Genomic DNA, 1,153,433 nt, shown 5'->3' with positions numbered 1-1,153,433 from the left:
AGCCTGTTTCTAAGCTAAAACTTGATTATTAAAGTAATAATATCTCTCTTTTAACCCTTATTTCATCCATTTTCATTAGCATGGAAATGTGATTTTTATTGGCACAATTGTGGGTGACATTTTAAGATAGAAAAGCTCAATACATTTTGCTTATATCCATGGATTTTGCATGTTGAATCTCATAGAATGGAAGGGACCGTAGAAAGCATTGGCTGTACTGTCCTCACTTCTGAAATGGGGGTGATAAGGCAAGGTGGGGCATGACTTGTTCAAGATTACAGAGCAGCTCAGTGGCCAAACTCACACTAGGCTCTCATTCTCCCACTCCCAGCCCACAACCTTTTTAATTAATTAATTTATTGAGACAGAGCTCACTATGTTGCCCTTGGTAGAGTGCTGTGGCATCACAGCTCACAGCAACCTCAAACTCTTGGGCTCAAGTGATTCTCTTGCCTCAGCCTCCTGAGTAGCTGGGACTACAGGTGCCCCCCACAACGCCTGGCTATTTTTTTTGTTTTTTTAGCAGGCTCCGGGCTGGGTTCCAACCCACCAGCCCTGGTGCATGTGGCCGGCACCCTACCCACTGAGCTATGTGTGCCACCCAACACAAGCTTTTATTTTATGCTCTGAGGCGTCTCTTATTACCTGAATGTTTAAATTGTACAGTAAATGGACATAGTTCCCACAGCTATATAAGAATCTGAATAGTATGAGAGGAATCAAGTTACACATATTAGTACTTTCAGATCTGCCATCTGACATAAAACCTGTCAATTTATCTTGATAGGTGTTCCTACTGATCAAAGCAGGGGAGAAAAATTTGAGTCTCTTATTATGTATGAATATTTTTAAATCTAATGTTCTCTCGCTTACAAGGTAGAGCACATTTTAGCCATTTTCACTTTTGCAGGCTTCTGAGGGCAGAGAGAGTTCTAGTCCTTTTTGCATTACCCTCATTCTTACCCTTTCTCCATGTCTTTGTGCCTAAAAATGTCCATGTGTGACACATGTTTGTAGCTTTTATAAACACATTCCTTTATCTGAGGGAGCATGTAGCATTGAAAGAATAATTGCAAATGTAAACATGTATGCCTTGGTCTGGAATATATCAGGAGTCAAAATCGTATATAAAATAACAACATATTTTTAAGAAATGATTTTTATGTCCTGACAAATCACAGATCTGTAATGGTATGTATCTTAGGAAAATAAAAGTGTCAATTGTGTTACGTTTCAAACGAATGTGGGAGGCTTATTTTATTTTTTTAATTATTTTATTTTATTTTTTTGTAGAGACAGAGTCTCACTTTATGGCCCTCGGTAGAGTGCCGTGGCCTCACACAGCTCACAGCAACCTCCAACTCCTGGGCTTAAGCGATTCTCCTGCCTCAGCCTCCCAAGTAGCTGGGACTACAGGCGCCCGCCACAACGCCCGGCTATTTTTTGGTTGCAGTTCGGCCGGGGCTGGGTTTGAACCCACCACCCTCGGTATATGGGGCCGGCACCTTACCGACTGAGCCACAGGCGCCACCCCCAGGAGGCTTATTTTATAACAGATACCCTATTCCCCTGTCTCCTGTGGACCCATTTAGAATTTTTTTTAATTCCCTTGAGGAGAACTGGCCTTCATAAACTACATATATATGATATGATTTGAGGAGCACTGACAAGGGTAATGCATCATCAGCCTGACAACACGAGAGATTAGAGCTTTGAAGGTACTTTGCATCAGAGAGCAAGTGAAAAATATGTCTTCAGTAAGAGATGTGGAACCACAGGCGTTAAAACCAATGATCCAAAATAGCTTAGTTCGATGACTCATTCTCTTTTAAAACGTTATCCTTGTTCATGGACCAGAGGTGGGTGGTGGACTTTGATTTTTGACCCCTGTAGAGTTCACTGGAATTGTAAATTATAATAACACTTAAGATCTGGGACAACTGAAACATACTGAACAATGAGTGGATGTTGTTCCATTTGTACTCATAAACAATGTAATGATAATATGCTACTGTTCATTGAACAACTACTGCTATGCCAAGGATTTTACATTTAGTTGGCATGGCAACTTTGAGGTAGCTGTCATTATGCACAATTTATAGCTGAGGAAGCTAAGGCTCAGAGAGGCTAAGTAACTTGCCCATTGCTGGTATAGCCAATAAATGCAACAAGCTGGATGTGAATCCAGGTCTATTTACCTCAGAAGTCCACGTGGTTAACCACTGCACCGTAAGAGTCTTTTCCTGGCCTATATAATGGGATAATACCTACCTTGGGGTTACTTTATGGCTCCAATAAGAGAAAAGATGCAAAAAGCACTTTGCAATTGCTAATAAGGCTTTGTAGAATGGACAGCATTATGAGCAGTAGAAGACAATGTGCTAGTGTCTCCACATGAACATCTATCTATTCTTCAGATAATTCTAGTCCTAGTGTTTGTGTCTTTGCCCTTGGCTTTCTGGTGAGTGAGATTAGTTTGTGTCTTGGGCATAGGTTCTGAGAAGCAGGTCCTGGGTCCTACTTATTCAGTAATGTTTTTAAGAGTTTGATTTTATTGCCATGTAGCTGAAAGGAGGAAAGACGAGACCAGCAGTGTGTCTGTGGACACAGACCTGCGGGAGCCAAAGTCCTTTTGGGCACAATGAGAAATTCTGTGTCTCTTTTTAGCCACGTTTAACATGAATATTGTTTCCTTCCTTTTCTTGTTTGTCATAGAAACTGAGCTGCTCCTCCGTGTAAAGGACATCAGTCATTTCTTAATGCAAGACATCGCTTTTTTGTCTGGTAAGCAACTTTCTCATTTATAAATGTATGACTTGATTAGCAGAGTTTGGTGCTTATTATGTACATAACTCTCTCTATAGTAACTGCAGAAGCATTATTTTAATCAGCCTTTATATACTGTGCAACTAGTTGCTAAGCAAATGGACATTTAGAGAATCATTAGAGCTGTTGAGCATGTTTACATATGTTATTAAAACCAACTTTACCACTCTTGTACATTTGACTTTCAGATAAGTCTGCAGAAATCCATGATAGGTGAAAGTACACTGTGTTTCCTAGGTGGGTGCAGTCTGGGTAAGAAGGGGACAGCTGAGGTGGCTTTGGTCATAGTTCTGATTACTCAAATGTTTATTACAAATACTGGCAAGTCACTTTAATTAAGTGCATGCACTAAGTTTTTTTAAATTTTCATTTACATGTGATAAAGTTTACTTTTCTTAGATACGTATATGCATTTGTGCATAATTTTTTAAAGCTGTAATTAAGTACATGCAACATACAATTTACCATCTTAACCATTTTTAAGAACACACTTGAGTGGCATTAAGTATATTTACATTTTTGTGCAAGCATCACCACCATAATCTCCAGAACTCTTTTTTTTTTTTGAGTTGTAGCTCCCAGCAACCTCAAACTCTTGGTCTCAAGCCATCCTTCTGCCTTAGCCACCTGAGTAGCTGGGACTATGGGCACCTGCTACAATGCCTGGCTAGTTTGCTTTTTCTATTTTTAGTAGAGATGGGGGTCTCGCTCTTGCTCAGGCTGCTCTTGAACTCCTGAGCTCCAGCAATCCACCTGCCTCAGCTTCCAGAGTCCAGAGCTCATTTTATCTTGCAAAACTGAAACACTGTGCTCCTGAAACAACTCCCCATTCCATTCCCTCTTCCCCTCAGCCCCTGACAACCGGCATTTTCCTCTCCAGCTCTGTGATTTTGACTAGTCTAGGTACCACAGAAGCGGAATCACACTGCATTTGTCTTTTTGTGGCTGGCTTATTTCACTCAGCATGACGTTCTTGAGGTTTATTCATGTTGTAGGGTGTCTCAGAATTGCCTTCCTTTTTAAGGCTGAATAATATATCATTGTATGTATATACCACATTTTGTTTATTCATTCCTCCATTGATGGTAGCTTGGTAGCTTGGGCTGTTTCTACCTTTAGCATTGTGTATTTTTAGCATTGTCCTAATTAGCATTGTGTATTTTTATAAACCACCTTTCCCCTTTTGTTTCTGATCAGATTCTGGGAAAAGTTTTTCTTTTCTTTCTTTCTTTCTTTTTTTTTTTTTTTTCTTGTTGGGGATTCATTGAGGGTACAAAGAACCAGGTGACAGGGACTGCATTTGTTAGGTAAAGTCCCCCTTGTAGTTATGATCCATGACACCCCCACCTCCGGAATGTTTTTCTTAAGAGCAAACAAATTACTTTCAGGTGTTATAATAATTTGAATCATATCATCAAATATTTATTAATCTATTAAAGAAAGCTTTGACAGTATATATGTAGTTTTTATGAAAACAAGAGCTTAGGTATTGAGAGTAAAACACTTATTCACTTTAAGTAATTTAATTATTTCTCCTCAAAGAACACCTATATGTTCAGTTTACTAAAATGCATTTACTTTATACATGGTCTTATTTGGACATTCCAATCAGGTTCATGATCTTTTCTTTTCTTTCTTTTTTTTTTTTTTTCTTCTTTGAGACAGAGTCTTATTCTGTCCTACTGAGTAGAGGGCTGTGGCATCATAGCTCACAAAAACCTCAAACTCTTGGGCTCAAGTGGTCCTCTTGCCGCAGCTTCTGAGTAGCTGGGACTACAGGCACCCACCACAATGCCTGGCTAGTTTTTCTATTTTTTAGCAGAGACGGGGTCTGGGTCTCAACCTTGCTCAGGCTGGTCTCAAACTCCTAAGCTCAGGCAATCCACCCACCTCAGCCTAACCCACTTCACGTGGCCAATCAGCTATTTTTTAGCCACATTTATTACAGATATTCCATGAAATTTTCTTTTGACTATATTCATTCATTTTACCTTCTTTCATTTAGAAAATCACTCTGCCACTTTTTCTAAGAGACAGAGTCTTACTTTGTTGCCCTCGGTAGAGTGCTGTGGTATCACAGCTTACAGCAACCTCCAACACTTGGGCTTAGGTGATTCTCTTGCCTCAGCCTCCTGAGTAGCTGGGACCACAGGCGCCCGCCACAATACCCAGCTATTTTTTTGTTCTTGCAGTTTGGCTGGGGCCGGGTTTGAACCTGCCACCCTCGGTATATGGGGCCGGCACCCTACTCACTAAGCACAGGTGCCACCCTCACTCTGCCACTTTTTAAATGTGTCAGGAGCTTGATGCCATTGTGGTTTATATGGAGATCATTATCCTTATAAATTTTTGTTGGCCCAAAATAATATTCTGGCAACCCCCCTCAAAAATTAAATCCTGGCTCGGCGCCTATAGCTCAAGCGGCTAGGGTGCCAGCCACATACATTGGAGCTGGCAGGTTCGAATAATCCAGCCTGGGCCTGCCAAACAACAATGACAACTATAACCAAAAAATAGCCAGGTATTGTGGCTGGCGCCTGTAGTCCCAGCTACTTGGGAGGCTGAGGCAAGAGAATCACTTAAGCCCAAGAGTTTGAGGTTGCTGTGAACTGTGATGCCACGGCACTCTACCCAGGGCAACAGCTTGAGATTCTGTCTCAAAAAAAAAAAAAAAATCCTCTTCCTTGAATTGTTATTATGTAAATAATTAACTAAGTTGATTTTGTTCTACTATTTTAGGTGGCCGAGGAAAGGACAATGCTTGGATCATTACATTTCCAGAAAACTGTAATTTTAGATGTATACCAGAGGACGTAATAGCAAAAGTACTCACTTACCTGACGTCTATTGCAAGGTATAGCGTTTCATTATATTTTTTCAATTTGCTTTGTATCAGATAACCATTTGAATGGCATCACAGGAAAATGTCTTGTTAGTATACCTATTATTATTGTGAATAATTATCAGACTTACCTTCAGAGTAAATGAGAAATATAATGTAGAGGGAGAAGCTTATGGCTACCTAACTGGCTATAAAAATGGTGCAAAGATATATGAAAAAAAATTGAAGGTCTAGAAGTATTTGTCCCCATAATGATGATCATATATAAATACTTTAATTTGCTTAAAAGGAAATCTTACTGCCCAAGAGGGAGGATAGCCATTTTTCATTTCTTCTGAAGATTACAGAAGAAGACTGAATCTTAAACTCAATAGTGGTATTGGGAGATGCCGGGATGAATGTCATGATATTAGAAATTATTTTGAACTAGAACACTTTAAAAGAGAGAGTTTCAAAAGCTTCCTTAGAGATTTCATTTATGTTAAATACAAACATTTTAAAGAAGCATTTTCCAGTTACCAATCCTGAAGAATAAGACGGCACAAATCTAGGATAATAAACTTTGAATTTTTTAGTTTTAATTAGTATGGGTACACAATAGTTGTATATATATTTTTTTCTTTTTTTTTCTTTTTTGTAGAGACAGAGTCTCACTTTATGGCCCTCAGTAGAGTGCCGTGGCCTCACCCAGCTCACAGCAACCTCCAACTCCTGGGCTTAAGCGATTCTCTTGCCTCAGCCTCCCGAGTAGCTGGGACTACAGGTGCCCGCCACAACGCCCGGCTATTTTTGGTTGCAGTTCAGCCGGGGCCGGGTTTGAACCCACCACCCTCCGTATATGGAGCTGGCGCCCTACCGACTGAGCCACAGGCGTTGCCCACAATAGTTGTATATTTTACAGAGTACCTGGGATGTTTTGATACAGGCATACAAGATATATTTATCAAATCAGGGTAATTGGGGTATCTATGACCTTAAGCATTTATCATTTCTTTGTGTTAGAAACATTTCAATTTCACTCTTTTAGTTATTTTAATGCATACCCTAACTTTTGTTGACATGAGTCACTTTGTTGTGCTATTAAGTATTGTTCATTCTATCTAACTCAGGTGTCCTCAAACTTTTTAAACAGGGGGCCAGTTCACTGTCCCTCAGACCGTTGGAGGGCTGGACTATAGTTTAAAAAAAAAAAAACTATGAACAAATTCCTATGCACACTACACATATCTTATTTTGAAGTAAAAAACAAAACGGGAACAAATACAGTTCACACTGCTTCATGTGGCCCGCGGGCTGCAGTTTGAGGATGCCTGATCTAACTACATTTTTGTACCCATTAACCATCCCCTTTTATTTCCCCCTGCCTGCTACCCTTCCCAGCCTCTGGTAACCATCATTCTATTCTCTGTCTCCAAGAGATCAATTGTTTTAATACTGGGTGGCCATAAAGTTCTTATGCAATTTAAAGTAGGCAACTATTTTAAAGTTCTTCTTGCATAAGAATTTTATGGCCACCCTGTGTTTAGCTCCCACATATGAATGGGGACATGTGAGATTTGTCTTTCTGTGCTTGGCATGCTTGGCTTATTTCCCTTAACATAATGTTCCATCCCTGTTGTTGCAAATGAGAGGACTTCATTTTTTGTGGCTATATAATATTTCATTATGTATATGTACCATAATTTCTTTATCCATTCATCTATAGATGAACACATCAGTTGATTCCAAATATTAGCTATAGTGAATGAATAGTGCTGCAATAAACACGGAAGTGCAGATATCTTTTTGATATACTGAATTCCCTTCTTTTGGCTAATACCCAGAAGTGGGATTGATGGGTCATATGGTAGTGCTATTTTTAGTTTTCATGAGGAAACTCCATAATAGTCTCCATAATAGTTGCACTAGTTTACATTCCCACCAAGTTCTCAAGGATTCCCCTTTTTCTACATCCTCATCAGCATTTGTTATTGCTTTTCTGATAAAAGTCATTTTAACTGGGGTGAGAGGACATTTCATTGTAGTTTCGATTTGCATTTCTCTGACAACTAATGATGTTGAACATTTTTTTCATATACCGGCTGGCCATTGGTATGTCTTCTGTTGAGAACTTTCTATTCAGAGCTTTTGTTATTGAAGCTCCTTATATATTCTAGTTAGTGATCTATTATCAGATGGATAGTTTGCAAATATTTCATCCCATTCTCTGCATTGTCTCTTCACTTTCTTGATTGTTTTAGAATGGTAAACTTTGAAGACTCATGAACAAAAAATCAAATCACAGAAAACTAAACTTACAATATACCTTATCCCACTGAAGCTTGAAGATTACCTTATCCCATTGAAGCTTGAAAGTGATCTTTTAAGGGCAAATAACACTTATTTTTTTTTTTTTTTTTTTTAATTTGGTCAGGGCTGGGTTTGAACCCGCCACCTCTGGCATGTGGGACCAGCACCCTACCCGCTGAGCCACAGGCGCCACCCGCAAATAACACTTATATTGTCCATTAAACTGCATTTCCCCAAAGATAAGACTAGAGATAGAAAAATATTTTTAACAGTGTTCTTCTGAATGAATAAATGGATCATTGACTCAAGATGTATTGCCATGAAAAGTTTAATTTGATGTGACAAAGGACAGATGTCTTTTAGGCTTTCCCACACTGAAGATTACCTTATTCCAAATTAATTTTAGTGACCTATCTTCATTAGACTATCACTTCCCTATTTAAAAGATTGACATTAGTGTTGAAAAATAAATTTTAAATCGCTGGGCATGATGGCTCACACTTCTAATCCCAGCACTTGGGAGGCTGAGGCTGGTGGATTGCCTGAGCTCTCAGGTTCAAGATCAGCCTGAGCCAGAGTGAGACCTTTTCTCTAAAAGTAGCCAGGCATTGTGATGGGCACCTGTAATCCCAGCTACTTGGGAGGCTGAGGCAAGAGAATCGCTTAAGCCCAAGAGTCTGTTGCTGTAACGCCACAACACTCTACCAAGGGCAACAAAGTGAGACTGTCTCAAAAAAAAAAAAATTTTTTTTTAAGTAGTGAGTAGGGAATATGGAATCAAATGGTTTTCTAAGACAGCATTTTATGATAGCTTTCCAAGTTAAATCTGTCTTAAGTCATGACATCAAATGTAGATAAATAATCAGAAATGGAGTGAAAACATATATATCAAAGTTTGGTCATAACTAAGAAAAACTTCTTCCTCTTATGTTACAGGCAAAATGGATCTGACTCTCGGTTTACCATTATTCTGGATCGAAGATTGGATACATGGTCTTCTCTCAAAATTTCTCTCCAAAAAATCTCAGTAAGTACCTATGCATTGTTCAGTAACTTCTTAGTTTTGTTTTACATTATACTATCTGTTTTGAGGGGGTACAAGTTAGTTTGATATGGATGGATACAATAAAAATAGATGGGATGGTGAGGAGGGAAAGTAGAAGACTCTGTAGTAGAGACTGAATTTAAAAACTGCACCCAGAAGAAAACCTATTGGAAAAGTATGAGCAGTTAGTGGTTTGAGTTATAAGTGAGAAGTGACTCATGGTTCTATATGCCTTTCAGAGTAAGGAGAAACATTCTGGGAATTTTTTAATGAAAATAGCTCATTGTATATGGAAAAGTATAAAGAAGAAAGTATACAATATTCACTAACCCAGTCACCTCAAATAAGCACTTTTTAAACATTTTGGTGTATATCTCTATGGACTTTCCCTCCCTAGAATAGGTTAGGGCGGTGAATCTCTTATAAAATAACAGATCTCCCCTTCTGGAATCTAGTCTCCAGCTTCTGAAGACTTGGAGAGACAAACTGTTTCCTTAAGGAAAACAATATTAGAGATACAATCCTACCCACAGCCAAGATGATCCCTTACATTATTAGGCTCACCAGGATGTAATGACATTGTTTGACACCTCGCTTTCAAAGAAGATGAAGGAGATGCAAAACCCACAGATTCCTTCTGATCTGGCAAGATTGGGGCTATCTATGGAAGTACCATGTTGCCAACTTTATCAGACCAGAGTAGCTAGGAATTAAATGTATTTTTTTCTTTGCAAATTCAACATCACCAGCCACCTGAAATTCTTACATTATCTCCCTACTGGTTCAGGAGACCATTTCCACCAGAAGAAGTTAGTTGGTTTAGTTGCAAAGGCAAGACAAAACTCTGGATTGTTAGACCACTGAGCCAATGTCCTTTTTGCTATACTATCTTATCAACAAGCATAAGAAATAAAATAGCACTTGCAGGGTGAAATGAATGAGATCATTATTCTTTTTATACTCAGCATGAATCATTCCTCGTGTTGGGCAAGTCAGCAAAATGGTTTCATGTTTATTTGTTTAACAGAGGTATTTAATCTTCAGCAGGGTACAGAAAGTTAACATCACATTCACACAAGTTACTAAGACAAAATAACAAAAGGCTGGGTGCCGTGGCTCAAGCTTGTAATTCTAGCAATTTAGGAGGCTGAGTTGGGTGGATTGCTTGAGCTCAGGAGTTTGGGACCAGCCTAGCGACAGTGAGACTTGTCTCTTCTAAAAACAGAAAAATGTCCTGGGCATTGTGGTTGGTGCCTGCAGTCCTAGCTACTTGGGAGGCTGAGGCCAGAGGATGGGTTGAGCCCAGGAGTTTGAGGTTGCTGTGAGCTATGATGACGCCACAGCATTCTACCCAGGGTGACAGAGTGAGACTCTATCTCAAAAATAAAATGCAAATCCTTGATATTGTATTATATATATATAAAATAAAATGCAAATCCTTGATATTGTATTTTATATATAACATATATATATATATGTTGTTTTTTTTGAGACAGAGTCTCACTTTGTCACCTTTGGTAGATTGCTGTGGTATCATAGATCACAGCAACCTCAAACTCTTGGGCTCAAGTGATTCTCTTGCTTCAGCCTCCCAAGTAGCTGGGACTATAGGTGCCCACCACAATGCCTGGCTATTTTTTTTTGTTGCAGTTGTCATTGTTGTTTAGTTGGCCTGGCTGGGTTTGAACCCGCCAGACTGGGTGTATGTGGCTGGTGCCCTAACCACTGGGCTACAGGCGCCATCCTGATTTTTTTTTTTTTCCTGAGACAGAGTCTCACTCAGTCGCCCTGGGGTTGAGTGCTGTGGTGTCACAGCTTATAGCAACCTCAAACTATTTGGGCTCAAGTGATCCTCTTGTCTCTGCCTCCTGAGTAGCTGGGATTACAGGTGCCCATGACAACACCTGGCTACTTTTTCTATTTTTAGTAGAGAGGGCATTTTGCTCTTGCTCAGGCTGGTCTCTGAACTCCTGAGCTCAGGCAATCTACCTGCCTTAGCCTCCCAGAGTGCTAGGATTATAAGCGTGAGCCACCGCATCTGGCCTCCATATATTTTTGATTTTTACAAAGCTTACACATTTATTCACTGATCTTGATTTCCTGATTAAGTACTACAGGCAGGTATCACTATAATTGCCATACAGACGATTAATTACATTGATATATGCACTTGGGAAAGGTTAAGTGATGAATCCAAGGTGAAAGAGCCAAAACAAGAGATGCAATTTTATGAATTTCAGTTGCTGTTGTTTTCTATCATTTTCCAAACAGTTTAGGAATAGATGAAGACATTTAATGTCTTTTGAAATGGATAAAATTCCTTTTGAGAGAATAAACCTTCCCTCCATGTACTACTGAGTCCTATCAATGGGGCTAAAAAAATCAAAGCTATTTTCCTTGCTCTGACTTTTTCCGATTTGTCCTTGGGCTTATTGAGTAGACCTTGCTTGCTTGCTTTATGCCAATAACTGATTTTTTTATATACTAAATAGAGAACTGGTTGGAAGAGAACAAACATTTTCTATTGCCCAGCTTTTTTTCTTTTGCACAATGCTGTACCTGCTTGAATAATTTTCGTTGTGTGACTTTTGGCACATGGCATCAGTTTTTTTTTTGTAGAGTTTTATTGTAATTAATCACATAGGTTGCTTCTAGCAGAAGTCTTACTTTTCATAAAAGAGAAATATAAGATTACATCTTGATTTTTTCAATTTGTGGTCAACAGAGGGCTAATGAGTTGTTTCTTGGGGAGTGATACTCCCCCTTTCTGTTTTCCTAGGGCTGCTTTCTCAGTGGGGAAATATGAACCATGCTCAGTAAAGAGCTCAGAGCTTAGGGTCCCTTTACCTCATAAATGCCAAAGTGATGGCATTGGACAAGGATAGGGTTACAGGTGCTGATGACATGTAACTGGTTATAGGTTGTTTTATGTGCTGTTTCTTTCTTTCTTTCTTTTTTTTTTTTTGAGACAGTCTCACTATGTTGCTCTCGGTAGAGTGCTGTGGCATCACAGCTCATAGCAACCTCAAACTCTTTGGGCTCAAGCAATCCTCTTGTCTCTGCCTCCTGAGTAGCTGGGACTACAGGTGCCTGCCACAACACCTGGCTAATATGTCTTGTTTCTTTTTCTTTTTTTTGCCTACGGTATAGTTTCTATACTCATATTCAAGAGTACATTAATTATATCACAACCATTAATAGCTGTTGGGCACTATTTGTAATAAAGGTAAATAGTCAATATAAGCTAATTTCAGTCACATTGATGTATGCACCTAGGAAAGGTTATGTGCAAAAGTTAGCGTTCGGCAAGAATTTCTGGTGAAAGCTGTTGTCAATGTGTAGCTAGGTGTAATTGTCTGTGGTTATTATTTTAAACAAGTGTCTGAAATGATCACATATTTCAATTTGAAGACCTTTATTTGTAGATGCCAAAAGAAATGAAAGCAGTTAGGTTTACTTCATAATTAATGGGAGGAGACTTTTTAGTTATACATTTTGTAGAAGGGTTAATTTGGGAGACAATCCCATCCATCTTGAAAGTTTGCATATTCTATTCTTTCTAGATTATTATCAGGACAAAATTTGACAAATTGTAATGTTTCACAAGGCTTAAACCCAGAATCAAATTTAATAACATAACAGAATTGAAATTTAGGTCACAGATCAGGGTATGACAAGAGTAAAAATTATCAGTTAGTGTACTGCCTTCACAAAGATTCTTAGCATTCCACCTTAAAAATCAAACTGCGTAGAGGAGAAAGCCAGTCCCATCAGGACTGCTACTAGGAGGAGAGTTGGTTTTTTCCTTCCTTCACTCTTTGGACTTGCCTGATCTTCTTGAGCAGTCCAGCACAAGCTAATCCACAAGGTTCAATCAGGCTAAGTAATTGGGGGAATGCGTCCACTCTGAATTACAATGAGCGGCAGGGAAGGATCTGTCAGCTGACTAATCAGGGATAGTGGATTTTTTGCAGCACTGCCACGGTGGTAATGGAAGCAGCTACGCTAGCTTTGTTTGATAGAGATTTTTGGCTGCCGTTTTTAAATACTACCCAAGAAGCATCTCATATTTCATCAATGTTGCATTGACTATTGGAAAAGAAGAGCCTAATTCTGTATAGGCGAGATGGCAGAAGCAAATCCCCCGAGAGGCAAGATGAGGTTCAAAAGGAATGCGGTAAGGGCTCTGCCTGCAGTCCTGGAAAGCCTATTCCCAAGTTCAAGTGCAGGGATGCTGCAGCATGGTGCTATAGCACAAACTGCTGAGTAGGGGCTTTTAAGGACAAATGGAGAGAATGGAGACTTGTATTTGCATGAATTGCATTGATGTGATTACTGCAATATTGATAGAGGGTAATTAAACAGAATCGAGGTGGTAGAATGTAATTTAAAAATCTACATTTCTCCAAGTTCATGTGAGAGTGTGTCGTCATGTTATTTGTTTAAGACTGTCTGAGCAATTTGAATTGCTTGGAAGCGTAGCTTTAAATCATGAGTTAAAATAACATGTAACAAAAAGATTCATCTTTTCACCATGGTCAAGTAGAGTATGATATTATGGATGGGTTGGGAGGCGATTTCATCATCACTTAAAAAGGCAGCCCTTTCTGGGTGTTACTGTATGCAAGTGAAAATTTTTTAAAGTCTAATAATTTGAAATCTTTATGGTTTCAATTCTTCTCCAAACTTAAACTTTAAAAGATGTAAAATTTTAGCCTGCTGACAACTTTTTTCTTTTAAGGAAAAAGAAAGAAACAGATTCACTTTCAATATAGGTTAGAATTTGACAATCTCTCCTCCCAGATACATTTCAAATACTTTTCTCCCTAAATTTTTCCTTCATTAACTTATTCATATAGTAAAGCCCAGGAAATTTCTAATATGATTTTTTAGATGATTTTGGGAGAAATGTTGAAAGAACACTAACTAAATTTAATAATAAATTGGTCATCAAAAAGGCTTTAAATGCTACTCCTTTTCTTTCAAAACTTAAGATAATGTTATCAATGTTATGGTTAAAATATAGTCTGGCTCCCTAAAAAATTGAGACAACACACACACAAAAGTGACCAGGTAAAAATTTGCCATAGGGAAAAGAATGCCATTTTGAATCAAAATTAAGATAAAGAATTTTATTATTGCTGGATGACAGTGAATATCATTGGGTAAGTGATATATTTCTATTAAAGCTCTTAGCACAGAATGCCATTTTAAAAGTTATAGTTAGGATATGAGTGTTTTATTTTGACAAAATTCTATCTTTGGTTTTCTACATGACTTTATGTTAAGAGAATAATAGCTTCAGACTTTTAACAGACAATTGATGGTGTACAGAAATGCCTGTGTATGTGCTTTGTGGTATTGTGAGTAACTGAAGTTAGCACTTTTGTAATTAAAGGTAGCTGACTAAAGCTTTCAGAAAGTTCCTAATTCATGTGTGTATATATATGTGTGTGTGTGTGTGTGTGTGTGTGTGTGTATGTGTGTGTATATATTCTCAGTGCTAAACTTAGTTTCATGTATACACACATTAATATACTTACAAATAAATATAGCACACAGGTACTCATAGGGTAGACATATCTAACACTGCTATACATAATTGAGGTCACAAAGGTAAATATGGAATGGCAACTGGGCTGAAGGAACTCCCTAGTAGAGAAAGCAGGACATATTCATAAACAACTATTTGGAACAAACTTCTGGCTGGTGGAGAAGGCCTCATATAGGAGGTGACATTTGTTTAAAACTTAAGAGCATGTATTTCTGTTACTGTTCCTTGATTCTTTCCTTTGTTCTTTTCCTAATAAACTACTTTAAGTGGTTCCTAGGAACAGATATCATGAAATAAAATTGATTGGATTCATTTTAAAGTCCAGAACTGTGGCGGAGGATATAGTTAGGACTTGAAACTTAAGCTACCCCATTTCCCCGAAAATAAGACAGTGTCTTATTTTAAGGTGTGCTCCCAAAGACGTGCTAGGTCTTATTTTCAGGGGATGTCTTATCTTTCCTGTAAGTAGGTCTTATTTTCGGAGGATGTCTTATTTTCAGGGAAACAGGGTAGTAGCTTAATGGTTTGACCTTCAAGGGTCTCTGGAATTGGGCTGTTCCTGGAGGCTATGATAAGTAGCACCTGAAAGAAAGGATGATCCAGCCCGGTGAGGTGGCTCACGCGTAATCCCACCACTTGGGAGGCTGAGGTGGGTGGATTGCTTGAGCTCACACTGAGCAAGAGTGAGACCTGTTTCTAAAACATAGCCGGGCATTGTGGTGGACACCTGTAGTCCCAGCCACTCAGGAGGCTGAGGCAAGAGAATCGCTTGAGCCCAAGAGTTTGAGGTTGCTGTGAGCTAAGATGTGAAAGCACTCTACCGAGGGTGACCAAGTGAGGCGCTGTCTCAAAAAAAAAAAAAAAGAAAAAACAAAAACAGATGATCTAATGGAAAATGTGTCCAAAGGGAATGCCGAAGTAGTTACTTGGTAGAAATTGCAGTGACTGTAGCTAAGTGAGAAGGAGGGGATGAGAATAGATAGTTATGTAATAAAAAGGGCAACCCTCCAGAAAGAAGAATTGTTTGGATTTTCCTTCCCTTAAGGTCACTTGGCAAGTTGCTTGGCAACATGTGGAGTAACTCATACTGTCTGTATTTTTTAAGGGTGACGATATGGGGAAAGAGTGCAGAAGTGGTTCATACCATTGAAAACTATTCTCTATAGCTTGAGGTCATGAGATTTTTTTTTTCCAATATGTTCTCCATAGATGGTTCAGACCTTATCAAGGTCAGGCATATGTCAGCACTTCAACATTGTCAAGATATTAGATTATAATAATTTTTCGTATAGTTGTCTCCACGATGCTAAATTGTTTCCAGTAACTTGTCTTAAATGTTATTGTTTGTTCCAATTTGTAGATGTCAAGGCCAAGTCATTTCTAAGTGGCAAACAGTAAATCTGACTGTACATCAGCTTATAAAGTGGGAAGTCTGGAAAGAGCTTGCCTTTAGGACCAGGTAGTCCTTGGTGCCAGTGCTTGCTAGCTGTGCTTTAGTTTGCTCTGTAAAAAGGGAGTAATACCTACTTCACTGCAGTGCTATGAAGGCTCAATAGTATCATATATACAAGTCTGGCACATGTGTAGTAGCTTTCAGTCGGGGGTCCCTCTTATTATTACTGCCTATCTTTGCCCTAAAGATTAAAAAAAAAAGCTATAGGAACATAAATCGTTTTTATAATAAGTAACCAAGCCTTTATGTTGTTTAAGGCACTTTGAACATTTTTGAAGAAATAAATAATATTATGGAGAAGTGTGGACAGGGTGTATGAATTGCCTCCGTTAGACACAACACAAGAGGATATTAAGCTTCATTTTTAGACATTGGTGGTGAAATGACGTATCAGGTTTAGGCCTGTTATTGTTGCTGTTGTTACTGCTGTACGATCATAGCACTGGGCAGTCTAGGCCAAAAGGAGGAAATCTATTCTCTAGGAGGGAAAGGGGAGAGGGAGGTTATTGCCGAGCCAGTCAGAGCTGCTGCCGAGGGCTGGGCTGGGGCCGTGCACAGGGATTGGACACATGGCTCTTAGCCCTATGAGACGGGCCGCAGATTTCTTTCTTACTGAGGTGCCTTTAAGCAGTCACATGTTGTAAGTCTAGAAAAATGCCTGCAAGAAGCAAAAACCAATGCTGTTTCCTCTGTCATGCAGTCTTTTATTTTTTTTAAAGAAAAACCAGCAAAATCAAACAACTCTGATCCTAACCCCCATCCCTTTGCTTTTTTGAAAGGTTTTCAAAAAGGATTTATAGGTTCAAAATCCAGGGTTTGATTTTTGAGGAAAACAGAAATTGTGCTTTTTCATGTTTATGTAACCATACAGATGAGAGATTCTTAAAACAGCATACCAAAGGATTTAAAAATGTAGTATTTCCAAACCAAAATGGGAAAGCTCAGTGCTTTGAGCTATATTTGCTGTGACAGATGCATCTGATACCTTATACTGTTTCATTGTTCATTTAAATACTAGCTTTAAAAAGGATTCTCTTGAAACTTTCAGTCATACAAATATCTGAATATAGAGAAAAATCCTCTATATCTTTATGTATGCTCACGCAGACACATGCAAACTAATCTTAAATCCGTATGAACTGTCAGACTAAAATTGCTCGAGTTCCCTGTCCCCTCCAGATTTTGATAGCCAGTAATCATGGAGACAGTCATGCCCATATTATTAATATTGGCCCACATTCAGATATACCAGTGATTTTCAACTGGCGTGCCACAAAAAATTTTTAAAGATCATTAATTAAATTATTTTTGAAAGAAGTTCAAAGCATGGTAAGCATGCTCTTTTTTTAAACTCTGTTTTTTGATCACCATAAGTGTGCCACAGAAGTTAACTATAGGTTTGAGTGTGCCATGAGATAAAAAAGGTTGAAAAACCCTGAGATGTGCAAAGCTTTTTCATTTAGAGGTTGCAAATTGGCAGCCCGCTTATATGCTTGGGGTCCTCAAACTGTGGCCCATGGGCCACGTGAGGTGGTGTGATTGTATTTGTTCCCGTTTTGTTTTTTTATTTCAAAATAAGATATGTGCAGTGTGCATAGAAATTTGTTCATAGTTTTTTTAAAAACTATAGTCCAGCCCTCCAATGGTCTGAGGGACAGTGAACTGGCCCCCTGTTTAAAAAGTTTGAGGACCCCTGGGACTATACAATGTTTTAACAAACTTTAATTTTTTTCTCCTCTTTAAAATCTGCATTTCACAAATCTGGATTTCTGGCTCGAGAAATAAAAATTTTGGCAATGCTGGGCCCACCTTTACCTGTGACAACATGTGGCTGGAGTGAGTGCCTCCTTTTTGGATGCTTTCCAGTTCACCATACTTGCCTTTGTTCCTCATCATATGGGGAAGAGTGTGAATCACTGTTTTTCACCTTATTTAGGCTGTTCATTGATCATACCTACTCCACATTTACATTATCTCCCTAACTCACCGTAGGCATCAAATTTGTCACCTTTGCTTTAGGTTTCAGGCTTAGCTTATCAACATTAAACCTGATCTTTGTATCATTATGCTTCTCAAATTTCTCCTGCTAATTAAGAGTCTGGTTGTATGTAGGCAGGTGAACCCAGATTTTAATTCTATCACTTACATGCTAGACAATCTTGAAAAATTATTGGACCTCACAAAATCTCAGTGTATTAGTCCCCTAATTTATCATTATAATTCTGGAGATCAGAAGTCCAAGGTTAGTCTCACTGGGCTAAAACCAAGTGTCAACAGAACTGTATTCCTTCTAGAGGCTCTAGAGGAAAATCCATTTTCCTTGTTTTTTTTTTTATTTTTTTATTTTCTAGAGCAGTGTTTTTTCAGCCTTTTTCATGTCATGGCACACTTGAACCTGTAGTTAAACTTCTGTGGCACACTTAAATTATGTTGATAAAAAAAAAAGAGTAAAAAAAAGAATATACTTACTGTGCTTTGAGCTTCTTTAGAAAATATATATAGGCTTGGTGCCTGTGGCTCAAGCGGCTAAGGCACCAGCCACATGCACCTGAGCTGGCGGGTTCAAATCCAGCCTGGCCCACCAAACAACAATGACGGCTACAACCAAAAAATAGCCGGGCGTTTTGGTGGGTGCCTGTATTCCCAGCTACTTGGGAGGCGGAGGCAGGAGAATCACTTGAACCCAGGAGTTGGAGGTTGCTGTGAGCTGTGATGCCACAGCACTCAACCCAGGGTGACAGCTTGAGGCTCTGTCTCAAAAAAAAAAAAAATATATATATATCTATATACGTATATGTATATGTATATATATATTTCTTTGTTGTTGTTTTTTATTTTTATTTTTATTTTTTTGCAGTTTTTGGCTGGGTTTGAACCCACCACCTCTGGCATATGGGGTCAGTGCCCTAGTCCTTTGAGCCACAGGCGCCACCCAAAATATATATATATTTTAAATTGAGACAGAGCCTCACTATGTCACCCTGGCTAGAGTGGCATGGAGTCATAGCTCACAGCAACCTCAAATTCTTTGGCTCAAAAAATCTTCTTGCTTCAGCCTCCCGAATAGCTGGGATTAGAGGCACCTGCCACAATGCCTGGCTAGTTTTTCTCTTTGTAGTAGAGACAGGGTTTTGCTCTTGCTTAGGCTGGTCTTGAACCCCCGGCCTAAAGCAATCTACCTGACTTGGCCTCCCAGAGTGCTAGGATTAGAGATGTGAGTCACTGGGCCCCCTTGGCCTTCTTACTTTAAGGCCTTAAGAGGTCTGAATATAAATAAAGAATTTATTTTTTAATTTTATTTTTTACTAAAGAGAAGCTATAGAAAGTCGTCATTCATGTGAGGTTATGGATTCACTTTTAGCATCACAGTTTGGCAGGTACTTGTTAAGGTCTGGGAATGGGACTGGGATTGAAAAATCAAATATTTGTGATTCACACGCAGGCATGAAGGATAGAAATAATGCACCGGGTCTGAAATATATGATTTAAGTTTCTTTAAAAAAAAAAAAAAACACCCTGACAAATTAAATTAATTGTTTGAGCACTCCCTCAGTTGTTTACTGGTTGTATACTTATTGCCTACAAATTATTTAATCCCTCAAGTGGCTACTAAATTTGAGAGTAGCTGTTAGGTTAACAGAATCCATGTGATTTAGGAAGATTTACACAGTAGCTCACAAAAAATTCTAAAATTATCCTACAACAAAAACCTTTCCAAATGTAATTATACTGGCAATAAATGAAGTTTTCATCCATTGATAGTGCATTTTCTTTAAAAATACCAATTCCGTGGGCTTTTTTGTGAAAAGTAAAATTAGTAAACATTGTGATAAAATTAAGGAGGGAAAATGTAAATCAGAAGGCTTTACTTAAGAATGATCTGGTTAGAGTGCGGTATTATCCTTATAACAATTTATATAGCTGTCAATGTCTGGGATAAACCACTTTAATAGAGCAATGACAGATTTCATAAGCATTCAACATAAAATCCCTGACTTCTGAGTAGCTAAATACTCCTAACCCTTCTTAAAATCACTTCCCTACTGATTCTGTGGACAGTGATTTTGTTTCCCTCTCCTTTCTTTCCAGTTTGCTCCCTGCTGTGTGATCAGCTATCCTTGAACCTGGCTGCTAGAACAGCCTTGATCTTCTAGGAATGGCAGGGTAGAGACTAGGGATTTACCTGGAGGAGCCACATGGCTCTGTTTGTTCCCATGGTATCCTATTACCTTCTCTTACTCCACACATAATTTCAGAAATGGGTGAGTATCCTGGGCTTGAAGGTCAGCCCTAAGCCCTTGTATCTCAAGAATTCCTAAACCACAATACCAGAGAACATGAGAGAAGGACAATCTCAAAAGAAAATGAGAAAACCATATCCATCTAGAATCCATGAAAGAAGAAAAGTAACTTTGCTTTAAGTGTTGGTGAAAGTAGGATGCTTTCGATTTCTTTTAAAAGTGAAAAAAATAAGCTGGTTCAAGGCAGGTAAGTATAATAATGTACTGGGAATTTGCCCAAGTGAAGGAAAAAAGAAGGTTTAACTCCCAAATTGAATGGGATAGAAATAGAATCAGTGCTCTCAAACTAAAAATAGGCCCGAAGTTCCCACAATTTCCTGTCAAATTCTCCCTTTAAGCAAGCCTTTCTCCGTATCACTAAAGTTTTCTACCAAAATCTATTTGTCCTTTAGATCCAAGAAGCCAAAAAAACTATCCTATTATTTTTTAGAGTTTAGGCATGAAGGATAGAAATAATACACTGGGTCTGATACACCAGTGCCTTTCTATTCATTACTTTTTTCTTTTTTGCAGTTTTTTTTTTGGGGGGGAGGTCGGGTTTGAACCCACCATCTCCCATATATGGGGCCTGCGCCCTACTCCTGGAGCCACAGGCACCGCCCACCATTCATTACTTCTTTTAGTTCCTGCAGTAACTGTGGAAAATAAGTTTGCCATAATATAAAATACACATTATGTACATAATTGAGCTTAAGATATAATCATTGGAACTCTCTTGTCTCTTACCTTCCTTTCTGTACATGTTGACTTTGTTCTTTGAAACAAGCTTTCTCCCAGAGCAGTGCCTGTAGCTCAAGTGGCTAAGGCATCAGCCACATACACCTGAGCTGGAGGGTTCGAATCCAGCCAGGCCTGCCAAAAACAATGACAGCTGCAACCAAAAAAAAAAAAAATAAAAATAGCCGGGCGTTGTGGCAGGTGCCTGTAGTCCCAGCTACTTGGGAGGCGGAGGCTGGAGAATCGCTTGAGCGCAGGAGTTGGAGGTTGCTTTGAGCTGTGATGCCACAGCACTCTTCCCAGGGCAACAGCTTGAAACACTGTCTCAAAAAAAAAAAAAAAAAGCTTTCTCTAATAGCACAGCTCCTGGCAACCAGTGGCTGTGGAATGGCATCCTCGAAGAAGTGTCCTTCCCTCAGCACTAGTTTGAAAACTCCTACAGCAGGACTTTACTTTGGCCCTGTTACAATGACATGTTCCTATTAATACACTATTAATCACACTGTTAGACACAATTAATCATTATGTGTTGGAAGGGCAGGGTCATACAGGAAAAGAGTTCTCATTTCAAAACGTTATTTAGAATAATAGAAGGAGGAATAATTTCTCAAATTAATGGAGAGGGTAACAGACATTGCTACCTGGGGAACTGTGAGTTAGACAGCCATCCCAATTTATGTCTATTTATATTCATTTAAGTTTTTAAGTTTTGCTCTTAAGATTTTTCTATCTGTGAATTTCACATTCAGATCTTTTCCTTGCTCTAGTTCTCATTGCCAGTTGATGCTTTATATTATATCACCATCTTAAATTGAATTTAAAAATCCCAAGTTTTGAGTGTTATATCCATAGGAGTCTAGGTTTTATGTCAGTTAAAGTTGCTTTTTCTTTTTTAATAGACTTTATTTTTTAGAGGTGTTGTAAGGCCACAAAAAAAAAAATGAGCAGGAAGTACAGAGTTTAAAGAACTCCTTGCCCCCTACAATATCTTACTATTTTTTTATTGTATAGCTTTATTCAGTTACTAATATTCCAACATGCCTGAAATATTTATTTTCATATGTTTTGCTTTATTATGCTTTTTTCCAGAAGACTTAAACAGGTTTATTTATAATTGTTATAAAATTGAACTGCTCAAACTTGTTCACAGAAACATTCTGACTTGCATTAATGCTTTATTTCCCCACATTTATATTAATAATTCACACACAAATGAAAATGCAAAAAGTGCCAATACCTGAATTCTGCCATTTTCCCACTCACAGTCATATACTTAGGGAAAAAACATCTAATGATCAGAACTAACAGTAACAAGAGGAAGACTTTTTATTTTTTTAGAGTGAAATGTTTTCCCATCATTCTTTTTTTTAAGTTTTTTTTTTTGGAGACATAATCTGTCTCACTTCCTAGCTCACAGCAACCTTCAACTCTTGGGCTCAAACGATTCTCTTGCCTCAGCCTCCCGAGTAGCTGGGACTACAGGTGCCCGCCACAATGCCCGGCTATTTTTAGAGAGGTCTGGCTCTGGCTCAGGTTGGTCTTGAACCTGTGAGCTCAGGCAGTCTTGGCCTTCCAGAGTGCTAAGATTACAGGAGTGAGCCACAGCGCCTGGCCTGTTTCCCCATCATTCTTAAGCTTGCTCTCCAGATACGCAGCGTGCTAGCTGGACGTCTTTTGGAGTAGTTGTTACACATTTGGCACGGTAGCGCCCAGGTTGGTTGTCTCCAAAAGGGCCAAGCAGATAGGCCTTAAATGCGCTTTGGAAGTGCAGATCTGTTTGTTAGTCTGGAGCAGTTTCTTGCGCCAGACGCTGGAAAGGAAGTTTGCGAGTCAAAAATTCGGTTTACTTCTAAAAACGTCTAATTTCACCGCGTGTCGCGGTACCCAGCCTGCGGCGTTGCGGTTTCTCCGCTGGTCCAGTAGAGGCGCTGTCTTGCCAGTAGCCAGTTGCTTCCTGAGCGCTTCCCCCGCCCCCCCGCGCCTATTTGCAGTTGGCTTTGTACCAGCCGGCGTTTACCTCTCTCTGGTTGGCTGGAGCTTGGCGAACTAGGTCCAATGCTGGCCTTGGAGGACGGCCCGGTGGTGACCCCCTCCGTGAGCACAAGTCATCAAATCCCAAGCTCAGGTTTGGGGCGACAAGAGGGAATTGGGGAAAGGGGAGAACCGAGTAGGTGCGGCGCGGGTGAACGCCGGGCCCACGGGCATCTCGGGCCTGGCACGGGGGCTTTTCCTGCCTTTAATCCTCCATCTTGAGGCTGATGAGTCCTGATTCTACACTCCCAGCCTAAATTTCTTTCCCTCCTTACTGGTAGATACGGCTATCTGATGGGCGTCATTTGGATATTCTGCTGACCCTTCTAACCCAACAAAGTATGAATGGTAATCAGAATCTTGTCTCCCTCTTTACAACCTGCTTCCCTTTTGTCCCCCAGCTCAGTGAAAGTTGTACCATTCACCCAGTTAGTCAAGTCCCAAATCTGGGCATTGATGGACTTCGTCTCTCCTTTCTTACCAAGCCCCTTCTGGATAACCCTATGTCTACCTCCTAAATTCTACCCTTATGCCTTCTACCGTTGTTCTGCTTCAAACTCATCATCCCTGGGTTGGATTACTGTGCCAGCCTCCTAGATCCTCCTAGATCCTCTGTTTGCTTCTACTCTTGTTCAAATTGTGTTCTGTTCTACAGCTGGAGTGCTTTTCTAAAGCTGAAGCCATCCTTTTTTGTTGTTGTTTTTGAGGCAGTCTCACTATGTCACCCTGGGTAGAGTACTGTGATATCACAGCTCACAGCAACCTCAAACTCTTGGGCTTAAGCGATTCTCTTGCCTCAGCCTCCCGAGTAGCTGGGACTACAGGCGCCTGGCTATTTTTTTGTTGCAGTTGTCATTGTTTAGCTGGGCCAGGTTCAAACTGCCAGCCTGGGTGTCTGTGGCCGGCGCCCTACCCACTGAGATATGGGCGCCGCCTTAAGTGATCCTTTTAAAATGCAAATCTGACCTTGTTCTGCTGCTCCAAACTTCTTTGGGGCTTCCCTTACCTCCAGGAAAACAAAAACTAAGATCATTCCTGATGTGGTGTGTGGTCCCTGCCGATCTTTCCAACACCATCTCCCATTGTCCCCCAGCATCTTTTTCCCTTCTAGCTTTCTTGACTGGGACCTCTTCAAGAAATGGGGTAGGTTAGTGATTAAAAGCATAGACTTAGGTGCAAATCAAGGCTTCCCCAGCTGGAGCAGGTTGTATTTAAAGTCCCGGAGTCTCTATTTGTAAAAGGTGGGTATCTTAACTCCTTCATAGGATTATTATGGAAAGAAACTGATAATGTTGGGAAAATGCTTAGCATAGACAGTGAACGTTAGAATGGGGTGATGTATTTATTGACATCTGGCCTTGCTGTTCCCTTCCTCACTCATTTTGCATAATGCCTGCCTTCTTTGTCATTTGAATTCTTCAATGTAGGCAATTATTTCTAACTGCCTACTTATGTGCCTGCATTGCTCTAGCAGTTGAGGGAATCATGGTGAACTAGAACAACATTCTGATCCAATTAATTCCTCTCTGCTTCAAGACCATTTTGACCTTCCTAACGACTACGCTTTGTGCTAGGATTTCTTCTCGAATGTTATTTTAATTTCTTTGTTTCCATTATCAATTTATCATGCTAAAGAGTTACTGGTTACCAATGGACTCTGCTGTTGCACTGTTGCGTATGGACTATATTTTATAAATTTGTGTATATTCAATGCCTAACAGTGTGATAATCATTTAAATATAGAGTGCACACACAAAGGATATTCAGTGAATGTTGCTTAGATGAAAATAAAAAAATGATCTCATATATAGTTTTATTGCATTATTTACTGTAAGTACGTGGTATTTCAGTTCCCTTTAGGGCTATTCTAGGAAACTGTCTCCTAATTCTACTTGTTTTTATAGGAAATAAGTGACATTTGAGTTCAAATAACTAACTTTAAAATGAAGCTTTACAGGCTAGTTCCTTGTAACTTGGGATCTACTTTTCTAGTGGGAGAAAATTCCATGCCAAGAGTATTGCAAGGATCTGACCTGATAACCTCACATTATTTTTATTTCTATTTCCATGTCTTAAGATTTTATCAAAATTAATTTTTAAAGTTCTGGCCTTTTACTGGCTTTTATGACTTTAAAGTTTATTTCTTTCAAGTAAATATTTTGTGATATGTGCTCACTGAGTGCTTGTTTTGATCATTTTTTTTCCTTCTTTTGTTCATTCTTTCTATAGGCTTCCTTCCCTGGGAACCTGCATTTGGTTTTGGTTTTACGTCCTACCAGTTTTCTTCAACGAACTTTCACAGACATTGGATTTCGATTTAGTCAGGAGGATTTCATGCTCAAATTACCGGTAAGAGTATATTATTTAAATTCTTTGTCTCTTTAATTCTCATGAAGTTTTTGCACCATGTTGTTTATATTTTACATGTGCCCACATAGCATTTAAAAGAAAAAAATAAAATTTGTTGTTCAAAAATGTAAATTTGAAATGCCAGAGTCTTCTATTTCTGTTTTAAAAAGGTATAGATTCATCAATATATAAGAAAGCAGTTCCTTTTGACAAATGTATGTCATATGTGTTAACATGTGTGTATATATGTATGTATGCATGGTGTATAAATGTATATTTGTGTATTTAATCAGGAAATTTTATTTTTAGTAAAAATGAGTGTGCGTTTTATGTATTTGAACTCCCATGACCTTACATTCTGAGCTAGTTCAGAGTACCATGTTCTTTGAAAAAAATTTTATTTATTTAATTTTCTATTTATTTATTTATTTGTTCGTTTATTTGAGACACAGTCTCACTCAGTCACCTGGGGTAGAGTGAAATGGCATCATGGCTCACTGCAACCTCATACTTCTGGGCTCAAGCAATCTTCCTGACTCAGCCTCCTGAGTAGCTGGGAATATAGGTTCATGCCACTACTGTCTGGCTAAGTTTTCTATATTTAGTAGAGGTGGGGTCTCGCTCTTGCTCAGGCTGGTCTGGAACTTCTGAGCTCAAGGAGATGGTCCCACCTAGGCCTCCGAGAGTGGTAGGTTACTGGTGTGAGCCACTGCACCTGTCCCTCTTTTTTTCTTTTTAAAGATATTTATGTATGTGTTTATGGTTGGGGATAGAGTACTCATGAATTTTAATACTTTTGTAAAGATCAGTTCCTCCTGATAAATTACTTCGTTGTGGACATAGCATTCATTCAGAAGTTTGGCTATTAACAGTGCAAACTGGATGAAGGAGAATGAGGTGTTTTGGTTTCTATGGAGATTGATTTTGCCGTGCTGAGAAATATTTTGTAAATAAAACTGTAATTATTACCCTGAAGAAGGTAGTGGATACCTGTGTGGAGAGAACTGTTGGAACCATTGCTAAAAGAGAAATTTCTGCTAAATATATGCTAAAGTTCATTTTACAGTTTAATGGAGGGATGCCATGAAGGGCAGTTAACAGTATCTTTCTTGCTTATTTATATAGGTTGTTATGCTGAGCTCAGTTAGTGAGTTGCTGACATACATTGATGACAAGCAATTAACCCCTGAGTTAGGCGGCACCTTGCAGTACTGCCACAGTGAATGGATCATCTTCAGAAATGTATGTTGCTTTTGCCCTTCCTGTAGTGCCTATAGTTCTTCATGTTAGCCTTTATATCTAGTTCTAGAATTTTTTTCCCATTTGAAAAAAAAAAAAAAAAACAGATTTCTTGGGCTACTTTTGAATTATGTATATAATTCAACATCTTGATTTTCTTCCATAGGAAATAATCTAGAAATGATGAAGAGTCACTGAGGATGGCAATTGAAGGAGAGGCCTAGGGAGTAAGGGGATAATATTCTGACACCCCACCCCGTGGCCATGTAGTAACTTGAAGAAACAAAGGGTTTGGGTTCAAATCTTGGCACTGCTGATTTTTAGTTCTGTGACCTTGGACAATATCTGTAATCTCTCTGAGTCTTAGTTTTCTCAACTATAAAATGGGAACCATAGTATCTTACCTTGTAGGTATCTTGGGAAGTTTAAATGGGATAACAAATGTAAAGTGTTTGGCACAGCACCTAGCACATGGCAAATGCAGGTAGCATTATTAATCTCATTATCTTAGTGATGCTTTTGAGGCAATGAGAATTGTAGCAGAGTCCTTTTGTTGTATAATAGAAATTAACAAATAGGTGAAGGCCTTGCCAACTCCCAGGTGTGAGTCTGTGGTATAATTAGCTTGACTTCAAATCTCAGACACATGGGAACCCTTCTGAAGAAAATAGCAATGTTTCATTAAATCTGGGTTCCATCTTTCTCATCCCTATTCTTCATCCAACAGTTCATTCAACAATTCATTCAATAGTGCATTCATGTAATCATTCATTCATTTGTGTGAAGATGTATTGTCAAAATAAGCAACGTCTAACCTTTAATAACTTCTACAGCTATAAATTTAAAAGCTGTATAGTAAACAGGTGGTTCCTATGGTCTCTGTATTTTGCCCCTCTTTCAGTCAGTAATTGATTTTGGGAACAAACAATAAAGCCTTCCTTACCATTTCAGGGCAACAGAACTTTTGGGGGCAGTACCTGAAATCAATTGTTGTGTCTTCTGGTCCCCTATCTCCTTAGATCATAACCTTGTTGGGAATGCTAATGCTTGTTCATAAGTTATAATAAATATAAAATGACTTTGGTATTCTCTCTTCAGAAGTAAAGTTATAAAACATTTTTACTAATTGCGTAGCTTATAGGATAATGAAAACACTGCAGTTTGCAAAGACAAAAAAAATTTCTCAATACATGGCATCTTTAAGAAATAGTTTTTAATCAGTATCAAACAAATAAGTACAGAAATTTAGATAAAAGACATCCAGGAAGACTGCTAACATTGCTTTGGTTTCTTAGAGCCTTACATGCAAAGTTAGAGTTGATTGCCAAGGGCAATGCCAAATTTTTCTAGCAGAGGAGAGTTTGCAGTTGTACCCAAATAAATAACAATTACTGATCCAGGTTTTGATGACCTAGCAGGGTACCCATAGAATTAAAAGAATCACTGACTCTTTGCAGGCTATAGAAAATTTTGCCCTCACAGTGAAAGAAATGGCTCAGATGCTACAGTCCTTTGGAACTGAACTGGCTGAGACTGAACTACCAGATGATATTCATTCAATAGAAGAAATTCTGGCAATTCGTGCTGAAAGGTATCGTCTGTTAAAGGTATGTCTGATAGAATGGACAAACACAAGTTACCCATGGTATTTCTTTTTCTAGTGATGTGTTTAAAGTGTCATTTCACACCGATTGTTGCATAAGGGGAGATAAAAGACATTTTCATATTTTATAAAAAAACTATAAAAATAATACTTTCTAATGGAAGAATGTTCTGGATATGTTGAATCCAAGTATCCCCTTTGTAAATGATGCACTATCTTAAGGAGTTGTTTATTTGTAAATACACTAGTTATAAATCCTCCAGAATAAGAAATCTCCGGTCTTTTTTTTAACCTAGGAGTGTCTCACAAAAGGTATTTTGGCACATATGACTGTTTTCCCATAAGATTATAATACTGAATTTTTATTGTTCTTTTTCTATATTTAGATATGTTTAGATACATAAATATTTACCATTATGACCACTGTGTTACAGTTGCCACCAGTATTTCAAGTATTCCAGTATAGTGACCTGCTGTATAGGTTTATAGCCTATGGGTAATAGACTATCTCATATAGTTTTGTGTAAGTTTGCACTATAACAAAACCCAACAGTGCCTTTCTCAGAGTATATCCCCTTTGTTAAGCAACGTAACTCTGTCACTGTGGGTAGAATGCTGTGGCATCGTCATCCCTCACGGCAACCTCAAACTCATGGACTCAAGAAATCCTCTTGTCTCAGCCTCCCAAGTAGCTTGGACTACAGGTGCCCACGACAATGCCCAGCTAATTTTTCTATTTTTAGTAGAGACAGGGGTCTCACTCTTGCTCAGGCTGGTCAAAACTCCTGAGTTCAAGCAGTCCTCCTACCTCAGCCTGCCAGAGTGCTAGAATTATAAGTGTGAGCCACCATGCCCGGCCCATGACTGTATTCTTTATCTTATGGGAAGGCTCTGTGATTTGGAAATCAAGGGTGAGAATCAAGAGTCAGTCAGGTGTTCTCTTTTAACCTCTACGTCAGATACAGCATGAAAGGGGAGAAGGGGCACTTGAGGGGTCAGGAGGCCTGATTTCTTTTTTTATTTTTTTTTATTATTTTTTTATTGTTAAATCATAGCTGTGAACATTAGTGCAATCAAGGGGTACAATGTGCTGGTTTCATATACAGTCTGAAATATTCTCATCAAACCGTTCAACGTAGCCTTCATGGCACTTTCTTAGTTATTGTATGTAGACATTTGTATTTTGCCTTTAGTAAGTTTCGCCTGTACCCTTTCTAAGGTGCACCGTAGGTGTGGCCCCACCCATCACCCTCCCTCCACCCTAACCTCTCCCCTCCCTTCCCCTTCCTTGGCCCTTTCCTCATAGTCTTGTGCTATAGTTGGGTTATAGCCTTCATGTGAAAGCTATAATTTAGCTTCATAGTAGGGCTGAGTACATTGGATACTTTTTCTTCCATTCCTGAGATACTTTGCTAAGAAGAATATGTTCCAGCTCCATCCATGTAAACATGAAAGAGGTGAAGTCTCCATCTTTCTTTAAGGCTGCAGAATATTCCATGGTATACATGTACCACAGTCTGCTAGTCCATTCGTGGGTCGATGGGCACTTGGGCTTCTTCCATGACTTAGCAATTATGAATTGGGCTGCAATAAACATTCAGGTACAGATGTCTTTGTTATATTGTGATTTTTGGTCTTCTGGGTATGAACCTAGTAAAGGAATTATAGGATCGAATGGCAGGCCTATTTTTAGGTCTCTAAGTATTTTCTAAACGTCCTTCCAGAAGGAACGTATTAGTGTGCATTCCCACCAGCAGTGTAGAAGCGTTCCCTTTTTGCACATCCATGCTAACATCTCTGGTTTTGGGATTTTGTTATGTGGGCTACTCTTACTGGGGTTAGGTGATATCTCAAAGTAGTTTTGATTTGCATTTCTCTGATGATTAAGGATGATGAGCTTTTTTTCATGTGTTTGTAGATCTTGCATCGGTCTTCTTTAGAGAAGTTTCTCTTCAAGTCCTTTGCCCACCCTGAGATGGGATCACGTGTTCTTTTCTTGCTAATACGTTTGAGTTCTCTGTGGATTCTGGTTATTAGACCTTTATCGGAGGTATAACCTGAAAATATTTTCTCCCATTCTGAGGGCTGTCTGCTTGCTTTACTTACTATGTTCTTGGCTGTGCAGAAGCTTTTTAGTTTGATCAGGTCCCAGTAGTGTATTTTTGATATTGCTTCAATTGCCTGGGGAGTCAGGAGGCCTGATTGCTTATCTCTGCTGTGAACTGGCATTGTGACCAAGGCCAACATCCCTCAATTGATTTCAAGTTCTTTCTTCCACAGAGTACTAGTTCTTGATGTTTTCTATGGTAATCCAGAAGTGACAAATTGATTTTGCTGTCCTACCCAGTTCTCTCTGGAGTATATTGTAAAGAATTCTGAGGCACAGTTCAGGCAATTAACAAGTATTTTTGGATCCACTTTCCTCAAAAAATTTAAGAACCATCTAACACGCACCAGGCACCCATATATAACTCATCTTCTTCATCTGATAATAGACATGCTGGAAGATTCAAGTTCTATGTAGAGATATATGTTTAAAATAAGAAACTGAATTTTTGAATCACAATCTAAAAGTGAAACTGTCCAAGGAAAGAAAACTTTGTCCCTCACAAACTGTGTGTTCTTGGGCAATTTGCTTATTTTTGAGTTTCAATTTCCTTAACTGTACAATGAGGCCGATGATGATAGCGATGATGATGATACATGCATACCTTGAAAGTATGATGTGAGGATGAGATACGTATGTGATGTATGTACCACAGTGCTTTGTACATAGTTGGCACTTCATAAATATTAGCTCTTAATGTTCATGTTCTTATTTTGGTGGTAGTATTGTAAAACCTGTTCCCAGAAAAATACATGCACACTTAAACTTTAGCTTACAGGTTCAGGGGGCTCTTGCACCTCCTGAAGGAGGTCTTAGATCAGGATTATCTATACAACAGTTGTAACTATTTAAATTGCACATGAACTTTATGGCCATCCTGTATTCTTTTTTTGTTTTATTTATTTATTAAATCATAACTGTATACATTGATGCATTTATGGGGTTCAGTGTACTGATTTGATATACAATGTGAAATGCTTACATTTAACTGATTAACACATCTATCACCTCATTATTTGTTGTGTTAAGACAATTATACTCTTAATAGTTTTGAAATGTACCATTGCATCATGCACATTAGGTGAGGTTCCCCCAAATGCCCTCTCTCCTCCTGCCTCCCCCTTCCCTCTCTCTCCTCTTCCCTTCTATTTTCTGGACTATAGTTGTTTTACCATTTGTATGAACGAGTAGGTGATTATATAATGATCTTATAGTAGTATTGAGTACATAGGATACTTTTTTTTTTCCATTCTTGAGATAAGAAGAATATGTTATAGCTCCATCCAGGTAAATATAAATGAAGTCTCCATCCTTTTATGACTGCATAGTATTCCATGGTGTACATATACCACAATATGTTAATCCATTCATGGGTTGATGGGTCCTTGGGCTGTTTCTGTGGGTTGCAGTAAACGTTCTGGCAAATGTCTTTGTTGTAAAATGATTTTTTACCATCTGGGTATATACCTAGTAGAGGAATTGCAGGATCAAATGGTAGATCGACTTTAGTTCCTTGAGTATTCTCCTGTATTCTTATGTCATTCTTTAAAAGTATTAACAGAATAGAATGGAATGGATTAGAACTTTGTACCAGTAAGGGATAGAGGCAACAAACACAGCACATCATATTCCTGCCTGTAACTGTTATAAAAATTGCGATTACAATATCCATGTCCAAGACAGGGCCTTCTAGGTCCTCATAGCTTTTGGATTCTGTGGTACTGAAGTATTCCTTGATTTTTCAGATAACTGAGAAAGTAAAGGCCATTCTAGAACTGCTGTTTCTGTTCAGCATCCTGTAGGTGTATGCATCCTCATCACATCACTCAGGTTCAGTTGCTAATTGGCTGATACATCCTGTTATGCTTTTGGACAGAATGATATTACAGCTGTAACCAAAGAAGGAAAAATTCTGCTAACAAATCTGGAAGTGCATGACATTGGAGAGGATGAAAGTTCAACAATAGAATGTCATCAAATAACTGGTGACTGGCATACTATTAATAAGTGAGTACTCCCTTCCTGGTTTAGTTACATATTTTACATTTTTGGAAAGGAAATTATACTTTTTCACTGCAATCTGTTAAGTATGAAAGTATTCCTGGACCTCTGGAAATCTGAAAACTTCTTCCTGGCTTGTCCCACAGAGATTAGTTTGCTTGTAAGAGAGGTTTTATGGACTTTGATTGTTTCTGTGTGAAGAAAAGTGTCACAGGCTATGACTTGTCCTATAATTTTTTTTTTTCTTGGGACAGAGTCTCACTATTTCCCAGGCTACACTGCCATAGCATCAGCCTAGCTCACAGCAACCTCAAACTCCTGGGCTCAAGTGATCCTCTTGCCCTAGCCTCTGGAGTAGCTGAGACTATAGGCGGCTGCCACAGCATCCAGCTAATTTTCCTATTTTTGGTAGAGACAGGGTCTTGGTCCTGCTTAGGATTGCCTATAATTCTTAATGTCTAGGCCAGGTTTATTTACATACTTACACAACAGATGATTGTTTTAAAGAAATTCTTTAACTTTTCTTTATTAAGACTGCTGACTCAAGTACATGATATGGAAAAAGCTTTTGATGGATTTTGGGAAAAACACCAATTAAAAATGGAGCAGTATCTGCAACTCTGGAAGTTTGAGCAGGATTTTCAAGAGGTCAGTTAAAACATTTTTTTTGTTGTGGTTTGCATTATGCCAGAGGATCTTACTCTTTGTTTATCAGAAATCCAGTCTTGAGAGGTGCCCACTTATGCTTATAGAGTGAAAAAAAGGAGGTGAGTGTAAGTGAACCTTGATTTAGACTGAAGAAAATTTCTGCTGAAATTCCAAGACTTTTACTTCTTCAGCTCACTCATTGCCTATGAGAAAGTATTTAAGTGCCAACATCTACGTAATATGACAGGAACAAAGTTGCTGTATACCTTGAGGCTTTTATTGAGATTTATCTTAGATCTAAAGTGCTTCTGGACTGTGTAATGGCATTCTAAGAAAATACCAACTTCCTTCTTGGTTTTTAGATATTGTACCCCCTTGCTAGTTGTATTTAATGTCTAACTTTTTTATGATCCAGGGATTTATTTCTATGAAAAGTCTGGCATATGAAATTAAATCAAGTATACTTCTATTTAAATGATTAAAACAATATTCTGGTAGGACCCTCCTGGAAAATCTGTCCTATATGGTCAAGGCACAAAGATTTGGTTTCTTCCCTTTCTTTCGGAGTCATGTCTGAGTTCTTCACAGTCTCTTTCATAGTTCAGACTTTACCAGAGATGCCAGGAAAACAGACTCCTTTTTTCTTTTGCATGTGCTCAGCTTGTTTTCTGCTTACTTGTTTGGCATCTCAGTTGATGTAGGAGGATTAGGTTTGGGAGAAACACTGCATGCTGGACCCAGGGCTCAGTTACTACTAATTCTCTTCCTCCTTTGATTCAAACAACTTTTGAAATGTCAAATTGCTCTTGGTCCTTTCAGTTATTTGTGTCTCTCCCCCCTCCAACTAAATGCACACAAAATAGCAGCACTTTTCCTGGACTCACCCATTATGTACATACTTATATGTTCATTTGTATCCATACTAAATTCTTGTCCTGTGGTTATGTTCTGTTTCCCCAAGTCATTGATCGTTGCCTTTAATCGGTATTATTGTATTTGTTTTAGATTGTAACCTCACTGGCATGTTCTGTGTCTCATAGTGACATGTGGACAGGTACTATATGTTGAGGAGCTTACATTCTTATAAAAAATAAAAACTTATTTAGAAATTCAAACTTATAGAAAAGTTACAAATGTAAGAAAAACAGAAACACCCATATACCTTCTTTCCAGATCCAATAAGTTTATTGATAATATGTTTCCGTTTCCATTATAATTTATATTCTCTCCCTCATATAATGTTTTTGTATAGACTTATATATACCCACAGAGAGATAGTATTTTTTCTGACAAATATATTTTCTGATCCATTTGAGAGTAAGTTATAGACATGATGGCCCTTTTCTTCTAAATACTCCTAGGTTTTTCTAATAACAGGAATATTGTCCTGATATAACCACAGTATAGTTAACAAATTTAGTACAGGGTGGCACCTGTGGCTCAAAGGGGTAGGCTGCCGGCCCCACGTGCTGGAGGTGGCGGGTTCAAACCCAGCCCCCGCCAAAAAAAAAAAATTAGTACATTTATTAACAATTATACAATACTTTTTTATTATCTACCATTAATGTTTCATTTTTGTCAATTGACAAAATGTCAGCTCCTTTATAGCATTTCTTTTTCCTCTAGAACAGGATCCTGTCTAGAGTCTAGTCTTGCATGAAGTTGGCATATCTTTTTAGTCTCCCTGACTCTACGGCATTTCCATGGCCTTCATCTTTTATGACACTGACGTTTTGAAGAATATGATCCTTTGTGAAATACAATGTTCTTCATTTGGAGTTTGACGACTTCTCATGATTATATTTAGTATGTATGACCAGCTAGAATACTACATTAGTGATGTGCCTTTCTTAAGGTGTCACATCTACATGTAAATCATGCTTCCTGCTCCTCATTGTTGATGTGGATTTTGATTACCCAGTCAGGGTTCTTGAATTTCTCCACTGTAAAGTTATTCCTCCCTCCACCACACACACTTGTAACTAGTACAAAGTGTGTGGGAAGAAAATTTAAGGTCATGCAAATATCTTGCTCCTCATCAAAATTTCCCCATAGATTATCAGTTGATGATTCTTGCCTAGACCAGGACCAGCCTTTACTATGATGGTTGCAAAATGATGATTGCTCAAGTGTCCAGTCCACATCTATCAGTCCACACCAAGTCTTCTGTTGAAGCCAGGTCCTTCATGTTTCCTCACTTACTCGTTTGATTCCTAGGTTCCTAGATTTTTTTGGTGGCTTATAATTCATTGCTCTTTTTTCTATTAAATAATAGCTGTGTACAGTAATGCAATCATGGAGTACAATGTGCTGGTTCTTAAACAATTTGAAATATTTTCATCAAACTGGTTAACATAGCCTTCACGGCATTTTCTTAGCTATTGTGTTAAGACATTTATATTCTACACCTAGTAAATTTCACATGTACCCTTGTAAGATGCACCGTAGGTGTGGTCCCACCAATTACCCTCCCTCCACTCAGCCTCCCCCCTCCCCTCCCTCTCCTCTTTCCCCTTCTTCTTGGGCTATAATTGGTTTCATAGTAGGACTGAGTACATTGAATACTTCTTTTATTAACTATTTTGGTGTTTCAGACTGCTACTGTATTCTTGTGATGTTTTCTAACATTTTCTAAAATCCCTTCTTCCTTCTGGTATAAAGAGAGATATTCCTAACTACTCTTTTACTTATTCTATTTTACCCCTGGAATCAGCCATTTCCCGGAGGAACCTGTTCCTGACCCTCCTCCCTGGAAATAGTATTAAAGATCAATATGTGAAAAAAAAAAAAATCAATATGTGAGTGCCAAGTGTGCTAATTGCTACCGGAGGGTCTTGGCTTCTAGGACCATTCAACATAGGGCTGGGGACTGTATATACATGTATACACACATATCCATACGTACATGTATACATACGTGCCAGTACATGCCTACATATATTAATATATACGTGTACATAGTCATATTTTATAAGGCATGAGTATACACTGATAGTTAGGAGGTTAAATTTTAACAGATTACATCTATTCCTGTGACAAATTAACTGAAAGAATTTTTCTATTTGTGTAACTTTTCCATATTGACATTCTTGTTTAATAGCGTTTCCTATAAAACTTGATCATAAAGGGAAAGGCTTACTAATTTGTATGTTTTTAAAGCCTCTTTATTTCCTATTTTTTAGCTCGTGGCTGAAATTGAATTTCTGTTGCACCAACAAACAGATCTGGGTGATGTAACGGGAAATATAACTCAAGTAAAACAAAAATTAAAAAAGTTGGAAACCTTAGATGAAAACTCTCAGGTAAGGTGATATTTTTGATGTTTGCTATATTTATGGAGTATAATAGTTGTGTTTTAGTGAGACTAGGTAGTATGAACCCTTACTGTTAATCTCTCATAGCAATATTCTCTATTATAGACACAATAATAAGGGTCTATATTCTGTTTCATTCCATGTAGGCTGGGATGACACTGCAAATATGTCATGAGGTTGTAAAAGGAGCCCTCTGAAGTAAAGGTGTGGACTATTTTAAGCCATCAATGGAAAAAAGAGCATAAATCATTTTAGAGAAGATAGAAAAATAAATGTCTATTGGGAATGATACTTGTTGCTTGCAAATGATGGAAACATACAAGAACATAATCACTTACATGCCCACTCTATGATACATGCAGTTGAACCAAATGTAGACTCACACAGATCTGCTTAGCCTTACTGGCTGTGTGACCTCAGGTAAACTGATTTCTAAGCCTCAATGTCCTCATCTATTATTTGGCGATAAAATGATTTACTTTGCAGAACAATTGTCAGGATTCATTTAGGTATACATAAAGCACCTAGCAAAGTACCTGACGTGGATAGTAAGTACGTTACACCTTCTAGTCTTAGAGCATGTGGATGCAGAGCTTTAATACTTAACAAGCTCTGGTTTTGCTCTCTTGTCTTGTATGGGAGACCAAGGTGAATTAAATTAAATTAAAGATGAATTCTCAGCAAACAGATTTTTGGGTGAACCACAAGTATGTGCAAGCACAAATTGAGAGTCAGAAGTTATGGTAACCAGTTCTGGAATTGTGCTTGTAGGTCTCTGCGATTGTGATGCAATTTACATGTCCTTATAGCACAATAGAAGGGAAGGCAAATGGGGCTTGGAAACAAGGAGGTGCTTTGATGTTTTTTGTTTTAAAAAAAAGTTTTTATTTCTAATTGTGAAAAAAAGCAGATCACATAAACTTTGCTACCTTAATCATTTCTGAGTGCTCAGTTCAGTAGTGTTGAGTATATTCGGATCATTATGCAGATCTCCAGACCTTTTTCATCTTATATAACAAAAACTCTATACCCAGTAAACACCAACTCCTCATTCTAACCTTGATTTTCCTACTAGCTAGATAAGCTACTCACTTCTTCCTTCTGATCTTCAGTTTTCTTTATTTTACCTTGACAAACATTTCCTGAGCTCGTATTGTTTCAGTCACTATACAGGAGTGGGGGAAGCCAGTAGTTGAGAGAGTGGAGGCAAGGCCCCTAAGATCCCTTTTCACATGGAAACCCTGTGATGGTCACGTTAGGTGTGTTAAGTAGACCAGGTACATGATGACCCTGAAATTCCTGAGGCCAAGATGATAGGAAATACATTAGTTTTCATTTGACTAGTGTTTACCTCATTTGGTAATGTGGTTGTGTTCTAAATCCATACACATCAGGTGAAAAAATTCTCGTACACATTCTGGGTAGGATGGTGAATCTTTAGTTTCTGTAACCAGAAATGCATGAGCTTCTGATGACATTACTGCTTCAGCTAATTATTATCGTAACTGTAAGATTTTTTGCAGCTCACGGAAGTGTGATATCAAATTGTATTTTTGGCAATGTATCTCCCTTGCCCAAACAATTTGCTTCTTAATTATTTTCTTCCTTTTCCCTCTATACCCACACAAACTGTTCAGTCATATTTTCTTTCTTTCTTAAAACAGGATCTAATAGCCAAGGCCCGATTTGTGATATTACATGGACACAGACTTGCTGCAAATCACCATTATGCACTTGATCTAATCTGCCAGAGGTGCAATGAGCTCCGCTATCTTACTGACATTTTGATTAATGAGATCAAAAGAAAACGGATACAGCTCAGCAGGACCTTCAAAATGCATAAACTCCTACAGCAGGTAGTGTGATGGGAAATGATCCATTTCTGAAAAAGAATATCCATTTTTTTCTTTGGGTCCTCCTGACGTGAAATACTTTGGCCTTATCCCTCATGGTACATCTTTTATCTTCTCAGAGGTTATAAGGTCAGCTATGGAATTACATTTGTAAGAAGTCTGAGAGACTGAGTTTGATTATGGTTTTCGCCTACCTAAATACTATTCATGGAAGATCCAGTATAGCACAAATTTTGTCCTCTGTTCTAAGTATTGACATTGTGGTGGTAATGACGTCTTTCTGTTTTGAGTATCTGTCTGTCAAGCTTCTACTGGTGATAGTTTGCACTAAGAATAATTTAAAAAACCCAGGGGGCATTCTGCTAAAGCCTGAAACTCCTTCCATTTTTCATGGCACAGAACTGAAAAACAGCAGCTGGAAAATATTCCAGCATGGCTTGTGATTAGTTAGTGAATGGACAGGTTACCCTACAGCTCTGGTCGTAGCAGTGGAATGTAAACTAAGGGTATCACTTAGAGACATCATATATGAACATAAAGATTTTCAATCCATATATCCCTGGTAAGGAAGCTTTCATTCTTTTTTTTTTTTTCCACCCCGTAGGGATTTTTTAATATCTTTCTTTGACGATAAAAACGGGTGCCGGGACCAACGATCACCAGCTGCCCAAATACCAAAAAATTATGCTTCCGAAATCTCTTGATGTCGATTCCGCACGAAGAGCAATTGAGTTGCCCCACGTGTGCCACTCACGACAGAAGCCCTTTTTTTGGAAGCTTTCATTCTTAAACTTGGGAATCATTAGTGTTTATATTATACTTTATATTTTGCTAGGAGTTTCATATTTCAGTTATTGATTTTGGGGAAATAATGTACAACTGAAGTGTTAATAGTGTTGAGATACTGGTTGGACTCTTGTTGGAGAAAAAATTACTTGTTATAAATAAGTGCAGTGCTCCCCACCCTTGGCTGTGCTACAGCATTACCTGCGCAGCTCCATAAAAATATAAATTCCCAGGTTTATACTGGGAATAATTATCCAGAGCTACTGAATCAGAATTTTGAGAAGCATAACCCAGATATGTTTATTTTTTACAGCTCTGAAAGTAATTTTGACTCACCAAAGCCAGGGGTGATAACTGCTCTGTTAATGGGCATATATAGTTCCTCTTTATTCATTCATGTTCTTTTTCTTGATTTTCTCCCCAGGCTCGTCAGTGCTGTGATGAAGGAGAATGTCTTCTAGCTAATCAGGAAATGGATAAGTTTCAGTCTAAAGAAGATGCTCAGAAAGCCCTCCAAGACATTGAAAATTTTCTTGAAATGGCTCTACCCTTCATAAATTATGATCCTGAAACCCTACAGTATGAATTTGATGTAATTTTATCTCCAGAACTCAAGGTAAGAAACTTTTTAACTTTCACTTATACACGTTAAAAAATAATTGCAGTAGTGTGGGTAAGTTTTACTATCTCCCAGCTAACTTTATGTTGGATTGCATTTACACTGCCCTGTTAAGGATTAAGGGGGACAGTAGTGACACTGTTAAGCATCAAATAACCCAATGCTTGCTATATAATAAAGAGTAATTTCCTTTTTGAGCTCTGACTCCACTTTTTAAATACTAGTTTCCCATTATAGAAGCACTCACCCACATTTTCTTGTGCTTCCTTAGAGAAAGGATCAAAGCTGTTCCACTGTAGGGTTTTGGGCCTATCTCAAGAGCACTCTACCTCAAACATCTGTCCTTCTGTGGACATAGATCTGGCTTTCCTATGCAGTTAGAGAATGAAGGGGTAAAGATACAGGATGACTCTTCTTGAGGAATTGGGGTGGGGAGTAGGATGGAACGCTGGTATCTGCAGGGTGGAGGGCTCTAGGTAGTTCTGTACTCTCTTCTTGGACATGATATGAAGGACTCTCTTTACATTGGAGACAAAAAAAATTGAGATGTTGTTCATGCTTCTAAAATGTATAGTTGGAGCAGTATCTAAATCCATGTTTAACTGAAGGTCCTAGGGGATGCTCCAGGACATTAGAAATATGATCATGGCAATAACCAAGTGATTCCCTGGATGCAACCAAGCTGACCTCTAGCTGCCTCAAAGCATCTAGAAGGATAGAGGGTGTATATCCATTGGTGGTGCTGAGGAGCCTGTTACAAGTCCTGTAGGGTAAAATGTAACAAAGTACTATGCCAATGTTAGTCATTTGTTTTTATAATTTGGTGGCTTTTTCATGCTAAACTACAAAAAGCAGTATGCCTTTTCCAGCCATTATCCCCTTCAGCCAATGAAGGGCAAATCATGGGATGTAATGACCAACTTCATGATTGCTTAGTAAATTTTTTCCTTGGGTTGTTTTGGTTGAGATCTTGGTTTTATATCCATGTGAAGATAATACATTTATCTATTTTCTGTTACTTTCCTAAATTTCTTCTAGTTATAGTTCAAACTCCAGTTTTTGGACTAAAAAATATAATAGGGTTTGTAATGAGCCCATTTCAGAAAATGTTTCATAGAATTCTTTTGCAACCCACAGATCCAAATGCAGACTGTGCAACTGAAGCTTGAAAATATCCGAAGTATATTTGAGAACCAACAGGCTGGTTTCAGGAACCTGACGGATAAGCATGTGAGGCCAATCCAGTTTGTGGTACCCACATCTGAAAATTTGATCAGATCTAGAACTCCATTCTTTTCATCTAAACATGGTAAAATTTATTACATTCACTTTCTCTGTCTCTTTTATTGCTATTTTTTACTTTGTTACTTTTGATGTAAATACTGAATTCATTCTTCAGTGCTGATAAATGAATATTTTATTTCAGCATCTTTAGTTATATTTAAATTATATTGCATGAGGTAGGAGACAGATTGAGATTGTTGTATGGTAACATAACACAGTATTCAGTATAAAACAGAATGATGAACATCTCATGCTGGAGTATTCCAGCCTGGAAAATGAGTATGAATATTTTGCCATCACACTTTTCTTCAGTAGGTATAGAGGAAAGCATATGAAACTGGTTTATAAATACATGCATACACATCACACATATTTACTATTGCCCTAGATAAACTGTTACTTGGTTTTGATAAGTTTCTGCTCAGTAAATGGCTTAGATAATTCAGGGTTCCCCAAAGTCCCCTAAAGTTACCATACATAGGGAAAATGGGAAATTATAGCTGAGTGTACCTTTATTTACAAAGTATTCATTAAAAACTTTTATAAAATATTCTCTATGTGTTGGTCACCTCTTTGTAAATTTTCATAATGAATATTTTGTAAAGAAAGGTACATTTGGCTGCAATTTCTCATTTTCCGTATGTATGGTGACTTTTCGGGCACCCTGTAGAATGGGATTGCCTTTTCTAAATAGGTGCCAGTAACTAATTTTGTTGGTAATTTACCATCACAGAGTTCACTTTCTAGTTTTAATTATTACAGACTAATTTTAACTATATAATATCCACTTGTTTTCAGAGTTCTATGGGAAAATAATTATTTTCATAACAGTATCAAACTCCTCTGGAAATCAGATTCCTTTAGGGTTCTCTTGAGTTGCCTTTGGGTCTGTTAGGAGAGTGTAATTTGGTCTTTGGGGCCCTAAGTTAGTACAAAGGGTGACATGGGACTAAATTTGATCTCTCTAATCTAAGTAGAATCAGAGACTTCATTAGTGTAAGGAAACTGCTTATAAATTCACAGGAGGCTTCAGCCAAGGTTAATGAACATAAAAATATATTTCATCCCCAGCATGCATCAGATTAAAAAGAGGTGATAAAAGCAGGTTACTAGGCTAGGCTGATGAAAGTTATATAGTCAATACTTAGGAAATATATAAATATACTCACAAAAACGATAATGTTTTGAAATCAATAATACTATATGAAGATAGACCAAAGATACTGGAAATATTAAAGATACTGGGGAAAAAAGTATAAAAAGAACAAAATAAAGAAACAGTAAGGGGAGAAAAACCAATAGCTATAAGAATAAAAATTGAATAAGTTAATATTCCTGAGCAGAAGAAAGACCTTAGTTGGATTTCTGGCTCCATTTACTGTCTGTGTGATCTTGGGCAGTTCACTTAACTTGTTAGCTTCAGGCTCCTTGTCTGTAAAATAGGGACGATAATACCTACGAACTTCAACACGTTGTTGTGAAGTCAAAGTAAAAGAAAAAATGACTGGGAACTATAGGAAATAAAGTGGACTATCCCTTTCCTTCAGTTGAGACTTCTTAACCTTGTAGTCCTCTAAAAATTCAGCTCCTCTGAAGGCATTCTTGGAGTGGCACAGCTGGGGTTGAGGAATAGGGTTTGAGGAGACTCCCCAAAACCCACTCAAGTCAGTCATCACTCAGAGTACATTTTATTTTGTGTCATTTCATTTTTTTTCTTTCTGATATTCTTATTTAATGGCATTACACTTTCTTTCTGCAGTGGGAGTTGGATACTCTTTCTTTCAAGCATGTAAACTTTTTTCAAAAGGTACACATCTTTATTATATTTCTTGTCACCAGTACATTTTCTGAGTTTGTGTTCACGTGGAAAACCAGTTTGGCATCTAAAAACAGTACCAGCTCATTGCTGCATTCTGCTTGCAAGTAACTTTTTCCTTGTTTTCATAATAACTATCCTTTATTTTCGCTCAGTGTTAAGCTTGCCTTGGAAAACAACTGTATGAAAAGTAGATTATGCTTCTAATCTCAATGTCTTTCATAAGATGACCACCTAAAAAAGAATAAAGAAAAACAATTGGTGATGTTAAGGGGAATCAGGCTTTCTTCTGTTTTAGAGAATCTCATGTCAGCCACAGTCCAACCCTTTGTTGGGAGTAGTGTGGATCTTTTCGGTTTAAGACTGCCTAATGTATTTATGAGGAAGAGGGCAGCTTACTGAAATGTGGCTTGGATAGATAAATGGTTTTATCCAGTATCTATCATGGTTTCTGAACCAAATCAAAGTATTATTTAACGTCTGTTCATTTTACCTCATCACTCTGTGAGTAATGGGGATTATAACAATGTGTTCCAAACTATTTCTTAAGTTTTTTAATTGCTAAGCCAAATATGAAAATTTGTTCAATTCAAAACATACATGTTAGCTTTTTTCATAAAAATGAGTCCAACTGGTATTTTTGTTCCTTTTTTTGCATATAATCCTGCACTTAGCATAATGCCTGATATTTAGCAGGTTGTAATATGTATTCGTTGAATTACTATTCAATACAGAGAGGAGTTATTGAGAGTGGGAGACATTGACAGTGAGAGGTAAAATGTAAAATGTGCTTGAGCTGCTAAATCTGTATCTTTAACCTAGCTCTTTCTCCTAAGCATCAGACCTGTGTTTACAATTTGCCTCCTTGAATTTCCCATAGGCAACTCAAAGTCAACATGTAGCAAATTAATTTATTTTTCTTGTAAACCTCCTCTCCCTTATCTTAGTGAATGGCACTGTGATTTCCCCAGTTGCCCAAGTTTGAGACCTTGATTCTTTTTTCTCATTCATGTTCTCCATCTGATTGGTCAAAAAATCCTATGTCCTGTGAATTTTTGCCTACTAAGTGATATCTCTCAAAACCACCCACTTTTTTCCCATCCCCACTGCTATCCTCACTGCCACTTTCCTTGTCCAAGTTAACATCATCTGCTGCCTTGACAACTGCAACAGTCTCCCTGTTTCCCCACATTCTTTTCCTTTTCCTAGGTCTCTTACCTTGTGGACTTTGCATGCCCTGTTCTCCCTCTGGAATGTTATTCCTTGCCTTTTCCCTTTTCCCCTTCCCCTTTCCTACTCTTCCATCAGATTGCCGGTCCCTAGGCCACTTCCTTTAGGTAATCTTTTCCTCCACACCTCTCCTCTTCCCCTGCACTCTTGTTTGGTTAGGTTTTTGTGCTATGTGATAACAAGCCCTCTTGCATTCTTCTCAACTTTAGTGCAATTGTCTGTTTTCTGACTCTCTTGCTAGACTGAAAGCTGTGTAAGGTCAGGGACCATGTGCAGGGCATCTTTGTGACCCCAAACCCAGAGCTTAGTGTAGGTACTCAGTCATTTCATATAGATTTACATTGTTGAAAGAATGGATAAATCTACTTTGCTCTTCAGAAAAAGATGCCTTTCTTGTAAGTTGTGTATATATTCCTTTTGCATCTCTGAATGCATGGGCAAAGAATTAATTAATAGAACTAATAAATCGCTCCCTGTGTTACCTTTAGAAATAAATTTGAATCTCTGTATATCAGGTTTCTTTGAAGTGGGGTACATTGGTATTTCTTGAAAAATTGATTTGATGTGACAGTACCCACTAAATTTAATACAATTTATATCTGACTACATAAACATGAAATTTTGATACAAAATATGTTTTAGTAAATAAAAGTGAGGGATAGAGTCTAGAGAATATAACATCACATCATTTCCCTGAGTGTGCCTGATGCCAGCTTCTGCAGAGGAGGGAAGGACAAAAGGTATGTTCCTTTCATGGGAAGAGGCGACCCATGTAGCCTGTGTGGGTGACAGCCTTTTCAGCAGCCCTGAGAATTAGGGAATTAAAGAATCTAGTCTTTGATTGGACCATGCCCTTGGCTTTGTAAGAACATCTGAACTCCTTGCTTAATAGTACGGTGGCTTACTCTTTGTAAACTGAACATTTTAAAAAATAAAGATTAAAGATTATTTGGAAATGTTTTCTATAGTGGGTAGAACCATGTATACACTAGACTGTATGGACTTGAATACTATTTCGATTCTTGGACAAGATAATAAGATTAGTCCCTTATTTATAAAGGGGGGATAGAAGTCATTACCTACTTCTTAGGAGTGGTTTTGAGGATTAAAAAAGAAAGTGCATGCCTAACATTTAGAATAGTGCCTAGTATGTAGAAAGTACGAAATAAATGTTAGATACTCTCATTGCTAAGTTCAATTTACAATTTTTTTCAAAATGTTTAATCTAGTTAATCAATGAGCTACAACCTGATTAAATGTTTATGTGTCAAAATGAGCACTAAATCCGATTAAATGTTTATGTGTCAAAATGAGCACTAAATCTTCAAATAATTATCAGCACTAACACCTAGCTCCAAGTTAACATCAAGTAAGTGAATATTTGCTAAATGAGAGACTGGGTGAGTACATGGCAAAATCATGTTCAATAAGAAGTTGAAATCGGGTAGGTAGCTGTAACCAATCGTTGTCTTCTAGAATGTGATTTAGAAATACTAATATAAACATGTTGGAATATTAACTCTCTAATGATTTAATGAACATACATGTATTTTTATTAAAAGTGCTGACTTTAATTCTGGTTTGAAATTCTTTCTTATTTCTCTACCAGGGAAGAAGGATTGGAGACAAAATCAGAACAACTTAAAAGTAAATATCATTAATTAATTCCAAATTGACTTTATTGCTGTAGTTGCAGAGTCAGCATGGGGGCTTAAACCATATTTTTCATTCACTATACTAATACTGTGCATTTGAAAGCCTATTTAATCTAAAAGAAAAAAAAAAGCTGCTGCTGCATTGTGTCTAATTGCCTTGCTGGCATCTCTCCAGATATGCCACTTTCTCAGTATGAGCAATTTCTCAAGTCCTGGCTCGAGTTCAGAATGATTTCTGTAGAACATCTCATATAAGTTCCAGATTCTCTTCACTACCACCCGCCTCCACCTCAGTACACCTACATAAGTGTTGTACTTTTTTAGAGAAGGGGCGATTCCAGTCTTGCAAGTGTGAAGCATAGAGGAACGGCTCTAATGGACCACACACAGGCTAACTCTGAGCTAAAATACACATACACACACACACATTAATTTCTTTCTTTTTTTTTTTTTTGGTTAAGTTTTTCTAGACATAAAGTCTTGCTGCATTGTCTAGGCTGGATTGCATTAGCTAAGCACAGGCATGCTCATAGCTCACTGCAGCCTGGAACTCCTGGGTTTAAGCAGTTCTCCCAGGTCAGTTTCCCAAATACAGGCACGCACCACCACACTAGGCCTATTCGTTTCTTGACTGATACAAGATTCCTTCCTTCTCAGTTATCCACGATAGTCTGATATCTGCAGGACATTAGCCTCATCATAGCCATAAGATCCTATATTTTCTTTGCATACTTTTGATGGTAAATAAAGACAAAAACATATTTTTTAAGGGGCATATTTAAAGTATTGCATAGTAGTACAACTGTAGAAGTAGATTGCCTGGCTTTTAATCACATATCTGTCACTTACTGGCTGTATAAACTTGGGTAAGTTCTTTGGAACTCAACCTTCTTATCTATAAATGGAGATGAGGATAGAACACCCCCATCTGGAGTTAGTGTAGAGACAAAATGATTTGTGAAGCACTTTGAACAATGTGTGGCAAATGGTAATGTTCTAATTTTTTTTTTTTTATTGTTGGGGATTCAGTGAAGGTACAAAGAACCAGGTTACATTGATTGCTTGTGTCAGATAAAGACCCTCCCATAATAGTGTTTTTAATATAATCGTTAGCTGTCTAGTGAATGGCCTATACTGATATACCACACTTGATTATCATATTGTACAGTCACAATTACTGATCTGAAGAAAGATATAGAGTGAATGCCAATTTCATAGTTTGACATGTCTTTGGTTCTAATTTCAAGTCATTCCTCTACACGGATTTATTCAGTTGTATATCCCCAGGGATAAAGTAATAAGGCTGTGGCTCTGTATGTTTTCTTGGTGGGGTTGCCTCTGATAAACAGAGTTCCAAGCTCCATTCTTCCAATTCAATTTGGAGCATCCTTAGGTATTTAAAGTCTAACTTTATGTTTCAAATCTTTCCATACCTGTATTTCAGAAACCTGTTAGGAGTAAATGGTGCATACTTATCTGTTAAGTGGAGTATGCAGTGTTCTGAGTTTTCATTATAGTATTAAAATGATCTTAATGGTTGGTGCATTTGCCAGACCTAACAAATCAAAGCATATCGTAAACGAGGGAGCGTGATAAAGGCGTTGACACTTGGGCTCGACTCTGTTTTGTCACTTACTAAGTATGCGACTTTTACTTTGTTACTGAATCTCTCTGAGCTTCAATTTTTTCATGTTTAATAGAATGCAATAGCTTTCTAAATTGCTGTGAGGATTAGATATAATGATGGTTGCTGAACACCTAGGACAAAGACCTGCCTAATATATATAATGTCATAATAAATATTTGTTCCTTTCCACATGTATTCGTTTTGGGTTCTTGCTGTCATAAAGCAATGCTACATTCACTTGGAGGTTAGGTAAGCTCAGCTGTCTGATAGAGCTGGTATCCCAGAAATATATTTCGAACGCTTCTTCGGTGCAAATAACCATCATAAATCTCATGCAGTTCACTCAGTAGGCCAGTACAAGTCCTTTACAGTCTGTAAAATAAGGTAGCACTTTAGGATCGTGGAGGCCATTTATAGCAGCAATAGACATGTGGCAGAGCGTAGAGACAGATATATAGGTTACAGCTATTTTGAGAAAGAATAGACAGTTCTTCAGGTCTTAGTAGGCCTGGAATGCCTCAGTACCTTTTACCATATTCAAGTGTATGGTGATACCATTGAGTCATTAGAAAAAGGATCGATTATGTTGTGTGTCCTTGATGAGAGAATTCAAGGATGCATATAATATTTTCTAGAAAGATTTCTGTGAAAAAAATCATTGTGGTTTAAATGCTATTTTGGTTCTTCAGTGAATAAACTTTAGTTATCTGGAAAATCAACTTTTAATGAATGAACCTTATTTCCCAAGAGTGTCAAATAAATGAAAAATTAATGTATAAAATGAATTCTGATTACGATCTTAAATTGTCCTCAGGCAACTCAGATGATTTTTTATTGGTACACATCCAAATTATTTTTGAAAAAAGCATAGTATTATTTTTCAATGTGTCTACACAATTAGGACCTAGAATAAATCTAACCTGAGCTAGATATCCTTGAAGAAGAACTATCCCTGCATAGATGCTAATTTAATTGTAAATTTCCTTGTTTCAGATTGAAGTGGTGCATGATTGCCAGGAGAAGAGAAGTTCTGGTCAATCCTCCAGTTTGGAAAACGATAATAGTTTGGATGTCTTAAAGAAGTATTATTTATTTATTTATTTATTACTATAAGCTCACATACTCATTTATGTGTGGGAGACTCTGGTTCAGTGTTCAAGGCCAATGTACTTAGAAATTTGAGTTCACAGAATGGGTTTTTACTGGGTGTGATAAAAAGTGCCGGTGTCAGAAATCCTGGCTATAGGCCTGGCTAAACAGATCTATGTTTATGTGATTTTTTTTTTTTTTGCAGTTTTTTTTGGCTGGGGCTGGGTTTGAATCTGCCACCTCCGGCATATGGGGCCGGTGCCCTACTCCTTTGAGCCACAGGCACTGAGAAAAATTAGACTTCTTCAGAATTTTCATCTCCTTTATTTTCCCACAGACTGGAAAAGAAAACAAAGATTTTTGTTTGTTGTTTTTTTTAGTTTCTTTTCCTATTATTAGTTTTAATTGACTTAATGTGCTTATTTATGGATTGTAGTGTATTTCAACACATGTATATAATGTGTAATGATCAAATCAAAGTGGTTAGCATATCCATCACTCCTTTTAGCTTTACTGAACTATAATTGACAAAATTCTATGTATTTAAATTATCTAATGTGATACTTTGATATATGTATATATTGTGAAATGATTACCATAATCAAGTTAGTTAATACATCTGTCACCACACAGATACCTTTTTTTTTGTCATGAGAACAGTTAAGATCTACTCTTAGTAAATTTCAGTATACATACAGTATTATTTACTATAGTCACCATGCTGTTCATTAGATCCCCAGAATTTATTCATCCTACATAACTGAAAGTTTGTACCATTTGGCAATGCCAGCTCTTTTTATTTTTTTATTATTATTTTTTTTTATTAAATCATAGCTGTGTACATTGATATGATCATGGGGCATCATTCACTAGCTTTACAGACCGTTTTGCCAGCTCTTTTTAAAAAGCAGTAAAAATGACCGAGACAGTGCATCAGAAACCACAAAGGATTATATAGCTGCATGTAGTGTTTTTATGGATATTAACAATAATCATTGTTTTGTTCACTTTTACAATTTTATGTTCATATTCTAGATAAAAGAATATTCACCTTTGAAATTTTATATCAAAGACATTTTAATGTTAAAAGTTTGAAATGTGAAAAAGAAGTATCCGGACAATGTGGCAGGTGCCTATAGTCCCAGCTACTTGGGAAGCTGAGGCAAGAGGATTGCTTGAGCCTAAGAGTTTGAGGTTGCTGTGAGCTATGATGCCACAGTACTCTACCCAGGGTGACAATGTGAGACTCTCAAAACAAAAACATAAAATGTGTAAAAGAGGGGGAAAATGGGGCCAAAGGTAGAAGTTAAATCAAAAGGATTACTTAGGGAGGAGAATATATTTTAAGTATGACATCAATTGGAAATCGCATGGAAAAGGAAATGTGTTTTACAGAGGTAGAAAACAAAATTATTACAGAAACTTAAGTATGATCTACACTTGGAAAGACCCATATCTACTGTAAGTTTTAGAAAATTTCAGAACATTACTGGGAAAAGGGAAAAAAATGCATAAAATGCTAATTTTTTTGAGAGAAGGAAAGGATACTAAAACTCAAATTATACTGTCCAAAAATACATAAATAAATAAAATATGATAGATTTTGTGAGTTTTTAGGAAATTGATTCTCAGTGAGTTAGAAATAAAGGATTCATTAAGGTTAATAATAACCTTTTCTTTCATATATATATACACACACACATACACACACACACATAATATATAATTTCTCTTTCTTTCTTTCTTTCCTTTCTTTCGTCTTGCTTTGTCACCCAGGCTGTATCATATCTCACTACACTACTTGAACTCCTGGGCTCAAGCAATATTCCCACCTTAGCCTACTGAGTAGCTGGGACTATAGGCATGCACCACTGTGCCTGGCTAATTTTTATTTTTTTTTACTTTTTTTTGTAGAGGCAAGGTCTTACTACATTGCCCAGGCTGGTCTCAAACTCCTGGCCTTGAGAGATGCTCCTGCTTCTGCCTCCCAAATCACTGGGATTATAGGGATGACTTTCCATGCCTGGCCTTTCTTTCATAACATTAAAGAGTCTCATGGGTGGTACTTAGTGTAAAAAAATCATAAAAGTACTTTTAAACGTGGTGGCTTACTATGTCTGTAATTCAATTTGGGAGGCTGAGGTGGGAGGATCACTTGAGGCCAGAAATTAGAGACCAGCCTCTACAGGACACCCATCTTTTAAAAAACAAAACAACAACAACAAAAAGATGTAATTTCTTATTTTGATGATAAAACCCAAACCATTAGTATTTCCTATGCATTAACTACTTTTCTATTTGACAATTAATAATATTCACAATGTAAATAATTCTCAAGTAATAAAGTAAGTATGGTCTTTTCATTTTAGATATGTCCTAAATGAGCTGATACAGACCGAGAGGGTGTACGTTCGAGAGCTATTTACTGTTTTGTTGGTGAGTGACTCAAATTGTATTTTTCACATCTTTTCCTAAATGATCCATTGCTTCAGTGATTAGGGAGAGTATAGGGAAATCTATTTCAGTCTCCTTCCTTGGCTGTCACATGGCAGCAGTGTGCATTTCCTCTATTGTTTGAGGCTGCATGTTGGTTAAATGTATATATTCAAGTTCTCCCTGAGTCGTGAGAATGATTGATTGAGAATTTATTACTGTTCTCTCAGGGAGGCAGCAGATTGTTACATTTATCCCCAGGGTACTATTTAGAGATTATGATGTATAGAATTGAGAATGGGATAAAAGTATTCATTTGACAAAAATGTCATAATGTTAATTTGATCTTAAAAACTTAAACACATTGCTACTTCAAGGAAAAGTTGACGACCTGTAATATATTTTTTCATACTTACAGTTTCTTTTTTGTTTCCTATACCACAAGATACTCTGAAGACTAAAGAGTTGTCACTTTGTTCTGCCTATTGAGTGGAAAATATTGACTTTCTTGTCCTGCCATCTAAAATTCAAACAACTTAACCCACAAATCCCCTATATATTGTGTTGTGTCCATACCTTTGGTGGTCCAATCAAATGTGAAACTACATTTTTTAAATACATAAATGTATTTTTTTGGATAGGGCTATAGAGCAGAGATGGATAATCCAGAGATGTTTGATCTTATGCCACCTCTCTTGAGAAATAAAAAGGATGTTCTCTTTGGAAATATGGCAGAAATATATGAATTTCATAATAGGTATGTATTAATTATTGCTGAATTGAATATTTCTTTTTCATGAAATTATTTAAAGGGCTGTTGACTGATTTTTTTTCTCTCTATAATTTCACAGCATTTTCATGAGCAGCCTGGAAAATTGTACTGATGCCCCTGAACGAGTGGGACCTTGTTTCCTGGAAAGGGTTAGTTAAATTATTATTTTTTTTAATATATGAGTACAGACCACCAAAATAGCAGCTCATTATAGGACTAGATTTGGAGATAAGATAGGTATTTTTTTATGTCTTTGTATTTTTAGAAACAATTACTTCAGCAAGTATTTAATGCCAAATCACATTTTGTTGTAGAAACTGACACACTGGGGTATTCAGAGTGTGCAAATGCTCATTGTATTCTGTGGTATCAATGCTTCAGTGGCTTAGCTAATGACCATTGACCCCTGGGTCATCCTAGAATTCACAGGACCCCCCCTGACTATGAAAACGTGACAGTAGGGATCATCTTAGTAAAACCATTCTGGGTTTGGTTAATTTTTTGCCTAAAAGATGCTTTGTGACATTCCCCTCTACTACATGTAGAGTCTTAGAATCCAATCTGTTCTGGCTTTTAGCCACCAAGGCATCTATCACAGGAACTTCACAAAAACAGAGCCTTGATTCTTCTTATTCAACAAATTCATTCAGGGAGGCTCATTATTCAGTGTCCCAAGAGTGTGCTTAGTATAATTGACTTCCCAGGTTAGCGATCATCCTCTCTTCTATTGGAGTTTTCCCTCAGGATATTCTTTGCATATGCTCCCTTGCTTATCTAGTTCTTCCTCTTTCTGAAAGATCAGTTTTGTCTTGATTTGGGAATCAATTCGATAGAGATGATTATTGAAAACTTCAAAATAGATATCCCAGAAAATGTTTATGAAATGAGAAGAAGGCTAAGAAAGAAGTGTATCTTTACCTTTCTCAGTATATTCTACCTTTAAACACATTTAAACTATGACCAAATACTTCCCTACCTTCCTCAAGCAACAGTGGCCTCTATTCTGATCAGACTCTGTAGTATGTAATATGTATATTCCTCATTGGAGATTTTACATTTACTGTGCATCTTTATACACGAATTCTCTCCCCAACTTGGAGGGAAGCCCTTCAAGCCAGGATTCATATCTTACACATTTTTGTATCCATCATAAGATCAGAGTTCTTGGCACCCAGTAGTAATTTAATAAGTATTTATTGATGATGTGTTCATTTATTTAATAATCTGCTGTGCACCAAGTGCTGTGTTAGGCAATATGGATACCAGCCCAAGAAAATTTAGATATAAAAATAGGGAAATCATTAATTGTGTACAGAGCGGGTTGCACTATATTAGAGATAGCCAAAGGACCCCAGAGGGCCCAGAATTAGGGTGTTTTACATAGACCGGTAGTAAAAACAATGGCTATATAGAATGATGGCTCATGAGATGAATGTTAAAGAATAAGTAGGAGATAACCTATTAATGAGGGTGAGAGAAAAATGAAGAGAGAAGAGGAAGAGGAACAGAGAATAACACAGGCAGAAACCTACATGGGTTATGCTATAATTGTAAGTCCCAGTGAACCAAGGACTGCTCCCCTAACGTGGAAGTTAGCTGTTCATTCACTAGGGAATTGAGAGACTAATTACATAGACAAAATACATTTCTTTGTACTTTATTAGCTCATAGTTATGTGAGAAAAAGTCTATTTTTATAGTTGAGACAGAAAAGGCTTTTCTTTATCTAAGTCTCAAGCTTGGTAAGTGGAAATTCTGATGCCACTTGGATAATTACGTATCCCTCCACCAGGTCCAATGAACATTTTGTTCTTGAAAAACAAAGAGGTCTCCTGACCAGCTGCTGCTACAGCCGGCCCTTTAGGTCACATTCCCTGGGATCCTTGGCCATACCTCCTCTTGGTCAGCCTTTCTTGATAACAGAAGTTCATGTTCACAAATTGGTAATATGCTTGAATTTGCTGTTTATCACAGAAGGATGATTTTCAGATATATGCAAAATACTGTCAGAATAAGCCCAGATCAGAAGCAATTTGGAGAAAATTCTCAGAATGCGCCTTTTTCCAGGTAAAGTAATTATTCAGGTATTGCATGTACTCTTTTGGGAAGATATTGGGATATTTCCTATTTATAAATATATTTTTAACTTTAGGTTATACATGCATATAAGTTAAAGAGCAATTCCACCCTTTCCAAAACCCTTCCACATGTACACGTGTATAAACACACATAAACAAATATTTGCTGCTCCCTGGAGGCAACTGCACTTTCAGCTACATCTTTTGGTGTTTACTTTGATACCTCCAGTGACATGCTTATCTTTCTCCTTTCTACAGTGGAAGGGGGCAAATTTTCTCCCTTTTCATGATTCCCAGCCCCCCCCCACCACATACACAAATGATTTTCTTCCAATATAGTTATATTGTAATTTTCATTAGATTGATGTACTGAGGTAATTTACTAACACTATGTAGTTTCTCTGCTCAGATGAGGCATGTGACATATAGCATGGTTTGTTTTTCCTTCCCTTTCGTTTTCCTTGCAATTGTCTTTTTACTCAGTTTTCTAGATTCTTTTTTTTTTTTTTTTATTGTTGGGGATTCATTGAGGAGTTTTCTAGATTCTTATCCTTATTCTACCCTAGTCTCTCTCAGTTGTGAGTAATAAAAACCTCTTCTCAGTAAATTTAAACACATTTTGTTTCTTCTGAATTTCATCTTGAAAAAATCTCTCCTGCAATTTTCTGATCTGCACATCTAGACACACTAGGCCTGTTCATAGCTGTCCTTTGGGGATCTTGGTGAATTTCACCATTGGGATTCTTTTCACTTGTCTGTTCCATAGAGTCTCCTGCTTCAGAGGTGTCCTCCTTTTTCTTGTTTATCGCTCTTGTTTGGTGGAACACATCCTCCAGTAGTTTTAATGTGAAAATGTGCACAGTAGGTAAAAAGTTTTGAGTGTGTGTGTGTCTGCAAATGTCCGCATTTTCCCCTAACACTAGGTTGCTAGCTTGGTTAGCTATAGAGTTCTATGTAAGGAATAATTATACTCATAGAAGGAAAAGAGATGATAGAAATTGCAAAAAAAAAAAAAAAAAGAAAAGAAAAAAATAATTATTTTGAAAGTATATCTCCATTGTCTTCTCGCTTCCATTGTTGCTGTTCACAAATTTGATGCTATTTTGATTTTGTTTTCCTTTGCAGGTGACCTAATTTTCGTCTTCTGAAAGCTTATGGTAACTTCTTTGATCCTTAGGATTTGACTGTTAGCGCTATCATCACCCATTAGCTAGTCTTGTGGTGATCACTTAAGTTTAGAAACACCTGTTCAAATTTACTCAGTTTTTTTTTTTTATTTCCTCCATCCAATTTTCTCCATTCTCTCTTTCTAGAATTTCTATTATACAGGTGTTGGATATCCTGGACAGGCTCTCTAATTATCTTATCTTTTCTGTCTATTATCCATTCTTTGTCTTCTTCCTCTACTTTCTGGAGTTTATATTCCAGTGCCATTATATTTTTAATTTTGAAGAGCCCTCCTTTTATTTTGTTCCCCCCAAATTTCTTATGATAGAATTCTGTTTTCATGAATTCAAAATCTTCATTTATATACTCAAGGATAATGATAGATTTTCATTTAAAAAACAGCCTTCTTCTCCCTACATGGTTTCTGTTGTCTTCAAAAAAATTTAACTTTTTTACTTGGTTCTTGTCACTCATCTTACATGCAGTCCTTAAATGTCTAGTGATACTTGTCTGTCTACTTATGTTAAGAGTAAGCATTAAAGAGCTCATTAGAAGTATCCTGTGCACAGGTGGGTTTATTGACCACGATCCTCATTATTGAGTTATGTGTCTTAGCCTATTTCTTTTTTGGAAATCCCCAATATTAGTATTTTTAGGTCCTTGCTCTTAAGCTGGTCAGATTCCCTAAACTGCTACCTTGGGTATAAGGATCTGGCTGCCAGTGTTGTGATAGTAAGTGTGTGGCAGGGGAAGGTTGCGCGTCTCTAACTTGCTAGGAAAATACTCAGGTATTCTCCTTGCTTTCAGTATGGTGCTCTGCCCTCAATTGGACCTTATCTCTTTTACTCCAAGACCTTCCATTTTATTTTTTCCAGATAAATATCCGTTCTTTGGCCAGGGTAGAGAAGGGCAGCCATGTAGTTGTGAAGAGTGGTATAGTTATCCGAGAAGCTTACTGCTTTTTCTTGAGATTTTTATGCACGTTTAATTCTTTTTTGGTAACAGCTTTATTGAGATAACATTCAAATACCATAAAATTCACCCTTTTAAAGTATAAATTTTAGTGATTTTGGTGTATTCATAAGGTGGTACAACCATCACCACAAGCAGTTTAAGAATATTTTTATCACTCAAAAAAAAGCAACCCTGTACCTTTTAGCAGTCACCCTTTATTTCTTCCTAATACCCACAGCCCTAGGCAACCATTAATCTACTTGTTTTTGCTATTGATTTCCCTGTTCTGGACATTTCATATAAATGGAACCATATAATATGTGGTCTTTCGTGTTTGACTTCTTTCACTTAGCATAATATTTTCAAGGTTCATTTATGGTTTAGCAAGTATCAGCTTTTTATTCCTTTTTGTGACAATAACATTCCATTATATGGATAGATCACATTTCATTTATCCATTCATCAGTTGATGGACATTTGTGTTGTTTCCACCTTTTTGTTATTATGAACAATGCTGCTATGAAAGTTTCTGTGTAGACAAGAGTTTTCATTATCTTGAATATATACTTGGGAGTGAAATTACTGGGTCATACGGTAATTCTATGTCTAACTTTTTGAGAAATTTCAGTACTATTACCAAAGTTACTGTACCATTTTACATTTCTATCAGCAATGTATGAGGGTAGTGATTGTTCCACACCCCCGTCAACACTTGTTATTATCTAATTACCTCTTAAATAGACTTTGAACAGCCATCCTTCTTTGAACCTCACCCTCATCTTCCACTTTCAGAGGTACTTGGTCTATAATCTGGATTCTTTGTGGAGAGGAATGACATAAATTGAGTTGTTCCTTGGCTTTTCCTTCTGCCAACGTGAGATTCACTTTTCTCCAGTGTGCTTAAATTTTTTACCACTTGTTAGTTGGGTTTTCAGTTTCTAAATTTTGCACAAGTCTTCTCCTTTCTTGCTTTCTTTGTAGCCTTTGCTTTTTTCCTTTGAGAAACAACTTTTTCATCATTTTAGTTGAGCTTCACAAGTGAGGAGTTCTAAATGCATGTATCAGTCTATTATATTCAACTATAAAGTGATAGTTTTGTTTGAATTAGGTTGTGTGTTGGAATTTTTTAATTTAAATTTTTATTAAATCATAACTATACATTTATGGGGTACAATGTGATGATTTGATATACATTGTGGAATGCTTAAATTAAACTTATTAATATAACCATCACCTCACTTATTTTTTGTTTTAGATATTTATAATTTGCTCTAGTTATTCTGAAGGTTACCCTTGCATTGTGCACATTAGGTGACACAATGCAAGGAGACACACATTAGGAGATCCCACCAAATGTCTTCCCTCCTCCCACCAACTGCTCTCCTCCCCCTTTATTCATACCCAGAGGGGGGCCCTAAATCTTCCTCAGGAATATCCTTCCCTAATCCTTTTTTGTTCTATACTTCTTGTACACACATGTCATCTAAACTAGCTCTATCTTGCCCTAATTATGGGCCCTACAATGTTCCCAGGATCCAGTGTCATGACCCTTATGTTGATAGTGGCAGTAGGCCAATTACTGGATGAAATATAGCATGGGGGCTGTATTTTTCTTGTGATATTAAAAAATTCTGTTCTCATATCCAGTCTGATTTATATTCAGTACAACTTCTTTCTTTTCTGGGCCTTGGCCTGTAGAGCTTATCTTTTTGTTAACTTTTTTAGATATTTTGAACTTTTCAATCATGTTAATTTATAGTCATTCCTTGCTTTCTCACCTTTTAAGCATTCAACATCAATGTGAATTTATACAGTATGTGAAAACTTTTAAATCTTTAAAATGTTGGAATTTTCTACCTTTCAAATCCTTGAAATACTGTTTACTGTAGTTTCTAAGACATACTGTCTTACAATTTCCATACCATATGCAACAGTGAATTTCCTGGTCAGTTTTCTTTCAATGAACACTTGGCATTTTCACAGATTCATGTCCTAATTTAAATTTATTGATAATTATCTTTCAATGACAGGAATGTCAAAGAAAATTAAAACACAGACTTGGTTTGGATTCCTATTTACTCAAACCAGTGCAGCGAATCACTAAATATCAGTTATTATTGAAGGTAATTATGTAAAACATTTATTTTCTTCTTTACTTTCTTTTTGGGGTCAGATACGGCAAAGCAATTAAAAAGGAAATAGCTGACTAGGAAGCACTAGAATTAGGTAGGCTCAGTGACTAAGAGAGGTGAATTTAGCAGTAGAATTAATGCAACATGCTCCTTTAATTTACTGGGGCCATGCAAATGTCATAGGCATAGATGTTAGGCTAGAATATCTGGAGTCTTACCTATTTAATTCTTCATACAAATTGTGTTGCTTTATGCATAATATTTTCCAGAAGAACTTCTAATATCATTGAGAAGAACTGAACAAATATTTCCTATAGTTTTGAGGCTGTATCATATGGGCCTTCTCGATGAAACATGCAAATAACTGAAATCGTGTATTAAGTATAAATACAATATAGCTCATTTTAAAATGCATTTTCATAATGTTTCATGCTATATGCATCATGGATAAAACAAATTATATGTAGAAGATGAAAAAATGTGTAATTACATTAAAAACTAATCTCTAATGTGTCTCAGTAGTGATTATTTTTCAGCTCCAAAGTGTTGAGTGTCCTTTGTTTTATATTGTTTAGTCACCATTCTACTTCTTTCCCAAGTTTTACATTGTTATTAAAAATAGTATTAACTTGACAAAGTGTAAATAAATTACTACAAAAGGTGACATTATCTTCGGATTCCTACTTGAAAGCATGTTAGCCAAAAGCTTATTCATCTTCACTAGCTATTAATATCTGCCTAATATTGGTTTCATTCCTGATTTTTAATTACAGGAGCTATTAAAATATAGCAGAGAAAGTGAAGGAACTACTCAATTAAAAGAGGCGCTTGACACAATGCTGGATTTACTGAAGGCAGTTAATGACTCCATGCATCAGATTGCAATAAATGGCTATATTGTAAGTAGATGTTAATAATTGTTGGAATTTTAGGAGGTCAATATGTCAATATCCCTTTCCTTTGCTTCTGGAACCAATTGAGAAACAACATGTAAGAAGTAGATAAATGTAGATCAGAATGTTAGCATTATTACTGATAATGCTAAGTGGAGAATTGGCTTCAGATCAGCAGCCAAATGGATTTGTAAGATTCCTCTTGTCCTCAGCAGCCTGACTCCTCCTCACCCCAGTCCAGACCTGGAGGGAGACACACTGTCCCAGAATTGAGCTTACCCTGGTCCCGGGTAGATATGGAAGAAACAGATCACATCTTTAGAGCTTGCAGCTTTTTAACAGATTAGCAACTCCCAGTGGGGAAACCAATCAGGATTGAGAAAGTCATCGGGAGAGTTACACTAGCTGAAATCCTGCCATATGGAGATGATGTGAAGCCAGGGTAAAGGAAGTTTCTTTTATCTCCCACCCCCACAGAACTTTGTACATATGTGATGTATGGTATGTTTTCATGTAAAAAGTTAGAATGAGTATATGTGTATATTTTTTTGACATAGAGTCTCACTCCATTGCCCAGGCTAGAGTGCTGTGGCATCAGCCTCACTCATAGCACCCTCAAACTCCTGGGCTCAAGTGATCCTCCTGCCTCAGCCTCCTGAGTAGCTGGGACTATAGGTGCCACCACAATACCAGCTAATTTTTCTATTTTTCATAGAGATGAGGTCTTGCTCTTGCTCAGAGCTTAAAGGATCCTCCCACCTCAGCCTCCCAAAGTGCTAGGATTATAGTCATGAGCCACAGTGCCCAGCCAGAGTGAATATGTTTTTTTAGAAACATATAAATGAAAAAAAAGATATAAATTATCCTTGAGGGCTTTAGTAGCTCAAGCTAAACACTCAAGTGTTAATGTCAGAGATGTGACTATAGCTCTGCTTTGTACTAATGGGTTTTGATTTTCCATTCTAGGGAAACTTAAATGAGCTGGGCAAGATGATAATGCAAGGTGGATTCAGTGTTTGGACAGGACACAAGAAAGGTGCTACAAAAATGAAGGATTTTGCTAGATTCAAACCAATGCAGCGACATCTTTTCTTATATGAGAAAGCTGTTGTTTTTTGTAAAAGACGTGTTGAAACTGGAGAAGGCTGTGACAGATACCCGTCATACAGTTTTAAGCACTGTTTGAAAGTAAGACAATTTGAATTGTGTAATGTGATATTATTTTGTGTGAGCACGTGTGTGCATCCCAGTTTGTATACTTCTTCCATTTCAAATGAATGGGTTTTATCCTTTAGCTGCATATCTATTGGTTTTAAAAAAAGTTTTAAGTAGCAGTCAGGTAAAGCAGAACTCTGCTTAAAATGAGAGTGCAGGAATGCATAGCTTTGATAGAAATCAAATCCTTTCCTCTCTCACTACAATCCTAGGCATTTCCCAAAGGGCTCCCTAGCGTCCTGCAGAGCACAATTTGAAATCACGAGATATGTCTCAGGCTCCTCTATGAGCATTCTCTTTCTGCTGTTGGTGGAATTCTTGGTCTTATTAGCAAAGAGTCTTTTGGTACAGATGAGACATGGAGGAAAGAGTTTCTTCCTTTTCCTCAATGCAATTTAAAAATGGATAACTTTTGTGCTTCACGTACGCCTATCTTCCTTTTCTCCCTCCTCTGTTCCCTAGCTCTACTCTTCCTGGGTATTTAAAGCCACTTACCTCTGAATTCTTTCTGCACTTGTCCTGTTGTATCCTTTGAAATCACTTTATTATCTCCTATGAATAAAACTGCCAGTCTATCCCAATATTCGTTTGGTATGAAAATGAGAGCAGTACTATTTGAGGAGGTCACTGGCAACTCACTGATACTGCCAGCTCGTTTTGTCATTAGACAAGAGGAATTTCTAATTCACATGAGGTTATTTTTGATGAATTTGATTTTTTTTTTATACCCAGTGAATTTTATCTTTCAAGTTTTAAATTCTAAAAGCAATAGAACATTTGTTACAGAAAATTTGGAAAGTGGACAAAAGTTTTCCCCTTATTTCCCCATTTTATTTCTTTTTCATGAGCGTATTCTTTCATAACGTACATTAAGGTAAGGAGGACCGGTATGAGGTAATGAAATCATGAGAATTGAAATGACAATGGTTGCCATGGAAACAGGGTATGATAGATATGAGAAACATTTCAGTGGAAGGTAGACAGATGGGCTTCCTGACTTACTAGATAGAGGAAATAAATAATATGTGACGTTTGAAGGAAGAAAATCTGTGTGATTCTTTTTTAGTTCCCCACAAATACCTAGTATTCTTAATGTCATGCCTACAAGGCTTTGGATGAGGATTACTGGGAAAACAATAGTACTGCTGACTGAAAAAAGATAGAAATTAGGATATTTTTTAGGACTCACTGTGATTACTGCCTCCTACTTACCTATCATAAGAGTCTAGCATTAAGCAATTGCTAGCATCACTAGTCAGTGTGGTGCTCAACAGTTAGGGTTATTGCTTTCCAAATCTTAAGCCTTGAAAGAGAGGATCAGCACAGATACACTACTGCTGAGTGACTTCTGTCTCTCTGTAAATGGACTCTTGTCTTGACTGCATCATAGCATGCTGGAATCCCATGGCCTGACCACGAACTTTCTGTACTATATATAATACTATATGCAGTATTTTAAATCAGCCACTTACATGCAAAGAAAGTCCTTGTCTAAGGTCATAGTTAATTAGATGGAAGGATTTGGGATTTAAGTCTTTTAGATTCCTCAGTGCATATGTTTAAAATTATTGTCATTTATCTTTTAATTTAACTAACATGCATTTAGTGCTTGCTAACCAGGTATAATGGTTAGATTTCCAGGGCAACTGATGTGCTCTATGCTTACAGTGAAAAATAACAAAATTATTTCAATTCATATAGGGGAAAGACTAGAAAGCAAATGCATGCGTTTAAAAAGCCTATTATATGATTGAAGCATTTAATGTTCACGATTTAATTTTTTTATTTCAAAATATTATTATCAACTTCATGAAATAGGTATCCTTCCCATTTTATAGTTAAGGAAACTGAAGTTTAGAAAAGCTAAGCAACTTGCGCCCAGATGCATAGCTAGTGAGCGTTAGAGATGGAATTGCAACCCAGGCCTCTCTTAACTACAAAGCCTATGTGCTTTATAGTTTTTCATGCAGGTACATTAAAAGCCCAATTTTACTGCTATATAATTCATCCATGTAACCAAAAACTACTTGAAGCCCTAAATCAATTGAAATAAAAAAATGAAAAAAAGACCAAACCATATAATGAAGCAAAATTATTTTTTTAAAAAAAAATTAAATGTGAGGCTCAGTGCCCATACGTAGTTCAGTGGTTAGGGCGCCAGCCACATGCACCGGGGCTGCTAAACAACAGCAGCAACAACAACAACAACAACAAAAATAGCCGGGCATTGTGGCAGGCACCTGTAGTCCCAGCTACTTGGGAGGCTGAGGCAAGAGAATCGCTTAAGCCCAAGAGTTTGAGGTTGCTGTGAGCTGGGACGCCGTGGCACTCTACCGAGGGCAACATAGTGAGACTGTCTTAAAAATAAAAATAAATGTGAGATTATTATTTATCTTAAATTTTGATGTTTGAGCAGAAGTAGGTTAGTTGAATTTGTGGAGTAAGAATATAAAAATATTTTGGAACATTGCCAAAGTAATTTCTGATTATGTTCAGAGTGGATGTCATAGGGTCTTTCATTAATAAGTTACATTTCATTTCTAAGCATAATTGTTTCCTTCTTGGTATGAGGCACTAACTAGCACTACTTTTAATGTTTAACAGTTTTTAATTAGGGTCTTTTGGAGGGCTCATAACTGGAACAGAGAGTGAGATTTCCTTTACATAATTAGATAAGAATTGAAAGAAAATAGGAAAAGTAGAAAGGAACCACAAAAGAATGTGTAAAAGGGAGTGAAATATGTCAAAATGGAATTAGCCAAGCTCTTAGCAGCAAACGAAGAAAGGAAATGGAAGAGTTCATGCTTTCGCATAGTCATATGAAGAAGAAAATCTGCGGTAAAGAAGAGATATTTCATACAAAATTTCACTGGCTACAAGGAAACACCTCCATCCCACAACAGATTATTTTCTAGAGAGGCTGAGGGATTGGTAGAAATAGATCCTTGTGTACCCATCTGGTTCTCCCCCACCCCATAAATTGGATATGTATTACTTGTAGGACTTCTATTGAGATAAGTCATAATTTTTAAGATTCAGTGACCTGGCAAATAATTTTAAATAAAGGTTTAAGTTAATTTGGGGTAGCCTTTTTCACTGATGTAATTACTTTTGTGTTTGACACAATAATTTGTTTTAATACTATAATTTGTAACAGAATTGAATCATAGATGGTCAGATTCAGATCATCATTTGAATACTTAAATGTTCAGATTTATAACAGTTGTGTCAATCACTGGAATGGAGCATATAATCTGAGCTATAAATTATATCATTCAGTGAAAAAATTTAAATACTCTTATCTATGATTGTACTTCATTTCATATTCATTGAACATAAAATGTATACTTTACCCACCTGAGAAATTCTGTTTCAGTTAGATGATGATGGGGTAGATTGAATCTAATTTCATAGTCAAAATGCTTATGAAAATTTGGGCTGATTTATTATAGATGGATGAAGTTGGAATCACTGAACACGTAAAAGGTGATAACCGCAAGTTTGAAATTTGTTATGGCGGGAAAGAAGAAGTTTATATTGTCCAGGTTGGTTGTTTAAAAAGTCTTCTATAAACCAAAACCTGCATTAAGATTCAAAAGTCTGGGCTCAGTGCCTATAGTTCAGTGGTTAGGGAGTCGTCCATATGCACCGGTTCTGCTAAACAACAACAAAATAGCTGGGGCTCAGTGCCTGTATCTCAGCGCCTAGGGTGCCAGCCACATACACCACAGCTGGTGGGTTCGAATCCAGCCTGGGCCTGCCAAACAACTATGACAACTCTAACCAAAAAATAGCCAGGCATTGTGGTGGGCACCTGTAGTCCCAGTTACTTGGGAGGCTGAGGCAAGAGAATTGCTTAAACCCAAGAGTTAGAGGCTGCTGTGAGCTGTGTTGCCATGGCACTCTACCCAGGGTGACATAGTTGAGACTCTGTCTCAAAAAAAAATATATATATATCTGGGCATTGTGGTGGGCGCCTGTAGCTCAGTGGATAGGGCGCTGGCCACGTGCACTGAGGGTGGTGGGTTGGAGCCTGGCTTGGGCCTGCTAAACAACAATAACTGCAACAAAAAAATAGCTGGGCATTGTGGCAGGTGCCTGTAGTCCCAGCTACTTGGGAAGCTGAGGCAAGAGAATTGCTTAAGCCCAGGAGTTTGAAATTGCTGTGAGCTGTGACTCTACAGCACTCTACTGAGGGCGACATACTAAGACTGTCTCAAAAAAAAGAGATTCAATAGTCTGAACTTCCAAACTAAAATAATTTTGGTCACATACGAAAAACTTCTGTTTTATATAGGTCACTAAAATAGTATTTGAATATTCTTTGTGATGAATTTTTTTTTTTTTTTGCTAGCACATGTCTTGTTTAAATTGAAATCTACTTGTGGTGGCCTCGAGGCCACAGGTGTGTCCATCTTCCTTTTCTCTGCTGCACATTGGAAGAAGAGGAGTTGTCTTGGACTACACATTAAATATACAAACACTAATGAAAGTTGATTAACAAAAATAAGGTCCTTGCATCCTTTCTGTGGTATCTGACACCACAGATAAGAAAAGACGTCCTCACAAAATCAGCATGTGGCTGTGTGCCCTCAGGTTGGACACCCCTGGCTAGAGCTTCAAGTGTTCACAACTACACTAGGAGACTTATCAGCTAGCGTGGGCAGCTTGGCAGGTGCTTCTTTGTCCACCTTGAATTTCCAGAGTTATGGAATTAGAACATTTCTCATTTTCTCGTGTGCCCAGCATTCAAAGGGTATCTGAGTACAAGGTGAAGGGATGTGACAGTTCAGACTGGTCTTTGCTTCTAAAGAACATGAGTAAAGCCCTGACCAAATGCTGTATAGTCCAGCCTATCTCAGGAAAGGGGAGATAAATCAGGGCATTTCAAGAGAATGTTGTCATTTCAATATGTATTTGTATCACAACCTGTCAATGTGCTGTCATTTGTTGAAAATGCCCATTGTTTTTTTGTTGGTTTTAATGCTGTGCTAGGTGACTGCCATCTATAAAAATGTATTTTCTTGGTTTGCTTGGTATCATTTAACAAACTTAACTTGTAATTGATGGGAGAGTATTTAAGGAGGCTTTCATGTTATCAGTCACTAAGATTATTTTACAATAGATTATCTTTTCAGAAATAGTAGAGCTTGTTTTATTTTACTAAAATTAAACAAAAATATTTATATTTCAAAAAGAAGCCTCCTGCAAATAAAAAAATAAGTAGAATTATATGTCACATTTTTATGTCACCTAAGAGTTACCATTCCATTTTAAGGGCAATTTAAAAATGGTTTTGACTGTTAGTTCAGCTAATCTGATAGCTAATGATTTATTCTTAGGAATTTTAAGAATCAAAAGGTTTGAATTTGAATATGGAGTTTTAGGCACTAGATTATGTTTGATATATTTAATTAACATTTGTTTTACTATAGAGCATGCATTTTAAAAGAAAACACATCCCTTCTTTTTAATCTTTAGGCTCCTAATGTTGAAGTAAAGATGTTGTGGTTAAAAGAAATAAGAAATATTTTGTTGAAGCAACAGGAACTTATGACAGGTAAATTCAAATATGCATTCTTCAGAGCAAGTGGTATAGTAACAGCTCATTGACTCAAATTTTTTGATAATTTTTGCAGGGACCGGGGCTTATGTTTACTTTGTACTATTTATAGTGAAAAGATTTCTTAATTAGTAGGCGATTGAGATTCAGAGAGCTGTTTAAACTAGTTTGGAGAATGAACTGTACACTAGAGAACAAAGCCTTTTGCTTGATAAGCAGTTGAGAAGCACCACAGTGAACTATTAATTCCCAGTTTTTCCCTGGAGACGACTCTGCTTAGCACCTTAAGTAACCTTAAGTCCTTGATAATGTTGGAATGAGAGCTGGGTCTGGTTCTAAATTTGGATATTTTGAATAAAATATTGCATGGTTTGGACCATTCCAAATTCCAACATCAGATGGGTCTTCCTTCTGGTTATTGCAGGTCTGTGAAGGTTAACTCCAATTCCAGTAGTATGTTTGTGTGTATGTGTGTGTGTGAGGGAGAGACAGAGAGAGAGAAGGGGGAAGAGAGAAAGTCATTAGCCTTCAAGGGCAGTAAGAAGTATAGCTTTTGGATGATGCTTATATAAGCTTTTTTAATTTCACAGTTAAAAAGCAAAAACAACACCATGGGTTATCAGAACAGAATCAGCTTTCTTCTCAGCAGAATGATGAGTAAGTGATTATTCTTTGAGAAATACCACTCCTGCAATCTTCTATTTTCCATATGTAACATGAAACAACGTAATTAAAGTATCTCGGAAAAAAACTGTTAATCGTTTTAGCAATAACTCATCAGATTCCATAAACACATCATTTTTCTCAGTTCTAGCCTTGTATGTGTATTAAAGCCTGATCGTTCCTAATACATACCCCATGGGCTGATTTTTAAACACGATTACACATGCTTTGTTTGAAATACATCATTAGAAGAGTTGTGCATAAGCTGACAAGAAAGGTGGCTGTACTCATGTTTTTCCCTTAAAAGTGTTTATGGTCACCTTTAATTTGATTGGAGAAGAAGAGTTGTAAGAGTATGGGAACAGAACAGATGAAAGACTGGCTCACAGATTTGTTGTCCCCTTATGGAAACCATTTGCTCGTGACTTGGCCTCTCTTTTTACATAGTTGGAGAGAAAGTATGGCTCCTGGGAGGGAACTGAGCCTGGACACAACCAGCAAATCTTTAAGGAAGGTGGCTGTCCTATATGATAGCAGACCTCTACTGGTTTAGAGATGGGATCTTTCTTTGTATTCTGCCTCTAGAAATTTTAAAAGGTGGAGTTTCTACAGAACATTTGTATATATGCATAAAGAATTCCCAAACTGGGTGGTTCCTGTGGCTCAGTGTGTAGGGCGCCAGTCTCATGTACTGAGGGTGGTGGGTTTGAACCCGGCCCCAGCCAAACTGCAACAAAAAATAGCCGGGTGTTCTGGTGGGCACCTGTAGTCCCAGCTCCTCAGGAGGCTGAGGCAAGAGAATTGCCTAAGCCAAGAGCTAGAGGTTGCTGTGAGCTGTGACGCCACAGTACTCTACTGAGGGCGACAAAGTAAGACTCTGTCTCTATATAAAAAAAAAAAAAAATTCCCAAACTGATTCCAGAGGTTTGGCACAGAGATTCACCATAAAGCATCTGCTTGCTGTAGGGATGAGTGAATTATTAGAAATAACATTTTTCCCTCTGCTGTACTACATCTTTCTGAGGTAGCTAAAATCAAGGTGTAACATGTGGTGGTTCATTTAGGGCTTCGGGAGAACTATTTAAAAGTCACAGATAGAAACTTGGTAAATGGTCTGTGAAGCTAGTGAATGATGCCCCATGAATATATCAATGTACACAGCTATGATTTAATAAAATAAATAAATAAATAAAAGTCACAGATGAGGCTGGGCATGGTGGCTCACACGTGTAATCCTAGTACTCTGGGAGGCTGAGGTGGGTGGATTGCCTGAGCTCACAGGTTCAAAACCAGCCTGAGCAAGGGTGAAACCCCATCTCTAAAAAAATAGCTGGGCATTGTAGCGGGTACCTGTAGTCCCAGCTATTCAGGAGGCTGAGGCAAGAGGATCGCTGGAGCCCAAGAGTTTAAGGTTGCTGTGAGCTGTGACACCATGGCACTCTACCCAGGGTGACTGAGACTGTTGCAAAAAAAAAAAAAAAAAAAGTCACAGAATCTTTTTCTGCTGGAATTTATGATACTCAAATCTTTTATCCTATTTTATGGGAGTAAAATCTTTAGTTTTCATGCAGTAATTGACTTGATAGTAGGTGATGTGTACCCAACAACATGAATCAGTTGAAAGTTTCATCTTCATTTATACACACCTTACATAATTTATTAAGGTTAAAAGTCTGCAGAGCAAGAGAAATGGTAGACAGTATACCTTCTTTGGGTCTAGAAGGGAGTAGTGTTTTCCTCACATAATAAAGAGAGAACCTGCCAGCTTGGATCCTAGGATTTAAGCTTTTGTATATTATAAGCTGTTGTCACACAGGCTTAAATAAGAAGTATCAACTGTTTGAATGGATTCTCAGAACATGTTTATAACACATGATATTGGTGAAAGAAATACCATTTTTAATTTCTTCTAACTCTTAAGTTGTACAAAAGCTCACTTATTTTTATAAATCACTATTTCAGAAAGCAGCAGGGAGCTATTACACGTTTTGAGGAAACTGAATCAGAACACGCTAGCGCTATGGTGGAGGTCTCTGAGGCAATCTTGGCAGGTCAGGCGGCAGCAAATGCAGGTATGTGTCATGGTCATCCCAAGATGAGATTCGTGGCTGTGCAAGTTTTCTTTTTTTTTTTTTTTTGCAGTTTTTGGCCAGGGCTGGGTTTGAACCCACCACCTCTGGCATATGGGGCTAGCGCCCTACTCCTTTGAGCCACAGGCGCTGCCCTGTGGCTGTGCAAGTTTTTATGTCTCATGGTAAATTTGGAAAATCTACCTGCCTGGTATTTTTGTATAAAGAAAATAAAGTTAATGCATTTTTAGAAGGCTCTTATGTCTTGCATATGCAAGACACTCTGGTGGGCACTACAGAGCAGTGGTTGTGAAAGTGTGGTCCCTGGACCAGTAACATCAGTGTCACTTGGGAACTTGTGTAGAAGGCAGATTCTCTGGCTCCACACCAGACCTTCTGAATCAGAAACTCTGGGAGGGAGTTTTAACAAGCTCCCCATGTGATTCAAATGTCTGCTCAAGTTTGGGAATCCCTGCTGTAGAGGAATATAGAGATGAATAAAACGTGTGTACAAGCTTCAAGGAACGTACACTTTGCTTACCCCCTTGGTTTAATGAATAGAGCAGAGTCATTTAGTTTGGGATATTTGTTGTTGCTATGTGAGCTGCATTATTTGAAATGACTTTAAGCAGTTTATTTAATTCAACAAATATTAACACAGCATGACCTGTGTACCAGGAATTATGCAAAGTGCTGAGTATGCAGGCTAATTAGGGTATACTCAGCTGCCACCCCCATGAAGCTAGGAGGGTAGAAAGATAGTTCAACAAGCAAAAGTAAATCGGGTAAGTGTTATAACAGGGAAGTACAAAGTACTCTAGAAGCACACAATGGGATCACCTAAACAACTTTAAAGTCAGTAGCATAGAGTGCTCTGGAGAAATGCCTAGCAGAATGCCTGATACTAAATACTTAAATATAATTGTTCTTTGTCTGGAGACAAATTGTTCTTTCTCCACGAGTTGAGGAGAAATAAGGAATAATACCCTTGCTCAGTTTTCAATAATCCATTTAAAGGTCACTTCCCTCAGGTCACCTATGCTTTGGCCTCCATAGCAATAAGGAGAGCATCACAGCTCACAGTATTAATGCCTTTGTTTGACAGGTGAGCATACCAAGTTAGAGAAAGTTGACATGACTCTCCAAGATTTTATGAATAGTTTAATGTGACTAGGATAAGATTCTATTAATTTGCTGCTTGCATTCGATTGCTTAATCCAATTTTTCAAATTCAATTATTAACTTTTCTAATTAGCATTACTTCTTAACTTACAATAAACTAGCACCGTTAAGTAACTGCCACACTCCACATTTTTCTTATAGTTTGGACTGAGATGTCACACTCTGCAGAAATCCTTGAAGAGCCTGACGAGTGGCCAAGCAACTATTTCTACTCTACTTATGGAAATGAAGAAGAAGATAGGTCCCTAATGGTTAGTAACGGTATATTACATTAAAAGCCTTGAGGCAGGTTTATTAATGAAATAGGTAGAGCGTATAGGAGTAATCTTTAGTCAGCATCCTTTGAGGTCATTAGGAATATTCCATGGCCAAAAAGGTTTGAAACAAATCCTGTTATGAACATTCAGAGAACACTTTTCTCTTTAAATAGAACTTGTTTGGCCTCTACATTGAGCTTCTTCTGAGGTTGGTGAAATAGTTTCCAAATCTATAAATTGACCAAGTTTATCTTTGGTTGAGCTTCACCACTGGGGTTTCCATCTAGGCATGTGAAATAAAGTGAGAGAATAAAGAAGTTTCAAATATACTTTAAAAATCAGTTTGAATTCCAGCTGAGAAAATATAGGAAATAAACATGACACATTAAAAACTATTTAGTAATATCCAGGGAATATATTTTAGTGGTTTCTCATAAAATGTGGTAATGATATCAAATCTCAGCATATTAGAGCAGTGGAGTACCCAGAAAAAAATGAAACTGTTTTAGGGTAAAAGTAAGCATTTTATAGAAGAAATAGTTGTAAGTCGTTAGGGTATTGGTGGGCTATTAGAGAGGAGTTAGCATTGTTTGGGGGTAAATCCTTACTTCTCTAAAGCCACCAGCTTGGACAGTAGGAATGGTGCTTGGTAGTGAACTGCTCCTTGGTGCCCTTCAGAGGAACCAATTCAATTTGGCAGGTCTACTGTTCGTGTAAGAGAGTAATGGCGTGGATAATCACAAAGCTGCACAGCATTGACTCTAAAATGTTTTCTTCAAAAAAGTAAAAGATATCCTTTCTTCTAACCATGTGATGACCATTATACATATTTATATGGCAGTTTACAGGTTACCAGATGATTTCTGTATTAACAGCTACATTATTAGTGTGAGACAGGGCAGGCTTTAATAGCTCTAAATGACAGAGGAAGAAACTGAGACTCAGAGCTGGTGAGAGATTTGTTTTGAGTTAATTAGTTAATTGTCTAGATCAGCAGTTCTGAAACTCTTTTTTTTTTTTTTTGAGACAGAGTCTCACTATGTCACCTTCGGTAGAGTGCTATGGCGTCACAGCTCACAGCAACCTCAAACTCTTGGGCTTAAGCAATTCTCTTGCCTCAGCTTCCCAAGTAGCTGGGACTATAGGTGCCTGCCACAACACCTGGCTATTTTTTGGTTGTAGTTGTCATTGTGTTTAGCAGGCCCAGGCCAGGCTTGAACCCGCCAGCCTCAGTGTATGTGGCCGGCGCCCTACTTACTGACCTACGGGGTGCTGAGCCAGTTCTCAAACTGCAGTGAAGGAAACCCTTACATTTTTTTTTTTTTTTTTTAGAGACAGAGTCTCACTTTATCACCTTGACTCAGCCTCCCCAGTAGCTGGGACTACAGGCGCCCACCACAACGCCCAGCTATTTTTTTTTTTTTTACAGTTTGGCCGGGGCTGGGTTTGAACCCTCCACCCTCGGCATATGGGGTCGGTGCCCTACTCACTGAGCCACAGGCGCCGCCCCGGAAACCCTTACATTTTTAAAAACTGAGAACCCCAAAGAACTCTGGTTTATGTAGGTTCCATCTATTCATGTTTACCATATTATAAAGTAAAACGAAGAAATACATACTTTTTAATTCATTTAAAATATTAATAAGCCCATTGTAAGTTTATATAAACAAGATTTTTTGTTTAAAAGTTATATTTTTCAAAATAAAATTAATGAGAAGGATGGAATTTTTAAAAATCTCTTTAATATCTGGCTTAGTAAAAGAAAGCTGAATTTTCATATCTGTTTTTGCATTCAATCTGTTGTGCAATATATTACACATCACAAAGCCTCTAGAAAACTCCACTATATATTAATACTTGGGAGAGGATGACACTGAAAGAGGTAAATAATGTTTTATTGTAGGTTGACCTTCAGACCCCTTGAAAGGGTATCCAGAACCCCCAATTTTGGGAACCATTGGTTTAGACTAATAAGTTAATTTCCTTAATTAATGTTATCTGAAGATGATGGGTGGGAGTAGTTATTCAGAGGTGAGCAAAAAGTCAGAAGAAACAAGTTTGTGTTTAAACATTTGCTGCATTTGCTGTAGATGATCTGTTGTCAAGAACTCAGTCTTTGTTTAATTTCAAAATATTAAGTGGGTACAAATGTTTCTGTGACATGGGTACCTTTCATAATGCTTACATCAGGGCTTTTAGTGTGCTTGTCGCCCCAATAGTGAAGAACTCAGTCTGAAGTATTCTTCCACCTGTGGTCTCAGAAAGTAAAGTACATGTGAAACATTGATTAATGTTTTAATCACAGGGTATGGAAATGTAGAAAAACGATTAGTTTTTTTTCTCTTTTTCCAATAAATCCCTGAATTGTGCTACAAAGGAAAACATACAGAAGAGCAATAGAATGCATTCCATGCATCTCTCTCCCTGCCCAAAAAAGAAGTCCTGTCAAGTTAAAAACTGAGCAATAATGGGTACCGCTTCCCTTGTAGAGACCTGTGACGGACATGGCTCTCCTATTTTGATGAAGCTACTATGTCAGATGGCAAGTAGCTCTTTCCTGCCTGCTTCTCAGCCCATTTGGAAAAAATACTACTCAAAAGATGTTCAGCCCAAATGATGTAGATGTTGTTTTCAGGTTAATTTCCTTGGACACATAAAGAATCAACAGCACATGGTTTTTCTTTTCTTTCATAAAAATTTTAATTATGTATTCCTTTCTTTGAAAATTATGTATTTGATGTGTAAGATATTGTGCTGGAAAGATTCTCATCTCAGAATACTTTTGGACTTGAAAATCATTTCTTCTCTATCTACTTTGTAACCAAATGCAATCAGTGTGCCTTGTATTATTTAGCTTATTAATGAATTAAGTTAAAATTATGGCTGCAAAATGACTAAGGTCAAGTAAAGCACAACGTGATGATTTAATATGCTTTCATTGGACCCAGAGCTTTTGTGCCCATTATTTTAACCTGTGCAAAACAATACGACGCCCAGAAATTCTTTCGGGGGCACGAGTAAACTTTGTTCAGGGCTACTGTTTTTTGTATGTGCCAAGATAAAATTTTCATGAAAATAGTTTACAAATAAGAGTATTTAAAATTTAATATTTTCATGCTTGTTTTTTCTGGATTTATGCTTATAATTCATGTAACAAATTAGTCGTGCTCTATTATTTTCTGTACATTTCATGTTGTAATTCTCTTTTTTCAAATAAAAATTAATTCTTCGGGTTAAATGAACATATGTTCTGCTTTATTTTTTTACTACAAACTGCTCCAGGTCTGTTCCTGCAGAGCTCCAGGTACCATATTTTCCATTGAAGTAAAGAGTAATTCTTTATATCACAGAACAGGCAGTTATGCAAGTGGTTTTGCAATCAAGTTTGTAATGTAATTTTTCAAAACAACTTTGTAGTCTCCAGGCAGACATAAAGCCCTAGCAGACTGCAGGAAGAGAGCGTCAGAAGATCTCCTGATTAGAAATGGAGATGTCATTCAGCTTCTCCATGAGGATGCTGAGGGTCATTGGTAGGTACGTTTGTAATGCCTGTGATGATCTCTGGCTGGGGCACGTAGATAGCTAATCAAATCTTCTTTTTTATCTGTATCTTTGTTATACAGTCTCCAAAAGCAGAAATATCACAACAATGGCTTTCATTTTCGTTGCTTCGGCCATGGCTTGTACAGCTCACCACTGGTGAGTGAAAGATGCTTTAAAAGAATGGTATACTATGTGTCTGCCTGTTCTTTCGAGGTTTACCTTGGGCTCAGATGTTTTAGCCGATACATTTGGGCTTTGTAATGGCTACAGATCACATTCTGTTTGGTCTTTGAAGTCATTCATTAACCACGTATTTAATGAATGCAACTACTCTGTGCCAGAGACCATCTTTATGATGTAGCCACACTTCCCTTTACCAATTCAAATATTGACTTTTTAGTCTTATCATTTCTACCCTTATGTTTTGACTTTATGTAGCACCAATTGCAAAGATAGTTCTGCCAATATACTGTTTAATTACAAGAAAACTCAAAGCAGAAGGGGAATATTGTTTGCGTCAATAACTTGAACTGAAGGGCTATATTGACTGTACTCTAAGCCCAAAAGTGGAAGAATGTACACACAAGGGTAAAAGTCAGTGACAGATCATAAAAGTAATAACCATTTTTTTCTAGTAATCTAAGTATTTTATAGGTTACTCAAAGGAATCAAGCACAGTGTCATGAAGGTTATTGAATACATGCAATGGCTTTGTGAAAATTGGAGCTATGATGTAACAGGGTGTCCATAAAGTTCGTGTGCAAATTACTATGTTAAACTATTTTAAATTGCACATGAATTTTATGGACAAACTGTATTTTTTATTACTTGAGTTACCATTGTTGGCTACTAATCTATTTATTATTTAGATTGGTGAAAAATATAAACAGAAAAGAAGTTCTGATTCCAGGAAACAGTTTACAGATTTTAATCGGTGACTATAGGTTTTAGAATGCTAAAGTTATAGGTATCATATGAATAAAACTATGTACTGTTTGTCTAAAGACTGAAAATTTTAAAGCTTCACCAAATGAAGCAGCAAACATGTTAGCTAAGATTTAATTTTTCCCTTTAATAGTTTTAATTTATGAATGAAGATTTAAAAATCATTTTAAACTTTTCCCTACCAAGTTGATAGACTTGAAAGAGATTGAAGATATTGTGAACTCTTGTAAGAGACACTTCTGAATTAAATACCGAGGCTATGTTTTTAAGGTACCTTTCTTACTGTCCAAGAATGCTTTAGTGTGTTTTTACTCAGTTATTTCTTTATGGTAAGTTTCTACTAGATGTACACAGACAGAATAACGTCTGTGCCCATGACTTAAGTGTGAAAGAAGTATGAAGTACTCAGAACTAATCTAATGTTTGTTTCCATTAACCTAACCCTTAGTACCTAAAATTTCTGTATATAAACTCGTTTTCTTACAAACTTTGCCTCTAGGTGACACTTAGCCATCTATAAAAAGGCAGTATAATAAAGAAAACAGACTTATTAAATAAGATTATTAAATGCACATAATTCCTCTGAAATCCTAGTTTTAGCCTTGTGCCTGGATTCCAAGTGATGGTACCCTGTGTTTAAGTAAATCTAATGGTTCCAAATTTCATTTATATGTGTGGCCCAATATAAATGTTGGATCACATGGGAACCTCTCAAATTGAGTGACTTTTTATTTATTTGTTTGGGTACTTTAATCTGGGTCACCTTTCAAAGATTTTCTGCACTCATTGTTGAATTATGTAAATTATTATTGAATTATTTAGATAATTAGTAATCAGAAAAGTCTATTATACCAACAACCTGAACTGATATTTATTTAAAACGTGTACCCAACAATTGCAAAATACACCATTATTTTTAAGTGTACATGGCACATTCACCAAGATAGACCATATATACGCTGTGTCATAAGACAAGTTTTTTTTTGGGGACAGAGTCTCACTAAGTTGCCCTGGGTAGAGTGCCGTAGCGTCACAACTCACAGCAACCTCCAACTCCTGGGCTTAAGTGATTCTCTTGCCTCAGCCTCCCAAGTAGCTGGGATTACCGACGCCTGCCACAACACCCGACTATTTTTTGGTTGCAGGTGTTTAGCTGGCCCAGGCCGGGTTCTAACTCCCCACCCTCGGTGTATGTGGCTGGCACCGTAACCACTGTGCTACGGGCGCCAAGCCCATAAGACAAGTTTTAATTTCAAAATATTAGAATCATATGAAGTCTCAGGCTACATTAGAAATCAATCCTTGCATATTTGTATATTAATATGCACCTAAAAACACATGGGACTGGGGCAGCGCCTGTGGCTCAAGGAGTAGGGCGCCAGCCCCATATACCCGAGGTGGCAGGTTCAAACCTGACTCCGGCCAAAAACTGCAAAATAAAAAAAAAAAAAATTTAAAGTTTAAAAACACATGGGATAAATAACCATTATAGAAGTTGGCATTAATGTCAAATTGGATGAAAATTAAAATTCAAAATATCAAAATTGTAGATGCAACTTAAGAGGGAGAAATGTATAGCTTTAAATACTGCAATTGCTAAAATTCCACACTCATTCATGGTAAAAACTCTCAGCAAACTAGTACTAAAGGGAGTTTCCTCAGTCTAATAAAGCACACTTATGAAAACTGATAGATAACATCATGCTTAATGGTGAAATGTTGCAAGAGTTTCCCCTAAGATTGGAAACAAGCCAAGGACATTCACTCTGACCCATTTCCATTAACATTATGGTGGAAGTCCTAGCCAGTGCCATAACTCAATTAAAAGACAATTTTAGAAAAGGCAATTCTGTCATGATTAGCAGATCATATACATGTACAAAACCAAGAATGTACACACAAGGGGCTGGGTGCCGTGGCTCACACCTATAATCCTAGCACCCTGGGAAGCCTAGGCAGGTGGATTCCTTGAACTCAGGAGTTCAAGACCAGCCTGAACAAGAGCGAGACCCTGACTCTAAAAAATAGCTGGGCTCCTATAGTTCTAGCTACTCAGGAGGCTGAGACAGCAGTATCACTTGAGCTCAAGAGTTTGAGATTGTTGTGAGATGACAACCATGGCACTCTACCAAGGGTGACATAGTAAGATTCTGTCGCAAAAATAAAAAAGAAAGAAATCTACACACAAGAAGGCCCTGTTAGAAGTAAGAAGTGATTTTTACAAAGCCACAGTGTACAAAATCTTTACATGAAAATAAATTTTTTATTATGTAATTATATGTGAATAAATTGAATACCATATTCCAACAAATAATTAAAAGATGAAATTTCAAAAACATTTACATAAACAATATAAAACATAAAATAAATAGAAATAAATCTAACAACAGATTGCAAGGCTTCTATACTGGAAACTAGAGATTAGTGAGAAGGTACAGTTAAGATGGACTTAATAAAAGGAGAGATATACCATGTTAATGAATTGGAAATCTCAATATTGCTAAGAAATCCATTGTACCCAAATTGACCCATAGATTCAACGCAATCAAAATCTCATCAGGTCCTTTTAAAAACAGTACAAGAAAGATGAATTTATTCTAAAATGTATGTGAAAAAGCAAAGGATCTAGAACAGAATAATCTTGAAAATTTAGAGGACTCACATACCTGATTTCAAGATCCACTATAAACTATAATAATCAACACAATATGGTAATGGTGTATGTACATGCAGAAACATGGAGATTTCAAAAACAGATGTATATATACATTAATTGTTTTTGAGACAGGGACTTGCTCTGTTGGCCAGGCTAGTGCAGTGGTGTCATCAATAGCTCACTGCAACCTCAAACTTTTGGGCTCCAATGATTCTCCTGCCTCATTCTCTCATGTAGCTAGGACTACAGGCACATGCTACCACACCTGGCTAAGTTTTTCTATTTTTAGTAGAGATGGAGGTCTCGCTCTTGCTTAAGCTGGTCTTGAACTCCTGACCTCAAGCAATTCTTCTGCCTTGGTCTCCCAAAGTGCTAGGATTACAAGCATAAGCTACTTTTTCTCAGCCCATAATCAATTAACTTATTTTTTGAGACAGAGTCTCGCTCTGTCACCCTGGGTAGAGTGTTGTGATGTCATAACTCACAGCAACCTCAAACTCTTGGGCTCAAGTGATTCTCTTGCCTCATTGGGATCTGGCTCTTGCTCGGGCTGGTCTCAAACTCCTGAGCTCAAGCAATCCACCCGCCTAGAGTGCTAGGATTACAGGCATGAGCCACTGCACTTGGCCTGTAATCAATTATTTTTAATCAAGGTACCAAGTCAACTGAATAGGAAAAGGCGGATTGTTTTAAAAAATAACACTGGGAAACTGCATATCCATATGGAAAAAGAAAGAAACCTCCACCCCCACACCTCACTCCATAAACAAAAATTGAATTGGATAGAGTATCATAAAAACAAGGAAGCATCACCCATGCTGAATTGACCACTTTATAACTTTAAGAATAAATACCTGTTAAAATAGGATAAAATCTAAGGCAGTATCATTTTGAACAGTTTCAAAAGCTAAATAATTCTAATGAATCATATTTCCCCTAAAATTAACTGATCTGATGTTACACATTAAAGAGTTAAGTTTGAAAACAAATATGGCCAGCTTTCTGCCATCTGCTTTATGCCTATTTAAATGGTTAATGAAAGAGAGAGATGGAGAAACAGAATGAATAAGTCACTTAACATATGTGCTCAAAGACCTGTTTAAAACACTCAAACCAGGTTTTTACAAATAAGTTTTTGTGAAGCAATTAAAAAAACGATGAATCCATGAAATAGTAGTGCAATGTATATTCTAGAAGATAATGACCTTAGGTCATTAGGTCCTTAGGTCTTGAAGGTCCAAAAGTGAAAACACCAAGTGTACTCATTTAACTTCCATATAATACAGATATGTGTATTCAACATTAAGAATACCCAGAATAGATTTTCCATTACTTTTATCATCATCATTTTAAATATAGAACCAGATGTGCTCATACTTAATTTAGGGCAAAGTTAATTACATTAATTTTTAGCTAATGGTAATGTGGGACATTAAAATTACCTTTTTGCTTAGTTTTAATTTAAAATGATTTCATTACTATTAACTAATCCCAATAGATTTAGGGAATATCAGCACCCTTTGAAAAGTTGATGAATACACAACAACTTCAATCTACTTTGAGTCTGTACTTATTTTTCAGGTAATAAAGGGCTTACTATACATTTGCTAACACAATATACTTTATTTTGGGATGGCCACATTATTCTTTTCTAGTCACATTTAGTTTTTGCTGTGATTGTACTTTTTCAATATCCTTTTTATTCAGTGGTATTGGGAGAGTTAAAGTTTAATGTATAATATATCATCAGAATTTCAAGAATTTATTATTACTTAGCATAGCATGCTACTAGATAAGAGGACAAGGTCTCATTGATCCCTATTCTCTAGAAGCTTCTGACTTAATATGTTATTAAAATATATATTTCTTTCAGATAACATGCATTTATGACCTATGTTCTTCACAACAGTTTTGATTGAATGCTATAATGTCAAGAGGTCTTGATTGAGATCTACCCTCACATTACATTTCATAGAGCCAAATAGTATTGTTGTGGCCTGCAAAAATATACAGTAATATGTGTTAATCAGTGGATTAGGAAATAATAGTTGACTACATATGCAGCAACTGTCATCAGCAGTTATGCTTAAAAATATATATTCGAGTGTATCATTTGTAATATAAAATATAAGGATCTCTCATATAAAATATAAGGATCTCTCTGATACTTACGCACTTAACACGTTTCATGTTAATTACAGGCATAGAGCATAATTCATACAATATTTATAACATCCAGTTGTAGATGTGAATTCTGTTTATTTTGCTTTCAGTGAAGCTATAAAATAGATGTCTTTAATAAATAATTATGAAACTGAATAACCATTTCCATATTAAAATTAATGACCAGAAGACATCACCTTGAAGTTATGATGGACCTTTTGAATCCTCACATTTAGTGTTAGAAATTGTACCGCAGACAACATTTTTGGCCTTAAAAGTCACTTGAGTATTATTAATGTCATTCTTAATTATTTTGTAGATCAGTGGTTTTAAACCTTCCTACTTTGTGAAAATAATTTTATGGTTGGGGATCACCACAACATGAGGAACTGTATTAAAGGGTCGCAGCATTAGGAAGGTTGAGAACCACTGCTGTAGATGCTCCTCTAACACATGGAAACTAGCTCCCCTTGAATTAAAGGAGATTGAATAGGCTTTCTAAAAATAAGGGGTTTTTTTGGAGGTGTAAACTAGATTGTATTTCCTACAAGTGTGAAAGATAAACAGCATCATAGGCAGGCTTCTTGTACACTGCCCATGACATTCACAGAACTTTCACAGCACTGAGGTGGACTTTGTCATTTACAGCTTGACTCAGCCTTGCAAAAATCCATCTTCACACCTTTCATTTCCCCAGCTGATAGTGCCGTGCTATTTTGTTGTGAATTAAAATTTTTCATGGCATTCATTAAGATTCCAACTGAAAACCCAAAATCAATTATTTTGAACATTTACAAATACAAAGTTTTATTTCAATTTTTTTGGGTAACTTTTCAGTAACAAAACAATACTGCAAAGGGAAAGAACAGAGAATCAGATTTTAAACTTCTTTGTTAATTAATAGCTTATTTAATTAATTCTGTTCTATGTGACTGTAGTGTACCAAAGAGATATGATCAGAAGACCCCTTTTGCACTTTGGCATTTAGGGTTGTCAAAGCTGTTTTACAGTTCTAAAAACATCCAAAGCTAAAAGTCTTGTGATTTTGATGTGTTAAAAGTTTACATTTTTGTACACCAAAATTTAGATACATGTATCACAGTTTTAAGTTAAATATTTTCACTAGAGATGTTCCTGTAACAAAGCTCTGCTATTTTTTAACTTTCTAGAAAAATTTACTCTAGTAAAGGTTTTCTAAGGTATATTGTATTTCTTCTTTGTTTTAAAAATAATATATGTGTAGATGCCTTTCCTTTAAATATATAAATACTGTGATCACTTGTTTTAAAGCATATGGCCAGTTGCTGCATGCAGTGTGGAATTTATTCTTGGAACATGTTATACTATGGACCACTGAAGACAAAGGGTTGAAATTTCTGCTTTTTCAATCGTGGTTTGTGGGTTGGAAGATCAGGTTGGCATATTAGGTGACTGTTTTTTTGTGATTGCTTTACAGTAAACAATGAACACAATGACTGTATCATACATACTTTACCTTTTGAATAGCTTTATGTAATATGTCAAAATCATAGATTATGCCAATAGTATAATTTAATGTAACAATCTGTATTGCAAACCAATTATATTTTATTCTAAGGTACTTGCAAGTTATAAATCTTCTAATGTCCAGTTGCTGAAATTGATGATTGTCCATTTATAAGTTACTCATGAAAATGTCCATAGGTTTGATATTTCACTGATGTTTCTCACAAAAACAAAATAAGATCAAAACAAATTTCTTTTGTGTGATTTTGTGGTTAGAAGATAGAATTAGGAGATAAAATTTGTGAAAAATGAAGTGGCTCTCTGAACAAAATCTTTTAATTCCATCATATTAAACTAGAGATTTTAATCGTTTAAGACAATACTGAATTATGTACATTCACATGTACAGTTATAGTCATTTAATGTTTTAATTACAATCAGTGTCTATTTGTATATGTTTACAAATGAAACTACTATATTAATTTTATTAGGCTATAAATGTGTTACTATAAAATAAAGCAGCAATTTCCCTTTACATCTTCAATAATTTAATTGTATTGTAAATGTGCTTACATTGTAAATGCACTTATGTTACTTCCACATTAAAAATATCAAACCTTAAATTCATTCATATATTTTTCATTTTAATATTAATTATTCATTGAAAATTCCTTTCCTCTCTTTTATTGCTTCATGATTTTCTGAGAGAGAGAGAGAGAGAGAGAGAGAGAGAGAGAGAGAGATATCTGACCAGAGCCAGAGTAAAATGTTTTGCTCAGAAAGTTCTTTACCCAAATCATTATAGATAGTAATAAAAGCCATTTCACCTAGATACCTACAGTTCTATTCTAAACTATCACTTGCTTCGCAAAGGGCTCTTTAGTTGGGGTTGCCAAACCGAATGGTCTCTTTCACAGCCCATATGGGAATTAGAACATGCACCATAATTAATACAGAGTGGGGAGAAAAACCTGTAATATTGGTTTGATTGAATCCTCTATTTTTATAAAACAGATTATTTTAGATGTCTTAATGAGCATCTTATCAAAGGATAACAATTTTGCCTTTAAATTTATTTTGAGGTTTGTTTTTTGTTTTGTTTTTTTGAGACAGAGCCTCAAGCTGTCACCTTGGGTAGAGTGCTGTCGCATCACCGCTCACAGCAACCTCCAACTCCAGGGCTCAAGCGAGTCTCCTTCCTCCGCCTCCCAAGTAGCTGGGACTACAGGCACCTGCCACAACACCTGGCTATTTTTTGGTTGCAGCCGTCATTGTTGTTTTGGTGGGCCCGGGGTGGATTCGAACCCACCAGCTCAGGTGTATGTGGCTGGCACCGAGCCTTATTTTGAGTTTTTAAAAAATAAACAACTATAGTATTTTTTTCATCCCATGGCCCCCTCCTACACTCTCTGTTCTGAGTCTCTAGTGCCCATTAAGTCACTCCGTATGACTGTGCATACCCATTGCTTAGCTTCCACTTATAAATGACAACATGTAGTATTTTTGTTGTTGTTGCTCATGGGTTACTTTACTTAGAACAATGGCCTCCAGTTTCATCCAAGTTTCTGGGAAAGTCATTAATTATTTTAGGCTATCAGTTTTTTTTTTCCACAGCAACATTTATTGAACAGCATGTCCTCTCCCCAGTGTGTGCTTTTCTCTGCTTTGTTGAAGGTCATTTGTTGAAGATATTTGGATTTATTTCTGGGTTCTGTATTCTGTTCCATTGGTGTACATGTCTACATTTATACCAGTACCGTGCTATATTGGTACTATTGTCCTGTAGCATAATTTCAAGTTAGGTAATGCAATACCTCCAGATTTATTCTTTGTCCTTAGGATCACTTTGACTATTAATGGTCATTTTTGGTTCCATATGAACTGCAGGATTGTTTCTTCTAAGTCTGTGAAAATGATGTTGATATTTTGATGGAAACTGCATTGAATCTGTAGATCACTTTGGATAGTATGGACATTTTGGCAATGTTGATTCTTCCAATCCATGAGCATGGGATGCTTTTCTATTTTTGTCATTTATGATTTCTTTCATCAGTGTTTTATAATTCTCCTTGTAAAGACTTCTCCTTGTAAAGACTCATCTCCTTGGTTTGGTTAAGTATATTCCTAGGTATTTAAATTTTTTTGAAATTGTCATAAATAGTATTGAATTCTTGATTTAATTCTCAGCTTGATTGTTATTAGTGTAAAGAAATGCTGATTTGTGTGCATTGATTTTGTAATCTGAGACTTTCGTGAATTTGTTTATAAATTCTAGCTGTCTTTTGGAGAAGTGTTTATGCTTTTCTAGGTATAAGATTATATCATCAGCAAACAGGGATAGTTGACTTCTTCTCCAATTTGGATGCCTTTTATTTCTTTCTCTTGCCTGATTGCTCTAGTTAGGACTTTTAGTACTATCTTGAATAGAAGTAGGGAGAGTGGGCATTCTTTTTTTTGAGACAGAGCCTCAAGCTGTGGCCCTGGGTAGAGTGCTGTGGCATCACAGCTTACAGCAATCTCCAACTCCTGGGCTCAAGCGATTCTCCTGCCTCAGCCTCCTGAGTAGCTGGGACTACAGGCACCCGCCACAATGCCCGGCTGTTTTTTTTTTTTGGTTGCAGCTGTCATTGTTATTTGGCGGTCCTAGGCTGGATTCGAAACTGCCTGCTCAGGTGTATGTGGCTGGCGCCTTAGCCACTTGAGCCACAGATGCTGAGCCAGAGTGGGCATTCTTACCTTGTTCTAGTTCTTAGGAAGGATGCTTTCAACTATACTCCATTCAGTATGATTTTAGCTGTGGGTTTGCCATATATGGCTTTTATTATTTTGAGACATGTTCCTTTTATGCCTAGTTTGTTAAGGGTTTTTATCATGAAGGGGTGCTAGATTTTATCAAATACTTTTTCTTCATCTATTGAGTTGATCATATGGTTTTTGTTTTAATTCTGTTTATGTGGTGAATCAGATTTACTGATTTATGTATGTTGAATCATCCTTGTATCCCTGGGATGAAACCCACCTAATTGTGATGAATTATGTTTTGATATGCTGTTGGATTTGGTTTGCTAGTATTTTCTTTGAGGATATTTACATCTATGTTAATGAAGGATATTGGTTTATATTTTCTTTTTTGGTGTGTCATTTTCTGGCTTTGGTATCAGGGTGATACTGTCTTCAGAGAATGAGTTAGGGATGAATCCCTCCTTCTTAGTGTTTCAGAAGTACCAGTGCTTCTTTGTAGGTCTGTTAGAATTTGTCTTGTGAATCTGCCTGGTCCTGGCATTTTGTTGTTGTTGTTAGGAGATTTTGTATTACTGACTCTATATCAGTACTTGTTACTACCTTGTTCGGGATTTCTATTTATTCCTGATTCAAGCTTGGGAGGTCATGTGTTTCCAAAAATGTATCCATTTTCTCTAGATTTTCTAGTTTGTGTGCATAGAGGTTTTTGTAGTAGTCTCAGATGATCTTTTGTATTTCTGTGGTATCAGTTGTAACATCTCCCTTTTCATTTCTAACTGAGCTTATTTGAATCCTTTCCCTCTTTTTCCTATTTAATATAGTTAGGGGTCTATTGATTTTGTTTCTCTTTTCAGAGAACCAATTTTCATTTCATAGATCCGTTGCATTTTTTTGTTTCAGTTTCATTCAGTTCTGCTCTGATTTTTGTTATTTCTTTTCTTCTGATAGCTTTAGCTCTTTTCTAGTTCTTTGAGGCATGACATGGAGTTGTTAATTTATGATCTTCTCGTCATTTTTAATTCTTTTTTATTGTTTGGGATTCATTGAAGGTACAGAGAATTAGGTTACACTGATTGCATTTGCTAGGAAAAGTCCCTCCTATAATTGTGTCCTGCCCCCAAGAGGTGTGCCATACACTGTGACCCCCCCGCCTCCCCTCTCCCCACTTGCTCATTCTCCTATCTCCAGCTTGTATTAGCTCATCTACTGCCTTCATATTAGAATTGAGTACATTGGATTCTTGTTTCTCCATTCTTGTGATGCTTTACTAAGAAGAATGTGTTCCACCTCTATCCAGGTTAATACAAAGGTTGTAAAGTCTCCATCTTTTTTAGTCACTGAATAGTATTCCATAGAACACATATACCACAGCTTGTTAATCCATTCCTGGTTTGGTGGGCATTTAGGCTGTTTCCACATTTTGGCGATTATAAATTGAGCTGCGATGAACAGTCTAGTGCAAATGTTCTTATGATAAAGTGATTGTTTTTTTCTTCTGGGTAGATGCCTAGTAATGGGATTGCAGGATCAAATGGGAGGTCTAATTTGAGTTCTTTGAGGATTTTCCATACTTCCTTTCAAAAAGGTTGTTTTAATTTGCAGTCCCACCAGCAATGTAATCCCTTCTCTCCACATTTGTAGCTTTGAGACTTTGTGATGTGGGCCATTGTCTTCTTGTCATTGTGATGTAGGCATTTGGTGCTATGAAGATTCTCAGCACTCTTTTTGCTGTATGCCAGAGATTTGGGTAGCTTGTATTGCTATTGTCATTCAATTAAAAAAGTTTTTAATTTCCATCTTGATTTTGCATTTGAAAAATATCATTCACTAGCAGGCTTCTCCCAGAAGAGATAGGCTGCTCGAGGAAAGGATTATAAGCCCTATTCTCCATCCGGATAAGTAGTGGCTTTAGTCTTGGAGAACACAAAAGCACTTGCTGTGGCTTTTTTAGAGTGAAAGTAGTGCACCCCAATCTCTATGGAATCCTGAGTGTGATAGTTGCCCCATCAGAGCTATTTTCTTGCTTCCCTTAAAATCTTTTCTTTATCTGTGACCTTTGGGAGCTTGATCACTAAATGCCTTGAGGTGTTCTTATTTGGGTTAAATCTGCATAGTGTTCTGTGACCTTTGAATACTGATATCTTTCTTTAGTTTTGGAAAGTTCTCTCTTATTATTTCTTTGAGTAAACTTTCAACCCTAATCTCTCTTTCTACCTCCTCTTTGAAGCCAATTCCTCTTAGATTTTCCCTTTTGAAACAATTTTCTAGGTCTCCTAGGCATGCTTCATTTGAAATCATTGAATTCCACAAGAAAAAAAAATGTAGGAAAGAAACAATATGATAGTATTTGCATAAAATTTTAAAATATGCATACCCAAATGTGTATTTTAATGGATAATTTAAAGTAAAAGGATATGGGCATGCTGGATAATGATAAGCACAAAATAAAGAATGGTAGCTACCTCTGAGATGAGAGAGAGAGAAAGAGAGCAGAGAGAGAGAAGTGGTGATGAGGAGAAATGGATGGGTATTTGCACTTGGGAGTTCATGATATTATTCTTTACACATTTTTATATGTGAGAAACATTTCACACTGTAAAGCATTGTGCTTACTCTAATTCAGTACTGTGAAAGTAGAATATAATGTCTTGTACCTTGGTGATTAAGATGTAGTGAAAGTATGCATCAAATGTATCTTCTATATATCCCTGTGGGAATTTACTTTTTCAGTTATCTTACATATTGCCTCAAAATAACAGTCAAGAACTCTTTTCTACAGTTTTTATAAATATGTTAAAAATTATTATGAATTAACATACTGGCATGGTTGAAAAATACCTTAAAATAAACCTTCATAGACTTATGTGCTAATATGTTTTGTAGCAGCCATATTTGCACTTAAGAAATGCACATCTATGGAGCATATTGCAAGTACAAGTTGGATCTATCAGGTGTAGAACACAAATGTCTTAACATTGTAATTGGGTAAATGAAGTGAAGGCTATGTGAATTAGTAGGACATAAGTACCCCAATTTGTACAAATAATCAACAAATGAATTATAATGGCATAAACGTATACATGATCTATGTACAAATGACTTAATAAAAAAAAGAAATGTTATGTTTTATTTGATAACATCAAATACCTGTTGTCATTTGAGAAGATCTTATAAGGCCGGATTTCTCAATTTTTCTACTTCATGAACATTCTGGTTCCTTAAACAACCTTTATATTTTAATTTTTAGTATGCATTTAGTGCTCAATCTCATAAATAATTGAGTAGTAATGGACTGCAAAAATGATGAGTTGTTAGTCACATAATCACCTTGTGTCCAATTGTATGTTGGTAAATGTTAAGCAACTGGGTCTCTTAAAAAAAACACCCTAAGTCCTTATCTGTAGAATTTGCTGATTTCTGTGGTGTAAAAATCCCTACCATAGTGGATTTTAAACTACCGACATGAAGTCGCTGAGCTGAAAGTTGGAAAGAGATGTGCAACATTGTTTTAAAAACATTTTAATTGGGAGGCTGCCAGACTGGTATACTTGCAGCCCTATAAGTACCCACATAATCAAAGCAAAGCCCTTTGTAAAGAGTCAAAGGAAACAAGAGACTTTATCAATCATGACTAGCCAACTCATCTCTAATGAGGGTGTTTCCATTCTAACCAATCAAAATATATTTTCTCTGGTTTCCTTTTCCATCAGCCTATAAAAGCTCACTGAGTGCTGTCCTATTTTTTAATTGTTCTTTACTGAAACTCTGTTAAATTTATTTTGTTTTTCTTTTAACATTGGCTCTTGTGAGTTAGCACATGCCAGTCCCAGTGTACATTTGATTATGTCTTAGGAAACAGATGCAGCACTGGGCATGAGTGTTCAGTAACATTTCTTTATTAGAATGTGTTCAGATTTATGAATTATAACAACTCCACCATTAGTAATGTGTTGCTGCCCTTTTTAGCATATCTTTTATTCAGATTTACATTTTCTAAGCTTAGGAAACAGAGATTCTAATCTTAAGTATGATCATCTACAACTAGAAACAGTGTATGAAAGACAGGATGTACAACAAAAAATATGGGAGGCATATGGGAGAAATGACATCCCTGTGGCCATAAACAACATTTTGATGCAGATATTAAACTTCATTACAAGGTCATTGGTTGAATAATAACTCTAGGGAGAAAGAAATCTAAATGAAAGAGATGAATCTATAAAAAATAAAGTACAACACTGAAATAACTACTAAAATGAGGATAGAAAGCAAAAGAGACAAGAGAGGTAACTATAGCTTCTGGAGATCACAAATACAAAAGCAGTAACTGTTAAGAGGAGAGAAAAAGACTAGGGCTATAACCATAGTCATCTGGGCTAATTTTTTTTTTTTTTTTTTACATTTCCTAGAAGTTAGTAATAACTTCTTTTTCTATCCTAGGAAGAAAGTGAATGTAGGAGGCCTTTTAAAAAAAAAATTGTTTCCCTTTCTATGGCAAATCCCCTTATGTGTTCAAGATAAATACCTTATTTCTACTTTAAATGGGAGTTTTGCATAGTGATGAAGTTAATAATAGCTTTTTCCTTCTATTTCATTTATATGTTGTTACGTTCTTAATTTGGGTTTTTACTTTTAGAGCTGGGTTTTAATCTCATAAAAATGCATGTGTATTTTTGTAATACAGTCCAAGAGGAAAATAGGTTTTTATACTTACAGATCTTCATGTAAGTACATAACGTGTAAATCATGAGACCCCTTTATCTTTATGAGGTCAGCACTTAAGCATCTATGTAGTTATTGATCTAGAGAAGCTATATACTACAGCATTTCTATAAGAGTGTCAGCATCAGAGAGATTTATTATGTTGGTAAGTTTTATAGAGATCTCATATTTCACATCACAATGAAGCAACTATTTGAATGGAAGTCGTTGGATCAGGAGTACGACTCTCTTAACCAAGAGAAGCATAGCTCTCCTACTAGAGTGAAATGATCTGACCAAGAGTTTGAAATCCTTCTGTCATATTCTGTGATGGTGTAGAGAAATATTGTGGCCCTGTTCCAGAAGCCTTTGCTCTTTGTCTATATATATATATAAAACAGCCTGCCTGCTGTTCTTCTCTTCTGATACCTTTACCCCTATTGAAAGTTGAGATTAACTCAGAAATCTCAAGGCAGTCCATAGCCCCAAGAAAAGGTTGACAGAGGTCTGCCTTGAAACTACTATAGGAGTAAATAAGTAGAGTGATCTTCGGACCTGGATTGATTGGAAAGAGCAGGAGTCCCACAGACCTTTGCTCGCCATGACTCCTTTAACAGCTTCCATAGCTTACAAAACATGTTGATGTTTTTGGCTCTAACCCTGAGATTTCTAGATGGCTAGGCCTCAGATTAAAAAAGAGCCCTGATTCCTGATTGCTTGACTTGGACGGGCCTGCCAGCACCTGTAGTCTGTTTCTTAGTTATCCCACAGCTACGCTTTATTGTTAGAATTCCAGCTTAAGTGGGCTTTTGAAGCTTGCCTTCAACCTTTAAGCAATGGCTTCTGGAATATCCTCCCCAGCACAGTTGCAGTGAAATGTTACTGGAATTATAATGTGCCAGATGATACTGATGAACATGCTCTAGAAGTCAAATGTCACATCTGGAAGGTCCAGAGCTCACATATGGGCTGATTGCCAGATATCAGTACTACACATTCATTGTACATGAATTTACCAAGGGTACCTGCTAGGAGCTAGGGTTTGCAGCTCTGGTTTTTCTCACTGAAACTCTGCCTTCCAGGCTATTTGTTGATATTGTTACCTGTTTGTCAACTAGAGCATCACTAGTAAAAATTCATGAGTTTCAGTTCCAGTTTGCTGAAAGGATTGCCACTAATGCAGAATGCTCCCAGAGCCCTAAAAATATAGACAGTAGAGTTAATGTATCAGTTGAAAGCACTGTGCTTTCATAGTGCAGGGTGAAAGACCTGAGTTCTAGTTCTTCCTCAATTTTGTAAACTGATCTGTCCTAGTTCAGTAAAACGGGAGAAAATCCTTTCTTTTACCCTTGGCAGGGAAAATTGGAGAGTACTTTGTTTCTGTGACCATAAAGCAACTAATATTCAAAAGAACCCAAAAGGATTATACTTAAACAGTAAGTTAAAATGACTTGCACTATAGTAACATACTTTCTTTCACTCAGCAGGAGTTCTATTTTCATCTGTCACTTCCAATATTATAGCAGCATGTTTCAGCCCATTTAGGCTAAATAGCTGCGGTGATTTTGAAAGCACTAATGATTCTTACATGGTGACTGCAAATGCTCTAGGCAGAATCCAGCCAGGGCATGGCTGTGAAGTCACTGGCTCTTAGGCGAGCTTAAAGTCCCCACATGTTTAGTGTTGGCAACATGCCGCAGGGGGTTCGTGATGAATTTAATCATGTTCAAGTCTGTGAGAAAAAGGAGAACTGTGGCTCAGAAATTTATGGGCCCAGGAGCTCCTCCCTCTGTCACGGGAAGGCCAATCACAGGAGGTGTGAGGCAAGTTTCCCAGGGCTGCCGTTGTTAGGGGTGGTCTCTATGGCAACTCATCCCGAGCCACACTTACACTAACTGCAGAACTCTCTAGCTACAGACCTTTAGTCATTCAAACTCGAAGTAACATGTTTTATGCATGAATTAGCATCCTCCTTAAACTTAAGGCAGACAATTATAGTACCTCCTTTCTCCTTCCTTCAGCCAACAAGTGTAGAACTGATTTCTTTAATTTGTTCACGAAATGTAAACTCCAGGCATTATATTTACTTATGTGTGGTCTTCTTTTATGATACTCAAAACAAGACTAATTGCTTCTCTAGGACAAACATGGATTCAGATTCAGCAAACATTTATTGAACAACCACTGTGTGGTAGTGTACTAATTGAAAAAACAATTTACATATATTATTTAATTCTCTAAATGTATAAATGTGAATGCAAATTTAATGAAGATTATTGGCATTTGTCACACAGTAATCACTCTTTGAATAGTTGTTGAATAGAGGAATAAAAAGCCACGAAATCACAGACTATCAAAATTACAAGCGTCTTTGGAGAGCATCTTATAGATCTAATTATAAACATGGGGAAATTAAATTCCCAAATGGAGAGTGCCTTAATGCAAGGCCATCTCACAGCGATTTACACCCAATTACATCAGAACTGGATCCAGACCACTGACCTCTCCATTCACAGCCCACACCACTGCATGTGAAAGCCAGATGACAACAGGGCATCCAATCTCTGCTGTTCTGTATTGAATTTTGAGCACATTCTTCTGTTTCACCTAATGTAGTGTTTAGAATACCTCTCTGAATTTAACAAGAAAAATTTTGAGAAATTTAAAAATACATTTATTGATGTTTGAACGACTAAAGTAAATAAGTATTAAATAGAAGAACTTTAAAGAAATTAGCAAGAGTGGGGGTAGGCTGGGGGTAAGAAGAGGGAAGGAGATAGCAGCAGCTTGAGTTTGTCGTTTGTCCCATGCACCATCAAAAGGTGGGAGACTGAGTCACATTGTCCAAATACACAAAAAGCCAAAGTATGAATCAGGACATCAGTTTATTAATTCACAAAGGGAAACATAGGTTGGTTGGTCAGCAACCTTCTAGAAAATTCAAGATAGAAGAATTAATTATAATCAAAAAGTTCCTTGTTGAGCGTGAAGCCAGAAAATGGAGACTTAAGTTGGCTGATTGGAAAGACTCATGTCTTTGAGTCAGCTACACCCTTCTCCACTGCAGAGGTGTGCTGGTCAAGGAGACATGATGCTCATGGCTTCCAGCCTAGACAACTTTTTGCTTGGCCCTGGACAGTGCTGGAGACATATCATTGAACCCCTCCTTGAAGATTCTACTAGTTCTATGTTGCAAACTGACTGTTCTCTTCTTTCTGTTAGCATTTTTTTTTTTTTCAGATGGGAGACAATGTACCTGGGTCAATGTTAGCTTTCTTAGTTGAAACACATGTATATGGTATATTATATTTTATGAAATGTTTTCCTAACACACATATATAATTCACTAACTTAATTCTCTGAAAGGAGTCCCCACCCCAAATTCTTTTTTTACAAACAACTTCTCTGCTAATTAGAATTTATTTCTCATATTGTCCACCTATCAGTCACTGACACTCATATTAGCTTCAGGTATTTTGGTTTTTTTGTTTGTTTGTTTTTTGCAGTTTCTGGCCAGGGCTGGGTTTGAACCCACCACCTTTGGCATATGGGGCCGGCGCCTTACTCCTTTGAACCACAGGTGCCGCCCCCCACCCCAAATTCTTCAGACACCTTACTTCATTCCTATATTCTCAAAAGTAAGTCTGAGATGAAACTGAAAGTCTGGGTGTGATAGACATGTATGACTGCACAATAGCAAGGCATAATACTCCCTTTCCCTTCTTTAGTGACTGTGGAGGGAAAAAGGGAAGAGAAGGAACAAGAAAGAGAAAATATGATTTGGGGATTGGGAGCTGGAAAAGATAAATGACTCAGGAAAAGAAGTAGTGCTTTTGATGAGTTTTAACCGTTAGCTTCTCTTGTTTTCTTTCTTTATGAGTGTGGTGCTGGCCTTGTGATAGACTAGACCAAAGATCCTGTATACAGAATAACTATTGATTTTTTAGTGGCAGAGGCAAGGAATGCTGTGAAAAAGGAGTACCTGATGGGCAAAGTAAAGAACTCAATAATTTTGTCCAGGGTTGGGCCCATAGGAATGGTCACAATTTCCCACCATATTAGATTTCTCTAGTGATTCCACTTTCTAAGCTATTTACTCTAGTAAAATAAGAATTGTAGATGAAATTTTCCACTGTAAAGAGAAAAAGCAGTATTCATAGAATGTATATATTCAAATCTATCAAGAGATGGGAAAGTGATTGGTTAGTAGAGCACCCTGTCTATTTTCAATCCCAATGAATCAATCCCGCCCGGAAATACATTCTTCTTTAAGTGAGCTTTGTTTTTTCCTTAATCCAGTTGGCATAGCGAGATACCTTGGTATATATTCCATATTTGCCTTTGATTGCACACTCTTCACCCCAGCTAATAATTCCAGTTAAGAAATTGGTCCCTTCCACTTCAGTAACATGGGGTCCCCCACTATCTCCTTGACATGAATCTTTACCTCCCTCATGGTAACCTGCACAGAACATGTTATTATGGATTGTGAACTTTGTGGATCGAAGGCACGTGGCTCGGTCAACGAGTGGAACCCTAAGGTACTGAAGAATTGAAGCTGATCTCCCTCTGTTGAAGACTCTTCCCCAGCCACTCACATAGCCAGATCCAAATTTGAGGAAGATGTTTGTATATTCCCTGTCTGCAATGCAAATAGGTGTTACATGGCTGTTTAGTATCAAGGGTTTATCCAGTTCCAGAAGGGCAATGTCATGGCTGTACTTATTAATAGTTGCATTGTAGCTGGAATGAGGAATAATTCGAATCACATTTCGCTTTTGCTCTGTAGGTTCTGTCTTCTCAATGTCGTGTTCACCTATTGAAAATACATTTTATTTTTAGTCATGAAAAGTTATTCACACAAAGAAACAGATTTTCCAAGTGTCTACTCAGCATCACTGATCTATCTGGAAATGCCAAAGATCTCAACTTTATATTGTGATGATTTTAGTAAATTGTAATCAGGACCAATGCATATTTTTTCAGAGCAAAAGCCACTCAGAGCCATCACAGAGACGATTCTGTTTACCTATGCTGTTACAAGTCTTAAACTGGTGATAATGAATCTACTTGTCATGAATTATCCTAGATTTTCCCAATTTCAAGTATTCTGACCCACTTTCTGAGCAAAAATTCATCTGGTTATTTGAAATGCTGGCTGATGACCTACTATAGTCATGCCAGACCTACAAAGAGATACAAAGGTCAGTGACATGACACTGGCTTTGGGGAGGGCTCAGTCTAGTGGAAAAATGGACATATGAATAACCAATTGTAACCCACTCAGAAAAGTGACAATATGGGTGCATCAAAAGAACTAGGAGAGATTGGAGAATGGAGCGAGTTAAGTTTTGGAATTGTAGTCCTTTTTCCAGTAGCCCAATTTATTCAGCAACAATCCTATTAGATACCAGTAAAATATGAGATACCAATTATATAGAAGATCTAGTGATGCTCGAGATTATTATTGTTTCTGTTACCTGCAATAACTATAATGTTGACAGGAGGTACAACACAGTGGGCGGCAGTTACGACCCATTTTTCATTAATGATGGAGCCTCCACAGAATGGACCAATTTTACCACTTAAAAGGACCTGTGGAAACAAAAGAAGAATCTTACTGCATAATACATTTGATCCAGAAAAAAAATAAACATGTCTGCCAGTTACAGGAGTGAGCTAAAAGATGGCTTCTAGGTGCTAACAGAAATGGAATGTTTCTAGAAAGTATCAGCTTTGCAGATAAATTAGTGTATCTGGAGCAGTGTCAAAAAAGCCATTTCTGAACTGTCTTGAAGAGAGCACACACGAAACGGGAGATCAAGCGGAGGCAAATCTGAGGAATGGCTTCTTTTGGTGATTTAGGGCTCTTGGATTTCTCTTCCAGGTGAATCAGATTCTCTGGTGGCACAAATTCCTTCATGGAGATATGGCAGGTACATTAGAGGAACAGGTCCACTTGATTTCTCAAGATTAATACTTATCATTAAGTTTCCTGTTCCTACGTGAAGAAATCTCTTTGCTACAGGTCACTTCAAAGAAAAAAACTATATTTTTTTTTAGGAGGACTTTTCAAACCCTTTCTAAATTGTAATATTATGAAAGGAGACCTAACGCCTCCCTAAGGACTGGGCTTATAGTCATTCAGGCAGTGAGAAACAGCAGGACTCTTGCATTCCTTCCACGCTTCCTTAACCATATTCAACTCCCTTCTGGCTGGATAGTAAACTGTCTTCGTCCTACTTAGCTGTGCTTGAGTTTCGGGCAAAGTGTACATTTTTAGATAGGAGGCCAATCCATTCCTTCCACTATATATTCATTGCACAGTCACAGCAGACAATGAATATTTTCAATATCTCTATGTCTTGATCAACTTGGAGGATTTCAATTCCAGCGTAAGCAAGAGCCTTGATCCACCTTTTCAGGAAGGAAGCTGAGAAGGGTGGACGCTAGAGGGCATACTCAACATTCAGTAAGCCCTTTTCAGGAGCTGGCTAGCTCTTCCTGAACTTCTGCCCTTTTTCCAAAGCACACATAGCCCTAGGCATAAATCTATTCATAAACAAGAGAAAGGAGGCAGTCAATCCTTTAAAGTGCACATCAGAGATGGTCCTTGGGGCATGTTTTATTGTCCCAAATTCAACTTACTGAACACTGATTATGTCCTAGACACTGGAACATTAGCCTCCTGATGTGTGTATGTGGGGAACTATGGGGCTGACACATTTTAGGCTTCTGACTTCCTTTTTCATTCTCTAGATCTCCCTTTCTAACTAGCTGTGGCTTTTAATTTTGAAAAGTTGTATAAATATGAAAAACCTACATAATATAATAAACACCAGTGTGTGCACAAGCCAGACTTAATAGTCTTCCTGATTTTTTTTTTTTTTTTTTTGAGACAGAGTCTCAGTATGTCACCCTGGGTAGAGTGCTGTGGCATCACAGCTCACAGCAACCTCCAACTCTTGGGCTTAAGTGATTCTCTTGTCTCAGTCTCCCAAGTAGCTGGGACTACAGGCACCTGCCGCAATGCTGGACTAGGTTTTGGTTGTAGTTGTCATTGTTGTTTGGCAGGCTGGGGCTGGGCTTGAACCTGCCAGCTCCGGTGTATGTGGCTGGCACCCTAGCCGTTGAGCTACAAGCACCGAGCCTTCCTATTTTTTTTTTAACATTCACTGAGTATATACTTTGGGCCGATTATTGCTGTAAATGTTTTATATACATTTAATCCTTACAACCTAATATCCTGTGGAGTTATATTAATATATCCCTTGTAAATTAATCAACTAAGGTTTTGAGGTACATGTTAACTCCTCTAAGGTTAGTGTGTGGTGAAGCTAGGATGCAAACCCAAATCTGCCTGACTCTATAATTTGTGCTCCTGGGCACCCAGTATCTGTTCAAATGTCTTCTTTGAACCAGTTGCTGTAGCATCATCTGGAGTGCTTGTAAAATGCACATTTTGGGGCTTATCCAGGCCCAATTAATCAGAGTATTTGGTAGGTGGGACTGGGGAAAATGAAGTTCTCCGGAATACTCTTATGGATAATTAAGTTTGAGAATTCTTATATACCTACTGAATCAGAATTTCTGAGGCTTGGTAATCTTTATGTTTTAAAAGTGCTCACTGCAGACAGGGGTAGGCTACATACACTGTGGGGCTCAGTGAGAAATGAAAATATGGGGCCCCTTGTTCAGAATCCAGGGGAAAACGTGCCATTGAAAATACTAAAATATAGGTCGGCACCTGTGGCTCAAAGGAGTAGGGTACTGGCCCCATATGCTGGAGGTGGCAGGTTCAAACCCAGCCCCGGCCAAAAACTGTCAAAAAAAAAAAAAAAGAAAATACTAAAATATAAAGCTTTTTATTTGCCTTTGTGGTCTCTTTCACAACCAATCATATTATTTTTGAAAAAAATTTTGGTATTTACTATTATGCTTCCTCTAGCATGGGAATATTTATTGAGAGAGCACAAACCCTGAAAGGTGCTTGGGGGTGCATCCTGCAATTTAGCACCTATATGCACTTAGGATCCTCTGCCTGCCAGCCACAGGATGCTGGGCTCCAGCAGTGGAGGGTAACTTAATCTTTCCTTGTCAGTGTCCTACAGTGGCAAAGAAGGTGGGGAGATGATTCCCAAGGGACTGCAACTCCCATGCCAAGATGGGAGTACCTGGAATGGAGATCCTGTGTAGGCATATGTCTCCTCCCAAGACAGCACAGGACATATGCACCAGACCTTAACCCTCTGTGTGCTTGTGCCCAGGCCCCCACTGGGGGAGAAGGGCAGCAACAGTAGTTGAGTAGGAACCAGGAGAGAGGATATGTCTGAGTACGATGGGATGTTAGAGGTCACTGGGCAGGTGTGGGGACAGAGAGGCAGAGCAGGCTGAGGCACACAGAGTAAGGGAGTAGGAGGTTGAGAAACCACCACTGGGAGGGGGACTGCTGGGATCTGAGGCTCCATGTTCCTAGCACATGCTCTGTTGTCAAATCAGACTTGAGTTATAGGACAAAAATGTAAAATCATTGAACCTCAGAAGTGCAATATTTTCCAGTGCAGAGCCTTGAACAAGACCATGGGGTTGGCCCTGACCCCAGGTGATTTTTATCACCAAGAAAATTTGGACAACACCATTTAATGCTAGTCCTGATGGTTACAAGTGAATGCATATGTTTAAGCAACTGGAATCAAGAATTTACATGCTATGATATCATACTTCTTCTCCTCTTGCCACTGTGCTGGGGGGAATTGGACATCTCTCATCTTATGGGCTAGTTAGGCCAGAATGAATGATATCCACAGCCCCTGGGCACAGTGACTGTGACATAACTAGTTTGACTCCTGCCAAAGACTTGCTGCCTGCAGCTTCTATTGCTTTCTGGTTGATGGCTGGGAAATACGGTTGTGCTAAGTCTCAAAAGCAGTTTTTTTGCCAATCCCTGATTGGTATTAGAAATTTTACTGAGCATCTTTGCCAAGAAAAAGGCCTAAAATATATTTGCATTTAAATATATTACAAACTATTTTCTTTGGCTAACTCAGGATCACAGCTATCTAAATATTCGCTATTGGGGGCTTGAGCTGTCTGCTTGGCCAAGGACAAGTTCTTGCAAGGAGTCACTTCAAAGAATGATAGGAAAAAAGAGAAAGCATATGTTCTCAGCAAGGCTTCTGAGTTCTGATCTGTCAAACATTTTTTATATTTGTCAAAGCCTAATAGAAGCCTGTTTTCCCTTGTTTAGACATGCATATATACACACCAACTACATGCATATTCATCTACAAAATACACATTCACACATCTGTATTTATGCTCTGCATTGACAATACCAGCCCAGAGCAATAGGTGTTGCCCTATGGCTCTCTTCCCAAACTTGAACTCCAACCTTGCCTTTTCCTGTGATTTCAGTAAAACTCATATTCTCCCCACCTACTCCCCTCACCTTTACAATAACACTTTTTGAATGTTTGCTTCCTTTCACATATAAGACCATTTGTGCACGCTGTAGAATTTGTTATGCCCATAGGCGTGGTTTGCCCAGCCATTGGCCCTAGGTCATTTTGCTGGGCAGAGAGGATGCTCACTTTGGTTTTTAATGGTTAAGTACTTATTGAAATATGTTTCATCAAATAATCTTAGAGGCTCACAGTCTGACCGTTCTGTCCAAACTAGGTTTGTAGGCCCAGGTGAAATTACATATGCCATGTTCTTATTTCTCCTAATTGGAATTTTATCATCTGAGCTAGGAATAAGAGAGGAAAATAGATGGTATTTTCATAGTCTTAGAACTTTCATGTAATATTCTCCCCCCACTAAGAAAATGAAAGTTCTAATTCATGCATATAGTAACTTGGCATTCTGACTGCCACTGGGTGTATCCTAATGAATGTAAGGGATTGGATCTGCGTTGCCAGCTGTACAAGACAAGAGCTCAGGTACCTTACAGCTTCAGGCTAAAGCTGAGGGAAGCCAAGAGTAAGGGAAACGCTAAGATATAGGACAAGAAAAGAGTAAGGAATTGACTCCTTCTCTGGATATTTTCTGTAGGTTAAAACTTAAATATTGGTAAATGTATATGACACATAAAGATGAGGAAAACCACTTAGCTTCCATTGTATTCTTTTTTTTCCCAATCTAATAGAATGATCTGCATATTATTATTATTCTTTTTGCAGCTTTTGGCCAGGGCTGGGTTTGAACCCGCCACCTCCAGTATATGGGGCCTGCACCCTACTCCTTGAGCCACAGGCACCACCTGATCTCCACATTATTAAAGGTAGAATAAATATGCCTGATACAGAACTGAAGTCCACTGTAAAACAGAACATAGAAAGACCAGGTACTTCACATACAGGGCTGGTCTGGTCTTCCAAAACAGAAAACCTGGGCGGAGTTCTTGGAGCCAGTTTTCTCAGGCCCAGTATCATCAGAAGGCAAGGTCATGGGCTTGAGACCAAAACCAGAGGAAAGCTTTAGCGAGCTGAAACACGGTGTTGCTTCCTCAAATCTCTCTTTTGAGATGTTGATGAAAGCGATCTAGTAACACAGGCATTGGGAGTTTCCCCTTTTCACTAAAAAGTTTTCATTTCATTTCCTCTGTGACTGGATGAAATTCAAGTCTTGTTTTAGTTTCCCACTCGCTGAAGATACTAACTCTGCGAAATGCTTTCTGTCCCGGTGTAGTGCACTTAACCCTCCACCTTCCTCTCTCTCCTCTCGAATTGTCCCTTTAGAGTCCCTGCTTCTTTTCACTGAGTTCTCTGTGAACAGCCCGCTAGGCGCCCGGAGGGCAACACGCCCCCTGCCGCTCGGGTGGCCCGACCTCGGGCGACCCTGCGGGCGCCGGCTGGGCAGACTCGGCCGGCGGTTGGCCTGGAGGGGTCGCAGGGGGCGGGGCGCGTCGCTCCGGAACTGTGGGGGATCCTGGGAAGCGACCGTAGCCAGCGCGCGGCTGAGGGGCCCTGGCCTCCAGCAGTTGAGGTGAGGAGTGAGCGCGACCGCTGACGGGCAGGTGGAAGGCTCCGTCGGGTCTCAGCAGTGCCCTAGTCTGCTGTCACCTCTCACCAGGGGAACAAACACCCCTGCGCACGCTCCCTGGATGGGGCTTTTCAGCCGCCGCTGTCCCCAGCGATAGAACGGCTCTTCAAGTCAATTCCGACAAACATTTGTTCAACTTTTATTCCCAGCGCTGCCCAGCCTACGTAAGAACCCAGTGGTTGGGGCTTTCTTAACGTGGCCAGGATCTTGCCTGCCTGCCTGCCCCCAACTTTCACCCTTAAGTAAATCCACAAAGAAAAAGGCCGTCTTCCCCTTTTCCCTGTAGCTCTTGGAAATAGAGCACCTAAACCTTTTCTTTAACTAAATATTTCCAGTTTGTTCAAACTGTTCATTACTCCAGATGAAAGTGAACGCTCTATGTTCTTTTTCTTTCCTTCTTTCTTTCTCTTTTTTTCTTTCCTTCCTTCTTTTTCTTTCTTTTTTTTCCTTTCCTTCCTTTTCTCTCTGTCTCTCTCTTCTTTTCTTTTTCTTTTCTTTCTTTCTTTTTTTTTTTTTTTTAAGACAGAGTCTCACTCTGCCTGGGTAGAGTGTTGTGGCATCACAGCTCACAGCAACCTCAAACTCTTGGGCTCAAGTGATCCTCTTGCCTCAGTCTCCTGAGTAGCTGAGACTGTAGGTGCCCACCACAATGCCTGGCTAGTTTTTTTTTTTTCTTCTATTTTTAGTGGAGACAGGGTCTAGCTCTTGCTCAGGCTGGTCTCCAACTCCTGAGCTCAGGTGATCCACCTATCTTGGCCTCCCAGAGTACTAGGATTACAGGCGTGAGCCACTGAGCCTGGTCTCTATATTCTTCTTTGTGGGATTTCTTCACTTGGTGATTACTTTCTTTCTCACCTTTGCCACCCCTGCCCTTGCCTCCTTTTTGAGACAGAGTCTCACTTTGTTGCTCAGGAGGCTAAGAGTGCACTGGTGTCAGCCTAGCTCACAGCAACCTCAAACTCCTGGGTGCAAGTGATCCTCCTGCCTCAACCTCCTGTACCTGGGACTATAGGTATCTATTATAAAGCCTATTTTTTTTTTTATTGTTTGGGGATTCATTGAGGGTACAAAGAATTAGGTTACACTGATTTAATTTGTCAGGTAAAGTCCCTCTTCGACTAATTTTTCTATTTTAGTAGAGACTGGGGTTCTGCTCTTGATGGGGCTGGTCTTGAACTCCTGAGCTCAAGCAGTCCTCCCACCTCAGCCTCCCAGGGGGCTGGGATTACAGGCCTGAGCCACAGTGTCTGGCTGGCCAATTTAAAAGATAAAAAAGAATCAGTTCTGAAGAGAGGCTTCTATGAAGCACCAGCATTTTAAAACACTCTTTCCTAGGTGAAAATAGGATTGCTAAATAGTACTTCATATTTCAGAGCCAGATGAAATATTTTGATCACTGAAGCCCCAGCTGTGGCTTGCCTGCTCTTGATGCCCTGGCCATGGCAGGTTTGCTGCAGTGTTGACTGCAATCAAATCCAGTATTTCCTTCTTACAGGTGAACCTTGACTTGGTGCAGCTGGGCCATCCACAAATAAGGACAGATTCTGTTTTGTTTTGTTTCTTGTTTCATTGTCTAGAAGTGACTTTTATACCCTCAACTTGTCTCAGGTTTCTGAAAACCAGTAACTTTTTGTGAGGAACTAGGTGGAAGTGTTTTGGAGGAAATAATGCAGAAGTATGACAGAGCCTTTCTCAACTATCCTGGAATGTAGCTCAGCTCCTTGTCTTTGGAAAAGAATAAAGCCTAGTGCTTTGTACGTCAAAAAATCAGTACTCTTAGTTCATATAGATCAAATTGTGAATGTGTATGTGCATGTGTGCACACGTGTGTGAGTGATCTTGAGCATTCCAAATGTTGGTAGCTAGGCTGGACAGAAAAGACAACTGGCACAATAACTGTAAGTTGCAGTAGGAAGGACATGAAAAGATTTGAAATGATGTGCATCATTTATATTTTCTTCCTCACTGAACAACTGCAACTATAATAGTCTCTTCTCTTGAAAAAAATAAAATGTCTGCTAGAGTTACTAAAATTTCTTTTAGGGAAGACCTACATTGTTAAAACATTGGCAAATATCTGGATGAAAGGGGGTGGGAAACAGATATGTGAGTAAACTGAGACTTTATACCCCACCCCTTTTTAGCTCTAGTTTAAGTGTATTTGACATTTCCTTTTTGGGATGACAAGGGGGCGATGCTAAATCCAAAATGCACATATCCTGAGATTTTTATTTTATTTTTTTTACATCCTGGCACGTTTTAAAAGATAAGTCATCTTTTTAGCTAATAATAAACTGTTGGGTTGGTCAAGCCTCCAGTCTAAGGACTATTTTATGTCCCACAAACCCAAGGAAGATAACTGTCATAAAGTAGGATCTTTTGTTGTATCTACCTTATCAATGGAAGTTGGATACGTAATGAATGAAAATGCATGACAACACAAGTGACAAAATTAGATAGAATTTGATACATGGATATTTAATACATTGAAGGCATAATTAGAGTGAATTACTGAAGAGGGATTGTTCAAGGAAAGGTAGATAGGGAGGATCAATCTTACGAAGAATTGTAAAGAATAGTAAAGGTGTGGATGAGTGAAGGAAGAGATTATGATGGGTGATGGAAGCAGCCCTGGTAGGGTGCACTTAATTAGAGACGGGGTGTAAAGGGATGTAGTAGTGTGATTTTTTGGCTATATGATCAGGTACAACAAATACTGTTTTCAAAAAAAAAAAAAAAAAAGCAAAGGTAAAAGAAAGGAAAACATCAAGTCTTGGTTGTGATGTTCTGCTACCCTTTGATACCATTCTCCATAACGCCTGTGCAAATTCCCTCCATCCCCAGGTATGTTTAATACCTCACATCTATTACATTGGAAAATGGCAGGCATTCTGAAGAATCCTGGAGAGAATACATTGCTAGTCTCAGAAAATTTCATTGCTAAATCAGGGGACATTTACTTGTTCTTGGCTTAAATTGTTACCAGTCTGATGATTGAAAAGTGTTTAAAGCTATCAGTCTCTGATTGGCAGAAGTTCAAATCTTAAGGGAGAAAATATTGTAAAGTATCTTTGAAATAACTATGAAATCATGATTTTGGCTACTAGGGAGTCTTAAGTTAGATGGTAACTGCTCACTGCTCAATAGAAATTTCTTAGCTGGGCATTGGGGCAGGCGCCTGTAGTCCCAGCTATTTGGGATGCTGAGGCAGGAGGATTGCTTGAACCCTGGAGTTTGAGTTTGCTGTGGGCTAGGCTGATGCCATGGCTCTTTAGCCTGGGTAACAGAGTGAGACTCAGTCTCAAAAAAAAAAAAAAATTCTGCCGTGATGGGCGTATTCTATCTATACTTGCATTGTCCAGTACATTAGCCACTAGCCACATGTGGCTGTTATGTACTTGAAATATGGCCAATGCAACTAAGGAATTGAATTTTTAATTTTATTTGTGTTAATTTAAATGTATATAGCTTCATGTGGCTAGTAGAAGCCTATTAGACAGCACAACTTTTTATAAGGACTAGCCTTGATTCCCTGTCTGGAAGTGGGGGCAGTCCTATTCCTTCTTACTGATGGAATCAGGCTTTAGCTGTAGGCTCAGTTACTACTCAGGTTTGGCTACAAATCTAGATCTTGGTTGTTAAATAAAAACTGTGCATAGGTAATTCTGCATATGTGGGTTGTTTGCAAACCACACTTGCAGGACCAGGTGCCATGAGGCCATTATTTGATGTTTAGACCCTGGCTTCTGTAACAAATTTATTTCCTTCGAACCAGTGGTTTGCAAACTGTAGTTTGCATTGGAATCACCTGTAGGGCTTGTTTGCACACAGCTGGGCCCCACTCCCAGAGATTCTGATTTGTTAGATCTGGTTTGGAGCATGAAAATCTGCATTTCTAATGAGTCTCCAGGTGATTCTGATGCTGCCACACTTTGAGAACTATAGCTGTGGAACGAGGCCCTATCTGATATCCTGGTTCAAGGAATTTCTTGCTTTAAGCCTTCCTAGTTGAGTCCTTTTCCTTTTTCCCTTCAAAATAACCCAGTTTTTTCTGGACCTAGAGACTTTCAGGCTCTTACCAGTTTTTCCAGGGTCTGAGGCTGAAGTGGTACCCTGAACTCAAGTAGCTGTGACCTCTCCTCTAAACCTCCATATTGCTGACCATTTGCTTGTCTGGAATTCTGTTATGCTATTTCCTTGATTGCAAACCCTTCTTGACCATGTAGCTAGCTGGTTTTGGACTTTTCTTTCACCAGCTGCTCACCTATGGAGGCTTTCTCGTATTGCTTAGTGCTGAAACTTGCCTAAATATATTAGAACCTCCATAGTTGACCACTTCCCTACATTGACCACTTTCTTAAGTTGACCTGATTTTCATAGACTGGACATGCACCATATGTGTGTATCAGTATAATAGGCCTAGATTCTCATGTTGACCAACTCTGTATGTTGACCAGTTTGTTACAGTGCCTTGGGTGGTCAACTTACAGAGGTTCTACTGTATTTAGATAGGTCTATCTAGTGTCCCAGACTTAGTCTCCCACCTGGCCTATCTCTTGGCTGCTGATCTCCAGTTTTGACACACCATCAATATAAAAAGTACCTGCCATGGGAATTGACCTGGTTTGGCGTTTTCTCCACCAACAACCCGAGTGAAGTCTTGAAGTGATTGAGTGCTTTCAGTGACATTATCCAAAATAGTCTCAACTTCAGTTGAATTTTCATAGTTCATATTGGAAAAAATAGTCTCGCCACGGGTGAGCTTAGAAGTGAGTGAAACAGAAACTCTTCCACATGGAAATGGCACTAGAAAAATAGAAAAAAATAGTATTCTGATATATTTCACTGGCAAATGGGACACGTATTACAAAAATTGTACTTCTTGTCACTTCTGAGAAGCAGGCTCATCAATGTTTTTAAAAGATCTAATTAGTGAATATAGTCTCAAACTAAAAGGTTGATTGCATTATTTAGTGGAAAGTTTTCAAAACCTTCTTGAAAAGAACATTTGGCTCTGGAATTCATCATCTTTACGGAAATAGAATAGGTGTTCCGGAATCAAATTTGGTAAGACTTTTATAGCATCTAATGACTTTCTCTTTAGTTTCTTTACTAAAAAGTCTTATTCCCAGTTGCCATCCATGAATGAAAGTCTGATGATTGGTGCAGTGTAACTTTAATTTTAGAATTAGGTAAGTGGAACTCCTGCTGTTTATCAACAGGGTTTCTTTTGTAGATTAGAATTCTATATTCCAAGGTGGATTTTAGGCATTTGTTGGGGGAGATAATTATGCTTCAGTTACCTGGTTCGGAAATATTAATCAAATACCTTACTAATATGATTATTTATTATATTATTTATAAGGATCTGGCCACCTTTTCTCTTTGGGCTAGTAAAGACTATAAATCATCTACTGATACATTTGGCGCTACCAGAATGGAAATTTGTAGTCAAAGTCACTTCACGTTTTATTTTCATTTCTCACTTTGCTTCAGCCACATTCCTTATAACAGACATTTCTATAGCAATCAGCTGTGGCAAAGTATCATGAAGACAGCATGTGGTTGAGAGGACAGGAAATTAGTTCAAAATACTTATGTATAAATATACATGATCAACAATGGCTAGAGAAAAGGGACCATTATCATTGAAGATGCAGAAAAGCTTATTTTAGTTTGGCCTACTTATTCTACTAAAGCTAAGGCTATATTCAAATAAAGCAATAGTTGGAGGGGGTTCTTCATTCATTTTTCTCTCATAGCATAGAAGGGCTTGTAATGGTTTAGCTGCTATGCCATCTGTCTAGACTGGAAGCTAGGTTTTAAAGGTTAACAAATACACATGCCTCCCTAAGTAGGCTAGCTTTGAGGGAGAAGGACAGTTGGGCAGGCCCTGAAGCATTAAAAAATCTTAATTTTAGTTATAACATGTACTTCTGGTTTCTAGTTCTTTAATTTCCTCTGCCTGGTACAGTGTTAAGATAGGTATCAAACTCAGTTACAGGGAAATGATTTAATGCATCAATTTTACAAGATATCAGGCTTTGGAAATGCAAAAGAAATTATATCTAGTTTCCTTCAAATGGCTCCTCATTTATCAAATATAGTTGATCCTAATGAGGCTGTGTTTTTTTTAAATCGAAGTTTCTACTGCTCTTATCTCCAGAGAGGAGCATGGAGTGGAGATGCTTTGAATACACCAATCAGCGTGGATGGTGGCATGGTTGACATTACTGGGAAACATTGCTTTGTTTGCTGCTGTATAGATTATGCTGATCAGTCTAGCAGAACTTAAAACAGTTAGTTCCTGGAACCATTCTGATACCAAGTGTGTAAACTCAGCTTGAGTCCCAAGGATAGCAAATAACTTTGTCAAAGTAAACTAGCCAGGCCCTGAGAGAACAATGCTTAAAATTCACCATCCTTGTACTAAAAGCCTATCACTCATTTAATCATTTATGTTTATTTTATGGTATAGAATTACTACATTAATTTGACTTGATGAATTACAAATATGTATCCAGAAATCACATAAATCAATTGCTTCATAATATAAAAGCCAGAAAATTGACATAATTACATAATTTATATTTAAAATGAATATGCATTTTAGAAAATTTGTCCAATTCAAGCTACTGATCTTTTCTATGATTTTAAAAGGAAATAGAAGTAGGGATTAAAATTATGTAGGCTAGTTAAAATGCTGAAGATTCAAATACAGATTTTCTTTAAGAAATTAAAAAACAAAACAAAACACTTATTCAGATTTTGACCTGCTGGTTCACAGGACTTTTTGTCTTCTGCAAGCCGGTATCCCTCCGTACAGGAACAAACCACCTTGTTATCTGCACTCTTTTTACAAAATTGCTTGCATCTGCCATTCTTAATGCTGCATGTTGAATCTAAAAGAAAGCAAAATCGACAGTAATAGCACCATTTAATATGCATTTCTAAAAAGTACATGAAACTACTGAGTCATGTAGGGGTCAGATATAAGCTGCGAGCATTCATGGAGAGAAAATTGGGAGCCTTTAGCTAAGAGTGGGAAGAAAAGTAAAATAAAATTCTCAATTAGGCATAGAATGATGGTAGCACTATATTTGATTTGATGTAAAACTAAATGCTTGAATATTCTACCTTCACTAAATCATAGGCTGCAATTAAAAACCCCTATTTATTGAAGTATAATATATATTCAGAAAAGTACACAAAACTTTAGTATGTGTGTTCATAAAGAAAATCCACGTATTTAAATGCTAAAATGATCAATACATAGCACAGTATCAACACCCCAGAAAGTCTTTTAATTCCCCCTCCCAATCATTCCATCATTTCTTCTTTTCATAGGTTACCATTGCTTTTAACACAGTGAACAGTTTTGCTAGTTCACGAACTTTATATAAATAGAAGCTCACAGTATGTACTCTTCTGTGTCTTTCATTTAACATTTTGTCTGCGAGATTCATCCAAGTTTTTATTTTTATTTTTTTTGCAGTTTCTAGCTGGGGCTGGGTTTGAACCCACCTCTGGCATATGGGGCCGGCGCACTACTCCTTTGAGCCACAGGTGCCGCCCCGTCCAAGCTGTTTTGTATACCAGTAGTTTATCTACATTGCTGTGTAGCATTTCATTGTATTAATATTATAACTTTTATTCACCTATCCTACTGTTGATGTATATTTGAGTTCCCAGTTTTTGGCTTTTATGTGTAATGCCATAATGAACATTCTTGTATATATCTTAAGAGTAACATGAACACATAAATATACATTTTTACTGGATTTATACTTAACAAGTATAATTTTGGATCATATGTTCAGGTACAGTAGATACTGTCAATCAATTTTCTAAAATGAGTATGCAAATTTAAATTTTCCCACCATCAGGGTATGAGAGTTTCAGTTATTAGATAAATGTAGTACAGATACCTTGTTTTACTCTGAGACTTGCCTTTTTATCTTAAATATTATCTTTTATAGAACAGATGTTCTTAGTTTTAATATAGTCCATTTTATCTGTCTATGCCTTTATGGTGAGTACTTCTTATATTCTGGTTAGGAAATTTTTGATTAACCCAAGGTCCTGGATATAAAAATTTATTGTTTTATATTTCATATTTAGATCTTTAGTCCACTTAGAATTGACTGTGGTATATGGTGTGAGATAGGGAGCTAGATGCATTTTTCCCCATGTCAATATCTAATTGTCCCTTCACTACTTACTGAAATCACCAAGTATTTCCTACTTCACTGCAGCGGCACCTCAGTTACAAATCACATTGTTATATATATGCAAGTATGTTTCTGAACACTTTATCATGTTCCATTTATCTATTTGTCTATCCTTGTGTCAATACCATACTGCCTTAATTAACATAACGCTATAATAAGTCTTGATATCTGATAATGTATATACAATTATATTCTTCCTCAAACTGTCTTGGCTATCCTGGGCCCCATGCATTTCCATATACATTTTAGAATTAGCTTATCAATTCTGCCCCTTTACCACCAACAAAAAAGTGCTGGAGGTTTTGGTTGGTATTGCATTGAGTCCATCAGGAAAGAATTGATATATTTACTATATTATATTCTTTAATCCATGAACATGGTTTATCTATTCATTTCTTTAGGTCTTCCTTAATTTTTCTCAATAATGTCTCATATATTTTTGTGTAGGATTCCTGACACCTTTTTTACTTCTTTTTTTTTTTTTTAAGGCAGAGTCTCAAGCTGTCACTCTTGGTAGAGTGCTGTGGCGTCTCAGCTCACGGCAACCTCAAACTCTTGGGCTTAAGCGATTCTCCTGCCTCAGCCTCCCAAGTGGCTGGGACTACAGGTGCCGGCCACAATGCCCGGCTATTTTTTTGTTGCAGTTGTCATTGTTTTAGCTGGCCCGGGCTGGGTTCGAACTCTCTAGCTTCAGTGCCTGTGGCCAGCACCCTACCCACTGAGCTACAGGTGTCGTCTACTTTTGTTCTTAAGCATTTAGTTTTTTATGCTATTACAAAAATTATTTCTTAATTATTGCTGATATATAGACATTTAATTGATATTTATGTGTCAACTTTGTATCCATAATCTTTCTATATTTATTCCAATTGTTTAGGCCAGCGGTTCTCAACCGGTGGGTCGCGACCCCTTTGTAATGATGAAAATACATTGCAGCATTAGGAAGGTTGAGAACCACTGGTTTAGGTACTTTGGGTTTTCTTACATACAATCATTTTTCTTAAATTTACAGTATTACTTATTTTTTCAATGAACAAGAAAAACAACAACAATCCCATAATTTGATGTAGACATTGTCTCTCTGCACTAAAGTGTATTTTCTGTTACTTATTCTAGAAGTTGCTTGGCTTCCAGAGCTGGTTTAACAAATTACTCCCAGGAGTAGAATGTGAAGATCTTTAGAAATTATAGTGTTAGATAGTCCAAAGAGCAACATGAAGCTGGCTGAAGAGGGTATGTATCAAACAGAAGAGAATGAAACAGGGTCTTTAAAGGTTACTAAAGACCGAAGACATTATATGTTGTTGGTGCTCAGCATTCCAGTGGCCCATATTTTGTTTACTTTCCTATGCATCTCCCTATTAATATAAAATGTTTTTTGTCCTTGAAATGCTTTTGATCTTGCATTATATTTTGTTAGATATTAGTATTAGTATTTGCCAGTTTCTTTTTGTTAGCATTTACTTGATAGTTATTTTTGTATTCCTTGGTGTAATTTTATTTTAGGTGTCTCTTTTGTCAACAGAATACAATTATATTTCTAACTCAAAACTGTAAGTGGTCATTAATAAATTAGTTTAACCTCAATTCACATTCATTGTGATCACTGATATATTTGGCTCATTCCTGCCTTCTTATTTTGTTTTTCCTAACTGCTGTGCTTTCTCTCTGTTTTACTTATTCAGTCTCCATAACAGGAAGTAGAATGGTTCAGGGCTTGCTAGCTGAGATCTGCTGAGTTAAGAGAAATAGGTTCTGCCTTTGGGCCTATTTCTGCCTAGAGCAGAATGGGAACACAATGCACATAAAATACTTCCAACTTGTCTACATGCTCTATAGCAATATAACTTTCAGTTGAAAATGCTTACTTGTGAGTGCAATTATAACAGGAAATTTGAAACAAATATTCAATACTTCTTTTGCACCACCATCGTTCCTCTCAACCTCACCTGTGTCTTTTTCCATTATTGTGGTGCTCCGCTCTGCATGGACTTTAACCAACCTCATATACATGTAGCTTGAATTGCCTTGGCTCACACCTGTACTATGTACCTTCACTTCTTGACCTGGGGCTTCCATGTTGATGCTGGGGAATGGGATGTCATATGACTGAGTGCCCAGGTATGCTTAGCTAGGAAATTCAGAGGAGTTAATGCTCCATGGAAGACAGATACTGATGGATAAATTTTTTCACCTCTTCTTTCATCTCTGATGAACTACCCTGCGTCCAGCTCTTAAGAGTTCTTGGATATAGTCCCAGGAAATCAAGCAATCACTTGCAGTTATAGGCAAGTAGATAGATAACTCATTCTCTCATTGTTTCTCCTTTTCTCACTGCCTCATTCACCTGTCTCTTACTCTTGCCCCCTAGGACTGTATACCATAATGGAAGGCAAGCTTGTGTCACAGGTTCTTTTTTTCTGGGGGGATTGCAGGCTAACAGTGACTGTGGTTTTGAAGTATAAGATGAATTTTTGAGTAACAAATCTAAATAATTTTTAAACTATTTTACATATTCAGGCATAGGCATACTTCAAGAAATAAGGGGAGCCCAATAGACTGTTATCAGGTGGACAAAGAAACCAGCCTGAATTTTAATGTTTGCTACTAATAATACATTAAGTGTATGATCAAAAAAGATGGCACTTGGTCCTTTTAATTAATTCATTTACTTATGGCCTTACTTCTCATGAACCATGATAACAACCTGGCTTTTTCATGTTATTAGCTATGACTTTGTTGCTACAAAACTATATTTAAATATTCAGCCAAATCAAATACCATCTGTAGAAAGTGTTCGGTCAGTATGAGATTGTGATAAGTTAACGGAGGTGAGTGGTAAGTGCAGCCTGGTTTTGTCCAGGGTGTGCACAGGGGGAATAGGTAATCTCAGTGGGATTTTCCCAATTCTGCTACCGTGTCCTTGGCTAAATAACAAGCCCTCTCTATCATTTTCCTCATTTGTTAGTGTCCTTGATGGCCCAGTATATTGCTACTGCTCTTGATCTTTGTCTTGTTTTGTGCTTGTGATGGGGAATATTGCTGCCTAATCAGCAGTCTTTTGCCCTCGGGTAAAAGACTCAGGTTTGTAGAAATAGATATAACACAAGGAATTCCAGGGGACAGGTCTGTAGAGCAGGACCTGAGGACCCGTCCCATTGGGACTCATTTTTCAATTACTGAACATTTAGATGTCAGGTGCTGTACGGGGTGTTGGTTCTCCCTGGTTCTGAAGCTGGCCTCAGTGCCTAGCGTGTCTGTCGAAGAACATCTCAAAGCATCTGTTCTTCTCCCTCCATGTTACCACAAACACTATTTTAATTCCTTGCATGCCCACTGCAAATGTTATCATTCTTCTTTATTTAACTCTGCCTTCGTCTTCCCTGATAAATCCACTTATGTGACGACCAAAGCTTGGCTGAAAGATGTTCTGTCTCATAAGTTGACCACAAAATGGGCTGTTTTTCAGCTAAACTCAACATAGTTCCATTTTTTTTTTTAAGTCCACAGCAATACATAGTAAATAAGGCAGTTGCATCTGTGAAGTGCTGGAAAAATAGGGGAACAAAGTGTTTATATGTCTGTGATTTTTCATTCTCTTTCATTCATTTTTCTACCTTGCTGTGGGAAAATACCTCTTTAGAAGGGACAAGAATGACCAAATTCTTATAGACCTTGATCTGTCTGAAAGAGATTCAGATTTGATGTGCATCTGGAGACATACTGAAGTCTTATTCTAGCCAAAGGGACCCAACAGTCAATTCTTCTTCTTCTAACTAGGAAGGGTGCCCTGAATCTTTGCCCCTCTCTCCTAAGGAAAAGCCTGATAAACAAGGGAAAAAGAAAACAAGAAAGTCTTATCGATAGAAATCTCCTTTCCTTTTCCAAGACAACGTAAGGCAAGAGACTTGGAGCCCAGAAACCACATAGGCTATGAAATATAGTAGCTTTTGTGATTATTCTTTAATTTAGTTTGAAGCAAAAAGCTTAAATGAGAGTTTGTGTATGATTTTGCTGTTGCTTTCCTCTAGTGTTTGAAATAAAGAGCTTTTTGAGGAATTCTCATTTTGTTTCTGAATTAACTGAGCTGAAAAGATTTTTTTCTAAACCTTGAGCAGATTGACTGGGTGAGATCAATATTCCCTAGGCCTGGTGGTGGCTGCAGTACAACTGCCCAGCCCTGTCCAAACCACAATGTGGGAACCTGAGAATATTGACATGGTGTCGGTTGTAGACTTAGCATTTTTGCTGTGTGGATCATCATCACACACGTAGTAAACTCTATTATAGAAGTTTTGTACTTCTGTTTACATTCCTCAAGGCTATTCTTTCCTTCCTTTTAAAACATCTTTGCTTTTAAACTAGATAAAAACATTTATGTTTTCGATTATAGCTCACAACATGCCCTTCAGTCATAACCAAGACTAATTGAGTTATTCATTCCTCCAGCTCCAGCAGTTATATTATTTAAGCTGAAAATGAGTAACTACTCATGAGATTTCTATAGGTTTTCAGAATTGTAAGATCAAATTTATCTAGGTAAATCTGAATTTGAAATTATAACTCTTCAGATGAAAGTAGCACTTCATGCCAATTAAAATACCCACAGGAAAGGTAACCTAGGTATTGGTTTGTCCCCACTGGGAAACTTAAAGGATTGGGGGTCCAAGCCAGGTGTGCTGGTTCATCCAGCTGCATTCACTCATTTCTTTCTTTTCAAATGCTTTTGCCTTGTCACCATTTCCTTTTCCTCTAAGGTCTTTTAGAGCTCACAGGAAGATGATCAATGAATTTCTCTTTAGTACTGAAAGGTTTCTGAACAGTATTACAGGTGACATTTTTTTCCTTTCTCAATAGGACAAGTGCAGCTGCTACATTTCATTTCATTTTATGCCTTTTTCATCTGTCAGGTGGATTGCTATAAGGCCGTAATAGAGTCCTGATAATTTTCTACTCTTTATCCTTAGTCATGTAGCCTGTGGTGTTAAATTCTTTTCCTAGGATTGCATCTCTATTCTTCTGGAACTTCAGAGTAGAAAGAGAATCCCTCATTAGCACTGTGTGCTTTTCACAGTCGTAATACCAGTAATATTGCATCTGGAGGTAATAGACAAGTAGACAAAGGACTCTGTGGCTTACTGCTCCAATTACCAAAACCCAAGAAAAAATATTCTGTTTATGAGAAGAAAGGGTACATACTGGTCCTAAGTTTGCTATGGAACCCCCCCCCTTTTTTTTTTGCAGTTTGGCCGGGGAAGGGTTCGAACCCACCACCCTTGGTATATGGGGCTGGCGCCCTACCCACTGAGCCACAGGTGCCACGTCAAGCTATGGAACTCTTGATGTAATCACTAGAGTCAAAATCAGAAAATAACTTTGATTTTTGTTGACAAATTTAACATGTGAAGTGGTTTGTATGTGTGGAGAAATTCCTTTATATGGGATAATTGGCCTGTCATACCCCAATTGTATACTTAGTTGACTTTACTACCTATTTTGATAGCAATTTAGTAATAAGTTCAAATAATTTTATGGGTTCAGTTTTTTTTTTTTTAAGACAGAGCCTCAAGCTGTCGCCCTGGGTAGAGTACCGTGGCATCACAGCTCATAGCAACCTCCAACTCCTGGGCTCAAGCAATTCTCCTGCCTCCGCCTCCCAAGTAGCTGGGACAACAGGTGCCCGCCACAACACTGGGCTATTTTTTGGTTGCAGCGTCATTGTTGTTTGGCAGGCCCAGGCTGGATTCCAGCCTGCCATCTCGGATGTATGTGGCTGGCACCTTAGCCGCTTGAGCCACAGGTGCCGAGCCTCATGGGTTCAGTTTTCTCTGAGTTTTGAGTACAGTACTTAGAAGCATGGATTTTGGTAAAACTAAAGTTCCAAGTTTTGGCTAAACGCTTTATGCCTCTGTGATATTGAGATGTTGAAGCTGTAGTTTTCTCATCTGCATAGAATGGGGATGATGGTGCTGACTGCATATGGTTGTATTAAGGTTAATAATAAAGTGAATGGAATGTCATTACCACATATTAGCTACCTAATATTGTTAATTGATTTTAATATAGTTTCTTGAACTCATATTCTGAAAACTATGACTATAGATAAAGAGAAAATTCATCAGCTTTGAAACTGTATGTTTTAAGAGAAATTATGATACATCAATTTTGTATTTTGTTTTTAACTGGTTTCAAGGGGAAACTTTAAGCCATGAGTAATAAATAGTGACTTACCTAATTCACAGTTCTTTCCTTCAAATCCAAGTCGACACCAACATTCATAGGAATTAACATCATCCTTGCAACTGCCACCATTTAAACATGGATTGGACTCACACTGATCTCCATCTTTGAGATAGGTTAAAAACTGAATTAGCAGATAAAATGCTTAGAATGCCCAGTCCTCCCCTGCACAGACTTACAGGAATGGGACAGATTTGAGGGTCATAGAAGAACTACTAACATGAAAACCAGCTGCTTATCTATACATATGTGATGTTCTTGTCTTCCTGAGTTTTCTAAAAGCCATCCAAGCAAAGGTATTTTAGGCTAACACTATCCAAGAAATTGCTGCAAGAAAGGCATGTGTATAGATTATGTAATCCAAGGAAAGAGGGAAGAGAACGTATTTTGCACAGAAATACCAGTATAGTGTATAGAACTATCAGCATAGGTGATATTTCCTTTCCTTATAAAATGGTGGCAGAGTTAATTCTAAATTGAATTGAATTACTTCAAAAAATAATATTATCTGTATGTCGTATAAGGCCTGCTCTTTCATAGGTCTTGCAGAGCAAGTTGAACTACCCTGTTTCCCCTAAAATAAGACAACCTCCAAAAATAAGACCTACTTACAGGAAGGGTAAGACATCCCCTGAAAATAAGACCTAGTGCGTCTTTGGGAGCACACCTTAAAATATGACACTGTCTTATTTTCGGGGAAACAGGGTAGATAACATTTGGTGCTTCTACCTTAAGAACTGGCAGTCCAGGCATGGAGCAAATGCTTCTACTTTCTTGTATTGTCATTTAATACATGCCAGAAGTGTTTGTTACTGCTTGAAGATTGTCTATAGCAGTGATTTTCAACCAGTCTGCTGTGAGATGATCTTAGGTGTGCCATGACAATTTTTAAACATCGTTAATTAAATTATTTTCAAAAGAAGTTCAAGGCACAGTAAGTATGTTCTTTTTTTTTTACTATTTTTTTGATCAACATAATTTAAGTGTGCCACGGAAGTTTAATTATAGGTTCAAGTGAGCTGTGAGATAAAAATGGTTGAAAAACACTGGTTTATAGTCTACACCAGTTAGGTTCCCAATGGTCTAGGAATGTGAGAAAACAACGCTGAAAATATCCTAAAGAATTTAAAAAGATTATAGGCTGGGCATTGTGGCTCACACCTGTATTCCTAGAACTCTAGGGGGCTGAGGTGGGAGGATCTTTTGAGCTCAGGAGTTTGAGCTAAACTTAAGCAAGAACAAGACTTCGACTCTACTAAAAATAGGAAAAAAAAAAAACTAGCTGGGTGTTGAAGGGGGCATGTGTAGTCTCCGCTACTCGGGAGGCTGATGCAGGAGTATCACTTGAACCAGGAGTTTGACAGGTTGCTGTGAGCTAGGATGATGCCACAGCATTCCACCCAGGGCAACAGAGTGAGACTCTGTCTCAAAAAAATTAATTTAAAAAGATTCTAAAGTGTGCTTTATTTATGTAAAGAATGGCTGTGTTTTCATTATACCTTTCCTGGAGTTTTTTTTTTTTTTTTTTTTTGTAGAGACAGAGTCTCACTTTATGGCCCTCGGTAGAGTGCCGTGGCCTCACACAGCTCACAGCAACCTCCAACTCCTGGGTTTAAGCGATTCTCTTGCCTCAGCCTCCCGAGTACTTTCCTGGAGTTTTTATATTAACGGTTCTTGAAAGCCTTGGAAGATACTAGTGGTAAGAAAACAGGACGAAGAAATAGACGAGAGGGGGAGGGTCAGGATGAGAAGGGCACCTTTCAGTTTGGTTTCTTAGCGCTCTGCCTCAATCTATACTTCTAAGGAAGCTTCAGGAGAAAAGGATGAATAGAAATAGAAGGGAGACAGATATGCACTTCAAGCTAAGAAAAATAGCCCTGAAACAAAAATAGGACCTAGATCAGTAAGATTTGATATATGACAAACAAAAAAGAAAGAGATAAAGACAACGACAAGAATCAAAGAATGGGAGAAAAAGGGGAAATCGAGGAGGCATTTCTAATTAGCAATCACACTTTAGAGCAAAACCCCCTTACATCTAGTTAGTGTGTAGACCCCTGCCTGTTCTCCCTCCCCTCTGTCAGAAGCATGTATTCAACTTCCACTGACTAAGGGACTAATATCCCTTTCTCAGAAATAGTCCCTTTCTGGAAAATCTGCTTACTGTAAAAATTAGATCTTGTCCCCTTTGCCCCTTGATCCAGTGTACTTTTGCACAGATACTTCAATTTGTTCCAATTCTATGAAAACAAAATATGTTATCTCTGGTTTATTGTTATTGATGTTCAGGACTGGTCTAAAAAACGAGCTACATTTGCACTTTATATTATAGACCAACAATTCTGAATTATTTAGGATGTTTCACTGAAAGGATCTGGGCTTTCAGCCAGCTACACAGGAACTCATTTGCTGAGATGTATCGTTAAAATGAGTGTCATTTTATCTTGCATTTATTTTTCCTTTGGGTTCTTGTCTGTGTGTACTTTGGGCTGAGGCAAAGCCATAGACAGTTGGGGTCAAAGACAACAAGAGACAAGACCTTGCCAAGTGAGAGCTTCCTGTTTAAGACTACTAGGCTACTGTTTAATGAATAACTGTGTTTGGATCTGAAGGCCATGAGATATAACTGTGAAAGCAAGGGGGTGGGCAGTAGAGAGCTTGGGTTCTCTTCTGGGCTTCATGACTCCTTAACTGGGTGACCCTTAGCAAGTCACTTAACTGCTCTAAGTCTCAGTTGCCTCTTTTGTAAAATAGGGTTAAGAATGCTTTTCTCACAGAGCTGGTGCAAGGGTTAAATGTGATAGGCTTTCTGTAAACTATAAAGTGATTGACAGATGCTAGTTAATGTGGTTGGGCGGCATTCTTCAACCAGGCTCTTTATGGCATTTGACCATACAGAATAACACAGCAGTGAGGAGCCTGGGTCCCTGCTAGATGTGAGAAATAGCATAGGCTACTGTTTTTTTTTTTTAGACAGATTTTTGCTCTGTTGCCCCAGGTTCTAGAGTTCAGTGGCACAGTGGCATCAGCCTAGCTTATTGCAACCTCCAGCTCCTGGGTTCAAGTGATCCTCCTGCCTCAGCCTCCCAAGTAGCTGGGACTACAGGCATGTGCCATAATACTCGGCTAATTTTTCTATTTTTAGTAGAGATGAGGTCTCACTCTTGTTCAGACTGGTCTCAGACTCCTGAGCTCAGCGATCCTCCTGCTTCTGCTTCCCATAGTGCTGGGATTACAGGTGTGAGCTACCTCGTCCTGCCCATACGCTACCTTTGCAGTGATTAGGAATCCCAACTGTAAGGGAAACAAGGCATGAAGTTTGTTTATTTTTATTTTATTTTATTTTAGTTTTTTGAGGCAGTCTCACTATGTCCCCCTGGGTAGAGTGCAATGGCGTCACAGCTCGCAGCAACCTCCAACTCTTGGACTTAAGGGATTCTCTTGCCTCAGCCTCCCAAGTAGCTGGGACTACAGGTACCCGCCACAACACCTGGCTATTTTTTGGTTGCAGTTGTCATTGTTGTTTGGCAGGCCTGGGCTGTATTTGAACCCGCCAGCTCTGGTGTACGTGGCTGACGCCCTATCTGCTGAGCTACAGGAGCCAAGCCTATTTTTTGTTTGTTTTTATTGTTATATTTTTTGTTTGACAAAGTAATAGTCACAGAATCATGTCCTTCATGTTGCCTAGGTATTATCTATACCTGAGGTCTAGCAAACAATGCACCTATGTGACTAGAAGGCAGGGGCCCAATTTTAAAATGTTCTGCAGGGGATGGGAGTGGGTAATGAAGGGATCATGGGAGTTTAAATATAGATGGGAATACATTTTTTTTGAAAAGTAGACATTCGTTAGCTTTTAGAAATAAATCACAGGATTCAAAGTTTAAAATACAGTGGAGAGAGTGAGTAAAAAGACTTGTTTGGACTATAGGAGATACCTCAGTAGAAATTGTCATGGTAGCATTTATCACCAAGAAAAACAAAAGGTAGATAAAGCAGGTAAGAGTGAACCTCTTTTGCTCTCATGCCTTACAACAATAGTGGAGGGATTATGAGTTTTGGGGGTAAGACAATGCCCAATAGTGTCTCCAGAACAGAAACTTGTGAAGAATAAAGTTGGATTGCCAATTGATGGAATTTGGCAAATTAGGTGTCTAGGTTAATTTCTTTCTATCCATGCAGATGGTCTTAGGTAAGTCAATCTTTGAAACTTACCCTCCCTCAAAATCCTACTGCTGGATTTTAAATTATTATGGTTTTAAAATTGGTTGTCATCAAAGTTTTGAATTTTCTTCCTTTTGGCCAATTAATTGGACAGATATTTACTGAATACTTCTGTTCTAGATATTGTTCTAGGTTCTAGGAATATATATAAAAAAACAATTGACTATCTCTGCTAACATGAAGTTTGCATTCTAGTAGAGTAGGAAAAATAAATGACAAATACATGTAGTGTAAATAAGAAGATGACACGATACAGTAGATGGTGAAAAGTACTATTCAAAATACAACAGCACACAGGAGTCTAGAGTGGTGGGGCTAGTGGTAGACAGGTTGGAGTATTAAGAGATGATTAAGGTGGGCCTCTTTGAGATGGTAACATTTGGGTGAAGGCCTGAAGGAAGTAAGGGAATCAGCACAGGGAAAGCTGCGTACAAGCAGATAAAGCCTGTAAAGTGGAAGCTTTCCTAGAGTGTGAAGCCAGTGTGTGAAGATGGGCCTTATAGGACAGGAGGTGAGATAGGAAGAGGAGGTGAAAACCTAGTTGGCCACCTAAAAGAGGAAGACTTAGAAACAATAAACACTTAACTCAATCAGCATTCTCTGATTCTTTACTGGGAATTGCAAATTCTCATTAGATCCTAAGATACAATCATTTCAGTTTTTTCCTTCCAGCTTCCTGGAATGGAACTGTGTTCTTCGTGAAGGCCTGAGGAGGAGCAAATTTATCTGCCAGCTGATAGCTCCCGTGCTAGCCTAAACCTGTAGTACATCACCAGTCTTGGGTTAAAGGGTTGTCCTTTTGACAGAGTTTCATATATTATCTATTTATACAAAGAGCACATACATACTTCTTAAATGTTTCATGTATTAGAGGATAAAATGAATTGCTTACCAACATACTGCTTCCAAAATTCAGTCTACAAAGAAAAAATACAAGGACAAGTTAATGGTAGCATCTATAGTGTTTTGGTGTTGATTTCTTCTCTTTTATAACTTTTATAATACATGAATATGTATGGATATTTTAAAATTACAAAGAGAAGTCTCTTTTTTAAAGGTTTATATTCTTTGCTTCTGAAGGATATTATGTAGAAATACTCACCGTTCTTTCAGTGTTTTCAAAAACTTCTCGTGCTTCTTCAAAACTACACCTTTCTTCTATGCATTCTCTCTCAAGATTCCCTTTAACAAACTCTTCCAATTTACCTGAATTATACCTCTTTGGCCGAGTCAAAATTTTGGTGGCATTTTCACGATCAAGAAAAACTGAAATTTAAAAGAGCTATACTTTAGAAAAAAGAAAACATCATGAAAATTAAACAGGTCTCTTAAGAAGGGCTTTGTTTTTAATCCAAGTAATCCCAAAGCCAATTTCTCTTTGAGGCATAGAGCCAAAATCTGTGATGTTTCCACAGTACTGTATACACATGGAGATTTAGGAATTAAAATTCAATTTTACTTTTAGTCAGGAGAGCTCCACTAATAAAAGGTCAGATTTTTCAATCGTATTTGAATTTACTTTGGATGAAAAAGAAAGTTCTCAAATAAGCAGTTAACTTCACACTTTGTCATCACTTGAAAATAGCTCATTGCAGATCTTTGCAAGGTGATCCATCACCCTGGCTGGGCTGTGTTTTCAGGATGCCGTTGCCCAAATGACTTTGCAACAAATGTCTCCTGAAGAACAGACATTTAGGCAACTGTGATCCTGCTGCAAATGTGACTATGGTGTGTCTCACTAGATGTTAAACAGAAACCACTGTATTTTTTTGTGTGTTCAGACCCAGAACACCTTCAGTTGGCATGTGATTTAAATCATGGAATTCCAGTGACTTAAGCATTTCTCTGGAATTCAAGATGTGGTTTATTTTAGCTATGACTGCCTAGTCTGTAGGGATACTCTTGAACTCTGGAGGGTTGAGGTCTCTATCCGAATTCTCTTCCTCCTTCCTTTTCTCCCATGTCTCTATATCTGTCTCTGTCTTTCTCTCTCAATGATTTTCAGTCAACGATGGACTTCATATATGGTGGTCCCATAAGATTAAAATACCATTTTCACTGTATCTTTTCTATGTTTAGATATATTTAGATATGCAAATACTTACCATTGTGTTACAGTTGCCTACAATGCCTGGTACCCAGTACAGTAACATGCTCTACAGGTTTGTAGCTAGGAGCAATAGGCTGTACCATATCACTTAAGTGTGTATACAGACTATTTAGGTTTATGGAGTACACTCTGTCATGTGCACACGGGGATGAAATTGCCTAATGATACATTTCTCAGAATGTATCCCAGTCGTTAAGCTATGCATGACTGTAAACACACATACGTGTTTGTCCACGTAAGTATGTATATAATTAATTAGAGGAACTCAGAAGTTGCCTAGAGCTGTTCCTTTCTTCAAGAGATGGTCAGTAGATCTGATGCCATCTCAGTAGGACCAAGTGCTTATAAGATGATCTTTCCAGGGCATTTGGGACTACTTCTAATTAACTCAAAAAAAAAAAAAAAAAAAAAAAGGAGAAGAAAGAGAGGAGGAGGAAGAAGAAACAAACTAAACTTTATTCCTTTATTTTCATTATAGCTGTTCATTTTACGTAGTATTCTAATTCCTTGATACCCTTGCTTTTCTTTTGCTCTGCGAGTCCCTTTGGAACTCACTTTTTTTTCTGAATTTAGCCTGGACTTTTTTTCTTCAATGTTCACTTATCAATTTTCTCAATTCCCTTTCCAATGCTGCACCTACCCTGCAATCCCAACCTCTATGTCAGGGCAGCCACCTGCCTGCCCTCTTCCCAGACAAGCCAACACCATGAGGGAAATCTCCAAGCTGCAGATAGGTGCCTCCACATGTTCATGCCTCCCAGCCTCCACCAGGCCTGCCTCTCTCCTTAGCACCTCTTTACTTGGCCCTGGGCATTCCCGAATAGTGTCCATATCTGCGTCCATTTACAGCTCTCCCTCGGTATCGGCAGAAGATGGCTTGCAGGACCCTCTGCAGATACCAAAATCTACAGATGCTCAAGTCTCTGATATAAAATGTCATAGTATTTGCATATTACCTATGCTTACCCTACTATATACTTTAAATTATCTTTAGGTTACTTATAGTGGCTAATACAATGTACATAGTTGTTATACTGTATTGTTTAGAGAGTAATAGCAAGAAAAATAGGTCTGTACATGTTCATTACAGACACAACCATCCATTTTTCTGCTGAATCTTTTGAATTCATAGTTGCTTGATTCTGTGAATATAGAAAGCATGGACAGGGAGGTCCAACTGCACAGTGTGGTTGAATGAAAAAACAGGGTTTAGAATCAGATCAGACAGAACTAGGTTTCAATCATGTTTCTGCCTCCTATTGATTATGTAACATTGAACAAGTCATATAAACTCTGAACCTTACCTTTTGTCAAATGTGAAATGGGCATAACAGTAGTTTAATAAGAATATCTACCTTACAGTGCTGTTGACAGGATTAGCGAGACACTATGTAGGCTGGCGTATGCTGGTTTTCTCTCCTGCTGGCTTTCCTTCCTTTTTATTTTATTCTTATTTTTTCTTTCTTTCTTTTTCTTTTTAACTTTTTATTTTATTAAATCATAAACACATAGATCATGATGAATACATAAATGCATTCATGGGGTACAATGTGCTGATTTAATATAGAATTAGGAATGCTTACATCACACTGGTTAATATATACCTCATCTCGTTTACTTAGTTATTGTGTTAAGACATTTATACTCTATACTAAAAGATCCTACATGTACCCTTGCATTATGCATCATAGGTGTGATCCCACCATTCACCCTCCCTCGATCTGACCTCCCCCCTCTAAACTTTTTTTTTGTTTGTTTTTTGAGATAGAGTTTCACTTTATCGCCCTCGGTAGAGTGCCTGTGGCGTCACAGCTCACAGCAATCTCCAACTCCTGGGCTTAGGTGATTCTCGTGCCTCAGCCTCCCAAGTAGCTGGGAATACAGGCACCCGCCACAACACCTGGTTATTTTTGTTGTTGTTGTTGTTGCAGTTTGGCTGGGGCTGGGTTTGAACACGCCACCCTTGGTATATGGGGCTAGCTACCCAGCTTTCTTTTTAATTTTCTCAGTTCCCTTCAGCTCTTTAATGCACTTTTGAGTAGCTCTTTATTACTCCCATTCATATAATGAATTGACTATTGTCCCAATCAGCAATGACCTCCTAAAGGATGATTAAGAGTTCATCTACTGACTGCTCTAAGTCATTTCCAGTTGTTAACTTCTGCCTTTTCAGGAAACTCTTTCCATTAAATCATTTTATTCTGGTTCTCCTCTTTCCTCTAACTCTTGTTTTCCATCCACCACTTGAACAAATTAACTTCCCTTCGTCTGACTGGCCTTTCAATGTCCAGGGTTCTCCTCGGCAGCAGCCTCAGCCTTTTTCCCTTTTCATTCCACACATACTGGCCAGGTAAATAGGCATCGAAGGCATGACATTTAAGGGGTCCTCACTCTCAAGGTGTGTAAGTACATTTATGCCCTAGGGGCCTGGCTTGCTACATCCTAGTCTGGCTCTGACCCTTTCAACAAAATTTACTGAACCCTCAACCACTATTGCCAGGCACTCTACTAGGTGCCACAATATCTATACTCACTCTCTGGATGTTCACACACATGGTTGTAACTGCTGTTATACAACACTGAGTCCAAGATACCTATCTCTAGTCAGACGTATCTGCTGAATTTCAGATCATCTTTCTAGTTCTCTAACTGTACACTATAATGTGGCCAGTGATAGCTAATGTTTATCCAGTGCTTCTGCTGTGCTGGACACTGTGCTCTGTGCTTTATACCTACTCACTTCTTCCTCACAAGAGTCCTAGGAGGTAGGCATTGTCATCTCCTTTTTGTAAATGAGGAAAAGTGAGGCTCAGAGAGGCTAAGTACTTGGCCCAAGGTATCATGCTAAAATATCAGAGCCATGGTTTAGACTCTGACAGTGAGACTAAAAAGCCCATCATCTTAGGTACTATGCTGAGTCTCATAGTCAAATTCAAAATGCCCAAGACATACACTGATGCTCATTAAGTTAGGTCATTTCTACTTCCTTAGTACCATTTGAATTCCCCTCTTCTCTGTATATCTCCTGTCCAGGTTTGTGTCCTTGCATCTCCCTTGGATGATTGTAACAGCCTCAGGACTGTTCTCCCCTAGTTTTGCCACCACCCTCATCAGTTCATCCCAGTGGTTCTAGACTGATCATCTTAAATCAGCTATCAGCAGTACTCCTTATGTTTATGCTTCTGATACCTCCACATTGCATTTTACTGTCCCATTCCTTAGTTTAGCGCCTTTATTATCTGGTGACGGAGCCCTGTCTAGTTTTCCTGCCTCACTTGTCATAGTCAATATTCAAATTATACAGAATTCCCAAAATACCTTACTTTTTTGTTGGTCTGACTCTTTGCACATAAATGATTCTCTATGCATAAAATACTTTAGATTAGACATTAAATGAGAATGAACTACTCATCTTTCAAGACCCAGCTCAAAATATTGTCTCTCTATCAAGTATTTCTGCACTTAATGTATACCTTTCTCTATGACCACTTAGCACCTGGTACACATTTTATCACATTATATTGAAATCTCTCATCTGACTTCATGGTGTTTTAGGTCAAAGAGGGAGTCTGGTTTATCCTCATACCCCTAGTACCCCATTGCAGTACTTGGCACCACAGTAGTTAACTCAGTAATATGTGAATGAATGGGAGACAGCTTTGATCCATATACTTTACAAAACTGAATTGGTTTTATGGAAGTTTTGATTTCAAATTTCCAAACTGATGCATTAATACCTGAGGGCAGAAGGCGTGAAAATGCAGCATCTCAGCAAATCACTCCTTTTAGAAGCCAATGACAGTTTAACAGCAGAAGAGAGTGCTGCATCAATACTGTCCGTCCTTAGAGAAATTCCTCTGTACCTCTCTTCAAGGACTTATTATCTCTGACTGTAATGGCTCCAGAATCACACCTGCCTTTCTCCTTAGTATTGTCTGGGGGTCATATATTTAACCTCCCTTCAGGTTTATGTCTAATCATTATTTCTACAGCTCTGAAATCTTAGCTCCTCTTTCTTTGTATCTTTTTTTTTTTTTTTTTGCTAACATCTGAGGTCTTTATGCGGGGGTAGCAGCCCTCTTACAACCTTCATCATCTCACCATTTATTCCAAAGAAAAGGTTTGGCTGCTTTGTCCTCCTAGATATCAGACTGATGAGCTATGTCTAACGACCTGGCTTTATGTCCTGCTTTGTGAATTTTACAACACATTTTCTTTATCCCTTGACTCTACCCACTTTGATAGTTTAACCTCCGTATTGTTGCATCATTATTTCAGCATTTCAGTATGATTCCACAGCTGACATCATGTCTGGAGTGGGAACCACATGCTCCGTCTGCTTTCTGGGGACACTTAGGGTTGGCACCCCTGATCCTGGTACTGTCAGCAACTAGATTTGATGCGAGAAGGTTGACAAGTGAATGTGATACAGGCTTCCTGTGAGAACATGCTGTTTGTTCAAATGGGATAATTTCTTCCCTGGGTGTCAAAAGTTGTGAAAAACAAAGCGATATATGTCTCATTAACTAAAGTCCTACTCTTTATATCAATTCTTGGACTTGCTTTTCTCCTGTAGGGAGCTCATCCGAGTATTCTGTTTCTCCAAATAACAACTCTAAGACATTTGGAATAGAGACAAAATGATTTTTTTCCTAATCCATGAAATACTTTGGTGCTAAATAAATACTAATAAAAGGATAATCTTTATGTGTTAATTAAAACTTTAAATTGAAGGTATATAATTTTATAAAGTAGGAACATACCTCATTATATAGTTCTAAAATTTTGAAACACAGCATGTATTTCAAATGCTGTGTAAATAGGACCATTGTTTGTGGTTTTAATGTTTTCCATTTTGATTTCATAGTATTTAGTCCAAAATAATAATATAGTTAATTTTTCCTACTTGTTAAAAGGTTTTCATTGTTAAAAGGTTTTCCTACTTTTAGATGAATGTTTTCTAAGAGAAATTGCATTGTCAAATCATACACTCAGTGATATACATTAAATTAAAAAATGCATTATAAGCATTGCAAATCTGTTTAGCTTTACCAGCGAGAAAGAAGAAAACCTAGCTACCAGAGACCCAATACTTATCAACCTGCATGCTGGCTGCTCGAATCTTCACTATTGCCATAAAATCATGTTAATCATTGTTGAATGAAGAAGACAACACCAGGCATTTCTATATGTAAAAGCCAAACATACTCAATGTATTTTTAAAAGGAAACCAACCTGTACATTCAGCACCAAGTAGATATCCTAAAAGGCAAATGGTGATGAGGCCTGGTGATTCTGCCATGATCGTGTTCAGGCACTGCATAACCTTTTCTGGTAGATTGTGCAAGTGGCAAGGTCGAGCAGTTGTTCCAAAGTACAAGCTGAGCTGTATTTACTTCTGGGAAATAATGTCCATTTCCCTCAGTGCGTTTTTGGACTATTTCCAATGGCCTCTTAGGTCAAGTGAAGGGAATGGGCAGTGGTCATCTTTAATTTTCACCTGTAACTTCATAGGCTTCTGCTACTATGGCTGATTTGAGGCAAAGCAAGAAGTGACACATCTTTAGAATGGAGCTAGGCGTAGTGGCTACAGTTGCTGTGGCAGCAATTCATCAGTGGGGCATTTTCTATGTCAGGGAGCATTGATGTCACATAATTTAAATGTATTCACCCCTACTATGAAACTAACTTAGGACCTTCACATGAAGCTATAACCAAGTTACAACCTAAGAACAGGGGGAAGGAGGAGAGCGTGGGGAGGGAGGTGGGAGGTGAGTGGAGGGAGGGGGATTGAAAGGATCACACCTGTGGTGTATCTTACAAGGGTACATGTGAGCCTTGGCAAATGTGGAATGTAAATGGTCTTGACAAAGTAACTAGGATAGTGCTAGGAGGGCTATGTCAACTAATGAGTTGAAAATGTGTCAAATATTCTATGAAACAAGTGTATGGTGCCCCATGATCATATTGATGTACACAGCTATGATTTAATAAAAAATAAAAATAAAAAAACCTACAAAAAAAATAAAGGTAAAGAAAGGGAAAAAGCAGTTGTTTGGCAACTCACCTAAAAACTTTAAAATATGCTCATAATAATTTGAAATAAATAAATGCAGGAATAAAAAGTTTATATATCCCAAGTCACCAGATGAATCCTTTATGTTCCTCTTTATGATCAGGAATTTACAAATTGTGTTGTGCCATGTACCCAAATGGTAAAACGTGCACCCTGTCCTAGAACACATGTATGCACACATGCTTATATATTATGTATATATAGATTAATGTATGAATATTATGAGATAATAGTGTATATTAATATATGATAGTATGCTACTTCACATATAGTATTAAAAACTCATAAGCATATACTATCATGTGCCTGCCATTCTTTGGGATATTATTGTGGTATATTTTGCTTCTACATATATTATGAGCCTATAGTACATTGTTATTACTTTTGCTAAGTGGTCAACAATCTTTCAAAGAAATTTAAAAATGAGGAAAAACATTTTATATATAGACACATATTTACCATTCTGAAACCTTCATTTCTTTGTGGAGATCTGAGTTTTAATCTACTATAATTTTTCTTTTTTTGAAATAGTTACTACAGTTTTATTATTTATAATGATAATAGCATTTTGCACTTAAAGAACAATGAATTTTTTGTGGTACACACAAAAATTACCTCATTTCTTTCACTTCATTTATCTCATTTTCTAGCATAGTTATTACAGACCAGACAATATTATTCTCAATTTAGACTAAGAACACAAACATCTGAATATATCACAAATTTAAATCATTCAGACATATCCTTAACATATTTTTTGGTGCTTTTGCTCAGATCCAGATTTTTCTTTTTCTTTTTTATTTTTGGGGATTCATTGAGAGTATAAAGAACCAGGTTACATTGATTGCATTAGTTAGGTAAAGTTCCTCTTATAATTGTGTCCCACCCCCAAAAGGTGTGTCCATGACCCCCCCACATTCCTCCTTCCCTCTCTTTGCTCTCCCCTTCCTCCACCCCACTTCTTCTTTCCATCTCTCTGCTCTCCCCTTCCCCTGCCCACCTCCCTCCTTCCCTCTCCCTCTCTCCACTCTCTCCTTCCCCTACCCCCACCATGTATTAGGGCATTAATTGTCCTCATATGGGAATTGAGTATATAGGATTCTTGCTTCTCCATTCTTGGGATGCATTATTTAGAATAATGTCTTCCACTTCCATCCAGGTAGAAGGAAGACTTAATACATCCTTAATACAAAGGATGTAAAGTCTTCATCTTTTTAATGGCCGAATAGTATTCCATGGTATACATATACCACAGCTTGTTAATCCATTCCTGGGTTGGTGGGCATTTAGGCTGTTTCCACATTTTGGTGATCGTAAATTGAGCTGCGATAAACAGTCTAGTGCAAGTGTCCTTATGGTAAAAGGATTTTTTTCCTTCTGGGTAGATGCCCAGTAATGGGATTGCAGGATCAAATGGGAGGTCTAGCTTGAGTGCTTTGAGGGTTCTCCATACTTCCTTCCAAAAAAGTTGTATTAGTTTGTAGTCCCACCAGCAGTGTAAAAGTGTCCCCTTCTCTCCACATCCACGTCAGCATCTGCAGTTTTGAGATTTTGTGATGTGGGCCATTCTTGCTGGGGTTAGGTGATATCTCAGGGTGGTTTTGATTTGCATTTCTCTGATAATTAAGGACGATGAGCATTTTTTCATATGTTAGCCATTCATCTGTCTTCTTTTATTTATTTATTTTTATTGTTAAATCATAGCTGTGTACATTGGTGCAATCAAGGGGTACAATGTGCTGGTTTCATATCATCTGTCTTCTTTAGAGAAGGTTTTAGTCATTTCTCTTGCCATTGATATATGGGATTGTTGGCTTTTTTCATGTGGATTAATTTGAGTTCTCTGTAGATCCTAGTTATCAAGCTTTTGTCTGATTCAAAATATGCAAATATCCTTTCCCAGTGTGTAGTTTGTCTATTTGCTTTGGTTGTTGTCTCCTTAGCTGTACAGAAGCTTTTCAGTTTAATGAAGTCCCATTTGTTTATTTTTGTTGTTACAATTGCCAGGGAAGTCTTCTTCATAAAGTCTTTCCCTGGGCAGATATCTTCCAATGTTTTTCCTATTCTTTCTTTGAGGATTTTTATCATTTCATGCCTTAAATTTAGGTCTTTTATCCATCTTAAATCAATTTTTGTGAGTGGAGAAAGGTGCAGGTCTAGTTTCAGTCTTTTGCATGTGGACATCCAGTTCTCCTAGCACCATTTAGTGAATAGGGATTCTTTCCTCCAGTGTATGTTCTTGTTTGGTTTATCGAAGATTAGGTGGCTGTAAGATGTTACTTTCATTTCCTGGTTTTCTATTTGATTCCAAATATCTATGTCTCTATTTTTGTGCCAGTACCATGCTGTTTTGACCACTAGGGCTTTGTAGTACAGCCTAAAGTCTGGTATGCTGATGCTCCCTGCTTTGTTTTTATTACCAAGAACTGCCTTAGCTATATGGTTTTTTTCTGGTTCCATATAAAATGAAGAATTATTTTTTCCAAGTCTTGAAAGTATCATGTTGGTATTTTAATAGGGATGCCACTGGAACTGTAGATTGCTTTGGGAAGTATAGACATTTTAACAATGTTTAGACATTAACAAAGTATAGACATTTAACAATGTTGATTCTTCCCAGCCATGATACATGGTATGTTCTTCCTTTTTTTTTTTTTTTTCAGAGATAGAGTCTCATTTTATCGCCCTTGGTAGAGTGCTGTGGCGTCACACAGCAACCTCCAACTCCTGGGCTTAGGCAATTCTCTTGCCTCAGCCTCCCGAATAGCTGGGACTAAAGGTTCCTGCCACAATGCTCGGCTATTTTTTATTAGTTTGGCTGGGGCCGACTTCAAACCTACCACCCTCGGTATATGGGGGCGGCGCCCTACCTACTGAGCCACAGGTGCTGCCCTGTTCTTCCATTTGTTAATATCCTCTGCTATTTCTTTTCTTAGGGTTTCATCATTTTCTTTATAGAGGTCCTTCACCTCTTTTGTTAGGTATATTCCTAGGAATTTTATTTTCTTGGAAGCTATGGTGAAGGGGGTTCTGTCCTTAATTAGCCTCTCATCTTGGCTGTTATTGGCATATACAAAGGCTACTGACTTGTGGACATTGATTTTATATCCCGAGTCATTACTGTATTTTTTGATGTAATACAGGAGTCTTGTGGTTGAGTCTTTGTGGTTCTCTAAGTATAAGATCATATTGTCATCAAAGAGGGAGAGTTTGACCTCCTATGCTCCCATTTGGATGCCCTTTATTTCCTTCTCTTGCATGATTGTATTGTCTAGAACTTCCAGCACTATGTTGAATAGTCATGGCGATAAAGGACAACCTTGTCTGGTTCCAGTTCCAAGTGGAAAAGCTTTCAGTATTACTCCATTCAGTACAATATTAGCTGTGGGTTTGTCATAGATGGCTTCAATCATTTTAAGAAATGTGCCACCTGTGCCTATACTCTTCAGTGTTCTAATTAGAAAAGGATGCTGTATTTTATTGACTGCGTTTTCTGCATCTATTGAAAGGATTGTATGGTTTTTGTTTTTGCTTCTGTTGATATTTTTTCATCATTTTGAAGAATTTTTTCTATTAATAATGTTGATAGTATATGTCTCACAATAAATTTTCACAGCTTGTGTTTATTTGTTCATTTTATTTTCATTTAAAAAATAATTTGGCTGAATATAGAATTCTAGATTGAGTTTTTTTCTTTTATATCATTAAAATTGTCATCCTGTTATCTTTTAGTATGCATGATTTGTGATGAGAGGGCACTGAATATCATTATTGATTTTTATTTTATTAAATCACAGCTGTGTACATTGATATGATCATGGAGCATCATTCACTAGCTTCACAGACCGTTTGACACACATTCATCACACTGGTTAACGTAGCCTTCCTGGCATTCTCTCAGTTACTGTGCCAAGACACTTACATTCCACATTTACCAAGTTTCACATTAACTACATTGAGCTAAGGCATTCTTACGGTTGAGATTCTTGGATTTATGATTTGATATTTTTAACATTATTTGTCAGTTATTGGACCTTCTTACAATTTTGTTTTGAAATAATTATAGGGTCATTGAAACATTTTTTTTTGTGATGGCTACTTTAATATCCTTATCAGATAATTCTAACATCTGATTTATTTTAGTGTTGGCTTTCTTTGACTGTCTTTTCTCATTAAATTTGTGAATTACTGGGTTTTGGTATGATAGTTGGATTTCAATTGTATCCTAGACATTTTTTCGCTTATGTTAGGAGTCTACAGATTCTATTTAGTAGGCAAGTCACATTTTTTAGGGTTAACAGCAAGGTCCTGACCTATTTTTCTGGGCCATGATTCCAATTCCACTTTAATTATCAAATCCTTTGTGGTGTTATTTTGTTTTTGTTGTTGTTGTTGTTTTTAGGAAGCTTTGCCTTTATTTTTTGTTTCAAAATATTGGGGTACAAATGTTTTTGGTTACATGGATTGCTTTTTTAATGCTTAAGTTAGGGCTATAAGTGTGCGCTTCACCCAGATAGTGTTTATTATACCCAGTGAGTAGGTTTTCATACATCTCCTCCACCCCCCTCTCTGCTGCTTGATTTCCACTGAGTTTTATTTCCCTTTGTGCATGTGTGTGCTTACTGGGTAGTTCCAATTTAATGGTGAGTACATGTGGTGTTTGTTTTTTCATTCTTTAGATACTTCAGTTAGGATAATGGTCTCCAGTTCTATCCAATTTTTGCAAAAGGTATTGATTCATTCATCTTCATGGCTGAGTAGTACTTCGTGGTATGGAGTCTGACAATTAAGATTGCAAACTTATCCTTGAAAAAGTGCTGCATACCACATTGCTGAATATCACCACGGTCACCTCTTGGGAAGCTATGCACCAATACAAGTGCCTAGTTCACCCTTGAAATAAATTTTGGAACTGCTCTGGAATAACCATCAGAGCTGTCATTGTACAATACACAAAAAGCATGTGACAATAATGAGTGCCACTCAGCAAGATACCACCACACATCAATATGAACACAGCTGTGAGACACTGAAATACAAAGCTTATGAAGCCATACTGAGTTTTTTTTTTTTGCAGTTTTTGGCCGGGCTGGGTTTGAACCTGCCACTTCTGGTATATGGGGCTGGCGCCCTACTCCTTGAGCCAGAGGTGCTGCCCTTTTTTCTTTTTTGAGACAGAACCTCACTTTGTCGCCGTGGGTAGAGTGCTGTGGAGTCATAGTTCACAGGAACCTCAAACTCTTGGGCTCAAGCGATTCTCTTGCGTCAGCCTCCCAAGTAGCTGGGACTATAGGCGCCTGCCACAATGCCCGGCTATTATTAGGAAGGGGGGTCTAGCTCTGGCTCAAGCTGGTCTCAAACCTGCCTTACTGAGTGTTTTGTACAGTGCTGCCAATGTAAGTGCATGTTATCACGTTTGTGAACTTAATTGTAGGCCTTTTATGAGGACAACTCTAATGGCCATTCCAGAAAAAAAGTTCCAGAATTTCTTTGAAGGGTGGACAAAGTGCTGGCATCAGTGCATAGCTTCCCAAGGGGAGTACTTTGAAGGTGACTGTAATAATATTCAGCAATGAGGTATATACCACTTTTTCTAGGATGAGTTCACGAACTTAATTATCAGACCTTGTAGATATAGGTTAAAAGATGTGTTATCTACTGATAAGTGCTATGGAGGAAAATAAATCTGGGGATATATGTTACTATGAAAGTTTTGAGACTGACTGTTCTGGTGCATTACTATACTTCCTAAAAAGAAAAAGTCATCAGTCTCCTTTCTGATTTATCTATGCAAATTTCAGCTTGGTTGGGTTATAGGTGTTGCTGGGAGAGCTTCATTTGTTTCTGTTGGTGTGGAGTTTATGTTTCTTGATTTTTGTGTATCTCAAAACTTTTGTAATGACCCATATATATTCCTAAGGTTATTGATCTGTAGTTTGTTGTTGTTGTGTCCTTTCCTGTCTTTGGTATCAAGGCGATACTGGCTTTATAGAGTGAGCTGGGGAAGATTCACTGTTCTTGATGTTATAGAATACATAGTAATTTTGGCAGTGTGGGTATCTATTCTTTGTAGATAGGTAAAATTTGGCTTTGAATCTACCTGGTCTAAGGACTTTATTATCGTTGGAAATTTTTTTTTTATTACTGTGACAATCTCGCTGCTCTTCAGGAATTCTATTTCTTCCTTATTGAATCTTGGGAAGTTATGTTTTTCTGGGAATTTGCCCATTTCCTCTGTGTTCTCAAGGTTAGGTGTATAGAGATTTTCGTAGTATTTACAGATGAGATTTTGTATTTTTGTGGTATCAGTTGTAAGATACATTTTTTTCATTTCTGATTTAGCTTATTTGGGTCCTTTCTCTTCTATTCCTGGTTAATCTAGCAAGAACTCTATCAATTTTATTTATCTTTTTAAAGAACCAACTTTATATTTCATTGATCCTTTGATTTTTTTTTTGTTTTCCATTTCATCTAGTTCTGCTCTGACTTTAGTTACAGTAGAACCTCCATAGTTGACCACCTCCCTACATTGAACACATCTTTAAGTTAACCCAATTTTCATAGACCAGACATGCACCATGTGTATGTATCAGTACAGTAGGCCTAGTTTGTTACCGTTTTGTTGACCAGTTTGTTATAGTCCCTTGATGGTCAACTTACAGAGGTTCTACTGTATTTCTTTTCTTCGGCGGGCTTTACGTTTGGTTTGCTCCTCCTTTTTTAGTTCTTTGAGATGTGTCACTCTGTCCTTTTGTTGTAGGCACTTAAGGCTATGAATTTTCCCTTTAAGACTACTATTTTAATACACATTTGAGAGCAATTCTATCTTGATGTATTTGGTACCTATTTCTGCACAATAAATTATCACAAATTTAGTGGCTTAGAACAACACAGTTATTGTCTCAGTTTTTATGGATCAGAACTCTAGGCATGACTTAACTGGGTCCTCTGCCTGGTGTCTTATAAGGCCCTAAGTCAAGTTACCAGGCAGGGTATATAATCATTTGGATATTAAACTGGGGAAGAATCTGCTTCAAAACTCACTCAGGTGATTGTCAAAATTCATTTCCTTGTGGTTGTGAAGTCAGAGGGCTCTAGTAAAATGTTGAATATTAGCTGGAGGCTGCCCTACGTTGTAGAGGCTACTCACAGTTCCTTATTATGTGGACTTCTCCAATGTGGCCACTTACTTTGTTAAGCCAACAAGGAGTCTCTAAAGCCAGACTGGTAACAAAATGAAGTCTTACATAATGTAACCTGATCACAGGAGTAACATCCCGACACTTTTATGTATCAGTTAGAAACAAGTCAAGTTCTGCATACATTCAGAGAGAAGGTATTATATAAGAGCATGCACATCAGGAAGAAGGCATTGTGGGGACTACTTTATGATTTATTTATGAGCCACACTTGTGATTTATTTTAAATTTGTACCAGGATGTTACATTGTTTTGAGTTAGACATTTTGTGAATATTTTGTATTTTTAAAGGGATGATGTGAATGTTTATTCACTACAGCTAGACTCACTGCTAAAGCACATGGTTCTGTTCTTAACTAGTAGTCTAAAAGAACTACATTTCAGTGACTTTTCACAGGACATTTCCAAGGACTTGCTGATGCTAAAAACCAAAACTCAGTTGGGGGAAACCATATTTATGGGGGAGTATCCAAAAGTTATGTCATCTACGTATTCCTACAGAAATTCTAATACCTCTCTCTAAATTAAGCCAGACCTTTGGATTACTGTTTATCTGGATCCATAATGGCTTCCTGGAGAAGCTGGATTGTGCTTCGGCCTGACACCATCAGCCCACAGGAGTAATCACAGAGGAAATGGCCCTGTGAAAATATGTCATTGTAGATATGGAATGTGAAATAATTGGTCTTGGTAATAGGAATGCTTGTGTTTTTCTTGTTCAGCGTATTTCCTGTAGGTGCTATAAATCATGTAATTGCTTTCTTCTTCACACTGGCCAATTTTGTGGCTCACAAATTAGCAAGTGCTCTAGACTTAAAGTGGACATTTTGAGTATTAACCTTTCTCCTTGCCCTTTTGAGTGTTAACCTTTCTCCTTGCCCTCTTTTAACCTTTTTACTATTATTTTTACCTTTTTCCTGATTTTCTTACTTCTCATTTATAATTTTAGTTTTATTGTGAACTAAAGTAAAATGAACAAAATTATATCTTATTGTATGGTAAGCTACCTTAAATCTTTTTGGTAACAAAGGGGAGTATAAATAACTTCTTTGAATGCTACAAAAGTCTCAAACCATATACTTTAGTTGTATCCATAGAAACCAAAGCATTTTTTTTTAAATGGAAAGATGGATGTTGTGCTAAACCATTCAGCTGAACCTGCTGAAGATACTGGTGTGCTCAGGAGCATACTCAGAAAGATACTTCTTACATAGCAGTCACTTGTCATAATGGAGCTAATGGGAATACCAGTCCAAATGGCTAGATACTGAAAAGAAGAGTTAGGAGGGGGCATTAAGATTTGATGATAGTGGAAATCTTAAAAGAAACTGAAACTGAACTGAACAGGTTTAGTCCATGAGAACTCCATTTGCCCCCAAGTTCAGTCTTTTTGTAGGGATGATTATTGGGTCACTGATTCCTCTTCCTTACCCCTGTTAGTCTGGGGCTGTCTACAAGACTATGGTAGAACAGGTTTGGTAAGCTGTAGGCAGGGGCAGTGTATGGGCAGTTGTGGCAGGCACCTGTAGTCTCAGCTACTTGGGAGGCAGAGGCAGGAGACTCGCTTGATCCCAGGAGTTGGAGGTTGCTGTGAGCGGTGATGCCACATCCCTCTACCCAGGGTGACAGCTTGAGGATCTGTCTCAAAAAAAAAAAATAAAGAAAGAAAGAAAGAAAGAAAGAAAGAAAGAAAATTCTATTCTGTGTGTCTTGTCTCTTTGTCTCTCGTCATTTCTAACTTATACTTCCCCAGTCCATCGCTGCCAGATCCACGTGTCTTAACAGACCCTGGCCCTTAATGGACCCAGGGCAGCACTCTGGTAGTATAGAAACTTCTTTTTTTCTAGTAGTCTACATTTTTTATTTATTTATTTTTATTGTTAAATCATAGATGTGTACATTTGTGCAATCAAGGGGTACAATGTGCTGGTTTCATATACAATCTGAAATATTCTCATCAAACTGTTCAACATAGCCTTCATGGCATTTTCTTTTTTTTTTTTCCAGTTTTTTCTTTTTTTTTATTAAATCATAGCTGTGTACATTGATATGATCATGGGGCATCATTCACTAACTTCACAGACCGTTTACCAAGTTTCACATATACCCTTGTAAGATGCACCACTGGTGTAATCCCACCAATCCTCTTCCCTCTACCCACCTCCCCCCTCCCTCCCCTCCCTTTCCCCCTTTCCCCAATTCTTAGGTTGTAACTGGGTTATAGCTTTCATGTGAAAACCCTAAATTAGTCTCATAGTAGGGCTGAGTACATTGGGTACTTTCTCTTCCATTCTTGAGATACTTTACTAAGAAGAATATGTTCCAGCTCCATCCATGTAAACATGAAAGAGGTAAAGTCTCCATCTTTCTTTAAGGCTGCATAATATTCCATGGTGTACATATACCACAATTTATTAATCCATTCGTGGATCGATGGGCACCTGGGCTTCTTCCATGACTTAGCAATTATGAATTGGGCTGCAATAAACATTCTGGTACAAATATCTTTGTTATGATGTGATTTTTGGTCTTCTGGGTATATGCCCAGAGGAGGAATTACAGGATTGAATGGCAGATCTATTTTTAGATCTCTAAGTGTTCTCCATATCTCTTTCCAAAGGGAATGTATTAATTTGCATTCCCACCAGCAGTGCAAAAGTGTTCCCTTTTCTCCACATCCATGCCAACATCTCTGGTCTTCAGATTTTGTGATATAGGCTAGTCTCACTGGAGTTAGATGGTATCTCAAAGTAGTTTTGATTTGCATTTCTCTAATGATTAAAGATGATGAGCATTTTTTCATATGTCTGAAGGCCGCATGCCTGTCTTCTTCAGAGAAGTTTCTCTTCAAATCCCTTGCCCAGCCTGCGATGGGATCCCTTGTTCTATTCTTGCCAATGCGTTTGAGTTCTCTGTGGATTCTGGTTATTAAACCTTTGTCAGAGACATAACCTGCAAATATCTTCTCCCATTCTGAGGGCTGTTTGCTTGCTTTACTTACTGTATTCTTGGCTGTGCAGAAGCTTTTTAGTTTGATCAAGTCCCAGTAGTGTATTTTTGAAGCTGCTTCAATTGCCCGGGGGGTCCTCCTCATAAAATACTTGCCCAGCCCGATTTCTTCAAGGGTTTTCCCTGCACTCTCCTCTAGTATTTTTATAGTTTCATGTCTTAAGTTTAAATCTTTGATCCAGTGAGAGTCTATCTTAGTTAATGGTGAAAGGTGTGGGTCCAGTTTCAGTCTTTTACAGGTTGCCAGCCAGTTCACCCAGCACCATTTGTTAAATAGGGAATCTTTTCCCCACTGAATGTTTTTAATTGGCTTGTCAAAGATTAAATAACGGTAAGTAGCTGGATTCATCTCTTGATTCTCTATTCTATTCCAGACATCTACCTCTTTGTTTTTGTGCCAATACCATGCTGTTTTGATCACTATTAATTTGTAGTATAGTCTCAGGTCTGGTAGCGTAATTCCTCCTGCTTTGTTTTTATTTCTGAGTAATGTCTTGGCTATTCGAGGTTTTTTCTGATTCCATATAAAACGAAGTATTGTTTTTCCCAGATCTTTAAAGTATGACAGTGGAGCTTTAATAGGGATTGCATTGAAATTATATATTGCTTTGGGTAGTATAGACATTTTAACTATGTTGCTTCTTCCCAGCCATGAGCATGGTATGTTTTTCCATTTGTTAATATTTTCAGCTATTTCTTTTCGTAGAGTTTCATAGTTCTCTTTAAAGAGATCTTTCACGTCCGTTGTTAGATAAATTCCCAAATATTTCATCTTCTTTGGCACTACTGTGAATGAGATAGATTCCTTAACTGTTTTTTCAACTTGACTGTTGTTGGTATATATAAAGGCTACCGATTTATGAATGTTGATTTTGTAATCTGAGATGCTGCTATATTCCTTATTCCTTGATCACTTCTAAGAGTTTTGTAGTAGAGTCCCTAGTGTTTTCCAGATATACTATCATGTCATCCGCGAAGAGTGAAAGTTTGATCTCTTCTGACCCTATATGGATACCCTTGATTGCCTTTTCTTCCCTAATTGCAGTGGCTAAAACTTCCATTACAATGTTAAAAAGCAATGGAGACAATGGGCAGCCTTGTCTGGTTCCTGATCTGAGTGGAAATGATTCCAATTTAACTCCATTCAATATGATATTGGCTGTGGGTTTACTGTAGATGGTCTCTATCAGTTTAAGAAATGTCCCGTCTATACCGATTTTCTTGAGTGTTCTGATCATGAAGGGATGCTGGATATTATCAAAAGCTTTTTCTGCATCGATTGAGAGAATCATATGGTCTTTGTTTTTTAATTTGTTTATGTGCTGGATTACATTTATAGATTTATGTATATTGAACCAGCCTTGAGATCCTGGGATAAAACCGACTTGCTCATGATGTATAATTTGTTTGATGTGTTGCTGGATTCTGTTTGTTAGGATCTTGTTGAATATTTTTGCATCTATATTCATTAGTGATATCGGTCTATAATTTTCTTTTCTTGTTGGGTCTTTTCCTGGTTTTGGGATGAGGGTGATGTTTGCTTCATAGAACGTGTTAGGTAGTCTTCCTTCTTTTTCTACCTTTTGGAACAGGTTAAGTAATATAGGTACTTATTCCTCTTTAAAGGTTTGGTAGAATTCAGACGTGAAACCATCTGGTCCTGGGCTTTTCTTTTTAGGGAGGTTTTGTATGGTTGATTCTATTTCCGAACTTAATATGGGCCTGTTCAGCATTTCCACTTGATTCTGGCTAAGTCTTGGAAGGTGAAGTGCTTCCAAGTATTGGTCAATTTCCTTCAGATTTTCATATTTCTGAGAATAAAGTTTCTTGTAATATTCATTAAGGATTTTTTGGATTTCTGAGGAGTCTGTTGTTATTTCGTCTTTGTTGTTTCTGATTGATGAGATTAGAGATTTTACTCTTTTTTTCCTGATTAGGTTGGCTAAAGGTTTATCTGTTTTATTGACCTTTTCGAAAAACCAGCTTTTTGATTTATTGATCTGTTGTATTATTCTTTTGTTTTCAATTTCATTTAATTCTGCTCTAATTTTGGTGATTTCTTTTCTTCTACTGGGTTTGGGGTTGGAATATTCTTCCTTTTCCAGTTGCTTGAGATGTCCCATTAAGTTGTTAACTTCCTCTCTTTCCGTTCTCTTGAGGAAGGCCTGCAGTGCTATAAATTTCCCTCTTAGAACTGCCTTTGCGGTGTCCCAGAGGTTCTGATAGTTCGTGTCTTCATTGTTGTTTTGTTCCAAAAGATTGGCGATTTCTTTCTTAATCTCATCTCTGTCCCAGCTATCATTCACCATAAGGTTATTTAACTTCCATGTTTTTGTATGAGTATGCAGGTTCCTGTTGTTACTCAGCTCAAGTTTTATTCCATGGTGGTGTGAGAAGATGCATGGAATAATTTCTATTCCTTTAAATTTACTGAGGTTAGACTTGTGACCTAAGATGTGATCCATTTTGGAGTAAGTTCCATGGGCTGATGAGAAGTATGTGTATTCAGTTTTGTTGGGATGAAATGTTCTGTAGATGTCTGCTAAATCCAAATGTTGGATGGTTAGGTTTAAATCTAAGATTTCTTTGCTCAGCTTCTTGTTGGAGGATTGATCCAACACTGCCAAAGGAATGTTGAAATCTCTGACGATTATGGAGCTGGAGGAAATCAAGTTGCTCATGTCTGTTAGAGTTTCTCTTATAAATTGAGGCGCATTCTGGTTGGGTGCATAGATATTAATAATCGAGATCTCATCATAGTGAGTATTACCCTTAACAAATATGAAGTGACCATTCTTGTCCTTCCTTACTTTTGTTGGTTTAAAGCCTATTGTATCTGCAAATAAAATTGCAACACCTGCTTTTTTCTGATTACCATTTGCCTGAAATATGGATGACCATCCTTTCACCCTGAGTCTGTATTTGTCTTTTAGGTTAAGATGTGACTCTTGTATGCAACAGACATCTGGCCTGAGTTTTTGAATCCAGTCAGCTAACCTGTGCCTCTTTAGAGGACAGTTTAAGCCGTTCACATTAATGGAGAATATTGATAAGTCTGGTGAAGTTTTGGGTATCGAGTTTTTCAAAAGTCCAGTGGGCATTTTTAATCCTTTTGCCAGTGTGGAAATTGGAGTTTGATCCGAAGTTTCTGAGTGAGTTTACTTTTGCGGTATAGGATTGGGTTGGTCATTATGGAGGATAGGTCTGAGAATATCCTGAAGAACTGGTTTGGTTATGGCAAATTTCTTCAACATATGAATGTCATTAAAGTATTTAATTTCTCCATCATAAATGAAACTCTGTTTAGCTGGATACAAGATCCGGGGTTGAAAGTTATTTTGCTTTAGGAGATTAAAAGTTGGTGACCACCCTCTTCTGGCTTGAAAAGTTTCAGCAGAGAGATCTGCAGTCATTCTAATATTCTTGCCTTTGAAGGTAATGATTTTCTTTCTCTTGGCAGCTTTGAGGATTTTCACCTTCATATTAACTTTAGTGAAGTTAATTATGATATGCCTTGGGGATGTCTTATTGGGGTTGTGTCGTGCTGGGGTTCTGAAGCTGTCCGCTATCTGAATTTCAGAATCTCTAGGCATGTCTGGAAAATTCTCTTTCATAATTTCATGCAGAAGGGCCTCTGTGCCCAGTGAGGCCACTTCATCTGTTTCTGGAACTCCTATGATTCGGATATTCACCTTCTTCGAATTATCCCAGAGCTCTCTGAGTGAGTGATCCGGTTTTGCTCTGCATTTCTCTTCCTCTTTGAGAGTTTGGGAGCGTTCAAAGGCTTTATCTTTGATGTCAGAAATCCTTTCTTCTGCTTGCTCCATTCTGTTACTGAGGGATTCTACTGTATTTTTCATATCTTTGAGGGCTGCAAATTCTTGCTTCAGTGTGTCTAAGTCTTTGGTGGTTTTGTCTTTAAATTCATTAAATTCTTGAGACAACTTTTGAATTTCTCCTCGAATTCCTAATTCCAGTTTGTTAATCTTGTCTGTAATCCAAATTCTGAATTCGATTTCTGACATCTCAGCCAGTTTTTTATGAATGGGATCTTCAATTGCATCTGCCATATCTTTCCTTGCGGGGGGGGGTTGATCTATTCTGGTTATTCATGTTACCAGAGTTTTTCCGCTGATTCCGCCCCATGGTTGTTTTACTCCGTCTGACTTTTTCCCCTGGGGCTTTGTCGAGGGCCCGTACAGTGTTGTGGCCTGAGAAACCTGGGTCCTGTCTGGTGTGGTGGGGTAAATGGTTCTGCCTTGTTTACAGCTGGTTTCTGTTCCACCCTAGTGAAACAGATACTTTGGATTGAAGTCTCAGCTGTGGAGAAATATCAGCAATTAAGTCACCCCGCCCCCCACCGGCAAACAATTGGAAAAGAAAAATCAAACCTTCCTACCACGGTGCATCTAGGGCACCACCTGATTTGTCCTCAGGTGATTGGTTCAGTTCAAAAATTTCCAAATCAATTGTCTCAGGCTGCACCTGTCTCGGGTGAGAGAGTTTAAGAGGTCTCTGGGAACTGGATCACAGGGGTCTGGTGACTACTCTGGTGTGGCTTGCTCCAGTGCTGCGTGGAGTCAGGAGAAGCCACCCAACCTATAAATCAGTCTGGGAAGGTTGCTGCCTCCTTCTCCACCTTGCACCGCTTCACTCTCAGTCACTGATAGCCCTGCAGTTGGCTGACCCAGTTGCCTGTATTGAATCGGTACTCCAGGAGTTTGTACCTGCCTGAATCACATGGAAGTCTGCCAGGCCACTGCGCTCTGCCTCTCTCCAGCAGGAGGAGGTGAGGCCTGACAACCTCGGGCGCTAGATGAAGGTTGAGGGGTTTTCACTCAGGTCCAGTCTCACCCCTGATTAATGTTACTGACAGAACAGAACAGAACAACTCTGTGTTTCTCCTGCAGAAGAGAAGCTGAATTGAGTTCCAAATCAGCTTGTCTTTGCTCTTGTATTGTCTATAGGCTGACAACCCCCTGAGGGCCAGGTGCATCTTAGGTTTAGTAAAGCTGACCTCTGGGTCAGCCCCGCCCTGGGAGTTTCCCTGGTTTTCAAGTTTATGTTGCCTCAGGCAAACTCAGAGTCTCTGGTTGCCCAGGGAGACAGGGGGTGTGGCTTCAGAATATTCTGTAGTAAGCTGTATTGCTAGCAAAAGAGGGCTGCTGCCTTATGGCTCAGGCAACTGTTGCTCCGGTATAGCTCCCCTCTGGCCGATCGTCCTCTCTCAGCTCCGTTCCTCAGAGTCTGCACTGCCAGGCTGCAGCCCAGCCCTGTCTACACCCCTTGAGCAATTGCCCAAGAGTCTGGACCCCTGGGGAACAGGCCTCCAGACCTTGGAGCGAGAGCAGAGGGGAGCGCAGGGAGCGCTGGAAGCCTGGGGTTGCGGGCAGAGAACACACACAGCTTTACACAGTTTTATGCCTGGCCGTATTATCACCAAAAGACGGCTGTCGCACTGTGCCTCAGGGAACTGCCAATCTGGTGCAGTCCCCTCTCCACCGACCGACCGGGACTGGCCTCCAGACCCAAGTGTGAGTGAAGGAGAGCGCTGGGAGCTCAGAATTCCAGGTAGAGACCATATAAAGTTTATACAGTTTTATGCCTGGCAGGAGGACCCCGTGGCACCCCAGTAGGGGAGGTAGGTCCAGTTTTTAGAGGGTCTCTCCCGTGGAGTGTAGTGGGAGGACCTTTGAACTCTGCCCGGTTGTTTGTGGGGCACTCTGAGCCGTTTTCATGGGAGAGGGGACTCCCGTCCACTTGGTGATGGATTTTGTACCTTTTGTTTATATCCTTGTGGTCGCAGCTCGCCTCAGTGGGGTTGACGTGCATTCTACAACCTTCTCTCTTAGTGCAGCTCAAATCCACCAGGTTACTTGCTGAATTTTTGTCCTTTAACTCTCCTTCTGAACGGGAGCCTCTGTAGAAATATGGCTTCAGCCATCTTGTCTCCTCCCCACCATGGCATTTTCTTAGTTATTGTATGTAGACATTTGTATTCTGCATTTAGTAGGTTTCGCCTGTATCCATTCTAAGATGCACCAAGCAGTAAAGGCAGCTAAAACTCAGACAGAAATGTTGCTGCCTTTCTGGCTAGGAGAATCAGCAAAAGTAACCCAGGCAATCATAGCCAGAGAGTGAAGGATAATTTCTTTTTTTTTTTTTTATTGTTAGGGATTCATTGAGGGTACAATAACCCAGGGTACACTGGTTGCATTTGTTAGGTAAAGTCCCTCTTGCAGTCATGTCTTGCCCCCAGAAGTTGTGGCACACACGAAGGCCCCACCCCCCTCCCTCCTTCCCTCTCTCTGCTTTTCCTTCCCCCCCATGACCTTAATTGTCATTAATTGTCCTCATATCAAAATTGAGTACATAGGATTCATGCTTCTCCATTCTTGTGATGCTTTACTAAGAATAATGTCTTCCGCTTCCATCCAGGTTAATACGAAGGATGTAAAGTCTCCATTTTTTTAAATAGCTGAATAGTATTCCATGGTGTACATATGCCACAGCTTGTTAATCCATTCCTGGGTTGGTGGGCATTTAGGCTGTTTCCACATTTTGGCGATTGTAAGTTGAGCTGCAATAAACCGTCCAGTAAAAGTATCCTTATGATAACAGGATTTTTTTCCTTCTGGGTAGATGCCCAGTAATGGGATTGCAGGATCAAATGGGAGGTCTAGCTTGAGTGCTTTGAGGTTTCTCCATATTTCCTTCCACAATGGTTGTACTAGTTTGCAGTCCCACCAGCAGTGTAAAAGTGTTCCTTTCTCTCCACATCCATGCCAGCATCTGCAGTTTTGAGATTTTGTGATGTGGGCCATTCTCACTGGGGTTAGATGGTATCTCAGGGTGGTTTTGATTTGCATTTCTCTAATAGATAGGGATGATGAACATTTTTTCTTACATTTGTTAGCCATTCGTCTGTCTTCTTTAGAGAATGTTCTATTCATGTCTCTTGCCCTTTGACATATGGGATTGTTGGCTTTTTTCATGTGGATTAATTTGAGTTCTCTATAGATCCTAGTTATCAAGCTTTTGTCTGATTCAAAATATGCAAATATCCTTTCCCATTATGTAGATTGTCTCTTTGCTTTGGTTGTTGTCTCTTTGGCTGTACAGAAGGTTTTCAGTTTAATGAAGTCCCATTTGTTTATTTTTGTTGTTGTTGCAATTGCCATGGCAGTCTTCTTCATGAAGTCTTTCCCCAGGCCAATATCTTCCAGTGTTTTTCCTATGCTTTCTTGGAGGATTTTTATTGTTTCATGCCTTAAATTTAAGTCCTTTATCCATCTTGAATCAATTTTTGTGAGTGGGGAAAGGTGTGGGTCCAGTTTCAGTCTTTTACATGTGGATATCTAGTTCTCCCAACACCATTTATTGAATAGTGAATCTTCCCCCCAAGGTATGTTCTTGTTTGGTTTATGGAAGATTAGGTGGTTGTAAGATGTTAGTTTCATTTCTTGGTTTTCTATTCAATTCCAAGTGTCTATGTCTCTACTTTTGTGCCAGTACCATGCTGTCTTGACCACTATCGCTTTGTAGTACAGACTAAAATCTGGTATGGTGATGCCCCCAGCTTTATTTTTATTACTAAGAACTGCCTTAGCTATTTGGGGTTTTTTTCTGGTTCCATACAAAACACAGAATCATTTTTTCCAAGTCTTGAAAGTACGATGTTAGTATTTTGATAGGAATGGCATTGAATAGGTAGATTGCTTTGGGAAGTATAGACATTTTAACAATGTTGATTCTGCCCATGTATGAGCATGGTGTGTTCTTCCATTTGTTAAAATCCTCTGCTATTTCCTTTCTGAGGATTTCATAATTTTCTTTATAGAGGTCCTTCACCTCCTTCGTTAGGTATATTCCTAGGTATTTCATTTTCTTTGTAACTATGGTGAAGGGAGTTGTGTCCTTAATTAGCTTGTCATCTTCACTGTTATTGGCATATACAAAGGCTACTGACTTGTGGACATTGATTTTATATCCTGAAACATTACTGTATTTTTTGATGACTTCTAGGAGTCTTGTGGTTGAGTCTTTGGGATTCTCTAAGTATAAGATGATGTCATCAGCAAAGAGGGAGAGTTTGACCTTCTCTGCTCCCATTTGGATTCCCTTTATTTCCTTGTCTTGCCTAATTGTATGGGCTAGAACTTCCAGCACTACGTTGAATAGTAAAGGTGACAGAGGACAACCTTGTCTGGTTCCAGTTCTAAGAGAAAAAGCTTTCAGCTTTACTCCATTTAGTAAAATATTAGCTGTGGGTCGGTTTTAGAAATATGCCACCTATGCCTATACTCTTCAGTGTTTTAATTAGAAAAGGATGCTGGATTTTATCAAATGCTTTTTCTGCATCTATTGAGAGGATCATATGATCTTTATTTTTGCCTCTGTTAATATGGTGGATAACATTTATGGACTTGCATATGTTACCCCAGCCTTGCATCCCTGGGATGAAACCTACTTGATCATGATGAATGACTTTTTTGATGATAAGCTGTAATCTATTGGCTAGGATTTTGTTGAGAATTTTTGCATCTATATTCATGAGTGAGATTGGTCTGAAATTCTCCTTTCTGGTTGGGTCTTTTCCTGGTTTTGGTATCAGGGTGATGTGTGCTTCATAGAATGTGTTGGGGAAGATTTCTTCTTCCTCGATTTTTTGGAATAATCTCTGCAGTACAGGAATAAGCTCTTCCTTGAATGTTTGATAGAATTCTGGTGTGAAGCCATCTGGACCAGGGCATTTTTTGGTTGGAAGATTTTTTGTTGTTTCTTTGATCTCAGTGCTTGAAATTGGTCTGTTCAGGAGCTCTATTTCCTCCAGGCTAAGTCTAGGGAGAGGGTGTGATTCCAAATATTGATCCACTTCCTTCACATTGTCAAATTTCTGGGCATAGAGTTTCTTGTAGTATTCAGAGATGATCTCTTGTATCTCTGTGGGATGAGTTGTTATTTCCCCTTTATCATTTCTGATTGAGGTTACTAGAGATTTTACTTTTCTATTCCTCGTTAGTCTGGCCAATGGTTTAATCTATTTTATTTATTTTTTCAAAAAACCAACTCCTTGTTTCATTAATTTTCTGAATGATTCTTTTGTTTTCAATTTCATTGATCTCTGATTTGATTTTGGAGATTTCTTTTCTTCTACTGACAGTAGGCTTAGATTATTCTTCTTTTTCCAACTTCATAAGATGGCTTGTGAGTTTGTTGATGTGCTCTCTTTCTGTTTTTCGAATGTAGGCATCTAAAGCGATAAATTTTCCTGTCAAAACTGCTTTTGCAGTATCCCACAGGTTTTGGTAGCTTGTGTCTTCATTGTTGTTATGCTCAAGGAAGTTAATGATTTCCTGTTTTATTTCTTCCTGCACCCATCTGTTATTCAACAGAAGATTGTTTAATTTCCATGTCTTTGTGTGGGGTTGAACATTTTTGTCAGAGTTGAGTTCCACTCTTAATGCCTTATGGTCTGAGAAGATACAAGGTGAAATTTCAATTCTTTTGATTCTGTTGATATTTGTTTTGTGTCCCAGGATATGATCAATTTTGGAGAATGTTCCATGGGAGATGAGAAGAATGTGTATTGTTTATCTTTGGGATGGAGTGTTCTATATGCGTCTATCAAGCACAGTTGTTCTAGGGTCTCATTTAAATCTCTTATATCTTTGTTTAATTTCTGTTTAGAGGATCTGTCCAGCTCTGTAAGAGGAGTGTTAAAGTCCCCTGTTATTATGGTATTATTGGATATCATATTGCTCAGACTGAGTAAGGTCTGTTTCAAGAATCTGGGAGCATTTAAATTGGGTGCATAAGTATTTAGAATTGAAACATCTTCTTGGTGTATTTTTCCCTTGACCAATATAAAGTGACCATCTTTGTCTTTTTTGACTTTAGTTGCTTTAAATCCACATGTATCTGAAAATAAGATTGCAACTCCTCTTTTCTTCTGAATGCCATTTGCCTGAAAAGTTGTCTTCCAACCCTTGACTCAGAGCTTTAATTTGTCTTTTGAAGCCAGGTGTGTTTCTTGCAGACAGCAAATGGATGGCTTGTGTTTTTTAATCTAGTCAACCATTCTGTGTCTCTTCAGTGCGGAATTCAAGCCATTAACATTTATTGAGATAATTGATAAGTGTGGTAGTGTTCTATTCATCTTATTTTGTGAGAGTCCATTGCTTAGTTTTATCTTTTGCATCAGTGTGGAGGTTAGGTTCTGTCCTTTAATTTCTGAGTTTTTTTTTTTTATTGTTGGGGATTCATTGAGGTTACAATAAGCCAGGTTACACTGATTGCAATTGTTAAAGTCCCTCTTGCAATCATGTCTTGCCCCCAAAAAGTATGACACACACCAAGGCCCCACCCCCCACTCCTTCCCTCTTTCTGTTTCCCCCCATAACCATAATTGTCATTAATTGTCCTCATATCAAAATTGAGTACATAGGATTCATGCTTCTCCATTCTTGTGATGCTTTACTAAGAATAATGTCTTACACTTCCATCCAGGTGAATACGAAGGATGTAAAGTTTCCATTTTTTTTTAATGGCTGAATAGTATTCCATGGTATACATATACCACAGCTTGTTAATCCATTCCTGGGTTGGTGGGCATTTAGGCTGTTTCCATATTTTGGCGATTGTAAATTGAGCTGCAATAAACCGTCTAGTACAAGTGTCCTTATGATAACAGGATTTTTTTCCTTCTGGGTAGATGCCCAGTAATGGGATTGCAGGATCAAATGGGAGGTCTAGCTTGAGTGCTTTGAGGTTTCTCCATACTTCCTTCCAGAAAGGTTGTACTAGTTTGCAGTCCCACCAGCAGTGTAAAAGTGTTCCCTTCTCTCCACATCCACGCCAGCATCTGCAGTTTTGAGATTTTGTGATGTGGGCCATTCTCACTGGGGTTAGATGGTATCTCAGGGTGGTTTTGATTTGCATTTCTCTAATAGATAGGGATGATGAACATTTTTTCTTACATTTGTTAGCCATTCGTCTGTCTTCTTTAGAGAATGTTCTATTTATGTCTCTTGCCCATTGATATATGGGATTGTTGGCTTTTTTCATGTTTATTAATTTGAGTTCTCTATCGATCCTAGTTATCAAGCTTTGGTCTGATTGAAAATATGCAAATATCCTTTCCCATTGTGTAGGTTGTCTCTTTGCTTTCGTATTGTCTCCTTAGCTGTACAGAAGCTTTTCAGTTTAATGAAGTCCCATTTGTTTATTTTTGTTGTTGTTGCAATTGCCATGGCAGTCTTCTTCATGAAGTCTTTCCCCAGGCCAATATCTTCCAGTGTTTTTCCTATGCTTTCTTGGAGTTTTTTTTATTGTTTCATGCCTTAAATTTAAGTCCTTTATCCATCTTGAATCAATTTTTGTGAGTGGGGAAAGGTGTGGGTCCAGTTTCAGTTTTTTACATGTAGATATCCAGTTCTCCCAACACCATTTATTGAACAGGGAGTCTTTCCCCCAGGGCATGTTCTTGTTTGGTTTATCAAAGATTAGGTGGTTGTAAAATGTTAGTTTCATTTCTTGGTGTTCAATTCGATTCCAAGTGTCTATGTCTGTGTTTTTGTGCCAGTACCATGCTGTCTTGAGCACTATGGCTTTGTAGTACAGACTAAAATCTGGTATGCTGATGCCCCCAGCTTTATTTTTGTTACAGAGAACTGCCTTAGCTATACCGGGTTTTGTCCGGTTCCATACAAAACGCAGAATCATTTTTTCCAAATCTTCAAAGTACGATCTTGGTATTTTGATAGGAATGGCATTGAATAGGTAGATTGCTTTGGGAAGTATAGACATTTTAACAATGTTGATTCTTCCCATCCATGAGCATGGTATGTTCTTCCATTTGTTAATATCCTCTGCTATTTCCTTTCTGAGGATTTCATAGTTTTCTTTATAGAGGTCCTTCACCTCCTTCGTTAGGTATATTCGTAGGTATTTCATTTTCTTTGAAACTATGGTGATGGAAATTAAACAATCTTCTGTTGAATAAGAGATGGGTGAAGGAAGAAATGAAACAGGAAATCATTAACTTCCCTGAGCATAACAACAGTGAAGACACAAGCTACCAAAACCTGTGGGATACTGCAAAAACAGATGCCTACATTCGAAAAACAGAAACAGAGCACATCAACAATCTCACAAGAGATCTTATGGAATTGTAAAAAGAAGAACAATCTAAGCCTAAACTCAGTAGAAGAAAAGAAATCTCCATAATCAAATCAGAGATCAATGAAATTGAAAACAAAAGAATCATTCAGAAAATTAATGAAACTAGGAGTTGGTTTTTTGAAAAAATAAATAAAATAGATAAACCATTGGCCAGACTAACTAGAAATAGAAAAGTAAAATCTCTAATAACCTCAATCAGAAACGATAAAGGGGAAATAACAACTGATCCCACAGAGATATAAGAGATCATCTCTGAATACTACCAGAAAGTCTATGCCCAGAAATTTGACAATGTGAAAGAAATGGATCAATATTTGGAATCACACCCTCTCCCTAGACTTAGCCAGGAAGAAAGAGAGCTCCTGAACAGACCAATTTCAAGCACTGAGGTCAAAGAAACAATAAAAAATCTTCCAACCACAAAATGCCCTGGTACAGATGGCTTCATGCCAGAATTCTATCAAACCTTCAAGGAAGAGCTTATTCCGGTACTGCAGAAATTATTCCAGAAAATTGAGGAAGAAGGAATCTTCCCCAACACATTCTATGAAGCAAACATCACCCTGATACCAAAACCAGGAAAAGACCCAAACAAAAAGGAGAATTTCAGACCAATCTCACTCATGAACATAGGCGCAAAAATTCTCAACAAAATCCTAGCCAATAGATTACAGCTTATCATCAAAAAAGTCATTCATCATGATCAAGTAGGCTTCATCCCAGGGATGCAAGGCTGGTTTAACATACGCAAGTCTATAAACATTATCCACCATATTAACAGAGGCAAAAATAAAGATCACATGATCCTCTCAATAGATGCAGAAAAAGCATTTGATAAAATCCAGCATCCTTTTCTAATTAGAACACTGAAGAGTATAGGCATTGGTGGCACATTTCTAAAACTGATTGAAGCTATCTATGACAAACCCACAGCCAATATTTTACTGAATGGGGTAAAACTGAAAGCTTTTCCTCTTAGAACTGGAACCAGACAAGGTTGTCCTCTGTCACCTTTACTATTCAACGTAGTGCTGGAAGTTCTAGCCAATGCAATTAGGCAAGACAAGGAAATAAAGGGAATCCAAATGGGAGCAGAGGAGGTCAAACTCTCCCTCTTTGCTGACGACATGATCTTATACTTAGAGAACCCCAAAGACTCAACCACAAGACTCCTAGAAGTCATCAAAAAATACAGTAATGTTTCAGGATATAAAATCAATGTCCACAAGTCAGTAGCCTTTGTGTATACCAATAACAGTCAGGATGAGAAGCTAATTAAGGACACAACTCCCTTCACCGTAGTCTCAAAGAATGAAATACCTGGGAATATACCCAACGAAGGAGATGAAGGACGTCTATAAAGAAAATTATGAAATCCTCAGAAAAAAAATCCACATGAAAAAAGCCGACAATCCCTTATATCAATGGGCAAGAGACATGAATAGAACTTTCTCTAAAGACGACAGACGAATGGGTAACAAACACATGAAAAAATGTTCATCATCTCTATATATTAGAGAAATGCAAATCAAAACAACCCTGAGATATCATCTAACCCCAGTGAGAATGGCCCACATCACAAAATCTCAAAACTGCAGATGCTGGCGTGGATGTGGAGAGAAGGGAACACTTTTACACTGCTGGTGGGACTGCAAACTAGTACAACCTTTCTGGAAGGAAGTATGGAGAAACCTCAAAGCACTCAAGCTAGACCTCCCATTTGATCCTGCAATCCCATTACTGGGCATCTACCCAGAAGGAAAGAAATTCTTTTATCATAAGGACACTTGCACTAGACTGTTTATTGCAGCTCAATTTACAATCGCCAGAATGTGGAAACAGCCTAAATGCCCACCAACCCAGGAATGGATTAACAAGCTGTGGTATATGTATATGATGGAATACTATTCAGCCATTAAAAAAAATGGAAACTTTACATCCTTCGTTTTAACCTGGATGGACGTGGAAGACATTATTCTTAGTAAAGCATCACAAGAATGGAGAAGCATGAATCCTATGTACTCAATTTTGATATGAGGACAATTAATGACAATTATGGTTATGGGGGGGAAACAAAGAGGAAAGGAGGGAGGTGGGTGTGGCCTTGGTGTGTGTCACACTTTATGGGGGCAAGACATGATTGCAAGAGGGACTTTACCTAACAATTGCAATCAGTGTAACCTGGCTTATTGTACCCTCGATGAATCCCCAACAATAAAAAAAAAAAAAAAAAAAAAAACAGAGGAAAAAAAATATTTAGAATTGAAATGTCTTCTTGTTGTATTTTTCCGTTGACCAATATAAAGTGACCATCTTTGTCTTTTTTGACTTTAGTTGCTCTAAATCCACATGTATCTGAAAATAAGATTGCAACTCCTCTTTTCTTCTGAATTCCATTTGTCTGAAAAATTGTCTTCCAACCCTTGACTCAGAGCTTTAATTTGTCTTTTGAAGCCAGGTGTGTTTCTTGCAGACAGCAAATGGATGGCTTGTGTTTTTTAATCCAGTCAACCAATCTATGTCTCTTCAGTGGGGAATTCAAGCCATTAACATTTATTGAGATAATTGATAAGTGTGGTAATATTCTAGTCGTCTTATTTTGTGAGAGTCCATTGCTTAGTTTTATCTTTTGCATCAGTGTGGAGGTTAGGTTCTGTTCTTTAATTTCTGAGTTTGTTTTTTTCAATTTTTATTTTTTTTTTATTAAGTCATACCTGTATACATTGATGTGATCATGGGGCATCATACATTCGCTTTATAGACCATTTTACAGATTGTCATCACAGTGGTTAACATAGCCTTCCTGGCATTATCTCAGTTACTGTGCCAAAACTTTTACATTCTACATTTACCACGTTTCGCAAATACCCCTGGAAGATGCACCATAGGTATGATCCCACCAATCCCCCTCCCTCCCCTCCCTTTGCTGCTGATCCATTGTGGTGGTCAGTGTGTAGAACAGGTTGAAGTATTTCCTGTAGAGCTGGTCTTGTTGTGGCGAATTTCCTCAATGTTTGTATATCTGTAAATGATTTGATTTCTCCGTCAATTTTAAAGCTTAGCTTAGCAGTGTACAAAATTCTGGGCTGGAAATTGTTCTGTTTAAGTAGATTAAAGGTAGATGACCATTGTTCTTGCTTGGAAAGTTTCATTAGAGAATCCTGCAGTCACTCTGATGGATTTGCCCCTTTAGGTCAACTGGTACTTACTTCTGGCAGCTTGCAAATCTTTTCTTTTGTCTTGACTTTGGACAGGTTCATCACAATGTGTCTTGGAGAAGCTCTGTTAGAGTTGAGGTGACCTGGGGTCCGATATCCCTCTGAAAGCAGTGTGTCAGAATCTTTGGTGATGTTTGGGAAATTTTCTTTCATAATATTCTCTAGCATGGCTTCCATTCCTCTGGGGCATTCTTCTTCCCCTTCTGGGATTCCTATAACTCGTATGTTGGAACACTTCATAATGTCCCATAATTCTGAGAGTGAACGTTCTGCTTTCTCTCTCTTCTTTTCTGCCTCTTTTAGTATCTGAGTTATCTCAAGAACTTTGTCTTCTACCTCTGAAATTCTTTCTTCTGCCTGGTCTAACCTGTTGCTGATACTTTCCATTGCATCTTTAAGTTCCCTAATTGACTGTTTTGGTTCCTTCAGCTCTGCTATATCCTTTCTATATTCTTCATATCATTCATCTCTTATTTGATTCTGTTTTTGGATTTCCTTTTGGTTATTTTCCACTTTATTAGCAGTTTCCTTCATTGTTTCCATCATTTCTTTCATTGTTTTCATCATGTGTATTCTAAATTCCCTTTTTGTCATTCCTAACATTTCTTTATTGATGGAATCCTCTGCAGTAGCTACCTCATGGTCCCTTGGAGGCGTTGTTCTGGACTTGTTCTTCATGTTACCTGGAGTTTTCTGCTGATTCTTCCGCATGAGTGATTTCTTTTATCTGTTTCCTTGCCCTGATTTTCCTTTCACTTCCTCTTGCTCTTTAAATTCCCATGCCTTTGGACTAAGGTTTCGATGAGTCCTTTTGGTATAGGACCAGAAGGATGAGAAGGTTGAAAAGCAAGAAGGGATGAAAGAAAGAAGGAAAGAACAAAAAGAAATTAGAGAAAGGAGAGGGGGTGGGTAAAAGGAATATTGACAAAAAGAAGAGAGGCACAGAAAGAGGGGGACAGAACAATAGAGGTGTACAGTAGGGTACTTTGATACAACCTTAAAAAATCCCAACCTCTGGTGGTGCCCGGTTGGGTGGTTGCCTTGAGGTCTGCAACTCTTTGCTAACCTGATCAGACACAGTACCCCACCTCCACCAAATAGAGAGGAAAGACAAAAATTCTATAAGTCAAACCAAAACAAGCAAACAGAAAACTTTACGAGATAAAATTGGGTGAAAAACCGAATCATAGGGGTAGAAACACTAGCAAAAATGAAGTTCTAGTTATTGGAGAAGGCAGCAATGGGAAATTGTATTTATACTAGAAAACTGGAGAAAGTAAAGAAAAAATCTGTATGGAAAAGCTTGAAATTAAAAAAAACAAAACAACAAAACAACAGCATCGTCAAAATAAACAAAAAATAAACAGACAAAAAAACAAAACAAAATAAAAAACAACGAAAAACAAAGCAGTCTATATATCTTGTTGAATATTGTCTGGGCAACAGGTGGTCTTCTGGGTTATGAGATGTTAATTACAATGCTGATATGACTGGAGGCCTCCGCTGATTTCACAGGGTAGACACCCTAAGTCTCTCTTCAGCCCTCTTAAAAGGCACTTTAAGGTTCTAAACTTGCTAAGCAGAAGCTTTCCCAGGAAAGTGTTTGTTGCTGGAATCACTGCTGAAGTGGCTATCCACTTACCCAGTGTGCCAAAACTGGTCTCACTCTGCCCCTGAGGGTTAGGGTTGTAAAGCGGCTCAGACCCCACCTTTAGGCTGCTCAGTCACTAGGTTACTAGGTCCCACCCAATCCTTGCTCTGCAGCCCCTAGGGCAGACCTTTTTGGGGCAGTTCTCTCACAATGGCTCCCTGCAGTCCTCAGCCAAACACTATTAGCTCCGTCCGTCTGGCTCAGCGGCTCAGTCTGGAGTCCCAGACAATGCCCAAAGTTCTCCGCACTCCTGCTCAAGCTCTCCGCAAGGCAGTTCAACTGAGTGCCAAGTCCAAAAACACCAAAACATTTCATAGGTAAGGCCTTTACGGTTTTCAGTCTCGCTGCTACTGCACTTACAGCCGTCGGCGGGATTAGACCAATAGAACACATGCGATTACTTGCCAGTTTTCCACTGTTTTTGTCCTCCTCTTGGGGTCCAGAAGTCTCTTGCTGACTCCCTGTATCCTCAAAGGGATGAGTATAGGCAGATCCCATCAGCCAGAAATGCCTGGAGTCTTATCTCCCCAGGCTCACAGTGTCCAGATGCAAGGAAGCTGTTACTCAGCTGCCATCTTGCTCTCCACCCTTTGAAGGATAATTTCTAAAGGAATGAGAGCTGGAGATGGCGATCTCCTAATCCTATATATGAACACTGTGAAAGTCTCAGGCTGAGCATGAGACTAACATGAACCACATTATTACAAAACAGACTCAAAGGAGCACTTCAAGCCTTGAACAGATTTAAATCACCATCACCCGTGGGTTGTGGTTGTTTTCATTCAGTTAGATTTTTTCCCTAGTTATCTTTCTGTTGTTAATTGCTGTTTTAATTCTATTTTGGTTAAAAAATCACTTTCTATAGTCATCCTTGTTGAAGGATCAGAGGAAATGGAGAATGTATTAAAAAATCATAATTCTGAATGGTTTCAATATTTACAATTTTGTTGAAGTTATCTTCATGGCTCAATAGTCCATGTGCCATTAGAAAATGTGTATTCTGGCTTTTTTGGATTCAGTGATCTATCAATGAATATTACATCAAGTTTGTTAATTGTTCTCTTCAGAACTTTCATATGTATACTGATGTTTTTGTCTGCCTGTTTTATCAGCTATTAAGTGTGTTAGTACTCCTTTATGATTGGGGAGTTGTCAATTTCTCTTTTTACTTTGGTCAGGCTTTATGCTTTATATACTTTGAAACTATATTATTATGTGTGTATAGTTTAGAATAGTAATATCTTGTTGAAGATATTTACTTTCTTATTGTTATAAAGCTATTGAAAAGGTTTTAATCTCTTACTATTATAAAATGTTGCTCTTTATCTCTAATAATGCTTATTGCCTTAAAATTTACTTTGCCTAATATCAGTATAATTATAGCAGACTTCTTTTGATTAGTACTTAAATGACTTATGTGTTTTTATCCTTTCACTTTAGACTTTTCTGTGTCCTTATGTTTTTCTAAAAATATAAGCTCTTGGAAGAATAATTAACTTTAAAAATTTATATTAACTTTGAGATGTAACTTCCATACTATAATATTTATGGTTTCAAATGTAGAATTAAGTTATTTTTAGCATATCCCCTGAGTTCTAAAATTATCATAACAATCTAATTTTAGAACATTTTTATCCCCCTCCAAAAAAAAAAAAAAAAAAAACCTCCTTACCTATTAGTTTTGTCCAATTTTCCCTTCATCCCAAGACCTCAGAAAACATTCTGCTTTCTATCTTTGTGAATTTGCCTATTCTGGGTATTTCATTTAAATAGAATCATACAAAATAAGTCTTCTGTGTTTGAGTGTGCCGTGGCATCACAGCTCACAGCAACCTCCAGCTCTTGGGTTTAGGTGATTCTCTTGCCTTAGCCTCCCAAGTAGCTGGGACTACAGGTGCCCACCACAATGCCCGGCTATTTTTTTTGTTGCAGTTTGGCCAGGGCCAGGTTTGAACCCGCCACCCTCAGTATATGGGGCTGGCACCCTACTCACTGAGCCACAGGCGCCTCCCAATCCTTCATTCCTCTTTATGCTGAAAAGTATCCCATGTATGGATATCATACATGTTGTTTATCCATTCATAAATTGATAAATACTTGGGTGATTTTATCTTCTGGCCATTATGGATAATATTGCTTCACTTGTGTAAAGGTTCTGTGTCAACTTATGTTTTCAATTCCTTTGTGTATGTGCCTAGGAGTGGACTTGCTGAAGTTACATGGTAGCTTTATATTTAACACGTAGAGGAGCTGCCAAACTGGCTTTCAATTATATTTCCCTCATATATATGTTTATTCTTATGTCAATATCACACTGTCTTAATTACTGTAGCTCTATAGTAAATTTTGAGATTGGAAAGAGTAAGTCCTCCAACTGCTGTTTTTTTGAGATCATTATGGTTATTCTGGGACCCTTGCATTTCCATATGAATTTTCAGATTAGCTTGCCCATTTCTGTACAAAATCCAGCTGAGATTTTGAAAGGATTGCATTAAATCTGTAGATATATTTGAGAAGTATTGCTATTTTAACAATATTAAATGTTCCAACCCATGAACATGGGATGCCTTTCCATTTATTTAAGTCTTCTTTAATTTCTTTCAACAATGTTTGGTATTTTTGAATAATAAGTCTTGTGTTCCTTAAAGCAATTCCTAAGTATTTTATTCTTTTTGATAAATATATGAGATTGTTTTCTTAATTTCATTTTCATAATGCACTTTGGTAATATATAGAAAAACTCCTTATTTTTGTATATTGATCTTATATCTTGAAAGTTTACTAAACACTCTTATTAGTTATAATGAATTTTGGCAGGGGCTTCTTATGATTTCATATATATATATACACACATATATAATATTATATTATTTGAGCAGAGATAATTTTATTTCTTCCTTTACAATTTGGTGACTTTTATTTAATTTTTTTATCTAATTGCTCTGCTAGAATCTCTAGAACAATGTTGAGTAGAAGTGGTGACAGTGGACATCTTGTTTACCTTCTAATGTTAGAGAGAAAATATTCATCTTTTTACTAGTGAGTATAATGTTAGTTGTGGGTTTTTCATAGATTGTTTTTTTTAAGGTTGAGAAAGTTGTCTGCTATTCCTGTTATTATTTTGTCATAGTTCCATAACCGATAAATCCTTAGAACCTTTAAACTCCATTTACGTTTCCATTGCCTTTTTGTTTTTGTTATAAGTTAATATGAATTCTACAAGGCAGTATCATTATTACTTTATCAAGTTAATATTTATTTATATTAACCCACATGTTAGTCCATTCTTCTGTTCTTCACTCTTTTCTGCATTTTCACATTTTGTCTTGGATCCTCTTCTTCTGTTGCAAGGATTCACTTTATTTTTTATTCTAGTTCAGGGCTTACAATAGTTGCCTACTCTCTGGAATTTAAGTTTATCTAGTTGTTAACAAAGCTATCTTAGGCATTTAAAATATGACTTGTATAATTTATTCATATTTAAGTACTTATTACAACAGAAGTGGTCATTTTTGGGGACTTATTACATTCTACTTGGAGGCGGAAGCAGTATGATTATTTTAAAATGTCTGTCTCATTCCATTGTAAGTTACATGAATATAGGAACATATCATGCTTTATTTTGTATGCTTTGTTTATTTTGGGTTGTCTAGCATTTAATAGGTTTTTAATGAACGATTGAGTGACATAATAGTCATAAAGTCCTTGTCATTTGATAGGTAGTCAATAAAATAAATGTTGTTTTCCTTCCTAACCTTTTAAAGATTTGATCTCTCAATTCTATATCACACTAGGGTAGGGATTAAAAGATATACCTATTATCAATCATTTTTACCTGCTTCTGAATAGGGAGATCAAGAGAAAGCATCAGGGAAGGATACAGAGCTGGGAGGTTGAGGTACAACTGGCTGACCTACTTACATAGGTTTCTTGGAGCTCAGTTTTGCAACTGACAGCATGATGATTAAACTCTTTTCATTTTATGGTTTTGCAATTTGGGTTGCCTCAGTGGATGATTTGTGAAGTAACGACACTCATGTTTCAGCTGCAGAAATGTATTGAGTTGTACTTTATCTATTTATGAATTAAAACCAGAGGATGTGATGATAATCACTTGACATCCTCTCTGTGTAAGAATCTTCAAATGAGCAAAAGAGCCCAGGGAAAATGGGGTGCCATTGTACAGCATGATGTGAGAATGTGCTTGAAAGGGAACAGAAAGGACACCATTCTATCCAAGTTAGATAATAAGGTTTTTGAAATATATAAAACGTGCTGTATAAGTAACTGGTTTTCAATATGCATCTCAGGTTCTTATAAAAATAGTTGCTGTATCTCGGCAATCTAGAATCAAGAGCCATATTGGTAGGATATAGGCAATTATAAGTCAGCCAGCCAGCCACTCTGGTTATTGATTGTTATGACATAAATTGAGGGTAAAGGATTTATACTTGGTCATTTTTCAAAAAGGATCTTCTAAGAGAAATTCATTGGCTTGTCTGAAAATTTTAAATTATTATCCTCAAAGCTGTGACATTTTTAGAAGAGAAATATCATATTGTCTCTAAAGATAATACATCATAGCAGATGAAACATAAAAGGAATTTCTGAGTGATTCAACACAACAATGCTCTTTTGCCTTTTAAAACATTCCATTTTCTTTGGAGGCCAGAAGTTTCTACACTTTAACAATTCCATTTGCTCACCCAGTTTGGGAAATAAATAAAAGCAAATTTCCCCTACTTGTCCCACTAGGCTGGCTTTCACATAGACGGCATTTTATCATTGACATAGCCCTCTTCCATTGATTTTCATATTTGAGTTTCACAGCAATCCTTTGAGACAGGCAAGGAGAGTAAATATGAATCCTAAAGGTGTGGAAACCAAGGCTCTGAGTCCTAGCCACTTCTCTTGCCATTATCCAACTTTGCTATTCCAGAAACCAAGTTGATGTCTGGGCTAGATTGGTTACTATTTGTTCATCCATATTAAAACCCTACATTTCAACTTTTAGTAAATCAGAAAGGAAATGAATAAATAAACTTTGAACTCTTACTGAATCAAAAGAGCTATTTCCTCAAATACAAGAATCTGAGAATTAAGTTTGTGAACTCATCCTAGAAAAAGTGCTACGTACCTCATTGCTGAATATCAACATGTACCTGCAAAATACTCACCTTGGGAAGCTATTCACTGATGCCAGTGCCTAGTCCACCCTTCAAAGCAATTTTGGAACTCTTTTTTCTGGAATGGCCATCGCAGGTGTTATTGTATGCCACACAAAACACACAACAATAATAATGAACACCACTCAGCACCACCGCACATCAGCATGAACACAGCTGTGAGACACTGATATACCAAGCTTATAAAACCTTACTGAGTTGTTTATACAGTACTGCCAACGTGAGCGCACCGTGGCAAATTCGCCAACTTAATTGTCAGACCTTGGATGACGATTGCTTTGATGGTCATTCCAGAAAAAGTTTCAGAATTGCTTTGAAAGGAGGACTAAGAATTGGCATTGGTGCACAGCTTCCTAAGGGGAGTATTTCAAATGTCACCATAGTGATATTCAACAATGAGGTATGTAACACTTTTTCTAGGATGAGTTTGCAAACTTAATTATCAGAACTTGTATTTAATTAGACTTGTGTGTGGTAACCTACCATGAACTCTGATTTCATTTGAGGAATCCTATTGTGGAAAAATATGTCTTGGAAGAAAAATATCAAGAGGTAAAACAAAAATGCAGGTTGAGATGAAGTTCCTGACTTAAAATAATTCTTGCAAAGATAGATTTCTCGCTTAAGTGACAGAAATGAGTGGCAAAAAGGGCCGGGCTTTATAGTAGAAAGGACAAACATAATTATTAATTCATTAGTAAACCACATTTCCCTCCTATAGCATCTATTGTTTTCTTTCTATTGATTCTGGTCTGTTTTGCTACTGATGATGAACTATCAGATAAAATAGAAATCAAACCTGGTAGTTTTGTTTATGTCTATGACTAATTGTAGCCATTTTATGCAACAAAGAAAAAGTTTTCAGCCAGAGGTTAGACAACTCTGCTTTTTTTGTATGGCGAATTGAATTGTCATTAGTACTTCATCATAAGTTTTGCAAGTTATATATTTTTAAATATCAGGCCTATAAAAAATTGGCTTTGGCCACCTTGGTGGTGCTCCAGGGTCTGGGAACACCTCTTATCAGCCACGCTACCCTCATTCCTGCTTTGTTGCTTTATTGCTAACTAGTTTAAGTTCTCTCTGTTTCTGTCTCCCTCTGTCATATATATGCATACACACATATGTATGTATATACGTATGTATTTGTGTGTATGTATGTATATACATATATAGCCCCCATACTGAATAATTGGCTGGGGTGAACTTTTAATTGAATATATAATCACTTTAATGATTTACCTTAGTTTTATTCTGAATTGACTGATTGTCTTGGTATTTTAATTCATTTACTCAAAATGAATTTGTTGAGTACTCACAATGTGCTAACAGTGTTCCAGGTGCTAGGGATAGACCAGAGGTTAAGACAGGCATGAATTCTTAACTTATTGAAGATTAGGGGAGATAGTACCAGGGAGACAGAATTAAACAATAAATCAAACATCTAGTATGTTAGTGATAAGTGCTATGGAGTGAAATAAAAGATAGTAGGGGGATAGGGAGTGTACAGGTGGCATATGGGAGAAAGTACCATTTTGAATTGGATGTCAAGGGAAGGCCTCACCTAGAAGGTACCATTTGAGTGAAGAACTGGAAGAGTTGAAGGAATGATACATGCAGTTATGAGAGAGAAAAATCTTCTAGGCAGAGGGAGAATAGCCTAAATTCTCTTGGGATGGGCCTGTGTATAGTTGGGTCAGTGAAATGCTAGGTGGCCAGAGTTGGGTGAGGGAGGCAGAGTATGTGAGGAGACAAAGTTGGAGGACATTGGAGCTCCAGATCATGGAGTGACTCATGGGCCAACACAAGGACTTGAGTTTATATTCAGGGAGAAATGGGGAACCAGTAGAAGGGTTTGTAAGAGAAGCGATAGAATCTGAAATGTGTTAATAGGATCACTTTGGCTGCTGAGACTGAAGGAGGCAAGGGCAGAGGCAATCTGTGAAGAAGTTGTTATAACAATATAGGGGAGAGATGATGGTGGTTGGACCAGGGTGGCTCAGTGGAGATGCTGAAAAATGGTGGAGTTCTAGATGTATTCTGAAAGTATAGCCAGTAGGATTATCTTACAGTCAGGCTGTGGGGTGAGAGAAAGGAGTTAGGAAGACTCAAAGGATTTGGCCTGCACAACTAGAATAAGATTGCCACCAACCTAAATGAGGAAGACTCAAAAGGAGCAGGATTTGGGGGTAAAGTAAGGATTTTGGTTTTAGATATGTTAAATCTGAGATGCCTGATATTCAAGTGGAGCTGAATATCAAGTGGAGCTATTGAGAAGACAGCTGGATACACAATATCTGGGCCTCAGAAGACACACACACACATACACATATATACTTATACCCATATGCACACACATGCACATTTGGGAGTTGTCTTTATACAGATGGAATTTAAATCCATGAGACAGATGAGATCATCAAGGGAGTCAATATAAAGAAGAAAAGATATTCGAAGACTGGACACTGAGGCCCTCTAACTTAAAGTTCAGGGAGACAGGGAAGAGCCAGCAGAAGTCACTACAAATAGGGGCCAATGAGGTGATCCGAAAGGTCCTGAGTATATATGCCTGATGATGAGAGTAAATGCAGAACAAAATTTATTTCTGGAAGTCTCATTGCTCTATTAGACTCTGCCCCTTTGCTGCATTGTAGAGACCTCAGAGTCAACTGTATGTCAGGGGACTTCTCACTGATTTTTAAAGTTTAGTGAGAGATAATCCCTCACAATTTTTTTGACTAAAAAATGGAAAAGAGATATCGGGCAAATAATGTAATGCAAATGTTTTTGTTCTAGCCAAGGCAATGTTTTATAATTAAGACATTGCTGCACTCCATCATCATGACAGGCCAACTGAGAACTTGCCTGATTTTGGAGGGAGAGGAGCAGGTTGTGATAGGATAGAGTCAAAAAGGTTAGCATGAGGTAAGAAAGATTTAAGCATTTGAACATATGACATCGTTTATTCTGACATTCAACAACCGGTCACACAAAAGAAGACTCAAGTGCGTTTTTTTTTTCTTTGCCACCGTTAAATGTCATGTCACCAGTGACAGCTTGGAGGCTGATTCCATATTCCTGCCTATTTGAAGAGCCGTCCTTGATGTACAAATCTCTTCTGAAGCAGAAGGTTAAGGGCATGTATATTGTGAATTCAGCCCAACTTTTGTTTCTTTGCTCTTTGAATTTTACCTTCTCTGAACTGACCTGCCAGTATCTGTCATTTGAAGAATCAATTTAAAAAACAGGTGAGATAGTTGCATATTCTGAGCATAGCTTCAAGTCCCAGATGAGTTTTCCGAAAGCATGGTGGCACTGCAGTATCCTTGCTGGTACCTAGGAATAGCACTAATTAATCATCAGTGCCTTTCTCCATCTGAGAATTTTGGTCACAAAGGCTCATTCTAAAAGATGGCCTGAAGCAGATTTAAATACGGAGTCCTTTAATTGGCGTGAATGAGCAACAGCTGGACTTTCTGAATTGAGTTCTTCCATGGTTGACCAGAGCACATGGAGACAGCAGTAATTGCCCCTTAGCTCCCAAATGGAGATGAGGGGAGGGAAAAAAGAAAGCAAAGCCATGAATGGTCTGACTGAATTAGTCCATGAGTCTTGTTTCAGGGGTTTATTACTGAATGTGAACCCTACTTTGAAAACAAAATATTTGAATTATCAACAAGAAGTATAACAGTTGGAATACATATTAATTTTCATAATTTGGCAAATAATTTTGAAAACCTGTTTCTGTGAATAGTATCTTAAAGGGGAGGCATAAAGACTGACCCTGTTAGGTTCTTTGAAGCCTTCAATTTCTTTTGGGGATAGGCTTATCAAATTGAAGCCATTATTGCTTTACATACTGAAATGTTCTCTTGGTTATGTTATATACATACATACACAGTGCTGGTTTATGAGAGCTTTTCATTTCAAAAGAGAACTGTCAAATTAGTGAAAGAATAAAGTGTGTAGTGTAAGTGCTCAATTATAAAATGTCACATTTTACGTAAAATGAATCATGCTCTTAGGTAAGCTATATGTAAACTTTTTTCCGTAAATATGTGCTATATGTATGAATCCACTCGAAATAGTGGTGGGAGACAGAAATACTGACAATATTGTACTTGCCGTTTGTGTCGTGCTGTGTTCTTCAGACCACTGTTGTTCATGGTTGAGACACAAGCTGGACACTCAGGGATCTTTCTGGTCATATTCTGTACCCTTGCACTGACTTAATAAAAGGACCTAGGGACAGCATTTCAACTTTGTCTAATGGGCTCTTAATTTGCCAAAATGAGCACACTGTGATGCCAAGAGGTATGCTCCACCAAGTCCCTGGATCAGCAGCATCGGGGCAGTCCCATGAAGCCCTGCCAGGATCACTAGCACTCTGGTGGCTGGTTGATATCCAGAAGTATCCATCTTACACTCATCTGTAAGACTTGCCTTTTGTCTAATAGCTTCAGATTTTGACACCTAGGTTGAAGTTCTGGGCAGTATGGTTTCATCTATGGCAATTTTTTTTTTTTTTGTGAGACAGAGTCTCACTTTGTCACCCTCAGTAGAGTGCCATGGCATTGCTCACAGCAACCTCACTCTTGGGCTCAAGTGATTCTTTTGCCTCAGCCTCCCAAGTAGCTGTGACTACAGGCACCTCCCACAACACCTGGCTATTTTTGGAGACAAGATCTCGCTCTGGCTCAGGCTGGTCTCGAACCTGTGAGCTCAGAGCAATTCACCCGCTTCAGCCTCCCAGAGTGCTAGGATTACAGGTGTGAGCCACCATGCCTGGCCCCTATGGCAATATTTTTAGTTATACAACTGCTGCTTACCATAGCAGGAAATGAAGAAGAGGGATTTTGAAGTTGTTCTCTATGAGTGTTCTGTTACTGGAGTGTGAACAGCTGCAAATGGAGGGCTCCTTTCTGTCACATGTCTTGGTCCAGGCGTATGCTTTGTTGCCACCCTTGTTCAATGCTTTTTCCCTGTCTGTACTGGCAGGACTTTGCCTCAGGCATGCTCAACCTCAGCAGTGTGCTATCATCAGGTTTAAGTAGAAACAAGATCTGGTTATTTTGTGTGACATTGACTCCCTCTAATTTATACTTGTGCATTTATTTGTTCAGTCACTCATTAAAACATTTTTCTAGAAACAACTATGAGAAAGATCCTGTGATACTTTCATCAAATGGTAAGCTGTACTTAAGAATGATAAGGCTGCAAACTGTTATAAATGTCTAGAGCAATAGCTACAAGTTTTTGAAGAAATATGAGGCAGGCCTCTGGCAAATCTGGAATGAGATTTGGGCTGATATGATGAAGATATCTCTAGAAATGCATACAAATAGCAGCTGGCTAAAGCTTCTCTCTCTTTTGTTTCAAAACAAGTGATATCTTCCCTTCTTTCTGACAATTCACATCCTTTCCCTTTCCCTTCAGGACTCTGTCAATTATACTCTCTTCATAAACCTTAAAGTTCTCCCTTTCTTCTGGTGCCTTTTTCCTCGCTTGGAAAACATTCTTATGCCTCTTCTAGCACCCAGTCCTCACCAACTCCCATGACATTATCGTGTCTCAATCCTTACCCCTCCCAAATCTGCCTTCTGTGCTTACTATGGAGCTGGAAGATGCTCATTCAGTAGGTAGGATGGGATGTTCCTTAAAAATAAATGTTGAAGTCCTAATGTTTAGTACCTCAGAATGTGACCTGATTTAGAATTAGGGTCTTACAGAAGTAATCCAGTTAAAGTGTCATCATTATAGTGGGCTCTAATCCAATATGACTGCAGTCCTAGGCTGGGGGTGGTCATGTCAATAATCCCAGCCCTTTAGGAGACCAAGGCGGGAGGATCGCTTGAAGACAGAAGTTCAAGAGCACCATGACTGATGTCCTTAAAAAAGAGGGAAATTTGGACATAGAGACACACATGTACAGAGAAAAGTTGATGTGAAGACACAGGGAGGATGCCATCTACGAGCCAAGGAATGTCTGAGGCTACCAGAAGTTAGGGGAGAGGCCTTCAGTAGTCTCCTTCACAGCCCCCAGCAGGATCCAACCTTGCTCACACATTGATCACTTACTTCTAACCTCAAGAACTGTGACACAGCTCATTTTTGCTGTTTAATCTACCAAGTTTTGGGTACCTTGTTATGTCAGCCCTAGCAAACTAGTATAGTGGACACATACAGCGAGTGTTAAGAAAAAATATGCACATTTTAAGAAAGGAAAAAACTGCATTACAATTATAATACTCAATATATACCGATAACAAAAGATGAATACAAGTCTTGTTTGAGCACCTCTTTTAGTTGAAGAAGTCAAACGTGTCTTGAATATTACAATTTGAATGCAGCTTTTTCCTTTTTTAAAATGTATGTACCTTTTTTTGGCACCCTCTGTATGATTTCCTAATGATCAAAATCCAAAGGCTCCTTCTTCCCCCGTCTGACCAATCCTTTTTATAATTTGAGAGCATGGTGAGATGGAATAAACAGAGATTTGGAGTTAGGATGAACTAGATTCAAACTCTTGGGTGATATGACTTGCCTTCTCAGAGCCTATGAAATAGAATTTGTAAATACCTTCTATGGTGATTTAAAGATTATATGAGGTAATGTATGTAAAAAATGGAGTATAGTAAGCAAAAAATAAATGTAGTTAGCCTGGGAAAAGCCTAGACATTGAGTGGTCAGTTGAGAAACCAAGTCAAACAGTAGGACCTTGGAAGTGAAGATCTAATAAGTAGCTTAGCAAAGGTAAATGTCTGTTCCTCCTTTGGGATCTCACCTTTTCATTGGACTTAGCAAGTTGTATAGTTCCATTTGTGTGTTTCTTTTCCTCTTAGACTGTGAGGTCATTGATAGTGGACGTAACGAATATTTGATGAATGAGGAATGACTGAATGGGACAAATGTAGAAGAGCTTCTTGGCCAATCTGAGGGCCAAATGTTCATCCCATGTGTCAATGCTCAGCATAGAAAGGAGTAAGCTGTAGGGAGCTGCATGAGGACGGAAGTTGCTAATAACAAATTGGTTATTTGGGCTAAAATTTCTTTTCCTAAAGTTCTCAACAACCCCTCTCTGCTTAGACTAGATCTTTTTTTGTTTGTTTGTTCTGGTAAATCACTACTGGAGTCAACCTGAGTGAGTGATGAATATGCACTTCCAACAGATTTATTGAAAGTGGATATACCAGTATAGTACATTACTGTCACTTCTGTGATACCATCATCAGAGTTGTCTGCTTGTGTTATTCAGATGCAGAAATAACCTTAAGATTGACTTTTTTTAGCAGTTGCTCACTTTACAGATGCAGGATGCCAAACCAGAAAGAGCATTCACTTCATGGGCCAAAATTCTATGGCAGTAATCCTGGAAATCACAAATATAAGTAGATCAGACTTTGTATTTCCCATGTCATTTCTAAAAGTAAGCTGGCTGTGTACAACAACAGTCCTCCTCAGCGAATACTTATTTTATTTAATGAACAATCCGGAGGTTCTTGTATTATTTATATGAACTTCCCAGAAGAGTTTGTACTAATTTTTTTTTTTTTTGTAGTTCAAATATAAGCTTCTCTTTCATATCATTCTGAGAACTTTCTTTTCTAGTTAGGAGTCTAAACAGCTTTTTCAAGCAACTCTGTATTTGCTGAGTTTACCCATGACCCCTCTCCTCCCATTATTTCATTGTAGTCTAGATACAAATATTTCTTAGGCCAGGTGTAGAAAGAAAAAAGAGGGGTAGATTTTTCTAGCACTATTCATTTCAAGCTTTACCATGCAGCTTAAAATGACAAGCTATGTTTATACTTCACTGAGTAAGAAGGTTTACTTGGTTAGATAAGATGGTAAGTATTAGTAAAATATTAATGAGACGTAAAAAGAGGTAGCTGGCATATTACCCCCCACCCTTGAAAATAAAAAGCATAATACAGGGAATGGCAGGAGATAAAGCTGAATAAATGAGTCTTTTTTTTTCTGAGAAAGAGGAGAAACAAAGTGATTCTCAGCTCCAGGCCCAACCTTTTGCCTAATGCTGGCTTGATTCCATGCAGTCCAGTGAACACTTTACTGTACAACTCAGAGAATTTAGGTATCCACAGTCAATGTCCTGTTGTATCAAACAACCCAAGTCTTCTTTTAAATACTCTGGTATGAGTGTCCTCATCTCATTGTTACTGTAACTCTGAAAAACTGAGGACAGCCTAAATGTCAAACAGTAGAGACTTTTCTTCGTGAAACCATGATATGGCCATGTGATAGAACATCATGCAGCTGATAAAAGCTTAGTCGTAGAAAGGGATTTAAAGGCATGGGATGATGTTCATAATTTGTCAATAATTAGAAAAAAACCACATTACAGTGGGAACCTAACAAAATCAGTACATATATTCACAGAACCCTGGAATATAACTTCTCAAATTGTTGATAATGATTGACTCTAGGTTATGGAATTAAAGATGGGTTTTATGTTTCTTTGTGCTTTTCTGTATCCTCTTTACTTTTTATAATGAATATGTGTTGTCTTTACATTCAGGTAAAGAATAAAAGAGGATACCTTCCCCTTTATGAATGGTGGCCCCCCAAAAGGTATGTTCACATCCTAACCTTTGGAACCTATGAATGTGATCTTATTTGGAAAAAGAGTCTTTGCAGATATAATTAAGAATCTCATGATAAGATCATTCTTGAGTATCAAGGTGGGTCTATATCCAGTGACAAGTGTCATTATAAGAGAGAGAAGAGCAGACATAGACATGTAGGAGAAATCCTTGTGAAGATAGAGGCAGAATTTGGGATTATGTGGCCACAAGCTAAGGAATACTAACAACCACTAGAAGATAGAGGAGGCAAAAAAAAAAGCTTCGCCTCTAGAACTTCTGGAGGAAACGTAGCCTTGCTGATATCTTGTATTTGAATTTCTGGCCAGCAGACCTGTGAGAAAATAAATTTCCATCTTAAGTTTGCTTTAACTTGTTCCAGCAGTTACAGAAAACTAATACATAGGTCAATGTGAAAATTTTGAGGTAGACTATGTTATAGTCCATTTTTTCACTTCTGAGAAACACAGTTGACAGCATCCTTTCTGATTCACCCATGCAAGTTTCAACTTGCTTGGCTAATCGGTGTTTGTGAGAGGGCTTCATTTATATATACTCCATGGACCATGCTGCCCATCAGTTATTCATTCTATGTGAGCATTTGACTGGGCTCTTCTCTGTGGCTTTCCTCAACCCTGGATCACTATGTTCAACATTTTCAAAGAGCCCTGCTGAGCTCTGTCCATTTCATATTCTGTAGCTCCTTCTCCCACCGATCTTGTCTTTGCTCTGGTTTGTGAGACATTCTTTTCATTTTTTCATGATGTGAAAGTATACATGTATTTTATCTTAGAGAAGGAATGGGGGAGGGAAAAGAGTAGGGAAAGGGAGAAGAAGAAAGCAGGGAGATGGCATGACATCCCAAAGAAAGAAAGAATGGTTGCCAAGCAATTCTTTTATCTTATATTTGAACTTCTGGCCACCAGAGCTGCCCCTGTTGTATGGTCCAGACTGAAAGCTTATCCTCCAGTTTTCTTTGGCAACTGAATATTTGTTACTGGACACATTCACAGTAGGGCCTTAATGGGTGCCTAGGGCCTCTGTATTTTCAAAAGAGACCCAGTGATTTTGACCACCCTTTAAAATATCTGTAGTGACTTAAACACTCAAATGACATTGGTACCCAGGCTACTTGGGATACATATTACCCAATTATGAGAGAATGGGAAATTCTTTAAGGTATCATGGGGAAAAATTACTCACAAATTCACTGAAGAGGTTTCCCACATGTCTGAGGTACAAAATTTACAGATATTTTGTCATTTTTATTTGCCAAGGAAGTGAAGAAGGCTCCCTGGTGACCTGACACTGTCTGCCACTCCAACCTCATTTCCTATCCCTTGCTAATGATCTTGTGATCTATAGGTGCTAGATGTCATTGCCGGTCCTCATCCCCAGGCTGTTGCCCCCACCCTCTGTTCTGTCTGGAGTGAGGCCCTCCTTCACTATTACCCATTTTGCCTGACTCCCTCCTGTACCACCCTTGATCCTTCAGATTTGGCTCAAGCATCACCTCTGAAAAGCCTTTTCTGACTGCCACTTCCAAGACCAGACCAGGCACCAGGCCTGGCCTCTTGAGTTTCTCTAGAAGCATGGTCTCACTTCTGTCCATGAACTCACAATAAGGGGAAGTTATCTCTGTTAAAGTGGGACATTTTTAAGTTCATGTTATATCACAAAAGGGTTTCCAGAAGTCGAAAGAAAGATAACATGAGGTAAACTGTCCTGTGAATGAAATATTTTCTGTGGCTGAATAATCTCTGCAAAGAAAAGGCTATAAACAAGCCACTACCATGGAAATCTTTTATCTACTGCCCACTAGATCTATATGCAAAATTCCCTAAGCAAAACTGACATTTTCTTTTGCAAGAAAAAAAAGTGCAGAAGTGGATGAGGAAAAGTTGAAGTAGAAAATGTGAAAAATGATATGTTTGGCTCTTCCCGGCTCTACTGTGAGCTACTTGCAGGAGGCAAGGTCTGGAGTGCCTGCACTTGGCACAGCATTGGTACTCCCTTGGTGTTTGTGTAAGTAATGAGTAAATATTTTTCTCATGGCCCTGTGCTGTTTGTTCAGGAACTGTGGAGAGAGAAGCAGAGTGCGCACTTTGATACTGCATCTGCCATTTGTTTGGATTAATGTCCTGAAGCCCTTTAGACAAGACCTTTTTATCACCCATCTCAGAAACATAAAAGCGGGACAGGATTTTCAGCAGGTGAGAATGAGGAAAAGCAGATAATTCATTCTCTTTTCAGTCTAGAAAAAGTACCAACAAGGAGCTGCTGGGAGGTGATAAGGATGTCACACAAAAGGGGAAAATCAGTTCATGGTGCCTCTGTGGTGATTAAACACAGTGGCACCAGAGGAGATTTTGCTAAAAGACCAATCAACGTTGTTTCTGCCATCGTTCCATAACAGGACCTAGAATTTCAGGAATAATTGATGGGCGGTAGTGACATCCAGGCATTTGCAAACTATATTATTCATGCTAAAACAAGACATGGAGTACTTTTTAGTTATGGCTATTAGATTTGAACATAAAAATTAAAAGCAGCCCCATAGTTACACGGTCCTTCCTGGAATGGGATAGAACTACACTCCTCCTAGTTGTGAGGTCCTTGGTCCAAGTCAAATGGTGTCTTAGACCTAAGTCTGGAGGAAAATTGCAATTTATAGCTTAGAAGAAAAGGAAAGATTAGGAGCCAGAAGATTGATCAAACAGGTCACCACACTGGAAGGGCAGTGCTAGCTGGGAGCCAGATATGCATAAGGGAGCAAGCAGAGAGGAGAGCAAGATGCAAGGGGTTGAAGCTGGTGCCCAAAGTAATTTTATGAACACAGCCTTCCTCTGCATGGCCCGGCATGCTTCCCTGGGCAGGGGGCATGCTCTTAAATCTTCAGGAGGGCTGTCTTCCTCATTCCTGGCCATGTCAGGTTAGCCTAGGGATGATGACCATAAAGAATTATATATTTTTGGGTGGGAGTGGAATTAGTAGACCCCTGCCAAATGCAGTACCTAGTTAAAAGGTGAATTTGACAATTAACGATATAATATCTTTAGTGGACTTTGATTAAGCAAATGTGTACTGAGAGTATTTGCTGAGTACAAGGTACTCTCATTAGAGTAAGGAGGGTATAGAGATGAGTATTGCATTCCATATATTTCCTCAGGAAATACAGTGTGTCTCATCTCAGATAATAAAGGCATGAAGAGGGATTGGATGATATAAGTGATATTCAAGGTCTAGCCCCAGATAAAGCAGAGGAGTGACAGGAACTATGGCTGAAACGATATGTTAGGGTAGACTCCAGTGTTGGCTAAAGCAGCTCTTACATTGAACATGAGTTGGATAATACTGTACAAAATATTTTGGAAGCATGGAAGGTAGTTAGGCCACCACAGTGGTCTAGGTACAGGTGATGTGGGCCTGACTTACTCTGGTGGCAATGTGATGAGAATTGAGGAGACAGGGATGATAGATATATTTGGAGAGCTGAATTGGCTTTGGCTTAGTGTATTAGTCAGGGTTCTTCAGAGAGACAGAATCAATATATAAGAAAGGATTTAATCAGGAAATTGGCTCATGTGTTGTGGAGGCTGAGAAGTCCCATGACAAGCTATTTGCAAGCTGGAGACCCTGAGGTGCTAGCATGGATTAGTCCAAGTCCAAAAGCCTTTGATCTCAGAGTCCAAAGGTCAGACATCCTAGAGTTCTGATGTCAAAGGGCAGGATAAAAGTAATGTCCCAGTTCAGAGAGAGAGAGAGAGAGAAAGGAAAACAGCTTCACCCTCCCTTTTGTTGCTCTATCTGGGTCTCTAGATGATTGGATCATGTCCATTCACATTAAGGGTGGATCTTCCCCACTCATTCCACTGACTAACACACTGTTTTCCTCTGGAAACACCCTCACAGACATACTCGGAAGTAATGCTTTACCAGAGTTCCAGCAATTTTTTAATACATCAAGTTGACACCTAAAGTTAACCATTATACTTGGTGACTCATTGGGTGTTGGGAATAAGATGGACAGGAAACAAAGTTGACAGCATGTTTACAAGCCTGTGTGACTGTATGAATAGGCTCACTCATAGAAATAGAGAAATCAGCTGGAGTCATTGGTTTGAAAGGGGAGAAAAGTTACTTGGTTTGAACTTACGGGGTTTGCAGTGTTAGTTAAACATATGAATGGATTTACCCAACAGGCAGCTGGAAATGTGGAACTAAATTAGGGTAGATCCTATTGCAATAGGTTTCTATAGATCACTATACATTCCCTATTCCACCACTCATTACTTTCTCTCACATATAATGGTCTTTTATTATCTCTGTGTAGAGAAGGACTCTTCTTTTTTATTTTTTATTAAATCATAGCTGTGTACGTTAGTATGATCATGGGGCACCATACACTTGGTTCATAGATTCGATGCACAACAGGGAAATAATGCAGTGCTATTTTTTGTTTTTTGTTTTTTTAAAGTCAGTGAGCTAGTGCTTGGGCGAGAGGTCAAGGCCAACATCAGCAGGTCATGTTAATGGAAGTGATCATTCAAGCCACTGAGTAGATGAAATCACTGGCAGAATGTTATGGACTAGATTATGTCTCCACATGTTTGCTATGTTATAGTCCTAACCTCTAGTACCACAGAATGTGACCTTATTTGGAGATAGGATCTTTACAGAGGAATCAAGTTCAGTATAACTGGTGTTCGTATAAAGGGATAAATTTGGACACATAAACACTTGGATAGAAGGAAGATAATGTGAATGGGCAAAGGGAGAAGACAGCCATCTACAAGGTAAGGAGAGAGGAACACTTCCTTCCCTCATAGCCTCATAGGTTCATTGAGAAAGAACCAACCCTACTGACATGTTGATTTTGGACTTCTAGCCTCTAGAAGTGTGAGACAATAACTTTCTGTTGTTTAAGCCACTCAGTTTGTGGTATTTTGTTATGGAAATCCTAGCACTATTAGAGGGAAAGAATATTTAATGGAGAAAAGAGCAGAGTACTAAAGCTAAAAAGTGTCAGGTCACTTCTATGGAGGATGAAACAAGACAGCAAAGAAAAAAAAGAGATATTGGTCATAGAGGTGGCAGGTGAGTGATAGTAATGTCTGGTCATGAAAACTAGGAGAGGAAAGTGAAGTAGCAGATAAACAGTGTCCAGTGCCACAGGGAATTTGAGGAGGATGCAGATTGAACAATTTTGCAATTAGGAGGTCCTGGAAGTCTTCCATGGCCTAACAGAAAGCATTTTCCTTAGTAGTCAGGATAGGGTATACAGAAGTCAGGCTACAAGACTGTGTATGTCCATTTTTACCTACATGTCTAAGGAGTGGTACAGTTTGGCCGCTTCAGAGTTACCTGGGGAGCCCCCCCAGAAAATGGATTTCTAAACCCCAGAATTGTATTCAGATTCATCGGGTCTGGGGGTGGGGTCTAGAAATCTGGCTTCTTCAAAAATCACTCCAAGCATTTCTTATACACAGGTGTATTTGAAAACCACTGGCTAGAATATTGTTTGAAGAAATTTGGGGGTGGTGCTTGTGACTCAAAGGAGTAGGGCGCTGGCCCCACATGCCAGAGGTGGCGGGTTCAAACCCAGTCCCAGCCAAAACTGCAAAAAAAATAAAGAAAGAAAGAAAGAAAGAAAGAAATTTGGTAGCAAAGTAGAAGAAAGAGAAAGAAATATATTTTGATCAGGATTGGCTAGGCACTATTGCACCAACAACCCTCAAATCTCAGTGTTTTAACACAAGAAAACTTGATTCCTCACTCATCCTGTATTATCATCATCATCCAAGGGAAAGGTCCTTCTCTGTTTGCCCCAGACTGTCAGAGACTTGAATCATTTGTTGCTGTACCTAAGAACTGAGGTCTCCTCAGGTACTGCTTCAAGGAAAAAGACTGAATGGACATTTCACACTTGCTCTTCTGAGCTTCTGCCTCAAGTGACACATTACCTCATTCACAATTCATTGGCCGAAATAAGTCACATGATCCTACCTACCTACAAGAAAGTGGGAAGTATGTACTTTCAATACCTGGGAGAACAGGGAAACTGGATATTGAGTCATGTTTGTTTGGAAAGGAGCAGAGAAACAGAAAAGTGTTTTTAGACCAGAAGAGAAATGAGCATAAGAGTAGGCGAAGAGGAAGGTGCCAAAGGAAGAAGAATTTGAAATGGGAAAGAAGGGTAAGAAAAAAAATAAGAATTAATATGGAAAAGTCCTAGAAGAGGGATGGGCACAAAAGTATCAAGTGGGGTGAATGTAATCTTGGAAAGGAGGGATGCATCTCTTCCTTAGTGTCAAATGTGAGCAAAAGAGGGAGAATGAAGGCTCCATGAGATTTTTTGTGGCAGAAAAATTCTCAACATCACTATTAGCAATATTGTTCTGAGACTTGACCTGTCCTTCCTTTCTCCTTTCCAGATTTCTATTTACAATTCTTTCATATGAGAGTTCAGACAGTTCTAGCACTTCCAAAATTAACCCAAGAGGATTAGTCAACAGGACTGAATTAGCAGGGCTTTTGCATCTCTCCCTCCTTAAAGGAAAAGTTCAGAGTGGAGTCAAAGGAGATACTTCAGGGTCTTCTATGGACTGGCAGTTTGCTTTTTCCTTTTGGGACAAATCTTCCCAAAGCATTAGCTCTGCTTGCCCACCGATCACATAGCATTGCAATTTGTATAGTGAACTGCCCTACTGGGTTAGGGAAATGGTAGCTACTACTCCTGTTGTATTTAGAGTTTAGAGTCATGCTAAATAGAATTCTAGATCTTCAAGGGACCTTGAGGTAGTACCATAGTAAACTGACTGAAGTATATAAAAACAATTTTTTTTATTTTCAAAAGCCCATATTAGAGGCTGATTTTCCAGTGCTGGAATGACTCTTCTGTTCTTTATGGCTAGACTAGCTCCCTAATCTTCCATTTGAAATGTCTGTCCTCTTGTTTTGCCCCTTATGAGCATGGGGAACAACGTACTTATACATAAACAACCCTCATATACATAAAGAACATTATTATATTGTTCTGTAGTCTTAAATTCAAACTTAAAATGTATTTTATTTTTCTCACAGATATATCACTGGGGTTATGAAATTAGTAAGTTAATAAATCAGTCCTTGTCAAAGAACTCGTAATCTGGTTGGAGAGAAAGGGAGAGGACGAGAGTGAGAGAAAGAGAAAGAAAGAATGGCTTGCACATTATATTCTGATTATTTTCCCACTTGGTTTAACAAAGGTAGGCACCAAGAACAACGCAGCAGAGCATGAGGAAGAAGGAATGATTTCTGCCTGGAGCCATCAGGGAAAGCTTCACAGAGCAGGTAACAGTTGACTTTATTTTTAAAGTGCCAAGTAGGAGCTCCTCTTTCTCCACAAGCTCTAAGTTTCCCTGAACTCTTCTACTTCCCTCTGCAGTTAGGTAACCACATTTATATTGTAAACATCTCATTTTCGGGTTTTACCCTATCCTTTATTATTGACTCTAGTCTAATCCCTTACCCAATATCAGTGGGCAGCTAGAATCTTGTCAATATCTCTGGAGATCCTTAGCAATGGCTAAGAACTAGTTTATTCAGTCACCTCTGGATCCTATTCCCTGTGGCCACTGATCCTGGGTCTTTGCTCTAAGGCTTATCTCCTGAAATAAGATCCTGGGAGGAAGAACCACCTTTTTCTAATCAACCTAAAAATGCTTTGTGGGTTAGAGGCAGCTCTAAGGAAAGTTATACCCTAGAATAGCTAAACAACTTCAGATCGAAGTTCTTAAAATGCTTGTCATTTCTGTCTCTGGTAGGATTGCCAGATTTAGCAAACAAAAAATATAGGACACCCAGTGAAATATAAGTTTCTCATAAATTATTTCTTTTAGTATGTTTCAAGCAATATTTGGGACAGAGTTATACTTAGAATTATTCCTTGTCTACCTGGAATTAAAATACATGTACAAGATGTCCAGGTAAATTTGATTTGGCAACCCTAGCGTCTTATCTCCCTTGAGCTGATGATTTAGCTGTGTACTGTGCTCAGGGCCTCTTGTTCCAACCTTCCACCTCTTCTCTTTCCCTCTCCAGATCATTTCCTTCCAATCACCTAAATTCTTTTCATTTTTTATGAAGAGTAGTTTAGTTGTTAAGTTGGTCACAGCCCAGACCATTCAGACTCTGCCCAGGGGACTCATCTTTGTAACTAAACATGCTTTTTGTCCTAAATAGAAACAGTTCTCCCCCAGGGAAGAATTCTACAGTCAGCTCCAAGTAGCAAGTATTCCTGTTCCTCAACGTAGTTATATGGTCAGAAATTGAGCAGAGTTCATGAGGGAAGGTTGACCCATTATAATTGTAATAATTGGCCTTTCTTATGATGAACAAACAAATATAATAAAACCTCCATAGTTGACCACCTCTGTACATTGGCCACCTCCATACATTGACCACCTCAAATTGACCTGATTTTCATGGACTGGACATGCACTACATGTCTGTATCAGTATAGAAGGCCTAGTTCTTTATGTTGATCACCTCTGTATGTTGGCCAGTTTATTGCAGTCAACTGCAGTCAAGTTGGGTGGTCAACTTACAGAGGCTCTACTGTATATGTGGTAACTTTTAGGAAAATAATGCTACTCACGTATTTTCCATCTGGCATTGAATCATTGTTGAGAAGGGATACCAAGAAAAGGGCTTCAAGGGGGATGGGTAGAAAACCTGGCCTATGGAAAAAGGAAGTCTAGAGGGCCCATAGGATCGTTCACCACCCAATCAATAGAAAAGGACAATAATACCTGGTGGTACAAAGAGACCAATGAAATACAGAAGAAGGGGTATTTATACCCTCACACTGCCATTGTGTGTGTTTCTCTCACCTCTGCTCCTTCATGAGAAGTACCCACTTCTAACTCTCTTTGGAAGTGCTCTAAACTTTCTCTTTGTTCTTCCTAAATAAAATCTCTCTGTTACCCTGAAACTTATATAGGTTACTTTTGCTTTCTATCTACACTATCTGTGCCACTCCAGTTTTATTTTCTGTTTCTACTCACTTTTGCTTTCAGTTAAACTTTATAGCTCACTCAAGTAATCCGACCAGGACAACTGGGTTTGGGGAACCAGGACTCCCAACCCCCAACAGTTGTGTTAGCAGTGAGAGGTTATTTTAGAGATTATCTAGTCCATACATCTTCCTCAATTTGCAGGTGGAGAAACCAAAGCCAAGAGAGGGGTTATGACTTGTTCAAGGTCACACAGAAAGTTTAAGTTAGAACTTGTACTTCTCCTGGATTTATATGCCTGTCTGTATCTCTCAGGAGGCGCAAATGATTTGACAAAATTTGCATTTTTTGAAGTGCAACCCCCTTTCTCCTTGGTTGTGATTTTTATCTGGTGGTTATTTTATTCTGTGTGTGTTAATTAGAGTTCTCTGGACAGATAGAACTAGTAGGATATATAGATGTAGATATGTGAGAGAGATTATTTATTAGGGATACTGGCTCATGGGCCTACAGAGACTGACAAGTCCCTGTCCCTGGACAGGCTGACTGGCTGTCAGGTAGAGACCCTGGGATGCCAAAATCATGTGTTAGTCCAAGTCCATAGGCCTCAGAACTAGGGAAACTGATGGGGTAACTCAGTTCAAGGCGAAAGGCCTGAGAAACCCAGGTGACTGGAGGGGAGTAGTGCTCGTGTAAGTACTGGAGTCCAAGGCCAAAAATCCTGGAATTCTGCTGTTAAAGGGCAGGAGAAGAAAAATATCCCAGGAGATAAAGGAAATAGTTCTTTCTCTACCTTTTTTGTCCTACCTGGGCCTCCAGATGATTGGATGGTGCCCATCTGCATTGAGGGCAAGTCTTCTCCACTCTGTTCACAGATTCATACACTATCTCTGGAAACATCCTCCTGGATACACTCAGAAGTAATCCTTTACCAGTTCTCTAGGTATTCTTAGATCCAGTCAAGTTGATGCCTAAAATTAGCCATCATACTGTGCTTTCCATTTCATTACTTACTCAGCCTCTCTGGGCGAATGCTAAGTGGTATATCCCTTCCCAGGCCCTCATGCCCATTTCTGCTGGACTTCATGAGCGGCAACAGTAGCAGCAGGGGTTCAGCCTCCCTCTGCCCACACCCCTGGTCTTGCCTAGGAGTTGGATTTAGGCTTGATGATTTCTATGTATTTCATTGTGTGTTTAATAAAAATATTCCCTTACATACTTATCCCCTCCAGTAATTTTGGCATTGCCATTAAACCATTAACTAATCTCTTAAAAAAAAAAAAAAAAAAGAAACAACAACAAATGCCTTCGTGCCATCGGTTTCATTGCAATGAAGAGTAAGCTTGCTCTGAATTAAAGTGCGTATGTCTTCTCACTATAAAAATATGACAAGTGTGATTTCATGACAAAAGGGATTTTTTGTCAGTGTGCAGTGATGCAGACATTGCTAAGCCTCTTCGTCAGCTCTTCTCCCTGGAGCCATTGCACAAGGGCCAGTCCCGCTGAGTGTTTCCTTTTTCACTTTTGTTTTTCCTAAGTTGGTTGCCTTAGGGGATGTTGAGCACGATTTCCTGACCTTTCCAAATTAGACCATGCTGCTAAAGGGAGGCAGTTGGTCACATTGCAAAAAGACTTAGCCTCTGCGTGAAGACTTAGAAAGTTTCAGAACTTTCTTATTTTTACTCTCCCCCTACTGGTGAAACATAATCCACATATACTCTGTTCAAAAGCAGAACAGTTTAAGGAGAGTGGATTTGAGTCTTAGGTAACAAAATGCCTTCACTTACACATAGTTCATAATTTTTGCCTTTTAAATACAGAAAGGAAAATGAATATTTCTTTTATTAGCCTTTACAATCTGATCATTGCCTGGTTGCTGCAAAGAAGGAACCCAAATTCTCTTGTACAGTGTATTTATATATAACATATTTTACACATGTGAAATATAGTAACTGTAGACTGCCATTGCCTGGTCTTCATTCTTTAGCATTTACAACATATGCCTGTGATGGTTGGAATTATAGTGAACTAGGAAGATGGGACTAAATAGCCTGCTTATGACCATTCTTTTCCACCTTCTGTTTGCTGCTTTTCATTAGCTGTGGGGCATGAAAATTAGATGTACATGCCAGATAAAATTTTACCCAAAATGAGAGATAAGAGTCCCAGAGTGAGTTCTTGGCATAGAGAAGGCATGAGCACTCTGTAACTGTACATTGAATAAACAGTAAAGAAGCAATATATTTCTTTTTTTTTTTTAAAGAAGCAATATATTTCTTTAGTGCCTATATTTTATAAAATGCATTTTGGCTGCTCAGAGGAATTTTTTGCTGCTTCTTGTATCGTAGGTGGTTTTCTCATTGTTGAAATTGATAGATACATAGCCTCCCTATAAGTTAGGTATTAGTATGCTATTTGTAATTCCTGGGACTTGAATTAAGAGAGTAAACAAAAAGAAATTAAAGGATATAATAATAGAAAATAACATTTCCTAGTTTTTTTTTATTTTTTTATTGTTAAATCATAGCTGTGTACATTAGTGCAATCAAGGGATACAATACATTTCCTAGTTTTTAAAATATGTGATCCCTTCCACAACTCTGCAGTGTACATCCATAATTTATAAAAGCACCACAGGAGCTTTGGTGAGGAAGGATATGGGGGAATATTTTATAACATAATTATAACATATTTATAAATGTTAAATATCTAGCCCTTTTGCCCATTGGGAATCTAAGAATGTAGATAAGTCATCTTTCCTGTTTACCACCATAATCACACATTCTACTCATTTTTTGAATGTCTGTGTTAATACTGAGGGATATACAATGATGTCTTTGAAAAGAAACAGTGCTTGGCTTCAAGTTGCTGATAGCCTAGTAGGGGAAAGAAGCCATGAATACAAACAATATTGATGAGAAGCATGCATGAAGGCCATCAGGCTGAACTCTGCTTAAAATGGTATAACCTTGCCTGTAGTCCCAGCTACTCGGGAGGCTGAGGCAAGAGAATCGCTTAAGCCCAGGAGTTGGAGGTTGCTGTGAGCTGTGTGATGCCACGGCACTCTACCGAGGGCCATAAAGTGAGACTCTGTCTCTACAAAAAAAAAAAAAAAAAAAAAAAAGGTATAACCCTGAACTTCATGTGTATAAGTTTACTCATCTATAAAGTAAGGGCTATAGATGATATAAAATTAAAAATTATTCTGTGATTCTATGATATACACCATACAAACACATGGTCCACAAATTCGTGTCCTTTTTGTGTTATTCACTGCTGTTTCTGTAGCACCCACCATAGAAGCTGGTGCATATTAAGTGCTTTGTTGTTTATTGAATGACTTAATGGACAGATACTATGGTAAAGAAAGAGGTAAAGACTCTTTCACACTCTGAATCACATTATGCATGTCCCTATACAGTCTAAATTTAACTTCTTTTGCAACTTTACCCAATGCCAACCCAGAATACCAATCTGTGACATACCCTCCATTTTCTCCTAAAATAAGTAAGGAAAGCTCATTTTAGATCGGATTGGTGAAGAGTTTATGGGGGAGATAGTATTTTATTTTATTTTATTTTTTTTGGAGATAGTATTTTAAATCAACCTTAAAAATGTGTTTCCATGGGTGAAAATTTGGCATGGGCTTCAATTGAAGGCACTTTGCATCCATGGGAAGCTGTGTAGTAAGTATAGTGAGAAGAATATAGGACTTTGGGTCCATAAGACTGGAGTTCAAATCTAAGCTTTGCCACACACTAGTATGTATCTTTGGATAAGTCACTGGACTTCTCAAAGCCATAGTTTCACCATACATAAAAAGGGACTGATGGTACCAATCACTTGACAGGTTTGTTATGAGCATTAGAGGGGATGGTACGGGTATGTGATGACATCTGATGGAGAGTTCAAAGGTGTGAAGCTGAACCCCCTAGACTGAAGACTTGGGAGGCTTCCCTCTTGGATTCCTCCTTCCATTGCTAGAGGTTCTGTTCCCCCTCTTCTGTTCATCCTCTTTTGCTTATCATGCTTATCAATCTTTCTCCCTGTCAATAACTCTATCCTGTCACTTAAAAAAAAATGTGAATCTGAAGGAGTAACAAAAATCAAAGAAACATGGAGATAGAAAATGGAGGGTATATCTGTGGATCAGTATTCTGGGTTGGCATTGGGTAAAGGTACAAAAGAAACTAAATTTAGACTGTATAGAAACATACATGATGTGATTAAGAGTGTAAGAAAGTCTTTAAGTCTGTGTTGTATTATTGACTTTTCTTAAAGAGGAAAAACCAAATAAAACTTCAGCCTTTGGCTCATATCCATAGTCTGTAACCTTTCCAGCAGGCAAAGCTCACATTATTGCACTTGTATACGAAGGAAGCCCTGACTGTGAGATTTACAGTAAAGTCAATAGACATATATCCTGCTTCTGAAAGGAGTATCCATCAGATAAGCAGCATTTATGTACCCTCATTCATTAGCCTAAGAAGTGCGTGTTATAACACCAAGTTAGAATATCACAGTCTTCTGGTATTAATAATAAATTTACATGCAGTGTGCAAATACTTAGACCAAAGATATTCGATGTGGAATTGGGAGAGGAAAGGCCCAAGATGACTCCTCGATTTTGAACCTGGGAGAAGGATAGTGCTATGAATAGATACAAAGTTGACTTGAGGAGTTGTAGCTTCCAGGGCAGTGGTCCCTAACCTTTTTGGGACCAGAGACCAGTTTCATGGAAGACAATTTGTCCATGGACCAGGGAGGTGTGGGTCTAACAGGAGGTGGAACTCAGGCAGTGGCTTGAGTAATAGGGAGTGGCTGTAAATACAGATTAAACTTAGCTTGTCTTGCTGCAACTTACCTCCTACTGGGTGGCCCACTTCCTTCATAGGCTATGGACGGGTACTGGTCTGCAGCCTGGGGGTTGGAGACTAAAGTTCTAGGAAAGATGTTTTATTTTCCCTAGACAGTTTTTATTTTTTATTTATTTTTATTTTATTTTTTTATTAAACCATAGCTGTGTACATTAGTATGATCGTGGGGCACCATACACTTGGTTCATAGATCGTTTGACACATTTTCATCACATTAGTTAACATAGCTTTTGTAGCATTTTCTTAGTTATTTTGCTAAGACCTTTACATTCCACATTTACTAGGATTCACATATACCCTTGTAAGATGCACCGCAGGTGTAATCCCATTAATCCCCCTCCTTCCCCCTCCCTCCCCCCTCCCTCTCCTCCCTTTCCCCTTTCTCCCTATTCTTAGGTTGTAACTGGGTTATAGCTTTCATGTGAAGGTCCTACATTAGTTTCATAATAAGGGTGAGTACATTGGGTACTTTTTCTTCCATTCTTGAGACACTTTACTAAGAAGAATATGTTCCAGCTCCATCCATGTAAACATGAAAGAGGTAAAGTCTCCATCTTTCTTTAAGGCTGCATAATATTCCATGGTGTACATATACCGCAATTTATTAATCCATTCGTGGATCGATGGGCACTTGGGCTTTTTCCATGACTTAGCAATTATGAATAGGGCTGCAATAAATATTCTGATACAAATATCTTTGTTATGGTGTGATTTTTGGTCTTCTGGGTATTCCCAGAAGGGGGATTACAGGATTGAATGGCAGATCTATTTTTAGATCTCTAAGTGTTCTCCATATCTCTTTCCAAAAGGAATGTATTAATTTGCATTCCCACCAGCAGTGCAAAAGTGTTCCCACATCCTAGACAGTTTTAATTTGAGATGCTGCAGACATTGGTCTGTTACCAGCCAGTGGAGGAAGACTTTTTAGAGATAATGCTTTTGAGTCCCATTTGCATAAAGGCCATCTTTCTGATCCAGCTATTATGGCCCTTGATATGCTTCCAAATAATAATAGTTAACAAATATTCCCTATGCAGTTACTACGTGCCAAGTATTATCTTAAGTGCTTTATGTGAATTATTTCACTTAATCCTTACAATAAGCCTGTGTCATAAGTAATGCTATTCTTCCCATTTTACAAGTAGTAAGGGAACTGTGGCACATATACACAGAACTAAGTGATTTGCCCAGTGGAGCTATATTCAAGCCCAGTTCTGTCAGTTTGACTCCATCACATAAGCTCATAAATAGTTCCTGGGTAGGCTTGCCCAGTTAAATTTGAATTTCAGATAAATAGTAATTTGTTTTTATTCTCAACACTTTATCACTTTTGCCTTGATTTCTTTTAATCACAAAAGGAGTGACTCACCACTAAAGAAAGGAATGGAAATAGGAAAGAGGTAATGAGCAATAGGGACACATCCATGGTGGGGGTGAGGATGGAGATGGGCTTTCCAGGTGGGAGGAATGCCACATGCAAAGACAGTGGGGAGGTAAACACGGCTGAGCTTTCTCACTACTCTCAGGGGCTCTTCCCCTTGCTCTCTAGCTCCCATTTTTTTCCACTGAAAATTGACTGAGCAGCCTATGCTTTGGGAAGATTTTTCTTGCTCATTAAATCAATTTAGTCACTTTTAGTTGAAATTTCTGTACCTTTCTGCATGTGTTGACAGGGCATTAAGAAAATATTCAAAAAAAAGACTAATAAAAAACAAAAACTTCTGCCATTTTTATCTACACTTAGTCACAGGTGGTGAACATGCTCAAGTGTTTTTGGAAATAGGTAGATTTTAGTTCAAATTATTTGAAGAGATTGAAAACAGTGCCTGATAGGTATCTAATTTAGGGGTGTTGGTTGGTCCTGTTTGGACAATCTTAAAATGTCTTTGGGACCCAGGGGTGTAGGGGTAGTCCTCCCAGCAGAACATTTCTCTCTTCAGAGACCACTTCTGGCTAGGACCAGATGGCTAATTTTCTGATCAGTATAGTTATTCCATAAATGTCCAAATGTTCATATCACCAATTGATTAATGGTGATTCATAACTTCACAACTTATGCTGCTTTTAGACCATCAAGATGCCACCATGAAAAAAGGCAGACATAGGCCTTCAAGAACAGCAAGCAGGGTGGGGCCTTGCTGTGTGTCACACTTTATGGGGGCAAGACATGATTGCAAGAGGGAGTTTACCTAACAATTGCAATCAGTGTAACCTGGCTTATTGTACCCTCAATGAATCCCCAACAATAAAAAAAAAAAAAAAAGAACAGCAAGCAAGGCCAGTGTATGGTTGACATTTGCTTTTACCCTTTCATTTTTACTTTATTCTTACAAGGAGTTGAGGTGACTTGCAAAAAAATAACTGAAGGGGGCTGTGCACGGTGGCTCATGCCTGAATCCTAGCACTCTGGGAGGCTGAGGTGGGTGGATTGCTTAAGCTTAGGAGTTCAAGGTCAGCCTGAGCTAGAGCAAGACCCTGTCTCTAAAAATAGAGTTGTGGGGGGGGCGCTTGTACTCCCAGCTACTGGAGAGGCTGAGGCTAGAGGATCTCTTGAACCCAAGAATCTGAGTTGCTGTGATCTATGATGACATGGTACCCTACAGAGGGGGCCAAAGTGAGACTGTCTCAGAACAAACAACAAACAAACAAACGAAGTGAAGGCATTGAAAGTAGAGTTGTAGCAAAGAAAATTTGGTCATGGTTGTCCTTGGCTGTGTCCTGTGAGGCTGAATGTGCATACTTAACCTGTCCTTTCCCAGGCTCTGATGGCTAATTTCAGTTGGATGAACACAAGTTCTCCCTATTCTGACTTACTGTATGACTTGAAATTTCTGGCAAAATCTCTACTCCTGTGATGTCAACTTGGAGACAGGGATCTTTCACAATTTATTAGGTGCCCACAGTGCCAGCTCTCTGAGTGTCTCTTCAGGAAGCTGGGAGTCTTGGCTAATGTCTTTGCAAGTGAGAAGTGCAAGGTTATTCTTCTTCTCACTCAGAAGAGGGTCCTGAGTGTCTTTTGAATTGGAGACTTATCACTTGTTTTGTTATCTACCTTACAGCATCCGAGTTCATAGGGAGAGAGTACTGCAATCCGTAAGAAACTCTGGGCCTCTCCTAGGAAAGGGTTTACTTCCCTTCATCAGGGAATTAGTTTTAGATAAGACTTTCAATCTAATTTGCTAATATATTATCATTCACTGTAGTCAATAACGTTGAACCACAATGCAGTCATTATTATTTATCACTAATGGTAGCTTAGGGCTGTAGTAAAAGTAATTACAATTATTTTCTAATGAATGTACACGTGGGGAGTATAACTTAGCATGACTACCCAGAGGATTGCAGCATATCAGCTATTATTTCATTAATAATTTGGTTTATGTTACAACGGTGAAAAAGAGTTTCAGGTTAATGCCAGGGATTTATTTAGTTGACTTTTGGGTTGCAGCCTAATACTTTTTCTCCAGTCATTAGGCATCTGAATTTTTAATTATGGTTTATCTCATATGACTTATAACAGAGATTGTGAGAGGTTCATTGTGCTATTTCATATGTCAGACTTCTAAATGGAATGTGGTAGAAAGAAAAGCCTGTTTTTAAAATACATATAGTTATCACTGTGGCAGGCACAATATAGGAACTGAAATAATTAAATGTTTTGCGCTGGGGAATTTTCTCTGTATTATTGTCAGAAGTTGAACAGTTCATATCCTGGAGAGTTCTAGGAAGTTCTGCTACTATGTTTCTTCTACTCTTTTTTCATTTTCTTTACAAGAATTGCTTGACTAACCTACATCTTATGTAATTTTTCTTGTCAGCAAATCAACTCAGTTCTTTTTTTTTCTTGAGACAGTCTCACTCTGCTGCCCAGGCTAGAGTGCTGTGGTATCAGCCTAGCTCACAGCACCTCAACCTCATACTTCTGTGTTCAAGTGATGCCTCAGCCTCCCGATTGGCTGGGGCTTCAGGCACCTGCCACAATGCCTGGCTAATTTTTTTTATTTTTAGCAGAGACCAGTTCTCACTCTTGCTCAGGCTGATCTTGAACTCCTGCATCAGCCTCCCAGAGTGCTAGAATTACAGGCATGAGCCACTGTACCTGGCTTTAGTCTCTCTCTCATACAAGAAAACATACATAGGTTAGGTTAGGGGTAATGTATGTTAGGGGTAATGCCCCTAACCTGTCACACATACATACATGTGTGATAGACATACATGTATGTATGTATTATTGCAGAGTATTAAGGGGGTCCAAATGTTCAGGTCACATGGATTGCTTTTGTAATGTTTGAGTCATGGCTATAAGTGTTCTCATCACCCAAGTAGTGTTCATTGTACCCATTAGGTATTTTTTTTTTTTTGCCTCTCTTCTCTCCTCTTCCTCCTGCTTGATTTGCACTAAGTTTTACACTCCTCTGTGCACACGTGTGCTCAACTCAGTCTTTTTTTGTTAAAGTTTCTTTGCGTTTCTGCTTGTGTATACAGGACTTTTAAGAGCAAATTTCAAAAGTGACTAACTCCTTTTACTCTCATTTATTAATTTCAATTAAAATTTTTATTTTGACGTTATTGTAGATTCACATGAAGTTATAAGGAATAACGTAGACTGTGTCTACTTTCCTCAGTGTTGCTGTCTTGCAAAAACTATAGTACATTGTTGTAACTAGGATTATTGACACCAAGACAGTCAACATACAGAACAGTCAGTACTCATAAAAGTCCCTTATGTTGTTGTTTTATAATCATGTGCACTTTCCTCCCCTATTCATTTTATTTATAATTACTCATAAGTACATGTTATCTCAATTCATTTTATAAGTAGTTGTTCTTCCATTTTCAATAAATCCTGGATTGAATAAGTTATCAGTGAAAAAAAACGTATTTAGGTGGCTCCCGTAGCTCAGTGGGTAGGGCGCTGGCCACATACACTGAAGCTGATGGGTTCAAACCTGGCCTGGCCCATCTAAAACAACAATGACAACTGCAACCAAAAAAATAGCTGAGTGTTGTGGCAGGTGCCTATAGTCCTAGCTACTTGGGAGGCTGAGGCAAGAGAATCACTTAAGCCCAAGAGTTTGAGGTTGCTGTGAGCTGTGACACTACAGCACTCTACACAGGGCAACAGCTTGAGACTCTGTCTCAAAACAAACAAACAAAAAAACCCCCGTATTTAATGGCTTTCTAGTTATGTGTATAGCCGTTTGCATGTGGCAAACCTCAGGTCTGATAAGGAATAGAGATCCTTTGGAAAGTCCCTCCAACTAGCTTTAGGTGGAGTTGGGGATGGTGAGGGTTAGAGGGGTCTTGAGGGGACTGACTCTGTTAAGGGTCTTACTGGTGCCTTTTTAGTGAGCAGGTATTGAGGGAGAAGCAGTAGAAATAGTAGGATAAGTTAACAGAAGAGGCAGAGTTGTAGAGTATGTTGGAAGTGCATGGCTAGCCAATGATGGAAAATGTATGGTTCTATAATGATGGAAAATATAGCATCTACTGGAGGAGGGTGAACTTGCCTTGACCAAAGCCTTTGGGAAATCTTCAAAGTTCTATTCTGTGTGCTTGTATGGGGGGGATGGAGGAATGTGGCAAAAGTGTGTGATGCTCTTAAATCAAGTAGAGAGTGTCTTTTGGTTCTTTTTTACAAGGTGCTCAAGTTGTAGATATATCCATTGAAAACAGAGTCCAGTCTCCTATAGGAGGGGACTGATCAGTGTTAGGGTGGGAAGTGGCTGATTTGAAGGGCTGATTTTTAGTCTTAGTAAGAAAATGAGGTAGGAACCCATGCATATAGACTTTATCAATTCAGAAAGGGTGCCAAGAAAATAATTTCTCTGAGCATACCGGAACTTAGTTCTACTCTATTTGTTGAATGTTTACAAAGTGTACCAGATTCTGAGTCAAGCATTGAGGTAATGCCCCTAACCTGTTAGGAAATGAGAGGGAATTGGATATAATATGTAGCAGGAAGATCTGTGATCATATGAGGGCAGCAAGACACAGTCTGGACCCCAACTTCTAGTATATTCCCTATGTAGCTCATTATTAGGGCTTAAAATTGAGAGACATTTGGACAGACAGACAAGTAGATAGATAGACAAGATAGATAGATTAGCTAGATGGAAATGAAGCTTAGTAATTCAGCAGGAGACAAGGGCTAGCACTTTATAACAATTCAATATTCTTATATCCTCAGAGAGTAATATAAGGAGCATTTAACACTCAGGATATCAGATTGGTACAGCTTCAAGTCGCTGTGAATGATAACAGAAGTCTGAAAAATCTATCACTAACTGAAAAACCCCGAGTGTTCTTGCTTAGGATCAAAAAAGTTTTCATTAATATCTTTAATCTGTATAATGAAATCTCAAACTATTTTTCTTTTTTTTTCCTCAAACTATTTTTCTTGCCTTTGTTATTGCTTGAACCATAACCAAACTCTCAAGAGAACACAATGAATTTGAAGGTGACCTAAAATCAAGAGCAAAGAATCATCAATCAAAAAGGGAGATTATTTGGGGTACAGAAATGATTCACACACCAAAGGAAAAAAGCCACTTATTGGTAAAAATACCTACTTGTAACTATGGTTTTATTGGTCATGTAAGCCATGGAAGAAATCAAGATGCCAAGTCACATAAAAATTTTGATTTTATACTTCCTTGCCGTCCTTGATCTTTTGGAACTTAATTTTTGATTCCCTGTGACTATTACCCTTGTTGTTTTCTCCTTTCCTTGCCCTATGTTTGCCCAATTTGTGTTCTCCATCTTGAACTAGTGCTCTAGCCTTATCTTTTCCCCATGCTCTGTGTCTCCCAAATCAGTTGTTCAGATAGCAGAGGCCTTTTGAATGAGTGCCTGTCAAGATATGTTGACCACTGTAACAAACAACCCTCAATGTCAATGACTTAACACAATAAATATTTATTCCTCAGTTGCACAAAATTCAGTGTTGATATTTTTGGTCAGGCATTTGTCTTGGGCAGCTCTCTTCTAATTCATCACTCAAAGATGTAGTCTCCTTTCATTTTGTGATGCTATCATCTTCAGTATAAGCCTTCATGGTCACTTCAGAAGGGAAAGTGCAAGGAAGAAAAGCTAGCCACTCAGTACAGAGTGGTGCATAGTTCACTCTGCTCTCATTGCACTGGCCAGAACTAGTCATGTGGTCCCTTATAGATGCAAGAGGAACTTGGAAGTATACTGGCTAGCCAGGCAGTGACTTCCCCCTGACATCACTATATTTTAGTGTACTAGCTGTTACTGGCTTGCTATCCTTTGAAAACATTGTTCCATGAGAACAGGTGTCTTCTGGTCCCTCAGTGACCTGCTCTGTTCCCTATTCTACATGAAATATGTGTAATCACAAAATCCTGAAGTCAAAGCTACAAGTAAGAAATGTAATTGTTCCTTAATTTAAATACTGTATCTGGAGAAAAGTGAGGCATCTTTCTATGTGATAGCTTCAATATCTTACGATTTATGCTTTCTCAAGCTAGAAATCTCCCATTAAAGTTTGACTGCTATTATATAAAGACAAATACTGCATGATCTCACTTATATGTGGAGTCTAAAAATGTCAGACTCATAGAAGCAGAGAATAGGATAGTAGTTACCAGGGGCAGAGGTGGGAGAAATGAGGAGACATTGGTCAAAGAGAGCATAAAGTTGTAGTTCTAAGCTGAATAATTTCTAGAGACCTAATGTATACTGGGTGTTTGTAGTTAATAATAAGGTACATGTGAAATTTGCTGAGAGAGTAGACCTAAAGTGTTCTCACTATATACATGAGCACACACACACACACAGAGGTAACCGTATGAGGTGATGGATGTTATGGATATTTAATTACATTGATTGTGATAATCATTTTACAATTTATAAATATATAACAACATCTTAAACACGAGGCGGAGCAAGATGGCAGCCGAGTAACAGCTTCCTTGCATCTGGGCACCGTGAGTCTGGGGATATAGGACTCCAGGCATCTCTGGCTGGTGGGATCTGCCTATCATCACCCCTGAGAGGATACAGGGAGTCAGCGAGAGACTTCTGGACCCCAAGAGGAGGACTAAAACAGTGGAAAACCGGCAAGTGGTCGCGTGTGTTCGATCCGTCTAAACCCGCCCGCAACTGTAAGTTCAGTAGCAGCGAGACTGCAAACCAGAAAGGCCTTACCTGTGAACTGTTTTGGTGTCTTTGGACTTGGAACTCAGCTGAACTGCCTTGGGGAGAGCCTGAGCGGGAGTGCAGAGAACATTGGCCTTTGTCTAGGGCCCCAGTCTGAGCTGCTGAGCCAGACGGAGCTAATAGTGTTTGGCTCTGGGTCACAGGCAGCCATTGTGAGCGATCTGCCCCGGCAAGCTCCGCCCTCAGGGTCGCAGAGCTGGAATTGGGTGGGAGCTGGTAACCCAGCAACCAAGTAGCCTAAGGGTGGGGTCTGAGCCGCCTTGCAGCCCTAACCCTCGGGGGCAGAGGGAGACCAGTTTTGACACACAGGGTAAGTGGATAGCCACTTCAGCAGTGATTCCAGCGACAAGCACTTCCCTGAGAAAGCTTCTGCTCTTTAAGTGAACAAGTTCAAAGTGCCTTTTAAGTGGGCTGAAGAGAGATTTAGGGTGTCTACCTGCTGAGGTTTGAGAAACTAGCAGCCTCCAGTCGTATCAGAACTGTGATTAACATCTCATACCCCAGAAGACCACGTGTTGCCCAGATAATATTCAATAACATATACATACTGCTTTGTTTTTGGTTGTGTTTTTTTTTTTTTTCTTTTTTTTTGGTTTGGTTGTTTTTTTTGTTTATTTTGATGTTGTGGATTGTTGTTTTGTTTTTTAAGTTCAACCTTTTCCATACAGATCCTTTTTCTTTCTCAATTTTTCTAGTTTAATTATAATTTTCCATTGCTGCCTATTTCAATAATTAGAACTTCATTTTTGTCAGTGTTTCTACTGCTATTATTTGGTTTTTCCAGCCAATTTTATCCTGTAAAGTTTTCTGTTTGCTTGTTTTGGTTTGATTTATAGCATTTTTGTCTTTCCTCTCTACTTGGTGGAGGTGGGGTACTGTGTCTGATCAGGTTAGCAAAGAGCTGCTGACCTCAAGGGAACCACCCAACTGGGCACCCCCAGAAGGTGTTTTTTTTTTAAGGTTGTATCAAAGTACCCTACTGTACACCTATATTGCTCTGTCTCCCTCTTTCTGTGCCTCTCTTCTTTTTGTCAATATCCCTTTAACCCACCCCCTTTCCTTTCTCTATTTTTCTCTTTTTTTTTTTTCTTACCACTCAGTCCTCCTTTCTTTCATCCCTTTTTTGCTCTTAAACCTTCTCACCCTTCTGGTCCTGTAACGCTTAGTCCACAGGCACGAGAACTTAAAGAGCAAGAGGAAGTGAAAGGAAAATTAGGGCAAGGAAACAGATAAAAGAAATCACCCATGAGGAAGAATCAGCAGAAAACTCCAGGCAACATGAAGAACCAGTCCAGAACAACCCCGCCAAGGGACCATGAGGAAGCTACTGCAGAGGATTCCACCTATACAGAAATGTTAGGAATGACAGAAAGGGAATTTAGAATACACATGTTGAAAACAATGAAAGAAATGATGGAAACAATGAAGGAAACTGATAATAAGGTGGAAAATAACCAAAAGGAAATCCAAAAACAGAATCAAATAAGAGATGAACGATATGAAGAATATAAAAAGGATATAGCAGAGCTGAAGGAAATGAAACAGTCAATCAGGGAACTTAAAGATGCAATGGAAAGTATCAGCAACAGGTTAGACCATGCAGAAGAAAGAATTTCAGAGGTAGAAGACAAAGTTTTTGAGATAACTCAGATAGTAAAAGAGGCAGAAAAGAAGAGAGAGAAAGCAGAACGTTCACTGTCAGAATTATGGGACTTTATGAAGCGTTCCAACATACGAGTTATAGGAATTCCAGAAGGGGAAGAAGAATGCCCCAGAGGAATGGAAGCCATACTAGAGAATATTATAAAAGAAAATTTCCCAAATATTACCAAAGATTCTGACACACTGCTTTCAGAGGGCTATTGGACCCCAGGTCGCCTCAACTCTAACCGAGCTTCTCCAAGACACATTGTGATGAACCTGTCCAAAGTCAAGACAAAAGAAAAGATTCTGCAAGCTGCCAGGAGTAAGCGCCAGTTGACCTACAGGGGCAAATCCATCAGAGTGACCGCAGACTTCTCTAATGAAACTTTCCAAGCAAGAAGACAATGGTCATCTACCTTTAATCTACTTAAAAAGAACAATTTCCAGCCCAGAATTCTGTACCCTGCTAAGCTAAGCTTCAAAATTGAAAGAGAAATCAAATCATTTACGGATATACAAACATTGAGGAAATTCGCCACAACAAGACCAGCTCTACAGGAAATACTTCAACCTGTTCTGCACACTGACCACCACAATGGATCAGCAGCAAAGTAAGAACTCAGAAATTAAAGGACAGAACCTAACTTCCACACTGATGCAAAAGATAAAACTAAGCAATGGACTCTCACAAAATAAGACGAAAAGAATATTACAACACTTATCAATTATCTCAATAAATGTTAATGGCTTGAATTCCCCACTGAAAAGACATAGATTGGTTGACTGGATTAAAAAACACAAGCCATCCATTTGCTGTCTGCAAGAAACACACCTGGCTTCAAAAGACAAATTAAAGCTCTGAGTCAAGGGTTGGAAGACAATTTTTCAGGCAAATGGAATTCAGAAGAAAAGAGGAGTTGCAATCTTATTTTCAGATACATGTGGATTTAAAGCAACTAAAGTCAAAAAAGACAAAGATGGTCACTTTATATTGGTCAAGGGAAAAATACAACAAGAAGACATTTCAATTCTAAATATCTATGCACCCAATTTAAATGCTCCCAGATTCTTGAAGCAGACCTTACTCAGTCTGAGTAATATGATATCTGATAATACCATAATAACAGGGGACCTTAACACTCCTCTTACAGAGCTGGACAGATCGTCTAAACAGAAATTAAACAAGGATATAAGAGACTTAAATGAGACCCTAGAACAACTGTGCTTGATAGACGCATATAGAACACTCCATCCCAAAGATAAAGAATATACATTCTTCTCATCACCCCATGGAACATTCTCCAAAATTGATCATATCCTGGGACACAAAACAAATATCAACAGAATCAAAAGAATTGAAATTTTACCTTGTATCTTCTCAGACCATAAGGCACTAAAGGTGGAACTCAACTCTAACAAAAATGCTCGACCCCACCCAAAGGCATGGAAATTAAACAATCTTCTGTTGAATAACAGATGGGTGAAGGAAGAAATAAAACAGGAAATCATTAACATCCTTGAGCATAACAACAATGAAGACACAAGCTACCAAAACCTGTGGGATACTGCAAAAGCAGTTTTGAGAGGAAAATTCATCGCTCTAGATGCCTACATTTGAAAAACAGAAAGAGAGCACTTCAACAATCTCACAAGAGATCTTATGTAATTGGAAAAAGAAGAACAATCTAAGCCTAAACTCAGTAGAAGAAAAGAAATATCCAAAATCAAATCAGAGATCAATGAAATTGAAAACAAAAGAATCATTCAGAAAATTAATGAAACAAGGAGTTGGTTTTTTGAAAAAATAAATAAAATAGATAAAGCATTGGCCAGACTAACGAGGAATAGAAAAGTAAAATCTCTAGTAACCTCAATCAGAAATGATAAAGGGGAAATAACAACTGAGCCCATAGAGATACAAGAGATCATCTCTGAATACTACCAGAAACTCTATGCCCAGAAATTTGACAATGTGAAAGAAATGGATCAATATTTGGAATCACACCCTCTCCCTAGACTCAGCCAGGAAGAAATAGAGCTCCTGAACAGACCAATTTCAAGCACTGAGATCAAAGAAACAATAAAAAAGCTTCCAACCAAAAAATGCCCTGGTCCAGTTGGCTTCACTCCAGAATTCAATCAAACCTTCAAGGAAGAGCTTATTCCTGTACTGCAGAAATTATTCCAAAAAATTGAGGAAGAAGGAATCTTCCCCAACACATTCCATGAAACAAACATCACCCTGATACCAAAACCAGGAAAAGACCCAAACAAAAAGGAGAATTTCAGACCAATCTCACTCATGAATATAGATGCAAAAATTCTCAACAAAATCCTAGCCAATAGATTACAGCTTATCATCAAAAAAGTCATTCATCATGATCAAGTAGGCTTCATCCCAGGGATGCAAGGCTGGTTTAACATACACAAGTCTATATACGTTATCCACCATATTAACAGAGGCAAAAATAAAGATCACATGATCCTCTCAATAGATGCAGAAAAAGCATTTGATAAAATCCAGCATCCTTTTCTAATGAGAACATTGAAGAGTATAGGCATAGGTGGCACATTTCTAAAACTGATTGAAGCTATCTATGACAAACCCACAGCCAATATTTTACTGAATGGATTAAAACTGAAAGCTTTTCCTCTTAGAACTGGAACCAGACAAGGTTGTCCTCTGTCACCTTTACTATTCAACATAGTGCTGGAAGTTCTAGCCAATACAATTAGGCAAGACAAGGAAATAAAGGGAATCCAAATGGGAGCAGAGGAGGTCAAACTCTCCCTCTTTGCTGACGACATGATCTTATACTTAGAGAACCCCAAAGACTCAACCACAAGACTCCTAGAAGTCATCAAAAAATACAGTAATGTTTCAGGATATAAAATCAATGTCCACAAGTCAGTAGCCTTTGTGTACACCAATAACAGTCAAGATGAGAAGCTAATTAAGGACACAACTCCCTTCACCATAGTTTCAAAGAAAATGAAATACCTAGGAATATACCTAACGAAGGAGGTGAAGGACATCTATAAAGAAAACTATGAAATCCTCAGAAAGGAAATAGCAGAGGATATTAACAAATGGAAGAACATACCATGCTCATGGTGGGAAGAATCAACATTGTTAAAATGTCTATACTTCCCAAAGCAATCTACCTATTCAATGCCATTCCTATCAAAATACCAACATCATACTTTCAAGATTTGGAAAAAATGATTCTGCGTTTTGTATGGAACTGGAAAAAACCCCGTATAGCTAAGGCAGTTCTCTGTAACAAAAATAAAGCTGGGGGCATCAGCATACCAGATTTTAGTCTGTACTACAAAGCCATAGTGCTCAAGACATCATGGTACTGGCACAAAAACAGAGACATAGACACTTGGAATCGAATTGAAAACCAAGAAATGAAACTAACATTTTACAACCACCTAATCTTTGATAAACCAAACAAGAACATACCTTGGGGGAAAGACTCCCTATTCAATAAATGGTGTTGGGAGAACTGGATGTCTACATGTAAAAGACTGAAACTGGACCCACACCTTTCCCCACTCACAAAAATTGATTCAAGATGGATAAAGGACTTAAACTTAAGGCATGAAACAATAAAAACCCTCCAAGAAAGCATAGGAAAAACACTGGAAGATATTGGCCTGGGGAAAGACTTCATGAAGAAGACTGCCATGGCAATTGCAACAACAACAAAAATAAACAAATGGGACTTCATTAAACTGAAAAGCTTCTGTACTGCTAAGGAGACAATAACCAAAGCAAAGAGACAACCCACACAATGGGAAAGGATATTTGCATATTTTCAATCAGACAAAAGCTTGATAACTAGGATCTATAGAGAACTCAAATTAATCCACATGAAAAAAGCCAAGAATCCCTTATATCAATGGGCAAGAGACATGAATGGAACTTTCTCTAAAGACGACAGAGGAATGGCTAACAAACACATGAAAAAATGTTCATCATCTCTATATATTAGAGAAATGCAAATCAAAACTACCCTGAGATATCATCTAACCCCAGTGAGAATGGCCCACATCACAAAATCTCAAAACTGTAGATGCTGGCGTGGATGTGGAGAGAAGGGAACACTATTACACTGCTGGTGGGACTGCAAACTAGTACAACCTTTCTGGAAGAAAGTATGGAGAACCCTCAAAGCACTCAAGCTAGACCTCGCATTTGATCCTGCAATCCCATTACTGGGCATCTACCCAGTAGGAAAAAATCCTTTTATCATAAGGACACTTGTACTAGACTGTTTCTTGCAGCTCAATTTACAATCGCCAAAATGTGGAAACAGTCTAAATGCCCACCAACCCAGGAATGGATTAACAAGCTGTGGTATATGTATACCATGGAATACTATTCAGCCATTAAAAACAATGGAGACTTTACATCCTTCGTATTAACCTGGATGGATGTGGAAGAGATTATTCTTAGTAAAGCATCACAAGAATGGAGAAGCATGAATCCTATGTACTCAGTTTTGATATGAGGACAATTAATGACAATTATTGTTATGGGGGGGAAACAGAAAGAGGGAAGGAGGGAGGTGGGTGGGGCCTTGGTGTGTGTCACACTTTATGGGTGCAAGACATGATTGCAAGAGGGACTTTACCTAACAATTGCAATCAGTGTAACCTGGCTTATTGTACCCTCAATGAATCCCCAACTATTAAAAAAAAAAAAAAGTCTGAAACATATATAATTTTAATTTATCAATTATACTTTAGTAAAGCTAGAAGACCAAAAAGACTAGACACCACTTAGAAGATAGAAAAAAAAAATGACAATTTCAGCTCTAGTTTCCATACTGTGGGTTTGAGAAAATATTTAAAAACCATGATCTTCTTTCATTAGAGGTGGATTTTGATGGGGTCAGCAGAGCTCCTGGAGTTGTGATCTCTGGTGCCAGTTTCTCCCCCATACAGGTGCATGTCATTTTGGCAAGAAGCCTCTGTCTTAAACACTTTGCTCTGGGGCACCTTTCAGCATAACACATCAGCATCAAAGCCTAAATGTGTATGTATGTACATATGGGTCCTTAAAAAGGCTAAAAATATTGCATTTGATTGTCCTGCTTCCCTGGATTCCATTAACTTTCAGAGACCAACGAATAACCTGGGTTTCTTAATATTCTGCACTTAATTCAGGCCCTGTTATTTACATAACCATTTATTTCCTGACCAAGGCCTGCTGTTCTGCAAAGATAGGGGAATGGTTAAATAAATTATGCCACATCTATATGTTGGAGTATTAAGAACGCTTGTTTCTCAGAATTTTAATGGCCATTAGAAAATACTTATGACATTTCATTTTAGTGTGTATATATATGTGTGTATATGTACATATATAAACACACATATACATATATATGATCTTAATTCGTGTGTGTTTATACATATGTATGTGCCGACAGAGGCATAGTAAAAAGATTGGAAAAAAATTTTTTAGTGTGGTTATCTTTAGGCAATGAGATTGTGGGTGACATTTATATCTTTGTATTTTTCTGTGCTTTCTAAAGTTTATAAATGAGCATGGATTATTTATGAGAAGAACATTAGTCACAACATTTGTCAATCATATCCAGCACCTAAACTTTGTTGTGAAAAGTACTAGTGGATGGAAGAAAGGGGGGAAGTTTGGCTGTTTTAAATGGTTGAATCTGTAGGTGGGGTGTGGTGACTCATACCTGTAATCCTAGCACTCTGGGAGGCTAAGGCGGGTGGATTCCTTGAGCTCAGCAGTCTGAGACTAGTCTGAGCAAGAGCAAGACTCATCTCCAAAAATTAGTCAGGCATTGTGGCAGGAGCCTTTAGTTCCAGCTTCTTGGGCGTCTCAGGCAGCAGGATCACTTTAGCCCAAGAGTTTGAGGTTGCTGTAAGCCACGATGCCATGGCACTCTACCGAGGGCAACAAAGTGAGACTCTGTCTCAAAAAAATAAAATAAATAGTTGAATTCTGTGTTTTTTTCAACTTTTATTTTTCTCTCTACTTGGACCCTCCAGAATTTTTCTTTCTTTCTTTTTTTTTTTTTTTTTTGAGACAGAGTCTCACTCTGTCTCCCTGGATAGAGTGTCATGGTGTCATAGGTCACAGCAACCTCAAACTCCTGGGCTTAAGTGATCCTCTTGCCTCAGTCTCCCAATTAGCTGGTACTACATACCCCTGCCACAACACCTGGCTAGTTTTTCTATTTTTAGTAGAGACAGGGTTTCGCTCTTGCTCAGGCTGGTCTCGAACTCCTGATGCCAAGGGATCCTTGTATTTCGGCCTCCCAGATTGCTAGAATTTTAGGTGTGAGTCACTGTGCCTGGCTGAATCCTGTATTTTTGATTGAAAAAATGTAGAGTGCTCTAGCATCCAAACACTGGTTATACCATTTTTCCTCTTTCCTAAATTTTACTTGTAAAACTTATTAGTCTTTGCAGATAAACATTACCATGTGAACTATATCCTTTCTTTTTATGGCTGGAGCTTATTATAGAATTACAAGTTGTATAAAGCACACATCAGAATTAAGTCATGAAATTGGAGCCCCCAAGTGGATGGCATTAGTCTTTGGTTTACTTTTGCACAGGAGGTGGCCAGTGTTCCATACGAGAACAGCATAGGCTTTGGCGTCCTAGGCTTTGTGTCTTGGAGCCAGTTACTTAAAGTTTCTGAAACCTTGTGTCTATATCTACAGGCTGTAGATTTGGGGGTCCTTAAACTACGGCCCGCGGGCCACATGAAGTGGTGTGATTGTATTTGTTCCTGTTTTGTTTTTTTACTTCAAAATAAGATATGTGCAGTACACATAGGAATTTGTTCATAGTTTTTTTTTTTTTTTTAAACCATAGTCCGGCCCTCCAGTGGTCTGAGGGACAGTGAACTGGCCCCCTGTTTAAAAAGTTTGAGGACCTCGGGCGGCGCCTGTGGCTCAAGGAGTAGGGTGCCGGTCCCATATGCCAGAGGTGGCGGGTTCAAACCTAGCCCTGGCCAAAAAACAAAACAAAACAAAAGTTTGAGGACCTCTGCTATATAATACCTATCTGGCTAGATTATTTGACAATTAGAAATTATAAACTGAATAATACTATGAAACCAATAGATGAACAACTGTACCAGCTACAGGCCCACATGAGAGAAAAACAGAAAATCAGATGGAGGGGAGGCGATGGGGGAGAGGAGGAGGGACAGATATTGGTAAGCTCTCATCTAATGGACACAGCAATGTGAATGTATACAGCACACCCCCTGGGTGAAGGGCTCAACTACAACTTGAACTTTACCTAACAAATGCAAACAATGTAACCTAAGCATGTGTATCCTCACATTAATCTGAAATTTAAAAAATGAATTATAAATGTAAACTTAGATTATTGGCTAATTCTCAGTTGGTGGTATTGATTGGATTGCCTGCTGCTGCTGTTGCTGCTCCTGACCATAACCCCTCCCCTCCACCACCAGTGGCAGTGGTACCTCTCTACTTTGTAGTCATGCTGAAGTTCATGCGCCAATTTGGTTGCTGTAACCTAACTTCCACTTTCTAATGAGTGATGGATTGAGTACCTTCATGTGGTTAAGACAGATATTCTCTACTTACCCCTTCCCAGCTAGCAATTAAAGGGTTAAGAACTGGTGAAGCAGAGGACCTCTAGCAACTAGTACCAGCCCTCAGGCTTGCATCATATTTGATTGTTCAGTGATTATGAGTACTGATTTTTCTGAGTATTATACCTGGCTCTAGTCAAATAAAGACTAAGAGGAATCTTATATTTCTTATGTTGCTGAAGAATAAAATGCCATGATGGCCAACTGTGTGCGAACATTGAAGCCTTGAAAAGTGAGAGAACGTTCCCTGTAGATGTTATGTGGTGGATGATAAATCCTTATTAGTTTCTTTCCACTTTGCAAGTCCCTTCCTGGGACAGCTGTGTGTTCAGGGCAGTGTTGATGAGCACAGATGCTATGATCCTTGGGAAGCATCTTTACAGAGGGGGAAATTATGGACACTAACAGGAGAATTTCTTCTTTTCAATTTTATTTCTAAGGATATAAAATGCACCTCACCAAAACAAATAAAAACTAAAAACAAGAAACAAATAAAAGACACCTATGACAACCTTCTTAGCTACCAATTTTCTGTTTGAGGATTTGAAGGAATTCTAGCATGAATAAATTCTAGTTGAATCCTCCATGTATGTACACGGTCTGGCACCATGATGACATTGCAAAGCAAGATCATGGAAACAACCTAATATTCACAAGCATTCAGTTCTTGGAATATCACCCAAGTTTTTGTGCATTTTAATTTGAGAGCTTGGTTGCTTAATTATAACTGTAGCAAGAGGATAGAGATACAAATCTTCCTAGAATTAGATGATCTGTGTGTGATACAATGTGGAGTATTCTCCAAAAATAATTTTAGCCTGACCCAAGCCCTTAGAATTCAAATATCTTGACTATAAATTTGTCTTCTGTTCTCCCTTAGAAGGACAGCAAAGGACCAGATTTCATTTCCTTTGCAGGAGTAAATGTAGAATTCCTTGACACCCAACCTTACTATAACATATGTTCAGTTATATTGCTGGCCAAACCACGTTTTCCAGATAGAAAAACTCTATGTAGGATGATATAGGTTCTCTCCTGCAAGCTAAGCATTATACAGGGCATTTTACAAGTCCATTGTGCTGGGATATGTTTCTCATAGGGCAGTGGGTTTATATTTTACCTGGGCTAGACAGGTAGTGATGCTGAAGATTGCTGGTCTGTGTCTTAAGATGTTCTTTACTAAGATCAAGACATTTGGACTGTGGTTAGACGGAGCTGGTCAAGGTAAAACTGGATATTAGAGCTGGGAAGGACAAGAGAAATTATCCTTTTGAGCATTTATGGTTGGGGAGTTCTGAGTGTCTGGCAAGGTGGCAAAGCAATGTTAGACTATGGATAATAGAGTTAGGTAACATTAATCTCTGGAGTCTTGTGCTGTCATCCTGGAAAGGTCTACAACTGTAGTCATTTGTTTCAACAACTACATGAATGCTTTTGATGTTTTTAAAGGCGGCCATTTCACACCCCCTCCTCAGTTTACCTAGCCCGCCAATCTGTTGTTTGAGATCAGATCATCTCAACTTGAGCTTCCAATCATTCCACGTTCCATAAAACACATACACTATTAAATTCTTTTTTTTTTAATTGAGATATAGTCTCACTCTATTGCCTTAGGCTAGGGTACTATGGCTTCAAACCTAGCTCACAGCAACCTCAAACTCCTGGGATCAAGCCATCCTCCTGCTTCAGCCTCCCAAGTAGCCGGGACTACAGGCACCCACCATGACACCTGGCTAATTTTCCTATTTTTAGTAGAGACAGGGTCTTGCTCTTATTCAGGCTAATCTTGAACTCCTGAGATCAGGGAATCCACCTGCCTTGGCCTCCCAGAGTGCTAGGATTATAAGGAGTGAGCCACCATGCCCAGCCTGCTATTAAATTCTTAATACACAAAAGTATGTCTTATTTTCTGGATGTTCTTTTTATTTTTGTTTTTGGGTTCCCTTCTTTCTTTTATCATAGCTGTGTACATTAATGCAATCATGGGACACCATACACTGGTTTTATATACAATTTGATATATTTTCATCGCACTGGTTAACATAGCCTTCCTGGCATTTTCTTAGTTATTATTTTTATTATTAAATTATAGCTGTGTACATTAATGCAATCATGGGGCACCATACACTGGTTTTATATACAATTTGACATATTTTCATCACACTGGTTAACATAGCCTTCCTGGTATTTTCTTAGTTATTGTGTTAAGACATTTATATTCTACATTCAGTAAGTTTCACATGTACACTTGTAAGATGCACTGTAGGTGTGGTCCCACCAATTACCCTACCCTCCTTCTACCCATCCTCCCCCTTCCCCTCCCTCTCCCCCTTCCCCCTATTCTTAGGTTGTAACAGGGTTATAGCTTTCATGTGAAAGCCATAAATTAGTTTCATAGTAGGGCTGAGTACATTGGATACTTTTTCTTTCATTCTTGAGATACTTTGCTAAGAAGAATATGTTCCAGCTCCTTCCATGTAAACATGAAAGAGGTAAAGTCTCCATCTTTCTTTAAGGCTGCATAATATTCCATGGTGTACATATACCACAATTTATTGATCCATTCATGGGTCGATGGGCACTTTGGATGTTATTTTTCTTTATAGTAGCCCATGTTTGTAGACTTGTCCTATTTTTTATTCCTTTATCCTCGTTTTATGGTGTTTGGGAAGGAAACAGATACAACCCTGTGTGGTTCAGTCAACCACATTTGAAATTCTCCCAACACCCATCATTTTCAGCTTCTCCTGGGGCCTGATCAGGTTCCTTCCCCATCTGCTCAAGAACTCCTCCATTAGATATAGTTCTCTGTGTTAATGCCAGCCTGCTGGGCTATGTGCTTTGATACTCTAATTGCTGCAGTTAAAAGAACAGGTCTGATCCACGCAAACAGGTTTTGTTTTTCTCTTCCAGGGCAAGTGTTGGCCTAGTGGATTTTGGAATCAGACATAATTGAGTTTAAATCCTGGCACTGTCATTTATGTACCACATATCATAGGGAAAATCAATTAACTTCACTGAGCTTTTCTGTCAAATGGACATGATGCCTATATCTCAGAGTTTTGTGATGACTATATAAGTTCAAAGTTTAGCAACACTTAACAGGTTGCCTAAGGTATTATAGATTCAATAAAGGAGAGCTCTTATTATATTCATATTAGGCAGGGAGTGAGCCTGAACAACTGGTTATTTGTGTGGTTGATTTCCTTGAAGAGAAAGAAAACAAGTCAAATCGGCTATTCGGTATGATATACATAAAAAAGTGACTTATCAGAAAGGCCGAATTGGCTGATATAATTAGTTTAATCAGGGGACACATTTGTATGGAAAAAATTTTCTAAATTGAAACAAATAATTTATTGAGTTTACCAAATACATCAACATCTTTAGATCAGCGGCTTGCTAAAGTGAAAGCATTCTCTAGTTGAAATGTATTGAGTACTTAAGTGTTTGCAAATCTATTTCAAATTCAATAAATGAGACTTGTTTGACCCTTTTCTGGGCTCTAAAATGAGAATATGGAAGAAGTGAATGATAAATTAAAAAGCTGTAGTTCCTACTCTGAAGAATATTGCAAGAGGGGAGATGAGATGTATTATTTAAGACACTATGATAAGTATAACACACAGTGAATAAATTCTAAGAGCTTATAGAAGTCAGAAGGGTTTTTTTTTTTTTTTTTTTCTTTACTGTAGTTGTGGGGAAGAGGTAGGGATAGTTTTCTGGAAGTGACTGGCTTTCATTTGGCCTTTTAAAAGGTGGAGCCACCTTTAGCTGTTCATTTGGCTTCCCGTTTCTGACTTCTGAATGGTGCAGTAAGCCACCAGCACTGTCAGCACTAAGCCACAGAAGGTGAACTGGTAGCAAGATTTGCAACACGAGAAACAAAGCTGTTTGTAGATGTGGCTGCAAATATTAAGGCTGATGATATATAGCCCCATGGCCTCCTTTTGTCAGGGTCTGGAGGGTTGGATCAGCTGATCTCTGACAGGCCCAAAGCAGCTGTTCAGTCTAATACATCTTTGCTTGGACAATTGGATTAAGGTGATGCTTTGATATATTGCTAGTCATCTTTTATAGCTCTGAATCTCTGATGCTCTTGGCTTCCTAGATTATTGTATTCCTGCTGGATGTGCAGCCTGTGAGTAAAGCATTTTGAGAGTCCAAGGAACATTTCCAGCCCTTATCCGGAGTGTTCTGAAACTCTGCTTAGAATAATCAGTTTTGTAATGTAATGGACATTAGGCTTCTGTTGGCTACCTTCCTGATGAAATACCAGAGTACTAATAACTCACTTGATTATTTTTATTTTTTTCTACAAAGTATTACATTATTTTTTGTTTATTTATATTTTTGAGACAGAGATTTACTCTGTAGCCCTGTATGGAGTGCTGTGACATCATAGCTCACAGTAACCTCAAATTCCTGGGCTTAAGAGCTCCTCTTGTCTCAACCTCTCGAGTAGCTAGAACTACAGGTGCCTGCCATTGACACCCGGCTAGGTTTTCTATTTTTATTAGAGATAGGATCTTGCTCTTGCTCAGGCTGGTCTTTAACTCCTGAGCTCAGGCCATCTACTTGCCTTGGCAGCCCAGAGTGCTAGGATCACAGGCATGAGCCACTGTGCCCAGCCTTTTTTATTATTATCAACAGATGGTAAGATATTGGCATTAAAGAAAATTGTGGAAATAAAATTATTTGTTGATTCTACCACCATGGCATGGGATATTAAAGTAATGCTTCCTATTGTAGCAGATAGACTTCAATAGGTCAGTGGCTTAATACATTAGATATTTATTTCTATCTCATTAAAATCCAAGTCAGCAGTGGTGTAGGTACAGTTTTGCCCCACACTCAGGGACTCCGACTGATAGATATCTGCCATCTTCAACCCATGGTTTCCTCACATTAATATCCAACTGGGAGGCAAGGAAAGAAACCACAAGGGAGATGTTTATGGACCAGGAAGGGAAGTTGCTCACATAAGTTCTACACAATTCTATCAGCCAGAGCACCGCGGCATGGTTCCACAAGGATCCAAGGGGAACTGGAAAACATCCTACCTGACAAGGAAGCCACTTCCCAGCATCGACCCACTTTGGCGCAGCTACACATAGCTACTGTTTGCTATTTGGCATCATTGCACTCATCATTCGTGTCTTGCTTTTTCACTTAATATTGTATTAAAACCTTTTCTAACTGCATAGTTTATATAATAATTTTAGTTGTTACATAATATATCACTTTGATAAATCTTAATTTATTAGATCATCCCTTTTTGGACATTTAGATTTTTTTATGGTTTTGAAGATTGTACATTTTTTTTTTTGAGACAAAGCCTCAAACTGTGGCCCTGGGTAGAGTGCCGTGGCATCACAGCTCACAACAACATCCAACTCCTGGGCTTAAGCGATTCTCTTGCCTCAGCCTCCCAAGTAGCTGGGACCATAGGCACCTGCCACAGCACCCAGCTATTTTTTGGTTGTAGTTGTCATTATTGTTTGGCAGACCCAGGCTAGATTTGAACCCGCCAGCTCTGGTGTATGTGGCTGGCGCCTTAGCTGCTTGAGCTATAGGTGCCAAGCCTACATTTTTTTTTTTTATTAAATCATAACTGTGTACTTTAATGCAATCACAGGGTACAATGTGCTGGTTTTGTATACCATTTGAAATATTTACATCAAACTGGCTAACATAGCCTTCACCACATTTTCTTATTGTGTTAAGACATTTATATTCTACACTTAGTAAATTTATTAAATCATAGCTGTGTACATTAATGCAATCATGGGGTACAATGTGCTGGTTTTATAAACAATTTGAAATATTTTCATCAAACTAGTTAATATAACCTTCACCGCATTTTCTTAGTTATTGTGTTAAGACATTTATATTCTACACTTAGCAAATTTCACATGTACCCTTGTAAAATGTACTGTAGGTGTGGTACCACCAATTACCCTCCTTTCACCCATCCTCCCTCCACCTGCCTCCTTCTCCTCTTTCCCCTTCTTCTTGGGCTATAGTTGGGTTATAGCTTTCATATGAAAGCTATAAATTGGTTTCATAGTAGGGCTGAGTACATTGGATACTTTTTTTTCCATTCTTGAGATACTTTGATAAGAAGAATATGTTCCAGCTCCATCTGTGTAAACATGAAAGAGGTAAAGTCTCCATTTTTTTTTTTTTTTTTTTTTCAGTTTTTGGCCAGGGCTGTGTTTGAACCCACCACCTCTGGCATATGGAGCCGGCATCCTACTCCTTTGAGCTACAGGTGCTGCCCAAGTCTCCATCTTTTTTAAGGCTGCATAGTATTCCACGGTGTACACATACCACAATTTATTAATCCATCCATGGGTCGATGGGCATTTGGGCTTCTTCCATGACTTAGCAATTATGAATTGGGTTGCATAAACATTCTGGTGCAAATATCTTTGTTATAAAGTGATTTTTGGTCTTCTGGATATATATACCTAGTAGAGGAATGGCAGGATTGAAGGGCAGGTTTATTTTTAGATCCCTAAGTGATCTCCAAACATCCTTCCAAAAGGAACGTATTAGTTTGCATTCCCACCAGCAGTGCAGAAGTGTTCCCTTTTCTCCACATCCATGCCAGCATCTATAGTTTTGGCATTTTGTGATGTGGGCTACTCTTACTGGAGTTAGATGATATCTCAAAGTGGTTTTGATTTGCATTTCTCTGATGATTAAAGATGATGAGCATTTTTTCATGTGTCTGTAGGCTGTGCACCTGTCTACTTCACAGAAGTTTCTCTTCAAGTCTCTTGCCCACCCTGAGATGCGATCACTTGTTCTTTTCTTGCTAATACGTTTGAGCTCTCTGTGGATTCTGGTTATCAAACCTTTGTCAGCGACATAACCTGCAAATATCTTTTCCCATTCTGAGGGGTGTCTACTTGCTTTACTTACCATGTTTTTGGCTGTGTAGAAGCTTTTAGTTTGATCAGATCCCAGTAATGTATTTTTGGTGTTGCTTCAATTGCCTGGAGGGTCTTCCTCATAAAATATTCGCCCAGGCCGATTTCTTCAAGTGTTTTCCCTGCACCTTCTAGTATTTTTATAGTTTCATGTCTTAAGTTTAAATCTTTAATCCAGTGAGAGTCTATCTTAGTTAAGGGTGAAAAGTGTGGGTCCAGTTTCAGTCTTCTACAGGTTGCCAGCCAGTTTACCCAGCACCATTTGTTAAATAGGGAGTCTTTTCCCCACTGCATGTTTTTTTTTTTTTTTTTTCCCACTGCATGTTTTTAATTGGCTTATTGAAGATCAATAATGGTAAGTAGCTGGGCTCATCTCTTTATTCTTTATTCTGTTCCATCCATCTACCTCTCTGTTTTTGTGCCAATACCATGCAGTTTTGATCACTATCAATTTATAGTATAATCTGAGGTCTGGTAGCATGATTCCTCCTGCTTTGTTTTTATTTCTGAGTAATGTCTTGGCTGTTTGAGGTTTTTTCTGATTCCATAGAAAACCAAGTATTTTTTTTTCAATGAGCATCTTTCTACTCAATATTTTTCCCTCTGTTAAGTTATTTTCTTAGAGTAAGTGGGTGAATTAGTGAGTCAAAGGAGGAAGCTCTTTCTTACCTATTGCTATGTGGCTTTCAAAATGATATATCATATATCAATTCATGGGGCCACCAGCAGAATGCAAAAATTCTATTTCTACTTACCAAACAATGAGAATTATTGTTGCTTTTCTGACCTGCAGAGAAGCCTGGATAAAAGAAGCACAGTCTTCTAATGTAGTTATCACTTGAAAAATTATACTTAAAGATTTTGGGGGAGTATGTCTTCATCATAAAAAGAGTAGACAAAAGTTCCTTTCCCCAAACCCTGGTATATACACACAATGGAGTACTTTTTGATGCCACTGCTTAAAAAAGAGTGAGATTCTCCAATGAATGAGTTTGGAATGGTTTCCAAGATATACTTGAGAGGTATAAGTGGTGGTGACCACAGACAAGACTGGGAGAAAGTGAAGAAGTTTAGGTCGGCTTTACTGAAAGGGGCAGTGACTGCCTGGGCAGTGCATAGATGGTGTCTTTGCCTGGGAATAGATAGAGACTTCTTTTATATGAGGCCATAGAGCAGCAGTTCTCAACCTGTGGGCCGCAACCCCCTTGTAACAATGAAAATGCATCCTGCATATCAGATATTTACATTACGATTCATAACAGTAGCAAAATTACAGTTATGAAGTAGCAACGAAAATAATTTTATGGTTGGGGGTCACCACAACATGAGGAACTGTATTATAGGGTCACGGCATTAGGAAGGTTGAGAACCACTGCCATAGAGGGTGGGCAAATTCCACAGCTTGCCAGAGGGCTTTGCGAGTTAGGGTCCTTTGGTGTGAACTTCGTGGGGGGGGCCTAAAAAAGGTCTTTTGTGTCTTTTGTTGTGTGGTAGAGGGTTAATGTGGGGCTGCATTAGGCCCCCCAACAATACTCTGAGTGGAAAAAGCAATGTACAAAAGACTTATCAGTAATATGCTACCCTTTGTATAAGCAGGAAAGGGATATAAGAAAATATGCAGATATCTGCTCATTTATACAACAAATATAGACGGGAAACAAGAAACTGAAGAGACTGGTTATATACAAGGTCTGAGTGAGATATGTGTGGAAAGAAGGGAGAATGGGATGAGGTAATAGGGATGAGGAGGCACTTCTTAGAGTTTATATTTTTGTGTATTTCTGACTCAAAGAACTGTGGTAATGCTTCATATAACTGACTAAAAATGAATCAATAGTTAAAATCAAGCAGGATGGGCTGAGGGAGGACTCAGTTGATATGCAAACAGTAATAAATGAACTTAATTGTATTTCAAATGAACAATATAGCCACACTGAAGGGGATTGGAAAGAACTGAGGGAAATAACTGTGGTAGTAACCCTCTAAGATGGCTCCCAGTGATCTCTACCTCCTGGCCTTCATGCCTTTGTGTAACCCATTCTCTTTGAATTTGAGCTGGATTTGGTGATTTTTTCCTACTGAGAAGAAAGTCCCAGGGATAGAGGGATATTACTTCTAAAACTTAACGAACAGAGTGTGCCTTCTGTCTTGGGCGCTGCTTCCTGCTTGCTTGCTCACTTTGACAGAATCTGACTGCTACCTTGTTAGCTGTCTTATGGAGAGGTCTATGGGACAAGGAATTGAAGTTGCTAGTCAGTAGAAATGAATAACTGAAGCCTGCAAATAGCCACATAAATGAGCTTAGGATGACCTTTCCCCAGTTGAGCCTGGAGATAAATGCAGCCCTGGTTGACATCTTGATTGGAGTCTTATGAGCGATCCTGAGCTAAAAGCATCCAGTATAGTCATGCCTAGATTCCTAAACCATAGAAAAATATTTGGGGTTTTCAGTTGCTATGTTTTAGTGGAAATTTGTTATTTTGCAACAGATTACTAATACAGTAATTTTGGAAAGCAGTATTCTGACGGACTGGAATAGTATAAAGTTAAAGACAAACTACACAAAACTCTTGTTGGTAATGCTTTTATTCACAGGGGTACTATTTAGCAATTCTATGACAACTTTATATCATCAAGATTAAGCAAATGACTCCATCGTAGATGATAAAAGCCGATTTTCTCATTGGTGGAGGAAAAATTTACAAATAAGGAAAGAAAGAAGGCGAGAATGAACCTTGAGGTGTTGGATTAGATTCAGAAGTATTAGTGTGGACTCGTGGCTTTTGGTGTAGAGATTTTAGTATAGAGATATGTGGAAACAGTGACATTTGTTTAGATGTAGGTTAGCATACATATCTATATTGTGCAGATTGATCTTATGAGAGGACTGGGACTAATGAAAACTTGACAATGCACTTAATGCCAAGATCTTGGTTTTTAAATATAATTGTCCAATAAAAGGAAGTCAGACTCTTAGCAGAAGTGCCTGATTCTAGGGTTGGGGCATGGAAAGTATAAAATGAACCTGCGACATCCAAGAAAATAAGAAAATGTTCACACAGAAAGATAGGAACATGTCAAAAAGAGACAGGATCCAGCCTGACAGAGCTCCAGTAGCCCAAAGTGGGTCAAGGTGAGCAACAAAATAAGTAACGATAATATTGGATTATAATACACAGAATAAAACAAATATCCATTTGTCTATACTGATATTAATAAATGATTGAATGAATAAATAAATGGAAAGAAAGGGGCAGTTTTATAGAAGAATTCTAATTAATACATGTAAAAGGGAGGCACAAAATACAAAATCAACATGAGGCAAATACCACACTGATAATGATTAACAGGTGAGATCTACCATGGATTAACAAAATCAATAGGTAAACATTGGTGAGAAACAAGATATTGGCATGATCTCAAAATAGCTCAAAGATGTTTACCGGTTACAAAGAGACAAAAATCCTAACCTTCCAGTGGAAGAACCAGTCAAATACCTTAACCAAGTAACCAAGGCTAACATCAATGGTAATAAGACATATGAGCATGATACACTGCTGCTAAGATATACTGAGAAGGATACAACATAACTTCTTGTTATTCATGCGCAAACTATATAACCTCAATCTAGTCATGGGGAAACATCAGACAAAATAAAGTTGAAGCTTATTTTGCAAATAACTGGTTCATACTGTTTAAAAATGTCCAGATCGTGAGAGACAAAGATGGAGGAGTTGTTGTATATCAGAACTAAATAACAATAGCAACTGGATGCAATGTGGCAAGGAACAGAAAAAGAACGTCAGTGGAAAAACTGGAGAAATCTGAATAAGACATGTAGTTAATAGCATTTTAGTGATCTCGATTTCCTAGTTTTGATGGTTATACTATCATTATGTAAGATGTTAGCATTAAGGGAAACTGAGAGAAAGGAATATGTAAACTCTACTATTTTTGCTATTTTTCTTTTTTATTCTCTCTCTTTTTTTTTTATTGTTGGGGATTCATTGAGGATACCATAAGCCAGGTTACACTGATTGCATTTGTTAGGTAAAGTCCCTCTTGCAATTGTGTCTTGCCCCCAGAAGGTGTGGCACACACCAAAGCCCCAACCCCTCCCTCCTTCCCTCTCTCTGCTCTTCCTTTCCACACCCTTCCCTCCTTTCTCTCTCTGCTCTCCCCTTCCCCCACCCCCACTGTGACCTTAATTGTCATTAATTGTCCTCATATCAAAATTGAGTATATAGGATTCATACTTATCCATTCTTGTGATGCTTTACTAAGAATAATGTCTTCCACTTTCATCTAGGTTAACACGAAGGATGTAAAGTCTCCATTTTTTTAGTGGCTGAATAGTATCCCATGGTATATATATACCACAGCTTGTTAATCCATTCCTGGGTTGGTGGGCATTTAGGCTGTTTCCACATTTTGGCAATTGTAGATTGAGCTGCAATAAACAGTCTAGTACAAGTGTCCTTATGATAAAAGGATTTTTTTCCTTCTGGGTAGATGCCCAGTAATGGGATTGCAGGATCAAATGGGAGGTCTAGCTTGAGTGCTTTGAGGTTTCTCCATACTTCCTTCCAAAAATGTTGTACTGGTTTGCAGTCCCACCAGCAGTGTAAAAGTGTTCCCTTATCCCCACATCCACGCCAGCATCTGCAGTTTTGAGGTCTATGATGTGGGCCATTCTCGCTGGGGTTAGATGGTATCTCAGGGTGGTTTCAATTTGCATTTCTCTACTAGATAGGGTTGATGAACTTTTTTTTAATGTTTGTTAGCCATTCGTTTGTCTTCTTTAGAGAAGGTTCTATTCATGTCTCTTGCCCATTGCTATATGGGATTGTTGGCTTTTTTCATGTGGATTAATTTGGGATCTCTGTAGATCCTAGTTATCAAGCATTTGTCTGATTCAAAATATGAAAATATCCTTTCCCATTGTGTAGGTTGTCTATTTGCTTTGGTGGTTGTCTCCTTAGCTATACAGAAGCTTTTCAGTTTAATGAAGTCCCATTTGTTTATTTTTGTTGTTGTTGCAATTGCCATGGCAGTTTTCTTCATGAAGTATTTCCCCAGGTCAATACCTTCCACTGTTTTTCCTATGCTTTTTTTGAGGATTTTTATTGTTTCATGCCTTAAATTTAAGTCCTTTATCTATCTTGAATCAATTTTTGTGAGTGGGGAAAGGTGTGGGTCCAGTTTCAGTCTTTTACATGTGGATATCCAGTTTTCCCAACACCATTTATTGAATAGGGAGTCTTTCCCCCAAGGTATGTTCTTGTTTGGTTTATGGAAGATTAGGTGGTTGTAAGATATTAGTTTCATTTCCTGGTTTTCTATTCAATTCCAAGTGTCTATGTCTCTATTTTTGTGCCAGTACCATGCTGTCTTAACCACTATCGCTTTGTAGTACAGCCTAAAATCTGGTATGGTGATGCCCCCAGCTTTATTTTTATTACTAAGAACTGCATTAGCTATGGTTTTTTTTTTCTGGTTCCATACAAAACGCAGAATTATTTTTTCCAAATCTTGAAAGTATGATGTTGGTATTTTAATAGGAATGGCATTGAATAGGTAGATTGCTTTGGGAAGTATAGACATTTTAACAATGTTGATTCTTCCCATCAATGAGCATGGTATGTTCTTCCATTTGTTAATATCCTCTGCTATTTCCTTTCAGAGGATTTCATAATTTTCTTTACAGAGGTCCTTCACCTCCTTCGTTAGGTATATTCCTAGGTATTTCATTTTCTTTGAAACTATGGTGAAGGGAGTTGTGTCCTTAATTAGCTTCTCATCTTCACTGTTATTGGTATATACAAAGGCTACTGACTTGTGGACATTGATTTTATATCCTGAAACATTACTGTATTTTTTGATGACTTCTAGGAGTCTTGTGGTTGAGTCTTTGGGATTCTCTAAGTATAAGATGATGTCATCAGCAAAGAGGGAGAGTTTGACCTCCTCTGCTCCCATTTGGATTCCCTTTATTTCCTTGTCTTACCTAATTGTATTGGCTAGAACTTCCAGCACTATGTTGAATAGTAAAGGTGACAGAGGACAACCTTGTCTGGTTCCAGTGCCAAGAGGAAAAGCTTTCAGTTTGACTCCATTCAGTAAAATACTAGCTGTGGGTTTGTCATAGATATCTTCAATCAGTTTTAGAAATGTGCCACCTATGCCTATACTCTTCACTGTTCTAATTAGAAAAGGATGCTGGATTTTATTGAATGCTTTTTCTGCATCTATTGAGAGGATCATATGATCTTTATTTTTGCCTCTGTTAATACAGTGGATAACGTTTATGGACTTGAGTATGTTAAACCAGCCTTGCATCCCTGGGATGAAACCTACTTGATCATGATGTATGACTTTTTTGATGATAAACTGTAATCTATTGGCTAGGATTTTGTTGAGAATTTTTGCATCTATATTCATAAGTGAAATTGGTCTGAAATTCTCATTTTTGAATGGATCTTTTCCTGGTTTGGGTATCAGAGTGACATTGCTTCATAGAATGTGTTGGGGAACATTCCTTCCTCCTCAATTTTTTGAATAATTTCTGTAGTACAGGAATAAGCTTTTCCTTAAATGTTTGATAGAATTCTGGTGTGAAGCCATCTGGACCAGGGAATTTTTTTGTTGGAAGCTTTTTTATTGTTTCTTTAATCTCAGTGCTTGAAATTGGTCTGTTCAGGAGCTCTCTTTCTTCCTGGCTATGTCTAGGGAGAGGGTGTGATTCCAAATATTGATCCACTTCCTTCACATTGTCAAATTTCTGGGCATAGAGTTTCTTGTAGTATTCAGAGATGATCTCTTGTATCTCTGTGGGATCAGTTGTTATTTCCCCTCTGTCATTACTGATTGAGGTAACTAGAGATTTTACTTTTCTATTTCTTGTTAGTCTGGCCAATGGTTTATCTATTTTATTTACTTTTTCAAGAAACCAACTCCTTGTTTCATTAATTTTCTGAATGATTCTTTTGTTTTCAATTTGATTGATGTCTGATTTGATTTTTGGATATTTCTTTTCTTTTACTGGGTTTAGGCTTAGATTGTTCTTCTTTTTCCAATTCCGTAAGATGGCTTGTGAGTTTGTTGATGCTCTCTCTTTCTGTTTTTCGAAAGTAGGCATCTAAAGCGATAAATTTTCCTCTCAAAAATGCTTTTGTAGTATCCCACAGGTTTTCATTGCTTGTGGTCTTCATTGTTGTTTTGCTCAAGGAAGTTAATGATTTCCTGTTTTATTTCTTCCTGCACCCATCTGTGATTCAACGCAAGGTTGTTTAATTTCCATGCCTTTGTGTGGGGTCGAGCATTTTTGTTAGAGTTGAGTTCCACCTTTAGTGCCTTATGGTCTGAGAAGATACAAGGTAAAATTTCAATTCTTTTTATTCTGTTGATACTTGTTTTGTGTCCCAGGATATGGTCAATTTTGGAGAATGTTCCATGGGGTGATGAGAAGAATGTATATTCTTTATCTTTGGCATGGAGTGTTTTATATGTGTCTACCAAGCACAGTTGTTCTAGGGTCTTGTTTAAATCTGTTATATATTTGTTTAATTTCTGTTTAGAGCATCTGTCCAGCTCTGTAAGAGGAGTGTTAAAATCCCCTGTTATTATGGTATTATTGGATATCATATTGCTCAGACTGAGTAAGGTCTGTTTCAAGAGTCTGGGAGCATTTAAATTGGGGGCATAAATATTTAGAATTGAAATTTCTTCTTGTATTTTTCCCTTGCCAATACAAAGTAACCATCTTTGTCTTTTTTGACTTTAGTTGCTTTAAATCCACATGTAATTGAAAATAAGATTTCAACTCCTCTTTTCTTCTGAATTCCATTTGCCTGAAAAATTGTCTTCTAACCCTTGACTCGGAGTTTTAATTTGTCTTTTGAAGTCAGGTGTGTTTCCTACAAACAGCAAATGGATGGCTTGTGTTTTTTAATCCAGTCAGCCAATCCATGCCTCTTGATTTCAGTGGGGAATTCAAGCCATTAACATTTATTGAGATAATTGATAAGTGTGGTAGTATTCTATTCATTTTATTTTGTGAGAGTCCATTTCTTACTTTTATCTTTTGCATCAGTGTGGAAGTTAGGTTCTGTCCTTTAATTTCTGAGTTCTTACTTTGCTGCTGATCCATTGTGATGGTCAGTGTGTAGAACAGGCTGAAGTGTTTCCTGTAGAGCTGGTCTTGTTGTGGCGAATTTCCTCACTGTTGCTATATCCGTAAATGATTTGATTTCTCCATCAATTTTAAAGCTTAGCTTAGCAGGATATAGAATTCTGGGCTGGAAATTGTTCTGTTTAAGTAGATTAAAGGTAGATGAGCATTGTCTTCTTGCTTGGAAAGTTTCATTAGAGAAGTCTGCACTCACCCTGATGGATTTGCCCAGATTGGTCAACTGGTCCTTACTCCTGGCAGCTTGCAGAATCTTTTCTTTTGTCTTGACTTTGGACAGGTTCATCACAGTGTGTCTTGGAGAAGTTCGGTTATAGTTGAGGCGACCTGGGGTCTGATATCCCTCTGAAAGGAATGTGTCAGAATCTTTGGTGATATTTGGGAAATTTTCTTTTATAATATTCTCTAGTATGGCTTCCATTCCTCTGGGGCATTCTTCTTCCCCTTCTGGGATTCCTATAGCTCGTATGTTTGAACGCTTTATAAGGTCCCATAATTCTGACAGTGAACGTTCTGCTTCGTCTCTCTTCTTTTCTGCCTCTATAACTATCTGAGTTATCTCAAGAACTTTGTCCTCTACCTCTGAAATTCTTCTGCATGGTCTAACCTGTTGCTGATATTTTCTATTGCATCTTTAAGTTCCTTAGTTGACTGCTTCAGTTCTTTCAGCTCTTCTATATCCTTTCTATATTCTTCATATCATTCGTCTCTTATTTGATTCTGTTTTTGGATTTCCTTTTGGTTATTTTCTACTTTATTAGCAGTTTCCTTCATTGTTTCCATCATTTCCTTCATTGTTTTCATCATGTGTATTCTAAATTTCCTTTCAGTCATTTCTAACATTTCTTTATAGGTGGAATCCTCTGCAGTAGCTACCTTGTGTTCTCTTGGAGGGGTTGTTCTGGACTGGTTCTTCATGTTGCCAGGAGTTTTCTGCTGATTCTTCCTCATGGGTGATTTCTTTTATCTGTTTCCTTGCCCTAATTTTCCTTTCACTTCCTCTTGCTCTTTAAGTTGCTGTGCCTGTGGACTAGAGTTTCAATGAGTCCTTTTGGTATAGGACCAGAAGGGTGAGAAGATTGAAGAGCAAGATGGGATACAAGAAAGAAAAGAAAAAAAGAGAAAGGAGAGGGGGTGGGTCAAAGGGAATATTGACAAAAAGAAGAGAGGCACAGAAAGAGGGACACAGAGCAATATAGGGGTACATTAGGGTACTCTGACACAACCTTAAGAAAACCCCAGCTTCTGGGGGTGCCTGGTTGGGTGGTTCCCTTGAGGTCAGCAGCTCTTTGGTAACCTGATTGGACATAGTACCCCACCTCCACCAAGTAGACAGGAAAGACAAAAATGGTATAAATCAAACCAAAACAAGCAACCAGAAAACTTTACGGGATAAAATTGGGGGGGAAACCAAATAATAGGGGTAGAAAAACTAGCAAAAATGAAGTTCTAATTATTGAAAAAGGAAGCAATGGGAAATTGTATTTAAACTAGAAAAATGGAAAAAGAAAAGAAAAAATATGTAGGGAAAAGGTTGAAATTAAAAAACAAAACAACAACAACAAAAATACAAAACAATCATAACAAGAAAAAACAAAAACAAAACAGTATGTATATCTTGTTGAGTATTGTCTGGGGAACAGGTGATCTTTTGGGCTATGAGATGTTAATCACGATGCTGATACAACTGGAGGCTTCTGCTGATTTCTTAAACACCACAGGCTGGAGACCCTAAATCTCTCTTCAGCCCCCTTAAAAGGCACTTTAAACTTCTTTTTATTTTATTTTATTTTTATTTTTATTTTTTTATTAAATCATAGCTGTGTACATTGATATAATCATGGGACATCATTCACTAGCTTCACAGACCGTTTACCAAGTTCCACATATACTCTTACAAGATGCACCGCTGGTGTAATCCCACCAATCCCCTTCCCTCTACCTACCTCCCCCGTCCCTCCCCTCCCTTTCCCCCTTCCCCCTATTCTTAGGTTGTAACTGGGTTATAGCTTTCATGTGAAAACCCTAAATTAGTTTTATAGTAGGGCTGAGTACATTGGGTACTTTTTCTTCCATTCTCGAGACACTTTACTGAGAATATGTTCCAGCTCCATCTATGTAAACATGAAAGAGGTAACATCTCCATCTTTCTTTAAGGCTGCATAATATTCCATGGTATACATATACCACAATTTATTAATCCATTCGTGGATCGATGGGCACCTGGGCTTCTTCCATGACTTAGCAATTATGAATTGGGCTGCAATAAACATTCTGGTACAAATATCTTTGTTATGATGTCATTTTTGGTCTTCTGGGTATATGCCCAGTAGAGGGATTACAGGATTGAATGGCAAATCTATTTTTCTTTTTTCTTTTTTCTTTTATTTATTTATTTTTTTTACTGTATCATAGTTTTATTGGCTATATATTATTTCAATGTGGAACATAGGACATGATCCATCTTACAACCACTTGCATCTTCAATTTGATCAAATATAGCATTTATTTTATTTTTATTATTTTTTTTTATTTATTTTTCTTTATTTCTTTTTTAATTTTTTTATTAAATCATAACTGTATACAATGATATGATTATGGGGCATCATACACTCACTTCATAAACCATTTGACACATTTTTATCACAGTGGTTAACATAGCCTTTCCGGCGTTATCTCAGTTACTGTGCCAAAACATTTACATTCTACATTTACCAAGTTTCGCAAATACCCATGTAATATGCACCACAGGTGTGATCCCACCGATTCCCCTCCCTCTACCCACCCCCCCCTTTCCCACTTCCCCCTATTGTTAAGTTGTAGCTGGGTTATAGCTTTCATGTGAGAGTCCCAAATTAGTTTCATAGTAGGGCTGTGTACATTGGGTACTTTTTCTTCCATTCTTGGGATACTTTACTAAGAAGAATATGTTCCAGCTCCATCCATGTAAACATGAAAGAGGTAAAGTCTCCATCTTTCTTTAAGGCTGAATAGTATTCCATGGTATACATATACCACAATTTATTAATCCATTCGTGGATCGATGGGCACTTGGGCTTTTTCCATGACTTAGCTATTATGAATTGGGCTGCAATAAACATTCTGGTACAAATATCTTTGTTATGTTGTGATTTTTGGTCTTCTGGGTATATGCTCAGCAGAGGAATTATAGGATTGAATGGCAGATCTATTTTTAGATCTCTGAGTGTTCTCCATATATCTTTCCAAAAGGAATGTATTAATTTGCATTCCCACCAGCAGTGCAGAAGTGTTCCCTTTTCTCCGCATCCACGCCAACATCTCTGGTCTTGAGATTTTGTGATATAGGCTAGTCTCATTGGAGTTAGATGATATCTCAAAGTAGTTTTGATTTGCATTTCTCTGATGATTAAAGATGATGAGCATTTTTTCATATGTCTGAAGGCCGTGCGCCTGTCTTCTTCAGAGAAGTTTCTCTTCAAATCCCTTGCCCAGCCTGCGATGGGATCCCTTGTTTTTTTCTTGCTGATGCGTTTGAGTTCTCTGTGGATTCTGGTTATTAAACCTTTGTCAGAGTTATACCCTGCAAATATCTTCTCCCATTCTGAGGGCTGTCTGCTTGCTCTGCTTACTGTGTTCTTAGCTGTGCAGAAGCTTTTTAGTTTGATCAAGTCCCAGTAGTGTATTTTTGAAGCTGCTTCAATTGCCCGGGGGGTTCTCCTCATGAAATACTCACCCAGACCAATTTCTTCAAGGGTTTTCCCTGCATTCTCCTCTAGTATTTTTATAGTTTCATGTCTTAAGTTTAAATCTTTAATCCAATGAGAGTCTATCTTAGTTAATGGTGAAAGGTGTGGGTCCAATTTCAGTCTTCTGCAGGTTGCCAGCCAGTTCACCCAGCACCATTTGTTAAATAGGGAATCTTTTCCCCACTGAATGTTTTTAATTGGCTTGTCAAAAATCAAATAGCGGTAAGTAGCTGGATTCATCTCTTGGTTCTCTATTCTATTCCAGATATCTACTTCTCTGTTTTTGTGCCAATACCATGCTGTTTTGATCACTATCGATTTGTAGTAATGTCTGAGGTCTGGTAGTGTGATTCCTCCTGTTTTGTTTTTATTTCTGAGTATTGTCTTGGCTATTCGAGGTTTTTTCTGATTCCATATAAAACGAAGTAATGTTTTTTCAAGATCTTTAAAATATGACAGTGGAGCTTTAATAGGGAGTGCGTTGAAATTATATATTGCTTTGGGTAGTATGGACATTTTGATAATGTTGATTCTTCCCAGCCATGAGCATGGTATGTTTTTCCATTTGTTAACATTTTCAGCTATTTCTTTTCTTAGAGTTTCATAGTTCTCTTTATAGAGATCTTTCACGTCTTTTGTTAGGTAAATTCCCAAATATTTCATCTTCTTTGGCACTACTGTGAATGGGATAGAGTCCTTAACTGCTTTTTCAATTTGACTGTTGTTGGTGTATATAAAGGCTACCGATTTATGAATGTTGATTTTGTAACCTGAGACGCTGCTGTATTCCTTGATCACTTCTAGGAGTTTTGTAGTAGAGTCCCTAGTGTTTTCCAGATACACAATCATATCATCTGCGAAGAGCGAGAGTTTGATCTCTTCTGACCCTATATGGATACCCTTGATCGCCTTTTCTTCCCTAATTGCGGTGGCTAAAACTTCCATTACAATGTTGAAAAGCAATGGAGACAATGGGCAGCCTTGTCTGGTTCCTGATCTGAGTGGAAATGATTCCAATTTAACTCCATTCAATATGATATTGGCTGTGGGTTTGCTGTAGATAGCCTCTATCAGTTTAAGAAAAGTCCCTTCTAGACCAATTTTCTTGAGTGTTCTGATCATGAAGGGATGCTGGATATTATCAAAAGCTTTTTCTGCATCAATTGAGAGAATCATATGGTCTTTGTTTTTTAATTTGTTTATGTGCTGAATTACATTTATAGGTTTACGTATATTGAACCAGCCTTGAGACCCTGGGATAAAACCAACTTGGTCATGATGTATAATTTGTTTGATGTGTTGTTGGATTCTGTTTGTTAGGATCTTGTTGAATATTTTTGCATCTATATTCATTAGTGATATTGGTCTATAATTTTCTTTTCTTGTTGGGTCTTTTCCTGGTTTGGGGATCAGGGTGATGTTTGCTTCATAGAACGTGTTGGGTAGTCTTCCTTCTTTTTCTACATTTTGGAACAGGTTGAGTAATATAGGTACTAATTCCTCTTTAAAGGTTTGGTAGAATTCTGACGTGAAACCATCTGGTCCCGGGCTTTTCTTTTTAGGGAGGTTTTGTATAGTTGATGCTATTTCTGAACTTGATATGGGTCTGTTCAACATTTCCACTTGATTCTGGTTAAGTCTTGGAAGGTGGCGTGCTTCCAAGTATCGGTCTATTTCCTTCAGATTTTCATATTTCTGAGAATAAAGTTTCTTGTAATATTCATTAAGGATTTTTTGGATTTCTGATGAGTCTGTGGTTATTTCGTCTTTGTTGTTTGTGATTGATGATATTAGAGATTTTACTCTTTTTTTCCTGATTAGGTTGGCCAGAGGTTTATCTATTTTATTGACCTTTTCAAAAAACAAGCTTTTTGATTTATTGATCTGTTGTATTATTCTTTTGTTTTCAATTTCATTTAATTCTGCTCTAATTTTGGTTATTTCTTTTCTTCTACTGGGTTTGGGGTTGGAATGTTCTTCCTTTTCCATTTGCGTGAGATGTCCCATTAAGTTGTTAACTTCCTCTCTTTCCGTTCTCTTGAGGAAGGCTTGCAGTGCTATAAATTTCCCTCTTAGAACTGCCTTTGCAGTGTCCCAGAGGTTCTGATAGCTTGTGTCTTCATTGTCATTTTGTTCCAAAAAATTGGTGATTTCTTTCTTAATCTCATCTCTGACCCAGCTATCATTCAGCATAAGGTTATTTAACTTCCATGTTTTTGTATGGGTATGCAGATTCCTGTTGTTACTCAATTCAAGTTTTATTCCATGATGGTCCGAGAAGATGGATGGAATAATTTCTATTCCTTTAAATTTACTGAGGTTAGACTTGTGACCTAAAATGTGATCAATTTTCGAGTAAGTTCCATGGGCTGATGAGAAGTATGTGTATTCAGTTTTGTTGGGATGAAATGTTCTGTAGATGTCTGCTAAATCTAAATATTGGATGTTTAGGTTTAAATCTAAATTTCTTTGCTCAGCTTTTTTCTGGAGGATCGATCCAACACTGCCAAGGGAGTGTTGAAATCTCCAACGATTATGGAGCTGGAGGAAATCAAGTTACTCATGTCTGTTAGAGTTTCTCTTATAAATTGAGGTGCATTCTGGTTGGGTGCATAGATATTAATAATTGAGATCTCGTCATATTGAGTATTACCCTTAACAAATATGAAGTGACCATTCTTGTCCTTCCTTACTTTTGATGGTTTAAAGCCTACTGTGTCTGCAAATAAAATTGCAACACCTGCTTTTTTCTGATTACCATTTGCCTGAAATATGGATGACCATCCTTTGACCCTGAGTCTGTATTTGTCTTTTAAGTTGAGATGTGACTCTTGTATGCAACAAATATCTGGCTTGAGTTTTTGTATCCAGTCAGCTAACCTATGCCTCTTTAGAGGACAGTTTAAGCCATTCACATTGATGGAGACTATTGATAAGTCTGGTGGAATTTTGGGTATCGAGTTTTTCAAAGGTCCAGTGGACATTTTTAATCCTTTCGCCAGTGTGGAAGTTGGAGTTTGATCCGAAGTTTCTGAGTGAGTTTACTTTTGTGGTATAGGATTGGGTTGGTCATTGTGGAGGATAGGTCTGAGAACATCCTGAAGAGCTGGTTTACTTATGGCAAATTTTTTCAACATATGAATGTCATTAAAGTATTTAATTTCTCCATCATAGATGAAACTCAGTTTAGCTGGATATAAGATCCTGGGTTGAAATTTTTTTTGCTTTAGGAGATTAAAAGTTGATGACCAGCCTCTTCTTGCTTGAAAAGTTTCAGCAGAGAGATCTGCAGTTATTCTAATATTCTTACCTTTGTACGTTATAGTTTTCTTTCGCCGGGCTGCTTTGAGAATCTTCTCTTTCATGTTAACTTTAGTGTAGCTAATTATGATATGTCTGGGAGATGGCTTATTGGGGTTGAATCGTGCTGGGGTTCTGAAGCTGTCTGCTATCTGAATTTCAGATTCTCTAGGCATGTCTGGAAAATTTTCTTTCATAATTTCATGTAGAAGGGCCTCTGTGTCCTTGGCAGCCACTTCATCATTCTCCAAAATTCCTATAACCCTTATGTTGTTTTTTTTTCGAATTATCTGAGAGCTCTCTGAGTGAGTGATCCGTTTTTGCTCTCCATTTCTCTTCCTCTTTGAGAGATTCGGAGCGTTCGAAGACTTTATCTTCAATGTCAGAAATCCTTTCTTCTGCTTGCTCCATTCTGTTACTGAGGGATTCTACTGTATTTTTCATATCTTTGAGGGCTGTAAGTTCTTGTTTCAGTGTGTCTAAGTCTTTGGTGGTTTTGTCTTTAAATTCGTTAAATTCTTGAGACAATTTTTGAATTTCTCCTCGAATTCCTAATTCCATTTTATTAATCTTGTCTGCAAACCAAATTCTGAATTCGACTTCTGACATCTCAGCCAGTTGTTTATGAATGGGATCTTCAATCACATCTGCCGTATCTTTTCTTGGGGGGGGTTGATCTATTCTGGTTATTCATGTTACCAGAGTTTCCGCTGATTCCGCCCCATGGTTTACTCCCTTTGGTTTTTCCCCTGGGGTTTTATCGAGGGCCCGTACAGTATTGTGGCCTGAGAAACTGGGGCCCTGTCTGGTGTGGTGGAGCAAAGTGGTTCTGTCTTGTTTTCAGCTGGTTTCTGTTCGATCCTATTGCAACTTCTACTCTGGCTTGAAGTCTCAGCTGTGTGGAAAAATCAGCAATTAAGTCACCCCGCCTGCCCACCTCTGGCCCCAGTTGGAAAAGGAGAATCAAACCTTCCTACAGTCGCACACCCAGGGCACCGCCTGAAGAGTCCTCAGCCTATTAGCCCAGTTCAAAAGGTCCGAATCAACTGTCTCAATCGGCACTTGTCTCGGGTGGAAGGGTTCAAGAGGTCTCTGGGAACTGGATCACAGGGGCCTGGTGACTCCTCTGACACAGCTCACCCCAGTGCAGCGTGGAGTCAGGAGGAGCCACCCAGCAAACAGAGCAGTCTGGGAAGGTTGCCGTCTCCTTCTCCACTTTGCCCCTCCGTCGGACCCAGTCACTGGTATCTCTGCAGATGGCTAACCCAGTTGCCTGCAGTGAACAGACACTCCAGGGGTTTGCACCTGCCTGAATCGCAAGGAAGTCTGCCAGGCCCCCGCAGACTGCCGCTATCTAGCAGGAGGAGATGGGGCCTGACATCTTTGAGTGTTTGATGCAGGTGATGGGAAGGAGGTGTTCACTCAGGCTTAGCCCCGTCCCTGATGCATGCTGCTAACAGAACAGAACAGAACAGACAACTTTGTGAGTTTCTGTCTCTGTTCCTGTCGTCCCCTACAGGAGACAGGCTGTTTTGAGTTCAAACGTCTTTGCTGCTGGAGAATTGCGTCTGAACACCTCTCTGGGTCGGCCCCGCCCTGGAGGCTTCCGGGTTTGTGAGCCGTGTCACTGGTGGCCTCCTCTGGTTGCCCAGGGAGACAGGGGGTGTGGCCTCAGAAGTGAGCGTTCTGCCGTTAAAGAAAAAACAGCTGTTGATCTACCTCCAGGGAACTGCTGTTCTGGTGTGGGCACTCAGGCGACCCTTTTCTCCTCTGTCCCGCGCCCCAGAGTCAGCACTGAGCGGCCGCAGTTTGTGCTGGGTCCACACCCCTTAAGAGATCCCCCAACAATCAGAACTCTTGGGGGATGGGCCCCCAGACCCCGATTGGGAGTGGGGCGGGGGGAAGCTAGAGTTTCATTCAGTTTCACGCAATACTACGGTCTGGGGAGGGCTCCTGCACTGCACCGCAGGGAAGTGCCGCCAAGGCTTGATTTCCCCTCAGCAGAGTGCCCTCTCCTGGCTCACGTGTCCCAGAGTCAGCGCTGACCTGATGCAGCTCAGGCACTGTGCACTCCCTTCGAGAAATCACCCAAGGAGCCGAACTCCTGGGGGATAGGCCCTCAGACCCCGAGTGAGAGTAGGGGTTCTCAGCTCTCAGCGGGGAGGCCAGAGTCTGATTCAGTCTTGGGCCCCGTATGCCCGGGGAGGGTTGCTGCACTGCACCGCAGGGAAGTGCCGCGAGGCGTGACTCCCCCTCAGCCCGGTGCCCTCTCCTCACTTGGCGCGCCTCAGAGTCAATGCTGACCAGTAGCAACTCGGGGACTGTCCACTCCCCTTGAGAAATCACCCAAGGATCCGAAGTCCTGGGGGACAGGCCTCCAGACCTCAGTGGGCGTGAGGGGAGCGCCGGGGATTCAGGGTTGCCGGCAAAGGATTCCCAAAGTTTTATTCAGCCCTATGTCCGGCAGGAGAATGCCACGGCACCCCAGTAGGGGAGGTAGGTCCAGTTTTTAGAAGGTCTCTCCCGTGGAGTGTAGTGGGAGGGCCTTTAATTTCTGCCCGCTTGTTCAATTGTGGGGCTCTAGAGCCGGTCTCATGGGGGAGGGGGACTCCCGTCCGCTTGGTGGTGGATTTTGTACCTTTTGTTTGCGTCCTTGTGATCACAACTTGCCTCAGCGGTGTTGATGTGCATTCTTCAGCCTTCTCTCTTGGTGAGGCTCAAGTCCACCAGGATACTTACTAAATTCCTGTCCCTTAACTCTCCTTCTGGACGGGAGCCTTTGTTGAAAGCTGGCTTCAGTCCGCCATCTTGTCTCCCCCCCCCCCCCGGCAAATCTATTTTTAGATCTCTAAGTGTTCTCCATATCTGTTTCCAAAAGGAATGTATTAATTTGCATTCCCACCAGCAGTGCAAAAGTGTTCCTTTTTCTCCACATCCACGCCAACATCTCTGGTCTTGGGATTTTGTGATATAGGCTAGTCTCACTGGAGTTAGATGGTATCTCAAAGTAGTTTTGATTTGCATTTCTCTGATGATTAAAGATGATGAGCATTTTTTCATATGTCTGAAGGCCATGCACCTGTCTTATTCAGAGAAGTTTCTCTTCAAATCCCTTGCCCAGCCTGCGATGGGATCCCTTGTTCTATTCTTCCTAATGCGTTTGAGTTCTCTGTAGATTCTGGTTATTAAACCTTTGTCAGAGACATAACCTGCAAATATCTTCTCCCATTCTGAGGGCTGTTTGCTTGCTTTACTTACTGTATTCTTGGCTGTGCAGAAGCTTTTTAGTTTGATCAAGTCCCAGTAGTGTATTTTTGAAGCTGTTTCAATTGCCCGGGGGGTTCTCCTCATAAAATACTCGCCCATCCCGATTTCTTCAAGGGTTTTCCCTGCACTCTCCTCTAGTATTTTTATAGTTTCATGTCTTAAGTTTAAATCTTTAATCCAATGAGAGTCTATCTTAGTTAATGGTGAAAGGTGTGGGTCCACTTTCAGTCTTTTATAGGTTGCCAGCCAGTTCACCCAGCACCATTTGTTAAATAGGGAATCTTTTCCCCACTGAATGTTTTTATTGGCTTGTCAAAGATTAAATAACGGTAAGTAGCTGGATTCATCTCTTGATTCTCTATTCTGTTCCAGACATCTACCTCTCTGTTTTTGTGCCAATACCATGCTGTTTTGATCACTATTGATTTGTAGTATAGTCTGAGGTCTGGTAGCGTAATTCCTCCTGCTTTGTTTGCAGATTCCTGTTGTTACTCAGCTCAAGTTTTATTCCATGGTGGTGCGAGAAGATGCATGGAATAATTTCTATTCCTTTAAATTTACTGAGGTTAGACTTGTGACCAAAGATGTGATCGATTTTGGAGTAAGTTGCATGGGCTGATGAGAAGTATGTGTATTCAGTTTTGTTGTGATGAAATGTTCTGTAGATGTCTGCTAAATCCAAATGTTGGATGGTTAGGTTTAAATCTAAGATTTCTTTGCTCAGCTTCTTGTTGGAGGATCGATCCAACACTGCCAAAGGAGTGTTGAAATCTCTGACGATTATGGAGCTAGAGGAAATCAAGTTGCTCATGTCTGTTAGAGTTTCTCTTATAAATTGAGGCACATTCTGGTTGGGTGCATAGATATTAATAATTGAGATCTCATCATATTGAGTATTACCCTTAACAAATATGAAGTGACCATTCTTGTCCTTCCTTACTTTTGTTGGTTTAAAGCCTATTGTATCTGCAAATAAAATTGCAACACCTGCTTTTTTCTGATTACCATTTGCCTGAAATATGTATGACCATCCTTTCATCCTGAGTGTGTATTTGTCTTTTAAGTTAAGATGTGACTCTTGTATGCAACAAATATCTGGCCTGAGTTTTTGTATCCAGTCAGGTAACCTATGCCTCTTTAGAGGACACTTTAAGCCATTCACATTAATGGAGAGTATTGATAAGTCTGGTGAAGTTTTGGGGATCGAGTTTTTCAAAAGTCCAGTGGGCATTTTTAATCCTTTCGCCAGTGTGGAAATTGCAGTTTGATCCGAAGTTTCTGAGTGAGTTTACTTTTGTGGTATAGGATTGAGTTGGTCATTATGGAGGATAGGTCTGAGAATATCCTGAAGAGCTGGTTTGGTTATGGCAAATTTCTTCAACATACGAATGTCATTAAAGTTTTTAATTTCTCCATCATAAATGAAACTCATTTTAGCTGGATACAAGATCCGGGGTTGAAAGTTATTTTGCTTTAGGAGATTAAAAGTCGGTGACCACCCTCTTCTGGCTTGAAAAGTTTCAGCAGAGACATCTGCAGTCATTGTAACATTCTTCTCTTTGAAGGTAATGGTTTTCTTTCTCCTGGCAGCTTTGAGGATTTTCTCCTTCATATTAACTTTAGTGAAGTTAATTATGATATGCCTGGGGGATGTCTTATTGGGGTTGTGTCGTGCTGGGGTTCTGAAGCTGTCCGCTATCTGAATTTCAGAATTTCTAGGCATGTCTGGAAAATTCTCTTTCATAATTTTATGCAGAAGGGCCTCTGTGCCTAGCGTGGCCACTTCATCTGTTTCTGGAACTCCAATGATTCGGATATTGACCTGCTTGGAATTATCCCAGAGCTCTCGGAGAGAATGATCCATTTTTGCTCTCCATTTCTCTTCCTCTTTGAGAGTTTGGGAGCATTCAAAGACTTTATCTTCAATGTCAGAAATCCTTTGTTCTGCTTGGTGCATTCTGTTGCTGAGGGATTCTACTGTATTTTTCATATCTTTGAGGGCTGCAAATTCTTGCTTCAGTGTGTCTAAGTCTTTGGTCGTTTTGTCTTTAAATTCGTTAAATTCTTGAGACAACTTTTGAATTTTTCCTTGAATTCCTAATTCCACTTTGTTAATCTTGTCTGCAATCCAAATTTTGAATTCGATTTCTGACATCTCAGGCAGTTGTTTATAAATGGGATCTTCAATTACATCTGCCATATCTTTCCTTGGGGGGGTTGATCTATTCTGGTTATTCATATTACCAGAGTTTTTCCACTGGTTCTGCCCCATGGTTGTTTTACTCCCTTTGATTTTTTCCCCTGGGGCTTTGTCGAGGGCCTGTACAGTGTTGTGGCCTGAATAACTGGGGCCCTGTCTGGTGTGATGGGGCTAAGTGTTTCTGTCTTGTTTTCAGCTGGTTTCTGTTCCACCCTAGTGAAACAAATACTTTGGTTTCAAATCTCAGCTGTGGAGAAATATCAGCAATTAAGTCACCCTACCCCCCACCGGCAAACAATTTGAAAAGAAAAATCAAACTTTCCTTCCCCCGTGCACCCAGGGCACCACCTGATTTGTCCTCAGGCAATTGGTTCAGTTCAGAAAGTCGAAATCAATTGTCTCAGTCTGCACTTGTCTCGGGTGAGAGAGTTTAAAAGGTCTCTGTGAACTGGATCACAGGGGTGTGGTTACTACTCTGGTGTGGCTTGCTCCAGTGCTGCGTGGAGTCATGAAGAACCAGCCACCCAATAGATCAGTCTGGGAAGGTTGCTGCCTCCTTCCCCACCTTGCAACACTATCACATCCAGTCACTGATAGCCCTGCAGTTGGCTGACCCAGTTGCCTGTAGTGAATCGGTACTCCAGGAGTTTGCACCTGTCTGAATCACAAGTAAGTCTGCCAGGCCGCTGCGTTCTGCCTCTCTCTAGCAGGAGGAGGTGAGTTCTGACAACCTCGGGCGCTTGATGAAGGTTGAGGGGTTTTCACTCAGGTCCAGTCTCGCCCCTGATTAATGTTACTGACAGAACAGAACAGAACAACTCTGCAGTTCCCCTTCAGAAGAGAAGCTGAATTGAGTTCTAAATCAGCTTGTCTTTGCTCTTGTATTGTCTATAGGCTGACGATCCCCTGAGGGTCAGGTGTGTCTTAGGTTTAGTAAAGCGGACCTCTGGGTCAGCCCCGCCCTGGGAGTTTCCCTGGTTTGCAAATGGAGTTGCCTCAGGCAAATCCTATACTCAGAGTCTCTCGTTGCCCAGGGAGACAGGGCGTGTGGCTTCAGAATATTCAGTAGTGAGCCGTATTGCTAGCAAAAGAGGGCTGCTGTTTTATGGCTCAGGCAACTGCTGCTCTGGTGTAGCTCTCTTCCAGCCAACTGTCCTCTCTCCGCTCCCGTACCCCAGAGTCTGCACCGACCGGCTGTAGCCCAGCACTTTCTACACCCCTTGAGCAGTCACCCAAGAGTCTGGATCCCTGGGGGACAGGCCTCCAGACCTTGGAGCGAGAGCAGAAGGGAACGCGGGGAGTCCTGGGGGCCTGGTGTTGCGGGCAGAGAACACACACAGCTTTACACAGTTTTATGCCTGGCCGTATTGTCACCAAAAGATGGCTGTCACACTGTGCCTCAGGGAACTGCCAATCCAGTGCGGTCCCCTCTCCGCCGACCAAGACTGGCCTCCAGACCTCAGTGTGAGTGAAGGGGAGTGCTGGAAGCTCAGAACTCCAGGTAGAGACTATATACAGTTTATACAGTTTTATGCCTGGCAGGAGGATGCTGTGGCACCCTAGTAGGGGAGGTAGGTCCAGTTTTTAGAGGATATCTCTCATGGAGTGTAGTTGGAGGACCTTTGAACTCTGCCCGATTGTTTGTAGGGCACTCTGAGCCGTTCTCATGGGGGAGGGGACTCCCGTCCGCTTGGTGATGGATTTTGTACCTTTTGTTTGTATCCTTGTGGTCGCAGCTCACCTCAGTGGGGTTGACATGCGTTCTTCAACCTTCTCTCTTAGTGCAGCTCAAATCCACCAGGTTACTTCCTGAATTTTTGTCCTTTAACTGTCCTACTGGACGGGAGCCTCTGTGGAAAGCTGGCGTCAGTCAGCCATCTTTTCTCCTCCCCCCACTTTAAACTTCTAAACTTGGCTAAGCAGAAGCTTTCCCAGGAAAGTGCTTGTTGCTGGGATCTCTGCTGAAGTGGCTATCCACTTACCCAGTGTGCCAAAACTGATCTCACTCTGCCCCTGAGGGTTAAGACTGTAAGGCAGCTCAGTCCTTGCCTTTAGGCTGCTCAGTCACTAGGTTACTAGCTCCCACTGGATCCTTGCTCTGCAACCCTGAGGGTGGAGGTTGCTGGGGCAGTTCTCTCACCATGGCTCCCTGCGGCCCACAGCTGAACACTTAGGTCCGTATGGCTCAGCGGTTCAGTCTGGGACCCTAGACAATGCCTAAAGTTCTCCGCCCTCCTGCTCAAGCTCTCCCCAAGGTAGTTCAACTGAGTCCCTAGTCCAAAAACACCAAAACAGTTCACAGGTAAGGCCTTTCCAGTTTGCAGTCTCACTGCTACTGTACTTACAGGTGCCGGCAGAATTAGACCAGTGGAACACATGCAACTTCTTACCAGTTTTCCACTGTTTTTGTCCTCCTTGTGAGGTCCAGAAGTCTCTCGCTGACTCCCTGTATCCTCAAAGGGATGATTATAGGCAGATCCCACCAACCAGAGATGCTTGGAGTCTTATCTCCCCAGAGTCACAGTGCCCAGTTGCAGGGAAGCTGTTATTCGGCTGCCATCTTGCTCTCTAACACCACATTTCTTTTTAACGGTATAAATCTTCCAAGTGCTTTCTTCCTTCTCCTGTTCAAAAGGGAATGGCCAAATACGCCCACAGGCCCATTCATGCTGCCTTCACCTTGCTGGATAGTTGTGTTAGCCGCAGGAATTCCGCTCGCCAAGCCCCCTGCCACGGAATGAAATCTGGGGCAGCGTGGAGGCTCTGCAACCCAATCGCACTGTCGGGCTGGCTCTCCAGGTGCAAGGGGAGAGCAGCCTGCCCTGGCCGGCCCTTCCTGCTTCCGTCCTGCCTGTCGCCTGCTGCTGCTGCCCGGCAGCTGCCTCGCTGGTGTGAATGCTTCTGACTTGCCACCGCAAGCCTCCCAAGCTGCCAAGCATGCCCAGTCCGCTGCCCTTTTTGCTATTTTTCTACTAGGAAAATTCCTTTCTGCCAGATCTCTGGTCTCACCTCTGAGGGCAGGATTCAACTCACCTGGTTTTCCAAAAGGAGGAATTTGGTTCCCCGTTTAATGAACATTTCCATGGGGCACATACCTTTGTTAGTGGGCTAGTAGTTAATCTGCAGTTCATAAGTCTGTAAATAAAAATGATCCTCAGTCACTAGACCTAGAGACTCAGAACTGTGCTATTTCTGTATTTCTAATAGGCATTTCTGCTCTCAAGGCTCTAGTTTGGAGTATGTATCACGACATGTGATATACTCATGTCTGTGGAGGGGTAGAAGGCCAGATTCTTAGTTACCAGGACAGTTACCTTTGGAGTATGTATCACGACAGTGATATAATCATGTCTGTGGAGTGGTAGAAGGCCAGATGCTTAGTTACCAGGACAGTTACCATCCAGGAGTCTGTGATAGAGTATCACAGAAATATTACTACCAGGATCCTTTTGTTTTCTGTCTCTGAATACATCCTTAACCACTGTTGAAGACAATAAAAGCCTCAGTTGCCTCTTTAAGTCACAGGATAATTTATGTCTTCTGTCAGTGTTCTTTTGGCCAGGGTTTGTTTTACCACAAACAGAAAAAGAATTACATGTTGGAACAGTATGGGCAGCACATGCTCAATAACTTAAATCAATTTGAAATTGCCCAAAGTGATGACCTTGTAAAGTAGTCCTGACATGGGAGACTTATGGGTGAAGTTTCATTTTAGGGTCAAAAATAAATACTGTTCCAACTCTCTTTCTCTTTTTCCTCAGTACCATACAGTAGCCCCCAGCATGATTTTTTTTAAGTGATGTAGACTAGCAATACAAAGTGGTACAAATATATATGTTCTTTGTACCACTTTAAAATATGCATTTTAAATGCCTGGAATGGTGGTTCATACCTCTAGTTCCAGTACTTTGGGAAGCTGAGGTGAGAGAATTGCCTGAGGACAGGAGTTCAAGCACAGCCTGGACAACATAGTGAGACATCATCTCTTAAAAAAATTCAAATAAAGTTAGCCTAATGTAGTAACATGAACCTGTGGTCCCGGCTACTCAGGATGCTGAGGCAGGAGGATCACTTGAGCCCAGGAGTTCGAGGTAGCAGTGAGCTATGATGACACCATACTACACTCTAACCCGGGTAACAGAGTGAGACTCTGACTCAAAAAAAAATTCCAATTTCCAGTGGTCAGAGATGAGTGATAATATCATACTTTTTGGTCATAATTATAGATTGCTCTCTATACAAAGATAGAAAGGTGAATGTATGTGTAGGCATGTAGATAGAAACAAATTTAAGCGAAAGGGATCATGTTATTATCCTTATGATAAAAATTATTAGATTTTGTTTTTCCTGAATTTGCCATAGAGATATTGGTTCCTAAAAGATCTTAAGATAAGGAAACAGATTATAACGATCACTTAGGAAACAAAGTACAGGCAATCCCTGGGCTATGAATGAGATAGGTTCTATAGGTTTGTTCTTAAGCTGACTTTGTATATAAATTGGGACAGGCGCATTTAACTATTATCTTCAATAGCCTCCATTCATAAGTGTGAGTTGTATGTATGTCAGATGCTTGTAAGTTGGAGACTAACTGTAATAGCCTCCGTTTGTAAGTGTGAGTTGTACATAAGTTAGATGTTTGTGACGGGGACTCCCTGTACTGCTTTCCTGCAGAACTCCATGTCAAAATTTTAAACAATATGACTGAGCTCACTGCATTATAACACTAGGTAGGTGGTTTTCTTACCATGTCTATTGCTTCTCTCCCCTTTACCTTTCACTTTTTGCTTGTCTAGGTTTTATTTCATCAGGGCTTATAATATTTACATCCTTTTCTACAATCACAATTCACTACCTTGTTGAAGTTCTACATTTAATTGGATTCAGTGCTTACTGTCTCATTACTTTATCTTATCTTGTCCTGAGTTCCTTATTAGACTTCCCCCTTGAATTTCATTATCAAACAGTATTTTTTAAAGTAGAGCTCATTAAGACTACGTTTCCTAAGATTTTAATTTACATCATGTCTGAGACTATCTGGCTGTTGCTTTTACACTTCACTAACTTGGCTGGGTAAAGTATTTTGGAGTCACATTTCCTTTCCTTTAAGATTTTGCTCTATCTTCTAGTGCTGCATGTTTCTAGGGAAGAGTCTGAGGCCAGAGAGAATTTCCCCCCTTGCGGATAACTTGCTTTTTCTATTTGAATACCTAAATAGTTTTTATTCATATTTCCTGTTTAATAAAATAACTAGAATATGTTTTGATGGTGGTTGCATTCTATCAATATTTCATCATATGTGGTGTGCCCTTTTAATTGGAAAATTTAGTTGTTCCTTTGGGGAAAAGTTCCTTATTTCAGGGACACAATTGTTGAATCACCTTTATCTGTCTTCCTAATCTGCTATATTGTGTTTAGTTGTTTAATGTATTTTTCCTGTACATATGCCTTTATTATTTAAATATTTCTTCTATTCAATTGATTCTGTTTTCTTGCTATTTCCAATTTATAGGTTATAACTTGTATTAAGAACATTTGAGATTTCATTTTCTTAGCTTCATCATCTCCTTCTTCATTCTCTGGTTTTATTATATACCATTTATATTCATGATTTATATCCTTTTTGTTATATCATGAATCCCTTCCAGAAAAAAAAGCCATGTCTGTTTCTCTAGTTCTGTCACCACAACATGAGGAACTGTATTAAAGGGTCACAGCATTAGGAAGGTTGAGAACCACTGATCCAGAGTGTTGAGTGTTCCCTCAATTTCACTCTTCTTCATCTCCCTCTTCCTCTTTTTCTGTAATAGTATGTTTGCATAGTTACTTTTAAATTTTACATCTTGCTTCTGCTTACATTTGGCAGCTTTGTCTGAAGCCTTTATTTGCTTTTTATTAGTGTAGGATGATGATCTGTGCCATATTCTTAACTTGTCTAGATCTATGTTTTTTTTTTCTTTTTTTTTTTTTTTTATTGTTGGGGATTCACTGAGGGTACAATAAGCCAGGTTACACTGATTGCAATTGTTAGGTAAAGTCCCCCTTGCAATCATGTCTTGCCCCCATAAAGTGTGACACACACCAAGGCCCCACCCTCCCTCCTTCCCTCTTTCTGTTCCCCCCCATAACCATAATTGTCATTAATTGTCCTCATATCAAAATTGAGTACATAGGATTCATGCTTCTCCATTCCTTTCTTTTCTTTCTTTTTTTTTTTTTATTGTTGGGGATTTATTGAGGGTACAATAAGCCAGGTTACACTGATTGCAATTGTTAGGTGAAGTCCCTCTTGCAATCATGTCTTGCCCTCATAAAGTGTGACACACACCAAGGCCCCACCCACCTCCCTCCTTCCCTCTTTCTGTTTCCCCCCCATAAACATAATTGTCATTAATTGTCCTCATATCAAAATTGAGTACATAGGATTCATGCTTCTCCATTCTTGTGATGCTTTACTAAGAATAATGTCTTCCATGTCCATCCAGGTTAATACGAAGGATGTAAAGTCTCCATTTTTTTAAATGGCTGAATAGTATTCCATGATATACATATACCACAGCTTGTTAATCCATTCCTGGGTTGGTGGGCATTTAGGCTGTTTCCACATTTTGGCGATTGTAAATTGAGCTGCAGTAAACAGTCTAGCACAAGTGGCCTTATATAAAAGGATTTTTTTCCTTCTGGGTAGATGCCCAGTAATGGGATTGCAGGATCAAATGGGAGGTCTAGCTGAAGTCATCAAAAAATACAGTAATGTTTCAGGATATAAAATCATGCTTCTCCATTCTTGTGATGCTTTACTAAGAATAATGTCTTCCACGTCCATCCAGGTTAATACAAAGTATGTAAAGTCTCCATTTTTTTAAATGGCTGAATAGTATTCCATGGTATACATATACCACAGCTTGTTAATCCATTCCTGGGTTGGTGGGCATTTAGGCTGTTTCCACATTTTGGCGATTGTAAATTGAGCTGCAATAAACAGTCTAGTACAAGTGTCCTTATGATAAAAGGATTTTTTTCCTTCTGGGTAGATGCCCAGTAATGGGATTGCAGGATCAAATGGAAGGTCTAGCTTGAGTGCTTTGAGGTTTCTCCATACTTCCTTCCAGAAAGGTTGTACTAGTTTGCAGTCCCACCATCAGTGTAAAAGTGTTCCCTTCTCTCCACATCCACGCCAGCATCTGCAGTTTTGAGATTTTGTGATGTGGGCCATTCTCACTGGGGTTAGATGATATCTCAGGGTTGTTTTGATTTGCATTTTTCTAATATCTAGAGATGATGAACATTTTTTCATGTGTTTGTTAGCCATTCGTCTGTCGTCTTTAGAGAAAGTTCTATTCATGTCTCTTGCCCATTGATATATGGAATTGTTGGCTTTTTTCATGTGGATTAATTTGAGTTCTCTATAGATCCTAGTTATCAAGCTTTTGTCTGACTGAAAATATGCAAATATCCTTTCCCATTGTGTAGGTTGTCTCTTTGCTTTGGTTATTGTCTCCTTAGCTATACAGAAGCTTTTCAGTTTAATGAAGTCCCATTTGTTTATTTTTGTTGTTGTTGCAATTGCCATGGCAGTCTTCTTTATGAAGTCTTTCCCCAGGCCAATATCATCCAGTGTTTTTCCTATGCTTTCTGGGAGGATTTTTATTGTTTCATGCCTTAACTGTAAGTCCTTTATCCATCTTGAATCAATTTTTGTGAGTGGGGAAAGGTGTGGGTCCAGTTTCAGTCTTTTACATGTAGACATCCAGTTCTCCCAACACCATTTATTGAATAGGGAGTCTTTCCCCCAAGGTATGTTCTTGTTTGGTTTATCAAAGATTAGGTGGTTGTAAAATGTTAGTTTCATTTCTTGGTTTTCAATTCGATTCCAAGTGTCTATGTCTCTGTTTTTGTGCCAGTACCATGCTGTCTTGAGCACTATGGCTTTGTAGTACAGACTAAAATCTGGTATGCTCATGCCCCCAGCTTTATTTTTGTTACTAAGAACTGCCTTAGCTATACGGGGTTTTTTCCGGTTCCATACAAAACGCCGAATCATTTTTTCCAAATCTTGAAAGTACGATGTTGGTATTTTGATAGGAATGACATTGAATAGGTAGGTTGCTTTGGGAAGTATAGACATTTTAACAATGTTGATTCTTCCCATCCATGAGCATAGTATGTTCTTCCATTTGTTAATATCCTCTGCTATTTCCTTTCTGAGGATTTCATAGTTTTCTGTATAGAGGTCCTTCACCTCCTTCGTTAGGTGTACTCCTAGGTATTTCATTTTCTTTTAAACTATGGTGGAGGGAGTTGTGTCCTTAATTACCTTCTCATCTTGACTGTTATTGGTGTACACAAAGGCTACTGACTTGTGGACATTGATTTTATATCCTGAAACATTACTGTATTTTTTGATGACTTCTAGGAGTCTTGTGGTTGAGTCTTTGGGGTTCTCTAAGTATAAGATCATGTCGTCAGCAAAGAGGGAGAGTTTGACCTCCTCTGCTCCCGTTTGGATTCCCTTGATTTCCTTGTCTTGCCTAATTGTATTGGCTAGAACTTCCAGCACTACGTTGAATAGTAAAGGTGACAGAGGACAACCTTGTCTGGTTCCAGTTCTAAGAGGAAAAGCTTTCAGTTTTACTCCATTCAGTAAAATATTGGCTGTGGGTTTGTCATAGATTTGCTTCAATCAGTTTGAGAAATGTGCCACCTATGCCTATACTCTTCAATGTTCTCATTAGAAAAGGATGCTGGATTTTATCAAATGCTTTTTCTGCATCTATTGAGAGGATCATGTGATCTTTATTTTTGCCACTGTTAATATGGTGGATAACGTTTATAGACTTGCGTATGTTAAACCAGCTTTGCATCCCTGGGATGAAGCCTACTTGATCATGATGAATGACTTTTTTGATGATAAGCTGTAATCTATTGGCTAGGATTCTGTTGAGAATTTTTGCGGCTATGTTCATGAGTGAGATTGGTCTGAAATTCTCCTTTTTGTTTGGGTCTTTTCCTGGTTTTGGTATCAGGGTGATGTTTGCTTCATAGAATGTGTTGGGGAAGATTCCTTCTTCCTCAATTTTTTGGAATAATTTCTGCAGTACAGGAATAAGCTCTTCCTTGAAGGTTTGATAGAATTCTGGAGTGAAGCCATCTGGACCAGGGCATTTTTTGGTTGGAAGCTTTTTTATTGTTTCTTTGATCTCAGTGCTTGAAATTGGTCTGTTCAGGAGCTCTATTTCTTCCTGGCTGAGTCTAGGGAGAGGGTGTGATTCCAAATATTGATCCATTTCCTTCACATTGTCAAATTTCTGGGCATAGAGTTTCTGGTAGTATTCAGAGATGATCTCTTGTATCTCTGTGGGCTCAGTTGTTATCTCCCCTTTATCATTTCTGATTGAGGTTACTAGAGATTTTACTTTTCTATTCCTCGTTAGTCTGGCCAATGTTTTATCTATTTTATTTATTTTTTCAAAAAAACAACTCCTTGTTTCATTAATTTTCTGAATGATTCTTTTGTTTTCAATTTCATTGATCTCTGATTTGATTTTGGATATTTCTTTTCTTCTACTGAGTTTAGGCTTAGATTGTTCTTCTTTTTCCAATTACATAAGATCTCTTGTGAGATTGTTGATGTGCTCTCTTTCTGTTTTTCGAATGTAGGCATCTAAAGTGATGAATTTTCCTCTCAAAACTGCTTTTGCAGTATCCCACAGGTTTTGGTAGCTCGTGACTTCATTGTTGTTATGCTCAAGGAAGTTAATGATTTCCTGTTTTATTTCTTCCTGCACCCATCTGTTATTCAACAGAAGTTTGTTTAATTTCCATGCCTTTGGATGGGGTCGAGCATTTTTGTTAGAGTTGAGTTCCACCTTTAGTGCCTTATGGTCTGAGAAGATACAAGGTAAAATTTCAATTCTTTTGATTCTGTTGATATTTGTTTTGTGTCCCAGGATATGATCAATTTTGGAGAATGTTCCATGGGGTGATGAGAAGAATGTATATTCTTTATCTTTGGGATGGAGTGTTCTATATGCGTCTATCAAGCACAGTTGTTCTAGGGTCTCATTTAAGTCTCTTATATCCTTGTTTAATTTCTGTTTAGAGGATCTGTCCAGCTCTGTAAGAGGAGTGTTAAGGTCCCCTGTTATTATGGTATTATCAGATATCATATTACTCAGACTGAGTAAGGTCTGTTTCAAGGATCTGGGAGCATTTAAATTGGGTGCATAGATATTTACAATTGAAATGTCTTCTTGTTGTATTTTTCCTTTGACCAATATAAAGTGACCATCTTTGTCTTTTTTGACTTTAGTTGCTTTAAATCCACATGTATCTGAAAATAAGATTGCAACTCCTCTTTTCTTCTGAATTCCATTTGCCTGAAAAATTGTCTTCCAACCCTTGACTCGGAGCTTTAATTTGTCTTTTGAAGCCAGGTGTGTTTCTTGCAGACAGCAAATGGATGGCTTGTGTTTTTTAATCCAGTCAGCCAATCTATGTCTCTTCAGTGAGGAATTCAAGCCATTAACATTTATTCAGATAATTGATAAGTATTGTAATATTCTTTTCGTCTTATTTTGTGAGAGTCCATTGCTTAGTTTTATCTTTTGCATCAGTGTGGAAGTTAGGTTCTGTCCTTTAATTTCTGAGTTCTTACTTTGCTGCTGATCCATTGTGGTGGTCAGTGTGCAGAACAGGTTGAAGTATTTCCTATAGAGCTGGTCTTGTTGTGGCGAATTTCCTCAATGTTTGTATATCCGTAAATGATTTGATTTTTCCGTCAATTTTTAAGCTTAGCTTAGCAGGGTACAGAATTCTGGGCTGGAAATTGTTCTTTTTAAGTAGATTAAAGGTAGATGACCATTGTCTTCTTGCTTGGAAAGTTTCATTAGAGAAGTCTGCGGTCACTCTGATGGATTTGCCCCTGTAGGTCAACTGGTGCTTACTCCTGGCAGCTTGCAGAATCTTTTCTTTTGTCTTGACTTTGGACAGGTTCATCACAATGTGTCTTGGAGAAGCTCAGTTAGAGTTGAGGCGACCTGGGGTCCGATATCCCTCTGAACAGTGTGTCAGAATCTTTGGTGATATTTGGGAAATTTTCTTTTATAATATTCTCTAGTATGGCTTCCATTCCTCTGGGGCATTCTTCTTCCCCTTCTGGAATTCCTATAACTCGTATGTTGGAACGCTTCATAAAGCCCCGTAATTCTGACAGTGAACGTTCTGCTTTCTCTCTCTTCTTTTCTGCCTCTTTTACTATCTGAGTTATCTCAAAAACTTTGTCTTCTACCTCTGAAATTCTTTCTTCTGCATGGTCTAACCTGTTGCTGATACTTTCCATTGCATCTTTAAGTTCCCTGATTGTTTCATTTCCTTCAGCTCTGCTATATCCTTTTTATATTCTTCATATCGTTCATCTCTTATTTTATTCTGTTTTTGGATTTCCTTTTGGTTATTCTCCACTTTATTAGCAGTTTCCTTCATTGTTTCTATCATTTCTTTCATTGTTTTCAACATGTGTATTCTAAATTCCCTTTCTGTCATTCCTACCATTTCTGTATAGGTGGAATCCTCTGCAGTAGCTACCTCATGGTCCCTTGGCGGGGTTGTTCTGGACTGGTTCTTCATGTTGCCTGGAGTTTTCTGCTGATTCTTCCTCATGAGTGATTTCTTTTATCTGTTTCCTTGCCCTAATTTTCCTTTCACTTCCTCTTGCTCTTTAAGTTCTCGTGCCTGTGGACTAAGCGTTACAGGACCAGAAGAGTGAGAAGGTTGAAGAGTAAAAAAGGGATGAAAGAAAGGAGGACCGAGTGATAAGAAAAAAAAAAAGAAAAATAGAGAAAGGAGAGGGGGTGGGTAAAAGGAATATAGACAAAAAGAAGAGAGGCACAGAAAGAGGGAGACAGAGCAATATAGGTGTACAGTAGGGTACTTTGATACAACCTTAAAAAAAAAAACACCTTCTGGGGGTGCCCAGTTGGGTGGTTCCCTTGAGGTCAGCAGCTCTTTGCTAACCTGATCAGACACAGTGCCCCACCTCCACCAAGTAGATACGAAAGACAAAAATGCTATAAATCAAACCCAAACAAGCAAACAAAAAACTTTACAGGATAAAATTGACTGGAAATACCAAATAATAGCGGTAGAAACACTAACAAAAATGAAGTTCTAATTATTGAAATAGGCAGCAATGGGAAATTATAATTAAACTAGAAAAATTGAGAACGAAAAAGGATCTGTATGGAAAAGGTTGAACTTAAAAAACAAAACAACAATCAACAACATCAAAATAAACAAAAAAAAAAACCAAAAAAAAAAAAAAAAACCACAACCAAAAACAAAGCAGTATTTATATGTTATTGAATATTGTCTGGGCATCACATGGTCTTCTGGGGTATGAGATGTTAATTACCATTCTGATACGACTGGAGGCTGCTAGTTTCTCAGACCCCAGCAGGTAGACACCCTAAATCTCTCTTCAGCACACTTAAAAGGCACCTTGAACTTGTTCACTTGCTGAGCAGAAGGTTTCCCAGGGGAAGTGCTTGTCGCTGGAATCACTGCTGAAGTGGCTATCCACTTACCCTGTGTGCCAAAACTCGTCTCCCTCTGCCCCCGAGGGTTAGGGCTGCAAGGCGGCTCAGACCCCGCCCTTAGGCTACTTGGTCGCTGGGTTACCAGCTCCCACCCAATTCTAGCTCTGCGACCCTGAGTGCGGAGCTTGCCGGGGCAGATCGCTCACAATGGCTGCCTGTGACCTAGAGCCAAACTCTATTAGCTCCGTCTGGCTCAGCGGCTCAGACTCGGGCCCTAGACAAAGGCCAAAGTTCTCCGCACTCCCGCTCAGGCTCTCCCCAAGGCAGTTCAGCTGAGTGCCAAGTCCAAAGACACCAAAACAGTTCACAGGTAAGGCCTTTCTGGTTTGCAGTCTCGCTGCTACTGAACTTACAGTTGCGGGCGGGTTTAGTCGGATTGAACAGACGCGACCACTTGTTGGTTTTCCACTGTTTTAGTCCTCCTCTTGGGGTCCAGAAGTCTCTCGCTGACTCCCTGTATCCTCTCAGGGGTGATGATAGGCAGATCCCACCAGCCAGAGATGCCTGGAGTCCTATATCCCCAGACTCACGGTGCCCAGATGCAAGGAAGCTGTTACTCGGCTGCCATCTTGCTCCGCTTCAACTTCTCACCACCTGCCTTTCTCCTCAGCCCTATGAGGTGATTACTGCACAAGTCTCTGCTCACAAGATGGTATAAAGGTAACTGCACTTATAGTTCTGACTCTCATGTAATTTCATGGTTTTTCCTTGGAAACTCCTTTCAAGATGTCCAATTTGCTCTTTCTTCTACATTGGGACACAGAAGAACTTTTCAAGAATGATCTCTGCCACCCAAAGAGAAAGGAATTTTTAGGTCAAAGTGGAATGACACCAGCTAGTTCCACCTTCAGTCCCCAGAGGCAGGAGGGGGAGGGGAGAGCTAGATCTATGTTTTTAAGTGCAGTCACATGCTGAGGAACAGTGTGAGCTCTGAGTATAGTTTCCGTAGTCTCAGTGCTGGAGGGTAGTTCTATTAGGTGGGTTGATGTTATGGGTAGAGAGTTCAGTTGGTGCTTTTTGGGTATTTCTGGAAAAACCCATGTTGAGGACTTTCTCTTCCAAGGTCCTGTTAAACATAGCAGGGCCCTCTTACCCACTCAGAATTGAATTTCATTTGTGTGGCCTTCCACTCATTTCCTCACCTCAACATATTCCTTTAGAAAAGGTGTTGAATCCTGATGGATCATCTTGCCACTTCTGAGGTCTCAGGGGGCCTATGTATTTCCTTATTCCATTTCAATGCAAGTTGAAGGACATTAATAAAACTCCCATGATTTATTGGACTCCTCCTTTTTTCAGTTCTCCTTCTGAGTACTAAGGATGGAGTTAGAAGGTCATCCGTGATATGCTGTACTGTGGTTCACTGTCCCTTGCCTGTCTTATAACCTCTCCTCCTTCCTTTCACAGTTTTAAGTACATGGTCAGTCATTATATTTACCCTTTAAAAAATATACCCTCTAATCACTTGCTTCCAGCTCTCTTGTAATGAAACCACAATTCTGGATAAATCTAACTCTGCCTTCTCTGTACGTTCACTTATACAACTGAATGTGACTGGAGAAAACCCACAGCCTTGTTGACTGGTTTCATAAACTGCAAGTGGGCCCTTAATGCCACCTAACAATCCCACTACTTTTCCCTACTCCAGTCCATGCGCCCACTCTCCCAGATGACTATTTCACACATTCTCTTCTCTTTCAAACACCTAACACCTCCTCTCTCAATTTCTCTGTCAGAAGTGTTCATATTTTTTACTTCATTAAGAAAACTGAAATGGTCAGAAGAAAACGTCTGCAGACTCCTACTAAAACATCTACCCACATACATTCATGTGAACCCATGTTCTCTGCCTTCTATTCTATAACTAAGGATGTACTCTCATTGCTTCTGTCTATCCAGTGTCAACCCTTCGAACTCTGCATTAGACTCATCTTTTACCCACTCAATGACATCACTTTCCGAATGTCTCCCTTCTCCCTCAGGTGTTTTTGCTTTGCTTCAGCTTAAAGGCATGGTACTAGTTCTCTCAGTTTAAAGTGGTCTTTTGTTTACTCCACTGACAATCCCATTCCCTATCTCCTCTTTACTTAGAATTCATGGAGTTATTTACACTGTCTCCTAGTCATCTACTCCAATCAGGCTTTCACCCTCACCATTTTACTTAAGGGTACTTCTCAAGGTAATTATGACTTGTTTATTTCTAATTCAGTGTTCAGTTCTCAGTCCTGATTCTATTTGATCAGTTAGCAAAATTTGCCATCATTGATCACTGCTTCCTCTCGGAAACACATTCTTCACTTAGTTTCTAGGACAACACAGACACTTTCTTAATTTTGTTCTGAGATTACTGGCTACTCTTTCTCAGTCTCCTTTGCTTGTTCCATATCATCTTCTGACTTATGGACTTCGGAATGTCTCAGCCTTAGCCTTTGGACCATTTTCTTTAGTTATCCTCACTTTCTTGAGGATCTTATCTTTAAATACTACTTTAAATCTTTAAATACTACTACGAATGTATGCCTTATGCCTAAATCTTTCTATTAAACTCTGTACATGTATATCCAACTTCCTACATGACATATCTATTACTTAGATGTCTCATAACCATCTCAAAACTAACATGCTGGAAACAGAACTCCTGATCTTTATCCATCCCTTAGGCTTACTCCACTAATAGTCTTCCATACGTTATTTAATAACAACTCCATTCTTCCTTTTTATTAATATTAGCTCAGTCCCCAAACCTTGGAGTTCTTTTTGATTCTTCTCTGCTTCTTATCCTCTTATTTCTCACACCTAATATGTAAAAAAAAAAAAACAAACAAAAAAACCTGTTGACTACCCTAATATCTGCCCTTCTTTCCTCCCTTTTTCCCTTCCTTTTCTTTCTTTCTTTTCCTTCCTTCCCTCCCTTCCTTCCTTCCTTTTTTCCTCCCTTCCTCCCTCCCTTCATTTGGTCTAACCTTTTATCACCCATCACTGCCATTCTAGTCTAAGCCATCAATATCTTTTACATAAATTATTATATTAGCTTCCTCCTGGGTCTCCCTATATTCTCTTCTTCCACTCTTGATCCCTATAGTCTATTCTTAGGATGGTTGTTGTAATGGTACATTCTCTAACTCAAAACTCTACAGTGGTACCACATTTTACTCAGGGTAAATGCAAAAGTCCTTATAATGGCCCACAAAGCCCTCTATAATCTGGCCCCTTTGCTGCTTCTCTTATGTCATCATTTACTTTCCTTCCCTTCGGTCACTCTATACCAGTCTCCCTGCCCCCCTCCTTTTTTCTCAAACATGCCAGACACACTCTTACCCATGGCTTGCCATTTCTGTCTACTTAAACTATCCCTGTATATGTTAATAGTAACTACAACTAGTATGTAGTATGTACTTAAATGTGTTGAAATGAATTCACTGAACTCACAAATTAAGCAATGTATTTTATGAATTTACAAGTTATAAGGGCACCCAATTGTTTTAAATAATCTTTTTATTCTATATTGCATTTTGGCTTTATTATTTCCCTTAGCTCTTCTTTCATGTGTTTAACAGGAAGAGGAGGTAAGACACTAGCTTATTTAAATTCAGACCACAGCTTCTTGCATCATGTGGGAGCTGCCACTCTCTGTTCTACATGGACACCAAGGATCTTCTTTCATTTACATGTCCATTCTCAGGCATCTGGGAAATATGAATATTATCTTGCTTTCCAGTTTGCGGAGCAACAAATATGGTCAAGAGGCCACATTCAGTCAGTTTTATCTCTGAAAATTTTTTCTGAACATAATCAGCCATTTAGAGCATAACTCATTCAACAGAAATATTGCTTTAGTCTGGAGAAGCAGGGTTCAGATTGTATTTTCCCTCTGTGCTGGGTAAGGCCATTGTCTTTGGTCTGGCATACTTATATTTGCATTGTGTTTCATTTGACAAATACTTATAGCTGAATCCTGACTGAATTCCAGGGAAGACATATGTGGGGGTTCACAGTTGACAACATTGCTTCCAACTAATTAAACTCATTCTTAACTTTTTCTCAGTTGATTTTTCATTTAATTTGCATGTGCCCACAAGGTTACTTTATTACAAACCTCTGTATTCTTCTGATGCCTGATCTGACTTTCAAAGACTACTGAACTTTCTGACTATTGTTTACCTTTTAATGTTGTGATGAAGTGACTGAATCAGTGTTAAACTCCAAACTGCATTAATGTGATGGATTTCCACCCTTTAGAATATCCTCCATGTATATATCATGGGTATTAGTGGAGAGACAGGTGATAAAGAGTTATCAGGGTTTCTTATACCTTGGCGTTATCAAAATGAATTTTTAAGCTTATATTCATCAGGTCTAAGAACAAGAAACGTCATGTCTAACAGATATTGGTACTATTCGAGAATCAAAGATACCACCGGGGGCATTACAACATATAAAATAAATTCCTTCTGGAAACCCTTTTATTGATACAATCATCACTTTTTCTTTCAATTGTTGTTATTATTTGACCAATGCATAAAAGCCATGCAGCTGGAGGAAACCCATTTATCTGAAGGAAGAGCATCTATTATTAAAGACTTTATTTGGCAATATACACTGGGACTTTTAAAACTGAAGAACTGATGAAATATTCTTATTTTCTGTGTTAATTTGTTTTCTTGCTTGTTATATCCTAACTTCTATATCTTGGAGGTGTTTTTTTTTGTAGAGACAGAGTCTCACTTTATGGCCCTCGGTAGAGTGCCATGGCATCACACAGCTCACAGCAACCTCCAACTCCTGGGTTTAAGCGATTCTCTTGCCTCAGCCTCCCGAGCAGCTGGGACTACAGGCGCTTGGAGGTGTTTTTTGCTAAGCCGAAAGGGTCCCGGGACCCTATTTTTATATGGTTATGTGGCACTTCCTTACAATTATAAAACACTTTTATTTATTTTTGGAGATAGAGTTTCACTTTATCACCCTTGATAGAATGCCATGGGATCATAGCTTATAGTAACCTCAAACTCTTGGGCTCAAGTGATCCTCTTGCCTCAGCCTCTGTAGTAGCTGGGACTACAGGTACCCACCACAGCGCTCAGCTTTTTTAAGAGATGGGTTCTCGCTCTTGCTCAGGCTGATCTCAAACTTGTGAGCCTAAGCAGTACACCTCCCTCGGCCTCCCAGAGTGCTAGGATTATAGGTGTGAGCCACCATGCCCAGCCAAAACACTTTTAAAGAATGCAAACTGTTTAACATAGATAAAAATATTTCTTTCTGAGAACTTAATGGAAATGCCATGGTCATCTTAAATAGAAATCAGATTATAGAATTGTGATCTAATTCTATTAGAAGGAGTGGAAGTTATATTTATTTTAGTCACTCTTATGTATTGAACTGTTTTCCCCCAATTCATATCCTAACCCCTAATACCTGTGAATGTGTCCTTATTTGGATAAGGGGTATTTTCTGATTTAATGAAGTTAAGATGAGGCCACACTACAGTAGAGTGAGTACTATTCCATATAAGAGGAAGAAAAGAGACATATACATTGAGGGAAGATGGCCATGTGAAGACAGAGATTGGAGTTATGCTGCCACAAACCAAAGAATGCCTTACTATGAGAAGCTGGAAGAGTCAAAGAAGTAGTCTCTATTGGAAGAGGTAGCATGGATCCATCAACATCTTGATTTCAGAATTCTAGTCTCCAGAACTAAGGAGGAATACATTTCTGTTGTTGTAAGCCGCTTTGTACTGTAATGGTACTTCATTACAGCAACCTTAGAAACCTAGTACAATTACTGAAAAACAGGCAGGGCATAATTCAAAATGCTTCAAAGCTGCCTACATGGAGCCATAATTTGATAAGCAACAGCTTTATTGACAGATAAATCTCTAATATATGAAACCCTGTACCTGTTCCAGAAGTAGATGGCAACTGTCTCTATTTTAATGTTACCTACCTTGCCTAGGCCACAAGCAAAGAATTGTTGAGTAAATATGAAAGCGACCTTGGTGAATTTGATGTTCAAGGAGGAGCATGATTTCCCATAGTAATTTCATTTTATGATGTCGGGAAAGTTGCTCTTAGTCCCTTAGACTCTCAATCAAATTGATACCATAGAAGTAATGATAGCACTGTGTGAATGGGACAATGCAATGCACTTTACTCCTGGAAATCACTGCATTGCACCACAGGTACCATTATTAAGTTTTGATACCAAAGTTACATGATTTCTAATCATGAAAAATATACCATTACTCATGGGCATAGGAAAATCAGGCAATTTAGTCAGCCCTAGGTATCTTTTGCAGTGCAGTGGAGACAGCTATTGGAGTGGGTAGGCTGTGCTAATATTGTGAAAGATTTTTATAATATACACAGAAATCAGGCCCCCTGAATCCCTGTCTAAATAAGATTAAACAAGAAGAAATAAAACAATAAATAATAATAAATAAATAAATAATAAAACAGTGTTCCTGGATTCCTCTCAGCCTGTCTGTAGCACATTCATCCACACTCTTCCCTTTCTCTATGGAACATAGCTTCTTTTTTTTTTTATTGTTGGGGATTCACTGAGGGTACAATAAGCCAGGTTACACTGATTGCATTTGATAGGTAAAGTCCCTCTTGCAATCGTGTCTTGCCCCCAGAAGGTGTGGCACACACCAAGACCCCATCCCCCTCTCTCCTTCCCTCTCTCTGTTTTTCCTCTCCACCCCATGACCTTAATTGTCATTAATTGTCCTCATATCAAAATTGAGTACATAGGATTCATGCTTCTCCATTCTTGTGATGCTTTACTAAGAATAATGTCTTCCACTTCCATCCAGGTTAATACAAAGGATGTAAAGTCTCCATTTTTTAATAGCTGTATAGTATTCCATGGTGAACATATACCACAGCTTGTTAATCCATTCCTGGGTTGGTGGGCATTTAGGCTGTTTCCACATTTTGGCGATTGTAAATTGAGCTGCAAGAAACAGTCTAGTACAAGTGTCCTTATGATAAAAGGATTTTTTTCCTTCTGGGTAGATGCCCAGTAATGGGATTGCAGGATCAAATGGGAGGTCTAGCTTGAGTGCTTTGAGGTTTCTCCATACTTCCTTCCAGAAAGGTTGTACTAGTTTGCAGTCCCACCAGCAGTGTAAAAGTGTTCCCTTCTCTCCACATCCACGCCAGCATCTGCAGTTTTGAGATTTTGTGATGTGGGCCATTCTCACTGGGGTTAGATGGTATCTCAGGGTTGTTTTGATTTGCATTTCTCTAATACATAGGGATGATGAACATTTTTTTCATATGTTTGTTAGCCATTCATCTGTCTTTAGAGAAGGTTCTATTCATGTCTCTTGCCCATTGATATATGGGATTGTTGGCTTTTTTTCATGTGGATTAATTTGCGCTTCTTAACATTACTGTCCCATACTGTTCAGCATTAGGTCTTCTTTGTAGAACAAATGATACAAGTGTTTTTCCTAAATTACATGCTGCTTTGTGCTCAGTGTCAGTAGGTATAAGGAAGAAAATGTCCTCCTCCTCCTCATCATCATCACCAATTTAGCTATTGTGTAAAGGCCAATTGTCTAGGTCTTGAGAATACAGAGAAGCATAAGGTATGCTATCCTTGCTCTTAAGAGCTGGCAATCTAATTGGAAAGTTAGAACATATAGAAATGAACTAACGTACACTTTACAATGTGCCATGTTGAGGTTCAAGTGAGTGAAACTCTCAATAAGCGTACTAGCAGTCTATAGGAGACAGAAGCTTGCAATGGGATATGAAGTTAGCAAAGACTCTGTAGAGGAAGTAGGACTTGGGCTGAACCACTAGAGATAGAGACCTTATTTAAGAGAAAATGACAGGAGAGTGCATTCTGCTTCTAGATGGAAGGAATGTAGTGGACAAAAACTCTGGACAAGGGAATACATGGCACATGTTTGAAAGAGCAAAATTCAATCCATTTGATTGAATTGGGAAGTTTCTCAAGGGGAACAAATGGAGAGTAAATTGTGGGAAATTCTGAATATTTGACTTAGGTCTTTTGAGCTTACTTTTAAGAAACTGCTGAGCATGGGAATGGTATTTACAAAGCAATATTTTTGGAAATGTAACTAAGGGAAACCATATACAAATTTACATGATGGTTTGAAGATCTAGAATATGGTATTGGGGCAAAAAAGGAATTGACTAATATAAAAGTTATCATTAGGGAAAATTTAAATAGGTGATTTACTGGATATGGGAGTGAAGGGAAGGATCACAGGACAGGAAGTAACCAAAGAATCCTCTGATTTTAAGTTACCTAATATACCTGCTTAAGAATGTTCTTATTTATTTTTAGTCAAAAATTATTAAGCTCTGATAGTGTGCCAGGCAGCATGTTAGGTTTGAGGACAGAAAGCTAGGTAAGGAATGGATGGTTTAAAAAAAAAATTATGTTTGTTATTTTTGTTGAGTTGGGTATGATAGAGATAGTAGCTGATTTTAAGCATGTTAGAAAAAGTGAATTGAGGGCGGCGCCTGTGTCTCTGTGGGTAGGATGCCAGCCCCATATACCGAGGGTGGCGGTTTCAAACCCAGCCCTGGCCAAACTGCAACAAAAAAAATAGCCAGGCGTTGTGGCGGGTGCCTGTAGTCCCAGCTACTCGGGAGGCTGAGGCAAGAGAATCGCCTAAGCCTGGGAGTTGGAGGTTGCTGTGAGCTGTGTTATGCCACGGCACTCTACCGAGGGCGATAAAGTGAGACTCTGTCTCTACCAAGAAGAAAAAAAAAAAAAGAAAATGTGAATTGAATGTAGATATTAAAAAAATGAAATGATTAGATGAATAGAAATATAAATATCAGAAATTTTCAAAGTAATAAGGAAAATATGGAATAATAAAAAAACCTCCATTTAAATGAAAACATTACATTTAGAAAAAGGAAACATATAAGACAGAATAGTCAAAAGGAAAGGCACAATAATGTAGCAAAAATGAGTCCAAACATGTCAAAAATCATGGTAATTTTATAATTAGGTTATGTCTGGGCTGCTGTCACAGAGATAGCTCCAAACTTCAGTGGTCTAAACAGTCAGATTTGTTTCTTATTCATCTCACTATCTAAGGGCAATGTTTTCGACATTAGGGACCTCTGTTTCATGTGGGACTCAGGTTTTTTTCTGCTACTATTCCTATTTTCCCTAGAGTGGGATTTTTCAACTTCAGCACTATTCACATTTTGGGCTGGGTAATTCTTTGTGTTGGGAAATATTTTGTGCATTGTAGGATGTTTAAGCAGCATCCTCTGGCCTCTACCCAGGGGTGGAGTATATGTCAGTATGTCAGATGACAGCATGTCATACGGTCACATCTAACTGCATTGGAGGATGGAGTATATGTAAGCAAGCAGTTACTCAAGACATTATTCCAGTGCTGTGGAAGAGAAGAGAGATGAATTTTGGTGAGCAGCTAGCAGTCTCTGCCTCCATATGTATGTTGCTGTTAAAAGATGTACTTAGATTGGAAGCTAACAATGTCTATTTGTATGCCATTTATAAGAAGCGTGCCTATAAAAATATGAAAAGCTCAAAAATTAAGGGATGGACATACGTTAATGAGAAAAGCAGATGTAATGACCAATATCAGACAGAGTAAGAGTGAAGGCCAAAAAGGACAAACAGGTGTATTTCATATTAATGGAAACAGTAATTTTCTGAAACCTTATAGCACTCAGTAAACTTTAAGTACCAGGTACTTAATCCCCCACCCCCCAAAAAATCAATGTCAAGGAGAAGTGGACAAAGTACTAATCTAATTTGGACAATGGCATGTGTCTCCCTGAAACTGATGGATTAAGTATACTAGAAGTGGTTAAGAATATAGAGGATTCAAATGGCATAACTAATTTTATTATTTTTGTTTCTGCATCTTTCTAGCACTCAGCACAGAGGCTGCCCTGCAAATATTTATTGATTTAAATATATACAGAGTTTATACTATAACACTTTTAGAAGTCTGGAATAAGACTATTAAAAGCTATTCAAAAATTTGAAGTACCCAGAGTAGCCAAAACAATCTTGTGTGTGTGGGGGTGGTGGTGGTGGTGGGAAATAATACAGTTACAGTGCTGGGAGGATATTTCATACTCACTGGAATGGCTGTAATAAAAGAATACAGATAATAACAAGTATTGCCAAGGATTTGAGGAAATTAAAATTCTCATGCATTGCTGGATTAACTTTCAAAGCATTTTGCTAAATGAAAGATGCCATTCACAAAAGACCACATATTTTGTGGTGCCAGAAATATTCAGAATGTAAATATCTAGAGACAGAAAGTAAATTCGTGGTTGCTAGGGCCTTGGGTGTACATGTGTGTGTTTATGAGTGTGTGCGTGTGCATGCACATGTGTACTGTGAGCTAAGGGGTACAGGGTTTCTTTTTAGAATAATGAAAATGTTTTAAGATTGATAGTGGTAATGATTGAAGAACTCGTGTCAATATATTAAAAGCAATTGAATTGTGTACATTAAATGGATAAATTGTATGTTATGTGAATTATATCTAAAAAAACCTGTTTTTCGAAAAGCTTTCCACTGTTAGAAATGACAAGCGAATTCACTAAAGTATCAATATACAAAATCAACATTATAGTAAACAGTAGTGGTTCTATACACTAGTCAATTATGTGAAAAAGAAATAAAGAAAACAATCCCGCTTAGAATAGCTGCAAAAGGATAAATACTTAGGATTAAATTTAATGAAAGAGCTGAAAAATCTGTACACTGAGAACTATAAAATATTGATGAAAGAAATTGAAGACAACACAATTCAATGGAAAGATATTCTGTGTTCATGATTTGGAAGAATTAATATTGTTAAAATGTCCATCCTACCCAAAGTTATCTACAGAGTCAAAGTAATTCATCTGAAAATTCCAATGACATTTTTTTGCAAAAACAGAACAATCCTAAAATTCATAGGGAACCAAAAAAGGCCCCAAATAGCCAAATCAATTAAGCAAAAAGAACAAACTAGAGGCAGCACACCACCTGACTTTAAAATCCAATACAAAGTTGTAATAATCAAAATAGCTTGGCACTGGCACAAAAACAGACACGTAGTAACCTTACCATATGTTCCCTTATATTAACCTGAAAAATGAAAAAGACTGAATATTCTAAAGGCCTAGGGATTGATTCATCACCAATTCCAGGAACTCCTTAAATGTATTGATGCTGACTATGGTGATATCATTTACTTTTCAGAAGTAAGATCGCTAAGTTGAGGCTAAATGTTGAGAAGATGTTATAATTTGTGACATGTTATAAAGTCATTTATGGTATCAAAAAAGAAATTTATGCCAGAACTTGATGATGAAAATTATCTTACAGATTTAGCATTTTTAGTGGATTTAACAACTAATTTTAATGAGTTAGGCATGCATGTTCAAGGTGAAAATGAACTTATAAGTACAATGTTTCAAACCGTAACAGCATTGTAAATGAAACCAAAATTATGGCAAACTCAAATTAAGACAATTTTATGCATGTGAACACATTGGTTAAACACAATCTTGTGAACAGTGAAAAATATGCAGGCTTGCTTTTGAATTTGATACAAGAATTAGATTTCAAGATTTCTGGGAAAATATTCAATACGTGGGTACATTTATGTCTCCATTTTTAGTCATCATAAATATGTTACCTGTCAATTTCCAAATGGAGTGCATACAGCTGCAATATAACATTCAGTTTAAAGAAAAAAATTGATCATATCTCTTTACTGAACTTTTATAGTACTATCTTCCCAGAGACAAATCTCCCTCGCTTCACAATCATGCCTTATTCACGACATCACTTTTTGGCAACACCTACATTTGCGAGCAATTATTTTCAAGAATGAAGCACATTGAGAGTAAAATTAGAACCAAAATGTCTTATGAGCACCTTGAGAGCTCACAGAGAATTACATTGACCTGGATTGATGCATTAGTTTCTCAAATACAATGTCCAATATCCCACTAGTTTTATGTTACCCACTTTCTTTTACTTTTATAATAAAAAATATTTTAAAAAAAACAGACACATAGAACAATGGAACAGAATAGATGGACCCCAAATCTGTGCATTTATGGTCAATTAATTTTTGACAAAAATATCAAAAACACACAATGAAGAAAGGACAGTTTCTTCAATAAGTAGTATTGGGAAAACTGAGCATTCACATTCAGAATAAAATTAAACCCTTTTCTCACACCATATCCAAAGGTCAAGTCAAAATGAATTAAAGACATAAATTAAGACCTGGAACTGTAAAGGAGAGAATAGGGGAAAAGCTCCATTGGTTTAGGCAAGGATTTTTTGGATAGGACCTCAAAGCACAGACAACAAAACCAAAAGTAGGCAAATGGTATTACATCAAACTTAAAAGCTTCTGCCCAATAAATGAAACAATCAATAGACTGAAGAGAAAAAATATGTGCAAACCATACATCTGATAAGGAGTTAATATTCAAAATATGTAAATAACTCAAATTACTCAATAGCAAGGAAAAATGCCCAATTTAAAAGTGGGCAAAGGACATGAATAGACATTTCTCAAAAGAACACATACAAATGGTCAACACATATATGAAAAACACTTAACATCTCTAATTATCCAGGAAATACAAATTAAAACCACAATGGGATATCACTTCAGACCCATAAAAATGTAGGTAAAGAGAACCCTTGTATATTATTGATGGGAATGTACAACCATTATGGAAAATAGTGTGGAGGTTTGTAAAGAAATAATTATAAATAGAATGACCATAGTATTGAGTAATTCCAATTCTGAGTATATATTCAGAGGAAATGTAACCTGTATGTTGAAGAGCTATCTACATTCCCATGTTCAATGCAGCATTATTTACAATCATCAAGATATAGAATCTGCCTAAGTATTCCTCAATGGATAAGTAAGATGGCTCACAGTTGAGGCAAAAGCCATGGCCCAATCATACACACACACACACACACACACACACACACACACACACACACACACACACACACACACACACACACAGTAGAGTACTATGTTGGCCTTAAAAAGAGAAGAAAATCCATTCATTTGAGACATGGTTCAACTTGGAGGATGTTATGCTAAGTGAAATAAGCCAGGCACAGAAAGACAAATACTTCATGATCTTACTTGTATATGGAATATAAAAAAGTCAAACTCATAGAAGCATAGAAGCGGAGAGTAGAATAGCAATTACCAGAGGTTGGGGGCGGGGTGGAGGGATTGAGAAGATGTGGGTTAAAGGACACAAAATTTCAGTTAGGAGTAATAAGTTCAAGAGATCTATTCTAAACATGGTGACTACTTTCAAAACAATGTATTGTATATGTGAAAATTGCTAGGAAACTAGAGTTAAATTGTTCTTATTACAAAGTTATTTTCATGGCTCAATTCAGAATGGTGGCTAGTGTTTGGCAAAATGGGTGTGCACATTTATAGGAGAAGGAAAAATACATCATGTTTCTTGGCAGCTGAACACTTGTAACCCTCACATCATACTGTGCATTCAGTAGCTATTTTCATATTCTTATTTTACTAAATCACACTTCAGGGCCACATAATTGTCTTTGTCTTCATTTATTAATTTTTTTTTGAGACAGAGTCTCACTCTCTCACTCAGGCTATTGAGTGAGGTTGTGTTATCATAGCTCACTGCAACCTTCAAACTCCTGGGCTCAAGTGATCTTCCTGCCTCAGCGTCTGGAGTAGGTGGACTATAGGCATGTGCCACCATGGCCAGCTAATTTTTCTATTTTTGGTAGAGTCAGGGTCTCATGCTTGTTCAGACTGGTCTTGAACTCCTGGGCTCAAGCAATACTCCCACCACAGCCTTCCTGAGTGCTAGGATTACAGGCATGAGTCACCACACCCGACTTTGCCTTTTGTCTTTAAATCTGGATTTAAATCAGGAGCTCTCCTGTTGTAATTTTGGAAAAGTAGCTTAACATATCCGTGTCTCAGTTTCCTCATTTGTAAAATGGGACATATATGGCACTTACCACATATGATTGTTCTAAAAACTAAAGAAGTGAATATATGCAAAGTGCTTAGGTAGTGTCTTACATGTCATAGGACATTCATCAGATAGTGTTGCTGCCATCACTAGTATTACTGCTACATGAATCCAATTACTTCAATATAAAAATCCTTTGTTCATTATAATGACTGTAGCTCTTTAATAAATGATAAATTGTGTTAATTTAAGAGTGTCTGGAAATATACAGTGGGTGTTAGAATGATTTCTATTAAAGTGTAGTTAAATATTAATAGTTAAGTTTGGGATTTAAAGGGTTCACATTTGCTTGTATGGAAAATGTACCATTTTGAATGTTTCCTTTCTAGATACTGCTGGAGAATTAAGATGTTACCATTAACAGTTAAAAAAGAATCTAATGTTTTTTTTATTTTAGATTGACCAAAGAAGAATTTGCCATCATATATACTCTTTCTACTAGGAATTATTTCTGTGGGCTTATTACTTTGCTCTGAGATGATAGGTGCATCCAAACTTGGTATTAAATGATAACAAAGATTCTAATCTCTCCTATGAAACCCAATCACTTTCACTCAGATAAACCATCATGGCTCACAGTTGAGGCGAAAGCCATGGCTCATTAATTCATAACTTCATCATTTTACTTAGGTTTGAGTGGGAAATTTGGTCTCAGGTGCAAAAAGGATGCTGTAATCTAGTTACTTGAGAGAAGAATTATTCCAGGGCTCTGGAGTTGCTTCATCCTCACCCATCCTCCAGGTTTAACTTATGAAACCAGAGTTCTATGCAAGGCAGAATGGATGAGTGAAAAGTGCCTGGCTTTGAAGCTTGGAAAATGATGGTATATGTATTGTGACTTTGCCTATCACTTGCTTAGTGAATTTAGGCATATGACTTAGTGTCTCTGGTAATACATAGTAAAGGAATTCAGTTTCTTAATTGATAAAATGAGATATGTTATTCCTTTTGTCTACTTCATAAGGTTATTTTAAGGTTCAAGTAAGGTATCAGACCAAGATGTGCTTTTGAACTACAATACTCATTGAAAACATAAAAGGTTGCTATACCACTATTTTCACATTCATTCATTTAACAGATATATATATATGCACGTGTGTGTGTGTGTATTATACTAGGTATTGGGCACTCTTCTAGGTCCTGAGATACAGTAGTGAAAGCAAGACTTCTTCCTTAATGGAGCTTCTATTCCAGTAGGTAGAAGAAAGACAATAACAAATTTTGATACTTTAGGTAGTGATAAGAGGTATGAAGAAAAATAAAGCAGGGTAAGAAAATAGAGAAAACTGGATGATAAGGCATAGGGACTATTTTAGGTAGGGTATGTGAAATTCAAGGGATCCCCATAATACCTGTTAAGAAATTTTTTTTAAATTAAATCATAGCTGTGTACATTAATGCGATCATGGGGCACCATACACTGGTTTTATAGACCGTTTGACACATTTTCATCACACTGGTTAACATAGCCTTCCTGGCATTTTCTTAGTTATTGTGTTAAGACATTTACATTCTATATTTACTAAGTTTCACATGTACCCTTGTAAGATGCACCACAGGTATAATCCCACCAATCACCCTCCCTCTCCCCCTTCCCCAGATTCTTTTTTTTAATTTTCTTTTTTTGCAGTTTTTTGGACAGGGCTGGGTTTGAACCCACCACCTCTGGTATATGGGACCAGCGCCCTACTCTTTGAGCCACAGGCACCGCCCTAATGTTATTTTTTAATTAAGTCTTTTGTACATGGATCATAAATACATTTATGCCCTTTTCAATGTGTTGATTATTTGTGAAGAAATTTTTTAAAAAGAGTAAGGCATAGGGAAGATAAAAGACAAAGAAATAGAACAGTTTCTCAGAAATTGATCATAGCACAATCTTATCTTAGTTCCAAATTGGGAAAAATTGTTACACATGTACATGCACACATACAGCCTTTCCCTGCAAAATTAATTTAGCATGCTTGGTAATTTGCTGCCTGCTTTCCCAAACACAAGGGATAATTTCATGGTTAACAAGTGCACAGGAGGAAATTCAAGGTTTATAGAGTGATACTTATCTGAGGGTTATGAGATCTCAAAAAGAATTCTGTGAGGTATCAGTAGTGATGGGCAAAATCACTCAGTAAGTAAACAGAGTTGCAGCTGTGTATTGCAGTGGAGAATATGTGACAAAGTATATTTTAGTGATTGATACTCCAGAATTGCCAGTTGGGAGAGCCTATTTTTGCAATCAGTGGAAGTGAGAAACCCAAATGACAAGGTATCAGTTGGTCTTTTGTCAAACAAATGAAGTTAAGGAGGTGATTCTCTCCAGTGAAGATAGATGAGACTGGTGGGATATATTACAATGAGCAACACGGAAAATGCCTCTTGGGAGAGTTACCTGGGATTTAAAGCCAAAGTAGTATAGAGTATTGATTGCACAGAAGATGTATTTGGGAAATATTTGAGGAAAGAATGAGGTCCAGAATCTCTTTGAGCAGATTGTTCTTAAGGATTGGTATCTATGAGCATCGTTTATGGCACCAAAGCTCAGACTGTAAGTTAGAATATCAGTCTGCATGTATTAAGTTACAATGGAAATATAACTATTGAATAATGAGTAATGTTCACATCTGTCTCTTACCTCCCAAGTGGGGAAAACTATAGTAGAAACGTACTTATTTGATGTATTAAGAGTGTTCAGTTGGTCAGTTATTTTACTTAAATTTGTATTTTGATAAAAATTTAAAAATACAAAAACATTTTAAGAATAGCATAAGCAACTACCCTGTGTAGCATACTATGTACCCTTTAGCCAGCTGTTTACATTTGGCCCCATTTGTACTTGCTCTTGCACTGTCTCTGTACCTCCCTATATAGCTTAATGATGGGGATATGTTCAGAGCAATGCATTGTTAGGCAATTCCATCATTATGTGAATATCATAGAGTGTTCTTACACAAACCTAAGTGGTGTAGCCTGCTACACACATAGGCTACATGGTGTAGGCTAATGTTCCTAGGCTACAAACCTGTTCAGCATATTAGCATAGTGAATACGGTAGGCACTTGTCACACAATGGTAAGTATTTGTCTATCTAAACGTAGAAGGGGTACAGTGAAAATACAGTATTGTAATCTTACAGAACCACTGTTGTATATTTTATTTGTTGTTGACCAAAATGGCATTATGTGGTGCATGAATGTATACACACAAATGTGTACGCATGCATACACACATTCGCATGTTTGTGTGCATTTTTTCATGAATCATTTCACAGTAAGTTAGAAACATGACATCCCTTAAATATTTAAGTGTGCATTTGCTGACAACAAGGACATTCTCTTACATAAGTACAACACAATTACCAGAATCTGGTATTTAAAAAATTCATATTAATATAAGGGTACAAATGTTTAGGTTACATTGTTTTCTTTTCTAAGGTAAAGTTCAAGTTGTACTTAAGCCCTTTACCCAGGGGGTGTTAAATCTCCCTTGCTAGACAATACTTGTGTTATACTTGTGTTTTTTCTTTTGTGTGGGCATGTAGTTGTTTCTATATTGGTTTTATATTAGTATTGAGTACATTAGATATGGTTTTTTCCCCATTCTTGAGATACTTCACTAGGAAGAATGTCTTTCAGCTTCATCCAGGTAAACACAAAAGATGTAAAGTCTCCATCTTTTCTTACGGCTGAATAGTTCTCCATGGTGTACATACACCACAGTTTGTTAATCCATTCATGGATTGATGTGTCCCTTGGGTTGCTTCCATGATGTGGCAATTGTGAATTGTGCTGCAATAAGCATTCTGGTACACATGTCCTTGTGGTAAAATGATTTTTGTTCTTCTGGGTAGATACCTAGTAATAGGATTGAGGGTCAACTTTTAGTTACTTGAGAATTTTCCATACTTCTTTCCATAGAGGTTGTATTAATTTGCAATCCCACTAGTTTTCCACGTCCACACCAGCATCTGCAGATTTGGGACTTTGTGATGTGGGCTAATCTCACTGTATTAGGTGATATCTTAGAGTGGTTTTGATTGGCATTTCTCTGAGGATTGAAGATGAGGAACATTTTTTCATATGTTTGTTGGCTGTTCATCTGTCATCTTCAGAGATGGTTCTGTTGATGTCTCTTGCCCACTTATAAATGGAGTTATTTGCTCTCGTTGATTAATTTAAGTTTGCTGTAGATTCTAGTTATCAGCCCTTTGTCAGATTCATAGCATGCAAATACTGTCTCCTATTCTGAAAGCAGTTTATTTGCTTTAGTTGTGGTACCCTTAACTGTGCAGAAGATTTTTAGCTTGCTCATGTCCCGTTTATTTACTTATTTTATTTTTAACAATTTTTTTGGGGGGGGCCGGGGCTGGGTTTGAACCCGTTACCTCTGGCATATGGGGCTGGTGCCTTACTCCTTTGAGCCACAGGCACCACCTTCATTTATTTATTTTTGTTGCTGCAATTGCCAAGGGGGGTTTTCTTCATAAAATCTTCTCCCAGGCCAATTGCGTCAAGTGTTTTCCCCCACACTCTCTCTAGAATTTTTATTGTTTCTTGTCTTAAATTTAAATCTTTTTCTTTTTTTTTCCAGTGAGAGTCAATTTTCACCAATGGTGAGAGTTGCAGGTACAGTTTCAGTCTTTTCCACGTGGCAAAGATCCAGTTCTCCTAGTACCATTTATTAAATAGGGATTGTTTTCCCCAGTCCGTGCTTTTTGCTTGGTTTATCAAAGATCAGATGGCGATATGTGGCTGGGTTCATCTCTAGTTTCTGTATTCTTTTCCATAGATCTATATTTCTGTTTTTGTGCCAGTACCACGATGTTTTGATCACTGTAGACTTGTAGTGTAATCTGAAGTCTGGTAACGCGATACCTCCAGATTTGTTATTTTTTTGTTGTTATTATTTCTTAAAATTGTATTGGCTATTCAGGTTTTTCTCTGGTTCCATATGAAATGAAATACTTTGATTTTCAGGTTCTTCAAACTATGACTTTCGTGCTTTGATGGGGATTGCATTGAATCTGTAGATCACTTTGGGTAGTATGAACATTTTAACAATGTTGATTCTTCCCAGCCATGAGCATATCAGTGTGTTCTTGTCAAAAAGAGGTGCTGGAATTTATCAAAACTATTTTGTACATCAATTGAGAGAATCATATGGTTTTGTTTTTGATTTTATTTATGTGGTGGATTACGTTTATGGATTTACATATGTTGAACCAACCTTGCATCCCTGGGATAAAAATCCACTTGATCATATATGTGTGTATGTATGTGTGTGTGTATACATACTGTATTCTGTTTGTTAGGACCTTACTGAATATTTTTGCATTTATATTCATTAATAAAATTGGTCTATAGTTTTCCTTTTTTGTTGGGTCCTTTCCTGGTTTTAGAATCAGGGTGATTTTTGATTCATAGAACATATTGGGGAGGATTCCTTCCTTTTTGTGTTTTGGAATAGGTTATGAGTATAGGTACTAGTTCTTCTTCGAAGTTTTGGTAGAATACTGGTGTGAAACTATCTGATCCAGGGATTTTCTTTTTTGGCAGATTTTGTATTGTTGATACAATTTCAGTTCTTGATATAGGTCTATTGAAAATGTCTGATATTTTCTGGTTGAGTTTAGGAAGGTGATGGGTTTCTAGGTATTGGTCCAATTCCTCTACACTTTAAAATTTCTAGGCATAGAGTTTTTTGTACTAATCATTGATGATCTTTTGTTTTTCTGTGGAATCTGTTGTTATCTCCCCTTTTTCATGTCTTGAAATCAGGAATTTTAACATTGATACAATTCTTTTTTTTAATTCACAGTCCACTTTCATGTTTAGCCATTATCCTAATAATGTCATGCATAACTAAATTTTCCTGTCCAAGATACAATTAAGAATCATGTATTACACTCAGCCCTTCTCTACTTCTTTTTTTGATCTTGGCATTATTGAAGAATATAGGCTGATTATTTTGTATTTTGTCCCTCAATATGAGTTTCTTTGATGTTTCTTCATAATTAGATTTAGGTTATATATGCTTTTGGCAGAGATACCACAAAGTGTTATTATATCTCAGTGCATTGTATCATGTTGATGCTAATGTAAATGGAATTTTAGCTTTAAATTTTATTTTACAATTGTTTACTTGTATATAATATACAATTGATTTTTATATATTGTTGTCATATTCTGATACTTAAAATTAGATTCACTTATTAGCTACAATAATTGTTTTACAAATTCTTTATGATTTTGTATAGAAGCAACAATGTCAAATTCAGATAGAGATTAATATATATATTCCTTTCCATCTTTATAACATTTTTCTTGCCATATTAGATCATCTAGTACAATGTTAAATAAAAATAGCAAACATCAGGTGGCGCCTGTGGCTCAAAGAAGTATTATGCAGGAGGTGGCGGATTCCAACCCAGTCATAGCCAAAAACTACAAAAAACAAAACAAAACAAAAACAATGGCAAACATGAACATCCTCACCTATTACTGAAGGCAGGGTGAAATGTTCAGTGTTTTATCATTTAGTGTAGTATGACCCATAATAATTTTTAAAGGTATCCATTGTAAGGTCAAGGAAGTGCCTTTCAATTTCTAGCTTTCTGGAAGTTTTTTATCATAATATGGTATTGAATGTGTCAAAATATTTTCCATATTAAGATCAACATATAGGTCTTATTTTTAGTCAGTTAACACGTTAGCTAGCATTGATTGAATTTTTCTTAATGGTAATATAACTTTCCATTAATGAGATAAACCTCATTTTCCTTACATATTGTCCCTTTTATGTACTTTGATAATATTTTGTTATTTAAATAGTGATACAAATTTTTTTGTGTCTGTTGTTAAGAAAGACATTTAAATGTAACTTTTATTTTTTTAAAAAATTTTGGATTAATATAGGGGTAAACATGATTAGGTTACATTGTATACATTTGTTAGGAAAAGGCTAAGTTGCATTTGCGTCCTTCAACTAGGAGGTGTACCAGGTGTGTCATATAATTCTACATTGTACCTATTAGATGGGAGCTTACTGAGCCCATTCTCCCCCTTTCCTGCTGCCCTTTCTTGAATTGTGTTAGTCCTCTTATGTGGGCCTATCGTTATTCATCTAGTAGTTTCAAATTAATATTGAGTACTTGGCATGCTTGTTTTTCATTTTTTTTTAATTAAAACATAGCTGTATAAATTAATGCAATCCTGGGGCACCATACACTGGTTTTATAGACTATTTGACATATTTTCATCGCACTGGTTAACATAGCCTTCCAGGCATTTTCTTAGTTATTGTGTTAAGACATTTATATTGTACATTCAGTATGTTTCACATGTACCCTTGTAAGATGCACCATAGGTGTGATCCCACCAATCACCCTCCCTCTGCTCATCCTCCCCCCTCCCTTCCCTCTCCCCCATATTCTTAGGTTATAACTGGGTTATAGTTTTCATATGAAAGCCATAAATTAGTTTCATAGTAGGGCTGAGTACATTGGATACTTTTTCTTCCATTCTTGAGATACTTTACTAAGAATATGTTCCAGTTCCATCCATGTAAACATGAAAGAGGTAAAGTCTCGATCTTTCTTTAAGGCTGCATAATATTCCATGGTGTACATATACCACAGTTTATTAATCCATTCGTGGATCGATGGGCACTTGGGCTTTTTCCATGACTTAGCAATTATGAATTGGGCTGCAATAAACATTCTGGTACAAATATCTTTGTTATGACATGATTTTTGGTCTTTTTGGGTATATACCTAGTGGAGGAACTATAGGATTGAATAGCAGGTCTATTTTTAGATCTCTAAGTGTTCTCCAAACATCTTTCCAAAAGGAATGTATTAATTTGCATTCCCACAAGCAGTGTAGAAGTGTTCCCTTTTCTCCACATCCACGCCAACATCTCTGGTCTTGGGATTTTGTGATATGGGCTAATCTTACTGGAGTTAGATGATATCTGAAAGTAGTTTTGATTTGCATTTCTCTGATGATTAAGGATGATGAGCATTTTTTCATATGTCTGTAGGCCCTGCACCTGTCTTCTTCAGAGAAGTTTCTCTTCAAGTCCCTTGCTCAGCCTGCGATGGGATCTCTTGTTCTTTTCTTGCTAATATTTTTGAGTTCTCTGTGGATTCTGGTTATTAAACCTTTGTCGGAGACATAACCTGCAAATATCTTCTCCCATTCTGAGGGCTGTTTGCTTGCTTTACTTACTGTGTTCTTGGCTGTGCAGAAGCTTTTTAGTTTGATCAGGTCCCAGTAGTGTATTTTTGAAGCTGCTTCAATTGCCCGGGGTTCCTCCTCATACAATACTCGCCCAGACTGATTTCTTCAAGAGTTTTCCCTGCACTTTCTTCTAGTATTTTTATAGTTTCATGTCTTAAGTTTAAATCTTTAATCCAGTGAGAGTCTATCTTAGTTAATGATGAAAGGTGTGGGTGGAGTTTCAGTCTTCTACAGGTTGCCATCCAGTTCACCCAGCACCATTTGTTAAATAGGGAATCTTTTCCCCACTGAATGTTTTTAATTTGCTTGTCAAAGATCAAATAACTGTAAGTAGCTGGGATCATCTCTTGGTTCTCTACTCTGTTCCATACATCTACTTCTCTGTTTTTGTGCCAGTACCATGTTGTTTTTATCACTATCGATTTATAGTATAGTCTGAGGTCTGGTAGCATGATTCCTCCTGCTCTGTTTTTATTTCTGAGTAGTGTCTTAGCTATTTGAGTTTTTTTCTGATTCCATAGAAAATGAAATATTATTTTTTTCATGATCTTTAAAGTATGATAGTGGAGCTTTAATAGGGATTGCATTAAAATTGTATATTGCTTTGGGTAATACGGGCATTTTAACAATGTTGATTCTAACAATGTTGTTCATTTAAACAATGTTTAACAATGTTGATTCTTAACAATGTTTTTCCATTTGTTAACATTTTCAGCTTTTTCTGTTGTTAGAGTTTCATAGTTCTCTTTATAGAGATTTTTTACATCCTTTGTTAGATAAACTCCCAAATATTTCATCTTCTTTGGCACTACTGTGAATGGAATAGAGTCCTTGACTGTTTTTTCAGCTTGACTATTGTTGGTATATATAAAGGCTACCGATTTATGGTTGTTGATTTTGTAACCTGAGATGCTGCTGTATTCCTTGATCACTTCTAATAGTTTTGTAGTAGAATCCTTGGTGTTTTCCAGATATACAATTATATCATCTGCGAAGAGTGAAAGTTTGATCTCTTTTGACCCTATATGGATACCCTTGATTGCCTTTTCTTCCCTAATTGCGATGGCTAAAACGTCCATTACAATGTTAAAGAGCAGTGGAGACGATGGGGAACCTTGCCTGGTTCCTGATCTGAGTGGAAATTATTTCAATTTAACTCCATTCAATACGATATTGGCTGTGGGTTTGCTGTAAATGGCCTCTATCAGTTTAAGAAATGTCCCTTCTATACCAATTTTCTTAAGTGTTCTGAACATGAAGGGATGCTGGATATTGTCAAAAGCTTTTTCTGCATCAATTGAGAGAATCATATGGTCTTTGTTTTTTAATTTGTTCATGTACTGAATTATACTTATAGATTTATGTATATTGAACCAGCCTTGAGACCCTGGGATAAAACTGACTTAGTCATGATGTATAATTTGTTTGATATATTGCTGGATTCTGTTTGTTAGGATCTTGTTGAATATTTTTGCATCTATATTCATTAGTGATATTGGTCTATAATTTTCTTTTCCTATTAGGTATTTTCCTGGTTTGGGGATCAGGGTGATGTTTGCTTCATAGAACGTGTTGGGTAGTCTGTCTTCTTTTTCTACATCTTGGAACAGGTTGAGTAATATAGGTACTAGATTCTCTTTAAAGGTTTGGTAGAATTCTGACATGAAGCCTTCTGGTCCCAGGCTTTTCTTTTTAGGGAGATTTTGTATGGTTGATGCTATTTCAGAACTTGATATAGTCCTGTTCAACATTTCCACTTGATTCTGGCTAAGTCTTGGAAGGTGACGTGCTTCCAAGTATTGGTCAATTTCCTTCAGATTTTCATATTTCTGAGAATAAATTTCTTATAATATTCATTAAGGATTTTTTTAATTTCTGAGGCGTCTGTTGTTATTTTGTCTTTGTCATTTCTGATTGATGAAATTGAAGATTTTACTCTTTTTTTCCTCGTTAGGTTAGCCAAAGGTTTATCTATTTTATTGACCTTTTCAAAAAACCAACTTTTTGATTTATTGATCTGTTGTATTATTCTTTTGTTTTCAATTTCATTTAATTCTGCTCTAATTTTGGTTATTTCTTTTCTTCTACTGGGGTTGAAATGTTTCTTGAGGTTGAAATGTTCTTCCTTTTCTAGTTGCTTGAGATGTCCCATTAAGTTGTTAACTTCCTCTCTTTCCGTTCTCTTGAGGAAGGCTTGCAGTGCTATAAATTTCCCTCTTAGGACTGCCTTTGCGATATCCCAGAGGTTCTGATAATTCGTGTCTTCATTGTCATTTTGTTCCAAAAATTTGGCAATTTCCTTCTTAATCTCATCTCTGACCCAGCTATCATTCAGCATAAGGTTATTTAACTTCCATGTTTTTGTATGAGTATGCAGATTCCTGTTGTTACTGAGTTCAACTTTTATTCCATTGTGGTCTGAAAACATGCAAGGAATAATTTCTGTTCCTTAAATTTACTGACGTTAGACTTGTGACCTAAGTTGTGTTGTATTTTGGAGTATGTTCCATTGGCTGATGAGAAGTATGTGTATTCAGTTTTGTTGGGATGAAATGTTCTGTAGATGTCTGCTAAATCCAAATGTTGGATGCTTAGGTTTAAATCTAAAATTTCTTTGCTCAGCTTCTTATTGGGGGATCTGTCCAACACTGCCAAAAGAGTGCTGTAATCTCCCACTATTATGGAGCTGGAGGAAATCAAGTTGGTCATGTCTGTTAGAGTTTCTCTTATAAACTGAGGTACATTCTGGTTGGGTGCATAAATATTAATAATTGAAATCTCATCATATTGAGTATTACCCTTAACAAATACGAAGTGACCATTGTTATCCTTCCTTACTTTTGTTGGTTTAAAGCCTATTGTATCTGCAAATAGAATTGCCACACCTGCTTTTTTCTGTTTCCATTTGCCTGAAATATGGACGACCATCCTTTCACTCTGAGTCTATATTTATCTTTTAAGGTAAGATGTGATTCTTGTATGCAGCAAATTTCTGGCCTGAGTTTTTATATCCAGTCAGCCAACCTGTGCCTCTTTAGAGGACAGTTTAAGCCATTCACATTAATGGAGAATATTGATAAGCGTGGTAAAATTTTGGGTATTGAGTTTTTTGGAAGTCCAGTGGACATTTTTAATCCTTTTGCCACTATGGAAGTTGGAGTTTGATCAAAAGTTTCTGAGTGAGTTTACATTTGTGGCAGAGGATTGTGCTGGTAATTATGGAGAATAGGTCTGAGAATATCCTCAAGAGTTGGTTTGGTTATGGCAAATTTCTTCAACATGTGAATGTTATTAAAGTATTTAATTTCTCCATCATAAATGAAACTCAGGTTAGCTGGAGACAGGATCCGGGGTTGAAAGTTATTTTGTTTTAGGAGATTAAAAGTCTATGACCACCTTCTTCTGGCTTGAAAGTTTTCAGCAGAGAGATCTGCAGTCATTCTAATATTCTTCCCTTTGTAGGTTATGGTTTTGTTACTCTGGCTGCTTTCGGAAGTTTCAACTTCATATTAACTTTAGTGAAGTTAATTATGATGTGCCTGAGGAATGTCTTATTCGGGTTGAGTCATGCTGGAGTTCTGAAACTGTCTGCTATCTGAATTTCAGAATCTTTTGGCATGTCTGGAAAATTCTCTTTCATAATTTCATGGAGACAAGCCTCTGTGCCTTGTGAAGCCACTTCCTAGCTTTCAGGGATTCCAATGAGGCGGATATTAGCCTTCTTTGAATTATCCCAGAGCTCTCTGAGAGAATGATCCATTTTTGCTCTCCATTTCTCTTTCTCTTTGAGAGTTTGGGAGTATTCAAAAGCTTTGTCTTCAATGTCAGAAATCCTTTCTTCTGCTTGTTCCAGTCTGTTACTGAGGGATTCTACTGTATTTTTCAGATCTTTGAGGGCTGCAAATTCTTGCTTCAATGTGTCAAAATCTTTGGTGATCTTATCTTTAAATTCATTGAACTTTTGAGACAAATTTTGAATTTCTCCTCAAATTTCCAGTTCCCACTTTTCCTCAATTCTATTAATCTTGTTTGCAATCCAAACTCTGAACTCGATTTCTGACATCTCGGCCATCTGTTTGTGAATGGGATCTTCAGTTACATCTGCCCTATCTTTCCTTGGAGGGGAGAGGTTGATCTACTTTGGTTATTCATGTTAGCAGAGTTTTTCCACTGATTTCACCCCATGATTATTTTGCACCATTTGCCTCGATGAGTGGATAAGGAAAAGTTGGGTTTCTGGCTACAGGAGTAGTGATTAACCAGCCATTTGCCCATAAGCTAGGACTGGTGTGTGTACCTTTTCCCCTGGAGATTTGCCAAGGATCCGTACAGTGCTACAGCCTGAGAAACTGGGGACCTGCTTGGTGTGGTGGGTCTAAGTGGCTCTGTCTTGTTTTCAGCTGGTCTCTGTCCTACCATAGTGTATCAGTTACTTTGGGTTGAAGCCTCAGCTGTGGAGAAATACTAGCAATTAAGTCACCCTGACCCCCACAGACAACAATTGGAAAAGGAAAATCAAACCTTCCTACAACCACATACCCAGGGTACCACTTGGATAGTCCTCTGGGGATTGGCCCACTTCAAGAGGTGCAAATCAATTGTCTCAGTCAGCAACTGTGTCAGATGTCAGGTGGGAGAGTTTAAAAGGTCTTTAGCAACTAGATCGCAGGGATCCACTGACAACTCAACTCAAATATGACTTGCTCCGGTTCTCTGTGAGGTCAGGAGGACCCACCCAGCAAATTGATTAGTCTGGGAAGGTTGATGCCTCCTTCCCCACCTTGCACCTCTGCCACACCCTGTCACTGATATTCCACAGGGCTGTGACCCAGTTGCCTCCTTTGAGCAGATACTCCAGGGGTTTGCACCTGCCTGCATCACAGGGAGAGCTATGTCTCCTCAGCCAGGCTGCTGCTCTCTGCCACTATCTGGCAGGGGGACATGAGGCCTGACAACCTCGGGCGCTTGATGGAGGCTGGGGCTGTTCACTCAGTTCCAGCCCTGCCCCTGATTGATGTTACTGACAGAAGAGAACAACTTTGTAGAATTTGTTTCTGTCCCGGCTAAATTCCTCTGCAGAAGAGAAGCTGTTTTGAGTTCACAGATCCTGTGCCTCAGGCCTTGTCTTTGCTGTTGCCTGGTAGTTTCTATTTGCAGCACGATGAGCTGTCTGTTGTAGCCTCCTGACCTCCTTTGCTTAGGCTGATGATCCTCTGGGAGCTGGGTACATCTTAGGCTCAGTAACGCAATCCTCTGGGTCAGCCTCGCCCTGGGAGTCTGCCAGCACTGTGCATGCGTTTAGTCCCCATGCTCCATCCAGGCTGGTACTGCCTCGGGCAAACTCTTTACTCAGGGGCCTGTGTTTCCTTCCCAGATCTTTTCTGCCAGTGGCTGCCACCGGAGAAGATGCCTAACCTCCTCTGGTTGCCCAGAGAGACAGGGGGTGTGACTCAGGAACATCCAGGGGTGAGCCCTATTGTTGCCAAAAATGGCTACTGTTCTGTGCCTCAGGGCACTGTTGCTCCTGCATGGTTCCCTCTCTGCCGACCGTCCTCTCCTCACTTCCGTGCTGCAAAATCAGCACTGGCCAGCAGCAGTTCATGCCCTTTCCACACCTCTGGAGAAAATACCCTAGAATCTGGAATCCTGAGGGACAGGCTTCCAGACCTCAGAATGAGAATGGAGGGGAGTGCTGGGAGGTCATAATTGCAAGTAGAGAATATATACAGTTTTATACAATTTATACAATTCTATGCCTGGCAGGAGAGCACCATGGCACCCTAGTAGGGGAAGTACATCCAGTTTTTAGAGGGTCTCTCCCATGGGATATAATGGGAGGACTTTTGAACTGTGCTCATTTGTTTATGGGGTACACCGAGCCGTTCTCATGGGGGAGGGGACTCCTGTCCGCTTGGTGATGGATTTTGCACCTTTTGTTTGTATCCTTGGGGTTGCACCTCGCCTCAGCAGGGTTGATGTAAGTTCTTCAACCTTCTCTCTTGGTGCAGCTCTCATTTGCCAGGTTACTTGCTAAATTTGTGTCCTTTAACTCTCCTTCTGGATGGGAGCCTCTGTGGAAACCTGGCTTCAGTTAGCCATCTTGTCTCTGCCCTGCTCTTGTTTTTCCATTCTTGAGATACTTTTTCAGGAGAATCTTCTTCAACTCCATCTGGGTTAATACAAAGAGTATTTTATTGAGTATTTTTGTCAATATTCATTAACTATATTGGTCTGATGTAAAGTTTCCATCTTTTTGTGGCTCAATAGTATTTCATGGCATATATATACTACAGTGTATTAATCCATTCATGAGTTGATGGACATTTGGATTATTTCCATGTCTTTGTAATTATGAACTAAGCTGCTGTAAGCGTTCAAGAGCAAATGTCTTTATGGCAAAATGATTTTTTTTCTTCTGGGTATATATCTAGTAATGGGATCATGGGATCAAATGAAAGGTGTACTTTTAGATTTTCTCAGGGTTCGTAGTTCTTCCTGTAGAAAGCCTTCACATCCTTTGTTAGATACATCCTATGGTATTTTATTCTCTTTGAATATACTGTGAAGGGAATTGTGTCTTTGATTTGATCCTCAGCTTGACTGTTGTTAGCATATATGAAGGCTACTTATTTGTGGACATTGATTGTATATCCCACTTGATTACTTCCAGGCATCTTGTGGTTGAACCCCTCGGGTTTTCTAAGTATAAGATCACATAATCAGCAAAGAGTGAAAGTTTGTCCTCCATGTTCCCTATCTGGATACCCTTGATATCCTTTTTCTTTGACGATTGCATTGGCTTGGATTTCCAACATGATGTTGATTAATAGTGGTGATAGTGGACATCTTTGTCTCGTTCCAGTTGAAGTGGAAATATTTTCAGTTTTACTTAATTCAGTATGATGATGGTTGTAGTTTTTGTTATAGATGGCTTCTATTATTCAAAAAGAAATGTCAAATCTATGCCTAGTTTATTAAGTGTTCTTATCATGAAAGGATGCTAAATTTTGTTGAATGCTTTTGTGGCATCTATTGAGAAGATCATATGGTCTGTGTTTTTGGTTCTATTTATGTGGTGAATTATGTTTATGGATTTGCATCTGTTGAATCAGTCTTGCATCCCTGGGATAAAGTCTACCTGATCATGATATATAATTGTTTTTTAATGTGTTACTGTATTTTATTTGCTAGAATACAATTTTATTTGCTAAAATAAAAATTTTATGATAAGAATACTTAAGAAAATAAAATTTTATTGAGTATTTTTGTCAATATTCATTAACTATATTGGTCTGTAGTTTTCCTTTTTTGATGGGTCCTTTCCTAGTTTTGGTATCATTTGATTTATCATTTGCTTTATCAAGGAAGGAAGGTTCCTTCCTTCTCCATGTTTTGGAATAGGTTCTACAATAAAGGTAGGAGCTCTTCTTTTTTATTTTTTTTGTTGGGGATTCATTGAGGGTACAATAAGCCAGGTTACACTGATTGCATTTATTAGGTAAAGTCCCTCTTGCAATCATGTCTTGCCCCCATAAAGTGTGACACACACCACGGCCCCACCCTCCTCCCTCCTTCCCTCTTTCTGTTTCCCCCCCATAACCATAATTGTCATTAATTGTCCTCATATCAAAATTGAGTACATAGGATTCATGCTTCTTCATTCTTGTGATGCTTTACTAAGAATAATGTCTTCCACATCCATCCAGGTTAATACGAAGGATGTAAAGTCTCCATTTTTTTTAATGGCTGAATAGTATTCCATGATATACATATACCACAGCTTGTTAATCCATTCCTGGGTTGGTGGGCATTTAGACTGTTTCCACATTTTGGCGATTGTAAATTGAGCTGCAATAAACAGTCTAGTACAAGTGTCCTTATGATAAAAGGAATTTTTTCCTTCTGGGTAGATGCCCAGTAATGGGATTGCAGGATCAAATGGGAGGTCTAGGTTGAATACTTTGAGGTTTCTCCATACTTCCTTCCAGAAAGGTTGTACTAGTTTGCAGTCCCACCAGCAGTGTAAAAGTGTTCCCTTCTCTCCACATCCACGCCAGCATCTGCAGTTTTGAGATTTTGTGATGTGGGCCATTCTCACTGGGGTTAGATGATATCTCAGGGTTGTTTTGATTTGCATTTCTCTAATATATAGAGATGATGAACATTTTTTCATGTGTTTGTTAGCCATTCGTCTGTCATCTTTAGAGAAAGTTCTATTCATGTCTCTTGCCCATTGATATAAGGGATTGTTGGCTTTTTTCATGTGGATTAATTTGAGTTCTCTATAGATCCTAGTTATCAAGCTTTTGTCTGATTGTAAATATGCAGATATCCTTTCCCATTGTGTGGGTTGTCTCTTTGCTTTGGTTATTGTCTCTTTAGCTGTACAGAAGCTTTTCAGTTTAATGAAGTCCCATTTGTTTATTTTTGTTGTTGTTGCAATTGCCATGGCAGTCTTCTTCATGAAGTCTTTCCACAGGCCAATATCTTCCAGTGTTTTTCCTATGCTTTCTTGGAGGATTTTTATTGTTTCATGCCTTAAGTTTAAGTCCTTTACCCATCTTGAATCAATTTTTGTGAGTGGGGAAAGGTGTGGGTCCAGTTTCAGTCTTTTACATGTAGACATCCAGTTCTCCCAACACCATTTATTGAATAGGGAGTCTTTCCCCCAAGGTATGTTCTTGTTTGGTTTATCAAAGATTAGGTGGTTGTAAAATGTTAGTTTCATTTCTTGGTTTTCAATTCGATTCCAAGTGTCTATGTCTCTGTTTTTGTGCCAGTACCATGCTGTCTTGAGCACTATGGCTTTTAGTACAGACTAAAATCTGGTATGCTGATGTCCCCAGCTTTATTTTTGTTACAGAGAACTGCCTTAGCTATACGGGGTTTTTTCCGGTTCCATACAAAACGCAGAATCATTTTTTCCAAATCTTGAAAGTACGATGTTGGTATTTTCACAGGAATGGTATTGAATCAGTAGATTGCTTTGGGAAGTATAGACATTTTAACAATGTTGATTCTTCCCATCCATGAGCATGGTATGTTCTTCCATTTGTTAATATCCTCTGCTATTTCCTTTCTGAGGATTTCATAGTTTTCTTTATAGAGGTCCTTCACCTCCTTCGTTAGATATATTCCTAGGTATTTCATTTTCTTTGAGACTATGGTGAAGGGAGTTGTGTCCTTAAATAGCTTCTCATCTTGACTGTTATTGGTGTACACAAAGGCTACTGAGTTGTGGACATTGATTTTATATCCTGAAACATTACTGTATTTTTTGATGACTTCTAGGAGTCTTGTGGTTGAGTCTTTGGGGTTCTCTAAGTATAAGATCATGTCGTCAGCAAAGAGGGAGAGTTTGACCTCCTCTGCTCCCATTTGGATTCCCTTGATTTCCATGTCTTGCCTAATTGTATTGGCTAGAACTTCCAGCACTACGTTGAATAGTAAAGGTGACAGAGGACAACCTTGTCTGGTTCCAGTTCTAAGAGGAAAAGCTTTCAGTTTTACTCCATTCAGTAAAATATTGGCTGTGGGTTTGTCATAGATTTGCTTCAATCAGTTTGAGAAATGTGCCACCTATGCCTATACTCTTCAATGTTCTAATTAGAAAAGGATGCTGGATTTTATCAAATGCTTTTTCTGCATCTATTGAGAGGATCATGTGATCTTTATTTTTGCCTCTGTTAATATTGTGGATAATGTTTATAGACTTGCGTATGTTAAACCAGCCTTGCATCGCTGGGATGAAGCCTACTTGATCATGATGAATGACTTTTTTGTTGATAAGCTGTAATCTATTGGCTAGGATTTTGTTGAGAATTTTTGCGTCTATGTTCATGAGTGAGATTGGTCTGAAATTCTCCTTTTTGTTTGGGTCTTTTCCTGGTTTTGGTATCAGGGTGATGTTTGCTTCATAGAATATGTTGGGGAAGATTCCTTCTTCCTCAATTTTTTGGAATAATTTCTGCAGTACAGGAATAAGCTCTTCCTTGAAGGTTTGATAGAATTCTGGAGTGAAGCCATCTGGACCAGGGCATTTTTTGGTTGGAAGCTTTTTTATTGTTTCTTTGATCTCAGTGCTTGAAATTGGTCTGTTCAGGAGCTCTATTTCTTCCTGGCTGAGTCTAGGGAGAGGGTGTGATTCCAAATATTGATCCATTTCCTTCACATTGTCAAATTTCTGGGCATAGAGTTTCTGGTAGTATTCAGAGATGATCTCTTGTATCTCTGTGGGATCAGTTGTTATTTCCCCTTTATCATTTCTGATTGAGGTTACTAGAGATTTTACTTTTCTTTTCTTTTTTTTTTTTTTCTGGATGTAGAGCATTTTATTTTTATTTTTTTATTTTATTATTTTTTTTTATTAAATCATAACTGTATGCATTGATATGATCATGGGGCATCATACACTCGCTTCATAAACCATTTGACACATTTTTATCACAGTGGTTAACATAGCCTTTCCGGTGTTATCCCAGTTACTGTGCCAAAACATTTACATTCTACATTTACCAAGTTTCGCAAATACCCCTGTAAGATGCACCACAGGTGTGATCCCACCGATCCCCCTCCCTCTACCCACCCCCCAGTTTCCCACTTCCCCCCATTGTTAAGTTGTAGCTGGGTTATAGCTTTCATGTGAGAGTCCCAAATTAGTTTCATAGTAGGGCTGTGTACATTGGGTACTTTTTCTTCCATTCTTGGGATACTTTACTAAGAAGAATATGTTCCAGCTCCATCCATGTAAACATGAAAGAGGTAAAGTCTCCATCTTTCTTTAAGGCTGCATAGTATTCCATGGTATACATATACCACAATTTATTAATCCATTCGTGGATCGATGGGCACTTGGGCTTTTTCCATGACTTAGCTATTATGAATTGGGCTGCAATAATCATTCTGGTACAAATATCTTTGTTATGTTGTGATTTTTGGTCTTCTGGGTATATGCTCAGCAGAGGAATTATAGGATTGAATGGCAGATCTATTTTTAGATTTCTGAGTGTTCTCCATGTATCTTTCCAAAAGGAGTGTATTAATTTGCATTCCCACCAGCAGTGTAGAAGTGTTCCCTTTTCTCCGCATCCACGCCAACATCTCTTGTCTTGAGATTTTGTGATATAGGCTTGTCTCATTGGAGTTAGATGATATCTCAAAGTAGTTTTGATTTGCATTTCTCTGATGATTAAAGATGATGAGCATTTTTTCATATGTCTGAAGACCGTGCGCCGGTCTTCTTCAGAGAAGTTTCTCTTCAAATCTCTTGCCCAGCCTGCGATGGGATCCCTTGTTTTTTTCTTGCTGATGCGTTTGAGTTCTCTGTGGATTCTGGTTATTAAACCTTTGTCAGAGATATACCCTGCAAATATCTTCTCCCATTCTGAGGGCTGTCTGTTTGCTCTGCTTACTGTGTTCTTAGCTGTGCAGAAACTTTTTAGTTTGATCAAGTCCCAGTAGTGTATTTTTGAAGCTGCTTCAATTGCCCGGGGGGTTCTCCTCATGAAATACTCACCCAGACCAATTTCTTCAAGGGTTTTCCCTGCATTCTCCTCTAGTATTTTTATAGTTTCATGTCTTAAGTTTAAATCTTTAATCCAATGAGAGTCTATCTTAGTTAATGGTGAAAGGTGTGGGTCCAATTTCAGTCTTCTGCAGGTTGCCAGCCAGTTCACCCAGCACCATTTGGTAAATAGGGAATCTTTTCCCCACTGAATGTTTTTAATTGGCTTGTCAAAAATCAAATAGCGGTAAGTAGCTGGATTCAACTCTTGGTTCTCTATTCTGTTCCAGATATCTACTTCTCTGTTTTTGTGCCAATACCATGCCTTTTTGATCACTATCGATTTGTAGTAATGTCTGAGGTCTGGTAGTGTGATTCCTCCTGTTTTGTTTTTATTTCTGAGTAATGTCTTGGCTATTCGAGGTTTTTTCTGATTCCATATAAAATGAAGTAATGTTTTTTCAAGATCTTTAAAATATGACAGTGGAGCTTTAATAGGGAGTGCGTTGAAATTATGTATTGCTTTGGGTAGTATGGACATTTTGATAATGTTGATTCTTCCCAGCCATGAGCATGGTATGTTTTTCCATTTGTTAACATTTTCAGCTATTTCTTTTCTTAGAGTTTCATAGTTCTCTTTATAGAGATCTTTCACGTCTTTTGTTAGGTAAATTCCCAAATATTTCATCTTCTTTGGCACTACTGTGAATGGGATAGAGTCCTTAACTGCTTTTTCAATTTGACTATTGTTGGTGTATATAAAGGCTACCGATTTATGAATGTTGATTTTGTAACCTGAGACGCTGCTGTATTCCTTGATCACTTCTAGGAGTTTTGTAGTAGAGTCCCTAGTGTTTTCCAGATACACAATCATATCATCTGCGAAGAGTGAGAGTTTGATCTCTTCTGACCCTATATGGATACCCTTGATCGCCTTTTCTTCCCTAATTGCGGTGGCTAAAACTTCCATTACAATGTTGAAAAGCAATGGAGACAATGGGCAGCCTTGTCTGGTTCCTGATCTGAGTGGAAATGATTCCAATTTAACTCCATTCAATATGATATTGGCTGTGGGTTTGCTGTAGATAGCCTCTATCAGTTTAAGAAAAGTCCCTTCTAGACTGATTTTCTTGAGTGTTCTGATCATGAAGGGATGCTGGATATTATCAAAAGCTTTTTCTGCATCAATTGAGAGAATCATATGGTCTTTGTTTTTTAATTTGTTTATGTGCTGAATTATATTTATAGATTTACGTATATTGAACCAGCCTTGAGATCCTGGGATAAAACCAACTTGTTCATGATGTATAATTTGTTTGATGTGTTGCTGGATTCTGTTTGTTAGGATCTTGTTGAATATTTTTGCATCTATATTCATTAGTGATATCGGTCTATAATTTTCTTTTCTTGTTGGGTCTTTTCCTGGTTTGGGGATCAGGGTGATGTTTGCTTCATAGAACATGTTGGGTAGTCTTCCTTCTTTTTCTAGATTTTGGAACTGGTTGAGTAATATAGGTACTAATTCCTCTTTAAAGGTTTGGTAGAATTCTGACGTGAAACCATCTGGTCCCGGGCTTTTCTTTTTAGGGAGGTTTTGTATAGTTGATGCTATTTCTGAACTTGATATGGGTCTGTTCAACATTTCCACTTGATTCTGGTTAAGTCTTGGAAGGTGGCATGCTTCCAAGTATCGGTCTATTTCCTTCAGATTTTCATATTTCTGAGAATAAAGTTTCTTGTAATATTCATTAAGGATTTTTTTTTTTTTTTTGTAGAGACAGAGTCTCACTGTACCGCCCTTGGTAGAGTGCCGTGGCCTCACACGGCTCACAGCAACCTCTAACTCTTGGGCTTACGTGATTCTCTTGCCTCAGCCTCCCGAGCAGCTGGGACTACAGGCGCCTGCCACAACGCCCGGCTATTTTTTTTTGGTTGCAGTTTCGCCGGGGCTGGGTTTGAACCCGCCACCCTCGGCATATGGGGCTGGCGCCCTACTCACTGAGCCACAGGCGCCGCCCCATTAAGGATTTTTTTGATTTCTGATAAGTCTGTGGTTATTTCGTCTTTGTTGTTCTGATTGATGATATTAGAGATTTTACTCTTTTTTTCCTGATTAGGTTGGCCAGAGGTTTATCTATTTTATTGACCTTTTCAGAAAACCAGCTTTTTGATTTATTGATCTGTTGTATTATTCTTTTGTTTTCAATTTCATTTCATTCTGCTCTAATTTTGGTTATTTCTTTTCTTCTACTGTTTTTGGGGTTGGAATGTTCTTCCTTTTCCAGTTGCGTGAGATGTCCCATTAAGTTGTTAACTTCCTCTCTTTCCGTCTCTTGAGGAAGGCTTGCAGTGCTATAAATTTCCCTCTTAGAACTGCCTTTGCGGTGTCCCAGAGGTTCTGATAGTTTGTGTCTTCATTGTCCTTTTGTTCCAAAAAATTGGCGATTTCTTTCTTAATCTCATCTCTGACCCAGCTATCATTCAGCATAAGGTTATTTAATTTCCATGTTTTTGTATGGGTATGCAGATTCCTGTTGTTACTCAATTCAAGTTTTATTCCATGATCGTCCGAGAAGATGCATGGAATAATTTCTATTCCTTTAAATTTACTGAGGTTAGTCTTGTGACCTAAAATGTGGTCAATTTTGGAGTAAGTTCCGTGGGCTGATGAGAAGTATGTGTATTCAGTTTTGTTGGGATGAAATGTTCTGTAGATGTCTGCTAAATCTAAATTTTGGATGGTTAGGTTCAAATCTAAGATTTCTTTGCTCAGCTTCTTTCTGGAGGATCGATCCAACACTGCCAAGGGAGTGTTGAAATCTCCGACGATTACGGAGCTGGAGGAAATCAAGTTACTCATGTCTGTTAGAGTTTCTCTTATAAATTGAGGTGCATTCTTGTTGGGTGCATAGATATTAATAATTGAGATCTCATCATATTGAGTATTACCCTTAACAAATATGAAGTGACCATTCTTGTCCTTCCTTACTTTTGATGGTTTAAAGCCTACTGTATCTGCAAATAAAATTGCAACACCTGCTTTTTTCTGATTACCATTTGCCTGAAATATGGATGACCATCCTTTCACCCTGAGTCTGTATTTGTCTTTTAAGTTGAGATGTGACTCTTGTATGCAACAAATATCTGGCTTGAGTTTTTGTATCCAGTCAGCTAACCTATGCCTCTTTAGAGGACAGTTTAAGCCATTCACATTGATGGAGAGTATTGATAAGTCTGGTGGAATTTTGGGTATCGAGTTTTTCAAAGGTCCAGTGGACATTTTTAATCCTTTTGCCAGTGTGGAAGTTGGAGTTTGATCCGAAGTTTCTGAGTGAGTTTACTTTTGTGGTATAGGATTGGGTTGGTCATTGTGGAGGATAGGTCTGAGAACATCCTGAAGAGCTGGTTTACTTATGGCAAAATTTTTCAACATGTGAATGTCATTGAAGTATTTAATTTCTCCATCATAGATGAAACTCAGTTTAGCTGGATACAAGATCCTGGGTTGAAGTTTTTTTGCTTTAGGAGATTAAAAGTTGATGAGCACCCTCTTCTTGCTTGAAAAGTTTCAGCAGAGAGATCTGCAGTTATTCTAATATTCTTACCTTTGTACGTTATAGTTTTCTTTCGCCGGGCTGCTTTGAGAATCTTCTCTTTCATGTTAAGTTTAGTGAAGCTAATTATGATATGTCTGGGGGATGACTTATTGGGGTTGAATCGTGCTGGGGTTCTGAAGCTGTCTGCTATCTGAATTTCAGATTCTCTAGGCATGTCTGGAAAATTTTCTTTCATAATTTCATGCAGAAGGGTCTCTGTGCCCTCGGAGGCCACTTCATTGTTCTCAGAAATTCCTATAATTCTTATGTTGCTTTTTTTCAAATTATCTGAGAGTTCTCTGAGTGAGTGATCCGTTTTTGGTCTTCATTTCTCTTCCTCTTTGAGAGATTGGGAGTGTTCGAAGACTTTATCTTCAATGTCAGAAATCCTTTCTTCTGCTTGCTCCATTCTGTTACTGAGGGATTCTACTGTATTTTTCATATCTTTGAGGGCTGTAAGTTCTTGCTTCAGTGTGTCTAAGTCTTTGGTGGTTTTGTCTTTAAATTCGTTAAATTCTTGAGACAATTTTTGAATTTCTCCTCGAATTCCTAATTCCATTTTATTGATCTTGTCTGCCATCCAAATTCTGAATTCCATTTCTGACATCTCAGCCAGTTGTTTATGAATGGGATCTTCAATCACATCTGCCGTATCTTTTCTTGGGGGGGGTTGATCTATTCTGGTTATTCATGTTACCAGAGTTTTTCCGCTGATTCTGACCCATGGTTATTTTACTCCCTTTGATTTTTCCCCTGGGGTTTTATCGAGGGCCCGTACAGTGTTGTGGCCTGAGAAACTGGGGCCCTGTCTGGTGTGGTGGAGCAAAGTGGTTCTGTCTTGTTTTCAGCTGGTTTCTGTTCAATCCTATTGCAACTTCTACTCTGGCTTGAAGTCTCAGCTGTGTGGAAAAATCAGCAATTAAGTCACCCCGCCTGCCCACCTCTGGCCCCAATTGGAAAAGGAGAATCAAACCTTCCTACAATCGCACACCCAGGGCACTGCCTGAAAAGTCCTCAGTCTATTAGCCCAGTTCAAAAGGTCCAAATCACGTGTCTCAATCGGCACTTGTCTCGGGTGGGAGAGTTCAAGAGGTCTCTGGGAACTGGATCACAGGGGCCTGGTTACTCCTCTGACACGGCTCACCTCAGTGCATCGTGGAGTCAGGAGGAGCCACCCAGCAAACAGAGCAGTCTAGGAAGGTTGACGCCTCCTTCCCCACTTTGCCCCTCCGTCGGAACCAGTCACTGGTATCTCTGCAGATGCCTAACCCAGTTGCCTGCAGTGAACAGACACTCCAGGGGTTTGTACCTGCCTGAATCGCAAGGAAGTCTGCCAGGCCCCCGCAGACTGCCGCTATCTAGCAGGAGGAGATGGGGCCTGACATCTTTGAGTGTTTGATGCAGGTGATGGGAAGGAGGTGTTCACTCAGGCTTAGCCCCGTCCCTGATGGATGCTGCTAACAGAACAGAACAGAACAGAACAGACAACTTTGCGGGGTTCTGTCTCTGTTCCTGTCGTCGCCTACAGAAGACGGGCTGTTTTGAGGTCAAACGTCTTTGCTGCTGGAGATTTGCGTCCGAACACTTCTCTGGGTCGGCCCCTCCCTGGAAGCTTCCCGGCTTTGTGAGCCATGTCAGGAAATCCCCCGCTCACCGGTGGCCTCCTCTGGTTGCCCAGGGAGACAGGGGGTGTGGCCTCAGAATATCCAGAAGTGAGCATTCTGCCGTTAAAGAAAAAACGGCTGTTGATCTACCTCCAGGGAACTGCTGCTCTGGTATGGGCACTCAGGCGACCCTTTTCTCCTCTGTCCCGCGCCTCAGAGTCAGCACTGAGCGGCCGCAGTTTGTGCTGGGTCCACACCCCTCAAGAGATCCCCCAAGAATCAGAACTCTTTGGGGATGGGCCCCCAGACCCCGATTGGGAGTGGGGGGGTAAGCTAGAGTTTCATTCAGTTTTACGCAACACTATGGCCTGGGGAGGGCTCCTGCACTGCACCGCAGGGAAGTGCCGCCAAGGCTTGATTTCCCCTCAGCAGAGTGCCCTCTCCTGGCTCACGTGTCCCAGAGTCAGCGCTGACCTGACGCAGCTCAGGCACTGTGCACTCCCCTCAAGAAATCACCCAAGGATCCGAACTCCTGGGGGATATGCCCTCAGACCCCAAGTGAGAGTAGGGGCTCTCAGCTCTCAGCGGGGAGTCTAGAGTCTTATTCAGTCTTGTGCCCCGTAATGTTGCCCGGGGAGGGTTGCTGCACTTGACCGCAGGGAAGTGCCGCGAGGCGTGACTCTCCCTCAGCCCGGTGCTCTGTCCTCACTCGCGCGCCTCAGAGTCAATGCTGACCAGTTGCAACTCGGGGACTTTCCACTCCCCTTGAGAAATCACCCAAGGATCCAAACTCCTGGGGGACAGGCCTCCAGACCTCAGTGGGCGGGAGGGGAGTGCCGGGAGGGTTGCCGGCGAAGGATTCCCAAAGTTTTATTCAGTTTTATGCCTGGCAGGAGAACGCCACGACACCCCAGTAGGGGAGGTAGGTCCTGTTTTTAGAAGGTCTCTCCCATGGAGTGTAGTGGGAGGGCCTTTAATTTCTGCCTGCTTGTTTAATTGTGGGGCTCTTGAGCCAGTCTCATGGGGGAGGGGGACTCCCATCCGCTTGGTGGTGGATTTTGTACCTTTTGTTTGCGTCCTTGTGATCACAACTTGCCTCAGCGGTGTTGATGTGCGTTCTTCAACCTTCTCTCTTGGTGAGGCTCAAGTCCACGAGGATACTTACTAAATTCCTGTCCCTTAACTCTCCTTGTGGAGGGGAGCCTCTGTTGAAAGCTGGCTTCAGTCCGCCATCTTGTCTCCCTCCCAGATTTTACTTTTCTATTCCTCATTAGTCTGGCCAATGGTTTATCTATTTTATTTATTTTTTCAAAAAACCAACTCCTTGTTTCACTAATTTTCTGAATGATTCTTTTGTTTTCAATTTCATTGATCTCTGATTTGATTTTGGATATTTCTTTTCTTCTACTGAGTTTAGGCTTAGATTGTTCTTCTTTTTCCAATTCCGTAAGATCTCTTGTGAGATTGTTGATGTGCTCTCTTTCTGTTTTTCGAATGTAGGCATCTAAAGTGATGAATTTTCCTCTCAAAACTGCTTTTGCAGTATCCCACAGGTTTTGGTAGCTCGTGTCTTCATTGTTGTTATGCTCAAGGAAGTTAATGATTTCCTGTTTTATTTCTTCCTTCACCCATCTGTTATTCAACAGAAGATTGTTTAATTTCCATGCCTTTGGGTGGGGTCGAGCATTTTTGTTAGAGTTGAGTTCCACCTTTAGTGCCTTATGGTCTGAGAAGATACAAGGTAAAATTTCAATTCTTTTGATTCTGTTGATATTTGTTTTGTGTCCCAGGATATGATCAATTTTGGAGAATGTTCCATGGGGTGATGAGAAGAATGTATATTCTTTATCTTTGGGATGGAGTGTTCTATATGCGTCTATCAAGCACAGTTGTTCTAGGGTCTCATTTAAGTCTCTTGTATCCTTGTTTAATTTCTGTTTAGAGGATCTGTCCTGTCTGTAAGAGGAGTGTTAAGGTCCCCTGTTATTATGGTATTATCAGATATCATCTTGCTCAGACTGAGTAAGGTCTGTTTCAAGAATCTGGGAGCATTTAAATTGGGTGCATAGATATTTAGAATTGAAATGTCTTCTTGTATTTTTCCCTTGACCAATATAAAGTGACCATCTTTGTCTTTTTTGACTTTAGTTGCTTTAAATCCTCATGTATCTGAAAATAAGATTGCAACTCCTCTTTTCTTCTGAATTCCATTTGCCTGAAAAATTGTCTTCCAACCCTTGACTCAGAGCTTTAATTTGTCTTTTGAAGCCAGGTGTGTTTCTTGCAGACAGCAAATGGATGGCTTGTGTTTTTTAATCCAGTCAACCAATCTATGTCTCTTCAGTGGGGAATTCAAGCCATTAACATTTATGGAGATAATTGATAAGTGTGTTAGTATTCTATTCGTCTTATTTTGTGAGAGTCCATTGCTTAGTTTTATCTTTTGCATCAGCGTGGAGGTTAGGTTCTGTCTTTTAATTTCTGAGTTCTTACTTTGCTGCTGATCCATTGTGGTGGTCAGTGTGCAGAACAGGTTGAAGTATTTCCTGTAGAGCTGGTCTTGTTGTGGCGAATTTCCTCAATGTTTGTATATCCGTAAATGATTTGATTTCTCTGTCAATTTTGAAGCTTAGCTTAGCAGGGTACAGAATTCTGGGCTGAAAATTGTTCTGTTTAAGTAGATTAAAGGTAGATGACCATTGTCTTCTTGCTTGGAAAGTTTCATTAGAGAAGTCTGCGGTCACTCTGATGGATTTGCCCCTGTTGGTCAACTGGCGCTTACTCCTGGCAGCTTGCAGAATCTTTTCTTTTGTCTTGACTTTGGACAGGTTCATCACAATGTGTCTTGGAGAAGCTCGGTGAGAGTTGAGGCGACCTGGGGTCCGATAGCCCTCTGAAAGCAGTGTGTCAGAATCTTTGGTGATATTTGGGAAATTTTCTTTCATAATATTCTCTAGTATGGCTTCCATTCCTCTGGGGCATTCTTCTTCCCCTTCTGGAATTCCTATAACTTGTATGTTGGAACGCTTCCTAAAGTCCCATAATTCTGACAGTGAACGTTCTGCTTTCTCTCTCTTCTTTTCTGCCTCTTTTACTATCTGAGTTATCTCAAAAACTTTGTCTTCTAATTCTGAAATTCTTTCTTCTACATGGTCTAACCTGTTGCTGATACTTTCCATTGCATCTTTAAGTTCCCTGATTGACTGTCTCATTTCCTTCAGCTCTGCTATATCCTTTTTATATTCTTCATATCGTTCATCTCTTATTTGATTCTGTTTTTGGATTTCCTTTTGGTTATTTTCCACTTTATTAGCCATTTCCTTCATTGTTTCCATCATTTCTTTCATTGTTTTCAACATGTGTATTCTAAATTCCCTTTCTGTCATTCCTAACATTTCTATACTGGTGGAATCCTCTGCAGTAGCTACCTCATGGTCCCTTGGCGGGGTTGTTCTGGACTGGTTCTTCATGTTGCCTGGTGTTTTCTGTTGATTCTTCCTCATGGGTTATTCTTTTATCTGTTTCCTTGCCCTAATTTTCCTTTCACTTCCTCTTGCTCTTTAAATTCTTGTGCCTGTGGACTTGCCAGTCCGCGGGCACAGGAAATGGCATTGCAGCTGTGCTGGGGGAAAGCTTGTGATACTCGGTATGAGCTCTTCTTTGAAGCCTTGGTAGAGTGCTTACTCTGGCGGCACATATACAGAATTGGAAGGATGACTTGGTAGAATTCTGGTGCAAAATCATCTGGCCAGGACATTTTTTGGTTGGGATTTTTTTTTAATTGTTGTTTCAATTTTGGTGTTTGATATTGCTCTGTTCAAGAGTTCTAATTCTTTCTGGTTAAGTTGGGAAAGTGGTATGATTCTAGGCATTGGTACATTTCCTTTAGATTTTCAAATTTCTAGGTATAGAGTTTTTTGTAAGCAGTGATAATCTTTTGTATCTCTATGGTTCTGTTATTTCCCCTTTTTTCTGATTGAGATTATTATAGATTTTACTTTTCTGTTTCTAGTTAATCTGGCCAAAGGGTTAGCAATTTTATTTATCTTTTGAAGGAACCATCCTTTTCTTTTGTTAATCTTCTGAGTGGTTCTTTGGTTCTTGATTTCATTTAATTCTGACCTAATTTTGGGTATTTCTTTTCTTCTGCTAGGTTTGGGATTAGATTGCTTTTCATTTTCCAGTTCCTTCAGATGAGTCATTAGGGTGTTGATTGCACTCTATTTCCAGATATGGGCATTTAATATAATGAATTTCGTTCTTATGATTGCTTTTGCAGTATCCCACAGATTTTGATAGCTTGTGGCTTCACTGTCATTTTGTGCAAAGAATTCAATGATTTCTTTCTTTATTTCCTCCTTGACCCAGTTGTCATTCATGATAAGGTTGTTTTGTGGCCATGATTGTGTGGAGATGAAGGTTTTTGTTGGAGTTGAGTTCTACTTTTATTTCATTATGGTCTAAAAGGATACAAGGTATAAGTTCCATTCTTTTAAATTTGTGGAGATTTCATTCTTTTTCCTAGTATATGATCAATTTTGGAGAATGATCTGTAAGCTGACGAGAAGAATGTATATTCAGTATTATTGGACTAGAATGTTCTATATATTTCTGTTAAGTTCGTTTGTTCTAGTCATGTTTAAGTACATCATTTCTTTCTTTTATTTCTACTTGAAGAATCTGTCCAGTTCTGTCAGTGGTTGTTGAAATCCCTGGCTATTATCTTTCTTTCTTTTTTTTTTTTATTAAATCATAGCTGTGCACATTAATGCAATCATGGGGTACAATGTGCTGGCTTTATATACAATCTGAAATATTGTCAGAAAACTGGTTAACGTAGCCATCATGGCTCCCCCTTAGTTATTGTGTTAAGACATTTATATTCTACATTTAGTAAATTTCACATGTACCCTTGTAAGATGTACTGTAGGTGTGATCCCACCAATTACCCTCCCTCCACCCATCCTTCCCGCTCCTTTCCCCTCCCTCTCACCTTTCCCCATATTCTTGAGCTATAATTGGGTTATAACTTTCATATGAAAGCTATAAATTAGTTTCATAGTAGGGCTGAGTACATTGGATACTTTTTCTTTCATTCTTGAGATACTTTGATAAGAAGAATATGTTCCAGCTCCGTCCATGTAAACTTGAAAGAGGTAAAGTCTCCATCTTTCTTTAAGGCTGCATAATATTCCATGGTGTACATATACCACAATTTATTAATCCATTCGTGGGTCAGTGGGCACTTGGGTTTCTTCCATGACTTAGCGATTATGAACTGGACTGCAATAAACATTCTAGTACAAATATGTTTGTTATAATGTGATTTTTGGTCTTTTGGATATATAACTAGTAGAGGAATTGTAGGATCAAATGGCGTTGTCTATTTTTTTTTAATTTTTACATATACATGTATTTATTAGGTTTCCATTTTTTGCCTTCACAAAATTAAAGAAGCTTAAAATTTAATAACAATAACAATGTTTAAGATAAGCACTAGAAAAGAAAACCTCATAAAGAATGAACAAATATAAATACATTCAGAAAAGAAATCAGAATTGCTGCATCAAAATACTAAGCAATAATAATAATAATGCAAAGAAAGTAACATTCACATTGTCAAATAAGACTATGTCTATTATAGAATGCTTTGACTCTGAGATTCAGTATGGAGTCATCAGTTAACTTCTTATTTTTTTTAGTCTCAAAAAATAGACAACTAATGTTTATAAATAAAAGTAAAAGATAATTTCAAAAAACAGATCATGCCAAATCTTATAGACAATAGAAAAAGAAGAAATACTTCAAAATCATTCTACTTGATCTAGATACACCTGATATTAAAATTGGAGAGAATATATTGTTATAAAGGGGAAACTACAAACATATTTCATTTATAAATGAGGATGGTATATCCCAAAGAACATATTAACAAGTTGAATTAAAAATTAATGTTTAAGTAACATACTTTGGTCAAAATTAAATCTAATTTATGTGAGAATTAGTCACTATTTTCTTTTATTGTATTTTTTTTCTTCTTTTCCTTTCCCTTACCCACTCCCTCCTTCTCTGTCTGGACTTCTCTTCCCCCATGCCCCACTGTGTCATTAATTGTCATCATATCAAAATTGAATACATAGGATTGATACTTCTCCATTCCTGTGATGCTTCACTAAGAATAATGTGTTCCACCTCCATCCAGGTTAGTACAAATGCTGCAAAATCTCCATTTTTTATAGCTGAATAATATTCCATGGTATATATATACCACAGCTTACCAATCCATTCCTGGGTTGAAGGACATTTAGGTTGTTTCCACATTTTAACAATTGTAAATTGGGCTACGATAAGCAGCTTAGTATAAGTGTCTTTATAATAAAAGGTATTTTTTTTTCTTCTGGACAGATGCCCAGTAATGGGACTGCAGGATCAAATGGGAGGTCTAGGTTGAGTTCTTTGAGGTTTCTCCATACTTCCTTCCAAAAAGGTTGTATTAGTTTCCCACCAGCCATGTACAAGTGTACCTTTCTCTCCTCATCCACGGCAGCATCTGCAGTTTTGAGATCTTGTGATATAGGCAATTCTCGTTGGGGTTAGATGATATCTCAGCGTGGTTTTAATTTGCATTTCTCTAATAATTAGGGATGATGAGCATTTTTTCATATGTTTACTGGCCATTCGTCTGTCATCTTTAGAGAAGATTCTATTCATCTCTCTTCCCTATTGATGTATGGGATTGTTGATTTTTTTCTTGTGGATTAATTGAAGTTCTGTATAGATCCTGGTTATTAGCCATTTGTCTGATTCAAAATATGCAAATATCCTTTCCCATTGGGTAGGTTGTCTGTTTGCTTTGGTTGTTGTCTCCTTGGCTGTACAGAAGCTTTTCAGCTTAATTAAATCCCATTTGTTTATTATTGCTGTTGTTGCTATTGCCATGGCAGTCTTCCTCATAAAGTCTTTCCCCAGGCTGATATCTTCTAGTGTTTTTCCTATTCTTTCTTTGAGGATTTTTATTGTTTCATGCCTTAAATTTAAGTCCTTTATCCATCTTGAATCAATTTTTTGTGAGTGGAGAAAAGTGTGGGTCCAGTTTCAGTCTTTTACATGTGGATATCTAGTTCTCCCAGCACCATTTATTGAATAGGGAGTGTTTCCCCCAGTGGACACTCTTGTTTGGTTTATTGAATACTAGGTGGCTATAAGTTGCTGGTTTCATTTCCTGGTTTTCTATTTGATTCCAAATGTCTATGTCTCTATTTTTGTGCCAGTACCATGCAGTCTTGACCACTATGGCCTTGTAATACAGCCTGAAATCTGGTATGGTGATACCCCCGGCTTTGTTTTTATTACTAAGAACTGCCTTAGGTATGTGTTTTTTATTTCTGGTTCCATACAAAATGGAGAATCATTTTTTCCAAGACTTGAAAGTAGGATGTTGGTACTTTAATAGGGGTGGCATTGAATTGGTAAATTGCTCTGGGAAGTATAGACATTTTAACAATGTTGATTCTTTCCAGCCATGAGCATGGTATGTGCTTCCATTTGTTAATGCCCTCTGCTATTTCCTTTCTTAGGGTTTCATAATTTTCTTTTTTTTTTTCATAATTTTCTTTATAGAAGTCCTTTACCTCTTTTGTTATACATTCCTATGTATTTAATTTTCTTCGGGGCTATGGTAAAGGGAGTTGAGTCCTTAATTAACCTCTCATCTTGGCTGTTGTTGGCGTATAGAAAGGCAACTGTCTTGTGGACACTGATTTTATATCCTGAGACATTACAGTATTTTTTGATGACTTCCAAGAGTCTTGTGGTTGAGTCTTTAGGGTTCTCTAAGTATAAGATCATATCATCAGCAAAAAGGGAGAGTTTGACCTCTTCTGCTCCCATTTGGATGCCTTTTATTTTCTTGTCTTGTCTAATTGTGTTAGCTAGAACTTCCAGGAGTATGTTGACTAGTAATGGTGACAGAGGACAACTTTGTTTCCAGTTCTAAGAGTTTTACTCCATTCAGTAAAATATTAGCTGTGGGTTTGTCATAGATAGCTTCAATCAGTTTCAGAAATGTGCCACCTACGCCTATATTCCTCAGTGTTCTAATTAGAAAAGGATGCTGGATTTTATTGAATGCTTTTTCTGTGTCTACTGAGGGGATCATATAGTCTTTAGTTTTGCTATGGTTGATATGGTAAATAACGTTTATAGACTTGCATATATTAAACCAGCCTTACATCCCTGGGATGAAACCTACTTGATCATGATATATGACTTTTTTGATGATAAGCTGTAATCTATTGTCTAAGATTTTGTTGAAAATTTTTGCATCTATATTCATTAGTGAAATTGGTCTGAAATTCTCCTTTTTATTTGGGTCTTTTCTTGGTTTTGGTATCAGGGTGATGTTTGCTTCGTAGAACATGTTGGGGAAGATCCTTCCTCCTCAATTTTTTGGAATAATTGCTGCAGTATAGGAATAAGCTCTTCTTTGAAAGTTTGATAAAATTCTGGTGTGAAGCCATCTGGACCAGGGCATTTTTTTGTTGTGAGGTCTATTTTCAGATCCCGAAGTGTTCTCCAAACTTCTTTCCAAAAGGAATGTGTTAGTTTGCATTCCCACCAGCAGTGTAGAAGTGTTCCTTTTTCTCCACATCCATGCCAACATCTCTGGTTTTGAGATTTTGTGATGTGGGCTAATCTTACTGGAGTTAGATGATATCTCAAAGTAGTTTTGATTTGCATGCATTTCTCTGATGCTTAAGGATGATGAGCATTTTTTTTTTTTTTTTTTGGAGACAGCCTCAAGCTGTCACCCTGGGTAGAGTGCTGTGGCATCACAACACACAGCAACCTCCAACTTCTAGGCTCAAGTGATTCTCCTGTGTCCGCCTCCCAAGTAGCTGGGACTACAGTCACCCGCCACAATACCCAGCTATTTTTTGGTTGCAGCCATCATTGTTGTTTGGCGGGTCCGGGCTGGATTTGAACCTGCCAGCTCAGGTGTATGTGGCTGGCGCCTTAGCCGCTTGAGCTGCAGGTGCCGAGCCATGATGAGCATTTTTCCATGTGTCTGTAGGCCTTGCACCTGTCTTCTTCAGAGATGTTTCTCTTCAAGGCTCTTGCCCATCCTGAGATGGGATCACTTGTTTTTTTCTTATTAGTATGTTTGAGTTCTCTGTGGATTCTGGTTATTAAACCTTTGTTGGAGATACAACCTGCAAATACCTTCTCCCATTCTGAGGGCTATCTACTTGCTTTATGTACTGTGTTCTTGGCCGTGCAGAAGCTTTTTAGTTTGATCAGATCTTAGTAATGTATATTTGGTGTTGCTTCAATTGCCCAGGGATCTTTCTCCTAAAATATTCTCCCAGGCCAATTTCTTCAAGTGTTTTCCCTGCACTTACTTCTGGTATTTTTATAGTTTCATGTCTTAAGTTTAAATCTTTAATCCAGTGAGAGTCTATCTTTGTTAATGGTGAAAGGTGTGGGTCCAGTTTCAGTCTTCTACAGGTCGCTAGCCAGTTCTCCCAGCACCATTTGCTTAATAGGGAATCTTTTCCCCACTGAATGTTTTTGATTGGCTTGTCAAAGATCAAATGATGGTAAGTAGCTGGGTTCATTTCTTGGTTATCTGTTCTGTTCCATACATCTACTTCTCTATTTTTGTGTCAGTACCATGGTGTTTTAATTACTATCTTATAGTATAGTTGAAGTCTGGTAGCATGATTCCTCCTGAGTTGTTTTTATTTCTGAGTAATGTCTTAGCTATTTGAGGTTTATTCTGATTCCGTATGCAACGAAGTATTATTTTTTTGACATCTTTAAATTACGACAGTGGTGCTTTAATAGGGATTGCATTAAAATTGTATATTGCTTTGGGTAGTATGGACATTTTAACAATGTTGATTCTTCCCAGCCATGAGCATGGTATGTTTTTGCATTTGTTAACATCTTCAGCTATTCCTTTTCATAGAGTTTCATAGTTCTCTTTATAGAGATCTTTCATGTCCTTTGTTAGATAAACTCCCAAATATTTCATCTTATTTGGCATTACTGTAAAAGGAATAGAGTCCTTGACTGTTTTTTTCAGCTTGACTATTGTTGTTATATATAAAGGCTATAGATTTGTGAGTATTGATCTTGTAACCTGCTGTATTCCTTGATCACGTCTAAGATTTTTGTAGTTGAATCCCTGGGGCTTTCCAGATATACAGTTATATCATCTGCTAAGAGTGAAAGTTTGATCTCCTCTGACCCTATATGGCAGGGGGCCTCAAACTTTTTATTTATTTATTTATTTTATTATTAAATCATTGCTGTGTACATTAATGAGATCATGGGGCACCCATACACTGGTTTTATGGACCATTTGATATATTTTCATCACACTGGTTAACATAGCCTTCCTGGCATTTTCTTAGTTATTGTGTTAAGACATTTATATTCTACATTTACTAAGTTTCACATGTACCCTTGTAAGATGCATCGTAGGTATAATCCCACCAATCACCCTCCCTCCTGCCCATCCTTTCCCCCTGCCTCCCTTCCCCATATTCTTAGGTTATAACTGGGTTATAGCTTTCATCTGAAAGCCATAAATTAGTTTCATAGTAGGGCTGAGTACATTGGATACTTTTTCTTCAATTCTTGAGATACTTTACTAAGAAGAATATGTTCCAGCTCCATCCATGTAAACATGAAAGAGGTAAAGTCTCCATCTTTCTTTAAGGCTACATAATATTCCATGGTGTACATATACCACAGTTTATTAATCCATTCATGGGTAGATGGGCATTTGGGCTTTTTCCATGACTTAGCAATTATGAATTGGGCTGCAATAAACATTCTGGTTTATTGTAACAAATATCTTTGTTATAATGTGATTTTTGGTCTTTTGGGTATATACCTAGTAGAGGAATTACAGGATTGAATGGCAGGTCTATTTTTAGATCTCTAAGTGTTCTCCAAACATCTTTCCAAAAGGAATGTATTAATTTGCATTCCCACCATTAGGGTAGAAGTGTTCCCTTTTCTCCACATCCACGCCAACATCTCTGGTCTTGGGATTTTGTGATATAGGCTAGTCTTACTGGAGTTAGATGATATCTGAAAGTAGTTTTGATTTGCATTTCTCTGATGATTAAGTATGATGAGCATTTTTTCATATGTCTGTAGACCCTGTGCCTGTCTTCTTCAGAGAAGTTTCTCTTCAAGTCCCTTGCCCAGCCTGCAATGGGATCTCTTCTTCTTTTCTTGCTTATACGTTTGAGTTCTCTGTGGATTCTGGTTATTAAACCTTTGTCCATAACTAAATGGACATAACTAAATTTTCCCATCTAAGATACAATTAAGAATCATGTATTGCACTCAGCCCTTCTCTACTTTTTTTTGATCTTGGCATTATTGAAGAATGTAGGCTGGTTATTTTGTATTTTGTCCCTCAATATGAGTTTCTTTGATGTTGCTTCATAATTAGATTTAGGTTATATATGCTTTTGGCAGATATACCACAAAGTGTTACTATATCTCTCAGTGCATTGTATCATGTTGATGCTAATGTAAATGGAATTTTAGCTTTAAATTTTATTTCACAATTGTTTACTTATATATAATATACAATTGATTTTTATATATTGTTGTCATATTCTGATACTTAAAATTAGATTCACTTATTAGCTATAATAATTGTTTTACAAATTCTTTATGATTTTGTATAGAGGCAGCAATGTCAAATTCAGATAGAGATTAATATATATATTCCTTTCCATCTTTATAACATTTTTCTTGCCATAGTAGATCATCTAGTACAATGTTAAATAAAAATAGCAAACATCAGGTGGTGCCTGTGGCTTAAAGAAGTATTATGCCGGAGGTGGTGGATTCAAACCCAGCCATCGCCAAAAATTGCAAAAAAAAAAAAAAAAAGCGCAAAGGTGAACATCCTCACCTATTACTGAAGGCAGGGTGAAATGTTCAGTGTTTTATTGTTTTGTGTAGTATGACCCATAATAATTTTTAAAAGTATCCATTATAAGGTCAAGGAAGTGCCTTTCACTTTTAGCTTTCTGGAAGTTTTTTTTATCATAATATGGTATTGAATTTGTCAAAATATTTTCCGTATCAAGATCAACATATAGGGCAACTATTTTTAGTCAATTAAAAAATTAGCTAGCATTGGGCGGCACATGTGGCTCAGTCGGTAAGGCGCCGGCCCCATATACCGAGGGTGGCGGGTTCAAACCCTGGCCCCGGCTGAACTGCAACCAAAATATAGCTGGGCGTTGTGGTGGGCGCCTGTAGTCCCACCTACTCGGGAGTCTGAGGCAAGAGAATCGCTTAAGCCCAGGAGTTGGAGGTTGCTGTGAGCTGTGTGATGCCATGGCACTCTACCGAGGGCCATAAAGTAAGACTCTGTCTCTACAAAAAAAAAAAAAAAATTAGCTAGCATTGATTGAATTTTTCTTAATGGTAATATAACTTTCCATTAATGAGATAAACCTCATCTTCCTTACATATTGTCCTTTTTATGTCCTTTGATAATATTTTGTTATTTAAATTGTGATACAAAAGTTTTTTGTGTCTGTTGTTAAGAAGGGCATTTAAATGTAACTTTTATTTTTTTAAAAAATTTTGGATTAATATAAGGGTAAACATGATTAGGTTACAACGTTAACATTTGTAAGGAAAAGGCTAAGTTGCATTTGCGTCCTTCAACTAGGATATGTACCAGGTGTGTCATATAACTCTACATTGTACCTATTAGATGGGAGCTTACTGAGCCCATTCTCCCCCTTTCCTGCTGCCCTTTCTTGAATTGTGTTAGTCCTCTTATGTGGGCCTATGGTTATTCATCTAGTAGTTCCAAATTAGTATTGAGTACTTGGCATGCTTGTTTTTCATTCTTTTTTTTTTTTTTAATTAAAGCGTAGCTGTATAAATTAATGCAATCCTGGGGCACCATACACTGGTTTTATAGACCATTTGACATATTTTCATCGCACTGGTTAACATAGCCTTCCAGGTATTTTCTTAGTTATTGTGTTAAGACATTTATATTGTACATTCAGTATGTTTCACATGTACCCTTGTAAGATGCACCATAGGTGTGATCCCACCAATCACCCTCCCTCTGCCCATCCTCCCCCCTCCCCTCCCTCTCCCCCTTCCCCATATTCTTAGGTTATAACTGGGTTATGGTTTTCATATGAAAGCCATAAATTAGTTTCATGGTAGGGCTGAGTACATTGGATAATTTTTCTTCCATTCTTGAGATACTTTACTAAGAATATGTTCCAGTTCCATCCATGTAAACATGAAAGAGGTTTTTCTGATTCCATATAAAACGAAGTAATGTTTTTTCAAGATCTTTAAAATATGACAGTGGAGCTTTAATAGGGAGTGCGTTGAAATTATATATTGCTTTGGGTAGTATGGACATTTTGATAATGTTGATTCTTCCCAGCCATGAGCATGGTATGTTTTTCCATTTGTTAACATTTTCAGCTATTTCTTTTCTTAGAGTTTCATAGTTCTCTTTATAGAGATCTTTCACGTCTTTTGTTAGGTAAATTCCCAAATATTTCATCTTCTTTGGCACTACTGTGAATGGGAAGGAGACAGCCCTCAGAATGGGAGAAGATATTTGCAGGGTATATCTCTGACAAAGGTTTAATATGCAGAAGCCACAGAGAACTCAAACGCATCAGCAAGAAAAAAACAAGGGATCCCATCGCAGGCTGGGCAAGGGATTTGAAGAGAATCTTCTCTGAAGAAGATAGGCGCAAGGCCTTCAGACATATGAAAAAATGCTCACCATCTTTAATCATCAGAGAAATGCAAATCAAAACTACTTTGAGATATTATCTAACTCCAATGAGACTAGCCTATATCACAAAATCCCGAGACCAGAGATGTTGGCGCGGATGCGGAGAAAAGGGAACACTTCTGCACTGCTGGTGGGAATGCAAATTAATACATTCCTTTTGGAAAGATATATGGAGAACACTCAGAGATCTAAAAATAGATCTGCCATTCAATCCTGTAATTCCTCTGTTGAGCATATACCCAGAAGACCAAAAATCACAACATAACAAAGATATTTGTACCAGAATGCTTATTGCAGCCCAATTCATAATAGCAAGTCATGGAAAAAGCCCAAGTGCCCATCGATCCACGAATGGATTAATAAATTGTGGTATATGTATACCATGGAATACTATGCAGCCTTAAAGAAAGATGGAGACTTTACCTCTTTCATGTTTACATGGATGGAGCTGGAACATATTCTTCTTAGTAAAGTATCCCAAGAATGGAAGAAAAAGTACCCAATGTACACAGCCCTACTATGAAACTAATTTGGGACTCTCACATGAAAGCTGTAACCCAGCTACAACTTAATAATAGGGGGAAGTGGGTAACGGGGGGTGGGTAGAGGGAGGGGGATCGGTGGGATCACACCTGTGGTGCATCTTACAGGGGTATTTGCGAAACTTGGTAAATGTAGAATGTAAATGTTTTGGCACAGTAACTGAGATAACGCCGGAAAGGCTATGTTAACCACTGTGATAAAAATGTGTCAAATGGTTTATGAAACGAGTGTATGATGCCCCATGATCATATCAATGTATACAGTTATGATTTAATTAAAAAAAAAAGAGGTAAAGTCTCCATCTTTCTTTAAGGCTGCATAATATTCCATGGTGTACATATACCACAGTTTATTAATCCATTCGTGGATCGATGGGCACTTGGGCTTTTTCCATGACTTAGCAATTATGAATTGGGCTGCAATAAACATTCTGGTACAAATATCTTTGTTATGACGTGATTTTTGGTCTTTTGGGTATATACCTAGTGGAGGAACTATAGAATTGAATGGCAGGTCTATTTTTAGATCTCTACATGTTCTCCAAACATCTTTCCAAAAGGAATGTATTAATTTGCATTCCCACCAGCAGTGTAGAAGTGTTCCCTTTTCTCCACATCCACGCCAACATCTCTGGTCTTGGGATTTTGTGATATGGGCTCATCTTACTGGAGTTAGATGATATCTCAAAGTAGTTTTGATTTGCATTTCTCTGATGATTAAGGATAATGAGCATTTTTTCTTATGTCTGTAGGCCCTGCACCTGTCTTCTTCAGAGAAGTTTCTCTTCAAGTCCCTTGCTCAGCCTGTGAAGGGATCTCTTGTTCTTTTCTTGCTTATACTTTTGAGTTCTCTGTGGATTCTGGTTATTAAACCTTTGTCGGAGACATAACCTGCAAATATCTTCTCCCATTCTGAGGGCTGTCTGCTTGCTTTACTTACTGTATTTTTGGCTGTGCAGAAGCTTTTTAGTTTGATCGGGTACCAGTAGTGTATTTTTGAACCTGCTTCAATTTCCAAGGTGGTCCTCCTCATAAAATACTCACCCAGACTGATTTCTTCAAGAGTTTTCCCTTCACTTTCTTCTAGTATTTTTATAGTTTCATGTCTTAAGTTTAAATCTTTAATCCAGTGAGTCTAAATTGTGAAAGGTGTGGGTCGAGTTTCAGTCTTCTACAGTTGTCAGCCAGTTCACCCAGCACCATTTGTTAAACAGCGGTCTTTTCCCCACTGAATGTTTTGAATTGGCTTGTCAAAGATCAAATAATGGTAAGTAGCTGGGTTCATCTCTTGGTTTCCTATTCTATCCCATACATCTACCTCTCTGTTTTTGTGCCAGTACCATGCTGTTTTTATCACTGTCGATTTATAGTATAGTCTGAGTAGTGTGATTCCTCCTGCTTTTTTTTTTATTTCTGAGTAATTTCTTGGCTATTCGAGGCTCAAAGTTTTTAAACAGGGGGTCAGTTCACTGTCCCTCAGACTGTTGGAGGGCTGGAGTATAGTTAAAAAAAAATACTATGAACAAATTCCTGTGCACACTGCACATATCTTATTTTGAAGTAAAAAAAAAAAGAAAACAGAAAGAAATACAATCAGCGCCTCATGTGCCCGCGGGCCACAGTTTGAAGATCCCTGCTATATGGGTATGCTTGATCACCTTTTCTTGCCTTATTGCAATAGCTAAGACTCCATTACAATGTTAAAAAGCAGTGGAGACAATGGGGAACCTTGCCTGGTTCCTGATCTGAGTAGAAATGTTAGCTCCATTCAATAGAATTTTGGCTGTGGGTTTGCTATAGATGGCCTCTATCATTTTAAGGAATGTCCCTTCTTTTTTTTTTTATTGTTGGGGATTCATTGAGGGTACAATAAGCCAGGTTACACTGATTGCAATTGTTAGGTAAAGTCCCTCTTGCAATCATGTCTTGCCCCCATAAAGTGTGACACACACCAAGGCCCCACCCCCCTCCCTCCATCCCTCTTTCTGCTTCCCCCCCCAACCTTAATTGTCATTAATTGTCCTCATATCAAAATTGAGTACATAGGGTTCATGCTTCTCCATTCTTGTGATGCTTTACTAAGAATAATGTCTTCCGCTTCCATCCAGGTTAATACAAAGGATGTAAAGTCTCCATTTTTTTTAATGGCTGAATAGTATTCCATGGTATACATATACCACAGCTTGTTAATCCATTCCTGGGTTGGTGGGTATTTAGGCTGTTTCCACATTTTGGCGATTATAAATTGAGCTGCAATAAACAGTCTAGTACAAGTGTCCTTATGATAAAAGGATTTTTTTCCTTCTGGGTAGATGCCCAGTAATGGGATTGCAGGATCAAATGGGAGGTCTAGGTTGAGTGCTTTGACGTTTCTCCATACTTCCTTCCAGAAAGGTTGTGCTAGCTTGCAGTCCCACCAGCAGTGTAACAGTGTTCCCTTCTCTCCACATTCACGCCAGCATCTGCAGTTTTGAGATTTTGTGATGTGGGCCATTCTCACTGGGGTTAGATGATATCTCAGGGTTGTTTTGATTTGCATTTCTCTAATATATAGAGATGATGAACATTTTTTCATGTGTTTGCTAGTCATTCGTCTGTCATCTTTAGAGAAAGTTCTATTCATGTCTCTTGCCCATTGATATATGGGATTGTTGGCTTTTTTCATGTGGATTAATTTGAGTTCTGTATAGATCCTAGTTATCAAGCTTTTGTCTGATTGAAAATATGCAAATATCCTTTCCCATTGTGTAGGTTGTCTCTTTGCTTTGGTTATTGTCTCCTTAGCTGTACAGAAGCTTTTCAGTTTAATGAAGTCCCATTTGTTTATTTTTGTTGTTGCAAATGCCATGGCAGTCTTCTTCATGAAGTCTTTCCCCAGGCCAGTATCTTCCAGTGTTTTTCCATGAGTGTCCCTTCTATACCCATTTTCTTAAGTATTCTGATCATGAAAGGATTCTGGATATTATCAAAAGCTTTCTCTGCATCAATTGAGAGAATCATATGATCTTCATTTTTTAATTTGCTTATGTGATGAATTATATTTATAGATTTACATATACTGAACCAGCCTTGAGACCCTGGGATAAAACCGACTTGGTCATGGTGTATTATTTGTTTGATGTGTTGCTGGATTCTGTTTGCTAGGATCTTATTGAATATTTTTGCATCAATATTCATTAGTGATATTGGTCTATAATTTTCTTTTCTTGTTGGGTCTTTTCCTGGTTTGGAGATCAAGGTGATGTTTTCTTCATAGAATGTGTTGGGTAGTATTCCTTCTTTTTCTATGCTTTGGAAAAGGTTAAGTAATATAGGTACTAGTTTCTCTTTAAAGGTTTGGTAGAATTCTGATGTGAAACCATCTGGCCCTGGACTTTTCTTTTTGGGGAGATTTTGTATAGTTGATGCTATTTCAAAACTTGATATAGGCCTTTTCAACTTTTCCACTTCATTTTGGCTAAGTCTAGGAATTTGGCGTCCTCTCCAGTATTGGTCTATTTCCTTCAGATTTTCATGTATCTGAGAATAGAGTTTCTTGTAATATTCATTAAGGATTTTTTGAATTTCTGAGGAGTCTGTTGTTTCGTGTTTGTCATTTCTGATTGATGGAATTCGAGATTTCACTGTTTTATTCTTGGTTAGGTTAACTTACATTTTATCTATTTTATTGACCATTTCTTAAAAAAATTTTTTGATTTATTGTTTTGTTGTTCAATCCTTTTGTCTTCAATTTCATTTAATTCTCCTATAATTTTGGTTATTTCTTTTCTTCTGTTGTGTTTGGAATATTCTTCCTATTCCAGTTGTTTGAGGTGTCCTAGTAAATTGTTAACTTTCCCTCCTTCCGTTTTCTTGAGAAAGGCTTGCAATCCTATAAATTTCCCTGTTAGGATTACCTTTGTGGTATCCCAGAGGTTCTGGTAATTCATGCATTCCCTATCATTTTGTTCCAAAATTTTGGTAATTTTCTTCTTAGTCTTGTCTATGACCCAGATATTGTTCCACATAATTTTATTTAGTTTATATGTTTTTGTATGTGTATGCAGATTCCTGTTGTTAATGAGTTCAACTTTTATTCCATGATGGTCTGAGAAGATTCAAGGACTAATTTCTATTCCTTTAAATTTGCTGAGGTTAGAATTCTGACCTAAGACTTGTGATCAATTTTGGAGGATGTTCCATGGGCTGATGAGAAGAATGTGTATTCAGTTTTGTTAGGATAAAATGTTCCGTAGATGTCTGTTGTATCCAATTGTTGAATGGTTAAATTTAAATCTAAAGTTTCTTTGCTTAGTTTCTTATTGAAGGATCTATCCAACACTGCCAAAGGGGTGTTAAAATCTCTGATGATTATGATGTTGGAGGAAATTAAGTTGCTCATGTCTGTTAGAATCTCTGTTATAAATTGAGGTGCATTCTAGTTGGGTGTATAACTGTTAATAATTGAAATCTCATCAGGTTGAGTGTTATCCTTAACAAATATCAAGTGACCATCCTTATCTTTCCTTACTTTTGTTGGTTTAAAGCCTATTGTATCTGCAAATAAAATTCCAACACCTGCTTTTTTCTGGTTTCCATTTGTTTGTATTATACATGACCATCCCTTCACCCTAACTTTATGTTTTTCCTTTAAGGTAAGATGAGATTCTTTTATGCAAGAGATATCTGGCCTGAGTTTTTGTATCCAGTAAGCCAACTTGTGCCTCTTTAGAGCACAATTGAAGCCATTCACATTAATTGAGAGTATTGATAAACCTGGTAGTATTTTGAGTATCAATTTTTTCGAAAGTCAAGTGGACATTTTAAATCCTTTTGCCACTATGGAAGGTGGAATTTGATCTAAAGTTTCTGAGTGAGTTTACTTTGGTGGTAAAGCACAATGCTCTACCACCAAAGTAAGGTGGTGGGGTGGGTCTGAGAATATCCTGGAGAGCTGGTTTAGTTATGGTAAATTTCTTCAACATGTGAATGTCATTAAAGTATTTAGTTTCTCCATCATAAAAGAAACTCAGTTTAGCTGGATATAAGATCCTGGGTTGAAAGTTATTTTGTTGGGTTGAAAGTTATTTTGGGTTAAAGTTTGATGACCATTCTCTTCTAGCTTGAAAAGTTTTAGCAGAGAGATTTGCAGTCATTCTAATATTCTTCTCCTTGTAGTTTATGGTTTTCTTACATCTGGCTGCTTATACAATTTTCTCTTTCATATTAACTTTGGCTAAATTAATTATAATGTGTCTGGGAGATGCGTTATTTGGGTTGAGTCGTGCTGGGGTTCTGAAACTGTCTGCTATCTGAATTTCAGAATCTCTTGCCATGTTTGGGAAATTCTCCTCGATTGTCTCTTAAAGTAGAGCATCTTGGCCTTTGAAAGCAAGCTGGTTGCCTTCAGGAATTCCTATAAATCGAATATTAGTTGTTTTTTTTTTTTGGAATTATCCCACAGCTCTCTGAGAGAATGATCCATTTTTGCTCTCCACTGCTCTTTCTCTTTGAGTGTTTGCGAGAGTTCTAAAGCTTTGTCTTCAGTGTCAGAAATCCTTTCTTCTGCTTGCTCCATTCTGATACTGAGGGATTCTACTGTATTTCTCATATCTTGGAAGGCTGTAAATTCTGCACTAGAGCAAGCCACACTTGAGCTGCCATGGGGAGAATTTTATATTGAGGATATGTCCTTCTATTTGTGGCAACATGAAAAATTTAGAGCAGATCAACTACCCCAGGGGATTACAATGGACCTACAGCTGAAAATGCTATCCATAAAGTATTTATTAACATGACAGAAATAAAATTCAGAATATAGATGGCAAATAAGATGAATGCAATTGAAGAGAAGGCAGAAAAGAAACTCCAAAAACTGTCTGAAGAAATGAATGAAATTAAAGACAAGGCCACCAAGGATCTGGACATAATTAGGAAGGATATAATGAAGCTTAAGGAATTGAAAAAAGTATTCAAGGAGTTTTGAAACACAGTAGAGAGTCTCAGAAATAGAGTGGAACATGTAGAAGAAAGAAGTTCAGAACTCAAAGACAACACTTTCAAACTAATTGAAGCATTTGAACTGGCATTAAAAAAGAGAGCACAAGCAGAACAATCTCTTAGGGAGATATGGGACTACACAAAGCCTACAAATATACAAATAATAGTATCCCTGAAGAAGAAGAAGAAAGAAAGGTCTCAAAGCATGGAAGCTCTACTTAAAGACATTATTGTGAAGAATTCCCTAAACATTGCCAGAGACCTAGAAATACAGATACTAAATAGCTACAGAACTCCAGAATGATCAGTTCAAACAAAGCATCTCTTAGGCACATTGTAATTAACTTGGCCATGTGTGTTTTCTATTTTATTAGTATTATGAATTCTTTCTGAGGTAATTAATATATTCTATTTCATTAAAGTCTGTTTTTGGAATTTTATCTTGTCTTTTATTTGGATCATGTTTCTCTATTTCTTCATTTTCCTTTACTCTGTTTATTGATATCTATGCATTAGAAAAAAATGCCTTATTTGATCCCCATGAATTGACACTTATACAGGAAAAGATCATTAGCAATTAACCTGGCTAAGGTTTCTGTGATCCTCTCTATCCTTCTTGTTAGTTCAGATCATAGTCCTTATTTTTAGTTGTCCCAACAAAGCATCTGTGGTATACCAGGTCCTATCAGTACTTCAAGATAGGTGATATATGAGCCAGTTTCTTGTACAATACACATAAAAGTTGGTATGTTTTATACATGGTTCATCCATTTCTCTTTTTAGGGAAAAGCTGGTAGCTGAATTTATTTTCTCTTCTTGGATGCTCTGTATTGATCCAGAGTGAGGAGCTTGATCAGTGCCCATATACTAGTTCAAACTGCCACCTATGTTCTCTCTGCCCGAGGGATGTAGTGTACACTGGGTCCCATGAGCATGCTGATACAGGTGAGATATAAGTCAGTCCCTTGGGAAGCACCTAAAAATGTTAGGGCATTGGATGTATGGTCCAGTTCTCTCCATCCTCAGGGAGACACTGAAGACTGTGGATATTCTTCTGATCATATGATGCTCTGCCAGGAGTGAGGATTATGGCAAGAGAGTGTCTCCAATTTTCCTACTGGTTTCTATGGGGCTAGTTTTTCACTTAGCCAGAGTGCGAGAGGCTCCCAAATAGTGTGTGGATTTTTCACAAAGGAAATCAGTTTGATGATTGTATTGCTGCTGAATTGATATATTCATGGAGGAGAAGCAAAGTCCAGAGATTCTGCTAACATAACACCTTGTCTTCACTTTTGAAAGATACTTTTTAGATATATAAATTTGAATGTATTTTGTTTGTTTTCTTCATCACTTTGAACATTCTTTTCCTGTCTTCTGGCTTCCAAAAGCTTCTTGTTGCTTTGAGAATTCAGACATCATTTGCCTTGTTGTTCTACTATATGTCACGTGTTATTTTCCTCTTCTTGTTTTCAGGATTCTCTTTATCTTTGCTTTTATCATTTTGACTGGGATGTGCTTAGGTCTGATTTGAGTAGTTAATTTTAAAATGATAGTTGTTGGGATTAATTAAAATGTTTATGAACAGATTCTAACAATTTAAAACAAAGTAACATACATTGTTCAACCATATTTAACATAGGGCTGATTTTTTTTCTTGCATTAATCATACTTCCTCTAATGTTATTATTTTTGTTACTTTATACTGGTTAATGAAGTTAATTATGACTCTGCAATGAAGTCTGAGTACAGAATCCTTCTAGACTTTTACTATTCTCTCCATTATTTCACACATTTCTTGCTCATATCTAATTTAATAGTGTCTTGAATTTATAGTATTTCTGAAGTATTCAGTTTAACTTTTAAATAAAGAACTCATCTTTTCCTCACCTTCTGTTTAATTCATTTAATTAACATTGTAATTAAACTGGTGATTCTGATTACAAATAAACTTTTTTTTTTTTCACACTTGGCTTGACCGGTTTTGTTTATTCAGAATCTTCTTATTTTCCTTCTTTTTTTTTTTAAATTAAATCATAGCTGTGTACATTATACAAATAAACTTTGAATAAACTTTTTTTGTGCATAAATTGAATTTAGACTTAGTATGCACATAGCCTAATGCTAGAAGACAGTATGAGTGAATATACTAGATCAGTTTATTATACCTGAGGATTAGTATGGTATGCCTATTAGGCAAGATATTTTACAAATGTAATGAAGTATTTGGTTAATTTTTAAATGTAATTTAAATGGAGATCATTGAAGAGATATTCTCTTTTAATTAGAAAAGTTTGTAAGAGCAGAAGGCTGCATATTTAAAGTAGTCACATCAAGTAGATTTGGAGAATTCTAAGATGTATTTTCAACCAGCTGTTGTGACCTGATAAATTACCCTTTTACATAGTAGGTATATTTACGTTTGCCAAGCCATATGGATACTTGAGGCACCACAATCTTGAAGACATTTAGTTCCATTGATTAGATCAAGGTTTTGGACTAAAATTGAAGACAAGGGGGATAAATACCATGAATAACTAGGGACTATGCAAGAAAAATTGCATAATGTCAAGCTTTATGAATTTGAAGAAATAACCTCTGAGACTAACACATGGTGGAAAAAGTGTGGGAAGGAAATGGTATAGGTGAGGCTTCAGATTCCCTGTACCTGCTAAAGCAGATTAGCTATGATTTTATCTATTTGTGTTTTGGGATTCTGCTTAATTCATTGAAAAGGAATTGTGGCTTTAAAAAGTTTTGAAAACCTTATGTAGAAGAACAGACATGGAAGAATGTTTCTAGTAATCCATAAAGTAAAAATTTGAGGGAAATTTATAATGCTAGCTTTAGGTATCAATTTCAAATGTATAGAGGATGGATCATGACTAAAATGTCCTTAAGAATTTTGTACATGGAGTTAAAATTATCTCCTAGGTTTCACTGAGGTATGTAGAGTGAGATTCATGACTGGAATACTGTAATAGGTTGTATGAACTATATCTAAAAACTCATCTGATGGGGGTTAAGAGTTGCAAGATACTGTACCCCACAAGCTAAATCCATAGAGCTAAAGAAAAACTTGATTAAAAGCAGGTTGATAGTGTTTTTATTTTTAACAAACACTGCTGTTTTCTTTTCTTTTTTTTTTCTTTCTTTCTTTCTTTTTTTTTTTATTGTTGGAGATTCATTGAGGGTACAATAAGCCAGTTACACTGATTAAAATTGTTAGGCAAAGTCCCTCTTGCAATCACGTCTTGCCCCCATAAAGTGTGGCACACACCAAGGCCCCACCCCCCTCTCTCCATCCCTCTTACTGCTCCCCCCCATAACCTTAATTGTCATTAATTGTCCTCATATCAAGATTGAGTACATAGGATTCATGCTTCTCCATTCTTGTGATGCTTTACTAAGAATAATGTCTTCCACGTCCATCCAGGTTAATACGAAGGATGTAAAGTCTCCATTTTTTTTAATGGCTGAATAGTATTCCATGGTATACATATACCACAGCTTGTTAATCCATTCCTGGGTTGGTGGGCATTTAGGCTGTTTCCACATTTTGGCGATTATAAATTGAGCTGCAAAAAACAGTCTAGTACCAGTGTCCTTATGATAAAAGGAATTTTTTCCTTCTGGGTAGATGCCCAGCAATGGGATTGCAGGATCGAATGGGAGGTCTAGGTTGAGTGCTTTGAGGTTTCTCCATACTTCCTTCCAGAAGGGTTGTACTAGTTTGCAGTCCCACCAGCAGTGTAAAAGTGTTCCCTTCTCTCCACATCCATGCCAGCATCTGCAGTTTTGAGATTTTGTGATGTGGGCCATTCTCACTGGGGTCAGATGATATCTCAGGGATGTTTGATTTGCATTTCTCTAATATATAGAGATGATGAACATTTTTTCATGTGTTTGTTAGCGATTCGTCTGTTGTCTTTAGAGAAAGTTCTATTCATGTCTCTTGCCCAATGATATAAGGGATTGTTGGCTTTTTTCATGTGGATTAATTTGAGTTCTCTATAGATCCTGGTTATCAAGCTTTTGTCTGATTGAAAATATGCAAATATCCTTTCCCATTGTGTGGGTTGTCTCTTTGCTTTGGTTATTGTCTCCTTAGCTGTACAGAAGCTTTTCAGTTTAATGAAGTCCCATTTGTTTATTTTTGTTGTTGTTGCAATTGCCAAGGCAGTCTTCTTCATGAAGTCTTCCCCCAGGCCAATATCTTCCAGTGTTTTTCCTATGCTTTCTTGGAGGATTTTTATTGTTTCATGCCTTAAATTTAAGTCCTTTATCCATCTTGAGTCAATTTTTGTGAGTGGGGAAAGATGTGGGTCCAGTTTCAGTCTTTTACATGTAGACATCCAGTTCTCCCAACACCATTTATTGAATAGGGAGTCTTTCCCCCAAGGTAAGTTCTTGTTTGGTTTATCGAAGATTAGGTGGTTGTAAGATGTTAGTTTCATTTCTTGGTGTTCAATTCGATTCCAAGTTCTATGTCTCTGTTTTTGTGCCAGTACCATGCTGTCTTGAGCACTATGGCTTTGTAGTACAGACTAAAATCTGGTATGCTGATGCCCCCAGCTTTATTTTTGTTACAGAGAACTGCCTTAGCTATATGGGGTTTTTTCCGGTTCCACACAAAACGCAGAATCATTTTTTCCAAATCTTGAAAGTACGATGTAGGTACTTTGATAGGAATGGCATTGAATAGGTAGATTGCTTTGGGAAGTATAGACATTTTAACAATGTTGATTCTTCCCATCCATGAGCATAGTATGTTCTTCCATTTGTTAATATCCTCTGCTATTTCCTTTCTGAGGATTTCATAGTTTTCTTTATAGAGGTCCTTCACCTCCTTCGTTAGGTATATTCCTAGGTATTTCATTTTCTTTGAGACTATGGTGAAGGGAGTTGTGTCCTTAATTAGCTTCTCATCTTGACTGTTATTGGTGTATACAAAGGCTACTGACTTGTGGACATTGATTTTATATCCTGAAACAGTACTGTATTTTTTGATGACTTCTAGGAGTCTTGTGGTTGAGTCTTTGGGGTTCTCTAAGTATAAGATCATGTCGTCAGCAAAGAGGGAGAGTTTGACCTCCTCTGCTCCCATTTGGATTCCCTTGATTTCCTTGTCTTGCCTAATTGTATTGGCTAGAACTTCCAACACTATGTTGAATAGTAAAGGTGACAGAGGACAACCTTGTCTGGTTCCAGTTCTAAGAGGAAAAGCTTTCAGTTTTACTCCATTCAGTAAAATATTGGCTGTGGGTTTGTCATAGATAGCTTCAATCAGTTTTAGAAATGTGCCACCTATGCCTATACTCTTCAGTGTTCTAATTAGAAAAGGATGCTGGATTTTATCAAATGCTTTTTCTGCATCTATTGAGAGGATCATGTGATCTTTATTTTTGCCTCTGTTAATATGGTGGATAACGTTTATGGACTTGCGTATGTTAAACCAGCCTTGCATGCCTGGGATGAAGCCTACTTGATCATGATGAATGACTTTTTTGATGATAAGCTGTAATCTATTGGCTAGGATTTTGTTGAGAATTTTTGCATCTATATTCATGAGTGAGATTGGTCTGAAATTCTCCTTTTTGTTTGGGTCTTTTCCTGGTTTTCATATCAGGGTGATGTTTGCTTCATAGAATGTGTTGGGGAAGATTCCTTCTTCCTCAATTTTTTGGAATAATTTCTGCAGTACAGGAATAAGCTCTTCCTTGAAGGTTTGATAGAATTCTGGAGTGAAGCCATCTGGACCAGGGCATTTTTTAGTTGGAAGCTTTTTTATTGTTTCTTTGATCTCAGTGCTTGAAATTGGTCTGTTCAGGAGGTCTATTTCTTCCTGGCTATGTCTAGGGAGAGGGTGTGATTCCAAATATTGATCCATTTCCTTCACATTGTCAAATTTCTGGGCATAGAGTTTCTGGTAGTATTCAGAGATGATCTCTTGTATCTCTGTGGGATCCATTCTTATTTCCCCTTTATCGTTTCTGATTGAGGTTACTAGAGATTTTACTTTTCTATTTCTAGTTAGTCTGGCCAATGGTTTATCTATTTTATTTATTTTTTCAAAAAACCAACTCCTTGTTTCATTAATTTTCTGAATGATTCTTTTGTTTTCAATTTCATTGATCTCTGATTTGATTTTGGATATTTCTTTTCTTCTACTGAGTTTAGGCTTAGATTGTTCTTCTTTTTCCAATTCCATAAGATCTCTTGTGAGATTGTTGATGTGCTCTCTTTCTGTTTTTTGAATGTAGGCATCGAAAGCGATGTATTTTCCTCTCAAAACTGCTTTTGCAGTATCCCACAGGTTTTGATAGCTTGTGTCTTCATTGTTGTTATGCTCAAGGAAGTTAATGATTTCCTGTTTTATTTCTTCCTGCACCCATCTGTTATTCAACAGAAGATTGTTTAATTTCCATGCCTTTGGGTGGTGTCGAGCATTTTTGTTAGAGTGGAGTTCCACCTATAGTGCCTTATGGTCTGAGAAGATACAAGGTAAAATTTCAATTCTTTTGATTCTGTTGATATTTGTTTTGTGTCCCAGGATATGATCAATTTTGGAGAATGTTCCATGGGGTGATGAGAAGAATGTATATTCTTTGTCTTTGGGGTGGAGTGTTCTATATGCGTCTATCAAGCATAGTTGTTCTAGGGTCTCATTGAAATCTCTTATATCTTTGTTTAATTTCTGTTTAGAGGATCTGTCCAGCTCTGTAAGAGGTGTGTTAAAGTCCCCTGTTATGATGGTATTATCAGATATCATATTGCTCAGACTGAGTAAGGTCTGCTTCAAGAATCTGGGAGCATTTAAATTGGGTGCATAAATATTTAGAATTGAAATGTCTTCTTGTTGTATTTTTCCCTTGACCAATATAAAGTGACCATCTTTGTCTTTTTTGACTTTAGTTGCTTTAAATCCACATGTATCTGAAAGTAAGATTGCAACTCCTCTTTTCTTCTGAATTCCATTTGCCTGAAAAATTGTCTTCCAACCCTTGACTCGGAGCTTTAATTTGTCTTTTGAAGCCAGGTGTGTTTCTTGCAGACAGCAAATGGATGGCTTGTGTTTTTTAATCCAGTCAGCCAATCTATGTCTCTTCAGTGGGGAATTCAAGCCATTAACATTTATTGAGATAATTGATAAGTGTGGTAGTATTCTATTCGTCTTATTTGGTGAGAGTCCATTGCTTAGTTTTATCTTTTGCATCAGTGTGGAGGTTAGGTTCTGTCCTTTGATTTCTAAGTTCTTACTTTGCTGCTGATCCATTGTGGTGGTCAGTGTGCAGAACAGGTTGAAGTATTTCCTGTAGCTGGTCTTGTTGTGGCGAATTTCCTCAATGTTTGTATATCCGTAAATGATTTGATTTCTCCGTCAATTTTGAAGCTTAGCTTAGCAGGGTACAGAATTCTGGGCTGAAAATTGTTCTTTTTAAGTAGATTAAAGCTAGATGACCATTGTCTTCTTGCTTGGAAAGTTTCATTAGAGAAGTCTGCGGTCACTCTGATGGATTTGCCCCTGTAGGTCAACTGGCGCTTACTCCTGGCAGCTTGCAGAATCTTTTCTTTTGTCTTGACTTTGGACAGGTTCATCACAATGTGTCTTGGAGAAGCTCGGTTAGAGCTGAGGCGACCTGGGGTCCGATAGCCCTCTGAATGCAGTGTGTCAGAATCTTTGGTGATATTTGGGAAATTTTCTTTTATAATATTCTCTAGTATGGCTTCCATTCCTCTGGGGCATTCTTCTTCCCCTTCTGGAATTCCTATAACTCGTATGTTGGAACGCTTCATAATGTCCCATAATTCTGACAGTGAACGTTCTGCTTTCTCTCTCTTCTTTTCTGCCTCTTTTACTATCTGAGTTATCTCAAAAACTTTGTCTTCTACCTCTGAAATTCTTTCTTCTGCATGGTCTAACCTGTTGCTGATACTTTCCATTGCATCTTTAAGTTCCCTGATTGACTGTTTCATTTCCTTCAGCTCTGCTATATCCTTTTTATATTCTTCATCTCGTTCATCTCTTATTTGATTCTGTTTTTGGATTTCCTTTGGTTATTTTCCACTTTATTAGCAGTTTCCTTCATTGTTTCCATCATTTCTTTCATTGTTTTCAACATGTGTATTCTAAATTCCCTTTCTGTCATTCCTAACATTTCTGTATAGGTGGAATCCTCTGCAGTAGCTACCTCATGGTCCCTTGGCAGGGTTGTTCTGGATTGGTTCTTCATGTTGCCTGGAGTTTTCTGCTGATTCTTCCTCATGAGTGATTTCTTTTATCTGTTTCCTTGCCCTAATTTTCCTTTCACTTCCTCTTGCTCTTTAAGTTCTTGTGCCCGTGGACTAAGGGTTACAGGAGCAGAAGGGTGAGAATGTTGAGGAGCAAAAAAGGGATGAAAGAAAGGATGACCGAGTGATAAGAAAAAAAAGAAAGATAGAGAAAGGAGAGGGGGTGGGGATAAGAATATTGACAGAAAGATGAGAGGTACAGAAAGAGGGAGACAGGGCAATATAGGTGTACAGTAGGGTACTTTGACACAACCTTAAAAAACCCCACCTTCTGGGGGTGCCCAGATGGGTGGTTCCCTTGAGGTCAGCAGCTCTTTGGTAACCTGATCAGACACAGTACCCCACCTCCACCAAGTAGAGAGGAAAGACAAAAATGCTATAAATCAAACCAAAACAAGCAAACAGAAAACTTTACGGGGATACAATTGGGTGAAAAACCAAATGATAGGGGTAGAAACACTAGCAAAAATGAAGTTGTAGTTATTAAAAAAGGCAGCAATGGGAAATTATAATTAAACTAGAAAAATTGAGAAAGAAAAAGGGATCTGTATGGCAAAGATTGAAATTAAAAAACAAAAGAACATCAACAATGTCAAAATAAACACACAAACAAAAAACAAACAAAAAAAAAAAGAAAAAAATACACAACCAAAAACAAAGCAGTTTGTATATGTTATTGAGTATTGTCTGGGCAACACGTGGTCTTCTGGGGTATGAGATGTTAGTCACAGTTCTGATATGACTTGAGTCTGCTGATTTCTCAAACCCCAGCAGGTAGACACCCTAAATCTCTCTTCAGCCCACTTAAAAGGCACTTTGAACTTGTAAACTTGCTGAGCAGAAGCTTTCCCAGCTTTCTCGCTGGAATCACTGCTGAAGTGGCTATCCACTTACCCAGGGTGCCAAAACCGGTTTCACTCTGCCCCTGAGGGTTAGGGCTGCAAGGTGGCTCCAACCCCACCCTTAGGCTACTTGGTTGCTGGGTTACCAGCTCCCACCCGTTTCTAGCTCTGCGACCCTGAGGGCGGAGCTTGCCGGGGCAGATCACTGGCAATGGTTCCGTGTGACCCACCGCCAAACACTATTAGCTCCGTCTGGCTCAGCGGCTCAGACTGGGGCCCTAGACAATGGCCAAAGTTCTCCGCACTCCCGCTCGGGCCTTCCCCAGGGCAGTTCAACTCAGTGCCAAGTCCAAGGACATCAAAACAGTTCACAGGTAAGGCCTTTCTGGTTTGCAGTCTCGCTGCTACTGTACTTACAGTTGTGGGCAGGTTTAGACAGATTGAACACACGTGACCACTTGCCGGTTTTCCACTGTTTTAGTCCTCCTCTTGGGGTCCAGAAGTCTCTCGCTGACTCCCTGTATCCTCATAGGAGTGATGCTAGGCAGTTCCCACCAGCCGGAGATGCCTGGAGTCCTATCTCCCCAGACTCACGGTGCCCAGATGCAAGGAAGCTGTTACTCGGCTGCCATCTTGCTCCGCCAGACCTATAGTGTTTTTATTGGGAAAATACTATGGCTATTTTGAGTAATACTTTTCTAATGTAATTAAAAAAAAAAAAAACAGAAGAAAAGCAAGATAATGCTTGGGTGGGACATTTTAACTACACTGATGATGACTAGAGTTCTCCACCCACAGCATAGCATCCAAAGGTTTCTTTATGCACCTCACTGGCAATTTAGCTCTCAAACAGAGGACTTTATATGCTTTAAGATGAGTAAGGCATGGCTATAAGATATATAACTTGTACTTCTGAAATAGGCAAATATTACACAAAATAGCTATATGAACTTATTTCTAGAATTTACCTCATGATTTCCAGGAACATCATTTTTTTTTTACAAGTGATTGAGCCCTCTATAATTCTGTGTCCATTTTAGAATCTATTTTCTTCTTGCTTTCCAATCAGTAATATGGGCTTGGGCCATCTTCATTCTTATAGATAAGCTCCTTTATTAGAATTCTTTTCCTGTTCATGCTTGAACTCCTCTCCATGCACACCAACTTAGGTTTATCACAACCATGATATGACTAGGGAGAAGTGCTATAATCCTCTGTTATGATTTTTTTCTGTACTGCTCCTGAAAGAATAAGTTAGAAGGCCAGTATTTGGTACATGAGGAGGTGGGTTGTTGAAGGGAAAGGTACCAAGGGAGAAGATGTATGGTCTTTCCCATATTTGAGAAAAAGAATTCTTAAAGTTTTAGCTCTACCATTTAGGAAAGGAGAGCCCACTGACAGATTTCGAACCAAAGTTCCAGCTAAGTATAACAGTTGGGTAGTTGCCTTTAGCGTTCTGCCTTGTGGTACAGTAGTGAAAGATAATAGAACCGAATCACTGATTCAGGGATCCTCAGCTTAGATACATTTTACTAAAAGAAGTAATGGTAACTGTGGAAGAGGGAACCACCACAATGTTCATTAATGCAAATAAGGGGAAGCTGTGTTCAAAAGTATATCATAGACTCATTTCAAAAAGTCCAATGAAAAGTCCAATGTGAATTCATGGCCAAGACTCTAGAAGGAAAGGTATAGCTCTAGCAAGATGGGGAGCTGTCAAAAATGAAGCTGGTCATTCCCTAATGATTTCCAGTAAAGCAACTTATAGGACACACATTAAAAATATGTGTCTATGTTCAACAGCTGGCGTTGGAAAAACTGAATATCTCCCTGCAAAAGAATGAAGTTGACCCGTTACTTATAACATATTTTTACATGTAACATGTTTTTACATAACATATGTAAAAACTCAAAATGGATCAAACACCTAAATATAAGACTAAAACTACAAAACTATTAGAAAAAAGCATTGGGGGAAAGTCTTTATAACATCAGATTTGGCAATGATTTATTGAATATCACACCAAAAACACAGGCAGCAAATGTGAAAACAGATAAATTGGAGAACAGCAAACTTAAAAATTCTGCTTCAAAGCAAATAATTAACAGAGTGAAAAGGCAACCTATGGAATGGGAGAACATAATTTACAATCTGATAAGAGGATATTAAATCTCCAAAACTTAACAATAACAACAACAAAAAAAAACTAATGAAAAATGGGCGGAGGAGTTAGATGTTTCTCCAAAACATATATAAGTGGCAAGTAAATGTATGAAAGAATGCTCAACATCGCCAAATCATTATGGAAATGCAAATAAAAACCACAGTGATATTACCTCACACACATTAGGATGGTTATTATTTAAAAAATCCAGAAAATTACAAGTGCTGATGAGGATGTGGAGAAATTAAAACCTTTATGTACTGTTGGTGGGAATGTAAAATGGTACAATCAATATGAGAAACAGCATGGCAGTTCCTCAAAAATTTAAACATAGAACCATCATTCGATTCAGTAATTCTACTTCTGGGTATAAACACCCCCCCAAAAAATTTGAAAGGATCGTCTTACATGCTGTTATGAACATGGGTGACCACAGCAGTTATTATTCACAGTAGCCAAAAGATGGAAGTAAACAAATGTCTATAGACAAATGATAAACAAAATGTAGTAAATACATATAGTAGAATGTTATTCAGCCTTTAAAAGGAGGGAATTCTGACCCATGCTACCACATGGATAAACTTGAAGACATTATGCTATATGAAATAATTCAGTCACCAAAAGACAAATGTTCTGTAGTTACACTTCTATGAAGTATCAGTGGTAATCAAATTCAGTCAGAAAGTAAAACCGTGGGTGCCAAGAGATAGAAGAATGGGGACATGGAGAGTTGTTTAATGATTATGGAGTTTTAGTTTTATCAAATGTAAAAGTTCCAGAGATCCGTTACACAACAATATGAATACACTTAATATTACTGAACTATGTACTTAAAAATAGTTAAGATGGTAGATTTTATATTATGTGTATTGTACCATAATTATAAATTAAAAATATTGAAATGTGACCATGAAATAAATTTTCTGGTGATCTCAGTTTTAAGAAAGCCCAGCATGAGAAATGAAATTACCTTACCATGTTGTATATTAAATACCAGCGAGAAGTTAAGAAAAAACTGTCAGATAATTAAAACTTGGATTGAGCTAAGAGTGTCAGAGGATGACAGAGGATGACTGAAGTGCTTTCCTCAAGATGTCGTGAGAAAGTGTAACATATGGACTTAATTTTTAAGATGAATGGCATATGGTAAGAGGTGATTCCTAGAATGCTGATATACTCAATTTATATTTTGCATCTCTCCTTTTTCTCAAGAGGAATGGCCTTCAACAAATTCAAAACCAATTGATAGTGGATTCGTTTTTTTCTTCCAGGTCATTGTAGACACGAAGATAACCACAAGCATGGATTATGATCATTCTCTGCTTTGCTGTATCCATTCTTAGCTTTCCAGCAACAACATTCCACTAGAGATAGACTCTAGCATAGTGTCTAACTAATAGTAGGAGCACAGTAAATATAAATTTCCTTATCCAAAATATCTCTGTATACTTCATCCTTAAGTTATGACACTGTTCACCCAGCTACTGTTTGCTTTACTTGTAGGTCCAATGCCTAGTAAGCAAGTATGTCTCAGGAGTCCTAGCCTGGATATACAAAACTTAAAAGTTGCCTTTCAAGTAGTTTTGGGATCATTCATTTTATTGCCACCTAAACTCAAAAGTACATTAAACCTAGTTAAACTGTAGAGCAAGTACTGCCAAATGCACAAAACCTTTCCTTTGGAAATATATTTTTGAAGACTCAATTTAAAAATTGCTGTTGGCCCTCTTTATATTTATCTACATTCTTTGGTGTGCTATATAGATGGGCTCAACTTTAAGAAAGCCTAATAAAGAGAAAAATCTGAACCTATAAAACAATCAGTATACTTTGCTTCAGGAGTTTTCAATGTATGGGTATGAGATAGGTATAATATTATCCTATGGGGCTTTGTAAAGCTTCATACGTTCCTATATTGCTGCTTTCCCCTTTTACTAGCTCTTTAAATCTTTAGGCACTAAAGCATATAAAACCTCATAGGCATGAATAGGTTAAAAATATATATATATATTTTAAAAAACCTTACAGGTTATTCTGAAACGTGCCTAATGTATTTGCTTTACCAAATTTTAGGTTCACAAAATTACTTATCAATGATACCACAAGGAGGGTATATATCATAACTTCATTCATTGGGAAAGCACAGCTAAATTTATAGTCATTCAATTCATACTACAGAAATACATCTACTGCCTAATGGAAAGAATGTGTGGAAGTGTGATTATCACTTTAAGCTGTCCGAAACATTCTTTCTTTCAGTCAGCATTAGTTCCTTCTATTATAAAAGAGATCCTAGAGAATGAGGAAGGCACAAAGAAAGAAGATTTCTAGCAAAAGACCTATGTTGCAGATGTTAGAACTCCCCCTCCCCCACCCATTTCCATCCATAAAGCCTAGAAGGGCCATAGGCATTTCTTAAGCTGGCACCTCATCATGTTTATGGTAGGAATACAGCCAACTTATACGTGGAGTGCTCTGTATAGAAAGAAGTAAGGGAAGGGAGTGAGGGAAAAGATGAAGAGTTACTTTAAAAAACTTGCCACTAAATGGTCTGATGATAAGACAGCAGCAACATCACCATGTTTTTCTTAAAAAGCAGCATCATTAACAAAGCTTGCTTGAATCTTGTTAGCAGTCCTCGGGCAAACAAGAATGTGAACTTTCATCAACATATATAAAAGTTCAATACATGTCTAGCTAAATTTAACAAAGGAACAAGGAAGGAGTTCATTTCCACAAATGAGATGATTTGACATTACTATGGGGAAAAATTAACTTAAATCTATACCTTAAGCAATATATCATGATTAACAGCACAAAAATTAAAGTGTGAAATATTTAGAAAAAATAGTTTCAGAATTAAAAATCAGGAGGAAGTAGAATAGTTATTTAAAAAAGAATAATTATTGAATCTATGGTGGAAGATAATGTTTGATCAAAGTACAAAAATAAATTACCTAGTAAAAGACATTTGTGATTGTATAAAAAATTAACTCTACTAAAATGCAACAAAACCAAGATAAAAGTTAATTGATAAAATAGAAAAATTAAATTTAGTATATATGATGGTATATACATTTCCAAAATATATTAGGAGTTTTTATAATTTACATTAAGTTCCTTGTGTCCAGTGGCCAAAGAATATGAAGAATGATTACATAAGATGAAACATCATTAGTTTAATAAGATAGAAAACAGTATGCATTCTTGCCAGCAATAAAAGAAGTGCAAATTAAAGCAATAATAATGTGTCACTTTATGCCTCTAAAATTAGCAGCAATTAAGGAATGTTGTTAAAACCTGTGATGGAACCATTGGGGAAATTGAAACATTTATACATTGCTATTGCATTCCAAATTATCTCAATTTGATGAACAATCTGATAGTTTTTAGCAAGAGCCATAAAAATGTCCATGCCTTTTTACTAAATAATCTCACTCTTGGATATGTTTTAAAGATATAATTAAGAAGAAGGAAAGCATTGCATATTTTTTTTTATTAAATCATAGCTGTGTACATTAATGCAATCATGGGGCACCATACACTGGTTTTGTAGACCGTTTGACACATTTTCATCACACTGGTTAACATAGCCTTCCTGGCATTTTCTTAGTTATTGTGTTAAGACATTTACATTCTACATTTACTAAGTTTCACATATACCCTTGTAAGATGCACTGCAGGTGTAATCCCACCAATCACCCTCCCTCTGCCCACCCCCCCTTCCTTCCCTCCTCCCTCCCCTCCCTTTCCCTCTTCCCCTGAAAGCATTGCATATTATTTATTATTATGGAAACCTGGATATATCTCAACAGCCATTAATAGAGAAATGGTTATAGGACTTATGGCATTTTAAATTCAGTGGAATTACTTGCAACCAATGAATATGATAAATATGAAGAGTGTTGAGATTCATGGAAAGGTATATATAAATATTAAATAATTAAAAATAGGGAAGGCGCCTGTGGCTCAGTGAGTAGGGCACCGGCCCCATATACCAAGGGTGGTGGGTTCAAACCCAGCCCCAGCCGAACTGCAACAACAGCAACAACAACAACAACAACAAAAAATAGCCGGGCGTTATGGCGGGCACCTGTAATCCCAGCTACTCAGGAGGCTGAGGCAAGAGAATCACCTGAGCCCAGGAACTGGAGGTTACTGTGAGCTGTGTGATGCCACGGGACTCTACTGAGGGCGATAAAGTGAGACTGTCTCTAGAAAAAAGAAAATAATTAAAAATAAAATATGGAAAATGAATAGCCACTTGTAAAAGACTGAAACAGGGTCAGCATCTCTCACCACTCACAAAAATTAACTCATGATGGATAAAAGACTTAAACCTAAGGTTTATAAGAATCTATAAGAAGAATCTTAGAAGAAAATGTTGTTGGAATAACTCTTATACATGTCAGCCTAGATAAAGAACTCATGAAAAAGACCCCAAAAGCAATCACAGCAACAATAAAAATAAATGGGACCTGATCAAATTAAAAAGCTTCTGCACAGTTAAGTTCACAAATCAAAAAAGCAAATAGACAATCTACAGAATAGGAGAAAATATTCTCATGCTATTCAACTGATAAAGGCCTGGTAGCCAGAATCTGTCTACAAAGAACTCAAGCAAATCAGTAAGAAACAACCAAATGACATCATTAAAAAGTGGGCAGAAACTTTTCAAATGAAGAAACACTAATGGCCAACAAACTCATGAAAAAATGCTCAGCATCTCAAATGCAAATCAAACTCACAATGAGAGATCACCTAGTTCCAATGAGAATGGCTCACATTAAAAACTCCCCAAACAATAGATGCTGGCATAGATGTGGAGAGAAAGAAACTCATACACTGTTGGTGGGACTGCAAACAAGTATAACCTCTATGGAAAATTCTGTGGCGATACCTCAAAGAACTTAAAGTAGACCTACTATTTGATCCAGTAATCCCACTGCTGGGTAGATATCCAAAGGAAAAATGATCATTTTATAAAAAGGACACCTGCACTCAAATATTTATAGCAACACAATTTATAACTGCAAAAAAACATGGAAACAATCCAAGTGCCTGCCAATACATGAATGGATTAATACAATGTGGTATATGCATACCAGGAGTACTACTCAGCCATAAAAATAAAAATGGTGATCTAGTATCTTTTATGACAACCTGGATGGAACTGGAAACCATTTTTCTAACTGAAACATTACAAAATGGAGAGACTAACACATGTACTCCATACCAAATTGTATCTAATTTATCAACACTTAAGTACACATATGGAAGTAAATCTCCATGAAAATCAAGCTGGAGGAGGAGAGGGGGATGGGTAAATTCACACCTGTTGGGTACAGTGACACTTTCTGAGTGAAGGATACACTTATAACTTTGACTCAATCTGTACAAAAACAAACAGAACATGTGTACCCCTTAATATTCTGAATTAAAAAAATAGAAATAAATTATAAGAGCTCATGTTAATAAGGTCTGAAGGGGCTGGAGGTATATATTTTCTATGACCTATTAAAATTGACCTACCAGATCTCCCCTCCTTAGGATAGAATCTCATATAGAAGAAGAACTCCTAGCAGATTCTTTTCTCTATATGGTTTTATCTGTAATTGATACTTTTCTATTGCATCTTTAAGTTCCCTAATTGACTGCTTCAATTCCTTAACCTCTGCTGTATGCTTTCTATACTCTTCATATCATTCATCTCTTATTTGATTCTGTTTTTATATTTCCTTTTGGTTGTTTCCCACTTTCTCAGCAATTTCCTCCATATTTTAAATTCCCCTTCTATCATTTCTAACATTTCTTTATAGGTGGAATCCTTTGCAGTAGTTACCTCATGATCCCTTGGGGGACAGGTTGCTCTATTCTGGTTTTTCATGTTGCCAGGATTTTTCTGCTGTTTCTTCCTCATGAGTGTTTTCTTTTGTCTGTTTCTTTGCCCTAAATTTTCTTTAACTTCCTCTTGCTCTTTAAGTTACCATGCCTCTGAGCTAAGATGTTGATGAGTCCTTTTGGTACAGGACTAAAAGGATGAGAAGAATGAAGATCAAAAAGGGGAAAAAAAGATTAAAAAAGAAAAAAAAAGAGAAAGGAAAGGGGGTGATTAAAAGGGAAGATTGACAAGAAGAGAGACACAGAAGGAAGGAGACAGGATTAATAAAGGTGTACAGTAGGGTATTTGGATCCACACCTTAAAAAACCCCCAACCTCTAGGGGGGGTGGGGTGGGTGGTTCCCTTTAGGTCTACAGCTCTTTGCCAGCCTGAGAAGACACAGAACCCCATGTCCACCAAATAGGAAAAACAAAAATATAATAAACCAAACCAACCAAACAAAAACCCTTACAGGATTAAATTGGGGGAAAAACTAAGTAACAAGGGCAGAAACACTAGCAAAAATTAAGTTCTTATTATTAAAGAAGGCAACAATGAAAAATTACGTTTACAGTTAGAAAAATGAAGAAAAAGAAAAAAAAATCCTGGGGGATAAAGTTTAAATAAAAACAAAAGAAAAAAAAAACAAAGCAATAATATATATCTTGGTGAGTATTGCCTGGGCAATAGGTGATCTTCTGTGATATGAGATGCTAATCACAATGCTGGTACAGCTGTACAAGATGGAGACTGGAGGCTTCTGCTGATTTGTTTGCCTTCAAGCCCCACAGAGCTGAGAGCCTGAATCTCTCCTCAGCCCACTTTTGGCTAAGCAGAGGCATTCCCAGGAAAGGATGTGTCGCCAAGCTCTCTCCTGAAGTGGCTGTCCGCTTATCAGGCACACCAAAAGCAGCCACACTCTACTAAGCCCCTGAGGGCTGAGGCTGCAAGGCAGCTCTCCTACTGCCGAACACTGAAAGCTCTGCTCTTCCCCAGGGTCTCAGTCCCGACCTCTGTGCACTGTTCAAAGTCATTAGATCACTTGCCCAAGGTCTCCCAGCACAGTCCTAACTCTGGGACCGTGAGGGCAGAGGCTGCAGGGCAGCTCTAAACAAGGAAGCTCTGCTCCACTCCTGTGGCTCACTCCCAAACTCTGGACACTGCTCAGAGCCACATACACACTCGCCCACAGTCCCCGAGGTAATTCAACCAAGTGCCCAGGTCCGAAAAACCAAACAACCCACAGGGAAGGCCTTTCCTGCTGCAGCTACAAAAGCAGTGAAGTGGGAAGTGATTTCGTTCGGTCTGAGGCTGAGGCACAGCTCAGCAGGTGAGCTACAGGTGAGCAGCAGGTGAGCAGCTGCTGAGCTACAGCTGCAGCAGGTGCCTCAGCCTCAGACCGAACGAAATCACTTCCCACTTCTCCACTGCTTTTGTCCTCTTCCTGGAGTCCGGAAGCCTCCCGCTACCTCTCTGTGTCCCCAAAGGCATGTTTCTGGGCAGAGCCCACAAGCCAGAGGTGCGTGGAGTCTTCTCTCCCAATCTCACTGTGCCAGCTTGCAAAGAAGCTGTTACTCATCCACCATCTTGCTTGGCCCCCTTACCATGTAAATTTTATATCATAGAACAAGTCACATGTGTTGATCTTTTACTGTGTGCTTACTACATCACTGTTCTCATGGTTTTTAAATACTAACTCAAGTAACATTCAAGGCAATAACCCATGGATCAGGGACAGTTAATTTCCCCACTTTTCAGAGGAAGAAACTGAAGCAAAAGAGGGTGTTTCACTCTCCCAAGGTCACGGAAAACCAGGTGTTTTAATGACTTTGCAGTGGAATATTGTATTTTATTTCTAATATTTCCAATTAATATGAGGGAATGTATAATTGGGTTATATTGTTTGCCTTAATCAGAAAAAGCCTGAGTTGTATTTGAGTCCTTCACCCAGGAGGTGTGCCATATACTCCTACATTGTACCCATTAGGTGGAACCTTTCTTTCTCCTCTTTCTCCCTCCTCTCCCCACCCCTCTTCTGGAATTTAATTGTTTTTCCTCGCATGTGAGCCTGTAGGTGTTCACCTCTTGGTCTCATATTACTATTGAGTGCATAGGATGCTTGTTTTTCCATTCCTGAGGTACTTTACTGAAAAGAATGTGCTTCAGAGTGGCGCCTGTGGCTCAAAGGAGTAGGGTGCCATCCCCATATGCTAGAGATGGCAGGTTCAAGCCCAGCCCCAGCCAAAAACTGAAAAAAAAAAAAAAAAAAAAAGAATGTGCTTCAGTTCCATCCAGGTAACTATAAAAGTTGTAAAGTCTGTATCTTTTCTATGGCTCAGTAGTATTCCATGATGGATACATACCACATTTTATTAACCCATTCATCAGTTAATGGGCACTCGGGTTGGGCACTCGGGTTGTTTCCACATCTTGGCAATTGTAAATTGAGCTGTGATAAACAATCTAGTGCAAATGTCCTTGGAATTCCTGGCTTTCAGAACTGTGAGATAATAAACATCTTGTGTTTGGAAATTACTCAGTCTCAGGTGTTCAGTTACAGCATCGCAAGACAGACTAAGAAACGATTTTTAACAGTTTTTGCTCTGGCAGCTTTGTGGTGGTGTGTGATTGTGGTTTTAATTGTAATTTCTCTGATATAGGTGCTCTTTAATTTACTCTTAAATGTTCTATCTCTTCTAATCTAAAGGTCTAACCATTATTTTCTTAACTTTTCAACTTATTTGATTAAGCAACTGGATCTTTTGTCCTGTAGAATGCTGATGCTGTTAAATATCTTTTGATATATGGAAGTAGTGATATAGTTGTTGCCTTTGCTCCATGAATACTCAAATTATATTAATAATCTTTCTAATATTGAAACACTTTGTATACATGGGATAAGGTACATGAAGTCATAAGCTGCATCATAAGTTCATGATGTGTTTTTGATGTGTTTTTACTTGGGCTTGCTCATATTTTACTTAAGAACATTCTTATTATTTTATTTGATCTGTACTTTCATTTTCTTGGTGCTATTTTAGCCCTCTTTTAAAATCAGTTTTATACTTGCTTCTTCATTTTTATATACTTCCCATACCCTTGAAATAGTTTGGATAATATTGTTATTATCTTACATCTAACAGTTTTCTAGAATTCTCTTCTGAGAAGATTTGGGGCCAGGGTGTTTTTTTTAATTGCCAGATATCCTTTCAATGATAAGTATAAAAAACCAAAAACATACTTTTTTTTGCAACTGTTTTTTTTTTGTACTTAATTTCACATATAATTTTTTATTCTTTTTCGTTTATTTACTTATTTTACATATACATGTGTTTATTAGGTTTCCACATTTTGCCTTCACAAAATTAAAAAGGCTTAAAATTTCATAACAATAACAATGTTTAAGATAAGAACTAGAAACAAAAATCTCATAAGAATGAACAAAGATAAATACATTCAGAAAAGAAATCAGATGATTGCTGCATCGAAATATTAATAATAAAGCAAAGAAAGTAACATTCACATTGTCAAATAAGACTATGTCTATTATAGAATGTTTTGACTCTGAGGTTCAGTATGGAGTCATCAGTTAACTTCTTATTTTTTTCCAAAGTCTCAAAAAATAAACAACTAATATTTATAAATAAAAGTAAAAGATAATTTCAAAAAGAAATCATGACAAATCTTATAGACAATAGAAAAAGAAGAAATACTTCAAAATCATTGTACTTAATCTGGATATACCTGTTATTAAAATTGGAGAAAATATATTATTATAAAGAAGAAATTACAAACATACTTCACTTATAAATGAGGATGCAATATCCTAGACAACATATTAAGAAGTTGAATTAAAAATTAATGTTTAAATAATGTACTTTGTTCAAAATTAAATCCAATTTATGTGAGAATTAGTCACTATTTTCTTTTTTTTCTTCTTTTCCTTTCCCTCACCCCCTCCATCCTTCTCTGTCTGGTCTCCCCTTCCCTCATGTCCCACTGTGTTGTTAATTGTCCTCATATCAAAATTGAATAAATAGGATTCATACTTCTCCATTCTTGTGATGCTTCACTAAGAATAATGTGTTCGACCTCCATCCAGGTTAGTACAAATGCTGCAAAGTAAACAAATGGGATAATAAACAATAATAATGGGATCAGCAATAATAAACAAATGGGATTTAATTAAATGGCAAAGCTTCTGTACAGCCAAGAAGACAACAACCAAAGCAAATAGACAACCTACCCAATGGGAAAGGATATTTGCATATATGGAATCAGACCAAAGCTTAATAACCAGGATCTATACAGAACTTCAATTAATCCACAAGAAAAAAACCAACAATCCCATACATCAATGGGGAAGAGGGATGAAGAGAATCTTCTGTAAAGATGACAGACGAATGTCTAGCAAACACATGAAAAAATGCTCATCATCCCTAATTATTACAGAAATTCAAATTAAAACCACCCTGAGATATCATGTAACCCCAATGAGAATGGCCTATATTACAAAATATCAAAACTGCAAATGCTGGCACGGATGTGGAGAGAAAAGAACACCTTTACACTGCTGGTGGGACTGCAAACTGATACAACCTTTTTGGAAGGAAGTATGCAGAAACCTCAAAGAACTCAACCTAGACCTCTCGTTTGATCCTACAATCCCATTACTGGGCATCTATCTGGAAGGAAAAAAAAAACTTTTATTATATAAAGACACTTGTGATCCTTTATCTGAAATGCTCTAGACAGGGGTCCTCAAACTTTTTAAACAGGGGGCCAGTTCACTGTCCCTCACACCTTTGCAGGGCCAGCCTATAGTTAAAAAACAAACAAACAAAAAAAAACTATGAACAAATTCCTCTGCACACTGCACATATCTTATTTTGAATTACAAAAACAAAATGGGAACAAATACAATCACACCACTTCATGTGGCCCGCGGGTCGTAGTTGGAAGACCCCTGCAAGTATTTAGAGTTTTTTTTTTCAGATTTTGAAATATTGCAATGGTTCAGCATCCCTAATCCAAAAACCCCAAATCTGGGGGGAGGAGACAAGATGGCTGACTGAAGCCAGCTTTCCACAGAGGCTCCCGTTCAGAAAGAGAGTTAAAGGACAACAATTCAGCAAGTAACCTGGTGGATTTGAGCTGCACTAAGAGAGAAGGTTGTAGAACGCACGTCAACCCCGCTGAGGTGAGCTGCGACCACAAGGATACAAACAAAGGTACAAAATCCATCACCAAGTGGACAGGAGTCCGCTCCCCCATGAGAACAGGTCAGAGTGCCCCACAAACAACCGGGCAGAGTTCAAAGGTCCTCCCACTACATCCACGGGAGAGACCCTCTAAAAACTGGACCTACCTCCCCTACTAGGGTGCCACAGTGTCCTCCTGCCAGGCATAAAACTGTATAAACTGTATATAGTCTCTACCCGGAATTCTGAGCTCCCAGCGCTCCCCTTCGCTCACACTGGGGTCTGGAGGCCAGTCCCGGTCGGTCGGCGGAGAGGGGACTGCACCGGAGTGGCAGTTCCCTGAGGCACAGTGCGACAGCCGTCTTTTGGTGACAATATGGCCAGGCATAAAACTGTGTAAAGCTGTGTGTGTTCTCTGCCCGCAACCCCAGGCTTCCAGCGCTACCCGCACTCCCCTCTGCTCTCGCTCCAAGGTCTGGAGGCCTGTCCCCCAGGGGTCCAGACTCTTGGGCAATTGCTCGAGGGGTGTAGACAGTGCTGGGCTGCAGCCAGTTGGTGCAGACTCTGGGATACGGGAGCGGAGAGAGGATGGTTGGCCAGAGGGGAGCTACACCGGAACAATGAAGCCATAAGGCAGCAGCCCTCTTTTGCTAGCCATACGGCTCACTACAAAATATTCTGAAGCCACACCCCCTGTCTCCCTGGGCAACCAGAGACTCTGAGTTTGCCTGAGGCAACATAAACTTGAAAACCAGGGAAACTCCCAGGGCGGGGCTGACCCAGAGGTCCGCTTTACTAAACCTAAGATGCACTTGGCCCTCAGGGGATCATCAGCCTATAGACAGTACAAGAGCAAAGGCAAGCTGATTTGGAACTCAATTCAGCTTCTCTTCTGCAGGGGAAACGCAGAGTTGTTCTGTTCTGTTCTGTCAGTAACATTAATCAGGGGTGAGACTGGACCTGAGTGAAAACCCCTCAACCTTCATCTAGCACCAGAGGTTGTCAGGCCTCACCTCCTCCTGCTGGAGAGAGGCAGAGCGCAGCGGCCTGGCAGACTTCCTTGTGATTCAGGCAGGTACAAACTCCTGGAGTACCGATTCACTACAGGCAACTGGGTCAGCCAACTGCAGGGCTATCAGTGACTGGGTGTGAAGCGGTGCAAGGTGGGGAAGGAGGCAGCAACCTTCCCAGACTGATTTATAGGCTGGGTGGCTTCTCCTGACTCCACACAGCACTGGAGCAAGCCACACCAGAGTAGTAACCAGACCCCTGTGATCCAGTTCCCAGAGACCTCTTAAACTCTCTCACCCAAGACAGGTGCAGAATGAGACAATTGATTTGGAAATTTTTGAACTGAACCAATCACCTGAGTACAAATCAGGTGGTGCCCTAGGTGCACGGTGGTAGGAAGGTTTGATTTTTCTTTTCCAATTCTTTGTTGGTGGGGGGCGGGGTGACTTAATTGCTGATATTTCTCCACAGCTGAGACTTCAATCCAAAGTATCTGTTTCACTAGGGTGGAACAGAAACCAGCTGAAAACAAGGCAGAACCATTTAGCCCCACCACACCAGACAGGGCCCCAGTTTCTCAGGCCACAACACTGTACGGGCCCTCGACAAAGCCCCAGGGGAAAAAGTCAGAGGGAGTAAAACAACGATGGGGGCAGAATCAGCGGAAAAACTCTGGTAACATGAATAACCAGAATAGATCAACCCCCCCCAAGGAAAGATATGGCATATGCAATTGAAGATCCCATCCATAAACAACTGGCTGAGATGTCAGAAATCGAATTCAGAATTTGGATTGCAGACAAGATTAACAAAGTGGAATTAGGAATTCAAGGAGAAATTCAAAAGTTGTCTCAAGAATTTAACAAATTTAAAGACAAAATGACCAAAGACTTAGACACACTGAAGCAAGAATTTGCAGCCCTCAAAGATATAAAAAATACAGTAGAATCCCTCAGTAACAGAATGGAGCAAGCAGAAGAAAGGATTTCTGACATCGAAGATAAAGCCTTTGAACGCTCCCAAACTCTCAAAGAGGAAGAGAAATGGAGAGCAAAAACGGATCACTCTCTCCGAGAGCTCTGGGATAATTCGAAGAAGGCGACTATCCGAATCATAGGAGTTCCAGAAACAGATGAAGTGGCCTCGCTGGGCACAGAAGCCCTTCTGCATGAAATTATGAAAGAGAATTTTCCAGACATGCCTAGAGATTCTGAAATTCAGATAATGGACAGCTTCAGAACCCCAGCACGACTCAACCCCAATAAGACATCCCCAAGGCATATCATAATTAACTTCACTAAAGTTAATATGAAGGAGAAAATCCTCAAAGCTGCCAGGAAAAAGAAAACCATTACCTTCAAAGGGAAGAATATTAGAATGACTGCAGATCTCTCTGCTGAAACTTTTCAAGCCAGAAGAGGGTGGTCACCAACTTTTAATCTCCTAAAGCAAAATAACTTTCAACCCCGGATCTTGTATCCAGCTAAAATGAGTTTCATTTATGATGGAGAAATTAAATACTTCAATGACATTCATATGTTGAAGAAATTTGCCATAACCAAACCAGCTCTTCAGGATATTCTCAGACCTATCCTCCATAATGACCAACCCAATCCTATACCGCACAAGTAAACTCACTCAGAACCTTCGGATCAAACTCCAATTTCCACACTGGCAAAAGGATTAAAAATGGCCACTGGACTTTTGAAAAATTCGATACCCAAAACTTCACAGACTTATCAATGTTCTCCATTAATGTGAACGGCTTAAACTGTCCTCTAAGGAGGCATAGGTTAGCTGACTGGAAACAAAAACTCAGGCCAGATATCTGTTGCATACAAGAGTCACATCTTAACCTAAAAGACAAATACAGACTGAGGGTGAAAGGATGGTCATCCATATTTCAGGCAAATGGTAATCAGAAAAAAGCAGGTGTTGCAATTTTATTTGCAGATACGATAGGCTTTAAACCAACAAAAGTAAGGAAGGACAAGAATGGTCACTTCATATTTGTTAAGGGTAATACTCACTATGATGAGATCTCAATTATTAATATCTATGCAGCCAACCACAGTGCACCTCAATTTATAAGAGAAACTCTAACAGACATGAGCAACTTGATTTCCTCTAGCTACGTAATCGTCAGAGATTTTAACACTCCTTTGGCAGTGTTGGATCGATCCTCCAACAAGAAGCTGAGCAAAGAAATCTTAGATTTAAACCTAACCCTCCAACATTTGGATTTAGCAGACATCTACAGAACATTTCATCCCAACAAAACTGAATACACATACTTCTCATCAGCCCATGGAACTTACTCCAAAATCGATCACATCTTAGGTCACAAGTCTAACCTCAGTAAATTTAAAGGAATAGAAATTATTCCATGCATCTTCTCGGACCACCATGGAATAAAACTTGAGCTGAGTAACAACAGGAATCTGCATACTCATACAAAAACATGGAAGTTAAATAACCTTAGGTTGAATGATAGCTGGGTCAGAGATGAGATTAAGTAAGAAATCGCCAATTTTTTGGAACAAAACAACAATGAAGACACGAACTATCAGAACCTCTGACACCGCAAAGGCAGGTCTAAAAGGGAAATTTATAGCACTGCAAGCTTTCCTCAGGAGAACGGAAAGAGAGGAAGTTAACAACTTAATGGGACATCTCAAGCAACTGGAAAAGGAAGAATATTCCAACCCCAAACCCAGTAGAAGACAAGAAATAACCAAAATTAGAGCAGAATTAAATGAAATTGAAAACAAAAGAATAATACGACAGATCAATAAATCAAAAAGCTGGATTTTCGAAAAGGTCAATAAAATAGATAAACCTTTGGCCAACCTAATCAGGAAAAAAAGAGTAAAATCTCTAATCTCATCAATCAGAAACAACAAAGACGAAATAACAACAGACTCCTCAGAAATCCAAAAAATCCTTAATGAATATTACAAGAAACTTTATTCTCAGAAATATGAAAATCTGAAAGAAATTGACCAATACTTGGAAGCACGTCACCTTCTAAGACTTAGCCAGAATCAAGTGGAAATGTTGAACAGGCCCATATCAAGTTCGGAAATAGCATCAACCATACAAAACCTCCCTAAAAAGAAAAGCCCGGGACCAGATGGTTTCACGTCTGAATTCTACTAAACCTTTAAAGAGGAATTAGTACCTATATTACTCAACCTGTTCCAAAAGGTAGAAAAAGAAGGAAGACTACCCAACACGTTCTATGAAGCAAACATCACCCTGATCCCCAAACCAGGGAAAGACCCAACAAGAAAAGAAAATTATAGACCGATATCACTAATGAATATAGATGCAAAAATATTCAACAAGATCCTAACAAACAGAATCCGGCAACACATCAAACAAATTATACATCATGACCAAGTCGGTTTTATCCCAGGATCTCAAGGCTGGTTCAATATACATAAATCTATAAATGTAATCCAGCACATAAACAAATTAAAAAACAAAGACGATATGATTCTCTCAATTGATGCAGAAAAAGCTTTTGATAATATCCAGCATCCCTTCATGATCAGAACACTTAAGAAAATCGGTGTAGAAGGGACATTTCTTAAATTGATAGAGACCATGTACAGCAAACCCACTGCCAATATCATATTGAATGGAGTTAAATTGGAATCATTTCCACTCAGATCAGGAACCAGACAAGGCTGCCCATTGTCTCCATGGCTTTTCAACATTGTAATGGAACGTTTAGCCACTGCAATTAGGGAAGAAAAGGTGATCAAGGGTATCCATATAGGGTCAGAAGTGATCAAACTTTCACTCTTCGCGGATGATATGATAGTATATCTGGAAAACACTAGAGACTCTACTACAAAACTCTTAGAAGTGATCAAGGAATATAGCAGCGTCTCAGGTTACAAAATCAACATTCATAAATCAGTAGCCTTTATATATACCAACAACAGTCAAGTTGAAAAAAACAGTTAAGGAATGTATCCATTCACAGTAGTGCCAAAGAAGATGAAATATTTGGGAATTTATCTAACAAAGGACGTGAAAGATCTCTATAAAGAGAACTATGAAACTCTAAGAAAAGAAATAGCTGAAAATATTAACAAATGGAAAAACATACCATGCTCATGGCTGGGAAGAAGCAACATAGTTAAAATGTCTATACTACCCAAAGCAATATATAATTTCAATGCAATCCCTATTAAAGCTCCACTGTCATACTTTAAAGATCTGGGAAAAACAATACTTCGTTTTATATGGAATCAGAAAAAAACCTCGAATAGCCAAGACATTACTCAGAAATAAAAACAAAGCAGGAGGAATTACGCTACCAGACCTCAGACTATACTACAAATTAATAGTGATCAAAACAGCATGGTATTGGCACAAAAACAGAGAGGTAGATGTCTGGAATAGAATAGAGAATCAAGAGATGAATCCAGCTACTTACCGTTATTTAATCTTTGACAAGCCAATTAAAAACATTCAGTGGGGAAAAAATTCCCTATTTAACAAATGGTGCTGGGTGAACTGGCTGGCAACCTGTAAAAGACTGAAACTGGACCCACAGCTTTCACCATTAACTAAGATAGACTCTCACTGGATCAAAGATTTAAACATAAGACATGAAAGTATAAAAATACTAGAGGAGAGTGCAGGGAAAACCCTTGAAGAAATCGGGATGGGCAAGTATTTTATGAGGAGGACCCCCCCGGGCAATTGAAGCAGCTTCAAAAATACACTACTGGGACTTGATCAAACTAAAAAGCTTCTGCACAGCCAAGAATACAGTAAGTAAAGCAAGCAAACAGCCCACAGAATGGGAGAAGATATTTGCAGGTTATGTCTCCGACAAAGGTTTAATAACCAGAATCCACAGAGAACTCAAACGCATTAGCAAGAATAGAACAAGGGATCCCATCGCAGGCTGGGCAAGGGATTTGAAGAGAAACTTCTCTGAAGAAGACAGGCGTGTGGCCTTCAGACATATGAAAAAATGCTCATCATCTTTAATCATTAGAGAAATGCAAATCAAAACTACTTTGAGATACCATCTAACTCCAGTGAGACTAGCCTATATCACAAAATCCCGAGACCAGAGATGTTGGCGTGGATGTGGAGAAAAGGGAACACTTTTGCACTGCTGGTTGGAATGCAAATTAATACATTCCTTTTGGAAAGAGATATGGAGAACACTTAGAGATCTAAAAATAGATCTGCCATTCAATCCTGTAATTCCTCTACTGGGCATATACCCAGAAGACCAAAAATCACATCATAACAAAGATATTTGTACCAGAATGTTTATTGCAGCCCTATTCATAATTGCTAAGTCATGGAAGAAGCCCAGGTGCCCATCGATCCATGAATGGATTAATAATTGTGCTATATGTACACCATGGAATATTATGCAGCCTTAAAGAAAGATGGAGACTTTACCTCTTTCATGTTTACATGGGTGGATCTGGAACATATTCTTCTTAGTAAAGTATCTCAAGAATGGAAAAGAAAGTACCCAGTGTACTCAGCCCTACTATGAGACTAATTTAGGGTTTTCACATGAAAGCTATAACCCAGTTACAACCTAAGAATAGGGGGAAGGGGGAAAGGGAGGGGAGGGAGGGGGGGAGGTGGGTAGAGGGAAGAGGATTGGTGGGATTACACCAGCGGTGCATCTTACAAGGGTATATGTGAAACTTCGTAAACGGTCTGTGAAGCTAGTGAATGATGCCCCATGATCATATCAATGTACACAGCTATGATTTAATAAAAAAAAAAAGAAAAAAAAATAAAGACACTTATACTAGGCTGTTCATCGCAGCCCAATTTACAATGGCTAAAATGTGGAAACAGCCTAAATGTCCTTCAACCCAGGAATGGAGTGCTAAGCTGTGGTATATGTATATCATGGAATATTATTCAGTCATTAAAGAAAATGCAACTTTTTTTAAAAACAAATGATTTGCTTTTCATTACAAATACTGTGCACAATGATGCCTTCTTTTGCAAAACCAATAAATATAAGAACAAATTTTCAACATGTGATTTGTCCAAGGTATTTACAAAAGAGAAAAAAATGCCTGATTTGTTTTCAATATTTCAAAAATCAATTTATTTCCCAACCTGTTAAAGTTTGATGGTATGACTCAATTGTAGAACAGACAGAGGGAGAGAAAGAGAGAGACCCCCATCTTAGAGCTGCTTTAAAGAGCTTTAGATAGGGTAGTGCCTGTGGCTCAAAGGAGTAGGGTGCCAGTCCCATATACCTGAGGTGGTGGGTTCAAACCTGGCCCAAGCTAAAAAAACTGGAAAAAAGAAGAAAAAAAAAGAGCTTTCAATAATTTTTCTGATATCACCTTTCCCTTCTAGAACTTCACCAAATAGCTGAATTTCAAATATTTCTAATGAACTGCTTAATGGGAGGTGGAGAATATATGTATCTAACACAGTATAAACTTTACCATAAACAATTATGCATATCAAAGGATGCTAACTTTAAAATGGTACCAAAAAAGGTGAGGAAAAGCCTGAATTACAGAAAAGAAAGTAAAATTTATTTAATCAAAAACTAGAATAAAAATGAGCAAACAAACAACACACAACAACAACAAAACCAACAGCACTATGTAACGACTCCCAAAGGGGAAAAGCAGTGGTCCATGACCACTCAAGATGGCTTGTCAGTTCAAGAGAAAATAACCCACACACGCACACACTCACACACAGGTTCACCTACACACACACACTCACAAAAGCACACATACGATCGCATGCATACATACACGTAAACAACAAACCAGTATTTTTCTGCAATACAATTAATGTACTAAAAGCACAAAACTCAGAATTATTTTACAATGCTTCCTTTTTTAATAACAAAGATGCCCACCTTGTGTGTACAAATACGTATTTTCAGTGGTTTATTGTTGACTTATTTTTAAAGATATCAGTGTTACTGCACGAAACTGTTTCCTGTATTTTACAGCCTTTTATTTACTTTTTTGTATCTACCTGAAAAGACTTTCAGGTTGGCAGGCAGAGGGGTGCCTTATTTTCTGCAAAATTAAAGTTCTAAACACTGGCCAGAAAATGTCTTATTGCCATTTTGACACTAGGCAATAGTGACAGCGATGCTTAAATCGCCATTTTCTGCAAAAAGCTGTGCAGTATTGCAGTATTGGTGTCAAAGACAAGGCAGTCACTGTTCATCATGGCTGTCTCAATTCCCTTCCGAATGGACCGAGGAGTTGCTTGCCAAGTCAGTTGCCGTCTATCACCATTGAGCTCAAGTCGGTAAGTAAAATTTTCTGCTTGCTGGGCTGTTCCTAGCAGCTGTAAAATTGTGCAGAACCGCTCTTGACCATGGTGGTTTTCCTGTTTCTGCAAGACCACCATGAAGTGCAAGCCAAAACAGGACTGCATCATCACCCAGTCAAAAGTACCGTGAACATTATTAATGTTTACAGCAAGGAAAATTGCAGTCTCTCCCTCTAGTGCTGTAATGTGGTCATGCCGATCCATCAGATGGGCCATCACAGCATCCAAAGAGCCTTCCATTGACCGAGGACACCAGGGCACGGACAGGAGTAAGGCCTAAAGTCACAGCGCTCTTCGTAGTCTGCTTTTTGCGCAGGCGGCCGAGTTAGTCCACACCCATAAGAGGCATATTTACACGGAAAGGTAAGTGAATCGGCCACTTTCTCCATAGCCAGGTTGCGAATGGATCCCAATGGGCCCCGGCAAGTTGGACAAGAAGTCAGCTTTTGGCGACAGCTGATACATACAAGATGACCACGCTGACACTGAAGGATGGTGGTAACACATACTTAAAGCAGACTGGACACTCAAAAAGACTCCTCAATTCACTGCTGGATGGAGTCCTATCAGGCAGGGCCGGCTCCCTCTGGGGTGGTGGATCCTGTGAGGGATCATTAGATTGTGCCCTGTCAGGCCAACGGCTCATTTCTGTGGGCTGATGAGGCTCCTGGAACCCAGTCCTGGATCAAACACGTTCAGCCCTCAACTCCCACTACCACCTTGGCGCCCAGACGGAACAGACACTCTGGGTCGCCCCGGCTGCTGGAGAGGGTTCCCCTCAATGAACGGACTTGCCCCTAACCGCCTCAACGTCGCAGGCTCGGCCGTTTGGCATATCCTCCAGCATGCTGCGTGCTGGCTCCCACTAAGTACCACACGTCATCATGGCCAAGGCCCCAGGAGGGGTGGCCCGCGTGCCTGGCTCCTGGCTGCTGTTTTATAGAAGAATTCTTTATCCAAATTCAGTATGTGTTGTATGTGATTGTCTCGTTGGAATTTGTGCCTTTCCTGGGGCCAATGTAGGTAAATCGTGTTTCACTAGAAAATTATCCAGTGCATCTGTGTTCCAATGTATTTGAATAGAATTCTATAAACTTTGCACTTAGGAGACTTGAAATTTTCTTTGTATTGAAGACCATGTCACCCTTGGCATTTTAAATTTCGAGCATTTGTCTTTCTCCCTTTTGATGAATTTATCCAGTGACTTCATGTTTTTGATATCCCCCTAAGTAAACTTGCCATTCCTCTTACCTATGAATTTCACTATAGGTTTTTTTTTTTTTAATTCCGGTTAATATAAGAGGGATATGTAAAATCAGGTTACACTATTTGCATTTCTTAGGTAAGTGCCATTTGTAGTTGAACCTTTCACTTGGAAAGTGTGTAATATACCCCTACATTCACCCATAAAGAAAGATGGAGACTTTACATCTTTTGTATTTACCTGGAAGGATCTGAGGACATCCTCCTAAGTAAAATTTCACTGTAGTTTTATTTTTAACCCATCTATTTCAACTTCCATCTCTAAATAGTATTTTTGCCTCCATATTTTTTTTTTTTTTATTGTTGGGGATTCATTGAGGGTACAATAAGCCAGTTACACTGATTGCAATTGTTAGGTAAAGTCCCTCTTGCAATCATGTCTTGCCCCCATAAAGTGTGACACACACTAAGGCCCACCCTCCTCCCTCCATCCCTCTTTCTGCTCCCCCCCCATAACCTTAATTGTCCTTAATTGTCCTCATATCAAGATTGAGTACATAGGATTCATGCTTCTCCATTTTTGTGATGCTTCACTAAGAATAATGTCTTCCACGTCCATCCAGGTTAATACGAAGGATGTAAAGTCTCCATTTTTTTTAATGGCTGAATAGTATTCCATGGTATACATATACCACAGCTTGTTAATCCATTCCTGGGTTGGTGGGCATTTAGGCTGTTTCCACATTTTGGCAATGGTAAATTGAGCTGCAATAAACAGTCTAGTACAAGTGTCCTTATGATAAAAGGATTTTTTTCCTTCTGGGTAGATGCCCAGTAATGGGATTGCAGGATCGAATGGGAGATCTAGGTTGAGTGCTTTGAGGTTTCTCCATACTTCCTTCCAGAAAGGTTGTACTAGTTTGCAGTCCCACCAGCAGTGTAAAAGTGTTCCCTTCTCTCCACATCCACGCCAGCATCTGCAGTTTTGAGATTTTGTGATGTGGGCCATTCTCACTGGGGTTAGATGATATCTCAGGGATGTTTTGATTTGCATTTCTCTAATATATAGAGATGATGAACATTTTTTCATGTGTTTGTTAGCCATTCATCTGTCGTCTTTAGAGAAAGTTCTATTCATGTTTCTTGCCCATTGATACAAGGGATTGTTGGCTTTTTTCATGTGGATTAATTTGAGTTCTCTATAGATCCTGGTTATCAAGCTTTTGTCTGATTGAAAATATGCAAATATCCTTTCCCATTGTGTAGGTTGTCTCTTTGCTTTGGTTATTGTGTCCTTAGCTGTACAGAAGCTTTTCAGTTTAATGAAGTCCCATTTGTTTATTTTTGTTGTTGTTGCAATTGCCAAGGCAGTCTTCTTCATGAAGTCTTCCCCCAGGCCAATATCTTCCAGTGTTTTTCCTATGCTTTCTTTGAGGATTTTTATTGTTTCATGCCTTAAATATAAGTCCTTTATCCATCTTGAATCAATTTTTGTGAGTGGGGAAAGGTGTGGGTCCAGTTTCAGTCTTTTACATGTAGACATCCAGTTCTCCCAACACCATTTATTGAATAGGGAGTCTTTCCCCCAAGGTAAGTTCTTGTTTGGTTTATCAAAGATTAGGTGGTTGTAAGATGTTAGTTTCATTTCTTGGTGTTCAATTCGATTCCAAGTGTCTATGTCTCTGTTTTTGTGCCAGTACCATGCTGTCTTGACCACTATGGCTTTGTAGTACAGACTAAAATCTGGTATGCTGATGCCCCCAGCTTTATTTTTGTTACAAATAACTGCCTTAGCTATACGGGGTTTTTTCCGGTTCCATACAAAACGCAGAATCATTTTTTCCAAATCTTGAAAGTACGATGTAGGTACTTTGATAGGAATGGCATTGAATAGGTAGATTGCTTTGGGAAGTATAGACATTTTAACAATGTTGATTCTTCCCATCCATGAGCATGGTATGTTCTTCCATTTGTTAATATCCTCTGCTATTTCCTTTCTGAGGAGTTCATAGTTTTCTTTATAGAGGTCCTTCACCCCCTTCGTTAGGTATATTCCTAGGTATTTCATTTTCTTTGAAACTATGGTAAAGGAAGTTGTGTCCTTAATTAGCTTCTCATCTTGACTGTTATTGGTGTATACAAAGGCTACTGACTTGTGGACATTGATTTTATATCCTGAAATATTACTGTATTTTTTGATGACTTCTAGGAGTCCTGTGGTTGAGTCTTTGGGGTTCTCTAAGTATAAGATCATGTCATCAGCAAAGAGGGAGAGTTTGACCTCCTCTGCTCCCATTTGGATTCCCTTTATTTCCTTGTCTTGCCTAATTGTATTGGCTAGAACTTCCAGCACTACGTTGAATAGTAAAGGTGACAGAGGACAACCTTGTCTGGTTCCAGTTCTAAGAGGAAAAGCTTTCAGTTTTACTCCATTCAGTAAAATATTGGCTGTGGGTTTGTCATAGATAGCTTCAATCAGTTTTAGAAATGTGCCACCTATGCCCATACTCTTCAGTGTTCTAATTAGAAAAGGATGCTGGATTTTATCAAATGCTTTTTCTGCATCTATTGAGAGGATCATGTGATCTTTATTTTTGCCTCTGTTAATATGGTGGATAACGTTTATGGACTTGCGTATGTTAAACCAGCCTTGCATGCCTGGGATGAAGCCTACTTGATCATGATGAATGACTTTTTTGATGATAAGCTGTAATCTATTGGCTAGGATTTTGTTGAGAATTTTTGCATCTATATTCATGAGTGAGATTGGTCTGAAATTCTCCTTTTTGTTTGGGTCTTTTCCTGGTTTTGGTATCAGGGTGATGTTTGCCTCATAGAATGTGTTGGGGAAGATTCCTTCTTCCTCAGTTTTTTGGAATAATTTCTGCAGTACAGGAATAAGCTCTTCCTTGAAGGTTTGATAGAATTCTGGAGTGAAGCCATCTGGACCAGGGCATTTTTTAGTTGGAAGCTTTTTTATTGTTTCTTTGATCTCAGTGCTTGAAATTGGTCTGTTCAGGAGGTCTATTTCTTCCTGGCTAAGTCTAGGGAGAGGGTGTGATTCCAAATATTGATCCATTTCCTTCACATTGTCAAATTTCTGGGCATAGAGTTTCTGGTAGTATTCAGAGATGATCTCTTGTATCTCTGTGGGATCCGTTCTTATTTCCCCTTTATCGTTTCTGATTGAGGTTATTAGAGATTTTACTTTTCTATTTCTAGTTAGTCTGGCCAATGGTTTATCTATTTTATTTATTTTTTCAAAAAACCAACTCCTTGTTTCATTAATTTTCTGAATGATCTTTTGTTTTCAATTTCATTGATCTCTGATTTGATTTTGGATATTTCTTTTCTTCTACTGAGTTTAGGCTTAGATTGTTCTTCTTTTTCCAATTCCATAAGATCTCTTGTGAGATTGTTGAAGTGCTCTCTTTCTGTTTTTCGAATGTAGGCATCTAAAGCAATGAATTTTCCTCTCAAAACTGCTTTTGCAGTATCCCACAGGTTTTGATAGCTTGTGTCTTCATTGTTGTTATGCTTAAGGAAGTTAATGATTTCCTGTTTTATTTCTTCCTTCACCCATCTGTTATTCAACAGAAGATTGTTTAATTTCCATGCCTTTGGGTGGGGTCGAGCATTTTTGTTAGAGTTGAGTTCCACCTTTAGTGCCTTATGGTCTGAGAAGATACAAGGTAAAATTTCAATTCTTTTGATTCTGTTGATATTTGTTTTGTGTCCCAGGATATGATCAATTTTGGAGAATGTTCCATGGGGTGATGAGAAGAATGTATATTCTTTATCTTTGGGGTGGAGTGTTCTATATGCATCTATCAAGCATAGTTGTTCTATGGTCTCATTTAAATCTCTTACATCTTTGTTTAATTTCTGTTTAGAGGATCTGTCCAGCTCTGTAAGAGGTGTGTTAAAGTCCCCTGTTATGATGGTATTATCAGATATCATATTGCTCAGACTGAGTAAGGTCTGCTTCAAGAATCTGGGAGCATTTAAATTGGGTGCATGAATATTTAGAATTGAAATGTCTTCTTGTTGTAGCTTTCCCTTGACCAATATAAAGTGACCATCTTTGTCTTTTTTGACTTTAGTTGCTTTAAATCCACATGTATCTGAAATAAGATTGCAACTCCTCTTTTCTTCTGAATTCCATTTGCCTGAAAAATTGTCTTCCATCCCTTGACTCGGAGCTTTAATTTGTCTTTTGAAGCCAGGTGTGTTTCTTGCAGACAGCAAATGGATGGCTTGTGTTTTTTAATCCAGTCAACCAATCTATGTCTCTTCAGTGGGGAATTCAAGCCATTAACATTTATGGAGATAATTGATAAGTGTGGTAGTATTCTATTCGTCCTATTTTGTGAGAGTCCATTGCTTAGTTTTATCTTTTGCATCAGCGTGGAGGTTAGGTTCTGTACTATAATTTCTGAGTACTTACTTTGCTGCTGATCCATTGTGGTGGTCAGTGTGCAGAACAGGTTGAAGTATTTCCTGTAGAGCTGGTCTTGTTGTGGCGAATTTCCTCAATGTTTGTATATCCGTAAATGATTTGATTTCTCCGTCAATTTTGAAGCTTAGCTTAGCAGGGTACAGAATTCTGGGCTGAAAATTGTTCTGTTTAAGTAGATTAAAGGTAGATGACCATTGTCTTCTTGCTTGGAAAGTTTCATTAGAGAAGACTGCGGTCACTCTGATGGATTTGCCCCTGTAGGTCAACTGGCGCTTACTCCTGGCAGCTTGCAGAATCTTTTCTTTTGTCTTGACTTTGGTCAGGTTCATCACAATGTGTCTTGGAGAAGCTCGGTTAGAGTTGAGGTGACCTGGGGTCCGATAGCCCTCTGAAAGCAGTGTGTCAGAATCTTTGGTGATATTTGGGAAATTTTCTTTTATAATATTCTCTAGTATGGCTTCCATTCCTCTGGGGCATTCTTCTTCCCCTTCTGGAATTCCTATAACTCGTATGTTGGAACGCTTCATAAAGTCCCATAATTCTGACAGTGAACGTTCTGCTTTCTCTCTCTTCTTTTCTGCCTCTTTTACTGTCTGAGTTATCTCAAGAACTTTGTCTTCTACCTCTGAAATTCTTTCTTCTGCATGGTCTAACCTGTTGCTGATACTTTCCATTGCATCTTTAAGTTCCCTAATTGACTGTTTCAGTTCCTTCAGGTCTGCTATATCCTTTTTATATTCTTCATATCGTTCATCTCTTATTTGATTCTGTTTTTGGATTTCCTTTTGGTTATTTTCTACTTTATTAGCAATTTCCTTCATTGTTTCCATCATTTCTTTCATTGTTTTCAACATGTGTATTCTAAATTCCCTTTCTGTCATTCCTAACATTTCTATACTGGTGGAATCATCTGCAGTAGCTACCTCATGGTCCCTTGGTGGGGTTGTTCTAGACTGGTTCTTCATGTTGCCTGGAGTTTTCTGCTGATTCTTCCTCATGAGTGATTTCTTTTATCTGTTTCCTTGCCCTAATTTTCCTTTCACTTCCTCTTGCTCTTTAAGTTCTTGTGCCTGTGGACTAAGGGTTACAGGACCAGAAGGGTGAGAAGGTTGAAGAGCAAAAAAAGGGGATGAAAGAAAGGAGGACCGAGTGATAAGAAAAAAAAAGAAAGATAGAGAAAGGAGAGGGGAGTGGGTATAAGGAATATTGACAAAAAGAAGAGAGGCACAGAAAGAGGGAGACAGGGCAATATAGGTGTACAGTCGGGTACTTTGACACAACCTTAAAAAACCCCACCTTCTGGGGGTGCCCAGTTGTGTGGTTCCCTTTAGGTCAGCAGCTCTTTGCTAACCCGATCAGACACAGTACCCCACCTCCACCAAGTAGAGAGGAAAGACAAAAATGCTATAAATCAAACCAAAACAAGCAAACAGAAAACTTTACGGGGATAAAATTGGGTGAAAAACCAAATGATATCGGTAGAAACACTAGCAAAAATGAAGTTGAAGTTATTAAAAAAGGCAGCAATGGGAAATTATAATTAAACTAGGAAAATTGAGAAAGAAAAAGGAATCTGTGTGGAAAAGATTGAAATTAAAAAAACAAAAGAACATCAGCAGCGTCAAAATAAACAAACAAAAAAAACAACCAAACAAAGAAAAAAAGAAAAAAATACACAACCAAAAATAAAGCAGTTTGTATATGTTATTGAATATTGTCTGGGCAACACGTGGTCTTCTGGGGTATGAGATGTTAGTCACAGTTCTGATACGACTGGAGGCTGCTGATTTCTCAAACCCCAGCAGGTAGACACCCTAAATCTCTCTTCAGCCTACTTAAAAGGCACTTTGAACTTGTAAACTTGCTGAGCAGAAGCTTTCCCAGCTTTCTCGCTGGAATAGCTGTTGAAGTGGCTATCCACTTACCCAGTGTGCCAAAACCGGTCTCACTCTGCCCCTGAGGGTTAGGGCTGCAAGGCGGCTCAAACCCCACCCTTAGGCTACTTGGTTGCTGGGTTACCAGCTCCCACCCTTTCCTAGCTCTGCGACCCTGAGGGCGGAGCTTGCCGGGGCAGATCACTGACAATGGATCCGTGTGACCCACCGCCAAACACTATTAGCTTCGTCTGGCTCAGCGGCTCAGACTGGGGCCCTAGACAACGGCCAAAGTTCTCCGCACTCCCGCTCAGGCCTTCCCCAAGGCAGTTCAACTCAGTGCCAAGTCCAAGGACATCAAAACAGTTCACAGGTAAGGCCTTTCTGGTTTGCAGTCTCGCTGCTACTGAACTTACAGTTGTGGGCGTGTTTAGATGGATTGAACACACGCGACCACTTGCCGGTTTTCCACTGTTTTAGTCCTCCTCTTGGGGTCCAGAAGTCTCTCGCTGACTCCCTGTATCCTCATAGGAGTGATGATAGGCAGTTCCCACCAGCCAGAGATGCCTGGAGTCCTATCTCCCCAGACTCACGGTGCCCAGATGCAAGGAAGCTGTTACTTGGCTGCCATCTTGCTCCGCCTCTGCCTCCATATTTTTGCATTTTGTCATAGCTTTCTGAATTTAATGTTCAAGTCATTTATTTTTTAAAGCAGTGTAAGTAATATTTAAGATGCCTACAATATTTTCTGATCACTGGTGTAGTGGCCTGTTCTAATATATTCTATTTTCATTATCATTATCCTCGTGTAATTCCACAATTTTAATCTGGTCTTGTTTTGGGGCACAAAATTTAACAGTCTCACTAGTAATATGATTTTTGATAATTCTCCTTCTGTCACTTTTGTGCTACCAAGTTATATTTTTGCTGCACTACTGGGTACATAAGTATTAATAACTAACATGTTTCTAGTGAATTTTAGCAATAAGTGTTGTAAGTGTGCTTTTTGTTTTTTAATCTATTTCATTCTCTTAAATAAAATCCTCAATTCTGCCCTCTTAAATATCAAAATTAAAAACTTTGAATTGTTCATCATTGTAATAGTCTGGTACATGCTTAATTTTTTAAAATATATTTTTATGGTTTGTGATTCATTGAGGGTACAAAGAATTAGGTTACACTGATCGCATTTGTTAAGAGGTGTGCCACACACTGTGACCCCATCCCCCTCACTCTTCCCCTCTTCCTGCTCCCTATCCCTCTACCGTACCCCTTGTATTAGTTCATCTACTGCCTTCATATTAGAATTATGTACATTGGATTCTTGTTTCTCCATTCTTGTGATGCTTCACAAAAGAAGAGTGTGTTCCCCCTCCATCAAGTGATGCAAAGTCTCCATCTTTTTTAATGACTGAATAGTATTCCCTGGTATACATATACCACAGCTTGTTAATCCATTCCTGATTTGGTGGGCATTTAGACTGTTTACACATTTTTGGTGATTGTAAATTGAACTGCGGTATACAATCCTTATGATAAAAGGATATGTTTTCTTCTTACTAGGTAGATGCCTAGTAATGGGATTGCAGGATCAAGTGGGAGTCTAATTTAAAGGTTGTATTAGGTTACAGTTCTACCAGTAATGTAAAAGTATTTCCTTCTGTCCACATCCATGCCAGCATCTGGAACTTTGAGACTTTGGGATGTGGGCCATTCTCACTGGGGTTTGGTGATATCTCAGGGTAGTTTTGATTTGCATTTCTCTGATGATTAGGGACCATGAGCATTTTTTCATATGTTCGTTAGCCATTCATCTGTTTTCTATGGAGAAATATCTATTCGTGTCTATGGCCCAGTGCTATATGGGATTGTTGGGTCTCTAAATGTTGATGAATTTGAGTTCTCTGTAGAGCTAGTTATCAAGCTTTTGTCCGGTTCATAAAATGCACATATCTGTTCCCATTCTGAAGGTTGTCTATTTCATTTGGTTGTTGTTTCATCAGCTATAGAGATGCTGTTTAATTTAATTAAGTCCCATTTGTTTATTTTTGTTGTTGTTGCATTTGCCACAGAAATCTTCTTCCTAAAATCTTTCCCCAGTCCAATATCCTCAAGTGCTTTCCAACACTTTCTTCAAGGATTTTTATGCTTTGATGCCTTAGACTTTAATCTTTCCTCCACTATTTCTTCAAATTTATTCATTTATTTTTTATTGAATCGTAAACACATAGATCATTTATATATTAATGCATTTATGGGGTACAAGGTGCTGATTTCATATACAATTAGGAATGCTTACATCACACTGGTTAATATATACCTCATCTCATTTACTTAATTCTTGTGTTAAGACATTTATACTCTATACTTAATAGATCTGACATGTACCCTTGCAATTTGCACCATAGGTGTGATCCTGCCATTCACCCTCCCTCGATATGACCTCCCACTTTCCCTTCCATCCCCAATGAGAAGAAGGTATATTCTTTCACTTTGGGATGCATTGTTCTATATATGTCTATCAAGCACAGTTGTTCTAGAGTCACATTTAAGTCCCTTGTATCTTTGTTTAGTTTCTATATAGTTATCTGCCAAGCTCTATAAGAGGAGTGTTTAAGTCCCCTGCTATTTTGTTGTTGTGGGATATCATACTGCTCAGACTAATTAAGGTCTGTTCAGGAATCTGGCAGTATTCAATTGGGTGCATAAATACTTAGAATTGAAATGTCTTCTTGTATTTTTCCTTTGACCGATATGAAGTGTCCATCTTTGTCTTTTTTGACTTTAGTTGCTTTAAATCCACTTGTATCTATCTGAAAGTAAGATTAGAACTCCTCTTTTCTTTTGATTTCCATTTGCCTGAAAAATTGTCTTCCATCCCTTAACCCTGAGTTTTACTGTATTCTTCAAGGCTAGGTGTGTTTCCTGCAGATAGCATATGGATGGCTTGTACTTTTTTTTATCCAATCAGCCAGCCTTTGCCTTTTCAGTGGAGAATTCAAGCCATTAACATTTATTGAGGTAATTGATAAGTGTGGTGGAGTTCTATTCATCTTATTTTGTGAAAGTCCCTTGTTCAGTTTTATCTTTTGCATCATTGTGGAAGCTAGGTTTTGTCTTTTAGTTTCAGGATGTTTACTTTGCTAGGGGTCCATTGTGATGGTCAGTGTGTAGAGTACATCTCAGTATTTTCTGTAGAGCTGGTCTTGTGGCAAACTTCCTCAGTGTTTACATATCAGTAAATGATTTGACTTCTCTATCAGTTTTAAAGCTTAGTTCAGCAGGATATAGAATTCTGGGCTGAAAATTGTTTTGTCTAAGTAGATTAAAGGTAGATGACCATTGTCTTCTGGCTTGAAAAGTTTCATTTGAGAAGTCCACAGTTCTGTTAAATTTTTCCCTTGTAGGTTAATTGGCACTTACTCCTGGCTGCTTGCAAAATCTTCTCTTTTGTCTTGACTTTGGAGAGGTTCATGACAATGTGTCTTGGAGAAGCTCTATTTGAGTTGAGACGACCTGAGGTCTGATATCCCTCTGAGAGGAGTATGTCAGAATCTTTGGTGATATTTGGGAAATTTTCCTTTATGATATCCTCTAGGGCTTCCATTCCTCTGGGCATTCTTCTTCCCCTTCTGGGATACCTATAACTCATATGTTTGAATGCTTCATGAAATCCCATAATTCTGTCAATGAATGTTCTGCTTTCTCTTTTTTTTTTTTTCTGTCTCTTTAACTGCCTGAGTTAGCTCAAGAGCTCTATCTTCTACCTCTGAGATTCTTTCTTCTGCATGGTCTAACCTGTTATTGATACTTTCTGTTGCATATTTAAGTTCCCTGACTGTTTCAATTTCTTAAGCTCTGCTGTATCCTTTCTATATTCTTCATATTGTTCATCTCTTATTTGATTCTATTTTTGGATTTCCATTTGTTTGTTTTCCACTTTCTTAGCAACTTCCTTCATTGTTTTTATCATCCATATTTTAAATTCCCCTTCTATCAGTTCTAACATTTCTTTATAGGTGGAATCCTCTGCAGTAGCTACCTCATGATTCCTTGGGGGAGGGGTTCCTCTATTCTGTTGCCAGGACTTTTCTGCTGTTTCTTCCTCATGAGTGTTTTCTTTTGTCTGTTTCCTTGCCCTAAATTTTCTTTCACTTCCTCTTGCTTTTTAAGTTACCCTGCCTCTGAGCTAAGGTATTGATGAGTCCTTTTGGTATAGGACTAAAAGGATGAGAAGAATGAAGAGCAAAAAGGAAAAAAAAAAGATTAAAAAGAAAAAAGAGAAAGGAAAGGGGTGAGTATAAGGGAAGATTGACAGGAAGAAGAGAAGCACAGAAGGAGGAAGACAGGAGTAATAAAGGTGTACAGTAGGGTATTTTGATCCACACCTTAAAAAACCCCAACCTCTAGGGGGCCTGAGGTAGGTGGTTCCCTTTAGGTCTACAGCTGTTTGCCAGCCTGAGCATACACAGCATTAGATAGAGGAGAAAAATGGAAAGAGTATAAGTCAATCCAAAACAAACAAATGAAAAACCTTGAGGGTTAAAATTGGAGGAAGAAACAAATAACAGGGACAGAAAAACTAGCAAAAATGAAGCCCTTATTGTTAGTGAAGGCAACAATGAAAAATTATATTTACATGAGAAAAATGAAGAAACAAATCTAAGGCCAAAAAAGTTGAGAAAAAATTTTAAAAAGAAAAATATATATATATATATACACACACATACACACCTTGCCTGATGGTGCCTAGGCAATCGCTGATCTTCTGGGATATGAGATGCTAATCACAATGCTAATCCAATTATATAAGATGGAGACTGAAGCCTCTGCTGAGAGTTCTTTGCCCTCAAACCCCATAGGGTTGAGAGCCTGAATCTTTCCTCAGCCCACTTAATAGACATGCCTTGCCCTTTCCAAACTGTGTCCCTTGGCTAAGCAGTGGCTTTCCCAGGAAAGTATGTGTCACTTGGATCTCTCCAGAATTAGCTGCCCGCTTCTCAGGCATGCCAGAAATGGCCTCACTCTAGGACCCTGAGGGTAGAGCCTGCAAGGCACCTCTCCCCAATGGGTCCTCCTGGCTTGTAGATGAACAATGGAAGTTCTGCTCTGCCTCCAGGAGCTTAGTCCTAGCCACTGGGTGCTGTTCAAAGTCACTTGCTCACTCACCAAAAGTCTCCCAGGGTAACTCAACCAAGTGCCCAAGTCCAAACAACAAAAAGAAAACCCCTCAGGAAAGGAATTCCCTGTCTTCAAACTCTCACCACTGCTGTAGCTGCTGCCACTGCAGCCACCCCAGCCAGCCACTGGCCTCTGACTGATCACAAACACTAGCCACTTCTCCACTGATTTTGTCCTTCTCTTAGGGTCCTAAAGTCTCCGTCTGTCTCCTTGTGCCCCTGAAGTGGTGTTTCTGGGTATAGCCCATAAGCCAGAGGTGCCTGGAGTCTTCTCTCCTCCATCTTACCACGCCCAGCTACCAAGAATCTGTCTCTAGTCTGCCATCTTGCTACACCTCCCCATATCAAGTGTTTTAAAAACAAGGCAAGATTATACAGTAGTATCTAGCAATTCACATTTGGGGGTGTGAAACCATAAAGAATGTAGGGAAATGATTACTACAGAAATTCAGGATAGTGGTTACATCTGGAAGGGCGCAAGTGGACATTGTGTGACCAAGTGTCTTTTAACCTGGTGGTGGTTATAAGGGTGTTATTCACATAATTCACTAAGCTCTACATTTGTTTGCTGTGGCTGTGTCTTCATTTTGTTTTAAATTAAGGTAAAAAAAAAAACCTACAATAGAGAGAAAGGTTGGAAGAGGTCAGAAGAACAAACATGGGTTATGAGCATACTTTTGCAAGTAAAATGAATAATAATGATAAAGAAGGCTAATAATTAGGAATTGACTTTATATCCCATTCTAATATATATATTTTTTATTGTTGGGATTCATTGAGGGTACAAGGAACCAGTTACATTGATTGTATTTATTAGATAAGGACCCTCTTATAATTGTATCCCAACCCTAAAATGTGTACTACACCCTGTGTCCCTAAACCCCATCCCTCCTTCCCTTTCTCTGCTGTCCCCATCCCCCCCCACTGTGTACTAGGACATTAATTGTCCTCATATTAGAATTGAGTAGATAGGATTCTTTCTTCTCCATTCTTGTGATGCTTTACTAAGAATAATGTGTTCCACATCCATCCAGGTTAATACAAAAGATGTAAAGTCTCCATCTTTTTTAGTGGCTGAATAGTATTCCATGGTATACATATACCACAGTTTGTTAATCCATTCCTGGGTTGGAAGGCATTTAGACTGTTTCCACATTTTAATTGTAATTGTAATTGTAATTGAACTGTGATAATCAGTCTAGTGCAAGTGTCCCTGTGGTAAAAGGCACAAAAGACAGACTAAAGGTCTGTCTAGCAATGGAATTGCAGGATCAAGTGGGAGGTCTAGCTTGAGTTCTTTGAGGGTTCTCCATACTTCCTTCCAAAAAGGTCATTTGTATGGAACCAGAAAAAAACCCATATAGCTAAGGCAATCCTTAGTAATAAAAACAAAGCTGGGGCATAAGCCTACCAGACTTTAGGCTGTACTACAAGGCCATAGTGATCAAAACAACTGGTATTGGCACAAAAATAGAGACATAGACATTTGGAACCAAATAGAAAACCAGGAGATGAAACTAACATCTTACAGCCATCTGTTTTGATAAACCAAACAAGAACATACACTGGGGGAAAGAATCCCATTAATGGTGCTGGGAGAACTGGATATCTACATGTGAAAGACTGAAACTGGACCTGCACCTTTCTCCACTCCATCCTAATATTCTAAAGGAGGAATTGCAAAGGGAAATTTTCTCATACCGTATCTAGAATGACTGTGTTCTGACTGTACTTTAAATGGGATCTATTAAAGTGGGCCACCTTAGACAAATAACATCCATCTTATACCCATGAAGTGTCTAAGAAGAATATTTAATTTAGTCAGTCTCTACAGTCATTTTTCAAAAACTACAAACAATGGGACTTTTATTTGAGAACGTCATGTTGATTCAGGATCCCTGATGTAGAATTTCAATCTGGTCAGTACTCAAGAGAGTTCCTGACACCAGTTATTTCAGACCTTCTCTTTTCTCCTCAAGTGTCCACTCATCCCCTCCAGGCATACTGGATGACCTCTCCTACTTTGCAGAGATTGAGTCCTTTCCACCTCAACTCATCCTTGCCTCTATAATATGATCTCATTTTTCTCCCCAGTCTCAAAGGAAGAGCAGACCCTTCCTTTTCCCTAAAAGTAGCCCTTTCATCTCTGCCTCAGTTTCTAAATGCCTATTGAATGGTTCAGCTTTGATATATTCCCATGCATATCTTATTTGCATCAAAGACACTTCTAAAGTACCCAGCCTAGGAGACTAGAAGATTCTTTTTGCTATTGATATCAAAGACATATAATGGAGATGGCAGTAGTGTTGCTTTTGGGAAATTAATAATCCCATATGGGATATAATCTATGTGAAGGAATGGCAAACCAGCGCAAGTGAAGGTCCACAACCTGTGGCTTATCTGCTTTTAACTTGTCACTGTTACTATGTTTTATTATAATATGTATTGCTCACCTAGAATTTGCGAAGTATTGTACTGGGTTTTATGGGAAAGGATGAACATGCAGATTGAAGAGACATAGTACTTGCTCTCATGAAACCAACAATAGCTAACTTATTTCAATGTAAGTTATATACAAGACATCAGGTAAAGGTAAATGTGGGGAGAACATTGGGCTGAGTGTGCAGTAAATATGAAAATAAGCACTTGAAGTTTTCTAGTTGGGAAGTTCTGAGCAGTATTGTTGTATTTTGTACTCAAGAATTCTTCAGGACATCAGGAAGAAATTTTTTGTGTGTGTCATTTAACTGCTTCTTCTTTAGTATTTTAAAAGTTATTTTTCTCTACAGTCATTGTGGAAGGTAGATACAAAGACATATAAACCATGGGACCTGACGTCAAAGAACTTACATTCTATTTGAGAAGGTAAGACACATTTATGGAACTAGAGACAAATCACAGATTAAGGGGTGCTACAGAAGTAAATAGTATAGACATCACAGGTTTGGTACATAGCAAGGATTCGATAAATGTCTGTGGGATGACTACTGAGTTAATGTGTCCCCATTAGTCTGAATGATTCAATCTTGGCCATGTCTGTTCATCTTCTTCCCACAGCCATTGCACAAGTTCCAGCTGACATTATTTCTCATGTGGACTCTGTGAAGTCAACAGACCTACGGTTCTGGTCCTGGTTCAGTCACTGAGCCCCATCTGACTTGATAGAACATGTTTGGCTTCTCTCCTTCCTCCTAAAACAAATATTAAGCATTTTTAGACTAATGAAAGTGCGGCCTTAAAGGCACTATGAATGCGTTAAGATCCATGGTCGGCACTCACTGATGCCCTTGACATAATGCTACTTTTTTCTTTTTTTGAGACAAAATCCTGCTTGCTTGGGCTATCTGCCATGACCTCAGCCTACTACACAGCAACCTCAAACTCCTGGGTTCAAGTGATCCTCTTGCCTCAACTTCCAGAGTAGCTAGGACTACAAGCACCCACCACCAGGCCTGCCAAATGTTTCTTTCTTTTTTTTTTTTTTGTAGAGACAGTCTCACTGTACTGCCCTCAGGTAGAGTGCCATGACATCACACGGCTCACAGCAACCTCTTACTCTTGGGCTTACACTATTCTCTTGCCTCAGCCTCCCAAGCAGCTGGGACTACAGGCGCCTGCCACAACACCTGGCTATTTTTTTTGTTGTTGCAGTTTGGTGGGGGCTGGGTTTGAACCTGCCACCCTTGGCATATGGGGCCAGCGCCCTACTCACTGAGTCACAGGCGCCGCTCCAAATGTTTCTATTTTTAGTAGAGACCGGGTTTTGCTCTTGTTTAGGCTGGTCTTAAACTCTTCAGCTCAAGGGATTCTCCTGCCTCAGCCTCTCAGAGTGCTAGGATTACAGGCATGAACCACTGTGCCCAGCTAACATAATGCTACTTTTTTTTTTTTTATAATGCTACTTTGATGTTAGTATCCCTATAATGTAGTTGATAGTGAAGAGATGGAATTTTTTTGAGATTTCTCAGCAAAGAAGAAGGTAAATGCCTTCTAATTTCTTATGCAGCATTCAAAGAATGAGGCAAATAAAGAACAACTGGAAGTTGCTTAGTCAGTGACGTTCTTTGGACCTTTGATGATAAGAAAACAATGCTACTTTTCTCACAGTGTATCCCTGGGAATTACTAATAAAATCATGTCCTTGTTTATAAAAAAAAAAAAAGAAAGGAAACAATGCTACGTTTTGTCCTGGTATAAGTGACCCTCAAATGTGTGTTCACAGCTCGGGTAAGTGGTTTTTAGTCATTCAGGAAGCAGCCATCTTAGAAAGCATCCAGAGAGACAGATCTGCAATGTTCACATGTCTCCCACATACCTAGCACTGTGCCAGGCACAGAGAAATAATCAATATTGGTTGTATGGATGAAATAGAGGTAGGAATAATCCTTAGCACTTACTACTAAACTGAGAGTAGGATACTTGACTTTGAGTCTTGGTATGCCAATTTACCATCTCTGTGACATTGGGAAAATCCTTTCTGCTCTGGGGACCTTAGTTAATCCATCTAAAAAAATGATTTTCAATGTTCTTTGTGTTCTTAAATTCTGCAGCTTGTACCAATAAGTGTGGTTCTTCACAATGAATCTGCAGAAAGTATCCCTGATTCACATGCACTCATATTTTTTTGGGGGGGGGGCTAAGATGTAATTTTATTTATTATTTTTTATGTTTTTTGATGCTTTTTTAAATTAAATCATAGCTGTGTACATTGATATGATCATGGGGCATCATTCACTAGCTTCACAGACTGTTTGACACACTTTCATCACACTGGTTAACATAGCCTTCCTGGCATTCTCTCAGTTACTGTGTCAAGACACTTACATTCCACATTTGACCCCCAAGAAGCAGAGAATCAGACACACTCAGTCTGAAAGTGCATAGTGAAAGTCTGGCATAATGCTTATACCTTAAAAATGACTTCTCTGTGATCAGGATGTTGGATGCTTGTGGTACCTTATTTGGTTAATGGCTTTTGACTTATTAGGATAAAGATATGCCCTTCTGGAGATGCTTATTACCACACAAAATCTCCAACCACTAGCCAGTGATTTGTTCATAAGGCCACGGAATCCAAGCATTCCACCGATGAAGTGTTGTGTCCTTGGCAAAAAGCTTGTTTGTAGTGGTAATTAGAATAGAGGCTCCTAAATGTTAGAACCATTTGATGTCAGCCTCAAGGGTCTACTCGCTCATGCTGGTAATGCTCTTATTGCTTTTAATCAAGAACTAAGCCACACATGGACTTTTTTTTTTCCTGGTTTCTATTTTAGTACAAAAAGAAAAATTAAAATATTGGCACTTATATATGATCTTCAGCTTCAAAAAGCATCATGGGAATTTTTCTGGCCCAAAGGCCCAGAGCAGGCATCCCCAAACCATTTATTAAGGTATACTTGTGTGTCTTGAAGTCTTATCTAATTGGTGTTCAAACCTGTTGCTGCCTCTTCTTTTTCCTTACCTCTAAGGAGTCCCAGCAGAGAGAGAAGATAGCTTCCATTAGTTACTCTTCCCCTCTATGTACATACACACTTGCTTGCATGTACTCACGTGAAGACACACACTTCTCTTATTCCATCCCACTCAGTCTTTACACATGCTTGGGATCTTGGAATAAAATTGTTTTAGGTCTGGATCAGAGTGGAAACATCAGCTGGGTCAACTCCCTCAGTTTACAGATGGGGAAGCTGATACTCAAAGAGAGATTTAACCCAGCAGAACCAGGACTAAAACCAGTTCTGGTACCATCAGCACCTACCATGACTGTGTATTTCCCCTCCACAAGATCAAGGTTTCAAAAAATTGTACAAGGTCCTCATTCAAGTTAATATATACATCCTTAGTATATGAAACTAAGTGCTAAGTTCCAGAAGTAGTTTATAAGGTAATAAAATACAATCCTGACTCAGTGAGGGTAAATGGAGATATATATAAATATATTCATATTTAGTAGAAGCAGATTACTAAGTGTTTTCATAGAAGCACCACATGATTGGAGATTGAAGTCCACAGAGATTTGTTTGAATTGAATTATATGTTTGGGGTTCCTTTCTACCAGGTTTCATGGAGAGATTTTTCAGTGGTAATTTCAGAAGCTAAAGATTATGTTAAAGTAGTAGTATTAATATTGTTCTTTCTGCACTTATTTAGAGAAACCTCAAAAATACTTCCAATTTAAAAAATACTATATTTTACCCTCTGAAAAATATTAAAATAACAAGAATTAAAATACACAGTTCTAGTGAGAGTGTGAAGAAATGGGAATGTCCATACATTACTGCGGGCAATCACGTTGGTACCTGCTCTGGAGGAAAGTTTCACAATATGTACTGAGAACTTTTAAAAAATGCACGTATTTCTAACCCAGTATATTTAACTTCTAGAAATACTTCCTCAAGAAATATGTGTTTGTGTGTGCATAGTATAATTACAAATGTATTTTATTGAGTGTGTATGAAGATGAACATGAGAAATGTTTCTTACATTACTAAGTGATAAAAAGCAAGAGCCAAGACAGTATGTTCCATTATCATTGTCTATATACCCATGTATAATGCACATGACCCAAATATAGGCTCTACTTATTTTCACTAGATGCCCACCTTGAGGTCAGTAACATATATCATATTAAAACAAGCATGCTCACAAATCCAAGTCTAAAAAGGAAAAAATGATATGGTTTTTTTTTTTTTAAGATTTCAAAAAAATATGGAGTTAGTTCAAGTATCAAACAACAAACTTCCTCAATCACTTTCCTTTCAAACATTTTTCTCCCCAAAGTTGATGTCCTTCTGGAGCTGCCATTCTCCCTTCCCCTTCTCTCAGACTGCTTTAGTGACTCTGTCCCTTTCTATTGTCAATGTCTCCTCCTCTTCTGTCAGTATCAGCATGGAGCCTTCTGTGCTACTGTAGTTTGGCATATCCAAGAAAACTTTCTGCAATGATTGAAGTGTTCTATAAACTGTTCTGTCTAATGATGGCAGCCAGTAGCCATGCCCCTATGGAGCACTTGTTGTGTGCCTGGTGCAATTGAGGAAATATATTCTTAATTCCTTTTTAAAAAAGTTTTTGAGACGGTGTCTCAGTCTGTCACCCCAGATACAGTGCACCATCATAGCTCACAGCAACCTTAAACTCCTAGGCCAAGTGATCCTCCCATCTCAGCCTCCCAGATTTACTTCTTAATCTTATTTAATCTTCACTAATTTAAAATAAATTAACCACATGAGCAGCGAGACTGCAAACCAGAAAGGCCTTACCTGTGAACTGTTTTGATGTCCTTGGACTTGGCACTGAGTTGAACTGCCTTGGAGAGGGCCTGAGCCGGAGTGCGGAGAACTTTGGCCGTTGTCTAGGGCCCCAGTCTGAGCCGCTGAGCCAGATGGAGCTAATAGTGTTTGGTGGTGGGTCACACGGAACCATTGTCAGTGATCTGCCCCGGCAAGCTCCGCCCTCAGGGTCGCAGAGCTAGAAACGGGTGGGAGCTGGTAACCCAGCAACCAAGTAGCCTAAGGGTGGGGTCTGAGCCTCCATGCAGACCTAACCCTCAGGGGCAGAGTGAGACCGGTTTTGGCACACTGGGTAAGTGGATAGCCACTTCAGCAGTGATTCCAGCGAGAAAGCTGGGAAAGCTTCTGCTCAGCAAGTTTACAAGTTCAAAGTGCCTTTTAAGTGGGCTGAAGAGAGATTTAGGGTGTCTACCTGCTGGGGTTTGAGAAATCAGCAGCCTCCAGTCGTATCAGAACTGTGACTAACATCTCATACCCCAGAAGACCACGTGTTGCCCAGACAATATTCAATAACATATACAAACTGCTTTGTTTTTGGTTGTGTATTTTTTTCTTTTTTTATGTTTGGTTGTTTTTTTTTTTTTTGTTTATTTTGACGTTGTTGATGTTCTTTTGTTTTTTAATTTCAATCTTTTCCATACAGATCCCTTTTTCTTTCTCAATTTTTCTAGTTTAATTATAATTTCCCATTGCTGCCTTTTTTAATAAGTACAACTACATTTTTGCTAGTGTTTCTACTGCTATCATTTGGTTTTTCACCGAATTGTATCCCCATAAAGTTTTCTGTTTGCTTGTTTTGGTTTGATTTATAGCATTTTTGTCTTTCCTCTCTAATAGGTGGAGGTGGGGTACTGTGTCTGATCAGGTTACCAAACTGCTGCTGACCTCAAGGGAACCACCCGACTGGGCACCCCCAGAAGGTGGGGTTTTTTAAGGTAGTGTCAAAGTACCCTACTGTACACCTATATTGCCCTGTCTCCCTCTTTCTGTGCCTCTCTTCTTTTTGTCAATATTCCTTATCCCCACCCCCTCTCCTTTCTCTATCTTTCTTTTTTTTTCTTATCAGTCGGTCCTCCTTTCTTTCATCCCTTTTTTGCTCTTCAACCTTCTCACCCTTCTGGTCCATTAACCCTTAGTCCACAGGCACAAGAACTTAAAGAGCAAGAGGAAGTGAAAGGAAAATTAGGGCAAGGAAAAAGATAAAAGAAATCACTCATGAGGAAGAATCAGCAGAAAACTCCAGGCAACATGAAGAACCAGTCCAGAACAACCCCGCCAAGGGACCATGAGGTAGCTACTGCAGAGGATTCCACCTATACAGAAATGTTAGGAATGACAGAAAGGGAATTTAGAATACACATGTTGAAAACAATGAAAGAAATGATGCAAACAATGAAGGAAACTGCTAATAAAGTGGAAAATAACCAAAAGGAAATCCAAAAACAGAATCAAACCGGAGATGAACAATATGAAGAATATAAAAAGGATATAGCAGAGCTGAAGGAAATGAAACAGTCAATCAGGGAACTTAAAGATGCAATGGAAAGTATCAGCAACAGGTTAGACCATGCAGAAGAAAGAATTTCAGAGGTAGAAGACAAAGTTTTTGAGATAACTCAGATAGTAAAAGAGGCAGAAAAGAAGAGAGAGAAAGCAGAACGTTCACTGTCAGAATTATGGGATGTTATGAAGCGTTCCAACATACGAGTTATAGGAATTCCAGAAGGGGAAGAAGAATGCCCCAGAGGAATGGAAGCCATACTAGAGAATATTATAAAAGAAAATTTCCCAAATATCACCAAAGATTCTGACACACTGCTTTCAGAGGGATATCGGACCCCAGGTCACCTCAACTCTAACCGAGCTTCTCCAAGACACATTGTGATGAACCTGTCCAAAGTCAAGACAAAAGAAAAGATTCTGCAAGCTGCCAGGAGTAAGTGCCAGTTGACCTACAGGGGCAAATCCATCAGAGTGACCGCAGACTTCTCTAATGAAACTTTCCAAGCAAGAAGACAATGGTCATCTACCTTTAATCTACTTAAACAGAACAATTTTCAGCCCAGAATTCTGTACCCTGCTAAGCTAAGCTTCAAAATTGACGGAGAAATCAAATCATTTACGGATATGCAAACATTGAGGAAATTCGCCACAACAAGACCAGCTCTACAGGAAATACTTCAACCTGTTCTGCACACTGACCACCACAATGGATCAGCAGCAAAGTAAGAACTCAGAAATCAAAGGACAGAACCTAACCTCCACACTGATGCAAAAGATAAAACTAAGCAATGGACTCTCACCAAATAAGAGGAATAGAATACTACCACACTTATCAATTATCTCCATAAATGTTAATGGCTTGAATTCCCCACTGAAGAGACATAGATTGGCTGACTGTATTAAAAAACACAAGCCATCCATTTGCTGTCTGCAAGAAACACACCTGGCTTCAAAAGACAAATTAAAGCTCCGAGTCAAGGGTTGGAAGACAATTTTTCAGGCAAATGGCATTCAGAAGAAAAGAGGAGTTGCAATCTTATTTTCAGATACATGTGGATTTAAAGCAACTAAAGTCAAAAAAGACAAAGATGGTCACTTTATATTGGTCAAGGGAAAAATACAACAAGAAGACATTTCAATTCTAAATATTTATGCACCCAATTTAAATGCTCCCAGATTCTTGAAGCAGACCTTACTCAGTCTGAGCAATATGATATCTGATAATACCATCATAACAGAGGACTTTAACACTCCTCTTACAGAGCTGGACAGATCCTCTAAACAGAAATTAAACAAAGATATAGGAGATTTAAATGAGACCCTAGAACAACTATGCTTGATAGATGCATATATAACACTCCACCCCAAAGACAAAGAATATACATTCTTCTCATCACCCCATGGAACATTGTCCAAAATTGATCATATCCTGGGACACAAATCAAATATCAACAGAATCAAAAGAATTGAAATTTTACCTTGTATCTTTTCAGACCATAAGGCACTAAAGGTGGAACTCAACTCTAACAAAAATGCTCGACCCCACCCAAAGGCATGGAAATTAAACAATCTTCTGTTGAATAACAGATGGGTGAAGGAAGAAATAAAACAGGAAATCATTAACTTCCTTGAGCATAACAACAATGAAGACACAAGCTACCAAAACCTGTGGGATACTGCAAAAGCAGTTTTGAGAGGAAAATTCATCGCTTTAGATGCCTACATTCGAAAAACAGAAAGAGAGCACATCAACAATCTCACAAGAGATCTTATGGAATTGGAAAAAGAAGAACAATCTAAGCCTAAACTCAGTAGAAGAAAAGAAATATCCAAAATCAAATCAGAGATCAATGAAATTGAAAACAAAAGAATCATTCAGAAAATTAATGAAACAAGGAGTTGGTTTTTTGAAAAAATAAATAAAATAGATAAACCATTGGCCAGACTAACTAGATATAGAAAAGTAAAATCTCTAGTAACCTCAATCAGAAACGATAAAGGGGAAATAACAACGGATCCCACAGAGATACAAGAGATCATCTCTGAATACTACCAGAAACTCTATGCCCAGAAATTTGACAATGTGAAGGAAATGGATCAATATTTGGAATCACACCCTCTCCCTAGACTTAGCCAGGAAGAAATAGACCTCCTGAACAGACCAATTTCAAGCACTGAGATCAAAGAAACAATAAAAAAGCTTCCAACTAAAAAATGCCCTGGTCCAGATGGCTTCACTCCAGAATTCTATCAAACCTTCAAGGAAGAGCTTATTCTTGTACTGCAGAAATTATTCCAAAAAACTGAGGAAGAAGGAATCTTCCCCAACACATTCTATGAAGCAAACATCACCCTGATACCAAAACCAGGAAAAGACCGAAACAAAAAGGAGAATTTCAGACCAATCTCACTCATGAATATAGATGCAAAAATTCTCAACAAAATCCTAGCCAATAGATTACAGCTTATCATCAAAAAAGTCATTCATCATGATCAAGCAGGCTTCATCCCAGGGATGCAAGGCTGATTTAACATACGCAAGTCCATAAACGTTATCCACCATATTAACAGAGGCAAAAATAAAGATCACATGATCCTCTCAATAGATGCAGAGAAAGCAGTTGATAAAATCCAGCATCCTTTTCTAATTAGAACACTGAAGAGTATAGGCATAGGTGGCACATTTCTAAAACTGATTGAAGCTATCTATGACAAACCCACAGCCAATATTTTACTGAATGGAGTAAAACTGAAAGCTTTTCCTCTTAGAACTGGAACCAGACGAGGTTGTCCTCTGTCACCTTTACTATTCAACATAGTGCTGGAAGTTCTAGCCAATACAATTAGGCAAGACAAGGAAATAAAGGGAATCCAAATGGGAGCAGAGGAGGTCACACTCTCCCTCTTTGCTGATGACATGATCTTATACTTAGAGAACCCCAAAGACTCAACCACAAGACTCCTAGAAGTCATCAAAAAATACAGTAATGTTTCAGGATATAAAATCAATGTCCACAAGTCAGTAGCCTTTGTGTACACCAATAACAGTCAAGATGAGAAGCTAATTAAGACACAACTCCCTTCACCATAGTTTCAAAGAAAATGAAATACCTAGGAATATACCTAACGAAGGAGGCGAAGGACCTCTATAAAGAAAACTATGAACTCCTCAGAAAGGAAATAGCAGAGGATATTAACAAATGGAAGAACATACCATGCTCATGGATGGGAAGAATCAACATTGTTAAAATGTCTATACTTCCCAAAGCAATCTACCTATTCAATGCCATTCCTATCAAAGTACCTACATCGTACTTTCAAGATTTGGAAAAAATGATTCTGCGTTTTGTATGGAACCGGAAAAAACCCCGTATAGCTAAGGCAGTTCTTAGTAACAAAAATAAAGCTGGGGGATCAGCATACCAGATTTTAGTCTGTACTACAAAGTCATAGTGGTGAAGACAGCATGGTACTGGCACAAAAACAGAGACATAGACACTTGGAATCGAATTGAACACCAAGAAATGAAACTAACATCTTACAACCACCTAATCTTCGATAAACCAAACAAGAACTTACCTTGGGGGAAAGACTCCCTATTCAATAAATGGTGTTGGGAGAACTGGATGTCTACGTGTAAAAGACTGAAACTGATCAGGGTGATGTTTGCTTCATAGAACGTGTTGGGTAGTCTTCCTTCTTTTTCTACATTTTGGAACAGGTTGAGTAATATAGGTACTAATTCCTCTTTAAAGGTTTGGTAGAATTCTGACGTGAAACCATCTGGTCCCGGGCTTTTCTTTTTAGGGAGGTTTTGTATAGTTGATGTTATTTCTGAACTTGATATGGGTCTGTTCAACATTTCCACTTGATTCTGGTTAAGTCTTGGAAGGTGGCGTGCTTCCAAGTATTGGTATATTCTTCTTAGTAAAGTATCCCAAGAATGGAAGAAAAAATACCCAATGTACACAGCCCTACATGAAACTAATTTGGGACTCTCACATGAAAGCTATAACCCAGCTACAACTTAACAATAGGGGGAAGTGGGAAAGGGGGGTGGGTGGGTAGAGGGAGGGGAATCGGTGGGATCACACCTGTGGTGCATATTATAGGGGTATTTGCCAAACTTGGTAAATGTAGAATGTAAATGTTTTGGCACAGTAACTGAGATAATGTCGGAAAGGCTATGTTAACCACTGTGATAAAAATGTGTCAAATGGTTTATGAAGTGAGTGTATGATGCCCCATAATCATATCATTGTATACAGTTATGATTTAATAAAAAAAATAAAAAAAAAAAAAAGACTGAAACTGGACCCACACCTTTCTCCACTCACAAAAATTGATTCAAGATGGATAAAGGACTTAAATTTAAGGCATGAAACAATAAAAATCCTCCAAGAAAGCATAGGCAAAACACTGGAAGATATTGGCCTGGGGAAAGACTTCATGAAGAAGACTGCCATGGCAATTGCAACAACAACAAAAATAAACAAATGGGACTTCATTAAACTGAAAAGCTTCTGTACAGCTAAGGAGACAATAACCAAAGCAAAGAGACAACCCACACAATGGGAAAGGATATTTGCATATTTTCAATCAGACAAAAGCTTGATAACTAGGATCTATAGAGAACTCAAATTAATCCACATGAAAAAAGCCAACAATCCCTTATATCAATGGGCAAGAGACATGAATAGAACTTTCTCTAAAGACGACAGACGAATGGCTAACAAACACATGAAAAAATGTTCATCATCGCTATATATTAGAGAAATGCAAATCAAAACATCCCTGAGATATCATCTAACCCCAGTGAGAATGGCCCACATCACAAAAATCTCAAAACTGCAGATGCTGGCGTGGATGTGGAGAGAAGGGAACACTTTTACACTGCTGGTGGGACTGCAAACTAGTACAACCTTTCTGGAAGGAAGTATGGAGAAACCTCAAAGCACTCAAGCTAGACCTCCCATTCGATCCTGCAATCCCATTACTGGGCATCTACCCAGAAGGAAAGAAATCCTTTTATCATAAGGACACTTGTACTAGACTGTTTCTTGCAGCTCAATTTACAATCGCCAAAATGTGTAAACAGCCTAAATGCCCACCAACCCAGGAATGGATTAACAAGCTGTGGTATATGTATATCATGGAATACTATTCAGCCATTAAAGAAAATGGAGAGTTTACATCCTTCGTATTAACCTGGATGGAAGTGGAAGACATTATTCTTAGTAAAGCATCACAAGAATGGAGAAGCATGAATCCTATGTACTCAATCTTGATATGAGGACAATTAATGACAATTAAGGTTATGGGGGGGAAGCAGAAAGAGGGACGGAGGGAGAGGGGTGGGGCCTTGGTGTGTGTCACACTTTATGGGGGCAAGACATGATTGCAAGAGGGACTTTACCTAAAAATTGTAATCAGTGTAACTGGCTTATTGTACCCTCAATGAATCCCCAACAATAAAAAAAAAAAAAAATACTGAAAAGTATGGGAGGAATATAAATAACTAATAATTTTATTTTCACAGGTATACCCAGAAAAAACCCAAAAAGACAAACAAAAATAATTATTATGGTTTATTCAAGGTGATGGGATTATGGATTACTTCTTTTTACTTTTTTTTATTTTCCAAGTGATTGAGAATGGGCATTTATTTTATATTTAGGAAAAATGCACAATGAATATTATTATTATTATTATTATTATTTTGAGATAGAGTCTCAAGCTGTCACCCTGGTTAGAGTGCTGTGGTTTCACAGTTCACAGCAACTTCAAACTCTTGAGTTTAAGTGATTTTCTTGTCTCAGGCTCCCAAGTACCTGGTTCAACAGGTACCCACCACAATGTCTGGCTATTTTTTTTGTTGCAGTTGTCATTGTTGTTTTAGCAGGCCCCGGGCCGTTTTTGAATCCGCCAGCCTCAGTGTATGTGGCCGGTGCCCTACTCACTGAGCAATATGTACTGCCCCACAATGAATATTATTAAAATGCCTCTTATGTATGATTTTTTTAAAAAGGCAAAACAGGGAAGGCATCTCTTCTAAGAGTTCTAGAGCAGCTTCCAGAACAGTCTCTCACTTGGCAAATGGGGAAAAGGCCAATGGCAGCCTCCTGGAGCATGGCCCAGGAATGGCATGTATGTATGTTCTCCCAGCTGCTTCCTCATATCAAAGAGCTAACAAATCAGAGCTCCAAAGCCAAGCCAATTCCTGCTGTCATCATTGATGAAGCCTCTACACAGACGCAGAAGTAAATAAAAAGGAGAGGTGGTGAGTTTTCTCTATTTGACCCAGTTACTATTTTTTGCCAAATAAGAGAAAAGCTTGGGATTTCAAGCATGAAGAAATAGATCCTGATTTTCTGAGCTAAATTTTGCTGCTCTTTTTAGCTTTTTCTGGATGTGCATTTCCTTCTTAGAATCAGGGCAGAATTGGGTAGAATCTATGTTCTGAGAATCCAGTCTCAAATTTGCAGCTTTCCAACTGAGGTCAGGAAAGAGGGGCTATTTGAGATAGGCAAAGAGGAACCACACAGAGTGTGTGCAGACAAGCTAACTGATCTGGGGAGCTACAGGAGAGGCATGACCCATATTGTTACTTGCAGCTGTCATTACCCAACCTTCGAATTTGGATTCAGGCAACTGAGGAAAAGTCTTTCCCTGGAAATGGCAAACACCAGTAGGATCTATAATGTCTTTTATACAGTCTTCTTCTGGCGCAGCTATACCCAGGCCAGCACAATGGCTACATCTTTGGCAGTATCCTGCCTCTCTTCTCAGTACAGGAAGTCCCTGAATTACAAACATCCGACTTACATACAATTTGCACTTATAAACACAGGCTATTAATAGTAGGTCCTTGAGTTACAGACATCTGACAGATACATGATTTGTACCTAACACCAGAAGCTATCATAGGTAGTAGGTAAATATGCATGTTCCAATTGACATACAAATTTAATTTAAGAACAAACCTATAGAACCTGTCTCATTCATAACCCAGGTACTGCCTGTATCTCCTCACTGGAATAAATGCCACAAGATCCTTTCTGGTCAGGCTGGGTGAGTGGCTCACGCCTGCAATCCTAGCACTCTGGGAGCCTGAAGCAGGTGGATTGACTAACCTCATGGGTTTGAGATCAGCCTGAGCAAGAGCAAGACCCCATCTCTAAAAATTGCTGGGTGTTATGGTGGATGCCTATAGTCCCAGCTACTCAGAAGGCTGAGGCAAGAATTGCTTGATCCCAAGAGTTTGAGGTTGCTGTGAGCTATGATGCCAGGGCACTCTCTTGAGGGCAAAAATGAAAGACTATCTTAATAACAACAAAATAAAGATCCCTTATGGTCTTCATTAACCCTCTTTCTGGTACATAATAACTGTAAGGGTTCCTGTTTTGATCTCTTCCAAGATTTCTCATGTTTATTTCATAGAGGGTCCTAGAATGCTGAAAAGCTCTATGGGACTCACAATTATGAAGCTTAAATGGATAATCCTCAGGCATGGTAAATGGGGGATTACTTAGAAATGGAGGGCAAATGGGGTCCTTCAGGGGCCTTTCTGCCATCAAACAAGCAGTTATTTCCCATTCCACTTGCTTTCTGGGTGAGCTTCCAGGAACTAGTGCCTAATTGAGCAAGGCAGAAGGGAGGTGAGCTGCTGTATTCTGAGCCTAGTTATGCAGCAACAGAAGGTAAACAATGTTGTGACTTTCAATTTCATGTTTATTTTCATTGCTTATTTTCAGTTGTTTCAAGTCTATGAATATTTAGAAAGCACGTCTTCCTGAAATAGCATCAGTTCCCTGAAATTGAACAATTAAGATGCTTTCAAATCGCAAAGTATTACATTACTGATTATAAGATGTTATTTTTATTAAATCGCCAGGGATTAAGTGATCAGTAAATAGACTCCCTGGAATCCTGAGGTATTCAGTGCCTCTGCTAAGCTTGATGGTGTTGGTATTGAACCCTGCCCATGAAACAGTTTCTAAAAAGTTTTCTTCTGGCAGATGACAGGTAGCTCCAGAGAGGTGAACGCACATGTTCCTTGTTTATTAATAGTCTATACAACACAGCTACCAATGATTTCCTGACACCATCCATTTTTTTCCAAGGACTGTCTTACCTCTAGTATCCTTGAGGATATTATATATTTGTAGCTAGCCCACACTGGGTGATTAGCTCTTGGTTGGCTAGGGCCCAGCACTGATGAAGTCAAGGTCATTGATTAAATCCCAAATGGGCCAGTTAGCTTTAAACAGAAGATGAAATCACTTTTCTATGTGTGCCTCCATATTGCAACTCTCCCATTGCCTTTTATACTGCAAATGCAGTGTGCTCACAAAAGGGCAGCATCTTGGTGTTTGGCTTATCTGAGGATCTGTAAGAGCTTTTCCCAGTAAGAAGACAGGGGCATGGGTATTCAGAACTATAGGCCAATAGTAGAAGAGCCAGATGAAGAAGACAGTGGAGCCATAGATCAGAGATGAACCTCAGAGAAGTCTAGGTGTTCAGAGGGCACACTTAGGACCCCAAGTTGGAGATGGCTTGCTAGGCCGATTGCATAGACTAACCAGCGAGCAGTAGGTCAAGGAGTGGCCATAATACTGACTTAGATGAGGGATCAACTCTGTTTAAGGAAGGTCTAAGAAGACTTGTGTCTTTGAAGATTTCTTATCATGCTTTGGAACTCTGTTCGTGTCACCTACTTTGTGAGACTTCCAAAACACAACTCTCCCCACATCCAGGCAGAGTTTGAGATGCCTCAACTCAACTTCCGTAGGATCCCATGAGTTTCCCTATTCTGTCACTCACCATATAGTGTTTTAATGTTTCCTTTTTATTTTAATATATCCTACTAGACTGCAAGCTTGTTTTTCTATGTATCCTTGGTACTTAGCAACTATGCGTGTAATGCATGTTTCTTGATGAATGAATAATTGAGTGAGTGGAAGAATGGAGGTGAGAAAATGCCAGAGATGAGATATTTGTATGGATTAGTAAATAACTAAGTGATAAGAAGAACATGCTGTGTCCTGGAAAGAGGGTATCTAGTGCTCTGGGTGCCTGGAGGAAATGGGAAGTTGGGATCAGAAGGTAAAGGGTTTTGTATCACCTCCTGAGGAGTAGGAACTTCTCTAGACCAGTGGTTTGCAAACTTTAAATTCTTACTTAATGCCTAGAGGGCTCAATAAAATAGATTAGTGAGCCCAATTTCTGGTTTCCATTCTGAGGAAGGACTTATAAATTTGCATTTCATTTTTTTATTGATACATAATATATGTGCATATTTTCAGGGTACATGTGATATTTTAATACATGCACACAATGTGTCATAGTCAACTCAGGGTAATTGGGATCTCCATTACCTTAAACATTTATCTTTTAATTATGCTGGGAACATTTAAGTTATTTTCTACTAGCTATTTTGAAATATTACAATAGATTATTGTTTACTGTAGTCACTCTACTGATTTTTTGAACACTAGGTCTTGTTCCTTCTATGTACCTGTATTTTTTTATGATTAATCAACCTCTCTTCATCCTCTCCTGCCCCCTATTCTTCTTGACCTTGGGGAGTCACCAAATTACTGTCTTCATGAGATCCACTTTCTTAGTTCCCATATATGAGTGAGATATTTATCTTTCTGTGCTTTCACTTAACATGATGATCAGTTCCATCCATGCTGCTGCAAATGACAAGATTTTATTTTTTCTATGGATAAATAATATTTAATTGTGCATGTGTACCACATTTTCTTTATTTACAGGGATACTAGTACCTACTTTACAGGATTTTTGAGGGTAGAGATTAAATCATCAAATAATTGTAAGGTATAACACAGTGACTGATACATAGTAGGTGATCAGATGAATGTCTGGGAGTTGCATATTCTGTATCCTCAGTGGTTTCCTCTGGGCAGTGGGGTTGAGATAGTGGGGAAAATGGAAGACTTTTGCATTTTACATTATATTCTATTTTGTTTTAAATTTATAAGTGGGATAGTTGACCTTTGTAATTTTCATAAGTGCAGAAAACAAGAAAAATAAGCTGACTGCTGTATTATGACCTCAGAGAGTGTCCAAGTGGGCAGAAAACTCAAAGGTCGTCCAACCTTTGTCCCCCACAAGTGCAAGAAAGTCTACTATCATTGCTCTGACCAGCCTCATTTAGTTTTCACTGCACATTCTCTAGGACAGGATTTCATGTCCAGGCCATTTCATTTTTCATATGTTTCAAAGTGCTAGAAAGTTCTCTTTATATAATGAGCCCAAATCTGTCTGGCTATGATGCCCTCCCATTAGGCCTACCTAGTTTTGCCTCATGGAGCCTCTCAGAGTAAGCTTAATAGATTCTACTATATCTGATACCTTATGACAAGCCTTGATAAGTTTAAAAAGAGCTTTCCTGTCATTTTGAAATTAGCTCTTTTCACAGAATCCCCAAATATTTCAGCTCTTCCTCAGAGAACATAGCTTCCCTACTCTGTCGCAGATTAGGTTCTGTGGAAGAAGACACTGAAATGGACTTTAGAGTGCAGGATGTTTATTATGGATCAGTGCTTATGAAGAGAATTGGGGGAAGAAAGCAGGACTGTGGAGAGGAAGAAATCAAGCCAGGCTTGAAAAAGTCTCAGCTAATTAGGCAGGGAGCTCTGGAGAGAGTATTGCCTGTTAGAGTTGCCCAGCAGCAGGCTCAAATGGCCAGCTATCAGGCACTACCTCCCTCAGTCCCCATGTGTGAGAAGAATGTCACATTGAATGAGGCAGCTCTCTGCAGCTGAGTCTGTCTGCTGACTGCACTTCAAGCATCTGGGCAACAAGTCCTTCCTTAGAGAGGGATCCAGCTTAGCACACTCTCATGTCAGTCTATCCGTGGAGCCATGTGGATTCACTTCACACCAATTTATGGTATAGGCCTTCTAGAAACCAGTGGAGTCATTTAGCCTCTCTTCCTAAGGGGGGATCTTAGAAAAGGCAGGTGAGAGAGGTTAATTGGACAAATGACAGCCCCTGATACTACAGATGGATTCAGGACCACAGTGTATACCATCTCCCTCCTCCACTATGCAGTCTAGAGTCTCCCCACTCTCAGTCACCATCTACCTCTGTGATCCTCATCCCTGAGGGGTTTGACACCTTGTTGAGCAGGGGTTACCCTATCTGTTCATTTGTAGTCATGACTGGGCAAAGGACTACCAAGAACTGTTTCAGTAAATACCTGGGCTCTATACCATTGTTTGAGAGCTGTGCCCAGTTGGTAGCTGTAGCTCATAACTTAATACAACTCTTGCTCTGTCCTTTAGAGGAGGTTTTCCTATTTGGAGAATCGCAGCCTATAATAAAACAGAGCCCAGACATTTAGGGATGGACAGTACAAAGTCCTCCAGTGGGCCTTGTGAGTCACAAATGGCATCTTAGTTTGCTAGGGCTTCTGTAAAAAAGTCCAAGAGGCTGGGTGAATTAACAACAGAAATTTATTTTTTAACAGTTCTAGAGGTCAGAAGTCTGAGATCAAGGTGTCAGGAGGGTCAGTTTCTTCTGAGGGCAGTGAGGAAAGGATCTGTTTCAAGCCTCCCTCCTGGGCTTATAAATAGCCATCTTCTCTCTGTCTTTCCATAATCTTTCCTCTGTATATGTCTGTGCTCAAATTGACTCTTGTAAGGACACCAGTCTTACTGGTTTAGGGCCAATGACTTTTGTAAAGACTGTATCTCCAACCGTGGTTGCACTCCAGATACTGAGGATTAAAACTTCAATATATGAGCTGTAGGAGAGATATTCATCCTGTAACAAGTAGGGTCACATTTGTTTCCACCCCTTGGTTTCCAGGCCTATGCATTCTTTTTTTTGGAGTTGCAGCACCAAATGGAAGCCTCTGATTCAATTCAGTCTATGGCATCCTGAAGAATGTTTGTCTGACTCACCAAATATTGCCTCTGAGCTGGTGCTTTAGCTGGGCCTTTGGCAGTTCATTCTAATGACCTGTCAAGTCAGCAGGTTCTGGGCGCAAAAAACCAGTGGATCCCCGGTCATGGTTCCACATCCACACATTGTGCTATAAAGTGTATCCCCTGGTCTCATGTTATGTTGTGTGGAATCTCATGAATGCAATGTGATAATAGATCAATGTAAAGTTCTGCAGGATGTCCAAATAGTCTAGACTTCTTTTTACTATATTATGACAAATAACAGGAAATTTAACTAGCTCTGTATCAAAACTATAAATGTATATATTTTTGTCATTTACATATGAATTCAAGTTCATTCTAATTGATTGGGACAGAATGCATTTGTCAAATCAATTGCTTACTGCCCATGTGTCAAGACCATATAAATCTGTTCTAGCAATGACATATATCTGATAAAGTGGTTATGATCACTTGGTTGAACTTGATGTAGTCTGTAGTCATCCTTTAGGAACCACTGCATTTTTTCAAGGCCAGACTGGTGAATTCAATGAAGATATAATGGGGACCACTGTACCTGCATCTGTTGCAGTTTTAAGGGTGGCATTAATTTCCTTTATTTGCCTGCTTCTCCCATGACACACTATTGCTTTAATTTGTTGTCTTGGTGGAGGGGCAGTTCCAGATGCATCCATTGTACTTCTTCACCGTGGTAGCTCTTTGTTCATAGTTCTAGGACCTAATGTAGCTATTACTTCAACCGCTGAATACTTTAATCTTAATTATACATTTGGGTAAGGTGGAGATGATCATCAATTGTCTCCACAGATCTAGTGGATCCACTGTATGCTGGACCCTGGCCAGGGCTCCATGTATTACATTACTTAGCCCTTATATTCTTTCACTTTAATAGTGGAGATGCACCACAGGTGTGATGCATCTTACAGGGGTATTTGCGAAACTTGGTAAATGTAGATGTAAATGTTTTGGCACAGTAACTGAGATAACGCCAGAAAGGCTATGTTAACCACTGTGATAAAAATGTGTCAAATGGTTTATGAAGCGAGTGTATGATGCCCCATGATCATATCAATGTATACAGTTATGATTTAATAAAAAAAAATAGTGCAGATGACAGTGACACTGGATAATCTCTAGATAATGTCAGTTAGTCCTGTGGTTCAGGAGTCCTTGAAATGTTTGGGTGTTTTTTTTCCCCAGTGTAGCTTTAGCTGGGTAAATATCATTACTGTGTGTATATGCTGTGATGTTGCATAGACCTTCCTCTCATGGACTCACCCACTTTAGTTCATAGGTCTGGTCAGAAATTGAGCCGGGAATTATGAATTTTTATTGGAGTGACTTCTTTTAGTGTCCAAGTCATGTAGTTTTAATTTCTTCTACTCATGCAAACTGAGTAGTACCCATGTTCCCTAAATCTATTTTGCCTGTAAGTTCTTTTTTTCTATTAACCACCTTCATAACATTCTTGTAGATCAGACCCTCTTGGCTGCTACTCTGAACACAGCAGCAATTGCAGCAATTGTGGCCTTGTGACTTCTGGCATTTAAGATCATCTACTTGGCCTCCATAGTGTTGGCATCTTCTCATACACGTTGCTATCAGCAGGCTAACATTTGTGACTCTTTCTCCTACTATCATCTCTCATCTACAGAAGAGATATACCACCAAACTTCTTAATGATGCTAGTATCCCTCTTACCAGAGCATTCCTTATGGCTTTGGTACATGGTGTGTCCTGTGGTCCATCTTGTGGAACATAATCATTTGATAGGTCTTTCTCAGCTGCACAAAGTACATTCATTCTATCATACCTATAATCCTGGGCCTCTTAATATTTTTATCCACCATCTGCCTTGGTATTTCAACTTCACTCAACATGGCCATCATTTGTTCCACACTTTTAGTTGCTATTTCATAATGGAGTTCACGCCATATCCTGGAGTTCTCCAAAGAGTGTTAAATCATCCATCTCTGGATGATGCTCACAAGTCAGTAGACTCTTCCATATCCAATTTTATGGTCTATATCTCCTTTATCAAACACTCTCAGAATCCAGTCCTATGTGTTACTCCCTGAGCTTCTGCTGGTACATGCTAGCTAGTTCTTACAGCTTCTTTGCAGTATAATCCTTATCCTCCCTCATCAGACTCTGCTTTTTTAACTGGGTTATGCTACACCTTAACCCTAGTCAGTGACCTAGCTACCAGGGGAACTGTTGGGGTAAGATATTGACAGAGGACTTGTTACCTTTTGGGTAGAGGATTCTGATTTGTCTTCCAGTATTGAAATGGAGAACTTACTCTTTGTAGATGAGCCACTTGTTTAGACTCACAAGTTTTAGAGATGTCTACTATTTCCTTCTTAAAAGCCTGCTATGTCTTTCCCACTAGTGCCTTCCTTTCCATGGGTCCACCTTCCCAATTCTAGTGACAACCTTGGGACTTGGACCAATAATTTGGACCAGGAGCTTTCTATATTCCACCAAACACCAGCGAGGCATCCTGGTAATGAATAAACTAGTTCCAAAGGCTGATCTTGTCACTTGCTTTTGTAAACCACTCCTGGCATCATCTTCCATGTGCTGGGTTTTCTGGAAGGTGATGCTAAGATCAAGTTTAGAGTAGAGGATATTTTTAGGGACCATTATCTGTGAAAGGAAGCATGATTGAGTGAAAAGGAGTCAAAGTGTAATGTAGTCCCGACAAAGCCTTGGCCAACCTATTCATAGTTGCCCCAAGGCAGGCTGAAATGGCCAGACCTTTTTACCCGTAACCCCTCACCAACTTTTCTGTCACTGGATGATAGCAACCTTGGGTCACATTGCTTTCTGTAGGTATTATTACCTCAGGCCAGATGGTTCTGAAGGAGTTGACAGCTGGATCCTGTATGCCAGCCATACTCCCTGCAGGTAGGTGGCAAGTCCTTCCTTGAAGGGGGAGCTGGGTGGTATGTGTTCATGTCCCCTACCATTCTGGTTATCTGTGTCAGTACAGGTTATAGTTTGTAAACTGTCTCACTAATGGAAAGATCAGAGCAGAACACGATGCCCTGAGACCGTCACCTCCTTTGAGCAGGATCCAACATATGGTCCATGCTCTCAACATGGCAATCTTTTTTTGTTTTTTCATCATATTATCCAAATATGCAAAGCTGCTATAAAGAAAGGGAGGAAGAGTAGCAGTTATTGAGGTAGTATGTAGTGGGAAGAATGTGGTGTTGGAGTCAGGATGAGATCAGTGGGAATTCCTGTCCTGCTACTATTTGTTATATGACCAGCACATACTTGGTTGTCTATAAACACAGGTAAAAGTGGTTTTGAATGATTTAAGTTTCCTATGTCTCTTTCCTTCTCTGAGGGTAGTAAACACTAAAAAGGCTTGTTCTGAGAATTAAAAATATAATTAATATAATAATTATGAAAAGCTATTCATTGCTACATCCCCCAAACCAAGGACAGTATCTGGCCCTTAAGCAGCACTGAAATATTTGAATGAATGAATGTATGAATGAGTCAATACTATTTGGAACACAATAAATGCTAACTTCCATGATGGTTATGCACTAAACAGTTTACATACCTAACTCATGAAATCTTTACAGCAATCCTCTGATTGCTGTATCTTCTCCATTTTACAGATGAGGAAATTGAAGCTCAGAAAGGGGAAGGTCACGATGCCAACAAGTAGATGAGTCAGAATTGGAACCCAGATCTCTGTGTCTCAAAAGCCTGTGTTCTTTCTCTTACTGCTTTCTACCATCTGTACCATCACACTGATTATCAACCAGGCAGTGGATTTTCTGATAGAAGGTCATCCTTTTTAGAGAAAGGCACTCTTGTTTCCAGGCTGAAGCTGCTGACAATTTGATCATTCTTCAGGATCTGATAAGAATAGATGCTTTATCCTCAAGGATCAATCCACTTTTCCATATTTTCGAAGAGCACTCTCCACACACATAGATTTTTGACAATGGAGCAAGCATTAGTAGAGGGCTAAGAAAGAAGTTTCACTGGCTAGTCAAGGTTTAATCTCAGCTAAGAACCATTGCTAACATGAGTATTATACAACATACTTTATACTCTATAAAAAACATATTTTTCTGCAAATTTCTCATCCAGTCTTCCTTAGCTTTCTACTGATGCTGGATGGTAGCTTGGTGAATGAACTGCTGTTGGACTTGAACATGGTATCTCCAAAGAGAACTGCTCTAATATCATCAGTATACTTCATTCACCAAGCGCACACCCACTAAATACTTTTTGATAAAACACTGATTTTAAGATACTTAAGTGCCAATTCAAAGGTCTTTGTTTTCCTTTTCTCTCTTGTGTCCTTAGAAGTCTGAATCCAACAAAAAGCTGCTTTTTCTGGCCAGGTGAAACTAGGTCATGATTAGCCTTGCCCTGGACCCTTGAATGCACAGCCAGCCCTGGACCTTCATTTTTAATCATGGGACCAGGATCTTACGTGCTTTTTAAAGTGTGTAAAGCATGTTGTGTAATACTCATTTTAGTATTGACTTACAGTTGAGATTAAACCTTGACTGATGAATGAAACTTTCAAATCTAAAGTCAATAGTTAAGTATCAAAATCTTTCATCTGGCAGCAGTACAATACCATACATGCTAGGAAAGCGTAAGCAGCTTAAAAACAAGTTTTTTTCCTGTTATTTTTAGCTTTCCCACACTGGAAGAAGACTCATCAGCTATATGCCTTTCTATGTAAGAAATAATAAGAATGCGTATAATTTTCTAATAATTGAGAGATGGGCAGAGTTGGGAACATTCACCGTATCTTCATTTTCTCATGAGTGGTAAGTTTTTCCAGCCAGCCACTGTTGGATCATTACCTCACTATTTACAAATTACATCCATTATCATTATCACCATCACTATTATCATGTATTATCATGGAACACAAACATATCTCTACCTAAATATCACCCCTCAAGCCTGTTTTCTTCAAGACCCCTTGTCTAGATCACTTCAGAAATGTTTACTCTGACAGTGAACTGCCATTATCATTCCCTCAAAATGTAGTGCTAGTATGTTCTTTGTTATAGCATGTGTGCCTTTTCTTCAATTCTGACTCTCACATATGTGTGTGAGTGTGTGAGTATGTGTGTGTTTGTACACAGAGGGTGCCAAAAAGTGCATACACATTTTGAGGGGGAAAGGAAATAACTGTATTAAAATTATAAAACTCAAGTCACAGTTGACTTCTGTAATTACAAGAGATATTCAAATGTGACTTGTATTCATCTTTTGTTATGGGTATATATCGAGCAGTACAAATTTAATACATTTTTTTTCCTTTCTTAAACTATGTATGCATTTTTTGGCACCCTCTGTATATGATTCACCAGCAAATCCAGTTGGCTCTACCTAATGCATCCAGAATGGATTATGTGATATATATATGAATATGTTATATATGCTTATACAATGTTTTATAAGTATAATCTCTAGCCTGGACCACAGCTATAGCCTCCTAACTGGTCTCTTTGGGCACTCTACATGATAGTCTTGTTCCTCACAATCCATTCTCTCTCCAGTCACACAGCCTGAGTGAGCCATTATAAATGTAAATTAGGTCATGTCCCTCTCCTGTTCAGAACTTTTCAGCCACTTCTGATTACATTCCAAACAAAACCCACATTTCTTGCCATGTCTCACAAGGCCCTGCTCAGTCTGGGCGCTTCTGACCTTTGAGCCTCATCTCCATTCCTTCTCCTCCCTTCACACTTTGTTCCAGCCACACTGGATGCAATTAGAAAAGGTGAGTGCTATAGGACACATATGGGACTTTTTCTGTAGTCTTGGAACTTTGACTAGAGTTCAAAACTGGGGTCAATGGGTGCTAAGTAAATAATGGTAATGGAAGCTTTCAATTAGCCATCACCAGGATATTTCCTAGTGCTTTCACATGGGTTGACTCATTTAAACACTACTTCATGAGGCAGGTACTATTATCATCCTCATTTTACAGAAACCAGAGTAAAGAGACGATAAGTAACTTGCCTGAAATGGCATAAGTGGTGAGTGCAGAGACCCAGAGTTGAATAGGGGTGATCTGATACATGTCTTTCACAGCCACTTTTCAGCTGTTCCTCACAGTCTCAAAGGATCAGCCAAAGAGCTGCCAAATGGCACTTTCCAGTGCTTTCTAAGGGGTGGCTAAGCTACCCCTTTAGATACTCACTTCCACCACCCCATCCAGCCTGGATAAGCATAAGAATGATAGGAGAGTCTTTGAAGTAAGGGAGTTCATATTAATGGGGAGCTATCAAGGAAGGGGGGCATTTTTCTTCCTTCCCCATGGGGGCAAAGTGGTGCTCTCCTCAAGTTCAAGCCAAATAAAACCGAAACATCAGCTGTTGCTATGCCCTAGAATGCCAGTTGCACTGAGCTCCTTAATGGCAGGGGCTTTGTGTTTTTGGCTGTCTGTATCCGCAGTTCCCAGCACAGTGCCAGGCACAGTGCAGGAGCTTAGAACAAGAATGAGGGAGGTGCAGCTGCTCTGGGGTATTTGTATGCAGAGCACTTGTCTCAACTGGCTGGGGAACAACCCGGAAATGAGATGGATGATTTGGGCCTTGAGTTGCTTATCATCTAGGGAGATGAAAAGCAGAAAGCAGTTGCAGAAAGAAAGAAACTAAAGAAACACAAGAACAAAAAGGCACAGAGAAAATCCAGTTGCCAAGTGTGAAAACTAATAGAAATCAGTAAGGAGGGTTTAATAAAGGTTGCAGTTATTATTGTCTTCATTTAGTAGATGTCAAAACAAGGCACAAAGATAATGAAGGCCGTGGATTTATGCCCATAGTGCAAACCGAGATGCCAGTAAGATTCAGTCAATTTGATTTGCTAGGGCCCATATTCCAATTCCTGTGATTGACTGGGGCCCAAAGACTTGGGAACATTATTACTGGAAAAATCATGATAATGAAACGTGCTAGAGAATAATGACTACATCTTACAGCTGCATCTGACTCCACTACATCTGTGCTGGTTGACTCAGTAAGCAGCGCCAGATTCTCTTGAGTAATTGTAGCCAAAGTTAGAGAGGCTGGCAGCTATGGCTCCTGCAGCAGGCACTGGAGTGGGAAAATAGAGTGGGGAGGTGAGGGAGAGGGGATATGCTTTTAACAAAACCATAAACAAGGGGTTTAGAGAGGCCTCTTTATAAATAGGTGGCAAAATAGTGTAGGCTGTTGCTTATGAGCTAGGGCATTGGAGCTACAATGCCAGGCTTCAAATTCTGGTTTTGCTTATTAACCATGATGAACTTAATAGTTTTGACTATGGCATATGGCATGTTAATCAACCTTTTTGGACTCTGTTTTCTCACCCATAAAGTGGAACTGATAACGGTGCCTGCATCATGGAATTATTAGAGTACTAAATGAAATAATATATATGTTAAGCACATAGCTGGTGCTTAACAAATATTTGTTATTGTTATTATCCCCTACCAGTAATTTTCCACACTTTGGTCACAACTCATTAATACGTGCTAAATATGATTTATATAGTCAGTCATGATCTGGATATTTTATTAATGAGGTAACAATAAATTAAAAATATGAGTACACTGAATGTAAATGTAAATATTGTTTTCTGAAACTTACTTCATGTGTTTATGTATGTGCATGTATATATAATATATGTGGACATGTACACACATGCACACATACATGGGTACACATGAAAACATATACATATTCATGTATATATACAGATACATTTATATAAATAGACACAAGCCTATAAAAATACATCTGCAGCATATACACATGTGTATATACATTTGCATACATAGTCACAGGTGCACATATGCACATGAAGACGTACAAACATACAGATGCATATAGACACATACATACACATACACAGAGACACATGCACATATGCATATATAATATGAAATGCACTAATACATAGAAATACACATGTACACAGCATACACACTAATATGTCTATACATATATGTATACAATAATATAAATATGCATAGGTGTACATACACAAATGCATACATATAACATACATGCACAGATAGAGGTACAGACATTCATTAACGCACGTACATGTCCATATGCCAGTATGCACAGAAACAGATACATGTTGACACAAACTGATGCAGATACTCACATGTGCACATATATGCACAGATACAAGCACACAAATGTGCACATTATCATACACATACGCTACACATACATACTCATACACATACAAATAAACACATACTCGTACCCACATCAACACACTGTTGGCATGAAAGCCAGGCCCTTGCTCTCCAGTGGGCCCATTCCTCTGATCTGTGTGCAGATTAGATCAGTCTTCAAACCCACAGCACACCTAGTGCCAATTGTTAAACACATCTGATCACACCAGAAGAATTTTTAAATCATAATCGACAGATTTCATTTCTGCTTTTAAGCCTTTTTATTCGTATTACCTACAAAGTGAAGGTTGGAAAAGCACCTTTGACTGGAATTCATTTTTAGTCTTGCTTTTGAATCTTTAAAAGAAGAAACACAAAGCACCAGTAGGTGCTCTGCGTCCAAGGAAGGGGACTTTTTGGAGTTCCTGAGCTTGGCCCATTGCTGCTCAGAAAGGACAGGGTGACATCAACGGTTCATGTCCAAATTTTCAGCTTCTGGTTGATGCTGGAACTTGGGTCACATCACCAAAGCCTGGCTCCATAGGATAGACAAATACTGCTGAGAATTGTTTCATCTGACCTTTTTTGAAATGGTTGTTCCCTAACTGGATTTCAAGGAGAGAGGAAACTTGGATGAATGAAAACTGTCACAAAAATAATGTAAGCAGGAAGACACCAATTTTCCCTTTTTGCTGACATGATGCATAGGAGCATGGTGACCTGGGAAGCCAAGTGTTGAAGATGATGGCGCCATATGTAGGAGGAACCTGGGTCCCTGACTCATCATTTAGAAGAGAACCCCCTACGCGGAACTCTCATTTGGGCTTTTAAGTGCATTAGAAATAAACTATTGTGTTTGAACTTACTACAAATTTGGGGCTCTTTGTCCTAGTCATTATCCTACACTAACCATGATAAGTGTCTTATGTGGATACATCTTTCTGTATTTATAATTTGGATCAGAACATTCCCTGAGTTTAGTTATGAATTTCAAAATAATGTCAAGTTACTTAAAACCCCTCTGCTGATTTTGAGCATTGGTATTTGTGCTCTGCGAGTTGGCTGCAGATTTTTAATAAAGGAGAAAAGCAGCTAAATTACTACTGACCTTGAGATAATTTAGGCAGTGCCACACACATAAAAATTATTTATTTTGTTTAATAAACAATTATGTAGCACTTACTCTGCTAGGCACTCTTGTAATTGCTTTGGTTTTTCTCAACAAACTTGCTACTAAGGCTCTATTATTACCTCCACTTTACATGTGAAGAAATTGAGGAACAGAGAGATTAAGTAATTTGCACAAGGCCACACAGCTAATAAATGGCAGAGTTGGGAAGAAAACCCAGGCAATATGGCTGCAGAGACCATGCTCTTATCCACCAGACTAGGTTGTCTACCATTAATGGTGGAACTGGGGTTTCTGCCCTACTTATGGTGAGGAGCAGATCTGATTCTTTCCATCAACATCAAAAGAGACAGTGTTTTTTCAAGGAGCATTCAAGGACCATAGCTTTGCTTTCAGCAGAAGACGGCCTCTAATCCCTGAACGCTTCCTTAGTTAGAAAGTAGAGGACTGCCACCTACTGCCTCCATGATACCATTTTGAGTGTTCCTTGGAGGTTGCGTGTGTGCACATGGAGGGAGGCAGCCAGCCCCACAAAGCTGCTTTGCTTGTGAGAATTAATAGGATCACAGCACACAGTGGTATGATTGCAAATAGAAAGACTGCTCTATTCAAACAAATCTGTTTCTTACTTCATGCCAAGAGTTACAGTGGGTAAGCTTGAATTCAAATTGGCCTTGGTACACGGAGTATTGTTTCTTCTGTACCAAACCCATAGCTGTGGCCAGATCTCATTAGTCCACGATCCCAGTCTATGAGTGTTCAGGAGGGCAGAAGTGGCCCAGGGCTATAGTTGTCAGGGGTCCACCATGTCTGTGGGTCATAAGAGTGGAGAGAGGTAAATATCCCACCATCTCTTGTTTTTACTGAAACTGATTCAGGTTGGGGCATTACTCACCTGCACCCCCTTCATTTCTCCATGCTTAGAAGTTTCTATGGGAATTTCGCAACTCTCTTCTTTCTTACTTTTATTCCTAATGATTGAACTCATCTTTACTCCCAATGACCCCATCATTGAGGCAATTTCCCCTCCTATCTTTGTCTCTATCACTTTTTAAAAAAAAATCTCGAGAACATGTTTCTACCCATTCTATCCCTAGCTATAAAATCATAGAACATAGAATAACAGAGCTGAGAGAGCCCTTAGAGATGATTTTCTGTTCCAACCCCTTCATTACATAAATGAGGAACCTGAGGCCAAGGAGAGGGTGATTTACTACAAGGTTATATATCCGGGAGTGGAAGGCAGTAAAACTGCTACTAAGATTTGACCTGTGTCCCCAAGTCAGGCCTGTTATATTGATGAGTCATGTCTACTGGGACAAAATATTGGTGTACTTAAGGGTCAGTCACCTAGGCAGTGTCCTTGGAAGATTCTAGACTACTGTTTCAGGGGGTGCATGAGTGCTCTGGGCTAGTAAGAAAAGGTTGTAACAGAGAGCTAAAAAGTAGAAAAAAATAGATGCCAAATTTCAAGGCCCCTACTCTAGGTCAGCCGTTGTGCCAGGTTGCTTTGAAGCAACTAGTGGTTAATTACTACAGCTATAATTTTTTCATTTGAACCTCACTGTATTCTTCCAAGGTAAGTTTTACTATCTTATTTTATAGATTAGTAAACTGAGGCACAGATACATTAAATAACTTTCTCAGGGTCACACAGCAAGTAGTCGTGGACCCAGGATTCATACTTATCTCTGTCTAACTTCACAGTCCATGTGTTAAAACGCCGAGCCATGTGGAGACTGCTTGGCCACAGTACAGGACTCTCAGAAGATCCCAGAAGTTTGCCTAGATTTACTTCTTCACCAGTCTGACTGCTGTTTGCCCACTCCTGGGGAGAAATGCAGTAGATAGCATCTAAAAAACAAGTGTTGGCTGGCAACCAGGCCTTACCATGGGCCCCGAGAAGGAGCAGGAGGAACTTAGTTGTCATCACCCCTGCACTCTGGCTTTTACAGCCTATTGTCCCCTAGTAACTTGTTTCCCCAGGGAACCAGCTGGTGGGTGGCCTGCTGAAGTTGCTTATAGATGCTTTGTACCCTAACTCCTTCACAATAATGTGCTGAAATGTTATGGGATTGATCTTTGAGCAACTATTGCATTTCAAAAGAGGAGTTCATTTTCGTTTTATTCCAGTGATGGAGAACAAATCTTGTAATGGCTGGCTCATTAATGGTGAAACCTGTAGCATGCCTGGGGCAGGGGTCTGGGCAGGGGAGGGAGAGAACAGTGGAGGTTTCCTTGCTGGAATAGTCACCTTTATAAAGCTATGATTCCTATCAGTGCCATTTAGGACTCACTCCTTTCTTCATGCCTTTAACCATATAGTGAAGAAGAGAGCTGAAAATGAGTTTGTGTCTCCACTGACTATGTTCTTGAAAGAGACCAAGTGTCCTGGCACTTGGATAAGTGAGCAAAATCCAGTGATAATGGCTACTTCCTACATGTTAGATGCTGTTCTTTGCTTTATGAACATTATTTCACTTGATTTTCACAATAACCTTCAGAGATATGTACATGTTTGTTGTTATCATCATCGTTTTGCACATTTAGACATTGAGGCACAGAGAGGTAATGTGAGTTGCTCAAGATCACACAACTAGGAATTGGCGCAGCCAGCATTATAAACCGCAGTGGGGTCTCAGAGTGTGTTCACATAATCATCATACCACCCTACCTCAGCCAGAGGAAAGATGGCCAAATTATGATCCTGCAGAATCTATGGAGGGCAGACTGCCTACGATTTGACTCTTAACTTGGCTGTAGTACTTGCTAGGCCATTAACAAAGACCAGAGTGTGATGTGATGGCTTTTAGGCTATATATAGGATTATTTGCTTCTCTGCCATTCTTCTTCCTGGTACCAAGAATAAGAATGGTCAACATCCAGGAAATAAATATTCTAGATTTATGCTCTTTCTGCTGCAAACTTAAAACTGAAACCTTCCCCCAGTCAACTGATTCTATTCTTACTAATTCTGTTGTGTACAAAATCATTCTTTTGTTCAAATGAATGGAGGCAAAACCAACACTCATCTTGTGATGCTAGAGCCTTGGAGAAAAGTGCACAGGCATGTTTATCAGTGGTGTAGTAAGATAATCTTTGAATTAATCTGTGAAACAGTTCCAAGATAACTTTCATCAGCTGTATACATATATGATTCTGTAGGTGAAGACTGGGAATGCTACACATTTTTGCCAATTACCATAAAAATTTCAAGCCCAACTTTAAGAATTTCATAGTCCCCAAGTCCACTGTTTCACTGCCAAGAAGAATTAAGTGGCAAGAAAAATTTGCTATTTGTAGCCCTACATTCAGTAAACCACAAGTGATTTTAAATATTACGAATCTGTTATTTTTAGAAGCTCCCAAATTCTTACTTGCTCTAGGTTTGGAAGACTGATCTAAATAAATAAATAAATAGCAATGGCTTCTGCTTAAATTAGGTCTTTCTCAGTTTCCATGGCATCCAATCTGTTAGCACCAATATTCTCACCAGGAACTGTGCTCAGCCTTTAGGATGCCAGCATATGCTTTAAGGTTTATAGGGCATATCACAGCTCAGTGGATTTATTATATTCAAGGAAAAAGAAGATTTGTGGAAGCCTATAGGTGATGCTTATTCCTGATGTCAGAGTTTAGTCCTAGCCTTCACATAACCCTGTGGTTAAGTGGGATTTGATAGAATGACAGATGGGGTATTTACTGTAAGTGCTTTGTCACTATAGCAGTCGCTGCAGGTAACACTCATGGGCTGACCCTAACAAAAGGGGACCCCAGGGAAGCCATTCCAATGGAGACAATGTGGAAACAACCAGAGTTTGAGCAATGTGAAAATCTTCATTCTGACCTTAAAGAAGCTTCACTGCAAGGCTGAGGAGAATCTTTTAATATGTTAGTGAGTCCACACTGAATTCATTTCCACAAACAAGGAGACAGACAAGCAAATAAACAGAATCTTTGTAAGTTTTCTTACAAAGAAGGAAAAAAATATAATTCAACTGATATGTGTAGTTTCCAAAGAAACTAATAGAAAAATATGTGTGGATTTGTTAAATTTTATACAGACTGTGTGAAGCAAAAGAATTTATAATAAATTTAGCAAGTAAAAGTGCCTTTGTTCTTCTCTGGACATATCATTTGAAACTATCATTCCCTTTATTATGCAAATCCCAAGTTTCAGTAATGACTCCAGATTCTCAAAGTTTATTGACTTTTAAAAAGATTGTACTTATAATGTTATTGAGAATATTCATTGAATTATTTTTATGTGTCACAGATTTTATTACTTTGATTTTTACTATTTTTAAATAAATTTTATTATGTATATTTGAGATTTTTAACATAATGTTATGAGATACACATAGATAGTAAAATGGTTACTATCTTAAAGTTTATTGAAGGTGTTTTTATCAGGTGATATTTTCTCTTAAACCCCATGTGTTCAATTTATTTTCTAAGTTTTCTTTTGGTTTAAAGAAACAAAGAAATGAACATTAGATTGCAATTGCAGCAAGATATTTGGGAAGATCAATTTAGGTAGCCACTTATTCTTGGCTTCCTTGTCTTTATTTTTTTTTCCTTATCTAGAATTACATCTTTATTCTCTTCAATTAAGTAATGATAGGGGTACATACGAATTCATCAAAGACATCGGGTGATATTTACATGTGCGTCACCATTCTGTTAGATTTATAAACTGGATTTTTTTCTTATTGTTTCTGGTTCATTGAGGGTGCAAAGAATTAGGTTACACTGTTTGCATTTGTTAGGTAAAGTCCCTCTTTTTTTTTTTTTTTGATCAAGTCCCATTTGTAATTGTGTTCCAGCCCCCAAGAGGTGTGCCATACACTATAGTGTTGTGCCCCTTAAGTGGGAGCACCCTATCTTCCTCCCTCCTCCCCTTGTCCCACTCCCCTTATCCCTGCCTCCCAACCTTGAATTGATTTGAGTTTTATGTGGGTATGTATTAGATCATCTATTGGCTTCATATTAGTATTGAGTACCTTGTAATCTTGCTTCTCCATTCCTGTGATACTTTACCAAAAAGAATGTGTTCCAATTCTATCCAGGTTAATACAAAAGATGTAAAGTCTCCATCTTTTTAATGGCTGAAAGGTATTCCATGGTATACCTATACCATAGCTTGTTAATCCATTCTTAGGTTGGTGGGTATTTAGGTAGCTTCCACGTATTTGATGATTGTAAATTGAGCTGATATAAACAGTCTGGTGCAAATGTCCTTATGATAAAATATTTTTTTTCTTCTGGGTAGATGCCTAGTAATGGGATTACAGGATCAAATGGAAGGTCTGAGTTCTTTGAGGATTCTCTTTACTTCCTTCCAAAAAGGTTCTATTCGTTTGTGGTCCCACCAACAGGGTAAAAGTATTCCCTTCTCTCCACATCCATGTCAGCATCTGCAGATTTGAGACTTTGTGATGTGGGCCATTCTCACTGAGGTTAGGTGATATCTCAGGGTGGTTTTGATTTGCATTTCTCTGATGATCAGGGACAATGAGCATTTTTTCAAATGTTTGTTGGCCATTTCTCTGTCTTTGTCAGAGAAGGTTCTGTTTATATCTCTTGCCCAGTGGTAAATGAGATTGTTTGCTATTTATTGGTTGATTAATTTGAGCTCACTGTAGTTTCTAGTTATCAACCATTTGTCAGATTGACACCCTGCAAATGTCTTTTCCCGTTCTGAAGGTTGTCTTTTTGCTTTACTTCTGTCCTTAGCTTTGCAGAAGCTTTTCAGCTTAATTAAGTCCCATTTGTTAGTTAATTTTTGTTGTTGTTGTGATGGCTGCTAAATTCTTTGTCATAAAATCTTTCCCCAGTCCAACATCTTCAAGAGTTTTTCCCATACTTTATTCTAAGATTTTTATTATTTTGTGTCTTAGATTTAAATCTTATATCCATCTTGAGTCAATTTTTGTAAGTGGTGAAAGGTGTGGGTGGAGTTTCAGTCTTTTACATGTGGTTATCCAGTTCTCCCAGCACCATTTGTTGAATAGGGATTCTTTTCCCCATTGTATGCTTTTGTTTGGTTTATCAAAGATCAGATGGCAAGTAGAGACTGGTTTCATCTCTTGGTTTTTTATTCTGTTCCGTATATCTATATCTCTATTTTTTGTGCCAATACCATTCTGTTTTGATTACTGTGGACTTGTAATATAACCTGAAGCCAAAGCTCTCTGACTCTGTTTTTATTACTAAGACTAGCCTTGGCTATACGGGTTTTTTTTTCTGCTTCCATATAAAACAAAGTATTTTTTTTTCCAGTTTTTCAGAGTATGATGTTGGTATTTTAATGGGGATTGCATGGACTCTGTAGATTGCTTTGGGTAGAATAGACATTTTAACAATGTTGATTCTTCCCAGCCAATAGGCATAGGTGGCACATTTCTTAAGCTGATTGAAACCATTTGTGACAAACCCACAGCTAACATCATACTGAATCGTGTAAAACTAAAGGCTTTTCCACTTAGAACTGGAACCAGACAAGGATGTCCACTTTCACCACTATTATTCAACATTGTGCTGGAAGTTCTAACCAATGCAATCAGGCAGGAGAAGGATGTAAAGGGCATCCAAATGGGGGTAGAGGAGGTCAAACTCTCGCTCTTTGCTAATGATATGATCTTATACTTAGAAAACCCCAAGCACTCAACCACAAAACTCCTGGAAGTGATAAGGAAATACAGTAATGTCTCAGGGTATAAAATCATTGTCCACAATTGCCTTTGTATATGCTAATAACAGTCAACTCCAGAAGGAAATCAAGGATAAAATTCCCTTCACAGAAAATTCAAGGAAAATGAAATACTTAGGAATATACCTAACAAAAGAGGTGAAGGATCTTTACAAAGAGAATTACGAAACCCTAAGAAAAGAAGTGGCAGAAGATATGAGCAAATGGATTCCTTGTTTTTAAAGGGGAAAAGCTACAATAGAACTCAAGTTCTTAGCTGAGCGTGATGGCTCACACCTTGAATCCTAATACTCTGGGAGGCTGAGGTAGGAGGATGAGCTCAGGAGTTTGAGACAAACCTGAGCAAGCAAGACTCCATCTCTACTAAAAAATAAAAATAGAAAAACTAGCCAGGTGTCATGGCATGTGCCTATAGTCCCTGCTACTTGGGAAGCTGAAGTATGAGGATTGCTTGAGCCCAGGAATTTGAGGTTGCTGTGAGCTAGGCTGATGCCATGGTACTGTAGCCTGGGCAACAGAGTGAGCGACTCTGTCTCAAAATGAAAGAAAGAGAGGGAGACAGAGGACGGAGGGAGGGAAGGAGGAAGGAAGGAAGGAAGGAAGGAAAGAAGGAAAGAAAGATTAAAAAACATAAGTTTTTAATATAGCCTCCTTAGATGGGTTTTATGGGGGGAGAAGTCTTTATATCCTAGGAAACTATGCAAAATTGTGTATGTGTATAGGTGTGTATGCGTGTGTAAAAGCATATGTGTGGTGTGCTGAGAATAGAATCTGTGGCTCTCATCAGACTCTTGGATGTTCTTGTAACCTCGGAAAATTTAGATTGAGCTAGATACTTTTTAAGTTCCTATAGAACTCTAAAGTTCAAAGAAATTTTGCCAAGCAGTTTTATTACAGCTCTTCCTTAGTTAAAGAGAGGGTGACAGGAAACTCCATAGGTAGTCCAGAGAAGGCTGTGTCATATTTGCCATTGGAGAGAAAAATTGAAAATCTAACTATGTAATGAGATAATCTAATGTATGATTTTAAATTAGAGAAAGCAAAAGTAATAAGGTCCAATAAACCTGCAATCCCTAATAATTTTAAGTCAGGCTAGGTAATATTAAATATTTCTCCAAACCCACTCTATTTTCTGATTTTTATCATGCTGGCTCTCTACTTCTCATTCTTTTCACATATCCACAGATATCCCATGAGCTTTCAGAGTAAGCTATCCAAATAGAGAATAAACATGTGAGGGAGACAAGATGAGAATGAAGCTGACTATGATTGCAACTAGGTCAAATCTATTAATATGTGATATTTATGTCTCTGCATGGTTGAAATTGCAAATCCTTATGCATAACATTTCCTCTTTGACAGAAAATTTCTCACTCAACTACTTTAAAACTATCATTTTTTTATCACCCTGAAAATTTCATTTTTAAACAGAGCACAATATTATCATGCTGAAATAGATGTGATTGGATTACATCACTTTACATGGTGTAAAACTCTCTTTTTACTGCTGCATATCAGAAGTGTGCCTGTGAACCTGCAGGATTAGAGGGCAGAGCTAATGAGGACAAGGTCATAGTTTCAGTCTGTAAGAGTGTTAACTCAGTTATGTTGCCTGGCCACAGGCTGTACCCCAACCCCAGCCAGAAGACTCTTGGGCCAAGTGAATCCAGAGGAGAGAAGAGATGACTCAGTGTAAACCCATGCTCCATGAATAGAGAGACAACTCAAAGAACAAACATCTTGAACACTCCCAATGGCAGTATTAGAAAGAACCTCTAAGCTCATTTTGTTCCCAATATAATGTATGATAATTTGTTAAAGGGTTATCTAGTATCTTCTTGAATACTTTCAGGAACAGAGAATTTATTACCTCTCAATGCCATGCATTCAATCTTGGAACAGCTCTGATAATTTTTTTCTTAAGTGAATTACAAATGTCTGCCATTCTGTAAACTGGTCCTAGCCCTTCCCTGTAGGACCAATAAGACTGTGAGGCCAACTCTTTACAAGTAGTAAAAGAGTAACAGGATTGAAGTAAGGGCTTCCAGATTTGCTTCCACATCGCCATCCTTACTGGTTTTATTAGCAGAGAGACTCCTTGCTCAGAGGTCCTGGAAGCAATGATTTAAGCAGAGGCTCCAGTTCTTCATACAACATGAACTTGGAGTATATAGCATTTGAGAAGGGAGTCTAAATTCCCTTCAAGCACTTGAGAACTATTTCACACAAAGCACACGGACGGGGGATATAACCAAGGCCACTGGAGAGGTATCCATCAACTCTCAGCAAGCAAAGCACATTGAAATGGGGTTCTGCCTCCAGGCTGGAGGTTTGAAGATGATTATGGGAGGTCCTGACCGACTTGTCATTTCTTTTTCTCAGGGCCTAGGGAGACAAAATTTGAATGACAGGATTGACTTTTAAGTTCCCAAAAGACGTGTACTTATACATTAAGCCCTTCAAAAAGTAGTTATTAAGGGCTTTTTGTGCTCTAGGTATTGCGAATATAATGATAAGCAAGACAAATGGGGTCAACTGAAAGCTATAATAAACATTAAACAAATAATTGCACAAAGTAGTTTATAATTCCAAACCATGATTTGTGATGCAAAGGAAAATTACAGATTATTTTCAAAGCATATAATAGGTCTCAAGGAAGACTTGCCTGAGATTTGAGTTAATATGTAAAGGATGAGTAAGAGTTAACTAAGTAAAAGGTGTGGTGATGGGGGATAATTCCAGACACAGAGAGAACAGCATTTGCAGAGGCCCTGTGGAAGGCAGATGTAGGAAGAAGCACAGAATAGTCAAAAAACTGAGTCAAACGCCTCTGTGGGTGAATCTCAGAGGTAAGGAGTGCTGTGGTACAAGATGAAGCTGGATAGGTCATGAAGGATCTGGCAGTCAATGGTCAGATCCGTGCAACTATATCTTCTGTACATCCCCTCATGAAGTCTGCTCTTTTCTGCAGAAGCCATGATCCCCCCCACACACACTTTCAGTTCGTTACTTGTGCTTTTCTTGCTGTCAGGAATGTTCCCACTTCTCATCATCCATCTCCTATGCGAAGCCTTACTCATCTTCTCACTCTCTGGACTTTGGCAAATAGGAAATACAGGTAAATGACAAGGCCTCCAATGTACATTAAGCACCTGGTAGGCACCAAGCACAGTGCTAAATTCTTTATATTTACGATCTCTAATTCCTCACCATAACACTGCAAGGTAATGTCATTTCCACCACTTTACAGAGTATGAAATTCACACTCAAAAGTCTTGAAGAATTAGTCCAAAGTCACAAAGATATACTTAGGCACAGATAAAAAAAAACTTAGGTTGATTTGACTCCAAAAATTCTACTCTTTTTTATAAGTCAAGTTGCTTCTATTTGCTTCTAATAGAAGTGCTGTGGCTACATTTACTGACTTTGACATTAAGGTTGGCATTAGAAACATATCAATTTCTGGTATCAAATAACATCCAGGGGTATTCTAAGTTCCTGGCATAGGAGTTCTATTCATAGTCATAAATACCCTTATATTTACAAGAAACCAGATACAGTCATTCCAGAAGAAGTTTGTACACAGCACATCTACTTTGCCATTGTTCCTTGAAAGTAAGCTGTTTATGCAAGCATTTGTTAGCTTTTACTAAGAACTTCTGTATAAACTCTATAAAGCTCATCTACTGCAATATCCAGTCTTGACATGGGTACATTCAAAGAAACATTCTGAATATCAAGAAAAATATGGGAAATAATTGTAATTAGCATTATAGACATTGTCTTGGAAAACACCAAAGGGGATTCCAATGTCAAGGTACTACTCCAAACCTTCAGAAAGTACCTTCTAAAACTTCCTTCTCCATGTCATTCTCTCTCAGAAGCTTACTCATAGTGCAGATGCACCAAGATGTCTCTCATTTTCCTCTCTCAATCTCACCCAAGTCTTCTCCCAGCTTATCCTGTATGTTTGGCTCTTGTCTAGCCTGCTCTTTCCTCTCATATTTAGGATCTATTCATCTCTTTCCTCCCAGGACCTTTCTGCTCAGTCCAGTATATAATATATCCTTCAAGTGGTCTCAGGAGCCAGGCAGGCAGAAAAAGAGTATTTATATATCAGCAAGAGCAGGAGATACCCTGTTCATTTCAAAATTCTTTTGACTTAATAACATTGTTCCATAATGATATTTTGCTTTCCATTGGCTAATCTTGGCAGAGTCTATTAGTACCATGGATAGCCCTTAATCATTCTACACATCATGGCATTCTTTTGCAGTTGGATGGACCATGAGACTGCTTTCAGTCTACAGAATTTGAGTACAAGTGATAATTAGTCTCTTCTGCACCTAAGTGGTTAAGTATTCAGTTTGCATTTTCTAATCTCTTATAGTCCATCCAGGCTGCTATAACACAGTGATTTACAATTTTGTATGAACAACAGAAATCCATTTTGACCAGTTTTAGAGGCTGAGATGTCCAAGATCAAGGAATCAGTAGAATCAGTGATGTCCCGTGAGGGCCCATTTCCTGGTTCATAGATGGCACCTTCTTGCTATGTCCTAAAAGACCTTGACTCCTAATACCATTATCTGGGAGGTTGGAATTTCAATGTATGAACTTTAATGGGACATAAACATTCAGATCATAGCACTATCCTTTCCCTCTTGGCTGTCTCAGTAATACCAGGGCAACCTGGAAGCCATTAGATGAAAGCAGCTTGAGTGCTCAAGTCACTACTTAGAAAAGAGTTAATCCACATTGTACTATAATGTGAATGAGAAATAAATCATTCTTGCCTGGTTGGTTTCAGTAGCTAGTGCTCATGAAGCCAATGTATTATTTCAATGTAGTATTTTAATTAAAACTCATTAATAAGTATACTTTATCAATCTTTTCATCTATAGTTATTGCTTTTTATGCCCTGTTTAAAATTTTTTTGCCTAACTCAGTATCATGAAGGTGTTTTCTGATATTTTCTTCTAGAAGTTTTATTGTTTTACCTGTCATATTTAAGCCTATGAACTTATCTTGAGTTAATTTTTGTGTCATGTTTGCGTGTCGTGGTTAAATTTCCACATGGATGTGCAATTGACTCAGTACTGTAGGTTGAAAAAGATTCTCATTGGATTGCAGTGGCCCTTTCACTGGATATGGAATGTAGTATACAGCCTCCAGAAGACTGCGACTTCAGTTTACTCTCGCTTTCTCTCATTCTCTAGCAGAAAACTTTATTGCCCCACCTCCTGTTGTAACCCAGTGTATGGTTATAGAATACTGGTGAGGTTGGAGAGAAAGGATGGTCCATAGGCCTGCAAATGGTATAGCTCATGTTGATCTGTGTATTGCTGAGAATAAGATGACCCTAGAAAGGCAGTCCCCTGACAACGGGTTTATTAGAGGGAGTCTCCATGGTTACCTGCAGTAAAAGCCCTCATAGAGGGGCCTCCAAGTACAAGAGGAAATCAAATTGAATTCCTTGGTCATCAACGAGGATGCCTTTTAAGTAAAAGAGGAAAGCCCCCTACCACATCTGAGTTGCATGACAAGAAGCCAAATTTATACACATTTTGTTATCTGGATTTAACCTTCTATCAACAATGTTACTATATATCAAATAGATCTCCTTTTCCTTTTTTTTTATAAGATTCTAATTAAGAAAAAGCTGAGGTTTAAAATCTCATTTTCCAGCAGAATCTGCTTTCTATGATATAGACGTAAATCATAAATATCCCTTTCCCTCTATTCCTTCCAGCCCCCTTCACCATCTACACACAAAACACATAGATGTAGAATAAGCTTTCAGAGGCCAGAGCACATTGCTTTGCTTCTTGTTAAGTGGACTAGTCCACTGTTGCTTCAGGGTTTTATAGATTTCAAAACAAGATTCCAAACACCAGACTTACAAGTTACAGTGATGGCTGGAGTGTAGTTAACTTTACACATGGAAAGTTTGAAATCAAATGAATTCCTCTCATTTGATTTAATAGTTTTCTGGGGTTTCCAGAAACCCGCGGTCCCCTGGTTCTGGTAGGAGGAGCAGGTGTTTCAGTCTCCATTTGCAACCTTACTCAGCTGATGTGCTTTGAGGAATTTGTCTCATCCTTAACTTTGTTCTCTTTGCTGGGTCATGCTATTTCCCCAAAATGGAGTGCAAGACTCCCAGATTGCATCAGTGGCTATGCAGATGGAATGCTAAGTGGAAAAGAAGAGAGAGGCTCAGTGAATGTATTTGGGCTTGGTTGTGTTCTCATTGTGAAGGGCTGCCAGGGAAAGAAAAGCACTAGGGAGCAACTTTGCCCCTTCACGCAGAAACAAAATAAAGCAATTTAAATTCCATTTGCTAAGAGCCTGGCACAATCTTGGGCCCTTTACATTCTATTATTTAACCCTCCCTGCATCCCTATCATCCCTATGAGTCAGACACTTGTATTTCAAATAAGGATACTCTGTTAGGCAGAGAGACATTAAAAACTGGTATGTGGGGTGATGCCTGTGGCTCAGTGAGTAGGGCGCCGGGCCCATATACCAAGGGTGGTGGGTTCAAACCTGGCCCTGGCCAAACTGCAACAAAAAATAGCCAGGCATTGTGGTGGGTGCTTGTAGTCCCAGCTACTAGGGAGGCTGAGGCAGGAGAATCATCTAGACCCAGGAGTTGGAGGTTGTTGTGAGCTGTGATGCCATGACACTCTACTGAGGGTAATAAAGTGAAACTCTGTCTCTAAAAAAATAAAAAATAAAAAATAAAAACAACTGGTATGTGATTACATAGGTAGGAAGTGATTGATCCAGGGTTTGAATCCAAGTCTGTCTGATTCCAAAGTTCAGTTCTGTAATTCTCAGCGACACTGACTTGTTATATTAAATAGTAATAAGATGTTCAAGGGAATGAATGATAGTACATCTTATAGTGAGAAAATATGCAGCCAGTACAAAGAATGGTGAAAGTATGGAAAGATATCTAATATATATTTTTGCTTGTTTAGAGATGCAAAAATGGCCCATAGCCACCTATTACATGCCAGGGGCAGGTGGAGGTGCGAAGGAATACAAGGTCCCTGACCTCATGGAATGTGTAGCAGGAGGGCTCAGCACAGATAGTAAACTAGTGCTAGGAACAAAATTAAATAGAGCAATGGGAGCAGACAGGGGGTTAGCTTGGGTGGTCAGGGAAAGCCTCTCTAAGGGGGGGAGATAAAAGTGATGAGGAGAACACAGTTGTTCTGAATTTCAGGAAGAGGGAGCAGCACATGCAAGAGAACAGAGAAGAGAAAAACATGTATGTTGCGGGAACAGAAAAAAGGGGCCTGAGGTTCCAGATAGTGGATCGATTAGGTAGTGGGTACAGTTTGAGATCATGTCAGGCCCTGTAGGCCACAATAAGGAGTCTTGGTTTTATTTTTAGTGCTACGAAAGACCAGTGGTGTGTTCCTGGGGGTTGTAATGTAGCAGGACAAGAGGGGCAGCAAGGAGAACGGCTACAGGCTATTATGGGTTATGCCGAAAGAGAAGGTCAGCAAATATTCTCCCCGAAAAGCAATTATCAAGGTGGACAATGACACAAATCCATCTCTAGACTCTGGAAATCAATCAAGGGAATATAAAAATAGAGAATTGTCTTATTAAAAAAGATCCTACCAAAATCTCAGGTAAGTGCAGTAAGAGTCTGATATGTTTCAGCCCTACTGCTCAGGTATTTCCCCTGCATGTGTTAGTGCAGCAGGTCTGTGACGGGGAAGGACAAGCTGTGACACTAGCGATTCTGTGGCTACAGGTGGCTGAATTGATCTGGAGGGCAGCAGAGGAATGCAAACCTACCCCACCCCCAAGCATTGTAGGGAACAGAGGTGATCTTGGTGACAAATGGGGGAAAGACAACTGCACACTTTGACTGATGCTGTGATCCTGACTGGCAAGGAACAGAATGGCAGACTAGCCTTAAACCAAACAGGGAAATCCATGGAATGAGGCAGCTGTGGTGGGCCTTGATAAGCTCTCACATATCTTTGGAAGTTGAGGAAGCTGGGTATATGCTCAAGGCTATATGAATGCTAAGGGGAGACGAGAGACAGCCCTAACTGTGACTAGGTGCCTGGCCACACATGTGAGGCCTTGAGCATGTCAAAGGAGACATGAGAGGGTCCAGTAGGAAGTAAAAGCTGGAATATACCTGTAAACTGCTTGGACTTTGAATGCAATCTTCAACTTCCACAGAGTTCCACAGAGATGGAACACTTATTAGCTTGAAGTGTTTTAGCACAACTTCTAACCAGTCATTGTCTGCTCGCAAAGGTACGCTGACTCAGAGGTATTTTTAAGAAGACATACCTAAAAATAGAAAAGGAGAATTAAAAGAAAAATCTGAGCAGAGACAATAGTAGCTGCATACGTTAGGGGGACAAACTAACACAAAGAGTACAGAAAGTCTATAAATTAACTAGCTAGCAGAAAACTAACACAACCTCCCAGTGGATCAATCTAGAGTTACAGATGTGTCGAGAGTGGAAGCAAATCAGCAATTGCCTGAGGCTAGAGGTGGAAGTGTGGATTAATTGCAAAAGGATAGGAACAAACTGTTTGTGGCAATGGAAATGTTCTAAAATGAGATTATGATTCTGGTTGTGCAATTCTACAACTTTACAAAAAGTCTTTTTTTCATGCTTACAGTGGATGAATTTTGTATCATGTAAATATATATCAATAAAGGTGTTAAAAATAAATATTTTTATAAAGGTTGTCAAAGGCCCAGTCTGGAAAGCATTTTTTGTCCCCATGAACTATAGACATCCCTCCCCTACTAAGAGACACTGGGAGGCAGGAGGAACTGTAAAACAGAATCTGGTCAACACCAAATGATCTTGGAAGATCTTGGAAACTTCTCTGTGTCCATGGGTAAGATTCTTATCTCCACCCAGAGACACCAGAGTGATTCGGGACATCCATAAAGGGATCCCAATATACCATTCCCCTTCCTTCTCTACTAGAGCAACTTGCAGCTTAATTTGTGATACCCCCTTTGATGCCCCCCAGTCAGCACTATCTGGTACCATTGGGGCACCCCATGAAACATAGGGTGCCCCAATGGTACCAGATGTAAGACGCAGACCACAATAACACCATATAGGCTCTGAAAACAAATTGCCATTGAAATTGCAGCCCACAAATCGCCATTAGTTTGGGGCCAGCATGCTAAACTAAAACAGGGTGACTATCTGATGAAATAAAAAAGTAAAGAGCTCTCAGAGTTTCCTAACATAATGGTCAAAATGTTCAACATAAATTTGAAAAACACCCATCATAAAAAGAACAAGAAAATCATCACAATTTGAATGAGAAAAAGTGATCAATTGATGGCAACACTGACATAAAGCTGGTGTTGGAATTAGCTGGCAACAATTGTAAAGCAGTCATCATAAAGATGCTTCTGCAATCAATTATAAATCTTCTGGAAACAAATGAAAAAATTAGAAAACAGCAAAAAAATAGAGCTCATAAAAAAGAATGAAATGGAAATTATAGAACTGAATGATACAACCACCAAATAAATAATTGGCTGAATGTGCTTAACAGTAGAGTGGAGATGACAGAGGACATGAACTTAGTACAGAATAATAGAAACCACTCATTCTGAACAAGAGAGAGAAAATAAATGGAAAGAAAACAGAGTCTAAGAAACCTATATTCCAACATTTGTAAAATCAGTGTACAAGAAGGATAGGATATAGAGAGTGTGGCTGAAAGAGTATTTGAAGAAATAGCAGCTGAAAAATTTAATTTGACAAAAGACACAAATATACAGATCCAAGAAACTGAGTGAGCCATATATAAGAAAAACCAAAGATGCTAAAACACATCACAATTAAACTCTTAAAAAATACAAAGAAAGAAATCTTAAAAGCATTGTGTTAATCAGTTTGATGTAAGCAAGCATTCCACATTGTATATTAAATCAGTACATTGTACCTCATAAATGTATCAGTGTACACATTTATGATTTAATAAAGGAAAAAAAAAAGCAGCCTAAGAGAAATGTCACGTTACCTACAAGAGAACACCAGTTTAAAAATTGATTTCTGATTGAAAACAAACTTGGCCGGGCACAGTGGCTCATGCCTGTAATCATAGCACTCTGGGAGACTGAGATGGGTGGATTGCTTAAGCTCAGGAGTTTAAGACCAGCCTGAGCAAAGGGAGACTCCTGTCTCTACTAAAAACAGAAAAACTAGCCTGGCGTTGTGGTGGGGGCCTGTAGTCCCAGCTACTCAGGAGGCTGAGGCAAGAGGATCGCTTGAGCCCAAGAGTTTGAGGATGCTGTGAGCTATGACACCACAGCACTCTACCCAGGGCACAGACTGAGACTCTCTTTCAAAAAATAATAATAATAATAATAAGGCTAGAATGATGTGACCCAACATTTTTCAAGTGCTGGAAGAGAAGAGCTGTCAACTACAAATTCTATATCCAGTGAGACCATACTTTAGGAATGAAGAGAAAATAAAGCTGCTTAAAAAAAATTAAAAAAAAAAAACCAGTGTGGCATTCTTATCAAAAGCTCCAATATAATCTTTATATATTCAAAAAGCACTTATTGAACTTGTACAATGTATAATGCCAGTTCCTGTCATCCGCCAATAAAAGAAGTTTCTATAATAACAAAAAAGTTGATAAAGGCCACATACAGTGGCTCACGACTGTAATCTTAGCACTCTGAGAGGCCAAGGTGGGAGGATCACTTGAGCTTAGGATTTAGAGCCAGAGCGAGACTCATCTCTAAAAAAAAATTTAAAAATTAGCCAGGCATTATGGTAAGCACATGTGGTTACAGCTACTCAGGAGGCTGAGGCAGGAGGATCACTTGAGTCCAGAGTTTGAGATTGCTGTGAGCTAGGCTGATACCATGGCACTCTAGCCTGGGTAACAAGTAAGACTCTGTCTCATAGATAAATAAATAAATAAATAAATAAATAAAAAGTATTACAAGGGGGGCGGCGCCTGTGGCTCAGTGAGTAGGGCGCCAGCCCCATATGCCGAGGGTGGCGGGTTCAAACCCAGCCCCGGCCAAACTGCAACCAAAAAATAGCCGGGCGTTGTGGCGGGCGCCTGTAGTCCCAGCTGCTCGGGAGGCTGAGGCAGGAGAATCGCGTAAGCCCAAGAGTTAAGAGGTTGCTGTGAGCCGTGTGACGCCACGGCACTCTACCCGAGGGCGGTACAGTGAGACTCTGTCTCTACAAAAAAAAAAAAAGTATTACAAGGGAACAAGTGGTTTTAGTTATACGGATTGTTTTTGTAATGTTTGAGTCAGGGTTGTAAGTGTGCCCATTACCTACACAGTGTTCATTGTACCCATTAGGTAGGTTTTCATACATTCCTCCTTCCTGCTTGATTTCCATTGAGTTTTACTTCCCTCTATATGCATGTGTGCTTATCCGTTACTTCCAATTTTTTTTTTTCAGAGAGTCTCCCTTTGTCTCCCTCACCCTCAGTAGAGTACCTTGGCATCATAGTTCACAGCAACCTCAAACTCTTGGGCTCAAGCAATTCTCTTGCCTCAGCCTCCCAAGTAGCTGGGACTACAGGTGCCCACCACAACACCCAGCCACTTTTTAAGATGAGGTCTCTCTCTGGCTCAGGCTGGTCTCAAACCTGTGAGCTCAGGCAATCCATCCTTCTTTGCCTCCCAAGTGCTGGGATTACAGGCGTGAGCCACAGTGCCCACCTAGTTACTTCCAATTTAACAGTGAGTATATATGGTGTTTGTTTTTCCATTCTTTAGGTACCTCATTCAGAATAATGTAAGCGTTTAGTGCTTTAAATTTTCTTCTCAGCACTACTGTTTAATGTCATAAGTAAATTCAGTCAAATAGAGATATTATATAAGATAAAAGGATAAATCAGGAAGACATTATAATCCTTGCTGTCTGGACACCAGAAATGCATGAAACAAAAACTGATGGAACTGAAAGTAGAAATAAACAAACTCACAATTCTAGCCAGACACTTCAAAACCTCCCCCCTCAGCAAGTGATAGAACAGCTACACAGAAAACCAATAAGATACAGAGCTGAGTAATGCTATAAATCAACAGGATCTAATTGACATATGTAGAAAATTCTACCCCAAACTAGCAAAATACACATTTTTCAAGTACCCAGGGAACTTTCACAGAGATATGGCATTTTCTCATCCATAAAACAAACCTCAAGAAATTTAAAATAACTGAAATGATATAGTGTGCTGTCTGACAATGGTATCAAACTGGTAATCAATAACATAAATACAATTGTCTAGAAATTAAACAGCATCCTTCTAAATAATCCCCTAGTCGTAGAATAAATTTCAATAGATATAAAAACACGGAGAACTGAATGAAAATAAAATATATGAAAATGTGTAAGATAAACTAAAGTGGTGCTGAGGGAATTTATAGTATCAAATATTTAAATTAGAAATAAAGACATCTCAAAACAATAACCTAAATTCCTACCTGAAGAAAGTAGAAAATGAAAAGTAGAATAATACCAAAGCAAACAGAAAGAAAGAAATAAAAAGATCAGATGTGATGAAATTGAAAACAGTGAGGCATAGATAAAATAAATGAAACAAAAACCTGATGTTTTGAACAAATCAATAATATTGACAAACCTCAAAATAATTGATAAGAAATAAAGAGAAGACACAAATCATCAAGATCAGGCATAAACTAGGGTATATCACTGCAGATACTACAATCATGAAAAAGAATAACAAAATATTAGGAACAACTTCACACAAATTAATTTGAAAACTTAGAAGAAATAGACCAATACCCTGAAAATTAGGAGTCCATAGACACAAAGGATTAAGATAAGATAATCTAAAGGCCTATAACGATTTTTAAATGGAATTCATAATTACAAAGCTCCCAAGAAAGAAATTTCCAGGTTTTGCTGGAGAATTCTGAAAAACACTTAAAGAAGAATTAACACTTGTTTTTCACAATCCTCTCTAGAATATATGAGAGGAGGGTATACTTTCCAGTATATTTTATAACGCCAATATTACCCTGATACCAAAACCAAAGAAGGAAGGGAAAGAGGGAGGATGGAAAAGAAAATGACAGACCAATATCTCTCATGAACTTAGATGCCAAAATTCTCAACAAAATACTTGCAAACTGAATCCAGTAATATATGAAGAATGTTATACCATGTCCAAATAGGATTTATTCTAGGTTGCAAGACTTTATCAACCTTTGAGGAGCAATCAGTGTAATCCACCATACCAAGAAGCTAAAGAAGGATAAACATATGATCATATCAACTGAAACAGAAAAAGCATTTGATGGAATCCAGCAGCCATTGATGATAAAAAATCTCAGCAAGTTAGGAATGGAGGTGAATTACCTCAACTTGATTATGAGCTTCAACAAAACACAAGTAACATCATTCTTAATGGTGAAAGAATGGTTTCATCCTATTATCAGCAAAGATATCTGCTGTCACTATTCTTATTAAACATAGTACTGTAAGTTTAATCTCTGCATTAAGGCAAGAATAAGAAATAAAATTCATATGTATAGAAAAGAAGAAATAAATCTCTATTTGCCGATGATGTTGTTGCATATATAGAAAATTCAAGGAATCTACACAAAATTTCCTAGAACTAATTAAATAAATTCATCAAGGTTGCAGATACAAAAGAAAGACACACACAAAAAGTCATATTATTATTTTTTTTTTGAGACAGAGTCTCACTATGTTGCCCTCGGTAGAGTGCCATTGTGTCACAGCTCACAGTAACCTCCAACTCTTGGGCTTAAGTGATTGTCTTGCCTCAGTCTCCCAAGTAGCTGGGGCTACAAGTGCCCACCACAATGGCCAGCTATTTTTTGTCATAGTTGTCATTGTTGTTTGGCAAGCCTGAACAGGGTTCGAACCCGCCAACCTTGGTGTATGTGGCTAGGCACCCTAGCTGCTGAGCTACAGGCCCCGAGCCATATTTCTATATATTAACAATGAATGTATGGAAACAGAAATTGAGAAAGATATCATTTATAATCACTCTGAATACATATAATGAAATCCTTAGGAATACATATGACAAAGTATGTACAGAATCTGTATGCTGAAAATTACAAAATGCTGATAATTCCAAAAAGACCCATATAAATAGAGACATATACTCTATTTGAATATGGTCTCACATATAAGACCATATTCATGGATTGGAAGATTCAACATGGTAAAGATGTCAATTCTCCCCAAATTAATCTATACATTTAATATAAACCACTGCAAGTTTTTTTTTTTTTTTCAGACAGAGACAAGCTAATTTTATTTTATTTATTATTTTTTTAATGTTGGGGATTCATTGAGGGTACAATAAGCCACTTACACTGATTAAAATTGTTAGGTAAAGTCCCTCTTACAATCTTGTCTTGCCCCCATAAAGTGTGACACACACTAAGGCCCCACCCCCCTCCCTCCATCCCTCTATCTGCTTCCCCCCCCATAACATTCATTGTCATTAATTGTCCTCATATCAAGATTGAGTACATAGGATTCATGCTTCTCCATTCTTGTGATGCTTTACTAAGAATAATGTCTTCCACTTCCATCCAGGTTAATACGAAAGATGTAAAGTCTCCATTTTTTTTAATGGCTGAATAGTATTCCATGGTATACATATACCACAGCTTGTTAATCCATTCCTGGGTTGGTGGGCATTTAGGCTGTTTCCACATTTTGGCGATTGTAAATTGAGCTGCAAGAAACAGTCTAGTACAAGTGTCCTTATGATAAAAGGATTTTTTTCCTTCTGGGTAGATGCCCAGTAATGGGATTGCAGGATCGAATGGGAGGTCTAGGTTGAGTGCTTTGAGGTTTCTCCATACTTCCTTCCAGAAAGGTTGTACTAGTTTGCAGTCCCACCAGCAGTGTAAAAGTGTTCCCTTCTCTCCACATCCACGCCAGCATCTGCAGTTTTGAGATTTTGTGATGTGGGCCATTCTCACTGGGGTTAGATGATATCTCAGGGATGTTTTGATTTGCATTTCTCTAATATATAGAGATGATGAACATTTTTTTCATGTGTTTGTTAGCCATTCGTCTGTCGTCTTTAGAGAAAGTTCTATTCATGTCTCTTGCCCGTTGATATAAGGGATTGTTGGCTTTTTTCATGTGGATTAATTTGAGTTCTCTATAGATCCTAGTTATCAAGCTTTTGTCTGATTGAAAATATACAAATATCCTTTCCCATTGTGTAGGTTGTCTCTTTGCTTTGGTTATTGTGTCCTTAGCTGTACAGAAGCTTTTCAGTTTAATGAAGTCCCATTTGTTTATTTTTGTTGTTGTTGCAATTGCCATGGCAGTCTTCTTCATGAAGTCTTCCCCCAGGCCAATATCTTCCAGTGTTTTTCCTATGCTTTCTTGGAGGATTTTTATTGTTTCATGCCTTAAATTTAAGTCCTTTATCCATCTTGAATCAATTTTTGTGAGGGGGAGACAAGATGGCGGACTGAAGCCAGCTTTCAACAAAGGCTCCCGTCCAGAAGGAGAGTTAAGGGACAGGAATTTAGTAAGTATCCTGGTGGACTTGAGCCTCACCAAGAGAGAAGGCTGAAGAACGCACATCAACACCGCTGAGGCAAGTTGTGATCACAAGGACGCAAACAAAAGGTACAAAATCCACCACCAAGCGGACGGGAGTCCCCCTCCCCCATGAGACCGGCTCTAGAGCCCCACAATTGAACAAACAAGCGGGCAGAAATTAAAGCCCCTCCCACTACACTCCACGGGAGAGACCTTCTAAAAACTGGACCTACCTCCCCTACTGGGGTGCCGTGGCGTTCTCCTGCCGGACATAGGGCTGAATAAAACTTTGGGAATCCTTTGCCGGCAACCCTGAATCCCCGGCGCTCCCCTCCCGCCCACTGAGGTCTGGAGGCCTGTCCCCCAGGACTTCGGATCCTTGGGTGATTTCTCAAGGGGAGTGGACAGTCCCCGAGTTGCGACTGGTCAGCATTGACTCTGAGGCGCGCCGAGTGAGGAGAGGGCACCGGGCTGAGGGGGAGTCACGCCTCGCAGCACTTCCCTGCGGTGCAGCTCCCCGGGCATAGGGGGCCCAAGACTGAATCAGACTCTGGCCTCCCCGCTGAGAGCTGAGAACCCCTACTCTCACTCGGGGTCTGAGGGCCTATCCCCCAGGAGTTCGGCTCCTTGGGTGATTTCTCGAGGGGAGTGCACAGTGCCTGAGCTGCGTCAGGTCAGCGCTGACTCTGGGACACGTGAGCGAGGAGAGGGCACTCCGCTGAGGGGAAATCAAGCCTTGGCGGCACTTCCCTGCGGTGCAGTGCAGGAGCCCTCCCCGGACCGTAGTATTGCGTGAAACTGAATGAAAATCTAGCTTCCCCCCGCCCCACTCCCAATCCGGGTCTGGGGGCCCATCCCCCAAGAGTTCTGATTCTTGGGGGATCTCTTAAGGGGTGTGGACCCAGCACAAACTGCGGCCGCTCAGTGCTGACTCTGGGGCGCGGGACAGAGGAGAAAAGGGTCGCCTGAGTGCCCACACCAGAGCAGCAGTTCCCTGGAGGTAGATCAACAGCCGTTTTTTCTTTAACGGCAGAACGCTCACTTCTGGATATTCTGAGGCCACACCCCCTGTCTCCCTGGGCAACCAGAGGAGGCCACCGGTGACACGGCTCACAAACCCGGAAGCCTCCAGGGCGGGGCCGACCCAGAGAGGTGTTCAGACGCAATTCTCCAGCAGCAAAGACGTTTGAACTCAAAACAGCCCGTCTCCTGTAGGCGACGACAGGAACAGAGACAGAACCTCACAAAGTTGTCTGTTCTGTTCTGTTCTGTTAGCAGCATCCATCAGGGACGGGGCTAAGCCTGAGTGAACACCTCCTTCCCATCACCTGCATCAAACACTCAAAGATGTCAGGCCCCATCTCCTCCTGCTAGATAGCGGCAGTCTGCGGGGGCCTGGCAGACTTCCTCGCGATTCAGGCAGGTGCAAACCCCTGGAGTGTCTGTTCACTGCAGGCAACTGGGTTAGCCATCTGCAGAGATACCAGTGACTGGGTCCGACGGAGGGGCAAAGTGGGGAAGGAGACGTCAACCTTCCCAGACTGCTCTGTTTGCGGGGTGGCTCCTCCTGACTCCACACTGCACTGGGGTGAACTGTCTCAGAGGAGTCACCAGGCCCCTGTGATCCAGTTCCCAGAGACCTCTTGAACCCTTCCACCTGAGACAAGTGCCGATTGAGACAGTTGATTCGGACCTTTTGAACTGGGCTAATAGACTGAGGACTTTTCAGGTGGTGCCCTGGGTGTGCGATTGTAGGAAGGTTTGATTCTCCTTTTCCAACTGGGGCCAGAGGTGGGCAGGCGGGGTGACTTAATTGCTGATTTTTCCACACAACTGAGACTTCAAGCCAGAGTAGAAGTTGCAATAGGATCGAACAGAAACCAGCTGAAAACAAGACAGAACCACTTTGCTCCACCACACCAGACAGGGCCCCAGTTTCTCAGGCCACAACACTGTACGGGCCCTCGATAAAACCCCAGGGGAAAAACCAAAGGGAGTAAACCATGGGGCGGAATCAGCGGAAAAACTCTGGTAACATGAATAACCAGAATAGATCAACCCCCCCAAGAAAAGATACGGCAGATGTGATTGAAGATCCCATTCATAAACAACTGGCTGAGATGTCAGAAGTCGAATTCAGAATTTGGTTTGCAGACAAGATTAATAAAATGGAATTAGGAATTCGAGGAGAAATTCAAAAACTGTCTCAAGAATTTAACGAATTTAAAGACAAAACCACCAAAGACTTAGACACACTGAAACAAGAACTTACAGCCCTCAAAGATATGAAAAATACAGTAGAATCCCTCAGTAACAGAATGGAGCAAGCAGAAGAAAGGATTTCTGACATTGAAGATAAAGTCTTCGAACGCTCCCAATCTCTCAAAGAGGAAGAGAAATGGAGAGCAAAAACGGATCACTCACTCAGAGAGCTCTCAGATAATTCGAAAAAAAATAACATAAGAGTTATAGGAATTTTGGAGAATGATGAAGTTGCAGCCAAGGGCACAGAGGCCCTTCTACATGAAATTATGAAAGAAAATTTTCCAGACATGCCTAGAGAATCTGAAATTCAGATAGCAGACAGCTTCAGAACCCCAGCACGATTCAACCCCAATAAGCCATCTCCCAGACATATCATAATTAGCTTCACTAAAGTTAACATGAAAGAGAAGATTCTCAAAGCAGCCCGGCGAAAGAAAACTATAACGTACAAAGGTAAGAATATTAGAATAACTGCAGATCTCTCTGCTGAAACTTTTCAAGCAAGAAGAGGCTGGTCATCAACTTTTAATCTCCTAAAGCAAAAAAACTTTCAACCCAGGATCTTGTATCCAGCTAAACTGAGTTTCATCTATGATGGAGAAATTAAATACTTCAATGACATTCATATGTTGAAAAAATTTGCCATAAGTAAACCAGCTCTTCAGGATGTTCTCAGACCTATCCTCCACAATGACCAACCCAATCCTATACCACAAAAGTAAAATCACCCAGAAACTTCGGATCAAACTCCAACTTCCACACTGGCGAAAGGATTAAAAATGTCCACTGGACCTTTGAAAAACTCGATACCCAAAATTCCACCAGACTTATCCTTACTCTCCATCAATGTGAATGGCTTAAACTGTCCTCTAAAGAGGCATAGGTTAGCTGACTGGATACAAAAACTTAAGCCAGATATTTGTTGCATACAAGAGTCACATCTCAACTTAAAAGACAAATACAGACTCAGGGTGAAAGGATGGTCATCCATATTTCAGGCAAATGGTAATCAGAAAAAAGCAGGTGTTGCAATTTTATTTGCAGATACAGTAGGCTTTAAACCATCAAAAGTAAGGAAGGACAAGAATGGTCACTTCATATTTGTTAAGGGTAATACTCAATATGACGAGATCTCAATTATTAATATCTATGCACCCAACCAGAATGCACCTCAATTTATAAGAGAAACTCTAACAGACATGAGTAACTTGATTTCCTCCAGCTCCATAATCGTTGGAGATTTCAACACTCCCTTGGCAGTGTTGGATCGATCCTCCAGAAAGAAGCTGAGCAAAGAAATCTTAGATTTAAACCTAACCATCCAATATTTAGATTTAGCAGACATCTACAGAACATTTCATCCCAACAAAACTGAATACACATACTTCTCATCAGCCCACGGAACTTACTCCAAAATTGATCACATTTTAGGTCACAAGTCTAACCTCAGTAAATTTAAAGGAATAGAAATTATTCCATGCATCTTCTTGGACCATCATGGAATAAAACTTGAATTGAGTAACAACAGGAATCTGCATACCCATACAAAAACATGGAAGTTAAATAACCTTATGCTGAATGATAGCTGGGTCAGAGATGAGATTAAGAAAGAAATCACCAATTTTTTGGAACAAAATGACAATGAAGACACAAGCTATCAGAACCTCTGGGACACTGCAAAGGCAGTTCTAAGAGGGAAATTTATAGCACTGCAAGCCTTCCTCAAGAGAACGGAAAGAGAGGAAGTTAACAACTTAATGGGACATCTCACGCAACTGGAAAAGGAAGAACATTCCAACCCCAAACCCAGTAGAAGAAAAGAAATAACCAAAATTAGAGCAGAATTAAATGAAATTGAAAACAAAAGAATAATACAACAGATCAATAAATCAAAAAGCTGTTTTTTTGAAAAGGTCAATAAAATAGATAAACCTCTGGCCAACCTAATCAGGAAAAAAAGAGTAAAATCTCTAATATGATCAATCAGAAACAACAAAGACGAAATAACCACAGACTCATCAGAAATCCAAAAAATCCTTAATGAATATTACAAGAAACTTTATTCTCAGAAATATGAAAATCTGAAGGAAATAGACCGATACTTGGAAGCACGCCACCTTCGAAGACTTAACCAGAATCAAGTGGAAATGTTGAACAGACCCATATCAAGTTCAGAAATAGCATCAACTATACAAAACCTCCCTAAAAAGAAAAGCCCGGGACCAGATGGTTTCACGTCAGAATTCTACCAAACCTTTAAAGAGGAATTAGTACCTATATTACTCAACCTGTTCCAAAATGTAGAAAAAGAAGGAAGACTACCCAACACGTTCTATGAAGCAAATATCACCCTGATCCCCAAACCAGGAAAAGACCCAACAAGAAAAGAAAATTATAGACCAATATCACTAATGAATATAGATGCAAAAATATTCAACAAGATCCTAACAAACAGAATCCAGCAACACATCAAACAAATTATACATCATGACCAAGTTGGTTTTATCCCAGGGTCTCAAGGCTGGTTCAATATACGTAAATCTATAAATGTAATTCAGCACATAAACAAATTAAAAAACAAAGACCATATGATTCTCTCAATTGATGCAGAAAAAGCTTTTGATAATATCCAGCATCCCTTCATGATCAGAACACTCAAGAAAATTGGTCTAGAAGGGACTTTTCTTAAACTGATAGAGGCTATCTACAGCAAACCCACAGCCAATATCATATTGAATGGAGTTAAATTGGAATCATTTCCACTCAGATCAGGAACCAGACAAGGCTGCCCATTGTCTCCATGGCTTTTCAACATTGTAATGGAAGTTTTAGCCACCGCAATTAGGGAAGAAAAGGCGATCAAGGGTATCCATATAGGGTCAGAAGAGATCAAACTCTCGCTCTTCGCAGATGATATGATTGTGTATCTGGAAAACACTAGGGACTCTACTACAAAACTCCTAGAAGTGATCAAGGAATACAGCAGCGTCTCAGGTTACAAAATCAACATTCATAAATCGGTAGCCTTTATATACACCAACAACAGTCAAATTGAAAAAGCAGTTAAGGACTCTATCCCATTCACAGTAGTGCCAAAGAAGATGAAATATTTGGGAATTTACCTAACAAAAGACGTGAAAGATCTCTATAAAGAGAACTATGAAACTCTAAGAAAAGAAATAGCCGAAAATGTTAACAAATGGAAAAACATACCATGCTCATGGCTAGGAAGAATCAACATTATCAAAATGTCCATACTACCCAAAGCAATATATAATTTCAACGCACTCCCTATTAAAGCTCCACTGTCATATTTTAAAGATCTTGAAAAAACATTACTTCGTTTTATATGGAATCAGAAAAAACCTCGAATAGCCAAGACATTACTCAGAAATAAAAACAAAACAGGAGGAATCACACTACCAGACCTCAGACTTTACTACAAATCGATAGTGATCAAAACAGCATGGTATTGGCACAAAAACAGAGAAGTAGATATCTGGAATAGAATAGAGAACCAAGAGATGAATCCAGCTACTTACCGCTATTTGATTTTTGACAAGCCAATTAAAAACATTCAGTGGGGAAAAGATTCCCTATTTAACAAATGGTGCTGTGTGAACTGGCTGGCAACCTGCAGAAGACTGAAATTGGACCCACACCTTTCACCATTAACTAAGATAGACTCTCATTGGATTAAAGATTTAAACTTAAGACATGAAACTATAAAAATACTAGAGGAGAATGCAGGGAAAACCCTTGAAGAAATTGGTCTGGGTGAGTATTTCATGAGGAGAACCCCCCGGGCAATTGAAGCAGCTTCAAAAATACACTACTGGGACTTGATCAAACTAAAAAGCTTCTGCACAGCTAAGAACACAGTAAGCAGAGCAAGCAGACAGCCCTCAGAATGGGAGAAGATATTTGCAGGGTATATCTCTGACAAAGGTTTAATAACCAGAATCCACAGAGAACTCAAACGCATCAGCAAGAAAAAAACAAGGGATCCCATCGCAGGCTGGGCAAGGGATTTGAAGAGAAACTTCTCTGAAGAAGACAGGCGCACGGCCTTCAGACATATGAAAAAATGCTCATCATCTTTAATCATCAGAGAAATGCAAATCAAAACTACTTTGAGATATCATCTAACTCCAATGAGACTAGCCTATATCACAAAATCTCAAGACCAGAGATGTTGGCGTGGATGCGGAGAAAATGGAACACTTCTGCACTGCTGGTGGGAATGCAAATTAATACATTCCTTTTGGAAAGATATATGGAGAACACTCAGAGATCTAAAAATAGATCTGCCATTCAATCCTGTAATTCCTCTGCTGGGCATATACCCAGAAGACCAAAAATCACAACATAACAAAGATATTTGTACCAGAATGTTTATTGCAGCCCAATTCATAATTGCTAAGTCATGGAAAAAGCCCAAGTGCCCATCGATCCACGAATGGATTAATAAATTGTGGTATATGTATACCATGGAATACTATGCAGCCTTAAAGAAAGATGGAGACTTTACCTCTTTCATGTTTACATGGATGGAGCTGGAACATATTCTTCTTAGTAAAGTATCCCAAGAATGGAAGAAAAAATACCCAATGTACACAGCCCTACTATGAAACTAATTTGGGACTCTCACATGAAAGCTATAACCCAGCTAAAACTTAACAATAGGGGGAAGTGGGAAAGGGGGGGGTGGGTAGAGGGAGGGGAATCGGTGGGATCACACCTGTGGTGCATATTACAGGGGTATTTGCGAAACTTGGTAAATGTAGAATATAAATGTTTTGGCACAGTAACTGAGATAATGCCGGAAAGGCTATGTTAACCACTGTGATAAAAATGTGTCAAATGGTTTATGAAGTGAGTGTACGATGCCCCATAATCATATCATTGTATACAGTTATGATTTAATAAAAAAATTAAAAAAAAAAATTTGTGAGTGGGGAAAGGTGTGGGTCCAGTTTCAGTCTTTTACATGTAGACATCGAGTTCTCCCAACACCATTTATTGAATAGGGAGTCTTTCCCCCAAGGTAAGTTCTTGTTTGGTTTATCGAAGATTAGGTGGTTGTAAGATGTTAGTTTCATTTCTTGGTGTTCAATTCGATTCCAAGTGTCTATGTCTCTGTTTTTGTGCCAGTACCATGCTGTCGTGAGCACTATGGCTTTGTAGCACAGACTAAAATATGGTATGCTGATGCCCCCAGCTTTATTTTTGTTACTAAGAACTGCCTTAGCTATACGAGGTTTTTTCCGGTTCCATATAAAACGCAGAATCATTTTTTCCAAATCTTGAAAGTACGATGTAGGTACTTTGATAGGAATGGCATTGAATAGGTAGATTGCTTTGGGAAGTATAGACATTTTAACAATGTTGATTCTTCCCATCCATGAGCATGGTATGTTCTTCCATTTGTTAATATCCTCTGCTATTTCCTTTCTGAGGAGTTCATAGTTTTCTTTATAGAGGTCCTTCACCTCCTTCATTAGGTATATTCCTAGGTATTTCATTTTCTTTGAAACTATGGTGAAGGGAGTTGTGTCCTTAATTAGCTTCTCATCTTGACTGTTATTGGTGTATACAAAGGCTACTGACTTGTGGACATTGATTTTATATCCTGAAACATTACTGTATTTTTTGATGACTTCTAGGAGTCTTGTGGTTGAGTCTTGGGGGTTCTCTAAGTATAAGATCATGTCGTCAGCAAAGAGGGAGAGTTTGACCTCCTCTGCTCCCATTTGGATTCCCTTTATTTCCTTGTCTTGCCTAATTGTATTGGCTAGAACTTCCAGCACTATGTTGAATAGTAAAGGTGACAGAGGACAACCTTGTCTGGTTCCAGTTCTAAGAGGAAAAGCTTTCAGTTTTACTCCATTCAGTAAAATATTGGCTGTGGGTTTCTCATAGATAGCTTCAATCAGTTTTAGAAATGTGCCACCTATGCCTATAGTCTTCAGTGTTCTAATTAGAAAAGGATGCTGGATTTTATCAAATGCTTTTTCTGCATCTATTGAGAGGATCATGTGATCTTTATTTTTGCCTCTGTTAATATGGTGGATAACGTTTATGGACTTGCGTATGTTAAACCAGCCTTGCATCCCTGGGATGAAGCCTACTTGATCATGATGAATGACTTTTTTGCTGATAAGCTGTAATCTATTGGCTAGGATTTTGTTGAGAATTTTTCCATCTATATTCATGAGTGAGATTGGTCTGAAATTCTCCTTTTTGTTTGGGTCTTTTCCTGGTTTTGGTATCAGGGTGATGTTTGCTTCATAGAATGTGTTAGGGAAGATTCCTTCTTCCTCATTTTTTTGGAATAATTTCTGCAGTACAGGAATAAGCTCTTCCTTAAAGGTTTGATAGAATTCTGGAGTGAAGCCATCTGGACCAGGGCATTTTTTAGTTGGGAGCTTTTTTATCGTTTCTTTGATCTCAGTGCTTGGAATTGGTCTGTTCAGGAGCTCTATTTCTTCCTGGCTAAGTCTAGGGAGAGGGTGTGATTCAAAATATTGATCCATCTCCTTCACATTGTCAAATTTCTGGGCATAGAGTTTCTGGTAGTATTCAGAGATGATCTCTTGTATCTCTGTGGGATCAGTTGTTATTTCCCCTTTATCGTTTCTGATTGAGGTTACTAGAGATTTTACTTTTCTATTTCTAGTTAGTCTGGCCAATGGTTTATCTATTTTATTTATTTTTTCAAAACACCAACTCCTTGTTTCATTAATTTTCTGAATGATTCTTTTGTTTTCAATTTCATTGATCTCTGATTTGATTTTGGATATTTCTTTTCTTCTACTGAGTTTAGGCTTAGATTGTTCTTCTTTTTCCAATTCCATAAGATCTCTTGTGAGATTGTTGATGTGCTCTCTTTCTGTTTATCGAATGTAGGCATCGAAAGCGATGAATTTTCCTCTCAAAACTGCTTTTGCAGTATCCCACAGGTTTTGGTAGCTTGTGTCTTCATTGTTGTTATGCTCAAGGAAGTTAATGATTTCCTGTTTTATTTCTTCCTGCACCCATCTGTTATTCAACAGAAGATTGTTTAATTTCCATGCCTTTGTGTGGGGTTGAGCATTTTTGTTAGAGTTGAGTTCCACCTTTAGTGCCTTATGGTCTGAGAAGATACAAGGTAAAATTTCAATTCTTTTGATTCTGTTGATATTTGTTTTGTGTCCCAGGATATGATCAATTTTGGAGAAAGTTCCATGGGGTGATGAGAAGAATGTATATTCTTTGTCTTTGGGGTGGAGTGTTCTATATGCGTCTATCAAGCATAGTTGTTCTAGGGTCTCATTTAAATCTCTTATATCTTTGTTTAGTTTCTGTTTAGAGGATCTGTCCAGCTCTGTAAGAGGTGTGTTAAAGTCCCCTGTTATGATGGTATTATAAGATATCATATTGCTCAGACTGAGTAAGGTCTGCTTCAAAAATCTGGGAGCATTTAAATTGTGTGCATAAATATTTAGAATTGAAATGTCTTCTTGTTGTAGCTTTCCCTTGACCAATATAAAGTGACCATCTTTGTCTGTTTTGACTTTAGTTGCTTTAAATCCACATGTATCTGAAAATAAGATTGCAACTCCTCTTTTCTTCTGAATTTCATTTGCCTGAAACATTGTCTTCCAACCCTTGACTCGGAGCTTTAATTTGTCTTTTGAAGGCAGGTGTGTTTCTTGCAGACAGCAAATGGATGGCTTGTGTTTTTTAATCCAGTCAACCAATCTATGTCTCTTCAGTGGGGAATTCAAGCCATTAACATTTATGGAGATAATCGATAAGTGTGGTAGTATTCTATTCGTCTTATTTTGTGAGAGTCCGTTGCTTAGTTTTATCTTTTGCATCAGTGTGGAGGTTAGGTTCTGTCCTTTGATTTCTGAGTTCTTACTTTGCTGCTGATCCATTGTGGTGGTCAGTGTGCAGAACAGGTTGAAGTATTTCCTGTAGAGCCGGTCTTGTTGTGGCGAATTTCCTCAATGTGTTTATATCCGTAAATGATTTGATTTCTCCGTCAATTTTGAAGCTTAGCTTAGCAGGGTACAGAATTCTGGGCTGAAAATTGTTCTGTTTAAGTAGATTAAAGGTAGATGACCATTGTCTTCTTGCTTGGAAAGTTTCATTAGAGAAGTCTGCGGTCACTCTGATGGATTTGCCCCTGTTGGTCAACTGGCGCTTACTCCTGGCAGCTTGCAGAATCTTTTCTTTTGTCTTGACTTTGGACAGGTTCATCACAATGTGTCTTGGAGAAGCTCGGTTAGAGTTGAGGCGACGTGGGGTCCGATATCCCTCTGAAAGCAGTGTGTCAGAATCTTTGGTGATGTTTGGGAAATTTTCTTTCATAATATTCTCTAGTATGGCTTCCATTCCTCTGGGGCATTGTTCTTCCCCTTCTGGAATTCCTATAACTCGTATGTTGGAACGCTTCATAAAGTCCCATAATTCTGACAGTGAACTTTCTGCTTTCTCTCTCTTCTTTTCTCCCTCTTTTACTATCTGAGTTATCTCAAAAACTTTGTCTTCTACCTCTGAAATTCTTTCTTCTGCATGGTCTAACCTGTTGCTGATACTTTCCATTGCATCTTTAAGTTCCCTGATTGACTGTTTCATTTCCTTCAGCTCTGCTATATCCTTTTTATATTCTTCATATCGTTCATCTCTGATTTGATTCTGTTTTTGGATTTCCTTTTGGTTATTTTCCACTTTATTAGCAGTTTCCTTCATTGTTTGCATCATTTCTTTCATTGTTTTCAACATGTGTATTCTAAATTCCCTTTCTGTCATTCCTAACATTTCTGTGTAGGTGAAATCCTCTGCAGTAGCTACCTCATGGTCCCTTGGCGGGGTTGTTCTGGACTGGTTCTTCATGTTGCCTGGAGTTTTCTGCTGATTCTTCCTCATGAGTGATTTCTTTTATCTGTTTCCTTGCCCTAATTTTCCTTTCACTTCCTCTTGCTCTTTAAGTTCTTGTGCCTGTGGACTAAGGGTTACAGGACCAGAAGGGTGAGAAGGTTGAGGAGCAAAATAGGGATGAAATAAAGGAGGACCGAGTGATAAGAAAAAAAAGAAAGATAGAGAAAAGAGAGGAGGTGGGGATAAGGAATATTGACAAAAGGAAGAGAGGTACAGAAAGAGGGAGACAGGGCAATATAGGTGTACAGTAGGGTACTTTGACACAACCTTAAAAAACCCCACCTTCTGGGGGTGCCCAGTTGGGTCGTTCCCTTGAGGTCAGCAGCTCTTTGGTAACCTGATCAGACACAGTACCCCACCTCCACCAAGTAGAGAGGAAAGACAAAAATGCTATAATTCAAACCAAAAGAAGCAAACAGAAAACTTTACGGGGATACAATTGGGTGAAAAACCAAATGATAGCCGTAGAAACACTAGCAAAAATGAAGTTGTAGTTATTAAAAAAGGCAGCAATGGGAAATTATAATTAAACTAGAAAAATTGAGAAAGAAAAAGGGATCTGTGTGGAAAAGATTGAAATTAAAAAACAAAAGAACATCAACAACGTCAAAATAAACAAAGAAACAAAAAAAAACAACCAAACAAAAAAAAGAAAAAAATGCACAACCAAAAACAAAGCAGTTTGTATATGTTATTGAATATTGTCTGGGCAACACGTGGTCTTCTGGGGTATGAGATGTTAGTCACAGTTCTGATACGACTGGAGGCTGCTGATTTCTCAAACCCCAGCAGGTAGACACCCTAAATCTCTCTTCAGCCCACTTAAAAGGCACTTTGAACTTGTAAACTTGCTGAGCAGAAGCTTTCCCAGCTTTCTCGCTGGAATCACTGCTGAAGTGGCTATCCACTTACCCAGTGTGCCAAAACCGGTCTCACTCTGCCCCTGAGGGTTAGGGCTGCAAGGCGGCTCAGACCCCACCCTTAGGCTACTTGGTTGCTGGGTTACAAGCTCCCACCCGTTGCTAGCTCTGCGACCCTGAGGGCGGAGCTTGCTGGGGCAGATCACTGACAATGGTTCCGTGTGACCCACCGCCAAACACTATTAGCTCCGTCTGGCTCAGCGGCCCAGACTGGGGCCCTAGACAATGGCCAAAGTTCTCCGCACTCCCGCTCAGGCCCTCCCCAGGGCAGTTCAACTCAGTGCCAAGTTCAAGGACATCAAAACAGTTCACAGGTAAGGCCTTTCTGGTTTGCAGTCTCGCTGCTACTGAACTTACAGTTGTGGGCGGGTTTAGACGGATTGAACACACGCGACCACTTGCCGGTTTTCCACTGTTTTAGTCCTCCTCTTGGGGTCCAGAAGTCTCTCGCTGACTCCCTGTATCCTCATAGGAGTGATGATAGGCAGTTCCCACCAGCCAGAGATGCCTGGAGTCCTATCTCCCCAGACTCACGGTGCCCAGATTCAAGGAAGCTGTTACTCGGCTGCCATCTTGCTCCGCCCTCGAGACAAGCTAATTTTAAATTTATAGAGAAAGGCATAGGCCCTAGGACAGATAAAGCAATCTTGACAAAGAAGAATAAAGTAAGAGGAATCACTTCACCTGATGATAAGGCTTACTATATGGCTATAATAACCAAGATGGTATAGTATTGATAGAGAAATAGACAAATTCGTTAATCAAATGAAATAAAATGTCTAGAAATTCAACTATTTTTAACACATGTACAAAAGCAATTTAATAGAGGAAGGATAATCCTTCCCCAAAATAGTGTAAGAGCAATTGGACATCCATAGGCAAACAAACAAACAAACAAAAAAAAACCCACCTCCTAAACCTCATAATTTATGCAAAAATGAACTCAAAATGTATTACAGACTTACCTGTAAGACATAAAACTGTAAATCTTTTAGTGAAATACATTAGGATCAATCTTTGGTATATAGGGCTAGACAAAGAGTTCTTAGACTTGACGCCAAAAGTATGATCCATAAAAGGAAAAATAGAAAAAAAAGTACCTTGACAAAATTAAGAACTTTTATGAAATTCCATGTGAAGAGGATGAAAGATAAACTACTAACTGTGAGAAAATGTTTGCAAACAACATATATGACAAAAGACTCTTACAAGGCTATATGTGAAACTTGGTAAACAGTCTGTAAAGCTAGTGAATGATGCCCCATGATCATATCAATGTACACAGCTATGATTTAATAAAAAAATAAAGACTAGAATCAAAAATATATAAGGAGCTTTCAAGACTCAGCAGTAAGTTAACAGGTAATCCAATTATGAAATGGTCAAGACACATGCTGAAGAGACATATCGCCAAAGTGGACATACATGTGGCTTATGAGAACATGAGAAGATCAACATCATTAGCTATCAGGGAAATACAAACTGAAACCACAGTGACGTAGCACCATGCATCTATCAGAAAGGCTAAAATAAAACAAACAAAAAAACAGTGATGACACCAATTGTTGATGGCGATTCAGAAAAAAAATGGATCACTCATAAATTGCTGTGGAAATGTGAAATGGTACAGCCACTCTGGAAACTAGTTTTGTCGAGTCTTACAAAACTAAACATGCAATTACCATTTGACCCAGGGAACGTATTTATCCCAGAGAAATGGAAATTTCTATTCACACAAGTATTCAGAACAGCTTTATTCTTAGCAGGCAAAAACTGGAAACAGCCCAGATGTCCTTCAAAAAAGTGAACAGTTAAAAAAAATCCCTGGTAAATCCATACCGTGGAATGCTACCACTCAGCAGTAAAAAGAAACTATTGACACACAACAACTTGGATAAATTCCTAGGAAATTATGCTAAGTGAAAGAAGCCAATCCCCAAAGGTTAAAGAATATGTGGTTCCATTTGTGTAGCATTTTTGTAATGACAAAATTTTAGAAATGGAGGACAGATGAGTGGTTGGCGGAGTCAGGGATGGGGAAGGGCAGCAGGAGGCAGGCGTGTGTTGTTATAAAAGGGCTACAGGAGCTATCTTCATGTTGTTGGAACTTTGTGGTGGATACACGAACCTGCACAGGAGAAAAAAATATACAGAACTAAGTGCACAGTACACACACACACAAATGAATGCCCCCAAACTGTGGAAAAACTGAATAATATTAATGGATTGTATCAATGTCAATATTTTGGTGGTGATATTATACTAGAATTTTGCCAAATATCACTACTTGGGAGAATTGGGAAAGGTGAGCAAGTAATCTCTCTATATTTCTTACAAATGCCTCTGAATATTTATTTCAATGAAAATTTCAATTAAACATGCTACTATAGAAGTCTAGAGACAAGATAAGGAAATTTGACTTCAGTAAAACAAGGTAAAGGACATTTTGTGTAGTTCCCATTTGTGATTTGAAAGGATGCATATATACATAATTATATATGAGCATGGGAAATTGCTGGAAGGAGACATGAGAAATTGCTGAAATAGTGACCTCTGAGAAGTCTTGAGTGGAAGGAGACTCACTGAAAAATAAGCCCTTTTGTGTCACTTGATTTTTTTTTAAACCAAGTGCATGCATTGCTTGTGGTAATTTATATGAGAAAACACATAGAAACTATAATGTCTTAGGAAAATATAAACTTCAGTGCTTTAAAATATGAATTTTTATGTTTAATACTATCATAATTACCAGGAGAAGTAAAATAATCTATAGGAAAACCTTACAGGGTACATTGGAGAAGAACATTTTCATTAAAAAAAGAAATGATTTTCATTCCTCTGACACCTTAAACCCTCAGGTCATAGCCAAAATCATTTCCAGGTCATAGCCAATTGTAGTTATTTTTTAAATGTAGTTCCTGGGGGACTGTATTTTGATGCTAACCTGAATAAAATAAACGAATTCTTCGTGCTGGTATTTTGACATTTATACTGTCTCACTGATCACATTTTAAATCTGTTCATGAAAACAGGCATATATAATTTAAAAGTTTAGATCCTCCTATTGTGTGCTTGTAAATATCAATAATATTGACAGTGGTGGGTGTCTAATATTTTCTACAGCCTACCAGCAGGGAACAGAGGAACTGATGCTCAGATTATATAAGTCAGGTGGGCCTAATTTAGGGCACATCAGAACTCATGAAAAGATTTGATTCATTCTGAGTAGAAAAGCTAGGGAACAGGTCTGTAGTACAATTAATTGATAAATTTCTGAGACCTTTGGAGCTAAATATAAGCCTCAGCTGCATACAGAAGCAAGACCATACAAACAAAGGAGTCTGAAAACAGCAAAGGTGGTAAGTCATACTTAGGCTTCCTGGGACCTATGTGATTTCGAAAATGTCTGTTTTGTTCACACTGTTGAGAGATAAATCAATACTCTACAGCAACATTTTCATCATAAAACTCATCTGCTTATCTCTTTATTTTATTTTTACATCTTCACATCCTAGGAAGGAGTTGACAAGCAGCTGCCTTGCTTGAACAGCTTTTAAAGCAACAAAGGAGCAAGGAGACAACCCAATTAACAAATGGGCAGAAGACCTCAATAGGCATTTCTCAGAAGAAGACGAATGGCCTACTAGTATATGAAAAATACTCAACATCACTAATTATCAATGCAAATTAAATCCACAATGAGATTATCAGGGCACACCTGTTAGATGGCTAGTATCAAAAGGACAAAGTGTTGGCAAGGATAAGAAGAAAACAGAACCATTGTACACTCTTGGACAGAATGTTAATTATTGAAGTTACAGCCATTAGGAGAAACAGTATGAAGGGTCCTCAAAAAATTAAAACCAGAACGATTATGTGCTCCAGCAGTCCCACTTTTGGGTGTCTATACAAAGGAAATGAAGTCAGTATGTCAAAAAGACATCTATACTCTTATATTCATTGCAGCATTATTCACAATAGGCAAGATATGGAATCAACGTAAGTGCCCCTCAAAAGATGAATGGATATAGAAAATGTGGTACACATACACCATGGAATACTATTCACCCTTTAAAAAGAAAACCCTGTCATTTGTGACAGGAAGATGTAATGTTAAATGAAATAAGCCAAGAAACAAAAGGACAAATAACACATGATCTTGCTTATAAGTGGAATTTCACAAAGTTGAACTCATAGAAGCAGTGGATAGAATACTGGTTGCCAGGGATTGGGTGACAGGGGAAGGGAGATGTTGGTCGAAGGTACGAAGTTTCGGTTAGGAAGAGCCTGATGGATATAGTTAATAATCATGTATTACATACTTTAACATTGCTTAAATATTCCCAACACAAAACCCCCATAAAATGTGAAATGATGTGCATGTTAATTAGCTTGATTGAAGCATTTCACAAAGTATATAAATCAAGGTCTGACAATTAAGTTCAAGAACTCATCCTAGAAAAAGTGCTATATACCTCATTATTGACTATCACTATAGTCCCCTTGGGAAACTATGCTTGGACACCAGTGCCTAGTCCACCCTTCAAAGCAATTTTGGAACTTTTTTTCTGGAATGACCATCAGAGCTGTCATCTCTTCATGAACTTGCCACCGTGTGTTTACGTTGACAGCAGTGGACGGGCAACTCATTAACATTGGTATATCAGTGTCTCACAGCTGCGTTCGTGTTGATGTGTGTTGGTGTCTGGCTGAGTGGTGTTCATTATTGTTGTTCCGTGTTTTTGTGTGCTGTACAATGACAGCTCTGATGGCTATTCCAGAAAAGAGAGTTCCAAAATTGCTCTGAAGGGTAGACTAGGTGCTGATTTCGGTGTACAGCTTCTTAAGGGGAGTACTTCAAAGGTGACTGTAGTGATGTCATCATTCATTCAGGTGACTACAAAAGTTTCTTCAATTCCCACCCTTATTCCTCCTAGAAATAATAATCAACACATATAGAGTTCTTATTGTGTGTTAGGTATTTTCTAAGAGCTTTATATTCATGACTTAGCTTAATTTCCATGACTCCATAAAGTAAGTACAATTGCTTTTACCATATGTACAGGTGAGGAAACTGAGGCAGAGGGAGGTGAACAAACTTGTTCAGGTTTGCACACATAAAGTGTGCAATTCATATTGCAATGTTTCTCATGCTTCTCATGGAGAATGGGGTATGCTAAAATGCAGATTCCCAGACTCAACCCTTTGATATTCTCTGATTCAATAGGTCTGGAGTTTGACTGGAAATCTGTATTTCTCCAAACACCATTGATACTGATGCAGGCGTCCAAGGAATATACTTTGAGAAACTCTTTTGTAGAGCTCTCAGAGTGAATTTACTAAAACACAAATTTCATAATTTTATTCCCTGCTTAAAAGACTGTCGATAGTTCCCTATTAGGTAAAGTCCAAATCTGTTAGTATGGTACACAAAACCCTCCACAGAGTAGCTTCTGACAGTCTCACCAGCCTTATTTTCAGCCTGTGCTCCCTGTATCAGACTTCTGAGCAACAGTTACAATATTACTAGAATTAGGGCACACCCAGTGGTGTTATGGCTGTAGGGACCAAAGACTTAGATTTTAACACTCAATTCCCTTTGAATATATGGAAAGCCTTCTGAAGAAGGATGGGCTAAAACAAGCCCAAACAGTAAAGACTAAAACAAATACCTAACCCTTCAATGCCCAGACATCAGTGAACATCCGCAAGCATCAAGAATATCCAGGAAAACATGACCTCACCAGACAAACTAAATAAGGTACCAGTGACCAATCCTAGAAGGATGGAGATATGTGATTTTTCGGACAAAAACTTCGAATAGCTGTCCTAAATGAACCCAAAGAACTTCCAGACAACACAGAGAAGGAATTCAGAAGCCTATCAGAGAAACTCAATAAAGATTGAAATAATGAGAAATCAATAAAGCAGAAATTCTGGAGCTTAAGAACCCAATTGATAAACTGAGAAATGTATCAGAGTATCTCAACAGTAGACTTGAATAAGCAGAAGAAAGAATTAGTGACCTTAAATAAAGACTATTTGAAAATACAGTCAGAAGAGAGGGGAGAGGGAAGAATAAAAAAGAATGAAGCATGCCTAAGAGATCTACAAAATAGCCTTCAAAGGGCAAATCTGAGAGTTATCAGCCTTAAAAAGGAGCTAGAGAGAGATTTGGGGGTAGAAATCTTATTTGAAGAAATAATAAGAGGAAACTTTCCAGACCTAGAGAAAGATGTCAACATTCAGATATAGAGTCACAGAACACCAAACAGATTTGACCCAAATAAGACTACCTCAAAAAATGTAATAGTCAAGCTCTCAAAGGTCACAGATAAAGAAAAGGGCCCAAGGGAAGCAAGAAAAAGAAATAACATATAAAGGAGATCCAATACATCTGGCAGCAGACTTCTCAGTGGTAATTTTGCAGGCCAGGAAAGAGTGGCCTGACATATTTAAGGTGCTGAAGGAATAAGAACTTAATCCCAGAATATTATATCCTGCAAAAATATCCTTCAGACATAAAGGAGGAGTACTTCCCCAGACAAACAAAAGCTGAGGGATTTCATCAACACCAGACCTGATGTACAAGAAATGCTAAAAGAAATTCTTCGATCTGAAAGAAAAGGATGTTAATGAACAAAAAGGAATCAAGCAATCACACCTGAAGGTATACAACTGACTGGGAACAGTAAGTACACAAATATAGAACGCTCTATTGCTGTAAGGGCAGTGTATAAATCACTTATATCTTGAGTAGGAAATATTTGCCTGCCATACATCTAATAAAGGGCAGATAACCAAAATCTACAAACAAGCAAATTAGCAAAATATAACCAAGCAACCCCATTAAAAAGTGGGCAAAAGACATGAACAGAAACTTTTCAAATGAAGGTATGCTAATGGACAAGAAACTCATGAAATAAGTGCGCAACGTCTCTATCATTAGGGAAATTCAAATCAAAACCACAATGAAATATCACTGAACTCCAGTGAGAATGGTTTGTATTGAAAAGTCCCCAAACAGCAGATGCTAGTGTGGATGCAAAGAGAAAGGCCCTCTTATACACTGTGTGTGAGACTGCAGCTGGTATAACCTCTCTGGAAAGTCATATGGAGATACCTCAGAGAACTAACGGTATACTTACCATTTAATTTAGTAATCCCACTATTGTGTATTTTCCCAAAGGGAAAAAAGTCATTTTACCAAAAAAGACACATGCACTTGAATGTTTATTACAGAACAATTCACCATCATAAAGATGTGGAACCGACCTAAGTGCCTATCAATACGTGAGTGGATTAATAAAATGTGGTCTATCATGGAGTATCTCTCAGCCATTAAAAAAATAGTGAACAACACTCTTGCAATAATCTAGGTGGAACTGGAGACCATTCTTCTAAGGGAAGTTTCACCAGAATGGAAAAAGAAAGCATATGCACTCACTATTAAATTGGAACTAATTGATCAACACCCATGTGCATATATGTTAGTGGAACTATGGAAAGCAAACAGGTCAGAGGAGGCTGGAGGAAAGGGGTAAATTCACAACTACAAGGTAAAATGTACACTATCTGGGTGAGGGCCACACTTACAACATTAACTCAAACTGTACAAAAGTAATTTATGTGATCAAAACCTTTTTAACCCTGTAATACTCTGAAATAAAAAATACTCCTAAAATAATCACATAATTAGATTTTTGAAAATCCAATCTGAGGATTTCTTTTTTTTTTTTTTTGTTCAGCATTTTATTTATTTATTTTTTTTATTAAATCATAGCTGTGTACATTGATATATTCATGGGGCATCAAGGATATCTTTTTAAATAGAAAAACATAACCTAAAGTGTATTGTGATTACTGACATGTTTGGACTAATTTCCACCATTTTATTTTCTATTTGCTATTTGTCAAACTTTGTAGTTACTTCTCCTGACATATTTTCTGCCATTTTTAGAGTCATTACTTTTTCTTTTTACATAATTTCTGCCCTATTGGTTTGAAGATTGTATATTCCATTTCTTTTTTTTTTCTTTTTCTTTTTTATTAAATCACAGCTGTGTACATTGATATGATCATGGAGCATCATTCACTAGCTTCACAGACTGTTTGACATACTTTCATCACACTGGTTAACATAGCCCTCCTGGCATTCTCTCAGTCACTGTGCCAAGACACCCATATTCCACACTTACCAAGCTTCACATATACCCTTGTAAGATGCACCGCTGGTGTAATCCCACCAATCCCCCTCCCCCTCCCTCCCCTCTCTTTCTCCCTTCCCCCTATTCTTAGGTTGAAACTGGGTTATAGCTTTCATGTGAAAACCCTAAATTAGTTTGATAGTAGGGCTGAGTACATTGGGTACTTTTCTAATATCATGATTTCTACCCTCAAATTTTTGACTTCTGCATTATGATAGCATGGATTCTTTCACACTCCTCCCTTCAAAAAGTGAAGTCTGATTATCCTTCCATTGAGTATGGGTTGGAGTTTACAAAGAGTGCGAGTGATGGTGTGCAACTTTGGAGACTGAGTCATAAAAGCTACAGCTTCATTTTGCTGTTCCTTTTAAATTACTAACTTGGGAGAGCTATCCAGAATGCATGTAGGGTATTCAAGCAACCTGAAATGGTCCACATGGTAAGGAACGGAAGACTCTCACATTCAACCGGAAAGAAACTGAGGCCTTCTGACAACATTTGTGTGTGTGAGCTATGTTGGGGGAGGATTCTCTACCTTTGCTGAAGCCTTATTATGTCTTCAGTCCTGACCATATATTGAACCTGAACTACAGCATGTCCTCAAAGTGATCATACATAGGAAAAATGGGAAATGGTAGCTAAATGTACCTTTCTTTACAAAATATTTGTGACAAATTTTAAGAGGTGTCCAACACATAGAAAATATTTTTATAAACATTTTGTAAAACTTTTTGATGAATATTTTGTAAAGGCACATTTAGCTACCATTTCCCATTTTTCCTTTGTGACTTTTGGGATACCCTGCATATTTAAGGACACTGAAATTTGAATTTCACATAACTTTCATGTGTCTGGAAGTACTGATCTTTGAATTTTCCCAACCATTTAAAGACATGAAAACAGTTCTTAGTTCACAAACTATGCAAAAGGGATGGTGAGCCAGATTTGGCCCATGGGCCACAGTTTTATGACACTGGATCTGTATATCAACACATGGAGGATTCTGGAACAGATGATGGCTTGAGAGCAACATCCCTGGATCCTGATCCATAGCAACTTTTCTCAACTAACTTTTCTGACTATTGTTAGCCAAGCAGTCAAAATTGGATGGTACATTTGAGTCTACAGTCTCTACCAGTATCTCCAGGTCGTAAAGAAGGAATGGAACCTTGAAGAATTTTATGCTGGCTAGGATGTCAGAGATTAATAGCAGAGAGGTCTGAGATAAGAATCAGGGAAGAGCTTGATCTTTTTTACCTGTAGTGCTGAGATGCTGATAACCTTGTTCTCAATCAATGTTTGATGTGAAAACAAACTGGTGGGCTGAGTTGTATGATACTTGAGATTAAGTGATGAATTTCTCTCCTACTTTGTAAGTTCTGTGATCAGGGAAGCTTTTGATCTTCTTCAGGGGGATAATAGTTTTCCAGTTGATTTCTACCAGCACATAAAGTAGAAAACTACCACTTTTCCATAGATCCAAACAGCTTTAACTAAAGACTGAGAATAAACCAGGCATGAAATTATTAAGTCAAATAATACTGCATTTACTGAAATTCAGTTACAATGAGAAGGAAACTTTGTTGAACAACATTTTCAGTGGTTGCTATTTATGTAGAATTTTGGAAGTTTCGGGAGCAAATTTTAGTTTCAAAAAAGCAGTACAAATTCTTCAATTTAATTGAACATCGAAAGTCGCTGAGTGGAATTTAAATAATATGATTTTGTATTAATTTGGTAGATGAACTGAAAGAGAATACAGTCACTGCTGAATGCCATATTAATAACCTGAAAGATTCAGGGGAAGAAATAACTCAGAACCAACCAGAGCAAAATACAAAGAAATAGAAAGAGTCGGAGGGAGTGATACTTGGAAGAAAGATGCAGAAGGCCGAATAGGAGAGTATTAGGAGTTCCAGAAGGGGAGGGAAAATTGTGGAGGAGAGGAAATATTTAAATAAGTTATGAAAAGAAAGATCCTGATGTGAAGAAAAACTTGATTCTCAATATCCAAAAGCCTCATCAAATTCATGCAACATTAGAGAAGACAATACCTACGCACAGCTTGATGAAAACCTTGAGTTCCACAAAAAGAGAAAATCTTTCTGAGCTCCAGACAATGAACAGAACAATTAGAAGAGGAATCAGACAGTATTAAACTTTTCATCTGTAATTCCTGAAGATGGGGAGGCTGGCGCAATAGTCAATAGCCTAATGAAGTAAATTCTCTGGCACAACAGAAGTTTTGCTCATTAAGATATTTACTTTTTAGGGTGATGGAAAGACATAGGCAGATATAGAAATATTCATAAAGTATATTACCATGCATATAGTACAACTAAAGAATTTACTTGAGGAGTTAGATTTCATAAGGTAGACACCAGACAAAAGATGCTAAATCAGAATAGACATCTCAGGATTAGGAAAGATAAAGAGGACAAAAAAAAGTGAATAGTAATTTTATACTATATTTAGTCAAATCTAAATAAATTATCATAGTATGATTAGGAATTTCTACTATAAGTGTAAAATAACAGTTGTTGAAATATGAGGTATACTGTAAGGAAAGGCCTATTTATATTTTGGAACTAAAATAGAAAAAAGAGTGCTGAAATAAAATCATTCTAAAGGAATGGAGAGGATTGGAAAATGTATACAGAAAATCAGGACACAGTCTACTCATTTAATAATAGAGAAGCAGAAGTATAATTATTATTATTAGAAATGGAATAGTAATCATGAACAGAATTGAAAATATAGTCCAAAACAACAGGAAACAGAGACTAACTTAACCAGCAAAAGTCAAGAAAAGAAAGAAGAGAACCTGACAGAATGTGTCTTATATAGCTGAAACAAAACAGTATGATGGGGAAAAGTCTAAGCCTGTGTGTTTATTTTTTCTTTAATTTTTTTTATTAAATCATAGCTGTGTACATCAGTATGATCATGGGGCACCATACACTTGGTTCATAGACCATTTGACACATTTTCATCACATTAGTTGACATAGCCCTCCTGGCATTTTCTTAGTAACTTTGCTAAGACATTTACATTCCACATTTACCAAGCCTTACATATATCCTTGTAAGATGCACCACAGATGTGATCCTTTCAATGTCCCTCCCTCTACCCACCTCCTCCCTCCCTCCCCACCCTTTCCCCCTTCCCCCTATTCTTAGGTTGTAACTGGGCTATAGCTTTCATGTGAAGGTCCTAAATTAGTTTCATAGTAGGGGTGAGTACAATGGATACTTTTTCTTCCATTCTCAAGACACTTTACTGAGAAGAGTATGTTCCAGCTCCATCCACGTAAACATGAAAGAGGTAAAGTCTCCATCTTTCTTCAAGGCTGCATAGTATTCCATGGTGTACATATACCACAATTCATAAATCCATTCGTGGATCGATGGGCACTTGGGTTTTTTCTATGACTTAGCAATTATGAATAGGACTGCAATAAACATTCTGGTACAAATATCTTTGTTATGATGTGATTTTTGGTCTTCTGGGTATATGCCCAGCAGAGGAATTACAGGATTGAATGGCAGATCTATTTTTAGATCTCTAAGTGTTCTCCATATCTCTTTCCAAAAGGAATGTATTAATTTGCATTCCCACCAGCAGTGCAAAAGTGTTCCCTTTTCTCCACATCCACGCCAACATCTCTGGTCTTGGGATTTTGTGATTTAGGCTAGTCTCACTGGAGTTAGATGGTATCTCAAAGTAGTTTTGATTTGCATTTCTCTGATGATTAAAGATGATGAGCATTTTTTCATATGTCTGAAGACCGTGCGCCTGTCTTCTTCAGAGAAGTTTCTCTTCAAATCCTTTGCCCAGCCTGCGATGGTATCCCTTGTTTTTTTCTTGCTAATGTGTTTGAGTTCTCTGTGGATTCTGGTTATTAAACCTTTGTCGGAGACATAACCTGCAAATATCTTCTCCCATTCTGTGGGCTGTTTGCTTGCTTTACTTACTGTGTTCTTGGCTGTGCAGAAGCTTTTTAGTTTGATCAAGTCCCAATAGTGTATTTTTGAAGCTGCTTCAATTGCCCGGGGGGTCTTTCTCATAAAAAACTCACCCAACCCAATTTCTTCAAGGGTTTTCCCTGCACTCTCTTCTAGTATTTTTATAGTTTCATGTCTTAAGTTTAAATCTTTAATCAAGTAAGAGTCTATCTTGGTGAATGGTGAAAGGTGTGGGTCTAGTTTCAGTCTTCTACAGGTTGCCAGCCAGTTCACCCAGCACCATTTGTTAAACAGGGAATCTTTTCCCCACTGAATGTTTTTAATTGGCTTGTCAAAGATTAAATAGCGGTAAGTAGCTGGATTCATCTCTTGGTTCTCTATTCTGTTCCAGATATCTACTTCTCTGTTTTTGTGCCAATACCATGTTGTTTTGATCACTATCAATTTGTAGTATAGTCTGAGGTCTGGTAGCGTAATTCCTCCTGCTTTGTTTTTATTTTTGAGTAATGTCTTGGCTATTCAAGTTTTTTTCTGATTCCATATAAAACGAAGTATTGTTTTTTCAAGATCTTTAAAGTATGACAGTGGAACTTTAATAGGGATTGCGTTGAAGTTATATATTGCTTTGGGTAGTATGGACATTTTAACAATGTTGATTCTTCCCAGCCATGGGCATGGTATGTTTTTCCATTTATTAACATTCTCAGCTATCTCTTTTCTTAGAGTTTCATAGTTCTCTTTATATAGGTCTTTCACGTCCTTCATTAGATAAACTCCCAAATATTTCATCTTCTTTGGCATTACTGTGAATGGGATAGAGTCCTTAGTTGTTTTTTCAACTTGACTATTGTTGGTATATATAAAGGCTACCGATTTATGAATGTTGATTTTGTAACCTGAGACGTTGCTGTATTCCTTGATCACTTTTAAGAGTTTTGTAGTAGAGTCCCTAGTGTTTTGCAGATATATAATCATATCATCTGCAAAAAGCGAAAGTTTGATCTCTTCTGACCCTATGTGGATACCCTTGATTGCCTTTTCTTCCCTAATTGCGGTGGCTAAAACTTCCATTACAATGTTAAAAAGCAATGGAGGCAATGGGCAGCCTTGTCTGGTTCCTGATCTGAGTGGAAATGATTCCAATTTAACTCCATTCAATATGATATTGGCTGTGGTTTTGCTGTAGATGGCCTCTATCAGTTTAAGAAATGTCCCTTCTATACCAATTTTCTTAAGTGTTCTGATCATGAAGGGATGTTGGATGTTATCAAAAGCTTTTTCTGCATCGATTGAGAGAAGCATATGGTCTTTGTTTTTTACTTTGTTTATGTGCTGAATTACATTTATAGATTTACGTATATTGAACCAGCCTTGAGACCCTGGAATAAAGCCAACTTGATCATGATGTATAATTTGTTTGATGTGTTGCTGGATTCTGTTTGTTAGGATCTTGTTGAATATTTTTGCATCTATATTCATTAGTGATATCGGTCTATAATTTTCTTTTCTTGTTGGGTCTTTTCCTGGTTTGGGGATCAGGGTGATGTTTGTTTCATAGAACGTGTTGGGTAATCTTCCTTCGTTTTCTACCTTTTGGAACAGGTTAAGTAGTATAGGTACTAATTCCTCTTTAAAGGTTTGGTAGAATTCTGATGTGAAAACATCTGGTCCCAGGCTTTTATTTTTGGGGAGTTTTTGTATGGTTGATGTTATTTCCGAACTTGATATGGGCCTGTTCAACATTTCCACTTGATTCTGGTTAAGTCTTGGAAGGTGGTAAGCTTCCAAGTATCAGTCCATTTCCTTCAGATTTTCATATTTCTGAGAGTAAAGTTTCTTGTAATATTCATTAAGGATTTTTTGGATTTCTGAGGAGTCTGTTGTTATTTCGTCTTTGTCATTTCTGATTGATGAGATTAGAGATTTTACTCTTTTTTTCCTGATTAGGTTGGCCAATGGTTTATCTATTTTGTTGACCTTTTCAAAAAACCAGCTTTTTGATTTATTGATCTGTTGTATTATTCTTTTGTTTTCAATTTCATTTAGTTCTGCTCTGATTTTGGTTATTTCTTTTCTTCTACTGGGTTTAGAGTTGGAGTGTTCTTCCTTTTCCAGTTGCTTGAGATGTCCCATTAAGTTGCTAACTTCTTCTCTTTCCGTTCTCCTGAGGAAGGCTTGCAGTGGTATAAATTTCCCTCTTAGAACTGTCTTTGCGGTGTCCCAGAGGTTCTGATAGTTCATGTCTTCATTGTCATTTTGTTCCAAAAATTTGGCAATTTCCTTCTTGATCTCATCTCTGACCCAGCTATCGTTCAGCATGAGGTTATTTAACTTCCATGTTTTTGTATGAGTATGCAGATTCCTGTTGTTACTTAGCTCAAGTTTTATTCCATGATGGTCCGAGAAGATGCATGGAATAACTTCTATTCCTTTAAATTTACTGAGGTTAGACTTGTGACCTAAGACGTGATTGATTTTGGAGTAGGTTCCGTGGGCTGATGAGAAGTATGTGTATTCAGTTTTGTTGAGATGAAAAGTTCTGTAGATGTCTGCTAAATCTAAATGCTGGATGGTTAGATTTAAATCTAAATTTTTTTTACTCAGCTTTCTGTATGAGGATTTATCCATCACTGCCAAAGGAGTGTTAAAATCTCCAACTATTGTGGAGCTGGAAGAAATCAAGTTGCTCATGTCTGTTAGAGTTTCTCTTATAAATTGAGGTGCATTCTGGTTGGGTGCATAGATAATTAATAATTGAAATCTCATCATATTGAGTATTACCCTTAACAAATATGAAGTGATCATTCTTGTCCTTCCTTACTTTTGTTGTCTTAAAGCCTATTGTGTCTTCAAATAAAATTGCAACACCTGCTTTTTTCTGGTTACCATTTGCCTGAAATATGGATGACCATCCTTTCACCCTGAGTCTGTATTTGTCTTTTACATTAAGATGTGACTCTTGTAAGCAACAGATATCTGGTCTGAGTTTTTGTATCCAGTCAGCTAACCTATGTCTCTTTAGAGGACAGTTTAAGCCATTCACATTAATGGAGAGTATTGATAAGACTGGTGAAGTTTTGGGTATCGAGTTTTTCAAAAGTCCAGTGTACATTTTTAATCTTTTCACCATTGTAGAAGTTGGAGTTTGATCAGAAGTTTCTGCGTGAGTTTATGTTTGTAGTAGAGGATTGGGTTGGTCATTATGGAGGATAGGTCTGAGAATATCCTGAAGAGCTGGTTTGCTTGTGGCAAATTTCTTCAACATATGAATGTCATTAAAGTATTTAATTTCTCCATCATAAGTGAAACTCAGTTTACCTGGATACAAGATCCAGCGTTGAAAGTTATTTTGCTTTAGGAGAGTAAAAGTTGATAACTACCCTCTTCTGGCTTGAAAAGTTTCAGCACAGAGATCTGCAGTCATTCTAATGTTCTTACCTTTGTAGGTAATGGCTTTCTTTCGCCTGATAACCTTGAGAATTTTCTCCTTCATGTTAACTTTAGTGAAGCTAATTATGATATGTCTGGGGGATGACTTATTGGGGTTGAATCGTGCTGGAGTTCTGAAACTGTTTGCTATCTGAATTTCAGAATCTCTAGGCATGTCTGGAAAATTCTCTTTCATAATATCATGCAGAAGGGCCTCTGTGCCTATCGATGACACTTCATTGTTTTCCGGAACTCCTATTATTCGTATATTGCCCTTCTTCAAATTATCCCAGAGCTCTCTAAGAGAATGATCTATTTTTGCTCTCCATTTCTCTTCCTCTCTGAGAGTTTGGGAGCGTTCAAAGGCTTTATCTTCGATGTAAGAAATCCTTTCTTTTGTTTGGTCCATTCTGTTGCTGAGGGATTCTACTGTATTTTTCATATCTTTAAGGGCTGCAAATTCTTGCTTCAGTGTGTCTAAGTCTTTGGTGGTTTTGTCTTTAAATTCGTTAAATTCTTGAAACAATTTTTGAATTTCTCCTCGGATTCCTAATTCCATTTTATCAATCTTGTGTGCAATCCAAATTCTGAATTCGATTGCTGACATGTTTGCCAGTTATTTATGAATGGGATCTTCAATTGCATCTGCCATATCTTTCCTTGGGGGGGGTTGATCTATTCTGGTTATTCATGTTACCAGAGTTTTTCCACTGATTCCGCCCCATGGTTGTTTTACTCCCTTTGATTTTTTCCCCTGGGTTTAGTTGAGGGCCTGTTCAGTGTTGTGGCCTGAGAGACTGGGCCCTGTCTGGTGTGGTGGGGCTAAGTGGTTCTGACTTATTTTTAGCTGGCTTCTGTTTGACCCCAGTGAAGCACTTGCTCTGGGTTGAAGTCTCAGTTCTCAGAGTCGGCCCTGCCCTGTAATTTTCCCGGGTCTGTGAGTCACCTCTGGCAAATCCTATACTCAGGGGTGGCCTTCTCTGGTTGCCCAGGGAGGCAGGGGGTGTGGCTTCAGCGGCCTCAGGGAACTGCCGCTCTGATGTGGGTCTCCCCCAGCCTCACTGCTGTGTCCCAGAGTCAGGACCAACCAGCTGCAGTTCAGGCACTGTCCACGCCCTGACAAATCCCCCAAGAATCTGGACTCCTGGGGGACAGGCCTCAAAATCCCAGAGTGAGGGTGGGGTGGGGCGCTGGGAGCCCAGAGCCGCCGGCAGCGAGCACACTCAGTTCCTCCCAATCTTTAGCTCTGCTGCACTGCGGCAGCCCAAGCCTCCAGGTTTCAGAGTGAGGGCGGGGTGGGGGGAGTGGTGGGAGCCCAGGGCTGTGGGCAGTGAACACACTCAGTTCCACTTAGTTTCTTGCCTGGCTGCCCGCAGGCGCTCAGGTCTCCAGATCACAGAGTGAGGGTGGGTGGAGCTCCAGGAGCCAAGAGCTGCCAGGAGTCCAGAGCCACAGGGAGCCCAGAGGCGCCGGGAGTCCAGAGCCGCAGGGAGCCCAGAGCCGCAGGCAGCAAGCACACTCAGCTCTTCCCAGTCTCTTGCCCAGCCGCACCGCAGCAGCTCAAGCCTTCAGGCTTCAGAGTGAGAGCGGGGTGGGGGGAGCAGCTGGGGCCCAGAACCGCGGCAGCAAACAGACTCAGTTTCACCCAGTTCCTTGCCCGGCCACATGGCAGGCGCTCAGGTCTCCAGACCACAGAGCGAGGGCGGGGGGAGCGCCGGGAGCCCCGAGCCGCAGGGAGCCCAGAATCACCGGTAGCGAGGTCACACAGTTCCACTCAGTTTATGCCTGGTTGTATTGTTGCCCAAGGAGGGCTGCTGCACCACACCTCAGGGAAGCGCCACCCAGGTGAGGGTCGCCCTCCGCTGACTGTCCTCACCTCTCTCCCATGCCCCAGAATCAGCGCTGACCAGCTGCAGCTCAGGGACTGTCCTCTCCCCTCTAGAAGTCACCCAAGAATTCGAACTCCTGGGGGACAGGCTTTCAGACCTCAGAGAGAGTGGAGGGAAGTGCTGGGAGCTCAGAGTTGCTGGCAAAGGATATTTACAGTTTTATACAGTTTTATGCCTGGCAGGAGAACACCTAGGCACCCTAGTAAGGGAGGTAGGTCCAGATTTTAGTAGGTCTCTCCTGTGAAGTGTAGTGGGAGGGCCTTTGATTTCTGCCCGTTTGTGGGGCTCTTAAGCTGATCAGATGAGGGAGGGGGGACTCCCATCCGCTTGGTGGTGGGTTTTGTACCTTTTGTTTGCATCCTTGTGGTCGCAGCTCTCCTCAGCGGGGTTGATGTGCGTTCTTCAACTTTCTTGCTTGGTGCTGCTCGAATCCATCAGGTTACTTGCTAAATTTTCCTCCGGTAACTCTCCTTCAGGATGGGAGCCTCTGTGGAAAGCTAGCTTTAGTCCGCCATCTTGTCTCCGCCCCCAAGCCTGTGTGTTTAAACACAAACAGGATGAATTTCCCTATTGAAAGGAAGAGAAATCTAGCTATATGTTGTTCAAAAGAACATACCTAAACCAAAGTTATGAAAAAAAGATTAAATGGATAGGCTAGTTATGGGGTGGCTCATTTCTGTAATTCCAGCACTTTGGGAGGCCAAGTTAGAAGGATTGCTTGAAGCCAGGAGATTGGGACTATGTTGCTTCGGCAACATAGTTAAGATTCTTCTCATGTAAAAAAAAAAAAAAAAAGTGAGGCTTAATGGTGCACACCTGTAGTCCCAGCTATTCAGGAGGCTGAGTCAGCTATGATCATGCCACAGTACTCCTAACCAGGGCAACAGAGTGAGACCCTTTCCTAAAAAATAATGAATAAATAAGTAAGTAGATAGGAAAGAGACAAAAGCTAAATAGACACAGAAAGGGAACAGGAATAGAACAATGAATATGGTGGTAAATCAAATTTAACTACAAAAAGAATTTTAAATGGATAAAAAGGACATTCTCAATAAAAAACTAAAATTAAAGATTTAGTGGTCATAGTTATTATGTAACCTCAAAATAGTAGCTAAAGTTATAAAACTGTTGCTCAAATTATAAGGCAAACTTGATAAAAAGAAAATTATTTTAGGGAACTTTATTATTCCTTTTAAACATTTTTGTCAAATATAAAAGCAAAACCTGAACAAGGCATTGAGAATATAAATAATCCAGTCAACATAATTGATTTAATGGATGTATGCAAAATTTTATACCCTACAACATGAACTATACACTCACTAATTCAGTGTAATGTTTACAGAAGTTGATCAGAAGCCATAAAAGAAGCCAGAGTTTCTAAGTCATATTTTCTAATTATAATAAAATGAAACTAGAATGAACCAATAAAGGTATGACCAAAAATATCTTACCAACTTAGAAATTATTAAGAATCACTTTTCTTAAATACACCTTTAGCACAAAAAAGACCTAAAGATTTTAAATTACAGTTTATCTAGAAAGTAATGAAAAGGATCATTTCTTCATGTTGAAATTCATGGTATATGGGTAGGTAGTTATAATATGGAAGTGTATATCTTTACACATGCTCTCTGTCAAACTCTTGTATTTCTGTCCATTTTTGCTTCATATATTCCAAAGCTATGTTGTTAAATATTTACAAATTAGGTATCATTATGGTATCTTCTTGGTGGAAAAAAAAAGAAGTTCAGATAAGAAATCTCAGCAGAAGAATGGAAACCATAAAAACAAAACTAAATGAAAAGATTAGAACTAAAAAATAAATACCTGAATTTTTTAAATCGCCAGCTAGACTTCAGCGTAGGTTAAAGGTGGCAGTATAATGAATAGGTAAACTTGAAGATTAGATAAATAAAACATACTCATTCTGAAGGGAAAAAATGAGCCGTGAACTACTGTATAGCATAATATTGAATGGTACAACAGTTTTTATTTATTTATTTATTTTTCTATTTTTTAATTTTTATTGAATCATAGCTGTGTACATTAATATGATCATGGGGCACCATACACTTGGTTCATAGATCGTTTGACACATTTTCATCACACTAGTTAACATAGCTTTCATAGCATTTTCTTAGTTATTTTGCTAAACATTTACATTACACATTTACTAGGATTCACATATACCCTTGTAAGATGCACCGCAGGTGTAATCCCATTAATCCCCCTCTCTCCACCTACCTCCCCCTTCCCTCCCCTCGCTTTCCCCCTTCTCCCTATTCTTAGGTTGTAACTGGGTTATAGCTTTCATGTGAAGGTCCTACATTAGTTTCATAATAAGGGTGAGTACATTGGGTACTTCTTCCATTCTTGAGACACTTTACTAAGAAGAATATGTTCCAGCTCCATTCATGTAAACATGAAAGAGGTAAAGTCTCCATCTTTTTTTAAGGCTGCATAGTATTCCATGGTTTACATATACCACAATTTATTAATCCATTCGTGGATCGTTGGGCACTTAGGCTTTTTCCATGACTTAGCAATTATGAATTGGGCTGCAATAAACATTCTGGTACAAATATCTTTGTTATGGTGTGATTTTTGGTTTTCTGGGTATATTCCCAGTAGAGGTATTACAGGATTGAATGGCAGATCTATTTTTAGATCTCTAAGTGTTCTCCATATCTTGAAGAAATTGGGTTGGGCGAGTTTTTTGTGAGAAGGACCCCCTGGGCAATTGAAGCTGCTTCAAAAATACACTATTGGGACTTGATCAAACTAAAAAGCTTCTGCACAGCCAAGAACACAGTAAGTAAAGCAAGCAAACAGCCCTCAGAATGGGAGAAGATATTTGCAGGTTATGTCTCCGACAAAGGTTTAATAACCAGAATCCACAGAGAACTCAAACGCATTGGCAAGAAAAGAACAAGGGATCCCATCACAGGCTGGGCAAGGGACTTGAAGAGAAACTTCTCTGAAGAAGACAGGCGCACGGCCTTCAGACATATGAAAAAATGCTCATCATCTTTAATCATCAGAGAAATGCAAATCAAAACTACTTTGAGATATCATCTAACTCCAGTGAGACTAGCCTATATCACAAAATCCCGAGACCAGAGATGTTGGCGTGGATGTGGAGAAAAGGGAACACTTTTGCACTGCTGGTGGAAAAAACAGTTTTTAGAGTATAAGGAGGAGAAAAATAACATAGAGTATAAAAAGTACTTGAATAAATAATGACTATGAGCATTCTTGACATAAATTAAGTGAACAGAACACTATGAACAACTGCAGAATACATGTTCTGTGAACATGGAACATTAAACAAAATAGACTTTATGCTGAACCACAAAATAAGACTCAAACATTACAAAAAGTTAGTAGCCTGGCTATCTAGAAAAACCTGAAATATTTTTTTTATAATTTTTTTAATTAAAAAAACCCAAACTTTTATTTTTTATTTTATTTATGTATTTATTTATTTGAGACAGAGTCTCACTTTGTCACCCTCAGTAGAGTGCTGTGGTGTCATAGCTCCCAGCAACCTCAAAATCTTGGGCTCAAGTGATCCTCTTGCCTCAGCCTCCCAAGTAGCTGCGACTGTAGAAGCCCGCCACAATGCCCAGCTAGTTTTAGAGATGGGGTCTTGCTCTTGCTCAGGCTGGTCTCGAACTCCTGAGCTCAAGCGATCCATTTGCCTGGGCCTCTCAGAATGCTAGGATTTTAGGCATGACCCACCATGCCTGGCCCCAGACAAACTTTTAAGTAACTCATGGGTCAAGGAAGAAATCACAACTGAAATTAATAATATTTGAAACAGAAAGATAATTGAATAACAGCTTCTCATAATATGTGGAATGCACTAAAGCAGTGCTTAAGGTAAAATTTGCAGATTTAAAAGCTTGTTATAAAAAAGAGATTTAAAATCAATAATCTAAGTTTTCTTCATAAGAACCTTGCAGAAGAGAAGCAAATGAAACAAAAGCAAACAGTAACAAGGAAATAATTCATTTAAAATTCATCAGATCATGACCAGCCTGGGCAACATATCAAGACCCTGTCCCTTTTTTATTCTTAAAATAAAAATAAGAATAAAAAAAATTAGACACGCATGGTAGCAGAGAGACTGAGGCAGGAGGATTGCTTCAGCCCAGGAATTAGAGGCTGCAGTGAGCTATAATCATGTCACTACAGTCCAGCCTAGATGACTGAATAAGACCTGTCTCTAAAATTAAATTAAATTAAACAGAAATCAATAAGATAAAAAGAAAGACAAGCAACATAGAAAACTAACAAAACCAAAAGGTCTTCCTTTAACATGATTTAAAATTTGATAAAGACCTAGAGTAATCAAGAACTAGAGAAAACACAAATTACCTGTATTAGAAATGAACTGGAATATCACTCTATATCCTAAAAATATTGCAAAGTTAATAAAGTGTTCTGCAGTGGCAGGTCTATGCGAACTTATGCCCCAAAGTCTGAGGAAGCTGAGAGGAGGTTTACATATCCAGTTTCTCAGAAAGAAACATTTAATAGGGACTTATGAACAGAAGCTATGCCCCTGGAGGCCACTAGACAAAACAGGATGGTGGATCCCTGTTCCATTACCCCCCTTAGACCCAGGGCTTATATACCATAGGGAAGTATTGTGCAGGATAATTGAAGTTGACCCCTTCAGGGAAAGGCAAGAATGCTATGGAATCTGCCTAAAGGTAGGATTTATGGGCATGATTATTCTGATCTAAGTGCAGGATTTAGGGTAACAGTATATAAAGTAGAAATCTGAGAGGCTCTTCCAGAACAGGAGTTGATCAGAAGTAACATGGCAGATTAGCATCCAAAATGGAGCTTTTTAGCCTCCACATAGGGGAATGTTATTTCCAATTTTGGGCCAGTAAATTCAACATTACTGATGTGGATAAAGGTCTTCAAAAAACAATTTATCAAGATGACCCAAGAAGAATTCCTCAAAAGTCCATGGAAAAAACTCCAGGCCCATATTTCTATTGGCATATTGAATAAAATATTAAACTAGGAAATGACACTAATCAGACACTTTGGAAAATGGAAGGGAAAGCCACTTTATAAATTTTTCCATGAAGCAACAAAATTTTGATACCCAAGTCTTCTAAAATGTTATAAAAAAAGAAATACAAACCAATATATGTCATGTACATAGGTGTAAAAATCCTTAACAAAATATTTACTTAAACCAGTAATATACAAAAGGAGTACTACATCATAACCTAATGGTGTTTATTTCAGGGATGAGGATGTGAGGTTGATTTAACATTTACAAGTCTGTGTAATTTATCATATTAAGAACAGAGAAAAAAGGTATGATCATTTCAATTAGTATAAGAATATTTTGACAAAATCCAACAAATGTCCACAATTTCTTAAAATTTTTATTTGAATAGATTTAAGGATTACAAGTGGTTTTTTGGTATATGGCTCGAATAGTGTACATTGTACCCAACAGGCAATTTGTCATTCCACATTTCTCTCCTAGTCTCCCCCTTCTGTGTCTCCAATATCCATTAAGTCACCCTATATGATCATGCATACCCATTGCTTAGCTCCAACATGTAAATGAAAACATGTAGTATCTGAATTTTTGTTCCTGGGTTACTTCACTTAGAAGAATGGCATATAGCTTCATCCAACTTGCTGCAAAATGCATTATTTTATTCTGTGTGATGGCTGAATATTATTTCATGGTACATAGATATACATCACATTTTCTACATCCACTCATCCGTTGGTAGCCAATTAGGTTGATTCCATATCTTTGCAATTTTGAATCATGCAGCAATAAATATATGGGTACATGTGTCTTTATATATATATATGTATATATAAAATGCCCCTTTTTCCTTTGGGTAGGTCCCCAGTAGCGGTATTGCAGGATCAAATAGTAGATCTACTTTGAGTTCTTTGAAAAATCTTCGTACTGTTTTCCATAGAAGTAGTAATTTACATTCCTAGCAAAAGTGTGCAAGAGTTCCATTTTCATTGCATATATGCAAGCATCTATTGTTTTTTGGCTTTTTGATAATGGCCATTCTGACCGGGGTAAGGTGATATCTCACTATAGCTTTAAGTTGCATTTCCCGAAGTATTAGTGATGTTGAACATTTTTTCCTGTTTCGTGGCCATTAATTTATTTTCTTTTGAAAATCTTCTGTTTATGTCTTTTGCCAACTTTTAATGGGGTTGTTTGTTTTTTTCATTGCTGGTTTGTTTGAATTCCTTATACAAGGTTTGAAAATTAAGTTCAGGAACTCATCCTAGAAGAAGTGCAATATACCTCATTGCTGAATATCACTACGGTCACCTTTGAAGTACTCTACTTGGGAAGCTATGCACCAACACTGGTGCCTAGTTCACCTGTCAAAGCAATTTTGGCACTCTCTTTCTGGAATTTCCCCCTTAGCAATGCTTTTTCTGTATCTGAGGGATTTCTGTAGCATGTGTCATCATTGTCATCCAATTTAAAACATTTTTTTTTTTTGAGACAGAGACTCAAGCTGTCACCCAAACATTTTTTTTTTTTGTATTTTGATCCTGATTTCCTCTTTCACCTAAAGATTGTTCATCATAAGGTTAATTTCTATGTATTTGTTTAGTTTTGAGAATTCTTCCTGGAATTAATAACTATTTTTATTCTACTGTGGTCTGAGAAGATTGTGGTGTGATTTTGATTTTTTAAAATTTAAATTTACAGAGATTTGTTTTGTGGTTTAACATATGGTCTATCTTGGAAAATGTTCTATGTGCTGATGAGAAGAATGCATATTCTTTTTTTTTTTTTTTTTTGGAGACAGAGTCTCAAGCTGTCACTCTGGGTAGAGTGCTGTGGCGTCACAACTCACAGCAACCTCAAACTCTTGGGCTTAACTGATTCTCTTGCCTCAGCCTCCCAAGCAGCTGGGACTACAGGCTCCTGCCACAAAGCCTGGCTATTTTTTTGTTGTAGTTGTCATTGTTGTTTGGCAGGCCCTGGGCCAGGTTCGAACTTGCCAGCTCTGGCGTATGTGGCCGGCACCCTAACCACTGAGCTATGGGTGCTGAGCCACAGTATATATTCTTCAGTGTGCGGGTAGAATGTTCTGTAAATGTATGTTATGTCCATTTGTTCTAAAGTCCCATTTAAGTCCAGTGTTTCTTTTGTTAATTTTATGCCTTGATTATCTGTCTAGTTCTTTCAGTGGAGTCCCCACCATGACTATGTTGCTTTTTATTTCATTTCATAGGTCTAGTTGTATTTGTTTTAGGAATCTAGGGGGATTGATGTTAGGTGTATATTTATGTATGATTGTTATATCTTTTGTTGAATTGATCCCTTTATCATTATATAATTGACCATCTTTGTCTTTTTACTGTTATTGATTTAAATTCTATTTGATCTTTTGTAAAAATAGCTTTAATTCTCACTTTTGGTTTCTGTTTGTATGCAATATATTTTCCACTCCTTTACCAAGAGTCTATGAGACTATGTATGATTTAAATGGGTTTTCTTGGAGACAGTATATATTTGGCTTGTGTTTTTCAATCCATTTGGTCAATCTATATTTTTTAACTGTGGCATTTAGATCATTTACATTTAATGTTAATATTAATAAGTGAAATACTGTTTTAGTGGTCATGTTAATTACTACCTAGTTACTTTGTATTCTCCTTTGTGTTTCTCTTTTATATGAGCTGAGTCTTTACTTTCAATTGTTTTTACACTGGTAAATATCTGGTAAATACTTTTAGTATTTAGAGTACTTTTGAGTAGATCCTATAGGGCAGGTCTAGTGGTGATAAATTCCCTCAGTGTTTCTTGCTTTGGAAAGATTTTATTTCTCTTTAATTTATGAAACTTAGTTTTTAAGGATACAAAATTTTCAGCTGACAGTTATTCTTTTCAAGAAATCTAAAGATGAGACCTCAATGCTTTTGGCTTATAAGGTTTTTGGTCTAGTGGGTTTTCCTTTGTAGGTTAAATTGATATTATCATCTCACAGATTATAGGATTTTCTTCTTCACTTTGACTTTGCCTGGACTAATGACTTATGTGCCTTGGTGATGTCCTATTTGGAAGGATTCCTTAAGAAGTTCATTGTCCTCCTAGTACCTAGATGTCTACATCTCTCGCTAGATGAGGGAAGTATTTCTCCATTATTCCATCAAATAGGTTTTCCATTCTTTTAATTTGTCTTCTCTCTCAAGGATACCTATGGTTCTTATGCTGGAGCATTTTACATAAGCCCATATTTCTTAGAGACTTTGTTAATTTCTCTTGATTCTTTTTTTTGTTTGTTTGTTTTAGACAGAATGGGTTAATTCAGAAGCCTTGTCTTTAAGCTCTGAAATTCTTTTTTTTAGTTTAGTTTGCTGTTAAGACATTCCACTGTATTTGAAATTCCCTAAATGGTTCATTCATTTTCAGAAATTGTTATTTTTTTTTAATTTTTTTTGAAGGAAAATATATTTAATTTTATTCAGTAGATTAGAACCAGTGAAGGGGTAAAGTGGTGTAGGTAGAAGCCAAAAAATAAAAAGCACCTTACATCACTGATGCAGCCTGTTTTTCTGCAGTCATGGTAGAGACTAGCAAGGCAGCCTAACCTAGTGAGAGACACGGGTTCAAGCCCCAGCTTCTCCACTGTGAGGGCAGATGATAGCTGTTTGTTGACACAACCTTGTAGTTCAATTTTATTTTATTTTTTTTTTATTGTTGGGGATTCATTGAGGGTACAATAAGCCAGGTTACACTGATTGCAATTGTTAGGTAAAGTCCCTCTTGCAATCATGTCTTGCCCCCATAAAGTGTGACACACACCAAGGCCCCACCCCCCTCCCTCCTTCCCTCTTTTTGCTTCCCCCCCATAACCATAATTGTCATTAATTGTCCTCATATCAAAATTGAGTACATAGGATTCATGCTTCTCCATTCTTGTGATGCTTTACTAAGAATAATGTCTTCCACGTCCATCCAGGTTAATACGAAGGATGTAAAGTCTCCATTTTTTTTAATGGCTGAATAGTATTCCATGGTATACATATACCACAGCTTGTTAATCCATTCCTGGGTTGGTGGGCATTTAGGCTGTTTCCACATTTTGGCGATTGTAAATTGAGCTGCAATAAACAGTCTAGTACAAGTGTCCTTATGATAAAAGGATTTTTTTCCTTCTGGGTAGATGCCCAGTAATGGAATTGCAGGATCAAATAGGAGGTCTAGCTTGAGTGCTTTCAGGTTTCTCCATACTTCCTTCCAGAAAGGTTGTACTAGTTTGCAGTCCCACCAGCAGTGTAAAAGTGTTCCCTTCTCTCCACATCCACGCCAGCAACTGCAGTTTTGAAATTTTGTGATGTGGGCCATTCTTACTGGGGTTAGATGATATCTCAGGGTTGTTTTGATTTGCATTTCTCTAATATATAGAGATGATGAACATTTTTTCATGTGTTTGTTAGCCATTCGTCTGTCGTCTTTAGAGAAAGTTCTATTCATGTCTCTTGCCCATTGATATATGGGATTGTTGGCTTTTTTCATGTGGATTAATTTGAGTTCTCTATAGATCCTAGTTATCAAGCTTTTGTCTGATTGAAAATATGCAAATGTCCTTTCCCATTGAGTAGGTTGTCTCTTTGCTTTGGTTATTGTCTCCTTAGCTGTACAGAAGCTTTTCAGTTTAATGAAGTCCCATTTATTTATTTTTGTTGTTATTGCAATTGCCATGGCAGTCTTCTTCATGAAGTCTTCCCCCAGGCCAATATCTTCCAGTGTTTTTCCTATGCTTTCTTGGAGGATTTTTATTGTTTCATGCCTTAAATTTAAGTCCTTTATCCATCTTGAATCAATTTTTGTGAGTGGGGAAAGGTGTGGGTCCAGTTTCAGTCTTTTACATGTAGACATCCAGTTCTCCCAACACCATTTATTGAATAGGGAGTCTTTCCCCCAAGGTATGTTCTTGTTTGGTTTATCAAAGATTAGGTGGTTGTAAAATGTTAGTTTCATTTCTTGGGTTTCAATTCGATTCCAAGTGTCTATGTCTCTGTTTTTGTGCCAGTACCATGCTGTCTTGAGCACTATGGCTTTGTAGTACAGACTAAAATCTGGTATGCTGATGCCCCCAGCTTTATTTTTGTTACAGAGAACTGCCTTAGCTATACGGGGTTTTTTCCGGTTCCATACAAAACGCAGAATCATTTTTTCCAAATCTTGAAAGTACGATGTTGGTATTTTGATAGGAATGGCATTGAATAGGTAGATTGCTTTGGGAAGTATAGACATTTTAACAATGTTGATTCTTCCCATCCATGAGCATGGTATGTTCTTCCATTTGTTAATATCCTCTGCTAATTCCTTTCTGAGGATTTCATAATTTTCTTTATAGAGAGAAATTGTTATTTTTTAAAAATAAAATATTTGTCTATTTAGGTTATTTTTCACTCATGTTCTGCATTTTTTTTCTTTTTTTGGTTTCTTTGTGTTGGTTTCCAACTTTCTCACTGATGCTGTTGGGCTTACTTGCCATCAATATTTTGGATTCTATATCTGATATTTCAAAAATTTCCTTTTGGTTGGATTCCATTACTGGAGTATTAATGTGATCCTTCAAAGGTGTCAAAAGAGCCTGCTTTTTAGTATTGCCAGGGTTCTCCTGCTGGTTTCTTCTCATCTGGAGCTTCTTCCTCCTGCTCCAAACAGATAGTTTTGCAGTTTGCCTGTTCTATTCAGCTGGGAACTCTGGTGATTAGTGTAGAGAGGGAGGGGTACACTGCCTTTCATTTGATGCAGGTAAATACCCACTGTGGTGTTGCTGGCAATCTGGGTCAGTTGGACCTCAGACCCCTGGGCGTGTATTTAAGTTGCCTTTGGTAATCCTGTTATTTGCTTGTTAGGTAATCCCTAGCTCCTAGGCCCCTGGATGGCATACTTGAGTCATGGGGGACCAGACTAGGACCAGGCTGGCAAAATTGCTCTCACTCCTCACTGAGTTCAGGTTCTGGCTATGATAGTGAGGGATGGTGTGATCTCCTTCTCTGGAAGAATACTCAAACAGGAGAAATATGGATGTACTGTGACCTTGTGACAGGAGGGACAAACTGCTTTTGATGAGATATAGGCTGCTATGGGAAGCACATGCCATGCACACCTCCCTCTCTAAGCAGTGACAGCAATTCTATCCTTCAAGGCATAAAAGCACCCACATTCCCAGCTCCCACCCTGACTCAGATCCAGGAGGCAGTTCAACCCACTGTGTACAGGGATACCTGACTGGCTATGGGCTGTGGCTGAAATGCTTTGACAGGAGAGATATGATTTTCTTTTTTATTGTTGGGGATTCATTGAGGGTACAGTAAGCCAGGTTATATTGATTGTAATTGTTAGGTGAAGTCCCTCTTGCAATCATGACTTGCCCCCATAAAGTGTGACACACACCAAGGCCCCACCCCCCTCCCTCCATCCCTCTTTCTGCTTTCCCCCCCTCATAACCTTAATTGTCATTAATTGTCCTCATATCAAAATTGAGTACATAGGATTCATGCTTCTCCATTCTTGTGATGCTTTACTAAGAATAATGTCTTCCACTTCCCTGCAGGTTAATACGAAGGATGTAAAGTCTCCATTTTTTTTAATGGCTGAATAGTATTCCATGGTATACATATACCACAGCTTGTTCATCCATTCCTGGGTTGGTGGGCATTTAGGCTGTTTCCACATTTTGGCGATTGTAAATTGAGCTGCAATAAACAGTCTAGTACAAGGAGAGATATGATTTTGAAAAGGACTTGCCTCTAGGGAGGGTAGGCTCCTCCCAGAAGAGATGGACAGCTTAAGGAAAGGACTGCTATCTCTATTATCCATCAAGATAGGCTGTAGCTTTAGTTCTTGGGGAGTACAAAAGTACTTGATGTGGGTTTTTAGAGGAAAAGTAGAGAACCTGAAGCTTTATGGAATCCTGGGTAAGATAGGTGCCTTGTCAGAGAGGGAACAGACACTCTTAGTTGCCTTGACTTAATATTCCTCTATGGAACCTTCACAGTTCTCAAGATCAAATAGCCATGGCTGCCTTAGCACCAGTGGGCAGGGAAGTAGTGGAGGAGGAGAATATCCCTAGGGGTGGGGAGCTGGTTGTCTGGTCTTCTTTGTTCTAAGGGGCCCTCTGCCATGCTGTGCTCTTCTCTCAGCTGGAAGGGGCCTGTCCAAGCTTGGAGAGGCCAACTGTTTCTCCTGGACCCACCAGTCTCCTTGGTTGCTGCAATCTGACTAGATGCTGAGAAGAACTGACTGTGGAACCACTGATGTAGAAATCCACCTGCTGAGGTTCCTGGATCAAGACAGCTGCAAAAATAGTTCCTATCCATGATAGGAGGGAAATGAGCCTCACATTTCAGGCAGAAACCTTGCATGGTGAGCCAGAGTACTATGGGTTTACCTCTCTGAAAGCCTAGAATTGGCCATCCCAGAGCTCACTCCTTCATCTGATAAACTACATCTCTCATGATATTTCGAAGATGAAGTACAAACACTTTCGTCTAAGTTTAGAATTAAGGAAGGATGCCTATTCTCATCATTTCTATTGTTCTGGAGATAGAAGCACATACAATAAGGGAAGGTAAATAAATCAAAGACATAAATATGGCAAAGGAAAACCTAAAAGCATATCTAGTCATATATAACATGATTGTTTATGGAGAAAATTCTAAGGAATCTATAAAAAAGACATTTAAACTAATGAATAAATCTAGCAAGGTGGCATGACTTAACATACAAATACAGTAGTATGTCTCTATAGTGGCACAAAGCAATTGGAAAAATTTAAGCAAAGAATTCTGTTTGCCATAACATCAAAATATAATACAATTCAAGAAAAAATTACAAGAGACATAAATGATCTTTACATTGAAAGCACAAAAATTGGTGGATAAAGACTAAATATTAAGTTGCCCATTCTTCTCAAAGTAATTGTTGGAGTCACACAATAAAATCCTGGCAAGTTTTTTGTAAAAATTGAAAATCTATTTCTAAAATTATGGGAAATTTCAAAAGACCATATTTCATACCCAAACATTGAAAACAAAGAAAAAAGTTAGTGTCATGTGTGTCTATATATGACTTTAATTCTTACTATAAAGTTTCATTAATTAAGACAGTATGCTATAATCCCAAGGATAAAAAACTATCAAGGGAACAGAATAGACATTCTAGAAATAAATTCAGACTTCTTAAGTCAATTGATTTTGTCAGATGTGACAAAATAGTTCAGGTATAAAAAGGAGGTCTTTTCAACAAATGGTGCTGGAGTAACTGGATAACCATATAGAAATGAATAAATAAATCTTGACCCCTACATCATAGCATACATTAAATGTAATTCAAGATGGATCACAAATATAATATTTAAACTGCAAAGCTTCTAGATAAAAATATAAGCAGATATCTCTGCAGTCTGAGGGTAGGCAATGTTTTTATAGATAGAACACAAAATAAAATAAATATAAAAGAAAAAATCTTGGCCAATTAGACTTAATGAAAATAAAGAATGTCTATTTATTAAAGGATACCATTAAAATGAATATTCAAGCCAAATGCAAGTTAAAATATTCACAAAAACAAATTAAGTGTAGTAAAAAGGTAGAGATGACTGTTTTCCCCAATTCCATTATTCCTTATCATAGCTCACGATAGATAATTTTTTCTGTTTTGGTATTTATCATAATATTTAATAATCTATCTGCTTGTTTATTTGTTTAGTGTCTTTCACACAGATATGTAATTCCCATGAGGACAGGGTCTACTGCCAGTTTCTAGCTCATTGTAAACAGTAGGTACTTAATAAATATTTATTGAAAAAATTAACAGTATTTATTCATTTACCTACCAAAAGCAGAAACTATACATTTATTCAATGTATGAAAGTTATATCATATAGCAACCTGTGTAAATATAGAGAGCCAACTCAGTTAGGAGGCTCTAACTCTGTACCTTTTACAGCTTAGTCTGTATTTACTTTGGAATTTCCTGTTGCTGGCAAGTTGAGACATCTTATTCTGTGCCTCTGCCTCAGAATTTGATGTTTGTTAGTCACCAGGAAACTGAATGAATCTTTTTGGCTTGTATTATTCCTTGAGTTATGCTTAACTGGTAATTCAATTGGAATTGTCCTAAATTTCGTGACAAATCATTTCATTTGGAGTATGACAAATCCTAGCACTTTATAATGGACTCAGAGTTGTTTTCACATATTGATGAGGATGTGAAAGTGTTCAAGCCCAAGATGAAAATACTTGAATGAACTGCACATCAGCTTGATGTAGGAAGTATTGACTTTGGCGTTCATGATACATGGGACATATAAACCTCATCTTATAAGCTAGGATGCCAGCAAAGATAGCGATAACCTAGAACAACATGGATACTGATTGTTTACATACTAGCTAGTGTTAAAATTTTGTCTCCCAATTCTCAAAATAAATTCCCATTTATTTGCACACAAGTAACAGAGGGCAGAGTTTTGAACCCAAATTGGCACCTAAATAAATGCACCCAACAAATGCTTGCATTTGGCCAGCATTTCTAACCGCCATCTGGAAGGGGCAACATGGATAATTTGCAAAGCTGTGTTTACTTTGAATAAATCAGATAAATTCTATTTCAGTTCAACATACACTTAATAATAAAACATTGGATTAGACAAAGTGAAGATTACTGTTACAGACAGTTGTTACAGCTTGGCTAGTTTCTACCATGGCTTTAACAAAGTTAGAAGGCATAATAGCATGCTGGAGGGTGTGAAGAGAAATCCATTGGCTGCCTCTGAAGCGAGGATTCAACTGGCTCTTGTGTGATTCTTCACTATTCCAGTTACCCATCACTGCAGAGCTCCCTAACTCACAGTTTGTTACAACTGTATATTTCTCAAATACTTTCTATGTGCCAGGCAATAGGTTGCCTCTACCCTCTTTTTACATGTACAAAACACTTTTATGTGCATTTCTTTCTTTACCCTACAGCTGCCTGTGAAATAAGCATTCATAATTCCTCATTTAACAGGCAAGGAAACCAAGATCCATTGGGGTCAAATAATGCCAGAAGGCCAGTGGATGACAGAGTGGATTCTAACTCCTCTCTGCATCCCTGTAGATATTTGCTTTGTTTCTTTCTTCCCCATCACAGATATAATCATATAAACTATAAAATGTGGTAGAAGAAGGTGAAGAGACCTAGAGACTAGGGTAGCAAGAGAGGTACAAGGCTCATGCAGACTGACTCTTCTGAGGCTCAGACAACTACAATTATTGAAGGCATGCACAACTTCTATGAAAATTGCCTCGGAGAGCTCATTAATTTCTCAGGGAGCCATACGAAGTGATCCCTGAGTTGTCCCCACACCCACTTCAACCTGTAGAGGTATTTCCAAACTTCTATTTTAGGAGAGCTGACCTCAGCTTGGGAAGGGAAGTCTTTTGAGATGAAAAGATGCCATTCAATCCTATAATTCCTCTACTAGGTATATACCCAGAAGGCCAAAAATCACATTATAGCAAAGATATTTGTACCAGAATGTTTATTGCAGCCCAATTCATAATTGCTAAGTCATGGAAAAAGCCCAAGTGCCCATCGATCCACGAATGGATTAATAAATTGTGGTATATGCACTCCATGAAATATTATGCAGTCTTAAAGAAAGATGGAGACTTTACCTCTTTCATGTTTACATGGATGGAGCTGGAACATAGTTGTAGTAAAGTATCTCAAGAATGGAAGAAAAAGTATCCAATGTACTCAGCCCTACTATGAAACTAATTTATGGCTTTCATATGAAAGCTATAATCCAGTTATAACCTAAGAATATGGGGAAGAGGGACAGGGAAGGGAGGGAGGGGGAGGATGGGCAGAGGGAGGGTGATTGGTGGGATTACACCTACGATGCATCTTACAAGGGTACATGTGAAACTTAGTAAATGTAGAATATAAATGTCTTAACACAATAACTAAGAAAATGCCAGGAAGGCTATGTTAACCAGTGTGATCACAACTCACTGCAGCCTCAAACTCCTGAGCTTTGCCTCCCAAGCAGCACACCTGCCACCAGGCCCAGCTACTTTTTTTTTTTTTTTAATTTCCTGTAGAGACAGGACATCATTATGTTGCTCAGGCTGGTCAAAAATAAAATCCTTGATAAAATTCAAAAAAAAAAAAAAAAGAAAATATGTCAAATTGTATATAAAACCAGCACATGGTACCCCATGATTGCATTAATGTACGCAGCTATGATTTAATAAGAATAATAATAATAAAAAGATGGTCGGGAGGGTGCCTTTCCATGTGGGCTCTTTCTTTTTCTCTTCTGGACCCCAGAACATCTGGGTTATCTATGACTTTGATTTCCCTAAATGAAGGTAAATGAGCCCAGTGAAGACAGATCCTGTCCTCAGAGGCTCAGTTGACACTTGTGCTGCTATACGTGTATAAGACTTTCTCCAGTAAGACCTAGAACTGGATAGTGTGGGCCTGGGCTTGTGAGACCTCTGGCCCCAGGCTCAGTAGGTTCCTAACTGAGAGGAGAAGAACCTGGCTGGTACTAAGGATCCTCACTGAGGTGAAGGCCTTGCTTCTCTGCCTTCAAATGACACAATAGCCTGACATATATGCACACATCAGAGGGAGTGGCTGGAGTTTTAATATGTGGACCAGAATCCTGACTCTAAAAATGATTTTTGGAGTTCAGAACTCATGAAGCCTACCCTTGTAGCACTGATAAAGATCCAGCGGTGCATATCTGGGAACCTAGATCCCAGGGGTATTAATAGCAGAAGGCTTTGACACAAGGAGAAACGATGCTCCATAGGAAAAAAGAGCCTGGGCTTGACAGCCAGACTCTTATCTAACCATGTGTTTGATAAAGCCCAGCTCTGCTTTCTCCTAGCCATGTGACCTTGGGGGGGCTACCTAATCTTTCTGGTTCTAAGTTTCCTCATCTGTAAAATGAGAACACTAATTATACATATTTCAAGGGCCTATTGTGCGGTTAAGAAGATGTAGAGCTCTTAACCTACGGCCTGATATATCCTGAGCATTCAACAAATGGCTATCAATTTTTGTTATTACGGCAACAGATTAAATTGTTCCTCCCTGAAATCCATCCTAACTCCAAAATTATACCATTCTAGACTTTAGATCTTGCTCTCCATGTCTCGATATGCATGCCACCTTCTGGATCTACTTCTACCAGAATATGTCTTATGCTTTGCCATAATCACCAGTTTGCTTGCCTATATCTTCCATATACAATGAGCTCCATGAGGAGAGGGACTGGGTCTAAGTCACCCATGTATCTAGTGCCTAGCACACAGTTATTTAATAAATGTTCAAATATTGAAATTGATATATCATGGGGGAGGGGAGAGGAGAGGCAGGAGGAGGGAAGGATGATTGGCGGGATCTCATCTAATGTGCACTATGTGAGTGTGTTCAGCATACGCGCTGGGAGAAGGGCTCAACTACAACTAGAACTTTACCTTAGAAATGAAAGCAATGTAAGCTAACCATTTGTACCCTCCTATTAATCTGAAAAAAAAAACCCAGCAATCAAAAAGTACAAGTAGTAAAAATTTATAGAGAAGATTCCCATTAACCTAAAAAATAATTTGATATATCAATCAGTAGATTTCCATGAGTCTTTTAGTGCTGTCTAACATTTTCATTTTCAGCACTGACTTGGTGACAACTTATCCTCCCTCTTAACCAACTCTGGAAGGCCTAGTTAGGCATCTAGATTTCAGACAAAAGAATACAATAATTTCTTCAATTTACTCAGTCAATAAATATTAATTAAGCACTCCTTCGAAAGTCAGTGTTTTTTTTTTTTTTATTCAATCATAGCTGTGTACATTAATGCAATTATGGGGTACGATGTGCTGGTTTTATATACAATTTGGAATATTTTCATCAAACTGGTTAGCGTAGCCTTCATGGCATTTTCTTAGTTATTTGTGTTAAGACATTTATATTCTATACCGAGTAAATTTTACATGTACCCTTGTAAGAGGCACCGTAGGTGTGGTCCCACCAATTACCTTCCCGCCACCCAGCCTCCTCTCCACCCCTCCCCTGCCTTGAAAGTCAGTGTATTCTGTGCAGTCTTCTGACCCCTGCTACCTTGCATTATAATGGGCCTTGGGCCTGGAGCACTTCCTTACCAAGAAGAGATAAAGAGCCCACACTGCCTGTGCTGCACTTACCTGCCTCATGCAGGAATATCTTGCCAGGTTTCAGACTTAATGTATGTTCCTTTGTTCTGATGTGGTGTGTGCATCTATAACATTTGGCCATCCACTCTGCTATATCTGTTACTGGTGAGGAGGGAGCAGGGTCCTTTCACTTGCAGCATTAAAGGGATGGATGCAGACCATCTTCCTTTACTAACTGTGGGATGAGACTCTCTGGTCTTGAGTTACCAATGCCCGCAATTGCAGCTGATCTTACTCTGTCTCTGTGTGAGTAAAGAGTTGTTCTGTCTAGCACCTGTGTAACTTGTGCTACTTACTTGGTGACCTGGAGTCATTGAGTGAGTTGACATGCTGCAGTGGGTTGACTGCTACTCCTGATGGCAGGCATTAGTATGCTATTTGCTATCCTTCATGCAGCAAGAGGCACCTCTCCTGGAGGTGGCAACACGTATCACTTGTTCAACAGTTCCCCAAGCACCTAGTGTTTTCTAGGCACCATGTAAATGACATAGTGGGGAGGTGTAAAAGTCATTAAAAGCTAGTCTGTTCACTTTAAGAGGCTCATAATTTATTAGGGACAGAAGTACAAAAGATAATAGTTATCATTTACTAAATACCTACTATGTTCAGGTATTGTCAGAGATCATACAACTAGTACCTGATACAGCAGGGCTTCATCAATGCTCCTTGTCAATCCCCTAACCATAGAATTACATGTCTTGATTTTTCTAGGATAGCCTTAGTTTGTTATTATTCCAATGAAATGATTAATAGCACCCCCCTTTACTCAAAAGCGTATTGATTTAAACAATAAATTATATAGTCAGCCTAACTAAGCCACATAGACTCTCAAATATCTTGTGACAGAACTGGAACCAGGGTGCCACGGGAATCATAAGTAAAGAGCAATTAGATAACCCTGGGGATAGACAGAGGAAAAGGGTCATGAAGCAGGTGGCATTTGTGGAAGACCAAAGAGGATTTTTGATAGTAGAGCTGGTGACTATCGATATGTTTTTTTCTCCTCCCTTGTGATGAATATCTCTGTACTTGGATGTCCAAAGCCAGGATCAATGAGTTCTGATACAAGACATAGAAATCTACCTTGAAGTACAGCAAAGTACATGAGTAAAAAACAGAACATACCATTTATTGATCACTTATGTGCCAAGAACTTGTTAAACAAATAATGTACATCATCTCAATGACTTACAAACCCATCCAACAGTGCCTACAAATGATTATCCCCTTTTTTACAGAAGAGGAAATGTTAAATGACTTGCTCAGGGTCACACAGCTGGAAAGTGGTAGAGTCAGGATTCAGACAGAGGTCAGTCTGAGTCCAGAGCTCACATTCTTAAATCCTTCACTAGTCTGCTTCCAGAAATTCTATATTTTGGAATCAGAATCCCACTGTTGTCCATGCAAATTTCATTTTCAGTCAATCGTGGTAACAATGCTAGGGACTACCATGTATCAAGCATCCATGATGTATCAGGCAATTTGTAAAATTTATTTTGAATCCTCTCAACAGCCCTGCTAAATAGGTGTTTTCCATTTTTATGAATAAGGAGTCTGGGATTCGTAGAGATTAGGCACCATCTCTCTCTCTCTCTTTTGAGACCAGCTCTCAAGCTGTCTTTGGGATCTACCCTAGGTAGAGTGCTGTGGCAACATAGCTCACAGCAACCTCCAACTCTTGGGCTCGAGCAATCCTCTTGCCTCAGTTTTTCTATTTTAGTAAAGATGGAGTCTAGCTTTTGCTCAGGCTGGTCTCAAACTCATGAGCTCAAGCAATCCACCCACCATGGCCTCCCAGAGTGTTAGGATTACGGGCATGAGCCACAGCGCCCAGCCTAGGCACCATCTCTTAGTTGTAAGCATGAGGAAGAATGGTGAACAGAAGTATGCCAGTGGGGAGTGCAAGGGCTATATGATGTTAGATTTTATTAAATAGTTCCCGGGCTGGTAACCTGGGCAAAAAGTCCTGTTCTTTTTAATCAGTCCCTCTGAGAAATAACACAGAAGGTGGACAGTTACTCTTTTGTTAAAGTCACCAGCAACATCACCTAGGCAAATTCATTCCTTTCTGTTTGTTGCTTCATCTGTACAATGGAAGTAACTCACTTGCCATGATGATTAAATGAGAAAATACACACAGAGTGTTTAGTCTAGCATCTACCTGCTCAGTACCTCCTTTATCATTATGGATATCACTTACTTTTCTTTGTTCAGTTGGCAGGTTTCAGTTTCTGCTTTGCAGTAGTCATGGCTGAAATTGATTTTGACTATTTTTCATATTAGGAATATACATTTTTTCTACATTAGCATTTGGATAAATTGGAAAACTAAGCTGGGGAAAATATGCAGTCAATTTTTCCCCCTTTGAACAGTTTCAGCTTTCTATTCCCTAGGTGTTTATGTGGAAATGCTAACCACTCCGAGAATGTACATCAAAAAGAGGGACCCAAATTTGACCCTTTGTTTCTGACTTTATATTTTTAATAATACGTGCACACAAGGAAGAAGGTAAAAGCTATTGAAGTTTCTACATGGAGGAATAAATTGCCCTTTATCATTACTTCCAACTGCTAAGTCATCCTTCTTACATGTACCCAATGCAGTTATTCTGGGCCTTTCAAGGGATATTCCATTTATATATAAGTGTATCTGTATATTTTTACCTTCTTGCTTTTATCATACACATGATAGCATATTCTACACACTATTTTGAACCTTGTTTTCATCATTTACCAATGTGTCTTGGTGATATTTCCAGTTCAGTATAAATGACTTCCCCTCATTATTTTAATGGCTATGTGGTATTCAAATATATGGACATCCCATAATTTTTTATGTAAACAATCCCAAAGGCATTTATGGTCCTTTGCTATTATAAATAATTTTGAAGGCATTATCATCTTACACCCGTTATTTCTCACATGCATTATTTCTCATGGGCTGTTCCTGGAATCATGGGGTCACAGTGTATGTACATTTATGGTGCTGATAAATATTGCCAAATAATGCTTCAAAGAGGTTTCCCAGTTTGATTACCACCAAAAGTGAAAACGGTGTCTCTTCACATTCTGGACTAACAACAGTATATGTTTTTTATCCTTTTCAATCATAGTTGGAAAATGATTATATGTTCTAGTTTGATTTTGTATTTCTTTTGCTGTAAGTAAATTTATCACCTTCTCATATGTTTAAAAGTAATCTGCATTTCTTTTTGTTAGGCATGTGTGCATTCTTCCCCCTCCCCACTCCTACCTGGAGGAGTGAGGCTTTTTCTGTATTTACAGCCACTCCTTATCACTCACATCACCACCTGAACTCCACCTCCAGTCAGATCAGTGGCAGCATTAGATTCTCTTAGGAACAGGACGAATTGCTCATGACAGGGACCTAGGTCACACACTCCTTATGAGACTCTAATGCCTGATGATCTGAGGTGGAGATGAGGCAGTGATGCAAGTGCTGGGAAATGGCTGCAAATACAGATTATCATTATCAGAGAAGTTGACTACACACAGACCATAATGATTGTCTGCAGACTCAGATCAACTCTCCCACCCCTGGGTTTGTGTAAAAATTGTCTTCCATGAAACCAGACCCTGGTGCCAAAAAGGTTGGGGACCACTGATGTATGTGTTCTTCTTTGCCTATTTATCTTATACGTGGTTAAGTTTATTTTAGTCGTGTATAAAACCTCTTTATATATTGAATATTTAGATTCTTTGCCACATATGTTGAAAGCATTTTGTCTGCCACTTATCTTCTGACTTTATTCATGGTATTTTTATATATGGAAATTTTTAAATTTTAATTTGGTCACTTATCTCTATCTCTTGTTTAATGAGTCTGTGGGTATGTGTCATACTTACAAAACACTTCTGAGAATATAAAAACGATCTGTTCTCCTTATTATCTTTTGTTACCTTAGTGGCATCATTTTTTAAATAAATATATTGGATTGGGCAGTGCCTGTGGCTCAAAGGAGTAGGGCGCCAGCTCCATATGCCGGAGGTGGCGGGTTCAAACCCAGCCCCAGCCAAAAAAAAAACAAAAACAAAAACATATCGTTTTTATTCGTCTGGTATTTATTTTGATATGAGAAATGAGGCAGGTATCCAACTGTATATATATATATATATTTTTTTATTGTTGGGGATTCATTGAGGGTACAATAAGCCAGGTTACACTGATTGCAATTGTTAGGTAAAGTCCCTCTTGCAATCATGTCTTGCCCCCATAAAGTGTGACACACACCAAGGCCCCACCCCCCTCCCTCCGTCCCTCTTTCTGCTTCCCCCCCATAACCTTAATTGTCATTAATTGTCTTCATATCAAAATTGAGTACATAGGATTCATGCTTCTCCATTCTTGTGATGCTTTACTAAGAATAATGTCTTCCACTTCCAACTGTATTTTTTAAGTGGCTATCCAGTTGGCCCAGTAATTTTTAAATATAGTAGGGCCTATTTCTAGGCTCTCTTTTCTTTTGAATTGATTTATTTATTATTTTACTGATATTAAATTGTGTTAATTACATAAGCCTTATGATATTTTAAAAGATATGATTGCTAGCACCATCTTCATACTCTTCTTTTTCAGAATTCTCCTGAGGGTTCTTACAAGTCATGTTTTTGTTTGAACTTTACAATAAATGTGGCTAATTCAAAGAACATCCTACTATATTTTATTGGATTACTGAAATTTATAAATATTCTTTTTTTCTTTTTTTGAGACAGAGTCTCACTTTCTCACCCTCAGCAGAGTGCTGTGGCATCATAGCTAACAGCAACCTCAAATTCTTGGGCTCAAGCGATCTTCTTGCCTCAGCTTCCCGAGTAGCTGGGACTACAGGTGCCCACCAGAATGCCTGGCTATTTTTAGAGACGAGGTCTCGCTTTGGCTCAGGCTGGTCTCGAACCTGTGAGCTCAAGCAATTCACCCGCCTCGACCTCCCAAGTGCAGGGAGGTGTGAGCCACCCCGCGTGGCCTGAAATTTATAAATATTCTTGAGAGAATTGATTTAGTAAGAATCATTTCTGTTGCTATTTTAAATAGGTTGATTATATTTTCTAGCTGGCTAATTGTTATAAGTTAATGTTTTAATTAATTTCCTACACAGCTGCAAAAAATTATAATGGGGAAGCATATGTATCAAACGTACATGGTGTGCACTGTGGTTCCAGTTTTGAAATATATACATATGTACCACTTCTAAAAATGGATTGGCAGGTCATGAACCAAAATGTCAACCTTGATTATCTCGGAATGGTGGATGATGATTATGAATGACTTTTGTTGTCTTCTTTGTGTTACCCAGTATTTCTTATATTTCTTACACTATTACTATTATATCAATAAGGAAAAATATTTTAAAAAGAAAAGAGAGTTGACAGCATATTTAAGACATGTAAGATTAGGCTATAATGGCGGTGCTCATCTAAAAAGGAAGAGAACAATATGATCAGCTACAGAATCAGGGTTAACTAACTGCTACAATAAACTACCCCCAAAGACTCAGCAAATGAAACAATAAGGTTTATTTTTGTCTTACAGTCTACTGCAGTTTCACAGAGGCTGAGGTTGGGGGAGCTATTGCATGTCGTAAATTTTAGGGGCCCAGCCTGGATGTGATGTGGTCGCTTCAAATCACATTTCATTGGCCACACTTAGTCACATGGTCATATCTATCTAGCTGTGTGCCCAGGAAGAAGAGAGCATAGACACTGGTGAGCATTCATAGCCTCTGATGCCTTAGTAAGTAGTTGTGTTTGTGTGTTTTGCATCATTTTCCAGGGTAGTTATTTGGATTTGGTAGTCTGCTTCCCAGATTTTTCTTGAATTTGTTGAGAGGACTCAGATAACCCCCGAATAATTAAACAAGCAGAAATGTGCTCTCCCTTGCTCCACACAAATCTCTTGGTATCTTGTTCTCCCTGTCCAGCCTTCTTGTTCATTGAGCCATCTCCAATCTTAGCTTGAATCCTCAGATTCTGATTCTTCACTTTCCATCTGCTCTGGCTTGGCATCTTCAGCCATTTACCTCAGTATGACCTCAGTCTATATTGGACACAGATTTCTCTGGGTTATACAGTGTTTTGGTGAACTGTCTACATTTCCTTCCATGTCTGAACTCAATCCATCTCCTTCTTCCTGACCTGACTGGGTTGTGAGGTTGGCATCTTAAAAGGACTCTAGGTTATCTTACCTATGGCTGATTAGTTCCCAAAAAGGATGGAATAATTGTTTCTACTCAGGTTTTTGGAGAGTGATTGATGAATGACTTATAGTTCAGTTCATGCTGTCACCTGTCTAGTGTCCTTTGGTATCCCAAGTTTGTGTAAGGAAGCTGATAAACATGCAGAGTATAGCCTGACATTATTTATCTGGAAAGGATCACTGATGAGAAGGGAACAGTTTATCTGGCACAGTGCTGAGACAACTCACATTACCAACGCCTCTCAAAATATTGAAATGACTAAGTAAACGAGATGAGGTATATATTAACTGGTGTGATGTAAGCGTTCCTAATTCTATATGAAATCAGCACATTGTACCCCATAAATGCATAAATGTATACATGATCTATGTATTTATGATTTAATAAAAAATAAAATAAAATAAAAAGAAATGAAAAAAATATTGAAATGCATGATATGGTGAGAACGTGCAGGGAATTCATTAAGTGTACACTCTCAATAAGTATGTCTGGGAGCTGAGATCCAATTTTGCTCACTCTGTGCTCATATTGAAAGAAATCATCTGTTTTTTTCCCATAGGAGCTTTAGAGTGTAACTTCTTTTTCATCCAGGACAACTTTTATGTGATGTGTTTTATTTATTTTATTATATTTTTATTAAATCATAGCTGCGATCATGGGGCACCATACACTGGTTTTATAGACCATTTGATATGTGATGTGTTTTCTTTTTTTTTCTTTTTTTTTTTTATTAAATCATAGCTGTGTACATTGATATGATCGTGGGGCATCATTCACTAGCTTCACAGACCGTTTACCAAGTTTCACATATACCCTTGTAAGACGCACCACTGGTGTAATCCCACCAATCCCCTTCCCTCTACCCACATGTGATGTGTTTTAAATGAAGCTTTTATTTAAGCATTTTCTTTGCTCTGTTCATGTTTTGCTATCCAGCAAGCTTCTAGGCAAACAAAATGCCTGAGGCCTGTGACCAACCTTGGGTACTGAAGTCCACAGTTATTTTTGAAATAACATTTTCTTTCTTATTATGAAAGTAATGCATAATAATGACATACTTTTCTTAGCAAAGTATCTCAAGAATGGAAGAAAAAGTATCCAATGTACTCAGCCCTACTATGAAACTGATTTATAAACACCCATACTTCCAAATGAAAGCTATAATCCAACTATAGCCCAAGATGAAGGGGAAAGAGAAGAGGGAGGGGAAGAGAGGGGGTAGGATGGGTGGAGGGAGGGTAATTGGTGGGACCACACCTATGGTGTATTTTACAAGGCTACATGTTAAATTTACTAAGGGTAGAATATAAATATCTTAACACAATAACTAAGAAAATGCGGTGAAGGCTATGTTAACCAGTTTGATGGAAGTATTTCAAATTGTATATAAAACTTGCACACTGCACCCCATAATTGCATTAATGTACACAGCTATGATTTAATAAAAAAAATATGACATACTTTTGAGTACATACCAAGGGTTGGTACTGGGCTCAGTGTTTTGCATGCATTGACTAATCTCTACAACTTAATGAGGTTAATGTTATTATTTCCATTTAACATAGAAGGAAACTGAGGTTGAAATGAATTCAGTATCCAATTCAAGGTCACATAACTAGGAAGTGGCAGTACTAAAATTAGAACCTGGATCTTTGGACTCTGGAGCCTGCACACTTTACTGCTACCAAATGCTACTTCCAAAAGGACCATTAGAATGAACTTGAAGAGGATAAAGTATAATGAAAAAAACAAGAATAAAAATGATCCATAATCTCTTAACCTAGAGATACCTATTGCATCTTGTATTCTTTCTCCAAGTCTATATTCCTGAGGGATAGAGAAATTTTTTTTAATGAACAGATATTATTCATGGTTTTATACTCTGCTTTTAACATTTAACCTCTTATTGTGAGCACATTTTCAAGTCATTCAATTTTGTTGAAAACATTTTCATGATTGCATGTCCTTCAACTGTACCATAATTTATTTAACTAGTCCCTCATTACTGAACATTTTCTGCTTTCATTTTTTGTTATTACAAAAACCAATTATACATAATTCTATCATGAATTCATTTGACTATATTTTGACTATTTCCTTGGTAAAAATTCCTAGTAGAATTACTGTTTCAAACATATTCATGTGTTTAAGGCCCTTGACACACATTGTCAAATACAATGGATTCTTGATAGTATCTATATCAATCAGCTATAATTAACTTTAATATACTTTGTAATTGATTCTGCCTAGTACTAGAGGCAGCTTTCTTATATGGACATTGAATGAAAAATAGATTTGCATTATTTTTAAGCATTCAAATAGCTACGTCTTTGGGATAAGGAGAAGAATAAGGGGATGGGCTTCAACCCTACTAAATCAGAAAGGATTTGGTTACCTCAGGAGACCTGAGGTGGGGTTGGGTTACATCAACAGCAATATATGGCTATACCAAAAGGGAGGCCCAGCAGAACAGAGGCTGAGGGAATTCTGCCTACAATAAGGATTTTACATGGATGTGACATTTGCAGCTGTATGTCATTTGTGGGATTGGCATACTTGTGTAGGGAAGAGAGGTAACAGTAACTGAGCACTTAAAGTCTTTTCCAGCTTAGAAACCAAATTTAAAAGACTACCCATTTGAAGCTGTCCTGACATTCCCCATGCAACGCCCTTGCAACAACCCCATAAAGCACACAGATAAAGAATTTTCATCCATGCTTTACAGAAAATAACAACAGTAACAATGGAAATTTATTAAACACATATTATGGGACAGAAGCTGTGCTAAGTGCTTTATAATCCTCAAAAGAACCCTATGAGACAGGTACTATATTTCATGGATAAAGACAATGAGACATGAAAATTTTAAATAACATTTAAAATGGCAAATCTACCAAGTATCAGGACTGGGAGTCAAACCCAGTTAGGGGGTCTCCAGAATAATTTCAGAGAGGTTAAGTGCCTTATTTAAAGTCCTCCCGTGACTGAGCAATGGGGTTGGAACCCATGCCCAGGCCTCAGTGCACAATGATCTTTCCTTTACACCAAGTATCCACTGTAGCAATTTGGATGCAGCTGGCAATTTCACCCCTCATTTTGAAGTTCCCAACACATTAGAGTCTCTCAGACACAGATCAAGTTCACTCACAGATGCACAGCGGCAAATTATTGGTTTCATTCCCTGACATCCGTATATGTCCCTGCATAAGTTTATAACTGTGGGAACAAAACGTTCCCACATACACTATTTTACCAATAAGTAGGTAGAGGAACTAAGGGATAAAATAACTTTTCTAAGGTCACATTGCTGGTAATGAAATTAGAGATCACATTACCCATCTCTCAGAGTTGCATGTTGGAAAGTGCCTGTCACAAAAGAAGCATTCAGTCAATAACAGCAAATGCTAATGATGATGATGACAATTACCCTGTTGCTATGATAGGGTAATGAGTTTATTTGCTTCATTAATCCTTGTGTTCTCAAATAAGGATCATTAAAAGAGTCATTCATTGTTTTATTGGACCAAATACTACCTGAGAGATTCACAAATAATGATTTCACTTTGTATGAAGAATGCCTCTCAGGGAGTAGCTGATATGTTAGGAAGAGCTAGCCTAAACCTGAGACCCTCAGAGAGAGACCCTGTAGAGGCTTATAAGTAGAGACATTATTTTCAATGTATCAATCTGACACATATTTTTTTTCTGACATATTTTTGATAAGCAGGGACACTTCTACTTTTACACACTACACTTGGATACAAGCCTGCTTCAACATGATAGGAAGCAACAAGCTACTCGATCCCTGCTATTTTGAGTATTTAATAGCAAAACCTTGTGGCAGTCCAGGGAACTTATCTCTTCGGAATGTGCTGACACAGTGGAATGGAATTAAATGCGATCTCATACCTAGTGTATTTCACTACCAGCATATTTTATTCATCCTTGCTCTACTATATAAATGGGCAATTTTCCTTCCAGATGAAGAGGCACTCCAGTAACAGAACTATAATTTTCTAAGGAACAATACTGGACCCCTGTTTTGAAGTAAGAGGTCATTTTGGCTGGGAGAAATTAATAGTTTCCTGTGTGGTATTCTCTTTACCACTAAAACATATGGTGTGTGGATACTAGCTTGATTCCTCCTATGAACAGTGAATGCAAATAGCCTCTCTAATCTTCCAATATTAAAGCCATATATTCTAATGAGGCTAGAACCAGACACAGCTCTGGGTTGGTGTTCTGGCTATAACTGTACTGGGGATCAATCAGTTCACTGCTGTGTATATTAGTCTTTTCACTGGGAAGTGTGAAAGCAAGGCAAGCCCTGCCTGAAAAAGGCATTGTGATTAAAGTAGGTTCATGTAATTCCTCAGCTACCGCCATATCATGAGTGCTCTATACTGACATGCTCGGGGCCAGCCATTATCCTGAGAGCAGTATATATACACACATACACACACACTGGTTTTTACTGAACATTGATTATGTAAAAACATCAAGCATCTACCAAATGTTGAAATGATGCAATAGATGCTTTACTGACAGCAATGCCAAACTTCAAAGCAGTCATGTGGGAAAGGAACTACTATTATTATACCCATTTTATAGATGGGGAAACTGAGGCTCAAACTAATTTTCTCCAGGACATACAGTGTAAGTCAAAGGTTAGATTGAATCAAAGTATTTTAATCCCTGAGCCTGTGTTCTTAATCATTGGCCCACTTATGGATCAATCTAAAAACTTAGGGGCATTGTATTAATTAAAATACTGTGTTCAGTTCTGTATGGAAACACTTCATAGAAAGATTAACCTTAAAGAAGTTCTAAAGAGGTAAGTATTGTTATCACCTCCATCATACAGATAGGGAAACTGAGGTACAAGATAACTTCCCCAAGACCATTCAACTTGTGTAGTGTAAAACTGAGATTCAAATGCCAGTTTTTCTGATCCTAAAATACCATCTTAAAGGAGGCTACAAAGATGAATAAATCAATATCCTTGCCAATTATGAATTTGTGTTCTAATCACTGAGTAATAGACCCTAGATATGAATCACTATAATACAAGTCCCAGTACAATAAGTGCTATATGTGTAATGAAAAAAAGAGAGAAGGAGGGGGAGGGAGACAAAGCAGGAGAAAGGGGAGAAGGAGGAAGGAAGGAAGAAGGGAAGGAAAAAAGAAGGAAAGAAGAGAGGGAGGGAGGGAGGAAAGAAGAAGAAGGAAGAAGTATTTCTCTAGAAGAAGGAGATAGCATTACTGACTTGAATGTTGATGAATGGCCCCATGGAGGAGAACGTGATCAAGTGCATCCATGGGGGGATAAATATGACTTGAAAAGGCAGAGATTCCTTTTATTTAGAGCCTGCTGTTTCAGACATTGCACTAGGTGCTTTAAACCTATTATGACTGGATCTCAAAGGAAAAATGTTATTATTCCCATTCTGTAGATGAAGAAACAAAGTCTAAGCAAGGTGATGTAGCCAGATGTGGGTGAAAGGTAGTCAAGCATAGGCCTGGCCTAGGGATAATGAATAGAGGTGTGGTTAGAACAGAGAACTTCCAGTTGTATCAAAAAGATTCACTGGGCTCAGATTACCGATATTCTGGGACTCTGTCCTAGATATTGCCCTTGACAATGGGGAGTTGGTCAAATTTCCTGAGAAAGCAGAAAGAAAATAAGGAGACCTGTTGTAGAAAGATTCTCAGGCATTAGAATGCAAAAATAAATTGAATGGCAGAAACTGGAGTGAGGTAAGATGCTACGTCTACAGACCAAGCACACTGCAATTGGCACAGGTTCCAGAGGCCTGAATCTGAAACCAGGCGCCAAGCCCTATAAATGCTTAGCTGTGTGATCTTAGGCAAGTTATTCACCATTTCACAACCCTCGATTGTTTCTGCTGTAGAATGAAGATGAAAATACAATGTTTGGGTTGAACACCCCAAATGTGAAAGCCAAAACTTTTCGAGTGCCAATATAGTACTCAAAAGAAATGCTCGTTGAAGCATTTTGGATTTCAGATTTTCAGATTTGGGATGCTCAACCATTAACCAGTAAGTATAAAGCAAATATTCTAAAGCCCCCGAAAATCCAAAATTCAAAACACATCTGGTCCCAGGCATTTTGGATGAAGGATACTCAACCTGTATGTGTGTCATGGGAATAATGTGAGGAGTAAATGAGATAAAACATGTAAAATGTTCTACCCACTGTCTGACCCATAGTCATCATAGACTAAATGGGAACCTGGTTTAGTCATCTCTGGCTGCTCTCACAAAATGTCTTAGATGGAGTAATTTTAAATTACTGCAATTTATTGCTCACAATTCTGGAGGCAGGTAAGTCCAAGATGAAGACACCAGCAGATTCCCTATCTGGCAAGGGCATGCCCACTGTTTCAAAGATGGTGCCTTCTTGCTGAGTCCTCACATGATGAAAGGACATAAAAGGATGAACTCCTTCCTTCACACTAATTTATAAGGGCACTAATCCCATGAATGAGGGTAGAACCTTCATGACTTAGTCAATTCCCAAAGGTCTCCATCTCTTAATACTATTGCATTGGGGATTAAGTTTCAATATGAAGTTTGGAAGGACACAAATATTTGTGTCCTTCTAAACTAATTTGGAGATTGGTTTGGAGACCAGTTAGGAGAACCAATTTCCCTGTTTTTAAAAATTATTATGAAAAGCAGTGAGACCAGCTTGGAGGCTGTTATAGTCATCCTGGCATGAGGTGATAAGGGCCCTGTCATTGATAGTGGCCAAGAGAGAAAGGAAATAATGATGTGAAGTGTAAGACAGTGACCCTTCCTTGCATGGCTAGATTTCTGAGGAAAAAGAATCTTACTTTAGCCAGAATATTTTGCCATCACATACAGGATAGATTTGAAAATGAAATGTATCTATCATGTGCAGTGTAGTATTTGTAGGGCTTTTGTTAGACTGTAAGACATTGACTCTAGTTTTGTAATATCTATATTTATCATTCTTTAAACATTCATTGTGTTGATTTTATATCTCCCAAAGCCTTTTCATTCACATCTCTCAAAGCCTAACTACTGAAATGAAAGGTTTTGAGATAAAGCAAGGGATTTTAGAATATATGAAAATGAATCCCAGAATGAAATATTGAGTTTCATGTTTATAATCTGTTATTCTGTGATTTTTTTTTTATTTTTTTGAGACAGAGTCTCACTGTGTCAACTGGGTAGAGTGCCATGGCATCACAGCTCACAGCAACCTCAAACTCTTGGGCTTAAGTGATTCTCTTGCCTCAGCCTCCTGAGTAGCTGGGACTACAAGCTCCCACCACAATGCCTGGCTAGTTTTTTTTTTTTTTTTTTTGTAGTTGTCATTGTAGTTTAGCAGGCCCTGATAGGGCTCAAACCCACCAGCCTCAGTGTATGTGGCAGGTGCTGTAACCACTGAGCTATGGACACTGAGCCTATTCTGTGATTTTAAAAGACTTGCATTTTCAACATTTCCATCATATTTTCTGACTTGACATTAATGTTATAGATATTAAGTCTGATAATTAGAGGCAGGTTGTCTGTTTACCTCATTGCCATGTCCAGGGTAATTAGTCACTTAAGTAGCTAAAGTTGCACGTTTCCACAACAAACCCATGTCATCTATTTGATACAGAAATCAGGCCTTGGAAAGAATGAACTTAAAAGTTCAAAATGTTGAACCTGCCTTTGATTTCAGTATTCATCTTAGAGCAGAATAATCCTGAAGGTATAAAATTCCAATCTCCAGTTCCTTCTTCAAATAAGTTTATTAGTTGATTATTAAACATGTTATACGTGCCACTTAATTAATTTTATAGTAAAGTTGGCTACAACCTGGATAAATGTATAATTAGCCTCTCCTGTAAAAGCAGATCTGTTATCATAATAGTTAATGAAAACAAAATTTGCATACATATATAAAACAAAAACAACCATTTTCTTTTACTTAGGTGTTTATTACAGAAGCTAAAAGCTCAATCTATAATATCTCGCATGACTAATTCACTTTAATTTTTCTTCTCCTTCACATTAAAATGATAATCAAGTGTTCTTATGGAGCTCTCCTGTCTTGTTTGCACTTAATTCTCCAGCTTCTCTTATATCAGATATAAAGCTTATGTTTAATGCTTGACTATATTATTAGCTATATTTTGAATAGCTAAATAAAACAGAGATCATATGTATTTCTTTTGGAGGCTTTAAATTTGTAATTAACATAACATATCAATCATCTATAATATGTCTACACACTTGTGGTTAAATATCTCTGAATGAAAAATAAGAGAAATGACATATTCTTTGATAACTCCTCTGCAGCAGGCAGTAGTGTTGATGGGTAAAATATAGAAAGGATAATCAAAAAGACATAACTGGTCTTGGATAGAAGACAAGGACCTCCATGGATCAAAGCACAAGTGTGAGCCTGGCTGAGTATTGTTGGACTCCCGGTCAAACAATAAGTAATAATGGCCAGGGATTTAGGTCCCTTGGTGGTAAGGAGGCTAAAGTGTTCCACATATATGTGGAATCAAGACGAATTGAATATTAAAAATCAAGAACTGGGAATAGGGGACAGAACACTTCACTTTGTCTCATGCAAGGATGCAGCAAAATGTTTCTTGAGACTATGGTCCCTGCAAGACATGGGCTAAGGAGATAGGAGAAGACAGATACAGCCTCATAGCTTAGGAATAACACAAATTGTCCATTTGTTCAGTGAAAGCATCTTCTATATCCTCAATATTACCCATGGCCAGAAACTCCATATTGACTCTCTAAGACCTGTAAGATAGGGGTATGTAGAGACAATTATAAAACTACTAGATTGGAATAAAGAAAAATAGAAACAGAAAAAGAAAAAGGGGGCCCCAGGCACATCACTCTTCTGAAATGGGTGTTATCGAGTGAGTGCCTCCTTAAATTTTGCACACCAGCTAATTCTCCTCACTAGGAACTGCTAAGAATCTACAAATTGATACAAATATAAAGCAATAATAAGTAAATAGGGATGAAAGCTCTTCCTCACTCTCAGAGTTAACTAATGAATGTAGAAGGAATAATATAGAAAATCACCATTTGGCAAGAATCAGCAATGGATGCCAAAAGTAGTGGGTTAAAAATTGGAGTAAAACTGAAAGCTTTTCCTCTTATAACTGGAACCAGACAAGGTTGTCCTCTGTCACCTTTACTATTCAACATGGTGCTGGAAGTTCTAGCCAATACAATTAGGCAAGACAAGGAAATAAAGGGAATCCAAATGGGAGCAGAGGAGGTCAAACTCTCCCTCTTTGCTGACGACATGATCTTATACTTAGAGAACCCCAAAGACTCAACCACAAGACTCCTAGAAGTCATCAAAAAATACAGTAATGTTTCAGGATATAAAATCAATGTCCACAAGTCAGTAGCCTTTGTGTACACCAATAACAGTCAAGATGAGAAGCTAATTAAGGACATAACTCCCTTCACCATAGTCTCAAAGAAAATGAAATACCTAGGAATATACCTAACGAAGGAGGTGAAGGACCTCTATAAAGAAAACTATGAAATCCTCAGAAAGGAAATAGCAGAGGATATTAACAAATGGAAGAACATACCATGCTCATGGATGGGAAGAATCAACATTGTTAAAATGTCTATACTTCCCAAAGCAATCTACCTATTCAATGCCATTCCTATCAAAATACCAACATCGTACTTTCAAGATTTGGAAAAAATGATTCTGCATTTTGTATGGAACCGGAAAAAACCCCGTGTAGCTAAGGCAGTTCTCTGTAACAAAAATAAAGCTGGGGGCATCAGCATACCAGATTTTAGTCTGTACTACAAAGCCATAGTGGTCAAGACAGCATGGTACTGGCACAAAAACAGAGACATAGACACTTGGAATCGAATTGAAAACCAAGAAATGAAACTAACATTTTACAACCACCTAATCTTTGATAAACCAAACAAGAACATACCTTGGAGGAAAGACTCCCTATTCAATAAATGGTGTTGGGAGAACTGGATGTCTACATATAAAAGACTGAAACTGGACCCACACCTTTCCCCACTCACAAAAATTGATTCAAGATGGATAAAGGACTTAAACTTAAGGCATGAAACAATAAAAATCCTCCAAGAAAGCATAGGAAAAACACTGGAAGATATTGGCCTGGGGAAAGACTTCATGAAGAAGACTGCCATGGCAATTGCAACAACAACAAAAATAAACAAATGGGACTTCATTAAACTGAAAAGCTTCTGTACAGCTAAGGACACAATAACCAAAGCAAAGAGACAACCCACACAATGGGAAAGGATATTTGCATATTTTCAATCAGACAAAAGCTTGATAACTAGGATCTATAGAGAACTCAAATTAATCCACATGAAAAAAGCCAACAATCCCTTATATCAATGGGCAAGAGACATGAATAGAACTTTCTCTAAAGACGACAGACGAATGGCTAACAAACACATGAAAAAATGTTCATCATCTCTATATATTAGAGAAATGCAAATCAAAACAACCCTGAGATATCATCTAACCCCAGTGAGAATGGCCCACATCACAAAATCTCAAAACTGCAGATGCTGGCGTGGATGTGGAGAGAAGGGAACACTTTTACACTGCTGGTGGGACTGCAAACTAGTACAACCTTTCTGGAAGGAAGTATGGAGAAACCTCAAAGCACTCGAGCTAGACCTCCCATTTGATCCTGCAATCCCATTACTGGGCATCTACCCAGAAGGAAAGAAATCCTTTTATCATAAGGACACTTGTACTAGACTGTTTCTTGCAGCTCAATTTACAATCGCCAAAATGTGGAAACAGCCTAAATGCCCACCAACCCAGGAATGGATTAACAAGCTGTGGTATATGTATACCATGGAATACTATTCAGCCATTAAAAAAAATGGAGACTTTACATCCTTCGTATTAACCTGGATGGACGTGGAAGACATTATTCTTAGTAAAGCATCACAAGAATGGAGAAGCATGAATCCTATGTACTCAATTTTGATATGAGGACAATTAATGACAATTATGGTTATGGGGGGGAAACAGAAAGAGGGACGGAGGGAGGGGGTGGGGCCTTGGTGTGTGTCACACTTTATGGGGGCAAGATATGATTGCAAGAGGGACTTTACTTAACAATTGCAATCAGTGTAACCTGGCTTATTGTACCCTCAATGAATCCCCAACAATAAAAAAAAAAGAAAGAAAAGAAAAAAAAATTGATCAGACGTATCATATTTACATCTTTGCAAAGGATCTCCTCTACAAGGCACTTATTAATAAAACAGAGGCAAATAGCAACTTTACAGTGGATAAACCTGGATGATACCACCATAACCAAGCGATCAAAATTAACATCACCAGTAAAGAGACACGTAAGTATCATGTATCTCATGTTGTGATACATGTTGTATGACAAATAGGATGTGGCATAATTTCCATGACACCTCTGCCAATATTATATAACCTCAGTTTGACCATGATGAAATATCAGACAAATCCAAATTGATGGATAGTCTACAAATAAATTGACAGCTCTTCACAATTGTCAAGATGATAAAAGACAAAGAAATGCCAAGATGCCAAGGGAATGTTCCAAATTAAAGGAGGCTAAAGAAACATGACAATGAAATGCAAAATATGAGTCTGGATTGAATCCTTTTGTTATAATGGATATTATTGGGACACTTGGTGAAATACAGTATACACAGGATCTATATATTATAACATTGTATCAATGCCAATTTTCTGATATTTGACAATTTTACTATAATTATATAAAAGAAGTACCTTGTTTCTAGAAAATACAAACTAAATTATAAAATATAAACAGAGTTTATATTAACAACTTTCTTTCAACAAAGCTGGTTAGAACATACATATAATATATACAGCCTTGTGGTGTGCTTATGTGTGTAAGAAAGAGGATAAAAAGTTAAACAAAAAAATGGAAAACACTAGCATTTGTAGAATTTGGGTTGTGGTACACAGAATTTTTTTTTACTACTTTTGTATGTTTGCTATACAATTTTAAAAAACCCAAAATCTATCTTAATAAAAGTATCATAGTATAAAATTTAGTGTTACCTTGCTAAAGTAATAATGAAAGGTAATTATATACTCTTAATTACATTTAATAAAAACAGGGAGATTGAAAAAATAAGTTAAGTGGTCAACTCAAGAAACCAGAAAAACCAGAACAACAAGGTAAATTAGAAAGAAAGAAATTGTAAAAATAAGATAAGATTACTTAATGAGTTCAGTAGAAAACAAGGAAACCATTAGAGAGAGGATCAACAGAATTGAAAGCTGGTTCTTTAGAGAAAAATAAAGAATGATTATACCGAGAAAATATCAACAATGGTCAAGAAAAGACACAGATAATTTTAAGAACAAAACAAGGAATGCAATGATTATATATATTAATTAGTGACTTCAGTGATCATAAGATAAAACTGTAAGTAACTTTATGCCAATAAATTTGAGAACTTGTAAGTGAATAATTTTTTAGAAAACGTTCTTAGTTACTGTGTTAAGACATTTATATTCTACATTTACTAAGTTTCACATGTACCCTTGTAAGATGCACCGCAGGTGTAATCCCACCTATCACCCTCCCTCCGCCCATCCTCCCCCTTCCATCCCCTCCCTCTCCCCCTTCCCCCTATTCTTAGGTTATAACTGGGTTATAGCTTTCATGTGAAAGCCATAAATTAGTTTCATAGTAGGGCTGAGTACATTGGATACTTTTTCTTCCATTCTTGAGATACTTTACTAAGAAGAATATGTTCCAGCTCCATCCATGTAAACATGAAAGAGGTAAAGTCTCCATCTTTCTTTACCTTAGTGATTATTTTCAACAAACCTGCCAGATTTAAAGTTTACTTGAGTATTTTATTTTTTGGCAACATTTTAGTTTGAAATACTTTTACACTTACAGAAATAGTTACAAAGAACTCCCATTTATTCCTCACCCAGATTTACTACAATTGCTTTATGATTCTCATTCTAACATTTGGATTAAAAAATACTTCTTGAATGTGCAACCCAAACCACTGTACAGCTTATGGCAGTAAAAATGGACTATCTGGAAAGCAGTATGATACAATGGTTAAGAATATAGACATGATATTTCAACAGTCTTCAATGGGATCTCAGCTTTCCCGTGATGAACTTTTGACTCTGGGTAAGTCACCTAACCTCTTTAAGTCTATGAGAGAAAAACTCAGCACAATGTGGCAACACTGGCCAGGGATCCGTCCTAGGAATCAGTAAGCAGCCCCAACAATTTCTGAACTGGGACTATTTCAATGGCATTTGCTGAAACGTTGAGAGAGGCCTGACTTTGAAATAGCTGCTTGGCCTGTCCTAATGGGTGGGATGGCCTCGAGCCTGGCATTTTCCACTGTGAACTGGAGTCACACAGTTAAGAACCAGCTTCAGATGCCTGAGGCCAAACTTCAAATTTGCTAGATTCTTCTTTTGGAATGTGTATGTGTGCACCCTCACACGTGTTCTCTGAATTTGTTTGTGTGATTTTTTTTTCCAACTCATCAAACCCAGCTTCTTTTGCTCCTCTATTCTCCTTCTTGTTCTCTGCTGAGGCTTTTAGGGAGAGCTGTTCTTTTTCTTCTGGAGAGGAAAAAGCCTAATGGTATCCCCCTGCATTGGGCTCTGAATGGAACAGCAGTGAGCAGATCTGGTAGAAGCGGTCACCCACCAGTGTGACTTAAGGAGAAAGGAGAAAGTTTGGGTGCTGTTGAACATTGAATTCTAAAGGTAGACCTGAGGGACTTGGCCAGTCTTAGACAATATTTCCTGTATCTATATCTAAATGAGAAGAAATAAAGACAAAGGAGTGAGAGTCTTATAAAGTGAGTCAACATAATGAACTGTCCACTATTTTGAGATTATGCCCTTCCAATTTTTTTGGTGATGTCTTTTCTTTTATAAAATTCTGGCGATAGCTTTTTTTTTTTCTTATTTTTTTGCAGTTTTTGGCCGGGCCCAGGCTCGAACCCACCACACCCAATATATGGGGCCAGCACCCTACTCTTTGAGCCACAGGCACTGCCCCACTGGTGATAGCTTTTTTAAATGCCTTGACTTGGCAGTTGAACTTTGTAAAGACTATGTATGTGTATATTTATGTATTTGTACACATACATGTATATAGGATTTATGCATGTATGTATATATAAACAGATAAATAAATTATATATCTCAAATAGGACAGGATTTATATATTTATGTGTATAAACATATTTTATATGTACATAAATATAGTTATATATGTTTATAAATATATATTTAATACAATTAAGTTTGTGAACTTATCCTAGAAAAAGTACTACATACCTCCTTGCTGAATATCACTACAGTCACCTTAAAAGTACTCCCCTTGGCCATCTGGTGACAGTAGTGGTATCTAGCAGTAAGGTAATTAGCACTTTTTCTAGGATGAGTTTGCAAACTTAATTGCCTGACCTCATATGTATATATCTATAAATCCTATATGTATGTATGTGTGTGTATATATGTAAGGCTTATATATATTATGTATATGTACTTTTTATATAAATGCTTGGGAGAAAATGTTCTTCGTCTATGAAATCTCAAAATCTGGAAGCCTTTGATTCTGACCACCAAAGATGAAAAGATTCTTCAGCATTAACCTTTCAATTTTACTGATAAGTAAACTGAGGGACGTAAACTCACATTGCAAGTGGGTAGCAGAATTAGGACTATAACTTTAATAACCTCATTGTCAGTCTAACTGAGCCTTCTTTGCCCCTGCCCTGCTCCAAATGGAAAGAGACACTGAAGAAAACCTTCCTTCACCTCACTATGTAACAAGTTTTTGCCATGTACTGTTTATTTCCTGTTTTGTTTTAGATCCAGGAACTAAAAGAGCAGTCATGACTTCAATGGGAAGTGATGAGATGACAACTAACTTCCCTGCTTCGTGCTTGTTAACCCTACTGGAGCAGAGGCGGGTAATAAAATGGCCACTTAAATATTTTGCTGACTCGTTCCCTCTTGAGTCAGAAGAGTGCCTACTCATAGCGTTTACTTTCTCATCAGCTGTTAATACAGCCAGGTTAGAAAATCGGATGGCAAAAAATGAGCATTCACATATCCTTTTCAGACTTTGTACTAACTAGCAAAGGCTTGCAGAGTTAAGTCATTGCTCTTACAGAGAGAAAAACCGCAAGTTTTTGAGCTCTACCCTTAAAAAGTGACAATCAGCTTCTGGCCTACAGAAAATGGTGGGGCCACAATCATCTCAAAATTGGGAGCTTGGGTAGCTTGTACCTAGAATTCTATTTATAGTGCCAGGTTTAGAAGGGCCCTAGAAAGAGTTATGGAGAGTGAACCAGACAGTGAACCAGCTTCTCTGGGAAGAACAAAGGTCTTAGCAAAATAACTAAGAAAATGCTACAAAAGCTATGTTAACTAATGTGATGAAAATGTGTCAAACGATCTATGAACCAAGTGTATGGTGCCCCACGATCATACTAATGTACACAGCTATGGTTTAATAAAAATAAATTAAAAAAAAAACAAAAATCAAAAAACATCTATTTCTAGATTAAAGGAGACCTGGCTTTGATTAGAGAGGCCTTCAAACATCGTGTTTTGTACTAACATATTAGTTTACTATTGTTGCTGTACCAAATCCCCACAAACTTGGTGCCTGAAAACAACACAGCTTTATTACCTAAAAGTATTAGGCCTAGACTAAGGTGGAAAAATACCAGTTAACTACTGGCAAATTTCTGGGCTACAAGCAACAAAAGGACTGGTTCACTCCCAAGATAGAAGGTAAAGTATTCAACTGACTTCTTGCTTGACTAACGCCCTGAGAAACAAACCAGGAGGTATCAACTGTCCCCAGACTGACCTTTAAGAAATACCAGGTGGGAAACTACGGAAACAAAGATGTATGACTAACTGCAAAATTTTGCTTCTGTACAATGCTTACTAAACTAACCGGATGTACCTGGGCAGCCTGCATGCCAACCAGGATGCAGACCAAGCCTTAAAAATCCCACCCCTTAAGCACTCAGGGCTGCTCTCAGAAACCCCATGTTGGACACTGAGGCAGTCGCCAGGCGGTGCCTGCCCTAGCTTCCAGAGGCCACCCATATTCCTTCTTTCATCACTGCAACCTCTGCTTCCATTGTCACATTGCCTTCTCTCTTTCTGCCTCTGACCCTCTTGTCTCCCTCTTATGAGGACCTTGTGATTACTTCGGTGCCACCTATACAACCCAGGATAATGTGTAGATCATTAATTTAAACACATCTGCCAAGCTCCCTTTGCTGGAAAAGAGAACCCATTCCTCCAGAGATTAAGATGTTACTCATCTTCAGGAGAGGTGCGTCATTATCCAGCCTACCCAAACTAGTAAAACTATTTTTTTCAAGGGAAATCATGTGAAGAATCCCAATACGTAAATTGCATTGAAGCAGAGCTGCTGTATTTTATCTTATCCATCCAGCCTCCACTACTTCCTTCCCATGACAGTCCCAGAAACACCCATGTGGAACCCTGTGGCTCCAGGATCAGTTTGAATGCAAGTAATTTATACCCAAAGGGAGGATACTATTTGGAAACACCTCAGCCACCACATCCCCTCTTTTCATTATGTTTTTCAGCGAAACCTGATACCCGTTAATTGTTAATGAGCTGCCTGGGACAAGAGATCTTGCTCATTTCGCTCAGCAGCCCCAGAAGCTGAGGTGCTCAGTGTTTGTTGAATAAATAAGTGAATCATCAATTAATAGTGAAGGAAAAATGCTTAGCCAACATCCATTTCCTATCTTCCTGCTCACAATTATTCACTAGTCACACCTATACATCAGTATTATTGGAAAAAGATCAAATGGATCCCTGCCACCTGCCTTCTCTCACTATATTGCTATCTCAAGAGATACAGCAAAGTGGATCCCCAAACTGGGGTGTTGCCTGAAGGCCAAGTGGGGTTCTTGGCTTCTCGCAGGAAATAATTCAAGAGCAAGCCTACAGAGTAAAGTAAAAGTTTATTGAAGTAACAAAGAAATAGAAGGAAGGCTTATGCCGTAGCCAGAGCAGTGGCTGTCTCTCAGGGCAACTGAGAGTAGCCCTTTGTGAGTTTCTATGGTCTTATTCTATACCTTCTATTTAATTTTATGTTAAGCAGAGGGAGGATTATTCATAAGATTTCTGGGAAAGGAGTGGGGAGTTTCTGGAACTGAGGGTCTCTCCCCTTTACAGTAACTTCTGGGAGTTGCCATGATATTTTTAAACTGTCTTGGTGCTGGTGGGAGTTTCTTTTATTATGCTAATGTATTCTAACTTAGGTATAATAAGTAGTGAGGGTAACCTGAGGTCATTTTTTTGTGGCTACCTTGGCTCTAGTTGGTTTTAGCTAGCTTCTCCAATGCTTCCTGTTTTATCAGAGATTTTTCTTTGGGTCTTATGACTGTTTATTGAGCAGGGGGCCTGCTGGTTCCCTATCTCAAAACCATTTATACATAGGTAAACACACTGCATATAACTGTTTGTCATGAGTCTTAATAAAATGTAGTTTTTCAAATCTTTATCATGGATATCCATTTGTACATGATGAAACAGTGATATTCTCATCTTCCTTTCCCCTCTCCAAAAGCTCCATTCCTAAGGGTAAGATCAGACATGCAACAAAGAATATTAGAGACCATCTAGGGCAAGGGAATTTAAAACATGAGGAAACTAAGTCCTTCTAGAGATCTAATGTATAGCATGGTGACCATAGTCAATAATACTATGTTTTATTCTTGAAATTTTCTAAAAAGGTAGATCTTAAGTAATCACCCCACCAAAAAAATAGTAACTGTGTGAAGAGATGAATATGTTAATTAACTTGACTGTAGTAATTAGTTCACTATATATATGTCTATCAAAATACCATGCACCCCTTAAAATATGCAATTTCAATTTAAAATTACAAATAAACAAAAGAAGGTACTTATCCAATATCTTAGAGCACATCTTTTAGAAGATCTAAGCTATAACCCAAATCTCATGGGATTTAGGATCAGCAAACGTTCCTTCCATCATTCCACAGTTGTATAGAGTTGAATAATTCTATCCAGAAGCACATTAGGTATAGAGATCAAAAACTTGAAGTTTTGAGGCTGGAACAATTATCTCTTATCTATATAAATTAAGTTTGGGAAAGTGGTGTCTCCTAGGATACATTTATCTCCCATACCTGCTTAATTGGTCCAACAGTTTGTTTTTAAATTAAACTGGGATATATTTAAATAAAGCAGGCACACTACTTTTCGCCAACATCCTCCACTTCCTGTTGTCTTACATTTAGCCCATTTCACTCACTTATATTACGTATTTGGCCCTTATAGACATTTGCGTTTTTAACCATGCCATAAACAATCAAAATATAAATCAAACACTCAATGTTTGAAGTAACAAATGCTATTTATGAATGTTTTTCACATGGCAGGTGGTGTAAACATATGACTAACAGACTTTGTCTTGAAGACTTACGGTCTGGAAAATAATCACCATAATTAACCCATCTTTTAATGCATGAGAAGGGAAAGATGACAAAGTGGACCATATCTCCTTCTCTTTCTCTACATCAATCATCACTAACTACTTCCTACCTAGTTCTTTTGCCACCACCCCCTTTGGAATCTTTAGTTCTGACTCTGATTGAGATTAATCTTAGGTCACACTTGACTGTAACTTTGGCAGTCTAATCATATAGTATATGAAAAAGACAACTGTAAAGCTAGTTATCATGTAAATTCTTGAGCATGAAGTTAATGTGGATAGTGAAAGAAGAGCAAGACTTCAGTACCTGTGGGAAACTGGAATGATATTAATAAATAGAAACTGTAGTTTCTAATTATTCACATACAATGAGATTTGGAGGGGAGACCATATGTATTTCAGTTGGCATATGAGCACCCCAATTCTTGTCTTAGATACAACAGAGAGCAAGTTTCAGGCAGCAGGTCTGAGATTAAGTCTATCTCTGGTGGGGATTGTGCTTTGGGTATCTTGCTGCACATATACTTTATAGGCTTTTTGTAGCTAGAACTGGGCAGAGCTGGAACAAGCATGGGTTGACAGTTACTACACTTCTGGGCACATCATTGTTATGCAGTCAAAACATGTTGACTGAGAATACTTATTGGAGGTAGTACCAATCCATCCAGTAAAATTATAATTGGTTCCAAGTTATAGTTCACACTACAGATTATTTTGGGACTATCTCTGGTTTTATTTGAAAATTTATATCTGATATTTGGTCAAGACTTAGTTTTCAAGGCTTTGAAATAATGATGAATCCTAAACAGTGAACCTTCAAAAGCTTTGACTCTGCCACAGGGCATTGATGTGATCTATAAACAAAAAAGAGAACAGTATGTGAAAAGGGAAAAAGTGCCAAATTTTGGCATTAGGTATAATAGGTAGGAATCCATCTCTATTTCAGCAACAATCTCATCACTCAGGGGCACAATTCCAAGAAAACCATTTTAGGAAAAGGAATGAGCAAGAAAGCAGGGAAGAATATAAACCTGGCTCTGCCACTGATGTCAATAACTGGGGTCCACCCCAGTAGTTTCTTTCATGGAGATAACATGCTGCCTAGTGATGGTCAGAGAAATGCAGTTCACACCAGAAATGTCTCCTGGGAGACTTAGACGTATAAGCTCCATGCATATATGATCTTTGTTCATGATGATTACCTTCATATCCCCAAAACTTCGACTGTGTGCCTTGCACATGATGTAGTTGGTATTTGTGGGGATCTCCCAAAGGCACCTTTAAATAACACTCCATTTGATCATCCAAGTTCGGAACACTTCGAGAAATACACAAAATGATAAATACTTTAAAATACAACTTCATTCCTGATGGAGGAAAGGCTACAAGACCTAGATTAATGAGAAAGTCAAAGTATCTAGTAAATGGATTGTAGAAGGTAGTGGGCTTCACCTACATATAGGCAGCACAGGAACAGGACAGGCCACCTACCTAGAAGAGCAGAGTAGAACGCCTGCTCTCACGAATATGGTTGCTTTCAAGAGAAAGGAAGATGAAAGTGAGTTGAGAATGTCCAGGTAATCTACCCAGATTTACCAATCAAATATGTTCCTCTCTAGTGGTACTCCATGAAAACTGGACAAAGTCATAACGAATGGTACCTGCAGAAGATTAAGTGAACTGCAGAAGGTCAGACACACCACCTGTGTGTTAGTGCAGTCTGAGAACAAACGAAGCCTAATCTTCATGTTTGTCTGAAGGGCTCTGGAGTAGCCAAGGATGGGCTTCTTGAGTAAAGAGCACTTTGGAGCTCACAGCACCTTTCTATGGCACAAGGCTGTAAAGCTTCTCACAAGGAAATAAAAGGAGAGAAAAGCTGCCTTGACTTCTGTGGAGGGGAGCACAGGAAAACAAGGTATTCACTCTCAGATAAAGTAAATTCATCTGCAGGGCAGGGCAAAGGGTTGCCGGATGAAGAATAACAGTGTCATAAACCCAAAGCAAGTTTCATGCCCTGTTTTGCTTTGCTTTGGAGAGCACCTGTTAATGTCCCTCAATTTTGAGCCATGTGTTCCTTACTGAACTAATCCAAGACAACAAGAAGAGCAGCCAAAGGGCATGAGGGTGTGAGGAGACCCTCAGAAGGAGGTCACCTTGTAGCTGAAGCCTCTGTAACTGGGAGTCACAGACATGAAAAGGAAAACATTTGACTCTTCTCCATTCTCCTAAAGAACACAGTTCAGTATTGACACTGATTGGAAAGGGTTGTTAACACGAACATTGCACTTTTAAGGTAACAAGAATATTAGGTTCTCCAGTGGCACTTTATTCCTCTCAGGTAAGCTGTAAGGAAGTGGTGCTGTCACTCTGTGCTCTCATTCTGTGAGTTGAATACTGGCTTCACTGCAGAGATGACAGTCCTATGATTGATCCCTAAATGGTAATCACTCTCCTACGTTTCATCTGACTGTTTTTGGTTGCAGGCTTTGATTTGATCATCCTTGTTAACTTACTGTAAATGTTATTCGAGAATCAAATCCTTCCTTCATCTAAGATATGCTTCAAAAGCCTAATGATACCTCTAGTTTTCGTTGTGTCAAAACTATAGGTATTCTCTTCACTCTGCTTAAGTTTGAGAAAGAATTAAAGGGACAGCTTCAGTTTTAATATTTACATGTAGCCATTCATTAATTCAACATTTCTTGAGTGCCTACTATGTGCCAGGATCTGTGCTCTTTAAACCCTTTATATACACCATCTCATTTAACACAACGACCCTGCAAGGTTGATGGTATTCTCCCGGTTACCCAGATGAGGAACTTCTCATGAGAGATGCATTCACTTGTCCTGGTACCACAGAAAATAAATGGCAGAGCTAGGATTCACACCCAGGTCTACTGAGCTGCCAAGAGCCACAGGCTCTTTCTAATAATATGCTCAACTGCTTCCAGCTGCCTTTCCAGCTCATCTCCAGAGCAAGGGAAGCAGTCCATGTTTATGTGATGCTCACTTTGTTTCTTCCTATTTTTCCCTCACTTAAATTGGAGGGAGAGCTGCCCCATCACAGTAGGATGGGCTCCCAAATGGTAAAGGTTGCTCACTGATTTCCTTTTGGGGGAATTACAGAATGGTCCTCTTTTTATGACACGTCCTTTTTTCTCTGGAAAATACCAGGTACAAAGAAATCTAACATTATGAAAATATGCTTAGAGCTTCTTTAAATAATTGTTTAAATTAGCACATAGCCTTGTTGCGCAGAGTTTCTAGTTACAAATTGGGGCTTATGCCCGAAAAGAACCTTTGTGGATGTTTTAAGCCAATCTTTAACAAAATTTGTAAGTGGAGACTCAGTGATTTCATTTAAACTCAACATCAGAACAGGGATACAGAGCCCTGTCTTTGCAGATGGGCATTAAGGTCATGCCCATTGGATCTGGAGGAAACTGATCACCAAACTTCCCTGGAAAATGGAAGGGTAAAAAATGGCATGATTTCTCAAGCTTAGGATGACAAAGGATTAATCCAGATTTTATCTGAGTTGAAATGTCCCCAAAAACTGTTTTCTTTTTTTTTTTTTTTCTTTTTGTAGAGACAGAGTCTCACTGTACCTCCCTCATGTAGAGTGCCTTGGAGTCACACAGCTCACAGCAACCTCTAACTCTTGGGCTTACGCGATTTTCTTGCCTCAGCCTCCCGAGCAGCTGGGACTACAGGCGCCCACCACAACGCCCGGCTATTTTTTTGTTGTTGTTACAGTTTGGCCAGGGCTGGGTTTGAACCCGCCACCCTTGGCATATGGGGCCGGCACCCTACTCACTGAGCCACAGGCGCCACCCCCCAAAGACTGATTTCTTAGGACACTCTTCCACACAGGCGCACTTAGAACTTAGATAAAGAAAGTGGAGCATTTGGGAAACATGAGCTTAGAATTACTTAGTGGTTTATAGGGTCCTGGTGGTCAGCCAAGACATTTCCTGAGTATGGCCTTCAATGCCAGCTGCCCCAAGATACATCATCTGAGGGTGGATCTCCTATTACCCATTGGAGAGTTCCTGTAACTCTGGTACAAATTGACGTTTTCATTTTTGTAAACAGAAATCTTGTCCAAATGCTGCCTCATTAAAGAAGCCTTGTGGTGAGTCTTCTTGTAAACTGAAGGGGCCTCTTGTCATGCGATTTCTAATCTCTCCTTATTGTTTCTGAGTTTTGTGGGTAGGATTTTCTTTCTTTTTTTTTTTTTACAAAGATTTTTTTCCTTTTATTAAGTCATATACACAAGATCATGAATACATTTATGCATTTGTGGGGTACACTGTTGATTTTTTTTATTGTTGGGGATTCATTGAGGGTACAATAAGCCAGGTTACACTGATTGCAATTGTTAGGTAAGGTCCCTCTTGCAATCATGTCTTGCCCCCATAACGGGTGTATTAGTAATGCCCCAAATCACAAGTATTTTGCTTCTTAATGAGCTACTCATTTTAGACCACAGCTCACCTAGAAATTATCCCATTGTTTCTCTTCATTGTTAATGAGTCTTGGGAATTACTGACTTGCCTTTAAAGCTACTCAACCCCATAACATCAATCTTTGGAAACTTTGCAGATTTTTCAAGCTAACAACAATAAAATTCCAGCACATCTTGAAACAAAAGGGAAGCCAGGTGTCCAATATTAAGATAACAGCAGTAAGACTTCTGGTTTTGCTTTAATCTTCCTTTGCAAAATAAAGTAGTTGGCCAGGCATTTTTCAAGTAGTAGAGGAAGAATTTTTCTGTTTTTCATTTCTTAAATTGGACTTGGAGCACTTAAAACTTTAATAAGGAAATCAGTTGAAATCAGAAATTTTATCATTTTTTTCCCCCAAAAGCCAAGCCTTTGATGGGTATTGGGAGTTTTCTGCTTCCCGGTTGGCTAACTAGAGTGTTACAAGCTGTGGTCCCTTATGGATAACTGAGACATAAACAAGGGGCTGGAAAAGCCTGTGGAGATTTAGCGTATAGTTTTCTGAAAAAGGAAGTACCAATTTTCGAGTGAGATTGGAAGGACAGTTAAGTCTTGGCCACAGCATTAGTGAGTCTAACTGATGCAAGGTCTGTTCCGTTAATCAGCAATAATAGCAGAGTAAGGCCATTTACAAAGAAAGGGACATGTCTCTTCATGACTGATGATTTCTGTGAGCTTGGCCTCTTTCTTAAATGAGAAAGCTTTTTAGAAGATCACTAGATGAAACAAGGACACAAACCAGAAAACCTCAGGAGAACCAAGGAGGCCAGCCAGTGAGTGGGAAGCGAGACTTCTCTAGAAGCAGATCCTTATCTGACTTGAGACTGGGTTCCAAGTAGATTGTTGTGAGGGCACAGTGCTACATGGTAATTAGTTTTTAGTGTTATTTGTGAATTGAGCTGAAGAGGATTTTTTTGTTTGTTTGTTTTTTTAGAGACAGAGTTTTACTTTGTCGCCCTTGGTAGAGAGCCGTTGCATCACAGCTCACAGCAACCTCCAGCTCTTGGGTTTAGGCGATTCTCTTGCCTCAGCCTCCTGAGTAGCTGGGACTACAGGCGCCCACCACAATACCTGGCTAAGCTGAAGAGTTTTTGATAGGAAGTGCTCAGCTGACTGAGAGAGTATGTTCCCCAAGTTTCTGAGTGAGGCCTGGAGTCCAGGACAATGGGCAAAATTCCTTGAAGGAGCTGCCAGATTTCATGCCACACAAGCTCAATGTAGGACACGCACACCTAACATTTAGTCTTATCTTATTTACTCACAATTAAATGGTATTTTTGTGATGCCAACCTGGGTAGATAACATTCAATTACATTGCTAATAGATTCATTTTACTCTGCTAAATGCGGAGTAAAAGGGAAACATTTTGCCCAAATGTAACCAGTCAATAGTAGCATCTTATTGAAACCAAACTTGATGGAGATGTTAATGGGTGATTGTGTACAATATGAGTTAAATCCACCCTTAATATGTTCTGCTCTTCTATATGAGAAAACCATAGCTAATATTGAAACTTAAATTGAGTTGTGACCCTATATTTGGTTCATTCAATTATGAATTTCCATGGTTTTAAATAAGTGCTCATTTCTCAATGACTTTTGTATCATCAAATTTCCTCTAAGTTGAATCTGAAAACTTTTGTCTACTCCATCGTAGTCTAGGCTTGTACCTTAATTTTTGGGTATCCATATAGGGATGAGGAATATTGTTGGGAGGTGCCAGAAAGGAAAGGTATCTGGAGCACTAAAGAATAAAATGGGATGCCCGGAGTCTAATAATTATTTTGCTTTGAATAATTTGTTCCTTCAATCATTTATATGATTATGTGATTATAATAGCCATGAAAACACATAGTATAGGATTGAAAACTGCTATCATTGCTGAGCCCTTCCAGAGTAATTGTAGGAATAAACTGTAGCTAATGCATGACTATTAGCTTTTAAAAGGAAAACAACGTGAAGCTAGAATTAAGACCAAATTAGTGATAAGTGGTAGTTATAAAAATGATGCCTGGAATACCAACCAGTTGGGAGTAACCCAGAAAAATTTAATGAACTGTACTGAGGGTGGTCCTGCTCAGCAGCTGGAGTTTTCTTAAACACCTTCTTTGCCAAAGGGCAAAGAGACATGAGAGAACTTGAGGTTGGATTCCACAACTTAAGGCCAGTCACTAAGGCAACAATGCCTCTCCGCTAAGAAACAGAGTGGGGCGGGGCGGGGTAGGGGGGAGGGTTAAGCGAGTTCTTCACTCTGCCTGATTATTTCTGTGTAGCTAAATCTAATGACTATTTTTCATCTTTCTTAACATCCCAGGAGTTACTATTGACCATTCCCTCCTTGAAGCACTCTCTTTCCTAGCTTCATTTCTGGGTGGTTCTTCCCAGTCTCTTCGGTTTATCCTTTACCTAAATTAGCTATCGGAGATGATCAGAGTTCTGTCTTTGGTCCTCTTTTGTTCTCACTTTCCACTCTCCCTAAATGAATTTGTTTCCTTCCCAGATTCAATTATCACCTTTGTGCTGAACTGACAACATCCAGATTTTTTTTTTTTTTGCAGTTTTTTCTGGGGCTGGGCTTGAAGGCGCCACCTCCAGCATATGGGGCCGGTGCCCTACTCCTTTGAGCCACAGGCACTGCCCAACATCCAGATTTTTATCTCCGGGCTGTGCCTTTTCTCTGAGCTCCAGATCTGTATATGGAACTGTTCACTTCCGTGTCTCAAAGGCACTTCAGTTGAACAGATTTCTCAATGAACTCACTGTCCTCTCACCTCACTCCAAACCTGCCCTTCCTCCAGTTTCCCATCCCAGTAAATGGCTCCATCAACTACCCAGCACCCAAGCGCAAAAGCAAGGAGTAATCCCCAAACTTCCCTATCCTCCACACTCCACATCCAATTTATCACCACGTGTATTCAGTTATAACTGATACCTTTCTCAAATCAACTCACTTCTCTCATTCCCTCTTATCAGTCCCTTAGTCGGAACTACCATCTCTCACTGAATACTGGTGTCCAAACTCGTCTCTGCGCTTTCCCTCTGATCTGCCTTTCCATAATTCATTTTTCATATAGTAGCCAGATCTTTCAAAAGCAAGTCTGATCAGCAAGTCACTCTTTGACTTAAAATCCATCACTAGTGCCTCCACATCTCCTAAAAGAAAGTCTAAAGTCCTTATCTTGGAGGTAAGGCCCTGAGTGGTCTGAGCCCAATAACCTCATCACCTCATTTGGTACCATTCTTCTCTTTGCTGATTATTCCCAGTACACTGGCTATCTCTCAACTTCTGAAACTTGCCACATGCTTTCCTTACTTCAGGTCTTCCCTCATGTTTTCTCTTCCTCTGATGGTTTCTCTCACCCACTACCCTGCCTCCTGCTGCCTTTACCTAGATAACTCTATATTATTCAGAGAGCAGGCCGAGCATTATATTCTTGGGGAAACCTCTGTGATACTCCAGGCCGGGTCAGGTTCTGCTCTATTGGCAACCCATTCCTTTGCTTCCCATTATCTAGATGCCAGACAAATAATTATAAGAATAAGTATATATAATTACAATTATATAGTCCCTTTCTCTGGACTCTCAGTATCATATAGCCAGAACAGTGTCTGATTTTGGTTTACCATAATACTTTGACACCTAGCATAGGAGTTGGCACAAAATATGGGCTCAATCCATATGATTAAATAAGAAAGTGAATAGCTTTAATCATATTATTTTAAACTTCAGGTTAATGTGAGGGTACAAACAACCAAGTTACAATATTTTAATTTGTTAGGTAGAGTCCATCTTGTAGTTGTGTTCTACACCCAAAAGGTGTGCTACACACCCCTACATTGTGCCCACTAAGTGGGAGCACCACAATCCACCTCTCCTCCTATCTCCCTCTTCCCTCATCCCCCCTTTCCCCAACTTAAATTGAATTGAATTTTACTCCTATGTGGGTGTGAATTAGATCATGTACTAGCTTCATATTGGTATTGAGTTCATTGGATGGATATATGCTTTTCCATTCTTGTGATACTTCATTAAGAATAATGTGTTTCAACTCCATTCAGGTTAATACAAAAGATGTAAAGTCACCATCTTTTTATCGCTGAATAGTATTCTGTGGTATGCATATACCTCGATTTGTTGATCTATTCCTGAGTTGACAGGCATTTAGGTTGTTTCCACATCTTGGTGATTGTAAAATGAGATTCAATAAACAATCTAGTGCAAATGTCTTTATGATAAAATGACTTTTTTTTCTTCTGGGTAGATGCCAAGCAGTGGGATTATGGGGTAAAATGGGAGGTCTAATTTGAGTTCTTTGAGGATTCTACATACTTCTTTTTAAAGAGGCTGCATGAGTTTGCAGTCCCACCATAAGTTTAAAAGTGTTCCCTCTCTCCACATCTGTGCCAGCATCTGCAACTTTGAGACTTTGTGATGTGGGCTAATCTTACTGGGGTTAGGGTGGTATTTATTTGCATTTCTCTGATGATTAGAGATGATGAACATTTTTTTCATATGTTTGTTAGCCATTTGTCTATCTTCCTCAAAGAAGGTTCTGCTCATGTCTCTTGCCCAGTGATGGATGGATTGTTTACTCCTTTCTTGTTGATTAATTTGAGTTCTCTATAGATCCTAGTTATCAAGGTTTTGTCAGATTCATAATATGCAAATATATTGTCCCATTCTGAAGGTTCTCTATTTGCTTTTATTGTTATGTCCTTAATGTGCAGAAGCTTTTCAGTTTGATTAAGTCCCATTTGTTTATTTTTATTGATGTTGCAATTGCCACTAAAGTCTTCTTCATGAAGTCTTTCTCCAGGCTGACATCATCCTCAAGATGCTTTCTCATGCTTTCTCCTAGGATTTTTTATTGTTTCATGTCTTAGATTTAAGTCTTTTATTTATCTTGAGTCAACTTTCTCCTAGGATTTTTTATTGTTTCATGTCTTAGATTTAAATCTTTTATCTATCTTGAGTCAACTTTTGTAAGTGGTGAAAAGTGTGGGTCCAGTTTTGGTCTTTTACATGTGGTTATCCAGTTCTCCCAGTACCATTTATTGAATAGGGATTCACTTCCCCAGTATATGCTTTTGTTTGGTTTATCAAAGATCAGATGGCTATAAGAGACTGGTTTCATCTCTATTCTGTTCCATATGTCTATGTCTCCATTTTTGTGCTAATATCATTCTGTTTTGATTACTGTGTACTTATAATATAGCCTAAAGTCTAGTAGAGTGATGTTTCCATCTTTGTTTTTATTACTAAAAATTGCCTTGGCTATATGGGGCTTTTTCTGGTTCCATATGACATGAATAATTATTTTTTCCAAAGCTTGAAAGTATGATGTTGGTATTCTAGTGGGGATTGCATCAAATCTGTCAATTGCTTTTGGTGGTAGAGACATTTTAACAATGTTGATTCTTCCCAGCCAAGAGCATGGTATGTTCTTCCATTTGTTAATATCTTCTGCTATTTCTTTTCTTAGGGTTTCAGGTTCCTCACCTCTTTTGTTAGGTATATTCCTAGATATTTCATTTTCTTTGAAGCTACTGTGAAGGGAATTGTGTCTTTGATTAGCTTCTCAATTTGGCTGTTATTGGTGTATACAAAGGCTGCTGATTTGTGGACATTTATTTTATATCCTGAGACGTTATTATATTTCTTGATCACTTCCGGGAGTCTTGTGATTGAGTCTTTGTGGTTCTCTCTGTATAAGATAATATCATTAGCAAAGAGGGAGAATTTCACCTCCTCTGCCTCCATTTGTATGTCCTTTATATTCTTCTCTTGACTGATTGCTTTAGCTAGAACTTCCAGCACTATGTTGAATAGTAGTGGTGATAGAGAACAACCTTGTCTGCTTTCAGTTCTAAGTAGAAAATCTTTCATTTTTACTCCATTCAGTATGATATTAGCTGTGGTTTTGTCATAGGTGGCTTTAGTCAGTTTTAGAAATGTGCCACCTATGCCCATTTTCTTAAGTGTTCTTTTTTATTATTAAATCATAGCTGTGTACATTAATGCGATTATGGGGCACCATATACTGGTTTTATAGACAGTTTGACACATCTTCATCACACTGGTTAACATAGCCTTCCTGGCATTTTCTTAGTTATTGTGTTAAGACATTTACATTCTACATTTACTAAGTTTCACATATACCCTTGTAAGATACACAGCAGGTATAATCCCACCAATCACCCTCCCTCCCCCCACATTCCCTCTCCCTCCCCTCCCTTTCCCCCTTACCCCTATTCTTAGGTTATAACTGGGTTATAGCTTTCATGTGAAAGCCATAAATTAGTTTCATAGTAGGGCTTAAGTTCTCTTGTTAGGAAAGGAAGATGAATTTTATCAAATGCTTTTTCTGAATTTATTGAGAGGATCCATATCGTCTTTGTTTTTCTTCTATTGATATGGTGAATTACATTTATGTATTTGTGTATGTTAAACCAGCCTTGCATCCCTGGGATGAAACCTACTTGATTGTGACGTATAATTATTTTAATGTCTAGCTGCAATCTATTGCCTAAGATTTTATTGAGTATTTTTGCATCAATATTCATTAGTGAAATTGGTCTATAGTTCTTTTTAGTTGGGTTCTTTCCTGGTTTTTGAATCAGGGTAATGTTTGCTTCATAGAATGTGTTGGGGAAGGTTCCTTTCTTCTCAGTGTTTTGGAATATGTTCTGCAGTATAGGTACAAGCTCATCTTTAAAGGTGTAATAGAATTCTGCTGTTTTGAAGCCATCTGGTCCAGGACTTTTTTTTTGTTGGAAGATTCTTTTTATTGTTTCTTTGATCTCAGTGCTTGATATCGGTCTGTTCAAGAGATCTATTTCTTCTTGGTTAGGTCTGGGGAGATGATGTGATTCCAGGTATTGGTCCATTTCCCCAACAATGTCAAATTTCTGGGCATAGGGTTTCTTGTAGTAGTCAGAAATAATCTCTTGTATCTCTGTGTTATCTGTTGTTATGTCCCCTTTTTTGTTTCTAATTAAAGTTATGAGAGAATTTATTTTTCTGTTTCTAATTCATCTGGCTGAAGGTTTATTGATTTTATTTATCTTTTCAAAGAAGTAAGGTTTTGCTTCATTAATTTTATGAATGATTCTTTTGTTTTAAATTTCATATATTTCTGATTTAATTTAGGTTATTTATTTTCTTCTACTAGGTTTGGGACTGGACCACTCTTTATTTTCAATTTCCTTAGGTCAGTGATGTGCTTTTTCTGTTTTTTGGATATAGGCATCTAATGTGACAAAATTCTCCCTTAGGACTGCTTTTTCAGTATCCAACAGCTTTTGATAACTTGTAGCTTCATTGTTGTTATGTTCAAGGAATTTGACAATTTCCTTCTTTTTTCTCTTTCTTGACTCAACTGTCATTAAGTATAAGGTTGTTTAATTTCCATGCCCTTGTGTGGGGATGAAAAATTTTTTGAGCTTGAGTTCCACCTTAATTGCCTTGTGGTCTGAGAAGATACATGGTATAATTTCAATTCTTTTAATTTTGTTGAAGTTTGATTTGTATCCTAAGATATGATCTATTTTGGAGAATGTTCCATGGTCTGACAAGAAGAATATATATGCCTTAGCTTTGTGATGGTGTGTTCTCTATATGTCTATTAAATCTAATTATTCTAGGGTCTCATTTAAGTCCATTGTATCTTTGTTTAGTTTCTGTTTAGCAGATCTGTCCAGTTCTGCAGGGGGAAGGGGGTGTTAAAGTCCCCAGTTATTATGGTGTTATAAGATATCATATTGCTCAGACCAATCAAGGTCTGTTTCATAAATCTTGGAACATTTAAGGTGGGTGCATAAATATTTAGAATTGAAATGTCCTGTTGTATTTTTCCCTTGACAAAAATGAAGTGACCATATCTTTAATCATCTTGTATTATTATTTCTTTTTTAATCAAGTGTCATTTTGGATCCCTGAGGGCAGCAACCACATCTGTTTTGCTCATCATTGCAGTTTCAGTGCCCAGTTTAGTTACTGGTGAAGGAGTGAGGGAGTCAGATTCTGGGGTAGGCATCACCCTTACCTTCAGGACAATGAGAAAGACAGCTGTAGGAGCTGGTTACTGAATACCAAGCCTGTAAGAGGCAAATACATATTCTCAGCAAGAGAAGCCCAAGTTGGTAAGGCAGGCTTATCCATAGGGTACTCTTAGAGCTAATTTCTCTGGGGATAAGCTGTTCTTAGAGTGGCTCCCAGATTAGAAACACGAGCCAGGCCCTCCATTTGCCAGGGTCCCACAGAATAGACACCTCATCAGTGTCAGCATTAGTAGTAAGGGCCTAACTGCTATGGGTAATGGGGGTGAGCAACAGTAGGTATCTAGTCACGCTTTGAAAGATGGATTTTAGGGACAACAGAAGAGGGGAAAAGCAGAGAAGTGATTGTGATGGAGGTAATGTTTCTTAGAATTTGGAAAAGGTAAGTAGAAGCTTCTATATATTGAATGCTTACTAGATACCAAGCTATGTGCTAAGGGTTTTACAGACATTATGTGTCTCATTTAATCCCTAAAAAACTCTGTGAAGTAGGTGCTTCATTACAGATGAGGAAAGTGAGACATAAAGGGATTAGGTAATTTTATCAGGATTATACAACTAGTAAAGTGACAGAGTCACCTTGAATTTTAGTGTAGAGATTTGTTTTCTAGACATTAAAGAAAATGGAATAGACTTACAACTATGTGAATTATACTCTGGGGACTTAGTATCCCCATGTGTAAATTGAGGAGGGTGGACAAGATTGCCATTAAGGTCCTTTCTTACTCTTTACAGCTGGCAGTGACAGCTTATTCCTGAGAGAAGTGGCTGAGGCCCCATCCAGAACCCAGCTGTTGCTTCCCTTGTCTCACCATTCTGTGCTGCCAGCCTGGACCCAGGAAACCTCTGTTCCACTTCCTCTGTGAGAAGAAGGGCTCCTAACTGCCACAGCCTCTTCACTCTCAGGGCTTTTCTACATCCTAAACACAAGCTGATTTACACTCCCATATACCCTTTATAGGGCACCTTTCCTGCCCCCTACTCTGGTCTCCCAATCAGGGTTGTAAGGAGGGTAGTTGAGGCACAGGGGTGATGGTTCTCTCACAGTTGGATGCCTAGCTTCATGTTTCATGGTCTTATGATACAAATCACTACCCCATATTGGGCATGTCCTCTGTGCCAGGCTCTGTGCTATGTGCTTTACTTGTGTTACCTCATCTGATCCTTGCCAAGACCTTGTAAAGGCAGATATTATCATGCCTATTTTACATACGGGCAAGCCAAAGCTCAGGGAAAAGAAGTCAAAGGGCTCACATCTAGAAAGAAAGTGGTCATAATGGAATTCCAAAGCCCATCCTACATTGCTTTCCTGTCACTTTATGTGAGTTTTAGCAAGGGACCTAGCTTTTTTGAAGCTCATCTAAGAAATGAGGATGACGTAAGTGCCCACCTCATAGGGTTGGTGTGAGGCTTACAAAACATGTAAATGCTCCATGCATTATTGTAGTAATTATTGTGGTCACTATTTCTATTACATTATCACCACTCTAAGCTGCTCCTCTGGCCTCTTCTAGCCCTCTTTCTTCCCTGTAACCCTTCATCCAGGGTAAAAGAGAAGAACCTCTTTGTGGCAAGCGAATATGGTGATGTTTAGTCTCCCAATAGTCAACTGCCCCCTTTCCGTCCCCCTTTCCCCAGGAGAGCCAGCTCCAGCTTCTGAGTCATGACTCTGCCCAGGTGATGATAATAATGAGGTGATCTACATAATAGGTGACTGAGCTGTTCCTGCCTAATAAAAAAGTAAAATGCCTGAGGCTAGCCAGTCAGTGCCTTTAAATAAAACCAGAATCAAATGAAAAAAGGGATCTTCACAATTGTTTAAGTCATAGCCTCCTGCACCTGCAGAAGGGAATATGTGGCACTCATATGTTGAAATCTAATATGCGGGCTCCTGATCTCTTAGAACTGATTACTTTAATGAATTTTAAAGGTAGAGCTTTAATTAAAACAGGTCTCTGTGGACAGAAAGCATGCTGTTCTGTGAGCTCTGTAAATATTGCCTTTTAAACTAATAAGTTCAGTTACCAGAAATACTACTGTGTATAAACAGTTGGCTTTTTTCCCCCTTTCTTCCTGTGCTGTGGAAACATAACTAGATATTGATGAGAGGCAGGCTGCATTTCAAAGCCTGGCATTTGGCTTTCAAAATAATAGCAACTTAAATTTGCAGGACATCTTTCTCCTCTGGAGCACAAAGAACTTTACAGGCATGATCTCATCCAGTCTTCAGCTGTCTCCCTATGAGGCTGGACTGAGGAAGACAGCATTCACTATGGCAGCATCACCAGGCCTTTGTGAGTTGCCTGAAGCCCTCCATTGGAACCCCACCCCACCTTCTACATGACTGAGAAGACAGGCAAGCTAGAGGGACACCACAATTTCTTTCCCCTTTCTCCTCACCCACCAAGCACAAATTTCATCTTTTCAGAAGAAGAATAAATAACGTCAATACTATATGTGGTAATAGCTGATGTGTTTATGCCAGGCACTAGGCAAAGCAATCTTCAAGGCAATCCTGGGAGGTAGGTAGTAATATTAATTTCAGGGATTCCTCCCACAAGTTCCAGTTATCTCTCCAACCTCATTGCCTTCACTCTCTGCCTGTGTTTGGTTGGGTATCTGAGAGATGAGGGCAGACTAGATCAGCAGGTCCCACATTTAGAAGTTAGCCTGCATATAATTCTTTTTCTTTTTTTGCAGTTTTTGGCTAGGGCTGAGTTTGAACCCACCACCTCCAGTATATGGGGCCGGCACCCTACTCCTTAGAGCCACAGGTTAGCCTGTCAATATTTTTAAAAGATACCCTCTATTGGGCATGTACTCTATGCTAATGTTCATGCTAATCACTTTTATGTGAATTATTTACTCTTTCCAATCACTCTGTGAGAAAGGTAGCATTATTATACCCATCTTAAGTGATGAGAAAATCAAGGCTTGGAAAGGTTGAGTTATTTAACCAATGCTACAAGCCTGGTAAATGTCAGGGCTAGGATTTAAAACCAAACTGTCTACCTCCAGAGCCTGTTTTCTTTTCATTAAGCTCACTGTCTCCCAAAGCCTAGAAATATGTATGCAGACACATGGGAATGCTGCAACCTCTCTCAGTGGTCTGTCTTTTTTTAACTACCTGTAAGTAGCACCATGATTTGATAGGCTGAGAGTGCATGGTTTGTATCACCTGTCATTCAACTCTAATTATGTGACTCAGCCAATTGAGTGCTTTACTGTCAGAGAACAGCTCCTTTTTGTCAGTATAAAGTTCTGTCTTCATTCAAATAACCTCAAATTTGTGGCCTGAATATTTCCTTTTGGGTTATTTAGAGGAGGTATTAGTTATGCTGTGGTCAGTTTCAGAATCCTCACTTGTTATCCTTCAGTCTTTAATCATCTTCAGATTTATTGCAATGACTTGATGATTTGCAGTCCTGATGGGAAATCAAAGCATGGAGGCCCTTTGGAGGATGTGGCAGAGACATCCTAGTACTCACTAGCATTCCTTTCTAATCTTCTTATGCCCACAACATGAGTATAGTTCCTGGGCTTCTCTGCAATAAAGTGTGAGCATGAGATTATGCCATGTGAAATGCAGGAGGAAATGCACTGTGTCTAGACTTATCCCTTAATGAGTCTGGGTGATCCTCACCCCCTTTTCCTATATATAGAGTGTCCCAAAGGTTGCCCATAAAGTCACCATACATAGCAAAAATTGGAAGTTATAGCTAAATGTATCTTTATTCACTAAATATTCATTATAAAATTTATAAGGAGATGGCCAACATGTAGAGAATATTGGTAAATGTTTTGTAAAATTTTGTAATGAACGTTTTGTAAATAAAGGTATTAGACTTAGAGGGGCCTAGATACTGTATGACAGTGTGGGAGCTACCCAACTAGTAATACTTGAATTGGACTATGACATGAATTAGAAATAACCTGTGTCTGTTAAGCCATTGGAATTTGAGATACAGAGGCTAGCTTTATTTATCTTAACTAATATAGAGGAAAAATAATTTTGAGATGTCCATAACAAAGATGGAAAAGAATGAGGTAGAATAAGCCAAGAAAAGTAGAAACACTGATGAGAAAGAAATGATATATGATGGAGTGGATAACTTTTTTTACATCCTTCCTTTTGTTCCTCAACTTCCTTTATATTCTTCCTTTTGTTCCTCTCTTCCCCCTCCTGAAAAGCAATCAACAGAAATTTAAGTGTGTGAATTCCCCATGTGGAGTTGATTAAAGCAGTAGACACCAATGGGTTAATGACCTCTATATGGGTGCTAACCCATTAATCAACTACAGTATCTCTCCAATTGGTGAAATCTGGGTGGAAGAGATATTTTTGAGCAGGAGTCTAACATGTGGTGGTCACCACTGACTTGAGGAAGGTCTTTCTTCTTCATCACCAGTACTCCTGTATCTCCTCACAACCCTGACAACACTCCAGCAGTGACTCTGACCTAGGAGGGTTATACAAGCAGAATCAACCCATTGGGGAGAGCAGATTTACATATTCAATACCAAAAACATCATTGGAGACAAGACCTTGGGCAGGAGTGCAAAGAATCACCTATATTATTAACAGGTGACACAGAGCCTTATTGTGGTTCTTATTTACCTCTAGAATTATTACTTTTAAATCTGGAGAAGATTTTGTATGGATTGTAGAGATACAGGCTTATGGGAGTGGTGTGGACCTAACCTCTTAACATCCTGTAGCTGGTCAGGGCTAAGGTGAGAACTAGATTAAGGCTGATTGCTCCAGACCCTTTCAAAGAAAAACTGGGTTTTATCATTTTATAAAGATGAGAAATCATTTTGATGCAATAAATATTTTACAGTGCACTGGGCTTAGAGGCATATCTTCCCTCAAACTCAGGAGAAGTTGTGGAAATAAAGCTGAATGAGTAATCTCTTTGTGTCTATATTTATTTGAAGATTCCAGAGAGTTATAAATGAAGTGTTTCTTTCTGAAATATTAATTTGGAGATTTGCCTGAAATCATGCAGTTTTTGCCTCTGCTATGTTATGTAAAGAATTTGTTTCTTAATGAATGACTAATAGCTGTGTATCTGTTTATCATTATTCAGCCATTAAACATTTACAGGGCACTTATTAAGAGCACTGTGCAAGGAGTTGCTTGGGGGAGTGTGTTGAAGGATGGGCAAAAGACAGTGTCTTCTTCTGAGGTACTAGCTATTATTAAGCTTTCAGGACCCACCCTGTATTCCTGCACAGAAACCTTCCAGAAAGCCAGAGCAAGTGATGTTTCTCCTTTCCCTAGTCGCAGATCTCCATTTTCAGCTTCACGGATTCATTTCTATAGTCTTCACTGCTACTTAGCGTCTTTGGCTTAAATCATCTGTCTTGTTTTTATAAGCACTAACTTTTTATTTATTTATTTATTTTTTGAGACAGAGCCTCACTTTGTTGTCCTTGGTAGAGTGCTGTGGCATCATAGCTTAAAGCAACCTCAAACTCTTGGGCTCAAGTGATCCTTCTGCCTCAGCCTCCCAAGTAGCTGGGACTACAGCCCACCCCAGTGCCCAACTATATTTAGAAACAGAGTCTTGTTCTTGCTCTGGCTGGTCTTGAACTCCTGAGATCAGGAAATCCACCTTTCTTGGGCTCCCAGAGTGCTAGGATTACAGGCGTGAGCCATAGCACCCAGCCTTAGCACTAAACCTTTTAATTATGTAAAAATACATATTCTTTGTAGGAGATATATGAATATACACAATCAAAAGAATAAACAATGCATTAATTCCACTGATTATAGGAAACCACTGCTGACATTTGGTGGACATAATTCCAGTCTTTTTTCCCAATCCATATAGAGATACATATATTTTTAATTTGTAAACATGGCATCTCAGTTCATATACTATTTGAGAACCTGCCTTTTGATCAATTGTGAAAAAATTTCCACACCATAAGTATGTTTTATTTTTATTTTTGATGACTATCACATTTCACTGTAGAGGAACTATCATTTGCTTAAATATACTCAAACAATCCCATGTTGTTGAATATTAAATAATTTCTAGTTTTTTACTATAATCTGAATTTTTGCATTCCTCATAAACACACAAACACACATATATAACATGTTCGTATGCCTATCTTATTACTTCCCAAGAATAAATTCCTAGAAATGAATTTCTACATCAAGGGCTGTGCACTTTTCTAAAGATCTTAATACTTCTCTGGCATTGGATACAGCTTGTGTGCAAAATACTGCCTCCAAGATTATGTCATTTTTGATGGCAGAAGCCTCAATCCTAGTCTTGCCTCACTAATCAAGACCTCAGGTCACACAGCCAACTAGCTATTTTTAGGACTTAAGCTAAAACTTGCATTTTCTGACTCAATGATTTGTAAACACTTGGGTTACCACTAAGAGTTAATAAAAGCCGCTGCCAGTCCACCTATCCCTTCTCATAAACAGTGATTTGTCTGGTGCCTGGCAGGAGGAGAACCTGGTCTGCGAAAGGGCTCTGGCCTATCTTCACATTTTTACTCATTTCCAAATGTGAATCACATTACTTGAAATACAAATATAATTTAATGATAGTTCAAATATGTAGCTGTCTCTGTTCTAACCACACATTAAGGTGGGCTGAATGCCTTTAGAATGGTTTGAAAAATGATGTACCAATAAATGTGAAGCTGTGAGGGAAGGTATAAACATAGGCAGCTTGATCTATATAGACCATGGTTCTAACTCCACTCTGCAACTAATTCTGAGTGACTTTGAGAAGTTCTTTTGCCAAGCTGGGCTTCAGTGTCTCAGTGTGCACAAAGAGCAGGGTGGATATTGATATCTAGGATTCCTGGCCATTACTATGATCTAAGATGAGAAATAGACAGGTTGAGGTTTACAATCCATCTCTAACTCTTTTTCCATGCTATGAGGTGTGTAAAGAAAGGAATACTTGAGATAGTCTAATAATACTAAAGCTTGCCTTGATTTCATACCTTAAAGCCTTCTGAATAGGACTAACAGTATATGTTATAGAATTTGAGATGCTACTTACATCAGATGCTCTCTTGTGTTATACCACTAGGAAAGTTTTTAACACTGACAATTTAACTGTGACACAATGCTGTCTTACACTGCAGTTATAACATCACATTTCAGTGATGTTAAATTTGAAAAAATTGCATCTTGGAGTCAATGAAATAGAGTATTAATATATTTCATCATGAAAATTTAAAGTGCATTTACTGAATAAGAAAAATGATCTTGAAATTACCTACCCTTCATGCCTCCAGACCCCTCCATGTGGTGCAGGGGAACAGAGCCCAGGGAAGTAATGTGAGTTGTGTGTCACAGAGGCATCATGGATCTGGAAACAAAGAGCAATAGCGAAAGAGAAGTGTTTACAGAATGACAGTGTAAACTCCTCCAAAAATAAGCAATGAAAACAACGGCAAAATGATCAAAATCAACTTTTTCAGAACTCTGGAAATTAACCAAGGCTTGTAAAGATCCATGGATAATTTTATTCAAGAAAAATGGCTAAATCTCACTCAATACACAGACCTATGTGGTGTTTTTTAACTTTCCGTATTCATATCCTCTCCTCAACTGAACTGTAGCCTTGAAAACCAGCAGCCTAATAGCTACTAGAAAGGGAAGAATGGGTTAGAGCTCCACAAAAGTCTATCACTGAAGAAGTTTCACTATTTGACCTGGTTGTCAGCATTTAGAAAAGTTCCATTCTCAGGACTTTTCTTTCTTTGACTTAACTCAGATCTTTCACATTGTGAACAGTCCTATCCACAGGGTATTTGTTAAAAACAATCAGCAACAATTAGTTCACAGTGCAACTGCCTGAGACAGAAATACCAATTGGGGCAAAAAAGAGGCCAGCCCAAAACCTTTAGAGCAGTGTTTTTCAACCTTTTTTTTTTTTTTTTAATCTCATGGCACACTTGAACCTATAGTTAAACTTCCACAGCACAATTAAATTATGTTGACAAAAAAAAAAGAGTAAAAAAGAAAAAAGAATATTTTTACTGTGCTTTGAACTTCTTTTAAAATAATTTAATTAATGATTTTAAAAGTTTTCACAGCAAACCTAAGAGCCTCTCGGCACACTGATTGAAAATCACTGCTTTAGAGGAAGAACTGAAGAATGAAACATCCAGGAGATGTTTTGAAAAACTCCTACAAAGTCATTGGCATCTAGAAGGCCATGCTTAGGAATGTACACATGCCCAGGACTTTGCGCATATACAAGAAAATCATGAGGAAAGCCCTAATGTCTCACCAAGGCTGACCTTGAGACCCTGCACATGTAGGAAGTAAAAACTAAGGCAGAGCTATCAACTGCTTAAACCTGTGCGCATGTACCCTTACCCTTACACACACACACACTCAGAAGCTCTAGGCCAGCGGTTCTCAACCTGTGGGTCACAACCAATGAAAATACATCCTACATATCAGATATTTACATTATGATTCATAACAGTAGTAAAACTGCAGTTATGAAGTAGCGACGAAAATAATTTTATGGTTGGGGTTCACCACAACATAAGAACTACATTAAAGGGTCGCAGCATTAGGAAGGTTGAGAACCACTGCTCTAGGCAAAGATGAAATTTTTTAAACGATTAAAAATAAAAATTTTTAAAAAGATTAGAACAATTGAGATTTATCTGAGAAATGTAAGGGCTTCAACATAAAAAACAATCAATCAATGTTTATTAGTCTGCTAGGGCTGCCACAGCAGAATACCACAGACTGGGTGGCTTAAACAAAAGAAATTTATTTTTCACACAATTCTGAAGGCTGATTATTCAAGAATAAGATGCTAAAGGATAGGTTTCTGGTGTGGCCTCACTCCTTGGCTTGAATATGGCTGCCATCTAGCTATGTCCCCAAATGGCTATTCCTATGTATGCAGGCACTCCCAGTGTCTCCTCTTATAAGGATACCAGTATTACCGGATTATGGACCCAATCTACTTAACCATAATTACCTCCTTAAAGGCCCTGTTTCCAAATGTAATCACATTGGACATTAAAGCTTCAACATGTAGATTTTAGGGGGACACAATTCAGTCCACAATCCTATGTCATATACCACATTAATACAATGAAACTTAAAAACCCACATGATTATCTCTATTGATAGACAAAAGCTTTTGATAAAAGCACAACACTCGTTCATAATAAAAATGCTTAGCAACTACAGATAGAAAGGAACATCTTCAACATGATAAAGGATCTTTATGAGTAACCCACAGCAAATGACATACTAAAACGTGAATGACCGAAAAGCTCTCTGCCTATAAGATGAGGAACAATACAGGGATGCTTGCTTTTATCACTTCTACTTAGCAATGTAGTGGAAATTCTAGCCAGAGCAATCAGGCAGGAAATAGAAATAAAACTAATCCAAACTGGAAATGAAGAAGTAAAAGTGTAGAAGGGTTCTTCTACAACTTCAACTTTATCTTGGAAGTGAGAACAATATAACCTAAACATTTGTACCCTTATATTAATTTGAAATTGAAAAAATGAAGAAAAGAAGTTTGTGAAGAATTTAATTGAATAATTTCTCAACAACCAATGAGATTATTTTGTGTGTGTGTGCTTGTTTTTCCTTTAATACCTGAAACACTGCCTTGTTTATATTCCAGAGGTTTTTGTAATGTGTGTCACCATAGTCATTCAATTCAATTTTTTTTTTAAATTTTTACCTTGATTTTGTCACTGACCTAAAGATCATTCAGCACCAAGTTGTTAAATTGTCATGTATTTGTATAGTTTGAGAGTTCTTGGAACTGATTTCAAGTATTATTCCACTGGGGGCTAAGAAGATATGTGATATAATTTACATTTTTTTTTTTTGGCCGGGGCTGGGTTTGAACCCGCCAACTCTGGCATATGGGGCCGGCACCCTACCCCTTTGAGCCACAGGCGCCACCCATAAAAAAACTTTCTGAGACTTGGTTTTGGCCTAGCATATTGTCTCTCTGGGTAAATATTCCATGTCCTGAGTAGAAAAATGTATATTCTCTAAATTTGGGATAGAATTTTCTCTCAATGTCTATTGGGTACATTTGCTCTAGGGTCCTATTTAAGTCCAGTGCTTCTTTATTGATTTTCTGTCTTGATGACAAATCTGCCTTGATTATCTATCTGGTTCTGTCTATGGAGAGTTGAGGTCACCAATTATTATTAAGTTGATATTTATTTTTTTCTTATGTCCAATAGTATTTGTTTTATGAATCTGGATGCTCCAGTGTCAGGTGCATATGTATTAAGGGTTGTTGTATTTTCTTTTTATTATTATTAAATCATAGCTGTGTACAATAATGCATTTATGGGGTGAAATGTGCTGGTTTTATATATATATAATTGAAATACTTACAGTAACTGGTTAACACTGCCTTCACTGCACTGTCTTGATTATTGTGTTAAGATGTTTATACTCTACACTTAGTAGATTTGACATGTACCCTTGTGAAAAGCACCATATGTGTGGTCCGACCAATTACCCTCCCTCCACCCGTCCTCCTCTCTCCCCTCCCCACACCTCTTTCTCCTTCTTCTGGGGCTGTGGTTGGATTATAGCTTTCGTATGGAAGTGTGGGTGATTGTATATTGGTTTCATAGTAGAGCTGAGTACATTGAATACATTTTCTTCCATTCTTGGGATACTTTACTAAGAAGAATATGTTCCAGCTCCATCCATGTAAACATAAAAGAGGTAAAGTCTTCATCTTTTTTTAAGGCTGCATAATATTCCATGGTGTACATATACCACAATTTATTAAGCCTTTTGTGGGTCAGTGGGCACTTGGGCTTTTTCTATGACTTAGAAATTAAATATTGGGCTGCAATAAACATTCTGGTACAAATATCTTTGTTACAAAGTGATTTTTGGTCTTCAGGATATATACCTAGCAAAGGAATTGCAGAAGGGCAGGTCTATTTTTAGATCCCTAAGTGATCTCCAAACATCTTTCCAAAAGGAACATATTAGTTTGCATTCCCCCCAGTGGTGCAGAAGTGTTCCCTTTTCTCCACATCCACGCCAACATCTATAGTTTTGGAACTTTGTGATGTGGGCTAATCTTACAGGAGTTAGATGATATCTCAAGGTGGTTTGATTTGCATTTCTCTGATGATTAAGGATGATGAGAATTTTTTCTTGTGTCTGTAGGTCATGTGCCTGTCTTCTTCAGAGAAGTTTCTATTCAAATGTCTTGCCCACAATGAGATTGGGATCACTTGTTCTTTTTTTGCTAATACATTTGAGTTCTCTGTGGGTTCTGGTTATCAAACCTTTGTCAGAAACATAATCGGCAAATATCTTCTCCCATTCTAAGGGCTTTCTACTTTCTTTACATAACATGTTCTTGGTTGTGCAGAAGCTTTTCAGTTTGATCATGTCCCAGTAATGTATTTGTGGTGTTGCTTCAATTGCCTGGGAGGTCCGCCTCAAAAAATATTCTCCCATCTCGATTTCTTTGAGTGTTTTACCTGCACTCTCTTCTAGTATTTTTATAGTTTAAAGTCTTAAGTTTAAATCTTTTATCCAGTGAGAATCTGTTTTTGTGAAAAGTGAAAGGTGTGTATCCAGTTTCAGTCTTCTGGAGGTCACCAACAAGTTCACCCAGCACCATTTGTTGAATAGGGAATATTTCCTCCACTGAATGTTCTTGATAGACTTACCAAAGATCAAATGATGATAGGTAGCTGGGTTCATCTCTTGGTTCTCTATTCTGTTCCAAATATCGACCTCTCTGTTTTTGTGCACATGCTGTTTTGATCACTATAGATTTATAGTATAGTCTGAAGTCTGGTAGCGTGATTCCTCCTAATTTGTTTTTATTTCAGAGTAATGTCTTGGCTATTCGAGGTTTTTTTCTGGTTCCATATAAAATGAAGTATTATTTTTTCCAGGTATTTAAAGTATGACAGTGGTGCTTTAATAGGGATTGCATTAAAATTGTATATTGCTTTGGGTAGTATGGACATTTTAACAATGTTGATTCTTCCCAGCCATGAGCATGGCATATTTTTCCATTTGTTAACATCTTCAGCTATTTCCCTTCTCAGAGCTTTGTAGTTCTCTTTATAGAGATCTTTCACATCCTTTGATAGGTAAAGTCCCAAATATTTCATCTTCTTTGGCACTACTGAAAAAGGAATAGAATCCTTGACTATTTTTTCAGCTTGACTATTGTTGGTATATATAAAGACTACTGATTTGTGAGTATTAATTTTGTAACCTGAGATGCTGCTGTACTCCTTGATCACTTCTAAGAGCTTTGTAGTAGAATCCATGTTTTCCAGAAATACAATCATATCATCTGCTAAGAGTGAAAGTTTGATCTCCTCTGATCCTATTTGGATACCTTTGATTGCCTTCTCTTGTCTGATTGCGATGGCTAAGACTTCCATTACAATGTTAAAAAGCAATGGAGACAATGGGCAACCTTGCCTGGTTCCTGATCTAAGTGGGAATGATTTCAATTTTACTCCATTCAATATGATATTGGCTGTGGGTTTGCTGTAGATAGCCTCTATCAGTTTAATAAATGTCCCTTCTATATGTATTTTCTTAAGTTTTCTGATATAAAATAAGGCTGGATATTATCAAAAGCTTTTTCTGCATTGATTTAGAGAATCATATGTTCATTGTTTTTTATTTTGTTTGTGTTATGTATCATATATATATATATATATATATATATTTAGAGATGAGGTCTCACTCTGGCTCAGTCTGGTCTCGAACCTGTGAGCTCAGGCAATCCGCCTTGGCCTCCCAAGTGCTGGGATTACAGGTGAGATTTACATATATGCAACCATCTTTGAGACCCTAGGATAAAACCCACTTGGTCATGGTGCATAATTTGTTTGCTGTATTGCTGGATTCTGTTTGCTAGGATCTTATTAAATATTTTTGCATCTATATTCATTAAAGATATTGGTCTATAGTTTTCTTTTCTTGTTGGGTCTTTTTCTGATTTGGGGATTAGGGTGATATTTGCTTCATAGAATGTGTTGGGAAGTATTGCTTCTTTTTTGATGTTTTGGAAAAGGTTAAGTAACATAGGTACTAGTTCCTCTTTAAAGGTTTGGCAGAATTCTGATGTGAAGCCATCTTGTCCTGGAGTCTTCTTTTTGGGGAGATTTTGTATAGTTGATGCTATTTCAGTACTTGATATAGCTCTGTTCAATATTTCCAATTCTTTCTGGCTAAGTCTAGGACAGTGGCATGCTTCTAAGTATTGGTCAATTGCTTTCAGATTTTCATATTTCTGAGAATAGAATTTTTGTAGTATTCATTAAGAATTCTTTGAATTTCTGAGGTGTTTGTTGTTATTTCACCTTTGTCATTTCTGATTGATGATATTAGGGATTTTAATTTTCCATTTTTGTTTAGGCTAGCCAAAGGTTTATCAATTTTTTAAATTTTTCAAAAAAAAATTGATTCATTGATCTTTTGAATAATTCTTTTGTTTTCAATTTCATTTACTTCTGCTCTAATTTTGGGTATTTCTTTTCTTCTGCTGGGTTTGAGGTTGGAATGTTCTTTCTTTTCCAGTTGTTTAATATGTCCCATTAAGTTGTTGACTTCCTCTCTTTCCATTCCCTTGAGGAAAGCTTGCAATGTTATAAATTTCCCTCTTAGGACTGCCTTTGCAGTATCCCATATGTTCTGATAATTCATGTCTTCATTATCATTTTGTTCCAGAAATTTTGTAATTTTCTCCTTAATATCATCTATGACCCAGCTATCATTCAACATAAGGTTATTTAGTTTCTATGTCTTTGTAGGAGTATGTAGATTACTGTTATTGGTGAGTTCAACTTTTATTCCATGATGATCTGAAAAAATATAAGGAATAATTTCTATTCTTTTAAATTTGATGAGGTTAGCCTTGTGACCTAAGATGTGATCAACTTGGAGGATGTTCCATGGGCTGATGAGAAGAAAGTTTGTTCAGTTTTGTTAGGATGAAATGTTCTGTAGATTTCTGTTAAATTTAATTGGTGTATGATGAAGTTTAAGTCCAAAATGTCTTTGATTATTTTCTTATTGGAGGATCTATCCAACACTGCCAAAGGGGTGTTAAAATCTCTGACTAATATGGTGCTGGAAGATACCAAATTGTTCATGTCTGGTAGTGTCTCCCTTATAAATTGTGGAGCATTCTGGTCAGGCGCATAAATGTTCATAATTGACATCTCATCATATTGTTTCCCTTAACAAATATGAAGTCACTATCCTTGTCTTTCCTTATTTTTGTTATTTTACCAGCTTCTCTGGTCAAACAGTGAAAAATAATCATGGGGCAGAATCAGCAGGAAAACTCTGGCAACATGAATAATCAGAGTAGATCAACTCCCCTAAGGAATGACAAAGGAGAAACAACAGAAGATCCCTTTCATACACAAATGGCTGAGATGTCAGAAATCAAGTTCAGAATTTGGATGGCAAATAAGATTAATGGAATTGAAGTAAAGTTGGAAGTAGAAATTCAAAGAGTAATTCAAAAGTTGTCTCAAGAATTCAATGAATTCAAAGAGAAAATCACCAAAGATTTTGACACATTGAAGCAAGGACTCGCAGCCCTCAAAGATCTGAGAAATGCAGTAGAATCCTCAGTTACAGAATGGAACAGGTAGAAGAAAGGATCTCTGACAGTGAAGACAAAGCTTTTGAATGCTCCCACACATTCAAAGAGGAAGAGAAATGGAGAGCAAAGGTGCATCATTCTCTGTGAGAGCTGTGGGACCACTCCAAAAAAGCAAACATTGGCCTTATAGGAATTCATGAAGGAGATGAGAATGATCCCAGAGGCAGAGATACTCTACTCCAAGAAATAATTGAGGAAAACTTCCCAAACATGGCAAGAGATACTGGAATTCAGATAGCAGACAGTTTCAGAACTACAGCAAGACTCAATCCAAATAAAGTATCTCCTGGAAACATTGTAATTAACTTCGCCAAAGTTAATATGAAGGGGAAAATCCTGCAGGCAGCCAGACGTAAGAAAATCATAACCTACAAGGGGAAGAATATTAGAATGACTGCAGATCTCTCTGCTGAAACTTTTCAAGCCAGAAGAGGACGGTCATCAACTGTCAATCTCCTAAAACAAAACAACTTTCAGCCCAGGGTCCTATACCCAGCTAAATTGAGTTTCATGTATGGGAGAAGTCAAATACTTTAATGACATATACACATTGAAGAAATTTACCACAACTAAACTAGCTCTTCAGGATATTCTCAGACCCATCCTCCACAATGACCAGCACAATGTTCTATCACCAAAGTAAACTCACTCAGAAATCTTTGATCAAAACCCAACTTCCACAGTGGCAAAAGGACTAAAAACATCTGCTGGTCTTTCAAAAAACTTGACATCCAAAATACTACCAGGCTTACCAATACTCTCAATTAATGTGAATAGCTTAAATAGTCATCTAAAGAGGCACAGGTTGGCTGACTGGATACAAAAACTCAGGCCAGATATCTGCTGCCTACGAGAATCTCATCTTACCTTCAGGGATAAATATAGACTCTGGGTGAAGGGATAGACATCTTCTATAATCCAGGCAAACGGAAATCAGAAAAAAGCAGGGGTCACAATTTTATTTGCAGATACATTAGGCTTTAAACCAACAAAAGTGAGGAAAGACAAGGACGTTGTATCTTCTTGATAAATTAATCACTTTATCATTATATAATGATCATCTTTGTTGTTTATTACTGTTGTTGATTTAAAGTTTATTTGACCTGATATAGCTACATTGTTCACTTTTGTTGTCCATTGTTGTGAATTAATTTTTTCCACTCCTTTAACTTGAGTTTATAAGAATCTTTGTGAGTTAAGCAGGTCTCTTATAGACAGCAGATATTTGGCCTGTTTTTTTTTTTTTCCATTACTCCAATCTATACCTTTTAAGGGGGAGCATTTACACCAGTTACATTTAATGTAAATTTTGTTATGTGAGATAGTGCTTCAGACATTATGTTGATTGTTACTTATTACTTCTATTCTCCCTCTTGTTATTGTTTTATGAACACTATGAGGGTTTTTTTTTTTAACTCTTTGGCCATTTTTATACTGGTGAGTATTGACCTTTCATTTCAATGCTTAAAACACATTTTAGCATTTCCTAAGTTTTTTTCTGGTGGTGACAAATTCCCTCAGCATTTTATTGTCTTGAAAAGATTTTATTTCTCTTTCATTTATTAAACTTAGTTTTGTAGGATACAGAATTATTGGCTGACATCTATTTTAATTAAGCAGATTAAAGGTAGAATGCCCATCCCTTCTGGTTTGTAAGTTTTCTGCTGAAAATTCTGTTAGTATGATGGGTTGTCCATTGTAAGTTACTTGCTGCTTTTATTTCACTTCTAATGGAATTTTCTTTTTCATGTTAATTTTGGTCCATCTGATGACTGTGTAGCTTGGTGATGTGTTTTTTGGAATGAATCTTTCCAGAGTTCATTGAGCTTCTTGTATTTGAATGTGTAAATCTCTTGCAAGACAAGTTTTCCTCCATTATTCTCTCAAATAGACATTTCTTGCTTTTTGCTTTTTCTTCTCACTCAGGGATACATATGTTTCTTATGTCTGGGTGTTTTATATAATCTCTCATTTTCCAAAGACTGTTTATTTCTCTTGATTCTTTTTTATTTATTTTAGATGGAATAGCATAATTCAAAAGTCTTGTCTTCAAGCTCCAAAATTATTTCTTCTGCTTGGTCTAGCCTGTTCTTAAAATAATACATTGTAGTTTGAAATTCCCAAAATGGCTCTTTCATTTCCAGAAGTTCTATTATGTTTTCTGAATGATATCTATCCCTTTTATGATTTTGTTTTCATGTCCTGAATTATTATTATTATTATTTGGTGTTGGTTTTCAACGTTTTTGTGGATTTCATTTGAGCTTAACTTACAATGCATATTTTGAATTCTATATCTGACATTAAAAAAAATTCATTTTGTTTAGAATCAATTGCTAGAGAGCTGGTGTGATCTTTTGAGAGTGTCAAAACAATGTGTTCGTTCATACTTCTAGATGATTCATTCATTCGTTCATTCATACTTCTTATGCTGATTCTTTCTCATCTGGAACTTTTTCCTTAAGCTCAAAACAGATAGCTTTGTGGTTTGCCTGATCAGCTCTGCTAGGAACTGTGCTCCTTAGTGAAAAAATGAAGAGGTACATTTCCTTTTTGTTTGTGCAGATAAGTGCAAAATAGGTGGTGTTGCTGGCAATTTTGGCCAGCTGGACATGAGACCCCTGGGCAAGTGTTCAGTTATTCCAGCTGTAGTAGCCTCTGTTAAATACTCCCCAGATCCCAGGCCCCCAGATGCTATGCTCGAGTCTGGGGATTACCAGACTGAGACTGGGCCAGCAACCTTGACCTCAAACCTCCCTGAGTTCAGGTGCTGGCTGTGGTTTGAAAAAGTGGGATGATCTCCTAGTCCAGAAGTATACTTTGGCACAAGAATGGCAGATGCACTGTGAACCTGCCACAGGATAAGTTTACTAATCTTTTTATGAGATTAGCAAAGGGAACTGTGGGGAGCACAATCCACTCACTTCTCCCTCTCTCAGAAATGAAAGTGGTCTCTGTCCTTTGAGGATAGAAAATTGCCCAGATTCCCAGCTCTCACCCTGGCCTAGCTTCAGCAGAGGTGGTGGAGAAAGTCCAACCCATGTGTACATGGCTACCAGAATGGCTATAGGCTGCGGCTGGGGCAGTTCTGTCATAGATTTGTCTTTTAAGTAGGGCAGACTTCTCCCAATAAAGGCCAGGCAGCTGGGAGTAAGAACTGTTCACTTCATCCTCCCTCAGGGAAGCTGCTACTTTTTGTTCTTGGTGTGTGCAAAAGCACCTGGATTCCAAGCTTTCTTCCTGGCCCAGTCACACAGCAGAGGTAGTGAAGAAATCTCAAACCTCTGTGGGTAAGGCTGCCACAATGGTTGGCAGCTCCCACTGAAATGCTCCGGCAAGAAAAGTGTAGTTGTGCCAGGGTCTTGCCTCCAAGAAGGTAGGCTCCTCCCATTTGAGTCTTTTTTTCCCCCTCTTTACCTGCTTATTGGCATAATCAAAGATTCTTTATTCCCTTTTTCCCTTCTTTTATAAAACATCTTATTTCTATTATTTCAGTGTTAATTCTTAAATTTTTACTCTTTATACTTAATCTAAATTAAATTTAACCAATATTTCTATCCTTCTGAACAAAATAATGGCTATAAGGTTTTTAAATTCTGAGTTCACACTTTCCATCTTCTATGTTACTTTTGTTTAGATGTTTAGTTTCACCTTATATGTACCACTTTTATTAGGAAATTTTTATAGTTGACATTTTTTGAATGAGCAATAGAGCAAAGTGTTCATGATGATATAGACTCTGTAGTCTGACTCTGCTGGTTTACTAGCTATGAGACCATGAACACATTATTTAACCGATCTAAGTCTCAATTTTCTCATGTATAAACTAAAATTGTATCAGTAACTATCTCATAGGATTGTTGTACAGTGTTTATGACAGTTGTGGAAATAATACTTAGATATATCAAAGTGTTTAGCATGTTATTTATTGATAATGTTTTTTCATCTCACACTTGTGGCATCTATTTCCTTTTTGTGGTAATGTATCATTTTGTAGTTCTCTTAGTCTATGAGTAATAAACTCACAATTTATATGTCTGTTTCCTTCTCATGGCAATGTATCATTTGGTTATTCTGTTAGGCTGTGAGTAATAAACTCACAATTTATACATCTATGAAATTCTTTGTTTTATGCTGCCTTAAAGGTGGTAGTTTAGCTTTGTATATAGCTTCTTAGATTGTTATTTTCTCTTATCACTGTGAATAAACTATTCCACTGTTTTATGACATTTCTTTTAGGTGATGCAATATCAACAGGTGACTTTTTAACATTTATAGTTAATCTGTCTTTTTTCTCTGGCTGAAAATTGTTCTACAATTTTACTACAGTGTCTAATTGTGACTTTTTGTAACTTGTTCTACTAAGGATTTGGGACGCTGCTGTTACTTCAATCTGGAAATAAAAAACTTTTTCTAATTCTGAAAAATTTCTAATGATTATTATCTCAAATTTTGGCTCTATATTAAGCTTCTAAAACTCCCAATTACCATGTTTTGGGCTCTTCTCAATCTATTCTTTGTGTCTTTTGATTTCTTTTATGTTTTCCATCTCTATCTCTTTGTGCTACATTTTCACCAGTGTCCTCAGACTTATCCTCCATTTTATTTAACTTTCTTCGGTATCTCTAATCTATTGTTTAATATATACAGTTTTTAAAATTTCAACAATCACTTTTACCATACTTTAAGTTTTTATTTAGATATTTTCCAAATCTGATTCTTACTATATTCCTTTAATTCTTTCTTTTCTTTTATTTATTTATTTTGCAGTTTTTGCCCAGGGCTGGGTTTGAACTCACCACTTCCAGCATATGGGGCTAGCGCCCTACTTCTTTGAGCCACAGGAGCCGCCCTTCTTTTATTTATTTATTTTTTCAAAAAAAACAACTTCACACAATAACTAAGAAAATGCCACGAAGGCTATGTTAACCAGTTTGATGAAAATATTTCAAATTGTATATAAAACCAGTACATTGCACCCCATGATTGCATTAATGTACACAGCTACGATTTAATAAAAAATAAAACTTCAAAGAGGTGTTAAACCAAATACATTTTAAATGATAAGTTATTTCTAGTTCTGGGAATCCAAATTCTCACTCGTGGCATTTTGTTTTTTATAATTCTTGAATGTCAGTCTTCAAAGGTATAGTTGTGTTCAGTAGGTAGTCCAGATTATCTCATTACAGATTTAATGCCATAAGTCAATTTAACTGTCTCTTTGAGATCTCTATAGAATTTGGTTTCTTTAAACTTATTTTTATTTCATGGATTCATGTTCTTGAAATATGCAAGTATTGTGAATGGGGATCTTACTTCCTTGGATGATCTAGATTTGGAGACCCTTTCTCATAGTTGACTCTTTTTTTAACCCATAGTTCTAAGATGATGAGGCAATTTGCTGCTTCCCTGTGCTAGTGGGCAAAATTTACCAGTTAACCTGTTTTGTGTAAGGTATGATATAGTTTTTGTATCATGAGTCTTTATTCAGAGAGCTCAATTCTACCTTTCTACATGGGCCTGATTCTTTATTTGCTATTATTGAGTAAATATTAAAATCCAAAATCCCAGATCTTTCCTTTATATCTCTATGAGTTGCTGTATTTCAACAGCTACTTGCCATTCTGACTTTGAGGTCCTTCTTTGTTTGGGGCACAAGGGGTTTACTGTTTTTGCTTTTAACCTTGACCATGCATTCTAAAATCATTTCTTTATATTTTACATTTTTTTTTGTTGTTGTAGCTTTTGGCTGGGGCTGGGTTTGAACCCACTACCTCTGTCATATGGGGCCGGTGCCCTACTCCTTTGAGCCACAGGTGCCACCCATTTCTTTGTATTTTATCTAGCATTTATTTGTGTTTGTAACAGGAATTTTTTTTTTTTAATTTTGCTGTTATCTCAGTGCACTATCTTGACAAGAATTCCTTTTGGCTCAATATTTTTAGGAACCAAAAAGTTGGTAAGGGAGTTTTATGGTACAACTGATCCAAGATCAAGGATATAATGATGAAATTTCTTTGTTGATGTGAATTTTGCTTTATAGTGCTTAGTATTACTTGTATGAAGCTATGCTTTTGATGTATGATTTGCTTCAAAAACCTTTCTTTAAACACAAATATAGAATAATTGCATTTGTTCTCATTTAGTGTTGAAAGTTTTACATAGCTTCCTCAAAGAATAATTATATACGACATAAATAGTGCAAGGTTCAGAATGAAGTAAATAGGCATTATGGTTAGCCATATTGTCTCATATTATTTTCCTGGGATATTTCACCAAATTCAGTATTTTTGCTAAGATGTCTTGCATGACCTTTTTGACTTCTGAATTTTGATCTTCAAAGTTTTCTAAATGATCTTTCAACTACATTGCTCAAGGAAAACAAAAATTCAAGATGGTTTAGTGCCATTTATTGTTGAGGGTATGAAATCTAAGTATTCAAATTACCTCTTTTGTCATTAAAAGAAACTAAACTATTTTGGTTGTCAAACTCAGAGCCTATATCTTACTCCAGGTAGTCAAGGCTGCCCAAAGAAGATTGTTGTCTGGAGCTTCTTAGTTGTCTTAACAGAAAAATTCCCTTATGAATGTGAATTCTAATGCTTGCATTTTTCTTGTTAGATGCTATTTTCCCATCCCTCCACAGAGGAAGGCCAAGAACCAAGTTTATATCATCTTTGGCTTGGAGAAAAGCACTTTCCTGGTTTATTGTATTTCATAATAACATTTGCCAGAGTATTAGACAATATATGCTCTATACTTATAACCACCAGAAAAATGCAGCAATATAGTTCACAAATCACACAGATACACATGCTGTGGGTAATAGAGTCATCATTACTGATATATCCTGCTTAGCTTTGTATCTATGCTGACATTCTATGTCTGCCCAGAAAAAAATCCCCTCTTGTTTTTGTTCAACATGTTTCATAGACTATCTAAATCTATACAAAATTATTGCTTTTTGTTGTAGCAGGAGAGCTTTACAGGACAGCAAGAGATTCAACACTTATTTTAAAGATGAGAATCTTCACTGAAACTATTAAAAGGTAATTTGATTACCATCGTAGATGTCTCAGACCCATGAGAAGAACATGAGATCAAGATTTAGGGAGTTGTGACCTAAAACAAGATGTTTATTACCATCTTCTCTAGTAGTAGTAAATAACAGCTAATTTTTGTGTTACTTATGTGTCAGGCACTGTGCTAAGACTTAATATGCAATAGCTCATTTAATATTCACAGTTACCCTATGACATAGGTTGTTTGCTTAAGGTATTCCCCGCTTCAGAGATAGGGAAACTGAAGCTCTGAATTTTTAAGTGATCTGCCTCAGGTCACATAGATAATAAATGGCATGGCCAGGATTAAAAACATGGAAGTCTGATTCTGGGCCTGAATTCTTAATCACTATGCCATGCTGCTTATGGAATTGAGATGCTAATACTTATCCCATAGGATTATTGGAAGGATTACATTAAACCAGATAAGGCTATGCAATAGCATTTAGCACCAGTACATGGAATCCAGTACTCATATGTAAATGTTAATATATTTTGCCAGCCATGTAGCTGTCATTAGATTAATTAAAGCCTCTTAATCTAATGTTTATTACACTGTTTTCTGAAACTCACCACACCAAACCACCAGTTTATCAAATAATAATAGATAATATTTTATTGAATTTTTACGATGTGCCAGGCACTGTTCTAAGTGCTTTTTGCAGTGATTCAAACTAATTGTCATATCATCCCTCTGAGGAAGTTACTGGTATTATCCCAATATTATAGAGGAAGAAATGGAAGCTGGAAAGAGTAAGCAACTTTCCGAAGGTCCACTGACTAGTAAATCAGGATTTGGAATCCAACCAGTCTGACTCCAAAGCCTGTTATCCTCAATGTTATGTGATGCTGTAGATGTGTCATAATTAACTCAGTTACCAATATTTGATTTTTCATTCATTTCTATCATCACATCCTAGATCCTTGGGTCGGTATGCTCTTTCAAATCCACTGACTAACCAGTGTGCAATGATTCCTATAATGCTTTACATGGGAGGGAAAAATAGATTACTTAACAGAAAAAGTATCTGTCAAAAGACTCTTGGATGATTTAGGATATTATTTCTCTTCAGAAACATTTTAACATAATAATAATTTAAAAACATAAATTAGTGATTTTTTTCAAGTCACAGAATACAAGTAAAACAGAAATTATATTCCTTAGCAGTATCAGACTAAAACGTATACATTATATGATATGAATACTTAGTGATACTTTAAAATGCAAATAGAAATGTGATCATTTATAATATTGTTTGATTAAAACTACTGTTGGAATGAGTGGTGTGTCATATTATTCTACCAAATTTAATAGGAAAATTTTAAAAAGGAAATTCAAAAAGGCAAAGTTGATTATGAATGTCAAAATATGAGGGGATCTTAATGTGTTCAAGGGAAATAAGAAATATAATTGATGTTCTAGAACATTGAAAATATGAAGGTCAAAAGAAAACACCTAAAACTTGATATAGTTATACTATAAATTTGGGGCCAAATTTATCTAGAGAGCTGCTTAGATGAAGATAGGAAGGATGAAGAGAAATTTAGAAAGATGGTACATGTGTATCACTCTGTAACCTTCCTTGTAAGCCATTTATGAAAGCTGATTGAGACTAAATTTAATGTATAAAATATTTATTGTTTATTTTTATGATATAAGCTAGACATGTTCATTTTAAAAAATGAGGAAAAACAGATAAGCAAATAGATTAAACATTTAAAACACCCATAATCTTAGAGGTAATTGTAATCTAAGCTTTGATGTATATCTGTCGCAATTCCTTGCTGTGCATACCCATGTATAGTTTTAAATAAAATTTTACTGCATATCTTTTAAACTTGCTTTTTTATTTTTATTATTATTTTTTATTAAGTCACTTGTACATAGATCATGAATACATTTATGCCATTGTGAGATTCAGTGTGTTGATTATTTGTACAAATTGGAGTGCTTAAATCCTACTAATTAACATAGCTTTCACCTCATTTACCAATTACAGTGTTAAGACATTTGTGTGCTACACCTGATAGATCCAACTTGTACTTACAACATGCTCCATAGGTGTGGTCCCCCATTAACTCTCCCTCTGTTAACCCACCCCCTCCCTTCCCCTCCCCCTCCCCTTCCCTCCTTCATCCTAGGCTATAATTGTGATTCATCTTTCATATGAAAGTGTGAGTGATTACAAAGTAGTTTCCTAGTAGTGCTGAGTACATTGGATTTTCTTTCTTTTTCATTAAACTTGCTTTTTAAGCATAAGGTATTGAAACCACATTTTGATAAGTAATAATCTTCAGTGACTTTTTAATCATTGAATAGTGTTCCTTTATTTGGAAAAAACCATACAATGTTGATCCAGTCCTCTATTATTGACATTTGTATGGCTTGCAGTTTCAATCTATTGAAACTAATATTGTAATGAAGATATATTTCCAGCATATAGATCTTATATGTATTTTTTTAGATTTATATGTAAGTATTTTATGGTTTTGGCACTATTGTAAATGGTAATGCACTTTTTAAAATTTAATTTTTAAGCTCAGTGCCTGTAGATCAAGCAGCTAAGGCACCAGGCACACATACCAGAGCTGGTGGGTTAGAATCCAGCCCAGGCCTGCCAAACAACACTGACAACTACAACCAAAAAATAGCCAGGCATTGTGTAGGTGCCTGTAGTCCCTATTTGGGAGGCTGAGGCAAGAAAATCACGTAATCCCAGGAGTTGAAGGTTGCTGTGAGCTATGATGCCATGGCACTCTGCCCAGAGGGACAGCTTGAGGCTCTGTCTCGAAAAAATATTAATTTTTTAATATTTCATTGCCAGCATATAGAAATACAACTTATATTTGTATGTCAAAGCTACATCCTATAACTTGGCTAAATTCACTTATTTGTTCTAGAAGCTTTTTACTAGATTGTTTAAACTTTTGCACAGAAACAACTGTTTTCTATAAATGAAGAGTTTTATATCTTCCTTTCAAATGCACAGTATTTTACTTCTATTATATTTGTAGATAGGATGTCCAGTATAATGTTGAATAAGAGAGATGAGATTGGACATCCCTGTATTATTCCTGATCACATTAGGAATTCCTTCAACATTTGGTCTCATGTAGCAATTTTTAAAGAGAAGATTTGCTTGCTATAGGTTTTTTGTAGATGCCCTTTATCAGTAATGGTAATTGTTCTTCTCTTCCTTTTTCCTAAGAGTTTTTGACATGAACAAATGTTGAAAGAAATCAACAAATGTTTTAAAGAAATATAATTTATTTTAACATTAACATTTTTTAAACCTAGGAGTGACAAAAGTATAAGATTTTGTTTACTTTCATCAAAATGTATCAGAACAAAAGTTATGAATATTCTTTTATTTAAAGAATTTTATCTAAGTTTTCACCGTGTTGCCTTAATTATCAAAAATATTTTTCTTTTGAGATAAACATTTTTTATTTACAAAATTACAGAATGATCATACTATTCCACATTTTTTCAAGGATGAGTTTTTTTTTATTAAATCATAAACACATAGATCATGCATAAATTAATGCATTTATGGGGTACAAGGTGCTGATTTCATATACAATTAGGAATGCTTACATCACACTGGTTGATATACACCTCATCTCATTTACTTAATTCTTATATTAAGACATTTATACTCTATACTTAATAGATCTGACGTGTACCCTTGCAATATGCACCATAGGTGTGATCCCATCATTCACCCTCCCTTGATCTGACCTCCCCCTTCCCCTCCCATTCCCAATGAGAAGAAGGTATATTCTTTCGCTTTGGGATGCATTGTTCTATATATGTCTATCAAGCAAAGTTGTTCTAGGGTCACATTTAAGTCCCTTGTATCTTCGTTTAGTTTCTATTTAGTTATCTGCCTAGCTCTGTAAGGGGAGTGTTTAAGTCCCCTGATATTTTGTTGTGGGATATCATACTGCTCAGACTAATTAAGGTCTGTTCAGGAATCTGGCAGTATTCCATTGGGTGCATAAATACTTAGAATTGAAATGTCTTCTTGTTGTATTTTTCCCTTGACCAATATGAAGTGTCCATCTTTGTCTTTTTTGACTTTAGTTGCTTTAAATCCACTTATATCTATCTGAAAGTAAGATTACAACCCCTCTTTTCTTCTGATTTCCATTTGTCTAAAAAATTGTCTTCCATCCCTTAACCCTGAGTTTTACTTGTCCTTCAAGGCTGGGTGTGTTTCCTGCAGAGAACATATAAATGGCTTGCACTCTTTTATCCAATCAGCCAGCCTATGCCTCTTCACTGGAGAATTCAAGCCATTAACATTTATTGACATAATTGATAAGTGTGGTGGAGTTCTAGTTATCTTATTTTGTGAAAGTCCCTTGTTCAGTTTTATCTTTTGCATCATTGTGGAAGCTTGGTTTTATCTTTTAGTTTTGGGATGTTTACTTTGCTAGGGGTTCATTGTGATGGTCAGTGTGTAGAGTACGTCTAAGTATTTCCTGTAGAGCTGGTCTTGTGGCAAACTTCCTCAGTGTTTATATATCAGTAAATGATTTGATTTCTCTATCAGTTTTAAAGCTTAGTTCAGCAGGATATAGAATTCTGGGCTGAAAATTGTTTTGTCTAAGTAGATTAAAGGTAGATGACCATTGTCTTCTGACTTGAAAAGTTTCATCTGAGAAGTCTGCAGTCCTGTTGAATTTGCCCCAATAGGTTAATTGGCATTTACTCCTGGCTGCTCACAGAATCTTCTCTTTTATCTTGACTTTGGCAAGGTTCGTGATGATGTGTCTTGGAGCTCTATTTGAGTTGAGATGACCTGAGGTCTCATATCCCTCTGAAAGGAGTATGTCAGAATCTTTGGTGATATTTGGGAAATTTTCCTTTATGATATCCTCTAGTCGTATCCTCTAGGACTTCCATTCCTCTAGGTGTTCTTCTTCCCCTTCTGGGGTACCTATAACTCATATGTTTGAATGCTTAATGAAATCCCATAAGTCTGTCAATAAATGTTCTGCTTTCTCTCTCTCTTTTTTTCTGTATCTTTAACTGCCTGAGTTAGCTCAAGAGCTCTATTCTCTAACTCTGAGAATCTTTCTTCCGCATGGTCTAATCAGTTATTGATACATTCTATTGCATCTTTAAGTTCCCTGACTGACTGCTTCAATTCCTTAAGCTCTGCAGTATCCTTTCTATATTCTTCATATTGTTCATCTCTTATTTGATTCTATTTTTGGATTTCCTTTTGGTTGTTTTCCACTTTCTCAGAAATTTACTCCATATTTTAAATTCCCCTTCTATCATTTCTAACATTTCTTTATAGGTGGAATCCTCTGCAGTAGCTACCTCATGATCCCTTGGGGTACAGGTTGCTCTATTCTGGTTTTTCATGTTGCCAGGATTTTTCTGCTGTTTCTTCCTCATGAGTATTTTATTTTGTCTGTTTCCTTGCCCTAAATTTTCTTTGACTTTCTCTTGCTCTTTATGTTACCGTGCTTCTGACCTAAGGTATTGATGAGTCCTTTTCGTACAGGACTAAAAGGATGAGAAGAATAAAGAGCAAAAAGGGAAAAAAGATTAAAAAAGAAGAAGAGAGGCACAGAAGGAGGGAGACAGGAGTAATAAAAGTATACAGTAGGGTATTTGGATCCACACCTTAAAAAAACCCCAACCTCTAGGGAGCTTGGGGTGGGTGATTCCCTTTAGGTCTAAAGCTCTTTTCCAGCCTGAGAAGACACAGTACCCCACCTCCACCAAATAGGAAAAACAAAAATGTTAAACACCAAACAAAAATCCTTATAGGATTAAATTGGGGGACAAATTAAATAACAAGGGCAGAAACACTAGCAAAAATTAAGTTCTTATTAAAGAAGGCAACAAGGAAAAATTATGTTTACACTTAGAAAAATGAAGAAAAAAAAGAAAGAAAGAAAATCCTATGGGGGAAAAGTTGAAATAAAAAAAAAAAAAGAAAAAACCCCAAAGCAATATATATATATCTTGGTGAATATTACCTGGGCAACAGATGAACAGATGATATTCTAGGGTATGAGATACTAATGACAGTTCTGTTACAGCTATATAAGATGGAGACTGGGGACTTCTGCTGACTTCTTTGCCCTTAAACCCCACAGGGTTGAGAGCCTGAATCTCTCCTCAGCCCACTTTTGGCTAAGCAGAGGCTTTCCCAGGAATCATGTGTGGCTGGGATCTCTCCTGAAGTGGCTGCCCACTTATTAGACTTTCGCCCAAACCAGCCTCACTCTAAGTTGGGCCAAGGCTGCAAGGGCCAAGGCTGCAAGGCAGCTGTCCTACTGCTGAACACTGAAAGCTGCGCTCTTCCCGGGTCTCAGTCCTGACCTCTGTGCACTGTTCAAAGTCACTAGATGACTCACTCAAGGTCTCCCAGCATGGGCCTCACTCTGGGACACTGAGACCAGAGGCTGCAGGGCAGCTCTCTCACAGTGGCTGCAGCAGGGCCCACAGCTAAACAAGGAAACTTCTGCTCCAGTCCACAGGCTCACTCCCAATCTCTGGACACTGCTCAGAGCCACATACACACTTGACCACAGAGTCCCAAGGTAATGAAACTGAGTGACCAGGTCTAAAAAACCAAAACAACCTACAGGGAAGGCCTTTCCTGCCTGCAATCTTGCTGTTTCTGCAGCTATAGCTGCGAAAGGTGCCATAGCCTCAGACCCAGCAAAACAACTTCCCACTTTTCCACTGCTTTTGTCCTCTTCCTGGGGTCCAGAAGCTTCCTTTTGCCTCTCTGTGTCCCCAAAGGGATGTTTCTGGGCAGAGTCTACAAGCCAGAGGTGCCTGGAGACTTCTCTCCCAATCTCACCGAACCTGGTTGCAAAGAACCTGTTACTAAGGCCACCATCTTGGTTGTCCCCCTTACCATGTAAATTTTATATCATAGAACAATTCATATCTGTTGATCTTTTACTGTGTGCTTACCTCATCACTGTTCTTATGGTTTTTAAATTCCAAGTCAAGTAATATTCAAGGCAATAACCCATGAAGTAGGGACAGTTAATTTCCCCACGGCATGTGGTACATAGCGGGAGCACAAAGCAGATTTGAGGATGAGCCAAAACACAATGGACAATTTCTAAGGAAACACAATTTACCCACATTGGCCCCAGGAGAGGCAAAAAAATCTAATGAGACAATCACGTACAACACATGTTGAATTGGATAAAGAATTCTTCTATAAAACAGCAGCCAGGAGCCTGGCATGCGGCCCCCCTCCTCTCGGCCTTGGCCACGTTCTGTGGTACTTGGAGCGCGAGGTGGGCTCGAGGATGCACCAAAGGGCGGTGCCCGTGACGGTGAGGCAGTTACGGGGAAGCCCGGCCATCCAGGGGAACCCTCTCCAGCAGCTGTGGTGACCCAGAGTGTTTGTTTCGTCTGGGCGCCAAGGCAGTGGTGGGAGTTGAGGGCTGAGCGCGTTTGATCCAGGACCGGGCTCCAGGAGCCTTCTTGGCCCACAGAAATGAGCCGTCAGCCTCACAGGGCACAGCCTGATGATCCCTCACAGAATCCACCACCCCAGAGGGAGCCAGCCCTGCCTAACACGACTCCATCCAGCAGCGAATTGAGGAGTCTTTTCGAGTGTCCAGTCTGCTTTGGGTACGTCTTACCACCCATCTTTCAGTGTCAGCATGGTCATCTTGTGTGTAACAGCTGTCGCCAAAATCTGGCTTCTTGTCCAACTTGCGGTGCCCACTGGGATCCATTCGCAACGTGGCTATGGAGAAACTGGCCGGTTCACTTACCTTTCCGTGTAAATATGCCTCATCTGGGTGTGGACTAACTCTGCGACCCGCACAAAAAGCAGGCCATGAAGAACTCTGTGACTTGAGGCCTTATTCCTGTCCATGCCCTGGTGTTCTCTGTCAGTGGGAAGGCACTTTGGATGCTGTGCTGCCCCATCTGATGGATCAGCATGACTGCATTACGGCACTAGAGGGAGCAACTGCAGTTTTCCTTGCTGTGAACTTTAATAATGTTCGTGGTACTTTTTACTGGATGATGATGCAGTCCTGTTTTGGCTCGCACTTCATGGTGGTCTTGCAGAAACAGGAAAACCACCACGGTGAAAAGCGGTTCTGCGCAATGGTACGGCTGGTAGGAACAGCCCAGCAAGCGGAAACTTTCACTTACCAACTGGAGCTCCGTGGAGATCCACGGCGACTGACGTGGGAAGCAGCTCCTCAGTCCATTCTAGAGGGAATTGAGACAGCCGTGATCAACAGTGACTGCCTTGTCTTTGACACCAACACTGCACAGCTTTTTGCAGAAAATGGAGATTTAAGCATCACTGTCACTATTGCCCGGTATTGAAATGGCAATAAGACATTTTCTGGTCAGCGTTTAGAACTTTAATTTTGCAGAAAATAAGGCACCCCCTCTCCCTGCCAACCTGAAAGTCTTTTGGTTGGTGGAAGGTAGATATATAAAAGTAAATAAAAGGCTGTAAAATACAGGAAGCAGTTTCGTGTAGTAACACTGATATCTTTAAACATAAGTGAACAGTAAACCACTAAAATATATATATTGGTACACCCAAGGTGGGCATCTTGGTTATTAAAAACGGAAGCATTCTAAAACAATTCTGAGTTTTGTGCTTGTAGTACATTGGTTGTATTGCTGAAAAGTACTGTGTTTGTTGTTTGCCTGTGATCGTGTGTGTGTGTTTTTTTTGTGTGTGTGTGTGTAAGTTAACCTATGTGTGAGCATGCGTGTGTGTGTGTGTGTGTGTGTGTGTGAGAGAGAGAGAGAGAGAGAGAGAGAGCGTGTGAGTATGTGGGTTATTCTCTTGAACTGAAAAGCCATTGAGTGGTCATGGACCACTGCTTTTCCCCTTTGGGAGTCATGACATAGTGCTGCTGTGTGTTTGTGTGTGTGTGTGTGTGTGTGTGTATTGCTAATTTTCATTCTAGTTTTTCATTAAATACATTTGACTTTCTTTTCTGTAATTCGGGGGGTTTTTGTAATTAAATCATAGCTGTGTACATTAATGCATTTATGGGGTACAATGTGCTGGTTTTATATACAATTTGAAATACTTACGACAAACGTTCACTGCACTTTCTTAACTATTGTGTTAAGGCCTTTATACTCTCCACTTAATAGATTTGACATGTACCCTTGTAAAATGCATCATAGGTGTGGTCCCACCAATTACCCTCCCTCCACCATTGTCCCCCTCCACTCCCCCTCCTCTTTCCCCTTCGTCTTGGGCTGTAGGTGGGTTATAGCTTTCATATGGAAGTATGAGTGCATATATATGCACAGTAGGGCTGAGTACATTGGATACATTTTCTTCCATTATTGAGATCATTTACTAAGAAGAATATGTTCCAGTTCCATCCATGTAAACATAAAAGTGGTAAAGTCTCCATCTTTTTAAAGGCTGCATAATATTCCATGGTGTACATATGCCACAATTTATTAATCCATTTGTGGGTGGATGGGCACTTGAGCTTCGTCCATGACTTGGCAATTTTGAATTGGGCTGCAATAAACATTCTGGTGCAAATATCTTTGTTATAAAGTGATTTTTGGTCTTCTGGATATATATACCTAGTAGAGGAATGGCAGGATTGAAGGGCAGGTCTATTTTTAGATCCCTAAGTGATCTCCAAACGTCTTTCCAAAAGGAACATATTAGTTTGCATTCCCACCAGCAGTGCAGAAGTGTTCCCTTTTCTCCACATCCATGTTAGCGTCTATAGTTTTGGGATTTTGTGATGCAAGCTGCTCTTACTGGAGTTAGATGATATATCAATGTGGTTTTGATGTGCACTTCTCTGATGATTAAGGATGATGAGCATTGTTTCATGGGTCTATAGGCCGTGCACCTGTCTTCTTCAGAGAAGTTTCTATTCAGATCTCTTGCCCACAATGAGATGTGGTCACTTGTTCTTTTCTTGCTAATACATTTGAGTTCTCTGGATTCTGGTTCTCAAACCTTTGTTAGTGGCATAACCTGCAGATATCTTCTCCCATTCTGAGGGCTGTCTGCTTGCTTTAGGTTATGTGTTCTTGGATGTGCAGAAGCTTTTAAATTTGATCAGATCCCAGTCATGTATTTTTGGTGTTGCATCAATTTCCGGGGGTATCCTTCTCACAAAGTATTCTCCAAGGTCAATTTTTCCAAGTGTGTCCCCTGTACTCTCTCCAAGATTCTTTATAGTTTTATATCTTAATTTTAAATGTTTTATCCAGTGAGAGTCAATTTTTGTTAATGGTGAAAGGTGTGGGTCCAGTTTCAGTCTTGTACATGTCGCCAGGCAATTCTTTCAGCACCATTTGTTAATTAGGGAATCTTTCCCCAAATTTATATTTTTGTTAGGCTTATAAAATATCAAATGATGTTAAGTGTCTGGGTTCATCTCTTGATTCTCAATTTTGTTTCATGCATCTTCCTGTCTATTTTTGTGCCAATACCAAGCTGTTTTGATCAGTATAGATTTATAGTATAGTCTGACATCTGGTAGCATGGTTCCTCCTGATTTATTTTTATTTCTGATGAATGTCTTGGCTATCTGAGGTTTTTCTGGATCCATATAAAACTAAGTACTGTTTTTCTAGATCTTTAAAGTATGACAGTGCTTTATTAGAGATTGCATTAAATTTGTATATTACTTCAGTTATTATGGACATTTTAAGTATGTTGATTCTTCCCAGCCATGAGCATGGTATGTTTTTCCATAATTATCTTTATAGAGATCCTTCACGTCCTTTGTTAGGTAAATTCCCAAATATTTCATCTTCTTTGGCACAACCGTGTAGGGAATAGTGTCCTTGACTGTTTTTTTCAGCTTGGCTATTACTGATATATATAAAAGCTACTGATTTGTGAGTATTTATATTGTATCCTGAAACACTGCTGTATTCCTTGGTCATGTCTAAGAGTTTTGTGTTTGAGTCCCTGCAGTTTTCCAGGTATAAAATCCTATCATCTGCAAAGAGTTTGATCTCCTTTGACCCTGTTTGTATACCCATGATCGTCTTCTCTTGTCTGAGTGCAATGGCTAAGACTTCCATTACAATGTTAAAAAGTAGTGGAGACAATGGGCAACCTTGTCTGGTTCTTGATCTAAGTGGGAATGATTTCAATTTTACTCCATTCAATACAATATTGGCTGTGGGTTTGCTGTAGATGGCCTCTATCAGTTTAAGAAAAATCCCTTCTATACCGATTTTCTTAAGTGTTCTGATCATTAAAGGATGCTGGATATTATCCAAAGCTTTTTCTGCATCTATTGGGAGAATCATGTGGCCTTTGTTTTTTTTTTTTTGGTTTGTTTGTTTATGTGATGTATGTATCTTGAACCAACTTTGAGACTTAGGGATAAAACCATAAATCTATATTTATATATCTTGAGTCTTATGCTGAGTCTATATTTATGGAGCTTGAGTATCTCACCTTAAGTCTATATTTTTGTATCTTGAACTAACCTTCAGACCCTGGGATAAAACCCACTTGGTCTTGGTGTATAATTCGTTTGATATGTTGCTGGATTCTGTTTGTTAGGATCTTATTAAATATTTTTACATCTATGTTCATTAAAGATATTGGTCTATAGTTTTCTTTCCTTATTGGGTCTTTTCCTGGTTCGGCATCAGGGTGATATTTACTTCATAGAATGTGTAGGGAAGTATTCCTTCTCTTTTGATGTTTTGGAAAAGGTTAAATTTTCTAAATTTACATTTGGAACTAGTACTAGTTCCATTTACATTCGGAACTAGAACATTGGTACTAGTTTCTCTTTAAAGTTTTGGTAGAATTCTGATGTGAAGCCATCTCGTCCTGGACTCTTCTGGGAGATTTTGTATAGTTGATTCTATTTCAGTACTTGATATAGGTCTGTTCAGCATTTCCAATTCTTTCGGATGAAATCTAGGAAGTTGGTGTACTTCCAAGTATTGGTCAATTTCTTTCAGATTTTCATATTTCTGAGAATAAAGTCTTTTATAGTATTCGTTAAGGATTTTTTGAATTTCTGATATGTCTGTTGTTATTTTGCCTTTGTCATTTCTGATTAAGGATACTATGGACTTTAATTTTCTATTTTTGGTTAGGTTGGCCAAAGGTTTATCAATTTTCTTGAATTTTTTAAAAAAACAGCTTTTTGATTCTTTGATCCTTTGACTAATTGTTTTGATTTTGATTTCATTTAATTCTGCCCTAATTTTACTTATGTCTTTTCTTCTGCTGGGTTTGGGATTGTAATGGTGTTCCTCTTCCAGTTGCTTAAGATGTCCCATTAAAATATTAACCACTGTGATAAAAATGTGTCAAATGGCTTATGAAGTGAGTGTATGATGCCCCATAATCATATCATTGTATACAGTTATGATTTAATAAAAAAAAAAATAAAAAAAAATATTTACTTCCTCTTTTTCTGTTCTCCTTAGGAAGGCTTGCAGCGCAATTAATTTCCCTCTTAGGACTAACTTTGCAGTATCCAACAGGTTCTGATAATTTGTGTATTCGTTATTGTTGTTCCAAAAATTTGGCAATTTCCTTCTTAATCTCGTCTATGACCCAGCTATCATTCAGCATAAGGTTATTTAGTTTCCATGTTTTTGTATAAGTATGAAGATACCTGTTCTTGGTGAGTTCAAATTTTATTGCCTGATGATCCGAGAAAATACATGGAATAATTTCTATGTGTCTACATTTGCTGAGGTTAGCCTTGTGACCTAAGATGTGATCAATTTTGGAGAATGTTCCACGGGGTGATGAGAACAATGTGTATTCAGTTTGGTTAGGATGAAATGTTCTGTAGATATATGTTAAATTCAATTGTTGTATGTTGAAGTTTAAGTCCAAAATTTCTTAGCTTAGTTTCTTACTGAAGATCTATCTAATACTGCCAAAGGGGTGTTAAAATCTCCAACTATTTGGGGCTGGAAGATATTAAATTGCTTGTGTCTGTTATGGTCTCCCTTATAAATTGTGGAGCATTCTGTTTGGGTGCATAAACGTTAATAATTGACATCTCATCATGTTGAGGGTTTCCCTTAACCAATACGAAGTGACCATCCTTGTCTTTCCTTATTTTTGTTGGTTTAAAGCCTAGTGTATCTGCATATAAAATTGCCATCCCTGCTTTTTTCTGATTTCCATTGACCTGAATTGCAGATGCCCATCCCTTCACCCTGAGTCTATATTTATCCTTGAAAGTAAGATGAGATTCTTGTATGCAGCAGATATCTGGCCTGAGTTTTTGTATCCAGTCAGCCAGCCTGTGCCTCTTAAGAGGACAGTTTAAGCCGTTCACATTAATTGAGGGTATTGATAAGCCTGGTAGTATTTTGAGTGTTAAGTTTTTTGAAAGCCCAGTGGACATTTTGAATTTTTTCATCACTGTGGAAATTGGGTTTTGGTCAAGAATTTCAGAGTGAGTTTACTGTGGTGGTAGAGCATTGTGCTGGTCATTATGGAGGACAGGTCTGAGGATTTCCTGAGGAGCCAGTTTGGTTATGGCAAATTTCTTCAGTGTGTATATATCATTATAGTAGTTAACTTCTCTGTCATAAATGAAGCTCAACTTCGGTGGATACTGGATCCTGACCTGAAAGTTGTTTTGTTTTATGAGATTGAAGTTCGATGACCATCTTCTTCTGGCTTGAAAAGTTTCAGCTGAAAGATCTTCAGTCATTCTAATATTCTTCCCCTTGTAGGTTATGATTTTCTTACATATGACTGCTTGCAGTATTTTCTCCTTCATACTAACTTTGGTGAAGTTAATCACAACGTGTCTAGAAAATGCTTTATTTGGGTTGAGTAGTTTTGGAGTTCTGAAACTGTCTGCTATCTGGACTTCAGCATTTCTTGCCATTCCTGGGAAGTTCTCATCAATTATCTCTTGGAGTAGAGTATCTGTGCCTTTTGGACCATCCTCTTCTCCTTCAGGGATTCCTAGGAGGCAAATGTTTGCTCTTTTGGAGTGGTCCCACAATTCTCTCTGGGGATGATCCATTTTTGCTTTCCACTGCTCTTCCTGTTTGAGCATTTGGGAGCATTCAAAAGCTTTGTCTTCAATGTTAGAGATCCTTTCTTCTGCCTGCTCCATTCTGTTACTGAGGGATTCTACTGTATTTTTCAGATCATTGAGGGCTGCAAGTTCTTGCCTCAATGTGTCAAAATCTTTGGTGATTTTGTCTTTGAATTTATTGAGACAACTTTTGAATTGCTCCTTGAATTTCTAATTCCATCTTTACCTCCATTCTGTTAATCTTATTTGCAATCCAAATTCTGAACTCGATTTCTGACATCTCAGCCATTTGTTTATAAATGGGACCTTCTGTTGTGTGTCCTTTGTCATTCCTTGGGGGAGTTGATCTAGTCTGATTATTCATGTCAGAGTTTTTCCACTGATTCTGCCCCATTTTTTTTCACTGTTTGTGTAGAGAAGCTGGCAAGGTGAAATTGAATTGAGGGCTCCTGGAGTTGTAATTAACCAGCCCTTTACCAAAGAACTGTGACTGGGGATTATGGCTTTTCCCTTAGAGCTTTACAAAGGTCCCCTTCAGAACTACTGCCTGAAACTCTGGGAGCTGCTTGGTGTGGTGAGGCTAGATGGTGCTGGCTGGTATTCAGCTAGTCTCTGTACAATGCTCGTGAATCAGTGGCTTTGGGATGAAATCTCATCTGCGGAGATATATAAGCAACTGGGTCTCCCAGTCCCCCCCCATAGGCGATAACTGAAAGGGGAGAATCCTACACTCTCACAACAACATATCCAGGTAACAACTTTGGTGGGTCCCCAGGTGATTGGCTGAGGTCAAGTGTTTCAAACCAATTGTACCAGTTGACACAAACACCAATCAAAAAGTCTTCAGCATCTAGGCAGCATGGGTCCACTGGCAGGTCAATTTGACCCTAGTGAGAGGGACTGTGGATCTGCCACCACTGTCAGGGGCTGCGCTGTCACTTTTGGGGGTGTTGTTCCATACTGCTGTGTGCAGGTTGCAGGATCCAGGGGGAGCTGGAAAGCATTGTCACTGGCCCCAAGGGTCACAGGAGCCAAGTGGGGAGCTGAAGGGTAGAGTTGCTGAACACAGGCCATGGGTTGCAGGAGCTGGCTATGGTCCATGGGTTGCAGGGGCTGGCCATGGGTCAGGAGCTGGGTGGGAGTCACTGGCCATGGGCCACAGGTCTCAGAAGCTAGGCAGGAGTCGCCAGTCGCAGGCCTCGAGTAGCAGGGGCTGGGCGCTGGCCAATTATGAGTTTTTGAGATAATATCTATGTTATTTTCTATATTTAGTGATATACACTAATAAAGATTCAAAAGAATATCATTAACCCCAGAGTGTTTTGCCACTAGTGCTCCCCCTTTCCCTAACAAATTCGTTTTCCTTCACCTTAGATTGCCTTCTTTGGTTCACATGCTTAGGCTGGTCCATTACACAGGGCCCAGCAAGGACTCAGTCTCTTTGATAATCCACTCTGCCATACTTCCTTGTATATTCTTCTATTTCTCAGAGAGAATAGAAGGATTTGTTCTTTCCTTTTTGTCAAGGAGCAGTAAGGCTTACCAATAAAAGTGCCTGGAGAACGAATTGTTTGTAAGAAAGAAAAAAAAATTCTGGCCTACCTCAGCAGGTAGAAAGCTGCCTCTGATTATGATTTTAGGAAAAATAAGAAATATACCAGGGCCCCAAATTTCTCATCAATATTCTGTTGTCTTTGAATTTTGAACTAGCCTTACATTCCTGGGTTAAATAGGTTAAACTCAAGTAAAACCATTTGGTTCTTCTCTTATCTTTATATATTTTATATTTTATTTGTTTTTATATTATTTTGTTCATTTTAATTATTGTGAATTTAATTTACTCTTTTTAGTTTTTTGAACTGTGAGCTTAGCTTTTTGATTGGAGAGATTTTCTCTCTTTTAATTTATCCATTTAGTGCTACAAATTTCCCTCTGCACTGCTTTAGCTACATTCAAAATCTTTGACATGTTATACTTTTATTTTTATTGAACTCTAAATGTTCCAAAATTCTCCTCGTGACTTCCAGGAGTTATTGCCCTGTGATTAATTTAGAAATTTTTTTTACATTTTCAAAAATCTGGGTATATTATAGATCTTTTTCTTATTGACTTCTAGTTTAATATTTTTGCAACCAGAAAACATACTTTGTATAATTTCAATTCTTAAATACTTGTAGATACCTTCCACTTCTGAGAAGATAAATTATATATACTTTATTCTATTTCTTTTGCCAAGTACAACTAAAATCTGTAGTACAGGAGTGTCCAGCCTTTTTGCTTCTCTGGGACACATTGGAAGAACAGATTTGTCTTGGGCCATACATTAAATACACAAACATGAACAAAAACTGATAAACAAAAAATATATATATCCTTGCATAACGTTTGTGTTATCTGCCACCACAGGTAAGCAAAGTCCTCACATAATAATCCTAATTGTGCAGCAGCCCATTCATAGTCTTTTAAAATCATTAAGCAGGTCCCAAATTTGTGATTACTAATATGTAAAATATAAATGTCTAAATAATAAAATGTCTGTGTTATTTTCATATTTTTTATTATAAAAGTAAAAGAAAAGTGTTCAACATAAAACAAGTGGTATGTTTTACTTTGTATTTGAGAAGCTAATGCATTGATATCTGGTTCAATGAAAGGTGTTGCAATTTTCAGTGAGTTCTCAAGGTGCCCATCAAATATGCTGGCTCTGATTTTACTGTTAATGTACTTCGTTCTTGAAGATAGTCATTCGCAAATGTAGGTGCTGCCAACAAAGTGATGACATGTATAAGGTGTGATTGTGAAGCAAGGAATATTTGTCTCTGGTAAGATAGAACCTAAAAAGTCCAGTACACATGATCAAATTTTTCTTTAAGTTGAATGTCAGATTGTAGCTCTATGCATTCCATTTGAAAACTGGTAGGTAACATACTTATGTTGACTAAAAATGGGGTTGCAAATATATAAAAATTTGATTCCTGGAAATCTGGAAATCTGTTTTCAAATTCTTGTATCAAATCAAAAAGCAAGGCTGCATACTTTTCTCTAGTCATAGGACTGTGTTTAGTCAACATATCAGAATGCTTAAAATTGTTTGCATTAATTTGAGCTTGCCATAATTTCAGTTTCATTTGGAATACTAGTATGGTTAAAACATTGTATTGATGAGTTTGTTTTCACCTTGAAGATGCATGTTTAACTCATTTAAATGGGTGGTTAAATCCACTAAAATGTTAAATCTGTAAGTTATTTATCATCATCAAGTTTTGGCACAAATTTGGTGTTTGATACCACCAAATTACTTGATGACATTGCAAATCATAAACTCTTCAACATTTGGCATCGACTTAGCCATCTTACTTCCAAAAAGTAAATGATGTTGCCATAGTCAGCATCAATACTTTTAAGGAATTCTTGGAACTGGCAATGATTTATTCCCTTGGACCTCATGAAACAGAATTGATGGTGATTAGCATTATATAATCCTATATTCAGTGAAAATATCCTTCAAGAATGAAGGGGAAACCAAAACATTCTCAAATAAAGGAACACTAAAAGAATTTGTCACCAGCAGACATACCCTAAAAGAAAACTAAAGGAAGTTATTTTAACAAAAAAGAAAATAACTTTTTAAAAAAGCAAGCAAGCAAGCATGGAGCATCAGGAAGAACACAGAGAACAAAAATATGGGTAAATAAATTAGGCTTTATTTCTCCTCTTCATTGTCCTACATTACATTTGACAGTAGAAGCAAAAACTATAACAGTGTCTGATATGATTTGAATTGTACATAGGTGAGTTATTTAAGATAATTATATCATAAATGAGGGAGATAAAATGATGTGAATCGAGGTAAGGTTTTATGCTTTAAACTGATTAGATCATGGTACCAGTAAACTGTAATAAGTAATGCATGTATAATGATATACACACACTCATATATATAATGAAAGTACTTTAAACTACTTTAAGAAGACCACAAAGAGAAACACTCAAAAACACTCTATATAAATTATAATGGAGTTCTAAAAAATTGTCCATTTAGCCCACAAGAATAAAAAAAAATAGAAATGTAGAAAGTAAACAGAAAATTAAAAAAATATTAATATGGCAGACTTAGGTTTTAACAAAACAATCGTTGTATTAAATGTAAGTGGTCTAAATATACCAGTTAAAAACAGAGATTGTCATTGTGAATTAAAAAAACATGATCCAAACATGTGCTATTTATAAGAAGCCCACTTCAAATGTAACAATAGAGGCAGTTTGAAAGTGAAAAGAGGAAAGAAGAAACCAAGAGTGATTATATTAATAGCTTAAAGTAGAGACTTCACTTCCAAAAAAAAAAAAAAGAAGCAAAGAAAAGAAAGAAAAAATAAGGAGAAATATGGATGAACATTTGCTAAAACAACTGGACAAAAAATAAGCAAGAATCTACAAGAAATCAAGAATATCCTCAACCAACATGATTTAATCAACATTTATAGACCACTCTACCCAACAGCAGCAGAATACACATCTTTTTCAAGTGCCCATAGAACATTTGCCAAGTAAGACCACATCTTGGAACATATAACAAACTTCAAAGTTTTTTAAAAATTGAAATCATATAGAGTGTGTTCTGAAACCACAATGAAATCAAATTAGATACTAATAACAGAAAGAGAACAGAAAAATTTCCACATATGGCTTTTATCATTTTGAGATATATTATTTTTACACTCAGTTTGTTGAGGATTTTTGTCATGAAAGGGTGCTGAAATTTAACAAATGCATTTTCTGCCTTTATTAAGATAATTATATGGTCTTTGTTTTTACTTCTATTTATGTGGTGAATCATATTTATTGATTTACTCATGTTAAACTATCTTTGCATCCCTGGGATGAAACCCACTTTGTCATGGTGGATTATTTTTTGATGTGTTATTGACTTTCTTTTGCTAGTATTTTATTTTATTGAGGATTTTTGTATCTATATTTATAAGGGCTATTAGTCTGTAGTTCACATGTCTGTGCACTTGTGTGTGTATGTGTGTGTCTTTTCCTGGCTTTGCTATCAAGTTGACACTGGCTTCATACAATTGAATGGGGAGGATTTCTTCCTTCTCCATGTTATGGAATAATTTCTGGAATGTGGATACCAGCTCTTCTTTGCAGGTCTTATAAAATTTGTTGGTGAATCCAACAAATTTTATCCATCTGGTTCAGGATAGATTTTGTTGTTGTTGGAAGCTTTTTTTAAATGACTGCTTCAATCTCATTGCTTGTTATTGATTTATTCATGAGTTCTATTACTTCCTGTTTGAGTTTTGGTAGGTTGTGTATTTCCAGAAATTTGTCTATTTTCTCTGTTTTTGACTTTTTGTGCATAGATATTTTCATAGTATTCACATATGATAATAGAGCTTTGTTATTTCTGATTGAGCTTATTTGGGTCCTTTCCCTTCTATTCATGATTAATCTAGCAAGAGGTCTATCAATTTTATCTTTTTAAAAAACCAACTTTTTGTTTCATTAATCCTTTGTTGTTTCATTTTTCATTTCATTTACTTCTGCTCTGACCTTAGTTATTTCTTTTCTTCTGCTGGATTTGAGTTTGGTTTGTTTTTCCTTTTCTAGTTCCTTGAGATATGTTGTTAGATTGTTGACTTGTGGTCTTGATATCTTTTTAATGTAGGCATTTAAGGCTATACATTGTCCCTTTAGGACTACGTTTGCTGAATCCCATAGATTTCGACAACTTATGTCCCCTTTGCTGTTCAGTTTGAATAATCATTTGATTTTATCTTAATTTCATTATTGATCCCAAAATTGTTAAGCAACAGGTTATTTAATTTTCCATGAAATTGTGTATAATTGAATGTTTCTCAGAAGTCAATTTCTAGTTTTAAATGAAACAATACACTTCTAAATAAACCAAGGGTCAAAAAGGAGATCTCAAGGAAATAAAGAATACATTGAACTGAATTAAAATAAAAATACAACAACATACCAAAATTCATAAGACACAGATAAATTAGTGCTGAGAGTGAATTTTATAGCACTAAACACATACAAGGTCAGACAATTAAGGTTGCAAACTCATTCTAGAAAATGTGCCACATACCTCATTGCTGAATATCAATATGGTCAAGGGGAGTACTTTGAAGATGATCTTTTTCTAGGATGAATTTGTGAACTTAATCATCAGACCTTGTATAATGACAACTTTGATAGCCATTCCTGAAAAAGAGCCTCAAAATTGCTTTGAAGGGTGGACTAGATGCTGGCATTGGTGCATAGCTTCCCAAAAGGAGCACTCAAAGGTGACTATAGTTATATTGAGCAATGAGGTATGTAACACATTTTCTAGCACAAGCTTGTTAACTTAATTGTCCAACCTCATACAACAGAAAAGAAGAAAAGTCTCAAATTTATAATCTAAGCTATAATCTCGAGAATCTAGAAAAATGAGGGCAAAATAAACCCAAAGTAAGCAGAAGGAATAAAAGATTAAGGATAGGGACATAAATTAATGAAATTTGAAAAAATAAAATTAATAGAGAAAAACTGAAAGTTGGTTCTTTGATTTAAAGAATTAGTTATTTGAAAATAATAATTTTTTTCAAATTAATATGAAGGTACAAGTGTTTAGGTTATATTATTTTCAGCGCCGAGGTAAAGTTCAGGTCGTAGTTGAGTCCTTCACTCAGAGGGCATGCTGAACACTCTCACATTGTGCACATTAGGCGAGATTGCACCGATTGCCTTTCCTCCTCCCCTTCCTCTCCCCACCTCCTTGCTAGACTGTATTTGTGTTTTATCTTTCATGTGGGCATATAGTTATTTATGTATTAGTTTCATATTAGTATTGAGTACACTGGATTTTTTTCCCCATTCTTAAGATACTTTACTGAGAAGAATATGTTTCAACTCCATCCAGATAAACATAAAAGGTATAAAGTTTCCATCTTTTCTTATGGCTGAATAGTACTCCATGGTATACTTACACTACTGTTTGTCAATCCATTCATGGGATCATGAGCATTTGGGTTGCTTCCATGACTTGGCAATTGTGAATTGAGCTGCAATAAACATTCTGGTCAAATTTCCTTGTGGTAAAATTATTTTTGTTCTTCTGAGTAGGTACCTAGTAATGGGATTTCAGGATCAAATGGAAAATTGACTTTTAGTTCTTTAAAAATTTTTCATATTTCTTTTCATAGAGGTTATATGAGTTTGCAATCCCACCAGCAGTGGGATTGCAAATTCTTCTCTCCATATCCACACCAGCATCTGCAGATTTGGGACTTTGTGATATGACCTAATCTCTCTGGAGTTAGGTGATATCTCCAAGTGGTTTTGATTTGCATTTCTCTGATGATTAGATGATGAGTATTTTTTCATGTGTTTGTTGGCCATTTGTCTGTCATCTTCAGAGAAGTTTCTGTTCAAGTCTCTTGCCCACTTATAAATGGGTTGTTTGCTCTTTTCTTGTTGATTTGAGTTGTCTGTAGATTGTAGTCATCAGCCCTCTGTCAGATTCATATGTAAATATCTTCTCCCATTCCAAAAGCTGTGTGTTTACTTTGGTTGTGGTACCTTTAGCTGAGCAGAAGTTTTTTAGTTTGATGATGTCCATGTATTTATTTTTGGTGTTGCTGCAATTGCCAAGGGGATCTTCTTCATAAAATCTTTTCCCAGGCCAATTGTGTCAAGTGTTTTCCCCACACTATCTTCTAGAATTTTTTTTTTTGTTTCATGTCTTAAATCAGTGGTTTTCAACCTTCCTAATTCCACGGCCCTTTAATACAGTTCCTGTGGGTAGCGACCCACAGGTTGAGAACCGTTGTCTTAAATCTTTTATCCAGTGAGAGTCAATTTTTTAAGGGGTGAGAGGTACACATCCTGTTTCAGTCTTTTACATATGGCTAACCGGTTCTCCCAGCACCATTTATTAAAAAGGGATTCTTTTCCCCAGTGCATGCTTTTGTTTGGTTTATCAAAGATCAGATGGCTATACGTGGCTAGGTTCATCTCTAGGTTCTCTATTCTATTCCATAGATCTATATCTCTATTTTTGTGCCAGTACCATGCTTTTTTAATCACTGTAGACTTGTATATAGAATGAAATCTGATAACGTGATGCCTCCAGATTTGTTTTATTTCTAAAAATTGTATTGGCTATTTGGGATTTTTTCTGGTTCCATATGAAATGAAGTACTATTTTTTTCAAATTCTTCAAAATATGAGGTTGGTGCTTTGATAGGGATTGCATTAAATCTGTAGATCGCTTTGTATCATATGGACATTTTAACAATGTTGATTCTTCTCAGCCACGAGCATGGTATGTTCTTCTATTTGTTAATATCTTCTGCTATTTCTTTTCTCAGGGTTTCATAGTTTTCTTTATAGAGATCCTTCACATTCTTTGATAGATATATTCTCAGATATTTCATCTTCTTTGGAGATACTGTAAAAGGTATTGTGCCTTTGATTTTATTCTCAGCTTGACTATTATTGGCATGTATGAAGGCTATTGATCTGTGAACATAAGATCAATAATTAAAAAAAAAAACAAACCTATGGCAAGACTGTGAAAGAATAACAAGAAAACCAGTGTCACAAATTATTAATACTGATATGAAGAGTGAAGCAGGGAATATCACTACAAACCCTGCAGACAGCAAAAGGATAATAAGGGAAAAGTATGGAAAACTTTACACACATAAATTTGACATCTTAGAAAAAAATGGACCAAGGCCTCAAAAAGCAAAACTACCACAACTCGGCTAATATTAAATAAACAATTTAATCAGCTAATTCTTGAGGAAATTGAATTCCTAATTTCAAAACCCCATGAAAAGCAATTTCTAGGCTTAGTTTTGCTGAAGAATTCTACCTAATATTTATAGAATAATTAACACCAGTGTTATACAATTTCTTCCAGAAAACAGAGAGTAGGGAACATTTCAAAATTCATTTTATGAGCCTGATAATACCTTGACACCAAAACTACACAAACAAAATTCAAAAAAGTAAATTACAGACTAATATTACTCAAGAATATGGATGCAAAAATTCTTGAAAAATATTATCAAATAGAATTCAGCAATACATTAAAAGGAGTATATACCATGACCAAGTGGGAATTATTTCAGTGATAAAATGCTGATTCATCATGACAAAAGCAATCAGTATAATCTACTATAGCTACAGGCATAAAAAGAAAAATAACTATCATATCAATTCATGACAAAAAGCATTTGACAAAATTCAACACCTTTTATGATAAAAGGTTTTCTGATGAAAATATGAATAGAGGGGCTTTTTTTTTCAGCTTGATAAAAAGCATCCACAAAAACCCTACTCCTAACTTAATGGTGAAAGACTGAGTGCTTTCCTCCTAAAATGGGGGCAAAGATTGCCACTCTCACCATTTTTATTCAAAATAGTAGTGGATTTCATATGAAAGATGAATCACAACTATAGCCTAGGATGAAGGAGGGAAGGGAAGGGGAGGGGAAGCGAGGGGGGTGGGTTGATAGAGGGAAGGTTAATAGGGGGACCACACCTATGGAGCATATTGCAAGTACAAGTTGGATTTATCAGGTGTAGACACAAATGTCTTAACACTGTAATTGGATAAATGAGGTGAAGGCTATGTTAATTAGTAAGATGTAAGTACTCCAATTTGTAAAAATAATCAACACATTGAATCCCATAATGGCATAAATGTATTCATGATCTATGTACAAATGACTTAATAAAAAAAATAGTAGTGGAAATTCTAGCCACTTCAATAATCCAAGAAAAAAAGTATACATTTTAGAAAAGAATAAACATAACTATCCCTATTTGTAGGAGACATGAATTTCTACATAGAAAATCTCCCCCCAATCTTCATATAAAAAACCAAACAAAACACCTCCTAGAGCTAATAATTGAGGTCAGCAAAGTGAGAGGATAGAAGCAACTCACAAAATTAATTGCATTCCCGTATACTAATAATGAAAATACAGAAACATGTTACAAACACAAGAGCATATATAATCACTCCAGAAAAGAAATAATTAGGTGTAAATTTAACAAAACATACAAAGGTCTTGTATGCTGAAAACACACAATGCTGATGAGAGAAATCAGGGACATTCTGACAATCTCTGACCTTTCCCTGATGTGTCTAGACCATTTACATTTAATTTCATTATTAGCATATTTGGATTTAGGTACTATTGTATTCTTTGTTTTCTGTTGGTTCCCTCTGTTTTGTATTTGTTTGCTTTTCTGTCTTTTCTATTTTTTTTTCTCTGCTCCTGTCTTCCTTTGAATTATTTGAAAAATGTATCTTATGTTTCTGTATATTACTTTTAGTGGTTTCTCTAGGGATCATTATAGATAGTTGACACTTGAATAACACAGAGGTTGGTAACCTCCTGCACAGTTGAAAATCCATGTATAACTTCTGATTCTCCCCAAACTTAACTACTATAGCCTGCTGTTGATTAATTGCCTTACTGAGAAAATAAACCCGATGTTTTGTGGTTGATCTGGTATGGAAGTTTCCTTCCCCTTTCCCATGTTACATTGTATCCTTGTAGGATCTTAAACCCAGAGTAGATTCCTGCTCCTCTTTTAGGGATAGAAAGTTTTTGCTTCTCTCTCTCCTCCTAAAACAGTAGGTTTCTGCTGGAGCCTGGCAACAGAAGAATTTGCTTCCCTTTCTCCAATGACTTAAAGATTTTGCTTCAGAAAAAATGAAAAACGAAGGAAGCAAATGGGACTTGCGCCTTGTTCCTCAGCAGCAGCCAATTAGCTTTTGTATGGCCTGTGTCACTGACAGTTCTCCCCAGTTTCCTGCCTTTACTTCAGTCTTTCTAGGGAACACCCAGCAGAGGTCTGTGGAGATAAATGTGAGTTTTTCCTATGTCTACAGATTTTAATCATTCCAAACTGATATGCTTTTAGTAGTTAATCACAATGTTAGCTTATTTCTTCCTAACCACTTGTGTGGCAGCCTCATTTTCCCCTCTGCTCTGCCATACATGAAACAGATCATGTGTCTCATCTCTCCTTAGAAAGGTTGGTCACTCTGGAACTCATTTTACTTGGCTAACCTCTGCCGCAGTTTGGATTTTTGTCCCCTGCAAACTGCATGTCAAAATTTGATCCCCCTGGGCCGTGCCTGTGGCTCAAAGGAGTAGGGCACCAGCCCCATATGTCGGAGGTGGTGGGTTCAAACCCAGCCCCAGCTAAAAACTGCAAAAAACCCCCCAAATTTGATCCCCAATGTTGCAGATGGGAGGTATTTGGGTCTTGGGGAAGATTCCTCATGAATAAATGAATGTCCTCTGTGGTGATGGGTGACTGAGTTTTTACTCTATTAGTTCCTGACACAGCTTATTGCTTATTGTTAAAAAGAGCTTGGCTATCGCTCTCTGGCTCTCTCCTCCCCACCACCCTCCCTCCCTCTCTTTCTCTCTCCCTCACTCCACGTACCTCCCTCTTACTCCCTCCCTCTTACTCCCTCCCTCACCCCACTTCCCTCCCTCCTCCCTCCATCACCCCACTTCCCTCCCTCCTCTCTCCCTATCCCCACCTCCCTCCCTCTTTCTCTCTCCCTCGCCCCACCTCCCTCCCTCCCTCTCTTCCTCACCTCCCTCTTTCTCTGGCTCTCTCGCCCTCACCTCCCTCCTTCCCTCCCTCTCTCTCCCTCCCCCTACCTTCCCTCCTTTAACCTTCCCTCCCTCACTCTTTCTCCCTCACCCCACCACCCTCCCTCCCTCTTTTTCTCACTCTCTCTCTCCCCCTTCTCTCCCTCTCTTCTTTCCCACACCCCTCCCTCCCTCCCTCTCTCTCTCCATGTGATCTCTGCACATGCTAGCTCCCCTTCACCTTCCTCTATGATGGAAACAGCCTAAGGTCTTCACTAGACACCCAGTCTTAGCCTTTCTAGCCAGCAGAATCAGACGCTAAATAAACCATTTCTTCTTTATAAATTACCCAGCCTCAGATGTTCCTGTATACCAACCCTAAATGAACCATGATATCCTATGACTTCAGATTTCTGATGGGTACAAGAAATGTTGTTTTTTTAAATAAATTAACCACTTTTTCTCATTGTTAGGGTGGAAGTTTTTTCTATTGCCCCTTTCTACATCCTAAGCAGATGCACAGTCTTCATTCATACATATTTAATTATTTCTTACTATAAATTCCTAGAAGTGCAATTGAAACAAAGGATATGCATAAACACATTTTTAAGACTTCTTTGTACATATGGCCAAATTGCTGTTAGGAAAAATTTGCATATCTACCTCCTTCAGCTACTGCTATAGTAGTCCAGCATTATAATTTCCATAGCAAATAAAACTACTTCTTTAGTAAGGTACATATGTACTTGATTAAAATGCTATATAACTAAGATGAGCTATATTTTTAAAAAAAAACAGGTATATATTGCTGTTATGTAGAGCCACGTGTTAGGATTATCATCAGTAAAACATTTGATAATGAGTTTCTTTGGGGGCTTCAATAATCAAGCCTCCTGAGAGTGTGTGTAAAGATCATTTTACATCAACCTCTGCCTTGTAAGGAAAACTGTTTTCTTACAATGCCAAAATAACTAAGCTGAGCTAATGCCAGAACATATTACTGAAAAAATGTGGAAATAACAGAAAATAACTATCATTGATAGTTTGGGAAAATAAGAAGGATCAATTGGCTCCTGGATGCCATTGATCCATACAAAGAGTTTGGCCAGATCCCCAAATCTACTAACACTCAAGCCATTTACTCCTATTCCTTTACATTCCTAAAAGTGAAATCATCTCCCAAAACATATTAACAGCTGAAAATCTGATTTCAGAGGTCACTTTTCTGTTGAACTGATCAGCATGGCCCACTTTTAGCCCAGACAAGAGGTAGGGTAAGCAACCTGCTCCTCGTCTGTTTTTTCCTCAGAGCTACTCTGGTTCTTGCTTTGCCTTCTGAGGACAGAGGTATCCCTCGATCAGGAGATATTCTGGGGCAGTAAAGAAATCTACCTCCACCCCACAACACCTTGCCAATGTCAAATGCAATGTGGAATGATTAGAAAGACATCGCCTGACATACTCTCCTGGCTCCTATGCCTTTCAGGTGGTACCTAAAAGTATGCCAGTGTGCTTAGGGAGGCTGAACAGTCAGAGAGAATGGTGCAAAACAATCTGAAGTTTCCAAGGGAATAAAGCTTATAGGGGGATTTGGACAATTCAGCAGCGAATGTAGCAACATAGCAAAGAAGAGGTGGATTAAGTTACATGGACTTTGGGTGCCAACTTAGGTCTGAAATCTCAAAGAGAAGAAGCATGTCACATATGCCTAGGGTACATATATCTGTACCCTATGTAAACTTCCTAGAATGAAGAAGGAAGAAAGAAGGGAAAGAAGGGGGAGAGGGATTATCCTGAATAATTCAAGTATGTCCTTAAAAAAGACCAAATAATCCCCCCAGAAATGGCAGTTTACCTTGTACTGGTGAAGTTGTTTTCTGTCTTCAGTAGGAATAGGAGTCCCAAGAGCTAAGTTAAGCTTTAGAGAAATGAAGTTTAGTTTTTTTCATATATACATCTGTTTCTAAAATTCATACCCTGGCAGATGACCTAGAGTTTTCTTCTCCATCAACGCATACTGCAATTTATCTAAATACTAGCCAAAAGTTCTTCTACTGCTTCCGGAAAGGTTGCAGATCATGATAGTAGCTTGAGTTTCTAAAGCATCAAGGTTCTAAACATGACTGTTTAGTTTGAATTTCATTTTAACCCAATTTGTTTTTATTTATTTATTTTTTCTATTTTTAGTAGAGACAGGGTCTCACTCTTGTTCGGCCTGGTCTCGAACCCCTGAGCTCAAGTGATCCACCCACCTAGGCCTCCCAGAATGCTAGAATTACAGGCATGAGACACCACACCTGGCCTTGAATTTCAATTTATATCTCCTCTCCTGCAGCTCTGAAAGATAAATATCCTCCTAAGAAGAGAAGGCTTTGTTCTGCTATCTCCCTTTGTTGGTAATTCTGTGTGGGAAAATCCAAGCCTGAAATTCCTAAATTATGCAAATATGATCAGGGATTATCAATTATCTGTAGATGAGTGTGGACTTGGTATACTCATGTATGGCCTCAAGCCAGTATGTTTTGGAGTGAGTGATTTTCCCTTGTCTGTTTGGCCCTCTTTATCCACAAAGATCCCAGCTTATTTATGATAAACCAGAACCTTGAAGAAGGCAGCCTCAGGCCCACTGTATAGGCCCATTAAACCAAGCAAGGTAGGGAATAGAGGAAAGAAAGCTACAAAACTAGCCAGAGGGGAATCCACAGGAAGGAAAGAGAAATGTGTAGTGTCTTCTCTCCACATCTGAGAACACAACTCCCTGCTCACTTTCCTCTGCCCACATCAGAACTCCTCTTCTTCTCATTCCTCTCATCTTTCTCTTCCCTCTGACTTTTTAGAGATGGAGGAACTGGAAGTTAGATAGCGTGTCTCCCACAATGCTCACAGTTGTAATAACACTGGCTAACATTCTAAGCAATGACAGTGTTCCAGAACAACACCAGGAACTTTCCAGAGAATATGGGTTGTTTGGTGAGCACAAAGAATTATGTATTATGGGAACATGAAATGTGAGAAGGGCAAAAGAAATAGGCTGGGAACTAGGGTGACCAACTTGTCCTGTTTACCTGGCACTGTGTAGGTTTTTGCACTGAAATTTCTTCATCCTGAGGTGACCCTCCAGTCCTGGGCAAACTGGAGCAGTTGGTCATCCTACTATGTACATTTTTTTATTGCAGAGCTTACTGTCTCTTCCCTTACTCTTCCTGGTGTCTTTGTAATTCAGCTTAGAGGTAAGAAGTATGGTGCCCTTTGCCAAAGGACTGCATCTTAACCTTTTTCTGCTCTACACAATAGATAACCATCAGAGGTATAGCAAACACCACCAGCTACCGCACAGAAGGATGTTCTCACGCAATTCCTGGTGGTTTTGCTGTGATTGCATCTCTGTCATACTACACAAGTACACAAGTAAAAGACAAGCTTTTTAAACATAGAAAACAATGAATCTGCCCTAATTTACCTTCAGAGATCGTAATTAGGTATATAGTAGTCTCCCCTTATTTGTGGTTTTACTTTCAGGGATTTAGTTAGGAATAGTCAACTGAGGTCTGAAAATATTGAATGGAAAATATCAGAAAGAAACAATTCCTGAGTTTTAAATTGCACATCATTATGTGTAGTATGATGAAATCTTGTGTTGTCCTGCTCCATCCTTTCTAGGACATGACTCATACCTTTGTCCAGCTTTTCCATGCCATAGAGGTTCCCTGCCCATTAGTCATTTAGTAGCTGTCTTGGCGATCAAATTGACGGTTGCGGTATCACAGTGCTTGTGTTCAAGGAATGTTTATTTTACTTTATAATGCCCCCAAAGTGAATAATAGTGATGCTGGTGATTCATATGTGTTAAAGAAAAGCTATAAAGAGCTTCTATTAAGTGAAAAGGCAAAAGTTCTTGACTTAATAAGAGAAGAAAAAAGATGTATGCTGAGGTCACCAAGATCTATGGTAAAAGTGAAAAGTGAATCTTCTATCCATAATATTGTGAAGAAGGGAAAAGAAATTTGTGTTAGTTTTGCTGTGGCACATCAAACTGCAAAGGTTATGTCCACAATGCATGATAAGTACTTAGCTAAGATAGAAAAGGCATTACACTTGTGGGCGGAAGACATAAACTGAAAACGTGTTTCTATTGATGGCAGTTAGGTTTGGTACCATCTACAGTTTTAAGCATCTACTTAGATGCTTAGGGGGTCTTAGAAAATGTGCTCCATGGATAAGGGGGGACAACTGTAAATACTCATGACCCCTCAAACGGTCCTTTGCACACTTGTGTGCAATGTCACCCAAATTGAGAATTATCTGGCTTCTTTCTCCTCAAAGTATGGGTAGCTCATGGTATAACAGAGGCACTTCCTGGGGGCTAAGAAATACAGAATGTAGGCATGAGGGAGGGAAATTTGTGGGATCTCACCTAATGTGCACAATGTGAGGGTGTCCAGTGCTCCCCCTGGGTGAAGGGCTCAACTACAACTTGAAATTCACCTTAGAAGTGTAAACAATGTAACCTAAAAATTTGTACCCTCATATTAATTCGAAATAAAAAGATAACTGTTTGTAAAAGATTTCTAATAAAGCAAATAAGGTCAACCTTGGGTGACTAAAAATAGCAACAACAAAAGAAATGCAGAATGTAGAGGTTCAACCTATCCCTAACCTCCTAAATAAAAATCTGCCTTTTATCAAGAGTCCCAGGTGAGTCGTACTCATAGTAAAGTTTGAGAAGCACGCTAGAGCAGTGGTTTGCGAAGTATTATTATGCCAGGCCCAACAGCCGTATTACCAGGAAACTTGTGAGTAGAGTAAATATTCAGTCCTCGCTTTACACCTACTGAATTAGAGACTCTGGGCGCAGGGCCCATCCAACTGTGTTGTAACCAGTCCTCCAGTGATTGTGTTGTGAGGTGACTTTGAGAGCCATCGTCTCAGGATGGTCAGAGAGGCGTGACTCTGTGGTATGTAGCCTATGGCAGGTGCAGCTAATCAATCACGATTCCCTTTCTGAATGAACCTGGATGTGTCTTCAGAGTCTCTCTCAAAACAGCACTCTGGTCAGTCACTACTAGTTTGATGGAGACCTACTTGTCATCCCAGCATAAATGGCTGGTGACTGCCTCCGTGGGAACGTGCATGCACATGCTAACAAAGGAGAGAGGCACTCTTTCGGGCAGAGGCTACAAGGATCTCTATGTAACTTCTTTGAAAATGCTAACAAGCATGTAGGATGAGGATTATGTCCTTTAATTGTTAGTCTCCAAGCAGTGCCATGGTAAACTCATTTTTCAGGGACAGTGGTCACAGTGCCCCGCTGCCATGCTCGTTTAGTACACTGAGTCTCCCTTCCAGCCCTCAGCTGGTCCTCTCATCCCTTTGTCCCCCTCATATGTATGATGGGTAGGAGAGCTGTGGACTTGCTGGTACCGAAGCTCTCACAGTGCCCTGTGCTTCTCATCTCTAATATTCGGTGACCTTCTAAGTTGTTATTACTATCATCTTGCCCATTCCATGAGAGCAGAGGTCACATTTATCTTGTTCACTGTTTGTATTGGTTTCCCAGAGCTGCTATAACAAATTACCACAAATTGGGTGGTTTGAAACAACAAGAATGTATCACTTGGCCAAAATCAGGGTATCAGCAGGGCTGCCCTCCCTCCAGAGGCTCTAGGGGAGAATCTGTTCTTTGCCTGTTTTAGCTTCTGGTGGCTGCCAGAATTCTTTGGCTTCTGGCTTTCCCATGCCACTTCCATTGTCACATCTCTACTGACTCTGACCCTCCTGCCTCTCTTTTATTAGGGTCTTTGTGATTATGTTGGGCCCACCCAGGTAATTCAGGATAATCTCCTCCTCACAAGATCCTTAATTTAATCACATCTTTTGCCATATAATGTAATATTTACAGGTTCCAGGAATTAGGACATGGGCATATCTTTGGCACCATGATTTAGCCTCTATGCTGGTGAATCACCATCATTACCTAGCTCCCATGATCAAGCAGGGGAAGGACAAGAATGGAGATAGCCTTGGAGGCCGCTGAAAATCACAAAGAGGAATGCTTTCAGGCATTTTTTTCCTCCTTTTGTCTCTATGTGTCAGCTACTGAAGGTTAGTGTGCCCCATATGGTGAGAAACCTGACTGCAGGGTACCCTCAAATTCATATCCTTCCAGACCATTGACCTAAGAACAAAGAGTATCATCATCTCCAGCTGCAATGGGAGAAAATCCCAGTAAAGGATGTGTATTGGCCAAGCTTATATCTTATGAGCACTGAATATTTGGACCTACCTCCATAGCAGCAGCAGGGGTTGGGAGGGGAGGTGATATGAATGGCAGCTCCATAGAATCACATGATCATGGAAGAAGAGGAACAGTTTCTCAAAAGAGAGGTGGGGACCACAGGCATGGCACTTAAGGAGACTTCTCACAGGAAGTCTCCAACACCATAAGGAGAGTCTCACAGGAAGTAAAGGTAAAGAAGGAGTCAAGGCCACCTGAAGGTTCAGGCCTGACTTTATCATCAACAATAAATCCTAGGAAATATACTATATGGGGAACATGCCCTGTATAGTTGGATCTCTGCTGCCAATGATCTCTGGTACGCATAAGCAGACTGTTTCTGGTGGCATCAACTCTGTCCTTTCCTTATACCTAACCCTGCCTGAGCGATCTTAATAGCTGGGCCCACCTTGAGAAGCCCTTGATGCCACATGGCTCTGTTGCACCTTTATGTTCTACTTTCTCAGACCTTATGCACACAGGGTGTGCATGGTCCTGTCCTGACCCTCTTTTAGCTACTGCCAAGAGGCATACACTTGATGCTTAATTAGACAATTCAGGCATGACTACAACGTGACTACCCTGTGTGCTTCATGCCAACCCATCCTCCTTCCCTCAGGTTATGTAACTTTCCCTCAAAAATGTCAGAGTCAGATTAGAGCGAGTCAGTAGCAACCCCCTGAGCATTGCTGAGCTTGGCCTTAGACTTTCCAGTTTGGGGAACTGCAGTAATGGTTTGATGACCATGACAATGATGAGGAGAAAATTTACTACAACATAATTGATAATAAGACTCTTCTTTGCAAAGCAAGTCCCAGTCATACACATTATCTTCCTAGATCCTATCACAACTCCGGGAGGCAGCAAAGGCCAGTGGAAAGAACATACCTGGCCAGTTGCAAAGACTTGGGTCTGTGTTCCACTTCTGTTATACATGAGCAAGTCATTGTACCTCTTATTTTCCTTTCTGTAAAAGGTAATAATAGAGCATCTGTACTGCAGGTTTCCAGGGAAGACTTAATGTGAAAAAGCACGGTGTCTGCCATGTAGTAGGTTTTCAGTAAACCTTTCTTCCTAATCTTATAGATGAAGGACATCCAGGTTCATGGTTGGTCTTTTAGCTGTATTACCTTGGGCAATGTACTAAATCTCTGTGCCTCAGGCTCCTCATCTCTGGGGAGGAGTTATTAATAAAGTACTTAATTTGTAGGTTCCTTGTGAATGTCAGATGTGTTTTGATTTGTGAAACACATACATTGCCAGGTCAGTGCTTTATAAATTAAGTTACAGAATCAGGCAGAGATGAGTCTGGATGCCTGCTTCTCTGTATACTAGCTATGCAGCCTGGGACAAATTACTGAGGCACTCTCAGCCTCATCGGCAAGATAGGAATGATCACAGCATCTGCCTTCTACAAAATTTGTAAGGATTAAATGAGGTAATGAATGCACAGCCCCCAGCACTGTGTCTAGTGCCAACTTGGAACTGATGTGTTCTTATTCTCATTTTTACTCAAAGATGATGACATCACAAAAAAGTCTGAGCACTCAGCTTGAAAAGGCTGAACTTTGATCAAAGAAATAAGAACTGTAATGTGTTGAATGGTGGACTTCCAGAATATATGTCCACATCTTAATTCCCAGATCCTATGATTGTGATGTTATTTGGGAAAGGGGTCTTTGTGAAAGTAATTAAGTTAGGGATCTTGACACAAGATCATCCTGAATTCTATAAATGTACTCCAAATGCAGTGGCAAGCATTCTTGTTAAGAAAAAGGAGAGGGGCATTTGACACTGAGAGAGACACAGAAAAGAAGCGGTTGTGAATTTGGCAGCAGACATTGGAGTGATGCATTTATGAACCAATAAACACCCAAGGTTGTCACCAATCACCAGAATCCAGGAGGAAGGCAGGAACCAACCCTACCTCCACTTTGATTTCCAACTTCTAGTCTTCAGACTTGTGAGAGAATAAATTTCTGTTGTTTAAGCCACTCTGTTTGTGGTCCTTTGTTACAGCAGTCCTAAGGAACTAATACAGACCCTTAGATGGGGAGCTGAGAGATTATTTGGGGTGATAGAGGTAATTTCCAAAAGTCCTGGCAAAGCACCTCCAGTTCCTGCCATTACTGTGTTAAAATTGAGGATTGGAATGTGATAGAGTAATTTCTAAGAGCCCTATGAGAAAAGGCATTGAAGCCCTTTCAAGTAGAAAAGATTTCCCCTAAGGAAAGAACATTCCTCCTGCTCCGAGCAAGATCAGATCCCTGGATACCCTAAGGTGTTCCAAATAATTTAAGGCTTTAGCTGTAAGAAGCCATTTGGGAAAATGAGGCCAGACAGACTCACCTGTATGATAGGAGAGGCAGGAAAAAAATAGATTCCATATAAAATGAGAAAATATCAATTTTCCCTTTTGGCTGTGTTGTCATCTCATTGCTTTTGAAAACTAAATTCCACTTAGGGAAAGGAAAAGGAACTCTGACTTATTGAGTGCCAAGTCACAGCAGGTGCTTTACACACAATCTCGCATGTGATGGTCACGACTACCCTGAGAGAAAAACAAGTACTTTGTTACTCTCATTTTGCCAATAAGGTTACTGAGGCCCCAAATCTCAAAGCTAGTGAGTGAGCGATGGGGCTGGATTTTAAACTCACCATTGAAAATGTGAAATGTGTATACCAGTACATTCCGCATATACATTTGTCTATACAGTGTTTTTTGAACTTTTTTATCTCATGGAACTTTTGAACCTTTAGTTAAACCTTCACAGCACTAAATTACGTTGATAAAAAAAAAAAGAGTAAAGGCTCAGTGCCTTTAGCTCAGTGGCAAGGGCGCCAACCACATATACTGGAGCTGGTGGGTTGGAACCCAGTCCAGGCCTGACAAACAACAACAACTACAACCAAAAAAGTAGCCAGGCATTGTGGCCAGTACCTGTAGTCCAAGCTACTTGGGAGGCTGAAGCAAGAGAATCGCTTAAGCCCAAGAGTTTCAGGTTCCTGTGAGCAGTGATGCCACAGCACTCTACCAAGGAGACATTAACCCTGTCTCAAAAAAAAAAAAAAAAAAAAAAAGAATATATGTATTGTGCTTTGAACTTTTCTTGGAAATAATTTAAAGATCTTTAAAAATTTTTGCAGCACACCTAAAATCCTCTCACAGCACACTGATTGCAAATCCCTGGTCTAGAGAGATGCAATTTTTATCAGATATTCCAAGAGTTCTATGACTAAAACAGCTGAAGAATTTTGTTGTCTCTAGAGTCTTCTACCCTTGTTCTCCTGATCTCCTCTGAGCTGTCACCTCCTTGGGTAAGTCTTCCTGGACACTTCCCTTTATTATAGTAAAACAATCAGGCAAACAGATTGAGCAAGGTACCCCTCCTCTGTGCCTCTGTGCTACTGTTTCCACAGCGGCTTCCGTGTAGTATGGTCTGTTTATACTTATTCCTCCTCCACCAGACAAGCTGTGAAAATCAAGCACAGGCTCTGTCTCCTCTCCATCTCTGTAGCACTGGCACCAACCACAGGGCCTGGTATTTGGGAGGAACTCACCCATGATGAATGGACAGATAGATGGGTTGGTGGGCAAATGGATGGATGGATGGATGATAGATGATAGATGACAGACAGTGTCAGGGCCTTTCCAAGGTCAATAGACCTAGGTTTCTTTCGTTGTTTGAAGCTTGTGATGTATTAAGAAAAGAAGTGATGCCCAAATAGAGTTACAACACTTCTCCTATGTTTAAACTATTAATTATTAATAATTTTAACATACACTTCAAATATCATGGCAGTTTAAACCTTATTTGGATTAAATGAGTATTATCCATGAACAGCTCAGAACAGGGCTTTGTACCTAGCAAGTAGTAGGCTCTTATTGCTGCTATTATTTTTATTGTTGTTGTCATTTAAAGACTATGTCAAGGCCCAGTGTGGTGGCTCATGCCTGTAATCCTATCACTCTGGTAGAGTTTGAGACCTCATCTGTACTAAATTAGAAATGTTAGCTGGGCATGGTAGCAGGTGCCTGTAGTCTCAGTCTCTTTGGAGGCTAAGGCAGGAGGATCGGTTTAGCCCAGGAGTTTGAGGTTGTTGTGAGCTATGCTGCCATGGCATTCCAGACTTGGGCAACAGAGTGAGACTCTGTCTCAAAAGAAAAAATAAATAAATAACATGTCAAAACATTTAGTGTGGGTTTTTTTATTTCAAAATATTATAAAGAGAATACAAATGTTTGAGATTACATGGATCATTTTTGTGATGCTTGAGTCCTAGCTATAAGTATGCCCATCACCCAGATAGTGTTCATAGTACCCATTGGTTGTTTTTTCCTCTTCCTCTCCTCCCTTCTCCTTCCCAGTTGATAACACAAACAACAGATGTTGGTGTGGATGCAGAGAGAAAGAAATGTTTATACACTGTTTGTAGGACTGGAAATTAGTACAACCTCTATGGAAAAGAGTATGGAGATTCCTCAAAGAATTGAGTATTGGGTATTTACCCAAGAGAAAAGATGATTTCTCATTGAAAAGATACCTGCACTCAAATGTTTATGGCAGCACAATTCACAACTGCAAAGATGTGGAATCAACCCAAGTGCCCATCAATTCATGAGTGGATTAATAGAATTTTAATTTTGAGACCCTCTGAATATGTGGCTCACACCCAGGGCATCCTTCTTTCACAGCCCCACTCTGTGTAATCAGCCCTGGTTGGATTAATAGAAGGACAACTCTTTCCTTTCAGGAGCAGTCCTCATAAAATACCTTTGCTTCATTTCTGAAAGCCATTATTGTAAAATTATGTTGAAAGAAGTTGGTTCAGCCTACAAAAGTGTATTACACTGGTGAAAACCAAAAAGATTTACAAAAAGCTATGTAGCAGTTGTGATGTAGTAGAAAGAGCACTGGTCTTTCAGCCCTGATGTCTGTACCTGACCTTGTTCCTAAGATATGGTGTGACCTTAAGCCAAATCCTCTCCCCTCTGGGCCTCAGTCTTCTTATCTATAAAACAGGGGAGAGAATTAGATCAGATGACTTCTAAAGCTCACGTGGGTTTTGGAAGTGTCATGAACCTCTCAGTCCAGTGGTAGGGTAGGATGATCAGAATAAGCAGACTAGTCACACTCCTTGATTGGGAGAAGGCCATCAGGCAATGCCAAGTGACTGACCCCAAGGACTGAGGATAGATAGAGGGATAGCATGGTTTACTTCTGTTTTCAAGCTTTCAGGTTATGGTTCAGCTCATGAGTAAACAGATACTTTTAAGAAAAGACCTTGGCTTTTCGTATCACCTTGGGGTGTGTGTGGAGGGAGTAGGCTTCCGCAGCAACAGAATTACCATTTTTGAGTATTTACCATGAACTCGTTAGGGTGCAAGATATTGCCAAACACATCATTATTATCTGCCTTTTACAGACAAGAAAACTAAAGCTTGAAGTGAAGGAGTGACCTCAACATACCGATAGCTTTACAGTTTCTCTTTCCCACTTTCTGACTTCCGTCATGGTTGGTGGGTGGTGCAGGAGCCCTTTCCTGGCTGGCTGTAGGACCACTGTTGCACAGTACTAATCACGCCTGCCTTTGTAATGGCTGAGATTTATGAAGGAACTTGGACCAGAGTGGGCTGACATCAGAACCAAGAAAACAAATACCTGATGAAAATGTGTCAAACGGTCTATGAACCAAGTGTATGGTGCCCCATGATCATACTAATATACACAGCCATGATTTAATAAAAAAATAAATAAACAAAAACAAAAACAAAAATAAAGAAAACAAATACCAACCAACAAAACAACCAAAACACTTGTTTAGCCCTTGGTACATGAGTTTTGCTGCTCACCAAAACAGAACCAGCTTAAAATCCTCCTTCTTTTTTTTGACTATCCCTGCAGAGAAGCATTTTCTCATCAGTTCTGTGAAGAATTTTGTTGATGCCCCAAAGCACAAGGCAAAAATTCCTGAAGGATATCCCAGTGGATGCAAGAAGGCCTCTTCTCTCCACCAACACTCTTGTTCTATCCATATCTACTACTGTTTCCTCATCTCCTTCCTTGGCTCATTTCCTTCAAAGATCTTCATGCATATTGTTTCTCACATTCTTATCCTCCAGTGCAGTGGCCTTCTTTTGTTTCTGCCTATCCAGCATTCATCACCCTATTTTCTGATGACACCAACTTTTCATTGAGGGACCATTTGGCCTGGTCTTTTTAATCCAATTGGTTTGGGTGAGACTAACTCCTATCAATCCCTCAGGGGTAGATATGTGATCTGGGGATGGCCTATGGATGAATTCCAGCCTCTTGGCCACAGCGATGGCTTATGATAGACATGTGACTCAATCCAGCTCAAATAGATTCAATTCTGGAATTTTTGTTGGAATTGTTGGAAAATAGATATATTTTCAGTAGACTTGTGTCTCTGAGATTATCAGAATGGGACAAGCCTGAAAGGGGAAGACTGTTTTTTTTTTTTTTTTTTTTTTGGTAGAGACAGAGTCTTACTTTATGGCCCTCGGTAGAGTGCCGTGGCATAACACAGCTCACAGCAACCTCCAACTCCTGGGCTTAAGCGATTCTCTTGCTTCAGCCTCCAGAGTAGCTGGGACTACATGCGCCCACCACAACGCCCAGCTATTTTTTTTTTGGTTGCAGTTCAGCCGGGGCTGGGTTTGAACCCGCCACCCTCGGTATATGGGGCCGGCGCCTTACCGACTGAGCCACAGGCGCCGCCCTGGGGGGAAGACTGTTTATGTTGCATTTCTGTCACTTGTAATCAAAAGTCCTAATACATTCAGGGAAGCTCCTCTCTGCCTTTCTCCATTACCTTTCCAATCAGAAAGCCAATGGCCTTTTGGTAAGGGTTCCCTAATGGCATGTGGCCCCCCAGCCTGAAGAACCAAATCAGCTACAAAGCTGGCCCTCTCCTCAGGTCCGTACCACCTGCATCTGCTTCTGCCTTTATGGATTCTCCCACCAAAATAGCTGATTTCCTCTTTGCCTTTGTTCCCTAACCTGGCCTCCCTATCTCCAGTGCTGCCAGTTCTGTTTCTGGTCCCAGGCTTCTGGGATGAAGGCCTGCCGCTTCCCTAGAAAATTGTGTTTTTCCAAATGACAATCTTTATGCTTTTCCAAATGACAATCTCTGTGCCTAGTGAAGGCCCTTTTCCTTAACCAAATTCTTTTTAACTAAGGATCATATGGCTTCTACAAGGTTAAACCCCACCATTTGCTATACTTGGCACTTTGAAATGATTGTGTATGTGTGTGTGTGTAGGGGGGTGGGGGTGTATAAAACAGATGATAGCAAATAAAAGCAATTCTTCCAAAACTACCTGTTTTATAGGGCATGTTTTGTATTTTTGGAAAGGATGTCCAGGTAGCTTTTGATAGGAACTTAGATAGTGTCTAGAGAGCTTTAGGAAGGTGCTGCTTTTTCCTGTGTTTAAGGTGAATGATGCCATTTTATATCTTTCACTAACTTCTTGCTGTGTCCCTTCTTTGTGCCAAGCCACTTGCTTCGTTCTAGACATACTGAGATGTAGAAAGATCTCAGACAAAGAAGCCACATTCTCCAAAACATACACATTATTTGCTGAATGATTTGGACAGTTTACTTAACCTCTCCGACCTCAGCCTTTACCTCTGTCAACTATTTCATCTCCTGTCTTTGTCACAGTACTGTCCTGAAGAGCAAATGGGTTCTCATCTGAGAAAGCACTTTAAGAGTCCCAAATAGGAGGTAAAAGTAAGAGTGGCCTTGTGGTCTGTCTTAGCACTTCCAGACTGATCTAGAGTCTTCTTGTCTTTGACTCTGCGTGTGCCATCCTCCCCAGGGGCCAAACCCATCCATGCAAGATCCAGATAAGAAGTTTCTGGAAAACAGAGGTCACAGGTTGCATAGACACAACATGATCATCTTGGAAATGCTCACAAGGGTAGCAATGAGGAATGGGGGACCATGAAACCACAGGTTACTCCTTGATGTAGCTTACAGATTTCTCTGAGAGAGCATTAGATGAACTTGACTTTCAGCCTGGTGAAACCATTACACTTTTGCTATACTGCTCAGCAAGTATTGGGCACCAGATTCCAAAACTGATCTCATGATCTTCATCTTCTAAATATTCTCACCCCAATGCCTACCCCTTTGCCCAAAAACCTAGGAGTAATTCCTGACTCCTCCCACTCCTTCATTCCCACTTCCAAATAGGCACCTCATTCTGTTGATTCTATTTCCTAAATTCTTATCAAATCTGCCTGCTTTTTGCCATCTTCCTTCCATCCCACTACTCTAGGTCACTCTGATCTCTCACCTGGTTCTCTGCAATAGGTGATCATTTGGTTCCCTGCTTCTATTTCTATCTTCATCACTTCAGTTGCCACAATGTTGCCAGTAGGATATTTTCATAATACAAGCCCAAGCATGCCAATCCCTTGCTTAGGACACTTTCATGGCTTCCCATTGCTTTGGGGATATATTTTCCCCTCCTTACCATGCCCATAAGGCCCTGTGTAACCTGTTCCATCTCTGCCGAACTTTATCTCATGCCATGCTTCCCCAGCTCTCTGTGCTCTAAGACTTTCTCCCAAAGTTTTTCCCAATTTGGATCCTTCTTGCCTTGCTTTTATTTGAGAGGCTTTCCTCCTAGCACCCACCCCTCTACTACCAACTTCCTTTACTTTCTGGTCTTCAGTTATGTATTGCTTCCTGTTAGAAGCCTTTTTCTCTGCATGCTGAGACTGGGAAGATCTCTCTCTCTCTTCCTCATCACATTACGTATCTGCTTCTTAGCATTTCTCAAAGTGCAATGAAATGAATGTGCAATTAGCTGTTATGCACTGCCCCCATCCTCCTCAACCTGAACTTTATCAGGGTGGTTACCATGGTTTTCCTTACTGTTGGGTCTGCAGGCTCTGGCCAGGATCTGGCACAGAGCAGCAGCTCTCTGACACATCTAAGTCCTATTGAGTCTACTCAGTCAGGTGACTTCCAACACCTCTGCTTGCCATAGCCCTGAACCTGAGGAAAAGTTTCAATAAGTCCATTCTGAGCTGGCTTCTCTGCCTCAAACTCTCTCTGTGTCTGTCCTCCTTTAAGCCACCTTCATCTAGCTTATCCACATTCCTAAAATGAACTGCCTTATAGCTGCTTTCCTGCATACCTTTGGGTAGTTTTTTCCTCCTCAGACTCTCTTTCACTCACTTTAGACCAAAATCTAAAGAAATACTCACTGTTCCCACAAAGTCCCCCCCCCCCACACAAAGTCATGGCTATGCTGTTTCATTTACTGGGAATGCCCTTTCCTAATATCTCAGCCCGTCCAGATTTTACCCATCCTTTCAGATGCACTTTAACTGACACTCTTTACATAGATATGAATGTCTTTTCTAAATCTTCCTTTTAGCTGAAAAAGATCCTTCTCCTGTTCTGAACTCAACTGGCACATTAATACTTCCTTCATGGCCCTCATTCCTTTCTGCCCTCCTGTATGAAGTTGTGAGTGAACATGTCATCTCTATGACTACCACGGACCAGGGCACTGGCAGCAAAAGCCATCTCTGTGCCCTCATGGTGCCTTATACAGTGCCTGCCACATCAAGGGGGCACGATATGTGTTTGCTGAATGAATCCCTTCCCCACCAACCCTCCTTCAGCCACACTCAGCTGCCTACTCACATATGCTGTATTAGTTTCCTGGATCTCCAATAACAAAGCACCACACACTAGTGGTTCAAATAGCAGAAATTTATTGTGTCGCAGTCCTGGAGGCTAGAAGTCCAAGATCAAGGCATCACAAGGTTGGTTTCTTCAGGGGGCTATGAGGAAAGGATATGTTCCAGGCCGTTGTCCTTGGCTTATAGATGGATGTCTTCTCCTTCACATTGTCTTCCCTCTTTGTGCATCTGTTTCTTTGTCCAAATTTCCCCTTTTTATAAAGATGCCACTCATATTAGATTAAAGCCTACTATCCTAATGATCTTATCTTAACTAATTGTATCTACAAGGGCCCTGTCTCCAGATACAATCACACTCTGAGGTATTGAAAGTTAGGATTTCAACACAGGAATTTTGGTGGTTGGGGAGAAAGGATACAATTCAACTCGTAACATATGCCAAACCAAGACAAAGAAAAATTGCTCTTCAGGACCCAACCCTAATGAAATCCAACTCTAGTCAAGTAATCTTATGGAGTAGGGAATACTGGACTAATGGCAATAGAATAGAAGAAAGATGGATTTCTCTGCTTTTATAGATCTGGATGTGGGATGACAGTATAATAATTTCTAGCATGGTTATCTTAAAGAATATAGTTCTGCTGTGGGAGTCAAGGGCCCAAGATTTTAGACTGCTGATTTTGCCATGTTTGCTGTGTAGCACTTGGAAGTCATTTGTATCTTCATAAATTTAGTTTCCCCATCTCAGAACCTCAGGGCCCTTCCAGTTCAAACATCACCTGTCAAGTCTTTAATTGTGAGAGAAGTGACATCAGGACCTGTATCAGTCACAGCTGCTCCTGTCCTGCTTTGTCTGTGCTCTGGCTAATTTATTTCTGAGCCTACTGCCCATACGGGGCACTCATGTTCTTTGATCTTGACCGCTGCAGCCCAGAAGAGACTGGGCTCATCACAAATGGCTGTCAGTAAAGCTCTTAGGGGAATGCAGACTCTGGGAGTTCCTTAAGGGCAGGTACCATGACTTCTTTTCTTTTAAAAAATGATTTGTATTCATTTATTATGAAAAATTTTAGGCATACGCACAACTAAAGAGAAAAGTACAATGAACTACCCTGTACTTATTACCTACCTGCAACAGTCATCAGCTCAAGGGCACTCTTGGTTCTTCTAGATCCCCTCCCATTCCACATAAGCTCAAGCATCATACTATTTTATCTATAAATGCTCTGGTATATACCTCTAAGTCATAAGGTAATTTTAACACAGTAATTATATCACACCTAAAAATTAACAATAATTCCTTAACAAATATCCAGTTTGCATTAAAAATTTCCCCACTTGTCTCATAAATGTGTTCTTGCATTTTGGTATATTTGATTCAGGGTGCAAACAAGGTCCATACATTACATTTGGTTGAAATATCGCTCAAGTCTCTTTCGATCATTGAGTTCATCCTCTCTGTTTTGTTTCTTTGAGATTTATTTGTTGAAGAATATGAGGCCATGGCATGTTCATTTCTATGTCCCGGGTGCCAAGTGCAGCCTCTAGAAAAGAATTGGAACTTAGTGTGGGATGAATGGAAGCGTGAGTGAGTGAGGGAAGGCCCACAGCACTGTCCTTCTGACACAGTGCTTGAATGGATTCTGTGCTTCTCAACTATCTTTGCTTGTTGTGTACCTCTCTTCATTGATCCCTCAGTCTCCTGGTCTGCAAAGTGGAACTGCTAATATCTGCCTTCTGCTCCAGTTCCTAGGGAGGTTGTGACAAAGGCTGGGATTTTAAAAATAAAGTCTAAAACAGCTTTGAGCAATTGGTGCTATAAATAACAGAGGAGGAATTCTATTATTAAATGTCCTTTGTTCATTGAAGCTTTAGGCAGAGTGGTAAGGTAGCAAAGTAGAGACCCTTTTCTTTTTCTTCCCCACACTGTTTCCATGAATGTGGTGAATGGAACAGGCAGGGCAAGGTTCATGCCCAGGGGCGGGGAGTCCTGGGATGCCTTTGGACAAATCAGCTCAGCTCTGGCCGGAGTCAGCCTGCAATATCCTATTCCATCCCAGCAAAAATAGAATAGCCAGGAGAATGCAAGGACTGAGACAACTGTTCCTGTTTTGAAAAGTGTCGGAAGGATGTGGCTACAGGTGGGAGTGACTATCTGCCCCTCAGAGTGAAGCCAGCCAGGAAGCGGCTAGACCTGCACGGTGGGGAACTGAGATTTGGGCTGGGCTCCTGACTGCATCTGGGGCCCTGGTAACAATGGAAATTTTCTTGCCTGGAAATTCTGCACATGTTTCTGAGTCAATTAGTTTTCATTCAAAACAAAGAGATCAGAGAAGCTCTGATGAGTGACCAGGAACTGCAACAAAAAAGCTAACCATTGGTCCTGTTTCGGCCTTCCCTGGTCTGGAGAAAATGCCCTTCTGAACCTGTGGCCAGGCAGTGTTGCTCTGATATTTGTGAGCAGCAAGGCAACAAAAGGGGGCCTTCCCTTTGGGGCATGTTTTCCCTAACGTGTACCGCCACAGGCGCTCTGAAGCAGGCTGTATTCAATATTTTCCCTCCTAATTACCCTTCCCACCTCCGCCCACATGCACGCATGGACACAGTTTCTGCGGGGCGGCACTTGTTGAGGCCAGTACCTCTAGGCTGGAACATACTGGCCACGCACACAGAGTGTATGCCGTGAGAATTACAAAAATGACAACAGAACATAGGAGTTCGCAAAATGAGCAAATCACTAGGAATTTTAAAAACACATTTAAAAGTAATGAGGACCTAGAAGTCCCCATATGTGAGGTGGGAAGTTTGAAAGTTTCAGCCTTTTCTGAGCTTTCTGTGTACCCAAAAGAGGAGCTTATTTTGGAAGTGGAATAAGTATGATTTTTTTCCCTCATCAACTCAAAAGTGGTTGAACTGATTTAGCTCAAACTATAAAAAGACAAAAACCAAATGCGCCCTGGGATAAGATTTCTGTGTGGAATAGAATGGAAGCAACTAGAGGAGTGAGGCCCATGAGAATATAGTGTCTTAAAATCATACTCCTCCAGCTGATTTTTCAGATGTCCATTAGAGAGGCCTGGGGCTGGGTTTGAGGAATGGGGTTCTGTGTCAAAGAGGCAACTCCTTCAAAATTAAACCCTCTTTGTAAATCAGAGGTTACTAAAAGTTTCCAGGAATCTGAAATTTTCATTTTGAACATGTCTGTCTTATTTTATATACACTTACCAACACAGCCAAGATTTTCATATCTGTTTAATAAATTTAACCCTCTATTGGCCAGTTAGGTGGGGAAGTGCTCTAGAATTGTTAAGAACGTGACCTTTGGAGACAGACCTAAGGTCACACTCCAGCTTTTCCTCTCACAAGCTGCTAAAACTTGATACGGAGCCCCATCTGGTTCTTCTATAAAAGTGAGATCAATCTATCATAGAAGGTTGTAGTAAGGACTAAATCAGACAATGAACACGAAATACCTAGACTAGTGCCTGACATATAATGAACACCCCCAAATAGTGCTTATAGTAGTAGTAGGTCACATTTGAAATTGGGGATAGCCAAAGTGTTTATCTTTGTATTCTTTTCTGCCGATCATCCAGATCAGTATTTTCCAAAAATGTGGAATGTTATGGTAACCAATGGTAAGAAGTACATTTTAGTGGCGGTTGACTATGTGTATACATAGAAGAAACAAAAGTTTCACAGAACATACTGTTACTACATGTAGCACACTCTGTTCCACTCTACTCTCTATTGGATTCGATTCTATTCATTTTCTTTTTTAATGCTGATAATGGCCCACTAAATAAATTGCATTACTGTCTAATGTGGCATAGCCCACAATTGGTAAAAGATTTACCTAGATGAATCTGGGGAAGGTAATTAGCAGCCTCAGGAGCCCAGACAACTATCTTCTGAATTAACACCTCTGGCCATGGTTTAAAGCTAAAATAAATCTTGCCTGAATTCCCCCCCACCCCCCCACCCCCGTTAAATCTACCGCTTAGGATAATGAATGACAGCTGTAAAGCGACTAGACACCAGTCCTCCTCATATTTTTAACCCAGCCTGGCTCTTGGATGGTGACATTCTTTTCCAGACACTTCTAGCAAGTCTGGTCAAGATCTGGGTTTGGCCTGTGGAACCTTAGAGAGATAGAGAGAGAGAGTGTGTGTGTGTGTGTGTGTGTGTGCGCGCGCGCACCCGCGTGTGCATGTGTAGAAACTGGGGAAAAGAGGAAAAGGTCTGCCAACTTCTCAATTTTTCCTTCTCATGTCATCTGCCTATCAAGTTTCTGCCAGTTTGGAGAACACCCACTGCCCTGAGTAGTTACACTTTCCTTTCCAAATGATACTCCCACTCTGGGGATGTCTGAGACAGTGAGAAAGGGCTAAAGCACCAACAGTCAAGAGCTCTTTGTTTCATCTCCCTCGTTTAGTCCCGTCGCCTTGACAGAGACTTGGTCCAGTAAGATGATCTGACCACAGCTGATCTCCTCCACTTAGAACAAACTGGAAGCAAGAGAACTTGGGGAAGGAATTCAGTTTCACTAAAAATAGCTGCAATATAGACCCTGTGACTTACCACTCCTCAGAACAGTCTGATATGAATCGCACAGGGTCCACTGGCCCCTGCAATCACTCTGGACTATTTGCTTTCCCAGCCTGGAGTCCTTGAAGTCAGGAGGGGATTAGGGAGTTGGGGGTGCTTTGGCTCAGATGCAGACTCTTGCAAACCTCCAAAACGCACAGTGACGACATGACCAAGAAGCTTCCTACCCTCGGGAGTGAGTGACCATTGGCACTAATAACAGCCAGGCCCCTTAAGATTTGAGTCCATGGTGGGATCTTGCTTGTTTCTCAGCAGCACACTCATTGTGTCTCCACTTCTAAGGTAGGTGAAACCAAACTCATTGAGGGAAAAATACTATATCAATCGGGATCCTCTTGGGTAACCCAGGCCCAAGTTTTCTTAGCCTGGGGCAGAGAAACAAACGCCAGGGCCAGACATAGCCTGCAATTAAAACGCAAGTCTGTGCTCCCAATACACTGATAAAGCCACAGTAATGTTTGGGAATTAATTCCTTTCCTTTTACTCTCCCATCCCAAAGCCAAGGAATTAGCAAGAAAGCACCTTCCACGTTAAATTTAACCCTTTCTTAACTTCTCTACCTAGAGCTGCTTTATTCTAGGGGCCTTATCTTCCGTGTCTGGTTACTGTGAACTTTAATCTGGCTCAGAGCAATGGTTATCTGTGTTTTCTTTGTCTGCTACGCAGCATGGAGAGTAATATAGAGCTGCTTAGGACAGAGATTCTGATAGTTCAAGCAGTCCCTGTGAAAGAGGGATTCCAATCCGGGTACAAAAGTCTTGCCTGGATTTCTACTTCCTAAAATTCTGCTGGTCAGGATGCATCTCTGATTTCCAGCCTGTTTATAGCAATGCGACTTGAGGAAGGAGTTAAAAAGGGGGGGGCTTGAAAGTTCCGGGGGTGAAGTTAGGAACCCCCTGAGAGGAAAAGAAGAAGCAGGGCTGGTTCTTGGAAGGTTAAACACTAGCAATTTCTTGCTCAATGCTGGGTTTTGAGTGTTGTGCTAAGCAAACTACTATGTCAACATCCCAGCTAGCTAAACCAAGGTGTTTGATAAAAATGACAGATAGGCTTTCTTTAAAAGAAAATTACAATCTTAAAATATCACATGGCTTTGAGAAACAAACCTTCAGATTCAGAATCATCTGTGTCTGTGCGTATTTTAGAAAAATGAATTAGAGCAATAACTTGGACATTACAGTTCTTTTCCACTTTTTTTTCCTTGCACCTCTCTTCAAGCTAGATGAGTATCCAAATAACATAAACTCAAAATAGTAAAGCTAGAAGAAACACCATGGAGGTCATATGGTCTAATCATTAATGGAACATGACTTGAGATGAGTGACCATCTGGTCTCTAACTAGATTGGTGCCTCAATTTCCCCTGCAACCTCAAAATGGCTACCTAATAGATATTTCCATTTCGAAGCCATGGTTCTTTTGCCATTTTTTAAAAAAAATTATTGTTAGGGATTCATTGAGGGTACAAGAAACCAGGTTACACTGACTGCATTTGTTAGGTAAAGTCCTTCTTACAATCGTGTCTTGCCCCCAAAAGGTGTGGCACACACCAAGGCCCCACCGCTTCCCTGCTTCCCTCTCTCTGTTCTTCCTTCCCCCCCTCCCTTCTTTCTATCTCTGTCGAAGCCATGGTTCTATCAGTGTCACAGCCTACTAGCACTTTCTCCTTTCCAATAACACTTAACGGTTCATTCATTTTGCTGAAAAACTGGGTAAAACTTAAATGTTTTGAATACTTTTTCCCACGTTGCATTTGTTCAACCATATGGTATCACTAATACCAGGCATCCAAATGTGTTGTCACATTTTATTGAAAGTTGTTAGGGATTTTGCATTTAAACCAGGTGTACATTTTATGGAAACACTCTGGAGAAAGTGATTCCTTTCTTTCTTGTTGCTGAACAAGGAGATTTGCTGGAGGTTGCCTCTAAATAGTCCACTTGCCCAGTACTATGAACGGTGACTCTACTAGTACAATCTCTGTATACAAACAACTTTTTAGGAATGCATTTTCCAGTAAAGATTGGTTCCTAATCTCCTTTTCATGAACCAATGCCAGGCTGGCTGCTCAGGAATCAACCTGAAAAGATCATTTAAAAATATAATCTCTGGTCCACATCCCTGGTAATTCTAATTCAGAAAGTCTAGGGATGGAGCTGCAGAGCTTGAACTTTTATCAAGAAATCTTGGTAATGCTGATGCACTTGAGGCTGGGTTTGGAAGACATGGTGAAAGTCAAGATTAACTTGGCATTCCCCAGGCCCTCGAGGATCTAACCTTCACCTACCTTTTCAGTCTTGTTCCTCATTATTCCTCTTCACTTCTTCTAGCACCTCCAGTTGCATTGAATAGGCAACTGTTCTCCGTTTTGCCTTGGTGCCTGGACACTTGACTCATGCTATTGCCTTTGACCGCTGTGTATTTCCTCACTTCTCTGCATACCTAAATCTACTCCATCTCTCATGGTCTATGCTACAGTGTGCATAAGGATGATGTAGAGGGCTTCTTTAAAATACCAAGTCCTGGGTATGTCTTCTGGGGATTTGAGTTCAGTAGATTTGAACTTCTTAAGCACCCGAGGGGATCTGATACTGACCACACGTTCAGAAGCACTCCATCAAGCTCAAATACCATCTCTTTATAAAACTGATCCTGGAGATATTTGTCCTTGCCCACTCCAACGCTCATAGAATTTTGTTAGTAACTCTATAATTTAACACTTCACTCTCTACTTTGTATTTAAATAATTCATGTGTGTCATCCTTTTCCTCACTCAACAGACATGCATTAAGTACTTCATATAAAAGGCATAGCTTTCCTTCAAAAACCCAAGCTCCTTGGAAGAGGGGCTTTCTGCCTGTTTATTTCTGTAAACACCTTTGGTGTGAGTGTGGAGTGTGTCAGTGGGAGTGGTGAAGTTTAAATGTCTGCCATAGCTGGGAGGAGGGTAGAAGCTGTCCCAAAGAGAATAAGGCAGAGAAAAGATGAGGCAGATCTTTTCTCTGTCTCTATGCTCCAAATTGGAAATTTCTGCACAAGAGTGGGATCTTAGAAGCCTTCTGTGGTTGGGCAATCTCAGAGCACAGTGATGAATGGATTCCAGGGAGTTCTTTGGCTTAGATAGGATGGGAAGCACCTGGCATTTCTAAATACAGTAGTTCTGCATAAGGGAGGGATCAGCAGAGTGCCAAGGGGTACAGAGGAGGGCAAGAGACATTAGGTTATAGGTATCACAGGATTCCCTCTTGGCCTCACCTAGAGCAACAACTGCTGCTGCTGGTATTGTCCATTATTGAAATGCTATGTCTCCTTAATTATTTTTAATATACTTTGCATATATAATAGAAAATATAATTATATATGATAATCCACATTACTAGCATAGAATATATACTTCCACATTTCCCTTCTCATATAATTATATAAAATACATGCAATATGCATGTGCATTTCACTATAGATTGTTTTTTTTTTTTAGTTTTTTTATTGGGGATTCATTGATACTATAGATTATTTTATAGACGTTATGTCATGTTACTCACACTTTCTGTATCTGTATCTTATTCTTCTTGCCTTTTCCTTACTTAGCTCTGTGACCTTAGGTTTACTGGATTTCATCTAGAACTCCAGAAAATGAGGGTGACAATAGGCGCTACCTCACAAGGTTGTTGTGAAGATTCAGTTAAAATACGTAAAGCACCGGAAACAGTGCTATATACGAACATTGCTGTGATTATTGTTACTATTTTTACCATTCAAAAACACCTCAGCAACAGCTGCAATATCTCCATTTCATGCTTTTCAATGTCTGCTGAACATTTTGTGATGTAGATGGAGAATAATTTATCCAACTATCCCCTTGTAGTGGACATTCACTTTGCTTCTGATTTTTTTTTTTTTTTGCCACTATAAACCAATGTTGCAACAAACACCTTTGTAGATATACCATCACATATTGGCATTTTTCTTACTCTGAAACATATTTCCAGACTAAGTTGAAGAATGTATATGCATTGTTTTTAATTTCATTAAATATTGCCATATTGCTTTCTAAAAAGGATATAACAAATTCACGATTTCACCAGCAACATATGGGAGTACACACTCCCCATTTCCCTTGAAATCCACCAACTGTTGATCTTACTGCTCTTTTTAAATTTTGCCAGTCCTATAGATTAAAAAAAATCGTCTCATTGTTAATTTAACTTGGGTCTCTCTGGTTACTTATGAGTATCAAGGTCTTTTGAAAAAAATGTTTATTTGAATTTGTTTCTCTGTGAAGTAGATGTTGCTATCTTTTGCCTATTTTTGAATAATTTGTTTTTCTTTGTCAATTTGTTAGAGCTCCTTGTATATTGCAGCAAAAAGCTCCTCATCTGTTCCCTGGATGCAGCAACGTTTCCAATTTCTTGTTTGTGTATTGATGTTAATAATAGAATCTTCTACCGAAATTTTGAAAAATGGTAGGTGGTCAAATTTCCTTTATAACATCTGGGTTTTGAGAACTGGCAAGAAAGTCTCTTTACTCCTGGGTTATGTATATAGTTCTCTAGTTTTTTTTATAGGACTTTTGCCATTTTTATATTTGAACATCTTTCTCTGGAAACTATATTGACTTTAGGTGTGAAATAGAGGCTCAATTTATTTTAAATTCACAGGTTGTTGCATCCATATTGTTCATTAACAATCCACTGAAATGAAACATCAATTTTTTATGTGTCACATGCTTACATATGCTACTTAATTCTACATTTTCTGTGTTGTTTCTTTGGTCTGTCTATTATTTCTATGCCAATGCCACATTTTGATTTTATCGCAACGACTTAACCAGATATCTGGTTAAGGTATTGCTCTCTCATTATTCTTATTTTCAGGACTATTCTAGGGTATTTATTCTTCCATATGAGTATTAAGATTATATTATATAAATCCTCCCTTTCCCCCCTGAAAAATCACATTGGGAATTTAAATTGGAATTTAAAAAATTACATTGACTTTGAGAGAATTGAAGTTTCATAACATAAAGTATTATCATTTCTTCCTTTCTTCCTTCTTTCAGATTTTGGTTTTACATTCTTCAGTAAGGTATTGCAATTTTTCTCATACTAGTCTGATGCTTTTCATGTTTAGTCCTGTGTATCATATATGTTTTTTCATTATTGTGAATTTTTCCCATTTTCATTTCTTGGTGTTTATTGCTTGAATAGAGATATAATATTTGTTTAGTGTAATAACTTCATATTCCTTCACGGTGCCAAATTCTCTGAATAAATCTCACAGACTTTACTAGAGTGTTTTTGTGTTCTAGCTATACAGATAGACCTTTACCAGATAAGAAATAGACACCTTTTCTGATGTTTACATTAGTTTATGTTTTGGTCCTTTTCATTAGCTAGAACCTCCAAGGCAATGTTGAATAGTAATGAAGATAGGAGGCATTCTCATCTTGTTCCGAATTTTATTTGAATAGGTCAGTGCTTTGCGGTTTGGGATTATATTTGGCATCTGTTTTTGGTAAACAACCTGTACTATTAAAAAAGATTTCCTTTTAATCCTATTTAACTTGGAAATGTATTTGGAGTGTAGCTGACTTTTATCAAGTTACTTTTAAGCCTTTCTTGATATCATCCTTCATATGGTTTTCCTCTTTAATTTATATAGATATAAAGAATTAGGTTGATACATTTGTTGATACTAAACCTCCTTTGCATTTTTCCAAATTTAATCCTGCATGTCAGGCAGTAATTTCCATGAAACAAATCATCCCAAATTTCAGTGGCTTAAAGAACAACAATCATTTGTTATTGTTTATATGTCCTCGGGTTAGCTGAGGTCTGGCTGATCTAGTCCGGGGTCAGCTGAGTGCCTCTGATTGTCATGGTAGCTCTGTTGGTCTGTTAGGGCTGCTTTGCTTTAGGTTGTGGTGGCTGCTGTGGCTCTACTGCAGAAAACTCTTATTGTCCTGACAGGGCAAGCAGGCTAGCCGTGATATTGCCAAGGTGACTGCGCGGACACAAGCGGGAAGGAGGAAATACATAAGGTTTCTTTTTTTTTTTTTTTTTTTTATTGTTGGGGATTCATTGAGGGTACAATAAGCCAGGTTACACTGATTGCAATTGTTAAGTAAAGTCCCTCTTGCAATCATGTCTTGCCCCCATAAAGTGTGACACACACCAAGGCCCCACCCCCCTCCCTCCTTCCCTCTTTCTGTGTCACCCCCCCATAACCATAATTGTCATTAATTGTCCTCATAATCAAAATTGAGTACATAGGATTCATGCTTCTCCATTCTTGTGATGCTTTACTAAGAATAATGTCTTCCACGTCCATCCAGGTTAATACGAAGGATGTAAAGTCTCCATTTTTTTTAATGGCTGAATAATATTCCATGGTATACATATACCACAGCTTGTTAATCCATTCCTGGGTTGGTGGGCATTTAGGCTGTTTCCACATTTTGGCGATTGTAAATTGAGCTGCAATAAACAGTCTAGTACGAGTGTCCTTATGATAAAAGGATTTCTTTCCTTCTGGGTAGATGCCCAGTAATGGGATTGCAGGATCAAATGGGAGGTCTAGCTTGAGTGCTTTGAGGTTTCTCCATACTTCCTTCCAGAAAGGTTGTACTAGTTTGCAGTCCCACCAGCAGTGTAAAAGTGTTCCCTTCTCTCCACATCCACGCCAGCATCTGCAGTTTTGAGATTTTGTGATGTGGGCCATTCTCACTGGGGTTAGATGATATCTCAGGGTTGTTTTGATTTGCATTTCTCTAATATATAGAGATGATGAACATTTTTTCATGTGTTTGTTAGCCATTCGTCTGTCGTCTTTAGAGAAAGTTCTATTCCTGTCTCTTGCCCATTGATATACGGGATTGTTGGCTTTTTTCATGTGGATTAATTTGAGTTCTCTATAGATCCTAGTTATCAAGCTTTTGTCTGATTAAAAATATGTAAATATCCTTTCCCATTGTGTAGGTTGTCTCTTTGCTTTGGTTATTGTCTCCTTAGCTGTACAGAAGCTTTTCAGTTTAATGAAGTCCCATTTGTTTATTTTTGTTGTTGTTGCAATTGCCATGGCAGTCTTCTTCATGAAGTCTTTCCCCAGGCCAATATCTTCCAGTGTTTGTCCTATGCTTTCTTGGAGGATTTTTATTGTTTCATGCCTTAAATTTAAGTCCTCTATCCATCTTGAATCAATTTTTGTGAGTGGGGAAAGGTGTGGGTCCAGTTTCAGTCTTTTACATGTAGACATCCAGTTCTCCCAACACCATTTATTGAATAGGGAGTCTTTCCCCCAAGGTATGTTCTTGTTTGGTTTATCAAAGATTAAGTGGTTGTAAGATGTTAGTTTCATTTCTTGGTTTTCAATTCGATTCCAAGTGTCTATGTCTCTGTTTCTGTGCCAGTACCATGCTATCTTGAGCACTATGGCTTTGTAGTACAGACTAAAATCTGGTATGCTGATGCCCCCAGCTTTATTTTTGTTACAGAGAACTGCCTTAGCTATACGGGTTTTTTTCCGGTTCCATACAAAATGCAGAATCATTTTTTCCAAATCTTGAAAGTACGATGTTGGTATTTTGATAGGAATGGCATTGAATAGGTAGATTGCTTTGGGAAGTATAGACATTTTAACAATGTTGATTCTTCCCATCCATGAGCATGGTATGTTCTTCCATTTGTTAATATCCTCTGCTGTTTCCTTTCTGAGGATTTCATAGTTTTCTTTATAGAGGTCCTTCACCTCCATCGTTAGGTATATTCCTAGGTATTTCATTTTCTTTCAAACTATGGTGAAGGGAGTTGTGTCCTTAATTAGCTTCTCATCTTGACTGTTATTGGTGTACACAAAGGCTACTGACTTGTGGACATTGATTTTATATCCTGAAACATTACTGTATTTTTTGATGACTTCTAGGAGTCTTGTGGTTGAGTCTCTGGGGTTCTCTAAGTATAAGATCATGTCGTCAGCAAAGAGGGAGAGTTTGACCTCCTCTGCTCCCATTTGGATTCCCTTTATTTCCTTGTCTTGCCTAATTGTATTGGCTAGAACTTCCAGCACTAATAGTAAAGGTGAATTGTAAAGGTGACAGAGGACAACCATGTCTGGTTCCAGTTCTAAGAGGAAAAGCTTTCAGTTTTACTCCATTCAGTAAAATATTGGCTGTGGGTTTGTCATAGATAGCTTCAATCAGTTTTAGAAATGTGCCACCTATGCCTATACTCTTCAGTGTTCTAATTAGAAAAGGATGCTGGATTTTATCAAATGCTTTTTCTGCATCTATTGAGAGGATCCTGTGATCTTTATTTTTGCCTATGTTAATATGGTGGATAACGTTTATGGACTTGTGTATGTTAAACCAGCCTTGCATCCCTGGGATGAAGCCTACTTGATCATGATGAATGACTTTTTTGATGATAAGCTGTAATCTATTGGCTAGGATTTTGTTGAGAATTTTTGCGTCTATGTTCATGAGTGAGATTGGTCTGAAATTCTCCGTTTTGTTTGGGTCTTTTCCTGGTTTTGGTATCAGGGTGATGTTTGCTTCATAGAATGTGTTGGGGAGGATTCCTTCTTCCTCAATTTTTTGGAATAATTTCTGCAGTACAGGAATAAGCTCTTCCTTGAAGGTTTGATAGAATTCTGGAGTGAAGCCATCTGGACCAGGGCATTTTTTGGTTGGAAGCTTTTTTATTGTTTCTTTGATCTCAGTGCTTGAAATTGGTCTGTTCAGGAGCTCTATTTCTTCCTGGCTGAGTCTAGGGAGAGGGTGTGATTCCAAATATTGATCCATTTCCTTCACATTGTCAAATTTCTGGGCATAGAGTTTCTGGTAGTGTTCAGAGATGATCTCTTGTATCTCTGTGGGATCAGTTGTTATTTCCCCTTTATCATTTCTGATTGAGGTTACTAGAGATTTTACTTTTCTATTCCTCGTTAGTCTGGCCAATGGTTTATCTATTTTATTTATTTTTTCAAAAATCCAACTCCTTCTTTCATTAATTTTCTGAATTATTCTTTTGTTTTCAATTTCATTGATCTCTGATTTGATTTTGGATATTTCTTTTCTTCTACTGATTTTAGGCTTAGATTGTTCTTCTTTTTCTAATTCCATAAGATCTCTTGTGAGATTGTTGATGTGCTCTCTTTCTGTTTTTCGAATGTAGGCATCTAAAGCGATGAATTTTCCTCTCAAAACTGCTTTTGCAGTATCCCACAGGTTTTGGTAGCTTGTGTCTTCATTGTTGTTATGCTCAAGGAAGTTAATGATTTCCTGTTTGATTTCTTCCTGCACCCATCTGTTATTCAACAGAAGATTGTTTAATTTCTATGCCTTTGGGTGGGGTTGAGCATTTTTGTTAGAGTTGAGTTCCACCTTCAGTGCCTTATGGTCTGAGAAGATACAAGGTAAAATTATTCTTTTGATTCTGTTGACATTTGTTTTGTGTCCCAGGATATGATCAATTTTGGAGAATGTTCCATGGGGTGATGAGAAGAATGTATATTCTTTATCTTTGGGATGGAGTGTTCTATATGCGTCTATCAAGCACAGATGTTCTAGGGTCTCATTTAAGTCTCTTATATCCTTGTTTAATTTCTGTTTAGAGGATCTGTCCAGCTCTGTAAGCGGAGTGTTAAGGTCCCCTGTTATTATGATATTATCAGATATCATATTACTCAGACTGAGTAAGGTCTGTTTCAAGAATCTGGGAGCATTTAAATTGGGTGCATAGATATTTAGAATTGAAATGTCTTCTTGTTGTATTTTTCCCTTGACCGATATAAAGTGACCATCTTTGTCTTTTTTGACTTTAGTTGCTTTAAATCCACATGTGTCTGAAAATAAGATTGCAACTCCTCTTTTCTTCTGAATTCCATTTGCCTGAAAAATTGTCTTCCAACCCTTGACTCAGAGCTTTAATTTGTCTTTTGAAGCCAGGTGTGTTTCTTGCAGACAGCAAATGGATGGCTTGTGTTTTTTAATCCAGCCAACCAATCTATGTCTCTTCAGTGGGGAATTCAAGCCATTAACTTTTATTGAGATAATTGATAAGTGTGGTAGTATTCTATTCGTCTTATTTTGTGAGAGTCCATTGCTTAGTTTTATCTTTTGCATCAGTGTGGAGGTTAGGTTCTGTCCTTTAATTTCTGAGTTCTTACTTTGCTGCTGATCCATTGTGGTGGTCAGTGTGCAGAAAAGGTTGAAGTATTTCCTGTAGAGCTGGTCTTGTTGTGGCGAATTTCCTTAATGTTTGTATATCCGTAAATGATTTGATTTCTCCGTCAATTTTGAAGCTTAGCTTAGCAGGGTACAGAATTCTGGGCTGAAAATTGTTCTGTTTAAGTAGATTAAAGGTAGATGACCATTGTCTTCTTGCTTGGAAAGTTTCATTAGAGAAGTCTCCGGTCACTCTGATGGATTTGCCCCTGTAGGTCAACTGGCGCTTACTCCTGGCAGCTTGCAGAATCTTTTCTTTGGTCTTGACTTTGGACAGGTTCATCACAATGTGTCTTGGAGATGCTCGGTTAGAGTTGAGGCGACCTGGGGTCCGATAGCCCTCTGAAAGCAGTGTGTCAGAATCTTTGGTGATGTTTGGGAAATTTTCTTTTATAATATTCTCTCGTATGGCTTCCATTCCTCTGGGGCATTCTTCTTCCCCTTCTGGAATTCCTATAACTCGTATGTTGGAACGCTTCATAAAGTCCCATAATTCTGACAGTGAACGTTCTGCTTTCTCTCTCTTCTTTTCTGCCTCTTTTACTATCTGAGTTATCTCAAAAACTTTGTCTTCTACCTCTGAAATTCTTTCTTCTGCATGGTCTAACCTGTTGCTGATACTTTCCATTGCATCTTTAAGTTCCCTGATTGTTTCATTTCCTTCAGCTCTGCTATATCCTTTTTATATTCTTCATATCGTTCATCTCTTATTTGATTCTGTTTTTGAATTTCCTTTTGGTTAATTTCCACTTTACTAGTAGTTTCCTTCATTGTTTCCATCATTTGTTTCATTGTTTTCAACATGTGTATTCTAAATTCCCTTTCTGTCATTCCTAACATTTCTGTATAGTTGGAATCCTCTGCAGTAGCTACCTCATGGTCCCTTGGCAGGGTTGTTCTGGACTGTTTCTTCATGTTGCCTGGAGTTTTCTGCTGATTCTTCCTCATGGGTGATTCTTTTATCTGTTTCCTTGCCCTAATTTTCCTTTCACTTCCTCTTGCTCTTTAAGTTCTCATGCCTGTGGACTAAGGGTTACAGGACCAGAAGTGTGAGAAGGTTGAAGAGCAAAAAAGGGATGAAAGAAAGGAGGACCGAGTGATAAGAAAAAAAAAAGAAAAATAGAGAAAGGAGAGGGGGTGGGTAAAAGGAATATTGACAAAAAGAAGAGAGGCACAGAAAGAGGGAGACAGAGCAATATAGGTGTACAGTAGGGTACTTTGATGCAACCTTAAAAAATAAAAAACACCTTCTGGGGGTGCCCAGTTGGGTGGTTCCCTTGAGGTCAGCAGCTCTTTGCTAACCTGATCAGACACAGTACCCCACCTCCACCAAGTAGAGAGGAAAGACAAAAATGCTATAAATCAAACCAAAACAAGCAAACAGAAAACTTTACGGGATAAAATTGGCTGGAAAAACCAAATAATAGCGGTAGAAACACTAACAAAAATGAAGTTCTAATTATTGAAATAGGCAGCAATGGAAAATTGTAATTAAACTAGAAAAATTGAGAAAGAAAAAGGATCTGTATGGAAAAGGTTGAACTTAAAAAACAAAACAACAATCAACAACATCAAAATAAACAAAAAAAAAACAACCAAACCAAAAAAAAAAAAAAAAACACAGAACCAAAAACAAAGCAGTATGTATATGTTATTGAATATTGTCTGGGCAACACGTGATCTTCTGGGGTATAAGATGTTAATCACAGTTCTGATACGACTGGAGGCTGCTAGTTTCTCAAACCCCAGCAGGTAGACACCCTAAATCTCTCTTCAGCCCACTTAAATTTTAAAGGCACTTTAAAAAGGCACTTTGAACTTGTTCACTTGCTGAGCAGAAGCTTTCCCAGGGAAGTGCTTGTGGCTGGAATCACTGCTGAAGTGGCTATCCACTTACCCTGTGTGCCAAAACTGGTCTCCCTCTGCCCCCGAGGGTTAGGGCTGCAAGGCGGCTCAGACCCTGCCCTTAGGCTACTTGGTCGCTGGGTTACCAGCTCCCACCCAATTCCAGCTCTGCGACCCTGAGGGTGGAGCTTACGGGGCAGATGGCTCACAATGTCTGCCTGTGACCCAGAGCCAAACACTGTTAACTCCGTCTGGCTCAGCGGCTCAGACTGGGGCCCTAGACAAAGGCCAAAGTTCTCCACACTCCCGCTCAGGCTCTCCCCAAGGCAGTTCAGCTGAGTTCCAAGTCCAAAGACACCAAAACATTTCACAGGTAAGGCCTTTCTGGTTTGCAGTCTCGCTGCTACTGAACTTACAGTTGTGGGCGGGTTTAGATGGGTTCAACACACGCGACCACTTGTTGGTTTTCCACTGTTTTAGTCCTCCTCTTGGGGTCCAGAAGTCTCTCGCTGACTCCCTGTATCCTCTCAGGGGTGATGATAGGCAGATCCCACCAGCGAGAGATGCCTGGAGTCCTATCTCCCCAGACTCATGGTGCCCAGATGCAAGGAAGCTGTTACTCGGCTGCCATCTTGCTCTGCCTCCCCCTACGCAAGGTTTCTTAAGGCCTTGGCTAGAAAGTGGCATACTTCCATTTCAATCTATTCACCACAACAATTCACTTTACTGATGCCAAAGTTAAGGGACAAGGAAATGCACACCATGAAACATTTTCTAGACACATATAGTGGTGAAGAATTATATTATTAGAATATTATTATGATCCACCATACCCTAATTGGTTATAAATTTACTTTATTGAAAGATTACTGGATTGTTTTTACTAATGTGTTTTTTTTTTTTTTGCTTTATCAAAGAGAATTTTAGTGATTTAAGTACAATGAACAAGAAAACACCTCCTCACCTTCAAGTACAAGTTCTCTGTCAGTCAACATTACAATGTTTTTTTTTGTCATTTTATTTTTTTTATTAAGTCATAAACACATAGATCAATGTTAAAGCAGTAGTTTGACCGACCTGAAGTTAGCCAAAACACTTGGAACGATGACAGCTATTTGATTTTTTTTGATATTATTTACTAATGTTTTATTCAAAATGTCAGCATCTATATCTAAAAATTAATTACTATCTCTATATATCTTTTTGTAGTCTCCTTTGTAGTTTTGGAGATTAAATTTAGCTTGGCCTTATAAAAAAGAATTAAGGTGCTTTCCTTCTTTTTCAGGGCGCAGAATAGTTAAGTGACATTGAAATTATTTGCTTTAAAACAAAAAGTGGAATTAAAAAAATGAACCTCTGTTATTATGACAATTTCAGCAGTAAATATTTATTTACTATTTTAATATCTTATCTGATAATTGGCCTATTTAATTTTTCCAGTTTTTATTGCGTTAAATTGGGTTTCTATAAAGCTCATCCTTTCCCCCTAGATTTTCAAATTTGCTGTTGTAGGTTTAATGTAGTATCTCTTATAATTATTTAAAATTTTCCTCATCTGTGGTTATGTCTCATTTTTCATTTCAAGTGTTGTAAATATTTATTATTTCTTTTTCTTTAATTAGACTTGCAAGAGGGTTGTTTTAATAGTTTTCTCAAGAGATAATTTTTGACTATTTCATTAATTCCAGCTTATTAAAATTATGAATGCCTTTTCCTAGTTTATTTTAGTTTAATTTGTGGTTCTTTTCCAAATATCTGAAGATAAATTCTAAGTTTATTTACCTTTACATTGTTGTTATTTAATACTTAAAAATATAATTTTTATTTCTGAGTGCAGCATTCTCTGGGCCATGTGGGTTTTGCAGTAAAGTGTTCTTTCTTTTTTTTTTTTCTTTTCTAAAAGAGGGTCTTTACTCTATCACCCTGGGTAGACTGCCCTGGAGTCATAGCTCACAGCAACCTTAAACTCTTGGGCTCAAGTGATCCTCTTGCCTCAGCCTCCCAAGTAGCTGGGACTACAGGTGCCCACCACAAATGCCCGGCTATTTTTTTTAGAGATGGAGTCTCTTTCTTGCTCAGGCTGGTCTCAAACTCCTGAGTTCAGGCAATCTACTCACTTCAGCCTCCCAGAGTGCTAGGATTACAGGCGTGAACCACCCAGCCTAAAGTATTGTTTTTAATTACTTTCTAGATAGTTTATAATTTTACTTTTGACTCAGTGGTATTCTAGGAGTATATTTCTTTTCTTTTCTTTTCTTTTTTGAGACAGAGTCTCAGTATGTTGCCCTCAGTAGAGTGCTGTGGCGTGCCAGCTCACAGCAAACTCAAACTCTTGGGTTTAAGCAATTCTCTTGCCTCAGCCTCCCAATAGCTGTATATTTTTAATTTCCAAACAGTTATGTTTGTATATTTTAAATTATTTATATAAATTGTATAGCTGTTATGCTCAGAAAAGCTCTTTTTCATTATCATTTTTTAAAAATGAGTGCCTTTCTCTTTCTTCTTTCCAGAAGGATTTACTATTCTTCCGCAACTATCCTCCATGGCTCTTACAGTTTTCCTTGTGATTTCACTGTCCTGGTATTTTTGAGATGGTATTTCATTATTCTTCTACTTTATCATTCAGGCCACTATTTTGGGTCTCAGCCATGGCCATCCTCTCTTTCAGTTCATTGATGGAACTATTTGTTTGGGAAATCACATTTTTGCAGTTCAGGAACACCTATTTTTACACCGCCCTTGAATCTCCTTTTTTGCTTCTATTTTGTCATTGTTAGTGGTTTTCAAGTTGTCACATGTGTCTCCTCCGGCCAATTTATCCCTTAGGTATACATTGTTTCTTCCATCTTTCTCTGGTTGCCGGTTGCTGGACCCACAGAGGTGGTTGTAAAGTATTTTGTGGTGAGCTCATAGTACAGGGGAAGCTCCTTCAGTGGTAGTTGGTCCTCAAGTGCTGGGAAACTAGGCAGCTGGGGAAGCTGCCTTCTCCCCAGGTCTACGGAGCCTATCAGCTCCTTTAGTTGATTTCTTCTTGCCCTGTTAAAGGAATAGGAGACCAGGAGCACAGGCTAGATGTTGTTCTCTAAATTTCCTGGTCTCCTTGTGTTGGATCTTTCTAGTGCCAGATCCAGGCTTTGCTTGGCACTCAAGGGAGAAAGTCTGACAATGCTCCTTTTTGCTGAGACTCTCATAATGGCTAGGACCTCACTCATATCCAGCTTTTCTCCATAGGCCTCAGTAGCTATTTCCCTGCAGAGAGGCAGGTAGCCCGGAGTGGGGAAATGCAAACAATACATGCTTACAGAAGAAGAAAAAAGTTCTCTATGTGACTGGAATTTAGTTATGTAACTTCCCAGGGATATACTTTATAATAACACAAAATTGATAGTGAGGTTCAGGGTGGGTACCTGCATCAGTTTGGGCATAGTTCTGAATATAGAGCCACTAAAATATTATAATGACGAGGGATTTAACATATTTTAAAAACTAGGTCTCTGCAACTTAGAAGGCAGGAGAGTGAAGATCCTGCTAGAGGATGAGGCAAATGTCTCTAATGATTGCAGCTTGAAGCACTAGAGGAGGTGAGGAAACCAAAGCTCGTTGGAATTCTGAGAAGTCACCAGGTCTAGCTGCAGCAGGTCACTGGGAAGTGGGAGCTCATAGAGAGATCTGTGAAGCCACACTGCCTGATTGTCACAGCCTCCTGAGAACAGTGACTCCTGCTTCACTACCACCTTCCATGTCTTGAGTGAGTTTCTCTCAGTGGCAGGCTCTCATCTGGAACTATACAGGGAAAGAGCTTCTGGGGAAATTGGCTCTCACTCTTAACCAGAAGTGGTAGGTGTGTTGACCTTGGATAATCCAGCACAGTACCTCAGCAGGAAGAACAAAGAACAGCAGCGTAGAATTATGGATGTGGCTAAGGAAACCTTTGGAAAGGACTGCTCTGCCATTGGTCATGGTGCCATAGCTTTTTGATTGACATGCTTTCATGGGGTTCTTAGAAATATCCTCTCCACTAACACCAAACCCAGGGCATCACTGACTATTGATGAATTCTTCCAGAATCCTTTGGCCCTTGTCAACCACAGCTTTCTTAACAATGTCAGAACATGGCAGTATACAAATTATAGGCTTTTGGAGCAGAAAGACGTGGATTCAAATCCTGCTAGTGCTATTCAATAGCTGTGGGATCTTGAACAGGTACACTGTCCTTTCTCAGCTCTTTTCATTATTTGTAAATCAAGGGTGACAACATCTAATGTCTAGAACAGTTTCAAGGATGAAATGGCAGTTTTTATAAAACACCATGTGTTAATTGCCTCCCTTGTTTTTGGTCATTAGTCTTGCTGCCTTGACAGTGCTTCTGGCGCAAGCCTATAGCAAGGCAGAATGATGCCATTGCTTCTTCTCTTTTATAGCAAGTGGGGAACCTCCAAGGGGCTCCTAACTGGCTGTCCTAGCAGCAATGACACAAATCTCCTGTCACTGTTCTCAGTTGCTTTCCCCAAAATCAAACAACTGTAAATCCTTTCCTTGCAGGCTGGGTGATGTAAGGAGTGGGGAGGCTTTATGGAACAAACTGGAATAGGAAAACTGTAATAGGGAAGAGTCGTGTTAGACCCTGGTAGTGGGAAAGGAGATGAGAACGTGAAAAGGGAAATAGCACCAGAGACTGCGCTGGGAGAAGTGGAAGGGGCAAGAGTAAAGAATCCCAGAAGTGGGATACGGGAAGAGTACATGATCAGGAGGTCCCATAGAGATCACAATTAGCCACAATATGGCAGGCACAGTTATGATAGCAATGTAGTGAATAAAATTACTCCAACCATGTGCGAGGCAGGCATCCATTCTATCCATTCTGTATAAAGTCACACCAACTGGGTTATAAACAGTGTCAAGTGAAGGAAAGTACAGGTGCAGCTGTCTCATCATTAGAATCCCCCCTTCTTATTTCTTGGTCATCTATAAGTTACTCCTCTTTTCCTAAAACATTGCAGTTGTATACGGTACCAGCTGGGTACCAGGGTTCTGTGGGCAGACATAAATCCACGTCCCAACCCCTGGCACTCTAAGAAGGCTTCAAGCAGCTACCCAAGAAGACAAGAGAAGCAGAAGCGAAAGCAACTGGCAACATGGTGTAGATAGTTTAAACCATCAGAAGAAGAGGAAGATTCCCAGAAACTTTCTTTACCAAAAGCCTGCACAATCAGGCAGGATTGGAGAGAGAGAAGGTGTCACAGACTGGGATCTCTGAAAGTAGATGGAGTTTGTGTAGAAGATGTTCATTAGCCATCAACAACTGCAAAAGGAAGTGGGAGGAGATGGGATTGGGCAGAGGGAGAAGCTGAACTGTCACAAAGCAGTGGCCAACCTGGCAGGGGGGTCTAGAGGGAGTGTTGTCTGTCAGAGTGCCTGTGTTGATCTAAAATGGCCAGGCTTCCCTCAGCCACTGGATGTAGGCTTACCCAGGAAGGACATGATCCCAGGGGAAGAAGTTCTGCAGCAGAGGCTGACGCTGAGGGAGCTGACAGCTGGAGGCTGCCCACTGACTGCACTGCCCACAGCCCGGCAGTAAGCCTTTCCCAGAAGGGAAAGCATACCTGGACAGTATACCTCCATATCTGGACAGCATACTCCATGTCGACCGCACTGGAGGTGTGGAAGTGACTTAGGTTATTAAGTATGAAAAGTCCTATGGCCTTCAGCAACTAAGTTTGACAGTTGATATCTTTGACATTTCATTTTGACATTTCTTGTTTTGTTTTTATTGTGAAGGTGCACCCTCATTCTTTTAAGCATGTCTTGGCTTGTGATTATCTTTCAATTTTTTTTTTAAAGCAATTATGTGAGACCATGGATAAGTTAAGTCAAAACTTACTTTTGTTATTATTATTATAATAATTATTATTTTACACGGAGTCTCACTATGTCACCCTCAGTAAAGTGCTGTGGCGTCATAGCTCACAGCAACCTCAAACTCTTGGTCTCAAGAGATCCTCTTGCCTCAGCCTCCTGAGTAGCTGGGATTACAGGTGCCCGCCACCACACCCAGATAGTTTTTCTCCATAGAAACGGAGTCTCATTCTTGCTCAAGCTAGACTCCTGAGCTCAAACAGTCCCCCTGCCTTGGCCTCCCAAAATGCTAGGATTATAGGCATGAGCCACCATGCCTGGCTGGTGTGTTATTTTTGAATATGAGTTCTGACATGGAACTAGTGCAATGCAGACAGCTAAAATATCAACAAAGTGTTTGGGAAGGGTGTGGCTAATGAATGCACAGTATGTTAATGGTTTGAGAAGTTCTGTTCTGGTCATTTTAATCTTGGTCTCACATGGGCAACCTGAGACCAAGGTGGACAATGATGAGCTGAAAGCTGTAATAGAAGTGAATTCATCTCAACCTACATGTAAATTGGCAGCAAGGTTTGACATTACTATTCTAACAATATTGGACCATTTGAAACAAATCAACAAGGTAAAGAAACCGGATAGATGTGTTCTGCATGAATTAAATGAGCATTAGGAGAGAAATTGTCTCGAAGCTTGCCTTTCTTTGCTGTTATGACATAAAGGCAAATCATTTCTATACCATATTTTTATGTGTGATAAAAAATGGATTCTTTTTAACAATCTCAAGCATTTGGCACAGTGATTGGATAAAGATGAAGTGCTAAAACATAGTCCCAAACTGAATATTCATCAAAAAAAGCTATTGGTGTCTGCTTGGTGGTTCAGCGCTGGTATTATCCACTACAGCATCATGAAACCTGGTCAGTTGATTACAGCAGGTGTCTACTGCAACCAACTGGATGACATGATGAGGATGCTTGTGATTAAGCAGCTGAGATTGGTCAATAGAGCCAGGCCGATCCTCTGGCATGACAATGCTTGACCACGTGTTGCATAAACAACTCTGCTCAAACTACAGCAGCTAGACCTGGAAACTCTGTCATCCACCAGATTGACCAGACTTTGCACCAACTGTCTACCACCTCTCCCAGGCTTTGGACTACTTGTTTCAAGGAAAAATACTTAATTCTCAACAAACTGTGGAAAATGTTTTTCTCTCTCCAGCCTTCTTCACTGCTGGTATACACAAGCTACTGTTAAGATGGCAAAACAGAATCAATAGTTTATCATACTTTCAGTAATTATACTTCTTGTTTGAGACATAATAAACTAAACTTCTGATTAGAAATCATAAATTTCACATTTAATGACCTAAATAGCAGTCAGTGAATTAAAGGGTCCCTTAGAGCATAAAATGGCATAATCTGAATATTTAGTGCATTGAAGAATCCCAGTAAAATGAAATAAATGACGTTATAATGATGAGGATATTTATTATGCCTTTTTATGTGTCAGGCACTATATTACACCATGCAGTGGGCATGGGATGAGTAAGTCTTTGAAGAGTGTCATACAGTCCTTGTTATCTGGGAACTTATGAGCTCATTGACAGAAGTCAAGATATAGGCAATTGGAAGTGTACTAGTAACTTACTACTATATTCAAGAAATTTTTAGAGACATAAACTTTTCTTGCCTGCACTGTTTTCCTTCAGCATTGTCAGTATCACTACTAGAATGAAGGCAAGAGTAAGATCTGAAAATCTTTTGGAAACTAACCAAGGCTAAAGTCTTTTGTGTATTACTGCCTGGGAGAGAAAAGACTAGGTCCTGTTTCACATGTAGAAAAAGTTGGGAGCATGTCGGGAGGAAAAGGCCAGTTTTTCTTACCTGTTCTTCCTTAACACAGGTGTTTCAGAATGTTGTGGCATGATAGGGATTCTGGGTGGACAGCTGATGCTGCCCAGTGATATTTGTTGTTTGGGAGTAAAACTGAATATTTGCAACAGCTAACTCATTGTTTGTTTCTTGACTGGAGAAGACCGTGACAAAACATTTAAGGATGTTGTTCCTGACAGGCATCTCAATATCGCATTGTAATGGTCCAAATGTTAAATTTATAGGAAGCAGAAAAATCACGTGTGCTTGGTATAGATTAGAACAGTTTTAGTGTTAAGTTGTTGGACAAATCATTGACTTTTTTTTTTTTAAATTTCAGATTAATATGAGGGTACAAATGTTCAGGTTACATTGTTTCATTTCTAAGGAAAAATTCAAATTGTAGTTGAGCCCTTCACCCAGGAGGCATGCTGAACACCATCACATTGTGCACAGTAGGTGAGATCCTGCCAATCATCCTCTATTCCCTCACTCCAAAACCCTATTCTGGTCTGTCATAGACAAACTTAGGGAGCAGAACAGATTTGGTCCAAAATTCATTCTGGAATTCTCATTCCAGATCTTTTACTGTTTAACAAAGCACCTTAAAACTGTGTAGCTTAAAACAATAACCAATTTGCTCACAGTTTAGTGAGTCAGGAATTTGGACTGTGTGCAGCAGGGATGGCTCTTTTCTGCTCTATGAATTCTGGATCCTTGCAGCTTAAATGGCTGGGAGATGGCTGAGATAATTATCTGGGCTCATAGATCCGGAGCCCCACTTCTTGCTGTTAGCTGGTTCCTCAGTTCTCCTTCACATTGGCTTCTTTATATGGTGAGCTTGGGCTTTGTCACAAGATGGGTCCCAGGTGTCTGACTTTTGACATGGTCCCCGGTTTCCCTTAAAGAGAAGGGGAGGCTGCAAATTTTCTTACAGGCTAGGCCTAGAACTGACATACATCACTTTGGCCACAATCTGTTGGCAAAAGCAAGTCACAGGCCAGCCTGGATTAAAGGGGAAGGGACATAGACATTTGCTCTGTAGGGTGGAGTACTGGCATATATACAGGATTAGAAGAAATTTTTTTTGGCTGCTATTTTAGTTACTATTGGTACATAGCATATTGCCCTAAAACTTAGCAGCTAAAAACAAATTAAAAATGGAAAACATTTCATTTTGCTTACAACTTTATGGGCCAGGAAGTTAAGAGGGAGGTCTACTTAGTAGTTCTCCCTGAGGGGTCTCTCAGATGTCATCTGGGGCTGCAGTCATCTGGTGATTTGATTGAGTGATTTGAAGGGTCTCTCCCTTGTCTGACAAGTCATGATGGCTGTTGTAGGGGAGCTCCACTAAGACTGTCAACTCGGGAGGCTAGATGTGAACTCTCTAGTATGGTGGTCTCATGGTGGGCAAATTTTGTACATGATGGCTGGCTTTCCCTGGAGCAAATGCCCCACGAGGGCCAGGCAGAAGCCACAAGGCTTTTTATAACCAAGCCCAAAAGTAATAGAGAATCATGTCCACCAAACTCTATAGGTTGAAGTAGTTATAAGCCCAGTCAGGATGAAGTGGGAGAGGACATACTGCCTACCTCTTGATGGCTATTTTTTTAAAAACTGCTACACTGGCCATCTTTAGTGATTATCTTTCCTAGCTCTTATGTTACAGACAGCCACCAACTCAATGTGAGATTCAGATGGAAAGAAACCTTAAATCATGATGTACATGAACACTGCAAGGTTTGAACCAGAAATAAATACCTTTCAAAGCTCTAGCATTTAGATCCAAAACTTTAAATTGCTGAGACATGAGCTTAAAAATTAAAGCAATTGCCAACTCCCAGATCTTGGCCCTGTGGGCTTTTCTTTACCTCCGGTACCTGGGCTGGAGGTATAGCTTGAACTGGCTTTCTGCTGTGAAGTGTTCCCACAAATGAAATACATATTCTGTCCAGTAGGAAGCTGTCTTGTCACTAAAACATCTAATTTGGTGGTGACAGATGACAATGTCTCTATGCTCAGGTAGTACAAAACTGCCAGAAAAAGTCCTTAGTGTATGTGTTTTATCCTCTGTGCTCCTGCTCACTCCACCCTTACCCTTCAGCACAGACGGTGGAAGCACATAGACTCTTGCCCAAAAACATTTCTTAGAGCCGCTGGAAGATGAGCATGCCTAGAATCCAGAGGCTAGTTGTCTTGAAGCATTTGGGGACTAGCAGGAAACTGACACTGATAGGGTCAAAAAAGTAAGACTCCCAGGATCTTCTCCACTTTACTGCCAAAGACCCAAGCCTCTGCCCCTTACTCCAGAAAATACCCCAGCCCTCTTTAGAGGCATGTCTATGCAGCATTTTCTTTTAGAATATTGCTTTAATTCCAGGACTAAATTACTCTACCACATAGAATGACCCCGCATCCTGCTGTTCTGTCAGATGTATGGAATTCTTTCTCACAAGCACAGCAGAGATAGGAGGGGACATTTTTTGCCATAGTGATAAGCAGAGAGGGCAAATTGCTACATTGAAAACCGAGGCTACTTTCATTCAGTGGAATGAGGGGAGTGGATGTGGATAAGGAAGGGAACTAAGCCTGGGCTTTACTGAGATGCTATAAGACTGAGTCCTTTTGGTGACGGGGAAAGGTCCTTTCCCTGATCACCCTCCCACAGATATCAGATCCTCTTCCAGTTAACCATTCTGCATTACCAAGTAGCTTCGGGTATGGACACAGGGGCACACCTTTTTCTGAGCCGATAGCAACAGCACTGTGTTTATATTAAACATCTCATGGGGCTTTGAAGAGGGGCAGGCTCCATTCCTTCCACAAAACAGGTTTCCAGTAACTGACCTCCTTAGCAAGGTATGTTTAGATGAGATTTCTTGTCCCTGCAAGGTCTTTAGAAGCTATGTTTAGATGAGATTGCTTGTCCCTGCACTTGAATATTCATAATCCTTGGTCTCTAGCATGAATGCCCTTGTGATGGCATTGATTTGTTTCCATGTGGACACAAACTACTATATTGTTCTTGCATGAGGTGTCTATTTCCTTTATCTTCTGATTTTTGCTTTTTTTCCCCCAAAGTAGTCTACAGCAAAGAAACACACTTTATTTTGCTTGTTTGTGTTCATGGACAGACAGACTCCACTAATACTCCCAAGCAGACATCTCCTCAACTCACCTTGATTGTATTAACCAACCTAGGTTTAGCCATTTTTTGACTATTAGTGTGTTTCAAGGAGCAAAATAATACCTGGCTCTCAGCTGGAAATTACCTTTGCTGGAGATGCCATTGATGACAGGGGTTGGCGGGTAGACAGGGCTCATCTTGTCTGTGCAGAGAATTTTCCTGGAAGTCTTCATGTGGCAGGAAAGCTGAGACACTGGTATGCACATAGATACCATGCTTAATGTCTCCCAAGACAGACACTGACCCTTTTCCCAAAATAAGGTCTTGTTGTTCATTGGGGAGATGTGGACAAAGGTAACGTTCTCTTTGTGTACACAAGAGGGTTGTGTGTGTGTGTGTCCATGCACACATGCGTGTTTGAATGGGCCAAATTGGAAAATTTGAGGACTTAGGAGTTGGGATTAGCAGACAGGTCCACTGAAATGTGCCTCCCTCATCTTTTTAAGAGGCTGATAGACGTGTTGAGAGACCATGTGGTATAATAGAATGCTGGTTTTAGAGACATATGCACCTTATTGCCTATCCTGGCTTCCCTAGTTTGCTATTCAGGCTCTATCACTTACCAGCTGTGTGACCTCCTTCAAATCACTCAACCTATCTGAGCTTCATTTTCCTCATTTGTAAGATGGAAATAACAACAGTACCAACACATTCTTAGTGATGTTGTGAAGTTGAAATAAAATAATGATATAAAGCATTTAGCTTGCTGCTTGGCACAGGGGAGATGCTAAATCAATAGTAACTTCTATGTGATATAAATTAATAACTCTTTACCCCTTCCTCTAAACTCATCCAAGTATCCACCCCTTTTAATTCCAGTCATTTGAAGAGAAAGTCCTTCCTTCCCACATCACTAATATTAATTAATGGTCTAACCTTGGAGTGGATAATCACATTGTGTCATCAAGCTCCAGATTATTAGATATTATTTACAAGAAAAATAGGCCTCTAGTTCCTCCCAGACGGAGGACAGAGGCTGCAAATTGAGTTTAGAAGGTTGTCGACCTTTAGACCCAGGCTGGCAGCAGGGGCAGCCCACACTCCTGGTCTTGAAAGCTACAGCAGGCTCTTGTAATTGAGTTACCGCCTGGGTTTCAACAGGGCTAATCCATCTATGTGATTTCTTCGCCTGGTTTAATGCCATTAACAAAACCTAATTAAGAAGTGGGTGGGGGCTGAGTGGGACCGGGAAACGGATTTTATGCATGGGAGTCACCACCCTGTCTCTGTGGCCAGGCTTAAACCTAAGGTCTGATTAATGGACGGCTCTGAGGACCAAGTCCTGCTAGTGGCCACCTCAGTCCCTTAACAGAGCACTGCACGCCCAGAAAAGGCCATCGCAAAGAGTTTCCCAGGATGCCACAGGGGCTAATTAATACTTGACTACCCTGTTTCCTCCCCTTTTCCTTTTTTGGACTTTTTCGCCTTCCCCATTTGCCCCCTGTAGAATTTCTGAGCAGTTTTCCGTGTAATTCTAATCTAATCTTCAGGGTCCTTTCCTGTGTTTTGTAACATGTATGCCCCAGGAAACATGTCGATGCTACTTATTCCTTTTCGGCACTCGTCCCCAATCCCAATTTACCCCATTTGCCATGATGGGTTGTTCATCCTGGGTGGTGGTCACTCTTTACATCTAGTTTGCCAACCGGAGCGACCAGCCCTAGGAGGAGGGGCCTGCGGGTGGGGGTGGGAGGTGGCAGCCGCCGTGGTCAGTTTCACTCTCTGCCTTAGTGACACCCAGATCCCAGAGCGCCCTTTTCTCCTCCCGGAGAGTCCGGCTGTCTCAACTTGGGCAGCTGGTCGGAGGCGAAGAGTCAGCGACTCCCAGACGGAGATTCCACTGCTTGGTGCAGACAGTTGCCAACAGCGGAGTCCCCAAAGTGTAGGTGGCAACCGGCGCCGGCCCGGGCAGCCCAGCTGAGAGGCAAGCGCTGGGAGTAGAGGGAGTAACGGGGTGTGTGCTTGGGGCCACCCGGCTTTGATCTCCACCGCTGGCCCACCCCAGTGGCGCCCGCGGGCCCTGCCTGCCCCGGAGGGGTTGGGGAACGCCCGGCCAACACGCTTGCTTGCACTCCTTGGGGCTCGCCTAGGTTTTGCCAACCGGCTGCTGACGTCGGCGCGCCCCTGCCGAGCTCTCCTTTTACTACAGCCGGCAGGCGGCTTTGTGGGGCCCCGCCTTCGCCAGCCCCCACCCCCCGCGTGCCCACACCTTGCCGTTTATATAGAATGCGCCGCGGTGTTGATTCGCGGCTCTCTGGGACCTGAGAGTTCTTTGGAAGGAGAGCGCGAGCGAGGGAGCGGGCGAGCTCCAAGGGGGTGTGGGTGTAGGGAGAGAGAGCAGGTAAGGGCCATCGGTTCCCGCTCCTCCGCGGGAGAACAACTCGGGTCCCCTTTTTGGAAAAATAATAGGAACCCAAATGGATTAAGCAGAAAAAAAGAGGCAACCCTCCTCTCCCGATTCCCCGCGGGCGAAAAGCTGCGCGGCTCTGCGGTGTAACAGGCTCACACGTTGCTCATCACATGTTCAAACATTTCCCTTTCGGGGAGGCTCGTTATTTTTAAGTGAATATTTTCGTCTTTGTTTTGATTTTTTTAAACCTTCCTCGGGGTTTTATTTTGATTGAGTTGGCGGCCCGCAGCGCAGTGGGAGAGGCGGACGAAAGCAGCCCGCCAGTGCGCGGGTAGCCCACCCAGGCAACTCCCGGCGAGCGGCCCGCGCGGAGCCCGGGGAGGCCGGCGGCGAAGCCGGGGAGTCCCGGCCGCGCCTCTCGGCCGCCCAGGGGGTTGCGAGCGCGGCTCTTCGTGTGCGGGCAGGAGCGGCTGGCACCGGGCGCGGAGGAAGCGCCTTGCCGCTTTGTCTCTTCACTTCTTGAGCGCGGAGAGCGGCTCCTCCCGCTGCCGGCCGCTCCGGCTCGCGGCGGCGGCGGCTCCTCCTTCACCCCTCTCCTTTCCTCCCCACTCTCTCGTAGGCAGCGGCGGCAGCGGCAGCGGTGGGGAAAAGCGGATTCTGCCCCGAGCCACACCGAGGGAAGCTTGCGGTAGCGACTTGCCGCCCTAAGCACTCTCCCAAGTCCGGCCCCCTCGGCGAGGACTTCCGTCTTCTGGGCGAACCTTGTCAAGCAAGCTGGGATCTATGAGTGGAAAGGTGACCAAGCCCAAAGAGGAGAAAGATGCTTCTAAGGGTAAGCCCGCCAGCCGAGTCTGCCTGCTTCCCTCCCCTTGGTTTCCCTTGCCCCCTCGCGTGCGCGCTGCCCGCCAGCGGCTCCCTGCCTCCTTCTTAGAGCCTAAGCTGCCCGTGACCTCTGCGACCCCAGACCAGAAAGGGGGGGGGAGGTTAAAGCCACTGGGGAAGGGGTCTGGGTTTGTACTACTTTCCCTCCTTCCTCGCGGAATTGTCGCCCCTCGAGTGCCTCCAGCCTCTTCCACTCCCCCTCTGGACGCACGGTGGTGGCGCTGCGGGCAGACGAAGCTGCTGCAGCCCAGAGCCGCGCCGGGAACCGCGCTGTCTGCTCCCCGCCGGCCGCCTGTCTGTAACGAGTGCATGTGTGTGCGTGTGCGCAAGTGTGCATATATGTGCTGCGCGGGTGCAACATGGTGACATACTCAGGAATCTGCCCCGTTCTCAGAACCCAAGCTCGAACCCACCTCAAACCCCGTCTCCCCGCCCCCAGTGCAAACAAAGAGCCTGGCCAAGATGCAGAACCCCTCCCCCCATGCTCCTTTCCCCCTCACACTGGCTAAACCCAAACTCCCTAGCCACCCCACCTCCCGGGGAAGGCAGGAGCTTGCACCCCTTGACACGCCGAGTGCAAAAGTGAGCAATCCCTGTGCCCCGGCACCGCCCGCGCTGCGCCTCGGTAGTGAAGCCTTGCCAAGCCCTGGGAGAACAAAGGCTGCTGTCCCCTTGCCACTAGTGCCCAATGGGAGTGGGCCTCCGCGGGAGGGGGCAGTCCCCTCTCTCCGCTTGCTGGGGTTCAGCCACCTGGCCCGGGGCGCCCGACCACTGGTCCCCCCGAGTGCGCGTCTTGGCCTGGGGCCTCCCACCGGCGGGTTGGAGCGGTGCAGCAGAACCCGGCTAAGGGTGAGGAGAACTCAGGCGAAGGAAGGGGCGCCCCCTGCCCCCAGCCAATCCCAGCCTTGTCTTTCTGGGGAGCGGGATTAGTTCTGGAATGTAAACTGGAGACAGCAGCCTTGGAGACCCGGGTGGGGAGAGAGGCACAGATAAGTGGGTATGGAAGAGCAATAGAGAACAGCAGGTGCCTTAGGTGTAAGTGTTCCAAATGGGTACATAGCAGACACTGGAATGGGCTTGACTAGTCCTGGGGGCCCTAGGCACAGTGAACCGCAAGGGCGCAGGCCTATGCCCAGTCCACACTGTAGAAGTGGGGCTGTAGCGGGGATGGGGGGAAGCTCCAGCTTTCATTCATGCGGCCCACAGTTCCTCCCTCAGGCCCCTTTACCCGCCTCCTTTCCCTCTTCCTTTTTCTCATCTCCTTGCCTCTCCTCATCTTGCGGAGCTTTCTTTCCTGGGATATTCTAGGGCAGTGTCTGCCCTCCCCGCCTCTCCCCCGTGGAAAGTTGTCAAAAGTCTTCAGCTCAGGGTCTTTATCCTTGTTTGTAAATGGAGCTGTTTCTTTTCCAACTAGGCAAAGTTGTGAGGAAGACTTGGGAAGTCTGTGAGAGTTAGATCTGTTGTCTTAAGGGTCAGTGTTGCCATTGGTCTGCCTCAAGGCTAGAATTCAATTCCAAGTGAGAGTAACTTTGTAAAGTAAAACTGTAACTGTAGGTTTCCAAGGCTTTCTTAATTGTGGATAGTCTCAAACATGCCATTCATATGATAAAAGAAAATAACTTCAGGGTTTTTAAAAGGTTTTGGTTTCCACTGGGGACCCAGCACCAAATTGATCTAGGCAAGTCATTCCCCTTTTGAATCTGGGAGTATATGGAGTTAGTTTTTGGAACTTCGGTTCTTGATTTCCATCAGGTGGTCACCTAAGATTTATTTCAGGCTACCTTTGGAGATCCTGAAACCAATTCCATTCATAGAAAATGAGTTGATGTTTTAGGAATATAATTTGCAGTTGACCAGGATGTATTAACACATCTGGAAACGGGATAGGGTTCTATAATTCAAAACTGAAAATTTTTACTAGGCATATGTCATAACATTTTCTTATGTTGACTCACCACATTGAAACTGAGTACCTCTCTGTAGGAATTGGGTAATTAGCACTTGGAATTATGGTTGTAATTAGAATAAATTAGAGTAATTTTATAAGGCAACTTTTAAGAGAGAAGTTTACTTTCATGAGGCGATGGGGGAGGTTATGGCTGCAAATAGCAAGACTGCCATTTTATCCTTTCTAGTGGTTGTTAAATTTAATAATTCAAAATAGTGAATGCATAGTAGTCATTATGACTACTCATTATTTTCTCTTTTTAAGTTTGTGAGGTCTTATATGACTATATTTTAAAGACCGGTTTTTATATTAGAGGAAAGGATACCTCTATTAATCTTTTCGGCCAATAAAGTTTATTGATATTGACCATATTTATGAAGTAGTTTCATTATTTACACACTTCCTGTATTTGGGACATCTTTGAATATTTTTAGCTAAGGAAATAATTAGCATACTAGTTGTCACATAACCAGATATAGGATCAACATTTAATAGAGACTCTGCGTATACACATATTTAATTTTGAACAACGATATGAAAAATGATTGAATCCAGTCAAATAATTGAGTAACAGTTTAAATGAATTTCATATTCTATTTTCAGAGCCTACTACTCATTTAAATACAGTTTCCTATCCCCCCCATCAGTTGGGGCTCATGCCCACAGCCTATCATTAACTACATACAAAATTATTGTAGAGTATGGTGTTCCTAGGATTTTTAAAGCACAGGTAGTAGGTAATTAGTAAGTTATTTTGTTCTGCTGAATGAAATATGGATTTAAGAGCATTTATATTGCTGATGGTCTTTTTACATGACATGTTCTTCAACCCATTGGGGTTAGTAGCACTGATGGACATAATCATTTTGATAACCTTTTAAATAACGTAGCCAGATACGATAGGCTATTCTCTGTGGGAAGGGCATGAGAGTCTAAATTCTGTTTGAAACCATCAAAAAGGCCTCTTGTATAGCTAGTCACCTTTATGTATTCAGTTTTGCTTTGCATAAACTTTACAATTGGCAGATATGAATATATGGATAGTTTGGGCCTTACAGCTCTTGAACCAGAGGATTTATTTTCATTTTAGGGAAGAAGAAAACATAACTTTGACTTAGTCTTCTCCACCTTGTCACTTAAGACCTTTTGAGCAGTTCTCTGTTGGAAAAGCACTCAGTTAAGACTGTGTCTGCTTTTTTTGCAACGATTTTCCTGTGGCATCAGAAAACTTGCACCTTGCTAGAGATAAAACCAACTCTTTTGGATTAAGTCAGTGCTAGCCAATTCTTGACTTCAGAACCGTCGTTGGTTTGGACATGTTTTTTTCAACAACTCTCTCCTTTGTGCTTAGCCTGAGAGCCACCAGATCCTGTCAAGTTTCAAGGGCAGGTGGGCCATGGGTTCTCTTGGTGAGGCAACACTGGTATCAGGCTGGGCTCATGCTGGCTGCTGGATGGTAGAGGACAATTCCATGCATAGTCCAAGAAGCCAGCCACTTGCACAGCTGTTGCTGTAATGGACTGTGGTGCTCACATGCATCTTTGGTCACAGGGCCTGTTTTGTTCACCTCCCACCCTTTTCCAATAGTCTCTCTGCCCTACCTAAGAAAGACAGGGTGTTGTGGTCAGGCAGCCAGCATATCAAGGCTTGGGTCTTGAATGCCTTCCAAAGGATCATCTTGCTCTTGGTGGTTTACTATAATAGATTCATTCAAGTGTCTTTCTCAGGCTTGGGCCAGACAAAGTAGGTGTTTAGAAGTATTTTACTTACAAGATTATGTGATGTTGGTGATCTTTTATTAAAAAGTAATGATCATAATCTTTCTATTATGCAGCAACTTGTTTATTCACCTTGTCATCATGCACTTGTGGTTTTACATACAGTGTCACAAATCATGTAGTCTGTTCTGTGTTGAAGGTGGTGATGATAGCCTCATTGAGGAGGTGTGGCTAGGGAGATTTCTAATTGGAAGTGTTAGTCTGTTCCAGGGGATAGATGCAAAAGATGAGGGCACAATGTTCCCAAACCTTTTTCATTGTTGCCTATAGTGTGTAGCATCTTTGTTGACAGAGGCTGAAGCTGGAAGGGGGAGCAATTTGGGGCGTGGGTTCGGATTACTGTATCTTCTCCCTAACTTAGTATTCCTTCCTGTAAGTCTCTTTTGAGTACGGTTCAAGTCATTTAAAGGAGTTAGGATGCATCCTAGTGCTGGAGATGTGGGTGAGGTTGGAGTGGGAATGGATGTCAGATTGGGCCCTGGGTGAGAAGCAGAAAGTGAGCTGTGTGGTGAAGGAAGGGGTTGAGGCTGTGCTCACAGTAGGAGGATGTGGTGGCCTTGAGGACAGGATTAGGACTAGGGAAAGGATTGGAATCAGGGTTTGGGTGATAAGCCAGAGGGCCAATTTGTGAGGTAGTGAGTAAGAAGATGAAACTGTTAGCATTCCAGGTCTTTTTGCAGCTGTGCTGTTTTATGTCCAAATCAACTCCTCATTCTGGGAATTACAATCAACACAGAACAACCGGAATGCGTCACAGCTCTTCAAATATATCCAATAAAAAAGGCTTTCTAGTGTCTGCTTCATTATGACTTGTATTTTTGGAGTTGACAAATTTGAAAGGAATGAAAAATAATTGCCAAGATTAAACAATTGAAGGAAAAAAAACTCTACATGAATTAAAAGTACAGTGGTGGATTATCTTGTTCAGCTAAACGTTATTTTTGAAATGTGATGATTAGGCACATAATATGGTTTTAGCAATTAGTACAGAATACAAACATGTACATAGCTCATTTTCTGCAGCTAATGATTTTCATTTCCTTACCCAGAAGATACACCATCATCAAGATTTATCAGTACAGGCCGAGGAGTCCATTCCAAGCTCATTGTCCTGTGTAATGTGGTTCATCTTAGTCTTCATCGACTTGAAATGTACGTTATCTACGTGTGATATACCTGTTCCACAAACTCAGTTGAAACTTTTCTGACATTCTTTCACTTGGAATTTTATCACTTTGTTGAATGTTGTATCTTTTTTTTTTTTTTGAGACAGAGTCTCACTATATTTGCCCTTGGTAGAGTGCTGTGGCATCACAGCTCACAGCAACCTCAAACTCTTGGGCTTAAGCGATGCTCTTGCCTCAGCCTCCCAAGTAGCTAGAACTACAGGTGCCTGCATAACGCCCAACTATTTTTTGTTGCAGTTGTCATCGTTGTTTAGCTGGCCCGGGGTGGGTTCGAACTGGCTACCCTCAGTGTATGTGGCTGGCGCTGTAACCACTGTGCTATGGGTACAGAGCCGAATGTTGTACCTTGATGAAACATTTCCTGGGGTGTGGATTTCCAGGCAAATGCACTAATTTCCTAAAGAAAGTGAAACAACACATTATAGTTATTATGACCACCACTCCAGCTCTCAAGTCCAATTTCTTAAATTGGATAGCCATTTTTTTTTCCTTTAAAGCAGTATTGTCCAGGGTATGAATTCTGAAAATGAGGGTTTTATATTAGAAAAGAGATAAATTCTTGATTCTTTGGCCTCAGTGGAAACATGAAGGACTATTTTATCATGGGATCTGGGTTGTAATAAACATTGAGTCTAAATTACAATTACTATATGTTGAGATTACTGTAAAGCCTTTCTCATGGCCTGTTCTTGTCTCAGCCCTTTGAAATTACTTTTACCATTGATTTCCAAATTGGAATAGTGTTAGTGTTACTGGCTAATGACCTTCCCCATGGGCAAATGGCAGAGGGGAGTAGGTGTCCTTGCTGATTCTTTCAAATCTGGCAGCACTCTTGGCTTCTGTTAGTGTACAGTTCTGGTTGACATTCTAGGGAGTCTAGCAGGGCTGGCCTGAGCTAAGTGGCTTGCTTGGCCTGCCTCCAGAGACATCAGATTTGGTATGGACAATTGCTATTTGGCCCAAAGGAATTCCCAGTTGTACATATCTGTTCTTCTTTCTAGATCCTGTAAGTAGAGCCTGGGAAGAAAGAAAAATTCTTCTGGTTAAATACAGGCCTGGTCAGAGGCTGAATTAGAGAAAAGTTAAAGTTTTAAAAATAGTACAAACCCAATTTCCTTTTTTGTAATTGAAGTTTACCTGCAGTATCATGCAGAAATCTTAAGTGTGCATCTTGATGATTTTTGACAAATATTTACATTCATGTAATCAACACTAAAATGAAGACATAGAATATTCTCGTCACTCCAAAAAGTTCTCTCATGCCCCTTTCTAGACTTTCTCCCCATCTAAGGCAAGTACTATTTTAATTTCTATCATCATCTATTAGTTTTGCCTGTATGCACTCTTTGGTTTCTAACACACCTACCCACCTCGCCTTCCCACACACTCCCTTCCCCATTGTTACCCCCTCTGATTTCTTGGAACACCTGAAGCCTGTCCCACACCAGGACACTCAATAGGGTCTTGTACCTGGTTGGGCTACTAAGAGTAGCTGTTGAATGACCTAGGCAAGGTAGGGAATTACTTTAATGTATGTTTTATCATTTAATAATGATAATAATAATGAACAGTGATGACATTGCTATGGTAAGCTTCTAAATTATTGCACATTTACTGTTTACTATGCAAACATTATTTTTACAGATACTATATCTTATTTAATCCTCATGACAGCTAACTAAAGTACAGTAGCTGTTAAGGCTTATGGACTATAGAGACAAGAAAATTGAAGTTTATGGAGTTTGTGTAGCTTGTATGAGTTAATAGAGCTAATGGTTTGTAAATTACTAGCACAGTTGCTTGGCCTTGTAGTTATCAATGACTGTTGAATGCAAATACAGTGTACCTATCAAAATTCATTGGTACAATGCTCTGCTCACTTCCTGTTTTGTTATATCTGATAGAGAAAGGCTTCATCAGAGCCTTTTGCTGGCTTAATCTGATAGATACCTGGGGATATTTATATTTCACCCAAGTATTGCTGGAGGCAGAATTTTCACTCAAAGGAACCAATCTTTAATGGTTGACTTTCTAATATCTACATAAATTGGGGAATTTTGTTTGGGGTCCCTAAAATAATAGTATTTCATAAGCACTGACTATATGACAGTTATTTGACATGCAGTATTGCATGGCATCTTCATAACAATTTCTGGAGGCTAGATATCCATACTATTTCTATTTGGCAGATGAGGAAACTGAATCTCAGAGACTAGGGCCACACTGAGGTCATTCATCTAGTAAAATTGGTGGAGTGAGGATCTGAGCCAGATTTGATTGGCTCCAATCTACTGCCTAACCACCAACCACTACGTTATACTGCCTGCCTAGGCAACACAACTGATTCTTTTCTAATCCAGTTTTGCACAAAGTAAAAAGTTATTTTCATTCACCAAAATGGACATAATTAGGAAGAATATGCCTATATAAATGCATGGTTGCTCTAGGGCTATTGTCTTTGTTTAGCTGAACACATCTCTATGCATTTCTTGGGTGGCTTTTCTAGACCAGGCACTGTGCTGAACCTTGACATACAGAGATGAAAAAAACCCCATCTTAAGAGTGCCATTTCTTTTTCCCTTTGGCCTTGGACATTCTGGCTTTTCACTTTCCAATGTGCATCTCACCTCACTTGGCCATTCTCTTGAACTATCACTACAGGTCACTGGCCACGTGATTGTGGCCTTCATGATTTCATCATTTTCCAGTCTGAAATTAATGGTACTTTTTTTTCTGGAACTGTATCTGAAAGCTTGGTTCACCTGTGTTCTCAAGATTACACTTCCTCTTAATTCACTGTTGAGTAAAAACTCCACTTGTTTATTTTATTTTTCGTTACATGGCATATGCTTACAGTATGTCTCTCATCAGAATCATATGTCTCAATCGCTTCTCGGCCTTTTGGCTAAGATCAAGTGCAGAATCATGTCTCATTTCCCTTCTCTGCTTTTCTCTTTCAACCTTACCCTGTTCTCCCTTCCTCTCTCCCTTCCCTTTTTACCCTCCCTGCCTTCCTTGTCAACAGTTGTCAGTGATTTTATTAACCAAATGGGATTCCTTAGGGTATTTTGGGCTCATTGAGGGATTTTCATTTCAGGATTTTTCTCCTTTAATAGCCATATTAATTGCAGTGAAAGAAATGCCCCCTGTCCAAAGTGCAGCTCCATGGTTTCCCTACTTATATAACTCATTTTAAATGGAAAAATAAAAAAGTGCGAGCTTTAGTTTTTTATCCTATTTATGCTGCCTTCAGTTAGATAATATTTCCAAAAATATATCTTGTTAACAGAGACACACGCCTTGAACAAGCATATTAATTATAGTTCTCAAAGTTGGGAATCATTTAGTGTTTCTCTGTGCTGCAGAACCTATGTTTAACAGCTGTAATTAACAGTTGACTGGTCTATTGCATAGCTATAGGTAAGTTTAATAACAAACATGAAACCCAGTTCTCAAAACTCTCTCCAAATAATGTAGATAGCATTTTTACTGCTCTGAAACTGAGGGTAAGTAAACAGCTAGAGTTCTTAAAATATTTATCTTGCTGTTCAAAGCAGAAGTAAACAACCTAAAGAAGGCAGGCTGAGTGCAGTTCTTGAAAATGCCCATAGATATTTTCAGAATCTTCTTTCAACCATGACTTTGAAAGTATTGAGAATTGACCTGCTTATTTTGCCTTTGATTCTCTATGGATATGCTTGCCTCTCCCCTTGGGGGGCTTTATTGAACATTAAGGCTGCCAAGAGCTCTTGAATTTGCGAGTGGTTTTCGGAGCTCTGCGAACAACGCGAGCCATTCTCTTGGAAACAGGGCAGGGTGCTGCTAGATGCTCTCATTCCAGGGAACATTTGTTTTCTGACTAGTTTGGGGGCCGGACGATCACACCGAGCGGTCTGGTCAACCAGCGTCTCTCCGTTGCTGTGAGTCTGGCAGGCGGGTTGATTACAAACCTTAGTGTGCTCATTAACCTCGTGATGTGGCAGCTGCCTAAAAAAGAAACACGGAAAAGTTGTGTCACCGAAGGTGAAACTTGGCGAAGAGCTGCTTGGCGCCGGGCATGACAAAGCTTCTTCCGGGCGACGGCGGCGGTGGGCAGCGGGGGGTTTTGCCCGCCTGCCCTTAGTGCCCACAGCCCGGCTGGCTCTCGTGGAGGCGCCGCAAAGGGAGCGAGGCCGGGGCCAGGACGCTGGTGGCGGCTGTAGACGCGTGAGAGTCCGGGCGCCCTGATGCAGCCCGCGGCCTCGCGGTCCAGACTTTGCAGCCAATGGGAGGCAGCGTTAAGATGGTGGCGGCCGGAGCGGTGCTGCGGGTGGCTCAGCGGGTGGAGGGAGGCGCGCCTCCACCTATCCAGGCGCCCTTGCTCTTGTTACACCAAACCCCCTCGGCAGACGCCTCAAAGGCAGACACAGAAAGCCAAGATCCCAATCAGAGCCTTGAAGTCGCGATTTGGCCAACGCAAAAGCTTTGCTTTCTCTGTCTTCCAGTTAATGCTAATTCGGTTTTAGTTATTCAGAAACCGAGATGCATCTTGAATAGTTTTGAATGTATTTGTTTACTTTTTATATTGCATTACTTCTTCAGATTACAAAATATACATGTTTACCACGGATTATTTGGAATATCATAAAAGCATACAGAAAAAAACATCACTGAAGTTTCCACTGCCAAGTTAACTTTTTTTTTTTGAGACAGTCTCAGTCTGTCACCCTGGGTAGAGTGCTGTGGCGTCACAGCTCACAGCAACCTCAAACTCTTGGGCTCAAGTGATCCTCTTGCCTCTGCCTCCCTAGTAGCTGGGACTATAGGCACCCAACACAATGCACGACAATTTGTTCTAAAGGCAGGGTCTCGCTTTTGCTCAGGCTGGTCTCCAACTCTTGAGCTCAGGCAATCTACCGCCTCAGCCTCCTGGGGTGCTAGGATTACCGGTGTAAGCCATTGTGCCAGGCCCCAAGTTAAGTTTTTGAATTTTTCCTCCCAGTCTTCTTTCTCTGCGTATGATAATACAGATAGATGTGGATGATTATTTTTAAGTATGTGTGTGGGATCATGGGGAATCTACTATGATTGCTCTTTTTCCTCAACATGTTAGAATGTAATTCGGTGTCATTAAATAATCTGCTCCATCATTCTTAGTGTATGTACTGGGTGTGGACTGGAGGGTGACAAAGGAGAGGTGGTGATTTGTGCCTGGGGTGTGAAAGTTTTTTCTGCATCTTCTTGAGATCCTTCTCACTGGGCTTAATAAGCACTATTTTATAAAAGTATGTTATGAATATGCACATATATGGGGCTACATACATGCATATATGAATCTGTAAATACAAAATTAAATACATGTAGACAAACTATGCACATGTGTAAATAAATATGCAACAAATGTGCTTATAATAAATTGTGAAAGAATATATACTAAAAGGAATCTCTGGGTGGTTGGCTCATGGAAACTAAGAGTTTTTAATTATATTTTCTGTTTTTCTCTATCTATAGTGGACATATATAATTGTATTTAATGATATAATAATAACAAATAATATAAATAAAATATAGCTTATTGTTTCAGACTTACTGACTTTTCTGCTCTAGCTACCATCATTCCTTGATCTGGAATACCCTCCTTATTATTTCTAAATTTTATGATTCTTCAAGTACATACTTAACCTACATCTTCCAGGAAGCCTTTCTTCTACACTTCCAGCAAGGCTTACCCGCTACACTGGGCTTCTGGGGGTCACCCATCTGGCAGTCACTATGGGCTACTTTGGGTGTATCCCATGCTTAGCTTTGCACCTGCTTATGTCTTATCACCTTCACTAAATTGTAATCTCCTCAAGGGTCTTTTTCAAAAAATAGGTGCTCAATAAATGTGTTACTTAGTGACAATGCTCAGTATCCATTCTAGGTTTCTTTAAATGTTCCTATACCTTTAAACTATACCAAAAGCCCTTAGGACAGTGGTTTTCAACCTTCCTAATGCCACGGTCCTTTAATACAATTCCTGTGGGTCGCGATTCACAGGTTGAGAACCACTGCCTTAGGATGACAGCAACAATTCAGCTGGATTTAATATTGCTAATTTAATTTGGGATATAATTGCTGTTCCACAATGGCCCATGTTCCACATAAAAATGGCTACATGGGTAAAGCATGGATTTTAGAGACTTGGGCTCAGATGTAAATTCTTTATTTGCTGAATGATGTTGGGCAAATAACTAAGCCTCACACCAAAATGGAAATAGTTATATTTATCTCATATGATTATTTTAAAGATTAAATGGGATAATATATGGAAACATCAAAGATCATGCCAGCTACATAGAATTTGGTCAGTGATGACATTGATAGTATTACTGAAATAGTAGTCATTTTCATATTGGTTATTCAAGATAGAGGTTTCTTATTAGAGGGCTTTCCGGTAGTAGAAATGAATTTATAGAGTCACATATCTGACAGTCATACCCCCATTTAAGGGATTTCAGTTATTCCAATTCATCTGTTAATTCATTCATTGATTTACTCAATATTTATTGAACCTTGTATGTGCCAGCTGCTGCTTCAGACACAGAATACAGCAGTGAGCAGAATGGATAACTATCCCTGCCTTCATGGAGTTCGCATTTTACAAGTTGACTTCAGGGAAGCAGACTTTCAGTGCACAAAGAACTCTGGTCCATGTTGGTGGTATGTCAAGCACCGAGTGATCTGGTGTCCATCATAGCCATCTGAGCCCTGGCCAGGCCAAACTACCACTGAGACAACCTGGATGGAGTCAGATATGGATTGTTAATCTGTGTGGTTCACAGGAACAAAGTTGTGGTTTCTGAACCTACTTAGCATCAGCATCATCTCCCACTACATATATCCCACCATGAGAATTTGATTCAGTAGATCTGGGTATGAGGCTGAGGAAGCTGCATTTTTTATTAAGCTCCTCAAGTAGTTCTAAAGCACAGCTGGTTTAGGGACCTACTGCCTCTGAGCAATGCTTCTCACGCTTGCCTAAGTAAGTTAAAAATCACCTGCAGGGTTTGTTTAAAAAAAAAAAAAATAAGAGGAAGAAAGAAAACAACATTCCTCCTGATCTACTGACTCAGAACTTTAGGAAGAGAGCCTGGTAATCTGAATTATATACACGTGTCCAGGTGATTCTTATCATCAGGCAAGCTGAGGAACATTGCCCTAGAGATAATCACAGGACTCCTAGAAATTATGTGTAAACATGCATTTTTTTTGGGGGGGGGGTGGTGAGCAGGCTCTTTGTCTTTCAACAAACTCTCAAAGTGGATGGCAACTCTAAAAATGTTACATGAGGTGGAACCCTGAAGTCTAGGCCTAGCATTGATGCCATGTGTGTGGTTTTGGTTTTCAGTTTCCTTGTGGGTTGAATTAACTGTAAAGGTCCTTCCAGACAGATGCATCTTCTATATACAAATTGTTCTGCTCAGAAGCCTCCTTTCTCTCCTCCTTTCTGTGTTATTGCCGATCTTGCCTCCATTCTTCCTCTTGCTGGCCTCTCTTTCTGAGAAAAGGAGAAAGAAAGAAAATTTCATAGACTGGGCCCTTCTAGAGAGGGCAGGGCTTGGAGGGAACTTTGAGCATGCCATTCAAAGTTGACAATCCCAGCGCAGCTGTGAGGATGGCAGAGGTCAATGCCAAATATTTTGACCCTTATGGTGGCTTGAACCTCAGTGGAGCTTAATGTGGTGGGATAAGGTGTTGGGAGATAGCCTTCTGCCAATCCATGGCAGGCTGATGAGGGGTGGGCAAGGTAATTCTCCTTCTTTTTGGACATTACTTTTCCTGTCTATATGTGTTATCTGGAAGTGGGGGGTGGGAGGTGGGAACAGGAAAGTGAGGATTGAGCAAGGTCTATGTGCACCCCACCTCCTCTCATCCTCTAAGCACCAACCTGTGTCCCTGTAATTGGTTCATGACCAATCAAGTGTATTGACCTATTACTTTGAGTTATAAATGGTTTTTATTTCCTCTGTGGACTTGGGGGTTCAGGCTGTATAGGATGACCTGATTTGTATCACAAGAGCCTTTGGGACTTTGACAGATTTCACCATTTAAAAAACACCCTGCTTCCTCCCTCTACCCTACTGGACATAAAAGCAACTTTTGAATTTATGGCACAAAGAATATGTCTTTAAAGGGTTGCATGCACAAAAAGGGAGGAAAAGGAAGTAAGGCAGTTCATCTTTTCTGAGGGCATTGTCTCCAGACAAGTGACAAAACTGAATACCTTGAAAAATCTTGTATTGATTTTTAGCGCAGACGCATCTCTCCAGGATCTGAAAAACCTGGTAGAAGATAATAAACTTGTTTGCCTGCCTCTGAGCCAGAGTTGAGTTGCTTCGTTTACAGGGCTGGCAGAAATGAGAGCAGTTGGTCTGCTGAGAGTGAGATTTGGTCCAGGGTGCATCACTCTTGACCATATTGTATACAGATGAGAATCAGTTTATGAAAACCTTACATATTGGACTTGGTGGTGAAAGGGAGGTAGTTATAATATTGAAAGAGTTATTGTTTCATGAAGAGTTTTTCTTTTAATAGCATCATCTTTAGTGCGCCTGCATGTTTCTTCAGGGATCAACGACTACTTGATTAAAAAGAAAGAAAGAAAAGCCAAGGCCTCTGGGCCTTGAAGCATTTGAGTTTCCTGTAAATCTAATTAGAAACTGTTGCTTGGAGTAGATGTTTTTGTTTCTTAGATTCTTCTTTTTAAAATTTTGATTATTTTAGGTCGTCATGATAAAATATACTATGTAAAATTGACCATTTGAATCACTTTCTGTGTCCAGTTCTGTGGCTTTAAATATATTCGGGTATTCTGCAGCCATTGCCACCATGTCCCCCAGGTTCTTAATCATAGATTATAATGGCTGGGAGGGACCTTAATCAGCATTTGGTCCAACCTTCCCATTACATAGAATAGGAGTCAGGCCCAGAGAGAGGCAGTGACCTGCCCAAAGTCACAAAGGAAGTTAGTGGCAGGGGCCTAGTCCAGTGCATTTGTACATTGACACAGTTACAGATTCAGGCAGATGGCCTCTTACTGATAGCAGTATCAAAGATCGGTATTAATATTTAGGATTAATTATTTTCTTTTATAAAGCAAGCAACCAATCATTATGGTATAGAGCCAAAAGCCCTTCAGACACCACGTAGTCCAAATTCCTTATTTAAAATGTTGGCTTTATTTGCTATTTCTAAATCTAAGTTGAACTACAAAAAGATGCTAGCATTCTTATTTCTAAAATATAGGAGGAGTCTCTTCCAGCCTTCGTTCCACTGACACTATGACATTACATAGTTGAAACCAGGTCCATTGTGGGTGGCTGTTATTAATATGCTTTCCTTGGGATGTTTACAGTAACTGTGGTGACCTAAATAAGTTTGCTTGTATTGTTTTTCCCTACAAAGGCAAGAACAGGCTTTTTTTATTATTAATATTAAATCATAGCTGTGTGCATTTATGTGATCATGGGGCACCATACACTGGTTTTATAAACAGTTTGACACATTTTCATCACACTGGTTAACATAGCCTTCCTGGCATTTTCTTAGTTATTGTGTTAAGACATTTACATTTACACTCCACATTTACTAAGTTTCACATGTACCCTTGTAAGATGTACTGTAATCCCACCAATCACCCTCTCTCTGCCCATCCTCCCCCCTCCCTTCCCTCCTTCTCCCCCTTCCCCATATTCTTAGGTTATAACTGGGTTATAGCTTTCATGTGAAAGCCATAAATTAGTTTCATAGTAGAGCTGAGTATATTGGATACTTTTTCTTCCATTCTTGAGATACTTTACTAAGAAGAATATGTTCCAGCTCCATAAACATGAAAGGGATAAAGTCTCCATCTTTCTTTAAGGCTGCATAATATTCCATGGTGTACATATACCACAGTTTATTAATCCATTCGTGGATAGATGGGCACTTGGGCTTTTTCCATGACTTAGCAATTATGAATTGGGCTGCAATAAACATTCTGGTACAAATATCTTTGTTATAGTGTGATTTTTGGTCTAAGAGTATGTTCTTTCTTTCTTATACCAATGTACTTATCCCAGACTGAAAGAACTAAAGCATTGCATTTTTTATTTGTTTATTAGGTGAGAAAACCTTCATTAGATAGAATACAGAATCTCTACACAGGTTACACATTTGGGGTCTTTGTGGATCATAACCATATTTTCTTGGAGTAGAGTTTCATGACAACACATCACATAGCATTGTCAGGTCCGGCCTTTTGGTGGACTGTTGTCTTGGTTCTTTGGGTCCTTCCTTAGAGGAATCACAGGAGCTGGAGTGACCTCAGACAGGAAGCAATTCCACACAAATAGCTTTTATTGCAGAAAAGCAAGAATCTATACAAACCAAAAATATGTTCCAGAGAGAGGAATAGGTCGGTCTCTGTGAGTGTAGAAAGACATTAAGAACTCTCAGGTGGTTTTCTTTTATTGGTCTGGTCCAGGGGAGGGTTTGTGGGAGGTGTGAGATGTTACCAGGTGATTGACAGACATGGTTGACAGGTGTTTGTCACTTTCCTGTAGTCCCTTCCCCTATTGGTTCTCCTCTCTGCCTCCCCAACTTCTCTGCCACTAGGAACCACCCTTCTGGCCTATATTTGCCCTGTGCAGATTCAGCCCTTTCCAATAGCATGGTGGCATGATCCTTCTTTAAAATTTTACTTTCATTTTTAACCATGGTAAAATACACACAACATAAAATTTGCTATCATAACCATTTTTAAGTGTACAGGTTGGTACTCTTAAGTATTTTCACATTGTTACATAATCAATCTTCAGAACTTTTTTACCATGCAAAGTTGAGACTCTATAGCTATTGAACAACTCTGCATTTCCTGCTCCCCCCACTCGCTGGTAACCACCATTCCATTTTCTGTTTCTATGAAACATCCATGTTGTAGCATGTATCAGAATTACTTTCCTTTTTAAAGCTGCATAATATTCCATTGTATGGCAGACCATATTTGGTTTATCCAGTCATCCATGGAGAGACATTTGGGTTGCTTTCACCTTTTGGCTGTCATGGATAATGCTGCTATGAATATGGGTGTAGATCAGTGGTTCTCAACCTTCCTAATGCTGCGACCCTTTAATACAATTCCTCATGTTGTGGTGACTCCCAACCATAAAATTATTTTCATTGCTACTTCATAACTGTAATTTTGCTACTGTTATGAGCCATAATATAAATATCTGATATGCAGGATGTATTTTCATTGTTACAAAGGGGTCACGACCCACAGGTTGAGAACTGCTGGTGTAGATCTTTTATTAATTGATGGGAGATGTGGTTTTAAACACTTGATGTGTTTAATACTGAATTTATTTCCTCAATGTTTAGTCTTAGGTTATCAACATAACACGGTGAATAAAATGAACAATGAACCCAAATTGTCAGGGACCTGTAGCATTGAGGTGCCAATACAGATGACTGCGTGTTTGAGAACCATTAACAGATAGAAAGGATGTTTCTGGGTCCTCTTAGGTCTAGTCATTGTTTATATTTACTTTTATACGGTGATTCTTTGTGAAGAAAAGTACTTCCTTTGTGATAGCCCCCTTGACCCTTTACCCTGCACTTGGAGTGGATTGTGCCTTTGTATTTCCTCCCACTGTACTGTAATCTTTTTGAGCTCAGGGATCCTATCATTTATTTCTGGATTCCCAGTACCTAGGACAGAGCCTGACTCATCAAGTAAATGCAATGAATGCTTGTTCAGTAGAATTTGACTCATTCTGTCATTTGGAAAAAAATAACTTCCTAGTTAGTCTTGGAACAATTTGGCATTTTTGTTTGTTTTTACTTGCTTCTTTTATGTGTGAGACATGGCTTGTGTTTAGGAGCACAGATTAAGCTTAAATATGTAAGCAGTCAGATTTTTTCCTAAACTTTTTTTGTGGAGAGTGGGGGAAATTATTGTTTGAATACTTAGCATTAAATGGAAGAAATATCTAAGTTTTGACTTCAGTTTTGATTTGGGTGGGTCACTCAGATATTTCCACTATCCCTTCTCTCCTCCCAGCCACTTCTAAAGATGGCGTGCACAAGGAGTACTGTGTGTGGCTTTGGGCTGTGCAAGTAGTACCGTGAGTGCCATTTTTGTGTGTATCAGGACACGGACTTCCCATTCTATGTATTGGCTTATAAGCCTTGATTTTCAAGCTCCTTACTTTCTCCTGAATCCTCTCCAACATCTTCGTAAGTTTCCAGAAATAGAAATCTCCCTAAGTGGCTCTTGTTTCTGAGAAAGGTTCTAGCAGTGTTTAGTGTATGTATGTATGTATGTATATTTTCCCATTGGTTGGCACAAAGTGTGCAGATACATTCATTTTCGGGTGATAGACAACACTTTTGAGACACATACCCGAGAATCTGTACTCTATTCAGCCATTTGGCAAATTCAGTGCCTGGCACTGGGGAGACATTGATAGGAAGAGTCCCTGTTCTTGTTCTTACATAGCTGACAGTGGGAGAAATAAACAAGGAAGCAGCTCTGTGAATGGGGAACACGTAGAGCTAGGGGAGCTCATTAGGAAAGGGAGCTGACGTAGTTGGGTTGTGGTAGCAGTAGGATCATTAAACTTGATACTTGAAGGATGAGTAACAGTTTGTCAGCTGATGAGGAGGAACAAGAGTGTCCTGAAAAGTGGGAACAGCACCCAGAGAGCAGAAAGCCTGGGAAGTGAGCAAGAACATGGCTTACTTAGAGGGCTGATGAAAGTTCAGTATTCATAGAGGAGTGAGTCACCTTAGTTACATGGATGGTCCCTGCATCTGCTGAATTATGCCACTCTCATTTCTGTGGACAGTCTCATTGATTCCAATTTTAAAGCAGGTTTATAGAAAGTACCATTTTCTCTGTGCATTAACAAGGAGGTTTCCTGTAAGAAGAAATATATGAAGAGACAGGCAGGCTCAATGGTAACTTAATGCACTTGTTTAAATGCCAATTGTGAACAAAACCCCAGGATGCTATTATTTATGTTGAGTACAACTCATTAGATTTTAAGTAGATTCCATTGTTTTCTTTGTTGCTAAGATTAGAGGCCTTGGAATTTTGTCATTTGTGGGCACCATGATCAGAAATCCATATATGTGTCTGAAACTATGATTTCTTAAATTGGTAATAGGAGTGAGCAATGGCCTCTTAGCTATTCGCAATATGGACTGTTTAGCAATAAGATATAACCAGTCTAGAATTGAGCTTGATTAACTTTGTTCATCTAAAACTACACAGTTATATGGCTGCTGTTAGTAGGTCATGAATTTTTATCAAGTCAAGGAGACCATTGATATTTAACAGATATTACCATTTGTGACAGCATGCGCTGTAGTCAGGCAGAACACAACTCATTTCTGACTTCAAGTTATATAACTCATGTTTACTCTGAGCTTTGACTTCAGTAGTTACATGAAAGTATTAATAAAGGTGCTTTCAAAAATATTGCCCAGACGTTTCCACACAGATATTTCAGCATAGTTCCTTTCACACCATTTAGTCATTCAATGAACATGTATTGGGTGCTACACACCAGGCTGGATTCTATCTGTTGGAAAAAGGTGACCCAGCTATAATCGTCCCTTCCCTTGCAGGGCTCACAGTTTAGCGGGGAAAACAGACAAAGAAATGGTTGATTGGGACAAAAACAGTGTGACCAGTGCTGTAATAGGGGATGCCGTGGAAACTGTGCAAGCTCAGAGGATGGCAGCTAATTCAGCCTTGAAGGGTCAGGAAAGGGTCCTTGAGGAGAGAAATCAGCTGGGATCAGAAAAGTGAATTAGGACCTGGCTTAGCAAAAAGGAAGTAGAAGAACTTTTCAATCAGAGAAAAACAGTACATCTGAAGACGAGGAAGTGAGAGGAAAGGAGGAAAGAGAGAAAGCAAGAGAGGGAGTGGGAAGGGACGAGGAACATAAACACAGGTGTGAATAACTTCGTGACATGCATTATGGCTACAGAGGTGCACCTGGAGAGGTGGGCAGGGGCTGGCACGCAAAGGCATCAGATAATTCATCTATCAGGGTAAGGAGTTTGGATTTCCTTGTGAATATATTGGGAAGCCCTGCTGTACATGTTTGAAATCTCTGTCTGGCCAGGAAGGCAGTGAGGAGGCTGATGCAGTGGTCCAGGCTGAGACTTGTAGGGCAGGAATGATGATGGATGATGTCTAAAGATTTGAGAGCACTATTCAGGTTTTAGGGGAGAACGGATGGATTTAGTACCAATAATAACATGAATGGTACGTTGACATCTCATTTATTTAAGGGGGAGAGAGAAGTCAGGAATGATGCCTCTTCTGTTCTGGAATTCAGTCCCATCCCCAGAATTTATAAATTGTGTGATTAGGCAGCATCGTTTCTTCTGTGTTTCTTCTTTGCTTCAGCTCTTACATTTCCCCACTCCGATGGTAGGCTGATTTTCAATGGTCATTCATAATGACTCTACTATCCTTCACTTCTAAGGTAACTGCTGCAAACCCTCCATAAGTGTTGGCCAAATAAATGAACTGGCATTAATCTGACACATTCTTATGCAGGTACATTTCCTGGTTAGATCCAGCTTAGCATATTTAGTCTGTCTTATCTGGAGCTTACTGCTAGGTATATGTTTTCAAGTGAGTACAAAACCAGTCAAAAGTGGAAATCAAACCTTAAAGTGAGTGTGGTGTAATGGTCCCTTTTATTGGACTGGGACTAAAGAACCCGTATTTCCTCCTCCACTTTGCTATTATCTTGCCTTTGCTGAGGCATGAGGGGCGCCTGGAGAGGTAGGCAGGGGCTGGCATATAAAGGCATCAAAGGGGAAGGGTTTGTCTATCACTTAAGTGCTTTATATCAATGTTCCTATTTGTAAAATGTGGATGATAATGCCAAATCCTGACTTAAGTTTTAGGGGCACTATTATTAACCAGATAATAGCTGTAGACCTTTCCCATAGGAACTTCCAGGTATTGTTATTGGAGCTATTGTGAGGCAGAGAACAGAAGCCTCTGAGGAGCTTATGCAAATAATCTGTGCCCTGAGTCTACCCCACACTTAACTGCAGTGAGAACATGTGCTGTATCCACACAGTGGATCCTCTCTGTCTAGGGGCTTCTCTGTGCACTCTCCAGGGAAGAGAACCCCCTCTGCATACTCTTGTGCAACACGGTCTTCTCTTGTTTCAGAAACATTAAATGTAAAAGTGAAAACTACAACCGGTAAGAACCCAATCCTAGCAAAGGGAAAATGTAGAGAGATTGGTACTTCTATCAATGAAGGCTAGATTATAAGGTCAACCCCATAGATGCACACTAATTTGCAATCATTGAAGCAGGGGATATGTGCCCTTTGAATAGTAGAATGGAAAGCCAGCATTATACAGTGGGTTTAAAATGATACTTTTATTATGCACAAATGTACAAAGTAATATGAACACCTAGCTTGCAAAATTTTATGGATTACATGATTTTTCATAATGAAAAACTAAATAGCTTTAAATTTTTTCTTATTTTTTTGAAAGCAGTTATTGTGAGAGTGGTTGGCAAGTGTTAGAATGCACTCAACAATCCCTTTCCCTATAGATAGTGAAAGGTTGGCCCTGGAGGATTTATAAATTTTATATTGTTGAATCTGATTTAATGAGTTTTGCTTTAGTGCAAAACAAAGTTAATGCAAGTACTTCCCAGGGCTGGTATCATCTTTACATGACATAGAACTAAATGGTTTACATTAGAGGATATAATAATGAGCGTCCTCCCAATAAAGTGTCCTGGAATATGCATTCGAGCATTTTCTTGAAGAAGAACACAGCCATTTTAATGCATTAGCAAATGGAGAGATGGAAAGGATTATTCATTCTGAAGCAACACTCATAGTTTGTATAGGAAAATTGTATTTCAAATTTGGAAGCACAGAGTTTTCATTCAACATTCAATGAACAAATATTTATGGCCTACCTACTATGTGCCAGGCACTGTTCTAGACATAGGTGACATAGCAGTGAATAAAGCAAAAAAGTCTCTGCTCTCCCAGGCTGCTTACATTCTTGTGTGTGTGTGTGTGCGCGCGCGCAGGGGGGACATACAATAAGCAATATGTATATACAGGGTAGACATTGTGCAATTTACTATGTTAAACTATTTTAAATTGTACATGAACTTTATGTTCAACCTGTGTACATGTAAAAAGATGTGTTATTTTTTGGCATGTGCTATGGAGGAAAATAGACGTAGGGATGTGTGTGTGTGTGTGTGTGTGTGTGTGTGGTGGTGGTGGTAAGTGGCTGTAGTTTTGAGTGTGGTACTTAGGGAATGGACTCACCGAGAAGATGATATTTGCATAAAAACATCTTGGGGAAGAAGATTGCCGACTTCTGCATGTTGCCTGATGGAAAAGAAAAGTACCCAAGAATAAAATATGTATTACCTGGAAGTCAGGGAATTAGAGCTGTTTTTTACAGAATAAAATTGAAGTCCATCTTGTATTCCCATGTAAATTCTACAAATTTTGTAGTCTCCGCTTATTTCAAGTCTTAAAGTTACCTGAAAATACACAGGTAACATTTGCAAGTGCTAAGTTGGTATGTACCCATGGATATTCCTGCTTGGTGTTGAAATTATGTGATGGTTTGCAACCGCAGGCATGCTAGATTTTCATCTATACAAAAGAAAGGATGAATTGTTGTGATATCTTGGAAGAGTGAACACTTTCTGGTATATAGGTTCAGCTTGAGCTGCTCTTGACAATTAGACTGCAGAAACTAGGCAGAAGTATCACCTAGATAGACCACCCTCTGCTGACTGCAAGGTGCAGCTGAGACCAAACTGGAGCCACTTGGCATTGAGTAGTATGTGAGTGAAAGTCCTAGGGAGGAGTGGTTCTTGTCAGTATTTTCTATGGATTAATGTTAGGACTAGGAGATGCATAATCTTTACATCTCCATTCATAGTACAAGGCTTTACCCTTGCTATTTCGAAGTGGATAAGGTCGGGAAGACCCGGTGGGTCTGGAAGGATAGAGTTGGTCCTGTAGTTGGAATATTCAATCCCAAAGTGAAAAATAATAATCCAAGCTCCCTTGGACAAGATGTGGACATGGGGTACTTTGGGCATGTTTTTGGCATGTTTCTGGCGTGTTCTGCCTGTCGGTTTGCAAACAGAGCATGAAAGTGAGTCCATGTTAGGAAGATTGGCTGTTGTAGTTTTAGGATGGGGTTGCCGATTTACTCTTCCCCTTTCTCTTCAGTTAAGTGTTCATTTATTATACAAATATTTGAGGCTTGGCGCCCATAGTTCAGTGGTTAGGGCATCAGCCACATACACTGAGGCAGGCAGGTTCGAACCCAGCCTGGGCCTGCTAAACAACAATGACAACTACAACAACAGAAAAAAAAAATAGCCGGGCATTGTGGTGGGTGCCTGTACTCCCAGCTGCTTGGGAGGCTGAGACAAGAGAATCGCTTAAGCCCAAGAGTTTGAGGTTGCTGTGAGCTGTGGTGCCATCTACTGAGAATGACATAGTGAGACTGTCTCAAAAAAAATTTGAATGGGGTAGTGGGGAAGGAACTGCGTATTTTTGTGAAAAGAAGATAGAAAATGGGTACCCTCGTGTGAGCTCCTTAATCTCTCTGTATCTCAGCTTTGTGATCATCTGCATTGAGAGTAACAACATTAAGCATCTGCTGAGCTTGTTGGAGAATAAGACAAGATATGATATGTGAAAGCACTTGACCTAGCACCATACATGTTAAGTGGACGTTTTTAATGACTAGACTTGATTTTTTTTTTCCTAGAAGGCTTTGGCTGGTAGAAGATTGATTGTTCAGCCATCCGGGAACCACATACCCTTTTATCAGGAATTTTCCTGAAATTAGCATTATTGCCATTTGAAATTACATGCTTGGTTTCTAAGCTTTCATAGCCCAGATTATTTTGTTTTGCTACTTTCCCCACCCCATCCCAAGGGAACATGTGGACAATTTACTATTGACAAATAGAAGATAATGTACTATGAAAGTGACAGGGCCAAATCAGCAGGAGAGATAGCATTTCTGCTGCCTTGCTGCCGTTCAGTGATGGAAATATCATAGAACATTTAATACTACATGAACTAGAACAATATGCAATTTCAGTAGAAGCCACCTTATGAGACTTCAATTTATTTAACATAAAAGACTGATGAAGCTCAAAGATTGGAAGTTTTTCAGGAAGGGTGATTTAAAGTAGTTAGGAAATGCCTTCCAGTGACTCTTTTCCCTGAGCTTTACCTTGTCCCTTTTAAGCCAAGTTATCCCTGAGACTGCTCATAAAATCCCTTTTGCTCTATGGACCTTCAGCATCTTATAATAACGAGGTAATATGATGTAGCAGTTAAGCGAACGGAGTTTTTTCCTTCATTCTCCCTTCTGGAAAATGGGAATAACAATAGTACCTACCTCATTGGGTTATTGTGCAGATTAAATCAGTTAGAATAGTGACAGATACATAGTTAAGTACTATGTAAGTCTTTGCTACTACTACTACTATTGTTATTATTATTATTACTATTACTTAAACCTCATTATGAAGATCATTGGCCTAGGAAGGAATACTCAACTTTTATTTTTGTCACACATTGGAAGAGTAAGTGTTGTCTTGGGCCAACAAAGGCCTCACAAAATAAGCATGTAGGTCGGACACTCCTGGTAGAGGATGTCTGTCTGAAGTAAGTGCATAAAGTCTGGGTTCTGTTGGAGAGGGAAGTGGAGGCGGTGAAGGAATTCTGTTCATTGAAAATGAGCAGTATCTGCCACAAAGGTTCTTTCCCACACTGCCCCCATGGAAAATCCCCACCAGTCCCTTTAAGACTCAGTTGAAACATCAACCACCCCTAGCTCCCCCTACTTCTCCCTAAGTTTAGTGGGTAGTTTCCACTGTTATCCCAGCACTTTGTTAGTAAATTTCTGAGTTTTTTACCATACTGCAGTGTATTATCTGTTGATGAGTCTGTCCTTCATTAGACTGTGGGCTCCTCGAAGGTGGAGATTATATGAATCAAGCACACTCCCTGGCTACACAGTAGGCAGTTTATGCTTGCGGAATGCTAACTATAGTTGGACAGGTGATTTCTCATTCAGGGGCGCCTTTCCTGTGTATATTACTTTCCTTGTAGGGTCTAGAGTATAACCCAATTCACCTACCCCCAATTCTCCCTCTGACTAGAGGCCTGGACTCGCTGTGCTGTGGGAAGGTGGACAACTGGAGGAGGAGGTAATTATAACCAAGGTGGGCCATGGAGACTGTTAGGGGGTCAGGGAAAAGAAGAGGCAACTGCAAGTACCTCTTTGCCTTCCTGGGGTTGGGGGTGAGGTGTAACTGCTCATTATATCTCAGTACTCCAGGGCGGATTGAGATCCACCCCCAGGCAGACTTAGCTGCTCATCCTCCTGTGCTTCACTGTTCTTTGAGCATCTCTGTTAAAGGAATAGTGACTTCATTGCATCACAGTCCTTTGGGTGCATGTCTTCGCCTCACTAGATTGTGAGTCATGTGAGCGCAGGGACTCTTGAGTTTTGGGCTCCATAGTGCTGCCTTGAGTAAATGGTTGTTGAATGAATAAATGAATTGGTTTAATCTTTCTGATACTTCAGCGATCTATCTAAACGCTGCTGTTGTAAAGCATATCTTGTTACTTGTTTATCAACCATCTTTTCTGCTTTGTTCAACATTTGGTAAGCCGTGGAACCATTCTCTCTTGGCATATAGGAATAGTTTGGTGAATGGCTATCGGATTGAATAGTACCTGAAAGCAGCACAGACATAGAGTCCTTCTACTTTCTGAGTCTATTTGGAGGCAGGGATATAGGTCAACACAATAGTCCCTGGGGGAGGGGTTTCAGTGTACCAACCTCGGCAGTTTAGAAGTGGTGGGAGACAGTGACTACACACAGTCAGCAGTTAAATCAGGTAGCCCCACTGCACGCCATCATCATCTCCATCTTAAGTTATATGCATTTGTAATTATCCATTATAATTACTGCTGCACATAAGGTGGCCAAATCTTATTTGAGACCTTCCACTTGAAGAGTAAAGGAAGCATATGACATATGTTCGAATGAGGGTTTTTTAATACAGAGAGAAACAGAAGTGAGTTAAAAAAATAACTCCCAGTGTTTCTGAGAACTCAATTTTTGAGGATTCTGGATAATAGAATTCTTCAAGTGGCTGCCCCAGCTCAGAGTAATTTGTGCATGGGATACCTTAGGGCAGCGGTTCTCAACCTGTGGGTCGCGACCCCTTTGTAACAATGAAAATACATAGCAGCACTAGGAAAGTTGAGAATCACTGCCTTAGGGAATGCAAGTTCCAGAAGATTATCACTTAGCATGATGCCAGTCATTGTAAAACATTTCACAGATTGGTAAGGCCTGGTCTTTGCCCTCCAAAGTTTGCATCCTGATTGGTGATCTCAGCTGATTAGGTCTGAAATGGTGATGAGCGACTTGGAAGAATATAAATTAGAGAGGCAAGCTGTTTATTTTGTCCATGTGGAAGGTGTTCTGAGGAAGCATGCTAAGGGTAGGTTAAGTCAGGGAGAGCTTTATGATGATAGTGGTTGGCAAGTGGAAAGTTCAAGTGAGGACAGGAGGAGACAGAAATATGAAAGTACAAGTGAACATGGGGTGATGTTGATGGGACTATTCTGACTGGATCATTTATTCATTCATCTGTTTAAATTTATTTGATCCACTACTTTGGTGCAGACCCTATGCTGGATGTAAATGACACAGAAATACATAGGATATGGTCCCTGCTCTTGGTGTGCAGAGGGAGCACACAGAGAATGTATTTCTTTACTCATCAGTCATTCATGCCATCGTCAAACATCTATTAAGTGTCTAGCTTGGATCTTACTCAGTGTCGAATACTGAGGATACACAAATAAGTCAGGCCAGTCCAAGACACTTCCATAGTTTAGGTAGGTGCATGTATTAAAACATATAGTCAGCCATTTGCCATTTGCAAAGTGCTTTTCACATGTGAGACAGGTTTAATCCTCGCATCAATCCTGTGAGGTGGTTTCTATTATCACCCCCATCTCCCGTAATTTGTGGAATTATGAACTAAGAACTATGAATGTGAGATTATGTATCTGTATTATAAACTGAAGCACAGAACAATGACATGATTTGCCTGTGATCGTGCTTTTGAGAAGTAGCTGAGTTGGAAAATGAGCCCATGTCATCTGTATATTCCTATTAATGTCCTGGAATAACAAGATTGTGTGACTTAATACTGTACAGGAAGAAATGAAGTTTGAGAACAGATTTTGTGTGGAAAGAGATGCATCTTTCTTCTGAAGAAATGAAAGAATGATTTCTTTGAATGGGAAAATTGTTGTCAACCCAGGGGAGGTTAAAAAGACTTTGAAGACATGTAGTAGGAGGGTGAAACAAAATACTAAAAATAAGAAGGGACCATGTCTGAGTGTTGTTTTACTAGTCCACTGTGAGATACCCAACTTGGATTTGCCATGATCTCTGGTAAGTCTCATGTCGTGTGTTCTAGCCTCAGAGTTTCTCTGTAGTTGTAGAATCCTTTCAGACTCCTGAAGCACTGCAGAAGTCTAAATATTTGGAGAGGACTTTCATTAAAAATGAGAATTTACTAGACAAGAGCTTTCTTTGTCAAAACTCTTCTTTTTCACACCATTCTCGAGATTGTTGTGATCAGTTTCTTTCCAAAATAACTGGTGGTAGGCTGAGGACAGCATCATGGAATATTTACCATAGAGCTAAATGTTCTATAAAGTAAAAATATTGCTAAAAAGTTACTTGAGGTGTCTAATCACCTGCACATATCCATTCTTATTCTTTCTGGCTTGCAATTTATAAAGATTTCTTTTTTAAAAAAAGCTATATTAATTAGTTTGATGTAACCATTCCAAATTGTACTAAAAAAAAATCAACACATTGTAACCCACAAAAACATAAATGTATTCATGATCTATGTGTATATGACTTAATAAAAGGAAGAAAAAAGGTAGTGTGGATGGTAGCCTGCCTTCCTCCCTCCTTCCCTCCCTCCTCTTTCCTTTTAAGATAGAGAAAGAATATACAAAGGATCTAGAACACTGATACACAGTTTAATTTCTTATTTTTTATTGTGATCAGAAGATAAAGTAGTTGTGACAAAGAATGGAAAAAGGAAATTGACTGTGATTGCAGACCTTGCACCAAAATTGTGCTGATAAAACTAAACTCCAAGTTATGCAGATTGAGATCATATAAAACACATGGTGCAATGTTTTCCTAGGCCTAACTTCACTGTCCCTTAGATACAGAGCTGACTCTTGAGATGTTTTATCTCTAGTAATCCCACTTGCAGTCTTCCCTGCCCCCCAACCTATTGAGGATTTCATGGAGAGTTTCAAACTTGGCAATAGGGCAAAAATTCATTATCAGACATGGTGGCATGGAGTGTGGGCTTTGTCTCTAAGTTTGTATTGGGATTGGTAGGATATTAGCATGAAAATACCTATGAACTTGGTAGCATTCTCTCTGGGGCTGTTAGACCTAAATGGATAGAAATACCATAGAACCTCTGTAAGTTGGTTACCCAAGGGACTGTAATCAACTGGTTAACATGCAGGGATAGTCAACATAGGAACTAGGCCCACTGTATTGACACATACTTGTAGTGCGTGTCCAGTCTACAAAAATTAGATAAAATTAAGGAGGTGGTCAATGTAGGGAGGTGATCAATTATGGAGGTTCTTACTGTATTGATGTTTGGAAGTTCTCTCTGGAAGTATGGTGTAAGTGATGTCTTTCACGTCCTTTCTTTCCATTTTCTGTCATCTTAAATTCAGTAATTTCAGAGATGATCCCACTGTTGTTTTCTATAATTGAAGGAACAAAGGCCTGAAAAGGGCAAAGGACCTGTCCAAGGTTTTTTGTCATAGGAAAGTATACATCTATAAATACTTTCCATTGGTCCTATTGCTTATTCTTTTTTTTTTTTGTTTGTTTGTTTGTTTTAGAGTCTCACTCTGTTACCCAGGCTATGGTGTAGTGGCATCATCATAGCTCACTGCAACCTCGAACTCCTGGGTTCAACTGATTCTCCTGCCTCAGCCTCCCAAGCAGCTGGGACTGCAGGCATGTGCCACCACACCTGGCTAATTTTTCTATTTTTAGTAGAACCAGGGTTTTGTTCTTGCTTAGGCTGGCCTCAAACTCCTGAGCTCAATCAATCTTCCCTCTCTAACCTCCCAGAGTGCTTGGATTGGAGGTGTGAACCACCACACCTGCTTGGACCATATTGCTTGTTCTATAAGTAATCTGATGAGGTAGGTGGGACAGGTTGCTTTATTCCAATGTATAGAAGAGACAGGTGAGAGCTCAGCACCCAAGAGATAGAGGCTTAGCTGTGACTAAAGCCCACATCTTCTGATTTCCATTGGGATACCACATGCCTCTGAATCATTTTCTTTCAAAACAGCCTTTCTGTTGGGTTGGGTTTGTTAAAGAAGTACCTATCTCCTGCATCATATTTTTGACACTACTATTAAGTGACACTTGAAAATTGCCTTAGATTGGTAACCAACTTTTAAAATTTGTAGATATTTTGTTTCTCTAACTATATTATAATCTATCTGAGGATTGGGTCCAGTTAGGTTGTACACTACCTTTGAATCTCCTTTAGAACCTAGCCTGTAATATATGCTTGGTGAATATTTGTTGATTGCCTGATAGTGGAAGTCAGCTGGGGGATGGCATATGTCTAATATAAATCTGGAAATTAAAGTGTCTTGGTTCTTGGCTCAGGATAAAAAATAAAGTAATAAAATTAGTAAGGCTCCTAGCCTAATCAGGTGTTACGTAAAATTTGTATCTTGTTTTGAGAAAATCTGTGTCTGCCAGCAGATTTTGACTATTGGAACAGGAATGTGAAGATTAATTTGAGGTTGCAGAGTTCTGGCATAGGGTTTATGAAGTACTATCTAAATTCTAAATTGTCCCCAGAACTTTTTGATGTCTGTCAATAGTGAAAAATTTGATCTTATTTCTCCTTTAAAGAGTTTTGTCTTCAGAGATTGGTGAAAAGTTTCATTAAGTAATGTCCTACTCCTAAAACCAGAATCTTGGAAACCAAGGATGGATCAAATACTTGGTTTGTGCTAAGAACCAAGAAAGCGGAAACCAGATTAGGCAAGGGTGAAAAATGGAGAGAAGGCCAGAGGAAGAATAGAAAGTGTAAGTAATTTGAGTAGGAGTCTGGCACAAACCCAATGTTAGATAACGAAGGAAAACTCCTCTTGGCCTACTAATTATCATCTCCCCAGATGACCTATTGGCCAGAAAGAGTTAAAGTTTCCATTTACTAAGATGAGCCTTCCAGTCTGCTATAGGTCTAGCCCAAGAGCCATCAAATTAGTCCCGTATAACTTTCTACTCAAATTGGATTTGTGTCCTGATACTTAGGAGTTAAAAAAAAATTCAAAACCATTATGAAAGCTTATGGGAATTTTATGGAACAGCTGGGAATTTAATATAAACAAAGTCAAAATATAGATTCATATCTTAGTTTTTATGTTGGAATCCTATCTCGATGAAGCTAGTTTTAAACAACTATATTGAGGATCCACTGGGGGCAAAACACATATAAGGTAAGTGTTTCAGTGTGTTTTTGGAGAAAAGAGAGAACCAGTCCCGTTGAAGTGACTTGAATATTTATAAAGGAAAATAATAGAACAATACATGTTCTTTACTCTTGAAAAGTTTATGAATCACCTGCATGTCAAAGCAATATCATAATCACAACTAGAGAAGATAATCCATTGTTTTCTTGTGTAACGTCATTAGCATTCTAACTTATTCATTCATTTGGAAATCACACAATGAAAAGAAAACAATTAGCACCCTCTTTCACATGACTGTGATAAGTCCTCAGGCCTATTCAGGAATATTGAATAATAGGCATGCTGATTTGTTGTTAATGCCTTGTGTATTTTAGAAAAAGCATCCGATTTAGATATGAAATTGATTTTTTTCTTTTTACAAAATGAAAATCATTGCTACAGGGGATAGGGAGACAAGCAGGCTGACAAATGCAACAAGGCAGAGCTCCCATTGGGGCACAGGGTCTGTTCACAGGTTCTATTTCTGATGAAGGGAGATTGTAGTCTAAGAGCATGTAGTGAAGGGCTGTATAAGAACCTCCCATCAGAAGCCATCAAAAGGCATTATCTCTTCCCCATTCTCCTGCACTTGTTTCTTTCACGAGTTTTTTTTTTCTTTTTTTCAGTATTCTTTGGATACTCTGTTGTACAACCTAAGAGAAATTAGGCATCTAATAATAGTTTTCTTAAGAGGCAAAAAGAGCACAGTCTAGAATTTGCATTTCACATGCTCCTAATAAGGATTCTTCTTTTAAAAATAGCCCCAAGAATGTATCCTTATTCTTTCAGCAAACTTGCATTGGACACCCATTGTCAGCCCTCGGGACACAAAGATGAATAAGGCACACCCTTGTTTGCCAATAGCTCATTATCTAGTGAGCCATGAAGGATAAGTCAAACATGAAGATGCCAGCAAGGGCTTATGGGAATTCAGGGCAAGAGGAAATTGAGTCCTGCTAAAGGGACTCCTGGAAGGTTTCATGGGAAGAGGGCAGTTGAAGCTGGACTTTGATAGATAGGTAGGATCTGGGCATGAAGATTTGGGGGAGGCAGAGGGGGTAGTCACAGGGTTTAGAAAGCAGGTGGTGTGTTAGCTAGCAGTGAGAAGTAACTTTTTCTTAGAGTCTGGGAAATTTGGAGAGATCAGGTTGGCAATGTAAGTTGAAGCTAGATTGGTAAGGGTAGCCTTGACTGTCAGGCTGATGTCTTTTGGACTTTGCGTATAGGTAGGGCTAAGACATATCCAGGGAATTAGCTAGGGAGCCTTATGAACAGGTATTTACAGCATATTTTGGCAAGAAACATGAAATAAATAAGTAAATGGTTTGAAAGCACGGAGGAGAGAGCCACTAAGCTTCCAAGGTGTGAATGCTGGGGTATGGTCAAGGAATGTTTTGTGAAAGTGATTATGTTCAGTTGAGTCTTGAAGTATGGATATGGGTTCTACATTGGATGAGTTGAGGAAGAGCATTCTAGGCAGAAGGACTAGCACCTGAAAGTCTGAGAGGTCTGTAAGACCAGATCATGCTGGGATAATTTCTTTGGTATAGGGAGTGTATGTATCTGGGAAGTAGTACCAAGAGACCAAGCTAGGAAGAAGTCAGGGACCAGATCCCAGCAAATTCCAGCCAGGTAGGCCTGGCTAAGCAGTTTGGAATTCAATAGTTATATGCAGGAAAGAGGTATGGGTGCTTTAGAAACATCACTGTAGTAGTGGTGAGGAGGATGCATTAGCACAAATGAGGAAAATTTAGCTTGGTGAGGGAGTGATGCTAATGGGGCTAAAACATGTCAACAAACAGTGTTTGGTAGGCTTAGAATCTGGGAAAGATAGAGAATAGAATGAAGTGATTTAATTATTGCTATAGTTTTAGCAATATATCTCTTCATTCACAGGAAACCTTGCATAGACTCCAATAAAGATAAGGGCCAAGCTGCATGTGGCTCAGGTGGGAAAGGGGCCTGGATCTGCATCTGCCTGTTCCCCCCAAATTCTTCTATTTGGTGGTGGCTGTTGAGTTATCTCTTTGAAGTCATAGAGTTCTGCAAATGGCAGTTGGAAAGCTACTATTCTGAAAAGATTTGTGTACTCCAAGAGCCCAGGCCATTGACCTCCATGCTGGCAGGAGATGGAAATTCGCCTTCTGTTGGCATGGATGGGCACTGAGAAGGCAGGCTTGTCTGGGGACAATCAGCTTGGTCTCTTTTAGAGTGTCTCACTGATCCTCATTGGTAATGTATCTGGAGTATTATTTGATATCTAGGGATGTTCCAAGGCATTCTGGACAAATGCTTGTAGTCCATTCAGGATGAGTTCATTAAAGGTATTCTTGGGTTCTAGGAAAAAAGTAGGGGTTGAAAGTGGTACCTACAGCATAGGTAAGCAGGGCGAGCAGGAAGCAGGCAGCTGGTGGTGAGGGACTGCATCCTTTCAGAAGGGTTATCTTATGCTCCAGTGCTGGATATTTGAGACAACAGTATGAGTCGGTGGTGAAAAGCAAGAGAGAACTAAGGAATTGGAGTTGGGGTCAAGTGTATGCCTAACCCTTGTGACGGGTGTGACCTTGTGGAGCCTCAGGTTCATTATCTATCAAACATAAATCATAGTAGTATCTCCTTTAGCGGTTTTTAAATGATTAAAGGAGATAATTTGTCTAAAGTACTTAACACAGTGCCTGTCATGTATTAAGTGTTGGATACATTTTGGCTGTTAGTATTTTTTATTTATTATCAGAAGATTTTCTACTCAAGTACAGAAGTGGCTTCAGGCTTCTTATCTTGAGAAACTTCTCTTTTGTAAGAAAGAATGCCTCTCAGTTCAACAATATGAGCAATCTTTAGTTTTCATTATGTCCTATAACTAAATAGAGTTAATTTGAGGAATTAACTCTAGGACTGGATTTAAAAATTAGTAGGAAATATTTCAGATATGAAAATTGTATGATGAATAATCTAGTGAATACTCATGGACACACCACTTAACTTATTAGTAATGCAGTTAAAGCCCCTCTTGTATCCCTCACTGATCATATTCCCTTCCCTCTTGCCAAGAGGGTACCAGGATTCTGAAGTTGGCATGAATCACTTGCATGTTTTGATGCTGATATTGCATTTGGAGTTATGTAGAAGAAACATATCATTTGATTTTCATTATTTTAACTTTGTGTAGAAGGCCTCTTACTATGTTTACTCTTCTACACCTCTCTTTTTAGTCCTTCAACCTTTACCTAACATAGATGTTAATACTGTGTATATAAGTACACTGTTGTGTACTATACGTAAAGTAGGGAAATAAGAAAAAAGTTGCTCATTATGGAGAACACTTATATTTTTATTATAAAATAATATATATTTAAATAGTAAGTATATTTGGAATTTACTTTTTAAAGGATCTAGACAGAAAGAAAGCTAGTTTTGGGAATTCGATATACCTCCAGGTCATTCATAACCTGGCCCTTATTAAACCCTGATTTCATGGTTTTATTGATGAAACTTCCACAATTCAGTTTAAACAACACTTACTTGGATTTAGAGAGTTGGAATCTTGACTGATAAGTATGAAACTGTCATGAAAAATAGTATGAAAAATAGTTCAGTTCACAAACTGAACTGTCTTTAATGAAACAGCAGGCATCTTTATGCCATGCTCTCACACTTATTCATTTAAGCATGAAATAGTATCCTAGTTTTCATTTTGAACACCACAGTCTTATATTTGTCAAGTATGATGTCTTCTCTTTAAGTAAAATGATATGGTTGTGGAAAGATTTGTATTTGGAGCTTATATTCTGGTAAAGTTGCACTATTATAGTTTGTGTATTATTATTCTAGGGCACTTACACTTTAATGTTTGAAAGGGGCCCTATGCTTTTTTTTTTTTTTTTTAAAAGCACTTTATAGAATGTATACTTTCACATTGTCCCAGATTTTTTGCTAAGATAAATTTGTCTGGCTTAGTGGGCTGATGAATACGCCATAATTATCTTCTAGATCAAACTTGTGGTTTATCAGTGCAGGTACCACTTTTCCATTCTGAAATCCCTGCTGGTAGTTCAGAGACAGTGGTGATAGAAATCTTTATCATTATGTATTGCTCATGAAAGATCGGGGTCACTTGGGGTTTTGACATCTTGCCATGTATTTGATGTGTTGGCATTGCTGGATGCAACTCATCTGGCACACTGTTACTACCACATCCCTGGGTGAGATGCCCTCATTTTCAGGAGGTGCCAACATTTATATCTCAGATATTGGAAATAGAAAATTACACAGGGTGAGCTGAGATGATTGTCATTGAGAGTCTCCATTTTTCTCCATAGTACACAAACAGAGTCTCCATTTTTCTTTAATGTAATGTTGACATATTGGTATGGGGGTGTGCATGCATGTGTGTGTACAAGTGTGCCTGTAATTGCTGACAACTAGACTGTTGGTTATCTTTATCTCTGTAATTAAAATATATTTTTGTCTTGATGTTTATATTAAATCTGCCATTTCCTCTTAAACATTTATTGACTGTTCCTATATTTTGGCTACTATGCCAAGTACAGCCTATGTGAAGATTACTCTTTTTTTAAATTAAATTGTAGCTGTGTACATTAATGCAATCATGGGGTACAATGTGCTGGTTTTGTATACAATTTGAAATATTTTCATCAAACTGGTTAACATACCCTTCACAGCATTTTCTTCGTTATTGTGTTAAGACATTTATATTCTACATTTAGTAAATTTCTCATGTACCCTTGTAAGATACACCCTAGGTGTGGTCCCACCAATTACCCTCCTTCCACCCCTCCTCTTCCCCTCCCCTCCCCTCCCTTTCCCCTCCTCCCCTCCCCTCCCCCCATGTTCTTGGGCTATAATTGGATTATAGCTTTCATATGAAAGCTATAAATTGGTTTCATAGTAGGGCTGAGTATATTGGATACTTTTTCTTCCATTCTTGAGATACTTTGCTAAGAAGAATATGTTCCAGCTCCATCCTTGTAAACATGAAAGAGGTAAAGTCTCTGTCTTTCAAGATTACTTTACTCTTGAAGAGCTCACAGTCCAGTGAAAGAGATAGTATACTTTGACAGGTGCTTCAGTTGACTTATTCAGAACATATTAGAAAAATACAAAATGAAGGATATATTAATTTAGATAAGATAATAGCTCAATAGGCTTCTCAGAGGGATGACATTTGACACTTAGTGGATAAGTAGGAGTTTGCAAAATTGAAATGCAGAGGGAATATCATCTGCAAAGGCAAAGAAGTATGAAAGAGGATGATAAGTTTGGTAAGTATGTGTGAGTAAGAGGCTGGGTCAAATCATGAAGGATCTGATGTATCACGTTAAAGAACTTGGATCTTGGGGGGCGCCTGTAGCTCAGTGGGTAGGGTGCTGGCCCCATATACCGAGGGTGGTGGGTTCAAAGTCAGCTCTGGCCGAACTGCAACAAAAAAAATAGCCGGGCGTTGTGGTGGGTGCCTATAGTCCCAGCTATAGGCACCCTCAGCCTCCCAGGAGGCTGAGGCAAGAGAATTGCCTAAGCCCAGGAGTTGGAGGTTGCTATGAGCAGTGTGATGCCACGGCAATCTACCAAGGGCGATAAAGTGAGACTCTGTCTCTACAAAACAAACAAACAAACAAAAAAGAACTTAGATCTTATCTCTTAGATAATGGGGAATTGATAGAGAGTTTTATGGGAAAGTAAAATATTCAGAATAGGTTTTAGGAAGAGTGTCTTAGTTCAGTTTATGTTATGTAACAGAATACCAACAGAATGAACAATTTATAAAGAAACTAGATTTATTTCACTTGTGGTTCTAGAGGCTGGAAAGTCCAAGGGCATGGAGCCTGGTGCCTGGATCTTTTAGGCCTTCATAACCTCAATACCTCCCATTAGGCCTCACATCCCAACACTGTTGCATTGAGGATTACATTTCAACATGAGTTTTGAAGGGGGTTTTCAGACTATAGCATTCTTTGCCAGAACCACCTCAAAACTCATGTCCTTCTCATATACAACATGCACTCATTCCATTCCAGTAGTTCTAACTAGTTCTAGCACCAACTCAAAAGTCCAGAGTCCCCGTTAATCCATTAATCCATTCATGAAGGCAGAGAAATTAAGTTTACAACACATAAACTTTTTTGGCGACACATATCAAAGGGTTCTCTGGTAGCAGCTTGGAGGAACTATAACCAAGACAGTGGTGGGGCCCATTATGATCTGGTCTAGTGCAAAGAGCCTGGAAATAAATCAGAAAGCCCTCTATTATTTACTAGCTGTGTAACCTGAAGCAAATATGTAACTTCTCTGAATTTCAGTTTGCTCATTAGTGAAATTAAAATGACTATTTCTACATTGAGGGGTAGAGGATTGTGAGGATTAAATAATTATAATAACAACAATAACAACATCTGGCATGTGATACGTCTTATACAATATATTGCAGCAGTTGCTTCCTATTTTCTTCTCATATTGGCACTTCTGCCCTTCTAATGTTTCCTAGAATAGTCTATTTTGCTCTTAGATTTTTCCAAAAGTCACTGTCAGGGTCTTATTTTCTTCAGAAATTGTTGGTGTTTATTTAGTTAGCTTTTCTGTCCTTATTTCAACTTGACATGTAGCAGTGGCATAAGAACCTGGTACTTTTTTGTTACCTTCATTTATTGGGGCCCATAAAGCTCAAAGGTGTTGTCTTATGGACTGCAGTGTACATTGTTTCACTTTAAATGATAAGTATGTTCTTCCTGAAGGTGTGTAATAATATCTGCAGGAAAGAAATTTGTTCGATGGCCCTATTTATCTTGCAACATGCTGAATTTAATTAGAAATTGATGTCCCACTAGTTCCAAACTATAGCCACATTTCAGAAGATGCAATAATTTACCTGATATAAAGGCTCTATATGTTTCATTTCAATACTCCTTTTATTGAGTGTCTGTGATATCTAAGCCTTTGGGTTAAGTAACAAGTTGAGAGTTGATTCTGACCTGATCTCTATCTTCCCAGTGCTTTCTTTCCAATAGAGTAGAGAGGCTTGTAAACTGCTGACCATGTGATGTGATTGAAAGTGGAATTGAATGAGTGATAAATTAACAAGCAAGCAAGCTAGCAAATGACTTGCTGAAGGAAGTGAAAGGTGGGGGGACATTTATCAGGAGGGGATCAGAGAAGTATATCTGGAGGAGGTGGCTTTTGACCTGAACCTTTAAATTTGAATGAGAGATCTAAAGGTAGAGGATGGCAAGGAAAATAGCTTCATTCCAGGCAGAAACAAGCAAGTGAGTAAAGACATGACGTGTAGCTGAGGAAGAGCAAGTTGTTCATTGAGGGTGGAAGGTAGATGTATTTGGGGATGAGTCCGAATAAACTGGGAAGGATCTTGGATGGTCTTGACTGAATGTAGCTGACATTAGGAATCCTAGACATTATTTACAGAATATTTTATTGTGTTTTCATTGCAGGCTCGTAGTAGGAAACCTGGAAAGCATAGATAGTTACAAAAAAGATGGCATCATTTACCCAGGGGGAAAACTACTCAAGTTTTTGGTGAATGTCTTTTTAGTGCTTAATCTGTTCGATGGGAATCATACATGCTTGTAGCCATTCTCATTACATTTTTCACCTATATTATTGTGAACATTTTTTGATGTGATTAAAACATCCTTCAAAGATCATTTGTAATGGCTACATAGAGTTCTATTGTATGAGTATAATATGTGGTATATTTTGCTCTTTCTATGAAGGCTGCAATGCATGACCTTACTAAAAATATGTTTGCCTATATTGCCACTGAAGGTTTTTGAGGAAGAGGAATAGCATACTCTCACCTCAGTTTTAGGAGGATCATTCTTGGGGCATCATGAAAAATATATTAAAGACATGACAGATTTGAAACAAGGAGAAATGATAGTTGTTAGAATATTCCATGAGTGTAGGTCAGAGAAGATGAGCTGTAAATCAGGTAGGTAGCAATGAGAATGGGGGAAGAGGTGACAAATGAGATAGACTCCAGGCAGGAAAAAAAAACAGAAATTAGGGGCCATTGTTTGGCAAAGTATAGCATCAACATTGCCATTTTGTAAAAAACGATTTAGGGTCTAGCCACTCCCTCCAAGGTAGAGTTCCTGAACAAGAATCTCTCGAAGTGGGCCCTTATTTGTATGAGGTCCCCTGATTATCCTTGTGCATACTAATATTTGAGAACCACTTAGGCCTGTGGGCATTAGGGTTGAGGGTCTTGGTTTTCTGCTGGCTGATTGACAGAGACCATCCTCAGTTCCTTCACACATGCCTTCCCAATATGACTGCTTGCTTCATCAAGGCCAGTAAGGGAGAGAGCTCTTAGCAAGATAGACATTGCATGCTGATGCAGTGTCATCATGTGCACAGAAGCACAGCCATCCTTTCACCTTTGCAATGTCCTATTGGTTAGAAGCAAGTCATACTCAAGGGAAGAGGGTTAGACATGAGTACCAGGAGGTGGGGCTCATAGAGGTCACCGTAGAGCCTATACCCCCATAAAATGTGAGGGGATGGCAAATTCAGTTTTTTGCATGTGACGTTTAATATACTTGTGGGTAAAGGTGGATTGATCATGAATCTAAAGAAACTTCAGGTGATTTATTTGCCTTCATTAGAGAAGACTCTGCTGACTAGAGTTCACCCTGATAAACAGCCATCAGATGTAGCTTGCATATGTCTGGCCTACCACCTGTTCCAGGATGTGGTCATTAGCAGTGTTAATCCTTAAGCCATTATCTCAAGCACTTTCTGAAGAGTGGAGAGGACTAGTTCCAGAAGAACACTTTTGCATTTGGTCCAGTGTTCTTCAGAAGCCCATGTAAAGTAAAGAGGGGAAAATTGACATCTCAGGCAAGCATTTGCGATGCCCATCTGTGGTCCAATAAGCATTTCCATCTCCGGGGTAAACATGCCTCTGAAGACTTCTGGGGCTTGGCTCCTGTGTTGTGGCAAGATCCTTTGGACATTTCTGCCTTTCTTTCTGTCCCTAGGACCTTATGAGTTCCCACCTCAGCACAGTGAGTCAGGGAGATGATAGTTAGCTGCAGCCTCCTAAAGATAACTCATGGGGAACAACCTAAAAAGTCAAAGAAATTGTATCCCTCCACCTCCTGCCATCTGAGCGCTGGGGGAAGTCTTTGCCTACAGTGTGGGCTTGGGGAGTGTTCCTTCTAGTGGATGCCTGTGGGCCACCACTGACCTGGGAAGGCCTATAGAGAGACGGGGCTGAGCTAGACTTTAGAATAGCTTCAGCACTGGGTTCCACTTATGCAGGTCCTGGACCCTGAGTGTGTGGGGGTGCTGTCGATGCTTTAGGTACTAACTGTGCACATGTGGTATTAGCTGTAGATTAAATGATTAGCGTGGCCTGTTTTTGCAAGTGTGTGCATTACCGTTGGTTAAGAAATAGGCTCTGGAACCAGACTGCTTTGTTTGAGATGCTCCATCTAGAACATACAAGCTATGCACCATGTATGATGCTACTAGACAAATTGCTTAACTTCTCTAAGCTTCAACTTCTTTATGTGGAAAAGGAACATAACGATAGTTTGTATCTCAGAGTTGTGTCTGGCTTACATTAGATATTTCAGAAAAGTGCTTAAAACAGTGCCTGGTACAAAGTAAGTGCTGTATGTATTACATTTTATTATTATTAATATACAGATTGAAAAAACTACTCAATGTATGGTAGTCAGTGGTGGTTCAGTGTTTTCTCAGTCAAAAGGTACTGAATGTTAAGTACTTGCCACATCATTTGTGCTTTTGCAGACTGTACTTTTTGTCTCTTAAAGCCTTTACTTAATAAAAAGCAATCGTATGGGTGGTGCCTGTGGCTCAAGGAGTAGGGCACCGGTCCCATATGCCGGAGGTGGCAGGTTCAAACCCAGCCCCGGCCAAAAAGCACAAAAAAAAAAAAAAAAAAAAAAAAAGCAATCGTACCTTTTGTTATTGTTGTTATTCGGGGCTTGTTGTTATTTAGTAGCTACATTTTGAAATTGGGGACCTCTCTGTTAACAAGTAATACTTGCCTGGGCACACATCTCTCAGTTAATATTCCCAGAAAAGCTGTTGTTCAAAATTGTTTTCTTCCATGGTCATGTTACGGATCCATCCAGCCCTTTCTTAAGACAATTGATATGTTGTCCTGAATACCTTCCTGTTACTGAGTTGGAGTTGGTAAACACATCACTTCATTTGATGCTTTTAAAATAATGAGTTGTGGCATGCTTTGTGATCAGCACAAAATGTTCTGAATAGAAAAATCCATGACAACTCTCAAAAGGGCTATTTTTGGCCCCCTTTGCCCCCTGCACATATGCTCGCTTTCTGTATAGCCAGAACTTAATCTTGCCAGCAGTTGTCATAGGAAGTCATCTCGTTGCCAGGACCCATGTACACACCTACAAGGGTTAGTCAAGGGATGTTAGATCCTAGGTAAAATGAGAAGACATTTTCTGTGTTTGGTCTTTTCTCGAGATGGTACCTGTGTTAGTTTCCCAGGACTGCTGTCACAAATGACCACAAATGTAGTGCCTTGAAACAACAGAAATTTATTGTATCACAGTTCTGCAGGCTACAAGTCTAAAATTCAAGGTATTAGTAGGCCATGCTCCCTTTGAAGCCTCCACAGGAGAATGCTTTTTTAACTCTTCCAGCTTTTAGTGGTTGCTGACAATCCTTGGCATCGCAATCTCGGCCTCTGTGTTCTCTGGGCCTCTGGCCTGTGTGTGTGTGTGTGTGTGTGTGTGTATCTCCCTTTGTCTTTGTTCGGATTTCCCTCTACTTATAAGGATACTAGTTGTTGGATTAGGGCCCAGCCTAGTCCACGATAACCTCATCTTGATCCTATCTTTGGAGACCTTATTTCTAAATAAAGTCACATTCACAGGTACTCGGGGGTTAGCATCTGAAGATATTTTTTGGAGGGCATACTTTAGCACACAATAGTAGCTACTTCCCTTTCTTTCTTATCTTCCCTACTTATATTTAAAAGAAAGGAAAACTCCTATCCACCCAGTAGCACAGTAATAACTTCATTTCAATGCATTAAAACTCATAGGATGTTAGTGTGACAGGAAAAACCTAGGAGAACTTATAGCCCATCTCCCTTATTTAACCGACCGAGGCCCGGTGGGAGGAAGGTACATGGCTAAATTCAGAAATCTGGACAGATTCCTCAGGTATCATGACTCCCAGGTCTGGAATTTTTTTTTTTTTTTGTGCGTGTGTGTGTGTGTGTGTGCATGTGTGTTCTTTCTTCATAAAGAGGTTGGAAGTTGTGGCTTTAAAACCATGTGGCAGTAGACACTGAGGCAAATTCCTATAAAAGCAGAAATAGCTGGGAAAGTGGAAGCCGGGTTAGACTTGCCAAGATTTGGAATTCTTGGCTGTCTATGGAGAGCGAGTTGACAGCCAAAAGCCCTACCAGGCTCCAAATCTCTTTTTCACTTATTTCAGTACAATCTGATCAATATTTTCATTGAGCTATTAACCTGAACTAGGCCTTAGGAATTCACTGATCTCAGGGGTCCCTGCCCTCATGGAACTCACAGTCTTATGAGAGCTTGAACAGCCATAGATTTCAATTGGCTGCTTATTTTTCTGAGGGCTTTGAGAGAAGTCCATGAGAGGGGCACCCAATTTGAACTTTGGGGAGGCGAGTGGGATTGGGGGGAGAGTCAAAGAGCTGAGACCCCAAAAGATGTGTAGGAATTAGGGAGCAGTGCAAAGGGTTGGTGATGCAGGAGTGTTTCTGACAAAGGGAGGACTGTGTATGAGAGCTTAGAGGTGAGTGTGCAAGAGAAGTAAGCCTGTGTTTGGAAGAACAGAGAGAAAATGATTTTGGCTAAAGCACAGTGTATAGGGGCATTAAGAAGAGCTTCATAAACTTTCTTTCAGAGATTTGATCCCCTTCCCCACGAGGACAGTGGGAAGTCATTTTAAGGTATCTGGGCATTCAGGTTCAGGACCCCAAATTCCCAAGGAGAATGAACAGAGTTTTATTCTGAATAAAGAAGGATCCAGAGTATCTCCATTCTGGGTAGATCCACCTTCCTAGCCTCTTCTCTCACATATATGTTGATTCAAAATTAGCTCTGGCATCCAGGTCCTGGTGGTGGGGTTCCCTTTTGAAGGGCACAGTTTTAGGTTTTAATCTGTGGCCTCTGTTCGCTATGTGTGTGTGCCCACATGGGAGCACTTACTACCGAGTACACACACTGGCTTTGTTTTTGAACTTAATCATCGGGGTAATTGCCCCAGGGCCTCTTTCATCTTTTTGTGATGGTTTAGTGTTTCTCTGATAACTTCTTGCACATGATTTCAGCTACAGTTTCTTCTTGGTGATCTGATCCTGTATGTTTTCCACCTTCAGGGGGTTTCTCAAATTCAATTTCCAGAGGCACCCTTTTGTTACCTAACCGTGTATTACAGTTAGTTCCTGTTCAGGCAATGGAGATAAGTTTATCTCAGTGATTCTCAAGCTTTTTTATTTTTCATTATTTCTTCAATAAAGAGTCCTTTCAGACATTTTTCTTGAATTGTTTCCCATGACATTTTATTACCAGAGATATGCTATCTGTTTATATGTTGTATCTATATCTGTGCTTTATATAGAATAAGGATAAGTATAAAGGCTTACTTACTTTTTAAATAATATTCAGGATTAAGAATAACTAATATTTGAAATTAAAATTTCAAAAGCTATTAACAATTAACTTTGTGTGTATTTGCTGAATATTTAAGTGTAAAAATTGCAATGTATCAATTACCTGTACAAATTACCAATTTATAGAAATATATAATAATAATACAGTGCAATCAAATGTGTAAAAAATCACTTAAACCTGCTATTTTCCAGCAAAAGTAATAAAATTAAAAATTAAATTAGCTTTTCAAATTTTTTGCTCAACCTAATGTTTCACTATTGCTTAATACTGGAAAGTTATTTCTAATTTACTTAGTGCCAGATACTTATTCAGATCTGCTGATAATTTTTCTTTGCATTTTCCATAATTAATGATGAATTGTATAATGTTTTTAGAATTCAATAATAAAATTTAAACTGAGGATCCAAATGTAAACAACATTGACAAGGTAGCCAAGGGCAGCCACTGGCTACATCTTGCTATGAAACTTCTAGCATGAGAAATCAATTGAGAGAAAGTCTCCAATCACACCTATCTATTCACTATAGTTCTCTAAGCACTTATCTTACATATGTTTTGTGTGTCTTCTATAAACTCAGTGTTAGTGCTGCTAGTGGGATACCCAAGAAGACCCAATAAGAGAAATGAAATAACAATCTGTACCATTTTGTTTGGTAGGGTCGAGCTTTGGAGGACCACAAAACCATTGTAATGTGTAAGATTTTTTTGTTTTACTTCCCTCCTTAAGAACCAATTTCTGTCCATTGGAGACTATCTTGACCCTGTTGAGAATGGTTTATCTGATTTTGTCCTCTTGAGAGTCTTAACTCCCTAACATGTAGGGCCCAGGTGAGCTGAGTATTAAAAGGGTGTGAACAGGAATGAGAAAAGATTCAGGGCATGAACCATTGGCATGGGAGAGCAGCCCACGTAAGGCACTATAACAGGGGCATGGGCCACTAGTATGAGGGCACTACAGTAGTGGGGTCACAGCAAAATTAGAGGACCTACTTTGAAGTACTCATATGTCTCAGGGTCACTGCATCCCAGTGCTTATCATGCAATGACTAACTGGTATTTTCTAAGCTATCTAGTCTGCCAGCTTTGTGCAGGCTTTGGCCATTTCTATTGTGTTCTTATTGTCGGCATATAGTACAGTGCCTGGCACACAGAAAGAGCTCAGTAAATATTTATGGATAGAATAGAGAGAAGGCACTGCAGGTGGGCTTTGGGCATGTAACAGGTTAGATGAGTGATGGATACAACAGGAAAAATGCACTATTTGCTATAAATCTCAAGCCACCACCTCCAAACAAAATCTTCTCTTTAATACCACCTCATCTCCCCAGCCCCAAAGAGGGAGTCCCTGTTGATAGCTCAGTTTGACAACTTGCCATTTAGATAGCAAAACTATTTTAATTTGAAAGGTTTGAGTGAGTTTCTTTCTAAGTATCACTCTGAGTTGTTACTAGGGACCTACGGGCTGGACCTGTAGACCTGTCCTACAAAGGACACAGAAAAACTTAACAAACAGAAGCCCAAGAACTCAAAGACTGGTCTCAGACCATCTGGAGAAGGAGAAAGTGATCCTCATACCTCAAGAATTGATACTTATTAGGAAAGTTTTAAGTCTCCAATAAAAGATAAGATATGTTCAACAGTATTTATTTAAAGCAAAGTTGTGACTAGTATATTTTAGTGCCTTGCTTGGGGGGTACTCATCCTTAAATAAGAGACTACCAAGTTCCAATTTATAAGAAAGGTAACCCACGAAGGATCTGGATTGTTTAGTACATTGTGGACGTGTACTTGCTTAAATAATCTTGAGTGTGCTATGCAACAGTGTTTTTAAGAAGTGCTAATTAGCCGGGCGCAGTGGCTCACACCTATAATCCCAGCACTTGGGAGGCCCAGACAGGTAGATTGCCTGAGCTCACAGATTTGAGACAGCCTGAGCAAAAGTGAGACCCCCCATCTCAAAAAAACAAAATAGCAGGGTGTTGTGGTGGGCACCTGTAGTCCCATCTACTCGGGAGGCTGAGGCAAGAGAATCGCTTAAGCCCAGGAGTTTGGGGTTGCTGGGAGCTGTGACGCCAACCCCTCTACAGAGGGCAAGTGAGACTCTGTCTCAAACAACAACAAAAAAAAAGAAGTGCTAATTAACTTTTTGTTAGAGAAATGTAATTACTTGAATGGGAATTTTGACCCAGATACTTAGATGTTGTTCTTAAGACATTTTAAACTGAAACATACTTTTCTTTTACCAAATACACTAGCCAGATATATTATTAGTGGTCCTTGTAAGTGTGAACCCTATCAATTTAGCATTTGTGAAAATTGGGTTCCCATGTCCATTTAACAAAATATTCTCAATGTAACTTGACATGGGTCTCTCCTTTGATGTCAATTCTTTGTTTCTAATTTAATTTTTAAATGCTTAATCTAATGTAGTACAATAGTATGTCTTATGTAGGTAGGTCTAGAAATGGAGAATCTTTGAAATGGTGCAAATTAATGATGTGTAAAGTATCACAATTTGAAAAAAGCAGTGTGAGCATCTTGAAAGAATCAAGGGACAGTACAGAATAAAAGAAAAACAGAGGCAAAGAATCATCAAAGGAAATAATAGGGTTTTGTAAATGCTTCACCAAATCACCAGGACTGATAGCAGAAAAGGTCAAGGCCATTTGAACATTACAGGGTACTAGGTCCAAGTTGCCTTTGAGAAGTGATGATGTTCTGAGTAACTCGAACATCATCACTTAAGAACTGGTATTGGAAATAAAAGGAAATTACAGCAGGACTTGGCCTGTCATCTCATTGTCTGACAAATTCCCGTGTCCTAGGCAGAGGGTCAGGACCCTGTCATATCTACTCCCATGGTTCTCTCCATACTTTCCAGGCATCCAAACCTCTGGAGGCCAGCTCCTGTTATGCACTTCCAGCAAAACTGAGATTAGGAGTATACTCATTCCTGCCAACAGCCCAAGCATGGGTTCCCAAATATGGGTTTTGTTGAACATTCCTGTCCTTTCATTGTCAATGATGGACGTAGAATATATACTGTTTCTGTTTATCAACAAAGGTTTTTTTATGCTTTACTATAATATTTCCTGGATTTTTTGTCTTTAAGCGGTGGCCACTGACATTGGAAAGCCCAGTCACATCACAGCGTTCTGGATTAGAGCAGGTTGGGAAGGCATCTTTAATTTTCTCTAGGCATTCCTTCCTTTTTCATTTGAGAAAGCTGGCCTTCATGATTTGTTTGTGTAGGCTGCACACAACAAACATTCTCTCACTGGGAATTTCTATCCCTGTCACTAAGAAATGTTAGCATTAAATTATAGTCCCTGAGTGTAAGGAAGCCATTCCTGGATAGCATATGAAGTTCTGCTCTGAATAGGCAGGTGTGTGTTCTGCATGGGACCATGTGGGTGTAGGCTATGGAAACAAGGAACAATGAGACAGAGAAGTCATGGGAGGAGGGCAGAGGCTGAGAGGGAAGAAAGTTCTAAACCACAGGTATGGTACATTTCCCTTCCGGTTGCTCCCACTTTGTTGGTGTCTAAACAGAAAGCTCTCCACAAGCCTCGGTCATTTATCTGGGAAGGGTCCTCTGCTACTCTTCTGCCTTTGCAGAAAGAAGGGAGGGTGTTCACATGAGCCAGCGACCTACTGTATATCAGGCGCCTTCACACGTGCTCTGTGTACTGGGCTGAATATGATCTCCTCTCAATTCATGTGTACCTGAACTTTGGAATGTTACTTTATTTGGAATAGGATCTTTGCAGTTAGAATCAATTGAAGATGAGGTTGTACTGAATTTGGGTAGGCCCTAAATCCAGTGAATGGCGCCTTTATAAGGAGAAAGAGATTTGGAGACATATAGAGATATACAGGACCGTGTGAAGATGGAGGCAGAGATGGGAGTGATGCAGCTACAAACCAAGCAATGTCGCGGATTGGTGGTAATGACCAGAAACTAGAAGAAGCTAGAAGAGCCTTCAGAGGAAGCATGTCTCTGCTGCTGACATCTTGATTTTGGTCTGCTGTCTTCCAGAATGGTGAGAGAATGCATTTTCATTGTTTTAAGCCACCCAACTGTGGGATGTTTTTATGGAAAGCCTAGGAAACTAATGTATTCTGTTAATAAGAATGGGTGACAACTCTGGCAGGTGGCTACTCTTAGATATCTTTTGTGTGTGACGCTCTGACTGAGGAGTCCTGCTTCACTAGAAGGTATTTGGTGAGCACCTGTGATGGGCTGGGCACTTGCAGTTGTGTGTTGTGGGAGAGTTAGCTATGATGAAGATGGATTTTTCCAGTAGGCCCTGGAACACTAGGCTGCTTGTCCAGGGCTGGCTTCATCTGCTAATGGGTGTTTTGATCCCTTTTTTGGTGGCTTTTCTTGATTCAACAAGATTAACAAGGAATTCTGAGGAAATTCTGAGGAAATTCATATTGAGGTGTGTTTTACCTGCTCTCACCTGATTCTTTCCTGACTCACTAAAGGCGAGGCAACAGAAACATAATTTTTTAGGGATGGTGTCATTCAGTGTGGAGTTTAAGGGATTTCTCCAAGTGGAGAAGGGAGAAAGGCAGAGAGTGGAGGCTTCAGTGGGAAAAGGCATTTCAGACAGGCCAAAATATGAGACCAAAGGTACAGAGAGGGACTGGGGCTCTTGTATCTGGGCATGACTATTAGTAACTCACAGCTCAGTGTAGGCTGTGGGACTTGAGTGGGAGTGGAGATAGAGGAGGAAGATAGGGAGGTTGAGGCTATGATGAGTAGTATTACTTTTAAAAAACTTTTTTCTATTTTTTAATTTTTTATTAGATCATAACTGTGTACATTACTGCATTTATGAAGTACAACATGCTGATTTTATATACAATTTGGAATGTTTTTTTTATTAAATCATAGCTGTGTACATTAATGCGATCATGGAATGTTTTCATCAAACTGGTGAACATAACATTCACCTCACTTATTTAATTGTTGTTTTTAGACATTTATACTCTACTCTTAATCTATTTGACATGTACCCTTGCAATATGCACAGTAGGTGAGGTCCCACGGATTACCCTTCCTCCACCCATTTACCCCTCCCCTCCCCCTCCTCTTTTCTCCTTCTTTCTGGGCTGTAATTGGGTTATAGCTTTCGTATGAAAGAGTGGGTGATTATATATTGGTTTCATAATAGTATTGAGCACATTGGATATTTTTTTCCATTCTTGAGATACTTTACTAAGAAGAATATGTTCCAGCTCCATCCATGTAAACATGAAAGAGGTAAAGTCTCCATCTTTCTTTAAGGCTGCATAATATTCCATGGTGTACATATACCACAGTTTGTTAATCCATTCATGAGTCAATGGGCACTTGGGCTGCTTCCATGACTTTTTTCTATTTTTAATGCCTTTATTTGACTATAAAGGACATACAACAAACAGCATATAATTAAAGTGTATAAATTGATACATGTTGACATTTGTATGTACCAGAAAACCATCACCATAATCAAGATAATGAACTTATCCATCACTCCACTCCCTCTCTCCCACCTCTCTGACTCTGATGCCTGTGCTTTCATCCCTAGGAAGGCATTTAGATCCCTTTGAGAAGGTCTGTACCATCCTACCTTTTTAACTAACATATCTATCTAAGACTGGAGTTTCTTTCTATACTTCAGTTAAAACAGCCTATTATAAGTCAAACACAGGAGCAGACATGAGAATCCAGCTGTCCTCCATTAAGCCAGACATTAATGACATTTGCAAAAATATAAAACAATGCTGTTCTTACCTACATTGTTGGTTGTTTTGGAAAATATGATATTGTAGTTATTTTACCTAAAGGATGTTATTTATGTTACTACATAATTATAGTACTTATTTGAAGATGCAGTTGGTTTATTATTATTAATTTAAATTGTACTGATACCTGAATATTTTTAAAAAATTAGTTTTTATCCATAACTCAGTCAATATTGACAGATACAGCCACTATAAATACTCTTTAGAATGCTCACCTTTTTCTTTTTCAAGAAATCATCCTTTTTTGTCCTGGTACATCTCAATTATTTTTAAGATCTTGAGATTAAAAAGTTTCAGGATTGTTGCTATACAGGCCTCCTTTGATGACATGGTACTATTTGGGGGAATTTCTTTCCCTAAATAGTAGGGACCCATTGAAGATCTTCTCAACAGAGGAGTGACAGGATCTGGCTTGATCTTAGAAGGAGGCTTCTGGCAGCATAAGGATGAAGGAAGACTGTGCAGGGAGACTGGGAAGGAGACCATTGCAGGAGTCCAGGCAAGGGAGATGAGCGTCTGACCTCAGGGTGTGTCAGTGGGTACTGGAGAGAAGCCATCTGGCTTGAGGGTGATCCTGTCACTCCTCTGTTGACAGGTGGTACAGTGTCAGGATTTGATTTCTCACAGGATGTGGATGTGAAGTGGGTCCCCTAAAAGGGGGGGTTGTAGGGAGGGGTTATGATGGAAGCAGCTTTTTTCCTCCAGGTTTTCTGGCTGGGCTATGGCAGAATGCCATCAGGGGTAGTGGAGAAGAGCTGGCAAGGGCAGGACTGGATTGCAAGTCAGAGTCCCTTCCATGGAAGCCAGGGGTGGTTCAGGCTTCTCCACTCAATGGGCAGATGGTACATAGAGTGAGACTGTGGTAAGGGCTGCAGCTCAGTGATTGGCCCCTCCCAGGCCTGGAGCTGGCAGAAAAGGCAGGAAGGAAGGGAGCACTCCATTCTGCCAAGAGCACCTTTCCTTGATTTCCGTGTAGGTAGGTTTCAGCTATTGTGTTGGTGGTCTGCAGATTTGAAAACAAGCTGTTGGCAGACATTGGGAAGGGAGTATGGAAGCAGGAAGGGACTTACAGAAACACTTGGGGTGTGGGTGCTTATCACGGAAGCAAGAGGAGAGGGGCAGTCCTTTGAACTTGAGACCACAGTAGAAGGCAATTCAGAGAACTAGAGAGCTTCATTTATATGATCATCTAGTATGAAAGGTCAGTGAGTGTGGAAGTCCTTTGCGATGAGATTTTGATGCAGTCTCATTTTGAGCTCAGAGTCTTGAGCCCTGGTCTGGAAGAGCCTTGTGTTGGAACACACCTTGGAGGGAAGCAGACTCAAACACTCAGAAGAGCATCTCCTTGTATAGATTAGTTTGCCTTCAAGTATAGAGAAAATTTGGGGACAAGCAGGTCAAGGGTCCAAGCTTGGGTGAATAGGGGTCACCTTCCTTAACTGAGCAGTCAGGCCTTCCACAAAGAACCTCTCTTGCAGCAAAGTCCACAGCCTGAGGATGCCAGAAACACTCAATTCCTTTTGAATTGTAATTTGAATACTAGTAATCCCAAATTAATGTCCATTCAGATGGAACCAGGATGTGCCATTTTATATTTGCTAACATTTACCACTTAGGCCCATGTTGTAACTGCTGTGTGATGCCCATCCATTTTCACAAAGCATGGAACATCTGAAAATGACTCTGGGAACCCTGTTGGTGATTGCAGAAGCACTGGGGCTTTTCTCAGCTAGCAGGACTATTAACACAGGCTTGAGTAACATGAAATCCAAAATACAGCTCATCAAATACATTCCCAAACATAAACGAACTTAGGGACCTCTGGCTCCGCTTTCGAACTCTTTATGGCATGATTTGCAAAGGAAGGATGTTTCCTGTTGCCTTCTTAGTCTCATAGGTTCCTTGCATTGTTTATCCTGCCTATCAAACTTAGAGAAAATGTTGTTTGCATTGCTAAGCCCTATCTATGACAATGTATTATTACAACATTTTGTTTTTGAATGGCCTTCCATGGTTCTCGAAATGCCCACTCTTCCTTTCATTGAAACGTCTATCAGGACTTCTTACCAATATTTCTTTGGCTTTTAGCTAATGTTACATATGGATGATGACAACGACCACCACAATGAAATAGGTAACACTTGATGAGTGCTTTTTCTGTAGTTTTTACTTGTCAGTGTATTTAATCCTCACAATAGTCTTTGAGAGCGGCATTTTTTTTTTTCTGTTTTTGGCCAGAGCTGGGCTTGAACCCCCCACACCCAGTATATGGGGGCTGCGCCCTACTCCTTGAGCCACAGATGCCACCCAAGAGAGCAACATTATTTTTACTCCATTATACAATGAGGAAGAAACCAAGGCTTGGAGAACTAACACCACTTGCCCCAGGTCCATTCCTTGAAAGAGACCAGGCCAGGAGTTTCACTTAGACAGGCTGGTACCCAAGTGCTCTTTATTAACATTACATTATGCTTCAAAGCCAAAAACCATTGCTTCCCTCAGACTGTTAAGAATTAAAGAGATGTACAATTTAGTGGTCAGTTTTTAAAAATTGTTATTTATTTATTTTACTGTGGGTTAATATGTGGCTATACATGATTTGCATTTATAAGATAAAGTCCAAAGTCTGAGTTATAGTTGAGTCTGTCACCCAGGAAGTGTGCCATATGCTCCTACATTGTACCTGATAGGTAGGAAGCAATTGAACCCCCTTCCCTTCTCCCCCCTCCCCACTTCTTGAACTTAATTGTGTTTTTCTCATATGTGGTTAGCAGTAGGTTTTGAAGAACTATGTACTTAATTAAAGTTTAGAGAGAATACTTTATTAATCTCTGGAAGCTTACACTTTGTCTATTTTTATTGTGTGTGATGCCATTTCTGATGTTTTTATGTGGTGGTATTTTTATCTTTTTCTTTCTGTGAGCTGTCATTTTTATCCACAGAACCTATAGCCGATTATTTGTGCTATTTTCTCACTTGACAACTACAATATTGACAATAAACATTTCCGTCATTGCTTGCAGTTTAGAAAAAAATGTGATGAGACACATTTATCATAACTCAGTTTTGGAAACGATCTGTCTTCATATTCAGATGACAGATGCTGTTGTAAAGAACTGGTGTTTACAGCACCAACTTAGATCTCACAGAAGGAATGGGATTTTTTCACTTCACCTGTGGTGTCCTCAAGCACAGCGTGTACCTTGAGTGCTTGAGCCCTGCAATATCTTTAGTTAGCCTGAGCTCCAGGGCCTTATTTTTCGGGTTCTGAGAATAATCAGTATGTGGATCCCTGTATGTAAAACCCATGACCTTACATTTACAGTCGTGAGTGTGAAATGAGTTCTATTATCAAGCACTTGCTTTTAGCAGTCAGTTGACAAACACTTATTGAGTACCTACTATGTGCCTAGTAAGAACCAGAGTACTGAATAGGTTCTATATGCTCTCTGCCTTCATGGTTTATTAGGGGAAACAGAACATTGAAGAGGTAAGTATAAATAAGTCAATAAGGGGAGAAGAAAAGGCAGGAAAGGAGATGCACTAACCCGAGTGTCTTGGCCAAGAAAGTGTCTTTCCAGCTGTGGTGGAAGGGTGTGGAGGGGTCAGTGTGTGACAAGAGGAGAGGAGTGCATTGCAGATAGAGAGGTCAGCATGTGTGAAGGCCCATCAGTGGAAGAAACAATAGCCTGATAGAGAAATAGAGACACCTAGCAGGACTGGAGCAGAGAGTGAGTGGCGGGTAGAGGGAGATGAAGCTGGATTTGAACCCTTTGCTAATAGCAATGGGAAGTCATTAAAGGGTTTGAAGCCTAGGATGACTTGATCCAATTTGCATTTACATTTTGCAAAGGTCAATGTAGATATTGTTCATTTCACAAGTAATTGTTGAACATTTATTACATTCCATGTGTTGCCTTGGGCTCTGGGGATAAGTTGGAGAATAACATAGACAAAATAGTCCTTGCTCTTGAGACATTTATATTCTAGTGGGGTGGGGTGGGGACATACCCTGTTTCCCCGAAAATAAGACAGTGTCTTATTTTAAGGTGTGTTCCCAAAGATGTGCTAGGTCTTATTTTCAGGGAACGTCTTATCTTTCCTGTAAGTAGGTCTTATTTTCGGGGAAACAGGGTAGTAAAGAACCAACAAATAAATACAAGGTGAATCAGGTGGCGAGGAGTGCTATGAAAGCAGCAAAGGTCCAGGAGTGTGCAGAGAGGAAAGGGTGCTAGCTTATAGATAGATAGTGGTGAGGGAGGGCCTCAAGCACAAGTTAGCATTTTAGCAAAGGCCTGATAGAAGTGAGAGATGGACCTTTTGAGGCAGAGAGAAAAGCAAGCTCAAGGCTCTAAAGAGAGAGAAGAATTGGTATGTTCGAGGCCCAGCAACAAAACAACGTTGCTGGAGTGGAGTGAGCAAAGGAGAGTGGTGAGAGATGAAATTGCTGGGATGGTAGAGACCCACAACAGGGAGAGCCTTGTTGTCCAATGTAAGGATTTTAGTTTGCATGCTGAGTGAGAGGAAAGGCTTTGGAAGAATAATAAACTGTGTCTGATGTCTTAACAGGATCAGTCTGATTGCTGTCCACCCCATCTTCCATACCCCCTTGCTCTCTGGCTTCTCTGTTGAAATAGACCATAAGAGACCAAGTGGAAATGAGGAGATAGTGACTTGGACTGGGGGGGTTGTGTAGAGATGGCAAGATCAGAATGACTTAGTACATAACAGATTTCCAGGAGGGCATGAACAGAAGCAAGGAGACCCCTTAGCAGCCTGTTGCATTAGACCTATGAGGAGACTAAAAGAAAATGAATGTTGTTTCGTACCTGGGGAAGGAAAGTGGGCAGATCACATAGTTAGAACACAGCTGACCTGCAGGTCTCAGGAATTGCTGATGGGTGAGGTATGGGGCGTCAGGGTCTGGGAGGGATCAAGGATGACTCCTAGGTGTTTTGCTAGAGTGATGACTGGGTGATGTCATTAAATGGGAGCATTAGATGCAAAGCAGTTTGGTGGTGAGGTGGGTGAAATGACTCCAGTTTGAACTGAGGTTGATTTGAGAAGCCTGTGAAATTGAAGAAGGAAGGAAAACAACAGAACATTGAGTTTATAAATCTAGATTTCAGATGCTTGACCCAGGCTGGAGATAGAGATTTAGGGGTTGACCCAGGAGAAACATGCGAATGGGAAGTGAAACCATGGATTATGGATGAGCTTGTCTAAGAGTAAGAAGAGAAAAAGGCATGATCCAAGTTGAGGAACACCACTTTTAAAGATTGGGAAGAGTAAAATCAATAAGACATGTAGAAATGGAATGTTTCAAGGGGTGGAAGGAAAATCAGGAAGGTGTGCTTCAGAAAAGTCAAAGGTACGGTGTTTCAAGAAAGGGGAGTTGAAACCAGCGCGATGTAAGTGTTCCTAATTGTATATGAAATCAGCACATTGTACCCCATAAATGCATTAATGTATACAGGATCTATGTGTTTATGATTTAATAAAAAATAAAAAAGAAAGAAAGGGGAGTTGTCAATAGCCACCACCATACTCTCTTGCCTCCATGCCTTTGCACACAGCATTTCAGAACCTAGACTTCTCTTCTACTCTTCTGTATAGTTCTCTTACATTGTGCCTTATTTTACCTGTATGCCTAGCAAATAGTATAGTGCCTAACATGTGTTTCTACCTAGGTATTTGTTGAGTAAGTGAATAAATGGATCTATAATAGACCCACAGAAATGACAAGTCTTACCACATTTAGGTAACCTTTTTCTTTAAGGTGCATACATATAGTTTTAAGATGAGTACAACAAACAACTTTTCAAAATTACTTTTCATTGATCGCTATTGTACTATTTGAAAGCCTGAGCAGTCTTGGTACCTTTAATTAGCTGCTATCGTCTGTTTAGTCTGCTGTGTTAGTCTATGACAGCAGTTCTCCTATATTAAAGGCTCGCGGCATTAGAAAGGTTGAGAACCACTGGTCTATGAGGAATTTAACACTTTGTTTAATAGGCTTGTTTAAAAATATCTTAACATTTTGTTGGGTTTTGAGTGATCTGCTCATTTGCAGGTAAATGTTTCTGTGTGCACATGAGGATATATAATCATATGTATTTTGGGGGACTCCTCGGCTTTTTATGCAATTCTATGTAGATAGTAAGGCTCTCCCTGTGTCTTTGACTAAAGTGCTTAGCAGTATGATGATGTGTTTATATTAATAAATAACAACTGTGATTTGGCATCGACAAACCTAGGGTTTGAATCAGAAGACCTAGAAGAAAGTTCACACTCTGTACCATACAAACTGTGTGATATTGGCAAGTCATTTGACTTCCTGGAACTTCAGTTTCTTCTGATCAGAAGAGAGAATATCACACCTCTCTGAAAAGGTTGCCAGGAGGATTAGATGAGGCCATGCATATGAAAGTGCTTTGTAAACTGGAAATCCATGGTCAGGATGTGTGTTGTAAAAATCTCAGCCAGAACATTCTGAGGCCTGGCGTACATGATCTATACTGGGTCTATAAGATATGGGTGTTTTATTAAGTGAATTTTGGTAGCTGTCTAATGCCCCTGTTCACTTAAGTCTCTATGGAGTGAGCAGTTCATGGGAAAATGACTGATGGGCTGTGGGTCACAGACCTTTTCTTTGAGCCCAGAGTGGGCCTGCTGTGACCAGACTATTTTGTCCTTAGTGCAGAAAGATCCCCTGTGCTGGGAAGGAGGGGCAGAGTGGCTAAATCCTGCTGCCTTGCTTCTTCAACTGGCTTCTACTTCTTTATTGTAATAGCTTCTCTAAGGCAGTGAGTGCTGTGGGTAAAATCTGTGTTTTGGAGTTGAGCAGAAGTGGGTTTGAGTACCACTGGCAACACATATAGGGTGTTTGGACTTAAGAAATGTACTTAGTCCCTGTAACACTGTTTGGTCATATGCAATGTGAGGCTAATAAGAATTTCTACCTCGCAGGGCTATTTTGAGGAATTAATGAGCTGAAGCACAATTAGCACACCGCCTGATGTACCCAGTAAGTGCTTAATAAATGATGGCTGCTACTGTTATTGCTGATATTGATTACAGTGGGTCCTTTCAACTTTGCATTGAAAGGATAGTTCCCGGTCAATCAATCGTGGGAGAGGGGAGCAAGGGAAATACCACTTTTTAACCCTTCCTCTGGACACCTCAAGGTCAGTGATTGGACTTTATTCGTGTCTGCATTTTCAGGACTCAGGCTAGTGCATTGGCCAGAGCAGGCACTATATACAGCGTAGAGAACTTGAACTGGATATGTAGCCATTGCTTTGTAGTGATTTAAAATGTTTGTCCTAAACATACGCACAACACCCAGCTCATTAGATGAGTTGCTGACTGGGGTTGAGCCTGTGGTTGCCATCTCACGAGTTTCATCAGTGGGTGCTAGGGTTAACAAAGCTTTTTGTGAGAAAGATCAGCAGAAGTGAGTGTTCTTCAGCTAGAGCCTGAGGGTTTTAATGCTTTGGCTGTGTCCAGCTCTTCATCCCTAGCCTGTACCGCAAGTGAAATCTTTCGGTGGGCTTCTGTCTGCTTAGCCCTAGTGAGCCCGGCTGTGCATCTGATACACACCTAAGTTCTAAATGACATAGCAATCTGTAACTTCGCAATCACCCAGCTAAGCAGCTGCCTCCAGATAGTGGATGGAATCCAAAAGAGGACGTCTGCATAAGGGACCACATGAATGCCGCTTGAGGACTTTTGGAAACTTGCTTATACGTGTCCTGCAAGTTCAGTCACTTGTTTGTGTGTTTGCCTAGCCGTGTAGTTTCTGCTGCCCTATTCTACTTGTTCACTGCTTATACAAATATCCTCCCTGAGAATGGGCAATTGTGGTAAAGTGTAAAAGGCATGAGATCTAGATTAGGCAGCCAGAAGAAAAAATCCTAGCCTTGTTGTTTTATTGGGTTGTGACTCTGAGTATGCCATTTAACCTCTCTGAGCCTGTTTCTCTCTGTCGACAAATAGAAAATAATGTTTACTTTACAGGGTGGTTATGAAAAGTCATGGGATAACACAGGTGAATGGCCTAGCTAAATGTTCGGCATTTATTCTTTTTCCCTTCCCTCCCCTTCCCTCCCTTCCCCTCCCCTCCTCTTCCCTTCCCTTTTTTTTGAGACAGACTCTCACTCTGTGTGCTGAGTAGAATACTCTGGTGCCATAGCTCACTGCAACCTTAAACTCTTGGGCTCAAGTAATCTCTGACCTCAGCCTCCCAGGTAACTAGGACTACATCTAGTATGCCCAGCTAGTTTTTTAGTAGAGACGGGGTCTTGCTCTTGCTCAGAAGTTCTGGAATGTGCTTCACAAAGTGGCTATGTGACCATGCCCCCCCCCAAAAAAACCCCAAAGTGCTTAGCAATGAGTCTAATGAGCTTCCCTGATAGATAACATTTCACATATGTTGTCACCACTTGTTGCTGCAGGGATTAAGCATGTTTCCAGTGACTTTACTGGGAGAGGACATTTGGAAGCTCGTGTCTGGTTTCTCCTGGAGTTCACCTCATCTTTTTCCCCTTTTGCCAATTTTGCTTCATAATGTTTTGTTGGAATAAATCATGGCTGTAAGTGCAATAATTTGTTAACCCCTGTAAATTCTTCTAGTGAATCATTGAACCTGGGGGTGGTCTTCAGACCCCTGACATGTGGATGTAGATATAATGGAAGCCATCCTTTGCCCTTCAGGATTCTCACACATTAGATAGAATGCCCAACATGTAAGCACGTAAGTACAGTGCATGAAGGAAGTTGTGCACAGGTTAGAGCAGCTCTGAAGGGGACATGTACACTAGTCCTGCAGAGGCTGGGAGAGCTTTTTGGAGGAGTTAACATTTGAGTTGAATCTTTTTTTTTTTTTGGAGACAGAGTCTCACTATGTCACCCTCAGTAGAGTGCTATGGCATCACAGCTCACAGCAACCTCAAACTCTTGGGCTCAAACTATCCTCTTGCCTCAGCCTCCCTAGTAGCTGGGACTACAGGCACCCACCACAACGCCCAGCTATTTTTTTTTTTGTTTTTGTTTTTTTGTTTAGCAGGCTCAGGCTGGGTTCCAACCCACTAGCCCTGGTGCATGTGGCTGGTGTCCTAACTGCTGAGCTACAGGTGCCAAGCCTTCCAGTTGAATCTTGAAGGGTAATTAGAACTTAACTATGTGAAGCTGGAGTAAAAGACATTATAAACCTTTAAAATGTAACATACTCTTCTAAATCATTTTAGATTTAGCTCCTTTCTTTAAAAGTGTTTGCTGACTTTATCCTGATTCATTCATCAAATGTGGGTTGATAACTGACTATGTCTTAAACTACTCTATGTCCATTGGGCCCCAAGAGTTAACAAAAATGACCCCTGCTTTCAAGGAGGGTCCAGAAGATTCTGGGCTGAGATGGTTGGGTTTTGGTTTCCTCAAAACCCAACCATGGGAAACCAAAACCCAACCATGATGTAAGGGGATAAGCATGATGATGGAAATAACCTAACCTAGTCTGGAGGTGGGGTATCAGGTAAATCATTCTGTGAGAGGTGGTGTCTCAGCTGAAGGCCAGGTAAATTTCAACTAGGATGGGGAAAGCCATTCCATAAAGAGGAAATAGCACTTGCAAAGTCCCATTGGCAAGATGCAGTGTCTTCTGAGAACAATAAATAGTTCACTGTATCTGGAGAGCAGCAGCTAAGGGGGAGGTAAGCAGGAGCTATATTTTGGCAGATGGTAAAATCAAGCTTGAGGAAATACATGAAAATATTAAGTGGGTTATATTGAGGAATGGGAAAGAAATTGGACTGGGACACACAGTACAGTTGTTTGCCCAGAATGAAGATCCAACTGAGGCTGGACAGCATGAATATATAGTGGCCCCAGTCCATATGGTTCCGTGACATTTGTTCTGTCATGTCAGTCTGAGGTTAGGGGTTTGGCAGATGGGCAGAAATGGAAGGAAAAGGAGACAAAGTTAAGAATGTTGACAAAAGAGTGAGTCAGGGACCGTAGTATCTAAGATGGAAGGTGGGGTGGCTTGATAGACTTCATGGAGATTTCATAACCTCCTGACTCTTCTACTTTCTACCTAAGAACTGGAAGAGTGAGAATCAAAAGTTGATGAAAACTAGTGCCCAGACAGAAGGCTGCTTGAATTTAAGATTTCAGAGTTGGACTGTTCCAAGTGAGTTCAAACTTTAGAGGTCAGTGTGGGTATGTGGAGGTGAACATGTTTGGAGGTGAAGAGAGCAAGGAACTGAAAGGCCAGAGGATACATTATCCATATGTGTGTTTACATTACCTAGGCTTGTGGCCAAGAGGAAACCTGGGAATCAGGTGCCAAAGAACCCAGCGAATGTAAACAAGCACCCATGAGGCTGAGGTGGCAGTGAGGAGGAGAGGAAGAAGATATAATATCCCATGGTTGTGAACCTCAGAAGAGAAAGGATGTGTTTCTTATAACATGAAGTTGTTCTTCCTTTGCTATCTTAAGCTTAGTTTGACCCGGGACAATCTCTGCTTTGGCCATTAAGAGATGAGTACCCTTTGAAATCTGTATAAGCATCACCAGGACATACTTCTCACTATTTGCCCTCTACCTTGAGAATTTGCTTTGTGCCAACTTCCAGGTGAGAAATTTATTTTCATGTGACTTCAACTTGACTTCATTGAAGCTCCTGTTGGAGAGATTTGCACTTGCTTGGAGAATCTACTTCCAAAGGCCAGGCAGTCCTTCCTGTGGAGACTTGCTTTTTTTATTTACCAATAGTGTTTCCCAAAGTGTATTCCATGAAAATAGTAGTTCTTATGGTGTGATTACACCTGCGGTGCATCTTACAAGGGTATATGTGAATCCTAGTAAATGTGGAATGTAAAGGTCTTGGCAAAATAACTAAGAAAATGCTACAAAAGCTATGTTAACTAATGTGATGAAAATGTGTCAAACGATCTATGAACCAAGTGTATGGTGCCCCACGATCATACTAATGTACACAGCTATGGTTAATAAAAATAAATAAATAAAAAAAAGAAAATAGTAGTTCTTCAACATGCTGAGCAATGAAAGGTTCCATGGTCAAATGTTGAGAATCTTTTTTATCTATTTTAGAGATTCATAATATGCATTAGTATATAAAGACACTAAGATTTTTGCAGTAAGAAAACCTTTGTATAACTTAGTATTTCCCAAGTGGATTTGACTACTAAAACCTTTTCCCCACTTATTTTCTATTAAGACCCAATGGATAAAATTGGGGAGTGCCAGTCAATTGTTAGAAAAGAAGATTTTTTTCCCCTTGACCAATGGTCACTTATCTAGAAGAGGTGCATATTGGAACACTGATATATTTTGATTCTACTAAAATGAGATCTTACTATGTTCTAAGACTACTTTTGGTTAAAATTAACACATTAGTTTATTTACATTGTCATTCTTACATTAAGTGGCAACACTAGGAAATTAACAGCGTTTCATTTTCCTCCAAAGGAAGCTGTTAATAAGATTAGAATCTAAAAAATATCCCCACATTTTTTTGAGTCCTATTGCTCTTATTTTAATTAAAAATGGCAGCATAAATTTCAAACTAATCACATTATTTGCCTTTAAGGTAGTGATTAAATTTCTTCACAAATGTCTGGTTATCATTCGTAAAAATGACATGCCTGGACTTAAATACATACCTTGTAAATATAAAAATGCAAAAGTACTGAGCAAGCATTTTCTGAAGCCATAATAAAATGAGAAATAAATAAAGGAAATTAACAGCATACTCTCTTAAATGACACCTTGGTTCTGAGAGAAGTACAGAATCTAATAACCCGGGTTTTTAATAAGCCACACAAATACAGATATGAATATAACAAAATAATGTGGAATGTCGCCAAAGTGGTGCTTAGAGAAAGATGCCTTACTCTAGATGTTCATGCTGGTAAGAAAAGAAAAGCAAAACACCATGAATTAAGCTTACACCTAGATATTTTTGTATAGGAGCAATGTCAGAAAGTGGGCAGAGAAGTAATAAACCTAATGCAGAAATAAATAAAAATGGAGAAAAGGCTTATAAAACTCTCTAGGTGATATTTGAACAAATGAACAACTGTTTGGCTAACCTAAAAAGGAAAAACGCTAATTCATTGAGTTAGGAATAAGATGGGGATATGATAACAAATGTAAAAGATTTAGATGTTTTCAGAGAAACGGTACCCTCTACTATATGCTTATAAATCAGATAAATCAGAGTGGCAATGAGTGACTTCCCTGCAAAATTACAAAATATTAAATCTCATTGAAGATTAAGTAGAAAACATGAATAGACTAGTAACAGGAAGAAATAAGAAAGTCATTAAAGTCTTACCTGAAATGCACACAAACCATGAGTATTTGGCCTCCAATAGATTAAAAGAAAGGCCTCAAACATTTAGAGCAATGTTAATAATTTTTGATTTCTTACTGGGGACTAATTCTTCACACACACACACACACACACACACACACACACACACACACACGCATGCACACACAACCTCCCATATCTATAAGTTCCAATTCATTCATTAATTATATATAGGAGTCATTAGTAAAACCAATTTACAGCTGATCTCATAGGCTCATAAAAGGTATATGACTTTCCTGAGTCACAGCAAATAAATGACAGAGTTGGGATTTGAACCCAGATCTGTCTGGATATAAAGTTCATAATGTTTCCATGTGCCGTACTTTCTGCCAGAATAAAAAATTACTCTCATAAATTGTTTTTAAATGTTGAATTGATACTAGTTTACCCAATTCTTAACTTACATTTTAAGGAAATAAGATTCAAGTCCTCAAATTGGGAAAAAGTACAAAGAAAGAAAATTATAGGCCAATCTTACTTATGGATATTTATTATTTGTTCAACAGTTATAAATAAGAAATCACACCAGTTACAGATTAATCTTTAAGTGCAATCTATTATAATTGAATAGCAAAGGATAAAATAATAAAATGAAAATTATCATAATAATCATACTAATATGAAAATATGCTTTATATGATGTTTTTCTCAATAGATGTTGAAAAGCATTCAATAAGTAGAACAACTATTTTTGGATAATTTGGCAACTGAAAATGAGCATGATTTTTATATATTTAAGTATAAAATTTAATTTTTATATATTTATGTATAAAATCTAACACTATTTCATTGAGAAAAGAGGAAGTCCTCATAAAATAGAAAAAATTACAGACAAAAAATGTACAGCTGAGGTGCTACCATTTTTTAACATAGTACTAGAAATGTAAGACATAGCCATTAGTCAAGAAAAAGAAATTAGATGAATGCCATCAGTAAAGAAAGCCTTTCTCTAATATATGTAGCACCTACTGTATGCTAGGCATTGTGATAGACGTTAGGGATGGACCCCAGAAAGATTTTACATACATAGGACATACAAGATCATCATATACTCGGTGGTATAAATGAGCTTAGCAATGTCATGAAATCCAAGGCAAATTAACACATGTTCCTACTTGCCAACAACTGAAGAATATAATGAGGAAGATAATTCATTTGCAAAGAAGATAGGATACATTAAATACTTAGGCATTAATTTGGGACATGAGGTTTATTTAAATAAAATTATATACAATCCTAATGAGAGGAATAAGAGACATTAAATGAAGGAAGAGATACCTTGTTGTAGTTGTAAAGACAGAATATGGAAAAGATTACATTATTCTCTGAGTTAAATATAGTGTCAATATATGCCAATTAAAGTCCTAGTGGGATACTTTGTAAGATGTGACAAATTGCTAGCAAAATGCATCTTGAAAAATAAGCAGGAAGAAACTGACTAGTTTTTAGATTCACTTGATGTTATACTTTATGTCATATATTTGTTCTATCTTGAGTTACTCCCCGTTCCATGTGCATTCAGTTCCTAGCATTCTGCCTGCCTCATAAAAGGTACTCCATAAATATTGGCTGAAAGGAGAAAGTGATTCTTACTGTAGGGCTTTGAAATGGGGTAGGGAGTAACTAGTGGCTTTCTCCAAAGTGTCAGAGAATTGATAAGATGGAACATCAAGGATTTGCCCTCATTTCTAAGCAAGTTTAGACAGAGAATGGTCATAGTCAGAAATGAGAATGTTCCTGGATCTGTCTGACATTTTCAAGCAAAGAGGGATCTCCCTCCTAGCTCTCTCAGTTTATGGAGTGCCACCATGATGCTTGGGAGCTCTCTCTCATTATCATCTTGAAAAAGAAATGTAAGAAGTTTGAACATGGGCACCAGTCTGCTATCTCCTTGCTTCCTGCCTCTGCTTGGAGTTCCCCTGCCCCTTTTTAGGTGCAAGAAATCCTCTTTTCATATTTTGGGGCCCATCTCTGGTGGGAAATCTTTTTCGAATGCCCTTAACAAAAGTGCCTCTTTCTACTCTGCACTTATGCAATAGTTTGCTTGACTTACGAAGGGGATAAAACAGGCCATACTAACTCTTACACAGGCTTGTCTCTCTCACCAAAATCTTTGAGATGGGGAATTTAGGCTTCCTTCTCCCTTTTCTCCATAGCATCAGTTCTCTAGCTGAGCTGGTTATCAGAATCACTTGAGGAGTCTTAAAAAAGACAGATATGCTTGACCTTGGTGATTCACATTCAATATATCTGGAGGTATAATATATGTTGAGCATATAACATGAAATTAAATATTATATGATATTTGATATTTCATTACATTACTTATATACATATTATGTAAATTACATATGTGTGTATACATATATATTTCCTGATCCTTTTGCTGAAGAAATAGGTTTTGGGGCAGCGCCTGTGGCTCAAAGGAGTAGGGTGCTGGCCCCGTGTACTGGAGGTGGTGGGTTCAAACCCGGCCCCGGCCAAAAAAAGAAAGAAAGAAAGAAAGGAATAGGTTTTGGAAGAATGGCTCCATAGAACTGTACAGAACACCTGTACAGAGGAAGCACCCTCCACATTTCTTGAATGAAAGGATTAAATTAGGTACCATGTTCAAACTGATTATAGTATTGCTATATCTACACAGGTGATGCAAGTGCTGGAATATACCACAGAAATGTCTAGTAAACACTTAAAATGGAATGGTCTGTGACCATCATTATCATTATTATAACTAAGACGGATAGAGCATTTCCACTGGAATGTTAGTCCCAGAGGGCACCACTGTAACCTCCAGTGACTGACTCTCAGTGTCTGACCCACAAGGCTCTCAGCCACTTATTTAATGAATGAATGCAATGTATGTGCTATTTTATAAATTCTCACAATGACATTACAAGATGAGCACTTTTCTTATTAGCACATATTAAATGAGGAAGTGGAAGTAGGCTGACTTGTTCAAGATCATATAGCTATTGAGCAGTAGAGCTCCAGTTTTACTCCATGTCTTTGCCATGCCAAAGCCCAAGCCCCTATAGGCCATACAGGAAAAGGAGCTTTTGTATCCCATGGTCTAGGAAGAGATAGATAGAGATAGACAGCACTAGGACAGATAGCTCCAGGAAAGATAGCACAATAACTGGGGAGAATAATTAGCATCAAGGCCTTGGAGAAAAGAGTAGGGATCCAGAGAGCCAGCTGGGTCCAGGGAACTGGTGATAGAGAACTGTGGTAGCACATAGTGATTGGGGTCCTACTTAGGTCTGAGAATATGCATTCCAGGCTCTCAAAGGTCAGGAAAGAATAAGGCAGGAACCCAGTCCTGGAGGAATTGGGACACACACAGTCAGCCTTGGATATAGAAGAGGAAGACAAGAAGCTAAGGGGGATAAGGAAGGGATCTCCCTCTAAGGAAGGATAACCCCAGTGATGAGAACTAGAGCCCAGAACTAGGGCAGCACCTGTATCTCTGGTTCTGTGGGTGATCCTGGTCGTGATGCTCCCCAGGTTCTTAAGCTCCTGGGCAAATGCTGGTCCCTATTTGAGTATAGGTTGGGACCTAGGCTACAGTAGGACACTGTCTATGAGTCTAGGCTAAGGAACTTCAGAGGTAGAAAGAGGCAGACTCAGGACATAGAGCTAAGAAGCACCTTTAGGGCAGGATGAGGTCCTTAGGTGACCATCAAGCCCCTTTTGAAGTGGTAGATATGGTTTTGACCCTAGTGTTCTGGGGATTGGTGGGTTAATAATTATAGGTGCACTCCTAATCGTTATATTGGTGGAGGTGGCTACAGCTACCTCATTTGCTCCTGAAAGGTCATCTTGTGTCTTGAGGTTACCAACTCCTGCTGGAGCACAGCTTCCTAACTACATGCTGAAAAATGAGTTAAGGTGTGTTTGGCACATTGTTCCCCTCAGCCCTTATGACTGCCAAAAGCACTGGCTCTGGATTGCCTGTGATGGCTAGCAGCCTCAGCCATTTCCCCCAGCACGCTGTATATGATTGGCATGCTGTGCTAAGTGCTATTACATGAAGAAGGTTGGGGAACATCATGGGAGCCTCATTCCTCGTTGGCCTCTTCTTTAGTATTGTACAATAATGTCTTCTTTCATTTGCACAACACCATAGGGGTGGTTTTCAACCCTTTTCCTGCCCTAGACTTTTGAGAGGCAGGAACCACCTGCCGTGGGCGAAGGTACCTCATCCATAGCATGAAGGTACCTCAGCCAGGGGGAATACCAGGGTCTGGATCTTCCCAGCTGACTCTGAAATGGCTTCCTGGGGAAGGAGGCTCTGCTCCTATCTTTTGAGAATCATTACTTCCCAGATGGAAGAGCACTTTCACTTCTATGATCTCTTCGCTTCCTCTGATTAAGTGGCAGTATCATCTCCAAACTATGAATAAAGAAGCTGAGGCCTGAGCTGCCAAAGCAGTTAGAAGGTGGGGGAGCCGATGGTAACACCTAGTTCTTCTGACTCCAAGTCCAGTGCTTTTTACCATGGCACTGTGCCCCATCACTGATGATAAGATTAGTACATAAGAAGAAAATGTCCAGGTCAAAAATCAAGGCCCGTGGACATGCTGGTATGCAGTGAATGAGGAGGCACTCCAGACATGGTGGGTGTGGCAGGTTGGGGGTTGGCTTAAGCTGGCTGTGGTGGGCTGGAATGACAGAGGGAAGCCCTTTGGAGAGGCAAAAGGATAGACCCGAAGGCCTGAGATGCAGCTCAGCCAACAGACCTCTGGTTAAGTTGGGCTTAGACCTGACATTTGAGTGGAGAAAGATTTAGAAATAGCTTTTAGGGGTTGAGGCTTGGGACATGAACCTTCCTAGCAAGAAGCAGGGGCAGGTTGGACTGTCCTGCTGATATCTCTTCAGCTGTACCTGTCTATTGGAGAATAGCTCTCTCCAGCCGCCTCCCTCCAGCTCTCTCTCTCTTGCTGAAGGGAAATGATGGTGACTTCAAGTTAGGGCCTAGACTGTTATGGAATGCTGACTGGTGTGGCTTTGTGTGACATTAAAAGTACAGGCTAGCCAAGCCCATTCATTCAAGCAGTATTTATGTAGTGCCTTTTTCAGGCCAAGCCCTGTGTGCTGGGTGTTCAGGATCTGTAAATGTATAAGTCTGCCCCCAAATAAGTTGCTATCTTGGGTTTCAGACAGATAATTCCAGCCTCGTGTGATTTAGTGCTTTGATAGGGGCATGAATTGAGTGCAAAGAGGGGTGGAGTGTAGTATGTAAGAGGAAGGCTCAGATTCCCTTGGAGTCCTGGCAGGGGAGAAGGTCTGGGAAAGTTTCCTAGAGAAGACTCCTGAGTTGAATTAAAAAACAAAACAAAACAAAGATTAGGACTTATCCGAGTAGGAGAGAAAGAAGAGGGCATTCTAGGGCAGAGGCTGAAAACGTTTTCTGTAAAGAGCCAGATAGTTAATATTTTAGGCTTTGTGTGTTGTGCAGTCTTTGTTCCAACTCCCTAACTCTGTCTTGTAAGCCGAAAAGCCACCATAGATAATATGTAAACAATTGAACTTGACTGTTCCAGCCGTGGGTGACTGTTGATGTGTGCCCTGCCCTATAAAGTACAGGTACATTTATCATCCCTATTTGACCTTGAGGAAACCGAGGCTCATAGGAGTGAAGTGACTTGATTAAGGCCAACCCATTGCCAGTGTGTTAAGCACAGACAAGAAAGCCCAAGCATGAGGGGATCCAGGCACTAGTAGCAGGGGCTGGGGTGTATATGGGATATGGCATGTGAGTGAGCTAGAGGAGAACTCTTTTCACCCTCTACCCTTGTCCTTATGTCCCTCTGGCCTACCCCTTTCCAAGGCCTTGGCTCTGCAACAGCTGCATGTCTTCATTCATACTGTCTCTTCTACCACAAGGCCTGGTACTGTGCTGGCGCCCAGCCTACGTCTGCTTAATTGATTTACCTAGTATTCAGTTAAGGGCTATAGTTTGTTTAAAGCACTATTTGTAATATAACAGGAATCAAGTTCTTTTTATTTTTCCATTTGTTTTAATTGAGGCAACTTTAATGCTCATAAAACCTAAGACGTTCAACTCTATGGAACTGCATCATAAACATAGGAGCTCTTCCAGATTATATTGGAGCTTCCTCAAAGGGAAAAAATAGTTTTCATTCTTAACTAATTATTTTTTAAATGAATGGAAGGTGGAACAATACAAAATCTATAATTTTGCAAGCTGAAAGGAAAGCTGAACATCTTTCTATTGCCAAAAAAATTCTGGTGTTAGTGAGAAGTTGTTTTTTTTTTTTTTTTCTGGATATGACTTACTACATTTATGAAATAATCAGTCCTAAATATGAATATTCCCATAGGGAGTCTGTTTCTAAGGAGACTTAAAAATACCCCTGAAGTCAGATCTGTAGCAATTTCTATTTTTGTGATTTCCACACTTGCTTCCATAATGGATTTGGGTTGATTGGGTTCTTGTTCCAAGTCATGACCATTTTGGCCTCATAATTTTGAAAAGGAAATTAAGAGTTTTTTTTTTTCCTGTCTCATAGACAGAAGCATGAAACATATATTATATGATTTTGGTAATTGTACTCCTGTTTTGAAGCCTCAGAATGGATTCACTGCCCCTGCAGATGGGACAGGACTTAGCAGTCACACCAGCTTCCCAGAGGAAACATGTAAGAGAGTTCCCATCTGGAAGCCTGGGCTCATTGTGCTAATCCTCAGCCCATGCTCAGCCCACCCTCCACCCCTAACCCTGGTTTACTCCTGTGTAACATTTGTCTTTTCTAATTTGATTGTGGTGGTAATCACAACTGCTCATAAGTACCAACTCTGGACTGGACTCTGTACAGGTGTGCTCTGGAGTGAGCCTCACAGAAACCTTCTGAGGAAGATGCTCGTATTTCCATTTTCCAGATGAAGAAACTGAAGTGATGTAACCTTGTCTAGGGTGACTGAGACTGGAAGTTACAGAGCTCTGATTGGATGCCTGAACTGTCTGACTCCAGAGTCTGCTGTTTTTACTTCAGTGGCCTGCTTACTTTTCACCCCTGTATTTCAAGGTGAATATGATCTTGACCTCCGGAGTCATGTATGAAGATGGAGAAGGTCTGGGAGTCAATGCCTGTGAGGGCACTGAAAGAACTGGGTAGTGTTTTTACCAAAAAACTCAGAGGGAAGTAATAGCTAAATTCCCATGTCTGATGGGCTTTAGCTGTGGAAAGATTTCTATGTGAATTCATATGTTGTTTCATGTATGTCCTACCCATCCCATTGCTGAGGGAGAGATTCATGCCCTAGATCAGTGTTTTGCAACCTTTTTTATCTCACAGAGCAGTTGAACCTATAGTTAAACTTCCATGGCACACTTAAATTATGTTGATTAAAAAAGGAATATGCTTATTGTGCTTTGAATTTCTTTTGAAAATAATTTAATTAGTGATCTTTAAAAATTTTCACAGTCCACCTAAGGTCCTCTTGAGGCACACCAGTTGAATATCACTGCCATGGAGTTATGGGGATGGACCAACACGAAATCTCCTCTCCTCTCCTCTCCCCTCCCCTTTTTCTTTCTTTCTTTCTTTCTTTTTTTTTTTTTTTTGAGACACAGTCTCACTATGTAGCCCTTGGTAGAGTGCCACAACGTCATAGCTCACAGCAACCTTAAACTCTTGGGCTTAAAAGATTCTCTTGCCTCAGTCTCCCAAGTAGCTGGGACTACAGGTGCCTGCCACAACACCCAGCTATTTTTTTGTTGTAGTTGTCATTGTTGTTTAACAGGCCCTGACTGGGTTGGAACCTGCCAGCCCCGGTGTATGTGGCTGGCACCCTGACCACTGAGCTACGAACACTGAGCCTCAGCATGACATTTCTGATGCTGGCTGGATGAGCTTGCTAGTGGTTTATTAGTCATGTATACTTCCAGCTCAGGAAGGAGAACACTGGATACCATGTAGGGAGGCATGGCGTTTACACATGAACAAAATGAAATTCCTGAGCAAAATGAACCATGTGGGGTTGCAAGAGGCAGGCTTTGTAGTATCAAGAGGGTGGGGTGCCCTGGTTCCCTCAGAAGATGTTATTGGTTTATTTGAATAATTCCACACACTACATTACTGTAAGCAACAGCTGTGCCTTCTCCTCTTGATAAGGAAGATTGGTTGTCTAGGGGAAGGGAGGGGAACTTGTAGTTAGGGCATTTGAAGCCCTCCTAATTTTACCACATGTCAAAGCAGCATATAATATTGGGCCTTAATTTTACACCTTAGACCACATAGATTTAACACATTGTTTTTAAATGCCCACCGTGTGCTGAGTATCATTCTTAGTGTTGGGGACGCAGTGGTAATCAAGACAAAGTCTGTGTCCTCAGGAAGCTGACATTCTAATGGAGAAGATAGACAATAAACAGTATATAATATCAGGTCATGATAATCACCTTGAAGGAAAAAAAGAAGAGGATAGTGCCTAGGGTTCTGTTTTAACTAGAAAAGTCATCTCTAAGGAGGTGGCATTTAAGCTGAGACCTCAATATGGTGGGTGAGCCATCTGAACAACTGGACAACAGCCTGCCTGGCAGAAATAAGGGTTGGTATAAAGGGCCTGTGCTCTGGACCTGCTACTTGTGCTTGAGAACTGGCAAGGAGGCTGTCATGGAGGGAGTGTGTGTGTGTGTAGGGGGGTGACAGGAGATAAGCTTTGAGAGGTAGGCAGGGCTGGATCTTGCAGGGTCTTGTAAACCATCATAAGGACATTAGTATATACATTTTAAGTGCAATAAGAAGTGTTCAGAGGATTTTGATCTGGGAAGTGACATGTTTTTGACTTATTTTTTAAAGGATCAGTGGATGTTCTTTTTTTTTTTTTTTTGCTGTTTTTGGCCAGAGCTGGGTTTGAACCCGCCACCTCCGGCATATGGGGCCAGCGCTCTACTTCTTTGAGGCACAGGCGCCGCCCAGTAGATGTTCTTTTGAGGCTAAACATTTGGAAGGCAGCTGAAGTGAGAAGAGGAGGACTGTTTCCCTACTCCAGGGGAAAGCAGATGGTGGCTCAAACTTGGGTAGAGGTGGTGAGATGAGATTAGTTCAGGGCAGTGGTTCTCAGCAGGGTGGGGGATTTTCCCCTCCTGCTCCTGAAACATTAGGCAATGTCTAGAGACATTTCTGATTGTGATAATTTGGCAGGGTGTTGCTACTGGCATCTTGTAGGTGAAGGTCAGTGATGCCGCCTAGTCTTCTATGGTGCACAGGAAAGCCTCCCATGAGAAAGAATTATCTAGTTCAAAATATCAGTAATGCCTAGGTTAGGGAACCCTGCCCTAGACATGTATATATATATTTTTTCTTTTCTTTTCTTTTGCAGTTTTTGGCCAGGACTGGGTTTGAACCCGCCACCCCTGGCATATGGGGCCAGTGCCCTACTCCTTTGAGCCAATGATCTCAACATAGCACCTCCCTAGACATATATTTTTAAAATAGAACTGATGATATTTGCTGAGGGGTTGGAGGTGGATGTGAAGGAAAGAGAGGAGTCAAGGATGATGCCAAGGATTTTGTTCTAAGAGACTGAAGGAATGGTCGTCCCCTTTACTAAGATGAGGAAGCCTGGGGATGGAAAAGCTTAGATGGGAGTAATAAAGAATTCAGTTTTGAACATGTTAATTTTGAGAAGCCTGTTATATATCTTTTTTTTTTTATTTTTTTTTTATTTTTTTTTTTTTGTAGAGACAGAGTCTCACTTTATGGCCCTCAGTAGAGTGCCATGGCCTCACACAGCTCACAGCAACCTCCAACTCCTGGGCTTAAGCGATTCTCTTGCCTCAGCCTCCCGAGCAGCTGGGACTACAGGCGCCCGCCACAACGCCCGGCCATTTTTTGGTTGCAGTTTGGCCGGGGCCGGGTTTGAACCCGCCACCCTCGGTATATGGGGCCGGCGCCCCACCGACTGAGCCACAGGCGCCGCCCAATATATATATCTTATTTAGAGGACTCTGAGGAGGACAAATCAGAGAGAAAGAATGGAAATCAAGAGAATGCTGGTCACAGAAACCATATACAATGTTACCAGTGTCAAATGCCATAGGAAGATTGAATGAGATGAAGATTGAGAATTGTCTGTTGGTTTGGCTATGTTGAGATCATTGGTGATCATGACAAGCACGGCACCAATGGAGTGGTAGGGATGGAAACCTGTTTGCAGCAGGTTCTTGAATGAAAATCCACCTCCCTGGAACATCTATCCAACAGCATTACTTCTGTGTATTCTGGGATATCATGGAGAAACCTGCGCTTACAGATAGGGTGTTTACTTCTCAAAATAGCCCCATACCACAATTACCAGGCCTAATTATAGAGGAGGGAATTGAGGCCTTGAATTAACCATGTCTTTTATTTTCTTTAATCTAATGATTTGGTATCTTGGGGTCTTGCTGACCCTGGAGGGACTGCCCTCCCAGGGTTAGCCACTTGCATTGGTTAGGTAGAGTCCCTATTGTAGTTGTGTTTTGCACAACTACAGTAGGTGCACCATATACTCTTACACTGTGTCCATTAAATGAGAACACACCAATCCGATCCCCTACCCTCCTTCCCTCCTCCCCTATCCTGTCCTTCCTCCCTCCTTCCCCTCCCATCAACTTGAATTGAATTGAGTCCCAAACATCTTTTTTTTTTTTTTTTTTTTTTTTCGTAGAGACAGAGTTTCACTTTATTGCCCTCGGTAGAGTGCCATGGCGTCACACAGCTCACAGCAACCTCCAACTCCTGGGCTTAGGCGATTCTCCTGCCTCAGCCTCCTGAGTAGCTGGGACTACAGGCGCCCGCCACAACGCCCGGCTATTTTTTTGTTGCAGTTTGGCCGGGGCTGGGTTTGAACCCGCCACCCTCGGTATATGGGGCTGGCGCCCTGCTCACTGAGCCACAGGCGCCACTGGAGTCCCAAACATCTTTATCACATACTCACACTCTGCGTCATTAGCCCCCTGACCTAATCACCCCAGGTCCAGGTATCAGACAACTAGGGATAGCCCTATGTACTCCAGAGTTCATGAAAATTATTCAAACTAGCCAATTATAAGCTTGCTTATGTTTCCTCACCTTTCTTCTGGAAGCCATAATAAAGGCCCTTTCCCACATTTTCCATTCAATCCCTCTGCCTCCTGCCTGCCCTGGTGCTTCCCCACTTGACCTTGCTTGGTATAGCGTGCCTCCTGCTTCTGATGGTCTGTGACTAGCATAATAAACCCTTTCCTTCATGGCAAGTATTTTCATGCCCATGTATTTAATTAAATATCTGATTAAAACATATGTACCATTAAAACATGCCTCGAGTGGTGACTTCTTTGCTTGTGATCATACAAGCGATGTTGGAGTGACGTCTGGAATCCAAATCTCCAAAATCTGGACACAGTGCTCTTTCTTTTACCTCACACACTTGCTTATTTTACAAATGGTATGGAGATGTTGGTCTCAAGAAAACAACATCAACGTTTAAATCCTGTCTGATCTCTTGGTGCAAGGATGCGAATTGGTAACTCATCCTGTGACAGGCTCTATCGATGAGGAAGAGAAGTAAGTGTTATAAATTTTAGTGATGTCAGAATCATAACATTGGGAGCCCTTAGGGGAAATAAAACAACAATAAATGATTATATGCTTCTCCCCATACCACTTGCTACTATAAAATGGTCCTCTTGCATGCAGAGAGTCATCCTTACTTGTCAGCAGAGTGCCACCTGAAATTATTAGTGAGTAAGGTTATAATTGTATGTTTGTGGGTTAAAAATGAGTAACACGCTTGTCATTTTTCTCTGCCTCCTCTGCCTTCATTAGTCATCTGTACTTCAGTAGTGAATCTGGCTGTCACGTTAGGCCTGACTTCAGTCTGGGGCTAAGGAGGCAGGGGCTTAGGTCCCCCAGCTGGCCCATAGCCCATGGGCCTGGAGTGCTGGGAAGTCTAGGCTCTGTAGCTGCCCATGGGGCATATCCTGAACTAACTGAGGTCAGGCTCCAGGTAGATCTTGAGGGGTGGCTGCTGGGGCCCTATAGCCATGTATCTTGAAAATGCTTTTACTTTGGCTTGAACCCGATCCACCTGGGGAGACTTAATAGAGCTCATCTTTTGGTGGGGTCACAGTGTAATGGTTAAGAGCATGGAATCTGGAGCCAGATTGCTTGGATTCCAATCTTGGCTTCTCTTCTTATTAGCTGAGGGACCTTGGGCAATTTACTTAACGTCTCTGAAATTCAGTTTTCTCGGATAGAAAAACAGAGATGACAATATGTACCTCAAAGGGCTGATGTATGGATAAAATGAATTAGTATACTAAAGGTGGTACACTATAGCAATTAATAGTGTATGAGCCAGATTGTCTAAGTTCAAAATCTAGCTCAAGCACTTCCTAGTTGTAGGGCCTTTGGCAAGTGTCTGCACCCCTTTGTGTTTTACTTGCCTCATTTGTAAAATGGGGGTGATGATGATAACAGGATTTCTGCCAGGATAAAATGAATTAACCTCTGTCAAGCAATAAAAAGAGTATCAGCCACATGGAAGGACTATTTCAAAGTCTGCTGTCATTATTAATGAAAATTTCTATCATTAGTAAAGGCAACATGAAGTATTAAGAGTTTCAGACCCCATGTGCTTCAGAGTTCAGAGGAAAAAGGAAGTTTAGAGAGCTGGGGACTGAAGGAAGGCATCACAGAGCAGGCACGTTGCATAGCATGGTGGATAGCAACTTGGTTGTGAGCCTGCCAGAACTAAGTTCTTTTTTGTTTTTTGCTTTGTTCTGTTTTGATTAAGATGAGGGTAAAAAAGATTAGGTTGCAATGTTTGTATTTCTTAGGTAAAGTTCAAGTTGTAGTGGAGCCCTTCACCCAAGAGGTTGTGCTCCATATCCTTACATTGTGTCCATTAGGTGAGAGCTTACCAATACCCTTTCCACCTGCCGCTTCCCCCCCTCCTCCCTATTCATCCCCATTTGAATTTAATTTTGTTTTTTTCTCATGTGTGGGTATAGTTGTTTATCTATTGGTTTCATATTAGTATTGAGTAGATTGGATACTTGATTTTCCATTCTTGTGATACTTTACCAAGGAGAATGTTTTTCAGCTCCATCCAGGTAAATACAAAAGATATTAAGTCTCCCTTTTTATAGCTGAATAGTATTCCATGATATACATATACCTCTATTTATTAATCCATTCATGAGTTGATGGGCACTTGGGTTGATTCCATCTCTTGGCATGTGAATTGAGCTCAATGAACATTCTAGTGAAAACATCTTTATGGTAAAATGATTTTTTTCTTCTGAGTAGATACCTAGTAATGGGACAATGGGGTCAAATGGAAGGTCTACTTTTAGTTCTTTGAGGAGTCTCCATACTTCTTTCCATAGAGGTTGTATTAGTTTGCAGTCCCACCAGCAGTGCAAACGTGTTCCCTTCTCTTTACATACATGCCAGCATCTGCAACTTTGGCTTCTTTTCTTATTAGCTGAGGGACTAATGTGATGTGGGCTAATTTCACTGGGGTTAGGGAATATCTCAGCGTGGTTTTGATTCACATTTCGCTGATGATTACGGACAATGAACACATTTTTTCATGTGTTTGTTGGCCATTTATCTGACTTCTTTGGAGAAGGTTCTGTTCATGTCTCTTGCCTACTTATAAATGGGATTGTTTGCTCTTTTCCTGTTGATTAGTTTGAGTTCTCTGTAGATTCTAGTTGTCAGCCCTTTGTCAGATTTGTGGCATGCAAATATCTTCTCCCATTCTAAAGGTTGTCTATATGTTTTCGTTGTTGTACCCTTAGCTGTGGAGAAGCTTTTTTAGTTTGATGACGTCTCATTCATTTATTTTTGGTGTTGCTGCAATTGCCAAGGGGGTCTTCTTTATAAAATCTTTTCCCAAGCCAATGTTAAGAGTTTTCCCCCTACTTTCTTCTAGAATTTTTATTGTTTAATGTCTTAAATTTAAATATTTTATCCAGCAAACATCAGTTTTCATAAGTGGGGAGAGGTACGGGTCCAGTTTCAGACTTCTACATGTGGCTAACCAGTTCTCCCACCCAGTATGTGCATTTGTTTGGTTTATCAATGATCAGATGGTAATTAGCGTCTGGGTTCATCTCTGGATTTTCTATTCTGTTCCATAGATCTGTATCTCTATGTTTTGATCACTGTAGACTGGTATTATAACCTGAAGTCTGGTAACGTGATGCCTCCAGATTTTTTTTTTTTTTAAGAATTGCATATAGAACCAGCATTTTTTTCTGGTTCTATATGAAACAAAGTACTATTTTTTAAATTTCTTCAAAGTGTGATATTGGTACTTTGATGGGATTGAATTAAATTTGTAGATCGTTTTGGGTAGTATGGATGTTTTAACAATTTTGATCCTTCCCAGTCCTGAGCATGGTATGTCCTTCCATTTGTTAACATCTGCTATTTCTTATCTCAGGGTTTCCTAGTTCTCTCTATAAAGATCCTTCACATCCTGTGTTAGGTATATTCACAAGTATTTCATTTTCTTTGAAGCTACTGCGATGGGTATTGTGTTTGATTATCGGCTTGACAGTTTTTGGAGTATATGAAGGATACTGGTTTGTGGACATTGATTTTGTATCCTGAGACATTACTGTATTCCTTGATCACTTCCAGGAGCCGCATGATTGAATCCCTGAGGTTTTCCAAGTATGAGATCATATCATCAGCAAAGGTAGAGAATTTGACCTCCTCTGTCCCCATTTTAATACCCTTGATCTCCTTCTCTTGCCTGATTGCATTGGCTAGAATTTCCACCATTATGTTAAATAGCAGTAGTGATAGTGGACATCCTTGTCTGGTTCCAGCTGTAAGTGGAAATGCTTTCAGTTTTACTCCATTCAGCATGATATTGGCTGTGGGTTTGTTGTAGATGGCTTCTTTCAGTTTAAGAAATATCCCATCTATGCCTATTTTTTTAAGTATTCTTGTCAGAAAAGGATGCTGAATTTTGTCACACTCTTTTCTTTTCCTATGTCTATGAAGAGGATTATGGTCTTTGTTTTTGCTTCTATTTATGTGGTGAATTAAATTTATGGATTTAGGTGTGTTGAATCAACCTCGTATCCCTGGGATAAGGCACACCTGATCATGATGTATAATTTTTTTTTAATGTGTAGCTATATTTTGTTTGCTAGGATTTTAGAGAAAGTCTCCCTCTGTCACCTAGGGTATAGTGCAGTAGCACAATCATTGCTAACTGTAACATTACTTCCTGAGCTTAAGCACTCCTCCTGCCTCAGTTTCCCAAAGTGCTGGGATTATAGGTATGAGTCGCCAGGCCCAACCTCAGAGCTAAATTTGAATCCCTGATTAGTCACTTGGTAGCTGAGTCACCTTTGGAAACTTACTTCCCTTCTCTGTGCCTCAGTTTCTCTGACTGCAAAATGGGAATGATAACAGTGCATCCTTGGGAGTGCACACCAAGTGCCTGGGTCAGTGCTTGGCACTTGGTTAGTATCCAGTATATTAAGATGATACCACTAATTACTGCTAATTCTCATAGTCGCGGTGAATACAATGAGTAACTTGTTATTTATTGTTGGGAGAGTGCAAGTTGCTAGCATAAAAGGGAGATAAGGACTTGGGTGCTCCTAGGGGAAAAGATTTAGACACTGGCAAAGGCAGGAAGATGAGAGGCTCCCAGGGAGTTTTGGCGATAATGAACAGACGAGTTTGTATCCGTTAGCATGATTTTGAAGTAGTACTTGTGATTTAAGGTAGAGAGGGAAGGGCATTGGATGCCAAGTTAAGTAATTTGCTTTTTATTTCAGTGGCAAAAGTCTATAAACAATTGAGTAGAGGGCATATAGGGATTTCAGGAAGATTCTGGTATTTTGCCTAAATTTTTTTTTTTTTTTTATTGTTGGGGATTCATTGAGGGTACAATAAGCCAGGTTACACTGATTGCAATTGTTAGGTAAAGTCCCTCTTGCAATCATGTCTTGCCCCCATAAAGTGTGACACACACCAAGGCCCCACCCCCTCCCTCCGTCCCTCTTTCTGCTTTCCCCCCATAACCTTAATTGTCATTAATTGTCCTCATATCAAAATCGAGTACATAGGATTCATGCTTCTCCATTCTTGTGATGCTTTACTAAGAATAATGTCTTCCACGTCCATCCAGGTGAATACGAAGGATGTAAAGTCTCCATTTTTTTTAATGGCTGAATAGTATTCCATGGTATACATATACCACAGCTTGTTAATCCATTCCTGGGTTGGTGGGCATTTAGGCTGTTTCCACATTTTGGCGATTGTAAATTGATCTGCAATAAACAGTCTAGTACAAGTGTCCTTATGATAAAAGGATTTTTTTCCTTCTGGGTAGATGCCCAGTAATGGGATTGCAGGATCAAATGGGAGGTCTAGCTTGAGTGCTTTGAGGTTTCTCCAGACTTCCTTCCAGAAAGGTTGTACTAGTTTGCAGTCCCACCAGCAGTGTAAAAGTGTTCCCTTCTCTCCACATCCACGCCAGTATCTGCAGTTTTGAGATTTTGTGATGTGGGCCATTCTCACTGGGGTTAGATGATATCTCAGGGTTGTTTTGATTTGCATTTCTCTAATATATAGAGATGATGAACATTTTTTCATGTGTTTGTTAGCCATTTGTCTGTCATCTTTAGAGAAAGTTCTATTCATGTCTCTTGCCCATTGATATATGGGATTGTTGGCTTTTTTCATGTGGATTAATTTGAGTTCTCTATAGATCCTAGTTATCAAGCTTTTGTCTGATTGAAAATATGCAAATATCCTTTCCCATTGTGTAGGTTGTCTCTTTGCTTTGGTTATTGTCTCCTTAGCTGTACAGAAGCTTTTCAGTTTAATGAAGTCCCATTTGTTTATTTTTGTTGTTGTTGCAATTGCCATGGCAGTCTTCTTCATGAAGTCTTTCCCCAGGCCAATATCTTCCAGTGTTTTTCCTATGCTTTCTTAACTTCCTTGAGCATAACAACAATGAAGACACAAGCTACCAAAACCTGTGGGATACTGCAAAAGCAGTTTTGAGAGGAAAATTCATCGCTTTAGATGCCTACATTCGAAAAACAGAAAGAGAGTGCATCAACAATCTCACAAGAGATCTTGTGGAATTGGAAAAAGAAGAACAATCTAAGCCTAAACTCAGTAGAAGAAAAATATCCAAAATCAAATCAGAGATCAATGAAATTGAAAACAAAAGAATCATTCAGAAAATTAATGAAACAAGGAGTTGGTTTTTTGAAAAAATAAATAAAATAGATAAACCATTGGCCAGACTAACGAGGAATAGAAAAGTAAAATCTCTAGTAACCTCAATCAGAAATGATAAAGGGGAAATAACAACTGATCCCACAGAGATACAAGAGATCATCTCTGAATACTACCAGAAACTCTATGCCCAGAAATTTGACAATGTGAAGGAAATGGATCAATATTTGGAATCACACCCTCTCCCTAGACTCAGCCAGGAAGAAATAGACCTCCTGAACAGACCAATTTCAAGCACTGAGATCAAAGAAACAATAAAAAATCTTCCAACCAAAAAATGCACTGGTCCAGATGGCTTCACTCCAGAATTCTATCAAACCTTCAAGGAAGAGCTTATTCCTGTACTGCAGAAATTATTCCAAAAAATTGAGGAAGAAGGAATCTTCCCCAACACATTCTATGAAGCAAACATCACCCTGATACCAAAACCAGGAAAAGACCCAAACAAAAAGGAGAATTTCAGACCAATCTCATTCATGAACATAGACGCAAAAATTCTCAACAGAATCCTAGCCAATAGATTACAGCTTATCATCAAAAAAGTCATTCATCATGATCACGTAGGCTTCATCCCAGGGATGCAAGGCTGGTTTAACATACGCAAGTCCATAAACGTTATCCACCATATTAACAGAGGCAAAAATAAAGATATCATGATCCCCTCAATAGATGCAGAAAAAGCGTTTGATAAAATCCAGCATCTTTTTCTAATTAGAACACTGAAGAGTATAGGCATAGGTGGCACATTTCTAAAACTGATTGAAAAACTATCTAAAACTATGACAAACCCACAGGCAATATTTTACTGAATGGAGTAAAACTGAAAGCTTTTCCTCTTAGAACTGGAACCAGACAAGGTTGTCCTCTGTCACCTTTACTATTCAACATAGTGCTGGAAGTTCTAGCCAATACAATTAGGCAAGACAAGGAAATAAAGGGAATCCAAATGGGAGCAGAGGAGGTCAAACTCTCCCACTTTGCTGACGACATGATCTTATACTTAGAGAACCCCCAAGACTCAACCACAAGTCTCCTAGAAGTCATCAAAAAATACAGTAATGTTTCAGGATATAAAATCAATGTCCACAAGTCAGTAGCCTTTGTATACACCAATAACAGTCAAGATGAGAAGCTAATTAAGGACACAACTCCCTTCACCATAGTTTCAAAGAAAATGAAATACCTAGGAACATACCTAACGAAGGACGTGAAGGACCTCTATAAAGAAAACTATGAACTCCTCAGAAAGGAACTAGCAGAGGATATTAACAAATGGAAGAACATACCATGTTCGTGGATGGGAAGAATCAACATTGTTAAAATGTCTATACTTCCCAAAGCAATCTACCTATTCAATGCCATGCCTATCAAAATACCAACATCGTACTTTCAAGATTTGGAAAAAATGATTCTGCGTTTTGTATGGAACCGGAAAAAACCCCGTATAGCTAAGGCAGTTCTTAGTAATAAAAATCAAGCTGGGGGCATCAGCATACCAGATTTTAGTCTGTACTACAAAGCCACAGTGGTCGAGACAGCATGGTACTGGCACAAAAACAGAAACATAGACACTTGGAATCGAATTGAAAACCAAGAAATGAAAGTAACATCTTACAACCACCTAATCTTCGATAAACCAAACAAGAACATACCTTGGGGGAAAGACTCCCTATTCAATAAATGGTGTTGGGAGAACTGGATGTCTACATGTAAAAGACTGAAACTGGACCCACACCTTTCCCCACTCACAAAAATTGATTCAAGATGGATAAAGGACTTCAATTTAAGGCATTTTGCCTAAATTTTAAAAGCTCTAAAACTAGCATGGATTTGAAGTTTCCTTTTCTGTCTGTCTACTCCTTAATTGACTCTCCTTATTTCCCACTTCAGATGGTCCCTGACTTATGATGGACTAACTTAAGATGTTTTGATTTTATGGTGGTGTGTAAGCCATATGCATTCAGTAAGCTCCTTCACTTACAATGAATTTACATCTGGGTAAACCTATATAGTAAGTGAAAATGTCATACCTCAAAAATGTACTTGTAGCTTACAGGAATTTCAACTCGAGATGAGTTAATTGGGACATAACCCCTTTATAAGTTGAGGGAAAATGTTGTGCTTTCCTCTAGCCATGCAGAATACTGACTACCACTTCTAGGAAGTATTCTCTCATTCTCCTAGCTATCATGTGGACTCCTTTCCTCCTGTGTCCCCGTTAAGAGGATGTAACCTTTTATCCCAGCATACCCAGTAGAAAATCATTCACTGTCCACTCCATTCCCTGCTAGCATGGGGAGACCTAGTGCACGTGGACCATGCTCTTGTGTTTTGTTTTTTTTGAGATCTTCTACCTCCTACTCCCAGCCCCAGCTAAGTGCCTTGTACCGAGAAGATGATATGAAGAAGATAGAATGTGTGAGCAAGCATGAAAGGGGATGCTTCATTGAGCAAATAAGCAGGTAGTGATTGAGGAAGGGCAAGGAACTTATTATCTGGGTCCTAAGCAGCCAGGAAGTATGACCTAAGGCATCAGTGGGATGCAGTTATGGGTATGTGTAGAGGGAAGGTGTGTGGGGGAAGGTGAGATGAGGTGTGTTTTTTCCTCTCTTGTTTATAGCTGTGACTATCATTTATTTATTTTATTTATTTATTTTTGCTAAATGATAGTAATAGGAGTTAACTCGGAGGGCTGTATTTTTTTTTTTTTCTGGATAGTAATGGAGCTTCTTGGACAAGGGAAGAAACATCTGCTTCAGTTTCTCTAAGAAAACCCGAGGACTGAAGCAGTAGTTTTCACACTTTGTAAAGTAGCAGGACCCTTTATTCAGATGAAAGTTTAAACTAAAGCCAATATACACATAGATGTATGTATGGATAGAAGTATGGATGGATGGATGAATGGTTAAAAGGATAGGTACATTATACAGTTGACAGATAGATAAGAATGACCTCAGACAAGACACACTTCTGGACCTCAAACTCTTCCTCTGTACCATAAACTATAGAGCTTATCTGGGATTTTTCAACCACGGATATTTGCTGTGTGAGACTGTGCATTATAAGGTGTTTCACAGCATCCCTGGCCTCCACCAACTAGATGCCGGTAGCACCTCCTTCTTCAGCTGTGACAAGCAAAAATGTCTCCAGATATTGCCATATGTCTTGTCAATGTAAAGGGGGAGAATGACCCCCAATTGATAACCATCGGATAAAAGGTCGGTGGTGCCTTTTTCTTTTGACCTATGTGATTACTCCTAGGAGGTCCTTCGCATGGTGTTTGGCACACCTTAAGTTCTCAGTTAATAGTAGTTGTTGCTGTTATATGTTTGCCTTCAGTAGTCCAATAGCTTGGCTACTTCTCATCTCATACTGTGGCTGATATTTTTAATGTCCAAGTTGGTAGCATATCTCACTTTGGGAAGCAAAATGGTCTACTTTGCTTCCTCATTAGCAATCCCCAGGGAAGTCTAGCAACTGGTAATCACGTGGTTGCCATGGTGGAGACAGGAACATGGTCACCCTGTACCATTCTCCCTCCTGCTTTATGTTCTTCAATTTGGCCCTTCCTTTTCTCGCTAATATTCCCCCTGGTGTTCTTTTCTCTCCTTCTGGTTAACAAGGCACAGTGCAAAATGGAAGTTTTTTTCTGATCCCCTTTTTTCCGTTTCTTCATCAGGAGAAGCAACAGGATCCAAACTCTAGAAAAATTTCCAATGTTACTTTAGGTTGCTTCCATGGAAAGACTGTTAAAACTAGCTTTCAGGTTTGCAATGACAAGGGACACTTGTTTTTTTCATATTAATATTCATATTGTTTTAAGATTCAGAAAAATGCCAAGAAAGTATTCATGGGAAGAATGCAACTACCAGGATAGACAAAGCTATAATAGAATTATTATAATCTTTCATATCTTAATTACCCCAAATAGATTGATAGTGTAGATATATTAGAAATGTTTGCCTCTGTACTTTCTTGATCTAAAAAGAAAACTACAGAAATGGAAAAAAGTTTGCTAGAAATGAGCAAAATAAACTAAACATATTAATCCTAAGGCCATAATATGAACATCCCACTATTTTGGACCTTGAACATTTTTAATGAAAATTGGCAATGATCACTCATCCTGTATTCCTTGTTAAAATTTTAAAATGGCTCCAAATCAGAGTCTGATTGCTTTTGTTAATTTGCTATTGAAATTGAGTTTTTGAAATGATGTGCTTGAAATGAACATTTGGAACACTTTATTTAGTCTCTGGCATAGGGCCTCCCATCTCGTAGGTGCTCAATAAACTTATGTGGATTTAGATTGATCCTGGAGATTGATTTAGAAGTGATCCTGGAGATCTGTGCATTTACTCGTTGAGATAAAGAGCCCTTTATGATTTTCAAAAACAGAAATGACTTCTTGCACTCCCTATATATAAGACCATGTTCAAGCTACTTGTATCACTCACTGGAAGAACATTCATTAAGATCCTACTATGTGCCAGGCACATGCTGCTAGACTGTGAACCAAGCAGACGCTGTCTCTATATTCATGGAGTTGACAGTTCTAGTTGAGAAGAGAACAACAAAAACACAAATACAAAAACCTAAAGAAAACTAACTGTTCAGAAATGGTACAAAGGAAACAAATGTTTGCACTGAGAACTTGTATCAGAAAAGTCATACAACTCAAGATAACAGAAACCCCTCAAAATAGTAGCTTAAATATCTTTCTCTCAAATGAAAGAAGTCTGGAGGTGAGAAGTGCAGGGATGATACAGTGATTCCGTGATGTCGTCAGGACACAGGCACCTTCTGGCCTTCTGTTCCTCTGGGATTTCAAAGTTAGAATGGGTCCTCCATCCTTAAAGTTACTTTCTGGCCCAAGATACTTACTTGCCTTTCATTCAGGAAGGAGGAGGAAGAAGATGGAAGAGGTGAAAGGGCTGCCTTCTAGCTAAGTCAGTTCCTTTGAAGAGTAATCCTTGGCTTGCACGTGTCGGTTTACGAAGGTGGCTGGGATATGCTTTTAGCCAGACCTGTGGTCACAGTGAACAAACTGGAGGCTTCAGAAGGAATAAGCCAAGTGCAGATGTTGGATAGTCACCTAGCAGATATGAAGCAAACTGGAAGAAGGTGAAGAGGAGGAGTGGAAGATAGATAACTTACTGAGATGGGGAAGGCTGGGAAGAACAGGTTGGGGGGAATGGCAAGACTTCAGTTTGAGACACATTGGCTTTCAGAGACTCATTGGCTATGAGACTTCCAGTGGCGTTTTCAGATTGATCTGTCATTACTTTACATGTCCTGTCAACCCTAGGGTTTTGTAAAAGAAGGGCTTATGGTTGGAAGAGAGAGGTCAGAGACTTAACGTGAAAATGTATAATACAAATGTTTTTAACTTAGAATGTATTTCATGTCCTACTAAAAATAGCCAAGTTTTCTCTAGTTCCTTCTTTCCTTCTAGAATTGTCTAATGGTACTTACTAGAAGTAGGTAAAGCACTGTTATAAGTACTGGGGATACATATTAAGAACAAAAAGAAGATCCTTGTCCTCATGTAAGGCTTTCTAGTGAAGTAGACGGATAAGAAATAACTAACATAAAATAAATAGATCGGTTAAATTGTTCTTTACATTTTTTATTGGGTTTAGTTTCTATTCTGTTGGTCTCATTAATCTCTCATATCAGTCCTGTGAGGCAGACTTCATTTTTCCCATTGAGGAGATGAGGAAACAGGGTCAGAGAAGTTGGGTAAGTTTGAACCCCTGCTCAGGTGTCACCTTCTCCAGGAAAGCTTCCTGTTTGAGTGTATGTTCCATCCACGGGACAGTGAGATCCTCATGGACAGGGACTGATGGTACTGAGTTTGATAGCCTTATCCCCCTGAACTGGCACCTAACATATAGTTGGTACCCAGTAAATGTCCAGTTACTGAATAGAACTGGCCTAGTTAGTTCACATACCTAGCATTTAATTGTCAGAGCCAGGATTTGAGTCCATTCAGGTCTGTTGGACGTCAAGCCCATGTTCTTTTGTAATGTGAATTATTGCCTCCTGATATATCTATTTTGTTTGTCTATATTTTAGATAATTATATTTTCAAAAGCAGAACTAGTCCTATTTTTTGCATAAGGGAGTTTATTTATTTTCAGGCAAAACAATTCAGACCCTCCCAGCCAAATCATTGTACACAAAGGACATCTTTTCTGTGAGTAGGAATTTCCTCCCCTCGCCTTTGGTAAGCCAGCTTCCAGTTAACCAGGCCCTGAGGCTCTAGAAGGAGTCCTGAGCTCTCTGCTTTTCTCAGAGTAGCTCATGATTAAGTCACTTGATGATTTGCCATCCCAGCCAGTAAAGGCATTAATTATTTAAATTAAGTAGGTGTTAAGAGAATCCAAAGTCAGTTTTGTTTTTTCCTAGAGATACCAGAGAATCTGAGGATGTTAGAGCTGGAAGGGGTCTTAGTCATCCCTGGTTCAGTCCCCCTCATTTCCCGGAAGAGGAAATGGAAATTCACAGTAGCAAGGCACTTGGCCAAGTCATGCATTTAGTGGCCCTGCTGTCTGCTTCCCATTCCAATGCTCTTTCTACTCTGTTATGCTGCCACTTATTCAACATGTAAACGACATTCTCAGCAATTAAAAGGAATTGTGAATGGACTTTTACTAAAGGGTGCAGAGGCAATTCATTAAATTTTTAACCATCTATTTCACATAAGAACCCAAGTATAATCAACACCCAACCTGGTTTGAAATAGCAGCATCTGCTATTGAATATCGAATGATTATTTTTTAGTAGTGTTTTTCTCCCTCCATGTTATCTGCTATCATTGCAGAATGCACAGAGAGGGAAGTATGCTTTTCTTTTTAATTCTAGAAAAAACATTAATGATTTTAACAAGATGGGCTTGTGATATAGCCAAGACAGCATAGGCTTTGGTGTCAGGTGGCCTGTTTCTAAATCATAGCTTCACAGTCTACTCGAGCCTTGTGAGTCTTTGGTAAGAACCTTCTAGAAGCTGTTGGAGAAGTGGCAGGTGTGGGTTCACACACTTGAAGTATGTGAGAAACACTGGTGGAGAGAGAGGAGGCAGCTTGGTCTGGAGCTCTCCAATGCTCGCTCCACTGACTCAGTCCCCCGCTCCACTTGGTGGCTAAACCTAAACAGTGATTTTACTATTTTGAAGTAGTGTTGATAGACATAGCCTTGGATGAAATTGCCTCTAGTTGGCATCAGATGTGAACATTTGCTCTTTTGTTTTCATAATATCTTACTACTATTCAAGAAACCACTTTAATTTTATTTTCTGGAGTAAGACTTAGTCTAAATGAAAATGCAAACACACACACACACGCATGCATGCATGCACACACACACACACACACCCACTATCATGAAATACCTATTTTGCTTACTATGTGTGAGGCATTGTTCCAGGTCCTGGAGATGCATTCTATTGGAATAACGTAAAAGACGTGAAAACTGGGCAGAGGAAAATAAGCAGCATGAATGCAAAGGATGAGGATAACAGTGATGTTTGTCATTTACCTGGTGACCACGATGGGTCAGCCATTAGCAGGTACTGTATACGCATTGTCTCACTGGATCATTATAACTGAGGCCCATTGATGTCAAGCAACATGCCAAGGGTCACTTGACTAGTAAGTAGTAGAGATGGGGCTTGAGCCCAGCTGTGACCAGTTCCAGGGCAAGAGGAAAAAAAGGCAGTATGGTGAACTGCTAATGGGCATAAAGTTTCTTTTGGGGAAGAAAAAATATTTTAAGGTTAGACTGTGTTGATGCTTACCCAACTGTTTTGTTGTTGTTGTTGTTGTTATACAAAAGAATTGCATATTTTCAATGGATGAATTTTATAGTATGTGAATTATCTCTCAAAGCTGTTAATACAAAAAAGACAGGGTAACTATGCTTAGTGCTAATGGAGACCTTACTATATGTTGTGAACTGTGCTAAGTGTTTTACAAATATTATTTTGTTTAAGCTCACAACAGACTTATTCTGAGTAAGTGTATCCTAACACCCATTTTACAGATGAGGAAATCAAGATGCAAAGAGATGGAGAAACTTGCCCAAGATCATGCACCTAGTAAATGTGGGAGCCAGGACTTAACACCGTGCCTGTTTTACTGTAAAGCTCGTGCTTTCCCTTTGTAAAATATATCAAAGAAATAGGGCTTCAGTTTTTATTAGTCTTAGAATCTATGATCATTTCTACTACTAAATGGTCATGGAATAAAACTTTGCAATGTTTCTGCCACATCACTACCCACATGTTTTATTTTTGTACATAGAAGAAGCTGGGGGGAGGGCTTGTTCACTCAGCAATTTGATGTTTAAACTTTAATATTTCAGGTAAAAACGGGGTTGAAAAATGTTTCCTGTGTAAGGAATTTAGAGTGGGGAAAATGTATTAGCTATCCGTTGGGCTCATTTTTGGCAGTACAGAAGCGTTTTATTTTAAATGTACTGTTCATTTTGGGTGTTCTGTTTTGTTTCTCTTATGTAAACTTTCCCCATTTCTGACAAGCAGCAGCGTGTTTTTTCTAGAAATAGATAGCATTCATAAACTGAAACAGTTTCATTGGGGACATTTTCTGTGGCACTGCAACAGAACTGCCTTGGCAGAAATGCTGGAATCCTATAAAATAGAGTTAATATTGATATGCTTTAATCAAAAAAATCTGTTTAGAAGCAATAAAGTCATTCAGTGTTAGGAAGCCTCAGTTCTAGCCTTATCCTTGCTGCTAAAAGCATCTTTAATCTTTGAAGTACGACACTGTAACTGTCTCCAGATTTTTTACCTCCAGTTCTAAAAGAGAACTCTTGAGGATTGGAATGGTCCTGAGGGTCTCCTAGCCTTGCCTCGCTGGGGTGGTGTACAGTTATTTCCTGTCCTCTCTGATGTCTGATAATCTGACTATGGGATTCATTTTGGTGCATCGGTCCCCATAGCGAACCTTTATGTGACTTGCTGTGATTGTCTGCTGTGGCAGGAGGCCCCTTCTCCTCATGCTCCCGCCAATGTACCTTGAATATCCTTGCCCTGCAGCTTTGCCAGGCCTTTCCCACCAGGTGGAGTGCATTTTTTCTCTCTCCACTTCGTCTCTGCCTTTTGAGATCTTACCTAGCTGTAGCATTCAACACTTCTCTGTAGGAAACATAAAGTGTGTTTTTTAGTGCTGTTAATTAGGTACTTACACAATTAATGAGGTAAGTTGAGGCCCACGGTCCAAGGTTGGGTCTCTGGGAATGGCAATCAGTATGCCACTCCAGAGCTGGCCCATGAGGGGAGCTGCTACTGTTTTCACATACAGAGAGGTCGGGGACTTGGGAGGCCACCACTGGAACTTTAATGTCAGGACACACAGATAATGCTGCAGGCCAGTGGGAGGAGGCCACTTGTCTCTCAGTACCCACAAAGCTTGTCACTGGACACTGGTATGTTGCCGCAGAAAACTCTGTTTCTTCACAATTTTGCTTCCCAGTTGTAAAAAGCTGAATGGCTGGAGATGTTGGAAGATAGCCTTTGTCTTACTCTTGTCTTCCAAACATATAAACACATAAACATGAAAAATATATAATGCATGTACACATCTATTTGAAGTATATAAATATAAATACGTAAATATGTTAATATAAATGTACTTCACATATAAAACATATATAGCTTATTATGTTCCAGGAAGTGTTTGAAATTCTTTTTTTTTTTTTTTTTTCAGTTTTTGGCCGGGGTGGGTTTTGAATCCACCACCTCCGGTATATGGGGCCAGCGCCCTATTCCTTGAGCCACGGGCACTGCCCTGAAATTCTTTACATACATTCACTCAGCTAATCCTAATGCATTATTTAATCCTTACCCTATGAGGTAAGTACAACTAGTGCCCCCACATTTTAGATGAGGAAACTGAGGCACAGAGAGAGTTACTTCACCTATGAGTCACATTTTATTCCCCCAGCGTAGTGTATTGCCCAAATGTTCAATAAGTATTTGCTGAATTAATTGAAAATAGGTGTATGTCATTGTTAACCATCTTCCCCTCTTTGAGTGTTAGTGTCTCCCTTTGAGAAACAAATGGCTTAGACTCAGTGGTCTATAAGTTCTTTCCAGTTTATATCCCCGAGAGTCCCGTAGGTTGAATCACATAGGGCAGCCGCAAGAAAACGTCACATTGTACTTCTCTATGTGACAGGTTCTGTGTTATGCCCTTAACATGCATTGTTTCACTTGAGCCTGTCAATGGCCCCATGAACAAGTTGTGGTCATTAGTCATTCTTGTTTCACACGTGAAGAAATGGTACTCAGAAAGAAGTGGCAACTGGTCTATGGTCTCACCGCTAGTGACTGGCTGAGCTCAACTGCCAAATCAAGTCTGCCTGACTTCAAAGCCCATCCTCTTAATCTCTGAGAAAGTTCTAAGGACATCTAGGGCATGGATTTCTTTTCTTCCTTTTCTCCTCCCTTGTATTCCTTTCCATCCTTATCTTGATCATCATCTTAAAGCTTATTTCAGGTGCCCTGGCCTATATCTCATGATTCCCACCCCATTTATTGGTACTGCAGGGCTTCACATGTGACACGCATTGACAGCTGGGAGGCTTTTTCTTTTTTTTTTTTGCTTGGTTTGTTGTTAATAAACACTAATGAGCTGGTCCCATCTCCCAGAGCAGGGGCAGATACCACAGCATTAGGTTTTAATAGCTGTCAAGAGAATAAAAGATACAAAACGTTTTTGTGGTCTCTGTACCACATTGTCCCAGTTCTTCCTTGTATTCATTATCTAATATTCTTCATTTTATAAAAGCCATTCCTTTTGTAATAAAATGTCTTTACTTTAAAAAAATTGCTATATATCATTGTTGTTTTAAAAATCTATGTGCAAATGCATAGAATGAGATCATAAAATACATATACTGATGTATATTAACCATGGTTATCCATAGGTAGTCACAGTTATGACACTTTTTAGCTGATTCTGTTTTTTTATATGTCTATTCTGAGTTGTTCTATCATAAGATTGTGTGACTTTTTTAAGAACAGAAGAATGATAAAGCAAAATGTTGACCATGATCTGAATTGGTATATTTTAAAGCTGAATCCATCACACATCTTTCCTCTGTGCTCCTGCCTTAAAGTCAGTCAGATACAGCTCTCTTCTGTGTCAGCTGCTCAGGCCGAGCAGGGGTTGCCAGCCATTGGGATCACATCAGATGCCTGACTAGATCACCTATCAGGCTGTCCATAGCTTAGAACAGTGATCTAGACCCTCTAGGTTTTGATCTTTTGACTATCAGAATATATATATATATATTTTAACATAGTTTCACGCGTCTTATTTGATGTGAAAGCAGCAACAAAACTATACCCTCCTCAGATCTGTAACTCACAAGGGACTTGAAAAGTCACAGTCAAGCAGTGTTCCACCATGGGTAAGAAAATTGTGAAAACTGATGACAGTATTTTTTAAGAGTTTACGTGGCCTGCTCACTTCCACATCTCATTTGCTCTCACAGTTTTCCTGATGGGTAGAATAGGGAGAATTACTTTAGATGAGAAAACCGAAGCTTGACACAGTTAGCTAGGAAGTGGCTGAACTGAGACTTGAATCTGCCTTCCCTGACTTTTGCCACTTCACCACAGTGCTGTCATTAATTAATTGGGATAATATTAGGTGATCAGTGAAATCTCTATGGCTGCTGCTGCCTCTCCTCTCCTTGACATCCTTGTCAAAATGTTCTTCTTCTCCTTCTATACAGTATCCTTATGTCAGTTAATATTTTATATTTTGGAGGAGAGCTGAGTTCTTAATCCACAGAAGAAGAGGACTCAAAGTCAGCCCTCTTGTATCTTCTTTTGTGCCTTCCCTCTCTTCCTGTCCTTCCTCCCTCCCTCCGTCTTTCTCTCATTCGTTAGTTACTTCTATAAACGTTTATTTTAAACTCTTCTTGCCAAGATTCACTTAACCCTAGCAGATGGCCTGAGAGGCCAGCTTTCATATCCTGATCCTTCTCTTTTTAGCAGTGAAGGGTAAATATTTCAGAATCAGCATATTTTGTCCATAACCTAAGGCTTTCTTTTTTTTTTATTATTAGTATTAGATCATAGCTGTGTACATTAATGCGATCATGGGGCACCATGCACTGGTTTTATTAACAGTTCGACACATTTTCATCACACTGGTTAACATAGCATTCCTGGCATTTTCTTAGTTATTGTGCATCTTACAAGGGTACATGTGAAACTTAGTGAATGCAGAGTATGATTGTCTTGACCTAAGGCTTTCTGATTCGTCTCCATCTGCAGGGCCTAGTTAATTTTGTTGCCTGGGCTATTTAAGAGGGTTCTAGTGCGTAGTGTGTTCATGAATAATAACCAGTTGCTTTTGTTTCTGGTAAAGCCATTGTGAAGGAGCAAGATACAATGTGCTTCTCCCTTCACAACCGTACTTTCAATGTTGACCGACTTTATCACCATTCTTACAAGGGGCCCTTTAGGATAGTGCCCACGTGTGGTCTGATACATATTGAAAAGGGAAGGAGGGAGGGCAGCGCCTATGGCTCAAAGGAGTAGAGAGCTGGCTCCATATGCCGGAGGTGGCGGGTTCAAGCCCAGCCCCAGCCAACCCCCCCCCCCAAAAAAAAAAAAAAGGGAAGGCGGGAGGAGGGTGGGGCCTTGGTGTGTGCCACACCTTTTGGGGGCAAGACCGATTGTAAGAGGGACTTTACCTAACAAATGCAATCAGTGTAATCTGGTTTCTTGTACCCTGAATGAATCCCTAAGAATAAAAAAAAATGGAATAACAATGAAAAAAATATAACCTCTGCACACAGGAAAACTTACAAGCTTTTGAGGCCTTCTGGAAATATGGGCTTGCTTTCCTCATCTGTTTAGCAGGGTTGCTGCTTGAGGACTCTTGCCTCCCTCCTAGCTTCTTAGAGTCTTCATGGTCTCTTTCTAGGCCTTCAGGGCAGTGATCACATCAGCAAATCTAGACTTCTTTGCACTTGGCAATGAAGAGTTTAAAACCCACTTGTAAAGAATGTCAACCCCCTATTTTAACTCTATGTAGTAGCTGACACATATTTTCATCAGTTAACCAGATCTTAGAAGTCTGTCTTTGTTCACATAGTCTCTGAGCCTAACCCCAATAAAATGATTCATTAAAAAATTTAAGCCAGCTACCAGAAACAATAATGAGGATAAACATCCCAAAGGCCCATGTCCTTTATTCTGTGCTCCCATGCTATCAGGGAAGGCTGGTTCTCTATGTGACACTAAAAGTTTGTAAGTCAGTAAGACCATAGTTAGCAGGAAATTACAAAACTCTGTGCTTCTGTGAGCAATGCCCAACCTTCCTGCAGAAGCTAATGATGTTGAAATTGGAGAACCATGTGGAAGGTATGGTGAGAAATAGCACTAGACTTCAAATACCAACTCTGTGGCTGATTAGCTGGACAACAACTGGACCACCCTGGCTAAGTCACCAAGCTTCTATGTGGCTGTGCTGAATAATATGACAAATGAGGGTAATCAATCTTCACTACCTCAGTGGAGTTGCTGGTAGGCTTAAGGGTGCCTGTGTGTGTGGAATGTGCTACATCAGCTGGAAGACGCCTGCCATGCACATGGAAGGGATTCATTTTAGGATGGCTACTTAGTCAGAGATCTTGCGTTAGAAGCACAGGTTTACTTTAGCTCTAGTTTACAAATGTGAAGGATTAACATTCCCATGCAGGGTCACTCCAATTACTTCTAGAATGCTGCTATTGCTAACAGAAGTCAACTGAGTACCTCCCCACAATGTGTACCAAGTGCACTATAATTTTTAACACAATGGAGGTGATCTTGAAGAATTGAATGAAAATCACACAGTTGTCCAGCAGACCATATTTTCTTAGGGGAAGTGTACTTTTTGCAGGAAACCTGTGATGAATTATTTGGTAAAGGAAAAAAGAAACCTTTTGTAATCATCTTCTAAACCGTCTTTTCTATAAGTTTACTTTTTTAAAGTTTAGATCCTCTTATATAAGTTTTTCATAGTCATGCCAGCCTGGAATGCATACTACATATTGTAAAGTAAGATAATATATTCTAACATATTCTAAAAAGATGATGTGTCATTTACAAGTTTAGTAAATAAAAAGCAAATATTTGGTAATAACGATAATAATTTCTCATTTATTGTGTGCTTAGTATATGTCCCAACACGTGCTAATTGTTTCCTATGCCCATCTACTTGGGTCCTCATTATTTGACATATGATGATACTGTCTTTAAGAGGTTAAGTCACCTGTCTGATTTTCAACAGTTAGCCTAAGTGCCAATGCTATGGTTTACATACAGGTCTGCCTGACTTCAGGGTAGGAGCTCATGACCATGAAGGTAGACTCTAATAGTATTCTATGGAATTTGGAGCCTAAATCATGAGGCAAGAAGGGACATCAAGCATCTTGGGTTCAACCAGAGGAAGACCCTGTGGTACAGAAAGGGAAAGAAGTTTCCCTGAGTCACTCAACAAACTAGTGAAAGTGATGGAATTAGAATATAGGCTTCCTGCTTCTCACCCAGTGCTTGTTGCCCAGACTGCCTTGTCTCTGCTACATGCAGCACCTCATGATATATAGAGGTTGTTCACAGCATGGCAATGGAGATTATGGAATGAATCAGAAACAGACTTTAGTTTTTAAAGTGTCCATCATCCCTGAGTTCTATTGCCTTTGTACTTGAGGCTTATTTTAGTCTGGTGAACGTTGGCCAGACAAGGAATCCTGCATGTCCTACTGAAAAACAATGTTGATATTTATAACGGCCTTAGTAAAATACTTAAAGAAGAATAAAGATTTTACAATGGAACAAAGGTAAGAGAAATAGAAAATTATAAAAGACGCAGTAGCAGGCTCATCAGGGTTTTGCAACTTTTTCTGTAAAGGACTACATAGTAAATATTTGAGGCTTTGTGCTGTGTGTTCTCTTTGGCCACTATTCAACTCTCCCCTTGTATTATTAAAAAAAGTCATAGACCGTAGAGAAGTAAATAGCCGTGGCTGTTTTCTATTAAAACTTTGTAGGAAAAAGCAGGTGGTGGGCTGGGTTTGGATTATGGACAGTAATTTACTGACTTCTGACTTAAATGATCCTGATCCTATACCAATGAGTGTGAGTTGATGAGTATTACTGACTGACTATGTCTCCCCTGCCCAAATTAATATTTTGAAATCTAACCCCCAATGTGATGGTATTAGGAGGTGAGGTGGAGGTGATTTGGTTCTGAGGGTCAGGCCCTCATGAATGGGATAACATGTCCTTGTAAGAACACACAGGGGAGCTAGCTCCCTCTCCTCCCTTCACGCAAGGATACAAGGGATGGTCTGTTGTGTGCAACCCGGGAGACAACCCTCACCAGAACCTGATCATTCTGGCATCCTGATCTTCCAGCCTCTGGAACTGTGAGAAACAAATGTCTATTGTTTGCAAGCCACCCAGTTTATGGTACTTTGTTACATCCATTTGTAGACTAAGAGTTTACGTTTGTGACTGGTTTGGTGTGTGTTTTTTCCTTTGTCAGGCAGGCAGGAAATGGTCAAGCTCAAGTTAGGGCAGAGAGGTCTATTGCTGTCCAATGTCCCTGGTTACCCTTGGGTATGCCAAAGGTCATATTTCTCTGAGGTGTTCCTTACTAACAGACTGACTATGAAGTATCACTCTTCTTTTTGGAAACCCTGTTTGAGACATATTTGGGGGCAGTGAACTCACCTCATTTAATTTGTATCTCAATGGGAATGACAGGAAGCCCCAGCCTGGGCCTCACCAAATGCTAGGCTCTAGAGACTGATCCTCTGAATTTAAAGCCCCACCCCAATTGTTCTCCCTGTTCAGTGAAAAGTATTTATGAATAATGAAAATGATGATCACAGTGACTAATATTTACTGAAGACCTTCTATATGTCAGGCATTCACCCAACATTAATATTAATATGTTTTCATCATCAAATCCTTACAATAACTCTGTGAGACAGATGCCACCATTTCCTGCATGTTGCAGATGAGGAAACTGAGGCTTAGAGAGGTTTGGCGACTTGACTTAGTTGACATAGCTATTTAGTGGCTGGGGCATATCTTGAGCCCAGGATGGGTGATGATAAAGTCTGTGTTCTTTACCCCCTCCCACATTTCCATCACTCTTCCATGTTCTAGAAGGCAGGGGAGCCTACCTTTCAAAGTGATCATAGTCTCCATCTTCCTCTCAATCTAGATCTGAGAACATGTTTTCATTTCTTCCTCTACTGAGTTGTTCCTGTCTGTCCTTGATTTTCAGTCTCGAGTCTGTAGTACTTCACACTTGGCCTATTGTGGAGGCTCCCAACTGGCCTCTTTTAAAAACAGCTCTACTGAGATATAATTCACATTTAGTACCATATAACTCACAGATTCAAGGTATACAACTCAATTTTTGGTATATTCACAGAGCTGTGCAAACATCACTATGATGAATTTTAGAATATTTTTACCACCTGAAAAAGAAGCCACCGACCCTTTAGTTATCATTCCCCAACCTTCATCTCCCCACTCCTAAGCAACTGCTAGTCTACTTTGTATGGATTTACCTATTCTTGAGTTTCATATAAGTTGACGCATATAATATGTGGCCTTCTGTGATTGACTTCTTCCACTTTGCATAGTGTTTTGAAGGTTTATACGTAGCATGTATCAGTACTTCATTCCTTTAGATGGCTGAATAATACTCCATTGTATGGATATGCCACATTTGGTTTAGCCAGTCATTAGTTGACAGAATCTGGGTTGTTTCCATCTCTTCAATATTGTGAATTGACTGGCCTCTTAAATGGATTCTGCACAGCATTCTCAGATTAATTTTCCTAAAGTGCAGCTCTTATCGAAAGTCATCACTGATTTCTGATTGTCTCTAAGACACTGTTTAAACTCCTGAATGTGGATTTTATAATGGAAAAGTGAAAGGCGTGGAGTGGGCACATGCATTGGGAAGGAATGGTGAAGGAACTGTGCTTTACCAAGCCCTCATCCTTCCCCTGCCTGTCTCCCCAGATGGTCAGGACAAGCTCTCTCTTACGTTTATGTGGATCTAGTCATTATTCTTCAAATCTGTTTTTCATCATCTTGACAAGTGATATTCAACTGGTGTGCCGTGAAAGGATCTTAGGTGTGCTGTGAAAAATTATAAAGATCATTAATTAAATTATCTTTGAAAGAAGTTCAAAGCCCACTAAGTCTATTCTTTTTTTTTTTTTGTTTACTCCTTTTTTGATCAACATAATTTATGTGTGCTGTGGAAATTTAACTATAGGTTCAAGTATGGCATGAGATAAAAAAGGTTGAAAAACCCTGGTCTTGACCTTACACTGTTTCTTTTGTCGGAAATCCCTTTCTGTTTTATGGTTTAATTGCAAATTAGGGGAGGAAAGGCTGCTCCATCTCATTTCCTTTGCTAGATCGGGAACCCAGTGAGGCCAGGGATCAAGTATGACTCATAATTATGATCATGAATATAATAGTAATTCTCTATGGTTTGTCTCAGGTACTGTTATGTGTCAGATCCTGTGCTAGGTCACTTCATTCATTAACTAACAAGATATGTCTCTAAGAGTCTGGACACTGGTCTTAATCACCACTAAGACAGTTGTTAGAGGAAACACATAGTTGCATAATACAGAAATGGTTAATATATCCCTCACCTCATTTACTTAATTATTGTGATAAGACATTTATACTCTAGGGATATATTAACCAGTACGATGTAAGCATTCCAAATTGTATATGAAATCAGCACATTGTACCTCATAAATGCATTAATGTATACATTATCTACCTCTTTATGATTTAATAAAAAATATAGAAATGGGCATATGGCTTTGTAATATACTTATTTTTCTCAAATGGGTATGTAAGGACCATATACAATTGCATGATGTCTATCAGGATTACTTGAAGTTCTATTTTCATTGAATTTGTTTTGGTAAATAGATCGATTGACACCATTGTCAACAAATGTAATTGTGAAAGAGTTCCCCAAAGCAACCGTCTGTGTATTAAAGTGTGAATCATGCACAGATGTGGTTACAGCATGCTCGTGGCTATAAAAGTCAGCCCTTCTCACTAGGGCATTGACACTCATCATCTGCCATGGCCTGTGCAAGTTTTCCTGTTCCTTGGTTTTCTGTGTTGTGAAATATGTAAGCAGACAACAGAAACCTGAACTACTGAATCAAACTGAGTTCACAATAGCCCAGTGAGATGAGGAAACAGAAGTCCTATGGAGTGCTTTGGTTGCATTTTCCCAGAAAGTCCTTGGAGAGACAGACAGCAAGGAAGGAAGGCAGCCTCCGTTAGATGTCTGAGCTGGGGCTGGGTTGGAAACCTGCCACAGCCTTAGGCTCTGACTTAGCCTTTCTTCTTCCTTTAACCAATACAGTTGTAAATCTCAAATGATAATTCTGACGAATCTATCATTTTTTATAAACTTCACTTCATTTCCAGAACACTGTTTTCTCCTAGCCTTCAAAACTGTTCTGTAGCACACTCATAAGAGTTGTTTCAGGTGGCACATCTGGTTAAACTGACTTTACACTTGTCATTTATTTTCACTCTCTACAGTTTTAAAGGGAATATATTGGGACCTTGTTGTATTTCTGTCTCGCTGTAGACATATTTTATATTTATTCTAAATATTTTATATTTCCACAAATTCAAATTTGTATTCTTCAAGTATAATAGCTCTTTTAGTTTTCCTGAAAGGTAAAGTAATACCCAATCCACTGAATATTCTTTTTCAAAATTGTGAACCTGTTTCACACTTTAATATATGATAGCATGTGTGATTATAAACCACAAACAGGAGATTGGGTTCAAAACAAATGCTGTCGTTGAAACAGCAGTAAAATAAATCATGCGTGTTTTTAGGTGTTTGCAGCAAACTATTCAATAGCTTTTGGCTTTAAGGATGATTAAAAAATACATTTATTGATTTCTAACCAAACCACAGTATTAATAATCTCTGGAGAGATAGCAGACTATTGGCTTCTTGTCAGAAAGGCTTTGAGGAGAGTATGGCCTTTAGTGCTAATAGCAGCTTCTCAGCAGAGGTCAGAGTTGGGTCTCTGAGTCCAGTGAGTTTATGGTTTAGCAGCAAAGTTTTTCCAGTCTTGATGGGTTTGTTCAATTTGAATGGCCTTAAATCATATTTGGCGACTGGACAGACTCAGAGCAGCTCACCCTTACACAACATTGTCCCTCTTGCTTGATCTTTTCTTTGTGTCTTCCTGGGATGCTAAATCATAGCAACTGGCTTTCTCTGCTCATGGCATTGCAGGAAAAGAGCAGAGGATGGATGACAGTACAGTTCATTCTTACACTTGGTCCAAGGAGGGTGGCCCGTGTGTAAAGTTAGGGACCCCTCTTGGCATGTAGGAGAGCACATCCTTGAAGCGAGGCTGTAAGAATGCTGTGCTATCTTCTAGAGGTTGTCCTCTGAGTTTTTACTTTTCAAGGAGTGGTAATTATTACAAAGCTTCTTCCCCTTCTTGGCTAGGGGAAGAATCCTATTGCTTGCAGGTGTTCAAAAAAACGTGCATCTACCCAGAAGGAAAAAAATCCTTTTATCATAAGGACACTTGTACTAGACTGTTTATTGCAGCTCAATTTACAATCACCAAAATGTGGAAACAGCCTAAATGCCCACCAACCCAGGAATGGATTACAAGCTATGGTATATGTATACCATGGAATACTATTCAGCCATTAAAAAAAATGGAGACTTTATATCCTTCGTATTAACCTGGATGGAAGTGGAAGACATTATTCTTAGTAAAGCATCACAAGAATGGAGAAGCATGAATCCTATGTACTCAATCTTGATATGAGGACAATTAATGACAATTAAGGTTATGGGGGGGGAAGCAGAAAGAGGGATGGAGGGAGGGGGTGGGGCCTTAGTGTGTGTCACACTTTATGGGGGCAAGACATGATTGCAAGAGGGACTTTACCTGACAATTGCAATCAGTGTAACTGGCTTATTGTACCCTCAATGAATCCCCAACAATAAAAAAAAAAAAAAGAAAAGTGAAAAAAAAAAAAAAAACGTGTTTCAAAGGGAAAAGGCTTCCCTTCTGCTTGTATTACAGCTCTTCGTAGGAATTATCAGCTTAACCCTTTAAGCACCAAGCTTCTCAGTGGCAGTCTGCCTCTCCCCAAGCTGACCACCTTTTGGGGTTTGGGCTTCAGATCAAATTCCTAGCATTGTTTATCATCAATGCTGCTCCCATTCTTGTTCACATCTGCCTATTATCCTCCTTCTCCCCTCCTTTTCCTTCTCTTTCCCTTTTTCTCTCCTTCCTTTCTGTCTTTCTCTTCTTCTCCCTTCTACCATCTCTCCAGTCACTTCAAAATGCTAGTATGTTCTTACTGAGGCACTTATTAGATAGCTTTCCCTCACCTCCTAATCTTCTCTTTGTATATGTCCCTTGGTATGTGGCCTATTGCACATGGTAAAGCAATGTTCCACAGTGGGGCTGTCTGCTGTGCAAACTCCAGTTCAAACTCAGTCTTTCTTATGCCACACTATGATGGCTTCCACCTCCAAAGAAGTTATTTCACCTCCCCAATGGTCACTGTGCGCGCGCGCGTGTGAGTGTGTGTGTGTGTGTGTGTGTGTGTGTGTGTGTTTGCTTTACCCAGTCAGGAACAGAATGGCCCACGTGGCTATTGCATTATGCTGTGCATATGGATAGGTTAGGTCTTGGTCACATTCAAGTAAGTCTCCCTGTCAGTTGCGACCAGTACTTAAAGTTATGATTATGGACTTTCTGGATTTACTAATCTAGGAGTAAGTTGTCATTTTCATGGCCAGAGGTCTTCTAATAAAGCAGTTTTCACACCTTTTTAGGTTGTTTGGTTTTGCTTTATTTTCCTCTACCTACATTATTTTATAATCCACTCTAAGATCTTATGTAAAGTCTGATATTTCAAACGGGTCAAATTGGAGCTGGTGTGTTTGAGGTGTGGTGGAGAATTTGGAGTCATCCCTCATCTTCCACCTTCGCTACAGTTCTTTGCAGCAGAGTTGTGTATATCCCTGGGCTGGTCCTCTTGACTTTCAATCTGTAGGTGAGAAGCAGAGATAGAAACAGGGAAGAGGACAGAACAGAAAGGCTGAAGAGCAGAAAGCTGAACTAGCTTGTGACCAGGAGCCTGCTCACTGATTACGAATGAAGCAAAAGGACAACTTGTGATTGTACACTTGTCAGTATTCTAAAAGCTGTCAGGCCAATATTGAAGATTAAAATGTACAATCATTGTTCTTTTTGAGACAAAAATGATCCTCTCCACTACTATCCTCCGCAGCCCAAAGCCAGACAGAACCAGACATGGATAACAACTTGACAGGTTAAGCTGCCTTTAATAGATTATTTAAGTGAGTAAGTTCTGTTCTGTTCTTATAATGTGGTTGTTATTTCTGACTTTTATTCCAAGTAGCGAGGCTGGGTCAGGGAGACCCAGTAAATGCATGTTTGCTTGATCATTTGATTATGTCATTCTAAGGTAAGGTTAAGATGGACTGCGCCCACAGGAAATCAATGGTCAGAGGCAGCAAGTCATGACATCATTTGCTATAGCCATGGGGGTCACACAGAGGCAGGAGGTAGGGAAAGAGGAAAGGGAAACTAACTCAGGGGAGTCCTCATTGACAGAGAAGTGAGGAGTGGCTCCGTGCTGCTCTACTCAGCCCCCCTTTTACTCCCTCCATCCCCCTCTGAGCTCAGGAATGGTGGTAGTAGGTTCCTCTGACAGCCCTCAGCTGACACATCCTCACTGTCATCGCCCTGTTTGAAATGCATCTTTCACCATAAACATCAAAAAACAAGCAGACAAAAAGTTTGGAAGCAGAAAGATCAGTGCCGCATTCTGCTAGTCCAGGGGAAAGAGGGAAGAATTTCAAACAGGGCATAATTCTAATAAAGAAACAAACCCCCATGTAGTTATCATATATAGCTTGAAAAAAGGAGTGCTACCTGTAATTACAAGCCTGTCTGGCAACCTTACTACATTTCTAAATAAAATTCTAATAATTTGTAAGATTATTTGATATTATAGTCAATTATATCATGTGCAAATAAAGGCACTTTTTTTTTCTTCCTTTCTAATCCTTTGCCATTAACTCCTTAGTTTTACCTGTTTTTTTTTTTCTTTTTTATACATTGGTAGATTTCATTTGCTACTATTTTGTTTAGTATTTTTGCATACTTGTATGTATTTTACTTGCGCATATCATTCTTGTCTATTTTGGGGTGCCCAGGTAGCCTCATAAAATGAGTTGGGAAATATTTCTGTTTATGTTCTCTGAAAGAGTTTGTAGAGGATTGGAAGTATTTTTTTCTTTAATGTTTAGTAGAACTTTCCTGATGTTTGCTTAATGGGAAGTTTTAAAAAAGTTTAATGGTTATGGGACCATCCTTGAGACAATTTTCAAATTTATCTTTTTCTAATAATTTGAATATTTTATTGGAATTTTTAAATTTATGTGTATTAAGCAACTGCTTATCACACTGTGTGATCTTTCTTATTCTCTCCTACATCTGCAGTTATGATCTTTTTAATTCTTAATTTTTTTATGTATACATGTATTTATTAGGTTTCCACTTTTTGCCTTCACAAAATTAAAAAGGCTTAAAATTTAATAACAATAACAATGTTTAAGATAAGGACTAGAAACAAAATATTGTTTTTTTGTGCCTCTGCTTCCAGTATTACTTCTTTTTTTTTTTTTTCAAAATTGACATAATCACCAAAACAATCTTAATAAAACATGGAACCAATCGTATAATTATCTTCTACACTTACAAATCATAGACAAACTTTTGAGGCCCCCGACAGGGATGGTTAACTTGTGGCCTTGGATCCTTGAGTGTGGTCTTTTAACCGAATCCAAATTTTACATAACAAATCTTTTAAATAAAGGGGTTTGTTCTGAGAAGTTTCGATTTGGTCAAGGGGCTCCATCTGAGAATCTGAAGGGCTACATGTGGCCTTGAGGCCACAGATTCCCCACCCTCCAGCCCCATCTTAGCTTTCTACCTAATAGCAACAACAACCAAACTGTTTTCCTACTCAATACTTTGAGTTCCAGCCACACTGGGATAGTGTACTTCTTCTGATATATTCTTTCTTAAAATTTCAGATTAAGATAAGGGTATATACGATTAGGTTACATTGTTTGTGTTTGTTAGGTAAGGTACAAGTTGAAGTTGAGCTCTTCACCCAGGAAATGTGGCATATACTAACTCTTGTTTTGCATCCGTTAGGTGAGAGCTTAACGCACCCCCCTACACCACTTCATGAATTTAAATGTGTTTTTCTTTTGTGTAGGTGTATAGTTATTTATCTACTAGGTTCATATTAGTGCTGAGTACATTGGATGCTTGCTTTTCCATTCTTGTGATACTTTACTTAGGAGGATGTTCTCCAAATCCTTCCAGGTAAATACAAAAAATGTAAAGTCTCCATCTTTCTTTATGGCTGAATAGTATTCCATAGTATACATATACCACAGTTTAACCATTCATGGGTTAATGGGCACTTGGGTTGTTTCTACATCTTTGCAATTGTGAATTAAGCTGGTATAAACATTCAAGTGCATATGTCCTTATAGTAAAATGATTTTTTTTCCCTTCTGCGTAGATACCTAGTAATGGGATTGTGGGATCAAATGGAAGGTGTACTTTTAGTTCCTTGTGTATTTTTAGGATCAAATGGAAGGTGTTCTTTTGGTTCCTTGAGGATTATCCATACTTCTTTCCAAAAAGGCTCTATTAGTTTGCAATCCCACCAACAATTTATAAGAGTTCCCTTCTCCCTGACCCATACCTCTGCACCAAAGCTTTGGGACTTTGTGATATAGGCTATTCTTGTGGGGTTAGGTGATATCTCAAGGTGGTTTTGATTTGCATTTCTCTAATGATTAGGGGCGATGAACATTTTTTCATGTGTTGGTTGTCCATTCATCTGTCTTCTTGGGAGAAGGTTCTGTTCGTGTCTCTTGCCCAGTGATAATTGAGATTGTTTCCTCTTGTTGATTAACTTGAGTTCTCTGTAGATTGTTATTAGGATAATCTCCTGATATATTCTTAACCTTTATACCCAGTTCTTTTGTGCCCTTCCAACCACTTTTACTACCCTTTTCTTTATCTTCATCCTTTGAAATATTTATTGTTTTTCAAGGCTCATTGCATCATGAATTTTCTTTTTACCCCCTAAACAGAATAGATATCTCCTTCTTCTGTGTTTCTAGCACATACTCTCCCAAATGTCTCTATGTTAAGTATCATGTTGTTCTCTATTTAATGAGTTACTTACTGTCTGCAAACTCCTGTTAGTTGTGAGATTCTTGAGGGCTAAGAACCTGCCTTTTCCACACCTAAATTCTAAACACTTAACAGGGGACTACTCAAAATCTGTTAAATTCAATTGAACTGAATTAAACTAAATGGAATTGGACAGGCATTCATTCTGAAAACTCTAAAAACTCCTTGTTCACCAGCTGGCTAAAGTCTGAAAATTCATCATTTGATCTCCATTCATTTGTGTTAATGTGTTTCTTCCTTGTTAAAAATGCTGACTGGTCTGGGGAAACAGAGGAAGCCTTATTAGGTATTGGCATCCTAACCCTCGCAGTTTTTCCTAACTCCCAACAAGTGAGTGGATTTGCTAAATCCTGAGAGAGATATACTGATGGGATGTGGAAAAGGAATATCTCTTAGAGGGAACAAAGATGCAGAAAGTGATGGTTACATATACTACTAGTTATGATCATTTATTTAGTATCTATTATATTCCAAGCATTGTGACAAGTCATGTGTAATCTTCATACTAGGTCCAGTTTTACAGATGAGAGAACTGGGGTTTAGATAGATTAAGCAATTTAGCTAAGGCCACTAAGCCTGTAAATGACAGAGATGAGATTGAAAGTGAGGTATGACAGACTCTTTTCTACTACCTAAATTATCTCTTATTTATGACTTCATCTCAAGACCTCAACTATTTATTGAGCACCTGTTATGTGAGTAATCTCTGCTTGGCTCCAGACTATCCCACAGTCAGTTTTTCAGATACTTTAGTGGTCAAAAGTGACCTCATGTTTGCTTACTGATCTTGGAAGCTGCCAGAATGAGGCAAGAATGTGTACAACTGCGTGGGCTATTTCCTGTCCCTATAGCATCTCTCTCCATTCGCTGAGTGGGGGCTTCTAGGTTGTGAAAGGATCTAGAATTTCTTTAGAAACAAAAGTCTTTGTTTTGTCAGATCATTCTAACCCCATCTACAGGCTATTCCTGAAACCTGACCACATCAACATCCACCTTTGGGAAACAAAGAAACAAACAAACAAATCACTTTCTTGATTCAAGGGGAGGGAGACATTTGTCTCCAAGGAAGCTGGGAATAAAGGTATCCTTGGGAAATTGTTCAGAGGGCCAACCAGAGAGCAGGAATATTTGGAGAGTGCATATATTTGTGTGCAATTTGTAGTTTGTGCTTTTTTTTTTTTTTAATAAGGCAGATCTTTGCAGCTGGGAGAGCGCATTTTTTATACCCTCCCTTCACCAGTCCACAGAGCCACTTTTGGGCTGCCAAGTCAATAGTCTTACAGGTTACGTGGTCCAAACCCCTCATTGTGTAGATGAGGAGCTGAAGATCAGAAAGAGAGGGTTTTACCCAGAGTTTCACACAAGGCAGAATGTAGTTGAGCCTACATAGAAACTCAGGACTTTTGGTGCCATGTCTCACATTGGGAAACTTATTTGGTCATCAGTGTAGACTACCCTGTCTATCAGTGATCTTAATTATGGAAATATTCTTTTTTTTAGTTAGTCATTAAGTGCCTTAAAGACACTTAAGTCACATTTTGCAGTTGATTTTGGATTCCCCACCATGACTCATATATGGTTAGTTGGCCCTCAGTAGGGGTTTGGCTTGATCGGGTCATCCTTCTCTTCTGACCCTTATTCAACAGAACATCTAGTGTCTATGCATGGCCTTGCCCTTGGCACAGTGCAGCCCTCCACCATATGCAACACCTCTCTCTTGGAGGCGCAGTGCAGCCCTCCACCATAGGCAACACCTCTCTCAGCAGGCTGAACCTAAATTCTTCCACATCCAGCATGTTCGTTGGCTCCAGTTTCTTGAAATCCATTGCAAACTCTGTTTCTCATTCATGTAGCTTTTAAATAATGGTTTCGGTAGGGCGTGGTGGCTCATGCCTGTAATCCTAGCACTCTGTGAGGCCAAGGAGGGTGGATTGTCCTGGGCTCACGTGTTCAAGAACAGCCTGAGCAAGAGTGAGACCCCATGTCTAAAAATAGCTGGGCATTGTGGCAGATGCCTGTTGTCCCAGCTACTTGGGAGGCTGAAGCAAGAAAATCACTTGAGCCCAAGAGTTGGAGGTTGCTGTGAGCTATGACACTACAGCACTCTACAGTGGGTGACAAAGTGAGACTGTCTCAAAAAAACAATGGATTTGAATTATGTACATGAATTTTTAGAGTGTCTTTTCATTTAACTCTAGAGCATATTATATGGTAATTATTCACACAGCACCATTAAGAAAGGCTATGTCTTACTGTGTGCATAAGATGCAGAGTAATTTGGTTCTGAATCTCGGTTTTCTGGGTCCTGTCAGATCTTTAAGGCACTAGAGCAGGCCTATGTGATGGACAGCTTGCTATCAGGGTTGTGAGTCATTTCTTCATTTCTGTGGCAACCCCTATCAAGCATACTGACTTTGGTCAAGTCATTTCATCTTTCCCAGTCTCAGTTTCTTCATTTCTTGATAGAAATAAAAACCCTGGCTGTGAAATTTTGGGAGAATCCATAGAAGAAATGTCTGTCATAGCACTTGGATATATGGTATATGCAGTTCTTTGACCAGTAGCAGTTCATTTGTTCATTATTGGAGGGCTTGGGAAATAATCAAACCCAGTTGTGGGGGTCATTGTGAGAGCAGAGATACTATTATGCTCCTGTGCATGTCCCCTAAGCCCAGTGTCCTAGGTGCTCTCCAGAATTTACATCTTGGCTCAATGGAAATCCAACAAGCTGCAGCCACTGGCACTCCCAGAAGCCTGAGGGAATTCATTGTGTTGATCTAGAAGTGCAGTTTGTAAAGGTCACTCTGATGCCCCAAGAGTGGATCCTGGGATCATACCTTCTTTTAACATCCAAAACAATAGCTGACCAAGCACCAAAATGAACTGAGAGCCTCTTTGATATCTCTGAGAGTTCTCGCTCTCTGGCAAGAGGTTGGGCCTTATCTCTTCAGTCATTTCTGGCTGCTACTTGCTTCTCCTCTGTCCCTTGGCTCTCCTAGCAATAGCAGATGTTCTAAAAGTATGTATGGGTTGCTCTGAAAGCAGCTTCCAAGGAGGAGCCAGCTGTCAGAAAGTTGGATGCACAGGCAGCATAGTAAGTTACAATTAGCAAGGGTCAACTTTGAAGACAGAAGTCACATGGCTGTCAAAGCTGGGGTATGATAGTGACAACCATTCCCAGTCCATTAGAACCATACATTCTACTTTGTGTGTTGCAGGAGGCTGACCAGGTGATTAACTTAACATTTCTTTCCATTGGGACGATTTTGTTTGCAGTTGCTTCTAGTAAATAGTGCTCTTCAGGTGTTTGCAGCATGCCCCAACACTTACCCTGAGAAGACTGATGCCTCATCCTTTTATTATTTTTGCCCCTGCTGATTGCTCCAAGCTCTTTTGCTTGCTTGCAGTTGTTCCATTTTCAGTATTTGTGAAAGTTGTGAAATAAATTTTGTTATAGGAAGATTTGAGATGTGTTCTACTGGTACACACATAGCTTTATAAAGTATTATCGCCTTATCCTAAGATCAGCAAGTCATCTTAGGACAGAAAACCAAATCCACCTAGTCAATTTTCATTGGATACCTTCACCGAACAGTAGGAAGATCATGTAAATGGCTCTGAGTGGGTCAAACATAAACAGGCAGTGCCGAGGATTAGTTTTACTTGTGGGGCTTTTGGAACATGTAAGAACATGGTGGAGACTTGATTTGGGGGTCTGTCTCTACTCTAGGCTTCCCAGCTACTGGTGCAGTTTCATTTGGTACATACTGGCTTCTGAATGGACATAATCTAATTGCCAAATAGCTTTTTTTCTGTTAGCTCAGATCCTTGGGAGGCAAGTGCTTTTTGTTTGAGGACTGGTGTAGCAAAAAGCACCAGTTAGGAGCTAAGACCCAGAAAAGCAGTGGTCACAGACAGTGGGATGCTGTTGTTGATGTAATCACAGCGAGGGCTGTTGTTTGAACTTGCTGACTTCTGGCTGTGCATCCCATCCCATACTCCTCTCTGGAAAAAAAAAAAAGCATATCAGTAGGAATTTGTTAATGAGATCATAAAATTTAAGATGTGAGAATATAGAAAGGTACTCAATTATGTCAGTTTGACCGAAGGTAGCCAAGAGTAGAAGGACTGAGTAATCAGCAGCTATTTTGTGAGTCACATCCTTTCAGGGTGCAAAAACCTCTATGGAGTAAGGGAGGTGTGGTTTGGGACTAGTCACTGCTTCAGGTCACTTGGGTGCCAATGAGCCATTAAGCATAGCCATAGTGGAAGCAAAGGACAAGTGTATGAAGCAGCTGCCCCTCCTTCCCACTTTCTAGGCTATTACCCTACTTCAGGCAGGCTCTTGATACCTCTTGTCTGTCTGGGTTTTTCAGTAAACAGCCTCCTAACCATACATCACCTTCCCATGCCTTTCTTCTCTGGCCTCTCCCCCTTCCAACATTTACCATAAAGAAGTGCCAGGAACCTATTTCTAAGGCCCAGTTCTATCACATGAGTCCTATATTAAGACTCCAAGAGCTAAGGAATAAAGTCTGCCCTCAGCTTCTTGTCCGTGGGCTTTTCTGACCAATTGAACACCCTATATTCCTCTGTTCTCCTTCCCCTGGGTTCATTTCCAGCCAGTGTGGATTCTTTACCTCTGGCTGAACACACCCTGAAGTTTTCTGCCTCAGCTATAGCTATTTACCTAACTGTATTTTCCCTTTCTCATAATTTTACCTGTCATTTGTCATTATCATCTATTTTACTAAGCTTCCCTTGATACCCTGCTCCTAATTGGAAAACATTTTCTTTCTCTGAAATCACCTAGCCTGGTGATTGAACTTCCCTCTTAGCTTAAATCCATGTGCTGAGGACTTACCTGTCTCCCACAGTGGACAGAGAGCTCCTTGAGGGCCAGGGCCTGTGCCAGACCCATCAGTCACATTTTGCCCCAGGACTCTAACAGGGCCTTTGGTATGTATTGTAGCAGCTCCACCTGTCAAATTGACTTAAACTTTGCAGATATCCTGAGATGCTGTGATAGATGACAAAAATGCATTGCTCCCCTTTTCAGGACTTCAGTTTCCTGGTCTACAAATCAGATGAATTGCAAAATTTGCTCTCCAAGGTTCTGGCTAGCTCTAGAATTCTATGACCCAGCTTTCCAAGAAGGGTTTGTGTGCCTGTGTTTTCTACTTACAGCTCAAATTGCTCCCATTGCAGCGTGGGTAGCTTGTGCTACCTTTGCTTTCATCTTTGGACAAGGACAGAGGCCAAGGGATAGCCTCTGCGTTTTTGCCTCCTGAGACCCCAGTTTCCAAAGCAGTATTTTGTAAGCATGCAGAATCCACCTGGCATGATCATAATTCAGACTTAATATTGGTATGATGTCTGATAAAAATAAAGCACTCAAAGAAGCTTTGCTGTTTTTATTTTCATTATGAATAGTCACTTTCCATTAAGACAGACCTGAGTTCAAATCTTGATTTCGTCACTTAGTAGTGCTGTAACTAGTGATGTCAAGTTCTTAATCTATGGGAACTTCTACTAGGAAGGTATCTTGCAGATACATTGTTAGTATTAACTGAGTTACTTCATGTTAAACTCCCTACCATGGTCATGGTACTTGATACATCATGGCTTAAAAGAAGGTAGCTTTGCAAACAATGTAACATAATCATTGTACACACATATATATGCGTATATATCAAGATAGCTATTGTTATTGTTACTAGTAATAGTTTTATATACATTATTATAGTATAAGTGCTTAACAAATTCATTTGAAAGCCAACTTGAAGTACCTATTGTATTCTAGGAGCTACAAAGCATCCTAAGGTAATAAAGGTGATACTACCATTACCTACCTACCCCTCACATTATTGATCGCTTTTCTCTACTATACCAGAAGCAACTTGAAAATCTCTAGAAGTATCACTTTATTAAATCCCTGGCAACAAGCTTAGAAGATAAATACTATTATTATCCCTTTTGTTATTGACGAGGAAAGCAAACCATAAAAAAGTTGAGGAAATTGTAGTAAGTTCCTCCAAGATTTAAGTCTGGACAAAGAAACTGGCGGAGGCAAAATTTGAGTCCAGGTATTCTGTCTCCAAAACCCAACCGTTTTTATAGAAATGGGGTCTCACTTGCTCAGGCTGGTCTTGAACTCCTGGCCTCAAGGAGTGCTCCTCCCTTGGCCTCTCAGGATGCTAGGATTATAGGCTTAAGCCACCACCCCTGGTGTAAAACCCATCATTTTTGTCCTCCCACAACTATTGAATGGAATAGTTCAATATGTGGAAGTCTGCATGGACATGAATAGGGCATCTAAAACATAGTTTTCACCCCTTCCTAAGAGTCCGGTTAGGTACCACATGGATGTGGCCACAAGGAAGTTTGGATATTTGTAAATATAATGATAATACTATTTTTGGTTCAATTCAGTTATATTGTTTTTATTTTTATAAACATTATTTTGCATTGAGTTTATTTACCTACTTAACAGATAGTAGATATAAATCTATCCTTGCAGTAGAATAATGTGAAATTTAGAGAGATTAATTATAACTGCAGAAGTTAGTTATTTTAAAGAGCTCCTAGGACTTTAGTGACTTTAATATTGATGTGGTCCAAGAGTTTTCAACTTTGATTTACATTTTGAAATAAATCAGCGCAGTACCAGAGTCCCTGAGCCACCTCTTGCTCTTTATGCCAAGACTCTCTTGGGGTGCTTCAGCCTCTTGGCCTTGACTGCCTCACTGCCTTGCTTCCTCCTACTACCCCACCCCCCAGAATGGAACTAATTATTGAGGTTTTATCATAATCTGTGTAACTACCTGTCATAGTTTAGATATATACTTTATATGCGTAATACCATAAACAAGGTGGTTTCTAAACTACAGAAATTTCTTTCTCACTGTTTCAGAGGCTAGGAAGTTCAAGTTCAAAGCATTAGCAGATTTAGTATCTGGCGAGGGCCCACTTTCTGGCTTATAGATCATGTCTTCTCACTGTGTCCTCATGTGGTAGAAGGAGCAAAGGAGTTCTCTTTGGCCTCTTTTATAAGGTCCCTAATCCTATTTATGAGGGCTTCACCCTCATGACCTAATAGCTTTTCAAAAGCCATCACTTTGGTGGCTAGGATTTCAACATATGAGCTTTGGGGATGGGGACACAAGCATTCAGAGCATAGCATCCTTATAGGAGTGTGTTCCTTGTGTGTATGTCACTGTGGAAAAATGGTTGTGAAACTTACAGCAGTCAGCTTTCTCATTTTATCCCTGAATTGGAAACTGAGAGGGGACATATCATTGGCATTTCTTTTGAAGTTTGGTCTACATCTATCTATGTGTGGTGGCCAAAATTAGAGTCAGCAGTTATTTGTTTGGGATGGGGGAGGTTCTTGGAAGTCATGCTGCACGAATCCACCTGTAGATTATATTGTTGAATCTGCCTGGGAGAACTTCATTGCTTGTTCTGTTGCTTCAAAAGCCCCATCATCGAATTGGCCTTGGCTCTAAATTAATTATGTGAGCAGATGGGGACATTTTAACGAATAGGATTCCTTTCCCTCTCTTTCCAGCTCAAGTTACCACTTACCATGTCATCACTGGCTCTCTGATAGGCAAGAACCAAGTGGAGATCCTTCCTCCTGTTTGTTTTGAAGTCTAGGGAGTGTCACTGAATTAGCATATAGGGCTTCACTTCTGGGGTGTGTAATGGGTAAACCTCTGGAGGCTGGCATCCAGATTCAATTCAGATAATCTCTTCGAAATGTATCCAGACTCCTTAGAATGCCAGAGCTGCCCAGCATGTTTTTGAAACCCTGCCATTTTGCAGGAATAGCACGCTTCAGCTCAGACTCCAAATGGCTGTGTGGACATCTTGTAAAACTGTAAACTGGTGACATGTAACTTAACAAGATGTTCCAGAAGGTCCTTGGTGCCTCCCTCATGTCAGTGCTCCTTTGATTCCAAATAGCAGATCATGGGCAACTGTACAATCCAACTTTGGAGGCATATTCCAGAGCTGCCTGATCATAGGCCTTCTCAGAAATTAATCCATACAAAGAGCAAATAAAGTATAATTTTCTTGGCTGTGGATGGAAAGATTATTTTTTTGTCCTGAAATAAACAATCTAGCTGGGTTATAGAATCAGGGCAGCATGAGAGAGGTGCAGTCACAGAAACTGCTGTGTTAATGATAGTGTTTTTGAGACCCAGATAAAACCCCGATATTCAGCTTTCCCAGGGATAAAGTGGTAGAGCTAAGAATATGTGGAGTACTACTGAGTAAATCCACAACCCATCACCTGCTTCTCACAACTGAAATAACTGTATTAAACAAGGATGAGTTTGCTTAATACAACCATCAAAACATACAGCCCAGCCAATACACAGTATATCAAAGGATTTTGGGTGCACAAAGAAAATTCTGGGAAATGGTATGAAGGCATATAATCTGATCAAATAGTCAATATTTATTTGAAAATCATTTCAAAGAAGCCCAGAAAATATTAATAAGGGAAGAAAAGACTAGCTGTAGGGTATTATGGAAGGAATGCTGGACAAGGACTGGTTTTGTAATTTGTATGTTCAAGTCTTTTCTTCTCTAACCTCAATTCCTTATTCTGAAAAATGAAATGGCTTAGTTGTCTTTTAGTTCTGACATCTTATAATTATGATAATGACATTATAAAAACTGCATACTGACTAATAATAAACATTTCCCCCAAACAAACTGAAAAGGCTGCTTCTAAAATGTTGATCTAGGTGTGTAGAGCGTTTGCATGTTAGACACACAAAACCTAAAGAGGCAAATTTTTCACATCCATATTGAAATTACCCACACTCAGTGTTTATGGTTTAATTTATATTTTTTTCTTGAGGCAAAATTCATCCAATATACAGTTAAACATTTTAAAACACACAATTTAGTGATACCTAGTACATTCACAAAGTTGTTCAACTATTAAGTCTATCTAGTTCTGAAATATTTTCATCTTTTGGAAAAGAAACTGCATACCCATTTAAATAGTTGTTACCCCTAACTCCTTGCCTAGAATGGCATAATTTTTTAAAATTATTTTTTGTAGAGGCAGGAAGTCTCACTATGTTGCCCTAGGCTGGTCTCAAACTCCTTGCCTCAAGTAATCCTCTCCCTTCAGCTTCCCAAAATACTGAGATTACATGCATGAGCCACTGTGCCTGGCCCAGAATGACATGATTTTTAAGCCCTACCTTCTGCCTGTATCTTCCTGACATTTTAAATTTGGGGGGCAGCAGGTAGATACCTGTTTGTGCTTCCCGGGAGGCTTAAGATTCCCTGAAACCCATACATCACCCTCTGAAACCAAGTTTTGGCTATCATGAAAGATTGAGAGACTTAGGGGTAAGACTCAATTCATCCATGATGTTGAAACAAACCCAGATTCATTATTTAAAACAACTCATTAAAAATAAAACCTAGACATTTTAGCTAAGTTCAAAGACAAAGTAAAAATCACCTAAATTCCTGTTATCCAGAAGGAATCAGTAAAGTGTAAAGTCTTTGGGAATTTAGTGTAAAGTCTTTGTGAATTTTTTCCCACATTTTAATATACATGCACTATATATTTGCCAAAGTGAGATTATATGGTAAATGCTTATATTATTTCCAAGGGAAAATATGTTTGTTAAAAATTAATATAGGAGAGGTTTACAAAGTATATAATAGAACATGTTTCCTAACCTTGTCTTTTTTTTAATTCAATATATATGCAATTCAAAAATATATCTTGGACATATTTTTGTGTTGATGTGTATAATTTCAGAGTATCCTTTTAATTGCTCCCTAGTGGTCTATCATATGTATATGTTACAATTTTCTCAACTAGGCTCATTTTATTGACATTTAGGTGGATTTCCAGTTGCCAGCTATCAGAACCATACTGTGGCATGTGCATGAATTTGCACCACATCTATGATTAGTTCCTTTGGGTAAACTTGAGTACACGACCTTTGTTCATGGCAGTGACAAAGATGTAATGTAATGAAACTGAGGCAAAAATGTAGTAGCTGTCATTGGAGTTAGCTATTTTGCAAACACACTTTGAGTATCTCTTTTTATTTTACATGGCATACTCACACACGTCATTTCATATAATACTACCAGTGGCTAATAGCTAATATTTACTGGACACGTATGTATTGGGTACTATGCTATGTGCTTTAGGTAAAGGTATCTTATTCAACCTTATTTGTATATTGTTATTATCTTTGTTTTATAGATGGAGGGAGTCAGGAGGCTCAAAGAGGTTATGTATTTACCCAGTAAGGTTATGTATTACCCAAAGTTTGTTAAGTGATGAAGCCAAAATATTACTTTGTTTTCTTTTAATTTCAGGATATTAGCAGGTGCACATTTTTTGGTTACATATTTTGTTTTTTCTTTTATACAGATTGAGTCAAAGTTATAAGTGTGCCTTTAACCCAGAATACATATTTACCTATATGTACACTGCACATAATTGGTATGAATTTACACACCCTCCTCCCCCCTCCCAGCTTGATTTTTATTGAAATTTATTTCCATATATGCACTTAAATGATGATGGAATAGCTCCAACCTGGTATTAAGGACATGTGTTTGTTTCTCCATTCTTGTGATGCTTTACTTAGAAGAATGGCCTTCAGATCCATCCAAGTTGTCACAAAAGATACTAAATCACCATTTTTTATGGCTGATAAGTACTTCATAATATGCATATAGCACATTTTACTAATCCATTCATGTATTTATGGGCACTTGGGTTGTTGCCATGTCTTTGCAACTGTGAATTATGCTGCTCTAAACATTCAAGTAGACGTATCCTTTTTTATAAAAATGACCTTTTTTTCCTGTGGGCATATACCCCACAGTGGTATTGCTGGATCAAATGGTAGGCCTATATGAAATTCTTTGAGGTATCTCCGTACAACTTTCTGTAGAGGTTGCACTAGTTTGCAGTCCCAGCAACAGTGTATAAAAGTTCCTTTCTCTCCACATCCACACCAGTATCTGTTGTCTTGGGGCTTTGAGCCACTCTTGTTTGAGTTAGGTGGTATTTCCTTGTGGTTTTGATATTTTCTTTTCTTTCTTTTTTTTTTTTTTGGAGTTCTAGATCCAGTCTTGTTTCCAGTATACAAGAAATCTGAGGCTAGATATGGGCAAGGAATCTAGATTCCATACCAGTTGTCTTGGAAAGATTTAACAATAAGGAAACAACATGATGTTCATAGACTGTGCCCTTTCTATTCCCAGTCTAGGGTGGCTTTTGGGGGGATGCCTGCCTATGGTTAATTTCTGTGAAACTCAAAGTATGGTACCTGCTATGCTGGATACTTTCTCAAAGTAAGACTAGAATGTCTGTGCTTGAGACAGCTCAGTAGGATTTGTAAAAGTCAAAAAGGGATCAGGAGTGCAGAAGTGTTCCCTTTTCTCCGCATCCACGCCAACATCTCTGGTCTTGAGATTTTGTGATATAGGCTAGTCTCATTGGAGTTAGATGATATCTCAAAGTAGTTTTGATTTGCATTTCTCTGATGATTAAAGATGCAAATTAATACATTCCTTTTGGAAAGATATATGGAGAACACTCAGAGATCTAAAAATAGATCTGCCATTCAATCCTGTAATTCCTCTGCTGGGCATATACCCAGAAGACCAAAAATCACAACATAACAAAGATATTTGTACCAGAATGTTTATTGCAGCCCAATTCATAATAGCTAAGTCATGGAAAAAGCCCAAGTGCCCATCGATCCACGAATGGATTAATAAATTGTGGTATATATATACCATGGAATACTATGCAGCCTTAAAGAAAGATGGAGACTTTACCTCTTTCATGTTTACATGGATGGAGCTGGAACATATTCTTCTTAGTAAAGTATCCCAAGAATGGAAGAAAAAATACCCAATGTACACAGCCCTACTATGAAACTAATTTGGGACTCTCACATGAAAGCTATAACCCAGCTACAACTTAACAATAGGGGGAAGTGGGAAAGGGGGTGGGTGGGTAGAGGGAGGGGAATCGGTGGGATCACACCTGTGGTGCATATTACAGGGGTATTTGCGAAACTTGGTAAATGTAGAATGTAAATGTTTTGGCACAGTAACTGAGATAACGCCGGAAAGGCTATGTTAACCACTGTGATAAAAATGTGTCAAATGGTTTATGAAGTGAGTGTATGATGCCCCATAATCATATCATTGTATACAGTTATGATTTAATAAAAAAAAAAAAAGGGATCAGGAGCAGGGACTAGGACAGCTCTCATCTCCATTAAGAGTTGCTCTGAATTAGGTTCTGGGGCCAAATGAGCAGATGAATTATTGGACCGTTTTATTTCTGTGCAGAGGAACAAATGATGATTTATGCTATTTATGTTCAGGAAAGAGAAGCTGTAAAATGAGATAAACGTATCAGTACACCCCCATGGGGAACACCTTGGAAATTAAGCTGGGGGATATGGAAAGGCAGCTAAGGTTCCATTCATAGACAGAAATAATTTTGGCAGTAGGTGTCTCTGCCTGTTTTCAAGGACAACTGTTAAATCACCAAACTGTATCCTGGTTGGCCTTGATGCTTGGTGGCTCCACTGACCCAGATCACAGAGCCAAACTGGCGACTGCAAAGATGATGGACTTGTGGAGGTCAAAGTTGCAAAGGTCCTTGGAGATCATCTGGGGTGTCAACTTTGTGCATTGACTAGTGGGGAAACCAATGCCTAGAGAATGAAAGGGGCTTGTCCAAGGTGCCCAAACCAGTGGCTTCCAGAGTGTCAAGAGTTTAACGTCATATGTGCAATCTTCAGGATAGGTTATATTCACCCATGAAATATAGAACTAAGTTTTTTCTCTTCTTTTTCATTTTCTCCCTTCTTCCCCTTTTCTACCTTTTCCACCCCTTGTCTCTTCCCTCACTTTCCCTTTCTCTCCTTCTCCCTCCTCCTCCTCTTTCATTTCTTTTTCTCCATTCTCAACAACTTCTGTGTTATGTGTCATGTATCTACCTAATTAACAAGCTACTATTACATTCATTATCTCATTTGGCTCTTCCTCTATCATGGCTAAAGTGCACAGAAACTGAAAATCTTACCCTCAAACAGAAAGGATAAGCCAAACTCTCCCATGGAGGCTGACTGGCTTCCTGAACACTGTGCAGATGGCATATACAAGCCATGGACTTCCTCCCTGGTGTACTTTCTGTAGGTGCAGCTTTCTCTGGCACAGCCTCAGGCTCAGTGGCAATAAAGGAAGAAGTCAAGAAACTTTCTTGTAATTGATTCAGATACTAAATTGACGTTTGTCCACCAAGCATACTTCCTGTATTCCCAGGATGGCTCTGTTCTGTGGGCAAGGCCTCATTCATAGGCACCCTTTACAAGATCATGTTCTACATGAGGCATCACCACTCACATGGATATCAGGGTATCGTTTCCTGAAGAGTATCATGTCTTTATAACCTAGCCTCCTGGGACATAAGCTTTCCCTTCAATAGGTGACTGGAAGGGGAGAGAAAGAGGGAGTAAGGGAGAAATGGAATGAGAACTATAAGCATGCAAAAGGGCATTTCGCACACAGTAGGAAATTCATGTTTTTCTTTCCTTATTCAGTTTTTTCATTCATTCCTCTGATATGCATCGAGTGCTTAGTAAGTGCCTAGCATTGCTTTCTACTCCAGGGTACAACATTATCCTCAAAGCATTTATATTTTAATGTGGCAGCAGACAGTAAACAAAGAAAGCTATATTCTCTTATCAGGGAATTGCTACAATGTCATGATGCTATGAAGAAAAAGAAGGCAGGTATATTAATTTCCTAGGGTGGCCATGACAGATTACCACAGAGTGGCTTAAAACAATGGAAATTTTTCTTTTGTGTTCCTGGAGGTTGTAAGTGTGAAATCAACATGTCGGTAGGGCCATGGTTCCCCTCAAGGGAATTTTTTCTGAGGACACTAGTCATCGGATTTAGGGCCTCTCTAACCTAGTATGACCTCATTTAATTTGATTACCTCTGCAAAGACTATTATTTTTTGCCATTTTTTGGAAACAGAGTCTTAACCTGTCGCTTTGGGTTGAGTGCAGTGGCGTCACAGCTCACAGCAACCTCAAACTCTTGGGCTTAAGTGGTTCTCTTGCCTCAGCCTTCCAAGTAGCTGGGACTACAAGCGCCTGCCACAACGCTGAGCTATTTTTTAGAGATGGGTTCACACTCTTTCTCAGGCTGGTCTCGAACTCCTGAGCTCTGGCAATCCACCCACCTTGGCCTCCTGGAATGCTAGAATTACAGGTGTGAGCCACTGTTTCTAGGTGGTCATGAAGTTTAGGCTAGGAGGAGGGCACTATCTGACCCAGTACAGCTGGGGGAAAAATAAATAATAATTATGGCTGATCTTTTAGATAGAGTGGTCAGGAAAGGTCTCTGCGTGGAGGAGACAGTTGAGGAGAGAAGTGAAAGAAGTGAGGAAGACAGCCACGAGGGATTGTGTGGGAAGAGCACCTAGACAGAGGGGAGACTGAATGCAGTGGCTGTGAGGCTGAAGTGTGCTGAGTGTGGTGCAGGAGGAGCAGGGAGATCAGCACAACCTGACTGCAGGGAGCAGGCACGGAGGAGAATGATCTGAAGTCCAACCTTGGGTTCTGGGGTGGTCTAACATTAACAGATCAGATGACAAGAAGGAGCCAGAATAGAGATGAGGAGGAATAGCTGATAGATGTAGATGGAAAATCAAGAGAGTGAGATATCCTAGAAACCAAGAAAATATTTGAAGGGTAGAGGAGTAATTGTCTCTATGTATGCTGCAAAGAATTTCACAATGTACAGTAAAAATTTTCTCCTACATATGACAACACGGAGGTTTCTGGTAATCTTGATCATAGTATTTTTAGTAGAGTAGATGGGATGAAAAGCCATTTAGTGGATCATGGGGGATGTTTCGAAAGAGAAGGGAGATAGCAAATTGGACTATTCAATAGGGATGGACAACTCTTCCAAAGAGTTGTTCTCTAAAGTGGAAGGGAAGGATAGGCTGGTAGCTGGACAAGGGTGGATGCATAGTCAAAGAATAGCTTTGCTATTTTAAAGATGGGAGTTACTGTAGTATGATGAAGATGATACAGTGGTGTAGACATGAGAGGGAGAAATTACAGGATACAAGTCTTTGAGCAGCTGAGAAAGGATGGAAGCCAGTGCATTGTACAGATGCTAGTAGGTAGGGAAATGTGGGTAGTGGGAGGATGTAGAATGCCTCATCTAATTGCTTCTATTTTTCTGACTGAAGTCAGAAGCCTGGGCATCAGCTGAGACTGAGGTGAGGGAAAGGAGAATTGGATAAGAGGAAGTATACTCCAAGAGAGTAGGTGGCAGATAGCACTGAAGGCCCACACTTGAAGTTTGAGATCATCCTTTAAAGGAGAGCAGCCACATTAAACTGCTTGGGAGCAGGCATGAAATCATCAGAGTTGGATTTAACCTGAACTGTGGTTTTGCCAAGGCTTCATGATAAAGGAAGGGAGGGGCCCGGGAATTGAGGATATATACAGATTTTTTCTGTGATTTGTCTCCCTCGGTCTCATTAATGTTTCCTCCTTACCTTTTTGTGTCCTCTCCCATTTTATAACTTAACAGATAATATCTCTACATGGATATGGAATATGGAATATGTTCTCCCTTGCTGCACACAGGTATGGAGGACAGAGTGAGGGAATAGCAAACTCCCGGGGGAAGCATGTGCTTGTTGTTAACAAGAGAAACTGACACTGAGCTTGTAGAATGTTTAATATTAACAAACTTCTGGGCGGTGCCTATGGCTCAGTGGGCAGGGTGCCGGCCCCATATATCGAGGGTGGTGGGTTCAAACCCGGCCCTGGCTAAACTGCAGTAAAAAAATAGCCAGGCATTGTGGCAGGCACCTGTGATCCCAGCTACTCGGGAGGCTGAGGCAAGAGAATCGCCTAAGCCCAGGAGCTGGAGGTTGCCGTGAGCTGTGTGAGGCCACGGCACTCTACCCAGGGCCATAAAGTGGGACTCTGTCTCTACCAAAAAAAAAAAAAAATAAATAAATAAATAAACTTATAAATAAATAAAAATAGGTATTTTTTTAGGAAAAACTTACAATGATTCTGTTAATGAGTTTTTGAGATAGCGGTGTCTTTATTTTTGTTAGTGTAAAAGCCTCTGGCCGTTTGATGATGATGACGATGATGATGACGATGATGATGATAGCAACAGCTAACGTTTATTGTGCATTTACTCTGTAGAAGGCACTTCACTGAGTGCTTTAGATGAATTAATTCACTCAACCCTAACACCAGTCATGGGAATTCAGTGCTATTACTCTAATTTTTAGATGAAGTTACATAATTTATTCCATATGTATAGCTAACAAGGTACAGAGCTAAGTCTGGAACTCAGAACTTTATGATTTCATATTCTACACTCTTAATCACTTCTGTGTTGCCTTTCAGTGTTCAGGACTTGGATGTTCAAGTTCATACACACATCCATCCTTCTACCAATTCAGGTGAACTCTCCCAATGCTCACTCTGTACGAAGTCTTTGTGTTAGTAAAGTGCTGGTTGGGGAGGAGGTGTGGGAAGTTTTCAGCCCAGAATCCTTCATCCTTTTTGTGCTCAGATAAGGATTGTAAAAAGGGCTAGAGGAAATGTCATATTTGTCCTAGATAGCTCTTCCATGGACTCACGCCCTGGGCTAGTAATATATGTTCTCATAACTGAGCCAGTGGGGCTCTGATTCTGCTTCCTTCATCTCTGAGACTTGGTTATTACATCATGTTTTGATTGTTCCATGGATATTAGGCTACCATCTTGTTCTCCTCCATGCTATGATCCTGCTTGCTGCTCCTCTCTGTGAGCTGTCAACTCAGTCTGAGACCTGCTCCTGGCTCCCACTTCCATCAGGCTTAGTATGACAAATTGCTTTCTTACCATACTTATGACAACATGTAAAATAGGGCATGCTTTCTGCTCACATACTGCCAGCATGTCCTATATCCATCCAGATCCAAGAGCCCTATTTCATCAATGTAAAATCCGCAGAAACTACGCACGCTCGGAGTCAGTCCTCCCTATCAGAGCTGATCACGATGGATTGGTGAATTCTGTAGATCGCATCTGTCCTAAGCTGCAAATTAGTTATGCTTGACTTCAGTTACTACATTTTCCTGCTGTGAGTTTGCTCTAGCCTTCTATGAAATGTATTTGTAGCACTGCGGAAAAAATACACAAGATTGATTAGAGTTGGCACAATTTGTGCATACTTTTGCAGTTATTATTGTAGCAGCCTGCTTTAAAAGACTAAAAAAAAATCCTTTAGCCAATTTTGTTCCTCTATAAAGTTTCATTTAAACTTTAGTGGGTATATTTATGTGTAAATCAGATCAACTTCCAATGATAGCTCCTTATTGTTAACATTTTGATGTTTTGTTTGCTTGAGCAGATTGATTTGCTAGTAGGGGAAAATGTTTGAACTGAAAAAGTCCTCTGAACTTTATTCACTAATCTTATCAAAGAAAATAGAAGCAGAACCTGTAGACAGAAACCTGAAAATTAAATTGACTTTTACAATTCAAATGTATTTGATCTGCATTCATTATAGAACTGGGGTGGTAGTTGCTTCTAGATTCTGCAATAACACTGAGGTTTAGACTCTTTTCCAGAGTCTTAAAAAATTCTGTGGAGAAAAGAATCAGCAATATTAACTGTTAGAATAGTGTGTGGATTATGTCATTGTCTTTACACTGCCAACTATTAGGTCTGGTGAATACCCTACCATGGTACCATCTCTGGAAGTGGCTGATTCATCCTTGCCATGTGGTGACAGATTGTTTAGGGCAAGCCAGAGGCGGCAGAAGTGTTAACACACTTGCAAAGATGATTTGTGGCACTGGGAGGGCCCCGTTTCTTTTGCTTGACTCAGAGGTTTGGGCTATTTCGCATAGCTTCTTTCAGATTTGGAGAACTGTGCTAATGGCCTGAACTGTTTTCTCCCCCCACCATCTCTGTCTGATGTTTTAATCATTCCCTAAGTGTCTGACTCTTAGCTAGGCATACAAATCAGAGTCAATGTGGAAACTAAACAAACAAAAAACTACCAGAAGTTGAAGCCCTGGCTTTGCAGATGCTGAGTGGGTAGTTCAGGTGGATAGAAGATAGTAGGAAAGAGGAGGTCAAATGGACTTTGGTCTGAATCCTGATTGAATCACTTGCTAGTCATGTGCCATTGGGCAAGTCATTTACTTTATCACTTGGTTTCTTCATTTGTCAGATGGGTAAACTGATAGCCCTGCTTTTCATTGGGTTGTGGGGAAGAGAGAATGAAATAATGGAAGGTGCCAGTATATAGCTATGAAATGTACTTAATATTTGAGTATTTCCCATGATTTGCTCTTTAGTGGAAGTCAGGCTTCTGCATTTTAAGAAGTTTGCACATTATCTGGATGTCCATTCTCCCTGAGAATAACTATAACTTGAAACATTTTTAAAACATGAATATATGAGACACCTGCCTCCAATCTGTGTTCAGGGGTTTATTCCAATTCCATGCTATCATGCCGCCTCATAAAAGTATGTACACATAGTTTGTATGTCTGCATGTATGTATTGGCTGTTTATTCTGTGCCTGGCACTGTGCCAGGTTCTGGGGACACAGAGACAATGAAATATGCTCCCTAACCCTAAGAGTGGAGTCACCTACTCCTGCATTCTGCACTGCAACTAAGTGGCACAGTATTTCCAAACAGAGTATAACAAAAATTCCCTGTGGCATTCAAAGGTGAGTTTTCTTTCTTTTTAATTTATTTTTATTTTCGCTTTTTTTAATATAATTTTTTATTAAATTATAACTATATGTTTATGGGGTACAATGTGATGATTTCATATGCAATGTGGAATGCTTAAATCAAACTGATTTACATAACCATCACCTCACTTAATTATTTTTTTGTGGAGACATTTATAATTTACTCTTAGTTGTTTTGAAATGTACCCTTGCATTGTGCACATTAGGCGAAATCCCACCAATGCCCTCCCTCCTCCCTTTACTTGCCCTTCCCCTCCCTCCTCTCCCCTCCTTCTTGCTGGACTAGATTTGTGCTTTACCATTTGTAGGAATATGTAGGTGATTATATATCAGTTTCATAATAGTAGTGAGTACATTGGAGACTTTGTTTTCCATTCTTGAATTACTTTACTAAGAAGAATATGTTCCAACTCCATCTAGGTAAACATAAAAGATTTAAAGTCTCCATCTTTTTTATGGCTGCATAGTATTCCACAGTATACATATACCACAATTTGTTAATCCATTCATGGGTTGATAGGGGGCTGCTTCCACAACTTGGCAATTATGAATTGGGCTGTCATAAATATTCTGGTGCAAATTTCTTTGTTCAAAAATGCTTTTTTTTAAAATCTCAAAATCTTTTATTTATTTATTTATTTATTTTTTATTAAATCATAGCTGTGTACATTAATGCGATCATGGGGCACCATACACTGGTTTTACAGACCGTGTGACACATTTTCATCACACTGGTTAACATGGGCTTCCTGAGATTTTCTTAGTTATTGTGTTAAGACATTTACATTCTACATTTACTAAGTTTCACATATACCCTTGTAAGATGCACCACGGGTGTAATCCCATCAATCGCCCGCCCTCCACCCACCTCCCCCCTCCCTCCCCTTCCTTTCCCCCTTCCCCCTATTCTTGGGTTATAACTGGGTTATAGCTTTCATGTGACAGCCATAAATTAGTTTCATAGTAGGGCTGAGTACATTGGATACTTTTTCTTCCATTCTTGAGATACTTTACTAAGAAGAATATGTTCCAGATCCATCCATGTAAACATGAAAGAGGTAAAGTCTCCATCTTTCTTTAAGGCTGCATAATATTTCATAATATTCCATGGTGTTCATAGACCACAGTTTATTAATCAATTCGTGGATCGATGGGCACCTGGGCTTCTTCCATGACTTAGCAATTATGAATTGGGCTGCAACAAACATTCTGGTACAAATATCTTTGTTATGATGTGATTTTTGGTCTTCTGGGTATATGCCTAGTAGAGGAATTATAGGATTGAATGGCAGGTCTATTTTTAGATCTCTAAGTGTTCTCCAAATATCTTTCCAAAAGGAATGTATTAATTTGCATTCCCACCAGCAGTGTAGAAGTGTTCCCTTTTCTCCACATCCAGGCCAACATCTCTGGTCTTGGGATTTTGTGATATAGGCTAATCTTACTGGAGTTAGATGATATCTCAAAGTAGTTTTGATTTGCATTTCTCTGATGATTAAAGAGGATGAGCATTTTTTCATATGTCTGTAGGCCATGTGCCTGTCTTCTTCAGAGAAGTTTCTCTTCAAGTCCCTTACCCAGATTGTGATGGGATCCCTTGTTCTTTTCTTGCTTATACGTTTCAGTTCTCTGTGGATTCTGGTTATTAAACCTTTGTTGGAGACATAACCAGCAAATATCTTCTCCCATTCTGAGGGCTGTTTGCTTGCTTTACTTACTGTGTTCTTGGCTGTGCAGAAGCTTTCTAGTTTGATCAAGTCCCAGTAGTGTATTTTTGAAGCTGCTTCAATTGCCCAGGGGGTCCTCCTCATAAAATACTCACCCAGGCTGATTTCTTCAAGGGTTTTCCCTGCATTCTCTTTTAGTATTTTTATAGTTTCATGTCTTAAGTTTAAATCTTTAATTCAGTGAGAGTCTATCTTAGTTAATGGTGAAAGGTGTGGGTCCAGTTTCAGTCTTCTATAGGTTGCCAGCCAGTTCACCCAGCACCATTTGTTAAATAGGGAATCTTTTCCCCACTGAATGTTCTTAATTGGCTTGACAAAGATTAAATAACGGTAAGTACCTGGATTCATCTCTTGGTTCTCTATTATGTTCCACACATCTACTTCTCTGTTTTTGTGCCAGTACCGTGCTGTTTTGATCACTATCGATTTGTAGTATAGTCTGAGGTCTGCTAGCGTGATTTCTCCCGCTTTGTTTTTATTTCTGAGTATTGTCTTGGCTATTCGAGTTTTTTTCTGATTCCATATTAAACAAAGTATTATTTTTTCAAGATCTTTAAAGTTTGACAGTGGAGCTTTAATAGGGATTGCATTAAAATTGTATATTGCTTTGGGTAGTATGGGTATTTTAACAATGTTGATTCTTCCCAGCCATGAGCATGGTATGTTTTTCCATTTGCTTTTCTTAGAGTTTCATAATTCTCTTTATAGAGATCTTTATAGAGATCTTTCTCTTTATAGAGATCTTTCATGTCCTTTGTTAGATAAACTCCCAAATATTTCATCTTCTTTGGCACTACTGTGAACGGAATAGTGTCCTTAACTTTTTTCAGCTTGACTATTGTTGGCATATATAAAGGCTACCGATTTATGAATGTTGATTTTGTAACCAGAGACGCTGCTGTATTCCTTGATCACTTCTGAGAGTTTTGTAGTAGAATCCCTGGTGTTTTCCAGATATACAAGAGTTTTGTAGTAGAATCCCTGGTGTTTTCATATCACCTGGGAAGAGCGAAAGTTTGATCTCTTCTGACACTATATGGATACCCTTGATCGCCTTTTCTTCCCTAATTGCGGTGGCTAAAACTTCCATTACAATGTTAAAGAGCAGTGGAGACAATGGGCAGCCTTGTCCGGTTCCTGATCTGAGTGGAAATGATTTCAGTTTAACTCCATTCAATGTGATATTGGCTGTGGGTTTGCTGTACATGGCCTCTATCAGTTTAAGAAATTTCCCTTCTATACAGATTTTCTTAAGTGTTCTGATCATGAAGTGATGCTGGATATTATCGAAAGCTTTTTCTGCATCAATTGAGAGAATCATATGTTCTTTGTTTTTTTAATTTGTTTATGTGCTGAATTACACTTATAGATTTATGTATATTGAACCATCCTTGAGACCCTGGGATAAAACTGACTTGGTCATGATGTATAATTTGTTTGATGTGTTGCTGGATTCTGTTTGCTAGGATCTTATTGAATATTTTTGCATCTATATTCATTAGTGATATTGGTCTATAATTTTCTTTTCTTGTTGGGTCTTTTCCTGGTTTTGGGATGAGGGTGATGTTTGCTTCATAGAACATGTTGGGTAGTCTTCCTTCTTTTTCTACATTTTGGAACAGGTTGAGTAATATAGGTACTAATTCTTCTTTAATGGTTTGGTAGAATTCTGGTGAAGCCATCTGGTCCCGGGCTTTTCTTTTTAGGGAGGTTTTGTGTGGTTGATGTTATTTCCGAACTTGAAATGGGCCTGTTCAACATTTCCACTTGATTCTAGCTAAGTCTTGGAAGGTGAAGTGCTTCCAAGTATTGGTCAATTTCCTTCAGATTTTCATATTTCTGAGAATAAAGTTTCTTGTAATATTCCTTAAGGATTTTTTGAATTTCTGAGGAGTCTGTTGTTATTTTGTCTGTGTCATTTCTGATTGATGAGATTAGAGATTTTACTCTTTTTTTTCCTGGTTAGGTTAGCCAAAGGTTTATCTATTTTATTGACCTTTTCAAAACACCAACTTTTTGATTTATTGATCTGTGGTATAATTCTTTTGTTTTCAATTTCATTTAAGTCTGCTCTAATTTTGGTTATTTCTTTTCTTCTACTGGGTTTGGGGTTGGAATGTTCTTCCTTTTCCAGTTGCTTGAGATGTCCCATTAAGTTGTTAACTTCCTCTCTTTTCGTTCTCTTGAGGAAGGCTTGCAGTGCTATAAATTTCCCTCTTAGGACTACCTTTGTGGTATCCCAGAGGTTCTGATAATTCGCGTCTTCATTGTCATTTTGTTCCAAAAATTTGGCAGTTTCCTTCTTAATCTCATCTCTGACCCAGCTATCATTTAGCACAAGGTTATTTAACTTCCACGTTTTTGTACAATTTAACTTCCATGTTTTTGTATGAGTGTGCAGATTCCTGTTGTTACTGAGCTCAACTTTTATTCCATGGTGGTCCAAGAAGATGCAAGGAATAATTTCTGTTCCTTTAAATTTACTGAGGTTAGACTTGTGACCTAAGATGTGGTTGATTTTGGAGAATGTTCTGTGGGCTGATGAGAAGTATGTGTATTCAGTTTTGTTGGGATGAAATGTTCTGTAGATGTCTGCTAAATCCAAATGTTGGATGGTTATGTTTAAATCTAAAATTTCTTTGCTCAGCTTTTTATTGGAGGATCGATGCAACCCTGCCAAAGGAGTGTTGAAATCTCCAACGATTATGGAGCTGGAGGAAATCAACTTGCTCATGTCTGTTAGAGTTTCTCTTATAAATTGAGGTGCATTCTGTTTGGGTGCATAGATATTAATAATTGAAATCTCATCATATTGAGTATTACCCTTAACAAATATGAAGTTATCATTCTTGTCCTTCCTTACTTTTGTTGGTTTAAAGCCTATTGTATCTGCAACTAGAATTGCAACACCTGCTTTTTTCTCATTACCATTTGCCTGAAATGTGGATGACCATCCTTTCACCCCGAGTCTATATTTTCTTTTCAGGTAAGATGTGACTATTGTATGCAGCAAATATCTGGCCTGAGTTTTTGTATCCAGTCTGCTAACCTGTGCATCTTTAGAGGACAGTTTAAGCCGTTCACATTAATGGAGAATACTGATAAGTCTGGTAAAATTTTTGGTATCGAGTTTTTCAAAAGTCCAGTGGACATTTTTAATCCTTTTGCTTCTGTGGAAGTTGGAGTTTGATCAAAAGTTTCTGAGTGAGTTTACTTTTGTGGCAGAGGATTGGGCTGGTCATTATGGAGGATAGGTCTGAGAAGATCCTGAAGAGCTGGTTTGGTTATGGCAAATTTCTTCAACATATGAATATCATTAAAGTGTTTGATTTCTCCATCATAAATGAAACTCAGTTTAGCTGGATACAGGATCCAGGGTTGAAAGTCATTTTGCTTTAGGAGATTAAAAGTCGATGACCACCCTCTTCTGGCTTGAAAAATTTCAGCAGAGAGATCTGCAGTCATTCTAATATTCTTCCCTTTGTAGGTAATGGATTTCTTACATCTGGCTGCTTTCAGAATTTTCTCCTTCATATTAACTTTAGTAAAGTTAATTGTGATATGCCTGTGGGATGTCTTATTGGGATTGAGTCGTGCTGGGGTTCTGAAACTGTCTGCTATCTGAATTTCAGAATCTCTTGGCATGTCTGGAAAATTCTCTTTCATAATTTCATGGAGAAGGGCCTCTGTGCCTAGCGAGGCCACTTCATCAGTTTCAGGGATTCCAGTGAGGTGGATATTAGATTTCTTCGAATTATCCCAGAGCTCTCTGAGAGAATGATCCGTTTTTGCTCTCCATTTCTCTTCCTCTTTGAGAGTTTGGGAGTTTTCAAAGGCTTTGTCTTCAATGTCAGAAATCCTTTCTTCTGCTTGCTCCACTCTGTTACTGAGGGATTCTACTGTATTTTTCATATCTTTGAGGGCTGCAAATTCTTGCTTCAGTGCATCAAAATCTTTGGTGGTTTTGGCTTTAAATTCGTTAAATTCTTGAGACAACTTTTGAATTTCTCCTCAAATTTCTGATTCCAACTTTTGAATTGCTGCTCTAATTTCTAATTCTAAATTTTCCTCCATTTTATTAATCTTGTTTGCAATCCAAATTCTGAATTTGATTTCTGACATCTTGGCTAGCTGTTTATGAATGGGATCTTCAGTTACATCTGCCATATCTTTACTTGGGGGGTGTTGATCTATTTTGGTTATTCATGTTACCAGAGTTTTTCTGCTGATTCTGCCCCATGATTGTTTTATACCGTTTGATTTTTCCCCTGGAGCTTTGTCAAGGACCCGTACAGTGCTATGGCTTGAGAAACCGGGGTCCTTTCTGGTGTGGTGGGGCTAAGTGGTTATGTCTTGTTTGCAGCTGGTTTCTGTTCGACCCTAGTGAAACAGTTTCTCTGGGTTGAAGTCTCAGCTGTGCAGAAATACCAGCAATTAAGTCACCCCGCCACCCACAGGCAACAATTGGAAAAGGAAAATCAAACCTTACTATAACCACACACCCAGGCCACCACCTGAATAGTCCTCAGGCAATTGGCTCAGTTCAAAAGGTCCAAATCAATTGTCTCAGTCAGCACCTGTCTCAGGTGGGAGAGTTTAAAAGGTCCCTGGCAACTGGATCACACAAGTCTGGTAACTACTCTGATATGGCTTGCTCCAGTGCTGCGTGGAGTCAGGAGGTGCCACCCAGCAAATAGATCAGTCTGGAAAGGTTGATGCCTCCTTCCCCACATTGCACCTCTGTCACACCCATTCCCTGATAGCCCCGCAGTTGGCTGACCCAGTTGCCTGTAGTGAACAGATACTCCAGAGGTTTGCATCTGCCTGAATCACAAGGAAATCTATTTCTGCTCAGCCAGGCTGCTGTGCTCTGCCTCTATCTAGCAGGAGGAGGTGAGACCTGACTACCTCGGGCACTTGATGGAGGCTGGCGTTGTTCACTCAGTTCCAGCCCCGCCCCTGATTGATGTTACTGACAGAACAGAACAAAACAACTTTGCGGAATTTGTTTCGGTCCCTGCTAAATTCCCCTGTAGTAGGGAAGCTGTTTTGAGTTCCCAGAGCCTGCGCCTCAGGCCCTGTCTTTGCTCCTGCAGGTTTGTATTCGGTTACCTGTCAGTTCTAGCCTGCTGCCTTCCTTTGTCTATAGGCTGACTATCCCCTGAGGGCCGGGTGTGTCTTAGGCTCAGTAAAGCGGTCCTCTGGGTCAGCCCTGCCCTGAGAACTTCCCAGGTCTGCAAGTGTGTTTCTAGTCCCTGCGCTCCACCCAGGCCTGTACCGCCTCAGGAAAACCCTTTACTCATGGGGCCTGCGTTTCCATCCCAGATCTGTTCCGTGGTGGTTGCCACGTGAGTAGATGCCAGGCCTCCTCTGGTTGCCCAGGGAGACAGGGGGTGTGGCTTCAGAATATCTGGGAGTGAGCCCTATTATTGCTAAATGACGGCTGCTGCTCTGCGCCTCAGGGCACCGCCACTCCTGGTGTGGTTCCCTCTCAGCTGACTGTTCTCTCCTCACTCCCGTACCCCAGAGTCAGCACTGACCAGCTGCAGTTTAGGCACTGTCCACACCCCTCAAGAAATCACCCAAGAATCTAGACTCCTGGGAGACAGGCCTCCAGACTTCAGAGTGAGAGTGGAGGGGAGTGCTGGGAGCTCAGACTTGCAGGTAGAGAATATATACAGTTTTATACAGTTTTATGCCTGGCAGGAGAACGCCGTGGCACCATACTAGGGGAGGTAGGTCCAGTTTTTAGAGGGTCTCTCCTGTGGAGTGTAGTGGGAGGAACTTTGAACTCTGCTCGTTTGTTTGTGGGGCACTCTGAGCCGTTCTCATGGGGGAGGGGACTCCCTTCCACTTGGTGATAGATTTTGTACCTTTTGTTTGTATCCTTGGGGTCGCAGCTCGCCTCAGCAGGGTTGATGTGCGTTCTTCAACCTTCTCTCTTAGTGCAGCTCAAATCCAGCAGGTTACTTGCTAAATTTCTGTCTTTTAACTCCCCTTTCTGGTTGGGAGCCTCTGTGGAAAGCTGGCTTCAGTCAGCCATCTTTTCTCTGCCCCCCTGTAAAATGATTTTTTTCATCTGGATAGATACCTAGTGGTAGGTCAACATTTAGTTCCTTGAGAATTCTCTATAATTCTTTCCAAAAAAGGCTGTATTAGTTTGCATTCCCACTAGCAGTGGGGAAGTATTCCCTTCTCTCCACATCCGCTCCACACTTGCGTTTTGGGATTTTGTGATGTGGGCTAATCTTATTGGAGTTAGATGATATGGTTTTGATTTGCATTTCTCTGATGATTAAAGATGATGAGAATTTTTATTTTTTTTTGCAGTTTTTGGCCGGGGCTTGGTTTGAACCCACCACCTCTGATATATGGGACTGGCACCCTACTCCTTTGAGCCACAAGTGCCACCCAAGATTATGAGCATTTTTTCATGTGTTTGTTGGCCATTTACCTGTCATCTTCAGAGAAGCTTCTGTTCATGTTCCTTGCCCACAATGAAATGGGGTAGTTTGTTCTTTTCTTAGTCTGATAACTAGAATGTACTGAGTTTTATTGTTAATAAGCCTAAGCTTATCCAAACATAATTGTTTTATAAACCAATTGTTTTATAAATGCTTAATTGGTAATCTTTATTTTAGTTATCTTCCAGTAGCTTTTTAAATGGAGGTACATTTTATTAAGACTCAACCAGAATTTTTAGAAAAATATCAAGAGGTCTAGTGAGTGGGAAACTAAAGACATTCACATCAGTGTTGAATCAGTGCACCTGAACCAAAGCTATGACCTCAGCATGACACTTGCCCATCCTTTTGCAGGACAGTGAATTGATTCCCAAAAGCAGTTCAAGTGCAGGAGCACAGGAAAAACAGTTCAACCATTCCATAAAGCACACCTCTTGAAATTTGAAGAGAACATTCTTCTTGTCTTTGTCATCAAATAAACACATCTGTGCTAAGTGCTACTTTCTCCATGGGCTGTAGTGGGAGGTACACTGAAATACCTTCTCTGGTATTTCTGGACCTGTGTCAGGTGGCCTCAAATACTGTTATCATAAAATCAGAGAATCATACGGTATGGCACTGAAAAACAAGTGAAATTCTCATTGTTTGTTCCCCAATTCCAAGATAAGAGTCAGATTCTGACCTCAGTTGAGTGATTCTTTTTCACCATTGCAATGTTTAGTTTTAATAACTAATTAGAAACATTCTGACAGCATAGAGTTTCATTTTATTTCTATTTCTATTTTGTGTTCTTATTTCACTGGTCAATGAGACGACAGAGGACAATACATCAAGTCATTAAAATAAAAAAGATACCACCTAGTAATATTGATTGCATTAAAAAAATTATACATGCAGAAGTTGCTATGGATCCCCTCTTTCTTTTCATTTTTTGGATCTACTGAACATAAAAATTAGATACTGCTGAAAGTAAATAGTTAGGTATCCACAGGAGTGCAAATTACACTACCATACCAGTGCATTTATTCCAGTGATTGCACTGATTGTATTTAGCCATGTGATAATTAGGCCACATTCAGATCACAAATTCCCATTTTACACTTTCTGGGTTTTCTAATACAAAATGCACTAATGGCCTACAGAGTGCTTCAGTGTTAGGAGACCAGAGAAATCATTTATGTGATGTTCTTGCTAATGGGGAACTTTAAATGTAGGGAAGGCTGTCTCCATGCATGGAGGCTTTAAATGGCCAGAAAGGGACACCACTATAATCATCAGAGAATGCTTTTTCTTATGAGTACATTGGATTATTGTTATAGATTTGAGCTATATAATGAAGGTACTTTGAGAAATATAGGCACATGTACACATGCACAATTTGCATCGGTTTGGTATGGGTAACATATTGTACAGGTAATGCACACATTTAAAAATTAAATTACCCATTCCAAATGGGAAAATAAACAGAAAAAAGGAGTCAGGTTTAGCTTGTGGACAAATTGAGAACCATCTCTTTCTTCTCCATTTTTTTGTATTTCAATTCCTTCTTTCATCTAATAATTTGAGTGCCTCAGCCCAATCTGAGTTAGGTGAAAACAATGGACTCATAAACATATTGACTGTGAGGTATGGATAAGGCAAGCATTACTTTTCACACAGTAGGCTTATGGGGATTTTGAAAGATGGCTACATGTGACAGCCAGTTAGGCTTATTGGAAGGAATAATATCCTGATGATGGAATTTTAGATATTTGCAAATAACCACTTTTTCTGCCTACAAAGAATGTTCTCCATGAAAAAGTTGCCAATGTGTGTTGAGATGGATGTGGGAATAGTCCCCATTGAACCACCAATGGGATCAGGTAGTACCTGTTGTAAGGAGACCACTGTTCAGACAAGTAGGGGACAAAGGAACAGAGGAGTGGAGAAAAGCAGGACAGGAAGATAGAGTCTGGAGAACACGAGGGAATAGAGAGATATTGAATCCCTGTATCTATTAATTAAGTAGTGATCATTTTGGAACTTACCATTTAGTCAGGAAGAGAGGCACAAATCAGGTGATCACTGTACCATCATGTGTTGACCAACTAGCTACTGAACTTTCTATGTCAAGGTAAGTGCTACTCTGAAGAAAAAGTACTTGTTATGAACAATCTGGCCTCATCTGGGCATCAGTGACCTCCACTGATGGAACTTCATGTCCTGAGTCACTGAAATTTGAGTTGAAGTATAAAGAATATATAATGAAGAATGAAGAGTTATTTAGGCAAAATTATGTAAAGAGAATATTCATTAAGGAGGAAGGAGCAGGCTCCGAACTCCTGAGGCATAAGAAGAGAATACAGTGTGTTCTAATGCACTACACAAAAGGCAGCGTGTCCAGAGCACAACTCTTGAAGTAGAAAGTGGTGAAAACTGAGGCTGAGAAGGTAAGAAGTGGGCAGATAGGAAAGCACTTGAACGTTAGTGTAAGAATAATGGGAAGCTGTTGGTAGGTTTTATGTCAGATGATGTATTAAGTAGATGACTGTGAATGTTAGATGGAGAACTGATTAAATCAGGAGCCACACTGAAGGCAGAGTGACTATTTAGGCAGTTGTTGGCAGTAGTCTGGACAAGGCATAGTGGCGCTTTTGACTAGGGAGGGGTCAAGGAGAAAAATGAATGGATTGTATGACCACAGGCAAGTACCTTCACCTTTCTACGCCTAATTAGGCTTGTTTTCTTTCAGAATTGGCCTAAAGTATCCAATGAATGAAGAGACATTGGGTTTTACTGCCTAGCTTATCTTCTATGCATAACCTCCCTGTAGGTGTCAACTATTCAACAAGAATATTCTGTTCACGTTTTTTGCTATGAAGGGAAAATAGAACTAGCTTGGTGTCTTTAGAGTTTCTTAAGAATCATCTTAATTTGAGTTCCTTAAGGCTGGTGATCTGGATGAGTTATATATTTGTGTAATCAAAATTGGCTTTGAAATGAGAACATTGACATTCCAACACACATGTTATTCCTCTCATCTCTCATCCTAAAGTACTAAACAAAAGAACTAACAGAAGTCTCCTCAGCATTCAGCGCTAATTAAATATAAATACACTTATTTAGGAAACTGATAGCAGTAAAGAGAAATTTAGTTCCAGCTATCTGAGAAAAGACAGCCCCAGGACTACATTTTGTTCTGAGAGTTACAAACACTTCCAAACAGAATTAAAAAGAAAGTGCCTTTTGGGGTTAAAGCATCTTTCTCCAAACCTTTGAAACTTGGCAAACATTTCTTGCCAGGTCATCACACTAAACCCTATAATAATTTTGCACAGTTTCCAATTGGGATAGGAAACAAATAGCTCTGAGTGAAGATTTTGATTCTGGGTATCAAAACAGCATTCTCAGTGGAGAGGAGGAAAACGCTGAAATTAGATGCCTATCCTATGTCTTTCAGATGATTCAGTTCCATTTGATCAATATTTGTTCTGGTACAGGTTCTCTGGGTAAGGCCTTGGGCTAGACATATTCAGAAGGTAGTGATGGGGCTGTCTAACCACTTCTTCCTTCCACTTGACTTTTATCTGATAAGGAGGCTAAAGTTAGTACCCAGGGATTTATAACATAGGAAAGAGTTAGATAAAAATACCAAATACCTTAAAACTTTACAAGAAGGAAAAGAATGAGTGGGATAGAGATGATTAGAGGGCTATTATTTATTTAAGCCTTTCTGTATGCTAGCCACTTTAATCTCATTTTCTCCTTTGGGCTTCATAACAGCTCTTATAAAGTTGTTATTTCTATTTCACAAATGAGAAAACTAAGGCTCAGAGGGCTCAAGTGACTTGTTCAAGATTGTGCCTTGCTCTAGTTGACTCTAAAACATATACTGTTTGCACTGTACTGGGCAGCTTAAGCCAAATGTGCTTGAATTTTATGGTGAAAAGGATAGAGAACTCAGATTATAATGCCCCATAGAGAAATTAAGGGAGAAACATGAGTCACACAAAATGGGAGAACAAGCAGCCCCAAACTAGAAAAAATTAAAAAAAAAAATACTGAGAAAGAAAATACATTTTTTTTTAATTGTTTCAGGTTAATGGAGGGTACAGAGAATTAGGTTACATTTGTTAGGTACAGTCCCTCTTATAATTTTGTCCTGCCCCCAGGAGATGTGCCATATACCCTAAAACTGTGCCCATTAAGTGGGAGCACACCTATTCCCCTTCCTTCTCCCTCTCTTTGCCCCATGTTCCCCCACGCCCCACCTTGAACTGATTTGAGTGATTTTCTCTTATATAGGCATGCATTAGATTGTCTGCTGGATTCATATTAGTATTGAATACATTGGATTCTTGCTTCTCCATTCTTGTAATACTTTACTAAGAAGAATGTGTTTGAACTCCATGCAGGTTAATACAAAAGATGTAAAGTCCATCTTTTTTAGTGGCTAAATAGTATTCCATGGTATATATATATCACATGTGGCTTGTTAATCCATTCCTGAGTTGGTGAGCATTTAGGTTAAGTTTCAAGGAAAAGAGGATGTAAAAAGAAAGGGAATTACCACAAAGAACTATAAATGCTTCAAGAATTTTTTAAATAAATAAGAAATAATTTAAAGACAAAAGCTCTAGATTTCTTTAATTAGATTCACAAATGAAAGGAAACCAATATTCTGAAAAAAAAAATTTAACCTTTGAGCAAGTTATTGCAAGAGGATTTTTAAACTGTTTTCAAAAAACAGAAGTATGATATCATCTCAAGGACTCTTTAAAACTTAGCAATGTTGGTGAAGATTTAGAAAAAGATCTTGGATGTATATAAATATTTAGATGGCCATGAATCCTGTTGGAGAGTGGATTTTAGAGGAACCCAGTTATTTTGAATATGCAGATGAATATGATAAGTTGGTGGAAGATAGTTCTGTTATACTAAGTATTAAATTACTAAAGAATATCAAACTATCAAAACAAGAAGAAATGGAAAAGAAGTTATTTTTGTCTATAAAGAAAAGATCTTCAAAGATGAAAATTTTAGTGAACATTTATTAGAATTGTGTTGGCTATTCAGGGATTTTTCTGGTTCCATATGAAATGAAGAGCTATTTTTTTTCAAGTTCTTCAAAGTATGACATTGGTGCTTTAATGGGGATTGTGTTAAATTTGTAGCTCACTTTGGATAGTATGGACATTTTAACAATGTTGATTCTTCCCAGCATGAGCATGGTATGTTCTTCCATTTGTTAATGTCTTCTGCTATTTCTTTTCTCAGGGTTTCATAGTTTTCTCTGTAGAGATCTTTCACATCCTTTGTTAGGTATATTACAAGGTATTTTATCTTCTTTGAAGCTATTGTGACGGGTATTGTGTCTTTGATTTGATCCTCAGCTTGACTGTTGGCATATATGAAGGTTACTGATTTGTGGACGTTGAATTCTTATACCAAGATGTTACTGTAATTCTTAATCACTTCCAAGAGTCTCATGGTTGAGTCCCCAGGGTTTTATAAGCTATAATACCATATCATCAGCAAAGAGTTAAAGTTTGACTTCCTCTGTCCCCATTTGGATACCCTTGATATTCAATTCTTGCCTAATTGCATTGGCTATGACTTCCAGCATTATGTTGAATAGTGCTGGTGATAGTGTACATTCCTGTTTGGCTCCAGTTCTAAGTGGAAATGCTTTCAGTTTTACGTTATTCAGTATGATATTGGCTGTGGGTTTGTCTTAGATGGCTTCTATCAGTTTAAGAAATGTCCCATCTATGCCTATTTTCTTAAGCTTTCTTATTAGAAAATGATGCCGAATTTTGTTGAATTGAGAGGATTATAAGGTCCGTGTTTTTGCTTTTATTTATGTGGTGAATTACATTTATAGATTTGTGTACATTGAACTAGCCTTGCATCCCTGGAGTAAAGTCCACTTGATCTGTTTTTTTCTTTTTTTTTTTTTTTGACTGTTGTAAATTGTTTATTAGGTTATGAATTTTACAAACATTATTATATTAGTGGTAACGGTGGAACTGGAGAGTATTGCACCTTCTCCAAGCTGTATGGTGGGAACCACCAACAGTGTGGTGAAACTTATGGCCCTTTCCAAGGCCAAGGCTCTTTCGGCCTGCCAATGTCAGCCCACATATCTGCCTGTGCTTGTGGACTGGTTTGGTGATACACTGGATGTCAGGATTTCTTTTGATAGCTTTATGGAATGGATCAATGAGGATAACCTCAAAAATTTTGTATGTGGAATCTTCACCAACCCAGTAAGAATTCAGGACTCTTAGAGACCCACAGTAGCATCCAACTTTCTCCTCAGCAATAGACTGAAGTCTTTGAGCAACCTTTAGCCGGTTATCACCATGATGCACAAGCTTGCCATAGGTTGCACCCTTAGGAACTAGGCGTTTGTGGCTACTATGCACACATGTATCCTATATATGACATAACCTTGCTTATCTTTGTATCCAATTCTGTGTGCTTTATCCAGCTGGGTGAGGTGGGGAGGCCAGTGGAGCATAGAGAGCTGGCAGTGCTGCCAGCAGTGGACCCTCAGAAGAAAATGTATTACATCAGGTTGTTTCTTCCTCCATAGCTCCTAGATGTACTTGTATGCACCCATCTTGGTTCACCTGATGGCTGCCACCAGATGGAAAGGAAGGAGCCTTTCTCCCACAATTCCTTTTTTCAAGTCCACTTGATCTTAATATTTAATTTTTTAATAAGTAGCTATATTCTATTTGATAGGACTTTGTTGAATATTTTTGCATTAGTATTAATTAATGATAGTGGTTTGTGGTTTTCTTTTTTTGATGGATCCTTTCCAGATTTTAGTATCAGGAAGATATATGCTTCGTAGAAGTTGGGGAGGTTTCCTTCCTTCTCCATGTTTTTGAATACGTTCCACAATATAGGTATGAGCTCTTTGAAGTTTTGATAGGATTCTGGTATGAAACCATCTGGTCCAGGCCTTTTTTTTTTTTTTTTTTTTGTTAGTTGTTGTGATTTTGTTGCTTTATAATGGTCTGTTCAAGAGTTGTTGTTGTGATTTTGTTGCTTTATAATGGTCTGTTCAAGAGGTCTAATTTTTCCTGGTTAAGTCTGGGGAGATGTTGTGATTCCAGGTATTGGTCCATTTCTTCCCTATTTTCAAATTTCTGGGCATAGAGCCCACACCTCTCATCACTTACAAAAATTGACTTTCACTAGATAAAAGATTTAAATCTAAGACACAAAACAATAAAAATTATAGAAGAAAGTGTGGGGGAGAAACTCTTGATGATACTGGCTTGGGAAAAGATTTTGTGAAGAAGACCACATTGGCAATTTCAGAAACACCAAAAATAAATGAATGGGACCTGAAGCTAAAACGTTTCTCCACAGCTAAGGGCACAACAACTAAAGAAAACAGATATTCTTCAGAATGGGAGAGGATATTTGCATATTACAAATCTGACAAAGCCTAATAAAAGAACAGAGAATCCACAGAGAACTAAAATTAATTAATAAGAAAAGAGCAAACAATCTGAATTATTGTCCAAGAGACATGAAGAGAACCTTCTCCCAAAAAGACGAATGGAAAACAAACACATGGAATATTGGTCATCATCCGTAATCACCAGAGAAATGCAAATCAAAACCACCCTGAGATATCACATAACGCCAGTGAGAATAGCCCACATCACAAAGTCCCAAAGCTACACATGCTGTCGTGGGTGCAAAGAGAAGGGATCACTTCATGGTTGGCAGTATTACAAACTAATGCATCCTTTTTGGAAAGAAGTATGAAGAATCCTCAAAGAGCTAAAAATAAGAATGGGGGGGAGGGAGACAAGATGGCGGACTGAAGCCAGCTTTCAACAGAGGCTCCCGTCCAGAAGGAGAGTTAAGGGACAGGAATTTAGTAAGTATCCTGGTGGACTTGAGCCTCACCAAGAGAGAAGGTTGAAGAACGCACATCAACACCACTGAGGCAAGTTGTGATCACAAGGACGCAAACAAAAGGTACAAAATCCACCACCAAGAGGACGGGAGTCCCGCTACCCCATGAAACCGGCTCAAGAGCCCCACAATTAAATAAGCGGGCAGAAATTAAAGGCCCTCCCACTACACTCCACGGGAGAGACCTTCTAAAAACTGGACCTACCTCCCCTACTGGGGTGTCGTGGCGTTCTCCTGCCAGGCATAAAACTGAATAAAACTTTGGGAATCCTTCGCCGGCAACCCTCCTGGCGCTCCCCTCCCGCCCACTGAGGTCTGGAGGCCTGTCCCCCAGGAGTTCGGATCCTTGGGTGATTTCTCAAGGGGAGTGGACAGTCCCTGAGTTGCGACTGGTCAGCATTGACTCTGAGGCGCGCGAGTGAGGAGAGGGCACTGGGCTGAGGGGGAGTCACGCCTCACGGCACTTCCCTGCGGTGCAGTGCAGCAACCCTCCCCGGGCAACATTACGGGGCACAAGACTGAATAAGACTCTAGCTTCCCTGCTGAGAGCTGAGAGCCCCTACTCTCACTTGGGGTCTGAGGGCCTATCTCCCAGGAGTTCGGATCCTTGGGTGATTTCTCGAGGGGAGTGCACAGTGACTGAGCTGTGTCAGGTTAGCACTGACTCTGGGACACGTGAGCGAGGAGAGGGCACTCTGCTGAGGGGAAATCAATCCTTGGCAGTACTTCCCTGCGGTGCAGTGCAGGAGCCCTCCCGGTGCTGTAGTGTTGCGTAAAACTGAATGAAACTCTAGCTTCCCCCCCCACTCCCAATCGGGGTCTGGGGGCCCATCCCCCAAGAGTTCTGATTCTTGGGGGATCTCTTGAGGGGCGTGGACCCAGCACAAACTGTGGCCGCTCAGTGCTGACTCTGGGGCGCGGGACAGAGGAGAAAAGGGTCGCCTGAGTGCCCACACCAGAGCAGCAGTTCCCTGGAGGTAGATCAACAGCCGTTTTTTCTTTAACGGCAGAACGCTCACTTCTGGATATTCTGAGGCCACACCCCCTGTCTCCCTGGGCAACCAGAGGAGGCCACCGGTGAGCGGGGGATTTCCTGACACGGCTCACAAACCCGGGAAGCTTCCAGGGCGGGGCCAACCCAGAGAGGTGTTCGGACGCAAATCTCCAGCAGCAAAGACGTTTGAACTCAAAACAGCCCGTCTTCTGTAGGCGATTTCGACAGGAACAGAGACAGAACCCCGCAAAGTTGTCTGTTCTGTTCTGTTTTGTTAGCAGCATCCATCAGGGACGGGGCTAAGCCTGAGTGAACACCTCCTTCCCATCACCTGCATCAAACACTCAAAGATGTCAGGCCCCATCTCCTCCTGCTAGATAGCAGCAGTCTGCGGGGGCCTGGCAGACTTCCTTGCGACTCAGGCAGGTGCAAACCCCTGGAGTGTCTGTTCACTGCAGGCAACTGGGTTAGCCATCTGCAGAGATACCAGTGACTGGGTCCGACGGAGGGGCAAAGTGGGGAAGGAGACGTCAACCTTCCTAGACTGCTCTGTTTGCTGGGTGGCTCCTCCTGACTCCACGCTGCACTGGGGTGAGCCGTGTCAGAGGAGTCACCAGGCCCCTGTGATCCAGTTCCCAGAGACTTCTTGAACTCTCCCACCCGAGACAAGTGCTGATTGAGACAGTTGATTTGGACCTTTTGAACTGGGCTAATAGACTGAGGACTTTTCAGGCGGTGCCCTGGGTGTGCGACTGTAGGAAGGTTTGATTCTCCTTTTCCAACTGGGGCCAGAGGTGGGCAGGCGGGGTGACTTAATTGCTGATTTTTCCACACAGCTGAGACTTCAAGCCAGAGTAAAGTTGCAATAGGATCGAACAGAAACCAGCTGAAAACAAGACAGAACCACTTTGCTCCACCACACCAGACAGGGCCCCAGTTTCTCAGGCCACAACACTGTACGGGCCCTCGATAAAACACCAGGGGAAAAACCAAAGGGAGTAAAATAACCATGGGGCGGAATCAGCGGAAAAACTCTGGTAACATGAATAACCAGAATAGATCAACCCCCCCAAGAAAAGATACGGCAGATGTGATTGAAGATCCCATTCATAAACAACTTGCTGAGATGTCAGAAATCGAATTCAGAATTTGGATTGCAGACAAGATTAATAAAATGGAATTAGGAATTCGAGGAGAAATTCAAAAATTGTCTCAAGAATTTAATGAATTTAAAGACAAAACCACCAAAGACTTAGACACACTGAAGCAAGAACTTACAGCCCTCAAAGATATGAAAAATACAGTAGAATCCCTCAGTAACAGAATGGAGCAAGCAGAAGAAAGGATTTCTGACATTGAGGATAAAGTCTTCGAAAGCTCCCAATCTCTCAAAGAGGAAGAGAAATGGAGAGCAAAAACGGATCACTCACTCAGAGAACTCTCAGATAATTCGAAAAAAAGCAACATAAGAATTATAGGGATTTCTGAGAACGATGAAGTGGCCTCCGAGGGCACAGAGGCCCTTCTGCATGAAATTATGAAAGAGAATTTTCCAGACATGCCTATAGAATCTGAAATTCAGATAGCAGACAGCTTCAGAACCCCAGCACGATTCAACCCCAATAAGTCATCCCCCAGACATTTCATAATTAGCTTCACTAAAGTTAACATGAAAGAGAAGATTCTCAAAGCAGCCCAGCGAAAGAAAACTATAACGTACAAAGGTAAGAATATTAGAATAACTACAGATCTCTCTGCTGAAACTTTTCAAGCCAGAAGAGGCTGGTCATCAACTTTTAATCTCCTAAAGCAAAAAAACTTTCAACCCAGGATCTTGTATCCAGCTAAACTGAGTTTCATCTATGATGGAGAAATTAAATACTTCAATGACATTCATATGTTGAAAAAATTTGCCATAAGTAAACCAGCTCTTCAGGATGCTCTCAGACCTATCCTCCACAATGACCAACCCAATCCTATACCACAAAAGTAAACTCACTCAGAAACTTCGGATCAAACTCCAACTTCCACACTGGCGAAAGGATTAAAAATGTCCACTGGACCTTTGAAAAACTCGATACCCAAAATTCCACCAGACTTATCAATACTCTCCATCAATGTGAATGGCTTAAACTGTCCTCTAAAGAGGCATAGGTTAGCTGACTGGATACAAAAACTCAAGCCAGATATTTGTTGCATACAAGAGTCACACCTTAACTTAAAAGACAAATACAGACTCAGGGTGAAAGGATGGTCATCCATATTTCAGGCAAATGGTAATCAGAAAAAAGCAGGTGTTGCAATTTTATTTGCAGATACAGTAGGCTTTAAACCATCAAAAGTAAGGAAGGACAAGAATGGTCACTTCATATTTGTTAAGGGTAATACTCAATATGATGAGATCTCAATTATTAATATCTATGCACCCAACCAGAATGCACCTCAATTTATAAGAGAAACTCTAACAGACATGAGTAACTTGATTTCCTCCAGCTCCATAATCGTTGGAGATTTCAACACTCCCTTGGCAGTGTTGGATCGATCCTCCAGAAAGAAGCTGAGCAAAGAAATCTTAGATTTAAACCTAACCATCCAATATTTAGATTTAGCAGACATCTACAGAACATTTCATCCCAACAAAACTGAATACACATACTTCTCATCAGCCCACGGAACTTACTCTAAAATTGACCACATTTTAGGTCACAAGTCTAACCTCAGTAAATTTAAAGGAATAGAAATTATTCCATGCATCTTCTTGGACCATCATGGAATAAAACTTGAATTGAGTAACAACAGGAATCTGCATACCCATACAAAAACATGGAAATTAAATAACCATGTGCTGAATGATAGCTGGGTCAGAGATGAGATTAAGAAAGAAATCGCCAATTTTTTGGAACAAAACGACAATGAAGACACAAACTATCAGAACCTCTGGGACACTGCAAAGGCAGTTCTAAGAGGGAAATTTATAACACTGCAAGCCTTCCTCAAGAGAACGGAAAGAGAGGAAGTTAACAACTTAATGGGACATCTCACGCAACTGGAAAAGGAAGAACATTCCAACCCCAAACCCAGTAGAAGAAAAGAAATAACCAAAATTAGAGCAGACTTAAATGAAATTGAAAACAAAAGAATAATACAACAGATCAATAAATCAAAAAGCTGTTTTTTTGAAAAGGTCAATAAAATAGATAAACCTCTGGCCAACCTAATCAGGAAAAAAAGAGTAAAATCTCTAATATGATCAATCAGAAACAACAAAGACGAAATAACCACAGACTCATCAGAAATCCAAAAAATCCTTAATGAATATTACAAGAAACTTTATTCTCAGAAATATGAAAATCTGAAGGAAATAGACTGATACTTGGAAGCACGCCACCTTCCAAGACTTAACCAGAATCAAGTGGAAATGTTGAACAGACCCATATCAAGTTCAGAAATAGCATCAACTATACAAAACCTCCCTAAAAAGAAAAGCCCGGGACCAGATGGTTTCACGTCAGAATTCTACCAAACCTTTAAAGAGGAATTAGAACCTATATTACTCAACCTGTTCCAAAATGTAGAAAAAGAAGGAAGACTACCCAACATGTTCTATGAAGCAAACATCACCCTGATCCCCAAACCAGGAAAAGACCCAACAAGAAAAGAAAATTATAGACCATTATCACTAATGAATATAGATGCAAAAATATTCAACAAGATCCTAACAAACAGAATCCAGCAACACATCAAACAAATTATACATCATGACCAAGTTGGTTTTATCCCAGGGTCTCAAGGCTGGTTCAATATACGTAAATCTATAAATGTAATTCAGCACATAAACAAATTAAAAAACAAAGACCATATGATTCTATCAATCGATGCAGAAAAAGCTTTCGATAATATCCAGCATCCCTTCATGATCAGAACACTCAAGAAAATTGTTCTAGAAGGGACTTTTCTTAAACTGATAGAGGCTATCTACAGAAAACCCACAGCCAATATCATATTGACTGGAGTTAAATTGGAATCATTTCCACTCAGATCAGGAACCAGACAAGGCTGCCCATTGTCTCCATTGCTTTTCAACATTGTAATGGAAGTTTTAGCCACCGCAATTAGGGAAGAACAGGCGATCAAGGGTATCCATATAGGGTCAGAAGAGATCAAACTCTCGCTCTTCGCAGATGATATGATTGTGTATCTGGAAAACACTAGGGACTCTACTACAAAACTCCTAGAAGTGATCAAGGAATACAGCAGCATCTCAGGTTACAAAATCAACATTCATAAATCAGTAGCCTTTATATACACCAACAACAGTCAAATTGAAAAAGCAGTTAAGGACTCTATCCCATTCACAGTAGTGCCAAAGAAGGTGAAATATTTGGGAATTTACCTAACAAAAGACATGAAAGATCTCTATAAAGAGAACTATGAAACTCTAAGAAAAGAAATAGCTGAAAATGTTAACAAATGGAAAAACATACCATGCTCATGGCTGGGAAGAATCAACATTATCAAAATGTCCATACTACCCAAAGCAATATATAATTTCAACGTACACCCTATTAAAGCTCCACTGTCATATTTTAAAGATCTTGAAAAAACATTACTTCATTTTATATGGAATCAGAAAAAACCTCGAATAGCCAAGACATTACTCAGAAATAAAAACAAAACAGGAGGAATCACACTACCAGACCTCAGACTTTACTACAAATCGATAGTGATCAAAACAGCATGGTATTGGCACAAAAACAGAGAAGTAGATATCTGGAACAGAATAGAGAACCAAGAGATGAATCCAGCTACTTACCGCTATTTGATTTTTGACAAGCCAATTGAAAACATTCAGTGGGGAAAAGATTCCCTATTTAACAAATGGTGCTGGGTGAACTGGCTGGCAACCTGCAGAAGACTGAAATTGGACCCACACCTTTCACCATTAACTGAGATAGACTCTCATTGGATTAAAGATTTAAACTTAAGACATGAAACTATAAAAATACTAGAGGAGAATGCAGGGAAAACCCTTGAAGAAATTGGTCTGGGTGAGTATTTCATGAGGAGAACCCCCCGGGCAATTGAAGCAGCTTCAAAAATACACTACTGGGACTTGATCAAACTAAAAAGCTTCTGCACAGCTAAGAACACAGTAAGCAGAGCAAGCAGACAGCCCTCAGAATGGGAGAAGATATTTGCAGGGTATATCTCTGACAAAGGTTTAATAACCAGAATCCACAGAGAACTCAAACGCATCAGCAAGAAAAAAACAAGGGATCCCATCGCAGGCTGGGCAAGGGATTTGAAGAGAAACTTCTCTGAAGAAGACAGGCGTGTGGCCTTCAGACATATGAAAAAATGCTCATCATCTTTAATCATCAGAGAAATGCAAATCAAAACTACTTTGAGATATCATCTAACTCCAATGAGACAAGCCTATATCACAAAATCTCAAGACAAGAGATGTTGGCATGGATGCGGAGAAAAGGGAACACTTCTGCACTGCTGGTGGGAACGCAAATTAATACATTCCTTTTGGAAAGATATATGGAGAACACTCAGAGATCTAAAAATAGATCTGCCATTCAATCCTGTAATTCCTCTGCTGGGCATATACCCAGAAGACCAAAAATCACAACATAACAAAGATATTTGTACCAGAATGTTTATTGCAGCCCAATTCATAATAGCTAAGTCATGGAAAAAGCCCAAGTGCCCATCGATCCACGAATGGATTAATAAATTGTGGTATATGTATACCATGGAATACTATGCAGCCTTAAAGAAAGATGGAGACTTTACCTCTTTCATGTTTACATGGATGGTGCTGGAACATATTCTTCTTAGTAAAGTATCCCAAGAATGGAAGAAAAAGTACCCAATGTACACAGCCCTACTATGAAACTAATTTGGGACTCTCACATGAAAGCTATAACCCAGCTACAACTTAACAATAGGGGGAAGTGGGAAGGGGGGGTGGGTAGGGGTAGGGGGATCGGTGGGATCACACCTGTGGTTCATATTACAGGGGTATTTGCGAAACTTGGTAAATGTAGAATGTAAATGTTTTGGCACAGTAACTGAGATAACGCCGGAAAGGCTATGTTAACCACTGTGATAAAAATGTGTCAAATGGTTTATGAAGTGAGTGTATGATGCCCCATGATCATATCAATGTATACAGTTATGATTTAATAAAAAAAAATAAATTGTACGAATCCTAAAAAAAAAAAAATAAATAAATAAAAATAAGAATAGGCCTTCCATTCAATCCTGTGATCCCATTACTAGGTATCTACTCAGAAGAAAAAAAAATCATTTTACCAAAAGAGCATTTGCCCTTGAATGTTTATAGCAGTGCAATTCACAATTACCAAGACGTGGAATCAACCCAAGTGCCCATGAACTCATGAATGGATTAATAAATAGTGGTATATGTATACCGTGGAATACTATTCAGCCATAAAAAGATGGAGATCTCACCTGTTTTGTATTTACCTGGAAAGATTTGGAGAATATTTTCCTAAGTAAAGTATCACAAGAATAGAAAAGCAAGGATCCAGTGTACTCAATATTAATAAGAAACTAGTAGATGAACAATTACATGCCCACACAAAAGAAAAACACATATACTTCAAGAAAAGGGAAGTGGGAGAGGGAATAGTAAGCTCTCATCTATTGAGTATAGTTTAGGATTTTATGGCACACCTCCTGGGTTAAGGGCTCAGATGCAACTTGGACATTACTTAACAATTGTAAACAATGTACCCTAATTGTATGTACCTTTATATTAATCTGAAATTTAAAAAGAAAACTTTAATGAGCCAATAAAGACAGAATAACTAGAAACAGAGAGCAATTGTAAAGGAATATAAATTCAAACAAGGTAAAAAGAAGAAGCAGCATTTCTTCTTAGGAAAGTATCTCAGGAATGGGAAAAAAATATCCAATGTATTCAGTACTACTATGAAACCAATTTATAATCACTCACACTTGCATATGAAAGATGAATCACAACTATAGCCCAGGATGAAAGAGGGAAGGGGTGGGAGATGGGAAGCGAGGGGGGTGGTTTGATAGAGGGAGGGTTAATGGTGGGACCACACCTATGGAGCATATTGCAAGGGTGTAAGTCAAATCTATCAAGCATAGAACACAAATGTCTTAACACTATGATTAAGTAAATGAGATGAAAGCTATGTTAATAAAAAATGAAAAAAACTGATAAGGTATGTTTCTTTGTGTAGGTATCTGTAAACGTAGAGCCTTTTGAGGATAAAATAAACAAAACTATACAAAACAGAACAAAACAAACAAGCAACAAAACCCATGACTTTGAGCAAGTATATGAGGGCTTTCTGGAAAGTATCCAGCCATGTAATATGAAAAATAGAGGTATACATGGCTGGATACTTTCTGGACAGCCCTTTTATGTATTAAATGAAAATTGGACACCAATACAGTTTCTAATATAGAAGAAGAAAAATCTTTGCATTTAAACCCACCACAATGAAGGGGAGTCCATGTAGAAAAAGTTGAATCATTTATAAGAAAAATATAATTTCTGAAATGTAGATTGAAGAAACAATGTTATACACAATAAAAATAGTATTTGAACATAATAGGAATTGCCCTACTTTCTTTTTTTTTTTATTGTTGGGGATTCATTGAGGGTACAATAAGCCAGGTTACATTGATTGCATTTTATAGGTAAAGTCCCTCTTGCAATCATGTCTTGCCCCCATAATTAAAGGACAAAATTGACTAGAATTTGGTGAGGTTAGGATGTCAGCTATTTTCAAGAGCATTAAGATCTATTTCCTCAGCTATTTATTTAATTTATTTACTAGAATTACAATTAATTTGCAAGAGAAATTCCTAAATTGGAGAACCAATATAAATCAGGTAATATATCCCACAAAATACATATAAGATCTTTAAGTAAACATGCAATTTTATTGAAGAACATAAACAACGATCTAAACATGAGTAATAGAAGTGACACACCATTTGAAAGGTTTGGAAGACTCAATATCATTAAGAAGTCAGTTCTCGACAGACTAATTTGTAGTTCAATGCCATTCCAATGAAACCCCACATATATTTTTCATGGAATTTGAGAAATATATACCATAATTCTTAGGAGAATAGAAAAGGAACATTTTAGCCTAGATTCTCTTGGAGAAAAATAATGAGACGGAAAGACCAGTTCTATCAGTAATTAAGAATTATTATTAAACCATATTAATAAAAAGTATGATTTTGGTACAGTGATAGACATTTATACCAGTAGAACAGAATTGAGATCCCAGAAACAAGCACATGTATGAGAACTTGGTATATGACAAAGAGAATGCTACAAATCAATAGGAAAAGGATGAATTGCTCAATAAATAGTTCTGGGACAATTAGCTATTCATATGGGAAAAGCAAAATTCTCTACCCTATACCATACACAAATTAAATTTAATATGTATTAAAGACCTAAATATGAAAGCTGAGCATTATTTGCTTCTAATATTTTGAAGAATATCTCCATAATCTCAAAATAGGGAAAATTTTTTTAAAACTATAAAACAAAAATTGTAAAACATGGATAAATTTGACATCATTAAAAATAAAGTCTTATAGGATGAAATATACCACACAGCAAATTCAAATATAATGATCTACAGGCTGGTAGAAAGTATTTTTAGCTCCTATAAATAATGAAAAATTAATATCTAGAAGCTATAAAGTACAAGAGAAACTATTATGAAAAAAGCAAACTGTTCATTTGAAAAGTGTCTAAAGGATATGACCAGCCAGTTTATAAGAGGGAAAACCTAAAAACCTGATTTCATATAAATATGTGAAAAAAGGTACCCAGCCTCATCAGTAATGAATAAAATATAAATTAAATTTAAAATGATTCACAGCCATCAAAGTAGCAAACATTAAAGAGTGGAATAATAATAAATGGTCAATCCCTGAGAAGATGTGAGGGACTAGGACTTCTAGGAGATAGCATCAATTTATATCATACTTTTGATCCCAAATCCCTCTTCTAGATATTTACCGTGGAGAAATCCTTGCACATGCATAGAGGAGACATAAACAAGAATGTCATATTAACATATGTTTAGAAGTCCAATAATATGGGATTGGATTAATGTTATAAATAGCACTATATTTAAAAATGGAAGGCTATAGGGCAGTTTCAGGTAACGAACTATGTCCATATGCTTCCATAAATATTAATCTTGAAAATAGAGTTTGGTGCACAAAGCAATTTGGAAAAGTATATTTACAGCACATTTGTGCAAAAGGACAGGAAAATTGGTCATGTCTAGAGGCCTCTTGGGGGTTTTGTGTAGTGGGCCACCCACAGCGTATAAAGTTCCCTGAGGATATTTTTGGAAAAGTTCAGTACCATCTTTTCATGCCTGACACACCTGAAGTAGCAAGGTAGAGAGACCCTCCTGGACTTTTTAATTTAAAGAATATTTTTCATTTTACCCTTGAAGCAAAACCTGGTATAACACCATCTATTATTGTGGCAGTGACTTGAGTACAATGTGTGGTGGCTTTCTGCCGAGGATTGCTGAGGGGTCAGATGACTCCAGTTTCTAGATTAAAATGCCAAGTTTACAAGCTGAACCAGAGAAATGTAAATTGTGCTTCCCCCCCTCCCCTTTATTCCTTATGCATCACGGAAAACTTTTGAAAGAAAACTGCCGAATGGTTATTTTTTTAATCACTTAGCTTTCACTTGGTTTTTGTTAAAGCTTAGAAAATAATTTTTCTTTTCTTTTCTTTTCTTTTCTTTTCTTTTCTTTTCTTTTCTTTTCTTTTCTTTTCTTTTCTTTTCTTTCTTTCTCTTTCTTTTTTAGAGACAGAGTCTTACTATGTCACCCTTGGTAGAGTGCTGTGACATCACAGCTCACAGCAACCTCCAACTTCCGGGCTTAGGCAATTTTCTTCCCTCAGCTTTTTGAGTAGCTGGGACTACAGGCACCCACCACAATGCCCAGCTATTTTTGTTGCAATTTGGCTGGGGCTGGGTTCAAACGGGCCACCCTTGGTATATGGGGCCAACACCCTACCCACTAAGCCACAGGTGCTGCCCCAGAAAATAATTTCTTAAAATTCAGAAGAATTTTGAGGCTTTTGGCCATGTTAATAATGAAGGGGATACTCAAAGTCTTCTCTTTCCCCACACTCCTTCCTTTTTCAATTTCAGTACATAAAAGATGAAGGCAGTTCTGAAGAGTAACTTTTTGGTTGATTAATCCCCTTGAACTCACTGTAGCTTTCACAAAGAGGAAAAGAGAAGGCCAGGAGAGATCAAATCAGGACCTCATCTCACAGGCTACCGATGCTCCTCTCACCATATTTTAGGTGGTAGGGGTTCATGAGTCCTGGTGTTTGATGTGCAATAATCCTCTCTGCATATATGAAAGAGCATTGCTGAATTATGCATTAAGTTTGAACTGTTTCTTTTCATTCTGGAGCCTGCAATTATTATAGCAACTTTGAGTTAATAAACAATTCTAATATAATTATTGATTTATAGATTTTTTTTCTTCTTATTTTTATGTGCTTCTCACAACATTGTTTTGGGAAGTCAGTGTGTATGGACATTGTGTTCATATCATTAAATGAATGATCAGTTCAACAACTAACAGGAAATTGAAGGGAGTCCACTGTCTAAAAAGAAAGCAAACATAATTGGCCATTTATATCACTAGATCTATGGCTGTGGAGGATTAAAAGCATTTGTTAAACAAATGGATTGATGGTTGGATGGCAAGGAAGGAAAAAAGGACAGATGGAAGAGAGAAATCTACTTGAAAAGAGCTTCCATGAAGAAAATATTCACTTTATAGGAACAACATCATCTTTTATATTTAAAATGTCTGCCCCCTTACTGTGGATACTCAGAGTGCCAGCCATGGGATACTTGCTATTTATGATCTTGAAAATGTTTGAAGCCCTTCCAGGGAGTAAAGTAAGAAAATCACATCAAAGCTGCACTGTACCTTTTCTGGTTTTGTGTTCAAACATAGCATTCAAGATGCTGCAGGTATTTGTGTGGCGTTAATATCCCCCCAGAAGATTGAAACATTATAAATAGCCTCTTTAGATTTTGTAGTTAAGTACTTTAGGAGAATGTCATTCACACAGAAAAGTGAATAAAACCTGAGTATTCTTCATTAAATTTTTATAAATTTAACAAACCATAGTAATCAGCACCCAAATCAAGAAAGGTAATAATACCTACACCCTAGAATTCTTTCCCATCCTCTTCCAGACCTTACTCCTTACCAATATTTCATTGTATAGATAGATATACCAGACTTTGTCCATTCACCAGTTGATGGAGATTTGGGTTGTTTCTACTTCATAGTTATTATGAATAATAGTGCTGTGAACATTTATGTACAAGTTTATATGTGGATGTATGTTTTCAGTTCTCTTGCAGGGGGGTGAAATTGTGCCCTTCCAGGACCTTAAATGCAGTCTGTTGACTGTATCCAAATTTTAAAGGACAAATCCTAGATTTTTTTAAAAATGAAATAACAATATAGAAGATGAACAAAAATATATGAATAAAACTAAAAGAACTTTATTACAATAGAAGTCTGTAGTTTTCCCACCTCCGCTTGGTTATATACCTAGTAGTGGAATTGCTGGATCATATGCCAAACTCTTTTCCACAGTGATAGCATCATTTTATGTTTATATCAGTAGCATGAAAGATTTCATTTGCTCCACATCCTTGCCAACACTTGGAGTGGTCAGTTTCCTTAATTTTATCCTTTTTAATAGAAAGTCTATTTTTATTTTGTTTTCTGTAGGTTTTTATAACTTGCGACACTCAGAAAATAACTCTAAAACTAACTTGTATAAATTAACTAATCTTAGGTCATTTCCTGTGTAGGACTTTAATTGAAGAAAGAAGTATTTCCCATTCTTTTCTACAATATGTGGACAAAGCCTTCAAGATTTAGCTCCGATGCCCCTTCTAGTGGAAAGCCTCCCCTAACTCCTTACTTGGCCTGCATTGGCTTCCAACACAAAGCAGATACCCAGTGTACCTTTGCAGAGTGACTGCATTTTACTGGTGGACTCTTATTGTACACCACATTACTTATAGAATTTTTGTATCCAAGTGGTGGGAGGAACTTGCAGGCCATCTACCAAATTCCATCATTTTATAGATGAGAAAGTTGAAGCTCAGTGAGGGAATGGACATTTCTACCCAACCTGGGTCTAAGTACACTGGCAGATCTTTTATCTCCTATTCCAGGGTTCCTCCCCTCTCCAGACAACTTCCTCAATTCATCATACTTCTCCTCTGCTGCTAATTTGTAAAGATTAAAATTAATCTTTGGTGGGAAAAAATATCCTATGTTACCTGGGCTTACATTGAAAATCAAGGAAACATCTCTCCTATCATTGAAAGTTTGCGTGCTTCCTCATGAGAACTATCATTTAAGCTAGAGAAAAAAACCTTAAAGTGACTTTTTAGCAAATACAGTTTTTAATGGTACACATATAATATCTTGTTCTGTTTTATGCTCTGATCGTGATTAAGAATTTTAAATAGCTCAGGAAGAATTAAGAAGATTTACACCCACATTATTACTCATAACCACTTAGAGCAGAGAAAGAAATCTTTTAAAAGGATGTTTATTACTTTCATACCAAATGAGAATCTGAATTAAAATGATTCCCAGCACAATCTTTCAAGTTGAAAGTACATTCAGCAGTTTTCAAAATCCCTTGTAATAGCAACAGTGCTCTGTAATTTCATGAAGTTTGTATTTTTTCAAAGGAGATTAGGGAACTGCTATAAACATTAAATTCCTAATCTTTATTGTGTACTGACTGCCCTTGGTCAGCATCATTACACATATCGCTCTTCCTCAGATGGGTATGCTAACACAGACTGGCTATTCAGGTTTGAATTTTTGACTCCTTGGTTCGCTGAGAATATACTTCAAATGGAAGAACTTATGGTCTTCAGTAATTATCTGATCCTCGGTTCCTAGGCTGTAAATTGTGATGATCCTATACCCATTTCAGAAACACAATTTGTGTGAAGCATCTAGTACTAGTAGATCTTGCTTATGTGGTAGGTACTTTTAGATTGTCTATTAGAGAAGATTATGGTCTAGGAATAAGAATAGTAGGCTTTGCCAGTTCCCCAACCTCCCGCAGTATCCCCAACTGTCTCACTCATTTATTCAGTTATCAAGAAAATAGTGCTTTATTGCTTTCTACCCCTATATGAGGGAACTCCAAAAAGTTCATAGAAAATAAGTGATATGAAAAACCTATGCATGGATTTCAACATTTTTTTGCACCAAAATAAACTCATACTAACTTGTTATAACAAACATGTCTGAACAGGATCTAGTTTGAGGTACCAAGAAGGATAAGATATCAGTTTGAAAAGGTTGGGTAGAAGAATGATGAAATCCAGGATGCTTTATGAAAATCTTATAGGGACAGCATCCCAAATAAATCAGTAGTTTACAAATGGATAACTCATTTTACGAAGGAATGAAACAATGTTGAAGATGAAGCCCGCAGCAGTAGGCCATTCACATCAATTTGCAAGGGAAAAAATAATCATCTTGTTCTTGCCATAATTGAAGAGGGCAAATGATTCGTAGGATTAACAGAAGAAACAACGGCCAACATCATAGATATCTCAATTGGTTTAGCTGACAAAATTCTGAGTGAACAATTAAAGTTAAGTAAACATTCCACTTGATTACTGCTAAAATCAGTGTGCTCAGATCAGCTACAGAAAAGAACAGAGCTTTTAATGGGTATTTTAAACAAGTGAGATCAAGATCTTGAAGCATTTCTTCAGACAATTGTAGCAGGACATGAAACGTGGCTTTACCAGTGAAATCTTGAAAATAAAGCACAATCAAAGCAGTGACTACCAAGAAGGGTAGGGGTCTAGTCAGAAACAAAGGTGATAGCTACAGTTTGGGGGAATTTTGCTTGTTGACTTTTTAGAGGGCCAAAGAACAATAATATCTGCTTATTTAAGAGTGTTATGAAACAGCCTATGATTTAGCAGAAAAACACCCTGCAAAACTTTACCAGAGAGTCCCTCTTCACTAGGACAACATTCCTGCTCATATCTCTCACCAAACAAGGGAGATTTTGTAGGAATTTTGATAGAAATCATTAATCATACATCTTACAGTACTGATTTGGCTTCTTCTGAATTCTTTTTTGTTTCCTAATCTTAAAAAATCTGTAAATCTGTAAAGAGCACCTATTTTTCTTCAGTTAATAATGTAAAAAAGACTACATTCATGTGGTTAAATTTAGAGGACCCTCAGTTCTTTAAGTGATGGACTAAATGGCAGGTTATCATTGCTTACGGAGCTTAACCTCGATGCAACTTATATTGAGAAATAAAGTTTAAATTTTTAATTTATCTTTTAATTCTACATGGATTTCTCCATGAACTTTTTGAGATCTTTTTGTATTAGTGTGATCAGCTTGTGTGTGTATGTGTATGTGTGGTGTGAAAAAAAAGTTTACACTATTAAGCATGCTGCATTCCATTTTTTCCTTAATGTATGATTTTTATAAATAACCATTGTTGCCTAAGGTCTAGGATACTAAAACAGCACAATGTTGGGAAGAGTGTTCCAATAGAAAAACTGACATATTATAGAGCATATAAAATATGAGCAGATGGATAAACTATAAAGCAACTCCTGCTATCTAAGTAAATGTTAGAAATAAATCTTCAGAGACTTGTAATTTATATCAGCTCCTGGATCTGGGATACACAGTTGTTGGATTAACGATCTAAAACAAAAGATCTATTTGTGCCAGAAGGACTTTCAGAACATGGCTAAAGTCAGTCACGTGTTTAACATGGAACTCTTACAGATCAGTGCTAAATCCAATTTTCTGGGCATACATAAGGCACAAGAAGCTATAGAGGCAGACTGCAATATCCTCTTTGACTGCGAGTCAGGAAACTTGGCTTCTAGTTCTAGACCAATTACTGCTTTATAGGGTGACTCAGAAAATCACTTTGATATTGTAATGTTCATTTTCCTCATTTGAAAACTACTGGTTTAGTAAAAACTCTTTTTCTTTCTTTTTTTTTTTTTTTTTGGGCCAGGGCTTTGTCGCACTGAGTAGAATGCTGTGGCGTCACAGCTCACAGCAACCTTAAACTCTTGGGATCAAGCAATCCTCTTGCTTCAGCTCTTGAGTAGCTAGGATCCCAGGCACCCAGCATGATGCCTGGCTAGTTTTTCTGTTTGTAGTAGAGATGGGGTGTTTCTCTTGCTCGGCCTGAAATCCTGAGCTCCAGGTATCCTTCTGCTTCAGCCTCCCAGAGTATTAGGATTAAAATTGTGAGCCAGTGCACCTGGCCTAAAATCTCTTGATTATAAACTATATCCTGTGGTTATAGGCTTACATAGAGGTGCCTCAGAGATCATTGAAGGAGGAACTCCAAGACTTTAACCCCAACTCCAGTCCAAGTAGCTTTTTCTATTGTACTACATTTGAGCTCTTCTCAGGGTTTCATTTAAATAAAAGGTTCTGTGGCATGAGTAAAATGGAAAACCATCAGGCTAAATGATGATCAGGATTCTTCAGGTTTTAAGGTTCTGTGATATCTGAATAGCTAATGTATGTATCTGTGAGATTCTGTAAAGTATCTGCAAGATTCTGTAAAATATCTGCCAGTGATATGTTAGCCAGTCCTAGGGCTGAAATGATGGTGGTAATAGATATGCCCAATGACAAATGACCTACTATGCTACTCAGGTACACCTTATAACAAGACTGTTGCATTTAACTGAACGTCTGAATCATCAGAGAAAGGTGAGATTCAACTTATGGTCATTTTACTGTTGTACATTTCTATCTCTGTGTGTTATCCTTAACAAAGCTCTAAGTATATTTAGTTAGTCTCCAGTAACTAGAATGTTTCGTTAACCCATATATTTCATTCCCCAGTTTTGCCAGGCAGTTGAAAGTTTACTGGATCAGACTGAAGAATTTGAATTTGAGGTGATGCTTCTTACACTTACACAAAAGGTGTCATGAAGAAGAGCCAGAGACGAGGACTATGTATGAAGTGTTGGTCAATTTTTTTATACACATATAGTAAAAGCTGATTTATTTGAGGCATAGAATTATTCCAGGCAATCTGAATTAACTATGACTTAAAATGGTTCTTATGAGCTATTACATTTCCAAGTGAGTAAAAAAAAGTGCATGAAAGTAAAATCTAGACTTTGTCAGGATATTTCCAACATACCCAAGAAAATAAGTTGGAGGCATATCACACATTCTATTTTAAAAAGTAGTGGCCTCCTTCTGAGAGACAGTGGTGCTATTAATGTCATTTTACTTGAGGGAGAGAATTCTGTGGCACCGGTGATGCTTTAATGTGCATGTAACCATTTTTGTCAGCTTCTTCCTCTATTTCTTTTTAAATTTTTTTCCCGAAGTCTCAAAAAATAGACAACTAATATTTATAAATAAAAATAGAAGATAATTTCAAAAAACATATCATGCCAAATCTTATAGACAATAGAAAAAGAAGAAATACTTCAAATTCACTCTACTTCATCTGGATATACCTGATACTAAAATTGGATAAAATATATTATTATAAAGGGAAATTACAAACATATTTTACTTATAAATGAGGATGCAATATCCTAAACAACATAGTAACAAGTTGAATTAAAAATTATTGTTCAAATATTGTACTTTGGTCAAAATTAAATCAAACTTATGTGAAAATTAGTTGCTATTTTCTTTTCCTTTCCCCCACCATCTCCCTCCTTCTCTCTCTGTCTGCTTTCCCCTTCCCCCACTCCCACCGTGTCATTAATTGTCATTAATTATCCTCATATCAAAGTTGAATACATAGAATTCATGCTTCTCCATTCCTGTGATGCTTCACTAAGGATAATGTGTTCCACCTCCATCCAGGTTGATACAAATGCTGCAAAATCTCCATTTTTTTAATGGCTGAATACTATTCCATGGTATACATATACCACAGCTTGCCAATCCATTCCTGGGTTGAGGGGCATTTAGGCTGTTTCCACATTTTGGCAATTGTAAATTGAGCTGTGATAAACAGTCTAGTACAAGTGTCTTTATAATAAAGCATTTTTTTTTCCTTCTGGATAGATGCCCAGTAATGGGATTGCAGGATCAAAAGGGAGGTCTAGGTTGAGTTCTTTGAGGTTTCTCCATACTTCCTTCCAAAAAGGTTGTATTGATTTGCAGTCCCACTAGCAGTGTAAAAGTATTCCTTTCTCTCCACATCCGTGCCAGGATCTGCAGTTTTGAGATTTTGTGATATGGGAAATTCTCCCTGGGGTTAGATAATATCTCAGGGTGGTTTTAATTTACATTTCTCTAATAATTAGGGAGGATGAGCGTTTTTTCATATGTTTGCTAGCCATTTGTCTGTCTTCTTTAGAGAAGGTTCTGTTCGTCTCTCTTCCCCATTGATGTATGGGATTATTGGCTTTTTTCATGTGGATTAATTTAAATTCTCTATAGATCCTAGTTATTAAGCTTTTGTCTGATTCAAAATATGCAAATATCCTTTCCCATTGGGTAGTTGTCTATTTGCTTTGGTTATTGTCTCCTTAGCTGTATAGAAGCTTTTCAGTTTAATTAAATCCCATTTGTTTATTTTTGTTGTTGGAATTGCCTTGGCAGTCTTCTTCATAAAGTCTTTCCCCAGGCTGATATCTTCCAGTGTTTTTCCTATGCTTTTTTTGAGGATTTTTTATCATTTCGTGCCTTAAATTTAAGTCCTTTATCCATCTTGAATCAATTTTTTGAGTAGAGAAAGGTGCGGGTCTAGTTTTAGTCTTTGACACGGGGATATCCAGTTCTCATAGCACAATTTATTGAATAGGGAGTCTTTCCCCCAGTGTACATTCTTGTTTGGTTTATCGAAGATTAGGTGGTTGTAAGTTGTTGGTTTCATTTCCTGCTTTTCTATTTGATTCCAAATGTCTATATCTCTATTTTTGTGCCAGTAACATGCTGTCTTGACCACCGTGGCCTTGTAGTACAGCCTAAAATCTGGTATGGTGATGCCCCCAGCTTTGTTTTTATTACTAAGAACTGCCTTAGGTATGTGGGTTTTTTTTCTGGTTCCATACAAAACGCAGAATCATTTTTTCCAAGGCTTAAAAATAGGATGTCGGTATTTTAATAGGAATGGCGTTGAATTGATAGATTGCTCTGGAAAGTATAGACATTTTAACAATGTTGATTCTTCCCAGCCATGAGCATGGTATGTTCTTCCATTTGTTAAAGTCCTCTGCAATTTCCTTTGTTAGGGTTTCATAACTTTCTTTATAGAGGTCCTTCATCTCTTTTGTTAGGTATATTCCTAGGTATGTCATTTTCTTTCTTTTTTTTTTTTATGGAAGTATCACCTGGGTTTATTCTAGGTAAAGAGAGTAGGGGAGATGGTTCTGGGCATCACTGTTCTTTCTGGGATTATAGTGGCCTGAAGGGTGCCACCAGGATCTCCCCTTCAGGACAAGACACTTGTTCTCCAAGATGGTGGGAGCAGTGGCTGCTGAGAGCCCACAGCTGGGTCCCTATCTAGGGTCTTGCCTTCCACTGAAGGGAGCAACCTCATCCAAGGCCACTCCCCTTACCTGGGGACAGTCCTCATGCAATCACCAGTCAATGTAGGGATCCAATTTCCTTTAATTTGTCCCATTTTCCTTAACTCGTGACATCTCTGAGGGGCAAGCCTAACTTCTGATGGCATCCTGATGGCATCAACAAAGGCTTCTCTTACAACGCCATTACAGCCCAACTTCTCCCTTTACCTCAGTGATTTTTTTAATTTAATTTAATTTAATTTTTTTATTAAATCATAGCTGTGTACATTGATATGATCCACATGTATCTGAAAATAAGATTGCAATCCCTCTTTTCTTCTGAATTCCAGTTGCCTGAAAAGTTGACTTCCAACCCTTAACTCTGAGTTTTATTTTTTATTTATTTTTTATTAAATCATAGCTGTGTACATTAACTCTGAGTTTTAATTTGTCTTTTGACATGAGGTGTGTTTCCTGAAGACAGCAAATAGATGGCTTGTGTTTTTTAATCCAATCAGGCAATCTATGCCTGTTCAGTGGGGGGGATTCAAGCCATTGACATTTATTGAGATAATTGATAAGTGTGGTACATTCTATTCATCTTATTTTGTGAAAGTCCATTGCTTAGTTTTGTCTTTTGCATCATTGTGGAAGCTATGTTCTGTCCTTTAATTCTGGGTGTTTACTTTGCTGAAGGTCCATTGTGATGGTCAGTGTGTAGAACAGGTCGAAGTATTTCCTGTAAAGCTGGTCTTGTGGAAAATTTTTTCAATGTTTCCATATCAGTAAAATATTTGACTTCTCTGTCAATTTTAAAGTTTAGCTTAGCAGGATATAGAATTCTGGGCTGGAAATTGTTCTGTTTAAGTAGATTAAAGGTAGATGACCATTGTCTTCTGGCTTGAAAAGTTTCATTAGAGAAGTCTGCGGTCACCCTGATGGATTTGCCCCTGTGGGTCAGTTGGCGCTTACTCCTGGAAGCTTGCAAAAGCTTTTCTTTTGTCTTGACTTTAGATAGGTTCATCACAATGTGTCTTGAAGAAGCTCTATTTGAGTTGAGGTGACCAGGGGACCAATATCCCTCTGAAAGGAGTATGTCACAATCACTGATACTTGGGAAATTGTCATTTATAATTTTCTTTAGAATGGCTTTCATTCCTCTGGGGCATTCTTTTTCCCCTTCTGGGATACTTCTAACCCATATGTTTGAACGCTTCATAAAGTCCCATAATTCTGTCAGTGAATGTTCTGCTTTCTCTCTCTTCTTTTCTGCCTCTTAACTATCTGAGTTACCTCAAGAGCTTTATCCTCTACCTCTGAGATTCTTTCTTCTGCATGATCTAATCTGTTGTTGATACTTCCTATTGAATATTTAAGTTCCCTGATTGACTGCTGTGCTATATCCTTTGTATATTCTTCATATCATTCATTTCTTATTTGTTTCTGTTTTTGGATTTCCTTTTGGTTATTTTCCACTTTCTCAGCAATTTACTTCATTGTTTTTGGTTGTTTTCCACTTTCTAAGCAATTTCCTTTATTGTTTTCATCATCTGCATTTTAAATTCTCCTTCTGTCATTTCTAAAATTTCTTTATAGGTGGAATTCTCTGTGTTTAGCTACCTTATGGTCTCGTGAAGGGGTTGCTCTGGACTGGTGTTTCATGTTGCCAGGATTTTTCTGCTGATTATTCTTTGTGAGTGTTTTCTTGTATCTGTTTACTTGCTCTAATTTTCCTTTTACTTCCTCTTACTCTATAAGTTACTGTGCCTCTGGCCTAAACTTAAATTTTTTTTTTTAATTAAATCATAGCTGTGTACATTAATGCGATCATGGGGCACCATACACTGTTTTTATAGACCGTTTGACACATTTTCATCACACTGGTTAACATAGCCTTCCTGGCATTTTCTTAGTTATTGTGTTAAGACATTTACATTCTACATTTACTAAGTTTCACACAGAATCCACAGAGAACTCAAACGTATAAGCAAGAAAAGAACAAGTGATCCCATCGCAGGTTGGGCAAGGGACTTGAAGAGAAAATTCTCTGAAGAAGATAGGTGCGCGGCCTACAGACATATGAAAAAAATGCTCATCTTTAATCATCAGAGAAATGCAAATCAAAACTACTTTGAGATATCATCTAACTCTAGTAAGATTAGCCTATATCACAAAATCCCAAGACCAGAGATGTTGGCGTGGACGTGGAGAAAAGGGAACACTTCTACACTGCTGGCCTAAAATTTTAATGAGTCTTTTTGGTATGGGACCAGAAGGATGAGAAGATTGAAGGGCAAGAAGAGAAAAAAAGATTTAAATAAGAAAGAAAAAAGAGAAAGTAGAGGGGATGTGTAAAATGAAATATTGACAAAAAGAAGAGAGGCACTGAAATAAGGAGAATAGGAGTAATATAGGTGTATAGTAGGGTACTTTGACCCAACCTTAAAACCTCCCAAACTCTGGGGGTGCTGGGTTGGGTGGTTCCTTTGAGGTCAGGAGCTCTTTGCCAGCCTGATTAGGCACAGTACCCCTCCTCCACCAGGTAGAGAGGAAAGACAAAAATACTATTAATCAAATGACAAGAAACAAACAAAAACCTTTACAGGATAACATTGGGAGAAAAAAAAACAAATAATAGGGGCAAAAATGCTAGCAAAAATGAAGTTCTAATTGTTAAACAAGGTAACAAAGGAAGATTATATTTAAACTAGAATAGTGAAGAAAAAAGAGAAAAGAAAGAAAAGGAAAAAGAAATATGTAGAGGAAAAATGTTGAAATTAAAAACAACAACAACCAAAAAAAGGAAAAATCCCAAGAAAACAAAAACCCTGAAAACTAAAAAACCAAAACAGTGTATATATATGTTGCTGATATTGTCCAGGCAATAGGTGATCTTCTGAGATATGAGATGTTAATCACAATGTTGATACAGCTGTACCAGACTGGAGGCCTCTGCTGATTTCTCAGACTCCTCAGGCTTGGGAGCCCAAATGTCTCCTCAGCCTGCTTAAAAGACACTACAAACTTGAACCATGGGTAAGCAGAAACTTTTCAAGGAAAGCACTTGTCACTGGGATCTCTTCTGGCATGGCTGCTCGCTTATCCAGTGGGCCAAAACTGGTCTCACTCTATGCCCCTGAGGGCCAAGGCTGTGTTCTGCCAAACACTTAGATCTCTGCTCTTCCCCAGGGTCTCAGTCCCTGCCTTTGGGTAGCTCAGTCACCAGATTACTCGCCCAAGGTCTCCTGGCCAATCCTGCTGTGACCCGCAGGGGCAGCTCCCCAACAGTGGCTGTGTGGGCAGCCCACAGCTGAATGATATTAGCTCCATTCCAGCTCAGTGGCTCAGTCTGGCCCTCCGACAACGCCCAAAGTCATCTGCACACCCGTCTAAGATCTCCCAAGGCAGTTCAGTGGAGTGCCCCAGTCAAAAAAAAAAAAAAAAAAAAAAAAAAACCAGCCCACGGCCCATGGGTAAGGCTTTTCTTGCTTGTAGTCTCTCTGTTGGTATGGTTACTGCTGTTGGCAGCCTCCGACTGAACAAATGCACCTACCACTTGCCAGTTCTCCACCACTTTTGTCCTTCTCGTGGGGTCCAGAATTCTCTCACTGACTCCCTGTGTCACCAATGGGAAGTTTCTGGGCAGATCCCACCAGCCAGAGATGCCTGAAGTCTTCTCTCCCCAATCTCACTGCAGCTGGTTGCACAGAAGCTATTACTCGGCCGCCATCTTGCTCTGGAAGCCCATCTATTTCTTTTTCTTTTTTTTTTTCATTGATTTGTGCTTTATGCATAATCTCTGTGGGTTATAAAACTTTTGATATTTGACAGCATTTATGCATTCCTGCAATCCAAAACACAGGGCATCTACTGATTCAGAGCATGGCTCTGTGTTAGGCATTGCTAGGGATACAGAGATGATCAGCTACTCTTCTTGCTATGTTATTGCATTTTTGAATGTAGCGTCTTGAAGATAGATTATTGTTTTGGGTAAGGCCTTCAATTAAGACTAGAGAAATTAATGTACACAGTTATGATTTAATAATTAAAAAAAGACTAGAGAAATAAGATCAATTACTATATCTGAGATGGAAGCTAAGGGGGAAGACTTGAAGGATGGGTCCTGTACAGCCTTTTTTTTTATTGTGCCTTATCTCATTGTATCACATTGATTTGTTCACTAACATCTTCCCTATTAAATGAAATGCCTTGAAAACAGGTTTTTGACTTGTATGGGATGCCCAGAGCCTAACATACTGCCTATAGAGTTGGCTATACATATATTTGGTGAATGACAGAAATGAGTCTGAGCTACAACTTGGGAGAGACTGTTCTAGAAAAGGGAAATATGATGAAGGTATGTTACTATGTGGTGTTTTGAACTTTTATTGAGATCCAGGAAAATGAAAATTTTAACTGGGGTTTGAACTGTAGCAGGAAAAGATTCAGATAACTCCCAAATGTTTTTACCAATCTTATCTGAAAGATAATCCAAGTTGTTCTCCTGACTATCCATTACACAAATACACTGCTCCCAGAAGTCAAATGGAATGCTATGGGATTCTAAAACTTATGGCTATGGGTTATGTATGTCTGAACTATGAAAAGTCATTCAGTCAGCAAGATAGAAATAACATCTGCCTGGTCAGACAACTTAGCAAACTCAGACTAGCTTTCCCTTGAAGCCCAGTTGCCATTATAACTCATGGCAAGTTTCCAGCCTGAAAAGGCTAAGAACTGCAGAACAGAGGCATCCTACCTTGGGTGGAGACCAGAAAGGCAGGGGAGCACACAAGCCAGATTTTTGACATTCTCAAATAAAAAGGTTCCCTTTAACTCATTTATTTCCATGGAGTCGGGTGGACAGTAGATAGAAGAGGAGAATCAGAGGAAGAAAGTGACAGAAACACTTTAATTATAAAGTCAGATTTATTATAGAAATGCAAGGCTGGTTCAACAGTTGGTAATCTATTAGTATGATAGATCTCTTGGCATGATAGATTTGAAGGAGAAACACCATATCATGAATAGATACAAAAAAAGAATGCTACTTCTTAAAAATGGCAAGTACATTTACTATAAACCAATAGTAAACATCATAATAAATGGCAAAATACAAATGGCATTTTATTTAAAATCAGAATTAAGATAGGGATTGCCCCATTATTACTATTATTCAATACCATTTTAGAGCTAGTCATTAGTGTTATATGTCATGGAAAAGATATTAGTTTTACAAATAAGAGAAATAACAAAATTATCATTATTTGCATATTACATCATTATATATCTAAAAAATCCAAGAGATTCTACTATAAAATTATTGGAATGAATAGGAATTTAATTATGTTTAATAATGTAAAATATATATTTACAAAACATTTACTTTTATTTATACTGGTACTGACCAGTTAGAAATAAAACAAAATCCAATTCACAAACAAGGTAGTCAATTTAAAAATCAGGCAAGGAATTAATTAGAAAGATATAATCTATTTGAGAAAATCTATAACATTTTATTTATTTATTTATTTTTCCTTTTATTAAGTCATATCGTGAATACATTTATGCCTTTGTGGGATTCAATGTGTTGATTTTTTTGTTCAAATTGTAGTGCTTGCATCCAACTAATTAACATAGCTTTTACCACATTTACTTAATCACTGTGTAAAGACATTTATGTTTTATACTTGATAGATTTGACTTGTATCCTTGCAATATGCTCTATAGGTTTGGTCCCACCATTTACCATAACATTTTATTTAATAGAAAAAAAATAAGACCTATATAAAGTGTAAAACATACTGTGCTCCCGTGCATGGCAAGAATTATCTTAAACACTTATGATATTTTTTAAAACTTGAAATCATGATTCTATAGTTAATATGAAAGAGTAAATATGCTAGAATTTTTAAGGGAATCTTGAAAAAAAAAAAGAAGAATAGGGGAAAATTTCTCCTGTCAGATGTGAAATTTAATATAAGCAAGTGTGTATGATATTGGTCCAAATGTGGACAAAAAAAATCAATGGAACAAAATGTAGAATACAGATCAAAGTATATGTGGAAATCTCCTGTATGATATATTATTGAACTCAGTAGGGACAGAGTGGCTTTTTCTTTCTTTCTTTTTTATTAAGTCATATACACATAGATCATGAATACATTTAAGCATATGTGGGGTACAATGTGTTGATTTTTTATACAATTTGGAGTGCTTACATCAAACTAATTAATATAGATTTTGCCTCATTTACTTGATTATTGTGTTAAGACATTTATGTCTATACTTGATAGATTTGACTTGTAACCTTGCAATATGCTCCATAGGTGTGGTCCCACCGTTTACTCTCCCTCTATGAAACCTTCCCCCTCCCCTCCCTTCCCACTCCATTTTTCTCCTTCATCCTGGGCTATAGTTGTGATCTGTCTTTCATAAGAAAGTGTGAGTAAATATAAATCGATTTCACAGAAGTTCTGAGTACATTGGATAGTTTTTCTTCCATTCTCGAGATACTTTACTTAGGAGAGTGGCTTTTTTAACATACAGAAGAAAATAAATATAGGACTGCTTCTCACAACATACACAAAGGTAAATTCTAGCTATAGTATAGGTGAAATATAAAAGGAAAACTATTGAAGTATGAGAGAACAGTGTAAGAGAATATGTTTTAAAACTGTAGGTTGATGTTATCTAGCAAGTTATGGATCCATACTCTAAAAAATTCCCTATAGAGTTAATTACATAAAATCAATCAATTGGGAGAAAATATTTGCACGTATTTGATAGAAAAAAGCTTGATATTTTTAATATACAAAATATTTCTATAAATTCAAAAGAAGAAAAGAACTACCTAATGGATAAATAAGCAAAGAATTTGAACAGGTAATTTAAAGGAGAAAGTAGAATTTTGTTGGAACATTTGTTTGGTATATTGAAATCCTGCAAGGAGCCTGAATGATCAGTCAGAGGGAAAAATACAAGGATGAAAAGTTTCTCGGTTCTACTAATCATTAGGTAACAGAAAATTAAAATAAGATCTCATCACACTGGCCTAAATAAAATAGATTAGTAATATTTATATTTATCCAGAGTGTGGCACAGAAATACTTATTGGTGAAGGTGAAAATGACTATAACCTGTTGGTAGACTAATGTGGCAATATTTATTAGCATCTAAATGCATAGATTCTTTCATTCAATAATTTAATTTTTGAGCATTATTCAGATAGAAAAAATATCATTTTATAAAGATATGTTTCACAGAATAATTTATTGAAGCTGTTATTTGAAATATTGAAAAACTGGAAGGGACCTGAATGACCATCTAGAGCAGTGGTTCTCAACCTTCCTTTGCCGTGACCCTTTAATACAGTTCCTCATGTTGTGGTGACCCCCCACCATAAAATTATTTTTGTTGCTACTATATGAAGGTTGAGAACCACTGATCTATAGGGAGATAGTTGAATAAATTGTGGTAATTTCCTATTTGAGGGGAATATGTAGCTGGTAAAAATGCTATATATCTTTCTAGCTATTTATAAACTTAAGAGATTGTCTACTATGTGCAAGTAAGTAAAGCAAGACATTTTACAGTTGCATATGAAGTTTGATCCTGTTTTGTTAAAAAGCAAACCCAAATATGGATGTATATGTTTTTCTCTGTTTATATGGAAAGATGATCACATGGCTGTTGATGATGGCTATATCAGAGGCTGGTATTGGATGAAGGAGGGGAATATTGTAATTTTTACTGGTTATCTCTATGTTGTTGGAAAGGGTTACATGAGCCTAAAAGATGAAGACCAGTATTATTTTCATTAAAGCCCCAAAGCTCTTCGAATCTCATACCCACATTCCAGGACTGAGGAAAGCAGTATCATTACAGAAAGTAGTTAACTAACACACATAAAGCACACAGCGTGTGCTACATATTATGCAAAAATGTGGAAACATCTTCTCATTCAAGCCTCCAATTCATCTTACAGGTATTCAAGGCTAATTTCTCCATGTTACAGGTGAGACAGTTGAGGCTCAATGAGTTTGACTAACTCTTCTGAAGTCATGGGGCCTGAAAGTGCCAGAGCCAGCATTTGCTTTGGAGTAAAGCACGGTGACTATAGATAACTATAATGTCCTGAAGCGTTGAAAGTTGTTAAGAGTTGATTTTAAACTACTCATGCCCAAAATAATAAGTACATGAAGTGACAAGTATGTTAATTAGTTTCATTAACTCATTCCACAGTCATACATGCATCAGAACATGTTGCACACTATTGTCTATTAAAATTAATGAAAACATTTTAATAGAAATTATACCTTGATTTTAGAGGTTCAATTTTGCAAGACAATGTATTTATCCTCATGGAACAAGCCATAGAAATAACAAAAGTAGTAATTCTTCAAACAAAAAAAATCAGAGTTGAATCCTGTACCACCCAGAACCTGTGAAGGTGGCATTGTTAGATGCATTCTCAGATCATTAAGAAAATGTACCCAAGTCCCAAATCTGCAAATGCTCACATGGGTGTGGAGAGAAGAGAACACTTCTACACTGCTGGTGGGGTTGCAAACTAATGCAACCTTTATGGAAAGAAGTATGGAGGTTCTTAAAGAATTAGAAGTAGACCTTCCATTTGATCCTGCAATTCCATTACTAGATATCTACCCAGAAGAACACAAATCATTTTACCACAAAGAAATTTGCAAAAGAATATTTATTGCAGCTCAATTCATAATTGCCAAGTCGTGAAAGCAATCCCAATGCCCATCAAGCCATGAATGGATTAATAAACTGTGGCATATGTATACTATGGATTACTATTCAGCCATAAGAAAAGTTGGAGACTTTATACCTCTTATGTTTACTTGGATGGAGCTGAAACACATTCTTCTTAGTAAAGGATCTCAAGAATGGAAAAAAAAGTATTCAATGTACTCAATACTAATATGAAACCAATATACAAATAAGCAATTACATACCCACATGAATGATAAAACGCAAATATAGTCTAGCAATGGGGAGAGGAAAGGAGGGGTGAGGAGGTGGGCATTTGGTCTGATCTCACCTAATGTGCACAATGAGAGGGTATGCAACACGCCTCCTGGGTAAAGGCCTCTACTGCAACTTAAACTTTACCTTGGAAGTGAGAAAAGTGTAACCTAAAAATTTGTACCGTCATATTAATTTGAAATAAGAAAGAGAAAATTTACCCAGAGATTGTTGGCATAGAGGCATTATGGTTCAAAGAGGATTTCGAGTAGCCAGAGAATTCAGTGTATTGATTCTTGCTTGACCACTAATTCATAGGGAAGCTCTGGGCATACCTCTCAGATCTCATGAGGTGAATCCATGAGAAGCTTGAATGACTGAAGCAGAAGAATGCCAAATGAAGGCTTTGTGCCTATATTGGCCCAGAATCTTGAGGGCAGACCAGTTGTTTTCTTCATGGTTGTGTTATCAGAGCAGATGCTCAGCCAGCCTGCCTTTGTAGATACTAGAGGATGGGCTGTAGTGGAGGAGGCCCTATAGCCCCTGGCCCCTCTTTAACCCTTTATTGTACAACCTTTAAATCATAGAGTTGCAGGAAGCTACAGGAGCCAGGCTTGTCAAATTTTTCTGTTTTGTTAATGGGGATGGCGTATGCCAATAAATAGCATTCGGTTTATTCCTTTCCAAGTTAAAAGTTAGTTGAGAAGTAAGATTTAATAAGCAGTGATGGAGACAGAATGCCACCATTATTATTAAAAAAAAAAAAACTGATAGGAGAATTTGGCTTTAGATCTCTAGTGAAAAAGATTTATGTGATACTTATACTCTGCCACACCCCCTAAGTGCCTTAAATCTAGACACTGGGACAGCACACCTGCGGGAAAGGGCGAGTCCACAGGAGCAGCCATGTTTGCCCAAGGGGTGTTTCCTCTTGCTGGGTACTCCATCCTGGGTACAAAAGGACAAAAAAGAATGAATGCCCAGTACTTGTGGCCTTTTAAAAAATTGCAGTAAAATATACATAACATGAAATTTACCTTTTTAACCGGTTTAAAGTGTACAATCCAGTAGTAGTTAGTATACTAATAATGTTGTATAATCACTACATCTATCTAGTTCTGCAGCATTTTCATCACCTTAAAAGGAAACACCATACCCACAAAACAGTTACCCTCCCCTACACACATACAACTTCCCTTCATTAATCCCTTGGGAATACTAATCTCTTTTCTCTCTATGGAGAATTTGGCTATTCTGGAAATTTCACAAGAGGGGAAATCATAATATGTTCCTTTCTGTGTCTGGTCTTTTTCATTTAGCATAAGGTTTTCGAGGCTTCAACCATGTTGTAGTATGCATTAGTACCTCATTCCTTTCTAGGACTGAAAACTCATTCCCTTGTCTGGATATACCACATTCCATTTATTCATTCATCTATTGATGAGCATTGAGCTGTTTCTCCTTTTTAGCTATTGTGATGAGTGTTGCTATGAACTTTGGTGTTCAGGTATTTGTTTGGATAGCTGCTTTCAATTATTTTGGGTTATTATCTTGGACTGGAATCTTTGGGTTGTATGGTAATTCTGTGTTTAACTTGTTAAGAAACTACCAAACCATTTTCTGCACTGTGGCCTTTTAATATTGATTAGCTCTCCATGATTCAGAAGTGTAGCCTAGTGGATGTACCCCGCTAAAATAACTTACTCTTCCTTAGGGTGGGGTAAGTCACAAGTAGGAATAAAGCCAGGGTGTTATTCCAGCTGAAGTCTCTTCACATGTACACATAAAACAGGGAAATGGAGCATGCCAGTCACAACAGATGACATACATTGGAAGGAATAACTGATATCTGCATATTAAACACAAACTGATTGAAGACCTATAAGGTGCCAGAGAGCGTGACAAACACTGTGGTTACAGAAACAAGGGCAATTGTCTTTCTTCCGTGGGCTCAGATTCTAAAGCAGAATCCTTAATATATTTAAAAATCCAGTTCTATGAAATAAAAATTTAGTATTATGTGGTGATGTTTCTCAATGACTGGTGACCTCACTCTTACATTATGTCAGTTCCTAAAGTATTTAAAGGTCTCTGTCCAAAAAAAATTACACATAATTCAGCTGAGATGAGCACTGCACCAAACTGAATAAATTATAGTGGTTCATCTGTCTTTTAAAATAATATTTAAATTAAGAAACCAAACAGAATCATTAGTTGTACTTTATTATTAAAATCAAATACTTTTACATAAATGGAAGTTAATAGGTAGGCAACGTACACTGCAATAATTGCATTGTATTTGTTAATTCCAATTTGCAACTGGAGGACTTTACCATCCTCATGTAATATGTGAATCTGTCCCTAAATTCCTGAGTTCAGACACTACCAGTGAGCTGATTATATCTCTGCCTACTCTACTTTACCATTGTCAGACACTATCTGAAATATTATACCAGCACAACACACCATTCTTGGGATGATGCCTGATCCCAATGACTCATTTCTCATGGATCTGCCTCCACATACCCCAAACCCCTGTTCTGCATGATTGGGTACCACATTAGTGTGGGCCACAGAGAACACCCATCTCTTGCTAAAAATAATAGCACTAGTTCTACAGAGAGAGCATAGCTCAGGCTTTTGAAATGGAAATAGACACAGGTAACAATGCCTCCTTTATTGCTCTATATAAATTGTATTTAAACTCTTAGGTAATGTACACATTTTTCTAGTTAATGGTTATGTGCCTGGTATTGCCAAAGACCATGATGGAATATTCTGACAGGCTGGTAGTTTCTCTCATGTGATTGAATGTTCAGACTATTTCCTCCCCATGACAGGCTACAAAGTGCCATAAATAATTTTGAGTATTTTTGACAAAGGAATGCATATCATTTTCTTTCTAGAGAGTATATGCTTTTGAGGTTTAGTTCCTGAATTTGAACAAATTCTTATAGTGTATCTTCCATGTTCTTCTTCCACCCACCATCATTAAGGGCTGTGAGATTGTGTTCAAATGCCAGCTTTTACATTAAGTTAAAATCCAAGTTGGTGTGGTTCATGTAACTGGAAATGCCTTTTCGGGGTTGCCTGAAAAAAGGTTTGGATCTATGATTGCAATTAGGACACATCATCGGATTTATTGAAGCAATTGAGTTCTATAAAGTACCTGGGTTTATGTCAAAGACAAGAGCTAGAATGTGACCAAGCCCACTCCTGAAAATACACCAATATCAGTTAAATGGATAAATGTAGTAATTAATAAAAAAGAAGTTCATCTACAATCTAATTCTAGGTGTCAATAGGAAGATTCCATTTTGCAGAAGAGATTCAGAAATTCCTGTTCCAACATAGATAACCATACATTAGCGTCAGTGCTTCTGTATGCTCATTATAATCCTAGCTGATCCTCTGAGGAATGCTATCTCATTCATTTAAATGTGTTATAATAGAAAATGAATCTGCCAATTCTATTCTACATAATAGGGGATTTAAAAATAAAATAACTTTTGTTGTGTTAGCAGACATTATTTTGATCAATTGAAGGTTGTCTGAGCTCCAGTTTTCTTAGGCAAATCTTGATCTTCCCCTACCACTCTAAGGATTTTGGTTTGTAAGTGTTTTTTGATGTTGCCAATCTGATCTACATTCTATTTCTAGCTGTTGTGTATCTCTCCTTCCCTCCTTGGGCTACTCTCCTCTCATGTAAGTGATGCTTCAGTGAAACCAAATTCCTTATTTTGTAAGTCTCTTAATGGAACTGTATGACTGATTGAAGATTTTTTCCAATTTCCTTGGCAAGTTTGGTTACTACAGTGATGAGATGGGGCTATGATGTGGCCAGGCTTTGGAATCACAGCAGGGCAAGTTATTCACTTGTGCCTCACATTCCTCACCTGTCAAAAGAAAATAGTGGTAGTACTTACCTTACAGGACTTTAAAAGGATTAAATGGAATGTAGTGCTTGAAACACTTCATACAGTCCCTGCATACAGTAAATGGACTTAAAATAACAAAAGACGATGATGAACACTGGGGTTCTTCATAGATAAGTTGTCCCAATCCATACTGTTAAGCAAACCACTCTTGGAAAGTATCCCCTTGATCTCATTTAATTTGTTTGAAAATGTGAATATTCACCATCTTTGAGAATTATTTGCCCATCCCTACTCTTCTGACATGTCTCAGGTTTCTCACCTTTCCCCATATTACAAAGGTCACTCAGAGATCTAATATGCAGGTGCTCTCTTTGCTCGGATGCCATCTAAATAAACCAGGAGATTTTCGTTCATTCATAAAATACAGATAGGGTGCCTTCCAAGTGACAATGACTATCCTAGGGATATAGGATGAACAAAACAATATTCTTGCCTTTATGAAGCTTCTATCCCAGTAAGTAGAAAATCACTTAGGATAACTAGGCGTTCTTATCTAGTCTCCTTGCCCAGCTTTGACCCCCAGCCCACTCCATTATTCTGAGGTAAACTACTTTTGTTCTGCCTTTTTCAACCATTGGTTCATTACCTTTGATGGAGAATATAGAAGCAAAATGGGAGTTGAAAATCTCTGCTCTCCCTCTCCTCTGGTTACAGCATGCTGTTCATAGTAACAAGCCTAGCATTTTCTCCTTCATTCTTTCTGGAAATAGGAAACAAATTATTTTGGGGAAAGCCTTACCTTCTTCTAGGCTTCACTGTTTCTGACACTGCACTTCTTGATGCAAAGGAAATGGCTGTGGAGTCAGATTTTCTTGGACTTAAATCCAAACTTCGTTGCTTCCTGGCTGTGTGACCCCCAGCAAGCCTCTCTGACTTTCAGTTTTCTCATTGTTAAGTAAGGGTAATGATTACCATTTTGTAGGGTTGTCATGAACATTAAAATGAAAGAATGTATAGGCCTCACACAAAGTAAATGCTCAATAAATAGCTATGTTTAGCAAGAGTAAGAAATGCCTGTTTTCAAATCTGTTTTCAAATTTACTAGCTGATTGACCTTCAGCAAGTTACCTATTTTCATTGAATCATGGTTTTCTTTCTGTAAATTTAAATTTAGTATCTACTCATCTACATAATTATTCTAAGGATTAAATGACATGTAATATTAATGACATCGTGCAGAACATAGTCCTTCCTCTCTTATGGCTCATGTTCACTACATTTTTAAAAGCCTTGTGCTCAGCCCTGGGGGTACACTAGAGAAAAAGATAGACACTATCCTTTGCCCTTGTAGAAACAGAAAAAAAATAAATCAATGTCTAAAATGATTACAAATGATGAAAAATTATATGAAGTGAACAACCAGTGCTATTACAGAGAATGATGATTATCTAATTTAAATCAGAGGTTCAGGGAGAACCTCTGTTAAGAGATGACATCCAAACAGATCTGAATGATAAGGAGCTAGCAAAAGGAAGAGAGCATTTCAGCCAGAGGCAACAGCATGCAGAAAGTCCTGAAGTGGTAAGATCATGGTTTGTTGAAAGAGCTAAAAGGAACCCGATGTCCTGATTATGTCGAAGGAATATACCTGTTCTTTATTTAGAAAAGTAAAGAAGCACTATTAACATTATTGAATAATGTAGAGAGGTCAACAGAGTAGGCAAGATTTTAAGAAGGTGGTTACGGTAAGCTTTCCAAAAATAATCTCAGTCTTTTTATCAGTTGGGGGGGGGGTCCCAGCAGGAAACAGGTGATGCATTCAAAGGGGTAAGTAGAAGATAATTTAATAAAGGGGCTATTTGCAAAGCTGTGATCAGGGTTTAGGGTTACTAGTTAAAAGAAGGTAACAGGGGAGGGAGAAACATCCTGGGCAGAGCAAACAATAGCAGGGAACGCCTGTCACCCCACGTGCTGACTAAGCAGTGGGAGGGGTGATTACGGAGCCTGGAGACAGCAGCAGCTGCCTGGAGAAGGCCTGTTAACAGTGGTGGCTTTTGGTAAAGGAGCACAACTACTACCAACCTGTAGCCCAAGGAATCTCTCCCCACTTCTGTTGCTGTGTCCTATTGTAGGCCAAATCAAACTGGGACCCAGAGGTGAAGGGAGCTGGGTTGATGTAGTCTGTAGAGTTCAGTCTTCTCAAGCACAGAGTAGATGGAGAGAGGTAGAATGTAGATCCAGAATGATAAACGGAGATTATCTAGCATGGTATCTAACATATAGCTGTGGTAGGCTGAATAATGTCCCCCAAGATGTCTGTGTCCTAATCTCCGGAACAGTGAATATGTTGCTTTATGTGGTAAGGTTGACTTTGCAGGTATGATGAAGCATTTGGAGATGGGGAGATTCTTCTGGATTATCCAGGCAGGCTCAATATAATTTTAAGGGTTTTTACAAGAGGAAGATAGAAGAGTCAAAGAAGTAGGGGGATGTGGCCACAGAGGCAGAGGTCAGAGTGATTTGGGACCATGAGGCAAGGAATGCGAGCAGCCTCTGGAAGCTGGAAAAATCAAGGAGATTGATTCTCCCCTAGAATCTCTGGTTCTGCTGATTCCTTGACTTTACCCTAGTGAAACCCATGTTGGACTTCTTACCTTCAGAACTGTGAGGTAATAAATTTGTGTTGCTTTCAGATGCTAAGTTTATAGTAACTTTTTCCAGCAGCACCAGGAAACTAATAAAATAGATGCCTATTCATATACTGTTTTTCACTTCTACTAAGTAGGTTCATGAACATTACATCTTTCAATATTCACAGCAACCCTATGAGGAAGGAATTATTTTTTTGGTATATAGAGAGGGAAAGTGAGAGTCAAAGATTTGAAAAGTCTTGCCTGAAGTTAGTAAATTGTTCAGTGAGAGATGAAACCCAGCCTTCCTGGAGTTCAGTGCCCCATTTCCTCAACACTATACTTTCTGCTATAGAGAAGTAGCAGAAGAAAGCCAGGTTTCAGGGAAGTGAGGGACAAGTGAGCATTGAAGTGTAAAGTGCTAAGCCTATCAAAGATGGCAGAGGAGCATCATCTCTTGAACCTAACAGATTCTGCTGCTCAGTCTGAACCTACCTTCAGTTTCAGGGCCTACACCCTCTTCTAAACCCATGCTTGTCACTTGAATGGCTTTCAAGCTCAGCACACAGAAGACCTAGGGCTTTTGAGGGAAGGGCATGGGGAGATGGAGCTCCTTCAACCAGAGAAGCCTTATGCTTTTTTTCTTTTTAATATTTGGCCTCTAATTCAGATTGCAATAAAAATAAGGAATCTGGGGCTAACCAGAAATTTGAAAATAATGGTGGGCATCCTGCAAATTGCTCCCACAGATGATAGGAAGAAGTAGAAACTTTAGGTGATGGTCAGTTGAGTATGTGGAAGTCAGAGAAAGAAGAAAGAGGGTGTACAGACTTTTTGGAGACTGCCAAGCACCGGCTGTCCATAAGAAGCAGTAGAATGTCATGCAAATAGGGTTCCTATTTGACTTTAAAGTGCATCATAGCAATTGGAGCTCCATAACCAATGGGGCTTAAACACATTTGTGATGATGGGCTGTTTCTGTTGCTCTGGTAGAGGTCAAAATCAATAGAACTCACAAATCATCCCCTATTTCTTAGGTCAGATGTGCTATTATTCCATAGATCACTAGTGACTTTCTCTGTGATCCTTAAGCATTTGCTTGACATATAAATGACTTTTAAGGTTTCCTTATTGGTTCCATGGCAAACGAAGGACATTTGCTATCTCTAATGCTTTAAACATATCACCTGAAATTATTGCACATTGAGCTGTTACTTTGCCTGGCTGCTGAGAAATGTGCTTCAGTTTCAAAGGACTTCTTTTGGAGGTGGGTGAAGAACTATATTTTATCTGCTTCTCTAGAAATGCTCTTTCTGAAGGAAATGAATGCATCAGAGAGCCATGTTCCTGAAATGCACCTTGACTCTCCTAAGCCCACCTTATTTGAATTGTACTTCAGCACTGGGTGCTGGATTTCCAACACAGTGCTCTTCAAAAGAGATTAATAGGAGACTTACTGTGTTTGTGGTAGAATTTTCCAACATATCCCATTCTGTAGACTTTAAATGAATCCTTGGGTCCTCATTGCCAGAAATATCTCTTTTACTTGAGCAACTAGTGTGTTTTTTAGCTTATGGGCATTTCCAATTTTGCTATTCTATTAAATAACAGAACCTTAGCTGCGTATTGGAAATACTAATACTTGGCCCCACTCTCTTTTCCTTTTTTTCTGTTTTTATTTTTATTTCAGATTAATATGAAGGTATGAACAATTAGGTTACATTGTTTGCATTTGTCAGGCAAAGTCCACTTTATAATTGAGCACTTTACCCAGGGGCTGTGCTATGTACCATTACATTGTGCCCATTATGTGAGAGCTTGCCAATCCCCCCACTCTTCCCATCTCCTGTCTTCCCCTCCCCCCACTTGAAATCAATTATGTTTTTCTCTTATGTGGGTTTGTAGTTGTTTATCTATTGATTTTATATTAGTATTGAGCACATTGGAAACTTGCTTTTTCCTTTTTGTGATACTCCACCAAGAAGAATGCTCTCCCACTCCATCCACGTTAACATAAAAGATAGAAAGTCTCCATCATTTTCTATGACTGAATAGTATTCTATGGTATACAAACACACTATTTATTAATCCATTCATGGGTTGATGGATGTTTGGGTTGATTCCACATCTTGGTGATTGTAAATTGAGCTGTAATAAACATTCAAGTCCAAATTTCCTTATGCTAAAATTATTTTTTTCTTTTGGGTGGATACCTAGTAATGGAATTCTGGTATAAAATGAAAGGTCTACTTTTAGTTCTTTGAGGATCCTCCATACTTCTTTCCAAAGAGGCTTATTAGTTTGCAGTCCCACCAACAGTGTAGAAGTGTTCCCTTCTGTCCACATCCACACCAACATCTGTAGCTTTTGGACTTTGTGATGTGGGCTCTTCTCACGGGGTTAGGTGCTATCTCCAGGTAGTTTTGATTTGCATTTCTTTGATGATTAGGGATGATGAGTATTTTTTCATTTTTGTTGGCCATCCATCTGTCTTCTTGGGAGAAGGTTCTGTTCATGTCTTTTGCCCAATAATAAATGGGGTTATTTGCTCTTTTCTTGTTGAATAGTTTTTCTCTGTAGATACTAGTTATCAGCCCTGTGTTACTCACTCTCTTTTTCTATGGTGAGTATAATTTTTCAGAAGCCTTCCTCCCCCCCTTTAGTGATTTTAATGAGCAGCCAAAGTTGAAGATCATTGTTAGAACTAATTGGGTTTTCTGTATTTTGGCCATTGGATACCTTAAAATCAAGTTTGGGGCATTTTCTAACAACTATGTAGGACTTCTAGTATGCATTTATGAGTGCAGTCTTGAGATCTTAGTACATATTCTGGGTTACTCTTTTTCAGAACTTCTTTACCTGTTTTTAAAATCAAACTTTTGTTTGGATTACTGGAGCTGCTTCAAATGATCTTTGAAATGAGGCAAAAATGCATTGGTGGCTAGAGAGATGAAAGACAGTATTTATACTGGGTCTATTTACTACTACTTTGACTTTCTACCCAGTAGATATTGCAAATGATATGGTATTGGCCAATCATGCTGCAGAGATAATAGAAAACCTTGTCCTTTGCAATGTTATCATGAGAACATTCCCATATTTCTTTCACTTTCTAATACAAAGAGGTGTTATATAAATAGTAGGAGAAGGAAATTTCAAAAGTAAATTCCTAATTCCAACATCTAACATGACAAAGACATTTATATATTTTTCAGAATACTCATCTGTCCTCATATCTCTTTAAGCAAAATAAATAGCAGTAGAAAAATCAACAGATCAAGTGTTTAAGAAAATAAGCTCAGTCTTTAAGACACTTAGAATCCACATTTGCCACCTGTGAATCATGGAGGAATAACAAACCATTTGTTTTAGTGGCTTCTCTGCCCCAGAGACCATGGCCTATGAGGTTCTCGAAGAACAGGCCACTAATTAACCTTTCAGTTTTCAATTCACTCACTCATTCCCTTTCCCTCCATCCCTACATACAACTCTGGTCATGATAAACTTATTTAGCTTCTAGAATATGGTGATTTTTACTTTTGGGCCTTCGTACATGTTGTTCCCTCTGTTTGGATTGTGTTCTCTCCCTCCTGTCCCCATTCAGCTAGCTGACTCCCCCCCTCACTCTTTCTATGGTTTGACTTAAATGTCACTGCCTGCCTAAGCTTCCGTCTGAGTTTTCAGATGTGTTTATCTGCTTTTCCTGTGGGGCTACTTGTCCCGCTGAATGGTGATTACCTGGTGAACATTTGTCTGCTGGACTGTAGGCTCCTGGACACTGGCTTTGCCATTGTATTTCCAGCATCTAGCATAGTGCCTAGTACAGAAACAGAATGAGTACTCAATAAATGGATAGCAAAGTGTATGTTTTCCATGTTCGAAAGGCATTTGGTGTATGTAGACAATGCTAATAGGAGCCATGTTGGAGCAGGACAGCCATAGGCATTCAATAAGAGAAGACAAATGCTTAGGCAGCATGTGGACTCTGTACTAAGACATTACTTTTCCCTGCTGATGGTTTCTTCTTCAGGTATTATGTTAGAGATCATAGGACATGTAACAATGGTGAGAAATCAGCTCAACCCTAACCAATTTTTACTTTTAGTTAACATTTCTCAGTGTAAGAAAAAGTCATATTAGTTTGTGGCTTGAATGCTTCCAAGACTGTTGCCTATTTCAGTGATTCAAATGGTCTTCTGAAGCTTTGCCTTGTACTGCAGTCCTGTGGTCTGCAGTTGGGTGTCTGAAATATGACATTTGAGGGTAGACACACAGAGGCTGGTGTCATGAAATGTCATGTGCTTTTACGTGGCTTCTTTTTTTCTCAATTAAGTGTTGACGATTTCCCTGTAAGGAATACCCTGTAGTATTCTGAAAATAGCTTTGAACTTGAAGTCAAAATGTTCTCATCTTTTCACTTTCTGACACTGTTACTTTGGGTGAGCCAGTAGTACCTCTGAACCTTGACTTTCTCATCTCTAAAATGGGAGCAGTGATGTAAGCTTCATGGAACCCTGGTGATAATTCTTTTATACCCAAGTAGGTGCTTGATGAAAGTTTGTTAAATACAAATGTCAAGGAAAGATTTAGCACATTGGAATGAATGTGTGTGAACTTTCTGGCTTTTTTCTTTCACAACGTTTGTGAATGAATTTAATCATTTTAATTGTTACTATTAACATTACTTTTTTACTTATTTACATGGAACCCTTCTGGAAATCAGAAGAACCTTTCTGGAAATCAGACATGGAAAGAAAAATGTCAAATGTAACTTACTTTCCCGAATAAAATGGATTTGTTTAATAAAGCAGTAGCTGCCAGAAACTGTGAGTTTGTTATGCTTTGATGTAATCCAGTATAAAGTGGGAGTTTCCCCACAGAGCTGAGGGGAAAAGGAAGGACCACAGATCTCTTCAAATTAGCCCATGACTATCAACACTGACTATATATATAAAGTATATACACTGACTCTCTTCTAATTATTTCACCAGGCTAGGAAAAGAGAGCTGACAAATAAGCCTGATTTTTCCTTGGCACCAAAAAATTCAAAGAACAGAAAGTCCATTGAAGTTCTCCTTGGTTCCTTTGAAATGTTTGTGATCTGCCTCCTGAGACGGCAAGGTTGTTAACTTGCAACAGGAAAGTGGTAGAGAACTGAATAAAGAAACAACCATCTATTTCAGTTGTCATGGTTTTTCTGTCATTTAGACCCCAGCAGAGAGAGGAGCAGTGAGCTGCAAAGTGCATATATGAGTTTCCTCTGGCTTCTCCTGATGGATCAGAACTCCTTAGGCCACTGGGCTGATGCTGTCCTTCCTACCCAGGCTTCCTAATGTCCAACACAAGCCCTGCTTTGTCTATGATTCTGAGGGTTCTTCTCTTTTTTTCTTGGGGTGCTTTTTTCCTCATTTACTCTTAGTTTCAAACAATTCTGTGTAACCTAACTAGGAATACATCATATGCTCATTTGGTACTAAGGTATAATACAGAGGCATAAAGCTGCAGGGAAGCATAGAGAAAAATGGGTTCTCAGAGACCATCCTAACAGTTATACTTGGGGGTTTTTAAACCGTGCTTCCAAGAGCCTTATAGATATACACTGCAGGAATCTCCAGGACTTTACAAGGAGGAAGTTGGTAAAAAATGGGTGGTTTGGTGCCTGAGAAAGGATGAATAGGAAGGGCTATGGGCAACCTATCATTTGCTTCAACCAAAGAAATTCCATCCTAATTTGTATCTCATATTTTGGGTCAGCATGAGATTCCCTTTGAAGAAAGGGTTTTATGGCCAAAACAATTAGGGAGGCAAGTGTCTGCTCAGCCCTGTTACATATCTACAGAGGGATAGAGATCTCTGGGATGTTCAGGGTTAATCATACTATTTTCTTTCTGCTGTGGATGCATAGATGCATTTTCTGTCTGCTCAAGTGGAATGTGAACTCATGAACACAGTGGAACATATTTGCTATCATTATGAGTAGAAACCAGGTCAACTCTCCTCAGTCACAACTCTGTATTCTTCATAGATTTGTTGCTGTTAAACTTTTTGGAGCTGTCTTTTAGTGAGAATCTGATCAAAGCTGGAGACCCACTGCCATAAAATACACCTGTAACCTGCACAACTTACATGTTCTTTTAAGGAGTTACGGTGTTATTGAAACCAAGCACTCCAAGGATGAGAAGCCCTGCAGGAAAGGCTTCTTGATTGACTACACAAACTGCAGGGTTAAATCACTAAGGAACATGTTTTTGTTTTTCCTGATTGTTCGGACCCCCAATATTGGAATGGGCTATTTCATGAGGGAATAAATGCCTGATTACTTCTCATGTTCAGATACTAGTTGACTAAAGGGTCAGAGAGACATAGTGGAAAAAGCACTGGACTTGGCATCAGCCAGAATGGGATTTAGACTCTGTTGCTGCCAATTTCTACATATTGAGGAAATTACTTATCAGAGCCTCAGTTTTCTTGTGTGTAAAATGGGAGTAATAATATTGCCTACTTTATAATGACTTCATAGGATTGTTGGGAGGAGTTAATGAGATATTATGCAAATTATTTAGTGTGCTGTAGAGCATAGAACAGCTGGTAAAAATGTCAGTTTCCTAAAATCCCCTAAAGTTTATTGTTACAAGGACAAACTGCCTTATCTAGGAAATTGAATTAAGTGCTTTCTCAAATCCCTTATAATTCTGAGATTTCTTGTTGTTTCATCCTTTCTGCTATGTTTTGTTAAATAATCCAGGAGCTGTTGCTTTCTTGCTTTGAAATTACCTTCAAACAGGTTTTATGTATAGAGTCTTGGGTGATGATTGTTTTTCTCTTCAAAGGTCAGCTTTAAAAAAAGTCTTAAATATAGCTTCAGCTTCTCTGAAGAGATTTTACATCCTTATTGTAAAGTGGCACTGTATGTCCCTTAGGAGGGTAAGGAGACTTTGACAAAACTTCTGACATATTGCACTTTATTACCAAATAGTCTAGGAAAATACACATTTATAGTAGATAGCACAAGTTTAGAGCTGGTGATATAATTTTGCTTCAGGCTTTTCAATAAGTCAGCCAAATACTATTCCCCAAACTAGATCTTCAAAATGGATACTATTTGACATATTTGTGGTCAACCATACTTTCTAGGCTCTTCTTTTGAATCTGGGCTGGCTTCTGCCTAATAAAATGCAATAGACGTGATACTACATGACTTTCTGGGCTAGATCTTGAGAAGCCTTGCAACTTCAGTCTGAGTCTCTTTGTATGTTCATTGTAGGAGAAGCTAGGTGCCAGGTAAGAAGTCTTACTATTCTTGTTCCACCATGTTGAGGAAACTTAAATAGGAAGAGGCCACATGGAGACTGAAATGTCTGATCAGCTCCTGGCTTCCATAGTTGGCCCAGCTGAAGTGCCAGGTACAAGGATGAAACAGCCATCTTGGTCATCCAGCCCAGGTGAATCTTTACGGGACTCCAGCTGCCATGTGACTAGAACTGAAGAAGAAACTTAACTCAGAACCTCTTAGCTTAATCCAGTTAACCCACAAAACTTTGAGATAATATAGTATATTATTGTTTGGATTCACTAGTTTGAGATTTCTTTTTAACACATTAGTAGATAACTGAAACAGATTCCTGAATCACCCACAGATACAAACACTGGTGAATTGTGTATGTGCAACTGCCAGCATCATATCGGGTAGGATGTTAGAGGACCTGGGGCTTCCTAGAATAGGACCCATTTTGGTTGCCATTGACTCAAGTTGCTGAGGCTTAACTCCCAGATCAAGGAAATCACTGGTAATTGGGTTAGGACCACTGAGGCAAGAATACAACTTATATCTCTCCCATTGGGCTCCAAAGTTAATGCCTTCTTTCTGATTCTTAAGAAAAGTTCTATGGTGTATTTTATTCTATTATTCCCCCAGATTCCTTGCTGGGCTGACCCTATCTAACTTCCAAAACTAGGGATTAGCAAAGTAGAGCTGAAGACAGGCCACATGTTTTTGTAAGTAAATTTTTATTGGAGCAGGTCTATCGTTGGTTTTCTTCTGCAATAGCAGAGATGAATAGCTGAGACAGAGATGGTATGGTGTGTCAAGCTGAAACTATTTACTACCTGACTATTACAGAAAAAGTTTGCCATATCCTGGTCTTAATCATCGAACTGACAGTTTGTTGATATTTTAGATTATATATAGTATCGCTCTTAGGCTGAATCTGAGAACTTGACCTTATGATAATGTTCTTCTAATTTCATCTACAGGTAGATTCAGCTTCATGTAACACATATTAAATACCTACTAGGCTGCAGGTACCATGATATGTTCTTTCTTATATTATTCATCACTACATATAATAATCCTGTTAAGTAGATCTTTTTTTCCCTCCATTTCATAGTAAAGAAATTTGAGACTTTAATAGAAAAATGATTTCCTTAAGGTCCTATAGCTGCTAACATGACTGAACTAGGACTGGATTCTTTCTCCTACACCAGTGCTTTTCAATTTTTTATCTTGTTATTTTATTGTATATATGTATTTATACATACACTCATGTATTTAACAGCAGAATATTCTTTTGCTTAAAAAACCTACCAATGAGGGCCAGGTGTGGTGGCTCATACCTGTAATCCTAGCACTCTGGGAGGCCAAAATAGGTGGATTGCCTGAGCTCATGGGTTTGAGACCAGCCTGAGCCAGAGTAAGACCCCGTCTCTAAAAATAGCTGGGCATTGTGGTGGGCACCTGTAGTCCCAGCTACTTGGGAAGATGAGGCAAGAGAATAGCTTGAGCCCAAGAGTTTGAGGTTGCTGTGAGCTGTGACACCATGGCAAACAACAACAAACAAACAACATAAAAAAAAAAAAAACCTACCATGGGTTCATTCCAATGTGTATAAAATAGATTAAAGCAGAACTTTGATTAAAGTGCTTCTATGAACACATACCTTCTCCTTGCAGCGCGCGCGCACACACACACACATACACACACACTTTAGCCTTAACCTAAACATACAGTGGACCATTTCAGGACCTATAACAAAACATGGAATGACATGAAGATGAGGTTTGGGTCATCATCATTCAACCTTTGTTTTTCCCATAGCACAGATGCCCACTTGGTCTTTTGTTTCAATATCAAGAATTCCCAAGGCACTCCATGAAATTGAAAAAAAAGTCAAGGGCATTATATTTATTAGTATGACCTATGGATGCTTTAACCACTCCCTATCTTTAAATTTTCTTTTCAAACACAAGTAAATCTAAATAGCATTTTTAAAAAGACCTATTTTAACTTGGTATTTCCATATGTATGGTGTTTTATATCTAAATAATAAAAAATTTGTTTATAAAGGTTTGAGGGATATGAGAAATATTTACAGTGCAATGATGATAATAAAAAGATCTCTGTATACCTTGTGATCCCAGATTTGCCTGCGTGATATATGTGGGTGGAGATGAGTGTATGAGTTCATTTATTCCTACACAAATAAAATTGAAGGGACCTGTGCTTCAATATCTCTAAGTGGATGAGTTCTGTGTGATTTATATTGTCTGTCTTAGAACTTTTTGTATGGTCCATCCTTTTAAAAGCATGTAGAAATAGTCATTTTTCCAAAAATAAGTATCTGTAGGCACTCTTTTGTGACATTTTTCAATATTGTTTGAAACATTTTAGAAGACAAAGCTGGCTTGGGAGGACAGACACATGTAGGTTCCAGAATTCTTCCTTCCTGAGTGTAGCATTGTCCTTTCACTCTCTGTCTGCCTGCATTTTATGTTTCTTTATATACAGTGACATTAAAAAAGGGTACAAAAGGCCCTTTACTTTTTATTTAGCATGTTCGAAGATTTATCTCTATTTATGGCCTGTAAGAATTGAGTGAAAACTTACTTGAAATGAACCCATCTGTGTTTTGAACAAAAGATGCACACATGTTAATTGGCATTGCATGTTTTAAATATCACCATCAGCGTGTACATTTTGATGTAAACTAAGTTCATGTAGTAACTTCAAGACGGGAATGAAATTATATTTATGAGATAAATAGTTTGACAAATTTAAAGACTTACAAATGAATCCTTTGGATTCATGAAAGATAATGCGTGACATGTTACTTTACTTTGTACTAAAAGTTTCCTAAATCATGACTTTTATTAACTGTGTAGGTAAGTTTTAAACATTTATATGTTTAGGAAAATATGGAATAAAAAGCTGTATGCCATTATGGAAAAGTGTTGTACATTAATGCCATTACCAAATTCAAAAATATCAGTGTCACATTATGTAAACATCTCCATATCAGTTAGATTGCAAGTGACAGTACATTTTATAAGGTCTAAGGAAGCTTACATAAGAACAAATATTTTCCCAATACAATCAAATGCCACTTTGAATAAGGGGCACAGTAGAAGAGATGCAATGGATATGTGTAATGTGTGCTAAATTTGTGATTGCCTTGGGCACTACTAAAGCCACACTGGGTAATTTCACTTGACAGCCAAAAAAGAGGAGCTAAAGAAATGTGGCAGTTTCACCTCCTGTGTCTATTCACAGACTCCCATGGTGACCTCATTAATCTTGGGAAGGAGAAGCACTCAAAGACTGGCTGCATAATGCCAAAATGCTTGAAAAAACTTGAGATCCAGTCCATCTGCCACTGGATTTTGTTATGCTGATGTTTGGCAACTTTATAAAGGGATGTACTAAGGTATGCTGGGTCTTGGTTGGAGGAGAACACTGACTAAACACTGGCTGGAGCAGCAGCAAATGTTTCCTATGTTTGATGTGCCTTCCAGCTGTGGAGCTCAGGCTCCCGCTCCCCCACCTCTTTAATGTTATAAATTGTTACTCTGCTGCTGGGAAGAATGGTGGCCAGGGGCATAGAAGCAGCCACTGGACTTCCCAACAGAGACTTTGGTCTGTCCTGGCATCATTTGTGTACTTTGGTGCATATGCCAGGGAGCACTGATTCTGGAATTCATCTGGGTAAACCAGACAATTGGTTGCCTTGTCTGACTTTGGGTTTTTCCAATTGGCGAATTGTTTAATGGCCAAAGAGACTCAATGACTTTAGATTCAACCAGTATTAGTTATGTGACTTTGTGTTAGGCAGTGTTCTGCTCACTGTTGCACTTTTATCTCATTTAATCTTCATAATACTTTAAGAATAATGTTGGCATTTCCATTTTTAAATAATTAAATTGAGACTTTCTATTATCCTGTGCTATGGCTTTTCTAACTTTAGGGAGAAATATATTAACATTTTTATAAATAAAATGACATTATATAATGTGACCTAAAGATGATAAGGGCATCATGTTTTAAAAGATACATATTATTATTAAAAATCTTAATTAGGCATTGAAAATTATAACAAGGGCATTTCACTAGTTAAGTGGTGTTAAGGACAGGGAACTTGCAGCAATGGGATTAGAATGTAGAGTGACATTAAGTATACATGTGTCAAGGCTAGTCCTAAATCCTGTGGCAGGCATTACAAGAGAGGCCATGAGTTAGAGAGAATCAGGAATATGCATGGTCATGGATGCCAGAGGAGGAGGAAGTTTTAAGATGGAGCAAGAGTTCCACATTGTCATACATGGAAGAGAGGCATGGAAGGATAAAGCCCCAAAATAGCCATAGGACTCTGCAGTTGGAGCACCAATGCTGACCTTACCAGGAGTCCCTTCTATGAACTCAAAAGGGCAAGAAGTGTATGGGTGGAATGAGGGGTGAGTAGGATGTGGAGGAAGAGATGAGAATATTAGTAAATGGCTTAGTCCTTCTAAAGGTTTTGCTTGGAGAAGAGTGTGGTTCCTAGAGGGAACACATCTGTAAGGAAGGGACATTTTTAAAAATTTGAGGAAATGGAGAGACTCTAGTATATAATATTTTGAAAGGAAAGGGGGAGAATGTTTTGATTTATAGAAAGGGACTTGAGGGCCAGTGTCTGAGAGATGACACGAAGAGATGTGGGCCGGGGTACAGGGAAAAAGATTGACGTTGAACTGGATAGGGGAACCCTCAGTCCTCATTCTTGACTTTTAAATTCCTGAGTTGTGATAATTAAGGGAATCACAGCTGAAGGCTGAAAATTAAGGGAATCATAGCTGAAGGATGCATTGTCTTAATGAAGCACGGAAGCCAGTCACATATTGAAATTGGAAGGGGTAGGTATTGAGCTAGGGTATTTTGAGCCAAGTAGTAATGGCTGGCAAAGAGCATTAAGAATAGAAAATGGACTGATGAAAAGTGTAAAAGGGTTTGCTGAGTCTCCAGCAAAAGTTGGTAATCATGAATTTGTCATGATGCTAACTTCCTGGTTTCCATAAGTATCTTGCTGTATAAAGCAGAAAGGGTAGACTGTAGGGTTGGACCAGGATTCGGGAATTGGAGTTGTGGCAGGGCAGTAGTGAGTGTCCTGGTGGACAAATAATTTGTATTTGTAGCCATTGGTTCTACACTGGGTAGCAAAGGAAGTGAAGATAGAAAAAGTTTAGTAGAGTGGGAAGAAATGCAAAGAACCATAGATGGCCAAACTCTCTAAGCATGATGTCAAGATGGGGAGGAGTAGTCAGTAAACTATGCTCCAGAATCATCCAGAATGGGTTGTAACTATGAAAGAGTTACGGATGGGTGGCACCTGTGGCTCAGTGAGTAGGGCGCCGGCCCCATATGCCGAGGGTGGCGGGTTCAAACCCAGCCCTGGCCAAACTGCAACAAAAAAATAGCCAGGTGTTGTGGTGGGCGCCTGTAGTCCCAGCTGCTCGGGAGGCTGAGGCAAGAGAATCACATAAGCCCAAGAGTTAGAGGTTGCTGTGAGCCGTGTGACCCCACGGCACTCTACCCGAGGGCGGTACAGTGAGACTCTGTCTCTACAAAAAAAAAAAAAAGAAAGAGTTACAGAGAGGCTTAGAGAAATATAGCTGGGAAGCAAGGAACAAGCATTTCAAAAGACCAGAGGTTTTTTTTTTTTTTTTTGTAGAGACAGAGTCTCACTTTATGGCCCTCCGTAGAGTGCCATGGCATCGCACAGCTCACAGCAACCTCCAACTCCTGGGCTTAAGCGATTCTCTTGCCTCAGCCTCCCGAGTAGCTGGGACTACAGGCGCCCGCCACAACACCCTGCTATTTTTTTGTTGCAGTTCGGCCGGGGCCGGGTTTGAACCCGCCACCCTCGGTATATGGGGCCGGCGCCTTACCTACTGAGCCACAGGCGCCGCCCAAGACCAGACGTTTTTACATGAAAGGTTTAGGAACAATGATCATGATGTTGGTTTGGGAAACAACAGAGCCAAATCACCAGTATTCTGATTCAGAGATGAGAGGAGTAGATGGAAGAATAACCAGTCTTCGCTTGAGACCCCGAAGGGAAAGCAGTGTCATTAGAGAACAGGCAGGTTCCTTCAAGGTTCATGGAATAGATGATTTCATCTGCTGTGGTCTTACGGGTCCAGAATAAATAATGAGGAGGTTTATGGACAAAGGCAGCAGTAAGAGCTTGAGGCAAAGAGAAGTGGCCTATTAGCATGAGAATGGGGCTGTAGACAAGGAAGGGACTTATATTTTGAGCAGTAACCAAGGATGACAGGGATGGGATGGAGGAATATGGAGGAATGCTAGCCTCAGGTTGGTACATAGGGCCAATGGGAACCTTTCTGGAGTCTTGCAGAGTTGGGAAAAAGTGAGTTATAGCTGAGAGCAATTGGAGTCCAAATATGAGTTTGAATAAGGACCCAAAACTTAAAGGCTTAGTACTTTATGTCACTATTTCATAGCAGGCTGGTAGTTTACTTGGATGCAGCCTTCATCCAAGGCAAATTATTTATATTTACTTTGTCACAGTCATTTAGAAATGTCTTACAGGGAAACTTCCGGCCAAAATATGTTTAGGACACTATGTGCAGATTTCATTGATTATTGTTTTCCATCTACCTGATGGTCTTCTGTGGGTTCACTGTCATCATGGGCAGAATAAGCAGCCCATCAAGAAAAGGAAATATACAGGGTGTCCATAAAGCTCACGTGCAATTTCACGTGAACTTTATGGATACCCTGTATATATTTTTTCATGGAACAAAGCCCATAATCTTTTAAGGCAGGAGAAACATTTAGAAACTCCACATAAATTTTATAGTGCTACTTGACTGGGACAGAGGCTGGTGTTGGTTGACTTCTTTTTTCCTGATTATGAAAGTAAGATGTAGGCATTGTAAGAAGATTTTTAAAATATAAAAGAAGAAAGATCATTTTTCATTTCACCAGCTAGAGGCATCCATTGTTAACATTTTGATGCATATTATTCAATCTTTTTTATGTCTAGAAATATGATTTTTAGGAAATGTGAAATCACAGCAACATAATTGTTTATTTTTTTCTGATTGGCTTATGAACATGATGATATCACTAATACTTGTCCACAACATGCTATTCGATGGAGTATTCCATTGACCTAACTGTATGTATTTAAACAATCCCCTCATGCTATTTCTCTATGTTATTTTTCATCTTTTTTGAATTATGAATCATGCTGGTATGAACATTCTTGAGGACAAATTAATCTTGTATGCATGCATGCATGATCATTTATGATAAATTCTTTTAAATGTAATGACTGGATTTATCAAAGGGTTCCTTCCCTCTTTTTCTCTGTGTTTCTCTTTCCTTCTCCCTGTCCCCTCTTGTTTCTTTTTCTTTCTTCTTGACTTTCTGTCTGCCTTTTTTTCTTTTTCATATAATTTATACTTAAAACAAATTGATTTGTATGATTACTGTGTTATGGTTGTTATTTGAGATGCTCCCAATTTTTATCAGATCAATAAACTACAATACTTGAGCCAAATCCAGCCTACTTCCTGTTTTTGTATGGCCGATGAGCTAAGAATGTGTTTTACATTTTTAAATGGATGGAAAAAAATCTAAAGAAGAATGATATTCTGTGATATGTGAAAATTATATGAAATTTAAATTTCACTGTCTTTTAATAGAGTTTGGAGTACAGCCATGCCCACACTGTCTAAGGCTCCTCTCATACTACTATGGCAGAGTCGAGTGGTAGCAACAGAGACTATGTGGCCCACAGTGCCTAAAATATTTACTGTCTGGCGCTTTACAGGAAAAGATTAATGATCCATGATTTAAACCAGAGGGGTTTAGAAAGTTGTTATATTTGACAGATAATACCAATCCTTTAACTTGATTTCAGAATAATTTACTTATATGCTCTACTCCAATGTTGTAAATCAGAATCCCACCCCAGTTTTCTCATCTGTACAATGGGGCTAATATTATAGGAGCAGTCTCACATGGGTTTTGCGAAGAATGAGTGAATTCATAATTTGAAGTACTTAGAATAGTGCCCAGGTCAGAAGTGATAAATAGTGTTACTAGCAGGCATGCAGATGCTTGCAAAATGTCCCATCAGAAGGGTGTGTTATTCAGTTCAAAACAGGGAAGTTCAGTTCTTTAAAGTATGACATTGGTGCTTTAATGGGGATTGCATTAAATCTATAGATTGATTGCTTTGGATAGTAAGAACATTTTAACAATGTTGATTCTTCCCAGCTATGAGCATAGTGTGTTCTTCCATTTATTAACATCTTCTGCTATTTTTTTCCTCAGGGTTTCATAGTTGGCTTTATAGAGAACTTTCACATCCTTTGTTAGATATATTCCCAGGTATTTTGCAGTGGTGCCATATCTTTGGCACCACTGTAAAAGGAATAAAGTCTTCGATTATATTCTCAGCTTGACTATTGTTGGTATATATAAAGGCTACTGATTTATAGGCATTGATTTTGTATCCCAAGACACTGCTATATTCCTTGATTACTTTTAAGAGCTTTGCAATTGAGGTCCTGGGGTTTTCTAGGTATAACTTCATGTCATCCACGGAGAGTGAGAGTTTGACCTCCTCTGTCCCCATTTGAATACCCTTGATCTCCTTCTCTTGCCTAATTGTGGTGGCTAGGACTTCCAGTATCATGTTTAATAGCAGTGTTAACAAGGAGCATCCTTGTCTAGTTCCACATCTGAGTGGAAATGCTTTCAGTTTGACTCTGTTCAATATGATATTGGCTGTGGGTGTGCTGTAGATGGCCTCTATCAGTTTAAGAAATGTCCCATCTAAGCCTATAGTTCTTCGTTTTATATGGAATCAGAAAAAACCCTGAATAACCAATACAATACTTGGAAATAAAAAAAAAAAAATCTGTAGGCATCATACTACCAGACCTCAGGTTATATTACAAATCTATAGTGACCAAAACAGCATGGTACTGGCCCAAAAATAGAGATGTAGATATATGGAATAGAATAGAGAATCTAGAGATGAACCCAGCCACATATCACCATCTGATCTTTGATAAACCTAACAAAAACAGGCATTGGAGAAAATAGTGCTGGGAGAACTGGTTAGCGACCTGTGGAAAACTGAAACTGGATGCACAACTCTCACCACTAACAAATTGATTCTCACTGGATAGAAGATTTAAATTTAAGACATGAAACTATAAAAATACTAGAAGAGAGTCCAAGAAAACAACTCGAAGATATTGGCCTGGGAAAATATTTTGTGGGGTAGACCCCCCCTGGTAATTGCAGCAACACCCAAAATGAATTGTTGGGATTTGATCAAGCTAAAAAGCTTCTGCACAGCTAAGGGCACTACAACTAAATCAAACAGATAGACTTTGGAATGGGAGAAGATTTTTGCACGTTATGATTCCAGCAAAGGTCTGGTAACTAGAATCTATACAGCATTAAAGACATTTATACTCTACTCTTAATGGATTTGACATGTACCCTTGCATTATGCACATTAAGTGAGGTCCCACTGATTATCCTTCCTCCACTCAGCCTCCCCCCTCCCCTCTCCTCACTCTCTTCCCTCCTGTATTCTGGGCTATAGTTGTGTTTTATCATTCATATGAAAGTGTGGGTGATTATATATTGGTTTCATAATAGTACTGAGTACATTGGATACTTTTTCTTCCAATCTTAAGATACTTTACTAAGAAGAATATGTTCTAGCTCCAGCCATGTAAGCATAAAAGAGGTAAAGTCTCCATCTTTTTTATGGCTGCATAATAGTCCACGGTATACATATACCACAATTTGTTAATTCATTCATGGTTTGATGGGCACTTGGGCTGGTTCCATGACTTGGAAATTATGAATTAGGCTTCAATAAACATTCTGATGCAAATATCTTTGTTGTAAAATGATTTTTGGTCATCTGGATATATACCTAGCAGAGGAATTGCAGGATCCAACGGCAGGTCTACTTTTAGTTCCCTAAGTGTTCTCCAAACTTCTTTCCAAAAGGAATGTATTAGTTTGCATTCCCACCAGCAGTGCAGAAGTGTTCCCTTTTCTCCACATCCATGCCAACAGTTGTAGTTTGGGGATTTTTTTATGCAGGCTACTCTTACAGGATTTAAATGATATCTCAATGTGCTTTTGATTTGCATTTCTCTGATGATTAAAGATGATGAGAATTTTTTCATGTGTTTGTAGGCCATGCACCTATCTTCTTCAGAGAAGCTTCAAGTCTCTTCCCCACAATGAAATGGGATCACTTGTTTTTTTCTTATTAGTTAGTTTCAGTTCTTTATGGGATTCTAGTTATCAAATCTTTTTCAGAAACATAACCTGAAAATATCTTGTCCCATTCTGAGGGCTGTCTGCTTGTTTTACTTACTGTGTTCTTGGCTGTGTGGAAGCTTTTTAGTTTGAACAGATCCCAATAATATATTTTTGGTATTGCTTCAATTGGTTGGAGGGGTCCTCCTCATAAAATATTCTCACAGGCCATTTTTTAAAAATATTGCTTTAATTATGACGAGGGGTCCTCCTCATAAAATAATCTCCCAGGCCAATTTCTTCAAGTGTTTTCCCTGCTCTCTCTCCAAGTATCTGTATAGTTTCATGTCTTAAGTTTAAATCTTTTATCTAGTGAGAATCAATTTTTGTTAATGGTGAAAGGTGTGGGTACACTTCCAGTCTTCTACAAGTCGCCAGCCAATTCACACGTTTGTTAAATGGCAATATTTCCCCCAATTTATGTTTTTGATGTGTTATCAAAGATCAAATGATGATAAGTGGCTGGGTTCATCTCTTGATTCTCTATTCTGTTCCATACATCTCCCTCTCTATTTTTGTATAAATGTCTTAATGTAACAAGAGAGGTGAAGGCTATTTTAACCAGTTTGATGTAAGCATTCCAAATTGTATATAAAATCAGCACATTGCACTCCATAAATGCATTAATATACAAAGTTATGATTTAATAAAAATAAAAAGATATAGAATTCAAATTAATCAATAAGAAAAGAACAAACAACCCAATTTCTTTGTGGGCAAGAGACTTGAACAGAAACTTTCCTGAAGGTGACAGAGGAATGGCCAAAAAAAACACATGAAAAAATGTTCACCATCTTCAATCATCAGGGGAATGCAAATCGAAACCACTTTGAGATATCATCTAACTCCAGTAAGATTAGCTCACATCACAAAGTCCTCAAACTGCAGATATTGGCATGGGTGTGGAGAGAAGGGAACACTTCTACACTTCTGGTAGGATTGCAAACTAATACAACCTTTATGGAAAGAAGTATGGAGAATCCTTAGAGAATTAAAAGTGGACATTCCATTTGATCCTGCAATTCCATTACTAGGTATCTACCCAGAACAGTAAAAATCATTTTACCACAAAGACATTTGCCCCAGAATGTTTATTGCAGCCCAATTCATAATTGCCAAGTTGTGGAAACAGTCCAAACACCCATCAACAAATTGTGGTGTAGATATACTATGGAATACTATTCAGCCATAAAAAGATGGAGATTTTACATCTTTTATGTTTACCAGGATGGAGTTGGAACACATTCATCTTATTAAGGTATCTCAGGAATGGAAAAAAGTATCCAATGTACTCAATACTATTATGAAACCAATATATAAACATACACTCATAGGAATGGTAAAATACAAATATTGTCTAACAAGACAGAAGGGTGAGGAGGGAGAAGGGAGGAGATGTTGGGAGGGTGATTGGTGGGAGGAGGGAGAGCATTTGGTGGGATCTCACTGAATGTGCACAATCCAAGGGTATATTTCAAAATAACTAAGAGTAAATTTTAAATGTATTACCATAAAAAATAAGTGAGATGATGGCTATGTTAATCATTTTGATTTTGATTTAAATAATCTACATTGTATATCAAATCATCACATTGTACCCCACAAGTGTATACAGTTATGATTTTAATTAAAAATTAAATAAAAATATATAAAATAACAAAGAGGAAGTCAAAGTTTGCTTCTTTTGGAGAACCTCATACCGTATCATATGTTTGACACACATTAGCCAGCTAAAATGATTACAGATGTTCTCTCATGTGGCTGGGGTGGGAATTGTTCTCCCTGATCAAGTAGTGTCCTTGAGTGGCTGGCCATGGTGGAAACACTTGAACACTTCTTGTTGTTGAATGTGGTTGAATATGTTTCATTTTCTCTACACAATCACTGTTTGCAGTGCGTGGATTACAAATACTCATGCAATGAACACCTTCAGTGAAGGAAATGATAAGAACTGGGTTGGATAAAGGGTATATAAAGTGGGATTTCATGACAAGAGGAAGCAGACAAAAGAGAAAAGATTAGAATGTGATGACTGTTTTTTAACTTTAAACAAATGTAGGAAAATCATTTTTTAAGTGCCTTATGTATTATGTGCCTAACAATAATACACAAAAATACAGAAAACATAGGCTTCGAGTGCATTAATAGAAATGACTTAAGTACCTAAAGGTTGCCTTGTAGCCAAGGGTTAGAGTTATTGCTGTTTTTATATAACTTAAGTCTTTGCTGTGCTTCTCTCTGTGTCCATCTTCGTTTTCTTCCTTTCCCATATTAGAAGAAAATAATCTTTTTTTTACTACCAAAGCTTATCCATTAGCCCCACTTCTGCTTCCTCTTCTTTCCTTCCCTACCGAGCAAATCTCCCACTTTACTTCATCAATTATTTCTTGTATCTCCCTTAATCCTTAACCATTCAAAGTAATGTTTTCTCCAGAAATTTTATCACAGGATCCTCTGTGGTATTTGGAGGAACACGAAAGCACAAAAATGATTATCGATGACAGATACTAGTGAAACTAATGTCTCTTAACATAATTAGCTCTAAGTCATCCAGATTGGTGGAACACAAAGATGATATGACAGAAATTTATTTAAGTATTTAGCTTTTAAGCACTTACCATGCTTAGCTTTATTCAAAGTATTTAAAAATAATCACAGTATTTTTTTTTCACCCAATGAATTATTTAGATTACCTTTTCAGGTTCTGAACACATGGGCTGATAAGTCTCTCTACCTCTCTTTCCTTCCCTTCCTCTCTCTCTTGTTATCATTTGTTATTGGATCTTGGGATTATAGGAAGACCTTGTGTTCTTTATGAAAGCATTTCTTTGGCATATTGTGGAGTTCCTTTATGTCTAATATGTGATCAGATTTTCTAACGTTTAACGTGTGCTTGAAAGAAATGTGTATTCTCAAATAATTGGACACAGTGTTCCTGTAAATGCTGATAATGCTTAAATCAGCTCTGCTCTTCATATCTATAAATTGTTTTCCTTTCTTTTCCATGTTTTAATTTTTGACTTTTGTACACTGGAGATCTTCCTAATGTGACAATTTGGTTTTATTTTCTGTCATATTAGTTTGGCTTTTCATTGACTGTGTCTCTCTTGACCTCCCTTTCTCCCTTCAGTTTCTCCCATTTCAATAAATAGAACCTTCATCTACCCAGTTGCTCAAACTAGAAGCTATCTGTGTCTGAATCCCTATAGACAAATCCTTACCAAGTCTGTGTTGAATCATTTCACAAAGCAAAATAATGGCTAAGGCAAGGGTGGAACCTAGGTCTTCCGGAAGGCATAGGATGGAAGGATAAAAATAACATTAACTTTAGATCCGGGAATACTTTGGTTTATTCTTGGCTTTACTACTTTGCAACAGTGTGTCCATGGGGAAATTACTTAACTTCTCTGAGCAGTCATTTTTTTATGGACGTGAAGATAGCTATATTTCAGAGGTACTTTAAAAAGATATTGTGTTATTCCCTTTACATGAAATGTCCAAAGTAAGAAAATCTATGGAGACAGAAAACAGATTAGTGGTTATGTAGTGGTAGAAGGGTCTGGGGGGAATTGAGAGGAGTTGACTGCGAAAGACTATGTGGTTTCTTTTCAGGGTGATGAAAATGTTCCAAAATTGATTGTGATGATGGTTGAAAAACTCTGTGAATATATGAAAAACCATTAAATTGTTCACTTTAAAGAGTGAGTTAGGTAGTATGTGATTTATCTTTCAACTAAGTTGTTAAAAAGGTTTGAAAAATAAACGGAGGGAAAATTTCTGAGGATAACAAAACATGGAGTTCCTTTGGCCTCAAAGCTCCAGTTCCACCTTTTTCCCTCCTTCAGGTTGGGTCTATGATCCAGTGAAACTCCCATAATCACGTGGTAGTGGGCCTGGACAGGGTCTTCTCAGCTACATCGCTATGACCACTATGACAGGATTGTTGCTCTTTAGAAACTCAGCTGGGAAATTTCTAGCCCTTTATAGATTTTGAGAGTTACTTTTGGCAGATTCCTAAGGTAAGCACAGTGCAAAAATAATTTGCCACCAGGGGCTTCATGGCAGATGGAAGCAAGTGGCCTCTACGTCCCCATCTGAAGAGCTGAGACATACCTCAGGCCTTAGTTTTTTAAAGAGGTTTGATTCACTTGTCTTTTATGCAAACTGTCCTGGCCTGTGGTCCTGATAATTCCAATGCTGAATTATTTGAGACATTTGATAGAGTTGAAGGCATATGTTTTAAAGAGCTTAATTTACTTATCACCACTGAGAAAGATCCTCCAGTGTGGATTTACTTAATGCAGGTTTACTAGACACATTTGATACAATATGGAAGATTTAAGAAGGGAAATACCTTGGGCCTTCCTTTTGTAAGAAGGTCATCTTTCCATCTATCTTCATAGCAAACCATTCTTGTCTGTTCTCCTCCAGTGACTAACCCATTCTACATGATCAAGGGCTGAAAAGAAATGACATACCTTGGGCCTTGTTTTAAGTTGGATCTATCCGTTTCCATTGGAATCATGTTAGAATCCTGGAATTACTCCCAACAGTAGAGACATGCTCTAGACATTCAGTGCAATCTGGGCAATAGAGTTGGAGACATAGCCTTAGGCCTAAATTTTGTAAGTTTGATCCTCTCATCCACACACTGTTCTTGTTTGTCTCTCTCCCATGCTGAATTGCTCCATTTGTTCAGTACCTTCTGGAAAGTACAAAAGCTAGTGACATACCTCAGACTGCAATTTTGTAAGGGGTTGCACCTACTTGTCTGTACTACAAACCATCGTGAATTAATGTCACCCAAAGTAAAGTCATCTGATAACAGATTTATTGGAGACATTCTTTATCATTAGGGAACCTGAAGTGTGACTATGTCCAGTAGGTCTGAGAGACCATCTTGACACTATCTTGTCCCATTTCAGGGTTTACTTTGAAGGTTAAATAAGATAATACAGTACCTGGCATACTGTAGTCTCTTAATGAATATTAGTTCCTTTCTCCCTGCCACTAGATCCATATCTATTATCTTCATTCATGCAACCAAATGGGCATTTGTTATGTGTACGTGTGCATATACATTACATATATATGTGTGTGTATGCACATGTGTGTATATCTATGTATGTATATATAGTATCTATCTATCTACTTATCTCTCTGTATATGTATACATAGAGAGTAAAATAGTTATTTAAGATTGAGTCATTTGAAAGAATGCTGAAGTCGGATTTGAGTATTTGGTGTGAGGGAAGGACATGAATATTTTAGAAAGACAAAATCAAATGTGACTTTGACTGAAAGGAATTAGCAATTTGCATCTTTTAAAACACAGAAACTAAAATTAGGAAGTGAGCATATTTGTACTCACAAATATGTGGGAGAAAGCAACTGTCCCTTGAGTGGCCCATTTCTTCTTGGATCTCCATGTAAAAGGCAAACTGGAGACACGCTGGGACCAGGGAGGCTGGGGCAACCTAGATAGGACATCAGTAGGGAGGCCGTGTGGTTGGCCCTGAGGCACCTCACAGACTGTCATCTCAAGAACTGTTGTGGAGCCAAATGCTGAAGTGAATAAAATATGTTCCAGTTATGCTTGGGAGACCTCCAGAGCCCAGCTGCCTTACTTTTCTCCTCCCTTTGCCTTCTATTGCCAAGATAATGCTAGAAGGGAAAGACGAAAGGAGAGGAGAAGGCTGGGCCAACTCCATCACTGAATTATATATGTTACATTTTTATTTGCACTAGGAAAAACCTGGGTTGCCTCATCTCTGTATTTACTTAGCAACTTCAGATTGGGAGGGAACTAGGAAGAGTGCTAGACGGCCTGATCTTTCACTGACCTTGGGAAAATTGCTTTCACTTTCTGAGCATTGACTTCCTTATTTGCAAAAATAAGGGTAGTGATAATAATACTTCTCCTACTATTTTTCACATATTGCTTATTATCAAAATATAAAGCACCAAACACAAGATATTATAACACCCCTTCACAAGTTCAAGTAATTCACATTTAAATAACACTAAAATGTTTAGCTCAAGTAAAAGAAAAAAAGTATTGGAACAAGTGAAACCTTTTCTACATACTAAAATAGGAGAGTTTTTTTAAAAAAAAATATGACATGTCTTGGTAAGGGGTAAAGGGAGATAGGCACTTCCATAGTCTTCTACTGAGGGTTGAAAATACATTTTCTTTCTGAGGACAACTTGGAAGTAGGTATCAAAAACTTAAAAAGTTGTGAAGCCTTTGATACAGCAATTCCACTTCTAGGAATTCATTTGAAATAAAGAATCAAAAGATGTTCATAGTGCCATTTTTACAAGGAAGTTTGTTGTAGGGTCATTTCTTCTAGTAAAACATATAGATAAAACCTTTCCTCCAATGACAAGAAGTTAGTTAAGAAAATGAGACATGTGGTGAAATACAATGCAGTTGCTAAGAAACATTTCAATGACTATTTATTGATGTAGGGAAATGTTCTCAAAAGTAGAGATCTTTGTTTATGTATCTTTCAGCATAGTGTAATATTCTTCATAAGAATGATACTGAGTAAAGCAAACCATAAAATATCAAACAATATAGGATTAGTTAGTACTGTAATACATGCTCTGATGAAATATTACTTAGAGATAAAAATTGTAAATTTAATGTGTTTCCTAAGTCTGTAAGTGTATTAATACAAATGCCAAGTGAAAAAAACATACTACATATTCAGTATATTTCGTAATTTCTATAATATGTATAATATAGTACATTTAGGAAAATACAAGCGATATTAATAATATCCCGAAATAACAAGAAGTCAACTTTTCTCATAAAAGATTTATGTGTTTTAAATGTTTTTATTTCTAAATTAAAAATCAAATCTACCAAGTAAAATGGCATTTGAAATTTAAAAAGATGATAACATTGCTATGGATTGAATGTGTTCCTCCTAAATTCATATACTGAAGCCCTTATCCCTAATGTGATGGCATTTGGAAGTGGGGCTTTTGAGAGGTGCTTAGATTTAGATGAGGTAATGAGTGTGGGGCCCCTAAAATGGGATTATGTCCTTATAAGAAGAGGATGAGACACCCAAGCTTCCTTTCTCTGCCACAAGATGATGCAGCAAGAAGGTGACCATCTTTAACCAAGATAGGAGCTCTCACCAGAACTCAACCTTGATGGCACCTTGACCTTGTACTTTCAACCTCCAGAAGTATGAGAAATAAATGTTTCTTGTTTAAGCCATCATGGGTGTGGTGTTTTGTTGTAGTAGCTGGAATAAACTGAGACAAATGATAGCAAAACTGAATGGAATGCTTCCTACTTCCTACTTTAGGGATCCAGTGGTCTCTAGTACGATAGAGGAGGTAAATCATGGTATTTCTAATCACCAGAAATAGGTTTAATAATTCTAAACGCATTGATCCTAAGAGGAGAAGTCAAGTCAATTGGTATAATATAGTTACTACTTATTAGGCATCTCTGAGGTACTCAAAACGCCAAGAAGCACTTTTACACTATAGCTCATTCATTATGAAAACACTGTGTGTCATTAAATTGTTATCATACTTTATGGCAGGGGAGGGATTATCTCCATTTGGCAGAAGTGAACAGTATGGCTTTAAGAGATTACAGTACTTAATATCATATAGCTATGACATGCACAAAAAAGTGAAAATTTGGTTTGTCTGGCTCATACGCTTCTGTTTTTTGTTCATCGCCATGCCAATTTGGTAATGAGGAACAGGTTTTTAGAAGGGTTGGTACTCAGCTATGATTGGTTAATCAGTAGCTAGAGGTTGGGCCTGAGTGATCTATTGTCTTAGCAACACATCTGTATTAATCATTGATGAAGAAAGCTGCTTCACTCCTTAAGTTGGTCACTTGGATAGAATATATCAGATGGCAAAAAGGGACTTTTTGCAACTTTTTTTTTTTTTTTGGTTACTACAATCATTTATTTGTCAATTTTATAGAAACATATATGTTATACAATTTTGAAATAATTTTTGGATTACTGAGAAATGGCAAGATGAGTATAGAGTTCCTATATACCATTTACTCTATTCCCCTAATTTTAACTTCTTATATTATCATAGTAAAATTATTGAGATTTAGGATATAGACATTGAGGCAACACTATTAACTAAACTACAGATTTTATTCATATTTTACCAGTTATTCCACTAATATCCCTTTCTTGGTTGATGATCCCATCTATGATCTCATGTTGCAGTTAGTTGCCTTATCTCCTTAGTCTCTTCTGGTCTGTGAAAGTTCTCAGTCTTTTCTTATCTTTTTAACCTTGGCACTTTCAAGATGTACTGGTTAGGTATTTTTCAGAATGTTCCTCAGTGTGAGTTTTTCTAAAATTTCCTCATGGTTAGATTTAGATCATGAATTTTTGGCAGGGATAACACAGAAGTGATATGGTGTTATTCTCAGTGCATCATGATATTAAGAGGTACATGATTTTGCTATGTATCCTTATTGGTGATGTTAACCTTGATCACTTGGGTGATGTAGTGTCACCAGATCATTCCGACTTAAAGATACTAATTTTACCTTTATATTAATTAGTGTCTTATTGGGAAATACTTTGAGATTATGTAAATATTTGCTTTTCCATCATGTTTTGCTCACTAATTATTGTACCCATCAATATTTATTGACTGCAATAATTATATTATGGTGTTTGATCATTGACAATGCTCTCGTTATATCATTCCTTTTATATTTATTTAATTTGAACTCTGTGAGAAAGATCTGCCCTTATCCTTTATTTATTTATTTATTCAATTATTTATTTTTATCAGTTTGTACTCTGAGATGTTTATTTTATCATATGGATCATATTATATTGTTATGTCATTTAATTAAGCCTATATCTCACAGTATATGAAAGAAAGAACTCCAAGCAAAACAGCTAAATAAATGTAAAAATTAAACCACAGAAATACTAGAAGAAAATACAGGGTGAATTGCTCTTAAACTTTGCTATAGGAAAAGGTTTCCTAGCTATCACTATGTATACATATACATATTTATGTCTGTGTGTATATATGTGTAAAGATGTCCCACAAACATAGGAAAAATGTTTAAACTCACTCATAATTAGAGAAATGCAAATTAAAGCAATACCAAGATGCTATTTCCCTCCTATTAAACTCATAAAAATTTTAAATTATCTTACCACATTCTGTTGTCAAGGCTATTGAGAAACAGGTGCTGTCATCATTATTGATGAGAATGCAAACCAGTGCAAAAGGGGATGTTTTCAACCACCTAGTACAGAACTTATACAGTGGTTGAAACAGAAATGTGTTTCTTTTTTGGTGACATTTGGGAGAAGGCTACTTTACAATATTCCTGAAGGTCACTAGTAATGTAAGTTGTATTACATAAGATTGTCCAACTGGCATTTATAAGTACTCGAAATGCTTTCTGAAATCTTCCCTTACTTTTTATCTTTAAAGAAATTCTGTCATGATCAGAAAGCCTGAAAATGCCAGCCATCTCCACTGTTGTTGCTACTACTGCTCCTCTCCCACTCCCCACCTGACTCAGGGAGCTGATTTATTTCTAAAAGGAAACAGAGCCATCGAGTCATGAAAGTCAGACCTGAAAAAACATTTAGAGATGATCTAGCCTATCTATGAGTAATTTAGAGGAGGAAAAGAGGCCCAGAGTGAACAAGCAACTTTCCCAGGGTTATACAGTGAGCAAGACTGGATGAAAACGGTACTGACATCTCTTTCAAGGTACATGTAAAAGACCAGACACACAATAGGCATGCAGTATATTAGAACAATAATAACTGCTTATTTCAAAGGGTGCAAGTGTTTTCAGTTTCATTCCATGAGAGGAACTTGTTTTCTTAACACCAAAGTTGAGGTAAAGTGTGTACTCTATTTTTGTGGTCATTAGTAATATTTCTCCCAGGATTCTTAAGTAGCAGCAATCTATCAGCACTTACCACCATAAAACATCATGGAAAGGTATCAACAGGCAAGTAACTACTAAATTCTAGCCCAGCCCTATTATCCTTTCTTTTTGATGGTCCAACTCTGAGCTTTAATATGTCTGAGCCTGCAATGGGATTGAAGCCACCATTTCGAAGACGGCTTGTGGTTGTGCAATGCAAACAGATGCATAGGGAGGGAGATAGTGGGGGCTAGAATGCAGCTTATTATGCTCTACTAAGCCTGGAGCCCTGACTTGGAGCTGCCTACTTCCAAGGAAGGAACACTTTGCTCTCCCAAAGTCTCAATCTGCTTATGTCTATGTAATTATGTCTGCCTTGAGTGAACAGGTTTTCTAATTCATAACAGAGGTGCCATATAGGCTAGCAGAGACCTTGGTAAGAACTCAAAACCAATTCCGTCTAAATACAAAGGCTGTGTGTTTCCATCTTTACTCCAAATCTTGTGTTTTTTAATCTTTACTCAGAAATCTGAAAGATATTTTCGAGAATATCTAATCCAATTCTTTTCATTTATAGATCAGAATCTCAGCCCTTAATGATTATGTGACTTGCCTGTTGTTACCCAGTACAGATATCCCTCTAAAGATATCATGTAGGGCATTTCTGGACAAAGGAAATCTGTAATTTCTCAAATATTATGAAGTCTCCTGGCCTGGGCACATACTGTCCAGGCAGGATTCTTTTAAGATGCCAACAATGGGCTCTCAGCATTCTTTTATTTTTATAAAGTCTTTAAAAATCTGGAAATTTGTGCTAAATCTTCATTTAATTCAAGGCTGGCAGATATTGTAGTTTATTAGGGGATTTTAACCTTGAATTTGGGGGTGGGTAATACAACACAGGGGTGTGAATGTGGTTTGGGCTTAGATGTGTTTTAGTTCTGGGGTGCTTCCCTATAGTAGTTACATAATTCCAGGCTGGCCATTTAACTACACTAAGATGTATAACCTGAATTTCTTTTCACTTAATAGTAAATCGTGAATGTTTTCCCCATGTTGTTATCCTTTCACATCATTATTTTTATTTTTGTATAGTATTAATTGTGTGGCTTCACTGTAGAATGTAATGAGACTCCTATTATAGTTGCATGTCTTTGCTATTTTCCATAAATGTGATGATTTCCCTTGTAGCCTTATCTCTGTGAGACCTCTAATTTTTGAAAATTAATTTCAGATGAGATCTGCCTGCTCCATATATCTGCGACAATGCCAGGAAGTTTCTTTAGCTCAGGAATTTCTAAATATGAAACTTTAATAACAATAGCTACTGTTTATTATCTGCCATGTGCTAGATTTGTTCTAAAGAAATACTTTGGGTTAAGAAATTTTCAAGGTGGGTATCACCAGCTGTCCACCCCAGCTGCAGGAAAACCCAGTGAGAAGTCTTATAATACTTGTGATCAGCATAGCCTCCTGGTGTTCTGCCCAGGATGACTCCAACTCAGCAGTAAAATAAAATTCCAGGATAGTAAATCATATTGAAAAACTTGACTTTAGGGAGGGAAGTTTTCATTTTGATACAGTTATTAAGGAGCTTTTTCTGGTAGTTAAATACAAGTACCATTTCTCTCTAGCTTTCTCTTGTCATTGTTCCTAGTTGGAGATGTTAAAAACACATCATCAGCATAAAGGAAGAAACATATTCCCCAACTTGCTGTGGCATAGATTTGATTCATTTGTAAGTGTTAGTAGACCGGCAACTATACATGTTAAAGGAGAGAGTGTAAAAACCATAGCACTCATCTTGCTTCTAAAACTATTTCTTAGTTATTATTAACTTCTATTTTCCTCAGCGATCTCCAGGATATTTCTATGTACTTCCTAGTGCCCAGAAAATGAAATGCAGAAATTCATGAACAGACCAGCTGCCACGGGAAAGATGCCAACAAGCATGTGCAGAATGAAGCAATACTGTGCAGTTTTCTCTTTCACCCTTTACTTAAACCTCAAAATCTCACGTATGCTAGTTTTAGCTCTTGCTTTCTGTGATTGTATTTTAAAGAATGATGCAGGTAGGTGGATTGGTTGTCTCATTCACCTAAGTTGTAAACAAAGTTCTTGAGTTCCTCAAATAGAGGAAGTTTGGGCTTTCTGTGTGATGCATGTGTCATAATCATATATACTAATGCTTGCAAACTACTCCAAGCATACTCCCTTTGCATTAGAAGGCAGGGAAGAGCTATATTGAATGACAATATTTATATTCAGAACCTAGAGCCTTTTAGAAAAAGAGTAACAAATTTGGGTACAATTTCAATCTGTATGCTTTCTTACATGTTTATACAACATTAGTCAGAGATCCCAGCTGAGGAGCCTATGATGATAGCTCATTATTATATAGTATAGATCCCATTCAATTATTCAGTAAGTCATTCAGCAAATCTTCATGGAGCACTTGTATGTGTCTTTACACCTGTAATGAGAATGAGAAATCTGATTTGATGACTTAATTGCCAAGTTAGCCTGTTAGAGAAGATAAGATCTTTTGAGAGATGTTGGCATATGTCTACCTGGAACCAGAGGGCAGATTATAATCACAGTAAGGAGAAGAGGGAGGGGTTAATAAAAAAGCCTTTGGAACACCAAGTTTTAAAGGAGGAGTATATAAGCAAAAGATCCCATCACAGAAATTCCAAGAGACCAGTGATTCCTTGTGAAAAATGATTCTGCTTAATATTGGTTACTAGGGAACAAGCGAAAACCAGAGAGAACAGGGATTCCATTTTATAAATCAAACTATTGTTTTTATGTATAAAAATAAAACAACGTACTATTTTCATTTTTATAATGAGAAAATTCTTTCCTGTATTCAAAGGTATTATAGATTATAAATGAAGTCATAGATATTCTGTTTTTGTCCCCTCCTCAGCACGGACAGTGAACTCACAAATAGCAGGTTTTATATATGCTTACTTTATTGCCAACATATTTTACATATATTTTATAGTCAAAACCTGAGTAATAACTGTTAAGAAAACAAATGCTAACCTCACCACAATCCCTGAGAAATTTTTCTACATAAGTTCAAGAATCCATTTTTGTTCCCTGATGTATCTGACAACTACTATTATGAAGAGCTAATTTGCTAATGTTAACATTTCTTATATTAATCTATTGCTTTGACCAGCATCTTATCCACTCTCCAAGTCAATAAGAAGTCATTTTGGTCAATGTTAAGGTTATTTAAGTTAAGTTAAGTGAACATCAGGCAATTTTTGCTTTAGCTGAAAATGATCGATTTTGTATTTCAAAATTTAATTAAATGAACTTAAGCTCCCTCCGTGGAGCTGCACATCTGGAGCTATTTTCAGGATTTGCACCTTCCATTTTGCTGCTACTGCTAGTTCTGGCAGAGAATTCAGAGTGAGCAAGGGGTTATTAGTAGAGTAGGAGCAGAGTAGGGTGGGAGTGAACCCTATAAGGGAAGGGCAAGCAGTGTTCCTGGGAGATCTGAAAATTTAATTAGATCCCCAGTAAAACAGAGGGTGCTTACTCTCACTCATACTGAAACTGCTGTGACCTTTGTGGATGTGACAGAACCTTCTTGCTATACCTCAGAGAAACCCTGGAAAGGCCTTTTCTGTCTCTTGACTATATCTTCAATTCTTCGGTGTGTAGGGGTCAAATCTTCTGAAGTATGGCTGGGCCATTTAGTTCAGTCCACACCTCCAGAAGGACACATATATTTAAAAATCTATACTGATTTATTTTCTTTCTTTTGAAGGTTTTGGAAGTTTTTTTTCATTTTGTGTATTGTTACACTAGCAGCATTATAATAGTATTAAATATTTGGCTTGAAGAGATGGCAACATAATGAGCGATTTTTGAAAATGTTCTTTCTGCTAATTTTCCATGTTTTCTTCCTGTGACTTTTTATTTTTATATACTTTTCATAATATCATGTGACAAGAAAACCAAATGTAACACATTTCTATTTTTAAAATAGATTCAATGGGAAAATTGGGTTGCTTTGTAGAAATTTACTCTAGAGCCAATTTAGTTGGTATGTCAGCCTTCTCTTTAAAAATACTCCTTTATGTGGGAAAATGTGCCCTTCTTCCTTCCCATGTGTAGTAGTACATGTTCCTGATGATGCTGTGGTTAACTGAATTTGCTAACCCAGTAGAGGGCATCTTCTATTTCAAGCATGTGGTATAATGGAAAAAAATCAGGCTGGGGTAAGTGTGGGGTCATGGAACATAGATCAGTTCCTGGCCTTGCCATTGTTTGATATTGAACTTGACTTGGGCCTCAGTTTCCTTGTAAGGTAAATGAGAGAAATTGTTCTAGATGAACTCAAAACTCTACTTTGGTTGTAAATGCCATGATTAGTTGTGGCTCCATTGCTCTGGTAGAACAAAAAAATGAAAACAAACAATCCCACTTTCATTTAGCTCTATAGGGACCAGTAAACTGATGAGTAACTGAGCTCTTCTTTGGGGATCCATATTTATTGACTTGTACTAACTGCCACCAATAAGGCAGTCTTTAACCATGAAAAAAACAATCCCACCATTGTCAAGTTTCCAGGCACAGAGGCAGAAACTCGTGGTAGTTAAGGGCCTGGGCTCTGGAACAAGCCTGTTTGGATTTGAAACTTATCTCTATCACTTACAAGCTATGTGACCTTAGTAAATTCCTCAAATTCTCTATGCCCCAAGTTTCTCATCTGCCAAATGGGTATAATAACAGTCTTGGTTATCTTGTCATTGTATGGGTAAAATAAGTTAATGTGCTACAGGCTTCAGATTCAAGAATTGATGGTAAACAGGGTGATAATTTTTTTCAAGTAGTCAAGTTATATGCTATCTATTGAAGACTACATAGGACAGCAGTCTTTTTATCCCTCTACATACTTTGTAGAGGGGGGGAAAAGCTATGTTTTAATTTTATGACTAGAGGGATTTTATTCATCAAAAATGTCTCTGCTAATAAGATTATTCAGTGCTAGTCATTTTGCTGAGGAAACAATATTTTAATTTATTGTTCACTTATTTTCAAACAACAATAGTTTAGGTAATAACGAAACTATTTCTTGAAGGCCAGCATTTGGCAAATTGAGAACCGTATCAGTAATCATTCATATTTGTAGATAATCATCTTCCTGGGGTTTGGAAAGAGTCAAGGTCCTTTGTGATTACCTTTGGCCAGAGGCTTGTCTGTTTTTTCTTTCCCTGGACTCTCAGCTGGAAGGAAGCACAAGTACGATTCAGTAGCTCCATGTGGGTTCTGCTTGGCATCTCCACTTGTCCAGAGTAACCTTGGACAAAGCCTGGAAGCACTTTCAAGCTATTCCAGTCTGTTTGGCTACCAGTATTTCTCATCTTCTAAATTGTATTCACAAAGACTTAATTTCACATCTATGCAATTGTGAATTTTGCTGCAATAAACCTTTGAGTGCATGTGTCTTTTTCATGAAAAATCTTTTCCTTTGGGTAGATACCCAGTAGTGGAATTGTTGGATCAAAGCTCAGCTTTTAGTTCTTTGAGGAATCTCTATACTGTTTTCCATAAAGGTTGTACTAATTTTCAGTCCCACCAACGGTGTATAAAGTGTCTCTTTCTCTCTGCCAGCACCTATTATTTTTATGTCAACCATGGAGGCAGGGGGAAGGAGAGGTACAAAAACCTACCTAATGGGTACAAAAAACACTACTTGGGTGATGGGCACACCTATAGCCGAGAGTCAAGCATTACAAAAGCCACCCATCTAACTAAAAACATTTGTATCTCTTTAATATTTGGGGGTAAAAAACCAAATTTATTCACAAAGAGGATAGTAGTCTATTGAGATTAAAGATGACTTTTATTTTATTTTATTTTTGAGACAGAGAGTCTCACTTTGTCACCCTTGGTAGAGTGCCTTGACATCATAGCTCACAGCAACCTCCAACTCTTAAGCTCAAGCGATTCTCTTGCCTCAGCCTCCCAAGTAGCTGAGATTACAGGCTCCCACCACAATGCACGGCTATTTTTAGAGACAGGGTCTCGCTCTTGCTCTGGCTGGTCTCTAACCTGTGAGCTCAGGCAGTCCACCCACCTGGGCCTCTGAGAGTGCTAGGATTACAGGCATGAGCCACTGCGCCTGGTGCATGACTTTTATTTTTAATCTCTGTGATAAACCAGAATGATTGGGGTGGGTGTTATCAGAGGAAACTCCATTCTGTTTACCAGAAATATTAGGTAGGCAGAGATGTGGCGGAAAGCCATAGATGCAAAAACAGCAGACATAATCACTGCCACTAGTCACTGTCTCTCCCTCTCTCTGCGTCTCTGTGAAATTCTGATTCCGTGAACTTTGTTAGCTTGACTGGTTAAAAAGGAAAAACAAGAAACAAAAATTTTGGACATCAGTTTCTATCCCTGTGTCTGGGAAACATTTAATTCCTTGCCACATGTTTGCTGGGATCTAGATATAGCCTAAACTTTCTCTTCCACATTAGAATACTGGTGAAGAATGCTGATGTTTTCTTTCCTTACTGCACAGAGATGTCACAAGGACAAGCGTGCTAAAAGTAAGGGTGTGCTATGTGAGCTTTTTAGGAGGAAGAAACTATCTCGCTAAAAGGCATAAGTATGATAAGGTGTGATAGCATTAATACATCCCCAAACTGCCTTTATCCTATTAGTGCTATAGGTAATTTTCATGACTAGGGAACATCTCCAGTTGCGCTTTCATTTTAATGAGAACTGATGACAGTGTTGTTTCATTGCTCTTAAGGATGATAAATACAAATTTTTTTTAAACCCCAAGGCCAGTTACTGAGTTAACTGAGACAGAAGGCCAGTACATTACATTTTTACCTTGCTTCTGCTTATAAAGCAAAATAAAACCAGAAGCAAACTGCTGAGGTCCCGTCCAGCTCTGGTCTTTATTGCCCACCAGTCAAAGCGTTTTATTTTTTGTAATTGTAGTAAGAACACTGAACATGGGACCTATCCTTTTAATAAAATTTTAAGTGCATAAAACTATATTGGTAACTGTAGGCATGATGTCATATACCAGGTCTCTAGAACTTAATCATTTTGCATAACTGAAACTTTATACCAGTTGAATACTGAACAAATAATCCATTATGTACAGACACCACAATTTATTTAGCCATTCATCCATTGATAGACATTTGAGTTGTTTCCATATCTTGGATATTATGAATTAAGTGTAATGAACATGGGGGTGCAAAACTCTCTTCAAGATCCTGACTTCAATGTTGGGGAATAAATACCTAAATGTGGTATTGCAGGATCATATAGTAGTGCTATTTTAATTTTTTTGAAGAACCTCCATTCTGTTTTCCATAGCAGCTGCCCCATTTTACAAGGGTACATAGTTTCCAATTTCTTCACACTCTCACTAACATTGGTTTTGCTTTTTTATAGTGGCCATGCTAACAGGTGTGAGGCTATAGTGCATTGTGAAATCTTGATTTATGTTTTCCCAGAAATAAACCCATGTACAATAGGAGCAACTAATTTTTGATAAGGGTGCCATTGGAGAAAGGGTGGTGTTTTCAATGAATGGTGCTGGGAATACTGGATATCCACATGCTTTTGTATGAATGAAATCAGACCCTTATCTTACACCATATACAAAAATCAACTCTAAATGGATTAATGACCTAAATGTAAGATATGAAACTGTCAAACTCCTAGAAGATGAAACAGGGGAAAAGCTTCTTAACATTGGTCGTGGCAATGATTTCTTAGACATGACACTGAAATCACAGGCAAGAAAAGCAACAATAAGCAATTAGGATTGCCTAAAACTAAAAAGCTTCTGTACAGCAAAGGAAACAATAGAATGAAAAGGTAGCCTACGGAATGGGAGAGACTATTTACATACCACATATGTGATAAGGAGTTAATATACAAAATATATAAGGAACTCTTATAACTCTATAGTAAGAAGAATATTTCTGTTAAAAAATGGGCAAAGGACTTAGACATTTTTCCTAAAAGGACACATAAATGGCTAACAGGCATATGACTGTATACAAAGATGCTCAACATCACTAATCAGCAGGGAAATGAGATTCAAATCTCATTTTATGGATAGAGGAACTGAGGGTCAAAGAGGAATGTTATCTGCCCACTCTCAACTAGCTGGTGTCAGAGCTGAGACAAGAACCTTAGCCTTCTGATTTCTGAGCCATGTTTTTCCCACTCCAGCCTGTGCTGATTTTTGCTCTGCTGCTAGATCATTTATAGTAAAGCTTCTCTTCTACCAGGCTGTGAAGGCATGGATTCTGTTGTATTTGGCTGAAATAATTATTTCTTCAGCTTTTCTTGTGCAAGTTCTTGTATGGATTCCTGAGTTTCCACATAGAAATCTGTTACTGCAATCAAGAAGCCATTTCCCTCACTCTCTATAATTTGTTCTTCATCCAGATATATACTGTCTGAGTTTGGGTTTTGTCCTCTTTGGTTTTCCTTAGCATAGGTGTGTCCTGACTATGGGGAGGGGCTGGACAAGGAAAGTGACATTCCATAGGGGAAGGGCTGAGGATATTGGTAAAGTAGAGAAAATGGTGAGATTTGAAATCAGAGAAAAAGCAAATGCAATGGTTTCTTGTCCCTTGTAACATTACACTTCCTAGCCCTCACCATAATCAATGCACAACTACATTTCTTAACTAAAATCAGATCCCCGCGCTGTATACTGATAATACTCCCAAACTCAGATTAATTTCCCAGATGTGTACCCACCTTATCTGTGGTCACACCTGCATACCTGACCTTACAGACATCCTTCCAACTTTGATTACATTCTTCAATCTGGAATAGTCACTTGAGCTGAAGACATTCTGCCACATAAAGTAAGTTGTACCCCCCATGCTCTCCAAAGTGGTCACATTCCTCTACTATTTAACATACCCTTGCTGACTCTTTTTTCCAAGCTTTGTTGAACTTTACACATCTGAGCAAATTCCCAGTCTGATCCTTGATTCTCACCAGCTGGCCACTTGTTCTGGAAACCAGATCTAAGGCAGAGGTGGAAGCAAAGGAATTATTAATTGAGAGGTATATAGGAAGGACAGAAAAATAAGGGCCCAGAAAAAGGATGGGAGGATTGAGTATGAGAGGGGCTTCGTGGCATGCCTCCTGATCCTAGAATTAGTGTCCTGTACTTGTGGATGGGTACTGGGAACCAGTCGAATGAAGTGGGCTGCTCCCCAGATTTCACTACTCTGTGACTATTGTACATATCACCCGAACCTGAAGGGAAGGACTGACTGAATGTTCTCTGGAACCCTGTGTGGGTAAATGATAGGGTAAGAAGTGGTCCGTGGGCCCTTCAAAGGAATGCGTCCTATTCATCCTCATTTGTTTCCTTTCACTCCTGGCATGTTGGCATATACCTGGTATATAGTAGTTGCTCAATATGAGATCATTATTCAGAATAATTCTTGCATTACTCAGGGCATATGAAGCCCTGATTTGTGACTGCCTCATTTCTCACCATGGTAAGGGCCCTCTCTTTCAACTGTGGTTCTCTGACCAGGCCATGTTCTCTTCTATCCCCTTGCCATTGCATCTGCTGTTTACCTGCCTAGAATGTCTTTCTCTCTACCTCTTGCTCAGTCTTCTAGTCTTAGCAGAAGCATTACTTTGTGCAAAAAGCTTTTCTTGCTGACCCTAGAACGTTCCCAGTTATTCCTTTTCTTTTGTATTCTCACAGCATTCCACTCTTAAGGCATCATTGCCATAAGAGTGAAATAAACAAAACTTGACAGTTTTGTTTCTGATCTCATCCCATACTGAACTGTGAGCTTGTAGCGGGCAGAGGCTGCATCTTACTCATCTTTTTCTATCTCTAGTGATTAACCCAAGGACCAGCACATATAATGCTTTCAATGTCTGCTTCCTAAATACATGAATGGAAACCTTCTTCCTATTTACCTTCTCTGCCATATTTGACCATTTTAATCACTTCTACTGTTTTTGTCTGTATACTGAATACATAGATTAAGAAGTCACTAAAATTAATGGACATTGATAAACTCTGTTATTTTTATCATCAAGAAGGACAATTAATGACAATTAAGGTCATGGTGGGAGTTGGGGAAGGGGAGAGCAGAGAGAGAAAGAAGGAGGGAGGGGTGGGGAAAGGAAGAGCAGAGAGAGGAAAGGAGGGAGGGGGTTGGGGCCTTGGTGTGTGCCACACCTTTTGGGGGCAAGACACAATTGCAAGAGGGACTTTACCTAACAAATGAAATCAATATAACCGGGCTTATTGTACCCTCAATGAATCCCCAACAATAATAAATAAATAAATAATCAAAAAAAAGAAAAGAAAAGAAAAAAAGAAAATAACCTGTATCTCTCATAGCAGAAAGCGTGAATTTCTTCTATGCTTTCCCTGCCATTAATGCTAAAAAATACTTCTGGAAGCATCCATGGTGCTGACTATCATTACTATTCTCTAGAGATTATTAGCATTTATGAACCAGCTGTTTCATGGGAAGAACATTAGCAATTGTTTTGCATTTTGTAGCTAATTGCAGGAACAAAGTGGCAACTAATGCAGAATTTTGTTTTTCAAAGAAAACATTCTCTTCCTAATCAAGTCCACATGGTAACGACAACATGAAATTATTACTGATCAGCACTTGTGAGCCAGGAGGTAGATGAAGTGGTAGATTCCCTTTGATTCCTATTTAAGCATTTGAAAGGTAAGATGTTACATGTTTCAGGGAAATTTGCAGAATCCAGTGATACCAATGCTGAAGAGTTAAAATCAGGTGAGGTTTGGCTCAGAGATTAAAAGGAATGGGTAAAAAGTGCTTCTGAATATTTGAGAAGTCCAGACTGAGAGATGGAAAGGCTTTTAAAAGTATCTACTTCAGTGATCCTCAATTTCACTTTTTGCTTATATCACCCCTAAAAGGATAAAAGGATCTTGAAAAAGTGCAGAACTTTTTATATGCATCTCATATATGTGTGTGTGTGTATCCATACATATGTGTGTGTGTGTGTAACCTGAGTTTTAATGGCTGCATATATTTTATGAATATATAATTCATAAAATTATATATTTATCATACAGTTTAAATATATTTTCATCACAACCTTAGCACTGCTCAGTTATCTCAGTTTATGGAAAATGTCCAGCATGTAACTTCATTGGTGAAACCTGTCCTCATTGTCAAACCAATCTGCCAGCTCAGATTGACTTCCTCTTTGAAAGAGTCTGATTTTATTATATTGCCATGTAACAAAGCATATCACCACTGCGTTCTAACATGAACATGGGTAGATAAGTCACGGAGCCTTGCCATGGCTTGTCACCTGGATGAAGTAAAGGGAGTGTCTTCTCAATACTCCTTATCCAAACACTCTGCATTGCTCTCCAGAGACTGCTGTTGCAGGAGAGAAGCTGTTCTTGAATCCTTCATTTGTTGTTTGGTACTGCAGAGAATATTACCCCTTGCTACAATGGCCCATACTGAAATTCAGAATGGGGAAGAGGTCTGTGTCTCGTTTGTCAAGTGGGAAAGGGGATGTTGTGGAAATGGAGGTGGGAAAGGAGAACCTGCAGATGATGCACAGACAGCCCAGGTACTCACCCTCAGGAAAGTCAGAACCTCGAATGGAAAATTTCTCGTCTTGTATACTTCTCCTTCATTTTGCTGATGGGTCAACAGAGACCTAGAAAAAAAGAGTAGACTCACCCAAGGTAGCAATGCTTGTTAATGAGTGGAGTGGCAGAGTCAGTACTGGAATATAAGCATTTTAATTTCCCAACTAATGTGCTTCCTGTGCCATGATGTCTCAGTAATCTGCCCTATGGTTAAGTGATTGCAATCTCTTTAGCCATTTACAGTGGGTTTTTCTCATAAAAGGTAGGAGTTCTAACCTTGACATTTCTTCATAGGGAGGTATGTGTACACAGAATGGTTAGTTATTTGTTTATACATGCTCTGAAATTAAGTGGGCGGGGTGACTATTTAATGAGCTTTCATTAAAAACTCTGCAAGGTAAGAAGTTTGTTCCATATTAGTAGAAAAGGCACTTCACTATGGAGCCAAAAATCTCTTGATGCTTATCAATTTTTTGAGTAGTTCACTATTAACTTTATATTGTTAATTTCCTGGATTTAATTGTAATATGTCAAAGTTCATGAACTCTATTTTTTATTTCTTTATCCAAATATTTAAAACACTCAATAATCTGGTGCATAAGTGTCTCTTGGAGTCAAATTGCCTTGTTTCAAATATTGATCTGACACCTGTTAGCAGAATGGCTTTGGGCAGCATCTTAACCTCTCAATGCCTTAGTTTCACACCCCATAAAAATGGGTTGTGAGGATTGAATATATGATATGTCAAGCACTAAGAAGTACCTGGTATACATAAAAAGTACTCAATAAATTATCATCATTGTTGATTGAAACCTTTAAGAAATCTAACCTTAAGGGCACCAGAGTATGTAGCCCATGGAGTCTGAACAGTTTGGCAAGTATAGTAAATTCACCTAGAGGTAAGCTCTGAAGGAGAGTGGAGGTCTGCAGAAGGAAGGGGCTGGGCAGTGTGATGGGTTTTTTTTTTTATCATGTCACATCTGAAGTAATGGTTCAGGACAATACTGTCCACTGAATCTTTTTATGATGATAGAAATGTTCTGTATCTGCACTATCTGATATGATAGCTACTTGTTACACATGGCTCTTGAATGCTTGAAATGTAGCTAATCCAAATAAGAAAGTGAATTTTTATTGCATTTAGTGTTAATTAATTTACAGTTAAATTTAATAGCCCCATGCAGCTAACATTTTGGCTAGCACATGTTCAAGGTGTCACATTTGTTTTACATTAATTACCAAGAGTCTTTGAGTAGTAAGCCAGCTTAACTGTGTCATAAGGTAGTAAAGTTAAGACTGACTCAAGCACGGTAAGTGCTAGGTGGTTGGTAGCAGAGCAGTGGCTTGGAATTAAGAGACAGTTCCAAGTAGGTCCTCATCTGGCCCTCTTACAGCTCTGTCCCTGCCTTTGTTATTCCCTACATCTCTCTCTCTCTCTAGCTCTGCTCCTTTACTCTCTTTTTTTTTTTGCTCTTCTTACCTTTTATCTTCATTCCTCCTTGTTTCTTTACTGTCATGTTCTCAGACAAATCTATTTTGAGACCTGTGTATGTGTAGGTAAGTTCTTAACAATTAAGATCAATAAGATATTCATGAGGAAGTGTATTAAGATACTGTGGCGCAAGGGCCAATTGTTTAGGGATGGAAGATGATTCTGAAGAAGTCGCAAGCTGTGGCAAAAAGAAACCTTTTTATCACCCATACTGTTTTTTTTTTTTTGAAATAAAAAATAATTTTTTTACAAAATCGTAAACACATAGATCATGTATACATTAATGCATTTATGGGATACTATGTGCCAATTTCATGTAGAATTAGGAGTGTTTACATCACATTAGTTAATATATACCTCATCTCATTTGCTTAATTATTGTGTTAAGACATTTATACTCTATACTTAATAGATCTGACATGTACTCTTGTATTATGCATACACTATTTTCATAGGAAGAGTTCCTCTCCATCAAATTAGTATAAGTTCCATTAGTAGTAATGGAAGTAGTAAATCATGAGCAAGGTCATTTAAGATTTTGTGGACTGTTGGCAAAAGTTCCTACTATCTATCGCTACAGATCATAGTTCAAATGCCTTCTTCTTCTTGTAACACACTACATTTTAAAAGCTTAACTAGTCCTTTAACAGAAAGAGAAACAATGTAGTCAAGTTAAAAAAAAAATGAACTGTGCTTAATATATTAGGAAGTTTAAGAAAAGGTACTGGCCAGACCACATGAACTGAGAATCACTCATATCATTATCCAGTCAGTGCTTGGGGCTAGTGTTTGGCATGTGAACAAAATGTACAGACCTTTTAAAACAACTCCTTTCTCCATTTCCAATACCCAGGTTAAAACAGTTCATTCTTAGTATTTTGAGTATTTTAAATGTGCACTGAATCATAGTTAATATCTTAAATGACTTAAACATTTGCTATTGTAAAAGAATCTATCTCATAGAGCACTGTAAAACCTCTTTTATTTGCGGAATCCATCCGTATTAAAATTATAACTTTAGCAGCTTCCCATGGAAAAAAATGATGACTCTGACCTTTTATTCCATTTGACCATAGAGAAGAGGACTATAATTTCAACAGTCAAATTCCAAATGTGGTATTGTGCCTGTTTTTTTTTTTTTTTTTTTTTTTTCACAAAATGTTATTCTGTCTATCTGCTAATATCCCACATTAATCCTTTTTCAATGGCCTTTTTTCCCCCCAGGAAATTCGTACACTTTTTAAATATATGTATATATATTTTTTTCTTGAAATAGGGTAACTATTGAAGGCTTTCACACATGTTTACAGAGTAGATGTATGTATTAACACAGCTTCACTTGGAAAGTAAGAGAATGAGAACCTTGCTGGTGGGTGGTCATTAGGGGCCAAGAGAATTTTTGATCCTGCGGGTATCACAGGTAATACAGAAATGTCAGAAGACCAGACTGAAAACGACAGTTGTCAGTGAATGATCATGAATGCAATTTAGGCTTTTAAATTTGTTTTCCTATTGAAAGACAGGGAGAAGTATCCAAGGGACAGTAGTTCAAAATCTGATATACCAGGTCTCAGAAAACTCCATCAATTCCCATTTCCTAAATAAGCCAAACTGGTTGCCACCTTCCAAGTATATTCTTCATACTACTGTTAGCTTAGGCTTCCTAGAACATAGCGTAGGGACCTTGACCTCTACTGTTTCCAAAGTGTCTCTAGCTTGTTATTATTTACCAGGTACAGTTTTTTCTAGCCTAAATATCGAAGTCCTTCACAACTTTTCTCTTACCCTCAGTCTCCACCCTTCTCATGGTTCTGTTCCTCTGAAGCTCCACTGAACTGCTCTCAGACCCTGTTATCATCTCCTATGCTTTTTGGCTATCTCCCCTTATGCACACTATTTTTCCTTTAGGGCCCTTTCTTTCCTATGATTCTTCTGGCCAACGAACTAACCATTCTAATTCAAGTTCAAATCCTGCCTTTTCCAAGGAACCCCAAGGCCGCCAATCATACTAAAGGCCTTTCATTTCTACAGTTGTCTAGTACATTAACATTGAAGTATTGTATAAGAGCTAGGAATTAGAAAGCCTGGGTTTGAATGCAAGTTTTGCCATTTTTCTAGGTGAGTGATCTTGGATAAAATATCTAGCCTCCACTTTCTTTTTTTTTTTTTATTGTTGGGGATTCATTGAGGGTACAATAAGCCAGGTTACACTGATTGCAATTGTTAGGTAAAGTCCCTCTTGCAATTATGTCTTGCCCCCATAAAGTGTGACACACACCAAGGCCCCACCCCCCTCCCTCCGTCCCTCTTTCTGCTTCTCCCCCCATAACCTTAATTGTCATTAATTGTCCTCATATCAAAATTGAGTACATAGGATTCATGCTTCTCCATTCTTGTGATGCTTTACTAAGAATAATGTCTTCCACTTCCATCCAGGTTAATACGAAGGATGTAAAGTCTCCATTTTTTAATGGCTGAATAGTATTCCATGGTATACATATACCACAGCTTGTTCATCCATTCCTGGGTTGGTGGGCATTTAGGCTGTTTCCACATTTTGGCGATTGTAAATTGAGCTGCAATAAACAGTCTAGTACAAGTGTCCTTATGATAAAAGGATTTTTTTCCTTCTGGGTAGATGCCCAGTAATGGGATTGCAGGATCAAATGGGAGGTCTAACTTGAATGCTTTGAGGTTTCTCCATACTTCCTTCCAGAAAGGTTGTACTAGTTTGCAGTCCCACCAGCAGTGTAAAAGTGTTCCCTTCTCTCCACATCCACGCCAGCATCTGCAGTTTTGAGATTTTGTGATGTGGGCCCTTCTCACTGGGGTTAGATGATATCTCAGGGTTGTTTTGATTTGTATTTCTGAAGAGCTTCTGTACAGCTAAGGAGACAGTAACCAAAGCAAAGAGATAACCTACACAATGGGAAAGGATATTTGCATATTTTTAATCAGACAAAAGCTTGATTACTAGGATCTATAGAGAACTCAAATTAATCCACATGAAAAAAGCCAACAATCCCATATATCAATGGGCAAGAGACATGAATAGAACTTTCTCTAAAGGTGACAGACGAATGGCTAACAAACACATGAAAAAATGTTCATCATCTAGCCTCACTTTCTAAGCCTATGCTTTCAACTGGAAAAAATGAAGATAATAAAGCCTCCTCTGCACATGTCATAGGCTTGCTATGAACCTCAATGGAGATAATGTATATGAAAGCTCTTTGTATATAGTAAAGTGCCAAGCATATGGGAAGTATTATTCCTTTCATTACTGTTTTTCCATCAAAAAATCATCCAAGGCTTCTTTGAAGCAGTCAATTTGAAATGTACAGAAGGAAGAAGTTTGTTAGCCAATCCCTGGGCACAACCATCAAAGCGTCCTGGAAACTGTAGTATTTCAGCCTCTCAACTCTACTTTCAAGACTGCCTCAGGCACCATAAAAGAAGTTGAAATCCTTAGTCATACCATAGGTTATGACTTAGGATTCAAAAATCAGAGTACCTGTAATTACAGCATTTGGGAATGAAATGCACTAGATATGACTTCCATGAGGACAGGCATGGCATATTATTTAGTTCTCCATGTTCTACAGTGTTTAGCGCCATGCCAGTGCCAGTCCATAGAATATTTTAATTATCATTTCCCTTACTAAACTCTGGGGAATGTAAAGAGCTACTGATATAATACATGTAACTGAAATCCTAACCATTAGATCTCAAAAGATATATTGTGCCAGTCAGATATGCTGTTAGACTATTCTCTTTCCTTAGTTTTTCTACAGAGTTGAGGAGTTCTACTTCACTTAGAAGCAGACTTTAAAATAGAGAGAGAAAATAATGACTCAGAGAAAATATTATTGAGAGGTGAGAATAAGGTCACGTAATAGTGACTTGGCAAAGCTGTGGAGATGGGACATCTTCAGGGTAGCATTCTTGTCTGAGCATTTGTTTCCAGGGTCAGGCAGTACTAAGTAGGCTGTATTATAAGAAGAATAAAATGATGTAAGCCGGAGAACTCCACTATGTATTCTACCCATATTATTTTAACCAACTCACCATGTACCTAGCACCTAACAGTAATGAGTTATAGGCAACTCAATTCTGTTAACATCATAGTGTTTTTGATTTTTTTCTTCCCAAGTTTATTCCATATCATCTTTTTCAATTCTGTGTTCATCTGACTCCTTCCCCTGATCCCTGTTTTATTTTATTTTCTGCTACTATAACCAAATCCTATAGACTGGGTAATATATAAGAGGTAGAAATTTGTTTATTATAGTTTGGTGGTCTGGGAAGTCCATGAGTATAGCTTTGGCATATGGTAAAGGCCTTCTTGCTGCACCATAACATGGCAGAGGACATCACAGGGGAAGAGGACAAGAATGTACCAGCTCAGTTCTCTCTTCTTCTTCTTATAAAGCTACCAGTCCCATCCTGGGGACCCTATACTGATGACTGTAATCCAAATTACCTCACCGTTAAATGCCGCTTTGTGCCTGAAGAGACTTATTTCACCTATAAGAGTATGCATAGATTGAAAGTGAAGGGGTGGGAAAAGATGTTGCATACAAATGTAAACAAAAAAAGAGCAAAAGTAGTTACATTTTTAGCAGATAAAATACATTTTAATATAAAAAATGTAAAAAGAGACATAAGCAATTATGTAAAGATAAGGGGATCGATATAGCAAGAGGATATAGCAATTATATATATAAATATATATACACATATGTATATACAAACACTACACATATCCAACATCAGAGCATCTAAATATATAAATCAAGTATTAATAGATTTAAAGAGAGAGATAGAGAGCAATACAATAATAGTGAGGGATTTCAGCACCCCATTTTTCAGACAGAAAATTAGCAAAGAGATATCAGAGTTTAAAAGCACTCAGACCAAATGGACCTAACAGACATTTATACAACATTCCATTTAACAGGTGCAGAATACTCATTTTTTTCTCAATAGCACATAGAACATTTTCCAGGATGGATCATATATTTGGCTACAAAACAAGTCTTAACATATTTTTAAAAATTGAAATCAGATCAAGTATCTTTTCTGACTACAGTGGAGTAGAATTAGAAATCAATAACAGGAAGAGCTTTGGAAATTGTACAAATACATAGAAATTAAACAACATGCTCCTGAACAACCAATAGGTCAATGAAAAAATTGAAAAAGAAATTAAAACATTTCTTGAGAGAAATGAAAATGGAAATATAACATACCAAGACCTATTGAATACAGAAAAAGCAGTTTTAGCAAGGAAGTTTATAGTAATAAATTCTACATTAAAAAAGTAGAAAGATCTTTGCTGGGCATGGTGGCTCATGCCTATAATCCAAGTCCTTTGGGAGGCTGAGGCAATAGGATTACATGAGGCTAGGAGTTTGAGACCAGCCTGGGCAACATACAAAGACCCTATCTCACAAAAATATCTAAAAAACATTAGCTAGGCATTGTAGCACATTTGCCTGTATTCCTAGTTACTTGGGAGGCTAAAGCAGGAGAATCAATTGAACTCAGGAATTTGAGGCCACAGTGAGCTGTGATAATGCCACTACATTCTAGCTCAGGCAATAGAGTAAGACCTTGTCTCAAGAAAAAGTAATGGGGCGGCACCTGTGGCTCGAAGGAATAGGGTGCCAGCCCCATATGCCGGAGGTGGTGGGTTCAAGCCCAGCCCTGGCCAAAAACTGCAAAAAAAAAAAAAAAAAAAAAAAAGAAAAAGTAACTTGTATATGGGGGTGATTTGGGAGTGAGATCTATCACCCTATTGATTGCAAGAATTGATTTGGCTGATCTGCTTTGGGAAGCAGGCGTCCCCTTCCTCCTTCACTACTCCACATGTGTCCTTCCCCACATTGCAGTCTTAGCCCAAGAGGACAACTTATCCCACAGAAAAAGACCTTTCTTCTGTCAAGATCATATGCGTATCTATGCCCACTCATTAGAACCTCCAAATAAGCTCTCAAGGTCCACTGGTAGGAGAATATAGAGTAGTCAAGCTTCTGAGAGTCCAAACACATCCAAATGAGGTATTGCATGTGGCATTCTGCCTTTCTTAAAAAAAAAAATGATTGCAAATAAACAACCTAACATTGCACTTCCAGGAATTACATAAACAAGAACAAATGAAACCCCAAACTACTAAAAAGAAATAAATATCAGTGATCAGAGTAGAACTAAACAAATGAAAACCCAAAGGGGATTAAAGACTTAAATGTAAGACCTAAAACTATGAAACTGCTAGAATAAAATACAGTGAAAATGCTTCACAAAATTAGTTTGGACAAAGATTTTTTGGATGAGAACTTAAAAATATAGTCAACAAAAACAAAAATATGCAAAATGGGATTACATCAAACTAACAGGCTTCTGCACAGCAAAGGAAACAATCAACTGAGTGGAGAGACTACAGAATGGGAGAAAATATTCAATGATGTATCTGACAAGGGGTTAAAATCCAGAATATTTAAGGAATTTAACTCAATAGCAAAACCAAACAAACAAACAATTCAATTAAAAATGGGTAAAAGTTCTGAGGAGACATTTCTTAAGACATACAAAAAGCATGTATTAAAGAAACATTCAGTATCACTAATCACTATGGAAATGCAAATCAAAACCACTTTAAGAAATCACCTCACCCCATTTAAACTGGCTAGTATCACAAGGATAAAAACACTGATGAGGATGTGGAGAAAGGGGAACCTTTAGACAGTGTTGGTGGAAATGTAAATTAGTACAGCTGTTGTGGTCAATAATATGGAGCTCTTCAAAAACTAAAAATGGAACTATTGTATGGCCCAACAATCCTACTGATGGGGATATATCAAAAGGAAATGAAGTCAGTATATTGAAGAGATAACTGTAATCCCATGTTGATTGCATTAATGTTTACAATAGCCAGAGATATGGAATCAACCTAACTGTCCATCAGTGGATGATTGGTAAGAATGTGTTATGTACATGGAATGCTGTTCAGTTATAAAAAGGTGAAATCCTTTTGTTTGCAACAACGTGGATGAACATTATGTTAAATGAAATAAACTAAACACAGAAGGAAAGATACTGCATGATCTTACATATAGAATCTAAAAAGGTTTGTCTTATAGAATCAGAGAGTCAAATGTTGGTTACCAAAGGCTGGGAGAGTAGAGGGGAGGAGGAGACAGTGAGAGGCTAGTCAACAGGTACACAGTTACACTTAGATACCAAGAATAAGTTCTAATGTCCTATTGCAGAGTCATTTGATTCTAGTAAACAATAATGTATTGTATACTTCAAAACAGATAGAAGAGAGGATTTTAAATATGTTCACCACAAAGAAATTACAAGTGTTTGAGGTGATTGAGGTGCTGCTTACCCTGATTTTTATCATTACACAACGTTTGTATATATGGAAACATCCTATTGTACTCTATAAATATGTACAATTATTGTATGTCAATTGAAAAAGAAAATAATACTTAGAAATAATATAAGACAAAAAGAAAACCAACAGAATGAAAAAGTATATTTACAAATAATGTATCTGACAAGGGATTTATAAAAGAATTATTGCAACTGCATAATAAAAAGCTAAAAAGCCCTGATTTTTTTTTTTTTTTGAGTCAGAGTCTCATTCTGTCACTCTGGGTAGAGTGCATGGTGTCATCATAGCTCTGAGCCACCTCAAACTCTTTGGGCTCGAATGGTCCTCCTGCCTCAGCCTCCCAAGTAGCTGGGACTACAGGCACCTGCCACAGCACCTAGCTAGTTTTTCTATTTTTAATAGAGATGGGATCTTACTCTTGCTCAGGCTGGTCTTGAACTTTTGAACTCAAGCAATCCACCCACTTCAGCCTCCCAAAGTGTTAGGATTACAGTTGTGAACCATTGCTCCCAGCTTTAAATAGCCCAATTTTTGAAACGGACAAAGAGTCTGTAAATCATTTTACATAAATATGTACAATTATTACGTGTCAATTATAAACAAAATGAAACTAAAAACCAAAACCACCTAGCATTTATTGAGCACTTACTATGTTCTTGGCACTGAGTTAACTGCTTTACTTATAATATTATACATATATGGATTTAATTGTAGCAATGTCCCTATGAGAGAGGTACTGTTCCCATATTACTAAGGAAGCTGAGGTCTTGAGAAGGTAAGCAACTTGACAAAGGCATATAGCTATTAAGTTGTGATGCCAGAAATTCAATTCATCGTGGTTTGACTCCAGGCCCTTGGCAATACCCTGTCCTGTCTCTCACCAGGGAACACCCAGTGCGGTCGGCTGCTTGGTCAGTGCTGCCCTAACTTGCTTACACTATTTTATTGCTTAGAAACACTTGATTGCAGAAGTCTAGAAAAATTGAGTTCATCATGAACTCACTTAATGTTTGTTACCTGCTGGGGCCAGGTTTTTGAATTCGACTCTTAATCAAGTTGCCAGTGAGTTTGCTGAAAGATTAAAGGACTTATTGGTACTGCTGTGTGATTATTTGAATTATGCATCTAAATGCAATATTTATTTATAATTTCTCAAGTGTAGTACCTAAAAGCAATTTATTCTTTGTCATATTTGAAAATAGGATTTGATTGCTATAAAAAAAGAAAAAAACAAACTATGGATAATGGGCGGGAAATTAGGAGAATCTGAAAGGCTTGATGCAAACTGAAGCAGATAAAGGCCAGTTTAAAAGTGATCTATTAACTCCCAAATGCACTTCTTTGTTAGTCACTAGCAAATATCATGAGTATCCTTGGTGCTTTGGAGGAACAGACATTTCTCCTGAAACTGTATTAGGTATAATTGGAAATACTCTTTTAAAGTAGTGGCATCATGGTAAGCTCTGGGTCAAAGGCTTTTCAGGAAGGCTGATTTCAGGAGTGTCTGAATTGATGCTATTTCTGTAGCCCACCAATATCCAAACAGGACAACACAGTGTACTCCACCCCCCCCCAATGTCATTGTGGAGAACAATATGACACAGTAGACATGGCAAAGGCTCTGGAAGCCCAAAGCATATAAATCCTAGCTGTGTCCCTTACAAACTGCCTGACTCACTGTAAAATGGGGCTTGGTGCCTTGCCTCCCTCCCTCTCTTCACTAAATGATTATTTTATTGTTTGAGATTCATTGAGGGTACAAAGAATTAGGTTACACTGATTGCATTTGTTACATAAAGTCTCTCTTATAATTGTGTCCTGCTTCCAAGAGGTGTGCCATATACTGTGACCCTCAAATCCCTTTCCTCCTCCCCTCTCCCCACCACCCCATTGCCCTGGTCCCTACCTGTATTAGATCTTGTACTGCCTTCATATTAGAAGTGAATACATTGGATTCTTGCTAAATTATTTTTTAAGATAATTATTGAGTACCACCCTTGTGCTAGGCACTATAGATATAATGGCAAATAGAACAGACACTATTTCTGCTTTCATAAAACTGAAAATTGAACAGATTGTATCTGTCTTCTGGTCAGTAAGTCATCTGTGAGGATTAAATGACAGTGACAGATGTAAAGTATCCAAAATACATTTAATACACTTACAAAATGTGAATTTCCTTTCCTTTTCTCCACTTTGGCATTGTCGCATTAGATAGACATGACAGATACATGCAGCACAGCAGTAGGAAATTCACATTACTACACACTCAGATCCCTGTGACTTTCACTTATTTTTGTCTAATATTGTTGCCATTTTCACGTTCAGCCCTTATGGGAGGTGAGTTAGCCAGTCAAAAACAGGTTTGATTGATTTGCTTTGAGTTACTTGCCTGCCAACAAAGCATGATAGATGTATGGATATAGTCATTGACTCCGGTGACTTTAGGGGGTTTCCATTGGTATCAGAATTTCTTTTTTTTGTGTGTGTGTGTGTGAGTGTTTTTCTATGTATTTTATTTATTTATTTATTATCTTTTAATTTATTCATTTTTCTTGTTTGGGACTCATCGTGGGTACAAAGAATTAGGTTACCCTGATTACATTTACCAGGTAAAGTCCCTCTTATGACTGTGACCCTCCCCCAAGAGTTGTGCCATACACCGTGACCCTCCATCTCTCTCCATCTTACCCTGTGTATTTTAAAGTCAAAATTATACACTATTACACACTTTACCAATGTTTTTTAAAGTCAAAATTATACACTATTCTTTTTTTTTTTATTGTTGGGGATTCATTGAGGGTACAATAAGCCAGGTTACACTGATTGCAATTGTTAGGTAAAGTCCCTCTTGCAATCATGTCTTGCCCCCATAAAGTGTGGCACACACCAAGGCCCCAACCCCCTCCCTCTGTCCCTCTTTCTGCTTTTCCTCTCCCCCCATAATCTTAATTGTCATTAATTGTCCTCAGACAAAAGCTTGATAACTAGGATCTATAGAGAACTCAAATTAATCCACATGAAAAAAGCCAACAATCCCATATATCAATGGGCAAGAGACATGAATAGAACTTTCTCTAAAGACGACAGACGAATGGCTAACAAACACATGAAAAAATGTTCATCATCTCTATATATTAGAGAAATGCAAATCAAAACAACCCTGAGATATCATCTAACCCCAGTGAGAATGGCCCACATCACAAAATCTCAAAACTGCAGATGCTGGCGTGGATGTGGAGAGAAGGGAACACTTTTACACTGCTGGTGGGACTGCAAACTAGTACAACCTTTCTGGAAGGAAGTATGGAGAAACCTCAAAGCACTCAAGCTAGACCTCCCATTTGATCCTGCAATCCCATTACTGGGCATCTACCCAGAAGGAAAAAAATCCTTTTATCATAAGGACACTTGTACTAGACTGTTTATTGCAGCTCAATTTACAATCGCCAAAATGTGGAAACAGCCTAAATGCCCACCAACCCAGGAATGGATGAACAAGCTGTGGTATATGTATACCATGGAATACTATTCAGCCATTAAAAAAATGGAGACTTTACATCCTTCGTATTAACCTGGATGGAAGTGGAAGACATTATTCTTAGTAAAGCATCACAAGAATGGAGAAGCATGAATCCTATATACTCAATTTTGATATGGTATCAGAATTACAAATTTAGTTTCCTGCTGCTGATTATACATGGGAGGCAATGATAAGCTATCAGCTCTTTAATTTGTTGCAGTGATATGCTAATTAAAAGGCATTTCTTTTTATTTTTTTATTGGATATTTCTTTTTTTAACTGTTATTTTTTTCTTTTTTTATTGTTAAATCATAGCTGTGTACATTAGTGCAATCGCCTGTACCCATTCTAAGATGCACCATAGATGTGGCCCCACCTATTACCTTCCCTCCACCAAAACCTCCCCCCTCCCTTCCCCTTCCTTGGCCCTTTCCCCATAGTCTTGTGCTATAGTTGGGTTATAGTCTTCATGTGAAAGCTATAATTTAGCTTCATAGTAGGGCTGAGTACATTGGATACTTTTTCTTCCATTCCTGAGATACTTTGCTAAGAAGAATATGTTCCAGCTCCATCCATGTAAACATGAAAGAGGTAAAGTCTCCATCTTTCTTTAAAGCTGCATAATATTCCATGGTATACATGTACCACAATTTGCTAATCCACTCATGGATCTTTCTATTACGTTGCATTTTGGGTTCAGAGCCAGTGCTCTTTAAAAAAAATAGCACCAGTAATGAAAAATGAACCATTCTATCATATGCAAGTTTCATAAATATGACACCATACAAACTCATCTTATTTGGGGGTCATTATAAAAGCCAGATCGTGATTGTCTGTCCTATTTGAGCTTCCTTCTCCACAAACTGCCCCGCTGTGTGTATTCCAAGTCTTTGTGAGTGTTAAGTCAGAAACTCAGAAGTCAGCCTAGATGTTTCTTTCTCTGACACCCACTTTCCAAATCTGTTTTATCCCAAACTTCTCTTAAGTTTGCCCATGAAGTACAGTAGAGGCTCCATAGCTGATCACCTCCCCATATTGACCATCTCCTTGACTTGACCTAATTTTCATAGACTGGGCACGCACCACATGTAGGTATCAGTACAGTGGACCTAGTTCATTATGTTGACCACCTTCCATATGTTGACCAATGCGGTACTGTCATTTGGGTGGTCAACTTAAGAAGGTCTACTGTATATACCTATCCCCACTGCTACTACCTTAGTTCCAGTTCTCATCAGAGACTCAATCCACAGTCTTGCTTACCTCCAATTAATCGCTCTCCTCCACCTTTCCCACTCCCTATCCTCTAACAGGGGTCCTCAAACTTTTTAAACAGGGGGCCAGTTCACTGTCCCTCAGACCATTGGAGGGCCGGACTATAGTTTGAAAAAAAAACTATGAACAAATTCCTATGTACACTGCACATATCTTATTTTGAAGTAAAAAAACAAAACAAGAACAAATATAATCACACCACCTCACGTGGCCCGCAGGCCATAGTTTGAGGACCCCTGAAAAATTTTCTGACACACAGTTGACTGTATTACTTTCCTGTTCAGAGTCTTTTAATGACTCCCTATTCTCTGTGCAGAATAAAGCCTGCATTCCTTAGCATGATATATAAAACTCTGCCTGATTTGCCCTATCGATCTAGTTTCAACTCTCACGATGTGTATTTATTTTCTAGTCATCCAAAATATTTATAGCTCCATAATAGGGCATTTATTCATTCTGTGTCTATTTATGTGCCAGGTACTTGTGTAGTTACTGAGTATATGGCAGTGAGCAATACAGACAAAAGACTCTTTCTTCATGGAATTTATATTCTAGTGGGAAAAACAAAAAATAAACACATACAACTTTCGTTTTTACATATGTCATTTCCTCTGCCTGAAGTAATTTACCCCTTATTTGTCTAGTAATTGCCTGCGCCTCTTTCAGGAATTAGCTTGTAAGCATTACATCTAAGGGAGATTTCAGGCTGCTCTCTTTCCTCTGTGCTTCGTATCATTTCGTAGTTTCAGTATAGCATGTACTTTGCTGCTGTTTCTCAGTATTTGCAAGTCAGAGCCCACCCTCGCGACAGTCTCTACTTGATTGGACAATGTCTTTTTTACTCTGTCTTCACAGAACCAGCACTTAGAACACAGAAAAGGTATTTGAGTTCATGAAAGAAGGGAGGGAGGTGGGGGAAAGAAGACAGAGGAGGATAGGAAGAGGAAAGGAGAAAATCAATTTAGTCCCACTTCTTCTTAGCTTGGAAAAGTTATAACTAGTTTCGTATTATGACCCAGCAAGATTGTATAGTCAAGAAAGTGCCACTAAATTTTAGAACTAATATTTTCTGAAATATATGGGAGGAATATGATTTGGTTTATTAATCATTGTCTCTACCACTTAATATTAATCTGCAGGGAGAGCTTTCATTTTCTCATCTGGAAAAGGAAGGAGGCAAACTAGCTGTTCATTGGATTGCTTCCAGTTTGCCTGTTCTCATTCTGGTTTCCTGTATCCAGGCAATTTTATGAACATACTAATTAAGTGATGATTAGTTATAGACTTCCCTAGTTTCTGTTTCATCTTCTCCAAAAGGTACAGCCGTTGTTATAAACAATCCCATCATACCTTTGTATTCTGTTGACCATATTTTGTGTTGACCTTTGCAAAGGGATAGATCCTGAAAGTGTCATGCAGTTGGGTAGAATGACTTATATTCAAAATTGTGATTTGAGTCTTTTCACCCAGATGTCATGGGTTGATTTCCGAGATATCTTAATCTACCCGTCTTCTGTGAGTTGCCACATTTTTTCCTTAGGTTTCTTTCCTTTTATCCTCAGCCTTTATTTCTTCTATACCCCTTGTCCAGTTTTGCTTCACCTCAGGGTTTCTGTAACATTGGAAGGCCTACCACTGAAAATCTAGTACCACAAAAGATGATATTTCTTCTTAATGGTGCTCCTTTTAAGAAGATTTAAATTTTCCCTGTATATTATACACATTGAACTGAGGATGCATTTTATTTTAAGCTAAGAACATCAGGAAAAACCACAAAGGGCAAGGGATGGAGTGTTTGTCAGAGTCATGTTAAGGGGGTTCCGGGGGTTAAGGGACAAAATACAATTAGATTATTACCTCACAATATGGATAAAGTAAATTCCTTTTATATTAAATAGTTAAATATAAAAGAAAATTAAATAGCAACAGTTCATGTAGAATATTTAATAATTATTGAGATGGGGGCTATTTTGTGAGGTTTGAAGGCAAAAGCAGTAATCACAAAGAAAATGAATGATAGATTTGACACATCAAAATAAAAAATAAATAAGTACAAAAACTTTTATTCACCAAAATACCAAAAATCAAAACAGCTGTTATTTATTGCTCTTTATCATGGGCTATAGGCAGGAAGGGGATTTCTGGAGGCTAAGAGTCTCTGCAGGGCCCACTTCACGGGTATTTGACATGTGTAATCATATAGGACTCCACACAGAAGAATCCCATGCTTGGTTTAAGACTCTGTTCTCACCATCTTGACATTCCTTTTTTGAACACAGGTGGTCCCAAGTTTTTATTTTGTACTGGACCCCATAAATGATGTAGCTGGTCTGGAGTCTCCTGAATCATTGTAGAACTTCCCTGCTCCTAATGAGACTTTATGTCAGGCCCACTTGTACAATGCTTACTGAAAGAATGTAGGAAACCACTTTCTCAGTAAGATTGGACTTCAAGGGGAATGTAGAGAGGCACCTGTGTGTTCTATACCTTGGCAGTATGCAGGATGCCCTGGAATTCATTCACTTGCTCCCTCCTTAATTTAGCAAGTGTTTTCCAAGACCATCCTTTGTGTCAAGCACTATGCTATGCACTGGGGACATGATGGTGTGCAAGATGGATGCTGTCAGTGCTCTGAAGGAGGCAGCAGTCAGTACAAGTGAATAAAGGGCAATACCAGGTGGTGGGAAGTGCAGAGGGCAGTAGGAACACAGAGCAGAGGTCCCTAACACAGCCTGGTAAAGGAGTTAAGTAAGGGACTTGACACCCAGACTAAGACCTGAAGGGAGAAAGAATGTGGAGGTGAGAGGCATAGCCTGGAAAGGGCGTTCAGGCATAGAAAACAATATGTTGCCCTGATCTTTTTTCATCAGGAAGATAATGAACTTGCCCTGCAGTAGGAATACATCAGGTTAGGGGTCACTCGTGGGTAAGACAGCCTGCTGGCCTCTGCTCAGGAAGTTTACACCCATCCCAAGTTGCCTACTATTGTGCTAGTCTCCTTGGATGGGTGGAATTATATATTGTTTGATATCTGAAATGCCCTATGGCTGAAGAAAGGAGAAATATTTGCTGCACTCCTTGTCTCTAAGGTACCTGATCACCCCTCTAGATATTTGGAAAGTCCCAGATTTCAAATAGACTTAGACTTCACTAAAATTTATGTGAGCCCTTGAAAAGCTAGAAACTATTTTTAGCTTATAGGACAGTGATTTTCAACCAGTGTGCCTTGAGAGGGTCTTAGGTGTGCCACAACAATTTTTAAAGATCTTTAATTAAATTGTTTTTGAAAGAAGTTCAAAACACAGGAAATATATTCTTTTTTTAACTCTTTATTTTGATCAACATAATTTAAGTGTGCAGTGGGAATTTAACTATAAGTTAGAGTGTGCCGTGAGATAAAAAAGGTCGAAAAACACTGTTTATAGGCCATAGAAAAACAGTGCTGGATCAGATTTGTACCATGGGCCATCATTGGCTGATTTGTAATGTAGAGTTAAATTCTTCTGGGCCCCAGGTCTATGCCTGCATTTGCTTTTCCTCTGCCTGGAAAACTCTCCCTTAACCCCTTTCTGATATAGGCCCCTACTCACCCTCAGGGAAGCCTTGTGATTAGGTTAGAAGCTAATTCCCTGCTGTTCTAAGTCTGTAGCATCCTTGAGAATTCCCTATCAACTTATGCAACACATTTTAAGGGCATTATTTGCTTAATGTTTAAGCCTCTTTATGTACTGGAGACTTAATGGCAGTAGAGTCCACAACTGCCTTTTGCTTTGAACAGTTAGTTCATCTCCCTGGCTGAGAGCAGCCACTCAACAAATTTTTGTTTAATGTACATTTCACTATCCCCACTTTTCAGATAAGGAAACTCAGCCATAGCTAGTTGAATCTGATCACAGTCAAAGAGCTGTTCGATGGCAAAATAGAAATAGCTTTTCAGTTAACTATACTACATTTTTAAACATTGAAAGGGGATGTTTAGAAATGGGACAAGTTGACAAGTTAAATGGGATTGTCTGTAAGCAAAATACCAACCACAAAGATTCTATTTGGTTTATTTTCTCCTTTTCTCATAGGGTGTTCAATGTAATAGAGGAGGCCAGATAACTGCATAGGAAATATATCCAATAATCTGAGGCAGTAGGTGGCAAGTCCTGTGAGGTTTTTGTGGGGTGTGGATTGCTGTGGCAAGCTGAAGGTAGAGAGAAAATCAGAGACATGTGCTAAGCCAACAGGGACATTACCTAGGCTACATCCCTCTGTGGGGGTTGGCTAGCCAATGAGAGCACACAGAAACCTCTAAGGCCAGTATGAAGGAATGCTCATGATATTTTTCCCAGGTGATGCCTTCCCCATCTTCCCCACAACAGTCTATAACTGCAGAATGCTCAGCTGTCCAGAAATGGGAGTGGTCAGAAGGCTCCGTCAGGAGTGAGTTTCTAGCAGATGCTCAGAAAGTCAGAGAATGGATTTCCTGCCTCATGAAAAAGTCTCTAGGGGCCTGGAAGAGTTTAATGTTCCTACCAGTGAGTGATTTGGGACAGTCTCTTAACCCGTAAGCAAGTGCTTATTGAGTGCCTACTATGTGCCGAGAAAGTCAAATGGGAACTCTATTTCTAGGTGGCTGAACTTTTAACTCTCATCTGTTTTCTTTGTCTTGCATTGAACATATGTCTGATTCGGAAGTGAATAATAAAGCGATTCCTGTGCCTGTTCATTCTTCATCCACCTTGCTGCTAAATAGCACCCAGCAGCTGTGCCAAGCCTCTCTGAATACCATGAAATCATTTGTACATTTTAATACTGTGTCATAGATGTATTAATTGTTTCTCCTCGTTACAATGCATTCTAATTAGCTTGCACAATACTCCCAGTCTCCTCTTTGAAGAGAATCTGTGTGGCTTGTGATTATTTCTCTAATACTGATGTGGTAGATGAGATGGGAGCTGATCTCTCTCTTGCTCTCTTTTCCATCCCATTTCTTCTTTCCTTGTAAACATATACTAATGTCCTCAAGATTTACTGTGTGATGCATTTATAGGGTATGGGGCCTTTTGAATATTCTGCAGTCCTTCTAGTTGGGAACATAAACTCCTTTGAGAATCTGATGAAAGCTGGGACCCCTTCCTCGAGAAAAAAGTACTTTTGCATACATTCATATAATTCAGAGGCTTAAGGATTTAGCCCACCCAAGGATGTTTGCCCACAGTACATGAAGACCACATAATTTCAGTACTGGAACAACTCTACAAGTTATCAAGTTCACTGGTTTTCAAAATTATTTCAACCGTAGAATCCTCTGGTTGAAGGGGTTAAAGGGAAGAGACTGAGTAGTGGTTCCTGAGGAGCTTCTGACAAACACAATTTGAAAGCTAATCATCTAGTCCAATCCCTTTATTTCCTCTTAGGAAAAAATTAATTGCAGAAGAGCACCGGTGATACATCTAGTCCATGGCAGAGCTGAGCCTGGAACCCATGCCCTTGACCCCCAGGGCACAGCCTCAGCCACAGCCATCTCCTACTTCTTTTCTAATTGCAAACCTACCACTTTGTACCACATAAGCTTCACAAAGAACCTGGACACAATGTCTTTCAAACCCACAATAATTTATAATCACCACCATTTGCACAGCAGGAAATGGAAAGACAGCTGACGCTGTGTTTTTGCTCCATCAAGACCTGCTTCAGTCTGTCTCATTGCTGCTGGTTCTCTTTTCTTTGTGACCTGCTTCCATTTTACGGCATATATTTTATTTGAATACACATCACAGTCAGAAGTATCCTCTTTGTTCTCAACAAACTGCCATCCTGTTGGCTTTCCACAAACACACGCTTTGTGTATAATTCTTAAAGAAGTGGCCACTGGCCATGGTCCCGGCATGGTGCCTGCTTGGGTTCAGGCCACTGGAGAAACAGCCTAAGCTATTATTGGGCTGGTCTCTACCCCAATCTTCCAACCTCCTTTGCCATTGTCAGGTAGCCTGACTGAGCCCTAGCTGCTGTATCTACCCTTAGTGGACCCGACTATGGACAAGCCCAGCCTAGCCTGCTCTGGTCTCCTTTTGCTGTGATGAGGACACTGCTTCAGGGTATCAGAGCTGAGAGAGAGGGAAAAAAAAGAAGGAAGCAAAAAGGCAGTTTATAGGCACCTTTGTCAGGGTGAGAGGCAAGGTGGTCTCTAGTCTCCCTGAGTGGAAGACTTACGTTTCTTTGTGCTACATCAGAAGCAAAGATAGTTCAGAGAGCCATTTACTCATAGCTTCAGTCTGTCCAGGGACTAAAAACTAATGAAAGATTGCCAGGCCAGAGTTCCAAACTAGGAAAGTGGCATGCTATCGTGGTTATGAGCACAAGCTTTGGATCCAGGCAGATAAGAATTTGAACCTTGTCTCTGCCCCTTACTACCTGTGTGACCTTGGCCAAGTTAACTTATTCTTATTGTGCCTCCATTCCCTTATCTGTTGAGGTGGAGAAAATAATAACCACATTAGAAGACTGGAGGAATAAAAGTGACACTGAGTACGAATGTTCTCCCTTTTGCTTATCTTCATCAGACCCCCAAACCAAAGCTTGTGATCTGAATGTTGAATTTACTACCAATTATCTGTGTCCCTATTGAATGGAGGGAGCGCAGGACATGAGGCAGGGCATGGGTGTAAGAGTGCTGGTCTAAGCCATAACTGTTGTGCACAATGTGATTTATACTCTTCTCTCTCTTTAGCCTAATTTTCTTTACTTGGGAATGAGATGTTTGTACCTGAACAGGTGTTCTTTACACTGGTCTAGGACTTGACTATATCAAAAGCGTCATAAGAATTAATTTTTGGCTTTTTAATTTTTTACTTACTTGGGGGTGTATAACAGTTTTATATTAGAAGTTATTTTCTTAAAGCACAGATACAGGGCAGTGCCTGTGGGTCAGTGAGTCAGGCGCTGGCCCCATATGCCAAGGGTGGCGGGTTCAAACCTGGCCCTGGCCAAACTGCAACCAAAAAAAAAAAAAAAGCACAGATACACATGAACCATTCCTAGACAGTCTGATGGAGGAGATCTAGGGTGAGGCCACAGGATTTGCATTATATTTCAAGTTCTACAGATGAGTTTAATGAGCATTCAGGTGTGGGACCTGCTTACCCAGGGAGTTCTGAAGTTTCTCCCTTCCCTGACTTCCTTTAGTCTTAGGAGCTCTCACTCTCACAAAATTTTCTCCCCATTAATCAAGCCCCCTATTTCCTAGCCCTATGCCATTCAAACATGACATGATGATTTTCAAACACAAAAAAATGAGAAGTGTTTACGCTTTTTCCAGAGGACCTCCAAGACGAAATGTTGCCCCTTGAAAGCTTATTATGTTTCTGCTTTAGTGGCTTGACGTCAGGTGGCAAGGGGTATAATACGGAACAGGGCAAACTTTGAGGACTCTGCTTTCTATTGACTTCCTCAGCTGATCTCTCCGATCCCTTAAAAGTGCATTTTCTCTATTTTGTGACTGAAGTCTAAGTAATGAAGTTTAACAATACTTCTAATGGAGTAGAATTATCTCAGAGTAGATCATAATAATAGCTATTGAGTGCCTTGTGTCAGTTGCTGCCTGTATTTCTGAAATCTTTATGATAATCCTAGAGACAGGCATTAATATTTTTCTCAATTTTAAATCAAAGAAGATAAAACTCAGAGAGATAAAATGATTTACATAAGACTGCACAACAGATAAGTGATTTTCATTTGCTGAACAGGGATGAGAATGATCTTTTCAAAAGGCAAATTGGGTCACTTTACTCCCTCTCTTCCAAGTCTTCAGTGACTTATTATTATTATTTTTTTTTATTGCTGGGGAATCATTGAGGGTACAAAGAACCAGGCAGTGACTTATTCTTTACCCTTAACAAAATATCCAAACAGGTTTGTGAGGGCAGTAGTATTTGTTTTTCACACTGCTGTTTCTCCAGCAATGAGCACAGCACCCAGCTTAAAACAGGCTCAATAAATGAATCTTTGTGGAACATTAAATGTTGGGACCTGGATTCAACTCAAATCTGTCTGATTTTGAAGCTCACTTTTCAGTAATTCTTACACACACACACACACACACACACACACATATTTGTCTTATGTTAAATTTATATGCATGAAATACACCATTAACAAATGTTTGTCTCATTTTAATTCACTCCCCTATCAAGATATAAAACATTTCCTTCATTCTAGAAAGTTTTCTTTTGTCCTTTCCCAGCCACCTGTCCCACCCACTGTGGAGACAAAAGCCTTTCTGTTCTTTTCACCACAGGTTTTGTCTTTCTTAGAATTTCATATGAGTGGCATTATACATTATGAACTCCTTTATGTCTGGCTGTTTTTCATTCAGCATGATGATTTTAAGATCCATCTATGGTGTTATATATATCAGCAGTTCCTTTTCATTCCGAAGTAGCATTCCAATACATGGACATAGCACAATTTGTTTATCAGTCTTCTGTTGATGGTTGTTTGAATTGTTTTCAGTTTTTGGCTTTTACAGATAAAGTTCCCAAGAACATTTGTGTTCAGGTCTTTTCTCAGACAGATGTTTGGTTTTCATTTCTCTTATATATATACCTAGATATGGATTTCCTGGCTGATATGGAAAGAGTACATTTAGCATTTCAAGGAACTACCAAGCACATTTCCAAATAGGCTGTACCATTCACATTGCCACCAGCAATGCAATGCATGAGAGTTGGAGATGCTCTACATCCTTGTCATCACCAATACTAGATGTGTTGCTGTGTTAATGTGTATTTCTCTGATACTTATCCAATGAGCACTGTTTCATGTATTATTGGCTATTCATATATCTTTCTTTATGAAACATCTCCTCAAGTCTTTTGCCTATTTTTTTTACTGGGTTATTTGTATTCTTATTATTGTATGGTAGGAGTTTTTTATAAGTTCTGGATATAAGTTTTTTGTCAAGTATATTTTTTGTGAATATTTTTCGTGAATATTTTTCTTAGACCATGGCTGCCTTATTCTTTTTATGTCCTTTTGAGGTACAGAATTTTTCGATTCCAATGAAGTCTAATTTATAATTTTTTTTTCCTTTATGGTTCATACTTTCTGTGTTCTACCTAAGAAATATTTGCCAACCCAAGGTCATGAAGATATTCTTCTTTGGTGTCTTCAAAAGCCTACATTTTAATGACTATCGCATGTGCCCCATTTTTGCCCTTATCCTATAATAGATACATTCAATCATCAGATCATTTGTGTTAAAATGATCTGGCATGAGGCAGTAGACCATAGAATTCAACAGACTAGCTTTGAAATTCGACAGACCTGCATTTGAATCCTGGCTCCAACAGCAGTAGTATGACCTTACATAAGTCATTTGATCTTTCCATCGTCAATTCTCTCATTTGTGTAAAAGGGATAATAACATCAGCTTATCTCATGGGGTAATTATGAGGATTAAATAAATAAGTATATAATCACTCATAGTGTTTAGCATATAGTAAGCCCTCAATGAATGGTATCTCTTCTGGTTATAATAATTTTATTCCTATTATATCACTTTCACCAAGAGCTTTTAATGCCAGGGGAATTAAAAAGTCAGGGTTACCTTTCTTCTCCCCTGCCAGATTTCAGACAGAACCTTTAAACACAGAGATGACCCACTAAGAAGAGATAGGCTGTAGTTGTGAACATAGTTCTTTATATAAATCTAACAACCTTATTATTTTGATTAATACTAATAACAGAATCATCTAGCACAGATGACAAATATGATTATACAACTCTCTGGCATAGAGGACAGCTTTATTGAAAACTGAAATTATATGACACAACGCATGTAATGCTTTTCCAAAAAATGCAATGTGCTGGTTTAATGTAGGTAAATGCAGATCTTTAGAAGATTTTTAAGTCAGTGTTGCACAGTGAAAAGAGCAGAAACTTTGGGATACAATGAACATGGAATTTGAAAACAGGGACATATTACTTGATTGTTGTGCCTCACTTCTATCATCTGTAAAATGAGTTTTAAATAAGTACTGGAGAGTATTTTATGAATGCTTCGTAGAATAGGCACTCAAACACGGTACTTATTGGTTAGCCCTATATTTGTAATGATTTGTATTATTACTTTTATATTAATAGCAACTAAAGTGAGACATTGAATTTCAAATGAGTTACATCCTAAGAGAGTTAAGGATAGTTTTCTTTTGCATAGATTTCTCCTCTGTTTTTAGGAATTATAATCGTAGAACACATGTACTTGGTATGTGATGTCATTGTGTAGATCACTCACTGAGTCGATGCATTTCTGAGTTGTAGAGGAAGATCTCTGGCTATTCGTTATGCCTGAATGATGGAAATACGGGTTTGAATGTTTCCATATAATGGAGAAGAATGTGGCCTTAGCTCCATAAATTTCCCTTTTTAACATTGTCCTGTTGTGGTGAGGAGGGGACAGAGAGGATTATGTGTGTAAACTATTTTGTGTTACTGCTACCACTGACATTTTCAGGATGACTATGTGGTCCAAAGCACAAAAGCTGAGCATACCTTTTGCTTTTTGAAGGCATCAAAGACTTTAACCAACTTGTAATCTCAGCTACTTGGGAGGCTGAAGTGGGAGGATTGCTTGAGTCCAGGAGTTTAAGACCAGTCTGGACAACATAGCAAGATCCTGTCTCAAAAAGAAAAGACTTTAACAAAGCCTTTGGAGCTACATCTACTAATGTTATCTCCATGGGAATCATACAAGACCGTTTATGCTCTGGTCTCAACATACTTATATACCCTTCCCTTTATTCTTGCCACAGGAAACCATTTATTATTCTCCAGATAATTCCCATGTTTTGCTGTTTCTGCATCTTTATGCTATTTCATCCCATGAACTTGAGAAGTCTTTTTTTCCATGTCTAAAAGTATATCTGTTATATTGACTTGAGTAGTGTTCCCCCATAATTAATAGCCGCCTGGAATTTCAGCATGCAATCTGATTTGTAAATAGGGTCTTTTCAGATGTATTTAGTTAAGATGAGTTCATGTCGAGTAGGAGTGTGCCAAGCCCAGTGACTGTGACTGGTGTTCTTATAAAATGTCATGTGAAATCACAGAATCAAAGTTGAACAGGTAAGAAGGCCATATGAAAATAGAGGTAGCAATTGAACCAGCTACAAAGCCAAGGAACACCACGGATTGTTGGGAACCACCAGAAACTAAAAAGAGGCAGAGAAGGATTCTTTTCCAGAGACTTCTGAAGGAGAATGGCCCTACTGACACCTTGACTTCAGTCTTCTATCCTCCAAAACTGTAAGAGAATATGTTTCTGTTTTTAAGTGACCTAGTTTCTGGTAATTTGTCATGGCAGCCCTTGGAAAATATTATACCTTTCTTCAGGTCAAACTCAAATATGATATCTTCCCAGATCTCTTCAACTAGATGTACTTTCTCACTCTTCTTGACCTCTTGTAGCAATGGTTGTAGTAGAAAGATCACAAATGTTGGTGCCAGAGAAATCTTGGCTGTAATCCTGGTCCAGCTACTGACTGAATTTCTTCACCTCTACAGTGGAAATATATAAATGCCTACCCAATAGGATTGTTGTTTCAATATATATTACTTCTTATAACTCTCTTAATTGATTCACCCATTCTGATTCACACTGCAATAATTTTATAATAAGAGCGATAATTCTATTTTCACTAGTTCAGGGGCAGGAGGGAGCATAGACAGCTATACAGTCAACTTTGTACACTATAAAGCAGAATGTGGTACCTACTGAAGGTAGAAATAAGCAATGTTCCATTTCCAGGTGTCAGGAATTCAGTTTCCTACACTATGAGTTCCAGTCATAAGCTAGGAAATGGATTTGGAGAAGAGAAATAAGGAAGTCTCCTTTGAGTCCCTAAATTTCAGAGTTGTAAGATCTGGGATGGCTTTTGTCTTAATAGCTAAAGACAGAGCAAAAATTCTGGAAATTTTACTGAGAATTCTAATACTCTAAAACTAAGCCTGCCCCTTCTGCTTGGGTAAACCCTTATATTAGTTTGCTTGAGCTGATGTAACAAAAATAACAGAGACTTAGGCTGCTGAAACAACAGAAATTTATTTCCTCATACTTCTGGAGACTAGAAATATGAGAACAAGGTGATAGCAGATTTGGTTTCATTCTAACCAGGTTGGCTTTTCCCTCTGTCCTCTCATGATCTTTCCTCTGTGCATACATATATTTGTGTCCAAGTTTCTTCCTAAAAGGACACCAGTCAGATTGGACCAGGGCCTCACCCACATGACTTTATTTTACCTTAATGGCCTCCTTAAAGGCCTTAGGTGCAAATATAGTCACTTACTGAGGTACTGGTGATTAGGACTTGAACATACGAATTTTGGGCAGTCAAAATTCAGCCCATAACAGCCCTATAGTGGTTTTTGTGATCAGGATTCAAATGACTTTATGATCGCTTGATGACAGATTTATTATTTCTGGTTGATTCTCCAAATATCACATCCTCTGAGGGCTGGGAGTTTAGGTGCATGGTATGTACACAGAAATTACTCAAGCACAATCCACAGGGCTTCCTCATCACACAGGAGAGGACATGCATCACAGAGGGCAATACTCGGTGAACACCTACCGTGTGCCAGGCACTGTGATGGGATTTTTAGTTTACCCCTCACAATGACTCAGCAAAATAAATAGTCTAGATAAAGAAATTAAGATTCAGAGAGGCCAAAGTGATTTGCTCAAAGGCACAAAATTGGAGGGCCAATTAAAAGGTAAAGGATTTAGATGATGTGAAGTAAGTTCTAGAGTGGGGATTTGAATATAAATCTGTCTGACTATAAAGCCGTGCCTTTTCCACATATATCCCTTATCTGAAATTTTTAAAAGTTTTTTTTTCTCATTTCAAGCTGTTGCATTAAACTGAAAACATATATAGAAGAGTTGTAAATGTTTACAGAGTCTAGATGTCCACATTCTTATGCCCATCTATCATATACCCATACTCGCCTATGCATTCTTTCCAGTGTGGCCTCACTTGCTGCCCCTGTTTCTGAGCTTGTCATGCAGACTTGCGCAACTGAAGAATCAGGAAATGGTGACAGCAAAACAGTTAATTATAAATTGAAAAAAGTACTGGGAGATGATGGTACAGAGAAGCCCTTTCAGCCACACTGGTATAATGAAGTGACTCAGATTTGTCCTATGGCCTCTGCAATCAAGCTCCAGTTTGCTTTGTCACTACACATTGCTTTGCAGTACCAAAAAATGGTCTGTTTATGTGCATTATTCCTTTCACAGTTTTGTTCCCAAATTCTAGAATTGGTTGGAGATTATACAGGAGAAGTTAGGAGCATTCCGGTTTCCTGAATATTTTCTACAATTGTAATACATTCTGTGTTATTCTTTCTACCTAGTGAATGGTGCAGTTCTTAAGGATAGATTCTTTGCAGAGGAAAGGGGTGTTGGCAGTTCCAGTGAGAGATGAAATCTATTTCAGGGGATTGGAGGGCCATTTGAAAGGTAAAGGATTTAGATGATCTGAAGAGAAATGAGAGTATGATGATGGTGGCGATAGCAACAGTGCTGCCTACCAGTGAATTCTTTGGCGTCTACATGCACTTCCTGTATCTCAGTTGATTTTCACAAAAACATGTTGAAGTGATCACTCAGAGATTGTTATAACCACTTTTCAGTTGCAAAAACTGAGGCTCAAAGAGGCTAAAGGGAGGCAGAGCCAACTCCTAAGTTTTTTGATCCCTGAACTCCCTTGCTGCATTATTCTTTGTGGGTCCACACACTAAGTTCATTCATTTTCAGCTGTAGCACGTTTTATCCTCCTGGAAACATTTTTAAGTAGAATTGGGGCTTTTAATAATTGTTTACTAGTTTCAAATGCCCAGCAGATGTCAATCAAAATACGGGGCCTTTTTCTCCCTAGGCTCCATGGAGCAGAATAAGTGGTGAATGCAGCTCCAATGCTTTCCTCTCACGGCTGGTACTCCATAACAAAGAGCCGCCATTTATTGAATATCATCCAAGTGCCAGCAGCTGACTGTGTGTTATTTCTAATTGTCACAATAGCTCTGCAGGAGAGGCATTATACCCACCATGCAAATGGGGGAAACTGAGGCTTGGAGCTATTTAGTAACTTTCGTAAGGTCATGCAGATAGTGAGCAGCAGAGCCCAGAACTTCAGGTCATCTGGTCTGGCTCCAAACCATGGATTTTAACTGCTATACCTCTTTAAATTCAGTGTCCTGACATTTTTACCTGAGTTACTTGGAAGTTACAGATTGGAGGAGTCCATTCCTTATGAAGCAGAGTGACAAAAATAAATATTAATCATAGAAAAATGCAGTAGCGTATGTACGTGGGAAAGCTAAATTGTTAATTTATCTATATCATCTAATTCAGTAAGAGTCTTCTAAGGTTGATTGGAAAACTTATGGTATAAGCTAAGCTTCTCTGAGGGTAACCTACAGGAGCTGTGAGTACACAGAAGATGGATTCTTTGCTCATTCCTGTTACAAAACTATTTCTGGCCTCCTATCTCTCTAATCCACCCACTGAATGTTTTTTCCATGTACCTATTAGTTTTAGTTCAGGCATAATTGCTTAATTGAAAACATACTTACCAAGGTAATTTTCAGTTACTGAATGCTTTCATGATGAAGAGTTAATCAGTTCTATTGACAAGTGGTATTAATAAGCATCATAAAAGAGAGTCCTGGGCCATAGGACCCTTCTGCTAGGAATGGTCCCTCCTGTTCTTTGGAGCGGGCAGGAGTGCTGAACTAAACTGACTTCATTGAAACCCGCTGCCTCTGTAGACATTTGACTACTTCCGTTGCTAACTATGATTTACTTTATCATTGAAGGTTGTGGAGGTCAGCATCTGTGCTGGAGAAGTAGAAAAGCAGTTTTACACAAATCATCTTAATGGTTCCACATGCTGTAAGGCTTAGAACTTTGCATTGGAACAGGCTCAGTGCATGACCATGTACTCTTTATTGAGCAGCAGTGAAGAATGCCATTTTGGTTATAGAGAGGTTGGAAAGGAAAGCCCATTGTCCTCCACCATACTACAGGTCCATCATGGGACTCTGCAAATTCGGACTATAGCATCTACCTTTTACTAGGCTTCTCCTTACAGTTGTGATCTGGCCTCTCCCAAGTGTAGGCTGTCTCTATATGTCCAACACCCACCACCAAGAAAACAGGGTCATTAGACCAATTGTGACCAACAGCTTTTGAGGAAGGCCAAACTAGGAAAAAGAAAAACATATATGGGACAAATAATAAACACTCAATACATAGGTTCAGAGAAAAGGAAGGAAAGATGGATGGGTGCTTTTCAAAATTAAAATGGCTTTAGTAATTCCATGGTGGTGTTAGGGTTATGGGAAATGTTTAGTCTTCAAATTTTAGATTACCTCTTTCCTAAATAGAAGAATTCCAGTGAAAAAATTGCCAGTGCGTTTTAGCCACTAAAAATTGTGTTATTTAGGCAAATTGGAGGAACAATATAGACGTAGCTTTTTAATCTTTCATCTTGAAATTAGCCTTCCTGGCTCTAAGATACTTCCTATGATCTATTTGTAGCTCAGGAGTGCTTTAGAGGATTTTTGAGCTGAAAGGATCCTAAGAGATGATTTAGTCTAGTGGTTTCAAAAGTTTTTCATCACCAAAGGCACCTTTAATTAATTTCCCCCAGCATTCCATGTTTTGAAACATCAGGCCAACTAAACAAATTACCTTTATCACATCATAATTCCTTTCCCCATTCTCTGTTGCTCAGAGCCATCAATGACTTCTTATTAGAGAATCTAGTCAGTATGAAATAGACAGGGTGATCACAATAAACTGATACAGTTCCTTCCCAAAGCAAAGGCACTAGATAGTTGAGTTGGATTGGCGATGGCTTGATCTTTGCAATCTTGACAATTCATGTCCCTTAGGCTTATTGAAATGTTAAAAATAACTCATGGACTCCCATGATGACCTTCTTATAATCTGTGTGGAGGGCCATTTGTCTTATCTTTCTATAAGGAAGGATGGGGTAAACTAAGATTTAAAAGGCAAAGTGGCCCAAGGTCGCAAAGTACTTTAATGGCGAGGAGGACCAGAACTCGTATATCCTCAGTCTCAATTATTTTTCTCCATACCCGCAATTTTCATGTGCCTTGAGTCTAAGAGCTTAATATTGTGTTTTACTATTTGATGACAAGGACTTTTTAATGAGGAGATGGGAAGGAGAAAACCACAAATTATATTTGGGGATCTTTTAGAATGAAAGTTGTTGGGCACAGACCTTTCAGATAACAGAAGGCATTGTGGAACCTGGGATGAGATTGTAGTCCTGTGGAAAGGGCATAGGCCTCAGAGTTAGAAATACCTGGGATTGATGTCTCACTCTGCTACTTAGTGGTTGTGTGACCCTGGATCATTCCCTTATTATACCAAACTTACTTGTCTGGCACAAATAGTCATTCCATAAATATTTGATGAGTTGGGACAATAATATTTACCTAATAGAGTTATATAGAGGATAGAAAAGAATCCATGATGGATTCATTAAATAAGCTTTGGAATAATACTAATAGCTATTCTTAGTCCCAGATTTATACCCAGCCTCCTTTCCTTTCTTCTCTGTGAATGATTTAAGGCATCTCCCTATATAGACTGTCTCAGGTGCTGATGTTCTTGAAAAGACTTTCTTAGACAGATAAATTGTGTCTATGTTACCTTATTATACTTTGTTCCTGAGAGGTGAAAAAGACACAAGATTATTCTCAGCAGTGAAGTTCACTCTCCTTTTCTGCCTTCATCTCTTTTATTATTTATTTTTTTATTTTTTGCTTAGTGTCTATTTTTTTTTTTTTCTTGTTGGGGATTCATTGAGGGTACAATAAGCCAGGTTACACTGATTGCATTTGTTAGGTAAAGTCCCTCTTGCAATCATGTCTTGCCCCCAGAAGGTGTGGCACGCATAAACACACAGATCATGTATACATTAATGCATTTATGGGGTACAATGTGCTGATTTCATCTAGAATTAGGAATGCTTACAACACACTGGTTAATATATACCTCATCTCTTTTAAAGCGGATGCTAAAATGATTAGAATCTGAGTAACTGTACTCCAGGTTGGCTTATTCACAGTCTTTCTAGGTGGAGTCATGGTGAACATCCATTTAGCTTTTCAGTTTTTCCTTATGTTAGCCTGAAGACTCTGTCACTTTTAAACTGCGCTGAAGTTAACCATGCACTACAAATCTATAGGTCACCCTTAGTTAATGACATTTTTGACAGATAGGTATACTACTTCCCAGTAGGTCAGATAATTAAACTTTATTAACTGCACATACTTTGTGTGATTTTCATGGCATTCATATTCTGGAGCCTCAGTAATCTCATATCTCTTAACTTAGTGAAATATTGAGACACAGGCTTGACAGCAGGGCTGTAGTTGCCACATACTGTCCTACATGTAGGACACCGTTCACATTGACCAGAATGAGTTGTGCATAGCCTACAAGACTAGAAGGTGAGACCCTACTACACATTTCACACTGGAACTCAAAGGGGGCCTCTACAAACCCTCATCACAGACCATGGGTGGTGGGAGTGAGCTGGTGACATTCTCATACACAAGCTTGGAGCTCAGTTTGATACTTAGGAGAGGAACAGATCGCCCAGGTGGTACTAAAAAAAAAAAAATACATAGTATGATTCTTATGGAGTGTTTATAATCAATAGAGGAGAACAGGTGAGTTTGGGGGATATTTTAGATGGAATCAGTGTAAATTTCATGAGCAAACTAGAATGCTGGATGCTCTAATGATTGTAGAAACTGTTCGTCAGGCTCAAATAAAATTTTTCAATCTTGTAAATGGCCTAGAGCAATCTCTATGATGAAAAGTTATATGTTAAATGGCAAAACAAACAAACAAGATACTTGCAAAGCGCAAGGTACAAGGAGCCAGTTTAATAAGAATTCCTCAGTTTTGTTTTTCTTGCAATATTGAGGTTGTTTTTTTCCTCCTTGAACTAAGGAGATAGAAAATACCTTTGAGTTTAAAGACTGGATTTTTAATTAACTTTCATGAGATTTGTTGTTCCAGGTAAAATTTGAGAAGGGCTCTTTCTATGGATAAGAAGAATTAGCTGTGTAGCAAGGAAACAAAAGAGGACATTCCTTCTTAATGGCTTTTCTGAGGAAGTGGGGGAGGAGAGAAGAACCAAAGAGGATAGCATATTATTGCTCAAATGACCAAGGTATTTTGGGCCTGGAACTGTGGCTGATTCAGGGCTGGCATAGGGTCAAAGCTTGTAGGCTGCCTCTAAGATATTCCATTTTGTCTAATTGTTATGTAGATGTGTATGTATTAAAAACACACTCCAGCCCTAGCTGTTTGGGGGCATCTTTCTGAATGGAGATGGCACTGTGTACTTATGGACTTAGGAAGTCACTGTGCTCCAAAAGAGACTGTGGAGGAGTGGGAACATGAGATATGGGGTCTAAGCTGTCATTTCTTATATATATGACCTGGGGCAAGTGACTCACTGTCTCTCAGCCTCAGTTCGCTTTCCTAAGAAATAGGAAGAATAATAATACCAACTTCTGGGGGGCTTGTTGTGTGAATTGAATGAGATGATCTGTGTAAATGACCTTGGCACCCTGCCAGGAATGTTGTAAGTAGTTGCTCAGTAAAAGATAGGTGATGGTGTTTTGCAAGACAAAAACAGGCTGGGCTTGTCAACTCTATTTCTTAGAACATAATGCTAATGAGAGAGCCTTTTCTTTTGGCCAGTGAATCTCACTCAGAGAAGAATTCTGACACAAGTCTATAGATGTAAGCTCTGTCTTACACTTCTTCAGTTTATGGCCTTGGTTTCAAGAGACTCCAAGTATCAGATGGCTTGAGAGTAGACATACTCCTAGTGCCGAGGGAGTATCAGGTGCTTGAAGATTAGCAGAAGTACCACTTTTTCAGAAGACGGAGAGGCCATGGATACAACCCAGTCTGACCTCAAATTTCAGGAGCAGGGACCTTCCACTTCAACATTGTACTGAGAAGTTTGAATTCTCTCTCTCTACATAAGACTGAAGATTTGCAATTTGTGAAAAATAAAGCAACATCTGTGTTTTCTTGCCTTTAGCATATGAATAAAAGGAGGATCATTTGACTTAGGTTCTGTCTTAGCCTGTTGACTTTTGGCCTGGTTTCCATAAATAAATTCTCACTAGCGGCTTTGGTGATGTCAGCAGGAGGCTAGACTAGGCCCAGCTTCATTATGCCCTGGCACTATGTCAAGCAAGCACGAAAATCTTGGGGCAAATCAGATTTCAGATTTTGTTCTTGTTGTTGTTTTAGGAAATGGCTTTACATACTAGCTTCTCTTCTTTAAACACTTTAAAAGCAAAGTAAAATTAACATTACATTTAAAGTCAACCACCCCAACACAGAGAATCCTTGGCAAATGCCTCCCAAGGCCTAATGGATAAGTTCTTCATTTGAGCTTGTCCAGCACTAGCCTTGCTCTGCACCTTGGTCCTGCATAAGAAGCTGGGTAGAAAAGACTGCATTGTGCTCCACACGAGAAACTTACCTAAGCATCTAGGTTTAAGGCCTAATTTGTAATTAGACAGTTTCTTGGAAGTACATCAAGCTCAGCCTCAAATCAGAACATGTCTTGGGGAGAAATTCGTATTTAGATGTTTCAGTTAAAAATTCATTGTTGAATAGCAAAGTATTTTGTTGCAGCTCCTTGATGCATTCCAAATTCTCCCTAACTCTTTTTGGATTACAATGATGTTATTAATAATGGATGGAATGGATGGGGACATGGGTGAGAACGTACCAGGGGCTCCAGTATCACAGGCGGATAACTAAGTCATGGTTCTTTGGGGCTTCAGAATCTAGTGGATCCTAGACCAAGAGCTTGCCACCCTGGCTCCCTTTTCTGGATGCCTATTATTTGCATTCTAGAATTGTACTGATTTGGCCAGGAGAAATGTCTTTTCAAGTAGTGGGTAGAAAATGAAGTTCTAAAGGTATTTGGCAAGCAGAATAAGTTTCCCCGAAGGTTGGGAGAAGGACTTACTTTTTGTGTCTATACTGACAGCCTTCACTTCTTCCTTTCTCTCCTCATCCCATTCCAGCCATCCTTCCATGAGACTGCTCTTTATCAACATTCCCAGTGAAGTCCTGTGTTGCCCAACAGAATGGTCTTCTCTTTTCACATCTCATTTGATGTCTTACCAGCTCAGTTAACTGCTCTCTTCTCTAGGTTTACTTAACTACATCTTCTCCTGGTTCTCTGTCCTCATTGGCCATTCCTTCGAAGTCTCCTTTATTGGCTTCTTTTTCTATTCATTCTCTAAATAGTAGGCTCCAGAGGGCTTCCTCCCAAGCTTTCTTCTCTTTATCTACACCCTGTCCCAGTGGGCTTGTCTTCTCCTCCTGCTTTGATGTTTGTACAGTTGACTTCATTATTTCTATCGCCAACCCTAATCTTTTCACCTAGATGTGATGTGCTAAATATTCTCCCTAAAGCAGAGTACTGATAGAAGGTTGACTGGTTGTCTAGCAGCTTACTCTTTTTCTCCTTGGCCTTTGATCTCCTTTTCCCTGCTCATTCATCTGGAATTACTCTTTCAACAAATGTCCAAAGATGATCTAGGCTGTGTCAGACACAATGCTAGCTATAGTAGCGACTAGAGATTGGGGGACAGAAAACTACAGTCCACTGCCATATGTGATTTTGTGAGATAACAGAGAAGTGTATGTTCATGCATGCACTCATTAATATGTATGTAGCTATACAGAAACATTCATTCAGCAAATACTAAGAGCGAACCTGCAATGTACCAGGTGCTATGACAAACACTAGGGAAACTGTGAGGACCAGGGCAGAACTCTTGCCCACAGACAGCCTGTAATTTAGTTAGACAACCAGAAGGCAATGACGAGCAGTGTTAAGTGCCATACAGAGATGATTTGGGTACAGAAATTAACATAGTGAGGGTATCAGGTATATTTGTGTATGTTATTATAAACCGTGTTAGAAATATTGGCATTTGCCAAGCCCTTGCCAGCTTCCCCTTTGATATACACAAAGGAACACTTTGAGTCTTTAACACTTTCTGGGTCATTAACACCACTGTTTAATTTTAACACTGCTATTTAATTCTAGCCCTAGTAAGTTGAACTACACTTGTACGACCAGAAGGGCTTGTTTAAATCTAAACTCAATCTCCCTAAGTTTCTGCTAACCTTTCTAAAGGAAGGGGTAGAGATGAACTAGGAGAAGGGAGGGCACCACTTTTCAAGCAGGAAGGGGCCCTAGGCCTGTTCTTTTGATAGCATTCATATAAAAGCACCAGTTATGAGAGATGATCTGGATTTGCAGGGAGTTACTCTCTCAAGCAGAGGTGAAGAAAGCCGAAGTCATTCTCATCTTCACCTAATCCAACATAGGCATAGATCTGTAATCCCTTTCCTCACCAAAGAGCAATCTTTTTATCTTCTAGCATTGTGAGTTGTCCCCTCACCCATGGCCTTGCAGTCTCCACTGTACAGGATTAAGGGAGTGTGCTGAAATAGTAAGGCTCCTTCTGGAGACTTGAATATGTGTGTTTTCACAGAGATTTTCCCATAGTGCTTCCATAGAAAGGAATGTATAATAGATACTCAATTTGTATTTGTTGAATTAATTAATGAATAAGGTAAGCAGAAATTAGCCAGAATCTACTCTGGTCAGCCATTATAGTGGACACTAGGAGTGTACAAATGAATGATACCTGGTTCATGCTCTCAAGGAACTCAGTTCATAGTCTTCTGAAAGAGACTTAATGAGATGTTAATAAGCAAATACCATTCAGAGTTATATTATTATAATAACAGCCAATGCTTAGCGAGCCCTTGCTATGTCCAGTTTGTACAGTTGACTTCATGAGCATTATTTCATTTAACCCTTACAATAACTTTATATTATATCTTTTATTAGTTCCCATTCTTCAGATGAGGAAACTTAGTTACAGTGAGGTTAAATCATTTTCACAGGGTCACCCAAAGTGCTATTGATGTTAGCTTTGGGTCTGGGGCAAATCATGAGGGAGTTTTAGCTGGCATCAGTAAGATTAACTAGGGAGAGCTCTTTTCATATGTAAAGCAGCAGTCTGGAGATGAAGCTGTAGGAAGAAGCAGTAGAATGTAGCAGGCTCATCGGCCCATGGTTGCATACCCTGTATAGACTATGGGGCCTTCTCTCCAAGAGATGATCGAGAGTTAGCAAGAATTTTGAGATAATTCCTTTGCTTGTGTGCAACTTTGGGACTTTGGAATCACCCAGTATGCTCTGTCTTTGTCTGTGGCCCTAAGGATGCATAAGGACCCTGGAGAATCAGTGGAGAGGTTAAGTTTTCACAGGAACTTCCTGGACCCCCAGCCCAGCCAGATCTTACACTTAACCACTCTCATATAGAAGCATCAGGGCCTCCAAGGGTGTCTCACGCACATCAAATGAAACACATAGCACATAAGCTTCATGTCTCACATTTCTACATGGGTCATTATGAAAGTATTGAGATACACAAAAATGAAGGAATATAAAATCTGGGCCAAGAGAAACCAATGAAGGCCTCCCAGCAACACCGAAACTCTCATGGGTAAATCAGAAAGGATGCTGTCAACTGTGTTTCTTGGAAATGAAATGATGGACCATAGCATAGTTTGTCTCAAAACTTTTGTAGTGACCCATTATGACATTTTTTTCTTTCTTTCTTTTTTTTTTTTTATTAAATCATAGCTGTGTACATCAATATGATCATGGGGCACCATACACTTGGTTCATAGACCATTTGACACATTTTCATCACATTAGTTGACATAGCCCTCCTGGCATTTTCTTAGTTATTTTGCTAAGACATTTACATTCCACATTTACCAAACCTCACATATACCCTTGTAAGATGCACCACAGGTGTGATCCTTTCAATGGCCCCTCCCTCTACCCACCTCCCACCTCCCTCCCCACCCTTTCCCCCTTCCCCCTCTTCTTAGGTTGTAACTGGGTTATAGCTTTTATGTGAAGGTCCTAAATTAGTTTCATAGTAGGGGTGAGTATTACCTCTTTCATGTTTACATGGATGGAGCTGGAACATATTCTTCTCAGTAAAGTATCTCGAGAATGGAAGAAAAAGTATCCAATGGACCCATTATGACATTTTTGAAGAGTCACAACCATAGTGATGGAGAACAGAGCAGTAATTGTCAGAAGTTACGGGCTGAGGGCTATGTGACTTACAAAGAGTAGCATGAGAGAATTTATTGGGGTGGTGTTTCCATGAATCTGTATATGTGATAAAACTCATAGAAGTCTACTTTACTATATGTTAACTTTTAAAATTAAAAAGTAAAAAAGGAGGCAACACACACCACCTTGTGTGTTTCATTTTTCCCTTCTCAGTTCTCATACAAAAATGTCAGCACTCAAAACCTTTGATGATTTGGCAGGTTTGGGAGAAGGATAATAAGTGAGGAGATTGCTTGAACTTGGCACCTGGTTCTTTTTAGGTCACAAGGAACTGATTTATCCTTCTATGTACCATTTCTGTTATTAAGCCACTGAGTATCTTTATTTGAAAAATGACCTGTGGGCAGTATGGGATGGTGCATGATCATAGTGCATTGCTCTCCAGGGAAGTAGCATGAAGTTAGGGAAAAGAACATTTTTGCCCAAGCGGTGGCCCACAATTCTCAGATGCTCTGCTTCCTGGATTTCTATCAGTGTTTGACGTTACCACAGTTCTTGTTTGTACTTGTGGCACAAAGTACCACAGACCTTGACTTACATGAGTCCTGACCCATTGAATGGGGTTACTCACAAAGTTTTCTGCACAGACTAAAGACTGGAAACTTTGGTTCTGATGTTATAGGCCAGAAGGAGCCCTCATCTCCACCAAAGCGGGGACATACCCTTCTCTTCTCACTCTTCTTTTGTTCCTCCTGAGGTCCTGAGTGTACTCTCCTGCAGTGAAGGAGGAGAAAAGGAGCAAAAGTTTGTCACAAATTATGCCTTTGTTAGGCTGGCTTTGGCAGTATGCATAGAAGTTTCTTTCCAAGCTCCTCCTTTTACTGACTGAGACTTTTGGCAAAGAACTTGAAACTTCATTGATTCTTTCCTTATCTGGGATATGTGCAAAATGACCCCTACCTTGCTTAGCTCCCAGAAGGGAAGGACTATTTGGGTCAAATGTGAAAGTGCTGGGTACATTTGTATGATGATGAGGATGAGTTGGGTAGGATATATGATGGGCTGGCTTGGGCACCTACCATTTCTTCCCATGGAAGCATATATTTTATTTCAAACCTATGAAGCAACCAAATTACAAATGCAGTTTTACAACCTATAGCACATTTCATCATGTTTATTTTCAAAGCTGTAAAGAAAGAGCTATGGTCCATAAACAACACATGTTTGGAATAAAATACAAGTTCCCATCAAGGGATTCTGATATGTTAGAAAAGATGCCAAATTGTTACTGTGATTCAGAGTAATTAGGCAGGATTGAAATGCAATTTTTATCATGATGACAGTTCATTTATGCTTGCCCATGGTCCAACAAAGCATTTTTGAGGTATGGTAACATGGGAGGAGAATATTCCTGCTCTTTTTACTTATCAGCTTTTAATTTTTTTTACATCTATCAATATTTAACTTACTTAAAAATAAAAACAAGAAGATTTTAAAACATAATAACAAGCACATATTCCATTAACTCTTAGAGCAATAGCATCATTACTTATTATACAGCCTCTAGAATGCTTCACTATACACTCATGAGAGAATGAGAGTAAATAAAACAAGTATCTTTTCAGGAATATGATGAAAATAGTTTTGACATTATGGACCTTTGATATGGTCTCTGAATATTAAAGAACCGCCCATCTGTATTATGCTGCAACCTGTTCCTTTACCTAACCTTGTATTTTCTTTTTTTTAAATTGGGAGGGTAATTGGTGGGACCACACCTATGGTGCATTTAACAAGGGTACATGTTAAATCTACTAAGGGTAGAATATAAATAATAAAAAAATCATTCTATGCTATATACATATAGAAAACAATCATATTGTACTCCATATATGTAATTATGATATGTGAGTTAAAATAATATTAATGAAAATTATGTATTCTATTTTTTAAAAAAAGTTTTAAACATATTTTTGATCCTGTAATTCTACAAGAAGGAATCGGTCATGCAGTGATACTTACATATAACCATATGTGTGTACGGTATATCTCTTTCAGCACTTAAATGGCTATTAGTCCCCAAACATATTTGCTTCCATTAAATAGAGCAAGACATACAGCCATTGCGGAGAAAGAATAGATTACAGGCAATATTTTTGAATGCTTTTTATGTGACCTTGCTGACTAGAAAACAAGGAGCTTTGGTATTTGGTAAAGGCAGATCCCAGTACCAATTTCCCCCAAATATCAAGGGATGACTATATGTAATTCACAATTAATAAATAATAGTAAAATAAACATATTGTTCCAAAATGGAAAGTTTCAAGACTTTGATATCATCAGTTCATTAGACATTTAGAATATTTTAATTGATCAAAAATTTGGTACATTATTAATTTGATCCATGGAGGTTATTTTAGGACACTTATTTCATATTTAATATTTTTAAATCTATTTGATATTTTATATATATTTACTATATATGTAAGCTATATTACAATGTTCATTAAAATTTTGAATAGTTATGAAAAACCTAAATTCTCTCAAGAGTTTCTGCACAGCTAACAACACAATCAACAAAGCAAAGAGATAACTTTCAGAATGTGAGACGATATTTGCATGCCACGAATCTGACAAAGGGCTAATAAGCAGAATCTACAAAGAACTCAAGTAAATCAACAGGAAAAGAGCAAACAACAGCATTAAAAGCTGCGAAGAGACAGGAACAGAATCCTTTCTAATGAGGACAGATGAATGGCCAACAAATACATGAAAAAATGCTCATAGTATCTGATTATCAGAGAAATGCAAATCAAAACCAGTTTGCGATATCACCTAACCAGTGAGAATGGCCTACATCACAAGGTCCCAAAGCAAACCATGCTAGTGTGGGTGCAAATAGAAGGGAACACTCCTGCATCATTGGTGAGAGTGCAAACTAGTGCAGCCTCTATGAAAAGAAATATGAAGAGTCTTCAAAGAACTAAAAGCAGACTTTCCATTGACCCTGCAATCTCATTACTAGGTACTCAAAAGAGACAAAGACATTTTACCATAAGGACATATATACTCAAATATACTCATATATTTATAGCAGCTTGATTCATAATTACAAAGATGTAGAAACAACCCAAGTGCCCTTCAATCCATGAATGGATTAATAGACTGGTATAGGTATACCATGGAATACTATTCAGCCATAAAACAATGGAGATTTTATATCTTTTGTGATAACCTGGAAGGATTTGGAGAACACTCTCCTAAGTAAAGTATCACAAGAATGAAAAAAAGAGGCATCACATGTACTCAGTACTAAGTAGAAACTAGTAGATTAACAACCATGTATCATATAAGAGAAAAACCCAACTAAATTTACAAAGTGGGGAAAAGGCAGGGGGTTCAGTAAGTTCCCATCCAACAGGTACAATGCATGGATATATGGCACACTTCCTGGGTGAAGGATACAACTACAACTTGAACTTTACCTTACAAATGCAAACAATGTAACCTAATTGTATGTAACCTCATTTAAATCTGAAATTAAAAAAATAACTTATCAGCTGTTTAAAGACAAAGCATTTTCTGTCTTTTGACTGAGGGCCTGCTCCCTCTTCTGAACTCCCATGACATTTTCCAGGGACCACTCTTACAGCTGTTGCCACATTTTTCCTCATGGCATAACTGTTCCTCTACTAGCCACATCCTTCTAATGTCACCCTCTAAGGGTAGTGCAGGAGCCCCTCCACGCAGCCAGCTCTTTCTCAGAGAACTATGCCGAGTTCCTTGCAGATTGCTGGTATCTGGGATTTAGCTCTTCAAAGATAAAAGCAGAAGAATTTATGTTGATTTCTAAGAAAATAATCTTTCTTATTTAGAAAAGTAAAACTCTGTTAATTACAAAAAACATGATTGCAAGAGGGACTTTACCTAACAATTGCAATCAGTGTAACTGGCTTATTGTACCCTCAATGAATCCCCAACAATAAAAAAAAAAAAAAAATTTTGAAATTTTGAAAACAGAGAAAATGGAAGTCATCTGTAATCTACCACATAGGTAAACAAGTTTATCAGTTAATACAGTTTAACATGTGCAGCTACTAGGGTTGCTCCTGCAAATCTAAAGATGACTCTGACACGGTCAGTGCTCTCGGTAACCTCACAGACTGCTAGGGAAGACAGATACTGCAACTCAGGCCTGCAAGCAGTAAGGAGCCAGTAAGAGTTTGGAGTTTTGAGCAGGACTCTGACAGGCTGAAAGTTTGTTTTCGTTTTTTCTTTTTTTTTGAAAGAGTCTGACTATGTCACCCTTAGTACAGTGCTGTGGCATCATATCTCACAGCAACCTCAAACTCTTGAGCTTAAGTGATTCTCTTGCGTCAGCCTCTCAAGTAACTGGGACTACAGGTGCCCCCCACAACGCCCAACTATTTTTGTTGTTGTCGTCATTGTTGTTTAGTAGGCCTGGGCCACATTCAAACCCACCAGCCCTGGTACGTGTGGCTGGTGCACTAACCACTGAGCTACGGGTGCCGAGCCCGGCTGAATGTTTTTAAGGAGTATTTATCTGCTGGCACTATGCAGGGTCCTGCGAAGAGAGCCATGCCTGAAGTGTAGAGACCAGTTAGGAAGCCATTGCCGAGAGGCCATGTAGTTACTGTTTGTCCTTAAGATAAATATAATGTCATTCAGACAAAGTGAGTGACTGACTTCCAGAGTTATTTATCCTTGGGACTTCCAGAAGTGAGACTGGAGGTTAGCCTTGCCCTGTTTATGTTTACTGCGAGCAACAAGAAGCTCTGAAAGCCTTTCTCTGTGTTTTGGAGTATTGGCGTAGGGGGCACTTCAGCCAATTTTCCTCTCAGTCTAATTGGCTAAACACCTAGGCAATACTACAGAACCTGGGTCCTATGGACATATGTTTAACCCTCAAGTTAGTCACTGGGTATCCCTGTTAAGAAATACCTTGAAGAGTCTTCCTCAGGTCTACTAATGTGCACTCTAAGAAATTTTGGCTATCTTAAAAATCAATATGCTCTGGGCGGCACCTGTGGCTCAAAGGAGTGGGCACTGGCCCCATGTACTGGGGGTGGCAGGTTCAAACCTGGCCCTGGCCAAAAAAAAAAAAAAAAAATCAGTATGCTTCTGGTCAGAAAGGTACACAACCAAAGATGTTTCAAGCTAGAAAAGATAATGGAAATTCCTCTTGTACAGATGAGGGCAAGAAGATCTGGCCTTTTGGTCACACCTGCCCTAGGTCTCACATAGTAAGTGGCAAACATTGGCCTCAAACTTAGCTCCAAACTACCAACACTTTGGCTCAGCCATTAAACCCACATTGCTTCTGGATTAGAGGAGATGCAGGCGCCTCTGCAAGCCCAAGCCTGCAGACCTGGGCACCAGCCACGAAGCCCAGACTCAGGGACAGCTGTCAGTTTCTGCAGACACAGTGCTGCAACGTAAAACAATGAAGAAGCAAGCAAACGAGAATGCATGTCCCACTCTGGGCATATATAACTCAATATAACTTGAGTTATATTTCAGTTTAGTTCTGAGAAGGGGTTCGGTTTTAATGGCACAGCAAACTGTGATCTGCTAAAAAAAAAAAAAAAAGATGGGATTCATGGGCCATTTCGCTGCATACTTACCTTTATACTCTGTACCTTTAATCTTCATGGCCATAGTTAGGTTTAAAAGGACACTGTTAGGACTGACAAATACCCCATTGTAACCAATCTTAGGAACAGTAAATGGCCATCATTGCTTTTACAGCAGTTAGGATGCCACACTGGATAAAACCTGCCTTTGAAAGGGGAGAGCTACCCCAAACTCCATAGGGGAGTGATCTTTAATATTAGGACAGGGATAGTTTGCTGCTGACTTGTCTGTTGGGAAGTGGACATGGGAAATGCACTAACTACAGAGTCAGAGCCCATTTCTTAGAAACTGAGCTTTGCTTACTCTTTCTAATTTACATACTTGGTTTTTTTGAGTGCATACAACTATATTTCGATACTACAAGTAGCCTGTTAGGCTTTTCTTACTAGACACATATGCATTTAGGGCACAGCTGAGTAGAATACACTTAAGGTTTTGTAAACAGTCAATTCTGCCATCTCCATATCCTTGGATAAAAGTAGAAATGTGCAGGCTTGTGTATATCAACTGCAGAAGCTGATAACTCTCGTCACATATACCTATGTTGGATGTGTTGGAGGCCTGGAGCAATTTGGCCACAGAGAGTTGTTGTAGGATTGGAAGAAAACTCAACCCCCAAACTAGATAATATGCCATGTTCTATTTTTAATGAGTTTATTTTCCCATTTCAGCTTAGAGGTGTTGATTCATCATTTTGATTCTTGACAAAATGATTCTGCTTAGACTCTCAGCTCCCTGGTGGGTTGGACTTTCACAAAAACATCTGCGCTAAGCAAAGGGGATTCATATTCGTTGTCCTAGACAGTGTTCACTTGAAGGTTTCCCAGAAGCATCTGTAGCTGGAAGAGTCTCTGTCAGTTTCTACTCCCCAAACTATAGATGGGCCCACAGCCCTGCACCCCCCGCTACTGCCTGGGGAAAAAAAGAGGGTCCTTTTCTGTCATAGTTTTTCAGTAAGGAAGCAAGTTTGCTATTGCAAATGGGCTGGATCTAGTGCTCATGTATTCTAGCATCTTCTATAGCACGTAGCCACTATTGCTAAGCATTCTGGATAGTTAGGGAATAAACAGCCCCAAAGATTGGCCATGAAGGAAAAATATGACTGAAATTCGATTATGGTAGGAAATCCTGTTCAATTTAAAATGCATAAGAAATTTCCTTTAGAAGACAATTGATTTTAGAGCCCCCCGCCCCCAAATTCTACTGTCCTTTTCCTTTTCATTCTTTATTTCCTACAGACAATCAATTATTAAACATAGGATATGTGTTTACTTCAGTGACCCAAGTTGCTACAGATACATCAAGTGTTTCAGTCCAGAGCAGCCGAGGGAGGTTTGGGGGTCTCCACAGCCCTTGACTTTTTAAGTTCAATTATAAATCCATTTGGTCAAGTTGTAGTTTGAGCTGCGTGTGGTCCCTGTGACAGGCTTTTGGTAAACAGCTGCAGTGCAAAAGCAACTCGAGCTTATTTGTTCTCATCTCTACTAAGCTGCCAAGATAACTGCGTGGGGGGTGGGGTGTAGCAAGTGAAAGCGGGCAGTTTCATAGCATAGGTTCTTAGGTTCATGATGAAAAATGACATTTGACAAGTGACTGTTTTTGACTTTAAAGAGGAAAAATTAAAAGAATTACAGATGTGTCCTCCTAAGTAGCAGCAAAATGTTTTGTTCATATATCTTCATTTTTGCCTTTTCTATGAATTTGGAGAAGTGTTCTTTTGAGAGGGAAAATTGCCCCATCCAGAAAGCAGTAGATCACATTTTCCATTCCATATGCATTTTACTCTCCATCTACTTGTTTCTGTGAACATTAAAATAAACAAAAGCTTACAATCTAAACTTTGGTTTTACTAAATAAGTGAACACAGTAGTTATCAGTAGAATCTAGCAGCTTTCAGATAGAAACATTATGTTATTATGGCATAAACACAGCAACAACAAAAAATCAGACACCCTAGCAAAGCACATGTTTCACTAGGAGTTAGACAAATATGTTGGCCTCACTGTAAGCAAGTTATATTCTTCCAGTCTTGATGAAGCTTATTACCTCTTTTAGGCCACTTGCTGCTAGATACCCAAGGCCCTAATGGCTCAAGACCATGGCTTCAGAAATTATTACTTTCCTGCCAAAGACTGGCCCCAGGACTGGAAGATACAAATTTTGAATGCATGCTGCATTTCTTAGGCAAGTATTTGTTAAGCACTTGTTCTGGCAAAAATAGCACTAGGGGCTGCAAGAGGGGGATACATACACATGTGCACGTGTGTGCATGCACATACACACATATACACAATGCTATGACAGTTCATGACAGTGTGCCAGGGTAATGGCGTGGACCACAGTTGCTCTAGAGTATAGGAAATGGGTGTTAGTTATCACTGTGGACTCATGTAGCCAGTTAAGGGAGTCTGAAGAAAATGGAGCTTGAACTGGACTAAGTATAACTGGGAATATATTGTAAGCATAGGGGACAGGGATTCATGATGTTGCCCCACCAAGGCAAATAGTTGTTAGGGCCTCTTACGAGCTGTCTGAAGAATGAGGCAAATATCATCTGCGCTGTCGTGGAGCTTACTCTTGAGTTTAAAGACAATTATTTTAATTATGTTTTACTAGCTGGCATGGATGTGGAGAGAAGGGAACACTTTTACGCTATTGGTGGGACTGCAAACTAATACAGCCTCCTTGGAAAGAAGTATGGAGAATCTTCAAAGAACTCAAAATGGACCTTCCATTTGATCTTGCAATCCCATTACTGGGCCTCTATCTACCCAGAAGAAAAAAAATCATTTTATTATAAGGACATTTGCACTCAATTGTTTATTGCAGTTCAATTTATAATCACCAAGATGTAGAAACAACCTAAGTGCTCATCAACCCATGAATGGATTAATAAACTGTGGTAAATGTATACCACAGAATACTATTCCATAAAAGGATGGAGACTTTACATCTTTTGTGTTAACCTGGATGGAGTTGGAACACATTCTTCTTAGGAAAGTGTCACAGGAATGGAAAAGCAAGTAGTCAATGTACTTAATACTAATTTGAAGCCAATAGATGATCTAATACATGCCCACATAAGAAAAACTCAAATCAATTCAAGTTGGAGGAGGGGGAATAAGGGAGGGGTGAGAGGGTAGGGGTGTTTGGGATGTTCCAACTGAGTGGGCACAATATAGGGGTGTATGGCATACATACCTTTTGGGTGCAGATCATAACTACAAGAGGGACTTTACCCAACAAATTCAAATATTGTGATTTTGTTGTTTGTACCCTCACATTAACCTGAAATTTAAAAAAGTATTTTTTTGTACAATTCTTATTGCTTATTTGAGATTTTTTAAATTATTTAATCTAAAATTTTGTAAGTTATTAATTTATAAAAATTTAATATATAAATTAAAATATTTGCCCCATCTGGGGCATTCAGAGAAGTACACAAAATGCCTATAAATCTCAACATCCAAAGAAAATCAGGTTGCTATTTTATTGTATTTCTTTCCAGTATTTCATGCATACATAATTTATAAAATAAAATGATAACAATACCATGCATACACTTTTGTATCCTTTGTTTTTCTTAGTGACTGTTTCTTCCAAGTCATTAAATATTTCTGGTAGCTATATAGTTGTGTGGTAATACATTTAAATGCTTATTTATTTGGGGGAATTTAATTGTCAGTTCCCCCCCCCCTTTTTTTTTTGGCCGGGGCTGGGTTCGAACCCACCACCCCTGGTATATGGGGCTGACAGGCGCCGCCCAGGTTTCCCCTCTTTAATAACGATTTAAATACATAGTTTTGTATGTAAGCATATCACTGTATCTCTACTTCTTTACAGCTTTCAAGAATTGAAATAATTAGGGAAAATAATGCGAAACCTTAAGGTCTTGTTACATAATTCCAAATTTTATGCTAGAGAGAATGCACTAATTTATATATACTTCCATCAGCAGTTTATAGGAGTGGCTCGCTACCCCATCTTTGCTGGTGCTAAGTAATAGCATGGCTTGTGGTCTACATGTGTATCAGTAGGATAGATGAGAAGCTTCTTCACAGTAGGAACCATAACATTTTCTTCTTAATGGTGCTCAACACATATTAGGCACATTATGCATATTTGTTGAATAAACCATAGTCAAAGGTGAAGGTAATAAGAGCTAATAAGATGACGTGTGATTTGTTCCAGGTCTATGGAGAATTCAAGAGGAAATTAATTTAAGCCTATTTAGGAGGAAGCAGTGGAGAGATGGGGTTGAGAAGTGAAGGTCCATGAGCAATGATATTTTTAAATGCAATGGAACATAATATAAGCAAATAGAGTCAGGGAAAGAAACGTGTTTAAGATATAGTATGGTCTGTTCTGTGGAGCACTGCACAGGTGACTGCACAGTAGACAGTGGAGTGTTCCAATGTAAAAATCAGTGGATTGAAATCGAGAGCCCAGGTGGCTAGGTCTAAGCATTCCAGGACCTAGAACTAAGTATGATCTGGGTAGGCTGCAGAGATACAAGGTTGTAATAATAAAAGTTTGATTTTTACATTCATTTATTCATTCTTTCACTCCTTTATTCACTCATTTAGCAAATATTCTTTGAGGCAGACCTGCTTTTGTAGGTGGGGATGCAGTTGTAAAGATAGCATGGAAGCTCCTGTTCATGTAGTTTGCCTTAGGTAACCAAGCTGATACAATGCTTGCAGTCTGGTCCTAAATGAATCCATCATGGCTTTCGAAAAGTCTGAATGAACAAGAATCACTCATTCTTCTTTTGCTACACAGTCTTCACTGGTGTTTTTTTTTGTTTTTTTTTTTGCAGTTTATGGCTGGGTTTGAACCCGCCACCTCCAGCATATGGGGCCAGTGCCCTACTCCTTTGAGCCATAGGCGCCGCCTTCACTGGTGTTCTTTAAATACACTGGGCATGCTCCCACACAGGGCCTTTTCACTGACTGCTCCTTAAACATGGAATGGGCTTTTCTCATGTATCTATTAGACCAAATCCTTCATCCCATTTAAATCTTTGCTCATCTCTTATAATGTCAATGAAGCCTACACTGACCACCCTATTTAATACCACAACCTACTACTCATTCTGGCATTCCTGGTCCCCTTATTCTGATCCTATTTTTCTTTTTTCATCAAATTATGCTATACTTTTCATTATGCTACATAATTTACTTGTTATTATGCTGATTACATATTGTCTGTTTTCTCCCACATCGTCATGAAAGCAAGAATCTTTGTTTGGGTCATGCTGTATCACTGGAGCTTAAAAGTGTCTTATATATAGTAATCAATCATTATATATTTGTGGAATGAATAAGCTATCACATGCTTGGCAAGCAACATTGAAGATCTTTGGAAGAGAAAGGGTGAATAGCCCATCTCCTGGAATATTGGTTGTGGACTCCAGATCAAAGTCTCTGACGAACCACCATGTTCCTCTATTTTTTGGGGGTGGGGTGAGGTCAACAGGAGATAGGACAAAATTATGGGGGAAATTTAGGTTTAGAGTGTCCTGGGCAGCTCTGTCATGGTAAAAGTAATGTAGGCCGACATCTCAGCTCTTTAGGTAAAGGCCCTTATTCAAAAATTGAGACCGGATTTCCATGGCTGTTGCTGCTCTTACTACAATCTGAGCCCTTCTTTGCCCATCTCTCCCTTTGATTGGTGGTCTCAGGAAGCAGAATCTCACTGCCACGTATCATTAGTAGGGCATATCCTCTAGCCCAGCTCAGCTTTACATTCAAGACTAGGGCAAGAGAGGATTATGGGGAAAATATTCAATAGGAAAGTGGTACAAAAGCTTCAGTATGGGAGGATGGGGGGTATGGCAGATGAGGGGGTACTTTCTGAACAAGTTTTGACTTTTTTAGTGAACCTGTTACTCATCCCGTTTGAGGCGTGGGTAATGGGGTGAGGGGAGAACCACAGCTGGTTTGTGCTGAGTCATACGCTTGTATTTGTACTTTGCCTTGCATAGAGGAATCCAAGGTTGCTTCACAATGACTTGGTTAAAATTAGCACTGTCAGAGAGCTCCTTAAAGAGTCTTGTGAAAAGTCTTCCAAAATAAGTCAACCTTCCTTTTGGGATTGAGTCATCCCTCTTGTTTTTTTTTTTTTTTTTTCAACTGGAAATGATTTTAGTGGGAAGGTAAGCCAGTAAGATCTTTGCAATTACCAGTATTGAAGGTATATATTGTGCTGAGGCTGGGTGGTAGGGTAGAAAGTGTCAGATAGTGGTAGAGGGTCAAATCCTGGCTGTGCCACTAATGTGATGCATGACCTTATGTTTGTTTCATACCTTTTCTGAGTTTCTGTTTGTTTCACATACACTAAGTAAAAAGTGAGGCTAACAACATCTACCTTATTGAGTGACAATAGATAATTAAGTGGAATAATGTCTATGAAGCATACTTCTTAGCACATAAAGGCCCTTAACAAATAGGAATAGAAATGGTAATTATCATTGTTTGCCATATAGTCTTCAAATTAACATGTGTCAAACCAAGCTTATCACTTTATACCCTGCATTTTTGTTGAAACCTACAGCCCCTTGATTCCCATGTCACTGCCAGGGACAAACCATTTACCCAGACTTCTCAATGGCTAATCCCCTCCTCTCACTTACCCCTCCCAGTAATCTAGTTCTGCCTTTCACCATCTCGTACGTGGAATATTACCAATTTTTTTTAACTTTCCCCCTACTTCAACTACCTGGGATTTCACCCACTAAGATGGTCCATAGCCTTTGATTAGGATGTCCCTTATGTTTTCATTCTGTTCTGATTACTGGGGCAGTTAGTTTTAATATCTGAGTATAGTATAATACCGTGTATCCTTCAAGGGCAGGGACTCCATTATTGAATTCTGAGTGCCAACCCTTTGGCACATGTAAGCACAGAGCAGGTGCTCTGTAAAAACTGGCTAGAATTTAAATATATGGCAAGCTGTGACCAATGCTATGGATATATTAAATAGTATCCACTGACATCTGGAGTTACCTTATTTATGGCATTATTGTGCATGTATATGTTCTCGCTGCCTGCATTGTTGTCCACTTTACTCCTATGTCCTGTCAGACAGGGGTTGATGCCCAGGTGGCTCATATTTCCCCAAATCATACCTCCAAGAAAGCAGGAACTATGTCTTTCTTTTTCAAGGCTATGTATGTCTCCAACACAGAGCCTCGCTTGTCTAGTGACCACCTTTCACCTTTTCCAACTGTGGGAAAAGTCTTCTGAAAATGAAGCCAACACATAGAAAAGTAAGGCTGAGAGATGGAGAGGAGAGGCAGAGAACTGCCAATGTTGCTCAAACTGTTCAATCCTGTCATGTCTGAAGCCAGCATATCCTCATTGGACATCCCATTTGTGAGCCAATACATCCCTATTGTTGATAAAGCTAATTTGAGTGGAATTTTTACCATTCGCAATCAAAAGGGGGCTGAATAATACAACCTCTTCTACTAACCTCATGAAGCTCCAGGAAAATCAAAAAGAACTTTACATTAGCAAAAGGTTATAAATTCTAGTATCAAAGTTCCCACCTTTCTCTGCTTAGATCAATTCAAGAATGCAGAGATAATGATGCCACTGGAGACAGAATGCCTTGGTAATGGGCTACAGAGTTCCTGAGGTGGTAGTGAGAATTGCTCCTCTGAATCAAGGAAGGGCCATTTGAGCTGACACCCGGATGATGAGAAGCAGCCATGCATGTGCTTATCTAGAAGAAGAGCATTCTAGGTAGAGGAGACAGTAAGTACAAAGGCCAGAGACAAGAAAGAGCTCTGTTGGTTTAAGAATTCATCAGAAGGTCCACGTGGCTAGCTTTGTGAAAGAGGAGGAGATGAATATGAGTGAAGAAGTAACTGAGTGTTTTTTTCATTTTCCAGAAGACATGGCCTAGGGAATGATGAGATGTCTGGGTGACTAGCCCTGTTTGCCGTGGAACAATAGTAAAAATGGGCAACAATAAAGGCAGCAACAAATATTGCTGGATGGCTTTCCTGGTTGGCCTGTGTGTCACACAGGGTTCCTATACAAGATGGTGTCTGCAAGGTTGTACCAGCAAATCAATTGCTGTACTACCAACCTAGAAAAGTCAGTGAATCATCCTTCTGTTTTGATCATATAGTTAAATATATTCTGTTTGATCCTTTAGTAAGTTAGCAGAAAATAAATGAAAATAAATGGCTCAGGTTTGGGAAAGAAATTAACCTCTCACATTCACTAGGGCTTAATTTGGTGATTGCCTCCCCGTTGCCCTACATGGGCCAGTAGTATACCAGTGTGAGTACCTTACTCTCAGCAGTTGCTCATTTTCCCAAGGGCAGTATCATGAATATTAACTCGTAATATTAATAAATTAGTATCATAAAGCTAATACTGAAAAAATGCTGGTGATCTGATAGAATGTGAATATAGTAGATAGAAGTGTATTTTCCTTTTCTAGTCTGTAGACATTGTGGTTGCAAAATATCTTGAAATCATGCTTATTCTCTGGTTTTCAAAGTGTCCTAAAATCATTGATATACACATGTTCTAAATATGTGTATTTCCTAATGGAAACTGCCATGTAGGAAGACTTTTTAAGGCAATTTAATTCATCTCAATTCAACAAATGTATATGGAGCATTTGACATGGATTTGCTGTCTAGAAAGAAGACCCTTCTCCTTCTATAGTGAGTGAATAGATGAGAGAAACAGATGAAGCAGGGCATCCTGTGAAGACACATTTCTAGTACTAAGGGTAAGTGAAAATACTAGCATGAGCTACAAAAGTGACAGTGGAAAGGAGAAGCAGGCAAATGTAGATAGATCGAGGCTAAAGTATTAAGACTTGGTGACAAATTCTGTGTGGAAAAATAGGGAGAGGAGTCAAGTGTGTGTCTATGGTGTCAACAGTGGGTGGTTGGGAAAATGCTGGTATTCTTGATAGAATTAGAAATTCTTGAGTAAATCTAGTTTGAGAAGATGATGCCTAGTGGACAACTGGAGGGCACATCTAGAGCTGAACATCAAGTTAACTCCGCAGTTTTGGCAATCTTCATAGCTCCTAATTATGATTGCTAAAGTAATGGAAATGGGTGAATTCATTGAGTAGGGGAATGTAGAGAGGGAAGAGAACCTGCATAGATTGAGGCCTTCAGAGCCCTATGCAGGCCATCCTGATTTAACTGACAATGCCTTTTCTCATAAATGTGATTAGCACTTTTGGGTCCATTTTTATTTGAGATTCAAGCCTTATGTTATGAAAGAAGAACACTTAAAAGAAGATTCAAGTTCTACCATTTGATGCCTGGATGATGAAACTGGTATGTTCGGAATAAACACTGCCTCCATTCAGGATATTAGTTAGAAATCCCTAATTTAGGTTCATTTTTGGTGATAAAATAGGGAAATGGAAACATTTTCAGAAATGGAAAATGATTTCATGGAGAGATCTATTTGGGGCACAGCCAACAGCAAAATCAGTTATTGACACCCTGAACTATAGACTTAAGATGAGGAACAATGATACAGAAGTCATACATATATTTTTAATTCCATGTAAAGACATAATTGGCCTATTCCTCTGGTTGTTTCATGTATGTAAGTTTTCTCTCCCTAATGAATTTATTTTCTTTTTTGATGCATGAATTGCGTCTTATAACTTTTGGATCTCTCTACAGTGCTTAGCATAGTGGAGAAGTAGTTTACCATACACTCCATATCTCTTGTGGAAGAAAAAAACATCACAACAAGTAGAATTATGAGACTAAGAAACATTACCAAGTCTCTTCACATACCTCTCTGCAGGATTGCAATCAAGGTGCCCCATAAATATTGACTTTCTTCTTATAAATCACAAGATATGTTTCTTAGCCTAAGAAAAAAAAGACATGGAGAAACCATGACTTCAAGGGCTCTTTACAGCTGAAAGTCAGAAATAACTCTAAAATGACTCTAATTCTAACTCTTTCATTTTTAGTTACAATGCTGATTGTAACATGGAAGAGTTAGAATTAGAGTCATTTTAGAGTTAGAATTGTACAAATAATCAACACATTGAAAATGACATAAATGTATTTATGATCTATGTACAAAAGACAATAAAAATTTTCAAAAAAATAATCAGAATTAATACTATAAAATGAAATAATAAATATGCAAATAACTTGACAGATAGCTGTAGTAGTACCACCTGAGTTCACACAGTTAAATGAGGCTTTTGCATATTTAGGAGTTACATTTTGAAGCATGAATTGCGTCTTATAATTTTTGGATCTCTCTACAGTGCTTAGCATAGTGGAGAAGTAGTTTACCATACACTCCATATCTCTTGTGGAAGAAAAAAACATCACAACAAGTAGAATTATGAGACTAAGAAATATTACCAAGTCTCTTCACATACCTCTGTGAAGGATTGCAATCAAGGTGCCCCATAGTGGCAGGGATAAGGGGATGGATGTTCTAACCCAATTCACCTTTTGTGACCTCTGAATTACCTTCAGGAACTTTGGAGACAAAAATGTCATAGTCTATAAAGTTTGCATTTGATGTAAGCAATACTTTATGGTTTAGAAGATAAATATTAGCCAATTCTTGAGTGTTTACTATGTACCTGGCACCATTCTAAGACTTCTACATAGATTATTTTCTTTAGTGCTTAAAATAACCCTTTGAAGTAGGTTTTATCATTTATATTTTTATAGATAAGAAAATTGAGGTTCAGAGAGGTCAAGTAATTTGTCTGAGGGCAAACACAGAGTCAGTAGCAGAACTAGTTCTCCAATTCAGCACTATATCTCAGATCCCCACTCTTAGGAGAACTAGGCTATGCTGCTTACATAATATATTAATGACATTAGACTCACTGCCAATTCTTTTGTGCATAGTTGGCTGAGTTCATGGAGCCTTGTCAAGAGCTGCTGAAACCTTTACCTAAAGAGATGAATTGGAGAGTAGAGAAGACTCTCCAAGACTCCCAAGAGAATGTGGGATACTGTTCCCAGCAGTTACTCCCACTCCACTCTTCCAGGTCCACCTTTCTCTGTCATTACAACATTGAACAGTAGTCATAACTTCGTGGCAGAGTTGATAGAACATCACTTATCCCCGTTTACCCTCTACGTTATAACTCTTCATGGAATTTCATGAAATTATCTAAAGGACAATATGATTTGATGTTGCTGAAGTGAAGAAAACCACCAAATTTAGACTTGTTCTTACTCACAGGTTAACTTAGATAATCTTTTGCTTGCTTCATGGGAGCACATCAAATTAATTTCAGCTGAGGCCATATAAAAATGAACTACCTTTATCATCATCATTATCTTCATTTTATGTCAGCCATTAATCACATTTGTAGTATATGCCAGCCATGTTATAGTCATTATTTTAATTAATCTTACGAGAAAAAAAAACAAAATAACACCTCTCTAAAGGCAGGGAATTTTATGCAGACTTTATAAAAGAGGAAACCGATATTCTGAGAGATTAAAACACATTGCCATGATCATACAGCTGAGAAGTGACAGATCTGTGATTTCACCTAAGTATGCTTGACGGTTATCCAGTGTTTTTTTTTTTTCTATTTCTATTATTATTTGTTATAATCACAAAACAATTTAAACATACAATATTGGTACAGAAAATATTGTTTTCACATGCCTACCAATAAGAGAAAAGAAATGTAACCACTTTGCCTCAACTATGCCTTCCTTTTTAAATTTTTTTTAAAACTTTCTGTGTTGAAATAAATATAGATTCACATAGATTGCTATGCAAAGAAATATGCAGGGAAGTCCTGTACACCTTCCTCCAGTATTAACATCTTCCACAACTTATAGTACAATGTAGAGATCACTGGCAAAATCCTTAGAGCATTAGCAGATTTCACCACTTATGCGTGCATTCATTTTTGTGTGTATATGGTTTTGTGTAATTTTATAATATGTGTAGTCTTGTGTAACCATCACCACAGTTAACATACTTCACTATACACAGGGTTCCCCTGCGTTACTCCTTTATAGTTACAGTGCTTTCCTCTCTTCTAATCGCCAGCAACTAACTTACCTTCATGTCTATAATTATTAGTTTACAAATATTAGATAAAAGGAATCATACAGTATGATTTTTGAGATTGACTTTTTCTATTTAGCAGTAATTTCCTTGAGGTACATTTAAATTATTGCATGCTGTGGTATAGATGTACCACAGATCAAGCATTTACCCATTGAAAGACATTTGAGTAATTTACAGTTTAAAAGTAAGTCTTTTCTTTTCTGGGATAAATGCTAAAGAGCGCAATTGCTGGTTTGTGTTGTTAAGTCCATATTTCATCTTGAAAGGCACTGCCAGCTGGTCATGGTGCCTCATGCCTGTAATTGTAGCACTTTGGAAGGCTAAGATGGGAGAACCCCTGAGCTCAAGAGTTCGAGACCAGCCTAAGCAAGAGTGACACCCTGTCTCTACTAAAAGTGGAAAAACTTGCCGGGTGTTGTGGAAGGGAACCTGAAGTCCCAGCTACTTGGGAGGCCAAGGCAAGGAGATCACTTAAGCCCATGAGTTTGAGGATGCTGTGAGCTATGATGCCACGACACTCTACCAAGGGTGACAGAGTGAAACTATCTCAAAAGAAAAAAAGAAAGGCAGTACCAAAATATTTTAATGAGCGGTTGTACCTGCTTCCTCTTGTTAATCTACATTTTCAAGATTATGTGTGAGAAAGCCTTTAGGGCTTTGTATTTTTTGAAATTCCTATTCATATCATTTGCCCATTTCTTTTGTAATGAGATTTTTGGCCCCTTCCTTGGTGATGTATTGGACTTCTTCATTTATTATTAATACTAATCATTTATTGTTAAATCTGATTGTCGTCCAGTTTATGACTTCAACTAACTTGTTGTTGGCGTCTTTTTATGTGCATATTTAATGATTTTTAATGTAGTAATATGTAGAAGTCATTCCCTTTATGGTTTGTGATTTTTGTCCTCTTTTCATAAGCCCCTAGAGTGCTGAACAGTCTTTTCTCTTAATTTGTACATAGTACTAATACTCCTGCTGATCTGATTTTTGAAGCACCTCACACATTACAAGAAGCACATTGAAATGAGTAAGGAAAATTCTATGGATAGGTACTCTGTTGGTAACAAATGATAATTTTTCAGCCCATCTCAGTTAATTGTACTATCTGTCAGTTGGTCATCCACTTCTGATTATTCTTCAGGACTCAAGTATTAACTGCCCTGGGGAGCCTTTCTTAACATTTCCCAAGACTTGTTATGAGCTCCTTCTTCATGTTTAAAATCACCCTATGCTATCCTCTTTATATAGGGTGGATGTCAAGGAAGAGAAGACTTCTCACATAGCATTGTAACGGAAAGTTTACTTGCCTATGTCCTCCACTCAACTTCTCCTTAAGAGAAGACACTGTGCCTTATTTAATAGTTATACCCCTGAGAGTGGTGCCTAATCCACAGTAAGTGATCAGATAACTCAGTATTAAATGTGGGGACAATGGAGATACATTTAAAATAAGCAGACATGAGACCTCACAAAGTAAAGCAGCGATGGTGTACTTAGTTCAAAGGCAAACTGTCTTATGATTCATAACTCCCTTCCTCCTGGAAGAAGTAGAACTGGCCAGAACTCTGTAGGCTCAGCTACATGGAGTAGACAGTAGGATCTGGGGGCCACAGGCTACGGTGTGGGGATTTGTGCTCATGGTAGTGGAGGCCTTTGTAGTAGAAGGGGTTAGTTAAGCAAAAGATAGTGAAGGAAAGCCAAAGTCCAATTGCCAGAGAGAGCATGTGTGAACAGTAAAATCCAGTGTCAAGAGCTAACAGCTATATGGAAATGATACTGAAGCATAAGTAGACAGGGAGTCAGATTGTTTTTGTCCTTTGTTTAAGGAAGCAGAGACTTGTATCAATTTTTTTGGAAAGGTTTTGATTCGAAGTCGTTAAACTATCTGGTGGTGTGGTTCCCCTCCCCCAGCATAGACATAGACGTGTTCTTTGCAAAGGAGTTAGGTCAGAGTTTATAAACTTCTTGGCACTTCCTTCTTTCAGATGTACTAATCACCTACATTCCTTTCAGAGTCATCGTAACTCAAGAAAATTGTTCTGATGATGAGCAAGGAGAGAGTAGGGCCTTCTTTCTGGTCAGTTCTTGCTGCTTCTGGACATCGACTGCCATGTAAAGTGAAAAGCCTGCTTAATTAGAGAGCTGAGAGCCTAATGTTATGTCATGGTAACCTGTGGGATTTGAAATACACACTCCCAGATGCTGTCTGTAGCAAAATATGCTCATAGCAAGGCAACTTAAAAGTTAAAAAAAAAAAGGACAATAAAAAGCAAACCCTAAGAAAGCATGAGATATGGGGAACACACTTTTAATCTTTAGTGAATTTGAAGCAGTCATCTGGAAGTGAACTATCATTTAGAATTTATTGTAAATAATAAGAAAGTAAATTGCCTTGTCTGAGACTTGCTGCTCAAAAAGTTAAGTGAAGTGTGGATGTCTTAGTCAGCTGGGGATTCTAGAACAAAATACTATAGACTAAGTAGCTTAAACAACAGACATTTGTTTCTCACAGTTCTTGAGGCTGAAAGTCCAAGGTCAGGGTGTTCAAAATGGTGGGGATTTGGTGAGTGCTCCTTCCCTGACGGCAGATGACTGCCTTCTTGCTGCACCTTGATAAGGGGAAAAGAGGAAGACCTGGTACACATATCTCTTCCTCTTCATTTAAGGGCACTAATCCCACCTCAGGTGTCCCACCCTCCTGAACTCTACTCCTGTTTCCCAAAGGACTCTTTTATAATATCATTGCATTGGGGGTTAGATCTTCAACATGTAAATTTGGGGGGTGGGACATAAACCTCTAGTTCATTACAGTGGGGGAAGCTCAAGCTAAATGTGCATTTACTTAAGTCTTAGGCTGTTTAGTTATTCAATGTGATTCTGCTCCTTTTTTATTTATTTCTTATTATTTTTGCATTATTAATAGTGTTCTTTGAAGCTACCATGCAGTTATAGTCAGGGTCAGCTTTAAAAGAGAAAAAATAATCTTTTGCTATCTTGCTTTTCCCTTCTTCTTCTCTCTTTCTCTTTTTCTCCTTCACTCTTGTTCCCCACTTTATGTTTTGTTTTGGTAATTTAGGGATGATCTGATTTAGTAAAAAGCGCTGGTCCAGAACACATCTTAGCTGTGTTCAAGATTCTGCCACAAATCTTGTCTGGGACAATTCTTTTCTTTTGTACAAATCAGTGTTCACATATATACAAAGAGCGGGTCGGACAGCTTGATCTCTAAAGTCCCTTCTGCTTCTGCTCTTATATGACCACTACTCAATTGGAAATTGCTAAACAAAAAACAAAGTGTGCCTTTCGTTAAGTGAAGCAGCTTTTTTAAAGCATTCAATTTGTCATAAAGGAGCAAATTTGTTCTGACTGCTTCATATTAATATTTCACTTAATAATATGTTTATCAACATTAGAAATAGATAGGAATTTACTACCAATGGAGTGTACTGAAAACTAGCCCTGCTCCGGCTCATTGCTGTTCCTGTCTGATGACGTTCTATCAGAATGCAGATCTTTTCTTTGCATCGTAATCTGGACACCCCTGCAAGCTTTCCCACATTATAAAGCCTGTTTCTTTTGTGATCTAGTGTAATAAGATTAAGGATTGCAAGAGGGTTCATTTCACTTATCAACTCTAATCAATTGATGAAAGATACCAGGAGCCTGAGTTCAGAAGCATTGTGAGGACTGTTTGGCCACTATGGACTTTGAACTGTCAGAATGGCCCATATGGTAAGAATTTGCTGTCCCAGACTTGGGTAGTGACATTTTCAAGTCATCTCCTGCTGTCTTACAATCAGCTCACTGGGGATCATGGAGCAGATGTTGCTGTACAATCAACAGGCCTCCCAAAGCTCTGAAGGCGCCTTTGTGTAATACTAGCAGGACCAATTGAAAAAAATCACCTAAACATTACAGAGATGCTTGCTGTTCATACCTACAGCATCTAATGAGCCAGGAAAAAGATCTATTCATAGAAATTATTTGCTGTGAAATGGGTGAGAGGTAAGGGTAGTCAGTAAAGCTGCTAAGAACCGGGAAGAACTTGGAGAAGCCAGAGCAGTTCACTATTTAAATTTATTTACCATTTTCTAGATGCATACTACATGGGAGACATTTTAAAAGGGACTTTAGTTCATACCTCATCCTATGACGGAGGTGCAGAGACGTTTAAGTAGTTTTGCAATGTTCATGAGACAAGAAATGAATCTATTTACCTCTCTGAACAGTGTATACAGAAATTTGGGACAATGATGAAGAGAAAGAAGACCATAGACCCATCAGCTTCATTCAACTCTTGAGGTTTTGGGATTTGTCACCTGTATGTCTCTTCTGACAATAGATGATGACAACATATAAGCTCCTGTGGAGGTTTTAGTGGGTCAACAAATAACACCCCTCATTCCCCATCTGTGTCTTAAACAAAATATGGCACAGCAGTGAGACGGAGATGGAGATGAAAATATCACCTCAATGTCTAGTAAAGCAGTTTGGATATCATGGCTTAGGTCTGTGGCCAAGAAAATAAGAATGCATGTTACTTCAAACAGGCACATTCTAAGAAAGAGAAAGGAGCTTAGCTGAACATGCCCAGTTCCCTTTTCAAAATGTATTGGGTCTGATGATGACGATAAGGGACTTAAATCCATTTCTCCCTGAACAAGACCCTGAGACAGGATTTGAGTTCAAGTGGTTTTTTTGAGAAATGATTTCAATAAGTACTATTAACAGAATAAGGAAAAAAGGCAGAAAAGAGAGAAACATATGTAAAATAACGCAGAATACATTAGTGAGCGGGTTATGACTGTGGCCAACTGCAGCTCAGTCATCCTGGGAACCCTAGGAGTGCTGTAGAACATGCCTTAGAGTTGGGAAAAAACCCATATCAGTCATCGATTAAGGGCTACTTCTGGGAACATCAACTCTCTGGCAATTACTAACTCTCTAGCTCACTCCATGCCAGATTAATCAAGATTCTTGGGCTAGAGAATGCATGTTGACAGGCAGAAATGGCAGATATTTTCCTTTTTTTTTTTGTTTTTTTTTGCAGTTTTTGGCCGGGGCTGGGTATGAACCAGCCACCTCTGGCATATGGGGCCGGCACCTACTCCTTTGAGCCACAGACACATCCCAGGCAGATATTTTCATTTTCTTTTTCTTTTTTTTTTTTTTGGCCGGGGCTGGGTTTGAACCCGCCACCTCCGGCATATGGGACCGGCGCCCTACCACTTGAGCCACAGGCGCCACCCCCAGGCAGATATTTTCAGTAGAGGGGTACCTGTGTGTACAGGAACAGGCAGTTCTAAGAGTTTTGAGTTGGGTACAGATAGCATAGCATTTGCTATGAGACCTAAAACAACCAGCTTGTGGATTTTCTGAGTAAGCTAAGCCTTTTGCTGGAGCAGTTTTCCTGCTAGGTACTTCTCTGCAAGGACTTCTCACCAGGACTCTCCCAATATAAGCAGTGGATTTTTTTTTTTTTTTTGTCCAAATAAAAAGGATTTTTCCCTTCTTTCTTTTATTTTTCTGTTGATAAGGCAAAAAAGGTCTCAGGGAAGCTCAGAAAGGACAGTGAGGGAAGCAAGGTCTTGGCTGTCCAACATCTCTGGAGACCATTAGTGGGTTTGGAAACTGTCACTATGTTGTCAGGCAGATTGGCTCTAAAGAAAAAGGCAGAGATGAATGGATCCTGTGACATAGATGCCCTGGCTCTGCTGTCTGGGGAAACTGACATGGAAGGCAGCATGAGGGACTGGGCCTTCCTCATCTGGGAATGAGAAAAGGTGCTGGCTGAGGCCAGTGGGGTATCTGTGAAATAACAGTGGGAAGAATATTCATGGAAATTGGGTGGGGCTTGAAGGATTATATGGATATTTGTGTGAAAGGCATTGGCATCTCTGGGGGCACAAGTAGAAACATCTTGCCCAGCACCCTTTTGCCTGGATCTCAATACCTCCTTGGCCATTAGCTGCGTGCTGTCCAGAAGAGTGGTAGGAGCTGAGGTGCGTAGGGTTGGGGGTGCTTCTCAGGAGAACCCCTGAGCATTGGATCTCTGAGAGGACTCACGATTGATTTGTAATTAGTGAATGAAGTTTGTCAAAGGCACATGAAAATTTTCCATGGCTTTTTGTATTTTGTTTTTAAAGCCTTGAAGGGGAGGAATTATCTCAGTGGTGGCCTTACCCTCATTAATGAGGCATTATCTCACCTGCTTCAAGCACAGGACAAATAATACTAACAGCATAGCGGCATAGCAGTGAGAGCCTTCCCTCAGGGTTCGTCTGGATTTAATCCTGGGGTGGAGACGTGTTGTTCCCATTAAGTTATTTCTTCCTGGAGTCTTATCTTTGCACCAGAAAATGAAAACAGAAACCGAATTAATGATTGAATTCTTCCGATCATTATGGATGGACAAAACTGGTCAAATCATATTATTATATTTTAAGGCTCATGTTAAAATCCTCCTTGTTCAACCTGCTTGTTCCTTTTTTTCCTCTCTCTGTTTCTTTCTTTCCCTTTACTGCCTTGTTTATTGTTATAATTCTGGGTACTTTAAGTTATCAAATTTTAACAAATCTCACAGTAACCTAACTACATTGGGACTTCTCAACAACACAGGTTTTTCTGCCTGGGTGCCAGAGAAGAAAATCATAACAAGGTCTTGCCCTTAAAGGGGGAATGATGTCGTCTGGTTACAAATGGCTTTGAGATGTAATGAAACCGTGTTGCAGTTTATTGCTGTGGAATCATATCCTGGGTTTGAATGAGCTGTCTTTGCTAGGGGCTTGTTGTTTTCTCTTCATACCAGGACAACACAAGAGTGAAAAGCTGTCTCTGATAAAATGCAGGACCAAATACTGGATACAGCCAGGGGAAGGGTCAGGATGCTGTCTTCCAGAGAGCTGTTCCAGACGCTTTAAGGAATTTATTTTCCCTGGGGGCAGCCTGAGAACTATCCATACTCTTCCCCAAGCCCCACTGCCATTTTGAATGAGGACTTTACTTCAAGGCCGAACATAACCTGAGAGTGAGAATTCAAATCTGACGTCTTTGCAATTACCTAAACCAGGGGTGTCCAGCCTGTGGGCTGCTGGCCACATGCTGATTTTATGAGAACATTTTTTTCCTTATCTATGGAGTCGGATATCGCGAAAAGTATGCACAGACTTTCGTTGTTGTTGTTGTTTGTTTGCTAATCAGCTTTCCTTAGTATTTGTGTATTTTATGTGTTGCCCAAGACAACTCTTATTCTTCCAATGTGTAGAAGAGAAAAAAAAAAAAGGTTGGACACCCCTGAAACCCATGGCCTTACACAACAGAATCTATTCAGTGGAATCTCTTGGGAGCCTATTAAGATGCAGATTGGTGGGCATAATTGATTCAGTTAGTTGTTTTATTGGAGGGATTTTTTAAATACCCTTCTAGAGGATATTTAAAAGTATATTCCTCCTTGTACTGAGATTGGGTTATAGCCTTCCTATGAAAGCTATAAATTAGTTTCATATTAGGGCTGAGTACATTGGATACTTTTTCTTCCATTCTTGGGATACCTTGCTAAGAAGAATATTTTCCAGCTCCATTCATGTAAACATGAAAGAGGTATAGTCTCCATCTTTCTTTATGGCTGATTGCATTATTGTACACAGCTATGATTTAATAAAAAAAAAAGACCAAAAAAAAGCATATTCCTCCTCCTCCTTACCCCTCTCCACTCCCCCTTCACCGCCTTTGGGATATTTAAGTTGGAAATCCGTGTTCTTTAACCAGCTCCTTATGTTGTTCAATTTCGGTCAGTTAATGTCAATCCCTTACTGTAAGTTGATTAAATAGTGCTATGTTTATAGAAGAAGTTTCTAACTCTAATTCAATTACATTTTTCTTTCTTTCCTTTGTATGTACAGCTGGCTGTTGATTAATATGCCTTCAGAGCCCAAATCTCTGAAGTCAGTGTTCCCTTCTCAGATCTGCTTCTGATTTGAAGGGTGACCTTTAACATCTCTATGGCTGAGTCTCTCCCTATGTTCTGTGTGGACCTAGCCATCTTGTTTAACAATGCTGAACGCAAGCGGAAAAGGACTGTGGAAAGTTAAAAATGTAAATTGCTATGGAAACATTATGGCTTCAGTAAAACATATATTCTCAGACAATGAAGGGGAAGACGGATTGGGGAGATGAAACTATCTATTTTTCAACCTTGGATTAATCAATCTCTGCTTGTCATCTTAGAGTATTTAAAAGGAATTATGGATTTCTGGGCAGAATTTTTCTGGCTTAGTATTTTTTATGTCATCCTCAAACATTTTTATAAAAAGTGTCATGCCACTTCTCCTGGGATGTATGCAAAGACCAGTCTGCGAGAAGGTGGGAAGCTGTTTGTTCAGAGACCTACAGTGTTGCTCCCATTTATTCAGTTTTCCAGGATGTGTGTTGGACATTTACATATCCACTTAAGTCAAGGAATAGTTCCTAAGTAACTTCTGGAACAGGGTGCTATTCTGGGTGTTTCAGAATGAGTACATGTGAGGAATATGCCATCTCTGCTTTGATGAGTTTACAGAAGCGATTGTGAAGTTTGGTATAGAAGTGAATTATTAGTTGCCTATAATACAAGATAAAATATTGTCCATGGAGATTCAGAGCAGTGAAGGTCCCTGCATGTTGGGAGAATGAACAAACACTTCATAGTGGGAAAAAAGACGTGATAAAGACTTTGAAAACCACACAGGATCTGACCAAAAACAGATATTCTCATGATAGGAAATAGCTAGAACAATGGCCTGAAGGTGGGTCACAGGAAAAACATGCTTATAATTTTCCTCAAACTCTTCAGAAGGACTTTTAAATTGCCCTGGAAAAGGGGGGGTTTCCTTATTTTTCAAAATTTTGGGATATTATAAGGTACACATGTTTTGGTGACATACTTTGCTTTTGTACATTTTAAGTCATTATTGTAAGTGACCTTCACCCAGAAAGTGTGCATTGTACCAATTAGGTGTGAATTTGCCCATTTCCTCCTGCCCTCTCCCACCTACTTGATTTCTGTTGCGTTTTACTTCCATATGTGCATGTAAGAGTTGATCAACTACTTATAATTTAATATTGAATACATGGGGTATTTGTTTTTCCATCCTGTGATGTTTCCCTTAGGAGAGTGGTCTCCAGTCCATTCAGGTTGTTGCAAAAAGTATTAGCCACCCATTTTTTTTTGAGACTGACAGTCACTCTTTTGCCCAGGCTAGAGTGCCATGGCATCAGCCTAGCTCACAGCAACCTCAAACTGCTGGGTTCAGGCGATTCTCCTGCCTCAGCCTCCCAAGTGGCAGGGACTACAGACGCCTGCTACAATTCCTGGCTAATTTTTCTATTTTTAGTCATTCTTTCTCAGGCTGGTCTCTAACTACTGAGGTCAAGGAATCCTCCTGCCTTAGCCTCCAGACTACTAGGATTGCAGGCATGACCCACCTCACCCAGCCACACCATTTTGTGTGTGTGTGCGTGTGTGTGTGGCTGAGTAGTAAGTACTCCGTGGTATGGTATACATATACCACATTTTATTCCCCATTTTTCACATAAGTTGGGGATTTGTTTTACTGTTTAGTCATGCAAGGATCTGTTAGGTGTCAAGGTATCCCAGTACCTTCTTTAAAAACCAAAAAAGCCTGGAATGCTGGGTCCTGTGAGCTGTGGGAGTGAATAAATAGGCATGGGGAGGCAGTCGTGGGATCCTAGTAAGGATTCAACACTGGGACATGTGACTGAAACATAGAAGCCAATAGGTTTAGGAAAGCTAAACAACCTTATTACCTCATAGCATAAATAAAAAAGGCTGGGCTTTGGAATCAAATCAACCTGGATTTCAATCCTCATTCTTAAAAATCCTCATTCTTGCTGCTAGCGTTACCCTAGCATACTGACATACATACCTGATGTAATTATTAAATATGATGTGTGTCATGTACCTAGAACAGGGAAAATGGTCAGTAAATTAACTGCCTTGTTCATGTGTATAGAGGCCAAGTTTCAAAGGGTAGATGCTCACCTGGGTTTCCGTTGATCTAACAAGTATTTTTCCAGCTAGTTCATAGCATATTTTGTCTCCTTCAAATCTCAACTCTTTGCTTGGCTTTAGCCAGGATCAGGATGCCCCTTTAAATGTTCCTGATGTGGAGAAAAAACAGACCAGCTCTTCACAACTTGCAGTGGCTCCCTCTGTTGGAATTATATTCATCTGGGCTTCCTCAAGCTTATGCTTCCATCTTGCCATGCTTTGGCTCCTATTTGAACTTTCTAATCTTCCTGGGAGCCTGACCACAACCATACCAAGATGGCAAGGTACCAATGTTCCAGTGTTGCCACTAGGCTAAGTTACATTAATGTCTTTCTTTATTGGAAACAGGATCTCGCCCTTTTGTCTGTCCCCTGGTCTAGAGTGCAGTGGCATCATCATAACACACTGCAACCTCAAATTCCTGGGTTCAAGTGATTGTCCTGCCTCAGCCTCACAAGTACCCGGGACTGTAGGCATGTGCCACCATGCCCAGCTAATTTTTCCATTTTTTGTGTTTTGTAGAGACGTCGTCTCACTGTATTGTGTTGTTCAGGCTGGTCTGGAGTTCATGGCCTCAAGTGAGTTCTCCCGCCTCAGCCTCGCAAAGTACTAGGACTACAGGCGTGAGCCACCATGACCAGCTTTAATGTCTTAAATGTACTCTCATCCTTGCATATGGCAAATCTTGCCAGTCAATCTTTGCTGTTGTTGGTCACAAGGGGCCACATGGTCATGACTGAGGGTCTTGGGCACTAGGTTGGGACCAGTCTGAGTATTTTTTGACCTCAGACTGGAATTCTGAACTCTGAAAACTCATGACAGATGCTATCATTAGGCAAAGGCAGGAAGACCTGTGGTTCATAGCTTGATCTTGTCTCTATGCATTTTGAACAAGTTGGTAATCCAGAGTAACTCCCTCAGGCCAGCCTGACCCTCTTGGACTGCTTTGAACTGTCCATGGGGTAAATGAGCACCTTCTAGACTCCATGATTGACTAAGAAGTTGGTGGTATAAGAGCTATAAATACATGGGCAGTTAACTGTGTTTTACTCAGTGTTTTTCAGAGTCATTAGATTATGCTACACTCCCTGCTCATTTGCATGCTAATTCACATGCACACCTACCAAATGTGTATTAACATACCGAGACAATATTTTCCTCTCTATTTGGGAAGATATCCTAATTTAATCCCTATCAGCATGCTGTGAAATTGATTAATTATCTCCATTTTATTTATGCAGAAAATGGAGTTCAGAGAACTTACAGAACTTGTCCAACATCACCTAGCTAGCAAGTTGCAGAGCTGCATTCACTAATGGGAAAACCTGCTGCCCTTCAGCTACAGTCACTGACCTGGCATTCAAAAGCCCTGCCATTGACCCTTGTGATAAACAGGTCATGCTAGCACAAAGGTAGAAAATAGCACCATTCCATAAGGAACTCGTGTCAATGAGAAGCTGATGTTAACTCCATAAATTTTAGAACATCGATGGGCTCTACTTTGGGTCCACATTGAACCAATGAGACCATATAACCAAGATGGGAAGTCTCCACTGGTATGTCATTTGGTCACTTATCCAGAAGCCAATCATGGAGTCTATGGCCATCTTTACGTGTCTCTGGATTTGGGAAAATTCTCATGTGAGAATAGCATAGATCATGGCATAATTACCACCTGCTCCACTTGGGGACTCTGTCAGCTTCCACATCCACTCCCAAATCTCCCAGTCCCAGTGGGAGCAGTGGTAGAACCTTTTCAGCATTGGTAGTTCTCTGCATACCCTTCCTGGGGACCAGGCAAACAGCACAATAACAAAATTCTTTTTGCTAGAGGACTTTCTTTCTGTCCCTAAGTGGCAGAGGAAAACTGCATAGAGATAACCAGAAGCTCAGAAAACCCCAGAAAACCTGGCTGTGCACATTTTTCTTCAGTCCAATTCTTATAGTGACATGGGTTCAAAATCTGGTACTTAGTTGTGTGCTCCCCTGAGTTTCAGTTTTATTGTTCATAAAATTGGGATAATAATGCTTGTTTCTGTTTCATAGTGTAGTTGTAAGGACTAAATTAGATAATTGTACTGTGATCCATATGTATCTAGTGAATACACCAAGGCAGAATTTGAAATAAAGACATTTCTTCAGCTAAACGCAGATGTTAGGAATAGTTTGTTACTAATCCTGCGCTTTGGCAGCAATGGCACTTCAAGATCCAATATCAAGCCAATTGTGACTCACAAGCAAATACAGAGTAATAGCAATACCTGTGAGCTCTTGGACTGGGAGTGAGAAACTGCTGAACGGATTACCTCCCCCAGCACATGGCAACTCTGGTCATGATGACTTGAAGTAGTGGTATTGTCCTAGCTCTTTAAATTGCTAGCTTAAAAAAAAAAAAAAAACCTAATATAATAAAAAATGCATTTGCAGCACAGAATGTTAGGACTGAAGAGTCATCCTCCAGTGCCTGTCTGCCCTTATATAGATGGGAAATAAGGACCCAAAGAGGGGACTGTACATGGCTCTAAAGTGATGCAGTAATACATGATAAAAGTGAGATTCTTACCTGATCTCTTATCTTACACTATGTCAATGTTCTTATTTGACATATTGCATAGTCTAAGAAAACTATGGAAAATGATAAAGAAGAAAATGTACACCTATAATCCCACTGTGCAGAAATATCCATCTTCATTTTGGCATATTTGGTACACCAATAGCAAATAACTTCCTTTCTGTCTTTTCTCTGTATGGTTTTTTTTGTTTGTTTTATTTTTTTCCTACTTATAAATACAACTAAAACTTACCAGGTCTTCTGACCTCACACTCAGTGCTTTCTCTTAGCATAACAGACTGCCTTTCGAATCAGCATCCTTATTTGATAGATAGCAAACGACAGTTAGGTTTTAAATTCTTAAAACCAAGTAAAGCTGCTGGTGAGCCCCCACATATATCTGGCTCATTAAGCAAACAGATATAATAACTAAATTGTGAATAAAGAGATCACCCAAATGGCCTAGATCAGAGTCAATCATGATGTTAGACACTCAGAGGAATCTCAAACAGCACAACCTCATCCCTGCCCTCAAGGAGCATGCTCAGTGGTGTGACCTCTATCTGAAACGGGGCCTCCATGCCTGTTCTCATTCCAGCCCAGAAATGGAGCAGAAAATGAAATGGCCTCATGGGATGCTTCCTACAGTCCTGTTAATGTCGGGCATGCAATGTCCAGGCTCTAGGCATTTTGACTCAGCTTCTCTTCTCTCTCCCAAGAGAGAGAATTGCAGCTTGTACTTTGACACCCTCTTCTCTTCCCAACACACAACAGAGTCTTGTTATCAGTCTGATTCCCGTCTGTTGCAGACAAGGGAGGGGGAACTAGCAGAAATGTGGCTGACGGTGACTGAGATAGGTGAAAATGTCCTTCTGGTAGATTCTATCTGAATAGAGTTGATGCTTTACCATCATGTGCACTGGGAGAGAGCGGGAACCCCTTCTTCCGCCCAGTACCTTAGTTAAGCTGAGCTAAGCAGTTCCCCATGGCTTTTCTTCCATATTCTTTGTGTCTCACAGGCTGGCTACAATTCCTTGGAGAGGCAGGAACTAACTCTGCTGTCCTAGCCAACTTGAATAATAACAAATAAATGGGATGGAGAGCCAGGCAGCCTCTTTGTTACACAGCACCTTAGTGAAGCAGCCATCTATTTTTAGAAGAGGATTTTTTAAGAAGGTAGCAGCTTACTCTTTAGGGATCGGCAGGTGGAATAACGATCTGCCAAACTTTAACATTCAAGATTTTTTAGCCAGGCTGCAAATGAGACTTTTTTTGCCTGCCTCAGTGTGATGCTGTCAGTGTAATAGCACGTCCCTGGGCAACCAAAACATGAATACTGGGAAAAGGAGACATAGGATTCCTTGTCACAGAACCGAGGGTTGAGGGAGCATGCTATACCAATTGCTTCAGCCATTGAACTGGGAAAGAAAGAAAAGGTGAAATAGTCACCAGGAGTACTGAAACCGAATATCACCATCAGTGAGGTCTTCCTTGGCATTCTATTTAAAGTAGCCCCTGCCATGCCTTCCCTTGAAGCCTACATTATGGTTCTTCCCTGTGCTTATGTTTTTTATCTCCTTGTTAGTTTTTCTATTGTCCCTCTCACCCACTAGAATGTAAGGCTGAAGAAGATAGGAGCTTGGTTTTGTTCACTGCTATCTCCTCAGGGCCTAGACTGTGCTTACCACAAGGAAGAGAGTCAGAAAATACATGTTTAATGAATGGTATAAATGAATGAACCTGGTATCTATAAGAAAATGAGTATGCAAATAAAAAATGACAAGAACAGTTAATATTTATTGAATAAGGGACATTAGCTCACTTAATCCCCATAGTGATTTTTGTATGGTACATGCCGTCCTTTCCTTATACTAAAGGAAAGTTAGACTTGGGGCTTAAGTGACTTACTTGGGTGACCTTGGGGTCACAGCATGAATAAATAGCAGAGCCAGGATTTTATCATGGGCCTGGGGGCAGTGATTCCAGACGTATCAGACTGAGCGTTTACTCGATAGTATTGTGAATTGGGTTTTGGGGAATTTTCTTCCACGATTCTTACCCAAATCTGTAAAATTCTTTCACAAAAACGACATGAGGTAGATGTTTTACTATGTCTAGTTAACCTGTAACACTCATGCATTTGTCATCGTAAACTCAAACTAGCAGAGCAGAATATGCCTTGTTGTTCTGTGGCAAGAGAACTCATTGTACATTGTTTGGCTAAATTGTGCCTCAGTGGTGAAGCCAGACAAAATAGAGAATGGTAGTTCCTTTCCTCGAAAGTTTAGGAGTAAGGATTAATGGCCATTCTGATCTGCTCTTATGTGGACTTTCTCCTGCTAGAGACTTGGTATATACAACCCCATTTACCAACTTAAAATGTTTTACAAGGGCAGAGCATCTTTGGGCTTCCTGGTCACTATTTTAGTCATTTTCATTCATGAAAGCACAATTTGTACGTACTCCCCTCTTCCCAAATAAAATGCAACAAAAATAAAACAGATTGCAAAATCACACCTGGAAAAAGCAGCCCACCGAGCTGCCCATGACCAATGCATATTTATATGTGCATCTTAATGTTGCCAATGTCCCCTTGGAGGCTCATTGCCTTCTGGGGGCTCCCAGGTGCTGTTAGCTGGCTGGGGGAGTGCATAGAGTCATTTTGATCCTGAGCATAGCTTAACCACATGACAGCACAGGGTGCTCCCATTGTCAGTGTAATTACATCATTATCTTGTGTTTATGAACATTAAAGTCTCTATTGCAGTGATTTTCAACTCGTGTGCCATGGCATACTGGTGTGCTATGAAATGATCTTCATGCCCTGCAAAAATTTTTAAGATCATTAATTAAATTATTTTCAAAAGATGTTTAAAGCACAGTAAGTATAGTCCTTTTTTTACTCTTTTTTTATTAATCAACATAATTTAAGCTGCTGTAGTTGTTTAACTATAGGCTCAAGTGTTCTGTGAGACAAAAAAGGTTGAAAAACACTGCTCTGCTACATGTTTGTATTATAATTAGCCAATGAAAGAGTTGTGTTGTTCCTTTTATTTCTTTTTTCTTTTTTTTTTTTTACACTTAGGCTATGCTGAATGTTGTTCCTTTTAGAGGAGACTTACATTTGAGAGAATTTGTGCATTCATGAAAGATTCAAGGGGTCACTGCCTTGTTTCCAAACAACAGATAAGTGCCAGCACCATCTATCATATGGGTTTTGTGCCCAGATTGTAGGAGAATTCAGTGCCACTCAACCCACTCTGGACCTAAAATCTTTCTTGTTCAAACCACTACTGGATTTCCTAAGCCACTCTTCTTTCTTTTCATTTGGATAGTTCTGATTATACTTACATCTATTGTAAATTCACTGAGATTTCAAAGTCCTTTTCGGTATTTCATATTGATTTGTAGATGATGACTTAAATCCCTAACAGAAGAAATATAGATTCCTGACTCTCGAATTCTTGTCACATTAGAGAAAAATCTTACTTTTGCCAAGTTTAACTTGGTAAAAGTCATAAATTGTCAAGGAAGAAAATCAGCCCATGTAACTTGTTTTATTGGGGTACGCATGTCTCTTTTCCCAACTAACTCAGGGGTTCTCACCCTAGCTTCAAATTAATGTCACTTGCTAGGGCTTGTAAAAATTACCAGGGCCCAGGCTGCACCATAGCCCAAGGAATTTAGGATGTCTGGGAGGAAGGCTTACTGGGATTTTAATGTATACTCAAGAGTAAAAACCACTGAAATACAGCATTTCCTGTGTCCTTCACCTCCAGAGTTTAATTGTGCAGCCAGTGATGGTTTAGAACAACTGTCTAGAATGGACGTGTCTAAAGGGAGGCCCTTATATTTGAATGTCTTTTTTCCCTGGTGCCTAGAAAAGGCCCCGGGACATGGTACGTGCTCAACATCTGGATGTAGAGTATGATACCCTGTTTCCCTGAAAATAAGACATCCTCCGAAAATAAGACCTACTTACAGGAAAGATAAGATGTGCCCTGAAAATAAGACCTAGCGCGTCTTTGGGAGCACACCTTAAAATAAGACACTGTCTTATTTTCGGGGAAACAGGGTGGATGCTCCAAACACTTACCTTGCACCAGCTACCTTGTATCATTGCCAGAAATATCAATGCTGTTCCAACTATATTTCATTTAAAAGACTCTTGCCCAACATACACACACATACACATTCTAAATCATGTCTTTCTAGAAATTGCAAAGTGCTTATTTGAAACCTTATTTACTTCTGTGTAACCATATTTAAAGTACCTTGACACAAGTCAGTGTATCCTTTTGAGGGTTTGATGACTTCTTATTCAGAAAAAGCAATGATTGTAATGCAGCCTGAGGTCCACTTGAACTACTTTCCATTTTTGAGAAACAAGGATACAAACCTCATGTAAAAATAAAGTGCTTTGAGTCCTTGAGAAAAGCTCTCATTCTCAGCCATACATATAATATGGTAGAGATACATGGGGAGGCTGCAAAGGACTTCTCTATTGCTTTGGGGTGCTGGGTCATGCCCTATTAAACAGCTGTGGACTGTTTGTTTGACTCCTTGCTGCAGCAGGAGAAATAACTTCCCTGGACTCGGTTGCTTTTCAGCTGATGGAGTAGTTTTATTGGTCCCTACTCATTTTGCCATTTTAATTTTTTATAGACTTGTTGGTTTTCTGGCCTTATTTTTTATAATAACTTTTTTCCAGCAGTATATCAACCTTAAAATTGACATCTGAGAAGCTTGTAGGCAAGGTACATTCATCAAACCTGTCCCCTGTTGGTTGACAATATCTGGTAATTAGTGATTTTCTTCTTTGTTTTTAATTCTCAAAATGCTTTGAAACTAGCTGGGCATGATGGCTTATGCCTGTAATACTAGCACTCTGGGAGGCCAAAATGGGTGGGATTGCTTCAGCTCAGGTGGTGTTTGAGACCAGCCTGAGCAACAGTGAAACCCTGTCTCTACAAAAAATAGAAAATCTTGCTAAGTGTTGTGGCAGCCACCTCTAGTTCCAGCTACTCGAGAGGCTGAGGCAAGCTCGCTCTTGAGTTTGAGTGAGTTGTGAGCTATGACACCAAGGCACTACCCAGGGTGACAGAGTGAGACTGTCTCAAAATAAATATATAAATAAATAAATAAATAATAATGCTTTGAAACTGTTAGGGACTGGAAATTCTCACTGGGAACTAAATCTTTTCTTTTTTTTCCTCCTTTTTCTTTTTACCATGCTCAGAAATAATAGCAAATCTCAGATTCTATAAAATTGACCTTCATTTAAACCTTTTTCTTACTGTAGCAGATAATGAAAAGTTGACTCTATGTCTAATTCAGTTTGTAGATTCAAATATTAATCATCAGATACTGCTCATTCCCATATACAAGCATAACATTTTTCCCTCTTGATTCTTTTTTTAATTTACTCATTGTACCAATAGCCAAGTTGATGCTTATTTTGGTATTCAATTAAACATGTTTTTAAAACCAGGAGTATTTAGTCAAATGTGATGATGGGTCCCTTAGAGGCACTTGTAAATGATTTTGTGGTTTTATTTAGGCATTTAGATGATGCCGAATATAATTTGTGTTTTGATTTAAATATAGAGGCCATTAGCAAATAAATTCAGAATTCCTCCATAAATTTCAAAAAGTCATTGCCAAAATAAATGTCTTTTTGATACTTAAATATATCTACCAAGACATTTCTTTTTTTTTTTTTTTTTTTGGTTTTTGACTGGGGCTGGGTTTGAACCCACCACCTCCGGCATATGGGACCTGCGCCCTACTCCTTGAGCCACAGGCACGGCCCTCTACCAAGACATTTCTTATGCAGAGTTTTAATCAGTGTGATTTTTCTATTCTTCCTACTTGTTAACACATTTGAATGAAAAATGAGGAAGAAGCACATCTCCAATTTAGATTTTTCCTATTCCCCAAACAAATAAAAAGTTAATAAAGTTGGAAGTATTCAACTTAAATGAGATGGTGAGAATACCTATGGAATGGGAGAAAAGGTGCAGGGTGATTAGGAGAAAAGGAGCGATGTTTCCTTCAGATACTCAGGACAATCAGATGAGGATAAGATTGAATTACCAAAATAAGCAAAATATTCTGTTGGGTTGTTTTTCAGCTGATAGGCCACATTAAGAACATTTGTGTGCAACACAAAATAGGTGCCACATTTTAATCCTTGCCATGACCATCAAGACAACTTCACTGAGTGCCCTGCTCTGGCAGCCTAACAGAAATGTATATATCCTCGAATCTGCAATTCCACAGGCTAAATGTTTGGAATGTAGATTTCAGCACTACCAGTGAAATGGTCACAACCCAGAGCAAACATTTCCTTTCTGTTATTTTACAGATTTTCCTTAAAATGTTAGGTGTGCTTAGCTTCACAAACCTAAATCTATTCAGTTTCTATCCCCTCTTCCCAATAATTATAAGGAACTTAAGACCATTTAAACTTTGATCTCCCAATCACCATGTACCAGATTATTGTCTACAAGTATTTAGTATTTAGTATTGTTTTCCCACTCCCTCCATTAGCCATTATTTCTTTTATTATTTAAAGCTAATGTTTATTTAGATTCACTAGCAACTTCTTTGCTTGATGTTTTTTTGTCTTTTTCTCCTTTCATTTGGATTCAAGTGCCTTCTGTTCAAACTACAATGTATCCTTTTAGCAAAGCCTCTTAAACAATAAACACTTTCTTGGAAGAGGTTGAAATTTCACCTTTATGCTTTTAATGATGGGTTATGTTGATGGAGCCATTTTACTCCCCACCAATAACCTCAGCACTTTAAAAATATTACTCTATTTATTGCTTAGGAAGTTTAGTCATCTGGTTGTCTTTCTATTATAGGCAGTCTTCTGGGTTTTATTTTTTCAGTCATTTGAAATATTTTTGTTTTCCTTCAGTGTCCTACAGTTTCACTACGATGTGTCTAAGTGTGGATTTATTTTCATTTATCCTTCCTGGAAGTGAGTGTGTTTTTACAACTGAGAGTCCATGTCTTTTTTTCAAGTCTTGGAAATTATTGCCATTATATCTTGAAATCTTCCCTTACAGCTATTATTTCTATTATCTTTTCCAAAAACTCCTTCTAGAGTTTGGCTGGCCTTTTTCATTTTGCCTTCCATCGCTATTAACCATGTTTTCATCATGTCCATCTGTTTGCCTTTCTGTACTGCAGTCAGTTTTTTGTTTCTCAGAAATCTGCCAGTTTAGTGATTCTTCAGATCTACACGGTTTTAAAATAAGAAGGGAGCAATCATTTAATTTCCATGAATTCTCATACCTTCAAAGAAATTGGAAGTTCAACTGGAGTGAGGAATTCTATAATGATGTCAGCATCAGTAATTGTGGAGTGTGTTGTATAAATGACCCTGGCTGTAGACTTTTACGTACCAGGCCTAGGCCCTGTGTCAGGTGTTGGGGAAACAATCATTGTGACAAAACTAGTGCCTGACCTCCTGGAGCTAACACTTTGGACTAGAGGCTATCACTTTGATTTGGTGGGGGTGGGGTAGGGGTTGTCTTCGGCTTAGCAACCATGACATTGAAAATAATATTTAAATGTAGACTTCCATTTCCTATGTTTCTCCTACTCAGATATATCAACTTCAGCCTACAGCCAGTAAGTGTTTAATTGTTTCCACGTTCTAACAACTCAAACATATAAGCTTTTTCTGTTTTCTCATCTAAGCCCTTCAGATATGTGAGCCATAGCAGCAACAGACTTAGCCTTGAATCAGGAACGAATAAAAGTCAGAGAACCTGATATAGCACAAGAGAGAGCATTGAACCTGGCTTCTAACTCAGTGGACATGAGTGTTGGAATGATGATGGAGCAGGGAGGGCAGACCAACCCCACCTACAGGAAATACCAGAAAGATCTTTTCTTGGTGAGAGGAACTAGTCCATCAATTTTCACATGTCAATCTCCTTCTAAGCCCTTGTAATGGACCTAAGAGAGAGACTAGGAGAGAAGAGACGGGCAACAGTAAATCATCCAAAAGCTTTTCTCAATTATTTCTCCCTCAAACTATCAATTGAATACAGAAAGCAGTTGACACAAGTTCTCTCCTTTCCAGCTATAAAATTGCCCTGATGTTTTATGAAGACATTACAGATGATTCTCTTTTTGATTCTCTGCTCAGCAAATCTCCCCTTCCCCTACAGACTTGAGGTATTTAATCATCTCTCAATATTCCTCGAACCTTTATTCTATATAAAAAAAAAAAACCTATGGATGCTTTAAAATAGTAAGAGGACACAGAATAAAAAGGAAGGTTAGACATGTTGAGTAAGGTGATATAATCCCTGTGTTTCTTTATCAAAGGACTGAGGCATAAAGTGGGTGCTGGGCGTGTCATGGTTTTTACAATTAAATGTCTGCCTCAGTGCCTGGGTAGGGTATGTGACAAAACCATCCATTCAATTCATCACACTTACTGAGTGTTTAGTGAAGGGCCTGGCCTTGACCCCAGTGGATGGTCAACAAATATTTATGAATGAAGTACTCTTAACTTTGATTCTGTGCTACTTGCTGATGGCACAGAGATGAAGTCTAATTAGCCCTTGGCCTCAAACAACTCACAGATTTTAGGTAGTTAAAGGGTGTGTAGTGAAATAAAACAGCGTTCATACTCCTTCCCTTTTGCCTTGCTTATTTCCAGCCCTACTAGGAAATCTTAATTCCTGTTGTTATTGCTAATGTCAGAGGAAGCATTTTTAAGTAGAAGAGCAAATATGCCTCTCATAGCTGAAGAAAGATCCCATAGCATTTATTTAGGCAAGTGGGATTTAACTTCAGAGGCAGTTGATGTTCTGTTTAAGCTTTATACATGTAGTGTGATTTGTCAGCAGTGCTGCTAAAAGCCTGGGTGGGTGTTCCCTTATCTGCCAGGTGTTGGTGAGAGGCCTGTAAATGGTTGGCTTTATCATGGAAGAACAAAGATATGGGCTTTTCGGTTCTTTTATCATAGAGGAATGATTGTCCTTCAGATGTGAATCTGGAGTGCCCTGGCCCTGAAATATATCCTAGTGACAAACCACCATGGCTGATCACACAGGCCCTAAATGTGCTGTGAGGGTTGAGACACATCAGCCTCATAGTAGTTTGGAGGAGTGAGCTATTTGGGCCTGTGTCCTTGTGGTTGCTGTGTCCGGCTTAATCATCAAGCGTGCCCAGCCTCATACAGCTCCCTACAATTCTTTTGGACCCAGCAAGATGGAAATAGATGCCAGCCTGGTGACAGAGATGTGGCAGTTGTGCAGCATCTGCTATAGCTGGCTCTGCCTCTCTGACGCTTTGCTGGTAGGTTTCCCTTCTAGATTTCCAACTGTGCCTGATGTCATGTGGCCTTAGGGCCTGCTCACATAATTGTTTGCAGCAGTTAGTGATCAATAGAGTGTGAGCCATTCCAAGCCCGACATCCATTTACTTAGCCAAGTGTGGCTAAATTGAGCCCCCACCCCTGAAGCTTTGATTGGATCAGGGATTTTGATGCTCACCATCATCTGCCATCCTCTATGTTATCTCATTACTCTCCCATCCGATGTACTACGGCTATTGCAGCAGTGTCCTGAAGGATAAATGGGAGCCATTCAGACAGGGATGGCCAAGGAAGGATTGGGAAGAGGGATTAGCATCCAAAAGTCTCAGAAGTGGAAGAGCAATTGTTTTTGCATTTAACAAATAAAGATACTGAGGCTTAGTGAAATTAGCCATCCTGTTAAATTCACATAGCCAGTATGTAGCAGAGCCCAGAACTAAACCTATGTCTGTCTCACTCCTAACTCTGTATTTGGACATATGCTGCCTTGTGAAAGCTAGGCTGAGGAGTTTGCATGTATCTTGCAAAAAGTGAGCAGCCATTAAAAAGTTAGGGAAGAGGGGCAGCGCCTGTGGCTCAAAGGAGTAGGGCACCGGCCCCATATCCATATGCCAGAGGTGGCAGGTTCAGCCCTGGCCAAAAACAGCAAAAAAAAAAAGTTAGGGAAGAGACTTAGGTGCTGAAAGAAATGTTTTAGGAAAACTAATTTGGTGGCCATGTGCAGGCTGGATTAGCAAAGTACGAGGCTAGAAATAGAGACCAGTGGAGGGCATTTTAAAATCTGAGATATAAATGACTTACAACTCATTATTGTGTGCTGAGCTATTGATATTTAATCTTCTTATACTATTTATCAGAGGTTTATTTTAAATTCTTTTATTTTTAATTGGCAAATAATATTTGTATGTATTTACAGAGTACAATGTGATGTGATACGTATATATATATATATATAGTGGAATGATTAATCAATCTCAAGTAGTATGTCCATCATCTCACATATTTATCATTTTTTGTGAGAACATTTGAAATTTACTCTTAGCAATCTTAAATATATGCAACATTATTATCAACTCGAGTCACCATGGCGTGCACTAGATCTTACAAACTTAACTTCTCCTAATTGAAATTTTGTGCCCTTTAATCAACATGTTCTTATTCCTACCTTCAACCCCAAATCTCAGCCTCTGGTAACCACCATATTCTGTCTACTTCTATTAGTTTGACTTTTTTAGATTCCACATATAAGTCAGACCATGAAATATTTGCCTTTCTGTGCCTGATTTATTTCACTTAACATAAGGTCCTTCTGGTTCATTCAAATGACAGAATTTCCAGAATTTCCTTCTTTTGTAAGGCTGAATCGTAGTTCATTCTGTATATACATCACATTTTCTTTAGTAATTTGTCTGTTGATGGACACCTAGGTTGATTCCGTATCTTGGCTATTGTGAATAGTGCTCCAATGAACTTGCGCGTGAAGATACCTTTTCAACACACTAATTTTATTTTCTTTGGATATATACTTACTAGTGAGATTGCTGGATCATATGGTACTTCTATTTTTAATTTTTTCAGAAAACTCTACACTTTTTTTTTATACAAGAGCTGTACCAGTTTACATTCCCACCAATAGCGTACAAAAAGAATTCCCTTGCCTTCACATTCCCACCAATACTTGTTATCTCTTGTCTATTTGATAATAGCCATCCTAACATGTGTGAAGTGATACCTTGTTGTGATTTTGATTTGCATTTCCCCCGACTATTCATGATGTTGAGCACCTTTTCATTTTTCTGCTGGCCATTTTCATTTCTTCTTTGGAGAAATGACTATTCAGATCTTTGGTTCCCCAGTCTTGAAACTGTTGACATTTTGGGCCAGCTGCTTCTTTGTGGTGGGGAGTTGTACTATACATTGGAGAATGTTTAGCAGTATTCGTGGCCTCTATCCACTAGATGCCAACAGAAACCTCTTAATTGTGATAAAAATGTCTCCAGAAATTTCCAAATATCCCTTGGAGGTTATAAAAACATCTTTACTTGAGAGCCACTGACACACCTAAAGAAATAAATATAGATGTTTGTGTATTCTTGAGTTAGGAGAAGTACACATAGTCTGCCCACTGAAAGAACATAAAGAAGTAATAGTCCAGCAGCAGCAAGCACAATAACCCCCTAGCCAGTGGTTTCCCAATACCCTTCCTACATGAAAGGAGCCAATATCTGTCAGCCATTTGTATGTCTTTTTCTGAAAACTATCTATTCAGGTCCTTTGTGATCATTTAATTGGGTTATTTGTGTTATTTTTGGTGTGGAATTATATGAGTTCCGTATATATTTTGGATCTTGGTCTTTTATTAAATGTAAGTGACCTCAGCCTCCTGTACAAACATAATCATAGCTATGGGTGATGATGGAAGCGTTGATTAAGTTTTGGGGGGTAATCATTACACAATGTATCCTTGTATTAAGTCATCGAGTTGCACACGTTGAGTATAGACAATGTTATTTGTCAAGTATGCCTCAATAAAGCTGGAAAAAATAGGTCGTCAAGTAAGGGGACCTAAGAGAAGTATCAAGTATTCGTGTATATACAGAGCCAAATCAGGGGTTCTGAATTCTCAGTCTGGATGTGTAAACACGGACATATTAGAGACATTTCAGGAGCAAGACAGAAGTTGCAACCTTAGATTTTGAGGAAGTAGAGGGGTAGAAGAAGGAACAGTGATTACTTATGTTTTTTACTTCCAAAAGTAAAACAAAAAAAAAACACTAGTGGGGGTGGCGCCTGTGGTTCAAAGGAGTAGGGCACCAGCCCCATATACCTGAGGTGGCGGGTTCAAACCTGGCCCCAGCCAAAAACTGCAAAATAAATAAATAAATAAATAAATAAATAAATAAATAAATAAATAAAACACTAATGCAACTAGTCACAGGCAAAAGCCCCAGGCAGAGAGATTCATTAATTCTCCTTGCCACCAGCAGGCATGAATGAATGACCTGTTGGTATTGCTGCCCAGAGAATTTTTTTGAGTCACTCTGGAGTCTTATATTTGGAGCTCTCAAAAATGATCTTGTAGTCATTTCCTGGATGCTGTGTCCTTTAACTTTGACCATCAAGCAGAAGGCAGAAATGTCCATCCCCACAGTGGCTGCTTAAGTAGTAGGAGCAGCAGTCCCTGCCCCCTGTCCTCTCACTGCCTGTAGTGCAGCCCTATATGCTCACTCTGAGCTCCATGGCACATTTTCTGCTTGACCTTTTTTTTGCACTTTTTGGCCGGGGCTGGGCTTGAACCCGCCACCTCCGGCATATGGGGCTGGTGTCCTACTCCTTTGAGCCACAGGCGCCGCCCTCCTGCTTGGCCTTTTGAGGTGACTTGGATCCTCATAATGTTATCAACTGGAAGGTATAATAGTAGAAGCCAGTCTCAAACTCAGAACAAAACCCAGCATGAATCCAAGAAGTCAACAGTCATGCTAGCTGGACCATTCCATTCCCTTGCATAGACTCAGGTGGTAATTGATTCTTTCATCTTAATCTTAGATGATAACCTACTGATACAACTGTTTCATGGCAAGCCTTCTTCATTGCTGCATTACTGCCCAGGAGGAGATGAAAAAGGGCCCAGGGATCACTGAAACTCACAGTGGTCAAGATGCCCATGTACTTTCATACAAACTGCTCTCTCGCTGCCAGGAGCTGCCCAGTGTGTGCCCACTGCCTTGCTCTGCCCATGCTGCTCTTGTGCAATGGGCATACCAAGAGCTCATACTCTATGTGATGTACTCCATTGGGCTACCTGAAACCAGAGTCAGCCTGGACATAGGACGATAGCTTTGGTGAAGAGTCTAACAAGGCCTTTATTATGTGAGGGGCATATGAGCAATCATTGGTTAGCTTTGTAACTCCTTATTGTTCTCTCATTGTACTTAAGAAGGCTGCTGATGCTGAGAGGCTGAAGGAGACAGACCAGACATGTGGGCTTCCTTCTCTACACCACTTTCGGTCCTGCTTCCACCACCTTGTGTACGTGCCAGGTGTCTTTGTCTCCTCTGAGGAGTGGCAATTGAATCTTGGGTTGTTAAAAAGAAACAAACATGATGACAGGTTAAATTCAGACACACACACATATACACATAAACACATGGAGAGTGTCTATCAGGAGTCTTAGCACTGGTCAGGTATATCCTAACAGGTTGAGCCAAATGGACTCTGGCAATGCTTCTCACCCAAGGGTAGCAAAGTGCTGGGAGTGTTTCTGGTTGTTCCTCTGACAGAAGAGAACTATTGACATTTTGCTGGCAAGTATTGGAGTTGTGAAATTCTCTGTGTTGAGTGGTATGGCCTATACAACAGAGAATTATCCAGGCCCAAATGCCACAGTTCCCCTATAGGGAAACATTGGTGAGGGAACTGGTAAGGTGAGCACCAGAAAGTTCCCACCAGATTTCTAGGGTTACCAAAAGTCTATGATGATTGTCTGTGGTATTGCTCCTCCCGGTGAGGTCACCTACATTAGAACAACTTGTACTGCTTGTTAAAATGCACATTCTGAGTTCTACCCAGAATCTACTAAATCAGAATCTCTGAGTGGTTGGTAAAGGAATCAGCATTTTAATAAGCATGCCAGGTTTGTGCACTGAAGATTGAGAACCATTGTTATTAGAAAGTCTTTCCAAGAAAGAAGAGTCTGAGGGCTAAACTAATAACCTAAAGACATAAAGGAAGCCAGTTGTCTCCATTGAGAATAACACAAGGGGAAGTAGGTTTGGATATTAGAAAAAAGTACAGGGTGCCCATAAAGTTCATATACAATTTTAAATTGCATACTCTTTTAAATTGCACATGAACTTTATGGCCACCCTGTATTTAGGATAGATATGGAGGGTATAAGGAAACCTTATTTCTTCTTTGAAAATATTTAGAATCTCACTGTTTTTTTTTTTTTTTCTTTTTTTTTTTTTTTATTGTTGGGGATTCATTGAGGGTATAATAAGCCAGTTACACTGATTGCAATTGTTAGGTAAAGTCCCTCTTGCAATCATGTCTTGCCCCCATAAAGTGTGACATACACTAAGGCCCCACCCCCCTCCCTCCATCCCTCTTTCTGCTTCCCCCCCCATAACCTTAATTGTCATTAATTGTCCTCATATCAAGATTGAGTACATAGGATTCATGCTTCTCCATTCTTGTGATGCTTTACTAAGAATAATGTCTTCCACTTCCATCCAGGTTAATACGAAGGATGTAAAGTCTCCATTTTTTTTGATGGCTGAATAGTATTCCATGGTATACATATACCACAGCTTGTTAATCCATTCCTGGGTTGGTGGGCATTTAGGCTGTTTCCACATTTTGGCGATTGTAAATTGAGCTGCAACAAACAGTCTAGTACAAGTGTCCTTATGATAAAAGGATTTTTTTCCTTCTCGGTAGATGCCCAGTAATGGGATTGCAGGATCGAATGGGAGGTCTAGGTTGAGTGCTTTGAGGTTTCTCCATACTTCCTTCCAGAAAGGTTGTACTAGTTTGCAGTCCCACCAGCAGTGTAAAAGTGTTCCCTTCTCTCCACATCCACGCCAGCATCTGCAGTTTTGAGATTTTGTGATGTGGGCCATTCTCACTGGGGTTAGATGATATCTCAGGGCTGTTTTGATTTGCATTTCTCTAATATATAGAGATGATGAACATTTTTTCATGTGTTTGTTAGCCATTCGTCTGTCGTCTTTAGAGAAAGTTCTGTTCATGTCTCTTGCCCATTGATATAAGGGATTGTTGGCTTTTTTCATGTGGATTAATTTGAGTTCTCTATAGATTCTGGTTATCAAGCTTTTGTCTGATTGAAAATATGCAAATATCCTTTCCCATTGTGTGGGTTGTCTCTTTGCTTTGGTTATTGTCTCCTTAGCTGTACAGAAGCTTTTCAGTTTAATGAAGTCCCATTTGTTTATTTTTGTTGTTGTTGCAATTGCCATGGCAGTCTTCTTCATGAAGTCTTCCCCCAGGCCAATATCTTCCAGTGTTTTTCCTATGCTTTCTTTGAGGATTTTTATTGTTTCATGCCTTAAATTTAAATCCTTTATCCATCTTGAATCAATTTTTGTGAGTGGGGAAAGGTGTGGGTCCAGATTCAGTCTTTTACATGTAGACATCCAATTCTCCCAACACCATTTATTGAATAGGGAGTCTTTCCCCCAAGGTAAGTTCTTGTTTGGTTTATCGAAGATTAGGTGGTTGTAAGATGTTAGTTTCAGTTCTTGGTGTTCAATTCGATTCCAAGTGTCTATGTCTCTGTTTTTGTGCCAGTACCATGCTGTCTTGAGCACTATGGCTTTGTAGTACAGACTAAAATCTGGTATGCTGATGCCCCCGGCTTTATTTTTGTTACTAAGAACTGCCTTTGCTATACGGGGTTTTTTCCGGTTCCATACAAAATGCAGAATCATTTTTTCCAAATCTTGAAAGTACGATGTAGGTACTTTGATAGGAATGGCATTGAATAGGTAGATTGCTTTGGGAAGTATAGACATTTTAACAATGTTGATTCTTCCCATCCATGAGCATGGTATGTTCTTCCATTTGTTAAAATCCTCTGCTATTTCCTTTCTGAGGAGTTCATAGTTTTCTTTATAGAGGTCCTTCACCTCCTTCGTTAGGTATATTCCTAGGTATTTCATTTTCTTTGAAATTATGGTGAAGGGAGTTGTGTCCTTAATTAGCTTCTCATCTTGACTGTTATTGGTGTATACAAAGGCTACTGACTTGTGGACATTGATTTTATATCCTGAAACATTACTGTATTTTTTGATGACTTCTAGGAGTCTTGTGGTTGAGTCTTTGGGGTTCTCTAAGTATAAGATCATGTCGTCAGCAAAGAGGGAGAGTTTGACCTCCTCTGCTCCCATTTGGATTCCCTTTATTTCCTTGTCTTGCCTAATTGTATTGGCTAGAACTTCCAGCACTATGTTGAATAGTAAAGGTGACAGAGGACAACCTTGTCTGGTTCCAGTTCTGAGAGGAAAAGCTTTCAGTTTTACTCCATTCAGTAAAATATTGGCTGTGGGTTTGTCATATATAGCTTCAATCAGTTTTAGAAATGTGCCACCTATGCCTATACTCTTCAGTGTTCTAATTAGAAAAGGATGCTGGATTTTATCAAATGCTTTTTCTGCATCTATTGAGAGGATCATGTGATCTTTATTTTTGCCTCTGTTAATATGGTGGATAACGTTTATGGACTTGCGTATGTTAAACCAGCCTTGCATCCCTGGGATGAAGCCTACTTGATCATGATGAATGACTTTTTTGATGATAAGCTGTAATCTATTGGCTAGGATTTTGTTGAGAATTTTTCCATCTATATTCATGAGTGAGATTGGTCTGAAATTCTCCTTTTTGTTTGGGTCTTTTCCTGGTTTTGGTATCAGGGTGATGTTTGCTTCATAGAATGTGTTGGGGAAGATTCCTTCTTCCTCTGTTTTTTGGAATAATTTCTGCAGTACAGGAATAAGCTCTTCCTTGAAGGTTTGATAGAATTCTGGAGTGAAGCCATCTGGACCAGGGCATTTTTTGGTTGGAAGCTTTTTTATTGTTTCTTTGATCTCAGTGCTTGAAATTGGTCTGTTCAGGAGGTCTATTTCTTCCTGGCTAAGTCTAGGGAGAGGGTGTGATTCCAAATATTGATCCATTTCCTTCACATTGTCAAATTTCTGGGCATAGAGTTTCTGGTAGTATTCAGAGATGATCTCTTGTATCTCTGTGGGATCAGTTGTTATTTCCCCTTTATCGTTTCTGATTGAGGTTACTAGAGATTTTATTTTTCTATTTCTAGTTAGTCTGGCCAATGGTTTATCTATTTTATTTATTTTTTCAAAAAACCAACTCCTTGTTTCATTAATTTTCTGAATGATTCTTTTGTTTTCAATTTCATTGATCTCTGATTTGATTTTGGATATTTCTTTTCTTCTACTGAGTTTAGGCTTAGATTGTTCTTCTTTTTCCATTTCCATAAGATCTCTTGTGAGATTGTTGACGTGCTCTCTTTCTGTTTTTCGAATGTAGGCATCTAAAGCGATGAATTTTCCTCTCAAAACTGCTTTTGCAGTATCCCACAGGTTTTGGTAGCTTGTGTCTTCATTGTTGTTATGCTCAAGGAAGTTAATGATTTCCTGTTTTATTTCTTCCTGCACCCATCTGTTATTCAACAGAAGATTGTTTAATTTCCATGCCTTTGGGTGGGGTCGAGCATTTTTGTTAGAGTTGAGTTCCACCTTTAGTGCCTTATGGTCTGAGAAGATACAAGGTAAAATTTCAATTCTTTTGATTCTGTTGATATTTGTTTTGTGTCCCAGGATATGATCAAGTTTGGAGAATGTTCCATGGGGTGATGAGAAGAATGTATATTCTTTATCTTTGGGGTGGAGTGTTCTATATGCGTCTATCAAGCATAGTTGTTCTAGGGTCTCATTTAAATCTCTTATGTCTTTGTTTAATTTCTGTTTAGAGGATCTGTCCAGCTCTGTAAGAGGTGTGTTAAAGTCCCCTGTTATGATGGTATTGTCAGATATCATATTGCTCAGACTGAGTAAGGTCTGCTTCAAGAATCTGGGAGCATTTAAATTGGGTGCATAAATATTTAGAATTGAAATGTCTTCTTGTTGTATTTTTCCCTTGACCAATATAAAGTGACCATCTTTGTCTTTTTTGACTGTAGTTGCTTTAAATCCACATGTATCTGAAAATAAGATTGCAACTCCTCTTTTCTTCTGAATTCCATTTGCCTGAAAAATTGTCTTCCAACCCTTGACTCGGAGCTTTAATTTGTCTTTTGAAGCCAGATGTGTTTCTTGCAGACAGCAAATGGATGGCTTGTGTTTTTTAATCCAGTCAGCCAATCTATGTCTCTTCAGTGGGGAATTCAAGCCATTAACATTTATGGAGATAATTGATAAGTGTGGTAGTATTCTATTCGTCTTATTTGGTGAGACTCCATTGCTTAGTTTTATCCTTTGCATCAGTGTGGAGGTTAGGTTCTGTCCTTTAATTTCTGAGTTCTTACTTTGCTGCTGATCCATTGTGGTGGTCAGTGTGCAGAACAGGTTGAAGTATTTCCTGTAGAGCTGGTCTTGTTGTGGCGAATTTCCTCAATGTTTGTATATCCGTAAATGATTTGATTTCTCCGTCAATTTTGAAGCTTAGCTTGGCAGGGTACAGAATTCTGGGCTGAAAATTGTTCTGTTTAAGTAGATTAAAGGTAGATGACCATTGTCTTCTTGCTTGGAAAGTTTCATTAGAGAAGTCTGCGGTCACTCTGATGGATTTGCCCCTGTAGGTCAACTGGCGCTTACTCCTGGCAGCTTGCAGAATCTTTTCTTTTGTCTTGACTTTGGACAGTTTCATCACAATGTGTCTTGGAGAAGCTCGGTTAGAGTTGAGGCGACCTGGGGTCCGATAGCCCTCTGAAAGCAGTGTGTCAGAATCTTTGGTGATATTTGGGAAATTTTCTTTTATAATATTCTCTAGTATGGCTTCCATTCCTCTGGGGCATTCTTCTTCCCCTTCTGGAATTCCTATAACTCGTATGTTGGAACGCTTCATAAAGTCCCATAATTCTGACAGTGAACGTTCTGCTTTCTCTCTCTTCTTTTCTGCCTCTTTTACTATCTGAGTTATCTCAAAAACTTTGTCTTCTACCTCTGAAATTCTTTCTTCTGCATGGTCTAACCTGTTGCTGATACTTTCCATTGCATCTTTAAGTTCCCTGATTGACTGTTTCATTTCCTTCAGGTCTGCTATATCCTTTTTATATTCTTCATATCGTTCATCTCTTATTTGATTCTGTTTTTGGATTTCCTTTTGGTTATTTTCCACTTTATTAGCAGTTTCCTTCATTGTTTCCATCATTTCTTTCATTGTTTTCAACATGTGTATTCTAAATTCCCTTTCTGTCATTCCTAACATTTCTGTATAGGTGGAATCCTCTGCAGTAGCTACCTCATGGTCCCTTGGCGGGGTTGTTCTGGACTGGTTCTTCATGTTGCCTGGAGTTTTCTGCTGATTCTTCCTCATGAGTGATTTCTTTTCTCTGTTTCCTTGCCCTAATTTTCCTTTCACTTCCTCTTGCTCTTTAAGTTCTTGTGCCTGTGGACTAAGGGTTACAGGACCAGAAGGGTGAGAAGGTTGAAGAGCAAAAAAGGGGATGAAAGAAAGGAGAACCGAGTGATAAGAAAAAAAAGAAAGATAGAGAAAGGAGAGGGGGTGGGGATAAGGAATATTGACAAAAAGAAGAGAGGCACAGAAAGAGGGAGACAGGGCAATATAGGTGTACAGTAGGGTACTTTGACACAACCTTAAAAAACCCCCACCTTCTGGGGGTGGCCAGTGGGGTGGTTCCCTTGAGGTCAGCAGCTCTTTGCTAACCTGATCAGACACAGTACCCCACCTCCACCAAGTAGAGAGGAAAGTCAAAAATGCTATAAATCAAACCAAAACAAGCAAACAGAAAACTTTACGGGGATAAAATTGGGTGAAAAACCAAGTGATAGTGGTAGAAACACTAGCAAAAATGAAGTTGTAGTTATTAAAAAAGGCAGCAATGGGAAATTATAATTAAACCAGTAAAATTGAGAAAGAAAAAGGGATCTATATGGAAAAGATTGAAATTAAAAAACAAAAGAACATCAACAACGTCAAAATAAACAAACAAAAAAAACACAACCAAACAAAAAAAAAAAAAAAAGAAAGAAAGAAAAAAATACACAACCAAAAACAAAGCAGTTTGTATATGTTATTGAATATTGTCTGGGCAACACGTGGTCTTCTGGGGTATTAGATGTTAGTCACAGTTCTGATACGACTGGAGGCTGCTGATTTCTCAAACCTCAGCAGGTAGACACCCTAAATCTCTCTTCAGCCCACTTAAAAGGCACTTTGAACTTGTAAACTTGCTGAGCAGAAGCTTTCCCAGCTTTCTCGCTGGAATCACTGCTGAAGTGGCTATCCACTTACTCAGTGTGCCAAAACCGGTCTCACTCTGCCCCTGAGGGTTAGGGCTGCAAGGCGGCTCAGACCCAACCCTTAGGCTACTTGGTTGCTGGGTTACCAGCTCCCACCCGTTTCTAGCTCTGCGACTCTGAGGGCGGAGCTTGCCGGGGCAGATCACTGACAATGGTTCCGTGTGACCCACCGCCAAACAGTTTTAGCTCCGTCTGGCTCAGCGGCTCAGACTGGGGCCCTAGACAACGGCCAAAGTTCTCCACCCTCCCGCTCAGGCCTTCCCCAAGGCAGTTCAACTCAGTGCCAAGTCCAAGGACATCAAAACAGTTCACAGGTAAGGCCTTTCTGGTTTGCAGTCTCGCTGCTACTGAACTTACAGTTGTGGGCGGGTTTAGACGGATTGAACACACGCGACCACTTGCCGGTTTTCCACTGTTTTAGTCCTCCTCTTGGGGTCCAGAAGTCTCTCGCTGACTCCCTGTATCCTCATAGGAGTGATGGTAGGCAGATCCCACCAGCCAGAGATGCCTAAAGTCCTATCTCCCCAGACTCACGGTGCCCAGATGCAAGGAAGCTGTTACTCGGCTGCCATCTTGCTCCGCCTCTAGAATCTCACTGTTTTAAATATGGCCCCCAGTCTCAAACGACTTAAAGAGTCAACTTACAAAATATAATCTACAGACAATAAACCTAAGAGAAAATGTTCAACTTCCTTCTCCACTAACCAAAGAAATCCAAATGAATAAAACCTCTATTTATTAAATTGGCAAAACGTGATTTTATTTATTTGTATTCTAATAATACTCATTGTTGAAGAGCATTAAGATAACACTGGTGTTCACGTACACTGCTGTTGGAAAGGTAGATTCAAATGATCTTTCTTGAAATCATGTTGACAAAATGTATCTAAAGCCTTAAAATGCACATATCTTTTGACCTTGTAATTTTATTTCTATATCATTAAGAAATTTCATTGCCATTCTCTTGACTTTATCTGGAAATTAGATTAAGTTGTTCATTGTTGCCTTATGGATTAATGTTCAGTACTAGGAGATTGGTCTGTAGCATGTTATGTGGCAATTTAAAATGTAAGCTAACAGCGAATTTTAGTAACATGGATAATGCCTATTATATAGTGTTAAGTGAAAATATTGGATATAAAAATTTTACTCTGATTGTATGGGAGAAAAATTAATGATGCGTAGAAAAAAAGAATTGGAAGAAAAAAATTGCCAAGGTGTCAATAGTGGATGACGTCTAGTTAGTGGGGTTATGTGTGGTTGTTGACCTCTTTGTGATTTTCCTAATTTCCAGATTTTTCGCAATGGGTATATACAACTTTCCTAAGAAGAAACAAATTCATTTAAACAAACCTTTGGCACAAACTAGTGGCAGGGAAGGATGCAAAGTTCTTTTCAATTATATTTAAATAACTTGGGGTGGCAGGGGAACCATAGATTTCATTTAACCTAATATGATCAGTAGCCACTAGCTCATCAGTATAGCATCATCTAAAATAATTGTTAGTGCTTGAATTCTTCTCTTAGGTACGTTCCATTACTAGCCTTACATTGATTCCATGCATGTTATTCCCAATAGGAAGGTGGTTGGAATGAGAGTGGCTACTTGAGCAGTAGCAGTAGCTTGGGGTTTATTTATTTTAATTCACATTTCATGAATATCAATGTCTAATGATTGACCAGAAAGTTTTAGCAAGGCATCAGAAAACTTTGCAAATAAAGATACTCTATTGTTTTAGGTTTTTCTGAATACATCATTTGTGTTCTTCTCTCTTGAGTTACTTATTGTTTGTAGTCCTCATGGAATTGCTGAATTGAATATCTGCAGTGTTATTTTTATGTACAGTATGGATGCAGTAATATATTTATGAGATCACTTGGCAGGGAAAACTTGGTTCCAAAATGAATAAGATGCAAATAAATTATTCTTTAAATTCAAAACTACCAAGACCATGCTGATGCTATTTGGAGACTGAGCCTGAAAATGTGAATTATCATTACAGACCACATTTAAAAGATATTGATGGTGCCTATTTATAGTACAACTTTGCAGAGTCCCACGGAAATTGTACAATTAGAATGAGTTGCTACAAATAACTGAGTAGATGGTCCACTCGGGAGTTAGCAAAGCAGACAGGCTGTAGAACATGCGTCACACCATGCACTTTGCTGGTTTGCTTCCTCCGATAAAAGGTGTTAGGTTACAGTTATTTGTGAAACTGTCACACATCCTTGGTACTAATAACATGGTCTTCATAAATCACATACCTCTTTCACTCTGTGCTGTGAGGGAACTGATAAGTTGGGTGTGGTAGCTCAGGTGGTGCTGTTCTTCTTATTATTTTTGAAAATGAGGCATTAAGTCTGGGGATTAGTCAGAAGGGCCTGGAAGAAGGTTCTTCCAAATCAAAGATGTGAAAATACAAAGAAGCTTCTATGCCACAGGAAATAGAATTTAGACAGGATAAGGGCACTACCGGGGAGGCAACCTGAGAGATATCTATTCCCTGACTCTGGTGAAGAATCTACAACAGCCACTGGAGCCCTTGAATGAGGAAGTGAAATAGACAGTTCAGGCAAAACCTGATGGACCGCTTTCACAGAATCAGTAGCTCACCAGCCTTCATGGTGGATCAAAGTTTTGGTCTTTCATTTTTCAGTGAGCCCACTGTCATTGCAACTTAGATTGAAGTTGTAATACAGCTTCATCCTTATAGCTGCAATTCCAAATGACAGGATAACACTTTTCATTCTCACAGAAATAACTCCTAGGACATTCACACTGATTTAAATGTTCTCCTCAGAGGAAAAGAGTAAGGTAAGCACTACTAAAGGTACTTTAGTCTTTCCAACAAATCCCCTGGGACTCAGAGTGTCTTGGAATACAGAATGTTTTTTTGTGCATTAGAATGAGTAGCCTCATAGTAGTTCAGATCAAATTTTGCTGGGTTTTGTTTGGGTCATATAGTATCACAAAAATATGTCCTTTGGTCTTTAACACTTTTTGGAGTTTGGAATTGCTGAAGAGGTGACAAAGTATGGTAGAACTTTTATTATCTCAAGAGGAGAAATGCCCTGCTGGGCCCTCGGCTTGGCACATTTGGATTGTGGCTCTGTCTGACTGGTGCACTTTGGAGCATTTTGTGGACAGGCTGGAGGCAGCTTTATCATTGTGGGTCTCTTCACCATAATAGCTTCTGTTTTTTTCAGGCACATCCGAGTGCCTATGCTGGGGGCTATGCCAGGTGGTTCACCTGTAGGTTAGTTAGATGACTTCCTCAGTCTTAGTTATCCGCCCAGCAAAGGGCCGAACAAAACAGGCCTCAGCTGAAGCTTTGCTCAAGGCCTAGGTTTTTTTGCCTTATCCCTAAGTGACTTTATGACATGAAATCATCCTGAAATAGCAAGTTCAGTTCATTGCAAGAGGGGAAGAATATTAGGGTAAAGGGAACTTTTGGGTTTCCCACCTGATATGTCATTTCTTAGCTGACTGGTGGGCAAGTGATTTCAACTCTCTAGGCATCAGCTACCTTATCTGTAAAATGAGAGTCAGAATCTCTTCCCAGCCCACCTGACAAGAGAGCTTTGGAGATTTTGATATGTAATAAATAAATATAAGGACATAGTGTAATCTGCAAAGCACCATTCCAACATAAGGTGAAAAAATTATAAATGCAATGATAAGCCTTGTGTATGAACTTGCTGTGAGTCCCACTTGGGAGGCAAATGGAGTCATGTTGTAGCAGATATTTCATAAAGCAAAGGGCCTCCTCCTCTTGCTCCTCCTGCTCCTCCTGCTCTTCCTCCTCTTCTTGCTCCTCCTACTGTTCCTCCTGTTCCTCCTACTGTTCCTCCTATTCCTCCTGCTCCTCCTATTCTTCCTCCTTCTCCTCCTGCTCCTCCTACTCTTCCTCCTGCTCCTCCTATTCCTGCTCCTCCTGCTCCTCCTACTCTTTCTCCTGCTCCTCCTACTCTTCCTCCTGCTCCTCCTGCTCCTCCTGTTCCTGCTTCTCCTGCTCCTCCTACTCTTTCTCCTGCTCCTCCTGCTCTTCCTTCTCTTCCTCCTGCTCTTCCTCTTCCTGCTCCTCCTGCTCCTCCTACTGTTCCTCCTGTTCCTCCTGCTCCTCCTATTCTTCCTCCTTCTCCTCCTGCTCCTCCTACTCTTCCTCCTGCTCCTCCTGCTCCTCCTCTTCATTCTGCTCCTCCTGCTCCTCCTCTTCCTGCTCCTCCTGCTCTTCCTTCTCTTCCTCCTGCTCCTCCTCTTCCTTCTGCTCCTCTTCCTCCTTCTCCTCCTCTTCTTGCCCCCCTCTTACTCCTCCTACTTTTCCTCCTCTTCCTTCTGCCCCTCGTCTTCCTTCTGTTCCTCCTCTTGCTCCTCCTCTTCCTGCTTCTCCTCTTCCTCCTGCTCCTCCTCTTCCTGCTTCTCCTTTTCCTCCTGCCTCTCCTACTTTTCCTCCTCTTCCTCCTGCTTCTCCTCCTCCTGTTCCTCCTACTCCTCTTCTTCCTCCTTCTCTTCCTCCTCCTGCTCCTCCTCTTCCTGCTTCTCCTTTTCCTCCTGCTTCTCCTACTCTTGCCCCTCTTCCTCCTGCTCCTCCTCTTCCTGCTTCTCCTTTTCCTCCTGCCTCTCCTACTTTTCCTCCTCTTCCTCCTGCTTCTCCTCCTCCTGTTCCTCCTACTCCTCTTCTTCCTCCTTCTCTTCCTCCTCCTGCTCCTCCTCTTCCTGCTTCTCCTTTTCCTCCTGCTTCTCCTACTCTTGCTCCTCTTCCTCCTGCTCCTCCTCTTCCTGCTTCTCCTTTTCCTCCTGCCTCTCCTACTTTTCCTCCTCTTCTTCCTGCTTCTCCTCCTCCTGTTCCTCCTACTCCTCTTCTTCCTCCTTCTCTTCCTCCTCCTGCACCTCCTCTTCCTGCTTCTCCTACTCTTCCTCCTCTTCCTCCTGCTCCTCCTACCCCTCTTCCTCCTCCTTCTCTTCCTCCTCCTGCTCCTCCTCCTCCTCCTTCTCACTGGCCTTCCTTTAATTCCTCTCCACATTTATTTATAAATTACTCAGTCCTGGTAGATACATACCCAGTAAATATTGGGTGTGTGAGTTCTCAGCACTTTTAATCTCAGAGGAGACAAACACAGAGGTCAATAGATTTACCATCCATATATAAATCTCCCCGAATTTTCACCCAGGGTCTCTAGAACTCACTGCTATTTGAGCCCTCAACTCCTCTTCTTGGCATTGAGGGGCTGATCTAAACCATCCAAGCTTATAACTATAGCCTCCCCTCTAAGCACCAGCTATTTCTGGCAGCCTGACCCACTGGTCACCTGTTTGTGGGCTTCTGCTTATCCCCCTCCTGGCCTCTCTATTAGCACAGGTTGTTCCTCCATCTGAGATAGTCTGCCTCTTCTGCTTCATTTGTTCCTAAGAATCCTTCAGCTGTACCCCCTGCAGGAAACTTTCCCTGACATTTGCAGTTTAGACTGATCCTGCCCCTGCTGACCTCCTGTAGCCTTTGTCCTCAGCACCGCTGATTTCCTACATAATCATTCTCTGCTGCTGTGATATACATATATGGATTGCTAGTATGCATGTTTGCTTTATGTCAGGGACTGACTTAATATTTTACATCAATAATATAAATTGATACAAGCCCACACAATTGAGAAAAACTCAATTTAATTCAAGTTGGGAGGAAGAGGGAGAAGGGATGGGTAGCACTCTCACCTAACAGGCACAATGTAAGGGTATATGACACACCACCCGGGTGAGGGACACAACTATAACAGGGACCATACCCAACAAACACAAACACTGTACCCTAATCATTTGTACACTCATAATAATATGAAATGAAAATAAAAATAAAGAACTTAATTCTTATCATTCTATTTTATTATTTTTCCCATTTTATAAGGTACAGAGGAGCTGAGTGGCATGCCCAAAGTCACTTACTTCATAGCTGGTGAAACTGGAATATAAACCTAGTTGGCATGTGAAGTTAGCACTATGCTCTTAACTACTACATGACTGGGTATTAATCTCTGCCCTAAAAGTGCTCATACTCTATGTGGGAAGATAAGTGTTGGACATCCACTCTTATCTCCCTGTTATAGATTAAATATGTCCCTGCCAAATTCACATGTTAAAGCCCTACCCTCCAATGTGATGGTCTTAAGAGGTGGGGCTTTGGGAGATAATTGAGTTTAGATGAGGTCATGCGGGGGAACTCCCATGATAGGATTAGTGTCCTTTTATGAAGAAGAGTTTGAGTTTCCTCTCTCCTCTATGTGAGGATGCAGCAAGAATGTGGCCTTCTGCAACCAGGAAGGGAGCTCTCACCAGAACCCAACTGTGCTGGCACCCTGACCTTGAACATTTAGCTTCCAGACTATGAGAAATAAATTTCTGTTGTTTAAGCCACTTAGTCTATGGTATTTTGTTATAGCAGTTCCATCTGACTAAGATATCTCTGTCCATTTTGTGTCAAGTTACAGCAATGATAACATCAATGATACCAATAGCAGAAACATACAGTCATTGAATCATGTCCCTTTAGCTCCTTAGAATAGACCCAGGAACCTCTCTGATGCTCAATATTCATAGGTTGCTCCATTAGTCCGTAAGTGAGAAGCTACTGAATTTTAATAAAGGCCAGCCCAGAGCATCTTAGTTCAGCACATAAGTGTACTGAAAACATTCCTGGGATGATCTATTTTAACATCAGATTTAGTAATTAAGCATAAAGAAGGTTCCAACTTGGTCAAGTTACTTAACATCTCTGTGCCTTAATTTACTTCTCAGTAAAATGAATAATAGTACCTTCCTCATAAAGTTATTGTCTAGCCTGGCATTGTGGCAGGTGCCTGTAGTCCCAGCTACTTGGGAGGCTGAGGCAAGAGCCCAGGAGTTTGAGGTTGCTGTGAGCTATGACGCCACGGTACTCTACCGAGGGTGACAAAGCAAGACTGTCTCAAAAACAAAATAGAGTTATTGTAATGAATAAATGGATACACACACACACGCACACACATACGTATACATACAGTACTTATGACAATAACCTGGCAAAGAGAGATTCCCATACATTCCTCCTATTGGTATCATTGCTGTTGTCAATGCTGTTAGTGTGTGTGTAAATAATGACACCAGGGATCCATATGTCTTAGGGAAAGACAAGCACTATCACTGTCTCATGGGGAACTTGGCACTGTACTTGACACTTAACACGTACTACACAAATATTTGTAGAGTGAACAAGTCATTGAATGATCTCAAACCCTCACGGTGCTGAAGTGTCTCCATAGAAAAAATTCAAAACGCTGAGGTTAGATAACATCTTCCCTTCATAATAAAATGAATAGGTTTCAAATATACACTAACATCCAACCCCTCCCTTCATTCTGAGCTCCCGAAGTCCAATTTGTGGCTTAGTACCATGCTGGGCCCCTTTTGCATGACATATTTTTTCTTTGTTCTAGCCCTGATATACAGTTATAAGCAAGGATGCCACAGTAATCAGTCTGCTCTCTGACATATGAATAAGAATGATTTTTCATGTAGCTTTCTTCATGGCTGGTGCTTCGAGTTATTTGTCATTTCTTTTATGGGCCTATTCAAGAGAGCTGGGCTATGGGACATGTTGTAAAAGCCACTAACTAGTGTTGTCTTCTCTAGGGAGATCTGATGGTTTTCTTTTTCTAGGATTCTAAGGAGATGTCCTAATCTCCTTACGATTCCAGAAAAAAAAAAAACCACCAAGTAACTGCCTTTCATTACCCTTGGGGTTTGTCATGGTGGGATAAAATCAAAGGATTTTTGTTTTGTTGGTAGGAAAAACAAACATTCTTGCTGGGGAGGGGTTCCTTTGAGTCCAAATGGTCCAAATTCCTATTAAGGGAGACGACCACATGTGGCTCATCTCCCTTCGCATCCTCAGTGCACATCACTATGCTCGGCATACATCAGGTATGTACAATGGGTTACATGAATATTTTTTAGGGAGGAGAGTGGAAATGCTCCAAGCTACAAGCCTCTTTGAATTTGGCCATTCTCATTTGTCTTGCAGCAAAGTAGGCCTTGTCTCTGCACCTACACCCCCAGGCTAGATTATCCAGCTCTCTTCTGTACCCACAGACATAATTTTATTTCCCCCACTACAGCACTCAGTGTAGTGTGATGTCTGTTTACCTCTGCCTTCCTCTCCCCACTCCCATTCCTGCAGCGTTGTGTCTGTCTTATCCAGTGCTGAGAATATTGTTGAGTGCATGACTGGTATTCAAAAACTATTAGCTGGATGAGCGACTCAGATGCCCATGGTGGACTGCAAAAACAACAAATCCAGTGCCATACATCAAAGTTATATTGCACAATTATTTTCTTGTGGACAAAGGTATCAGAAGAATGGTGGCATTTGGGACTGCTGCCAGGGGAATGGTTGGTCATACTTTCTTCATTTGGAAGATAGTCACAATAATAATACTGAATTCCCAGGAAGGTTTTAGGTATTCAGCAGGAAGATCCTCGTAGGGATGTCCAACCTTTTTCTTTTCCTGCTACATATTGGAAGAATAAAAGTTGTCCTGGGCAGCACATTAAATACACAAACACTAATGAAAACTGATAACAAAATAGGTCCCTGCATACTTTCCTGACATCTGACACCACAGATAAGAAAAAAAGTCCTCACAACATCGGCATGTGGTCCACAGGCTGCAGGTTGGACACCCCTGCGGGGGAGCTAGGACTTGACTTCTATAGCAGCAGGTGGAATTTGGGTTTTTCTCTTTTCCATAGTCCTATGAGCAGACAAGAGAATGTGGAAGAAGGAAAAATGGCAGTACTTAGAGAAGAAAGTAAAACTATCCCTCTTCATTCTCCCCCTTTTCCCTCCTCACCACCATAGCTAAGTCAAAGGAAGGCTAAATGTGAGCTTCTAACCTTAGAGAATCTGGAAAGCACACCTCAAATGAGGACCTGCTGAGTGAAGAGCTTAGAGGACCAGAATAATAGAGCACTAAGCCAGATTCCATGCCAAGCTTGGGAGATGGGAGCCTGGTAGCTGAGATCCTAGAGGCAGAAGAGATGGTGAGGGTCTAAGGACAAGAAAGTTTCCTTCTGATCATAAAGAGGCAGGTGGGTGCCACGAAGACTGAGGTGGAATTCTGTCTTTCTCAGTTTCAGTAGTTGAGAATTTTTATAGTGTCTTTTTCCTGTTAAATAATAGAATATTATCAAGAGCATTAGAATGGCACGATACCACACAATGGTGATGGTCCTAAATTAACAACCATTAGGTTCTGAAAAGAGTGAAGCAGAATGGAGGGTCATTTCTATTATTTTTTCTGCTTCTCACTTATTCATTCATTTGCTCATTCACACTTTTATCCAACCAACATTTATTAAGCTGTTGACGTAGGTTAGCAATTGGCCAAGGCATAAGAAATACAGTGGCAAGCAAGAGAGCTTGGGCCTTGCCTTTATGGGATTTATAATATAGTGGGAAGAATGAAATTACCATACAAATATAATCTGAGTTCCATGGAGGACACATGGGAAGAGCTATGATGGCAGGAGGAGCTCTGAAAGAGACAGACAAAGGACTTTTTGAGCTGAGAACTGATGGATGAATTGACATTAAACTCGAAAGGAGTAGTAGAAGAAGAGAAATCATGAGAGACATTCTACTAGGCAGAGGCAAGTGACAGTCACAATTAAGTGGGGGTGGTGCTAGGCGAGGGGAAGAAGAGGTTACCACAGGAGCTGGTGGTCAGTGTCCAAACAATCTTGACAGAGAGACAGGCCAACTATTATCCTTCTGAACACATAAGGAAATTGCTATTCAGATGTCTTCATGTCTTTAATTCATTTAACAAGTCATTATCAAGCACCAACTAGCTTCAAGTCCCTGAGATGGGTCTGGATAAACCCATTAGGATATGGTTTTCTTCCCTTCAAGCTTACATTCTAGTGGGGAAGTAAAGAGAGTTAGTCTATGTCACAGTGCTGGTAAGTGGAAGGGCTGAAACTTGAAGTCTTTTGACTTTAAGTCCAGTGCTCTGTCTATGGTTTCATGTGGTTCAATAAGAAAAAGTGGCCCAGTAAGTCTCACATCCATGATGACTTGGCCAGATGAGGCAGCCTAGCTTTTGTTCTAACAGCTGGTGAGGGCTTCCTTAATGCTCACTGAGCATAATTGGAACCTGAGACAGTAAAAGGTATAGTTGAAGCTAAAACATAATTAGGGCATAGCTCATCTGTAAGACAAGCACAGCTGGCCCTTTTGGACTTTGCTGTGGGCAAGACATTATACACACTTCATGTATTTAATAATACTAAAAACAAACCTGTAAGTGAGGTAAACACTCAATACTGCTGCTGATTTGTTTTCATAATAAGGATGGTGAGACTCTGGGAGATTATGCACTATTAGTAAGATTGCATAGTTTATTAATTCAGAGCTACATAGGATGCAGACCTGTACAGTCGGACTCCATAGCCCGTATTCCTAACCACCATGCTACATTGCATGTACTTACCAGACTAGAACAAAGTAGGTGATACTAGCTCAGGTGTGGGATAAAGGCCACAGTTTGCTCTTCCTGGCAGGACTCCCAGTCATAGTTGTTTTACAGGTACAAAAGCACATGATAGGACTTAGAAGTGACTATTGAATCTGGTTTTGTTCCATTGAACCCATAGAACTTATAAGGCCTTTCTTTCCTCCTATTGTGGTGTGGTTTTTTCCAATAATTAAAACTACAAAACACAAAAAACCCTTAGATGTGCTAAATTTTAGAGGCCTGCTGAGAGGCCCTATTTACCTGGAACCTGGTGTGCACATCATGTTTTACAAAGTCCATTTACACACACAATTTCACGAGTTCCTCACGACAACCCCAGTGAGGGTTCTTCCCATTTTGTAATTGAGGAAACATAAGGATGACAGACCCCATAGATATGAAGCTACTAAGGTTTTGGAGCCATTTCTGGGCACCTTAGCTGTTGAACATGGATGGAAGCCATTCTCAAACCCGTTCTTTGAGAAGCCTATTAGAGCTTTAAGGCTGCAATTCTGTTTCTGTGCCTTCCACCAAAAGGAAGCAGTTAGTAAGCCATCTGGCTTTTTAAAATGTATACTGTGTACTTAGGAGTATAATGGCATTATAGGATCCCATTTTCATTCCAGATTCAAAAACATCTATTCAAGATGTATTGATTTTTGTTCATAATCACTGTATTATATATATAGAAGGAATATAAAAAAAATGCCACTCATTATTTTCTAGGTTTCCTAAAATAAGTAGCATATAATAGATATCTTCAGTTGATAGAAAATACACAAATTTCTGTTCTGATACAGCACATTTGGGTGAGGGAAGGGGCTTGGATCTCTTTGAGGATGTATAATACACCTTCATTCCATTTGAATGTTACTTGCCGACTTGGTAAGGGAGAGTAGATTTTTTTTTCTTACAATGGCTTGTCCCTATGACTGGCAAAATTTGTAGCTTTAAACACTTCACTTTCAAAACAAACATGACTCATAACCCATGTGGATGCCAATGCATGTAGTTTATTTGGTGAACGTTTGAAAATACGAAGTAGGAATTAAAAAGGCCATTACAGTAAATGTTTTTTAAAGTGAACCTAATTCACTGGAAGTGGTGTAGAGGAAATAGAAAAGTTGCGAACATTGGAAATATATTCGTTAGCTAAAACTTCAGGGAAATGATATTAAAACTTAGAGATATTAATTCATTTATTCAGCAAATTTTAATGAATCAGGGATTATTCTGGATACTTGGAATGTATCAGTGAATAATAATAAGAATAAAGTCAAAACTTTCTGCTTTCTTGCTACTGACCTTCAAGAGGGGAAGTAAGAGGTTCTAACGTTGGGGGTGGGCTAGAGAAGGCTTCATTGAGAAGACGGCATCTGAATAATGAACTCAAGTAAAGGAGTAGGTAACACATACCTGTGCAAAGTCAGCTCAAGGCAGAGGGAACAGCAATGCAGAGATGTTAAGATGATGATATACTCTGATGTGGCTGCAGTGGAGTGAGCCAGGGTGAGAAGAGTAGGAGGTGAGGTCAGAGAGGTGGCCAGGAAGCTGGCCGGCCCGTGGGAAGTTTGGTTTACAATGTATCTGGTGATGTTCAACTCTTGTAGTGGATGCTGTTGGTGCCCTGCCCAGATTCTCTTTGCCAGGTGGTGTGCCTATCCCTTAGATACTGGAAGTGTTGGTTGCTAAAGCTCATAGTCGCCCCCTTCTCCCTGGCAAAAGCCTTGGAGGCAGCCCACAGCCAATGACTGGCTCAACCCTTTTGCGTCAAAGTGGGACCCGTGCTGTGGTGTGAATCATGGTCCCGAGCTTCCTGTGGAATAAGTTAAAACTCAACTTTCACTGAGACCACAACCTTGCTTTGTTGACTTGTTCACTCACCCTCTCCTGCTTACTCTTGTTCTCCCTTAAAGAATCTCTGTCTCAGAATCTGCTCCTAGGGAACCTGACCTAAGACAACAAACTTTCGGCAACATAATTTTAGAAATCTAGTATGCTTTATTTTTCTTTTATGTGTCAACTTTGGGTTATCTTTCATTTAACCAGGCAGATCATTCATGCCAGTCATTGTATTAAGGAGCCAGGAAAGATAGTTGTGACCCATTATTGTCACCTGTGAATGTCTTTCTAATTCTGCTGCTCAGAAGAGAAGGGCATTTTACCGAGGGTCTTGATAGCATTGTGTTATGGTGATAGATTTGTTTTTACATTGGTAAATGAATCCATAGCTGCCTCATTTTAGTTATTTGGAATCCTAGTCAATACATATCGACTTCCCTCCTGCAATCTTAAAATTGTGTGTGAGTGAATATAGTGTTTATCTTTTTCTGAGGGACCCCAATATTGTGCATGCCTTTTGTGTAACTACAGCTGTTTTATTCCTGGTATGAACTTTAGGAAGGGGAAATAAACTGTGGCTAGAAAATTTGAACCCATTTCAATAATACCAAATAACACATTTGCCTATCCCCCACTTCTCACTAGTGTAGGAAACTGGTTATAAATCTGAACTTTAACAAGTAGTGTGAGAAAATTCCAACTGAAGGTCCTGTCCTTTGCATGGGCTGTAAATGAGTAAATCCAAGCTCCCGAAAAGCCTCTCCAACTCTTTAAAGTTCTCCACTACCTTTGGCATAGGATTTGACTATGATCTTGAGGACATTTGAGTGCCACTTTTCACAAAGCCGCTCCTAAGGTATAAGACCAGAGAAGTCACATTGTGTAAGATACTCCCTTTGCTCTCTCTTTCCCCAACATATTCATCTGTAGTAGCCCAAAGGATGTTTTCCCACTTACCTTAATTGCTATTGCTCTGTGAACACTTGCTCCCACTTTGCAGATGAAGAAATAAATGTTCAGAGTTTTAAGCGACTGGACCAAGATAACAGAGCTAGCAAGTGGCAGAGTCAGAAATAGATATCAACTTTTCTAATTGCTATGCCCTTCCAGAGGAAAGTACTAGGGAAAGGCAATGACTTTTTTTGGCATTATTTTTGTTAATATAGGTGTTCCATTTCTTTTTTATACAAGGATGCCAATATATCTATTTTCATTTATTAAAGTCAAATTTTTGTTTTCTCCAAGTAATTTGTTGAAATAGCACTCTCCTCATTAAATCCTCCTGGATATTGGCTGTGCTTCTTACCAAGTGGTTCTGTGAACCCGGAGCTTCTGGATTATGGCTGTATTATTTCTGGGCCTTGCTTTATATTCATTTTCATCACTTGCACAGCCACCTGTTTCCTTGTCCATCTCTGTCATCTAGCAGCAGATTTGCCACCTCCTTTTTATTTTCTTGGCTGATGATTGGTTATCATTGAGAAATACCATCAATTATTGCTGTGCTCTGTTGGATAGACTGTCACTCCAGATTCTTGCGAACTGATCTCTGGGCTGCCTGTGCCTACATACTACAGTTCCAATTACTCCCCAAAGATTTGCCAACAGCAACAAGCAGAGACAAACAAACCTGCCAACCTACATCAGTATGTTGGGATTAGCTCCAGTTCAACTGGATGGTCAAGGGCTTAGAGAGCGGGGAGCCGGCAGTGAGGCAGAGAGTGTAGGTAATAGGTCATATGGATAAGCTAATGGCTGTTTCTTTTATTTTTCCTTTTGTAGAAGAAAATTAGAACTCTCTCAATGATTCAGAGCATCGAAGATGGTAGAGACCCCTCCTGCTGGCCATTATTTTAAAGATGGCCAAAGGCAAGAAACTGAATTAAAATTATCGACTAAGCCTCTATTCTGGATCTCACAGGAAACTTTCTAGGGACCTTGTTCTGCAGGACTCTGATGGGCTATCTTTGTGGTTGGCTACACTTGAGATGGGAAAGCTATACAGAATTTGATGACTTGGATAATTGCTAGGCTTTTGCAGATGCTGTATGGCCTTTATTTTCAGTAGTGTGGCTGGGTCATATGGAGCTATGCCTTCTTTCTTATTTCATTCCCCTATGCCTAGGTGCCTTAGTCCATTTAGTATTACTATAAAGGAATACCTGAGGCTGGTAATTTATAAAGAAAACAGGTTTATTTTTCTCATGGTTACACAGGTGGTATAAAAAGCATAGCACTAGACTCTGCCTGGTGAAGATCTCAGACTGCTTCCACTCTTGGCAAAAGATAAAGGGCGGCTAAGTATGTGCAGAGATCACATAGTGAGAGAGGGAGCAAAAAGGAGAGGAGGGGGAAGTGCCAGACTCTTATTAACAACCAGTTCTCTAGGAAACTAATAGAGTGAGAATTCAGTCAGACACCTTCCCACCCCACCCAGGGAGGGCATTAATCTACTCATGAAGAAGCTGCTACCATAACCTAATCAACTTTATTAAGCCTCACCTAAAACCCTGGGATCAAATTTCAACATAAGCTTTTGGGGAAGGACAAACATCTAAACTATAACACTGGAGGTATGCATTTCAGAGCTCAGGGCATAGGCCTGAAACTGTCAAATTGACCCATACTGTGTATGAAGTGGCCAGGTTGAGTCACTTCAGCCTCCATGGTGAAGGTAGGTGAGTGGCATCCACACCTCTATGTAGATGTCAGGGCACCTGTTAGGTTGGCTCTCTGCTCCATCCAGCAGGAGAGAGTAAACCTGGCTAGGGCAAAGCAGTCTGAGTAAAACAACCACGTGGGCTTGAGCGGTTCCTGTAGTGCACCTGGCTAAGGAGAACTCCTACCTTTTCCTTCCACCCCACATGCTGAGTAGTGTACATGCCTCTAACTGACAGCATTCACACATTGGGTTACATGCACCCGTGTGCATTTAGATTTATGCCAAACCCAGGGGGCACAGCTACTTATAATTTTCTTGCCAAAACATGGAAAAAATTAGGGGTTTGTTGCCTTTTAATTCAGTGAGAGAAAAGCACTACCATTTCCTCCAACAGCTAAGTATGTGGAGGTGCTGATTAAATCTCTGTGTTTCCCTTTGGAAGTACAATTCCTCAGGCTGTTTTTGGGGACCCCCTTCAATTCTTTTTGTTGTTGTGATTGCTGCATTTAAATTCAAAAAGGAAAATAAAAAAGAGTTGTCTGGAGTAATTTGTTCTCAAGAGGCAATGCTGACAGACCTTAATTGAATAATCCATGGCTAATGGTGTTTTCCTTCCTAGGGTTGCTTCTAAGTTTGCCACTAGCCCCCAATTTGCCTAGCTCAAAAAGTTTTCAGGTTGTATATTTTGTGCATGGTGTCTAGCATGATGATTCATGGAAGGAAAAGTATATGTTATTTTTATCAACATAAATGTTATACAGATACCTTCTTTCTCAGGAGACCTGAGGGCCTGGTAAGCATTCAGTAAGCATTAACTGCTGTCATTTGTATTACATTATTCTTATTTCTCATCATCATCATCACAATGTAAGAGAGGCTGAAGCTTATAGTCTACTCTCTAGGAGCAGGCATCCAGTGTTTGCTTTTCAGTATCTACTCACATAGATTGTGGGAAGAGAGAGCCTTGGCCTCTCCCAACTGTCTCATTTCATAGAGTAGGAAACTAAGACCCCACAGGACTTGGTAAAGTTCTGTGGGTGAAACCTGTAGGTTTCACAGCAAGGAAGTGGCAGAGGCAGAGCCAAAACCTGGGACTCACTGCCCCCAACACTTCATTTGTTATCAGATTTCCCTTCTATCTCTTCCATTGCCATCAGGAATGTGGACATTCAGCAGCTTGAATGGTGGATGATGAGTCTGACCATTGGGTAATTCTGTGGCTTCCCCTCCTGACCACATATTCCTCTGATTGCAATGGGCATTTCCACATTGGAGGAGTGTCTGGCTAACAGAGGCTGCTCAGTAAAAATTATGGAATTAATGGATGGTTTCTGATTTTCTGTTCTCCACAGCTGAAGTGACTTAGCTGATCGGCTGCTATTTACTGTGCCTTTTGGTGACCTTGACTGTATACACCAAGTCCAAGAGATTGCCTTCCCTTTGATAGGCTTGCTTGCTGTCCTGAATGCAGGCCTTGGCTTCCCAGTTTGGAGATGAGTCTTCCTTACGGGCCTGAATGAAAACTTTCTTTTACATGGTAGGAGTACATGCCCCTACTGCCTAATGCCTGATCTCACACTTTGGCTGATGATGGGGGTAGATACAAATTCTGGCTGGTAGAGATGAAGTTGGGCTTTGCCTCCAAATCAGAGAGGATTATTTTTCTAGTCTATTGAATAGACAGGATACGTTTGCCCTAGCCAGACTTTATTTGCTTGGTGCGTAGAAGAGTGGCAGTGACATGCATGCTGACATTGCCATAGAAAACCCTTTATTAAGCTAATATGAGTCTTGGACAGCCAATGCTAAAGATGACAACACTGCAATTTGCCTAAGTTTCTGCTCCACATCATATCTACTCTGTGCCTGACTTAGTGTTCTAGATGCAGGTGTAGGCTACCACTGTCCTAGAGGCAGAGCAAATAGACATGTTTTTGGGTAGGATGATCTATCCTTTTTCCTATCCTCAAAGCTAAAGATCTAGGGCATTGGTTCTCAAACCTCCTGGCATAAGGAAGGAGGCTCGAGGAAGGGGAGGTGAAGGAGTAGGTATTCTGCTCTAACCTCTCCTGAAACCAGTTTATGTATTGATTTTCCATGCAAGAGTTTGTTGGTTTCTGCTCTTGAAGGAAGTTTGAAAATCACTGGTGGGCGGCGCCTGTGGCTCAGTGAGTAGGGCACTGGCCCCATATGCTGAGGGTGGCGGGTTCAAACCCAGCCCCGGCCATGCTGCAACAAAAAAATAGCTGGGCGTTGTGGCGGGCGCCTGTAGTCCCAGCTGCTTGGGAGGCTGAGGCAAGAGAATCGCGTAAGCCCAAGAGTTAGAGGTTGCTGTGAGCCGTGTGACGCCACGGCACTCTACCCGAGGGCAGTACAGTTAGACTCTGTCTCTACAAAAAAAAAAAAAAAAAAGAAAAGAAGGAAAATCACTGGTCTGGTGTACTAATTTCAAGCTCCCTATCAGATGTCCTCCATTTTTTAGCCCAGCCCTATACGTGAGAGCTGAGGCTAACTGCTAGTTTGGCTTGAATGGCTTGAGTAGTTTCCTGAAGTATAAAAGAAAACCATGCTACCATTAATGTAACAGCTTACTTACAGCCAGGTATGCTGGAATGCGCTTGTAGTCCCAGTAACTCTGGACTGAAAAGGGAGGATCACTTGAGCTCAGGAAACTAGCCTAGGCAACATAGAAAGATCTTGTCTCTAAAAAAAATAAATAAATAAATAAAGTAAAACAATTTTTTAAAATAAAAATTTTTAAATAACGGCTTACGTAGTGGTGAGCTAAAGTTTTCATTAGTTCTCTGAAGACTTTGGGGCTCCTTTGAGAATTAGATGAGAGAGAAGACTTAGTTTTCCAGAAAATTATTTGACTTCAGCATAATAATGCTGAACTTCTTTTCATGAAAGCATTATTATACAGAGCCACACTATACCTCATTAGACCTAGTAGGCATGTTATGTATAGAACATTCCACCTAACAACAGCAGAATAAACATATTTCTCAAGTACACAAGGAACATTCTCTAGAATAGATCATATGTTAGGTTACAAAACAAGTTTCATTGTTTTTTTTTTAAATTTGAAATCATCCAAAGTATTTCCTCTGACTATAATAGAATGAAACTAAAAATTGACAATGTAAGGAAAACTAGAAAATTCAGAAATATATGGAAATTAAGCAACATACTCTTTATTTATTTTGGAGACAGAGTCCCACTTTGTCACCCTTGGTAGAGTGCCATGGCATCATAGCTCACCATAACCTCAAACTCTTGGGCTCAAGTGATTCTTTTGCCTCAGCTTTCCTGGAGCTGGGACTACAGGTGCACGCCACAATGACCAGCTATTTTCAGAGACAGGGTCTCACTCTGTCTTAGCCTGGTCTCAAACTTATGAGCTCAGACAATCCACCTACTTCAGCCTCCCAGAGTTCTAGGATTACAGGTGTGAGCCACCATGCCCAGCCTTAAGCAACATACTCTTGAACAATTAATGGTCAAAGAAAGAGTGTGCCTTCTTTGTCACAGTGCAGCATGTCTAAAATTCCAACTACTTGGGAGGCTGAGATGGGAGGATCACTTGAGCCCAGGAGTTCAAGACCAAGACCAACCTGGCCAACATATAATGAGACCTCATCTCGAAAAATAAGCTTTTAACTTTTGTGACAAAAAAACAAGAAAGAAATAAAAGAAGAGAAAGGTCGAAGAAGAAATCACAGGGAAATTAGAAAATATGTAGAGATTAATGAAAAAAATACAATACATCAAAACTTATAGGATACAGCAAAGGGAGAGCTCAGAGAGAAATTTATAACTATAAATATCTACATTAAAAAACAAGAAGTGCTTATTTTTATTCCTTGAGACAATATAGAAGAAAGAACAAACTCGACCCAAAGCAAGCAGGGAAAGCAAATGATATAGATTAAAGCAGATATTTTAACAATAGAGAATAGAAAACAATGGGAAGAATCAATTAAGCCCAGATCTGGTTGTTTGAAAAGATCAACAACAACAACAACAACAACAAAAATTGAAAAAAGCTTTTGATAATATACAGCATCCCTTCATGATCAGAACACTTAAGAAAATTGGTATAGAAGGGAAATTTCTTAAACTGATAGAGGCCATCTACAGTAAACCCACAGCCAATATCATATTGAATGAAGTTAAATTGAAATCATTTCCACTCAGATCAGGAACCAGACAAGGCTGTCCATTGTCTCCACTGCTCTTTAACATTGTGATAGAAGTTTTAGCCACCACAATTAGGGAAGAAAAGGCGATCAAGTGTATCCATATAGGGTCAGAAGAGATCAAACTTTCGCTCTTCGCAGATGATGATTGTATATCTGGAAAACACCAGGGATTCTACTACAAAACTCTTAGAAGTGATCAAGGAATATAGCAGCGTCTCAGGTTACAAAATCAACATTCATAAATCAGTAGCCTTTATATATACCAATGATAGCCAAGTTGAAAAAACAGTTAAGGACTCTATCGCATTCACAGTAGTGCCAAAGAAGATGAAATATTTGGGAGTTTATCTAACAAAGGATGTGAAAGAACTCTATAAAGAGAACTATGAAACTGTAAGAAAAGCAATAGCTGAAAATGTTAACAAATGGAAAAACATACCATGCTCATGGCTGGGAAGAAGCAACATAGTTAAAATGTCTATACTACCCAAAGCGATATATAATTTCAATGCAATCCCTATTAAAGCTCCACTGTCATACTTTAAAGATCTGGGAAAAACAATACTTCGTTTTATATGGAATCAGAAAAAACCTCGAATAGCCAAGACATTACTCAGAAATAAAAACAAAGCAGGAGGAATTATGCTACCAGACTTCAGACTATACTACAAATTGATAGTGATCAAAACAGCATGGTATTGGCACAAAAACAGAGAGGTAGATGTCTGGAATAGAATAGAGAATCAAGAGATGAATCCAGCTACTTACCGTTATTTAATCTTTGACAAGCCAATTAAAAACATTCAGTGGGGAAAAGATTCCTTATTTAACAAATGGTGCTGGGTGAACTGGATGGCAACCTGTAAAAGACTGAAAGTGGACCCACACCTTTCACCATTAACTAAGATAGACTCTCACTGGATCAAAGATTTAAACTTAAGACATGAAACTATAAAAATACTAGAGGAGAGTGCAGGGAAAACCCTTGAAGAAATCCGGATGGGCGAGTATTTTATGAGGAGGACCACCCAGGCAATTGAAGCAGCTTCAAAAATACACTACTGGGACTTGATCAAACTAAAAAGCTTCTGCACAGCCAAGAATACAGTAAGTAAAGCAAGCAAACAGCCCTCAGAATGGGAGAAGATATTTGCAGGTTATGTCTCTGACAAAGGTTTCATAACCAGAATCCATAGAGAACTCAAACATATAAGCAAGAATAGAACAAGTGATCCCATCGCAGGCTGGGCAAGGGACTTGAAGAGAAACTTCTCTGAAGAAGATAGGTGCATGGCCTATAGACATATGAGAAAATGCTCATCATCTTTAATCATCTGAGAAATGCAAATCAAAACTACTTTGAGATATCATCTAACTCCAGTAAGATTAGCCTATATCACAAAATCCCAAGACCAGAGATGTTGGCGTGGATGTGGAGAAAAGGGAACACTTCTACATGGCTGGTGGGAATGCAAATTAATACATTCCTTTTGGGAAGATATTTGGAGAATACTTAGAGATCTAAAAATAGATCTGCCATTCAATCCTATAATTCCTCTACTAGGCATATACCCAGGAGACGAAAAATCACATCATAACAAAGATATTTGTACCAGAATGTTTATTGCAGCCCTATTCATAATTGCTAAGTCATGGAAGAAGCCCAAGTGCCCATCGATCCACGAATGGATTAATAAATTGTGGTATATGTACACCATGGAATATTATGCAGCCTTAAAGAAAGATGGAAACTTTACCTCTTTTATATTTACATGGATGGAGCTGGAACATATTCTTCTTAGTAAAGTATCTCAAGAATGGAAGAAAAAGTATCCAATGTTGCCCTACTATGAAACTAATTTATGGCTTTCACATGAAAGCTATAACCCAGTTACAACCTAGGAATAGGGGGAAGGGGGAAAGAGAGGGGAGGGAAGGGGGAGGTAGGTGGAGGGAGGGAGATTGGTGGGATTACATCTGCGGTGCATCTTACAAGTGTATACATGAAACTTAGTAAATGTGGAATGTAAATGTATTAGCACAATAACTAAGAAAATGCCAGGAAGGCTATGTTAACCAGTGTCATGAAAATGTGTCAAATAGTCTATGAACCCAGGGTATGGTGCCCCATGATCACATTAATGTACACAGCTGTGATTTAATAAAAAAATAAAAAATAAATAAAAGAAAAAAATTGAGAAAATTTTAGTTAGATTGTCAAGGAAAAAAAAGAGAAGATGCAAATAACAAAAATAAAAAATGAAAGTCGGGGCATTACTAATGACCTTGCAGAAATACAAAGGATTACAAAAGAAAAATATGGATAGCTATATGCCATGAATTTGGATAACCTAGGCAGAATAGAAAAATTTCTAGAAACATACAACCTACTAAGATTGAATAATGAAGAAAGTGAATATCTGAATGGAACCACAACTTAAAGATTGAATCAGTAATTTGAAACCACTCAACAAAAGTCCAAGGCCATATGGCTCCACTGGTGATTCTATCAAACATTTAAAGAATAAATAACAACAATCTTTCTCAAACATTTCCACAAAATAGAAGAAGAGGAAACACTTTCTAATACATTCAGTGAGTCCAGATTACCCTACTACCAAAGGCAGATTAAAGACATCACAAGACAAGAAAATTAAAGAGTAATATCCTTTTAGAATACAGATGCAGAAAATTTCAATGAAATACTAGAAAACCATATCCAACTGTATATTGAAAAGTATTATGCACTACAACCAAATGGGATTTATGCCAGGAATACAAGTATGGTTCAATATAAGAAAATCACTTAATGTATTAATAATACTACATCACATTAATCAAATGAAAGAAAAACCACATGATCACCTTAATACAGAAATGGTATATGGTAACTCCAACACCCTTTCATGATAAAAACACTCAGAAAAGTAGGAATACTAAGGAACTTCCTCACCATGATAGAAGGCATTTATGAACTCCCAACAGGTGACATTATTCTCAGTGGTGAAGACTGAAATTTCTCCGTCTAATATCAGAAGAACAAGAAAAAGGTTCCCAGTTTCCCGACTGCTCTTCAATATTGTACTGAAAATTCTAGCTAGAATAATTAGGGACTCCCCCCCCAAAAAAAAGGTATTGAAAAGGAAGAAGTGAAACAATTTCTTTACATGTGTCATAATACTATATAAAGAAAATCCCAAGGAATCCACAAGAAAACTACTAGGGCTAATTGAGCAAAGTTGTGGGGTTCAATATCAACATGTAAGTTCAGTTGTGTTTCTATACATCACCAATGAGTAACCCGAAAAGGAAATTAAGACAGCAACACCATTTACAATAACATCTAAAAGAATAAAATACCTATGAATAAATTTAACCTAGGAGATACTAAATACTATAGAACATTGATGAAAGAAATTACTACCTAGGCGGCGCCTGTGGCTCAGTGAGCAGGGCGCCGGCCCCATATACTGAGGGTGGCGGGTTCAAACCCAGCCCCCGCCAAACTGCAACAAAAAAATAGCCGGGCATTGTGGCGTGCGCCTGTAGTCCCGGCTACTCGGGAGGCTGAGGCAGGAGAATCGCTTAAGCCCAGGAGTTGGAGGTTGCTGTGAGCTGTGTGACGCCACGGCACTCTACCGAGGGCAATAAAGTGAAACTCTGTCTTTACAAAAAAAAAAAAAAGGAAATTACTACCTAGATAAATGGAATAGCATCCTGAGTTCATGGATAAAAAGAGTTAATATTGTTAAGATGTCTCTACTACTCAAAGTGATCTGTAGATTCAATGTATTCCTCATGAGAATTTTAACAGCAGTCTTGCAAAAATGGAAAAGCTGATCCTCAAATTCATGGAATTGTAAGGGACTTCTACCATGAAAAAGAAGAACAAAGTTGGAGAAGTCATGCTTTCCAATTTCAAAACTTATTATAGACTACAGTCATCAAAACAGTGTGATACTGGCACAAGAATAGACATATAGACCAACGGAATAGTATTGACAGTCCAGAAAGAAATCGATACATCTAAGACCAACTGAATTTTTGACAAAGAAGTTAAATCCATTTATTTAATGAGGAACAATAGTCTCTTCAACAGATGAAGAACTCTGGAACAACTGGATTTTCATGTGCAAATAACCAAATGTACTCCTACCTCATATATAAAAATTAACTGAAGTAGATCATCATCAAAATATTATACCTAAAACCATAAATCAACTTAGAAAACATAGGGTAACTCTTCATGAACTTGAATTTGGCGATTGGTTCCTAGATATTACATCACCAGCATGAGCAACAGAAGAAAAATTTAAAAAATTGGACTTCATCAAAATTAAAAACTCTTGTGCATCAAAGAACATTATCAAGAACGTGAAAAGACAACCTATACAATGGATGAAAATATTTGTGAATCATATATCTGATGAGTATTTAATGTCCAGAATATGTAAAGAACTTCTAAAACTCAACAAAAAAAAATGACAATTTTTTTAAATTAGGCAAAGGACTTAAGTAGGCATTTTTCCAAATATGTATATGTGTATATATATTTTTGTATTTCTCCAAGATAGAAAAACGTCCAATAAACACATGAAAAGATGCTCAATATCATTGATCATTAGGATAATGCAAATCAAAACAACAATGAGATACCACTTCACACACATTAGCATGTATATTTTTTTAGAAAGAGGGAAAATAAGTGTTGAAGAGAATATGGAGAAACTAGAACCCTTATGTGATGTTAATATAAATATAAAACAGTACCACCACTGTGAACAACTGTTTGGCAGTTCTTCAAATAGCTAAACATAGACTCACCATCTGATCTAGCAATTCCACTCCCAGGTGGAAGAAACAGAGATTCAAACAGATATTTGTATACCAAAGTTCGTTGTAGCATTATTCACAATAGCCAGAAATTGAAAACAACCTGAATATCATCAGTAGATGAGTGAGTAAACAAAATGTGTTACATATACACAATTCAATAACATTCTGCCATAAAATGGAATGGAGTTCTGAAACATTCTGTAATGAAAGCATTTTGCTAAGTGAAATAAGCCAGATGCCAAAGGACAAATATTTCATGACTCCACAGGCAAATTCATAGAGACAGAAAGTAGATTATATGTTACCAGGGACTTGAGGGGATGGGGATGGAAAGCTTTTGTTTAATGGTTGCAGAATTTCTGTTTGTGGTAATAAAAAGTGTTCTGAAATAGTGGTGATGGTTACACAGCATGGTGGTTGTAATTATTGCCCCTTCATTATGCACTTAAAAATGATTAAAATGGCAAGTTGTATGCTATATGTATTTTACCAAAATAAAAATATTATGGATAAAGAAAACCCTTTCCAATTAAAAATAAAGTTATTCCAAAATGATTTTCTTATTTAAAATGAAATGCAAAGGTTTTCAAGTAACTTTTTCTTGAAAAGGAGAAATAAAGACCACAAATGAGTCCCTTCTAGGAATAAAAATTGTATGCTCATGAAAAAAAGCTTTTTTATTTCATATGTAGAATAACTTTTTTTTAATTTAATTTTATTTTTTGGAGATAGAATCTCATTCAGTCACCCTCCGTAGAGTGCCGTAGCATCATAGTTCCCAGCACCTCAAACTCTTGAGCTCAAGTGATCCTCTTGCCTCAGCCTCCTGAGTAGATGGGACTATAGGCACTCACCACAATGCCCAGCTAGAATAACTTTATTTTTCATGGATGAAATATTAGCCACTTTATTTAAATTCTATTAAAACATTTTCCTTTTGTTATAGCCTTTCTGAGGTGACTTGATTAATGCTAAATATTGAGATAATCATTCATCATTATTATGGTAATTTTTATAGAACATATAGATCCATTTCAACTACTGTGGTCCATCACCATAGCTTGTTTCTTCCACCATAATCATAAAAACTTCAAAATAACAGGACATTTGGGGTATAGTAAAGTCCCTGCTAGTAAATATTTTGAGGCTAGCTCTTCTGCTCAGGATCTCACAAGACCTAATCATGGTATTGGCAGGGCTGTGTTCCTTTCTGTAGGTCATAATCCTTTCCTAAAGTCATGGGATGTTGGCAGAATTCAGTTGTTTGTGGTTGTAGGACCAATGGAACTGCCCAGAGTCCCTTGCCATGTGATCCTCTCCCAAGTCTGCTCATCTGTCATCTTACTTTTTCAAAGCCAGCAGGTGAATCTCTCTTTTAATCCAAATTAGGTCAAGGCCATCCAAATTAGTGAGGTTGTTTTTTTTTTTTTTTTTATAAACTCAAAATGAACTGATGTGGGGGCTTGAATCGCATCTTTAAAATCTCTTTACTTTTACCATTTCCTATTAATAAAAGCATATCACAGGTTCTGCCACATTTTAATGGAAGGTATTAGATAGGAGTGTAACCCATTGAGCATCACCATAGGGTGTATCCACCATAATACAGAGCTAACACCCACCATCGGTAAGAGATGGGAAAAAGAGGGCTGATTCTTACAATGAAAAACCAAAGCAGCTAAGTAAAATTTTGGTTGAAGAAATGGGCATGTGGACTTTTCATGTGTCTCAGCTTCCCATGGTGTATGTTTGCATAAGTCAGGGTTATTTAGACGAAAAGAACTACTATTGTGTGTGTGTGTGCATGCGTGCGTGTGTGCGCACACATATGGAAGTGGATAAATAGATTGATAGATAAGGAACTGGCCTTTCATAATTATGGAGGCAGCCAGATCTCAAGATGTGCAGGGTTATTCAGCAAGCTAATGATCTAGAGAGCTGATGGTGTAGGTCCAGTCCAAGTTCAAAGGCCTGAGAACCAGGACAGCCAATGGTACAGTTCTAGTCAATTGGCTGTCAAGCTGGAGACCCAGGAAGAGTCAGTATTTCAGTTTAAGTTCGAGGGTTAGAGGAAATCTGATGATTCAGTTTAAAGGCAATCAGGAATGAAGAACTTGTTCTTATTTGGAGGAGGGTCAGCCTTTGTGTTCTATTCAGGCCTTCAACTGGTTAAATTAGGCCCACACACATTATGGAGAGCAATCTTCTTTATTCAGTCTACTGATTTAAAAAAACACATTCATAGAAACACTCAGAACAATGTTTGACAAATTATGTGGGTACCTCATAGCCAAGGCAAGTTAACACATAAAATTAACCATCACATTGTTCTTTGGTAATTGCATGCCCTTTTCCTTGACATGCGGGGCTGATTGCATTATCATGAAAACTGATCCATCCATTTCCTGGTATTCTGGTGAACCTGAGTCAGAACTTGAGTCCTCCTGCACCCATTGCTGGAGGACATTATAGGTGTGGTCACAGGGTTTTAGGCTGTGTGCTTCTAGGGAGCTACTGGGAGAAGAGAAGCAAGCTGTACTTGGTCATGAAAAAAGATGCAAACATGAGGCCAAGATCAGAGCCAGAGGCTGTATGAAGTTTACCAGTGAGACATGCCTACTGCCCCTTCTGTGTATTCTGACCACCTTAAATATGGACATCAAAAAGAGAATTGTTTTCCTCTTATGCTTACCAGATATTTGGTAAGGGACTTCTTTTTTTTTTTTTTTCAAATCACTGAAAACTTTAATAAGCCTATTGCCTCAGAGGATGAGAGTGATATCAAAACCTAATCTCTTAAGTATTTAACACATTGATTTAGAATAGCACTATCTTTCTGTGGCATTAGAAGATAAAGCTTAGATGCTCTTAACAATGAATTAACCATAATTGAAAAATGTTCTAAGAGGAACTAGGTTAAGATATATTAGCACTTTAAGAAATACAAATACTTTTAAATATAAATTTTAGCTTAACATACGATCACTGATATTCCAAGGAGCTGCTATTCCTGAGGTTGTTTTTTTTCCTAGCATAGTTCTGTACATACAATGAGATACTTTTTTCTAAAGAGGTGGAAAAGCATTGACTTGCTATATAATGAAATGCTCAACCAAGAAGTGTGTTTAAAAAAAAAAAAAAGAAAAAATATGTTAAACCAGAATTCCATTTTAGATTAAATTTTAGGGCCCAAGTTTTTTTTTCTTTTTTTTATATCCCAATAATTTATTTATTTATTTTTTAAAATTTATTTATTTTTTTTCTATTGTTGGGGATTAAAGTTCCCTGCAGAGAAGAAGTAATTATAGAGAAATGCTTTGCTGAAAGCGTTTGGTAACCAAAAATCGCATGCAAGTCAGTCCATGATCATTGTTGCTTCCTAGATCTGTGACCCACCCTACTCTCAGCCCCAAATATTTTCTTTCAGGTTGTCATAGCTTCATCTGAGGATCTCTTTGCCAGCTAAAGTCTCATATCATGTGATGTCTCAAGCAGCTGAGAATATCTCACATGCATTAAGTTTGTCTTTGAGAGGTTGTCAGTTAAACAGGTGTTACACAAAGACATTGGGAATGAAAAGAGAGGAAAGAACTGCTCTCTAGACAACTCTAAAAGGATTGTGATTATTCTGCATTTCATAGAAACTCTAAAGGTTATCTCTTCTCCCACTCAGCAAGTAAGCATTTAGTTGGCTGGGAGAGAAATTACATGGAACTTTTTGCCTTGAGTGTAATCTTAAAGTCCACTTAACTGTCCATTAAGGATGATGCAGAGGGCTGTCTTTAGTATGAGAACTAGGAAATGGTTCCACTCCCATAACTGACATTTTTCAAGCTTTTGAAAAGTGGCATGTTTCAATTTCTTGATGACACCGACAGGCAGTCCCCAAATGACCAGGTTTCTCAGCATGAGTCCAATTAATGCAAAAATTGGAGGCATGTCAGTGGGGACCCACTGGCAAGGGCCATCTATAAAAGTCAGGGAGGTCATACTGGGGAAGCTTGTGCTGCCACCCAGTGTGGATGCTGCTCCAATATAATTAAAAAGGAATGAATTCACAGTTCTGTTTCCTCCTTGCATACATGTCGCTGTTCCCCTGTGTGTCCTGCATTACTTTTCCCCTTTTCCTTATTGCTGTTTTGAAATGGAATAGGGATTTTGACAGAATTTCCTGTGGGACTACAAGAACATCAGTCAACAACCAGTGATTTCTATGGCAGCAGCAGGTTTTTAAATTAACGTGATGGCCTTCTCCTTCCATCTGTGAGAGAGAAGGCTTGCACTCACTCATCTTTCTCCCCCCTTCTACCTCATCTTTTCTTCATTCTTCCCTCCATTTTTTTCCGGCCTTGCAGTTCAGGCCTCCTGGTGCTGATCTTGGCCATGAATGACAGAGAGCCAGAGCAAGATTGGCTAGCAGAACTTGACATTTTGTAGAGGGTTTAGGTTTCTCCATGAGAATTCACAAATATTGCTGGGAGTTTGGGGAGGAGAAGAGAACCCCCCAAAAAACTCTTTTTCTTCCTGTGTGCAAGCTGTAACCACATTAAAAAACAAGTCAAATGAGAACAGTGTATGAAAAGCAATATCCACTCAGCCACAGCTCTGAGTCATCCCTCACCTATCACAGGCCTTCCACCTACAGTACTTATGGCATACAGGAGCAGAGCTGGCTCCCCAAGAGAAAGAAAAAAAAGGAAGGAGCTGGGTTAGGGGCTGTTATTTTCTCTTATAACACTTCACCATTCAGTCTACCACTTCTGGAAACAAATGAATCATGGGATGAGGAAAGCCAACAATGTTGTGCTAATAAGTTTCATATGGAAGAAAATATCGAGGAAAGGGAAGGAACACTCCCCACCATGTAAGCTCTGGAAAAGACTTTACAGGTCATCTACAACCCAACTTGAGGAAACCTGGACTCACAAAGATGCTGTAGCTTATACAATAAAAGTAGAGCATGTACTCTTGAGCTCGTAGGCTGGGCCAGGAGTTCGGGCACCTGAGGTCTAAGGTTGTTCTCCCAACATTCAAGTGTTAGATTTATTTGGTGGGATATTTGACTTAAAGACAGAAGGAAAATAGAGTTTACAGGACAGAAACAAGAATAGTACAGGGTTCAAGAGAATCAATTTCTCAAGAATGTTGTTTTGCAAACTGCCCTTCATCATCTCCATCACAGCCATCGATACTGTCCCGCAATGGTAATGTTTGCCATTGGAGTACCTACTTGATCACACTCTATATAGATGTATTTAGTACAATGAGACATTACAGGAGAGATCTAAGTGTGAGATGTCTCTCCTTCTTGCCCAAAGTGTAGAATTAGCTAATCCATAGTAAGTATTTTCCCTCTGGGAAGTATGTCTCTTAGGGATTTACCATTATCAAAGGATATCTTTATTATATAGTGTTGCTAAATGCTGTCATCCATGACTTCCATTCATTAGTGTCTATATTCCTAACATATACAACTAGAATCTAACCACTTCTTCCCCCATTACTCCACTACCACTGGCTCTAACTACTATCATTTCTTGCCTGGATTATAATAGTAGCCTCCTAACCAGTCTGTCTGCTTCCATCTTGACCCCCCTGGAGTCTGTACTTTATAGAGCAGCAAGAGTAAGCCTTTGATCACATAAGCCAGATCACATCATCTTCTGCTTAACAGTGGCTCCCTGCCAGTCAGAATTAAAGCCAAAGTTATTATAATGGCCTATATGAACAGGCTTCCTGTTACCTTTCTGACCTCATCTCCAGCCTCTCTGCCCTTCACATGACTCTCAGTTCCAGCCACATCAACCTCCATCATTTTCCGCAAAGGTAGCAATTCACCATCCTATCTCAAGACCTTTGCATTTGTGATCCTTCTACTGGGAACTCTTTTCCTCTAGATATGTCCTCAGATCACTCCCTTCCACACTTCCTCCAGATCTCTCCTCCAATGTCTCCTTGTTAGTGAACCCTTCTATGTTCTATAGATCTGGTTAGGGTACACCACAATAACAGGAAACCAACTGACATATCAAAAGCTTAACCTCATAAAAGGTTATTTCTCACTTATGTGGGTCCAGCAGCAATTCAAGGCAGCTCCCTTCCAACCAGTGATTCAGACATCCTTGGAGGTCTCATCTTAACAATTTGTTTTCTGTTTGCTTGCTTCCCCCTACCCCCAACTGTATTAACTCCATGATAGCTGAGTTTTGTCAACTTTTTCCCCTATCTTCTGTATACTATATGTTTCAAACAATGCCTGACATATAGTAGGTTCCCAATAATATTTGTGGAAAGAATGTTGAAAGGTAGTGTTAGGAGAAAGAATGGAAAATAAAAACCACAAAGGAAACAACTTTCTGGGTATGTTTTCTTCTCTGGTTAAAGACGGCGAGGATCTGTCAACTCCACATACAATATTAGGTTATTTGTTATCAAAGTAACTATAGAAGGTTCATGGAATTTAGAACCTATTGATGTTTTCAGTGTTAAGGTATGAATAATATATTAGTTTTCGATTGCTGCCATGCCTATTACCACAAACAGTGGCTTTGAGCCACAAATTTATTATCTTACATTTCTGTAGGTCAGATGTCAGGCACCCATCCCCGCAAGCCCAAATTAAGGTCTTGGCAGGGATGTATTCCATTCTGGAGGCTCTAGGAGAGGATCTGTTCTCTCACTCATTTTGGTGCCTAGCAGAATTTAGTTCCTCGGAGGAGCTTCTTCATTGATTGTCACCTGAGATCCATGTCCAGTTTATAGAGGCTATGCCTACTCATGGCCCCCTTCCCATATCTCCAAAGGCAGCAATGGAAGGCTGATTGCTCTCACACTTCTAATCCCTCACCCCTCTTCTTCCTTTTCATCTCTCTGACATATTCTACTGCCTCTATCTTTTAGTTTTAAGAGTTCATGTGATTACTTTGGGTCTACTTCAATAATTCAAGCTAATCTCCCCCAGTAGTGAAATCAACTGATTAGACATCTTAATTCTATCTTCTTCAACCTTAAGGGAACATAGTCACAAGTTCTAGGGTTTACGACTTATTCACGACCACAGTATTTAAACATATTCTGCCTACCACAGATATACGAAGAAACATATGATGTAAGATACGATAACAGTATAGGCCTGGGGGGCATGCAGACCTAGGTTTGAGGCTCGGTTGTGCACCGTGATAGCTGGGTTATTCAGGATGTGTCTTTCCCTCTCTGACACTCAGTTTTCTTTGTGTCAAATAGAAACAATAATGTTACTTGCCCCATAAATCGCCATGAATATTCAAAGTGATATGATTTGAAAGTATGTACTCATCAGGAATTCAATTTTACTATCAAAGACAATGATTTATATTCCAAATGTTCTAAATGTGAGCATCAAACCCAGCTTAGAGCCTACCTTGGAAGACCTTGTCTTTAATGGGATAAAAGAGGCCAAGTGTTCTTTTGCTAAAACCTCAGTTAACCACCTGGGCTTATAGGGAATTAAGGGGAAGTTAAATCTAAGTGTTTATAATTCATTTATACCTAAATCATTAAGTGCTATTTTAAGGACATTTGATGGCTTGAGGCTTTTAAAATAACTGTAGTGCCTTTTACTTAAACAGAAATGCTGCCAAGAGTAAACAAACTCAAATACCATTTGCTTTGAAATTCTTCTCAAACAAATTTGGAGTGGGTTCTAACCTGGCACAATATATTCTTCCATCTGTAATCCCTGAAGGGACAGCCCTCTTGAGAAGAAACACTCGCTCTATTTACTGAATGGGGAGTTAGAAACTGGCAGGCATGAGTGCAAAGAAAAGCACCCATTTAAGTGGAATGTTTCTTTCTCTATTAGAAGTAGTTTCTGTATTTTAACTGTTGTAATTGGGAATTAGGTTCTAGTGCTATACATTAGCTAGAAATGTGCTTCTTTTAACTATCTAAGGGGAGGAATCTCTCCACAGCATTTTAGGTAGAGAACTGCATTTCCTGGAGGTGTTGAGGACCATTTGTACTTGAAAATTGATGAATACGCTGTTGGGGCCAAATTGAACTAACTGCCTTTTGATGAGCTTGAGTGCAGCTTGTGACTAACTAGGGAGAGAAGGATTTAACCAGGGCATATTTTAACTGAAACAAGAGGAGTCATGACTCACATCTTGATCAATTGGAAGATCCTTCTCTTACCTCCCTGCCTCTGCCTTCTTCCTCCTTGTACTTCTATCCTCACCACTGGCAGAGCCATATTACATAGAAAGCCAGGTAGCACCAAGCCACAGTGACATATACATATTTCCTAGTTTCTGAGAGATGGTTTTTACATATTAGCCTATATATTGGTATCTGCTTAATGGTTTTTGCCAAAGGGTCAGTCAATATGGATTGCTGATGAACTTGACTGAATCCTCACCAGTTCCACTGGGAGTGGAGAAAGGTGCCACCAAAGAGGTACATATGATCACAGAACACTGGCAGGAAGAGGAAAAAAGAGAACTCCACTTGCTTGAAAATAAAGGTATTTCCTGATTAATAAAGTAAAATGAACTTGCTACATAGATACCTTTATTGGATAGGAAATGGTATGGGGAAGTGGAAGTGGACATGATGGTATCGCTCACTCTCCACATCATATCATTTTAAAACAACATTGCAGCATAATTTTCCAGCCACTAGTGCTAGGACTAAGAAATTCCTAGCTGTCAACAGAGTCCATGAGGCAGGATTTCCTGAGCTCACCCTGGAGACTTGACGCAATGACCAGGACCACTCTTCCCTTGACCCATGAGATTTGGATCAGAGATTAGTTTTTAAAACACCAAATAAAAAAATGAAGGAAATAGTGATGACAATCAGCGTAGGATTATTCTAACATGCTGAGTGTAAATGCATAGTGTTGATGAGCACATTTTCTAGAAAGACACAGGTGTAATGCAGGAGAGTGTATAGTATGCTGGCGAGGAAACCTCAGTCCTCTCACATTTAAAGTTCTAAAAATGGAAAAGATTGAGAGAAGAAAATAGGCTTTCTCTAGCAATTTAGCTGGTGATGTTCCCTGAGAAACGTCTTAGAATCAAAGGGTGGGAAGATTTCAAGTAAGAAAGTTTCTGTGAGTAACTGTGACATCATTCTGTAAGACTAACTGGAGCTTCTAATACTAATAGTTATTAAAAGCAAAGGAATATGTCTAGCCACAGGCATGGCCACATACACACACACACACAGATGGCACAGCTGGCTGAAACAACATGCATAGGACAGTGAGTTATCCAGGAACCTTTACCTGAAATGATGCCAATGACCTCCATAATTATGCATGGAGGAAGAGACCGAATTTAGTGCAAAGAAATGCTTAGAATCAATCTATGAGTAATCTTTAAAGGCTGCCTAGAGATTTAGTCCCTAGGACGCTCTGGCCAGAAGCACTTTGCATTTAAAGCAAAATAAGTAAGATCAAACAAAAATTTTCAATGAAAGCAGTGACAATTAAACATTTCCAAGGAATTCCAAACAGAATTTTGAAAGAAATGCTGTTTTTCAGTCAATTAAGTAAGCCCTGAGCAGTGAAAACATCTTATTTGCTCTCTAGGCCATTCCCCCACTTTGGTTAGAAAACTAAAGTGAAGGTTATGTGAAGCCCTCTGTGGACCAGCAAGAATATTAACTGGTTGACATATCAGTGGGGAGAGGGAAAGAACCTAACATGAATTCAGCCTCAGTTAATACGTAGGGAGTACTTGATACGTACAGAATGCTTCGCCCACATCATCCTTTTTTTTTTTTTTTTTTTTTTTTGAGACAGAGTCTCACTCTGCTGCTGCCCAGGCTAGAGTGCCATGGCATCAGGCTAGCTCACAGCAACCTTAAACTCCTGGGTTCACCTGATCCTCCTGTCTCAGCTCCTAAGTAGATGGGACTACAGGCCCATCTAGCTTTTCTATGTTTTGCAGAGATAGTCTTACTTCTGCTCATGCTGGTCTCTAACTCCTGGGCTCAAGTAATCTTTCTGCTTCGGTCTTCCAGAGTTCTAGGATTACAGGCATGAGCCACTGTCCACTTTCATCTATGAAAGGTAGGAAATTGACCTGTACAAGTACAAGGTCACCGAATAGGAGGAAGAGGTGCTCTTTGCTCCACCCCATGTCTGTGTTGCTAAGAATCTACATTTAACTGCTGCCCATAAAAATGTTTGGCCTCAGGTGAGAAGGGAATGAACTCATGCAAAGTACCAACTATGTATCTGTGACTGCATGCCAGCCACTGCGTTAGGCCCATCTCAAACTTTAATGTGCATAGCAATCGCTTCAGACCCTTAAGGAAATAGTTCTGATTCAGCTGATCTGGACGTGGCAGGGCTGAGAGTCTACATTTCTAGCAAGCTCCCAGGTGACTGTGCTGGACCAGGGTCTACATTTAAAAGTAGGTATCATCTCATTTTGTGGATGAGGAAACTAAGCCTCAAAGAGTATACAGCGCTGGCCCAAGGTCACACTGGTGGTAAGTGGTTGGGGAGCTGTGCTTTGCAAGCAGGACAAGTTGATTATAAGGCCTTTGCCAGTATGCTTTACACTCTAAGGCTCTGGAAACTTTCTCCTTGAGAGATCTGTTTGGATTCCATATGTGATCAAGGGGCCTGGCATTTTAAGTCCTCTTTCTTTACTTAGACATCTTTGCAGTTAATTGTGCTTACACTTGTGGGTTTTTCTCTTGCTCTTTCAATTAGACTTATTGGTTTGCCACCCTCGCTGCACCTTGGAACCACTCAGGGAACTCTTTAGGCTACCAAGGCCCTGCTCATAGGCTGATTAAACCAGAATCGCTGGAGGTGGAGCACAGATGTGGGCATTTTATAAGACCTCCCCAGGTGATTCTGATGTAAAACTAGGGTGCAGAACCACTGAACAATAAGGTCCACAGAAACAAGTTCCGGAAAATGTAGCCCCAATCTCCTTTTGCATGATGTTACAAAAGAAAGGCTATTGCATCGTCACTAGCCAGTCACCAACGAGGTTCCCAAAGAGTTCTTAGTACCATTTTATTTTGTAGCTGTGAGCTTGGACTGCTCTGAGGTTGCAGTTTATGTAAAGTCTGAAACAGTTCTGTGTGGATCCTAAGAGTGCAGAGCTCATGTGGGGAGCTGATGAAGAGGGACCAGAGTTGAGAGATACAGCGTTGTGGACAGGCTTCGGAGCAAAGACCAGTGTTTAAGTCCTGATTTACTCACCAGCACAAGATCTGGAAGGATACTAAAAACAAACAAAACTGGCTAATTAAAAAAACAAGGGTTGAATTAATGCTCTAGAACAGGCATCCTCAATCTTTTTCAACAGGGGGCCAATTCACTGTCCCTCAGACCATTGGAGGGCTGGACTATAGTTAAAAAAAAAACAAAATCAAACTATGAACAAATTCCTATGCACACTGCACATATCTTATTTTGAAGTAAAAAACAAAACGGGAACAAATACAATTCACACTGCTTCACGTGGCCCGTGGGCTGCAGTTTGAGGACACCTGCTCTAGAACTCTGAGCAAACTACTGTGGTGGTTGGGGCTGAAGCAGGGCTGCCGTACAGAGATGTGTGCTGCTGGACAGTTTTATGCAGTGAATAGCACCACTGCACAAAGGTATGGGGCAACCCTGGGCTGAGGTGTGGGAAAAAAATGAAAATAAGATCATCATGGGCCAGAGTCTGCCCTTAGGGGGAAGAGACAGGGGAAATTTTTCACCTGTCAAGTCTAGTGATTCTCAACTAGCACGATTTTGCCTTCATTTGGCGGGTGGTGGCGCATTTGGCAATGTCTGGCAACATTTTTAGTTGTCCCAATTTGGGTGAGGGGAAGCTACTGGCATCTAGTGGGTGGAGGCTAGGAATGCAGGTCAACATCCTACAATGCACAGGACAGCTCCTTACGACAAATAATTAGTGGGCCCCAAATATCAAAAGTGCCAGTGTTGAGAAATCTTGGCCTAAATTCTTTATTTTTGAAATGAGGAAACTGGGGCATAGAGAGGTGAAGTGGTATTCTGAAGGTCGTAGAGAAAATGGCAAGTCATTGTGGCAGTTGTGGTTTTCCAGCCATCAGGGTGCAGGGCTCAACAGTTCCATGTCTGGCATCTGGGGTTGCCTCCACTGCAGCTGCCTCTTACTTGGTGTGTGCTAGGCGCCGGGCAGGGGGCTGCCCTCTCCATTTATTGGCCTTCTTCACACACACCTTTAAGCTAGGCATGACTATCCCCAGAAGAGGGGATATTTTGTGCAGGCAGAACTACCATGTGCAAAGTATTGTAGTCCATTAGGAAAGCAAAGATGATCCCCAAAGAGGTTAAGGTACGGTCCTTGACCTCTGGGACCTTACGTTCAAGTTATGAAGAAATGACATATATGTGAATATAATTATCCTTCTAACTTTTTACTAAAAGTCCCTGATAACCAAAAGCTTGTCCCAAGGCATCACAAGATCAATTTCCTAAGAAGTTATATAGAAATTAGGAGTTAGGAAAGGGAGCTGACCATTTGCCTTACCATCTAGGGAAGGCTTCATGAAGAAGGAGGACATCCTTCAATTAGCGAATGAGAATTCTTTGAATGTATTATGAGCAAGGCACTGTCCTGGGCCTCACATATGAAATAGTAAATGAGACATAAAATGTCCCTGCCTCCAGGGGCTTGTATTTTTGTGGGGAGAGCCAGACAATAAACGAATATGTACATATATAAATAAAATAGTTACAAATCACGACAAGCACAAACTTACCTAAGGTGTCTGAGTAGGCATCTCTGAGGACATGCCATTTAGAGGAACCCTGAAGGGCAGAAAGAGGCAGTTAGAGGGAACAACAAGTATAAGGTCTGAGTCAGGAAAAAGTCTGTCATAATCTTGGGACTAATAGAAAGCAGGGCATGTGAAGGGATTGAGGAGGGGAGGGGGCCAGCAGAGTAGGGATTTGCATTTCATCTTGCCCTGAAAAGAGCAAAACAGCCTGAAGAAAGATAGGGTGGAGGGAGACTTAGTTGTGTTTGTGGGACTGAATGGAGAATGGGGAAGGTGGCAAAGGAGAAGGTAACTGAAATTTCTAGAAATATTTTAAAGTTGTTTACACCTTGGCCAAATTGAAGGATCACTAGCATTGATCTATTCCATTCAGTGAATTATTTACTTAGCTTACTCATGCACACTCAAAACTGCCATCTTTATAATGTCCACCATGGCAGTAAAGCTTAAAAATCATATATAGACAAGTAGATGGTTAGCTGGGAGGCAAATGGAAGTCTTGAGCTAACACATCCTGTGGTTGAATGCATTTTCCAGCATGACAGGTGCTCAGTGACATGGAAGAGTAATCGCTCTAATTATTCCATTTCCTTCTGACTTTCGTTCTGATTATGTAAGGAAATTTGATAATCTGTATATTTTACCATATTTTCTGTTTCCTACATTTCTGCCTATTTTTTTGCTGGAGTCCCTAATGTTTGTCTAATAACTTTAGTAGTCTCATTGCTGTATATTATCCGTATTCCCATTGCCCTGGTGATCTCAGATTTACTTTGACTTAAAATCATGTATCATTAATTATGTTGAGTCACCTTTGTGATGAGTAAATTTAAAAACAAAAGAACAGCATCATCAAGTAAATGAGGGCTTGTTAACTGCTTCCAGCTTAAAGCCAGCAAACCTTGCTAATTATAGTGGCCTGGTAAGGGGACAGGTGTCTTTGGGGGCATTGTCTACTCGAAATGGTTTCCTCGGCTGTCTCTGGTTGCTTTTCTGTCCTTGAATAAGAAAAAATTGTTGGAGACAGAGGTAATTCTGGAAGCTAAGAAATACCGAAGAACCCAATGGCTGCCTAATGTATTGATGCTTTTACAAATAATTCTTACTTTAGATGTGCTGAAAAACATTGGAATCCTGGCTTCGAGGCTGGGCTTTCCCAGTAACTTACTCTATGACTTTTATTAAGTTACTTCCCCTTCCTAAACTTTATTTCCTTTATGTTTTAAGAAAAAGGGGTTGCAATAAATTATCTCTAAAGAAATTTTGTTTGAGATGATGTAGATGATTACACCGTATCTCTTGTTATGCTATTAAATATTCCAGTAGCTGCTTTATGAGATCAATATTATATCTATTGATAGAACTTTTATGGAGTAAACCAAGAACTGGTTTTTCTAAACGTAGGAAAGATAAATGGTTAATTCATTTAATTAAGAATACATTTAAAAGATATGTTACATTGGAATTATTACTTTTTATTTTTTCAGAGATTAAGGTTTGCTAGAGATTGGTGCTTTCTTTACCTCTAGTTTGAAAGGAGAATACTATGTTTCTGTGAACACAAGTACCTTTGGCCATGTCATTAGGCTTAGGCTCTATCAAACTCTCTTACCATGACTACTCCCTGACAGTGTCTTTGATCTTGGTGATTGATGAGAAGCCTAAAGAAGATTAGGAATGGCTCAGTTGCAGTCAGCAGTGCTGATGAGAAACCAAACTTAGCTGTAGGCTTGCCTGTATCATGGCTAGTCAATAGAACACCATTTGTAATAGAAACTAGCTCTTTCATATATTGTGCTTATAGCTATCATCCCACTACTAAAGTCACTTACTCTTGTTTCCTCTGTGTCTGAGTATGCCACCAGTCAGTGTCTGTGTGTCTGTGGATGTATGGATTTGCATGTGTGTACTTGTTTTTTCCTACCCTAGTCTGCTCAAGTTGGACTTTAGAGTCCTGAGTGGGTGGGTTGTGTGATCAAGGCTGGGGGCACTGGCTATATGGGCATAATTTCCTCCCGGAGGCCTACTCTTTGGCAGCTGTTCTAATGGAGCTCCTGGATCTAGAAATCAATAGTGAGGCACTTTTGCCACCATATCTGCCTTGAAGATTCAAATTGAACCTCAGAAACAGGAGGAAGCTTTGTATACATATAATGTCTATTTAATCACTGGAATTTTTTGTCCACCTTCAAGAATGGGTAAATCTATTGTGGGAAAGGGCAGCAGGAATGATTTTAAGGAAATGTGGACAAATGGTTTTGAACAGAGGGAGGAGTGGTTGTCAGAGGAGAAAGGTGCATTGCAAGTAGAGAATACACTAAAAGGGGGGAAATGGCAGAAAACATCTAGAGAAAGAAGAATCCCATTGTTTTTCTTTCTTGTTTTGATGAACTGGCTTCTTTGCAAGCCTCCTTTCTCCTTCCTAGGGCTGGTACCCCTTGGAAGCATTTTATACTCAAAAGCACCCATGGTACCCACCTGCCTTAGTGCTGGGGTCCTATGCGAAGTCCCCTTTCAGTCCTGCTGCTGCCACCTATGCATACAGCCACTTTCCTACCTAAGGGAGCCCTTGGAATAGGTAGACTTGATATAACAGTTTTAACATTTCATCTAAGATATCCTTAAGTTCAGAGACTTTAGAAACCCAAGTAAGGCAGTGCCTATACAATGCTGCTCCTTATTAAAAAGAAAAATCCAACAAGTTTCTAGCTCTTTGTCAACGTAACACCAAGCTACTATTAGATTGACTAGTATTTTTTCTGTTTTGCTGGAATTGACTGATGTTTGAAGCGTTGAGTAGAGATAGCCTGAGACCCAAAGCTGACCCATTAATTCCCACATGTTCACGATTTCCAAGGAAATGTTCTGTGCCTGTGGTTATTACTCAGATGGCTCCCTAAACACTCTCATCTTGGCACCTTTTGCACTTGCTAAATTCAATTTGAAGGAAGAACAGGAGAGAGAGAGAATTTTGTGAAAAACAATTGTCCTGCACTTTTGTGACCTTCGTGCTTTCCTCATTGTGATGAATTTTGGGGTTAGCTCTTGTATCAGTCATCATGTCACTTTCACTAGAATTTTGTTGTATGTTACAGATAACCAGTTGTTATCTAATTAAACAATAATGATGGCAGTGCCGGGCATTTTCTGGAAATTAAGGGCCAGCTGAGAAAATCTGTTGGCTAGAGAGTTAGCCAAAAATCTATTAGCTTCGGTCCACCATTAATCTCCAGAAATGCCCATTTGTGACATCATTGTTGATAATTGAACAATGAAAAAGGACAATTTACAGATATTTGTCACAGACTTCTGAATAACAAGTTATCTTGGCATTGGCCAAAAGTCATTTTTGTCCTCTCCTCTTTTTGCCCTTTAGTCTTAAAATATTTCCTATATATCAGTATATAAAAATGGAATTCTCAGAATCCATATAATTGGGGTGCTTCTTTTTTTTTTAAACAGTTCCAAATTTGGGAGTTTTCTTTAAACATTTTGGATGATAAAACCAGAATTTTCTTCAGCTGTGATACTGGAATTTGATAAGTGTCTATATTATCATAACTATCTGCTCATGGCAGGAAATGGTTGCAAATGTTTTGAATAGCAGCTGTTGCTAGCAAAGATGTGCATTCAACAACAAGAGTCTGAGAAGTTATAGTCACATTCCTAGTATATGAAGGGAACTCTCTGCCAGAAAAAGCTGTAATGGTGTGTCTATATAACATTTTTGATTTCTGCTGCTGAATGCTGGAGGAAAATAGAAAGAGAGCTGACTAAAATATTCATCAGCTTCTTGCATAATTTAATGACTTACAAAGGAAGACAACAATTCCACATACAGGCAATCTATCAAGAACTTGTTTGAAACTCATAATACTAGTTTGGAAGTTATGTTGGTGTTTATGCTTTTTTCCTCCAACCTGAAAGAAAGTTCTTAAAGTCCATTTAGATCTCAGCCAATGAGCTTGGAAGGTTTTGCCAAATGAGGAAGTTTCAGATCCCATGTAAATTCAGCCATAATCTGTTTATGTTTTATAAACACCATGGCATTATTCTCTCCATAAGAAATTTGACAGTGGTATTAGTCCTCCTAAATGCATGTTAAGTGCATGCATTTGGGAGAGTAGAATGAGTCAGCATGTCATTAATCACAGCTTTGGAGCAACTGACTCACTCCTGGTGAAATGAAATGGCCTGATTGGGAAGGGTGCGGAAAAGAAAAAAAAAAATCCATTCTGTGGTCAGTTGCCTATTTCTGCAAATGCAGATCAAATTTTTACCTACTTTGGTGGGAAGTTTTCAGACTAAAGAATGTATCAGTGAATCCTGTAAAAGCAGACATACTGTTTTTGCAGGGGTATAAAACATTGGTGATATACAATCCTGCTGGGAAAATAACACAAAGGGTCTACAAAGAAAATGTGAACTGAGAGGAGCCTGGTGTGTATCAAAAGCTAAAATTAGTATACCAGACTCAGCTCTTCCATAATCCAACAAGGTAGGTCTTTGATCCAGTATGATGATTAGGCTCTCAAACTCTTGGCTTCATTATGGGGTTTTGAACATCTGACAATTAGTTACAACAACTCTAGTTCTCTTTGGAAATCCAAAAGTAAAGAACAGGCCTGGTGCAGTGGCTCATGCCTGTAATTCTAGTACTTTGGGAAGTTGAGGTGGAAGGATTGCTTGAGGCCAGGAGTTCCAGACCAGCCTGAGCTGGAGCGAGAGCCTCTCTCTACAAAAAATACCAAAAAAATCATCCAGGTCTAGTGGTTGTAAGCATATTGTCCAAGCTACTTGGGAGGTTGAGGCAGGAGGATGGCTTGAGCCCAAGACTTTGAGGTTGCTGTGAGCTATGATGACAACACTGCATTCTAGCTCCAGGTCTCAAAAAACCATGAAGAACAGCACCCTTGTTTCTTCTGACTCAGTATATACTGCTTGGAAGTCAAGCCTTCACCAGGAGTAGACCAAAGAAAGAAACATAAGCAAATTCACTGATAATTGGTGGACATTACCCAGTTTCACGTGTAAATATTTATGTGGTATCTCAAACTGAAACTTGCAAGTTCTACATGGTGTTTATTTAGATACAACATGGGTATCAATACTAAAATATTTTATTGCACTTTGGGTACAGTTTAACACAGTTAAATTTTCATGGTGCTAGCAATCCAGATATGTGTGGTAGAGTAAGCCATTCCCGGGGCTTTAGTATTTCCAGGTAGGCCTGTTAAAATAAAATTGCCAAGCTATTAGATGTTTTTCTTTGCAACTTTTCTTAGGGATGTTGTTTCTTTAGTCTTCCCTGGAAGTAGATTTGATTTTTAGACATTCGCTACTTTTCTGACGCTCTAACTTGAGTTCATTTTGTTATGTGGTGACCACAGTTCTGGATGACGCCCCCCCTGGCACACAGGAATACATTATGTTACGGCAAGATTCCATCCAATCCGCGGAATTAAAGAAAAAAGAGTCCCCCTTTCGTGCTAAGTGTCACGAAATCTTCTGCTGCCCGCTGAAGCAAGTACACCACAAAGAGAACACAGAGCCCGAAGGTTTGTGCACGACACACGTTGTGTTTTGCTTGTTTTCTTTCATTCTTTCTTTCTCTTTCTTTTGGACTGCATTGCCCTCTGGTGTGCTATGTGTTGCTCCGCCTCTGCCATAGCTAGGAGGCCTCCTGCCTGGCCCGTGGATGTGTTATGCAGTGTCAGATGGGACACTGTATAATACAGTCATCTCTGGTACAGCGTGCAGTGTCATCCTGCTTTTCGCAGCTGAAACATTTTTGGTCGATGTCATTACACTGCCCCGTTTGGGCTTCCAAAGTTGCTTGCTTCTGTAGCCAACATCTGGCCAAGTCTGCTCCCATCACCTTGCATTCCTGAGGCAGGAGTCAGCTGATAAATGACACTTATAAAATGAAATGAGAAGATTGTTTCGATTTTTATAAACTCTCCTCCACTCCATAAAGCTTCTGCATTGCACTTGAAGAATGCTCATGATCTACTTAGTTCGCTGAACGGGCCTAGACTTACCGTATAATGCACGCCCAATTGCACCTTGTCTTAGTGAAATGCATGCTTCCAGGAAACTATGAGTAGTTTGTCTTTTCTTTTCAGCTCAAATACAGGTTTGGACATCTCTACTTGGTGTTACATACAGAGGTTAATAAGGTATTCATTGCAATCCACATCACAAATCGATCTCCAAAGTACCTTGTCTGGACAGAAAGAGTATTTATTCATTTTTCTCAACTTTTTAACCTATGATCCATCAAACAGGAATAGTTTTTCACATTACCAATAAAGTGTGGTAAACGTATTGCTATCTCCAGACATTTCAGCTTACAAAATAACATTTGAGTATTACTGTGTATAATGTGTACGTTAATTAAATACTTGTTGAAAAAAGCCCATCAGTATTTGATATGACACAGTTTATCAGTGAATAACATTGGAAGTGACAAAATTCGCCTGTCCTTTGGCAATAGGTGTACACATTTGCATGAATGGATTTTGTGTAATTTCTAAAAGCAACGTTGTTCTTATTTCGAGCTGTCCTTTTGCTACATTATGAGAATTCTCATTACAATCGTCTTTCTGGACAATTGTAACGAGAATTCTGGAAAAGACTGCCATGTGGGTTTAAAGTTCCTTATGTAAAGAAATTACTCCAAACAGACTCTAGTCCATAGTTTTGGAAGCAAAATTTTACATCTCAAGGGTTTCCCTTATCTTCCTTCCATATAGAGTTTTAAATGTTCATTGCCAGAAAATGAGAAGTGTACACGTGTCTATGTTTAATTCTATTTCAGCAATAAAGTAGACCATTTGCATTTATTTTCTACCTATACTTTTGGTATCCAAGCTATCCTTTTTGGGTATGAGTTCTGATGTCAACATTTATTCATCGGGAGGTGTAAATGGTGACCCTTATACAGTGAGTAAAATCAATCTTTTGGTTGTTTTGTAGAGAAGATACTAACTTCATTTTGTACTTTTTTGAAACAGAAAACTTGAGCCAGTGACAATTACTTTACTAAATATAATTCATTCCAATATTTTCTGCTTTCTTTTTTCTCCAATTATGTAAATACACACACACACAGAGATCCTGTTTTTGTTCTTGCACATCAGCCTGGAAAACAAAATGTGGTTTGGTTAAGAAAAAATAAGCCATTTAAGAAGCAGTTGGTTAAATTTAGTAAAGCAATTGGTTAAAAAATTAAAATTGTTTTACTAATACTTCAGATTTTAAAAAGTTGAATAACTAAATACCCTATTTATTTTATTATTACATATAATTTTGATGGGATTTATTACTTTTCAAGTATCATATGGGGTGTGTTGTGAATAGTGTTGGGAATGAGAGAACAGGTAGCAGTTAAACTCTCTTCTACAAGGTTTACATAGTTTTAATCTTTCATTTCATCCACATACTGAGTGCCTGCCATAATGTTTAACATGGCTGTCATTCTTTCACTCATATATTTTGATAATGGCCACTATCTTCTTTCAGGTCAGAGATTTCCCTTAGTCTTACCTTTCTATCAGGTCCTCCTGCTAGGATCATGAAATTAATATTTCCCTCCTTACTCCTATGAATTATTTGTAAATACTATTAAACTAATTAGAGGTTTTCTGCGATGACACTTTAGTCCTATTTAAAATCATACTCTACCCCTTCAAACAAGGGCCCAGAAGCTATGGTGAACCTGGACCTTAGAATGAAAAATTTGACCTCTGTACAATTTTACAGGATTCAGAGGACCTTAGATGGGGGTGAAAGAAAACCTTTTGTGGAACACACCTTGGATAAATAAGGAAACAATGCTGAGAAATAATGTACTTACTTTATGTAGGATAGCAAAGCTCTTCCTTTTCAGGAGGTGAAGTAACTGTGGGTATGGAAAGGTTCAAGGGCCATTCTGGAAATGTGGAAGATTTTTGCAAAACTAGTTTTTAAATGCTGTAAGATACATAATCTTCAGTTGTCTCTTAAGGTTACTGTAACATTATAATTAGTGGAAATAAAAGACCTTTTTATTACAAATGAACAGTATCTTCAATCTAAACTATGTCCATACACTGAAACACTTTATTCTCATGTGAAGCATTTTGAAGAGATACTACCCTCTCATTGTCTCCATGCCAAAGCATGAAACCTTAATTGACCTTGGCTGTGGAGGCCCACGAATTCCACAGTGGGTGAAGGAAATGGACAGGATGGTTAAGCTAGCCATTGTTTGGTTGGTATAATAATGCCCATGTACCAGTCTGACTTCTTCTGATGAGATTGTTATACAATGTCGAAAATTCTCATGTGAAAGGGATAAAAATGACTTAAATTTGAGGGTAAATATAATAAAAGTTTGAATTGCATAAGTTGTTTTTTTTTTTTTTATTGTTGAGGATTCATTGAGGGTACAATAAGCCAGTTACACTGATTGCAATTGTTAGGTAAAGTCCCTCCTGCAATCATGTCTTGCCCCCATAAAGTGTGACACACACTGAATTGCATAAGTTTTATAAATGATTAAATTAGGTCAAAGAGGTTGGAATTAGCTTGCTTTTTCTTACTGAATTGATAAAGTCAACTATTTTTGTATTAATATAGATAAAGTCTTAGTGTTTCTTGTGGTTGGCAGTGGTTTGTAAGGGCTAGGTATTTCCATAGCTTATGACCACTTCAGATTTGGTACAAATAATTTATTTAGCACTATATATAGTCACCTATCTTTCTAAAGACATTGTTGTATCATGTTTAGGGCCCTCAGAATTTATGGAAAACAATACATAGAGGGACTTAAATATCTCACTAGCTTTTCAGGATATACTAAAGCCAAATTGCACTTTGGCAAAACCACGTTTCTATTTATGAACATCCAGTTCCAAATCAAAGTCTTTAACCTGGTCCAAATACTTGTGATTTTCAGTGATGTGATTATTTCCATAAAAACCATTTATGATATAATCTTATGTGAGTACTGGAGTTTGGCTGAAGAAGCACATATAAGTATCTGAGAGTCTAATTTGGCCATGTACCAGCAATGTTCTTTGTTAAAAAGCCACACAGAGAGTGGAGATCATTACCAAAATCTTTTTTCTTACTATTCAGGAGCCTTTTGGCAAGAGAAAGTATAATCTTCATAGCTTTATTCTTTTGTTAACATTTCTTTTCTATGTCATGTGTGCCAAAGTGAAATGGCTGATTTAGAGTAACTCCTGGAAGTCAATCCCTTATCAGCATGGTTGCTGCTTCCTGAGTGCTTGCTACTCATTGGGCTTTTACTGATATTTGAAGATTATTAAAAAGAGTTACACCGAGATGGACCTGCTTGCCAGTAGATAGTACTGAAAAATCTACAGAGAAAAATAAATCATGGATTCCCAGTGTTTGCTTTTAGGATTGAAAATTTTGATTACAGTAGTAATTTGAAGGAGTTAACACAATATAGGAAAATGTAACAGAGCTCAATGATTTATCACTGTCTTCTAATCAGGAATTTGGCCTCTTTTCTATAGTTCTGTTTGTATGTGATTTTTAAAATACCCACATACATACACACACACCATCTCCCTCAGAGCCTCTGTAAACTTTTTATGTAGAGAGGCATTCAGCCATAGAGGCTGTGGTTGGAAGAGAAGAGAATGGGTGCTTGGAGTATGGTAGTTTTCACCAACCAAAAGAAAGCAAAATTACGTGATAAAGGAGTGTATTTATCACTGACACAATGTCTGTTACTCTGATACTGCCTTAATTATCCCAGAAAGATAATGCCACCATGAATATTCATCTTGCCCACATACTAGGAGAGGAAGAAGGTAGAAAAATATTAGGAACATACTGAGGGAAATGTTTTTCCTTTCATCTTCATTTTTTTAACTTTGTTGTCTCCTATTGTTTACTTTCCTTGTCTTAATAAAAATTTTCCTTTTGAGAAAAATAGGTCAGTTTTAATTTGAATTAATAGGTAAAACTAAACTACTATCAAATCTTTTTGTAATAAGCTAGACTTGGCTAATAATTTTTGATGCTTGACACCTGAAAATGTTTTAACTTTCGGGAAGCATTTAACCGAATTTCATTTCTGTTCCTGTAAGGATGAGAATTGAAGGGATATTCCTATTTTTAGAAAACCTGAGGCCATGTGTTTAGGTGACTGAATAGATAAAAAGATTTTAATCTAAATATTTTTATTTCAAAGTAACTATGACTTGCGATCACACTGCCTCTTACTGATGACCTAAAGAACAACAACAACAAAAAATGACACCAGAGTTTTTTTTGCTCATTGAAGCAAACGACAGCTTAATTGCAAGAAAGATAAAAATATTGCTCCAAATTAAAGCCAGAAATCTGAAGGCTTTGATAATTAGTAGTGAGTAAACTCTACTGTCTCTCCACAAAGTATTTAAATCTGTTTCTCTTGGTTGTATGTCAATTCTTCTTTCTTAGAAGACAACTTGTTATGTCCTAATAACATTAGGACACCAGCAGTGGCACCGAAACTTCTGTCTTCTTGACTATTTCCCGCACCCAGCAGCAGCAAACACAAAATTAAGTCACATTTTCGGGATGGTTTCCCCTCTCTGGAAACTCATAGTCTGATCAAGGAAGTATATGTAGCAGCCAATATGCATCTCAATTCAGTCTTCAGGCTGAATTTTTGTAGTAGAGACTAATAAGCATTCATTGGTTGAAAATACAATTCATTTTAAAGAACAGGCCTCCCCTCTCCCTTGAGCCTAGGTCCATTGTGTGGTGATATTGTTTACATGAGACCAATTAGTCTTTCTTTTGCAACTCTCTTGAATAATATGATGTTTAATTATTTTGGGGGGCAGATATTTTTCCTGTGTAAAGCCAGCTTTGATAACCTGTTCCAGGCATTTATGCTTAAAATGATACTGCTCTTGGAAAGTTCTCTGAAAAGTCTACTGGATGAGTGACAGTGTATGGTGGTAGTTTTGATTTTAAAATGTCTAACTCAAAGTGTCATACTTGAAAAAACAACTGGAATTATCTATCCATTTGGGTGCTGCCCCTTTCAGAGCCATTATATCAGGTTTCATGTTACCAACATGCTCCTAGGCTCTCATGTCTCAACTACTACTCCTGGTTTTATTCTCTTCCCACCTAGTTGATAAACCACTTAAGAAAATCTGTCCTTCTGACCCAGCATGATATGACCCAATGCACCTAGACTATGTTCCAACATGACGATAAAGGCATAGCCTGGATGACTTGTAGCTATTCCCAAAGTTAAGACCAACTTTGACAGTTCATTTGCCTGGTTGAAGAGAGTGTGGGAATGAATTATAATCTCTTTCACTGATTCTTAAATAATCATTAGATCAATGTTTTCCAGTGATGTTTCTTTCATGAAACACTGATCAGTATCTTTGTGAAAAGACAGACTCTTCAGTCAAATATATGTTTCCCAAGCTACACACCACTCTTAGTGAGTCATAATGCATGTGATGAGTATGTTAAAGGTTTTCAAGAGTCTTGCAGATTGGGAAGTTATCTTATCTTGGGCAATTCAGTGGTAAACAGCGTCTTCCAACTATGAGATCCTTTTTACTCACAACACTGATTAATATCACAAGAAACACTTTAGGAAAGGCTGTGCTGGCTCCTCTGAGCAGTTTATTCCCTGAAAAGATGGCTTTTCATGAGTAGCACACATTTGAAAGTGATTGTTGTTTTCCCTTTTCTCTGACCCACAGCTATGTCTTCAGAGAAGTGCTACTCAAAGTGCAGACTGTGCGTCTGAGATTCTTCGTTACCAGTCCACAACTAGATAAGGAGCTTAGAGCAGAAAGTAAATCAATGCACTGCTTCTTTCATCAAGAAATTACTGCTGTCTAGCTGTGGAAAATGATGTCAGCTAAACTAAATAAAGAATATGCATGGTGACATACTTCACAGGCCAACACTAGGTCTGTGGCCCATGTTTTAGAAAACACTTTTGTATTAGTGATTCCCAAACTGGTGTGTACATTGCAATCACCTGAGGACCTTTTCAAATAATACGAATGCCTCGGCCCCAAATCAGAACAAAACCAGTCAACCAACCAAACAAACAAACAAAAAAACACCACCCACCAGCCCCAGTGAAATCTCTTATGGTACAGGCTGAACACGGGTACAGTTTTGAAATCTCCCCAGGTGATTCTAATGTGCTAACAGGGTTAGAATCACTACCTTAGAAAAACATCACCTTGGCGTAAGGTCTGCTGACTGATGTTAGCTGTCAATTCAGAAATCTTATCATGTTGACCGAGCGGGCCTCTTCAAGAAGTGCCCTGTGATTAGGAGGCATAATTGGATAGGCAGCATGTATATGACCTTTAGAACTTGTGGCCATATAAGGTGTTTGTCTTTGCTACCAGACACCCCTCCTCCACATCCCACACCTTTCTTAACCTCCCTTGCCTCTTTTCCACTTTAAAAAAATAGTCAGGCTTCTCCATAGGAATGTGGTAATCTGCCACCTGGCAACCAACATCCTTTCTTGCTAGCAATTGTTGCAACACTTTTCATGCTCTTGGACTGACTCAGGTTGCACATGTGGGTGGAAGAGTTTCTCGGGAAGAATATGGAGATAGAGAAAAGGGTGTTTCAACACATCAGCAAAGTGATGCCACTTTTTACTTGATGACACTGCTCTAGAGTGAGATTGTAAAGTTTTACTGAAGCTGCTCGTGGCCTGAGTTACACCAGAGTTTGTCATCACTGAGGCATTACCCTCTTATCGTCTAGACATAATTAGCTACTGCAGCATAAAATTATTATAGCATCATGTATGTCAAAACTGACTTTGACATGATTGGGAGGCTTTAATTGCTGTCCATGTTTATAAATCATTCCTAGCATTCTAAATTAAATCATTTCAGGTATTCATTTGTTACACTCTACAACATTTCTTAGTGTGCATTAGAATAAGCAACTTGAATAATGCCCACTGGGAAAGTGTTGAATAGGAGACATTACATCCTGAATGTTATCAACATAACCTTGTCTTGCCTCACAGCCAATATCCACACTTATCACAACACATGAAAATCACTTGTCCACTTCCACCCATGTGCTAGCAGATTTCTACTTAGGAGCCTCAGCTATTTTAAAATATATATTCTCAGAATAGCTCCAGAACAGCCTTGAAGCATTCCAGCTTTGGAAGTAACAGGTGTACATTGGCTTAAAGAGCAGATCTACAAAGGGGAAAAGGAAGAGAAAACACTTCCACTGGGCTTCTACATCCAGGGAGAACACTGTGCAGAGCCCGTTAGAGGCATGATCACAAAACCAGGTCATGTGGGGGTTGCTACCATCATTTCCCAGATGAGCAAAAGAAGATGCAGAAAGCTTAAGTCACTTCCCCCAATAAATGGCAGGATTTGATTTTGAACTTGGTTTTGTTGGCTTCTGAACCCATGCCCTTTCCTTCCATGAATTCTCCACAATTAAATTTAATGTAAATGCAAAGACATAAACAGGTCACTTACCTGCTCTCCTTTCTTTAAGCAAGGGGATGCTCCTCTCTACCTATAATAGTAGAAATAAAGTAAGGGAATTTTTAATTTTTAAAAAGATGACTCTATTGCTTAAAATTTCCCAGTTCAATGAAATCACTACCATTGCTGTGAGTATTTTTACAATTTGTTCTGAGAACCTCCTCACTCCCATAGTATTAGATATTAAACTTCTGCAAATTAACAATGACTTCTCTTTCATCAGTTGTGGGAAGCCTACTCTCTAGCCTAAGGTAATTATGAGAACAATGACTGGCAATTAACCAGAACTTACTATGTGCTGTGGGAGTGGAAAGGGGGTGATCCTTTTCCTTCCATCATAATGGGTCATAGCCATTACCCCTTTGACAACAACCAGATTAACAAGAGAAAAGCATAACAAATTTATTGTTATATGCACACACACAGGAGTCATCGAAATTATGAACTCAAAAGGGACCAGATGGTTGAGGCTTAACTGCCCTCTTCATGGCGGGGATGGTATAGAGGTAGATGATTTTCAGGAGAAATGATAGGTCTAAAGCTTAGATGGTATTCACAGGAGCAAAGGTTGTCTTTGCAGATAAAGTTTCTTAGGTGATAATTTACAGCTGCCCTCAGAAGAGTCTATAAAGTCTGTCTGGATGTGGTGATGAATCCCAGTCTCTTTTCCAGTGGTTGAGCTTTCCTAGTTATTTGATGGAATTTTTAGGGAGGAAGAGTCATAATACAATTGCATTTGGTGGAGCAAAACTTTCTTTTTCAGATAATGATATTCCAGAGAGTCCCTCCTTTCAATTGGGTTGGAGGAGACAAGGTTAGAGGGACTGTAATTCTGAGGCAGCTTGTCAGGCCTCTTAGCATGTCCAAAGTGCCACTCTTTGGGGTATAGCTTTCTGTCCCCCAACAATGCCACGAGCACTTTACCTAACATTAATTCTCACAATAATCCTTGGAGATAAATAGATAGGTATTCTTTTTCCAACCCATTTTATGGCTAGGGAAACAGACTCAAGTGAAATAACTTGCCCAAGGTCATAGGGTGAGAAATAGTAAGGCCAGTACTCAGATGCAGCTTGTCTCATTCCAAAGTCCTTCAGTTATGGGAGAATGTATCTCAAACCAAGGGTGACCCAGAAGGAGCTCCGGCTTTGTTCTCTAGTTATGCCAGTGACATCTCATTGAAACACATTGCCTGGTCTACCAAGTCACCAGAGGTGGAGGAACCTTGTGCCTGCAGTTGGGAAAAACAATGTATTAAATATTATTTGAATATATTATTATTTATATAACTATTTATTATTATTTAAATACATGAAAGAGGTGGCTTGTTTCTCAGGGAAAAGAGAAATAGCCAGATTTAATTTTAAAATATTCTCATGTCTAATAGTTATCAAATGTGACTTGGTCAAAATACCTTACAACCTGCAATGTCAGAATTGAGATTTGTTCACTGTGCTGGTGTCAGCTTCTCAGCTGCAGAACAGTTCTTGGTCACCTCAGGCTAATTGTCCTTCTACCTCAAAACCTTGCCTCACCATCTGGCGACCTAAGTCCCTGCGTGGCAAAATCTTCATTATGTAGTGATCAGTGACTTAAGGCACCTGAGCAGAAAGTCCTGCCGATCTGGATCGGGTCACTGTCAGGATACCGTTCTTTGTGACTTTCACAAGGAGCGGGATTGCACACAATGGCCCATTCCCCTACAAAAGCATGACAAGTGAGGTCCCAGGAATTTTTATGATGTATTCTGTTCAGGAAGTTTATCCTGATGCTTCGATACCAATTTTTAGCATCTTTTATGTGCCAGATACTTCAGGTTTATTATTGCTAATCATCTCAACCACCCCATAAGTTTGGTGTCTTCATTCTTAAAGGGCATACTGGGGAGACTGGAGTGTAGAGATGGGAAACAACTTGTTCAAGGTCCCACGGCTAATCAGTGTCATAATTAGGATTTAAAGGCAAGTCTGTTTAGCTCCCAAGCATGATCTTTTAACCATCCTCTACTGCCTCAGATCTTCCTATACCGTGAGTCCTCCTTTTTAGGCATAAGACATGAGGACGAGCTTAGTGCATCTCACTCACTGCTGGGGAGAGCTAACCTTTAGGTCAAAGCTGTAGCACTATCTTTAGCCTCTCTACAAAGTGCACTTACCTAGTGCACCCAGTGTAGGACTGTGTGTTCCCCACATCCTGGCTTAAATATTGGAATATACATTAGTCAAGGGGCAAAACGTAGCTGCATTCCTGAGATTTGTCACGTGTTCCTTCCCTTTATTCCCTAAATAAATATGACTCACTACAGTCATTTTTTCTGCAAATGGAGTAATGCTTCGAACTCCTACTTTAGCTTATAGAAACACTCCTTATAGCAGCCTTAACTGATTCTGCCATGAGATGCCACTCCAAGAAAAGGGACGAGTTCTGGAAGTACCATGTTTCTGAGGTGGGGTCCACACAGGTAGAAAATGCCTGTTTTAGGTCATCCAGATTTGGGTACTGTCGGTGAGAGCTCAGAAGTTCCTTTCTTCCTCTGGATTTTGGGGCCCACGTTGGATTATAGTGATCTTGTGCACTAAGAGCCACCTTTTAAGGGTAGTCTATCCACAAATACAAGGTGATTGTAGGGACTAATGCATCCATATTGAGATCATTTTCTCTGTCTGTCCTTGTGTGAGCACAGGTGACTTCCCCTGTATTAAATGCAGACCCGTCATAGAGAACCTCGATGGGACAGGAGCTATTTCAAATGAAATGTACCACTCACTGCCCATTGTCCTCATTGTGGCACAGTGAGGAAAAGACACTGGGCCAAGGTAAATGTGACCCTTTGTGGTCTCTAGTTGTCATTCAACAAAGGTGTGGACACACACACATACACAAATGGACACATACCCCCATTTAAAATAGGAGTATTGAGAAAAAAAATACTTACAAGCAGAGGAGTAGTAGAGCTCACACAGTCCCTCTACTGGAGTCCTTTCTAGGATCCATACAGCCCAGCAAAGCCCAGACTAATCACAGACCTCTACAGGATAATGTGGGTTCAAGCAAGTCATTCATAGAAGAGGACATTTGTCTAGCAGGCTGCCTCAGGCTGTGAGCAGAATCTGGTTCTTTTCAAGCAACAAGGAAGGAACAAAGGGCATTTCAAAAAATGGGGATTATGTAAGCTGCCAGCCACTGTGTTCCTTTTTCAGCCATTTTTCCTCTGTACTGACTCAATTTTTCTCGGAGAAGGTAGCATTTTTATTCCATGGAAGAAGATTCAGAGAAGATTCATGAACTAATTCAGTAAATCTCCAATTGGCATGCATGGTTAGCTGTTCACTTAGTAGATAATTGATTAAATATACCCAGAATATTTAGTGAGGGAGGTGGAAAAAAAAAAGCAAAACAGAACAATTTGTGAACCTTTTCCTCTAGTACAGCTTTTTCTTTGGAGTGGCTACTGGTGTCTTAGATCACCCTCTCTTCCCAATCAGGATTGCATTTAAACATGCAGTCTTTTTTGCATCCCTACTGAATAGAGCTTCATTAAATAGATACCACAAAAATAACACACCGTCTGGCAAGAGTGTTTAGTAGGTATTTATCATTACAAATGACTTATTCATTTCACACATTTTGATATTCCAAGTTTGAGGGGCCATTTGCCCTAATTCCGGGCAGCGAGTGACTAAATGTTTCTAATCACCCTTAAGCAGAATTGATATATTTGTCGACAGGTATTGATTATCTTGTACAAGCCAAGTATTATGGTGATTACTAAGTATATGATGACAAGACAAATACTATCTCTGCCCTCAAGGAGGAACTCAAAACTAGCAAGAAAATCAGACTTTGAACTAGTTGATTAGTAAGATTGTGTTGAATTTAAAATCATATTAAAACATAGTGGCTTAAAACACCAACAAATTTTAATTTCTCTTAGGCTATAGGTTGGTTGGGTGGTTCTGCTGATCTAGGGTGGGCATTGCTGATTTTGCTTGGGGTCAGTCATACAACTGGGGTCAACTGGTAAGACAGGGTGGCGCTGAGCATTCTAGGATGAGTTTGTGTAGGACAACTCAGCTTTCTTCTACATGTCTCTAACTCAAGTGCTAGGAATCCATTTTAATTTACTTTTCATTCATTTGCTCACTCAATATTTACTGAGCATCTTTTCTGTGTGTCAGATGTTATATGTTCTTGCCTTTCAAATGCTCAGGAATGAGTTCTAGGCTGGTAACAGACATTTAAAACTTACCAGCGCAATGCCAGAGAACAGAGGAGAAGAAAGAGGTAGAGAAGCAAGCGCTGGGGCACACCAGCATTTTAAGCTGTTGTAGAGGAGAGCTGGCACACACCAGCCATTTACGGTGTTGTGAGGAGAGCATGGGCACACCAGCACTTTATGGTGTTGTAGAGGAGAGCCTGGGCACAATAGCAATTTACAGTGTTGTAGAGGAGAGCCTGGGCACAGTAGCACTTGACGGTGCTGGAAAGGAGAGCTCAGCACTTCACACTTCACAGTGTGGTAGAGGAGAGCTGGGACACACTAGCACTAGACGGTATTGTAAACGAGGACTAGGGCACACTAGCCGTTTATGGTGTTGTAGAGGAGAGTGGGGGCACACCAACAGTTTACGGTGTTGTAGAGGAGAACCTGGGCTCACCAGCAATTTACGGTGTTGTAGCCAAGAGCCAGGGCACAGAAGCACTTTACAGTGTTATAGAGGAGAACCAGGGCACCCCAGCACTTTAGAGTGTTGTGGATGAGAGCTGGGGCACACAAGCACTTGATAATGTTGTAGACAATTGCTGGGGCACACCTGCACTTTACAGTGTTGTAGATGAGAGCCTGGGTACACTAGCACTTTGCAGGGTTGTGGAGGAGAGCTGGGGCACACAAGCACTTTACAGTGTTATAGACAAGAGCCAGGGCACACCAACACTTTACAGTGTTGTAGAGGAGAGCTGGGGTATACCACCACTTTACAGTGTTGTAGAGGAGAGCTGGGGCACACTGCCACTTTACAGTGTTGTAGAGGAGAACCAGGAAACACCAGCACTTTACAGTGTTGTAGATGAGAGCTAGGGCACACCAGCACTTTACATGTTGTAGATGACAGCCATGGCACACAGCACTTTACAGTGCTGTGGATGAGAGCTGGGGCACCCTAGCACTTTACAGTGTTGTAGACAGTCACCAGGGCACAGAAGCACTTTACGGTGTTGTAGCCAACAGCCAGGGCACACCAGCACTTCACTGTGTTTTGGATGAGAGCTGGGGCACACAAGCACTTTACAATGTTGTAGACCACAGTCAGGGCACATCAGCATTTTACAGTGTTGCAGATGAGAGCTGGGGCACAACAGCATGTTATGGTGTTGTAGATAATCACCAGGGCACACCAGCACTTTACAGTGTTGCAGAGGAGAGTCTAGACACAAGCACTTGACGGTGTTGTAGGGGAGAGCCAGGGCACAACAGCACTTGATGGTGGTGTAGACAAGAGCTGGGGCACACCAGCCATTTATGGTGTTGTAGAGGAGAGTCGGGGCACACCCAGCAGCTTACGGTGTTATAGAGAAGAGCCAGGGCACACCAGCACTTTACAGTGTTGTAGATGAGAGCCAGGGCACACCAGCACTTTACAGGGTTGTAGAGGAGCGCTGGGGCACACAAGCACTTTATAATGCTGTAGACCAGGCGTCCTCAAACTTTTTAAACAGGGGGCCAATTCACTGTCCCTTAGACCATTGGAGGGCCGGACTCTAGTTAAAAAAAAAAACAAAAAAAAAACTATGAACAAATTCCTATGCACACTGCACATATCTTATTTTTGAAGTAGAAAAACAAAACGGGAACAAATACAATTCACACTGCCTCATTTGGCCCGCAGGCCGCAGTTTGAGGACCCCTGCTATAGACAATTGCCGGGGCACACTTTCACTTTACAGTGTTGTAGATGACAGCTGGAGCACACACACAAGCACTTTAGAGTGTTGTGGATGAGAGCTGGGGCACAACAGCACTTTATGGTGTTGTAGACAATCACCAGGGCACACAAGCACTTTACAGTGTTGTAGATGAGAGCCTGGACACAAACACTTGACAGTGTTGTAGAGGAGAGCTGGGGCACAAAAGCACTTGATGGTATTGTAGAGGAGAGCTGGACACACCAGCACTTCACCTTGTGGTAGAGGAGAGCCTGGGCATACCAGCAGTTTAAAGTGTTGCAGAGGAGAGCCGGGACACACCAGCACTTGATGGTGTTATAGACAAGAGTTTGGGTACACCAGCCATTTATGGTGTTGCAGAGGAGAACAGGGGCACACCAGCAGTTTACGGTGTTGTAGTGGAGAGCCTGGGCACACCAGCACTTTACAGTGTTGTGGAGGAGATCCTGGGCATACCAGTACTTTACAGTGTTGTAGATGAGAGCCTGCCACACTAGCACTTTACAGTGTTGTAGATGAGAGCCTGGGCACACCAGTACTTTACAGTGTTGTGGAGGAGAGCCTGAGCACACCAGCACTTTACAGTGTTGTAGAGGAGAGCGAGGGCACAACAGTACTTTACAGTGTTACAGAGGAGACCTGAGGCACACCAGCAATTTATGGTGTTGTAGGTGAGAGCCGGGGTAAACAAGCACTTTACAGTGTTGTGGAGGAGATCCTGGGCATACCAGCACTTTACAGTGTTGTAGATGAGAGCCAGGCACACTAGCACTTTACAGTGTTGTAGATGAGAGCCTGGACACACCAGCACTTTACAGTGTTATAGAGGAGAGCCTGGGCATGCCAGCACTTTACAGTGTTGTAGAGGAGAGCGAGGGCACAACAGTACTTTACAGTGTTACAGAGGAGACCTGGGGCACACCAGCAATTTATGGTGTTGTAGATGAGAGCTGGGGTACACATGCACTTTACAGTGTTGTGTGGATGAGAGCTGGAGAACACCAGCAATTAATGGTGTTGTAGATGAGAGCTATGGCACACCAGCACTTTATAGTGTTGTGAATGAGAACTGGGGCACACAAGCATTTTATAATGTGACAATTGCCGGGGTACACAAGCACTTTACAGTGTTGTGGATGACAGTCAGGGCACATCAGCATTTTACAGTGTTGTACACAAGAGCTGGGGCAAAACAACACTTTATGGTGTTGTAGACAATCACCAGGGCACACCAGCACTTTGTTGTAGTAGAGAGCTGGGACACACCAGCACTTTAAAGTGTTGTAGAGGAGAACTGACACACCAGATTTTGAAGGTGTTATGGAGGAGAAGGGACTCCTCAGAAGGGATAGAAGGAACTGAGAGAATGTGGTGCTAAGCAAGCCAAGGGAGGACTAAGCTTCAGCAAGGAGGGATCAGGAGAGAGGAATGCAGTCAGGAAGTGGTAATTCACTGCAAGCTTTTCATGTATCCCTTTTAACTTCAAGGCTTTGTAGCCCAATTTATTTCAATGTAGAAAAATGTCTTCTCACCTCTCACACTCTTGGAATAACTGGCATAAATCACTGAAATGGTTAAAATGACCCTTGATAGATGGCGTAGTGAAGAATCACGTACTGTGTAACTGATAAAACAGTGTGTCTTTGTAAAGGTGTCATTGATTTTTCTTCTCCATACTGAATCTACAGTTTAAGTCCTTGCCAAGAGAGATTTATTCTTTTGTTGTTTGTCCTCCTCAATTTAGTTATGCTTGCTCAATATTTTTTTTTCTGTAAACTAAGAATATTGGACCACGAGGAATTAAAATTAAAATAAATCACCCATCGAGTTCAGTATTTTAAAAGTGACACACTTTGGCACCATATTAATATGCTGCAATAAAGGATGACATTACTTGAGTTTCCAATAAAGCATGTTTTCTGCCAACTTCGCAAACTTCTAAACTTTGAATTCTTACTAGACTGTAGAAATTGATTCCTTATCTAGAAGTGGAAGTTTCTTGCTGAATGAAAGAGCTAGTGTTTAAAAACAACAAATACACAGTTCTGGAGTGAAGAACTGTTGAGTTGACAATATGGTAAAGGGTATATATAACTGAGCTGAGTTTTCATCTGGGATTTGCAAAGTTTTCCATGCCAAATAGGAGGAAAGTTTTATGTACAGGATGTCTGCTTGTCCAAAGTCAAATAACTCTTTCTTAGTGGCCTCAAGTGAGGGAAGAGGCATTGTATCCTCAGGGTAAGAGAACAAGAAGTTAATTAACTCACTTTTTGTAGTGTATGGAACAGTGTTTGGGGAAAAATTCTTTCAGATAGAAGACTTATAATTGGATTGCTTCTTAATTCAGACTATATTAGACTACTACCCATTTCTAAACTAATACCTCAGGCTATAGCTGTTAGACACTTTTTGCTAAATGCCCTTTTTGTCAGGATGGGAAAATATCTTGGTAAAATATATTGCATTCATGCACCTACCCCTAACAACATTCACTTTTTTCCTTAGTACATCCAATGCTACTTTCCACTCTGTCATTTCCTTGCTTGAATCTTTGCTGAGACAGGATCTTGTGCTTTGAATGCAGGTGGGGGTCTTAGGAATGGACTATGTAAGCTAACCAGGGGGCTTGTGAATGCTTTGGTATCCTGCCATCCTTTTCTTGACTGTCTGCTAGCCGTCAGAAAGGGCTTTGAAGATGAAGGAGAAAGAGCTCTGCAGGTAGACGGAAGGTTAGATTTAACATGCAAGCTTAACTTTGTCTTCTTTCCTGTTTAGTATCATCACTGCTGGTGAGAAGGGCAAGGGGTAGACACTGGGAAAATCAGAAGCTGACCTATGCCCAGGGCTTTAATATTTCTCATCCTTATGTTGTGTTGTGTAATTTCTTTCTACAAAGAAGATCTGGATAAACCAACCAAAATATTCTAATACTTGATCATGAATGACATCAGATAAAAAAAAATTATACCAAATTAATAAGGGAAGCACAAGTGAGACCCACTGAGCATATTTGCTAAATGCTTCTTTCCTGCTGTAAAAATTAGCTGAGATATTTACTTTTCCCTTCAATCAGTAGTGCCAGGTCCTGTGTTGGGCTACAGTAGGGTTTCTTAACCTTGGTGCTGTTGACTTTTGGGGTCAGATAAATCTTTGTTGTCAAGGACTGTCTTGGACATTGTGGGATATTTAGCAGCATCCTTGGATTCAACTCACTGGGTGCCAGTGTCACCTCCTCCCCAGTCAGGACAACTAAAATATCTCTAGACATTGCCAAATGTCCCATGAGGAGAAAAATCACCCCATTAAGAACCCCTGGGCTACATAATAACTGTGCAAATAAGACAGATACAGTGTTTTGTTTTAAGAGCTGGTCAAAATGATGCTGTTCAATCAGTGTTCTCCTTCCTTGGATTACTAAGGTAATAGTTTCACCTTAATCCAAACTCTGTCTTACTCCTCCTCATCCTTCTCCTACTCCTCTAAAACTGCTAAGTTATTTAGAAGGCTTTCCAGTAGAGCTCAATGCAGTGATTTTTGTTGTAAGAAAACTGAAGCTTCCCGTCAAATTAGGCATTCCATAGTCATCTAGTGAGTATCAGCTTGGTTTCATCCCTGTGTCAACTGTAGGAGATCTGGAGAAATACGATCAAGTACCTGCCTTCTAGGAGCTTAGAGTCAAAGCTCTAACATACAAAGAAATGCAAATCAGTTTGTGTCACAGGCCCAGGCTCAAATATAAGTTCATTAGGTACAGTCTTTTCATTGCCATCCATTTAGAATGCTTCTGTTCAGTCCAATCTTTTTCAGCAGGGCTAATGATGAACACAGGTAAAGATATTATCAATATTTTATTTAGCATGATTTCATATCTAGTCCAAAATTGAAAAGCTTCCAACATTCAAGATAGCCCTTTTTTAAAATTTTTATTTATTTATTTATTTATTTTTTATTAAATCATAGCTGTGTACATTAATGTGATCATGGGGCACCATCCACTAGTTTCATAGACCGTTTGACACATTTTCATCACACTGGTTAACATAGCCTTCCTGGCATTTTCTTAGTTATTGTGCTAAGACATCTAGATGTAACTGATGCTGGGTACCTATAATTGTGCCGGGCACTGGGCTAATTGCTTCACTCAGAGTATTTAGTCTTTAAAAACTCTAAAAATAAACTGCCACTTTTCCCTACATCATCTTGGTTCCCTTATGCTGCCAACAAAAATATAAAATGGGGCTCAGTGCCCGTAGCACAGTGGTTAAGGCTCCGTGCACATGCACCAAGGCTAATGGGGTCAAACCCGGCCTGGGGCAGCTAAACAACAATGACAACTGCAACAACAACAACAACAACAACAACAAAACAGCTGGGCGTTGTGGGGGGGTGCCTGTAGTCCCAATTACTTGGGAGGCTGAGGCAAGCAATGTACTCAATACTAATATGAAGCTTGTAGACGAACTAATACATGCTCACATAAGGGGAAAACTCAATTCAATTGAAGTTGGGGGGAGAGGCAACAAGGAAGGAGGAATAAGGGAAGAGTAGAGGGGATTGGTGTGCTCCCACTTAATGGGCACAAGGTAAGGGTACACTTTTGGGTGCAGCAGACAACTATAAGAGGGACTCTATCTAACAAATACTTGTTTGTACCTTCACATGAATCTGAAATTTAAAAAAAGGAAAAACATACGTCTTAGAATTGGAAAATACTGTGCATCCACACACCACTGTTAAGGGCATGTTTGTTGTATTAGTAAGTAGCACAATAAGGTCTGCCTCTTGAGTTCTGTTTTACCTTAACGGAAATTTTAAGATGCAGAGTGAACAATAGATTCATTACTTTATCAAGACAATTAGCCTCCACATGGAATTTTCTTGCAGGTTACTTTGGGTTAAAGACATTTGGCTTGCTAATTGTATTTTTCTTTATTGTTAATTCTGAGCTGTGAGAATCCATTTGGATATATCATTTTTCTCTTAGTGTGTTCTGCAGGGTGCAATTAACTATAGCGTAAACCACTGTACGTGATATCCTGAAGGTTCTTCAGAATTTGTTTTCAATGTGTTCCTGAGAGAACATTGCACTAGAATGAAAAGGACAACTACAGAAGTAGTTGTTGAACAAACCTGGGTTTTAACCCTACCATTACCACTTACTAGCTGGATGATTGGGAAAAAATGATGGTAAAATAAAGAAAATAATTGGATTATACTGGGTTATCTTGAGGATTGATTAAAGACAGTATCTGGAACATAGCAAGTGATCAGTAAAAGGAAACTTATTATTATTATTATTATTATTATTATTATCATTATTGATGATTCAGCTCTTGGGAAGTCTTTCAACTCATCATGCCATTCTTAAGCCTATTGCCACATATAAATGGGCCTTCAGAGTCCTCATTAGGTTTTAGCTACTCTTCGAAACTACTCACGGGGACCTGTTTTGCACTCTGCTTCTAGACTGGCTCCTGAGTTTCACATATTCTTCCCCTACAACTTAATAAATTCTAGTTACTCTAACTGTGTTGTTAAAATTGTCTTTTGAGCAGCATTTCCAAATATGGTACCCAAATGAAATGCTCCCATAAGGAAAGGTCTGAAGAGTAAAAACCTTTGGAAAAAGAGCTACCTGCCATATCCCTGTCCTGGGGAGTTTCACTGTACAATAGAACATTAAAGAATCTAAGACTCGGTACAGTGGCTCATGCATGTAATCCTAGAACTTTGAGAGGCTGAGGTGGGTAGACTGCTTGAGGTCAGAAGCTCAAGACCAGCCTGAGCAAGAGTGAGAACCTGTCTCTACTAAAAATAGAAAAAGTAGCCTGGTATTGTGGCAGATGCCTATAGTCCAGGCTTCTTGGGAGGCTGAGGCAAGACGATCACTTGAGCCCAAGGGTTTGAATTTGCTGTGAGCTATGACACCATGGCACTCTAGCCTGGGGCAACAGAGTGAAACTGTTACTACTGGTTAAAGACATTTGTGTTGCTGATTGTATTTTTCAATCCTCCAAAATATCATGCACAATGGTTGATGCTATAGTTAATTGCACCCTGCAGAACACACTAAGAGAAAAATGATATATCTGAATGGATTCTCACAGCTCAGAATATTAAAGAATCTAAAGAGTTTTGTATTATTTATTTGATGCATATAAAATTGCTTCTGCAGTTACAAAGTACTGCCCTTCACTGAAAACTCATCTGTGCTTGCTGTCTTAATTTTTATATTCAAGAATATCAATATTCTTTCACTTTCAGGTGCTTTGTGATTTGTAGTCACTGCAATCAGGCCACCAGGACCATAGAATGTGCGGATCTGTTCATTAGAAATTTTTAGGGGCTTAGGTCTCAATGCCGTTTTCTACCTTGGATACAAAATTACAGCATGATCAGGTATCTGGCATACTTTTCCTTGGATACCAGATGAATTTTAGAATGTAGGCAATGAAATGGAGTGGAATCTCTTACAGAGGAGGCTGTGTGCTATATATGCACCTCCATTCTACATTTTCTGATGTCACAAGCTTTGTGGCTTGTTTTCCAATTTACTATGCCTTTAGTATAGCAGTGTACTAGTGTAGTACCCTAAGATCCATCCTGGAATGAAAGTTGCTTAAGGTATGTAGCTACTGAGTTGGGGTCTCTTATGTCATAACCAAATTTCACTTTTTAAGTATTACTTCCTATTTGAGGATTTGAATTTATGAAAGTGGTAAATGGGAGTGATTATTCATTTTACAAATGGATCCAATGCAATGGAATGTAAAGCCATTCCGAAGTTTGCATATAAATGAATGAGCATTGATTTATATGCAACTTTCTAAGATCAAACCATTTTATTAGATAAAGTAAGCAATAGCTGCCTTAGGCAATGTGGTTTGATTCTGCCCCTTAGCAGTGCTCTTTGGATCTGATTTTTTTGTTTCTGCTTAGTTGGCAGATCATGAAAAGGGTTTCATGACCAGAATATTTTTGTGATATTACCACCTGGATCTTTCCTTTTACCAGTTGAGAAATGTAAATTTTAGACCTGTGTTTTATATCCTGTGGAAAGGTACTATTCTTTGGTTTTTCTTCTGGATAAATTTTGCTTGAACATTATAAATGACTTGCACAGAAATGAGGTAGGCATTTAAGGGATGTACCAACTTTTAGGCCACCTGGGTGCCATTAGTACGTTGTAGAAGTATGTTATTTAATAGTATTCAGTTAGCCTAAAAGAGTTAAGAGTTTTCTAAAAATAGCAAACTCATACCTAATGCATTAGGTAAGTCATCCTAAAACTGAAGAATTATTATACTATGGTCCCATGGGATATAGCACACACAAAAATTTAAGAAAGAACAGATGCAATGATCTACTAGAAAAGATATTTATGAATCAGGAAGCTGAGCTGGTGGTGACCAAGTAGATGGATTGATGTTCAATCAAGAAAAGATTTTTATTAGATACTATCTCTGTGAGTGCCCTACTCCATGGTGTGAAAACCACAATTGGGAATCTAGATGTCTTCACAGGTTGGCTCAGTGTAGCCGAATTATTTCTTATTGCCTGAGGAGTTAAAAACTCCTTGTTTCAGAAGCTAAATTGTTAACCATTCTGGTGTGAGTTTTGCTGCCACCATGGAACCAAGTATAGTGGAAAACTTTGTACAACATAGGAAACCTAACAGTCAATTTTTGTCAGTATTTGAAAAATATCAGCTTATTTTTATGAGCTAAGGGAGAGCCTATCCAATAATGTCAATTGCTTATATTTTTAGCATGTATTACATGCTACTAGCTGTATACATTTCCGTTTTGCAGATGATAAAACTGAAGCCTAGAAGGTAACTTGCTTGAGGTCACACAACTTGTAAGTAGTAGACCCAGGTTACTTGAACTCAGGCAATCAGAGTTCAGAGGTCAAGTTCTTACCCATAGCAGTTTATTTTGAGAGGGCTTGCATGCTTATAATGGGGACCTGGAAGACAAATAATGAGTTACTTTTTCCTCTGAAGCAAAGGCAAGTGAAAGCGCTAAGTCATTTTTATTTAGTTTAGCTGCATATTATAGCATACTACTATATACCAGGTACTATGTCAAGGCTTTATTGCATTATCTTTTATAATCCTTATGGCAAGATTGTGAATTTGGTCTTTTTTCCCCCCAATTTCAAGATAAGACAATGGAGACTTAGGCAATGCATTTGCATTTACTTGCCCAAGGTCACCTAGCTAGTAAATTGTGGAGCTAGGATTTGATCCCAGATCTGTCAGACTCCAAAGACTATATACTCCTTAACTATTATGCACATATTGTTCCGAGTGACTCACTTCTTACAACCAATATGTTACAGCGATAGGTAAAAGGGAGGGAAGATACATGTCCAGTCCAATCATCATATGGCCTTCTCAGATGGGCCTAGAGTCACTGTCTTTGAAGGAATGCTTTTCCTAAGTCCTTGAGCTAGTTGTTCTGTATGCATTAAAAAATACGTTGTGAGCTACCTGTGTAGTGGAAGAAGTACCCAAAGGAGAAAATATTTGAGCATTAAAATTGTTCTTGGGCACAAATTGAGTAGGGCATATAATTCCCTTGCAGCAAGATGTAATAGTCTGCTTACTGAAACAGAAATACTTGGTACGTACTTCCTTTTCCTTAGGGGCATGAAGCTACTGGCTAAGGGAAGGAAGGGAGGTGAGTTAGTGACTTTTAAACAGAAGGATATGTTCCAGCTCCATCCATGTAAATGTAAAAGAGGTAAAGTCTCCATCTTTTATATTATGCAGCCTTAAAAAAAGATGGAGACTTTACCTCTTTTACATTTACGTGGATGGAGCTGGAGCATATCCTACTTAGTAAAGTATCTCAAGAATGGAAGAAAAAATATCCAATGTACGCAGTACTATTATGAAACCAATTTACAATCACTCACACTTTCATATGAAGAATAGATCACAACTATGGCCCAGGATGAAGGAGGGAGGAAGGCGGAATGGAAGGGAGGGGGAGGTCAGATGGAGGGAGGGTGAATGGTGGGATCACACCTATGGTGCATATTGCAAGGGTATATGTCGGATCTATTAAGTATAGAGTATAAATGTCTTAACACAATAATTAAGTAAACGAGATGAGGTATATATTAACCAGTGTGATGTAAGTATTCCTAATTCTATATGAAATCGGCACATTGTACCCATGAATGCATCAATGAATACATGATCTATGTGTTTATGATTTAATAAAAGAATAAAATAAACATAGAAAATTCTAATCACACTCAATCCCTTCTTTGTAAAGGCCGAATGTTAACGTATTGTGGGTTCTTTGAATATACCAAGAAAGAATACAGACAAAATTCAATCAAACTTTCCCTGTAATATTTATGGTCAAGATCATACATAGCTCATTCATACAAGATGAATTTTTTATCACTAAGAATAAGATGCTATTATATTGTGTATCTCCAGCTATTCCTTAACTTTTGACTTCCATAGGGTCAATTTTGAACAAAAAGTATCATGGTTGGTCAAGTTGCATATTGGCCCTTTATACTGCCAAGTATGTAGGTTTCTTACATCTAGGATATAGCCTTGCCCTGAAGGCATCAGGTCAGTTATGTATCCTATTGTTTCTTAAACTTCTGCCACTGGGCTCAAACTTCTGTCCCATCTGAAGCCTACTCAGTGGCTTTCCAGAAAAAAGGTTAAGGATATATATATTATAATAAATATATATATATATATATATTAAGAATATATATATATTCAACTGCCATTGAATGATATATCCTGATTGGTGATGCTTTCCTCATCCTCCACACTATTCTAGGAAGAGCTGGTAATCCCACAGTCTCTGGATACTACCACTTTATATGTTCATAGTTGCCTTGGTTTTCTCAACTTTCCAGAAAAAAGTCTAGCAAACTCCCTTAGGTTCCCTCTTTTGCACCTTCAAACTTACCTACATTTGTAGAAGGCTTTCATGGCATTTCCCCATTTTGTGGGAAATGTCTCTTCCAGTGCCAAGTTAATCTTCCTTTCTCTTTTTACATGTGCTATGGATCACATTCTTCCTGCCCCCCGAATGACCTTAATCTCATTCAGTCCTTTCTCTCACATTTCCAGCTTCTTTCCTCTCACTTCACTGACAATGCTATCTTTCAAAATGTAAATATGCTCACTTAAAGGAGCTCTGGAGACTAGATGTCTTTTGGTGCTAATTGGCAGGGATAAGAAATACAGGAAAATGAGTTACAGGTTCATTCTCATGCTTCAACTATCGCCTGTATAAAAATAGTCCTTCAATGAAATGTTCTGATCTCCTAAATGGATATAATGATGTGGATATGGTATGGTTCTTTTGAATGAAACAATGCATATGAATTCATTGAACGATGTGTATCACCAATATAGAAAGTAGCACCTAGTAAGTGTTCAGAAATGATGACAGTGTGTAAGTGTGGTACTTGGAGTAGTAGCAGGAATAATTGTTATGAGGGAATTGAACTAAAATGCATTTAAGATGACATTTCCTTCTACGAATATAAGTTTAGATCCCATGGGTTACTGTCCAATCTTTCATCCTAGTGTTTCATACATTACGATCATACCCCAAACCCTTTACCAGCCTCATTTCCTCTCATCGCTTCCCTTGTGCCACGTATATTTGACCACTTGCCACTCCAGAACACGCTGTGGACTTTCATGCCTCATGGCTCTGTTTATTCTGTTCCCTCTGTCTTCTCTGCCTTTCCACCTTCTCTATCTGCCATTGAATGATATATCCTGATCGGTGATGCTTTCCTCATCCTCCACACTATTCTAGGAAGAGCTGGTAATCCCACAGTCTCTGGATACTACCACTTTATATGTTCATAGTTGCCTTGGTTTTCCATCTGCTACTCTCAGAACTCCTGGAAGACTAGGGTGAGTTCAGCTTTGTATCTCCAATGCCTGTGTACTCAATATTAAGCCTAATGATTGTGATAATTGACCCCTACTGTGGCATAGTGACACTGCCCATAAAGTAAGGAACTGTGACTACTTTAACCAAAATTTTGATCACATTATTAGAGATTCTTCATTTTTCAAATTTTAAATAAATTAAATAGCAATGTCCCTTTCTTAGGTAAGAAATTAATACAATGTTTGGTTCCCTCCTTTCTATTTCAACAGATGCTAAGAAATTGAAACATTTAGGTTCTTATTTACTAATTATAAGGGGCAGGTAGCTCCTTAAAAATAATTGACTCCGGTAAGCAGAATCTCTTCTCAGCCAGTCTTCCTTTACTTCTCTGTGAATGCTTGAATGATTTCAGTGATTTCTCCTCAAATTGAAAGACAACTCTGCCATCTTTTCTGTTTAATGTGTGTGTAGCCACAGAGAAAATTTGCAGACAGTAATTATCATCAACTTACTCTTTCATCCAAGATGCAAAGCATGGCTTCAGCATTTAGCTAAGAGTTGCAGACAAGAGAATTCGATTGGCCCAGGTTCAATTTTGTTGGCAGGGTTGGGGGTATGATGCTGGTAGACAAGAAATTGATTGAAGAGGAAGGAAGAATGAAGAGCTTCCTTAGTTAAGGAACTAGGGTTGCTGCTTACTTTTAGGTTGGTAACCTTGTGATAGCTAATGGTTTAGCTACATCTTAGACATTAGCTACAGATATCTTTTTTTATTTTTTTGCAATTTTTTTTCTTTTTGGTCGGGGCCAGGTTTGAACCCGCCACCTCCCATATATGGGGCTGGCACCCTATTCCTTTGAGCCATAGGCACTGCCCACTGCAGATATCTTAAAGACCTTACTTTTACTTTTCCTGCAAGAAGATTGGACCCATTTTCTGAAAGTGAATTTTCTACTTTGTTCTTTGTTGGCAACCTCAGGTTAAGAAGTGACTTAAAAGGTCAATTTATCCAAATGTTCCCCTTTATCAACTTGCTTGAATCATTTCAGTAGTCTCCATGCCTCTATTGTGAATGTAAGAATTAAGATGCCTAGTTCAGCCACTGATTAGATATATATTTTTTTCTTTTTTAATTTATTTTGTATATGTTTTTTCTTCTTTTCTTTCTTTCTTTCTTTTTCTTTCTTTCTTTTTTTTTTTTTTTTTTTTTGTAGTTTTAGCCAGGGCTTGGCTTGAACTCACCACCCCTGGTATATGGGGCCGGTGCTCTACTCCTTGAGCCACAGGCACCTCCCTAGATATATTTTTTTAAACTTTTTAAAATTTCAGATTAATATGAGGGTACGTATAATTAGGTTACATTGTTTGCATTTGTAAGGTAAAGTCCATGTCATGGTTGTATCCTTCACCCTGGAAGCGTGCCATATACCTTCACATTGCTCTCACTTGGTAGGAACCGCCAACGCCCCTGCCCCCCTTCTTGAATTTAATTGAATTTTTCTCTCATTTGGGCACATTGTTAATCTACAAGTTTCAAAGTAGTGTACATGTGATGCTTGTTTTTCCATTCTTATGATACTTAGGAGACTGTTTTCCAAATCCATCCAAGTTGTAACAAATGATACAAGTCTTCATATTTTTATGGCTGTATAGTATTCTATGGTGTGCATAGACCACAGTCTATTAATCCACCATGTGTTGAAGGACACTTGGGTTGTTTCCACATCTTTGCAATTGTAAGTTGGGCTGCTGTGACCATTTGAGCATCTATATTCTTAGGGTAAAATGACATCTTTTCCTTTGGGTAAATACCTCGTAATGGGATTTTAGGATCAAATATTTAAGCCTGGACATTGAATTTGACCTCTGTCAGCCACCACATATGTAATATTAGTGTCTTCCAGTTGAGGTCATTGTGAATATTCAGTAGGAGAGGACAGAAGGAAAGCTGACTGTCTGTAATGCTTCTTTGAGGACAGGAATCTTTTTTGCTTCTCCTATAGAATTCTTTATATTATCTATCTACCTTATTGTCACTTCTTGTTCCCTTAAATATGACAATTTTTGTTTTACTACTTTCATTCTTTTTGTTTAATGTTATCTATCCACTATCATTTTCACTGTAATTTCTGTTTGATTTTACTTGTTTCTCATGGACTTACATTGATTAAATCTTGAGAAGTCGGGTGGCTCCAATACACAATTAAGTGACAGAAATCGTGAGTCTAAGTCTTGGCATGATCTTTGGCCTAATTGGCTCCTTTGGATAAGACTCTCGACCTAACTTGTCATTGTTGTTAGTGCAAGTTACAATATCCCACATTCAAGTTATTGCTTGAATTTTCTGTGAATGTGATATCACAGTTTTATAATGAGTATTATGAACATATTTTTTAAAGTAAGGAAGCTATTTTTCTCCACAAAGAATAGAGAAAAATAAGCACTATGTATGCTAATTTTAAACATTGCTTAAAGCCAGACTCCATTATTGAAAATTTTCTGTTTAGGGTAAGAAATTGGTGGCCAAAACTACTTCCATATTAATACCAAAACGCTGGTTGGCCATTACTTTTAATGTCACATTTTAAAATGGTAATTCTGAAAGCAAACCTTGGAATGGCTTCCACACTTGAACCACATCTTTATGAATGAAGAACTTGAAGGAGAAGAGGCTAGAGATCTGAAAGTAAGATCTGGAAGGCTTTATGATATAAGAGCAAAAAGTAGAAGAGCTGTCATTTAAGGAGTCTATTTCTAGGAGGACTTTCTGTTTCCTAGAGACTTTGAACCTAAGTCTCAAGAGCTCATGTTCTTAACTACTGTAGAAACTATTATAGTATTTTCTCTTTTTTTATTGTGGGGGATTCATTGAGGGTACAATAAGCCAGGTTACACTGATTGAATTTGTTAGGTAAAGTCCCTCTTGCAATCATGTCATGCCCCCAGAAGGTGTGGCACACACCAAGGCCCCAACCCCTCCCTCCTTCCCTCTCTCTGCTTTTCCTTTCCCCCCATGACCTTAATTGTCATTAATTGTCCTCATATCAAAATTGAGTACATAGGATTCATGCTTCTCCATTCTTGTGATGCTTTACTAAGAATAATGTCTTCCACTTCCATCCAGGTTAATACGAAGGATGTAAAGTCTCCATTTTTTTTAAATAGCTGAATAGTATTCCATGGTATACATGTACCACAGCTTGTTATTATAGTATTTTCTGAGATGAAAGCAATGGGACCCTAAAAAAAAGAAGTGCCCATTGTGTGTGCTTTAAAATATCCCACCTTTTTCATTTGATAAATTAAGTTCTATAGCTAAAAGGGGCCAGAGAAGTCTCCCAATTTAACCATGAGAGGCTGAACCGCTTATCAAAGTTAGCTCAGCTAAGTCAGTGGCAAATGTTCTAGCCTCCCGACTCCTAGGCTACTGTTCCTCATTACTACATCCCAAAGCACATTTCTGAGTAGCTGTCACCAAGTGCACACTCATTTTAGTTTATTTTTTTTTTCATTTTAGTTTATTTTACAATTCATTTTAATGAAAGCATTTCTATGTGGAGAAAAGAAAAAAAAAGTACTCCAAAGGTAAAGCAAGGATGGTTTATTTTGACCAAATCTGCAGGGAATCCAGTCAGAGATGCCAGCACACACCAAGGTGTCTATCTAAGAGTTCTTCTGTCTAGGATAGCATAAGCAAATCTCTAAATCTCTCTGAACTATAGTTTCTTGTCTGTAAAAGGACAAACCTGAGCTAGATTAAATCTAAGGTTCCTTCTGGAGTGTGTGTGTATGTTTGTATACTACATCTACACACACATATATAATTATATACAAATAAGCATGTCAATTATATAATATATGATAAAATATATAAAATGTGTATAAAATATATGTAATTTTGGGAGTGTGATTAGGAGAAGCCAGGACCAATTGAATGAGATAGTTTTGAGCTCATATTAGAAATTCCTTCACATGGGCACAGCTTTCCTAAAATGGATTGGGGTACCTTAAGTGGTGGAGAGTTGCCTGTCGTTAGAGATATTCAAGCAGAAATGGACAGCAACTCGGTGGAAATGTTATGGAAGTTATTCAGGCATCACTTTATTGGTTGGATTATAATCATGTAAAATTATTTCTGTACTTCATACTCTGTAAGAAATCAGCTATATATAAATCTCTAGGTATAACCACACATTTTGACCCTGTGGTCAACTGTGCACTCGCTGAATAGTTGGTTATTGAATATTGAGTACCTTTGAAGATTCTAGTTACTTGTACTGGATCTGGAGATGTCAAGACTTAGGACTATCTTGAATGTTATAGACCATCAGCGTGTGGCCCAAAGGCCAAATCCCATCCCCTGTATTCTTTGAATATAATGTTCTATTGGAACACAGCCATATCTATCCACTTTCATATTGTATATGGCTACATTATTTTTACAATGGTACATTTAAATAGTTGTAACAGGGACCATAAGGCTCACAAAACCCAAAATATATTCTGTGTGATTCCTTATAACAAAAGTTTGCCAACCTTTGTTGTAGACAAACACGTACATGTGTAACTTCAATCCAGTAGCCTAAGTGGGAAACTGGAGGAAGCACAAAGGCAGCACATATAATTATTTCTTCTTGAAGAAGGATCAGAAAATTTTCAGAGGAATTAAACCGTATAATCATGCTGTCTTTGAGTGGGAAGAGACAGAGGTTATAACTGTCCTATTTTCCCATCCATTCCTCTATATATCGCCTCTCCAACATTTATGATATACCACTGACATCAATTTTAAAAGGATAGCATACATGCTTCCTACAGAGTCATGGTGAAATTATAGAATATTTAGCCTGCCAATTTATGCAGAAGGAGTGAGAGAATGATCCATAGGTGGCCTTTCCATTGCAAAAGAAATTAAGAACCACTGGTTTTCATGTTACAGTTTGAATTTCAAATCAAACAATTTCAGCTTCTTTATCTGGGCCATGATAGGGATATTAATCTGTAGGAAACTCTCAAAGGAATAGGGTTTAGGGCCTGTCCTCCTTCCCAGAGAGAGGGGTGAAACTTCACTGTCTGTGTGCAACCTTTGACCACCCTGGCAGTATACCTAAGTTATGATAAGCAGGACTTAGCAAGTTGATAAGCAAGTTCTTAATGACCAGTTTTAGGTGGGATATGGAAGAAAAACCAGAACTATCCTTATCACTTTTACTCTCAAGTCATACAGGTCCTTCTGAAGTCGTGTCCACACAGTTGAAATTCTCAAGATAAATGTTGACTGATTTACTCCTTCTATAATTTATTGTCAATAGGGAAAGGACTACAATAATGTGATTGTTGATTTATAAAATATTGTTTTCACTTATACATTCAAAACCTTAATCTTCTATTTGTAAAATGAAATGTGAGATAGGTACTATGACAATAGGAGTCCCGAATATTCTGATAAACTCTTAAAGGTCTCTGTAAAGGGCAAAAAATTATTTTTAAAAACTTTTCATTTTGACATGATTTTATTTATTTTTTCATTTCAGATTAATGTGAAGATACAAATGATTAGGCTACATTGTTTGCATTTGTTAAAGTTCAAGTTGTAGTTGAGCACTTCATTCAGGGTTGTGCTCTATACCCTTACATTGTGCACATTGGGTGAGAGCTTACCAATCTCCCCCTTCCTCCCCCTACTTGAATTTAATTGTGTTTTTCTCTCATGTGGGGGTATAGCTGCTTATTTATTGGTTTCATATTAGTATTGAGTACACTGGATACTTGCTTTTCCATTCCCAGTAATGGGATTGCAGGATCAAATAAAGCATCACAAGAACAGAGAAGCATGAATCCTATGTACTCAATTTTGATATGAGGACAATTAATGACAATTAAGGTTACGGGGGGAGGGGAGGAAAAGCAGAAAGAGGGACAGAGGGAGGGGGGTGGGGCCTTGGTGTGTGTCACACTTATGGGGGCAAGACATGATTGCAAGAGGGACTTTGCCTAACAATTGCAATCAGTGTAACCTGGCTTATTGTACCCTCAATGAATCCCCCCCCCCAAAAGAAAAGTTGTCTCCAGTGACAGAATTTCCTTTTTTTAAAAAAGGCTGAATAGTATTCCATTGTGTATATATACCACATTTCCTTTATCCATTTACCCATCAATAGACACTTAGAGTAATTCCATATCTTGGCTATTGTAGAGAATGCTGCAATTGGTCAAACTTGGTGGCTTATGCCTATAATCCTAGCACTCTGGGAGGTCGAAGTGTGTGGATTGCTTGAGCTCACGAATTTGAGACTAGCCTGAGCAAGAGTGAAACCTCATCCCTACTAAAAATAGAAAAACTAGCCTGGCTTTATGGCGGGGACCTATAGTCCCAGTTACTCAGGTGGCTGAGGCAAGAGAATCGCTTGAACCCAGGAGTTTGAGGTTGCTGTGAGCTATGACTCCATGACACTCTAGTCTCCAGCAACAGAGTGAGACTCATGTCTCATAAATAAATTGACAAATGAAAGTAAATTGACAAATACAAGTAAATAAAACAAACAAACCCAGGCGAGAATGCTGCAATGAACCTGGGAGTGCAAATATGTAGTATCTCTTTGACATAACTGATTTTATTTCCTTTGAATATATACCCAGACGTGGGATTGCTGTATCATGTGGTAGTTCTATTTTAAATTTTTGAGGAACTTCCCTACTATTTTCCATGATAGCTATATCAATTTATGTCCCACCAACAGTGTAAAAGAGTTCCTTTTTCTCCACATCCTCAACACTTTGTATCTTTTGTCTTTTTGATAGAAGCCATTCTAATAGGTGTGAGGTGATATCTCATTGTGGTATTAATTTGCATTCTTCCGACAATTAATGGGGTTGAGCACATTTTTCATATACCTGTTGGCCATTTCTATGGCTTCTCTTAAGAAATGAATGTGCAGGTCTTTTGCCCACTTTTTAATCAGATTATTTTTCTTGCTACTGAGTTGTTTGAGTTTCTCATGTTTTTTTAGATATTAACCCTTTATCAGATGTATGCTTCGCAGATGTTTTCTCCTATTCCATAGGTTATCTCTTCACTCTATTCTTTCCTTTGCTGAGCAGAAGCTTTTTAATTTGATCCAATCCTCGTACCTTTTTAAATTAAATTGTAGATGATTTGTAGTATATTTTAATTTATTATAGGGCTGGCATCTGCTCATAGTTTTTCAATTTTGTATTTCCCTGGATATTGTTAATTTTTCCAGATGAGGTTCAGTGACAACTTGTCTAATTCTTTAAAAGAAAAAGAAGCTTGTTGATACTTTTTTGGGGATTGTGTTAAATTTATAAATTAATTGAAATCTTTATGCTGTTGAGTCATCGTGTCAAAGAACAAAGAATGTCTTTTTCTTTATGCAAATTTACTTTTTTGTGTTTCATGGGTGGAAAATCTAAATTAAGAAAAATTGATTTTTCCAGTTGTATTTCTTTTTCCTTAATTTCTGATTAATATGAAAGTACCAACAATTACGTTACATTGTTTGCATTTGTTAGGTAAAGTCCAAGTTGTAGTTGAGCCCTTCACCTAGGAGATGTCATATACCCTTACATTGTGTCCATTAGGTAAGAGCACGCCAACCCACTCCCTCCCCACTTAAATGTATTGTTTTTTCTCTCTTGTGGGCACATAGTTGTTCAGCTACCTGTTCTATATTCACATTGAGTACATTGGATACTTGCTTTTCTGTTCTTGTGATACTCTACTAAGGAGAATGTTCTTCAACTCCATCCAGCTTAATATAAAAGATGTAAAGTCTCCATTTTTTGTGGCTGAATAGTATTACATGGTATTCTTATACCACACTTTATTAATCCATTCATGGGTTGATGGGAACTCAGGTTGATTCTACATCTTGGTGATTGTGAATTGAGCTGTGATAAACATTCAAGTACAAATGTCTTTATGGTAAAATGATTTTTTTTTTTTTACTTCTGGGCTATATTTCAAGGTGGAAATATCCTAGTTCACCACTTAGTCCATTCATTCATTCATTCACTTATTCATTCATTCTATTCAGTGACTTCATTCATGAAGCCAGAAAGCATGCTTACCAAAACCAAAGAAAATAGTTGTAAGGGGTGAGTGACAGTTATGACTGATAATATTCAATATTTAAAAACATCTTAACAGCCTCTAATAATCAAACCAACTCAACAAGTGGGAAAATTCTACATGTAGATTCAAAAGTAGAATTACATAGGTAAAAGTTAGGAAAAAGCTGTTTCAGATGATTTGCTTTTGACATCTAAAGGAAGTATCTAGACTGACTGCAAACTTAGAAGCCATTGCTTTCTATTTAGTGGCTATTAAAATAGTATATTTATCCAAGCTTCATTAAAACAAGTGAGATCAAGGAAAGAAAAGTACACTGCTGTGGTCGGACCAACCTGTAGGTAACACTAGTTTTCATTTGTGAGCACAATAAATTAAGGGAAACTTTATAAACTACAAACCATATGGGAGACAACAGCTAGAGATTTCTAGAGGTCAAGAAAGCATCTGCTCTGAGAAATAGTTAACATAGCTGGAGATATTAGAGGTGAAGCAGAAACAACTTGGGGTTCTTACCTGTCTTTTGATAAATGGGTGTCAGGAGCTCACCATTGCTCTAGAGACCAAAACAAGATGCAATAAGAAAGTGGAAAAGGAGGCAATTCAACTTGAATTTCCTAGTAAAGTTTCAATCTACCAAAGAGTTTGGGGGAGGAAGAAGAAGAAGAAGAAGAATGAGAATGAAGGAATAGACTATAGTTCCCTTTTAATGGAGCAAGAGCAGAAACAGAGCTCAGTTAGGAGGCTGTTGGTGCAGCAATAAGCAGATGATGGTGCTTTGGTCTGGACTCTAGAGTGATAGTGAAGATGATAAAAAATGGTTGGAATTGGAATATATTTTATAAGTAGAATTAATGAGTTGTAATGATGGAGTAGGGATAAAGGAAAGACAAGAGTGAAACGGAAGATTTATGTTTGGGGTTGAACAACTGGGTGGATAGTGGTGCCATTAACTGAATTAGGGAATTTTGGAGAAAAAGTAGGATGGGGTACAGATGGGATTGGAAATCTAGAGTCCTTTTATGATCATACCGATTTTGAGATGTCTGGTAAACCTTGAAGTGAAGGTATTCAGTATACTGTTGGCAGTGGCTTTATGAATGTGGAAATAGAGAGACAAGTCAGAACTTCCGCTATTGATTATTCACAACTTTCTCCTGTAGGCTTTATTAGAAATTTGACCTAGAACTAAGCAATATTATTAGATGTCTGTCCTAAAGGAGCCTCTAGTCTGATTTTGGAGGCAGAAAACCACTAAAGAACAATTTAGAAGCAAAAGTAAGTAATTAAAAAGTGATATAGTAGAAATGACAAGTGCAAATAAAGGTTCAAGAAGATAGGGATCATTGTAAACTGCACTGAAGAAGGCTTCCAGAAGGAGGTACCATTTATTCTGGTCTTTGACCTCTATGTTCAAGGTAAGAGAAAGGGTGTGGGCAATAGAGCTCTGAAAAATAAGAGTGTGGCTTTAACTCTTTGTGAGAATGTGCTTTAATATTGCTTGATGTGATGACTTTGACATTTCCTGAGAGTGTTATGGTCACTGTGATCCACTTTGCTTTGGGTTGGAAATGTCCTTGTTTTGCTATAGTCGGTGCTCATGTTTGAGGGATGTGGACGGTGAAGGGCAGCAGAACACATGACTTTCAAGGAATCTCAAGTATCTGTACCCTGTGTGATCTATCTCCAGCAGCAGAGATAATCAATGTCCTTTGGGGTTACATCCTCTGCTTGGACCAAGATGAAGAGTGGTTTCCTCAGAGTAGTATCAAGTCAGGTTCTCAAGTGGAGAAGCTATGGAAAGAGATACAGATGTACAGGTTAAAGGGCACATGGGAAGAAAAGCAGTTCCGACACTTGGAAGTGTTGACAGGGGCTGTGGCCATGTACTCTGGATGTTGACAGCAGATTCCATATTTCTGATGAGATAGCTGCCACTAACAGGAGCACAGGCTGTGCTATTCTAGGAATCCACCATAATCTGGTTGTAGCTCTTGCTTCTTTTACCTTGTGATACATTCTTTCAAGTCACTTCACGTTATTTAGCTGCAAATGCACATCCTCACAGAGCAACCATGAGATAGACTTTAGCTTCCCTTCTTTATCCCTGCTAAAGGTCTATCCTGGAGCAGTAGTTTTCAAACTTTGCCTTTGGGAGCCCTAGGGGCTGTAGGCTGCAGAATGCTTGGAGAGAGATGGTTAGGGAACAGAGGTATTCAGAGTGGGACTAAAAGCCACCTGTCCCTACTTTTAATCATCCTATATTTTGAGTTTTATATATAGTTTCAGATACCTAAAAATTGAAATTTGTTGCTCTAAAAAGGAAAAATGATAGATTCAAACTCCTAATATGATAAGAGTATTTATTAAATTGGGAAACCTTTTTTTTTTTTTTTATAGAATTGTTTTTGGCTGCTGGCCAGACAGAAGAACATGTTTATATTTTTAATTAGCAAAGTTATATAGCATAGAAAAGATGGGTTTTAAAGATGAGAATAAGCCTTCAAAGTCTTCAAATTAATAGTAAAAAGGAGTAGAGTGAGATGTGTATGGAGAGGTGTATATACAACATTTGCTAATAATTAAGAGAATATTTTGGAAGACAGTGTTGTTATTTAAGGCTCTTATTTTAATCAATCTATTAACAGATCACTGCAGCCTTGAACAAGCATGAGCCACCATGCCTAGAGCACCCCAGATTTTTTTTTTTTTGAGACAGAGTCTCACTATGTTGTCCTCAGTAGAGTACTGTGGCGTCACAGCTCACAGCAACCTCTAACTCTCGGGATTAAGTGATTCTCTTGCCTCAACCTCCCGAGTAGCTGGGACTATAGGTACCCACCACACACCCAGCTGTTTTTCTTTTGTTGCAATTGTCATTGTTGTTTAGCTGGCCCGGGCTTGGTTTGAACCCATAAGCCTCAGTGTATGTGATTGACACCATAACCACTGTGCTACAGGCACTGAGCCCCCACCACAGATTTTTAAAAGTGTCCCAACATTCTTCTTGTCCCTATAGGATTAAGAGTGAGAAGGCACCTGTGGTGCATATTACAGGGGTATTTGCGAAACTTGGTAAATGTAGAATGTAAATGTTTTGGCACAGTAACTGAGATAACGCCGGAAAGGCTATGTTAACCACTGTGATAAAAATGTGTCAAATGGTTTATGAAGTGAGTGTATGATGCCCCATAATCATATCATTGTATACAGTTATGATTTAATAAAAAAAAAAAAGAGTGAGAAGGGGAAATGGGGTGCTATTAATCACGGGGCATACATTTTTATTTAAGCAAGATGAATAATCTCTAGAGATCTGCTATACAACATTGTACCCATAATCAACAATAATACATTATACATGTAACACTTTGTTAAGAAGGCAGATCTCATATTCTATTTTTACTACAATAAAATAAAAAATATTGTAAGGTGTTTAGACCCTAAAATTTATTAAATTCAATTGATCTACCCTACCCTTTTTGAATCTTTCAATTTTTGTCTTTCATTCCAGCCGCTTAGAGAACTGATTAGATTTAGGGACCTAACAGATTTCCACACTCTCGTCCCCAGATTGCTGGAGCAAAGATCCGATCAAATGTTGGATTTGAAAAATTATAATCTATCCAATCAATTTAATGAGCGTATCAGCCATTTTGATATTTAGATCCTGTGTGTGCGTGCTTATGTTTACTACAATTTTCTGCCATTATCTCGATTCACCTAATTTCACATATAATATACCAACTACCTGAGCATATAGAAAAATATTTTGAAAGGGATAAGGTCAGGAAACAATGGAGTTTCCTCAGACACCATTATCTGCAAATAACTTAGCATCTGACAGTACCTTGTATATAATTTCCCAAAAGTCACCATAGATAGATGGGTTTTGTTATTCATATTTGATGGTATTTATTTAAAGTTAAATGTATAGGGGGTTATAGATATACAAATTTGTATTTACTTAACATGCATAAACCCATACCAATTTAACATCTGAAATTCATTTTGCACCTAGTTGAAATGTCTACCTTTTCAATTTGATTGTTATTAATAAATGTTATGAGACTTTTTTATCCTGAATGAATCATAATACCATTAAGTAGTACCAAATAATATTATGAACCTTTGCTCTACAATTAAGCTGACATTTCAATATTTCTTATGAAGTAATGGGGGTCTTTTATATCCTATATCCTGAAATTAAGTTGTAATATTGTAAAGACTCTGTTTCTGTTGGGTGCAGTAGTAGGCGCCTATAGTCCCAGCTACTCAGGAGGCTGAGGCAGGAGGATTGCTTGATCCCAGGAGTTGGAGTCCAGCTCAGGCAACATAATGAGACCCTGTCTCAAGAAAAAAATAAAATTATCTGTTTCCAAGATTAAAATTATTTGGATGTAGTTCAGTGAGACTGTCTCAAAAATTGAATATTCCCCTGTTTCAAAACTTGTCACAATATAGCACAAAGTAAGACTGAACATGAACTGTCTTCAGATGTACGATATAGACTTGAATTAGAAGGAAGCCTTTTAAAAATAGGATATGTATATTTATACAAAAAGAACCTAAGTCAAATTGTCAAAGTAAAGAAGCATATAAAGTGTATAGTCATCTATCATGTAAATGATTCTCCTTTTATAAACCAGGAAGACCTCCATAAGGTATATGTTTTTTTCTTTTGTGTGTGTGTGTGTGTGTGTGTACACATCCCATAGACACATGTACCAATTCTGGAATCATTAGTGCTGAAGAATTATGGTGGAAAGCACTATTGATCAAAGCATTATTGGCTCAAAATAATGATTGTGTCTACACACCTTGGGAAATTGGTACACAGTGAATTGTACAAGTCAGGTGCAAATGACATGTGACAGGTAACAATAGTGGCGGTAGAAGCTGTGACAATGAGAGAGTGAGCAATTTCTGAGAAAATATAATGCCACATTTGAAGAATTTAGTTATCCATAAGAGCAAAGTGAATGGTTCTGATAAGCTCAGGAAAACGGATGTGAAAGGATAAATCAGAAGCAGAGTGCTTGCTGTTTAGCATCAACACTTTTTCCTTGTTAGAGAGCTAAGGATATTTTAAGTGAATGAAGAGGAAAATGTAAATTCTGTGGGAGCAAAGTGTGTCAGATTTTATAAAGCGTATTAAGTCTAAATGTGCTAACATGCCTGACTTTGGAGGGGTCACCTAGAGAGCTGACTCCTCTCTGCAACTTGGACAGAAATGAAGGCACAGACTGCGCCGGAGTGGGCACTATTATTCACAGTATGGATTTAATTTTTTTTTCATTTGCTTCTTAGTCTCAAGCCAGGCTTGGTGCTGCCACTGCATTTGGCATTGAATCAAAAGACCAACTCGGCTGCACAGGAAGCAAATGTAGCTGCAAAGTTGTGTTTTGGGGAAAGCTATGCTGTTGCTGTTTTACTGACACACCATGGAATTGTGTGGAAGACAGGAATGCTTCCTCAAGATTCTAGGCTAAAGTTTCATCAACAGTCAGGAAGGGCATGCAAATAGATAGCAGTGCTAGCCAGGAGATTACCCACATCTGAATGGCATCCTCAGCTAACAGTGGCAATATCTTACCAGTTTCATAAACTCTTAGCCTAAAAGTCACAGTCTGGGACTCAGGTGCCATGCATAAGCTCAGCCTCTAAAATAGACTTCATGGACCTCACCCTCTAGGCCCTGAGGGTAGAAATCCTGACGGTTCAGTGTGAACTGCTAAGACCCCCACTCAGAACAGTAAGTATGTGGGAGAGACTAGCCCGAGTAGAGATGAATGCCACAGAAGGGACCTCAGTAAACACAAAGCAATACTCCTCTGGCCCCAAGCAATCTGGATGGTTACCTTGATCTAATTTCTCAAGCCCTATCTCCTACCTGTCTAGCTAGCTGTTGGAAGGGATCTTAGAAATTTCTACTCAAATTCGTTACCTGGTGGTTGATCAACTCTGAACCATCCCCCACTTGCTTTCAGCATTAGCAATTACATAGCTAAGATAGGTCATGCCTTGACATCTACATAGAAGATACTTCAAATACTGGTGATTGAAATTGAGAGGCTAGAAATGGAGGCAGAAAGGCTAATTAGGATGTAAGTATACTATAATAAGAAAGAAGTGGCCAGCCTGAACCAAGGATATTGACATTAAAGTTGGACAAATGCAGGAGGAATTGGGTAAAAATGTCCAGGTGAACTTGCTGTTGGCTCAGATGTGAGTCAGAAGGAAGAGAAAATGACGAGCCTGAAGTTTTAAGCCTTGATTCCTTGATAAGTGGAGGTGCCCTTTAGAGAAAGACATCAGAAGAGTCAGCTGAAGATTTTGAGTTCTATTTCAAATATTATGAGTCTGAGATACTGATAGAACATGGTATTACGGAACTGAAGCTTTGGAAGGAGGCCAAAATTTGAGAAGAATGGTGTGAGTGGTACACAGAAGTATATGATGCCACTATGGGTGAGCTTATAGAAAGGGAAGAAAGCAAATCAGGGTGGAAGTCCTGTGAATACCTGCTTTTAGTGCAGAGGAAGAAAAAGGCAAAAAGAAACTAGGAAAAGCACTCAAGGAGCAGTGATCAGAAGACTGAAATGAAAACCAGGACAGCATACTATCAAGGAAGCCAAGATAAGAAAGGAGTTGGTCAGTGATATCCAGTATTTCAAAAACCAAGGAGAGTATGTGAGCCTAGAATTTTGTGGTTTAGAATACCATCCTCTCTCTTTATTATAACACACATAAATCAAGACCACCACCAAGACCTTAATAACTGCGCACCAACCCCAGTGATCATCGCATGAAAGATAGTGCAGAATAAGGTGTTATACTGTTAATTTGTTCCTTTATTCGTTCAACAAACCTTTTTTTAACTTTACTATGGGCCAGGCACCTTGTGAGGTGTTAGCCCTCTATTGCCAATGAAGTAATACCCTGTTTCCCCGAAAATAAGACCTACTTACAGGAAAGATAAGATGTCCCCTGAAAATAAGACCTAGCGCATCTTTGGGAACACACCTTAAAATAAGACACTGTCTTATTTTTGGGGAAACAGGGTATTAGCAGCTCCTACCCTTGCCTTATAGCCAGGTCTTAGTGTAATTATTAAAAACTCCACATTATATCCCCCAAAGTGTCCTCATTTGAACAATAAATTATATTTAGTATATATAGCCTACTTTCCCTACTGGCTCTCACCTGGGCCAGTCTAGTCCTATATTTCTTTTAGCCTAAACTCGCCTGGAATGTGACCTCCATGTGGTCTATGAAAGGAATAATTCTCAATACCCCTGTATTTCCAGTGTAGACTGTGTGTTCCCAACCTCCCCTGCCCCATACCTACTATCACTTGTTATATGCCAAGCATCACAGCCATTCACTTTGGCTTGATCTTGACGATTCAGAGTAAATCTGTCACTTACTCACAGCAATAACTCATGGTACAAACCAGCCTAAATCCACTATATTTATTTTATAACTGTGTTTTGTGTCATTGTGTTTGTTGGAGGCATTTTTGCCAAATACTATAGTGTGAGGACTAAGTAAGGCTGGCAGAGTGACCTGGGTAAATCAAAATTTCTCCACTATAGGAGTGAGGCTCAGGGTATTTTTAGCTGGTCAATAAAGAGTTGAATGTGTTAGCTAGAGGCACTTGGAAATCCAGGCTGTGCTTAGTTCTCAGGTTTATAAATAACTTAAACATATGTAGGAGTTAATTAATTTGGCTCTATTCCGTCTACAGTTTAGCATCTTGAGGGAATAACTTGACCCTTCATTTACTCTGTGTTTTTAGTTGTAAGGAGTACTCCCAACAGAATGAATAAAGCCTCACTTGGATTGTCTGAGTTTACTTTTTGTGTACTTCCGTGGAGAAACTCCAAGATGTCAAGCATACCGCAAAATGTCAAAATACCTCTTCAGTTAAGGACAAAAACACACATACTATTCCTAGCTGGAGTTATTTATGATTCTGCTTTTTTTTTTCTCTCCCTCTTAAATGACTGACATTCTGAAGAGGGAGTTAACCTGTGACTTGGTAACAGACATAGAGATTGTTAAAAGCACGCAAAATTTCACTCACTCCATCCTGACCACTCCTTTCTCTTGAGACTTTTTCAAAACGAATTGTCACCTTTGGGACAATAGGTCAGTTTCCTCACCTCTGGTGTTTCCTGTGATTAAATGAGAAGTTACAGGAGTTTTCTCAGTTGTCAGAATCCCAGAACACAAGAATCCTGAACAATAGGAATAATAAAAAAAGAAAAGACCACCTATCAGGCTGACAGATCTTCCTGGTAACACCTCTAAAGGGATGTGACAGATGAGACTCCAGGTAAAGCCTGTGAACTGAGCATAACAGATGAAAATGAATTGATTCATTTGATGTCACAATGCAAACGAAGTGTGGCTTTATAGAAAGCCCTCATTCCAAATGCCATGTCCCTTGTATCATCCAATCTCCCTAGCCACTTAAGTGCATGTCATCACTGAATATCATGACAGAGGCTGTGATGGTGGCTTATATACTTTTGTTGACTCTATTTTTAAAAGGTAATCTCTGTGAATCAGTCATCTCATAAATGTGACTAAATTTTATTCTGAGTTGCAAAAAGTAGTGGTTAGGCACAATTGTATCTCTCACCCAACCATTTCTTCTGTAAGACCTGAGGAACAAATAGCAGATAAAGTGAGACGCCATCACCTCTTTTCAGAATTACAAATTACACTTGATTTTTCTGCCTCCTTGCCTTGAGAATTTGGTCCAGCATGGAGGGAAGGTCATTATGCTCAGCCATCTTCTGCTTAAGTTACAGCATTTGGCATGAGAAAACAGCTCCTGCCCTGTACTCCCAAACCAGCTGAAAGAAAGGATGGTAATGATAGAGCTGCAGTCTGAGGCCTCCTGGCTGAATAGAGGAACAGCTACCACTCAGTGAGCACTTATTTGGTGTCAATGATATCACATATAAACTTGTAATGTTTAATTTAATCCTGACAACATCTCAGTGAACTTACTGTCGTTATTCCAATTTGACATATAAGAAAACTGAGAAACTTATAGTCATGTCAGGTCAAAATAACTGTGTGACCTTAGACAGGACCACAATTCAAACCAGGTTTTTAGCCCAAAGCCCATGATCATTTCACCATATCATGAAGCTTCAGATGAAGTTTAAGGAGGGCAAATTGTCCTTCCTTAAGTCTATTTGAAGACCTCATGTGTATAGGTTAATAAATCTTGTATGGTACGGAGTGTATGGAGTCCTTTTTTGCTAGAATCCTTACTTTCACACCTATCAAAAAATCCCTGCCTTGCATATTGGACCAGAAGATGTTTCCAACCACAGAGCTTCTGCTGGGCCCTGACTGCTACCCACTGACTTCCTGTACCTTACAGCCTGAGAATTTTGGTTGGCACCCCACATGCTAAACATCCGGGATTTCCTGGTTGAGGATTTGTTGCAATCCAACTACTCAGCCCTCGAGATAGATAGGGCTTTCCTCTTGTGTGTCTAGAAAAGGAGGCACCTCAAACCATTCTCAGACTATATTCTTGTATCACTTTCCTGTGGCTGTCGTAACTAATTACCACAAACTTGGTAGTTGACATCAACAGAATTTTATTCTCTTCTATTTCTTGCAGCCATTAGTCTAAAATCAAGTTGTCAGTAGGGCTGAGGTCCCTGTAGAGCAGTGGTTCTCAACCTTCCTAGTGCCGTGACCCTTTAATATAGTTCCTCATGTTTTGGTGACCCCCAACCATAAAATTATTTTTGTTGCTACTTCATAACTGTAATTTTGCTACTGTTATGAGTCATAATGTAAATATCTGATATGCAGGATGATCTTAGGTGACCCTGCGAAAGGGTCGTTCAACCCCCAAAGGGGTCGAGATCCACAGGTTGAGAACTGCTGCTCTGGAGTCTCTAGGGGAGGATCTGGTCCTTGCCTCTTCTTGCTGGTGGTGGCGCAGGCTTGGCTTATGCCTCCATCACTCCAATCTCTGCCTTTCTTCATATCACCTCCTCTTCTTTCTTCTCCTCTTCTGTCTTAAATAGTCGCCCACCTTTCTTTTATAAGGACATTTGTCATTGGATTTAGGGTCTACTCAAATAATCCAGGATAATCTCATCTCAGATTCCTAAATTATACTTTCAGAGGCCCCTTTTCCAAATATGGCAACATTCCCAGGTTTCAGGGGTTAGGACAGAGACACATCTTTTAGGGGGCTGCCATTCAGTCCTCAATAGGGGACTCAACATTCCCAACTGTGCTCTGGTTCCATAGGAAACCAGGCTATCCAGGGCCTAATTGGGCCACTGAGAATATGAAAATAGAATTATGGCTGCCATCTCTTCCCACCTTTTATTTATTTATTTAGACAGAGTTTCATTATGTCGCCCTCAGTAGAGTGCTGTGGCGTCATAGCTAATAGCAACCTCTAACTCCTGGGCTTAAGTGATTCTCCTGCCTCAGCCTCCCAAGTAGGTGGGACCACAGTTGCCTGCCACAACCCCAGCTATTTTTTTTTCTTGTAGTTGTCATTGTTTGGCAGGCCCGGGCTGGGTTCAAACCCGCCAGCCCACGTGTATGTTGCCTGCGCCCTAGCCGCTGAGCTATGGGCACCAAACCCCTTCCCACCTTTTAAAATATCATCTTTCATCTATCATGTTCTTCAGTCCCCAGGGTCTCTTGATATCCCATGGGGTCAATCTCATGCCATCCTAGGTCCATTTGTTCACTGAAACAGAATACTATAAGAGACAGAGACAGATTATGAATTTAGTAATATGACAGAGGTGGTTAAGAAGTTACTCCAACATCTTCTGATGATATGGCCTTAGAAAAGTTACTTTAATGTCTCTTGGGCTTGGGTTACTAACCTGCAAATTAGAAATGAAATTCCGTTTGGTCAGAGGATCTTGGGAGAAGAAAATACCTAGACTTTGGAGACAAAGAGACATATGTTGTTTCTTGGCTGTGCCACCCATAGCTATGTTAAGACATTGAAACTTTCAAAACCTCAATTTTCCAATCTGAAAAATAGGGATAATAATGTTTAACTATGAAAAGTCAGGATTTAATAATAAATGCTGACTTAATACTAAAATATAGTTGGTGTTAACACATGTTTATTAAACTTGGTGTTGTTTTTGTTGATGCCAGTTGTGACTTACAGGGTGTCCAGTCTATGCCAGACATTCTGTCATGTACTATGCAGCAGTGCAGTTATGCCTCTCAGTCCTCCTATAGGGTGACTTCTTAGAATAATGATTTTCAACCTGTGTGCCGTGGCACACTGGTGTGCTGTAGAGGATCTTAGTCGTGCTACAAAAATTCTTAAAGATCATTAATTTAGTTTTGAAAGATGTTCAAAGCACAGTAAGTATATTCTTTGTTTTAACCCCTCTTTTTTTTGATCAACATAAACTAGAGTTTAAGTGTGTCATAGAAGTTTAACTATAGGTTCAAGTGTGCTGTGATATAAAAAAAGGTTGAAAAACACTCAGAAGATAGTATTATTTTGAGAAAATAGCAACACCACCCAACTCATGTGACCCCAGACTACTTCTTTGGGCTACTGTTAAGTCATCTTTTTTCTTGAATGAAATTTCATAAGGTTGAGGGATTTAGAAAGGCATGAAGAAGCTGGGGGTGAATGAAGTTTTAATGAGCAAACATTTTAACTATGGTGAACATTTTGATATCAAGACCACAGATCAAAGCTAATGTCTTTTCTGTCAAAATTCATAGATTTTAACTATGTCCTGGGGATAATTTGAGAAATGTAGACGGCTAACAAATGAACCCTTTTTAATTGCATTTCACTTTTCTAGCAGAATGCTCATGGAAGTTTTCTTATTGTTTTACTGGCAAATTACAATGAGGGTCATTAGAGTGATAAAACCAGCTTGACTGTTCATAAATATCTTGCTTTTCACAAATTCATTGTTGCAGACTTCCAGTTATTACCATTCAGGCCACCAAGGGAGCCTTCCAGGACAACAATCTGGAAGTCCACATTAGCCTTGTTACTTCTTCCTTTGATGGAAGTTAAATGCAACACAGCAGCTGAGACTTGCATGATCAGTCCAAATGCATTAGCACAACCAGTGGTAGAGGGGAAAGGCTTTCAAAATAAGACATCCAATTAATAGTTTGTCCTAAGAAAGTTGGGCCTCCCTATCTTCTAGGCAGTAGGTAAAGGAAGCACAACTTTCCTTTCTGTTGCCTGAATGCAAAAGTCCAGGTTTTGAGGATCCATTTTTTGTGCTTATTTATTCAATAGATAGTAGCTAAGTACAGCTGTCCCTCACATCTGTGGAATCTTGCTTCCAGTCTCCTTTCCATGGATACCAAAATTTGAGGATGCTCAAGTTCCTAATATAAGATGGTGCAACATTTACATGCAACCTATGCACATCCTTCTCTATCCCTTAAATCAACTCTAAATTACTTATAACACCATGTAAATGCTTTATGGCTACTTATTATGCTGTATTTTTATTTGTATTATTTTTATTGATTTTTTTATTACTTCGTTTGTGAACATTTTTGATCCATAGTTAGTTGAATCCACAGATGTGTAACTCATGGATAAGGATGGCTGACTATACTTTGAATGTGCCAGCATTATGCCAGGTGCTGGCAATACATAAATAAAGAAGATCCAGCCTTAACAGAGAAACTCAAAAAGTTACTGTAAAGCATTACAGTGCATTTGGGGAAGGGTATGAGAAAACTGCTAGCAAAAGTTACTGTAAAGCATTACAGTGCATTTGGGGAGGGTATGAGAAAACTGCTAGCAAGAGTTACTGTAAAGCATTACAGTGCATTTGGTATGAGAAAACTGCTAGCAGAGTATAGAGGAAGGAAAGCATGCCTTTTTCTTAGAGAATCAAGGGAAGTTTCCCAGAAGAGGGGACACTTCAGATGCATGTTGCGGGAAAATAAGAGTTGGAAGCAGAGAGTTTATTAAAGACAGAAGACAAAGGCATAGGAATGAGAAAACACACAAAAATAAGGTAGATGAAGGTGATAGGAGAAAGGAATGGCTCATTAGGTCTATATCCAATCTGGAAACATTTCCGAGGTGTATTTATCAAGACCAAGTGATGGATAGGTTATAGGGAAGGAAAGAGAGTGTTGAGGCAGCAAGGCTATGCTGCTTTCTGGTTGGGTACTGGACGGGCAGTTTGGATTTGCCTCATTGCCATGGGTGAAAAGTTTGTATCTTCCCCGCTCCCAATTCATACACTGAAACCCTAATTCCAATGTGATGGTATTAGGAAGTGGGGGCTTTGGGAGGTAAATAGCTGATGAGGATGGTGCCTTCATGATATTATTAGTGCCCTTATAAGAAGAGGATAGAGAATTAGCTGGCTCTGTTCCCCCATGTGGGAATAAGACTCACCAGAAGCCAGACATTCTGATATCCTGATCTCAGACTTACACCTCTAGAATTGTGAGAAATATTTATTATTTAAGGCCATTCAGTCTATGGTTCCTTGTTATAACAGCCAAAACTGACTAACAGAAATTGACACCAAGAAGTGGGATGTTGCTGCAATAAATACCTAAAAATTTGGACATGGCAAGTAATGGATAGAAGCTAGAAGAAGTAAAGATTGTCATGAAGGGACTTTTAAAGGTGATTCTGGTGAGGACTCAGAAGGGAAAGAAGAGAGCCTTAGACACAGCTTCTTTCTTTTTAGACAATAATGAAATAATCTTGTACAGAATGTTGGTAGAAATATGGATGGGAAAATCCATTCTAATGAGATTTCAGATAGAAATGAGGAACATGTTATTGGACAGTAGAGAAAGGATGATTCTACACTCGATCTTAGCCAAAAGGCTGAGAAGCAATGAAAAAGGATGATTCTTCTTACAAAGTAGCAAAGCACTTAGCTGAATTATGTTAGTGTTTTATGAAAGGCAGAACTTGTGATGGAATTGGATATTTATTTAACAAAGGAGATTTCTACACAAAGTTTTGAGGGAGCAGCTTAGTTCCTTCTGACTGCTTATAATAAAATGCAAGAGGAAAGAAATAACTTGAAGAAGGAAATGTTAAGCAAAAAGTAACTATAACTTAAAAATTGGGACATTTCTCAGCCTATCCATATTGCAGAAAATAAGAAATTATTTTTGGAAGAGAACAATAATGGTTTGGCCAAGAGATCTTCAATAAGGAGATTGATGTAGGTATGAACCACAGATTTAGTCAGCTATCCCAGCAGAAACACTGCCAGTTTGAACCGAAGGGAATGTATATGGGAAGGAATGAAGAAAGGCTGTACAATTTGGGGGGTTTTATGGGACACACGATAGAGTTTGTAAACATGTTCTATTCTTCAAGACAAGAAGGATCCCAGAAGTGATTCAGAAATCATCAGGCCCACTGCCTGGGTTTCAACACGTCGCACGATCTCCACTCAAAGCCATGAGTTCTGGACCACCCAGAACCTCTGTCTAACAGTGCTGCAGGGGAAAGGTAACCACCCCAGTGGGTCCAGAAGTTGAGATCTGCACCCTCCTAGTATGTCCAGAAAGTGGGATCCACCTTAATGGGTCTGGGTGGCAGAGCATTGAGCCAAAAAGGATTATTCTCAAGCCTTAGGATCTCATGCAGTTGGCCTTGCTAAGTTTTAGACATGCTTACCACCTATCACCCCTTCCTTATTTTCTATTTTTCCTTGTTGGACTGGGAATGCCCATTCTATGGCTGTATATATTTTTCAGGGACATGATTTGTTTGGTTTCACAGCTGGGGAAGAATTTTGCCAAAGGATGAATTATGCCTCGAGTTTCACCCATATCTGACTCGGTTTTTAGGTAAGACTTTGGGCTTGAGCTAAGCATTTGGGGCTATTTGGATGGAATGAATTAGTTTGGATTGAAGAAGAATATGAATTTTGAAGAGTCAGGGAAGAAATGTGATGGACTTAATGTTTGTATAACTCCAAAATTTATACATTGAAACCCTAACCCAATGTGTTAGGATTAGGAGGTAGGGTATTGGGAGGCAATTATGTCATGAGAATGGTGCCCTCATGAGGGAATAAGTTATTTTATAGGAAGAGGTCAGAGAGCTAGCTGGCTTGCTTTCTGCTATGTGAGGCTACAAGAAGTCAGCTGTCTGCAACCCAGGAAGCCCTCACCAGAACCCAACCATGCTGGCACTCTGATCTCGGAATTCTAGCTTCTAGAATTGTGAGAAATAAATGTTTGTTGTTCAAGTCCATGGCAATTTGTTTTAACTGCCCAAGTTGACTAATAGACCCAGTGTTTGTTTGGGGGAGCACTGCTGTTTCTCTTTGCAACTAGATCTGGGCTGCCAGGGCCAGTGCTTCCCTGAAGCTTCCACCGCCCCATCTGGCTAATTAAGGTCTAATTCAAATATCAATTTATCATTCCTCATTTAATTTCTTTTAAAACATTTTCATGGTGCAGATAATGAGGAAAAATTTTTTTCCTTAAAAAGTCAAGTAAGGCCCACCCCTTTAAAGAAATTAGGTGAAAGCTATTGCAAATTGTAAGCTAGTAAGTGGGTAGATACTGGCAATTTGATTCAGGAGCTTAAGATTTCTTTGTTTCACAAAAGGAAAGATAGAAGCTTTGGTTAGGGAAATGCCAAGTGTTTTTTTCTTTTCTTTCTTTTTTCTTTTCAAAATTACCTATTTCTTCTCTTTGACTTGGTCCTAGTAGAATCAGTGATGTGTTGTGACTTGAAAAGTGAAAGTTGGTTATGGCATTTTAGTGTTAATAAGGACCATTTTAACCATATTAAGGCCAAGACAGGTTATATGCCTTGCCCAGGGTCACACAACTAGTTAGTGGCAGATTTAGATGGAACCAGAAGACAAGAGGCTGAAAAGATTTTGTTGCCTTTCCTTTGATCATTGCTGCCCTCTGGCCTTGCTTGTGAATACTGGTTGGGCTTGGCTAAGTGGGGAGAAATACAGTAGAAGGTGAAAGTAAGGAGATGGGCAAGGGAATACTAACAAGGAATTCTCTGACTCATGGTGACACATTGAAAAAAATAAAATATAAGTCTACTTGTTATAGGAACTTATGATAAGAGAAAATTGCAAAGCAGTCCCCCAGGGAAGGCACTGGATGTAGCAGACTGAGTTGCCCATGCTTGGGAAAGAGCTGCCATGCCTTTTGATTTCCTGCAAATAAAGCAGCTTCCATCCCCTGAGGTACAGATACAGAGTAGGTGTTTATATTTTAGTTCCCTTCCCCTGTCCCAAGTTTTTTTTTTTTTTTCCATATTGTTCTTCTTAGATGTGGATATTAAAATCCCTCTCTGACTTTTCCCATGAGCCTGGTTGGAAAAATAGGTAAGAAAAAGGAGTTTGAACTTTATTCTAAGTGTGTTGGGTAGTCCCTGGAAGATTTAAGAAAGAGAATGAATGATTTACAAGGGTACATGTGAAATTTACTAGGTGTAGAATATAAATGTCTTAACACAATAACTAAGAAAATGTCGTGAAGGATATTATTCTAGTGCTGAGTGGAGGATGGATTCTAGGGAGTTATAGAAGCTAAGAAAAAAAAGAAAATACCAGAAGCACTTATTTAGGACCAAATGAGTATGGTGGATTAGATTAGGATGCTACTAGTAGTGATGGACATAGTAGACAGAATTGGGATACAGTTTTAGAGGTAAAATCAGAAGGGATTATGAAAAAATTAGACATGAGGAGTGAAAGTAAGTAGTATTGGTCCTAGCTTTTAAATAGGAGTAACTAGGACTGTCTGGGGAGAAGATATATAGGGAAGAATCATGAGTTTGAATCTGGATATGTTAGGTTTGAGGTGCCTAGACATTCAAGTGGAGATGTCAAGTACTCAGTTGGACATATCAGTGGAAATAAACTTTCAAGTCATCAACACCTAGATAGTGTTTAAATTTATGGGACTGAATGAGGTTAAGGTTACTTAGGGCGAGAAGGAAAGGAGGCTACAAAACAGATTGAGAAGGAAAGGCCAGAGAGATAGAAATAGAACAGAAGAATGAATTGTCGTGGAAGCCCAGAGAAGAACACGTGTTAAAAAGAAAGGGATAGTTACCTGTGTCATATCCTGCTGGAAGCTCAAGTAAATGAAGAGCAGAGATCAATGACTTCAATTGCATAAAGGCTGTTCATGACTTTGACAAAAGTAATTATCTGAAGAGTGGTGGAGACAGAAACTGTATTAGTATGGTTGAGGAAAAAGAAGAGAATTTAGGGCTGAAAATAGTGACTATAGACTACATATGGCAGAGATTTTGTTGTGAAAGAGAACAGAGAAATGGGGTGGCAGCTGGAATGGAGAGATGAGGTAAGATAGGCTATAAATAGGGCACTATTATTTGTTGGTGCAATGATCCTGTAAAAAGGAGAAAGCTTAAGATGAAAGTAACCCTTGAGAAGGCTAGAGTGGCTGAGATGGATACTGAGCATAAGTGGAGAAGTTAGGCATGGAGAGAGGCAGGAATGTTTCACTATAGGGCTTCCGCTGGTCAATTCAGTGAGTCAAGGACATCATCTGTGAGTGATGCCTTGAGTGATGCATGTGTAGGTTTGAGAAGAGAGACAATGCAGTAACATTCTTTTGCAGAGTAGGAATATAAATATTAAAGGGAAGTATGTTAGGCCATTCAGGTGCCATAGAGGGCTCATTTGAAATGTCCAACCATAACTTTATTTTATTTATTTTTATTGCAGATTACTGTGAGGGTATAAATGATTAGGTTACACTGTTTGTGTTTATTTGGTAAAGTTCAAGTTGTAGTTGAGCCTTTCACCTAGGGGTTGTGCTGTGTTACCCTTACATTGTATGCATTAGGTGAGAGCCTACCAGTGGAACCTGTTGACATGGCTATGTGTTTTTCTCAGGAGACGTCCAGCTACTAAAAAACCTATGAAGTAGGCGAGAGTAGAATGAACTACAGTTGGAGCTTTGCAAGGCACATGTGATGGAGGGAGAAATAAATTAGGGAGCTAAGCATATTTGGAAGAGACTGAATATAATGGATTATCAAATGTAATGTCTGAATGGAGAGAAGTGAAGACATAAGGTAGAGAATGGACTGTGAGAAGGTTGTGAGGTCAGTATCCTGAAGGTTTTGTCAAAAATAGAGAATTACTAGAGTGAGGTTAGTATGGCTGGTGAACTGGGGGAAAAAAGTAGGCTGATAGAGAAATAAGGACCCAAAGGGAGGTTAAGTGTTGGCTAGTAAGGTGGAATAAGGAAAGAGTGTCTCCAGAAGAAAGCAGCAGTCAACCAGTCAAGACATCTGGTAAAATAAGGATAAAAGGTGAATATTGGATATAATGACAGTAAGATCATTGTTGACCTTGACAAGAACCATTTCATTGGGATGGTAGGATTCCTTGTGGTGGACTGAAGATTGATTGGGCAATAAGAAAATTGAGACAGGGAAGTCAGAAAACTTTTTCAAGAAATTTAGCTGTGAAGGGTAACTAAAAAAGTAAGTGATAGCTAGATAGGAATATGGAGCCTTAGATGAAAGGATTTTTAAAGTTGAGCAGCACTTTTTTTTCTTTTGAGACAGAGTCTTACTCTGCCACTGTAGGTAGAGTGCCATGGCATCTTCATAGCTCACAGCAACTTCAGTATCTTGGGCTCAGATGATCCTCTTGTCTCAGCCTCCCCCGTAGCTGAGACTACAGGCACCTGACACAATGCCTGGCTAGTTTTTCTATAGTACGCAGGGGTCTCGTTCTTGCTCAGGCTGGTATTGAGCTACTGAGTTCAAGCAATCCACCCACCTCAGCCTCCCAGAGTACTAGGATTACAGGCATGAGCCACCACACCTAGCCAACACTTTTTTTCTAATTGAAGCTATTACTGAGATAATTATAGTTCAAATGCAATTACAAGAAAATACAAAGAGATCCCTTGTATAATCTGCCCAGATTCCTCCAGTGGTGACATTCTATAATGTCCTTGATCATCCCAATCAGAATACTGACACTGGTATAAAACACCAATGCTAGCTACAGTTCCTGAGTACCACCCACACTTAACTGAGTATATATTAAATTCTATATTGTTTTATCACTTGTGCATGAACTACCATTGTCAAGACCCTGCACACTTCCAGTACCACAAGGATCCCTTGTATTGTCTTTTTGTAACCACACCCTTCTCTTGTCCAACCCAGGATCAGGAAATGATGAGTCTGTCTCACCTTCTTCCATTGATTAAGGGGGAATCATAAGACACCCTGCCATTGTGCTGTTTCTCTAGTCCTAGGATCCTAAACCAGTTAGCCTTCCTTTTACCACTTTTGAGGGTTTTCCTTTGGTTGCCTCTGTGCAGCCGAAGGTTTATAGTTGCACTTTGTGCAGAGGAGCAGCATGAGAGTCATCTATACCATTTTGTCTGGACCGGAAGTCTGATTGTTTTTTAATTGCTAAAAAGGAGGAAGCAAGGAAAGAGAGTAATAGAGTAAGGTGTCCAAAAAGGCTAAGAGAAAGGAACTCTGAACACAAATGAGAATGCAAACATTGGAGAGGGACAAAAGCAAGAGAAAGTGCAGACTCAGGTAAATTTATAGGTATGATAGCAGGAATCTGAGAATGTTCTTGGCTGATGGGCCTAATCAGTTTTCTGTGAATCAGAGAACAGCATAAGAGCCCAGACCCTGCAGTTTTACATATTTATTTACAAACCCCAGTTGCACTTACCACCTACTGTGAGACCTTTACAAGTTACTTAAATCCCTCTGTGCCTCAGTTTCTCATAAAATGGAAATAATAATGGCATATATTCTCATAATACTGCTATGATGATTAGTTGAAGTGAATTAATATTTGAAAAGTGCTTAGAGTTTTAATAATTCCCCCGAAAGATGGAGGGGGTGAGGATAAGGAAAAGAAAAAAAAAGAAGAATGAAAATAGTGACTAATTCTCACATAAATTGGATTTGATTTTGACTAAAGTACGATTTTTAAACATTAATTTTTACTTCAACTTGTTAATGTGTTGTTTAGGATACAGGACACTGCATCCTCATTTATAAGTGAATTATGTTTGTAATTTCCCCTTTATAATAATGTATTTTTTCTAATTTTAATATCAGGTGTATACAGATTAAGTAGAATGATTTTGAAGTATTTCTTCTGTTTCTATTGTCTATAAGATTCAGCATGATCTATTTTTTGAAATTATCTTTTATCTTTATTTATAAATATTAGCTGTCTATTCTTTGATACTTTGGGAAAAAAATAATAAGTAGTTAATTGATGACTCCATACTGAACCTCAGAGTCAAAGCATTCTATAATAGACATACTCTTATTTGACAACGTGAATGTTACTTTCTTTTCATTACTATTCTTGTTATTGCTTAATACTTTGTTCCAGCAATTGTCTGATTTCTTTTCTGAATGTATTTGTTTTTGTTCATTGTTTGCGAGGTTTTTGTTTCTGGTCTCTGTCTTACTCATTGTTATTGTTGTTAAAGTTTAAGCTTTTTTAATTTGGCGAAGGCAAAAAGTGGAAGCCTAATGAACACATGTATATGAATAAAAATGTAGCACATATAAAAAAAGTGCTATGTACATAAAAATATCTCAAGGTTCTTGTGAGTATTAAATGAGATAAGCTCTACAAAGTGTGTATCAAACTCCTGCCAGCTATATAGCATTCAGCAGATGTTACTATCATTTTCACGATTGTTCTTTTCAGTCTTAGGATATTTCCTTGAAGTAAAATCATTGGTCATAATTTGCCAAACTCAGGATAATCCCGTGATTTTGGTTAAGAGGCTCCTTCTTGTGACCTTGTCAGTGGTAGGTGAGTAAGGTGATCATGGGCCCATATAGTACCAGACTTGGTAGAAATGGTGAGGATGGGGCAATGAGGTATGAGGAATTTCAAGATGCAACTGGAGCACGTCCGTCCCTGGGAAACTTTAGGTGTGTGTCTAAGGCCCACTGAGCCTCAGTATACATTCTGCCGGAGCACAGCTTGCCTGCAGTGTTCTATGTAACTTTAAGTCCTTTTGCTTAAGCCTGAGTACTCCTCGCAGTCAGGACCAGCAATAGAAGATCCCAACTCCCTCACATCACAACAGGCCTCCATGCTATAACATATACCCTCTTCCAAAGTAACATCCAAACGTCGCCCTATGGATTCAAGCATCCCAGATATGTTAATATGACCACTCAGCTACATAAATGGAGAAATAGAAGTTGTGGTTCTATTTGCTCTGTGACAGTGGAAAAATCTTAGGGTCTTTTAACATGATGGAATGGGAGTACAAAAAGAATTAGGAGTGCCATCTTGTGGTATGATCTAGCATTACCACTTGCAGGTCACAAAAAGCCACCAATGGGAACTGGATTACGTTTTCTTTGTATCCTTAAGGCCCAGTTTGGAAGAAGCACTTGATAATTATTTGCTGAATCAATAAATGAATGAGCGAGGGGATTAGAGTGAGATGGAAACTTGGTTAAGATAGACATTGCCTTCGTAAAATGTCTGATGCACTGTATAGTATTTATTTGGAGACCTTTAACAATGCCATTAAAGACACACCAAGGCAGAATCATACATCTGCCATAGAGGAAAATGAAGAATAAAATATTTTCATGAGAAATAAAGAACTGCCAACTTTGTCTTCTCCTGGCCTTGTCAGTGGTAGGTGGGTAAACTATCTGACGGCATTTTTTGCTTCCTATAATTATCAATGTTCTTCAAATTTATAAATCGATTAAAGAGCATGAAGAATATGGATAGTTTCAGAACCAGAGGATGTTGTCCATATTCTACTAGGTTGGATTAAATGAAATTTAATGAAATTTCTGTCAGTTAACTAGTTTCACTTATATTAATGTCAATTTTAGAGGGATTGGCCTATATTTTAAGTCAGTTCATTTAAAAAAATTATTCTGGACATATGATAGGTCTGGATGCTGTGCTAGGCCCTAAATGATGCAGAGACAAATAATACAAGGGCCCCACCTTTACGAATCTCACCATTTGGTGTGGTAGAATTGGGTTCTTAAACAGCGTCCTTTGTATCCTAGTGATTTCTGTGAAGTGTTGACAGTGTTGGGTTAAGCATAATGGTTCGGCATGGTGGGTAAAAGCAAGGATTCTGGCTTCAAATTGTCTAACTTTGAATGTTAATTTTGCTGCATACTAGTTGGGTGACTTGGAGCAAGATAGTATGCTTTTCTATGCCTCGGTTTCCTCATCTATAAATTGGGATCATTTAGTGCCTACTATGACTGAAGTGAGGATTAAATGAGTTAACATGTACTAAGCACTTGGAATAGTTCCCCACACATACTAAGTGCTGTATAAGTTTTAGCTCTCATCACCATCATCAATCTTCATCACCGCCATCTTCTCCATTTCTGCAGAGAAATATTTGGGTTGTAGTTTGTAGACGACATTAAATTTCACTATTCTTTCTTTCAATATTTTTAATTTACCAAGATTGTACTTACTGAGTTTTTACTTTTCCAAATTCCTGTAATAGAGGATCATTCTGTAAAGTCTGAGGCTGAGGCCTGAGCTTTATAGGCAAGAAAATAAATGGACAGAGGACAGTAAGACTGATGTCACTGGAATGTATTGTGCATGGGAGCTTGTGTCAAGTGTGTGGAAGAGTTAAGGCAAGACATAGATTATTTGAATTTATTCATGTGCACACTTGTGAGCATTAAACTTGTTCTGGGTTGGCTTTAACAAAATCAGCTAGAAAGAAGCTATACAAAATAAGGGCAAAGTTATGCCTCATTGTTAACATATAGTACCTTAAGCCTGCTCTGTAGATAATGTGGTCAATATTGAATGTTCTGTGTCCTCAAGCTGTAAAATCATCCTCCTATTAAATATATTTTCTAATACAGTATTTAGCCATAACTTTTTTTTGTGCCATAGCAAAAGCATTGGCAGCCAAGAAGTAAGGCTGTGTTAACTTCTATGGAATAAGAACAGTTAAAATTTCACTTTGATGATGTAGTATAGCATGACTTTATGAAATGTGGATAACATTCATCAGTTGGGTGTTGAGATCCAAATTCAGTATTTCAAAATTTGAGGTTGATGTTAGTGTTTTACTAAATGCCCAAGTGGAAACAATGACATGTTTGTGCTCTCCCCAACTTGGTCACTGAAATTTGAGAAGCTCATCGACTTTACCCATTGTCAAGTCTACCTTTGCTCTTCTGCCCTGTAGGGGCCCAGTGAGATCAGGATTTCTCTGGAGGTGCTGCATGTAACCCCACTGGAGGAGCAGCGCTGTGCATCAGGAGAAGTTCCCAGGCACACACTACATACTATAGGCCCCATAGGCAGATTAACTGATTTCATGGTTCTATTTGAATTTAATTGCCATCTGCAGTCCTAATCCTTGTTTTAATTTTATGTGGCAACTATCATTTGCTTGTGCTGGTCACTTAACCGATCACTTCTATTATATTCCAAAGAAACAATCTTTTTTACTAAATATAGACCAGCCACCATCTTGAACTTAAAAAACAACATAGCAGTTAGCTTAGTCAATGGCGCAGAAATATTTTTCTATGCTTCTATGATTTGAGCCCATGCTGGATATGTTAATAGCTAGTTAATAGCCAGCAAGACTCAATGAATGATAACTTTGTCCCACGTTCCTATTAGGAATAATATGACTGGTAACACCAGATTAATGCAGGGTCTATTTGTAATTAAAGTACTTCCTGGATTTTAAAGATTTTCAAAGCTAATGACTTGTTAAATAGGTCACAAAGGTAAAGCAAAAAGTGTCCTGGCTGAAACTATAGTGGATCAATTTGTGATCGAGGTCAAGTTTCTAATTCACAATCTTGCTATCACAGTGTGCTTTTGGATAGAAAGTGAGATGCAACCTCTGGCCATTTTTGCAACTAATAAAACTTAGCAAAATATGCCCAATGCTAATGTCAAAATTGGCTGACACTAGCATGAAACTAAAGTACTGACATACAAAATAAATAAAGAATGAAGATTAACAGTCTTAAAATTCTCTCTGGGTAAAGTATTTGCTGTTGCTGTAGGCGCCATAATTTGAGAGCACAAATACAGCCTTGAGAGTGAAGTTGAGGGTAGGAAAGTCCTGAAGAAGGGAAGCTCGCATATTGCTCCAAATATAAAAATAATATAATATAATAAATAAATATAATTAATAAAATAATATAATTTTTAGAAACAGTTTCTAGAACCAGTTACTTTACCCTGTTTTGAGGTGTCAAAAATGTGTTAATACATTTAATTCTTGCTTTTCTTTTCATTTTAAATGCCACTTCGTTTTATTTTTTACATTGGATATATTTTTAAGAATTTCTATTGTGTATATTTCAGATATCCAACACAATGAATATGTTAATTTATCGCACTATAATGCCAATTTTACTGTCTATCTTAATTCTTACTTTTATAAAACCCTTGGACATAGGTATTTTTACTTTCCACAACGTAATAATCTAAAAGAATCTAAATGCAATCATCTAAATCACAATGTAACAATCTAAAAGAAAAAATAAATTTATATGCTCTCTAAAAGCAAGATAGGGCGGCGCCTGTGGCTCAAAGGAGTAGGGCACCGGCCCCATATGCCGGAGGTGGCGGGTTCAAACCCAGCCTCTGCCAAAAACTGCAAAAAAAAAAAAAAAGCAGGGATAACGAAATTTAACATAATAGCAGAAATGAAGGCACTCTCTACTTTTCACTTTGAATGAATCCATCATAGTTTCCACAGAATTTAGCAACTTGACCTTCATGTTCTAAATTTTCCAAAACTGAGTTTTCTCCCCTTTTTTTCCTGATAGAAAAGCTGCTTTCTCTTCCATATCCAAAACTATATCCCTTTTCCTGGTATACTAGATGCAGTCAAGAAAAGACCAGAGAAGGTTCTCATGGGTCTACACTAATTACTGCCCTAAATGTACCATTTTCTGGAAAGAAAGTACCAGAAAAATCTTTCTTGTTTTAGCTGTTCATGCACAAAGGCATCACATGTAGGATTTCCAGATTTAGCAAACAAAAACAGAGGACACCCAGTTACATTTGAATTTCAGATAAACTTATACTTTTTAGTATAAGTCTCAGATATTGCATGGGATAGACTTATACATAAAACATCCTTGTTTATTGGAAAGTCAGATTTAGCTGGGCATCCTACATTTCCTCTGCTATGTATAATTTCTAGATTACAGGATTGAGATACAGCAGTAAAACCAATTTTAACGTGTTTCCTCCTAGTGGGAATCCTGCGGACTGATCTCCACTTCTTAGAGACAAATGAGTCGCAGATGTCTGATTAGGTGAATGGGCCATCAGCTGAGTACTACCAACTTATATAATAATTTAAGCAGGAGAAAGAAACTAGGTAAGAAGATATTTAGGATATGTAGGTTTAAATAGAAAATTTTCTTCAGTTTCCTCGTTTTAGATGCATAGTGTTTCAGAGTCTGAAAAAGCTATGAAAGTCAATCAGTATAACATTTGGCCCCAAATTCCTGACTTTGGTCTAGGGACCTCTTTCTTTCACTCCAAGGTTGCTGGCAAAGTGATGCCAGGCCAACGGGTCCAAGTGGGGCTGAAGACCAGCCCACATCCTGCTCCTCAAGCCTTGCACCCAGAGGAAAGGGTGCCTCACATCTTCTTCACCTCACCTCCGTTCCCTGACACATAATGTGCCTTGCACCTGCCAAATCATGCCCTCCTTGGCTGCGCCTGCTCCGAGCAGGTGACTTTTTTATAATTTGCACAAAGGCACTAGACTGTTGGCCCTGATTCAAAACATTTGAAAAACATTTAACACTCATTTGCAAAGTCACTACTGAGAGCCAAGTATCTTGTTAAGTTCTGGGAATAGAGAGATGAATGGAGCATGGTTCCTTCCTTCTAGGAAATGAGAGTCTGGCATGGGACAGAGAAGTAAAGAGATCATTACTAAACGTGCCACATAGGGGCGTGCACAGGACACGATGAGAGCACCGAGGATGGAAAGCTATCTCAGCCTGGCAATGTGGAACTAGGAGGGATTCCCAGAGAAGTTGGAGCTTAAGCAGAATCAGAATGGAGGAATGGATATAGTGAGGCAGGAGGTGATTAAGGGGTAAGAAAAGGTATTCTAGGCTCAAGGTGAAGTGGCACAGCCAAATTCACAGAGGTACAAACTGAATGCCATACTGGGGAAACCTCAAGATACTCATTTCAGCTGGAGTGAAAAGGGGGGTGGTGAGGATGTGGCAAATCATGAAGGGTCTTTACAGGGATGATAATTTGGGAAACCCTATATTAAACAAGGATCTGTATGGTAGTGTTTTTCCTGTTATAACACCCAACATAGTGCCTAGAATAGTGACTGGTAAATTGTAGGCACTCAATACATAGTTTATTAAATGAATGAGTGAATAAGTGACTGAAAGAATGGCAGGACTTATCAGAGCCTTTACTTGGCCAATGTGTATTATAGATCTCAAGACAGGGGCAGAGTATGCAGAATTGCCACCTTCTTTGACCATGTAACTGTTTGGGGGCTGGATAATACATTTCCAAAGACTTTTGTTTTAGAATAGACTGTGGAAATCATGTTCTAAAGGAGACATGGAAACAAGTAACTGACTAAATATAGAATAAGAGAAATTTATGATAAGGGTTCAGGGTTTATGCTTATGTAAAATGGTGCTCAACGTTTTCTCTATCAAGTCTTCTTGGAATTGAGTGATTGCCAGTGGGCAAACTAGAGGCCAGACACAAGCTAGACTGGCCCAAGTTCCAAGGGACTTTACAAGCCCTTTTCAGGGACAGTAATTTATACTGTTTTTTCTTTACCTTCATTTACAAGTCTAGATTATACCACAGCTAATCAGGAAAATACCTAATTTCCCTGTAGGTCATGTGGTCCCACACCAATGCTAATCTCAGAAATGATGGCCTCAAAGGTAACAAAAATATTCATGTACTAACTTTATACTAGGCATTTCCCACATTTAACTCATTAATTTTCCATGATGATCATGGGTATAATAATATAATAATAATTACATATTGAGTGTTTACTCTCTGCTAGGCAATCAGTTAAGTATACTTTACAAACTATCTCATTTAATCTTCATAACAATTCAACTCATTTATAATAAAACTGTGGTACACAGAGGGTAAGTGACTTCTGAAAGCTCACACAGCTGGTAAACGACAGAGCAGGGACTTGAATTTGATTATGTCTGACATAAAATTTACATGCTTAAGCGCCCCACCACAATGCTATTGAGTCTACTATAAAATCCAAATAGAATTAGTATATAATCAGTAGAAAGTTCAATGCCTCTCCTCTCTATGGTCACACAAATGTATCTACAAAAAAACAATCCTACCTTCAACAACTACCATGGAATAGGCATAATTTATGCCTACTTGCCAATCAGTCATGGATCAGTTATGTACCATTCGTATTTATGTGATAGATCAAGCATGTTGATGGTGTTCTCAGAACAGTCAGCTGAGTAGTAACTTATGTCTGGCACAAAATGGTGACTACTCACAGCATAACACAATTAGCATCACCTGGGATGGGGAAATGCTCTGCTCCACCCCAAACTAGTCAGTGTTCCCTACACTTCCCTCAGGGGTTCTAGGGATCCATGAACCTGCTTCTTGCATCTTCTCATACATAGACCAGAATAAAAGGGAGTAAGCTGGTTGTGATGATTAATGAGATATCACCTCCTGGGTTGTAAGCACAGAAACTGGAGACTTGTGGGGTTTTTTTAACTATACTACTTACTCTTGCTTTATGCAAGTAAAAGCATTCATTATGATCATTGAAGTCCTTGTAGTTGGGTTAATATGAAAGGCATATTTTTAATTTTGTAGGAGAGTATAACATACATGAGGAAGAGTGTACGTGTTATAATTAATGGTTAATATTTACAAACTGAACATACCTAAATAATAAGTACCTGGAAGCAGAACATTACCAGTACCCTAAAAAGAGCCACTCTGATCACTAACCCCTAACGGTAACTTCTCTCCTGAATTTGAAGAGCGTAGATGCCAGAAGAAGTGACAAAATGGCTCAGCTAATAAATGGCAGACATGAGATTTAGGCCATCTGACTACAGAATTTATGCATCAGATAATATGCTCCTAAAACCATAAGACTTTCCAGATTCCGTAGAGGAAAGAATATTTCTAATTCAGAAAAGAGATGTTTCATGATGTTTGAAGATAAAATGGCAAATGCCTAAATACTCAAGCCTGAAATAGTGGCCATGGCTATGGAGAGGGAAGCCTAGGATGATGTGAGACTTCCATGATGCTGCCCCTGGATGGACTTATGACAGTGGTGATCTCGAAGGGCTAAGAGCCTTGTCCTTTGCAGTCTCTCCAGAGGCCTCGTCTCTGAGCAGCTATTCCCACAAGAGGAAACTGACAATGAAGAAGCTTTAGGTGGCCAGAGAGTATGGGTCTTAATTGTAGCCAGGTTTTACAGGGCTGAGCAGATGACCCTTTGTTGTGCTGCTATAATTACTGCCAGACTCTCCACTATACAAGGTCTGACAATTAAGTTCATGAACTCATCCTAGAAAAAGTACCATGTACCTCATTGCTGAATATCATCACTATGGTCACCTTTGAAGTACTCCCCTTGGGAAGCTATGCATTGATACTAGCACTAATCCACACTTCACAACAATTTTGAACCCTTTTCTGGAATGGCCACCAGAGCTGTTGTTGTATAACACACAAAAACACACAACAACAATAGTGAACACCACTCAGCAGGACACTTCCACACATCAACAAGAACACAGGCTGTGAGACACTGATATCCCAAGGTTATGAGACCTTACTGAGTTGTTTGTACAGTGCTGCCAATGTAAGGGAATGTTGGCAAGTTTGCAGACTTAATTTTCAGACCTTATATCTCTAATTTCTAACCCTCCAGGTTCTCCTCTAGAATTTTTATTCTGTTTTTAAGGATAAGAAAACTGATGCTCAGAAATGTTAAATGCCCTGGCCAAAGTACAGATATTGGTAGAGGTACTACCTATGGTATAAACCATAAGTATTAAATAGCTGGGCAAAGATGCAAGGCAAAGCCATGTCTGTTTTGACTAGAGCCCCTGCCTGTAGCTGTTATATATCAAGCTGTTCAGAGAATTGGTTCACTGGAGACTTCCTGACTATGGGTTTCCAGAATTTCAGACCAATATCCTGAATTTCTGCTCTTGTGGGATAGTTCAGAAGAAATTTCTAGAATGATCATGAACCGTATCAGTTACTACTACTACTACTACTGCCAGAGAAAGACTGAAGTATCCCATCTTTGCTTCCCAAAGTATGGTCAATGTACCTGCAAAATGAAGTGAAGGATCTTAGGCTCCATCCTAGATCTCCTGAGTGAGAATTTGAATTTTAACAAGATACATATGGGATTAGTACACACATTAAAGTTTCAGAAGTGTTTTTGAATGCCCAGGAACAGAGGTCAGCATACTCTGCTAAAACAGGTAAAACACATAGAAAACATAGGTGAGATTATTTATATTCTCATTTAAAAAGGAAGAAAAAGAAGCCACCGCTGTTGCCTTGCTGAGGCAATGGGAAGTGGTGAGAAGATTCCAATAGGAACAACTTTCAAATAATTTTCAGCAGGTTCAAAAAGATTGAGTATGATTTGGCCCAGGCCTCATAGCTGTAAGGGGCAGAGTGGGAATTCTAACCCAATTGCATCAGTCTATTGAGCCAGCTCTTTTAACCTCTTCTTCATTCTGCTCATGTGGCTACACTTTTTCTGAAATCTCCTCCAGGTCTTAAACCTTAGGCCATCTTTAATTCAAAATGTGCCTTGATTTGTTTTAAAATATGTCTTGAGTATTTTCTGCTTTGTGACAAATGGGCAGTGGGATAAGGTGCCTGGCATGGTACAAGTGAGATGAGTGTGTCTAGCTGTCTTTGTCAAATAAGCTGGTGGAATTTCTAGTAGAAGATGGGACCACAGACTCCTTTGTGTATTTACTTTCCCTAAGGTGAAGCTGTGCCTCATAGATCTGGCATTTTCTGAAGGGATGACTAAGCAACTGAGGACAAGACAGTAGGTGTCTTGTTGGTAGGTGTTATTGACAGTAGGTGTCAATAACAATGTTGCCTTCATGCAAGGCATTTTTTCATTAAAAAATACTTTGACATAGCTAGTTACTTTTCTCATTGGACTGCTATGAACAGTAAATGGAATGATATATTATTACTACATTTTACAGATGAAAAAAAGGTTCGCTGGGGTCACAAAACTTTTCTAACTTACATATTAACATGTATGTACATGGTAGAACTCATATCCAAAGCAAGATCCTTCCTACTCCTGAATTCTTAATCATTTCTTTTTTTGCCCTTCAGAGGTTTAGTACATGTCTATTGTCCTTATTGTAGAAGAACTGATTGAAAAGAGGAAGTAAAAGCCAGCTCTCAGATGACCACAGATTGCTTTCTTGCCTCTATGTTGCCTTTCAAAACTCCAAGAAGGCGGGGCGGCACCTTGGCTCAAGGAGTAGGGCTTTGGCCTCATTTACTGGAGGTGGTGGGTTCAAACCTGGCCCTGGCCAAGGGAAAAAAAAAAACTCCAAGAAGGCACAATTATATGCATCCCTACAAAAGTCTTAAACTAAAGGTACAGTGAACCATGTTTTTTTTCACATTTTTATTTATTTATTTATTTATTTTTTTATTAAATCATAGCTGTGTACATTAGTATGATCATGGGGCACCATACACTTGGTTCATAGACCGTTTCACCTTTTTTTTTTTTGAGACAGAGTATCACTATGTTGCCCTCGGTAGAGTGCTGTAGCATCACAGCTCACAGCAACCTCAAACTCTTGGGCTTAAGCAATTCTCTTGCCTCAGCCTCCCAAGTAGCTGGGACTACAGGCGCCCGCCACAATGGCCAGCTATTTTTTCGTTGTAGTTGTCGTTGTTTAGCAGGCCTGGGCTGGGTTCAAATCCACCAGCCCCAGTGTATGTGGCTGGTGCCCTAACCACTGAGCTATGGGCACCGAGCCAGTGAACCACATTTTATAAAAGAGGCTATTGAAGAACTAAAGAAGGAGTGGCAAACTTTTTTCTGTGAAGAGCTACGTAGTATTTTAGGGTTTACAGTATCTGTTCCAACTACTCAAACTTTTGGTTAGAAAACAGCTCCAGACAATAAATGGGCATGACTGTGTTCCAATAAAACTTTACTTTATGAACCTTAAAATTTGAATTTCATGTATCATGAAATATTATTCTTATTTTTAAACTTTTTTCCAGCCATTTGAAAATATAAAAGTCATTTTTAACTTACTGCTGTGCAAAAATAAATGGCAGTTGGCTAGATTTGACCTTTGGGCCACAGTTTGCCAACCCCCACGCTAAGAAGTTCAGCAGCTTGTCCAAGGGCGCATGCCTACTAAGTGTCATACTATTTGTAAAAACGTTGGCTGTTTACAACAGCAAGGGTTAGAGGCTTGCCCCATACCCAAATTTTATTTCAGACACAACAATAGAATTTGATTTTATTCAGTTGAAAAATAGAGGGTTAATTGCACATGCTTTTATGTGGAAAAGCTGCCAAGAGTCCATTGGCCCAGGTTCAGAGCTGACATGCTGCCTAATTGTAGTTTGTGAGCTACTGGACTGCTCTCATGGGTTCCTGGATCTGAGATGCCTGAAAATGGAAGGAGCTTCTCAGCTCAGGGTCTAAGCTAGAAATAATCAACAAGAGCTACTCATGCAGGGAGATGAGAAGCTGGTTTGGAATGATTGGACCTGTGAGGTTGGCGGTGTCTTCCTTCTTGCTGTGTCTCAGGGGCAGGGTAGGCAGCAAGGTTTCTGATTAACAACCCTTTGCTTCTAAGAAGCAACCAACTAGCAGCAAGCAATTATTGTCATTACAATGCCCTGGGACAGCCATTTCCCCAGCTCTGTTTTCTCTTTAGCCAGTATATAAATGCAAGAGTGACCATGGTGTCTCATTGCTGAAGATGTAATCCTTAGCACTGGAGGTAGTGCGTTACCACAACTTAAGCATATGGAAATAAAATCAAAGGCCATGCATTAGAACTGGTGAGTTTAAGGCAGGAGGAGGTGGTACACAAAGGGAAGAATGCCAGCTCCTTAGTACCCACTGAAGCAACCCCTCCTGTTATGTTAAGGTTCATGATTTAGGCTAGAAGATAATACCATGCATGAGGATGCTAATTAACTTTACCAGAACACCCAGTCGATCCAATTATCTTGCTTGCTGTAAAGAGACACAGCGTCTTCATAGATACAACAGCCATGCTTTTGTGCATAGGCAAATGTGTTGGATGTGACATGGAAGAACTGCATAGACTTGTAGAGTGAACCATGTAGTTGTCCCCAAACCAGGAGGGGCATGCGAGATTTCCCAGCTAGAGTTGCAGATCTTATGGATTGACTCAAATATGGAAAACTCCTCCATATGTATAGAATATGTGTATATATACACACAACATATAATATATATATATTTATGAATGCATAATATATATTTATAAATACATAATAACTAGAGACAATGGAGTCCTCTGCTTTACTCACAGCAGGATTGGGGAAATATGAATATGTATATATAATGTAAAATATATAGTACATATTTTCTCATATATGGATACGGATATGCATATACATAAATGTGAACATTTTCCCCAAATTTGCTGGGAACTAATCATGAGGTTCCATTGTCTCTAGTTATAGTCAGGTATGGTGAAAAACTCAGCCATTTGGGGAATTATCTCTTTATAATCCCGAATACTTTCCATAATTTTGTAGTCAGCAAGGCTGAAGCCTGGGAGGCTGAGAGCACTCCAGAAATGAATCTATAGCAGCTCTGCTACTTAGAGTTTCTGGGGTTTAGGGACCTCCTTAAGGGTACATCATTTGGGACCTGAGATCCAGCATCCCTGGATTTCCAATAGATGACATATTCAAGGCAGATTTAGTGAATACAGGAAGATTGTGATTCAGGTCAATATTAGCTATTATTATTACCATTACTGTATGCTAGAGATTGCACCAGGCGCAATTTTATGCATGATCTTATTTAATCCTGACACTACATCTATCAAATAGGTACTATTATCTTCATTTTACAGATGAACAAACTGAGGCATTGAGAGGTTCAGTGACTTGCCTACTGTTGCACAGCTAATAAGTGGTAGAGCTAGCATCTATATCCAAACAGTCTGATTGCACATACAAAATGATCTTAACTCCAACACTATGCTGCCACATCAGAGGACAGAATCTCAGTTCTTCAGTGCTAAATGTGCTAGAGGAATGTCATTAATTTGAAGCAGAGCATAGTTTTTGTCTTTGAACAACACAGCCAATTAATTTGTTTGTCTGAACAATCTTCCTGTCAGTCCAAAAACCTAGTTCTTACAAAAATGGATGAAACTAAAGTTAGCCATCCTTTGTTCATCCTTTCATTTAACAAGCATGTGTTACATGAGGTTGAAATATTAAGTTTGTGAACTCATCCTAGAAAAAGTGCTACATACTTCATTGCTGAATATCACTATAGTCACCTTCAAAGTACTTCCCTTGGCCATCTGATGACCATAGTTCAAAGTTGAAAAGTATCCTCCAGATTTGATAAATAGGTGGATACTTAGCACCACCTTGATGGGCACTGATGATGGGGCTGCCATGTGACTGGCACTTTGCTAGACACTGGAGGTCCCTAGCCCCAGCCTCTGCTCTCAAGCTGCAGACATCACAGGGAAGTGCACTATTGATTTGCTTTTGGAGAGTCTGACTTGCCCCTGGCTTTAGCCTTGTGGACAGCAGCATGCCTTTCTGCCTGCCTGCTGCCTCAGTGGCCCTTTCAAAGCATTTGACCATAAACATTTCCAAAGCAGTTCCAGAAGTGGTAGAGCACCTGGAGCTCTGGGAGAACAGTACTATTTAATTCAAAGGTGATGACCGAGTTTGGTAATGAGAGTAAAAAAATCATGTCTGTGACCTTTTGTCAAATTCGTAAGTAATCATTAATAAGATCTGAATGGCAAGTGAGAGAGGACAAAGCAGCATTGTAGAGAATATTAAATCTCTCTACAATGGGCCATAGAAAGTATCGGCAAGGGCCCTTTTAGTCAACCTAAATTAACCCCCTAGGATTCTTTCAGGCACACCTAACATGGCGATTCTGCTGAGATCAGGGCCAGAAAGGAACATCAATCTGAATGGTCAGGATTTAGATCCAGTGACTGAGATAATTCAATGTATGATCAGACACATGTCCCTAAAAGCTGGAAAAAAGTTTAACATTCACTTTGACTTGTCCTTGCTTGATTTTCCCAGGTTTTCTTTTTACTTATGGTGAGGTGTTAGAGAGGCTGATTTAGATGGAGGTTCTAATCTGGCTCTGCTGTTGACTCAGTAACCTGTCAATAAAGTCCCCACAGGTACATTATGATACAGGAGGAAAGCTGGAGGCCTTGAGGGTGAGACTACATTGAAGTGGAATCCTGGCTATGCCTCTTCGTGACCTTGGACAAAGTAGGGAACCTTTCTGAGCTTCACAGTTTTCTGAGGGCTGGATGAGGAGGGGTGGTAGGGACAAAGGCAAGCCTTCTAGCCCTCAGTCTTCTTATCTGCAATGAATTGTCTGTTAATTTCTTCCTTTGTTTTGGCCAAAGCCCCCAAGCCCCTCCTCTACCTCTGTTGGGGGAAGGGTGTTCCAGAATCTCAGTTGTCTAAGATGGCTCCAACTTTGCAAAGGGAAGTTAACACCAAGACAGTCTTGCACCAGCTGCTTAGTCTTTTCTCCTAAGGATTAACACTGGAATTCAAAAGAAAGGGAGAAGGGGCTTAATGGAAAGAAAGAACCGGCTTTTCAAACACTTGCAGAGCCCTTTTATACCTTGCCTTCTCTTTGGCCTGAGCTGGGCCCACATGCACATGCTCACGCACACATTCAGACCACGCAGCAGGGCCTTTCCATCTATTCAGTTTAGAGTGAATGCGAGGCACTGTTGAAAGCAGTAAATATGTTAGGTGAACTACAATGCAAATAACTTTGATCTGGATTAACTAACTGTGCACTGTTTAGGAACTCTAGCATGAGCATCTCCAAGATTACTAATGGTTACTGAGGGTGACAGAAGTTCAGGAACAGATAATTCCTTTAGTTTCAGTAATCATCTCTGTTAGGGTGGAAATGCTCAGTGGGTGCTCCGTGCAGGATGAAAAAAGAATTTCTCTAGACCAGTGATTTTCAACAGGTATGCCATGGAAATTTTTAAAGACCATTCATTTAATTATTTTCAAAAGAAGTTCAAAGCACAGTAAGTATATCCTTTTTTTTTTTTTTTAGTCTTTTTTTTGATCAACATAATTTAAGTGTGTCATGGAAGTTTAACTTGGGTTCATGTGTGCTGTGGGATAAAAAAAGGTTGAAAAACATTGCTCTAGACCATGATTAGGATATGAAAGTTCAGGCTTTATTTTATTTTACAAAGAGACAGAGTGAGAGATGGAAGAGAGTGGGGGAAGGGAGGCGGACAAGTGCACAGTGATGGCATGGCATCCCAAAGAAAGAAAGAAAGAATGCCCACAGTTGAGGTCAAGCTTTTGGGTGAATTTAAGGAAGGACAGAAAGGTAACTGCAGCCAAGTTCACAAGATACTGTGAAAGTGAATACTGTGTCTTTCTTCTTGGCAAGATTGAAGACAGACATTTTTCCAGGTGTTTCCAATCCTGAGGCCTGATTGTTCATGTTCCATTGTTCATCCAGGGACAGTCAGAAATCCCTTGAAGCTGAAGGAATCAATTCTAAAAGATAAAGGAGCTGGTGAATGTAAAAAGAAAGAAGTTGCATTTCCTTTTGTCTATTGGGCTCCTCAGTAGTTTGTGAAAACAGAAATGGGGAGAGGGAGGCTGCTAGCCTGACAAAGAAAGAAAGCAGGCAGAGAGAGATTGATTTGCTCATTACTGAAAAACTATGAGTTTATAATTTTTTCCTCATTTCACTATAAAGACCAACCATCCTTACAATCTCCCCATTTACCCTACGCCCCCCAACCTTATATGCCACAATAAGGCATGCAAAGCATGACTTACCAAAGGCTGCTTTCATTCATGAAATCACTATGCTAATCATTGTTAGGAATAGAGAAGAGGGGAAATACAGGACCCTGATTTTTATCATTTATTTATTTATCTGAGACAAAGTTCACTCTCTTGCCTGGGCTAGAGTGCCATAGCCTCAGCCTAGCTCACAGCAACCTCAAACTCTTGAGCTCAGGTTATCCTCCTGCCTCAGCCTTCTGAGTAGCTGGGATTACAGGCACCCACCATAACACCTGGCTAATTGTACTATTTTTAGTAGAGATGGGGTCTTGCTCCTGCTCAGGCTGGTCTCGTACTCCTGAGCTCAAGGGATCCTCCCTCCTCAACCTCCCAGAGTGCCATATTATAGGCGTGAGCCTCCATCTTGCCCAGGAAAGACCCTGATCTTTAGTATTAGCAGTAACAATTGTCCTTGACCGAAGGCCCGTGATGTGTCAGCTGCTTTCCTCCTCTCAGCTTCACAATAACCCTGCAGAGCCCCAAGTTACAGATGAGGAACTAAAAGTTCAGAGAGGTGACATGATTGTCCAAGGTCACGTGGCTTCTAGGTGCAACGCCAGTCTAGGTCTGAGTCCAGAGTCTGCACTGTTTCCGTTTTTCTGTGCTGCACTCCAGAAGTAGGCCACAGAATGAGGCAGCCAGGACTGCACCGAGCAGGGTTAAAGATCACCCCATTTCCCTTGGGACCCAGAGTCTGGGAAGAGGGAGCTGCTTTTTTTAGCTGCTCCACACGTTTTCTTTCTCCTCAGCCTATATAAGAACTTCATTCTTCTCTTGTTTGCTTGTCCAGAGAAACGGATGATGAAAAAAGCACACTTGCAGGTGCCCTGCTTTGCTTACTATAAATAGCTCCCTCTCAGCCAGTTGCCACAAATGGCATTTTACAGGGGAGGCAACCAGTTTGAAAATAAGCCCTAAGGAGATGTCAGGGCATCAATATTCACTTGGCCTATGCAGTGTTCCCAATCTATTGCAGGAGGGTAGGAGTGCTGAGATTTTTTTTTTTAATTTCAGATTAACATGAAAGTACAAATGTTTAGGTGGAGTGTTGAGATCTTAAAGCAAAAGTGTTTTCATCACATTCTTTATGTCATCCCAAACCCTTGGTCAAGGGATCTACAATTAACCAGAAACCTGCTTCTTTGCTTATGAACCTAAAGGCAATAATGACTCAGACCAAGCTACAATGGAAACTGAGTATGAGCTATGTGCTGTAAGCATTTTATTTTATTTATTTATTTTCTGAGACAGAGTCTCATTTTATCACCCTAAGTAGAATGCCATGGCATCACAGCTCACAGCAACCTCAAACTCTTGGGCTTAATCAATTCTCTTACCTCAGCCTCCTGAGTAGCTGGGACTATAAGCATCTGCAACAAAGCCTGGCCATTTTGAGAGATGGGGTCTTTGCTCTTGCTCAGGCTGGTCTCGAACTCCTGAGCTCAGGCAATCTCCCCACCTCACAATAAGAATTTTTATTCTCACATTTCTCACTCATTACCCAGGGCTGCTATTTGCTCTTTCTTACCTTGTTGGTCATAAAGAGTTAATGTTCGAGGAGGGGGCTGGCCTGCTGTTCGAGCTGACCTGGAGTTCAGGCACATTGGCATTAAAGTAAAGTGTGTGCAGACCATCCTAAAATGCTAAAGAAGGAGGGGGCATGAATTTACTCACATGAGTCACTTTCTTTATTTTCCATTAGTAAATAGCAGAATATTTGATTGTGGATCTATTTAATTAGCATAAATGAAATGACAGTTATATGGGATAGAATGCATATATTGATTTTGGCTATGTCCTTTAACAAGGATAGATGATCTTACTTCTGAGAGTTTTTGTAATCAAAACTACTTTTGCTGCAAAGCAAAAAAAGGGCTTTAAGACCAGGATGCTTCAGGGCAAGCTGTGGGATCTGGGCAGTTTAAGGAGGCAAATGGTGTGCCAAGGGCCTTGCATTTCTCATATGAGAGGAAGAAGACTGGACCCATCTCCACCATTAGTTAATGGTCACTGGGGACAGAGGGTCTAAACGCCAGAGCAGAGAGGGGTGAAGATCTTGATTTCCAGGCATAAGGACCTGGGAGCTTTCTCTGTTTCTCTGGTCAGTTTGGTAGGCCAATTGTTGAGGTCTTCGCTGTCAGTTGCTCTAGCTGGTCTGCTTCTGGAAAAGACTGTGCATAGAAAAATGTGGCCCTTGTTTGGAGAAGAAGTAGCATCCTAGGAGAAAAATCTGAATACAAGGAAAATATGGTGAGAGTCAGGAGAGCAGGGGCTCTGACACAGGGGTGCATTCCTCCCGTTCTTACATTGAAGCAGGAGTACTAGGTCCTCTGAGCTCTGATAGGAGGCAGAAATGCAGTGGTGGTGACATTTATGGATGCTCTGGCTTTCCCTACATTGTTCCCAATTTGACGTGAAAGAGCAGATACAATGTCCTTATTCCTACCAAGAAAAATGTGAGTCCCCACACAATCAGAGCTGAAGCATTATGTGAGGACAGTGCTCAGTACTGCATGTGCTGGTCCAGCACAGGGCCTGGAGTCCAGCCGACCTACGTTTAAATCTTAGCCTCTTAGCCCTACTACTTATATGGTGTGCTATTTTGGGCAAGTTAGTTAACTTTGCTTTCTTAAATTTTGCTTTTCTTTTTTTAAGAGACAGTGTCTCACTCTGTCTCCTAGGCAGTGTAGTAACCCATTCATAGCTCACTGTAACTGCTAACTCTTGTGCTCAAGTGATCTTTCTGCCTCAGAGTCCTGAGTCTCTGAGACCACAGGTTTGTACTACCATATCTTGCTATTTTTTTTATTTTTTTATTTTTTTGTAGAGTTGGGGTCTTGCTATGTTTCTCAGGTAGGTCTTGAACTCTTGGCCTCAAGCTATCCTCTCACCTCAGCCTGTAATCTCATCCCTTACAGAAATTACAGGCATGTACCAGCATGTCCGGCCAACTTTGCTTTTTGTCATGTCAGAAATGGATATAATAATAGTACCGATTGTACAGGGGGACTAACGGAATTGAATTAGATAGCCAGTGTCAAGTAGCTATCATAGAACCCAGGGTAGAGTAGATTCTCCGTAAACCTTCCTCGCTCCTAGCTTGCTTTCCATCTTGCAGCTGCCACACGACCTTGCCCATCCCATGTTGTAGCAGCACTCAGTGCATTGCCCTCCTTATTAATCTGAATACTTCTAGGTCTGGAATGAGACATTTTTGGAGAGTTCCCCTGCTGGTGCCCCCATCATCTGGTGTACTGCCAGCTCACTATTGGCTCCCACACATTTCAAGGTGCAGAAAGAAGAATTCACAAAGACTGACAGTTTAATGATGACAGAAAACAATCAGAGAATAGTTAGGTGTTCTGAGAAATTCCCTGAGATGCCATGCTGGATTTAAATTCACTTCTGAATGTATATTTAACACCTAGTAAATTCAGAGGATTGCAAGCAGCTGGGGAGACTACTCAGTGGCACGTGTCATGGGTAACGCACAAGTGATGGGGGAGAGGGATGAGGTTGGCAGGGGCAGCCAGCCCTGAGGCAGCAGTGACCAAGTGTACATAAAATGGAAAATGACCAGGAGTCAAACTGTGATGCGTTCCTTGGGCGGCGTGGGATTACGTGCCAAGCCAGTAAATGCCACACGAGGTGCACAGACAGGCCTGTTTGCATTGCTCCCACCCCTGCCTCCCCCACCCCTCACTCCATCTGCGCTTCCACAGCTCCTGGTATACAGACAGCTCCAGTCGGTCTCTGCTTACGTTGCATCATTGTGATTTAGGGAAAAGGACCTTACTGCAAGTTGTAGTAGTGCCAAATGAAGGCTTCACGACGACAGAGGCATAGTTCAGTCTAGAAGTGGATGATAGTAAAGGACTGGAATTAAAGGGAAGGAGGCTGTTCACATGGAGAATATAGTGGAAACATAAGCCTGGAGCCAGAAATGTGTACGGCATGTTGAGCGCGGGTGGGCGGGGGGCATTGGGGAAAGGACAGGACTGTGAGTTCCACGGGATGACTAGAATGCGAAATTTGCAACCCAGACTATGCTTGCAGTTGCACAACTGTCCCCCAGGCAGCCTGGCATTCATGGAGGCTGTGCTCTGCCAAAAGGCTGGGGCAGGGGGATTGCGATTAGCTAGGAGAAAACAGTTCTTTCTAAAGAGCTTTGCTAGGGCTCCCCATTCCAGTTAGAAACATATGGCCCTGGCAAGGGTCTCTGCTTTATTTTATTTGAACCCATTGCTTAGTCTCTCCTTGCTGTAAAATTGCTAGGGCAAAAGCAAAAAGGCAGCTGGCCTGCCTGAAGGAGTAATCATTAGCTAATGCTGCCATCTCCAGGAACCTGCCTGCTAATAACCAACACACAGCAGGCCTGCTTCAAACCGGCTGCCCAGACAGGCTCCTCCCCTGATCCCCGGCTGGCTGGCTTCTCCAGCCTGAAATTTGCGCAGCTGAAGAAAGGGAGTAACTGCCCAGGGCTTCTAGAGTCCTTGACTGCCACCTGCCTTCTCTTTTCTCTGATTTGACAAGGATGTGTAGCAAAGTCTGTCATTTGAAGGATGAGAAACTCCTCGTATTAGTTTGCTAGGGCTGCTACCACAAAATACTGGGTGACTTGAATATCACCAATTTGTTTTCTCACAGTTCTGGAGGCTAGAAGTCCAAGATCAAGGTCTTGGCAGGTTTGGTTTCTCGTGAAGTCTCTCCGTTTGCCTTGGGAATGAACACCTTCTCCTTGTGTCCTCAGGTGGACTTTCCTCTGTGTGCATGCATCTCTGGTGTCTCTCTGTGTGTCCAAATGTCCTCTTCTTATAAGGACACTGGTTAGCTTGTATTAGAGCCCATCCTAATGGCCTCATTTTAATCACTTCTATAAATGCTCTATAGGTAAATACAGTCACATTCTGAGGTATTGGGGTACTTTAACATAAGAATTTTGTGAGGACCATTCAACCCCAAATATTCTGCATATAGTTAAGAGAGTACCCCAATTCTTTCTCTCCCTGGACCTTTGCTTCCTCATCATTACAATAATGAGTTAGAGCTAGAAGCTTAGAGATCTTGCCGAAAAAGAAAGTGATCAAGTGATTCTATGAAGTACAAATGAGTTTTTAGCCAAGAAATGTAAATTTGTGATGACTTGCTAACAAATGGGTTTTCCCAGTCCAGACCAATTTCTTATTCTGAAAGTGAACTGATATAGCAATTTCCTTATATAATTTGAACTTGCTCTACATTTTCATTTTTTGTGTGTGTGTGTGTGGTTTTTGGCCAGGGCTGGGTTTGAACCCACCACCTCCGGCATATGGGACCAGCGCCCTATTCCTTGAGCCATAGGCGCCACCCATTCATTTTTTTTTAAAACAGTTTTTATTGCCTTACGTATGCCAGGTGCGGGGCTAAGTATGAGAGAAAAAAAGCTGGGTACAGTAGATTAGTGGTTCTTAACCTTCCTAATGCCACACAGCCCTTTAATACAGTTCCTGTGGGTCGTGACGCACAGGTTGAGAACCACTGCATTAGATCATATCTTCTAATCAGTTCTTACTATAAGTTTAGATGTATTCTGCGAGAAATTTTTGGACCTTGAGGTATAAAAATCACAACAAAAATTGAGTTTAACCATTCCTCTACTTTTAACAATGGGTTCGTAAGCAGATAGTTTGAAGGATCTAACTCCCTGTACAGAGTCTGCTTGTCTATTTATTCTTTTATCTATGAACCAAGTGTATGGTGCCCCATGATCATACTAATGTACACAGCTATGATTTAATAAAAATAAATAAAAAAATGAAATAAATATCCACAGTGTGCCAGGCACTGAGCTAGGTGCTGTGGATACTGTGCTAAATGAAACCAGCAAGGTCATTATCGTCAAGGTCCTTAGAGTCTAGAGCAGTGTTTTTCAATCTTTTGTATCTCACAGCACACTAGAATCTATAGTTAAATAAACTTCTGTGGCGCACTTAAACTATGTTGATTGAAAATGAGGGTAAAGAAAAGAATATACTTACTATGCTTTGAACTTCTTTCAAAAATAATTAACGATCTTTAAAAATTTTTGCAGCACACCTAAGATCCTCTAATGGCACAACAGTATGCCGTGGCACACCAGTGGAAAATCACTGGTCTGGATTGAATCAGAGGTTATAGTGTTTATTTCATCAAATGTGATGAGTATACAGTAGAAGATATGTTGGATAACAGCACTCCCAGGTTTGCTGATTCTCCAGGATTCAGCACATGGTTGTGTCAAGGCTAAGATTTGGGAGAAGGTGCTTGGGACCAAGTCTGGAGGAAAGGCACAGACTTCTAAGAGTGCCTTCCTTCTCAGTGCACTCACAAAGGACATGCTTATTGTTCCCAGTAGCAAGTGGGACAACACATGTAATATATTGTCTCCCATAGAAGCTCATTAAGAGACCCAGGGTTTTTATCGAGGTTGGTCACACAGCCTGGTAGGTCCTAAATTCCAGATGTCCAGAAGGCAAACAGATAGGTGTGTGGCATAAACCACATTGTTTGTGCAAAATTGTTCAAGCACAGTGAGCTACTTTCATCATTTTGCAAAAGTTTCACATCAGTGTAGGGAACTTTTAACAGCCAACTTTCCAGACACCAACCAAGGGCGTTCAAATGTTCAAGCAGGGCTATCTAAGGACAGCAGTTTCAGGTACTGGTGAAGTGATATGGGGGAATAGCTTTTTGCAAATGAACATTTTTGATACCAGCAACAAAAGGTGCAAATGCCTAGTAGAAGAGGGAGCATGGTTTACTCATGAAACTAAAAGAAATTCTGTGTGCTGAAAAGGCAAAGACAAAGGCTTCAAGGTAATCAAATGGACAGTATTTGTAATACATTTATTCATTCAAAAATGTGTATTGGGTGTTATATAAAGTGCTGAGGATATAACAGGGAACCAGACAGATATTTTTGTCCTCATTTTACACATGTGCTAAATTATCATTTTACTGGAGGTCCTCTCTCTAATTTCAAGTAGAACATCAACATTTAAATATTTTCACACTCTCCCTGATTAGAAAAAAAAAAAACCACAAAAAGGTATCTTCTACCCAAAATTCTAGCTTAGGCCTATGTGTTAGTAATCTATTACACATACATATTAAATGCTCGTAAGGTAGATTTTAATTGCAACTTATTTGTTGCCACTATGATTATGGGCCTTGACATTTTGTCAGTTGGGAGTGTCATGATCAGAAATCCATTTATGTTTTGGCAGCATGATTTTCTTGTTCCTAACCAGAGTGAAGAATAATCTCTTAGCTATTCAGTAAGCAACAAGATTCAACCAGTCCAGAAAATAGATCAATCAGCTCTATTCAAACAAAAGAACACCTTTACCCTAGAATCTGATCAATTTTGATTAAGTCAACAAGAATACTGCTATTTAATAAGCTGAACTATTCTTTTTCTTTTTCTTTTTTTTTTCCTTTTGAGACAGAGTCTCACTATGTGGCCCTCAGTAGAGTGCTATGGCGTCACAGCTCACAGCAACCTCAAACTCTTGGGCTTAAGCAATTCTCTTGCCTCAGCCTCCTAAGTAGCTGGGACTACAGGTGCCCACCACAACGCCCAGCTATTTTTTTTTTTTGTTTGTTTATTATTGTTGTTTGGCAGGCCTGGGCTGAATTCGAACTTGCCATCTCCGGTGTATGTGGCTGGCGCCCTAGCCGCTTAGCTACAGGTGCCGAGCCAAGCTGAACTATTCTTATTTACTGTCTAGTGTAGTTAACCAGAACACATCTCAATCCTGTTTTCATGTTCTGCCACTGAGAATTGTTCTAAGTTTAACATGAGGCATTCCATGAAAGAAAAATTTCCTTTCACCAAGTTACAGACTCAAACATTGCCCAGATTTATCCACAGAACTAGAGCAGTAGGGATGGTTATAGGATCCATGTACTCATCTCAAAGTGTCTGGTATCTTACAGTTGACATTGTTCACTTTCAGCTGACTTAGGCTCTCTTGGAACTGTAGCATACTGACAGCATAGACATTTGGTAAATCAGATATATCCTGATATCTGTACTATCAAAATCTACAGTGTATCTGATGGCCATCAAAATGAGAAAACAGCACTCTACAAGGGCGACAAAGTGAGACTCTGTCTCTAAAAAAAAAAAAAAAAGGAGAGAAAACACGTTTAGAACTGTAATTTTATGTCTACCAGTAAAATACTTTTCTCCATATATTTGGTATCTTCTAGCAGTTAAAGCAGAAAACTGACAGTGCCTCTTTCTCTATTATAGGCAGATTAAAAAAAAAAAAAAATCAGCTAGGAAAACAAACCACAATCCAGATAAGTAAAGCTCTCCCTAGCATTTAGCTCTTGAAAATGACAAAAATGCAAGACTGCTTGAATTTCTCAGTGCCTAGAACACTGCCTGGAACCCAGTATGCTCTCAATAAATACCTGATGAATGAATGATTGAATGAATGGGTGGATGGATCAAACACATAAACATGAAACAGTGATGACAAAGTATGTGAAAAATGAAGCTGATCTGTAACAAGGTGAATTATCTCAGTACATATTTCAAATTTTAATATTCTCTTTATGTTTCAACTGTTAACAATCATCAATAAAAATGAGTTATGGAAGGTGGTGATTCAAACATGGATACCTTTAATTCTTTCTGACAATGAGTAATAGCCTCAAAGGATGAATGTCTGGAAATTAAATTGTTTACAAAAATATATTTCAGATTAAACCCATGGTCTTTGCCTTGGTCCGGACAATGTGAAGAATTTGTGTACTTCAAGTCAGCATAAAATTGAGAGGCTAGAAGCGAAGGCTCAGGGGACAGACAGTCCTATGTGTCAATGCGTGAACTTCAGGAGGTCAGGGATAGGGAGGACTTATCTCTCACTGTCTCTAGACCAGCTGTCTATAAACTTTCTGATCATGCACCTCTATCTGAGTGTGCGTATTTATTTGTGCATAAATTATGTGTATGCATACATCTAATAATATATTTTAATTGTTTATATTATAAAATATATACAAACACACATAAAAAGGATGAGAAAAAAATAAATATAATTGGGATTCCAATATACTCTTCATATATCCAGTTGTCTCACCCATTCCCAAGATTCACGCATCCCACTTTGGAACACTTTTTTGGCATATTGTGCATTGTAGGTACTCAATAATACTTGTCAAATTATTGAATACATTCAATTCAAAGATGAACATGAGTAGGTTCTACTATACATATTCTGGGCCTTTGTCATCCATAAAATGGGATAATTATGAATAATAATAGCTATATGTGGGGATTGTGAAGAGTAAATAATCTATTAAATGTTAATAATTGATATGGTGGTGATGAGGATGATAATGGCAAACAGGGATAAATCTCTACTTCCTACATGCAGTTGTTTAGCCCACACACTCATCATTATCATTAGCTTTGACAATGGCTATATCTCATAGATTCCAGTTGATAAGAGGAATTTCATACACAGAACTTTGAAGGATGTTGTAGAGCAGAGTGTGTGTACAACAGCATCCCCCGAAGGTGTTTTAGAGTCGCACCTACATCCCGTAAGGTGTAAGAGGAGAGCTTGTGCACACTGCACCCTGATAAGTTGTGTAAGGAATGCACCAGCACACTTATCACTGTTAAGGTGATAGAGGAGAGCTTGTGCACATCTGCACCCCAATAACATGTTGGGGGGATCTTGTGCACACCTGCACCTCGATAAGATGTTAGAGGAGATTTGTGCAAACCTGCACATCCTTAAGGTGTTTTAGGGGCGCTATTGCACCCGACAAGGTGTTAGAGGAGATCTTATGCACAGCTACACTACTTTAAGTTGTTTTAGGGGTATACTTCCACCCCGATAAAGTATTAGGGGAGATCTTGTGCACACCTGCAGCCTGTTAAGGTGTTAGAGGCGAGCTTGTGGGCACCTGCAAGGAGTTTTATGGACACACCTGCACCACGATAAGGTGTTACATGAGATCTTGTGCACACCTGCACCCCAATAAGGTGTTAGGGGAGATCTTGTGCACACATATACCCTGATAAGGTGTTTTAGGGGCGCACCTGCACACAGATAAGGTGTTAGAGGAGATCTTTGCACACCCGCTCCCCAATATAGTGTTAGAGGGGATATCGTGCAGATCTGCACCCCCATAAGGTGTTAGAGGAGATCTATTGCCTACTTTCACCCTGATAAGGTATTAGAGGAGATCGTGTGAGCACCTGCACCCCAATATGTTGTTTTAGGGGTGCAACTGCATCCTGATATGGTGTTAGAGGAGATCTTGTGCACACCAGCACTCCAATAAGGTGTTAGAGGAGATATGTTGTGCACCTGCACCCCAATAAGGTATTAGAGGAGATATTTTGCACACCTGTACCCCGATAAGGTGTTAGAGGAGATCTTGTGCATACAGCACCCCAATAACTTGTTGGAGGATATCTTGTGAGCCCCTGCATGCTGATATAGTTTTAGAGGAGATCTTGTGCACACCTGCATTCCGATAAGGTGTTAGGGAGATTTTGTGCACACCTGCACCCCGATTAAGTGTTACAGGAGATTTTGTGAACACCTGCACCCTGATAAGGTGTTAGAGGCGATCTTGTACACACCTGCAGCCCGATAAAGTGTTAGAGGAAATCTGTTGTACACTTGCACCCTGGTAAGGTATTAGAGGAGATCATGTGAGCAACTGCACCTGGATATGGTGTTTTAGAGGTACAACTGCACCCTGATATGATGTTAGGGGAGATCTTGTGCACACCTGCACCCTGAAAAGGTTTCAGAGGAGATCTTGTGCTCATCTGCACTCTGAAGAGTTGTCAGAGGAGACTTTGTGTACATCTGCACCCTGATAAGTTGGTAGAGGAGATCTTGTGTACACCTGCACCCTTATACGTTGTTACACGAGGTCTATTGAACACCTGTGCCCATATAAGCTTTTATGAGGAGATCTTGTGCACACTTGCACCCCTGATAAGGTGCTAGAAGAGATCTTGTGCACACCTGCACCCTGATAAGGTGTTAGAGGAGATCTTGTGCACATCTGCACCCCGATAAATTGTTAGAGGAGATCTTGTGAGCACCTGCATCCTGATAAGGTGTTAGAGGGGATATTGTGTACACCTACACCCCAATAAGGTGTTAGAGAAGATCTTGTGCACACCTATACCCTGATAAAGTGTTAGAGGAGATCTTGTGCACACCTATACCCTGATAAGGTGTTAGAGGAGATCTTGTGCAGTGCACACCTGCACCTTGATAAGGTGTTCTTGGGGTGCAACTGCACCCTGATGTAGTGTTAGCACACCTGCACCCTGAAAATGTGTTAGAGGAAATTGTCTTCACATGTGCATCCCAATAAGGTGTTAGAGGAGATCTTGTGAGCACCTGCACCCCGATAAGTTGTTAGAGGAGATCTGTTGCACACCTGCACCATGATAAGGTGTTAAAGGAGAACTTGTGAGCACTTGCATCTCAAATAGGTGTTCGAGGAGATACTGTGCACACCTGCACACCAACAAGGTGTTAGAGGAGATCTTGTGAGCACCTGCACCCTGAAAAGTTGTTATAGGAGATGTTGTTCACACGTGCATCCCAATAAGGTGTTAGAGGAGTTCTTATGAGCACCTGCACCCCAATAAGGTGTTATAGGAGATTTTGTGAGCACCTGCACCCCGATAAAGTGTTGGAGGAGATCTTGTGAGCCCCTGCATCCTGATAAGGTTTTAGAGGAGATCTTGTGCACACCTACACCCCGATAAGGTGTTTTACAGGTGTAATTACACTCTGATATGGTGTTAGAGGAGATCTTGTTCACATCTGCACTCTGATAAGTTGTGAGAGGAGATTCGTTGCACACCTGCACCCCAATAAGATGTTAGAGGAGATCTTGTGAGCACCTGCACTCCGAAAAGGTGTTAGAGGAGATCCTGTGCACACCTGCACCCTGACAAGGTGTTAGAGGATTTCTTGTTCACACCTGCACCCTTATAAGTTGTTAGAGAAGTTCTTGTTCATACCCGCACCCTGATCATTTGTTTGAGGAAATCTTGCTCATACCCGTACCTCGATATGGTGTTAGAGGATTTCTTGTGCACACTTGCACCCCAATAAGATGTTCTAAGGGCACACCTGCACCCTGATTAGGTGTTAGAGGATATCTGGTTATCACCTGCACCTCATAAGTTGTTTTATGGATGCATTTGCACCCTGATTAGGTGTTAGAGGAGATTTTGTGCGCATTTGCACACCGTTAACGTTTTAGAGGAGATCTCGTGCACACCTGTACTCCAAAAGGGCGCAACTACACCCTGATAAGGTTTATGAGGATATCTTGTGCACACCTGCAGCCCATTAAGTAGTTTTACGGGTGCACCTGCACCCCAATAACGTGTTGGAGATGTGTGCGCCTGCACCCCATTATGGTGTTAGAGAAGAACTTGTGCACACCTGCAGTCCTTTAAGGTGTTTTAGGGGCACACCAGCATCCATTTAACATGTTGGAGAGGAGAGCTGGGGCACACCAGCACTTTAGGGCATTGATTTATCCTTTTTAAATGGCTGATTCATTTTTCTTGGGATATGTGTGGATGCATATGCGTTTGTGTTTATACACACACACACACACACACGTATCACCTTTTTTAAATCTATTTGTGAATTGTTGTGCACTTTGGTTGTTCCACATCTTTTTAATTGTGGATTTTCTAGCAATAAACATTTGAGTGCAGCTGTATTTTTCATAAAATGACTTTTTCCTTTGTGTAGGTGCCCACTAGTGGGATTTCTGGATCAAATGGTAGGTCTACGTTTGGTTCTTTGGGAAATCTCCATACTGTTTTTCATAGAGGTTATACTAATTTCAGTCCCATCAACAGTGTATAAGTCTTCCCTTTTCTCTGCATCCACTACAACATCTGTTGTTTTTTTGGACCCTTTTTTTAAATGCAAACATAAAACAAAGTTTATTGAGGAAGACAAAGGTAGGTTTACAGACTAAGAGCAAGACAAAGGCTTACCAATGAAAATATGTTCACCATAGACAGTAAACAGGCCTTCATCGCCAGGACAAGTCGGCAAAGAGGCCTGTTTTTGGACTTTTTTTTGTTGTTGTTGTTGTTGTTGTTCTGGTAGTTTTGACCGGGGCTGGGTATGAACCCGCCACCCTCGGTACATGTGCCTGGTGCCCTACTCCCTGAGCCACAGGCACTGCCCCTGTTTTTGGACTTTTTAATAAAAGCAATTCTAACAGGGAGAAGGTGATATTTCAATGTGGTTTTAATTTGCATTTCCCTAATGATTAGTGATCTTAAGCATTTTTCATATGTTTAGTAGCCATTCATCTATCTTCTTTTGAAAGGCTTCTGTTTATGGTTCTTGCCCATTTTTTAATGTTTTTTTTTTTTTTCTTACTGATTTGCTTGAACTCTTTGTAGGTTCTGAATATTAGCCTTTTATTGTATATGTAGTTCGTGAGTATTTTCTCCCATTCTGTACATTGTCTGTTTGCTCTGTTGTTTATCTCCTTAGCTGTGCAGATGCTTTTTAGTTTAATCAAATCCAATTTATTTACTTTTGTTGTTGCTATGATGGCCATTGGTGTCTTAGTCATAAATTCTTTGTGTAGACCAGTATCTAGAAGAATTTTTCCTACATTTTCCTGTAGAATTCTTATGGTTTCATGCCTTATGTTTAAGTCTCTTATTTATCTTGAATTAATTTTTGTGAGAGATAAGAGATAGGGGTTCTGTTTCACTCTTCTGCATGTAGCACTCCAGTTTTCCCAAAACATTTTATTGAATAGGGCTTCATTTCCCTAGTGTACATTGTTGTCTGTTCTGTTGAAGATCAGTTGGCTGTAAGTAAATGGTTTTATATGTGGAGTCTTTATTCTGTTCCATTGTTTTATTTTTCTATATTTGTACCAATACCATGCTGTTTTGGTTACTATCGCCTTATAGTATAATTTTAAGTCTGGTAATGTAATGCCTTCATATTTGCTCTTTTTGCTTAGGATTTCTTTACTTATTTGGGTTATTTTCTGGTTCCAAATGAAGCATACAATACATTTTTCTAAATCTGTGAAATATGAGATTGTTATTTTGATGGGGATTGCGTTTTGGATAGTATGCACATTTTAACAATATGGATTCTACTGATATATAAGCAAGATATATTTTTCCATTTGTGTCATCTGCAATTTCTTTCCTTGATGTTTCATACTTCTCCTTGTAGAGATCTTTTACCTCCTTGGTTAATTATATTGCTAGGTATTTTATTTTGTTGTGGCTATTGTGAATGATATTGAGTTTTTTATTTGACTCTCAGCTCAACTGTTATGGATATATGCTAGTAGTAATTTGTGTACATTGATTTTGTAACCTGATACTTTGCTGAATTTATTTATCAATTCCAGGAGTCTCTTGGTGGAGTCATTGGGATTTTCTAAATATAAATTATGTCATCAGTGAAAAATTATAGTTTGACCTCCTCTTTCCTAATTTGGATGCACTTAATTTCTTTTTCTTGACTGATTGCTCTGGCTAGGACTTCCAGCAGTATGTTGAATAAAAGTGTCAGTGAGCACCCTTGTCATGTTCTGGTTCTTAGGGGGGAAGTTTTCAACTTTTCCCCATTCAGTATGATGTTGGCTATAGATTTGTCATATATGGTTTTTATAATCTTAAGATATGTTCCTTATATGCATAGTTTGTTGAAGAGTTTTTATCAAGAAAGTGTGATGAATTTTGTCAAATGATTTTTCTATATCTATTGAAATGATCATATGGTTTTCATTTTTGTTTCTACTTATGTGTTGAATCAGATTTATTGATTTACATATGTTGGACCATCCTTGGATCCCTGGAAAGAAGCCCACTTGGTCCTGGTGGATTATTACTATCATTATTATTATTATTTGGTGTGCTGTCGAATTTGATTTGCTAGTATTTTGTTAAGTATCTGTGTATCTATCTACATACTTCATAAGGGTATTGGTCTCTAGTTTTTATTTCTGTTGTTATTGTTCTGTCATTTCTTGGCTTTGGTATCAAGATGATACTGGCTTCATAAAAAGAGTTGAGAAGAATTTACTGATTATCTGTTATGTAATAATTTCTGTAGTATGGGTAACAGCTCTTCTTTGTAAGTCTGGTAAAATTTGGCTGTGAATCCAGTTGGTTAAGGGCTTTATTTTTATTGGAAGATTTTTTTATTACTACTTTGATCCTGCTGCTAATTATTGGTTTGCTCTGAAGTGCTCTTTCTTCTTGATTGAATCTTGAGAGGTTGTGTGTGAAGTTACCATATCTCTGATCATTACTACAGAATATTTATCTCCAATCTACATCCCTTTTTAATATTCTAGATGTAGTATTTCTAGATCATTCTGTTGCTATGCCCTATAAGCACATCCAACATTGAATGTGTATGTGTATGTGTACATGCACATGTGCATGAGTGTGCGTGTGGGTACAATGAAACAATTGGTTGACAGGATTGGGAAATATTAGTTGGTAATTCCACCTGTCACTTAATTTTTGAGTGATGTTGGGGAAGTTTACTTTTCTCACCTGTTTTTAATGGGGAAATGAACTCTGAGGTTCTCTATCTTGATGAATTACAACATCCCAGCCATACATTTGCTCAAGTCAGAAACCAAAGAGTACTCCTTGCCACCTAACTGCTCTTCGCCTCCCCACTGCAGTTCAGAACCAAGTTCTCTAGACCCTGCATTCACAGTGGCTCTGTGGTATGTTGCCTTTTCTCTATTCACAGTGTCATTGTCTTCACTTAGGCTATCAACACTGCTCTTATACTGTTGACATCCTCTTCAAAATTTTCTGTTTCTAGTCTCACACCTGCAGCCACTGTACTAGACTTCATGCTACAGCCACTGACATCTTTATACAATGCCAATCAGATTAGGTCTCCCAGTGGCTTAAAATTTTGGCATGGTTCCCCATGGCATACAGAATTGTGTCAAATCCTGTCCTGTGGTCCAGGAGGCCACATATGATCTGGCCTCTAGCAACTTCCACAGATTTATCTATCATCTCATCCCTGGAAATCTGCATTCCAGCCATTCCAAACTGCCTGCATTTTTAAACCATGCCAGATTGTCTTAAGCCAGCATACCTTTGTACTTGTGGTTCCCTTAGCCTGAAATTCTCTTAGCCCAACACATTTTCATCCTCCCCACAACTGACTTGATTAATGACCACTAGCTTTCAAAACTCAGCTCCAAGCCTTTGTTCTTGAGAAAGACTTCCCTCTCCACCCCTGAGGCTAGGTTTGGTAGGTACCCTCTTCTGTGATTTCTCAATGTCTTGTGCCACATCTTTGTCCTTAGACTTACCACCTTGTAAGGTAATTGTGTGTATGTGTGTCTACCCTGGGAGATAAGAGCTCATTTAGGAAAGAGGCTTTGTATGATTTCTCTAGAAAGGTTACTGTCTTCACCTGGTTGCCTCCTGCTGTTCCTTTATGTCTCAGGTTAAATCACCTCCTCTGGGATCCTTCCCTGACTCCAACCTCCCAACTGATGACAAATGAGTTTGATTTTCCTCTTCTGTAACACAGAATTTATCCCTTGCATTTAAGTGTCAGTTTTTTTTTTGTATCTCTTCTACTATACACTGAACTTGAAGAAAGGCACTAGAATTTTGTTCAAAATCATGTCTCCCACTCCAGTCTTCTACAGTCAGGCACACGCCCAGTAAAGATCAGGTACTCATTAAACATTTGCTAAATCACTTTTCATCTGCAGATTGTGATTTACCCTTTTCTGTCACCTTAATTAACATTGCATTCCAATTTTTCTTTTTTCTTTTATTAAGTCATACATATGTAGATCATGAATACATTTATGCCTTTGTGGGATTCAGTGTGTTGATTATTTGTACAAATTGCAGTGCTTAGATCCTACTAATAACATCCTACTAATTAGCTTTCACCTCATTTACTTAATCACAGTGTTGAGACATTTGTGCTCTATACTTGATAGATTTGACTATTGTGGTAAGAACACATGAGATCTACCCTCAAATTTGTAAGTGCACAATACAGCATTGTTGAACATAAGCACAGTGCCATATAATGTACTTCCATTTTTAAGCGGCTCTTGGTTGCATCCATTTTCCAAGCTTTACATAGTTTTGTTAAGTTCGAATTGCTATCTCATCCTCTGGGAAGGGGTTGTTTAAAAAAGAAATGGCAAATTTGAAATGAATGGCATATTAGTCTCTCATGATTGCCAAAGCAAAATGCCACAAACTGGATGGCTTAAACAATAGAAATTTATTTTCTAATAGTTCTAAAGGCTAGAATTCCAAGATCTAGGTACTGGAGGGATTGGCTTCTGCAGAGACCTGTATTTCTGGCTTGTAGATCGCTACCTTCTTACTGTGTCCTCACATAGCCTTTTCATTGTGTGTATGTGCAAAGAGAGCAAGCTCTGGTGTCTCTTCCACTTCTTATAAGGACACTAGTCCTATTGAATTAGAGTCCCACCCTTATGACCTCATTTAATTTAATTATCTCCCTAAAGCTCCTATCTTCAAATACAGTCACATTGATGGCTTAAGGTTTCAACATATGCATTTGGGGAGACAGAATTCAGTCCACAACAGATGCATATCCCAAGGTTATCAAAATTTTGGGCAACTAAATGAAATGCTGTATTTAAATTGCCTTGGAACAAAGTAGCAGAATTGATTGTAACCAGTGATCAAACTCTCTGAGTATCTGTCACCTTATGTGTCTAAGGAAGGGGCTTGTGCTGCTAAAGCAGTAAAGTGAATGCTGAGGCTTGAGAAATGATATTTGAGTTCTCTCCCTTTCCATCCTGTCAGGTTAGCACCTCTGAGACCTAGAATCATAGTAGCAGGCCGAGAAGCTCCATTTCTCCAGTTCAAGTGGGCTGCATTCTTCAACACTTTTCAGTTTTTCTGTTTCCTAGGTACCAGACATCCAAACCTCCCTAAGAGAAGCCGAACCTGGAAATACAAATAGTAGAAGCAGTTAGCCTCATCCTTGGACATTTTCTGACGCCATCCTACTCTGGCCATATGATGCATGGGTTGAAAAAACAGTGCCAACCGTGGCAGGCTACTAATGGGGAGGGTGGATCTCTGAGGGGTTCTGTCAGACCTAGCTAGAGTGGAGAAGCCTTGCCCAGATGATATTAGCCTAGCATGCCCTCAAAGTATTTTTCACTGACTACCAACATTAAAGGACAATAGTAGTTATTGTGGGAAATGAAGGATTCTGGGGAAAAATTAGTATCCCAGTCAACAAGTTTCTTTCCTGTAGGCTCAATTCGAACCTTCAGAAAGCCAAATGTATAATATACATTACCAAGAGCGGGATGTGGTATGCAGCCTTTCCCAAACTCACTGATCATAGGACCTTTTCGGTCAGTCTTACTATGAAACCAATTTATAGCTTTCTTATGAAAGCTGTAACCCAATTATGGTTCAGCCAGAGAGAATCTTAAGCAGATTCTCCCAGGACTCACTTTTTCCCAGTACTCACTTTTAGGAATGGTAACTGTGGAAGAACCCTGGGAAGAGCCACTGCTGTGAGGTGCACTTTGACTTGAATAATTCCTCTGGGCCTAGCCCGGCTGTCTTCCTCCCAGCACCACCTCCTCATCAACTCCCAATAATGCCACATCCACTTGGCCTCCTGTCTTGGCTTGGCTGCCTTCTCTGTTAACCTGTCTTTCACTTCACTGAGATAGAAATCCCATGAGATTCTGCTGCCAACCTTCCTTGAAAGTCCCATTCTTTCTGGTGAGAACTGGTGCCACACCCGTAGGACTGTAAGAACCTGGCTTATTCCCAATGCTGTATGTGAGCTTAAACTCTGCTCTGGTTAGGAGGGAAACAAACTGCTGAAATCACCAGATGCCTTTCAAATAGAGGCTTTTCTGACAGCCCAGGGTAAGGTACCCTAGGGAGGGCTGGGCATGGTGGCTTAAGTGTGTAATACGAGCTCTCTGGGAGGCCAAGCTGAGAGAATTGCTTCAGTTCAGGAGTTTGACACCAGCCTGAGCAACAGTGAGACCCCCCCCCTACTAAAAATAGAAAAATGAGCTGGCCATTGTGGTGGGCACCTATAGTCCCAGCTATTTGGAAGGCTGAGGCAGGAGGATCACTTGAAGCTAGGAGTTTGAGGTTGCTGAGCTAGGCTGATGCCATGGCACTCTGGCCGGGGCAACAGAGTGAAACTCTATCACACAGACACACAAAAAAGTACCCCAGGGAGACACTGTGTACTTAGCATCTTACAAAAGAATAATTTGCCTGGCCATAGTGGCCAAGGAAGAGGAAGATGAAAGTAACCTTTATAAATAGCTTACTATGTGCCATACCAAAAAGTGTTCTTTTATTTTTTTTAAGACAGAGTCTCATTATGTCGCCCTCGGTAGAGTGCCATGGCATCACAGCTCACAGCAACCTCAAATTCTTGGGTTTAAGTGATTCTCTTGCCTCAGCCTCCCAAGTAGCTGGAAATACAGGTGCCCTCCACAACACCTGGCTATTTTGTTGTTGTTGTTGTTGTTGTCATGGTTATTTAGCAGGCCCAGACCAGGTTTGAACCCCTCCTGCCTTGGTATATATGACCAGTGCCCTAACCACTGAGCTACAAGAGCCAAGCTCAAAAGCCGTTCTTGTATTGTTTGTTTGTTTGTGTTGTTGTTGTTGAGATAGAGTCTCACTCTGTTGCCCAGGCTAGAGTGCCATGGTATCAGCCTAGCTCACAGCAATCTCAAACTCCTGAGTTCAAGCAATTCTCCTGCCTCAGTCTCCCAGAGTAGTTGGGACTACAGGCACCTGCTACAATGCCCAGCTAATTTTTCTATTTTTAGTACAGATGGGGTCTCGCTGTTGCTCAGGCTGGTCTGAAACTCTTGAACTCAAGCAATCTACCCGCTTCAGCCTCCCAGAGTGCTAGGATCATAGGCATGAGTCACCATGCCCTACCCCCAAATACTTTCAGTTTCACTTGTGTCCTGTCTGGCTTCAGGTGCTTAATCATGACTAAGTATTTGCTCCCTCTACTTTTTTTTTTTTTTTTGGCCTGGAATAGCTCATCTCCCTCACCAACCCTTTCAGCCTTGGGAACTGCTGGTCAACCTTCAATGTTCAGTTCAACTCTGATCCATTTTATGAAGCTTTTCTGATTCCCTCTCACCTTCTCTGAGTCTTATGAAGCCTGGTCTGACTTCAGAGCCTTGAATTTTTGAAGATGGTGCTGATTGCCTTTCTCAGGTACCTCTCAGCTCTGGAAAAACTCCTTCTCAGCCAAGACTTGAGTTTATTTGTTCCTGTGTCCCAAGCATCCAGTACAGACCTATAACATAATGGGCATCAAGTAAGTGTTTGCTGAATGAAAAAATGAAAAGCAAGTTTCCCTAAAATAGGGCAAGTATATGTCATTAATTTTAAAATTGGCTAAGAGAATCTTGAAAATAAATGAAATGAACAAGGAGAAGTATAATTTTATTTTTATCCTTAAGGTCATGAAATATGAATCTGGGAAAAATTTTAATATGTAATTTCATCCTCCAGAAAACTCTTGCGAGAGAAAATCAATTTATTTATTTATTTATTTTTTTTTTATTAAATCATAACTGTATACAATGATATGATTATGGGGCATCATACACTCACTCCATAAACCATTTGACACATTTTTATCACAGTGGTTAACATAGCCTTTCCGGCGTTATCTCAGTTACTGTGCCAAAACATTTACATTCTACATTTACCAAGTTTCGCAAATACCCCTGTAATATGCACCACAGGTGTGATCCCACCGATTCCCCTCCCTCTACCCACCCTCCCCTTTCCCACTTCTCCCTATTGTTAAGTTATGTTTTAAGCAGGGTTGGTGTCTTGCGGAGGGACAGATTAGTTTGGAACTGAAATATGCTATCTTTCCACCAGGGGGTGCTATGAACACAAAAAGAAAACAGTTCTATAGAGAAAGGAACTGCAGAAACCAAATAACTTTTCTATTTTCCCTGCATTGCGTACAGCTGTGCAAGAAATGAATAACTCTCCTTCACGCTGGAAAATTATTTATGCCTTGAACAAGCCTTTCTGCTAATAGACGTGCATACACACACACACATACTTAGCACCCTTAAAAGATCTAGCCATCAAGTTTAAAGATGTATGATTTGTGGTATATGTGGAATTTGTTCCCTGATAATTTAGATGTTACTTACTATGATGCTAGAAACAGAATTGAGCAGAAAAAAAACATGCTATTTTACTTTTACCCCTGACAAAGAATAGACTATTTTAGAACAAGATTCTTCCAGGTATTGGCGATGAGCCATCAGTCAGCTCTTGTCACTAATAGAACAGCAGTACCAGCTGTGTATACTAGCTCAGATTTATTCCTTACAAGACCACAAGGGGGGCACAGAAAACACAGGCCATATCTGGGAAAGTTGTAGTTTGTGTAACTGGTGACTTAGGCGAATCAAATCCTGTCTCCAACATCTTACTATCTCCAGTTTCTGCCTTCAGCATATTTCTGCATCCCTGGGTTCTGAGTGATCTTTTTCAACTATATTCGTGTCATACTTCCCTGTTAGACTTGTCCTTTTAGTCCCTGAACTCTGAGTATATGTGTGTTTTCCATACGTATAACTCCTGCACATGACAAAGTCTTGATATATTGTAAGAACTCAGTTAATGTTTATGGATTGCTTGTTTATTGATCTGTTTGCACAAAAGTGCTGCCCAAAATGTCAGGAAGGGTAATGATGAGATTAAAGGAGAGACAAATGAATGGGCAAGAAGAGACTAAGGGTAAAAGAGGAGGACTAACTTTCATTGACTGCTCACAAGGTGCCAGGCCAGTGCTAAGGACTTTAAATAAATATCTAATCTAAGTCTTGTAATAGCCCAATGAAGAAATTATTATCACTGAAATCCTACCACCTATCCTTTTTACATGATTGTGGCTGTTATATCAAAACAGATGACATTCTTGGTACATATAAGTCTTTACCTGTGCCTTTCATACCTCAGGGCCTTAGTGAGGTTGACTGGGATCAGGGCTGTAGGCAGAGTAGCTAGTGGGCTGTTACTGAAGCTGGAGCCTGTGTTCATGTAAGGGTGTAAGGTCTGGCTGCCTTCTCTGGCCCTAATACCCTCAGAGAAAATGAGAGGGAAGTGAAGCTCCTGGTAGTTGACAGCGATGAAGGGGTTCCAATCTTCTGACTTGGGTTGGGGAGCTTCCTGTGTGTGGCACTTCTTTCCCCCCACCCCCAGAACTCTATTATTGCAGGAAATGAGTGACTTGGGCAGTGCTGCTGGACTTCAAGCACTACGATTCCCTGGAAAATGTTTTGTGGAAGTAGAAGGACATAAAACCTTGAAACTTCCGGGTGGCAAAAAACCATCAGAATATATCTTATTTAACCACAAAGCAAGCTTTTGAAACCCCTGAAGGTATTCTAACAGATTTTCAGCTGTGTGACCTTGGAGTAGGAACTTCGCCTCTCTTGGCCAGTTTCTCATGTGCAAAACCAAACCAAAACAAAAATAAACAAAAAGCCTTACAGGACCGTCATGAGGATTAAATGAGAAAACATGTACTCCTGGAATGTACTAGGCACCCAGTACATTTTTTGTTTTTTAAATAGACTGATATTCAGAGCAGCTTTTGGTTCACAGCTAAATAGAGAATAAAGTACAGAGAGGTTCTGTATACTGTTTCCTGTCCCTCAGCTCACACCTCCCACTGGAAACATCCCTCCATTGGAGTGGTACACTTGTTACAATCCATGAACCTACATTCACACGCTCTTAGCACCCAAAGTCCACAGTTTACATTCAGGTTCACTCTTGTTAAACAGTCTATGGGTTTGGACAAATGTGTAACATATATGTGCCCATTATTAGAGTATCACACACAGGATAGTTTCACTGCCCTAAAAATCCTCTGTGCTTCTCTACTTATTCAACCCTCCTTTCTATTCATCCTTCCCTCCCACTAACCCTTGGTACCCACTGATCCTTTTACTGTCTCCACTGTTTTGCCTTTTCCAGAATGTCATACAGTTGGACTCACACAATATGTAGCCTTTCAGATTGGCTTCTTTCACTGGTAGCATGCATTTAAGATTGTTCTATGTCTCTTTGTGGCTTTATAGCTCATCTCTTCTTACACTGAATAATCCATTGCCTGGATGGAGATGGACCACAGCTTATTTATCTATTCACTTACTGAAGGACATCTCGGCTGCTCCCAAGTTTTGGCAATTGTGAATAAGTCTGCTATAAACATCTATGTGCAGGTTTTGTGTGGATGTTAGATTTCAACTCATTGGTACCCAGTGCTTTTTCATGAAAAGTGTCTATCCTTACTGCCATAAATTCCTTCCTCCTATAATTTCTTTGCAAGGTGAGGGATCAGTGCAGCCAAGATGCCCAATCGGCAGCAAAATGTTCTTATTAATTAGCCAAAAGGCTGTTGTAGCACAGCTAGTAAACAATGTACTACAAATCTGTTTACATGGGCTTTTGCAGACATTTTAAAACAATTAAACTGTCAAGGGGGCCTGGAGACAGAGCTTTGCATTTTAATGGGAAATGATTAAATCTCAAGCATTATTGCCTTTAATGTGTCTGGGCTCTAAGAAGAGGGCAGAGTATTGATTGAGGCCTCCAGGAAGGCAGGAAGCTTACTGGGGCTGCTTGACCACAATGCAGTGAAAGCTTGGAGCTCTGTAAAGTCTTGGGCTGGGATTAAAGGCCACTCACCAGAGAATTAACTAGATTTGTCAGCTTCTATTTAGCTGGACTCTGCCTATAGGGGCAGATGATGGATTATGACTTCAGAGGGATGCTATTGGTCTATCGACAGAGAGAGACATGACATCTATTAGAAAAGGATGAGTGACACAGCACTGGGTGCTGACCCCAGTATTGACTCTGGATTAAAATCATTGCAAAGCAAATGGAAGTTGCCTAGGCAGTCACTGCCTAAGTCAACAAATGTAAATTGCAGTCTACAACCTGAGGATATATGTGTCACAGGAGTCTCAACTGTCTAGTGCATTCAGTACTCTCTATTGCTTTCATTTATTCACATGTGCTTGCTGGGTAGAACTTGGTCCTTACCCTCTAGCCACTGCCAGTCCAGTAAATAAGGCCCCATGTAAATAGCTGGATGCAATCAAGTTTAATAGTATGGTGATAGATGTTTGTATCTATCGGGTACCGTGAGGGGACCAAGGAGGCCACAGCCAAATTGAGAGGTTGAAGAAGCTGGCAGAAAAGTCTTCCGAGAGAAAGTCCTATATGAAAGACTGACAGGCAGAAAAAAGGAGAAGGGCAGCCCAAGGTTAGGAAAGATCTTGAACAAAACTGCGTGGGTGTGAAAGAGCTGGGTATGTCCAGAGAACTCAGTTAGGCTGTGTGGAATCTGGACCCCTTGGTACTTTTTATAGAATGGAGGACCTGTTCTAAGTTTTAGAAACTGAAATCAGTGAAGAAATGGTGAAGTCATCAAACTTTATCACCACATGAGGCTAAATAGCACAGATGAACACTACCACCACCTGCGCCTTTTTATTGCTTAAAATCCTTCCATTTGTCAAGTTCCTCAAGAGCCTTCCAATAGGAGAACAAGACACTTGCTTCAAAAAAGAAAATTGACAAATGATGTGAATTGGTTTAATCAGATTATCGTCCTTCATAACATCTGACCAAGACAGTCACATTGAGGATTAGAAGAAGAGGAAGATGTGGAAGGCAAGAGAAGGTAGGAGCAGGGGATACTGAGGGAGCCGGGGTTTGCTCTTGAAATGGGGTTACAGGTAGCCCGAGAGGAGACGGAGGCTCTGAATGGCTGAAAATTAGTTTGGGGGAAAGGAAAGAGAGGATAGCAGAAAAAAATTTCACCTGCCTTGCAATTTGGCTCCATGTCAGCCCTCATTTTGTTTATTTCTGTGCCGTCTAGATATCAACAGATTGAGTTGTTCTGATCCCAGGGGACACCCTTCCCTCCCTGCACTGACCAATGCATATCCTACGGGGCCATTATAAGAAGCTATGGCACAGCTGAAACACTGTCTCTTGATTAGACCTGATAAGACCACTCATAGTAAGATGACTTAATATTGTCCCCTGAGAAATGCCCTTTTTAAGAGCTCCTGCATTGGCGAAAAGAGACTGCCTCCATATTAGGGCTTTCTATTTTTGTTTGAAGGAAGTTGGCATCTCTCCTGTGTAAGGAGTTCACTGAAGCCCAAATTCTTTCATTAGCCATTTTGGTTTTCAAACAGGGATTTGAGCATATGCAACTGTGTGCCTGGTGGCCTGAGCACTAGCTCAGCTTTCCGATCAAAGGGCCATGGGGAAGATCCCAAGGCCACATTCTGAAACTGATCACCTGTCCTTCTAAACATGATTGACAAATTAACATATGTATTTCTAAAGGACAGGACTGGGTACATAATGTGGAGGGCCTAGTGAGAAACAAAACTGTAAGGACTCTTGTTCAAAAAGTTTTAATTTCAAAATGGCAACAGCAAAGCACTAACCAAGTGCAGGGTTCTTCTCAGAAGAGGCCCCTGTCAAGGAAGGTCATGTGTCCAGAAAATAGCCCTACCAAAGAACAGCTCTTCCGCCTTTTCAGGTTTTAAGGACTCCTGATGTTTAAGTCCCTGGACTGTAGATGGTGATTGGGGGACAGGGGAGGTTGTTTGATTTCAGGGCAGAACCAATTTTCTCTATCTCACCTCAGCTGCTGAAATCTCATCCTTATAGCTAAACCTATTTCTCTTGAGGCTGGATCCCTTTTGGAGGGGTTAAACTTTTGCATCTGTTGTCTGTTACACTCTTAGTGTTGGGTGGAAACGTGGGGAGGAGAGAGCACAAGGCAATTTTGATTATGCAGAGATGCTTAAGAAAAAAATATGTAAGTTCATGAAATGCTTTTGGATAATACATAATCTTCCTTTCCTTATAGCACTGAATATGGGTGATGGGGCTCAATAAATATAGCTTCCCGTGGGTGTCAGCAATTCTTCAATATTCATTGATAGTGACAATATTCAGAGCTTGAGACAGATTTCCTTTCTCTCTGACTCAGGGAAGTTTTCCCAGAGCTGGAGCCACACAGAAGGAGAATCCAATCTGTTCGATAGGAAAGACTCATTTGCTCCCGGAATAACTTAAATTTTCATTTCCATTTGAATTTATAACCAAAATAGTGAATCTTCCATAAAACAAAAATAAAAAAGTATTGCAATTGGTTTGGAGTTTTGCTTCTCCTTAAAATTTTGATCCCCATATTAACACTATTGAGTGCTTCAGTAACAAAAATGGTGTAATGCTAGAATAGTCTTGTTTCTTGCTCTTTGTTATAATTAGCTAAAAGCTTTACATAGGCTGCTGATAGATTCTCTGAATTTTTAACAAAGGACTTTGGCATGAAAATGTCATTTGGGGGCAAAGAACTGAAAGTTCAGTTAGAATTTCAACATCTTACAGGTAATTGTAACAGAGGAACAAGCAACTGTAATTCTTACAAATGTCTGTTTTGCTTGTAGCATTTTCTATTCATCAATAATTCAATTTCAAAATAAAAGACACATTTCAACATCCCAAAAGCTAGTGGGGAGCCTTTCAGACTACAAGATTCCTGACTGTGGGAGAAGCGTCTACCAAATAAAGCAGCTAGCTCCGAAAGCTTCTCTAATTTCCTGAAGGATCCTGTTACAGACCATTTTTCGTAACTCTAGAAGGCAAAATAAAATTTTATGCTTGGAAATAATAAGTTTAAGTAAATAGTATGGGCTAAGCCTATATCTGAGTCCAAGCAATGGTCTGATTACTGCCAGAACAATACTGCTACATGATGAATCATTAATGATCTGTGAGAGTCATAATGGTCTGTCACTAATGCCCATTAATGATCTCTCTATACCGCGAGTATGGGCTTGATGTTTCTGGCCAGTACCTTGGAGAGTACTTTAGATGTGCCTTAAACTTTCTCTGATCCTCCTCTCTCTGTGTCTGCTCCAAATGTAGACAGCAATTGTCTGGGTAGGACCAGCTTATAAAGAAGCATGGCTTTGTTAAGGAAGTCATATTCAGGTAAGATTTATTTATGCAATGTTTTTAAAGGGCATAGATTTGAGAGCTTATCCTGGATATTAATGCCTTTGTAGAAATTAACAAAATTATGCAGGGGAATCTTTCCGTTGAGTTCTTTTTCTTTCTGGATGGGACAGGGGTTCTTTATTCTCCGTACTCCATGATGTTTGGCTGTTGAGCATATACTCTTGGAAAAATGCACCCTTTGTTGTTTTTGCCCCCTTAGGAGGAATTTCAGACATTGTTATAGAAGAGTGAATGTATATCTCTGACTGTTTTAAACCCTATTTTCATTTAGAAAACGTGGCAGTAACTGATTCAAGAGAGATTTCCTACCTCTAGGCTTGCATTTACTCTCTGCATGTATTGCAAAACATTAATTTCTAAAGAAAGGAAAGAGTAATTATCATTGGCTTTCAATATATTTTTCCTTTAGCTTGACGAAAGGAAAGAAAGAGAAAGTGACACTGAGCTAGGGAAAGGGGGACACAGTCACACCTTAATTCTGGGAATCTTATTAGGCGTATCTTCAGGGAAATCACTCTGTAATGTTTAAGTGAAAGGAGGGAGCAGATCCATTCCTCCATGGCGGCAACGAAGACACCGCAGATAACTCATGGAACCAACGCCCAAGAGCCGGAGAAAAACAAGCTGAGAGAAGGTTGCAGGACCGGCCAATTTCAAGCTTCTTTGAAAAGAGCCAGACAGAGATTCTTTCCCAGGGTTGAAATCCCTCCGCTGTCTACTTTTGATGGGAGCTTTTACCAGTAACTAATGAAAAATAGCATCATTTCTTGGAAAGCTGTGTCAATCTTCATATTATCTGAATAAAATAACCTCATCAAGCAAATGATTTCACGGAAACCCTTTGCCTTTACTTTATCACTGAACATGAAAAAAATGCCAGAGAGCTAGCCTCTCTAAATGTTTTATTTTGCTAGAATGTTTTGTCCAGATGAGTGATTACTCAGCGTGATTTTTTGTTTCCTCAAAATCTTTCTCCCATTCTGAAACTGCTGAATAGCATGTATTTATTTATGTAATTAACTGGAATTAATAGGCTTTCTCCTCTGAGTATGTCACAGGATCTTCTGAGCTATTTGGAGTGGTCCTAGAGAGTCCCCCAATACAGGTTCAGATTGATCTGTCATATTGCATGGACATTATTTGTCTGGATATTTTTAATTGATCCTTCCATGGAAAGGAGAAAAAGGCTTATTTGAAAGGTTAGTGCATCAAGGGCAATATTGGCGATGAAAATTGTTATAGAATTTGTGAGGTCAGTTCAGCATTAAATTTTCTGATTATTCCCACAATTGATACCTCTAATTAACCTACTAGAGTTTTCACCTGTTAAATGGGAAACAGCTTGTAATTATCCTTTTAAGAAGGAACTAGAGACTCTACGTCCCTTAACTCAGGGTACGGTATATGTGCTGAAATATTTATGCTCATCATGGTGTTTGTAAAATATCTGAGGGAACACGTATATTATTTCTTTGCTGAGTAAGTTCTTTGCTGAAGATGATCGAAGACACAGGAAATTCTTGCTAAATGATTATTACATTGCATGCACATGTATTAATTGGAAATAGATTGCCATCTAAGCCATATGATTAGAGTCAAGCACAAACCAACTTTATGCTTACAAAAGACTTCTAGATTGATTGATGGGATTTTATAAGTAGACATGTCCATTTTAATAGATATATGTTCACAAGAGACTGAGTCCCTGTGCAGAAATGAATGCCAACTATGGGACAGATTGGTAGTGACTGGAGATGCTGCAGTTGTTCGTCTTTGAAAGGACTGTCAAAAGTATCTGCTGAGATGTAGGATAAGCTCTGAGTTCATGGTAGCATAATGCAAATAAGAACAGGAGAAAGGATTATGCAACCAGGGAACGGTGAGTCCTAAGAAAAGTCATATAGTTTATATATTTACCTTCAGACAGGAAAACACTTCAACCCTTGTGTACAGAGGAGGCTGTCCCAGCTACCATATTCATAAGCTCTCCAAAGAATGCACTTCAGTGGCTCTCTGGGCAAGAACATTTACCCTAAGCCCGCCATCGTCCAGTTAAGCCTGATGCCTCTCATTTGATCCTCAGGGAAGCTAAAGAGTAGACAGTCCCTGTGCTCTGTGTAACCTCCACAGCCAGGAAGGCTTCATGATCATGCTTATTGAAGTTAAGGAACCCTGGTTTCTTTTGTCTGCCCCTTTGGGCTTATTTCCAACCTACCCAGTTTCCGCTCACCCACTTACTTCTCTAGGAGTTATTATCTTTGCTGTGTTACTTCTGCTTTTCTGCAACTACTTTCTTGGTTTTCAAGGTCCTTTCCTGTTCTTTTCTGTTTCTCACTGGTTACGGATTTTCTAGTCAGTGGTCATGCTACACCTGCCTAATAATCTACATTTCGTAGTGATACAGAGCATATGAAGACAGATTTCCCTCTCTTAGGGGGCTACAGGAGACAATATATTTGTTAATCATTTTCTTGGCCATTGGCACTTAGGAAATGGTGTATTTATTAATTGTTTTTTTTATCAATAAGCCCTTCGTCTTTTTATCAGCAGATGCAGATGTGTACTTCTAGCTGTTCTTTAGATGACTCCTTCTGAATACTGAGGCCACTATCACCTGGGCATGCTTCAAAGTGCTTTCTCATCATATGTAGTATGCAGTTCTGACTGCCTGGCCCTGGGCTTGTTTTCTGGGTAACATATATATACAAAATGGTTACACAGAACACTAAAAAATACTTCAATATACAGTAGAACCCTTGTCAGTTAACCGCCCAAGGGACTGCAACAAACTGGTTAACATACGGAGGTGGTCAACATAAGGAACTAGGCCTACCATACTGATATGTACATGTGTATGTCCAGTCTGTGAAAATTAGGTCAGCTTAAAGAGGTGGTCAACTATTAAGGTTCTACTGTCATTTTCTTCAATCTGTTTTTTCTGGATTTCTTAACAGCACTTCTGAAATTAGTTCTCTAGCTTACGTTATTGTATTTTCTATTCTTTTTTTTTTTTTTTTGTAGAGACAGAGTCTCACTTTATGGCCCTCGGTAGAGTGCCGTGGCATCACACAGCGTTATTGTATTTTCTTTGGACAAATGATTAAACAATCTGGGCTGATCTTAAAAAACCAAGCTGAGATGACTAATTTGTGTCTTTAGAACATATAATAGAAGTCTGTATTTGCCTTTTGCCATTTGCTTTAAAAACATGGATTTGGAATTGAGAATACTATTGGAAGTGAAGGAAGGACAGTATTCACAGAAAGCAAGTGCCTCCTGGCAGAAAGATTTCTGTAATTTCCCCTTGGGATGCCAGTCTCTTGGGAGAAAAATTAATATGCCAGAACTGTTCTTTTAATTCAAGCAGTGCCACTGGGCATGGCCTAAAAGTTTAGATATATCTCAATTGGCAGTATATGTGTGTGTTCCTTTATAAAATAAAATTGTTTCCAGAATATTATATGTAAATCAAGTTACATATACATTTCAAATCTGCCTGGGATGTACACTAAGGAAAGGAGCCTCCTTGTGAGTGTTTCTGTAAAATGAAGACTTCTTGTATGGTATAATAGACATAGTTAAAGGATTACCCTTTAATTTATCCATTTGAAAAATCTAGGTTTTTATACTAGAAAATAAGCAAGACGTCAGGGCTTGCTAAGGTTATGTATGTTCAATGTAATAAAGCCTCATTTTTGAGAATGGTAAGAATGGCTCCATTTAAATCTGCTTCCTTTGTTTTGGAAATTTCTGAATAGCTTATTAGAATTTCCTACTATTTTGAAGCAATAGCATATATTACATGATACTATTGCCTTCTAAAATGGAAATTTTAAAGGGCCTACTCAAAAAAAAAAAAAGTAACAGGTATGGCCACTTACATACTCAAATAATGTATGCACACATGTCTTGGGCTTAAAACCAGCATCCGTTACACATGCCAATTCCCTATGTCATAGTTCAACACATAGCTACAATATGCAAATATTGGATTGGCTCTTTCCCAACACACTCCATTCTTTACTCTGTTATTATAGAACTAAGTTATGATTCAGGAGCTTCTTTTTGCATTAAAAGGGAACCCAAAAGAATCAGGATGTTTACTAGGACTCTTTCTTTGGTTATTGATGTGCACGCACCTCTGTGAACACCAAATATAATGGTATTCTTTACAATATGCATTGCTTTCTTCAGGATCAACTTCATAGCTGAGTAGAGAAGATATTTTGCCAGCTTCAGTACTAGCTAAGATAATGAAATCCAGATAATGTCTCCAAATGCTACATTCATCATGTTCCTTCCTTGTATAAAAACCTTTGCAGGCTTCACTTTGAATGCCAACCAGTTTGAGGCAGAATTAACTTTATTCTGTTGGCAAAGCCCATAATAGTCTGGCCTCACATACCTTCCTTTCCTACAAGAACTACTTTTGCCAATCCAACAGCCTCCCTTGGACCTAGAGGAATTTGTCCATTTCATCAATGTGTACTCAAGGCCGTTATCTCTCTGTGATGTGCTAGACACCGAGGAAGGTGCCAAGATGAAAGAACCATAGACCCCGCCTTCCAGAAAGGCACAGTCCGGTTGTCCAGCTAGATTATGCCAGACATATGGTGATGAGTGCTACGATCGAAATACGAAAAAGCTGCGGTGGGCACAGAACTAAGATAGATGCCTTCTGCGGGGTGGATTCGGGATGGCCTCATTGAGGAAGTGTAATTTAACCAGGAACTTAAATGTGCGTGAGACTTTGGTTCCTGTCCTCTGAGATGCCTTTCTTACCCTCTCAACCAAATGAGATTTCTTCCCCTCTAGAATTCTCAATGCACTTAGCAATTAAACCATTTGCGTGACAGTCATCCTAAACTCTCTCGTATTTTATTTGCCTTTGTACTCATTTCCCCCACCGGATTATAAATTCCTAGAAGAAAAGGTCCATATTCAACACTTTATTTCCCTAATCAATAGCAGTACTAATAATGATAGTAACTACAAATGTCATTTATGTGAGAAACCTGACTTGTGTACTGAGAATACCTTGACTTCTTAGTTAACTGCTGCTACATAATAGTATAGCAGGGCAGAGGAAAAACTAGCCAAATTTACTATTACTAGCTGGAGCTTCATCCCAAACTTTTATTAGTCTCCAGATGAGCTAGATTAGGTTACACACAAGCTATGAGGACTTGTTTTGTGTTCTTTCATTCACTCAACAAATATGCACTGAGAACCTAGTATATTCCAGGCACTGAGCTAGCTTCTAGATGTAAAGCACTGAATAAAACGTGGACTAAATAGTTTAGAAGCAACTCAAGCAGCCTTTTTGGTCCTTTTGTCCCAGGTTACATTGTAACTCTGTCTTTTATATCTTAGTACTCCAAAGATAAGGAAAAATGAATCTAAGGACAAGAAGTCAGTTTCTTATATTTTCCTCTCCATGATATTTCGTTTTCTAAGTAGGTGATCTACTTGATCTTTGTTCTTAGTCAATAGTTTGTTGGTTCTTCTTCATTAAGAAGGCTTAAATAATCACCTTAATGTTTAGACTCCTCAACCGGGAAATAGCAGTTACCATGTGTTAAGTGGTATCTATGATCCAGCCCTAAGCTTAAACACTGTACAGTATAGCCCTAATTTGTACAACAACACTACATGGTAGATTGGTATTTTCCTCATTGTAATATTGAGGGAACGGAGGCTCAGAGAGGTTAAATGACATGATCTAAATCCCCAGTTAACAAACACTTTCAAATAGGTCTGTATAATGCCATTCTGCTCCATACGTAGTAGACTTTCAGCAAGTATTGGTTTGTTGATTGGTTAATTGTTACCGTTCTGATTGAAAGAGCTTTATGTATTTAAAATTATGCATAAGAGGTTGGTAGTGTTTGGTCAGTATCAATCCAGGGCAGGTGTCTTTATGTTCCTAATAGAAATTCTATGAATGCTTTATGTTTAATATGAGCGAAGCTAGTATTAGGATGCTTAAACGATCCCTAAACATTTTGCATGAATACATATTGACAATCCATGTAGAGAACATGGAAAGATTTAGAATCTTAAAGTTATAGTTTCTGTCAAATGCTTAAAGCTTCAAAGATACAACTAAAAATGTCAACTCATCTCAATGAAATAAGATAATCTGATTTTATAGACATACGAAAGCTGACTCATAATATTCATAACTTTGGAAAATATCTAAAATCACATTTTGAGAATTAGCTTCAATGTTGTCTAACTACACTATTTCTATACAGTAAAATTCTGTATTCTGGGCTGAAAATTCTGCAACACAGCTGTTCCCAAACTTTAGTGTATGCCATCAGTATCCTCTGTGAAACTGGTATAAATTGGAGATTTCAAGCTGAGTTGGTTGGAGCCCAAGAATCTACATTTTAATAATCACTCCATGTGATTCTGATATAGGAAGACCATGAGTATCTCACTTAGAGCAATTCTCCTGTAAGTATTCTGCTTCACTGATGATTCTGTAACCAGTCTTCATTGATGTCATTCCTTCACCAACCTCACCCATCCACACACAAGAAGTTGAGTGTATCTGTCGGTCATTATGAAAGTTTTGAGATATACAAAAATCAAGAAATGTAAAATCTGTGAGGATGGGGGAAAAGGAGGCCCTCCCAGCAACACTGATAAGCCGAGCTAGTTGAATCAGAAAGGATGCTGTCATCTGTGACTGTTTCTTGGAAGTAAAATAATGGACCACTACACAGTCTGTCTCAAAACTTTCATCTTGACATATGTATTACTTTTTAAAGTTTTTTTTTTTTTTTTTTTTTTTTTTGCTAGTTAGGTATAACTTATATAGTGTAGAGTACTCAGATGTTAAGTACACAGTTTGGTTATTTTGAAAAATACATACACTTAATGTGATCTATTCCCCTATCAGGATTTAGAACATTTTCCTCACTCCAAATGTTTTCTCATGCCCCTTCCAGTCAACATTTCTCTGCTATCAGAAGAGATGGTTAACTTTACCTGTTTTAGAACTTCACAGAAATGGAATCATTACACTATTTGCTTTACTGTGAGTCTGGCTTATTTCTCCCAGAATAACGTTTTTGAAAGTCACCCATGTTTCTGTGTATATCAGTAAGTCCCTACATTTTAGTGACGAGAAGGATCCATTGCACGAAGGCACCACTTTATCTGTTCTTACATTCACACACATCTGGATTTCAGCTTTTAGCTTTAATGAGTAAAGCTACTATAAATATTTTTTTTACAATTTTTATGTGGAAAAAAATGTGTTAGGTTCTTTTGGATAAACACCCAGCAGAGAAATTGTTAGGTCATAAGGTTGGTATAAGTTTGACATTTTTTTTTTTTTTTTATTGTTGGGGATTCATTGAGGGTACAATAAGCCAGTTACACTGATTGCAATTGTTAGGTAAAGTCCCTCTTGCAATCATGTCTTGCCCCCATAAAATGTGACACACACTAAGGCCCCACCCTCCTCCCTCCATCCTTCTTTCTGCTTCCCCCCCATAACCTTAATTGTCATTAATTGTCCTCATATCAAGATTGAGTACATAGGATTCATGACATTTTAAGCGACTGGCAAACAATTTCCCCCAACAGCTGTACCATTTTATACTCCCACCAGTGATGTATGAGAGTGCTGATTGTTCCATAATCAACAACTTTCAGGGTTGTCAGCTATTTTCATTCTACCCATTCTTGTGTGTAGATAGTGACATTGCATTTTGGTTTTAATTTGCACCTGCCCAATAACTAATGTTGAGTACTTTTTATGTGTTTAGTGGCCATTTGTATATCTTCTTTAGTGAAGTATTTATTCAAGTCTTTTGTGTATATTTTTATTTTTTATCTTATTGTTGAGTTGTTTACAACAGTTCTGCATTACCCTCTGTAGCATCCCTAGAGATATCCCCACTTCTAGTTATCATATTAACAGTTCATATTTTTTTCTGTCTTGCTAGCAGTTTAAAATTTTATTCAGCTTTCCAAAGAGCTAATTTTTAGCTTTAGTGATTATCTCTGCTTTCTATGTCATTGATTTTCTTTCTCATTTTTATTACATCCCTCTACCTTATTTGGGGTTTAATTAGTTTTTATTTTTCTGGCTTCTTAAGGTAGAAACACATCATTTCTTTTATAACTTTCTTCTTTTTGAGTAAAAACATTTAAAGCTGCAAATTTTCTATAAGTACTCTTTAGACTGAGTTCATGTTTTTGATATATTATACTTTAATTATCATTTAATTCAAAGTATTTTCTAATTTCTCTTTTGGGTTTTTCCTTTTCTCATGACTTATTTAGATGCATGAGGTTTGATTTGCAATTTGAGGGAGTGCTTTATTTACATTCTTTTTCTTTCAGAAGTGTTCAAGTGGAAAATACTTAATGCAAGGATCAAATGTGATACATTGATAAAATAGAATGAAAACATGACTTTTTTATTCTGATTTTCATTTATTTATTCAGTTTTTAAAAATTCAGATTGATATGAGGGTACAAATGTTTAGGTTACATTGTTTTCATTTCTAAGGTAAAGTTCAAGTTGTAGTTGAGTCCTTCTTGATATTGATTTTAAGCTTGATATCTTTGCAAACAGATAACGTTTTGTTTAATTTTGTTTTTTAGAAGTGTATTTCAGTTTGTATTGAATCTCAGCTTACACTTTATTTACTTGGTAAAAACTCCATGCGAACTTAGTAAGAATGTAGAATAAAATACATGAGAAGCAATCATTAAGATTGTGTGTCGGGCGGCGCCTGTGGCTCAGTTAGTAAGGCGCCGGCCCCATATACTGAAGGTGGCGGGTTCAAAACCGGCCCCAGCCGAACTGCAACAAAAAAATAGCCGGGCGTTGTGGCTGGCACCTGTAGTCCCAGCTACTCACATGTGGTCCCAGCTACTCAGGAGGCTGAGGCAAGATAATCGCCTAAGCCCAGGAGTTGGAGGTTGCTGTGAGCTGTGTGATGCCACAGCACTCTACCGAGGGCCATAAAGTGAGACTCTGTTTCTAGACAAAAAAAAAAGGTTGTGTGTCAAGTAATTGGAAGAATAATATGGTAAATGTCTTACTTTGTGAAGTAATAGAATGTTTCGAAAGTAGCAGAGCTAAGTTAAACATGCATATTATAATCTTGAGAAGGTGTGTTTTCTGCTGATGGTCAGTTCTATAAATTTATCACAGTTCAAAATTTTTGATACTATGGTTCAATTCTTCTATATTCAAAGCTCTCTGTATACCCATTCTGTCAATTCCTCATATATGAGTATTGAAATTTTCAAACATGATTGTGGATTTATCTATGTTTCCTTTTTAGTGCTATCAATTTTTGGTTCAAGTATGTATAGTAGCACTTTTGTTAGTAGCTGCCCACACATATAGGAATTTGTATATTCTAGAGAAATTGGCCATTTTATAACTATGAAATTTCCCTCGTCATCTCTGATAATAATATTCACCAGGAAGCCCATCTTACCGGATATTTGTATAGCGACACCATCTTTGTGAGGCTCAGCGTTTGCAACATGTTTATTTTCCATCCTTTGAGTTTCATACATTTTGTGTTTTTATGTTAAAGTGTGTTTCTCATAAACAGTGTGTAATGGAGTATCTCTTTTTCTTACAGTACCCAAATAATGCCTTTTATTAGGTCTTTTTAGTCCATTTTTATTTGTTATACTTATTGATATGTTTGGATATAAATCTTCCATTTGGGTATTTAAGTGTCCCTTTTGTCCCAACTTCTCCACGTTCCTCTGCTTCTAATTTTTAGCATTTTGGGAGTGAATCAAGTAATTTATTTTACATTACATTCTTTGTATTATTTTTAGCAGCTTCTCAAGATTACAATATGCATGTTTAACTTAGCTCTGCTACTTTCAAAACATATTCTATTACTTCACAGACACAGTAAGACATTTACCACATTACGCTTCCAATTACCTAACACACAACCTTAATGATTATTTCTATAAACCCCTTGTCACTGATTATTATTTTTGTTCTAGCAGTCAATAGCTATTGAGTTGATTTCTACATATGTGCACACTTTATTTTTAAAATAAAGTTTCCTTGTATTTAACGATTTGATTATTCCTTGTGTTTTTCATTTCTATGAATTTTTATGTGTTATCATTTTCTTTCAATACAAAGAGCCTTTTTGTGCATTTCTTGTAGTGCACATTTGCTGGAGAAAAACATTTTTTTTTTCCTGAAAACTTGTGTACAGAGTGTCTCTAAAGATTGTGTGCATTTAAATTGCACCTTTGCCTCTGAAGAATATTTTTTTTCTGGCTATTGAATTCAGATTCAGTGGATTTTCATTTTCTTTCGGTACTTGAAAGATGAGAAGTCCTGTTGTTTTCCCCTCTGTTTCAATTAGAAGTTAGGTATCTCTCTTTTGCTTATTCCACTGTATGTGATGTTTTTATTTTCTCTACATATTTTCCAAATTTTCTCATCATCTTTGGTTTTTTGAAGTTTGACTGTGATACGCCTACCTGTGTTTTGTTTATCAGTCCTGCTTGGTATTCTCTGGGATTCTTAGACATGTGAGATGTTGTCTTACATCAACTTTGAAAAATTCTGGGCCATTATCCCCTCACGTATTTCTTCTGCCTGATTCTCTCTTTCTGCTCCTCCTGAGACTTCAATTACTCATATGCCAGATGGTTTGCTATTGTCACACGGATATCAGATACTGTTCCAGTTTTGCTTTGCTTTTACTGTTTTATCACTTTCTGTTGCTCTTTGGATACTTAATTTTCTGATGTATCCAAGTCACAAACTCCTTTCTCCACTATATCCAGTCAGCTGAGGAGCCCTTAAAAATAATTCATCATCTCTGATATTCTACATTTCATTTCCAGCTTTTCAATTTTTCTCTATTTATAGCTTCCATCTCAGTGCTGAAATTATACATTCATGCATGTTATCCACTTTTCTCACTAGATCTTTTAAAATATTTATCATAGTTATTTTAAAGTCCCTGTTTGATAATCCCTTCATCTGGGCCTTTTTTGAAACTCCATCTATTGACTCTTTATCCCTTACGAATGTTTCATATTTTCTTCCTTTTAAAAAGTCTTTTCTTGTTTATCTAATTTCTGTTTGAATACAAGTCACTATGTGTAAAAAAACATATAAATTGTATCAGTGTTCAAAATGAGAATACCTTTTCTTCTATCAGGTCAATAGTATATTGTTTTAGATCGATCTACTGTTAGATTGATCTGGATCTGTGCTTTGTTGTTGCATTAAATTCAGTTCGCTACAGGTTTTTCCTTATTTAAGAGCAGGATTACCTTCTTATTTTTAACAGGACTTTAGATCTGAGTACCCAAATGGTTTGTCTCTCTTCTCTTTCCTTAGGGTCCTATTCCCGCAGCCTCTGTATGTTCTCTTGTTTCTCACAGCAGGAGATGGCCACTGGGTGGTGTTTTGTATACAGAGGGTACTCAATGCCTGTGGGTTTCCTCTCAGTTATTATCTTTGTCCTCACCTGCGCACCTAGGACTAGGAAGAGAAGTCTCTCTCACCTCTCCTTCCTCCCACCCAATATTAGATCACAATAATTTCCTATTTATTATAAAACCTTTGGAATTAGAATTTGGAAGGGCTTTAACTCATACTGTCTGGGTTTTGTTTACCAGATGTCTTAGACTTTTGCTTGAATAGCATTACTGTAAAAGTAAGAGATCTTAATATAAAGTTAATAAAATATCTACTAACCACATAATATTCCAAAATTCTGGAATATTTGACTAAGCAATAATTATACATATGGCCTGATTAAATCCACTCTCCAATTTCATTGTCAGAAGTTTTTCATGGTAAATCTTAAATGAAAATAGCCTGTGAAGAGTTAAGGAACCATGGCTCAAGAGATGGAGTATTTGAGAATGAAAGAAGAAAAAATCTTCATCTCCATATACCCAAATTTAAATGCTAGATGGCAGATGGAGTCCCCTTTGAAACTTTAGAGACCCTAGAGTGATAATGCAGAGAAACAAAACAGAAAAGCTGCAAAAATTGCATTAGCTTAGAGTGGAATGTAAACAAATAAGTCATTATATGATAAATTGTGGTTTATAAAGGGCTTTGATTTAATATATGTGTTTATATTTTATTGCATAGAAAGTTCCTTAGCAGAGTATGAACTTTTTCATACTTTTTTTTTCAGATTTTGCTAACTTTGGCTTTGGAAAAAATAGTGTAATATTAAAATACAAAGGGAGTAAAAGTCACTGTTAGAAGTTTTCCCATCCATCTTCTTTTTGATATTTACTGTTATGACCTTGTTGAACTTGGGAGACATTTTTTTTACAAAAAATGAAATGAGTTATGTGAAAGTAAAGTCCAATGAGAAAAGCACAAAAGTCCCGGAACTTAGATGTTTTTCCACTGTAATGCTTTGGAGGAGCATTCCTTCTAGGCTATATTTTTAAACATCTAACTTAAAGATAAGAACATATTAATCATTATCACATTTTTCTTTCTTTCTTTTTTTTTTTTGGAGACAGTCTCACTTTGTCACCCTCGGTAGAGTGCTGTAGCATCACAGCTCACAGCAACCTCCAACTCCTGGGCTTAGGTGATCCTCTTGCCTCAGCCTCCCTAGTAGCTACAGGCGCCCGCCACAACGCCCAGCTATTTTTTGTTGCAGTTGGGCCGAGGCTGGGTTCGAACCCGCCACCCTCGTTATATGAGGCCCGTGCCCTACTCACTGAGCCACAGTCACTGCCCCAATCCACATTTTTCTATGTACATTTTCTTAGTAGATCACAAAGAACGTATTGGCCTCCTTGGTATCTTATTTACTTCTAGGGTAAATCGAGAAGCACTGTTCTCCCATAAAATTAAATACGGTGGATTTGTTCCACAGTTATTTCCTCTGTGCATCTCATTGTATTTTATCATGTAAAAAGTGATGTGATTTTGGGCTTTAGTCAGAATGTTATTTTGTTCACTTAACATTCGTTCTCAGGAAGGTTGAACAAATTTGAATTTTATGTGATAGCTTTCTTTATGTGCTACAGTATCTCTCTCCCTTGATATAAGAGGAAATCTTGTTGAAGAGATCTACACATCTCCCCAGTGCCTGGGGGGCCTGAACCAGCAGCAGGGGCCCTTCACTGGAGGTTACCGCTTCCCTTGCCTCATGAATAGGGATGCTATGCATAATTCCCGGAGAAAACGTTGCTGTTGCAGTTATCCAACCCGGCTAGAAATTTGACACTGAGTAAAACTTGCCTTACTTCCTTCCATAACACCTCTGAATTTCTTTAAAAAAGGAATCTCATTCATACTATGTGACTTAATGGAATGGAGTGGACTGAACATACACATTGTGGACACAGCCCTTAGCCCTCCCTAACTCTGTGATGTTAGGCAAGTTACTTAGTCTTTCTTTGCATGACTTTCCATCTCGAAAAAATTGAGATAAACATAATACATACTCTGTAGAGTTACTGTAAGGATTAGAGCTATGGTGTGTAAAGCTTGGTACTTGATAGGCACTTAACAAATATGAGCTATTATTTTGGCAGCAAAGTGTTAAAAGCAGAGACTCTGGAGCCAGATTGTTTGGGATCAAATCCTGGTTCTAATATGTACTAGCCTCCACTTAGGGAAGTTGCTCAAGCTTCCTATGCCTCAGTTTAATCTTCTAAAAGTTAGGCGTAATAATACTACCTATTTCAGCAAAAGGATTTGCTTAATTAATACATGCAAAGGATCAGTGTTTGCTGCCTAGACCAAGTGCAATGTAAGTATTGCTATTATTCTTTCTTCATTCCAGATAGCTGAGACCAGGCAAACTGGGAAATGGAAGAAGATTGGAATCCTCAACTGAGTATTAATCACTTCAGTTGGTCTATTGTAGATAGGAAGTTCTGGCTGGTTTTGTCAAGATGTGTGTACAGATCAAGTGTGTTATCAACAGGGATAATAACCAAAGTAACAACTCCCATTTCTTGAGTGTGTACTATATGTCAAGCACATGCTAAGCTCTTTACAAATATTAGCCATTTAGTTTCACAATAACCTTGGAAGGTACATACTACAATTACTTTCATTTCAAAGCCCTGGAAATTGAGGAACAGAGAGGTTAACTAGCATTCTGAGGTCACATATCTAACATACTACTGAATCAAGCTTCACACCCACGTTTCCTACTTAAAAGTTCATGCTCTTAACCCCTCTGCCCTATACATAGTCCACCATCTCCTGTACTAAGTGGAAAGCTTACCCCAAGGCTTCAGGATTCCTGTGCTTCATGATTTTTCTCAGTTTGATGGAGCAACTGAGTTCAATGGCTGTGTGACAAGCTCACATAACTATTGTCTTTCCAATTAGTAATAAACTAATTAAATTCAAAGGTCAAACAGGCCTTGTTTGTCATATAATTTAGGCCTCTCATTTTGGAGGTGAGGAAATTGAAGCTTAAAGTGTAGACGGTGCTTTCCTAAAGTGCCCATGACACTTTTCTTTGTTTTGAGTTATGTGCAAATCCATAACGAACTTTGCCTTGTTAGTGCCTAGTCCTTACTTTTGCAAATGCAGAGTCATTCTTTGTTCATTACCAGTAGTATCAATATTTTTGCAGGAGGATGAGGGGAAGGAACTTGAAGCTTCCTGGGCACATAAAAGTAAATATCAGTGAAAATATGTGCCAAATAGCCCTAGTTAGAAAAGAAGCCATTATCTTATCAATACTCTTTGCCCTAAATGTCATTCCTCTACCACAATCATGAACACCATCTACAGCCAGCTTCTCTGAAGAAGCAAAGATAAAATTTATAATGTGTGGTGCTGGGAGTCTCAATGCTGAAAAATCTTACAGAACTGCTTGCAAAAAACAAGGGTGCAGTTTCTGATTCAGTAAGTAAAGGAGCTGTTCTTCATCTGTTTTGACTGCTCATACACTGGTTGTTAAGCACAGGGAGTTGAATTCCCTGGTAATAAGCACCACATCGTGGCCTTTGCTAGCCTTTATGTGTTGCTTTTCTATCAGCAGAGACAAAGAGTGTACATGGCTCTCCCTACAGACCTGTTGGCACAGTGTTATTTGTGCACTTAAGGTGATACCCTTACTTCAGGAAATAAAAAAATTAGGGGGGAAAATGAGCAAAAAATAGATGTTATTTTAGATACATCTTTTCCAGCCTCGGGAAATTGCATTACTTATTTCCCCATTGTTCAAATTAAGTAGAAATTATATTCAGACCAGAAGGCCTTTGAGGTGGTTTCCAGAATAAGGTAAGGAATCACAAAAACTACAACCGTAAAATATATTGAACTATTACTCATAAAATAGATAAATTGAAGCAAATCATTATGTGTAAAACAAATTCAATGCAAATTTTTTTAAATAAACTTAAAATTTTTTGGCATAATTTTGGATTTATAGAAAAGTCACAAAGAGAGTTTTTATGTAGCCTCCATCCACTTTTCAATAAAGTTAACATACTGTGGTGTATTTGGCAAAACTGAGAAATCAAAACTGGTACGTCACTAGCAACTAAACCCTAGACTTTATTGGGATTTCATCGGTTTTTCTACTAATGCTCTTGTTCTGTTCCAGGATTAAGTTCAGTATAGCATATTTCATTTAGTCATTATGTCTCCTTAGTATCCTCTGCTCTGTGACAGTTTCTTGGTATTTTATTTGATTTTAGGTCAAACTGTTTAACAGTAACTCCGTATGGCTCATGACTCCCAAAGATAAGACTGCTGTCTGTTCTAGCAACTCACCTAGTTTACAAATTCTGACCTGAATTTGTAAGAGTCGTACTTATAAACAGCCCTAAAACTACCTTATGACCAACCTCAGCCTCTAAAACCCTATAAATAACTCTTTGCTAACTCCTTCCTTTTTGTGAGCCACTGCTAAGACTCTCTGAAGGGGAATTGGCTTTTTGTCAGTATATTTCACATACCTGGCTTTGTATGACCAGTAGCTTTGTATGGGGACTCTGACAGATGGGTCCATAATTATGCAATTCAATTATGCACTAAATGCAAGAATCCCTTCCACAACATCAGATACGTATGGGCACAGGTCTGTGAGATCCCACAGCCCCTTTGTGAATACTTCCATTGAAAGGATATGGATTACCTCCCAAGAGAGTCCATGTTACGTGTTTTTGGATAGGCCTTATATTAGAAATGGCTTCATCAGAATGAGCCTTAATGTGTTTCCTTGTAGCTTCTCTTTACTGGCCCTATTTCTGACCTCCAGAGGATCAAGATATTGGATGGGAAGTAAGATCCATATACCGTCAGTCCCACTTGAGTGGTGGAGAATGAGTCAGACAGACTTGGATGGTCCTGGCTTTGTTCACATAGTATCATTTGTTAGTTTTCTGAATTTGGGCATATGACTCAACTTCTCTGAGTCTTAATTTCCTTACCTCGGAATTGTTGTGAAAATTAAATGAACTAACACATATGGAGTTATCTAGCACATTGACAAGCACAGAGAAGGCTTTTAATAAATGATAGTCACCTTTTGATCAGGATGATCGTCTCCTAAATACTCAAGATGAAATGTACCATGTATATTATATTGGATTATTGTTTTCTTTGTTCTGCCTGGCAGTAGTGAATTCTAGCTTTTCCTTCTTGATAACTAATTTCTTAAAAGATTTATTTTTCAAGGCTCTTTTTCCCACAAGAAAAGCTTAGGCTTAATTAAGCTGTTACTGAACAGAACCAAAGCGTTAAATAACCTGAGAAGATGGGTTTCTAACGTTCATGGATCCCATATATCACCAACTGGTAGGATTAGTCATGGTAGTGGATGGGAGAGTGTGGCAGGGATTAGCAAATACCTCTGCTAATCAGCACAATGTGCAAATTAGGCTCTGGTTTATGGCATTGATCTGAATCTCCATGGCAACAATGGGGTTAGCTATGTACATGTGAAGAAGTGATTTCAAAGCTGTAAAGAATGAAAGAAAATACTGCACCGAGTATAAAGGGCAAAAAACTGTGTGTGTGGGGGAGGAATAGTCCCACGTCCTGAAGATATTCTTATAACTTTTTGTAAATTTAGTAGTATCTTTACTTTCCCTGAGCCTCTCCTACTGGAAGATTGATGATGTTATCAACAGAAAAAAAGCAAGAAGTAGAAAAAGGTCAGAAATAATCTGTAAAATATATATATCCATCCATCTGAACAAATAGCCATAAGTTAGGATTATTTGCTTATCTGTATGTAGCAAAATTGTCCTAGTTCCATCACTCATTAGCTGTGTGACCTTAGGCAATGTTTCTAACCTCACTGTGTCTGGTTTTTCTTATCTGTGGCATGGGGCTAATAATAGTTCTTCCCTTATAGGATTGTTGTGAGAATTAGATAAGTTAACATACATGGTGGCCATAAAGTTCGTGTGCATTTTTAAAATAGACAACTGTTTTATTAGGCCATGTTTTAATAACAAATAGAAACGATGTTCAGTTGTTAAAGTACAAGCAAGAGACTGCTGGCTTCTTGTGAAAGAGAAGGTTAAATCAGGTTAGTAATTTAGTTAGTAGACAACTATTTTAAATTGCACACGAACTTTATGGCCACCCCATATGTAAAGTATTTAGAACAATGCCTGGCCCAGATGAAGTCTTGAAAAATGTTAACTGCTATTAGTTTCATCATTATTATTACTGCCAGTTGGTCATCATTCTGAAACATAGACTACCTTTCAATTTTATATCCTGTACAGAAACTACAGAATTAGAAAGGTTATATTTTTCATTTTCTAATTTTGTTTGTGCTAGAAAAGAGACTTGGAAATGTCAGCCCTTGAGAGGTTTTGTAGGTATTATCATTTTCAATTTCAGGAGAACACTTAGGAAAGTGGTAACTGTGATTCTGGTTGAAGCATAGGATCCGAGTAAAGCCACTTTATTGTTTCAACTTTCATCAAAATCTGGTAGCAGGTGGATATCTGTAAAAGGTAATGTGATCAAAATTGAGTTAGCTTACCTCAGAAGCCGAGTCACCTTTTAAAATATATATGTAGCTCTGAACAACAAACCCAGGCCCCTGCCCTTTTCATGGCCAATTTTCTGTGTGGTCTCAGCTCATTTTGTCTTGCTACTGTCTCTGGGTTGATTAGATTTCTAGTCTAAGCAGGATAATTGCTGTAATTCAAGTTTGGATTTAATTTCCAGTGCTTATATTTGATGGGTGATTATTCAAATAGATACTGGGCTACTTGCTTTGTGAGGTCAAATTGTTGCTGCTTTTTTTTTTTATGAATGGCAACAAGACATCTGCCAGTCACCACCTGGCAGTTCAAAAGCTTTTGGAAGCAGCCTAATGGGGCGGAAAGGAAGTGAGCTGGGAGTTAGAAACCCTGGGTTTGAAGCCCTGCTGGCTTCCTTTACTATCTTTCCTCGCATTTCAATTTTATTTTTGCACCTTTTCTGTAAGCCACCTCCTTTCTTCTTTGGAATGGAGTGGGGCATATACTGATTAAATAAATTAGTTGTGGGATGTTAGGCAAACCATGACCTTTTGGTGGGACACAATTTTCTGGTTTGTAAAATAGAGTCAATTGAAATCTACTCTGTCTACCCCATCAGTTTTCATGCAGATCAAATAAGGAAATGGTTATAAAAAGGGCTCCACAAAACCTTAAAATATTGTACGCTTATAAAGAGGTTTAAATATTAGAATATGGCTAAAATGTGGACCACTATAATTACTAACCTGATTTAACTTTCTCTTTCACAAGAAGCCAGTAGTCTCTTACTTGTACTTTAATAACTGAACATTGTTTCTATTTGTTGTCAAAACATGGCCTAAGTCCTACCAGCTCTAAAATGTTTTTGTACATGAACCTATTCCATCAAAATGGATCTGTTCTGCATTTCATTGCTTCAGATGCCTCCTGCCTGCTTTCCAAAGGGAGAGAGAAAGCTAATTCATTTATTCATTCAACTGTCATTTATTGAGCCCTTATTTGATCCAGCTGTGGGGAATCCAGAGATGAAGTCCCAATCCCTGTCTCAGGGAGTTCACTGTTTAGTGTGAATGGCAAGTAGATAGAAATTAATCACATGGTTGTCATAAATCCTATATGTATAAGTATATGTATAGGGGGCTACGGAGCAGAAAAGACTTTGCATGGGGGTAGTTGGAGAAGGTTTTCCAGAGGAGATTATGCCTCAAATAAATCTTGAAGAATTTGCAGGGTGGGACGGAATGGAATTTTCAGGGGTACAGCAGTTGGAGTGGCTAAAAGGTGGGAGGGGAGCGTTTTGGAGAAAGGAAATACTTTGGTATGTCTGAAATACAGTGTGTTGGAGAGAGTGGCAGGAAGGAAGTGTGACAAGGAAATCTAAGTCCGGATAATGGAGAGCTTTGTACGTGATGAAGAGCCACTGAAGACCTCTGAACAGGGTGTAGGATGATCAGATTTGTACGTTAGAATTGCATCAGTAAGCAGAGTAGTTTGATCACAGGCAAGAGAAGAGGCAGAGAAAACAGGAATCTATGATGAAATTCAGCAAGAAATGAAACAGGAATGGGTGAAAATCTTCAAAGTATAAATTTAGAGGAGATGTAAAGAAAGTAGAATCTCAGGAGTTGGCTACTCCCTTGTATGTAGAGTGTGAAGAAAGGGAAGAGTTCAGAGGGATGCTCAGGTGTCTGGCTTGGTTGAAATACTGGATGCACCCAGAAAGGAATATGATACAAGAAACACCCATAGATCTTTAAAGTATGACAATGGAGCTTTAATAGGAATTGCATTAAAGTTATATATTGCTTTGGGCAGTATGGACATTTTTTTTTGTGGAGACAGAGTCTCACTTTACCGCCCTCGGGTAGAGTGCCGTGGTGTAACACGGCTCACAGCAACCTCTAACTCTTGGGCTTACGCGATTCTCTTGCCTCAGCCTCCCGAGCAGCTGGGACTACAGGCGCCCACCACAACGCCCGGCTATTTTTTGTTGCAGTTTGGCCGGGGCTGGGTTTGAACCCACCACCCTCGGCATATGGGGCCGGCGCCCTACTCACTGAGCCACAGGTGCCGCCCTGGGCAGTATGGACATTTTAACAATGTTGATTCTTCCCAGCCATGAGCATGGTATGTTTTTCCATCTGTTAACATCTTCGGCTATTTCTTTTCTTAGAGTTTCATAGTTCTCTTTGTAGAGATCTTTCACATCCTTTGTTAGGTATACTCCCAAATATTTCATCTTCTTTGGCACTACTGTGAAAGGAATAGAGTCCTTGACTGTTCGTTCGGCTTGGTTATTGTTGGTATATATAAAGGCTACAGATTTATGGGTGTTGATTTTGTAGCCTGAGACATTGCTATATTCCTTGATCACTTCTAAAAGTTTTGTAGTAGAATCCCTAGTGTTTTCCAGATATACGATCATATCATCTGCGAAGAATACTTCGTTTTATATGGAATCAGAAAAAACCTCGAATAGCCAAAATATTACTGAGCAATAAAAACAAAGCAGGAGGAATCACGCTACCAGACCTGAGACTGTACTATAAATCCATAGTGATCAAAACAGCATGATATTGGCACAAAAGCAGAGAAGTAGATGTCTGAAACAGAATAGAGAACCAAGAGATGGATCCAGCTACTTACCATTATTTGATCTTTGACAAGCCAATTAAAAACATTCAGTGGGGAAAAGATTCCCTATTTAACAAATGGTGCTGGGTTAACTGGCTGGCAACCTGTGGAAGATTGAAACTGGACCCACACCTTTCACCATTAACTAAGATAGACTCTCACTGGATAAAAGATTTAAACTTAAGACATGAAACTATAAAAATACTTGAAGAAAGTGCAGGGAAAACTCTTGAAGGAATCGGCCTGGGTGAATATTTTATGAGGAGGACTCCCGACGCAATTGAAGCAGTATCAAAAATACACTACTGGGACCTGATCAAACTAAAAAGCTTCTGCACAGCCAAGAACATAGTGAGTAAAGCAAGCAGACAGCCCTCAGAATGGGAGAAAATATTTGCAGGTTATACCTCCGATAAAGGTCTAATAACCAGAATCCACAGAGAACTCAAACGTATTAACAAGAAAAGAATCACGTGACCCCATCTCAGGGTGGGCAAGGGACTTGAAGAGAAACTTCTCTAAAGAAGACCGACGCAAGATCTACAAACACATGAAAAAAAGCTCATCATCCTTAATCATCAGAGAAATGCAAATCAAAACTACTCTGAGATTATCACCTAACCCCAGTAAGAGTAGCCCACATAACAAAATCCCAAAACCAGAAATGTTGGCGTGGATGTGGAGGAAAGGGCACACTTCTACACTGCTGGTGGGAATGCCCACTAATACGTTCCTTCTGGAAGGATGTTTGGAGAATACTTAGAGACCTAAAAATAGACCTGCCATTCGATCCTATAATTCCTTTACTAGGTTTATACCCAGAAGACCAAAAGTCACAATATAACAAAGACATCTGTACCAGAATGTTTATTGCAGCCCAATTCATAATTACTAAGTCATGGAAGAAGCCCAAGTGCCCATCGACCCACGAATGGACTAGCAAATTGTGGTACATGTATACCATGGAATATTATGCAGCCTTAAAGAAAGATGGAGACTTTACCTCTTTCATGTTTACATGGATGGAGCTGGAACATATTCTTCTTAGCAAAGTATCTCAGGAATGGAAGAAAAAGTATCCAATGTACTCAGCCCTACTATGAAGCTAAATTACAGCTTTCACATGAAGACTATAACCCAACTATAGCACAAGACTATGGGGAAAGTGCCAACGAAGGGGAAGGGAGGGGGGAGGTTTTGGTGGAGAGAGGGTAATGGTTGGGGCCACATCTATGGTGCACCTTAGAATGGGTATAGGCGATTGCACTAATGTACACAGCTATGATTTAACAATAAAAAAAAAAAGAAAAGAAACACCCATAATCATCATGTGGAGTAAGAGAAGATCACTGTGAGGAGATGAGTTTAGGTTTAGACTTGTTTAGTTTGAGGTCCTGAGGGGAATTTGGACTAAAATTCATATACGGAGGTTAGAACTGGCTTCTTGTGAAAGGAAAGTTAAGTCAGGTTTATGATTATATTGGTCCCTCTGAACTGTTGAAAGCAATGTAGATTTTTGCAGCTATAACACATAAATAGTACTTCTCTCCTGCACTGTTCGCGGGGCTGGGTCCATATCATATTTTAATAGCCAGCGACATGTTGTCTCCTTCTAGAGGCTTCCCTCACCTTGCAATCTCAGCTTGTTCTATATTAACCTTAAATAACATTCTGTCCTCCTTTTTATATAGCAGTGATCACTATTTATAATCACACATTTACGTTGTTAGTTATCTGACTCTTCATTATTCTATATTTTCCATGAGAGTAGGATCTCTTCTGCCAGGTTCCCTGCTGAATATCTACCATTCAGCCTGCAACAGAGTACACGCTCAAAGAACATTTGCTGAATGAGCGAATGAAGTCAATAGAGAAAACACCTAGAAAGAAAAGATTGAAGGAGAAAATTAGAGGGTATAGAACAAACTCCTGAAGGACTCAAATGCTTAGTAAGAGGGAAAGGGACCAGAAAAGGAGATGGAGGAGCAATCAAATACAGGTATGACAAAAATGAGGAGAGTGGAATGTTGGAGAAGTCAATGAAAGATTTGTGGGTTAAAAAGAGAATGGTCAATAGTATCAAATGCTGCTGAAAGGTTGTGTAAAGTAATTACTGATAACCAGTCATTGGGCATGACATAAGGAGGTTATTGATGACTGTAGCAACAGAAGTTTTGGTGCTATGGTAAAGGTAAAGAATGGGGACTTCCAGTCAGTATGTTGAACTGAGGAATTCCTTTGTGCTTACCAGGCCTTCCACAAAAACACAGAAATAAGGTGTAACAAATTACCTTAAGTCTTCCACAATTAACAGCAGAATTCAAAAGTGAAAGAGGAAAATCTTCAAGTGATAGAAACAAAGAAGCAATGCAGATTCAAAGCAAAATCCAGCAAGAAGTTGAAGCTAAATGGCCACCAAGAGTTGCAGAACTGAGCATATACCCTGGAGCTGAAATTGAAGCCACTGCCCTGATACAGAGCCCCGAGTTTACTGCATAAAGCCAGGAGCCAGGAAGTCCTATCTTGTGCATGACAAATAAGGGCCTAGGGATACAGAATATAGGTGGGATGTCCACTATAGGCTGAGAGAACCCACACCGAGTTTATTCCACTAATGTATATTAGGAAATTATAATGAAAACTGATCTATAACCAGTGAGGCCCAGAGTGCTGGCAGAGAAAGAAAAAAACTATTTAGGTAGATAATATGATACCTCTGGTTTATGTGGGAATTCTATAGAAAACAGCTCTCTGCTGAAGGTAACCTCACAGTGAGACTTACTGTCCAAGAAGAGAAATAAACCACCACAGGAAGACTCAGCGGTGACAAGAAACAGGGTAATTCGTATTTTAGAAATAAGGCAATATGAAAAAGACTTGAATGTTTAAGTGTCTTCAAAATGTTCAATGGGATAAAAAAAGAATAGAATCTTTAAGGTATGAATAGGATATTATGAAAAAGAATAACAGATGTATTAAAAAATACCAAACAGAAATTCTCTATAATTTATACGTATATATGTAATATATGTGTATATGTAATACAGGGTGACACACAAATTGCCATACATATTGAAAATGGGTAATTACAGCTAAAGTACCTTTATTTACAAAATATTCATTACAAATTTTACAAAGAGGTGGCCAAGATGTAGAGAATATTTTGTAAATAAAGGTACATTGAGTTGCAGTTTCCCATTTTCCCTGTGTATGGCAACTTGTGGGACACTCTGTATATGTGTGTGTATATAATTTTCTGTCATCCACAAAATATTACTGCATAATATATAATATATGTGTGTACCAGTGAAATAAAAGCAAACATTAGACTAAATCTAGTTAAAAATAGGATCAATGAAGCATCCAGATTTTCCAAAGAAAAAGATGAAAGTAGGAAAGAGAAGATAGGAATCATGAGAGAATGAGGACTAACATACACCTAATGGAAGTTTCAGAAGAAGCACAAAAAGCGATCTAAATACAGGCACTGGGTGCAGAGTTGATAGCTATATTTCCAAAATTGAAACGTAATTAACAATTGAAGAGGAACGCAGTTAATAGGAATATTTTGAACATGCTTTTGATATATAGTAGAACCTCTGTAAGTTGACCACCCAAAGTACTGTAGCAAACTGGTCAACATATGGAAGTGGTCAACATAAGGAAGTAGGCCTACTGTACTGATACATACGTGCAATGCATGTCTGGTCTATGAAAATTGGGTCCATTTCGGTAGGTAGTCAATGTGGGGAGGTGGTCAGCTATGAAGGCTCTACTGTACTCAAATTTCAACCAAATCCTAGTCATTCCACTCTAGTAAGAATGTTGAAATCTGCATAAAGAAATTACTAAGCGGGCGGCACCTGTGGCTCAAGGAGTAGGACGCTGGTCCCATATGCCGGAGGTGGCGAGTTCAAACTCAGCCCTGGCCAAAAAATTACTAAGCTTATGTGGCATGGACAATCATTTTCACATAATCTTTAATTCATTTGTAAGCTTAAAGTCTTACTATTATTATAAAAAATATATTTAACAACTTCCTATGTGAAAATCTCTGGTCTCCAAGCTCATTCCAGTTACTTAAGGAGGAGTATGGCTGGCTCACTGTAGCATACATGCCAATGTAATTTTCATTTTGATTGGCATCTTTCTAACAAGATTACTTCTATTAAACCATCTGCTGTTGACAGTCCTAAATCAATAACGACTGTACGCTTACACATCACCATTGACAATATGTGCTGAATGTTATCAGTGAAAAAGAGAAGACTATCAGTTTACAAGCAGGAAAAAAAACCTCACATCAGAATATATACATAGCACAGCTAATTTCTTCCAATCCCCACTGCTTCATTATTCTACCAGTAATCAACATTTCATAGAAAACTACACCACTAGAGAGTGTTTGCAATACATATTAGACCAACTTATTGTCAACGTACTCAAAGTGTGGGGACATAAAAATCCAAAGTGTTATCAGTTCTTTCAGCTGAGGGGAAGTAGTATGTCCTGGTAAAAGGATTCCAATTCCAGGAGTCAGTTTAGATCCAACTTAAATGGCTGACTTTCCATAATTTCATTCCCCAACTTTCAAGCTCCTCTCTTCCTCCCCAGGTCATCTTCAGGGATGTGTATTTTTCTGAAGCTGAACTTAATTCCTGCCCTCCTGGCTTCTTTTGGGCTCTGAGAAGACTTTAGGCATTTGGTATCACTCTTACAGTGCTTATCACACGTGTTATTTGTTTATTTATTTCTCTTTCTCCTCCATTTTGAGGCCAGGAATAGTCACTGGAGAGCCAGTAAAGTACTTTTTAAGAACACAGGACATGGGCGGGGCGCAGTGGCTCATGCCTATAATCCTAGCACTCTGGGAGGCCGAGGTGGGTGGATTGCTTGAGCTCAGGAGTTCGAAACCAGCCTGAGCAAAAGTGAGACCCCTGTCTCTACTAAAGATAGGAAAACTGAGGCAAGAGGATAGCTTGAGCCCAAGAATTAGAGGTGGCTGTGAGCTATGATGCCATGGCACTCTACCCAGGGCACAGCTTGAGACTCTGTCCAAAAAAAAAAAAAAAAAAAAAACCAGGATACGAAGTCAGGCTTCACAGATTAGAATACTGGTTCTACCTCTTCCAACATGAATGAACTCATTAATCTCTCTATGCCTCAGCTTCTTTATATATAAAACAGGGATGAGAGCCTAAGGTTGTTGTAAGTATTGAGGAAATAAGGATAAAGTACAGTAAGCCATCAATAAGTTCTTGGACATTGTGACTTTAAGCAAAATGACCTACAGCAGTTCCTTGAATAGCAATTTTCTTCAACATCATTTCATTACAACATTGATGAGAAAAAAATGTTTTTTTTTTTTTAATGTTATTTCATTTAAAGTCGCAGTTTCCAAGAACCTATCAACAATGTTAACTGAGGACTTGTTGAACTTACAGTAGTGCCTGGGGTGGAGTGTTAGCACTCAATACATTATAGCTGTTAGTACCTTTATATCCTTTGGGTCTTAGCTCAGGGCTTAGCAAATAGTTCTCAGTAAATCTTGAATGAACAAATGAATGAATGAACAAAAAAACAAATGGCCGAAACCAAAGATATTCAACATCTCTTGCCTGAGATCTTTTCTCTAAAATTAGATTGTTGGGTGAGCATCAAGGCCCCCTTTTTGAAATCAGTTTCTAAAATTGCTTGAGGCCTTCAGTGGTTGCAAGAGAAGTTACTAAGTAAGTGTTTGTCTTTTGAGACAGAGTCTCACTCTGTCACCCTGGGTAGAATGCTGTGGCATCATAGGTCACAGCAACCTCCCAACTCTTGGGCTTGAGCAATCCTCTTGCCTCAGCCTCCCAATTAGCTGGGACTACAGGTGCCCCCATGATGCCCAGTTAGTTTTTCCAATTTTAGTAGAGTCTATCTTCTCTCAGGCTGGTCTTAAACTCCTGAGCTCAAGCAATCCACGCACCTCCACCTCCCAGAGTGCTAGGATTGCAGGTGTGGGACACTGTGCCCAGTTTACTGAACAAATTTAATCAGTTGATTGTACATTTAACTGTTTTTCAGAAGGGAAAAGTTAGGGCAGATGAGTTAGAATGGATATTGGAGAAACTCCTGATTGCAAAAGGATAGTCATGGGCTTCTGACTATGGAAGTGAATACACTGTGTATAATATTTTTCTGTCTTTTGGCTGAACTCAAACTTCCTGTAGCTGAAAGCAGATGGCACAAAAAAGCTTACACTGTACAAAGTCTGTTTTCCCTATATGAAAAGAACTGAGAGAATTGGGAATGCTTTAATTTCTTTTCTCTGCTAAGTAGTGATGGAGAGAAAGACCTAGAAGTGTCCTTTGGGTCTCTTAGTATTCCAAAGCCCCAGATTACCTGAGTCAGGACAAGTCCTTGTGTCAAAATGTAATATTTCTTGGGTTGGGAAATTCAGAATAGCCTTAAGCAGTGATTTTTAATCATTTAATTTTGGTGAGAACACAATGTTTTCTTTAAATATATTTCTGTAAGAAGTTATTATTAAATGTGTTATGAACTGTTCTCATAACTATGCACAGGTCATATGTATTCTTTTTTATTTCGCAATTCACTTGCTAAAAGAAAAAAACAAAACTGAGTTGAAAATCATGCTATACTCTGTCATTGTCAGTCACCCAAGCCAAGAGATAGGCATATCCAGGCACCACTGCTCAGCAACCCAAATTCCAGACCCAGTGCCAAAGAAGAAAGAAGTAGTGTTTAAAGGGCTGGCCTTGTACACATAAATTGTATTTATTGGCTGAGGATTCTCAGTTTAAATACCGGCACCGCCACTTGTGTACTATCCAGGAAAACATAATTACATAATTTCAATTCTCTATACTTCACTTTTCTCACCATTGCAATTGCAATAATGATAGTACCTGATTTTCAGGTTATTGTAAGGACTAAAGCACGTAGTGTTTGTTATAGCACTTAAGTCACTTGCCCAATTATAACCATAGAATTTACTGAGTGCTAGCACCATTGTTAACCCCAGTGTTACCAAAAAAATAAAATAAAATCTGAAGTGGAGCAGAGAGTTTTAAAACCAGCTAGGGCCTTGGCACAGTTCTCAGGTAGGTCACAGACCTATCCTTTGTCACCTCCTTACAATCTGGAGGATAATATTGCCTCCAAATTCAACAGGTTCTCCTGCCCAAATCCTGGCCAGTGTCTGAAGAGATATATTAAGACTCTTAATCCTAAGAGAGCACTGATATATTTTCCCATTATCTCTCTGCTACCTTAAAAAAATGGTAAGTCTTGCTAGGAAATTTATAGAAACAGTGCCATTGGCAAGTAGGAAATCAACCCAATTTTTCTTGTGCTAGTTGTGAATACTGCCTTCATATGCTAAGTAACACTGACCATTAGGTCATTTGCACACAAGCATTCCCTTCCTCAAATCCTTAGTTTAGGCCACCTTCTTCCAGTGACCTTGTTGCCCGAAACAGCTTAGATCCAGAAAAATTGGATTGTCTGCTTTTGCTTCAAATCCTCCATCATTTTCTCCCTGAATTTTCATTTAGATTACTTAGTTCACTGGGCAAGAAATGAACCTAGTGTTACAGATATTTTGCTTCTGAGTCTTGCACGTTTGTAGTCTGCCATAAATGTTTCATCAGAGAAACACTTCATTTATGTTCGTTAGCCACCAGTTCATAAAAGAGCAAATGTTCCTTCAAAATCTTCAAATCTTATTGAATAAAACTGAATCGAATTCACTTGGAGAACCTGATGTTTTTGTTGGCTCTGGAGGTTCTGTCACCACTGCAGTAATCCATTTGGTTAAGAATAAATTTATTGTTTCTACAAAGTGTTTTCTATAGGTTGGAAAAGAGAAACTTGAGGAAATGAATGTGGCTGCCTTGACCCACATTCTCCAGGCTCATCCAGCATGCTCTTCCAAAGGCAGAAGCACTAGCTCTCCATTTCCCCTAGAAGATGGGACCTTAAGCCTTCTTTTATTTTTTATTATTATTATTTTTTGCAGTTTTGGCCGGGGCTGTGTTTGAACCCACCACTCCTTGAGCCATAGGCGCCGCCTGATTAAGTCTTCTTGATAATGAGGTTGCTGCCTCTTCTCTCTTTCCCCAGGACCACTTCTTCGGGTCAGCTCATGAGTATGTAAGTAGTGTAGGTTTTATGACAGAATTGAAGAGTCTTAAGGGAAATCAATCCACATACACTCCCAGAGAGGTAAGGTTTTAGTTGTAGTTACAAAAGCTTTCATACAAGGAAAATCAGTAGTCAACAGTGGCATTTAACAATCCTTACTAAAAGAATTTTTTCCTTGTATAAAACTTAAGTCCCCACATATTGAAGCTTAAGCTTATTTCCCTGCATTCTCCCCTTATGATCAAGAGAGACCTTTACCCTAGGAAGCTGCTATTTCTCTCTAGATTTTATTAAATGGCCAACCAGGTAATCAGAGGCCTTGAACTCTCAATGTTACAGCTTCTATAGCTAATTAAATGGCAAAGAGCTGAATTCATGGGTATGATTAATACCATCAGGGTGTTTTATGGTTTTAATGTTCATAAATTATGACTGAACAATGAAATTTTTATGTGAGTTATAGGATTTTTCTTCTTAAGGATCAGAATTAATCAGTGTTTTCTCAATTGATTTTAAATATAAATCAGAGGTAGCTTCAGTAAATTCTCTAGCTTAACTATGTAGAGAATGATCTCAGAGAGAGGACATAATGAAAACCAAGCCACCATCCTAGTGAGTTCAGGCTAGAGTCCTGAATTTTCATCTGAATACAAATCAGGAGAGCCAATCAATTTCTAAAAAATTGGTCTGGAGACTGTCATTTGTGAAGTACAACACCCCCAGTGATCTGACTAGGAAAAACTATTAGCCAACTAAAAAAAAATGTATCAGGTTAAGCTACAGAATACAGTAGTCACTCTTTCTGTCCCTGAAATTCTAGTGTGATATTAACAAGATTTCTTTAAATTGCATTTTTCTTCCTCCTTGGAGTTAAGTGGCTAGAGCCTATTCTAATGGCTTTTCTCTAATCTCCTCATTTGTATTTCTATGCAGTTGTTTCTCTGGACTTTTGTACATAATTAGGTAAGCCAAGAAAAGGTGATATTTGGCTGCCCCATCTCCTAAATACACTCTTTGCTGCCCTACCCAGTGAATGGGGGAGATCCCAATGTTGCTTGACCTTGGTGGCCTTGAACCTGTCTCCCTTTCCTCCCTTGAGCTCATCGTCAGTGTTGGACCTGGTAACTGGCCACTCAGATGTTATGAAAACTGTTAGTGGTGATGGAGAGCAAGCTAGCAAGTGGCTCTGATTAAGTTTATCTTCAGGAAGGAAAAGTGTTTGAAATTTCTCCTTTTCAGAGTTTCAGAAAGACAGCCAATTCTTTCCTGCTCAAAAGGGATTGAGGCTGCCCCTGATTAGGCTGTCTGAATTCTCTCATTTTTACTCATCACAGTCACATCTGTTTGGGTTTCTGTCTTTCTCCTGGAGATGCCTCTTGAGAGTAGGTCCCCTCGGCTTCCTTATAGCTCATCTGAGGCCTGCCAAACGAGATTGGTGGAGAACGATCAGCATTCTATTCCCTGATAACTCACATAACTCTCTCTGAAAAGAATGCTAAACCCTGGTTCTCAAGTGAAACCATGAGGAGTGGAACCTAAGGGACTTTTGTGGTTTTCTTTGAGGTCCAATTTAGAATTTATGTTCTGATGGGGTAGGAAGGGAGTGGAGAGATGCGAAGTATGAGGAAGGGAAGATAAAGAGATAGAAGGAAAAGGGGCATATGTAAAAAATTCATAGGCTTCCAGACCCAAAAAGGCTTTAAGGAGCTAGAAGACTCCTTTAACTTTTTTTCGTAAGAAACCGTATAATGGGCCCAGTTTGTAAAATGGATGAAATAAGAAGATGAAATAGTCAAGTGGTTATAGTTAAAATAGATGATGGCTATGGTTCAAACATTGGTGAAGGAAATTATGTCCATATACTCTCAGCATATGCAGAATATGATTTGAAAGACACCAATCTTGTCTAAGCATTATATTAAAGATAGGAAAATTCAGCCTGTAGTATAGAGAAATGACATACCCAAGGTCACGTAATCAGTTAATGGCAGACTAATCCTACATGCCACCTGTCAGCCAGGCTAGAACTCTTTGAGATTTGAGATAGAGAAAGGAGCTTAGAATGCTTTATTTCTGAACATGGTCAAAGAGAAAGCTTGGTAGGCAGTGAAATGGGAGAGAGGGAGTCTGGGAGGAAAAAGGAGAATGTACCCACCCAGTATACAGGTGTTGGAAGCACTAAGGTTAAGCAGAGTAAATTGAAACTCTAAAAATCTGAAGGAGATCCAGCAAGTTCCATAGCAAGGGTACCATATGAACTGTTAGGAACAAATCAGGACAGGAGAAAAAGGCATTTGGAGACAGGTGTCAGTAGAGAGTTCTTTATTCTTCATTTTGTTAAGTGCCATAATATTGGTCTGAGGTGAAAATGGGGCAGAAAGTAAAGGCAAAATATGTCTCTCTGGAATTGGGTGCAATTCTGTCTTTCATTATGCCTTCTTGAAGTGGATGGGGCTTTTCCATGGTTCCCCACTGATTTAAGAGTAATATTCACACTCTTCTCTGAATTCCTAAGCACTTGGGAAAGAGACATAAGACTTAGGAAAGCATGACAATATCTGCTTTTTAATTAAATGATAAAGTTGATTGGACATAATGATTTAGACCCAAATTTAAAATGGTCTTCTTTTCACTTTCCACCCCAGAGTGAACTCACCCTCTAGGCACAGGCCTCTGTGAGTTCTCCTAGTGGAGGAGAAAGGAGAATGAATGCACTTGGTGTGCGGGCGCACAGATCACAGAGTTAGAAATCCCCTTTCCCAGTTCCATCAGTAACTTCCCATATGTTTTCCTGTCCATGAAGAACAGTGACTCAAGGGGGGATGTAAAAAGGCAGCAGTACCTTTTGTAAGTTGACAGGAACATGTGCCAGGGGGAGAGACTGGTTTCCCTAATTTTTTAAGATTATAAAATTTAATTAAGGAGATAGGGATTAGGGCAAGAAAGGCTTCCACAAACACCTGTAGGATCATCCAGTTGTCAGCTTTGGCCCAGTGGTTCTAAGAGCTCATGGCAAAGAATTTAATTCTCTATCAAAAAAGCTGTAAATGGTAAATAGGAGTTAGAAACTGAAGGGACATATTTACATGTTTGCGTTTGTAATTCTGTAATGATAACTGCCCCCCCCCACGCCCCATGATACAGGGTGGCCATACAGTGCATGTATAATTTAAAATAGTGTGCAATTTAAAATTGCAAATGAACTTCATGGCTACTCTGTATATCCCTGAAGTCTTCTTGGGATCTGTTTACTTCTAGTAACCACCAGAGTGGCCATCCCAGTAATTTTATAGGCATCCTAAAAATACTCTATAATGATGTTTGCAGGAACAAACAGTGAGAACTCGTGGGAAAGCCCTTTTCATTTTCCCAATACCAACCCTCATTCTTCCCAAGGTCTGTCCCTTTCCTGAATTAGATCTTTGTCCTTCTTTAGCTTTTTCATGTTTGCTTCAGATCAAGGTCCCAAGAGAGAAGCAATAGCAGGGGGAAAAGTCCTTGGAGTTGGTGCTCAGCAGAAGGTAAAAACATACAGAGGGGCTTGGCGCCCGTAGCTCAGTGAGCAGGGTGGCCACATAAACCGAGGCCGGTGGGTTCGAGCCCAGCCCATGCCTGCAAAACAACAATGACAACTGCAACCAAAAAAATAGAGCTGGGCATTGTGGCAGGTGCCTAGGGTCCCAGCTACTCGGGAGGCTGAGGCAAGAGAATTGCTTAAACCCTGAGGTTGCTGCGAGCTGTGATGCCACAACATTCTACATTCTACCAAGGGTGACATAGTGAGACTCTGCCTCAAAAAAAAAAAAATGCAGAGGTAAAAACAGGGACCTCTTAAGTTCCTTACCTACTCTAAATATTTGGCTCTGGTCAAAGCTTCTTGGGACCCCTCTTTTGCTGAGATCATTTCCCTTCTGGGTGCCTAAAATTTAGCCAATTATGACATATATTCTGAGCTGGGAAATACCTTCTCATCCTTCAGAATCAATATACATCAGTCATGCATCAATTATTTGCAACAAACTTGTATTGGGCGTAGACATGGGACAGGAATTGTGTGAGTGGATGGGAATGTAATGGTGAACAAGACTCTGTCCCAATTTTCCAGATGTTGAAGGTCCAGTGGGAGTAGATCAGGGATTTTCCCCCATGAAAGTTTAAAATGGTCACTAGAATTGACTGGAGGTGCTAAAACTCTTTTCTACTTTGTCCTCCTTTTCCCTTTGGGAAAACTAAAAGCAAAAATGAGTAGACACAAAATTTCAGACGCTGTGGCACCATTCTCTTGTAACTACCCATTTCAGCCTGCCTTAAGAGATACACCAGTGCTTCTGATGGAGCAAGAGATATTTCAAGGTTAAGGAGGGGTAGCAGCAGCCTGTCCTGTGAAGCAATGAAATATAAAGAAGGATCAGGTGATTCTGCTATGATGCGCTAAGACATCAGAAATTGTTTCAGCGTTGCTTAGTCTGAGCTTGTTGGGAGGTCAGACAAGAAAAAGGGGTTGAAATCTGGGGCTAAGCTGAGCATTTGGTTTTGCATCTACATCAGTTCTGAAAAGATGGAGAGGGGGAAGTGTAGGAGTCCAATAAAGACAGTGTAGTGGCAGTTCCAAGACAGAGCAGCCTTACTGTGTAGGGCTTTCTTTTTAGCCTCAGAAATCAAGTAAAATAGTAAAACAATTGTGTCTGTTTGAAGGTAGGGATGTGGACGGGCCATTCTCTTTGCTGCATTCGTGGCCTCAAAACCCCTTCTTTCTTCTCTTCCTGAATAAAACAGACCACAGAGGGAGGGCAGAACTTTGAATAGAGTGAGGACAGCAAAAAGCCAGACTAGATTCATGAATTGGAGGAAGGGAGGTTGCCTGAAAAACATAAGTTAGGAGACTGGAGATGGGCCAGCGCTTAAAGAGACAGAGCTATGCATTCCCCAGATACTGTACCTCTTATGTTACAAGACCTGAGCTCTCTGCTTGTATCCCAACCCCAAACGAACAGGTGAGGGTGCATAGGAAAAAAACCGGGGGTCCGGCCGCACAAATCGGCGTGAAATGAAAAGTCAGCAAAAACCACTGGGTGGCAGCGTGGTGTGCGGGCGCAGCTCTGCAGTGCCCGCTGCTGCTGCTGCCGCGGGGGCTGAGCCCGTCTGGGAACCCTGGTCTCCTCTCCCAAATGGCTACAAGTGTCGCTATGCAAAATACCTCAGCAGGGCGGTGTTTTGGGGGGTTGGTGGGGTGAGTCCGAGCCTTGGGCCAGGGTCTGACGAACTTCCTGAGGCTCTATAGCGGGCACAATCTAGCTAGCTGGAACACTAAGGAAACACCCCCACCCCGCCATCCCCCATCGCCGAGCAAACCCCCGCTCCTTCCACCCAACTACCTCATCCTTGTGCCGCCTCCATCACTGTTTCCTCCTAAAGCTCCTTTCGGGGAAAGCCAGGGAGAAAGACAGGTTTGGGCGATGGGGCAGTGCCTAAGCCCCTACAGGTGTTAGCCCGACCAGACGGCTGGGGATTCGGGGGTGGGGGGGGGCGGGTGGGGGCGGCCTGCAGCAGCGGGCTCGGCTTCTCGGGAGGGAGGGGCCGCCGCGGGAGGGGGCTGCAGAGAAGCAGTCGCGCGGTTCCGGAGGGTGCCTGCGGCGACCGAATTCCTGTGCTGCGACTGTGCCGCGCCCAGAGCAGCAGCAACAGCGAAGATGCGAGGCCTTTACCTGTTTGATCCCTGCCGGAAAGCTGGCACGGGCCAACTTTTCCCGATTATCAGGCCAAGAAGTTGCAAGGACTAGTGGAAGCCTCGGCGGGGCCAGGGCGAGGGCGCGCTCTCCCGCGCACTTCCCCCTCCCGCCTCGCTCCGGCCGCCCGCGCTCCCGGCCTCTCCCGCCCGCGCTCCTTCCCTCCGCCCGCCCCCCTCTCCGGCCCCCTCCGCGCGGCACAGGGCGGGGGTGCAGCCAAACTCCGACCCGAACCACTTGGACTTGCACAGTGTCCTCGGGGGCGCAGGGGCCGAGCATACGCAGCCGCGCAGCTCTGCCTCCGCCTGCCAGTCTCGCCCGCGATCCCGGCCCGGGGCTGTGGCGTCGACTCGGACCCCGGCAGCCAGCGGCCCGCGCCGGAGCCCGACCACCGCCAGGGGAGCTCGGACGGCATGCTGAGCCCCCTCCTCGGCTGAAGCCCGAGTGCGGAGAAGCCCGGGCGAACGCAGGCTAAGGAGACCAAGGCGGCGAAGGCTCGAGACAGCGGACGAGCAGCGGAGGAGGAGGAGGAGAACCCACAGAGGGGCAGCAAAAGAAGTGGTGGTGGTGGGCGTCGTGGCCATGGCGGCGGCTATCGCCAGCTCTCTGATCCGTCAGAAGAGACAAGCCCGCGAGCGCGAGAAATCCAACGCCTGCAAGTGTGTCAGTAGCCCCAGCAAAGGCAAGACCAGCTGCGACAAAAACAAGTTAAATGTCTTTTCCCGGGTCAAACTCTTCGGCTCCAAGAAGAGGCGCAGAAGAAGACCAGGTGGGAAGGGGCTTTAGTTTTTTTTTTTTTCCCCAAACTTTACGAGAGTGGAGGGGCATGGTGGGGGGCGGGAATGTAAGCGTAGGTGAGTTCGTCGGTGACCCCTCTTGTGCAGACGAGGCCACCTAGCTGGTGTGCGTGCGTGGGAAGGCGATTTACCTCCTTCATAACAGTAACAGGCTTGCTGCATTGCAACTGCCCTGGGACCGGCGCAAAACCTGGGGGGCATACCCTGCCCAAGAGGCGCCCCCTCAGCTTCAGACATCTCACATGCGTACACGTCTGGTGGGCTCTGGACAGGCGTGACCTAGACAGAGCTATGATGTGCGTGGCGTGGAAATTGCAGGCTCAGAGCTGGGCAGACACCATTACCGGTCCCCCCCTTCCCAGGAGAGCCTCGGGAATCCCTCTCCAGCCTTTATCTCTGCCTGTCAGACCCTTCCCCTCCAGCTTTCCACCCCCAAGGCATGCGGGCTTGTGCTGTCTAGGCACTGCGTTTCTTTGATTACTTTTAAGCTTTTCGGGACAGACTTGACTTGGTGCAGCTTTGAAATGTTTGCTGGGGCGGTGCGCGCGCGGGCGGGGGGGGGATTTCTAGAACCTTGCGGCGAAGAGTTTAGTGATTGTTTAGACTAGTAAAACTGTGGTTACCGACTACTAAAATGTGGGATTGAAGGGGGAACTTCATTTAAACTCGTAGCCAGAATCGTGGGTCCTTTTGAATCTTTTCAGTGATAGGAGTAGCGAGATATTCCTGTGAGGGGAAATTCAGACAGCTCTAGAGCTCTAGGTGTCAGGTTGCGTCAAGGTAAACCTTCAAACGAAATGTGCTGTTTATTTGCCAATCTTAACAAAATGAATCTTTTACACTGTTTTCTACTTTTTACCACATAAGTGGTGTAGAAAATCAGACTTAATCATTGATCTGTTTTTTTCTTTACTTATGTCTTCTATATACCCTGGGATGGAAATGCACATCTACGTTTTCTGTTTGCACAAAGTTTTTTATGCATTAGCTGTAAATTAGGGTTCTTTTAAAAAGGCTTAAGTGATTGCAAAGCATGATTATGTGGTTTGAATAATCACATAAATATTTCAGCGCAGGTGTCTGTATTCAGTTAAAGCAAATTTTGGATAATATGGCCATTATTGGTAAATTAGGCACTTGACTAATCTATGGTGATTCATAATTAAAAATCGTTTTCATTAAGAACTCATATTTTTGATGATCATATTTTTGATACTAAATTTGAAAATAAGTCTGCACTAATTTTTTTCATCTTCACGAACAAAAGCCTTGTTCTTTCACACACATTAGCTGTAATGATAATATAATAGGGTATAGTGATGGTTGTTTTATCTCTTCCGCCCTTTTTTGTATCAAAGGCTCAACTTTCTAAATGCAGATCATTTGATGGGGTTCTAGGTTGTTTATGCATTTTCAACTTCTTAGAATAGAGGGGATTGTTTATCCAAATTGTGGTAATTCTGAAAGAGGTCTTTGCTGGTGGGTTTTTGGTACCTGGCTGGCAAATGATTCTAAGTTAGTCATCTTTGTGTTTCTCCTTTTCGTTTCACATGAAAAGTGGTACATTGTGAAAAGACAGAGTATGTCATTTGCCAACCCATTCCAGATACTCAATGAGACTACTACTCAGTAAGCCAAAGGAAAGGCTTATCAAAAACTGTACAAGCTTCAGGGCTTCGTACTGTCTCCAGGTAGAAATCAAATGCTTCTTTGGTTTGGAGATTCATTCGGAAACTTGGAGTTTGCTTGTTTTCTTTTCTCCAAATGACTCTTTAAAAAAGTTGTAGCTTGACCTTTTTCACCCAAATTTGTAAATGAAATTAGAATTTTAAATTCTGAGTCTTTTCAATTACACAAGCACAATTTATTAATTGATCCAAACCATTGTTCTCTTTGCAGAGCCTCAGCTTAAGGGTATAGTTACCAAACTGTACAGTCGACAAGGCTTCCACTTGCAGCTGCAAGCAGATGGAACCATTGATGGCACCAGAGATGAGGACAGTACTTATAGTAAGTGACTGTAAAATAAATAGTATATGCCAGCATGTTGTCAACACTGTGTTCTTTTTATTTGCTTTTAAACAAATAATCCCTGCTAAATCCTGGAGTGAATGCAAAATATACTTGCACTACATAATCCTGTTTACACAGGTTAACCAAAAGGAAGTTGAACATGAAAATATCTAAAAGAGGCAGCTAGAGCAAATAATGTTGACACCATCTGAAGAACAATCCAAATGTCATCTCCATGGTAATCTAGGTAGATTTATGGCTGTCCTTTGGATTTTATTACTTTTTTCCCACAGAAAATTTACTCTCCCACATGCAGATCCTGAAATAGCATGTTATCTCTACTCTTAAGAATTGGTCTCAGCCCCGAAGAGAGGAGTGGTTCATACCAGGAAAATTCATCACTACAAGCTTTCACTCCTGCTGTCCCATCCACACACACTCTGATAACTCTGAGACTAATAGGATTTTAGCACTGAGATACCTCCACAGGTTAGTAAAGGGATTTCTTTTAGTGCTTTATTTTTAACCATGGTTTAATTAAAGATCAAATCAGAGACCATAATGGTGAACCTAAAAAGGAAATGCATCAAAAATATTGTCAATTTTTATTTCTAATTATTGAGGGGAGGTGATCCCAAGATATTACCTAATCTTTAATTACATAGGTTTTATTTATTTGGAGTAATAAAAACATCGTCTCACCAATAGTCTACCTTTTCTTCAGTGATAATGATCGGTATTTTCTTACAACTTACAGATTTCTGCAGATCTATTAAATGTTCTGTGAGGCTAAAACATTTAGTTTTTGTACTTCATTCTCTGTTTTTCCCAATTTCTACTGAATTTCCCTCAAACTTTGATAATTTCCTAGTAATATTTCTATCACAGGCTGAGAATACAGCCAAGAAAAGTAGTCTGAATGCTAATAAGCATTTTGTGACTTTTTTAGAGGTGCATGGCTACAGACACCAAAGCCATTGACAGGGGTCCCAATGTTAAGAGTAATGAGTTTCACACCTTTTAGGAATGCCTCCTGGGCTAATGGCCAAGCTGTGACCTCAAGAGGAAGTCACTTTTAATTCCCTTGAAGGAAGCTCTGTTGATACTGAGGTTGAATAAACCATACTGAATGGTACTCATTCAGTATGCTGAATGCTATATTACTGTTGTGATATTAAAGTTTTATAGTGAATCCTAGTTGTTAATTTATGTATGCCATTCTATCTGAAACAGTTAGCCAAGTATAACTGGAGGGTTTCACTATAATCAAATAATAGGTTTTAGTACATGATGATCAATAAAAAAACATTTCCATGTATTTGATTTACATATTAATGTTAGTGTTGGGATATTATCTAGCCTGTTTTCCAAAGTACATCAGAAAAATGGGTGTGTTGGGCACTGTTGAAGGGAAGTTCATGGTTAGGTACCAATGAGCCTCATCCAGGCAAATTTTCCCTCATCTATTTTTAACCTTTCCTCCAGGTGCAAATCAGAGAAGAAATACTTTGAGTCCAGTGTTCACATGTGTTTCCTGAAAAGAAAGAATTTTAAAAACAACAATTCGTGTACTGTCTCTTATTAACAGCAATATGCCAAACTCATCAAGACCACATTGTATGTAATAATTGAAAAGATACACATCTGTCTGTCTCACACACACACAAGCACATAAATCAAGGCTCCATTTCTTACTATGGGTCTATAAATCATATAGTTGGTTTTGCTCTTCAATTCTTACATATGCATAGCTTTTGCTTTGGTTGCCTTATACCTGTGACTGGTATGCATGGCATTTCTGTGTACCAATGACATTGAAAGACCTTTAAAGAACATAGCCTGACAAACAAGAATCTATGTTTAGGCAGTTTGATATAAAGAGAGGTAAATGAACCAAAAGTAAGTATTATCATAACATGATGCATACCAATGAAAATTATCTCAAAGGAGATAGGAAGTCAGTGGGGCTTAACTCTACTCCTGATGCCAACAGTGACCAGAAGCTAGTGGGCTCAGCTTCCCCATTGAGGCAATTGTGGGGCATAAGCCATCATGAAAAAGAAGGTTTAATGATTAAACTGATATAGCAAGAAATCCAAGGACCCATCCAAATTTATTCTTTTATTCCTTAAAGCCAAGCAGTTTTCTTGGTCTTATTTTTTAACTATTTTATGTGATTGAAACAAGAATACAAGTTGGGTTTTTTCAACTATCACTTTCATTGATATAGTATTTTCTTAATATATATCCCTGGTTTATGCTTATATTTTTTACTTTTCTTATTTTTATCTTTTTTCTTATTTGATTTTATGTTATTTTCATTCCAATGGTAAGCAACATCCTGGTAAAACAAGTCAGTTCACATTTATATATTTTATTTTTTTTTTGTCAGTTCACATTTAGCCAGATAGATTCATTTCTTAAAACATATGTTTAATATTATGCATTTAAGCTTACTCTATGTAGATTTATTGCAATGGTAAATGTCAGTCCAATAAAATCTCATCATGAGCAAACCAGCCATTATAAATTATATATTTTCTCCTGAAAAGGAAAAGGTGGTAGATATTTCATGGCATTAGTTTTATTATGTCTGCCCTGGGTGCAGTGAAGGCTAGCTTGCCACTTCAACATATCAAGTCATTCAAATTTATATTAATATGTACTTTTATTAATTACTCCCTTTGAGATATTAACATTAGCTCAACTGATGATAAGCACAATTTCAGTGTCACCTTCAGCAAACGTCAAGTGCCAACTAGGTGTACGGCTTTGAGAAAATGGTCCTTCAAGGTACAAGATGCTTGTTTTTATGTAGACACAACAGAGAACAAATAATAAACAAAGACACTTTTTTTTATTCAAAGATTCTTTAAAACTTTGAAATGGAAGAAATATTTTAGGTATTTAATGAATGTTTTAGATATGCAAATGAAATCAATTATTTCCATCCTATATGTACTTAGACTATTTTAATGCTGCTCAAAATAAAATCTTAAATCCATGAAGAAGGCCTCCGGTTATAAAGAAACAAAGGCATATAGGAAAATATTGATTCCATTCAAGCTCACCCAGAAATGAGTTATTTGCATTTTTATCGGGAAGCCGTCGCCTTAGACAGATTTTAAAGCAACCCAGTTTATGATCTATCTTGAATGTCTAAATAAATGAAAAAATTGGACTAATATATCTAGCCACTCTCTACATTCACTAATCTCTTCAAATTTTTATTTGGGGGTAGTATTTCTTGTTTTTTTGTTCGTTTGTTTGTTTTTTGTCAGAGCCTCAAGCTGTTGCTCTGGATAGAGTGCTGTGGTGACATAGCTCACAGCAACCTCCAACTCTTGGGTTTAAGTGATCCTCTTGCCTCATCTCAGCTTTTCTATTTTTAGTAGAGAAGGGGTTTCACTTTTGCTCAGGCTGGTCTCCAACTTGTGAGCTCAAGCTATCCACCTGCCTCGGCCTCCCAGCATAGTGTTTCTTATTTTTTGAATTAGACTTCATAGAAATTTATAGTGCATCATAAAAAATAATCATGTTCTACTATGTAGTTAATATCATTATTCAAGATTATATAATACCAGGAATAGATTGCTGATGTTTTTTGCTTCTCTTCCTCCTACATTTGTCTGATGTTTGAAATTTAAACATTTCATTGGTCATTGAATTCCAAATCAGAGTGATTAGGGAACAAAGTGAAAATTACATCCATCTCTTCTTTCTGCCTGTCTGCCACTTGTTACAAGCTGTATTAAGAGACCTAAGAAAGTTCAGAAAAATGTAAAATAATTAAGTTCTAGAAATAATTCTGAATTTCATTTATCACTCTCTGTTGTCTATTTCTATGACAAAACTAGGTTTCAAGCATATGCTTGAAATATTACAGTTGTCAAGTGGTATGTAGTGATATGGCTTTTAAACCAAACCTATATTGAAGTTTTTTTTTGTTTGTTTATTTATAATAATGATTCTCATCATAAATGATGAGGATCATCATTTTATTAATTCATTCATCTATTCATTCATTTGACAATATTTTAGACTGTAGCATGTATTCTGGCCAGGGAGATACACAACAATACACCCATTATTTGATGCCTTTGTCAGCACAGCTTTACATAAAATTTTTGAAGGCTGAATCTTAATATAAATATCTAAAGAAATTGATTTTCATGAAAGTAAAGTGTTCTTCCTTGACTCAGTAAATATATCTAAAAATTTCTGTCACTGAATTCTCCAAGTCTTTTCCATCCTACATGAAAAAAAAGTTCATTCATTTCTTTTTCATTAGTTTTATAAAACACAAATTTGAAGCTAATTTGTATTTCCGTGTTGATTAATGAGGTTGAACATTTGTCCATGTCGTTGGTCTTTTGTGTATCTTCCTTTGGAAAACTTCTGTTCATGTATTTTGCCCACTTTTTACTGGGGTTGTTTGTTTATTTTTCACTTATTTGTCTAAGTTCTTTATAGACTGGACATTAGCCCTTTGTTAGATGTATAGTTTACGAATATTTTCTTCTGTTCTGTAGCTTGTCTATTTACTCTGTTAGTTATTTCGTTTGCTGTGCAGAACTTTTAAATTCAATAAAGTCCCATTTATTTCTGTTGTGGCTGAAATGTCCTATGGGGTCTTAGTCATAAATTCTTTGCCTAGGCCAATGTTTAGAAAAATTTTTCCTATATTTTCTTCTAGAATTTTTATGCTTTCATGCTCTACATTTCATTCTGTTATCCATCTTGAATTAATTTCTGTAAATGGCAAGATACAGGAGTTCTATTTCATTCTTCTGCATGTAGGTATCCAATTTTAACAGCAGCATTTTTCATTGTTTCCTTTTCCCAATGTGTGCTGTGTCCGCTTTGAAGATCAGTTGGTTATAGGTAGGTGGTTTTTTTTTTTTTTATTGTTGGGGATTCATTGAGGGTACAAGTTTTGTTTTTTTCAACTATAAGCTTTTGTACAAATGGGATTGTGATCTGTTACTTTCCAAAAGTGTATTGTGTTTTCACCATAGAGAATGTTATCAATGCACAAGTTCACCTTGAGCACCTGCTGTGAGCAAGTCATCATCAACAGAAAGAGATGTGACATATTCATGACATGCTCCAAGGTGTCAGACTTCTTGCCTGTGTGTTGCATTGTTGAATATAGCATGATATCCTGGCTTGCAATCTGTGCAATTACTTTCCTTTACCTCATATAACAGAAGGGCACAGCTTTTAATATGATGATTATTGAATGAAGTGCCATCAGTGCCATGTGGTAGGAACACTTGTCTTTTGAACTGTACAATATGTCCTAGCTCCTCTTTGGTAACACCATGATTTTAAGGGAAGGATAAATTATAGGCTTACCAAAGAATATTTAGTTCTTCATTAGTATTTCTCATCCATATTACCCCGCCTACTGCAGCAGAATATATGTGCACAGAGATACACGATCCCAGAAAAATTATTCTTTCCCATGGGGTGACTCCCTTATGTCTTTCTTCACAGAAACCACAGCAGACTGATTTATCATCCTCAGTAAACTTACAGAACAAGGCAAAAATCATCAACATTGGTCTACGACTCCTGAGAGAAAGGTGTATGGGCTATTTTCAAAAGATGTGTGTGGCAAGCACTACGTTTTAAAAATGTACTGTTTTATTTTTATTCACGGTGTGGGAGGGAGTAGACAGCTGGTGGTAGGAGGACACCCACTGGTTGTCTCCAGTGAGTGGTGTGTGGTTGTGAGGAAAGCCTGGGTGTAAGTTTCACGCAGTCAAATCTTCAAATGGAGAGACAAAGTCCTCACTGGCACCAACCAGTTGCCCACTTGTACCTACTTTGCAAATAACAACAACAACAATAATTAACCTCACTCAAGTTTATTATTTTTATTCCCATAACCTTTACACTTGGAGACCACAAGCTAGGAGCCCTCTCAGTTCTCTCTTGGAAAATGTTGGTTCTTTAGAAAATACTACCCTGGAAACACAGCTCTTCAAAATGATGTATTTACAAGGCTTATGTTTATTTTGAGGTTTTTGCATAAAAAGTAATACAGATAATTTCGATGACAGCATTGGACTAGTATCTCTTTTAAGAGTATGGGACTATCTCCCCAACTTGTAGATTTTAACTGGGCCTGTAAGAATTTCATCAGTTAACTAGGGGAGCAGTTTAAAACCTTAATTTGGGCTTGGTACCCATAGCACAGTGGTTATGGCTCCAGCTACATGCACCGAGGCTGGTGGGATCGAGCCCAGTCCAGGCCAGCTAAACAATGACAGCTGCAACAAAAAACAGCGGGTGTTGTGACGGGCGCCTGTGGTCCCAGCTACTGGGAGGCTGAGGCAAGAGAATCGCTTAAGCCCAAGAGTTTGGGGTTGCTGTGAGCTGTGACACCACCGCACTCTCCCAAGGGTGACGTAGTGAGACTCTGTTTCAAAAAAAAAAAACTTAATTTGTTGAAGATGACATGTTTTAATGTACAGAACAATTCTTGGGACTGTATCATTCCAGATGCATCAATATTTCTCACCTCTAACACAATAAAAACCATGGAATTGTGACCCAAATATTCTATTATCTCCAGGGTGTTTGAGAATATATAGCTATAGCCACAATAGTGATTGCAACCATGAGTCAAGTATACCAAAAGGTAGAATGAGGGTCTATCTATCTATTTATGTATGAAACATATTTTTCTGTCTTCACTAAGTACTACATTTGGAATTCTAGAAGGTCCTGCTAGAAACATTGAAAAGCACCGAAACTTATAACATTACTTTCACGTTCTTTTTAATTTTAGCTCTGTTTAACCTCATCCCTGTGGGTCTTCGAGTGGTGGCTATTCAAGGAGTTCAAACGAAGCTGTACTTGGCAATGAACAGTGAGGGATACTTGTACACCTCGGTAAGCCTTTGACTGTGCATGTTTTGATTATTCTCGTTTTCATCTGATATGGAAGAAAATGTGCTGTGTATGTGTTATCGTTAGAGATTTCTGTGGTGAGGGGAAGAGTGTCATTGATGGAGATATCTATTTTCAAAGGAAAATTAATTGCCTGTGAAAATTATATCTGTTACTAATTAATCATTTGAAGCTAAATTTTTCATGTATAGTCAAAGATTGAACACTTTTGTAGGTAATGTCATTAGATTATTTTATGTAGCACATAGTGGTCTGTCTTACTGTCTTGCTATGCAGCTAAGGGAAGCGAAGCCATTTCTATAATTCAGTTAACTGTGTATTTATCCATGTTTACTCCTTAAAAACCAATAAGATCTCACCTTCAACTGTTGGACATAAAGACAAATTCTAAAAGGATTTCTTGAGTTTTAATTCTTACCCTCAGTTCAATTAGGACATGATTGCTGATTGCCCCTGCTTTAAATACTATTTTTCTATCAAGCACAATTTAATCTCTCCTTACATAGAAATTCCTATTTGTCTTTTTCTTATGAGTTTGGAACTTGTAAGAAACTGATCAAAATGGAACTTTTTTCCGAAGAATTTAGAAATGATGTAGCCTACAGTCCATCACAAAACATGGGGCCAAATTAAACTTTTCAAAATTTTCTAACAGTTAAATTTAAGCAAAAATGGTATAGTAGTAGGATTGGGATATTATTCTTATCAATAGATAATAGTTTTAGATTGTAGGATACCATTTAATATATGAATATTTTTAAAATCTTTGTTTTGAATTCATATAGAGTAGAACCTCTGTAAGTTGATCAACTAAGAGACTGTAATAAGCTGGTCAACATCCAGAAGTGGTCAACATCCGGAAGTGGTCAACATAAGGAACCAGGCCTGCTGTGGCACATGTCTGGTCTATGAAAATTAGGGCAACTTAAGGTGGTCAATGTAGGGAGATGGTCAGCTGTGCACATTCTACTGTATTTTCAGAAAAGGATAGGATGCTTAGACTGGGGAGAATTGCTTGCAAACAAACATCTCTCTAGCTAGCCTTAAAGGAGGTTATTCTTTTTTTTTTTTTTTAATCATTTTTTTATTAATATTAAATCATAGCTGTGTACATTAATGCAATCATGGGGCGCCATACACTGGTTTTATAAACAGTTTGACACATTTTCATCACACTGGTTAACATAGCCTTCCTGGCATTTTCTTAGTTATTGTGTTAAGACAATTATATTCTACATTTACTAAGTTTCACATGTACCTTTGTAAGATGCACCACAGGTGTAATCCCACCAATCACCCTCCCTCCGCCCATCTCCTTCCTCCCTCCCCTCCTTCTCCCCCTTCCCCATATTCTTAGGTTATAACTAGATTATAGCTTTCATATGAAGGAGGTTATTCTTATGACTGTAGAATTCTATTCCTTGAACTCTACCTGAAGTACTTACCTTGAACAGCTCTTGCTCTCCTCTATTTCCTGAATTTATTTCAAAGGTCAAGTTTATAGAAAGTCTTTTGGCAGACATGGTAGAAACCATATCACAACCCTGTTTTTTAGAGGCCAAGATGGGAAATAAGTGGGGTAAGAGTAAGACCACAAATGGTCTATTCATTTGGTCAATCAAGTAGTCCATTTCATATTATGATAAAAGATTACAATGAAATCTGAAACCCCTGTCACTAACAGAATTCCTATCAGGCTATTTCAACTGTCTGATTGCTTAATAAATGCGGGAATTTCATTCTTTTCACTAAATGAAAGATTTGACTATATTGCAAACTTCATGAAATCTGTTACTTTATCAATACAGTGATATTATTATAAATGATAGGAAACGAATTTTTTTTTAGATTTGTGCATGAAAATAAGATAATTTAATAATTAAGGATTTTAAGTAACTTCATTTAGATCAACAGACTACCTCAGCAGGACTAGATGCAAAGGTAAGTTTTTATTAAAAGAAGTGGTTTCTAAGGTTATGATGCAGTCATGATAAGAAAGTGAAATATATTGGTCATTATTTTAAGAAGGCAAATGCTAGATGGCATAGAACATCATTTGAGGAAAATTATTTAAATTAGATAATAGGTCAGGTGCCCCTACTCAAAAAAATGAGGGCAGTGGGCATTACATTTAGAGAACTGGTGATTGAAAATTCTTAGCCTTCCAATTCAAATTAACCTTTATTCCAACAAACCGGTAAATGCATATGTGAGCTCATTTCTAAGAAAGGCTCTCCAGAGAAATTAGCATTATAGATTGATGGGCTTTCTTTCATAATGGGTAGGCCAGTAGACAGCCAAGTGTAAAACACTTTGTATGCGTTTCCTGTTAAGGAAAAGGAGCTGTAAGTAAGCACTTCTTATTAGAGAAAAGAAACTATGTTTTTCTTAAGGAGGAAACTTGCTTTATTGATGGTCCTGGAGTTCATATAGAGAAAACATGTCCAAATTAGTCTGCCCCAGGGGGAAAAAAAATTGGAATATCCTCTAGGATATATTTTCCTGTTCTTCCTATTATTCCCTATTGATAGTGGCTTGGAAACCCTTCACCATGGTGTTCACCATTCTCAGCGGGCACTTCACTTTGTTGTTATCTTAACGTTTTGTGCCCAGACTATTAGGATGGAGTTCTGTCCTAATAACTTCAGCAACTTGTGGGGCTGAGATCAAAAGTTCAATAAGATGTTAAGCTTCATCAAGAAGAGAAGGCACCAAAGGGGAAAGATCACTCTTCCCCTGCATAAAAGCATGACACTTCTAGTATAGAAATGCTGCATGCAGTTTTATAAACTGCCTCTTGGCAAAGAAAACAATAATCTAAGATAAAGCAAAAAAAAAATAAGCAAAGGAAGTAAGGGGCTACTGATGTGTGCAAGTAAAAAACAAACTGTTGGGAAGTTATTACAAATCATCTTGGTGAGGGACAACTAGGGGGTGCCTTAAAACAATGGCAGGGAGATGGGTAGAATGATGGATTGCTGAGGTATTTTAGAGGTGGAATCATCAGGTTTGGGTAGCTGAGTGGATTTGGAAAGGGAACAGTACTACTATACATGGTTGAACAAGTTTGGTTGCCATTCACTGCACAGATGGAAATGAAATGTCTCCAGGTAAAGATATATATTTTTTAAATCTGCATAGTAGTGCCCAGTGGGTTATCAGAAGTCATAACAAAGAAGGGGAATTTTACCTTTGGCATTTGGGTTGTTGATGAAGCTACGAACCAAATGGGAATAAAGAAAAAAGGGCAGATTTGGAGAAGATGATACATAAAATACAATTTGTAAGAGATGTTTGAAAATATTGAGAAAGGGACATGAGCTAGAGATAAAACTTGGAGTTATTACATGGAGGTGGTGGTTGATGCCATGGGAATAGTTATGAGAGTATGTAGCATAAGAGAAGAGAGTTTATCAAACAAGATTAGAGAATATCAGCAGAGAAAGAAGAACTAATTATGGCAGATATGATGGTATTGCAAAAGCTAAGTGGCGAGAGAGTTTTAAAAAGAGTGAGCATTGTCAAATGCTTCAGAGAAAATAAGTGAAACAAGAACTGTGAATTGACCATATGAAAGTCCTAGGTGATCTTTATAAAAGCACTTTCTTTAGAGTTGTGGGAACAGAAGCCAGACTGTACTAGCCTGAGGAATGAATGAGAACAGAGGAAGTAGTGACAGAAGGTATAGGCTTTCTAAGGGAAAAGGCGACATGGGTGAGTATTTAGGGAAGGACACAGGGTGGAGGAAGATTTTGAGGGTTCTTTGATGAAGGATAAGACTCTTGAATATATTTGTCAACTGAAGGAAAGGAGCCAGTCTACAGGGAATGGTTAAAGACGTAGGAAATGGAATTTTTATGGAGTAGAGCCCCAGAAGAGGTGAAAGGGTGATAGAATTAAGGAATGGATTAACAAGTTGTAGTATATGTATATCATAGAATACTATTCAGCCACTAAAAAAGATGGAGACTTTACATCCTTTGTATTAACCTGGATGGAAGTGGAACACATTAGTCTTAGTAAAGCATCATAAGAATGGAGAAACAAGAATCCTATTTACTCAAGTCTGATATGAGGACAATTAAGGTCCTAGTACATGGTGGGGGTGGGGGATGGGGAGAGGTAAGAAAGGGAAAGAGGGAGGGGGTGGGGGGGTCAAGGGCTGTGGTACACCTTTTGGAGTTGGGACACAATTATAAGAGGGTCCTTATCTAACAAAGGCAATCAATGTAACCTGGTTCTGTATACCATCAATGAATCCCCAACAATGAAAAAAAGAAGAATATAATTGAAAGGAGTGGGTTCATTTTGAAGAGAAGAAGGGACACTGCTTCTGTAATAAGAAGCAAAGAGACAAGGACAGATGTAGACATGGGTGTACTGAGTCTGCGTGTGAGAGATGAAGAAGTTAAAAGATTTCCTGCCAGATGACCTGTATTTTCCTACTAAAGGAGAATAAGAGGTCATCTACCAAAAAAAAAAAAAAAAATCAAAGACATAGGCATGACATAGGTAAAGGGTTGGACCAGTTTTGCTCAAAGGAAGAGAAAACATTTTAATAACCAAGGGTAGTTAACCTAAGGCCATGAGCCAAATTCAGCCTATCACTTGTTTTTGTAAACAAAAGTTTTATTGGAACAGTCACATTCATTCATTTACTTGCTGTCTATGGCTGCTTTTGCTCTAGAACAGCAGGGTTGAATAGTTGACTCAGAGACTTTATGGCCCACAAAGCCTAAATTACTTACCAATAAATCAGCCCTTTGTCAAAAAAAGTTTGCCAATAACTAGGCTCTAATCAGATAATGGTTCTCAGCCTAAGCTACCGCATCAAAATCACCTGGGGACCTTTGAAAAACTCTTTGCCACACTCAGACCAGTTATGTCAGAATATCTGAGGGTAGACTCTGTGCATGGATAATTTTGCTAAAGCTTCCTGGCTGATGCGTATGAAAAATTCTGATCTGGGATTAGGACAAATAATTGATGAATAGTAATGAGGACCTCTCCCCACAGTGAAATCAGAAACCATGAATTTACAGGCACTTTATCCTTTATTCCAAGTTTCTGATGCCAGTCTTTTTTCACTCTTTTTTAAAAATTTATTTTATTTTTTATCTTTTTTCACTCTTGCAAACAAATTGCCTTTACATTTCTGAAGACCTACTACTTGAGATGATGGGAAATGCTGATCCTCGGAAGAGCATTCTTATTTTATCACCTTTTCTATTTTCCTATCTTGTTTTGCATTTCTGCTTCTATATCCTTCAATTTCTTTTGAATTCAAATTTATATATATATTTTTTACCATTTCTTTCCTCCCTTTTGTTCATTAAATAAAGAAACAACACCTCCACATTATTATTGTTACAGAGATAGCAGTTTACTTTTCATGAGTAATCTCAGGATTCTTGCACTATACCCTCCCCGTCCTTTTTTCTTGTTGCCATGGGGGACAGACTTGATGTAGGCTCAAGTGCCAGGGAGAAACCATCTGTGACACAGAGAATCATAATTTGCCATTATTTCATAACATATTACTTTTGTCCATGATATAAGCTGAGTTCTGGAACTACAAGAAAATTATTATTCATTGTGCAGAGAACTTTGTTTTTACCTTAGATTTTCCTTTACAAATAATAAGGAGTTGTACATAAGCCTTTAAGAGTTTATCAAAACTGCACAGTATGAATATTTAGTTACCATAAAGCTATTTATGATAAATTTTTCAAAACTGCTTGAACTAAACATTGTAGAAAATCAAGACTCTTAAGCTTGAGTTGAGAGGTTGAAGCTGCCAAAATGTAAAAACAAGTAGAAATACTCTGAAAAGTAAGCCTTTTCCATTCATTTATTTCCAGAGAAGACTTGAATAAGTGATTTTACTCTCATGGTTTATGGTCCTGGGACTACCACAGCAAACTAGAAGCAAGAGCAGAAACCAAGTCTCTTTGAGAGTCAGCTGGATGCTGACTCTGGATGGATCAGTGTGTAACTGATCTCAGAAGCTCAGTTGGACTTGGAATCTGAATGAAGGGAGCAAAGTTTTCTTCTATACTAGGTTATTTCCACATCCTTTAAATTGACCAAGTTTCTTCTTTCATTTCATGGACTTGGCCTTACATACTACTTTCAACATTTCAAAATGTAAACTCCATCAAGGGGATCGCTATCAGAAATAGTGACAAATGAAACAACACTAGCCCCTTAGCAGTTGTGACACCTTATCTTCACTGCTTTTACTCTTTGATGGCTTAGATTTGCTTCTCTTTAAGATGAAGTATGTCATATGAGTCAAGTTAATTTTTAGATTACATTTCAATGCATTTGGTTTAGTTTTTATAGTTTTATGGTTTTTTGACACCCATTACAAAATTTTGGCCACTGTGAAATCAGTGAAGAATAACTGTTTCAAATAAACTAACCACTGGAAATATAAATATTAAATGGAAAGCATCTCCATGTGACCATGCCTCTCAACGTATCGTATTACTTGTAGAGTTGCATTTGATTACTGAGATGTGTTTACACACTGATATACTTAGAATGCTTCTGCTCATGGGCAGAGAGATGGGAGCTTAAGATGCAGCATTTGCTGCAGATAATCCAATTAAAAGGTATCTTGTCATTGTCCTTGTTCTCAAGGTCACTAACTGTTGCAGCACTTGAGATTGTTATTCATATGTTATCATTCTTGGTAACCTCAGAGTCCTTGTGTGTGACACATTCAATAATATGGTCTCTTAGTTCTTTGTCCTTTTTAGCTCTATTCATATTTTCCTATTTCTCCACCTTCCCAATCTCATGACCATACTCTTGGAACTTGTCATACTCCAGCCCACTGATCACATTTCTACTATCTGTTAATTCTTTGTTTTTTTATAAAAGTTTTAATAAGATATAATTCAAAACCCACAAATTCGTCAATTTAAAGTATATAGTTAAACTGTTTTTAGTGTATTCACAAGGTTTTGCAATCATCATACTGTATTTTAACATATTTTAATGATTCTAAATGATGAAATTATACTCATTAGCAGATGGCCCCATTCCTTCTCCCAGTCCTAGGCAACTAGGAATCCACTTTCCCTTTCTGTGACTTTGTGGGCATTTCATGTAAATGGAAACATACATGACTTTTTGTGACTGGCTTCTTTTACTTAGCATAAAGTTTTCAAGACTCATGCCTGTTGTACCATGTATCAGTACTTCACTTACTTTTTTTCCATCCTATGGTTGTACCACATTTCGTTTATCCATTATCAGTTGACAGACATTTGGATGTTTTCCCCAGATACCTGCATAGCTGTTTCCTTCTCATTGTTCATGTTGCAACTTGAACAACATTCTTGAAAGGCCATCTCTGACTACCTTAGCTAAAGCAGGGCATTCAGTGTCTTCATTATTTACACTTATCTTCCTTAAGGCCTTATCACTACTTTAAATTGTTATTTAGCATGTTTATTACTCATCTTTTCCAAATAGGATATAAGCACGTTGAGAGCATATATTCCTTTTCTCCTATTCACTACTGTATCCCCGGGGCCTTGCTGAGTGCATGCTATTGGTTTCTCAGTCAGTATTTGCTGATTGACTTTGTTGGACTTAACAGGAAAAGATAGGTATGGCCTCATAATTCCAATTTTAATTCCTTATATAAAAAAATTTTATTTGGAAATAATTTCAAACTCACTGAAAATCTGCAATAATTATACTAGTACAAAGAACATCATATACCCTTTATTCCAATTCATTTTATTCTATTTACTTAATCATATGTTCTATCTATTATATTTTTCGGAGTCATTTGAGAGTACATTGTACCCTGGATCTTTACCCCTAAATATTTCAGTGTGTATTTTTTTCTTTTTTTTTTTTAATTAAATCATAGCTGTGTACATTAATGTGATCATGGGACACCATACACTGGTTTTATAGACCGTTTGACACATTTTCATCACACTGGTTAACATAGCCTTCCTGGCATTTTCTTAGTTATTGTGTTCAGACATTTACATTCTACATTTACTAACTTTCACATATACCCTCGTAAGATGCACCGCGGGTGTAATCCCACCTATCACCCTCCCTCTGCCCCCCTCCTCCCTCCCTCCCCTCCCTTTCTTCCTTCCCCCTATTCTTAGGTTATAACTGGGTTACAGCTTTCATGTGAAAGCCATAAATTAGTTTCATAGTAGGGCTGAGCACATTGGATAATTTTTCTTCCATTCTTGAGATATTTTACTAAGAAGAATGTGTTCCAGCTTTATCCATGTAAACATGAAAGAGGTAAAGTCTCCATCTTTCTTTAAGGCTGCATAATATTCCATGATGTACATATACCACAATTTATTAATCCACTCGTGGATCGATGGGCACTTGGGCTTTTTCCATGACTTTGCAATTATGAATTGGGCTGCAATAAACATTCTGGTATAGCTATCTTTCTTATGATGTGATTTTTCTTCTTCTGGGTATATGCCTAGTAGAGGAATTATAGGATTGAATGGCAGATCTATTTTTAGATCTCTAAGTGTTCTCTACACATCTTTCCAAAAGGAATGTATTAATTTGCATTCCCACCAGCAGTGTAGAAGTGTTCCCTTTTCTCCACATCCAGGCCAACATCTCTGGTCTTGGGATTTTGTGATATGGGCTAATCTTACTGGAGTTAGATGATATCTCAAAGTAGTTTTGACTTGCACTTCTCTGATGATTAAAGATGATGAGCATTTTTTCATATGTCTCTAGGCCGTGCACCTGTCTTCTTCAGAGAAGTTTCTCTTCAAGTCCCTTGCCCAGCCTACAATGGGATCACTTCTTTTCTTGCTTATACGTTTGAGTTATCTGTGAATTCTGGTTATTAACCCTTTGTCGGAAACATATCCTGCAAATATCTTCTCCTATTCTGAGGGCTGTTTGCTTGCTTTACTTACTGTGTTCTTGGCTGTGCAGAAGCTTTTTAGTTTGATCAGATCCCAGTAGTGTATTTTTGAAGCTGCTTAAATTGCCCGGGGGTCCTCCTCATAAAATACTCACCCAGACCAATTTCTTCAAGGGTTTTCCTTGCACTCTCTTCTAGTATTTTTATAGTTTCATGTCTTAAGTTTAAATCTTTAATCCAGTTAGAGTTTATCTTAGTTAATGGTGAAAGATGTGGGTCCAGTTTCAGTCTTTTACAGGTTGCCAGCCAGTTCACCCAGCACCATTTGTTACATACGGAACATTTTCTCCACTGAATGTTTTTAATTGGCTTATCAAAGATCAAATAACAGTAAGTAACCGGATTCATCTCTTGGTTCTCTATTCTGTTCCAGACATCTACTTCTCTGTTTTTGTGCCAGTACCATGCTATTTTTTTTCTTTTTTTATTGTTAAATCATAGCTGTGTACATTAGTGCAATCGCCTGTACCCATTCTAAGATGCACCATAGATGTGGCCCCACCCATTACCCTCCCTCCACCAAAACCTCCCGCCTCCCTTCCCCTTCCTTGGCCCTTTCCCCATAGTCTTGTGCTATAGTTGGGTTATAACCTTCATGTGAAAGCTATAATTTAGCTTCATAGTAGGGCTGAGTACATTGGATACTTTTTCTTCCATTCCTGAGATACTTTGCTAAGAAGAATATGTTCCAGCTCCATCCATGTACCATGCTGTTTTGATCACTATCGATTTATAGTATAGTCTGAGGTCTGGTACTGTGATTCCTCCTGCTTTGTTTTTATTTCTGAGTAATGTCTTGGCTATTCAGGGTTTTTTCTGATTCCATATGAAACAAAGTATTATTTTTTCAAGATCTTTAAAGTATGACAGTGGAGCTTTAATAGGGATTGCATTAAAATTTTATATTGCTTTGGGTAGTATGGACATTTTAACAATGTTGATTCTTTCCAGCTATGAGCATGGTATGTTTTTCCATTTGTTAACATTTTCAGCTATTTCTTTTCTTAGAGTTTCATAGTTCTCTTTATAGAGATCTTTCACGTCCTTTCTTAGATAAACTCCCAAATATTTCATCTTCTTTGGCACTACTGTGAATGGAATAGAGTCCTTAACTGTTTTTTCAGCTTGACTATTGTTGGTATATATAAAGGCTAGCGATTTATGAATGTTGATTTTGTAACCTGAGATGCTGCTGTATTCCTTGATCACTTCTATGAGTTTTGTAGTGGAATCCCTAGTGTTTTCCACATATACAGTCATATCATCTGTGAAGAGTGAAAGTTTGATCTCTTCAGACCCTATATGGATACCCTTGATCGCCTTTTCTTCCCTAATTGCAGTGGCTAAAACTTCCATCACAATGGTAAAGAGCAGTGAAGACAAGGGCATCCTTGTCTGGTTCCTGATGTGAGTGGAAATGATTTCAATTTAACTCCATTCAATAGGATATTGGCTGTGGGCTTGCTGTAGATGGCCTCTATCAGTTTAAGAAATGTCCCTTTTATACCAATTTTCTTAAGTGTTCTGATCATGAAGGGATGCTGGATATTATCAAAAGCTTTTTCTGCATCAGTTGAGAGAATCATATGGTCTTTGTTTTTTAATTTGTTTATGTGCTGAATTACATTTATAGATTTACGTATGTTGAACCAGCCTTGAGACCCTGGGATAAAGCCGACTTGGTCATGATGTATAATTTGTTTGACGTGTTGCTGGATTCTGTTTGTTAGGATCTTGTTGAATATTTTTGCATCTATATTCATTAGTGATATTGGTCTATAATTTTATTTTCTTGTTGGGTGTTTTCTGGTTTGGGGATCAGGGTGATGTTTGCTTCATAGAACGTGCTGGGTAGTCTTCCTTCTTTTTCTACATTTTGGAACAGGTTGAGTAATCTTGGTACTAATTTCTCTTTAAAGGTTTGGCAGAATTCTGACATGAAGCCATCTGGTCCCGGGCTTTTCTTTATAGGGAGGTTTTGTATGGTTGATGCTATTTCAGAACTTGATATGGGCCTGGTCAACATTTCTATTTGATTCTGGCTAAGTCTTGGAAGGTGACGGGCTTCCAAGTATTGGTCAATTTTCTTCAGATTTTCATATTTCTGAGAATAAAGTTTCTTGTAATATTCATTAAGGACTTTTTTAATTTCTGACAAGTCTGTTGTTATTTTGTCTTTCTCGTTTCTAATTGATGAGATTAGAGATTTTACTCTTTTATTCCTGGTTAGGTTAGCCAAAGGTTTGTCTATTTTATTGACCTTTTCAAAAAACCAACTTTTTGATTTATTGATCTGTTGTATAATTCCTTTGTTTTCAATTTCATTTAATTCTGCTCTAATTTTAGTTATTTCTTTTCTTCAACTTGGTTTGGGGTTGGAATGTTCTTCCTTTTATAGTTGCTTGAGATGTCCCATTAAGTTGTTAACTTCCTCTCTTTCCGTTCTCTTGAGGAAGGCTTGCAGTGGTATAAGTTTCCCTCTTAGGACTGCCTTTGCAGTATCCCAGAGGTTCTGATAATTTGTGTCTTCATGGTCGTTTTGTTCCAAAAATTTGGCAGTTTCCCTCTTAATCTCATCTCTGACCCAGCTATCATTCAGCATAAGGTTTTTTAGCTTCCATGTTTTTGTATGAGTATGCAGATTCCTGTTGTTACTCAGCTCAACTTTTATTCCATGGTGGTCCAAGAAGATGCAAGGAATAATTTCTATTCCTTTAAATTTACTGAGGTTAGACTTGTGACATAAGATGTGATCGATTTTGGAGTATGTTCCATGGGCTGATGAGAAGTGTATGTATGCAGTTTTGTTAGGATGAAATGTTCTATAGATGTCTGCTAAATCCAATTATTGGATGGTTAGGTTTAAATCTAAAATTTCTTTGCTCAGTTTCTTATTGGAGGATAGATCCAACACTGCCAAAGGAGTGTTGAAATCTCCGACTATTATGGAGCTGGAGGAAATCAAGTTGCTCATGTCTGTTAGAGTTTCTCTTATAAATTGAGGTGCATTCTGGTTGGGTTCATAGATATTAATAATTGAAATATCATCATATTGAGTATTACCCATAACAAATATGAAGTGATCATTCTTATCCTTCCTTACTTTTGTTGGTTTAAAGCCTATTATATCTGCAAATAAAATTGCAAAACCTGCTTTTTTTCTGATTACCATTTGCCTGAAATATAAATGACCATCCTTTCACCCTAGGTCTGTATTTGTCTTTTAAGGTAAGATGTGACTCTTGTATGCAGCAAATATCTGGCCTGAGTTTTTGTATTCAGTCAGCTAACCTGTGCCTCTTTAAAGGATAGTTTCAGCCGTTCACATTAATGGAGAATATTCATAAGTCTGGTAAAATTTTGGGTATTGAGTTTTTCAAAAGTCCAGTGGACATTTTTAATCCTTTCGCCACTGTGGAAATTGGAATTTGATCAAAAGTTTCTGAGTGAGTTTACTTTTGTGGTAGAGGATTGGGCTGGTCATTATGGAGGATAGGTCTGAGAATATCCTGAAGAACTTGTTTGGTTATGGCAAATTTCTTCAACATATGAATGTCATTATAGTATTTAATTTCTCCATCATAAATGAAACTCAGTTTAGCTGGATACAGGATCTGGGGTTGAAAGTTATTTTGGTTTAGGACATTAAACGTCAATGACCACCCTCTTCTGGCTTGAAAAGTTTCAGCAGAGAGATCTGCAGTCATTGTAATATTCTTCCCTTTGTAGGTAATGGATTTCTTATGTCTGGCTGCTTTAAGAATTTTCTCCTTCATATTAACTTTAGTGAAGTTAATTATGATATGCCTAGTGGATGTCTTACGGAGATTGAGTCATGCTGGGGTTCTGAAACTGTCTGCTATCTGAATTTCAGAATCTCTTGGCATGTCTGGAAAATTCTCTTTCATAATTTCATGGAGAAGGGCCTCTGTGCCTAGCGAGGCCACTTCCTCAATTTCAGGGATTCCAAGGAGGCAGATATTAGCATTCTTCGAATTATCCCATAGCTCTCTGAGAGATGATCCGTTTTTGCTCTCCATTTCTCTTCCTCTTTGAGAGTTTGGGAGCATTCAAAGGCTTTGTCTTCAATGTCAGAAATCCTTTCTTCTGCTTGCTCCACTCTGTTACTGAGGGATTCTACTGTATTTTTCAGATCTTTGAGGGCTGCAAATTCTTGCTTCAGTGCGTCAAAATCTTTGGTGGTTTTGGCTTTAAATTTGTTAAATTCTTGAGACAACTTTTGAATTTCTCCTCAAATTTCTAATTCCAACTTTTGAATTGCTGCTTGAATTTATAATTCCAAATTTTCCTCCATTTTATTAATCTTGTTTGCAATCCAAATTCTGAATTCGATTTCTGACATCTCGGCCAGCTGTTTATGAATCTTCAGTTACATCCGCCATATCTTTCCTTGGGGGTGTTGATCTACTCTGGTTATTCATGTTACCAGAGTTTTTCCGCTGATTCCACCCCATGTTTGTTTTACACCGTTTGATTTTTCCCCTGGAGCTTTGTCGAGGACCCATACAGTGCTATGGCCTGAGAGACTGGGGACCTGTTTGGTGTGGTGGGGGTAAATGGTTCTGTCTTGTTTTCAGCTGGTCTCTGTTTGACCCTAGTGAAACAGTTACTCTGGGTTGATGTCTCAGCTGTGGAGAAATGCCAGCAATTAAGTCACCCTGCCCCCCACAGGCAACAATTGGAAAAGGAAAATCAAACCTTCCTACAACCACACACCCAGGGCACTACCTGAATAGTCCTCAGGCAATTGGCTCAGTTCAAAAGGTCTACATCAATTGTCTCAGTCAGCACCTGTCTCAGGTGGGAGAGTTTAAAACGTCTCTGACAACTGGATCGCAGGGCTCTGGTGACTACTCTGATATAGCTTGCTCCAGTGCTGCGTGGAGTCAGGAGGAGCCACCCAGCAAATAGATCAGTCTGGGAAGGTTGATGCCTCCTTTCCCACTTTGCGCCTCTGTCACACCCAGTCACTGATAGTCCTGCAGGGCTTTGACCCAGTTGCCTGTAGTGAATAGATACTCCAGGGGTTTTCTCCTGCCTGAATCACATGAAAATCTATTTCTGCTCAGCCTGGCCACTGCACTCTGCCTCTATCTAGCAGGGGGAGGTGAGCCCTGACAACCTCAGGCACTTCATGGAGGCTGAGGGGTGTTCACTCAGTTCCAGCCCCGTCCCTGATTGATGTTACTGACAGAACAACTTTGCAGGAATTTGTTTCCGTCCCTGCTAAATTTTCCTGCAGAAGAGAAGCTGTTTTGAGTTCCCAGAGCCCGCGCCTCAGGCCCTGTCTTTGCTCCTGCAGGTTTGTATTCGGTTACCTGTCAGTTGTAGCCTCCTGTCTTCCTTTGTCTATAGGCTGGTGATCCCCTGAGGTCCGGGTGCATCTTAGGCTCAGTATAGCGGTCCTCTGGGTCAGCCCCGCCCTGGGAACTTCCCAGCTCTGCACATGCATTTCTAGTCCCCGCACTCCACCCAGGCCGGTACCGACTCAGGCAAACCCTTTACTCAAGGGGCCTGCATTTCCATCCCAGATCTGTTCCATGGTGGTTGCCACCTGAGTAGATGCCTGGCCTCCTCTGGTTGCCTAGGGAGACAGGAGGTTTGGTGTCAGAATATCCGGGAGTGAGCCCTATTGTTGCTAAAAGACAGCTGCTGTTCTGTGCCTCGCGGCACCGCCGCTCTGGTGTGGTTCCCTGTCAGCCGACCATCCTCTCCTCACTCCCATGCCCCATAGTCAGCACTGACCAGCTGCAGTTTAGGCTCTTTCCATACCCCTCAAAAACTCACCCAAGAATCTGGACTCCTGGGGGACAATCCTCCAGACCTCAGAGTGAGAGTGGAGGGGAGTGCTGGGAGCTCAGATTTGCAGGTAGAGAATATATTCAGTTTTATACAGTTTTATGCCTGGCAGGAGAACGCCGTGGCACCTTAGTAGGGGAGGTAGGTCCAGTTTTTAGAGGGTCTCTCCCATGGAGTGTAGTGGGATGACCTTTGAACTCTGCTCGTTTGTTTGTGGGGCACTCCAAGCCGTTCTCATGGGGGAGGGGACTCCTGTCTGCTTGGTGATGGATTTTGTACCTTTTGTTTGCATCCTTGGGGTTGCAGCTTGCCTCAGCATGGTTGATGTGCATTCTTCAACTTTCTCTCTTGGTGCAGCTCAAATCCACCAGGTTACTTGCTAAATTTCTGTCCTTTAACTCTCCTTCTGGACAGGAGCCTCTGTGGAAAGCTGGCTTCAGTCAGCCATCTTGTCTCCACGCCCCTCAGTGTGTATTTCTTAAGACTAGGTATATTCTCTTATGTATCAACAGTTTAGTTATCAACTATAATCCTTTTTTATTTCAAATTAATGTGAGGTTACAAATTTTGAGGTTACCTTGTTTCTTTTTGTTGCTGGGGATTCATTGAGGGTATACAGAACCAGGTTACATTGATTGCATTTGTAACATAAAGTCCCTTATAATTGTGTCCCACCCCCAAAAGGTTTGTCACACACTGTGATCCCACTCATCCCCCTCCCTCCTTTTCTCTCTCTCTCTCTGTTCACCCCTTCCCCCACCCCTACCATGTATTAGGTCATTAATTGTCCTCATATTAGAATTGAGTACGTAGGGTTCTTGCTTCTCCATTCTTGTGATGCTTTACTAAGAATAATGTGTTCCACTTACATCCAGGTTAATATAGAAGATGTAAAGTCTCCCTCTTTTTTAATGGCTGAATAGTATTCCATGGTATACATATACCACAGCTTGGTAATCCATTCATGGGTTGGTGGGCGTTTAGGCTGTTTCCACATTTTGGCAATTGTAAATTGAGCTGCAATAAACAGTCTAATTTCAAGTGTCCTTATGGTAAAAGGATGTTTTTCCTTCTGAATAGTTGCCTAATACTGGGATTGCCGGATCAAATGGGAGGTCTAGTTTGAGTTCTTTGAGAGTTCTCCATACTTCCTTCCAAAAAGGTTGTATTAGTTTGCAGTCCCACTAGCAGTGTGAAAGTGTTCCCTTTTCTCCACATCCATGTCAACATCTGCAGTTTTGAGATTTTGTGATGTGGACCATTCTCATTGGGGTTAGATGATATCTTAGGGTGGGTTTGATTTGCATTTCTCTGATTATTAGGGATGATCAGCATTTTTTTCATATGTTTGTTAGCCATTCGTCTGTCTTTAGAAAAGGTTGTGTTCCTCTCTCTTGCCCATTGTTACAAAGGATTGTTGGCTTTTTTCATGTTGATTAATTTGAGTTCTCTGTACATCCTAGTTATGAAGCTTTGGTCTGATTCAAAATATCCAAATATCCTTTCCCATTATGTAGGTTGCCTTTTTGCTTTGATTATTGTCTCCTTAGCTGTATAGAAGCTTTTCACTTTAATTGCCACAGAAGTCTTCTTCACAAAGTCTTTCCCCAGGCTGATATCTTCAAGCATTTTTCCCATGCTTTCTTTGAGGATTTTTATCATTTCATGCCTTAAATTAAGGTCTTTTGTCCATCTTGAATAAATTTTTGTGAGTGGAGAAAGGTTTGGATCCAGTTTCAGTCTTTTACAAGTGGATATCCAGTTCTCCCAGCACCATTTATTGAATAAGGAGTCTTTCCCCCACTGTGTTATTGTTTCGTTTATTGAAGATTAGGTGATTTTAAGATGTTAGTTTCATTTCTAACTAACATCTTCATTTCTGTTTTCTATTCAATTCCAGATGTCTGTGTGTCTATTTTTGTGCCAATACCATGCGGTTTTGACCCCTATGGCCTTGTAATACAGCCTAAAATTTGGTAGGCTGATGTCCCCAGCTTTGTTTTTATTACTAAGAACTGCCTTAGCTATATGTTATTTTTTTGTTTCTGGTTCCATATAAGCAAGGAATTTATTTTTTCCATGTTTTGAAAGTACAATGTTGATATTTTAATAGGGATGGCATTGAATCCGTAGATTGTTTTGTCAAGTATAGACATTTTAACAATGTTGATTCTTCCCAGCCGTGAGCATGGTATGTTCTTCCATTTGTTAACATCTTCTGCTATTTCTTTTCTTAAGGTTTCATAATTTTCTTTATAGAGATCCTTCACCTCTTTTGTTAGGTATATTCCTAGATATTTCATTTTCTTTGAAGCTGTTGTGAGGGGGATTGTGTTCTTAATTAACTTATCATCTTGGCTGTTATTGGCATATACAAAGGCTACTGATTTGTGGATATTGATTTCATATCCTAAGACATTACTGTATTTTTTGATGACTTCCAGGAGTCTTGTGGTGGAGTCTTTGGGATTCTCTAAGTATAAAAGCATATTGTCAGAAAAGAGGGAGAGTTTGACCTCTTCAGCTCCCGTTTGGATGTCCTTTATTTCCTTCTCTTGCCTGATTGTATTGGCTAGAACTTCCAGCACTATGTTGAATAGCAGTGGTGGTAGAGGATGACCTTGTCTGGTTCCAGTTCTAAGTGGAAAAGCTTTCAGTATTACTCCATTCAGTAAAATATTAGCTGTGGGTTTATCATATATAGCTTCGAACAGTTTAAGAAATGTGCCTAAACTCTTCAGTGTTGTAATTAGAAAAGGATGCTGGATTTTATCAGATGCTTTTTCTGCATCTATTGAGAGTATCATATGGTCTTTGTTTTTGCTTCTGTTGATATGATGAATTACGCTTGTGGACTTGTGTATGTTAAACCAGCCTTGCATCCCTGGGATGAAACCTACTTGATCATGATGTATGACTTTTTTGATGATAAGCTGTAGTCTATTGGCTAAGATTTTGATGAGCATTTTTGCATTTATATTTGTTAGTGAAATTGGTTTGAAGTTCTCCTTTTTAGTTGGGTCTTTTCCTGGTGTTTGTATCAGGGTAATGTTTGCTTCAAAGAACATGTTGGGGAAGATTCCTTCCTCCTCAATTTTTTGGAATAATTTCTGCAGTATGGGTTTGATAGAATTCTGGTGTGATAGAATTCTGGGTTTGATAGAAGGTTTGATAGAATTCTGGTGTGAAGCCATCTGAACCAGGGCATTTGGTGGGGGGGAGATATTTTATTGTTTCTTTGATCTCAGTGCTTGAAATTTGTCTGTTCAGGAGATCTACTTCTTCCTGGCTAAGTCTAGAGAGAGGGTATGATTCCAAATATTGATCCATTTCCTTCACATTGTCAAATTTCTGGGCATAGTGTTTCTTGTAGTATTCAGAGATAATCTTTTGTATCTGTGGCATCAGTTGTTATTTCCCCTTTATCATTTCTGATTGAGGTTACTAGAGATTTTACTTTTCTATTTCTGGTTAGTCTGGCCAAAGCTTTGTCTATTTTATTTATTTTTTTTAAAAAAACAACTCCTTGTTTCATTAATTTTCTGAATGATTCTTTGAGGTTACATTGTTTTTAATTCTAAGATAAGATTCAAGTTGTAGTTAAGCCTTTTACCCGGGAAATGCTGAACACCCTCACATTGTGCACATTAGGTGAGATCCTGACAATTGTCCTCCCTCCTCCTGCCAAATCACCTTCCCTTCTCCCTGCTGCCCCTCACTAGATAATATTTGTATTCTCTGAAGATGACAAATGGCCAATAAACACATGAAAAAAATGCTCACGTCTCTGATAATCAGAGAAGTGCAAATGAAAACCACTCTGAGATATCACCTAACTCCAGTGAGATTAGCACACATCACAAAGTCCCAAATCTGCAGATGCTGGCCTGGATATGGAGAGAAGGGGACACTTCTGTACTGCTCATGGAATCGTAAACTAATACAACCTTTATGAAAAGAAGTATGGAGAATACTTAAAGAACTGAAAGTAGACTTTCCATTTGATCCTACAATCCCAATAGTAAGCATCTACAGAGATGATCAACTGTAATAAATTTAATATTAAAATAATTTTCTTTCAGTATGGGATCTAGGCTAGGGTTAGTTATTGCATTAATTTGACATATCTCTTTAGTCTCCTTTAATCTAGAACATTTCCTAACCTTTCTTTGTGTTTTATGACATTGGCATTTTTGATGAAAAAAGTCTACTCTTCCTTACATTCCCAGTTTGAGGTTTGTTTAATGATTTTTCATGATTCAATAGAGGTTAAGCATTTCTAGCCAGAATACTGCATAGGTGATTATCATGAACTTTGTGGGGCATCACATCTGGAGACATGCAATATCTATCTGTCCCTCATCACTGATATTAAAGTAGATGATACAGTCAAAGTGTCTGATTTTCTACTGAATAGCTCTTGGGTTTTGTTTTGTATTTTTGCAACAGGTAAACAATCTATTGAGAGAAATTTTGAGACCATGTAAATATCATTCTTAAGAGCCCAGTTTTTAACATTATGTCTTCAAGAATCCCAAACCTCTTTAAAAATTAATATAATTAGTCAACAAATTTGGAAATGACCAAGGATTCCCAAAACTTAACTAAAGCTAAATTGAAGTAGAAAGAACCTAATGTATTTCCCAAGTTCAGTAAGTATCATAAAACATAGGAATCATCAGCAAAGAATTTTCTAGATTCAACATTATAATTATTGATCTTAAATTTAGTTGTTTAATGGAAGGATCATTTGCATTAAAATCCAAGTGTATTAAAATAAATTCTGATATATGTTTTAATTTTTAAATTTTAGATTAATATGAGAGTTCATACAATTAGGTTACATAATTTGCATTTGTGAGTTTAAAGTCTGAGTTTTAGCTGTGTACTTTACCCAGGAAGTGTGTCATATACCCGTGCGTTGTACCCATTGGGTAGGAGCTCACTGGATATGTTTTAATTTCTTACTGTGGGTGAGAGGTTGGTTCATGACACAATGTCTGAGATGGTTCTGTACATTACCCTTTTGCCGATTTGTTTAGTTCCTCTGATTTTAGTGTGTGACAATTTAAGAACTAGTTTTTAATAATACGGCTTTGCATCTACGTCATATTTTAATACACAAAGGGTATTAAAGTTTAGATGAACTCATAGATCAATTCAGAGTGGATGAGTGTATTCCCAGCACATATTTGTATCATATCAAATGCTTGAGTTTTGTCAAATCTGTATGTCATCAAGTAAATATAATTTAACTTCTAGGGTTATTCTCATAGAGGCTTATAAATTTGATAAAATTAAATGGAGGGCTCTGGTTGAATCATTGAAGCTATTTACAAAAGTGAGACTGACTCAATTATAAAAGGAAATAGATTTAAAATAAACACAAGCAGGGGCGGTGCCTGTGGCTCAGTGAGTAGGGCGCCGGCCCCATATGCCGAAGGTGGCGGGTTCAAACCCAGCCCCGGCCAAACTGCAACAACAACAACAAAAAAAAATAGCCGGGCGTTGTGGCGGGCGCCTGTAGTCCCAGCTGCTCTGGAGGCTGAGGCAAGAGAATCGCATAGGCCCAGGAGTTAGAGGTTGCTGTGAGCCGTGTGACGCCATGGCACTCTACCCGAGGGCGGTACAGTGAGACTCTGTCTCTACAAAAAAAATAAATAAATAAATAAAAAATAAACACAAGCAGCACCATATCCAATATAAAAGAAAGTGATCATTATCAGTTGAAAATGTCAATCCATAAAGTATAGACACAAAGAAATTCTAATTTATAATTATAACTTTTCTTAAATGCATACTTCAGTTAATAAATTATTGAATTGGGTAAATTTAATATGAAACTGAGAAAGTGTTGACTATTAAACCAGGTTTCCATTTGGGGCCCATAGCCTATAGTTAATAAGATTTTTTGATTAAATATTCAATGGCTAGATGATTAAACATTTCTAATAGGCATTTTCAGTTCACATTAATGGAACATAAGGGTGATTATAGACACACATGTATTATACTTCTATACACAGAAGTGGTATTACTAAAAGTGAAAATTGTGTAAAATTAATTTTTGATAGGAAGAAAAGCAGAGAAAATAAGTACATTGTATTTGTTATTGAATGGCTATGCTAGCTTAAGAAGCTAGATTTTATGTTTGAAAGAGGTCTTCAGTTATTGAGTTAATGATATTGAGCTAGAAGTAATAAAAATTATTGCAGTGAAAAACATAAAGAAGTAGCAATATTCATCATAGGTTTTCTTGCACAACACCAGTAAATCAGCATAATTTTCAAGGCCAAAATATATTTTCCAAGTCATGGATTATTTTATGTGTTTACTAGTCTTTGCATTTGATGTGAGTTTCATTAATATGTGAAAGAAAATCTAACTTGGCATTATTTGAATAAGAAATTAAATAAACCTGGCTGTTTGATCTTTCAAAGTCAAGTATTTTCTCTTTATGGCCTCTGAAAAATAAGCAAAGCCGGTAAATTATTCAGGTTAAATGTCTAGTTTCTTAGCTGTAAGAATGACTAAGGATGGTACCTTCTCAGAAATCAGGAAGACAATAAGTGGTTGTAGCTAACTAGAATAAGATTGGCTCTGTATTCTGTTTTTAAGGCCAAGTTGAAAAAGTGGTCTAAATTAGAGGTCATGGGGTGCATACTTAATAGAGCGTCTCATGTCTTTAACCCTGAAACAAAAGTCATATTTGTAGGAAAATGCCAGTCTTTTGGAGGTAAAGAATAAAATAATTGGCAAGAACTACCAAGAGGAATTTTAGCAAGTCCAGACATAAAGAGATTACACACACATAGGCACAACACATATACACACACGTACACATAAATACAAGAAAAAAAATGGAAGAAACTAATCTTACATTCATCACTATGTTGCTATGATGGAACTAGTTATTTTGGAATTCCCGAAATAATTCTAAGTTTTAAATATATAACCTACACTGAACATTTGGAGATTGTTCTAGTGACGTATTTGGTAATGCTTAATAGCTTATGAAAGGAAACAAATAAGACATTCCAGCTTTATTTTATGTGATTAGCTTGTGAATCTCCTGTCTTGGTAAAGACACTATTTTTAGTCTCTGCCTTCTTGTTTGTATCATTTTTATCTATAATGTCACCAAGGCATTTTCTCCATGTTGACCTTTTTTCTATGAAACTTGTGCTTTGAAGTAGTTTACCACCCAAATCCTGTACTCGTTTTTCTCTCTCCGTCCCCCTTAATCATTAAGCAGTCTAGAAAAATGTATGTTTTAATGCATAATTTTTGAAATAATTAATAGAGATGTATATAAAATGTATAAAGACTAATCATATTATTTCTGTCAGGCCTTTTGAATATTGTAAATATGTTTAAGGGCCCAATTAAAAACTTTAGTAGAAATTCTAAAAAGTGTTAAAATTTCAAGATTACATAAGAAGTGAATTACTGAGACACAAAGAAAAAAATGAAGGCTACAGCACTAGTTTCAGTAATTATACTACTTAAAGGGTATTATGACATCTGAACAGAGAAACTTGAAATTAAAGCATTTCCCTGATTATTATAATAGCTGTAACCAAGGTTAATAAGTGGCAAGCCCCTGACTAATCCATTTAATATGTTTTGCCCGGGATGAACGTGTGAATAGATAACACGTCTATGCTAAAATTCTGATTAAGTTATTAATCAGATACTCTGATGTTAACTACTCTTGATAGTTCTGAAAGTAGGGCTATGGGGAAAGCCTCAATTGATTTCTTGGGTGGAATTCACATATAGCTAGTAGCCATAATATATAACACCCACTTCCATATAAGAGCGTCAGATGAGTGTAGGAATTTTGGCACAGCATTTAACAGGAGTAGCTAAAATTAGGGATGATGTTCATTTCTTTTTTGGGGGGTACAATGTGCTGATTTTATATACAATTTGGAATGTTTACATCAAACTGGGAGGGCAAGGGGAAGGGAGGGAGGTGGGTGGGTGGAGGGAGGGTAATCGATGATGTTCTTTTCTACCCCCCCAATTTTTTTTAAAGATTTGGAAAAGTTCAATGTAAATAACAACTCCAAAGTATTAGAGTTTAGATTTTAATAATACAGAAGATGAAAAATATTTGACAGAGGGAGAATATGAATCATCCCCTCAAGCTTTCATAATTGACATACCAAGAAATGATGGTGATAGCTTTCACAAATGAAACCTGAACAGGTGAAACTATTGTATATAGCAAACAATATAACAGAAAAGCCTGAGCATAATAAATCCAATGTTACACCCTGGTCACAAAATCAATAAAAATAGCAACAACAACTCCTACTTAAAGCATTTTGGTTGTTGGTCTGATTAAAGACTTAAAAATATCGTATAACGTATTCCTTGCTTCATGCCTATGTCATAACAAAGATTCGCTGAAATAAACATGTTAATGAATGAGCCTCTTTGCAGTGCTGTTTGTACTGAAGAAGATAGAGCCTAGAGGAGACTTGAAGCTGAAAGTTTCTATATTATATCATAACCTTTGAAGTAGAAATTTCCTGAAAACTCCATTCGTTCCTCTAGTCTCAGAGAGCCCAGTTACACATCTAAATTCCCAGAGAACCTGAGGCATGAAATCGTCCAGGAGCTTTGTCAACAATAGATTAGGGATCCTCCTCAAATATCCTCAAGGTACTAGGCACCCTTAGACGTGATCATGTTAATTTGCACAGTGTCTGGAACTTACAACATTTTTAAACTTACTCTTAATTTCCAAGCCCTAATTGTTAATATTTGATCTACTATAGGAAAAATCAGCATAAACGGTTTCATCCCTGACTTCTGCAGCTTGACAATGCTATTTTTAGTCCAGAACTCACTGTAAGAAGATTCCATATCTGGAAACAATTTTAATGCCTTGGGGATGGGAGTGGTTGAGGGTGCATCATTATGGAAATTTACCAGTTGTATCGAACAATGTGTTTTAGTTTCTTGTTACCACCATGTTCAACAGATAACATTAAAACTAGATTTATATGTCATCGGGAGGTAATGTTGAATATAGTGGAAATACGGTTTTCAGTTACATCCAATGATGTAGGAAAAAGTGCTTTAATTTTTTTTTTTTAAAGTTTCCTACTTGTGTAGCACAAATGGACTATGGTGGATTCAACCAAACAAAGCTTTTAGATATGTTATTCCACCTCACATGTTTGGCCAGTGACACAGGGACATATTTCCCTCCATTTGTCTGTTATTTCATGTTGCAGTAGTAGGCATAGTAAAGAGAAACAGTGCTGACCCATAAACAGATATACGACTTCCCGCAGCTGTAATATGCAAAGTATTTTAGCACCTGATATTTTGAGGCATAGAAAATTCTTAGCTCTTCAGAAGGGAGTTATCATTTCCTACCATTGACTTTCATGAGTGATGAGGAAATGGAGCAAGACTTTGACCCTCCTATCTCCTCCTGCTCCGAGATCCCTGTTACTCATTTATCACATCCCTGTGATTAAGTGGGTGGTTTACAGTACACACAATAAGTGGATACAAAACACATTTGTTAAAGTTATTCGTTACATTTATATTCCTAATATCTTTACCAGCAAGGGAAGCCACCTGGCCAATTCGTTGTGTTCTTTCTTTATGTTTCTCTATTACCAAATAGAGGAGTATAAATATTTATTTGCTTGACTTATTTGCTCAAATGAAAAAGTTCTACTTTCTTTAGGGCTATCAATAAATCAAAGCATTTGTATGTCTCAAGTGTCACATTTGTATCTGAATTGAACAATTGTTACATTTCACATAACAAAATAGACTCAGCAAACAGTTTAACTGGTAGTGTCTCTGAGCTAGGCAGGAGAGTTTATTCAAACCAATAATTGACCTTGATAATAGGTGTCAATAGATTCATGATGGGTAGTTTTACTTAGTTGTTTCCTTGCTTTGGCACTTGGCCTGAAATCTGTCCACATGGAGGGCAGACAGAAGCATTTTAATTTACATTGTTTGGAAGCTCTTTTCTCTTCCCCAGTACCCTACTTACTTCAGGTATGCCTCCTTTCCAGATGTTGAGATGAGGCTTTTTTGTTCTTCATTACTCATCTTTTTATTCACCACCTCTGCTCATCAGCAGCTATTTTGAACTTCTGAAGCCTTGAATGAAAGAATTTGGGCATCAAAAGAGGTGTTTTGTTTGTTTTTCAACATCTATAGCACATTCTAATGCTGTTCATCTATATGACCTACACTCATGGTCCTCAGTGAGGGAGAGGAAAAGGCCCTCTACCTCTTGGGGCTTGCACTGGGTGTGGACCCACAGAGGCAGTTGTTATGCAATAAGCTGCCTGGATAATAGTGTTGTTTTTATAATTGTATAAAATCAAGACATTCAAAAGATGCAAGCAAACAGATGAGAAATAATAATAGTAAAGAAATACAAGAATTGTAGGTGTGGAATAATTCTGGACTAGATTTGTTTCAGACCCAGTTACCTTTCTTTTGGGCAGTAAGGACACTTCATTCTTGGCATTTAACAGAACCAAAATGAAAATTAAATGCAGTTTCTTCCACAAGTTCTTAGTACTCTCTGGAAAAACTCTGACTGGCCTCCAGTTATAGGATCCACCCTCAGGGTTCAACAGTGTGGGAGCCCCTGGCTAAGTTATCCCAGAATCCCTGTCCTCACCTTTGTGGTATGACATATGCCATAAAGTGAAGGAAATTCGATGAGTCAGTAGACACTGTGATGACAAAACATTTTTAAAGAAGCTTATCATTGCTTTTCACCTCATTAGTGCTATTATTCATCCACGTATCTGTGCACCTAGGTTTTAAATGGTTTGATTTCATACCTGAAAGTCAGCTTTTCCTATTGTTCATTTAGCATCTCCTATCAGAATATTTGACAAAGTATTTTTTATGTTGAGTATGCAATCATTTGTAAAATAGTCTTTTTTGATGATCAAGCTTCTATTTGGGAGAAGCACTTGCCCTTTTAATCAGGGTAACTGTGAACTGCCTTAGTTTAAGATTGGAACCACAATGAGATTTGATTATTGCTATGTTAGGTCATTTTTTAAAGACTTTCTTAATTGATATATAATAGTTGTACATAGTTTGGGGGTACATGTGGTATTTTGAGACATGTATACTGTGTGCAATGATCAAATCAGGGCAATGGGGATATCTGTCACTTCAAACATTTATCTTTTCTTAGTTTTGGGAACATTCTAATTCTTTTCTTTTAGCTATTTGGAAACATACAGTAAATTATTGTTAGAAGTACTCCCCTTACTTATACTATAAAATGTGTACTAGAACTTACTCCTTTTATCTAAGTATATCTTTGTACCTATTAATCAACTTCTCTTCATGCCTCCTTCCCATACCTTTCTCAGATTCTGTTAACCATCATGCCTCTACTCTCAACTTCCATGACATCCACTTTCTTACCTCTCACATAGAGTTAGAACATGTGATATTTGTCTTTCTATGCCTGACTTACTTCACTTAACATAATGGCCTTCAGATCAGCCCATGTTGATGCAAATGACAGGATCATATTCTTTTTTATGAGTAGTATTCCATTGTGTATATATGCCATATTTTCTTTATTCATTCATCTGCTGATGGATGCTTAGGTTGACTCCGTATCTTGCTTACTGTGAATAGTGCTAAAAATAAATATGGGAGTGCAGGTATCCCTCTGATATACTGATTTCCTTTCTTTAGATATATACCTAGCAGTGGGATTGCTGAATCAGATGATAGTTCCATTTTTAGTTTTTTGAGGAACTTCCATACCATTTTCCATAAAGGCTATACTACTTTCTATTCCCAACAATGGTGTACGAGGGGTCTCCTTTTTCTGCATCCTCACCAGCACTTCTTATTTTTTGTCTTTTTTATAGTAGCCATTCTATCTGAGGCAAGATTATATTTCATTGTGGTTTTGATTTGCATTTCCCTGATGATTAGTGATGTTGAGCATTTTTTCATTTTTCAGTTGTCCGTTTGTATGTCTTCTTTTAAGAAAAGTCTATTCAGGTCTTCTACTCATTTTTTAAATCAGACCATTTGTTTGTCCTTGAGTTGCTTGAACTCCTTATGTATTCTGGTTTTTAATCCCTTGTCAAATGACTGTTTGCATATATTCTCCCATTCTATAAGTTGTCTCTTCACTCTGTTGATTGTTTCCTTTGCTGTGCGGAAGCTTTCTAGCTTGATATAATTATATTTTTCTATTTTTGCTTGTGTTGCCTGTGCTTTGGAAGTCCCCCCCCAAAAAAAAAATAAAAAATCTTTGCCCAAACCAATTTTCTGTCATGTTTTCTTCTAGTAGTTTCATAGTTTCAGGTTTTACATTTAGGTCTTTATTCCATTTTGAGTTGATTTCTATATCTGCTGGATGTTGTAGGTTATTATGCTGGCATAAAAGTATGCTGAAACAAGATGGATGATTATTTGGTTTGAGTTTTTACTTTAACCACCAATGCTTAATTGAGAGGTTTTTCCTGAAGTATTACCGTACACCATTGAATAGTGACTAAACAACCTCTGAGAAGCTTCACGTACCACATTCTAGACTTAGTTTCTAAGTATAACTCATCCTCAGGTATAGGGTTCATTGACACACTTTGTTTGAGTCATTTATTTGATATAATTGCAATTTTCTTAGCTGACATTATAGAGATTTCATTAAATCTAAAATTTAGTAAGTCAAGAATTTCTACCAAGTATAGAGGAGTACATGTATTAAGATCTGTCTTTGTGAAATGTGTCACAAGAGTATGAAACATTAACCTACTGGTTTACTGAATGAATAGCATCTATTTGTAGTTTAACCCTGCTTTTTATATGTCTCAGCCTGCCTGAAACTAGTGAATATAAACTTTGTGTAGTGTTTGCAAGTCAGAGGAAATGAAAATTGGGTCCACTGTAAAAAATCCTGGAATGTATCATCAACAAGTTGCTCGTTTCTGGCACATGACTTAATTACTTCATAAATTGTTCATCATGTTCCCATTTCACTTCTATAAGCACAGTAAACTGTTTCTTCTACTAAAAGTTACCAACATTTAATTTCTTCATGAATCAATGACTATGTAATAGGTTATACGTTAGAATATGGATTCACTGAACCAAGTGGTTAGTTGAATGTTTGTTTCTCAAACATTTGTTGGGAGCAAAAGGAAAAACCTGAATACAACCAGTATCAATTTTGCATACATAATAATTTTCATCATAGAATTTAATGTTAACTTTTGTTTTTAAAAGTTAACAACAAGACATTATCCCCCAAAATAATATTCCTTATAGGGAGTTTAAATACAGCTGTAAAGGAGAATTTGTCTTTTTTTATGAGATTGTATTGAACCTTTATTTGCTGCTATTGTGGCCATCCAAACTATTACCATTTCATCATGAACCAGTGTTTTATTCAGTATATTGAGAAAATGACACTTTCAGGGAGCCACATGCCAGAGCTGCTATATCAGAATCCATCAGGGGGTGGTACCTATGGCTCAAGGAGTAGAGCACCAGCCCCATATACTGGGGGTGGCAGGTTCAAGCCTGGCCTGGCCAAAACTGCAAAAAAAAGAATCCATCATGGGTCAAAAGTTAATGGGGTGGAGAGGACACTTAATGTTAATGTTCTCACTGTATATGGGAGGATCCCATTTGAGGGATTTAGTTTGTGGCATACCAAAGCAACTTTGCTGTAAAAACAGTTTCCATTCTAAGTTGCTTATAGGACTTGAAGGATAGGATTATAGAAACAGCCTAGTATAATAATAATATTGAAATTCATACTATCAGATATGGTGATTTATACATTCAAAGCCCTATTGCCTGCCTTACATTACTTCACAGTATGTGCACTTATCAAGTAGCCAAGAAAAACAACTGTGTTTGGATTGTTGTTTTGTACTGTTGAATTAAATGTGAAGTTTGAGTAGGTATAATTTGTAACAACAAATAAATAAAAATTGATAACTTGAAATTCATCATTTTGACCATTATTTTTTTTTCATTCATGATACTTTTATTATGGCGTAAAGTCACACTGAAAGGGTTCTCTCATTCTAGAAGTTGTAGGTAAGGTTCCTTTATTTGTTAGGCAGTATCAGTCAAGAAACCATTAAGTGGCTTTCTTATTAAGATACATGAGCTTTTCTTTTGTTGTTCAATGAGTCTCAATGATGTGATCTTATAGCAGACTCATAGAGTTTCCAAAGGTCTTAGAAAGATTTTTTTCTTTCTGTTCTAATATTGACAGTGATCCCCAAGGCAATTATATACCTTTAGTGGTCATCCCACTTAATGCAAGGGAAATGTGTCCTTCTAGACAGTTTTATTGTATCTTCCTGAGCTTGCTAAACAGAGTGTTTTAACTCAATCGCAGTTCCTGCTTTTAACTGATACTTTCTTTTGTAAGACCATCTAGTAGTTCTTTTTCCCTTCAGGTGTGCTTTTGTGAATTCAGATAAGACAGAATTGTTTCTTTTTTTGTTTTGTTTTGCTTTTGCTTCACTTTCTTTTTTCTAGAAACATCCCCTTCTGTCCAGAATTGCTCACAGGAGGACTTGCTACCTCCACATTTTTATCTAATAAAAGTCTCTTGAGTAGAGAGATTGGATTGCATGTTCTTAAGACCAAACCTTTAGGCTTCATTAATTCACTTGTTGTAAATACAAAGATTAGAGATAAGATACATTGGATACCATCAGACTATTTTCTTGTGCTGTTACAGCCTCATTAAAAGCCTACAAAAGCATCATAGTGCCTCACTTTGTTCTCAGAGCATCATGTGTGTAACATTTTCACATACCTCTTTTACTCCCAAATATTTCTTGCATGTAAGTCTGGTAATCCCAAACCATCTTTTAAACTCTCTGAGGATATGAATGATACTTTATCCTTCTTTTATATTTCTCACCATACCAAATTCATTGCTAAATGCCCAGTAGATATTCTACCAATATTCAGTAAATAGATTATAGGTAAAAATTTTACTATGTAAGAGGCCAAAGATTGAGAGAAAATGAATGGTTTCTTTCTTTTACATAGTAAGAGGTGATTGGGTCAAGAATGATGCACTTTAGTAAGGAACCATTTGGAGATTCTAATTATGTATTTTTCAAAATATGGGCATAATGAACTAGAAAGCCAGGAATGTAGCTTCTAAGCTCCATTCAAATGAATGTGTGGACTTGGACAGCTCTCTTCATTTGTTAGGTTCTCATTTACCTCAAATATCAAATGATAGGTTTTATTTGATTCCTATGGCTTCTTCAGTCTATTTTGCAAGTAAGCCATATCTCTGCTTTGCACTCATGAAGTTTTTAGTAACATCCACAGCAATGAGGTTCAGTAGAATGCAGATCTAATGAGTAATCCTTAGTGCTGGGTAGCCATCTATCTCTATCTTTGAGATAGATGGGATATACTTGGGGAAATGAATAATTATTATCCCCTCATGATCACAACAGTGGACCTAGTGAATCTTTCGTGATGGCATTCTTTTATTTTTTCTCTGCCTTTAATTATCTGGTTTATTTATATAAAAGTAACATTAGAATTCCACTGGGGATGTAATTAGACTTGACCAATAAAGGATGACTGTTAGTGCCTTCTAATTGCCTTTGCTTAATGGCGCTGCTCTTCATCCTGCTGAACTATGGAAAATGTCACATTTCTGTGGCCTATGACTCATAACAACAAATGAAACTATGAATGCTGTCAAAATACAGTAATTTGCTGTATATAATGGGAGGTAGACAGCTTTTGAAAATGATAAGGTACATAACTGGGTATTTCCAACCTGAAAATTTTTATATGTGGGCTTAGAAATATGCTTTTATGCTGCTCTTAGTTTTTAAATCATCTAACAAGGGCTCACTTGCCTAGTCTGTATTTTTACCCCACTGATAGTGACTCAGGAAGCAAATCAAGTGGACTTAAAGTTCAAACACTACCCCATACAGTAAGAGAAAATACACGATTTCCTTCTTCTGCTCATATCAAGGGATTTTTTTTTTTTTTTTTTTTTGGTGCTGGTTTAGTTTTCCCCGTAGTGCTGTCTTCCAAACATTTGCTATTTTTCTTTTCATGCCATTTGAATTAATGTGGGTAATTGTGGTAGTTAGAGGCTTTGCTCCCTTAGATGGTAATTATCCAATCTGTAGTTCCATTCCAAACTCAGTAAAACAGTATTAAAAATGTTGGTATTCATCAGAAAGGATCACTGGGCATAACAGAATAAACAAAATATGTAATCATAGGTCAAATCAAAATAATTTTATCCCCCCAAAGTACTCGAGTTATTTACTATGTTAATAGGTGTTATTAGTTTTAATACCAGATATCAGTAAGCTTATATATTCATAGGAACTTTCTATCTTCTATGGATTTAGTCAGTCACAATTACCTAGAATTTATATTACTTTTGCTGGCAGGAAAAGATACTTGAGAACTCTTTAGAGGAATTATTACATTAGCAGATAAACATCCAAGCTGTGGTAGTCTGAAGGGCAGGAAGGGCTGATGCACCATGTTTCACTTAGTTTTGCTTATTTATTCCTTTATATTTAATCTTATCAAGTATCAACAATAGTGGTCTTTGGTATTTATGAAAATTATACCCAAGAAGTTCTATTTTATTCCCTACTAAGTGAAGCAGGAAAAGCTGTTTCATAGTTTTCAGACACCTTTCATAGATATCTAAATGATAGTGAAATTAAAGATAACTTTCAGAGGACAAAGAGACTGCTGTAAAATGCTTGTTTATGCACAAATTATTTCATTTTAGAGAAACACAGTAAGATCAATGATACCAAGTATTTTTCTAAACATATATTTGAAGATAGGGATTTATAGTAAAATTATGTCAGGAACTAAGAAGATTATGAGACCAATTTATTTTCAGGACAATGCTGAGAAGTTCCATGATGTAGCTTTCTACTCTTGGTACTTTTTTTTCTTTTTTGGTCTTAGACAGACCACTTCAATGGTACAATTTGTGGGGGCACTATCAATATTTCTTAAACATGGCAAGGCATGAAATTTTCCATCTCAAAATATATTTAGAGAAACAGAGGAAAGAATTACAGTGGTAGCCACAGACATCCTTGGGTTCTATGTATTAGGACCAAAGAAAATAGGGATGTGAGGGAGCTCACCCCTGAGACCCAGTACAGGCAGAAGTATATACAGGCATACCTCACTTTATTGTTCTTCATAGATATTTTATTGAAGGTTGTGGCAACACTACATTGAGCCACATCTATTTGATGCCATTTTTCTAACAATACATGGTCACTGTGTGTATTTGTGTCACATTTTGGTAATTATCACAATATCTCCAAGTTTCTTGTTATTATATCTGTTATGGTGATATGTGATCAGTCATTTTTGATGTCCCAGTTGTAATTGTTTTGGTGTACCACGAATCACACCTTTATAAGTCACCTAACTTAATTGGTAAAATATTGTGTGTGGTACCAGACAAGAAGTCTTTTTAAAATTAAAAACAAACAAACAAAAAAAAAACAGTAGATGCTGGTATGGATACAGAGAGAATGGAACGCTTACATACTATTGGTGGAACTGCAAATTAGCATAACCTCTATGTAAAGACTATGGAGAGTCTTCAAAGAAGTAAAAGTAGACCTACCATTCCATCTAGCAACCCCACTACTGGGTATCCACACAATGGAGAAGTAATTTTATCAAAAGGACACCTACACATGAATGTTTATTGTAGCACAATTCAAAGATGTGGAATCAAAGTGCCCATAAATTCCTGAGTAGGTTTACAAAATGTAGTGTACATAACACACACACACACACACACACACACACACACCTCCATGGAGTACTACTCAGTCAGTAAAAGGAATGAATTCATATCTGTTGCAGCAATTTGGATGGAAATGGAAACCATTATCCTAAGTGAAGTATCTTAGGAATGGAAAAACAAACACCACATGTACTCTCTAATGATTAGAACTAATTGATGTACACACACGGAAACAGAGAGAAGTAAAAGTCAAGGGAAATCAAGAAGGGGGATGGAGGACAGGGGAGGAGTAAAAACCTACCCAACATATACAATGCACACTATTTGGGTCATAGATACACTAGTGTCCCTTACTTAAGCATTATAAAAGCTATCACATAACAAAATGTTTGTATCCCCTTAATATTTTGAAATAAAAATAAACAATATTTTGAAAAATAATAAAGTTTGTAAGAAAACAATATTGTGTGTGTTCTTAATGCACTGACTAGCCTTTCCTACATCTCTCTCCCTCTCCTCGACCTGCCTTCTTATTCTCTGAGACACAACAATATTGAAATTAGGCCAATTAATAATGCCACAATGGGTTCAAGTGAAAAGAAGAGTCACATGTCTCTCACTTTAAATCAAAAGCTAGAAATGATTAAGGTTACTAAGGATGGCTTCCTGAAAGCCAAGATAGGCTGAAAACTAGGCCTCTTGAGCCAAACAGTTAGCTAAGTTGGAAATTCAAAGGAAAATTTTTTGAAGGATATTAAAAGTGCTACTGCAGTGAATACATCATGCCTTAAGAAAGCAAAACAGTCTTATCACTGATATGGAGAAAGTTAGTGATCTGGACAAAACATCAAACCAACCACAACATACCATTAAGCTAAACTAATCCAGAGCAAGTTGCTAACTCTCTTCAATTATATTAAGGCTCAGAGAAATGAGGAAACAGTGGAAGAAAAGTAGAGGTTAGTTCATCAAGTTGAAGGGAAGAAGCCATCTCTAGAACATAAAAATACAGTATGAACCAGTAAGTGCTAATAAAGAAGCTGCAGTAAGTTATCCAGAAGATCTAAAGATAATTGATGAAGGTGGCTACACTAAACAATATATCGTCAGCATAGAAACAGCCTTCTATTGGAAGAAGATGCCATCTAGAACTCTTACAGCTAGAGAGGAGAAGTCAATGCCTGGCTTCAAAGCCTCAAAAGCCAGGCTGACTATCTTATTAGGAGCTAAGGCAAATGAGTACTTTGAGGCCAGTACTCATTTACCATTCTACAAAACCTGATGCCTTTAGTAATGGTCCTAAACGTACTTTTCTTGTGCTATACCAATGGCAGAGCAAAACCTGGATAACACTGTATCTGTTTAGAGCAGGCATCCTCAAACTGTGGCCTGTGGGCCACACGAAGCGGTGTGAATTGTATTTGTTCTTGTTTTGTTTTTTACTTCAAAATAAGATATGTGCAGTGTGCATAGGAATTTGTTTATAGTTTTTGTTTTTTTTTTTTAAACTATAGTCCGGTCGTCCAACGGTCTGAGGGACAGTGAATTGGCCCCCTGGTTAAAAAGTTTGAGGACGCCTGGTTTAGAGCATTATTGACTGAAAAAAAAAATTTTTTTTTGCAGTTTTTGGCTGGGGCTGGGTTTGAACCTGCCACCTCCAGCATATGGGGCCGGCGCCCTACTCCTTTGAGCCACAGGCACTGCCCTATTGACTGAATATTTTAAGCCCACTATTGAGACCTACCGTCTAAGAGATCTGATGGAGATGTACAACAAGATTAATGTTGTTTTCATGGGTACTAATGCAATATCCATTCTGTAGGCCATGGATCAAGGAGTAATTTTAACTTTCAAGTCTTATTATTTAAGGAATGTACTTTATAAGGTAGCTGCAGGGAAATTAAATTGATCACCTTCTGGAAAGGATTCACCATTCTAGTTGTCATTAAGAACATTTGTGAATCACAGGATAAGGTCAAAATATAATTAACAGGAATTTTGAAAAAGTTGATTCCAATTCTCTTGAATCCCTTTGAGGAGGGGTTCAAGAGGCTAGTAGAGCAAGTAAATGCATATGTGTTGAAAATAGAGAATAAGAATTAGAATTGAAGCCCAAAGATGTGACTGACTTACTCCAATCTCATGATAAATCTTGAGCAGGTGAGAAGTTGCTTCTTATGGATAAGCAAAGAAAGTTGTTTCTTGAGATGGAACTTGGTGTTTCTTGGTGAAGATGGAGATTGTTGAAATGACAGCAAAGGATTTAGAATATTACCTAACTTAGTTGATAAAGCAGCCACAGCATTTGAAGGGATTGACTCCCAATTTTGAAAGAAGTTCTACTGTGGACAAAATGCTCTCAAAACAGCATTATGTGCTACAAAAGAAATCTTTCATGAAAGGAAGTGACTATTGATACAGAAAATGTCATGGTTATCCTGTATTAAGAAATTCCCACAGCCCCACCATCCTTCAGTATCTGTTATGGAGGCAAGACTCTCCACCAGCGAAAATATTATGGTTGCTAAAGGCTTGGATGATCATTAGCGTTTTTAAACAATAAAGTATTTTTTAATTAAGGTACATAAACTTTTTTTATTAGACATAACCAAAGACTATAGTATAGTATAAAACATAACTTTTATATATATACAGGAAAAACAAAAAATTCTGGTGACTCAATTTATTGTGATTTTCCTTTATTGTGGTGACCTGGAATTGAATCTACAGTATCTCTGAGGTATGCCTGTATATCCTATCACTTTCCAGCTGTGTGGCCTTGAGCAGGTTACTACACAGAATCCTCAATAAAAAATGTGGTATTACCTATTCCTGGGGTCCAGTGAGATTACTGATGTAAATTATCTGTCATATGTAAGTTCTCAAAAAATGTCTGCATGCCCAGCTCTGTGGCTGAATAAACATTGGACTATGGCCAGTTTCTTCTATGCAACACTAGTTTTAGAAACACTTCTTGAGGCTCATGCAATTATGGAGTCTAAAATTAAATTTTACCTTAGAAGTGCAGCTTGTGAAAAATCTATCAAGATATTTAGAATTTTTTAATGAAACATTTTATAAAAAGAACAATTTTGTGAGTGCTTTGTTACAGTTTTATTTGAGTGATTTTACTTCTTTGTTCATTATAGGCCGAAAGCTCTTCTTAGTTAAATAAGCTGATAAAATCATTGGAAAAAACAATCACTCAACTTTGTTATATAAGTCTAGGATCATTTCAGAACAAAGGATTCTTATGTCTCACTTACCTAGCAATAAAAATATATGGTCTAGTTGTTACTATGCACAAATAAGACATTGTGATCATCTCACACTTGTAGTTTCTTCTAACTTTGTTTTGGATCCGAGATAAATATGAATGGTATGTGTTCAATTATCATGAAAGCTAGTAAAAGAAAAAGTTGACATGACAGAATCTTAAGAGCTTAGTTACCTATTTCAAGGGATAATTTATTTGGAATGCTACTTTATTTCCTATGATAGCTTCCCATAGTTCATGACTATTCCTGCTATTCTGTTTTGCAGAGATGTTCTATCAATGCCTAACTATAATGGACAGTATATAATATAATGAAATATGAAAATCTCCATGTGAAAGAGTCAACTAAATTTGAAAATCTAGTTATAAGTATTAATCATATTCCCAACCTCTTAAATTTCTGATTGACTGATTTATGGGAAAGAGTTGATAGACTTATGAATTCCTTGTAAGGAAATCATGACAGTCTCCATAAAGATGGTCCAGTCTTGAATTCAGATAATAACCATTTACCCTTGGTACTTTTCCTATTTTAGAGATTGGAAGACTGAGGGCAAGGTTAAGGCCTTATGAAGTTGGTAAGACATTGTTGAAGAAAAGATATATTCATAGAAATAAATATTACTGGACTTTGAACCCTGAATGGCTCACCTGTTTCTTAGGGTTCTGGGCTAAGAGACCTTCTAGGTTTGTTAGGACCAGGGATGAGGTAGTTGCAGATTTACAGTGCCATAAAAAGTCTAAAATATGAAATTGTTTTCCAGATTTTTCCTCATATCTTTTTCTGTTGTCTCCTATCTTTGGTTGTCCCCCCTTCGATTTTGCTGTAGATTGAAAATGTTTTTATTCATTCAAAACAATTATTTCTTGTCTAGAGCAAAACTCTTAATGAATAGCAATGATGCCTTAGAAGCTATCATCTGTTTTCTCCATGATTTAGCAGAAGCCTGAATTACTACAAAATGCAAAGATTGAGAGGGTTCAACAGCAACAAAATTACACTTGGAGGACTCAGGCCTCATCTCTTGGCTCTCATTAAGATAATCATATTTTAAAATATTGAAAATGGTTATTACAACATGGTAGAATTATCTGTGATTCTTATTTCATGCTTCTATCAAAGTTTCCAAAGTTAATTTTATTTATTACCTTTATAAAAGAAAGAAGAAAAAACAATGGACTCTTTAGACAGTGTCTAACTTACTTTAACTTTTCACTCCCTTTTGTATAGGTGTTGATTTAATTTATCACATTGTCATTAAGATCAGAAGTGCCTCATGTGAAAAAAGGGAGTAAAATTAAAAATATAAAAATAATAAATATAATTTTTAGTATTTATATATTATTTATATTTCTTTATTCTTTTCTTTTTTTTTTTTTTGTAGTTTTTGGTGGGGCTGGGTTTGAACCCACCACCTCTGGCATATGGGGCCAGTGCCCTACCCCTTTGAGCCATAGGCGCCGCCCCTATTTACATTTCTTACGTAATATTTATATAACAAATTAAAAATCAGGAAAAGATTTTTTCTTTAACTGAAGTATTAGTGCATGTAATATATAATTGGAGTTAAAAATTTAAAAGATGACTATTACAGTTTCCCAAGATTTTCATAACAAATTATGATGAGCCCGCATTTCAGAAAGATTTAGATTTTATTCATCCTTAGCCCTGCAGTCAAACAAATCCTATTTCTTGGGCTAAGTGACAAGACTTTTAAAAAATAGATCTTTATCTAACAAACATTTCTCTTTGGAACTTGTCCCAACAAACTATCTCCTTTTGCATCATATGATGTCTAACTTGCTTCATTGGGGAAAAGGGCATGGGAGACATTATCCATAGAATTAACAAGCTCATAGCAACAGAAGTTAGCAAGCAGAAAATTGATTGAAACAATGAATTGATTACTTGAGGAAGCAGCAAGAGTTTGGGGGTACTTATCAGAACTAAAACCATGAGAAATAGCAAATGCACGTCCTTCCATATGAGCTTGCCTTATGCTGTACATCACTATTTAGTTCTCCCTTGACTGCACTTCCTGTGAAGCGAAGTTAAAACCCTTTGGGAGCCTTTCTTGTATTTGATTATCATTCTCTCCAAGTGCAAATGTCATTCTCTCCATTGGCCATTGACAATTTTGTCTCCTTGTTCATTGTCACACCCTCCAGTATTACTCTTGCTATAATCTTGATGATTTCAGTATCCATGTAGGTGATTCTCAAGTGCTGTGACGTCTTCCTCGAAATTTTCTCCTCCAATGATCTTCTCTACTGTCTCAGTCATCTAATCTTATGAAAACCTTGGATCAACAGTAACTTTTGTCTTTTGCCTCATCTCAACTCATTTCTCCTTTTTCTTTTTCTTCTTTTTTTTTTTAATAATTGAAATGAAGGCTCACAATGTTGCCCAGCCTGGTCTCAAACTCTTAGGCTCAAGTGATCCTACTGCCTCAGCCAAACTACCTATTAGTTGGGATTTAAGGTGTGCACCATCATGCCCACCATCTCAATTTCAAGCATCCCACTCTTTGACTATTTTACCTTCTGTCCTTATGATTCATTCATTCTAGTCCCTAGATTTGTATAGTTTTAATCCCATTGGGAGACAGTATATTCACTCTACTAAATTTTCACAGCTCCCCAACCCCCAACTCCCTTCCACGTCCTCCCTTTTCTCTTTCCCCAGTATAGGTGAAACAGACCTCATAGTAATCAATTTTTCATACATCATTGATTGATTTTTTTTGTCTCTCCCACCATCGTTGATCAACTGTCAACACCCCAACCCTAGTTAAATCCACGTCTGTGCTAATCTACACTTGCTACTAGAGTAAAACATAACTACACTGATTGGTTTTGCTGTAAATTCATGACTGTCAGTGCACCCTGGTAAGCCTTCTAGTCAAAGCCGTTATTGACTTTACTTCACTTTCTCATCTATAAAATGGTTATAACAGAAAATTATGATCATAGAGTTGAGAGATTTAAGTGTGTTACCACATGTAAAGAACCTTAGAGAAGTGCCCAATAACTAGTAAGTACTCAATTTTTTCTTTACCCTCTCTTCTCCTTTCCTCCTTCTTCCCTCTACCTCCTCCTCCTTCCCCCTTTCCTCCTCTTTTTTAGTATTAGGTAGGTATTAGAATTTCCCTAGTTGAATTACTCTGATGCCAACCTACTTAAATATTTTGTACTTTCTCTCTCCTGAAATCCTGAATATCTCCCTCACTCCCTTGGCCTAAGGATTTTGTTTCATAGAAAAAAAAAAGTCAAAACAAAATTTCCTTATATTCCCACCACTGTATCTATTCACCTGCTTCTTTTTGTGGCCGCATACTCTGTCTTTTATTCTGTTGTTACGGATCATTTTCTTTTCTTTCTGTTTTTTGTTTTTTTCTAATTTTGGGTTAGTATGAGGATATATACAATTAGATTACATTATTTGTGTTTGTAAGGTAAAGTCCTTGTAGTTTTTAGTCCTTCACCCAGGAGGTGTGCCAAATACCCCTACATTGTACCTGTTAGGTAGGAACTTACTGAGCCCCCCTTCCTTCCCCCATTCTTGAATTTCATTGTGTTTTTCTCTTGTGTTGAGACTGTAGCTGTTCATCTATTAGTTTCATATTAGTAAGGCCAACCTTACAATTTTGCACTGGATTCAACACCAAATCTCTTACTCAAATTTATCAGTCCAGGAATTGTTCTCTCTCCCTCCCCCCTGTGTCATCAAGTTTCCCTCTCTACCAAATCTTCCATGTTGGCATACAAACATGCTCTTATTTATCCCATTTTTTTTTTTTTTTTTTTTTTGTAGAGACAGAGTCTCACTTTATCACCCTTGGTAGAGTGCCGTGGCGTCACACAGCTCACAGCAACCTCCAACTCCTAGGCTTAGGTGATTCTCTTGCCTCAGCCTCCCAAGTAGCTGGGATTACAGGCGCCCGCCACAATGCCCGGCTATTTTTTTGTTGCAGTTTGGCCGGGGCCGGGTTTGAACCCACCACCCTCGGCATTATTTATCCCATTTTTATAAGAAAAACTTCCCTTTATTATACATCCTTGACCAGCTACCACTCCACTTATCAATTTCCCTTTGCAGCTGAACTCCTCAAGGTATTGTATGCTCCTTATCTCCATCTCATCTCTTTCCATTCCCTCTTACACCTCTTTCACTTAAGATCCCCTCATGATTTCCCCCAAAGTTACAAAATACCTCCACATGTCAAAATCTAATGTCCTTTCTTCAGTCCTCTTCTTCCTTGACCTAATGGTGGTTGTTGATGCAGTTCACCACTCCTTCTTCCTGAAAAAATTTTCTTCACTTGGCTTTTAGGATATCATACTCTCTTTAGTTTTTCTCCTACCTCACTGGCTGGTCTTCCTAAGTCTCCCTTCCTGGCTCTTTCTCATCTTCCTTATCTTTAGTTTTTGGTAGGCCCAGGACTTACTTTTTAACTTGTTCTTATTTTTTCTGTATTCACCTTCTTGATGTAACACTTTCTGGACATCTTCATTTGGATACCTAACTAGCATCAGGTAGCTAATATATCCAAAGTAGAAATGTTCGTATCTCTTCCATGAATATTCCATGTCTACAGCCTTCTCCATCTTAATAAATGGTGACCTTATCCTTCCAGTTGCTTAGGTTAAGGTCCTTGGAATTATCCTTGCCTCCTCTTTTTCTCTAACATTATGCACCCAATGTATCAGCAGACTTTGGCTTTTCCTTTAAAATATATATACCTTGGAACCAAAGCAGTTCTCATCACCTCCACTTCTGCTTTCTAGGTCTGCCCTCACACACCTGAATTATTGTAATAGCCTTCCAATTAGACCCCTGCTTCCATCCTTATTCCTCCCAACTTTGTGCTCTGCACAGTTATCTTTTTATTAGTAAGTCATATCACGTAATAACTCCTCTGTTGAGATTTTTCCCAAAACTTGAATTCCCAAAGTCTCAAGTCCTTAGTGTGGCCAGTAGGGCCCTTTGTAACATAGACCTGTAGATCCTAACGTTCATTAGCCCTTCACTCACCACTCACTGTGCTACAGTCATATTGGATTTCCTGCTTTTCCTTCATCACATTGTAACAAGCCCACCCATGTTTTACAGCCTTGCACAGGCTATTTCTTCTGCATATTTCCAGAATAGGCACAAGAAATAGCTAGATATCCTCATTGCTCACTTCCTCACTGCCTTCAAGTCTCTGTTCAAATATCACTTTATCACAGAGGCTTCCATTACTACTTAATTTAAAATAGCTCTTAGACACCATTATTTTCCATCTCCCATTATGCATTATTTATATATATCTATTTTAAGTATTCATGATTTATATAGCACATATAAATAGGTCAAGTCATGTTAAATGTTGAATAAAATGTTTATTTGTGTATTGTTTGCATATGCACACTAGAATATAAATTCTTTGTGGACAAGATTTTTGTTTTCTTCACTGTTTCTGTTCAATGAATGAATGAATATTATATATTAACATGTTTATTGCCTCCTTCTACTAGAATGTCAGCTCCTTGAGGGTAGGGTCTTTATTTTGTTCAGTAATTTATTCCCAGTGGCTGGAACAGTGCTTGACATATAGATGTTCAAAATATGGGCTGAAATATTTAATTAATTCATAAGTTAGTTCAGGCATTGAAGCAATTTCTAAGAGTAATGTTTAAACTCAATGTGATGAATAAATATGCAACTTCTATAATGGGGAAAATGTATTAATAAAATGTTGCTTGTGTTTTTAAAATTCAAAATTTTATTTTTGGTATGGTCATGCGGATTGGTCCCCAAGCAGGTAAATATAAATAGGAAAAACAGAGGTTTTACTTGCTTAGAGTATGCCTCTATATGAAATAGAGATGTTATTCAGCTTAACTTATATTGAATTTCTATAGTCCAATTGTTGATTCCTTTCTCACTTGTTTAGATTTGTTACTGAATATTTTAAGTACACATTTATTTCCACTGAGATATATGTGATCAATTATTTCTTTTTAATATCCTTTGTGATGATACAGATTAATAATGGAAATAATGATGGTAGTGGTGGTGATGATGGTCAAGGTGCTGTGTTTGTGTGCCATAATTAAAGAACAATATTGAAACTTACTGTTCAGTTCAAACACACACATATATACAACCCACTTACAATTAAAATATAATTATGGAGTGGGTCAGTCTTATAAATATTATTTAAAGAAGTATAATTACATCTATTTCCTAGGTTAATTTAATCTGTGCTAACACTTATTTAGTAAGAGTCCTCTAAGAACCTGAATTAATGAAGTGATGTATAATTAGTATGTCAGTTTTTTATGCATTAATATAAGTTGTTTGAGGATTCAGATTCCAGAAGAGTGTATTCACAAACACTTTTTTTTGTCTAATTTTTATTTTACATTTAAAATGTGAAAGAATAAAACATCACTCTTAACTCACCTCCTAAAGATTTTGGTGTCTATTGCCTATAGATCTTTCTCTATATTTATACAAATGTATGTACTTGATGGTACATAAATGTGATAATTCTGCGATGTTCTGTAACTTGCTTTTTTCACTCACATCTTGTGCATGTATTTTTTATGTCAATAAATGAACATCCACATCATTATTTTAAAACAGATGAATAATATTCTGTTGTATATATGTCCCATAATTTGCTTATTTAGTCCTCTTTTGTTGTTGTTATAAAATAAAATAATTTGATGATGAACATCCTTATGCATGCATCTTTATAATTTCATTTGCATGTATTTTTAAAGTTTCTTCTTTAATGTCATTATTTTGTACTGTATGTATAAAGGAAAATAAATTTCTTCCTATTCTGGTTTTTAAATTATTATAAATTTCTAAGTAGTGAAATTTGAATAAATGAGTTTTTACTCTAAACTTTGTTTAGAGCTTTCAAAGTACAGTAGAACCTCTGTAGTTGACCACCCAACATATGGAGATGGTCAACATAAGGAACTAGGTCTAGTAGTCAACATATGGAGGTGGTCAACATAAGGAACTAGGCCTACTGTGCTGATACTTACATGGGATACATGTCTGGTCTATAAAAGTGAGGTCAACTTAAGGAGATAGTCAATGTAAGGAGGTGGTCAGCCATGGAGGTTCTAGAGTATATTCACAGGGCAGGAAAGGACTTACTAACACTTAGAGCAATTTGAGTTAAAGATGAAGTCTGTTGAACATTTTCACCTAACTATACCAATATGATCTTCTTGACATTTTTTTCTTATATTTGATGCTGACAATAAAAACTTTGGAATAAGCTATAATTTCTGCATCCATGCATATTCAGGTCTGGAAATGAAAGAATAGTATGACAGGTTTGCATGTAGAACTTCCCACCCACGCATTCCTTTCCTTTCTGATTTTGACACTTCAGCCTTTGAAACAGTTCCCACGAGCAATACTGAGGTTCAGAATATTTAGATCTAAAGGAAAAAAACAAAAAAAGCAAAACAAAAACACAAGCTTTTCTACTGCCTGTATCTAGCACTTGGAAACCTCTTTGAAGAAGTGCTGAAATGTAAATCATGCTGTTATTTGTTATGCACAGAGGAGAAATCCTAAAGATGTTTTAGGGTGGAGAAGGAATCTAGAGATAGCAAGGACAGGTGGGGGTCAGCAGAGAGGGAGGAAGATCCAGTCCACGTTATTAAAGTGATATATTTCCAATATATTCTTGTCAACTAACATGTAGATTGCGTGACACTTACATACAAAGCAATCACATTTTATTCTCAGCTTTTAGAAGAGACAGGCAAGACAAGAAAAGAGAATTCTTTCTTGAAAAAAAGTCTAGGTTTAGCATCAGGTGAAGGGGTTACTGGTAGTTATCTGAAGTAGACTGGCTCCTTTATAACACTGTTTTGTGCCATAAAGAACCAGTTTAAACCCATGGGAGTACATTCCCTTCCTAGTTTCTCCAAATTCAGCACATTAGCTATGAGGTTTTTCTGTACTTTAGCAAAGGACAACAATATTGTGAAGGACATTAACAGGTCATTTGGTTCAACTACCCCATCCCAAAAGAAGGGCTTCTCTTCTTTTTCAGGGCTATGCCCTCTATCTTTCTGTTGAACTATCCTTTCTTAAAGCCATGGGAACCTGGCAACGTTTATCCCCTTTCCTGTACTTTCACTGTCTCCTAGACTACTAAGTTTCCCCTACTAGCATATGGGTCCTTCTAGGACTCCCCAACCTAACAAGTCCCACTTGGAAATCTTTCCCTCTCAAATTGTTTACCTGTCTCTTTCCCTTAATAGGCAAGAGGTTCCTTTATTTCCTCATTTATTTCTTAATTATTCAGCCCTCTTCATTCTATCCCCTGTCCTCATCACCATCCTTAAACTCCTCTTGCTAAAGGCACCAGTGTCTGCCAAGTATATAAAATTAATTGTTCCTTTTAGTTCTTACCTTATTTCTCCTTTCTGCATATTGAACCATACTTATCACCTCTTTTTCACAGAAAACTCATATTGGCTTTCACAAAACTGCTTTCTCTGTATTCCACACCACCACTATTTTTTTAATCTTGATTTTTCCTCTTCGTTCATCTCTTCTTAAATGTTTGATATCTTATCTTCCCCCAGTTTCCAGCTTCAGTAGTTGTCTATTTTGCTTGTATTCTCTAGATTATTAAATATCTTCTTATGGCCACAGTTACTATTCATATACAGACCACTTCCCTCTTGATAATCAGGCCCAAATATCCAACTGGCCAGTGCACATTAGCCTATCAAGATTGGCTCTTCAAACTCAGAATAGCTAATAAAGGAGTCATTGTTTCCATCTTGAAATAAAACAGCATAAACCTCCTTCTTGCTCTGTGGCGACAACTTTTTGATGTCCTACTTGTTTAAGCAGGCCACAACATCATTAATAAATGATACATAATATTTGCCTTCAAAGTACTTGCAGTGGTTCAGGAGGAGGTCTTTTCCATATTACATGGGTTTGAAACTTAGCTGAAATGCCTATGTGGTTTTTAATTTGGGGGCAAAGGAATTAATCTTCTGTCCTTCAGTTTCCCCATCTATAAAATGGGAGTCATGGTAGTATAGACTTACAGCCTTCTTAAGAGGATTAAATGGGATAACACATGTTCAGTATTTAACAATGTTATACATATCAAGTTAGCAATGTTTGATGTTATTATTTGCTGTTACAATGCCTATAATGACTTGTAGACTTTAGACAAATATGTAGTAGCCTATAATTCTTGGAAGACTATGGGGATCCTATTACGTATGAACTTCTCATATTTTATTTTTTAATATTAAATTAATAAGATACATATAAAATCCAAGAGTACAGTTATTTACAGGGGACAAATTGATCCTCAAGGCCACAGTCTACCCTCGTGAACCAGTTTCCATCACTGAAGCGGGATAATTCAAAAGGATAAGGTAAGTCAACGAGCCATCCGTTTCCCACATAAAATCACAACTGAAGAGAGAAAATCTGGAGTGGAGTATTGAATAAGCTGCTGTTGGGAGACCCTGGTCTGCACTCTGTCTGTAAGCTTACTGAAGGGAGTGCAGGGCAGGGTTTCCCATACAGGGGGCACGGGCTACCACCGCATGGCAAAGGTTGACTGGAAATTGATTTCAAGGCCATTTCACCTGGAATCTCCCCCATCAATCCAGTGCTTCATGAAAATTCAGCTATTCTACTCATAAGAGGAAACTCAACCCTGATATGTCTCTTTAGTAGTTTTTAAAATGTCTTTTTAACTCTTTTACAGTCTTAGGCTGAGCAAGAATTTTAAGTCTCTAATTGAGCTCCTTCTCTCACTTTCTCTCTTGCAACACTGATTTTGTGAATGCTTGTTTTCTGATTACAAATGTAATATATGTTCCTTTGAAAAATTGGAAAATACAAAAAGATATCCATAAAATAAAATCTTCCTAAGCACAAAAAACCAATGTTAATGTTCTATTATAGATTTGTATAGTATCTAGCTGGTGCGTGCACATTCATTCCCCACCCTTCTCTCTCTCTCTCTCATATATTAGACCACAAAAGGAATGAAAAAAATGTATATATGTGTAATCACTCTATGCATACCATGTTAAACCTTCTTTTTTTCCTCATTATTATAACTATTCCTCCATATATTAAAATAATCTTCCAAAGTATTTAATTGGCTAAACAGTTAATAGTCTAAAAGTAGGTTGTTTTCTGTTTATTTGGCTTTGGTTTTTTTTTGTGTGTGTGAACAGGGGACTGTCCACACCTAAGTGTGTGCAAGCTCTGTCTAGATGAGGCACTTGAGTTCTTGAAAAAGTATTAGGAGATGGAATAGTTAGTAATGATCTTTTATCTACAAGTTGTGTTTATTTCTGTATCCCAGTCATATATAATAATTGCAAGTGACATACAATGGTAGCCTGGAAAGAATCCAGCCATGAATGTCTCTATTTTTCAAATTACAGGTCTAGATACTTTCTAGACAGCCTCATATGTTTAGCATTTTAAAATTTTTAGTATTTTCAGATTGAATCCCTCATGTGATCTCTGCAACCACTTTGAGAGATAGACAAGGGAGGGATTATTATTCTGCATATATAGATGAGGAAACAAATGTTCAGAGAGATGCAATGGTTTTCCAAAGTATACGCAGTTAATAAATAGGTGGCAAAGTTGGAATTTGGAATCTGAAATCAAGTCTTCAGACTCCAAACTAACACTCTTTCTAGTACGTTTTGTCTTGTTCCAATTTCTCTATTTAAGTGCTTCTCTTGTAATTTAATTATTCTCCTCTTAATAATTTTTTGGATCATACCTTAGGAAAATGTAGCTTTCTCATAAATGTCCTCATTAGCAGAAGACTGAAGAAGGCTAGATTCTGACAATAAAAACATGTTCTTTTCTTTCAGGAATGCCAATGCCTACTGTGTATTATACCCTAGGGAAAAACTCTTAGATGTTGCATCTTTATTGATGATGTTTGTGAGGTAATATAGCAACTCGGGCTTTTCTCAGGAAGAAGAAAATCTATTCTTCTTGTCAGTTTAGAGTTTCGACTGCTGTTATTCAGAGTTTGAACATCTTGATTTCAAAATGTGGATAGTCACGTTAAGCAATATGGTGTAAATGCCAGGGACATTTTAATCATAGGACAAAAACTCCCTATCAAAACATCTTTGAGATAGGATACATGTTAAAATTAAAGAAAAAAATTGGGAATGGGGCCCTTACTCATCTAATTAGCTGGGAAACAGATGACCATGTACCTCCCAGTCCTGTATCACCTGTCATTTATTTGATGATGTTGTTGCTTTTTTTTTTCTTGACAGCAGATTGCTATTCTTTTATATTTTAAAACAGTACTGTTTGTTGCCCCATTTTATCCTAATGCCTATTTAAAAAGTGATCAGGCATATACTTTTCCCACCAGTTTTACATGAGGGTAAAAACTTTCTGTTTTCCATTCAAGAATTAAGTGCCATTTACATCTCAGCTAAACCGCTTTTATCTAATGAGCACTTGCAGAATACTGAAGCATAAACTACAAAATAGTCTACTACATATTCTTCATAAGTGGGAATGAAATGCTTTTCATATTATCCCTTTTTTCAGAATTAAGGCTTAGGCATTAACTACAGTATGCTAGGTACTTGTGATACAGTTCCAAAGGCCCAACCAGAAAGGATTGTTGTAAATACATGGATTTCAAGTGCTTATGAAATCTTTCAAAATTATTTTGTCTGTGTCTGCTTAAGAGGCATATGTGTCAGCCCACCCACTGTCCCCTTAAACTAGTCAGAAACAATTGCAGTAAGCACAATTGTTGTTGAGTGCACAAGGATGAAACTATCTTAATTACAAAATCAGATCAATAATAACTTGAGATCATAAGAGCCTTGGATTGAACCAAACCCCAGGTAGCTGTAGAATCACCATGATACTTGAAAGAGAACTGATGCAGGTTCACAGACTCCTACTATCAGGAGAGGCAGATAGCCTGGCTTTGTCCCTTCCAATTAGTTATGAACAAAAGAATTTTAAGCAGTACCTGGATCTTGCCTTGGGGTAATCTCTGGAAATTCTGAGAAAGAATATACTTTTCAGGGACACAGGCATATTAGGGACTAAAGGAGCAAGCTCCTGGGCACTGCGGATCCCTTTTCTGGAAACAGAGACCTTGGCTGAGTTTCTCCCTTCCAGGGAGCTCACTGGACCCAGCATGCCTTTCAGTTTAATATCCACCAAGTTTAAAAACAACACAGTAATAAAACTAAGTGCAACAGTGATGAGGAAGGTGGAGAAGGATGAGAAAGGAACTTCTTTCTCATATTTTTTTTTCTTTGAACTTCTCAGAACCAAACTAGGCAGTATATGTTGCCTGAGTTCTTGGATCCAGACCATCCTTGCCTATTGGTATAGGGAGGTCCAGATTTCTTCCTCTCTTTTTATCTTTTTCTGTCCTTTGTCCTTCCTCTGCTGCTTCTTTTAAAAAGAGGTAAACTAATTTTTCTTGGCTTTATGTAGGAAACCCTCTTGACATTTCCTAACTGCCATGTGGTCTATAACTAGCCATACTTGGAATATTTTTTCTTAAGGTAATTTTTTATTTGTTTTGCTCTTGTCTCTCTCAGACATGCAGACTTGTGTTTGAAGATCAATGAACAAAATGATGCTTCTTGTAACAGCTTCCTTTTTGCAGCTGAACTTCATTACTTGTTTTTCTGAATGTTTTCTCTTAAAATCACTTAAATGAGATAATTTCAGTGAAACAAAGAAATGATGTGTCTTTTGGGAGACCTGAATATAACACTTCAAACCTGACTAATAATTTGTAATAACTTTGAGCTTTTTTGATAGCCCTAGCCAAAAAAAACAATGTAGGATGACCTTTCACATTCATATCCTCAAGGGACTGTGCAAGCCACAGTTTCCTTCCAATCTGGATAGGGAGCTTCATGCCATAGCAACTTCCAGATTTCACTGCATCAATCAAACAGATTGTTCTTGTAGTGGTTACTTCCTGGGGAATTCACCAGCTGGGAGATTGTACCATGGAGCCAAAACAGGCCACTGGAACAGCCATACTCTTTACTTATTCATTTATGGAACCATTTAAGAAAATGCTTTAGCAGCAGCTGCCTGTTTGTAAGAGCAGCCTTGGAGGGGGGGGTGCGCCAAGTGAGATCTAAATTAGACTAGTAGATGATCAGATGACAAAGAATACCACATAGGCAGGTGAATCACAGAAGAAGATGATGTGGGACTTTCTCTAGGGCTTCCCCACTGTGGTGCTGGAATAATTAAAGTTCAGTTGCAATTATGTTGAGTGAAGTGTAAAGCATTGAAAATATAGACCAGCATGTCCTCTCTCCACCATCCTCCTTCCTCCTCCTCCTCTTTCTCCTCCTTCTTTTCTCTTTCTTTCTCTCTATCATAAATACACCCTATACATCTAATATAAATTGTATTTGGATTTTAGTGAGGTAGCCAGTTTAACTTTTTAATAAAATAAATGTGCCTGTTTATTTGAATGTCACTAAGATTATCCACAACTACATATCCATTCATTTATTGTACGCTTCCATAGTTGAAGGTGAGGAAGAGTAGTTGACAATGCCTCATTTAGACTAAATACAGTATGCAGATATAACTCAAATATACCATTGTCAAAGTTTTAGTGGATGCCTGTACTCAAGGCATGAGTTTATAAATGGTCATCCTGGTTTGTGGTGTAGCTTTTACGTGCATTCTTTTATGACAGGCATCAGCTTCTCTGTAGATTTTGTTCCCTATAGCTCATTACTCAACTTTTAACTATTTGTGTGTAGAGATCATCAAGCTAACGTTAACTGCAGCACGGATTTGTTGAGCCATTTGACTAAAGATTGATTAGTGATTTCTGAGTCTCGAAAATTTTTAATTTCTGGCTGGCTTAGCTACACACTTCTAAATTTCTCTTCCCTGTCTGAGAGGCTAAAAATATGTACAATCCTTTTAATATCCACAAAAGCAAATTATAATTAGGAAGGAAAATTTCTGCATTGAATACCATGCTGCACAATGTGAAACTCTGAGAGAAACACATTGAGGTAAGTTTTTCATTTGGGTAATTTATACTGTTTATATTTCCTTTCCATTGGTCCATAATCTAGACATTGGAGTTGGAGGAGGAACTAGTCTTGTCCAAGGTGAAGCTCCTTACAAAGTACAAGTACTTTACAAACCCTCTATAAGGCTTTGGACACACAATAAAAAATGAAATGTGAAAGCCCAGGGTCTTATTGAGCAAAAGGACACTCCAGATCTCCTATCTGTCAGCTGGCTGCTGACAGCACCCAGAAGCTACCCAGTAGGTATCAGAACCTCCAAACCAGAGCTGATGCCTTGATCAGACCTCAAGAGAATGGGAGCTAGCCAAAAGCCATTCCTTCCTTCTTAGTGATTATCCATTAGCACACTGTGTTTTTTATTGCAGAACAGATTAGAAACAATTAGCAAACAGAAAACTGAAGAAGCCTTTCCTGTTTTGAGTATTTAGATGCAACCTTTGAATAGAATCAAAATGATCTTCTCAGAGTCAAATATGCCATTTTACCTGAAACCAATCTTCTGCCGTGGATTATATTCTTCTTTCCATCTAAAAATGGAAATTTTCTGGATGCCGATTCAGTTATGTATTGCTGATTGCTGCATTTATTTTAGATGCTTTTTAGAAAGCGTTATTCAGGAAGCTAATTTTCTCATGCTGAACAATGTATATTTAAATGATGGCTGAAGCACATTCCAAAGTCATCTTTTAACTCACAAGGAATATGGACCTGCATTGACTACTATGAAGACAGTTTAATCATTCATTGTTAACTAAGGACATTTTCATTTTTATCATACTTGTCATTACCTATAACAGTAATCTGTCTGAAAAGGAACTATTTTACAGGAAAAAATAATAAAATTAAAGGAACAATGGATCTGATTGTGTCAATGCTCAGGAAGCGAATCATTCAGTGCCAGGCATATAGAATTCAGGGAAACGTCATTAGGATCTCATGAATTTCAACTTTACTAATGTAGATTTTTTTTTTTTTATTTCTCACATAGACTTGGATGATGCTTTATGTAAATGAAAACTCCCTCATTACTTAGATTGATGCATTGTTTACTTGCATTTTTATTCCATCTCCTCCAAAGAGAAGCAAAACTTGATTAATATGCAGATTAGGATTTTTATCAGGGATTGTGTTTTATTTTTCCTAAAGACTAAGGTGATAAAGAAGGTTAGAACTCCCTGATGAAACAGGCATAACATTTAAAGAAATAGTACTTAGTGGGATGTTGTCATGAACATCCACCAGCTTGATTCTACTTCTCATCTTATTATAATTGTCAAATCAATGAAGCACATGAAAATGACAAAGTATGAAAAAATGCTCATCATCTTTAATCATCAGAGAGATGCAAATCAAAACTACCTTGAGATACCATCTACCTCCAGTAAGATTAGCCATATCACAAAATCCCAAGACCAGAGATGTTGGCGTGGATGTGGAGAAAAGGGAACACTTCTACACTGCTGGTGGGAATGCAAATTAATACATTCCTTTTGGAAAGATGTTTAGAGAACACTTAGAGATCTAAAAATAGATCTGCCATTCAATCCTATAATTCCTCTACTAGGCATATACCCAGAAGAACAAAAATCACATCATAACAAAGATATTTGTACCAGAATGTTTATTGCAGCCCAATTCATAATTGCTAAGTCATGGAAAAAGCCCAAGTGCCCATCGATCTACGAATGGATTAATAAATTGTGGTATATGTACACCATGGAATATTATGCAGCCTTAAAGAAAGATGGAGACTTTACCTCTTTCATGTATACATGGATGGAGCTGGAACATATTCTTCTTAGTAAAGTATCCCAAGAATGGAAGAAAAAGTATCCAATGTACTCAGCCCTACTATGAAACTAATTTATGGCTTTCATATGAAAGCTATAACCCAGTTATAACCTAAGAATATGGGGAAGGGGGAGAGGGAAGGTAGGGAGGAGTGAGGTTGGGCAGAGGGAGGGAGATTGGTGGGATTACACCTGTGGTGCATCTTACAAGGGTATATGTGAAACTTAGTAAATGTGGAATGTAAATGTCTTAGCACAATAACTAAGAAAATGCCAGGAATGCTATGTTGACCAGTGTGATGAAAATGTGTCAAACCGTTTATAAAACCAGTGTATGGTGCCCCATGATCGCATTAAGGTACACGGCTATCATTTAATATTAATAAAAAAATTAAAAAAAAGAAAATGACAAAGTACCTTTGAAGATGAACAAAGAACTGATCTTCACCTCTTCTTATATCTTCATTTCTCAACCAATGTTCCAATTCTCCTCTCATATTTTTTTACCAGAGTAAACTGAGGCAAAGAAATTACTATCTAATATTGTTGACAAAAAACAGAAGACTATGTGAAAAACAGGGAAAATCTGCAAATAAAATTATGGTGCCTCCTGCAGTTTCAGAATGGAGAAAACTAATATGATTAAATAATGCAGGGTCAGTAACATCATCAGAGTTCATAGTAAGATACTTCTATTAATCCCCACTGGAATGCAGCAGCACTAAGTGGACTCAGAAAACTAGAGCCTTCCTTAGTTGTAGGTCTCTGTGTAAAGCAATAGACTCAGGGTTTAGATTTGTGTAATAGGTACAAAGCAAACCATTACTCTGTATCCACAAGTGCCAATTGTTAAGGACCACCGCGCATCTGAGAGAATGAAATTTGAGGGTTATATTACTTCTAATAAACCTTTCCAAGATCTTATTTATTTAGTGTGCAACAAAAGGAGAAGGCTAAGAGAGTTGTGATAGGGATTGACGGAAGGGAGGAAAATGACACGGGTATGTACTAGTCAAGTAACCAATGCAGTTTGGTTCATTTTTTATCTATTAAATAGCCCTAACTCTTCCAGTGAATGAATACTAGTGATAGTAGATATCTGGAATGACAACATGGTGTATATTATCTAAAGGAGGAAAGTTCCTCAAATTTATTTCTGTTGACCTTTGGATTGTATAAGATGGTGTTTTGGGCAGAAATGATTCTTCCTAGTTTTATTTTTCTTAGATGAATACCATGGTGAGTATACATTCCCTGTGGAATTCCCCCAAATGTAATACATTTCAAATCACTCTATTCTAAAAATCAAATATATCTTACATAGGGCAACATTCAAATAAAATGTGTTCTGTAGAGTACTTCTAGGAAGCATGCTCCAAATCACTGGCTTCCCTTACTTACTATTTTGTTTAAATAGTTTATAAAGTATAAACTATTTTAAAGTATAAACTATTTTATAAAGTATAGTTTAAAGTATAAACTATTTTATAAAGTATAAACTATTTTATAAAGTATAAACTATTACTATAACAAGAGTTATGTTAAGAGTTTACTCACACTTTAAGAAATAACTTCTTTAAAGACAACCAAACTGCATTGGTTACTATTACTATAACTTGTTTGCAACCTACAGGGTTTGGAGGGAAGGCTATAGCATTTCCCTTCTAAAGGAGTGAGTTCCTTTTACAAATTAAATAGGAAATCCAATTAAATTTTATTTCCTCTAGTCAACATTGCATTAATAACCCATGATACCCTTATTTAGACATGAATACTCCAAGTATTCATCAAATTAGTAAAAGTACAAAGCTTGTGAGAGCAAGAAGAATGGTTAAGTTTATAATGTCCATTTTTACCTTGAATTTTTAAAAAATACATCTTTATGGAACATTTTTGGCTCATTGCTTTATAAGGTATTAATGTGATGGTGAGGATCTGTCATTCATTATTCGAGCCATTACTCATGTCCTTAACATTTCAGAAGGATCTGAAAGATAAGAATGCCAACTTTCAACATTATGTAAGGTTGAAAGAAAAAGCAAGCTGGTATTTCCATCATCGGCTTGAGTTAAGATACTGTATTTTGACTTACATTATTGAGGTGTGATTTTGGCAAATTTCTTTCAATTTGAGGTGTTTGTCGGAATATGCAGGAGTTAAGAGTTTACTCACACTTTAAGAAATAACTTCTTTAAAGACAAGTCTGAGAAAAAATCAAGCTGTGATTATGTAGTCTTGTAGAAATAACATTTATCATCCCTCAACTTACAAATGAGAAAGATCAGTATTAACCTTTCCATATGTATTCGTATAATTTATGAAAGCATGTACCAGACTTTAGTAAGGGTCTTTATTATCAGTGACAGATCCATAGATCCCTCCCCATTAAAATTCCTGGATCTGAAAGAATGTAACTGGACTTGAATAGTAGCTACACCAGAAACTTGTCTGCTCAAACATTTTTCAGACAAACTCAAAAATCATTTCCTATACTACTACATAAAAATGATTTGTCTACTATATTTGTAAATTGACCTTGAATTTGTTATAATTACAGGTTTTGAGTTATGTACCTAAACTAAAAAACTTAAAAATATATTTAATTTTAAAAGTGCGATTAGAATAATTGGATTAGCTAGTTGGTTTCATTTAAGTATCCATAAACGAAAATGAGGCTTTAGTATTAGTTTCTTGCATATGCTGTGCAGTCTAGCCGATAGCTCTTGTAGGGAATGCAATTTCTGTTAGTAATTGCTAGTTGTATTTGCTCACACCTTTCTTTAATGGAAACTTATCTGTTTTGACAGTCTTGTATTTTTTGCTCATTCTTAAAATTACTTGAGTGCAAAAATTTACTTTTCTTCTGTCTTAGAAAAAACATCCCTTCTTCCTGAACACAAATATTGTAGTCCTGGTGAATTGTAACTACTCAACTTCACTACTTGGCTTTGTTTCAGTAAGGTTTTATAGTTACAAACGGAAACATATTTCAGTCTCCGCTTTCATGACTGATTCTCAAGAAAAGAAAACAACCAGTTAGGCATAATAAATATTTGAACTATCAATTTGAACATAGTCACTTCAAAAATATGAAGCAAATCAATAAGGAAGATCTTCATTAGCATTCTCTGCTGTCCTGTAATAGTTGAGGAAGAAACAGAATAATCAAAGACCTACATTAATGACATATTTCAGCTTCTTATTTGCGACATCTGTATTGTAATCATATTGGGGGTTGTTTTTTTTTTTTTTTCCAGCAGGCAAAATGCTGAGAAATAAACTTAATTTCTATTGTGGAAGAAGCCATCATAAAGCCAAGTTGTCAGAAAAATATTTGGTTTTCCTAAGTATATAGCCATAGTTATGAAGTGGAAAATTAAGATGATAAAAGTAGGCAATGTCATTCCGTCATCAGATACAATATCATTGTATGATATTGGGTAAAATTTTCAAAGTAGTTTTCAAATAGTATAAGCATTCCCATATGGTTTGAGGCAAAAGCTCTTAATATTAGCTCTTTGGGGGTAAAGGCAAATGCCTACCTTTAAATGCTCATGGCAGGAAGTCAATGGTTATTAGAAGTATATCTGTGTTTGTGGTTCCAATAAGGTTATTCAAGAACATCAAGTGATTAAAATTATTGTAACAATAGATGTAGTCACATAGATATCCAATCCTTAAGTAAGTAAGTTGTGTTTATCCAGAATAAATGAGACCTGTGAGGATCAAAATTAAAGATTCAACTAAATGTTTTTATTCATTTTCTACAGATCTAGTACATTACCCCGCCCATAGGCAATCAATAAATATATGCCAATTAATTAGCTTTATTTTCACTAAAATTGATTTCCTATAATTCCTAAAGAACAAGGCTTCATTCAAAGAGAAGTAAGAATCATTTTACCAATAATTGGGAATTGAGCTCAGAGTGTACAGGGATAGTATGAAATACCATCATTTCTGATAAATTTCAACAGGGGTCATTAAATATAAGAGATTATCTCATTCAATGCTGTGAGTCTGGTTGATAAAGTCAGGCCTTAACAATGTCCATAGCTGGAACTTGGTTCCTTTCTGGTTTCTTTTTTTTTTTTTTTTTTGTAGAGACAGAGTCTCACTTTATTGCCCTCGGTAGAGTGCCGTGGCATCACACAGCTCACAGCAACCTCCAACTCCTGGGCTTAGGTGATTCTCCTGCCTCAGCCTCCCGAGCAGCTGGGACTACAGGCGCCCGCCACAACGCCCATCTTTTTTTTTTGTTGCAGTTTGGCCGGGGCTGGGTTTGAACCCACCACCCTCGGTATATGGTATGGAGCCGGCACCCTGCTCACTGAGCCACAGGCGCCGCCTTGGTTCCTTTCTTTATGTAGCATTTCTCTGCTTAAGATGCCCCACAATGTTCCCAAGTTAGGATCTCTTGGTCTTCTGTGTTTTCCCAGACATTTTATATTTTCCAAAGGTTTAGAGGATTCTGCCTGTCATTGGTAGAAGATGGAAAAGGAGGTTGTGTCTGCCACCCCAATTAGTCTGCCATTTTAATCCACCAGCATTAAGCTAGTGACCTACTGGTATTTGCTAAAAGATGTGTTAGTGTTAAACCCATGTGCTTCTGGTAACTGGCAATATGGAATAGGTATTTCGAGTCTTGTCAATAACTAGCTGTCACAAGAAGCCCAAGCTGAAATGTTCTACTCCTGCAACAAGTTTGACTGGACTACCTGATAATGAAGAGATAGTGCCATAGGAAGGTTATTTGGTGTTGCTGTCAGCTCTGAGGAGCCACTGCAGCCTACAGAAAATCTTGTTAGAAAAGTTCCCAAGGCAACTCTGCTGTTCACCCCCCCCCCCAAACACCTATGGGATTTACATATGATTTTCCCTGGGATAATGTGTGTAGAGCCCTATAAGCATTACTGACATGCTGTAAGTGTTCAGTAAATGTTAGCCATTTCTATTGTCGAATACCCATTATTATAACTGAAATTCTCGACTGGCTCTCAAGATAAAATTGCCATTACACCCAAGGCTAGGATGTTCTTACTAGATAGCAGCTCCTTCCTTAACTGGATCATCATGTGGTCTCTAAGTTCCCACCGTGCATCGTGACTAGTCCTACTTCAGTGCTTCTCTTGCCAAACCATACTGGCACATTTATCGTCCTGTTTCTTTAAGCAGTCTGTCAATTCTGAAAAGGGCAGGAAATAGCTATGATATTACTTGTTCACTGCTATATCTCTGGTCTTTAGCATAGTATTAGAACTTTCCATGCTTGTAGTAGGTCTTTAGGAAGTGTTTCATGAATGAAGGAATGAAGTGTCCTAGTATCACAGGTACTGAATGATGCCTGCAGAGAGTTCTCCCTCCCCAAACGATGTGCAGAGGGTTAGTGTATTCAACATATGACCTGTGCATAGATAGAAACCATTAACATCAGCAGGTCTGCTTCAAACTGTAACCTTGAGCTGGATGTACCTTAATCACAACATTTTGACATTGATTTAAAAATCTTTGGATAATAAATATTTTTATTTTTTATTTTTTTATATTTATTTATTTTTATTAAACCATAGCTGTGTACATTAGTATGATTGTGGGGCACCATACACTTGGTTCATAGATCGTTTGACACATTTTCATCACATTAGTTAACATAGCTTTTGTAGCATTTTCTTAGTTATTTTGCTAAGACCTTTACATTCCACATTTACTAGGATTCACATATACCCTTGTAAGATGCACCGCAGGTGTAATCCCATTAATCCCCCTCCTTCCCCCTCTGGATAATAAATAATTATCCTTTCACTATTATGCAATATTATTACTGATTGGCTAAAATCAGCTTGGATTGGCAGCTTCCAAAAGGCACTTTTCCTTTCAAATAACTATTATCCACATACGTCAACCCTGGTAGCCCTCTTTAGTACATCTTAACCCTCTCTTGCTCTTCACTTTTTCTACCTGTTGTTGATAGTCTCGATGAATTATACACCTAATCTCAGTTTCTCTTGTTTTCCTTTAACCAGTTAGCAAGATCCTGAATAAATGTTTCTTAATTTTTTTTTTTATCTTTAGTGCTTCTGCCACTTTCAAAACAGTTTCCTATCGTGTGTATAGTTCTATCTGCCCATGCATCCAAAGATTCATTCAGTCAACAATGATCCACTGATTGTCTGAAACTTGCCAAAAATAGCCCCTGCTTTCTCTGAGCTTGTCAAATGGAAGAAGTAGACATTGAACTTCTAATTACAATCTAGTGCCTACTCCTTCTTACCAACATCTGACCACTCCCAAATGAAGACTACCAGGTATAGATTACTGCTGCAGAGCAATACGTTCACAATAGTTTAGATGAAGGTATTAATGAAACAGTGAGGAAAATGTAGGAAGTAGGATGTAGACAAGAAGGTGCATTAGAATGAAATCTATTTTTAGGAAGTCACTATGAGAATTTAAGCCTTTGCAAGCATTGCCTGGCAACAGGGATACAGCCGCACTCCCGAGAAGCTGCGAAAGAGCAGAGAAGCGGAAGAGCACTTCCAGAGAAATCCCCTGGGGATTTCTCAGCCAGATGTTTGGAAAGTATGGCTTAAATTCTTCAGGGTGGAGGATTCTAACCTATGCTCTAAGGGGAAGTTATGAAGGATAGAAAGAAAAACAGACTTTATTCATAAAAAAATAATAATAATTCACAGAATTTCAGTACCTGCCACCACCTGAATTTGGGAACTAAAAGTCATCCATCCTGAAGGCAGATTTGATGCTGACTGCAGGTACATTGACTGTCAGTCCTGCTCTAGTTATTTGCATAGGGGACGGCCATCATTATTCTCTTCTATTTAGGTACAAAGTAATTGTGTTTTCTGTAAATGCAAGCATCTTAATACATGCCATTTGTTCTTGGATTTATAGACATCTGCTTTAGAAAATTCAATTCTTCATTATGGGCAGGGCAGCAGTATATAAATGTTAACCTCTTTTATCCTCCCAACAAGGCTATGAAGAAATTGCTATTATTTCCCCCATTTTAAAGATAAGGAAACTGAGTCATAGAGGTAACATTACTTGCCCAAAGTTACTCAGTTGGAATACCCAGGCACTAACTACCGTTTTGCCACTCACGGACTTCGAAACCCATTCTCTTAAACAGTATGTGAACTGCCTTAATAAAGAAGATCAAATGAAAAATGAAAGAGTGTATATAGCAGAACAGCATGGGAAGCTATTTGCCATTAGCTTTTAGTTAGGATTGTTTTAAAGGCAAGCCATTGACCTTTTCTGTAATAGTTGTCTTTTTCCAAGTGTCCCAAAATCAGTGAGCCAAGATGGTTGATTGTAGTGGGCATATCTTAACTCAGTTTCCATGAAAAGAGCAACTAGAGAGCCTAATGAACTCATTGGCTCCTGTATCAAGTCTGTTGGTTGATATCCAAAAGACATTATCTTGTAAGGAATACAGCCCAACTTTTTTATTACACTTAGATCAGGGTCCTGAACCTCTGCTTCTGCCTAAACCATCCCAGTCACTTGGTTGGACACAGTTACTTCTAAGTCCACTTATTGGCAAAGTACATTGTTATGGAGTCTTGATAGAGACTCACTTGCCTCACTTAGCCATGGCTGGCCAGTGAGTTGAATAACTGTACATTTCACATTTGCCGCTATTGACAAATGTTTATTTGTGTAAAGTTTAATTCACAATTTAAACCATTCTTTTATTCTTTTTTTCTTCACTATGCTTCTTTTTAAATTATTCCTATCTCTAAACAACCTTGGCAGTATTGCATAAGTGATTTTTCTATCCCATCGTACTTAATTAACAAGTATGGCATTTATTTCTTGTTTAACATATCTCATTCTGAAAACAAAATCCTTGTCATTGTTTTGGTAAAGTGAAGATAAAATATGGTCCAAGTCAAAAAGTAAAAGAGTCATGAATCCTTTGAACACTATATATGAAATACCTGTGTCCTGTAAAAGAACAGTTTAAGTATGGCTGCTATGAACTTTTTAAGTGCCCGTGACAAACACATCCAAGTTAAGCACTGGTTCCCTGGCTAACCTTCTCTTGATATTTTAATGTTTTAATCTGTAATGCATTTCAATTAAATAATCAAAGTGTAGAATTTTCTTTGATAAGATACATTCTTCATTTATCCTTTGGTTCCTTACAATGATTTGACATTTCTAATATGTTGAGAAGACTTAACTTTCATTTATTACTAATATAAGCCCTTCAAATTTACTAGCCATCAAGGTTTGCTGTTTTCAATGATTAATTACCTGTTGGCACACTTTTCAAAGTACTCTCTTCATCTATTTCCTTTCATCTTGCCCTACCTTTTTTATGAGTAGCCTTTCATGTTTACCTTAAAAGAGTATTAGTAAAGGTTTATTTTGTTTCTTTGAGTAGAGATGCTGATAGATAATTATAATGGTGTTCATAACCACAGTGAAAATTAAAGCCCTGATAACTATACCTCAGTAGGATCCTAAATATTTTATGAAAACTTTATTTAATAATTTTGTGGAGACCTCAATAATCTGAAATAATTTGTCTCTTCAACCTACCAATCTCCCAGGATTCATCCATCCTTTCATTTAGCAAATTTTTAAGGCATGAATACAGAGTACTGGGCACATGGAACTTATGTTCTAGAGGGGGTAGACAGACATTAGACAAACAAATTAGCATATAATTTTTCTTTGGAGAATAAACAAGAAGTGTTGGGGTTGGATAGGGAATACTGAGAGATAACATTTTTTTTTTTTTTCACATGAGACAGAGAAAAATCCTTTCTACTTAGGTGCTGCTTGAAGGATGAGAGGGAAAAGTTCAGGTGGATATCTGGAGAAAAATATTCCAGGCAGAGGTATCATCAAATTCACAGACCCAGAGAAGGGACTATGCCTGGCATGTTCAGCAGACAAGCTGGGAAGCCAATGTGACTGACATAAAGTGAAAAAAAGTGACACTGAGAACAGAGAAATAGCAGGGCTCAGATCATATGATTTTATAGGCCAAGACAAGCACTTTGGCTTTGACTCTGAGTGAGGTGGGAAGCCTTTAGAAGATGTAGAGTAGAGGAATGAATGACAAGATTTGCCTCATTATAAATTCATGTTTACAAGCTGCAAGTGTGGCTTATATTGTACTAGTGGCCAGCTAACACGGTCAATTAGAGAATGCTGATCCCCCACCCGACCCGCCCCATGCAGTCTCCTTGCCTGTGCTTTATTCTGCATCCACAGAATGAACCTCAAACTTTGACCAAACATCCCGGGCATTTGCTCTGGGGGTCACAATAGAATTGGCAAGAAAGTATAATTAGCTCAGGCCATCTCATCCATACTGCAGAAAGAAAATAATGAGCACATTCATTTAAACTCAGCTATCAACAGTGCAGCAAAACAACTCCCACTGAAGTGAGTCAGGATTATCTTCATAAACCAAAGCAAGCATATTATGCTTTAAATGATGGCTCAGTGGCCTCAAGGAAGTAAAGCACCTAATTTACTACCAGGCTGTGACTCAGGCTCAGGGAAAAATCAAACCTATTATTACTTACTTAAAATACAGTAAGCAACTGTGGGTAAACATTGAGACTCTTCAGAATAGAAAGTTAATGTTGCTAAGAAAACAAGTAATCTGCAGTCATTATCAACACATGTGCATGCATTTCCGGTCTCCAGTGACTGCTGCTTTGCACACCCATTTCTTCATTTGTTGATTAGAGTTGCACATGTAATTTGATGTGTTTGGATGAGTTAAACATCTCAATTCTTTTTTTTTTTATTAAATCATAGCTGTGAACATTAATGCAATTATGGGGTACAATGTGCTGGTTTTATACACAATTTGAAATATCACACCTATTTAATTTTCTATTCCTGTTTCTTCCTAATGGTAGAAAATTAGCAAAGTTCCTGACAACTAAGCATAGCCAATGGCGCTTACCCCAAAGCCATAGGGTTTTTGTTTCTGTTAGTGTTTTCTCAAAGTCATTATATTGTCTTTTATCCTGGTCACTTGGCGGACATCTCCCCCTTCCTTCCTCTTTCCTATGGTTTTCAGCAAATACCCAGCTTCTGTAACATTTCCTCAACTGACCTGAATTGCAGAAAGTATAACTTCAGTACACCGAGTCTGTGTTTTACAGCATGTAATTTCTGGTGATTGAAGTACTGATAATCTAATTGTGCAGATAGGTTGATTTTAAAATGGAGCCTTATTGTACCCAGTTACAGTTAGATAGGACTGAGTTCTGGTATTTGGCAACATTAGAGAGTGAATATGGTTAACTATAATTTATTATTTTCAAATACTCAGAAAAGAGGATTTTAAATGTTAATAACACAAAGAAATGAGAAATGTTTGGGGTAATAATGTATACGCTAATTATCCTGATTTAATCATTACACATTGTAAATGTGTATCGAAATAGCCCTCTGTATTCTGCAAATAGGTAAAATTATTACATGTCAACCAAAAATAAAAGGCAAATGGAATTTCATTATCTTATAATGGCACACAGTACACAGTAGGGCTTGTAGTTCACTATGACTAAATTGACTCATATTGGTCAAATTATGATTTGGCTAGTCACAGAATATAGGACTTGTATATTTTTGTAGGTACTCTCAAGGTAGCAACTTTGGTCATTCTGATGGGATTCTGAAGGACCTGTTTTTAGGTTTCAACATTAAGCTATTTCAATTTTAATCTATAGTATGACCTAGGATAGTCTTTTTATTTTTTTTAAGAGATTGGTAAATGCTTAGTGCTGCTGTGCTAATGATAATAGAACACTTAATTATAATAGATGAAATTACTAAGCAAATACTTTGGGAATGGAATAAATGCTCAAGCAGGTTGCTCCAGGAGGAAGAGACTCATCAAGAGTAGGGCTATATCTTGCTTTGCCAATGTAAAGTGTGGAGCTCAGTTTTGGACTGTCGTCTTCTTACTGTTAAGAACACACTTTCACATACTGCATGACTTCAGGCTGAGGCCTGGGAAGTGCTATTTGGACAACTGTCTGGAGAAGGCACATGCTGTTCCAATGTGCTAAGCACCATGAGTATGAGAATTATGATAAGCACTCAAGAAACTTTTGTTGATGAGAATGAGTAAACTCCCCATAAAATGGCATGTGGATAATTGGTCTTCGTAAGTCAGCCAGACGTGATGCCAAAGATTCTGCAAAACAACAAACATTATATAAAGAGGTTCAGAGGAGTTCTGACTCTCTAGCATATCATGCATTGTGATTCTTTACAAAAATCAATTTCTTTCTGGGGCTAGAATTTTTATCTGCTTTACCTACAGAAGTATAGGTAGCTTAGGTTCATCTAAAAATACTTTAGTTGATGTGAACCAGCACATGTAATTGAATGCCTTCTTTCCTTTCCTGAACAATGGGCATTTGTGAGTCAAAGAGTAAATCCATGTCTTCTTTCCCTAATGGTGGACTTCAAAGCAAAAAGGAAATGCATCCATAAGAGGACAAAGGAGGGAAGAATTGCATGTCGAGTGCACACTACCCTCTGTCCTAAAGACATAACTTGGGCAGGAAAGGGAAAGGATGTACATCTGGTACACCTTGTCTCTCTTACACTTGTCACCTTTCCATCAATGGGCTGTGATTATTTTAGTTGGAAGTCAGCATTTAACCAGTTCTGCCTATAGCTGAGTGAGGGAATTTAATTTTGAGAACTGTGTTCTCCCCAAAGGTCCATATTCTCTTTCTCTTTGGGGAAAATGATGTTATTTGTATCCTCCTGATGTTGAAGGATATAGTAGGCACTACCGTACAGTGACATCCTAAATTTATTTTATCTGAAAGGTTAAAGATGAGAAGCAACCCATCTGCTGATATGATTCATGAATACATCATTCAACTTAGAATGGCTTGGTGATGTTGATTTAGTATACACCGATCACACCCACTTAGAAGACCCTTTGAATAAAATCAATGTGTGCCCTAAGACTAAATACAAAAACATTGTGAACATTTAAAGATTTAGGCCCCTTGATTATCTTTCAGGTTATATATATGGTGTATTTGCTGGTATAGATTTTCATCACCAGCCATCTGGTAAAAATTAAAATGAGATAAATAATTTAGCTTCCTTCTGTTCAGATAAAATTTCATTATAGTCTTCCTTGATGCTGTGAAAAGTCTTCAGAAATAATCAATTGTAAAGCACGTTTGCATTCCAGCCAAAACTGAGCCTGGACGTTTCTGACATGCTGACATTTGACTCTTTTTCTCCTGAAAAGAAGAGGTGCCAGTTTTATTAGCAAGTGGCCACCAAAGAATTGCGTGCCTGGTAGATACAGCTCGGTGTGAAGAATCATGACATGAGAGCTGGTACACTCACAAAGTGCAAGTCATTTTTCAGGACTAAAAAAATAATATTTCAGAGCATAAGAAAGAAATTTAGGAGGGATTAGTTACATATTCTTTGTGACCCAGTGATTCTCTAACTACAGTGACTATCCCAGCCTCTGAAGTACAGTAATTGGTTTGTAGGAGATATTTTTCCATTCATAAGAAAAAATCTCTGCTACTTTTTATCCTGGCCTTATTTTTCAAATCTGGCTTGAGTTGAAGAATCTTCTGCTAGAATTGTAGGAGAGCAGGTGCCAGATTGTGGAGGGCCTTGAATGCCCGGCCAGGGAGTTTGGATTTTATCCTGTAGGCAGCAGGGAACCATTAAAAGATTTTGAGCAGGAGGAATGTAAAAAATAGGACTTGATTTGGATGCATGTTTAGTATAAAAGTGCAATGATAAGATATATTAAGGGAGTGTTACGGTTCTGTTCGCAGCAAGAATATAACTGGAGGATTCATCTTTACTAGCTGACTAGTTCAGCTTTTATAGCATGCAAATTTTCAGAGCCAGCTGTAAGAGCTTGATGGTAAAAGAACAAAGTAAAAATTGATCATGTGAATGTAATTGTAAAGCAAGGGTTTTTTTAGTGATCAAGGTAATACGGGAATCATAATCATTTTAAAGAGTGACTGTAGAATTATTTGTTATTTTGAATTCTTTGAAACCACCTCTATGCTATGTAATTACCTTAAGTTTTAAGTGCTCTCTGCAGGGATAATTTATGCATTTTTCATTCTCATGCAAATGCTTTAACAGTCTACACTATTAAAAATGGGAGCTGAAAATTATTTCTAATAGTTAAGGTTGTGCGGAGCTCATGAAGTGGTAATCATTTTTATATATTCTCATAGTTTATATTATTGCTGTGTGTTTTCAACGACAGTGATACTTAGATAACAGACATTTGAAAACTTAAATTGCATGTTTTGATAAAGAACGATAATTTGCCTATTGCAAAACTTAATGTCATCAAAACCTTTTTAAAATATTAATATGAAATGATGCAATATTTCAGGAAATACAGAATAAATTTAATTTATGCTAAGCTCTAGAAGCTCCGTTATGAATTATAACTAGATACATGGTCTAAACACTCCTATAAAGCATTACGTTTTTAGAATTTAAGCAGTGGTTTCGACATAACCATAATATAAGGTAATAATAATAATAAATGGCATCACAGGTGATGGCATCTTGGTCATAAATAGGGAACTATTGTCTTGTTTACTGTAACATAGTTACATTTGGAAGCATTAGGTGTCCCTTATGAAAATATGATTCACTTTTTGATGTGACATTCATATTTAAAAGTGTCTTGTTTTAATGAACTTTCACAGGACTTTTGAGTTTCTCAAGAGATCTAGATTTCAGGGATTTTTTTTTTTTCCCCTGAGATGGATATGCATTGCACATAGGAAAATCTCCGGGAAGAAATAGGTTTTATTCTTCCTCCATTGGTTTGCCTGTAGATACTAACTTTACAAAAGAACATAACCTGCTCTGGGCAGCCTCTCAGATTTCACCTGGAGCTCTGAATACAGCTGGGAGTTTGGATAGGAAACAGATCTCCAGCAAAGGGGAGACAGCTTGTATTCCCACTTTCTTCATTAAACCTTCAGGCTTTCTGAAGGCCCACAGGATTATAGAATTGGGAAAAATAAATTTTCACTTTAACTTTCTCTGTTGTCTTTCTCTGTTTTGTTTCTCTGTCTCCCCATTACTGTGTTTCTCTCGCACATGCGTGCACACACACGCACACACACACGTCTGGCTAGTTTAATTTACAGTTTTCCTTATATTATCCACATCTGCACCTAGAGCAGTGGTTCTCAAACTTCCTAATGCCGCGGCCCTTTAATACAGTTCCTGTGGGTAGCGGCTCACAGGTTGAGAACCTCTGACCTCGAGAGACAGAAGCCTAATTTCAGTAAAGGTACTCTGGAGTCATTCCCTAAATTCTTCTCAGGTAGAGAGAAGGTCACTGGAAAGAAAATAAACCCAAAATGTGCTCAAGTTCAGTCATGAACATTTTGCAATTCAAGAATGGACTTTTCATGGCATGAGGTGGGAGAATGTTAAGTGGGCAAATTCACATAAAATAAATGGAGAGCTACTGCCTAGTGTGGCAGAGAAAGAAGTGGCCTGGGGACAGGCTAGCTGGCCTAGCTTGTACTCTTGTATTAAAACCTCTTCCTTCCTTCTGGAGCTCAAGGTCAGTTAGAACTTCTGGAACTTCAGCATCTCACAGCCCTGGAAGCGTCTTAGAGATCAGGTTGCCTTAAAATAAGGGCCTCTTAAATGTCAACACCAACTACCTTAAATTCCAGATTCCTCTAGAAGGAGCTGCTTCCCTGCTCTGGGCTTGTTCTCTAGCAGAAACTGTTAATGCCAGATTCCAGCATATTAGCATTTCTTTGGCTCTATTAAAAAAAATGGAAAGAAAGAAGAAAAGCTTTTATGAGAATTAAAAAAAAAAACTCCACCCAATCCATTATAATCATTACCTTTGTTATCATCATTATTAAACTGTCCCTAACTTGTCACTTGAATGCCATAACTATTCAAGCAGTTGTAGAAAACTTTAAGAGTAGACACTACTAAAACATAAGGTACTATTTGATTTTTCATTATTATTGTTATTATTACCTTATGTTCTGAAAGTAGAACTAGCAAAACAGTGGTTTGGAACAAAAGAAGTGAGATAATAATGTTGTACTTTTTGTGGCATAGTAATTAAAATGAGACGTGTAAATGTCATCTGGCCCATTAATACTATATTAGTTCACAAATCCTTTTAATATCATGTGAGCTCACCAATACACATTACAGTAATTCTAGATTTAGAATCTTAGGACATATTAAGCCCTAAATCAAAAGCTTCAGTATTGTTATTCTTGAAAAGTAATCACTAATGAATACAATTGATGTATAATGTTGGCCACTCACAAATATGGAGAGGTGCTTCTCTTCTTCATTTGTCTTCATTGACAATCACTAGTTTTCATACCAGTTTCAAATTGGGGTGGGGTAGGGTTGGTATTACATTTTCTTGTTTATCACACAAACTGAAAGTTTAGGCAGGGGAAGGAATCTGGTAGTCATTGAGCATTGGCCTATGCTAACTGCTTTCCATGCCTTGTGCAATTCTCCCTATGAGGCACATGATGCTGTTCCCATCTTGAGAGACAGGATCAGAGCACATGCCAATTGCCTAAAGTCAGAAAACTGGGAATTGGAAGAGGGAGATTTGAAGGGAACTCTTCTAAGAGGCAAGGCACCCAAAAAGGGAGGGTTGAGCCTTCAGCAAATGTTGGAACTGCATGTTTAAAAGGGAACTGACGTTGCAGCTATTGTCTACACCATGACTACTCTCCAGGTGAAAAGGTGCACTTACAATTGAGTTTATGAAGATACGATTTATTAGGGCACCTTTCCTGGGGTTTTCTCACCTGTGAGGTGGGGGCAATTCCACTCCTGGGCCAAATATTACAGAGTGGTGCTGTCAGGATTAAGGCAGATCATTATATATGCAAAGGAGACTGCCACATTGCCTGGCGCACAGTAGGCTCTCAGTAAATATTAGGTTAGAATGCATTTTTTAATTTAGGTCTTACATTAATGAATTGACTTCCTCCATTCAGATTTGTAGCAATTGACTCCTGCTAGCATTCTCTCATTTAGCTCCTTTCAAGGGATAGATGGGAGTAGAAATATACTCTCTTCGTAGAAGGATTCCACTCTCTACTACTTCTGGTCCTAAGAAGTCATTTACAGATGCAGTGTGACACAGCAGCCGGATTAGCCCTCTGCAGCATCATTCTCATCCTTGGTTTATAGATGAGCCCTTTGCACCTCGCCCAGTGACACCAGGTTTTCTGTTTTGCACTAGAAAGCATGCATTATATGCTTATATTTGAGCTGTCACTGTTACCTTGCATTGTTTTCCTACCTGTGCAAGAGAAAAGATGAGCATAGTCTATGAAGAAGCAGACTCCTGCTTATTGTAAGTGAGTCTTCCTTCTTCCTTGGAGAGAGACCCTACCAAATTTAATACAACTGCCATCCAGCACAAGTTATAATCCTCAAACTTTCCTGAAGTACTGGAACATCCTATGGATCCATTGGTATGGTTTTATTTTTAATATGCCTTGCCAGAACTTTTCAATTGATCTAGGAGGAAAGGATCTTTCTCCTTTGCACATCACTTGATTGGATCTCTGGAAAAATTTTTCAGAGTTCCTGGGCTTAGAATTTTTATTCAGATGCTTATAACAGCTACTTAAAAAGATTCAACCTACTAAGCTTGTTCTCCTTCTGAGGACAAGTACTTAAGAACTCATTTTCTCATTTTCTTACAGAAGGACTTAGCTCCCACTCTGAAGTTGTTGCAGAAAAGAGTACATCTCTGTCACAAATTAGAATGCTTCATAGTAACAGAATATATATCCAATGGGCACAAGTTAATTCCAATGACCAGCTACAAGACAGGAAGGTTTGTTTTTTAGAAACCATATCTGATAATTGATTCACCTTTTAAAATACATAGGTCAGCTCTGTCATTTACAAAAGCCAGTATACAGAATTAACAAACATAATAGATAAAAACAAAATTTTTAGGGGATTATTCACCTTAGAGAAGTATTCTTCACTTGAAAAAAAAATGCTTATCCTGCAGATTTCTGATAATAGAGAGGTCTCATAAGAGTTAAAGTAAAAGTATATCAAGAGGGCGGCGCCTGTGGCTCAGTGAGTAGGGCGCCGGCCCCATATGCCGAGGGTGGCGGGTTCAAACCCAGCCCCAGCCAAACTGCAACAAAAATAAAATAGCCGGGCGTTGTGGCGGGCGCCTGTAGTCCCAGCTGCTCGGGAGGCTGAGGCAAGAGAATCGCGTAAGCCCAAGAGTTAGAGGTTGCTGTGAGCCGTGTGATGCCCCGGCACTCTGCCCGAGGGCGGTACAGTGAGACTCTGTCTCTACAAAAAAGAAAAAAAAAAAGTATATCAAGAATAGAAAAGCAAGCATCCCGTGTAATCAACACTAATTCAAAACTAGTAGATGAACAACTACAAACCCACAGGAGAGAAAAACAATTAAATTTAAGAGTGGGGAGGGGGAAAGTGGCTTAGTAAGCTCCCACCTAACCTAATGGGTACAATATAAGGGAAGAAGGACTCAACTACAACTCGAACTTTACCATACAAACACAAATAATGTAACCCAATCCATATGTACCCTTATATTAACCCAAAATAAAAAAATTAAAATATAATTTCATGTTCACATAGTCTCTCTGAAACATATTTTGTATAAACTGAAGTGTATCTTATGCCACGAAATTATATTGCTTAAACAATCTGTATTCTTCTGGAAGATAGGGTCATACTAACACTATCTTGGGCCAATAACACAGTCTTGAGGACAGGTGGTCCCTCCTTCTTTGTCACAGATCTCAACATGTTACTTCATTTCAAAGTGTATTTGCTGACCAGGCTTGAAGCAGAGCGAGGCCTTTGAATCCTGTCGTTTTTTTTATATCGTGACAAAAATAACCCCTATTAGCTTCTCTAAGGGATACACTGTTTTTGTTTGGTCTCATTCTTTTATTTCTGGCTTATTTTAGTTTGTTTTATAAAACAAATTGCTTTGTAAAATTTGACAGCCTGCATGGCACTGCTTTAGAAAAAGATATGAAAATCCAGAACAATTCAGTAGAGAGGACTAATAAACTCCTAAGCTAAAATATGGTCCTATCTGAGTCCTAATTCTGTTCTCAACAGGCCATTAGTTGACAGGCCCCTTAATATTTTTCTCATTTTTGTTTGTAAAGCACTAAGGAGAAAAAACAATGCTGTGCTGGCGTATTTTGTGGGATCAGCATAAGGTAAATTAAAATGTCTATGAAATATCTTAGAATATAGAAATGCAACCAACTACATCAGGGAAAATAGTACCATGTGCATGTTCTTAATTATAACTGTATTTCTTTACAAATGATTACTTATTAGCATGTGTATTTTTAAGTCATTTTATGGTATGGTATTTCATGAAGCCATTTTTGAGCACCTAAAAATTTCTTTAGTACTATGGCTTGAAGCACTGCAGTCATTTCAGCCTACTGCAGACAAAAACAAACAAAAGAAAAAAATGGAAGGAGGCAAAATAGTTTTCTGGGAGCCAAGCTTGGGGGAGAGCACTAAATCCCGAGTATAATTCACGTGAAGTCCTAATTTTTGGCAGAATTTATATTCTTCCATGTTAATAAAACACATACAGGCAGGCCCTTTCTTTGTAAACTCATTCCATAGTGAAAAAGAACCTTGAGAAGAAAAGTGAATTTATATACTTGGCCCTGGTTTCCTGGGCCTGTATTATCAGAAGTAATCCCCATATTTCATGTTTATGGAGCTGTACAATGCAGACCTTCTTTCACATACATCATCTCAGGTTGTATGATTCAACAACCCCATATGGTCAGCAGAACTGGTAGATTATTTTTCATCATCTTACAAAAACGCAGCTTATAGAATTTAATTGAAATGTTGAACTGTTTGTAGACCCAGAGACCAAGAGTGTAAGTTTCATGTCTGTCAGGGATCTCTTTATTCTTACAACGTAAGCATCGCTTTTTTACTCTCTTTTCTTCCTCCTTCTCCTCCCCTTCCTTCCTTTCCAGACTCTTAAATTAAATTTTTCTGTAGGCTACTTTTCTCCTTTTAATAAGCTTACTTTTTTTCTGTTGTCACAGGCAAATGCTGGCCTGTCTCTCTCTACTTTAAAACAACCCTTTATTCATTTATTCATTTGAAAAATGTAGGGCCACATTCAACTTTGTTTTTGTTTTTGTTTTTTTTTTGGATTTGTACAAGGGAGCTTCCATGGTCTCTTCATACGATATTCCTTTTTTTTCATTTATTTATTTTATCAAATATGTATAATTTACTATAACCAGACCTTATATTAAGAGTTGCCCTCACGTATCTCATGGTCCAGTGGATATTTGAGTGAACAAAATATACTCTATTTATCATGAATTAATAATTTTGCTTAGCTGCAGTGCACTAGGTATCAATTCCCTCTCCCACAACTTCTCCTTTTTTAGGCTTTGATCTCAGTAATAATGAAGTTCATTCACATCAAATATACCCTGAGAGAGAACATCAAAGCCCTGAATATAACAATTAGCCCTGGATTTTGGAATCATCGATGGAGGGGAGGCCTATATGGAGACTATAGGTAGTTACATTGTCACCCCCATGGGTATGATTTATGTTTTAAAATTCTATTCTTAGAATTTTTTAACACACTTGAAAATCTAATTTTAATCTGTGTGTCATTTTCATTAGACTGGGGAATAATGGACACACACAAGTCAGACCTGCTTAAATAACCTGCTAATGTTAAATCTAGAAAATTAATTATCATCAGAACACAGCTCAGAATTAGATGAGTGACCCTTGCTATTGGCAGTAATTGTTAAATTAATTGGATGATTAGGCTATGGAAATATGGCTGGAAGAGATGAGGGGAAAAGAGAGACGTGGGAGCATATAAAGAAGTAGGTTAGTTATAATATGTGTATAGAACCTACTGAAAAGAAGAAACCATGTGTTTCTAGGTTCATCATCAAACATTTATTTAAATGCCCACTCATATATCTACAAGCATTTTTGTTTCTGTGTTCTATGGTGGCTGCTTTAAAACATATTACATGTGGATAAAACAAAATATGTTGAGAAACATTAATCTATATCAAGATGCATACACTTGGCACAACATCCACACATGTGGAAGGTTATGCTTAAAGTATAATACCATGATCACTTGGGATGTGTCGTTGCCATTTTATGTATGGACAACTTCATTAGACCCTGTTACTCTCTCTAAATCGAAGAGAATCAGTGTATCTCATTTAAAAAATATGTCTTTTGAGAGAAATGTGTTAAAAGGAAACATATAAAATCTATATGGTTATCCTCAAACTTTCTCATCCTGCTGAAAAACAGACTCAAATGAAACATGGCCACCCAAATGGAAAATATATCGTGCTCATGGATCAGCAGAATCAATATTTTTAAAACGTCTATACTACCTAAAGTGACCTACATACTCAATGCAGTCCCCATTAAAATACCAATGTCATTTTTCAGAGCTCTAGAAAAAATAATTCTATGCTTTGCATGGAACTAGAAAAGAGCCCAAATAGTCAAAGCAACCTTAAACAAAAAGGACAAATTGGGAGGCATCACTTTAGCAGACTTTATTCTATACTACAAGGCTATAGCAACCAAAGCAGAATGATAATGGCACAAGAACAGAGACATAGACCAGTGGATCAGAACAGAAAACCCAGATATGAAACCATCCTCATATTGTCATTTATTCTTTGACAAGGCAGAAAGTAATATATGCCGGGGAAAGAATGCCTCTCTATTCAATAAATGGTGTTGGGAAAATTGGATAGCCACCATGTACATTAAAACAGGATCCATACCTCTTACCCCTTATAAAAATTAATTAATAGAGGATAACAGATTTAAATCTAAGGCATGGAACTGTAAGAATTCTAGAAAAAGATGTTGGAAAAACTCTTGCTGATATCAACCTAAGCAAATAATATATGAAGAAGACCCCAAAGGCAGTCACAGCAACAACAAAAATAAACAAATGGTACATGAATAATTTTTTTTTTTTTGCAGTTTTGGCCAGGGCTGGACTTGAACCCACCACCCACAGCATATGGGGCTGGTGCCCTACTCCTTGAGCCACAGGAGCTGCCCAAGTACATGAATAAATTAAAAAGCTTCCTCTACAAGTCGCCAGGCAATTTACCCAGCACCATTTGTTAAATAGGGAATCTTTCCCCCAATTTATATTTTTGATAGGCTTCTCAAAGACCAAATGACAATAAGTGTCTGGGTTTATCTCTTGGTTTTCAATTCTGTTCCATACATCTACCTCTCTATTTTTGTACCAGTACCATGCTGTTTTGATCACTATAGATTTATAGTATAGTCTGAAGTCTACTAGCATGATACTTCCTGATTTGTTTTTATTTCTGAGTAATGTCTTGGCTATTCGTCCAAAAGACCAAAAATCACTTGGAAACAAAGATATTTGCACCAGATTGTTCATTGCAGCTCAATTCATAATTGCCAAGTCTTAGAAGAAGCCCAAGTGTCCATTGACCCAGGAATGGATTAATAAATTTTGGGATATGTATACCATGGAATACTATGCAGCATTAAAAAAAAGATGGAGACTTTACCTCTTTTATGTTTACATAGATGGAGCTGGAAAATATTCTTCTTAGTGAAGTATCCCAGGAATGGAAAAAAAAATCCAATGTTCTCAGTACTACTATAAAACCAATTTATAATCACTCACACTTTATATGAGAGATGAATCACAACTGTAGCCCAGGAAGAAGGAGGGAAGGGGAGGGAGATGGGTGGGGGGGTGGTTCGATAGAGGGAGGGTTAATGGTGGGACCACACCTGTGGAGCATATTGCAAGAGCACAAGTCAAATCTATCAAGTATTGAACACAAATGTCTTAACGCTGTGATTAAGTAAGTGAGGTGAAAGCTATGTTAATTAGTAGGATGTAAGCATTCCAGTTTGTACAAATAATCAAACAATTGAATCCAACAAAGGCATAAATGTATTCACGATCTATGTATATATGACTTAATTAAAAAAAAAAAAGCTTCCTCACAGCCAAAGAAACAATAACAGAGTAAATACACAACCTATAGGATGGGAAAATACTTTCAGACTATACATCTGATAGAGGGCTAATGACCAGCATCTATAAAGAACTCAAGCAAATCAGCAAGAAGAAAAAAATCAATCCCATATAAAATGGGCAAAAGACATGAACAGAAACTTTTCAAAAGAAGGCAAACAAATGGCCAATAAAGGTATGAAATATTGCTCAACATCTCAAATCATCAGGGAAGTGCAAATCAAAACCACAGTGAGAGGGCGGTGCCTGTGGCTCAAAGGAGTAGGGCGCCAGCCCCATATGCCAGAGGTGGTGAGTTCAAACCCAGCCCTGGCCAAAATCTGCAAAAAAAAAAACCACACTGAGGTGTCACCTAACTTTAGTTACAATGGCTTTTATCAAAAAAAATTCCAAAACAACATATGGTGGCATGGATGGAGAGAAGGGAACACTCATACACTGTTGTGGGATTGCAAACTAGTACAACCTCTATGGAAAGCAGTATGGAGCTATTTCAAAGAACTAAAAGTAGACCTCTTGTTTGATCCAGTAATCCCACCACTGGGTATTTACCTGAAGGGAAAAAAGCCATTTTATCAAAAAGACACCTGCACTTGAATGTTTATTGCAGCACAACTCACAATCTCAAAGATGTGGAAGCCACCCAAGCTCTTATTAGCACATGAGCAGATTAAGAAAATGTGGTATACATATACCATAGAGTACTAGACAGCCATAAAAAATGGTGAACTGATGCCATTTGCGACAACCTGGGTGGAACTGGAGAGCATTCTTCTAGATGAAGTTTCAAAAGAATGGAAAAAGAAACACCACATGTACTCATTATTAAACTGGAAGTAATTGATTAACACCCATGTGCACATTTGGTAGTAAAATTCAACACAAAGCAAACAGGTGGGAGGAGGCAGGAGGGGAGGAGCATCTTCACACCTAAAACCTACCAGGTACAATGCACACTATCAGGGAGGGGCAAACTTACAACTTTGACTTAAACTTTACCAAAGCAATTGATGTAACCAAAATATTTGTACACCCCATAATATTCTGAAGTCAAAAAAAATTAAAAAAGAAAATACAAGAGCAGGGAAGAAAACATGAAAAACCCATTATAAGAGGCTACATTTGCCACATAACTCAGTTTAATCAGGAAGGCTTTGGAGATATGTTTTAAGACATCGATTTAAACAACATACCGAAATCCTTTATGTCAGTATGTGTTTATGTCACTGACAAAAATGATAAGCAAATATAATTTAGCACTCATCTTTTTTTGTTATGACAACTGAGGTTGTAACTACACATCATCTATTGCCTGGCATGACCCTTAGTTGGCTCCCTCCAGGGAAGCCATCATCACAGCCCATATTCCTTCTGACTTGCCCCTAGCTCCAGGAGGCTGGAAGTGCTGCACTCTGCCCATATTTTGCCCTTGGTACTAGTTGCAACACAGACCACATATTGCTTTTTCTGACTTTAACAGAGAATAGTAGTATACACTGGTCCCAAGCCTTTCGTTATGGGGCAAAGATGTTTTCTGGCACAACACTGGATCTTGGGGTTTTTTTGAGTATATTCGACATTATGTGTTGCGCTAATGCCTTCTTTGGTTGCCTTTCAAAAGTCTATGTGGAGGTCTAATAGGCCCTGATAAGGGCAGCCAAACATTAACATCTGTGGCTACAAGTATTCCCCAGTATAGGTCTATTGAGATGTTTAGGGTTTCTAATGTTTTCTTTTCGTTAGTGATATTTAGCCTCCAAAGAATTATTTCCCACTTAATTGTGTGAGGAAATTGGTAAAAAGAGAGTTGTTAGATTTTGCTCCTGGATGCACTAGTTCTCTAAATGTATGTTCCCTATTCCTCACAAAAAAATATTATCATTGTAACTAATTGGTATGGGTTGTTTAGATAAAACGTTTGGTATTCACTAAGAAGAAGCAAGCCTTGAACTTTAAGAGGAATAGGAAAGATAGAATTATTATTTCATGAACTAAAAGTTATTATTTCTCTGAAAAAAACATAGATATGCAAGACAGGTAAATAACTTTTAAGAGAAATCAATGGATAAAAAGGTTATAAGATATAAAACACCTTTCCTTTTGCGCTCAGGCCAAGTAATTTCGTAGTGACTATGCAGAGTATACATAACATCTTTTTAACTCCTTCGTTCACTCATTATAATAGCAAATATTTATCTACCACCCATGAAGTCCAGACAACAACGATTGATGCCTTCATTAAGTGCCTCCAATTTGTCGAGACCACTGTGGCACCTTCTTCCCCCGCACTAGTGAGCATCTCCAGATCAATCAAAGCAGGTTGATTTCTTGGCATGTGTCTACCTGCTCCTCTCTGACTAGGACCTTCCTAGATTGGGCCAAATCCAATTTCTATTATTTATATGAATCACTGCTGAGACATAGGGAGATTCAGGTGGACCTCTGCCCCTTTTGGTTGACCTTCACGTTAGGTAGAATGTGCACATTTTTCCAAGTTTGATTAAAATCAAGTCTCTTCTGCCTACTCATTCCAATGCTGGATAAAATGACAGTGTCACACACAGAGAACAGAACACTCCTCTGGTTGCTTCAACATTCTTTTTTTGGCCTCATTTTTCTCCCTCTCTACTGAGCTTTTGAGTCCAAATTTAGTGGTGATGACTAAGAAATTGCCAGGATATGACAGAGCATTCAGTTCATTGAGTCCTTCCTTGCTATTTTCCCATAAGTTGTAACAATTGCCAAGTTTTCCTCCTTATGTTGTAGGTGCCATGTTATTCTTAACATCTGTTCAATATTCAAAGCACGTTTGCAGGATCTGCCCATGCAATGACAGCCTCCTTTTACATATAGAATTTTTATAGTTGATACTTCTGTGTCATGGAATTTACAATATTTAAATCTGAATCTCAGAAATTCAAATTGTATAAACAATAATTGCACGGTCTGCCATGTGGTAGGCAATATGACCAGTCATTTTCATTTTCAAGTTGGGGGGGTAGATTGGTAAACAAATTAAGACAAGTTCCTGGCCATCTGGAGCTAATCTTGCACACATATGCATCACAGGGCCAGCTAGAGATGTAGATAGAGTTTATGGGCTCATAATCAGTTCTGATTGGGAGAGATTATACATGATTTCACAAACAGTTATATTTGATCTAATCCTTGAGGGATGAATAAGACGAAAGCCAATAGGTAGAGAAATAGACAAATGACATTCTGAAACAAGGAAGTGAGTAGAATTTGTGAAGGCACAAAGGTACATATGATTCTGTGGTAAAGGATAGCCCTGGAGGACATGGAAGTAACTGAATTACGGAGAATTTTTAACTGCCACATCAAGTGGTTTGCTGTTTTTGCTATAGGCAAGGTGAAATCATCAAGAGTTCCTAAGGAAGGGAACTTGGCTTTAGGAAGGCAAACCTGCCAATAGAAGAGTAGAGACAAGGTAAGAAGTTATTATAGCAGTCCAGTAAAGAGGTAATAAGGTCACAACCAGAGAAGTAATAATGGGAATGGAAGGGAAAGGTCATGGATCATGGACTAGAAAACCTGTGATTGAACTTGAAAGTCTTCCAAAGTTTTAAGTGTGAACAACTGTCAGGATGATGGACGTCAATCACTGAGACAAGGAACATAGGAGAAGTAGAGGTTAGAGGAACTGTGACTCTATGCTTCAAATATTATTCTTCCCTTTTTTTGATATCGAAAGGCTCAGCTAAAATATTGCCCTCTCTGTAAATCAATCCCCAGACCCCCAGTCAGATTTAAGTCTAGCTTTTGCTGTTCCCATACAACATCTCCTTCATTTTTATTCTTTTTATTTTTTGATACATTTGTACATATTTATGGGGTACACATTCAATTGTGTTATGTGCATAGACTTATAATGGTCTAGTCAGGGTATTTGGGGTCTCCATCATCTGAATATTAATCATTTATATGTGTTGGGTACATTTGAAGTCCTCTCTTTTAGCTATTTTGAAAAACATATTGTTATTTACTATAGTCATCCTACTCTGCTATAACACATTAGAACTAATTCCTTCTATCATATGTTTTATTCATCGAATTTCTGACCCTTTATGAAAAGAAAATTCATTCTCCGAAGATAAATGATCTCCTCCCCGAATGGTATTTAATTTCCAAGAAATTTCAGAAACGTTCTAGGCAGTTGCCTTCATCACTAGAGGAAATGTGGAGATTTTTAGTCAAATTTCTTTGTACTTTCTTGGCTTTCCCTATGTTGAGAAATCCTACAAAGAGGAGTTTTCACAGCCCATAAATAGTACACTTTGGTTCCCAACATGTGACAGTTGCCTTAGAAGTACATTTCTTCTTGAGTAGGTTGAATTTGTGAGAGTCTTTTGAGGATCTTTCAAGTGTGTCCCTAGGCTGAAATAACTCCAAAAGGTACTCCAATTTGGGCATTCTGAAGGCCAAATGGGAGAAATCAGTTAGATTACTGGACGAAAATGTTTGTGGACTCCCAGAGAAATAAGAAAATTGCTTGATTGCTTAACTTTAAGAGAAAAGCTGCCTTACATGAGGAACGTGTCCCTTTTTGCTGGAGTGACTCTGAGGGTCCTTCAAATGTATTGCTTAGCTAGTGTGCATTCCTTAGAACAATATTCAATTGCAAAAATGAAGGAAGATAGGACCATGAAGACCTTGTTTAAAAAGGACTGGTATCCAAGAAAATTTGTAGCATTTTTATAAGTTTAAAAAAAATTTGGTAATATTATTAAAAATTATTCCTGATAATATCTCAGCAAATTAGCAAAAATCTGATAGCCTCATTGGTGTCTCTATCACATGTAGTTCAGTTAGCATGGCCCACCTTCTCTTCCTTTTGCTACTTTGCTGCTCTATGGGTTACTTATACATTAAAATCTACTGTTCACTTTATTTGGCTTAGAAATGGTCATTTTTCATGGCTGTTGCAAATACACAGATGCATACATTTAAAAGAAATGGTTGTATCCCCGCCTGAAATAGTTTGTTGGGTCAGGAGCACTTCCTTTGAATGGCCCCGTCCAAAAATATACATGGCCAAGTACATGGCAGAAAGCCACATTGCAGGGTTCAAAGGCCCCTGGTCTGCTGCTTTCTCATGGATGCTTGTAGAATGACTATAAATTCCTTGCTTCTATATTGATTTTTTCTTGTAAATGTACTATGAAGTAAAGACGTGGTAAGGGGAGATTTTTTTTTTTTATTTTCAAATCAAGGTCCGATGATCTAAAAGACATCAATTTGGTTTACCTTAAAGTAAAAGGTAGTCTCTTTTTGTAGCATCTTTTTACAAATAAAGGTAGCAGGCATTATAGCACAGGTTTCAGCCTAGGGCAATTGACAGCCATAGTTGTCAACCATAGTGTATTATCACTCAAGAATCCATGAAAATTAAGTACAAGGACTGAATGTTTACTGTCTCATATTTAATCCCAAAGGGAGCAAAGCTCTGTGTGATAGCTTTCTGCTTGTCTTTTCAATCCTTGCCTCTTGCATTTGTCCAATATATAACACTTACGTGGCTGGTTCTAATGTGCCCATTACCTATTACAAAGAGAGCTAATCATTGATTAGTAGCACTTTTGCACAGTGCTTTTTCGTAAGGCATTATGTGAAATGTTGTATATAGTTTATACTTAACATACAGCACCAGTCATATAAGCTTTAACAAAATATGACCTAACTTCTGAAAGGTAATGCCAGATGACTGGATGATTCTATATGAAATTCATGCCTATAACCATTGAACTTTTGTTTGTTTACCTTTTCTTACAGGAACATTTCACACCTGAGTGCAAATTCAAAGAATCAGTGTTTGAAAATTATTATGTGACATATTCGTCCATGATATACCGTCAGCAGCAGTCAGGCCGAGGGTGGTATCTGGGTCTGAACAAAGAAGGAGAGATCATGAAAGGCAACCATGTGAAGAAGAACAAGCCTGCAGCTCATTTTCTGCCCAAACCACTGAAAGGTAAATTTGGTGCGAAGCATACTAATGGTGCGAAGCATACTAATTTAAATCAGTCCCTTATTATGCTTGTGAAAGTATAACATAGTTCTTCGACTTTAAGGAATCTATACAGAAATTTACAAATATTTTAATATTCAAAAAAATTTACTCTCCTGATTTTAATTTTTTCATAGTGTGTCTACATATAATAACACCTTACTTATGAAGAAATAGATAAATTGCTGACTCAAGACAGACAAGACCCTCAAATTATGCCAAAATGGTCCCTGCCAGAAACATATATGTTTAAATATGTGTATACTTAACACTTAGCAGAAAGCTCCTCAGGACCTCTATAAGGGCCCAACACTATCACTTCAAGTATTTGCTGTCATGATTTTATATTCTAGTCATTATTAGCAGATTTATAGCAAATTAACAAGGGTTAGGGATGGGAGTAAGCTGTGGAAGATCGGGGGTAGGGATATTAGAAGTACTGAGACTTGGTAGGGAAAAGTCATACAAATGGCAGCCAAGCAGAAGAAGACCTCAAAGACATTACCATCCTGGGGTGAGCATAGGATTTTAGAGTTGAGACAGACTAGTTCAGATTAGTGTAGCATTGTGTTTCATACCACTCTCTGGATCCAGGCTACCTGGATCTGAAGCTCAGATTCACTTGTTACTAACTGGATTTCCTGAGCAGGTTATTTACCTGTGTGCCTCAAGGTCGTCTTTAAAACATGGCTAAGGGTACTTATGTCATAAGATTCTTACATGGATCAAATGAGATAATGTATGCAAAGAACAGTATCTAATGTGTTATTAGCTGCACGAGTATAAGCTAGTACTGTTATTTACAGCACAGCAATGATAATTTTTACCATTTATTGTATCAAGAGTTGTTCTACTACTTAGACATAGAAAGTTTCATTTTAAAGTATTATGGAAATCAGTGTTTTAAAATGTATTTAATTTTTAATATTTGGCTTGCACAGTGTGCTGTAGATCATATTTAAACTTCTAAGAGCTTTATTAAATGCATTTTTTCATTAAATCCTCTTGTATATAATCATAAGTGATAGAAGCTAGGCATTAAAATTCGTTACACACTACAGTACCAAGACTAAATTTTGCTTAATCTAATCCAGTCCCCTTTCAAGTGAACCCTTGAAAGCAGCATTTTTCAGGTTTGGCTTAAGGCACAGAAGTCTAGTTATAACTAGAAGAAGAGTTGAGGACCCAGTATGTTATGCCCATTTTAAAATTTTTTTCTACTTTAGTTTTTTCAATTGACAAATAAAAATTGTATTTATATGTCATGTACAAGCTATTCTGAAATATATATATGTATATATATACATACATACATTTTGGAATGGCTGAATCAAGCTAATTAACATGTGCTATCTCACATACTTATCATTTTTGTCACAAGAATACTTAAAATCTGTTCTTAGCAATTTTCAAGAGTACCTAAGTGTACCCATTTTTGAAGGCCTTTTCCACCATTTTTATGTGCTTTTCAGTGGCCATGTACAAGGAGCCGTCACTGCACGATCTCACGGAGTTCTCCCGATCTGGAAGTGGGACCCCAACCAAGAGCAGAAGCGTCTCTGGCATGCTGAATGGAGGCAAATCCATGAGCCACAATGAATCAACGTAGCCAGTGAGGGCAAAGCAAGGGCTCTGTAACAGAACCTTACCTCCAGGTGCTGTTGAATTGTTGTAGCAGTCCTTCACCCAAAAGTTCAAATTGATCGGTTACCAACAAATAAGCAGAGTTCACTAATTATCTGCTATTAGACCTTCTTACCACCCATCCTTAAGCCCCATGATTTAGACTGAGCTTGTGAAAAAGAATGCCAAACATTATTCATGAACTAAATCTGGGAGAAGGACTGCCAAATTTTCTCATGATCTCACCTGTACTTTGGGAATGACAAACCAAAAATATTTCACAGCACTAATGCTGATCAAAATTTACTCTCCAAACAAGAAAATTTAAAAGACCACAATTATTCTCCAAAAATAAAATAAAAACAAAACAAAACAAAATAAACTGCTTAAATGTTTTGTAGGGGCAAACAAAATTATGTGAACTGTGTTGTTTTCTTGGCTTAATGTTTTCTATCTACGCTTGGTTCAAATGTACTCCTTGGTATAGTGCAACTTTACTGATTTCTGGAATTCAATGGTTCTATTGACTCTGTGTCACCCATATCAACCAAATTCAGGGTTGAATCTTAATTGGCATCTCAGGCTCAAGGTTACAGTGTTCTTGAGATTTTACCAGTTTTTTCTTTAGATTTACAGTATTCTGGTCAAGTTCTTGTGCTGTACTTTGTGCGTAGAAATTGAATTGTATTGTCAACCCCAGTCAGTAAACATAACTTAAAGAAATGATTATCCTCAAGTGTAGATTTCTCTTAATTCCATTTGTGTATCATGTTAAACTGTTGTTGTGGCTTCTTGTGTAAAGACAGAACTGTGGAACTGTGATATTGTCTTTTGTGTTGTTACAATAAGAAATGTCTTATCTGTATATGTATGAGTCCTGCTGTCATTGTATTTGGCACGTGAATATTGTGTACAAGGAAATGTTAAGACTGGTTCTCCCTAAACAACATATATTATACTTGCTACTGGAAAAGTGTTTAAGACTTAGCTAGGTTTCCATTTAGATCTTCATATCTGTTGCATGGAAGAAAGTTGGAATCTTGGCATAGAGTTGCATGATATGTAAGATTTTGTGCATTAATATTTGTTAAAATCTGTGTTCCAAAAGTGAACATAGCGTGTACAGGCCGTTTTCTGTCTGTGCACAAAAAGTAAAAAAAAAAAAAGTTGTTTAATATTTGTTGTTGTATACCCAAATACGCACCGAATAAACTCTTTATATTCATTGAAAGAAAAATCCTTCAACATGTATTTATTGAGCGTCCATTATATGGCATTAACTCTAGTAGAAACTGGAGTTAAACACTGAATAATGCAGATAAAGTCCCCCTCCTTGCATAATCTACAGTCTAGAGATTCATGTTACTCTAAGGTGTGTTTATCATGCTAGTTATTGTGCTTTGACTTAAGATTGGCACAGAAGAATTCTCATTGCCATTCAGTGACACATATGTTGTAGCATTCCCTCTGCCATTTGCACTGTCATTTCACCTTTCTGTTGCTCAGTTCTCTCCTCTGTACAGGGAATACATAGGACTAAATATCTAATGTCCTTTCCATCTCTGAGCGCTAAAGGAAAATATAAACATTTTTAAATGTCGATGACTGTTCTCTAACTCCTCAAAGTTGCCATTGCCTGGCTATGAATACTTCAAGAATAGACGGTCCCCTACCTAAAAACGGTCCCCTACTTATCATCTTTTGGCTTTACAAAGGTGCAAAAGTGATGACATTTAATAGAGACCATACTTCAGGTACCCGTTTAACAGATTTTTTCATTTTCAATCCAATATGCAATATATTACCTGAGCTATTCAATACTCTATTGTAAAATAGGCTTTTATATGAGATGATTTTGTCCAACTGTAGGCTAATTTAGTCTTGTGAGCACATTTAAGGTAGGTTAAGCTAAGCCGTGGTGTTTGGTAGGTGAAGGATATTAAATGAATTTTCAACTTACGATGAGTTTATTGGGACATGACCCCACTGTAAGTCAAGGAGCATCTGTATATGGAGAGAAGAGTGGGAAAACAGGTAAAACATAATTGACCGGTACTCCTCTGGGCATTCCAAAAATAAAATTACTGGGACCCATGCAACGTGCTATTGCCAGGAGTGGAGGCTGCCCATTTCTAAGATGTTTGGCATGAGCTCCTAACCCATCCCAGCCCAGTCCAGTCTAGTCACCTTGTGATTCATCTTAAATCCTACTCATCCTGCCTGAGCTCTAAAGCACACCTGCATGAGGTTGATATCATCAGGCCTTTTGTGAGATTCAAGAATCTCCTGAATCTGATGCCTACCACACTTTGAAAAACACTGTACTCTGGCATAGCACTTGATCTCACGTTGTCACTACTAACTGTGTAAGTACATCCAATCCTCACACTGTATTTAGCCTAGGGTAAAAAAAAAAAAAATGAAAAAGAAAACAACCACTATCTTCAAGCTACTTGCAAGTCTTTGAAAGCAAAACAAACTCCAGTTCTTCTCCACGAGCAGTTTGGGTTGTACTTGAAAAGAACATTACCATGAAATCCTTAAAGAATGAGAGGGAAGTGATCCATGGCATTTCTCCTCACTTCCCTCACCCCTACATTGTCCCAGTCCTAATCTAGTTAAGTGCACTGAAGAATTTTTCAAGGACCTACATGTTTTTTACTTGGGAATGAATGTCTAATTGGGTTGTGGCTCCATCTACACCCAGCTGATGATAACCATTCTGTGGATAAGTGGTGGTGATACCTTAATTGATCAAAATTATGGGCAAATTTCATACAAATATGCCTTAGAAGCCTCATTTAGCTGAAGTGTATCATTCCTGGGTAAAATTGAAACGTGCCCTGAGTGGCGGAGTCTTTAAGGAACATCCATATTTCTACTAACAGTTTCTTCAAGACAATCCATGCTTTTTCTGTTTCTCAAAATCTTTTCAACTTCTATTCGAAGTCATTTCCACATATTAAGTATTGATAACAGCGGAACCTCATTTGCCATTCCCAAAATCTGTACAGGGATGTGGCTGTGGCATGACCATTTTTCCAAATACAAAGCAACTGATGAAGTGTAGCTAGGGCAAGCCACTGGTACCTCCAAGTTCTTAACTATATTTAAAATGATAACTTTTTACACATTTTACAGTTCTGTCCACAAGAATATGGTTCCATGGTTTCACTCGATGCATTCAACAATCCTGAAATAAAAACACTTGGCACCCATGCTGGCTTATTTTATCACCTTGGGTGTGCCCTTTCCCCTAATGATTGAGAATGTGAGAAGCTGTGTCTCTAAATCTAGATTTCTATTTATCTCCAAAAAAGAGAGGGAGAGAGAGGAAGAGAAAAAAGGAAAAATCCTAACTTAGAAGAAACAGCGTTGGAGAGTTACTCTGTCATGAACCATGCCTTCCTGGGCCTTTTAAATCTCTAAATATTGGGCTGCTATTTAGAGGTTGGTTTGAATTTGTTGCACATGGCACAATAACCTAAGCCATATCATCAGCCCTTCTGCTAATGTGATGTGAATTCAAGAGTCCAGTGTTTCTCATCACATTTCCCATAATACAGAATGCAGAGAAGCATATGATATCATTAGGGGGAAGTTCTGCTTTCTCTCTGGGCATTCTTGAAGAGGTTTGTCACAGCCGCAATTCTGTCATCATGCAAGATATCTTTCTAGAACACACAACATGAATGATTTCCAGGTTTAGAATTGAAAACCAAATATCAATTGAATTTTTCCTTTTGAAAAAAACCTGAGTTTCTGGCATTTTCCACTCTCAGGATATTATACTAATATACCTGTTATCTGTGATATGTTGTGAAATTTTCCTTTTTCATTAGTTTCTGTTTTAAATACCCTGTCTCTCTTTCATGTAAACACTTAAACACACCAACGTGAACACACGCATGCGCACACACACACACGCACATGTGCACCCACAGGTGTGCCTCCTTAAAGATTTGGAAATGCTCTGTTCCTCTGGGAGTGTGACCCTATGTCTATTCAACAGGGAGATTGGAACAGCCAAGTTCAAAATCCCGGTCTCCTTGGCTTCTGAAGCTGTCCTGCCAGCTAGGACACTTTTGCACACTTATGATTATTACCCAGGTTTGTCCCACAGCATTTTAGAATGTCTGCACATCTTGTACTATCAGTAATTGTGGGCACTCATAAATAATTTGTTTTCAGTGCTGTGTAAAGTTAGCAATTAGAGTAAAAGAAATGTGTGGGGTGATGACTGAGTAGAAACTCAGCTCCTTTCAATCACTGGCTCAGCTTGTGGACAAGGTAGATATTTATTACGTTATAAACTGTGAATTCCGCACAGCACGTTACCAGGGCCTGGATAAAGAACTCATACAAAGAGAAATGGATTGACACGGAGTCGGTTTTGTAGGAAAAACGATACTCTGAAGCTTAGAAATAGAAAGTTGTTTTTCCTCACTGAGATTAACAAAGTGGAGCTCCAACTGGAAGTATCTATTCAGTTTTACATTTTTCACATAGGTAAACCTCTCTGTCACTAATACCCTACAAGAACAAACCGGATGACTACGATCTAAGTGTTCTTTCCCTCTTCAAAAATTTAAAAATAAGAATGGGCTAGTTCTTGAAGTCTGGATACACTGTAAGTCTCTTTTTAATGTAAAACAGCTGAATAAAACAGCTTGAACAATGTTTGACTTTCATGACTCTTAACATTTCAAAATACACCGCCATTACATTTCACCAACACATTGCATGCTGGATACACACAAAGCACTGCTCTACAGAGTGCGTGTATCAGTGTGTGTGTAAACTGTAAACTGAGCTGCAAGAAACTGTGTGTGTGTGTGTGTGTGCGTGCGCGCGCGCGTGCATGTGCGCGTGGGGGGGGGCACGCACGTGTGTTGGGAGCTAAGAAGTCCTGTTACATACTTTCAAGGTTTGGGTAAAGAGACCTTGAAAGTTCCTGGGTGTCACGTGCAGTTAGTTTAATATCATGTGGCTAAACTGTGCTCAAAACTGAATTCACAGGCTCTGCTTCCCACAAATTTTCACTTAAAAGTGGTAGGCAGAAATGCAAGTATGAAATGTAGATTGTGATAAATGCTATAACACAATCAAATATGCCAGAAGCACACAATGGAGGGGAAAATTTGATTAGGGAAATTTAAGAAAATTTTAAGCAGAGTAAATTTTTTAGTGGAATCTTAAAAAGTGAATGGGAATTCAAAGCCAGAAAGGTAGTGTAGATGTTCCAAGTAAAAACACAAAAACCCAGCACCACTATGTATAAGCAAAGGTACAGAGCCTGATGTGAAAGGCACATGAAATAGCACCAAATGTCTAGAAAACATCCATTAATGAGAGGCAGAGCCTCTGGTATGCAAGCGATGTCTGGTAAAAACAAGCAATCTCCCTGAATTCCCTAATTCTTTTTTTTTTTTTTTTTTGAGACAGAGCCTCACTCTATCACCCTTGGTAGAGTGCTATGGCTTCACAGCTCACAGCAGCCTCCAACTCTTGGGCTTAGGCAATTCTTTTGCCTCAGCCTCCCGAGTAGCTGGGACTACGTGCGCCCATCACAATGCTCAGCTATTTTTTGTCACAGTTGCCACTGCTGTTTTAGCTGGCTGCGGCCGGGTTCGAACCTGCCACCTTCGGTATAGGGGGCCGGCGCCCTACCCACTGAGCCACAGGCGCCGCCCCACATTCCCAAATTCTTTATATCTCATTACCTAAAAGAGATTATGAGCCACCTCGGTGGGCATTATTGAAATGTCTCTGAAATTAAGTTTCTCTATATGTTTTGTAGAAACCCAGTGAGTAAATTATTCTCTTCAGTAGAGAAAATTAAAGAGATGGTCTGTGAGCAAAGTATGATTCAAAGCCTTGCCTATTGAGCTCTAGTGGATCGTCCTTACTAATTCGTCCACCTCTTCTATTGAACAACCTATACCTTCCTGTTCTAAAAAGAATTCCTCAGCACTATGGGTAGTTTGAGCAGTACAATCATATAGAAATAAAATCAGCAAAGTGATGAAACATAAACTTTCTTCTGACAATATCTTTCCTTCTACATATGTATATATTTTTTCCTTTTTTAATTTCAGGTTAATATGACAGTAAAAACAATTAGGTTACAATAGGTAGAGTCCCTCTTGTGGTGGTTGTCCTGCACCCCCAAATTGTGCCTTATACCCTTACATTGTGCCCACTAAGTGGGAGCACACGAATCACCTCTCTAGTTCCCGAGTTCCCTCATTCCCCCTCTGCAACTTGAATTTAATTGAGTTTTTCTCTTATGTGGGTGTGTATTAGATCATCTACTGGCTTCATATTAGTATTGGGTACATTGCATATTTGTTTTTACATTCTTGTGATGCTTTACTAAGAAGAATGTATGTGTTTCACCTCCATCTTGGTTAATACAAGAGATGAACAGTCTCCATCTTCTTTATGGCTGAATAGTATTCATATACATATACCACAGTTTGTTAATCCATTCCTGAGTTGATGGGCATTTAGTTTGCTTCCACATCTTGGCCATTGTAAATCAAGTTGTGATAAACATTCTAGTGCAAATGTCTTTATGATGAAATGATTTTTTTTTTCTTCTGGGTAGATGCCTAGTAGTGGGATTGTGGGGTCAAATGGGAGGTCTAATTTGAGTTCTTTGAGAATTTTCCGTACTTCCTTCTCAAAAGGTAAAGTCTCCATCTTTTTGTGATGGCATAGTATTCCGTGGTATACATATACCGCAGTTTGTTAATCCATTTCTGGGTTGATGGACATTGCACCTCATCAATTGTAATCTGAGCGGCAAGAAGCAGTCTTGTGCACATTTTATATTTTAAGGTAACCAATATGTATTTTAAACAAGTCTAAATAGTACAAAAAGATATAAAATACTTTGTCTACATCCCCTCTATTACTCCAACCCCAGCACCTTGTCACCAGCATTTTCATCTCTATTTCCATGAGTTTTTAAAATATATTTCATATAGAAGTGATACCATGCTGTAATTGTCTTTCTATGTCTCCCTTTTTTCACTTTGCATAATGTTGTGCAGGTTTTTCCATGTTGTTGGAAGAGTTCCCTGTTTTTATGGTTAAAAACCATTCCTATCTCGCATTCTTTTATTCATTGATTCATTAATGGACACTTAGGTTGAATTTGTGTCTTGTCTACTGTGAACAACGCTGCAATGAATACAGCAGTACATTTGTCTGTTTGACATAACTGATTTCATTTCCTTTGGATATAAAACCAAAAATGGGATTACTGGAGCATAGGATGTTTCTGTTTCCAGTTTTGAGTAAACTCCATACTGTTTTCCATAATAGCTATACAAATTTACATTCTCATCAACACTATACAAGGGTTCCCTTTTTTCCCACATGCTCATCAACACTTATTATCTTTTAACTTTTTCATGAAATGACTCTTAACAAGTATGAGGTAATATCTCACTGAGGTTTTGATTTGAATTTCCCTTATGATTAATGATCTTGAATATCTTTTCATATATATGTAGGTTATCTTTATAGAAAAATGATTATTCAAGTCCTTTGCTCATTTTTAAATTGGGTTATGTTATTTGTAATTTTGCTATTGAATTGTATGAGTCCCTTATATATTTTAGATATTAACCCTTTATCAAATACAGAGTTTGCAAATATTTTCTCCCGTTCCACAAGTTGCCAATTCATTTTGTTGATTGTTTCCCTTGCTGTGGAGAATTATTTTAACTTTTTGTAGTTCCACTTGTTTACTTTTGCTTTAGTAGCCCATGCTTTCAGTGTTATATGCAAAATTAACTGTCAAGACCAATGTCAAAGAGCTTATTTCTTATTTCTTCCATTAGTTTTTCAATTTTAGATCTTATGTCTAAGTCTTTAATCCATAATGAGTTGACTTTTGTGTATGGTGTAGGATAGGGATCCAATTTCATCTTGTTTTTGCATATGAATATTCAATTTTCTAAAAACCATTTATTGAAGAGACTATTCTTTCCCCATGGCTTATTCTTAGTGACTTTGTTGAAGATTAAATGACCACATTCTGTGTGGGTTTATTTCTTGGCTCTCTATTCTGTTTCATTAGCCTATGTGTCAGTTGTTTTTTTTTTTTTTATTGTTGGGGATTCATTGAGGGTACAATAAGCCAGGTTACACTGATTGCAATTGTTAGGTAAAGTCCCTCTTGCAATCATGCCTTGTCCCCATGAAGTGTGACACACAACAAGGCCCCACCCCCCTCCCTCCGTCCCTCTTTCTGCTTTTCCTCCTCCACCCCCCGATAACCTTAATTGTCATTAATTGTCCTCATATCAAAATTGAGTACGTAGGATTCATGCTTCTCCATTCTTGTGATGCTTTACTAAGAATAATGTCTTCCACTTCCATCCAGGTTAATACAAAGGATGTAAAGTCTCCATTTTTTTTAATAGCTGAATAGTATTCCATGGTGTACATATAACATAGCTTGTTAATCCATTCCTGGGTTGGTGGGCATTTAGACTGTTTCCACATTTTGGCAATTGTAAATTGAGCTGCAATAAACAGTCTAGTACAAGTGTCCTTATGATAAAAGGATTTTTTTCCTTCTGGGTAGATGCCCAGTAATGGGATTGTAGGATCAAATGGGAAGTCTAGCTTGAGTGCTTTGAGGGTTCTCCATACTTCCTTCCAGAAAGGTTGTACTAGTTTGCAGTCCCACCAGCAGTGTAAAAGTGTTCCCTTCTATCCACATCCACGCCAGCATCTGCAGTTTTGAGATTTTGTGATGTGGGCCATTCTCACTGGGGTTAGATGATATCTCAGGGTTGCTATGATTTGCATTTCACTAATATATAGAGATGATAAACATTTTTTCTTATGTTTGTTAGCCATTCGTCTGTCATCTTTAGAGAAAGTTCTATTCATGTCTCTTGCCCATTGATATATGGGATTGTTGGCTTTTTTCATGTGGATTAATTTGAGTTCTCTATAGATCCTAGTTATCAAGCTTTTGTCTGATTGAAAATATGCAAATATCCTTTCCCATCGTGTAGGTTGTCTCTTTGCTTTGGTTCTTGTCTCCTTACCTGTACAGAAGCTTTTCAGTTTAATGAAGTCCCATTTGTTTATTTTTGTTGTTGTTGCAATTGCCGTGGCAGTCTTCTTCATGGAGTCTTTCCCCAGGCCAATATCTGCCAGTGTTTTTCCTATGCTTTCTTTGAGGATTTTTATTGTTTCATGCCTTAAATTTAAGTCCTTTATCCATCTTGAATCAATTTTTGTGAGTGGGGAAAGGTGTGGGTCCAGTTTCAGTCTTTTACATGTAGACATCCAGTTCTCCCAATACCATTTATTGAATAGGGAGTCTTTCCCCCAAGGTATGTTCTTGTTTGGTTTATGGAAGATTAGGTGGTTGTAAGATGTTAGTTTCATTTCTTGGTTTTCAATTTGATTCCAAGTGTCTATGTCTTTGTTTTTGTGCCAGAACCAAGCTGTCTTGACCACTATGGCTTTGTAGTACAGACTAAAATCTGGTATGCTGATGCCCCCAGCTTTATTTTTATTACTAAGAACTGCCTTAGCTATACGGGATTTTTTCTCGTTCCATACAAAATGCAGAAACGTTTTCTCCAAATCTTGAAAGTACGATTTTGGTATTTTGATAGGAATGGCATTGAATAGGTAGATTGCTTTGGGAAGTATAGACATTTTAAAAATGTTGATTCTTACCATCCATGAGCATGGTATGTTCTTCCATTTGTTAATATCCTCTGCTATTTCCTTTCTGAGGATTTCATAGTTTTCTTTGTAGAGGTCCTTCACCTCCTTCATTAGGTATATTCCTAGGTATTTCATTTTCTTTGAAACTGTGGTGAAGGGAGTTGTGTTTTTAATTGGCTTCTCATCTTGACTGTTATTGGTGTATACAAAGGCTACTGACTTGTGGACATTGATTTTTATATTCTGAAACATTACTGTATTTTTTTATGACTTCTAGGAGTCTTGTGGTTGAGTCTTTGGGGTTCTCTAAGTATAAGATCATGTCGTCAGCAAAGAGGGAGAGTTTGACCTCCTCTGCTTCCATTTGGATTCCCTTTATTTCCTTGTCTGGCCTAATTGTATTGGCTAGAACTTCCAGCACTACGTTGAATAGTAAAGGTGACAGAGGACAACCTTGTCTGGTTCCAGTTCTAAGAGGAAAAGCTTTCAGTTTTACTCCATTCAGTAAAATATTAGCTGTGGGTTTGTCATAGATAGCTTCAATCAGTTTTAGAAATGTGCCACCTATGCCTATACTCTTCAGTGTTCTAATTAGAAAAGGATGCTGGATTTTATCAAATGCTTTTTCTGCATCTATTGAGAGGATCATGTGATCTTTATTTTTGCCTCTGTTAATATGGTGGATAACGTTTATGGACTTGAGTATGTTAAACCAGCCTTGCATCCCTGGGATGAAGCCTACTTGATCATGATGAATGACTTTTTTGATGATAAGCTGTAATCTATTGGCTAGGATTTTGTTGAGAATTTTTGCTTCTATATTCATGAGTGAGATTGGTCTGAAATTCTCCTTTTTGTTTGGGTCTTTTCCTGGTTTTGGTATCAGGTTGATGTTTGCTTCATAGAATGTGTTGGGGAAGATTCCTTCTTCCTCAATTTTTTGGAATAATTTCTGCAGTACAGGAATAAGCTCTTCCTTGAAGGTTTGATAGAATTCTGGTGTTAAGCCATCTGGACCAGGGCATTTTTTGGTTGGAAGATTTTTTATTGTTTCTTTGATCTCAGTGCTTGAAATTGGTCTGTTCAGGACCTCTATTTCTTCCTGGCTACGTCTAGGGAGAGGGTGGGATTCGAAATATTGATCCATTTCCTTCACATTGTCAAATTTCTGGGCATACAGTTTCTGGTAGTATTCAGAGATGATCTCTTGTATCCCTGTGGAATCAGTTGTTATTTCCCCTTTATCATTTCTGATTGATGTTACTAGAGATTTTACTTTTCTATTCCTCATTAGTCTGGCCAATGGTTTATCTATTTTATTTTTTCAAAAAACCAACTCCTCGTTTCATTAATTTTCTGAATGATTCTTTTGTTTTCAATTTCATTGATCTCTGATTTGATTTCGAATATTTCTTTTCTTCTACTGAGTTTAGGCTTAGATTGTTCTTCTTTTTCCAATTCCATAAGATCTCTTGTGAGATTGTTGATGCACTCTCTTTCTGTCTTTCGAATGTAGGCATCTAAAGCGATGAATTTTCCTCTCAAAACTGCTTTTGCAGTATCCCACAGGTTTTGGTAGCTTGTGTCTTCATTGTTGTTATGCTCAAGGAAGTTAATGATTTCCTGTTTTATTTCTTCCTTCACCCATCTGTTATTCAACAGAAGATTGTTTAATTTCCATGCCTTTGTGGGAGGTTGAGCGTTTTTGTTAGAGTTGAGTTCCACCTTTATTGCCTTATTGTCTGAGAAGATACAAGGTAAAATTTCAATTCTTTTGATTCTGTTGATATTTGTTTTGTGTCCCAGGATATGAACAATTTTGGAGAATGTTCCATGGGGTGATGAGAAGAATGTATATTCTTTATCTTTGGGGTGGAGTGTTCTATATGCGTCTATCAAGCACAGTTTTTCGAGGGTCTCATTTAAATCTCTTATATCTTTGTTTAATTTCTGTTTAGAGGATCTGTCCAGCTCTGTAAGAGGAGTGTTAAAGTCCCCTGTTATTATGGTATTATCAGATATCACATTGCTCAGACTGAGTAAGGTCTGTTTCAAGAATCTGGGAGCATTTAAATTAGGTGCATAAATATTTAGAATTGAAACATCTTCTTGTATTTTTCCCTTGACCAATATAAAGTGACCATCTTTGTCTTTTTTGACTTTAGTTGCTTTAAATCCACATGTATCTGAAAATAAGATTGCAACTCCTGTTTTCTTCTGAATTCCATTTGCCTGAAAATTTGTCTTCCAACCCTTGACTCGGAGCTTTAAATTATCTTTTCAAGCCAGGTGTGTTTCTTGCAGACAGCAAATGGATGGCTTGTGCTTTTTAATCCAGTCAGCCAATCTATGTCTCTTCAGTGGGGAATTCAAGCCATTAACATTTATTGAGATAATTGATAAGTGTGGTAGTATTCTATTCATCTTATTTTGTGAGAGTCCATTGCTTAGTTTTATCTTTTGCATCAGTGTGGAGGTTAGGTTCTGTCCTTTAATTTCTGAGTTCTTACTTTGCTGCAGATCCATTGTGGTGGTCAGTGTGCAGAACAGGTTGAAGTATTTCCTGTAGAGCTGGTCTTGTTGTGGCGAATTTCCTCAATGTTTGTATGTCCGTAAATGATTTGATTTTTCCGTCAATTTTTAAGCTTAGCTTAGCAGGGTACAGAATTCTGGGCTGGAAATTGTTCTTTTTAAATAGATTAAATGTAGATGACCATTGTCTTCTTGCTTGGAAAGTTTCATTAGAGAAGTCTGCGGTCACTCTGATGGATTTGCCCCTGTAGGTCAACTGGCACTTACTCTTGGCAGCTTGCAGAATCTTTTCTTTTGTCTTGACTTTGGACAGGTTCATCACAATGTGTCTTGGAGAAGCTCGGTTAGAGTTGAGGTGACCTGGGGTCCGATAGCCCTCTGAAAGCAGTGTGTCAGAATCTTTGGTGATATTTGGGAAATTTTCTTTTATAATATTCTCTAGTATGGTTTCCATTCCTCTGGGGCATTCTTCTTCCCCTTCTGGAATTCCTATAACTCGTATTTTGGAACGCTTCATAAAGTCCCATAATTCTGACAGTGAACATTCTGCTTTCTCTCTCTTCTTTTCTGCCTCTTTTACTATCTGAGTTATCTCAAGAACTTTGTCTTCTACCTCTGAAATTCTTTCTTCTGCCTGGTCTAACCTGTTGCTGATACTTTCCATTGCATCTTTAAGTTCCCTAATTGACTGTTTCAGTTCCTTCAGCTCTGCTATATCCTTTTTATATTCTTCATATCGTTCATCTCTGATTTGATTCTGTTTTTGGATTTCCTTTTGGTTATTTTCCACTTTATTAGCAGTTTCCTTCATTGTTTCCATCATTTCTTTCATTGTTTTCATCATGTGTATTCTAAATTCCCTTTCTGTCATTCCTAACATTTCTTTATAGGTGGAATCCCCTGCAGTAGCTACCTCATAGTCCCTTGGCAGGGTTGTTCTGGACTGGTTCTTCATGTTGCCTGGAGTTTTCTGCTGATTCTTCCTCATGAGTGATTTCTTTTATCTGTTTCCTTGCCCTAAGTTTCCTTTCACTTCCTGTTGCTCTTTAAGTTCTCATGCCTATGGACTAAGGGTTAGATGAGTCCTTTTGGTATAGGACCAGAAGGGTGAGAAAGTTGAAGAGCAAGAAAGGGATGAAAGAAAGGAGGACTGAGTGAAAAGAAAAAAAAAATAGAGAAAGGAGAGGGGGTGGGTAAAAGGAATATTGACAAAAAGAAGAGAGGCACAGAAATAGGGAGACAGAGCAATATAGGTGTACAGTAGGGTACTTTGGCACAACCTTAAAAAAACCCCACCTTCTGGAGGTGCCCAGTTGGGTGGTTCCCTTGAGGTCAGCAGCTCTTTGCTAACCTGATCAGACACAGTACCCCACCTCCACCAAGTAGAGAGGAAATACAAAAATGCTAGAAATCAAACCAAGACAAGCAAACAGAAAACTTTACGGGATAGAATTGGGTGAAAAACCAAATAATAGCGGTAGAAACACTAGCAAAAATGAAGTTCTTTTTATTGAAAAAGGCAGCAATAGGAAATTATAATTAAACTAGAAAAATTGAGAAAGAAAAAAGATCTGTACAGAAAAGGTTGAAATTAAAAAACAAAACAACATCAACAACATCAAAATAAACAAAAAAACAACCAAAAAAAAAAAAAAACACACACAACCAAAAAGAAAGCAGTATGTATATGTTGTTGAATATTGTCTGGGCAACATGTGGTCTTCTGGGGTATGAGATGTTAATCACAGTTCTGATACGACTGGAGGCTGCTGATTTCTCAAACCCCAGCAGGTAGACACCCTAAATCTCTCTTCAGCCCACTTAAAAGGCACTTTGAACTTGTAAACTTGCTGAGCAGAAGCTTTCCCAGGAAAGTGCTTGTCGCTGGAATCACTGCTGAAGTGGCTATCCTCTTACCCAGTGTGCCAAAACCAGTCTCACTCTGCCCCTGAGGGTTAGGGCTGCAAGTCAGCTCAGGCCCCACCCTTAGCCTACTCAGTCGCTAGGTTACCAGCTCCCACCCGGATTCTAGCTCTGCGACCCTGAGGTCGGAGCTTGCCGGGGCAGATCACTCAGAATGGCTCCCTGTGGCCCACAGTCAGTTTTTATGCCAGTGCCGTAGTATAGATATATAATATAACTTGAAATCAGAAAATTTGTATCTCTATTTCAGTTCTACATTCTCAAAGTTATTAGTTTTAGCTATTTGGGGACTTCTATGGTTCTCTATGAATTTTAGGATATTTTTCAGTTTCTGGAATTATTCACTAATTCCAGAATTTCAGTTTCTGAAATTATTCACTAATTCTATTATGATTTTGATAAGGGTTATGTTGAGTCTGTAGATTGCTTTGGTTAGTATGAACATAAAAACAATATTAATTCCTCCAATCATGAAGATAGGACATTGTTTCATTTATTCTTCAATTGCTTTCATCAATATTTTGCAGTTGTTAATATACAGATCTACAAATCTTTCACCTTCTTCGTTAAATTTATTCCTAGGTTTTTTTTTTTTTTTTGATGCAATTGTAAATGGGATTGTTTTCTTAATTTCTTTTTTGGATGGTTCATTTTTAGTGTGTAGAAACACAAGTGTTTTATATATGTTTATCTTGTCCTGCAACTTCTTTTTATTTGTCAGTTATAACAGGCATGTGTATGGGTGTGTGTGTGTAGTCTTTAAGGATTTTCGTATATAAAACGATGTCATATGAAAACAGACAATTTTAATTCTTCCTTTCCTATTTGGATGCCCTTTATTTCTTTTTCTTGCCTATTTGCTCTAGGTATAACTTCCCATAATGTGGTGATCAGAAGTGGCAAGGAGTGGCATTCTTGTCTTATTCCTAATCTTAGAGGAAAAGCTTTCAGTGTTTCATTGTTGAGTGTGATGTTAGCTGTGGGCTAGTTATATAATAGCATTTATTACATTGAGGTACCTACCTTCTATACTTAATTTTTTGGAGAGTTTTTATCATTAAAGGATTTGTATTTTTCAAATACCTTTTCTTAATCTCTTAAGATGATCATATGACTTTTAACCTTCATTTTGTTTATGTGGTATATCACATTAATTGATTTGTGTATGTTGAACCATCCTTGCATCCCAGGGATAAATTCTACTTGATCATGGTGAATGACCATTTTAATGCGCTATTGAATTCTAATGTGGATTTTATTATTATTTTTTTTTTTATTAAATCATAGCTGTGTACATCAATATGATCATGGGGCATCATACACTTGTTTCATAGAATATTTGACACATTTTCATCTCATTAGTTGACATAGCCCTCCTGGCATCATCCTAGTTACTTCGTCAAGACATTTACATTCCACATTTGCCAAGGCTCACATGTACCGTTGTAAGATGCACCACATGTGTGATCCTTTCAATCTCCCTCCCTCTACCCACATCCCGCCTCCCTCCCCACGCTTTCCCCCTTCCCCCTGTTCTTAGGTTGAAACTTGGTTATAGCTTCATGTAAAGGTCCTAAGTTTGAATTCTGTTTGATAGTTTTTTTGTTATGGATTTTTGCATCTATGTTTAACAGGAATATTGGCCTGCAATTTTCTTTTTTTGTGGTGTCCTCATGTGGCTTTGATAGCAAAACAAAGCTGGGTTCATAAAATGACTCTGGAAGTGTTCCTTCTTCTTCAATTTTTTGGAAGATTTTGAAAAGGATTGGTATCATTTCTTCTGTAAATGTTTGGTATAGGGCGGCTCCTATGGCTCAGTGCGCTGGCCCCACATACCAAGGGTGGTGGGTTCAAACCTGGCCATGGCCAGCTAAAACAGCAATGATAATTGCAACAAAAAATAGTCAGGCATCGTGGCAGGTGCCTGTAGTCCCAGCTACTTGGGAGGCTGAGGCAAGAGAATCTCTTAAGCCCAAGAATTGGAGGTTGCTATGAGCTGTGAAGCCACAGCTCTCTACCAAGGGCAACAAAGTGAGACTCTGTCTCAAAAATAAATAAATAAATAGATAATAAATAAATAAATAAACATTTGTTTGGTACAATCTGCCAATGAAGCCATCTGGTTCTGGGTTTTATGATGTTGGGAGGGTTTTTGTTTTTTAATTACTAAGACAATCTCCTTTTTCATTATTTCTGTGTACACATTTTCTATTTCTTCATGATACAGTCTTAGTAGGTTATATGTTTCTATAAGTTTATCCATTTACTCTAGAGTATTCAATGTTTTGTGTATAATAATTTATAGTAGTCTCTTATAATCCTTTGTATTTCTTTGGTATCAGTTGTAATGCTTTCTGTTTCATTTCTTATTTTGTTTATTTGTATTTTCTGTCTTTCATTCTTAGTTATTTTCACTAAAGGTTTGCTGATTTTATCTTTAAAAAAAACAAAACTAGATTTCATTGTTCTTTTCTTATTTTTCTAGTTTCTATTTCATTTTTTGTGTTCTGATCATATTTCCCTCCTTCTGACTTTGGTATTAGTTTATTGTACTTTTTATCATTCCTTGAGATATAAAATTAAGTCATTTACTTGACTTCTTTGTTCTTTTTTTTTTTTTTTTTTTTTGTAGAGACAGAGTCTCACTTTACTGCCCTCAGTAGAGTGCTGTGGCATCACACGGCTCACAGCAACCTTCAGCTCTTGGGCTTACGTGATTCTCTTGCCTCAGCCTCCCGAGCAGCTGGGACTACAGGTGCCCGCCACAATGCCCGGCTAGAGTTCTTTGTTCTTAATATAGGCATTTATTGCTGTAAATGTCCTTCTTAGAAATGCTTTTGCCACATTCCTTGAGCTTTGGTATATTGTGTTCCCATTTTTGTTTCTTTTCTTTTTATTATTATTTTTTATTATTTTCTCTTTGACCCTTTGTATATTCAGGAGCATGTTAATTTCCACATATTTGTGAATTTTCCAGTTTTCCTCCTGTTATTGATTTCTAGTTTTATAAAATTATTGCTGTCATAACAGATACTTGATGACT

At 38.7% G+C, this 1,153,433-nt stretch overlaps 3 protein-coding genes, 1 non-coding gene and 2 pseudogenes across 15 annotated transcripts; 2 read left to right on the top strand and 4 right to left on the bottom strand.

The window, feature by feature from the left end:
• The first annotated feature begins 12,805 nt into the window (after nucleotides 1-12,805).
• Nucleotides 12,806-72,893, top strand: MCF2 (MCF.2 cell line derived transforming sequence). 6 transcript variants are annotated; one of them, XM_053580990.1, is made up of 26 exons: nucleotides 12,806-13,179; nucleotides 25,288-25,407; nucleotides 26,533-26,649; nucleotides 28,104-28,253; nucleotides 32,233-32,363; nucleotides 32,891-33,005; nucleotides 36,188-36,307; nucleotides 37,984-38,175; nucleotides 39,383-39,574; nucleotides 40,715-40,886; nucleotides 42,621-42,668; nucleotides 45,517-45,554; nucleotides 48,183-48,271; nucleotides 50,648-50,714; nucleotides 51,353-51,468; nucleotides 51,563-51,632; nucleotides 53,457-53,549; nucleotides 57,712-57,804; nucleotides 58,587-58,712; nucleotides 59,673-59,894; nucleotides 63,374-63,466; nucleotides 65,403-65,481; nucleotides 66,075-66,141; nucleotides 68,110-68,219; nucleotides 69,540-69,649; nucleotides 72,033-72,893. In XM_053580990.1, the coding sequence occupies exons 1-26, from the start codon at nucleotides 13,129-13,131 to the stop codon at nucleotides 72,114-72,116; spliced, it is 2,865 nt and encodes a 954-aa protein (XP_053436965.1). In that variant the 5' UTR covers nucleotides 12,806-13,128; the 3' UTR covers nucleotides 72,117-72,893. The 6 variants fall into 6 exon arrangements, with proteins under 6 accessions (XP_053436965.1, XP_053436970.1, XP_053436967.1 ...); XM_053580992.1 differs by having other exon boundaries at nucleotides 12,873-13,179; nucleotides 72,145-72,893; XM_053580995.1 differs by lacking the exon at nucleotides 26,533-26,649 and having other exon boundaries at nucleotides 12,823-13,179.
• Nucleotides 38,809-38,942, bottom strand: LOC128578851 (U11 spliceosomal RNA). The gene has a single exon (XR_008377955.1). It is a non-coding gene; the product is annotated as a U11 spliceosomal RNA (small nuclear RNA).
• A 17,863-nt stretch (nucleotides 72,894-90,756) lies between the features above and the next one.
• On the bottom strand, nucleotides 90,757-125,117 carry F9 (coagulation factor IX). Its single transcript, XM_053580251.1, has 8 exons — nucleotides 124,974-125,117; nucleotides 118,731-118,894; nucleotides 118,521-118,545; nucleotides 113,396-113,509; nucleotides 105,707-105,835; nucleotides 103,537-103,739; nucleotides 93,371-93,485; nucleotides 90,757-92,706 (listed from the first exon to the last, which is right to left on the bottom strand). The coding sequence occupies exons 1-8, from the start codon at nucleotides 125,059-125,061 to the stop codon at nucleotides 92,159-92,161; spliced, it is 1,386 nt and encodes a 461-aa protein (XP_053436226.1). The 5' UTR covers nucleotides 125,062-125,117; the 3' UTR covers nucleotides 90,757-92,158.
• A 203,104-nt stretch (nucleotides 125,118-328,221) lies between these two features.
• On the bottom strand, nucleotides 328,222-329,073 carry LOC128577079 (E3 ubiquitin-protein ligase SIAH1B-like; annotated as a pseudogene).
• Nucleotides 329,074-393,523: 64,450 nt separating this feature from the next.
• On the top strand, nucleotides 393,524-1,137,454 carry FGF13 (fibroblast growth factor 13). Of its 6 annotated transcripts, none has more exons than XM_053580098.1 (7): nucleotides 393,524-393,538; nucleotides 572,549-572,761; nucleotides 914,112-914,279; nucleotides 1,047,679-1,047,789; nucleotides 1,054,592-1,054,695; nucleotides 1,134,370-1,134,568; nucleotides 1,136,077-1,137,454. In XM_053580098.1, the coding sequence occupies exons 2-7, from the start codon at nucleotides 572,713-572,715 to the stop codon at nucleotides 1,136,211-1,136,213; spliced, it is 768 nt and encodes a 255-aa protein (XP_053436073.1). In that variant the 5' UTR covers nucleotides 393,524-393,538; nucleotides 572,549-572,712; the 3' UTR covers nucleotides 1,136,214-1,137,454. The 6 variants fall into 6 exon arrangements, with proteins under 6 accessions (XP_053436073.1, XP_053436072.1, XP_053436074.1 ...); XM_053580097.1 differs by lacking the exon at nucleotides 393,524-393,538 and adding an exon at nucleotides 546,579-546,878; XM_053580099.1 differs by lacking the exon at nucleotides 393,524-393,538 and adding an exon at nucleotides 571,442-571,461.
• Nucleotides 707,982-708,600, bottom strand: LOC128577771 (60S ribosomal protein L15-like; annotated as a pseudogene). The gene has a single exon (XR_008377625.1). The product of XR_008377625.1 is annotated as a 60S ribosomal protein L15-like (transcript).
• Nucleotides 1,137,455-1,153,433: the final 15,979 nt, after the last annotated feature.

The sequence above is a fragment of the Nycticebus coucang genome, chromosome X, assembly GCF_027406575.1.
Source record: "Nycticebus coucang isolate mNycCou1 chromosome X, mNycCou1.pri, whole genome shotgun sequence".
NCBI lineage: Eukaryota > Metazoa > Chordata > Mammalia > Primates > Lorisidae > Nycticebus > Nycticebus coucang.
The sequence above is the reverse complement of the archived record's forward strand: the minus strand, read 5'-3'. Positions and strand labels throughout refer to the sequence as shown.

Bases quoted from the DNA above. Each gene is read 5' to 3' on its own strand.
- MCF2 (XM_053580990.1), top strand. From the start codon at position 13,129: ATGGCAGAAGCAAATCCCCCGAGAGGCAAGATGAGGTTCAAAAGGAAT. The intron at 28,254-32,232 runs GTATGTCTGATA...GCTTTTGGACAG, and splicing joins AAAGGTATCGTCTGTTAAAG to AATGATATTACAGCTGTAAC. The intron at 51,633-53,456 runs GTTAGTTAAATT...TGTTTATCACAG, and splicing joins GACCTTGTTTCCTGGAAAGG to AAGGATGATTTTCAGATATA.
- F9 (XM_053580251.1), bottom strand. From the start codon at position 125,061: ATGCAGTGCCTGAACACGATCATGGCAGAATCACCAGGCCTCATCACC. The intron at 118,895-124,973 runs GTTGGTTTCCTT...TTTAAATTTCAG, and splicing joins ACTTGGTGCTGAATGTACAG to TTTTTCTTGATCGTGAAAAT. The intron at 92,707-93,370 runs GTAACAGAAACA...TATTTTCAATAG, and splicing joins CAACATTATAGTTATTGCAG to GTGAACACGACATTGAGAAG.
- FGF13 (XM_053580098.1), top strand. From the start codon at position 572,713: ATGAGTGGAAAGGTGACCAAGCCCAAAGAGGAGAAAGATGCTTCTAAG. The intron at 572,762-914,111 runs GTAAGCCCGCCA...TGGTGACCACAG, and splicing joins GGAGAAAGATGCTTCTAAGG to TTCTGGATGACGCCCCCCCT. The intron at 1,047,790-1,054,591 runs GTAAGTGACTGT...TTTTAATTTTAG, and splicing joins AGATGAGGACAGTACTTATA to CTCTGTTTAACCTCATCCCT.